At 37.9% G+C, this 916,872-nt stretch overlaps 3 protein-coding genes and 2 non-coding genes across 12 annotated transcripts; 3 read left to right on the forward strand and 2 right to left on the reverse strand.

Annotated features, from left to right (window-relative positions):
* The first annotated feature begins 2,292 nt into the window (after nucleotides 1–2,292).
* On the forward strand, nucleotides 2,293–181,334 carry LOC5564736 (filamin-B). 8 transcript variants are annotated; one of them, XM_021842366.1, is made up of 17 exons: nucleotides 2,293–2,529; nucleotides 66,246–66,588; nucleotides 66,648–67,298; nucleotides 67,358–67,842; nucleotides 67,904–68,090; nucleotides 70,062–71,589; nucleotides 71,659–71,826; nucleotides 147,825–148,836; nucleotides 148,902–149,122; nucleotides 159,941–160,089; nucleotides 176,840–176,912; nucleotides 176,976–177,163; nucleotides 177,229–178,830; nucleotides 178,890–179,097; nucleotides 179,172–179,300; nucleotides 179,364–180,910; nucleotides 180,965–181,334. In XM_021842366.1, exons 2-17 carry the CDS (start codon nucleotides 66,358–66,360, stop codon nucleotides 181,094–181,096), a joined length of 8,511 nt encoding a protein of 2,836 aa, XP_021698058.1. In that variant the 5' UTR covers nucleotides 2,293–2,529; nucleotides 66,246–66,357; the 3' UTR covers nucleotides 181,097–181,334. The 8 variants fall into 8 exon arrangements, with proteins under 8 accessions (XP_021698058.1, XP_021698057.1, XP_021698066.1 ...); XM_021842365.1 differs by lacking the exon at nucleotides 2,293–2,529 and adding an exon at nucleotides 2,656–3,075; XM_021842368.1 differs by lacking the exons at nucleotides 2,293–2,529; nucleotides 66,246–66,588; nucleotides 66,648–67,298; ... (2 more) ...; nucleotides 70,062–71,589; nucleotides 71,659–71,826 and adding exons at nucleotides 99,716–99,818; nucleotides 101,607–102,030.
* A 51,707-nt stretch (nucleotides 181,335–233,041) lies between these two features.
* LOC110675326 lies at nucleotides 233,042–233,931 on the reverse strand. The gene is made up of 3 exons (XM_021839889.1): nucleotides 233,646–233,931; nucleotides 233,321–233,509; nucleotides 233,042–233,251 (listed from the first exon to the last, which is right to left on the reverse strand). The coding sequence occupies exons 1-3, from the start codon at nucleotides 233,856–233,858 to the stop codon at nucleotides 233,141–233,143; spliced, it is 513 nt and encodes a 170-aa protein (XP_021695581.1). The 5' UTR covers nucleotides 233,859–233,931; the 3' UTR covers nucleotides 233,042–233,140.
* Nucleotides 233,932–367,178: 133,247 nt separating this feature from the next.
* On the forward strand, nucleotides 367,179–907,570 carry LOC110676024. The gene is made up of 7 exons (XM_021842375.1): nucleotides 367,179–368,069; nucleotides 433,863–434,626; nucleotides 445,135–446,915; nucleotides 848,393–848,577; nucleotides 881,242–881,464; nucleotides 898,710–898,805; nucleotides 905,850–907,570. The coding sequence occupies exons 2-7, from the start codon at nucleotides 433,883–433,885 to the stop codon at nucleotides 906,643–906,645; spliced, it is 3,825 nt and encodes a 1,274-aa protein (XP_021698067.1). The 5' UTR covers nucleotides 367,179–368,069; nucleotides 433,863–433,882; the 3' UTR covers nucleotides 906,646–907,570.
* Trnaa-agc lies at nucleotides 894,958–895,029 on the reverse strand. The gene has a single exon. It is a non-coding gene; the product is annotated as a tRNA-Ala (tRNA).
* On the forward strand, nucleotides 895,046–895,117 carry Trnaa-agc. The gene has a single exon. It is a non-coding gene; the product is annotated as a tRNA-Ala (tRNA).
* Nucleotides 907,571–916,872: the final 9,302 nt, after the last annotated feature.

Below are 916,872 nucleotides of genomic sequence, written 5' to 3' on the forward strand. Positions count from 1 at the left end.
TACTCGATCTATTTAGAATAAAGTCAAACTACTCCAGGGCGTTAATATAGCTTGTAATATTTCTATGATATCCTACAGGGCGTTAAATACAACTGATCTAATTAAGACAAAGTCAAATCACTCCAGGGCGTTGATATAGCTTGACAATTTCGATTGATGTTACACAGGGCGTTTAGTTGCACCTGATCTACATGCAACAAAGTTAAATTAATTGAGGTCGATGATACAGCTTGAAAACTGATTTCCCAAAGGGCGTTAAGAAAAAAAAATCTGAGAAAAGCTTCTTAGTCGTCGACTAAGCGCGACTAAGCAGGACGACAGGGCTGGCCACACCCCATGACACGATGCGCTCAAGTGCCTGACGACACTAACCGCACGGCCACAAGGCCCACAACGGTTACTAAAGGACACTAAAGGAGAGGAGTTCAAATTACCTGCTACGATATCGGCAAAGGATTTTCCTTGGGTAGATCCATTCGAAATTAAAAAAATTCGAATGGCTATCCAGCGGAATAAAATTGATTTGTGAATGAGCATGATTATAATCCACATTATGAGGCAATCGTTAACCGAAAAAATAAGCATTATTCGAGACTCTACCAGGGAATTCCAGAAACGACCGTTATGGTAACGGTCATTACCATTCATCTGCCTCGCGCGAGCCTCGATGACTTGCCTACGCGAAGGGCAAGCCCGAAAGTTAGACTTATGATTGACCGCGCAATTTGCGCATATGAACTTGTCAATATCTGGATAGCGTAAAAAGAGCCTCCGCAAATAATGAATTTAGCATCCATGCGGCAATGTTTTGTTCCATGACCCCACTTTTGGCACCGACGGCACTGAGTGGGGTTCTGGTGAATTCCTCCAGGTTTCTGGAAACGTTTCCATGTCACACAGACATTGAACATAAGTCCAGATTTTTCTAAAGCTTCTATATTATTTAGATCTTTTCTGTTAAAGTGAACTTAATAATATTCTTGAGGAAGCCCTTTCCGAACAATGCCAGATTGCGTTCTGTTTTTTATAATGATTACTTGGACTGGGGAAAATCCAAGTAAATCAATTATTCCCTTTTTGATCTCTTCAGGTGACTTATAGTCACTTGAGGGATCTTTCAAGACGGCTTTGAATAAACGTTCAGTTTTGTCGTCATAAGTAAAAAATGTGTGCTATTTCTCTTCAAGATGTTTGAGAAGATGTTTGCAATCTTTAAGAGTTTCCGGCAAAACGCGACAGTCTCTTTTCTTTGCGATTTGGAAGGAGACCTTGATTTCCCTAATGGATCAATTATCAACATTATCCAGTTCACCCTTGGAAGAAAGTTCGCATTCCGACCTTTCTTCCATTCTTGCCACATTAAGTGACAGCTTTAAACCTCACTTTTTTGGAAGGAAGTTGTGAATTCAGAGCTTCGCCCTTATTTTGTTTGTAGTTGCAACTATGTTTAGTGAATAAACAAAAGAAGACGTGACCTTTCAAGAGGTTTTTCTTAAAATGGTGTCCAAAAAGGATTACCACCACTAGCTTTCACTAACGGGTCCAACGTAAAATCGTAGGCGCGGGTTCAAACAAGGATTGTAAAGGGATCAAATAGCAGAAAAATTGTACTAAAAAGTACTGTTTTTTAGCACTGAGAAGTATTTTTAACTGCTACAGGTAGTTCTTAATAACTTCCAAGAGCAGAGAGATTTGTACGCACAGCACGAAGGCAATCAGGCGCATTGATTTGATTCAGTGATACACCGGAATAACTCCGAAGCGGAGAACATCTTCATAAATGTCAATGCTTCTCAATAAACTAGACATCCAATGACAGTTAATGGTTATTATCTTGAAATCTGTTTTACATACTTACACCGTTTCGCTTCTGTCCCCTCATGGATTTACTATTGATCGCACTCTTGGAGAAACACTGTCCGCAGGCATTCCTACGCCACAGTGTCAGCATAGCTCGAGCTCCAATACTAACCTTTCCGCGCACACCCTAAAGCGGACAGTCGCAATCTCGTCGTATTATTTCTTTGTTGTAACTCATCGTCGGCCGTTTAGTTCGCGTTTGACAGTGAGACAGTGTAGTTGCGCGAAGTTTCCGAGAGTACGATATCTAATTCCACAGAGTAGCAATCGTTCGTGTTTGTTCTGTTCTCTGTTTTGGTCGGTTATTTTTTGTATTTAGTCTCTACAGGTGAGTTGGATGTCTCTTTCCCGCCAATGAGCGGGCAAAGGGGGCTCTAAGTCTCGGAACGATGGATCTATATGGAAAGATGACTCAGAAAAGTCTCGACACGGCGAGCAGCTCAAGGAATGAAGTGATGTTTTTTTTTTGAGTGCGGTAGTGTGATTTGCAGTTTCTTGCTGGAGGAAAAGTGTCCACAGGCCGTTGCATCGGGAACGGGTTTTTCTGATTTTCCTCTGCCTGGGAGACCACTTTTTTCGACGATTGTATTCACAATGACATCGGACCCGGTCGGAAAGTATTATGCGAAATGAGGAAAACTTTAATCTTTCCGACCATTTGTGTGCCAGGTGTGTTTTTCACTCTCTCTGTGTGTGACATCAGCAGCAACGTAGATCGACGTGATTTTTTTAAATCGCGATTAGTGGATGTGCGGGGGTGGAAAAGCAAGGTGATTGTGGAAATGAATTTCTGTTCTGCGAATTGAAGAATAACAAACGAATGGTTACATATTTATGCAAATCAGTGCTCGCGAACGAATGCCAACGATGACGACGGCGAACGACATTTGAAGAGATTTGGGCGTGATGTCAAGCTACGAGCCGCGAATGCCTCTGAGAAGGCGAGCCAATAAATAACGAAAATATCGCGCAGTTTGTTCTTGAAACACCACCCATGCTCGCATAGTTCGCTTAATTCGTCGAGCTGTGATAGTGTAGCTAGTGTACGTTTGGTCTCATTCTATAAGGGGAAGTGCCATTGAGGAAAATATGTTTTGTTCGTGACTGGGCAATTCGAAGCTGCTCAGGTGGGAGCAATCGATTCAAGTGCAAAAACAGTTAAGGTGTACAGCAAGAGAGCTGCAACTGCACGACAGTGTTGAATCTGTGCTGGGCGTAAGTACGATCCGGGCAGCAAAAAGCGACCTGACAGATCAATGAACATTAATTTGCTTTTTTTCTGGTTTTCCTATCGGTGTCATTTCATAAGTTTAGGATCAAGTTATGGCGTAGCGGGGTATACTGGTGACAAAAAGTAGGAAAAGAGTTTATGTAAACGTGAATGCGAAAATTACGCAACAGTTCATAGGCCTGATGAAGAAAGAAACGAAAATCTCGTATCTAAAATTGAATGCATGGGCAAAAATCATTGATAATAACATGAAGTATTTTATGTAATATCGTATGCAAATTATATTCAGATGAAAACATGTTTATATGACTTCTAAAACAGGCTTTTTTATCGTTTTGCTCGATGAGCCGGCTGCTAATGATTTTACCAAGAAAGAGGCAGATTCTATTACCGTGCACCCCCGCTAATCATGCAAACCATCGGGGTTCATTTTTAATTTGAACTTCTAGTCACCCTACGAACAACAGAAAATCGTATTTCTGGTTACCTTTTTGGCTGTTTTGTTTTGATTCTGCTTTCGGTTCCACAGCGTTCCATTCCACTTTACTCCGTTCCATGAGCTGAATGACGTTGGAACCATTTTTAATCTGAACGATGTGTAAATTAGCGGGGTACAAATTAAAAAGTGTTCAGATTAAATGTGGTCAAACCAACGGGGGTACCAGGTATTGGCAATAGGGGTTTTTAACAGCTACTGAGCGCATATTTTGTCACAAGATGCGTCGTATTGAAGTGCTTCTTAAATCAAAGTTTTACACAATTCGACCGAGAAAAACTCCTCATGCCAAAGTGAATTATGAAAGTGCCCAAGTAACTCTTCACCCTATGTACAGCATAACAGTATATATAATACCGTATCATTTTACTAACATCAGTCTTATCACAAATATGGGTACAATTAAATTATTCAAACGTAATAAAAGCCGATCTTTATAAAATAAATAAGTAGAGAGAGGTGGGGCAAAAGTCAACCTTAGAGGAATAAACAATATTTATTGATATACCCAAAATAAAAGCAGTTTTTTGCAGAACTAAGAAAAAAGGTGAATTTTTGGTAACTTCTTTCGCACGATCAGTTTTTGTTTTGCCAAAATTGAAAGTTACTTGTTGATTTTAGGCTATTTTCAATTATTTCCGTGAGATAAAATAATGGGTCGAACTTTTGCCCTGCTGATTCGAACATAGCCCCTCTAAGGGCCAAAAATTGTTTCCAAGCAAACTGATACACTTCAAAGCATCCTTCCTTATGATAGACCTCAAAACGCCTTTACTTAAAAATTGAATGAGGTTTTAATTGTTTTAGGTATAAAAACAAAAAATAGCCATAATTTTCCAAATCTCAATATATTACTGTAATATTTGAAGTGCAAGTCCCTTAATTGGAAAGCATTCGAAGTTCCATGATATTTATAATATTTGTTTTAAAACGGGGTACAAACCTTAAAGGAAACATTTTTTCGCGAACTTGTGCCCATTTTAATCTTTGCAAAAGATAAATCTGCCAGAAAAAAATGTGCACATATTAGAACGTTAGAACGACGTTACAATTCGGCCATCATTGACCGCTGAGGTAAAAGGTATCGATGTGCGACAAATTTCGTCAATTTGTTAACAACGGATTTGTAATCATTTGCCTTGAGTGATAGTTTCACATTTTGAAAGAAGTGTTGTTGAAAATCCTGTGTAATAGAATGTGATCGGGTCTAAAATCAAAACGTTACTGAAAATTACATTGGCTGATTTTAATTTATTTTTTGTTGAGGTGAATCTGAATGTCAGGTGTAACCTGAAGCACTTATCAAAACAGTAACTCACAATCCACTAGGAATCGAAATTGTTTTTTATGTACATCCATGAACTACTTTTCTACGATGTTATGAAAATACAAGATCCGAGAAATGCTTTTGATTGAAGTAATAAAAGATTTAACAAAAACTTTGTAATAGCTTAACCCTTTGGGGCCTGATTTTTTCCAATAACTATTATACAGTTTTTTGAACGCCAATAGTTTTGGCGCTCAAAATGCTAAACATAACAAGAAATGATGTCAAATATTTTTTGGGAGGTGCTAGGTCTTCCAAACTGCTCTTGAGTTCATAACTTGAAGTCTATGCTTGTAATAACAACCTTGTTCATCATACAAGGTGATAAACTGTAATCTACCGTATATTCTGAACCTTCCGAGTGTTCAGCAAATATTATCAGATCATTTCGAATGTTCTAGATTATCTAACTAATAATCTATTTAGTGGTAATAAATTAATAACCACGAAACGAAGCACTTCCGAAACATGGTGTATTCGACAAAGTTTCCAGTCATAATTAGCGACATCTATTGGGAAGCATCCATAAATTATGTCACGTAAAAATATACCATTTTCAACCCCCCTGCTTTTCACCTTTTGTTTGAGAACAATTTGTGAAAACGTCAGTAGAGTCTAAATGCGTAAACGAGTAGAAACACGTTTTGAATATATGTGTTTGTCGACGAATCTTCTTCTTTTTTCTTGGCATATCGTTCCCACTGGGAGGAAGCTGGCTTCTCAGCTTAGTGTTAGTTTAGCACTTCCACATTTATTACCTGAGATCTTTCTCAGCTAATGACCTTTTTGCATGGATACATCGTGTGGCAGGCATGCGCCCATGCTCTGTGCCCAAGGAAGTCAAGACTCTTTCCTTTACGAAAAGATCCGGTAATCGTCATACAAATCTCGAACTCTACTTCTTTTTTGCAATCATGCAACACGACTATCCGTGAAGAGGCGTCACTACTGTACTGTCACAGACAAACAGACGTAACACTCTTGAGAAGCTCATGGTACATGCGTTTAACGATGAATTTGAATCCTTATAAACGAATCATTCTATTGATATTTACTCCTCTTTATTGATGTTAATCAAACCCTAGCAGCAAACCATGCGACCAGAGCCGACCCCCAGGTTCACAGATTTCGATTGGTTATGTAAGCGAAAACAACTGCTGTTACGGACTAGGCTACGACTGTAGATTTCAGGGACTGCTGCAGGGCATTGCGGATGACCCTGAGTATCTCAAAAGTATTTAGCAATACCATTTGATCACACGGAAAGTTCAGTGAACCTGGTAGATTCTTCTTCTTCTTCTTCTTGGCGTAACGTACCCACTGGGACAAAGCCTGCTCCTCAGCTTAGTGTTCTTTGAGTACTTCCACAGTGTGGCAGGCACGAAAATAAAGGGTGTCCACGATGAAATTGCCACACACAAAATTGATTCGCAAAATTCGAGTTTTCATCCGATTTTCAGGGATTGAGAAATAATTATTAAACTTCATTTTACCATTTTTCTCGTATTTTATTAACAGTCCATACGGAAATGCCCGCACCTTGCCCTTAACCCCGGCCATGAGATTCTGCACAACCTGTGAATCAACCGTTTTTTGCATGTGAACCCATACTTTCTTCAGTTCCTCGACTGTCTTCACTACCTTAGGTCGTTTACACACTTAATTTCCGAAATCGACTTCGGTAAAACGGATTGCTGAGAATCCAACAGCCAAATCTCGGTAAAATATTTGCTGAATCTTGGCAAAATTTTTGCCGAAATCTCGGTAAAAAATTTGGTTTTTGGTAAAAAGTTTACCGAGATTCGGCAATTTTTTTTTACCGAAATCAAAGCTGTTGGATTATCGGCAATCCGTTTGCTGAGGTCGGCAAAAAAATTTAAGTGTGTAAGAAGGAGCTGCTTCATAATCGCCCAGTACTTCTCGATGGAGTGGAGCTGCGGAATGTTGGAAGGGTTGAACATTTTCGGCACGAAATTGACCTTATTATCCGCATACCACTTCAGCACGTCCTTGGAGTAGTGGCATGAGGCCAAATCCGGCCAGAAGATTGTTGGGACGTTGTGGGCCTTCAGGAGAGGGAGCAGCCGCTTCTGGAGGCACTCTTTCATGTACACTTGTCCGTTCATCGTGTCCTAGGTCACGAAAGGTGCACTCCGCTTCAGGCACGTGCAGATGGCTTGTCAAACCAGGAATTTCCTCGCAAATTTGGACCTCTTCTGAGTGCGGACATGTTCGGGAACGCTGAACTTATCCTTGGCCGTGAAAAACAGGTTGCCGGGGATCTGTTTGAAGTCGGCCTTCACATATGTTTCGTTGTCCATGAAAGTATGGGTTTACATGCAAAAAACGATTGATTCACAGGTTGTGCAGAATCTTATGGCCGGGGTTGAGGCCAAGGTGCGGGCATTTACGTATGGACTGTAAATAAAATACGAGTAAAATGGTAAAATGAAGTTTAATAGTTATTTCTCAATCCCTGAAGTTTTGATGACAATCGGATGAAAACTCGAATTTTGCGAATCAATTTTGTGTGTGGCAATTTCATCGTGGACACCCTTTATTCTATGCCCAAGGCAGTCAAGAATATTTTCATTACGAAAAGATAATTCTACGGAAGATGTGTATTTTCTACAGAAAGCTACGGAAATTCTCATTATTCTATGGTAATTTACGGATTTTTCCAACGGAAATCTACGGAATTGCAATGCCGGGGATCTCTCCCCCCGCTTATCACTTTTCGTCTACGGAATGATTTCCAAAGAAATCTGGCATCGCTGATTATTTCTAGCGCAAGCAACTACTGCTGTAAATTTCGAGAATTGAGCTTCGGGATAGTCTGAACGTCGTAGAATATCCCAGGACATGAAAAGGCATGTGAAACAGCGTTTTTTTGACATAATAGTGATGTATTACCAAGTACGAACATCAATTGTATTTACAAAAGGCATTTTAAGCTACTTTTATGCTAATTATTCTATTTGTCAGACTTCTGCATGCTCAGGATGTTCTAGGTTGCCAAGTAGGACATTAAGGCATACACCAAAAATTTTTCTCTGACAGGGAAGTATATTTGCAAGGACTTTTCCGAAGACAGTACATTTTATTCATTGGTTCTTTTTATACAGCCATTTTCCGACTGCGGTCTTAAATGACCGTACCGGTTCCAAAGGGAAAACTTTGATCATTTTAGCCAGAAAAGTTACTGAAACAAGGGTAGACCTGAAGTTCTGAACTCCAAGGTAATTTGGAGGGCCTGGAATATCCCAAACGTTCCTTGAAAGAGCTTATTGATCCATGAGATGGTTTGGTGAGCATGTTAGATTATATAACTTCACTCAGTTTAGTGAGATAAATTACTGAAACAAATGTAAACCTGAAGTTACGAACACTAGGGTAATTTGGAGGGCCTAGAATACCCCAAACGTTCCTTGAATTAGCCTATTGATCCGTGACAAGGTTCAGTAAACTTGGTAAGTTATATATCTTTACTCAGTTTAGCAAGAAAAAATACTGGAATAAGTGTAGACCTGAAGTTCTGAACTCCAGGGTAATTTGGAGCACCTATAATATCCCAAAAGTTCCTTGAAACAGCCTATTGATGCATGAGAAGGTTTAGTGAACAGGAAAGATTTTATAAATTCACTCAGTTTAGCGAGATAAATTTCTGGAATAAGTGTAGCCCTGAAGTTCTGAACTCCAGGGTAATTTGGAGGGCCCGGAATACTCCAAACGTTCTTTAAAACATCCTATTGATACGTGCGAAAGTTCAGTGAACATGGTAGATTATATAACTTCACCCAGTTTAGCAAGAAATACTACTGTAATAAATGTAGACATGAAATTCAGATTTCCAGGGTAATTTGGAGGGCCTGGAATACCTCAAACGTTTCTTGAAGTAGTCTTTTGATCCGTGACAAGGTTCAGTAAACATTGTAGATTATATAGCTTCACTCAGTTTAGCGAGAATAACTACTGTAACAAGTGTAGACCTGAAGTTCTGAACTCCAGGGTAATTTGGAGGGCCTGGAATATTCCAAACGTTCCTTGAAATAGCTCTTGAGATTCTCAGAGGTTGAATTTGTAATGTTATTGTTTTTAACCCAAACAATTACTGTTACGGTTGTAGATTTCAAAGAGTGTGCTTCAGGACAGTTTGGACGTCCTAGAACATCCCAGGACATATCAAAGCAAGTGAAATAGTGTTTTTGTTAAAAGAGTAATTCTGTATTATCTAGCCTGAACATCATTTATGTTCACAAACAGCATTTCACGCTTCGTATGTACTTATAATTCAATTTTCCAAACTTCAGGATGTTCTAGGTTGTCAATTAGGTCATAAAGGCATATACTTCATATTTTTCTCTGATAAAAGAATATATTTGGGACAACTTTGCCGAAGACAGTATATACATTTGTTCATTGGTTCTTTTTTTACAGCCTTTTTTGTACTGTGGTCATATATGACCGTGCCGGCCCGAAAGGGTTAAGCTACAAAGTTAAACATTATATTTTGAACAAAATACAGTTATCTCTCCCTTACTCGATATTCGGTATCTCGATATCGAGTTAGAGAACCATAGTAAAAGTTGGTTTTCATGGCAAACTCGATGGTCCCTTGGATAGCAATTGCACTGATTTTGTGTTCTGTAACTCGATACCTCCCTAACTCGATGGTCCCTTCAATATCGAGTAAGGGAGAGTTAACTGTAATTCGATACGCTAGTGATTTTTTTTCATTTATGGTGTAATTGGTTGAAGTACCAATCCCATTAAGCTCAGCAAAGAACAAAAATAAACAGCGTTGTTTACGCATACTAAAGACACTATATTTGTATAAAACAGAACGAAGCCATGAGTTTATTTTTTCGAATGGTTTGATAACCAATAAGGTGTGACTTATTTTCCGGACGTTCTCAAAACTTAAAATTTGTGTGCTTTTCTGAATTCAAATCACATAAACAAAGACCCTTCAAAAATGTTAAGATTCAGAGGTGGCGCAAGTGACCTCAAGGAGAATTTTCAAGTTGTAAAATTTTAAATCTACGAAACTTTGTTATTTTCAAATTAATTTTTAATCTTTAATCACTCTATTCAAAGTTAAATTTATGAAAAATATGTAGGATACCAAAATTGTCAATATTGATAACAAGTCTTAGTTGAAAGCAGTTTTCTCCCAACTTTTCCTTATTTCAATAAAAACTTCATGAATATTCAACCGATTCCAAATATTTTTAAATGCATTCAAAGATAATTTGGTTGTCTTCAAAAAATGCTAGTTACACATTACATTATGCTAATAACAACATAGTTGTTTAACAAAAATTGTCCAAAACCTGAATTTTTAACGAAAAAGACCAATTTTTTTTTTGCTGGTTAAGCCTTAATACAACATTTGAAACTGATTAATCTTATTTGAAATACCTTTCAAAAGATCTTAGCAACAATTCTGAGCACTATTCATTTCGTAGTTATACCAACATGCTATATGACTTTCAATTTAATGGTAGACAATAAATTGCGACTTAAATAAATAATGAACTAAAACATTGAAAGTAATTTGTCTGTTTCTGTTTTAATTTAAAATAATGATTTCGAGTAGTAATTGTTGATTAAACGATTGTACCCCGTTTGGCATAAAGTCGTTTGGCATAAGGTCGTTTGGCATAAAGTCGTTTGGCATAAAGTCGTTTGGCATAAAGTCGTTTGGCATAAAGTCATTTGGCATAATGGTCGTTTGGCATGATAGCCGTTTGGCATGATAGCCGTTTGGCATAATGGTCATTTGGCGTAATGGTCGTTTGGCATAATGATTGAATTAAAATAAATATCGACATTTTTTAAGCTTTTATCCAGATCAACACCACCGAGCCCATAGCAAAAAAAAAATGGTAGGTTCTAAACAAGCGTGGTGTTCGTTCAGAGATTTTCCAAGCTAAGAATTTTAAATATTGTTGTGACATTAGAGAGCATTTCTAAATAAAACTCGTGACGGGTCTCTACATCTCAGAACATAGAGTATCTTTGAGCTTGTTTCGATGTACATATTTGAAAACAGTAAATTGGCAAAGAAAGTTCGCAGTTATTCATCAAAGGAACGCTCATAGAATATTTCGCTACAGATCAAGCTCTGTCCCAGTTTGGACGTAACACACGATAAAAATAACTTGATAATTTTTTCTTTTGCAGTATATCAAACGCTTCAATCCAAAGATCTATCAATGCGACTTAATGCAAAAATAGCCTATTTACGAGAGCTGATTATTTTACGTTTAAATGTTTAAGCTCTAACGCAAAACTGTCCACAGCATAGCTCAAATGAACAACACATCTTAAAAAAAACATTTGTGGCAAAACTTTCCAACGGTTCAATATAAATTCTTATTTTATACATCAAAAACATCGTCTATTATCGAAAGAAGGGAAAATTTGTGATTGAAATAATAATTTTTCCAGCATATCTCGAAGGGAGATCATGCGTTTTCCCAAAAAAAGTATATGTTGAATATTGGCTTGTTCTAAAGTAATTACCATTCGAACAACACATCTAGCAAGAATTGATAAAACAGCAAAATATAAAAATGGTTAACATTTAGCATTACTAAATAATAAAATTTAAAACAGAAAGAACAGCCTTTTTTTGAAAGAAGGCAAAATTTATAATCAAACCATTAGAGGAATAGACGCCAAAAATTATTGCGGCATAAAAAAACGAAAAGACATAAAAAAGTGCGTTCAGAATCATCGAAGTGATTGTGCTACTTTTCCCCGAATGACTGGTTTCCCCGAAAAGTTGTGACAAGAAAGAACGATAAACAGTCAAAAGAAGGAAGTATTCTGTCATTCTCGGCTATACACATTTTGGCAAAAATGCTGAGGACGGTAAAACTCGAAAGAATCGCCAATTCAATAAAGAAGGGTGCATATTAGACAGCCAGTTCGTTCACCACCTTGAAATGTATAAAGTTACGACAATTATGAGTGCTAAAAACATTTCGGGGAAGTGGGCTAGTCGGGAAACGGGATATTCGGGGAACTGGCATTCAGAAAAAAGTAGCACAACCCATTGAAGTAACTGCAGTAATTGATTTTTCTTTTCGCTGATAATTTGAGCTGATCAATGTTATCAATCAGTTGGAAACAAAAAAAAATACTTAAAAAATATAGCTCGAAAGAACAGCCTATGCATTAAGGGAGATTTTTTTTTTGAAATTTTAAATCAACAGCTCTCATACCTATTATTATGGTTACATCATATTTAGAAAAAAAAAAATAGAACAATCAAAAGAAGGGTAAATTTGTGCTAAATATATAAAAATCTCCAGTGCAAAAATTTGTTCCAATAGTCAAACTCAAAAGAAGAAATAATATTTTAAAGAAAGGTAATTTTTGGATAAATAATAAAATGCAATTAGCAAGAACTTTCCTAATATACTTAAACTTATTCAAGAGCGAATGATTGATGAATAAAGTATTATTTTGTATTCATTGACTCTAAAACAAGCCTGATGTCATCAGAAAGATTCATTAGAAACGTAAAAACGAAAAATTGAGAAATTCTTGGTTTCAGACTCATTATGCCTACGACTATTATGCCAAACGACCATTATGCCAAACGACTTTATGCCAAATGACCTACCACCGATTAAACCCAACGAAATTAGCTTTAAAAGCAAATAAGAAGATTCGAATTGGTTGAGTATTCATTTGGTTATGGTCAAACAAAGCTGAATATTTTAGTAAAATGAGGAAAAAATGTAAAAAACTACATTTTACTTTGTCCTTCAAAGTCTTAAAAATAAATTTAAGGATCTACAAGCTTAAGTTGTGAAAAGAAAAATGATGAAAATGGCAAAATTGGTTTGAAAATAACAAAGTTATAGAGACTTCACTGAAGCTAATATTTTATGACTTTGAATACACCTCATCGCTTGCAACACACATTGGGGCAGATGCTGTTTCCGACGGCCAAAACCAGAGTACTAGAGGTTACTAGAGCATAGTTTCCCGAACTGTGGGTCGCGACCCCCTGGGGTGTCGTGAGTTAATCTTTGGTGGGTCGCGAAAAAAAAAACATTAAAACGCATATATTTTAGCTTTTTGATTGTCTCTTTGAATTTTGAAAACCGATTGAAATAATTTATTACTCTTTCATTTATTGCCTTGACTTCTTCTTTCTGGCGTTACGTCCCAACTGGGACAAAGCCGGCTTCTCAGATTAGTGTTCTTATAAGCACTTCCACAGTTATTAACTGAAAGTTTTCTTTGCCGATTGACCTTTTTTGCATGCGTATATCGTGTGGCAGGTACGAAGATACTCTATGCCCTGGGATTCAAGAAAATTTCCTTTACGAAAAGATCATCGACCAGCGGGATTCGAACCCACGACCCTCAGCATGGTCATGCTGAATAGCTGCGCGTTTATCGCTACGGCTATCTGGGTCCCCTTATTGACTTGAACAAACTGCAGAAATAATCGATTGTCGTCTCTCGCTGAACTTCACTCAAGCAACAGGAATTTTAGATTTTTTTTGAGTATAAGCCCTCTATTTATTTGTTGGTGGTCTAACAACTACCGCTTATGCTTCGTAAGCAAAAGGTCACAGGTTCAATCCCAGGCCCAGCTTCTATCTTCCACTCCTAATCTATCACAGTTGATCTATTACAGTTCAAAGCATTAACTAGAACCACAGACGGACAAAACAACCGTTACGCTTCCTACGCTTCCATTCTTCCATAATTATAGCGCGCCTTTCCTTAGGACTGATACATAGCCAGTCTGTTAACCAAACAGCAAGCCTCTCTGCTATAAAATTATAGCAGCCCTTCAGCTTCCCACATAATTTTTTCGTCGATGTAGGGGTATATCCGGTCTACTTTGGGAGCCATCATCAATTCCTCCCCCTTGCCCTCATTTGTCTGCTTTCTGACGTGGCAGGCGTCATTATTTCCTAAAAATAGAGGATCACAAGCACTCATACACTGAGGCCACTGAGAGTGTCTATTAGTCACAAGCAATCATCTGTTTGATTCATTGTGTAAGTTCAGCTGAACTGGCGGTACTGGAAGCGCAATCACGGGCGGTCAATCAAGCTCAAGCCATGAGCGTTCTATTTACTAAATTTTTCAGCTCGACAAATTGAAACAAGAGCTATGGAACCAATTAAAGAATCTTGAATTATTGAAATAGTTGTTAAGTTACATTGAGAGCTGCTAATTTTTAGGTAAAAATTCTTAACATATAAACTTTCTATTGTGACAAATTATTATTTGTCCCGTTATTCCAGTTGATATAATTTGTCTACAAATTTCTATATATCTTTAAAAACCTGGTAAATTTAATAATTTCAATATTGAAAACATCACCTGATTCTGCACATTAAAAATCTCTAGCTCTGATCATTTTCGATTTTTACCATATGATTATGTTTAACAACTGTACAGATTATTCGATGATTTCTTGTCGATCTTTCAACTGTTGTGATTTCGGTGAAATTTCACCATTAATCTACGAAATAATCTACTGTCGTACCGCCACCAAAACAGACGGCGCACTCGCAACGTGACGTAGAACCTTAGATTTTTATTAAGAAATACGGTGCAAACAAACAAAATATTTTTTTTTTAGAAATTCATAAGTTGTTTATTTATCTAAGTCTGGTTATACTATAGATTGAAATCAAATAGAATGATAAACCTCTCATTTTAAATCACATATTGATATAACTTATAACCAGTGGTGGAAAGAATCATGCCGTTTACGCAAAATGAACCAATATTAAGCAGGATCCACGCTCACACGCTCACGAACCAACTGCGACCGATTTGGTCACAGATTTTTGCATCGGAGAACCAGAACAAAACAAATGTAAAAAGAGCGTGATTGCTGGATGAGCAGAGTCTGCTCACAGCCGTTCCTTTTTCCGTTCCTAGCTATTTATGTGAATAATTGGATGGATTATGATTATAATAGATAGATTACAAACTAATGTACGACAGTATTGAGAAAATTGACCGATATGTGGTGTTATTGTAGAAATATCACAGGGAATCGGACGCGTGATTGCATGTCAAAATGAAATGATGCGATGCCCTTTACAGTATATGTGTTCGGGCGATCGCGAGCAAAGAAAGCAAGAACGCAATCGCACAAAATGAACCACCGATGCGGTAGCATTTTTCTGGTGTGCATGAACAGACTCTGTTCACCGTTTTACAGCACTGCTTATAACCAGTTCAAAAAATTCAACGCGGCATTCTTCCTAAGCGACAATAAAATTAATGTTTTTGACTAGTTGTCGACAGAAAATTATCTACCGTCCCATGGATGGACACTTTTTTCGTATTGTTTTTACTAAAAGTATCACTAAATCTGAAAATTTGCCAGTTTATGATGTAAATTTATTTTGTTATTGGTAAGTTTTGAAACAATAATAACACATTCGAGGATGCACTGTGCTGCCGTTCTACGTAAATTTGTCCCGCGGTCCATAAAATTTACATACCACATGGGAAAAGTGAAAGTAAAGGGCAGTGTGGTCTTGAAAACTCTACTCGTTTCAGATCATTTTCAATTCACAACTTTTTCCATCAACAAATGGATTCTTACGGGGTTTTTACGGTACTTAAAAAACAAATGCTACAACAAACTAGAATTATTTTTTTCGGATTTTTTTTACTGATAATGCTATTGAAGTAAAAATAAATATTTGATTGCCGGGTTCTCGACCAATTTATAATAATCACTTATTTTGATAACGTTAAAAAACGACTACAGTAAGTACACTCTCAATCATTACTCGAACTACTTAAGCAATTCTTCCAGAAACTAATTTAACCATAATTAAAGATAGACAGGCACACAAAGAAAGTCTTTTAGTTATCAACAATGGTAGAAAATGCTTGTATTTTTAGAATTATTTTTTAAATATCTCCTGTAGTGGCTCATCATGAAATTCGAATCGGAATTTTCACAGAATTTGCACAGATGTTCAACAAGAATTTTAAAGAAACTTTCGCTGAATTCTCACAAGCATTACTTGTAAAACTATTGCCTGTAATTTTTTTTCAGCCATTTTTGACAAAAATCTCTCAAACGGTTCCTGAGTTGAGGATTTTTTCCAAGGCTTATTTAATGAAATCTTCCAAGATGTTTTTAAACTGTATACTGTAAGGGACCGAAATCCGTACAGGCTCTTAATCCATACACATCATACAAAAAGTAGGCGTTTTGTATGAAGTGGATGGATTTAAAATCATTTCTTAGGTGTACGGATTTCTATTGCGCACGGTACAGGATTCTGAGAAATGATTATATCAGCAAGAAATCACTTCAATATTTTAATTTCAGAGATAAGTACGCAACTTTTGCGGATGATACTATACAGTTAATACAGTAATTCCATGAAAAACCGATCTAGTGAGTCACCGAATTCCGTGTAAATTTAATATTTTGTTCCTTATTCGAAATTTCAAGATTTTAAGGAAATTTTAATATTTTATCATGCAATTTTTTTTCAGAGTTTTATATTTTTCTGAAAAGTTGAAATCTTAAGCTTTCATTCCATAAAAAAATAGATTGGAAATCGGTTGAGCTGTTCAAAAGTAATGATTTTTCAAAAATAAAAGTCTAATGCGATAAGACCTACTGTGTGTGCAGACTGATGACTTATTTTTAATTTTCAAAATAAACTATATCTCAAAAACTAAAAAACATACATCACTGAAAATTTGACAGTAAACGTAAAATTTTCTGAACTTCAGAACAGCAATAGCCTCTTTCGTCTTGAGCCCTTGAAATCACAAGAAAACGTTTATTTTTGATTTATTTTTTCATGTTAAAACCAATTTTTGTGAAATTTTATATTTTTCATAAAAAAGTCAAAATCTTTAGCTTTCAATTTGTCGAAGACAATTTAAAATCGGTCAAGCGGCTCAAATGTTATGAATTAAAAAAAATGGCAAAGTCGCGATTTTTTGGTTACCCAATTTTGGAAATGGTCACCCTAATCAAAAAATCCAAAAACACGAGTATTCTTATTTCGGATAAGGAACAAAATATCAAATTTTCACGGAATTCGGTGACCCACTTGATCGTTTTTTCATGTAATGGCTAATATAATAAAACAAATTCAATTCAATTACCTGTAATAGGCACAATCTGGATATATTTCATTTACATTTGAAATGCGTACAATTTATGTCCTAATAAGTGATTGTTGTGCTAATTAACTCATAGAAATCTCGTTTAGCAGAGCTTCAAGAAAAATCAAACGAAACCGTAAAATCAGCTTTGTTGTTATCATCAACCATAATTATCACAACACGAATGATACAATTCACTGTTCAGCTCTTCAACTCTGATCGCCCTTTGATGTATGGGTGCTGACCGTCACCGATGCATGGACCTAGGCGCCATGAAATACCTTTCCCGTTCTCGTTTCAACAATTGCAGCATCCCACCCCAACGACCAACCAAACATATCTATCCACGCACGATGTTACTAAACTCACACACATTTCGCAGTATCGTTGTTGGTCACCGTTCACTGGGGCCTCACGCTCACGGTCCGTCAATATCGAGTTTGACCGACCGTGCATATATTGACCAAGTTGCTACTTGTGCCGTCCACTGCAGTGTTTCCCAAACTTCTTCAGACTGTCGTTCCCGTGAAGCAATTTTTTTTTGATCACCCCCTGGTATAATATGATTGCTATTTTCATATTTGATACTGTTATGTGCTTACAACTTGCTTACGGCCGATTTCTTCACCCTGGGTAAACATGGTTTACGGCATAAGCGAAGGTGAAGAAATCGGCCCTTAATGTTTTAATATAAGTGAATTGAAAATCAATCATTGTATCTGATCTACTGATTTAATAACTTAGGAAATGTTATAATGCTCTTTTGGATGAATACACTTGCGCCAGTTGCCAAATAAAAAATTGCAAATTCTCTTTAGCAGATCTTTCACCACTCAATTTTTATTTCACATTTTCGCACCTTTTGACATGAAATTCGCTCCCATGGGAGCAAGTTAACCCACTTTGAGAAACGCTGTCTACTACAACAAGCACGTAAACGCGCGCCAACATTGCAAACAGACGGGTTCATCTGTGTAATGTGAGTCGCAGTAACTTTATCTCATCTCTCGCTAATGAATGGCACCATCGCTTTTAAGCTTCTTACAAATTCTTGTGTGGATTGGAATTTGGCTGGTCATCTATCGAATTGGGTCAAATTCGTGGATTGTAACAATCAAAATCCTTCTACGGTCGTCGCCCCATCCGTCTAACCAAGTTTAAGATGATTGCCTCGAAAAGGAAAGTGGTTTCGTTTTCATTGCAACACTTTTTTTCTCATGGTCACCCGGCTTGATGTAGTAGGTATTGCATGGCAGTGGGTTTAAGGTCCGTCACCATTTCGCGCTCCGTTTTAACGACAACTACGGCCGAGTCGATAACGTAATCGCGCTGCCAAAGTTGCGTTCGCGTTCATGTGGCCAAACCAAACCAAAGCCGGGTCGTGATCCGCGGTGTGCCTTAAATCGGTATCAACAAACAGGGCTCAAAATCTTCAAATAGCAATTCCCCCATTTTTTAAAAATAAATGGAGATATTACTACGATACCATATCTTTTGAATGATGGGTGGCTTACTATTCTTAACCTAAAAATCGTGTTCTGAAAAATGTTCAGCTTTTTCATTGGGGATTTGAAGGTAGCTCAAAGACAATGTAGGTTTTTATGGATATTACTATGAAGAAATTTTGACAAATATTCCGAACTCGTTACTACTGAAATGTAGATACCAACTTTTCATCCCATAATGAAAACTCATTCTTCAAGAGTAGTGTTTGATCCTTCGACCTTGACGCTTGCTCCTGCGGGGGCGAGCGATGAGGGCAGGATCAAACATGTCGCGCGTCGGTAGTGAAGCAGTGAAAAAGTGATCGGTTCGTTAGTAGTGTTTGATCCTTCGACCTTGACGCTTGCTCCTGCGGGGGCGAGCGATGAGGGCAGGATCAAACATGTCGCGCGTTGGTTGCTAGGAGTTAAAAAGTGCGCGGTCCGTTAGTAGTGTTTGATCCTTCGACCTTGACGCTTGCTCCTGCGGGGGTGAGTGATGAGGGCAGGATCAAACATGTCGCGCGTTGGTTGCTAGGAGTGAAAAAGTGCGCGGTCCGTTAGTAGTGTTTGATCATTCGACCTTGACGCTTGCTCCTGCGGGGGCGAGCGATGAGGGCAGGATCAAACATGTCGCGCGTTGGTTGCTAGGAGTGAAAAAGTGCGCGGTCCGTTAGTAGTGTTTGATCCTTCGACCTTGACGCTTGCTCCTGCGGGGGTGAGCAATGAGGGCAGGATCAAACATGTCGCGCGTCGGTAGTGAAGCAGTGAAAAAGTGATCGGTTCGTTAGTAGTGTTTGATCCTTCGACCTTGACGCTTGCTCCTGCGGGGGCGAGCGATGAGGGCAGGATCAAACATGTCGCGCGTTGGTTGCTAGGAGTTAAAAAGTGCGCGGTCCGTTAGTAGTGTTTGATCTTTCGACCTTGACGCTTGCTCCTGCGGGGGTGAGCAATGAGGGCAGGATCAAACATGTCGCGCGTCGGTTGCTAGGAGTGAAAAAGTGATTGGTTCGTTAGAAGTGTTTGATCCTTCGACCTTGACGCTTGCTCCTGCGGGGGCGAGCGATGAGGACAGGATCAAATATGTCGCGCGTCGGACGAGTAAAGTGAAAAAGTGCCGCGTTCGATTAGTCCTTATATGTATATATGATTTTTCAACAAACTATGAATGGTTCGTCACTGTGAGTGTCGACATAAACTCTGATTCATGAATTATTAATATTTAACTTTTTTTTCAAAACACCCCTTTCTTTTTACCTTTATTTTTGTAATTAAAAAAAACTTTGAATGGTTCGACACTACAAGTGTAGACTTCCGAAAGGTTTACTTTATTCAACAAACTTTGGATGGTTCGTCACTGTAAGTGTCGGCATAAGAATAGGAGTGTTAGGAATGTAACATTTAGGTATTTGTTCAACAAACTTTGAATGGTTCGTCACCTCAAGTGTCGGCATAATCATGTTTATATCTCACAAATAATTATTTATCATGGTCTAATCGCTTATCAAAGTGAATCCTGTGACCCAACGACCCTCCCCATTAACAAATATCCCTCCCAGTAACCTTTGTGGAGATGCAGAGGCAAACACGGTCTCCAAATAGCAAAGGTTACACACTAACATTCCTTCCCTCAATCCCACCTGACTGCAAGGACGTGGCCGGCGCCGTTATTGACCCTGTATAAATAGAGGCACTGAATTATGCACACTGAAGAAGATTATGGCCAATCCCAGTCAAACTTCTAGTTGATTCTTTGTGCATTTTCACTGACTTCGGTCAATCACGGAATAGCAACCATTGATATGTGTAGTCAGTCTAAGCTAAGCTAAGCTAAGCATAATGAAAACTCATTCTTCAAACCTTAATGACGGATGTTACTGAAGAAATAAATCCCTTTTGATTGGTTTAGGATTTTTGAAGATGCTAGCAGGGCTATAAGTAATCCCATATGAAGCTAAATGATAGCTAATAAACTCACATTCATTCTCCTATCCGTCGTAATGAATTGCTTCCTTAAGCAAATTTCTTACTTTACTCACTGTTCGACAAAAAAAAGTCGATATGAATGCACAGAGAGCGGACACCCCGGGCTTGAAAGTATAAAAATAAACAAAAATAATGGCGTTTTCAGAATGTTCGTGTCTGCTCCAGGTCATTTTTAAAATAAACTTGAACTTTTTGCATTTTTTATTTAAAAATCTAATCTAATCAATAAACCGACACAGTGTTTTATATTCAGGACAGGGGAATTCATGTGCCATATAATGTTTTCAACTTTAAATACAATATGAAGAGTTGTAATAAGATTTGCAGGGAGCCCTCCCCCCTTTTGTACCCTCCCTATTTTTAAAGTATCGCAAATGATGGAATATTTGATATACAGGGGGTTGTCAAAATAACTGGGACAGGCAAAAATTGGGCCAACTTTGGAATGCTGTAACTTTGACAAAAATTGACCGATTTCAATTCTTTAAGAAGTAATGGACGGGTCAACTAATCTAGTTTTGAGGTGCATCCACGGAGATGAACTATGACCACCGGATACCGGTGATAATCCGGATTTCCGGAAGCATGTCTTATGCAGTAAAATTATGGCGTGTTTTTAGCAAAGGTCTCGGCTAAAAAATCAAAATTTTACTACACATGAAGATAGAAGATCTAATTCTGAAGCGATTGGTGCACCAAGTATTAATATTGGTCCAGAAACAACCAATATATAGCCATATCCCCGGAATCGGTGCCGGTAGTGGTTCCGAATTGGGATCAAACAATTTATTCACTCAAAATATGTCGCGCAATATTGTTTTCTCCCTAGCTTATCATAAAATACCCTTTTATAAGTTGAAAATGAGTCTTGTACAGATTTGGCCACTCATGGCGCCGCCCAGTGCTCCGGGGGAACCTTGCATAGGGGACATTTCGATTTTGACACCAAAGCATATTATGCGACGGCTCATTCTTCATATCTTGTCGTAAATAGGGCAACTGTAGACTCAAAATGGATAGTTGACTACAGTGACTACTTCCGGGACCACCGGATGTTCCAGAGGGAACCTGTAATTAGGGACAATTGATATTGAACTCCAATACATATCGTGCGACAGTTCATTTTTCATGTCTCGTGCTAAATAGGGCTATTGTAGACCTTAAGTGGATATTTGACTACAGTGGCCACTTTTGTGACCACCGGATATCCCTGAGAGAGACTGTGATGTCTTCAATGACAGATTCCTCCGGGAAATTCCGGTGGTCCCAAAAGTGATAGGTTCCTTAGGGAACTATAGGAGGTCCCCAAAGTGGCCATTCTAGTTAAATATCCATTTTCGGTCTAAAGTTGACCTATTCATGACTAAACATGAAGAATGAGCCGTTGCACGATGAGTATTGGAGCTCAATTCCAATTCGTCCCCTTGATGCTACAACTAGATAACTCGAAATTTGAAATTTTTGACTTCAATACGTCAAAACATTATTCTCAATTAGGTTTGCAAAATATCCACAGCTCATAAGCGTGTGATTAAAAATACATAAGTTGAAGTTTATTTTCCAATCATATTCTCTGCGATAACCTTCACCTTGTAAAACGGTTATATTTTCAAAGTTGCACATCTCAAAATTTTGATTTTCGAGTTATCTAGTTGTAGCATTAAGGGGACGAATTGTCCCTAATCATAGGTTCCCTAGGGGACACCCGGTAGTCCCAAAAGTGGCCAATTCAATTAAATTCCCATTTTGAGTCTACAGTTTTTTTATTTACGACAAGGCATGAAGAAAGAGCCGTCGCATGATATGTTTTGGTGTAAAAACAGAAATGTCCCCAATGACAAGTTCCTCCGGGAAATTCCGGTAGTCCCAAAATTGGCCACTGTAGTCAATTATCAATTTTAGGTCTACAATAGCCCTATTTAGCACGAGACATGAAAAATGAACTGTCGCACGATATGTATTGGAGTTCAATTTCAATTGTCCCTAATTATAGGTTCCCTCGGGGACATCCGGTGGTCCCGAAAGTAGTCACTGTAGTCAACTATCCATTTTGAGTCTACAGTTGCCCTATTTACGACAAGACATGAAGAATGAGCCGTCGCATGATATGCTTTGGTGTCAAAATCGAAATGTCCCCTATGCAAGGTTCCCCCGGGGCACTGGGCGGCGCCATGAGTGGCCAAATCTGTACAAGACTCATTTTCAACTTATAATAGGGTATTTTATGATAAGCTAGGGAGAAAACAATATTGCGCGACATATTTTGAGTGAATAAATTGTTTGATCCCAATTCGGATCCACTACCGGCACCGATTCCGGGGAAATGGCCATATATTGGTTGTTTCTGGACCAATATTAATACTTGGCGCACCAATCGCTTCAGGGGCCCAGATAGCCGTAGCGGTAAAGGCGCAGCTATTCAGCAAGACCAAGCTGAGGGTCGTGGGTTCGAATCCCACCGGTCGAGGATCTTTTCGGGTTGGAAATTTTCTCGACTTCTCAGGGCATAGAGTATCTTCGTACCTGCCACACGATATACGCATGCAAAAATGGTCATTGGCATAGTAAGCTCTCAGTTAATAACTGTGGAAGTGCTCATAAGAACACCAAGCTGAGAAGCAGGCTCTGTCCCAGTGGGGACGTAGCGCCAGAAAAGAAGAAAGAAGAAGACCAATCGCTTCAGAATTAGATCTTCTATCTTCATGTGTAGTAAAATTTTGATTTTTTACTCGAGACCTTTGCTAAAAACACGTCATAATTTTACTGCATAAGACATGCTTCCGGAAATCCGAATTATCACCGGTATCCAGTAGTCATAGTTCATCTCCGTGGATGCACCTCAAAACTAGATTAGTTGACCCGTCCATTACTTCTTAAATAATTGAAATCGGTCAATTTTTGTCAAAGTTACAGCATTCCAAAGTTGGCCCAATTTTTGCCTGTCCCAGTTATTTTGACAACCCCCTGTATATCAAATATTCCATCATTTGCGATACTTTAAAAATAGGGAGGGTACAAAAAAGGGGGGAGGGCTCCCTGCAAATCTTATTACAACTCTTCATATTGTATTTAAAGTTGAAAACATTATATGGCACATGAATTCCCCTGTCCTGAATATAAAACACTGTGTCGGTTTATTGATTAGATTAAATTTTTAAATAAAAAAATGCAAAAAGTTCAGGTATATTTTAAAAATGACCTGGAGCAGACACGAACATTCTGAAAACGCCATTATTTTTGTTTATTTTTATACTTTCAAGCCCGGGGTGTCCGGTCTCTGTGCATTCATATCGACTTTTTTTGTCCAACAGTGAATTTTAAGAATGAGTTTCCACTTTGGGATAATAAGTTTCCACTTATGTTTTAGTACAAACGTGTTTGCAAAATTTTTCAAAATTTCTCCATAGTAATTTCCTTATGAACCTACGTCGTCTTTGGGTCACCTTCCAATCACCTCGTAGAAAGCTGAAAATTTAACAGAACACTATTTTCATGGTAATAAAGGTATGGAAGAATGAATTTCCGAACATTTTTGAATTTTGAACCGCCCTAGTGTAGAATTGATAGTCATTTTTTTGTCAATTAAGATTTCAGTCAAACCGTGCATCGCCATTTGTACTCTACTTGGCTAAGACCGTCAAAGATCGAACCGATCGGTACGCCGTCGCCGCCGCCGCCTAGTCATCCTAATAAGGAGTTTGCGCCCCCGTCGGCGGTCGATCGGTCGTCGGCTTGGCCCCGTATGTTAATCACCGTCAATCGTGCAGAGTAAGTGAACAACAACAGGAGAGGTAAGCCCGTTGATGGCGCAACCTGATTGGAATACAGAAAGCCATTTTCTGTCACTTCCTACGCATTTACTATCCAGATCGATTTGAAGCTTGGTTCAAATGAGTTTGAAATAATTGGTGGAGCCCACAACTAAACAATTTGAGAAAAACGAACAACAGTTCATTAGCATTGTGTTTTTAATATTCCGGAATGAAGTGTGAAGATTTATAATAAAGTTGCATCATAAGAAACGAAACAAATAATGGTGATGTTGCGAGGATTTCGTTTTTATGTGTTATGTAAAATTATACTTTTAAAAATTTCTTCAAAGAAAGAATGCGAGTCGTAATTTATATGTATATTTCAGGATTAACGATGTTTTACATTCATTGTCAAATTTCTCTTGTCAAAAGGATAAATGAAAACAGAGAGAAAATAATACTGAAAACGGTGCTGAATAAGACATTAAAAAAGTATTCATAACAATTGTGTTGCTTAAAGCCAAAAAAATATAAAATGTTGCAACGATTCCTATAAATCTTCTCCAATTCTTCCTGGTTCTTCTCCAACAATTTTCTCAGAGATTATCTCGGGATATTCTCTAGGCGTTTTAAGTCAATCCTCAAAAATTGATTCCAAACTCCTAGAGGAAAATCTTTTAGTAGAAACCCGTTGCTGCAAGCGACTTTTCAAGAAGGCTTCAATGAATTCCTCCATAAAATTATTTAAAGTCAAATAAAAGATTGCTCCAGAAATTTCTGCAGGGATTACTTCAGAGATGTTTAAGATAAGGCTATGTTTTCAAAGATGCTTAAAGGATTTTCTCCAAGATTTCTATATTTTACCCTTGCGTGATACTTGATTCCTCTACTGAAACTTTCAAGAATTCGTTCAAAAATTCCACAAGAAAAATTAGTTACCCATGGGGCATTTTTAAGGGATTTATTTAAATTATTTATAAAAAGATTCATGTCTTAAACCGAATCCAGGGGTTCCTCATGTTTTTTTGTTATTTGATTTCTCCAAGATGCTCAAAAGTGAATCAGTAATATGAACCGGTTTAGAAATAACATATTTCAGTTGTACGAATTATTTGTTTTCAAATAATAACAGGAAACGAGTTATTTTCCAAAACAATAAAAAAAATGTTTCACCAGTTCACAAGAGAATCGGTAAAATGAAACGGTTCAAAATGTCACAGCTCTCAGTTGTGCAATTAATCTGAACAAAATTATGGCACTTCTTGGCATTACGTCCTCACTGGGCAGAGCATGCTACTCAGCTTAGTGTTCTTATGAGCACTTCCGCAGTTATTAACTGATAGCTTTCTTTGCCAAAGTTGCTATTTTCGCATTCGTATATCGTGTGGCAGGTACGATGATACTCTATGCCCATTGAAGTCAAGGAAATTTCCGTTACAAAAAGATCATGGATCGACCGGGAATCGAACCCAGACACCTTCAGCATGGTTTTGCCAGGCACCGGGTATCTTTCGAAATAAAATAATTGATTTTACCGGTTCGAAAGTAAATCGGTAAATCGTAGCGGTATATCAAATATCAAGATTTAGCATAATATATCGTCTTCCAACGAAATTAAATGTTGAGTAAATCGATATGTACAATAAACCGGCTTATCAAATAACCAGTGTAATGCTGTATCACTTTGATTCTCATAACAAGAAAAATACGTCGAACCAAAGAGGAATCACTAAATGCATAAATTTTCTTATATGTTGGCTCAGAAATTAATCGGTAAAATAAATTTGTTCAAAATGTAACACATTTCAGATAAACGACTAAATTGCCATCAAAATAAAACAACAATTTTTTTGATTATCTTCCGAAATCATAATAAATTATTTTACCGGTTTAAAAGTGAATCGGTAATATGAAGCGGTACAATATACAATGACTTACACATTACAGTTGTACGATTAATCTGCTATCAAATGATAGCAGTGCACTTTACTTTAGAATGGAACGGTTCACAAAGTTACACAATTCAGTTGTACGATTTAACTGTTACACAAATCATAGCAGCAAACTTCAGCGATTATCTTCGGAAATGAAAATTATTGATATTACCGGTTCGAAAGTTAACCGGTTCAAAAAACAAGATTTAGCATGACATTTCACCTCCCATTGATATTTTTTTCTATAACGGTTCACTTTTGAGCGCTGGAGGGTTAAAGAAATTGTAACTCTTCAGTGACTCATAGAGTATTCGTCGACGTATTCATTATTCCAACATTTCCCCGAAGATTTATTCCAGAAGATTTTATCCTCAAAAACCTTTTCCCCGAATAAACTGTTTCTCAGAATATGCTTAGTTATCAGTATATCAGACTGAATGGTTCTCTTTTCGAATTATTTGAATTAAAAACGAAAAGCGTCAGCTATACCCTTGGAAAAGGCCCAATAAAAGAGCCGAAACGATGGGCAAATCAAAACATACCGTTTTGATTTTTTCCCATGACTGAGAAACCCAAATAAACGCAGTTTAAATCAGGCGAATTAGTTGTCAAAATTATCAAATTCAGTCTTCAAAATTTACTATGCTAAGAATCGTAATAAAAATGCAGGAAATGTAGAAACGATATTCGAGAGGTGAACAAATCTGATGCTTAATGTCATTTGTCCGGACATAGTTCATCTACATGACATCTTTTTAAACGGGCAATGGCAGAAATATGAAAAAAACGTTTGACTAGTTGAAAATAAATTGCATTTATCAAAGGCATATTCCAAAAGGGACATCATCATTTTCATAGCATAAGAACTTCAGGATAATAAGCAAGACAATTAGATTGATTGGCAAGTAACTGAGTTTTTAGCTCATCATGCCATAATTATTGAATACTTCGTGTTGGAGGACGTCTTGACCAATCCAAGCTGCCTTTTGACTCAAAAAATCCAATCATTTTACCAGACAAAGATCCTATAACAAAGCTATTTATTCGAACCTTGCATTCTGAACTATTTCACATTGGACAAGTTGGACTTATCAACATCATCCGACAACGATATTGGTTGTTTAACGCAAAATCAACTGTAAGACAAGTTACAAGAACCGGCATCAAATGTTTCCGATCAAATCCGTGCAATACAACACTAATAATGGGAAATTTACCAGAAGTCAGAGTCGTTCCATCACCACCCTTCTTCGCAACTGGAGTAGATTCTGCAGGAACATTTTAGATCAAACAAAAAAAAGCAAATTAATTAAAGCATTCGTAGCAGTATATGTTTACATGTCAACCAGAGCCGTTCATCTAGAACTAGTCTCCAGTTTGTCATCAGATGCTTTTTAAGCATCATTTAAGCGATTTATCAGCAGAAGCGCATAAGTGCATCCTAATATTCGACCAGGAATGATTGTTCTTATCCACGATAAAAACCAACCAACATTACACTGGAGAATGAGACATATTTCTGTCATATACCCAGGAAAGGATTGATTAGTCAGAGTTATTGATGTTTTCAGCAATGGAACTACATTACGTCGACCTATCACCAAAGTATCAATACTTCCTTTTGAAGAGAACGTGCAATCACCACCTGCATAAACCATTTCTCGAGCCGAGGTAGTATGTTCCTGCTGATTGCATCGCAGTAACCGAATATGTTTATTGTAGCAGCCAGATATCCTAGTAATCCAGAAACAACGGAACTAATATCTAAGTTTGCTACAAATACTGCTCTAATTTGAACCTAGGACAGGACGTGACAGCTCAATTAAGACTGCCCCGTTGTTTTTCAGTCGGTAACCTTGACGATACAAAAGCCAGTGCTACCAGTATCCTTTTAAAGCTAATCTTGTGAACAAATACAAATAGCAAGGCTCATAATTTGATTGTTTCTAGCACGCTTCATTCATTCAGTGCAATAGAGGATGCTAACCTTTTTTAAAAATCATTTTGATATTCAAAACTGGCGATGTTTTTATAGGAAATTGACACAATTTCCATTATATTGCTCACAATTAAGCATTTTTTCATTCGTTTCAGCATTGTAGGAGCACATGTGATAGACTTAACATCGAATATAAATAGATTTAAACAAAAAAAAATCCAAACTTTTGATGAAAACTCTAATTTATCAACTAGCAACACTGCCGGGCCAGCAACAAAGTGCCCTGTTGCATTCCAACTCAACGATTTGCAAGCAGGCTTTTGCCAAAACGACCAAAGAGAAGTGGTCTTTTTTGATAGACAATTGGTTTCGTTCTTGTACTTTGAGCTGACACGTCTTGTCTTAGATTTGAACTAAAGGTCATTATGGACCAATGCATGAGTTCATCATATGACGTTTTAGCGATACCGTGTTATTTATGTGACCATGATAACCAGTGAATTCGACACCGCTCAAACGTCAAATTAGTGAACACGTACATCGGTTCATTGTCCAAACCTTCAAAGCAAATACATGTTCAAAAGTTAATATGAAACTCAAGCATTTTTATTCACCACTGCTATCGGACAGTACCAAAGCTGATAATCTTGAAATTAGTCGCTCCTTCTTCTCTTCCAAGGCTGTTTCGCTGTGTATATATTTTTGACGATTTCAATAGATTTCAATTTACCCTCTGTTAAAAGACACTTCATAAATTAATAAATCAATAAAAAATAAACAAGTGAAACTTAAATCAGTTTTTTATCTGGTATTTATATAGAGTAAGGTGGGGCAAAAGTTCGACCTTAGTGGTATAATCAAAGTTTCCAGGAAAACAATAGCAGATTAAACAAAACAAATACCATACAGTGAACCTTCAACATATTGGCTATAATTTTGCTGAACAAACTTGTGTCAAAATATTTACTCATTTTTAGTTATAACAGTTTCAAAATTGATTGTCTTATTCGAACTTTTGCCCCACCGGTGGGGCAAGAGTTCGAATCTAGTGTGGGACAAAAGTTCGCTGGCTAAAACACAAAATATTGATACTTTTATGACAGGCATACTTTATACCAGCCGTAAACTTAAGTTTAACAAAAAATACACACTAAATTTTCATCAAAAAATTGTCCAAAACCGAGTTAATTGTAATATATTCAAAAATAGCAGTTTTTTCGCGAAACTAAGTGGAAATGTAAAATTTTGGTGACAATTTTCACACGATCAGACAAATTTAACTAAATTTGAAGATAGTATGTGGGTTTTAGGCAATTTGCAAATTTATCCGTGATTTTATACATGGGTCGAACTTTTGCCCCGCTGATTCGAACTTTTGCCCCGCTATGGGCCAAAAATTGATTCCAACTATTTATGGAAAAACTAATACACGTCAAAGCATCCTTATGATAGACCTAGAAACGCCCTTACATAAAATATTGAAAAATATTTTATCTTCATTTGGTTCCATGCATCGAAAGTTTGACCAAAAATTACAATATTTACGTCGAAAAACAACAAATAGCCGTAACTTTTCCAAATCTCAATCGATTTTTATGATATTTGGAGTGAAAGTCTCTTACTTGAATAGCATTCGAACCACCATGACATTTATAAGATTAGTTTTGAATTGAGCTAGAAATCTTTAAAAGAAACTCTTACCCCACTCGAACTTTTGCCCCACTTTACTCTACTTTTTCTTCAAATTTCAAAGTGAAAGCATTTTTTTAAATTTTGATCAAACATTGAATGCTTTCGATATATTCCTAAGAAATTTTTTTTTGTTCAAAAATGTGTAATTCTTTCATCTAAGTACTGATTATTATCATTCTAAATATGTACCGTCGTTAGGGGTGACAATGGGTCAAAAAGGGATATATGCGATTTATTTTGAATAACTATCGCAATTTAACTCCAATAAACTTCAAATTTGGTGTGTATGTACTTTGATGGTAAATTAACAACTTTTCAAAAAATTAAAGACAAATATTTATTCACAGCGGCACCACAAGTGAATGAAAAATGACCCAATCTCACCCCATAGAGGGGGTGATATTGGGTCACTTTAATTGAAATAACTTGTTTTTGAGAATATGATTTCAAAACCATTCACAACTGAAAAATATTGACAAAAAACGATGCAAACAAGACAAAATGATAACTAAGATGTTTCACAAGTATGAAACCCACTTAAAAGAAAGATTATACTGAAAATTGAAGAGCTATGAGAAAAAAATATGTAAACCCAACATTTATCGTCAAGTTTATATACATTTTCTTGGTTTTTCCCTCAAATTGTATTCAAAGTCTCATCCCCATTGCTATAAAGCCCATTCAGTTTCCCCAAAGGTGTACTGAAACAGTGAATATTTTAAACCTTCGCAAATAGTTAAATTTCGGTGCGACATTCCACGATCAATAAATTTCTGGCAGAAGTTGACGTCATAATCCCAGTATTTCAGCGATCCAACTCATTTGTACTTCCGTGAGATGTTTCTATAATATGAAAACACTGATAAATAATCAAATTTAGAAAAAAACACCCTTTTGATAAAAATTTACGATGTTGCTGAGCACAAAACACAGTTGCTGGTTTGAGAAGTTGTCAAAATGCGTTGTATTGTTATTCAATGCACGGAGTACTCAAGTAAACTTGTTTGATGTTTCAGAGATGCTGTATTTAGAAAGAATAAACAAATCTTAATGAAAAAAGAGAACACCCGGCACCGTAAAATGTCAAAAAAGTGGACTTGGAATTTCATTTACTATCGTTCTTGCTTGACCCAATCTCACCCCCATTTTCAATGTTTTAGACATCGTACCAAAAAAAATGATTTTTTTTGTGGGAAAATCAAACAGATTCCGGAAAATACCTGTGATGTGTAATAAAAAGACTTTCAACATTCTACTAATACAACGGTAGAGGCTAGAGTACATGCGTGGTACTTTGTACAGGAGAAATTTTATCTAGTTTCAACATGCAAGTTTATTGATGTAGTACTCAAAAACTACTATTTCTTAAAATATATATTGTTATGAATTATGTGTGGTAATATGTTCCCTTACTTACTTACTTACTTACTTATTTGGCTTTACATCAATTATCTTGATAAAGCCTCGCCAACAATATTTCGCCAATTCCCTCGGTTCATGGCCGCTTCTCTCCATCCTCGACTGTGACCCACGCTCTCCAGGTCCTGGTGTACCTGGTCAATCCACCTAGCTCGCTGCGCCCCACGCCTTCTTGTTCCGACCGGATTCGTGGCGAACACCATCTTTACAGGGTTGTTGTCCGGCATTCTTGCAACATGCCTTGCCCAGCGTATCCTTCCAGCTTTAGCTACCTTCACGATACTGGGTTCGCCGTAGAGTTGAGCGAGCTCGTAGTTCATCCTTCGCCGCCACACGCCGTTCTCCTGCACGCCGCCGAAAATCGTCCTTAGCACTCGGCGTTCGAAAACCCTAAGAGCTTGCAAGTCCTCCTCGAGCATAGTCCACGCCTCATGCCCATAGAGGACTACCGGTCTTATGAGCGTTTTGTACATCGTGCATTTGGTGCGGGGGTGAATCTTTCTTGACCGCAGTTTCTTCTGGAGCCCATAGTAGGCACGACTTCCGCTGATGATGCGCCTTCGTATTTCCCGACTAACATTGTTGTCAGCCGTCAACAAGGATCCGAGGTAGACGAACTCGTCCACCACCTCGAAGGTATCCCCGTCTATCGTAACACTGCTTCCTAGGCGGGCCCTGTCGCGCTCAGTTCCGCCAACCAGCATGTACTTTGTTTTCGACGCATTCACCATTAGCCCGACTCTTGTTGCTTCGCGTTTTAGGCGGGTGAACAAATCTGCCACCGTTTCAAATTTTCTCCCAATAATATCCATGTCGTCCGCGAAGCAAACAAATTGTGCGGATCTCGTGAAAATCGTACCTCGACTGTTAAGTCCGGCTCTCCGCATGACACCTTCAAGCGCAATATTGAACAACAGGCACGAAAGTCCGTCGCTCTGTCGTAGTCCCCGCCGAGACTCGAACGAACTGGAGTTGTTCCCTAACACATGAATTACTCATTTTAGTAATATCAGCGTTATTAGCTGAAATATTTCACAAAACATATTTTTCTTTTTTGACCCAATCTCACCCCCTAGACCCATTGTCACCCCCATCGACGGTACTCATCTCTGATATGATCACCTTAGTTGAGTTTTTTTTCTGCTAGATGGCCCTTTTAACAAAGCGACGTATGATAAAGTTTCTATTAAAAACAAAAATTACCCATTTTCTGGAAAACTGGAATTGATTGCCATAACATTATTGAAGAAGCATGACGGTGCCTTTTAGAAATATCCAGAAGAAGAGCTTTGGAGTTTCAATTATGTGGAACAAGATATAGTAGATTCTATCTCTAGCCTAACCTATTAAGGCCTAATGAGCATATTGCAGTTACAATCCTAAGTGGAATCCTAATCCTAAAGTGAAAGAATTAATATTGGCCCGATGCACATATAGCATAAGAACGTTTGGCCGAATAATGTATTTTTGTGAAATAATGTCAGAAATTCGAGAGAACAGTCTATCATTAAACAAAGTGAAAGTTCTATTTGAAATATAATTAGCCAATTGCGAATAATAATTGTAACAGTGTAACTCAAAAGAATGGACCAATGTACGAGTTCACTATTTGACTTTTGAGCGGTGCTGTGTTATTTACGTGACCATGGCAACGAGTGAATTCGGCACAGCTCAAACGTCAAATTAGTAAACTCGTGCATTGGTATATAGCCTGTAATTCATTTTAAGGTGGCAAAATGTGGCGAAATGTCCATACGTCAAACATCAATATGTCAATATAGATGAAACTGTCGCTTCTAATGAAACTGTCTATCACGTGCTTTCTTTTTCATGTCAGGTTACAACAAGAATAATTTATATATTTGTTGAGAACAGTGCACGTGGCACAGCCTATTGTACATCAATTACTTTTTCAAATGAATTTTAAAATCAATGAAACAACTTTTCATCTAAATTTACACTAAACTTGCACGTTGAACACTTCTTGGCAGAAAACTTATGAAAAGCTTTAAGTATTAACAATACGTTACGATTTTCTAGGGAAAATGGAACATTAGCGAAAATAATTTTCGGAGAAATAGTTAATCCGGTATGTTTTCCCGGATTCGGGGAAATTTCATTCGGGAAAATAGTTTTCGGGAAATTTCAGACATTTGAATTGGATCACTTTTCAGGGAAACGGGTCATTCTGGGAACCGGTGTTCGATGGAACGACATTCGGAAAATATTTTTCTAAAAAATTCCAAGACGTTTTCATGAGGTTTCCCAAAATATTCATGAGTAGACAAAGGATTTCAGAAGTCCACAAGAATTACCAGGTGTTTTCAAAGCGGCCACAGTGGTTTCCAAGAAGTATCTCAAGTAGATTCTAAGGGCTATTACTCGGTTCTCAGACGTTTTTGAGTAATTGCAAAATATTTTTAGTAGTGGTGATGCAAACTTGCGAACAAATTTGCTGAAACAGAGCAAAAACAAATCACATCTTGTTAGATTGTTTGCGAGTAGACAAAACATACATTTCGTTTTAATTTTTAGCATCTCATAGGTGGATGTATGCGTATTCGTAACTGTTTCCTCTGTGTTCTCTTACAGTTTGATCATTTAAACTTTATTTTATAGTCAAAAACTTGTACTTTTATATGCAGATAATTTGAGCTGAATCTTCTTGCCTCTTTTTTTGTAACACATATGTGAAATATGCTCAAACTGCAATAGATCGTTTGTTCAAAAACTTAGCGAGCTGCCGTTTTCAACAAAGTTGTTCATTTTAACGATATAAAAGCATCATAATACTTTAGATCAAAAATGCAGAAATTACGTCAAGAAGATCACTTTCAAAAGGTTTTTATAAAACAATATATTATATTTTGAAAAGTAATGAAGTAAAAAAAAAGTAAAAAGTAAAGACTTTGACAAAGTTTTTGAAACAACATTTTATACATTTTTTGTGTAGACAGCAACCCAATACGTTAAAAGAAGCGCACGTACTTACTTAAAAACTTTCCAGAAGACACCAAGACGCAAGGGAGCATGATTAAGGTGCTAATAATTAAGAACGCTGAAATGTCGAAATCTCCCAGTGTGTGTTGGATTAACCTTTCAATCGTGGCGCGAATTTTTGTAAGGCGAGTAGTCGGGTGTTGTACTTTGTAAAACATCCTTGGATTTTCATGTTCAACATGAAATACCTCACGATCTAAATTAAATATAGAAAAACCTTCTACGACAAAGTTATTGAGAAGATCAAGGGCTGACATGCGGTGATTATTCAGTTTCCAAACTCCGACACTAAGCGGCACAAGTGTGCATGACAGTTTTGTTTTGCAAATATCTCAGGAGCCTGACCATGTAGAAAGATGGCGTCTTCGCCAAAGTTGTTCAGTAGCTAAAGGGCTGTCATTATTGAAGCTAACAAATTCGAGATTTTGCCACCAGGCGGCTCTAATGAGCATTTAACTTTTGTTTTGGGGACATCTTGGGATCCTGATAACTTTGAAGGATTCCGCCTTCGGCCATGTTGTTCAGCAGCTCAAAGGCAACCAATATTTGAGCCAAGACATTTGAAATGTTAACACCAGGCAGCGCTAGCGAGCATTGAACTGTTTTGCAGATATCTCAGGAATCTGACCACTTAGAAAAATGGCGTCTCCAGCAAAGTTGTTCAGGGACTATCATTGTTTGAGGTAGTTGATTCAACATTTTTCCACCAGGCGACAGTAGTGGTCATGGAACTTTTGTGTTTCCGATATCTTAGGAGCCTTAACACTAGGAAAGATGGCGTCTTCGGCAAAGTAGTTTAATAAACCAAAGGCTATCGTTATTCAAGCTAAACAATTCGAGTTTTCTCCACCAAGCAGCGTTGTAGTTTTGTATTGCAGATATTTCAAAATCCTGCCCACATAAGCCATGGGCTATTAATAGAGCTCACTAGCGCCACCTGGTGGCAGCTTCTCAAATCTCTTGGATGATAGCCCTTAAGCTACTGAATAACTTTGTCGAAGACGTCATCTTTATAAGTAGCCAGACTCCTCTAGCGCTGTCTTGCGGCAAAATTTTGAATCAACTTGCTCGAGCAATGATAGCCCTTGAACAATTGAACAACTTTGTCAAAAACGCTATCCTTCTAAATGTACAGGCTCTTGAGATATTTGCAAAACAAAAGTCAAATTTTCATGCACACTAGTGCCACCTAGCGGTCAAATCCCGAATTAAATGATGTACCATCAGATAGCGCTCCACCTCCAGAACAGCTTTACTAAAAACCCCATGTTTCGAAATGTTTTGGATTTTGAGATATCTTCTTCTTGGCATTAACGTCCCCACTGGGACATAGTCTGCTTCTCAGCTTAGTGTTCTTATGAGCACGTCCACAGTTATTAACTGAGAGTTTTCTTTGCCAAAGTTGCCATTATCGCATTCGTATATCGTGTGGCATGTACGATGTACTCTATGCCCAGGAAAGTCAAGAAAATTTCCATTACGAAAAGATCCTGGACCGACCGCGAATCGAACCCAGACACCTCAATCATGGCTTTGCTTTGTAGCAGACTCTAACTGGTTAGAGTGGACTCGGCTAAGGAAGGCCCCATCGGATTTTGAGACATATCGATTTCAAATTGTATTCTACTCGAACCCCATATAGTGCGTTCGTTATTATGCGACTTCTATGAATATTTGTTGATTTTGCCGCATTATAAAGGGCCATACTGTAGACAATACGGTTGAGTATTGTTCTTAAGAAGATTCTTGTGGAATATATTTTGGTTTGGTGTCGATAGATAACTTTGATTTAGAATGATGGCATATAAATCACAGCTGTTGTACAAAGTACCACAGCGCGACAGTTAGAATGTTAAACTCGTGATGCGAGCGTCGGCACTACTGGTTTCTAGGGGTCTTCGAAAGATTTTTCTCAAAAACCCTAGATTAACAATTTTATAATTGTCCAAATGGTTCTCAAAAGGTACAGAGGAGGTTTCACAGCAGGACAGATCCTGCTTCTCAGCAGCTCTGTGTTTTTATTAGCAATTCCACAGTTATACGAGCTTTCTTTGCAAATAATTGGCAAAAATTATTGAACTTTTTTGCATTCGTATATTGAGTGGTATGCATGGAAATTCTCTAAGCCCTGGGAGTCGTGAAAGGATTTGAACTAACAAACATCAGCATGGTCTTGCTGAAACGGAGCGTGAATACCGCTACGATTATTTGGCCTCTCAACTCTCAAATATACTAAGCGCTTATGTCTTGATGACAGAAAAACGCTTCAAAGAATGTAAAGAAAAGCAATGTCGCCATTCTGAAATTTGGCGATGTACTCCGTGGAAAGAAATTCAACCCTTTTCACCTTAATTTACTGTTAAGTAGTTTACCAGTTCGATCGAGCCAAGAGGAAGTACGCACAAAAGACAAACAGTAATGCGGTTTTGATTACCGTATCATTTCACTTAATCGCCTAATGACATATTAATTTCACCCAGTATGTAAATTCCGTACAAATCAACTCATTCCTAATTGCGCGTGGAGAAGTTCGTGAATGATTCATTTCGCATGCGGTTTCTTTCAGTATTGCACATTTCGGCAAAAACGACGTGTTTGATGTTTCACCTTTTCATTTCAATGACATCTAAGGAACTCGCACATTCGAAACGTTCAATTTGTTTTAATTCTACATCCTGGACACATTTTGGGAGCACAACCCAAACCAGTCGTTTACAAAATGAAATAATTACCACTAAGTCGATGATTGAGCAAAGATCGCAGCATATGTTTTCTGTCTGCGCATCCAAATTAGAGGGTCTTGCTCCCGCTAGCAACTCGGAGCTGGTGTTTGTTTTGCTATCCTCATTGACCCACAGCAGAGAGAACGTAGCAATGAGAAGGGCAGCCTATTTTATGCACCCATAAAATATACGGAACGCATTATAAATGATAAATGGGTGTAATAGAACCAACCTTATTTTGGTGAAATTTCTGACTAAAATTCAGTGTGTATTTTAATACAAACATCGATACAAAAATATCGATATTTTGTTTTTCAGTCAATTGATTTTTGTCTTTCACTAGTTCCGAACTTGTTTTAACTTTAAATTAATAAACATTACGACATCAGTTTTTTCACTAAAATTGTAACCAAATTGTGCGCTCAACACACTCTTCGATTATTTCGGAGCATTTGGCGATATTTTACTGTCTCAAAAACCTTTTTTCAATGAAAAGGCGCCTTCAGAGTAGCGCGGCAGAACCACTCCGTGAGTAGGGTACCAATCAGCTTTTTTTCGCTCAAACCCACCCACTCGTGCCAATAGAGAACGAACAGAAACTAAACACCCCAACTGAAAGTGAAACAAATTCGATTTCATTCATCCCACGAGAACTGGGCGGCTGAGAGCAGCAGCAAGGCGAAGCAGAAAATGCAAATCGAGCAACACCCACACGTGATGCAAAGTGACTGACTGACTAAATGAATGTGTGGTTGATGTGCTGTAACATCCCCCGGAATTTGCAAATTTGCCATTACAGGTTGATGTCGTTGTCGGCCGCCTGTCGATAGAGAGTGCGTGTGGGATATTGGCTTGAACAATTTTTTTGTATCGATTTTGTATTGATTATTAGATCCTCGTTTTCGTCAAATGTGTCAAAAATGTTTCTTCACATATAACTATTCGCCTTGTGATTCATGAAATCAATGCACATTGGTCCAGGAAGCTAATTTAGGCGGACATGAGGATTTCGTCAAGATTTATTGATTTTAGAGCCATTGTTTATTCTGAGAATATGTTCAGAATTTTCAGTACTACAAAATGTACGGAACAAAATTTTTTTTACGGTGATCGCAAGAGTGACGCATACGCCAACTTTTTTATTTTAACGAATCGTAAGTTGGTATGTTCAGCAAAGTTGTAGCAAATGATCATAGAAACAACTTTGCCGAACAAATTTTTTCTCGGTTTTGCTTCAGAGCCGAGATAATTAAGTATTTTTAATAAAAAATCGTTTTTTGCTCTTAAGTGTTTTATTTTTTAGTTTTATTGGCCTACTATGTTCTACAAAGTTTTTATGCTTATCATTTGCTACAACTTTGCTGAACATACCAAAGTTGTATTTCTTATGGTTTTCATGTTATTTGAGTTTTTCATCTTAAAATTAGCTATTTTGTATACCTTGTATCTCAACTATGAGCACCTCAAAAAAATATATCTTTCCACCAAATGATTTTGCAGCCTTTCAAGTACCTGTGTGCAAAATTTGGAGAAGATGATATTTTTCTATCTCGTTTAAAATCGATTTTACTAATAGACGATATGAGATAAATCCATATTTATTGAATATTCATACATGTTCAACTCACAAAAGTCATGGCTAACTAAGCATATCAAACCAAAAGTAACACGTGTATTTATATAGAAATATAAAGCACATCGTTTTTCAGTTGTTTTCGATTAACTTGGAAGCTTCTGCAAGAAATTCATCGTCTTTTCCTCTACCTGTATTTAATCTATTCCTAAGCAAGATCACCGGGTTGGAAGTCAACATAAGCCGTATAAAATACACATACAAAATTTACAGTCCGATTGAATTATGTGGCATGATTTTCCCAGAATCTTCTGATGGATTCCACGTTTCATGTTTTTCTTTGGTAATGCGGCATGCCGGACAACACCACTTCCGTGCAATAGTTGTAGACGTATCAGTAAGTGTAACAGCATTCTAAAGGATCGCCACGAAAAGCCCTCGAAGGAAGGTTAGGGCTGAGACTGTACGAACCTCTTCCAGCTGGTAGGAACTCAAATGGTCGTAACACGGCATGCCGCTTTTTACGGGAAGTAGATATTGTGTATTTCTTTCACTACTGAACTGCGAAGTGCGGCGTCATAAGTCCGAAATTGTGAATAAAAGTGAGGGATTGCATTGAATCCTGTTGGTGTCTTCAGAGAACTTATTATTCGATTTACGAAGAATAAGTCCCCCGAAGACACCTACCCGATTTGATTCAATTGCGCACTTTTGTTAGCGTTTCCGCACTTGTAATAACTTCTTTTCACGGATCTCAATCATTTTAAAAGTGGTCAACTTTAATCGGAAGATTAACGAGGAGGCATTTGAACAGTTTTTGTCAGAAACGTACTGTTAGTATCGCCAGTTATACGATTGGTATGTACTCTCTTCAACGGTGCAAAAACTACTTTCGCATGGAGTGATGTTGTCCGGCATGTCGCCGAAGAAACATAAAAAATGCGGAATAAATCCATCAGAAGATTCTGGGAAAATCATGCCACAGAATTCAATCGGACTGTAAATTTTGTATAAGTATTTTATACCGCTTATGTTGACTTCCAACCCGGTGATCTTGCTTAGGAATTGATTAAATACAGGTAGAGAAAAAGACGATGAATTTCTTGCAGAAGCTTCCAAGTTAATCGAAAACAACTGAAAAACGATGTGCTTTATATTCCTATATAAATACACGTGTTACTTTTGGTTTGATATGCTTAGTTAGCCATGACTTTTGTGAGTTGAACATGTATGAATATTCAATAAATATGGATTTATCTCATATCGTCTATTAGTAAAATCGATTTTAAACGAGATAGAAAAATATCATCTTCTCCAAATTTTGCACACAGGTACTTGAAAGGCTGCAAAATCATTTGGTGGAAAGATATATTTTTTTGAGGTGCTCATAGTTGAGATACAAGGCATACAAAATAGCTAATTTTAAGATGAAAAACTCAAATAACATGAAAACCATAAGAAATACAACTTTGGTATGTTCAGCAAAGTTGTAGCAAATGATAAGTATAAAAACTTTGTAGAACATAGTAGGCCAATAAAACTAAAAAATAAAACACTTAAGAGCAAAAAACGATTTTTTATTAAAAATACTTAATTATCTCGGCTCTGAAGCAAAACCGAGAAAAAGTTTGTTCGGCAAAGTTGTTTCTATGATCATTTGCTACAACTTTGCTGAACATACCAACTTACGATTCGTTAAAATAAAAAAGTTGGCGTATGCGTCACTCTTGCGATCACCGTAAAAAAAAATTTTGTTCCGTACATTTTGTAGTACTGAAAATTCTGAACATATTCTCAGAATAAACTATGGCTCTAAAATCAATAAATCTTGACGAAAACCTCATGTCCGCCTAAATTAGCTTCCTGGACCAGTGTGCAATGCTTTCTGCAAATAATGTGAGTTCTCCCTCACTTTCCCAACCAATTCTAAGAATTTCTGAGGTTATAACTCGTTAACCACAAAATTGAACGGAATTCCTAGTCCTGACACTATTCAAGCAAACAACCGCAACAATGCTTTGTAAACTGGAAGCACATCATCCGCACTGAGGGCGATTCCAATCGCACATCTTATTTTCCTGTCCGATTTGTGGCGTTCCAAAGACCCATTGAAAGTGGCGAGAAAATGTGTTACCTACTCAGCTACCTATAACCAGCGGGAAATAATTAAATCGGCCTGCCATTGAACAAAACGACATTGAAATGGGCAATGGGTAGGTACACCCTCAGCTCTGTTGGGAGCAACTAGCGATGATCATCAGTAAATTGTTTGGCGAAAGTGCCACCGTGCTACGTTTTGTTGGTGAGAAAAGATTATTTTGATTAAAATATTTGCAATGACCAGAAAATTGCTCAAAGAGTAAAATAAATTCAGTAACTTTCATTCATTTTTCACTGTTAGAGAAAGTTTCAAACACTTGATTTAAAAACTTTAAAATGTCAACAGAACATAAATTTGATTAGACGTAAATTCCAAATTTTGCATAATAGTCTCATTTACCGATATTATAAATAAAAATATCTCCAATAACAAATGAAACACCACTCCAATTGAGATGCCCAGCTCATAAACGGTAGGAACTACCATATTCTCAGCAGTTTTGACAAAATCCAACGATTTTTTAAAAATCGATCCAGATTTGTGAAAACACATATAAAAAAGGACGTAATTTTAAATTCAATTAGACTGAAATTGCTTTTCTCGAATGTAACACAATCGAATCGCTTCTTCGTCCAATTGTAATAATATCGTCGAAGAAAAAGTCTCATGCGGTACGTGTTGTTGAAGAATGTGATAATCATAAATTTACTCATCCTCTCCAGTTGTTCACACAATCTGGTATAAACAACCTTGGTCACTATCGTTGCTGTTTATTTGCACAGTACAGTCTCATCCTTAAGTCTGTATATCGTACGTACATGCAGCCATCCATGAACGTTGCGAGAGAAGATGTGCAGATTTATCAACGGATGGTCACCCTTCAATTGTTCACCTGGTCATCCACTTCGATTATCAAGGTTCCTGGCCATGAAGGCGGTAATCAAAAGTCAAGATCAATATGTGGAATTTATGGAATATTTATTCGCAGTTGAAATTTTCAGGTAATTCATAACAATTTTGTACAATATTATCAACACATGAGATGATAGAGGATGTTTTATTTAATTTATATTAAGATCTGAATCAAACAGTAATCCCCTTAATTGACCTTCCACTTTCAACATCCTATTGAGTAAAGTTTTCGCCTGAGGTCTTAACGGATAGCGGTCTTTGACCAGAGGCTGCTGAAGGCAACCTAATTGGTTTTACAACCCGGCCAAACGACATACACATCCACGTGAGATTATAAATCCAGCTCAATCATACTGTGGTGGCAAACACAATCGAATCGCTGCTTTTTATACGAGTCCAAGTCTGGCCGAGTCCAATCCTAAGTGAATGGTGGTTTAACCTTAAAAGCGCACCATGTGTGACGGGAAATTGGAAAATTAAATTTATTAAATATCAGACATTGTCACTCCGCTAACCCCATCCAACATTATTGAATGGCGATGTGCGATGGTAGTGAAGTGAACTGGCATTCACTCTATGAGTCTCTGGCCGAACAAAAACTATGAGCTCGTTAGGCAGCGAACTTGACCGATTGTGTTTTGGGAATGTGTATATTGGAAGAGCGCATTATGTATGTTCTTAATTCGAATAGGAAAAAAATAAAGCATGAATTCCTTAGAATTTGAAGGAAGCACCACACTAGACAACTGACTAGCATGCAACGACCAGTGGGCGTCGAACCCACACCCATTGACTCGATGCCGCTAAATACTTGGTCACACTAACCGCACGGTTACAAGACCAGCAGAATATTTTGAAATTTGAAACAACGAAGAAAACTATAGAGGAATTTGAAACGGAAATTTCGTAAAAATTACTTTTTTTAATATCTGTAATCATTCTCTTGTAGAAGCCAGAAGCATTCTCATTTTTTTTTAATTTCTCACAGAACAGAACAAAATGCCAGAAGTAATTCTGGAAAGGCTATTTAGATTAGATTGACGCCTTGAAAATTTTCTGATAAATCTCTGGGACACAAACTTTTGTTTACAAAAAACATTTCAATTTGGAAAAAAAAACAAGTCTCTGCATTCCCAATACTGTTCGTTAAAAGTATCGAATGTGTTCCAGGAAAGCAGCACCCACGCCGTAGGTATCATTCTTCATCGGATTAGAGCATCCGTAGGCGTCCATTCTTGATGCCGTGAGTGAACAAAACAACGAACAGGATGCTGAATAAGATCATTGGCATTTTTGTTTCGAACCGCCTTACTTGTTGCTCTGTTCTCAAGCAACAATCCCATTATGGTGGAGTGGCTAACCAGAGTGATTCTCCGGAATTTATACGTCACGAGTAGGGTGTCTGGTTGCACCGATGCTATTCAAGCAACTCGGTTTTGTGTTTTAGTCGAGACAATTGCGTCCAGTGACTTGGTTACGTTTGCTGGTTGCTTGAAGGTACTGCTGATGACTGAATTGCAGAAGCAGTTGTCGTCGCCGCCGTAAAATGGAGAGACTAAGTGGTTCTAGTTTGAATTTCTAATTAACCTGGGGACAACAATTGGATAAGTGGCTTCATCTTCCAACCAACAATTAAATGCTTAAAAAATACCTTAGCAACGTTAACGATTGCTACTAGTGACTATTTGTTTGAGATGGCCCTCCCTTCTGTGGGTAATATAAAAATATAAAAGCTTACATTCTTCAATTGCCTTAAACAAGTCATTGATCATTGATAGTTTGCTCGGGGATTTAGATGCGTGTGAAGGTATGAACCCCTTCGGAGAGGGAACACTTTGGGAAGCAGTAGGAAGGAAAACTGTAAAATATGTAGCTTCTTTTGCGACGAATGTCACCCACTCCATAAATGGAACCATCATGGGTCTTCGTTAGGCTCAAAGCCGGTTGATATGGATGACGAAGGGCAAATGGTATGTTTGCGTGACCCTGCGGATGTGTCCGATGAGAAACGACGCACGAACGCTACGGGATGAAGTCATCGAGGGTGTAGTCGTTTAGGAAGCTTGGGCTATGAAATACAATTTATGGATGTTGAACTGTGGAGTTGTGTATTGCATTATCATAAAAGCGTTATGCCCCTACTGGAACAGAACTTGCTTTTCCACTTTGTGTTCTAAAAGCACTTCCGTTGATAAAGTAACCATTTTTGCAGTATATGTGGCGAGTAATTTGACACTTTATATCAATGCTTTTGTAAAGGAAAAGGTCATTTTGAACAGAGAGATGGTCAACATCAACGAAAATTCAATTTTTGCCAATGAACAGTTTGTATTCCGACATGGACATTCGACCACTCATCAGCTTTTACGTGTAGCTAATTTGGTTCGTTCCAACGAATCTGAAGACTATTTTACTAGTATTGCACTTCTAAATATAAAAAAAGCATTCGACAGTGTTTGACATGAAGGCTTGATTGTAAAATTAAAAAAAAAAAAACTTTCATTTTCCAACATACATTGTTGGAGTAATCCAAAGCTATCTTTCAAATCGTACATTTCATGTTACCAGAACTTCAAATCTGAAAGAAATCCTGTAAGAACTGGGCAGCATTTTGGGGCCAATAATATACATTATTTTCACATCTGACTTACCTGAGCTACCTCAGGGATTTCTAACATCTTTGTTTGCGGATGACACAGGCCTCTCCGTCAAAGGACGAAGTCGTCAAGCGTGTCATCTGTAGTTCATTGCAAAAAAGCCTGGATATTTTCTCTTCATACTTGCAAAAATGGAAAATTTCTCCTAATGCTGCCAAAATTCAACCACTGTCACGATGAGAGCGGTTTCAAAAAACTGGTGAAATGAAGTTGAGTATCTACCCAAGTAACCACAAGCATTAAGGTATTACCGTATTTTAACTTTAATTCAACGAGTGCAATGCATCATTGCTTTTATTTTGCAATATGCGTGCAATAATGCTTTGATTCCATTTTATGGATGCAATGTAGCATTGCTTTATTGAAGCAATGAAATGTGCATCAATGGGTGATATACGGTCACCGCTCAATGCTTTATTGCATCATCTTACTCAATGCTTCATCGCAACAAAAACGGCAAGACTTCAATGCAATATTTATCGTCGATTCTTCATTCACTCTGGCAAATAGACTATAGAAATACTCAAATAGCCCTTATGAAAAATCGCCACAATAAATCTGGTTAAAATTCGTAGATTTGTCTTATGAGAATCCAGAATTTTGAAACAAAAAACAAGTTGCGTCAACCTGGAATTGAACCAAAAACCTGACGATTGATAGGCCTGTGCGTACACCTCACGCCTATCGTCGATTCAATGTGGCAAGATGCTAAAACGATAAAGCAACATAAAGCGTGAAGATGAGCACCGTTTTAGCCCCACATAATGAAAACAAAACCAAATCTCAACAGCAAAAGAGCGACAACTGCGGAAACTTGGAAGTGCAACAGTCGTGTTCACCAAACTAATTGGGCACTTCACCTCAAATTGAACTATCACGAAATATGTAGAGTGCAGGAAAACGGATCATCTCAACGTATTCGGTGCACTTGTTCTTTGAACCACAAGGAATAGGTGCACTAAAAACAATATCATGATTCGACGTATCCTTGCTATTATACTTTGAGGGAGCTTACACTCTTATGATGGTCCAACTTGAAGTAAAATCGACAATCTTTGCCACCGGCAACGAAAGGGTGCTGCTTGAAGTTGTACAATTTTCCCGGCCAAGACATGTAGCATTTATGGTCCGGAGGATAGGCGCGGCGAGTCATCGAAAACATCTCACTTAATTTGGGTTCGAATCCCACCAATCATACAAAAAAAAATAGACAGACAGATAGCTCGTAAGCAACGCTGACCTGACATCCAACGAACAAAAAAATACAATAATATTCAAAGTGATATTGATGCAACTATATACAGCTGTACGGTTACTTGGGTAGGTACTAAACTGGCAAAGACAAAGAAAGCTTTGTGGAAGGGCTCATTGAACACTAAGCTTAGGAGGCAGGCTCTGTCCCAGTTAGAACCTAATGCCCGTGCTGAATCCCCTTTAATGTTTTACTAAAAAAATCTGTTATGTGTTATAGTAAGTAAAAGGCAGTATTTGTACTTACTATCTTGCCTTACACTTTCAGAAATAAATTAAAGGTTGTTTTGATAATATTTTTCAAAGTAAATGTAATAGGGAAAGCGGTGGTAAAATGGACACCGTGCCTTTTATCGAGAAAAAACAAATTTCGATAAATTTTTATCATACACGGACGATTTAGAGCACATAGTGCAGGTAAAATTAACATTTGCACATCGAAAGGACAAAATGTCGAAAGGAGTAATTTGGAAGGGAACGAAATGTTCTTGGGAGAATGATTCTCTTCCCAAAGAATAAATAATTCGACATTTTGTCCATATGACGTTTTGTCTCTTTGAACGTTTTGACATTCGACGTTTTGGCATTCGACATTTTGCCCCTAAACCCTTGAGACACCTTTAGGATATTTTTAGGCACAACTTCTTATAATTTATCTGAGAATCCGTCATAAATCACTCTGCATAATGGATTGCTTCTCAGATCCCTTTCCTGATGAGTTTCTCTATAGATTTTTAGTGAAATGTACCCAAGGATTTACCAAAGATATTTCTGGGACCGTCCATGGCCGGTTGGGTGCCAAAACGTTTTGGCATTGGACGTTTTGTCATTCGATATTTTGTTTTTTTAACCTTCCTGGCCTGGCCTACCGGTAAAGCCCGCGGCTACAAAGCAAATCCATGCTGAGTTCGATTCCCGGTCGATCCATAACCTTCACATAATGAAAATTTCCTCAACTACCCTGGACATAGAAAAAAATATATCGTACTTGCTACATGATAAATGAAAAATCTAAGAATTGATCATATATTTCTTGAAGTAGTATTCAAAAAATTTCCTTCAGGGTCCTAGAGGGTTTTATTCCGTTAGGCTCAATGACATTGGGCCGGATCATTAGGTCAAAATTAGATATTGATAGTTCTAAGAAGTCGTAATGCCAAATGAATTTTGAGGACAAATGAGTTGTTAGAGGTTTGGTCAAGGTTATCTGTATTACCCTGAAGCCCAAAATATCTACTCTTAACTATAACTAAAACGAAGAGCTCTTTTTAAAATATGAAATAACACTGATAGATGAATTAAAAAAAAGATCCTTTTGAAACAGTAGTTTGTATTTTTCACCTTAAATAGTCAAATTTCGGAATAAAAACCATTTCAGCCTAAGAACCTTTTCGGCTTAACTGCATTCGGCCCATTGGCTCTCGGCCTAAAGAAATTCGGTCTAACGGCATTCGGCCTAACGACCAGCTTACTTCAAGAGAGAATGCATGCCTATTTAAAAAAAAATTTTCAAGAAATGCATGGAAGTGTTAGCAACGGAATGCTTAGACGAATACTAAGAGAAATTTTACATAAGACCAATTTCATCCAGAATGAACCAAAATTACTAAAATTCTTGCCCAATACGTTATGGAGATCAAATAAGAATCTTAAAATTATTCTGAACCATAATGATTATACAAAAATAACTTCTCCAAAAGTAGTTATTTTTTAAGTGTTTTTTATAAAATCAATTTTTTTTGTATTAAAATTGAACGAACTCGAAAATGGCTACTTTTAGGGAAGTGTTCATGATAATCATTATGATTCAGAATGTCCTCAATGCTCTTGTTGTATGATCGAAACGTCGCAAACTGGGGCAGATCGCTGTTTTCGACGGTCCACGGTCCAAACTTCTAGTACTCTGGATATGCATCCTAGAAGTTTGGTGTCTTCGACAAAGCATTTTGGAAAAAAAATGTACTACAATTTGACTCGTCCGGAGTTCATCTGGATCAATTTGAACTTTTGACAGGAGCATCATAGCAAAAAACTTTCTTTCGCAAAGTTGTTTATTGAGGCATTTTTTATATTTCTTCTGAAGACGCTTACCCTCTATCACTGACGTGGATGGCGTTGTGTGACATTTTAGTAAAAATAGTCATAAAATTGATTTTGACCATATTTTTCATAAAAAAAATAGTTAAATAAATATTATGTCATTAAGTTTTCAAAGCATTACAAAAACAAAGTAAATTAATACCATTTATCAGCAATTTTCTTCAGATTTAATGGTGGTTTTAGCAAAAACAGTCCAAAAATAGTGTTTTTCAAAATCCTGGATTACTCATGAAGCGGCAGATGGCGTGAGCTTTGTCCACGACTAGTCAAGAATATTAGTTTCATTGTCGAGAAGAAAGAAAAGTTGGTCGCGTGGGCTCTTTTGTTATGGCGGTTTAAAGTTTTGAGGAGAATATTTGAAAATACTGATATTCGATAGATTTCAACGCATTTGCATGTTTAAAATCTAAAAAAAATTGAATCTAATGTTTTACTAACAATTTAAACGAAATTTAATAAAATACGTACCATATGTGTATTTACTCTCTTCGATTTTTATTGAGAGAATAATGTTGTGATAAATAAAAGTAATATTATACGATGCAAATAAATAAAAAAATGTTCGAATTTTGAGAACTTCATATTTTTTTCTAAATTTGATTGTTGTCTAGATCTTAAAGCGCATTTAATGATTAATCTCGCATTTTAAATCACATATTGAAAGAATTTCTTTGTCGATTTTTCATGTTCTTGCTCTAGCAAAAAAAAGCCCCACGTGGCCCCACTTTTCTTTCTTCGCGACAATGAAACTAATGTTTTCAACTACTCGCAGACAAAAAATAAGCCATCTGCCGCTTCATGAGTTATCTAGGATTTTGCAAAACACTGTGTTTGGACTTTTTTCTCTAAATCTAGTAATAAATCTGAAAAAAAATAATAAATGACATAAATTTACATTGTTATTGTTAAGTTTCAAAAACTTGATGACAATTTATTTTTATAAATTTTTTGTACGAAAAAAAATGAAAACCAATTTTTTAGCAACTTTTACTGAAGCGTCATACAGCACCATCCGCGTCAGTGATAGTGAGTAAGTGTCTTCGGAAGAAATGTCAAAAATGCCTCAATAAACAACTTTTCGGAAGAAAGTTTTTTGCTAGGATGCTCCTGTCTAAAGATAAATCTAGATCAGTTTAAATTTATTTTGATAAAATCCGAACGATTCAAAATATAGTACAAATTTTTCCAAAATACTTTGTCGAAGACACCAAACCACTAGGATGCATATCCCGAGTACTAGAGGTTTTGGCTGTCGAAAACTGCGATCTGCCCCAGTGTTGTCGTTATTTTGTGGAAAACTAAAATTTTGAAAGTCGACCAAATGTTGTTATTGGAACACTTTTTTTTAATTTATTTTTTTCCAAACATCTGTTTTCTATCAAGGTTCTATGGAAAAAATCTAAAAAATTTAAAATTATGTTTTTGTGGAATATTAACATTGAGCTCTTCATGATAAAAACTAACATATTTTTGTAAAAGTGTATATGTTTATCTAGTAGCCCAAATTTCTCACTTCAACTTCTCCATAAAACGTTTTCCTCAAAAATAAAAAAAAATGTAACTTGAATTTTTCAAATAAATTGCATGCCAAAAACTAAAGGCCATTTTCAGAAGTTATTCTCGATTCAAAATCATTCGTTCATCTATGGAAACACTTAATCTATTATAGAGAAAAAAAATATGCAAAATTGACAGCAAATCGAAGACAATCACAGTACTCGATCTGTACTCGACTGATCGAATTGATATGGAATGCGTTAAAAAATACTGGAAAGATAAGTATAATAATCGCTTTCATTATATAATATAACATAAGGAAGTTCATTCAAGTATTTCCAGGAGTTTTAAGATATTTTTTTATATTTTTTTCATAGAACACTTATTTGATTCCATTAGAAACATTTGTTTAATTTTAGGTAAAGTCAACTCAACATTCAGGTAACAAATTTCCTCCGTGTGCAATAACATTATCTCTTTCGCGACCGAACCCAATTCTTCAATATCGGAAAACATCAAAGTTCGAGAATTTTGCCGCATTCATTTAAAAAAGCATTTGAAACTTGGACATCCGATCGGCGTCATCGTTGCAAAGCAATTTGTTTACAAATTCCTTCGCAATGAGCACCAAACCATGGCCAGATATTGTGTACACATCGACAATCGACGCGTACCTATACCTACTTGCTCATAGCGGCGGGTGGCGATGGCATATCTTTCCTCCATTCCTCGTCCTCCTCGTTGAGCTTGCTTCCACATTCCATCGCGCGGTAATGGCAGAAACATGCCCGTATGTCCACCTCTACGATGCACTTCGTTGGAGTCTGCTTGACTTGCATTGAAAGCAATCATGAAAGACTGAAGATCAAATCGAGTAGAAATAGATCTGCAGGTCTTTGAACATGTCCTTATTATCCCGAAGTAAATTATTATTCCTAAAAATTGTGTCGAAATCAGTCACGGTCTTCTTGGGTCCACTTCACTCAATTCCTCTGATATTCGACCCCATGCTTCTCGTTGTGCGAAGGACCCGTGCTGCATCCATTGACTCGTTCTCCCAATGACGTAATTCAACGTAAACTCTTCACACCCAGTCAACAATACTTATCATAAACCTGCATCCATACATCGTCTGTCTGATAGTATGAACCCACCGATCGACTGCGACATCAACGATCGAATACCGTTTTGTCTCGAATTCAGAACAGGCTAATATTCCGAACACTCAATTTTGTATGGAGAGTTTGATGAAACATGTCATTGAAATGTTCCATAGAATTTCAAGAAAATGGGGGCCAATTGCAACTCAATTTTTATGTCATTGAAACTTTTTCAATCTCTGGGAGTTGTTCTCTCTGGGGTTACGTCCCAAATCGAACAAATCCTGCTTCTCAGCTCCATGTTCTCACTTCCACAGTTATCAATTGAGATCTTTCTCTGCCAATTGACCCTGGGACTTGATAATTCATTTGAATACTAATTATACATGCTAATGCTAATCAAAATATGAATCAAGTGTTTCGGAATATGAGACAGAATGAGTACAGTGTTCGTTAAGCCGGATAAAAAAAAAATTTTCTCATCAGATGCATTTTTGGTACAATTACAATCCTTAAGTGTTCGGAATACGAGTCAAAACGGTACAGCTTCATACAATCACCGCACACCATAAACATACAACACTGTTGGTCACTGGTGATCGCGCAATACAGCGGCAGTTAGTGATCGTTTTGTCCGACTTGTTGGTTGGTGTTCTCCCAGATGTTCGTGTTTATGTTTTGGTTGTCGGCACGCGGTCGATGCGTTAAACTGAACTGATACAGTGACAAACCAAAACTCGTTTAAGTAGGAACATGTGTATAAGTTTAAGTTCACCACTCAGTTGCAATGTTGAGATGTTTCAAAACAAACACAACAACGACTGCTGGAGCGTGAAGCGTTTGTTGGAACTCAAACCACTCACAACTGGTCACTAGTGGATCCAGCTGATTCCCACGGTTTGAGAGCTTTTTTTCCCTATGTGTGTGAGCGGTTAAGCCATGAATGAGGCTAGCATGAGAAAAAGCTTTTTTGTTGAAGATCTAGTATATTCAACTTCAATCATGCTGACAGGCCAATGCCAAATTAAAGACCTAAATCAACATTCAACATCATTGATTCAATGATGCTTATACATAAGGTCATTGGAATGAATACTTTGATAGGATCTGATTTACTGATAATATGTCTATTTTTGTATACTTTACAAAGCAAAAAGTTTAATTTTATAGATTAATGATGCTATGTTAAACATCTTTAACACATAATTATATGTCCTAATGATGTATTGGGAAACATCTAATGTGACATGAAAAACGTTTGATAAGCCGCTATTTTTTGCGCTGTTTCAAATCACCGAAATGTACGAGATTCGCCACAAAACATATTGGTTTGTATGAATCAAGTAATTTATACATTTTTAAAACACTAGTGGTCCTGGCAAACTTCGTCTTGCCATCAAGTAGTCTGTTGAAAAACGCCATGCGTCGTCCTATACAAAATAATACTTCCCTTCACGTCCAATTTCCCGACTTCCCGGTGAATATTCTGAGATTGTTATACACACAAACACGTCGGAACCCTTAACGAACAGAACGGAGAAATTATCATTCAAATCCGTTTACCCGTTCGTAAACTATTTCGTGACATACAAACACCATTTTTTTACATATGTCGTGCTTTTCCTGGATATTATGTCATTAAGTCGAGTTTATTAAGTACACGATTATGAAGACGGACATACAGTTGAAGTCAAAATCCGTGTAACTGTCAAAGGATGGAATTGAAAAGTATAATACTAAATTCGGGTTTCGTGTATTTATCCACTTAATAGATCGAATATTTATAATCAGCCTTTTAGTACTTTTCAATCGGATGTAATATGTAAGGGTGTAAAAGTGTCTTAAACGCTTTTCGCATTTAGCGGTCTTGATAGATTTCAATTTCTCATTTGAACATCGTTACTTGTCAATGAATTTATTGTTCTCCACTTCTTCAAATTATTTCCTTTGGAGAATTCCACCAACGTTTTCTAGAAAAATCCGCTAGATATTCTTTCAATGCTTTATTCAATCTTAATTACTCCATATTACTCGATTTCCTTTACCTTTATATGTTCTATAACTCCATGGATTTTTCGAACCCTTCAAATTTCCACACACCGTACTATTCATAAGTTGATATCTCAACTATCCGATGTCACGGTTGAGTTAAATTTCGCTCCCTTAATGAAATCTGCTTAAAAACCATCCTATTTAGTAAAACTTGAACTATTTCTTATTTGGCGGAGAATAAATACTTGCAAGTTGTAATAAAGGTTGGGAAAAATGGAAATAAAACTATTCATTGTCAGTAAAACTAACATGGTTTTTCGAGCATTTTGAAAAAAAAAAAAGTTTTTGAATAAAAGCTTTCAACAAAATTATATTACTTTCTTACAGAAGTGATAATAAAAGTATTGGAAAACCAACAATTTATTCATTTTATTCCAGGATTTTATGTGTCGATATGTTCTATAACTGGATAATTGTAAAGGTCGATGGACCCTTCAATATTGTGCTATGGAGAGTCAACCGTACATGATTCACAATTTCTTTTATTTGAATCATAACGTCTTCCATCTTATTCTTCAGGATTTTTTTTGTGTTCCTGGGATGCCTCTAGAAATTATGAATATCAGAAATTTTCGGAAGTATATTAGATAATTCTTGAAAAATTATCTTCTGGAAAACTTCTATTAACTTTTCGGTAAGGTCTTATGTAGGTTTTTCCAAAAGTTTACGCATTTCACAATTTTTCAGAAGCAGTTCTAATAAATCTGTTCATTAGAGGCAACACTAGTGATTTCTAAAAAGGATCCTACAGGATTTTATTCTATGAATCCTCCAGGAGATTTCTATAACACTTGTGTTTTGTTTTTATATTTTTAATGCTATCGAACTCTCTGAGCAGAATCTCAATAAAGTGAATCAAAAATATCAATGAATTTATTTTATATTATATTCCTACATAATTATCGAATCATCATTTCCAAATAATCAAATTTTAATTTGCCCTTTGTTGCTATAGAACTGACATTTCCTATATTAGCCGTATAATAGCCCTATAAGGTCAAAAGGCGAACTAACGGGATAGTGGTTATTTGGGTGGCTTCTTCCAAACTTTCACAAATTACCTTAGAACTTCGTCAGCATATTCTTCAAAAAAAGGATGGATCATTGAATTCCAAGAGAGAGACAATTCATTCATGAGATCCTCTATTGATGTCTTCTGATAATCCATCAAGAATATTACCTTTTCTTAAATTCAGAAATTTATCCAGCTGTTTTTTCAAGAACTACTCTAGGGCTTCAGAAATTATTTTTACAGTGAAACCTCCATGAGCCGATATTCCATGACTCGATATCGACTCATGGAATCATACTGAAATCAAATTATCATGGTTACTATGATGGTCCGCTCAAACAACTTTCCAAGGCATTTGTGTCCACGACTCGATATTTCCATGAGACCTTTCAGATATCGACTCATCGAAGTTTGACTGCAATATATTTTTTTAATTTATCTTACATAGAGCTTTTTGTGGATTAATCTAAGGAAGGCCTACCCAACTTTTTTATTCTTTTTTAACATTAGTGGTTAGTGCGTTCGCAATAATAGTTCAATCAAAAAATCTCCTACGAATTATATGAGAAATTTTATTTGATTTTCTTTTTTTAGCATTAAGTATTGCATTTTTGATAATGATAGCGTTTTCCTTCAGAAAATCTATAATACATTTCTTCAATAATGACATTTTAAATTACTAAATTAATACATCAATTCTTCTTCTTCTTCTTGTCATTACGTCCTCTCTGGAACAAAGTCTGCTTCTCAGCGCAGTGTTCTTATGAGCACTTCCACAGTTATTAACTGAGAGCTTTCTTTGCAAAAGTTGCCATTTTTGCATTCGTATATCGTGTGGCACGATGATACTGATGCCCAGGGAAATCAAGAAAATTTCCATTACACAAATATACTGGACCGACCGGAAATCTAACCCAGACACCTTCAGTATGGCTTTACTTTATTCCTGTGGGATCTTACCACTCAGCTAAGGAATTGGAATAACTTCATAAATTTACTTGTGAAATCTGTTAGAAATTGTTTTTTTTTTTTATTTTGCGAACACTTCTATAAAAACATTCCATTACCATTTCATAATGAATAAAAATATATTGGATTTTTGAGTAGTTCATGCCAAATTTTCAAATAGATTTCCTAAATATATATTTTCATATATTGTTACTTAATTATTAATTTTGCCAATTTCAAAGAAAATGTTTTATTTTTCAAAGCATTTTTTACATACACATAGGATTAGTTTTATTTTTTATGAGAAAACTATGAATTATTTTACCTGGTTTTTTCCATTAAATTAAGGAAGCATTTCTGATATCTTTTCTGATGGACGTTCGGTTAAATTTGTGAAAGAATACCAAGTGGAATTCGAAGAAAATATTCGAAAGAATACACAGGTAAATTTCCTGAAAAATTTATAGCAGAAAAATTTGAGAAGTACATTGTGAAATTCTTAGAGATAGAATGTGATACAATATACAATTCATGATAGCATATTCCTCAGGAGTTTCTTAGCAAACTCTGAGTGGGATTCGGGAGAATAATGCTTTAAATATTCCAGAAAACCTTTTATTGAACTTTAACACTTCACTTTTGCAAAAGAAAAAAGAAGATATTTGAAATCGCTAGTGAGGCGAGTACCGTTTTGTCTCCAATTCCGAACACTCGTGTTTTGTATGGCGATGAGGTTGAAATGTTTCGCTGAAATATGTCATAATATTAGGAGGTGGCAGTCAATTCAATTTAATCATTTTCCAATCTATTTTATAACTCGGGAGTAGGGCCCAGATAGCCGTAGAGGTAAACGCGCAGCTATTCAGCATGACCATGCTGAGGGTCGTGGGTTCAATTCCCACTGGTCGAGGATCTTTTCGTAAAGGAAATTTTCTCGATTTCCAGGGCATAGAAGTATCTTCGTACCTGGCACACGATATACACATGCAAAAATGGTCAATCGGAAAAGCTCTCAGTTAATAACTGTGGAAGTGCTCATAAGAACACTTAATCTGAGAAGCAGGCTTTGTCCCAGTTGGGACGTAACGCCAGAAAGAAGAAGAACTCGGGAGTAGTGATGATTCTTTAGTTCGAGACCAGTAAAAGTAGCCTAGATAAATTTGTTTGCGAAATTATTCATTTGAATACGATTTATTCGTGCTGTTCAGAATTTGAATCAAGGTGTTTGGAATATGAGACAAAATGAACACAGTGTTCAGCATATGAATCAAAATGTTATTATTAATAATTATTTAAATATATATATACCGTTTTGATTCATATTACGGACACTTAAGGCCTCAGTGAAGTATAACCCAGCTTGGACTATACAAAATAAATCATTCTGTATGATTTTTTAACGTTATCGAGCGTCGGAAGCTCTTAACTTTCGGATGGTGGGTAAAGAATACGCGTCCGAAACTTGAATAATTTTAAATAAATCAAAACGTTAGCGTTAGCGTTAGCGTAGTTACGGTATACTTCGTAGATTGGATACTAGCAACATTTATGTTCCTTTTTGATAATCTCATTCAGACTGCTCTCAAGGTCAAGGATGAGGAGTATTCCTTGATCCAATCTTAAACAAGAAGACCAAAACCATAAATATCGCTATTCCTGGCCACGCCCATCTTTACCGTAACTTGGGATAGGGGAAGGAAATGTTGATGTAGCACTTACTTAATGAGAGGCCACCGACTCAGCGACACCCTCATAAGTGCTACGGAGGTGGGGGTTGGGAGAGGAAAAATAAAGTCAGGATTCGCTTTGAAAGCTAGCGATAGACCCATGGCATTTATTGTTTAAGCGTTTTGAATTTAATCTTTCGAATGCCGGCAATCAAAGAGAAGATATTTGTCGTATTTAAGATATATGATTAATAAGATTCCGCATAGTACTTTCCGTTTTAAATAATTATGTTTGCGACGAATCAAGTGTGGGTATCTGCTTATTAATGATTTAAAAGCAGAACCGATCCCTCAAGGGTCATCGGAGAAAAATAATAAAAGACAAAAAATAAATAAAAAAAAAGGAAAACCGCTACGCGTATGATCTACAAACCTAGAATTTTTTATTTCACTATTCGGTAATTAACATTAGAAACAAAATAACGTGTTCAACTTATTTAAAACGAATAGCAGCAATTCAAACAAAAAAAAAAACACGCGTTTTTTTATGTTCATTGTAAAAAAAGCTCAAAAAAACGGAAAAAATGTGGAAATAGTGGCAATTTCAAAATATATTTCCTCTCATACGCGAACCATCCGATTATCCGTGACCTCGAACCGACGATGCTTATCACAAAAAAAAATCGTTCCCGCGGCACTTATCAAGAGTCAACTATTGCTACCAATATTCTGATAATAATTTGGAACAAACTCACCGGATCTCCCCCCAATTGGGTATAGCTGGTAAGATGACCAATCCATTTCCATCAGTGGTTCGTATTACCACGTACGCCAACCGTTAGGCTCAGGTAGTACTACCAAGAAACCGAACGTCCCCACGGCACACCACAACACATTGCTTCTCCGGAAACCGATCCATTCGTCCTTCAAAGCTTAAATTGCACCGACAACACCATTCACTACATATTACACTCATGTAAAAAGCACTGGCCAGATTAATTCTTTTGAAAAGTTTTACTACACAAAAAAATGACAGCCGATTTTTTTTCACGTCCACTCGCGCTCACAGACTGCTGCGATCCTCAAATTTTAAATAAATCAAAACGTGTGGCCTTTTCATGATTCTTATTCCGGACGCTCCCTCACTTTTGCCTCATATTCCGGACGCTTTAATTCGAATTACGGACAGCTCATGATAATCATTAATGGAACAGTCAAATCATCAATTGAAATCGTTCAACCACTTAAGAGACGTCTAAGGTAGTAGGGCATTATAAATTTGCAATGCTATTTATGGAAAAAACCTAATAAAACGAGCCTCGAAAATGAGAACTTTTGAACGGCGAAAATTGAAACATTTCGTGTGAAATGTTTCCCATACAAACGAGAGTGTCCGGAATTTGAAGCTGTCCGTAATATGAATCAAAACGGTATTTTATCGGTACACCCAATAGCTAACAGTAAAACATTGCGAAGAAACAAACATTTTCATAAATATCGGCTAATTTATGCCCACCAGGTGCATTTGAATTCTCTGTTGGCCTTAAGTGTTCGGAATATGAGTCAAAACGATAAATACCGTCGATGGGTCTGAGGGGTGAGATTGGGTCAAAACGGAAAATTACAATTTATGAAATATTTCAGCTAATAACGCTGATATCACTAGAATTAATAATTTAACGGTGCCGGGTTTTCTCATTCCTCATTAAGATGTGTTTATTCTTTCTAAATACAGCATCTCTGAAACATCAAATAAGTCTACATGAGGATTCCGTGCATCGAATAACAATGCAACGCATTTTGACAAGTTCTCAAACCAGCAACTGTGTTTCGTGCGCAGCAACATCGTTAAATTTTATCAAATGGATTTTTTTAATTTAATTATTTATTAGTGTTTTCATATTATAGAAACATCTCACGAAAGTACAAATGAGCCTGAAATGTATTGATCGCGGAAAGTCGCACCGAAATATAACTATTTGCGAAGGTTTAAAATAATCACTGTTTCAGTACACCTTTGGGAAAACTGGCTTTAATAGGTTTTATAACAATGGGGATGAGACTTTGAATGTAATTTGAGGAAATAAATCAAGAAAAATTATGAAAACTTGACGATAAATTTTGGGTTCCATATTTAATCTCATAGCACTTCAGATTTTTGGTATAATCGTTCTTAGATTTTATTCAAATATATTTGATTTTCCTTGTCCTGATAAAAAGTGTATACTGATAGGGTACCGTGATCAATAAAATTACAATTACAACTACAATTAAGTGGGTTTATCATACTTGTGAAACATCTTAGAAATCTATTCGTCTTGTTTGCATCGTATTACATCAATATTTTTCAGCTGTGAATGGTTTTGCAATCATATTCTCAAAAACAATTTATTTCAGTAAAAGTGACCCAATGTCACCCCCTCTATGGGGTGAGATTGGGTCATTTTTCATTCACTTGTAGTGCCGCTGTGTATAAGTATTTTTCTATAAATTTTTGAACAGTTGTTAATATACCATCAAAGTACATGCAAAACAAATTTGATTTTTTTTTATATTAGGCACTCCGTGCTCGTGGCCACTACTGTGCCGGACTCAGTTGATCTGTAGCTGCTTTATCGATACAGATCTATTTTCAACTTATCTATATTTACATCTAGTTTCACTCTCTTCTACTCTTTTACTCTCACACCGAGCAGGTAGGAGAGAGCTCTGCTATTAGTGAGGCTAGCTGCCTGCGAAGAGGGTCAGTTTGTCTCAGTCACCATCTGATACTGACGGAGGATGGATGTGCTCCGTGAGGCGTCTTCTGGTGGCTGGACGGTTTTTTTGTGGAGGGGCTGGGAATCGAACCCATGACCTTCCGCTTATGAAGCGGAAGCGTAACCTCAAGGCTACAGACCCCCCAAAAAAAAAATTGAAGTTTATTGGAGCTAAATTGCGATAGTTATTCAATAAACAAATCGTACATACGCCTTTTTGACCCATTCTCACCCCCAACGACGGTACCTTTGAACTCTAATATATTATTTAACTCATTACGCGTGGTAAAGATGGACAAATTATGGGTAAAATTATGAAAACAATCCACGTGCTCGGCTGGGAAAGTGTAGTTAAAATATTTCTTTTTTTTTGTCGGTAGCGATAGGGGTAGTACTGGCACTCTTAATCTGCCCTAATCTCCTTCCCAGCATTTGCTTTTATAAGCCTCTATTGCGTTCATCACACAGACGTTCCTAAGCAATGTTGCTCAAATGGTCACTGTGTACCCTAGCAGCAATCAGCTCTTACCGTAGTTTTGCAGTCTAGTAGTTCAGACAACTATCAAACTATGATAAGGCCTGAAATGCTACTAGAGTGGTTTAACCCTCTAATACCCAAATTTTTGTTTTCGATCTAAATATTATTTTTCGTTATCTAAAATCATTCTAAACACGGTTTGGGCAATGAATTATTTTTCTTCGCAAATTTATGAATTTTGATTTTTGATTTTTATTATTTTTATTTTTGAACATCCCTATCCTTTTAAATTTCTTCTTGAAGCCTCTTTTGGTTACTGATTTTTGACAATAATAAAAATTTGAGTTTTTACTATACTTTTGAAAATATGATTTTTCTAATTTTTTTCTGGAACATTTTTCATTTTCCGTGTAACTAACGGAAAAACAGATTTGAAATTATTTCAATACCATCAGGCTCTTCTTCTGTGATAGGTTGATCGTAGAAAAATATAAAAGTTACGATTTTTTATAATACACGTTAAATGAATCCAAGACATTTGTAGGTTATATAAGAATACAATTTTTCAAACAATTTTCAATAATATAAATAAATTTCAAAATTCATAAAAAACTTTTCTTATATGCGTGTTATGAGTCAAGGTTTAAGCCAAAAATAAAATCATTTTAATTTCCGAGCTCCGAAAAATTACACAAAATTCCAAAGTGTACCCCGTCTAAAGGCGGGGTTGGGTATTAGAGGGTTAATTAGTAGAGTTCACATCATTATACATAATCATTATTATGTTTTTAACAAAACTATCAGAATCACTTCTAATTTCATTTAAAAATTTGCATCACCATAGATTTTATTATAAAATAACTTTAGCACCCTCACAATCACTAAATTTAATAACAACGAGTGTTACGCGCAGTTCCACCAAACACCTATTCTTATGTTTCATTTTAGAACGATTGATCACACGTTAGCTTCGAAACTTAACAACCATTACTGATTAGTACAAAGGATGCTACAGCTCGTGGTAAACGAACTGAACCATCAACAACCAGCACTGGTTTATAAGTAACTAATGAGCCCTGGCAGTCCCTCCGTTCGAAGAGGACCTGATAATATGTCGAAACATATTAACATATCCTCCGCTTGAATGCAGCCGTTTTATGATAATGGTAAACCATGATAATTTTTAATGTGTGTGGAGATCGTATAGCTTGTTACGTTTTCGAAATGCTGTGATTTTTTCGTGAATTCTATACTGTTATGGCAACGTTTTAATACCGCATTATGAAAATTTGATCGCGTCTTGTGATGTTCCATCAGATGCAGCATTAAGCAGCCCAGTGAGACAACGAATCGAAATTTGCAATCAATTTCTATTTGCCTACGACGCCTTCAACGGATGGGACAACAGGAGCTATCGACAGTCAGCATTCTCTCCATTGTTTATTGCTTCTTCAGTCGTATTGTTAAACCACACATCTCTGAAATTGGATACTTGCAACGCGCTGCCAGGGTTCACCATACCGCATAATCATGGATTATTGTTACGCCTGCAAGAACGAAATTCAACTTGAGGATATTGTTGTGTGCTGCGAAGGCTTCTGTGAAAATCAACACAATTTTCACGCCAAATGTCTTGGTTTAACTTATGATGAAGGTTGCGCCTGTTTACACAGCAACATATTTTGGATGTGTGATTCGTGTCGGCGTGCCATTGAAAACGGTCGCTTCAGGAAGCCTGCTAATACTGTTGGAAACGAACCTGCAACTGCATTGGAAACGAGCAAGCTGGCAACGAAAGATGAAGTCGAATGTTTGAAAACGGAGGTAGAAAAAATTAGCAAAATTGTATCACAATTAAATTCAATCTCATCTGTTTCGTTCACTACGTTGGATGGATCAAATTGTAATCTTCATGCTACGAACTCTTCATCGTCTTTTTCTTCACCATTAACTTCAACAAAAATGAATGCAATGAATCCACTCAACGAGCAACATCCCAATACCAAGGAAAACTTGAAACTATACGTTTCAAACATAGCCAATGATGTCACCGAAAACGAAGTAGATTCCATGATGCGCGAGGTACTAGGAACCGATAAAGTTTTGAATGTCAAACGCTTAGTATCTCCGTGGAAAACCATTTCTTCTATGGATTACGTGTCATTCAAAGTCGTTGTTGTTGGAAAGCAGGTACATCACACACCCTGTAGTGGAGATGTCGATGGGTAAGAATTGTAGAGTGAAGAGTGTACTTTAAGTGAATGAATTGTAGATATCTTTACCCAGACATGAAATAAAAGAGAGGAGCTGGCTGATAGCGATATCAGTCAGTAGCCTGCGGTATGGAGGAATAGCCTTGTCTTGTTGTCGTTAGTTATTTCAACAGTTGTCGATGCACAATATCGTGATTCTGCCTTCATTGCATCGAACTGGCGCACTGGTGTACGTTGTCGTGAGTTAAGAGATCGTTGTAACTCAGTATGGAGACCAAACCGAACAATGCCGCAATGATTTGGAATTCTACAATATGTGTTTTGTAATATTGTTAGTATGTAATATGTTTAATGCTTGCTATTGTTAATTTGTGAAATGCTTATTATACGTACATTGTCAAATTTTAGTAAAAGTAGTCTGTGCGACCCTGTCGAAGACGGTATAAATAAATAAATAAATAAATAAATAAATAAATAAATAAATAAATAAATAAATCATGAACCGTTAGAGGTGCGCCAAAGTATTGGGAAGGTGATATGTTTCACAGACGGGTATTATTATGGTGCACCTTCTACTTTGGCACCGTCAAACCCTGTAATCGTGGCCAGGGAAAAAAGTGTAGTTCAAATATTTCGGTACAAAATTATAAAAAAAATAAATGAAAGAGACTATAGATCTCTTTGAGGAAGTCCATATAGAAGTGGTATTGATTTTTCATCGAAAAATAAACGAAGACTTCTACCCATACTCGCCTACCTGTCCCATGTAGGGGAACTGGGGGCCCATAACATGGGCAAACTACCCCCAGTTCCCCTATATAAGGAATCTTATATAATATTGGACTGTGCTGCGAATACAGGCAGACTCGTTTGTGTTTAGTGAGATATCCTTTAAATATATCTGGGAAATGTGGGTTTCAATCCCACCGGCAACATAATTTTTAAGCATATTGTAGCATGATGTTGCTCTCATTATATTTAATGTTTAACATAAAAAAGGGGGGGGGGAATGCAGAGTCCTGGATGGAATCAGAAAAACAATGTTATACCATAAATACACCACTCTTTTTTCATTCTAAGATCACCATCAGAAATCTGAGCAATAGTTGAGTAAGAGCATAATAGAAATACAAAAATGATAGATGAGTAATGGTGGAAATAAACGACTTTTCAAAGCATGTTCTACGATTTAGCATATATCCATGCATATCATTTATTATTCAACCAAGTAACAAGTTTTCACAATAGAGTAACTGGTTTTTAATTGAGAGGGTAAGAATCAAAGGGGTGTACGTGACAATAACCTAGTTTTAATAAATTCAACTTTGAAGTTTCTTTTGAGCTATTTTTCATTGCATACAAATTGTAAGGGAACCCAAAAACAAGCAGGCATCTTACAAATTAGCTTATTTTATTTGTTGGCCGGAAAAATCGTGTAAAAATACTTTTGGAAAGCTTGGAAAAGGTAATTTTATTTAGTATACTTTAATCAAACTTGAACAAATGTCAATTGGCTCCTCAATTGTTTCTCTATTCATGAAAAAAATGAGGTTTTTTTTTCAAACAATTACAAAAAAAAGCCCCATTTTAAAATTTCCGCCACTTTTTTTAGCTTCAATTGGGAACCACATCCACATACGATGCCACTGAGTTTCCCATGTGTTTAAAGGGACTGTGGGTGGATTTCCGCAAACTGTTTAACTGTTAGGTCCTTATGGTGGCCTAGTTTCAGCGAACTCAACTGTGGAAGTGCTCATTGAACACGAAGCTGGGCAATTGCGGACATTGACCATATAACCAATGACCCTTAAGGGTTATTCATAGACAACAAGGTCATATGGCCGACTTATGAGCACGGTTTACAAGAATTTCAAACTTTTGTATGAACAAAAAAAAAACATGAGAGGAAAATAAGGATCTGCTATACTGAAAAATAATAAATAAAATGTTTTTTGCAGAAGCTGTGAAAAATTTATAAAATGTTAAAAGTTAGCATAAATGCTTATAAAAGAATGAGAGGGTAAACTCATCTATTGTTTAAACTGATAGCGTATTACACACAACAAAATAGAAACAGACTTAAGTGAACCAGTAAATAAAGACATTTTGAGCTTTCTGTTTTGACCATTTCGATCGGCAGAGGGATCTTTTGCCGGCACTAGATGATACTAGTGTAGCTTGCTGTTTTTATTTGTTAATTAATTTCAATGCAGCGTACGAATGAGTGAAAAGAAATGAGTAGTGAGTAATGGTAACGGAACATGATTCACCAGTGAAAGAAATAAGGTTCGTACGAGTAATGTATCCTCCTCGGTGCATCAGTAGAAAAAACAAGACAGAAGCCTAATAGTCGAGTCGAGTCTATACTGGAGACGGCCTTACAGTTGAGTTTGAAAATACTGTCAAAGGATACACACTAGACAGTTTCACAAAAATCAAAATTTCTGGGATTCAACCAGTCACCCTCAAGTCCTAGTTGCAATATTAAAACAAACTACCAGACAAATTTTCATCCAATTTGGAGAAGATTAGGAGGTGCCTCAAGTCGAATTTGTGTTTTTTGGCTATTTTTTACATTGAAAAAATTATAACAAGAATTTGTAAAAATAAAAATCAGAATGAATACCACTAGTTGAATGTATTATTAATACCTTACAACTTTTGAGAACACTGTATGCCGATTAGAGATGGTTTTGACCTCATAAAATTGATTTCTGTTAATTTAAGTACCTGTAAAACATATATTTCTCTACAGTTTTTGTTCTACGAGATTCTAAACCACATGCCTAATCATATAAGTTCAATCGTAGTATCATTCCTTTGTCATTTCTGAACGTTATTGTAGTACATCATTTTTTTATCCGAATTACAGATAAATTGTAAAAAATCGTCGGAAATACGACATTCCTCATTCCCCTGCATTTAGAGCTGCCGCCAAATGGCGCAATTGCTGACATGTTACAAAATTGAACATAGTAGCTTTGCTCTTTCAATGATGGATGATGATTGAAGAAAACATCTAGCAAATGTCATCAACGCAGTCGTGTTTCAAACAACATTCGCATTTGATGCCAAGCATTTACATATGTGATATAGCCCCGAGGTCAAGCTTCATGACTACTGATCTTGAGGATCAGAGTTTGATTACGCGAGTTCATTTAGAGTGTTCTTTTTTTTTTTTTTTCAATGGACCAAATGACTTGAGGCCAACAAATTTCATCACGATTTATTGTTCAAAAGTGTATCTTGTGGCTGAGTCTTAATCAATAGAACTCACAAAAATCTCCCACTCCTAAGTGAATGAAGAGAAATGCTCAAGTAGTGATTTGCGCCTTTAGTCCTTTTTCTATGCTGCATATAATAAATATTGGCTTCGCTCGAAAAAAAGAATCAAACTCTGATCCTCAAGATCGGTAGTGTAGAAGCTTGACTTCGGGGCTATATCACATATGAAATTGCTTGGCATCAAATGAGAATGTTGTTTGAAACACGACTGCGTTGATGACATTTGCTGGATGTTTTCTTCAATCATCACCCATCATTGAAAAATCAAAGCTACTATGTTCAATTTTGTAACATGTCAGCAATTGCGCCATTTGGCGGCAGCTCTAAATGCAGGGGAATGAGGAATGTCGTATTTCCGACGATTTTTTACAATTTATCTGTAATTCGGATAAAAAAATGATGTACTACAATAATGTTCAGAAATGACAAAGGAATGATACTACGATTGAACTTTAGGCATGAGGTTAAGAATCTCGTAGAACAAAAACTGTAGAGAAATGTATGTTTTACAGGTACTTTAATGAACAGAAATCAATTTTATGAGGTCAAAACCATCTCTAATCGGCATACAGTGTTCTCAAAAGTTGTAAAGTACTAATAATACGTTCAACCAGTGGTATTTATTTTGTTTTTCATTTTTCAAAATTCTAGGTAGAATTTTTTGAATGTAAACAATAGCCAAAAAACACAATTTCGACTTGAGGCACCTCCTAATCTTCTCCAAATTGGATGAAAATTTGTCTGGTAGTTTGTTTTAGTATTGCAACTAGGACTTGGGGGTGACTAATTGAATCCCAGAAATTTTGATTTTTGTGAAACTGTCTAATACACACTTTAGTGGAATTGAATTGTATAGTACTAAATTTGACATTCATATATTTCAAAAATATAGAAAAATAATTCACAAAGGTTTATTCAGTGGAAAAAAAGATCTTTATAATCAGTTGGAGAGCAATACTTGGCAGTTATCCTAGTAAAAGAAGAAATCCCGAAACGTGTACAATCTGTATATTTTTTGATAAAAATATAGCATTAAAAAGATTGGAGTATCTCCAAGAAAAACATTGAAATGCAAACCAATCCTCAAAATACAAAACTTTCTCTTTACAGACTGCAACCAATAAAATTTCAGTTTGCACTTAGATACTAATGAAATATTTGCCAATAAAATGATCTATAAATCAATTTGATCAATTTAATTAAATCAATTACTCAAAGTTTCACATTTCCAAGGCCGCACAATGAACTAGCTGTCATAAATTATACGTATAATTATCACCATAAAACCGAGCCTTTTAATATATCGAGTTTGCTGAAGCGTCACTGATTCAATTAAGTTCCTGATTGTAAATCAGCTTCACGCCGCAGTTGTCGAATAGTTTCCGAACTGCTGTCGAGCTGATCTCTACCGTACCAGGGGGTTCACACTGAAATTCTTTACCAGTTGCGTCGGTGTGATTTGAACAAACCTTTCTAAAATATTACGCGCAATTAAGAACGCAATTTAATAAAAAGCTCCACTCGGTCACCCTTCTATTTTAGTGTCATCGGAACTGCTGATATAAATCAATCCAATAGAATCCATCGCTCCGTTGCCATTCCAATGTGAAAAATTGCTCAATTTCGATTAATCAAAGCTTTGTTTTTACTTCTCAACAGACTGTGTAAAATGATCTTCGAAGGTCAATAGAGACGTTCGACTGCAAGCCGCCCCCATAACTGCACCGTATCCGTGTGACACTCAGCAATAAGATCCGTACAGCAAACCGAGATGGAGTTGCCGAAGGGAGCCAAAATAACCCACGCCGGGTTGCTACAGCACACCCCGGATGGCAAGACCGAGATCCAGAAGATCACCCAAGCCGGTCTGGTGGCGCGCTCTCCGGAAGGAACCGCCGCCAAGGGGATGAACATTCGCGGCAACGAAGACCTTTGGGTCGAGATTCAGGCCAATACCTTCAAAAATTGGGTAAACGAGCACGTGAGGGAGTCCGGATTGCGGGTGAGTAAGATTGCTTTGAGTTGATTTGAGTTATTCATTAAATTTGAAACTCGCTGCAGGTCAATGATTTCCACGAGGATTTCTGCGACGGTACATTCCTGTGTGCCTTGGTGGAAAGTCTTCAGAAGCGTCCTCTGAAGCCCAACTGGAACAAACGACCCGCCAATCAGCACCATTATCTGGAGAATGCGACCACAGCCCTGAATGCCATCGAAGCGGACGGAGTGAAACTAGTCAATATTGGTAACGTTGACATTGTCAATGGAAATGTGAAACTTATTCTGGGACTGATTTGGTCCCTGATCGTACGCTACCAGATCGGAAGGAGTAAGTTCCCTCCGAGGAAACTGATGCTAGCGTGGTTGCAAGCTGCGCTTCCGGACTGTAAGGTGACCAACTTGACGACAGATTGGAACAGTGGTGTATTGCTGTCTGCCTTGTTGGATTACTGTGAGCCGGGACTATTTCCACATTGGCGTACGCTTGACGTTCATGACTCTGTTAGGAATTGCGAGCGAGCTATGAAGATCGCTTACGACAGATTTGGAATACCGAAAGTATTGGAACCGGAGTACTTGGCATCTAGCTGGCTGGACGAACTTTCCGGAATGACGTACTTGTCGTATTTCATGAAACCCGATGGACCGGGCTACAATGCAACGATGAGGTGGGTGAACAGTGTCGTCAAACGTCCGGTCAACAACTTCACGGTAAGTGAACTACCACATTCTACTCAGATTTATCACTGATCGCACATTGCCATTTTCAGACGGACTTCAACGATGGAAAAGTGTTTTGTGAGATCATCAAAGATCTGGGAGGTCCCGTGCCAGATCCGAGCAAGTTGAGCTCCGATCCGATGATGTGGGAGAGCAATCAGAATAAGGTCATCGAAGGGGGTCTCAAACTGGGGGTGAAGCCAGTGCTGGCTGCCAAGGATATGGCCACGGCGGATGAAGAGCATCTAGGGATCATGGCCTATACCACTTGGTTGCGTTGGGTTATTCCGAGACCTCCGTTGGCGGACATGCTGGCGGTTCATCTGGAAAGCACTTCCGGAAGAATTGGCGAACCGAGCCGGTTTCGAGTGGAGGTTCTATCGCGGGATATAGAAATGAGCAGCGTGAAAGCCTACGTGAGCACCCCGAACAGCAATACGTTGCAGCAGGTGAAGTTGAACTCGAGGGGTGAGGGTACTTACATTCCGGATAAGTACGGCATGCATGAAATAGTGCTGGAGGTTGACGACAATCAGTGAGTATCAATTCATGAGTTAATACAGGTTGTGAAGTCTATCATACTACCTTTCTTTTAGGTTGGGAGGTCATTTCTTCCGGGTGTTACCTCGGCTGGTAACGGTACCTCCTCCAGGAATGGCACCTTGCGCCCTAGGAAGCTTGGTGGAGGTGCTTGTAAATGCTACCGGTGCTCCAAAGTCGGAAGACATTTTGGTTACAGCATACAGCCCATCCGGAAGACCATTGAAGTGTCCATTGAAAAAGGTAATCTAATGCTTTCATGTTAATTTCTTCTGGATATCAGATGCAAAGAGCAGGACTAAAAATTTCAATGAATTCCAATGTCCAAGATCTGAGCAGAATCTTCCCAAAGTATTATTTTCAGTATTTCTGTTCAGAAAAGTAATATGTGGAACATGTTGTTACAACAAGATTTTATTAGAATTCTGGGGTTCTAACAGAATCGTCTTCAAGATTTCGACAAGATCCAATACTGGATTTTTTGGAATCAGGTTCAAAATCCTGACAGAATCCGACTCAGCATTCCGGCAGAATCCTGCTCAGAATTCCGACAGAATCCTGATCAAGATTCCGACAGAATTCTGCTCAGGATTCCAACAGAATCCTGCTCAGGAATCCGACAGAATCCTGCTCAGGATTCCGACAGAATCATACTATGGATTACAAAAAATTCCAACAGAATCCTGATCATGGTTCTGACAACATCCTGCTAACGATTCCGGCAAAATCCTGCTGAGGATGCCGACAGAATCCTGTTCAGGATTGCGACAGAATCCTATTAAGGAATCCGTCAGAATCCTGCTCAGGATTCCGACAGAATCTCACTCAGGATTCTGAAAGAAATCTGCATAGGATCCTGACAGAATTCTACTGAGGCTCTCAAAAAAACCATGGTCAGGATTCCGGCAGAATCCTGCTCAGGATTCCGGCAGAATCCAGCACAGGATTCCGCAGAATCCTGCTCAGGATTTCGACAGAATCATACTCAGGATTACAAAAGAATCCTGCTCATGGTTCTGACAGCATCCTGCTCACGATTCCGGCAGAATCCTGCTCAGGATTCCAACAGAATCCTGTTCAGGATTCTGACAGAATCCTGTTCAGGATTCCGATAGAATCCTGTTCAGGAATCCGTCAGAATCCTGCTCAGAATTTCTACAGAATCTCACTCAGGATTCCGGCAGAATCTTGCTCAGAATTCCGACAGAATCCTGTTCAGGATTCAAACAGAATCTTGTTCAAGATTCCGATAGAATCACACTCAGGATTACAAAAGAATCCTGCTCAGGCTTCCAACAGAGTCCTTATCAGGGTTCTGACAGCATCCTGCTCACGGTTCCAGCAGAATCCTGTTCATAATTCCGACAGAATCCTGTTCAGGATTCCGACAGAATCCTGTTCAGGAATCCGTCAGAATCCTGCTCAGGATTCCAACAGAATCTCTCTCAGGATTCTGAAAGAAATCTGCATAGGATCCTGACAGAATTCTGCTGAGGCTCCCAAGAAAACCCTGGACAGGATTTCAACATAATCCTACTCAGGATTCCGGCAGAATCTTGCTCAGGATTCCGGCAGAATCCTGCTCAGGATTTCGACAGAATCCTGCTCAGGGTTTCGACAGAATCCTGCTCAAAATTCCGACAAAATCCTGCCCAGGATTCCGACAGAATCATACTCAGGATTACAAAAGAATCCTACTCAGGATTCCAACAGAATCCTGATCAGGGTTCCGACAGCATCCTGCTCACGATTCTGGTAGAATCCTGCTCAGGATTCCGACATAATCCTGTTCAGGATTCCAACATAATCCTGTTCAGGAATCCGTCAGAATCCTGTTCAGGATTTCGACAGAATCTGACTCAGGATTCTGAAAGAAATCTACATAGGATCCTGACAGAATCCTGCTGAGGTTCCAGAGAAAACCCTAGTCAGGATTCCAACAGAATCCTACTCAGGATTCTGACACAAGACAGCCCAGGATTCGGACAGAAACCGGACCAGGATTCCAACAGAATTCTGCTCAAGATTCCGACAGAATCCTGCTCAGGATGCCGACAGGATTCTGCTCAGCACTCCGACATAATGCTGCTCAGGATTCCCACAGAACTCTGCTCAGGATTCCAACAGAATCCTGCTCAAGATTCTGACAGAGTCCTGCTCAGGATTGAAACAGAAGTTCTCTCAAATGATTCCGTCAACTTCTTGCTCTTCCAGATCGATCACGGACACAGTGCCATATTCAAGCCGGACGAGGCCGGTGTTTGGGAGATTGCCATAACGTACCAGGGACGCCACATCCAGGGTGGTCCATTTACCTGCTCGGTATTCGACCCCAGTGGTGTTTCGGTACATGGATTGGATGGTGCCATGCCATTGAGGGCCCACTCATTCGAGGTAGATGCCCGTGGAGTTGGAGTCAGCGGAGAGCTACACGTTGATATTGTGCACGAAAAGCGCTCGCTGGTTTGCTCGGTGGAGAAATTGCAGGAGAACAAGTATCAAGTAACGTTCATGCCGCGACAGAACGGCAAGCATCGAGTGTACATTTACTTCAACGGCTACGACGTGAAAGGTTCTCCGTATATAATGCGGGTAGGCAGCAAGGGACGTTCCGGGAAGACTAGGAGCAGTCCACAGCATGAGAGCAGGATGAGGTCCGAGAGTCCTTCTTATCACTTCCATAGCTCATCCCTGAACAGGAAGAGCGAGGTCAAACGAGACATCTACTCGCCACAAACGGTTACACCATCGAGAGAAATATACAGCACTCGAGTAACTTCCCCACTTCGAGAAAGTCCGTCACCTAAGGATGTCCTCAACAGCAGCAGCTTCAAAACAGAATACAAGAATTTCGCTTCTGAAAACGACCACAGCTTCAAAAAGAGTACCGAACTGCTGGCAAGCGATTTCAAGACTCCGCCTAAGGATGAAGGCTACAACTATGTGAAGACAGTTCGTACGGAAAACCACGTTACCAAGACAATCCGCCAACATCGTGACTCGGAGAGCCCCAGTCTGCTCCGCGCGAGCCCTGGCCTGAAGAGCCCCCAAACCGTATCTTCAACGATATACGAATCCAACGCTCGTAACGCAACAGCTAGTCCGAAGTTCTACACTTCTACCACACGTTACGTCCCGTCACCGGTGGAACCCCGCATTTCCAGTCCAATCAACATGCACGAGAAGAACGAAACGTACAAAGTTACCGAAAGAGAATCCACCTACAAGAGTACGATCACAAGAGATGTTGCCCGAGACAGCCCAATAGAAATGTACAAGGTCAGCTCGCCGTCCACGGTAGACTATTCATCCAACATCAAAGTAACTTCAAACAATGGACCATCCAGGCGAGACAGTCGCGACGTAATCAGCAAGACGAAACACATGTTTTCACAAAATTCATTGGAATCCTTGGCCAATCTAACCGAAAAGCAACTGAACACGGATTTGACCTTCGACCGTACAGTCGACTCTCAAACTGAGAAGAATACACACTTCAACAAGTTTTCGCTCGGTGAGAACAACTACCGCAGCAGCGATCGCAAACTGATCGATGATGAAGGATTGTACCGCCCAGGGGGATACCTGAAAAACTACAAGACGGAATCGAGTGAACGTTACGAGAAGTACACCACTTTGAACAGCGGATTTGAACCCATTGGTCGGGATGTTACCGGTGCTAGAGCGATTCGGGTACAGGACATCCCTGACGGAGTACTCGGACGCCCGGTGGAATTTGAAAGTATGAAATCTGAATTGAGTCTAATAAAAATACATTACGATAACATATTGAACTCCTTAACCATTTTAGTCGACGGTTCCCAAGCTGGGTCCGGAAATTTGGAAATTTTGGTCAATGGTGGTCGTGTGACCTCGGCGGTGCGTGCCCTGGGTAATCAGCGTTTTATCGCCAGTTTTACTCCGCACGAATCGGGAGTGCACACGGTGCAGATCACGTTCAACGAGGAAACCGTACCAGGTAAGCGGCTGCGATTGCAGCTTAGTTTTTCACAATGAATTATGTCCGAGATGGGCTGAATGAAAAATCCCATAAATTTTATCATCATCTGTGAAACCCTTTCGAGGTTGATATAGCAATTTAACCAAATGAATGAACAAATGCCAAAGTCTATAGAAGCTCATCGCATGTTGGTGGAATGTGTCCTGTTCTAAGTGCGGCTATATGAAAAATGATAGCTGCAAGTTAGAGAAAAAATACATTTTATCCAAACAAAGGTCCAAAAACAACTGGACATTGATAAAAAGAGGACAAGATTTGATTATTCATCAAGAGACGGTAGATTGTAATTGTACTTTTGGCAACAAAAGTTCAATCTACATGCAAGATGTTATTTTTGAAGAAAAGTATTTCCAAACTGCGTGCGAGATGAACATCTCTTTGTTATACCGACGCTCAGATACACATACGATATTTTCGAAAGATTGTGATTTTGCAAATATTATTGCAATTATATTTTCATTAATATACATATTACTGCTCAAGAAAGAAGAAAGGATAATTTAACATTTATTATATTTTATAGTCGTCTAAGGGGATTAGAAACAAGACTGCTTTGCTTTTATTAGTATAAAGTTGCACGTTTTATTTCATCTATTTTTATTCTATATAATATATTTAGTGTGTATGTAATTGATACTTCATAATATAAGCCAAATTAAAACACAAAATCATGAGATGGAATAAATAAAAAGCGAAAATCCCACTCCCGTTGTGAGTTTTTGCGTAAGATACATAAAATTAAATGTAATGAAAACCTAATTTGACAAGGCTGAGCTACCGTTGTTGTTTCATTTATATCTATACATGAAAAATGGAATGGTCAATGTATTTGCGTGCTGTTGATGGTCATCCATAAAGTTTACGTTCATTATTGTGTGGCATGCATTAAGAGTGCTTTGTCCCCCTTTTCTCGAAAAAAAGTTTTACTCGTGACAAAAATAACTTTTATATTTCTAAAAAAAAATCGGTGTACAAATTTCATATTTTTGGTAGATTTTTTTGTTCCGTGTAAGTGTTCCAACGTGAACATCTCTTTCTCTGTGGGGCTAGCTGTTGTACTCAACATTATTTTCGGTGGGAAAAAATTTGACAACTCATTGTTGTTGTTTACATCGATCTCACTCCCACGGTTTAAACGTCTAAACTTTAACACTGAGGAAACGGAACGTATGAGGTACATAAGAATTTCTTATGGAATAACGACATAAGAAGTATTTTGTTCTTCATTCGAGAATCTTATAACATTCCACAACAGACTTATGAAATAACACTCATTACATAGACAGATATAATTCCATAAGAAACTCTTTTTGGATATCAAACGCATTGATCATTGGTATTCATAAGACAATCTAATGGAGTACGATTTTCTTAACAATTTCATACGAAAATCTTATGAATTACGTGGAGAGATGCTAATAACAAAATAATCACGATTGAGATTCATAAGCACGCGTATGACAATGATTAGTAACACTTGTGAAAAACAGTCGACTTCCTATCAAAAACCAAGTAAGAATTTCATACGAAATTCTTTTGGAATAAAGACATAAGAAGCATCTAATGAGACTCATAAGAAAAACTTGTGAACTTCAATCGATCATTGCGTTCATAATACAAATAGGTATAATATCATAAGATACTCTTATGAAGGATCATAGATATCAATTATGGAATTCTTTAGAACCATTATGTATTTAGAGAATCGCTCTTTGAATTTAGGAAAATAAAGATATTCATAAGATCTCTAATGATAACGACAAGAATTTCTTGTGAATATCGGACGTTTTGTGTTTCATAAGAGTCTTATGAAAAAGAGAAAACCAGTCAAGAAATCAATTCACAAGTGTTCTCTTATGAAATTCGTACGCAATTTCTGGCTCAGTGAATGTTTTGCCTTCTCTGTGGAAAACAACAAATTATTGCATCCGCGACAAGTGAAACGGAAAGACGAAGCTGATTTCAGTAGGTTTGTTTCTTCCAAGCCAATCTAAAACCTTTGGATCGCTACACTGGATTGCACTGGGCCTGTATTCGATCCAAAACTTTTGGATCTATGATAACACTACACGAATAAGGAGTTTGTTTCCCAAAAGAGGTATTATAATAAAAAGTTTTAGTTCAACGTTTATTTTATTTATTTCAGGATGTTCTACATTTCGACTGTTGCGTCTACTGTTCTTCCAAATTCCTGATGTAATCCTTTAGGTACGAAGGAGCAGTCCGTTTGCGAGCTCGGAGATTGACGTCGGAGTTTATGGGTTCTGTAAGATATTCCGAACCTTCTACTTCCTTCCGAGATTCTCTTACCTCTCGCCAACCAGATGCTTTGCTGGATTCGAGTTGATGCTCTGGATTCCTTATTTCTTCAAAGTGACAGCTTGAATCTCTTGTAGATCCTGGTTGGTTCTCCGTGTTCGCAGATTGATCTTCGTCACGCCAGCGAGACACTTTCCTAACCTGTGAGACATGTCGTTTCAGTATGCCACCTTCTTTATCACACAGTGTCAAACTGCCGTTGCTTTCTTCGGTTACGGTGTACTTTTTCGAAAAAAACCGTCACTCCCCTTTTGGTGGCACGTGATTTTCCACTATCACTACATCTCCTGGCTTCACCTGGCACGGTCGTGCACCGCGACGTCGATCCTCGCGATCTTTCGCTGCTAGCTTAGCGTCCCAGTCCTTTTTCGATAGCAGCTCGTCATCGATATTCGCCTTCCCGAAGTCAAGTAGTGGAAGCCCACGTTTAATTTTCCGTCCAGTCATTACTTTCTCTGGAGGAAGCTTAGTCACACTGTGTGCCGCAGCATTATGGGCGTGGACGGATTTGCGTAGCTCTTCGACATAGTTCGTTTTGTTCGTTGCAGCAATGGTCATGGCTTTATTTATGACCTTCATGTAACTCTCCACGAGTCCGTTCTGTTAGGGACGAATGACCTTCGGGTTGAAGTCCCTCTCAAACAACAACAACAACAACAACAGTCCGTTCTGTTGAGGAAACAACGGCGTGGAGAAGATCGTGGCGATAGATCGTTCCGCGCAAAAACGCTTGTATTCGTCACCATTGAAAGGCGGCCCGTTATCAGTCTTTATTGATCTGGGGAAGCCTTCTCGCTCGAAAACGTCTTCCAAAACTTTTTTGGTACTCTCGAAGCTCGTTGACTTGACCGGCCGGGCTATCAAGTATCTTGATCGGTAATCAACGATGACGAGGACCGAAATTCCACCGAATTTCACATAAGGGCCGTTAAAATCCAGTGCGATGGTCTCCCAAACTGTCTTGGGAGCCTGGACGCGCTGCATTGGAGTAGGTCTTTCTGGTCTACCGTTTACTGCACATGAAGAGCATGACTCTACCCACTTTGCAACGTCGCTTGCCATGTTGGGCCACCACACGCGTCGTCGCAGTATGCTTTTTTGCTTAGCTGCCGAGGGATGTCCTTGATGAGTTGCTTCTAGTATGCGTTGCTGAAGAGTTTCAGGGACAACTACACAACCAGTCTTAATCAACAGGCCATCTTGAGAATACAAATCGTTTTGGAGAAGCTGATATTTTTGTAACTTAGAAGGCCATTGTTCTGAATGTAGGGCTTCTATCACGGCTTGAAGAGTCTTGTCATTGGCCGTAGCTGATTTGATTTCATCGTCGGTAATAAATTCCACTGCGTTAGCTTCCAGGTGTGCAATCTCCCACGGGCTCGATGAGCCATCAAATGGTTCGTCGTTACCAACGTATAGCCTTGAAGAAGAATCGGCGATGTTCTATGATCCTCGGACGTACTCGACTACGTAATTGTATGGGCTTAAACGCAACGCCCAACCATCGGCACGCGTCAAAGCTCGTTTAGACTCTTCTCTAGCTCGGTTGAGGATGAACGACACTCCCTGAGCATCGGTGCGTAATGTGAACTGTCTACCAAGTAAGAAATATGAGAAATGCTCAACGGCCCACACTGCTGCAAGGGCCTCTCGCTGGTTTTGAGCATATTTCTTCTCTGTAGCGGTAAGGGATTTTGATGCGAAGCTGATAATTCGCGGAACACCGCTCTTATCCTCTTGGACTGAAACAGCACCGAGCGCTACCGGCGACGCATCTGTGTAAACGATAGTCTTATCATCGTCTGACAAGAATCCAAGCGATACGCAGCAGTCTAAAATTCTTTCTTTGACTGATTCAAAGGCCTGCCGCTGCCGAGGTCCCCATGTCCATGATTTTGCAGCTACAATCTCCCAAAGAGGGCTGGTGATGTCCGCAAAGTTCCTGACGTGTGGACTTATGAAGGAGGCCAAACCCAGGAAGCTTCGCAGTTCAGATATCGTAGAGGGCTCTCGGAAGTTACGTATGCTTCTAACCTTACTGTCGTCTACGTTGAAACCGTGTTCATTGAGCTCAAAGCCCAAGAAGTCAATCCGCGTTTTATCGAATTCGCATTTTGCTCTGTTGAGCGTAAGATTGTTCGCTCTGAGTATTTCCAAAACTTTGCAAACAGTTTTCCTCAAACCCTCTAGCTAGGCTATCTGCAAAAACAAGAATGTCGTCAATGTAGACGATCTTATTTTTGATATCCTTGAGGATTCGCGACATTTCCCTTTGGAAGATTTCGGGGGCACAATTCACCCCGAACATCAACCTTGTGAATCGGTACATGCCTGAAAAAAAAATCATGAATAAATGGACTAGGCATTAGTGGCTAATCCATTACATACCGTCCTCTGTTAAGAATGTTGTAAGATCGCGAGATTCGTTGTGCAATTCCAAATAGTAGAATGCATTGCTTAAGTCAAGTTTGGTGAAAAATTTTGCACCGTGGAGCTTGACTTTCATTTCGTCGAGTAGTGGAAGTCGAAAATACTCTCGGTTTATAGCTCTATTGGGTGCCCGCATATTCACCACCAGTCGGAAGTCGTTCTTACCCTTGGCTACAGCTGACATTCCGCTGATCCAGTTTGGGGCACTTGTAACCTTCTCGATGATACCCTGACGTTCCATTTGTTCTAGCCGTAACTTCGCTGCCTCACGGTAAGCCGCAGGGACGTTATAATATGCATTCTTAACCGGCGGTACATTTTTATCTACGCTGAATCTCACCTTAATCCGAGGCATTTTCGAGAACACGTCTGTCTTGCCATCGCCTTCGACATTGTTAACGGTAGTTGTAACGTGAAGAAGTCCCATGTCACTGGCAGTTGAGCGACCAAGGAGTGATCGTGACCCGTTACGAATTACATGAAAAATTGCTTTTGTAGGTCGGCCATAGTGATCCGGTGCAATGATTTCAGACGTTTTTCTTGTTGGAATTGTTGATTATGTTCAACTTTGCGATACCCGACAAATGCTCTTGTTTTAGGCGAACCCAATCTCTCCCACCAATAACGTTTATATCCGCACCAGAGTCAATGAGCATTTTGAATGGACTTGATGAACCGAGACGACAGGCGACTAAAACGTCGTCGAGTGAAACTGTATTCACGTGCTATAATATTAAAATAAATGTGCATTGGATTAGAAATAATAAAACAAAATTTATTGCGTATTTATGTCTCGAGCGTGTTATACCTGATCATGATCGACGTGATTATCGCGATTCGGAGACTCGTTGGGTTGAACTTGGAGTTGTCGAACTCGTGATCGCCGGCATGCGGCTGCGTAGTGCCCACGTTCTCCGCACGAGTTACAGTTCCTGTTCAACGCTGGACAAGGATAGTTAGAATGTGGGAAGCTGTTGCATCGCCGACAACGAGTACGCCGTCCACGGTCCTGTAGATCTCTTCGAGGCGCCTGCTGATTATCTCGGAAACGCTTCGGTTGCGACCTGTCTATCAAGCTTTCTGACCCGGAACGTTTTTTGAAGGATTCGCGTTGTGGTGGTTGGCTTGAGCTCTGTCTATGTATGCGATTAATCACATACGGTTCCATACAATAGATACAATAGATCAATTAATGGTCGCAGTGGTTTAAATCCCAACAAAAAAAAAAAAAAAAAAAAAAAAATACGGTTCCGAACTATGGGTTGCTGAGTGATTCGCGATTTCTGTTTCATATGCTTCATTCCGCGTGGCCGCCAGCACAATAGTGTTAATGTCGTGCGCGTACGTCCTTGCCGCTTTCACTAGTTCCCTATTTCTCATGCCCTTCAATAGTTGCGGTCGTATAAATTTGTCCTGTTCGTTGGGACTAAATTCACATTCCAACGCCTTCGCGGTTAGGCGGGTGTGGAATGAACTTACCGATTCAGTTTTGCCTTGCCGCATATTGAAAAACGTTTCGTGTTCGGCAGCTGGATCCGTCATTGCCTTCAAATGGTTCTTGATGTTGGAGACGAAATTCCGATAGCAGTTCGCATCGTCCAAGCTCGGTCTAAGCTTCGCTGCTCTCACTATGTTCTGCAACTCGTCTCCAATCGAAAGGAAGAGAAGTTGTGATCTGCGAACGGGATCATTCGCATTGCTGAGGGAGGCGGCGATTTCGAAATTCTCGATATATCGGTTCCATTCCTCCCACATTTTGTTGGCGGGTACCCCAGCTGGGAAGGGTTTGATGTTATCCCACCGAATACTTGGCAAAGTAATATTCGGCGAGTTGCTTGATGGCATGTACGACGTACACCAGTCTTGGTTTGTCACGGGGGGAGGCTGCATTGTTTGCAAAGCGTTGAGTGCTTTGGTCATGTCCGAAAGAGCGTTCTCCATCCTTTGGAGTCGCTCGTTTGTATCCGAAAATGGCTCACTGTTTCTGGACTTGGCGGGAACTTCACTTGCATTATTGCTTGTGGTGTTTTGGCCGAAGTTGGACTCTTAATGTTGGGATGATGGATCTTCGGAGGGAGATATGAAGTGGCTTGCGGTGTCGCAATCACTATCTTCGTCGATAGAATCGTTTTCAAGGTCGCTCGATGAGGTGGCATCATCCGGATTATTCGGCTCACTCTCCTCATCACTGGTCTGCGCGTGCAGAAACTTCGGGCACGGACGTATTTTCCGTTGCTAGACATTCTGGATAGAATCAATTTAGGATCTGTAAAAACACAACTGGTAACGGACTAATATAATTACACTTTTTATTTCTGATTCGTTTCTATTTTGAAAGATTGTTAGATTCTGATATTTTTTCAAATTTCATTGAAATAAGGGTTGTTTTTGTTTTGAGTTAGAGGATTATTCAATCGAAGTGTCAAAGACTTTCCAATAGGGCTAGATTTTTCTTTGCGGACATCCCGTCACGCCGTGCACATTTTTGAAATTCAGGACAAGCTTTTGCAGACATCCCGTCACGCCGAGAACTGTTTTGAGCTAAGCACAAATTCTGCGGACATCCCGTCACGCCAAGGGCTTTTTTTACGAGAATTGCTTCAAACTGAGTTAATTTGTGCGCGGACATCCCGTCACGCCATGGACTTCTTCTTTTATCTTTGAACAACCACCAAACTCTGAACAAAAAACATGTTTTAAAATTGCAGCGTCTGGGCTATTCCCTTCATAATTGTATAATCCGGTTCCACTAGTATTGTAAAAAGAGCCTGGCAGGATCGCCAATGTGCACTTCTGCGTGAAAGGAATAAACCCAGCGCTGGGATAACGAGCCGTATAAAAAGGAGTCTTACCAGTTGGAGTTGTTGGACGAGAAAGAGGCTGTTGCTAGGCAGGTCTTGGCGGGCTCGCCGATGTTATATCGAGCGTCTGTCGATATATCTCATGTCGACTTTTCACAAGCTTGTTGACAATTGAGGTGTATACATTCAGTACACTGTCGACAAGCACTCTAATGCATGCCACACAATTATCATAGATGTCGATGAAAAGATCTTCGTTTCAATAACACTGCGGAACACGTTTTTGTCTCCAGCATCAAAATACCTCTGTTTACTTAATTAAGGGTTGCTAAATCCATTGCCGTTTACAGAAATATCATAGCACGTCTAGTTTTTGAGATATTGGTTGTTGAAAATGCGAAAATTGACTATTTCAGCCAACTTGCATGCAAGTTTGCCAGCTTGTAAGGCAATTTATTTGAATTTTGAATACAAACTTTATGTGTATAACAACACTTGTCATCAAAGTTTGCAATACTTTTGACGCGGAAAAGTTATTTTTCGATGGTTTAGAAAAGTATTGTATTTTGCCATATAAGAGAAACGAAGAAATTTGTATGGAGACTGCAAGCATATTGAAAAAATCGGTTTAATCTAAATTTAATCGTGCAATTTCAATCAAAATACTTCTAAAATGAAAGTTTGAGTCCTCTTTTGCATGCTAGGTGGAAAAGATCACAAAAAAGTTTGATAAAATATACTTTAAATTGTAGGTAAACATCAATAAAATCAATGTTCTATACAACTTTGACGACCTGTAGCTAAAAATTGTGACGTGCTGGGAAATTTCTGAGAACGGCATCAGATTCAGCAACCCCAAATTTACTAGAGACACATAATTTGATCCTTGAGACACGCAAAAATGTCATTTTTGTTGCGCTATGTAATTTGTTGGAATTAAACATATTTTTTTCTGGCTTTATGGATACGAATCAAATATAAAAATCAATTATGTTTAGTGATAGTAAAGTAACGCACTTCGTTTTTTTTGTATCGTTCAACAACGTCATTCGTATGCTTGTTCACCATATATGAATGACTCGGGATAATCATCTTCCTCTACTTCTTGGTATTACGTCCTCACTTGGACAGCGCCTTCTTCTCAGCGTAGAGTTTTTATGATAATTTCCACAATTATTTACTGTGTGCCTTGTTTGCCAAAGTTGTCATTTTGCATTCGTTTATCGTGTGGCAGGTATGTTTTCCTCAGCCTCGGGCTGAATTTCTCCTTAATAAAGAGTCAATCAATCAATCATGTTTTCCTACATATACACTTAAATTATTTCACCAATCTCAGTAAAACGAATTTCCGAGAACCCATCAGCTGAGAATTCTGTATTTTCCACTACCGAATCTAGATACTTGTTGTTGGCACAGCTGCGTACCACCCCGCGGTAAGTCAACATTCGTTCCACCAAGAGGCACGACAACCGCACATCCACTAACCCTGGGCGAAACATAGGTAGCATAGCTGTCAGTAAGTATGTTCAGCGTAGAGAGTGAGAAGGAGGACGTAAATAAAAACATAAACAAAAAACAGCTGGAAGAAAACGTAGATAATGGTTATAGTAGATAGTGGAAACAAGGACATTATTGTAATGAAACCTAGTTGCCTTGTAGTAAATATAATTTGCAATTACATAATTCAAGGCAGGTTTTTAAGTGAGATTTGCTTTATTGTGGATAGTGAGAAAGGAGTTGAAAATACTCGAAATACAATAAGGTGAGGAATTAATTAATAGATACAAAGTGTGTTTAATAACATTTGCATTTTGGTGCGTAGGAAATCACCGTTGGTCGAACCGCCATAGCTAAAAAGGGAAATAATTTCTCTGTGGAAAACTATTAATGTAAGTAGTTGAAACTAGTTGAAATAGCTGAAAAGAATATTTGAAGTGATTCGATTTTGTTTGTTTATTTATACCAATAAATATAGTTTCAAGCTGTTGCACTTTGAAAAACTAAGCACTGCTCTGAGAATTTAGTTTGCACTAGGGTGGTCCGAAAAAGAACATTCTTGAAAATTAATAATGTTCCGACCAAATCCCAATCCTGAAAAATCAGGTTATAATTGCGCGGCTTGTGACCGTCCTGATAATGAGGAGTCACAAATGGTATTTTGCGACCATTGTCAAAGTTGGTACCATTTCGGCTGTGTTGGCGTCACAGCTGATATCAAGGACGTTTCGTGGTGCTGTGAAAAGTGCAAAGGAAGTGGAAGTGATGGCTCCGGTTCGTCTGAGCTGCAAGAGGAGTTGAAGAAGCTCGAAAAGCAGAAGAAGAAGCAGAAGCGGGAACTGGAGAAGGAGAGGATTTTGCACCAGAAGCGAATGGAGGTACAGCGAGAGCTGAACGAAATGCGCGAACAGCTCGATAAGGAGAAACGGGAGACTGAATTGGAGTTCGAAAGGGCGCAGATGGAAAAGAAGATCGCCGAAGAAGAAGCCCACCAAAGGAAACTGGAAGAGATGCGGACAGAGATGGAAGAGAGGCTGCAGCGATTGAAGCTGAAGCGGATTAAAGAGTCGACGGATGGAGAAAAGAAGCAAGAGGAAGTGGTGAACAATGTTGAATCGGGAAACTCGAAGAAGAAAACGCAAAAGTCGATGAAGCCGGAGAAAGTGAAGCCAGAAGAAGAGCTCGAGAAGAAAAAGTCGAGGAAAACGAAGCCTGGAGAAGTGGAACCGGTTGCTGAGAGTACGCGTGATTCTAGAGGAGCCTATCGTAAGCATTCGACGCCGAAAGTTGCTCGAAAGCTCTCCGAGAAGTCGGCTAGGGGTCCACCGAGTCTGCCAGAAAGTTTCTTGATCGGGCGGAATGGAGATTCGACGCCGTTCGGGCATCCAGGGGTTCCCAAGTCGGTCCAAAAAAGGCGCAGTGAGACGATGCGGAAAATAGTAGAGCAAGAGTCGGAAGATGCAACAACTTACGATGGAGAAGAGGAAGAGTCGTCCGAGGAAGATGTAAGAAGCTGCGAGGACGAAGGAGAAATCTCCAGCGAGGACGAAGAGAGCTCCGGGGAGGAGGAAAGTCACGTCGCAAGTGAAGTGGAAAGTTCGGAGACGTCCGAAGATGAAGAGAAGGTGGAGAATTGTCGTCGGAAGCATGGAGAAGCCGAACGAAGTCGAAAAAATCGGCATCGAGCGCCGTCGAAGGCGCAGTTATCAGCTCGGCAGTTCCTGTCCAGAAAGTTGCCAACGTTTTCTGGCAAACTGGAGGAATGGCCGATGTTTATCAGCAGCTATGAGACGTCGACGAAGGCGTGCGGCTTTTCCGACGTGGAAAACCTGGCGCGGCTGCAAGAATGCTTGAAAGGCGAGGCGCTGGAGGCAGTTAGGAGCAGATTGCTTCTACCTAAATCAGTTCCGAAGATCATTGAGACGCTACGGATGTTGTATGGGCGGCCTGAGCGACTTCTCAACATGTTGCTGTCGAAGGTTCGCAATGCAGCACCACCGAAAGCGGATCGTTTGGCGAGTTTCATCGGATTCGGGGTGGTAGTCCAACAGCTAGCCGATCATCTTGAGGCTACTGGATTGACCACTCATCTGGTGAACCCGATGCTCATACAAGAGCTAACAGAGAAGCTGCCAGCAGGAACGCAGCTTGAATGGGTGCGATATCGCAGGAAGAGCAAAGTGGTGACGCTGCGCACGTTGTCAAATTTCCTGTCGAGCATCGTAAAAGACGCAAGCGAGGTAGTAGCGTATGGAGAAGGGTCCCGATCCGGAGAAGTTGGACTTCGATCCGGAGATTACGGGCCGAAGAAAGGGAAAGCGAGAAGCGGAGCGCGTGATGGCTATGTGCACGCTCACGATGTGGTGGAAAAGAGAAGTTCAAGTCCACCCGCTAGAGAGAGGAAGCCTTGCAGGATTTGCGGCAGAGTGGATCATCGAATCCGGAATTGCGAACGTTTCCGGAGACTTCAGCTCACCGATAGATGGGATGCAGTTCGCAAGTGGAAGTTGTGTCAGCTGTGTCTGAACGAGCACGGATCGGCCGGCTGTAAACTCAGTTTCCGCTGCAATGTCGAAGGATGTAAGGAGCGTCACAATCCTTTGCTTCATTTCACCAGGCCAGCCGCCGGATTGAACTGCAACATCCACGCAATGCAACCGAAGCCTACCGTCATTTTCCGCATGATGCCAGTCACGTTGCACTGTGGAAAGTTTTCAGTGAATACGATTGCGTTCCTGGATGAAGGGTCATCGTACACGCTAGTGGAACAAGCGCTGATCAGCCGATTAGGAGTACGTGGCGTGCCGCAGCCACTCCGAGTGACATGGACCGCCGGAGTTTCCCGGCTCGAGAAGGATTCGCAGTGTGTGAGCCTTTTCATCTCTGCTAGAGGATCCGCGCAACGGTTCCATATAAAGAACGCCCACACGGTGGAAAGCCTGAAGCTTCCGCACCACACACAGGCCGTGTCGGAAGTGGTGAAACAGTACGCTCACCTTCGAGGAATACCGATTGCAGATTTTCATCAAGCTGCACCGCAGATTCTCATCGGATTGAAAGATATCCATCTGTACGCGCCGCTCGAATCGCGTATTGGCCGACCGGAGGAGCCGATAGCAGTTAGGTCGAAGCTTGGTTGGACCGTCTACGGACCAACTGGCGTTGGTAGTGTGGAAGGAGGAATAGTCGGCCACCATACTTGCAAGGCAGTGACGAATCAGGACCTCCACGACCTGCTCAAAAGCCACTACACTCTGGAGGAGTCCGGCATTTCCGTGGCATTGCTCCCTGAGTCGGAAGAGGACCGAAGAGCGAAGGAGTTATTGAAGAAGACGACAAAGAGAATCGGCGACCGATTCGAAACAGGCTTGCTGTGGAAAGAAGACGATGCTGAGTTTCCCGACAGCTACCCGATGGCAATCAAGCGGCTTTCGTGCCTGGAAAATCGTCTGAGGAAGGACACCGAGCTTTACGCCAAAGTTCGCACCATGGTAGCCGACTATCTGGTGAAAGGATACGCACACGAAGCGACATCGTCGGAGCTGATGGCTTTCGACTGCAATAAGGTGTGGTACGTGCCGCTGAACATTGTATTCAACCCGAGGAAGAAGAAGTTTCATCTGGTGTGGGACGCCAGAGCAGAAGTTAAAGGAGTTTCACTGAACTCGAAACTACTAAAGGGTCCGGACATGCTGACTGCCCTGCCGGCGGTGATATGCAAGTTTCGGGAGCGAGAAGTCGGATTCGGTGCTGACATAAAGGAGATGTACCATCAGCTGCGAATCCGAGAAGAAGATAAGCGAGCGCAGAGGTTCCTGTTCCGGAACGATCCATCAGAGAAGCCGACGGTGTACGTGATGGACGTGGCGACGTTTGGTTCTACGAGTTCGCCGTGCTCCGCGCAATACGTAAAGAACCAGAATGCGAAGGAGTTTGCTGGACAGTTTCCTGCAGCGGCGGTGGCTATCGTCGAAAACCATTACGTCGACGATTATTTCGACAGTGCGGACACGGTCGAAGAAGCAGTTGAGCGGGCGAAAGAGGTGCGATACGTCCACTCCAAGGGCGGATTTGAGCTGCGCAACTGGGTCTCTAGCTCCGAGAAGTTCCTGGTGGCCCTCGGAGAACGAAAGGAAGCTCAGTGCGTAAGGTTCAGCGAGGATAAGGAGTCTGGTTCTGAACGAGTATTGGGAATCGTTTGGAACCCGTCCAGCGATGAGTTTTCGTTTTCGACCAAGCTTAGAGAAGATTTGGAGCCGTTCCTGTCCGGCGCGAAGTTGCTGACGAAGAGAATAGTGATGAGCTGCGTGATGAGCTTCTTCGACCCGCTAGGACTGTTGTCTACTTTCACTTTCTACGGGAAGCTGCTAATCCAGGACTTGTGGCGTAGCGGTTGCAGCTGGGACCAGCCAATCGACGATGAGTGTGCAGAGAAGTGGAACCACTGGATCCGGAGACTACCGGAGGTCGAAATGGTTCGGATCCCCCGCTATTACTTCCGTGGCGGACGCTGTCTAGACTACAGCAACTTGCAGCTGCACGTTTTTGTGGACGCAAGTGAGGACGCATATGGCGCAGCCGCGTATATTCGCATCGAGACGGCTGATCGACCGTTGTGTTCGCTCGTGATGTCGAGGTCGAAGGTTGCACCTCTAAAGCACCTCTCGATTCCTCGTTTAGAGCTGCAGGCGGCAGTATTGGGAGCAAGACTAGCGAACTCCGTAAGGGAGATCCTTTCGCTAGAAGTAAAGCAGCAGTTTATGTGGTCTGATTCGAGGACAGTACTGTCGTGGATCCACTCCGACCACCGCCGGTACAAACAGTTCGTGGCGTTCCGGATTGGCGAAATCCATAGCCTGACGAGGCTCTCCGAGTGGCGTTGGGTGCCGACGAAGTTCAACGTGGCCGACGCGTTGACGAAATGGGATAAAGCGCATAGCCTGCGCTCCGATGGGCCATGGTTCCGTGCCCCAAAGTTCCTCTACCAGCCGGAGGACTGTTGGCCAAAGCAGGAGAGCGTAACACCGAATACTTCCGAGGAAATCCGAGCGTGCCTGCAATTCCACGATGTTTCGGTGACCGAGACTATAATAGACCCGCTGCGGTTTTCGAAGTGGAAGGTGCTGGTTAGGACAGTAGCGTGCGTCTACAGGTTCGTTTCAAACTGCAGAAGAAAGCGAGATGGGATGGAGATCGAGGCCGTTCCGGCGTCAACAAGCATAAGGAAGGTAGTGAAGAAGAACGTGCGGTCCATCACCGCGTCATTGAAGCGTGAAGAGTACCAGAGAGCGGAGGCGTACCTTTGGAGGTCGGCTCAAGCCGATTGTTTCGGAGATGAGATCCGGACGATAATTAAGAACCAGCAGCAACCGTGCCGGCAGCAATACCAAGTGGAGAAGTCCAGCAGCCTCTACACTCTAAGTCCCTTCCTGGATGCCGATGGTGTACTACGTATGGAAGGAAGAGTGGCACAAGGGTTGTCACTGCCGTTTGAGTTGCGGTTCCCGATCATTTTGCCGAAGAAGCACCCGGTGACAGATAAGCTGCTTGAGTTCTATCATCAGCAAGTAGCACACGGGAATACAGAAACTGCCGTCAACGAGATTCGGCAGCGCTTCTACATCCAGAACTTACGAGCGGAAGTGAAGCGAATTGGGAAAGCCTGCGTCTGGTGTAAGGTGCAAAAGTGTCGGCCAAGGAATCCGAGAATGGCTCCACTGCCGGAGTCACGCGTCACGCCGAATCTACCACCATTCAGTCATACCGGCGTGGACTACTGCGGGCCGGTAACCGTTACGGTCGGTCGCAGGTCGGAGAAGCGGTACATTTGCCTCTTCACGTGTATGACGACGAGAGCTGTTCACCTGGAGATCGCTCACAGCCTGACGACTCAAGCGTGTTTAATGGCCATTCGACGGTTCGTGTGTCGCCGAGGGAAGCCGTTAGAGTTCTACTCGGACAATGGCACTAACTTTCAGGCAGCGAGCAAGGCGATCGTCCAGCAGATCGGTATCAAATGCGAGGATGAATTCACCGATTCACGAACTAGGTGGAATTTCAACCCACCTAGCGCACCTCACATGGGTGGGGTTTGGGAGCGATTGGTTCGCTCCGTGAAGGCAGCGCTAACCGTGTTGAACGATGGGCGGTCCTTGACCGACGAAGTGCTTTTGACGACGATAGCGGAGGCAGAAGACCTCATCAATTCCCGGCCACTAACGTACGTTGGCCTGGAACCAGGAGCGGACGAAGCGTTGACGCCGAACCACTTTGTTCGCGGCGTCGGTACGATGAACACGGAACATTCCCGACTAAGGGTACATAACAAAATTATATCAGCATATGTTATTATGTTATAAGTTTTTTCGAACATAGGTTGTTACAAACTTGATGCAGGATGTTGTTAAAATAACTAAAATTATAACAAAAAGTGTATGAATAGTAACATAAACATAACAAAATGTGTTTTAATTCTATCAAAAACATATCAAACCAAGTTATAATGTTTGATACAAAGTATCAAAATTATAATACTGTTCGATATACGATAATATTGTATATTATTGAAATGCATAACTATCTATTTATTTTGTTATAAAGTTGTTAAAAATGAACAGAAAAATATCTCAAAGCGAAATAAAACACATTATGTTATATTTATGTTTTATTTTGTTCAATGGATAACGGAGTCTAACAACATTATATCATAATATGATATGCATATCATATTCTGATAAAATTTTATTATATTTTTGTTACAAGCCTCTAGTCGGGTTCCGTTCCACCGTCTAGCGAGGCGGAAGCATTGCGGGACCGGTACAAGCGGTCACAGCGATTGGCAGATAGATTGTGGGCTCGGTGGATATCCGAGTATCTGCCGTCGATCAACCAGCGAGCGAAATGGCACTCCGAGTCGCCGCCATTAACCTGTGGCGACCTGGTATACATCGCTGACGAAGCCGTGCGGAAGAGCTGGATCCGTGGCATCGTGACTGAGGTCTACCCGGGAGCGGACGGCCGAATCCGGCAGGCAATAGTCAAGACCGCAAAGGGTAAGTTTAGGAGGCCGGTGACGAAGCTAGCTGTGCTCGAGGTGCAGGAGAGTAAATCCGGCGCAGCTGAGGAACCTTCACCAGAATTACGGGGAGGGGGTATGTTGGCACAGCTGCGTACCACCCCGCGGTAAGTCAACATTCGTTCCACCAAGAGGCACGACAACCGCACATCCACTAACCCTGGGCGAAACATAGGTAGCATAGCTGTTAGTAAGTATGTTCTGCGTAGAGAGTGAGAAGGAGGACGTAAATAAAAACATAAACAAAAAACAGCTGGAAGAAAACGTAGATAATGGTTATAGTAGATAGTGGAAACAAGGACATTATTGTAATGAAACCTAGTTGCCTTGTAGTAAATATAATTTGCAATTAAATAATTCAAGGCAGGTTTTTAAGTGAGATTTGCTTTATTGTGGATAGTGAGAAAGGAGTTGAAAATACTCGAAATACAATAAGGTGAGGAATTAATTAATAGATACAAAGTGTGTTTAATAACATTTGCATTTTGGTGCGTAGGAAATCACCGTTGGTCGAACCGCCATAGCTAAAAAGGGAAATAATTTCTCTGTGGAAAACTATTAATGTAAGTAGTTGAAACTAGTTGAAATAGCTGAAAAGAATATTTGAAGTGATTCGATTTTGTTTGTTTATTTATACCAATAAATATAGTTTCAAGCTGTTGCACTTTGAAAAACTAAGCACTGCTCTGAGAATTTAGTTTGCACTAGGGTGGTCCGAAAAAGAACACTTGTTTTACCAAGATTTCTGCAATCCAAATCAATTAATTTTCGAGATATCAGCTATTGGGTTCCCGGTGAATCCGTATAACGAAATCGGTTTCCGAATTGAAATGTGTTTCACTCAAAGTTAATTTCACTCAAGTGGAATTCTCACTTTTCTAGTTCAGAATAGACTGAAAATAAAACGTTAACATACATGCCATACCTTGTATGAAACCATCGTTTTCCACGCTACATACACATTATTAAAATGCTGTGTTAGTAAAATTCTACAAATATTAAAAGTCTGTGCACAACCTGTGTTACTTTGGTAGAAGGGTGATGTGCCAATTTCAATCGTATTAAGCTTTGATTGGTGAGAACCCGTATTGTTCCTGGCTTACAGTGAATGAAATTACAAACCGATGATAAACTATTCTCTGCTAAGATGCTTACCTACACATTCTGCAATACCGTTTTTGATCGATCTTGATTCGTCTCACAACAAACGGCTTACCGTGATGAATCAAACTCCAGACAGTACCAATATCCGGACACTCTGATAAAGGATAAAGTATATGTTAATATGTTTAATTTTATGCATCACTTTTACCTTTAAAATTGTTTATCATTTTAATGAATCCTGTGTTCTAGTAACCATTGCTAAATAATTGATAACAGTAAACACAGAAAAGTTGTTCCAGTCAGATTTTTTATCATCGCAGTGCAAATTCTTCTCTGTTAAGCATCGATGGAAACTCCATCAAGTTCTTATTGACAGTATTGTGTTTGATTTCATTATTTTCAACATGAGTGCGTACAGGACTATAAATTAACAATACAGTGACATAATAATTGATCAATATGGTTAAAATGACTTGTTATAAGTGTTGAAATAGACTGTCCGGAATTGAAAACGAGTGGCTCGAAATCCGGACGATATAAAATACTCCCGAATTCGGCATATGTGAACAAAAAATTAAAGGAAAAAGAAGAGAAAACTTGAAACTAATCAAATAAAAGTATTATGTTATTACTTACTTCGTTTACCTCTGAAATAAAATGTGCGATTCATGTATTGAAGCAGCTTTAGACACAAGGTAATGAAAACACCAATTAAATTGCATTTCATTTTTTTAGCAACGTACAGTAAATGACTGAATGAGAAGCAAAACAATGTGGAGTTTTATTGGATTAAGGTGAAGATGATTCGAAGCCAAACCTCAATTTTTTAGAGCACGAATCTGGAGAACCGAACATCCGTTCAGGCTGAAAACTTAACCGAATGATCACTAGCTGGTGGTGACCAATCGATTATGTTTTCAGCTTAAATGTGTGTTTGGTTCTCCAGATCCATGCTCTTGAAAATTTGAAGTTTGGCTTCGATTCATCTTCACGTTAGGGTTGTCTTTTTACCTATTTTACACAAATATTCCATGGTGTACCGTTCTGATTCATATTCCGGACAGCTTCAAATTCTGGACACTCAACTTTGTATGGTAAAGGTTTCATTTGAAATGTTTCAATATTTTCCGTTTAAAAGTTCCCAACTTGCAGGCGCGTTTTAATAAGCATTTTACATAGCAATCCATGAAAATCTATAATGTACAACTAGTTTTGACGTTGCTTTTACGACTGGTAAGCTTAGATATTAATTTAATTATTTTAGTTTTGCTTTTCGTGAGCTGTCCGGAGTTCGAAACAAAGTGTCCGTAATATGAAGCGAAATTGAGGTTACGTCCGGAATAAGAATCAAGGAAAAATCACTAATTTCTATTTATTTTAGGTAATTCAAGCAGTGAAAGCCAAGCATTCACCCACCATTCGAAAGTAAAGTGTTTTAGTAGCTTGATAACGCACAGGTGTCATACATAATGTTTATTTGTATGCTTCTCGATCGGTTATACTTCACAAGGGCCTTAAGTGTCCGTAATATGAATCTAAACGGTAATTCAGCTGTCCGGATTTTGATTCACAAGTGTTCGGATTCCAAGACAAGGCTTGTTCCAAGTGTCCGGATTTAAGGACAAGGATCAGAATAATTGAATTGACTATTTAAATGATAAAACCCTAATTTTTGATCAAAAACTTATTATAATTACCTAGATAAGATATAAATCTATGTGTTGTAGCACAGAATATCATAAAATAATAAAGATAATCTATTTAAAATAGGATTCGAAGATTGTTCCCTTCTTAAGCGTCCGGGTATTGATGCAGCACGGTACTGTGATATAGTAAGTGGTCAAATACAATACTTCAACGTTATAACAAGATCTACAAGCATCTATCTGCATTCCTAAAGCTTGATGATATATGAGGATTTCCTTTATAATTCATTGGCGTTATCAAAATGCAGCCCAAACATATGAACTGTTGCTCCCAATGTAGCGAAAACAATCTTTCAAACCACAATCAAAAAAATCGTTTTCCACGCTAAAAATCACGCGAAAATTTATGCACACAAGTTTTTTTCTCATTCCGAACGATGGGAAACTTTGTTTACGTTCGCAATTATATGCGGTCGTCAAAAGAATTTCGCAAAATTTCGTATACTACAGAAGTTTTAGGGTGTGTGACTGAAGAAGTACGAAGGTTTTCCATTGGGCAAATAAGTGTTCGGTGAAGTGAGTCACATTATTGGAATTTTGAGCTAACTGTTTAAGTAGGATATCCAGAATTGTGATTGCTTGAATCGTTGGGCATGGGGGGTTTTCTCGGCCTATTAGCCTGAAACTTTGCCATAAGAAGCACTTCAATATGACGCATTCTTCTTCTTCTTGGCATTAACGTCCCCACTGCGATAAAGCCGGTTACTCAGTATAGTGTTCTAAGAGCATTTCCACAGTTATTAACTGAGAGCTTTCTTTTCCTAAATTGACATTTTTCGCATTCGTATATCATGTGGCAGATACGACGATACTCTATGCCCAGGGAAGTCAAGGAAATTTCCATTACGAAAAGATCCTGGACCGACCGGGAATCGAACCCAGACACCTTCAGCATGGCTTTGCTTTGTAGCCGCGGACTCTAACCACTCGGCTAAGGAAGACCCCTCAATATGACGCATATTTTGGTCAAATATAGGCTCAATGGCTTTCAAACAACCACACTGCCGAAGTGAATCAGAAGTGCCATGAATAGGATCCGGCTCCTTATCTATGATTGATATGAGCCTTCAAATTTTCAATTGTAATCAATTATCTATAGAGGATCGTTTAACCCGTATAGGCCTGAGTGAAAGCAAAAATTCTTAAACCCTCACCGCTCAGCGAATTCTTAATGGATTCAAATGATTTTTTGTCAGTATACTGGCACACATATCTAGTTTCTAGAAGTGGACAGAGGAACGCGGATATATTTTTGTGGCCGGAGTTATTCCGGTGGATCACTGGGTCAGGTCGGGTGAGAAGGGTACTAAGCGTTTGTGCCCCTTAAAGTAGGCAAATTTCAAGTAACACATAATTTCCGGAATCGGCTATGATGTGGCCACTACAAGACGGAATTTCAAGAAAATTGCATCAATGTAAACCTTTTGAGAAACGATTGAATTGAATAACTATGAGTTTTGCATTTGATTAATCTTACAAATGATCATTTTCAGGTTCCGGGACGCCTCAAACTTATGATAAAGTGGCCAATTTGTATCTGAACATCTGTGCCAAGCTTATGGGAACGCATTTTAGTACAAAATTATGTTTGATTTCTACTTTTAGAGAATTGAAACGGTTTAGTATCCAACCAATCTATAGCCGGTTCTTCCGGGCATTACGTCCGAATGGCCACACCCGGTATGTTTTAAACAGTGCAAAACACTTCATTTATAATGTTGAATATCAGATCTTAATGATTTATGCAAATTAAAATTATTGTCATTGCAAATTAGTAAAGGTAACTTGGCATGTCCCAAAAAATAGCCCTTTTTTACCCGACTTGACCCAGTTACCCACCGGAATAACTCCGGCCACAGGAATGTTTCCGAGTTTCTTTGGCCACTTCTAGATACTAGATATGTGGGCCAGTGAACTGACAAAAAATCATTTGAATCCATTAAAAATTCGCTGAGCGGTGAGGGTTTCGGTATATTTGCTTTCACTCAGGCCTATACGGGTTAACTCTTAACACTTCAGTAATCGCGCTACTGTATTTTTTACAACACTGGCGAAAAAACCTCGCTTTTCGTTCACATCGGCAGCGAGCAAGCTCTGACGGTGGCGAACTGCGCGACGACTGGAAGGCTAAAAGGCGTGGACCACTTTTTGTACTCTTTTGCTTACAACTTTTGACTCAATTGATCAATTCTTAAAATTGTAACAGTATTGTGTTGGTGATTAGTTGCACCTCCAAATGTACCCACAATGATTTAGTGGTGGCCAATCCGGATACACGACCAGAAATGTAGTGTGAACCTCCTATTCCCTCATTGATTCTTTGTAAAATTTCTATATTTTTTGAATGTATTTATGTGAAAGTATATGAATATAATATGTATCAAGTCCTGCAAGCTTATGTGGAACATTTTTGAACCACAATAATCACTTGGCCACTTGACATGTTCAGATACAGGAGATCCAGAAGTAAGTTTCACACTGCGTAAAATAAAACCCTAATCATTCAACAACAGATGGCCAACTGAAGCCATTCTGATCATTTTGCATACAGGTGACCATTATAAGTCCAGTTTCGGAACCCCGTTTTTCATGCCAAAAGACCAAATTTTTATCAAAATAATATAGAAATTATGCGAAACAGCAAATAACACTGTTTCAGCAAATGAAAACTTGTACAGTTGAAGTTGGAACATTTTGGACAAATGAGGGTAATTTTGGGTTTTGCTCAGTAAACCTGGTATTTGGTTTTGAAGTTTGAATTCATACTTTCAACAATTGATGAATTGGCATATAGATAAAGACGTGGAAGTAATTATCATCATAAATTGAATCCAACAGTTTCGTAGCATAGCATAGACTGACTGTACATGTCAATGGTTGCTACTCCGTGATTGATCGGAACTGGTAAGAATTGCACTACGATCCAAATGAATAAGGGATGGGAGTTTCCGCTTACTCTCGAAGTGCAATTTTAGCAGATCTAATAATATTGATCAATAACGGCGCCGGCCAAGTCCTTACAGTCAGTTAGGATGGGGAAGGAATGTTAGAATGTAATGTTTGATGCTTCTAGAGACCGAGAATACCTCTGCATCTCCACAATCACCACGGGAAGGGTGTTTATTAGTGAGGGAGAAAAAGATCTGGGAGTCCCTCTGGTCGATGATGCGATCCATGGACAAGGGGGAAATATACGACTTATATTTAAAGCTAGTTTTGTATTTTTGTCTCGAGAAGTTTTTGGTAGAAGCTTTAAAAAATACGTCAACATCTATAATGTCGAACAATTCAAAAGATGTTTTTATTATTGACTAAAACTGAAAATTACATGTAAATATTTTAAATTATTTGAAACAGGAATAATGCCGACACTTGTAGCGACGAACTATTCATAGTTTGTTTGAAAATTACATATGAGTATTACTGTGCATTTTGTCTCGATATGGTAAAAGTTTAAAAAAAAACGTCAAAATTCACAATGTCGAACAATTCAAAAGATAATTTTTAATAATGTCAAAAAGAGAAAAATATATGTATATTGAAAATGTATAAGAAAAAAACATAATGCCGACACTTATAGTGACAAACCATACAAAGTTTGTTTTAATATTACTTAAAAGTTACGCTTTCAAGAAAATATGTGTTATCACAAGCATGAAACGAACTCACCAGTTGGTAATCCATCCTCGACTGAACACAAAACTGACACTGATAGCAAATCTTCTTGGCGTCCCGAAAACAAACCATCTTGCTTATGCCTTCCCAAATACCTACCCAGCAAGACGCTCCAAAACAGAAAAAAATTCTTCGGAGACGAAAACACGCGCGAAACCGTGAGCAAAATCTATCTGACGACGCAAAACCGAACTGTCCTGCTTGGGCTTCACGAAGCACTACTCTATATTAAATCCAACAGTTTCGTAAAGGATAAACTATCGGAAGCTACATTCGAGTTATTTTTTTTTTTGGGCATTACAACAGATTTTGTTACTCAGTTAGCGCGATTTTTATAATAATATATGTTAAAGTTTTGGCTGGTTAGTAGTAAAAATAACAAAAATTATAACAAAATTTCCTCTACACTAAAAAAGTTGAAACAAAATATGTTATGATTCAAACAAAAAAGTAACTCATCATGTTACAAATCATACAAAAATATAACTCATGTTGTTATTTTCCATAACTGAATTATAATAAAATTTGTAATAAGCCATTTGTATCAATTTTTCTAAAACAAATTGTGTTAAAATTAAGTTTTAAATCGAAACAAATTTGAAACAGTCTTTGTTATTAACTGACTTTGTTTTACATATGTAATAATTCCTTCCATGCTGAAACTCATGTTTTATAATAAAGTTTCTACGATTGTTATTCCTTTGAGAATCCTCGAAGGAAGGATGAGCATGAGTTAACGATGGTCTCTCAGAATCCTCACAGAATTTTCATCAATATGCTCTCAGGCTTCTCATTTGATTCCTCGTAGGATTTACATAAGATTTTTCGCAAGATTTAGAAAACATCTTTCGACAAAATTCGAGAAGCTTGTCAATATCCACGTTGAAATCATCTTCCTTTTAAAGTTCTCATCCGAACCTTCTGACAAATGTCATCAGAATCCTTTCAGGATGTCATCAGCATCAATGCCAGCAAATTCTCATCAGAATCGTTCCAGCATTTTCAACTGATAGGATTCTCATATCAAACCTTTCATAATTCTCATCAAAAACCCTCCAAATTTTTAATTTCAGTATACTTTTAGAGTTGTTATTAGAACCCTTCCAGGACAAATATTCGCAACAAAATCCTTCTAGGATTTGTGTGTACCCAATTTGCATCCAAATCCTTCCGAAATCTGATTCTAGTATTCTGGTTGTATCCAAATTCTTCAAACATTCTGAAAATCCAAAAAGATTTGTGGATTCTCTTCAGAAATCATTTTGGATTTTTATCAGAATTGTTCCTGGATTTTCATTATAATTCTTCCAGAGTTCACATTAAATCTTTCCACGATAGTTTCCATACTTCCTATGATTCTCATCGGAAACATTGAAGCGGATTCTCATTATAATATTTCCAAGATTGTCATCAGAATCCTACCAGGATTTTCATCAGAAACCTTCCAGAGATTTCTCGCATTCATATCAGAATTCAGGATTCTCAACCGTTTTCTCCAGAATCCTCTCATGATTCTTATTGAAATCGTTTCAGGATCTGCACAAGAACCCTCCCATAATATATCAGAATAAAGCTTTGGTCTTCCGACATTAAAACGTAGAAATTTGTTACTAAACCTGAGTTCCGGCAAAAGGTTCAACCGTATCCATAATACTCTTATTTAGATTCCGATAGATTAACCTTTACGAAACAGTTGTATTTTATATATCTCCAGATGAGAGAATCCTTCAAATTTGATTTTTGTGCAACAAGATAATCCTTTCTAAGAAATATTAGTTTTCGGGTACTAAATACCAGATTTATTTAACAAAACTCAAAATTGCGCCTATACGTTCAGAATGTTCCAACTTTATAAGTTCCAATTTAGTGAAACAGTGTAATTTCATATTTTGCATTATGCGTGTTTTCCAATAATAAAAATCTGGAACCAAAACCGTGGTTCTGAAATTCGACTCAAATTGGTCACCTGTATTTTAAATGACCGGGAAGGGTTTCAATGGCCAAATTTTTTCGAAAAACCTTTGATTTGTGTTGATTCTCTGGAAACGCAAATTCTGGTCTCCTGTATCTGAACATGTAATTATTATGGTTCAAAAATGTTCTACGACAGCTCGCAAGAAATCATATACTTTCACATAGATACATTCGGAAAATTTCTAAATATTACCAAGAATCGCTGGTGGAATAGTAGTCTAACAAACTTAACTATATACAGTATCGGACATATAAAATGCACCAAAGCCGTTTTCCCATACAAAATGGTCAACTTCAGAGAGCTATATCTCCGCCGTTTCTCAACCGATTCTTTTCATTTTTTCTGTGACGAACTACAAATTTCCTCAATTTTCGAAAACTATTGTAATAGTTGGGTGAAAACTATTGATTCAAAGGTTACAGATAGGTTGAATTTTGACATAAAAAATGCACCAAGACACAAAGTGTTGTTGAAGAAAAACTACGCGTCGTAGCATCTTTATATCTTCAGCGCTTTTGTTCATTGCGTAATAAGGACCAAATGCGCTGAAGACACCGTAAGGATACGACGCATAGTTTGTCTGATACATTACTTTTTGCCTTGGTGCATTTTTTATGTCAAAATTCAACCTATATGTAACTTCTAAACCAATAGTTTTCACACAACTTATTGATTTATAAAAAATTGAGATAATTTGTAGTTCGTCACAGAAAAAATGAAAGAAATCGGTTGAGAAACGGCGGAGATATAGCTCTCTGAAGTTGACCATTTTGTATGGGAAAACGGCTTTGGTGCTTTGGTCCGATTCTGAAGCTATACTATATAGCCCTATCCCTAAAAAATAGGGTTTTTTCTACAAATTAACACTAACAACAATACGTGGGATCTAAAAATATCTTCTAGATGACCGCAAGTTCTTCAGAAACTTTTCCATAAATATTTCTCAGATACATAAAATACCGACAGTAGTTTTATCAGGAGATACTTCTTGAATTCCTTTCAGCACGCCTCAAAAGATTTCTCCCCTGCAGAAGCTTATCCGAAGATTTCCTCATAAATATTGTTAATATATCTTAGAAACTGACTCAAAAATTCATCCAGAAATCCTTATAAGAATTCCTCTAAAGTTTGTCGAAGAATTGAATAAGATTTTCATATTATATACCAGTTTTGGACAGAAATTTCCAAATTATCTTTATGCCCATACCATGCAGAAGTCGTATAAAATACTGAATAAATGTACCGGAAACGACTTTGCAGGTGCTGATGGAGGACGTAAATCGCAATAGCTAAGCGCATAACTTCTACTTTTCCTAAAATTCAACCTACCTACACTTCCGTGCAAAATTTTGGGTTCACCCCCTCAAAAACATACAAAAGTGTTCTGTATATATATCTGTGATTACACGTCCAATCGAAACACGCAATTGAAAGGCAATGAATTAATCTTAATTCTTAGGTATTTTCTTTTGGATTTTGTACACTAAATTTTTACTTAAAACTGTGACATTTTTTTCAAAAAAACGCATTGAAGAAACATAGCTTATTTGATTAGCATTGGATCGAATTAAATTTCAAATCAATGTGTCATTAGAATCGTAATCTTAATATATTTTTTGAAGCGCTCTCACGAAATTTTGGCGGGAAAATCTGAAACGTATTCAAAACCAATGAAACCGTCATTCAAGTCATAGTGCAAAAGTTTGGGATCACCTAAACTAAAACACCACGAAAATTCTGTAAAATCTCAAACCAACCATGTACAGGGTGATTACTAATTCCTGTCAGTAAAGTAAATGTTCATAGATAAAAGATGTATGTATGAATTTTAATTTCCGGTATACTTCCTGTTTTGCACATCTATAAAGTTTGTTTTGACAAAGTAAAGATTAAATCTTTTTTCATTTGCCTTAGTTTTTAGTCATATGTGTTGTTTTAAAGGCATTGCACCTGGCACGCACGTTTTCCACAGATATGTATTTTTGACTAAACTTCGCTGAAAAAATTGCCTGATTGAAACAGCATGTTACCACAATCTTTTAGACATACTAGGGAATAGAATGAGACTGATTATGGAAAATTATAGCGAAAAAAATTTGTATTTTTTGGTTAAAATATATGTTTTTCAATAACGTGCATGTTAACTGTAATGCTTCTGAAACAATGCTTGTGGCTGGAAATTGAGGTAAAAAAAATAATTTGTTATCTATGTATAGCAAAGACAAATGTTATAGATGTCCTAAACTGGATATGCACTGGTAATTAAAATTCATTTGACCATCTTTTTTCTATGATTACTAATTTTACTGACAGGATATAGTAATCACCCTGTACGTGCCGTTATTTGCTTTCGAAAAAACTAAGAACTTACAAAATCGGTTGAAAAATGGCAGAGATATTGATAAAAATGATTTGCGTGCAGCTCAGGTGATCGCAAACTTTTGCACGATACATACATCATACTAAGTGTGAACCCAAACTTTTGCACGATGACTTGAATGACTGTTGCATTAATTTTTAATAGTTTTTAGATTTTTCCACCGAAATTTCGTGATTGCTCTTCAAGGAAACAGGATGCGCGACAGCTTCTGTAATTGCCATACTCCAGGCTACGCCCTTTCTTGTAGATTGGGCGCATGAGACTATCCAACCAGCCAGTGAGCATTTCTTAGCCCTCCCAGAGCTCGGTGGATCATCTTCTGCTTACATAAAAAAAATGCAAGAACCGTGGCCATTGGCCAGTACAACCCCGCTTACTTCCCCCTTCAATGACCGCGTTGTATCTGGACGACCCCTAACTGATTTCGTATTTTCTGTTGTTAGGACGAAAAAAAGCTGTAAATCAAAGATATAAATTATAAATCTCAAAGATTCATTACCTTTTAAGCAAATTCATTTCCGTTCATTTCAACCTTACTTGTACTGAAGGTACTCTTAGTTCATCAACACCTGCTAAGCGATCGCATTTCTTATGAAGACTTTTACCGGTGCTTTCCTATAGCTAGGATCGCTTAATCCATGCTTTCGAAGTTCATTTAAATCACCCCTCGCATGGCAAAAAATCTTCAACGAAAACAAACAACGAACCGCTCACGTCTAGCGATGAATCAAGAGCTCGTGGGCGAGACTTCGTACGAACTGCTTCGGGAGCGTCCGCGAGAGAGAGAGAACCAAAAGCGATCAAGCATTTTCTTCGCTCAACTTTTTCTTGCTTCCTACCTGTTGAAGTTGCGATCGCGCACACCTGAAGGAGCCGATCTTCGGCGACGATCGGATCGAGAGAGCGTCCGATCAGTCTCAGTTTTGTCGTGGCACGGTTTGGACGCGTTTTCCATTAAGCTCCCGCAGTTTTCGCATTGGATTGAAAGGTAGTTCGGACGGACGCGTGTGACTTATTCGTACAAAAAAGGAGAAACCAAAAAGAAGTTTTCACCTTTATTGTTGATGTGTGGTTTTTTCTTCCCCGTTTTCTTCTTCACGTCGCGCATATTTTCGCTGCTGATTCGAAATCTCTCCCTTGTGCTGTCGTCGTCGTCATCGTCTTCTGAGGTGGTGTGAGTGATCAAGTGCTGCGGCCCGGATCGAGAAAATACCTTTGCTATGCGGCGCAAGATCGCTACTGCTGCCTGAAGTGAATCGACGACGTGCTCAATTGATTGGGTGCAAGTTGGGACGACGCGGGAAGCGGGAACGAGCATCGGGCCCCGCGATGGTTGGACGAATACCAAATGTTTGGTGTACACTCTAGTGCACAGTGGTTCAGGAAGGAAATTTACGAGGAGAGATGTGTTCAGAGCTTTAGAATTCAACTTCAGACAAAAACTTTCTTCTGTAAAGTTGTTTGTATCGGGTTGGCCCTTTTTTGGTGATGTTGTAAATTATCGTAGTCCAAATCTTCAGATAAATGAAGCAGGCCACTTTCTTATTTGTGGAAATTATGGCAAGCCGGCTTCAAAGAAGTTATAGACCATTCAATTTAGAAATAATTTTGCAAAACAAAGTTTCTGTATCTCTTAAACATACCGATTTAGAACTGTCTTCCTATGTTAACAAAGTCAAAGTACTTAAGTATTTTTGCGTTGCAGTTATTGCTGTTTTTTTTTGCAACAAAATCCAACTATTATCATGATTGAGGCAAACATGAAAATATCTATTGACAGCATTCAAAAGGAATCATATTGTTTGGGTGTGTTATTTTGTATCTCTAATAAAATGTATTAGAACCTATTGCCCTTTAATTAGAAAAACTTCACCAACTTTTGAACGAAAATAGATAGCAACACTCATCAGTGTGGTTTGTTTTAAAAATAGTCCATAGACAACATGGGAATATAACTTAAGGGCGTTCATAAGTTTTTGAATGTTTGGGCTGTCCAAATTTTCAACTTCGTCAACTTTGTCGAAGACAGTTTTGCTGATGTTTCGTTCTAACGCTCTGAATGCTTATTATTCTAGTATATCTGCTCTCTGGACCACAGTGCAAGACAACAGAGTTCTGATATTTTGATTTTTTTTTTCTGAATGGATGTCAATTTAAAAGTATGCTATTATGCATTACATTATTTAACGAAATTAAACATTGTTAGAAAACTATACGAGAAATTATAAGATTTTCTTGGATTTTTTTTAAAAGGAAAGAGGGTTTGCCCTGAAATTTAAATTACTTTTTACTGATTCCAATTCAAATATTTTGATTTTAATCAAGAAAGTTTGTCATTTATGCAATCAATTTGTCAAGTTTAAACTCCATTGCATTAAATCATCAATTAGGTGTGAGTGAAAAAAAAAGACATCCAGTATTAGAGCTTTGGTTCAAAAAGCATTTATATGTTGAGCCTAAAGAGTCAGATGACTATACTAATCTTCCCGTGGAACGCCCCATTTGTGTGTATTAGTCTTGGAATCCACACGACGTTTTCGTCTCCCTCGTCGTCTTGATTCGGGCTGTAGGTGTTAAGGGGCTACGGCTGCTGCTGCTGATGTTAATGTCGGTCGGTCGGAGAGTTTCTCGCGGAGATATACAAAGTTGACAACGACTACAGGCGCGCAGATGACGTGACACATTTAAATTCTAATTTAGGGAAATTTCTTCGCTGGGTGGCTTTCTTTTGGGGCTGGAGTTGGAATCTACTTTTTTGCTTTATTTCGGGTGATAGTGAGCGGATAAATAACACCATTTTCTAACATAACAAGTTTGGTGTGGTTGAGAGAAACCACTGTTGGTTGGACTGTGTGACGGTAGTTTTGCTTTTAGCTGGTGAATGGCCTTTCGTGTGGTGGGTAGATTGCATGCATCCAAGCGAAGAATTCCCATGTGAATGTTGAGTGATTCCGACGTGTAGTGAAGTTGAAGAGTCCTATCGAAGAAGTCTAATAATAATCGAGTGGTGTGGTGTGTCAAGTGTTCGACGGGGGGCTTTTGAAAATTGGGCATTGACAGGTTCAACGAGTGTGTGTTGCTGTTCGTCCAAAGTCGGCCTCCGGTTGCAGAGCAGTGTAGCGGAAGTGGAACGAACGAACGACGAGCTGTTGGAGCGGAATAGCGAATCGGCAACCCGGAGAAAGGATTTTTAATTAAGTGTAAGTTTTGCTGATGCGTTTGGCTGAGATTGAAGCGAAATCGTTTAACACATTTTAGTGAAGTTAGTGGTTAGTTTGGGAGCACAACACGGTGGCGCGATGGAACGAATTCGAGACTAAGTGTCGTTAGTTTTAGTGTTCGTTTACGGTAGGATGGAAATTATGCGTACTTTCTCACCGTATATTTTTTTTACTTTGTGGGTTTTGTTGAACTGTCTCATGACTTTGATGCCTAAGGGGAAAGGTTTGCTGCAAATTATATACGATTTAAATTATGGCTAGCCTTTACCTAAGGAGCATTTGTCTTTGAGATTTGCAAATAATTAACATCTCTTGTATATTTACATTGAATAACAATTTTTCCGAACTGTTTATATGGACAGAGAAGCATACAATGAGTAATGGGACCATTTTATGGACCTTAACATTTTCTGGCATAGCTTTAGGAACCATTCTGCTACGACTTGCATTATTGTTTGTAAATGGCAAGATTTTATTGGGCCCTTTCTACAATAGCGGAAAAGTGTACAAATAAGAGCATGAGATAACTTGGAAATGAACTCTTTCACAACAAATTCCAAATAATTTCACAATAAGGTCGGTGTTCCCTTAGTAGATAGTCCCCTAAAGTCGCACTACAGGCTTTATAGGCCATTTTACTATAAATCGTCACAAAACATTTTTTACATTAAGATCAAAATCTGTTTATTTGAACCATTGACTCATTGTTCAAAAATAATCGATATAAATAGTTTCGCTTAAAATTTAGCTCCCTTGTACTTATAGTAGACCTATGGTTCCTATAGTAGCACCACTAAAAAAAAACTTTTTTTTTTACTAGTGGTCCTGGCAAACTTTGTCTTGCCATCAAGTAGGCTGTTGTAAAATGTCATGTGATCCCCCATACAAAATGACACAATAGTCTTCTCCCGTTTTCCCCGATTGTTCTGGAGATTTTCCCAAACTTGTAGAACTGACAACTTTTTTACATCAATCAATAGCCTTTGATCCAGTCTTCAAAGGAAAAATATAAAAGTTTTGTAAAAAAAAATCAATATTGATTTGTGTTTTGCGGTCTCCTTGAAGCTAATGCTACTATGGGATAAGCATTCAAATAGAAATAGTGCTACCATAGGCACATGTGTTCCTATAGTGGCACAAGCGATATTAAATACAAAATATGAATTTGCGTCGTTTCCATATTTTTTTTCCAACTAACCAAGATGAAAAGCTTTAATATGACGTAAATATAATGCCGCTGGCTGTGTTTTTCGATTTTATACGAATATTTGTGCAAGTCATACTGGAAAAAGCAAACTTTGACCCAGTAATCCCTCATCAATTAACTGCGAAAATACTGTGTGAACACTGAGAAGCAGTCTCCATCTTAGTGGAAATGTAAGGCTAAAGAGATAAGATAAGCAATGGATTTCTGAGATACTTTTGGTTTGCAAGATTCTTATAAATATTTCTGTGAGAAATCTTTCAGAAATTTCTCCAAGGAATCTTCAAAGAATTTCTCAAAATATTCCTTGATTAATGCCTGCGCGTATTGCTCCACGGGCTGCCTCTAGAAATGCATCCTGGGATTCTCCCATACATTTCTCAAGGAATTTAATATGGACCATTTAGCTTTTTTCTATAACGTCTAACAATTCCTGCAAGTATTTCTCTAGTGATTCCTACAGAAATGACTCTAGCTGTTCGTCTAAAAATTGCTTCAGATTTCCTATAAAAAATACTCTATATGTTTCTGATTAACAAATAATTGTACAAGGGCAATACAAGAAAATTTTCAATAGTTCCAGCAGAAATTTCTTTAAGAATTCCTTCAAATTTATTCAGAGATTTTTCTGGTGACTTCATCACGAACTCTTGCAATAATTGTTCAAAGAAGACCACGTGTAATGTTGTCAGGGATTCCTACATGAATAGGGATCCTCTTTCAAACCCTATCAAAATTTATTTGAGTGATTCTTGAATCGATCAAGGGATTTTCTGCTAGAGATTCTTAAAAGATCATCCCTCCCCTTCTTCAGATATTAGTACCCTTTTGTCTGTATTTGGGGTCAATATGACCCCAGAATACTTTGAAGGGGTTGTGACTTTTTTGTTAGTGAACCGATTTGTGATTTTTTTTCTCCGAATCACGGAGACGCTCACGGCGAACGTCTGCAAGTCAAACTATCGGACGGAAACAAAGTCCTGGCAAGTCCTGACTATAAATCACAATACATACATCTTTCTGCAAAATGAGGTGCATTTACTTGAAAAAAATCGCGAGGAATTTGTCCAATATATGCACAGGAAGTTTTGAAGATTTTTTTGGTTATAACATTTGTGTTGTTTTGGTGAATAATCGTTCTATAATATTCCTGGTTAAATTTCTGGAGAAATCTTGGGACGAATGTGCTGAGGAACTTGTGGGGAATCCGTGCAGGATTCACGAAAGGTACATCTATATAAATTCTTTGAGCAGTACCTCGAGGGATGCTTATAGGAGTCTCTGAAGATTGCTAACTTGAAGATAACCAATTATCATTTGATGGCTCTCCCTGGTATTAACTTGAAGTTGTCAAAAATATCGAATAAAAATATCGAATGTGACAAATATGCAGTTATGGGCAGTAATGTGTTATTGTGAAAAAAGGAAGAATGTGAAAAATTTTGAGCAGGAAAATACAAATTGTTACTAGTTTAACATTAGAGAAAAACGTAACAACACATGCAAACTTGAACTTTTTATAAAAATTTACAACGCTACTCAAATGGAATCTGTTGTGCCTGGCGAAATTTTCTAAAAGAAAAAAAACACGTTTGTTGGGTATGGCAAAGCTTTTGGGTTCCAAAGAGTTCTTTTGTCTAAGATTATACTTTTTTTTTAATATGAATGGTTAAACAAGTTTATGGACAAAAGGTCGAAAGACAAAACGTCGAAAGACAAAAGGTCGAAAGGACAAAAGGTCGAATATGATTTGCATGGTGGGAAATTTTTCCTTCTTTGAAAAAAGATTTTCGACCTTTTGTCCCTTCTTTTTTGTTCTTCGACCTTTTGTCCTTTCGACCTTTTGTCTTTCGACCTTCTGTCCTTTCGACCTTTTGTCATAGATTTGGTTAAACAGGATTACAATATTCTGATATCGTTTTCAATCTACATTTTTCAACGAACAGTGATCTCCAAAACCCCCAGAATCTCTAAATGTTGCATGACCTTCTAAAAGGATCTCTCCAGCAATACTTCAAGAGCTGCAGCAACCAATTCTTCTAACAATTTGTTCAAAAATTCCATTGTTTCTTAAGATGTGCTTAGAGGAATTTGGCCATATTTTTTACAAGAAATTTTTCTGCACTTCTATGGTAATTTTCTCAAAAACTGATCAATGAAATTCCCAAGTGATTCTTCACGGATTTCCTCCAGTTATTGTACATGTTATTGGTCGACTTATTATTCAGTATATCAGGAGTTGATTCCAAATTTTTAGAAGAAAATAAAAGTCAACGAAAATCCCTCCAAGAGTTCTTGTGCCGATTTCTTCAAAAAAATATCCACGGTTTCTTCTACGAATTGCTCAAAAAATCATATTTGTTGTGTAGATGAATTTCTGGTTGATTTTCTAATGGATTTCCGGTGAAATTTCTCAAATGCTTTTTAGAATAATGTGCTTGGTTTTGATTCCCATTTCTATTAGCAGGAACTTATCGTCAAACAAAAAATTCTGCATTGGGCTACTGGATGTGTCGTGTTTTCCGTTGCCTGATATTAGTGATCGTTCAGTCTGTGAAGCTTTTAACCTCAAAAGGTGAAAATTCCCTTTCAAAAGCAAAACTAATCATGGTTCCAGAGGGTTTGAATCCCGCCTTGCAAGGATTTTTACGAATTAAAATTTTTCTCGACTTATTAGAGCATAGAGTATTTTCGTACATGCATAGAAAAGTCTTAGTTCATAACTGTGGAACTGCTCGCAACCTTTGAGTTGAGAAGCAGAATATGTTCAAGTTAAGACGTGGAGCTAGAAAGAAGAATAAGAAGGTGTCTAATATGTTCTCCTTCCTCTTGGTATTACGTCCCCACTAAGACAAAGCCTGCTTCTCATCTCAGTGTTCAATGGGCACTTCCAACTGAGAGCTTTCTTTGCAAATGTTGCCCTTTTCTCATTCTAATATAGTGTGGCAGGCACGATGATACATAGAGTAGGGAAGTCAAGGAAATTTCCATTACGAAAAGATCCTGGACCGACCTGAAATCGAACCCAGACACCTTCAGCATGTCTTTACGCGGAATCTAACCACTCGGCTAAGGAAAGCCCATGTCTAATATGCAAAAAAGCTTATTAGCAAATCTCTTGTCATTTTAATAACGCATAAGACATCAACAACCCATCTTCAATGAACATCTACATGATCACCACACCGCTGATGTGATAGTACCAACAATCCAACCCATCCGACCGGTTTATTACGGCACTTTTGTGATAGCCCCAACAACAGCACTTGTTCCTGCCGGTTGTCGACAAACGCTCAATTTTACCCTAGTTAGCCGTTGGAGATATGTTCCGCCTGCAAACGCATAATAATGATACGAACAAAAAAAACTAGTTTTATGGTCTGTTTCATGTTTTGTCTCTGGAAACATCACCATCTCTTGGTGGTTACTATCGCTAGCACCCGGTTGGATACGTACAGTATTGGACAATAAATTTTCAACTTTTTCGGTTTTCTAAATTTCTAAAAAAATGAATAATTTCCAGGGGCATTCATCTTTTTTCATAATAGTTATCACTTCTTCCAAATCAGTCTCCCAGGAATTTTTGAAACCGTTCTCTTGATGGAGAATGCTTTTAAAATCCTGAGTAACTTGATTTTCATTTGGACTAGTCAGTCTTAAATTAAAATTGTACGTGCTTTCAAATTGCTTTGGCATTTTTGTGTAGTGAATCAAAAATGTGGCAAATGCATTCCCCGACACTGTACCTAGTGGAAGGCACATTCACACACCCGAACGCGGAAGTGAGTGATACCAACCTAGAGACGCGAACGCACGCGTCTTCGTCATTCCCGTCTCTCTTCACGACGCGTTGCACACACAGGTTGATGACTCCCGGTTCCAGCCAGCCCCAATGCGCATAAGGAATGTGCACAGCAAGAAACGAGACTCCAACGAATTTTAAAATTGCTTAACCGCGCGAAGGCAAACCCAGCTTTCTGCTGCGATTCCAAGGTTTGGCTGACTGGCCACAAAAATGCTTCCACTCGATTCAAGTGGGTGCGTTTCTTGGATTTTCGTGTCGGTTGGTGCCAAGGGTTTTCTTCTACAGCGTAGATCGGAGTCGTATTCTTCTCCCTCCGAATCACATGTGGAACAAAATCACAAACTGGTGCGAAGGGCATTCGCTGACTGAAATGTGTTCAAAATTGTCACAATCTGGTAATAACTCACACGGTGATTTACGATCGATGCGATGCCGAGGCTCGAATGCCACGAGTGAGCAAAACTTTGTCCATTGTTGCCACAATTACTACCAGAGCTCAGTTGATGGAATGACTGCGAAACAAATTGGTAGCAATTAAAGTTCAGATGTGAGTGGAAAAATGAATAAAGAAATCATTTATAACTGTGGTAGATTGCAAACTTCTTAGATTCAAATTTGCAAAAATGGAAGATTTCTTGTAAGGCTTTCAAAACTCAACTTAGAATATTTCCATTTGAAACAAAAGCTATTCATTTGAAAATTTTAAGTAGATGTGTTGCCACCATGATAGAGATTCCAGAAAGTTGGGCAGATAATGTAAAGTATCCAGGAATCGATCTAGATAAAAAAAATACTGTATATTTTTTGCTGGGTTTTATGGTGTATAGGATATCAATTACTTACGTTATTTTAAAATTAACAAAACCGATCAAAACTACTTCCAAAGCTCAATTCAGGTTTTCTCTTAGCGACAGTAAAAAATGCCTATCGCACGCATCAATATCCCACTCCAACATCACACATCGATACTAAAATCTGTGGAATGTTGTTTGTTTCGTGTCATCTCCACCACGCTGGTTATTTGTCATCTCCTCTTTTTTCGGAGTCACTTTCCAATCGATGAATGGAATAAACTTGCCTCGTTTGCATATATTTTTTTCTTTGGAGCCGTACAAAGCTATTCGACAGTTTACGGAACGAATCCATGAAATCACAACTGATTCGAGAAAAATATCTTGAAAAGAGCTGAACGCTGGACGAGACGCTGAACCTTTTGCCATCTCCAGATTGTTATTTTCGAGCTGAAATTGAATTGTTTACATGCCCCAGTTTTGACATTGGCACTTTAATTTTGTGATGAAATAACGATCGTTTGCTTACCAACTTGCATCGTCGATTAGTTACGCGAACTGAAGGTTTGAATCTATCCGTCGAAACTACCGCGGATCTGCGCCATTAACTAGCGTTTCGTTGTCGAACGATAGTAAACTCCTTCTCCGGTGTGGACACGATCAGCGCACTCATACGTGAGCACCGATTGAGTAAATCGCAAACAAAGATACTTTCCATTCAATTTCCTTCTGGGAACACGATTTTCTTCATACAGATTGGGCTGTTGAAAGCTCATTTGTTGTGTGCGCGAGGGATGCAAAAGTTGCTCGCACCATCAACTTTGCGCCATCGAACGAAAGCCGGTTTCTACTCATTTAGAGAGATGTGAACGAAGAGTGAAGCGTACCTTTGCCTTAGTGTCTATGTTAGAAACAAACCCTACCCGAACAGGAGGAAATTGCTGCAGAGTACCCAACTAAATCTCAAAGTATCTAAACTTATCTGGTATACTATCAGATAATTTTCAATACTTTCCTCCTGAAAATGGTGTTAAAGAGCCGTACATAAGAGGTTAACCCGTATAGGCCTGAGTGAAAAAAAAATTACTAAAACTCTCACCGCTCAGTGAATCCTTAACGGATTTCAATGATTTTATGTCAGTATACTGGTACACATATCTTGTTTCTAAAAGTGGTAAAAGGATATCTGAAATGTTCATATGGCCGGAGTTATTGCGGTGGATCACTGGGTCAGGTCGAGTGACAAGAGTTCTGTGCTTCTGTGCCCCTGGAGGTAGGCAAATTTCAAGTCATAGATAATTTCCAGAATCGGCTATAATTTGGCCATTATATCAAAGAGTTTTAACAAAAATGCATCAGCGTAAACCTTCTGATAATCAATTAAATTGAATAATTATGTTCACTGCATTTGATTGATCCTACAAATGACCATTTTTGGGATGCCGGGATGGCTGAAATTAATGATAAAGTTCAGAATTTGTATCTTAACATCTGTGTCAAGCTCATGACGCATTTTTGTGAACTTTTATGTTCGATCTATACTTTTAGAGATTTGAAACGGTTTAGTACCTAACAAATATAGAGCCGGTTCTTTAGGACATCAAGTCCGAGTGGCCGCTTCTGGTACACTCTAAACGGTGCAAAACTATTATTTTTTAATGTTGAATATCAGATCTTAATGATTTATGCAAATTAAAATGATTGCCATTGGAAATAAATAAATATAACTTGGCATGTACCAAAAAATCGCCTTTTTTACCCGACTTGACCCAGTAACCCACCGCAATAACTCCGGCTATAGGAGTATTTTCGAGTTCCTCTGGCCACTTCTAGAAACTAGATATGTGGGCCAGTATACTGACAAAAACTTATTTGAATCCGTTAAGTATTCGCTGAGTGGTAATGGTTTTAGTATTTTTGCTTTCACTCAGGCCTATACGGGTTAAATACCTCAAATAATATATCATGCGTATTCTACAAACAGCAAACTGATAATTAAATCAGGTATTATATGAAGGAATTTCATATAGAAGTCAAATTTTTCAACAGCAGTCCAATTCTTCAAAAAGTCTAAAGGCTAACGATTACCTCAGGACTATTGAACAGTATCTAAATATGTTATAATACCAAAAAACAGTTTGCATAGATGAAAACGAGTTATTAGTTCCTGCTCGGGTAGCGTGCTGCTAGTTGCACAATTCAGCTCGCGTCGGTCCATCTGATGCCCAGGATTGGGTGCATTTATGTTTGTTACTGCATTCGATTGTTGTTGGTGTGATTTGCCGAAACCAGCAACGCAATCTATGCTCAGTGAAGCAATTTAAATAAGCGTTAAATTAACTCTATTGGAAATTTCGTTCGCCTGTGATTTGGCAGCGGAGCGAATCGTCCGAAAATCACGTTGAGCTGTTGGAAAGAAACAAACTTGCGCGGGTTCAATGACTGCCGAAGAAGACGACGCGCTACGCTGCCACTTGAACGACGACCGGTGTGCTTTATGAATTTTAAGGAAACCAGGCCGCTTCCCTGCACAGTAGTTCGATCTAGCCTAAAATGCAATTCAAACCTCAAACTTCTATACAAATGGTGAATATTATAAAATGTTTGCTTTACTTACATATTTAAAATGTTTTTGTCATGTTTTAGAAATACACCGGGAAACAATGAAAAACCAAGTGCAAATAAAACTGTCACTTTATATGGGAGTATTTGTATGAGAGAAATCAGGAACACTTCCCGATGAATTTCCAGAAGGATCACAGAGAGATTGTTCCAGAATTTTAGAAAGTTTTTCCAAAGGATCTTAGAAAAAAAACCACGGAGACATTTCCGGGAAAATTTCAAACAAATATTCGAAATTATCCCAGGAAGTTTTCTGAAAACAATAAAGTAGGATTTCCGTAAGAATTGAAGTAGAATTTCTTTAAAAGTACCAGGAGAATTTCTAAACAATTTCAGAGGAATTGTTGGATGAATTCCAGAGAAATTTTCCAATAAAAATTTGGATAGATTTCCATAAAAAAGTTTTCCAAATAAATCCCCGAAAGATATCTGGAAGTTTTACAACAGGATTTTCAAAATTATTCCACAGGGACTTCTAGAAAAAATCCATAGGGATTTACGAAAAAGTCCCAGGGAAATATCCGTAAGAATTCAAAAAAATTGAAAAATGTTTTTATTTATGTCTCAGACAGATTTACGAGAGAATCCCATATCAATCGGAATAATCCAAGACATGTTTACGAAGAAATCTCAGATGAATATTCAAAGAATTCCCATGGCATTTCACTGAAGAACTACTGAAGGATTTTTGAGAAAATATCAAAGTGATTTATATAATTTCGGATGGATTTCCAGAAGAAACCCGATGAGTTTTTTTAAGAATCCTTGAATAATTTCTGGAACGATTTCAGCAGAATTCCAGGGAGATTTAATCGAAGAATAATTCAAGAGGAATTCCCTGATCGATTTTTGGAAGAGCAGAGATATAACTGCATATATTAATTTCAGAAGGATTCTCGAAAGAATCTCAGTGGATTTTCAGGAAGTCCCCTAGCACCGGAACTATCATATCAACATATAAGTAACAGAAACAAATAATTTCCGCGCAGGCGCTCTAGAAATCAATCTGGCCATGGTGCAACAACCGCGCTACATTCGATGAATCCTATGCGACAAAAAATGCCGGCGCTATCCGTCAAATTCACTCATCAAAGCCAGCTGATGTGTTTGCAGAGCTTCGCAGTAAACAAGATCTGACCAATGAAAAATGTGCATTTCGCTAGTGCCACCGTTCCTCTCCACTCTCTCAGCGACGTAGACAAAGACAAAGACCCTCGAATGCTGATTCATAATTGTTGTGAGCGTACGAGTTTGCTACATCTATCAGATTAAGATGAGCAAAATAAAACCTGAACCTAAATTTCGTTCGGCATTTGTTGTCACTGCCTTATGCTCTAGTCTGCTGAGAACTAGTCAGCAATTTTTGCTATGTGCTCGGTCATGCCAATCTCTGTTAAAAGCCTAAAAAAAAGGCCGATATTGAAGAAACAAATCAGTTTGTCAATTTTCAAAGGTGCTGAAAAAATCAATAACTGTTTGTGACGTTTGCCCATTTTAAATCACTCGTTATGCCAAACGATTACTATGTCAAATGATCTTAAGCCAAACGGCCTTATGTCAAACGACTTCATGCCAAATGGGGTACAATCCATAGAATAATGCTAAAAAATTTTGTACGGGTAATATACGGACACCCTGTATGAAGAATTTGAAATTGTTGACGTTGACAGATTTCCATTAGGTTTCACTACTGAATCATTTTTGATGTCATGAATGTGAGTATGAGTACAGCTCACCAGAGTTCGGTAGCATGCTCTAGAGCAGGGAGCGAAAAAATGTCAAGCAGAGAGGCAGCAAAAAAATAAGCGAGGGAGATGTGACACAAAACACAACGGAGGAAAATTCCATGAAAAAAAAGTGCCATGACAACTCCGCGAGGCCTGTTTTGTTCGGACGGGTCACTCTCACTCGAACCGTTTGAGGATTCGTGTTATGAACTTTGGGTTCAACTTTTGCTTGTCGAGTCGAGTCTAGTACATGACACTGACGACGGCCTTACAGATCGAAATACGCGTATATGTCAAAATATACAAACATTAGTGAAATTAAATAGTATAGTACTAGTTTTGGTTTTGCATTTACTTATAGGTATTCCACTAAACAGCTCGAAGATTTATTTTCGTCATACAAGCGGTAAACTTTTATGCAAATTGACTGAATTCAATAAATCTCGATTACTTTTTCAAATCGACGGAAGTAACTTTCATACAGTTTAGACAAAGTTAATTAAGAAGAATCACAACTTTTTTTCTAAAACTGTTTTAAAATGAATCCTTTTACCGTGTACATCGCTTAAACTTTGCATGCAATCAGCTCGCGTTAAAACAGTTCCTATCATTTCCCACAAAAATTGCATGACAAAATGATAAGCCGTTTCAATCAATTACTTACGACGTTTTTGCACCAGTGTAAAATCGACTCAAGTAGTGTTTTGTTTTGATTCGTGGTTAAGTCACTTTGTGTCCCATACAACGGAGCGGCGAAAGTAGTGGTTAGGTTACGAAAGTGGAGAATCTTACTTTCGTTGCTTTGTAAATCCGGAAATAAAACGTTCTAAAAGTGAAAAATCGAGTTGGTTTACAGCGGAACGAGTAGAATTTCGTCTGCGAAACACGCAGGAATGATAAAGTAAGTTTGTTAACTTTTCTTACTTGAGTCTGTTTGAATAAGTCTTCGAGAAATACTGCATTTTCAACAGCCAATATCTTAAAACTAGAAGCGTTATGTAATTTTGTGTAATTTTCGAAAAATGCCTCGACTTAAAGAAACAGCTTTGTATAAACAATTCATAAAAAGTTTTTTTTTTCAAATTTTTCAAAGACAATTCATAAAAGCAAAGTAAGATAAGATTATTGGCTTTCGAATGAGCCATAGAAGGCTTTAACTAGTCTAGATACTTTTGTATGATTTTTTGGAGGTCCCCAAACTTTTGTACGGGAGTGTATCATGGTTTTAATTTACTAAGGCTGATACAAATATTAATTATCTTTTATGTCCGAGACCACTTGGAAGGTACGAGGGGGGGATAAAAATAAATAAGGAACAACAAAATAAAAATGAAAAAAAAGTTATTTTTTCGAATTTTTATTTTTAATGATAGTTGTTAAACTTTTTCCTATCGTCATCTGGATCATTATTTTACCTGGTTTTTACTCTAAAAATTTAAAACAATCTAACTGATGTAAAAAAAATGAAGAATCCTTTTTTTTTCTCCCCTTCAAAATTTTCGGATTTTTGAAGGGGGGGGGGGGTGACATAAAAGAAAATTAATATTTGTATCAGCCTAATTGAAATCATTAATTTTGTATGAGTTTTTTTTTCAGGTGTACATTATGTATCAATTACCATTGTTTTAGCACTTTTTGAATTCATGAATAGCTGTTGAATCTTTGACCACAAATATGTTCATGGAAAATCATATCAATGGTCTACCCAAAGAGTAAACTGCTTCCATTTTTTGAGGTTTTTGCCTCCCTCGAACCACTGTGTGCCCAGTGGTTGGTCATCCGCATCGTACCATTATAGAGCACTAACGAACCGATGAATGCAAAAGTTTATATTTTGGTTCGCACTTCTGGTAGTAACAAAACGGAATAATAACACGCTAAACTTTAATCGCACGGCAATACGACGGCAGCTAGTGCCGTCATTCCGAGACAGCTTGTGCCGGCATGCAAAATTCATTCAATCTGAAATGGTGGCAGTGTTTGGCAGTGTAAAATTTCTGGTGGTCGTCTTGCGTAACATTAGCTCAAGTTGATCGCGGCATTTCCCTCTCCCGCTGCAACATAATTCCATCGAACGATGGGATGTGTGCTGTCAAAAACATTCAACATTCGTGTGCCCTTGCACGGAGCATTTTCGAAGCTTGAAATGACACAAGAAACCAATCAAAAACCGGCATTGCCTGGAGGTCTGCTTTTTCTGCTACTGCAAAAAAATGGATGGTTGTGTAATGTTTGCTTTTGTCCGAAGAAAACATATTATGGATGACCAATCACTGAAAGCTGACGGCCCTTCTTACAATAGCGATAAAGGGCGCGAGGACAGAAGTGAAATGTCTCAGATGCCTTGGGTTCGAGTATTTGATCAATTTTCTCCAATTAAAAAAGGAATATGGAGCCTTCCTTAGACGAGTGGTAAGAGTCCGCGGCTACAAAGCAAAGCCATGATAAAGGTGTCTGGGTTCGTCCAGGATCTTTTCGTAATCTGGGCGGTCCAGGATCTTTTCGTAATGGGAATTCCCTTTACTTCCCTGGGCATATAGTATCATCGTACCTGCCACACGATATACGAATGCGAAAATGGCAACTTTGGCAAAGAAAGCTCTCAGTCAATAAATTGTGGAAGTGCTCTTAAGAACACTAAGCTGAAAAGCAGGCTCTGTCCCACTGAGGACAGAAAACCAAGAAGAAGAAGAAGAAGAAGAAGAAGAAGAAGAAGAAGAAGAAGAAGAAGAAGAAGAAGAAGAAGAAGAAGAAGAAGAAGAAGGGAATATTTGTTTTACATTTGTGCATGTTAATTCACAATGATATTATACAACATCTTAGTATTGTTCGGATTTATATCGGTCTACATCTCAACTGTAAAACTGTCTTTAGTATCGTGTACTATACTCGACTTACGTCTAGTATTGTAACACTTAGGTTAAGTGTTACATATGGCTAAGTATTTTGAACAACAACTCAAAGCAAATTTGACTTTTACAACTTTCTACCGTCTAAATGACACCCTGTTTGCCACCCCATTGCGTTTGTCATAAAACAAACAGCACGCGAAAATTAATTAACCAACGCAGCTTTCTCCACGGTTTCCCGCGACGCACGCGATTGGCACGAGTTATCTCCGAGCTGAGCATCTGCTCTCCGATGATTCCGAGGGGCCGTCCGTCTGTCTGTCTGATTGCAAACGAAGCAGATAAACATAAATTATAGCTGCTGCATAAGGTCCGCATTTCGTTTTCGAAAGAATTCCAAATTTCCAGCATCCGTCATTATGTCTGGCTGGGTAGGCACACATGCACACACACATACACGCGGATGTTTCACTTTCGTATTTTGACACTGTGCTTCTCGCGGGAGGAGCCAGTGTTGTGCAGATGATATGTGGGTGGTTTGATTTGAAGTAAACGATGCATCAAGCGTATTAAGTAATTATGGTTTAACAGTCATGAATGCCTACCCGACTTGAAATTGAGCAACCATGAATGAATTCAATTAAATATTTGAAGGTGATAGGTGTCTGTCTTTCTCATTTTGGAAATGCCTCTTAAGAGACATCAGCTCTAACCGGTTTCCATAAGACGTTGACACGTCATATCCGAAAAATTCCTATCACTTCGAAAAAAGCGTTATGTGAATTGACGAAAATCTAGTGATATTCGAATGTTTTCGGTAGCAAAGTTCACTGAACTTATATGATTTCGATAAAGGATCGCACTTCCGTCTATTGAAACGATAGTTGACCATAGGCTTCAACACGTTCAGTTAGGTAATGGCAGAGCTCTGCAAGTTGCTCCTTTCCTGACCACAACAATCGAGAAACGTAGCTCACCAGTCAGCGATTGCGGTTGTTTATCTCAATTCAACAAAGCCAGGCAGCATGCAAAATCACCACCGGGTCTCGCTTTCTCCAAAATCAGCAGCAGCTTCTTTCGTCATGACTCAATCGATGGCGATGGGGAGGCTTGACCGGTCGTTCAGTATCCACAGACCACATCGTTCAATTGACGTGTTTGATTCTCCTAAGCTTGCTCGGCAGGCCTCACCCGTTGTAGCAGAGGCTCGCTTATAATCATGCTATTGAACATGGTGGTTCCCTATACATATCTGATTACGTCTTTCCAAACTGGAAATGGAATTGTTTACGAGTTGTTGGTACAACCGCAACGATACCGACATGTAGCTATGGGAAAACTAAAATGGGTGTTAGCTGAACACGGGACGATGGAAGTTTGGATTCTTCTTTTTAAGCTGAAAGGTGTTGGAATATTGGTTAACTACGATGAAAATTGATAACTTTCCATGCAATCATCAAGTTAATAAATGTATTCTACAATATTGACAATAGAAAAGAAACATTACAAGCAAAAACAAATATTTTCGATTAAAATGTATCATAACAACCCACGAATAAATGTTTGATTATAAATTTTATTCACAAAATTTTCATGAGACAGTCGCGTTTTTCCGGAAACTCTTAAAGATCATGAACATCTTCTTAAACATCCTGTAGAGAAGAAGCACATTTTTTCACTTATGACGACAAAACTGAGTGACTATACCTGAAGAGATCAAGAATGGAATAAACGATTTACTTGGATTTTCCCAAGCCCAAATGGTCATTATAAAAAAAAAGAACCCAATCTGGCATTCTACAGAAAGTCATTTCTCAAGAATATTATTTAGTTTACTCAACAATAGAAAAAGCAAGGCTTATGTTAGATGTCCGTGTGACATGGGAACCATGAATGAAATTTCCAGAAGCCCAGTCAATGTTGTTGGTGCCAAAAGTGGGATTATGGTACTAAACATTGCCACATGGATGCTAAATGCATGATTTGCGGTGGTTCTTCTCACGCTAAGGACGTCTGTCCTGTGAAGGATTATACCAAAGAGTTCGTATGCGCAAATTGCAGGGGCAACCATAAGTGTAACTTTTGGGATTGCCCTTCGCGTAGGCTAGTTACGTCTTTCGTTCCGGCAGAATCTCCAACAATGCTCACTTTTCAGATAACGATCGCTTGCTTAAGAATCATAACCATCAGGTAATTTTTAATAATGCTCATTCACAAGCTAAATTTCTCCCATCGGGTAGCGGTTCGAATCTTTTAATTTGGAATGGATTTACCCAAAGAAACTCGAATTCCGATATTGTAGCAGGCAGTTTCAATTCATCTCAGTAGCGTGAAGTAGCGGGTATCTGGAATTGTTTTGGAGGTATTTTAAAGATCATATTCTTAAACTAGTCGATTTTCAATTCAATTATAATTGAAAAAATGAATTAGTTATCATCTTCGGGACATTGTTTGTACACATCCAAAACTGGTAGTAGATCTCATTTTAAAAGTTTAGTTTTTATTTGATGAAAGTCTCTATTTTGAACGGTAGATCTTGAGAGTCTCTATTTTAAGCAAAATTGTCTTTAAAGTCACTTTTTCTTTATTATGTTTGCAGTGACTCTTGCTTGAAGAGGTTCTAGATATACCTTCAGAGAATATCACGAGATTTTTGGTTCTTCAGGAATATCTGTTCAGATTCCTCGAGGAAAAACTTAAGGAATTCTTCTAGTGATTTATGCAAAGATCTCTTCAGGCATACTTCTGAGATCTCCTTCAGAAATGTCTCCATTGATTCCACCACCAAGTCTCATAAAAAACCTTCCAGCGTTGTTTCAAAAGATGGTTAGAGGATATTTTTTGTAATTTGCTCCAGGAAACCCATGAGCACTACAACGTTTTTCTTGACTATTTTGATTTCCCAGTTGCAACTAAGGAAGATCTTCTAATGTTACCTACAGGAGTTATCTTAAAAAAAATCATTCTACGGTTCTTGAAGAAATTCATTTGGGGATTTTTACAGAAAGATCTTCAAGTATTCCTAAGCCAGTCCCTCCAGTTACTCTTTCAGTATTATTATAGGAATTGCTCCTAAAATTTCTCATGGGATTATCTGAGGATTTATAATCAATACTCTGACAGGAATTCCTCTTCAAATTTTACCTAGGATTCCTCATGGAGCACTTTCAGAAATTTCTCTTAAGATGTTTCCAACATTTTATGCGAAATTACTCCTGCAGTTCTGCCAAAAAACAATCTCGTTCATTTCGTCAAGTTAAATCTTCGTGGCTTCTTCAAAAGTTCATCTGAAGTTCCACTCTACAGCTAATACTATAGTAAATATTCTAGTAATTCCAATCATCATAGCAATTCATTTACGAAATCCTTCGTGCCCAAGAGTTCTTTTAGAGAACTTTGTAGGAGTTTATGAAGGGTTATTTTCAAACTTGGGAACTTTGGGAAGATATCTTTGGGAAATTTCTAGAATAAATCTTGAAAGAATCTTAGCAACCACCACTAGAGTAACTCCTGGAGGAATTCTCTGATTGAAATCTGCACGATAATTTTGAAGGAAATTCTAGAAAATCCCTGGAGAAAATAATAGTCAATATCTCGAAGATGTTGTAAACGAGAATCTTGATGATAGTTTTAAGAAAATCATGCTAAAATCATTGAATATATTGCTTGGGCACTTATGATTTTCTTGAAAAAAATGTGAAATAATTTTTGAAGGAACTTATTATTGAATCTCTGAGGCAACTTCTATGGTTACCCTTAGAAAAAATCTACGTTGAATACTGGAAGGTGTAAAACGAAATCGCTAGGAAATCCGTGAAAATCACAAAATGAACTTCTGAAGAAATCATTGGAGTTCATTTGGTAATTTATTTAAAGCAAACCTATGGCAAATTTATCGATCTTAAAAATATTTCTTTCATCAAGAATTTAAAAATCAATCCCGACTCAAAAACACAAAATTCCGGAATTGTCTGAACTTTATTAGAATACCTAATTAAAGTTGTACTGAGTCATTGCTTTCCAGCGCTACTTTGCTAGCTAATATTTCCACTCCCATATCAATTCACTGGAAGTCCTCTCGAACATGAATAAGGAAAAGCAGAGCTGCAGGCTCATTAATTGACATTTTTGCCATTAAACTACTACAACAACATATCAACATAAGTTCCATCACTTTAGTCATAATTTTTATAAATACTATTTGTTCAATGTTTATTTTAACAGTTGGTGTTACCACCGTTAGAGGAAATAAGTCTTCGATTCTTCAGCGAACAATTTATTGTAGAATGTTGCTTTTAAGCTACAAATGGTAGAGATCATTAGGTTAATTGTTTACAAATTTCTAAGTTTCATTGGCTTACAATTTCGGTGACTTTTAGTCTGCAAACTACTCCTCTTGACCTCAACGGTGAATTACAATCGTACTGCAATCTGAATGAATGTTTAAGGCTGGTTTAGCAAATTCTAAGTTCATTATTGATTGAATTACTTCATAAAAAACTTACGGATAGCGAGTACAAAATTTGGGTATTTTATAAGAATATAAAGCTTCGTTAACCACACAGGTATCTGTAATATTAATAACGAAATAAATTCATAGTTCAATTTAAATCAATCGTACTTACAATTCTTCACAAGATAATTTAGAATAATCGAATTCAATTTACACTGTATCGTATACAAAAGAGAAGAAAATATAATTCTGAATGCCTCTACTGAAATCTCAATCAAATTTGTTGGTCATACTAGTTGACGTTCGCTTCGTGTTTTTCTACCTATCCGTCACGATGAAGGGTATCTAGGTCGCCACTGTCCGTTGCGCCCACAGTCATGCGTCCGTCAGTGATGCCAGTGCCAACATCCCCCGACCCGTAAAGCTGCCCGATATCGGCAGGTTTACCGCTATCCAAAACATCTAATACAGCTAACTTTGCAGCCGCTCGACGTAAAATTCCACCTCCAGCAATCTGCACGTCAGCCTGCCTTATCCTTCCATCTGCTCCAGGAATCAACTTCACAACTCTGCCTCTCAGCCAACTATTTCTTTCGTTTTCGTTCACTATGAACACCAGCGAGCCCTCTTCTAACGGTTGAACGTCCTCAAACCATTTTGTCCTGCGTGTGATAGTGGGTAAATATTCGCGGATCCATCTAGTCCAGAAACGATCGAGCATTAGTTGACATTGATTCCAATCACTTCGAAGTGCCGATCCTTCACACGTAGGTTGCTTGATGGACTGTTTCACTCCCGACGAACTTAACAGAAGGAAGTGGTTCGGGGTGAGAGCTTCTTGATCCGAGGTTTCTAACGGTATGTAGGTTAGAGGCCTACAATTCATCATTGATTCAGCTTCTGTACATAAGGTCTGAAATACTTCTTCTGTTGGAGTTCGCAGATGTCGTAGACCAGCCATCGCTGCCTTTACCGAGCGCACCAAACGCTCCCACACTCCTCCCATGTGCGGAGATGCTGGTGGAATGAAGAACCACTTGGTATTTGCGTCTGTAAAGGTTTCTGCCAATCCGCCATTCACTCTTGCTAGTTGCTTCGCCAATTCTCGACACGTTCCTTGAAAATTAGTCCCGTTGTCCGTATATATCTCGGCTGGGGCACCTCTGCGATCGATGAACCGCCGAAAAGCTAGCTTGCAGGACTCTGTAGACAGTGACGCAACCACTTCCAAATGTACTGCCCGCGTAGCTAGGCAAGTGAACAACGCCACCCACCGCTTCACTTTGCTTCGCAGAACTTTTATTGCAAAGGGCCCACAATAATCGACTCCAACTCTGGAGAACGGCCGCTCAAACGGAGTCACTCGTGCTACGGGTAGAGGAGCCATTCTTGGAATTTTTGGTTCTGCTTTCCGTACCAGGCAAAAATTGCACCGCCTTGCTACACTACGAACCAGAGTCCGCAGATTAGAAATGTGGAACTTTTGCCTTATCTCGTTCACTACCGTTTCACTGAATCTATGTCCGAAGCGCCGGTGATACCAGTCAATCAAAAGCTTGGTCACGTAGTGCCCCTTGGGAAGAATAACAGGGTACTTTGCATCGAATGATGCAAATGGTGAAGCCTCAATTCGACCTTCCATCCTTATCACACCAAATGCATCGAGGAATGGCGCAAGTTTTCGTATTTTACTGGTTTTATCGAAGCGTAACTGTCGTCTCGCGTTTTCTTTTGAATTCCTCATTAACTCCACCATTTCCTCTGCATATTCGTCAAGTTGGGCTAAACGCCAAAGGGCATGTTCTGCTTTTTCAAAATCAATCTGCTCTAGTTGGAGTTTCCGGTTTTCCCTTTGAAGGCGACAGTTTTCAACAAAGTGAAACACGTAGGCTGCACTCCTCAACAAGCGTTCCCATTTAGAGAACCTTGAGACGTCTATAACTGCGCAGTGCAATATTTCTTGGTGAATACATATCGATCGTAAATCCTCAGTGGTATCTGTTGACAATCCCCTTTGAGCAGGCCAGTGGTCTTCTGGCAAATATAAGAATTCTGGTCCTTTAAACCACTTACTATTTGGATCCATGGCTGGTCTATTGGTCCATTTCGTCGCTTCGTCAGCCACATTTAGTTTAGTTGGTACCCAACGCCATTCGGATACTTTGGTGTTCTCCAGGATCTCTCCTACTCGCACTGCCACATATTGTCGGTACTTGCGAGTGTCCGATCTAATCCACGATAATAGTGTACTGGAATCGCTGTGATAAACGGTGCGTTTGATTGAGAGGCTGTGATTGTCCTTTATGGATGAAGCCATTCGACTACCTATGACTCCTGCTTGTAGTTCTAATCGTGGAATTGATAAGGGTTTCAGAGGAGCAACTTTGGCTTTGGAGCATACAAATGCGCAACGAGGTTTGCCTTGCTCGATGATGCGGAAGTAAGCGACACACGCATACGCCGACTCACTTGCGTCAACAAATACGTGGAGTTCAAGAGTTTCTAGGTCTTCTACGTTGTAAGATGAAAAGTAACATCGTGGAACCTGGACATTCTGAAGAGCAGGAATTTGGTTAACCCAGCGTTTCCAGTGCGCGTAGATCTCCTGTGGAATTGGTTCGTCCCAGGTTACTCCGCCTCGCCAAAGATCTTGTACAATAATTTTTCCATGAATTAGGAAGTTGGAGATCAAACCATGTGGGTCAAACAAAGTCATCAGCAACCTCAATACGCCTCGCTTAGTTACTGTTGTAGTTTCGTACGCAATTTTCTTCAGATCATCGGGTAAATTTACAGAGAATGTGAACAGGTCTTCTTCAGGCATCCAGGTCATTCCCAAGACTCGCTCAGTTTGATTTATCTTATCTTCACCAATTTTCTTCTCCGTGTTTACTGATTCCTGTCCGACGCGTTGAAGAACATTTTTTGAATTAGAGCGCCAATTCCTTAGATCGAAACCCGCCTTGGCGTGTACAGTTCGAACATCGATCGCTAAGTTTGCCAACTCCTCTTCTGTGTCCCGGCTATCTAAGTAGTCATCTACATAATGATTGTCTACTATCGCAGATGCTGCCTTAGGGTACACATCTCTCCACTCTTCGGCGTTTAAATTCTTAACATGTAGTGCTGAACATGGAGAACACGTGGAGCCAAAAGTGGCTACGTCCATTATATAGGTCTGCAGTTCGTCCGTTGGATTAGAACGGTACAAAAATCGTTGGGAAGAACGATCAGCTGAGCAGATTTTGACCTGATGATACATCTCTTTGATGTCGGCCGTGATGCAAAATTTACGCTCCCGGAATCGAAAGAGAACTGACGGTAATGAAGTCATCATATCCGGCCCTTTTAGAAGCATCGAGTTGATAGAAATTCCGTTAACCTTAGCGGCCGCATCCCATATGATCCTCACCTTTCCGGGTTTCTTCGGGTTAATAACCACGCCTAGTGGTAAATACCATGCCCGCTTTGGATCCGCAGCTTCCAACTCCTTCTTGCTGGCCTTATGTGCGTAGCCTTTCGTTTGGTATTCGATGATTTGTTTGTCTAGATTGTCTCGCAATTCCGGATTTGTACGCAAACGACGTTCTAAACATTGAAATCTTCTGGCAGCCATCATATAGCTTGGTGGGAACTCAAACTGGTCGTATCGCCATAAAAGGCCAGTTTCGTAGTGCCCATCAGCACATTTTCTTGTTGTTTCATTCAAAATCGCTTTTGCCCGTAAATCATCTTTTCCTTCTGGTAAAGGTCCGCCCATTATTCCGGAATTTTCCGCTGCGAAAAAATCCTTGACCAGATTATGGAGTTTTTCGTCGGTCGTACAGTCGCACATATGGAACGAATGTGACACGTTAGTTTCTGCCATGTTGCCGAAAACTGTCCAGCCCAGTCTCGTTTTGGTTGCCACAGGTTCATTTTGGCGACCTTCGTGACATTTCAAAGGCACCGCTAGCTGCAAATTGCTCAAACCTATCAACAACCTAGGCGTAGCGTTCTCGTAACTACGTATTGGCAGCTTCTGTAGATGGGGAAATCTTTTTGCCAACTGAACATAGTCCAAGGATTGAAGGGGTAAGTTTAGCCGACCTACCGTACGCACATTTACTAGAGGTAGGCGCTTTCCACCTCCTGCACCAGTTATTTCCAAATTGATCCGTCTAGAATTGGCCTCATCTCTAGTGATGTTCGACGTCCACTTCAAACAGAGACCTTTTCGTTCTCCTTCGACGCCAAGAAAATCTGCGATTTCTTCGTCAATCAGCGTTAAATCCGATCCTTCATCCAAAAAGGCAAATGTATCGATTTGCGCTGTATTCCCATACAATATAACAGGAATAATTCTAAAGATGGTCAAACTCTTTGGTGTACGGTGTAGGGATATTACCGCGACTTCGGATGTTTCCGGAATACCGGGATGAAGAAGCGAATGGTGATTCCCAGCACACCTGCTGACATCGCATGACCGGGATGTTCGACACGGCCACTTACCGTGCGGTACAAGACACTTATGACATAATTTGTGAGTTTGAACCGTTTTCCAGCGTTCGCTTAAGGAGAATGATTTGAACTCAAAACATTCTTTGACCCTGTGCCCTAATTTATCGCATACGAAACAAGGCTTTGCTGTATCTACAGTTTTGAATGTGCAGTCGTTCCCCTTCTGACCTTTCACTTGTTTGTACTCTTCAAATGAATTGTGAGTGTTCACGAACGACTTCTCCCTTGATTTCTGTCTTTCGATCCTGGCTGGTTGTGAAGGTTCGAACTCATCAAAACGTGTCACGTCGCTTGCCGCTGAGATGATAGCAGTCATGTAGTTGCTGAACGTTTCTAGGTTGGCCCCTACTAGTTGCTTTTTGTAGAGCGCCCAGTCCAAGCGAATATTTGCAGGCAGCTTGTCAACCAAATCGTGTAGTAACGAAGGATTTGCAAGATGAGCTTGTTGATTGGCAGCCTTTAAATGCCCTACTAGGTTTTGGACAACGATCCCAAAGTTGATTAGTGTCTCAAGTTTGTCAGCGTTGGGAGCAGGTGTGTTTCGCACTCTAGCTAGCAGCGATTGGATGAGCCTTTCTGGGTTACCGAATAGGGTCTCTAATGTGGCCAGTACTTGTGGTACTGACGATGGAAGTAGTAAATTGCTTCGCACAACCTCTAGTGCATTTCCACGCAAACATTTTTGAAGACGCATCAAATTTTCGGCATCTGTATAACCACACATCAATGTAGAATTACGATAACTGCTAACAAATATAGGCCAATCCTCTGGATTTCCCGAAAAGACTGGTAGTTCTCTCGGAACTACCTGTCTCGCTGCCATCTGCTGCTGATATTGACCTACGAACGGTTCAAGTGCCTCGTGCTGAGCCGCATTGCACAATAGTGGTTGTGACTGAACTGGTTGTGTCTGATATGGCTGCCATGGTGGGAACTGCGATGCCTGAACTCCTTGCGTCGAGTGAGATTGCTGTTGAGACTGGTTATTCTGGAAAATCGTATGCCTGTGGAATGACGTCGATGGCAACGCTGGACCAGGTTCCACAATTAGAGGTGCTTTCCAAGTCGTGACTTGAGGAACAATCGGGAATGTAGTTGATGCAGCTGGCATTGTCGTTCTTGAAATACTCCCACTCGAGACTGTTGCTTGATGTACCGCCGATCCAGAAGCCTGAAGCTGTGGGACTGGCGCGGGCAATGCCGACAGTGTCTGTCCCAACAATGTTGATGATTGAGGGATTTGTAAGTCTCGTTTCGCATCATGGGCTAGCCTGCTGGTTAGATTTGCTGCCCACGACACCGTAGTGACCGGTGCAGATGATTGCAGCAACGTCTGTGTTGTAGTTTGGCATCTGACGTTAGCTTCGAGTGAACTTAGCGGAGTCCCATGCCGAAGACTATTCTGTTGTCCAATCACCGGTGGCTGTGGTAGGCCAACTATTGAATCGTCGAGTGGCGCATCTGCAACGGTGATTTCTTGATGTCCTGCTTCCATCCAATCCTTGACCTTTTCAAGGCTCTTTTGACGACTAGCTCGACTTCTCACACTTATTTCTCCATCCTCCAAGGTCTCCGCCATCAATAATGCGTATTTTTCATCGATATATTTCTGGGTTAGATCCTCCTTCTCCTTTTGAATGCGCTCTTCTCGTTGCCGCTCCTGTTCCTGTCGTTCTAGCATATGTTTTTCCTTGGCTTTCTGAACCTCTTCCAAACGCATCAGCTCCAGTCGTACTCTGGCCGAGCGAGTGCTGCTTGTTGAGATTATCGATTTCGCCGGCCCGCTCATGGATAATACACACGCTACGCATGACCAACTGCCATCCTCAATCTCCCCGACCCTTCCTGCACAAGCTCCGTGATACCAACGGTGACATTGGTGACATGCGACCGTTGTCCCGTCGCTGAAACTGGGTTTATTACAACCACCACAGTTTTGTTGAATTCTGGGATCTCTTGATGCTGTTGCCATTGCTTGCCGTGTGCTTATCAGCGGATAATGAACGAAATTCTTAAAAGAATTGTTACCACCGTTAGAGGAAATAAGTCTTCGATTCTTCAGCGAACAATTTATTGTAGAATGTTGCTTTTAAGCTACAAATGGTAGAGATCATTAGGTTAATTGTTTACAAATTTCTAAGTTTCATTGGCTTACAATTTCGGTGACTTTTAGTCTGCAAACTACTCCTCTTGACCTCAACGGTGAATTACAATCGTACTGCAATCTGAATGAATGTTTAAGGCTGGTTTAGCAAATTCTAAGTTCATTATTGATTGAATTACTTCATAAAAAACTTACGGATAGCGAGTACAAAATTTGGGTATTTTATAAGAATATAAAGCTTCGTTAACCACACAGGTATCTGTAATATTAATAACGAAATAAATTCATAGTTCAATTTAAATCAATCGTACTTACAATTCTTCACAAGATAATTTAGAATAATCGAATTCAATTTACACTGTATCGTATACAAAAGAGAAGAAAATATAATTCTGAATGCCTCTACTGAAATCTCAATCAAATTTGTTGGTCATACTAGTTGACGTTCGCTTCGTGTTTTTCTACCTATCCGTCACGATGAAGGGTATCTAGGTCGCCACTGTCCGTTGCGCCCACAGTCATGCGTCCGTCAGTGATGCCAGTGCCAACAGTTGGAGTGCACCTCAACTTTGAGGGCCCCCAAATTGAACTCCGCATCGGGCCCCAAAAACTCTAGCTAACCCACTGGCTCCGCCCCTAAAAATTGTCTTCCATACGGATAACCGTTTTAATAATTTCAAATCGTATGGAAAAACCCCTGCCTATGCAGGCATCTTCTATTTCGTCTCTTCATCAACGGATAATCCCTACAAAAAATCGTCCAAAATGCACCTACTTTTAGTACAAATTGTTCAATTTTCTAACAGCTAATAACGTTCATATAGCAGTTATAACTGAAACCTATTTGAAACCTTGGAAACTATTTTGTTTATCGTAATGATCGATTTGATGGAACATGTGGAGGAGTTGCAATCATCAATCATATGAAACATAAACTGTTTTCGTCATTTGAAACTAAATTTTTTGAAACTTTAGGTGTTTCAGTTAAAACACAGCTTGGTAAATATACTCTCATAGCTGCCTATTTGCCTTTTCAATGCTCTGGACAGCAAGTTAATTTGCTCCAAACAGACTCGCGAAAATTGACACGCAATAAGTCAAAATTTTGTTGTCATTGGTGACTTTAATGCCAGCTATCGGTCATGGAATAATTCTCAAAGTAAATCCAACGGCAGAATTTTATTTGATGAGTGCTCTTCGGCATATTTCTCAATTCAATACCCCGATAGCCCTACATGTTTTTCCTCTTCTAGAAACCCATCTACGATTGATTTGGTGTTAACTGACTCTAGTCATCTTTGTAGCCAATTAGTTACTCATGCTGATTTTGATTCTGATCATGTCCCTCTTACTTTTCAAATATCCCATAAAGCAATTCTCAATCCTATCAGCTTCACTTTCAAGCCAAATGGAAACATATATCGATCTTGATGTTAACATTTTTTTACACACAAAACTTGATATTGACAATGCTGTTAAAACTTTAACAAAATCCAATGTGCAATACTATAATGTGAAGTAAAATTTGAATCCACGATTATAGACGATGATCTTAAACTCTTGATCCGTCTCAAAAACGTGAGGAGAAGGCAATTTTAACGCACTCGTGATCCTGCTATTAAAATTAGTTTCTCACAATAAGGAAACAAAATTTTGAAGATAAAATTTCTCAATTGGACCCTGGTTCATAGCCCTTTTGGAAATTATCTTAAATTTTTAAAAAATTCAGAAGCTTATTCCGGCATTTAAAGAGGAAAACAAATTATTATAAACTTGCTATGCAGTTTGAAAGCGCGCACAATTTTAATTTTGGACTAACTCGATTTTGATCTGGACTAGGATCAAAATCGAGTTACTCAGGACTTCGAAAACATTCTCAATCAAGAGACCGTTTTCAAAAACTCCTGGGAGACTGATTTGGAAGAAGTGAGAACTATTATTTAAAAAAATCAAAAATATGAAAGCTCCTGGCGATGATGGTATTTTCTACATCCTCATCAAGAAACTTCCAGAAAGTAGCTTATAATTCTTAGTTGATGTATTTAACAAATGTTTTCAGTTGGCATATTTTCCTGACAAATGGAAAAATGCTAAGGTTGTACCAATTTTAAAACCAGACAAAAATCCTGCAAAAGATTCTAGCTATCGTCCAATCAGTTTGCTTTCCTCCATCAGTAAACATTTTGAAAAGGTAATTTTGAACAGAATGATGGTCCACATAAATGAAAATTCAATGTTTGCCAATGAACAGTTCGGATTCCGACATGAATATTTGATCACTTATCAACTGTTGCGTGTAACAAATTTGATCCGTTCCAACAAATCTGACGACTATTCTACTGGGTTTGCTCTTCTAGATATAGAAAAAGCATTCGACAGTGTTTGACAATTACAACTGACTCCGAAGTATACCTCAAGTGTTTATCGAAATACGTGTTCATGTTTTTGATTTACTGCTATGAGATTATGGACACACTATTCGTCAAATTGGTTTTATTAACAATTAGCCTATATCAATGGAAAACTGGGACCATCGTATCAACATCTATGACAGAGCGAGAATTTTCCCCCATTCAGCATCAACCTCGATTGGTTCCCGTCGATCAAGCACCGATCCGATCGCCGGCAATTTCCTTCTTTCGCAATCTCCTGGGTAATTAAGCACAATTACCAATCAATCAGTTCGACCTCCACTCCTCCGAGTCGGTTTCTCTCAAGTGCACAATCACCGGCAAACCGCAAGACGTTCTCACTCGAGCCCCTCTCCGGTTTCCCTTTTCCCACCCAATACTTCCCCCGCAAAAGGGCCACTGCGCGTAGCTTTTCTGCTGACTGGTAAAACGTCGCCATAAAGAACCGCTACAAAGCTCCTACAATCTAGTCTTAACTGTATCTTGAGCACTTTTTATGCTCCCCCACGGTACTAACAGCAGCAGCGGCACAAGCATGCCGCTCGCTCCTACGCTTTGCTCTTGCGTTCCTCTCGTCTCGCGGCTCTTCAAACGAGGTTCTTCTAGCAAACGCCATGAGGAGTGTGCCGAAATGTAGTCGCAAACATTTGAAACGGAGTAGCTCAGGGATAGTTGATCTATTTTAAACTATGTTTTAACCTTATCAACTTTAAGTAAAAAAAAAAATGAAAAAAAAAATAATCCAGTGTTGATATAAACACAACGCGATTTATCTATGGGGCCTTCTTTAGCCGAGTGGTTAGAGTTCGCGGCTACAAAGCAAAACCATTGTGACAGTTTCTGGATCTTTTTGGAATGGAAATTTACTTGACTTCCCTGGGCATAAGCGTCACTGTACTTGCCACATACGAATGCGAAAATGGCAAGTTTGGCAAAGAAAGCTCTTAGAAAGTGCTCATAAGAACACTAAGCTGAGAAGCAGGCTCTGTCCCAGTGAGGACGTAATGCCAAGAAGAAGAAGAAGAAGAAAGATTAATCCAGAATTAAAAACAAAATAGCATTTTAAAATGTGCTTTGATGAAAAGCAGAAAAGGTAATTCTATCGACAACTTTAAATTAATTTCAAAAAATTGACTTTTAAGTGCATTGTAAGGTTTTTTTCCAATAAATAAATTTCATGTGGTTTCAACTCAATACTTCTGAGATTGTAACAATTGTCTTGCGACTACTATTCGATACGCTCCTTACCGCGCTCGCCATACCAGAGCTGAATGGAGCAGCATAGAGCAGCATCAAACAGACACAGGCACAGACTTCGATCTGACCTACATTCTGCTGTTTGAGGCTCGTCGCGATCTCACCTTCTTAAGCTTGGTTTGGTACGAAACGCTCGCACTTAGACACGCTAGAATCGTGCTACAAAACCGGGCGATATTTTTGAATGTCATTTGAGTTTTGGAACTTGAATAATTGTTATAAGTTACGACCGTTTTAAACGAAACAATACTATGAAATGAGACATAGTTCTAAATACTATTTCACTTAGTTTAGAGTTTAATGATTAACATATGCTTCTCTGTTTTCAAATATCTGCTTCTCACGAACTCTGTGAGGATGGACTTTCAACTGAACTGGTTTCGTTCCACAGAGGTTTAAGCTGATTCAGTTGCATGCATAATTGTTTTGAAAACAAGGTTGTTCAGTCAATTTGCTGTCTTTTGTACAATTTTCGGAAGAACAACAGGAAAAGCATTTCAGTTTAAAGCGGAAAAATCGTTATGGCTTCCAATGACATTCTTCTTCGCAGCTCAGACTGCATTCCAGCAGGTATGCTAAATGGTTAGATGGATGGTAAAGCTGAGGTGTTGTGAATTAATTCACACTGCCTACAGAAGGATTGCTTCAGTGACATTCGCCTTTATTTTTTATCACTCGTATTTCGATTCATCACTGCACATTGCTATCATGGCACAGTTCGATCTAGAAAAAATGGCAGTTAAAACCTCCAACTCCATTTAAATGGCTTAAATGGAACGAACCATCGAGTTAGCGAGGTAACGAGAAACAGAACACATTTTTTTTTCAAATTTTATACTTTTCATTATTTTTACAAAATACATTCAAAATGGTAATTTTAACGTGAAGAATAATGCAATTTTACCACACTATGTGACAATTTTTTTAGGGGTCCGCAAAAAAAGAAAATTTTATCATTCTGAAATAGGCAGTGAACCCTAATTATAATATCACTTTAATCATAATATTTAAATTCACGGAATTTATTACCATTTAATGGACATTTGGAACTTCTCATCGAGTTAAAGAGCGTATTAACGTATTTATTTAACGTATTTATTTATCTAGTTACAATTCAAAGTTTTCCCTAATAACTTTGACTTTTGAGGTCTTTAGTAGGTCTTTTTCTCTATGACGGAGATTTTTTTTTCTATTTTAATTTTTGGCCAAGATTATTCGTCATATGAGTTATTTGTATTTCATAAGTTGATGGATTGTTGAATTGTTTTTACGAAATTAGAAAAAAAACGAAACACTGTTAGAAAACGGGGATCTTAGGAAATGTATAGATTTTTGTGTAACAGTAGTCCCATATTGAAAAATAAAGGCATAACTGTCTTTTTTGCCCTTTCAACCCCAATAGCAACTTGAATTATGTTCATGTTCATACTTTTTACTGATCAATAGTACCAGAATGAGTAATCTGTACGATAATGACAAAGGAATGTACTAGAAAGATGTGAACATTTATATGAGAACACCTACTTTTTCCATACGGGACAGTTATGCCCTCATGGGCAGTATACAGCTTCGAATTTCCTGAAACTGACAGTCAATTGTTACTATATTTTAATGTGTCGATTTCTGAATTCAAGCGTGTGTTGCTACAGCCAAACTATTTTGTAGTATGGATTCTACATGAAAATACGATTTCATTCAGTGCCTTTGGCTGGAAGAACTAAATTTGGTCTATTTTTCCCTTAAAGCTCTATTTTCAAATTGTAAATGTATTTTAAGATTAAATACTGAGTGAAATACTTAAATACTTACTTAACACCTATAATACTTAAATACTTGTTACAACATAAAATGGGTAAATTTATTTGAACTTTGAAAAAAAGTTGAAATCAACCAATCGAAAAAAACAGCCTTTTATTTGCAAAATAAAACAGTTGGGTGTTTTTTTTATTTTTAGATCTGTTGATTTTTACAGAGGGAAATGCTTTTTCAGTTTCGATGTTTGTTTTAATTTTATTGAGTCCTTAATAAACCCCTAATCAGCATTAGAAATGCATATAGGTATTATACTAGCGGAAGCAAGTCGTTAGATCCAATGCCCTTAGGCGGAATGCTAGAGCAGGGCTGCCCAACGTGCTAACTTCATTTTGTACGGGCAAAATGTTTGCAAAGTTCATATATTAACCGTTGATTGCTATGAAAATTAATCGAATTGATCAAATGATATCTTTCTGAATGGTATGCAGAATTCTCACCAAATATTGGCTCTTAATTTTGCACATTTCTGGGAAAAATTCAAACAAAGACATCTCCAGTAGGTGAATTCCGGCGCACATTTTATTCGAAGAGAAGAAATTTTCTTCCATAATCACCCAGCAAGAAAATTTTCTTTTCTTCGAAGAAAATGCGCGTCGGAATTCGCCTACAGGAGTAATCTATTAGGAAGATTTCCCAAAATCTCAGGCTGGTTTGTCACAGAATCATTGACATGAATTTCGTTATATTCTCATAAGGAATATTCTTATAAGGATTTCGGAAAGATTTTTACAGAATCTTTGTCAGTATCGCAAAAACACTGAATTTCGAATTAACTCTCACAAAATTATGGTCAGGTCACATGCACCATTAGGGTGGGGCTTATTTCCAAAAATCTTCCGTAGTCAGGATTTACAAAGTGGAAAATGATCATCGGTCCCAAAATAACATCCTGTGAAAAAATGAGAATTTTTGGTGAAGGTTTAGAGGTGGCGCTAAGGGCGTAAGTGCAGTTTTACCATTTTAGCGAACTCTGTAAAATTTTGGTATGCTTTTCAGCTTGTTTTGGTGATTTTAAGATCCTTAAGGGCAAAAAATCACCTCAAAATTGCGATTTCTCCACTCTTTTAGATGATATTTGACGAAATATATTTTATGCATGCGATTTTTGGCCCTTGAATAGGTTACAATGACTGATTACTATGAACCCGAATAAGAATAGCTGGGGAGGATTCCTATGCTTGTAGAATGGAACAAAGAGCAAAGAAGAATGATAGAAAGAACAAAGAACACAGAAGAATGTAAAGTGGGGTGTGTTAAACAGGGGGAGGATGTAACTGATGATATTATATTAGAATCAACTATGAAGCCGTGAAAATATCTCGGTTGGAGATCCTTATTAGAATGTCCGTTTGATGTAACTTCAGCAATTGCTTTTATAATCTGAAAGAAATTATAGAGGGGCCCAAATCCATACAGGCTTAAAATCCGGACAAACGAAAATGCAGATGAAGTTCAATATATCGTTCTACATCTGTATTTGAAATCGATGTGTATAAACAACAGCAGAAGGAAAAAAAATTGGTAGTCAAAATTCAAATTAGTGCACGAGCTTCTATAGGGTGCAAGAGATAAAGCACTTCAGGTTGAAAACCTCTCAAATAAAACCAAAATTAAGTCGTCACAGTTCTGAAGCATATTTTTTAGGACAGAGCTACATGAAGGAATTTTCACAGGATGTCCTATGTATATATAAATAATTATATAAATATAGGGGAACACATTCTGTTATAATCTTGTTTCTTCCATCTGGTCGGGTTGCTATCATCATTCAGAAAAAAAACAATCTACCAGGAGAATAATGATGAAACTTCGCATGGAATTAACGACATTTTAGCCGTTATTGAAATTTTTCCATAAAGTCCAATAAAGTTGCAATAAGTTCCAATAAAATCGTATACATGGGTCGAAAACTAGAGATTGTTAAAAAAATTTGTGCTCTTCCCCTACTTGAAGAAACATTGCTCGAAATATTTCTGAAGTAGGTAATATTAAATAGAAGTCAAGGGGTCAGACCTGGTGTAGTGGTTAGAACACACACCTTTCACGCTGAGGATCTGGGATCGAATCGCATCCCCGAGAAAAAAAAATGAAAAAAATGAAGTCAATAAATATAATTATCGTTTTCTAGATTCCTCAGTTACGCTCAAGATATCACTAGTTTCACCCTCCCACCTGTTTAACCCACCCACCTTACATTCTTCTGTGTTCTTTGTTCTTTCTCTCATTTTTCTTCGCTCTTTGTTCCATTCTACTAGCATAGGAATTCTCCCCAGCTATTCATATGCTAATTCGGGTTCATATTAATCAGCCAGCGTAATCTATTCAAGGGCCAAAAATCGCATGCATAATATATATTTCGTCAAATATCATCTAAAGGAGTGGAGATATCGCAATTTTGAGGTGATTTTTTGCCCTAAAGGTCTTAAAATCACCAAAACAAGCTGAAAAGCATACTAAAATTTTTCAGAGTTCACTAAAATGGTAAAACTGCACTTACGCACTTTGCGCCACCTCTAAACCTTCACCAAAAATTCTCATTTTTTCACAGGATGTTATTTTGGGACCGATGATCATTTTCCACTTTGTAAATCCTGACTACGGAAGATTTTTGGAAATAAGCCCCACCCTAATGCACCATTTAAGGTAAAATTCTGAACGAATTCTGACCAGGCTTCTATAACACCCTAGAAAGCAGTTTCCAAGGTAAAATGTGGAGAGTTGTCACAGAATCCTGTGCATTATTATCAATAAATCTTATGCAATATTTTCGCAAAATCATTCATAGCACTTACACCAAATCCAAGGATGATTCTAATTGAATCCTGCTCAGAACTTTCAGGAATACGGTGGACTTTTACAGAATTCTGAGAAAGGTTCTCATAAAATTCAGGGCATGACCCAGTTAACCAGAAGTCGCATAAAATTTCACGTAATAACTCGTTCAATCATACAAATTACATCAAACTCTCAAAATACGGTGTAAAATCGTCAGATTGTTGAGTATTCTCGCATAAAACGCTTGTTTTCTGAGCTTATTTGTACATTTTGTTTCGCCCCGTAAACTCGTTTCCAATGTAGAGGACTTTAATCATGAAAGAATTGGTAACCCTATGCAGACATTTGAATTGTTTTCTTGAAAATCGCTAGAAAAAGTTATCATGTTCGGAATTTGAAACAAAACGGTAGTCATATTGGACAAAAATGTTCACAAGGTCAAAGATTATCCGGTTTACGTTTGATTAGGTTCGCATTTTGACATTTAGGTGAATGCTTTGAATATTTAAGGTCATATACAAATATCGAGTTGCAGACCAAGCAGAAATGTATTAGAATGAAGCAAAAGGCAGAACTTTGTAGCATCCAAAGTCTCAAAATGTCGTTATTTTTAGACCTTTTCTATAAACTCTATCACGTGCAATTCATTATCTTCTATATTCCAGACTCTTTCATTTGAACTACAGACATATTATGAATCAAGTAGAGAAGTCCAAACGGAGCTATTACTGTCACCATTTAAAAGATGCCAATTTGATGTGCATTCACTCGTATCAATCTCCGCCAGTCAGTTGACCTTGGCATTCCGTTCACATTATAGCACGCGCTTTGCGTTTTTGTTCCTCTTTACAAACCTCCACAATCCAAGATCTGCAGTGTGACGAACACAATAACTTCTGATTTACACTGATTGTATATGCTGAGACGAATCAAGTGCAAGGGTGTCAAATTCGGTTGTTCGTGCGCTAAAGGATTGGACCTGCCAAGCTAAAACAAACGACCCATTATTGGTCGGAGTGTTTTTCAGGGGCAAGGTAATTCGAGGCTTTTGGTTTGGAACGCTTGCCGAATGAATGTAGGTAAATGTAGGTTTTACTATTTGGGTGGTGGCAGTTGGAAGCGGAAATTGTTTCTTGGTGCTAATTTTTCTTGTCGTTTTTGTGACAGACAATGATCGAGCTCGTGGTCAGTATTTCAAGGTGTTGAGTGCTTTGGAGTAAGATGAATTAGGTTTTTGAACTACGAGCCTTCTATAGCCGAGTGGTTAGATTCCGTGGCTACAAAGCAAAGCCATGTTGAAGGTGTCTGGGCTCGATTCCCGGTCGGTCCAGGATCATTTTGTAATGGCAATTTCTTTGGTTTCCTTTGGCATAGAGTATAATCGCACCTGAAAAATGCGGAAATGTCAATTTTGTCAAAGAAAACTCTCAGTTAATAACTGTCATAATGGTCATTGAACTTAAGCTGAGAAGCAGGCTCTATCCCAATGAGGACGTAATGCCAAGAAGAAGAATATTTTTGAACTGGGTTTTAGCAATATTTAATATTTATTCATTTGAACCCCTAGAAGCTGTTGCGGGATTTTGAACGAAATCTGTTAATTTTAAGGGGAGGGCTGAACGAGGGCTTGAAGTTTGTATGGAGAAAATCAAATAAATATATGAGAAACAAGGTTCCAATCACAAATTTCGACCAAAGATGGCATTGTTGTCGAATAATTGCTTTTTTTAGAATGGAAATCATTCATCAACTTTACTGTAGTTGAGACAATTTCCACATCTCACCACTGAAATTTGCAATATTGGTAAAAGTGCTCTATTTAAAAGTTAGACGTGATTACCACCACAAAATAAAAAATTGTCAAGGCCCGTACTCTTTGTGCAATTTTAGCCAGCAATCATAGCCAATTTGGCATGCTATAATCCGATCAACAACCTTCACGAAATTGCCTCCCAATTATCTACACCAATTTAAATCATTCATCTGCGATCCACGCATATGACCTCTGTTTAATTTTCTTCAAATTTTTGACCAATGTTTCCTCATTGGGTTTTGCAAGGAGTTTGCCAATTTAAATTCGGGGAAAAGGATAGACCTTTCAAGTCGCTCTTAAATTGTACATTAGTAGATGTAAAACAAAATTTAAAACTCTAAATCCTGAAAAATTATATTGAAATATTATATATAAAACGCTTGTGGATGACATAACTTCTCAATTCTGACTGATTCTTAGATTCTTATGCAAATATTGGATTACATTACAAACAGCATTGAAAATCTAACACGTGAACAAAAAATCTGAAAAGTTCGTTTTAAATTAATTGCCTGAATTGATTGAAACCTGTTTTCAAAAACATCATCCCATTCCATCTTCCAACAATATGACCAAAACAGTCCCACCTGAGCGCACGCCTAACAATGTAACTTTCACTACAGTTTCTAATTTTCTCCGGTACCATCATCGTCATCCTGCAAGCTATGATTGTCAAATCGGACCACATTCTGCCGCAGATAAAATCTGAATTTCAAATCAGCATACGTTTGACCCACACTCGCTGGAAACTGGCCAACCATAAACCTAAATTTAGGCACCTCGCACACACCGCGCCCCGGCCAGCAGCATAGGTGCTGGTGCACACAACAAATGGAACACACGTCCAATTGCGGAATGAATCTTCCGAGTAATTGAACTGGATGGATGCTCCGAAAACATAAAATAACACGCCAAAAAATCGCCACAAAACTGCGAAACAGTGCAGTTTATGGCCGATTGAGTGTGGAGTAGGGCGGTTCAAAATTTGAAAAAGTTTGGAAAATCAATGTTCCAAATCTTTTTTTTTTTTTCCTTTTCACAACATTTGTTAAGTTATGAAGTTTTAAGTAAGAGTCGTATTTTTTCGCCTCATCCGTCGCCGATCAAAGGTGACTTCCAGATCTTTTTCACCCTCACTAATCTACACACTTCCTGTGGTGATTGTGGAGATGCAGAGGTATTCTCGGTCTCTAGAAGCAACGATCATTACTCACCAGAATTCCTTCCCCATCTCAACTGATTGTAAGGACTTGGCCGGCACCGTTATTGATTAATAATATTAGAGTTGCTAAAATGTGCACTTCGAGAGTCAGAGGAAAGTCCCATCCCTTATTCATTTGGATCAGAGTTCAATTCTTATCAGTTCCGATCAATCACGGAGTAGCAACCATTGACATATACAATCAGTCTATGCTATGCTATGCTCCCATCCATCGGATTGATTTTCTCTCTTCAGCAACTTCTTATAATATTGTTTTGAAGAATGAGTTTTCACTTTTAAATTTGTGCTTACACTACACTACAAATGTGTTAAGAACATTTATCAAAATTTCTTCTTAGTATTTTCCATATAAACCTACAACGTCCTTGGGCCACCTTTAAATCACCATCGAAAAAGCTGGAAATTGTACAGTACACTTTTAATCGTAATGATGGTAAGGAAGATATGTGAGATTTATTTTCCAAACTTTTTCAAATTTTGAACCACCCTAGCATCATTGCTCCTGCCCGGGTGTTTGTGGGAAAGGTGCGCGGTCGGTCAATGAACGTGATCCGCATGGTCAAAGTCAATCAATATCGTAAATTTCCCAGCGCATCTCTCCCTATCGATACTACGGGGGGGTGATCGAACACTTATGCGTCTACGACGGGGGCATTCGAGAGTTGTGTGTGAGAGCAAAAAATGGTCAATTGCCATAACATGCGTGTAACAAGCAAACAATGAGTAGCATGTGAACAAAAAGGTAAAAGTGCTCCCATCGGTGTAATTATAAGCTGTTGACACAGATATATAAATAGTAATCGCGTCGCACGCAAAATAGAAAGGTCGAACATGTCGATTGTTGTCGGAGTATAGTCACACCAAGGGGATTGCCCAAACATGAAAAAGTGGATTGGGTTTCTTGGTGGAGATATTCATTTTCTTAGATTTACCAATCTAAGAATTAAACAATTTTTTCTATTTGTATCAATCATGATAGAAAAGACTTTTAAAGACGACAAAAGCGTATGCAAACAGCGGATGGTGGTGTAACTCCATAATGCCATGTTTGAACAGAAATATACACATATTACACATAAATAAATACATATACATAAAATTCTGAAAAAATATTCTTTTTTATGAGTTATTTTTATGAATTAGAGTAATTTGGGGCAACAGTTCAATCGAGATTTTGGAATTTTGGCTCACGCAACAGAAACCCTGGCAGCACTGTATGGATTTGACATCTTATTTGTTCAGTTGTTCACAGATATAAATATAAACAATTCCATCAAAGTACTTCGAAGTTATAAATGAAGTAGTGTTTCGACCCATTATCTAATCTAAACTAATTTAAGCGCTTGCACAGCCAATATTGAAAAGCATCCTGGAAATACCTAGATATGTTAAGGTATTTTCTTGTCAGCATTAATATTTGCTGAATATCTGTGATATTATACAAATATTGAAATGGCCAGGCCCACTGTGCAGACTTTGGGATTGGAGACAACTGAAAAATTACGACGATCAGATTATTCACGAATGAATAACATGATAGGCGAACAAATTTCAAGTTTTAAAAAGAAGAAACGGAGACAACCGTATCAACCGTTTCGATTTAGGGTTATCGTTGGGAGTGGCGTTGCTAAGAAAGTTAATGCGCACTCCATGCTTGTATGTTCTCCTGGGATGGGACACAGATATTTCCTCCTTATGTCCTGGCTCTAGAGCCTTGGCTTAAGCGCCTTTACTCGCTGTCTGAAACGAGAAGAAAACTTTTTTCGATCCTTTCCCACTATACAATAACCGAAGCAGTTTGCTGTTACAATTATAATAAATAACGATCATGATTTGAAACATCATGTTATGCAGGGTAATTATAATAAATAAATCAAGAATAATGGGAATATGAATACATGATATGGCTCACCAAGTATGAGACCATGTGTGCAATGTGATCAAAAATTATAATATAGATGATTTGAAGCGATCCTACCAAATTTCATTTGTGTACCAACTATTGCATGTTTGGTATCCTGGATCGTGAATCCCGCTGTGTTACCACTAGTGGTTGTATGTTACACTTGAAGCAATGAACGATAGCTTTAGGATGGCCAGCGAAGACAAAATTTTCCGTTTCTGGGAACCAATGGTGTAATGCTTCTTTTGCTCCCGTGCGATGGACCCGACGTAGTTCCGACGCCTAAACTTGGAGAAACTCTGTTTTCATGTGTCGATGATTCCATGATTCAACTGCATCAATAATATCCGGATAATAGAACTGGCACACTGACTGTGTTCACCGAGTGTCGTGCTTTTACACAAATACTAAAAGCTGTATCTTGAAGTAGTGTTTCGAGCCATTATGTTTTAAAATTAAAAAATGTGTTCAATAAGTGTTTCAATAATGTTTAATAAAAAAAATCAAAAGAATTCTAATAACTCTATGATCCCTGCAATATCGAGCTAGGGAGGATTGACTTAAAAGAAAATAAGCATAACCATTATAAATTATCTAAATTCATAATCCAATCGATATGTTCGATATGCTAGTTAACTAATTTATGACTGTTTCTGCAAAAATGGCTATCTACAGTGCTGTTCATTATTCAGAACGCAGCGCATGTCGATTTTCATACAAAATGCTCAACTTTGACATGCTGTAGTTTTGTTCCCTTTCAAGCAATCGAGCTGAAATTTTCTCCACAGAACTACAAATATGATCGATTTTGTAGCTACAGAATTTCAGTTTTTTCTGAATCCCTGCCGAAAAGTGAGACACTAGGTGAAATTTTTCGAAAAAATAGCAGTTTTTCATTTTAAAATTTTTCTTCTACAAATATTTTAAACATTTTCGGTTTAGGTGTAGGTTTGATAAGTAGGAGGAGATTGTTCCAATGGTAAGTGAGATACAATTTAAAACTATAATGTCAAGCCGAAATTCAATTGGGCATATATGTAGTTCTGTGGAGAAAATTTCAACTCGATTGCTTGAAAGGAAACAAAACTACAGCATGTCAAAGTTGAGCATTTTGTATGAAAATCGACATGCGCTGCTATTATTCAGAACAGCACTGTATATTGAACCATAGTTTTGTACCCACCATCAGTAATTAGTTATGGTAAATAAATATTGATAGACCTACATGGGCGGTAACGGATCCCCATTCGAACCCCGCTCAGTAGTGCATTGACCAAAAACTGAGCCAGTTGAACGTGAAAGTTTTCATTATGCATCCACAAATTTCATAAACAGAGGAAAAAATAATCGCTTTATGCGATCGAACACTGACCGCCGCATCGCCTCATTTGGGTTCAGTTAAAGCATTGCACAATCTGCATAATTTAGGTGCAACCGTTTCGTGAACTAATATAGCAACCAATCGATTTGAGCTTACGGTGCTTGCTACAAATATACCCTATTTGGCTATGCTCGAGCTTAGGGGTATGCGATATTTCGAATGATTCCGTCAAATAGCGTTCGAAAGAAGATAGTGAGGAATTCCACGAGGAACGGCGTAGTTACGATACACGATTTACTAATAACTACCGAAAAACAAAATATTATATATACTTTGCAATTGGATTGAATGGACATATTGATGTGAAATTTTCGAAAAAGTTACCAACTTTCGATGAGAATCGAACTCACGACTCTCTGTTCGCTAGAAAGGGCACGCTACACCTATACCACGAGTGGACTTATGGACGCAGAAGTTAACCCGAATTCGATGTCAACTCAAAAAGCCTCTTTCGCAAAGCTCCCCTTTTTCAGAAGAATTAGACGCCCTCAACGTTTTCTATTGTATATGCAATGCCTAATAAATAATTCTCTGTCGTTTAGGCATGAGACCTCTCGTGGTGTAGGGGTAACGCGCCCTCTCTAGTGAACAGGGAGTCGTGAGTTCGATTTTCACCGAGAAGACGTGTAACTTTTTCGCAAATTTTACATCAATTTGTCCATTTTATCCAATTGCAAAGTATATGTGATGTTTAGTTTTTCTGCAGTTGTTAAAACTTCCTCTCGGCGGGTTAGCCGTTATCCACGAAGTACACGAATATACTGATACTTAGATTTCCTGAGATCTCATAAAATGTGTTTGTCGTTAACTCAGCTGTACAAATTAACCTATATTCGGAATTCTAAATGAAGTGTGGACATTGTCAAAATAGTTTGAATCATTCTTTTAAATTTGCGAATTGAAACTCTTCTCTCAAATCTAAATCTAAAAATTAAATTTAAAAGTAAAACTATGTGATTAATCTTCCAAAGGTCTTATTGATTTTCATTCCACAGAAGACCCTACAAAGGACTGTTAAAATACATAAAGATCTCTATAGTCCATTTTACGAAACGACAACACTGATGATATTGCTGTTACTTTCACACGTTATGACACTGCCTCCTGTCAAAATTTCATAAATAAAATAAGCGATCAGCTGTGCAAAAACGTCTCGTAAAATGGACTATTTGGTTCGCTGTGATTCTCATTTCTCATTTGGGATTCCCAAAATGTGTTCAGTGGTTTCCAAAGGATTTCTAGAGTTCCTAAGGAATAACTGAACAGTTTCCAGAGCTTCTTAGGACTTTCCGGAGCATCGTTTCAATTGGATTGTTAGGTGTCTTCAAGTGATTTCTAATCGGATCCATAAGACTACCAGTGGCCTTCAAGGGGTTCCCAGAAGTATCTTAGAAAATATAGGAAGTTATCAATGAAGTTATAATTGGAGTTCCTAAAGTGTACACTATGGTTTCCAAGGAGAGGTTCAAAGGGCATCTAGTGGGTAGTCAAAAGGCTCTTAGAAATTATCTGTTTTTTTTTGTTTCCAAACGATATTGTCAAGATTTCTTAAAGACAAACAAATCACCACAGGAATGACAAAAGTGCTTTCATCATTTTCCCAGTAGCGTATAAATGTAATTTTCAACAGTTTTCCTGACATTGAAAGTCGCTATCCGTAGTTCTAATTCAAGAAAACCTGAAAATGTCTAAGAACCTTTTGAGGAACCTTTTCGAAGCCCCTCACATTTTTTTGGAAACTAAGAGGAAAGCTCTGAATCCTTACTGTGTCCCTTTTGAAAATCCATAGGAAACCATTGCAAACTGTGAAATCCATGAAACTATTTTGAATAAATATTTAGTTGCAGTTTTTATATAACAAATATTTCAAAAAATTAACTTCACTTAACGACACAAATACTGATAGAATACTTCCAATGTCGCTTAGTTGAAGAGAATTCACCAAGTTTAAATATTATGTGCAGTATGTAGTCGTTCTAAATTTCCCTTGCAAATTTAATTTAATCCCGACGGATTTCACTAGCTTTCTGGTTATCCTTATGATTTCTTGGGATCGTAGTGTTTTAATTAGTGGCAAGATTGAATTTGCAATTTGCAAAAAGTAGGTATTGATAAAATGAACTTAGAAGTTTACAACTCGATTATCTTAGGAATATATACTTTCAAAAAATCAGAAGATCGGAACATATTGCAATCTCAATAAAACTTTCACGATTTGCTTTTTACTATGACACCTTTCCGGGAAAAATATAAGGATGACCAACACTAGGTTCTAGTCTTGTACAGATTTGGCCACTCATGGCGCCGTCAAGTGCCCCGGGGGAACCTTGCATAGGGGACATTTCGATTTTGACACCAAAACATATCATGGGACGGCCCATTCTTCATATCTTGTAGTAAATAGGGCAACTTTAGACTCAAAATGGATAGTTGAGTATAGTGACTACTTCCGGGACCACCGGATGTTCTAGAGGGAACCTATAATTAGGGACAATTGAAATTGAACTCCAATACATATCGTGCGACGGTTCATTTTTCATGTCTCGTGCTGAATAGGGCTATTGTAGACCTTAAGTAGATATTTGACTACAGTGGCCACTTTTGGGACCACCGGATACCCTGAAGGAGGCTGTGATGTCCCCAATGACAGATTCCTCCGGGAAATTCCGGTGGTCCCAAAAGTGGCCACTGTAGTCAAATATCCACTTAAGGTCTACAATAGCCCTATTTAGCACGAGACATGAAAAATGAACCATCGCAGTTGGTCTCAAATGTGGCCACAATATTTAAATATACACATTGAGTCAACAGTTGCCCTATTCACGACAAGACATGAAGAACAAACTGTCGCATGATATGTTTTGGTGTAAAAATCGAAATGTCCCCAATGATAGGTTCCTTAGGGAACTATAAAAGGTCCCCAAAGTGGCCATTCTAGTTAAATATCCATTTTCGATCTAAAGTTGACCTGTTCATGACTAGACATAAAGAATGAGCCGTTGAACGATGAGTATTGGAGCTCAATTCCAATTGTCCTCAATCATAGGTTCCCTAGGGGACACCCGGTGGTCCCAAAAGTGGCCAATTCAATTAAATTCCCATTTTGAGTCTACAGTTACTTTATTTACGACAAGGCATGAAGAAAGAGCCGTCGCACGACATGTTTTGGTGTAAAAACAGAAATGTCCCCAATGACAGGTTCCTCTGGGAAATTCCGGTGGTTCCAAAAGTGGCCACTGTAGTCAATTATCCATTTTAGGTCTACAATAGCCCTATTCAGCACGAGACATGAAAAATGAACCGTCGCACGATATGTATTGGAGTTCAATTTCAATTGTCCCTAATTATAGGTTCCCTCGGGGACATCCGGTGGTCCCGGAAGTAGTCACTATACTCAACTATCCATTTTGAGTCTACAGTTGCCCTATTTACGACAAGATATGAAGAATGGGCCGTCGCATGATATGCTTTGGTGTCAAAATCGAAATGTCCCCTATGCAAGGTTCCCCCCGGGCACTTGGCGGCGCCATGAGTGGCCAAATCTGTACAAGACTCATTTTCAATTTTTAATAGGGTATTTTATGATAAGCTAGGGAGAAAACAATATTGCGCGACATATTTTGAGTGAATAAATTGTTTGATCCCAATTCGGATCCACTACCGGCACCGATTCCGGGTAAATGGCCATATCTTGGTTGTTTCTGGACCGATCTTAATACTTGGCGCACCAATCGCTTCAGAATTTGATCTTCTATCTTCATGTGTAGTAAAATTTTGATTTTTTTAGCCGAGACCTTTGCTAAAAACACGTCATAATTTTACTGCATAAGACATGCTTCCGGAAATCCGGATTATCACCGGTATCCGGTGATCATAGTTCATCTCCATGGATGCACCTCAAAACTAGATTAGTTGACCCGTCCATTACTTCTTAAAGAATTGAAATCGATCAATCTTTGTCAAAGTTACAGCATTCCAAAGTTGGCCCAATTTTTGCCTGTCCCTGTGTGTTTGTTATTTTGACAACCCCCTGTATATCAAATATTCCATCATTTGCGATACTTTAAAAATAGGGAGGGTACAAAAAAAGGGCGGAGAGCTCCCTGCAAATCTTATTACAGCTCTTCATATTGTATTTAAAGTTGAAAACATTATATGGCACATGAATTCCGCTGTCCTGAATATAAAACACTGTGTCGGTTTATTGATTAGATTATATTTTTAAATAATAAATGCAAAAAGTTCAAGTATATTTCAAAAATGACCTGGGCAGACACGAACATTTTGAAAACGCCATTATTTTTGTTTATTTTTATACTTTCAAGCCCGGGGTGTCCGGTCTCTGTGCATTCAGATCGACTTTTTTTGTCGAACAGTGTATTCAAAATAAAAGCCAAGAGAAATTTCACATGTCTAAAATTTCAGTAAGCGAAATTAGAAGTTATTACTCATACCGTCATGCCTATTCCAAAGCTATCATTTTAAAAGGCATTTTTTAAATTAACCTATTTTAAAACGTCACCACCAGTGATGAAAAAAGTACTGGAGCAAACATTTACCGCCTCTACATTTACATCTTTCTACACGACCATCAAAATCCAAAGCAAACCATGACCGTTCAAAACCAAAAAATTTCACGGCTCTTCAAAACTGTAATCTTCTTCTTCCTAACGTTTTTCAACTCCGAATGCGAAATGACTCGAGCACAGTGGTGACACGATTTTTGCGGTTTTCGGGGTTTTGCATTTTTGCTCGATAAAGGTAGCATGAAATTGAACTTGTTTATATGTATCGCAACGGAATGATTGTGCTCTTTCTGTTAGAGCTTATAGATTTCAATTAGTTGAAAACACTAGCGAAATATTAGCGATTGAATGATTTAACACTTTTTTCAATCATTCACCTTGGAATGGCTGCCCGAAAACGGTCATAGTGGAGAGACAAAAACAGTCAAGCAGTGTGTGAACCGTTGGCAGCGCAACGCCTGATGGTATTGATGCTGCTGCTGCTTTGTGTTTTGGTTGAATGGCAGAATCGATGAACTGTGGTGAATTGTGGTCACAGTTCCCAAGACTGGTCACCACCATACATTGGACATATATGATATTTATTTGTCTGACAGTTACCAAATAGTTGTTTTAGAATAAAAAAACAGAGTTTATGAGTTTCAATGATGAAGCCTATGCATTAGCAACAGAAAAAATCTTGTCGGTTGATTAATAATTGTTGTGCCCATCGTAATCCAACTTAAAAGAATTTCGTTTGATTTAATTGTTGTTAGTCAGTGAAAAAATTATAAAAGAAACACTATAGTTTTTTTGCCTTACCTCACGGCTCAGTGGTAGCGTTCAGTCGCCCTTGAATGACAGGAAAATTTGGCACATATAAATCTAACAATAGGGTCCTAAAACGTTTAATGAAATCTTGTTTTTAATTAATAACACGAAAGAGCATGTTACTACAACTACTTTAGCAATTTTTCTCGTTCAAATAACGGCTATATCATACTTGAACTTTAATTTAAAAGTTGGGTCCATAAATGAACCTTGACACTTTCGATCATGTTTGACGTTCGCTTAGTCGACAAAAACACCACAGGGCTTTTAGTTTTAACACTGGGGTTGTTCCTATTTGACATTTCGGATGGGACACGGAAAACAAAATACACCCAAAATTTGAGTTTAAGCCAAAAGGCGTGACAAAATCTAAAAAAAAATGTTTTTTCGACTTATAAACGAAAAAACATTAAAAAATTGAGTAAACATGTGTTATGAGCCTAAACATAAGCGTTTGGCACTAACATTGGGACAGGGCTTCAGGACCCTATTTAGCTCAACTGCACGTTCCCAGACAAGTTGATTTGGCGTTTACTACAACCAATGTATATGTCATTGTCTTGCAGTTTGTATGACTTAATTTTTACAAACAAACCAAAGCAAAGTGAAGAAAACAAAGTGAGACAAGCCGCGAACTTCCGACCATCAGTAATTGAACTAATACAACTAGAGATCTTATAAGAAGCCAGTGAAATGCTGAAGGAACTTTCCGTGTGATGGATCATATTCATCGAATAAAATTATGCATCTGTAACAGCACTGTAAGAATGGGAAATAAATACGGTCTGATTTGGAAACTCAGTCGCTCTCCCAGTACATGCTCCTCAAAGTGAAGTGATTACGGAAGAAATTAAACAGAAATTCGTATTCAAAGTGATGTTATTGTGTTTCTGTAAGTTTGTGACGTTTAATTGGACAATATGTTAGTTTATTCACAAATAACTCTTTTTCGGTTTACGCCTGGTTTTGACAAGCATACGGCGACGTGTAATTTTCCCCTGTTTGATTTTGTACATATGTACATATATCTAATCACACATTGAAGATTATAATATAACCAAATCAAGTAAAGTAGAAATCGGGAATGACAACTTGAAGTTACACATTTTGTCAAATGAAATTTGATAAGATGGGAATTCAAATATGTTCCATAAACAACTTAAAACAACTCAGTTTTGCATCGTATCAAGTCAAAACGCAAACTGAATATTTATACAATTTTACAATAACATCCTTATATGATCACTAGTTTGCTGGGTAGATTATTACATCATTTGGAAAGAAGCTCTCACAATATCCAGAATGATTATTATCCATCAATCAATTGGTCGGCGTTGAGTCAGAGGGGACCAAGCACAAGTCTTGGGAAGTTTGAATTATTATATCATTAGAAGTGAAATTATTTTACCTCCATTTCACTTTGAATAGAGTAGATAAAAAAAAATATTAGGCATCGTTTAAAAATATCGCAATTTTGTATTTCGTAACAAGTTTCAGGCCCTAGTAAAATGGAAGCAAATGTCAAAATTTAAAAAGCAGTTTTATCCGCTTTAAATGAAAAATCGAGAAAATAAAAGGACAGTATTTTTTTTCGCTTTGTAGATTATTACGAAGAAAACTGCTATTCCAGTTTTAATATTTGCTTCAACTTTACAAGGGCATGAACGAAACATTTTCATATTCTGTTTAGTTTCATCATTAGCAATGCATATCACATACCCTTACTCCAGCTATGTAATCGCGTAACAAATGCTTCGAATGAATTCCAAATTATAACTCGGACTTTCTCATTTCCCCTTCCGCAGGTTCACCGTGGAATATCAACATAATGTCCTCACCGGGGCTGACGGCTCTCGGTGAATCCACCCGGCTGGTTCCGGCCAATGTGCCGGCGGTTTTTGAGGTTCTGCCGCCTCCTGGAGCTTCGATCCGAGGCAGTGACTGCGTAGCGACCGTGCTTTCGCCCAGCAAGAGCAAAGTCAACGCGCGAGTCACCCACGAGGCGGCCAACGGTGCTGTGAGGATTGAGTTTGTCCCCAATGAAGTCGGAACGCACATCATCGAGGCCTCAATTGGCGGCACCACCCTGGTCGGAGGACCACTGATTGCCAAGGTGTACGACTCGAGTCTGATTCAAGTTACGGATGTTAACGGTGGAGTGGTGGGTCAGCCATGCCAGTTCAGGGTAGATGCCAGTGCAGCTGGTGAAGGCCAACTGGAAATTTCGATTAATGAAGGCGAAGTCCCAAATCATGTACAAGTCGTTGGAGGTGGTAGATGTCTGGTATCGTTTACTCCGGAGCAAGCGAAACCACATTTGATTGACATCAAATTCAACGGAGAAACTGTCATGGGTTGTCCGTTTGTGTGCTCAGTAGCCGATACCAGTCGAGTTCTGCTGAACCTATCGAACTTGGAATTAATTCCGGTGAACAGGCCAGCTTCATTCCACATCACTGTCAGTGGTGGAGGAGCCGCAGAGCTGGCTGTTAGTGTACGAGGTCCACAGGGAGAGCTGCCCGTAAGAGTGACCGGTGACATCCACGCCGGATTCACGGCAGAATTCACTCCAAACAATGTCGGAGCTCACACAATCAACGTCGAGTACAACGGTTATCCAGTGCAGGGAACTCCCTTCGTTGCCAAGTCTTATGACGCGACCAAGGTCGGAGTCGGATCTGTATCCAAAGGAACCGTTGGAAGACCCGTACAGTTCACCGTCGATGCCGGAGACGCCGGCGAAGGAAATTTGGAGATTACTATCTCTGCTAAAGGCCATAATATACCCACCCAGGTGCATCCACAAGGAAACGCCAAGTATGTAAAGCTATTTGAAAGAGTATCAATCATATTGTACTAATGAACAACCTTTAATGTTTTAGATTCGCCGTGTCGTTCGTCCCCGCCGAGCCCTGTGAGCACATCATCAACGTGTCGTTCAACAAAATGCTCGTTCCCGGTTGCCCCATCACGGTGATCATCAACGGGGGTACGACGGGGCCGCAGGTGTCCCTCGGTGGACCCGGTCCGCTGCATTTGCCGAATTCGCTCATCATCAACCACGCCGGAGGCCGACTGGAGGACATCGAAGTCAATGTCGAAGGTAAGGATTCGGTTTCTTTTAGATTAGTTATCCTAATCGAAAAAAGTATATTCCTATAATCCAACCCTTATTTACTGTTAGAAACTCTTACGTACATGTTTGGCAAATACTTTCTCCTATTCTATATTCTTTCGGCTATCTTCCTGCTGTAATTTTTCTCTTTTTTTGTGCAAAATTGCCTTCGAAAAAATAGTTTTCCTGTACAGCATTCAAAATTGGTTAGATAGAGAACTCTTACGTGTATAGAGCAGTGCACCGAACTGGTGGCGAGAAGCAAAGCATTAACTGTCTACCAAGCACCTTATGCCTAGCGCGATGCACCAAGGTACATGGTGGCACTCATTTTTGCTACAGTTTTGAATTTAATTCAAAAGATTGAACCTCAGTTTGAACTGATAGACACCTTGAACTAAAGATATTGTTTTTATCCCGAATATTGCACTTGACAAAGAGATATTACATTATAGCGATAAGTATTTGGGCAAGAAACTGATAAAACTGGAAAAAGTGAGGCACAATTAATTTGAGGTCAAAATAAATTTCAAAGGGAGATATCGAGAAGTTTTTTTTTCATAACCTGCTGCAGTAGAATATTAGTAGAAGATAGAGTGAGCAACATCAATCTCTGATACTCAAGTTTTTGTTTTCTATCCCAATACACTCCAAACTTTTTTTTACGATCACTTTTTTCGACCGGAATTCAAATTAACGACCGTTTTCCAAATGATCAATAATTTGAGAAAGTCATCGAAATTGTTCAGTAGATAAAGGGCTAACATGCGGTGGTCAAAGAAATGCGGAATTCTGCCACCAGGCGGCGCTAGTAGGCATCGAAATTTTGTTTTTCTGATATCTCAGAATCTTACATAGAAAGATGGCGCTTTCGGCAATGTTGTTCAGCAGCTCAAGCGCTATCATTATGAAAGCCATGAGATTAGAAATTTGCGCCCAACAGTTACGGATAGCACACCGATATGGATCAGAGTAGGATCAAACGTAGAATATCTCTTAAAAAAGAGTTGCAATTACGAAGAACACGCTTTCCCGATGTGAACCATAAATTTATAGGGAATTGTAATCAAGCACATATTTCTGTCCGTAATGGCAACTTCGCCGGTGGTTTAAATCACCGGTTGGTTCTAAATTTTTGGACCATTTAAAAAATTGGAGCTTTCACCGGTATTGCAAATAATGTTCCAATTTAGTTTAGGTACCAGTTTTCTGGTCTATTTTTTGGAACAGACTAGCTGCGCGGTTCATTTTTGGTCGGATGTGGACCAAGATTTGAGCTGTTCCATAACTGGTTTGACATATGTTTGTTAACTAGTTCGCATTTTTCTCGCTGAGGCAGTCGCCGTCTTTAGTTCCTACTCATTTGAAGTAAGTAAAAATAAGAACAATATTCAATCACTCCCTTTTTTTCAAACAAAAGTTATTCCTCTTCCAGAAATTCCTTCGGGGAATCCTCCAGGAATTCTTACAGAGACACCTCCCGGAAACGAAATAACCTTCTCCGGGAAATTCTTTAGGAACTCGTCCATCGATTCCACCACGAATTTCTACGGGAATGTATCTGAGGATTCCTCAACAAAATCCTCCTACTGAAATCACCAGAAGATTTTCCAGGAATTATACCGAAGTTCCACCGATGTGTCAAACAGGATTTCCACCAAGAATTCCTCCTTGGATTTCCTCCATGAATTCCTCCGAGGATTTCATTATGAAATTTCATCAGGCATTTTCTCAAGAAATTACTTCGGGGGTATCCAGAGGGTATTTTTAGAATTTGTCTGGAGATTTCATCCAGGTATTTCTCTGGATATTTGTACCAGGAATTTCTCGGGAATTGGTCCAGGAATTCCTCCGGGGATTATCTCCAGGGTTATTCCCCAGGAACTCCGGAGATTTCAATAGGAATTTTTCCGCGGATTTCGTCCAGATTTTTTTTCCGGGAATTTCATCCAAGGTTTTTTCCGAAGATCTCTTCCTAAAATTCCGGGGATTTCATTGAGAATTTCTGTGGGAATTTTTCTTCAGAAATTTCATAGGGAATTATATCAGGAGTTTTCCTCCAGGAATTTCTCTGGCAATTTGCCCAAAGAATTTCTCCGGAGATTTCCTCCAGGAATTCCTTCGAGGATTTTCTCCAGAGATTTCAAGGATTCCTCTGGGGATATCCCCATGAACTTTTCCCGGGATTTTCGTCAGGGATTCATCAGGAGATTTTCAATAGCTATTTCTCTAAGGATTTCCTCCAGAAACTTCTCTGGCCATATGCACCAGGAATTAATTCTGGGATTATCTCTAAGAATTCCACCGAGGATTTTCACAAGGAATTCTTCAGGGGCTTGCCAAAAACATGCCTCCGGGAATTTCGTCCAGAGATTCTTCTGGCGATTTCGTCCAGGAATTTCTCCGAGTACTTAATTGAGAAATTCCTCAGGGTATTTTCTCGAGAAATTCCTTCGGGGGTTTTTCGGAGAGTTTGTTCGATGGTTACCTCCTGGAGTTTCTCTGGGGACTCACACCAGGAATTTCTCCGGAGATTTACTCAATTAGTTCCTCTTTGGATTTCCTTCAGCACAGAACTTCATTAATAAATTCTTCCGAGGATTTTCTCCAGAAATTCCTTCGGATTTTTTTTCCAGAGATTTTATTCAGAGATATCCACCAAGATTTTTTCTGCAAAGTTGAACCAGGAGTTTCTTCGGAAATTCACTCCACGCATTTCTTCATAGTTTCTTCCGGGGATTTCCTCCAAAAATTTCGCCAAGAATTACTCCAAGAATTTCAAGAACTCCACCGGGGATTCTTCCGGCGATTTAGTGCAGGAATTCCTCCAAGGATTTCATCAAGAAACACCTCCGAGGACATTCTCCAGAGATCCCATCAGTTTTTTTTTTTCAGAGAATTTTTCCGGAGTTTCTCTCTAGAAATTTCTCTGAGAATTTGCACCAAGAATTATTATGGAACTTCCCCTAAGAATTCCTCCGGAGAGGTCCTCTCTAGAGGTCTTTTTTATTCTGGCGATTTGGTCCAGGAATTATTTCGGGGATTTTTCCACGAAGCTCTCCTCCGGAAGCTTCTCCAGTAGTTCTTCCGGAGATTTTTTTTTCATTCCACTGGGAATATCCTATTGGGATTGCATTGAGAAACTTCTCCGGGGATTTTCACCAGGAATTCCTCCGAGGATTTTATTTAAAAAATCTTGCGGGGATTTGATGCGGAAATTCCATCGAAGATGGAAGATTCCCTTCCTAAGCCGTTTAGTTAGAGTCCGCGGCTACAAAGCAAAGTCAAACTGAAGGTGTCTGGGTTCAATTCCCAGTCGGTCCAAGATCTTTTCGTAATGAAAATGTCCTTGACTTTCCTGGGAATAGAGTATCATCGTACCTGCTAAACGATATACGAGTGCGAAAATTACAGCTTTGGCAAAGAAAGTTCTCAGTTATTAACTGTAGAAGCACTCATAAGCTGAGAAACAGTCTCTGTCCCAGTGAAGACGTAATGCCAAGAAGAAGAAGAAGAAGAAGAAGAAGCAGAAAATCCGGAAATTTCACTGGGCATTTTGTCCAGTTATTTCTTTGGGGATTGCATTAAGAAATTGTTTCTTGGGCATTTTCTTCAGAAATTCCTTCGAGGATTTTTCCAGAGTATTTTCCGGAGATTTCCGACAGGAATTTCTCCGAGATTCTCTCCAAGGATTTCCTCCGGTATTTTCAAGGGTTCCCCCAAGAACTCCTCTGGGAATTTTCTCAAGGAATTCCTCAGGGGAATTCCTACGGGATTTTCTCTAAAGCTCTTTCAGGTTTTTTTTTTTGGAGTTTCTATAAAAAATATTCCGCAGTTCCTTCAACAATTGCTTCAGATTCCCTATAGGAATTCCTTTGAAGCTTCTCAAAAAATTCAGTTCCTCATAGACTTACTCTGTAGTTCATCCGAAAATTCCTTCAGATTTCCTCCAGCAATACTTTTGAAACTTCAACGGGATTTTTTTACGGAATTTCTCCAAGAATACTTCAGAGTTCTTCTAGTAGTTCTCCAGAAACACCTCTGAAGTTCCTCCAGAAACGCATCCCGAGTTTCTTCAGGAGCTCATCCGGAGTTCCTCCAGGAACACCCTCCGAAGTTACTCTTGGTATAGTTTTAGAGTTTCTATAGGATTTTGTTCCTCCGGAAATTCCTTTAGAGTTCCTTCAATACCTCAGAAGTTCCTCTGGAGCTATACCGGGAATTTCTCAGCAATTCTTCCGAAAATGTCTCCGGAGCTCTACCTACAATTCCTTCGGAGCTCCAGCGGAAATTCCGTCGCAAAATTCTGTATAATCCCTTTGAGGTTCATCCGGATACTTTTTCGAAGTTCATTCGGTGATTCCTTAGGAATTTCAGCGGACTCAGGAGTTTCTTCCACGGTGCACACCCCACACGTACTAATACAGTTAAGCATGTTCAAATGTTTCAATGACATATTGCGCTTACATTCCGCAAAAATCTTTCACAATCAACTGATTTTTCATAGGCTCAAGCGCTGCAAGGCATTATGGAGCCAATTTAATATTATTGTTATAATTCATAAAACATTGTAACAGTCAGCTAGTTGTCCGCTCGGCTGTTCCGGCAAACTTTTTACTGCTCTAGAATATAAACTTCAGCTGCTGAGTAATGCACTTTTGGCCAAACTATGGCAATACTTTTGTGGTTATATAAATAATACATTACTAACTTTGTGTTTTTCGCAAATTTACTATTTTACTAATGGTTTTCCCGTGTTTTTCGATTTCACAAACACGTAAGAGCCCTGGATCAATACAATAGTGAAAGAATTGTGTTAATCCATCAACCCATTTTCAAGCTAACTCGTGAAGAGGAACCCTCAGTACTTGAAATACGCTTGAGAAAAACAAGATTTTTTTTTAATCATGAGCTTCATTTTGCATGTTTTCCTTGCACATAAATAATCTCATCAAAACTCTTTTAAGGAGATTCTACACCATAGCCCCGAATTGCATTTCTCCGAATGCCATAAACCTGAATGAACACTGAACGCATCATTAAGCCGAATACTATTGCCCTGAATAAATAATTACCTTGAATGACATTCTTCAGGGTTATGGCATTTGTGGTAATGGAATTCGGGACTAAAGGGTATTATTTTAAAAAGATATGTGAAACATGGTAGATACTGCGTTGTTCATAGATTCTATTTAACTTCCAGTTTTGTTAAGGATAAAATTGTAAATTGTTTTGTGGTTCTGCTAGCTACCTGCTGGTCTGCCTACTATAACTTGGTTTGAATCCTACACAATCTAAAGATTTCACTGCAAACATTCATTTTATTGGGCCGCTAACTTTGCCTGTGTAGTTAAAATTCACCAGCTGATAAAATCAATGAAGGTAAACGAAAAACCGTACTCTTGGAACTACAAAAACTTTTCCAAGCTGACAAAGACAAACATTTAAAATTAAGCTACGTAAGTGCTACAATTTAAAATTCAATTAATCATAATAATAAACATGCGTTACACTTTACATTATTTTCTTCCATATTTTATCGCTGCTTTCTGCGTCGTTATTTTCATATTATTCCAAACTCTACTTACACTGAAAAACTTAACTTAAGTATGACGGATTGCTATCTTTAACAGAAAACTCAATCCTGAAAGTATTCTTAGACGTATACTTGCGTTTTGATATACAACATAAACCAATGAGTTGCATTTGAATTAATTTGAATCGTGAGCACATGGTCTCACCAAATTATCTAAAATATTATGCTACAAAAACTAAATTAGTTACATGATGAAATTGGCTTCGCAATGCCTTATAGCGCTTGAGCCTATGAAAAATCAGTGAATTGTAGAAAACTTTCAAAACTCCGCCCAGAATTTACAAACTACTAAATTAACAAACTTTGAATCAAATTTTAATGGTATAATTTATCTGATAATCACAGCCAATGAAAACTCGTTTAAGTATCTCAAATTTCCTTTGAATGTTTAGACTTATACAATCAAAATGGCGTAACTTCAAAACGGACCGTACGAATTTTTTTTTTATTTTGTCCAGCCATGCAACATAGCTACAGAAAGTGGTGAGCTCAGATTTGAGGGAGATTTTTTTTTCGGATAATAACGGTCAGGGCAGCACCGTGATCTCGGTAGGCCAACTAAGCTCAATATGTCCTAGGATTTCGATTACCGTAATCCGGGGTAGCATTGATCATTTATTTTAGTTTTTCTTAATTTTTTCATTTCACAATACAAATGTTACAAGTTTCATATTTTTAAATTTTTAAACAAGTACTGTCACCCACCGCTCTTAGCTATGTACTTTAATTTGTGTTTCGAAAGATTGAATTATGTTTAAATAAATGTTTTAAGTGATTTTTTGATTCAGCTGATATGGGGTAACATTGATCACCCAAGTAAACAACGTTCGCTAATATTGGAAATGTCGTTACTTACTAAAATCAGGGCCCCTGAAGCCGAATATGAAGACCAAACTCTTACAAGTCATTTACTTTTTGAGTTACAGTTAACTCTCCCTTACTCGATATTCCGTATCTCGATATCGAGTTAGAGAACCATAGTGAAATTTGGTTTTCATGGCTAACTCGATGGTCCCCTGGATCGCAATTGCACTGATTTTGTGTTCTATAACTCGATACCTACCTAACTCGATGGTCCCTTTAATATCGAGTAAGGGAGAGTTGACTGTATTTCAAAATTAAAAACATCTTGAACCGCGGAATACGCCTAAAAGTAGGCAATTTCCTCACGAAATTTCACATTCGTAGTAGTAATTAGTTAATGTTGCCTAATTGAATAAACTTATGAAAGATTTGACAACGGAATCGTTTTCGGCGATGCCATTTTTAGTAACACCCGCATTTTCCTTGATCACATCGTCTGCAGAACTCATGTGAGACAGGAATTTTCGGTAGTGCCAGTGAAAATGATAGAAATCATTGTTTCAAAAAGTTGACAAATTTGCGCATGAACTAAACGCAATTTTGGCAAAAAACCTTAATTATCAGTAGCTTATGAATATATGAAAGAGAGGCACCATTCATGGTTCGAAAATGTTTCATCAATAAATCTTCATTTGAACGTTTAACAAGATGAGTCATCCCGATCAATGTTACCCCGCTGATCAATGTTACCCCGGATTACGGTACTCAGAAAGATGAAGCCTTTGGCAAACTTGTTGAGTAAGTCAAAGGTTATCATTTTTCGAGCATTGCAACTCAGTATTTTGCCTCCAGACGGCACAAGTGAGTATGAAACTTTTTGTTTTAAAAAATATGGCAGGATCCTGACCGCTTAGAAATATCCCAGACAATTAGCCAGATAATTACCATTTGCGTTATGCGATGCTTAAATATGCAAAGTTTCACGCATAAGATAGATGTCGAGAAAATGTCTAATACCGTAAAACGGGGTAACTTTGATAATGCGGGTAACTTTGATAGTGCGTAACCCACCGCATACTAAATGAAATATCATAATTTCTGTTAATCAGTTAAGCAAAACGAGTGCAAAACCAAAGAATATTAGTATGACACTTCATGTAAGAGCGGTTTTCATTTGAATCAAGAACATTTTAGGCTTTTTATACGAATTTAAAATATTTACACAATTTTAGCATTTTCAAAACGCTTACAAACAATCTGTTCTACGATCACTATTTGGTGTTGTTTTGAATAGTTGGCCACTTATCTTTGATAGTCTAGTTATCATAGAACTTGAATACGGTCTCAAATCTCTTAGCGAAAAGCATTTTCACAAACTGGGACCATTTTTGTAATCTAAGTCAGAAATTTCCATATAACGTTAAACGCCTAGAGGTATGCAATGCCCTACAAATGTTCGTTATTCATTCAATTTTGTTCGAATCATACTCCTTTATCAAAGTTACCCCAAAACAGAAAACCAACTTTCGATTATATGAAAAATTATATATCCATTCAAAATGAATCTTTTGCCAATTTATCGACTGTAATCGATAGCTAGGATGCCAGTACTTGTTTTAAAAATATAAATTGTAAATCTTTGAAACAGCATGCAAAAATATTCAAGTTTTCTTCGAAAAAACTATCAAAGTTACCCCGTTTTACGGTACGTATAAAGGTGGAGGCGATATACGCGCGTATTTTATATCATGAAAATTTACATTCAATGCGAGTGTATCAATTTTACTGCGAAGTAATCTGAACTCTTAGGCGGCTTAATTTGTTATAACAATGAAGATTTGACAGCTGTTACGGATAGATCCGACTCACATTGTACAGTCACCCCACAGTTATGGATAGCACACAGATATGGATCAAAGTTGGCTTAAACGGAGAATATCTCATCAAATGGAGTTGCAATTACGCAGAACACATTTTATCTACGTGAACCATAAATCTGTACAGCATTGCAATCAATCATAACATCTTAGCATATTTTATTCCTCCGTATGAAATAAAATGTTATCCGTATTCATAGAATCGTTGATTCATAACTGTGGGGCTTTGAAACCCGTACCACAGTTATGAATCAACGATAAGACGATTCCGAAAGAAACTCCGAAACGTATACTTTCACTAACACACCATTCGTTTACTTCACAGATAAATTGCTTTTATAGTGTTCTGATCCATAATATGAGTCGATTTGATCCATAATAAGGACCCTCCTGTTCCACTGATCCACATCTGTGGGATGGACAACGTTTGAAATTTCTATCGAAATCCATACTTTTTCGTAAATAACCGTGATTTTTTATGTGTGTTCTCGAAAACAACTATATTCGCCACTGCCAGGCGGGTGATTTTGTTTTGTACAAGGTCACCATGATTTGTAATCGTATTTTATTCTAAAAAACGACCCTTAGCTGATCCATAACTGTGGGGTGACTGTACTTGTGTACAGGATGAAGCCAAATGTGTGAACGAACTCAGAAAATAGTATTTCATGCGATAAAACTTATCAATTAAACGATTTTATTCACCATGCAGTGCGTGTGTGATGACATTTGAACAAATAAACATTTTTTTACGTAAACTCTAATGCGACTTCTGTAGTACGTCATTATTTTGGCCATGAAATTCATAATTTTGCTATTTGACGGCGAATGTTTTGTTTTGAAGATTTCTTTGCATCCTATTCACTTAGAAAGATTACGTCATCGGCTCGAAGAATGATAGTCCTTGACTTACCAAATCACTTTCCCAAAAGTGCCATCTTTCTAAATTGCCAGGTTCCTAAAATAGTGGCAAAACAAGTTTTATGCCCACTTGCGCCATCTGATGGCAAAGTTCTGAATCAACTAGTTCAATCAATGATAACCCTTGATTTACTGACAAATTTGCCAAAGACACTATCTTTCTTAGTTGACAGGATTCTGAGATAATTGCAAAACAGAAGTGTCATGCTTACTAGCGCCGAGTGTTGGCAAAATTTCGACCCACTTGCATGGAATAATGATAGTCCTAGGGCTACAGAATAACTTTGACGAAAACGCAATCTCTTTAACTGTTCAGGAACATCCGCAAATAAAAGTTTTATGTACACTAGCGCCGCCTAGGGTAAAGTTTCGATTAAAAATAATAGCCCTTGACTTCCCAAGACGTCATCTTTCTAAGTGGTTCAGATCCTGAGATATCTGCCAAATACTAGTTTCATTCACACTAGCGCTGACTGGTGGCAGAATTCCATACGTCAATGATCACCGCATGTCTCCCTTTGATCTATTCAACAACTTTTACCATGACACCAACCTTCCAAATCATATAGAATAATGTGAAACAAAAGTTGTACCAACCAAAATGCAGATTGAGATAACAGGGATAACATTGTTTGTATGAAAATTGAGCTGAGAAACCCAGTCCAGTTGAATAAAGTTAGGATAAAGCATAACAACCTTGATGTTCACCAAACATCTTCAATATTAGAATATTTCCCCTTTGTCAAGTGCAATAATCTGTCCCTTCAGGAATAGAGTTTATCCATAGTCAAACAATTCTCTTCTCAACAGCTGAAACAAACTTTTCGATCCCCACCGTGTGTAGCTTCGATGCAAACCCGATTCTGATCAAACCTCTTCACCTTTCTTATTTACATGTATATTTCAGGGCGACGTAGACTTTTGTACTAAGACCTAAGCTCGAACTAAGTTATTGTTCATCGCCCCTCCCTCTGTCTTCTAGGAAGAGATGATAGATCAAAAGTTCAAGACCAATATGAAAATGCAAATATTTTCTTAAATAATTTATCTGTCTAAGTGTAGAATTAAATAAGCAATTGTTAATGGTTACCAACTTTACTAAAACGGATTCTTAACCACTAACGAATATTCAGTAATTAAATTGCATACTTTGTCAATTACACTGACCCGTTTAACGGTAACAACTACCAAGACAATTAACCGGCAAGAAACTGACCACTTGCAAATGGCGTAAGCCCTTAATAAAATCGGTTGAGGAATCTAACCACAATGGGCCATCGCATGAAACATGCAATAAACTAGTGAATACGCTGATCATAGACGTAATCTAACCCAAACGCTTTCCAATCCTTCGACTAACAGCATGACTCCTTCACACCTGTTTCCTTCTATTACTTGCTTTAATATTTTATTTTACTTTTAAAAATCGTTTGTTTTGGATTGACTTTGTACTGTATATGAAACGAGTTGCAATAAAACCCCCATTAAACCCGACTACAAAACGCTTTTCTTTACGAACGACAAACGATCGGTGTTGCCAATCGCTGTGTGTGATTGGACATTTGATTCTTTGAACCGTTGCTTGAATCGACCCCCATCATCAATCAGGACCGTCGGGACACTCGGTGCCAGCGCAGGTTCTGCAGACGGCCGACGGCGTATTCAAGGCGGAGTTTGTGCCTCGGGTCGTCGGCGAACACCGGGTCAGCGTTTCCGTGGAGGGTCAACCAACCGTGGGCAGTCCCTACTCGGCAAAGGTAAGAATAATCGTTTTTGACGTTGGATAACGTCTTACGGCAACATACTGGGGTACAATTTCGAAAAACGAAAAATCGCTCGCGTCACGAAAAGTGGTTAGATTTTGACTGTCAATAACTTACTAACGCCCGCATAAATTTTCAAGATTCTTGCACCAATCGATTGCAAATCTTTCTACGAATCTACTCAAATAATGAAAACTATTGATTTTCATGACTAAACTATTGAAAAATTGGTAAATGTTGAGGCATGTCTTATTTTTCATAGAAAAGCACATTTCTTGCTGTTATAAGGTTTTGGCGTTTTGAAGTTTACATGTGCCATAATTTCGGGTGAAATTGATCATTTTTCATGGTTTTTCTGGTCTGTTTTCAATCATGTTGAAAATGCCAAACAACTGAATACAAGTACGTCGGTCAGCCTCTTTGGCTCATGTGCCAAAATTTTATAACAAATGTGGTTTTAATGCCAAAAATCATCCCTTAAATAGAAAATCGGGGAATCCCATTTCGGGGTGAAATTGATCACTTGTTAATGCGATTGTTGTTACTTTTTGAAACGACTCTACATAATGAATATGAGCTCCCTGAATTCGAATATGCTTGCAAAATGCTTAATAATGCAATATGTAAAGATATAATGAATAGTTAATTTCAAGAATTGTGATAAAAACGCCTAGATCTAGGCAATTTCATAAGGAAAAACCTGATATCTAACAGAAATTTAATTATTTCAACCGTATGAGCTAATTGGTACCAGTTTAGAAGATGAAATCGGGCTCGGGGATATATTTTAAGCATCCTTACAAACTTTACTTACTTTGAATAATGTCGTCGTCGCTACCTACATGCAAATGCATGCTAGAGCGATCAGAGTATCAATTTGTCAAACAAAGAGCTAAAACTAATCAGCAACAGCTAACTAGAAAACTAATCAACCAAAATTATAATTGATAAATAAATTAATTAATTAATCAATTAATAGTTATAGATGAAGTGTCTCTGGTTGTAACTCTTTTACATCGAATGACCCGTTTTGTTTAAAATTGTGCTGCAATTCAATTTAAGCGCGTTCTCCACGGATACGACGAGTCAGTTGGATGTCCTTCGGTAGGCGGCATCCACAAATTACGTAACGCTTTAGGGGGGGGGGGGGTAGGCTCAAGCGTTACGGCTCATACAAAAATTTAAAAATTTTCATACAAAAAGCGTTACGTAGGGGGAGAGGGGGTCAAAAATTTCCAATTTTAGCGTTACGTAATAAATGGACGCCGCCTATGATGCTGACACGCTTGGCGTGGATCGCGCACAAGTTGGTAATCTTAAACAAACCGATCAGATAGGCCATTCGCTTCCTGCAGGACCATGACGGCCGAGCTCTGGAATCGCAGATTTGTCTCTACATTTCCCCGGATACCACTACGAAGCAGAAAAAGTTCTTCATGGTGCGGAACTTCTTCGAGTATCAAAAGGAACTTTAACATCGATTTGAGCAAAGAGGAGAACATGGAGCTCGCAGACTTCATGGAGAAGTACCTCAACCTCAAACTGGAAAGCAACCAATCTTAGTGGATCATGCGTGGACCTAACGTTCGACCGGAATATTTGTTTGGGAAGCAAGAGTTACCGCTCATGCTTATTCTTTCATCGACCGGGTCTACAGGGTGTCCGCAAATTATCCGAACAGCAAAATATTGGAAAGATGATCTCGCATTGAAAACAATGAAAAATAAATGTCCATGTACCTTTTATAATACATGTATATGGTAACACAAAATACAACTTTAAACAATTTCGAAATGGTTGCTTGTTACTGAGATAAGCAAATTTAAACTTTTCGGAGACGTTTTTCCTGAGGGCCGCTAGTCATACTGGAGATGTGTTATGCCTTAAATCTAAAATAGATGAATACAAATGTCCTATTGTTATTTGAAGTAACCTACAGGTTAGTGGCTTCAAGTTAGACTGGAAATAGAAAATTATACGGTTCAAATCCAGTGAGTTCGATGGACATTTCTCTTCCGTCATAAAGCTCGAAAAACAGCTCTCTTTAAGACACCTCGATACATTTGGCTTTGTTTTGCAAATATTTGAAATCTGAAAAGTGTCAAACTTACTTCTTAAGAATAAAATAACCCAATGTTTAAAACCATGCAAGAATATTGAATTTATTATGCTTGGTTGTATAGGGCCATGTCTTCAAAGTTTGTACGGATTATTTGCGGACACCCTGTATCGGTGTTGAAGTGTTAACCGAACCAAACTTACTCCATAGATTTTCTGTGCTAACACCCAATGTCCACAATAGGTCAGAATTGACATGCATCAAATAATATGAAAATTGATTGGATATTTATCAGTAGAAATCTTTCATAAGTTTGTGCCGGTCTCAAGCCAGGGAATAGATGAAGTTAACGTTATCCAACGTCAACTTGGCGGTTGTATCTCGGAAACAACCACTTACTTTTTTTTTTTTGTGAAATCATTGGGGCATTGAAAAGCATTTCACAGGTCATGCAAAAATTATATCACACTTCAAGGAAGGAGGGGAGGTTGCTAAGCCAAGCGTGACAAGCGGTACAAAATTTTACGAGGCCTCACACAAAAAGCGGGAGGGGTAAAAAACATCAAATTTAGCGTGACATAATTTGTGTACAGTCACACCACAGTTATGGATCAACTAAGGGTAATTTTTTAGAACAGAATATGATTAAAAAACACGGTGACGCTGTACAAACCATAATTACCTCCGTGCTACTGCAGAATATAGTTATTTTTCCTCAAAATTCCTGATTACTTACGAAAAAGTGTCGATTTTGATAGAAATTTCTAACGATGTCCACTAGCCTGGGACACGGTTATATGAAAAATTTAGATTCTCGCTCCAGTCCACTTTTTGGACGGCATTTTGGTCCCATAATAACTGTGCAAAATTTCAGCTCGATCGAAGAAACTATATTTTAGCGCCAGTCGTTCAAAGTTTGTATGAGATTTACTTTGGGAAAAGAGATCGCCCATTGTCCTCTATAAAAATTCTGAACACAGATCTCGATTGGTGTTTCTACTATGAACAACATTGCCGAAGACCGCAAAGCAATCCGATGCTTGTGAAAAAAGTTATTAAGCATAGACCATTCAGAAATTTTGCCCGCTTTTGTTATTATTGTTATTCCTTTACGTGTTTATCACGTTGCCTTGCCAATAGGTTTTCATTGAATAACTTTTTTCACAAGAGTCGAATTGTTTCGCGGTCTTCGGCAATATTCTTCATCGTAAAAATACCTATCGAGGTCTGTATTCAGAATTTTTAATAGAGGTCAACGGGCGACCTCTGGCGATTTTTCTTTGCAAAAGTAAGTTTTCCCATAGTAAACCCCATACAAAATTTGAACGGCTGGCGCTAAAATATAGTTTCTCCGATCGAGCTGAAATTTTGCACAGTTGTTATGGGACCTAAATGCAATCCAAAAAGTGGACTGGAGCGAGAATCTAAAAATTGTCCCACACTAATGTCCACCCCACAGATGTGGATCAGTGGAAGAGGAGGATCCTTATTGTGGATCAAATCGACTCATATCATGGATCAAAACCCTGGGTGACTGTACCATCCCTATGAAAATAGATAAAACGATTCCGAAAGAAACGCCAGAACGTATGCTTTGACTTGCACATTGTTCGTTTACCCTACAGATAAATTACTGTTATAGTGTTCTGATCCATTGAATGAGTCGATCAAATCGATCATATTTTGATCTATAACAAGGCTCCTCCTGTTCCACTGACCCACATCTGTGGAAAGGACAAAGTGTACAATTTTTAGAAAAATAACAGTTTTTCGTAAATAATTTCAAAAGTTGACGTGTATTCCCGGAAACAACTATTTTCTGCAGTGCCAGAGACGTAATTTTATTTTGTACAACGTAAGCATGAATTTCAATTATATTTTGTTTTGGCTAAGGGTGAAAAACTATTGATTAACTTTGCGGATAAATTGCTGTTATAGTGTTCTGATCTACAATATGGGTCCGTTTGATTTATAATAAGGATTATTCGTTCTCACTGAACATCTGTGGGATGGATAATGTTAGAAATTTCCATCCAATGAAAACAATTATAGTTGGATACGCATTGACGCTGCTATCTATTTTCCCGATTTGTTCAAGGTTAGCCAACGTTGTGATATTGCCTCTAGGAGCTATTCCGATAAACCTCACATTTGCGTTCACTACAAATATAAAATTACTCTGGAAATATTATCATACATGAGTTCGTTGAAACAGTTCATAAAAAATCTGAGAACTTCTTGCAAAGTCTCTCTAACTGTTTGTACCGTAATCCGGGGTAACATTGATCAGCGGGGTAAAATTGATCGCAATGACCCTCTTCGTAAAAAGCTCGAATCAACATTTGTTGATGAAATATTTTCAATGCATGAATGGCGATTCTCTTTCTTCTAATCATGAGCTAATAAACAATAAGGTTTTTGCGAAAATAAAGTTGTGTTCATGCGTAAATTTTTCAACTTTTGTAAACAATGATTTTCATGATTATGGATGACACCATAAAAGAATCATGTCTCAGATGAGTTCTGTAAACGATATGAGCAAGAGAAATGCGGTTGTTACTAAAAATGGCATCGCCGAAAACGACTCCGTTGTTAAAATTTTCATAAATATGTTCAATAAAACATAATTCACAAATTATTATAAAGCGTGAAGAATTTCCTTAGGAAATTGCATACATCTAGGCGTATTCCACAATTCAAGGTGTTTTTAATTTTAAAATAACTCAAAAAGTAAATGACTTATAAGAGTTTGACCTTCATATTCGGCTTCAGGGACCATGATTTTAGTAAGTAATGTATTTTCAATATTACCGAATGATGTTCTCATGGTGTGATCAATGTTACCCCATATCAGCTAAATCAAAAACTCACTTAAAACATTTTTTAAACATGCCTTAAACTTTCAGAAAACAAAATACAGTACATAAACACGAACAATGGGTGGCAGTACTTGCAACACATGCATTTTCAAATCAAATGTTTAAGAAATATTCAAAAAAATGATCAATGTTACCCCGGATTACGGTATCTAGTTATTCGTTAGTGAGATGCCTTTGGAACCTTATAAATGTATCGACGTTTCATTGTTAAATGTCATTCATTACAAAGAAATCATGTCGATATGGATGGATATTATGATTAGGCTTTTCACTGATGCAGTTTATGGAAGCTGTCTATTTTTCCAAGTTGAATTCAACCAAAGTTGTGATATTGCCTCTAGGAGTTATTCCGGTACGCCTCACATGTGTACCTGCTAAAATTGAGATATTGTTCTCGAAATTAAGTTTGTTGATACAGCTCTTTGTTTAAGACACCGACACGTTAATGCTTCACGTGGACGATTTACTCTTTAAAGGAAGCATCACAATAGACAACGGACTAGCATGCAACACCCAGTGGCACAGTCGAAATACGTTTGCCGACGAAAAGTTTTCCGGAATGAAGCGGGTATCGAACCCGCACTCCTTGACTCGATGCGGCCACAGTGTGGGTTCGATTCTCGCTTCAGGCCGGAAAACTTTTCGCGAGGAATGTTATCCAACTGTGCCACTGGGCGTTGCATGCTAGTCCGTTATCTAGTGTGGTGCTTCCTTCGAAGGAGGAAATCTTTTTTATTCTCTATTAGTCTTCAAATCTTTTTTATTCTCTTTGACTTCTATGTGGCCCATTAGAATTTGACCTGTTTCTTCCACTTATAGTTCCTATGAGTTTAATTTTTCTGAAGGCTTAGAATCGTACCGAAATTTCAGGTGAAATTGATCATTTTTCACGGTTTTTCAGATGTAGATTCTATAATCTTGTCAATGCCAAACAACTGAATGCATGAAAATGAGTACAATGGTAAACTTATTTGGCGCATGTGCAGAAGTTTTCTAACAAATTTGTTTTTAGTGCTAAAAAATGTTTAAAATAAAAAATCAAGAAATCCTATTTCGGGGTGAAATTGATCACTTGTCAATGCCACTAATGTTAATTTTGAAAACAACTCTACATCACTAATTTGGGGTCCCTGAATCCGATTATGCTTGCAAAATTCTTAACAATCCAATATTTACTGAAATAATAAATAATTAAATTTCAAGAATACCTCTTAAAACGCCTAAATGTAGGCAATTACAAAAGGAATTTCCTAATATTTAACAGAAATTCAATCATTTCTACGAATTGAGCAAATTGGTACGAATTTTGATGATGCAATATGTATTGGGGATATATTTTAAGCATCCTCACAAGCTTTCTGGCTGACACCATGTCCAAATCCTCGTTTAAAACTGAAATCTTATGGATATCTGCCAATACCACACCGAACATAGTTCTCGAATTTATTTTCATAGAAATGATCATTCTGTAACACAAAAATCTTCACAACAGACAATTTGACAATAGGGCGCTTGCAGCAAACAAAAGTGTGCCCAACGGCCCCCTTTGATTTTGCTGGGTAACGGTTTGAAACGGAAAACACGTTACGAAACGTTTCCTAGCAAAATCAAAGGGGTCCGTTGGGCACACTAAACAAATGCTGCAAGTGCCCTATAGTTGAGATAAACAACGTTCATATATCCCAGGGTACATTGGTATTGGTGCTCTATGAGTTGCAAAAAAATGGTGTGACACGGTGACCGATTTCACCCGAATTTTCGGTTTACATCTATGGTAGTGTCTCATGTGAAGTTGTCCAACATCTTGGAGTTAGATTGGAGAATTTTAATAGAGATCGTGGATAAAGTTTTACGCATCAAATTACGGAATTTATAGGAAAAGACACCTACAAAAGCGTTTAAAGTTGTAACAAACAAGACACCATTGAAAGTTCATGATAATATGCGGAATATATAGTTGTGAATAAATATCAGTTGATTTTCATGTTTCACCATTCAATTACACAGAAATCAATCGTTCTTGAAATATGAATAAATGAATTATGAACAAAATCAACAGAATTACTTATAATACATAAGACGTTGCATACCTCTAGGCGTTTAACTTTATCTGGACATTTTCTGACTGATTACAAAAACGGTCCCGATTTGTAAAAATACTATTCCCTAGAAGATGTGTGACCAAATTTTTAGTCTGTCAACTGTAGGCTATAGGCTGTTAGCAATAAGTGGACAACTCTTTCAATTTTCATCAAATAGTGATTGTAGAGATCGCTCCGTCAGAGGTATCTTCAGAGATTTATCACGATTTTTTTCTAAGGGAATCTTGCTCTTCAGTAACCCAAAAAATTGTAATAATTTCCTTAAAAATTTCTACAAGAAAATATTCACATATTTTCCTGAAATTCTTCCGGAAAATTCTCAAGGGATTCATGTGATAATTCCCCCAGAGGTTCATGCAAGAATTCCTCCAGGGATTCTGTTTATTTTCCCTTCAAGGATTGTTCAAGGAATTCGCCAAAGATTCTTCCAGGGATTCTTCCAGGAATTTCTCTAGTAGTTCCTTCAAAAAAATTTCTAGAGATTTCTCCAGGAATACCTATAGTTCCGCTTAGAGTCGACAGGGATTTTCCAAGCTTTTTCTCAAATTCAAATATTATGCCAAAATAAGTAATAAGTAAGTATTTCCAGATATTTCTACAAAGATTCCTCCATGTAACTTCCTTAACAAATTCCTCCAAGCATTCTATACCCTCTAGAATTCATTAAAGAATTCCTTCCAAAGATTTCAACCAGGGATTCCTCCAAGGATATTTTCGGAAATTCTTCCACGCATTCTTCCAGGAATTCCTTTAGTGATTCTTCCATTATTGTCTTCAGGCATTCTTTCATGGATTACTTCAGAAAATACTCTAAGTGATTCTCCAGGATTCGCACCAACAATTTTTCCAAGAATTCCTCCAGATGTCCCTTCAGGAATAACAAAAATAATTCATCCAAGATTTTTGAAGGGATTTCTTCAGAAATTGCTTTGGTGGTAGAATGCTTCTGGATGCTTTTGGGATTTCGAATGAATTACTTGAAGAATCCCTCGACAAATTCTTGGAGGAATCCATTCTAGGAGTTCATCGGGAAGTCCCTTACTGGAAGAATTCTTGGAGATATCCTTTTTTCCGAACAATCCCCATAAGAAAACCCAGAGAAATCCTTGAAGAAATCTCAGCAGGAAATTCTTCAAAGATTCCCTCGAATTTTTTTGCAGAGGTCTCTCCAGCATTCCTCCAAAAATGTTTCAGGGGTTTCTTCAGAGACTCCTCCAGGAATTCTTTGGAAGATTCATCTTGATATTTCTCCAGAAATTCCGCTAGAATATCCACCACAGATTTCCCAAGCATTTTTATTCTAGGAACATTTAGCCAGGAAATCATTCAGAAACTTTTTCGAAAACTTCCACATGGTTTTACGAAAATTCCAAGGAGGATTGCTTCAAAAATTTTGCCTAGAAATAATTGACAGTTCTTCCAGAAATTTCTTATTGGATTCCTCTAGAGCTTCCCTTAGCCGAGTGCTTAGAGTCCGCGGCTACAAAGCAAAGCCATGCTGAAGGTGTCTGGGTTCGATTCCCGGTCGGTCCAGCATCTTTTCGTAATGGAAATTTCCTTGACTTCCCTGGCAATGGCAACTTTGGCAATGAAAGCTCTCAGTTAATGACTGTGGAAGTGCTCATAAGAGCACGACGCTGAGAAGCAGGCTCTGTCCCAGTGAGGTCGTAATGCCATGAAGAAGAAGAAGAGCTTCCCTAAAAATTTCTTCAGTAATGCTCCCAGAGATTCCTTCAAGAATTCCACCAACAATTTTCTCTGGGGATTCCTTCGAAAATTTCCCCAGAAATCATTCATGGGATCCCACCACAATTTTTAGAAAGATATTAGCAGAAATTTCTCTTGGGATTTTTGCACAAATTTCATTAGGGAGTCCTCCAGGAATTCTTTCAAGGGTTCCATAACAAAATACTACAAGGCTCTTCCTGGCTTTTGTCTAGAGATTCCTCCAAGAATTCTTTCGAGGCTTCTCTTAGGAAATCTCTAGAAGCTGCTTTAGGGATTTTTTCAGAGATTTCCAAAGAATTTTTTTCTAAGACAATTTCGCTAGGAAATAATTCCGATTTTTGTAAATTCCTCCAGGGATTCCATCTAGTGATTATTCAAAGATTTCACCAAGAAAAAACTCTCATATGCGCCAAAAATTTCTCCAAAAATTCCCTCAGGAAATCCTCTAAGAGATTCCAGATAAATTCCATCAATAATGCACCCATAGTTTCCTTCAAGAATTCTTCCAGCGATTTCTTCTAAAATTTCCTCCAGAATTCCCCATGGAAGTTCATCACAAATTCTTCAAAAAATTTTAACAGGACTTCCTATATGCATTCCTCATGGGGTTCTTGCAGGAATTTCTCCTCTGAGATTCCTCCAGAAATTCCCCCAGAAATTATTCCTGGGATACCTTTCTGGTGGTCTTCAAAGATATTAAATGGGATTAAACCACACACTTAATCAGGAATTCGTTCAAGCATTCCTCAATAAAATACTGCAAGGCTCTTCCAGGATTGCTCCAGGAATTCCGCCAATTATTCTGAAAATCCTCTACGAGCTTCTTCAGTGATTGCCTAAGGAATTTTACAATGCAAATTTCACAAGGAAATAATCCAGATATTTTTTTGAAAATTCTTTTAAGTATCCGATATAGGATTTGTTCAAAAATTTTACCTACAAAAAATACTCTCATATCCAAGAAACTGATCCAAGAATTTTTCAGTAATTCCTCTAGAGCTCCCAAAAAAATCCTTCGATAATGCCTAATGATATTCCTTCAAGAATTCTCATAGCGATTTCTTCCAAGAATCCCTGCAGAATTCCTCCTTGGATTCCATCACAAACTCTTATAAAAATATTACCAGGAATTCCTACCGGCATTCCTCATAGGATTCATGAATTTCATCTAAGATTTCTTAATGAATTGTGCCTAGGATTTTCTTCAAAAATTCCCCCAGAAATTGCTCCTGGGATTCAATCACAAATCTCAAAAATATATTACCAGGAATACTTATAGGAATTCTCAATGTGATTCTTTTACAAGCTTCATCCTCCAGGAATTCCCTCAAGGATTCGTTAAGAAATCATTCAAGGCTCTGCCAATTTTTTCAATGGATTCTTGCAGGAATTCCCCGAAGTATTCTTCCAGGAAATCTTCTGGAAGCTGCTTCAGAGATTTCATAAGAAATTTCGTGAGAAAAATTTCGACAGGAAATAATTCAGAGATTTTATCAAGTATTTGATCTAGAGTTTGTTCAAAGATTCCGTACAAAAAAAAAATATATCCGCCAGAAATTCCTCCAAGGATTAATCTAGAGCTTCCTGAAAAAATCCTTCGATAATGCCCCCAGGAATACATTCACTAATTCGTCTTTCCTTCAAAAGTTGCTCCACCACAAATTCTTCCAAAATTATACATAGGAATTCCTTCGGATTCTTTCAGTAATTTCTCTAGAGATTCCTCCAGGGTTTCCTCCAGAAATTCGTTCTGTAGTTCCACCATAAATTTTTCAAGAGATTCCTTCAACAACTCCTCCTAGGGTATTTTAGAAATTTCTTGCACAAAATTCTGTAGAGATTCTGTCAGGAATTTCTTTAAGGAATAATCCAGCGATTCCTCCAAAGATTCTTCCAAGAATTCCTTCTGGAATCCCAACAAGAATTTATACAAAGAATTCCCTCACGGATTACAACAGAAATTTCTCAAGGAAATCCATCAGGGATCTAGAAACTATTTAAAAAAAAATCGACCAGGATTTACTTCAGGCATTCCTCCTGATTTTCCCCCCGGGATTGAATTTTTTCGTGGACCCCTTCTACGCCTACTTGTTCCATGTTTTATGTAAACCTTATGGACCGAGGGACAAAATAATATGCATAGAACGGCTGGATACTTCTAGGAATTCTTCCAGAATACAAGAAGAATTTAGTGAGTTTTTGGAGGAACCCATTGAAAAATACGTAAAAACCATGAAGAAATAGCTCATGGATTTTTTGAAAATTACTGGGGGAATCGCTGAATGAAGATTTTGAAACGTTCCAAATGGAATTCCTATAACAATTCTAGGAGCAATCCTTACGGGAATTTCCGAAGAAATCCCTGGAGGAATTCCTGCAGAAACCTTTGGAGGAATATTTTGGGAAATTTCTAAAGGAAACTCTATAGGAATTATTGGTGAAATCCATGCAGGAATTTCGAAGGACTCTGAGTAAATCTTGTATAAATGCAGTAAGAAACTTTAAGAGGAATCCCACAGAAAAATCTTCGAAGGAATACCTAGGAACAATCTATGGTAGATCTCCTAGAATTTTCCTTGAAGGGGTTTATTGAAGAATCCCTGGAGACAATATTAGCATAGCATAGCATAGCATAGACTGACTGTACATGTCAATGGTTGCTACTCCGTGATTGATCGGAACTGGTAAGAATTGCACTACGATCCAAATGAATAAGGGATGGGAGTTTCCGCTTACTCTCGAAGTGCAATTTTAGCAGATCTAATATTATTGATCAATAACGGCGCCGGCCAAGTCCTTACAGTCAGTTGGGATGGGGAAGGAATGTTAGGGTGTAATGATTGTTGCTTCTAGAGACCGAGAATACCTCTGCATCTCCACAATCACCACGGGAAGGGTGTTTATTAGTGAGGGAGGAAAAGATCTGGGAGTCACCTCTGGTCGGTGATGCGATCCATGGACAAGGGGGAAATATACGACTTATATTTAAAGCTAGTTTTGTATTTTTGCCTCGAGAAGTTTTTGGTAGAAGCTTTAAAAAATAGGTCAACATCTATAATGTCGAACAATTCAAAAGACGTTTTTATTAATGTCGAAAACTGAAAATCACATGTATATATTTTAAATTATATGAAACAGGAATAATGCCGACACTTGCAGTGACGAACCATACATAGTTTAAGTAGATGAAAAAACCGAATTTAGTACTATACCATTTAATTCCACTAGAGTTTGTATCCTTTGACAGATACGCGTATTTCGACCTCAACTGTAAGGCCGTCTTCAGTGTCGTGTACTAGACTCGACTTCTGGAGTCGAGTCTAGTACACGACACTGAAGACGGCCTTACAGTTGAGGTCGAAATACGCGTATCTGTCAAAGGATACAAACTCTAGTGGAATTAAATGGTATAGTACTAAATTCGGTTTTTTCATCTACTTATAGGTATTCTACTAAACAGCTCGAAGATTATCATTATACATAGTTTGTTTGAAAATGACATATGAGTATTACTGTGCATTTTGTCTCGATATGGTAGAAGTTTTAGAAAATACGTCAACATTCACAATGTCGAACAATTCAAAAGATAATTTTTAATAATGTCAAAAAGAGAAAAATATATGTATATTGAAATTGTATAAGAAAATAGCATAATGCCGACACTTATAGTGACGAACCATACAAAATTTGTTTTAATATTACATAAAAGTTACGCTTTCAAGAAAAAATGTGTTATCATAAGCATGAAACGAACTCACCAGTTGGTAATCCATTCTCGACTGAACACAAAACTGACACTGACAGCAAAACTTCTTGGCGTTCCGAAAACAAACCGTCTTGCTTGGGCCTTCCCAAATACCTACCCAGCAAGACGCTCCAAACCAAGGAAAAACAATTCTCCGGCGACGAAAACACGCGCGAAACCGTGAGCAAAATCTATCGGACGACGCAAAACCGAACTGTCCTGCTTGGGCTTCACGAAGCACTACCCAGCAAGCTCTAGCAACCAAGTTTGTTAATCTAGTTATAATCTAGTTCGAACAAACAAATCATTACTTGTTCAGACACTGCACACTGGTGGTGGCTATGGGCCCAGGAGTGCTGGCAAGTTATAAATCTGAAGATCTGAAGTTAACAAGAAATTATATCAGAAAATGATTCTTCTAAAAGATGTCGAACGCAATTCAAGCGGACAAGGTGACGGAAGCGGAAGTATAAGGACGGCATCTGTCAATCCAGAAACACCTCCAGGAGGCAGCGGGCGATCTGATACAAATAGGCTTGTCTTTGGAAACTTACTGAACTTACCGGCCATTGAGAGATTGCGAGAACGACATCATAAGCGTTTGCAACGAAGTTGACGTACGAGAGGGATCTTGGCGAGTGGATCAAAACCAGGCGGTCGACCCGGATTTGGACGAAAGGGCGTTGGCGACGATATGTCTAAGTATTGGGAAGAACAATTATAGTTTAGTACAACGAGCAAAAACTTCGAAGGAGACATGGAATGCGCTTAAAAAGGCATTTCAGGACGATGGTCTTCTGCGAAGATTGGGCTTGCTGGACAGATTAACACCCGTGATGCTTGAAGAGTGCGTTTGTGTGGAAGATTATGTTGACGAGCTAGTCATCACAACGAACAGCTTATCGGCGGAAGTCGTGAAGGCGAAGATATGGCAGGATGTTAAATGGCCGTTGAAGGCCCAGGTTGCACTCGATTGACATAGCCAACAATCAGTCGATAGCGTCAGTTGCCAAAGGTAAGGTGGAACTCGAGCTTGAAGAAGGGCCAATAGAAATCCAAGATTTGTTAGCAAATTCCGGATTTGGCAACCAATCTTTTATCTGTGAATAAAATATGCAAGAAAAGTTTTGACGGTGGTGTTCGATGCGAAGAGGTGTGAAGTCGGGGATAAAAAAGGACATGTCATCGCGTCTGGAACCGCGGTAGATGGCATGTATCGCCAAAAGAAACCCCACAAATCCTTTCTGACGGTTGAAGCTGCAATGAGGCACAAAAGACTCGAACATTTGAACCAACCAGGTATATACAAATTGACAATAATGTTTTTTTTTTTTTTTTTTTGTATGGTATTCAGTTGGAGCTGCCTGACAGCTTAACTTGTCAAGGCTGAACCCTCGGTCTGGCTTTTGCCAAGTTTCCCCTCTACCAGGACCAATACTCAGACGGACTAGGCAATGGCGCCCACATGAACACTGTTTTTTATTAGTATTGTGACGTGGTAGTTTTTGAAAAGTGCACATATTCCCTTGCTTCTGAGAAAAGGAAGCATTGTGAAAATCAGCAGCTTCATCAGAATTTGTTTGAAATAGTTGTGTAGTAGTGTCATTACTAATACTGTCTAGTCGAAATGGTTTTGAATAATTTGTCATTCAAGTGCTATTCTGATTACTCCTGTCTTTTACGTAAGATTAGAGTCTTAAATGTCAATTGTCGTCAAGTTTTAACAAAATTAGGCTGTTTAGTAGTAGTTCTAGTTAATTTTATGTTTTGTTGTTAAAAGTGTTTATTGGTCATTACGTTCATATATCCTTAAAGAAAAAAGTCGCTTTCCTTGTCTGTTCAACAATTTTTCGAAACTAGCAAGTGTACCCTAATGATCGATCTCAGCGTCTTACTTTCCATAGTCATTTTATAGTGAATATATACGCGTAAAGTTACCTTAGGCTTCTATTACAGTCTCCTACATGATTCACTTTTCGGTGGCAAATGCAATGCTTCACAACGCCTACTTTCTACTTGTAAATTTTGCGAAAATGAAGCTGGAATTAGATTATTTATACCGCTGTTACAAAAGAGGTATTTCTTATTATGGCAATGTAAAAACCATATTAAAATAAGATTGTCGCCACTTATTTCTACTCAGTGAATCTACTAGTCATTTTTCTAAGAGTTGCTATGCATTCCCTACGTCGTATATGATAACGATGTATCTAACTAGCTAATAGTAAGAGTGGCTACGGATCATTCTGATTAGCAAAAGGCAAACTGAACGTCACCAATAGTATTAATGTCCACTTCGAATAGATTAATTATTTGAAATGGGCATCAATTCTATCAATGACGCAGAATGTCCGTTGGATCACATCCGAGATATTATTGCGTCTATGCCATATGAATTATGACGCGGCTTTAAGCAAAGAGTGCCAAAATGTGATACCACCACTACAGGTTACGCCTTTGGTTTCCATCATATGGGCTAATGGATTATGCCCTCCCATCGCGGCAAGGTCGCATAACCAAGGGGAAGGTATTGAAGAATCCCTGGAGACAATATTGCAGATTTTCCTGGAGGAATTCCTTGAGGACTATTTGTAAGAATTTCTGAAATTATGTCTTGATGGGATTTTGGGAATATTTTTGGGATATTTCGAAGAACCCATAGAGACAGAAAAAAAGGGACTAAATTGAGGAATTTTTCAAATTGTTTCCTGGAAATATTTAAAAAAAATGTAGGGGTTTTTCGAGGAATTTCTGGATAAATTTCTGAAAGAATGGATCAATCCTTTGAGAGACTCCTGAAAGAATTTCTGTAGGTATAAATCCCTGGAAACATTTTCCAGGTGTTCTATGAATTCCTTGGTGAAATCAGTATGTCTATGAAATATTAACTAGCTCTGTAAAAATCAGTGGCAAACAGTGTTGCCGAGATACGGATAAAAAATAGAATTAACCGAAATTTTAGTTGCCGAATCTCGGTTACAATTAATTTTAGCTGAGTTTACAACAAATTGTGCAGTTGACTCAGCAATTTCAAATGCCGAGTTCGCGAACAAAATATCAGTGTGTAATTATAACCAGATAGGATAGCTGTCAAGCATAAAATCTTGAATATATTAATATCCGTAAATAATGTTTGGGAATCCACCAGATAATATAAAGCATGAAGAGTATCTGGTGATAATGAATTAAATTTCTAGCCAAAAAATATTGTAAATGTTATTCATTCTTACTCAATATACACACTTAGATTTTTTCATGAGCTCGGCTGTGTGAATCTCGGCTTTCCTTTTTTAACCGAAACTCAGCAAACAAATTGTACGGTTGCTTAGCAACGAATCATGATTTACTAATACTCGGCTTTAATTTCCTTAGATACCAGGAAATTTGTTTGCTGACCACTAGGCTGTGCGAATCTCGGTTAAAAATTGCCGAGATTCGGTATTCTAAATTAAGTGTACGCTCACTTTAAATACTTGCTCAGTAACTTTTAAATGCATTCATTAATTCCACAAGAAGAATGCTCGGTATTATTATAAACAATCTTCAATCACAGCTAACTACCAAGTTTCACCTGTCCACGTCAATAAATCCCACATCACAGAAGAGTGACTTGTGGCCGAGCCGTGTGGTCAGCATACTAATCAGTCAAGCTGTGGGTTTGCACAACCACGCCTTCCAATATAGAACACGTACTTTCTCGCATCACAACTATTCCACTTGACCATGCCATTTCTTCAATGTAACTCAAAAGCTGCATGCTTGGGAATGTTGTGGGTGTATGTGGCGGCAGACGTTTGGAAAGAGTGTGATGCATTAACGAGAATGTGTCAGTTTTTCTTGGCAAAAAGACAAACACATGGGCCACCACAACTAACGGAAGCGATAGTCACCGATCAAAAGCTTGGCGGCCAATATGCGGTTTTCGTGGTTTGTCAGGGTTCCATTCAGCGACAACGTCTAATTGAATACACTCTTGCTCGTCAGTACGCGCGTAAAACCACATTATAATTACCGTTAATTGGCATCGCCACCAAAGGTGGCAAACGAGTGCCCCCCAACTCTTGACACCAGAACTCTACTCATACGACCCATAGCTCAGACGAATAATCTGTTGACTGTTTCACTTCTTTCTACGCACCGTTCGCTGCAACACCGAATATTCAACGCGATTTGAACGGATCATCGCAACTGCAACACCAAAATGCGGAAACGTACCAACACCATGGCGAAGGTTTACGATGTTACGGCGATCAAGGTCAAGAACGTCAACAATGGGACGGTGGGAAAGCCGGTCGTCTTCTTGGGTAAGTCACTTCACTATACTCCATGTAATGAACCACTAATGTGTGGCATTCTTTCCAAACCAGTTGAAACGTCCCAAGCAGGACCAGGAAATCTGGAGGTAACGGTGAACGGTGGACGAGTGCCTACTTCGGCTCAAGCTCAAGGTCAGCATACGTACGCGATCAGTTTCACTCCTCGGGAAGCCCAGAACCACACCGTGGAGTTACGCTTCAATGGGCAGGATGTACCGGGAAGTCCTTTCACGTGCAAGGTTAGTTGATCGATCGATTACGATGGGGGATACTAGTTTACTGTAACACATTGCGTTGATTGCAGGTCTCTCCAGCAGCGCGCATCGTCACCAGCGATCTGATGGATAAAGTAAGCGTGGGGCATGTGTTTGACTTCCTTGTGGAGTCGGATATATCTCCAGTTGTGGAAGTTCTTGGTCCAGCTCGACGTGCAGTTCGTGCCGATGTGATTCCAGTTTCTGGTGCGTATCGGGTAAAATTTGAGCCGATCGAGGTTGGTGATCATTCGGTTGAAGTTCGCTTGCCTGGCAGTGGTCATGTGGAAGGAAGTCCGTTCCTGTTGAAGGCCTATTCTGCTGAAAAAGTGGTCGTGACCGATATCAGACCTGGAGTCGTTGGGAAGAGTGTTAGTTTCGGGATCAATGCAAGCCAAGCCGGAGCTGGAAATTTAGAGATCATTGTCGCTGTAGGTGGAAAAAATGTACCGAACTTTGTCCAATCTGAGGGTAACGCCAGGTTCAAAGTTAACTTCAAGCCTACCGAAGCTGCAACGCATTCATTGTCGGTTAGATTCAACGGATATCCAGTTCCAGGGTCACCGTTTGCTTGCCATGTTACACATGCTCCTGTATCGCTCTCTAAAGCAATAGCTACCGGCGAATGTCTGAGACAAGCTCCGGTCAAATGCGAGAACATCTTCGAGCTCGAAGGATTCGATGGCGTAGATCCTCAAGTGTTGATAACTTCCCCGTCTGGAGATACCGTTTCCAGTAGAGTGTCATTCAGAGACGACATCCACTTTGTGTCATTCGTACCTACTTCAGTTGGTAGACATTTGATCAGCGTAACTGCCAATGATCAACACATTAATGGATCGCCATTCTCTTGCAATGTATTCGACGTTTCGCGTGTTGCAATCAGTGGACTCGATCATCATAACACTTTGGCTTCTTTGGGAGTACCGCTTACCTTCAGTGTTGATGCTGCTGGAGCAGGCGAAGGAACTCTCGAATTGGTTGTATCAACTGCAACTAGCACCGTTAAAGCTGAAGTCACTGCATGCGCAAGGGGATTGTACGACGTAACATTTGTACCGCAAACCTGTGAACCTCATTTTGTCAACATTACATTCAACGATCTACCGGTAGACGGAAGTCCTTTCCGCTGCGAGGTTCAGCAAAATACGCAAAATGTGCAGGTTGGAAACAGCACCTTTATCGAGTTGGTTGGTGAAGATCAAACTGTGGAAATCTACGACCCAGAGAACAAGATGGTACCGTTTACTTTGTCCAGAAAGGCTGCCGAGTTCAAAGCCACCAAAATCGGAAGCTACATCGTTCGTTACGTTGATCAGGAAACCCGTTCATTCATCGCCGCAAGGACAATTAACGTATTTGATCCTTCGATGGTAAAGATCGTCGAGGTCGGGGAAGCTTACTGCCATAAACCAGCATCCCTGGCGGTATCGATCTTGGATGCTGGTCAAGGAACGCTTACTTCCGTGGTTCGGTGTGGTGGCTTAGAGGTACCGCATTCGATTCGAGGACCGACCAAGAACGGTACTTGGGAGATTGTGTACCATCCTACAAGAGTTGCTCCACACAAGATTATGATCCTTTACAATCAGGTACCGATCGCTAGTAAGCCGATCGAAATAAACGTCTTGGCACCAGCTATGAGCAAGGAGGTGAGTAGCCTTAATAGACAACGGAGGCCGTTATATTTTAAGGTGAACTTGTGTTTCAGATCACTGTCAACGGCTTGGGACTGTACCAGGCTCGTGTCTCCAAGACCACCTCGTTTGCCATCGACACCGTTGGTCATCCGGCACGGGAGTTTGACGTGGTCGTTTCCGGCCCGGGAGGTCAAGCTCTGCCGGTGCGCTGCTACCAGACCAAGGGTGGCCATCTGCAGGCGGAATTCACCGTACAGAAGGTTGGGCAATGCTTGATTGGTAAGTGTTTTTTTTATTGTCCATCTGCAAGCTTTAGTGATTATTTTCTTACCATTTCTATACTTCACAAATAGACGTTCTCCATCAATCGAAACCCTTGCCAGGAAGTCCGTACACCTGCGAGTCGTACGATCCATCTAAGATCCACCTGCAGAAAGTGCCGAAGATGAACCTTTGCACGAACTCGCCCATAACCTGGAATGGTAAGCTTTTGAACCAATTATCACAACTCTCACGTTTCTCATTAAACTTTAACTATCCCACAGTGGAATCCGAGGCGGCCGGCGTTGCCGAAATCGAAGTTACGGTCCTGTCCCCCACCGGACAGAATGTGCCGGTCCAGTTGACCCAACAGGAAGACTACGTTCATCAGGTTGAATTCTTGCCACTGACTGCCGGTCACTACAAAGCCACTGTCATGTACGGAGGTGAAAGTGTACCGGGTTCACCGATTACGTTCGCCGTTCAAGCCGTTGGAAACAAAACGGATAGCCATGCGTCCGGTAATGGGTTGGAAGTTGCCCACCGTGGCAAGGAAACCTCCTTTGTGGTTTTCTGCCCGTCTATGCCCAATGTGCAGATCGAACGATGTGACGAGCAAGCGGAAAGGATAGAACCTAAGATTAAGAACTTGGGTAACAACGAATGGAAGATATTCTATACTATTCTGACGGTTGGAGAGTACGAGATCAGAGCGAGTTGTACCAACCGAGGTCCCTTGCCAGGGTCGCCGTGGACCATTTCTTGCCTGGATCCGGCTAAGGTTACACCAATCGGAGGCTGGGGAAGTCTGCTGGATAACAACGGAAAGCTACTGTTACCAGCAAAGATTGCCTTCGATACCAGCATGGCCGGTCCAGGTGAACTGACCTGTTACGTAGACAGTACAGAAGTTAACGTTGAAAAGCAAAGCAATGGACGATGCATTCTCTATTTGTCGGACGAAGAACTATCTAAGGGAGAGCATAGCTTTGATTTGACCTGGTCTGGACTGCCCATCTCTCAGAGTCCCGGCTACGTATTCGTCACAGGAAACTCATCTGCCGCGGATAAAGTGGTGCTCACGGGAAGAGGTCTTACATCGGCTCAAGTGGGTGAAATATCTCATTTCACTATCGATGCTTCGGAGGCATTATCTGGCAAACCAGAAGTGCACATGGAATTCGAGGATGGAGAAAATCTACCAGTAACTCTGCTACAGCCAAGGCCAAACGAACTGATCTGGCTTGCGTCATACAATCCTCACAAATCAACCGGAGGACCTTTGAGCCTCTCCGTCGAATGGAACGGTCGTCTAATCAAGGGATGTCCTCTGACTATTTCTGTTGGACCGGCAGTAGATGCTGCTAAAGTTCTCTGTTCCGGCGAAGGTCTTCGAAATGGCGTTGTTGGTAGAGACATCAAATCCTGGATTGACACGAGGCGAGCTGGTCCAGGTGAACTGACAGCGCACTGTGCTGGTCCACGGAAAGTGGCTTACTGTGAGCTATACGATCATGGAGATGCTACTTTCACATTAAACGTGAAACCTCAAGAGCCAGGTCGGCATACGCTAACGATCAAATATGGAGGTCAGCACGTTCCCGGATCGCCATTCACACTTCGAGTAGCAGGAGCTCCCGACGCCAGTAAGGTCCGCGTCTACGGTCCAGGAATCGAGCATGGCGTTCTGGCGACGTTCCAGTCGAGATTTATTGTTGACACGCGAGGTGCTGGTGCAGGTCAACTGACGGTTCGCGTACGAGGACCCAAGGGCGCCTTCAGAGTCGAGATGCAGCGCGAAAGCCAGAAAGATAGAACTATTCTATGCAAGGTAAGATCGAGAAAGAATAAGGAAGTGTTCAAAATATAATGTTTTCATTTTCAGTATGATCCAACGGAGCCAGGCGACTATCGGGTGGAAGTCAAGTGGGCCGGCGAATTGGTGCCTGGGTCACCTTTCCCAGTGCTGATCTTCGATACGCAGGAGGAGCTCAAACGATTCTTACACGGCAATTAACATCACCCTTTGAGAGTATTGTTTATAATTTTAAGTGAAGCTCTAATTTTTAAGATGTTGACTAATTTATGCTAGACAAAGACGAAACGTTACAAAATCATAAAGAATAACAAACAAAGAAGGAAGCAAATTCATATTTACACATTTCGCGGAGAGCAATTTGTTCCACAACGAGCGGCTTGATTTGTGAATTATTGTATTTATTACAAAAAAACAAATAAAGTGGCCTATATGCAAGCATGCGTTGTACATTAATTTGAAAGAAATTATTTAGCTATTGTCGAATAGACAATTATATAGTCCACCATATAATAAACCGAGTTATAAAGCAGTTCCAAGGGAAATATGAGACGAATCGCGTGAGGAAATACCGTTTTGACTCATATTCCGAACACTTAAGGCCAACGGTGACTTCAAATGCGTCGGATAGGCATGAATTTGCAGATATCTGCGAATATTTCATTTTCTTCGCAAAACTTAGCTGTCAGCTGATGGGTGTACCGATAATAATGTTGATTTAATCAGTTTCAGTATTGTTTTTACGTAAAAGAATGGAACAACATTTTGATTCAAATGCCGAGCACTGTGTATATTCTATCTCATATTCCGAACACCTTGATTCAAATTCCGACCAGCGCGAACAAAGCGTATTCAAATGTATAATTTCGCAAATAAATTAATCTGAGCTGGTCTTACTGACTTCGAACTAGAGAAGCATTTAAAATCCGAACGCATAAAATAGCTGAAAAGACGTTTAAATTGAGTTCCAAATGCTTTCCATTTCCTGGCAAAAAGGTGACATATTTCAGTGAAACATTTCAGCCAAATCGCCATACAAAAACAGAGTGTTCGGAATATGAGTCTGTTCGGAATTTGAGACAAAACGGTAGCTAAGATTTATCAAAAATGTATTTTTTAGCAAACTGTTTAGTTAGCTGGCGTACGAGGGGTCCACCAATTTGAGAAAACTGAAGCGACCACCCTAGTTTAGCATATTATAATATAATAATAATATAATAGTAGCAATCAGTGACATAAAATTGGAAGTCTAACGATGTGTGCCGATGGCGGCCTGGTTTCAGAGAGAATTGCTCCTGTAGAATATTTTATAACTTCTTTTTATTAAAATTGCAACCCTCATCTAAGGCACTGAACTTAGTGAAACATCCTTAACCGTTATTTCGTGCATCATCCATGTCGTGAAAAAGTTTCAACTGTTCCACCGAAAACATCATAAATCGTCCTGTTTTTCGAGTGAACTTTTCATCCGACCATGCACTACATCGTCAGCCAAAACATTTCACCGCAATCCCCGCTGCTTTTCGGGTCGTTTCCACTGTAAGCCAACTTTAAAAGTATAAATCTGCCCGCAAGCTAGAGAGAGAGGGAGAGAGTGTTAACTATTTTTCAAGGCATGATCCGTAAAAGCACTTTTGTAACCCCACTGGCACACTAACACTCTCGGTCGGTTCCTTATTCCCCCCTCTGTAGATAGCTGCTTGCTGCGAATGTGTTGACTCGCATAAGGTCAGGAAAATGTAGTTTTAAAGCTTTGCCTCTTTATCAACCGCAAAGTGGCACACAACTGGATTGCTGTCACCAAAATCCTCCCGGAATGGCTTGGCTTGGCTTGGCATTGCATGGTAACAGAGGGAAAAAGAAATCAAAAAGTCAGCAGCAGATAAATCTTTTTACGCTTTGCATCAGTGGTCTTCCGTAACATTTCCAACTTCGTACAGAATCCAACTGGAATGAAATGCTTGCACGTATAACGTGGTAGGTATTATTGGTATATAAACACGAATAGAAGCTCAATTTAGTTTTACCAAATAAGGATGATAGTGTTGCCCTACACAGAATATATATGAAATGCATGTAATGTTTGAAATGACATTTACCTATGAAAAAATTGAAAAAAAAAAACGAAAAATAGAAAAACCCTATTTTCTGGAAAACGGGGCCTTCCTTAGCCGAGTGGTTAGAGTCCGCGGCTACAAAACAAATCCATGCTGAAGGTGTCTGGATTCGATTGCCGGTCGGTCCAGGATCTTTTCGTAACGGAAATTTCCTTCACTTCCCTGGGCATAGTGTATATCATCGTAAATGCCACACGATATACGAATGCTAAAATGGCAACTTTGGCAATGACAGCTCTCAGTTAATAACTGTGGAAATGCTCATTGAACACTAAGCTGAGAAGCCGGCAGACGTAAACGCGAAGGAGAAGAAGACTAACTGAAAAATAGAGTTGTGATGTATAAAATTGTACTAGTACAATCGGAATTTGTGTGACGTAAATGGAATTCATGCACTGTAAGGTTAATGAACATCATTTATATCCATATTACGGCCCATAACTGCATATTCGTCGCTTTCGACATTTTTGACGATTTCTAGATAATACCGTGGAACGTCGTCAAGTCATAAATACTTTCGACCTACTTGAAAGAAATGTAAGATTATTTGTCACATTGCAAAATATAACCGAATAATAGTCATATTGAGATTATACATGGGCCTCATAATGCAGTAGTAATCAAATTATTATCAGATATTTTTTATGTCTGTCAACCCAATATGTGATATAAGCAGTGCAGTGCAGTGCAGCTTCAAATAAGTATAATAGCACGGTGTCTTTGTGGAGCAACTTTATTACAAAAAATAGGTAAGTCTTAAATTTCAAACTAAAAACAATTAGACTTTGCTTTTTCATTTGCGACCAAAATCAAAATAATCGGTCCAGATCCAGAACATTTTTTTTATTTTGTTTAAAGTATTTATGGATATGTGTTTTTGTACTGACGTACATTGCGTAATAGATTCATAATAGTTATTTATGCAACAAGTTGCAGAGCATGATTTTTTCAGCACGAGTCGTACATTTACCGAACGTGGTTCGCAGAGTTGGATAAATACGAGGAGTGCTGAAAAATGCGAGTTTTGCAACGAGTTGCAAACAACATTTTTTGCTATTACAAAAAATGCCGTTTTAATCGGATTGGTTCTAGGATCACAAACATGCTTTAAGAAAACCCACGTGGACATGCTAGACATTTGCTAGACGATCCTATTCCGAATCAGAAAAGCTTACCTGAGTTGGATTCGGATCGTCTAACGGAAGTAAAATAAAATGATAATCATTGATAAAAAATCAGAGCAATTCGATGAATGTTTTTTACGAACATTTCGATATTTAGTTGACGATTACCAAAACAGTATGGAAAAGTGCTACTTTACTTACTAAGGAAAAATAGGGCGTTATGTAGTTAATCTTATTGACGAAAAGTAGGCCAATTTGGAACGGAATTGCAAAAAACATGTTCTGTATATGTTGAGTACTCAAAGAACTCTTTTGCATATAGGCCTTCTAATATATTTCACACAAAATTCTCAACTTTGGCTTGCTCTACTTTGTTCATTTCCAAGCAATCGAGCTGAATACCGCAACCTTTCATTTTTTTTCTGAGCCCTTTTGGAAAATGTGAAATTAGAAAAAAAATTGTTATGAAGATGAATCGAAGCTATTTCTTTAATATTCAAGAACATAAATTCGAAGAGTCAGAAACCGATCACTGACACCACCAGCGAATAACCAGTCGATCAAGTTTTCAGATTGAACGAAAATCTTGTTCTCCAGATGTGTACTCTTGTAATTTTGAGGTTTGTTAATTTTTATTACCGAGATTTTTAACCCTACACACTTAAATTATTTTAACGTACACAGCTAAAAATATGTTGTAAATCTAAGTTTATTTTCATGCACATATTTGGAGCATCAAAATAAACGTAAATTTCAACGACCAATCCATTATTTTTCAATTGAATCCACTTTAAATTTACACGATCATGTAATATTCAACCATTTTTGGTTAAAAATTCAATGTATATTCATTTAAATTTACATTATGCTGTAATAACACACGAATTTAATTCATTTTTACAGTAGACTTCAGTTTACATCACATTGAAAATTAAATATTTTTTTTTGTGTAATCCGTGAATTTTACCGTAATCTCAACAGCTGAACTGTTCGGTAACACAAAACACCGTAATTCCGTCGAAATATAACGTGTTCCGATTCAAATTTTACCGAAAACTGTAAAACTTTACCGTTCTCCGGTAATTAATTTCATCGAACTTTTCAACTGTTGAGATTTCGGTGAAATTCACGGTTTCCTGTAAGATAATTTGAATGTATGGGCTACACTCTTAAAAATAATGGAAATTACTGTGGACGTAATTCATAGTATGACTGAATGACACATGAGGTAAATGATAAATCGACACAAAAATGTGTCCTTGAAGATGTATTGAACAAAAAATGTAATTTTACACGTTGAAGGACACGAAAACGATGGCACTATGATCGTCACTTCCCGAATCAGACGCTATGGTATTTGAAATGTGACATAAATGCACGTCATTCGGCTCGCTTCTTTTATGTGCATCCAAAAGACGTAAAATCACATGATTTTTTCGGAGTGTGTAGTTCATCTCGGGATCAACGTCTTCATGTACCTCCCATCCAAAGAAAATCGTTATTATGACTTAAAGGTTATAAGGGACTAACTCGGAAATAGGATTCGATCCCAGGTCCTCTGCGTGAGAGGTATATGTTTAACCATTGCACCAGGCACGTGTCTGCGATTCATTTTAATCTTAAAAATTAGAATTTTTGCTTGACAACGAGTTCTAATTTTTATATAATTTATTATTAAAACTACCTCCACTTAATTGACTAACGTACACCCAACCCACAGATACTTAATATATTTGTTGAAGAAAAATTGAAAAATGATAAACTGTTCGTATTTCGAAATTTTTCATCCAGCGTCTCACTTTCCGACAGAGGCTTGAACAAACTTAAAATCTGCAAAATTGAACATATTTGTGGTTCTGTGCAGTGAATAAATTGTTACCCAACACGCAGCAACAAAGACATTGTCATCCTTTATTCTTGTTGCAACAATTTTATTCCGCAACATCAGTTTATCACCACTTGAACAGAATATGACAAAGATCGATCACCACGTGCGCAGCGATTTTCTGGGCTTCGCATTGCAATTTTCGAAAAATGTCTCTGTGTGTGTAAACAATGCACACTGGTCCAGGAAGCTAATTTAGGCGGACATGAGGTTTTCGTCAAGATTTATTGATTTTAGAGCCATAGTTTATTCTGAGAATATGTTCAGAATTTTCAGTACAACAAAATGTACGGAACAAAAAATTTTTTACGGTGATCGCAAGAGTGGCGCATACGCCAACTTTTTTATTTTAACGAATCGTGAGTTGGTATGTTCAGCAAAGTTGTAGCAAATGATCATAGAAACAACTTTGCCGAACAAACTTTTTCTCGGTTTTGCTTCAGTGCCGAGATAATTAAATATTTTTAATAAAAAATCGTTTTTTGCTCTTAAGTGTTTTATTTTTTAGTTTTATTGGCCTACTATGTTCTACAAAGTTTTTATACTTATTATTTGCTACAACTTTGCTGAACATACCAAAGTTGTATTTCTTATGGTTTTCATGTTATTTGAGATTTTCATCTTAAAATTAGCTATTTTGTATGCCTTGTATCTCAACTATGAGCACCTCAAAAAAATATATCTTTCCACCAAATGATTTTGCAGTCTTTCAAGTACCTGTGAGCAAAATTTGGAGAAGATGATATTTTTCTATCTCGTTTAAAATCTATTTTACTAATAGACGATATGAGATAAATCCATATTTATTGAATATTCATACATGTTCATCTCACAAAAGTCATGGCTACCTAAGCATATCAAACCAAAAGTAACACGTGTATTTATATAGGAATATAAAGTACATCGTTTTTCAGTTGTTTTCGATTGACTTGGAAGCTTCTGCAAGAAATTCATCGATCGAATCGAATCTTCTGATGGATTTATTCCGCATTTTTTATGCTTCTTCGGCGGCATGCCGGACAACATCACTCCATGCGAAAGTAGTTTTTGCACCGTTGAAAAGAGTACATACCAATCGTAGAACTGGCGATACTAACAGTACGTTTTTGACAAAAACGGTTCAAATGCCTTCTCGTTAATCTTCCGATTAAAGTTGACCACTTTCAAAATGATTGAGATCCGTGAAAAGAAGTTATTACAAGTGCGGAAACGCTAACATAAGTGCGCAATTGAATCAAATCGACTTATTCTTCGTAAATCGAAGAATAAGTGCTCTGAAGACACCAACAGGATTTAATGCAATCCCTCACTTTTATTCACACTTTCGGACTAATGAGGCCACACTTCACAGTTCAGTAGTGAAAGAAATATACAATATCTACTTCCCTTAAAAAGCGGCATGCCGTGTTACGACCATTTGAGTTCCTACCAGCTGGAAGAGGTTCGTACAGTCTCAGCCCTAACCTTCCTTCGAGGGCTTTTCGTGGCGATCCTTTAGAATGCTGTTACATTAACTGATACGTCTACAACTATTGCACGGAAGTGGTGTTGTCCGGCATGCCGCATTACCAAAGAAAAACATGAAACGTAAAATCCATCAGAAGATTCTGGGAAATCATGCCACAGAATTCAATCGGACTGTAAAGTTTGTGTATGTATTTTATACAGCTTATGTTGACTTTCAACCCGGTGATCTTGCTTAGGAATAGATTAAATACAGGAAGAAGAAAAGACGATGAATTTCTTGCAGAAGCTTCCAAGTTAATCGAAAACAACTGAAAAACGATGTACTTTATATTCCTATATAAATACACGTGTTACTTTTGGTTTGATATGCTTAGGTAGCCATGACTTTTGTGAGTTGAACATGTATGAATATTCAATAAATATGGATTTATCTCATATCGTCTATTATTAAAATAGATTTTAAACGAGATAGAAAAATATCATCTTCTCCAAATTTTGCTCACAGGTACTTGAAAGACTGCAAAATCATTTGGTGGAAAGATATATTTTTTTGAGGTGCTCATAGTTGAGATACAAGGCATAAAAAATAGCTAATTTTAAGATGAAAAACTCAAATAACATGAAAACCATAAGAAATACAACTTTGGTATGTTCAGCAAAGTTGTAGCAAATGATAAGTATGAAAACTTTGTAGAACATAGTAGGCCAATAAAACTAAAAAATAAAACACTTAAGAGCAAAAAACGATTTTTTATTAAAAATACTTAATTATCTCGGCACTGAAGCAAAACCGAGAAAAAGTTTGTTCGGCAAAGTTGTTTCTATGATCATTTGCTACAACTTTGCTGAACATACCAACTCACGATTCGTTAAAATAAAAAAGTTGGCGTATGCGTCACTCTTGCGATCACCGTTAAAAATTTTTTGTTCCGTACATTTTGTAGTACTGAAAATTCTGAACATATTCTCAGAATAAACTATGGCTCTAAAATCAATAAATCTTGACGAAAACCTCATGTCCGCCTAAATTAGCTTCCTGGACCAGTGTGCAATGCACACTGGGCCAGGAGCAGAATTTAGCCAGACAAAACCTCTAGCGCATTAGGAGTGCATTTTTCCGGGTTGGTGTCAAAGGAGACTTATCTTGAATTTGTTTGTTCTTCAATTTGATGATAAAAGTTAGTTGGAAATTTCGCCGCATAGGTGGTGCTGCGATGCCAACTTTTTTGTTTTACGTCCTAGAGCTTTCGCGTCTTCGGCAATGTTTTAGAACGTGTAAAAATACGACAAGTTGTCGAAGACACCAAAGTTCTAGGACTTCAAATAACAAAGTTATAGTAAAAAATGTGTAAATCACTTAAATTTTACGTTTTCCCTACTTTTTATGTCAAAATCGTAAAATGCTTCATTTTAAAAACCATGCGTCGCTTGGTTTCGATAACGTGCATGTACGGTATGGAAAAAATATCTTATGTTTATATAAATATTTGAATTTTTGAACAAATTATTGTAAAAATATCATAATTTTTAACATAACTTTACTTAAAAAGATGCAAGTCTCTGCAAAAACTTATCAATGTTCCTAAATACGCTATATTTTATCTACCAAATGTCAAAGTTTTCCAGATGTATATTTGGATATATTTGAGATATCTGAATTCAAAATAACCATCCCTTTTTACAAATATAATGGACTTATTATTAATTCTATCATTATACTACAAGATTTTTGACACATTGCGTCAGTTAAGATTTGTTAATCAAATACTTTTATTTTGATACTTGTTATTTGTAAATTGTTATTTATATCAGAGAGAACTGTCTCGACACGGTCATAACAGAGGATGTAAAAAAATAATTATAGCAGGCCACACCGAAGTTCTAATTAGACAGTTGCTGGAGATGACAAAAGAGCCACATAACAATATGAAAATATCTATATACTGTAAGACCTGACTAACAAAAAGTATTTGATTAATAAAACTTGACTCACGCAATGTGTCAACAATCTTGTAGTACAATGATAAAATTAATATTAAGCCTATTCTATTTATATGAAAAAGGTAGTTATTTTGAATTCAGATATCTCAAATATATCAAAATATACATCCGGCAAACTTTGACATTTGGTGGATTAAATATAGCGTATTTAGGAACATTGATAAGTTTTTGCAAAAACTTGCAACTTTTTGAGTAAAGTTATGTTAAAAATTATGATATTTTTACAATAATTTGTTCAAAAATTCAAATATTTATACAAAAATAAGATATTTTTTCCCATACAGTACATGCATATTATCGAAATCAAGAGACGCATGGTTTTAAAAATGAAACATTTTACGATTTTGACATAAAAAGTAGAAAAAACGTAAAATTTAAGTGATTTACACATTTTTTACCATAACTTTGTTATTTGAAGTCCTAGAATTTTGGTGTCTTCGACAACTTGTCGTATTTTTACACGTTCTAAAACATTGCCGAAGACGCGAAAGCTCTACGACGTAAAACAAAAAAGTTTGCATCGCAGCGCCACCTATGCGGCGAAATTTCCAACTAACTTTTATCATCAAATTGAAGAACAAGCAAATTCAAGATAAGTCTCCTTTGACACCAATCCAGAAAAATGCACTCCTAATGCGCTGGAAGGTTTTGTCTGGCTAAATTCTGCTCCTGGCCCAGTGTGCAATGGTACATTATCGAACAGCATGCATAAACAAAATTTGGTTTTGTGTTTAAAATAACTGATAGATCTTCAGTTAAATGTCTTTGCAAATCTTCAGTTAAATGACCTGCACTATGTGGGTAAAATGAACAGCTTTTGGTGGTAAAATGAACATCATGCAAAAAACGTGAGCAAAACAAATATTTTTTAAAATTTCCATTGCATTCCCGACAATATATGCATAAATGATTGTAACCCATTCAAAACAGAAATCTAAAGGTATCAGATTTGACATCATTTCAACGATATTCACCTCACTGTAAAACCTTAAGACTTCCGAGCTAAAAGTTACGTCAGTTCTAATTTTCAAACGTGGTTTTCTTAAATCTTAGTTTTTGTTGATACCATGACCCCACAGTTATGGATCAAATAGTGTGGAGTCTGTAGGGAAGTAGTATCGCACCCCCAAGCCCTTTCGAACTACATCACTGGATAAGATAAACCAACTGCGAACATCAGCCTGAACCACACAATAGCTGCAGATCAGCCAGGAAGGCTATAGATAGCAGTGGAAAGAGACCAGACAAGCTGATGGTAAACAACCATTCGTGGCTACCTGCCTTGCTGGATGATCACTACGATAGCTTGCGAGATAGCTGATGATAGCATGTGAGATCGTTGGAGAGCTGTCCATTTGATATCGCAGTGGTGGATATGCTTCAGGAGATGCCTCTCTCATGTTACGACTCTCATCTCCGAATTCGATCATTTTGAGATCCCTACAGCAGGTTTAGGAATGACCTTTTGGTGTCGTAGAAATTAGTTTTAGATTGAACCTTCCCTCCGATAACAGGCGCGCCGGTTAGAGGCCTACGCACGGCCGTATCTGAATGTTACGTGTTTAAGTTTTAAGAAATCGATGTTAGAATAAGTCTAATAAATGTAGTCCGTTGTAGTTTTGTGTGTTTTTTAAAACAAATATAGTGTTTTTTATTGTACCGCGAGTTCTTTATTGCCAAGGAAGAAGAAGGCTCAGTGTTCGCTTAAAGGAAGCCTTCTACCGCAAAGGATAATTGTTGCCCACCCAATCCTACCACATACACTGGTCGAGTGCTGAGGAGCCATCCCACCCAGTCGAAGGAGGTGATTCCCCGGTTCCCCAATATTTATGGTCCTTCGAACCGGATGTGGTCAGGACCCTGGAAGGACAGGAACTAGCTTCTGGATTGCTAGTAGCCGAAACCCGCGTGACATCGCGCCATCATTGCTGGACGGGTTCAAGGAGACAATCGCCATTCCCCAGGCGAACAATTGTCAACCCGCCATCACACTCGCGGACAATCAGATTGGGTCTTTTAGAAGCTACACAATTGGATTGCGCGCTTCATCCCACTGGCTTGGCTTCGGTTTTGGACATCCGTCGATTGAACTGTTTCTGCTGGTGAGTGGAACCCATTTATATGTCCTGCCGAAGCTTGGACGAAATATTCGTTACTAACAAGTGGTTTTTCAAATTCCTGCATGTGAAACTGCCTGTGAGAGATAGTGATATATTGTCACTGAACCTGAGGAGTGCGTTTTTTGGATCTACCGAGCATCCACAACGGTGTTTGATGCTGGATGCGAAATATTCCGACCTGGAATTCTTCGTGAACCCTATGTACATGCCTTAAACTAGAAATCATCCCGGAATTGCCTGCATCGATACCTCATCGCCCTTTGGATGTGCCTGCTTCCGATCAGCTGAACCAGTGACGTGGTTTTTCTCCCAGGAGCGACACCTACTACCGGCAAGGATACCTGGTGATTGCCACGGATCGGATCGGTAATTGGTACTGGTCCTGCCCACCTGTTCTACCGTTTAATATAGATTTCGAGGATCCTGCGTGCAAACGCCGACGTAACGATTGAATGCCCGTTATTACGATCGATTTGGACTACCACCTGTACGAATCATCGCTGGCTACGTGTGCATACGTGTGAGGACGAATGATAGAAGAGGTCGCGCCATCAGTTACCTGTCCAGGTGAGTCACAAAGAACGTATATGTCACCGAAGCGGGACGACTGAAAATACACGTTTTTAATTAATTTGAAATCCTCTTCGACAATTCATTGCGGCGATTCCCTGAGTGCACATTTTGTGCCATTTTACAATTTTGGAACCCGATCTGCCGATCTGGGGGGAACTGCGATAGACTTGGACATTTGTGCTGCTGTTTGGTTTCCCAGGTAAGCCATTACAGTATATGTCCAGCCGAAGCAAACATTTTGGATATTACACCCTCGTTTCTCCTCTTCCTGTTACCACGCACTATCATTGATTGACGTTGAGCCTTGCTGCTGATTACCTGCAAGCTGGAACTTTGGATTACGATTTTACAATTTCGAATTGGGTATTGCTAATAGTTTGTGAAGGTAAACACTATAGTATATGGCCTGCCGTGGCTAGGTCTGTTGGATACTACATAAGTGGCCTCTCCCCTTCTTCCATATACACTGGTGGATCGTGAGCTTTGCTGTATTACGATTCTCGTGACGTCATCGATCATCCGTTAGAGACTACGTGTTTCTGTTTAACTTTTCGTTCGATTTGGTGCTGCATTTTACTGTGCCAGGTAAATATACACAGTATATGCCAGCCAGTATATGGGTTGGATTGAAGGTAAATACGTCGAAGACGAAATATCTGCTGGCTGGAGGAACCGAGCGCGATAGAGCTCGCATAGGCAGACGCGTGACGATCGACGGGGATGAGTTCGAGGTGGTGGACGAATTCGTCTACCTCGGATCATTGATAACGTCGGATAACAACTGCAGCAGAGAAATTCGAAGACGTATTATCGCCGGAAGTCGTGCTTACTATGGACTCCACAAGACCTTGCGGTCTGGTAAACTTCACTTCCGTACTAAGTGTACCATGTACAAGACGCTAATAAGACCGGTAGTCCTCTACGGGCATGAGACGTGGACAATGCTCGAAGAGGACCTGCCAGCGCTAGGAGTTTTTGAACGACGTGTGCTTCGGACGATCTTCGGCGGAGTATGTGAGAACGGCGTATGGAGGAGAAGAATGAACCACGAGCTTGCGCAACTCTACGGTGAACCCAGTATCACGAAAGTCGCCAAAGCTGGAAGGGTACGATGGGCGAGACACGTTGTGAGAATGCCGGACAACAATCCCGCAAAAATGGTGTTCAATTCAAATCCGGCCGGTTCAAGACAAAGGGGAGCGCAACGAGCTAGGTGGTTTGACCAAGTGGAGCAGGATCTTGGAAGTGTGGGGCGATCGAGGAATTGGAGGTTAGCAGCCATGGACCGAGTTAGTTGGCGTAACATTGTGACGCAGGTCATGTCTTGAAGGACGTAGAGCCAGCAAAAGTAAAGTAAGTATGCCAGCCGAAGCGAGGAATCACGTGGATCACTACATCTTCTACCCCACCTTACTTTCGTTTCCTGCCTGAGTGACGTCTACCAACATGGCACCGAAGAAGTCACCGCTGAAGATCCTCACCGTCAAGCTACAGGAGATCCAAATCGAGTTGGACGATATCTGGAGATTCACCCAAAACTACCCCGGAGATGTCACAGCTACCGACGTCTACATGCGCTTGTCTAGGGTGGACGAGCTCTGGACGAAGTATAGCGAGACGTTAATCGAACTTAAATGCCACGAAGACTACGATTCTGACGACGAAACCTTCAGTAGTCAACGTGTGGTCTACAGTGACCGCTACTACCGATCGAAGTCATCCCTCACGGACAAGGCGAAGGCATTGCAGCTTACACCAGACCTGGATCGTTCAACAAACCGTGCTAATGAGTCTGTGCTGAATGGTGTCCTCGAACATGTGCGGCTACCACAGATCAATTTGCAGATATATGACGGCAACATCGACGAGTGGATTAGTTGTCGGGATTTGTTCACCTCTCTGATCCACTGGAGAGCCGATCTACCAGAGGTGGAGAAATTACATTATTTGAAGGGGTGTCTTCAGGGGGAACCAAAGGCTCTAATCGATCCGTTGAAGATTACGCAGGCTAATTATCAAATCGCGTGGGATACTCTTACTAAGCGTTATAATAACAGCAAGCAGCTTAAAAAGAGGCAGGTTCAGTCGTTGTTTAGTTTACCTTCGCTTTCCAAGGAGTCGGTCGTCGATTTGCACCTTCTAGTCGACGGGTTCGAGAGAGTTGTACAAACACTCGATCAAATAGTCCAACCAGGGGACTACAAAGACCTGCTACTAGTGAATATTCTCACCAATCGTTTGGACCCGGTCACCCGCAGAGGATGGGAAGAGTTTTCGTCTACAAAGGAACAGGATACCTTGAAGGATCTAACGGAATTCCTGCAACGAAGGATTCGTATTCTCGAGTCTCTTCCACCGAAAGTTGCTGAGTCAAAAGGAGCTCAACAGTCGCAGCCACACTTCCAGAAGCAGAAGAAATCAGGTCAGCTACAACACTACGCAATCATCATCAACGAAGCGATGCGTAGCTTGTAAGGAAGATCATTTTCTCTACCAATGTGCAACATTCCAACGGATGTCTATAGCTGACAGGGATGCAGTGCTGAAAACCCATGCGCTGTACAGAAACTGCTTCAAAACGGATCACATCTCCAGGAAATGCCAGTCCAAGTTCAACTGCCGGAACTGCAAGGGTCGCCACCACACTCTGGTGTGTTTCAAGTCGGAGAAGGATAGTTCGGCAAGGGTCGCAGCGGCTGCTGGGAACAACCATCCTTCACATCAAAGGAAGTCCTCCGAAGTCTTGGAAACTTCGGGAACTAGTTCATCTCAAGTGGTCAACATGGTGGCCACGGACATCTCGGTTTCCAGTGCGGCTCAACAGTATTCTTCGCAAGTCTTATTAGCAACTGCAGTCGTCGTCGTGGAAGACGATGAAGGAGTACGATTCCCTGCACGGGCTCTCATAGACTCGGGTTCAGAGAGCAACTTCATCACGGAGTGGCTAAGTCAACGATTGAAGACTCAAAAACAGAAGGTGGACATAGCGGTGCGTGGAATCGGTCTAGCAGGGACCAAGGTCAGGCACAAAATCGAAGCGGTGGTGCGCTCGCGAGTTTATTCATTCTCGCAATCGATGAGTTTCCTCGTTCTCCCCAAGGTAACCGTGAATCTTCCAACTGCTACAATCAACACGGATGGTTGGTCGATACCTCCAGGGATCAAACTGGCTGATCCCGCTTTCTTCGAGTCCAGACGAGTAGACATGGTGCTTGGAATAGAGTCGTTCTTCGACTTTTTCGAAACCGGGAAAAGGATGACGTTAGGCAACCAACTGCCAACGTTGAACGAATCGGTTTTTGGATGGGTGGTGTGTGGAGGCTTATCTAACACAAGTCAGGATCTGCGCATCACTTGCAACGTTTCAGCAACGGAGAAACTGGAGTCTCTGGTTGCACGGTTCTGGTCCAGTGAAGAGGTTGGATCGCTTCGAGTACTCTCACCGGAGGAAAAACGGTGGGAGGACCTTTTCCAAAATACAGTCCAAAGGAATCCGGATGGTAGATATACTGTTACACTCCCTAAAGAAGAAAGCGCTGTCACACGGTTGGGCGAGCCCAAGGAAATCGCAACCCGGCGTCTTCAAGGAACCGAACGAAGATTGGCTCGAAACGCAAACCTCCTTAAGAGTTACCACGATTTCATGAAGGAATACGAGTCAATGGGACATATGGAAAGGATCGATGTGACGGATGTAGATGCGAAACGGCGGTGTTTTCTACCTCATCATCCTGTTTTCAAAGAGGACAGCACTACCACGAAGGTCAGGGTGGTGTTTGACGCTTCCTGCGCTACGTCATCCGGCGTGTCACTCAACGATGTGTTACTGACTGGGCCAGTAATACAGGAGGATTTAAGGTCGATCATTTTGCGGAGTCGTACCAAGCAGATCATGCTCGTCTCAGACGTCGAAAAGATGTTCCGGCAAATATGGGTGCATCCGGACGACAGACACCTACAGTGCATCTTGTGGCGCTCCAATCCCCAGGAAGATGTCAGCGTATATGAGCTCAAGACCGTTACGTACGGAACCAAGCCGGCACCATATCTTGCCACAAGAACCCTCAAACAGTTGGCGATAGACGAAGCAACAACTTTTCCCCTAGGAGCACAGGCGGCAAGTGAAGATACCTACATGGATGATGTCATCACGGGTGCGAATTCTGTGGACGAAGCTTGCAAACTACGGCAGCAACTAAGCGAAATGACAAACAGAGGTGGATTCTGGCTCAGAAAGTGGGCCTCAAACTGCTCCAAGGTTTTGGAAGGGCTTACTGAGGACAACCTGGCAATTAGAGCGGTAGACGGAATCAATTTGGATCCGGACCCGTCTGTGAAGACCCTCGGACTAACATGGATGCCGAAGAGTGATCAGTTGAAGTTCAAGTTCGACGTTCCAGCGGTGCTACCAAACCAGCAATTCACCAAAAGGGAAATGCTATCCATCATAGCCACTCTCTTCGACCCTTTAGGGCTGCTCGGAGCAGCAGTAGTCACTGGGAAAATCGTGATGCAACTTCTATGGAAATATCGCGATATCGACGATCGTCCACTGGGTTGGGACGACCCGATACCTTCGACGGTGGGTGAGGATTGGAGAAAGTACCTTCAACAACTTCCTCTGCTAAACGAGATCAGGATTGATCGCTGCGTCATCATACCCAACGCAGTTTCCATGGAAATCCACTGTTTTTCGGATGCCTCGGAGAAGGCGTATGGCTGTTGTATTTACGTGAGGAGTGTAGATGCAGCAGGGAAAATTAAGGTTCGCTTCTTTCGTCGAAATCGCGAGTGGCACCCTTGAATTGCCAAACAATTCCTCGATTGGAGCTATGCGGAGCTGTTCTATCGGCGGAACTCTTCGAAAAGGTTCAAGAATCCCTCAAAATTCCCTTGCAGAGGTGCTTCTGGACAGACTCTACTTGCGTTCTTCGTTGGATCCAAGCTTCACCAACGAACTGGAAAGGTGGAGACATGTTCCTGGCGTGGAGAATCCGGCCGACCTTATTTCTTGCCGGAGGACATCATCCACAATGATTTCTGGTGGAATGGACCACGATGGCTCGCGGAAAATCCGGAAGGGTGGCCAAAACTACCGGAATCATGGAGTGACGAGGACGTTGAGAAGGTCGATAAAGAAAGGCGACGTACAGCGGTCGCTTGCACCAGTTCTCCAGAGGCGGAGTTCAACAGCTGCTATCTAGGACGAACTTCATCGTATACCAAACTCGTGCGAATCACGGCGTACTGCTTACGGTACCTGAAACAACTACGTACTCCTCGAGATCAGCGAAATCCATCGAAGTTCCTGACGTCTGTGGAGTTAAGAGAAGCGGAGATCACCCTGGTTCGGAACGTTCAACAGGAATTCTTCGTTGAGGAGTGGAAGGTGCTAGCTGAAGGGAAACCTATTCCAAGGAAGTCGCCATTGCGGTGGTATAATCCATTTATATCCAAAGACCTAGTTATTCGAGTAGGAGGAAGACTGCGACATTCGCAAGAAGCTGAGGACACCAAACACCCGATGGTTTTGCCAGCTCGTCATGAGCTTACCAAGATGATCCTTCGACATTTCCACGAAAAACTGCTGCACGCTGGGCCGCAGTTACTGCTAGCTAACGTTCGCTTACGTTTCTGGCCGTTGGGAGGAAGAAGTGTAGCGCGGAATATAGTACACCGGTGCATGAAATGCTTTCGGTCTAAACCATCGTCCATTGAGCAGTTTATGGGAGAGCTGCCAGCGCCACGAGTCACCTTGTCGCGACCTTTTTCGCAAACCGGAGTGGATTATTGTGGACCGTTTTATGTTCGACCAGCACCACGGCGACCAGTCGTCAAGATATACGTTGCGGTATTCATCTGCCTGTGTACAAAGGCGGTACACCTCGAGATTGTGTCTGATCTGACTACCGATCGATTCATCCAAGCCCTACGTAGATTCACTGCTAGGAGAGGAAGACGAAGGACATGTACTCGGACAATGGTACCAACTTCGTTGGAGCGCGAAACGTGTTACGGGAACTCTACAATTTGGTGGATTCAAAGAATCACCAAGAAAGCGTTACAAATTGCTGCCTAGAAGAGAGGATTCAATGGCACTTCAATCCGCCTAGCGCCCCGCACTTTGGAGGCCTATGGGAGGCCGCGGTTCGGTCTGCAAAATCCCACCTTCTGAAGGCTATAGGAGAAACACCACTCTCGACGGAGGATTTGAACACGCTGCTCGTACTGGTGGAGGCCTGTTTAAATTCCCGACCGTTGACGCCCATGTCGGACGATCCAAATGATTTGGAATCGTTAACGCCGGCGCATTTTTTGATTAACTCAAGCCTTCAGTCCCTACCGGATACATAATTGGAAGACGTGCCAATGAATCGCCTTGACCGTTTTCAACTGACCCAGAAGATTGTCCAAGATTTTTGGAAGAGATGGCGGCGTGAATACTTGTGCCAACTTCAAGGGAGAAGCAAACGCTGGAAGCCATCGGTCGCAATCGAGATTGGCAAGCTGGTCATCATTCGGGACGAGAATCAACCCCCCATGCGGTGGAAACTAGGTCGTATAAGCGAGGTGCACCCAGGCACCGATGGTATCGTGAGGGTAGTTACGTTAAAAACAGCTTCAGGCAACTTCAAACGTCCTGTGGAGAAACTTTGTCTTTTGCCATTTCCGGAGTCAACGTCTACTCATCAATATCAATGAGCGAAACCCTACCCTTTCCTTTCCTGTCGAAGAGGAGATTTCATTTTTTCTTTTCAGAAATTGAAGCAATTCCTGGGTGGGTGAGGATGTAGGGAAGTAGTATCGCACCCCCAAGCCCTTTCGAACTACATCACTGGATAAGATAAACCAACTGCGAACATCAGCCTGAACCACACAATAGCTGCAGATCAGCCAGGAAGGCTATAGATAGCAGTGGAAAGAGACCAGACAAGCTGATGGTAAACAACCATTCGTGGCTACCTGCCTTGCTGGATGACCACTACGATAGCTTGCGAGATAGCTGATGATAGCATGTGAGATCGTTGGAGAGCTGTCCATTTGATATCGCAGTGGTGGATATGCTTCAGGAGATGCCTCTCTCATGTTACGACTCTCATCTCCGAATTCGATCATTTTGAGATCCCTACAGCAGGTTTAGGAATGACCTTTTGGTGTCGTAGAAATTAGTTTTAGATTGAACCTTCCCTCCGATAACAGGCGCGCCGGTTAGAGGCCTACGCACGGCCGTATCTGAATGTTACGTGTTTAAGTTTTAAGAAATCGATGTTAGAATAAGTCTAATAAATGTAGTCCGTTGTAGTTTTGTGTGTTTTTTAAAACAAATATAGTGTTTTTTATTGTACCGCGAGTTCTTTATTGCCAAGGAAGAAGAAGGCTCAGTGTTCGCTTAAAGGAAGCCTTCTACCGCAAAGGATAATTGTTGCCCACCCAATCCTACCACATACACTGGTTGAGTGCTGAGGAGCCATCCCACCCAGTCGAAGGAGGTGATTCCCCGGTTCCCCAGCAGAGTCCAACCTATAAAATTCAATAAAACGACATGGAAAACGTAAAATTGTAATTGAAAAGCACGAATTGAATCTTTTCAAATTGGAACTTCGGTTAGTAAACTGTTTTGAGTGTTATATTTACATAAGATTACATAAAAGTTAAAAATTGCATCGGTTTCTGAAAACCATATTATGGATCAATTTTCATATTATGGATCAAATTGTGACATATTACGGATCAGTGCGCAAAATCAAGAGCTTTTAAACTCAATGCATCTGTATTGCATGATTTGGTGAAAGTTAACAATGTGTCACATATAACTGCAAAAAATAGTATTGTTAGAGCTGGAGACAAGGGTAAAATGTCCTTTTTTGTGATATACTGCATTGTAGTAACTGAGGCATGAACTGTTTTCGCTCCACACCAAGTTTTTCACCCATTTTTGTCTGCTAAAAAATGTAATTTACCAACCTTGATGTTGTATTAGTTTTATCCTTAGTGCTATTGTCTGAAAATGTCGAATCCAATGCTTTAAATGGTAGAAATCTACATTCTTTGTTAGTGATCCACAACAGTGGTAAACAATCAATTCCTGGTCCATATTACGGATCACTAGTTAGAAGTGCTAATATTCGGTATTTAGAATCAACAATCAAGAAAACTGTTTTCTAAAGATGAATTCACACTAAATCGAAGCGAACGAGCATGTTTTATGCTATAACATATGAATTTTACCACTTGTGGGAGCTTATGAATGCTGACGGCACTTCTTACAGAAAACGACCATATAATGATAGCTGTGTGGTACCAACTAAACATTTGTCAAATACACCGTTATTAAGCGGTTGAATGTTGTGCTTTACTTTACAAATGCTAGAGGACAAATAGTATAACATGGGAAAAATATGTTATACGTCAACGTTTATGTTTTGAGCGAGTTATCAGATGTTGAACGCCAAAGTGATCCGTCACTGTGGGTGGTCCGTAACTGTGTGGGCATGGTATATACATTTCAATTGTCCTCCGTATCAACTCGAACACTCCAATTTATGCTCTAAATCGTCCGTGTGGAATAAAAATTGAAACAAATTTGTTTTATTTTATATATGGTCGGGGTTCTGCTAAACCGCACCAAGTGCCATTTTATCCCTAATCGACTTTTTTACACCAGAGGACTTAAACAATAATTACCTTTCTACCATAAAAATATCAAGTAATTTGAACAGTCCCTTGTAATCTTACATCAAAAATTTTCTTTGGATGGACATGTAAAACTGTAATTTTGTTCAGCCAGAGCGAACCATAAACCAACGCACGTAATCAGAGGGAATTCATTTTTCAGATATAAAGCTATATTTTTTCAACTTCCTTCTATATTCTTACAATTTATCCATTCCCAACAACTCATAGAAACAGAGGCCAGTGAAATTGGGCAGCAATTGATTAAAAAAAATAAAATATAGCTCCGGTGGCGTTGATCTATTTTCTTTCAAATTTTATCCAGCCACACCGCACTAAGTGCTGTTTATCTGAAAATCACATTTAGACATGGAGTAAAGGCATTTACATGCAATACATACTTGCACTAGTTTGTTATATAATATGTTTATCAAACCACACAGAAGCCGTAATGGAAAAACGAATTAATTTAATCTGATGCTGTGTGAACAACTCAGGTGGACTTGGTGCGCTTTAGTTGTTCAGAAAATGGCATTATCGCCATCAAACCCCGTCAGACCAACTGCACATTACTTGATTCAAGTTTATCACCATTCCTTCAAGAAGTGAAGATGACCTAGTGGTAGCACACTAGATTACCACTCAGAAGGCAAGAGTTCGAATCACGGTGAAACTTTTTTTTCTGATGTTCTATCCGATGGTGATGGAAATCAAACAACTTTTTGATTCTGTGATTATTTTTATATTGCAGAAAAACATCAGCAGGTCAATGTACATCTGAAAAGATGGTGATTCCTGGTGAACACTTCACGCATTGAACTGTGAACTTGATCAGCAAAGGAGCATCAAATGGGAGCAACTTGGTGCGCTTTGGCAGAGCGAATTCATGGTTTTTTTCGATCATTAGGATCTATGTATGAACACGTGAGAACCTTGATTAAATACAAACGAATCCTTCACATAAACACTTGTGACATGGATTCCAACATGCACGGTGATGATAAACATCATTTGTCTCCAATTTTACTTGTGTTGTTGAAAACTGTGAAACACATCCAACCATACCGAACCAAGAACCATATTTTTCAATTTTTGTTCAGCCAGAGTGAACTGAGTGCTTCATATTGTTTAATAAAATCCAATTACATCGTTAATTTTTGATGATTTACTAGTATATTTAATCTTGGTGTACTTATTGAACACTGTTAATCACATGTGAGCGATAAAAAAATAAAATTATCATCCGCGATAAACTAGTACAGGAAAAGACTTTAAAGTAAAATATCTCGGAATAATGATTTTGGCACTTCATGCGGTTTAGCAGAACCCCGACCATATAAAAATCACGGTGCTTATTTTACCACTCCTGTTCATTTTGTCACCACTTCCCCTAAAGATTTTTAACGGGTACGTCTGCACTATCTTCGGTTAACTTCCATCAAGAAGCTGGAATTTCGTTTCGCCATCGAGTGCACACAGCCATGGGATGGTACACAAATTATGTCACGCTAAATTTCAACTTTTTCGACCCCCTCCCCCCCTTTGTCACACTTTTTGTATGAGTCCTGCGAAAATTTTGTAAGGCTTGTCACGCTTGGCTCGACCCCCTCCCCCCCCTTGGAGCGTGACGTAATTTGTGCATGATCCCCATTTGCCACAAAGCGACTACATACGCTTTAAAAAAAACTGCTGGAAACGATAGGGTCGCTCTCTTTGATCAAGCAGATCGTGTCCTCCGGGAGGTTACCAATTACAATCTTCCCCCTGTGGCTAGAGTCCACTGGAGTGGAGCGAGCAGTTGGCAGCTACCCCTCCAAACATAGACGAGCTGATAAAATAGACCTTTCGTAGTGGCGATGATTCTACGATGCTTAAAACGTCCGTACTAGAACTTCTGCGAAATAAATACCCAGAATACACCGTTACACAGACGCCTCTCTATCCCAGCGCAGAGTAGGTATCGGCATCACACTGATCTGACCCTTTGGCAAAGCCTTCCAACTGAGTGTTCGGTTTTCTCTGTCGAAACAACGGCCATCTTTTATACAGCCATCTCACCAGCGAGTGCTCTAATCCTCATCCTTATCGCATTTCGCAAGCGTTCTATCAGCCTTACAGTCAGAGCGTCCATCCCACCCGTGGATACAGGTTATATGAGCCCATACTCCCTGCGACATTCACCTTTACCTGGGTTCCTGGATATTGCTGTATCCAAGGAAATGTGGCTGTAGACTTATTAGCTGGTACTTACTTGATACTTGATGGGCTACAATTCGCTACGATGAATCTGCGCCGTATGGATGAGTCTTCTCCACTGGGCTCGGTCCTGCGCCAATCGCTTCCAGTTGCCCTGAACGTTAAGTGCCCTTAAGTCCTCCTCAACCGCAAAAAGCCGAAGTTGGCGGCCTCGTCCGGATTCTCTGTTGAATATTATCTTTGCTTGTCGTTCTTCCGGCATACGGGCAACGTGACCAGCCCAACGCTGCCTGCCGTGTTTTATGTGCTTGACAATATCCACCTCCAGGGATTGAATCTTGAGAAAATTGAGAGAATCTCTCACGTATCGTTCTCTGTAACTTTCATAACATGCTGTACATTATGAGAGACTGTTTATCGCTGTTTATACTTTTGCAGAGATTTGATCAGGAACTCCTCCATTAACTTTTTCGAGGGAAGCTTAATAAATTTCTTTCAGAGTTTCTTCCACTGTTTCCTGCACTAGTTACTGTAGGAGATTTTCCCAAGATTCCATCAGTAATTTTGACAGGAAAACTCACAATAATTCCTTAAAATCCTACAAAAATTTCTCCAGGATTAATGTCATTTTCTGTTATTTTTAAACCATTGCCACAGACATTCATTCGAAAACCCTTCCACATAATCGCTTCTAAGGATTATTCTAAGAAATCCGCCCTCAGGAATTTTTCACTAATTCCTTGAGTTACAACTTTGGAGAACTTTGTGGAACCCTACAGTAATTTCTACGGTGTGTTCAACAACGATGCAAGAGGAACTATTGGGGCAAATCTCGATTAGTTTATGATTTCGCCCTAAAAGCCATTGGTATCCAAGTGTGTAGCTTCTTGTTGTTGGGCGAACGAACATGTTAATTAACAATGATACGATGAAGAGAAGATACTCCTCCATCTCCCAGTGGTGATACAATTTATCTTGGCCAAATTAATTCACAAAACGAGGAAGGTACTTGCTGCTCGGCTACCAATGGCTTACGCCCACAACAGCGATTTTGAAATTAACACCAAAATCACTTCTTCAACACAAACTACGCCAAACAGAGCAAATTGCAATTTGCTTTTGTAGTGTTCACGAAATTTAGAACAGGCTAGTTGTCGTTCCAAATCTTGCGCAGAATGAAACGAAACCGTATGACAGTTTTATTTATTTGAACCAGAACTGTTCTAAAATCAAATTTAGAACGCCCCGGTGAAGATGCAAAACTTTGGTTTGGTTTATTTAACTGTCAATATTTAGAATAGACCACGATCGCTGAAACCGCTTGCCGTGGCTTAAAGGCTCCCCCAAATCTACGCGGCTTTTTACGGCGACAGCGACAAAAAATCGTCGCGATTTCGTTGTTGTGTCGCTGCAAGCACTTTTCTATGGAACCATCTTGACTGACACGACGCGATTACGCAGTGATTCGCGTCGTGTCAGTCAAGATGGTTCCATAGAAGAGTACTTGCAGCGACACAACAACGAAATCACGACGATTTTTTGTCGCTGTCACCGTAAAAAGTCACGTAGATTTGGGGGAGCCTTAAAACGGTCATAAAACTGTGTATGAAGCGAAACAACAATGAAATCGCGGCGATTTTTTTCAGCGACAGCGACAAAAAATCGCATTGATATGGGGCACTATGGGCGGTTTCTATATAGAGTGGCGGCCAAAAATATTTTGGCCGTCTCATATCATGTTTATGAGTTTTGTGATACAAATTTGACATTTTGTTTCCAATAAACATGTTTTCTAGACTAACTTTTGGAAAGGGCTTATAGCGAAGAAATGCATTTTTACAAATGATGCATTTAGGCCACTTACATTATAATGATGATATGAATCATTTAGCGATATTCAACTATCCTCTGAAATAATATTTAGCTGATATTAAAGAAAAATAGTCAAATATTATGAAAAAGTCAAAGAGCCCTAAATAAAAAAGTGCAAATATGTGCAGCTGAATTCTTCACTATAAAGGATACATCTTCGAATAACCTTGGAAATAAATTTTAGCCTGGGACAACTTGGGACAAAAAAGTATGGGATGTGTATAGTTTTGGTATAAAATTGAGTATGTTTTTTCAGTGTAGTCTCCACATTTACCTGAACAAAAGTACATATTTTTATTTCGTTTAATTTTTCTGAAATAGCATTTTATGTTAGCTTTCGAACAGTGTATAAAAATATGTTTGAAATATTACGATTATGCAGTATATTCCATCCAACTTTTACCTTTTATTTGCACTGAATTCATTGTTTTTCTTAAAAATTCTAACTTTGGCATACTGTATCTATGAAACTACAAAGGATTTTGCTCCAGTATTCCAGGAATGTCTTAATATAAGTGTTAACTATGTATTGATGTACCTACCAGAAAAACCTATCAGTACAAGTCATTTTTTTCCGATTATTGGCCTCCTGATCGCCCATAGTGGCCTTAAGGTAATAATTGATAACTGGCCTGAACAGAACTGAATCATCAACAACCGAAAACAATTGGGTTAGACTGGATGAGAACATTCTTTACTTTCAATGTGTTGTCCATTTGAAATAATTGTAGTCAGAACAATCCACAAACCCTTGAATTGTCCAGTGCTGCACTCGAAAGTAAAATGTTGTACATCTTTCTTAAACACCAACCGCAATTATGTGTCCGGAAACCATTATGCAAATCCGATTTACTTATTTTCACATGGCTAAAATATTTTGCGGTGCCCATCGTTCCAGAATGCATGTTTGGAAAGTCGAGACGATTTGAATCTTTGCCAACCAGTTGATAGGCAACCTTGCGTCTCCATCCTGCAGTTATTTGCCAATGTCCGAGTTCATGGAAGCAAAATAAAGATGCTATCTTCCAGCTTACAAGTTAGCACCTCTCGGGTAAGTCGTTAACATTTTATTTCACTTAACGTCTATTGCTAATAAATTCAAAACTAAGGATGAGATACATGTTCGGGCTCTGGGACATGGATTCATAAGGACGATACACAATGACGTTCTAGGTGGGTTACTAACTTAGAAGTTATCTTGTGAAAAGTACCTGACTGCCGTATTGGAACGCACTCGGAGCACCCAGGAGCAGCATTTTGTAAATTTTCACGGTTGAGAACCGAAAGCCTGGATTTAGTTCCAGTCAAGGCAACACATGGAAGGACCCAACTCTGCCTTGCAGCAAACATGGATATTGGAACGATATAACAAGCAAAGTATAATTTATCGATTTGGCCTACGGGGAGGAAATGTATGCATAGGTGTGTTTCCAAGAAGCGACCTGAAACCAAACCATAAGTAATCTTGGTTAGGACCTGTTCCTGGCAAATAGAAACCGGCGGGATTAGACGGACTTAGACAGATTTATTGCCAGTTCATTTCCTCTAGCCAGTGCAGGACGTTGTTCGAGGCAAAGAGAAGAATGGATTGAATAAGCTATATGATGAGGAAATTTACTTAACAAAATTGTTTAAACTTCACTTAAATAAATTGATTAGGTTGTAATTCACAAAAAACGAGAAGTATTAACGGATACAATTTAAAATCGAATTCAAATTCATATCTCAATTCAAATAAAAAGCCAAAATCCAATTCAAATAAAACATCAAATTCAGAGCCAAATCCGTTTCCATATCCAATCCAATTTCAAAGCCATATACAAAATCGAATTCATAACCAAATCCATCCAAATCGAATCAAAATCCAAATCCAATCCAAGTGTTCAAACGTTATTGGACCTCTATCAGCTGTGGCGTTGCTGAAATTATCGGGATTTACCCACCTACATTACTTTAAGAACTGTTCATTTAATAAAGTGGACACCTTGTGCATGCTGTATCTTTTTAATTTATCAATGAAATTTCAATCGGTTTTCTGCACATCGTTTGACTAGTATTGTACAATGTTGTGATAATAAAAATTCTCCAAAACTAATTAAATTTCACACGAATATGGAACAACGATTAGAACGGTCGGTTTTTGGAGGTTATCAAAATCAATGATTGTTAGAAATTGGCTGGAAAATTCGACAATTTATATTTTTTATTTTCAAAAAGGGCTTGTTCTTCGAAAGTATCATCAACTAGAAGCCTGATAGAAAAAATCAAGTTATTTTTGGAACAACAATTTTACAGATATAATAACATCATTTTCCCCCTATATTTTTAGAGAAAACCATTTTAAAATTGAAGGGGATCGGTATGAGTAGAATTTTTTGGTTAAAAGTACGTCCTGACGGAAGTCCTAATATAGTATTAATATGAAAAATGACTTACGCCTTCATAGAGTTACTTATTAAGTCCCCAGGTGACATTTAAAGCACAATAGATACACAATTGCTTTAGGGGGATTCACTTAACTGCGTAATTCTTTGCGTATTTCGTGCTAAACTGATTATTTTAAATCTTTCACAGAAATGTGTTAACTGTGCACGAAACATTTCAACTTGATGGGTTTTGACAGTCTAACAATCCAAGAATGCGTTTGTCATCATTCAAAAAACAATCACCACCAAATTTACGAAAACGGGAATTCAAGAAAAGTTAAAAAAATAGGCATTCTCATGCCAATATCTTGGTTATATTGTACGTCGAGGCATGAGACGCCTGGAGCTATACTTGTAGTTGGTTTATTCAATAGTTTTACAAGAAATTACCGGAAAGCGATCTGTGCGGATGCTGATTCCGGTGGGAGCTCTATCAAGAATAAGTAGTGAGCAGTTCTATCCATTTTTCTATTACAGGCGAGATGTACTGCTCATTTTGAATTACTTTTCAAGCTACAATCCGATATCAATGATATTAATATGCTGTGTCTAAGTTTCTGTATGCGTAGTAATAAAGTCTAATGGTAAATTCCTAATCCAGCTGAAAGATACCAGCATCGTTTCACATCAGTTGGTTTCAGTCGATTATAAAGGATGATACACAAATTATGTCATGCTAAATTTGAACTCGAATCCCCTCCCTCCCCCGTCGACACGTTCTTTGTATGAGTCCTTCGAAAATTTCGTCACACTTGACTTGACCTTCTCCCCTTCCCCTTAGAGCGTTAGATAATTTGTACATGACACCGAACAAATCGTAATAACTTAACGATGTGAAACTCTGAGTTGCGTTACATTTCCTATGCATAAAATGTAATAATACTTCCGATTGAGATCATTGACCTGCATAACAATTCAAAAGCAATTACCACAATGAAACATCAAATCCAAGCACAAGACACACACATTGGGACTATTTATTTCTTAAACTCTTCATCTATCTAATGTACTACAAAGTTTATGATTTTGCGGTGATGGCCAAGGAACGAAGGAAATTGTTAAACGGTCTTCAAACAAAACCAACAAACATTGAAAAATAAAGTGAGCATTTACAAAAACAATCAACGAAATATCTGACGTTTGCGATAGGCTGTGATGGGTAACTAGATTATTATCATCGGATCTCTCAATGTTCTGGGTCAGAACAGGAAAATTTCATTTGAAATAATTCATCAATCTGTTACACAAATACTCAGTTTACGCAGCTTTAAGTGAATACCCCTTTTATTCTTAGAAGACCTTTTAAAGTACATTGACAATCATCAAAATTGGCAACACTGCTGTAATAAAACCGACTTCATTTTGCACCTATTATTTTTGTAATATGTTATTCTGAGATTACCAATTGAAATTTTCGGAGAAAACCATTTACAATTTGCTGCAGATCGATAAATATGCGTACACGATTTTAAAAGTATGAGATTTTTTAGTAAAACTACCATAAACAGTAAAATTTGTGCTTAGGACTGTGGTTTAAACGCACGATTTGGCTCTCGTTTGCACAAATATAGTTTATTTAGTAAACCAGACCAGTTTTGAACACGCTTTTTACTTCCCTCTTTTGTTGGGAGTGAAAGGATGGTGTATCAGCAAATTTGGCCATAAATGGGTGCATCACTAAAGTTACCTAATGTCAGAGAATGGTGGAATATAGTTGATTTTTTTTAAAGCTATACCTTTTGTAGAATAGTAAAGGATACAAACATACAATATGTTCATAAAAATTAGGATTTTTGTTTTGCGAAAAATAATGTTAAACTTTGACGAACAGCTTTTCTTAGGAGTTTTTGGAAAAATTATTTGGCTTTTCAACCAAAAGCATTTTCTAAGATCTTATATATTAATAGTATTGTAGAATAATAGTTGAACGATGCACAGAAAACCGATTACGATTTTATCAATAAATAAAAAAGATATAGCAAAAACAAAGTGTCCACTTTATAAAATGAACAGTCCTTGAAGCAATTGTACTATGTAGATACTATGAGTTGATAATTGAAAATCAAACCGAACTCTTGCTTATCCACTCATCACTGTTCCGGTAGATATCGAAAAACTGATAAAATCTACAACAAATATCGAGATAGAATTTGTTTTTGCAGAACCAAACCATCTATTTGCATCGGTTTCGGTATTTGTTCTCTGTCACTCGTTAGTTGAATTTATTTGTGCCATTGGCTTTTGTTTATTCATATTGACTGAGCGTTGTGTACTTCGAACTAGTCCGGTCCATTCACCTACATCATTCCCATATCAATTTTGCTCGTGTTGGGAGTACATCGACTGGGTGGTTTCGTTTGAGTTAGCAAATAGATTGTGTTTTATTTAAATGATAGAATCACTTCGGGTCATGCAGAAGCTAATGGAAATCACAGAACGTTCCGAATGATTGTGACTGAAGAGCAACGTATGCTTTGCTGCCGGATCGTTTGTTTTAAGGAAAACGATAGTATTTACAAAACATTCGATGACTAGGTAGGTTGTTTGTCAATATGGTTTAAGGATTTAAATTCAACGAATATAGATTTTGGATTTTGGATCATGTTGAAAATTGGAGTTGAACCGATGATATCAGTTCGGTTTCTAATATGTGTTATAGCAGCTCTAAGGTCTATTTTGGAATAGTATTTTTTCCTGGTCCATATCAGTTAAATATGAACCAACATTTATTCAGTTGCAAATCCTTTGAAACTTTGTTTGGGAGTTCCTACGGGAATCAATTCGGGAAATTTTCCGCCAATAACTACTTAAGGTATTTTTGTTCCAGACAATCATTCCAAATTTCAAGTGCCACTGCAAGTATTATTCTGTGAATTTCTTGATGTATCTTCTTTTTCTTTCTGGTGATACGTCCCAACTGGGACAGCTTAGTGTTTTTATGAGAAATTCCACAGTTATTGACCGTGAGTTTTTTTTGCCGAATAAACGACCATTTTGCATGTGTATATCATGTGACAGGTATGAAGATCATCTATGTCCTGGGAAGCCGAGAAAATTTCAAATCCGAAAAGATCCGCGACTCACGACCCACAGCTTGGTCTTGCTGAATAGCTGCGCCTTTACCGCTACGGATAGCTGGGCCCCTAATGTATGCTTCATGTATCCTTCATGTATGTTTGCAATAAATCTTCCGGGAATCGTAAAATATTATTTTAAGTAATTATCTGGAAATTCACCCACAATATCTTCCGGGTATATCTCCAGGGAATCATCCAAAATTAATGCAACAATTTCTTCAAAAATCCTCTAGACTTAACTTTACCGATCCCATAGAGAATTTCTTCGGAAATACTCTTCGAAAATACTCCAAGAATTTCTCCAAAAATTTCTCAGAGGATTTTTTCCTTGAAAAATTTCTGCAGAAGTACCTCTGGAAACAACTATTACCATAAAGATTTGTTCAAAGAATTTAATTAGAAATTTCTTCTGAAAATTCCTTCAAATATTCCTTCGGGAATTTGTTAAGGAATTACATATGGAAATTTGTTACTCCAGTAATTATTCCGAAAATTCCTCCAAAGATGTCTCCAGCGATTCCTGCGAGAATTCTGCTCAAGATTCTTCCGGGAACTTTCCATACATTCTATCGATCGTTACTTAAAGGATTATTTTGATGTATGATCGAGGGATAGATCCTGGATTTCCTTTAGGAATTTCTCCAGAAACTCCTCCGGGAATCTTTCAAGGGATTCCTTCGGAAATTTCACTATCGATCCCTACACAAAACTTGGTACGGTTTCAGAATTTCAGAAGCAATCCCTTCAAAAATTTCTGTAGGGATTCCTTCGGGAATCTACCAAAGTTTTTTTTTTGAATTTTTCGCAAGGAAAAATACGGTTACTCACGATATTAATCCAGGTTTTCCCCTGGAGGTCCATTGAGGGATTTATTCGAGAATATCTTCATGAATTCCTTAGTAAGTTCCTCTATGGACTGACTTCTACGGGATTTTTTACAAAGACTTCTCCATGAACTTCACCAGAGACTCTTCAGAGAATTTTTCCAGGGGTTTTTTCACGAATTCTTGCAGATAACGCTCAGAGAACTCCTGAAAAAATCCTGTGGGAATTCCTCTAGGGAATCCGATTCCTCCAGCGATTCTTCTATGAATTCCTCTGGAAACTGCTTCAGGGGATCCTTCCACGATTCATCCAGGGATTCCTGGGAAAGCTCATCGAGGATTTCTACGGAAATTTTTCGCAGGGTTCCTCTGGGGATTCTTCTAGTAATTTTTCTAGGCATTCATCCAGTGATTAATTTGGAAATTCTCCCTGGGAGAAATTAATGTTGTGCTAATCATTGACACTTCTTGTATATTAAAATCATTGTTATGCAAAATTTACAAAGGGTAGCATTGGCAATATGTATTTTAATGAATTTGAAAAATGTAGGGTCTGCTGAAGAAATCGCTGCAGGAATCTCGGAAAAAATGCTTGAGGGTCGTTAAGAAGTATTTTAATCAAATTAAAGTGAAAATCTTGAAAAAGAAATAAAAACCTCTAGAAGCACGTATGAAGGAATCACTGCAAAAACTCTTGGAGTAGTTTTTGAAGAAATTATTGGATAAATTTCTACTGCAGTTGTCAGAGAAATTCTTTAAATATTAGTTTCTCCAATGATTCCTCCAAAAGGTAATGTAATATAATCTTTATTGAGATTCCTGAAGAAATCTCTCCAAAAATATATCCGGACACTTTTAAAGCGATTCTTCCAGAATTTGCTCCAGTGATACCCGCAGAGCTTTCTTCAAGAATTATTCAAACTGTCGTAACGCAAAATCAATTTTGTTCACCATCAGGCCGGTGCCATTACCACGCGGATTGAAACATTCCGGGTCAGAAAAACAATCACGTCCAATCGTGACAACATTCTTTAACAGACTGATCTCTCCTCATCATCGTTGCGGCTTCGAGCCTCCGATCCGACCCTCAATACCAATCGAAGCGCTCGTTTCAGTGTTCGTTTTTATTAACCCGAACACTCAGACCCGAACGTGTGTCTCGATGCTCATCCTTACGCGAGTTGTCGCAGTAGTAGTAGGCGTTCTTTTTTTCACACACGAAGTTTCTTGCTCTCCGGAGATTACTAATACTATAACATTTGCTATACGCAGATGATTTCTTGATACTTCTCTATCGGATCGTTTTCGTGTTCCGTATTTATAGTATGTTTCGACGTCAGACACGCTAAACATTTTCAAGCCATGCCACGTTGTTATATTATTCTAGAATTGTTCTGGAACCTATATCTACTACACAAACGTTCAAAGAGCTTCCTCCAGAAATCAGATCAGAGACTCCTCAGCAAAATCTCTACAAAAGTTCTAGGCTTTACCCAGGAGCTTCTCCAGGGATTTTTAAGAATTACTCCAGTTATTTCTGCAGTAATTCCTCCAAGCAAAAATTTTCCTAGGTAGATCTCTCGGAACTTCTTCATGGATTTCTCCAAGGATTCCACCGGTATTTTGTTCACAGCTATCGCCAGGAATTCTTCCAGGGATTCTACAAGAAATTACTTCAAGATTTTCCTTCATAAATTCTCCCTGGGATTTCTCCAAGACAATCGCTACATGAATCACTACACCTCGAATCATGCCGGAACAAGACGAAGAGGAGTGCAACGAGCTAGGTGGTTTGACCAAGTGGAGCAAAACTTGGGAAGCGTGGGGCGATCGAGAAGCTGGAGGTTAGCAGCCATGGATCGAGTTAGTTGTGGCGCAGGTCATGTCTTGAAGGGCGTAGCGCCATCAAAAGTAAGTAAGTTATCGCTACAAAGATTTTTCCAAGCAAACTTCAGGGCAATTCCTTGAGAATTTTTTTTATTGTTTATTAATTCCGAAAATTCTCGTACGAATTTCTCTAGAGAATCCCTCATAAATTCTTCCAAGTGTTTAATCAGAAATTACGCTAAGAGTGCCTCCAGGGATTCCTTCATGATTTTTTCGGGAGGAATCCCTGCAAAAATATTTCTGTAGATATCCTTGGAGGGATTCGCGGAGAAATTTCTGGAGGAATCGTTGAAAAAAATTTCTATAGGGTCGATGTACCAATAGCCGCATAGCTAAGAACAAATATTCATAGAAAATCGAAAAATAACGCTAGCGTCATTATTTTTACATCATCTGAAAGCTTTTTATCTTGGTTTTGTAGGAAAAATATGAAAACTACGAAAAATCATATGTTTGTATTTATTATCGCTTGTGCCACTATAGGAATACATGTGTCTATAGTAGCATTATTTATAATTTCTGTTCCTATAGTAGCACTAGCATCACCGCGTTGGCAAAGTACTAATCAAAACCGTATTTTTACAAAACTTTTATATTTTTCCTACAAAACATAAATCAGAAGCTTTCGTTTGATGTGAAAAAAGTTCTTAATTCATCAATTCTTTCGTATAATATAAAATAGTTTCTCTCAGTAGTGCTACTATAGGAACAATAGGTTTACTATAGGCGCAAGAGAGCTCAAATTTAAAGCAAAACTAATTATTTCGATGATTTTTCGAACAAAATTAAGCTGTATATCAATGGTACTTAAATAAATAGCTCCTGACCTTCATGTCAAAAAATATTTTGAAAAGATTTATAGCAAAACGGCCGTAAAAAGCCACTAGTGCGACTATAGGGGACTGTCCACTAAGGGAACACCGACCCTAGTTATCCATGAAGAGATTTTTCAAGAGAAATCTAGATAGAGATTTTCCCCTTATCAACTTCTTTCAACCCTTATCAAATTATCAACTTCTTTTCTGATAAAATTTCTGGATGATTCCATGGTTAATCTAAAAATTTGAAGGAGTGTATCCATGAAAGATCATCTGGAAAATTCCTCGGAGTGATTTACGTAGCGATTTTCTAAAAGGTATCCATGGAGTCCTGAAGAAAAAAAATAATGAAGGAATTTCTGATGAAATATCTGGAGTTCCCCTACTCCACCAATTTTCGACCTAGTACTAACTTTCGAACCATTCGTACGATTTTGGCCTACTTTGTATTGAAATCCGAAAATTGGAACAGAATTCTTGTAGGTCGAAAATTAGTGCTTTTCCCCTTGTCCTTGAAGGACTCCTTCTAGTGTAACCCCTGAAGAAATACTTGGAGATATCTCTGCAAGGATCTCTCTGGGAGAATTTCTAAAAAAAATATAAGGTTAAATTGCTTGAAAAATTTCTAGAGGAATATCTGGAAGGATTTCTGGATGAATCCTTGGAGAAATTCCCGGAGAAATTCCAGCAAAAGTTTTACTTGAGGAAAGTATAAAGGATTCATTGGAGGCATTCCTGCGGAAACACCTTGCGAATTTTCTAGAAAAGTTTCCGTAGATATTTTCTTTCAGAAATCCCTGCAATAATGCTTGAATTGCTTGAAATTTCTGAAGGTATTCCCGGAGCTCAATTTGAGCTGGTCGCAAAAATCAAAGTGATCAATAGTTCTTCACGGAGGAATTCCTGGAGGAATCACTGGTGACATCCCTAGTAGAATCCCCGGAGAAATCGCTGTACAGATTACTATAGATTATCTCAATGAAGGGGGCCCAGATAGCCGTAGCGGTAAACGCGCAGTTATTCAGCATGACCATGCTGAGGGTCGTGGGTTCAAATCCCACTGGTCGAGGATCTTTTCGTAAAGGAAATTTTCTCGATTCCCAGGGCATAGAGTATCATCGTACCTGCCACACGATATACACATGCAAAAATGGTCAATCGGCAAAGAAAGCTCTCAGTTAATAACTGTGGAAGTGCTCATAAGAACACTAATCTGAGAAGCAGGCTTTGTCCCAGTTGAGACGTAACGCCAAAGAGAAGAAGATCTCAATGAAATTTTTTGCAGAATCCCTTGAGGAATCTTCGAAGTAATTCCTGGAGAAATCATAGGAAGAGTCTCTGGAGAAATTTCTTTTTTGCCTAATGTATGGCCTATCAAATGCTATCAAAAGGAAAATGTTATCGCGCCGACTCCATGAGTTATGGTTTTCACTTAAATTTGCTTATAACTTCAAAATTACAAGAATTACGAAATGTTCGGCAAAAATGTGTATTATTACTTTCTCTACAACTCTTCTGAAGACCACATTCACGTAAAATTGAAAACAAAAAAGTTATACCAAAATAACTGATTTTTCGGGTCCAGCCTAAGTTAAAACTTTCAGAATCATTTTACTAAGCTCAAATGTAGAGCTTGATCAAAAGTGTCTTCGGCAAAGTTGTTCACAATCACATTTTCTAAAAGTTTGCAGAAGAGCACAGCCACAAATTTCATCAAACAACAAAGTTTGGGTCAAAATTTATACCTAAATAAGGGACACCCTATTCAAATTTTTTTCAAGATGCAAAACTGAATTATGACTAACTTCTCTAAAGACATCGAACGTCTAAAATCGACGAGAATATAGAAAACACTTTTTTCCTGCTAAATTGTCGATTCGGACCATTTACAGTGATTTATTTCATCGATTTCACGATAAAAATAGAATAACTTTAAAACTGTTGGTTCTAGACGTTTGGTGTCTTTGATAGTAAGAGCACTTCATTTGACATTATGAGTTAAATGATCAATCCACTCAAAAGTGAGATATATAATTATTATATCTAAAAATCAAGTTAGAGATATCAAGTTATCGGCAAAGTTGTAGAGTATATAATTACAAACAATTTTGCCCAAGACGCATAATTTCTATATATTTGCGGTAACGAGATTATTGGAGAAATTTGTACTGCAGTTGCTGGAGAAATTCTTGTAGAATTAAAGGAAGGCTTCTTTTACAGTTTCTGGATGAATCATTGCAAGATTTTTCGAAACATTCCTAAAAGTTTCAGGAATATTTCCAGGATTTTATCTTGATGGAATCGATCAAAGACGAAATAGAGACCTCCATGTTCCTTGCGAATGCCTACAATTTTTTGGCGTATTAAGCAATAGGGCAATATTGCGGGGAAATTTAAAAATTTGGATTCCTTCGCGGATATAACGCGCAGCGACCAATCTCCGCATAGAACAAATGAACCTCAGTAAGCAGTGCAGTTTTTTTTCCTTGCAAACTACTGATTGCCATTTCAGTGAATCAATGCCATTGAAACCTGATCCCAAATTCCCTACCATTATGAGGATACTGACTCCTACCTTACAACGTTAATCAATGTGTGAATGCGTCGGAAATATGTGCTGAATAGTGCCCCTCGAGGAAAGAGTATGCAAGACAAGCAGCGTACATAAATATTCTATTTTGTTTCAATTGGTTGTTGAGTCACTTGTCAATCCAGCCATTGGTTTGATGATCCGGTTTACTAAAATCATCAATTTTAATTGAAATGGACGGTTTGTTTTCCTAATATCTTATCAGAGGTATTCGTAGCATTCATATCGGTGCATGTGACAGGAACTGCTCAAAGTCCAAAGTGGCAGCAAATAAATTATGCAAAATCAGAGGTCACTACGATGATATTGGTGGAAAATTTTCAGATAGTTTTTTCTGGATTTTCCAGGAATCAAAATTTTTCTTGCAACGCGTAATAACTAAAATGCCGTTTAAAGTGTACTGTGATCCATTAAACTTGAGTACATTTTGCAGTACCAAGTGACAAAATTTAGTACTACAATAGTACCCAATCTGAACCCTGGAAGGATCCCGGGAAACATGTATGCAGGAATCTTGGAGAAAATCTGAAACAGTCTAAGGGTGGAATACTCGAGGAATTGAGGGGTTCAAATGCAAAGACTTCTTAGATAAGATTTCTAGACATCAACCTGGTGAAATTTTTGGCAGAATGCCTGGTAGAGCACCTGGAGAAATTTGTAGACATATGTGTAAACAATTTTTTTAGAGGAAGTCTGAAAGAGATTTAGAGGAATTATTAGAGAAATTTCTGATGATGCTGATGATGCTAACTGATGAATGTTTGGATGGAATCTTATGGAATTCCTGGGAACTTATCTGAAAGAACTAGTTTTATTATTCGTGGAGGAATAATTGGAAGAATCCCTAAAGCAATGCGTGGCGGAATTCTCGAACCTATTAGAATTCTGAGAAATTTTATAGAGACGTGTTTGAAACCGTACATGGAGAAATTTCCAAAGAATGCGTTCGTAGAGAAATCTTTGAAATTATTGGATTTTTCCCACAGAAGGTCCAGCAAACATAGTTGGATGGATTCTTGTTAGAAAATCCTGGAGGAACCTCTGACGACATCTTTTGGTCAGTATTCGGTGCCTAGTGTTGTACTTTCTGCAAAGGACATAACCAAGCATTGCAACGAAGAAGAGGAGAAAAACATTGCATTTGTATCGGTTCATGATTGGCAATGTTTCGCAAGTTGTAACAAGCATGATAAATAATAGCATCGAAGGAGAACCCCGATAATAAAATCCATTTTTCTCGCTTGTTTACCATAAAGGGTAGGTGATATACTCTACTGGCATAATATACAATCCCCAAACAAAAAAAAATAAAAATAGCGTCCCTCAGATTTAGAGCTTGTTTAGATGGATTTTATCATGCACTGTTTTCACTGATATAACCGAAGCTGTAGCGTTGGACGATAAACAGACTCTCATGATATGTTGCGGAGCATGATGGTTACAGAGAGCGATAAGTGAGAGATACTCTCAGTTTCCTCAGAATTTAACCCCTGGACATAACCTTCCACTGGAAGCATTCTCGTGTTGGTGTCTTTTTATTTATAATAATTCCTCTAGGTATCCTTTAAGTGACGCTTTCACTCAATGTGGTCAATATTTTCAAGTTGAATTATTAATCGGTGCTAAAATAATAAGAGGCCTGTCTTGTAAATCCTATCGGTTAAATTTGCTGCGAGTAGTTTTTTACAGATTATTCCTCAAATTGCATTTTTTCTAGAAATTTCTGGAAATTACTACTTCTGAATTCCATTAAAGTTATTTAAACAATATTTTAGCTCGCTTAACAGTCATTCACCATGAATCATATCTTTAACATCTTTAAATCCTTCATTACTCACTGGAAAACCCTTCAGTAGAGCACACTTAATCACCCTCTTCATCTGGCACTCAGCTCGACAGTGTGTCGTTATCAGTTGACGTACTGCTTCATACATCTCTTTCAGTGGCTCTGCATCAGATAATTTTAATGAAAAAATATTTTGCCACCAGCGCAGTCCTGACGACACTTATCCTTGTCGTCTCTAAATGGTTCGTATCATGAGGGCTCATTTTTTTTACACCAACAAGTCTCAGCAACGTCTCGACCCCAACAAGAGAAGACTGGCAGGCTTCAGAAGGTTTGCTAGACTTGCTTCTGCCCACGTGGAGGAGCATCGTCACAACACTATAGGCAGTTTCCATATAGTCTGACGACCAAAAATATTTTTGTCGCGTTCTGGCACATTTATGAGTTTTGTGATACAAATTTAATGATCATAAATCAAGTATCGCTGTATTTGAAGCTCATGTTAGCAAATAATCACGTTGCCTTCATGTATCACTTAATAGTGCAATGGTAAGGTGTCCGATTCTTAATTTAAAGATTTTGTGTTCGAGGCTAGGTAAGGACTTTTCTTTTTCATTTTCTACAAAATTATGTGACGTCGTATTTATGATCGCGGAAAGTCTGGAAAAGTCGTGCCACATGGCGTCCGTAGTCAAAACTATCAAATTATGTTGAGTTAAAGTCAGATTCATACAAATAAGTAAGGAAAACGTTTATTGAAAAGGAAGTTTGGATCATTATACCCGACTTGACCCAGTGACCCATCTATCTCCGAACCGGTGGACATTTCCAAAAATTCCATTAATTATTGAAAAATAAGACATCCAAACGATTCCATTCAAACTAAAACGAAGACAATCCGTGATGAATTACCGAAATGACAACAACATATTTTTTTTTCCATTTGCTGGACGGGTACGGGTTAAAAAAGTAATTTATGTTTATATTAATTTCCTAATTTTTGTTGGGAGCTCTACCTTTGGCATACAGTATCAACAAAACTACAAAAGATCTTGCTCCAATAACTAGGAATATTTCAATAGAAGTAATTACTATGTCATGATGAACAAGAAAAAAAAAATCAGAATAAGTATTTTTTCTCGATTTTTTGCCGCCTGAGCACCCACAGTGCACAGACCGTGTCGCAAAGGTGCGAAAGAGTGGAAGTGTGGTGAATGGGTGTGTGTATTATTCAAAAAAGGATGTCACATTTTATCGTTTTCACGCTCAAGGCCATTTGCTACTTCTCACTTATTTTTACCACCCACCATTATGGAAGGAATCCTTTGATGAGCCTTCCGTTGCCGGTCGGTTGTCAACGTTCGCTCCGGATGAGATAAGAAACGATCCGGAAGTCGATTCCCACACTGTCTGAAGGTGAGAAGTTGGTTAGTATCTTATTTCCTGACTTGACATAGGAACACTCTTGATTGGAATTGATTGATAAGAAGGGTGCCTGGGAACACGGTTGAGTCTGAATGGTGTCACGACGGTGTAATCATTTACAGATCGTGCCATCAGGAGCACCAATAACGAGATTACATCTCACAAGCTAAACAATGTCTGTCTATCAAATTAGATTTTCACAAACAGTGAACATGTGCCAGATCAGTGGTGCCAAATTTGACTGGTGAAAAATAAGTTGCGTTGCGCGCAAACTCACCACTTACGGGCGTTTCGGTTTCCAGACGTTCCAGCATATGATTTCTGTTTTCAATTCAAAGCATGTAGTAGACTACACGATTCAAGTTCAAGTAAGGCATTCACAGTCTGAGTCCTGACGCAGGAGATGATGTAAGGGATGATAGTTCGATAAGAAAAAAAATCATTGCGGATAACCGTTCGGATGTTGGCAATTAGGAAATTCGTAAGCACAATCATTTTCTATAGGTGTTATATTGGGAAAAGCTATCAGGGGAAACATCTCAAAATGAATAGTAACTGCACATCAGTCCCGCTACAGATTTCCTCGTCATAGAACACAAAAATAAATTATATTTTGGTCATCTTTATACTTTTCTCGGGAAGATTTATGGCAAATTATGTGAGTATTTTATGAAATCTAAAAATGTTTCAATCTGCTAGATTAAAAAAAAAAAAGGTTTAAAAATTTATATTTTTATAATTTTATTTTGTACAAAAGGGACTGACGTGAGATTTACCGGCAGTATGGTAGAGTCATAGTAAAAGTTAGCTTTCATGGACACCTCGATGGTATCTTGAAGCTTAGTTCCAACCTCCAAGTTCCGTACCGAAATTTTGCCATGGGGTGTGTATATTATCCGAAGAACTAAATATGGGAAAGATTATCTCTCCTTGAAAACAATAACAGATCATTGTCCATGTACCTTTCAAAGGCATCTAATTAGTGTGGCACAAAATTCAGATTCTCGATCTTGTGTACTTTTTGGGTTCCCTTTCGGTCGCACATACAGCCATTCCATGAAACACCGATCAAGTGGGTCACCGAATTCCGTGAAAATTTGCTATTTTGTTCCTTATCCGAAATAAGGATACACGTGTTTTTGGATTGTTTTTACTAGGGGGACCATTTCCAAAATAGGGTGATCAGAAAAATCGCAACGTTTTGCAAAATTTTTATTTTTTGAAAAATTAAAGCTTTTGAACCGCTTGACCGACTTTTGATTAACTCGCACGAAATGAATGCTTAAGATTTTAATAAATATAAAATTCCACAAAAATTGTTTTTTTACATGAAAAAATCGAAAATTTCCGTTTTCGTTGTTACCTCCAATGGAAAGAGTAAAACCGAAGGAGATTACTCGAGATTCCCTAAAAGAGCTGCATGTAGTAGCTAAGATAAGAATTTTGTATTTATATTGAGATATATTTTATAACTATAGGCTTAAAATATGGAAAAGATTTTAACTTTGCTTTTTTCTAACTTGTTTGCAAGAGACGTTATTTACTTTGGAATCAAGATAACGAGTCAATTGGATCCAATATTTTCCAAGCACCCTCGACACATGATGCGGATATCTTTCTTCAGCTCAAAGAGAAATTCATGGTTACGATTGCTAGAGACGAGAAATACAGGATTCTTACTACATTGCCAAGATACTGGATATCATATTAGATAAGGAAGGAATTCGATGTTTCTCAACATGTTGAGGAAAAGGCAAAAGAACTCCATAAAAAGGAAAAGAGTTACAGTAATGACCCGATTTTGTCAGCCCCCGATTTTGTCTACCCCTGATTTTAGCATCCTTTGTTTTCGATTTTGTCAGCCTAAAATTTATATTTATTTTAATTAGACTCAACACGTCAACCCCGAACACCATTACCCGAACGCCACTACCCCGAAAGGGTCACTACTCCGAACGCCACTACCCCGAATGAGCTATTACCCCGAATAGTATGAGATACAGTGCAGTATGTGAAGAATACTTTCAACGTTTATTTCAGATTTCACACCAGTTTACACTAAAACAAATTTTCTAAATTGTTCCTTGGATCATTTCAATAGAGATTCTTTTTATTGTTTTTTTCATGAAATTTCATAAGAAAATCCTGCGGAATACTATCCTAAAATTCCATTGATTTTTCGATTATCTTAGAAAATTATCTAGGAAATCTTCTTCAACTTCCCCAGAATCCAGAAGTTATTTCAAATATCCTTGTTCATTAAGGGTAACTTTAAAACTTACCCAAGTTTTATTAGAGGTTGCTCTAGGTTTTTTTTATAAAAAAAAACTGTAGGATTTAATTTTTGTTTCCTTGACATTTCCCAGGAGACATTCCTTAAAATATTACTGAAACCAACTTTCAAGACATTCTTGAGAAAATTTCAAAGAATTACAGGATACATTTTATAAAAAAAAACATTTAGAAGGAATCTTTAAAGCAATAGCTGAAGCCCCAAGTAACACCAAATACATCTTTTTGTGCAGCATTAACGGTATATTGTTATATTGAAGCTCTATTTGAGTATCTATATAACATGCAAGATCATGAATTGGAAATAAGACAAACGGTCTAGGTATTATTATAGCTTCATGAGCGTTAATATAACTTTTTTAAGATTTAAACCGCACACGTAAACTCTAAGTTTTGAGAGTTTAAAAAGTATTTTAAACTTGGTTTCAATAACATTCAAACATCATGAAGATGCATTAACATCAGGCAAGTTGTTCATATTGACCCGGGCCTTTCTAACCCACTCCTGTATGACGATCAAAGTTTTGAACCTTAATTTTTAAGGTAACAAAAAGACAATTTTCAGCTGGTATAAACTTTACAAACCATTTTACACCTATCAAAGTGTAGGCTATCTTAGCACCCACTTCGCACGACTTTTCCACACTTTTACAATCAGACATACGATGCCACAAAAATTTGATGAAAATTTTTCAAAGTTTTCATCCGGTCTCGAACAAGTGACCTTTGGATTCAGAAGTCAACACCTTATCACTACACCACCAAGTAATGCATAGTTGAGCCGAAATTGTTCACCAATATAAATGCAAGCATTCTATACAGTAGCACATGCTCTGTTATTCTTTGAAATCCATCGTCACATCGACAGTATTATAATCCTATTGAAAAACATCTTGTGGTGAAATACAGTCATTGTAAGGTTTGATGATTACAAGTTGCCTCACAACGTTCAATCAAAAAAACATATGTTTCTGATGCCTATTGAATACGTTGATTATATAAGTATATGACTTCATTACCTTTCTTGAAAATGAGATGCTAAGTAAAACGTCAGTAGCGCATTATTAACACCTGTTTGAGCCAACTTGATGGCTTGAGATTTATGCACGTTAATTTTACGTCTTAAACACGTTGTTCACACAAACTATACAAGCGCTTCAGTTGCCACGTGGCACGTACGAATGCAAAGTAAAAATTTGCCGCAACATTGACGGTCCAAAAAATGGTCACGGCACAGTACATAAAGTCGTTTGATTTATGCTGTCCGAATGTTAATTTGAGAAGTTAGCGCAATAAACACATTGTGATTATACACAAGTAGTGTGTTATTCAGGGTAGATCGATTGATATTAATGTGGATGCTACTTAGTAACGTGATTTTCATAGAATAATTTAGAATATTTAATCGATAAATCGACAGGGCCCGCCTAGGAAGCAGTGTTACGATAGACGGGGATACCTTCGAGGTGGTGGACGAGTTCGTCTACCTCGGATCCTTGTTGACGGCTGACAACAATGTTAGTCGGGAAATACGAAGGCGCATCATCAGCGGAAGTCGTGCCTACTATGGGCTCCAGAAGAAACTGCGGTCAAGAAAGATTCACCCCCGCACCAAATGCACGATGTACAAAACGCTCATAAGACCGGTAGTCCTCTATGGGCATGAGGCGTGGACTATGCTCGAGGAGGACTTGCAAGCTCTTGGGGTTTTCGAACGCCGAGTGCTAAGGACGATCTTAGGCGGCGTGCAGGAGAACGGCGTGTGGCGGCGAAGGATGAACCACGAGCTCGCTCAACTCTACGGCGAACCCAGTATCGTAAAGGTAGCTAAAGCTGGAAGGATACGCTGGGCAGGGCATGTTGCAAGAATACCGGACAACAACCCTGTAAAGATGGTGTTCGCCACGAATCCGGTCTGAACAAGAAGACGTGGGGCGCAGCGAGCTAGATGGATTGACCAGGTACACCAGGACCTGGAGAGCGTGGGTCACAGTCGAGGATGGAGAGAAGCGGCCATGAACCGAGGGAATTGGCGAAATATTGTTGGCGAGGCTTTATCAAGATAATTGATGTAAAGCCAAATAAGTAAGTAGTAATCGATAAATATCCGAACATTTTTTGACGGCACTGCAGGCTTCGTGAGGAAGACACCATATTGTGTTTCTGACATTGGGAATTGATCCGCTGCAAAATTCTATGATGGCATACATATTTTTAGGATAGTTTGTTTTGTTTTTCCATTTCATTAAGGCGCATGAATTTACAATTAACAAAATTGTGCATTTCACAATAAATCTGAAGCCGCACACAGTTTGAGTACACTATTGGTAATTATCAGAAGAAAATTTAATATTCACCATAAGCAATTCGTGAAGAGAAAAATAAATCGCTTTCATTATTTTGATTTTGTTTTGAACTGATGTTATCAAAACAAAAATATATGTTATTTGTAAAACAATACATCTTCCTGGCTTCAATATAACAAGTAAGTATTAGTGATGCTATGCAATACATCTTTAACACATAATTGTATGTTCTAATGATGTATTGGGAAACATCTTCTATGACATGAAAGATGTTTTATAAGCCGCCATTTTTTGCGCTTTTTCGGTGATTTAAGTGTACAAAATAAAGTTATCCATATTCACCACAAAACATACCAATTTGTATGAATCAAGTATTTTATTCATTTATAAAACAAGTTGTGTTACTTGGGAGGCATCTTTAGAGAAATCCCTAGTTGAAATCGTTCACAAATGCTGAAAGACTATTTCAAAGAAAATCCCTAGAAATGTATGAAGAAGTAATTGTTTTTTTTTTTATTTCTTTATTAGTATCATTCTAAGCATTACATTCATTATTTCTTATATCTAGGTGTTCTGTGTTATTAGACAACACTATCATCCTAATTTGGTAACACAAATCTAAGATTTTATTAACATTTTGTTAACAACATATTACATTTCATTTGCCGTAGCAGTTCAGATTTTTTACAGGTGAGTTGATTTCACCTGCTTATAAGAGAAAAAAAAATGTTTTGAAGATACTTTACCTAACTTAACCTAAACATATAACGCATTAATCGTGGCAATAGAAGATTGTAACGATTTTTGCCTGAAATTATTAATTATTCTATTTGACATTTGTTCCAATGTTTCAACATCGGATATTCTATGTAACTCATCGGTACTATACCAGGGAGGAAGCCTCAGAATCATTTTCAAAAATGTATTTTGAATTCACTGCAGAGCTTTTTCCTGGTATTACAACAGCTAGTCCATATTGGTACAGCATACAACATGGCTGGCCTGAAAATTTGTCTGAATATCAAAAGCTTGTTCTTAAGACAAAGTTTTGATTTTCTATTAATAAGGGGATAGAGACATTTTACATATTTATTACATTTGGCTTGAATGCCCTCAATGTGATTTTTGAAAGTTAAATTCTTATCTAGCATGAGCCCTAGATACTTAACTTCAGCTGACCAATTTATTGGAACCCCTCTCATCGTGACAACAAGAAGTAATTGATTGAATTTTAGAAGATTTTTCGACCAGGAATCTTGGAGGATGTTCCAAGAAAATCAATGTATGAATTACTGGATTAAATCTTGGAGGAGCTAGGCCATTCATGAAAATCTATTTAATCAAGTTTTTGGAGGAATTTGTATGATTTCTGAAACAATCTTTGAAGAAATTCCATTTCTGTGGTTCTCCTTGAGAAAATCCAAATGAAATTCTTGAGCTGTCCTGATCAAAATTCATAAAGAAATCCCACGAAAAAAAAAAAACACAAAATGAACTTCTTTACAAATTTTTGGTGTAATATTTGTACATTTAAGCAATTATCTGAATAAATTACTGATAAAAAACCCATAGAAAATCATGAAAAAATACATACAGTAATACTTTTCGTAATTTCACGAGGAATTCTCAAAACAAAAGTTTTAGATCTTAAAGAAATGTCTGCTCTAATGTTATGAACAATCAAAATTTTATCTACTGATTCCTATGTATTGAGTTACTTGTTTCTCGTTTGGTTTTCAATTTCCTATTTTTGAGACACTTAATCTCTACCAGACTTGTAAAGATTTTTTGAGAAACCTTTCAAGAAATGTATGGTAAAACTGAAGGAGTAATACTCTGCCCATACTCGCATAACAATCCCATTTGATTTTTTGCCACTTTAGAGTTAGCTTCATGAATAGTATCCATTTTAAGTGTATTTTCTGGCGCGGTAAATGGCTGGGCATGGCGTACCATTGGTACCTCGCGTACCTGCAGGAATAAAATAGACCCCTTTGTGCGGTCCTTAGCCTCTTGCCCAGCAACTCCTATCCCTACCTCCTCGTGGTACTGGCCGGGGTACGAGTAACCTTGGGGAAGATCGGGTAACCAACCCCCGGTGGGAACTTTGGTCGTATGCTGACAGGGAAGGGGGGGTTTGCTTTTGCAAACCTGGAGCGTCTGTACTCCACGTTAGGAGCGGCTCACAACAGCGTCTGTTCCCCATGTCAGGGGCGGCTGATCATCGTCCGAGTGCCAGAGAAGGACTCTAAGCTAAACTGCGCACTATGGCCCTCCGAACATTTAGGGGGAATGGTCCTCCGGAAATCTAGGGGGTTGGTGTCAGGCCCTGCAAGCCAACCGTAAAAACACATCAGCACAGGAACGTCAACGAGAGAATACGGACCGGAACAATCGGCAAAGACCACAGCGACGAAAATGGACTAGCGATTGGAAACTCGGTACGTGGAACTGCAAATCTCTCAACTTCATTGGAAGTACTCGCATACTCTCCGATGTACTGAAGACCCGCGGTTTCGACATCGTAGCGCTGCAGGAGGTGTGCTGGACAGGAGCATTGGTGCGAACGTTTAGAGGTAATCATACCATCTACCAGAGCTGCGGCAACACACACGAGCTGGGAACAGCTTTTATAGTGATGGGTGATATGCAGAGGCGCGTGATCGGGTGGTGGCCGATCAACGAAAGAATGTGCAAGTTAAGAATCAAAGGCCGATTCTTTAACTTCAGCATAATCAACGTGCATAGCCCACACTCCGGAAGCACTGATGATGACAAGGACGCATTTTACGCGCAGCTCGAACGCGAGTACGACCGCTGCCCAAGCCACGACGTCAAGATCATCATAGGAGATTTGAACGCTCAGGTTGGCCAGGAGGAGGAGTTCAGACCGACGATTGGAAAGTTCAGCGCCCACCGGCTGACGAATGAGAACGGCCTACGACTGATAGATTTTGCCGCCTCCAAGAACATGGCCATTCGTAGCACCTATTTCCAGCACAGCCTCCCGTATCGGTACACCTGGAGATCACCTCAGCAGACAGAATCGCAAATCGACCACGTTTTGATCGATGGACGGCACTTCTCCGACATAACCGACGTCAGAACCTATCGTGGCGCCAACATTGACTCCGACCACTACCTGGTGATGGTGAAACTGCGCCCAAAACTATCCGTCATCAACAATGTACGGTACCGACGCCCGCCCCGGTACAATCTCGAGCGGCTGAAACAACCGGATGTCGCCAATGCGTACGCGCAGCATCTTGAGGCAGCGTTGCCGGATGAGGGCGAGCTCGATAGGGCCCCTCTTGAGGACTGCTGGAGGACAGTCAAAGCAGCCATTAACGACACTGCCGAAAGCGTTGTCGGATATGTGGAACGGAGCTCAAGAAACGATTGGTTCGACGAGGAGTGCCAGGAGGTTTTAGAGGAGAAGAATGCAGCGCGGGCTGCAATGCTGCACCATGGTACGCGGCAAAACGTGGAACGATACAGACAGAAGCGGAAACAGCAAACCCGCCTATTCCGGGACAAAAAGCGCCGCCTGGAAGAGGTGGAATGCCAAGAGATGGAGTTGCTGTACCGTTCTCAAGAAACGCGGAAGTTCTATCAGAAGCTCAACACATCCCGCAAAGGCTTCGTGCCGCGAGCTGAGATGTGCCGGGATAAGGATGGGAGCATCTTGACGGACGGACGCGAGGTGATCGAAAGGTGGAAGCAGCACTACGATGAACACCTGAATGGCGCAGAGAACACAGGCACAGAAGGTCAGGACAGCGAAGGCGATGGCTACGTCAGCACAGCGGACAGCGAAAATCAACCAGCTCCCACGATGGGGGAAGTTAAGGATGCCATTCAACAGCTCAAGAACAACAAAGCCGCTGGCAAGGATGGTATCGGAGCCGAACTCATCAAGATGGGCCCGGACAGGTTGGCCGCTTGTCTGCATCGGCTGATAGTCAGAATCTGGGAAACGGAACAGCTACCGGAGGAGTGGAAGCAAGGCGTTTTATGCCCTATCTACAAAAAGGGCGACAAACTGGAGTGTGAAAATTATCGTGCAATCACCATCCTAAACGCCGCCTATAAAGTGCTATCCCAGATTCTCTTCCGTCGTCTATCACCTATAGCAAACGAGTTCGTGGGAAGTTATCAAGCAGGTTTCATCGACGGCCGCTCGACAACGGACCAGATCTTTTCCGTGCGGCAAATCCTCCAGAAATGCCGTGAGTACCAGGTCCCTACGCACCATTTGTTCATCGATTTCAAGGCGGCATACGATAGTATCGACCGCATAGAGCTATGGAAAATCATGGACGAGAACAGCTTTCCCGGGAAGCTCACAAGATTGATCAGAGCAACGATGGACGGTGTGCAAAACTGCGTGAAGATCTCGGGCGAACACTCCAGTTCGTTCGAGTCTCGGCGGGGACTACGACAGGGCGACGGACTTTCGTGCCTGTTGTTCAATATTGTGCTTGAAGGTGTCATGCGGAGAGCCGGACTTAACAGTCGAGGCACGATTTTCACGAGATCCGGACAATTTGTTTGCTTCGCGGACGACATGGATATTATTGGGAGAAAATTTGAAACGGTGGCAGATTTGTTCACCCGCCTGAAACGCGAAGCAACAAGAGTCGGGCTAATGGTGAATGCGTCGAAAACAAAGTACATGCTGGTTGGCGGAACTGAGCGCGACAGGGCCCGCCTAGGAAGCAGTGTTACGATAGACGGGGATACCTTCGAGGTGGTGGACGAGTTCGTCTACCTCGGATCCTTGTTGACGGCTGACAACAATGTTAGTCGGGAAATACGAAGGCGCATCATCAGCGGAAGTCGTGCCTACTATGGGCTCCAGAAGAAACTGCGGTCAAGAAAGATTCACCCCCGCACCAAATGCACGATGTACAAAACGCTCATAAGACCGGTAGTCCTCTATGGGCATGAGGCGTGGACTATGCTCGAGGAGGACTTGCAAGCTCTTGGGGTTTTCGAACGCCGAGTGCTAAGGACGATCTTCGGCGGCGTGCAGGAGAACGGCGTGTGGCGGCGAAGGATGAACCACGAGCTCGCTCAACTCTACGGCGAACCCAGTATCGTGAAGGTAGCTAAAGCTGGAAGGATACGCTGGGCAGGGCATGTTGCAAGAATGCCGGACAACAACCCTGTAAAGATGGTGTTCGCCACGAATCCGGTCGGAACAAGAAGGCGTGGGGCGCAGCGAGCTAGGTGGATTGACCAGGTACACCAGGACCTGGAGAGCGTGGGTCACAGTCGAGGATGGAGAGAAGCGGCCATGAACCGAGGGAATTGGCGAAATATTGTTGGCGAGGCTTTATCAAGATAATTGATGTAAAGCCAAATAAGTAAGTTCTAAAATCATGCTCCAAATTGTAACTTTGTATGGACCAAATGTGAAAAAATACCAAACCATGTGCGTCCCATATTGAAAGTACCCGCATATCAGTCCCATTCGATAATTAAAGAAGAAGAAATTAAAGTAAACCTATTCCTATGATGATTTCTGAAAGCTTGCATAGGGATTTCTATTTCCTTATAGAAACAATTAAACAAATCAGGAAAGTACAAATCATCTATAATCCAGTGGAACTCTTATTTTTGTTTAAAAAAAGGTTTGACCACAACGACTTTTTTGTTTTTCGATCAATAGTTACACCACATCTGCCTGTAAACTAAAGTAAAGTAACATAGTTTTCCTGAGACTATTTTACTGCTCCATTCACAATCGTCCTGCGGCCAATCATAATCAGAATCTCCGGCAGGCTGAAGTCCAGCAGCGAGGAGTGAGAAGCTTGTATGGCCGCCGCAAGATTACGCACATCGTCACTAGCACTATCGACAGTGTTCACATGGTCAAGCTAAGTGTCTGCAACACCAAATGCACGCATCAGGATTATCTATATCTTGAGAACCGCCATTTACCTTCATCAAGTTGTCCAAAGCATGATCGACTCATGTTTCTTGGATATTTTTCAAATCCTCCACCCCTGGGTTGAGCTGCAATTTCAGCAAGCCTTCCATAGAGTCGACCACAACAGTTAATTTGTACTCGGGAAAACCTTCACCATTTTCTCAAACATTATAACCAACTTAAGAACTTCAACATTGTTACTATTGAAAAATAGTTGATAACTGAAAGCTGCAACACGAAAGGTACATTGTAATCGGTTGTAAACTTAAACAACAAGTTAAGGTTAAGTTAACTTAAACAAGTGTTAAGGTGCACGACAACAAAGTAAGTGAATCCCAAGTAATGGGACTGGTATGCGGGTATTCAAGCGTTTAGTGAGAAAAATACTCGGATAACGAGTCCCATCTGAAATTCCACTAATTTGGATAGGGAAAAAACAATCACTTTTACTAAATTTTAATTGTCTACGGTTTCGACACATTGCAATGATGGTATATTGAGCAATGCCACCAGCATTTACTACTGCCAGCAGCGGCAAAACGAAAATGTTGGTTTTATGTTTAGAAGCGTTTTTCGCGACATCATAATTTTCCTAATGGGACTGTATTGCGAGTATGGGCAGTACTAACGTGGATAAATTATTGAAGGAATCATGAACAAGCGGAGGAATTCTTGTAGAGTTTCTTTAAAAAAAATCCTGGAATAAATTTTTGGAAGATCTCTTAGAGTAACAACTGGAGAATTTAATTAAAAGATTTGCAAAAAATCTATAGAGGAAATGTTAGGATAGTTTTGAAAAAAAAAAACAAAGTACTACCCAAATAAATAACTGGAGGTAGTAGCTCAAATATGTCCTTGAGCATATTCTGGAGAAATTCTTCTGAGCATTTTTTGAAAAATTGCTGTAACAATTTTTGGAAGAATTGGTTGATAAATGTCGTGAAGAATTTGTGGAAGAATCCCTGTAGAAGACCCTGGAAGTATTAAAAATAAAATCACTCTGATAATTCCTGGAGCTTTTCCTCGAGATATCTGAGACGAAATTCTTGAAGAGCACAAACCATGTCACGCTTTACTCGGCATAAGAATATCATGAAAAACCTCATCGTGTCTTCCATTTTCCTTAAGAATATGTACGATGTTGATCGAGTTTGCATGTATATTGAATCAGATGATAAATACTTTTAATTCATATAATCTTTTTTTTTGAATCGTGGGTAGGACAATCCTTTGTCTGTCCTACCCAGATGTTTCTGTGCGTAGTACATGTCCTACCTGTCCTACCCACTTCCCGCGCCACTGTTTGAAATCAGAAATGCGTCAAACTCACTGATGATAGATATTAAACCATGTAGGAAAAATCTATTGGTTCTGTTTGGTTACAAGAAGACATGTCTTCAATGTTTCTATACGAATACTATGCGGACATCCTGTAAAACTACAATTACCACATTACCTATTCCAACATCTATGTTATGTTTTGGCGCGAATAAACCATCTATCGTGAAACCTTGTTATGTTATCCACCGGTTTGCACTCCCTTGGACAAAATGTTACTATCGTCGTGCATCATCTTGGTCCCAACTCATGCAAAATACACACATCATCCAACTGGACTAGACTGTTGTACGCTCGTACGACGGCTACACTCGTTCTTTCCGACATCGTCTGTTCGGAGCACATAGAGCACGAAACCTCTGCCATTGGTAATAATAACAGGACAGGACGATGAAAATTGTCCCCGTAGACGTCGTGCTTTTCCCTGTTCTCGACACAACAAACGTGACACGTTTTTCGTCGTTCAGATTCAGGTGTGAGTTCCAATGGATGGAGCGTGTTCGAGCATCGCACAGTGTATTATTTTCGGAGAAAACAATTACGAAATTATGTTTTCAAGAAGACATGTTTTCACGATGCCCACGATAGGTTCTCAGTATAAATTGAATATTTTACGGGCCTTTCTTAGCTGAGTTGCTAGAGTCCGCGGCTACAAAGCAAAGTCAAGCTGTAGAAGTCTGGGTTGGATTTCCTGTTGGTCCATGATCTTTTCGTTATGGAAATTTCCTTGATTCCCTGGGAATATAGTATCATCGTACTTGCCACACAATATACGAATGTGAAAATAGCAACTTTGGGAAAGACAGCTCTCAGTCAATAGCTGTGGAAGTGCTCATTGAACACTAAGTTGTGGAGCAGGCTTCAGTCCTAGTGAGGACGTAATAACAAGAAGAAAAAGAAGAATCATATTGTTCAAATGCTATACGATCTCGGTAGGATTGCACCCATTTTTTCTCAAAATAGAACACTGTGTATGGCTTTGCATCTGGGTTTGAACGACGTGCGAAATGGAAGAACCGTTGGCGTTGTTTTATTGGCAAAGCGAGCCCTGGGTTTCACACCTTTTGTGGACCGGCTAACAAGCAACCAAACGCTAAGCTCCAAAAATATGAGGAACAAGGGTTTTGCATAAACATAATGAATGTTTCACTCAATTTAGCGCCACGCTGCTAGAGCGCTGAGGCCCAGATGGCCGTAGCGGTAAACGCGTAGCTATTCAGAAGGAACAAGCTGAGGGTTGTGGGTTCGAATCCCACCGAGGATCGAGGATCTTTTCTGCTTAGTATCTTCGTACCTGCCACACGATACAAAGAAAGCTCTCAGTTGATAACTGTGGAAGTGCTCATAAGAACACTAGTCTGAGAAGCATGCTCTGTCTTAGTTGGGACGTAATGCCAGTATGAAGAAAGCGCTATTTTACGAGGATGATGGTTTTCTTTAGTAATCTCGAGATAAAATGTTCTGACAGTAAGCTGCTTAATGCTTATAATAACATTTACGAAATCGCCAAACTTCAGTACCCTGATGACTTGAGCTTCATATATTTATGTCCTATTTTACATACCGTGTCGTTTGCTTCAAAAAGTGACTGTTTCAAATCAATGTTTTGTTGCGAAATTTTATCCTGCGGAGATCAAGCCACATTAATTTAAGCGCTTCACCAACTAAACGAACAACACGGGACGATACAAACCACTAAAAACGACAGCTCGTTGATTTTCACCCGGTAGGATGCAATTTCCTGTAGAAATTTATCTTTTTCCTGGCAGTACAGATTTCGTTCCTTCCGGCGTTCCGTTTCCAGCGTGGCAATCTCACTCTTCGCCCGTTGCAGTTCATCGAGCAGCTCGTATTTTTCCGCTACCGCTTGTGTGATTGCATCCTAGGAAATGAAAAACGGTAAAATTTCATTGTGCTTTCCACGAATCCTCCCTGCAATTACTGTTCGGTCCGATTCATACAAACCATTGTATGAAGTAGGTACATTGTAGCTTCATCTACCTAGCATAATCCCTTACCTGCATATTGTTATTCACTGCGGTGGCGTCCGAGAGAGCATTTCGGAGTGTCCATACCTCGGCTTTCAGTTGGACAAGTTCCGACGCCGAAACCGCGCTGCCTCCACGAATGGGGTCAGTCTGATCGGTGTTTGAGGCGCCGTCGCTTTTCGGAGCACTGGAGACAGCACGGTACTGTTTGGCTTTGTTGAAAAACTGACAGAAACATGGCATTTCGGGAAATTAAGAGTGATGGTAAACGAAGGGTTCTAATCATGGCTTACTTTAATTTAGGGGTTGTTCTTATCTGAGACGAGACTCGCGGAGACGGTCTTCTTTTTCTGCGATTGCTGAGTTTTTTTTTCTTATTCCACTTGCGCAAACCGTTCAAGCTCTCACATGGCCATCTCAGGAAAAAAAAAAGCTATTGCGTTTGCATCACATCGAAACATAAACGGACTTTTGAGTGAAATTTCATACCAGTAAACGTAGCAGACATCATAAATAATTAGTCTTGTGTTCAGATTAATCAGCATCTTTGGAAAAACTGCTCCGCTGACTAAGGTTTTTAATAATAGTTTATTTTGAGTACAATACTTTTCACTTTTTCAGCCATAAAAACGACCGGCTGCATTTGACGTTTCGTGACAGCGGAATGTGGGCTGCATAGGCCTTTTCATGTAACAGATCCGTCTATGCATTTGTTTACATCGGTGGAGGACCGGTGCTAACACGGGCCTGTCATTTTCATAGAAGAACTGTCAAAGTGCTTCCTGATCAGCTGATTTGAGACGTCATGTGAATAGGCCTATATGACGTTGATATTTTTCCTCTTCGCGAGTCTCTCTCAGGTTCTTATCTGTCTTCATCAGGGTGGGTGTACGGCTATCAACTGCAAACAAAGCTCGCCTAACCAAGGTATCTAGAAGGGGGGTTGTCCAATGTGTCAGATTTCCCATTCCACCGTTTTGAAATGCCAAGTGACAGCTGGCGAGTTTGTTTTGGTTGTTTGGATATGCATGGCGTAACAAAGTAGGTATAAAATGTTTCTTTCAAACCCACATCTGTGTGGTATACGCGACAAAGTATCTGAATTTACTTCACTGTGTAATGCACTGATAGTAGAAAATTTCATGCCTAGTGGTAGGCATTGGTTAATAAAAGTGCTGAAGACACACAATTGCTCAGATGAATATTTATGCCGAAAATAAATTCGAAAGGTGAATGTCCAAAGTAGCCCCCGGAATCAAAAGTACTTAAGGTTTTATTCAATTTTGATGCTGATTGTTTTTGATTGTAGGATACACCTTATGGGATTATGTTAAAAACATTTCCAGTGCTTTGAGAAGAAGTGCACGATCTTTAAGTGTTTCAGGCAAAATGCGGCAGTCTCCTTTCTTAGCGATCAAGAATGGAACCTGGATTCCCCTAATGGAGTTCAAGATCCCCTGCCCAAATGCTCCAAATTCAGAACATCAGACCACGATAGGCGCCACTCTTTGCTTCCTCACTTGAATCAAAGAGCCTGAGGCAGAGGCTTTGATTTGATGTTCGAAAAAAATGATTGATCAAAGCGCGCATTCTGGAAAAACGTCACTTCTCTCATTGTTGCCACGTTTAGAAACAGTTTCAAACCCCACTTTTTTGAAGAAAGTTGTAGGATTACCATATTTGTTCCACTGAAAAGAATACATTTTTTTAACTCTGTAAAAGGGAACTTAAGAGTACACTTAGCCTACCTTGAAAGTTTTTAAATGCACTACTAATTAATAATTTCGTAATTTTCTTGCAAAAAATGTCTGATTCACAGCCACTTTTCCTACATTTCAATTAAAATTAAAACATTTCATCAAAGATTTTACGAAATTTAACTCTTATTTTTCTTACCATTCTGTAATATGCTTTATTACTATATGAAACTTTGACCCTGAGTGAATCGATTTTATATCAATATTTTTTTTAATTACATTTACTATACCAAAAGTGTTTCGACTTTTTATAATTATATTGTCTTTCAAATTTGTTGAACATAGTCTTTCCTTAGTACTTAGCAAGAATAATCTAAAAAAATGTAAAATAATATGAGTTTGTGAAGTAACCAAAAGAGATGAGAGGAGTGAAACGTGGATCGAAAAGTAACCTCAAGCATTGTTTTTTATTTAAGTTTTATTAATGACTTGGTAAAACATTATAAAACTTACAAACTTGATTGATTTCATAGTTTACTTATGTGGTTTTCAAACTGCACTTCAAAGTGAAACCTTTTCATTCTCACGCTTTGTTCATGAAAAATTTCATCGCCTAAACGACGTTTCTAGAAAAAGTGCTTCAGAAAAAGTCAAATAGAGCAATATTCAAAACTGGCAATAGATGGTTTTTTTTCCAGTGAGAGTAAAAACGAAATTATGCAGCAAAAAAAGCATCACTGGAGATGAAGTAAGGGGCTGCCCATTAACCACGTGGACAGTTTTTTGGGATTCCAGACCATCCTCCTCCCCCATCGTGGTCATTTCTCCAACAAAAATTATAAAATTTCTATGAACCGTGGTCTTTGGTCCCCTAATGAATGCCCACGTGGTATATGGACGACCCCCTATCACAAAAAGTTATGTATTCACATTACGTTTGATTTCTTATCACTACTTTTTTGATCAAGTTTCCTAATTGCAAGTTAATTTACGTTTTCAATTATTTTCCATACGTTAGCGTAGCGCGATCAGTGAACGGAATACAACCATCAGTGTCATCAGTGAATGTTCAAAAAGTTGTTGTCTGTACTTTTTGCCGCTGGCGCTAGCTGTTAGAACGATGTAAACGAACTTTAGAACGATGTAAACAGTCGTTACCCTATTTGATTCAGCCAGTTTTCGCCTAAAATCGGTGAAAGATCTGTGCTATCCTGTGAAAAAGATTCATCTGAAAAAGCTTAAAGCTCGAGGATTTATGATAAAGGTTGATATGGCTTCTTGGACAGGTTATTTGATTTGTCGATTATCGTCAGTAATAACTGGCAAAAAATAATAGTACACAAATTTCTAAGGCGAAAAAGAGTACTTGAACTCTAAAAGGAGTACGTCTGGTAACCCTTGGAAGTTGTGAATCCTGAGATTCACCTTTCCTTTTTTTCGTTATTGCAACCATGCTCAGTGAATAAACGGAAGAAGAAGTGACCTTCTAAGAGATTTTTTTCAAGACGGTGTCCGAAAAATATTATTACTGCTAGCTTGCGCTAACGGGTCCAACGAAATATAGAAGACACAGGTCCACAGGGGCCTTCCTTAGCCGAGTGGTTAGAGTCCGCGGCTACAAAGCAAAGCCATGCGAATCCCGGTCGGTCCAGGATCTTTCCGTAAAGTAAATTTCCTTGACTTCTCTGGGCATAGAATATAATCGTACTTGCCACACGATATACGAATGCAGAAATGGCAACTTTGGCAAAGAAAGCTCTCAGTTAATAACTGTGGAAGTGCTCATAAGAACACTACGCTGAGAAGCAGGCTCTGTCCCAGTGAGCGTTATGCCAAGAAGAAGAAGGTCCAAAGAAGGATCGAAAAGGGATCAATAAATCGAAAAAAAATAGCACTGACATCTGACAGCACAGTACCTACCACACGATATGCGCATGCGAAAATTGTCAATTGGTATAGAAAGCTCTCAGCTAATAATGGTGGAAATGATCGTTAAAACGCTAAGCTGAGGAGCAGTCTCTGTCCGAATAAGACAGTGTAGGACATAACGCCAGTAAGAAGTAGAAGAACGCAAAATGTGATTTTGTTATACGTACATTCTGATTGTCCGAGCAGTCACCAATTTTTGAGTCACTTGCAGATTGGTTGGTTGGTTTGACTTTATTAACGAGATTTTTAGCCCTAGGCTAGTTCATCTCGGGACCAACGGCTTTACTTCTCTTCCGAAGGAAGTCGTCACTATAACTTTTTACGTCATAAGTGACTATGTCGGGGATGGGATTCGATCCCAGGTCCTCGGCGTGAGAGGCGAGTGTTCTAACCACTACACCAGGTCCGTCCCCTTCACTTGCAGAGTTACAGCTGAATTAAAAGACGGGTATCGAGTACAGTTTTCAGGTGCAGTCAGATTTAGCGGACTTTAAGGTGGAGTAGGCCGTCATTGAAATTTGTACGCGTTGATTGTTGCTAATTCATCTCTCGATTTCGAATCAAAGATAATCAATTGGGTTTGCACTGACACAGCTGAAAAGGTATCAGCATATATTATACATGTTAGTGGATACAGTGATACTTTTTCAAGTCAATATAAACTATCAAGACTGAGTTTTATCGCTTTGAAAGCTGTTAAAATGAATGAGGGGCTACTTAGCCTTAATGTGTTTCAAATATTGAAAATATTGCTCGCCTTATTTCAGTGAATTGCTCTTTCAAACGTTAACGACAATTTAAAAGAGATAACATGCTCCACTAATCAAATGGCAAATGCTGTTTATTGCTTTAATTTGCAATTGCACAAAACACTGCTACAAACCCATTGAATTCAAACCATACATTAAATTCGTGGAAATTTCTCTCATACGGCTACACAAACGATTCTTGGAACTAGGAACCGAATACGTTGTCGCCATATTATTGAAGCTGCTACTCAACCACCACCATCATCGGAATTGCATTGCATTGATCTGGATAAAACACAACTCCTGTTCGGTATCAGTTCTCGTTAAATTTACCGACAGCAATCCCTGATGTAGCTCAATTGGACGGTGTTTCGCGTTTCATGTCTAATTGAGTGGAACCCTCCCGTATACAAGTGGACGTATGTCGCAAACTATGCAAACGTGCATGGAGTTCAGTTGTCCGAAGGAAGAAGGTTTCGGAAACAGGATACTGCAGAAGTACTCTAACCGTTGTCGTTCATTTGTACTGGGACAATCGCGGAGCTTCCCAAACCATTATTATCAGGAAAAAAAATCAATGACAAATCGCAATTGCATGGTTTTTCACTAATACTAATATTTCATTCGATAATCATATTAAATGAAAACCGTTTAAATATCTTTGATTTTCTTTAAACTTGTGGACTTACACCTAAGAAAGGGCGTTAGTCCAAACGCGTCCCACAATTTTTATTTTTGCTCAGTTAGTTAGAAAAAAATGGGTGACAACAGATTTGATGGAGAATTTTTTTTTTCTGATAACAACGCTCTGGGGAGCACCACGATAATGGGACCAAGTCCGGAACTGGCTAGAATAGGTGGTAAGCAGCTAACGATGTGGCCGAAAATTTCCACCCGACTGGAGCACAGTTTTGACCATACATTATCGTCTTCGCAATGATAAATAGAAGCTCCATGGTCACAGTCGCAATCTGGGACATTGCCGGAGGGTTTGGTTTTAATCCGTCAAACTTTATGATGCAATGACAAATTCATGGCTTAACATTTTTCCGGAACTTCTTTTGGTTGACACTCCAAGAAGTTCTGGCTGAATACTTCCAGAAATTATACCACAGTGTAAAACAAAAGTATCATGTTTCGGTGTGTCGATCCCCAAAGCGTTTAGCCGAAATGTGAATCCATTTTGCCGGTTGGATGAACGGGCGAGTGATTTGCTATCGGAGCCACAACCAACGGTCTCATGCAGGAAAGATTTAGAAGATAAACTGTTGTCTCAAAGTTTCACAATTTCAGCTTTCGCACTAGGGTTTTGGTACCGGGACCCAAGTAACCAAATAGCACATTAATTCGCTATGCGTGCTAGTATAGTGCTATTATACAGCTGACACGCCCTATATTGGCCTTATAATAGCACAATAAGACCAAAGAGGCGAATTATCGGGCTAGTTGTTACTTGGGGAGTACCGGTACCGAAAGTACCGGTATTACCGACCACTTTTTGGTACCGAAATACCGGTACTGGAAAGCATTGAGTACCGGTATTTTCGGTACTGAAGAAAATTCTAGAAATTGTTTGAATCTATAATTTTTTTTTCACAATAAATGGTTAACGATGAACTCCTCAGGTTGATCAAGGAACGCATTACACAAATGTGTCAGAACTTTGAAAAAAAAAAAAAAAAAACTAAGGGTGTCATTATTGAATGGAAATGATTCAGCAGATCCTATGGTTACGAACAGGATTATCGAATTATTATTTACCGAATACAAATGAAGCTGCTGATGATGAATATCAAGCTTTCTGACAACAAGCCACATATATATAAAAAAATATGTCAGGGTATTGAAACATTTGAAGATGCTTCAATTATGGCACAAGGATTGTTGGAATCTATTCAAAGCGAAATATATGTACACTTCACGATGCATGGCCAACAATTCGAGCAACAACCGGATTGACTTAGAAAGAGCTTTTTCGGTGTCTGAAAGTTTTGTTACAAATATACGCACACGTATGGCAGTTAAACATTGACGAATTAGAAAAAGTTGAAAATTTTTCATCCAATACTGGGTGCATTATATTTATTGCAAAAAATCTTCCAGTACCGGTATTTTACCGGTACTACCGGTACTGAGAGTTACAGTACCGTAGAACCGGTACTCGTCAAAAGGAGTCGGTACTAGGAACCCTATTTCACACGTTGGTTTGACGAAAGAGATATGACTGGATGGGAGTTGGGGCGTATGGCTTAGCCCAGCATCGATATATGTCAAAGGATGGCTTGAAGCATAGCTAGGGATTTTACAGAGCTTGAGATATAGCATTAATTTTGTCACAATGCGATGCATTGCGATGTGGTAAGTGGTGAATAGGGGACGGCGTTTCATGGTCTGCATGAAATGTTATGATACTAAAAGAAGGGGTGGTAGCTTTTCATCTTATTAATTCAATTTGTTGCATAATTTTCAGTCACTGAAATCTGTACCATTCCCGAAAATAGTAGGCATATTGCATGGAATGTACGCATACAAATTGCTTAGTAGTGACAGAATTTTATTCCGGTCACATGACCAGTTCTTGTCCACACCGCTTGCCTTTTTGCTTGTTGAAAATTTATTTAGTAGAAAATATATAATAGGGTAAACGCTCCCTTGGTGAAAGTAGTGTGTTTTGACATGAATCGCATAAATAAATGACTATGTGATATTTTTCTATCATGTACGATGTGACAATGATACAAGCAATCGAATAATATTCATGACGTTCAATCGTTAACCTGTTTTAAACAATTGTTTTGCTTACAGTTTCTGCTCTTTTCACCCATAATGGAGGGTCCCATAAGAAATTAATGGTTTGCGGCTCTAAAGGAACCAGTCTTGAAACATACCTCCATCAATGGAAAAGTGTTCCTATTATTGGTGCACGGCTTTTTGCAGGAAATTAAAAAAAAAAAAAAGTTATTTTTACACATTTCAATAATAGAAAGATTTGAAATCTATCGACTAATATGTTGAAATCACTTATTCATAATTTTATCACCATGTGTTAGCAGTTTCCTCTTAGATGCACCACTAATGTAAGGTGACCAGACGTCCCGGGACAACGCAATTTTCAACATGATATTACTACGTCAAATCTAATTGTTTGACTAAACTGTGAAATTAGATCGTGATTTAGACCTAAAATGTTTGTAGAATACACATCCAATACGAATAATGTTTAATTGGGAATGATATCTGACAGGGTGTCCGCGGGACATATATGGTCGCTTTACACTAATGGTACATTTGCCATAGTAGTTTAATTACAAATCAATCGACTGCCTTCGATCATGAAACAAAACAAACGCTTCGATAACTATTCGTTATCTTGACAGTTAGGTTTGCACTTCGAGGATTTGTAAAGTCATAACATACTGCATCAGAACCGCATCGGATTTCTGTGAAGATTGCTACCCATAACTGCATATCTGTCCCATTCGCCATTTTTGACAAGTTTGAGTTAATACCGTGGAAAGCCATCAAACGATAAACACATACGATCATCTTCTTGAGATCTGTGAGATTGGCCTAGAAAACTCTAAAATTTACCAAGTTGTTTTATCACATTGGTAATTGTAACCGCATATTATTCACATTGCGATTATAAATGTGCTTTGTGAGGTAGCAGCAATGAAATTTCTATCAGAATTATTTTCTGACTATCCACCCACTATGCGCTATGAGCTGTACACAATTTCAGCCCCAAATAAGCACTTTTGAGTAATTGATATTTTTTAGTAATTTCAGTTTCTTCCCATACTGTCATACAATGCACACTTGGTATTCAATTTACTCAATGTGTACTTTCATCGAATGTTACAAAAATGCTATTATGGGGGCAGATCAGCTATCTTATCTTTATAAGGATGTATTAACACGCAATTTTGGGCAGTGTCTTGCTCCCGGCAAAAAAAAAAACAATGCTTCTGATCTGTATGAAGTTGAAATATCTATTTTTGCTTTTTTGGTCGAACTAATATTTGATAATATTTCATGTCAATAATGAAATTTTTATTTGTAAATGTTTCATTCAAAATTCAAGCTGTTCTTGTGTTGTTCTATTCAGCAGCTCAAGAATGACGATAATTTCGTAAGCATTTATTTCATTTAATGATAAAACCCATGTTATATAATATTTTTGTGAAGGATGTGATTTATATGGACGATTATAGTTCAAGGAATATGTTGAGTACATTGAAGGTAACCCTTGTTCCGTAGATAACTTTTAACGAGGACGATAAGTTAGTGCTGCCGAAAACACCCTCAGGGTGCCGAAGCCATCATTTACACTAAATCAAGTTTGAAACTGTAGGGCAATTCGTATTCTCAGGCACTCCCTCCATCCTCATGGCTTTTGCCGATACAAAAATTTGAAAACTTGTATGGGCCGTGTTAATTGCCCTGATACTGCTTACTGATGTTAAGATTCATAATTTACCATGACAGAAAAAAATGGTATGAGTTATACAGGGAATTATTATTTGGAAGTTTTCACAAGAGATTCTCTCTTCTATTTATCATAAGCTTTGAAGTTTTGATGCTTTTTGAGGAGTAGGTCATAAGATTATACGTTTCAACATTTTGAAGCAACTGTTCGATATAGTGATTAATGCCTCCGTTCACGAAGCAAAGTTACATATATTATAACAACCTTCAGGAGCTTTCTGCAAAACAAGACAGTTTAAGAACATCCCCCATTTTTGAAGAATAGAGAATTCTTATTTGACCCAAATCATAGCAAGTAGCACTAAAACCGTTTGTGCTACTTTTACTCGAATGTTATTTGTTTAGAACCGCATCCCTCTACTCCCATTAGCGACCACGTGGTTTATGGACGACCCCAAAACAGCTGCAGTTAAAAATGGTCAAAGAACAATCTTCTATCACTACTAACACTAGACAGGCAACAGGGCTTTGTGGCCGTGCGGTTAGTGTCGTGCGGTTAGTGTCGTGCGGTTAGTGTCATGAGGTATGGGTTCGATTCCCGCTTCAGTCATTGAAACTTTTCGTCAGGAATGTTCTCGGCTGTACCATTGGAGCATGCTTGTCCGTTGTTAGATTTCTTTGCCAATTGGATTCTACATTTATAAAGTTTAATCACCGCATGACTGGCTTTTCTCGGTTAGTAACGTTACTTTCGTATCCATCTCCGAAAATATGCCAACGATCGATAGAACTGTTATATACGCCGAACAACATAGTTAACAGGTCGAGGCGTCAATTTTTTGCCTGTCTAGTGATAGTAGTGACCAACACTACAACACCTAGCCGTTCAAGACCAGGACGTTAGGCAACGATTTTGTCGTTTCGATTGTGTTGTTCCCTCTATAAAACAAATTTTAAACTTCTATTAGTTTCTCTCGTCGCTTGCTTGCGATTCTATCCATCTTGTCATTTCATTACTTTCGTTACTCCCTTTCACTCTGAGTATAGGTATCGCATTCACCGAAAAAAGCCAATACATTTTCATAATATTAAAGTCATGCGGTGATTAAACCTTATAAATGTAGAAATTTAATAAATGGGGCTTGGGATTGGCTTACCATTCTCAATGTGCACAAATCGAGAGCTCAAAATATGGTAGTTAATAACGGCGCCGGCCACGTCCTTATGGTTATCGGTGATAGGAACGAATGTTAGTTGGAGTCTAACTAGACAACCGTTGTTACTAGAGACCGAAGAATCTACTGCATCTCCACAGTTGTCATGGAAGATATTGAATTAGTGGGATAAGGTAAAGATCTGGATGTCACCCTTAGTTGGAGATGCGTGTCTCAAGGATTAAATTATGCGTTTTAGTTGATTTCTGGCCGCTGAATTTGATGCCGTTCTCAGAAGTGTCCCTGCACGTCACAATTTTCAGCTACAGGTCTCCAAAGTTGTATAAAACATTATTTCAATTGACGTTTACATGACATTTAAAGTATGATTTATCAAGCTTTGTTGTGCGCCAACCCAGCAAACATGCAAAATAAGACTTCAACTTTCATTTTAGATAAAATTTGGTTGAAATTGCACGATAAAATTAAGATCGATTTTTTTTAACGTGCTTGCAGTCACAAAACTCTTTGTTCTTTTTATATGGCAAAATACAACATTTTCCAATACAAATTTGAATGCAAGTTGGCTGAAATAGTCAAATTTTTTATTTTCAATAGCCAATATATCAAAAACTAGACGTGCTGTGAATTTTTGAAAACGGCAATGGATTCAGCAACCCTTTAATAATTAAATAGTGGTATTATGATGCTTGAGACAAAAACGTGTTCCGCAGTGCGATATATTCACGCCTAACCGGGTTTATGTTTATGTTTATTGGTATTCATCACAATTCACAATATTATTCGATAAACGCTTGCCCGCCAAACAAGTGTTCATAATTCGCCCTTGCAAGAGCAAGCAATACGATCAAAGGATCAAACACTACCAACGCGATCCGCTACACTGTTATATCGTGCTACGTGAGTGACGCTCATCACGATTGATTCTGACCGAAAGAACGATTCAGAAGAGAACAAAAAATGCTGGGATCAGTGAAACTGAAAAGAACCGCCGATAAGTAGCAAAATCGGAGACAACGGGTTGTTCAGAGAACTGGTTTTCGTAGAATTGATGTTCGGGGAAACGACATTCGGAGTACCGATATTTGGGAGAAAGTAGCACAATCTTTATACACTGCCAATTGAAAAGCTTTGCTCGCAAAGAAATCACCTGATAATTGTACGAAAAATGTTGTACAATACAAAGAACAGCTCGAGGTTTAAAGAAATGCGCGGTTGAAGGAAAATCTGCTGTTTTACCTTCAACCGCGCATTTCAAAAATACAAAATTTTTCGTATAATTACCAGGTAATTTCTTTGCGAGTGAAGCTTTTCAATTGGTAGTGCATAATGATCTATGCTTAGAATATTGTATCAAAACTTCATGGGCAAAAATCGCGCAAAAGATGCATTTGCAGAAAGTTAAGAAAAATAAGAAGAGTGAGATTGTTGGCGTATCATTAGTTCAATTTAGTACTCTTGAAGATGTGAATAGGAGCACAAGACGGCAATTTTGAAGGTCATCTTTGGATTCTGGGATGTTTCACCATACATTAACTGTTCAAAATCGATAAGAAAAATAATGAATCTATGACATTTGGTCGAAAGACATTTGGTCAAAAGACATTTGGTCGAATGACATTTAGTCGAATGACGTTTGGTCGAAAGTACATTTCATCGAACGAACAATTTGTCGAATGGGCATTTGGTCGAAAAGGTTTAGTTGCAACAAAAAGCATATGATACTTGGCCGAACCGACATTTCGTGGAAAGGATAGTGGTTGAATCTAAAAAATATAGAAACAAGGTTTTACGTTTAGACTGACTATCGTCGAGAGTAGCATTTTGTCGCTACAAGAGTAATTGAATAATTGAAAAAGTATGTGTTTAGCAAAATTATGTTATTCAATTTGATGGATGCTCTCCCAACATATTGATCAACCTCTTGCGTTTTTGACGTTTCATGCTATTTATCGTTCAGGCATGTTCTGCGATTCGAGATGAGCTGATCATAAATGGAAGCAAGCCAATATTTGTCGCCTCAGTCAACTCGTCTGCCCTTACTCGATAAGCACAATTTTCATTTTTAATAATTTTACTGCAAACTCTGTTATTCACCTGAGATCATCAACACTGCCAGCAAAGTCATATATTTGCTTGAGGAATGTTATTAAGCAGGAAGTCACAATAAGCCAATTGGCCATAAGCAAATTTATCGACACCTAACATTCACTTCGCCATACAGATTTTCCTTGAAGTAATTTTTTCCTGTCTTTCTTATTCTGATTTCCGCATTCAAATGTCTTACCCACGTCCGTAGGCTGCAAGTCCCGGAATTCAAAGAAGATCCCGAGCACTCTCCAAATGCTTCCATCAGATGAAGATCAGCAGTTCATTACGAAGAACGATAATATTTCAAAATAATAATAAATAATAAGAACATTCGACCGAAAGTACTTTCGACCAAATGTACTTTCAACCAAATGTCATTTGACGAAATGTCCTAAAGTCCTGGCGAATGGTTTTCTGGCAAATACCGCACAATCCATCTTCAGTGTCATGTACTAAACTCAGCTTGGTCGGTTTTCTTTTACTTTTGATAGACCGGTTTTAAATCATACGCTTCATGCAAATTGGATGGATACAATCCATTTTCTCACATTGAACAGGGTTCAATTCTTTAGTTAGGTAAATGAGGAAAACTGGAGAAGTATCGCCCAAAACCGATGGAGGTGGAGCTCACAATACGCCCGATAATGGCATGAACCTTCAAATTAAGGAGACATCATCAAAGAAACACCAGCGATAATTCCTTTCGAAGCATCTAGATAATATTACAGAAATTGCATGATGACTTTAATCGCGAATTTCTGAAGGCATACCAACAGCAATCCCTGATGATTTTCCTGGGGAAACTCATGCATGAGCTCCTGAAGGAAACTAAATGGCAAAAGAGAAATTTGAGAAGGAATCTCCCATGCAAAATTGTTACTGGAAAAAGATCGTGAAGGTTTTTTTTCGAATGAAAGAATTCATTAATTAAAGTAATGATATGTTCCAGTTCTTGTAAACAACTTCTTTCATTGGCGTTTGATATTTTATTGCAAAAATAAGTAATCTTGAAAATACAATGTGCAATGGACAATTTATCTTGACGCTATTCTACAAAATAAAACTACCAAATCCCGAAACTTTTCGATTGGTCAATAGATTTCATCTGCTGCTTTTCGCGTTCCATGAATAGCACAGTTTTCCTCTCGCTATTGGAACGAAGCAATATAATCAAATGGATTTACGAAAGTTTTCCCTTTGTTCGACATTGAAGCATCGATCTAGCGGAGACAAGTTGGAAATACTTTGCATTTTGTTATTTTACCAATCACCGAGACGTTGATAGCAATTAAAAGTAGAGTCCTTTTGAGATGTAACGAGTCGCTCCATGTTTCATTCGCTCGATTCAATGTACAACATTATTCGAAACAAGAATTCCGATACAAGAACGACAGGAAAAGTTTTCTTTCCAGCAATTTCTCATGGCAGATGTTATTGCGTTTACAGTTTTTTTACGACCACCGTTTCACCGGATTGAAACTGGTGGAAAATTGATTGCAAATTGGATTGATTTTGCCGTTTTTTTTTCGCGATCGAGTTTTTCAACAAGAAAGTAGACCCTCCTCATCAAACAAAAAATCAAGGGAGTTTAAGAACTTTTATCCATTTATATTATAAAGTTGTTGAATAAAGTAGCATTGTTCTACTTGGATGTCATCCATCTTGCGTTCATTTCGGAGCCAAAAAATAAACGTTCTCTGGAGCAATTAGCTTTTTATGCAGCGTGAATAGACAAAAGTGAATAGAAACCTCGAACTACACAGCGTAACAAAAATGACATTTTTGAGTGTCTCAGGGATCAAATTATGTGTCTCTAGTAGATTTAGGGCTGCTAAATCTGATGCCATTCTCAGAAATGTTCCAGCACGTCACAATTTTTAGCTACAGGTCGCCAAAGTTGTATAAAACTCTGGTTTTATTGATGTTTACATGAAATTTCAAGTACAATTTATCCAACTTTTTTGTAATCTAATCCACCAAGTATGCAAAATAAGACTTGATCTTACATTTCAGATATAATTTGATTGAAATTGCACGGTTAAATTTCGATTTAACCGGTTTTTTCAACATGCTTGCAGTCTCCATACAAAATTCTTCGTTTCTTCTATATGGCAAAATACAACAATTCTCTAAACCATCAAAAAATAACTTTCCCTCATCGAAACTATTATAAACATTGATTATAAGTATTGCTAGATACATAAAGTTTGAATTCTGTGGCAAATTAAGCAAATAAATTACCTTACAAGCTGGCAAACTTGCATGCAAGTTGGCTGAAATGATCATTTTTTGCATTTTCAACAGGCAATATCTCAAAAACTAGACGTGCTATGATATTTCTCTAAACGGAAATGGATTCAGCAACCCTTAATTAAGTGAAAAGCGGCATTTTGGTGCTGGAGACAAAAACGTGTTCCGCAGTGCTATCGAACGCAACATTGGACTCACCTCAGGAGCGCCCCAAACACCAACACACAGTGGACAAAAATTAAAAAATTGACCAAAATTAATTTAAGCTTTTGTTAATTTTTTATGCTTATTCTATTTTTGATGTTAAATTTTACATATCATGCGTATTTTACGTCATGAATGCAAGTTTCTTTCATGAATTCTATCAGATCTATGTCTGTATGCAGCGAAAATGACTTTTGCTTATACTTCTCCGACGTTTCTGCGTATGTTTCAACTCTTTTTGAGGAATTACTATTTTAAATTGTGAGTTTTCGTTCCAAAATACTGAAAAAATGAGAACACTGCTACGACATGTTCCCAAAATATGTGACTCTTGATATAAAGAACATTTCGTGCTAAAGATGCATAGAGAAATTTCCAATAGTTATGAGATATAAGAGTAATAAGGAAAATCAAGCTGAAACATTTAACAAGACGTAAGTCGAACACTATAACGCAACAAATTCAATGGAAATCAATGATCAGTTTTTATTTATTTATTTTATTTGGTCGGCCACCAGCGCAACTAGTGCTATATGGGTCGTCTGATAGCTGTTATATATAAAATATTTCAATGATTAATACAATAAACATAAAGATACACTAATAATACAATAACACTAATACTATAATAATAACACAAGAATGATAAAAGACCTAACTTAACACCTTTAGCTTAATGAAACATACAATGTAATATTTTAATATTTTTTTTCAATGTTTTGTTTTATATTAGATTGTACATTTCAGTTTCTTTCATGAAAGGAATAACATTTTTTATACTAGCTAAATCATCTTTGAGATCGGTGTTTATATTTATCGTAATTAAGGTACGGTGTGGTAGGTGGATACAGGAAATCGAATAGTTAAATTTTTATATCAATTTTTGAAGTTTAAACAGGCTTTCCGCCACTGTGCAGCGTTTCATGAAGTCATTAAAGGTTCATGCTGGTGCCATCCACCTCAAAGGAATAACGTCCCATTGCGAATATTTAAGAGTCAGCCATCACAGGGGAAAACAATTTTCCATTTGGGATGTCCTAGAGCTTTGATGCCATCAGCGAACGTTCATTGCACTGCATACCTTCCTAACAGGACATCATCAACACAGGGTGAAAGTGGCAGAGAGTTGAGCAGCAGCAGCGTGCACCGTAGAATGGAACGCAGCGAGCAGACACGTTCCATTGGACGTGTTGATTGGCGTGATAAATTGGGGATATCGAAAATGCTTCAGTCAGGTGATTGTTACGGCCGCGCGATGCCACAGGAGAGAAAAATCCACACATTATTCTCGCTGCTACGGAATAGGTTTTTTTGGTAACATGTCGGTGTTTTCGAACGGGATTCAGGAAGGGATGAGCGATTGAAAGGTGGATTCAGAGTTTTTTCCTCGATGTAGGATTAAGCTTTTTTATAGTTTGCTGTCATGATGTATTAACGCTTGTCAGTCAGATTGGGTCATGGTTATTAATTTCTTTTGCTTTAAGAGCTGTTGTCATAGTGATTAACACATTATGATCTTTAAACAAAAATTAAGACAAGATATGTTATATGCTATACCAATATGAACTGTAGCTGTCGGACTAATAGGAAGAAAGCTCTGCAAAAGATTCAAAATAAAATTTTGAAAATGATTCTTCCTGATATATATATTTTGGTCAAGTTAGGTAAAGTTTATTTAAAAGCATTTTATTCACCAATTCAATTCACCTCTAGAAATTCTGACAAATTAAACAAAATATGTTGTAAAAGCAATATTAATCACTAGGTAGGTATATTAGCCCGAATGATTGTAATAATTGGTTTCCCTTAGAATTTAGAGGGGGGACGCCATTTGGCATAAAGTCATTTGGCATAAAGCCGTTTGGCATAACGGTCGTTTGGTATAATAGTCATTTGGCATAATGGACATTTGGCATAATCATTGAAAACTGAGTTACTGTGTTTTTGGCATTACCATTGCTAACATTCTCATATGTGATTTTTCCCTTCTTTTGGTTATAGGCTGTTCTTTCTCATTACGTTGTTAAACTAGTGGTTTGCATTGTTGTAACTACTAACCAAAGACAAGACCCCCGTGTCTCTTGCAGTTGCCCAAAATGTTATGGTTCATAAGGTAATCTAGAATGCCGTTCAAAGTGTACTGCGATCTGTCAAACTTGGGTACCTTTTGCACTACCAAGGAACCGAATGCAGTACTAGAAGTGGTACCCAATCTGAGCCCGAGTGGGACGGACCAGTACTAACATTTTCATTGACAATTTTGCCTTCTTTCCCACGTTGGCATTATAACTACTAACATTTTCATCGACGATTTTCCCATCTTTTTGATGACTAGTAGGCGAATTCCGGCGCGTATTTTCTTCGAAGAAAAGAAAATTTTCTTGCTGGTGAGTAATGGAAGAAAATTTTTGTCTTCGAAGAAATGGCTCGCCGGAATTCACCTACAGATCTTCTTTTATGTAGCACTATTTAAATTTCTAATTTCTTTTCTTTTATGCCAAACGTCCATTATGCCAAATGACCGTTATGCGAAATGACCATTATGTCATACGACTTTATGCCAAATAACTTTATGCCAAACGGGGTAGCCCCGAATTTAGAAGTTCCACTGGGCTGTACCATTTTTGATTCGGAAAAGATTGATCGTTGCTATTTTTTATGCTAAAGATTGTTAGGAATGTTATGGGTTGTCCATAAAATTGCGAAGTCATAAAGGAGGGGTGGCGTTGCTGCGTGGCCAATGGCCACGGCCCATTCATTTTTTTTTGAAAAAAAAAAGACCAGTAGCGTGAAGAAAGGAAGTTTCTGAACATATGAAAAAATGACTACGTGGGTTATGGACAGTCACATGATAAGACAACATTTTTACTACAGACCAAGTATACCTCTGTATCTCGAATGTTGGCATGGAATGCAGGCTGCTTGGACGTGTCAGGAGTTAATTATCAATATTAACCTCTTTTTTCTCGAGCAGCCTAGATAGCCGCGTAGTGTCGGTAGCGGTTGCTTCAACTAGCTAAGAATTAACACTACGGACTGCCTGATCGGGTGGTAAAAGTCCACCTCACTGGTGACCCCTAATTTATGGTGTGATGCGTGGCGTAACACCGCTAGCGCATGCCGGCTCACCATAGTAGCATGTCCGAAAGAACTTGAAACTATTGAGAACCAGAGCTACAGGTCCAAAGCCTTGATAAAGGTGGATGGTTGTGATGGCTATGACCGTGGTCATCATGTAAAGAACAAGCGGACAATGCTGTATCGTGTCAGCACCGAGGAAGCAGCCCCTCTAGCACAATGTAGGTAGCGCAACCCTGGTTAGGTGGTCTATCGAAGACTTTTCAAAGGTAACAGTAGAGCAAACGGATTGATTTTACGGCAACAGACCCGGCAACGAATAAAGGACAACGATTGGAAAGTTGGATCTTGGAACGCGAGAACTTTGAATGAACCCGCGCGTGTTGGGCTCCTGGCTCGTGAACTGCGGAATGTCGGCGTGAACGTGGCAGCTATCCAGGAAATACGCTGGCCGAGAACCGGAGAACGCGAATTCCGAGCGGTGGACCCCATCGCCAACACTTCATTCAAGTACCACATCTACTACATCGGTGGCGACAGAGCAGAACGTGGAGTTGGCTTCAAACAAGATGTCAAGATAGTCATCGGCGACGCAAATGCGCAGATCGGGAAAGAAGATTTCTTCCGACCCGTCATTGGAACGGAAAGCCTTCATTCCGTTACCAATGATAATGGCCTGCGACTAGTGACCTTCGCTGCTGCTAGAAGGAATGGAAATCAGCAGTACTTACTTCGCACGAAAGAATATCCGCAAACACACCTGGCGACACCCGAGTGGAAATGCCTGCTCCCAAATAGACCACGTGCTGGTTGATGGGCGACATTTCTTAGATGTCATTGATGTCAGGACCTTCCGAGGCCCTAATATCGACTCATTATTATCATTATCTCGTTGTAGCTAAAATTCGGACGCGGTTATCCAGCGTCACGAGTTCCACAACTATACAGCGCTTGTCGACTGATGGGGTAGCTGCGCAGTACCGTCAGCAACTAGACGAGCAGTTGGGAACAATCACCGTTGCTGGAGACGTTGACAGGCTGTGGGACCCTATCCACGAAGCTGTGACAACAACGGCGCGGGAAGTGATCGGCACTGGTCAACGACGAAGACGAAACGGCTGGTTCGATGAAGAGTGCCAGAGGGTGACAGACATGAAGAATGTCGCCAGAAGCCGTATGCTTGTGGCTGGTATCCGACAGAACAGAGAGCGGTACAGGGCAGCGAGAGCCGAAGAAAAGCGAATCCACCGCATAAAGAAAAGGCAGCACGAAGAAAGTGTGGTAGCTGATGCTCAAGAAAGCATGAACCGGAATGATATGCGGAGAATGCAACGGTCAATGGTGCGCGGCACATTACCGCACCAGTGCCCGCCATGTGCAATAATCGAGAAGAGAATTTGCTGACCGATAAATCGGCGGTGGCTACCAGGTGGAAGGAGCACTTTCAGCAATTGTTGAACGGTGAGAATGGAAATGTAGCGAGGAACAGGATGAACATAGATGATGACGATCAAGCTGTGGACCCACCAACCATAGGAGAGGTTAAAAAGGCTATCAGCGAGCTGAAGAACTGTAAGGCTGCTGGGAAGGACGAGATCCCGGTCGAACTTCTCAAGCACGGAAGCGAGCAGCTTTACCAGTCGATCCATCGAGTACTGCTGAAAGTATGGGAGGACGAAGAATTGCCCACCGGCTGGCTGGATGGCCTCATCTGCCCTATCAACAAAAAAAGGCACAGACTGGAGTGTGCCAATTACAGAGGAATTACCCTGCTGAATACGGCGTAAAAAATTCTGTCGCGCATCCTGTTTAACAGACTGAGACCGCTCGAAGAGTCCTTCGTCGGCGAATACCAAGCTGGTTTTCGTGAGGGCCGTTCGACAACGGACCAGATGTTTAGCTTGCGAATGATCCTAGACAAATTCCGGGAGTATAACTTGCAGACTCACCATCTGTTTATTGATTTCAAGGCGGCGTACGACTCAGTGAAAAGAAATGAGCTTTGGCAGATAATGTCTGAAAATGGTTTTCCGGCGTAACTAATTAGGCTGATACGTGCTACGCTGGATGGTTCGAAATCAAGTGTTCGGATCGCAGACGAGGTGTCAACCTCGTTCGTGACGTTAGACGAATTGAAGCAGGGAGACGCACTTTCGAATTTACTGTTCAACATTGCTCTCGAGGGTGCTACTAGAAGATCTGGCGTGCATAGAAATAGCACTATTATCACAAGGTCGCACATGCTCCTTGGCTTTGCGAACGATATAGTCCTAATTGGAATCGATCGCAGGTCAGTGAAAGAGGCATTCGTGCCTCTGAAGAGCAGTGCTGGAAAGAATCATGCCGTTTACGCAAAATGAACCAATATTAAGCAGGATCCACGCTCACGAACCAACAGCGACCGGTTTTCTCACAGATTCTTGGATCGTGAACCAGAACAAAACAAACGTAAAAAGAGCGTGATTGTTGGGTGAGCAGAGTCTGCTCACAGCCGTTCTTTTTTTCCGTTCATAGCTATTTTTGTAAATAATTGAATGGATTATGACTATAATAGATATAATATAAATTAATGTACAACAGTATTGAGAAAATTGACCGACATATGGTGTTATTGTAGAAATATCACAGGGAATCAGATGCGTGAGTGTCAAATGAAATGCTGCGATGCCCTCTACAGTATATGTGTTCGGGCGATCGTGAGCAAAGAAAGCAAGAACGCAATCGCACAAAAGGAACCACCGTTGCGATAGCATTTTTCTGTTCACCGTTTTACAGCACTGTTGAAGACGGAGACAGCGAGGATAGGCCTGACCATTAATTCTACCAAAACGAAGTACATGGTTGCAGGTAGAGATAAAATCAGGCATGGTGATGAAGGTGCTGAGGTAGTGTTTGATGCGGATGTGTTTGAAGTTGTTGAAGAATTTGTTTACCTTGGAACACTTGTGACATGTGACAATGACGTTTACCGCGAACTGAAAAGACTTGTTGTGGGTCTTTTATGGACTACGTTGCCAGCTTAGGTCCCACAGCTTGCAAATGGAAATAAAATTCGCCCTGTATAAAACACAGGCACAAGAAGGCGGGGAGTACAGCGAGCGAGGGACAAAACCGAAGTTGGCCATGGACCGAGTACATTGGCGTAACATCGTTAACGAGGTTTTATCAAATTAATTGATGTAACACCAACTAAACAAAATAAAACATTGATTCTTCCGGTGGCTTTCTACGGGCTCGAAGCGTGGACGTTGAAAGAGTCAGACCGGAAAGCTCTCGGTGTTTTCGAGCGTAAAGTGCTGTGGACAATACTCGGTGGGAAACTCGAAAATGGTGTGTGGCGCAGACGCATGAATCACGAGTTGTACCAAGTGTACAAAGATGCGAATATTATCAAGCGTGTAAAGTACGGCAGACTTCAGTGGGCTGGTCACTTAGTGCGAATGTCGGAAGAAAGAATTGCGAAAATAATATTCAGCAGGGAACCAGGTAGGGGTCGGCGGTTTCAGGGAATATCACGAACACGCTGGCTGTACGCAGTGGAAGAGGACCTGGCGATCCTAAACGTTCGGGGCAACTGGAGAAGTTTCGCCCAATACCGACGAAGATGGAGCTCTACAATACGCCGGGCAATGGCGTGACGCTACGCTGTAGACATAAAGGTATCATGGTTAGGGTTCTTAATAAAACCTCTAAATCTAAAGGGGTTCTAAGGTTTCTAAATAAAACCTAACCGCAAACAGAGCCTACCCGAGTAACACACATGTTATAATTGATGCATATTAACTCTTATATGACAAAATCTAGTCATATAAAAGTTAATATGCATCAATAATAACATGTGTGTTCCTTGGGTATGAAGTACCAAAACGCCCTCTGCAGTATTGTGCCGTGCCCTTCCTGTGCTACCCGGTGCAATGGCGCAGGTGACCTTGCGTTTCTCCGAGATAATTGGCTGCTCTTCTTCAGTCTCTAGCCTGTGGTTAAATAAGGGTGGGATTATTAATTTGTTACTATTTAAATTAAATTATCAGCTATATGGTTTCGCATCATGCATTTTACACAGTGTATTCTGTGCTGTTTTGCCTTTTAAGACTTTCAATAGATACCTATCTGGTTTTTACGCTGCTGGTCTTTTTCGTGCTGAGATTGCAAAAAGCTTAATCCTGCCTAGTTTGGGTAGTGGCTACGGTTAGGTTTGCTCAGATCAATCTTAAGCATAAAAGAACAGCATCGATCAATCTTTGCAGACTCATGCAAAATGGTACAGCCCAAGTGGCGCTAGTTCACGAACCGCACTTTCGTAAGAGGAACTTCTATCAAGGTAACATTATGGACCCAGTTTTTGCTACTTTCAGTAAACTTGAAATGGCAAACTCGCGTTTCATGCCCCGCGCATGCTTGCTCGCAGGCATTGCAGGATTCGCTCTCTTTTGAGTATGAAGCACGATCAAAGCAAGCAAAGAAAAACATCCCATCTGTTGCGGTCCACGATCATCATTGTATCGCAAGGTGTAACAAGTCTGATAAATAGAAGCAGCGAGCGAGAGCCCCAAAGAGAGAGCGATGATAAAATCCATTTTTCTCGCTAGTTTACCGTTGGGGATAGGTGTTTTTCTTTACTGGCACGATAAACAATCCATGAACTTCCAATAGCAATAGTGTCCCCCAGGCTTGGAGCATGTTTAGAGGGGTTTTATCATGCACTACTATCCCCCCAATCTGATCAAAGTTGTAGCAGTATACGATAAATAGTCTCTAATAATGTGCAGCATGTTATGATAGTTACGGAGAGCGATACGCAAGAGATTCTCTCAATTCTCTCAGGATTCAATCCCTGCTTGCTCGTTAATGAAGCTATCGTTGCTACACTAATTTCTGAGTAATCTACCAGAGATGTGCCGTTTTTACTCATATTCCGAACACTCAAGGCCAATCGGGATTTCAAATGCATCTGATGGTCATAAATTAGCTGATATCTGTGAATTTTTTTTTTCGCAAAGCCTAACTGTTAGCTGTTAAGCGAGCCGATAAAAATCTTTATTCAAACTTGTTTAGTAAGGTACCCCGGGGCAAGTGAGAATCCGGGGTAAGTGGGGCGTTTCGTCATAGCCCAACTAGGAAAAGTTTTTCATGGGGGTATTCTTCTGGAAAGTTGAAGATACAATGACAAGGAATGTATTTAGTACTAAATATTTTGTTATTTTTATTACCATGTGGTTCATGTAACAGTTGTCAGTTCAGCGCCATTTTCAACTTGCATGACAAATTGTGACACGTTTCACGTCTTGCATTGACTCGCAAAAAATAAATGTGTTTTAAATCGAATTTCCATCAGTAAGCTATATTTTTTAGTATTATTACAAGCTGCTAACGATAAACCAGTATTTTGTTTTCATTTCATGTGAAATTTTCGATGGTCTATCTTACCTCAAAATATATTTGTACCTGGGGTAAGTGGGACCTATCAAAACAAAAACCAGAATCTAAACTTTTCGTACACGTTTCATACATTTTGCTTGAGAGTAGCACTATAACATTCAAACAAATGATTTTTTATCAAAAAAGATCAACCTCAAATTACGTAATTGCATAAGAGGGAGAAGAAAAGTGTTATTATTCTTTATTTTTTTTTATTTTTGAAGTACGACTTCAAAATTGAACAAACACACAGCTAAAATTTGAAATGCATCATGAGAACGATTACTTTTCTATGTTATTTGAACTTTATTTGTTATTTCTACCAAATTTAGTAGTGATGGAAAACAATTCCATCCCATAAGGTGGTTTTCTGCCATGCATATAAATAATAACAAAACATAATTTCGTCAATTATTGACTGTTTATGTGCTACATTTTAATTAACAACTTATAAATGATATATTTTGAACATGTTTAATTCCTCTTTACGCTTTTATTGAGGAATTTTCAGTTAATATTAAATGTGAGGAGACATACTATTAAATAAAGGGTTTCTTCTTAAAACGTAACGTATTTTATGGTTGATCCCTTATGTACAACAAATATGTACTTAAAATTAAAAATCTATGACTTATCAATCCTATTATTGTAATGGTTGACTTACAGATGTTGATTGACGCATGAAACTAGATGTGTCCCACTTACCCCGCTTAGCGAGGTAACTGTGTCCATTGGCTCATTCTAAAACTTTCTTCCAAGGTTTTCACAATTTCGAAATTATTTGATTAGTTTCATGCACACACCAGCAAATATGTTGCCAAAACGTGATTGTGTTGTTGGATTTGAAAAATATTGACATTTGAAAATTTTATTGAACAATTTGTTTGAACTATCGTTTTTTTCGTTCCCACTTGCCCCGCGGTACCTTATTGTTTTTACGTAAAAGTATGGAACAGCATTTTGATTCAAGTGCCGAACACTGTGTTCATTCTGTTTCCTATTCCGAACACCTTGACTCATATTCCGAACAGCACGAATAAATCGTATTCAAATGAATAATTTCGCAAACAAATTTATCTGAGCTAGTTCTACTGACCTCGAACTAGAGAATCAACACTACTCCCGAGATATAAAATAACTTGGAAGACGTTAAATTGAATTATATACGACTGTCATTTTCAGGTAATCTGATGACATATTTCAGCGAAACATTTCAACCAAATGGTCATACAAAAACTGAGTGTTCGGAATATGAGTCTGTTCGGAATTTGAGACAAAATGGTATGTACTGTCACAATCGATGTTTTTGTTGGTGACCTCAACAGGAAATACGTCTATTGTTCGGTTTATTTACCACATGATGAACCATCCCCAACGGATGACTTCAAAAGAGTTGTCGTACACTGGGTAACAAAAGGTCTTCCGCTGATTGTGGGCAGTGTTAATCACATGATCTTGGGCAGCCCAGATATCAATTTGAGAGGCTCCAGTCTTTTTTTTCCTTCTTAGCAATGGGGGGATAATCTGCTCAACAGACTCCGGACCAAGGTCCGGGAGTGTGGGTTTGGGGATCATTTACTACAACGTCAACCACAACGCCCGCGCCCAGCTGCACCGCAGGTATCAAGAACTGATACTGCGGTCTCCGCAATTTGACCTACTGAAGGCTCAGGTCCTATCAGCTAGTACCAGCTGGGATTGCTGACGAAGGGGCCTCCACCTGCCCCGAACAACCAGAGGCTCGTATCCAACCCAGTAGGCCGGCGCTACGACAGCAACGCTATCAGGATGTTCTCCCCGCGGCCACTTAATCCCTGTAAGGGTCGATTTCGACCGTAGGGCACCGGTATGACCTACGTAGCCGACTGCGAACCCTTGGACCACCTGTTGTTTAGCGTCTGCACTAGCCACTCCTCGAGTCCACTCGCCACCTCCTTTGTAGTTCCAATAAGGGTATGCGATATGGATTTTTTCCATGTCGATACGAAACGAAACGATACGCGGAATATCTTGCGCTGATAATGACGAAACGAAACGAAATTTAAAAATGTTTCGTGTAACTCGATACGAAATCAAATATCTCACGGAATTTTTCGAAACGAAACGAAATTTTTGAATTTGTTTCGCGGAATACACGTTTAAGTTTTTTTTTCTTGACAAAAGCTGGAAATTTGACAATAGGCATAAAAACGTCTTTTTATATCCTCTACCATATGGAAACCTTGGCGTTGCTCAGCGGAATCCTTACATGTTTTGGTAAAACTCTTTTGTTTGTTTGAAATCTTCTTAATAACTTTTTAAGGTTTCATTTCAACATATCTGACACTCACACAAGGCAATGAGTGGGTTTAAGAGGAAAATAACCATCATCGTTGTACACATTTTCAAAATCATTTTTTTTTGCTCAAAATTGAAGCAACGTTCATGAACATCTATCATTGCATTACACTTGTTACACGTAATACGATGATAGATTTTCATGAGGATATCTTGAAATTGGAACGTAAAAACTGGTTTTTTATTTTTGATGATAGCTGATGATTCTTGAGCCTTAATTTAAATGTAGCAACTAAGTAGTGGGTCGAAAAGCAGTTACAAACATTCAAAACAATCTTAAAAATATTGAGAGGAATCCAAAATTAATTTGATTTTTAGAAACGCTTTATAATTTTTTTAATCATGTGGATATGCTAATATATACCGTAAATCATGGAATAATGGTATTCATTTTTTTTGCTGTACTTTATGCTTTGTGGCTTGAATGAATGTGATTGGGGACACAAGTCGATAAGTGATCATGAAAACACTACACTGAGAAGCAAACTCTTCCCCAGTTAGAACACAACGCAAGAAAGAAGAAGAAAAATAAGTAGAACAGAGGAATGACTGGAATATTTGCTTTAGTATTTGATGGAGTATTGAATTAAATTAAATTTTATAAAATCCATCAACACATACCTAAGAAATCAACCAAGATAAATTTAATAGAGCTGCAAAAGTAATAAACTCCAAGAGATATTGCGACAGCAACATAACCAGGATTTCCTGTTGAAGTAATTTAGAAGTTCCTAATAAATTTTCTGGAAAAGCCTTGCATTAACTGTGAATTATTTCTTAGAGGGATCAAATCTGGATGAATGCAAACTTTAAAAGTAAACCTTGTAGAAAATACTGAAGGTATTTCTATTATTTTGTAGAGCAAATACTGGAGAAATGATCCTATTCCAAAATCTGTGAAGGAATTTCTGGACGATTTCTGGAAGAAATAAGGATTGTTGATATTATCTCATTTTCAGATTCTTTATTTAAAACTGACTACAAAATCACATTTTCACTGAATTTTAAGCCTCGAGAGTATTTTAAAAATATTTGAAAATTTCGAAAAAAAAAGTTTTGAACCTGGACTACATAGCATAGAGAAACCGCAAATAAGGTTGACAATTTCACCAATGTTCGTTTAGACAATCCGTCTTTCAATGAGCTAAATTTAATGTTTAGTTTTTTTTTCTCGAGATCTAGATGTGCGAAAATTGAAAAAAAAATTGTTGCACTTTTCTGTTGTGATATACCCTAGGTATACCACCAAACTTGAATCTAAATCTGGAACCAATTTTGATGGTGCTTGCAATGCATGAATCAAATTTATAACTGATTTGTGATTTTTACTAAAACAAATCATCAAAATCGATCGAAAGTTGGCGAAACTAGAGAATTTTGAAACTTGATGTCGGTATTGAAAAGGTTAAGACCTTTGCCTTGCGGCATTTGGCTTCCAATACTTGTGCTGATAGATTATCAATATTCGCATTTTTTTAAATTCCCCGTGAGGAAATTATGTCAAGTTATAAGAGGAGAGAGGAGTTGGTGGTGTGGTACAGCGTGAATAATCCCAGATTCATTTTTCGATATAAAATAATGTATGCATCTTCTTTGTTTAAGGTGAATATAAATCGAAGGCATACCTCAGAATTTCAAGAGCACAAATCTAACGAACCCGACAGCGGTTCAAGCTGAACACTTGATCGATTGGCCATCGAGTAACCAATCGATAGATTTTTCAGCTTGAATGGACGTCTGGTTCTTTAGATTTGTGCCCTTGAAGATTTGAGGTGCGGCTTTGGATCACCCAAATCAACGCGATTTTTACGGCGACAGCGACAAACAATCGCTGCGATTTCGCTGCTACATGTAGAATTTTATGACACAACAACGAAATCGCGGAGAGCCTTAACTCATTGATGCGTGCTATTAGTTTTCTCTTCTATTCTCCCGCTGTTCTTATGCAGAGTTAAAAGTGACGTCATAGCGGGAAAGCAAGAGAGAGAACTAATTCGCGCATCAATAATCTGCACCACCTGAGCAAATCCAGAACATCAGGGACTCACGCTCCGAAGCTTTTTTTTGACATTTGTGTACAAACAATTTTTGCGATATATTAACGGATTTGCTCAAAAGGACACGCGAGGAAACCGTGGTTTTGCTCTCTTCATTCTTATGAAAGATAACATTGCGGTAGTTCATCAAACGCAGTTGTTCCTTTCCTGGGCTATTCGCTGCGAGGAATTTAGGGCAAATGGGCGTTTTTGGAAACTTTTCAACGGCAGTGCAGTTTATCATATCCTGCGGACCAGTCAATACTACAGTCATCCCACAGTTATGGATAGCACACAGATATGGATCGAAGTTGGATTAAACGGAGAATATCTCATCAAATAGAGTAGCAATTACGCAGAACCCATTTTACCTACGCGAACCATAAATCTATACAGCATCGCAATCAACAATAACATGCTTAAACACATTTGTTCCATTCGTAGGAAATAAAATGTCATACATATGCCTAGAAGCGTTGATTCATATTTGTGGGACATTGAAAACCCATACCACAGTTATGAATCTAAGATAAGGGCTCATTCGCAAATTTCATAATGCTGAAGGTGATGGGTGGGTGCCCTCATCATGTTACGGCTCATACAAATTTGTGAAATATTCATACAAAAAGCGTTACGAGGTGGTGGGTGGGTGTCGAAAATGGCCATTTTCAGCGTTATGAAATTTGTGAATGAACCCTAAGACGATTCTTAAAGAAACGCCAAAACGTATGCTTTCACTAGCACACCATTCGTTTGCCTCGCAGATAATTTACTGTTATAGTGTTCTGATCCATGATATGAGTCGATTTGATCCATAATACGGACCTATTTTTGACTGTAGCCGCTAGGAGTAGAAGCAAACGCTTTGCTTTTTTTGTTCGATATTTAACTCGAATTTCGCGAAATTCCGTTTTATTCCGTTTGTTTTCAATTTTCCGTGGAAATATTTTAACAATTTGGCGAAACGAAACGAAATAGCAAAATTCAAATTTCGCCAGTGCGAGTTCCGTGGAATTCCGCGGAATTTCGTTTCGAAGCGTATTTGACGGAATCATTCGGTATTTCGCATACCCTTAAGTTACAAGACGATGTGGGTGATAGCCGATAAAACGGCATTCCATCCAAGCTCGTCTTCACACATCCTCTGAACCAGATTGTCCGGAGTCGTGTCCCCACCGCATGTGGCAAACATGCGGTCACGCATTGTGCGGAAACGCGGGCACACGAACAAAACGTGTTCCGCCGTTTCTTCTAAACCTGCACAAACTGGACATTCGGGAGAACCCGCATGACCGAAACGGTGTAGATACTGTCTAAAGCAACCATGGACAGAAAGGACCTGTGTCATTTATTTCAATCAATGACATCTCTGGAAAAATGAAAATCCAGAAAACTGAGTTAGAACAGTTGCAAAAACTAGGTGAGCTATGGTATTAGCCGTTTGACATTAACGATTGTCTAAATATATGGAAACAACAAAGTAATAAGTATTCAATTAATTACAGTAAACTGTAAAATGGGATAAAATTTTAGGTAAAAAATCTGGTGGTCATATTGTATTATAACACCATTTTGATTTTAAGCAAAAGTATAAGTTATTTAGTATGATGATACTTATCATGTTGAAATGAAATTAACTTTGAGTTGAAGCAAATGCTCTCTGTTTTGAGAATCTGTGTGAATTTCGATCATTTGTCCCTGGTTTTGAAGATATTCCGATGTATCTAGAGAGCTGGACATTATCCATACATAATTTTTTTTTTTTAATTTATAGGTGTTTCTCCGTTTCACATTTTAATTGGAATTCAACGAAAACTAAACACGTGCAAATGCATATTAATTCTCATGTGTTTGGAATATATATTAATTTGACAAAATTTTCTTGTGAGACTCCCTTATTAACTCCTGGGAGTACAACCGCCCTCTAGGCTATAGCAAAGCCCTTCTCAAAAGGGGATGACTAAGAAGCTCAAATTTTACGTCGATAGGGCTGCCACGGATTTCAACACGGTTTCTCAGGAACATGGTACATTGAGCGATTGGGACATTAGTTATAAGATGAATGAAACATCCCTTATTTTGGAATAGCACTTTTTCTTCGGGTACATCAAAAGATTTCGTCAGGTAAAGCACTTGGTTTATGTCTGGCCGAAGCTAGGCCTTCCTTTGTATACTACATCAGTTTCATTCCTCCGGGCACAACCGTACGAATGATAATACCTCGGAAATTACGAGAAGCACTGATGGAACGTCACCGATGAAAACAACGGGATACCAATGCAGGTTCAGGACAACATCTAAGTGTATACAGCAGCACGAATGGAGTAGTGGTGGTTGAGTAACCAATTGATCAAATGGAATTCATCTAGCGTATACCATTCCATGCATTTTGCGCAAACGACCGTTGCGTATCAAGGGATTAAGGTTGGGTGTATATGGAAAACATTTTAGTTCAAACCAACTGTTGGCTCAAGGGTATCGTAATTAGAACAATTCAGAAATTTACGAAATTTCAGGGTGGGTGAGGATGTTTGGGAGTAAGGCAGGCAGAAAACCAGTGGCGCGGAAAGTGGGTAGGACAGGTAGGACATGTACTACGCACAAAATCACCTGGGTAGGACAGTCAAAGGATTGTCCTACCCACGATCAAACAAAAAAAAAAAACAAGATCAGTAGTAAACTTGAAAAATGCATTCTCATGAGCGTGACATTCCTCTAATGCATTTCTAAATAAATCAATGGATATTTTCTTCAAAACATCAACTGCCAACCTTGTATATGTTATGGAATAAATTGCCTTAGGCATACATGGAAGTAATTCTTGAGAAGTGTCTGTGGAACATCCATAGAATATTATCATTAAATCATTGGAGAATATTTGGATGAAGTAATGGATAATTCTAACAACAATCGCATCCTGTTATATACAGCACGAGTGTGATGGTGCTAGTGATTTGTGAAAAGCATTGATGAATCTCTTGACGATTTTCTGAGCAATTCCTTTAAAAATCTCGCAGCACACTCTCCAAAACTTCTTGGCTGATGCAGAATAGCCGTATGAATTTCTGGAAGCACTTCGCTGTTAATTCCTGATCGATTTGTTTAATAATAGTAGGAATTATTATTTTGTTCCATCGGTCATAGGATCGCAGGATATCCCAGGGAAATCGATGAATAAATCAATGGATAAGGTCTTGAAGAAGTTAGGAGGTTATGGAGAATTCAGATGATTTCCGAAATAGTCTTTGGAGTAATTCCGTTCTCCTTAAGAAAATCACGGGTAAATTCCTAAGGTATCCTAAACAAAATTCTAGGAAAAAGTCCATAGGAAAACTCGTAGAGAAATTCCTAGAAAAAAAAAACGCTAACATTCCAGATCTGAATATTTGAGCAAATACCTAAAAAAATCTGATGACATTCCTCGATAAAAAACACATACAGTAATACTGATCGTAATGTCACGACGAATTCTCAAATATAAGGTCTCAGATTTTAAAGAAATGTCTGCTCTGATGCTCTTATCTCCTGGCTTCTATTAGGTTTCGTTTTGCTTTGTTTTCTTGGTTTCTGGTTGAACTCGTTTCGACCTCTTTTTGGGTCCTCCCAGGTTACTTTTTGTTTTTTTTATGGCAAGAGGTATCTAATTTCCTAATATTAAGGTACTCAGTCGATACCAGCCATGTAAAAACGAAAAGCTTTCTTAGTCTTGTGGTAATGACTGGCATGAAAATAAGGGTGTTAGAAGTAAAGGGCAACCATTTTTATTCTATACAAATTATATGGGAGTCAAACACACAAGCCAGTCTTCAAAGAATTGTGTTATTTTTTTCCGTAGAGTGGAAAAATCAACTGAAAATATCGTTAGAACGCTTGGAAACAGTAGAATTTCCTCAAATCAATTCAAAACCGATGGAAATTTCTCCAAAATCCCCTTACGTTTGAGCACCTCAAATATAGAAACATTAAATTTCAAGTCCAGGGTTAAAAATTTTCTTAGCCGACGATTGTCCTACCCATGGTTTCAAACGTGGACGCGCCTCTGCAGAAAACCATACAAACATTATAAAAATTCATCCGATCCCATATCACCCCAAAAAGGGGTAGCAAATATCTCTTTCCCGAAGATAGCCGAGGCAAGGGTTTTAAGATTGCAACATATTTTCAACGTGAGCACTTCTCAGTGCGTAGTAAGGCCCGATGGAGTCCAGATGGACTAGCACGACTATGTGTTTTACGTGTTGTAACTGTTTATAATTAGTATTTAATAATGTAAATAAATGTGTAGTATTATATGTATAATAAGGTCGAACAGGGACTATTACTAGCACTGAAACCATATTTGCTCTTTTGTGTGGTGTGAAATCAGCACTACACCAGCACGTTATGGGCAAAGTCATATACTTTTGTTCAAATAGTCAGGCTGCTATAAAGGCTTTTGCTTCGGCCAACTCAAGGTTGAGGCTTGTTATCGCATGTCAAACTCAAATTAAGAAACTTAATTCAGTCAACTCCAAAAACCTTGTATGGGAAACTGGCCATTCTTCCATCGCTGGAAAGCTAGCTAGGCCATTCTTCCGTTGCTGATGAGCTAGTTTGCAATAGAGCATCGCATGACTTCATTGGCCCTGAGCCAGCCATTCCAATTTCGAAGTGCTGGATGAAACTTCAGGTAATTTTTTGGGCGGCCACTCAGCACAACCAATACTGGAATAGTTTGGAGTCATGTCGTCAAACAAAATTGTATAATACTGTATCATCTCCACGCATGTCGAAGTATTTAACAAATCTATCAGAGCAGAATTGCAGTCTCTTGGTCAGAGCGACCACTGCCGACTCTACTGTCATATGGGAAATACTCAGCGTGCTGTTTCATTTGTGTGTGATAGTTGTGATTATGGTTATGGAACTTCGTATCGTCTGACATGTAACTTCCAGTTTCCACGCAACTGCGATTCCGATTACTTGGTAAACAGTTATTAAGTGTACCTGATTTCAAAAGCCTGAATCTACATCACCATTTTCGGGATGCAGTTCGAATCCTTGCTACATTTTCCGTTTTTTCTCTTTCGTTTGATGAAAAGGATAGAAATTTAACATCAATTGTCCGACCAAACGTCTGAATCAATAAACCGACGACCTTTAAAAATGCTCTTGAAAAGAACTCATATTCCTAGACAAACTCAATATGAAATAAGTATCCACTATAATCAATGATAAATGAAAAAAGTTCCTTTGTCACTACGTTATTGCTCCGTGTCATCTTAATTCGCGAAAATTATCTCAATTGCGTTGTTACCGAGTTTTTCGAGCTATTTTTCAGTATCCCCTTTTCTTCCTTGCACCTACACTCCCATCATTTTCATCTTGGCTTCTACAGGCCACCGCTTTCTTTTACATCACGCAACAACAGCAGCAAGCATCAGACGCAGTGCAGTATCAGCACATTTTCCTCCACTTGTCATTTGTTCGCCGATTTTTATGTTATTTTCTCCGTTTTTTCACGACTTTCTTCAATTCCCCGTGGGTTGAGGAATGTTTTTCCACGATGGTTTCATGCTCCACGCTCGGGGTAATTTTCTTTGCGTGTCAGCAGAGTACCACGAAGCCGAGGAAGGACTCCGAAAGCGAGCTTGACAAGTGCTACCATTCGTTACCAAGCCAGCAGCAGTCATCCTCAACGAGCTGCTGCAGCAACGACCATTCTCCATCAGAAGGTCGTTCGTTGTTTGTTACAGCGGGCGTCAATTTGGGACTGAAACCTTCTCCCTGTCAAGCAAAAAGCAAAAAAAAAACGAGATTCGGCAAACAACAAACAAACGACGACACGAGTCCTTTTGGGACCGAGCGCCCTTCAAGGCGTACAACAGTTGAAAGCTTTGTAGTGGGAAGAAATTGGTGGAAAATTTATGCTAAAAAGGTGCAACATACAATGGAATGTAGGCTTAATTCGCATTTCTTTTGTAAGAATAATAATTATTTAAGAAAATTATTTTGCATGAAATTAAACGATTAGTCGGAACCTGGGAGATAGGCACAGATACTACACATGAAATATGAAATAAAGCGTTTTCAAACTGCAAGAAAACTTTTGCTTGCCAACGACAACCAAGACATACTTGATGAAAATCACTAGTTTTCTTTTCGGACAAAGATGAAAGAAGGGCTAAAGCATTTTGTTTTTATTCTTATTGATAAAAAAGTAAAAATATGTGTATTTCAATAATTTATATTCAATAGAAATAAAAGATTCTCTCGTGACATTGCTTTTGAATAAACATGAATTGATTCTCATTCGATTTCTGTCACTTATGATGAAATGCAAAAATATGTTTTGATCAATTACGCACTTTTATCATGTTTGTCCATTATTTGATATCCCGACCCACAGTGACCAGAGCCGTAGCGTGGTCTCATGGCGCCCTTGGCGAACTGCTATTTGAGAGCCCCTTATTCAAAGCTTAACTGATTTTTTTTCACATTGTACAAGTTTACATGAAACATTGAAGAAAAACTTCAACGATAAGATTTTGGTAAATTCTAGTTAAGCTTTAGAATCAACTAAACATTAGATTTGATAGAATTATTTGTAAGACTTCGCAAGAAGCCACGACAAATGTTTTAAAACTATTTTAAGATGGAGATGAATCGAAGCCAATCATTAAATACTCAACAGCGCAAATCTAGACAACCAAACAGAGATTCCAGCTAAAAACATACTCGATACCACCAGCGAATAACTGATTGATCATGCTTTGAGCTTGAATGACTGTCTGATTCACAAGATTTGTGCTCTTGTAGATTTTAGGTATTTGTGTGATAGTCCTGTAATGTAATCTATTAGCCATCTAAATCACGATCTAAAAATCACGAGGAAATTTATGGATTTTCTACAGCAACTCTTCCACTGCATAAAAAATGCTATGAATCATAAGTTTATTTCATAAGTTCATAAGTTTATTGTTAAAGAAGCTCAAGAGAATTTGTGTGAAAATACCCGACCAACCAGTCTTCATGATTCTTTATAGATCTTTGACCAACGATGGCGATTGCTAACGATTCAAAACGAATCGATATCGATCGCTATCGAATATCACTGACTGGTTGACCGGGTAGAAGAAGTTTTATACATCCTGATCAACCAGTGTAACAGTTACTTTATAGATCTTTGTCCAGCGATGGCGATCGCCAACGATAACGATCGCTATCGACAACCACTGACTGGTTGATCTGAATGAAAAGAAACACTCAAAGAGATCAAAAGAGGATTCTAAAACTAAGAAATTGTGTAAAGCTATCCTCTAGATTCTAGAGTCTAGAACACTTTTTCCCAACTTTGGTGACCAAGGAGAAGCTAGAAGCTGCATTAAAAATGACAGTATGGAAAAAAATGAAAGTGCTGTTACTAATTGATAGTGCCTTTCTTGAGAAGTTGGAGAATTATCCACGGATTTTGAAGGAATTCTTTTTTTTTACAAACTGAAAAAAGGTGCTATTATTACTAAAAACAATAATAACCTATTACATGATCTTATTTCATTGTTGTTTAACTTCCTGAGAAAATCGTTTGCCGATATATAATAAAGTACAACACCATATTTCTTCGTAGGCTTTTTTCAAGATATCCTCATATTTTCTGAAAGATTTTCTGCCATAACTAATTTACAAATTATCACCATGAAGAACTTGTTCAGTAAATCTACAATAAATTTAACTGAGATGACCAAGACTCTAGCTGAAGGTCTAGTCATAGAGATAATAACAATACGTGATAATTTTAAAAACAATGTAAATTTCTTCATAGATGTTTCAATTAACACATTCTTAAACATTTCGTGAATTAAATATTAAATTTGAATCGATTTAAAAATTGTTTCAAGGTTGGTAAATTGCTGGGCATGGCGTACCTCGCGTACCTGCAGGGATAAAATAGACCCCTTTCTGTGGTCTTTAGCCTCTTGCCCAGCAACTCCTATCCCTACCTCCTCGTGGTACTGGCCGGGGTACGAGTCACTTTGGGGAAGATCGGGTAACCAACCCCGGTGGGAACTTTGGTCGTATGCTGACAGGGAAGGGGGGTTTGCTTTTGCTTCTGCAAACCTGGATCGTCTGTACTCCATGTTAGGAACGGCTCACATCAGTGTCTGTTCCCCATGTCAGGGGCGGCTGATCATCGTCCGAGTGCCAGAGAAGGACTCTAAGCTAAACTGCGCACTATGGTCCTACGAACATTTAGGGGGAAAGGTTCTCAGGAAAACTAGGGGGTTGGTGTCAGGCCCTTCAAGCCAACTGTTAAAACACATCAGCACAGGAACGCCAACGAGAGAATACGGACCGGAACAATTGGCAAAGCCCACAGCGATGGAAATGGACTAGCGATTAGAAACTCGATACGTGGAACTGCAAATCTCTCAACTTCATCGGGAGCACACGCATGCTGAAAGACCACAAATTTGGTATCGTAGCGTTGCAGGAAGTGTGTTGGAAGGGATCAACGGCGTGAACGTTGAGAGGTAACCATACCATCTACCAGATCTGCGACAATACACACGAGCTGGGAACATCTTTTATAGTGATGGGTGATATGCAGAGGCCCGTGATCGGGTGGTGGCCGATTAACAAGTGAATGTGCAAGTAGAGGCTCAAAGGCCGGCTCTTCAACTTCAGCGTAATAAACGTGCACAGCCCTCACTCCGGAAGCACTGATGATGATAAAGACGCTTTATACGCACAGCTCGAACGCGAGTACGACAGCTGCCCAAGCCTTGACGTCAAAATCTTCATAGGTGATCTAAACGCTCAAGTTGGCCAGGAGGAGGAGTTTAAACCGACTATTGGAAAGTTCAGCGCCCACCGGCTGATGAACGAAAACGGCTTACGACTAATTGATTTCGCCGCCTCCGAGAATATGGCCACTCGTAGCACCTATTTCCAGCACAGCCGATACACCAGCAGATCACCTCAGCAGACCGAATCACAAATCGACCACGTTTTGATTGAAGGACGGCACTTCTCCGACATTATCGACAGGACCTATCGTGGCGCTAACATCGACTCTGACCACTATCTGGTGATGGTTAAACCGAAACTCTCCGTCGTTAACAACGTACGGTACCGACGGCCATCCCGGTACGACCTAGAGCGGCTCAAGCAACCGGATGTCGCACCGGTATACGCGCAGAACCTTGAGGCTGCATTACCGGATGAGGGTGAGCTGGATGACCCCTCTTGAGGACTGCTGGAGAACAGTGAAAGCAGCCATCAACGATGCAGCTGAGAGCAACGTCGGGTACGTGGGACGGAGTTGATGGAACGATTGATTCGGCGAGGAATGTAGGCAGATTCTGGAGGAGAAGAACACAGCGTGGGCGATCATGCTGCAGCAAGGGACCCGGCGGAACGTGAAACATTATAGACGGAAACGGCAGCAGCAGACTCGCCTCTTTCGAGAGAGATAAACGCCGCCGGGAGGAGTAGGATTGCGAGGAGATGGAACTGCTCTGCTGGTCTCAAGAAACACGCAAGTTCTATCAGAAGCTCAACACATCCCGCAACGGCTTTGTGCCACGAGCCGAGGTGTTTCTACGACGAACATCTGAATAGCGCTGAGAGCACAGGCAATGAAGGTCGGGACAACGGAGGAAATGCTCTCGTCGGTGCTGCGGATAATGGAAACCAACCAGCCCCCACTTTGAGGAAGTTTAAGAATAACATTCACCAGCTCAAGAACAATAAAGCTGCTGGTAAGGAAGGTATCGGAGCTGAACTCATAAAGATGGGCCCAGAGAGGCTAGCCATTTGACTGCACCGGCTGATAGGTAGAATCTGGGAAACAGAACAGCTACCGTTGGAGTGGAAGGTAGGGGTAATGTTCCCCATCTACAAGAAAGGCGATAAGTTAGATTGTGAGAACTTTCGAGCGATCAGCATTCTAAATGCGGCCTACAAAGTATTATCCCAGATCATTTTCCATCGTCTGTCACCTGTAGTAAACGAATTCGTGGGTAGTTATCAAGCCGGCTTCGTTGACGGCTGACCAACAACAGACCAGATCTTTACTGTACGGCAAATCCTCCAAACATGTCGTGAATACCAGTTCCCTACGCATCACCTTTTCATCGATTTAAAGGCGGCATACGATAGTATCGACCGCATAGAGCTATGGAAAATCATGGGCCAGAACAGCTATCCCGGGAGGCTCACGAAACTGACAAGAGCTACGATGGGAGGTGTGCAAAATTGTGTGAAGGTTTTAGGTGAACATTCCAGTACGTTTGGATCCCGGGGACTACGACAAGGTGATGACTTTCGTGCCTGTTGATCAATATTGCGGAAAGGTGTTATGCGTAGAGCCGGGCTTAACAGCCGGGGTACGATTTTTACGAGATCCAGTCAATTTGTTTGCTTCGCGGATGATATGAACATTGTCGGCCGAACATTTGAAAAGGTGGCAGACCTGTACACCCACCTGAAACGCGAAGCAGCGAAAATTGGACTGGTGGTGAATGCATCCAAGACAAAGTACATGCTAGCTGGTAGGGCCGAACGCGACAGGGTCCGCATAGGTAACAGTGTTACGATAGACGGGGATACGTTCGAGGTGGTCGACGAGTTCGTCTACCTTGGATCCTTGCTGACGACTGACAATAAAGTTAGCCGTGAAATACGGAGGCACATCATCAGTGGAAGTCGGGTCTAGTATGGCCTCCACAAGAAGATGCGGTCAAAACTGATTCACGACCGCACCAAATGTATCATGTACAAAATGAGCGGTTCCACGCCGTTTCGCAAACCCGATTATTTTTGTATTTTTTGAATCGCCTGAAAATTTGCATACAGATTCATTATGACCAAAAATGCCATTATGCACTTTCAGACCGCCATTTTGAACCTCGCCTTATTTTTGAGAAGGGCGTATCGGAAAATGCATGGCAAATCTTTAAAAAACTGTAACTCGAAAACGGTTTGTCCGATCGATTTGAGATCTTCTACAAAGTTGTAGGTATTGCCTAGGGCTATATGGAGAAAAATATGCACGGTAAAAAAAGATACAGATTATTTTTTATCTCAAAAACAAAATTTTAAAATCGATTTTCTCCAGAAACGCAGTTTTGATTTTTTTTATTTTTGGATATGTTTTAGGGGACAACTTATGTGATTTATTGCACAATGTTTCAAAATGGAAGAATTATGGACAAAAGAGTTATGATTTTTTTAAAATTACAGATTTTGAAAAAAAAAATCGAAATAGAGGAAAACAATATTTTTTTATGTGATTATTTGAAAGTACAGAAAAATTGCAATCGAAAAGTACCGTTTTGACTCATATTCCGAACACTCAAGGCCAACAGTGACTTCGAATGCATCTGATTGGCATAAATTGGATGATATTTGTGTAAATTTTAATTTCTTCGCAAAGTCTAACTGTTAGCTGTTGAGTGTACCGATAATAATGTTAATTTGATTAATTTTAGTATTGTTTTCACGTAAACGTATGGAACAACATTATTAATTCAAATGCCGAACACTGTGTTCATTCTGTCTCATATTCCGAACACCTTGATTCAAATTCCGAACAGCACGAATAAATCGTATTCAAATTAAAGATTCGCAAAGAAATTTATCTGAGCTTGTTCTACTAAGCATAAGCATAAGCATAGATGACCGTACAATTCGTAGTTGCTACTCCGTGATTGACCAGAATAATCAAAATTGTACAGGGAACCAACAGGTGCAGCTTGGGAGTAGCTTACATCTTCAATGTACAATTTCGAGAACTCCAATGGTAGTAATGTCAATAACGGCGCCGGCCACGTCCTTACGGTCATCGGGGAAGGAAAGGAATGAAAGTGTGACATCCGTTGCTACTAGAGACCGAGATCACCTCTGCATCTCCATGGTTTTCACAGGAAGGAGGATTGTTAGTGGGAGGGTTAAAAAGCTACATAATCAGGATTCACCTTGGTTAGTGATGCGATTAATGTAGCCTCAATTTGTAAAAAGTTATCTATCTGTCGTCGACAATTTTATTGTCGAACTATTCAAAGGTTATTTTTTGGTTATTGCGACCAATATATAAAATAATATGCTCGTGTAGCTCAGAATTTTTAAAACAGGGATAAGGCCTTATGCCGATACTTACAGTGACGAACCATCCATAGTTTGTTTAGTGATTAAATAAATGAAGCAATGCCATGATACAAATTTATGTTATCACAAGCATGAAACGAACTGAAATGCGGAATAATAAAAAGGTTTTGCCAAGGGATTTGCAAACAATACAACTAACTTCTTCAAATGCTATAGAGTAGAATGATAAAAGAAAAGTTCTCACCGAATGTCAGAGCATGTCTTCATGGGAAGTTCGTCCATTGTAGCGGCCGGAGCTACTCCTTTTCAGCTAGCGAAATGTAAAAGAAACCCAACTCGAATCCTGCTCTTCTTTATCTTGCGAAGACTTCGATTTCACAAATCTTGACCGATGAGAAACACTTTTTCTTTTCTCAGTTTCAGTTTCTTCAGATTGGAATAGTTGATCTTTTTCCCTGCAGATTTACGGCAAAGACGTTTCACTATCTTTACAAACTTTTTAAATGACAACAATAATGTTCGGATTTTCTCAGTCAACTGCTAATCTTATTAAATCTTATTTAACGGATAGATATCAGGCTGTATTATATAACAATGAGTTGTCATCATTTAGTCCAATTAGATCTGGAGTCCCTCAAGGGTCCGTTCTAGGACCTTTATTATTTTCCTTGTTTATCAACGATCTTCCAAATACTTTGCGTTTTTGTTCGATTCACTTATTCGCCGATGATGTCCAAATCTATTTTAATATGACTGGGAATTTCAGTATGGCTGAGATAGCCAGGAAGATTAACCATGACTTGAATTGCATCCTCCAATGGTCGATAAATAATTTGTTGGCTGTAAATCCATCAAAAACAAAAGGTATGATTATATCAAAACTCAGAAACCCTCCCGTACAACCAGAGCTTTATTTTGATGGTCAAAGAATACAGTTTTACGACAAGATAGATAACCTTGGGGTTATCTTTACATCCAACTTGTCATGGGATGCTTTCATCAATTCCCAATGTGGAAAAATATACTGTTCACTGAAGAGGTTGAACACTGTGAGCAGGCATTTTGAAATTTCAACAAAAATCAAACTTTTCAAGTCGTTGATACTTCCCCATTTTATGTACGGCGAATTCGTTTATAGCAATGCATCTGCTGCTTCACTCAATAAATTAAGAGTTGCTTTAAATTCGTGTATTAGGTATGTGTATAATTTATCTAGATATTCCAGTGTTTCACAATTTCAAAGTTCTTTAATCGGATGCAAATTTGCCAACTTTCACGCATATAGATCTTGTATACAAATGTATAGACTAATCAAGTCTAAGGAGCCGCCATATTTATTTGATAAGTTGCAATTCCTTAGGAATACCAGAACAAATAGCTTAATTATTCCTCAGCATTCAACATCATACTATGGTAATTCAATGTTGTTGAGAGGCATTTCACTTTGGAATAGATTGTCACCAAATCTTAAATTATCCAATAGTTTAAATAGCTTTAAAGAGGGTTTGCTTGAAGAACTTGAACGCATGCAATAGATGAATTAATCATATGATAAACAAATTCAGAAACTTTGACTTAGAGTAAATGAATTGTTTGTAAAGCTCACATCCACCACAGTGTAACATTAAAAAAGGACTTATCCTTACGTTACATAAATCGAAATAAATAAATAAATAAATAAATAAATAAATAAATAAATGCTTCTTTAACAAAACCAGAAAACCAAGTCACTTTTAAATGGCACAATCGTCAGCCAAATCTCAGCCAAAACGCTAAAATTATAGAGTGAAAATTCGTGACAGGAACAATTTTGCGACCGGTCGCGAGCGCGGCTTACTGCGATCCAATTTATCTGAGCTTGTTCTACTGGTCTCAAACTAGAGAATCATCACTACTCCCGCGGTAAAAATTATCTTGGAGACGTTAAAATTTAATCGCTATTGACTGCCATTTCCTTGTTATTTGGTGACATATTTCAGCGAAACATTTCAACCAGATAGCCATACAAAAACCGAGTGTTCGGAATATGAGACTGTTCGGAATTTGAGACAAAACGGTACTTAAGTAAATTTTTTCTAGGTTGCATCAATTTCGAGATATACTCATATTTATATAAAATTTTCAAATAAAAAAAGAGAAATAGGCCCTTTTCAAGCATATTTCGTGTTTCTCCATTCCAGAAAAAAATATTTTGATTGAGTGAATCGTAGCTAAATCGTTTATCGTTTGATCAAAACATTTATGCTTAAGTATTGAAAAAAGAGTGCACGGTAAAATATATAAACGATATTTTCAAATGAAAATTTGAAGCTAATAGTTCTTAGAAACCGCAACATTGATGTTTTTAATTTTTAGATATATTTTGCGGTTGTTGTAGGTATTGTTTAGGACTATTTGGAAAAAAATATGCAGGGTTAAAAAAATGACAGATTTTTTCATTAAAAAATATTAAAATCGATTTTCCATGAAAATGCATTTGTGATTTTTATTATTTTTGGACATGTTTTAGGGGACAACTTATGTGATTTATTGCACAATGTTTCATAATGGAAGAATTATGGACAAAAAAGTTATAATTTTATAAAATATTACAAATTTTGAAAAAAAATCGAAATAAAGGAAAACAATATTTTTTATGTGTTTTTTTAATAGTACAGAAAATGCATTGGAAGAGTACTTAAGTAAAATATACCTTTACTTATATAAAACTTTCAAATAAAAAAAGAAAAATAGGCCATTTCAAACATATTTCGTGTTTCTCCATTCCGGAAAATTTTATTTTGATTTCAACAACACAAACCAAGTCAAGTCAAGTACACAACACTGAAGACGGCTTTACAGTTGAGGTTGAAATACGCGTATCTGTCGAAGGATACAATAGTAGAATTAAAAGGAATAGTACTACTCATCTTTTTGTATATTTACAGGCATTCTACTGAACAGGCTTCACAAGGGTTTTCATCACTTTTGCCTGTGTTTGTAGGTATGATGAACAAACACGTTTTTCCTACACCCATACATTTGGACATGGTAAATGAATAAAAGAAAAACGATGCTTTTTTTTTAAACGTACTTCATGGGTACAAAAATAATGCGTTATTCAACTACTGAGGAATATGATATCATTGCACAAGGGGACCAAAGGTACACCGTTGTGATAGAATCACATTTTTAATGCCACGTTTAGATTAACCGTGTATATCTCGGAAGTGATGCATCTCAGCTAAATTTTACTTGAGTATTTTTCGATAGAAATTTTTCATATTTAAAAATATATGAATATTTCGTTTATATTTTTTTACCGTGCATACTTTTTTAAATACTTTAGTATATAGGTTTTGATCAAACAATAAACAATTCAGCTACGATTTACTCAATCAAAATAAAATATTTCTGGAATGGAGAAACACGAAATATGTTTGAAAAGGGCCTATTTTACTTTTTTTATTTGAAAATTTTATATAAATATGAGTATATCTCGAAATGGATGCAACCTAGAAAAAATTTACTTAAGTACTTTTCGATTGCAATTTTTCTGCACTTTCAAATAATCACATAAAAAAATTATTGTTTTCCTCTTTTTCGATTTTATTTCAAAATCTGTATTTTTTTGAAAAATCATAACTTTTTTGTCCATAATTCTTCCATTTTGAAACATTGTGCAATAAATCACATAAGTTGTCCCCTAAAACATATCCAAAAATAAAAAAAAAATCAAAACTGCGTTCCTGGAGAAAATCGATTTTAAAATTTTGTTTTTGAAATAAAAAATAATCTGTAACTTTTTTTACCATGCATATTTTTCTCCATATAGTCCTAAGCAATACCTACAACTTTGTAGAAGATCCCAAATCCATCGGACAAACCGTTTTCGAGTTACAGTTTTTTAAAGATTTGCTATGCATTTTCCGATACGCCCTTCTCAAAAATAAGGCGAGATTCAAAATGGCGGTCTGAATGTATGGCGGTCTGAATGTGCAAAATGGCATTTTTGGTCATAAAGAATCTGTATGCAAATTTTCAGGCAATTCAAAAAATACAAAAATTAAATTTGAAAAAAAAATTCGTCATGTTCGATGGATTTGCTCAAATGCTCATAAGACCGGTAGTCCTCTACGGGCATGAAACGTGGATGATGCTCAAGGAGGACATGCAAGCACTAGGAGTCTAAGAACGTCGGGTGCTTAGGACGATCTTTGGCGGAGTGCAGGAAAACGGTTTGTGGCGGCGAAGGATGAACCACGAGCTCGCCCAACTCTACGGCGAACCCAGTATCCAGAAGGTGGCCAAAGCTGGAAGGATACAATAGGCAGGGCATGTTACAAGAATGCCGGACAGTTACCCTGCAACATGGTGTTTGCTTCGGATCCTGTTGGTACAAGAAGACGTGGAGCACAGCGAGCTAGGTGGGGGGATCAAGTGCGTATCGATTTGGCGATCGTGGGGCAGAACCGAGGATGGAGAGAGGCGGCCACGAACCAAGTATTGTTGATTCAGTATTATCTGTTAAGATGTTAACTAAATAAATGGAATGAACCTTGATAGTATCATTTCATCCCTACGTGAACTACACGAAGGATACGGTTGACGTCACAATAGATGTACAGGCCCAAACCATACACCAAATAACACGTTTCGCAAAATACTAAGAGTACTAAATATCAGAATTGAAAATGCTGGAGCCAAAAAATGGAAAAAAATGGAATGGAAATTTCTATGGATCACACACTCCCAAAAATCATGTGATTTAACGTCTCTTCGATGCACATAAAATAAGCGAGACAAATGACTCATATTTGTGTCGAATTTTAAATACGTTAGGGTCTGATTCGAGAAATATTTTTGTGTCGTTTAACATGTAAAATTAAATATTTTTGTTCAATACCCTTCCCATTATTTCTAATAGTACACTTTATTTTTACTTAGAAAAGTTTTATTTCAGTTAAATAAAGTGCTACCCAAAGTTGCTAGAATTTGATATTCTCTTCTTTTCTTTCTATGAAAATGTAGACTATATCAATTTTGAATGATACCAAACAAAGGGCCTATCTAATAATAAAAAAAAACATATTGTAGAAGACAAGTTTTGTCCAAAAAATTTAAGCTAGAGCTTTAAAAGAATCTTTCCGTGTATATCTGTTTGCTAGACCACTCCATGGTATGTATATTTATACACTAATTATGCAAAAAATATTCCAAAATCAAACTTCCGTTTATTAGTCTGCCGAACAGAACAAACTCCCATTGATTAACGTCACGTCTAACCTGTAACCAAGGTCTAATCAAATGTCACTCAATTTTCCCACACTCATCTTTGGCATCCAACGACAGAGATCATACGGACGGAAATCAACCGGCGGCGCAACAATGTACGTGTAATCAAGAAGTTGATGTCATTAAAATTTAGAGCCTATTTAAGCCCGACGACAAGAGGAGTATGGTAGTAGCACCGGTTTTGGCCCGCCTAAGAGATTTTTTTTAAAACATGGAAAGCACTTTTATGTACTGCACATAAGTCAAATGAAAGCTTTCAATTCTTATCATGTGCCAAGCAAAAAATACATTATAATATCACGTCACGTCTCAAGTTAATGAATGAACACGAAATGTTTCCTGCTGATTCGATAATTAAAATAGTGTTTCATCTACTCTACAATTTGGTGGTAATACTATACTGGTTTTATGGCCAAAACCTGGTGCTTCTACCCTATGATCCGCTTCCAAACGATGTGGTTTTCCTCTGACGATGTTGGTTTTGTCGGGAATGACAACGGATGAAACGACACAGGCTTCCAGCTAACACCACCAAATGGTAGGACGCGAACAAGCGCGCGAAACATTTGACGGGAATCGAACGGAAAAGTCATGAATAATTCATACCGAGAATTGGTTCTCGCACACGTTCCAATTGCTTGTTTGATGGTTTTGCGCTGGAAAATGGATCCATGAATAATGGCAGCCATATTTTCTCTATTCGTGGGCGCCTAAATTGAATGAGTAAGGTGCCATGTTCCAGGAGGTTCATTAAAATTGAAGGAATTTTTTGGGGTACGGTGAGAAAAAGTGAAGCTAATACTCATTTGCTACGTCAAACTTGCTTCCTTACTGCAAATGAAATAGTAGTCTTTGGGTAAGTCTCCAAGTAACTGCTAATGTGGAATGGTTTATTTCAGTCACATCATTGCATTATGCAAATTAAATTCAGAAGTCGAAATATCACCAACGGAAATTGATTCTGAAATTTCATTTCCACATTTTCACTAGCAAAAGCAACAGAGTGAGGTATGAACTGAGTTGTTCTGATATGATCTAGTGTGTAACAATTGGTAAATAGCTCTTGAGAAATTTGTTCATCTGTAATTGATTTTAACACCCAAATATTTATATCATAATTACTGCCAAATTTGAAGAACTTAGTACGAATAAGTAGTTTTTTTTTTTAATAAACAAACACCAAAACAATCCATAATGCAGATATTGTACGTTTATCGTAAAATGTAAGATTTCCTCACAAATACTGTAAAACAACCCTACACCGCATTAAAATCTTATATTTACATGGAACGTAAACTATTATGAGTAAAACATGCTATAACTAAATGTTCAACGATAAATAATGTAAGGAATGCTTGCAAACTTTAGTAAAACTGAAACATTTGCCAATATTGCATGCTTTTTGCATCTTGAAAGTGAAATTACAAACTAGGAAGCTCTGTTTACCGACGGCTCGGTCATTTCATGTGCATTATTTATGATTGAATTTCAACGTAAAATCATTAAAACCGAGGCGTGTTGCTTACATGATTATAACGTGACGTGTAAATCTAAGATTTATTTTGTTACATTTATTACATTTTCTGAAATCTGTGAAACTGTTATATTTTTTGCCGCAAAAGATCCATTCCGAATACAGATAACCAGGTTCAAAACCCATAAAGTTCCAAAAACATCTCAATTCTCCATGTTCCATTAGCGTTCTAACTTGTTTCCGCTTAATGCTGGCACATGAAAAACTACTCCCAGAAAACTTTGCTGATGAAAATGCTACCGAAAACTAACGGGAAAACCTGTCAGGCTTTCTCCACTCCACTAACTCGTTGCCTTTGTTGTTTTATAGCATTTAAAATTGCACACATAAATCTCGGACAGTGTTGCAGCGTTTTAGTTAGTTTTTTGCTGTTGTGCTTTCAGCAATGTACCGCTATATTACTCTCTTGTTTCGAAGCTGTAGAGCCCTTGCCCGACATCGCACGCCCACGGAGTGCAAGGATAATACTCCTGTGCGACCCTGGCATGATCCAAGTTCGGTGAGTTCGCGTGTTGTTGATGCACTGATGTTCGGTATGCTGAGGGTCTTAAAATCTGATTTTGCGAAGCACTAGTGTTTCAAGCGTTCCAATATATAGAATGAAACTTAAGCCACAAAACAAACCACTGCAACATTGATTCTATTAGTGAAGTTCTCTGCTTGGTGTTATTCAAAATGATGGTAAACATGTTCATAGAAGTAAATTAACCAACTACATGCCAAATGGTTTTCTGGCTCCGGCGTTTCCAATTCTAATATCATATCAAAGTAAACGATGAACCACTCTTAGAAATTTGAAAAAGGCGTTATGTAGTAAGCGAAGGAACTAGCTATCTCTTTCCGTTTGGTAGTTTTTTGTGTCGTTCTTACTAAAGCACTTTTACATCGATCGTGAAGATCTCAGTTTAGGACAAACATTAAAAATATATTTCATCGGCATTCAAAAGATAGAATACATTTCTATATAATTAAAAAAAAAAACAGGTGAATTATTTGTGTATCTTAAATAAAATGCCTTGAAAAATGTAGATTTTTATTACAATAACTTCAATATATCAGATAAAAATCTGATTTTCACATATCTGATGTCTGTGCCCAACAAGAATAGACTGCGATTTTTCAATGAATAATTTAAATAATAATGTGTTGATAACGTAACATTTCATTAAACATCTCTAATGAGTCTTGCACAAATCGCGTTATTTCTGAACGACTTTGTTTTAAAAAAAATGTTCTTTGTCAGAAAATGCGTATAGTTAAAATCTGAAAAAATATATTCATCAGCGACTATATGATATTTGATTGGACTATCACTTATTCAAATTGAAATTTTAAACTAAGGAATGTCAAAAAACAAATCCCTTGATTAACGTAAAAACATGGATGCACCAAAAATTAAAATTGCTCATCCAAAAGAATTGGGATTAACCTTTCGTTATCCTAAAATGTATTTTTTATTACTATTTAAAATACTCGAAGAGTTATAACTTCGTGATGTCGTCTTATGTGGAGAGAAAAATAAGATTTTTTTCGAATTTTACAATTTTTTCAATTGTTCTCTAACAAATCCAAATAAAATTTCAAACAAAAATGTATATAAAACATCCTTGATACAATGTACTTGAACTCACCACGGCAAAAGATTTAGATAAAAACATATTTTACTAGTTATTTTTCAACAAAAACAAAATGAAGGGTCTGTGCTGACCAGATAAGATTTGATTTCCTAAAAACAAAATTAAATGTAAATGATTATTGAGTCAAACAAATTTATGAGCATTTATACAGTTAATAGCTGAGAGCCTATGTCAACCGATCATTTTTGCATTCGTTCATAGTTTGGCAAGTATGTAAGTACTCTACCTCTGGAACGTCGTCAAATTTGCCAATCGGAAATAAATTTGTCATTTAATAAAATCAACATTTGTATAAGCTTTGTACATATTTGATCTACACTTTTTTACATTAAACTTTGGGAGGGATTATTAGAGTATGTTTAAAACTACAAATGAACTTTAACACTTCACTTTTTGCAAAAAAAAATAAAATACTAAAATCACTAAGGTGAGCAAATACCTTTAAACTCTAATATGTGTTGCTTATCTTGACAGATAGGCCTATTTCGTCTGCGACTTACAAACTTCTTCAGTGTCGAGTGCTCGACTTAACTTTAAATTTATTAGCTTTTAGGTACATTCCATCCCTCTTTTGTTGAAACTTTAAATGCTGAAAGGTACATCACAAGAACGATTAGTAGGTACCAAGTTGAATAGCCATGTATTGCCGTTGCCGTTGTCTCTGTTGAGTAGCGTCGTAGGTACCTGTTTGTAAATTTCCAGATTCTCCGCCACTTCCAGTTTCCAAGGAGAAGAAACATTTCTCAAAATTTTGATATCGGCCGTCGTAATTGTATGTCCTTCTGAAAAGATTTGAAATCGTATGTCATCCCCTTGTCTATCGTCTTCTGAGCTTTTCCTATTTCCGCTAAGTGTTCCTTAAATCTAACCTCGAGAGACCGCTTTGTTTGACCAACGTAGACCTTACTGCAGTGGGAACAGCTGATTTTGTAAACACCAGCCTTCTTTAGTGTGTTTACCGGATCCTTGGTAGAGCCTAACGAAGTTCTAAGTTGGTTGTCTCTGCTGGAAAATACCAAATCGATTCCAAAATTCCTTAGCTTTGGGCGGATGGGGGATGGAGACTCTCTTCATGGGTTCGGTGATAGGGGTTAGTGTCGTCAAAGCATTCCGAATTCACTGTCTTTCCTTTTTGTCGATGATGGCTTTTATCGTCCTTTCCTTGTATCCATTGATCATTGCCGTCTCGTAGATATATTCCAGTTCCTTGGTCTTTCCGTCTTCGCTGAGGGGTAGAGTCTGTATCCTGTGGATCATGTGGTGAAACGCTGCCATCTTATGCTGGAACGAATGATTCGATGTGTAAGGGATAACTCGCTGGGTGTTTATAGGCTTCCTGTAGATTTCGAAGTTGTAAGTTGAACTTTCTTCCCTGGTGACAAGTAGATCCAAAAATGGTAGTTTTCCATCCTTCTCCTCCTCGTGGGTGAACTTAATATCCTTGTGTACTTTGTTGATTGTATCCAAAATTTTAGCCACATCGTTCCGCTTGATAACGCTGAAAATGTCGTCGACATATCTCCACCATTTATCCGGTAATACTCCTTGTTTCTTTAAATTTTCCTCAAAATTCGCCATGAATAGTTCGCACAAAAACGGGGAGAGAGGGTTTCCCATGGGGGCTCCTTTCGTCTGTTTGTAGAAATTTCCTCGAAATTGAAAGTAGTTTTCGTCCATGCACAATCTTGCCAACCTCATGTATGTCCTGACCTTTCCTTTCCATGCTGCATCCGTCCTTTGGGGTAATAACCAGTCCTCGAGAAGATTTAGGGAATCCTTTACTGGAACGCTGGGGAAAAGAGCCGCTACGTCGAAAGAAACCATCATCTCGTCATCCTCGATGTGTCCTGACTCTAATAGTTTCTGGGAGAACTCCTGGGTGTTTTTAACTGACCTAGTGGGGAATTGATTCGGCATACTCTGGAATTCCTTGACTAACCATTTCGCCAGTTTATGAGTGGGGGATCCGTCGGCCGAGATGATTTCTCGCATTTCCTTTCCTGGTTTGTGAATCTTCGGTAGTCCTTTAATCCGTGGAAGAATTGGGTTTGACTCTTTCAAACGAGCCTCGCCAATAATCGCTTTGCAGTCCTTCAGGGTTTTGTCCGTGAGCTTGATGAGTCCGGGTAGTGGATCCACTCTCAAATGTCGGTAGGGGCCTTCGTTGATCTTTTTCGCCATTGGTTCGTCGTAATACGTCTTGTCTATGATGACGACTGCGTTGCCTTTATCCACCTTGATGTAGAATACTGGTTTATCTTTGAGTTCTTTCACGATCCTCGTCTCGTCCTTGTCTGCCCTGATTCGTTGTCCTGTTGTAATGGCCTTTGCTACGATGTTCCTCGTTGTGTTCTGGTCCTTTATTGGTACGTTTTGGATGATTGCTGTTTCCATGTCTACGATGATTTTATCCACATCAGGCTTCGTAGTCACCGCATATCCTAACCCTTTGTTGAGGTGTGTCAATTGCTCTACTGTGAACTGCTGCGTCGAACGGTTAACTACGAAATCTTCAATGGGTTCTATAATCGGAGCAGGAACGCAGTTAAGTTCCGTCGTCTTGGATCGCATGGAGGCTAGTTTTTTCCGATGTAGCCTGTTCTTCCTGTCGGCTTCGCATTCTTCCGCTCGTTTAACCTTGGTCAGGAATGATGGGAATCCTTCCGGATATTCCTGAGCCAATTTTAAATGCAGAAAATAGCACTTCGTCGTCAGCTTGTCCAGTTTCGCATAGTGCGATTTAATCGATGCCGTGATGTACTCTTTCTCTGCTGTCCTCTTGATATGTTGTGGGATATGGGGGCTCATCTTAATCCTATGGCTAACGGGTGTTAGCTTTTCCTTCAGACATTTCTTCAGAAATGCCACGTCCTTTTGGGTGCTTACGATAGATCTCTTCAGGTCGATGAATATACTGTGCTCCGTCCGGAATTAAATGGTATAGTACTAAATTCGGTTTTACATCTACTTATAGGTATTCAACTCAACAGCTCGAAGATTTATTAAAATTATTTTAATTAGGAAGCAGAAGTGGTAGCCATTAGATCACCAAGCACGTCAAATTTTAAAAGTTTTTTGGGAAAAAGAACTTCACAAGACTGTGGCCACCACTTTTATAAATCTGGCCCAATCACCAAAATATTCGGTCCATGGCTACATACCTCCAATTTCTCGATGTCTAACACTGCCAAGCAGGACCAAAAATAATCATGCTCATTATACTCAATCCACTGACATTTATGCTACCATTAAAGGAAACGCATCACCGATATGATAGTACCCAAAATAGTTGCACAATAGTAGATGAAGAAAATAGTTTGTCGTTAGTATTGTTATCTTCACAAACGGAAGAGTGTTAGTTTTAGAAATCATCAATAAATCAATGAGGATCAATAATGATCATGTAATTGAAGAAATATGCTTTTATACAGTAAATAAACGGTGCACGAAGCGTATACTACTGATATTACAACTTCCCTTAAGCAAAATGCAAGCTGGGTCGGCAGCCTAAGTAACTGAACTTTTAAGAAGGCATTTTACACAAAAATAAAGCACAACGATTAGCAGTAGACACCTGAACTACACTTGAGCACTATTCATTTATTAATTATTATACACAAAACACTATTTTGTTCTCTAAATCATCTATTTTTCCTCACCAAAGTCACGAGGCACTTGTTCTTTTATCGGCAATGCATACTATTGTTATTTATTACTATTGTCGGCAACTAAAATGTTCTCTTCGGCAATCCAAAACTGCACAAAGACTAGGTTGTGTATTGGTTGATTGGTAGTTCTAATGGGTCTCAAGCCAATTTGGAGGCTGAATGGGTGGTGAAGTATTTCGTCAAGGTTATCTGCGTTACCTTAAAGATCACTGTTTATTTACTGTGATTTATAATTAGAAAGAACAGCTTTTGCTAAAAAAAGCAAAAATAATGATAAATGTGTTGGGGGAACTTAAGTATTCTCGGCAGTCTAAGCCGATCGCTTCTTTTGTAATTTTCTCGGACATCAGCAGACAAATTACGTGTTTGCCTGTTCACCTTTTTGCGCTGCTCAATCCTCTATCGATTCACACCGACAGACTTGTTGAAATGTTTTTGGAAACGTTTTTACAACGCTACGAAGAACTTTTGTCAGTGTGACTATTGTCGGCAGCCTCATTCTCTTCAGCAGCTTTCCCATAAGAACTGCAGGCGAATCTGTACGGCAGCTCCAAATCAGTCGCATTTTGAGATGTGTTCATTTAAATTGATGACATGTCTGGCGATACTGTTTGTTAAGTCTTTGAAATCTCGTCAACGGGAAGCTGACAGGACAAAGAATCATCTGAATGTTTTCTTTGGTGTGTTTTGCTAGAAAATACTGTGTATTTGGCATTCGAAATTTGGTTGCCGATAATAGTCGAATGGTGCCGAAGCCGTAAGCCTCCCTAGCTATTTGAAACGCACACTTGGAGCATTTACTACGTGCCCGTAGAAGACTACCTTAACTTTTTCTGCTTAACGTTTCAACCTTGTATACTGCTCAACAACCACGTGGAACATTATTCCGATAATGTCCAATTGGTCGATAAAACAAATGAAATGGTGGGATATTTTGGAACATTTTGCTTTGCATTATCAAGTTTGTAATTTTCCACAGTACTTCGTGGTCCATAGAGTAATGGACCGTTTTGAAAACGATGAATTGTGGTGCTTATGCTTAGTTTTCACGTCGCTTTTGGAGGATCTGCTGCAATGTTAAGATTTAGCCTGTTCTCGATTATCTACGAAACTAATACAATAGGAATCACATAGGGTAAAGTGACCAGATGTATTTTGCTCCGGGACATACATTTTATATTTCAAAAATGTACTATAAAACGACAAGGCTGTCTATACGATGTTGAAGTAGAAATTTAATAGCTCATTGCACGAAATGTGTAAAAAATGTTCTGTTTTTTTTAGCTTTCAATTTCGTGCAATTAGCAACTACAGTCGACTCTCCATAACTCAATATTCAAGGGACCATCGACTTATGGATTTATCGAGTTATAGAATATACCGACACGAAAAATCACAAAATCGAAGGAACAAATTTATTTATTTCCAAAGCATGTATCATCACTTCTGTAAGAAAGCAATATTATTTTGTTGATAGTATTTTACAAACATTATTTGAAACCTTTTTTCGAAATTCTCGAAAAATCACGTTTTTTTTTCTTACAATATTTTTTATTATTTTCATGTTTTTCAACTCTTATTACAACTTGCAAGTATTTTTTTTTTCACCTTCAAAAAATAATTGGACCACGATTTTCCAAATAAGGAAGATTTTAATATAGATATCGAGTTATGGAGAGAAATTTACCTCTCACGTGACATGGACTAGTGGAGATATCGAGTTATAGAAATATCGACTTATGGAGAGCACAATGTATGGTAATTTGAAGGGACCAAAAAATCCATCGAGTTATAAAGTATATCGAGTTGCGGAGAGTCGACTGTATAGGCTATTGACACTATATTCCCATGATGCCACAAAAATATGTACCGTAATCCGGGGCAAATTGATCACTGGGGTGAATTTGATCAGGTCGGTACCAAATAACATTTCCTTTCAAGGATGTTTAATACTTCGTTGACATCCCAGATGTTCTATGTTTTCTAGTTTATAGATGTCTAGTGTGAATTTTAAACTATTTCATTTTGTTAAGGTCAGTTTTGCATAGAAATATGCACAGTTTTAGCAATACTGTTGGAAATGTCGGTACTAAACAATCCGCTGGTGCTGATCCTACATGCAAACTTTGAGTGTTAAAAGTATTGTGGAAGCTACAGTGTGAAATGTTGAACTCATTTTTGAAATCGTACAGCATAAAAAGAATAGTTTTCTGTTCATAAAACCATTTATTGTCGTAAAACGTGCATATTTCAAGAGAAATTGCATACATTTAGGCGTATTATGCAGATTTACAAATTTTAATTTTGCAATAAAATGAAAATATACACGATTTGTAAGAATTTTGACATCATTTTCAGATTCAGGAGACCTAAATTTAGTAGATAGAGAAATTTTACATTCTAAATATGCTTTATTATATAGTGATCAATTTCGCCCCATTGTGTTATTTTAGATTTTCGATATTAAAATGCAATGTCATGTTTATGTAATGTTATGTTTTATTTCATAAAAAATCGACTACATGAATTGATAGAGACCAATGAAGTTCTTATTTTACTGAAATTAATTTGACAATATTTGAGTTCTAAAGGATAACATGACAAAAAGTTGTGAAATAATGATTAATTTGCCCCGGATTACGGTATTTGAGATGTATAAAAGCATACAAGCTATATAACAGTTGAGCAACCTGACATCTTTAGCTGAATCTCTGTTGAAATAGAAAAACATAGATTCGCACAGTCGAGCTCTTGAAAAAAAAAAAAAATAAGTGTGCAATTCCCAAAATCAGATATTTGATCAATCGATTTTACTAAAATTGTGCAGAAGCTTGTTCAACAAACTCTATGGATTAAACGAATTAAGCCCAATATTGAATCTGTAGTTCTAAAATTGAAGTACACCTCCAGAATTTAATTGAAGATACTCAAGTGTTTGCAAATTTGTCTAAATATTCACTTTTAAGTGTTATAAACTGTGTGCACAAATGTCTGCCAACAGAATAAATAACATTTACAGTGCATACAAGTATTCTTAAATTCCAAAAACCAGTAACACATGATAAATAACAATAATTGTTCTTAGACTGATCAAATCCGGGACGTTTTCCGGGACGCTTGACAATGCGGGACAAGGGTCTTGAATCCGGGACTGTCCCGCACAATCCGGGATGTCTGGTCACTTTAACATAGGGAAATACCTTCAGCATTTTATTTTACAGAGCTTAGCCAACGTTTCCAGCATACTCCGAGAATGCTTATTCTTCTAAAATGTATCTTATGTCGAATTCGTTTTTGAACCTAGATTGGAAATGGCGCAACCCGTTCTGAATCATAGTTTCAACCCCAACCCGATTCAGGTGACCGAACTACAATTTGCTTGACGTTGGTTTGTTTATGGGTTGACAACCGACCTAGTTCCTAAACACGAAAACGACATTAGATGTGCTTCAGTAATAGCTTCAAAGTTTCCAGCACAGTTTTCTGCAGAAAAATCAGAATTATGTTTATGTACCGTAAGTGGCCAAGCAATGAAAACCCCTTCTCAAGAATACTATCACACCGTAGGTAGTGGTAACAAAGCGCATCTAGCGCGTCTCCGATAGTGCTGTTTTCGCACTCGCTCCGATCTGGTCGATCTTCCGGTAGGAGTTGCACGAAAAGAATGCAAGAACGGAAGAAGGCAAGCCGCTCCACAGTGGACGAAATGGAAATTGCACCATATTTATCATCCTGGCTGTGCAATGTGCTTAAAATTATTTCGTTTTATCAGGAGCGCAATTTCTTTCGCGTGCCTGTCGCAGGAGAACTGCTAGGAAATTGCCACTTTTGTGCCGTGATGAAGTGGTGTCTTTTCAAGAGGGAGAGATTTGCAATACGGATCTGCGCTTTTGTGAGTTTCTAAGAAAATGTACAATTATTTGACAAGATTCAGAGCAGATTTCTATATGGGTATTATAAAATGATCTTGAATTTCCTCGGTTGAATGAGTGCCGAGGAACGATTTTCATGACTTATGCTCGCCGTACCATTAGCTCGGCGCGACAACGACCGTGAACGACATTAACCACGTTGAGATCCAGAGTATGTTAAGGTGCATGTTTGTGGAACCTTCTTTGGGCTTTATGCCCTTTTGCTTCATGGCCAATCGACTGTTCCCGGTGACGCTGAAATGGCTTCGGATTTACGGGGTCGTCAAAATCGACCGGTTATTACCCACTGTTGAGCTGGTCGTTGCATTCAATATACTTATGTATATATTCTGCTTTGGGGTAGCTGTCTAACCTTTCTGGAACTCAGAGGCGATGGCCTGACGCTGTCATTAATCACATTAAGGGCACTCGGTAGTTGGCAAAGAGGTAATAAAATGTAAATTGGTCTAATCGACATTGCTGGCTTTTATGCTTTAACTAAAATCAACCAAAGCAATTTTTGAAATTGCTTTGCTGTAAGCGAAACTTGATATCGTATTTTGGAATTCAGCATCAAACAGTCTTGAATAATTACTGATTTGAGAACTGATGTCGATGTGTGACACAGATGCGTCTACTTACATTTGAATTCGTGGCAAGAGACAAACTCAAAAACAGCTGCAGAATCGGAAACGTAAAGCAAATTTTTGCGTGCACCCATCTCCAACTGTAGCAAAGAAGAAAACATTGAAAATTTAATAATTCAATTCATTTTCAACTTTTCTTTGCAAAGTCTGGTTTAATTTTCCAATTATTCAATTTTCTGATCGTTCTGCGGGAACAGAAGGGACTTTTTTGTGAGTTTTGCTCAACTGTTTCTGCTGTGGATGAGGGGTGTCTCGTCAATTTGTCTCCTGCATTGTTCTTGCTTTAAAATAGACATTAAATATCTTAAAAGAGACCTGCTACCAGCCCTGAAATTTGTACAATGAGTCGCAGAAGAAATTCTGTAGAAGGTTCTGGTAGAGATTTTCAAAAAGATAATGAGCTAAATAATAGAAACAGTTAAAAGATTTGATTTGTAGAAGCCTACGGATATTCCTGATGACGTGTATTGTGGTGGAATTGCTAGAAAAACGATTCAAATAGAAATTTCAATCCTTTCCAGAAAGAGTCTCACAAGCACCAATAGTGAGTTATCAATAATGAAGGTTTTTGGAGTTGAAACTTCACCCACCTGAAATCTTTCTCCATTCTGCCATAAATCAAGCATGCCGATCCGATACCAATTTAATGTTATCCCTCGGATAACTCAGTTTTCTGTCCGAAAATCACAAAAACCGCACTTAATTCCCACCCCCACCAAATGGTCTAGCTGGTATTGGAACGCTTCATAAAATTTGCAACCCGCAAAGATAAACATTCAAATGAGAGCCCCGCTGTGTGTTCTCCGGATGGTTCGGGTATTTGCACTGGTTCGCCGCCGTCGGGTTTCCGGAGAAAAAGAAAATCCCACCTCTAAAACTACACCACCAGAAATCGTACCACTAGATGGCGATAAAAATAAATAACGACTTTTGTTCTGCTGCTTGCCGCGACTGCTTGACGGAAATCGGGCGGTCGTTTTTCTTGGCGGTAAAACCGGAAAATGGTAGTCGTTCAACCGTGCTCCCCAGCAGGTCAGGAGCAAGCACTAGTTTTTTTTTTTTGCTCCACGGTTGAAGAGGAATTTATTGCGGCAAATGCTAATCCTCGGAGGTGTTGGAAATTTCTATTTATGACCGTTGATATGGAAAGAGCATGGCGCGGATGGTTTGAAAAATGATGTTTGTTCAACGATATGGTTTATTGATTTATCAGGTTTGGGAAATGATGATGGATGAATTCTGAAGTAGATGTTATACTGATACAGTTGAGGTAGAAGTTCCAACTATCGCTATAGTTACAATTACGGCAATAGTGGGAACACAAAGTGGTTTATTATGTCATTTTTTCACTAGAATATTGTGGTTAATATTCACAGGAATGATAAAACTATTTGTGTCTGAAGATTATCATGCCTTGATTAGAATATTAGTGCAATAAGAGTAACAACGAATGGTTTGAAACATAGCATCACGCATATGTCCCATTCTTAGCAGTTTGCTAAAAGACACCCTATTGAAATTTATGTTTTCGACCGGAAAAACTATAAAGCAATGGCTTTCTGGGTGAGATCATAATTTAAGCGAGATTTCAACCTAAATAAAGTATTAAAGCAAACGAGATTAAAGGTTTTGTTTTCTAAAAGTCAGAAAAAGCGTTTAATCGTCGTATACTCTGGTTGTTGAGAACGGCCAATCTGCCAACACTGTACACAGTGGTGTGGGTTCCAGCCGTTCCTCTTCACTATCCATCACCGTGACAGCGAAAGTAAACGGACATCAGTGAGAGAAAACAATGGTTCCATATGAACTTTGTCGATGCTATTCGCTGCATTACGGCAAAGAGTGTCATTTGGTGAAAGCATTGGCGTATGCATTAATTGTTTCTTCAACTGAAGGACCGGCATTGGTATCTAACCACGGTAAGCCGTCATGTAACTCCCAAAAAAGAACAACATACATCATTCATAGCATCTACCTCTCAGCGTGCACTCTCCAGGACTTGTTCGAATTACTAGCTAGAAGCTGTAGTCTACTGGAAAGCCCGACGGGAGATATTGACGCGGAAATTCTGACGCGTTATCCGAATGCGTATACACTAATCTATGAGTTATTAATTCATTCGGTGATTTGATCCCTAAATTATAAATTTACTATTGCTACCCAAGCATGGGAAAATTCACTCACTCACCCGAACGCCACCAATAAAAAATAGCTAAAAATCAGAGGGGGTTGTGTACAAGACACGACCTCATGACGTTAACTACGCCATGTGATTTGCTGCATTTGGATTTTAGTCAATTGTCATAATTGCAACCTTCCTTGATATATAATTTAGAATATAATGGTTTGTGCATTTAAGAACAGCGGGGAGCTTTCCGTAGATGTTTATTATTTAGGATGGTGTAATGAAAATAACGACTATTTATGCAAAAAACGTTTAAATATGCAAAACCAAGAGATGTGTTTTGCTTCGAAATTCAGACATTCTTATTAAGTTGATTCGAAATCCGGACACTTTTGCTTCGAATTGCGGACACTACTTACATTTTTTTTTAATCCTGAGAAAATTTGCTTTAATTTTCATAAATTTTCATTGTTTCTACGATGTTTCTTTCTTGAGTTATAATTTTTCAAAGAAAAGGGTCAAAATGGCACATTTGCACATTTTTTACAAAATCGGCCATAACTCAAAAACGAAAAAATAAAATATCATTTCAAAAATTTCAGCGATTTAAGCTTATAAAATTATCTGCTCAAGAATATTTTTTTGAAAATTTTCCACGAGTTGGAGCATAGTTTTTCCGGCTTTTCTTTACAAATTTTCTCAACGGTGGAAAATTTTGTGGAAAACTTTTTCCAGTTAATATTATTTTTATTCCTGAGAAAATTTGCTTTCATTTTTATGAAGAAACTTTGTTTCTACGATGCTTCGTTCTTGAGTTATGATTTTTCAAAGTAAGTAGTGTCAGTGGAAAACAAAAAAAATCCAACTGAGTTTTCCGGAAAAATAAGCGACCCTGAATTTGTCTCAACTTTTTTTATTCATATATTGATGAGCCCTGCCTGTGGAAAAAGTTTCATGAAAATCTGAGACCCTTCGGCCCACTTTGTACGGAAATTTAAAAAAAATGCTTTAATCTGAACATGTCATTTGACGTTTTTATTGCTTCAAAAGGGGTTATTATTTGGTAGTTTTGGCCGCCCCATTGTGTAATGCTCCGGATTTTTGGAGGCATACAAACTTGGGTTTATTTGATTAGAAATCAGAATTCATGGAGTATTACACAGATATAAATATTCATTAATTCAAAGCCGTTATTAAACTCCACATCTTAAAAATTGGTATCTGAGCCTACCTAAGTATGTACAACAGGGCCGTGTTTAGCAATTAGAAGACTGAGTTCTCTCATGCGTACAAAGGTAGATTAACAATAAGGAAAATAACTAACAAAACAAATATTTGTGAAGGCACCTTAAATTTTGGGGCCCACAGCCACGGTGCTTGGGGCCCTCGGCTCACTATAAACCTAGCTCTTAAATATAAAAAATAAGGGATCGTACATCGTGTACATCGTTTATCCAAGTCTTCACCAAAAGTTATGCTTGCATGCGTATGCTTTTTGGCATCTTACAAATTGTCATTTTCCTACAAGCTATTTAGAACTTTTAATGCTATGAGAAATCGTCATTGCTATTTTGGGGCTCCTATGAGATCGGGGCCCGGTGCGGACCGCACCCACCGCAACCCCCTAGCTACGCTACTGTTTTACATACTTAGTCGTTCGGAAGAGATTTCATTTCATTGACACGGAATAGGTTTTCATTTGGAAGGTGCTCTGCTTGACTGAGTCTGTTGGCTATTTGAATATAAGAAAAAAACATTGTTGCTCACTTCTCAAATGCATGAAAGGCTTAAAGCTCCGTTGACATCGGATGATAGGCTTACCTATTTAACGAAAAAATAAAGTCACCACTCCAACGCACAATTTTTCGAACAGAGCTTAAGCAACAATGCGGAATAGAACTGGCAGGGATTTTCTCGAAGCTTTCCGTGTTTCCCACGGTGACACGTTCCGTCTGACGTTGCTTTGGTGGGAGGAGAACGCAACCGAATGAACGAAAGCAAAGCTCGAGAAAAGGGTTTATATCACCGATCAACATCAACACCAACAGCCGATGTCAATGGCAATGACACAACTTCTATGATTCCATTAACCCTCTCAAAACCCATCCCCGTTTGTTTTAAACAAGATTTGAAATTATAATAAATATTTCTGATGAAAATTGGACCTTAACATGCATAGAGCGAAGTTTTCGTTATACCTTTCGAAACATTTTTGTACTTTATTAAAATTGCATGTGTCTTAACTCAATTTTTTTATTTTTGTCAAAAAAAGTCGATCATCAGAAGAGGTTTTAATAGAAATAGAAAAAAATCATAATGTTTTGAATACAGATAGATTCTTGTATAAAACGAGCTCAGATCGATTTTTGATGACAAAAACTGGTATTCAGATCGAAAGTTAAAATTTGGTTTTTAGAGGGTTAAATGAAACTGGATGAGACAAAAGTGAGGAAAAGCAAGAGTATGATGGGAAATGTCACGAGCAAGTTTATACGAGAGATATTAAAGCAAAAAGTTTGAAAACTTGATCCTGCTGGTGCTTGGTTGGGTTGAGATGTATATTATTCTACCGGATAAACTTGCAGTATAAGCAGTTTATTGCTTTTCCGCGTGGATGAGTGTCCCATCGGAGCGAAACTTTGCCATTGGATAAGCGGAAAAGCAATTAAAATTGTGACAACAGAGTGTAAAATCGATTTCTGGGAAAATGGTGAGCGTAATTATGTAATCAGCTTCATTATTGGACTTTAATTTTAATAGAAGATGGCAGGTGGACGATTTTTTTTGTATCGTAGTAAATCTTCTGCACATCAAACGTGCGTTGGTTTTAAATTATAGCTCGTTGACATAAAGGTAAAAAAAATGCAATTCCCACACAAACTTGTATCAATCAGACCGCAGAAGTATGAATCGAATCACCTCTGGCGGTCAGCCAACAATCGCTCAGTGCGTGTCACTCATCCAATATGTCCTCTGAATCCACCGGATTCCGACCGCATTTCGAATTATTTATCACACGCAACATCCATCGCGGTGGGAAGGTATTAGCTATATGACCACAGAAATCGCGGTAGTTTGTGCTACTCTGTGTGGTTTGGCGTTTTTACACCAACATGTAAATATGTTGTCTCCTCGATGCACAGTGCACAATGGACCGTATCGACATTTTAGCCGGAAAAAAGTGTTTTCTCTGTCAATTTTAGACATTCGATGTCTTCAGAGAAATTATTTGTAATTGAGTTTTTCATCTTTTAAGAAAAAAGTTGAATAGAGTGGCCCTCATTTAAGTTAATATTTTGACTCGAACTTTTTTGTTTGATGAAATTTGTGGCTGCGCTCTTCTGCAAACTTTTAGAAAATGTTATTTTGAACAACTTTGTCGAAGACACTTTTGATCTAACTCTTCATTTGAGCTAAGTAAATTGATTTTGAAACTCTTATTTATGTTCGAATCCTATGAGCAGAATCTCAATAGAGAAACTTAAAAGTAGATGGAGTACCGTGTCCCTTTAATTCCGCTTCTAAATGCTTATCTTTGACAGATACGCGTATTTAGACTACCACTTGCAGTCTTCTTCAGTGTCAGTTACTCGTATCCACTAGGAGTGATAAGCATTTAGCATTTAAAATTACATTCTCACAGTTTTTGCAGCAAATGTTGCCTACTGTATGGCCTTTCTAATGCCACTAAAAGAAAAATTTTATCGAACTAACTCCATGAGTTATGTGCATCTAAAGATTTCATAGTTTTTCACTTAAATTTGCTTATAACTTCAAAATTACAAGAATTAAAAACTTGCGATGTTTAGCAAAAATGTGTATCTTTTCTTCTTCTGCAACTCTTCTGAAGACCACATTCACGTAAAACTGAAAATAAAAAAGTTAGATCAAAATAACTGATTTTTTGGGTCCACCCTAAGTAAAAACTTTCAAAATCAATTTACTTAGCTCAAATGAAGAGTTAGATCAAAAGTGTCTTCGACAAAGTTGTTCAAAATAACATTTTCTAAAAGTTTGCAGAAGAGCGCAGCCACAAATTTCATCAAACAAAACAGTTTGAGTCAAAATATCAAATTAAATGAGGGCCATCCTATTCAACTTTTTTCTTAAAGGATGCAAAACTCAATTACGAATAACTTCTCTGAAGACATCGAACGTCTAAAATCGACGAGAACAGAGAAAACACTTTTTTCCGGCTAAAATGTCGATTCGGTCCATTGTGCAGTGACGGATGGTCTTATAAAACCTCGAAAAATGATATCACAATTTCATATTCAAAATCAGTGCTGTTAAATGTCAAATTTTTTTGAAAAATTAGAATGCTCATAGAACTCTCCTATGCGTAATATCAAATCAAAACATAATGCCAACTGATAATAGTTAATGCCAACCGATAATAGTTAACCGATGCGATAATGCTTTTCGGATGACTATTTCCACGGGAATCGTTGATATCAGCAATATTCAATTGTCATAATCACGTGAAATTCATGACATTTAACAGCTCTGTTCAAAATACTTCTCTTGTGTTTTATATATTTCAACCCGTTAACTCGTATAGGTCTGAGTGAAGGCAAACGAAAGTTGATTGAAGGTGAATACCTAATGGATTTTAACATTTTTTGTAGGTGTTCCAGTTATAGACATAATGGGTCGCTATTTAGCCATACGTAATGATTTAATTGTTTTTAAATTTTCAATCATGTTGTGTGCCTAAATAGTTTGATATCGAATACATGTTGATCTTAAAACATTCAAAAATAATGTATTCTGTTTTGGCCAACCTAAGAGAAAATGTCAATAAAAATTAAATGGGAAGCCGTATTTACACTACTAATATGTGAAATGCAAGCTTTCAATCCATGTTATGTGTGTAAAATATCAAAACTGAGCTAAAACCATTTTTTCGCTTTGAAAATCCCGTTGGTCAATATAGGCCAATGGAACCAGTTTCGGCCAGAGAGTTAACTTCGGTTCCTAAATTGGCCAATCGCATTGATTTCTCATGAGAGTGGTGAAATTAGGAGTGCCCTGGCCAAATTTGTAAATGAGAGTTAAAATGTTAAGGAAAATCAATTGATTTTCTTATGTTTCGAATCAATTTGAACGAGTAAATGAAGGTAGCTGTATCATATGAATGTGATCTACTGAAAACAAAAGGTTTCATGCTGATTGGCTATGTAAAACGGTGTATAATCCACTATGGCTACAACTGGCGTATGGCCAAAACCGGTGCTTCTACCCTAGGTTTCTTAAATTCACGTATGGCCAAATAAGGAACCACTATAACCATAACTGGTACACTTTCCCTACCGGTAAAATATCTAGGTTCTAAAAGTGAACAGCGAGAGTTGGGGCCCTTCCTTAGACGACTGGTTAGAGTCCGCGGCTACAAAGCAAAGCCATGCTGAAGATGTCTGGGTTCGATTCCCAGTTAGGGTTACCATCCGTCCTGATTTAGCAGGACATGTCCTGATTTGAAGATTGTTTTGAGGCGTCCTGATTTATTTTTCATATTTCAAGTTTTGTCCTGCTTTTTTTAGATTGCAAGAGATCTCCAAAACTCCGATTATTAGTTTTCAGCACAAATGGTAGCAATTATGGGGAGATTAATCTGCTTCCTACATTCCTATCTTCCTATCAATAAGGCATTCTGTTATTATTTTGCAATATTTTTGGAACTCAAAGAAATATCAAATGAGAAAGCTTGTACGGATGCTACCATCATTGAATATGTACAAAAAAAGCATCATTTGCAATTTCTGTGAAGCATTTCCATTATTGGGCGTATTATTACAGTGACCATTTGGTTGTTCTATCAGTGGAGTTAATATTTATATATAAAAAAAAACAATGGCCGAAACTATAAATTTAAAAGGAGGAGCACAACTGCCGAGCTTCTCGCACTTTATGATTTTCTGGAAAGACCATAACAAATGTATCTCAGAATCGTGTTGAAAAAACTGTCGGCACTGACAAACATTATAGCTTAACGAACACCTTTTTAACAGTTGATTCAAATATATAGTATAGTGTTTGACGTTTACACACTACTGCCATCTGCTGGCCCGTCGGCCAAACACACGGATTTTAGCATTGGGCGTTTATGTCATCTTGACTATGATTTTGATCGTGATTTGTTCTATGTGTTATGTCTGTTTGTAATGTCGATTTCCAGTCTATAAAAAACTATGAAACTTTGATTGATTTTTTGTAGGATTCTTCGTGAATTTCTAGTGAGATCCTTAGCAAATTATCACGAAATCTCAATGGTAACTCAACCTTATTTGTGGAACTTTTAAATTATTCAAAGCAGATTCTTTGTTAAACCATGATTCAAAGAATCCCAGCGACATTTCTTTGCACGATCTTTAATAATTCTACAAAAAGATATGAGACGGATTTTTATTTGTTTTTTTTTTTTTTTTTTATTCCAAGAAATATGTTTTTGACATTTCTAGGCTGTTTTTTGAAACTCTTAGTTATTTTCTAGCGAGATCATGATCACACACTAAGCAGATTTCTTTTAAAATCATCGATGAATAGCTGGCGAGATTGATGCAGCGATATCGAATGACAAAATAGATATCTGGATGTTTTGAGACCCTATGTAGATTCTTAAAGAATTCATGCTGGTAGATTTTTGACGAAATGCTTGATGTAATTTTAAGGCAAAGAGGATTTCATCTGTGGTTTTTAGCGGACTTCAAACAATAATCTTGAGAAATTACTTGTCAGTCAAAACACCCTAGTGTTTCCGTAAAGATGATACAATTATCTATGAAAAATACCAGTTATATTTAAGAAAATATACTTATGCTCATGAGCTTGAGCTTGAGCTTGATTGGCCGCCCGTGGATGCTACTTATACTGGTATCGCCAGATCAGCTGCACTTACACAAGGAACCAACCGAATGACTGCTTGGGACTAACAGGCATCCTCAGTGTATGAGTGCTGGTGATCTTCTATTTTTAGGCAACAATGGCACCAGCCACGTCAGAATGCAGACCAATGAGGGGAAGGGGGAGAAATTGATGATGCATTGAACTGGCTCCCACGTAGACCGTATATTCCACTGCATCCACGCCAGATCATGCGGGAGTGTATGGATTGGGGGAAAGGCATGGCAGAGAGGTTTGCTTTCGTGGTTAGCAGACTGCCTATGTATCAGGCGTAAGAAAGGCGTGCGCGTGGAAGTAGGAAGCGTTAGGGAAACGGTTTCTTGTCCGTCTCTGGTTCTAGCGTTTGCTATGAACGAATAGTTTGAGTGTGATATATTTAGAATGGAAGATAGAAGCAAGTGAGAGATATACAACTACAAAGTACGAGGAAAGGGACGGGCCTGGGATTGAACCCATGACTTTCTGCATATGAAGCAGAAGCGGTAGCCATCAGACCACCAACCCCGTCATTTAAGAAAATATACTTATGCTCATAACCGTTAAAAAGAATTTTCTCAAGATCGTGCATTACAAGTCCTCAACATTTTAAATTGCAAAAATATTTGTGATCGCTGCTGTTTGGAATATGATTCATGTTCCGAATTTGAGACAAAATGGTATTTGCACAGAAAAAATGTGAAATTACAATGTCCTGATTTTAAATCTCCAATAGATGGTCACGCTATTCCCAGTCGATCCGGGATCTTTTAATAATTGAAATTTCCTTGACTTTCCTGGGCATTGAGTACCGTTTTGATTCGAATCCCGGACAGCTTCAAATTCCGGACACTCTACTTTGTATGGGAAAGATTTCACTCGAAATGTTTCGAAATGGGCCTTCAAAAAGTTACCCATTTGAAAGATGATTTTTTTACAAATTTAACATAGTAATCCATGAAAATTTACAATGTTCAACTAGTTTTGACGTCTTTCTAACGGATTAATGCGTTTAATTTATGATTCGACTATTCTAATTGTGTTTTTCAAGAGTTGTCCGCAATTCGAATCAAAGTGTCCGGAATATGAATCAAAAGTGTGGTTGTGTCCGGAATAAAAATCATGTAGAGGCCGAACATTTTCATTGATTAAAGTGAATTAAAGATGTGGAATCCAAATCTTCACCCACCCTTCGAAATTTAAGTGTTTGAAAGGCCTGATTACGCTAAAGTTGTGTACAGAAGGATTCAATTTATATGTGTTTCGATTAGTTGTACTTTGCTGAAGCCTTAAGTGTCCGTAATATGAATCAAAACGGTATCTTCGTCAGAGCTGGGAAAAGTTCTGAAATTAACACTACAGTAGGCAAGCGTAGCAAATCACAGTCAGCGGAGCCAGTGAAACTCACGCGTATCACTGCTGTAGGCAAAATGCCTTGAAAATAGCAAAACATCCGTTGCTAAGGGCAACCCAAAACTACTGTAGAAAAATGTTCTATTTACCGCTGCATTTCCCGCATTTAAAGCTTTCAATGACACTCATGATTTAGAAAATTCGTGCACCCAACATAGGCTACTTGATGAGATTCACGTTTTTGAACTACTGTACTGGGAGAGCCACGTGATTTTCGCGAAAATTCAAGCCTACTACTATTACCACTACCAGATTCTTCGTACATGCCACACGATATACGAATGCTAAAATGGCAACTTTGGCAAAGAAAGCTCTCAGTTAATAACTGTGGAAGTGCTCATAAGAACACTTAGCCGAGAAGCTTAAGGTGAAACAATTTTGAATCAACTTCTAAGATTGCACTAAAACTTAAAAGCCACAAATCTCGCGAAGCAATCATCCCACAACAATGCACTTTTTATTTTGGCTTTGTGCACTAGCAAAAAGCTTAAAATAAGAAGATCAGGAAAGTTTGCCAACTATTTCTCCAGTTTTGTGCCTTTGAAAACGTGAGTAGGGGGAGGAGTCGGCCATTGTGCCGGCCATCTTTGGATTCCGAGATGTTTCACCTTAAGCTCTGTACCAGTGAGGACGTAATTCCAAGTAGAAGAAGAAGAAGAAAAATGAAATCGCACCTGTGGTTGAAGTTATTCCGGTTAGCCACTGGGTCAAGTCGGGTCAAAAAGTGTTAGTTGTGGGCACGCTTTTTTTTTTGTTTTAATTGAAACAAAAACCATATCATTTTGCACAACATTGTTGGTTTCAACACTTCGCACTTCAAAGCTTTTGGGACCATCTTAAGAGCACAGGATGTAACAATTCGGGCCGTATTCCTACAAAATGCAGCAAAAGATGTGGAAATGCTATATTATTTTTTTGGGTCATAAAAACACAACTTTTTGGCTATGGTATCTTCATATAAGCTTCTTCATGAAATATTTCCATTTTTTTATGAGTTACATAGATAAAATATTGGTCAAGGCATGATATACAAATTATGTCACACTATGATATTTTCAATGCTTGCCACTTTTTTCATGACCCACTTTCCCTTTACTCGAGGCGTGATATATTCTCCCCCTTAAAGGGGAGAAAAAAATCTATCTATTACTATAATTGCTTGAATACTTGTATAGCCTAAAGAATTTAAGAACGAATTTTCAATCTATGAATCAACGAAAGTATGATATGCAATAGTTAACGCCAAAGCTGGAACCAGCCTGGAAAAAATGCAAATAATGATCAAATTTTTCATCCATTGAGGTTTTGTCCAACTGTTCTATGCAGGCCCGCCACTGTGCGATGGGTCGGTAACTAGAGTATGGTGTGTGCATTCGTGGTTTCTGAATGACGTCCGTTTACATCCGGATGAATGGTGATGGGATTTTAGATTGCAGAAGTTTTTCTCCGGCTAATCGTTTGTTCTGAGATTTTTCGATTACATTTTGGTTTCCATTCAGGAAGCGAGGTTTGGTGCAGTTTCGTTTCATGCGAAGCGGGATGGATTTTCAATTTCCATTCAAATAGATTAGTTTTGATATGAGTCAGGAATATTGGCAACGTTCAGAGAAACATGATGGCTATAATATTTTCCTATTGGTGGAAGTTCGTAAATTATCTGAAGCAGTAAGACAGCACATCTCAATTTAAAAAATAACAGTTGTTTTAATGCTACTTCTGCATTAATCTTTGTCTATTAGTGCAGTGAAAAATTGTCGCGAATCGTGGATCATGTTAGAAGTGTTTGATCATTTGATCGTGTAGCTTACTCTTGCGGGAGTGCATGTCGCATTACTCCATTTCCATTGATAGGTAATGAAGCATCGATTTCTGTACAGTTAAAAAAATACACTACACGTTAATGCTTCCAGTGGGCTATTTGCCCTTTGAAGGAAGCACCACACTAGACAACGGACTAGCATGCAACGCCCATATTGATTCCTCAGAGATTGATAAAAATCGAATATGATGAAAATGTCACGCTATTTACACCTCTCACCAAAGGAGCGCTCCTTAACAAACATAATCGATATAGTTACTGAGGAATCAAAACGGTACTACTGATATTTAACCATGCAATTGATATTGTTTATTTCAATTTTACAAGCACAGCAAATGTGTTACACATTATTGTGATACTAATTTGAAATTACTTCAAACTCCTTATTGATAATTTCCTCAAGCGTGCAATTTTTCACGTTTCACCTGTAAATATTGCCAGTAAAATTGAAATCAGTGGAAGTCAACAGAGTTGCTGTTGATTAACCACAATTTAAGGCTAGTTCAGACACGCAAAAGATGTTGTTACTGTAGTTCCCTTGAAACAAAACCAATTAGGCTAACGCTAACATTTTACTTTTACTTCTAACTTCGTGCACTTTACTCAACTCGAGCTCGTTAAAGTTCAATTAAGTGGAAGCCATTATCACACTTCCTAAAACCTTCCTCTGCCATGTTGCGCTTTGACTGTTTGGCTGAAGTTACAAGAAACCGAAAGTGCTCCGTGTCGTTAACCGCAAACTGCCTGCAACCAAATCCCACTTGAGCTGCGCATCTTTCCAACTGTGGAAAACATCAACCAGCTCATGCTCCACCTCGGAATGGCATGTCTTGTTTAGTGCAGCCCCCGGTTCGTTAGCAATTTTCCCACAAACAATAGCAGTAACGCATTCGGTGGGCAGTCGACAACGCAATAAGATGAACTGAATATCCGAGTTGGAGCAAAGAGACCGCTTCATGCATGGGTGTAGCCAGGATTTAAATCAGAGAAATAAGCTATTGAAAAAGGATTCATACAGTTGCTCCAAGAATTCCTTGAGATAGATTCCATCATCATTTTTTTTTTCAAGAATAGCACCGTAATTTCTCCAGGCATCTAGTAATTATTCCTCCAAGGAGCCCGATACTATTTCCCCCAGTTATTTATCTATAGATCTTTCAAATTAATTGCTGCAAGGATACAAAGCATGAATTTTATAGCAATATTTGTTGCAGAGATTCCTCCGTCCACTACTTTTTTGACTTGTGGATTTTCCTGGAGTTATGGTAGAGTAAAGTTAGATCGAAGTCGAGTCTAGTACACGACACTGAAGACGGCCTTACAGTTGGGATTAAAATACGCGTATCTGTCAAAAGATACAAACTCTAGTGGAATTAAATGGTATAGTACTAAATTCGTTTTTTCATCTTCTTATGGAAATTTTAATTTTCGGTAGAACTTTCATTACAGGGAACAAAATGAAGATGAAATGTCATTCATTTTTATATGTAGAGGCCAGGCTTGATAATACTCCTCAACATCATCAGAGTTCGGTGACATACTCTAGAACAGCGTTCTGCCTTTGCCTCTTTGCGAGGAAGCGAAAAAATGCTAAGCAGAGAGGCAACGAAAATTGAGCGAGGAAGATGCAGCACAAAACACAACAGAGCAAAATTCCATCAATCACACGCTAAGCCTGCTCAACGCAGCCCATGTGTTAAAACTACACAGAATCAGGCAAACAATGCAGGACTCTTAGGCTGAGTGAAAATTCTGTGTAAGTCGCACTCATGCTATGTGTAACCGATGTGTTGGCCATTGGCTGTGTGGGATTCGATGGAAATGGAACTGTCAGTCATCTCCCGCGCGGCAGCAAACAGTTGGCCGTTGGTAAGATGGGCAGTTTTCAGAGATTTTTCTCAGCGAAAATCCGGAAGATGGTCGCAAATGAGAAAGTTTTTTTCCCATATGCCTCTGCTTCGGCTATTCGAATGAAAAAATCTCTGAAAAACTTTAAAATCGGAATGTTTTTTTAATGTTTGCAGAAGCAAAACAAACATGGAAGCGAATTCCGCATTCCAAGCATTCCTCCTCTGTGCGCATTTCACTCATTCGGTTTGTTTACCACCGTTTGCACAAAACTGTGTACGTCTCTGGTTCTAGCAAATACTATGAACGAATAGATCAACTGCGATAGATTAAGAGTGGAAAGATAGAAGCAATTGAAATCTACAAATACAAAGTACGATTAAAGGGACGGGCCTGGGATTGCACTCATGACTTTCTGCTTATGAAGCAGAAGTGATAGCCATTAGACCACCAACTCCTTCGCCATTAAAAAAACAATTTTGGTCCACAGTGGGGCAAAAGTTTGAATCAGCAGAGCAAAAGTTCGAGACATACAGTTAACTCTCCCTTACTCGATATTGAAGGGACCATCGAGCTAGGGAGGTATCAAATTACAAAACACAAAACCAGTGTAACTGCGATCCAAGGGACCATCGAAGTAGCCATGAAAACCAACTTTTACTATGGTTCGAGTAAAGGAGAGGTAACCATATATTGTCTTGTGCGAAAATTCGCAAATTGCCCTTAATCCAGATATTATCTTAAAAGTAAGCGAAATTTGTTTGAATGTGCGGAGAAAGTCATCAAAATTTCACGTATTACATAGTTTTGCGAAAGACTGTCATTTTGGGTATATTACAATTAACCTCACTTTGAGTAATATTTTGATAAAAATTAAGTGCATGTTTTCCTGCAAACATTGAAGTATGTCTGAAATAAAAGTATCAATATTTTGTGCTTGAGTCAGCAAACTTTTGCCCTGGTGGGCCAGATAATCAATTTCAAACTGTCATAACTAAAAATGGGTAAATATTTTGACACAAGTTTGTTCAGAAAAGTGTAGCCAATATGTTAAAGGTTCAATGTGTGGTATTTATTTTTTTCCAACTGTTATACTTTTTCTGAAAATATTGATTATTCGAAATTGATAGATTGAAACATTTGCCCCATCTTACTCTATTTCTTGCATGGCATGTTGAACTATAAAAAAGATTTATATCCTTGTTTTACAGTGAGCAAAATGGAGTCTTGGTTCAATGTGTTGACAGAGTTGCCGGTCCAAATAAAAATGGTTTGAAGATTCATTTGGTACAGGTCCAATTACCCGGCAATTTCAACCTAGCCCGTTATCGAAACAGGATAATTTCATACAATTCCTACAAGAATTACTTTAGAAAGCTTCCACATGCGTTTCTTCCAGAATTAAGTCCTTGATTTCTCCGGGAATCTCGCAAGTATTCCCTTAAGGAGTCCAAAGGAATTTCCCCCAGGAATTTGTCGAGGGGTTCCTCTAAAGAATTTTTCAAGATCTGTGTATAGCCTCCGCTTCGAGTAATTTACTGTTTTTGTAGAAATTCCTCTGAAAACTATCAAATTAGATACTCCAGTTTTATACAAATTACTGTAGCAGAGATTTCTTCGTAAACTCATTGAATTTTTTTTTCTGGATTTGTGGTATGAAGTATTTTTCAAAGAGTTCTTTGCAAGACGCCTTTCAGCCAAATTCAACTCCATCATGCTCACCTATACCACTATCAGGAAGAGCTATCATCAATCTTTCTGATAGTAATGTAAGTTTGCGTGGTTGGGCTAAATAGGGTTCAACGGCATCGTTTCTGAAAAAAGATATCTTGGACCTTTTTCAAATGTTTGTCCAGAACCAATGATATGTCCATTTTATCCACAGACGCCTTCGACTACATTCTCTCCAATTCCATCAGGAATTGTACGCGGAACTACTCTGAAGATAGATTAAGGAATATCGTTGATATATTTTCCGGAATCAATTAAAGCAGTTATTTTGAATTTCATCTATCTTTCGTTTTGAGATACCCTAAAGCTATTCTTAGGCATTACTCATGATTACTTCCTTGGTCTCTGCCATAAATTTTCCATGAACTCTTAATGAAATTCATACAAGAACTCAATCAAAAGTTTTTTCAGAGTAAAAATCTGGACGGTTTCGCCGAAAACCCAACAGCTGATTTTTCAGTTATTGTTTGTCGAATCTCGGTTAAACTTTTACCGAGATCTCGGTAAACGTCTACCGAATTTCGGTAATGTTCACCGAAATCTCGGTAAGAACTACGTTTGCCGAATCTTGGCAAAATAAGTATCGAGATTCGGTATTGAAAATTACCGAAATCTAAGCTGTTGGGTTCTCGGCGAAACCTTTTGCTGAGGTCGGTGAAATAATTTAAGTGTGTAAACTTAAGCGTATGGTAATGAGTTTGAGACAGGGTTTGAGGATCCGATTGCAGAGAATAATGAATTACATCAGAAAAATGTCATTGTATTGAAATGCGGTAATAAGACCGTTCCAACCCAGCATGGGAAAAAGTTGTAGAATTCCACGGGGCATGCCCAGGGGTATGCCTTATGCCGAGTAAAACACCATCTGAAAGTTTCCGCTTATTTGGTCGTTTCATGAGCAGCCGCATTTGAATTGAAGTTTGTATGAGGGTTTTAGTTCAAACATAAATCCACTGTTTCGTTCAGATGAATAGTTGATTGCGTTAAATTGAGCCCACAATGTCAAAAAAAATCAGTTAATACAAATTTGAACAAAATTTTAGAAAACTTTACTTGGATAAAAATTGATATAGCTTTTGTTTCAATAATCTGAAGCTAAATTACGAAATCCATGGAACGTTACTTTGGGATACTTTTGGTAACATTCATGAATAATATTTTCGAAGAAACACTCATGAGTTTCCACAATCTTTGTCTTATTCTTTATTATTACTTATTTACAAAGGACTTTTAGGGAAGTCCGTAAGAGAACTCCAGGCAGAATTTATGAATTATTCTTGAATGAATCTCTGATGGAATCCCAGAACATTGCCTAGAGAAACTTTTGCAGGAATCGCCAGAAAAAATCCGGAAAAGTATTCTCGAAAAAAAAAAACAAAGTGTTTTTTGTCAGAGGTACACAGCGGACTTCTCTGTTGAAGTTCAAAAAGTGTTTCTGGGTAAATTCCAACGAGAGTATTCAAAATTTATAGGCAACTTACTTTGAAGAGTCCCTGAGCCACTCTCTTCACGAAATCGTGCCTACAGAAATGCATAGCAACTGAAAAAAAAAAAATATATATATATATATATACAGCCATTCCATGAAAAACCGATCTAGTTGGTCACCGAATTCCGTTAAAATTTGCTATGTTGTTCCTTATCCAAAATGAGGATACACGTGTTTTTGGATTTTTTTATTAGGGTGACCATTTCCGAAATAGGGTGACCAGAAAAATCGCGATTTTGCTTAATTTTTATTTTTAAAAAAATCATAATTGGACGAAATGAAAGCTAAAAAATTTGACTTTTCAGGAAAAATATAAAATTTCACAAAAAATGTTTTTTTACATGAGAAAAAATCAATAATTTGCGTTTTTTTTGTGTTTTTAAGGCCTTGGGACCAAAGGGGCTATTGCAGTTCTCATTTTTTCTTGAAAGTTTAGAAAATTTAACGCTCACTGTCAAATTTAAAGCGATGTTTGTTTTTTAGTTTAAGAGATATATTTTTTTGAAAATAAAAAATCAGTCATTTTTCATCGGCACACACTGTAGGTCTCAGCGCATTAGATTTTTTATTTAAAAAAAAATCATAACTTTTAAACAGCTCAACCGATTTCCAATCTTTTTTTATGGAATGTAAGCTGAAGATTTCAACTTTTCAGAAAAACTAGTAAACCTTGAAAGATTGGAAATCGGTCGAGCTGTTCAAAAGTTATGATGTTTTTAAAACTAAAAAATCTGATGCGCTGAGGCCTACAGTGCGTGCCGATGAAAAATGACTGATATATTATTTTCAAATAAATATATCTCTTAAACTAAAAAACATACATCGCTTTAAATTTGACAGTAAACGTAAAATTTTCTAAACTTTCAAGAAAAAATGAGAACAGCAATAGTCCCTTTGGTCCCGAGGCCTTCAAAACACGAAAAAACGGAAATTATTAAATTTTTTTCATGTAAAAAAAACATTTTTTTTTTTGAAATTTTATATTTTTCCTGAAAAGCCAAAATCTTAAGTTTTCATTTCGTCCAACAAGATTGAAAATCGGTCGAACGGCTCAAAAGTTATGATTTTTTTTAATATAAAAATTAAGCTAAATCGCGTTTTTCTGGTCATCCTATTTCAGAAATGGTCACCCTAATCAAAAAATCCAAAAACACGTGTATCCTCATTTAGGATAAGGAACAAAATAGCAAATTTTCACGGAATTCGGTGACCCACTAGATCGGTTTTTCATGCAATGGCTGTATATATATACATATACTGAAGAATAACCTATTCAAGATATTTAAAGAAAATAAAAAGGAAAAATATTACAAGGATGAGAAGAAAAATCAAATCTAAGAGCAGCTCCTAGAGCAGAATGGGTTTAACAACTCTCCGAGTTTGCAAAGAAATGCATGAAACAAATTTCTTGTGATATGCACTCTTAAAAATAATGGAAATTACTGTGGACGTAATTCATAGTATGAGTGAATGACACATGATGTAAATGATAATAGGACACACAAATGTGTCCTTGAAGATGTGTTGAACAAAAAAATGTAATTTTACACGTTACAGGACACGAAAACGATGTCACTATGATCGGCATTTCCCGAATCAGACGCTATGGTAGGAGTGTGTGGAGAAGTGTAGCAATTTCCGAACGAGCCATTCTAAATGTAAATTTGGGGAAAGTTCTTCTTAGAACTCTCGAAACAAATCATGAAGCCATTTTTTCGACTTAAAAAAACCTGCCTGGACTGCAAATATTTCATGTAGGGTAGGTGTACCAGGTATGGCCATAGTGATTCCCTATTTCGCCATACGTGATAATCTGAATGTCTTCACATTTTGAAAATTTTGTGTGTTTTACTAGTAAGATATAGGATATATCTTGATGTTGAAACATTCAAAAAGATTAAAAATGTGAAATTCATCGAAATTTCACATATGGCCAAATAGGGAACCACTATGGCCATAACTGGTACACTTTCCCTATACCTTGGGATATTGCTGACGACTCATTGAAGAAATGCGAGGCACACCGAGGAATGAGTCCTGGAGTGATTACACTGCGGAATACGGTTTTGTCTTAAGCACCAAAATACCGCTATTTACTTTATAAGGGATTGCTGAATCCATTGCCATTCTCAGAAATATCATAGCACGTCTAGTTTTTGAGATATTGGCTGTTTAAAATGCTAAATTTGACTATTTCAGCCAACTTGCATGCAAGTTTTCCAGCTTGTATGTCAATTTATTAGCTTAATTTGCCTCAGAACTCAAACTTCATGTGTATAACTATACTTATTAACAAAGTTCATAATACTTCCGATGCTCAAATGATATTTTTTGTTTGTTTAGAAAAGTATTGTATTTTGCCATTTAATCTATTGAGGATTTTGCCCTCTAATAGACTCACACCTAAATAATTTTGTCACTCCAAAATATTCTCCCACCATGTTTGCCATATATTGGATGGCGTCGTAGCTAACAAAACCAACAAGTAACGCACATGTAACGCATTATGTTGGATTGTACATTGAATGCAAGGTGCGTGCTTCTATGAAAGTGCCATATAAACTGGCGTGTGAGTATTTATTTTTCCACGTTGAAACGAACAATTAATTTAACCTTGCAATTTCAACCAAATTCTAATTCGTAACGCTTGAGCGTACCCGCTTCACTTGATTTTGATTTTTCCGTCGGCCAGGGTGCAATGGCAACCCTCTGCAACTCTCCCTGGCTTTGCCCATGGCTTCATGCCAGTGGGTTTGGCTTGTGGGAGTCAACCAGCCGTGGCGACAAGCTCAACTCAACTCCGTCCGTATCATCGCTGACTGGTTCGCTGACGATGCCGATGATGGTGGCTGCAGCAGCAGTGGGTATCTTCTGTGGTAACCGAGAGTCGTTTCTTCCGGCTGTCGACATGGAGAGACTTCCTGCCGGTCGGCGACGTGTGGAATGTATCAATTGTGTCATTGTTGCAATGGAAGAAAGGTCACATTCCATTTCCGATGAGGAAGACAAAGTGCAAGTAGGGTAACAATGCGTCTCGGTAGCGTGGGTTTTGCGATCGATCAATCACTTCAGGAAAGTAAACAAGAATATTAAATGGTAACCTTAATAAAAAAAAAACAAATTGAGAAAAATAAACTACCATATGAGCCATTACATAATGCGTTTTGGCCCTCATTTTGGCCCATGGGATCACCCCCAAGAATTGAAAAGAAACCATGATTTTACTTACCCTTTTAAATTGTTAACACTATTAAGCACAAAGAAAAATGTTCATCAACAAAGGCATGTTTTAGGAGACTGTGTTGTCTTGTTGTGTTGTGTTGAAACTGTGTTGTTTTCAGTTTGAAAACTCAAAATACATTTTAAGTCCTAGTAATATTTTTTTATTTAAAATTTTGATCTCATTGTGTTTATATGACATTTTTCTGTAAAGTCTCATAACTCTCCGAGGTTTTTTCATTCAAACCTAAGGAATAGTTGCTGGCTCTAAACACAGATAATTATATTCATCGCTATATAACAAAAATCAAAAGACACAATCGTCGTTATAAAGAGTAATAAATGTAATTCATAGAAGTTCTCTGAACCATTGCATTTTATTTTATATGTAAAAGTTTCCTGGAATGTCATTGAATGTCATCAGTTTTAAGTTTACATATTTATATGATAATTTGAATAACAGCATGGTAAAGATATCCTTTAAACGAAAGTATCAAACCAAAAAGACGTCCCAGTTTAAATTAAACCGTTGAAAATTATTGGTGGGTGCTCGACTTTAAGATAAATAAGCCAATTTCATATCCAGAACACTGAAATTTACTGTGTGTGTGTTTTTTTTTATATGAATTCTACAATTTTACTTAAAATCGCGACATTTCCTAAGTTTCGTGGATTTTGCGGTTTCCGCGAATCAACTGATAGATACGAAATAGTCATTTTTCCAGAGTTGAGCTAAAGGCTTATTGATTCATCCAATATTGCAACAGCGAAAGCGCATGAAACTACAATCATCCGCATTTTACTTCGTTCCATCCTTCAAGTAGCTTTTTCTGAGAGACGAAAACTGCTCTCAAACATCCATGCCCAGTGACACAGTTCCTGAATTGTTTTCCCACCGAGCGCACGGTTTCCCAAAGTTGTTTTCGCTTTTCCCCCTTGCAGCACTGCAGTGGCAGTTGCCGTAGTGTTTTGGCGGTTGACGTTAATGCTGCCGTTGAATTGATAGTGTGTATGGGCGAACGGAGTCTAATAGTCATGAACCGTCGTCGTATTACTACACCCAACTAGTGACTGCAAGAATTCAATACAATTCTGCATGAAAACCTTACAAATATTTTATAGGATCAGAAAATTCAATGTTCATCTACAGTATGTTCAATATTTGTATTAGGTCTTGTTTTGGGTGCAGGTCTGCCTTTAAAACGTCATATCCAACTTCAACAGCCTGGCTGACTTGACTGTAAGGCTTGGATGAAAGTGAGAAAAGTTTTAATTAGTATGCTTTACCAACATTCTGGACCCAAGTTGGTTCCAGAGAAGCACGCGATACTGCGGAAGTATGAATGCCAAGCTCTGCCGTGTCCCCGATAGAAGAAGCAATTGCCGTCATGCACGTGATCCAACGAAGTCAGCTCAGCTGTTTGTGTGTCAGTGTAAAATTGCCGCAACTTTCAATTATCTTGTTCTTGACGCGAAATGGTTCGGCTCTAGTTAGCGGAGTAACTTCAGATCTGTTTTTCGGAGAAGAAACTTTGTAGTGCACTCACTGTATAATCAAGCTCACGTTGCATCGCGGTAAACTGCTCGAGGAACTGACTTCCTTGTCAAAGGAAGTGCTTTAATTTCAGTCTTTATTATACCTGAATGATATTTTGTGGTTGTTCATGAATAAAAGCCCAAATTGACTGCAACTTCAATAGGAAACTTAACTTTGAGGGCTCCTAAAATTCCTTTTCTGTTTCATTTGTATTTCTTATTATTGTATTTTTCAATCTTCAACCAATTTTTTAAATTTATGATCATTAAATATTATCTTCTATTCAAATTTGTGAAGAACATTGACATAGTTTGTGTTGTACCTACCTACAAAAAAATTATCGATCGAATACATTAAGAAGCCAGCAAGCCTTGGCAATGAATCCAAATCCAATTATCACTTTCATCCTTATCAACACTTCATCAGAGCCACTAGAAAAGGAAAACTTTCTTCCCATAATATGCTAGAGTCTTGAGCCCCAGAATGAAACGACGAGGCGATGGCGACAAGTCGAGAGTTGAAAGTCTCGTTGACCCGGGGCGAAAGATAACTCCCGAGATAACATTATTATTGCCATTTATTGTTTTTCCACTTTTGCCGAGGAAAATGAATGAACGAGTTGAATTATTGACAGGGGTCCACCAGGGTTCAAGCTCGAAATGAGGTTATAAAATCTCAAGAGCTGAGATAATAACTCTGGCAATGGCTTTCCGAGCTGTAGATAATGGCCTGTTGATTGTTTTTCGTTCAATGTTCAGCACACAGCAGCGAAGCTTTCTCGAGTGCAGAATTCGTATTAAAAGTGAATGGCTTTTGAAATTAATTAATTTTCTATTATTTAGCCACGTTTCAGATGTCTGTTGGAGTGCATTTGCAGCATAACTAGAAGGATAAAATTAGACCAAGCGTGAACATCTCATGGCCAATTAAATAATATATCATGTAAATTTCTACTAAATACCATATAAGTGACAATGAATGGACATATTTGTCCATTCAAAAGTGGTCGAGTTGTTCTTAGTATTAGTACAAAAAGGTTTGCGATGGAAAACACAATCTATTAAAAAAAAACCTGTTGAGCACACAAGTCGTCATCTTAATTGCTCATTATAATTGTGCGATAAGAGCTGGGACGGAAAAGAGCAACAGTTGTTTCGCGTGCAGTCGGGAGTGCCCATTTTTCCATCGTGGCTTTTCACACGTTGTGGCACGTACGAAATGTAGCTTCGGAAATGACAAAACGGAAGAAAATTGAAGAACTGCATAAGTGGGGCAGCACGGTGCATCTCAGCGGAGAAGTGTGCAACAAATGAGCAATTGTTGGAAAACGTTAAACTTGCATTTTCGCACAAGATTACTAATTGCTGACAAGGGTCATTTAATTAGAACATTTTCCTACGGAATCGATAATACGGGGAGAAACGATGAGAGCACAACACAATGGCATTCTAATTGCCTTTTGGTGACGTTTGGCTGCATATGGCACAATTCGTAGGGATCGTCATTGGGTGAAAATTAGCATATTATCATTTTCCACTTCATGGACACGATTTCAATCAGCCCACGATTTGTCATAGTTTCGATCCTACGATTCAATGATCTGCACTTATGGGAGGGGGACGCTAATCTGCAATTATTGCTTCTCAATTCCCACACGTCGTTCGCGGGAACCAACAATTTATGCATGGGAATGACGCGGTATAGATTCCTGAATGCTTCACGAAGCACTATCATTATCACAGAATACCCCATTAATCTCGGGACAACGCATGAGACGTGCTCACTTGCCACGCTCTTAAGCAGGAGTTTGTCAGCTCCAATGCCACCAATTGAAAATGGTTGCTTTTCCAAGTCATTGCAATTCCTCGGAGCTCGAGCCATACGTCAAGCAACATTGCACAATGGTCCAAATTGACAATTTAGCAGGAATAAAAGTTTTCTTCTCTGTTCACGTTGATTTATAAATGTTATTATGAACAAAGCATTTTTAGACACTTTTGATCTAACTTGTAGTTGAATTAAATGAACCGATACTGAACGTTTAAACTGAAGGTTGCCCAAAAAATCAGTTTTGAAAACTTTGCAGTTCGTAGACACTAGTGTCAATTTGTATAAATTAAGACGCAAAGTTAAAAAGAATATAATGGAATGTTTCTGCTGGGCTTCGATCTAATAACTCCAAGTACGCTAGAATGAGTGCACAGTGGCGCATGGCCAGACAAAACCTCAAAAATTATTATTATTATTTATTATTAATCAAAAATTTTGAAAGAGGGAAAAACCCCTTTGAGTGATTTCTTTTTGGAAATCTTTCTCAAAGATGCACAAAACCTCTTCATCTTTTCACAAAACGTTATAAAAAATGCCAGCCTCGGGCTGCAAATCTCGTTAATAAAGATAATAATAATAATAATAATAATAATAATAATAACGTTATAAAACACACTTAAAACTAAAAGCTCACACGGTAACGAACCATAACAGAGCCATTGTCTTGAAAGGGACGTCAATTAGGTATGGAATAAGGGCATCAATTCAGTCGAATAAAAACTAGTCGGGGAACGAAGCACAACCCTATTGATATCTGAAAATAAATTGAAAAGAAAAAAGCAACAACGAAGTATCAAACAAAATATGAGATTTCATTCAAGAAATTGAACAATAATTTTAAAATTGGATAACATTTTGCACCTAGTATGTCACGCACAGACACAGGAACTGAGAGACAAAAAATTAGTTATGCTGTTCAATAATTTGTTTCTTGGAGAAATATATTTGTCGCAATGAAACTACTAATGTTGATACGATACAAATGGCTGTTGCAAGTGTAATGATTTGACATTAACCTCGAAAATAAGCAAATAAAATTTCTACTAACTGACATATTATTAAACCATAGAAAATGACTTACTTTAGGACAAATCGAATGACACCAACGTCCTTTATCACTAGAGCTCCAACAATTTTGCCAATTGGAAAGAGATATTTTTTTTAATTTTGAATAATATTCAGAAGGTAAAATATCACGATTGAAAATTACGCCACGATTCACACCTAATTTAGCTAAAGAATCATCCTGTTCATTTCCATAAATATTACAATGAGCTGGGACCCATACGAATTTTATGACGAATCCTTGAGAGGTGAGATTAAATAGTATTTTTTTAATCATAAAAATGATATGATGAGTTTTAAAATTAAAATTGATTGTATTCAATGCATGAAGACAGCTCAAACTGTCAGAACAAACAATATATACAAAACAATAATAACACAGTACAATCTTTGATCAAGATGCATGCAAAATATAAGGCAATCAGCTCTGCTATGAAAATAGAACAGGGAGATTGTAATTTAAAAAAGTGAGCTGAATCAAGAATCAAAGAACCATCTGTATAATAAAATTGTGCAGGAGTGATTCCATTAAATTTTCGCTCGAATAAAAATTAGGAACATTGTAATGTTGAATTTTTGGAACTTGTTTCAATTCATAAAATAGAGACAAGTCAATTAATGGTTGATAAGTATGAATGCTTATATTAGAATTATAAAATGCATTCCAAGGAATTGAAACAATATTTTCAACAGAACAATGATTAAAGGAGTCTAATATTCTGCTCGTGGGATTAATTTCAAATAAAGACCTTAAAATATTAATAATAGGATGATTGTAAGAAAAAAAACGTATTTTAAGTGGAATAACACCTGCCAAAACTTCAATTGATTGAGTATGAGTTGAATTCATAAGTTTTAAACAAATTCTCAAGCAACGAAATTGTATTTTTTCAAGTTTGACAAAATATGTTTGTGTAGCACTACCAAATGTAAAACAACCATATTCCATAACTGAACGAATAGTAGTTTTGTAATCAGAAGGATTTGTTCCCCACCAAGTACTAGTGATTGTTCGTAGAAAATTTATTCGTTTTGCACAAACTTGTTGAATATATTTGATGTGAGTATTCCAATTCAATTTAGAATCAACCAAGATATTTGTAAATATCAACTTCTTCAATTAATTAATTCCATTAAGATATAAATTTATATTTGTGGAAGAATATTTTCGTGTAAAACCCCACATATCAATATTATCTAAGGCACATTGCATAAAATGTCTAATGATCTCTCTATTTTTGCCACTAATAGAAATCACATTATCATCAGCAAATTGTAGTAAGTAACAACCATTCGGAATAATGGAAGCAATGTCACTTGTGAATAAATTGTACAAAAAAGGACTTAAACAAGACCCTTGTGGAAGGCCAAAATAACTATAACGAATAGTTTTAGAACATCCTTCATGGAAAAAAATCATAGAAATAAACAAATTACATACAAATTTTTAAATCAAATTTTGAATTTTTAAATTGTTCATTTTATTGAACAATAAATCAATTAAAACAGAATCATATGCTCCAGAAACATCTATGAAAGTTGACACAACATCCTGCTTTTTATTGAAGGAAAGTTGAATTTGTGAAGCCAAAAGTGAAACACAATCATGGGTACCACGACCTCTTCTAAAACCAAATTGAGAAGATGGAAAAATGTTGTTATCTTCAGCCCATAATTCAAGGCGGTTTAAAATCATTCGTTCAAACAGTTTACGAAAAAATGACAGCAAACTAATTGGTCTTCTACTATCTGCAAATGAAGGATCTCTACCAGGCTTCCCAAGTAACATTTTTAGTTTTTTCATTTACTACAAGCTGTTGTTACCACCATATCGTTAAAACTCATTTTAGAACTTATTAGTCTTAATAACCTTAATAAACCTTTGATAAAACTCCGTTAAGCCCGAAAAGGCCCACACTACAGGAGGTTGTTAAGACTATACCTTAAAACCGTTTCTAAACTTCTTAGTTTTGTATCGTATGAATACATCTACCCTTGTAGTATGCTATAAAACATTCATAAGAGCTATTGTACAGCCTTATTGAGCTCAACTAGCGGTATTAAATCTTTTACGATATCCTAATACACAGAATAAAACCAATGTTAAGAGCATATGATTGAACAAACATCAACCAATAATTTGTTTATAAACCATAACATTTTTTTGATATTGAAACCATCATGATGTCTGCCGACTCATAATAATAAATTAGAATAATCATTTTTTGCGTGGCAGAAAATTTCCTTACTATCGCGTGAAATTCCTGCCAACAAAAATTTACTGGTGGAATGACATAAAATTTTTCGATTTACAGCAACGCGCCACAATTACGACATCATTATTGGCTATCCAATATTTTACTCCATTCCATTTTCAGAATGATTTCATGCTCATCTCAATCATAAAATGGAATTTCCCACGCATATTGTAATTATCAATCCGAAACGGAGACAATAAAAATGGATTCCATCCAGTTAAATCTTGCTGGTCTTGTCTGGGATGGTTTAAGATCAATTGGTGATTATTCCGAACAATATAATCATTCATAAACGCATTTGATCTTAAGAACCCGTGCGCAAAACCCTCACTGGCTAAAATATTCCTAAATCAGAATATTTGTTCTGCACTAAGACAAATTGGTTTTTTGGAAGCCTTGACTTAAACTTAATGCACTCAGGAGAGCTAGTGCTGTCAAAAAGGTAAATAAATCGGAAGATTCAATTTTGTGATGTGATTCATTTTATTAAATTTGTGCCGTTGTGTATCTAACTGTTTTATTGCAATGAACGGTTATAATAAAGCCCGTCGTGCTGGATCGGTTGTATTGATGCAGAAAACGGTAAGTGATAAGTGCCTGAAAAATGAAAGCTTTTATCGTGTAGCTCAGCTGTTGTGTGCAGCATAGTTGTCCCACTAGAACGGAAAGTTCAGGCAAGTATGGGAAAAATATGCGATATTCTGTTAATTCTTCGAGAGGAATATTTGTCATTTCTATGTTTGCGTTCTGAATAATCCATAATTAACTACGTGATTATCATTATCAACATAATGATATTGATAACCACACGCAGACTGCAATCCAATAACATGCATCAGACAGTTGAGATTTAAGAAGGCTTTAACATGACTTAGCGTAGTCTTAGAAGTTTTACTAATGCCTTGACAAGACAAGCAAGATGAGGTTTTAAGTATAGGTTTTAATAGACACTACACAGCTCCTTCAAAATACAATTTATTATCAAAAAATGTGACCAGCAAATAAGTTTTAACAGGAGCTCTTGTAGATATCTACAAAGCATATTAAAGTGGGTTTTACCGAAAAGAACGTTTGGCACATTGCAATGCTTTATTAAATCTGTTAGGAATGGATACATCTTTAACAAAACCACCATAAATAACATCTAAGATCAAACAGCACTGAAATTGTTACTTGGGTTCACAATACTAATAACTTTAATGGAACGCCAATCAAGAGGTACAATGTTCTGATATAAGAAAGAATTATAAATTGAAAGTAAATGAAGTTTTCCTTCATCTGGCAAATTCTTTAATACAATAAATTTAACATTATCAATCCCAGTAGCAGTATTTTTGGTAATTGATAACGCCATATTAAATTCAGCCAATGAAAAAGGATTGCAAAGTTCCAGAAAATAATTTAAAGAATTTGCCTTGAAATGTATTGGAGGAGGTACAAAATCAGGACATATTTTTGAAAGAAAAATCATCTATCCATTTTTCCGAATATTCCAAAACAGTGGGAAGAGACGATCTATAGTTCCTTAAATTACGAGCTACAGACCATAACTTCGATAAAGAAGTCAGAATTAACTATATTTATCAATGAATCAGATATAAGGTCAGAAAATTTGGTCCAATTGACATTTCTACAGAGATCAGGAACACATGGTTCATTTAATATATTATTTTATTTAGATGTTTGAATTTCAATTAAAATAGGCAAATGATCACTACCATTTGGATCATCAAAAATTTTCCAAGAAGATTGCATTAATAAATTATTTGAACTAAGGGATAAATCAACACATGAATGATTATTGGGAAGCACAGCAACCCTAGTAATCGATCCATCATTAGGAATATTTAAATTAAAATCATCAATCAAATCCATAATTAGAGAGCCCCTACCATCCGTTTTTTTTCACTACCCCAGGCATTGTGTGCGTTGAAATCGCCCAATGGAGAAGGAATTTCATTCAAAATACATTTTATTTGAGACAACGAAAAACTTGCATTTGGAAAAATATAAAAACAAACAATAGAAAACTCACATTTTTCTTTTCTAATAGATACAGCAACGTATTCTATTTGTGATTGAAAAGATTAAACTAATTGTTTGAATTCAATATTTTCACGAACACCAATTAATACTCCTCCAAATGATGAATCCCTATCTTTCCTTATTAAGTTAAATTGTGGAATACGGAAAAATTTTGACACAGACAAATAGACGTCACACTCTCATCATTGTCTGTCGACCACCTTTTTAACTATCGATTTAAAAATATGATAGGTGGCCAATCCGCCACCCGTAGCGCTCGCATCGTTTTTGTTCGTGTTTGACGTTTACACACTACCGCCATCTGTTGGCCCGACAGCCAAACACACCGATTTTAGCATTGGGCGTACATGTTTTCGTGACTGATTTTCATCGAGATTTGTTCTAAGTGTTACGTCTGTTTGTCTGTGATTTTAATGTTCCTAACCATGTTTCATTCAAGCAAAACACATCTACATTAAAATTTGTAATTAATGCTTTCAACCGATCAATTTTGGGAATAACGCTGCGGCAATTCCATTGTAAAATGTTCAAATTATTGCAATTATTTGAATCCATTAGGAAGAAATTAAAGAGGCAATGAGGGGAACAAATGAATTCAATTTATTCAAAAGAGTGGCCAAAAATGGTAAAACCATTTTAATGATTTTTTTTTTTTTCAAAAATCACTTAATCCCAAAAAGTCAACAATTTCTTCAAGGATTCTCAAAATTGACTGACTTGAATTTTCGTTATTTTGCTCATTAGAATTAGTCTTGGACTGCTAATTAGGCTTGGATGAACAATCAGAATCAAATCTTTCGAAACCTGGAATATTTTTGTGAGGTGCAGATGCCTTAAGGGGAGGAAAATTCATATCAAAAGAAGTTGATGGTCGAGGTTCATCAGAAATATTATTTTGTTTGTTCGAAGAAATATTAACAGTTCTTCTCCTTTTTGTTTGTTAACAAAATTATTGAAATTATCAAATGATTCAACTCCATCATCATTGGGCAAAATTTCAAAAATATTAGCTGAAGAAATGTTATCTGAAGATTTCATTACTTCAGCATATGATAAATTGTTCTTATTTCTTATTTTTTGATTTAATTTGGATTGATGATCAATGTAAACAGCACAATCTTTCAAAGATTTGTGCTTCTGTTTACAATAAATACAAAGGTCCGAATTTTTATTACATTCAGATGAAGAATGCGCTTTGCCACACTTCGAACATTTGTCACAATGCATGAGCTTTGGGTAGTAAAGCCTCACGCGAAATTTTACATTATCAATAATTACGAAGTCTGGCAGGACTGATCCAGAAAACGTAATGTTGATGCAATTCGAATGCATATATTTGTAATCATTTCCAACAAAATATTGTTTTGACAAACAAACACAATCCAGGACTCCAACAGGAGAAAGGGATTGATTCTTAAAAATTCCTGAACTATGGTTCCAACATCTTCGCAATCCAAAAATTCATCATAAATAATTCCGTTAATTTCGCATGCGTCACAAGGAGCATACACGCGATAGGAATTAGAAAACATTTTGGATTCAAAAAGAGAGTTGGTATCATCTCTTGATCCAAAAATTACTCTCAACTTATCGAGAGATTTTTTTTTAATTTCTCTTACCGATTTGTACTTTTTATAAATTTCAGATGAAATTAATAAAACGTGAAACGTTAATCGGATTTTCTTTCTTACGAAAATACACTACAATTTGACCGGAAAAAACTGGAAGGATAAACCTTCACACGAAAAGGTTTATTCAAAGAGGTTTCAATTGATTGAAGATCATCTTTTGACCCCCCCTTCACCCTCGTCAGTTTCCATAACAGAAACTCAACGAGGGAAAAGATGTGAATTTGTTTGAGAAAGTAATAAAAATAGTAAAGTGAAAAAATAAAATAAAAAAAACTTATACTTATGTTGGAAGTTCAACAACAAACGAAACTCCAAAATGAACTTGAATCACCAAACTTCAACGACGAACTTGAATGAAAGGCAAAACACTTGAATGCTTGAAAAAATTGCAAATCTTGAATAAAACACTTGAAGAAATAGTCCCAGCAAATCCACTGAATCGCAAGACATAGCCTCGTAGGAATGGTCCCAGCAAAACCACGAAATCGCAAACCAACGCCACGTAGGAATGGTCCCTGCAAATCCACTGAATCGCAATCCAAAGCCTCGTAGGAATGGTCCCAGGAAATCTACGAATCCAAAAACTCGGAAGTAATTTGTATCTGAAATGAGTGAAAAAAATTTACAAGCAGAGAAAAAAAGCCGTATTGCCTGGTCAAGGCCTAATTACCGAGTATGAACCTCAAAAATTCATGATCTCAAAACCACTTGTTTATATTTTCTATAGACTTCTATACTATTGGGTGATGAGAAATCATCATTTTTGAAATTAATTTGTGTTGTTCTTGATTTTTGGCAGCATCGTAAGTGCGGGAAAGTCAGCAAAATTGGACTGCTGCAAACTCATCAACTATGGTTCACCTAACAAACTTCAAACAGCTGTATCTCAACGAAATCATAACCGATTTAAGCTCACTATGCTTCAGTTGAAAGCGTAGTTTTAAGCCTTAGACTTGGCTATAATGACATAAATTTCAACACATACACACTAAGCTCTTACGGTGAATTTCACCGTAATCTTAACAGCTGAACAGTTCGGTGAAATAAAACACCGTAACTTCGTCGGAATTCAACGGATTCCGGTGATATTTTACCGAATACTGTTAAAATTTACCGTACTCCGTTAATTTATTTTAGCGAACTGTTCAGCTGTTGAGATTTCACAGGAATCCGTAAAAATAATTTAAGTGTGTAGAATTGTTATTTGTAGCAACAAATGTTATTTTGCAATTTTTCTTCAAAATGTTGATAAATTTTCAAAACTTCGTCCGTTTTATGTGAAGTGTTTCGAGAAAATGAGTCACTCACTATGAGGTACCAAATCATCTATACTTTCTAACTTACAATAATTTTTCTTGCTCCTCTTTGCCCCTAGAGGTGATAATTCCATTTTCATTTTTATTATAATTTATCTATTTCATCTTTAAAATCTGTATAATGTGTCATAACTCGTCAACATTTTTACTGAAATTACTACAAGGAACTTAAATATGTATCTCTAGTTTAGGTTTATACACAAGATTCTGTATAATATCCATTTTTTTATGGAATGAAAGCCTTTTTATTGGATTGGATGTACGAACTCTATTTTGACAAATTTCACTAGAAAATTTAATTTGACAGTTATTTCCAACGGTATGATATCCGGTATACAAGATAGTCAATAGAATACCATTATAAAGCGATTTGAGACGTATTTAAGGTTTTGTCTGACCTTTATATGGAATTGTGGAGTGTGTTAACCAACTACGCCACAAAACGGTTAACGATTCTGCAGCTCCGCTGGCCAACCTGAAATCGTCACTACTCCATGTTCAATATTGCGAATATATTCCATTCCCATTTGAAAAAAAAAAACATTGAAAAATGTTTTTCCTCGTGACATTTCTTAATTTTTACCATGCCTATTTATTGATGCTACATTCCGCAAGGGAAAGTGCTAAAAGAATTTGAATTTTTTTAACAATTTTGACATATAACAAATGATTCCGATAGGAGTAAAAAACAAAAATGTGCATCCAAAATAACATATTCGTACGTCTAAAATCAGAATCATCAACTGCTCCAGTAATAATTCCTCCTCCCAAATCTTAAAAATAAACCAGTGCAGCGCTAATGCCAGTGCATCACCACCATATTTTAGCAGCTAGCTCGGTTTCTGGTCCACTCCAGCGGCTTTGTTGTTTTTCAACCGTCTAATCACCGTTTCCACCTCTTGGAGATCTGGAGGCAAAAGTCCTTCGTCGTCCGCGCGTGCTCCCAAAGTTATTTCCGTGCCACCTTCGCTACTGGCCACATCACCATTAAGGTGCTCGTCGTAGTGCTGCCGCCACTTTTCGACCACCTTATGTTCGTTTCGTGAGAAGATTTCCCTCACAGTCTCTACACATACCGGATTGTGGCACAAAGCTTTTGCGCGGATAGTTAAGCTTCTCGTAAAACTTCCGTGTGTCCTTAGCGCGGAACGTGATCTCGTTCTACCTGATGGCGCTTCTTTCTCCGGAAGATCAAGTTTTGTCTGCTCCGTACCTGTTTATACCGTGCCTCGTTCGCCTCGTGCGGTGTTGCGAATGAGTTACAGAACAGGTGGCGCAGTTCCGTATAATAGTGTGTGTGTGTGACAACTGTATAAAGTTGAAAATGACACCTAACACCAATACATCGCTGATCTTGCCTACGTCACTATTTGTGTTTACAATTTAAAATCCCTTGACGCGAAAGCAAAAAGTGCGCGAGTTCAGAAGTTTTTCCGCTTTATTTCGTACAGTTTTAACAATTTCTGGAAAATTTTGATAGAATGCCGCAGTGTGCAGTCAATGTGTGCAAGATAACGACACAGGAAGCGAAGAACAGTGATATTTGCATAAGTTTTCACACTTTCCCAAAGAACCTAGCAAGCAATTGAGATGGGTGAAATTTTGTGGGCTCATCAAAGATCCGGGTACATCGCTCCCAGCATTTCACATATGACGATTTTGTGTTCAATGTTTCGATCCGAAAATCGTTGACAGGTGCAGATCGAAATAGTCTGGTCCGAGGCGGTAAGATTTCTTTGTCCAGTACCAAGAAACGTAATGCCAATTACAGCTTTTCCCACCATTCGTACTCCGGAATCGTCATGCGTTGAGAGTAGAGGTCGTTCCCAACGTTATCAACGGAACGAGCGGAAGGAACTTGTGGCTAACTTTTTGCAAAATCATTGTTCACTGGAGGCGGAGAAATCGAAAAACGTTAATAGTTGAAAATGGATCTTCTTGCGATGTTTCACCGTTCCAAAAGGAACAGAAAATACGTGATTCCGACTCAAACATGGATGTTTTGTTAGAGGCGATTGAGCTGGCCAATCCCTCTACCGCTACGAAGTTCAGATGTTGATAGCCTGAACGATTCCGGTTGGTCAGAGTTCGTCAGTCATGATGGGCTCAATTCTAATCATGTCATGTTAGAGGAAGCGGTAAGATTGGTAATGCTGAAAACACTATGAACGCTGATTAAACGCATCAAGATATATAATCCAGCCAATGACAACCAAGTATGTACCTTATTGTTTCTGAGCATTGTTTCACCACAGTGTTGTTTAATAACGTGTTAATCTATTCATCTGCTCAGAAACAACAAGCTACACACTTGGTTACTAATATTTTTTACGGCGTCATCAAAAAGTATACATTAGTTATTTATACAGATTGAATACCCTATTTCGTGCTAGGCAAACCTCAATTAAATATATGATTATTTTGAATATGTTTATGTCTATTGTGTTGAAATAGTCGAACGATAAAAACAATAATCAAAAATCATCTAGTTCGAATTAAATTTCATAGTATGCACCACAATTTTTTATGTTACATTCAATTTGTTTCAAATATCCCATATCTACTCGTGCTTGCAACCAAATAGTGACGCCACCACTTTTTTGGTTACCAATACATATGCAAATCATGGTCTTCTTCACCTGTACTGTAGCTCATTGCCGTCCGATCACCGGTCTGTAGGCCTATTCACAAGACGTTTCAAATCAGCTGATCGGGAAGCTCTTTGACAGTTCTTCTATGGAGATGACAGTCTCATGTTAGCATCGATCCTCCACCGATGTAAACAAATGCATAGACGGACCTGTCACATGAAAAGGCCTGTAGGGGAACATGATGTAAAAAAATGTTCACCCAAGAGTTGCCGTTACAATGCTTGGACATAAACTCATAGATTTTTCCTGAAATTCCCGGTAAATTTCAACATTTTTCACTTTTTCGTCTAAATATTAAGGTTTTCCAAGAGATTTTTTTTACGAATAAGCGTTTCCATACTACAGAGCAAACTATGGACCTATGCACGTGTTCACTAATTTGACGTTTGAGCGGTGCCGAATTCACTGGTTGCCATGGTCACATAAATAACACGGCACCGCTAAAATGTCAAATAGTGAACCCGTGCAAAGGTCCATTGGAGAAACATGATTGCTTAGTTCTTGTTCTTTATACTAAATAGCATTCTACCCCAGTGTTTCCCAAACTTTTTTGACTTTCGCCCCCTCGAGATCCATATTAGTAGTATTAACCGTAGTATTAACCGTTAAACTTACGTTGAAGTATTGATCAATATCTCATCATATAATATACCGAAATTAGTCAAATTTAAAGGGTGTATCAGTCAATCATTATGCTTCAATAAAAATATCCTTCCACTTGCATATTCATAAAAGAGGCATGCATTGCATAGATATCATATGTATCAACACTACTTTTATATCAACAAATCTATCATCCTGGTGAATGTGCGATCATCGGAAAAGTTTTGGCGCACTTTCTGCTTATTTGTCTTCTTTTTCTAATGTCCCTTAAGTTGTTGAAATAAATTTACGAAATTTTAGGTAACACATCTACTTACAAAATATAGAAAAATATCAGTAAACCCAGACTTTTTTCAACTCTTCATTCAATGAAATATAACGTTCAATTTAGATTTTTTGAAGCTTTGATCAATACAGTTTTATGTCGCTCAGACCTATTTTAAGGTAGGGTGATTTACGTATATGGCATTCAGTCATTATAACATTGGAACCCGATTTTTGACCACCAAGGTCACATAAATTTATTTATAAAATGATTTGTTCTATAAATACTGATTAGTATGGGTGTCAACAAAATATCAAAATGAGTAGTCTACCAAATGCATGCGAAATAAAAGAAACTAAACCTGCCTTATTCTAAAGATCCACTTGCAAAAAGTCACCAAACTTTACTTTGGACTTGGAAATAAATTTCAAACATCGCCAAAAGTTCTTACATACTTTCTGCTTTCAAAATGCATTCAATATAATTTTTGAAAAAAAAAAGATTCAGATCTCAATGACAATATCATAATTCAAAAACGAGCGAGTTTAGAGGTAAAGAACAGATACAATTGTTAAGTGCCAAATAAATTCCTTCTCAGATGTATATGGTTTCATTAAAATATGAGTGTCTATCAGACATTGAATCTATTTTTGTTTTTTAATTTCTCCCACTTTCGCCCCCTTTCTAGCAATTTCGCCCCCCAAATTCAGTTTTACAAATTTTCGCCCCTCTGGACCTAAAAATCGCCCCCAGGGGGGCGAATTCGCCCACTTTGGGAATCACTGTTCTACCCCATCCATTTAGTCATTTTGAACCACCCTCATTTTAAACCAACTTTTCTACACAATTTAAAACCGTAAAAAAACTTAAATTTGGGAAACGTTTTCTTGATGGTAGCAAATATTGTAAAGTTACTGTTAGAACTTCGAATGGCGTTAAAATGTAGATGTTATTAAGAGAAAACGACACAAATTCTTAAAGCGGCATTTTGAACAATTTTGTCCTACATCTCCTCTGGTCCTACCTGTGCGTTTATGTCACCAACAACGATTTTCACGTCACGCGGCGAGCATCCGTCATATATCTGCTCTAGATAAGGGTATGCGAAATACCGAATGATTCCGGCAAACACGCTTCGAAACGAAATTCCGCGGAATTCCACGGAACTCGCACAGGCGAAATTTGTATTTTGCTATTTCGTTTCGTTTCGCCAAATTGTTAAAATATTTTCACGGAAAATTGAAAACAAACGGAATAAAACGGAATTTCGCGAAATTCGAGTTTAATTTCGAACAAGAAAAGCAAAGCATTCGCTTTTACTCCTAGCAGCTACAGTCGAAAATGGGTCCGTATTACGGATCAAATCGACTCATATCATAGATCAGAACACTATAACAGCAAATTATCTGCGAGGCAAACAAATGGTGTGCTAGTGAAAGCATACGTTTTGGCGTTTCTTTAGGAATCGTCTTATCTTAGATTCATAACTGTGGTAAGGATTTCAATGCCCCACAAATATGAATCATCGCTTCTAGGCATATTTATGACATTTTATTTCCTACGAATGGAACAAAAGTGTTTAAGCATGTTATTGTTGATTGCGATGCTGTATGAATTTTTGGTTCGCGTAGGTAAAATGGGTTCTGCGTAATTGCTACTCTATTTGATGAGATATTCTCCGTTTAATCCAACTGTGTGCTATCCATAACTGTGGGATGACTGTAGTATTGACTGGTCCGCAGGATATGATAAACTGCACTGCCGTTATAAAGTTTCCAAAAACGCCCATTTGCCCTAAATTCCTCGCGGCGAATAGCCCAGGAAAGGAACAACTGCGTTTGATGAAGTACCGCAATGTTATGTTATCTTCATAAGAATGAAGAGAGCAAAACCACGGTTTCCTCCGGCCCTCCGGGGAACATCGCGTGTCTTTTTGAGCAAATCCGTTAATATATCGCAAACATTTTTTGTACACGAATGTCAAAAAAAGCTGCGGAGCGTGAGTCCCTGATGTTCTGGATTTGCTCAGGTGGTGCAGATTATTGATGCGCGCATTAGTTCTCTCTCTTGCTTTCCCGCTATGACGTCACTTTTAACTCTGCATTGAGCTCTCGCCGAGCGGTGTCACGAACACATGCGCAAATTTGCTGGTTGAAAATACTACCATTTGATTTTGCTGGGAACAGCTGATCTTTGTTTATATTTTCCACCAGCAGTTTTTAAGTAGTGTTGGTGACATGTAACGTGTATGTACACGAGCGCAGAAACCACTATAAGAACAGCGGGAGAATAGAAGAGAAAACACGCATCAATGAATTAAGGCTCTCCGCGATTTCGTTGTTGGGTCATAAAACTCTACATGTAGCAGCGAAATCGCAGCGATTGTTTATCGCTGTCGCCGTAAAAAATCGCGTTGATTTGGGTGATCCAAAGTCACACTTCAAATTTTCAAGAGCACAAATCTAAAGAACCAGACGTCCATTCAAGCTAAAAACTCTTTCGATTGGTTACTCGATGGTCAATCGATCAAGTGTTCAGCTTGAACCGCTGTCAGGTTCATTAGATTTGTGCTCTTGAAATTCTGAGGTTTGCCTTCGATTTATATTCACCTTAAACAAGGAAGATGCATACATTGTACCACACCACCAACTCCTCTCTCCTCTTATAACGTGACATAATTTCCTCACGACCCCCAATTAAAAAAAATGCGAATATTGATAATATATCATTACAAGAATTGGAAGCCAAATGCCGCAAGGCAAAGGTCTTAACCTTTTCAATACCGACATCAAGTTTCAAAATTCTCTAGTTTCGCCATCCTTCGATGGCCTTCCTAATTTTGATGATTTGTTTTAGTAAAAATCACAAATCAGTTATAAATTGGATTCATGCATTGCAAGCACCATCAAAATTGGTTCCGGATTTAGATTCAAGTTTGGTGGGGTACCTAGGGTATTTCAGAATAGAAAAGTGCAACAATATTTTTTCGATTTTCGCACATCTAGATCTCGAGAAAAAAAAATAAGCCAAACATTAAATTTAGCTCATTGAAAGACGGATTGTCTGAACGAACATGGGTGAACTTATCAATCTTATTTGCGGTTCCTCTATGCTATGTAGTCCAGGTTCAAAACTTTTTTTTCGAAATTTTCAAACATTTTTTAAGATACTCTCGAGGCTGAAAATTCAGTGAAAATGTGATTTTGTAGTCAGTTATAAACAAAGAATCTGAAAATGAGATAAAATCAACAATCCTTAATTCTTCCAGAAATTGTCCAGAAATTCCTTCACAGATTTTGGAATAGGATCATTTCTCCAGTAATTGTTCTACAAAATAATAGAAATACCTTCAGTATTTTCTTCAAGGTTTACTCCAAAAGTTTGCATTCATCCAGATTTGATCCCTCCAAGAATTAATTCACAGTTTATGCAAGGCTTTTCCAGAAAATTTATTAGGAACATCTAAATTAACCCCAACAGGCAATCCTGGTTAAGTTGCTGTCGCAATATCTCTTGGAGTTTATTACTTTTGCAATTCTTTTAAATTTATTTAAGAGAGTGTTTCGAAGGGCCCAAGCAAGACGCCTTGTTTTCGGGACGCCGGGAGTTGTTTTTCGTTCCGCGAGTTTTGCTGGGCAGTGTTTCGGAGGACCCAAGCAGGACGCTTTGTTTTCGGGACGCCGGGAGTTGTTTTTCGTTTCGCGAGTTTTGCTGGGCAGTGTTTCGAAGGGCCCAAGCAAGACGCCTTGTTTTCGGGACGCCGGGAGTTGTTTTTCGTTCCGCGAGTTTTGCTGGGCAGTGTTTCGGAGAGCCCAAGCAAGACGGTTTGTTTTTGGGACGCCAGGAGATTGTTTTTCGTTTCGCGAGTTTTTCTGGGCAGTGTTTCGGAGAGCCCAAACAAGACGGTTCGTTTTCGGGACGCCGAGAAGTTTTACGGTTCGCGTTGTGTGAGTGCGAAAAGATATCCGTGTTAAGTCGAGGTTGGTATTTGGTGAGCTCGTTTCATGCTTATAATGACACATATTTTCATGAAAACGTTATTTTATTTAATGTTCAAATAAACTTTGAATGGTTCGTCACTACAAGTGTCGGCATTATGCCTGTTTTATATAATTTCAATATACATATATTTTTTCTCTTTAACATTACTAAAAACATCTTTTGAATGGTTCGACATAATGGATGTTGACGTATATTTTATATCTTCTACCGAAAACTTCTCGAGACAAAATACAAAACTAGCTTTAAGTTTAAGTTGTATTTTCCCTCCTTATCCATGGATCGCATCACTGACCAATGGTGACTCCCAGATCATTTCCTCCCTCACTAATAAACACCCTCCCCGTGGTGATTGTGGAGATGCAGAGGTATTCTCGGTCTCTAGAAGCAACAATCATTACACCCTAACATTCCTTCCCCATCCCAACTGACTGTAAGGACTTGGCCGGCGCCGTTATTGATCAATAATATTAGATCTGCTAAAATTGTACTTCGAAAATAAGCGGAAACTCCCATCCCTTATTCATTTGGATCGTAGTGCAATTCTTACCAGTTCCGATCAATCACGGAGTAGCAACCATTGACATGCACAGTCAGTCTATGCTATGCTATGCTATGCTATGCTTTGCAATTCTTTTAAATTTATTTAAGAGAGAGAGAAATCTATCAATTCTTAGGTATGTGCTGATGGATTTTTTTAAATTTAAATAGATTCAATACTCCAGCAAATACTAAAGCAAATATTCCAGTTATTCCTCTGTTCAACTTATTCTTCTTCTTTCTTGCGTTGTGTTTCAACTGGGACAGAGTCTGCTTTTCAGTTTAGTGTTTTCATGATCACTTATCGACTTGTGTCCCCAATCACATTCATTCAAGCCGCAAAGCTACTTTATGCAAAAAAAAAATATCATTATTCCATGTATTATGCTAATTAACATCACATCCACATGATTAAAAAAATTGTGAGGCGTTTCTAAAAAACAAATGAATTTTTTTACTCCTCTCAATATTTTTGAGATTGTTTTAAATGTTTGTAACTGCTTTTCGACCCACTTCTTATTTGTTACATATAATTAAACCCACTCATTGCCTTGTGTGAGTGTCAGATATGTTGAAATGAAACCTTATAAAGTTAAGAAGATTTCAAACAAACAGAAAAGAGTTTTACCAAAACATGTAAGGATTTAAAAAGACGTTTTCATGCCTATTGTCAAATTTCCAGCTTTTGACAAGAAAAAAAAAACTTAAACGTGTATTCCGCGAAACAAATTCAAACATTTCGTTTCGTTTCGAAAAATTCCGTGAAAAATTTGATTTCGTATCGAGTTACACGAAACATTTTTAAATTTCGTTTCGTTTCGTCATTATCAGCGCAAGATATTCCGCGTATCGTTTCGTTTCGTATCGACATGGAAAAAATCCACATCGCATACCCTTAGCTCTAGATGCGCGTACAATATCTCCTTCTCGTCGTCGGGTCTCCTTTCGTGTGGACAGTGTACGTTGATGATGCTGTAGTCAGGCTTGATAGAAACTCCTCTGCGATGCAATAAGGAGGCGATTTTGCCGTTTTTCTGAGGAGTAAAAGCTGAACTCAAAATTTTCAACACAGATTTTCAAGCGATTCGAGTGAGAGTGCGAAAAAAGCGACACGCTACACGCTAAGCCTGCTCAACGCAGCGCATGTGTAAAAACTACACAGAATGAGGCAACCAATGCATGACTCTCTGGCTGAGTGAAAATTCTGTGTAAGTCACACTCATGCTGTGTGTAATCGATGTGTTGGCCTTCGGCTGTGCGGGGATCGATGGAAATGGAACTGTCAATCTCTCCCTCGCGGCAGCAAACAGTTGGCCGTTGATAAGATGGGGAGTTTTCTGTGATTTTTTCAGGCGAAAAGCCGGAAGATGGTCGCAAATGTGAAAGTTTTTTCCCCATTTGCTTCCGCTTCGGCTATTCGAATGAAAAAATCTCTGAAAACTTGAAAATTTGAATGTTTTTTTTTTTAATGTTTTCAGAAGCAAAACAAAAATGGAAGCGAATTCCGCATTTCAAGCGTTCCTCCTCTGTGCGCATTTCACTCATTCGGTTTGTTTACCACCGTTTGCACAAAACTGCGTACAGCCCCCTTTGCACAGAATCTGTGCTGCATGAAGAGAGGCCGATTTTGTGTACTCGGCACTCATTTTTGAGCGGATGAAGTTTAGCGTGTGCGCTGCGTTGAGCAAAGTTAGCGTGTAATTAGGGACAAAGAGACTCTAGAGAGTATTTTGATTGAATTGATACCTTAGAGATCTTACATTAAAAATAGAGACTATTCAGATACTTTCAATAGAGACCTACCCAACAAACATTAGTAGTTGAATAACAGTTTGTTCATCTGAAATATGATTAAGAGTGGTTGGTTCAACTCTTATTCTGTGAAAATGTCTCTCTGGCCATTTTGTTGTTGACGAAAAAGCCCCAAAGAACATTGAATTTAAGTTGTAAACATATAAAATCTACTAATATGTATTGAATATAAGAAAAAAACATTACCTACATCAATTTAAATTTCAAATTGGTTTACCCTCATAAAGGATTAGAAGTATTTTTTTAACGCTATAAAGTAGTTTGACCCTGGTAATGAAAACCTTACAAATATTTAGTCTATGCTAAAGTATCGAAATGATTTTTTTTTTTTAGGGAAAGGGACCCCACAAGATAATGGCCCCCGGGCCCCCACATTTGTAAATCCGGCCCTGCATGTGAGACATGATTCTTTGATCATGTCATTCATAATCATGAAAATCATTGTTATTAAAAATTGAAAAAATACGCAAGAATTCAACTCAATTTTCGCAAAAACCTTATTGTTTATTAGCCCATGTATAGAAGGAAGAGAATCACCATTGAAAATATTTCATCGATAAATGTTGAATCAAGCTTTTAACGAAGGAGATCATTGCGATCAATGTTACCCCGGATTACGGTAGCAGAATTTTAGATTGGATAAGCTAAATTTAAATGGAAAATTGAAATTGGTCAGAAAATTGCAGAGAAATTTACAAAAATGATTGAAATTACACCAAACTTTTACATGATACATATTTCCTACTGAGGGGTGACCACAGAATTACACGATGACTTGAATGCTTGTTTTATTATTTTGGAAAGTTTTTAGATTTTTCCGTCATCATTGTGCAAGTGCTTTTCAAAGAATATGAGATTTTGGTTCTAACGCCACATTGATTTGAAATTTGGGTTGATCCAGTGCTGAAAAAGTAATCTATGTTTTTTCAGTGTATTCTTTTCAAAATGTCACAACTTCAAATAAAAATCGAATTAAGTTGTAAAATTAAAGTAAAATTGATTCATAATCTTTCGAATGAATCATAACAAGTTTTAAATAGACGTGTTATCATAGAGATGTGGAAAACACGCACATTTCGAACAAAACATGTAAATTTCTGAGACATATAATGCACATAATTGGAGCGTGGAGTATCATGGATATTTACAAGATATGTCATGTAAACTTCAATTATATGTGATGTAATCCAGCAGGATCCTCTGCTGACATATAACACATTTTTACATGATTTCAGACTTAAATTTACATGACGTCATGTTTACATCGCATAAATGAAGTTTACATGACGTGTAATCTTCATAATTTTTAACTGTGCGGTTTTGTATGTTTTTTGGGGGTGACCCCAAATTTTTGCACGGGAGTCTACATCTCAAATCAAAGAAAACAGAGAAAAACATTTTTTCTACTATATTGTCAATTCGAACCATTGTGCCTGAGCGCGTGCAATTGCCTTGATGCGTGACGAGCACGCGTTAATGATACGCATTAGATGCCAATATCGCCCGCAACTGCCATCGTCTTCCTCCTCAAGCTTTGCTCCGGGAACATATTTTATTGGCTTCAAAGCGGAGGCCAATGGCGATGGCCAAAGATGACGGTGCAGAGAGCTTTATATCAGGCCATGTCCTCGCCGTGTGAGTCAACCCGCTTCGGTCAGGTCGTTCGGATTGCCGGAGGAAATAATTATTATTGGCCATCCCGATTGGAATGACAGAAGCAACGGCAATGAACGATGATGACAATGCATTGGCCGAGTGCGATTTGGGCGCCTCATAGCGTGCTTTATTGGCGTTGTTAATTTTTATTTGCGTGTCTGCTTCGTTAATTTCGTAATTTTGGAGCATGATCACTTTAACTGGCGGATAAATACATATGTGTCCAGCGCGAGCCTTTGCATGTTGGACTGAATGGGATTGAAGTCGTTACCGGACTAAAGCCGATGTCTACAGGTGAATTCTATGGAAACACTATTGTCAGGAGTTCAAGGAAAATCAAAATTACAATCATCTCATATTTAGGTTTGCTAAAAGCGAAGGTGGTCACGGTCTGACAATTATTGATATATTTACATTCATGATACACTGGTACCTCTATTAACAAACGAACTAAATCGGGGGCTCGAAAATTTAATTGAAAAACGGGAAAATATGCTTTTCCAGAACCAATAAGAAGGATAATTATATCATTGACTTCTGAGTATCATAACCATACTGAACTTGTATAAAAGTTACGTGATTTGTGTCTACATGGTAATCTCTTGATGAATGGCGACTCAAGCGTACACCGATGACTTTGGCAAAGCTTGGCGGCAATTACGATGCTTCGATTTCAACCCTTGGAACAAAATTTTGTATGCACATGTTACAGAGTCCCATAAATAGACTTTCAATAATTCAGTCCTAACCAGAGCAAACAAAATTGTCCCACAACTCATGTTTACCATTAGCCCCAATAATTCACGTGCCCGGAAACGTGACACGTATTTTATTAACGATCCCATAAGCCAGGGAACATGCTGAGCACATCACAATACAAGAACCCACGACCTGACCGCCACTCATGCATACTACGTGCAGGTCTTCCTTCAAGAATTGGAACGTTGTAATGGTTTACGATTCATCACATCATAGATCAGAGCAGTGGCACCAGTAGCACACTCATATGCCACGCATGGGCGGAAATACATTTGCTCCTCATAAATGTAGTAGTCTTCAAGTTAGCTTACGCTCCACTTCTATGTTGGTACTAGAGATGGTCGGGTTTCACATTTTTCAAACCCGAACCCGACCCGTACCCGACTTATTTTATTTCTTAAAACTTGGACCCGACCCGAACCCGAGACTGTAATTGAAAAACAAACCCGGACCCGACCCGAACCCGAAAAATTTTCGCTGTTCCAACCCGAACCCGACATGAAACCCGAAAAAGTTTTCTAAGAAAAACCCGAATAGAAGCCGAGTTTGAACTGTTGATAAATTCATCGTTTCTGATGCATAGGGAAGCTTCGGGTCGGGTTTTGGGTTTGAAAACCCGAGAACCGACCATCTCTAGTTGGTACCTATAGCTCCGGTAGGGGAACATGGTCCAATACGCACTGATGGGTTAAAATGGATCGACTCATTCCTAGAACGTTTCAGTTTGAATTTTTTGTCAAACGATGTTACCCAAAAGATGCCGATACAACTCTTGAGTATAAACTCATTTCTATGAGTTAAGTTCTTAAGTTTTCAATGAAATTAAAACAAAAAAACTTTTTGCTTAAGTAACAAACTTTTCGAAGGGTTTTATCAACGAATAAACATTTCCATGCCCCAGAGCAGACTCATGGAGACGCTTGGTTGTCGACTCTTCTTTCTCCATACTAAGGGGTCGTCCATAAATGACGTAGCTTTTTAGGGGGGTGGGGGGGGGGTCTTCAAGAGTTTGTGACGATGTGTGACGAGGGGGAGGAAGGGGTCCTAGCTAGTGGACGTAGCATTTTGAATCATGTCGGCAAAAAAAGGGTGCTGAGAAAAAAGTCATATAATTTTTTTTATCAAACTTTTTTTTTATTCGACTTATAAACTTGGGTTATGAAATGATGATTAAGCTTCGAAACATTGAAACTATGAATTTTTAGATTTTCTTTATAAATGCAATCAAACAGATTTTTTAAATCTATAATAAGTATGTGAATATTTCACTATATATATGCCTAAATCAATAAATTTATAAACAAAACAAAATAAAAATTTAATAAATTAATTACAAATTAATGCTTAATCTACTTGGAGCACATTGTTTACCCATTTCATAACAAGACATAAAGTCAGCTATATCAGTTTTATTCATATTTTCTGTTGGGGCCTCATATCTTCAAGGGAAAAAATATCTCTTTTTGGCAAATATTACATTAAAACAAGATATTTATTCCATGTACATTCAATGTTGCAGGAGATATCCACCCAATCAACTCATCGATTTGTTTTGATATATCAATGCTCTTGATGGAATAGTCTGAATATTAATGAGGACAACAGATTCGAGTTATCGAAATCGCCCAATCATTTAGGGGTTTTGTAAATCGAGTAGATTCAGGTGACTCGTCTGTAGCCACTGTCGATCGAAGTAAGCATGGTTATTTCATATGTTACACGTTGACTCTCATGGACCTATGCACGAGTTCACTGTTTGACGTTTGAGCGGTGCCGTGTTATTTACGTGACCATGGCAACGAGTGAATTCGGCACCGCTCAAACGTCAAATTAGTGAACTCGTGCATCGGTCCATAGTAATCCAGTCACATAGAGAGAACTGTCGATGAACTCGAGTGACAGAGCCGAGTCGAGCGAAAGTGTTGGTCGACAATGACTCCAGTCGAGTCTTTTTTGATCGACTCTACTAATACAATTGGGTCCTCAATTTGCTTAAAAACTCGGTAATTTGAAGAATTATTATTATTCAACTGTTTCATTCTATGTTGTGTAAGATTATTTCAGTATGGGGAACGATAATGAAGTTCAGCTGAAATATTAATGAAGATGAATAATTTGTATAATAATCGCTAAAATTTTCTAAACAATCCAAATATTTAAAGTGCAATGTTTTCTATATCTGGCCATAGATTGCTAAATGGATTTGAATTTATATAATAATGACGAACATTCATTTCAAATTAGTATATTCAAATATATAATATATAATATAATAATCCAATTAAACTTTTTTTTCCATTTTTATAGTACCTAAACTTGTTTTTTTTTTCTGGTAACAAAAGCAATAGTAATACAATTTAGGCTATATAAAACACTGGAAACTAAAATTATGTAGTTTAAACACAAATATGTTTATTGAAAACTGTCTTCCAAATTACTTAAATTATCAAACTGTTAGATCAGATTTCCCTTACAATTCAGTCAGTAGTAGTATCAAATTTTGTATTAGACTTAAAAATTCAAATATTTAGTTTCAACCCAGTCGCTATGTTAAACAAGTTTAAAAATGTTAGAGGGGGGGGGGGGGTGCTTGATATGCTACGTATTTTCCAAGGGGGAGTATCAGCATTTGTGACAAAAAGCTACGAGGGGGGAGGGGGTGTAAAAAATCAGTGAAAAAATGCTACGTCATTTATGGACGGCCCCTAAATGGTTTTTGGGAAATGTGTTCATGGCAGTAGTTAGCAAATATTGTGAAATTTCTTTGAGGACTTTAGAGGGCCGTATGTTATTATGACACAAAATCTTAAAGTTGCATTTTGGACCATTTTCCCCTACATCGAAAGGATCGTTCTCAGGACACAATGCCGTTGTTCATATAACAGCAAATCTAATCACACATACACGGTTCACATACAATAGGCGAATTGTTACGTCTCCTTGCAGGCGGGCGGATCTGATCCTTGAAATGTAATAAATGCTGCCACAGATATGCTCCTGCTGTACTTGGGGCGAACTCTAGTGTACACGACTGGTAATGTAATAAAGTAAGAGTGCGAATTGTACGTTTCCCGGGCGGGAAACACACTGGGTCGCAATAGGATTCATAAAGCATACCGGATTTGACCGGGCGTTCCACCATCTATTTCCATCAAACAAGAGGGACCTCCATAATTCTTGGTTGAATCGAGTCTGAGAGTGCAGAAGGCGTGGGCATTGGGCAATAACTTTGATTGGATTGTTTCACATGAGCAAGGACAATGACGGTGACTATCTTCATGTATTGATTCGGAAGCATTCTAGCCTTGACACAAAGGACATTCAATGAGTGTGGAATCTATACAGCATCTTCATCTTGGTGCGTTTCATTTGCCCGACTACTGCTGCGAGGATACCAATAGCTGGTAAAGTTGGGGTTGATGAAATCGAACCTGGACTAAAGCAAACCACAGTAATCTTTTGATGTAGTACGTACTTATCTACACGGTTATAACTAGACCAATATGTGATAAGAGCGTAACAATCTTTGCAAGCCAACGCTTCTTCCGTCCGTCTTAGGCGCATTTCAACCAATTTTTGAAAACTTTCGCCATTGAAAGGTGAACGTGATTCCTCCCAACCTGTTTATGGTTAAAATTTACAGGAATTATTCTTGCGGACCTGGAAAAAGTTAATTCGCGATTCCTTTTTGAATATTAATCTAAAGAAATATATGAATTAGATGTGTCTAAGCTAACCAAATAAACATCAACAATATTCATGCCATATTGGCACGGTAAATGGTTGGACATGGCGTACCATTGGTACCTCGCGTACCTGCAGGAATAAAATAGACCCCTTTGTGTGGTCCTTAGCCTCTTGCCCAGCAACTCCTATCCCTACCTCCTCGTGGTACTAGCCGGGGTACGAGTAACCTTGGGGAAGATCGGGTAACCAACCCTCGGTGAAACCTTGAGCGTCTGTACTTCATGTTAGGATCGGCTCACAACAGCGTCTGTTCCCCATGTCAAGGGCGGCTGATCATCGTCCGAGTGTCAGAGAAGGACTCTAAGCTAAACTGCACACTATAGTCCTCCGAACATTTAGGGGGAATGGTCATCTGGAAATCTAGGGGGTTGGTGTCAGGCCCTGCAAGCCAACCGTAAAAACACACCAGCACAGGAACGTCAATGAGAAAATACGGACCAGAACAATCGAAAAAGACCACAGCTTTGGAAATGGACTAGCGATTGGAAACTCGGTTCGTGGAACTGCAAATCTCTCAACTTCATTGGAAGCACTCGCATACTCTCCGATGTACTGAAGATCCGCGGTTTCGACATCGTAGCGCTGCAGGAGGTGTGCTAGACAGTAGCAATAGTTCGAACGTTCAGAGGTAATCATACCATCTACCAGAGCAGCGGCAACATACGTGAGCTGGGAACTGCTTTTATAGTGATGGATGATAATATTATGCAAAGGCGCGTGATCGGGTGGTGGCCGATCAACGAAAGAATGTGCAAGTTGAGGCTCAAAGGCCGATTCTTCAACTTCAGCATAATGAACGTGCATAGCCCTAACTCCGGAAGCACTAATGACAAGGACGCATTTTACGCGCAGCTCGAACGCGAGTACGACCGCTGCCCAAGCCACGACGTCAAGATTATCCTAAGAGATTAAAACGCTCAGGTTGGCCAGGAGGAGGAGTTCAGACCGACGATTGGAAGGTTAAGCGCCCACCGGCTGACGAACGAGAACGGCCTACGAGTGATAGATTTTGCCGCCTTCCAGAACATGGCCATTCGTAACACCTATTTCCAGCACAGCCTCCCGTATATGTACACCTGGAGATCACCTCAGTAGACAGAATCGCAAATCGACTACGTTTTGATAGATGGATGGCACTTCTCCGATATAACCGACGTCAGAACCTATCGTGGCTCTAATATTGACTCCGACCACTGCCTGGTGATGGTGAAACTGAGCCCAAAACTATCCGTCATCAACGATGTACGGTACCGACGCCCGCCTCGGTACAATCTAGCGTGACTGAAACAACCGGATGTCGCAAATGCTTACGCGCAGCATCTTGAAGCAGCGTTGCCGGATGAGGGCGAGCTCGATAGGGCCCCTCTTGTGGACTGCTGGAGGACAGTCAAAGCAGCCATTAACGACGCTTCCGAAAGCATTGTCGGATATGTGGAACGGAGCTCAAGAAACGATTGGTTCGACGAAGAGTGCTAGGAGGTTTTAGAGGAGAAAATGCAGCGCGGGCTGCAATGCTGCAGCATGGTACGCGACAAAACGTGGAACGATACAGACTGAAGCGGAAACAGCAAATCCGCCTATTCCGGGACAAAAAGCGCCGCCTGGAAGAAGTGGAATGCCAAGAGATGGAGTTGCTGTACCGTTCACAAGAAACGCGGAAGTTCTATCAGAAGCTCAACACATCCCGCAAAGGCTTCGTGCCGCGAGCTGAAATGTGCCGGGATAAGGATGGGCGCATCTTGACGGACGGATGCGAGGTGATCGAAAGGTGGAAGCAGCACTATGATGAACACCTGAATGGCGCAGAGAACACAGGCACAGAAGGTCAGGACAGCCAAGACGATGGCAACGTCAGCACAGCGGACAGTGGAAACCAACCAGCTCCCACGATGGGGGAAGTTAAGGATGCCATTCAACAGCTCAAGAACAACAAGGCTGGCAAGGATGGTATCGGAGCCGAACTCCTCAAGTTTGCAACGGCAGATAGTCAGAATCTGGGAAACGGAACAGCTACTGGAGGAGTGGAAGCAAGGCGTTATATGCCCTATCTGCAAAAAGGGCGACAAACAGGAGTGTGAAAACTATCGTGCAGTCACTATCCTAAGCGCCGCCTACAAAGTGCTATCCTAGATTCTCCTCCGTCGTCTATCACCTATAGCAAACGACTTCTTGGGAAGTTATCGATCAGGTTTCATCGACGGCCGCTCGATAACGGACCAGATCTTTTCCGTGCGGCAAATCCTTCAAAAATGACGTGAGTACCAGGTCCCTACGCACCATTTGTTCATCGATTCCAAGGCGGCATACGACAGTATTGACCGTGTAGAGCTATAGAAAATCATGAACGAGAACAGATTTCCCGGGAAGCTCACAAGATTGATTAGAGCAACGATGGACGGTGTGCAAAACTGCGTGAAGATTTCGGGCGAGCACTCCAGTTCGTTCGAGTCTCGGCGGGGACTACGACAGGGCGACGGACTTTCGTGCCTGTTGTTCAATATTACGCTTGAAGGTGTCACGTGGAGAGCTGGACTTAACAGTCGAGGCACGATTTTCAAGAGATCCGGACAATTTGTTTGCTTCGCGGATGACATGGATATTATTGAGAGAAAATTTGAAATGGTGGCAGATTTGTTCATCCGTCTTGAACGCGAAGCAACAAGAGTCGGGCTAATGCACTATGGTCCAGGAATCAGTTTTACGCGGAAAGATGCATTTTGAACTTTAGAATGAAACATTAGACAAAAACAGTCTTCTACTAAGTAGTTTGTATAAGTAGGGCCCTTTGTTTGGTGTTATTGAAAATTAGGGTGGACCACATTTTCATAGAAATTGTGTAACTAACTTTCTTATTTGTAGAAATTATATTATACATGCTTCAGCAAAGTTATAGACCATTCAATTTCAAGCAACTTTGCCAAAAAAAGTTTTTTTTGTATCTCTTAAATTGACCGATTTAGAGCTTTTTTCCTACGGTGACATAGGGTGGTCCGAACAAAACTGGTTTTCTGGCTCTAGAGTTTTCAATTCAAATTTCTCATCAAAGTAGTCTATGAGACACTTTTAGAGCTTTGAAAAATGCGTAATTTGGTGAGTGAAGAAACTCGCTATCTCCTTCTGTTTAGGAGTTATTGTTGTTTTTTTCTCTCAAAAACATGCCTACTTTGATTGTGAATATCTCTGATTGGGGCAAACATAAAAAATATCTTTTGACGGCGTTCAAAAGACAAAATAAAATTGTATATTATATCAAAAAATTACAGATGTTTTATTTTTGTAACTCTAATAAAACGTCTTGAAAGTCAAATATTTTTTATCACAAAAACTTTAATAACTTTTGAACTAAAATAGATATCAACAATCTTTTTTCATGAAAATTTGCGTTTCGTTAAGTTCCAAAAGTCGTTCATAGACGACTTTGATGAGAAAATAATAATAAAAATACTAGAGTTGAAAAACTTATATTTGTTGGACCACCCTGCGATGATTAATAAAAAATGCTCTAGATTGGTCAAATTTTGAGCTACAGAAAAACTTTTTTTGGCAAAGTTGATCAAAATTTTAAGTTTTACCGCTTTGCCTAAGAGCATATACCAGTATTTTTGCAAATAAAAAAGTTGATTATATGATATGTGTGATATTGTGGACCACCCTAGTTTCAAATGACACAATATGAAAGCTTACATTTTTAGAAACAATTTTGTAGAAGATCATTTTTGTCTAAAATTTCATTTTCATGCTCAAAATGCAAAATAATAAAGAAATACATACCATGAAAATCTTCAAAATAGTTTTAGAGCCCTAACTTTCTTATTTCAGATTTCTCGTCAAAGCGGTTTATGAACGATTTTAAGAACTTAACAAAACGCAAATTTTCATGCAAAAATATTGATGATATCTATTTTAGTTCAAAAGTTATTAAAGTTTTTCTGCTTAAAATCCTTTGTTTTTCAAGGCTTTTTATTAGAGTTACAAAAATAACACATCTGTAATGTTTTGATATAATTTACAATTTTATTTTGTCTTTCGAATGCCGTCAAAAGATATTTTTTATGTTTGCCCTAATCGGAGATATTCACAATCAAAGTAAGCATGTTTTTGAGAGAAAAATAACAATAGGGCTCTGCACTGTTTTGATTTTGCATGGGATTTTGACGTTTACTGGCCTTGCTGTTTACATATTTTGTAAAGAGGTGAAAGAGAGAGAATGATTTTTGTGCAGAGCCCCATAACTCCTAAACGGAAGGAGATAGCGAGTTTCTTCACTCACCAAATTTCGCATTTTTTAAAGCTCTAAAAGTGTCTCATAGACTACTTTGATGAGAAATTTGATTTGAAAACTCTAGAGCCAGAAAACCAGTTTTGTTCGGACCACCCTATGTCACTGCAGGAAAAAAGCTCTAAATCGGTCAATTTAAGAGATACAAAAAAACTTTTTTTGGCAAAGTTGCTTGAAATTGAATGGTCTATAACTTTGCTGAAGCATGTATAATATAATTTCCACAAATAAGAAAGTTAGATACACAATTTCTATGAAAATGTGGTCCACCCTAATTTTCAATAACACCAAACAAAGGGCCCTACTTATACAAACAACTTTGTAGAAGACCGTTTTTGTCTAATGTTTCATTCTAAAGCTCAAAATGCATCTTTCCGCGTAAAACTGATTCCTGGACCACTGTGTAATGGTGAATGCGTCGAAAACGAAGTACATGCTGGTAGGCGGAACTGAGCGCGGCGGGGCCCGCCTTGGAAGCAGTGTCATGATAGACGGGGATACCTTCGAGGTGGTGGACGTCTACCTCGGATCCTTGCTGACGGCTGACAACAATGTAAGTCGGGAGATACGAAGGCGCATCATCAGTGAAAGTCGTGCCTATTACGGTCTGCAAAACTGCGGTCAAGAAAGATTCACCCCCGCACTAAATGCACGATGTACAAAACGCTCATAAGACCGGTAGTTCTCTATGGGCATGAGGCGTGAACTATGCTAGGAGGACTTGCAACGGCGAACCCAGTATTGTGAAGGTAGCTGAAGGTGGAGCAACAATCCAATAAAGATGGTGTTCGCTACGAATCCGGTTGGAACAAGAAGGCGTGGGGCGCAGCGAGCTAGGTGGATTGACCAGCTGCTGCAAGATCTGGTGAGTGGAATTGTTGACGCGGTTTTACAGTTTAATGAATGGTATACCAATAAATGTATGTAATATTCATAAAATTTGCAAAAAACCTTGCGTCTCCATAATTGTGACAGCATAATGCCTCGGCCTCCTCCAGAATCATCCCCCCCTAGACTTTTTGATGGCAATAAAAAATAAATAAACATGAAGCAAAATCTTCTGAATCAATGTTCATGGCTCTTGTTACTTACAAAAATCTCTTCAGTAGTTACGTCATTTAAGAGAAAACCTCGCTTGGCTTACACAGCCTCAGCGTGCCGGTTGTGACTTCAGTAAATTGCGCGACAACCGAAAGCTGAACCGCCTGACTGTCGACCGATTGGTTACTGTTAGAACTAGCTTCTTATTGTACGCGATAAGCGCAATTTTTCGACATATCCGTTTCAAAAAATACCGTATTACATGAAAGCATTAATAACCCAGTAATTTTATTCACAAAATATGTTTTTTTCTGAATAATTTTCTGCTTCAGCATAAAGCAGCATATTAACTGCATTCTGATTAGTCACGTTTTTGAGGTGTCCGGTGATGATGGTTTCCCTAATGCGATAAACATTAACTTCAACTCGAGTGTCAACAAAAAAAAATGAAAAAAAGACAAAATTCTAAAGGAATTTCTCAGAGAATACATATCGGGAATTGTAGTCTAAAAATAAGGCTTAACTTTCAAAGAATTCCGGCAAGGCCAAGTTTACTTCAGATGAATGGCATAAATTTAACAAAATCCACTATAGTGTTTTAATCCAGCAGTAAAGTCTCTCTTTGATTTTGATTAAATTTTTAGGTATTTTTGCATGAGGAAATTTATTGCTTAAATTTTTTTTTTTCAAAAAAAAACTTATCATTTTATATTTATTTTATTATTATTTCCAACAAATTTGTAGCAAAACTTTCCAAAAAACTTTTCGTTATTCTTAATTTATTTTTAGTACAATCAAATTCCTCAAGAAATATTTAAGAGCGGCTTCAGAATATAGTTAACTCTCCTTTACTCGATATTCCGTATCTCGATATCGAGTTAGAAAACCATAGTAAAAGTTAGTTTTCATGGCTAACTCGATGGTCTCTTGGATCGCAGTTGCATTGCTTTTGTGTTCTGTAACTCGATACCTCCCTAACTCGATGGTCCCTTCAATATCGAATGAGAGAGAGATGACTGTATTTGCAAATCTCTTGGAAATCAGTCAAATAATATTGTGGCACTTGCTCATACTTACAAAGCGAATTCCTCCTGGTGCACATCCATTCGTTCTATGTCTACTTTTTATTAGCAAATTGACTCCGGAATATGCTGCCCATAACTGCAAAACGGTCACATTCGACATTTTTGACAAAATGGAGTTAATACCATGGAGAGTCATCAAATGATAAATACTTTCGATCAACTTACTGAACTCTGTGAGATTGTTCTAGAAAATTTGAAAAAAATACCAAGTTGTTTTGTCACATTGGTAATTATAACCGCATAACAGTCACATTGAGATTAGAAACGGGCCTCGTAATGTGATAGCAATGAAATTTCTATCAGAATTATTTTCTGACAATTCACTTAGTATGCGATATGAGTTGTACAAAATATCAGCCTCAAATGAGCAGCCTCAAATTGAGCTCCTGGTATTTTTTAGAAAATTTAGTTTCCTCCTATACTGCCATAAAATGCCCACTTGGTATTCCATTTACTTCATGCCTACTTTTGTCGAATGTTACAAATATGCAGTTATGGGCAGTGTGTTCCTGAATTTACCTAAAAAAATGATACTTTATCTTTCAAAAGTTTAGTTTTCCCCCGCAGAACCTTCATTGATTCTGTCAAATCTAATACTGAGATATTTCACTTAAAGTTCTATAAGAAATCATCTCATGAATTTGTTCAAATACAGTGAAACCTCCATGAGTCGATGTTCCATGACTCGATATCGACTCACGGAACCATACTGGTAACAAAATTTCGTGGTTACTATGTGGGTCCCCTCAAATAACTTTCCAAGGCATACGTTTCCACAACTCGATATTTCCATGAGTCGATGGTCCCTTCAGATATCTACTCATGGAGGTTTGACTGCAGTTTTTTCAAAAATTCTTCCGCGAAGATCATCAAAAGTTCTTGAGAAATGTTTCCAAAATACTTCACAAATTGCGTCAAAAATTCTTCTATGTATTTTTTCTAGAAATTTCGCTTTAAATCCCTGGATTATATAAATGATATAAATGAAATGTAAATTATTTCTGAATGTCTCTTGCCTTCGAATCTTCGAAAACCCCAGGAAAACGAATTTAGAATAGCGGTAAAAGAATCTTCAGCAAATAACATGGAAGGGGGAAAAGAGGTATTGAGAATATCAAGATAATCTTTGGTTTTGATCTTCCTTAAAACACTTCACTAGCAATAATTTTACCACTTATTGTCAGACTACATATTCTTGGTTTGGTTTTTTGTGCGATACGAGTCGATCTAGAGCCGGAAGTCAAGGATATACTTCCTTGACTTCAAGGATATACTTCCTTGACTTCAAGGATAATTGTTGAACAAGATTCTAACGGAACTTCTTGAGAAATTTGTTTTACTTGTAAATTCATTAGAGAGGTTTTAACTATCCTTTAAAAAATATTTAATATCTTTTATTGTATTACTGCCCAGCTACTGTTCTATCTGCTTTATCATTTTGATGTTTCTCCTTCCTTCGTATGACGCTTTGAGGAACATTGTACAAAAATCTTTCCATATCCAAAAGGAACATTTTAAGGAGTCTTAAAAATGGTAAATTATCTGGAAGTCCATCAGTAATACCTCAACAATTCGTAATTTCAAAGTAATGCAAAAGTACCCCCCAAAATTTAACTTTATTAAAATTTTACATAACAAATTTAACCAGAAAGCATATTCGGTAATGTTCTTCAAAAATACCGAGAATATTTTCTACAGTATACTACAAAATAATCGATTGCAGACCCTTCAAAAAAGTTTGTTTGATTGAGAGAATAATATTTTGAAGGGTAATAAATTTTATGGAAGAATCCTGAGATTACCATTCGGTTAAAATTAGAGTTATTTCTAAAACCTAAAAGAATACTTGATGGAACTTTAGGACAAATTTTTGAGAAGTTCTAGAAAAAATTGAAAAATGTTAACAAATCTGATAAAAAATTTCTTCAAAAAAATCCTAATAGTTCAGTTTAGAGGAAAAAATCTTTGGAAAATAGTCAGATGAATCTCTGGTGTATTTTCCAGGAGAATCTTAGGGAAACAATAATATAATTCTGTAAGAAATTCCTGATTAGTCAAATTACTCGGAAAATTGAGTAACTTCGCGGAAGAGTTTTTGAAAGAACAGTTGAACTTAATCCGCTAATATTTTTTTAGGAATGTTAGAATTCTTTAAACATTTCTTTGTTAGGTATCTTGAAAAAAAAAAACAAAAAAACAAATATTTTCGACAGAGTTTTGACGAATTGCGGTATGTTGCTTCTTGATTTTAGAGAAATCCAAAAAAATATTATCAGTGAAAAAATGCAGGCTAAATCCTCAGTAATTCATAAAAATCCTAATATATTATCAATGAGCAACTGGAGGATTCTTTAAACTAATATTTGGAATTTATATGTCATAGGTACCTGGAGGACCTTCCAGGAGAAATGATTGAAATAATTTGTAAAGCATTCTCTGGCGAAATTCATCAAGAGATTTTTAAGCAATTCGATAGAGCTTCTTTGAGAAATTTTCTGGTGAGATTCCGTGGGAATTCCGAGGACTGATTCAGTGAAAACTGGCAAAGGAGTTTTTGAAGAAAATGCTGAAAAGTACGAGAATAATGCATGAAGAACTTCCCGTAGAAATTCTCAGAGGAATCTCTTATGAGCACATGGTTGAATACCTGAGAAAATCGTGTAAGAATCACAAAGATATTCATTGTGAATTTTTGCTAAAATCCTCGAAGGGTTTTTGATTAAATTTCAAGAAGAATAAATCTTTTCCATGGTGAAAATAAAATCTAGCTACGTCAATGCCGAGGAGGCAACATCTCTAGCATGATGTAGGTAGCGCAACTTTGGTAGTACCGCCAGCACGTCTAGCTGTTAGGAAGAATCTACGTTTCTGAGAATGTCAACAGCCTGTGGGAACCTATTTCAGAGTTTCGATGTTGATCTGAATAAGTTGATCGAACCATATTCAGAGAGTGTAACACTATGAATGTTGATATTCACTCTCTCGCATGGTACATTGCGAGAGAGCGTTCATGAACATTAACTCTCATAGACGACAACGATATCTAGCCATTCTGAAGACTTTTGTTTTGCTTAAAATTGATTACATTTTCTATGTTCTCTGGTAATGCATATTGTACTCTGCAAGATAAATCCACGTAATGCGATTATCTGAAAATGTCGATATACCGTCGCAGTGATAATGAAAATCACCAAATGTTTCAGATTTAGCAAATTTGAAACATTTGTGTCCTTGAAGGGCGAAAAAATCCAAGCCTACTTTAAATTGCGCGCATATCTTCTGCGCGTTACCGCCGCCGCTGGATGTGGATTTAATATAAGCGCCGCAATACCTAATCAACTTAATAGTAATCTATTTATTCCATATAACACCCCTCTGGATGCAAACATTGTACAGAAAACGAAACAAAACAGAAAGAGAATGTGCCAGAGAATGACAGGCATGAAGAATGTCGCTAGATGCCGTATGCTTGTGGCCAGTCCCGGCAGAATAGAGAGAGGTAGAGGGCATCGAGAGCCGAAGTAAAGCAAACCCACCACAGAAAGAAAATTTAGCACGAAGAAGCTGTGATAGCTGAAGCTCAAGATAGCATAAACCGGATCGATATGACAACGACGTTTCCCGCGAAGTGAAAAGACATATTGCGGTTGCGAATAGGGCCTTTCGTGGACTTTCTAACTAGAGGTAAGTGACTTCGTGGAGGACTACGAGGCTGTACGCCTTGGAAGAGGACCTGGCGACCCTAAACATTTGGGGTAACTGGAGAAGTATCGCCCAAGACCGACGAAGATGGAGCCTTACTATACGGCATTGGCGTGACGTTACGCTGTAGCGTACAAGGCAGGATCTGAAACTGAATTATGCGAAACTTGTTAATGCGAAATGGGTCTCTGCCATCGAAACCAACAAACCAAAGGGTCTTCGGTTACTTCGGTTTCCATTTATGTGATACCAAGTGGCGTATCACATGGAGGGATTACTGTGTATAAATGCTTGATCAGCAGATGCTTTATTGGAGTAATCGAGTGGATATGCAAGTTAACGATATCCATAAGGTCACAAATAGCATGAATGTGTTATCGTTTCACTGAGGTTAATTTCACTGACAACGAGTGAGAAAACGTAACTGCACTCACGACGTATATATTCTATGCCGGTTTTCTATGAGATGATGGACAGTATTGGATTATGTTACCAATACGTTGGAATAACAGGTTCATTTTTCTTGATGTGAACTCTAAAGTTTCAAATGAACATAAATGAATACGTTTTTATGGAGATAATCTCAGCAGGTCAGAATACGGTACAGTACACAATCTCAAATAAATAATAAATTATTTCGAATTAGAATTTGAAAATAGTTTTCATTGCACTGCTATCACAAAACCAAATCAACAACACTAATGCCATTCTAAAATCCAATTAAGGTCCACATCAGTGGGCTGCAAACCCACAAAACTTCATAATTGAAAAGTTTATCGAATATTGTCAAACTATCATCGAACAGCAAACAGTAGTAGTCTGACCGCGCCAAAACTAAACTAGGTAGCCATACTCACTGTGTTGAACTCCGTACCTCTACACCTCCATCCGCTTCATCTCCAAACAACCACAATATGACCAAACTCCAGGTTGAACTCTGTCGATTGGTATGCTTAGCTCTCTAGAATGGCACGAGGGCACAGTATGATGCTGGTGCATATTCGCCCGATGCATCAATCAAATTTTATCGGCAAACCACAATAAACCTCAAAGTTGATTTGGTCACACGCGCATTCGGCGGCAGCGCCAATGCGTTTAATAAACGAACTGCAAATGAAATGGTTTCACAGCTGCAGCTCACACCAAATATGGCGATAGAACTCTTGATCGATTATGATTGGCAAATGAAATGGATTTTTGGCTGAATGTCTAATTGACGGAGTATGTGTTTTCTGCGAATTGATAGAAGAATTCGACGTCTAGGCTTAATATCCGTTGAATGATTTCCCATCAAAGATTTCAATCTGCTGGAATCCTGTTCGCAAATCTCTTCATCAGTGGATAAGATCGGATGAAACTTTCCGTAGAGTAAAAATAAAAACATGCATAGATACAGTTCAATCATACTGAACTATTGCTTTGCCAGATGTCCTCTCAAAGAAAACAGTTTCTCTTTTCGGACTTGAATGAACCAAACAGCAATTCTGTACAGGTGTACCTTCACTAGTCGTCATCGTTTTGAGCGCAGTCATGGAAAAACATCGATGGAATCTCGCCCTTTGAAAGGCAGCGCTTGGTGATTAATTAAATCAACGGATACACTATGTGTGCCGTTGTCTCCAATCAATGCTATTCACTCAAAATTATAGCTGTTAATAATAAACATTGATCTACAAATCTCACAGATACAGAACACTCCCTAATGGAAGAATACCTGTACTTTGTCCTGCGAAAAACCTCTAGAAAAACAGTGGTCTCTTTTCCCTGCATACTTCTTTCAGTTTCCTATGCATGCCAACGGCTTTTTTGCGCATCAGAAAACCCCAATGCAGGTGTCGTCACCAAAGCAGAGCTTTTAGTTTTTACCTCGGTTTCCGTTTCGTTCTCTCCAGAGAGTAGCGCTCTAGAAGGTGTATCGTATTTCATTGAGCTATCAATGAAATGGGTTTGCACTTTTCTAGCCAATTAGTTTTCCACTCGGATTCAAGGGGGCAACTTTCCGCATCATTTCCCGAATCGAATACACTTTTCATGTTTATTCTTTTTAATTGGTTTCACCAGGGGACCTTTCTGTACGAGGGCTCTGTGCACTGATGATGAATATGCAAGGCGATTATGAAGTGCTGTAGCACTGCACTTGAAAATGATTGAGGCTCTGACTAAATAGATAATAAAGCTACAGTCTTTAGTCATTGGGAAAAGATTCTCGTTTTTATAAATATCTTTTATCATTATGCATTGAAGTAAATAACTAAAACTACAAACATAATTTTATTGATCTTTTTGCTTTAAGATCCCTCAATTGAAAATTAAATAGACAATTTTACCTTTTTAAAGCATTTTAGTGAAGCTAGGAAAAATCACGAAAAGCTATCGTCGTTAGGGGTGAGAATGGGTCAACGATTTATTTATTGACTAACTATCGCAATTTAACTCCAATAAACTTCAAATTGGGTGTATATGTACTTTGATGGTTCATAAACAATTGTCCAAAAAATTAAACAAAAATATTTATTCACTGCGGTCCTACAATTGAATTAAAAATGGCCCAATCTCACCCCATAGAGGAGGTGACATTGGGTCACTGTAATTGAAATACCGTAAAACGGGGTAACTTTGATAGTTTTTTTCGAAGAAAACTTGAATATTGATGCATTCCGTTTCACAGAATTATAGTTTACATTTTTTAAACAAGTACTGGCATACTAGCTTTCGATTGCAGTTGATAGATTGCCAAAAGATTTATTTTAAAAGGATATATAATTTATCATACAATCGAAAGTCGGCTTTCTGTTTTGGGGTAACTTTGATAATAGAGTATAAATCGAACGAATTACGTAACATTTTTAGGGCATTGCATACCTCTAGGCGTTTAACGTTATATGGAAATTTCTGACTTAGATTACAAAAATGGTCCCAGATTGTGAAAATGCTTTTCGCTAAGAGATTTGATACCGTTTTCAAGTTCTATGATAACTAGGCTGTCAAAGATAAGTGGCCAACTACAATACATACAATACAATACAAACTACATCAAATAGTGATTGTAGAACAGATTGTTTGTAAGCGTTTCGAAAATGCTAAAATTGTGTCAATTTTTGAAATTCGCTTAAAAAGCCTTAAATGTTCTCGATTCAAGTGAAAACCGCTCTGACATAAAGTGTTTTAGTAATATTCTTTAGTTATTATCAAAGATACCCCGTTTTACGGTATCTTGTTTTTGAGAATGACAAAAAGACATCTAAGATGTTTCACAAGTATGATAAACCCACTAAAAGAACGATTATAACAAAATATTGAAGAGCTATGTTAAAAAAAAGATATGTAAACCCAGCATTTATCGTCAAGTTCACATAGATTTTCTTGTTTTTTCTTCCTCAAATTGTCTTTAAAAGCTCATTCCCATTACCATAACACCTATTCATTTTCCACAATGGTTTACTGAAACAGTTGTAATTTTAAACCTTCGCAAATAGTTAAATATCGGTGCTACATTCCACGATCAATACATTTCATGCAGATATTGACGTCCCGGTATTTCAGCAATACAACTCATTTGTACTTCCGTCAGATGTTGCTATACTATAAAAACATTATTAAATAATAAAATAAATAAAAATTAATCCATTTGTTAAAATTTTACAATGTTGTTGCGCACGAAAAACAGTTGCTGGTTTGAGACGTTGTCAAAATTCGTTGCATTGTTTTTCAATGCACGGAGTCCTCAACTAAACTTTTTCGATGTTTCAGCGATGCTGTATCTAGAAATAAACACATCTCAATGAGGAAAGAGTACACATGGCACCGTAAAACGACAAAAAACTAGTCTTGGGATTTAATTCATTATCGTTCTTCCTGGACCCACCTCCATTTTAATGTAATGACACCGCACCGAAAAAAAAATTAAATTTTTGTGAAAAAATCAAATAGATTCCGGAAAATACGTGTAAAGTGTAATGTCTTTTTTACACCTTCTACTAATATAACAATAGAAGTTGAAGTACATGCGTGATACTTTGCACAGAAGAAATTTAATGTTGTAATTTTTGTCTAGTTTTAACATACAAGTTTCTTGATATATTAAACAAAAAACTACTATTTCTTAAAAGGAGTATTGTGATTAATGATGTGTAATAATATGTTCCCTAATATATAAATGATGAATTTTAGTAATATCAGCGTTATCAGCTGAAATACTTCATAAATCATATTTTTCAGTTTTGACCCAATCTCACCCCCTAGACCCATTGTCACCCCCATCGACGGTACCGTAATTTCGGGTGAAATTAATCATTTTTCACGTTTTTTCTAGTCTGTTTTCTATAATGGTAACAAAGCCAAACAACTAAATACAGGAAAACAAGTACGAAGGTGAGCCTCATCGACTCATGTACCGAAATTTTCTAACAAATGTCATTTTAGTGTCAACAAATATCTCGAAAATAAAAAATCAGGGGATCTCATTTCGGGGTGAAATTGATCACTTGTCAATGCCATTATTGTTAATTTTCAAAACAACTCTACATGATAAACTTGAGCTCCTTGAATCCGAATATGCTTCTCAAATTCTTAACAATGCAATATTTTCATAAATAGCGAATAGTTAAATTTCAAGAATTACGCGGAAAACGCCTAAATGTATGCAATTTCCTAAGGAATTCAATTATATCTAACAGAAATCAATTATTTCAACCATATGAGCTAATTGGTACGAGTCTTAGTGATGAAATCTGGTTTGGGGATGTATCTCAAGCATCCTCACAAACTTTCAGGTTTACACCATGTTCAAATCCTTGCTTAGAAATAGAAGTTCATAGGTGTTTGTAAAAACTGCACCGTGCATGATTTCGAAATTGTACATAATTTTCATAGTAATTAACATTCTTTCACGCAAAAAACTTCACAACACACAATTCGACAATAGTTATGACAAACAACGTTCGTTTACTGCAGCTTATATTGATATTTGTGCTCCATTACGAATAAATAAAATCGTGTGATACGATGATCAATTTCACCCTTCTGATCAATTACACCCGATTTTACGGTACCTACTCAAAATTTGAGATCGCCGAGTCTTTTGCCGTTTATATGAATGTTTTAGCACAACTTTTAAAAATGCATTGCTTATCGTTTCTGTCAGCTTGTATTCAAGTTTACCAGCTTTTGTGTTAATTTCTTCTTCTTTTTGGCATTACGTCCTCATTGGGACAGCTTAGTGTTCAATGAACATTTCCACAGTTATTAACTGAGAGCTTTCTTTGCTAAGGTAGCCATTATCGCATGCGTGTATGGTGTGGTATGTACGATGATACTGGAAGCCCAGTAAATACAATGAAATTTCCATTACGAAAAGATCCTGGACCAAGCGGGAATCGAACCCAGGCACCTTCAGCATGGATTTGCTTCGTAGCAGCGGACTCTAACCACTCGTCTGAGGGAAGTGTTAATGAATGTGCTTGAATTACTACAGATATCAGATTAAAGATGGTTAAGAACACAAATCAGTGAATTGTTTATAACTTTCGTTATTATAATGGTACTTTTTGATGATTTGGAAAAGTATTGCAAAAAAATCTCTGATCTCGATGTTTTTTATATTTATTTTCTCATTATTATAGAGATATTCAGCCACAGGCTGGTTCATATCTATATATCGATGTTGAATCGTGTAATTTATCAAACAAAAAAAAGTTTCACTTTTAACTATTTTACATACTCAGCGGGTTGAATTTCGAAAAAAGTTTAATGAATCATAGCTTATATCTCATTTAAACACCAATAAACTCAGTAATTAAAACACTTTAACAATAATAATAAATGTGTCGCGTGTTTTGAATTAAATTCATGTTTATTGAATAAATGAAATGCTGTTTGATTATTTCATTGTTTAAGAAAAGTATACACACTAAGCTTATTTCACGAATTCCAGTAAAATTTTCGGTAAACTCAACAGCTGATTTTGTGCAAATCAATACACTACTGCCATTCACTAACCGTTTGTCAAAAACTACCTCGTTTACCTTCAATTTCTATTCCCAAAGTAAGAACACCTTCGCCAATGGTCCAGTAATTTTTCTCGTTATCGATTGAATCACCTCCTATACATTAAAGCTTCGGTCGTCCTCAACTGCCACGAGCAGTCAACCAAAAGCTAGAAAATGTCAACGTTAGCCTAGGCGCCGCATTATTCTGGGCACGGGAAGAAATCTCCGGCGGAAGGACCCTGCGGCGGAGCGGCGACGTCGCATTATTTGCCTCCATACTTCATTGGGCTAACCCTTTCAGGACGATTGGGTCATATTGGCTTCTAGGTTCAGCAGTACAATTTCAGTTTTCATCTTTGTAGCAAAACAATCAATAAACAATTTATTTTAAAGTCCAGATATCCAAAACATTTGAAAAAAAATTGCTTTAAATTCGAATTCAAATCGATATCACATATTTTTACACTAAGCAATCAATTTCCAATCATGTTCTAAAACCATATTTCTGTCATGAAAAATTCGCTTATATATGAGGAGGTTAGAAGCAAAGGGGTGTAAGTGACAAATCTGTTTGAGGAGACGGGTCTGGTTTAGTTGTTAGAACATACACCTCTCACACCGAGGACCTGGGATCGAATCCCATTCCCGAGTTAGCCACTTACGACATTAACCTTCCTTAGTCCCTAACAAAAAGTTACAAATTGTGACTTAGGGTCGTTTTCGACCCGAAAATTCAAACAGCTTGCAAAAATCAGTGTGTTGACTGAATTTAGTTCTGTTGGGCTTAAATGAAGGGCACACATGTCTACTTTCAGAAACCCTCCCGGAGATCCGGATTTGATCACTGTGGCCACCGGGAACCTGCTACATATGAAAAAAGTCCCCTCAGAAACCCTTATTTTGATGAGCTGTAGTTTCGTAACTAAACAAGTAATCTGAACCGTCCACATATTGTTAAACAGGTATTCACATGGACTGTGAATAGAGATTCTCAAATCACTTAGTTATTCATACCCGGTTCCGGAAACCCGGAACATCCGAAGAGTAAGTTTCCATCGCAGTTCTGTATATGTAATTCACATCGGCACTATTCGGTTGATGGATATTTTGCATAATTTTTTTCTGTAATAAGGAACCAATTACCGGCGCACATTCGCTGAAAAATTAGGTCCATGCGGAACCGGTTCCTAGAGTCCCAGGAGGTGGCCAATCTGGACAATTCGATGAAATTACTCAGATTTGAACCCCAAAACCAAATGAATTGTGTCCAATTCTTTACGATTTTTTTATGTTTGGATGCATTTTGCCAAAAGAATGAATGGTTGGTTATTATGGTCCTTTTGGAGCACCGAAATGGCCACCGGGAAACCTGAATATGGGACCACAAAGTTTTAGCACCAAAAGTAGGCATGCGACGACTTAATCTTCATGATTTTGAATACCTGTGACTTTGCTAGTTCAACTATAACTGAAAGAGCACTGCATAATGGTACGAATCGACAATTTAGCCGGAAACAAGTGTTCTCACTGTTATCGTCGATTTTAGACGTTCGTTGTCTTCAGAAAAGTTATTCGTAATTGAGTTTTGAATCTTCTATGAAAAAAGTTGAAAAGGGTGGCCTTTATTGAAGTTTAAATTTTGACTCAATCTTTTTTGTTTGATGAAATTTGTGGCTGCGTTCTTCCGCAAACTTTAAAACAATGTTATTTTGAACAACTTTGCCGAAGAAACTTTTGATCTTACTCTTTAGTTTAGCTAAGTTAATTGATTGTGTAAGTTTTAACAAAGGGTAGACCCAAAAAATCAGTTACTTTGGTCTATCTTTTTTATTTTCAGTTCTACGTGAATGTGGTCTTCAGAAGGGTTGCAGAGGAATTAATGATGCACATTATTGCTGAACATCGCAAGTTTGTAATTTTAAACTTAAATTGGCTTTATTTATCTTTTTTCTAAGAAGATGCAAAACTCAATTACGAATAACTTCTCTGAAGACATCAAACGCCTAAAATCGATGGAAAACAGAAAAAAAAACAATTTTTTCCGGCATAATTGTCGATTTGGACCATTGTGCACTGGCTCTTCGGGACCACCGAAATAATTCAGGAATGGCCAATGGAGATACCCGTATTGTGGGAAATTTCAGATTTTACCAAAACTAGGCATACGACAGCTCAATTTCTATGATTTTAACGTTTCGTTCGTCGCGCGAATTTTTGTAACGCGAGTAGTCGCGCGTTGTACTTTGTACAACACCCTTGGTTTTGCGAATATCCCAGGAGTCTGACCACTTAGAAAGATGACGTCTTCGGCAAAATTGTTCAGTAGCTTAAGGGCTATTATTATTATAGCCAAGAAATTCGGGATTTTGCCACTAGGCGGCGCTAGTGAGCATGAATCTTTTGTTTCTCAGATCTCATGATCCTGACCACTTAGAAAGATGACGTCTTCGGCAAAGTTGTTCGGTAACTCAAGGACTATCATTGTTTGATCTAGTTGATTCAAAATTTTGCCACTAGACGGCGCTAGTGAGCATAAAACATTTGTTTCGCAAATATCTCAGGAGCCTGATCACTAAGAAAGATGGTGTCTTCGGCAGAGTTGTTCAGTAGCTCAAAATCTTTCTTTCTTTAATCCTTAAAGTTCGATATTTTGCAAAATAATGATAGTCCATGAACTTCTGAACAACTTTGCCGAAGGTGCCTGTCTAAAAAGTCGAGATCCTGCAGTATCCGCAAAACAAAAAGTTCATGCTCACTAGCGCCGCCTGGTGGCAAATCACCCTATTTCTTGGCTCAAATAATGATAGCCCTTGAGCTACTGAACTACTTTGCCGAAGACACTATTTTTCTAAGTGGTATGGCTCTTGAGATATCTGCAAACAAAAGTTTCATGCTCACTAGCGCCACCTAGTGGCAAAATTTTGAATTAACTAGCTCAAACAATGATAGTCCTTAACTTACTAAACAACTTTGCCGAAGACGACATCCTTCTAAATAACCAGGATCCTGAAATATCTGCAAAACAAAAGTAAAACTTCCATGCCCACTAGTGCCACCTAGCGGTCAAATTCCGAATTAAATGAGGTACCATCATATAGCGCTTTACCTCCAGAACAACTTTAATGAAGACCCCAAGTTTCTATATTATCTGGATTTTAAGATATGACGATTTTAAACTGTGGTTTCCTCGAACCGTACATAGTGCGTGCATTATTATGCGACTTCCATGTACATTTGTTGATTTTGCCGTATTATAAAGGGCAATACTGTAAATAAAAACTGTCGAGTATTGTTCTTAAGAAGATTCTTAAGGAATACTTTTTGTTTTGGTGTCGATAGATATCTTTGTTGCAAAATTATAGCATATAAATCACAACTCTTGTACAAACTACAACAGCGCGACAGCCCGAAGGTTAAATACCTGTGACTTTTTTAGTTCAATTATAGATAAATTACCGCTTTGGTTCTTCTTTGATACCAAAACAACCCAAGAATCACACCTTAGATACCCGTACTGTGCGATGTTTAAGTTGTTGTACCGAAACTAGGTATACTACGATGGTTCATTCTTAATGATTTATAATACTTGTGACTCTTCTAGTTCAATTATAAGTGAATGACCACTCTGGATAATTGTTACCACCGAAAAACCCCAGGAATGACCACCGGTGTTATCTCTATTGTGGGACATTTCAGATTTAGTTTCAAAACTAGACATGTGACTGTTCAATTTTCCTATTTTTCCTGAGCACGTGATCCATTTCACATAATAATGAATGGATGGCCAGTCTGGTCCTTTGCCGTCACTGGAATAACCCAGGAATGTCCACCAAAAAAACCCTCATCGTGGGGTACATTAGTTTGTGTATCAAAGCTAGGCATGCGACGGCTCAATCTTCCTGGTTTTTCGAGCATGTGTCTTTTCTCACACAATAATAAGTAAAAGCCCACTCAGGTCGTTAGGTTTCAGGTTGGGCGACTACGCTGTAGAATCGTTACCCGTTCTGTGGCGTAGTTGATTAACGCACCCAGTCTAGCATATTGGGGGTCGTGGGATCGAAGCTCACCAGAACGATTTCAATATTTTTCACAAATTTTACATTTCAATATGTCCTAATTGACTTTTGTGTCTTCGAACTTCAGGTTTTATTTTCTGTCACAATTAGCCAGAATGATCATACATCTATAATTGAACTATAAAAGTCACAGATATTCAAAACCATAAAGATTGAGCCGACGCATTCCTAGTTTTGGTACAAAAACTGTAAAGTCCCACTATACGGGTATCTCCGGTGGTCATTCCTGGGTTATTTCGTGGTAGCAATAAGCCAGAGTGCTTATTCATTTAAAATTGAACTAGCAGAGTCACAGGTATCCAGAATCAGGAAGAATGAGCCGTCACATAAACATGGTACAAAAACTGAAATGTCCCACAATACGGGTATTTCCGGTGGCCATTCCTGGGTTATTTCGGTGGACCAGAAGAACCAAAGTGGTCATTCATCAATAATTGAACTAGAAGAGTCACAGGCATGCAAAATCATGAAGATTGAGCCGTCGCATGCCTACTTTTGGTGCTTAAACTTTGTGGTCCCATATTACGGGTTTCTCGGTGGCCATTCCACCAGGGCCAGAATAACCATCTATTCATTCTTTTGGCAAAATACATCCAAACATAAAAAATCGTAAAGAATTGGACACAATTCTTTTGGTTTTGGAGTTCAAATCTGAGTAATTTCGTCGAATTGTCCAGATTGGCCACCTTCTGGGACTCCAGGAACCGGTTCCGCATGGACCGAATTTTTCAGGGAATGTGCGCCGGTAATTGGTTCCTTATTACAGAAAAAATTATGCCAAAATATCCATCAACCGAATAGTTGAATGACATATACAGAACTGCGATGTAAATTTACTTTTTGGATGTTCCGGGTTTCCGGAACCGGGTATGAATAACTAAGTGATTTGAGAATCTCTATTCACAGTCCACGTGGATACCTGTTCAACAATATGAGGACGGTTCAGATTACTTGTTTAGTTACGAAACTACATCCCGTCAAAATAAGGGTATCTAAGGGGACTTTTTTCATATGTAGCAGGTTCCCGGTGGCCACAGTGACCAAATCCGGATCTCCGGGAGGGTTTCTGAAAGTAGACATGTGTGCCCTTCTTTAAGCCCAACAGAACTAAATTCGGTCAACACACTGATTTTGCGAGCTGTTTGAATTTTCGGGTCGAAAACGACCATAAGCTTAAATGCTATTAAATCCGTTAGTTTCAATTCTAAATCACATCATTTAATTTTAATGATACGCAAGCTTTTATTGCTGTGTGCGTTTTAAACGCAAACTTCAAATGCGAGAACACCAAATGCGGTAAGATTTTTCACAAGGAAGGCGAAGTCAAAATTTAATTTTCTTTGCTAGGTTGGCGGTGATTTGGATCATGGTTGCTAAGTATCCTTTGATTGCTTTGTGTTATCGCATTTGATGCTCAGTTAGCCAAAATTTGCACGTCAAACGCAAACAGCAATATATGATCTGCATTCTCGAGGATTCATCATTAAATTTGTCTGAGTTCCAGCACATTGTCAAATATTAGGTAACGAACAAGCCGATTCCTTAGCTAAGCTAGGTGCTTTTCGTGGCATTATTTTTAACCGTGACATATTTTATTCAGAATATTTTTCTGAATTAAAAAGATATTCTATCACCCTTTGGCAAAATGATTGGAACTCAAGTGATAAAGGTCGTTGGTGTCATTCCATATGTTCAAATGTGAATAGAAAACCCTGCTTTAAAAATTTTTCTGTTGGCAGAAATTTTATTTGTCTTTTTTCAAGACTCATGTCCAATCATTATATTTGCAATAGTCATTTATTTCGTATTAATATTGTAGATTCTAATCTATGTGAATGTGGTGCATCCAGAGTTGGGAAAAGTCCTGAGATGCACACTACAGTAGGCAAGCGTAGCAAATCACAGTCAGCGGAGCCAGTGAAACTCACGCGTATCGCTGCTGTAGGCAAAATGCCTTGAAAATAGCAAAACACCCGTTGCTAAGGGCAACCCAAAACTACTGTAGAAAAATGTTCTATTTCCCGCTGCATTTCCCGCATTTACAGCCTTCAATGACACTACAGTTTTAGAAAATTCATGTACCCAACATAGGCTACTTGATGAGATTCACAATTTTGAACTACTGTATCAGAAGAGCCACGTGATTTTCGCAAAAACTCAAGCCTACTACTATTACCATTCCCAGCACTGCTAAAAACACATTTGTTAGAATATTTTGGCACAAAAGCCAAAGAGGCTGACCGTCGTACTTGTTTTCCTGCATTCAGTTGTTTGAGATTTTCAACATTATTGAAAACAGACAAGAAAAGCCATGAAGAATGATCAATTTCACCCGAGATTAGGGTACGAAGACGTCAAAACCTTATAACAGCAAGAAAAATGTGCTTTTCTATGTAAAATAAGACATGCCTCGATATTTACCCATTTTTAAATAGTTTAGTCATGAAAATCAATAGTTTTCATTATTGGAATAAATTCGTAGAAACATTTCCAATCGATTGGTGCAAAAATCTTTAAAACCTATGCGGCCATTAGTAAGTTATTAACAGTCAAAATCTAACCACTTTTCGTGACGCGAGCGATTTTTCGTTTTTCGAAATTGTACCCCAGTATATTGCCGTAAGACGTTATCCAACGTCAAAACATTTTACATATTTGTTACATTTGGCTTGAATGCTCTTAATGTGTTTTTTGAAAGTTCAATTTTTATCTAGCATGAGCCCTAGATACTTAATTTCATCTGATCAATTTATTGGAACCCCTCTCATCGTAACAACATGTCTACTTGAAGGTTTCAAATAATGAGCTTTTGGTTTATGTGGGAATATTATTAGTTGAGTTTTGGAAGCATTGGGAGAAATATTCCATTTTTGCAAGTATGAAGAAAAAATATCCATTTTTTTACAATCTACTATAAATGACACGCAGACTTTGTCCTTTGGCGGAGAGGCCTGTGTCATCCGCAAACAAGGATTTTTGACATCCCTGAGGTAATTCAGGTAAGTCAGATGTGAAAATATTGTAAAATATTGGTCCCAAATTAAATTTTCAATGATGTGGGTCATCATTCTGTTCAAAATGAAAAAGTTTACTGATGGAGGAAAGCAAACTGATTGGACGATAGCTAGAAGCTTCTGCAGGATTTTTGTCTGGTTTTAAAATTGGAACAATCTTAGCATTTTTCCATTTGTCAGGAAAATAAGCCAACTGAAAACATTTGTTAAATATATCAACTAAGAATGATAATCTACTTTCTGGAAGTTTCTTGATGAGGATGTAGAAAATTCCATTATCGCCAGGAGCTTTCATATTTTTTTTTATAATCGTTCTCACTTCTTCCAAATCAGTTTCCCAGAAAAAAAAATCATTTCGTCTTGAATAAGCTACAATATCTTAATTCCTGTTTATGCTTTTGAAATGTAAACATAATGTTTTTGTGATTTAATAGACCTCTGTGTATAATTCTTTGTTAAAGAAAAGTTGTTTACCAATCATTTATTTTCCCGGGATCCCAACATTTATACGTTGGGAACATCACCATCACATTGCATGTTTAAAAGAATGCTTTAAACATGACTTTCGACATTTATGACCCCTTTCTCCAAAGGATTATAATACATAAATTATTGAGGAGAGGCCAAAGATCCACTAAATATATGTGAAAATTCCAAATGTCCCATGCTAAGATTATAAAGTTGAAGTGAATACACATGGATATTATTAATTTGTGTTCATGTAATGTTTACGAAGATGAAGTTCTAGCGAATGATTGGTTGTGAAAATAAATACTGGTTTATTTTAACAAAACAGAAAAGTGTAATTATTTTTAGATAATTAAAACTGTCGAACCTCATGGTTTGTAAATGAACAATAAGATTAATTTATGTGAAAATATTTCACATACTATTAATTCTGCAATTTTAAATGAGAAAAATTTCTTCAAGCTCCATCAAAAAAGTTAAGAGCCAGTTCGCGAGAACCGCAACCCCCTTTCCAAGGGAAGTTGTATTGATGTTCTTCGATCAGGCTGAAATTTTCAGGGATCGTTCTTCTATATAAAAGAAGATGTTTTGCTAAATATTAGAAATTTATTATAAGGGGAAAGTGGGTCAAAATGACCCTCAATGATATCATGTCACTAAACATGCAAAATCACAAAAACCAATATAACTTTGGTAAAAGTGCACGGATTATGTTGAAATTTGGCATGATTACTCTACGGTATATAAACTTTAAGGTAAGCATGGTATATGAATTTTGAAAGTACTTCAAATCGAGAAAAACAAGTTTTTTATAAAAATTTTAGTGATTTTCAAATCGATTTTTTTCTTGCCAACCGAACTAGGTCAAAAAACTAAATATGACGTTTTGTAGGGCAACTCATGGGCTTTCATTTGAGGTGTAATCCAGATATGCCGTTTCACAAACTTTCGAAAAAATAATTTTTTTTCGGGTAGTGTTTGAACTTGAGCCATTTTGCGAGTACCGCAACCCCCTTACCTAGAGAGGTTGTATTTATGTTCTCCGATCGAGCTAAAATTTACAGGAGTTGTTTTCCTATATAAAAGAAAATATTTCGCAAAATTTCAGCATTTTATATTAGGGGGAAATGGTACAAAATAACCACTAATTATTTATTTATTTATTTTAATACAAAATCAATTAAACTGCTCATAGCTATAGTAAAAATGCACGGATTTGTACTAAATTTGGCATGTTTACTTAACGTTAAACGAGCTTCAAAATAAACATGGTATTTGGATAAAAAAAATGATTAAAATCGAAAAAATATCTATTTTTTTTCAAATCGACTTATTTTTTGTCAACCGAACTAGGTCATAAAACTAAATATGAAGTTTTATAGGGCAACTCAAGGGCTTGAGGTGTACCGTGGGAAATCAAAATCCGAACAGTATAAGTAGCGTATGGAGGCCTCTTATCTGTAGTTGAAATACCGGTTTTATCATACCGTGTTGCCGCTGCCATATCTGAAAGAAAGTAATGATGTGGATAACAATTAGGAATTGCACCAATGTTTTCGTTGGCAGCCTCGGTGGTTTAGTAATAAGCGTTGTTTCCTCTCACGCTATTTGGTTGGGAATCAACTATCGCATTTTTTTTTTTTAGGTAATGTTTTGATGGGATCGATTGAGAGGGCCACATGTGTGGGTACCTGTTTGAGATCATTTTGTAAATAATTGAGTTTAGCTAAGTTTAGACTGACTGCACATATGGCTGCTATGAGACACTGTACTGTTTTTATCTGAATGGAATTTTGACTTTTAATGGCCTTGATGTTTGCAAATTTCAAGGGTGAAAGAGAGAGGAAGATTGTTAAAAATTGCATTTTTTCTCGATAATTGCATTTTTTCACGAAATTTGTGTATTTCTACAAAAAAAAAACATATTTTTGAGTAAAATTCGTTTAAACGTTACAGTAGTTCCTGTGATTTTGTGTATTTTCCCACGCAAAAATATTGGGGCTCATTTTGACTCACTTTTCCCTTAAGAAAAGTATAGTTCTGCTAAATGGGATTCTTTTTAAAAAGTAATAAATACATCTTGAAAAACTGTAGATTATTATGAGAAAGTTGACAAGCTTTACATTGTGCTCATTGTAATTTGTTTACCTGATTAAGTTCAAACACTGCAACGAAAAATGTAGCAAATCATAAATCCGGACACTTTGCGAACAACTATGTTTTAACATGAAATTGTAAAATTGAACCATGCAAGGTTTTTCAAAATTAACTAAATATATCACACCTTTAATAACTAGTAAACTATAGCTTTGTATATTATTATGTTACAATAACTATATAAAAAAATATTTTTCATTCAATATAGTTATAATATATAATATATAATGATTTAGAAAAGTCGTGCACCCAAGGTAGGCTACTTGATGAGATTCACATTTTTGAACTGCTGTACTAAGAAAACTCAAGCCTACTACTATTACCATTCCCAGGACTGCTCTTGAGTTGTCCTACAAAACTTTTTTTTTTCTTTGCTGTCTTTAGAGCTCGGACCTAGTTGATCCAACTCGCTATCCTACAAAACTTCATATTTAGTTTTTTGACCTTGTTCGGTTAACAAAAAATAAGTCGATTTGTAAAAAAAATCCTGAATTTATTTTTTTTTTTCGATTTGAAACATTTTTTAAATCCAAATACCATGTTTATTTTGAAGTTCATATAATGTAAAGCAAACATGCCAAATTTCATACAAATCCGTGCATCTTAACTATAGATATTGCAGTTTAATTGATTTTGCATTAAAAAAAAGTGGTTATTTTTTCCCCCTAATATAAAAATCTGAAATTTTGCGAAATATCTTCTTTCATATAGGAAAACAATCCCTGTAAATTTCAGTTCGATCGGAGAACATCAATACAACCTCTCTAGGTAAGGGGTTTGCGGTACTCGCAAAATAGCTCAAGTGCAAACACTACCCCGAAAAAATTTTTTTTCGAAAATTTGTGAAACGGCATATCTGGATTACACCTCAAATGAAAGCCCTTGAGTTGCCCTACAAAACGTCATATCTAGTTTTTTGACCTAGTTCGGTTGGCAAGAAAAAAAATCGATTTGAAAATCACTAAAATTTTTATGAAAAACTTGTTTTTCTCGATTTGAAGCACTTTCAAAATTCATATACTATGCTTATCTTAAAGTTTCTATAGCGTAGAGTAATCATGCCAAATTTCAACATAATCCGTGCACTTTTTCTAAAGTTATATTGGTTTTTGTGATTTTGCATGTTTTGTGACATGAAATCATTGGGGGTCATTTTGACCCACTTTCCCCTAATATAAAAATCTAATATTTTGCAAAACATTTTCTTTTATATAGTAGAACAATCCCTGAAAATTTCAGCCTGATCGAAGAACATCGATACAAGAAGGGGTTGCGGCTCTCGCAAACTGGCTCTTAAAACGTGATAACATAGAAATATTTTTTTTAATACTTAATGATAGCTTATGGCAAGTCATACAGTGTCATGTTAACAAGTTCACCATCCGTGAACTTCACTGGAATTCGAAAATAAAGGCTCACATAAACTTCAGAGATAGTCTTCCGATTAGAAAGATTCCCTGAAGTTAGATTATGAAGCAAAGAGAGGTGTCTATTTTACCCCAAATGAAAGTGTCGAGCTTACCCCGAGTGGACATTTATTTTTCAATAGCGTTTTCAGCTGTCGAAAAACCAAAAATTAATTTCTCCTTCATATTGCATCAACGTAATAATAGTAAATAATGATGTGGACGCAGAACAAATAATGACATTTTCAAAATTTCACATTGCAACTGCTGTTGCTTCTATGTTATCCAGTATGATTTTGTTGTTTCTATTGGCAGATTTTTGAAAGCGTCAGTTGTAATGTCATTCGAAACACAATATTTCACAAGTTAAGATAAAGCGTGGTGGAAACTGCATGAAAATCTGCTCAAAACATGAAAAATCAAAGGGTGTCGAGCTTACCCACAGTGTCGGTTTTACCCTGATTTCCCCGACTTAAAGTCTAACACTTTGTAATTTTTAAACTCGTTAAAATTTCGGTTCAATATTTCTACACATCTTTGTGGTACTCTCAAACAATATAATATGAAGTGATAATCATAAATAAACATTATGAAATCTCTAATAGAACGATTTTTTGTGGACTATGTGCACTTGGTTCACTCTGACTGAACAATTGCTAGGCCAATAATAATCATTTAATGCTTCTATGGTCAAACTGGGTGCTTATCTCTAAGATTATCGATATATTTTGACATCAAAATCGTGAATTCTTCAATAATCCATAAATTCAATCAGTGTCATAACGATAACTTGAAAATTAAAGTTCTGTAGGGTCAGGACATTTCATACCATAAATATTCAAATATGTGCTCAGTCAGAGTGGACCAAGTGAAAATCTTGAGTACCGGCCATAATATACTGGTCCAATAAGCGCATTCTAGGACATTCCATACAGACACCATAGAGCACCCAAAAACATCTATCGGACTCTAAAGTCGACTTAAAAATGCAATAATCAATTAGTTTTTGACACTTGGTCCACTGTGCTGCACAGAAATTGTTGCAATTTCTGACCACCCATCCAAATATGATAAATGCTCAAAAATCAAAATCAAATGCTTCGAATTAACTAATATTTATAAATTTCTATTGATGGATGAGAAGAAGAATCATATGATGTCGAAAATTCTGACAAATCACTTGAGCTGTCTTTCATTTCCTAGCAATCATCAGCGCCCTGATGATTTTCGCTGTAATGATAATAAACACTTGGTCCACTCTGACTGCATACTTTTATCGTTGATCATCCAAACTAAATTTGTTACATATCTCTCTTAGTTTACAGAATTCATCAAATCTGATCAAAGTGAAATGGAGGTAAAGTAATTTCGCATCTCATGGAAGAATGCCTAGTTTTGTACTTGGTCCATTCTGACTTAACGCCAATCAACTATACTAATAAAAAAAAACAACAATTTTGACTTTTTCATGATTTATGTGATGCATCTGAACAAAAATGCTACAACTCATAAGTAAGATGAATGCACTAAAGTCCTGTAGTCGTCTCGAAAGGGTTGAACCTGCAGTAGTGGGACCATCATCATGAGCAGCTGAAGCAACTGAACATCGGTGAGGAGTCAACCGAGAACGACGACGACGCGTACACAGAACGAAAAAGGAACAGCTGCAAAAACAAACAAACACTCTGCTCGTGCTCTTTGACCCAGTACCGGTATTGTCCCGTTGGCGATGCTGTTGAAACAGAGTGGGTGGTGGTTTTGGGGTGGATAAATATCCTGCTGCTGTAAGCCATGTGCTGCTGCAGTGTTGCCAGGACATTGTCGTCGGAGAAATTCACTGCGCAGAATCACCACTTCCTGTCGTTCGGGTCGTCCCATATGATGATGTCCGGAAATTTGAATTGGGATGTAAGATGCGACAAAGTTTCTCTCGTGCGGTAGGTCCAGCAGTTCGGCGGGAGACTTTGAACGTTACAGGATCACAAGGACGGTTTCGCTCCGCATTTTCCGAGTGTGTAACGCGTGGTGTTTTCTGATGGTTAATTTTTCCTTCTTCGATATTTGTGTTCCGGAACCCGCACGTGTAAATAAAGAGGATGATTCCGTTGTGCGACGGGCTGGTCCTCGGTGGAGTAGTGATGGTGACAGATGAAAAGCGGATCTTGACATGAATGATGATGATATGATTATGGAATTGTTGACATAGATTTTATTACGCTGGTCATTGGAGTGAGAGTTCTGGGTGCTGGCCAGAATCGGGAAAACAGAGCCATTGTTGGGTGGGTCGATGATCCTTCTGTGGTTCCTGGAAGAAGTGAATGTCCCCAGAACATGTGAGAAGTGATTCCACGTGAAACGAGTGGGTCCCTGTGCTTTTGTTGAAAAATCGTTCCCAACTGGTGCTGGGTTTTCGTTGGGGTGTTGTGGAAATGTATCCCGTATCACGTTGACATATGTGAAATGTTTGGCGGCACATGTGTGTCCAATGAAAAAAACCGTTACGCTTTGCAGCCTACGGAAATAGGTCCTCATTAAGGGGTTGCGTTGTGCAGAGGTACATCTACCGTCAAACAAGTTCATGATTAATGTGCCGGAAAAAGGTTCCCGGAAGCGCAGTAGCAAGGATTGAGCAAAAATTGCAGCTCGAAAGAACGGAAGTGTGTATTGCCATTTGTTAGCACCACTGCCAGCGTAGCCGCGAAAGAATAGTGCGAAGTGGGAGGAAATCGTTTCTGCTGGATCGAGTGCAAATTCAGTGGAACACTGGTTCGGCGGGAAGGTTCTTCGGCAACTTTCTGAGAGGAATATAAATGGCACATTGTAGTACTCTATTACAGTTCGGTTGATATTGGTAAGTTTATTTATGCATATTAATATTTTCCTATAAATAAAAAAGGTGTTAATGTCACATGATTTGGTATAAGAACGGGCTAATGGACTTACATGATTGTTTTGCTGATTCATTCGTACAGGGCTCAGACTTGTTTGTATCGTGAGGGATCGAAATCCGTACACCTAAGAAATGAATCTAAATCCGTTCATTTCATACAAAACGCTTACTATTTGTATGAAGTGTAAGGATTTTGAGCCTTTACGGATTTTGATCCCCCACTATATAAAGAATATAAATGTTCGAAAAAAAACGGTAAAAAATAATCTAAGGGGGGTTTTCAATGTCTTTCATAAGCTTACCGTTTTGTATCAAATTCTCAACAGACTCAAATTCCAAACATATTCATATTCGAAACAGACTCATCAGTAAAACCATTTCATATGAAATGTGGTGTGGTTTGGAATTAGAATCAAGATGTTAAGAACTAAAGACAAGAAGAGCACATCGGCATTTGCTTTTTGGTATACTTCAAAAATAGGAATGCACTACCGCAGAATTGTGTTACAAAAATGTATAAGTTTGATTTCAAAATTTGCTTTTTTACTTCACTATACTTCAGATAACTATTCTTTAAACAAAACATCGTTATGCAAAATACGACAATATTTAAGTTTTAGACACTAAAATACGATTTAAATTGCAACATCGTGCATAGGTATAATAGGACGGATACCCTAGAGATTTTTAAAGAATCCTAATATCAATCTTTCTGTGATTCAAGTCCTCTCCATTTAAAAGTTGTGGAAGTATTAATTCTTACCTCTGAAATTGTCACTTATTATTAATTATGTCCATAATTTGAGACAAAATGGTAAATCAATTTGCGAAATCATTCATATGAATACAAATTATTCGTGCTTTCAAAAATTTGAATTACGGTGTTTGGAATATGAGACAGAATGAATCGGCATTGAAATGTTGCTCCACACTTTTACGTTAAAACAATACTAAACACTATTAAATCACCATTTGCAGCAAAACGCCTAACAAGTAACAGTAAAGTTTTTCGAAAAAAATCTAAATTGCATAAATATAAGCTAATATATGACTATCAGATGCATTTGAAGTCACTGTTAGCCAAAAGTTTTCAGAATATGAATTAAAATTAAACAAAGTTTTACGGGAACCTACTTATCAGGCGGAGTTTTTTGAATATATATCTTTTGTAGTCAGATTGCTTATTTATTGCAAAATACATTAGAGAGAAAAAAAAAATACAAACTTGATTTGAGCTTAATAAATTTTATCTTTAACTCTTTCTTTTCCCCACTGCTCCACCAGGTCCTCAAACGTTTGCTTCGCCAATGCATTATGAAAGCGACAACATTGCTTTTAAATGAAAACATGTACTGCACCCTTCGCAACATAAGTTCAAAACACATGAGAAACCTTATTGAAACAAATTGATGGAGCTCATCACAGCGTAACAAAAATGACATTTTCGCGTGTTTCTAGTAGATTTAATAGTTTTGAGCTACAGATCGCCAAAATTGTATAAAACATTGGTTCCATCGATGTTTACATGAAATTTAGAGTATGATTAATATTTTTTTACTGATCTAATGCACCAAGCATAATGAGACTTAAATTTTCATATAAGATATAATTAGGTTTAAATTGCACGATAAAATTCAGATTAAATCGATTTTTTCAACATGCTTGCAGTTTCCATACAAAATGATTCGTTTCTCTAGTATGGAATTATACAATACTTTTTTAAATCATTAACAAATAATTTTTGAGCATCGAAAGTATTATGAACATTGTTGATAAGTATTGTTCTACACATGAAGTTTGAATTCTATGGCAAATAAGGCAAACAAATTTGCATACAAGCTGCTGAACTTGCATGCAAGTCAAATTTTGCTTTTTCATAAGCTAATATCTAAAAAAATAGACGTGATATAATATTCCTGGACAAACATTTGTAAAGGGCCCAAAAGGTCTTGAGCCTTTTTTCAGAAACGTTGCTGTTGAGCCCTTTTTAGCCCGCCCACACAAACTAACACAACTATCAGAAAAATTGGTGTTAGCTCTTCCTGTTAGTGGCAGTGCTGGGAATGGTAATAGTAGTAGGCTTGAATTTTCGCGAAAATCACGTGGCTCTCCCAGTACAGTAGTTCAAAAACGTGAATCTCATCAAGTAGCCTATGTTGGGTGCACGAATTTTCTGAATCATGAGTGTCATTGAAGGCTCTAAATGCGGGAAATGCAGCGGGAAATAGAACATTTTTCTACAGTAGTTTTGGGCTGGGAGGGAGACACCGATACTACACACTAAATATACAACAAACTTCAAGATAATTCTAGCTCGCGAACGATAATCAAGGCACGCTTGGTTGAAATCACCATTTTCGTTTTGATGTGTGCCTTCGGACTATCCGGACCAACATTGAAAAAGGGCTACATTTCTCTATGCATTTAATTTCACTCATTATCAGGCTTCCGAATTCTCACTCACTCTCACGATAATGGATTTATCCCTCACAGCAATTTTCAGCGATTAGCTGCCTTGCGATTTTATCCGTCCACAAAACAAAGCGAAAATAGATAATTGCACATTTCCGCAGCTGTGAGAAGTTTGTCTTCTCTTTCTCCGATCCATGGAGAACTTTTCCTGTATGCATCGCCACAAGCAGCAGTTGCTTTTATGCATCAAATTAACCACTCCTTTCGTCAAGTTGGTGTGGTAGCATGGTTAGCGTGCACGCATCGCGGATGTTTTTAGCAATGTTCTAGGTTCGAATCCCGTCGCCGGCACTAGTTTTTGTTTATCCACATATCGATAATTCTCGGGAGCAGTTGGTGAGCGAAAATATGATGGAGTGAAAAATATATTATCCCCGGAGTGGAGTGATTTTCGGTTATCCACCATCATAGCTCCAGGGAAAATTAGTGTGAGCGATAGAAGATGTTCACGTGAGGAAGCGAAAAAAGCATTCTCCTTACGTGCGAAAAATCGTAGATTTCGCATCATTGATACGAAAATTCAGAACCCTGCTCATTATAGAAAAAGAGTAAAAATAAGCATGTTTCACTCCTGTTTTTTAATTTAAATCAAAGATTCTATTGTGACATTGCTTTTGAATGTGTAGAAACTAAATCTTGTCTGCTTTTTTGGCACCTTCAACAAAATGCAAAAACATGCTTTAATTAATTACGCGCTTTTATCATGTTAGTCCATTGTTTTAGTAGGCGGCTCACACTGACACTTCGTGACAGCAGAATCTCGGCTCACCTTGACGCACACAAATTTCGTATTGTTTTCTCTCTCCCAGGTTTTGGGTTGCCCTTAGCAACGGGTGTTTTGCTATTTTCAAGGCATTTTGCCTACAGCAGCGATTGGCGTGAGTTTCACTGGCTTCGCTGACTGTGATTGGCTTTGCTTGGCTACTGTAGAGTGAATTTCAGATTTTTTTTTCCAACCCTGGTTAGTGGTATTGGTGAGCGTGATCGAGTTGAATTGGGCTCACAGCGTCTTGCAAAGTCAATGTTTACCAATGGCGATGTGCCCTTTTGAAATTTTTGTCCAGATTTTTGAAAACGGCAATGGATTCCGCGATTCTCAATTAAGTAATTAAACGTATTTTGATGATTAAGAAAAATTGTTTCGCTGTGATTGAATCTGAACAGAACCAAAAGAAACTTCCAGCTGTTAGACACGCAGTTGAGTGCAACTTTCACACAACACGGATGAATCTTCTAGAGTTGTGAGCATTGAAATGCAACTTGAATGAAATGAACGCATAGTGTGGGTGTTTAAAATGGCAGTTATTTGAAACATGACATTCACATTGATTCTTTGGAAGATAGTATGTTTGAATAGCTACTGGACACACCTTATTAAACGTGACTTAATTATTGTTTGTGGAGAACATTTGCAGTAAATCTTGTCGTTTCAATATAATTAGACGTCGAAAAAGGTTTGAACTGCAAGTTTGAGCAACAATGAAACTGCGTGAGTTTTTCATATTAATATGCAACGGATCTTGTACTACCCAAGTAACTAATAAGCATTTGAATAAGCCGTGAATCAGTCTTCCAATGGCATACCATATGCTAACTGCCTTAGTACAACATACTGATTGCTTAGCTGCCTTAAAATAGCAAATGGACTGCCATTCAAAAGTTTTTGACTGTTAGTCAGCATTCCAAATGCACAACATGTTTCGATTTCCGAACATTTCAATTGCTTGTATACTGCCACTGCTAAGAGAGGCGAATGTTTTTGCAAGCTACCAAACTGTCATCCTTTTTGCTGACCAACAGGACACCCTTTCCCGCCTTTCAAAAGGAATCATGAGAACATTACTTTATGATAGATGATGAAACGACATTTGAATAGTTGAAAAGGATATTATGATCACTGGAAATCCTGTAGAAGCAAAGTTCAAGTATTGCAAAAAATATGCTCGCATTTCCTTTTCATTTATAGCTCATCCTGCAGCGCGACGTACCACCAATCACTACTTATCAATCGTAGAGTCATAGGTTCGGAACCCAGTGCAATGACAATAAGACGAGTATCAACAAACATGTTGGAATAGGAACACAGCAGCGATATGAGACGAAGACAAAAGCATTAAGAGAAGAGAGAGGAAGGAGGGGGGAGAGAGAAAGAGATATTTTTTGTTTTGCTCCAAGTGAGCGATACGTTTTTGACGTTATAATTTTGACAGACAGATATGAAATTTCTGAAGGCTTAGCATTTAAGCAGCCGTATTTCGAAACATTTTGTGTCAAACAATTTTCAAACAAAAATTCTCAAAACTAAGTTTTTGTCACTTACACCCCTTTGCATCTAGCCCCCTCAATTTAAATACATATTTTTTCAGGGTTGTCTCTACACTAAAGCTGGATTGACAAATTCAATGGTTGAATAATTGAATTTCAATAGATATTGATATTTTGCTTATTACACTTTTTGTGATTAAAAATGCCAAATTTTCAAACTTTATCAAAAAATAATCCAAGGGTGCTGCAAATCATTTGAGAACGGCCTCTTTCTACACTTTTCTTGCACTTCAAGACCCATATAAACGCGTCCCTGATCCATCCAATTTTTTTTTTGTTGAACAGTGTAAGATATGAACGGTTGCTGCTGTACTAAATTGAGATACAATTTTGTACAGCTGTTATGGAACCTTCAAAGTATATTGAAGCGTCCCACGTTATTATTATATTATTTCATTAAAGAAAAATCCAAATGTCCTAGTTACTGCAATCAGTATTGATATTGATGGTGTACTGCATATTTCTATCAACAGTAGTTAAAAATAACAGAAGATTGTTATCAGGATGGCTTTGTTTTTAACATGTTATTTTTTGTAACAGATGTATAACAACATTTGTTCAGAATCTTCCCAGCATTTTCATAAGAATTTCTATAGGATCTATTTTTGTACGATTTCATGATTCTCACCAGAAACTTATCCAATTTTTTATTCAAAATACTTCCAGAATTCTCATTATCATCCTTCCAGGATAAATATCTGTAACAGAATCTACTAAGGAATTGTATCCAAATCCTTTCAATGTTCTGAATCGAATGCTTCTGGATTCACATCAAATCTTTGCATGACTCTCTTCAAACTTTCTATGGTTCTCATCGGAATTGTTGCAGAGATCTCATATTAAATTCTGTGACTCTCAAAGAAATTCTTCCAGGATTATTATTAAAAGATTTCTAAGATTCTCATCAGAGTCCAACCAGGATTTTCATCAGAAATCTTCCAGGGAACTAATAAGAAACCTGCCAGGGATTCCATTAGAAGTTCTCCAGAATACTTGTTTTTAATTGATTATGAATCGTGGTTTACCGCTAACCAGCCGAGTGGAAGTTTAACAACTACCGAAAAGCTAGACATAACATATACTTTGCAATTGCATTAACTTTTTCGCAAAACTTCACATCAATTTGTCCATTTAATTCAATTGCAAAGTAGGGTGCAGAGCTACTTGGGCACTTTCATGATTCACTTTGGCATGGGGGGTTTTCTCAGCCGAATTGTTTGAAACTTTGCAATAAGAAGCACTTCAATACGACGCATATTGTAGCCAAATATAAGCTCAATAGCTTTCAAAAAACCTCACTGTCGAAGTGAATCAAAAGTGCCAAGAATAGGATCCGGCCCCTATATGTAATGTTTAGCATTTTGGTAGTTGTTTTCTGGAATGCTTAACAAAATCAATTCAGCATTCTCATCAGCTATCTTTAGGATGCTTATTAGAATCCTTTCGCCCAAAGACCCTCCCAGTATAACAAAAATTTCAAAAATAAAGCTTTAATCTCCCGAAATAAAAACCTGTAACTTTATAACTTTATAAGGGGCCCATATAGCCGTAGCGGTAAACGCGCAGCTATTCAGCATGACCAAGCTGAGGGTCGTGGGTTCGAATCCCACCGGTCGAGGATCTTTTCGGATTGGAAATTTTCTCGACTTCCCAGGGCATAGAGTATCTTCGTACTTGCCACACGATATACACATGCAAAAATGGTCAATCGGCAAAGAAAGCGCTCAGTTAATAACTGTGGAAGTGCTCATCAGAACACTAATCTGAGAAGCAGGATTTGTCCCAGTGGGGACGTAACGCCAGAAAGAAGAAGAACTTTATAACTAAACCTGAGTTTCTGCTTATGTTCGACCGTTTACTGAATACTCTAATTTAGCTTCAGATAGATTTACCTCTACGAAACAGTTTTATTTTATGTTACTCATGATGAAAGTATCCTTCAAATTAACATGTTTGTGTCACGAGATAAATCTTTCTTTTAAATATTTGTATTCCAGATCCAAATACCGAAGTCACTTCAAATTGAAAATGGCCAATATACAATCAGAACTCCAACTTTATAAGATTCATAGATCAAATATGTCTGAACTCAGCTACATAGCATTCAACTTACCAGACTGTGAGATCGTTACCAATCGTTTGCTATATATATTTTCCTATTCAGTTGTTTAAATTCAATTTACGCACTTCGCAAAGAAAAGTTACGTTAGTTAAGTTAGGAGTAAAATTGAATTTACGTTAAAAAGAATCGTAAGTTGAAGTTTCAATATACAATTACTAAATGTGAAATTGCACCCTAATTTTAATGAGTGAGGTATAAATTAATTAATACAATTTTGATCCCAGGGGGGTATTGGGGAGGTAATAAAAAGATTTGTGGTAATTCAACCAAGAACTAAATATCGAATTCCATTGAAACAGCTTGAAACAAATGTGCATCGACGAATTGATTTTTTTTTGTAGTTCAAATGGTTTTAAAACAATTAAGAAGAAGAAATAAAACACTTTTAGAATGATTAAAAGTATGCATTCATAAATTTTCAAACAAATTAAAAATAATTTGAAGGATATTAAAATTTTAAGTTTAAAACTGTGAGAAAAAAACAGTAAGCTTAATTACTTTTCCTTGAACGGGGGTGGAGTTCCAAGTACAAAGTGGTGGTTCAACCTCAACAAACAAAAAAATAGCATACGAATTGAATAGTTCAACATCCTAAAATTTGAATCTTAGTGTTGCAGAAATCATAAAAACTACAGGAACAAACTTTCTACGAACCATTCGCACGATCAGAACATCCAAAGTTTAATGGCTTGGTGAAATATTCAGAATGGCCAACCACACGCTCCCGTGCCAGGCAGAACAAGTTAGCGACCGAAGCGTTCAGAGTGAAATGTTGCACTAAAAAAGTTCATCTATTACATGCAAAGTTGGTGAATTTTTTTTATGGGAATGGGAGGCGGCGCAACGGCGAAGCTGCCGCGGACACACACCAAACGTATTAGAAAGTATCAGAACAATGTTGCAACGCGTACACCAATCCTTAGGGAAAACGGCCCCACCGTCAAACAGGTCTTACGCGAAGCTTCTAAAAACACCCATGTATAGTGGAAAACCTTTCTGCTCTCGTGACCGGCACCGTTCGAATCGCTAAGTGTATGCGATATGCATGTTTTCCATGTCGATGCGAAACGAAACGGGAAACACTGAATTTCGAACACTGTTTTGTGGAACTCGATACGAAAGTCGAAATGACACGATTTTTTCGAAATACTATCTTTATATGTGAAACGTTCCGCGGAGTACTAATGTAAGTTTGAAATAATCCTTTCGACGAATGCTTACAAAACTCAATTTGTTATATTTCCACATATATTAAGAACTCTTCATTCGAAACCTCCAAGAAGATATGTTGTCAAAATGAGAGGGGTTCCAATAAATAAGTAAGATGATGTTAAGTATTGAAGGTTGGTGCTCATGTAAAATCACATTGAGGGCACTCAAACCAAATGTAGCAAATATATAAAAAATCTGTATCCATTTATCAACAGAATGTCAAAACATTGTCTTAAAAACAAGCTTTTGATCTTCAAACAAATTTTCAGGAAAGGCCATGTTGTATGCTGTACCAATATGGAATAGATGTTGTTATACCAAGAAGAAAGCTCTGCAGAGAATTTTAAAATCATTCTAAAACTTCCATCATGGTATAGTACTAATAGTACTAATGAGTAGAATATCCAATGTTGAAAGATTGGAAAAAAATTCGAAAAAAAATATAGACAAAAATCGTTGCAATCTTCTATCGACACGATTAACGCGTTATATACTTAGGGTCAGATAGATTAAGTTAATTGAAAGCTTTTTTCTTTTATAAGCAGATGAATTCAACTCACCTGTATAAATTCTGTACTGCTACGGCAAATGATATGTAATATGTTGTTAAAAATGTTAATAGAAGCTTAATATAGTTTAACCTGAGTTTAATATAACTGAAAATAGTTCCAGCTGAGAATTGATCTTCTAAAATCATAACACATACTCTTACAAAAACGCTGGCAAAAACCCCATGTTCCAAATGTGGGACCAACCGGGAAGTTGCTTTTGATTTATGATCTTATTTATGGCAAAAGTTTTGCAAGAACGCGGCTACCTACCTACCGTGCGGATGCTGTGCTTTTTGGTTCGAATTTCCGTTCCGGTCGGTCGGTCGACGAACGGAAAAACTGAGCAAACATCCGATTCCCAATGAAGGGCTGGGAAGGGTATTTCGAAAAAAGTGAGGGGGTTTCAGTGTAATTACATTACTTGAAACTTTGGTCACCACTCGGTATGGATGGTGCACAAGCAATTCGGAACCCTGACATTGGGTTTACGTGTGGTACTGTGGCACATACGTGACCATGTAGGAATTACGTGAATGGACAAGAGCAAACTGGACGAGCTGACACAGGAATCGAGATATAATGTATGATGGAGACCGGGAACTTGTAGAAAAGCTGCCAAAAGTGAACCTACCTGAAGTTTGATGACGATAATGGAATTTTTAATTCAGTGATTTAGGTGTTTAACCTCACTTCTATGCGGGTTGAATGGGGTGATGTTTATGAGACCTTCTTGGAAGTGTGATGAAATTTGGTTCAAGGTATTATGTTCACTCGGTTCACCAAACGACTTCCCGAAGTAAAGAACACGTAGCAGAAGTTACTAAAGCACACAAAGACACAGAAAAAGGACTTTTACACCATTTCAAATCAAAAGTTGTAGAACATATTTAGGTACAATGAACAACATTTCCTAAACACAAAAAATATTAAATTCTTACGACTTACGATTTGAAGTATCCTTGGAAGCTTGACGTAGCGGAAAGCATAGAAATTGTGAAACAAAACAACAATAAATTACTAAATAAAGATCAAGGAAATGGGTACTCTTGGCTGTTGAAAATTATACCTAACCTTCTTCTTCTTCTTCTTCTTCTTGACATTTACGTCTTCACTGGAACAGAGCCTGCTTCTCAGCGTAGTGTTCTTATGAGCACTTCCACAGTTATTAACTGAGAGCTTTCTTTGTCTAAGTTGTTATTTTCGCATTCGTATACCGTGTGGCAGGTACGATTATACTATATGCCCAGGGAAGTCAAGGAAATTTTCTTTACGAAAAGATCCTGGACCGACCAGGATTCGAACCCAGACACCTTCAGCATGGCTTTGCTTTATAGCCGTAGACTCTAACCACTCGGCTTAGGAAGGCCCCAATACACACACAATACACATACACATTAATTGACCACCTGTCAAACAAGCAGAAATTTGTAATTTTGACAATCCTTTCATTTGATTAGGTACACAATTAAAAAAATGATTAAGATAATTAGAGTTTGATTAGGAATGCTTCTTCTCGAATTATTCTAAAAATTGCTCCAGGTATCACATAAAAATATTTTATAAGAATTTCTCCCTGGGATTCAAACAAAAAAAACATAGAAATTGTTCCTGGAGTTATTTTAGCTATTTCCTCAAAAGTTCCTCCAAAATTCGTATAGAGATTTCCGAATTTAGAAATTTTCAAGCATTTTAAGAATATAACTAGAAATGTTAAAGGATTAGATTTTGATTTCCATCAGGTAGTATCACAAAGTGTACCTTTAACTTCTTGAATATGAGGGGTCCGTAGCCTTGAGGTTACGCTTTCGCTTCATAAGCGGAAGGTCATGGATTCAATTCCCAGCCCCTCCACAAGAAAAACACCCGTCCAGCCACCAGAAGACACCGCACGGAGGAGCGTGCCTTGGGGAGCACATCCATTCTCCGTCAGTATCAGATGGTGACTGAGACAAACTGACCCTCTTCGCAGGCAGCTAGCCTCACTAACAGCAGAGCTCTCTCCTACCTGCTCGGCGTGAGAGTAAAAGAGTAGGAGAGAGTGAAAGTTGATGTAAATATAGATAAGTTAAAAATAGATCTGTATCGATAAAGAAGCTACAGATCAACTGATTCCGGCACAGTAGTGGCCACGAGCACAGAGTACAGAGTACACAGAGTCTTGAATACATTTTCTCGAGAAATTAAGACTGTGAATTCCCTAGAATATCTTTTCCCAAAATTACTCATAAAATTGAAATGAAAATTTAATCCAAAGATATGTTATAAATTATTTATGTGTGTTTTTTCTTCGGGGTTTAACAATTATTTTTGTATGAATATCTCTTAGAGTTCTATTAATAATCTTTTACCTTTTTTTTTTAAGGCACTCTGTGCTCGTGGCCACTACTGTGCCGGAATCAGTTGATCTGTAGCTTCTTTATCGATTCAGATCTATTTTTAACTTATATATTTACATCAACTTTCACTCTCTCCTACTCTTTCACTCTCACACCAAGCATGTAGGAGAGAGCTCTGCTGTTAGTGAGGCTAGCTGCCTGCGAAGAGGGTCAGTTTGTCTCAGTCACCATCTGATACTGACGAAGGATGAATGTGCTCCCCAAAGCACGCTCCTCCGTGCGGCGTCTTCTGGTGGCTGGACGGGTTTTTTGTGGAGGGGCTGGGAATTGAATCCATGACCTTCCGCTTATTAAGCGAAAGCGTAACCTCAAGGCTACGGACCCCCCTAATCTTTTACCTAGTATATTAGAAAATTTTATAAGGTATATCTTCTAGGATATTTTTAGAAAAAAAAATCATTTAAAGATCTTGGATGGCTTTTCAAGGTATACTTGGGAATATTATCCAAAATATGTTCAATGGAATGTTAAGAACAGCTCCGAAGAAAATAGCTTTTGGCGATCTAAAAGTTATTCTTGATTCTTGGAGTGGTTGTTGATGTTAATTAAGTCGCATAAAGAATTTCTAAAATATATTCAGAGCACATTACCAACTGTCCTTAACGATATCCATGAAAGCAAAATATTGCAGGAATCCTAAGATGTATTTTATCGAGAATCTCAAAACAAATTTCTCTTCGTTGGAACAATCTTTTATAGACGTTTGGAACAAATAATACTAGAAGTAATGTCTAAATAAATATGTTGAGATATCCCAAGAAACAAGAATAGATAATATTTAGAAGAAATTATTGAAAAAAAAAATGAATTGACACCTGAAACAAACATTGAGGAATCCCTGAAACAATCTGTAGAATAATTCTTACAGGTACTCAAGGGGAAATATACGAGGTAATCGGTTGATAAGTTTAACTATCATTAGTAGAACTTTACGAAAATACCTAGAAGGAATCCATAAAAAAAAACTTATGCAATCTTCGAAAAGGTGTTTGGAGAAATCTTCGTAAGAAATGTTTGCACAAAACTCCCTTATATTGGTAAAATTTACATTTGATAGAGGATATTTATTTATTTCGTCAAGCATAATTAGATTACATACAATAGTTACAATAATTTCTTACATACATTTTTTACAAATATTGGAATTTCGAAGACGAAAATTCTGAAAAACTATTTTATAAATGCCTGCAGAATTTCCGGGGGTTATTCTAGGAAGAAATGTTGATAAAATCTATTTAAGGAATCTCTGAAGGAACTGTATTAACTTATTATTACGATTTATATTATAACTCGTATTAATGATCATGTCCAGAGTAAAATTTCTAACTACCAATGGCCCTGTTACTCAGAAAATAAACTAAACCTAGACGTGATTTGAACTCCACTTTGTTCATTGTGAATGAAAAAAATGAGAGACTCATGCAAAAAGCGTAAAACTCGTGAATTAACCTTAAAGGTCGCTAATGGAAATTCTGGCTACGCCCATGTTATGAACTAAGAGATTTATCAGTACCGTAATCCGGGGTATCATTGATCAGCGGGGTAACATTGATCGGAATGACTCATCTCGTAAAAAGTTTGTATCGTCATTGATTGATGGAACATTTCCAAATCAAGAATGATGCTTCTCTTTCTTATATTCATAAGCCAATGAAAGTGAAGATTTTTGCGTGAATTGCGATAAACTTATGCGTAAATTTGTCAACTTTTCGAAACAATTATTTCATTGGGTAAGGATGACCCTACCGAACATGCATGTCTCACATAAGTGCTGCAAACGATATGAGCAAGGAAAATGCAATTCTTACTAAAAATGGCATTGCCGAAAACTATTCTTTTGTCAAAACTTTCATGAGTACCTATGCTCAATTAGACAACATTAACGACAACATTAAGAATATAGGATTCCCTTAGGAAATTGCATACCTTTAGGCGTATTCTGTGGTTCGAGGTGTTTTTAACCTTCCGTCAGTCGCTCAAAAAAAAGTTACACGAGCGGTCGCATCGTGTACTGAGTACACGCGGAGCAATTTTGATTGTAAATCTAAAGCTAGGCAAGATAGAGTATTGATGTCTTCGGCAAATTTCTTCAGTTCAACGGTACCAATCGGTCAGTGGACAAATGAAACATTGAAAACATCCTCACCCTTCAGTGGCCATCGGAATGTGTCCCGGGGGAACCGATGAAGTGGACATTTCGCAATGCAATATCTCGAACACAAATATCTCAGGATCTAGATTTTTTAGCAAGATGGTATCTTCGACAAAGTTGTTCAGTAGATCAAGGACTAACATGTGATGGGATTCTTGTTTCGGAATTCTGCCACCAGTTGTCGCTAGTGAGCATTTAATTTTTCAAACATGGATATCTCAGGATCCTGATTACCTAGAAAGATACGGTCTTCGAAAAAGTTGTTCAGTTGGTCAAGGACTATAATATTATAGACCACCTAACTTAAAATTCTGCCATCAGATGGCGCTAGTGAGCATGCAATATTTCAATCACGAATATCTCATGATCCCGATTTTTTAGAAATATGTTGTTTTTGGCAAAGTTGTTCGATAGTTCAAGGACTAATATGTGATGATCTATTTAATTTGGAATTCTTTTACCAGATGACGCTAGTGAGTATGACATTTTTTTAACACAGATATCTGAGGATCCCGATTACCTAGAAAGTTGGCTTCTTCGGCAAAAGTATTGAGTACGTCATGGTCTAGCATATGATAGACCACCCAACTAGGAATGCTACCACCCGATGGTGCTTGTGAGGATGCTGTATATTGATCGCGGCTATCTCAGGATACCGAAATACCGTAAGGTGGGTCCGGGAAGATAAGGATCTGAGGCCAAGGGTAATGTCGATGCACTGTACACTATTTGAGCAATTCAACAAGAATTGCTCAAGTACAGTGTTTTGCTGAACCAATCGTGATTGCATAATCATGGAAATGATGTCTTCAACAAATTGGTTTATTCTTTCCAAGGCTATAGTATGTTTAACATGTTATAATCCATTTGATTCGAAACTATGCTACCAAACGGCGCTATTCAGCATGGAAATTCCATAAGTACTTCAAAATCTTAACTACAGTCAAATTTCCAGTCGATATTTAAGGGATCATCGACTCATTCTTTGGCAAGCTGATTGAAGAATGCATCATAGTAACCATGATTTTTGTTTTTGTTTCAAGTATGGTTTCATGAGTCGATATCGAGCTATGGAACATCGATTCATGGAAGTTTAACAGTACCGTAAAACGGGGTAACTTTGATAGTTTTTTCGAAGAAAACTTGAATATTTATGCATGCTGTTTCAAAGAATAATAATTTATATTTTTAAAACAAGTACTGGCATCCTAGCTATCGATTGCAGTCGATAGATTTCCAAAACATATATTATGAATGGATATATAATTTTTCATATAATCGAAAGTTGGTTTTCTGTTTTGGGGTAACTTTGATAATGGAGTAGGAATCGAACAAAATTGAATGAATAACGAACATTTGTAGGGCATTGCATACCTCTAGGCGTTTAACGTTATATGGAAATTTCTGACTTAGATTACAAAAATGGTCCCAGTTTGTGAAAATGCTATTCGCTAAGAGATTTGAGACCGTATTCAAGTTCTATGATAACTAGGCTGTCAAAGATAAGTGGCCAACTATTCAAAACTACATCAAATAGTGATCGTAGAACAGATTGTTTGCAAGCGTTTCGAAAATGCTAAAATTGTGACAATTTTTAATATTCGTATAAAAAGCCTCAAATACACTTGATTCCAATGAAAATAGCTTTGACATGAAGTGTCATACTAATACTCTTTACTTTTGCATTCGTTTTGCTTAACTGATTAACAGAAATTATGTTATTTCGTTCAATATGTTGTGGGTCTCGCACTATCAAAGTTACCCGCATTATCAAAGTTACCCCGTTTTACGGTATTTAGAAATATGGCGTTTTCTGTTCTCTTTACAAGCTGTATTGGATTTTTCTTGAAACAAATATTATTCAACTGCTTCCGGGCTTCTATTATTGCTGTTTGACGTGCAAATCCAGTCTAAGTGAGCTTCAATTGCAGTAACACAAAGTAATCAAAGGATACTTACAAGGGAAGGTCACGATGGTGTTACACGTGGTTTTGAACCGGATTATTTTTGTTAGATTCTACATGTCGAAATATGAAAAACCCCAAAGTCTTTCGGGTGATGGACCAGTGGTGTAGCCAGGAGGGGCTCTAAAGGGGCAATTTTGTACGAATATAATATTATTTAGCTAATTGGAAATTTGACAAAAATATTTTTTTTAGTAATTATTGTGATGGTAGAGAACAGAATTGACATTGATGTATGTTCAAAATGTATTTTTTTCATGCCATAGGCGCAATCGGGATGGGTTTCTTGTTGGTATATTATATCAATAAAACCAAATTTGTTTTAGTGTCCGTATTCCATGTTACTTAGTTGCGCCAATGACATAAAAATACATTACATTAATGTCTATTCTGTTCATTACTATCGTAATAAATACTGAGAAAAAACTTTTTGTCAAATTTTCAATTGACTCAATAATATTATATTCGTACAAAATCGACCCTTTCTGAACCCCTCCTGGCTACACCACTGGTCCATCACCCGAAAGGCTTTGGAGTTTTTCATATTTTGACATGTAGAATCTAACTAAAATAGTCCGGTTGAAAACCCCGTGTAACACCATCGTGACCTTCCCTTGTTAGCAACCATGATCCATATCACCACCAACTCAGCAAAGAAAATCAAGTTTTGACTTCGCCTTCCTTGTAGAAAATTTTAACGCGTTTGGTGTTCCCGCATTTGATATTTACATTTCAAACGCACAAAGCAATACAAAAACCATAAGAAAGCTTGGATGAACAGATTAGGAAACACAGTTAGGAATTATATTTATTTTTCTTTCTTTATCAGCTGCACCAGTTTGAACAATTTTTATAATATTCGTCCTCCTATTCACTTTTGACAGTTTTTTTTTATAGAATCACTTTCCGAGTTGAGTCTTCGTCGAGTCTAGTACACGATACTGAAGACGGGCTTACAATGGAGATCGAAATACGCGTATCTGTCAAAGGATACACACTCTAGTGGAATTAAATAATACAGTACTAAACTCGGCTTTCATTCACTTCAAGGTATTTTACTACAGTACTTGAAGCTCAAAATTATCAAGAAAGTAGGGTTTATCCACAGAATTTGTTTATATAGAGAAGCGCGAATACTGGAATCAAAAAACTGTCAAACGCGGTTCCAATCGAGCAATAAGCCTTTTCAAGAGATGTTTCTAATAAACTGATTCGGAAGGTCTTTGACAGTCTTGTATGGAACCAGTCCTCCACCGAATGGAAACACGGACCTCATAAAAAGGCCTGTCTAATGGGCGGCAGAAAGCTGTTACGCAAAAACAATTGGGTGTGAGTTAGTGCAAAGCGATATGAAAGTGACGTGACCGGTTAGCTCGGTCTATTATGGCAACTCACAGGATGACACGCGCACTACAACATTGCTCGAATCGCCTTGAATGTGATAGAAGAGTGCATGGTGACGTCACGAATAATTCACCTTCTCTGTCCCTCTCTCATCACGCTCAATTGACTGTCCTGCTCTTTGGCATTTACTGCTGGAATTGTTTAGTTTTTTTTTTTTGATATGGAACTGACGTGCACTGCTGGAATTGTTGACATATTTTTATATGGAGTTTTGAAGTTATGTCAGGCGTGCAACGATCTATAGCTATTGCCTGTGTTGTTTATAAATAAATTCAAAATGCTCTCAGCGCTTCTCTAGTATAATCATATTCTCTGGGTTTATCATTATAGTCAACGCTCCATTATTGCTCTGATTATTGAAGCGATGATGGAATCGTGGTAATATCGCGTTATGTACAGTAACACCTTGGAAAGCTGTTGTTGGTGATAATTACAGTAAACATGAAATTTGAGTTTAAGTATGGATCCATGAGTCGATATCGAGTAGCGAAAATTTGACTCATGGAAGTTTCGCAATATACCAGTGCAGAGAAAGTTCAATGTTATTTATGTTGCTATAAACCGAAGCATGTCGAAATTAAACGATCTCTTCATGACTCATTTTTGTAGTCATATTATTTAAACAATAAAATAGAAAATCATCCTTCAACATGTGTTATATACTTTGTTCATAATTGATGCTATATGATAACAAATTTAGGAAGCACTTTGGCATGGTGTCGAAAACGAATCTTACCAAAATCGAACAGTAATTATGTTGTGAAAAATTCGGTTAGCTACATCTCGGTAGATTATGTTCCGAGATACGATATTTAAAACTACCGAATTCTCAGCTCTTGGGTTCTTGGCGAAATGTTTCGCTGAGGTCGGAGACATATTATAAGTGTGTATGGATCTTCATTCACCTGTATATCGCGTAGATATAGTGTGTCTTATGTGAGGAGAACTGCTTTGCGTTTTACGAAGTCTTTTCACGCAACATAATCAATGTATTCATCAGAAGTTCGATTAGTAGGATAAATATAAAAATAAGATTGGTCAATTTGAATCTAGAATTTGAACGAGAATGAACTTTATATCTCTCATGTTATTTTGTGCTCGTCTATTAATTCACTGGTAGCGAAATATTTTCACACTTGACAAAACGTGCACTGATAGCCCAAATGATCAGAATCATAAGATGTTCAGAAAATAAAATGCTCACTGGCGCCGGGATGCATAACTCCAAACATAATTGCCCATAATATGGCAAAACTTTGCTAACTTAATAACTTTGACGAAGCCGTCAAGTTTTAAAACAATCGGGAACTCGAGATTTTGTATAAGAAAAATTTGAATCAGGACCTCTAGCGTAGCCTGATGGAAGTACATCTAGTATCCCACTGCATTTTGAATTGAATGTGGAAAATTTTGAGTATATTTTACCCCTTATACGTATGCCCGTGATATACAGAATAACTTGATCAAAGACGCCATCTTTCTAATCTAATTTTATTTTCAAAATTCAAAATATAAATATGTTTGAAAATCTAATCTCCCACAACTTTCTTATTATCCTTACCATAAAAATAGTGCTCTGTGAAATTTTTAGCTTTTTCGGTGGTGATTTAAAGGTGGTCCAAAGACAATGTAGGTTTATATGGAAATTACTATGGAAAAATTTTGAGAAATGTTCCAGACACGTTAGTACTGTAATGTAAGTACAAATTTATCATCACATAGTGAAAACTCATTCTTCAAACCCTTATGAAGGATGTTGCTGAAGAAACAAATCCCTTTTGAGATAAATTGTTTGGGATTTTCTTTTTTATATTTGCAGGGCTATAATCCCGTAAGAAGCTAAATAAAAGCAAACAAACTCATGAATATCTCTTATCCTATCCGTTGGAATGAATGTATCTCTTCAGCAAATTACTTTATTATAGTTTGAAGAATGAGTTTTTACTGTGTGACGATAAGTTTGTACTTACAATCTAGAACTAACGTGTTTGAAACATTGTTTTTAAATTTCTCCATAGTAATTTGCATATAAACCTACATCGTCTTTGGGCCACGTTACAATAATTACATAGAAAACTGAAAATTTCACAGAACATTATTTTTATGGTAATTATAGTAACGAACATATGCGAGATTTTTTAAATTATGAACCGCTCTAATAATCACTAACACTGTGTTGTGGAAGAATTGCAAATCAAACGGCACATCACATGTTTAGTACTTGATCTACTTTACAGCTTGCCCCGATCAAAATACAGCATGCTCACAAGTGCCATCTGGTAGTAGAATTTCAAGTTGGGTGGCCTATCACATGGCATATCACCGTCTCAACACTTTTGCCCAAGACGTCAACTTTCTAGGTAATCGGGATCCTCAGATATATGTGTTCAAAAAATGTCATACTCACTAGCGCCATCTGGTGAAAGAATTCCGAATTAAATAGATCATCACATATTAGTCCTTGAACTATCGAACAACTTTGCCGTAAACACCATATTTCTGAAAAATCGGGATCATAAGATATTCGTTATTGAAATATTGCATGCTCACTAGCGCCATCTGATGGCAAAATTTCTTATTAGATGGCCTATAATATGATAGTCCTTGACCTACTGAACAACTTTGTCGAAGATACCATCTTGCTAAAAAATCTAGATCCTGAGATATTTGTGTTCGAGATATTGCATTGCGAAATATCCACTTCATCGGTTCCCCCGGGACACATTCCGATGGCCACTGAAGGGTGAGGATGTTTCCATTGTTTCATTTGTCCACTGACCGATTGGTACCGCAGAAGTGAAAAAAATTGCCGAAGACATCAATATTTTATCTTGCCTAGTTTTAGATTTACAATCAAAATGCTCCGCGTGTACTCAGTACACGATGCGACCGCTCGTGTGACGGGCCCGGTAAAAAAAAGTTACACGAGCGGTCGCACTGGTGTACTGAGTACACGCGTAAAAACTTAGGTCAGAAACACAAAGTTTTCGAATACTTTTCGTTGATTTTTTCGAAAAATTTCTTCCCTACAAGCAAGAAGAAGAGTAGATCTTGGAATAGGACCAACACCCGGATCAATTTAAAGGGGTTTTCAACGTGTTTTTCGAGTTTTCGCAAAGTGCGTGTACTCAGTACACTAGGGCGACCGACGGTGGGTTAATTTCAAAATAACTTAAAAAATAAATGACTTGTAAGCGTTTGGCCTTCGGGGGCCATGATTGAGGTTAGTAACGACATTTTCAATATTACTAAACATTGTTTACATAGGTGATCAATGTTACCCCATATGAGCTAAATCAAAAAATCGCTTCAATTTTTTTTTTAAACTTGCTTCAATCTTTCAAAAAACAAAATACAGTACATAGCCACGAGCTATTGGTGGCAGTACTTGTTTTAATAATATAAAATTTGCGACATTTGCAGTTTCGAACGAAATATTTAAGAAATATTCAAAAATATGATCAATGTTACCCCGGATTACGGTATCCCTTTTGGGATGGTCGGTTTCCCCTTATTTAATCAGATTTTACTAGCTAAGTACCAATATTCCAGAATGATTTGTGCTTCGCATGGCCTGTTGCCCTTGTCTTTTCTTGAAACATTTTGTTAATTCGTGAAACAAATGATAAATCATACCTACGTTGTAGTGCACATCGTACCTTCGTGCTGTGCGTACACGAGGTTTCTCTGCACTTGGAAGTTTTTTTTTAAAAACTATCTAAAGCAATAAAACAAATCTTTTCAGTGCTATTAAAACAGTACTTTTCAGTACTATTTTTTCTACTATTGATATCTTTACGATCCTTGTTTGGACCCGTACCTTCAATTTTTCGTTGGACCCGTTGGCGAAAGCTAGCGGTGGTAAACCTTCTTGGACACCATCTTAGGAAAAAACCTCTTATTAGGTCTCGTCTTCTTTCGTTTATTCATTAAACATGGTTGCAACTATAAACAAAACGAATTGTGAATCTCTGAATTCACAACTTCCTTCCAAAAAAGTGGGTTTGAAAATTATCACTTAACGTGGCAAGAATAGAAGAAAGGACGTTTCTCCGGAATGCAAAATTTCTTCCAAGGGTGAAATGGATAATGTTGATGATGAAATGAGCAATCAGTTAGATGCTCTAGACAAATTTTCCGAACACCAAATCGAAGCAGTCTCTAGCCCAGGCTCTTTGGTTTAAGTGAGAAAACAAAGAGTGCTGCCTATCGTGAACTCCATTAGGGGAATCAAGGTCTCCTTCCAAATCGCAAAAAAACGAGACAGTCGCGTTTTGCCGAAAACTCGTAAAGATCGCGAACTTCTTCTCAAACATCTTGAAGAGAAGATGCACATTTTTTTTTTTACTTATGACGACAGTCCCTGAAGTGACTTTAAGTCACCTGTAGAGACCAAAAATTGAATAAATGATTTACTTGGTTTTTCCCTAGTCCAAATAATCATCATGAAAAAGTGAACCCAATCTTAAGAATATTATTAAGTTCACTTCAACAAAAAAAATCTAAATAATATTTAAGCTTTAGAAAAAGTTAGTTTTATGTTCGATGCCCGTGTGACATGGGAACATTTCCAATCACCTGGAGGAAATTTCCAGAACGCCACCCAGTGCCGTCGGTGCCAAAAGTGGAGACATAGTACATAAAATTGCCGCAAAGATGCTGAAAGCATGATTTGCGAAGGTTCTTCTCATGCTACCTCATGAACGTCTATCCAGTGAAGGAAGATACCGTTCATGTGCGCAAATTGCGGGGCAATCATAAGTCTAATTTTTGGGCTTGCCCTTCGCGTAGGCGAGTCGTCGAGGCTCGTGCCAGGCAGATGAAAGATAATGTCCGTTACGATAACGGTCGTTTCCGGAATTTGCCTGGTAGAGTATCGAACAATGCTCATTTTCCAGTTAACGATCGCATGATCAAGAATCATACCCATCAGAGAGATAATTAACATGCTCATTCGCTAACTAATATTTATCTGTCGGGTAGCCGTTCGAAATCTTTTCCCGATATCGTATACCGAAAATTCTAACGCGAAATCATCAGATAATGTACCCACTTCAAGTGATATGTCTGCCTCTGATTTTAATTTTCTGACTGATCAATTGAATCTAACGATTGATGCAATGTTCAAAGCCACCACTATGACTGAAGTAGTCCAAGTTGGAGTAAAATTTACTAATCAAATTGTTATTGGATTACGTTTTCCTAATGGATCCAAATAATAATTTGAATACTTTAGTTTCCTAATGGTAAAGAGAACGAGCTATTTAATTTTCTTACAGCTAATAACGTGCATATAGCAGTTGTTACTGAAACACACTTTAAACCTGGATCCAAACTAAAAAAAGATCCTAACTTTTTTGGTTTATCGTAATGATCGACTTGATGGAGCATGTGGGGGAGTTGCAATCATCATTCATAGGCGTATAAACATCAACTGTTTACGTCATTTGAAACTAAAGTTTTTGAAACTTTGGGTGTTTCTGTTGAAACACAGCTTGGTAAATATTCAATCGTAGCTGCCAATTTGACTTTTGAATACTCTGGGTAGCAAGTTAATTTGCTCCAAACTGACTTGCAAAAATTGACTCGCAACAAGTCAAAAGTCATTGGTGACTTTAGTCGGTCAAAGAATAATTCGCAAAGTAATTCCAATGGCAGAATTTCATTTGATGAGTGCTCTTAAATTGAGGAATATCAATTCAATACCCTGATAGTCCTACATTTTCGAGCCGACTGGAATACATAAGAAACATATATCGATAGTGATCTTAATAGAGAAACTAAAATTTGGATTGGAATACCTTTTGCCTTTTAATTTCGCCCTAAATGGTTATCTTTGACAGATACGCGTATTTCGACTACCACTTGCAGTCTTCTTCAGTGTCAGTTACTCGTATCCACCAACTTAAACGCACTCGCAATCTTACTATGAAAATTATGTGTCAGGATCTGCAGAAAGAAATTTAAAAATGATTTTTACAATTGAGAAACAAAAATTTTGAAAATAAAATTTCACAATTGAACCCTGGCTCAAAGCCCTTTTGGAAATTATCTAAAATTTTGAAAAAAAAACCTCAGAAGCCAATACCGGCATTGAAAGAGGAAAACTAATTATTACTAACCAATATCGAAAGAGCTCGAAAATTTGCTATGCAGTTTGAAAGCGTGAACAATTTTGATTAAGGACTTATTTAACCAATAGAAAATCACATTATTCAGGTTTTCGAAAACATCCTCAATCAAGAGAACGTTTTCGAAAATTCTTGGGAGACTGATTTGGAAGAAGTGTTATTAAAAATTTGAAAAATTCAAAAATATGAAGGCTCCTGGCGATGATGGAATTTTCTACATCCTCATCAAGAAAGTAGCTCATCATTCTTAGTTTATATATTTAACATTCTTAGTTTATATATCTAACAAATGTTTTCAATAAGCATATTTTCCTGACAAATGGAAAAATGTTAAGGTTGTACCAATTTCAAAACCAGACAAAAATCCTGCAGAAGCTCCTAGCTATCGTGCAATCGGTTTACTTTCATCTATCGGTAAACTGTTTGAAAAGGTTATTTTGAACAAAACGAAGGTCCACACCAACGAAAATTCAATTTTTGCCAATTAACAGTTCGTATTCCGATATGGACATTCGACCATTCACCAAATTTTAAGTGTAACAAATTTGTTTCATTCCTACAAATCTGAAGGCCGTTCTACTGGTCTTGCTCTTCTAGTCATAGAAAAAGCATTTGACAGTGTTTGGCATGGAGGCTTGATTGTAAACTTAAAAAAACTTTAATTTTCCAACATACATTGTTAGAATAATCCAAAGTTATCTGTCAAATCGTACACTTCAGATTAATTATCAGAACTGACTTACCTGAGTTACCTCAGGAATGTCAAAAATCCTTGTTTGTTGATGGCACAGGTCTCTCCGCCAAAGGACGAAGTCTGCGTGCCATCTGTAGTAGATTGCAAAAAAGTTTGGATATTTTTTCTTCATACTTGCAAAAATTGTAGAAAGCTCTGAAGTGGATGCAAAATAATTTTTTGAAATTATTCTGAAGCTCTCTCCCTGGTATAGTTCTAATGAGTTACATATTGAAACATTGGAACAAATGTCAAATAAAATAAATAATAACTTTAGACAAAACTCGTTGCAATGTTCTATTGTCACGATTAATACGTTATATATTTAAATTAAGTTAGGTTAATAAAACAGAAATCGTCTTTTTTATTAGGTGAAATCAACTCACAAGTGAAAGTTCTGAACTGCTAGGGCAAATGAAATGTAATATGTTGTTAACAAAATGTTAATAAATGCCAAATTTATTTTTACCAAATAAGAATGATCGTGTTGCCTAACACAGAACTCCTAGATATAAGAAATGAATGTAGTGTTTGGAATGATACTAATAAAGAACTTCAAAAAATATACGAAAACAGTCTATTGGCAGAAAGAAGGATATGGAGTGGTCTAAAGTGCGCTAACTGCACAGCTCGATGCTTTTATCTGAGCGCGCTTTCATATGGAGGCATGAGACTTCAAATGAATTTCAGAGCTTGTTCCTCATCTCAATCATATGAACCATTTCGGTACACGTTCACCACTTAAAAGTCAAATAAAAAAATCAATCAATCCCTTCGTAACACAATCCAATTAACGATGGAACGTACTGTAGCCGCAGCCATCGCTGAAACCATCGCTCTTAGCCGCCGTCAATAAAAGTGCACTTGCAATGGAAAAATCACGCGAATGCAGAGATATTGGTTCGTTCAGAAGAATGCCAAAGTGCAGCTTCGTTCGGATATTCATCCGACCCATCACGGAGTGGAATCTGACAGCGCAGCTCTACCTTCGACATCATTCCATCTCACTACTGTGTGTATTCTTTGGCGTGTAATCCACCATGAAAATTCCCATCTAGGTATGTTGGATGCTGCTCCGGCAAAGTTACCTCCGGCTGGGACCGGAAATACGCTTTTTCCGACGTTTTTCCCCCCATCATCGTCGTTTCCATTGGAGCTGGAAATTCAACGAGCTGTGCAGCTGGGAGCACATACTCAGATTCGTTAGGCTGCAGCAAACTGGATGGAGACGGTGGAGGCAGCAGCTGGTTCAATCGAAATCTAGAGCAATTACGAGCCCTCCAGGTCTTCACGTACCTACGCGAAGGAAATTAGGTTAAATATATCCTTGTGAGCTGCCCTGCCAATGAACAAACCCATCAGCAAAACGGTGCTCTGGAACACCTATTGCAACGCCACACCGCAAGCAAGCAAGCAATTCATTGCGAAATGTTTGTATTCCCTGTAAAGGTGAATCGTTCTGACAGCGATGCCAGATTTCCAGAGCATTTCATTACATCTGCTGATGCATAGGATTGATTTTTTATTTCCATAGAAGAACTATTAAATTGCCTCCCAATCTGCTGTTTTGACACGTCTTGTGGAAAAGTATACGTAGTTATGCTTGTACTTCGTACATAAACAGAATAGCATGTTAGCATGTTTAGTCTTCTTCATCCTTTTCCTCTCCTTCTTCTTCATTTCTTATTTTTTTTCTGTTATATTTTTCAGAGAGGCTCCTTATTACTAGGCATTGTATAGCCCACGTTTTACGTTTCGATCAATCAAATCAAAACAAAATGGCGGCTAATGAAATTTCATGTGGGAAACATCGAAATATCTTTTAAATCAAATGAGCAATGATATAGATGCAAATTGCAAATTTGTGGGCCTCGTGGCCGTGCGGTTAGAGTCGTCAGGCATTTAAGCGCATCGTGTCATGGGGTGTGGGTTCGATTCCCGCTTCAGCCATTGAAACTTTTCGTCAAAATGTTTCTCGGCTGAGCCACTGGAGCATGCTTGTCCATTGTCTAGTGTTAAGTTACAGTCTGTGCAGCTAAATGGCTGAAGACGGTGTCCGTGTCTTTTAAAAAAAAAATAGAAGAGTTTTTTGAGAACTTGTGAAATAATCGTGCAAAAATATTGAAAAAAAAAAAAAACAATATTGATAACTTTTTTTTATCGTGCTTCGAATATTTTTAAGTGGTGTGTGTGATTGTATCATGGGTCATATTTAGTTTGTTTACCGGCATATCGGTCTGTTTTTGCCTTAAATAGTAGGGAGCAAGTAGAAAAAAGAATGAAACTAGAATAATAGGTACCGTAAGGGAACGGCGAGAGAAATTGGATTTAGATGTTGAAGAAGGCATCCCAGCTGAGGATAGCTCAAGCTATCTTGGTAGTGTTATTCGATCAACACGCCAAGCCGTTCTCATAGGGGAGGTTAGCCACGAGAAAGGTCATTTCAAGTAATACTGTTTCATATGGTATGCCCTCTTCAACATCAAAATCCAATTTCTCTCGCCATTCCCTTACGGTGCCTATCCATCTAGTTTTCATTGCTTTCTTCTCCTTGCTCCCTACTACTTTGAGCAAAAACAGACCGATATGCCGGTAAACAAATTAAATATAATTATCATGGTCGATACCTTTGTATGTTGGGGAACTGGGTGTAAAATGCGCCGTTGGGGTAAAACGTGCCACCCTTATTTTGAACAAACGACGTACTTTGGGACGCTGTTCTTCACCTGAGATAATGAAAAATGTATTAAAAAGCTTCTCTATATCTATTTTAAGTGTTTTTCTTGCAAAAATTGTGAAAAACTCAAAAAACGTGTTTCGCTGTTTTCGTTACAATTTTGTGTTAGTTTCTAGGCCATTTTACAGGCCGACGAGCAACAAAACTTTTGAAACCATCACCGAGAATCGCCTTGTGCACTCCCATAGTTTGTATTCCATGCGAAAAAAAAGTGTTGAATTTTTCCTTAAAAAGCGTATTGAAGGACTTAAACTTTAATTAACTAGTGGGGCAAAACGGCCACTCCTATTTCATAACACCAATTCAGCCGTTTGAATTCAAATTTTAGCAAACGTAATGCCAAGCTGTAGTTACGTGCCAATTTTAACCTTACAAATGCACATTTTTCGAATCTGCTTGTATCCGATAATTGAACAATAACATCTGATCAAACGCCCTTATGTATGCAACGTATTTGCAAGCATGATTGCACATGCGTGCGCGCGAACGACTAACGCCGAGATCAGGTGGCGCGTTTTACCCCGCAAAAAATAAAAATGCAGATAAGCAAGCATTTTATAAAAATTGATTTATTAACTCCAGAAAAAAGAAAATGGCTGGCTGTTTCTACTATTTGATAGAAAACATGTTTGTCTATGAGATAATGGATTAAAAATGCTTATAATAATGTTCTTCATAGTCAAAAACGCTCCCTTCCATAGAAGGCGCGTTTTACCCCCAGTTACCCTAATAAATCATGGGTCGTCACGACCTTATCCACCTAACCAATGACAACGGTGGAGATGCAGAAGTATATTCGGTCTGTACTAACATTGGTTGTCTGACTAACATTTCTTGTTTTCCCCGATGACCGGTATTGATTTTCAAACTTTGAACTCTCGATTTGTGCACCTTGTGAGCAGGATCATAGATGACCGTACAATTCGTAGTTCCTACTCAGAAATTAACCAGAGCAATTGAAGTTGCACAGAGTTTCAATGAATGAGGCTTGGGACTAACTAACCATTCTCAATGTACACAAATCGACACGCGATAAGTTTGATACTGATCCCATCACTCAGCCCCGCAGGAGCAAGCGACAAGGCAAAGGATCAAGCACTAGTTTTTAGAAATACCTACTAAGTATATCTACATAAACTTACGCATCAGCAAATATTCTACGAATTTAACCAGGAACCTTTCCAGGGAATCTCAGTGATTTTTATTATTTTTTTCTGGATTTTTTTTCGGAAAATCTGTTTGAAAATATCTAGATTTTTCTCAAAAACTTCTTCTGCGTATTCTTCAGAACAAGAATCTAAAAATTTCTAAAGGGGTTTATCCAGACATCCCTTATGAAACCTTCAAAGAAATCCTCCATGGGATCTTCCAGATATTCTATGTTGTGTGGCTTACAAGTTTCCTCTCGGATTTCTTCATGAATTGCTTAGAGATTTTTTCAGGAAACCTTCAAGAAATCTTTGAAGAAATTTGTCTACGAATTTATTCATAAATATTTCACAAATGTCTACAATCGATTACAACTCGTGCATTACAAAAATCGTAAAGCATTTTTTTTTCAATGTTTAAAAAAAATAGAGGGTGACTCAGGAAATACTTAAGCAACTTGTCCAAAAATTATTCTAGGAATTCCTCCATGTATGCATGCGCGTATTTATTCTAGGAATTATTATTCTAGGAATTCCTCCATGTATTTGATGCTAAAAATTAGTACAGCTCATATTCTGTAAATAGCATGGTAAAAGGTAGACTATCACCAGATTTTTCTAACGTACTGTACATCGTGATACTATTCAAATGTGTAAGTTCTTGTGGCATTTTAACTAAAAAGTATTTAGTTTTACATATGACATCCTGTTTGGTTGAAATCTACACTTATTGATTGGGGCAAGTGTGCCACCTTCTGGTAAACAAAAGTGGAGTGAAATTTATAAAATGTAAACATCATCAACAAAATCATAATAATTAACCAAAATGAGGCTCCAGTTAGTAGTTTCTAAAGTATAGTAGAAGAATAGCTGACGTGTTTGCTCCAACAATGATTTTTTCTCAAAATATTCAATAACATGTTTTTCGGTGTGTTAAGTACTGTTTTACTTGTCTAGATCAAGATTTTATAGTTATAGTTACAGATATCTAGTTTAATATTATGCATATCCGTCAAAATAAAATGATAATTAATGGAGCCAAAAATAACCAGTTTTGTTATTCGAATTGACTAGTAAAGAGTTCCGTATATGATGAGCCTTGTTATAAAGCATCCACTCATGACGGTGTTCTTAAAAATATTTAAAATTGTCAATAAGCCTCTGCTTTGGAGTAATATCAATAGGAAATAAAGAAAACTTCATTACAAGTAGAATTACATGCGATGTCCATTCGGTGGCCGACTTGCCCCATAGTGTTGAAAAATAGGTTATTTTGGATGTCATTTGAGAAGCTCCAAAACCTATACTTTTTTAAATTATTGTTATTTTAAATGACACAGTGCTTGGTTGGTTTTAAAAGCTTTAGACAAAGTTTGAGAACAATTTGTTTAAGGTGGCACACTTCCCCCAAATTCCGCTAGCTTGAAATTTCCGATAAGGGAAGATTCAAATATGACGTCTATCGTTTTTTGGGATTTCTAAACCCCCCCCCTCTTTTCACGCTCAATTTTTTTTGCGCTTTTTTTTACACTTCAAATTTGAACTTACGCTCTAAATATTACAACTTACGTTCCTGTCTGATGACGACCTACGAGAACCTATGTAATATGACTATTTCTGTAACTGGACTATGAGGAGATGCTGAAAATCGATGTCCGACGCCATTTTGAAATCCAAGATGGCGACTTTCGGTTTGTCAAAATTATTTCAGACCCATGCTATATGGGTATTTACGAGATGAAATCAATGTCTGACGCCATTTTGAAATACAAGATGGCGTTTTAAGGTTTGTGGAAATCACTTAAAACCCATGCAATATGAGTATTTGCGAGACTCCTTCAACTCATCGATCCCTTTCCAAAAATACCCATATTGCTTGAGGTTCAAGTAATTTTTACAAATCGCAGGTCGTCATGTTGGTTTCCACATAAACACAATGACATAGACGTTCTGATTGATGAACGGCACTTCTCCGACATTATCGACGTCAGGACATATCGTGGCGCTATTTATTTATATTGCTGGAATCATGGAAGGATATTCACTTAACGTATCGAACACATTTACTTCCCAAAATTCTCCAAAATTAGAAAGAAACTTTAATAGCAATACAACTTTAAAATTACTATCGTGAGAGCTCCGTGATTGCGACTTGATGAAGTGAGTACATCAAATATAGCTTCGACTAGTGACAGTAAAAAGATTCGTTTCGTCAGTGGCGTAAGCCGATCATGATATTTAACAGCCCTGTCCAGAAGGTGGCCAAAGCTGTAAGGATACGATGGGCAGGGCATAATGCAAGAATGCCGGACAGCAACCCTGCAAAGATGGTGTTCGCGTCGGAGCCGATTGGTACAAGAAGGCGTGGAGCACAGCGAGTTAGGTTGGCAGATCAAGTGCGTATCGATTTGGCGAGCGTAGGGCAGAACCAAAAATGGAGAGATGCGGCCACTAACCGAGTATTGTGGCGTGAAATTGTTGATTCAGTGTTATCTGTTTAGATGTTAACTTGGATTTCAAAATGGCGCCATATATCGATTTACGGCATTTACTAATCTGTCCCGTTTAAAAAATACTTATATTGCATGAGTTTCAAGAGATTTCCATAAACCAAAAAACGCAAAACTCCTTGAGAATAAACGAAACGCTCTTTACGCTCAAAATTCGAACTTACGCTCCCTCTTGTTACGCTCCTCCAGTTAGGGGCGTAAGAAGAAGTTTAGCTGTTATTCAGATATCATTAAAAACGAGGATGGAAGTTGGCGGTTTAGAAAGGAACTGGAGATCACGAGTAGAAACAAGGTATACACAGATTGTGCAGTCCATGAATTCCTTCACAGATTTCCTTAGAGTACCTTAGGTTTATGTAACAATTTTCTCAAGAAATTTTATTTTAAACTCCGCCGGGAATAATTCTGCAAGTTTATCTAGGAGTTTCTTCAGATTTCTTCATTTTTCTTCAGTCATTCCAAGGAACCCTTCAGAAAGTTTTAAACTAACCGTTAAAACATGAATCTAAAGTGAAAGCAGTAATTGGATGGATCTACACTTATTTTAGTTGATGGACAAATTTCAACAGGCTTAAAATTTCTACAGGATTTTCGTTCAAAATTTCAACTAAGATTCTTCGAAAATATCTTCTAGATACAAAAAAAGTTTTATGTAAATAATCTGAACAAATTTTTCAAAGAATTTTCTTCAAACAAGCCTGTAAAAACAAAATTCAGAAATAAAATCAGGAATTCCACTAGAAATAACACTATGATTTTGTACAAAATTCATCGAAAACTACCTTCAAATATTCCGCTAGAAATGTTATACGCAAATCTTTTGATATAGATCATATTCCTGGATTGAGATATTTTTTTCAGCGATCAAGTTTATTTTCAAATATAAGAGGTCTTTCTGAGATTGCTTAAGAAGTACTTCCAGGAATTACTCCAAATATTCCCTAAGGTTGGGTGACAAAACGTTGAATCCCAAAACGTCGAACGCCAAAACGTCGAAAGGACAAAACGTCGAAGGGACAAAACGTCGAAAAGTAAAAAATTGAAGGAAACGAAAAGTCTTGGAAGAATGATTCTTTTCCATAAGAATAAATTATTCATCATGTGCCAAACCTTATTCATAGCATTCATAGTAATCGACCCTGATGTATAAAAATTAAGTCTGGCAAACAAAATTTAAAAAAAACACGTCGTTTTCGACGTTTTGGCTTTCGACGTTTTGTCTTTCGACATTTTGTTCCTAAACCCGCTTGACTTTGTTTAAAATTAATAATTGTTCTACTTGTTACGTTTGTTTGTCGATGTAATTTCTCTACACCAAACATAACTCAATGTTTAGAAGTCAATTCAAATGTATTGTTTTTTCTCTTCTTCAATACATATAATGTAATAAAGCCTTGCATTTTCTTTATATGCAACGATATTGGTTTAGGGACAAAACGTCGAATCCCAAAACGTCGAAAGGGACAAAACGTCGAATTTTCAACATTGTTGGCCAGACACAACGGGGTCGATTAAATAAGCTATAAATGAAGTTTGGCACCTTATGAATTATTTATTCTCTCAGTTGGGCATTCGTCATTATGGCATTCGACATTATGGCATTCAACATTTTGTCTTTCGACGTTTTGTCCCTTGGACATTTTGTCCTTTCGACATTTTGACATTCAGCGTTTTGACATTCGACATTTTGTCTTTCGATGTTTTGTCACCCAACCATGTCCATCAGTGTGGCAAGAGATCAAAACTAGTGCGGGACAAAAGTTCGCTAGCTGAAAAACAAAGTATCGACACTTTTATGACAGGCTAACTTTGAATCTGCCCAAAACTAATGTTTGTAGAAAAATACACAATAAAATGTGATCTAAATATTTCCCAAAACAAGGTCATTTATTATATAACCAAAAATAGCCGTTTTTGTTTTGAAAACTAAGGGAAGACGTGAAATTTCGCTAAATTTAAAGATAATATGTGGCTCTTAACACATTTGCATTATTTTCTTGAAATAATATATGGGTCGAACTTTTGTCCCGCTGATTCAAACTTTTGCCATTTAATGGGCCAAAAATGGATTCGTAGCAATTACATAAAAATTTTGCAATGCAAGTTTGACTGAAAATTACAATTTTCACGTCTAAAATCATCAAATAATCACAATTTTTCCATATCTGAATCGATTTTTAAGGTAAATTCTACTGAAAGTCTCTTATTTGATTAACATTCGAACCACCATGGCATTCATAACATTTGTTTTGAATTAAATTAAAAAAAAACTTTTGCTCTATATTCCTACGCTGTTACTGCAATAGGGCCTAACTGTAATGAGCGATTTGTCTTCATCGATCCTCTACTTTACTATTAGCTTCGCTATATTAGATGAATCTGTACTATTTCTTGGTTATTATGTTACGAAAACAGAATCAGTTTTCTGCAATAACGCAAAGAGAGCAACGATGAAGAGAAATGGATGAACGCCGATAAGGGGTCATGCACAAATTACGTCACGCTCCAAGGGGGGGTCAAGTCAAGCGTGACAAGCCTTACAAAACTTTCGAAAGACTCATACAAAAAACGTGACAAAAGGAGGTCAAAAAAGTCGAAATTTAGCGTGACATAATTTGTGTACCATCCCTTTGTCTTTATGGAAATGCTGATTTTATCTATGGAAACCGTAGATTTGTGAAAAGTCTTCAATTCCATAGACCGACAGAAATTTCTGAATATCTGGCATCGCAGTATCCGGGAATCGACAGAATATTTATGAGTTGCTGGCAACAGTCCCGACAGAACCGCCACCGGCTCCCTCTAGCATCACGAACACCAAATCCAAATTGATTCTAAATCACTTTCTGTCGATAAACCTTTTCCCTGCTGCCGTCGATTCTGCGGTGAAGGTAGAACGAAAACAAATTGACGCAATTCAGGCGCCTCCAGATCGAAAGGGTATTGGCACGTGGAGAAATTCGATGGTCACTTGCAACAACAAAGGCTAATAAAAAATCAATTTGCCCTGCACGTTCCTATACTTTATTCTTACTGTGCTGCAGAAAAACCCTTGCCGACCAAACGAATCTCTCGCTCTTGAAACAGGCACAATAATTTATTGAATTTGGTTCAAAACAGGGAGGCATCAAGGAATTCTACAATAGAGTAAGGTGGGGCAAAGTTCGATTTTTATGAGTAATCAAAATTTCCGAAAAACTATAACACAGTGTTTTTCAACCTTTTTGAAGCAGCAAACCCATTTGAAGTTTCATAATTATCCTGCGGATCCAAAACAATGAATGTTTTCGAAAGTTTTATCCTAATATGAATATATTGAGAATTTACCGAACATAAATCAAGAAATGTTTGTTCCATTATCAACCAAAAATGGTTTCCAAATATTTAAGCAAAAACTTGAAAAGCCGTTTCATATAAAATGGAAGTTAGATCGAAAATAACACAAAACTTAAAATATCAATAGCATTCTATAATTTTTGGAACGAAACTATCTTATTTTATTATTGTTCGAGACACTATGACATTTTAAATCGTTGTTTTGAGTTCAGCTCGAAATCTTAAAAAGAAATTTTTGCCCCACTTTATTCTACCTACAACATTTTCCAATTTTCCACCAAAATCCTGAATGCGGCCCTCTTAGTCTATGTTTGAACTGGACATACTGAACCGGTCAGCTCGATCATCCCTCTCCCCTACCAGCTGCGAGAGAAAATTGAAACAAATGATGTGTTGGCAACTGGCTCAGCCGCAATTTTCCTCCTGGGAAGGTTTATGCCGATAGGTCTGGCGATGTTTCTTTGCCCCATCCAAAAGATACCAGCGGGTGGAAGGTCGTCGTAAGGAAAATTTATTCCTTCGTTTCCCCATGCTTCGCCACAATTGGCGTTGTTACTTAGCGTTCGGTTCGTTTTTGGCTTCCAGCGAATTTCCTGTGGAAGGACAGCATTCTTCTTCTTGGCTGGAGTGGACCAAACCCAAACCGAGAGGATTTTATTTATCTTCATAACCTTCCGTGAAGTGTTTCCTAGGATGCTTCTTGTCGAAGCCCGGCTTGAATGTTTGCTACGGGGAAAAGCGGAAAATTGTTTTCGGTCAAGAGATTCATTTGAATATTTATCAATTTTTATGGAAGTTTTACGGTATAAGCTTAGTAAACATATATAGGACACAGTTTTAAGTCTTTCAACAACGAATTTGTTCATGTCAAGATTTTTGCGTCAGAACTTGATATCATTTATTATTATTATTTATCTTTATTGGGGAGATTTTCTGCCCTTGGCTGGTTCATCTCCGCGATATCATTTTGACAAGTAAAAAATTATCTACACAGAGTAACAATTGGGCTCAGATAGCCATATCGGTAAATGAAAAGCTTTTCAGCAAGACCATGCTAACGGTCGTGGGTTGAAAAACCCATCGCTTGTGGATCTTATTGGGTTGGACATTTTCTCGACTTGCATCAACCGTAGTAGGAATTCTTGGATGTTATAATGTCTCAAGTAATTCTTTGAAAAACTGGGAAAAATAACAACTGGAAAATAAGAAAGTAGGGTCAGTGTTCCCTTAGTGGACAGTCCCCTATAGTCGCACTAGTGGCTTATTACGGCCGTTTTGCTATGAATCTTTTCAAAATATATTTTGACATGAAGGTCAGGAGCTATTTATCTAAGTACCATTGATACACAGCTTGATTTTGTTTAAAAAATGATCGAAATAATTAGTTTTGCTTAAAATTTGAGCTCCCTTGAGCCTATAGTTAACATACTGTTCCTATAGTAGCACTACTGAGAGAAACTATTTTTTATTATACGAAATAATTAATGAATTAAGTACATTTTTTTTTACCTCAAACGAAAACTTTTGATCCACACTTTCAAGGAAAAATTTAGAAGCTTTGTAAAAATACGGTTTTGATTAGTATTTTGCCAACGCCGAGATGCTAGTGCTACTATAGGAACAGAAATTAGAAATAGTGCTACTATAGGCACATGTATTCCTATAGTGGCACAAGCGATAATAAATGTAAATATATGATTTTTCGCAGTTTTCATATTTTTCCCACAAAACCAAGATAAAAAGCTTACGGATGATGTAAAAATAATGACGCTAGCGTTATTTTTCGATTTTATACGAATATTTGTTCTTAGCTATGCGGCTATTGGTACATCGAACCTAGCATCTTTGGATGTTTTTCCCTGGAGGGAATGCCAAAAAGAACAGTTGGAAATGTTTTATATTAGATAAATAAATATCGAAAAAAAAATCCAGGCCATTTCCAGGAAGAACTCCAGTAATAAGGGGAGGTGTACCAGATAGCCATAGCGGTAAAACGCGCAGCTATTCAGCAAGACCAAGCTGAGGGTCGTGGGTTCGAATCCCACCGGTCGAGGATCTTTTCGGGTTGGAAATTTTCTCGACTTCCCAGGGCATAGAGTATCTTCGTACCTGCCACACGATATACGCATGCAAAAATGGTCATTGGCATAGTAAGCTCTCAGTTAATGACTGTGGAAGTGCTCATAAGAACACTAAGCTGAGAAGCAGGCTCTGTCCCAGTGGGGACGTAACGCCAGAAAGAAGAAGTACCAGTTTTGGCCAACCTAAGGAAAAATATTGTTTGTTCATAAATCAAACGACCTTTGGTTAATGTTAATACATTAAACGAAAGCTTTCAATCCATGCTCAGCAGGGAAAATATAAAAACTAATCAGAAACTTTGTTTTTGTATTGAAACTGGGGGTGGCAAATACTTGCACCACTTGCACCAGTATTCGCCACGATTTAAATTTCGGTTCCTGAATTCGCCACCTACGTTGATTTCTTATGGAGGGTGGCGAATCAGGAACACCATGGCGGAAAGTAGGTGCAAAATGTTTTTTTTTCAATTATTTTCTGAGAAAATTTTGCGGTTTCTAAGAATGTTTCCGTATCATCTTAAAGCAATTTAGCAAACACTAAACAATTGGCAGCCATATATGTCGTAAAACGTCGTAATCCGTTAAAAAATTTTGCAAAATGGTTTGAAAAAATATATTAAAACTAAGAGCAGGTGTTGTAAAATTTTTGTTAACTGATATCGTTTAATTTGCTTCAGAAATCCTTGTGAAAATATTTGGATAGGTTGCTCTGAAAACTAAGGAAGAGTTCCAGAGACAGAATGATCGGAATTTTTGGAGTAAACTATTTTAAACTTCTTTGGGCAATTCTTGGAGTTGACTCTTGGCGAACTTTTTTAACAACTACCGAAAAGCTAAACATTACATATAATTTGCAATTGGATTAGATGGACAAATTGATGTGAAGATTTGCGAAAAAGTTACACGTCTTCTCAGTGAGAATCGAACTCACGACTCCCCGATCTCTAGTTGGGGCGCGTTAACCACTACGCCATGAGAGGACTCATGAACGCAGAAGTTAACCTGAATTCGATTTCAGCTCAATAATCACGTGGTCCTCTTTCGCAAAGTGCACCTCTTTCGGAAGAATTAGATGCCCATCCAAACACAACGCTTTCTATATATATCCAATGCCTAGCCCGAGAGCGCATTGTTTTTTAGATATAGGAATAGCACACTACACTAGCCAGCAACTGCGCTGGCTGAGGTTTCTATTGTGTGGGCGAAGCGTTGTGTTTGGATGGGCATCTAATTCTTCCGAAAGAGGTGCACTTTGCGAAAGAGGACCACGTGATTATTGAGCTGAAATCGAATTCAGGTTAACTTCTGCGTTCATGAGTCCTCTCATGGCGTAGTGGTTAACGCGCCCCAACTAGAGATCGGGGAGTCGTGAGTTCGATTCTCACTGAGAAGACGTGTAACTTTTTCGCAAATCTTCACATCAATTTGTCCATCTAATCCAATTGCAAATTATATGTAATGTTTAGCTTTTCGGTAGTTGTTAAACTTCCACTCGGCTGGTTGGCCGTAAACCACGATTCATAATTAAAACAAGTATTTATCGAGCAACGGACTCATGTTCCGTAACCGGTCGTTTGAGAACGTCGCGACCCATTGGAAGCCCACACAATAGAAACCTCAGCCAGCGCAGTTGCTGGCTAGTGTAGTGTGCTATTCCTATATCTAAAAAACAATGCGTTCTCGGGCTAGGCATTGGATATATATAGAAAGCGTTGTGTTTGGATGGGCATCTAATTCTTCCGAAAGAGGTGCACTTTGCGAAAGAGGACCACGTGATTATTGAGCTGAAATCGAATTCAGGTTAACTTCTGCGTTCATGAGTCCTCTCATGGCGTAGTGGTTAACGCGCCCCAACTAGAGATCGGGGAGTCGTGAGTTCGATTCTCACTGAGAAGACGTGTAACTTTTTCGCAAATCTTCACATCAATTTGTCCATCTAATCCAATTGCAAATTATATGTAATGTTTAGCTTTTCGGTAGTTGTTAAACTTCCACTCGGCTGGTTGGCCGTAAACCACGATTCATAATTAAAACAAGTATTTATCGAGCAACGGACTCATGTTCCGTAACCGGTCGTTTGAGAACGTCGCGACCCATTGGAAGCCCACACAATAGAAACCTCAGCCAGCGCAGTTGCTGGCTAGTGTAGTGTGCTATTCCTATATCTAAAAAACAATGCGCTCTCGGGCTAGGCATTGGATATATATAGAAAGCGTTGTGTTTGGATGGGCATCTAATTCTTCCGAAAGAGGTGCACTTTGCGAAAGAGGACCACGTGATTATTGAGCTGAAATCGAATTCAGGTTAACTTCTGCGTTCATGAGTCCTCTCATGGCGTAGTGGTTAACGCGCCCCAACTAGAGATCGGGGAGTCGTGAGTTCGATTCTCACTGAGAAGACGTGTAACTTTTTCGCAAATCTTCACATCAATTTGTCCATCTAATCCAATTGCAAATTATATGTAATGTTTAGCTTTTCGGTAGTTGTTAAACTTCCACTCGGCTGGTTGGCCGTAAACCACGATTCATAATTAAAACAAGTATTTATCGAGCAACGGACTCATGTTCCGTAACCGGTCGTTTGAGAACGTCGCGACCCATTGGAAGCCCACACAATAGAAACCTCAGCCAGCGCAGTTGCTGGCTAGTGTAGTGTGCTATTCCTATATCTAAAAAACAATGCGCTCTCGGGCTAGGCATTGGATATATATAGAAAGCGTTGTGTTTGGATGGGCATCTAATTCTTCCGAAAGAGGTGCACTTTGCGAAAGAGGACCACGTGATTATTGAGCTGAAATCGAATTCAGGTTAACTTCTGCGTTCATGAGTCCTCTCATGGCGTAGTGGTTAACGCGCCCCAACTAGAGATCGGGGAGTCGTGAGTTCGATTCTCACTGAGAAGACGTGTAACTTTTTCGCAAATCTTCACATCAATTTGTCCATCTAATCCAATTGCAAATTATATGTAATGTTTAGCTTTTCGGTAGTTGTTAAACTTCCACTCGGCTGGTTGGCCGTAAACCACGATTCATAATTAAAACAAGTATTTATCGAGCAACGGACTCATGTTCCGTAACCGGTCGTTTGAGAACGTCGCGACCCATTGGAAGCCCACACAATAGAAACCTCAGCCAGCGCAGTTGCTGGCTAGTGTAGTGTGCTATTCCTATATCTAAAAAACAATGCGCTCTCGGGCTAGGCATTGGATATATATAGAAAGCGTTGTGTTTGGATGGGCATCTAATTCTTCCGAAAGAGGTGCACTTTGCGAAAGAGGACCACGTGATTATTGAGCTGAAATCGAATTCAGGTTAACTTCTGCGTTCATGAGTCCTCTCATGGCGTAGTGGTTAACGCGCCCCAACTAGAGATCGGGGAGTCGTGAGTTCGATTCTCACTGAGAAGACGTGTAACTTTTTCGCAAATCTTCACATCAATTTGTCCATCTAATCCAATTGCAAATTATATGTAATGTTTAGCTTTTCGGTAGTTGTTAAACTTCCACTCGGCTGGTTGGCCGTAAACCACGATTCATAATTAAAACAAGTATTTATCGAGCAACGGACTCATGTTCCGTAACCGGTCGTTTGAGAACGTCGCGACCCATTGGAAGCCCACACAATAGAAACCTCAGCCAGCGCAGTTGCTGGCTAGTGTAGTGTGCTATTCCTATATCTAAAAAACAATGCGTTCTCGGGCTAGGCATTGGATATATATAGAAAGCGTTGTGTTTGGATGGGCATCTAATTCTTCCGAAAGAGGTGCACTTTGCGAAAGAGGACCACGTGATTATTGAGCTGAAATCGAATTCAGGTTAACTTCTGCGTTCATGAGTCCTCTCATGGCGTAGTGGTTAACGCGCCCCAACTAGAGATCGGGGAGTCGTGAGTTCGATTCTCACTGAGAAGACGTGTAACTTTTTCGCAAATCTTCACATCAATTTGTCCATCTAATCCAATTGCAAATTATATGTAATGTTTAGCTTTTCGGTAGTTGTTAAACTTCCACTCGGCTGGTTGGCCGTAAACCACGATTCATAATTAAAACAAGTATTTATCGAGCAACGGACTCATGTTCCGTAACCGGTCGTTTGAGAACGTCGCGACCCATTGGAAGCCCACACAATAGAAACCTCAGCCAGCGCAGTTGCTGGCTAGTGTAGTGTGCTATTCCTATATCTAAAAAACAATGCGCTCTCGGGCTAGGCATTGGATATATATAGAAAGCGTTGTGTTTGGATGGGCATCTAATTCTTCCGAAAGAGGTGCACTTTGCGAAAGAGGACCACGTGATTATTGAGCTGAAATCGAATTCAGGTTAACTTCTGCGTTCATGAGTCCTCTCATGGCGTAGTGGTTAACGCGCCCCAACTAGAGATCGGGGAGTCGTGAGTTCGATTCTCACTGAGAAGACGTGTAACTTTTTCGCAAATCTTCACATCAATTTGTCCATCTAATCCAATTGCAAATTATATGTAATGTTTAGCTTTTCGGTAGTTGTTAAACTTCCACTCGGCTGGTTGGCCGTAAACCACGATTCATAATTAAAACAAGTATTTATCGAGCAACGGACTCATGTTCCGTAACCGGTCGTTTGAGAACGTCGCGACCCATTGGAAGCCCACACAATAGAAACCTCAGCCAGCGCAGTTGCTGGCTAGTGTAGTGTGCTATTCCTATATCTAAAAAACAATGCGCTCTCGGGCTAGGCATTGGATATATATAGAAAGCGTTGTGTTTGGATGGGCATCTAATTCTTCCGAAAGAGGTGCACTTTGCGAAAGAGGACCACGTGATTATTGAGCTGAAATCGAATTCAGGTTAACTTCTGCGTTCATGAGTCCTCTCATGGCGTAGTGGTTAACGCGCCCCAACTAGAGATCGGGGAGTCGTGAGTTCGATTCTCACTGAGAAGACGTGTAACTTTTTCGCAAATCTTCACATCAATTTGTCCATCTAATCCAATTGCAAATTATATGTAATGTTTAGCTTTTCGGTAGTTGTTAAACTTCCACTCGGCTGGTTGGCCGTAAACCACGATTCATAATTAAAACAAGTATTTATCGAGCAACGGACTCATGTTCCGTAACCGGTCGTTTGAGAACGTCGCGACCCATTGGAAGCCCACACAATAGAAACCTCAGCCAGCGCAGTTGCTGGCTAGTGTAGTGTGCTATTCCTATATCTAAAAAACAATGCGTTCTCGGGCTAGGCATTGGATATATATAGAAAGCGTTGTGTTTGGATGGGCATCTAATTCTTCCGAAAGAGGTGCACTTTGCGAAAGAGGACCACGTGATTATTGAGCTGAAATCGAATTCAGGTTAACTTCTGCGTTCATGAGTCCTCTCATGGCGTAGTGGTTAACGCGCCCCAACTAGAGATCGGGGAGTCGTGAGTTCGATTCTCACTGAGAAGACGTGTAACTTTTTCGCAAATCTTCACATCAATTTGTCCATCTAATCCAATTGCAAATTATATGTAATGTTTAGCTTTTCGGTAGTTGTTAAACTTCCACTCGGCTGGTTGGCCGTAAACCACGATTCATAATTAAAACAAGTATTTATCGAGCAACGGACTCATGTTCCGTAACCGGTCGTTTGAGAACGTCGCGACCCATTGGAAGCCCACACAATAGAAACCTCAGCCAGCGCAGTTGCTGGCTAGTGTAGTGTGCTATTCCTATATCTAAAAAACAATGCGCTCTCGGGCTAGGCATTGGATATATATAGAAAGCGTTGTGTTTGGATGGGCATCTAATTCTTCCGAAAGAGGTGCACTTTGCGAAAGAGGACCACGTGATTATTGAGCTGAAATCGAATTCAGGTTAACTTCTGCGTTCATGAGTCCTCTCATGGCGTAGTGGTTAACGCGCCCCAACTAGAGATCGGGGAGTCGTGAGTTCGATTCTCACTGAGAAGACGTGTAACTTTTTCGCAAATCTTCACATCAATTTGTCCATCTAATCCAATTGCAAATTATATGTAATGTTTAGCTTTTCGGTAGTTGTTAAACTTCCACTCGGCTGGTTGGCCGTAAACCACGATTCATAATTAAAACAAGAACTTTTTTAACCTATTCGACTGAAAGAATAAAACGTTATTGTATCGAGTGTCCTCAATTATAGAAAATCATAAGTCTTAACAGTTAATGGAAAGCCATTAAATAAATAGTTGAAATTTTCCTTCAAATAGATAGTTTTTCTATGTTATACTTCACATAACAAATTTTTGAAACATTTTTCAATCGAAGATTTGTATAGGGATTTTACCAAAACTTCCTCCAAGATAATACCAACCGTAAGCCCTTCAGCGATTTCTACAGGGATTACACTAGGGATTTTGCCAGAGATTCCTACAGAAAGAGCTCTTGTTTGCATCCAGATATTCTATACTAGTTTCGATAGGATTTCAGAAATATCTTCAGCAATTTGTTTAAGATAATTGCCAGTAGTTCCTCTAGGGGTTTTTCCAAGCGTTATTCCAGGAGTTTTTGCAAGGATAATTCTACAGGTATTTCTGACGGAATGCCTCCAGTGATTCCTCCATAGAATCCTCCAGTTAAATCGTTATTGGGATTTCTCCAGGAATGTCTCCAAGAGTTCCTCAGGGAACTTTTTTATGAATTACTGAAGAGATTACTTCAAACATTCATCTACGTATTCCTCCAAGGATTCTTCAAAGGATTTCTCCTGATATTTCTCCAAAAAAATTCTTCCAGAGACTCCTCTAATGACTCGTCCAGGAAAATCTCTACGGGGATTTTTGTAGAGATGTCTTCAAAGCTTTCTCCTGGTTACACTATGACAGTTTCTTCAAAGATAACTTCATATATTTCACCAGTGCTTTCTCCAGAAAGACTTCTCGAGATTTCTCTAGGCAGTATTCCAGAGATTTCCTCCAGGGATTGCTCCAAGAGTTCTATCAGGAATTCTCCCAAAGATTCCACCAGAAATAACTTTTTGAATTTATATAGGTATTCCTCAAGAATTTCTTTCAGGCATCCTCCCGGGGATAGTCGAGGAAAAGCGCTACATGAATTATACTAATGATTTTTTCAGGTTATCCTCCAGGGATTCTCCATAAAAAGTCTCCAGAAACACGGTCTCCATAACATTCTTTGGGGTTTTTCAAAGAATTTCTTTCAGAAATTCCTACAAAGATTCACCCATGAATTCCTCCAAGAAGTCCATCAAACAGAATAAGAATTTCTCCAAGTTTCCTTCGAGAATTTTTTAAAAATTCCTCCAGGAATCCTTTTTCTGAAGAAGTTTTTTGAAAAATCCCTAGATACGTTTCTGGAGGGTTTCCTGGAGCAGTCCCTGGAAGAACATCTAGGAAAAAAAAACTAGAGTAATCCCTAAAATAATCTCTGGTTAAATTCATGGAGATATTCTTGCAGTAGCCTATATAGGAAATTCCAAGGGAATTTCTGTAAGAATTCCTGAAAAAAAACCCTGCAACATGAAATTTGCTTGTCGGCTACAGTTTATTTGTACAATAAAAACTACGTACACGAACAGCATATTTCATTAAAATATACAGTCGTTTCATTCTCAGCTAATCCCTGGAACAATTTCCAGAGGAAACCATGTAGAGATTTTTCTGGAGCAATCCTTGGTGAAATGTCTGAACCAAAAAGCTGAAGAAATTTCTGCAGGAATTCCAGCGGAGATTTTCCTTGAGAAATCCCTGGAGGAGTCTCTGGGAAAACTCATAAAGAATCTCTGAAGGATTATCTAAGTTAATTGGTGAAGGACTCTCTAGGGACATCTCTAGAGAATTTGCAGGAATTTTTGGAGGAATCCCATGAAAAATCACTGTAGAGATTTTGCTTGGAATCCTGAGAAATTCCTGAAAAAAAACCCTGTAGAGGTTATTCTGGAGAAATCCCTGGGAAGATTCTCGAAGGAATCCATGGAGAAATTTCTGTAGGAATCCAGTAAGAGATTGTCCAAAAGAAATTTATGTAGAGATTTTACTGAGGGCTTTTTAGAGATATGCTGAATGTAATCCCTGAAAAAAATAAAAGGATGATATCTGATGAAATTCTTAAAAGAGTTTATGGGAGAATCTCTGGAGGAATTTCAAGTGGAACTCTTGGAGAAATCCCCGGATGATTTAACTGGAGAAATACTTGAAATAATTCATGTAGCAATATTCCTGTAGGTTACTGTGGAAGGATTCCTGGGAGAGATTCCTGAGGAATCCCTTGAGGAATTCGTGAGTTGTAGAACACCTGGAGGAAATCCTGATGGAATACCTGAAATATTTCCTAGTAGAATCCCTGGAGCGATCGGTGGAAAAGTCTCGTTAGAAATCTCAGGATTAGCTTCTGGGCGAATCTGGTGAGGACAACATGTATGATCGGTGATCTTTGTATGTATCCGCGAAGGAATTCTCGGATTCACCGAATGGATGAGTCTTTTTTTCTCAGTCCTAGGCTAATCTATTCTTAAATCCTCCTCAACTGCAAAAAGCCATCGTGTGCACGGTCTACCACGAAGTCGGCGGCCTCGTTCGGGTTCTCTGTTGAATATTATCTTTGCTTGTCGTTCTAACGGCTACCGAGCTCCTAGAAAGCCCAACTGGCAGCTTCCAAGATACACAAATTCTTCCACCATTTCAAACTTTTCACCACCTAGCATCATTTCGCTACCACTAACACGTCCGGACCCACGTTGACCACCCGCTATCATGTACTTAGTTTGTATGGTGTTGATCGTGAGTCCCATCCTCGCTGCCTTTCCTTAAAAGGTGACGGTCGATCCCGATGATGTCCGCAAAGCCAAATCCACCACCCGCACACTTGATTTCGATCCATCAAGCGTTGCACGAATCAGTCTAATCAGCTTCGTCGGAAAGCCATGTTCGGACATAATTTGCCACAACTCGTTTCTCCTCACTGAATTGTACGCTGATTTGAAATTTTTCTAGGAATTTTTCTAGGATTTGACGCAGGGTAAATATCTGATCCGTCGTTGATAGGCCCTTGGTATTCGCCGACAAAGAACTCCTTAATTCTGCTACCAGATCCACTTCAACAATGACTTGAAGTATTTCCACCTGGCGGCCATTTGTTTTTCTCCGCACACCATTGACAGATTCTTAGAGCCGTCACATGTCGTTCTGTTCCATAGCTTCTTGCGCCTGAGCAATTACTGCCTCTTCATGCTCCTTTTTCTTTCTGGGACCGATTCGTTTTTCGGCTGCCCTTGCTTTCTTGTACCGCTCTCTGCTCTGACGGGTACCAGACTCCAACATCTGGCTTCTAGCGACGTTCTTCTCGTTCGTCATTCTCTGGCACTCCTCGTCGAACCAACCGTTCCTTCGTTGAACAGTACCAACCACCTCACGCTACTGTGCTCATCGCTCCGTGGACTGACTCACACAGCTCGCTGAGGTTGATGCTCGCGTTGATTTTGCTAATCCGCTCGTCGAGCTTTTGATGGAAGTCCGCTGCTACACCATCTGCTGACAGGTGTTCGATTTTGAAACGCAACGATTACCGATTTCTAGAACTCGAAACGGTTGATAACAAGAACATGGTCGTTTTGGTTGCAAAATGCGTCATTTGGGTGTCCTCAGGTGTGCTTGCGGATATCCTTGCGTGCAAAGTAGGTGCTACTAATGACCAACCCCCTGGTGGCAGCAAGCTTCACTAAACGTAGGCCGTTGTCGTTTGTAATGGAGTGAATGCTCTCCGTGCCAATGATATGACGGATGAAGTCCTCTCTTCCAACCTACGCATTAGCGTTGCCGATTACAATTTTAGCGTCGTGTTCTGGGCATTTTCCATAGGTCTTGTCAATACATTCGTAAAACGCATCCTTCACGTCATCGGGTTTGTCGTTTGTCGGTGCATAGACATCGATCAGGCTGTAATTGAAGAACTTGCCCCGAATCCTCAAATCGCACTCCATGTTCAGCTTTATCGCCACCGCCGTGATAGATATTTGAATGCGGTGTTGGCGGCGGGGTCTACCGCTCTGAATTCACGTTTTCCAGATCTAAGCCACCGCACTTCTTGAATAGCAGCCAACTTTTCGCAATTCACGAGCCAAAAGGCGTCCAGGTCCATTTAAGGTCCTGGCCGAGTTTCTAACCATAGTCCTTAATTCGTTGCAAGGTCGATTAAATAACGTTTGAAAATAACGTTCGATTCTTCTTCTTTCACCATTTTTCGTGGTGAATATTATTACGCGCTACCTACAGTATTGGACAAAACATTTGCAACTTTTTCGATTTTCCATACAAAATGACCAACTTTGGTAAGCTATATCTCAGTTATTTATAAACCGATTTGAATGAAATTTTGGCAGAACATCAGACATAACTTGAATTTTAACATATATTTTTGAGTAATTTTTCCAATCACAAGTTCAAAAGCAGTAACGGTTTGACTAAAGTCAATTTTTTGACGATTTTTTATAAATGACATAACAAAACATATTTAAGGAATAGCTTCATGGTATCTTCAGCAAAGTTGTAGATTTTAACGAGGTGAACAAGTTTGCTAAAGAAAGTTTTTGTGTAGGGCTATCAGATTTTGAGATAAATAGTTTAGAATTTGTCGTCGAAAATTACACTTTAGATAAACCGTTATAATTTATAAACCAGTGATTGGAAAAATCACTCAAAAATATATGTTAAAATTCAAGTTATATCTGATGTTCTGTGATTTTTTTTTTTCAAATCGGACGATAAATAATTGAGATCTAGCTTACCAAAGTTGGTCATTTTGTATGGAAAATCGAAAAAGTTGCAAATGTTTTGTCCAATACTGTATATCACGTTGATGGGGCTGCCACCTTAGGTGTAGCTTACGTGATACATAGCTGATGTCAGAAGGACAACAGTGCCCAGGATGCACTACCAGCTCATTATGCAACCCTTAGCTGGCTGTCATTATTTGACCCGTGGAAGCGTGAGGTAGGAACTTGTGAGGACCAGAGCTGTGGTGGTCGCTCCTTCCTGATTGCCAACTCACCATTTTGCAGCCTCTGGAAGATTATCTAGAAAAATATCTGAATAAATATCTCAATAAATTGTTTGGAAATCCCTGGTAAAATCTCCTTAGAAATTTCGCGGTTTTTTGGGAGAAATTCTGAATCCTGTAGGAATCCTTGTAGAAATTCTTATAAGGATGCTAGAAGAATCTATGAAGCAATCGCTGGAGATATTCCTGCAGGAACTTCTTGCGATTTCTCTAAAGAAGTCCCTGTAGATATTTTCTCACCAGAAACCTTAGTGGAATCCTTTGTCAAATCCCTGGAGGAACTCCTGGAGAAATTTCTGAAGGTACATATTCCTAGAGCCCTGTATGATGAACTATGTTGATAAGTATTGTTATACACAAGAAGTTTGAGTTCTTAAGTAAATGAAGCAAATAAATTGCCATACATGCTGAAAAACTTGCATGCAAGTTGGCTGAAATAGTCAAATTTAGCATTTTTACCAGCCAATATCACAAAATCTAGACGTGCTAAGATATTTCTGAAATTGCCGATGGATTCAGCAATCTTTAACTAACCCCTCTACCAGCAGCTTCATTATTTACCGCAAGAAAAAAAAAATAAATCGCGATAACTTTTTTGTTTCTCGGTATTTTTGCATCGTTTTTTCACAAGTTCTCAAAAAAACTATTTTAGTTTGAGAATCCGTGTCGATATTGATGTTTGGTGATCTGGATTTAAAATATTTCAATGTTCCTTGAGGACCGACATTTTCCATATAAAATGACTTAGGTGCCTTTTATTACGTCAATTTATCTAAAAAATATATGGGCTAAACAATTTCATGCAATAAGGAGCCACTTTGAAAAATCATACAAATTGGTTAAGCGTTCTTGGAGATATCTGAAAATTACGATATGAGTTTTTTTTAAGTTTTCAATATCTTTATTTGGCCAGCGTGGTACCAGCAACATAAATGCTCATTACTCCAAGACGGCTGCACAAAATTTCCTAATTTTTTCATTTTTTGCTTTGATCACCTAATGAACAACTTTGGTACGGTAAGATGCCGTGAAATCTGTCAGAGCAACCTGCGTTCAAATTTTTGCTCACTAGAGTTAAAATTTTTGAACTGAACAATGAGCAAGCCTACTTGATTACTTCGTTCCAAAATTTGAACTGGAACGCGAACTGAACGCGTTCAAATGCATCACTGCCAAAGAGTGAATATCCGAATACGATAAAAATTTTGTAGTCTGAGATATACGTGGGTTACAGGTTGGTCCCCAAAGAATTTCGCAATATCTCTAGATCCAGAGGACCAATGATAAATGTTGACACAGATTCTATTTTTTTTTTTTGAGTTTTTTGAGAACTTGCGAAAAAATGGTGCAAAAATACCGAGAAACAATAAAGTTATCGCGATTTGAATTATTTTCTTGCGATAAAAAAATGAAGCTGCCGGTAGAGGGGATAAGTAAATAGCGGTATTTTGGTGCTTGAGATAAAACCGTGTTCCGCAGTGATTTTGATGTTTGGGAGGCCCATATAGTTGTAGCGATAAGCTCGCAGATTTTCAGCAAGACCAAACTGAGGGGCATGGGTTCAAACTCCACCGGTCGAGGATCTTTTTGGTTTGGAAATGTTACACGATATCCACATTTCACTCCAAGAAAGGAAGGTGGACTCAAAGGCTCATTCTCAACGTGTCGGTGTGGAGAAGTTAATTTCTTCCTGACCCATTGTCCGGCCTGTCCAAATACACTGCGGAACACGTTTTTGTCTCAAGCACTAAAATACCGCTATTCACTCAATAAAGGGCTGCTGAATCCATTGCCATTTTCAAAAATATCACAGCATGTCTAGTTTTTGAGATATTTGCTGTTGAAAATGCAAAAATTAACTATTTTATCCAACTTGCATGCAAGTTTGCCAGCTTGTATGGCAATTTATTTGCTTAAATTGCTACAGAATTCAAAGTTTATGCGTATAACAATACTTATCATCAAAGTTTAGAATACTTTCGATGCGGAAAAGTTATTTTGTGATGTTTTAAAAAAGTTTTGTATTTTCCCATATAAGAGAAACGAAGAATTTTGTATGGAGACAGAAAGCATGTTGAAAAAATCGGTTCAATCTAAATTTAATCGTGAAATTTCAACCAAATTATGTCTGAAATGAAAGTTTAAGCCCTTATTTGCATGCTTGGTGGATAAGATCACAAAAAAATTCGATAAATTGTACCTTAAATTTTATGTGAACATCGATGAAACCAGTGTTCTATTCAACTTTCGCGACCTGTAGCTAAAAATTGTGACGTGCTGGAACTTTTCTGAAAATGGCATCAGATTCAGCAACCCCAAACCTACTCGAGACACATAATTTGATCCTTGAGACACGCAAAAATGTCATTTTTGTTACGCTGTGATATCGGGGAGATACCGGAGCATGCTCGAATGCCCTCGATTTAGGGATATACGATGCGAGATGATGTTAGAAACCGCAAGCGTCCTTAATCTGGACAACATAGTGCCAGAATAAAAGTACTTGGAATGCGTGGAACAGAGGGATAACGCAGATTATGAAGTCACTGCAAAGCAGATGGCATGAAAATAAGGGAGCTCCGGGCCGCGATCGGAGTAGGCTAGATCCTCCGTCGGGTACTAGATCGAGTAGAGCGGGCGTAGCGTAGTATCGGTAATAAGTCGTCGGGGCGCTTGCAAACTGGAATTCATCCTCCAAGCGGAATTGCAGAACCGACCCTGGCACTTGGTTCACCAATGTCGAGTCGGATAAGGCTGAGTCAACCACCGAGTGCTAGTTGAGTAGTCCGCAAAACAGCTCCGGCAAATGGTCGTCGTGGCGCCTGCACCGGAATCGCAGGACCGACCTCGGTATCTACCCGGATAGCATCGGTTCGGGAGATCTTCCGCTGCTGGGGAAATCTTCGTCGGATTAGGATAGATCCACCGCCGGGGACTACTTTGAGTAGTACGTAACGTATTACCGGCTTGAGTCGTCGGAGCGCCAGTGAACCGAAAGTCACCCTCCAACCGGAATCGCTAGAACGACCTCGGCATCCAACTGGACAACCAGGAGAGCTCAAAAAGCAGCAGCGGATAACGAGACGTCGTGCAGTAGCGAAGTGCACATTAGTGTCCAGTAGAAGTTCAACAGTACTCTGACGTGAAGCCTGCCCGAGAGTAGAATGCGCCGTCCCACAGAAATCTGTCCAAAGCCCCGTCAAGATTTTCAACCGCCAATAAGGAAAAACTAGTAGCAGAGACACCGTAGAAATGTCGTAGTGAGCAGCGTTTTTGGTATTATGCTCCAACAGCGAACCAGCAGAACAGCTAGAGGCTAAGACTGTCGAAGTTCAAAAATTAATGTTTGAGAGCGTTTCAAAGTCAAGGGTCATTTTTAACTAATAATGTATAATGTGCTACTTTCTCTTAATGCATGAGTAAGGTTAAAATGTTTCAGAAGAAAGGAAGTGAAATACGATAGCCTTTTTTCGCAAACGAAATAGTCATAATACTTAAACAAAGGATTTAATTCATGTAATTTATCGGCAATTATTCTTAACATAGCGTTCACTGTCCTCTACTCGATTCAATAGAGCAAATTCAGTAATCCGCCTAATAAAGCTCCGAATGCTCTTTTCGATCCCCAATGAAGCCTGCTGAACTAAACTTTCTCTAGACAACAAGACAGAATCTTCTGTTTCAATTTATCCTATTCAGCATTTTCTAGCTCTCAATTATGCTATACCTATTGGGACGCTAGACAACAGACAATACGATGACAAAGTCCACATCTCCAACCGACAGACTTCCAACATCACCCACGAGTCTCTTCTCAGTACCATCGGTGGTGCTTTAGAGCTTCCATTCATCTCGGTTGACAGTGCGCGCGATACGGCTGACTTCCGTCTTTTTGTTGTCGGGCATACATTCATGGTAGGGTTGCAGTACCAATTATGGATGCATTATGTCAACAATATGAATAAAAATCGGATCGTTTTTCTCAAACGCAAGCATGGCTTGTTGATGTTAAATACTATGTTGAAGCCTTGCGTAACGGACACATACAGTTTAATTAAATTGGCTTAGATCTTCAAAAACATAATTAAAAAAAATATTGAAAAGCGTATTGCATGGTTATTCTTATCAATGTTCAGTTTTCATCGAAACAAATAGCTTTGTCATTTATGTGAATATTAGCTGTTATTTTCTTGTGGAACCATAATTGACGCTATAGCCATAATTGGTACATCCCACCTAGGCCCCAAATGCCATTGCTAAATCGCCTGATCATCGTTTTATTGCCGCTGCGGAAGAAGTCTGTCTTTTCGGTTGCCATCTAGGCGCCTTCGTCATCGTCATGGCGGGAAACGTTTGCAACCTAGCGTGGTCCAAAACAAAGCTTCCGTTTATCTCCAAGCAAATTTAAAGGGAGAGGGGGGAACATGGCCCACTACATACGGGCTGAAATGTCCCTGCACATTAAATCTTTCATTCTTTGATAAACTATGTTAAACATTGTTCACTTTAAAATGTCCGCTAAAATTTAAATTTCCCGGTGAAATTGAACAAGTTTTCACTTTCTTGTCGAAGTCGTAAGCTTTCCGATGATTTTATTAACGGAAACCGTTTGCATGCTACGGAGCAAACTTATGGAGGAGCTTGGTAGCTGACTCTTAGTTTTGCTTACTGTATGGTGTTGTACCCCAAACATTGGAAAATTTTGTAACCTTATGTTTGATTACCTTTTTTCATTTATACTGATCTCAACAGAATCATTTTGGAAATGTTGTCATAGTGGTAGATAGTAAGTATATGTATAATTTCTGTTTACTCTTTTAAAAGGTATTAATATGTTGATCTTTTTACAAAAAACGACACAACCTTCTAAAGTGGCATTTAGGACCACTTTATTCTACTCGTTCGCTTGAAGCATGTCCGGTGGGTATACATCTTTTTTTTTTAATCACTCAAAAGATTTTTCTTTGTGACAAGTTGTAAACACTGTCATCCCTTCGGTTGGTCAGCATTGATTTTGTTAGCGTCATCATCATCAAAACAGTAACGCGAGGACGATGCTAGATAGGACAAAGACAGTTTTCCCTTATCTTTTTTCCACGCGACAAATCCCAAATGAAAATGACCATTTGTGCGTCTTAATTGTACGTTTGGGACGGAACAGGGTTGAAGAGACTTGTTTCGCTGATTTGGATTCGATTCACAAAACGTCGATAGAATAAAGGTGGATTAAAATCGATACAGATTCAGAAAATATAAGAATTATTTTGAGTTGGTACTTGTGAATAGATAGCGCGAAAAAAAGTGATTGCGATTAAAATATTTTTATAGTAGAAAATTTGCTGCGATAGTCCAAAATTTGTAAGGTTACAGAAAAAAGATTCCTGTTGTACGAAAAAATGTATTCCACTCAAACAATAATATTCTCTTATGTTCCGCAAGGGTGACACTCGTTGAATATGCACTTGGTTCTTCCAAGTGACTCAATTAGACCTTTTTTAACCAGCTCAAGTGCATTTCCTTTCTCCCAACAGGCTTCTTTCCTTACCAAGTGTTTTCATACTTTTAAACAGAGTAACCCAAAACAAACAAACCCACACTCAATCTCACTTTCCCTTCAACACTTTTCAAGAGCTACTTTTCGCATTTTCATTTCCACTATTCGGCAACGACACTGACGTCGGACGTGTGTAGTAGACCTGTTCAATTTTAGAAAAAAAAAACAAAGATTTTTCGTGCTGTGTACACTAGGGCGATTCAAATTTTAAAAATGTCTGAAAATCCATTCTCCCATATGCTCCTTACCAGCCTTACCATAAATAAAGTGTTCTGTAAAATTTTGAGCTTTCTAGGTAATTTAAAGGTGACCCAAAGAAAATGTAGGATTTTATGGAAATGATTATGGAGAAATTTTGAGAAATTTTCCAAACACGCTAGTACTGAAATGTAAGTAGCAACTTATCATCCCATATTGAAAACTCATTCTTCAAACCTTATTGAAGGATGTTGCTGAAGAAATAAACCTCTTTTGAGCTAATTTTGTTTGGGATTTTTGTACATATTTGCAGGGCTATCATCTCATATTGAGCAAAACAATAGCAAACAAACTCATGAATATCCCTTTCGCTATCCGTTGGATTGAATTGCTCTCTTCATCAAATTTCTTTATTATGGTTTGAAGAATGAGTTTTTACTATGGGATAATAAGTTTGTACTTACATTATAGTAGGATTATGTTTGGAACACATCTTAAAGTTTCCCCATAGTAATTTGTATATAGACCGACATTGTCTTTGGGCCACCTTTAAATCATCACCTAGAATGCTGAAAATTTCATAGAACACTATTTTTATGGTAAGGATGGTAAGAAAAATATGGGATATTGGATTCTCAAATATTTTTAAATTTTGTGCACATCATGTTTAGAACATATCTATCAAAGCAAGTATTCTGACCAAAAATGAAAAAAAATATAATATTTTAGAGTTGTATCTAATTAATGTTGTTTTTTACCTTTCCAATGAAATGGCTTCCTTAAACCACAAAATTACTTTGAAAATACAACTAGTTTTTTTAAGAGACAATATTTTTCACTGATCGATAGACAAAACGCGACTTCCACCAAACTTGAACTAAATTTATTGATAAAACCTAAAATGGTCAAATTCATTGTGCTGGACATGCATTCTATAAAACTCTGGGAGAGATTTACATGAAGTTAACAGCAAGGTTAACACAGATATAAGGTAGATTCAATTCGCACAAACAACAGATTTTTTTCTTATCAGAATGTTAAATTAAATGGATTGAACTCATGAATTAGCCTTTTAATACACAACCCCGCCTTTAGATGGGGTACACTTTGCAATTTTGTGTATTTTTCCGTAGCTCGGAAATTAAAATGATATTATTTTTGGCTTAAACCTTGGCTCATAACACGCAGAGAGGTTTTTCATGACTTTTAAAACTTTTTTGTATTGTATGGTGTCCCGCTCCGTTGTTGATGATGTTCCATTTTTTTAATAGTTTTCTGGTCTTTTTTTTTGGAACACTAACTGCCTTGGCTAACTGCCTGGTCTATTTTAAGTCGTATTTGTACCTAGATTTGAGCTATTCTAAATCTGGTTTGACACATGTTTGTGTACCAGTAAAAGTTGAAGTAATTTAAGAAGGAAGGAGGGAAAGCAAAGGATGCTGAAAGAAAGCTAACGATTTCGTAACATTCGAGAAACGATAAAAAAAATATGCTCCAGGAAGTTCTCCGGGGATTTCCTCCAGGGAATCTCTTCCTGAAAAAATACAGGAATTCCTTTGGGAATTTCCTCCAGGAATTCCTTAGGAAACTCCAACAATATGCTCCAGATATTCCGTGGATTTCGTTCAGAAATTCCTTCGGCGATTTTGTCCAGGAATACTTTTAAAGATTTCCTCCAGAAACTCCTCTGGCAATTTGCTCTGGAAAATCCTCCGGGGATTGTCTTCAGGAATTCCACCGGAGATTTTTTCCAAGAACATTTCCAGGGATTTCCTCCAGCTATTCCTCCTGGGATTTTCTCAAGGAACTCCTCTGGCGATTTCATTGAGAAGTTTCTCCGGGGATTTTTTCAGAGAATCCATCCGGAGATTTCCACCAGAAATTTTCTTGGGATTTGTACCAGGAATTTCTCCGGAAATTTCCTCCAGGAATTCCTCTGGTTTTTCTTTGGGGATATCCCTGAAGAACTCATTCGGAGATTTTCTCCAGGAATTCTCCAGGGCATTTGGAATTCCTGGCATAATGAGTCTGAAACCAAAAATTTCTTAATTTCACGTTTCTATTGAATCTTTCTGATGACATCGGGCTTGTTTTGGAGTCAATTGATAAAAATGACACTTTATTCAACAATCATACGCTCTTGAATAAATTTAACCATATTAGGAAAGTTATTGCCAATGGTATTTTATTATTTATCCAGAAATTACCCTTCTTTCATACATTAATTCTTCTTTTGAGTTTCGCTATTGAAACATATCTTTGCACTGAAGATTTTCATATATTTAGAACAAATTTACCCTTCTTTTAATTGTTTTATTTTTTTTTCTAAATATGATGTAATCATAATTATAGGTATGATAACTGTTAATTTAAAATTTCAATAAATTTCTCCTTCTTCTATGCAAAGGCTGTTCTTTGGAGCTATATTTTTAAAGTTTTTTTTTTGTTGTTTCCAATTGACAAAAGGGTGGCAATCGATTACAAATTATCAGCAAAAATAGAAATCGATTATTGCAGTCATTTGGATTGGTTGTGCTACTATTCCCCGAATGTCGGTTCCCTGAACGCCAGTTCCCCGAATGTCAGTTCCCAGAATATCCCGTTTTCCCGACTAGCCCACATCCCCGAAAAGTTTTTAGCACTCATATTTGTCGTAACTTTATACATTTCAGGGTGGTGAACGAACTGACCATCTAATATGCACCCTTCTTTATTTAATTTGCGGTTCTTTCGAGTTTTACCGTCCTCAGCATTCTTGCCAACATGTGTATAGCCGAGAATGACAGAATACTTCCTTCTTTTGACTTTTTATCGTTCTTTCTCGTCACCGCTTTTCGGGGAAACCAGTAATTCGGGAAAAAGTAGCACAATCACTTCGATGATTCTGAACGCACTTTTTCAGGTCTTTTCGTTTTATTATGCCGCAATAGTTTTTGTGCGTCCATTCTTCTATTGGTTTAAGGTGATTATAGAACGAAGCCACACCTTAAATTTTCAAGAGCACAAGACTTGAGAACCAAACAGCACTCCGTTTTGATAATTTATCCCATTTGTCACCTCCAGCAAGCATGTAATTTGATTGATTTTCAACGCGAACTGTAGCCAGATTCTCCAGTCTTGTGCACTTGAAAATTTGAAGTTTGGCTTTGTTTTATAATCACTTTAATTATAAATTTTGCCTTTTTCTAAAAATAGACTGTTCCTCATATATATATACTGTTTTAAATTTTATTATTTAGTAAAGCTAAATGGTAATCATTTTTATATCTTGTTGTTTTATCAATGCTTGCCAGATGTGTTGTTAGGATGATAATTACTTTAGAACCTGCCTATACTCAACATATACTTTTTTAAGACAAGCACGTGATCTCCTTCCGAGATTTGCTGGGAAAAATATTATTTCAATCACAATATTCCCTTCTCTCGATAATAGACGGTGTTTTTGATGAACACTTCCAAAATTAGAATTTATATTGAACCATTGAAAAGTTTTGCCACAAATATTTTCTTTGAAAATGTGTTGTTCATTTGCGCTATGCTGTGAAAAGATTTTTTTGCGTTAGAGCCTTAATCATTTTAAACAAATATTAATCTGCTCTCGTATATAGGCTATTTTTGCATTCAGTTACATTGATAGATCTTTGGATTAGAATTTTGATATTTTGCAAAAAAAAATCCATTCTTTTACCAAGTAATTTTCATCGAGTGTTACGTCCGAACTAGGACAGTGCATGATCTGCAGCGAAATATTCTATGAGCGTTCCCTTGATGAATAACTGTGAACTTTCTTTGCCAATTTACTGTTTTCAAATATGTATATCGCAACAAGCTCAAAGATACTCTATGTTCTGAAATGTAGAGACACATCACGAGTTTTTACAGCGTGTCCGCAAATTATCCGTACAAACTTTGAAGACATTGCTCTATATAATCAAGCATAATAAATTCAATATTCTTGCATGGTTTTAAACATTGGCTTATTATATTCTTAAGAAGTGAGTTTCACACATTTCCGATTTCAAATAATTGCACAACCAACCCGAATGTATTGAGGTGTCTGAAAGGGAGCTGTTTTCCGAGCTTTATGAGGGAAGAGAAATGTCCATACAACTCACTGGATTTGAACCGTACAATTTTCTATTTCCAGTTTAAATTGAAGCTACTAACCTGTAGATTACTTCAAATAATAATAGGACATTTGGATTCATCTCTTTTAGGTTTTAGAGATAACACATCTCATGTATGACTAGCGGCCCTCAGGAAAAACGCCTCCGAAAAAAATAAATTTGTCTATTTCAGTAACAAGTAATTATTTTGAAAATTTTTAAAGTGGTATTTTGTGTTAACATATAGATGTATTATAAAAGGTACATGGACATTGATGTTTCATTGTTTTCAATGCGAGATCATATTTCCAATATTTTACTGTTCGGATAATTTGCGGACACCCTGTAGTTATGCTCTCTTATATCATAACAATTTTTGAAATACTTAGCTTGGAAAATCTCTGAACGAATACGACGCTTGTTTAGAACCTACCAAAATTTTTTGCTATGAGCTCGGTGGTGTTGATCTCGGTCAAAGCTTTAAAAATGCCGATATTTATTTTAAGTCTATCATTATGCCAAACGGCCATTATGCCAAATGACTATTATGGCAAACGGTCACTATGCTAAACGACCATTATGCCAAACGGCTTTATGCCAAACGACCTTATGCCAAACGACTTTATGCCAAACGGGGTACAATCAATCCGGGGATTTCCTCCAGGGATTCCTTCGTGGAATTTGTCCATGAATTCATGCGGGGATTTCTTACAGCACTTCCTGCGGAATCCCTCCAGGAATTGCAACGGAGATTTGCTCCAAAAATGTATTCGGGATTTTCTAATAAAATTCCTCCGAGGATTTACTCTAGGAACTCATCCGGGGATTTCACTCAGGAATTGATGTGGAAATTTACTCTAGAAATTCCTAAGGGATTTCCTCATTGAATTCTTTCAGCGATATGCTACAGGCAGTCATCCGGTGATTTCTTCCAAAAATTGCTCATGGGATTATCTCCAGAAATTCTTCCGGGAATTTTCTCCAGGAATTAATCCAGGGATTTCTTCCAAGAACGCCCCTGAAGGCTTCCACAAAGATTTCCTCCGAAGCCGGGGATTTTCTTCAGGAATTTCCTCCAGAAATGGCTCTGGAGATATTTCTCCATCTCTCCTCCGAGAAATCTTTTTCAGTCCCACTAAGAATGTCTTCGCATTTCCTCCAGGAATTCTCCAGTGTTCCTCAAATAATTCCTCGAAAATGCTCCAGAGTTCCACTAGAAATTCTTCTGAAAGCTTCTTTGATAAATTTCCTACATTCCCTCCGAGAATTACTCCAGAGGTCCTCAGGAAATGTGTCAAGAGTTTTTCCGGAAATTCCTCTAGAGTTCCTCGTAAAAATTTTAAGGGTGGTGATTTTTTTCCGGATTTTCTCAGGAATTCCTCTGGATTTGAACCAGCAATTCCCCAAAACTTCCTCTGGATTTCCACAGGAAATTCTTCCAGAGTTCTTTCAAAAAATCCTTTGAAGTCCCTCTGGCGATTCCTCTGGATTTCATTCTGTAATTCCTGTTAAGTTCCTCCGAAGCTCAATCGGGAATTTCTTCGTATTTTCTCCTTAGTTTCTTCAGATATTTCTCCGGTGTTCATCAAGCATTTACCCCAAAGTTCCTCTAGAAACGCCTCCGCAGTTCTTCTGGAAACACATCCGGAGTCTCTTCAGGAATGGCTCCGGAGTTTCTCCAGGAATTGCTCCTTAGTTCTTCCAAGATTTCGTTCTAGATGCTCTAGGAATTGGCCAGAGTTTCTCCTGGAGTTCCGTCAGAATTCCTCCGAGAATTTCTTTGTAGATTTACCGGTAATTCCTCCTGAGTTGCTCCAGATATTTTTCCAGAGGTCTTTCAATAATTTTTCTGGATTCTATTCAGCATATCCTCCGGAGCTCCTCTAGAATTATTCTGTGGTTCTTTAAGAAATTCCTCCAGGATTTTTTTTTTCCGGATTTCCCAAATGAATTCTTCAGCAGATCCTCCAGTAGTTCTTCCGGAGTTCTTTCAGGAATTCCTCTGAAGATCCTCCAGAAATTTCTCCAAAGTTCTTCCGGGATTTTCTCCATAGTTCCGTCAGAAATTTCTTCGAAGTTTCTCTAGAATATATTCAACGGATCCTCCTTAGCAAATCTTTCGGTGTTCCTTTAGGAATTCTTTTAGAGGTTCTCCATGAATTTCCTTAGAGTTCCTCATGGAATTTATTCGAAGTTTCTCAAACAATTCCTTCAGATTTCTTCCGGAAATTCCTTTGGAGTTCCACCGGGAATTCCTTCGGGTTTTCGCCGTAATTAGAAGTATCTCCAAGAATTATTCAGAGTTCCTTCCTCGGAAATCCTCCGGAGTTTCCCTAGATTTTCAGCGAGAAATTCTATAGAGTTTTTCCGTGAATTTCTCAAGAGTTTCTGTTAGAATTCCTCCGAAGTTCCTCCAGTTCAGTTCTTCCATAAATTCACCGGAGTTGTTTCAGAAATTCCTCGGAAGTTCCACCGGGAAATGGTAAGAAGTTCTTCCATAAATTGTTACGGTTCCTTCGAGTTCCTTCGGAGCCCAACTTTATGGTTCCTCCATTATTCTCATGGGAGTTCCTCCAGCAATTCCGTTGGCGTTTCTCTAGGAATTCATTCGGAGTTTATATAAAAATTCTTCCGGGGTTCCTCCAAGAATTCCTTTGGATTTTATCTTAGAATTCTTTCAGACTTCCTCCGGGAAATACTCCAGAATAACTGCATGAATTGCTCCGCATTCCTTCAAGGAATTCCCCTCATTACTCTAGCAATTCTTTCAAAGTTCCTTTGGAGCTCCACAGACGATTTCTCAGCAGTTCTTCCGGAAAAGTCTCTTGAACTCCACCCGGAGTTCTGTCAGAAACACATCAAAAATTTCTTCAGGAATTGCTCCGTAGTTCCCTCAAGATTCCTCCTGGAGTTCCGTCAGAATTTCTCCGAGGATTTCTCCGTAGCCCGGTAATTCCTCCTGAGTTGCTTCAGATATCTCTCCGGAGTTCTTTCAATAATTCTTCTGGATTTTATCCAGTTCCTCTAGAGCTCCACAGGGAACTCTTTTAGATTTCCTTCATAGCTTCTCTTGGAATTATTCCGTGGTTCATTCAGAAATTCCTCCAGGACTTTTCTCTGGATTTCCCAAATGAATTCCTTAGCAGATCCTCCAGCAATTCTTCCGGAGTTCCTCCAGGATTTTTTTTCGGAGTTTTTCCAGGAATTCATTCAGAGTTGCTTCGGACATCCCTCCAAGTATTCCTCCAGACTTCCTCCTGGAAATCTTCCAGAGCTTCGGAAATTCCTTCTGAGTAACTTCGTTACTCCGAGCATTCCGCTTTGAAATTCTTCAGAGTTTGCTTCCGAGTTTCTCCAGGATTTTTTTTTCGGAATTTCTCTAGGAATTCTTTTGGTGTTTCTCAATGAATTCGTTCGTAGTTTCGTTGATTTTTTTTTCAAGAATTCTTTCAATTTTTTTGCCGCAAATTCCTTATAGATCCTCCAGGAATTTTTTCGTAGTACCTTCAGAAATTCCTCGGAGTTCTTCCAGGAATTCCTTTGGGGATCCTCCAGAAATTTCTCTAAAGTTCTTCCGGGATTTCCTCCATGATTCCTTCAGGAATTACTTCGATGTTTCTCTAGAATATATTTCGCAGTTTCTCCAGCAAACAAAGTCTACGTATAAAAGTGCATGATATGCAGGTTTTTTTTTTGTTTTTTACAAGGGGGAAATCTGCAAACAGATCCCCTGAGAAGATAACTCAGGGAATGCGGGGATGACGCACCAACGACGACCCGCTAAAACCAGCCTATGCACTGTGCATGAGCAATTCATTTAGAATTGCTCAAGTGGTGAACAGTGCATCGACATGACCCTTGGACTCAGACCCTCATCTCCCCGGAACCACCTTACGGTATTTCTTCGGGAAGGGACCAGTGCATATAGCACAACACTTGTAGCAGAAGTAGCCTAGGCAAACTGCTTCTCCTAGCCGACTTAAACAATGTTACAAGGGACCAGCCTCGACAGGGCTAATCCTCTGCAGCCAACTCTTGGTCGGCGCGCCATAGACGCTGCAATTCTAACATAATGTGAGTGACAGCCGTAGTTACTGCATTCCAGCACTCGGCATCCGCACACATTCTCTCTATAATATTGTCGGGGGACGTGTCCCCTCCGCATGTAGTGAGCATGCGACCTCTCACAACAATGAAACGGGGGCAATCGAACACGACATGCTCCGCTGTTTCCTCTACACCAGCACAATTGGGGCACGCAGGAGATTCTGAGTGCCCGAACCTATGCAGGTACTGTCTATAGCAACCATGTCCTGACAGAAACTGCGTCAGGTGGAAGTTCACTTCCCCATGGCTTCTACCATACCAATCTGACACATTTGGTATTAGTCGATGGGTCCATCTACCCTTAGTGGAGTTATCCCATTCCTGCTGCCAGCTTCTGAGCGTTTCCTCTTTACACGTGTCGCGGACTCCTCTGGTACCCCTTTGGTTGAAGCATTGAACATCTTCTTTGATGATGAGCCCGATGGGCGTCATCCCGGCTATGATGCACACGGCCTCTTTAGATACCGTCCGGTATGCACTTGCTACTCTTAAGCACATTATCCTGTACGTGCTTTCCAACCGCTTTAGGTTTCTGTTCGTTCTAAGCGCTTTTGACCAGATTGGTCCTCCATACCTTAGTATGGATAGCGCCACGCTTGCCAGCAGCTTGCGTTTGCTGGCAATTACAGCAGAGCTGTTAGACATCATCCTCGAAAGCGCCGCTATAGCCGTAGATGCCCTTTTACAGGCATATTCAACGTGGCTAGCGAAGCTCAGCTTGTCATCGATCATTACCCCAAGATGCCTAAGGGATCGCTTGGACTCTATGGTGCAATCACCTACCGAGATAAGCGCCCGTTGCTCGGACTTGCGGTTGTTGACCACCACCACCTCAGTATTGTGACGGGCCAGTCCTAGTTTCCTAGACTTCATCCATTCCTCAACCAGGGAAATAGAGTGCGCTGCTGTCAACTCTACTTCCTCCATCGATTCACCATAGACCACTAGGGTGATATCGTCGGCGAAGCCAACAATCTTAACACCCGTCGGAAGGGGCAGCCTCAGTACGTCATCGTACATCGCATTCCATAACAGCGGGCCCAGGATTGAACCTTGAGGTACTCCCGCGGTAATTCGAACGCTTTTCTGCCCCTCCTCTGTGTCATACAGTAGAATCCTACCATCAAAATAGCTTTCTAGAAGCTTACACAATTGCACCGGTACCTTGAGGCGGTGAAGCGCGTGTGCTATTGCTTCCCAGCTTGCGCTGTTGAACGCATTCTTCACATCCAGAGTGACAACCGCGCAGTAACGGATGCCGCTCCTTTTATGCTCGATTGCCACCTCAGCTGTTTGAACGACCGACTGGATGGCGTCCAGAGTAGATTTACCTTTTCTGAATCCAAACTGGTTGTTGGACAGGCCGTCCGCACTCTCCGTATACGGTACTAGTCTGTTGAGAATCAACCTCTCCAATAACTTGCCCGTCGTATCTAGTAGACAGATAGGTCTATACGCCGACGGGTCACCTGGTGGTTTCCCCGCCTTTGGTAGTAGCACCAATTTCTGTCGCTTCCATACATCCGGGAAGATTCCTTGATCAATGCAGCGTTGCATCGTGGTTCTGAACATGTCCGGATCCGTGTTCACTGCCGCTTTTAAGGCAACATTCGGGATACCATCGGGTTCCGGTGCCTTGTTTGACGCGAATGATTTCACGACTTCTGCCAGCTCTTCGTTCGTCACTCTCGCCACTTCTTCTCCTTCATCTGCCGCATACGGCGCTGGGGGCCATGGGCTTATGGGATGGTGCGGGAAGAGTACATCGATTATCGATCGCAGCAACTCGGGCGATTTCTCTTGGGGCGCTATGGCTCCTTTGGTCTTAGCCATTACCACTCTGTAGGCGTCACCCCATGGACTAGAATTGGCACTCTCGCATAGACTTTCAAAGCATGCCCGTTTTCGACTCTTGATTTCCTTTTTGAGAGCCAACTTTGCCTCTCTGAATGCTGCACCGCGTTCCTCTCTTTGTGCTTCTGTGCGTGCGCGTTGCATTCTTCGTCTAGCCCGAAGGCAGATTGCTCGAAGATTTGCAATTGATTCGCACCACCAATACACTGGCGGCCTGTTCTCTCTAGGAGGGGCTTTTCTCGGCATGGAAGCATCACACGCTCGTGATATCATAGCAACTAGCTCTTCACCGTTTAGGTCCAGAGTGTTTCGTTCGCGCCTCAGGGCTTCAGTGAATACTTCGACGTCGAAGCGCGCTGTTTTCCATCCTCGGGCTTGGGTCGAGTTACATCGCGCTGCCTTCTGCCCGCCTGGTATTATACTATAGCGAATCGATTGATGATCGCTATGAGTATAACCGTCATCAACGCGCCAGTTCATGGTACCTAAAAGGTTAGGACTACAAAACGTCACGTCGATGATCGATTCTGCACCATTTCTGCGGAAGGTACTCACTGTACCCACATTTGCCAACTCTACATTTAATGCGGCCAGGGATTCCAACAATAGCTGGCCTCTTTGATTGGTGCAGCGGCTACCCCACTCCACTGCCCATGCATTAAAGTCGCCAGCTATCACTACTGGCTGCCGATTAGCTAGTTCGGCCATCATCCTGTCAACCATGTGGGAAAATTCCTCAATCGACCACCTTGGGGGCGCGTAACAACTGCAATAGAACACGCCGTTGATTTTTGCTATCGCAAAACCGTCATTTGAGCTAGAGACTACTTCTTGGATTGGGTATCGTCCTGTCGTCCCTATAGCTGCCAGCTGTTGAGACCTATCCGCCACCCAGTTCCCGTTGTTGGCTGGTATGCGGTATGGGTCCGATAATAACACCACGTCAGTCTTGGTTTCCGAGACGAGACTGACTCACAGTGGTTTAAATTTAACTGTGTTACTTCCGTTTTGGCTGCTTTGATACTCCGCTTGTGCCCGGACATTTGGGTCCGCCCGTTAAGTGTCCGTTGTCTGCTCTGTCGACACATATTAGGCACTTAGCGATTTGCTTACAATCGCTTGCCCTATGGCCTTCCGCGCCGCATTTTCTGCACATCTTACTTCTGTCGGGACCATTGTAATTCCACGACTTATGGCCCTTCCCGAAACACTTGAAGCAAACTTCAGGAGGCTGTTGTATGCTCAGCCGGCAAACAGACCAGCCTACCTTGAGTATGCCCAAGTTCTTCGCTTTGTTGGCCTCTGCGACCGGCAGCCTGATCGCCGCCACCTGGGTGCCCTGCGGGCCCTTTCTAAGGTGGATGGCCTTACTGGCTACGTCGATGTCACACTGCTCTTTGAGGGCAGCCGAGACCTCCGCTGCATCGGTGACCTCATCCAGATTTTTACACTGGAGAGTCGCTTCAGCAGTAAGGGATCTTACATCAACCTCGTCACCAAGTACTTCTTGTGCCAGTTGCTTATATATGATATGCAGGTTAGAGTGGTCAATAAGCACTTCCACAGTTATTAACTAAGAGCTTTCTTTGCCAAAGTTGTCATTTTCGCATTCGTATATCGTGTGGCAGGTACGATGATACCTTATGCCCAGCGAAGTTAGGAACATTTCCATTACGAAAAGATCGTGTACCGATTTCGAATCGAACCCATACACATTGAGCATGGCTTTGCTTTGTAGCCGCGGACTTAAACCACTCGAAGCTAAGGAAGGTCCCATATTAGAGATCTTAGCTATTAACGTTAAAAACGTGCAGTCAAAACCGTCTTAGACAAAAGATTGATTATTGTCTTCTCAAAAGACTAGTGCTATTCGAACTATTTCCAAAGTAATTTTCGGTTGTCAGGAAATCATTTGGGCGGTAAGCGTACCGTTTTGATTCATATTACGGACACTTAAGGACTCAGGGAAATATAACCCAGCATAGAGCATACAAAATAAATCATTCTGTATGATTCCTTAGCGCTATCGAGCGTCGGAAGCCCTTTACTTTCAAACGGTGGTTGAAGAATACATTTCCGCAACTTCAATAATTTTAAATAAATCAAAATGTGTGGCCTTTTCATGATTCTTAATCTGGACGCTTCCTCACTTTTGCCTCATATTCCGGACACTTTGAATCGAATTCCGGACAGCTCATGATAATCAAATCATCAATCGAAATCGTTAAACCACCAAAGAGACATCTAAGGTAGTTGGGCATTATAAATTTTCAAAGATATATATGGAAAAAGTTTACTAAAACGAGCCGTGAAATAGAGAACTTTTGAACAGCAAAAATTGAAACATTTCGCGTGAAATGTTTCCCATACAAAGTAGAGTGTCCGGAATTTGAAGCTGTCCGTAATATGAATCAAAACGGTACCTTTAAAATAGAGAACAGGCCTAATATGTAGGGTTAACCAACTCGAAGAACAAGAGATTTTTCCTTCCATTCTTCGTCGTGGGATAGAAGCTGCTGTTGAGCGGCTAGGTCATGGGGCTGCATCCGCGCCAACATCCGGTGATAATGGGCAACAGAATAACCAAAACGAAAATGAAAACGAAAAACGCAAACACAAACCCAACACGGCGCGGCAGCGAACATGCAGCCAGCGATAGAGATGCGAATTAGCAATTTTCCTCCCACTTTGGCCCGCCGCCGCGCGTTCGCTCGTTTGGGTGCTCGCTTTAATGAATGAGCGCAGCGATAATGGTCCGTCGGGTGGGTGTGTATGCAAATCATGAGAACAAATACAATTTGACGTATTTTTTCTTTCTTCTTTTCGCTTGCTGCTGGTTTCTTTGGAAACCCCTTTTTTGCTGTCTCCTGCGCATTCGGCCAATTAGGGTAATTTTATAGACGTTTATTAAATTTTTGACTTCTGAGCTTGTGGTGGGATCGGTTGTGATTTTCGGTCAGGAAGGAGATGGGATTTGTATTTTATTTAATTTGCGGGTTCGGGACTTTCTCAATGTTTGGGGTCAATGTAGCTCTAGCAACTTTGATAAGTTAAATATCTTGAGAGAGATTGAACTGAAAGCTTCCAGGGGTTAGTAAAGATATATCAATTGACGAGTATGAATCCCGGTCCGCTTAAGCGGTTTTCAGTTAATTTGCTGAACTTCCCAGGGCATAGAGTTCTTAAGTTTGGTATATTATTAAACCCTCTATATCATGTTTTTACCGCATAAAAATACTCAAAGCCCCATAATTTATTTGCTTTTCGATATTTTTGCTTTATTTTCTCCTAACTTTTCAAAAAATCTGTGTTAAGAATTTTTGTCATGCGAAAAAAAAAAGTTTAACTTGACGAACAGATTTTCTTAGGAGTTTATGGAATAAAACTATTTAGCTCTTCAACCAAAGGCCTTGTGTGCATCAGCTCAGAAGCATTTATGTATAGTAAAATGTAAGGTTTCTATGCGGTGGAAGTGCTGTTTTTTGGCGTGTCCGCATTTGTAGTACTATTATCATGTATATATGCTTTGGATGCTGATTTGGGGCTCATTTATCGTGCTTATGTTGCTGTGGTATAAACTGTTTTTGTCCAACATCTGCAAAAATTACGAATGCCCTGAAGCAATAAAACTAAGGCCAACATCATACCTTCTTGCTTTGTTCCAGATCCCTACCAATCAGAGAAAATGAACCAATCACGCCCGTTTCGCAAACCGCCGGACGTAGAGGAAGCGCTATCCTCCATGCTGTGGACGCCGTATGACAATAATGCCTCCGATTCCGATTCCTCAGTCGAAGATGGAGCTCCTCCGTCGTTGATGGACCGCCTGTCTATGACCCCAGGGCGATTCAATAACAGCAACAGCATCACAAATAACAATCATCTCCAATCGTCGTCATCGTCGTCGATAAAACGGAGCTTTTCCGAATGGAACTACCGCAGTTTCGATGACGGTACGAAGGCAGGAACTCTTCACCCGCGTGAAACTGTAGCCAGTAATCGTTACAGCTACCCATACTATGGCTTCCAACCGGCTGTGGCGGCGGGGGCCAATGCTTATTGGAATAGTAATAATATTTACCCTAATGGCTACCCAGCACCGATAACTGCAGCGACGGCGACGGCGACGACGACAACAACAACCATTTACCCGGTTTTGCCATCCCATCCCTTGCCACCGTCCCTCCTCGATTGGAAGCAAATCCGCTCAACTGCAACCGGAATCTATCAACCACCGGCAGCGCCTTCGTCAATGGTGGTTCCTACGATGACCGCTACCACCACCACTTCGCTATTTCCGCTCAGTTTGCTCAGCATGGACTCGATTCCGTTAGCCGGCGTTCCTTCTGCCGCTTATGGCTTCTGCGAGGATGATCTGATTAACTCCAACATGACGATTGGCGTCAACGACACCTTTGGCGATTATCAGGTAAGCACCTACGCACCTTCACGTCTGCCTGTGCAGTAGGGTGGGGCTTTGTTTTTCGAAAGCTCTCAAAACCGTGCTCAAAAATTCGTGCCGTCTTTAGAATTTTGAGCTAAACATAATTAGATTTAAAGGTAGCGCGAGTGACTTGAATGCGAATTTTTATTTATTTAAGGCTCATTTACGGAGCCGAATTTCATTTTTGTTCTTGTTTACAATTGTTTAGCGTTTTAAGTGCTATGTTTAGTACGGGTTGGAACCAGGATACTCGTGGCGACTCGAAGTTAGTGGACACAAATACTTTTAAGATGAGCTAGGTTGCGATTGGGTAACAGGATTCTTTGCAGCTCATCCGGGTGGTATTTCATAGTTGCTCGTTTGACGTATCGTGGCGTATACCCACTTCATGTAGGTTTTCGATTGCCGGATGGCCAGGAACATCAATCCAACACAAATAGGACAAAACACAGGAAAAAAAAACTGGGGAAGAGAACGCAAAAGAATTAAACTTTCATACAACACAAGGGAAGATATTATTTTACAATAAATGTTTATACTTTGAGCGCGATTCACGACAAAACTATTTTTTTTTTAATTTGGCAATTTTGAGTAGATAAAAAACCGAATTTAGTACTATACCATTTTATTCCACTAGTGTTTGCATCCTTTGACAGATACGCGTATTTCGACCTTAACTGTAAGGCCGTCTTCTGTGTCGTGCACCAGACTCGACTCAACTTGGTAATTTTGAATGAATGTGGCCATTTCAGGTCCATCAGCAGAACTCCGTTGCTGATTCAAAAAAAAAAAAATATCAGAAAACAACAATAACACAGCGTAACAAAAATGACATTTTTGCGTGTCTCAAGGATCAAATTATGTGTCTCTAGTAGATTTTGGGTCGCTGAATCTGATGCCGTTCTCAGAAATGTTCCAGCAAGTCACAATTTTTAGCTACAGGTCGCCAAATTTGTATAAAATACTGGTTTTACTGATATTTATATAAAATTTAAAGTATGATTTATCAAACTTTTTTGTGTTATAATCTACCATACATGCTAAAAAGGACTTAAACTTTCAATTTACATACAATTTAGTTGAAATTTCAAGATAAAATTTATTTTAAATAGAGTTTTTTGAACATGCTTGCAGTCTTCATATAAAATTCTTCGTTTCTCTTTAATGGCAAAATACAATACTTTTCTGAACCACAAAAAAATAACATTTTACCATAAAAAATATGATGAACTTTGTTGATAATTATTGTTTTACACATGAAGATTGAATTCTGCGACAAATTAAGCAAATAAATTGCCGTACAAGCTGGCAAACTTGGATGCAAGTTGGCTGAAACAGTCATGTTTAGCATGTTCAACAGTCATTATCTCGAAAACTAGACGTGCCATGATATTTCTGAAAACGGAAATGGACTCAGCAACCCTTAATTTAGTTAATAACGGTATTTTGGTGCTTGAGACAAAAAATTGTTCCGCAGTGTAATGTTAAACTTACATATCAGCAAATTAAAACTATTGGAGGAAAAATTGGACATCGTTGACGTGTGGGTGCCGTTTTACATTTTGTTCAGTAGCTGGGGTAGTAAGTTCCGAAATTCAAATTTATATTTTCAATGATCAATCCTTTTGTGGCACATTAATATATGAAAATACTCATCATGAGATACATAAACTCAACAGGTATTTTGTGAACTTATTTTTGGATTTCAGCTTGCAGTCACAATCAAAAGCGTTGATACTTTTAATTCATCGCTGACGTTTCGATTCTATGGTTTTGATCTTCTTCAGGGCTCGAAGTTAACCAACTTGTTAAATGCCGTAGCTTTTACACGGATAGTATGTCGGGTTAGTGGATCCTTATTAACGAATAAAAGTATTAACGCTTTTGATTGTAACTGCAAGCCGAAATCCAAAAATAATTTCATAAACTCAACAGTTTTGTAAAGGTAAAACAACCGAGAATTGAATCAGAGTGTTATGGATACGGTCGATAATTATGCCAAAAATCTACTTCTTGACTTCTGAAGATGTTTAATATTTGAAATTCCTGATATTCTGGAATGATTCTTGTGGGGTCTCCCAGAAAGGCTTCTGACTAAAATACTGGAAAGTTTTTTAGAACAATATTGAAAGGTTTCTGATGATTATCCCAGAACCTGGAACCTGAAATCCTGGAAGAATCCCAATAAAAATCTTCGAAAGATTGTGGTACAAATCCTGGTTTCTGATCTGCTTCCTGCAAGGTTTTTAATGAGAATCTTTGAAGAGAATCGAGGAAGGGCTATGATAAGAATCCAGGTTTTGGATGATAAGCCTTGAAGGATTTCGATAAGACTCTTGGAAAGATTCTGATGGGAATTCTGGAAGGATTTTGCAGAAACCCTGTAAGGATTCTAAAGAGGTATATGGAATGATTCTAACGAGAATTCTGGAAGGATTTTGAATAAAATCTTGGAAGAATCCTGAAACAATTTTCATCAGAACCCAGAAAGGATTCGTATAGCAGTCAAAGGTGGATTCTGATGAAAACCATAGAAAAATTCTGATACAAATCCTGATAAGAATCTTATGATAATTTTGACAGGATTCTGATGTGAATCCGGATATGATTTTTGTGATAACCGTGACAAGTATATGATGAGAATTTCGGTACAAACCTGATGAAAATTTTGGAGAGTTTTTGATGAGAATACTGAAAAAAATCTGATGAGATTCACGAGAGAATTTTGTTGAGATATCTGAAGATAATCTTGGTAAGATTTTAATGGGATTCAGATGAGACATCCGATAAGATTTTGATAAGAATCACAAGAGGATTTTTATGAGAAATCAGAGAGGATTTTCTGATGAGAACCCTCAAAGTATTTTTCACGAAATAGTTCGATTTAATTTTTCTTACGATGAGAATTTTCTTAAAATTTGCATTTATGTGTCACAAAGATTCTTGATTCTTCGAAATATGAATTTGAATTCCGGAATCAAATACTGAAGCTATAGAACAAAACCTAAAATGTCATATTGTGATTCTCGACTGGATTTTTTACATATTGTGGTAAATTTTCTGGCTAACAGTCTGAATAAATGGTTCACGAAACAATTATTCTCGCTCCAATGTTTCGATACTGATTTGTAAATTCATTAAAAGACACGGACACCGTCTTCAGCCATTTAGCTGCACAGACTGTAACTTAACACTAGACAACGGACAAACATGCTCCAGTGGCACAATCGAGAAACATTTCTGACGAAAAGTTTCAATGACTACAGCGGGAATCGAACCCACACCCCATGACACGATACGCTTAAATGCGTGGCGACACTAATCGCATGGCCACGAAGCCCACAAATGGAAATTCATCAGAGGGTAAAGAATTCTTCATCACTGTTTAGAAAGTTTTTAGACAGTGACGAATAATTTTTAATCTCTCGATGAAGATCCAAATCGGGATCGAAACGTTAGAGCGAGAATAATTGTTTCGTGAACCATTTATTCAGACTGCTAGCCAGAAAAATTATCACTAAAACGGCATGTACTTGTCCAGAACGTCCAAATTTTACATCTAATAGTTTAAATTTCTTGAAACTTTCAATTTGCATAAAGAGTATTTTCTATTTTCTATTAGTCTTTTGTCAATCAAAACGGGGTCCTAAAATGGTCTCCTGTATTCAAAACGACCTAATTTGCTTCAGTTGGTTCATCTCTTGTCGAGTAAATGTGGTTTTATATGTAATTGTATGGAAAAACAGATTTGGGTCGGTTTTTCGAAATCGCAAAACGAGAATTCCGGCCTCCTGTAACATGCCAAATAGTCACATGAGATTGCTCTACTATATTCACGTTAATGTTTACATGCGTAGTAAACAGGGCTGGCAGCGTTTCACTTTTAGATGACATGCTCACTCATAAGTCACCATTAGCAATCAAAAACCACTAAACTAATTTTTAATTCAGTGAAAAATGATGAAAAATATTTTGGGAAACATTAAAAAAACTGACGATACTGAAAACGATGATGGGCTGAATTTTCTGAATTTTAGTTTACAAAAAAATGTGCAAATCAGTATTAATTGTAATATACCCAAACAATTGCAGTTTATGACAAAACTAAGGGTTCATGCACAAATTATGTCATACTGCAAGGGAGAGGGAGTCAAGCCAAGCGTGACAAGCCTTACAATATTTTCGGAGGTCTCCTACAAAATGCGTGACAAGGAGGGGGAGGGTGTGGGTCGAAAGAGTTGAAATTTAGCGTGACATAATGTGTGTACCGGCCCTAAGTAAAAACGTAGATTTTTAGTAACCTTTTTCGCAAGATCAAGCAAATTCAACCAAACTAAAAGATAATATTTGAATTTCAAAGAAAATTCCACGTGATTATATATAGCTCGAACTTTTTCCCCGCTTATAAGAACTCTCACCCCATAATGGATTAAAAATGGTTTCTAAGCATTTATGCAAACAAAAAACCATTACACCTCAAGGTATCGTTATGATAGGCCATGAAATTGCATGACATAAAAAGCAAGCAAGTTTGTTTTTATTTGGTTCCATGCAATGTTAGTTCGACCAAAAATTACAATGTTCACGTCAAACAACAAAGAGCCCTAACTTTTCTAAATTTTGATCAATTTATATTTTATTTGGAGTTGTAGTGAAAATCATTAACTTGGAAATCATTCAAACCACCATAATATTAAAAACAGTAGTTTTGGACATAAATTTTATGAAGAAACTTCTGCCCTACTTTACTCTAATATTCCGCTGTTAAAAAGGTTCAACATACTTTCTGAGTTAATCCTAACGGAACTGTTATAGAAGGTTAACTCTCAGTAATTCCAATTTCAAACTATTATTGAATTTCGTTGAAAACTCTCTCAGTACTCACGATCAAATTGTAATTATTAGTTCAGTAAGAAATACGTTCAATAATTTTGGTATTACACTTTACATGCCAGCAAAAGAGCCAGCTTCCACTCTGTCTTTTTAGCATCTTTGATCGACTACTTCTAGGGGAAGTGGTGGTAAAATGAACACCGTGCCTTTAACCGAAAAAAACAAGTATGATTAAATTTTTATTACGCACGGACGATTTAGAGCATAAATCGAATATCGAATAATACGGAGGTCAATTGAATAAAAATATCAACGAAAATTAAGATTTTAGAAAACCAAGTTTGAAAATTAGAACTGATGTAACTTTTAGCTCGGGAGTCTAAAGGTTTTTCAGTGAGGCGAATATCGTCATGATATGATGTCAAATCTGATACCTTCAGTTTTGTTTGTGAATGGGTTACAATCATCAATAGATATATTTTCGGGAATGCTATGCAAATTTTCAAAAATATTTGTTTTGCTCACGTTTTTTGCATGATGTTTATTTTACCACCAACTGCTTTTCATTTTACTCACATTGTGCAGGTAAAATAAACATTTGCATTGTGTGTTGCTAGCGATAAAAATATGTGAAAATATAGCTATTTTTGTCTGAATTCGAGTTGCTACTTTCGATAACATCCTTATTTTTGATCTTGTGCGATAGATCTATATAAATTTCTCGTTTTCCTATCAGAAACAAGATGATATCCTTGAGGTGTTCATTTTACCACCCCTTCACCTATACATAAAGCGTGTTTCTATAATTAATGCCTGAGCAAAGAATATTGCATAATGCCAGTTTCATTATTAGGCAGGATTATTTTCAAAAATTTGATTTAATAACAATTAGATATTTCCTCTTCCAACTGCCAGTACACAACATTTATGTAATTCGGTTCCATCGGAAATAATGTTTCATTTTATAGAATATCCGAATAATAGCCTTTATTCAGTGATTCCATACATTGTTTGTTCTTAAATTTTATATTTTGCTACGAATTCCACCAGAATCAAAAATTTTCGCTACAATTTTGTCTGAAAACGCCTCAGATTATTCGTTTTTCACCGCTACGATATTTGAATGATCTCAGTGAATTCCTGAAACAGAAATTTCGCCACATCAAGTTCAGTATCGACTGAAATCAGAGATTTGAAATAGAATCTTATGTCTAGCGAGCCTATGTTGGTCTTGAAAAAACTTTTTTATTATCAGTTTCATCTAAGAACCATTTTTTTTTGCTCAAACTAAGGACTGGGATAGAGCCTGCATTTCACTGTAGTATTTTCATGAGCACTTCCACAGTTATTTTTCGAATTCGTATATCGTGTGATAGCTACGATAATACTCTATGCCCAGGAAAGTCAGGGAAATTTCCATTAGGAAAAGATCCTGGACCGACCGGAATTTGAACCCATACACCTTCAGCATGGCTTTGCATTGTAGCCGTGGACGCTAATCATTCGGCTTAGGAAGACGTCTAAGGTTTTTATGTGATTTCAATTCAGAAGAGCACATGTATTTTTATTTCGAGAACTTTCGAAAAATAAGGCGCACCCTACTGTGCAGTGCAGGAGCTAATGAAGCCATTAGGCAAGATCTGTGTTAGGTTAATTGAAACGGTGTCGAAACATTCTAGAATACATGGACAGTTTATGACCGATATCATCTTTTACCGTTTCTTGTGTTGCTTCTTGTTCTTTGTTCAATAACACACGTGTGCACGTGTATTGTGATAAGAGTCCCCATTCAAGTTTACATCAGTTTTACCGGGGAGGAACTGGTTTGTATGGAATAGTCTGATTCACAATAAAGTAGGAACTGAACAAAATTGAGAGGTCATCGATCCATTCATAGGAGGATTGCAATGTTGTGGCAATGCGGCATTTTTGAAGCGCAAACAAAATTAATTCTTCTTCTTGGCATTTACGTTCTCACTGGCACAGAGCCTGCTTCTCAGCTTTGTGTTATTATGAGCACTTCCAGAGTTATAAACTGAGAGATACCTTTGCCAAAGTTGCCATTTTCGCATTCGTATATCGCGTGGCAGCTACGATTATACTCTATGCCAGGGATGTCAAGGAAATTTACGTTACGAAAATATCCTGGACCGACCGGGAATCGAACCCAGACACCTTCAGCATGGCTTTGCTTTGTAGCCGCGGACGCTAACCACTCGGCTAAGGAAGGTCTCTAAACTAAATTAATATGGTGGGTATTATAGAATCTTGAGATTTGTTTAATAAGATAATTGCTCTAGTATAGACTTTAAATAATTAGGAGCTTAAATTAACTGTTATATTCTTAATTGAATGTTTACATTATGTATCCCAAATTGCAATAGGTTCTAGTGCCTTGGGAAAATGTGAATATCAATAAAACTTCACATTACACAAGAATATAAGCCACAGAAGAAATGAGTTTTGGAAATAGTCTCCAAAAATCCGGCATATCTCCATAGTCTGGTGGCCAATATGCATGGTCAAGCAATTAACTAAAGCTGGACCGAACTTACCGTCATATGTATCTATGTGCATTCAATTTCGTATTTTTTTTCAAAAATTTTCAACTTTGCCTATCTTACCATTATGCCTAACTCCTGTACACTAAGGATGCCAGTAATGCCACAATAGCTCTTAATATTGGTCGAAGTTGCGCAGCCGCCCAGAAAAAAGGTATTCTTAAAAATTAAAACGAAACGGTAAAAATATTCAGAGTTTTATAACATCACTTTCTTAACGCACATAATCTTTCTGAAAAAAATTCAGTTATAGACACTGCTTTTAAACAAAGTTTTAATCTATTTCAAAATGGGCTTCTAGGAGAAGTACATATTTTTCGTTATATGTGTTAGGAACATCGGAAAATTATATCAAGGCCCAAAATAGACATAAATTGTCCGTTCGAATATTGGACACCGGCCTTAATTTATCTTTAAGTTATTATTTTATCTACTTTTATGAATGAAGAATGAAAAAGACTTATAATAATTATTATCTTTATTAAAGAGATTTTCAGCTCAGATCGCTATGTAAAAGACATCATAATAGTAGATCCTAAGCGAAAGCAGATGGAATTTTGTTCAAAAATACTTTTAACCTTAGTAAGGACCTTGGGTCTTTTTCGACCCATTTCAAAATTCAAATCAATGTAACTTTTGATTGAAATAACCTTGCAATTTGAAAATTTCTGAAATTTTATTTCTGTGGGAAATTTTGTTTTTGCGGAAACAAAAGTTTTGAATGACCCCTAGGTGACCTTCCATAAAAAAGCTACAAATTATGACTTAGGGTCGTTTTTGAACAGCTAGCAAAAATCAGTGTGTTAACCGAATTAAGTTCTGTTGGGCACACATGTTAAGTTTCAGAAACCCTCCCGGAGATCCGGATTTGGTCACTGTGGCCACCGGGAACCTGCTACATCTGAAAAAAGTCCCTATAGAGACCCTTACCTTGACGACCTGTAGTTTCGTAATTAAACGAGTAATATGAACCGTCCTCATATTGTTGAATAGGACTGTGAATATAGATTCTCAAATCACTTAGTTATTCATACCAGGTTCCGTAAACCCGGAACATCCGAAAAGTAAGTTTCCATCGCAGTTCTGTATATGTAATTCAAATCGGTACTATTCGGTTGATGGATATTTTGGAATTTTTTTTAATAAGGAACCAATTATCGGCGCACATTCCCTGAAAAATTCGGTCCAGTATGGTCCATGCGGAACCGGTTCCTGGAGCCCCGGGAGGTGGCCAATCTGGACAATTCGATGAAATTACTCAGATTTGAACCCAAAAACCAAATGAATTGTGTCCGATTCTTTAAGATTTTATATGTTTGGATGTTTTTTGCCAAAATAATGAATGGATGGTTATTCTGGTCCTTTTGGAGCACCGGAATGGCCACCGAGAAACCCGTAATATGAGACCACACAGTTTTAGCACCAAAAGAAGGCATTCGACGGCTCATTCTTCATGATTTTGAATACCTGTTACTCTTCATGTTCAATTATTGACGAATGACCACTTTGGTTCTTCTGGCCCACCTTAAATAACCCAGGAATAGCCACCGGAGATACCCGTATTGCAGGACATTTCAGTTTTTGTACCAAAACCAGGCATGCGCCGGATCATTCTTCATGATTTTGAATACCTGTAACTCTTCTAGTTCAATTATTGACGAATGATTAATCCAGTAATTAACAGCGAAGATACCCGTGTTGTGCGATATTTAGGTTTTTGTACCAAAACTAGGCATGCGACGACTTAATTTTCATGATTTTTAATACCTGTGTCTTTTGTAGTTCAATTTTTGATGAACCATTTTTTTCTGAACCACCGAAATAATCCCGGAATGACCACTGGATATTTGGTACGAAAACGAAAATAGCGCACAACACGGGTATCTCCGGTGGCCATTCCTCGTTTATTTCGTGGTAACAATGAGTCAGAATCGTCATTCATCTATGATTAAACTAGAAGAGTCACAGGTATTCAAAATCAAGAAGAATAAGCTGTCATTCCTATTTTTGGTACAAAAACTGAAATGTCCCACTCTACGGGTATCTCCGGTGGCCATTCCTGGATTATTTTGGTGGCCCAGAAGAACCAAAGTGGCCATTCATCTATAATTGAACTAGAAGAGTCACAGGCATTCAAAATCATGAAAAATAAGCCTGCGCAAGCCTAGTTTTGTTACAAAATCTGAAATGTTCCTCAATACGGCTATTTCCGGTGGCCATTCCTGGGTTATTTCGATAGGCCAGAAGAACCAAAGTGGTCATACATTAATAATTGAACTGGCAAAGTCACAGGGATTCAAAATCATGAAGATTGAGCCGTCGAATGCCTACTTTTGGTGCTAAAACTTTGTGGCCCCATGTTACGGGTTTCCCGGTAGCCATTCCGGTGCTCCGGAAGGACCAGAATAACCATCCATTCTTTCTCGTAAAGAATCGGACACAATTCATTTGGATCTGGGGTTCATCGAATTGTCCAGATTGGCCACCTTCCGGGACTCCAGGAACCAGTTTCTCAAAGTTGTTAAGACTAATAATTTCTAAAATGAGTCAAAACGATATGATGATAACAACAGCTTGTAGTAAATGAAAAAACTAAAAATTGGTGAATTTTCCACAAATTAACCTATGATAAGGTGTGAAGAAAAAAAACCTCTTTCAATGTTTTGTAGTCGCAGATTTTGCTCAAATAATATGCAATGCATCTCATCATGGTCTGTTACGAAGCAGATTCATAAAAGAAAGCGTGATCTGTTGATAGACAATTCTGTAAGCATGGAGCCACTATATTTCAATCTCCACTTCTCATTCAAATTCAGCACAGCATCATCCGCCAAAGCATCTAGAGCAATCATGTGCGCGCTCTTGCTTTGTGGCTGGATTCTGTCCGGTTTGGGTCGCCCAAGACGAGCACAAAAACAAACCTCACCTCATTCGCAAGCAGTAAATCATGCGGCAGCAGCCGAAGTACTTCATGCCTCATGCTTCATGCACATACCTCAGTTAGCTCTTGGTTTACCTACCAAGATTTTTTTTCTCGTTCATTTCTCCGAAGATTGAGCTTGTTTAATTTGCTATTTTGTTTTGTTCTCCTTTTTACAGGTTTATCCCATTACACCGGTCGCTTCAATGGCTGTTGGTGCTAGTTGTGGTGGTGCTTACCTGAGCCACCCGAATGGCACAAGACAACAACCATCGAGCATGTCTTCGTCATCCTCTGCGGCATCAGGTTACGGCCTGTCGAACGATGGAAACAACAATTCCAACAACGTCCACCAGATCGACGACTACCACAGTGACAATAGCACCAGTCTGTGCAGAATTTCCGCAATGCTTAAGCCAGTCATGCGCAGCACCAGTACTCACAGCGGCAACGTCGGAGACCTACATTTGTCAAAAGATCAGCAGCAACGACCGCAGCATAGCAGCATAGAGAATGCAACTGGTTCATGTTCCGCCATCGCAGGCAGTATGACAACGAATGAATCCTATGTTGGATGCAGGCCGGATGAACGTTCAAAGCGGAATGGGCAAAGCATAAGCCCGTTTAACGGCTACCACCACGAGCACATGGTAGGCTGTGAGGGTGAAGCAGCTGATGATGAACAACATCGCGAGGGAAGGGCGAACGCAATCGAGACTCCGCCGAGTGGATTCGATCGTGCCGCGTTTAGTAGTGTGCGGATAGTGAACGGAGCAACATACGCGTACGGTGATCTTTTCGCGTCGGAACGTCGTTTGATCGCTGCGACCGACCGACAGACGATCGAGCGGTTTTCTAGTTCTAGTGATAACAACAGTGCTCCAAATAGCAACAATCGAGGATCTAGCAGGGCATTGGATAATCTACGTGGATTTGGTCGCAGCGTGCGGGATCGGTTCGTCGATATCATGCGGCTTAATGTGCCAGCGGCCCCCGAGGGCAGCCGGACCAGTGTTTATATTCCGTCCTCCGAAGGGATGGCCTCGGTTATGGAAAGTGCAATTTCAAGCGAGGGTGGACCTCGACCTACCTTAACCATTCAAGTGAATTGTGTCGATACAAATAATGAGGTGCAGAATGATGTTGTAAATAATGTGTCATCTGGGGTGAGCATCGTCAATTGCTACCGAGAAACGCCCAGAAGTGCTGCCGAATGTTCCAGTGATAAAGATAGTGGAGAAGCTGCCATGGAAAGTCAATTCAACCCCAGTGATCTGAACAGTGCTAATTTGAATCCTACGGTTATCGATAAAAATCATGTAAATATCAGTGCAAATGCAGAGCAAATGGTTCATGTTTCTAACACAGTAGTGCAAAATGGTTCCAACGATCCTACTCTGATCGAGAATAGTTATGGCAAGAAGATTAGTGCTATCAATCAAACTACCCCTCAGTACCCACAGCAAACGGATATAGATCGGATCGAACCGGCCAACAATCGTACCTTCACATCCACCGAAGCCCAAACCGATGATCCCCCTGTCCCTATCCCTCACGAAGTGGCACCCCCTTACATCCATCCAGCCCCTATGATGCCACCACCCCTCCTTCTGTCTCCCCCTCCCGGATCGGAGTTTAGCACCCGTGAGCATCGTCGTCGGGAGCGTCGCGAGAGGCGTCAGGCGCGCAACCGGATGCAACATGTGCACCCGATGGACCAACCGCCGCCACCGCCTCCGACCATGCTGCGGCCACCGCCGATCGAAATCATCCCGGATATACTGCACAGCCATCTGCCGCCTCCGTACACGACCCTGCCGATGGGGGCCACGGTTCTGGCTGCACCGCCAGCGATCTTGCCAGCCGTGGTTCACCCGGCAGCAGCGGTGCATCATCGGGCTGCGGGGCCGGTTGGGGCCGAGGACTGCCGATACTCGTTCCCGATCCCGATTATGAGAAGGTAGGTTGCAATGTGGTCGGGGATTTGCGTAAAAGATGGGTGACGCATTATCAGTGGAGTCTTGAGTTTCTGGTCATTGCGGTATAGAAGGATTTGGAAAAGCTGATCAGTGAGCAAAACAAGGGTCTTCCATGCAGTTTAACAGGCCTCAAAAGTTCTTCGGAATGGCCTTATTTGTTCTGAAAATGCAATTAAAGTACTGGATGAAGGCAAAAGTTAAACTCAACTGGAATAACGCAATTAGGTATTTCACAGTGACATTCTCTCTTTCGCTCTTTAATAAAACTTGAAAACAATAGTGCCAGTACCTGTCAACCTTGATAGGTACTGGCACCGTTGTTTTCAGATTTCTCGAAGGAGGAAATGAGAGCGATTTTTGAGGACGTCACTGTGCAATGGGCAATGGACTATCACCAGTCTCAACTATTAATTGAACCAGACGCCTGTCAAAGGTTGTTAAATCAGTACAAACACGATCTAAGTACTTATACTGGCTTATCCAAGCAAAAGTTATCCCATAATTATAAGTATACTGAAAGAGATATGTGTCGTTTCTGCAAATTAGAAAGTGAAAGCACTAATCATTTGTTGCGCAAGTGAGTTACATTATACCACACGCGTTGCAATATTTAGATAAAGGCATGATAGGGACTTATGAATTTCGGGTCTATCATCCAAAACATCTGCTAAAAAAGATAATAACACCACGTTTGATCAACTTAATGGTCGCAGTGATATCATGTCCAAAAAATGAAATTAAAAACAGTGGTGTCTACATTGACTTCATGAATAAATAAATAATAATAAATAATTTTGGTTGATGAATACGCTTGAAATCTATAAGTTGAAATAACCATTTCCGGTGTGTAAACAAGCCTTTCCAAAAATTCATATGTCAAACGACATAGATTAAGAGATATGATTTTGTACGATGTAAGACTCCAAAATTCTTTGATATATTTCTGACAATATTTCATAATCAGAAAATATTATATAAACAATTAAAATATGTGTTTTAGGCGCTTATGAAGTTTTTCTCAACGATTCCTCCAGATTTTGCTAAACAGAAACCTCTAGAAACTTCAATAGGGATCCCTACGTAAGTTTCTGAAAAGTATTTTGAGAACAACTCGAGGGTAATTTTTCTTGGAAGAATGGAGGATATTTTCGAGTATTGCATCTAGACGAATGTAGAATCCTTGGATAAATTCTAAACCTCTTGATAATTGTGTGTGTTTTGAAAAATGTCTAAACTTTGAGTTAAAATGTAGTATAAAAAATGGCTTTTGGAAAAATATCTACGAAATAAGAATAACTCATTGTCTTTCGCATGCACCATAAAAAGTTTCAATTGAATGTTTAATCACAGATATATGGACAGAACACTTTTGTATGTTTTTTAGGGGGTAAACCCAAACTTATGCACGGGAGTGTATGTCATAATACAAAACTGTTCGAAACTATCAAAAAATAACTTTTGAGTACCGAAAGTATTATGAACTTTGTTGATAATAATTGTTATACATATGAAGTTTGAATTCTATGGCATATTAAGTGGATAAATTGGCGTACAAGCTGGCAAACTTGCGTGCAAATTGGTAGAAATAGTCAAATTTTGAATTTTCAACAGCCAATATCTCAAAAACTAGACGTGCTAAGGTATTTTTGAAGACGGATTCAGCAAACGTATTAAATGGATTCAGCAATCCTAAATTTAGTAAATAGTGGTATTTTGGTGCAAGACAAAAACATTTTCCGCAGTGTAATGTATCAAGAGATAGTTGAAGAAGCAGAGGCGTCCCGTGAGGAATTTGATTACCTGTGCACTGACTCGCACAAACCGTTTATTTTGAATTATGAATACGAATTTTTCAATTGATTTTTTAAAATGTATTTCAGCTTAAAATGTAATTTCTTATTATTAACATCTTAAAATGTAATTTCCAATAATGTATGCAATCTAGTGTCTGGAAACTATCATATTTGTTGCTCATTGGACGTATTTTTTGTTTGTTTTCTTCGTTTCAAACACTAATAGTAAGTCTTAAGAATTTGGATGATTCCAATATACAATGTTTAGTTTGCTGATATCAAGGCAATGAAAGAAAAAAATTGCGTATTAATCGCGGCCCCATAGTTTGATAATATTTGACATAAAAATGTATATTTACAGTAAAAATGACCTTTATATGCGTAAATTTCAAGCATGTTTTGTATTTTGCGAAGTTTAATATCATATTATCAATACAAAATATAAAGCAAGAAGAAAGACGTTTAACTTGAAACTAAACGATTAGCACATTTTTTTATATGAAACTCGGCTTACAAATAAATAAACCATTTTTATGAGCAAAAATCTGAACTTTTCTGAGATTATCATATAAACTTTCAAAATTGGATTTCGTGACTTTCGCGAAATTCCGAATCTCCATTATTCCTAACGTTGTTATTCTATATAATAGCTATATATATAGCTTGTCAATTGTATCACGATATCTTAGCTTTTCGACGATGTCCAGCGCTGGTACATCTCTTTGTATACTTTTGTTGATACATCAAAGCTTTTAAGTGAAATGATGACTGACTGTTGAACGCTGAAACCCACTTTACGCCCACCGAAATTTATCAGTTGTCGGTCTATTGAGCAAGAAAAACTATATTCACACATAGTTTATAAATCAACTCAAAGCCATATAAATTTTGTGTATTTAATAAGATAAAACATAATAAATTTGGCCAATATGTTTATAACATCTAGTTTTGGTTCCAATCAATATTGCGCCTACTATCGCGCGACACCTGGAAGCTCCATGCAACATATAGGGAAATTGTACCAGTTATGGCCATAGTGGTTCCCTATTTGGCCATTTGCAAAATTTAGATAACTTTTACATTTTTAATCTTTTTGAATGTTTTAACATAAAGATTTCTCCTTTATTGTACTGCTAAAACACAAAAGATTTTTCAAAATGAGAAGACATTCAAGATATCACGTATGGCGAAATAGGGAACCACTATGGCCATAACTGGTACACCTACCCTATACACACAAAGCATGTATGGCGTTGACGCTTTCTCTTCCAACAGCAGACGTCGTGACGCTAGTTGCGCGCGCTTTCTCAATTCTTGCAAACTAATGCGAGCGTCATGGGCAATTTCTCTCTCGGGTGCACAAATTGGAGTGAACCAGATTTTACCTATACAACGCCACTGTTGCTCTACAAATGCCAATACAAATGCACATTCCTGCTGTGTCCATACACGCTATTTTCGTGCACAAGAAAGAGTGCACGGCTGAAATGAACATTCTCTGCAATACGATGGAGACGCATGGCAGTTTGTCTTGTTTGCTCAGCTGTTTTCGCTTGCTGGTTGAGCAAGACCATGGGGGGAGAATCAAACGGTTTGTTCACTGAGGGCGATGCACCAATTGAAGGTGAAGAAATCAAACAACATTTTCAAACAACTACACATTATGAATGTTAGAAGTATTGAGAATAATAATATATATATTTAATTTGATAGTTTGAAATCTTTGACTGTGCAGTGCACCAAGTGCACCTTAGGACGAGACGCCACTGTGAAGAAGTGCTTCCAGATTCTTTCAGCAGTCCAAAGCTGATTTTTCAGAGATTTCTTTTGAATATTTCTTCCAAAACTCTCCAAAGAATTTTACCACGATTGCTTCCAGATATTTTTGCCAGGTTAAGTCAAAAAATTTCTCCACTAATGTCTCAAAGTGTATTTTATGAAATGTTTCCAAAATTTGCTTCAATTAATCTTTCAGAATTCCAAAGCTGATATTTTTACGGATTTCTTTTAAATCTCTCCGAGATATTTTCCCAGTATTTTACCATCTGATGAATCTTCCATCTCCGGAAGATCTCAAAAAGATTTATACCAGAATTCTTCTATGAAAAATGTTATATATTACAGGGTTTTCGTGAAACTCGTTGAAAGTTTTTTTTCGCAAATCCTGCTATGATTTATCCTTGAGTTCCTCAGTTGAATTTTCCTACCAATTTAACATTTTTTTCAAAAATTTCTTCAGTGGTTTCCCGGCATTATTCTAGAAATTTCACAAGGGATTATTCCCGGAAGTCTATTAGTTACTCTTACAGAAAATCCCAGTTTCAGTGGTCCTCAAGCAGTAACAAGAATGATTCCTTCAGGAAACCTTTAACAAATCCTGTTTACCAAGGAGAGTTCCCAGGAATTACTACAAAATCTGGAAACGAATAAGTCTAGAATTCCTCATGAACATTGTGTATAAATGTGCTTCAGCCATTTCTGTAGAATTTCATTTGGAGATAGAGATTACTTCTGCAATTTCCTCCAAAGATTTTCTGAATGAGGATTGATATCAGAAAAGGCTACAGCAATTATAAGGTTTACTCGGTACAATACGCCCCACTTTATTTTAATAAGATTGTATATATTGAATGTATGTGAAAAAATAATGTTGTTCTTTTGTCTTTCGATAATATCGAAATTCAGGTTTTTGGATTGAAATTTTCCGTCCGTCAAGTTGAATGATACCCATTTTTATTGTTCTTATTACAACACATTTTTACCAGAAGATGACTGCTAATTAACTTTTTTTAGCAGGTGGTGTCTTGAATCCATTAAGACATTCTCAAGGTTTCAGTAACTCCTTAAGAGACCCATTGATTAAGTGGTTTCCTTAGATATAATTTATGCATTTCCTCTGGAATTTCCTCCCTATTTTTCACGAATTCCTCGAATAATTATGAAATACTTCCTTGAAAATTCACTGTAGAAATACATACTTACCTACAGAAATTTCTGATAAAGTTTTGATGTTCCTGGTGAAATCCCATTCATAATGCAGAGGAATTACTGGATAAACTCTTGAAGAAAAGAAATTTTTGAAAAAAATCCTGAATGATGAAACTCGTGGAGAAAACCATGAACAAAATAATGAAAGTGGTACTTGTAGTAGTGTTCCGTTTCTAAGGATTTTTCTTGAAGTAATGTCTGGTCGGCATCTTTAAATAGTATTTGTTCTTAATAACGATGATAGAAGCAATGTTTTTCTAGAATTTGCTTCACAATTTCTGCCAAAAAGTGAAGTTATTTTGAAATATTTTCCGGAAATTTTCGTCGTTGTTAAACTTATGAGTTGTGTATTATCTCTTAGAAGCTCTACTATATATTTTTCTCGTGTAATTTCGTAAGAAGTCCTTCAGAAACTTAAGCTTATGCTGGATTTTATCCAGGAAGCTAAATGTTTCTCTGTAGTTATCTTCATACAAATCACCATAAATTGTGGTCGGAGGAGACTTTTCGTCAAATGAAAAATTCTCCTACTGGATGTTTCGTGTTTTCCGTTACCTAATGTTACTTATTGTTATTTCTGTGTAGTCTTTGGCTGTGAAGGCGGTGCAATTTGTCCTTTTTTTCAAAGTATATAATATGTTGTGGAGACGTAGCCTTTATAGCCGCGGCTACAAAGCAAAGCCATGCTGGATGGATCTTTTCGTAATGGAAATTTCCTTGACTGCCCTGGGCATAGAGTATCATCGTACCTGCTACACTATATCCGAATGCGAAAATCGCAACTTCGGCAAAGAAAGCTCTCAGTTGAAAACTGTGAAAGTGCTCATTGAACACTAAGCTGAGAAGCAAACTCTGTCCCAATGAGGACGTAATCCCAAGAAGAAGAAGAATAAGAATAAGAAGAAAAAGTTTCGATAAAATTATATAAAAAATGCTTTTGCTGTATTAACATCAAACATTAACTATGATACTTTACACTATTTGTAACGTTTTTATCAAAATCATTCTATCGATGGTTTTATGTAGAAGTCGAGTCAAAAAATAAACTAGAGGGCAAAATATTCAATTAATTTGAGGAAACTGAGTTTCTCGGTACTTGTCGAAATTGTTTACTGTTTTGTACTAATTGCTGCTTCGTTAAAAAAATCGTAAGCTAGCAACATATTTTTCATATCATAAATAATTTGATCTACACACATTTTATTTTTCGAGGGTGGATACCTAATATCACGCAGAACATTCTCCGCTCCATCTCCAGAGCGTACGTGCCCGAAATAGACCCGATTTCATTGACGCTGAACTCAATTTGTTCCACGCAATGGTAATCCTCCAGTCGCCCTCGATAAATTTTCTTGGCGACTCAATTTCCCGTATTTTTAGAACACACTTTTCGGTCTATTTCAACACCCTTCGTTAAACGTTCGAGGCACACTTCTCCACTTCCCTCGGTTCAATTTTTTTTCCTTCCAGGAATTTTGCCGTCCTCTCAAAGCTCGGGTAATGATTTCCCTAACCGTTATGAGAAAGCGACAAAAACAAGCAGAGTTTTCTTCTTCTATCCCGGACGAAAATGACGCTCTATGCCATTTATTGGTAATGCCACAGAGCGTTCAAATGGCACTTTGATAACCATCCGTGCATCGGAAAAAAAGACTCCACTGTCGAACATACAGTCTTTGGTACCGATGTGAAGAAGACTATTTTGAAACGATTGACGAACGAACGGCAGAATGTTGCCCTGCTCTTTGCCATCGCAAGGTTCACAGACACGAGAGCAAATGTTGAGCATGGCGAAGAGATTCAACGATTAGTTCACCCTCACTCACTTACTTGGAGGGTGAATCTGCACTTCTTCTAATTTGGCATTAAATTTCCAAATATTTGTCAAGCTCATGTAGGGTAACCGTCCTATTATGGAGGACTTAAGCACGGTGTTGAAATTTAAATCGTATTTCAGTGTCTCAAACTCAAATATTATAAAATTTTACAATGCGAAGTGTTAAAACTATCCTTTATCTGGAGTATAGTGAAGTAAAAAAGTAAATTTTGAAATCAAACATACATTTTTTAAACATAAATCTGAAGCTCTTCCTCTGTCCTATTATTGCGGTATTTCGTCCTATTATTGCGGTAGTGCCGTCCTATTATTGCGGTATACCAGAAATCATAGATTTTAATACATTCAGTATACATTCAATGTCACACAATGTTCTAGCATTAAAACTATGCTCCCTCCATGTTAATGACACTGCACGGTACTATCAGTTTGTGTGACTTTGGACATGTCTATAAAGAAAACTAATTCATTACTTTACGTCACGATCCGAAAACAAACCAACAGAATCGAATAATTTTCTGGTGGTTTCATCTCCTCTTCCGTCGCAGCTGGACAATGTTAATGTAAATAGACAAGGTTCTTCCATCTGAGACCACTAGTCGCGGTATAAGAAATGTATTTTTTGACTTAAGTATAACCACAATTAAAAATATTTTTTCACTAGATTTCATAAATCCAATGCAATTTTAAAAGATTGCCTTCTTGCGATCATCTTTTATCTTAGTTTTTCATTGCATTTTTGGCATGTGCTACGAATTTCAATCACTTTACTTGATTTTTTGGTAAAACATCGTGTTTATTTGCATTATATTTGTAATTAAGAGTAACTATAGGGTAAAGATAAACAGAAATCTTTTGTTTGACTAAATAAATGTATGAATACACAAAATTACGTCACAAAATAGTATCCAAATAATATAATTAACGCTTCCAGCAATTACATTTAAAATGACTATTGAAGTATCGAATTTTTGAATGTGAGTTACAGATACCGCAATAATAGGCAAAAAGCTATTTTCATTGTCCTATTATTGTGGTATATGCTTGTACTCAAAAGTATAGAAATTTTATTCAAAATTCAATACATATCATGTAACTACATCCATACTGAACTGATATACGCGCTGCATATAATTGTTTTGGTTCTAAACTTAAAAATTCACGCTTATGAAAACCCGTTCGTAGATAGAGCGACTGGTTAAAAATATAGGCTTCTCTTAATGCATCATTTAAAACTGTTTTTCCAAAGATCAAAATCGTTTGATTTTCAAAGCATTTATCTGGTACAGCTTGGGAATACTATAGGCTTTCATAATCATCGATAATATCCATAGGAAATAGAGTTTTCGATTAATAATGAGGGTTTAACTCTTATACCGCAATAATAGGGAATACCGCAATAATGGGCAAATTACCCTACCCTTCGTAGCACAAGAATCGGACTATCTTCATCGAATCGAAGTGGATTGATTTGCCGTATGAAAGAACTTGACAATGTGTGGGTGTTGCATGCAGGGAATTGCAAAATGTCTGTATTTATCCCGCTCTGAATATCTTATAGGTTCTAAGGGTATGCGATATTAGGAATGATTCCGTTAGCATTTCATGAAATCCGATAAGGCGAAATTGTTGTTTTCCGATTTCGTGAAGCTGAAACGAATAATGTTTGTGACGACGGCATGTCAGTGAAAAATAATACCTCTACCATTGGTACACTGTTCTTTTAGTTGCGGTATATTTTTAATTTATGTCCCTATAGTTGCTGTATCCGTTGTTTTCTTATGGGATCCTCCACTATTGTAACATTTTACCGCAACTATTGGTACAAGTAAGAGAAGTTTTACCAGTTTTAGTGATATTTCATCAGTTTTGAAGCAATTTGAACGTTGTTTTCAACAATTTCGTGTATCAACAGCCAATACGTCGATTGGCAGAGTCGGTTCTGTGGCTAATGCAATAAATTCAGTGAAAATGACACAACCGCAACTATAGGAACACCCTCAACTAATCGATCACTTACCCTATAGAAAAATAAAAAAATCATTTTCATCTGAATATCTCACAAAAACATCCGCAAATTGCAAAAGTTGTATTTTTTTTTCTCAAAAAAACATGATTCATCAACAGGGGGCATTACATTGCCGTTTTCTTACACCAGTTGTATAAAATACATTTGTATTTTTTATATTCAATTCTCAATTTCACCTAGAGGCTGAAATTGAATATTGAAATGACACCAACAGTGAGTGAAACTGAATGTGTGCGTGTGTTACACCCACCCTTTTTCTCATCACATTCGCTCTCATAGTCAGATTAGCATCGTGCTAGCGGAGTTTGTTTTTGTTCGTTTCGGGAATCATTCGGCTGAATTTTTACGACACTGGTACGAATTATAGCGGGACAACTAGTGTGAAATAGTCATATCTTATTTGCAACAACATCAGATAGTTATATCGATGAATATACGTATGATTAAACTTTGATATGATTTTCTAGCCGGATTTTCATTGGACCCCATGGGATTTGTCAGTGATTCCTGAGTGGATGCCAGAGGTTACCACAGGCTTCCCAGGAGTACCTAACAGGTTCATTGAGAGTATATCAAAAGTTACCTCCGGGGTTTCTAAAGTGGTCATAGAAGTTCCTTTGAGTTTCCGAAAAATTTATCAAGAAGTTTCAAGATCCTTTAGCAGGTGTTTTCAAAACATTTTGATGATATCAATGTGATTCTAGAGAGTTTTATTGAGGGACTTCCTAGAAGTTCCAAAAGCTATTACAGCGGTTCCATAAATTCAAAATTTCATAATTTATTGTGGTGTTTTTAGACGTCCAACAGTTTCCCTGTACATTAAATGGAGTTATTCGAGGTTCCTGTTTCAAAGCTGATTTTAAAAGGTGTTTTAAGGGGGTGACGGGTTGGGTAAGAATCACTGAGAGCATCTAAGGAACTATTAAGTAGTCTTGGTACCTCTGTCAACCCTTTGGGAGTACCTGCGCAATTAACCTTCATCCAGTCAACATACTTTTAACATGCAAAAACATGCCATGCATACGCGATGGATTTTGTTGAATTTTTCAGAACTTCACGAACAACTCTTATAGTTTACGGAAACTTGTTCAGGAAACTTGGGAATATGATCCAAATGGTTCCGGAGTTATTCCGGATTATCTTGGGGTACCAAAATAAGCCAAATTATCCATTCAACGATATCTCAAGATCCTGATGTCTTCGGCAAAGTTGTTCAACAGTTTAAGGGCTGTCTGGCAATTACAAAACTAATGAAGAATTTCACCGATAGGTAGTAACACATTTTCTACGATCTTCTATATCTCAAGATCCTGATGAGCTAGAAGGTTGGTGTCTTGTGCTATCTGACAACAACATATCTTATTGAGAATTTTTCCGATAGATTGTGCTGGTGACTAATTTTCTTCATTCTTCTATATCCCGAGATTCTGAGAAGATAGAGAGTTGGTGACTTCGGCAAAGTTGTTAAGGAGATCAAGGGTTGTCTGGAAGAAACAAATCTAATTGAAAATTCATCCACTAGGCGGCGCTAGTAATAAACTTTCTTGAATCTTCAATACCTTGAATTCCTGATTGGCTAGAAGGTTGGTGTCACCGACAGAGTAGATGAGCTTGAAATTCTCTTGGGAATGCATTTGTTAGGTGGTGCTAGTAACAAATTACCTTCAATCTCATTAGCTCACCTGATAAGCTGGCCTTCGGCAAAGCTATTCAGCGGCTAAAAAGTTAACAAGCAGATTAATGCAAGGCAGTTCCAATATATCTTCGGCAAAGTTGTTTACATCGTTGCGAATATTTAAAATTCTCATATCTTACACTCGAGATTTTTCACGTTTGTGTTTTATACCTTACGCAGTTCAACATACACAATACATGATTCAATTTCACTCATATTTTTTTTTCACTCAAAGATTTATTTTCTTATCTTTATTGCCGAAATTTTAGCCATGGTCTTGTTCTTCTCGAGACCAACGGCTTTGCTGTCCTTCCGAAGGAAGTCGTCACTGATTTTTTTAGTGGCTATCTCGAGGATGGGATTCGCACCCAGGGCCTCGGCGTGAGAGTCGATGTTCTAACCACTACACCAGATCCGTTTCCACAGAATGGCTTTATTCTTCATTTTTCTCTAGAAGTATAACGAACATTTGTAATGTAAACAATAACATTGTGTTTTGACAGACTTTCGATGTGTTTTATGATTGAATCATTTTAGACGGCATGAGCGTGAGCAAGTGATTTTGCATCCAGATATCATTCTAATGTAACGATTTCAAATGATTTCTCTCCAGAGATTCTACCAGATAATCTACAGGGAATGTGCCAGAATCTCTTCAAAGATTCTACCAGAATCTCTCCTTTGTTGTGGGAGAACCTCATGATTGAGATTTGAGTCCAACACTGGTCGTTTAATAGATCAAGGGCTATTCAAGGGTGTTTTTACCAAACAGTTCAGAACCCCAATATCTGTCTGATAGTGATAAAATTGATCAGAATTGTGCTCCCCAGATGTCACTAGTGATATTTTTAGAGAACTTATCTAATTCAAGAACATGATGAGTAAGAAGGTAAGTTTTTCGGCAAATAATTTTGGATGGCTGCAATCTCCTTAATAGGGATCAGGTTGGTTTGAATTTCGTTCGTTTAGTGGTGCTGCCGTATTTTTAAGAAGAGTTTTATCCCAAGATTCACGCAATCTAGAATGTCGGTCTTTTAGGCAGTTTTTTTTCCAGACAACAAAAATCAACAGCCCCTGCAATTTTTTATTTTAGTTGAAAAAAATTTTATCACTGGGTTTTGAGCGATGCTAAATTTAAAAGTGCTGCAAAACTCTGTATTGCAACGATTCCATACTGTTGGTGGGTAGTGTATATACTGTAGAGTGTAGACAACAACCTTCCAGCGGATGAATTCTCAATCAGATTTTTACCGCCAGATATACAGTGACGGCTCGATTTTAGCAACATGTCAAAAATCTTCATGGTGTCCAAATCGAACCGTGCCAAAATAGAACGGTTGTTCCTATTAAAATATCTATCACCGTGATAATGACCGCGAATTAAATTCACCTATTTTGAACATGGTAAGCCTCAAAAAGGCCCACAGAAACATTTAGATTAATAGAATTGTTGAATGACCCATGATCCATGTTTAGTATTTATATTTCCGTGTTGCCAAAACCGAACCGTGCCAAAATGGAAAAAACTTTGCCGAACATATTAACTTTCTTAATATATAGAAATTTGAAGAAATATTGTACTTACCTAGCAGATGAATTTTCATTCACAATGTTTACCACCTTGAAGGCTGGCGGCTCTTCAAGTTCACAACCGGAAAGCTCTAAACAATAGTTTGTTCTTCTCTGTGAGCTTTTCGACAACCTCTGAAAACTCTGAAACAGTTTGACACTTTTGGACATTTTCACTTAGGGACGATCCAATAATTACGTAAAGGTTTATGGGGGCAATTTTTGGATCGTGTTGTTCCATATCGAAAATGCATATCACATACCCATAAGCGGTTCGAAGATTTAAAAAAGTAATGCTTCCATCTCCGCGTTGCCACGAACACATATGGAAAATAAATGAAGCCGAAACTATGAGGCCAACCAACTACTCCCAACTATGCTCCAAATGATGTTCAGCAGATGATGTTTCCCTTGCTCCTTGCCCTTGGAACACTGACTGACGATAGGCAACAATGTGCCGTGGCATAATGAGAAGCAGCTAGCCAGTGGTCCTCAGCATAACCGATTTTACGGGCCACCTGAATGCTCTTCGGACATAGCGCGGGCCGCAGGATAAAAATAAATTTATTTGAACGGCTTCCTATGGGATTGCAAAAAAATATATCGTGGGTTGCATGAAAAATTATTGTATCGAAGATCTTGAAAATAAACTTGTAGGTTTTCGCAGTTATTTAAATCGTGTTCATATTTTGTGAGAACTTTCTTTGGACAATTTGTAATAACAACTCAATGCTGAAATCTACATACATGAGGTTTTCAAGATTTTCACCACGAAAATTGTTACCGGGATACCGGTATGAACACAAAGGTGAAATCTCTGGATTCTCCCGAGCTTTTCCCATAAGTAGCCATTGAAGAGGGCAAACATCTGGATTATCATGAAGTACTCGTAACTTTAAAAATCTTCCAATATTATCAACAAAGTCAAAATAAAAAATAAAACACGCCTCGATGAAATATTTAAGATTTTTGGACACCATAATTGCTAACTTAATTTAAGCGTCCATGAAACTCAGGAAAAAACGTTTCTTTGATAGAACTTGAATGTCTTTACCAAGCAAAAAGTAACAGTTTTTGCAAAGCCAATCAATATTTGGAGATTCGATACATATATGAAGCCCTCAGACTACCAAGGCTTTGTTTATAGATTTCAGAAAATTTCGAAATAGGACCCATAGGGCCTTAGACAGATCGCAAGCTGTTCCTGAGCTGACATATAAGGGATTATGCAATTTGCAGATAATCATTAGAGTTTTCAACATGCCGCAGAGCACACTGGTTTGAAAGGAAAGTTTTCCGAAACCTTAGTTGATGCCGGTCACAAAGTAATTACAGCTCGCGAGCCACATCACACGACTATTCAAAATCCTTTCGCGGGCCGCACAAAACCTTCACGAGGGCCGCATGCGGCCCGCGGGCCGCAGTTTGGTGACCACTGAGCTAGACCCAAAACCCGAATGAATGTGTGAAGAATGCTTTCGGAAATTCAACAGGACTGTGTGAACCCGGTGCAGGCAGAAGAAGCAGAAGCAATCAATGCTAGACCGAAGTCGAGCGAGGAACTAGGCAGCCAGTCCCCGAGTGGAAAATTGGATCGAATTCTGGGGATGCTTTGAGCGTGATTGAATCCCAAAGCGAAGAACTTTTCAGCGCCCCGCATCTAGAAATGTAGATTAGTTCTCGGAACGAGCTTATCCGGACTTGAGATGGTCCGAGGATTTTTCTCCCTTCGAATCGATGCTGGGATTGAATTTTCGGTTATCTCCATCGGCACGTTCATTGCACTGTGCGGTTGCTCCGAGAGATGTGCGTTTACACACATTTGACGAACGAGGGATGAATTGGTAAGGGTATGCGGTATGGATTTTTTCCATGTCGATACGAAACGAAACGATACGCGGAATATCTTGCGCTAATAATGACGAAACGAAACGAAATTTAAAAATGTTTCGTGTAACTCGATACGAAATCAAATATCTCACGGAATTTTTCGAAACGAAACGAAATTTTTGAATTTGTTTCGCGGAATACACGTTTAAGTTGTTATTTTCTAGTCAAAAGCTGGAAATTAGATAATAGGCATAAAAAACGTCTTTTTAAATCCTTTACCATATGAAAACTTTAGCGTTGCTCAGCGGAATCCTTACATGTTTTGGTAAGACCCTTTTCTGTTTGTTTGAAATCTTCTTAATAACTTTATAAGGTTTCATTTCAACATATCTGACACTCACACAAGGCAATGAGTGCGTTTAATTTAAATGTTAAACCTAAGAAGTGGGTCGAAAAGCAGTTTTAAACATTTAAAACAATCTCGAAAATATTGAGAGGATCCCAAACTTAATTTGATTTTTAGAAATGCCTTACATTTTTTTTTTCAATCATGTGGATGTGATGTTATGCTAATATATACCATAAAACATGGAATAATGATATTCATATTTTTTTTGCTGTACTTTATGCTTTGTGGCTTGAATAAATGTGATTGGGGACACAAGTCGATAAGTGATCATGAAAACACTAAACTGAGAAGCAGACTCTGTCACAGATGGAACATAACGCCAGAAAGAAGAAGAAAAATAAGTAGAACAGGGGAATCACTGGAATATTTGCTTTAGTATTTGCTGAAGTATTGAATCAAATTAAATTTAAAAAAATCCAACAACACATACCTAAGAAATCAATCAAGATAAATTTAAAAGAACTGCAAAAGTAATAAACTCCAAGAGATATTGCGATAGCAACTTAACCAGGATTGCCTGTTGGGGTTAATTTAGAAGTTCCTAATAAATTTTCTGTAAAAACCTTGCATGAACTGTGAATTAATTCTTGGAGGGATCAAATCTGGATGAATGCAAACTTTTAGAGTAAACCTTGTAGAAAATACTGAAGGTATTCCTATTATTTTGTAGAGCAAATACTGTAGAAATGATCCTATTCCAAAATCTGTGAAGGAATTTCTGGACGATTTCTGGAAGAATTAAGGATTGTTGATATTATCTCATTTTCAGATTCTTTGCTTAAAACTGACTACAAAATCACATTTTCACTAAATTTTGAACCTCGAGAGTATTATAAAAAATATTTGAAAATTTCGAAAAAAAAAGTTTTGAACCTGGACTCCATAACATAGAGAACCGCAAATAAGATTGAAAAGTTCACCAATGTTCGTTCAGACAATCCGTCTTTCAATGAGCTAAATTTGATTTTTGGCTTATTTTAATTTTTCTTTAGATTAAGATGTGCGAAAATCGAAAAAAGAAATTTTTTTTGCGCTTTTCTATTGTGAAATACCCTAGGTACCGTAATCCGGTAACATTGATCTTTTTTTTTTTGAATATTTCTTTAATATTTCGTTTGAAAATGCAAATGTTGCCAATTTTATATTTTTAAAACAAGAACTGCCACCCATAGCTCGTGACTGTATACTGTATTTAGTTTTTTGAAAAATTTAAGGATGTTTAAAAAACTGTTTTGAGTAACGTTTTGATAGAGCTGATATGGGGTAACATTGATCACCTATGTAAACGACGTTCGGTAATATTTAAAATGTAGTTACATACTTAAATCATGGCCCCTGAAGCCGAATATGAAGGCCAAACGCTTACAAGCTATTTACTTTTTGAGTTATTTTAAAATTAAAAACACTTCGAGCGAAGGAATACGCCTAAATGTAGGCAATTGCCTAAGGGAATTTTACATTCTTAACAGTAATTCGTTAATGTTACCTGATTGAGCATACTTATAAAAGTTTTGACAACGGAATCTTTTCTGGCGATGCCATTTTTAGTGAGAACCGCATTTTTCTTGTTCATATTGTTTGCAGAACTTATGTGAGACATGAATCTTCAGTAGTGTCATCCTTAACCATTGAAATCATTGTTTCGAAAAGTTGACAAACTCACGCATAAGGTAAACGCAATTTTTACAAAAATCTTCGCCTTCATTTGCTCATGAATATGAGAAAACGATGTAACATTCATAATTTGGAAATGTTCCACCAATGAATGATGATACGAACTTTTTACGAGATGAATCATTCCGATCAATGTACCCCACCAAACTTGAATCTAAATCCGGAACCAATATTGATGGTGCATGCAATGCATGAATCAAATTTGTAACTGATTTGTGCTTTTTACTTAAACAAATCATCAAAATCGATCGAACGATGGCGAAACTAGAGAATTTTGAAACTTGATGTCGGTATTGAAAAGGTTAAGACCTTTGCCTTGCGGCCAAATTCCAATACTTGTAATAATATATTATCAATATTCGCATTTTTTTTAATTGGGGGTCGTGAGGAAATTATGTCACGTTATGAGTAAAGAGGAGATGGTGGTGTGGTATACAGCGTGAATAAACCTAGATTCATTTTTTGATATAAAATAATGTATGCATCTTCCTTGTTTAAGGTGGATATTAATCGAAGGCATACCACAGAATTTAATGAGCACAAATCTAACGAACCCGGCAGCGGTACAAGCTGGCCATCGAGTAACTAATCGATAGAGTTTTCAGCTTGAATGGAGTCTGGTTCTTTAGATGCTCTTGAAGATTTGAGGTGTGGCTTTGGATCACCCAAATCAACGCGATTTTTACGGCGATATTAACAAACAATCGCTGCGATTTCGCTGCTACATGTAGAGTTTTATAACCCAAAAACGAAATCGCGGGGAGTCTTTACTCATTGATGCGTGCTATTAGTTTTACCTTCTATTCTCCTGCTGTTCTTATGCAGAGTTGAAAGTGACGTCATAGCGGGAAAGCAAGAGAGAGAACTAATGCGCGCATCAATAATCTGCACCACCTGAGCAAATTCAGAACATCAGGGACTCACGCTCCGCAGCTTTTTTTGACATTTGTGTACAAACAATTTTTGCGATATATAAACGGATTTGCTCAAAAGTACACGCGATGTTCCCCGGAGGAAACCGTGGTTTTGCTCCCTTCATTCTTATGGAAGATAATATTGCGGTAGTTCATCAAACGCAGTTGTTCCTTTCCTGGGCTATTCGCCGCGAGGGCAAATGGGCGTTTTTGGAAACTTTACAACGGCAGTGCAGTTTATCATATCCTGCGGAGCAGTCAATACTACAGTAATCCCACAGTAATGGGTAGCACACAGATATGGATCAAAGTTGGATTAAATGAAGAATATCTCATCAAATAGAGTAGGAATTACGCAGAACCCATTTTACTTACGCGAACCATAAATCTATACAGCATCGCAATAACATGCTTAAACACATTTGTTCCATTCATAGGAAATAAAATGTCATATTTATGCCTATAAGTGTTGATTCATATTTGTGGGGCATTAAAACCAGCCTCCTGACACCTCCCATACAACCCCATTGGAAAATAACGAGCAAACATCTCTGGTTCCCACTGTGAAGTGGTTCCCACTGACAACTCAATGTTTGTAAACAAATAGTCGTTTAAGGACGAACAAACAAGAAAGGCGACATCTATTTTGCTGAAAAAAATATTTTCTCACAACAACAGTTATATTAGCACAAACAAATTGCAAACTATTTGATTGCAGTACAGCAAGTTAATTAGAGTTAATATGGTTAGCGTAGTACACATTTAAATATCTGAGAAAAAATCCCTAATATGGTATGCCAAGGAACGTTGTTGCTCTCGAGTTTGATGCTGACCTCGAAAACATGGCCGCCTAGCACCGGGCTGATTAAAACCCATACCACAGTTATGAATCCCTAAGATAAGACGATTCCTAAAGAAACGCCAAAACGTATGCTTTCACTAGCACACCATTCGTTTGCATCGCAGATAATTTGCTGTTATAGTGTTCTGATCCATGATACTCGATTTGATTCATGATACGGACCCATTTTTGATTGTAGTTGCTAGGAGTAGAAACGAACGCTTTGCTTTTTTTGTTCGAAATTAAACTCTAATTTCGCGAAATTCCGTTTTATTCCGTTTGTTTTCAATTTTCCGTGGAAATATTTTAACAATTTGGCGAAACGAAACGAAATAGCAAAATACAAATTTCGCCTGTGCGAGTTCCGTGGAATTCCGCGGAATTTCGTTTCGAAGCGTATTTGACGGAATCATTCGGTATTTCGCATACCCTTATGAATTGGTAGAATCGGTAGGATGCAAACGAAGAGAAACGCAAAGAGTGAATGTTGTGTTGTTAGTTCGGGCATTAGTCGAGCGCCGAGCTGAACTATCGAACTGTGTTCACATCGTCATCGTCTTCTGCAGGCGAGGGTGAAAAAGTGTGAAAAATAGACGGCAGATAATCAATTGAGTGTAGTGGAGAGGAGATTCGACGAAACGATAAGGGGGAAGGGCTAATGAACTCCGGAGGTATCATTAATCTTGGTGGAATGGATTTTCAGCTCTCGAAGGATTTTTTTTCATCTGTCTTTCTGTTCGGGGATTTCATTTTGAGCGATGTCGAAGACGTCGGCAATTGGAGTTTTTGTGCCGTCGCTTTGGGGTTTGAAGATGGAAGTAAGGGACGTTATATAACGAATGGAACGAAATTTGTAGCTCATTAGGGAGACGCTTAGATTTCGGTGGCCGAGATGCGGATGGCCCTTAGGATTTTTGGAAGTTTTTGGAAGAATAAAGGCTGTACCAAAGAGACACATAATATTATGTTTTCCATGAAAATATTAACGGGTTTACCAAAAGGCCTTATTTCCTTAAGCAGAACGAAGGGCCTTCTTGTAAACCTTGCAAGTCAACTCGAACGACTCATTTGATCGGAGTCTATTAGAACCCCATTTCATGAATATTTCCACAGATATTGCTAGAAAGGCATTTCAAGAGTAATTCTTAAACAAATTTTTGACCAATTCTTAAGATAACTACAACAAAGATTTCTTCAGGAGAGGGTTTATATAAAAAATTACTATCCGGTTTAACATTAATTACTAACCTAAGTTCTCATTTCAGGGATTCTTCCTGGGGATCTTTCAAGAATTCGTACAAAAACTCCTCCAGAACTTCTCAAGAAATATGTCTGAGGGTATCTCTAAGCTTCCTGCAAGTTTTTTTTTACAAAGATTCCTCTAGAAATGTCATAAGTATTCCATCCGTTCTGAAAATAAAAATACTCAGGAAGATATTTTTGAAAAGCTGGAAGAATTTTTGGATATTTTCTTTTATTTTTTTTAGTCACTTGAGGCATTTCTCGGGAGGAATCTTTGTAGTGATTCAATGAAGTTTTCTTAGAGATAGTCTTCTAAGGGAACTCTATGGGATCCTATACATGGTACATCAGATGGATGTATAGACAGGGTGTCTACTTCTTGGGAAAACCTGGAATTGTCAGAGAATTTTATGCTATCTGGAAATAACCTGGAATATTCAGGGAATTTCAACCACAATCAGGGAAATTATTTTGGATTAGTATTATGTCCAAAACAAAACACAAAATATTTTCTGAGCATATCTAACGTGGTTGAGAACATTACATTTTTTACAAAAATGTTTTCACCTATTCTACAAAAATAATAATTAAAACAAATTACAACAGGTACGAAAAACAGTACTTTGCTCAGGTAAGCTGGACTCTTTTAGAGTCTTGGTCGCTAGTTTGATGCAAGTATTTAAAAGTATATTTGTCTAAAAATGTTCTATGAAGTCACTTTTTTGCCTTAATCTGCTTGCAGTGAATCCTGGTGCAAAACTTTATAGGCTCAGAGAATCCTTCAGAAACTATTCGCGACTATTCAAATCCACAAATTCTTAATGATATTTTCTCAGTTCCCGAGAAAAGAAAGAGTTCTAGCGAATTTGAAGAGATTCCTTCTCGAATACTTTTAGGAACTTCTCCAGGCATGCTGACAGTGGTTTCTCAAAGGATCTTGGAGGAATTCCTTTAGAATTTAGTCTAGAAAATTCTTCCAACACTACGACCTCCAGCAATTTTAACACAGATTAATCTAAAAAAAACCCTAGCGTTTGTTCCAGGTTTATCTTCATATACTTTTTAGTTGAGTAAGCAGCTTTCTTACAGATCTTTAAGGAGTTCTTCCATAAAGGATATTCCAAAGCATTTGAAAAAAAAAAACGTTTCGACATTTTCTCTTGAAACCCTACAATAATTCTTACGTTGATTTTTTTCTTTTATGAAAAGAATTTTCATGAGAATTATTTTAAAATACATGTACGATTACTCAAAGGAATTGCCAGAAAAATCGTCATTTCTTTAATATTTCATCAAAATATTCATGTTGTGCTTCAAACATAGTTTTTCAAATAACATTTTCAAATCTCCATTCATTCTTCATTCTTAATTGAAGGTTCCACATCAGTTATACTACATTACAGTTATTGCTCCGACCGTTAATATATAAATTTCTTCAAAAAATCTTGTGAGATATTATTCTGAAATTTGATTTTTGTTTCAATCATCCTAGCAATTTATTAAGAAATTCCTAGAAACAATGTCATCAAGAATGCAGAAGTTCATAGTTCAGCATAAAAATTCATCAAGGCGCACTTAGAACTTACACATGTTTCATCAGAGATTACTCTAAAATTTTCCACGCGGATTTTTTTTGTAAATTGTCTCCTAAAAAAATTGAAAAAAATCCTTGACATTATCCTGTAGATATCCCAGGATGAATGATTGGAAAAATCTTTGAAGGCTTCCTTGGGAAATTAAAAAATAAATGGAGGAATTCATTAAGGAATTTTGAATTATTTTAGATGCTCTAAACGGGAATTCTGGAAAATGTCCTAGGACAGTAGTGTAGCTAGGGGGTGCGGTAGGTGCGGTCCGCACCGAGCCTCGAGTTCATAGGGGCTCCAAATTGTGAAAAGAATTTCATTTAATATTATGAATTTGATTTCTAGAAAACTAACACGTTCACAAATAGATAAAAATTCAGTTTGAAGGTGACCTTGATCGGCAATGTGTAGGGGCCTCATGATCAATGGTATAGTGTTTAGAGTAGCCTAAATACCTATTCAAAATTTATTCTCGATAAATCGGTTTCATTTTTTAATTCTGGCGGATCTACGTAAATATGCTGGGCCCATAATCCTATCTGGAACATACCTCCAAATATTACAGACTATATTCTTAAACAAGCCGATTTTCATTTCAATGGATCATTTCAATAACCAAAACGGCCGCTATGAAATGAATAGATAGCGCCACCGTAGACTATCCCATATACGGTGGTGCCGCTGTGTTGATGCGGTGAGTGCCAAATGAGTGACCTTCAATGATCCATTATACAGTGATACCTCCATGAGTCGATGTTCCATGTCTCGATATCGACTCATGGAACCATACTAAAAACAAAATTTCATGGTTACTATGATGGTCCCTAGAAGCAGCTTTCCAAAGGATTGCTGTTCCATTGCTCGATATTTCCATGAGTGGATGGTCCCTTCAATATCGACTCATGGAGGTTTCACTGTAATTGTAACAATAAACCAGTTACCATCTTCGGAGCATGAACTGTACACATTCAAGGCAAATAACAGATCGCTTTTTAGAGGCTTAGTCTCTATTTCAATGCAACGTGCATTTTTAACGGAAGGTCTTAAAAGTCTATTTTAACCAAAATGGTCTCTAAAGTCACTTTTTTCTTTATTCTGCTTGAAGTGAATTGTGCTTAAGAGGTCCCGGGGAGACCAGGAGTTTTTTTTTAGATTCCTTCAAGGATTTATTCATATTTACCGTAGGATTGTTTCTAAAAGTCCTCCAGGGATTATCAGAGAATATATATTTGATACTCTTTTAGATTTGCTCTTTAAATTGGATAAGTGATTCTTCATGAAGCTTCTTCTGAAATTTTTCTATAGCTTCTAACATTTCATGTGAAATTACTTCTGAAGTTCTTTCAAACAATTTCTTGTGTGTTTTTTCAAGTAAAATCCATTTATGCCATCAAACTACTTCAACAACACTGGTTTCTTTAAAAAATCATCTCAAGTTGCACACCAGCTAATACTATGGTAAATAATCTAGTAATTCCTATCATCTAAGCAATTTATCTTTGAAATCATTCAAGACTTCCTCAAGAGCCCTGGAGTTCCTTCGGAGAACTTTGCGGCAGTTTATCAAGGGCTTCTTTGAAACTTATTCAAATTGCATCAGATGTTACTTTAGAATTTAATTTTGAAACATTTCCTATTTTTTTGAAAAATTTCTGAACGATAATTTTAAAAGAAATTCTAGAGCAGCCATAGAGAAAATACTTGTTGAAATATTGAAGGTGCTGTAGACGGGACCTCAGTAAAAATTTAAAGAAAACGTTGGTAAAATCATTATGTACAATCTTGGAGTACTTATGGTTTTCTTGAAAAAAATAAATTAATTTGAAAGAGTTCATGAGGTAACTACTATGGCTATCCTGAGAAAAATTATACGTTTAATTTTAAAACAGAATCCTTAGGAAGTACGTGAAAATTATAAAATGAACTTCAGAAAAAATCTTTGGAGTTCATTTTGTTTATTTCAAGTGAACTTTGGGCAAATCTTTTCATTTTTAAGGCATTTTTTTCGTCAAGAATTTCAAAATCAATTCCGACTCAAAAACACAAAATTAAGGAAATCTTTTGTTCAAATTTTCCTAGAATACCTACTATATTAAAGCTGTTTACGAATCATTGATTTCCAGAGCTACTTCACCAGTGTATATTTCGACTTCCATGGTAATTCAGTGGAAGCCCTATCGATGATTTTCAGTAAACTGATTTCTGAACAAGAATTTAGAAAAGAAGAGCTGTAGGCTTATTAATTGAAATTTATGCCATCAAACTACTTCAGCACATATCGTTCTCCTAATGCTACAACAAGATAACTCAGAACTTTGATTTTTAGAATTCAATTTGTCGAAACAAAAATCTTAATTAAAAAACCCTAATTACGCCACTGTCCTAGGAAGTTAATGGAAGAACAAATGGAAAAATTTCTGAAAAACTTGGAATTTTCAATTATGCTTTTCGGCTACGCAGTCCTAATTTTTACAACGGCTTATTTATTTTCCCGACGTATCGACACAGGAATTGTGCTTTCCTGAGGGGGTAAATTTTCTTGAAAAATTAAAAGAACTTTGGAGGGATTCCTGGTTTCTAGAAAAATTCAAGATTGAGTTCATAAAGGTATCTAAAAAGAAATTCATGGAAGAACTATTTAAAAAGTTCCGGACAAATCAAACTTCTGATGAGATATTTGGAGGTATATGTGAAAGAAATCTACAGCAAAACGAGCAGTTATATTTGTCGAAGTATCTCAAGGAATTTCAAAAAAAAAAAAAACTGTTAGAAATATTTTTTTTTAATAAAGATTTTAATCTTTAAAAAGAAATGTTTGTTCGAATGAGGAATCAAACTCTCATGTCTTGGTCTTGTTAGTTTTTTTTTGTATTTTTTTATTTAGCTAAGAGTTCTCTTAAGTTGTTATTTTCAAAACGGTCAGTAACTACCAGCCCTGATTTCCATCAGATATTATCTATGCACAAATACAAAACGCCCTCCATTGAAATTTTCTGTGTGCGTTACGTTCAGCAAATATTCAAATTTAACTTATAAATTATTAAAACTCATAGATTTTTCTAGTATGAGCTTGAGCTTGATTGGCCGCCCATAGCTGCTACTCCATTATCGCCAGATCAGCTGCACTTACACAAGGAACCAACCGAACTAACAGGCATCTTCAGTGTGCAAGTACTGGCTATCATCTATGTTTAGGCAACAATGGAGGCTGCCACGTCATAATGCAGAACAATGAGTGGGAAGGGAAGGAGTTTATGTTGCATTTAAAACTTGGCTACTGTAGACCGGTATACCCCTGCATCTACGCCAGTGCATGTGGGAAGGTATAGGGGTAAGGTAATTTTATGGCAGTGAGGCTTACTTTTGGTTAGCGGACTGTCTGTATATCAGGCGTGAGGAAAGGCGTACTATAATGATGGAATAATGAAAGTGTACGGAAACGGTTTCTTGTCTGTCTCTGGTTCTCGAATATATTGAGTGTGGTAGATTCAGAGAGGACGATAGAAGCAAGTGATAGATACAACTACAAAGTACAAATAAAGGGAAGGGCCTGGGATTGAATTCATGACTTTCTGCTTGTAAAGCAGAAGTGTTAGCCATTAGACAACCAAACCCGTCTTTCATAAAAGTTACAAACATGTCCCTCAATTTTACTCCGTATATGTAGCTGACTCTTAATTTATTCCCTTAAAACTGTATTTGCTATCCCTAACTTAAGACTTGAGAAAGGTGTCTTCACCGCCCCCGAAGAAACCTGATCACCCTTGGCAATTGGTAATAAACTTTCCCCTTCCATCACACAAAATATTCCTATTGAATCAAACGAACTAAATTGCCAACAAAGCAATTCCCCCGATTTAGGAAGAATCTTTCCCTCGTTTATTACGACTAGGTACAAAGCGTGAACGATTCCCCAATTGAAGAACTTCGCTCGAAAGCCGTCCTAGCGCTGCTGGCTGCTCTGGGAGAAAAGCCGCTTTCACTTATTGCACTTCGCCTGCCTTGTTTGTGTGCAGCAGCTTCATTGTGCGACAACTCCGGTTCCAGAGATTACGTTTTGCTCCATTCTCCCTTCTCGAAACCCGACCCGGAGTTTTTCCTTCATTTCTTTGAAGATTTTCTATTTCCGTGCCATGGAATTTGAAGTGATTTGTGTGAATCGGGCGCAGCCCCCGAAATGAGACGAAAATCATAAAAGTCGTCTTCGCCGAGTTGCGTTCGCTTCGCGTGTCTTCCAGGCTAGCAGTGTTGGATATTTGCAGGGCTAGTAGCAGGTTTCTGTCTAGAGACTTGGTCACTATTTCAATGCAAGTCTTTTAGTCCCCAAACTTTCTTTTTTTTTCATTCTACTTGCAGTAAATCTTGGTTCAAAATTCTAAAGGATCCTAAGCGACCTTTCACAGGTTATTTAAGGTTTTTTTTACGGACTCCCAAAAAACTTCTGGAATTCTGCAAGAGATTTCTTCTAGAATACTTCCAAGGACTTATCCAGGGACAAATTTATGATCTCCTTTGAAGAAACTTTCAACAATTTTCTCAGATGACCTCCAAAAATTTCCACTGGGTTCACTCTTGATTTTTTATTTGGGTAGTGTGCCCAGGGAAGTCAAGGAAATTTCCATTACGAAAAGATCCTGGACCGACCGGGAATCGAATCCAGACACCTTCAGCATGACTCTGCTTTGTAGCGGTGGACTCTAACTACTCGGCTAAAGAAGGTCCCCCTTCGAACGTGAGGTCTCTGAAATTGTTTTCTTCGAAAAGCTTAGTCCCTATCACCCCTTTATTTTTTCAAGAAATTCGTTGCGTTCTCTATTGGCGGTCGCTGATCGATTCGGGAAACCACCGCCTGCCAGCGCAATGATGATGATATAAATTAATATGGCTCGCCAGGGAAAGTCACGCCGCAATATTTCTCTCAACAGCACAGTGCGTTTCGAATGGTAAATTCGTATAAAATTGAGTGTTTTACCGTTGGTTTCCTCTTCCTCGACGCTGGAACTAGCTGTTAGAGAGCTAGCTGCGTTGAGTTTAATCTCAGATTTTCGATCCACTCGCCCAACCCTCTTCTGAAGTCGGCGGCTGCTGTCGAACCCGGGTAATAAATCATACATCGTCACCAATTAACGGGTGCTTGAGCTCGCTGTTTGTAACTACTCAGTTGCCGTCGGTTGATGCAGTTCCATAATACTGAATGGAGAGTGTTTCTACTATGGAAACATTGAGTATTGCATCCCATCGACAGTGGAGGGGAGTTTGATTAAGTTCAAGTGCCGAGAGTGGATAGACTCTCGTGCCAGTGGAAATAAGTGCACCGGAACAAAGGTCCCTAAATCAGCTGCTGCTCGAAAGAGAGATTGATTAATTGCAATTAGGAATGGCAATTAGCAAGCTCGTTCAGATGAGTGCCTTCTGAAGTGGTTTTTTTCTTTATAGCTACAAAGCAAATCCATGCTGAAGGTGTCTGGGCTCGATTCCCGGTCGGTTCAGGACCTTTTCGTCATGAAAATTTCCTTGATTTCTCTGGGCATATAATATCATCGTACCAACCACACAATACACGAATGCAAAATGGCAACTTTGGCAAAGAAAGCTCTCAGTTAATAACTGTGGAAGTGCTCATAGATCACTAAGATGAGAAGCAGGCTTTCTCCCACTGAGGACGTAATGTCATGAAGAAGAAGATGTACGCCAGCTTGTAAGCTTGTTCACCGATGGATGTCGTTCAAACCTCAAAATTCAATAACCCGTAATGTTGTTGTCTCCAAATGCCCTAAATATCTCAATTGCCCATAAATTATCCGGAAGGCCGCACTAAACGTGGCTCCATCTCATCATTCGCTTTTTGACATTAACCTAAATCGTGACTCCGTACGAGACCCAACAAAGCGACCCTCCAAACATCAGTTAAAATCATTTTCTCACACACCACAACTTCCGCGCCGAAGAGTTATTTATATAGCAAGTCATAGACCGAAAACTTAAGCATCAATAAACCCAACCGAGCATAAAACTGTGTTCTATGATGAGACGATAGATTCACAATCCGCAAACTCATGCCTCTTCGAGTCGTCGTCCACTGGCATTGAATGATCATCCGCCAACGAACGGAGATATTAGTGGACCAAAATTTCCGAATTGGCTTTCAGTTCTCAATCCATCATGGTAGTGGCTAACTAATGCTACAACAAACGGCACTTGTTTCGCGCGATTTTGTTTGTTTCCCCCTTGGATCAGCTCCGGAAGAACGACGAATGAAATCTGATGAATTTAGGCATCTAATTCGACTGATGCGCTTCGCAACCTGTTGCGAACCAATCTTTTTTGGGGAGGGGGGCTTTAGCGGCGAGGTCTTCCTTCTTAATGCGTTTGCCAGCGCGAGAGAGAGCAGATAAATAATAAAATAAGATTGCCCAAAGTACCCTTAAATGCTGTAATGATTTTTCGGGGCTGTTTTACGGTAGCGGCTTAAGACTGATTTGTGTGGGTTTCCATCTAAGCGGTTCGTGTGTAATAAAATTGATGTTGGATGTTTTGGACTCGGTGAGAGAATTTAATTCTCAGCCCATTTCCGGTAAATCGTGGGGATTTAACTGTAGAATAAATTCTGTTGTAATGACGCTATTGAAGTAGGCACTTGTACTTAGGATAAGGGACCGTTTTGGTGACATTAAATGGTACATCACACGGTCGATTGCCAGTAAGGATAGTCAGCTTCATGATGGCTGTATTACACTATGGCAGAAATTTGAAAGCTGCAAAAAGCTTAAAAAAACAATATTTGAGCTGATAAATAAATGAAAGCAAATTGTTTCAGCTCTTGTAGACTAAAGTAGGCAGTGTAGACTTCGGCAGTGGGGTTTATTGAAAGCTACTGAGCTCATATTTGGCCACAATATGCGTCATACCGAAGTGCTTCTTATTGCAAAGTTTCAGACAATTCGGCCTAGAAAAACCCACCATGCCAAAGTGAATCATGGAAGTGCCCAAGTAGCTCTGTGCCCTATGGTGACTTCTTGTGTTTTTGGCAGCTTCATTTTCTTTGTCATTGGTGAGTAGTGTTTGATCCTTCGACCTTGACGCTTGCTCCTGCGGGGGCGGGCGATGGGGGCAGGATCAAACTTGTCGCGCGTCGTTCGCTCAGAGAAATGAAAAAGCGCCGCGGATCGCTAGTAGTGTTTGATCTATTGATCGCGTCGCTTGCTCTTGCATGGGCGAGTGACGAACACTTGTTCGGCGTTTAATGCGATTATCGAATTATTTCGCGAATCCGGTTAGGCGTGATTATATCATGGATCGCATCACCAAACATTGGTGACTCCCAGATCTTTACCTTATCCCACTAACCCAATATCCTCTCCACGACAACCGTGGAGATGCAGAGGTGATCTCGGTTTCTAGCAACAACGGTAGTCACACTAACATTCCTTCCCTTCCCCGATGACCGTAAGGACGTGGCCGGCGCCGTTATTGACTTTTAAATTTGAGCTCTCGATTTGTGCACATTGAAGAATGGTAAGCTAAACTCAAGCCCCATTCATTAATTCCCTGTGCAACTTCGATTGTTCTGGTCAATCACGGAGTAGCAACTACGAATTGTACGGTCATCTTTGCTTATGCTTATGCTTATGCTTCATTTTCTTTGTCATTGGTGGTTTTCTAAAAGCTATGGGGCTCAAATTTTGCATCAATACTTTTAGCATATAAGCTGCTAAATTTCAGAAGATTTGGCCGACAAAAACCCCAATGATACTCTTCATCTAGGATCCGGATCCTATTCTTGGCACTGCCGATTTACTTCGGCAGTGGTTGTTTGTTTTTTAAAGCTACCGAGCTCATGTTTGCGTCATATTGAAGTGCTTATTGCCAATTCAGTCGAGTAAATTCCCTTATGCCAAAGTGAACTGGGAAGTGTCCAAGTTGCTCTGCACCTAAGTAAAAGATAATTGAGTTAGAGTAAATGTGTTTTAAAAATTCTTTCTTGAAAGCATCCCAGGTAATAATCAGGCTCTGTTCAAACGCTTATCAAACTGAATCTTATCAGCCTTTGTTTGAACAAAAGCTCTGACTTTACACCAGTTTATTTAGCTCCTTAACTTCTAATTTTGGCGATTTTATTCAGCTCTCAACTTTTTGAAGTGCTTCAAAAGGCTTAATATGCGCTTCAAGAAAACAATGCTTGTTGTTACCTACCTAATCTATTTTTAGAGCATAAAGCAATCATTCAAAGCTTAACAATCGCTCAACCATCTTTTATTCAGCAATTTATCAGAGATGATAGGGTTTTAAATTTTTCAAACCCGAACCCGACTTATTTTATTTCTTCAAACCCGGACCCGACCCGAGCCCGAGAAAATAATTGAAAGGCAAACTCGGACCCGACGCGATCCCGAACCCGACCCGAAACCCGATTTTTTTTGTCAGAAAAACCCGAGCTCAAAAAGATGGTAAATTCATCATTTCTAATGGATAGGGAAGCTTTCAAAATGTTTCAAACCCGACTCAACCCGACTTTTTTCATGCCCAAACCCGACCCGTACCCGATAATTTTGTAGCCTTCAAACGCGACCGAACCCGAAAAATTTAAACTCGGGTTTGAATTGCTGAGTCCCGACCATCTCTACAATTTATCAAAACGCAATCCAAAATATTTTTATATTCACAGTATATAAAATACTCATTACGGCACTTGCTGAAATTGATATTTTGTGATGTATAATTATGTATAATTATGACTTGAACTCGGAATCGCTGCTGATTAGGGTGCGGCTTATTTTTCGAAAGTTCTCAAAACCATAACTTTGTGTGCTCTTCTTAATTCAAATCACATAAAATGGTAAACCTCAAATTTTGAACCAAAAATATTGAGATTTAGAGGTGGCGCAAGCGATTTAAAGGAGAATTTTCAAGTTATAAAATATTACCTTCAGTGAAGTCTTAATAGCTTTGTTAGTTTTCAACCAATTTTGAAGCTTTAGCACCATTCTCTTCAAAATTGAATTTATGAAAAGTTTGTAGAGCATTTGTCTAAAATTAATACTGGTCTTAGTTAAATACTAGTCTTAATTAAATTAATAAATTAAATTAATAAATAAAATTAAATTAAACTTAAGTAAATTAATACTAGTCTTAGTTTACTCTAAATCGTTCCTCTTATACTAAAAAATATCATCTTACCATAACTTGATGAATACTCAGCCGATACCAGATACATGCTTTCGAAGCTGATTTAGTTGTTTTCCAACTATGTATGCAACAAATAAAATTAAAAATAGTTTCGATTAAGTTTTTTTTTTAACAATGTGATTTTTTAAAGAAAAAAAAATCGAAATATTTCGAAATGATTATTTGTTAACGCCAGAAATTACATTTGTACTATTTCACTGAAGTTTTTAAAGCTTCTTGTTTCACCTACGAGTTGAATATTACATATATTTTTTAAACATATCAATATTATTGTTGTTATTAATTTCTTGAAAAATTGCTCTTAGGACCATTATGAAGTTTTCACACATGAGAAAACTTAGTTTCGGCTTTAGTAATTTTCGTTAAAAAATCGCGTTTTTGGCAGTTTTTGTTAAATAGCTAAGTCAAAACCATTTTTTTTTTAATTTGTTGTACCCACAGTTTAAAACTGACTAAAATTGCTTCAAAAACATATAAAAAGATTAAGAATCGGTAAATTATTCATAAAGTTATGATTGAACATAAGTGATTTTTTGTAAAAAGAGAAAATTTTTTTAGAAAACTACTTTTGGCTAAGACTAGTTTTCATTTTAGACAAATTTGAAATTCTACAAACTTTTCATAAATTTAATTTTGAAGAGAATGATGCTAAGAGCTTCAAAATTGGTTGAAAACTAACAAAGTTATTAAGACTTCACTGAAGGTAATATTTTATAACTTGAAAAGTCACCTTCAAATCGCTTGCGCCACCTCTAAATCTCAATATTTTTGGATCAAAATTTGAGCTTTACCATTTTATGTGATTTGAATTAAGAAGAGCACACGAAGTCATGGTTTTTAGAACTTTCGAAAAATAAGCCGCACCCTACTGCTGATCTATAGCCGACAGGGATAGTTAATAATTTTCAAGAAGCAAGGACATAGCTTTACCTTCTTGTCTAAATGAGCTGAGATTGCATAAAAAAATGATGGAGCAATGCAAGAAGTACACAGATAACTGATCAAAATTTTGTTTCGTTTATTATAATAAGAGTGTTTTTTATAAGAAACATTCGATAGCAAAAAAAAATTCAAAGTTTTGAAATGAGCATGGTAGGACTACTGCAGATTTAATTGACTATTTGATGACTTATAGGTGAGCAGAGCGTATATAAAAGTCAATACCATTCAATTCTACTTTTCCCCAAAAATGGAATAACGGGAGCTTCGTTATGGAGGTGAACCAAAAAAATCTTGTTCTCGCCGCTGGTTGTAAATCTTGAGTTTGTGGTACAAAATTCCAGCATATTTTTAATTATATGATGGTTTGAGTTGTGGTTCGAAATTTTGGGATGAGGTAATTATTCATATCCATAAATATTTCGCAATATTGCAACAATGGCTATAGCTAGTAACTGATGATGAAAAATGAGCTCTTACATTATTGGTGCACGTTCATTAATCTATTGAACCATAGAAAATATGTTTCATACTTAAGTTTAATAGCTGTACAATACTTGTTGAATGCAATATTAAGCAGCCCATTGGAGATAATATAAACGTTGACTGAATTATAGCAAAAAATGTAGATGTATAATGTCGCGTTCAATGTCAAGTTGAACAGAAAGATTGAAAAATGTAAATTCAGCTGTGTACCATTAACAAAATATTTTCCAACAAATACTCTTGTTGTTCACCATTAGTTGTTATTTTGGAATACATTAAATTAAAAGAAGAAATTTTCTTATTGAGTCCTCAGCAATATCAAAAGATATTTTACTGCTTCTTAATTTTTTTTCCTAGAAGTTTCTTTGATTTCATCCGAAAATTTCCAAAAAATCTCTACAAATATTTTACTAAATTCATATTTTTAAGCAACAAGCTCGGATTTTTCTTAAACTATCTTCAGTAATCCCCCAAGATATGATTTAAGAAATTGATCCTGTAACTCTGTCGGAAAAGTTTCCTTTAATGACTCCTTAAATTTCTTTAAGAACCAGTTTCTCTGGAAATCTTAATGAAATGTTACTAATCAAGAAATTTGTTCTGGGTAACCAGCGAGAAACCCTTCAAGATTTTTTTGGAAATCCATCCAGAAATTCTATTTTTTTTTTCGATAATGATTGTGGAATTCACACCAAACTATAAATTCTACCGAGAACATCTTAGGCATGCATTCCTAAAAAAAGCCAGGTATGACTTAGAAAGATTTAACAATTACTCTTGCTAGAATATCTTCAGGTGATTCTTTGGGGTTACATCAGAAATGTTTAATAAAATTGCGTATAGAAATTATCCCTGGGGTTATTCGTGGGATTTCTTACACAGTGCATCAAAAACTTGCATAGAGATTTCCGAAATTTTGAAATTTTCTAGAACTTATCCAGGTATGTTTTGTTTTTCTTCTGGTTATATAACAAAGTTCTCCTAAAACATCTCTTATTGGTTTCTCCAGCAAATAATCCTGCAATTTTCTGATAATATTTTTTACCCATAACTCCTCCGAATTTTGATACAGAACTTTGTCTAAGTGAACATTAGAAAATAGATTGAAGGCAAAACACTTTCCAGGATTCCATTCAATTCAAATACTTTCTGGTTTGTTTTTGTTATTATACTAATTTTTGTAATTAATACTGCCAAAAATTTATCTGCAGAATTCAAAGAAAACTTGTCAACATACAGTAAACTCCCCCTTACTCGATATTCCGTATCTCGATATCGAGTTAGAGAACCATAGTAAAAGTTGGTTTTCATGGCTAACTCGATGGTCCTTTAGAACACAGTTGCACTGCTTTTGTGTTCTGTAACTCGATACCTCCCTAACTCGATGGTCCCTTCAATAACGAGTAAGGGAGAGATGACTGTATTGCTCCTCGAATTCCACAAATTTTTGCAAGAGATTCTTGGAACAAATCCTGGATCCATCCTGCTAGGACATCTGAAATGACTTCCAGCATGTTTGGGTTGATTTTCAAGGTTCATTGGGAAAAAAGATTTTTTCAGGACTGCATTTCAATATTTCAAAATAATATTTCCTGGATTCCCATTGATTTCTGCAAGTGATGTACATGGAAGAAAATCCTCGATAAGTTTTTGAAGGACTTCCTAAAAGAATCTCAGAAGTATTTTTAGAAAAAACCTTTAAATATTTCTGGATGGAATTTTTGGGATTTCTTTGGAAAGTTATGTAAAAATGTATGAATAAAATTCTGAAGAAATTATCTTAATTATGCTCGTAGAAATATTTAAAAGAGTTTCGGAGAGAATAACTTTCAGGTGTTTCTAAAGAAACCCACAAAGTAGCTTTAATATAAATTCATTTAGAAATGTTGGTGTTCAAGGAATAATTCTCGATTCTTGAAATAGTTGTTTGTGCTTATTCTTATGAAATTCTTGAAAAAAATCTAAAATAAACATAACTTTTTTTCACAGTTTTTCTTAAAGATATCCCTGAAAGATATTTTGGAGAAATCTTCAGGTATTTTTCATAAAAAGGTTGAAGGAAATTCCTACAAAGAGTTCCATAGAAGAATCCTTGATTGAATTGTGAGACATATATGGCAAGGTACCAGTGAAATTCTAAGTGTAATGTTTAAATAGATATCTTGACGATATTCCGAGAAATAAAAATTGATAAAATATGGAAAAAAATAAAACAATTTTGAATTGATTCCCAAAATGGGAGCTTACCTGAAATAATTCCGAGTATATCTGTAGGAATTCAAGAGGAGATTTTCAAAGGAATCTGTTGAGAAATTGAATGTATCATTTGTGGAATATTTTGAAAAATAGTACGAGGAACCCAGGAAAAATTACTTGAAAAATCTTTCTAGTAGTTTACGGAGGTGGTTTTGCAATAAATGTTACTATACATCCATTCCATGAAAAACCGATCTAGTGGGTCACTGAATTCCGTGAAAATCTGCTATTTTGTTCCTTATCCGAAATAAGGATACACGTGTTTTTGGATTTTTTGATTAGGGTGGCCATTTCCGAAATAGGGTGACCAGAAAAATAACGACCTCGCAAAATTTTCATTATTTAAGAAATCATAACTTTTGAACCACTCGACCGATTTTCAATTTTCTTGGACGAAATAAAAGCTAAAGATTTTGACTTTTCAAGAAAAATATAAAATTTCACAAAAATTGTTTTTAAATAAAAAAATTAAAAATGTCCTCTCTTTCGTGTTTTGAAAGCTTAGGGACCAAATGGGCTATTACTGTTCTCATTTTTTTCAAATTCAGAAAGTTTTACGTTTACTGTCAAATTTTCAGCGATGTATGATTTTTATTTATTGAGATATATATTTGAAAATAAAAAATCTGTCATTTTTTATCGGCACACACTGTAGGTCTCAGCACATTAGATTTTTTATTTCTATAAAAATCATAACTTTTGAACAGCTCAACTTATTCTCAATCTTTTTTTTATGGAATAAAAGCTTAAGATTTCGTTTTTTTCAGAAAAAATATAAAACTCTTTAAAAAAAAATTAACATGAAAAATAAAATGTCATTCACCATCAGCGTGTGACCAATCGATTAACTTTTTTGCTCAAACCGCTATATGGCTCTTTAGATGTGTGCCTTCGAAAATTTGACGTTTGGCTTCGATGCATCTTCATCTTAAAATCAAGTTGCCCAGGAGTTCGAAAACATTCTTTATCAAGAAAATGTTTTCGACAATTCGTGGGTGATAAATTTTGAAGAAGTGACTTGATGAATGGAAAAATACCAATTAGATTAGAATTCTTAGGAAGCAAATCCAAACACAATAACTTAAGATCAGTGATGCAAGTGTATTGATACGTTGTTTTAACATTTCAAAAGAGACATATTCCATACTGTAGTCATAGTGAGAAGCAACAGATCACTAAAAAAACTCTAATAACACTTAATATGTGAGAGTCTTAAACCTTGTGAAGCATATATTAAGCATTTTAGGTTTTACTGTTGCTTTTTTCTACCGAAATAGGCTAAATATTAATCAAATTATTTTTGTTTTTCTTTCAGGTAAACACGTTATACGATAAGAGACATATTTGGCAGTAAGAACGTAAGTTTTTGAAATAGTTATCCAGTTGCCCAATACATCGATTTTACTTCAAATGGAGTTGAGTTGAGTCAAATACATATGAGTTGAACGAGAATCTCTGAATCTGTAGAGGCATTCATTTTCTTTCTAATGTAGTTTCTCGATTGGGACTGAGCCTGCTTCTCGGACAAGTGCTCTATAAGAACTTCCACATTTATTGTTGAACAACTTTTGATTGGTCATTTGACCATTTTAGCCTTTAAATGTCATGTGATAAGAATGATGCGAACATGATTTTTACGGTTTGAATTCTAACAATGCATTCGTTTTTTACCGTTGAAAAGTACTGCTTTGTCCCAGTTAAGACGTAATGGCAGAGAGAAGGAGACATTCTCAGCTTAGGATTCTTTTGATGACTTTCACATTTATTAAATGAGAGCTTTCATGGATGATTAATTATTCTTGAAGTGTTCACTTTCTTCTGCTATTACCAAAAATAGCATCGGAAAGCTTGAAAATAGTAGGACTTTTCATTATGTTCAACTCAAAATCAAGCAAAACGTCGTTGACATTTTTTTTTTGCTTTTGGGTCTCGCAATTTTGATTCAATTCAATTTTAATTCATTGTTCAAAAATATTTTCCACTGGCCTTTTTTTTAATTTTACGAGTTATTTAGAATCACTTCGGCACTGAAAAACTTGGCCACAATATTAATTCTTAGATTTGGACCCCAGTTCTAAAATATTGGGCAGATATGTTACACTGCGCAGTATGTTTTTGTTTCAGTACCAAAATACTTTTAATTGCTTTTAAATTAATGAATCCATTGCCCGTTTAAAAATACCTGAGTTTATGTTAAATGCGGCTCAATTAATCTTTACCTTCATCTTGTTCAAATGAACTGAATTATGCGTTGCAAATATGATATTTAACAGACCGGGTGTTGAATTACAAACTTGATTATACAGGAAAACGGTTGGTGATTTCAATCCATCGCATATCTTTAACAGTGAAAACGTGGTGTGAAACGACTTCATCAAGTTGAAAAGTTAATAACTAATTTTAACTGAAATACCAACAGTCAAAATGAAGCTTACCGAACCAAAACCCGACTCTTTGTATACAATCAACAAAGAGGAACCCACCTCTAGCATGTGAAGTTTACACCAGACAAAGCAGCAAACCCATCCATTCGATAGTAGCTAGCGCTGCAGGTAGAGAGGTGAAGCGAGGTCGGTCGCATCACGACAAACTCTTTGAAAATTATTTCACTTTCACCCGTCACTGACTCACGGTGTGTGAGGCTCAGCGCGAGCGCGCGGTTGTGGTTGTATGAATGTTGTTTGCCTGTGTCGAATCGAGCCTAACCGCCGCCGCCGCGCCATCCGCCAAAGTTTAGACCCGAAGTTCGCGCCCGGCGCACACGCTGACCGTCAACTAATAGGTATAAAATTTCTGCAGCAGCACGCTGTTCGCAACCGCAGCTTTTATTCACCTTTTCCTAGCAAGACTCTCCTCGGCTTGCATCGGTCCCGCTCGAGAGTCGAGATCGGGGGCCACGCAAAACAAACGAAAAAGGCAAACAACCAACGGGCACAACTCCTCAACGATTCGTGCATCAAAACATCGCGAGATGGGGAAAAAGTTGCTAATGTCAGTCAAAGACCACGCGATCCACTCACGCCAGTACGGTGTTTCTTTTGCCATTATTATAGAAAAACTGCCAGCTTGATAAAAAAAAAAGTTGTTTTCTGAACCGTCCTTCCAAAGACGTAACTGTCAAAATCGCAAATTATCGGTACATCAACGTCATATTTGAACATTTTTCAATCTTTTTAATTACCTTAAGTAATTTAATTGCGTAAAGGTTTACCATATTTTATTGTTCATTTGCAGGCTCAAGTGCCATGAAACATAACAGAGCCGATTTCATTGTATAACATACAGCAACAAAAATTACATATTTGCGTGTTTCAAGGATTATATGATGTGTCTCCAATAGATTTGGGGTTGCTGTATTTAATGCCGTTCTCAGAAATGTACCAGCAGGTCACAATTTTTAGCTAAAGGTCGTCAATATAAAACACTGTTTTAGTTTATGTGTACATGCAATTTAATGTATGATTTAGTTTCAGATTATTATGAGCTCCAAAGAAATCCCGAATTTTGGCTGTCAAGGGCAACAGATTATTCGGGAAAGTGTTATTCAAGGAAAAGTTGTAATACTTCGTTGTTTGAAACAATGTTTTTTAATTGTTGAAAATTCTAATGTATTTATTATTTTTGATTTAATTTCAAAGTGAACATTCTCATATATGTTTTCTGAACATTCTAAAATCAAGTTCAATACATTAGTTGTTTCTAGAAACAAACTGATGGAACCCTACTTGGAGTAAAATTCCTTAGAAACAACTTTTCAAAGGATTTCTGAAATTTGTATACCTCCAACTTGTGCTTATTTTTTTTTTAAACCACTACTTAAGTGTAAGACAACTACCTATTTAAACAACCGATGTTTACAATTTTGATGACTATTTTTGTGACAATAACATCGAATGAAGCATCGCGTTTGGCCACCCGTTCGGAGAAAGAGGTTGAACTTTAATAGGGAGGTAAAATGGGAGAAAACTGAAAACACCACCGCCATCCATCGTCGGATGAATAAATGAATCTCGATTGGCGTCGCAGTTGTCATGAAATATCATCAGCGTCATTTGCGTGGTTTTTCGCTCGTTTTTGCCATCAATTTTCCCTGTCCGTTTACGTATAATAATATTCGAAGCCGGATGTTGATGCAGCCAGCAATGGGTGACCCCGCTCCAACCAGTTCCACACGAACCAACCAAGAGGGAGATCGCTTTAAACGGACAGGATTAACAACCATTGGGTACCTCTGTCCTAAAACTGCTAGGAAATGACAAGGAATTCCTGAGCAAAGTCGAATAACAATCGTATTACTAAACACAGACATTTTTCTTTCATTATGAACTCATTTTGATGTTTATTTGTTTTCAATGGGAGAACTCTTGATATCAGCAAATTTTCAGCTGTCAGATTGACGTTGCCACCTGATTGACTGTTGAATAACGTCAAATATTTGCGTTCATTTTAGTCGAATTATAGATCCATATTAAAAGTACGTTCTCATAGTTACCTAGATGGTGTGATCCTCGACATTTGCACTGGTTTTGTGTTGTATAATTCGATACCTCCCCAACTCAATGATTATATCGATATCGAGTTATAGAAAGTTCATTGTATAACAAAACTTATTATTATCCTTGAAGTAGTAACACGATAAGAAATTTTTATGATATCATTAGTATCAATTTGTGTTTTCATCTTTCTTATGTTTCCAGCGTATTCAACCAAACTGAAAACAAATTGTGTTTTAAAATGCTTGTTATCGGATAACAAACGTGTTATCCTTTTGTTACCTAACTTTGCTCGGGAAGGGGGCTTAAAATGAAAAGTGCACACCGGAATGCAACACGAAGCAGAGAGAAGGTCATACAGCCAGAAAAATTTGCACCCAGAGAGGTAGCAGAGGGTGCTGTTGCATCTACCACTTTCTGCACACATACACTCACATTCACACAGAGGAGGAAATTGGAAATGGCATTGAACCGGTTAGGTGAAACTAATTTGAACTTCAATTTGGAAGGCGCAGGCGGGGGATGGGCACGTAATGGCGATCGGTCGGCTTTAAACTCGTTTAAAAATGAAGCGGGAAGCTCAACTTGCCCAACATACGGGAAAGGGCTTTCACTGGAACTGCAGAATTACCTACCGGAAATTTAATGTTGCATCAGGCAAAGGTCGATGGAATCGCTTTGAGTGGCGGAGATTCAGTTTTACTTTCGCGTTTGCTGGGGTTTAAACTGAGTGGAGTTGATTGGTGGTTTGGATTTCAGTAAATGGCTTTTTGGTCTTTAATGAGATGAAAATTGTGATTGATTTAGGGAAGTAATTCCCAACAAGCTTTATATTATTGCTTTGGATTGCTGAATCGCTGGAAAGGTTTAAAGGTTATTACAACAACATCGCCAGGAAAATTTATCAGTATACAGCCATTCCATGAAAAACCGATCTAGTGGGTCTCCGAATTCCGTGCAAATTTGCTATTTTGTTCGTTATCTGAAATAAGGATACACGTATTTTTGGATTTTTTGATTAGGGTGACCATTTCCGAAATAGGGTGACCAGAAAAATCGCGATTTTGCAAAATTTTTATCTTTAAAAAAATTATAACTTTTAAACCGTTCGACCGATTTTCAATCTTTTTGGACGGAATGAAAGCTATAGATTTTGAATTTTCAGGAAAAATATAAAATTTCACAAAAATTGTGTTTTTACATGAAAAAACTCAATAGTTTCCGTTTTTTCGTGTTTTGAAGGCCTCGGGACCAAAGGGGCTATCGCTGTTCTCATTTTTTCTTGAAAGTGCAGAAAATTTTACGTATACTGTCAAATTTTCAGCGATGTATGTTTTTTAGTTTTTGAGATATATTTTTTTGAAACTAAGAAGTCAGTCATTTTTTATGGGCACACACTGTAGGTCTCAGCGCATTAGATTTGTAATGTTTAAAAAAAAAAATTCTAACTTTTGAACAGCTCAACCGATTTCCAATCTTTTTGTATGGAATGAAAGCTTAAAATTTCAACTATTCAGACAAAATTGAAAAATCTGATAAAATATGTTTAAACGTGAAAAAATATTAAAATTTCTAGTTTTTTTTAGAAATTTTCATATATTTTAATGTTGAAAAATTTTGTTTTCAAAGTTAACTATTTTTTTCTTTTTTTTTTCTGAAAAGTTCAGACCTTAAGCTTTCATTCCATAAAAAAGATTGGAAATCGGTTGAGCTGTTCAAAAGTTATGATTTTTTTTTAAACAGTACAAATCTAATGCGCTGAGACCTACACTGCCGTTATACGCATAATTGTCCCATGTTACTTCTTGTGCATTTTGACTTTTTGTCATCAAACAGTTTATTTTTACGTATAGTTTTAGAAAACACCCACTAAAAATTAACTTTTTTCGGAAACTCAATGAAAAGCAAGCCAAGTCAGTTTGTCCCATTGTTGAATTTCCTTGCATAACTGTCCCACTACTGTATTTCTACGCATAACTGTCAAACTATACAATTCGCTGCGTTTAACTCGAGCAAAATATTCAGAAGGCAGTTGTGAATTAGCTGCTGTTTGAGAAACTCGTTTTGAACATCTTTTTATGTTGGCTTTACATTCCATGTGGAACACAACCCGTTTTACGAATTATCGGGATGCATTCATCATTCATGCGAGCCTGACGTCAAATTTGATTGAAATTTTCAAAATCAAAATATTATTTCCCCTCCGTTTTTCAATGAATTTCAGTTGAATTTTCAGGGTCAATCACAAAATTCTTCTAGTTTTTGGAACCGTGGTCATCGATTAGAAATTTATCGTTATTTTGGATTCATCACGGGAAGTACTGAAATAATCCCACTTGAGGAATCAGTAACCACTCTAATTTCGAGTGGCTGGCTTGCGACAAACCAACTTCATATTTCATGATTTAGCAAACGAAGTCTAAATAAAAATAGTTTGACCGACATTGGATGACTTGGTCACATTCTGGGTTGTTCCGAATACCGGTTCACTGGAAGTGGCCATTATATTGGCGAATCTGAAACCTGGCTTGCGACATATTAATGTCAAAGGTGGATCAAATCAAGTCTTAAGGTGGTTCAAATGTATTTGAATGACTTGACCACATGTCGGATTGTTCCAAATTCCCGGTTCCCTGGGAGAAATGGCCTCTAAACTGTCGGTTTTGAATCCTAACTGGCAACATCAAACTTCATAAATTCCCAAATCAAGGCTAAAGAAGTGTAACTCAAAGGTTCTTAGATGACTTGATAACATGCCAGGTTGTTTTGGATACCCTGTTCTACAGAGAAAGTGGCTATTATATTAGCGGTTCTGAGACTTGCGACATATCAAACATGATGAATTTGCAAATCAAGTCAAAAGAAGAATAGTTCAAGAGGTGACCTGACCACATACTGGGTTATTACGGATAACTGGTTCTTCGGTGCAAGTGGCAAATATGTTGGCGGTTCTTAAACTTAATTTGCGACGTATCAAATAACATGATTTTGCAAACCAAGTCCAAAGAAAATCGTGTGATGATTTGTATCGTGAATTTTGAGTTAAATATTAATTCCGCAGAATAACCTTGAATTCGCAGATGAGTTTCTGTCAAGCCTGTAGCTGGAAGAGTCGATATAGGAATTTATTACATCTTATTAACTCTCTAACTTAAGGGGCCCACATAGCCGTAGCGGTAAACGCGCAGCTATTCAGTAAGACCAAGCTGAGGGTCGTGGGTTCGAATTCCACCGGTCGAGGATCTTTTCGGGTTGGAAATTTGCTCGACTTCCCAGGGCATAGAGTATCTTCGTACCTGCAAAAATGGTCATTGGCATAGTAAGCTCTCAGTTAATAACTGTGGAAGTGCTTATAGAACACTAAGCTGAGAAGCAGGCTCTGTCCCAGTGGGGACGTAACGCCAGAAAGATGAAGAAGAAACTCTCTAACTTACACATCCACTCTTTCTATCACTAACTCATACATTTTCTCATTATCACACATACAGAAAACTTTGCTTTCCATCCCATACTATAAAATCGTATTTCTTCACTTCCCACACGTGGCTCCGTTTGGCACATGTCACTTGAGCCTTCATTAGATGCCTTAACATAGTCCTGAAGTTATACGTCCTGTACATTCGATACAATGTATACGTAAGAACGGTCATCTACAGCAGTATGCTTAGCACATAGTTGGTCACTACTTTCAGTGGGACTGTTATGCGTTGAAATTCACCAAAAACCTCGTATTTCTAGGCATAACAGTCCCACTTTGAATTTCGTAGCTAAATTTACTTTATTCCCATAATCCAAACTCTTGACTCTAATGAACATACTATTTTTTTTACTATTGTAATGATTTTAATTTAATTTACCACACACCTGGTCAATACGAGGCCTAAATGTGTTAAAATCTTTAAACGCGTTTTTCTCGATTGCATATTTTGGAACATGGGACAGTTATGCGTATAACGGCAGTACAGTGTGTGCCGATGAAAAATGACTGATATTTAATTTTCCAAAAAAAATGTCTCAACTTTTAAGAAAAAATGAGAGCAGCAATAGCCCCTTTGGTCCCGAGGCCTTCAAAACACGAAAAAATGGAAACTATTGAGTTTTTTCATGTAAAAAAACACATTTTTTGTAAAATTTTATATTTTTCCCGAAAAGTCAAAATCTTTAGCCTTCATTTTGTCCAAAAAGATTGAAAATCGGTCAAACGGTTCAAAAGTTATAATTTTTTTAAGAATAAAAATTTTGCAAAATCGCGATTTTTCTGGTCACTCTATTTCGAAAATGGTCACCCTAATCAAAAAATCCAAAAATACGTGTATCCTTATTTTGGATAAGAAACAAAATAGCAAATTTGCACGGAATTCGGAGACCCACTAGATCAGTTTTTCATGGAATGGCTGTATATCAATATACACTCCCGTGCATAAGTTTGGGTCCACCCCCTAAAAAACATACAAAAGTGTTCAGTCCATATCTGTGGGATTACATGTCCAATTGAAACTTTCTAAGCCGCATTCGAAAGGCCAAAAGTTGTCCATTGAACTTTGTATACTAAATTTTTACTTAAATTTAAGACATTTTTCAAAAAACACACTGAAAAAGCATAGCTAATTTTCTCACCATTGGATCGACCAAAATTTTAAAACAAGGTGTCATTAGAATCGTAATCTTATATTGTTTGAAGAGCACTCACGAAATTTTTGCAAAAAAATCTGGAAACTATTCAAAATCAAGCAGCCAGTCAAGTCATCGTGCAAAGTTTGGGTTCACCCCTCAGTATGATGCAAATCGTGCAAAAGTTTGGGTTCACCTGAGCCGCACGCACATCATTTTTGTCAATATCTCTGCCATTTTTCAACCGATTTTAATAGTTTTAAGTTTGTTTGAGCGCATATAATGGCGCGTACATGATTGGTTTGAGATTTCACAGATTTAAGTAAGTTCTGGTGAACCCAAACTTTTGCACGATACATCATACTGAGGGGTGAACCCAAACTTTTGCACGATGACTTGACTGACTGTTTCATTAATTTTGAATACTTTCCAGATTTTTCCGCAAAAATTTCATGAGTGCTCTTCAAAGAATATAAGATTACGATTCTAATGACACTTTGTTTTAAAATTTTGGTCGATCCAATGGTGAGGAAATTAGCTTTGTTTTTTCAGTGTGTTTTTTGAAAAATGCCTCTACTTTAAGTAAAAAAATAGGAAACAAAGTTCGAAGAATGTTTTTGGAAAAATATATACGAAGAAATGAGAACTTTTTGCCTTTCGAATGTGGCTTAGAGAGTTTCAATTGGACATGTAATCCCAGAGATATGGACTGAACACTTTTGTATGTTTGGGTTATGCACGGGAGTGTACTTCCAGTAAACCAAAGATTTTGCTATTATATTTGATCACATTACGGGAGAAATGACGATCACAATATTACGCCATATCGATTTTTCAGCTTGAAATTGATGCTGATAATAGAAACATCACATCGGGATGGTTCCGGATGATTGGAGACAGGTGCGAATGATTGCCATACAAGCTCATGGGAAGCCCGTATTGGATCACAACCCGTGTCGTGTAATTGAGGGATGTTATCATGAAAACGAAAGCAAAAGCGGCGTGTTTACAATTCTAGACCAACAATTGAAAAGGCCTCAAGTCCAAAATGTAAACAAATCGGTTTTCTGCTGATTTCAGTGTATACGAGCCTATTCTTACTAACACATACAATAGTCATTTAAAAATATGCATAAAAGTTGAAAAAATAACATTTTTCTAAAAGGCCCCATCTCATTCTCCGCTAACCAGGATATTCATCGCAAATGCGGCCTTTTCTCAAAAAGGCCACATTTCTATATCTGACGGAAACCGAGTTGAGGCCTGTTAAACAAACATCAAAATTGCAATGTAGATTGCGAAAAACGTTCCAAGTTCACTAAGTAGATGCAGGTTATACTACGGAGCGACTGCTCCTTGTATTATTTTATACAGTGGTTGTCTAAACGGCGAACATTATCGTGATTATTTGCCAATATTGATACATGTTTCATGTACAGCGACATATACTTTGTTGTTCTTTGAGGCCCATCGTCAGCAGATACAAAGTTTGGGTGGCAATTTTTGCTAAGTTATTGCGGTTTCATACGATGCTTTCTGGATTGATATATGATCTGTCAGTTTATATAACATAACGCGATTCTAGGTTGCACTATTTACGACATGTTTTGCTGTCAACACAGATTGTCGTTTATGAATCGTATTGGGTATTTATATACAACTTGTATTAACATTAAAAACGCCTTATTTTGCACATCTTGCGCGATTCTGATTTTGTACGCATGAATATGTGATTTTGGATGCACATTCTTATACGATACGTGGTTCACTGGGCTGTCTGTACTTCACAAATTATCAACAAAAACACGATTTGGTTTCAATTGCATGAAAAATAACGTTCAATTGCAATATTATTTCAATTGAAATAATATTTCCATACATTTACTCGACGACAAACTCGCGTAGCACATACATAATGTTCATGGATGACGAAGGGTTCAATCAATCACATATTTAATCGACCGCACGTAGGGATCTCCATGTACTTTACTTCACCACTTAACACTCTTCTACACTTCAAATTTCTTATTTCATCATCAATTTTGAATGATTTTTTCTTAGCAGACTTTTTTGCTAAAATGATAGTAATGAATATTCATAGCTATGAATCAGTTTATCCATCGACTTTCTGGACGACAAAATAACATACAATGCTTAAATTCATAATTTAAATTTGATTTATTGTTTGACAAAACAAGATTGCATTTTTCTTATTGTTTACTTTTTGGAGATGAGGCCTTTTGAATTGTTAGTCTTGAATTGATGATTTCTTTACATATTGTTAAGTTTCATTAAGTCTTTTAGTTGTCTTTTCAAAAGGTGCCCAAATCAACTTTACAGAAAGAAGGAGTGACAAAATCTTGCCGTATAACTATCCACTATGGCCATAACTGGTACACTTTCCTTAATGGTTAACTGCCATTCTACGCACATTTGTGCCGCGATCTATAAGGTTAACATGGAACAAGTAAGCGCAGAAGGGCAGTTGAATAATAACTAAATCAGTACATTTTCTAATAAAATGTTCAGCTCATTTTTTTTAAATAATTAATTGATCAGTCACCTTGTGATACCATACAGGGTGCGCCATCTTTTATGTTGGTTTGCGAACATTGAATAACTTTGACATTTATTAACCGATAGATTTGGTTTTTTAACCATGAATAACTTTACACCGAAACAACATGCCAAAATAGTGACTTCATGACTTGAAAATAGTCTTGCGGTTGTGTTAGCTCAACTTTTATATCCTTGAAAATATCGGGGTCAATAGACAAATAAGCAGAAATGCATCATTTAAGGAAAAGAAAATCTATTCGAGATACAAGAAACGCCATTTCATGACCAAGTAGTAACAGTTTGGACCAGCGTTCGCGCCAAAAAATCATTGAGTTATTTTGACAAAGCTACCATACCAACGTTTAAGATGGCGCACCCTGAATCTGTTGATGTGCGCACGTATGGAAAGGTATCTTCCCAATTAGAAGAAAGTCTTGAAAATCTACTGTAAATTGCAGTTACTCTACTCTGCGGGGCAAGTGGGACACATGAAATTCTCGACAATCTACATCATAATATGTTGCCATTAATTACATAATCATCCATATTTCATGTTGAAGACATTTATTATTTGAATATGGTATCAATCTAAAAGGAGTATAAAATGGTGAAACTTTCTTGTTTTAAGATGCTTACCTGTTTTAATTACTGCAGTTATTGTGAAAATTGTGTTATTGTTGTTATGATTGTCAGAAAACCACTTTCACGGTGGAATTATTATTTAACGTTTAATTGAACAGGAAAAACCTTTCAATATATTCTTGTTAAATTTTGAAATTACATGTTAAGAACAACAAAATAACTTCAATACTATTAAACAAGTCTTTGATTGTCACTTACTCCGGGGTGTCTCAATAAAATGTTTAATGAAGAATTTTGAATATTTTTGCTGAAGCTTGAGGGCAGTCAAGCAAATTTCGTTTCCTTTCGCAAGCTGTTGTAATGTAATGATCGATTCTTCTTTTTATGAACCTCATAATAAACCAATACGAAAAGTAATTTATGGGATTACGGTTGATTAGCAAAGAAAACTCTTAATTAATAACTAAGTACTCATCGAACTCTAAGCTGGGAATCAGGCAATGTTCCAGCAGAGGTGTAATGCCAGACGGAAGAATAAAATGAATTTAACGTATTCTAACCATGGAAGAAAACAGTGCTCGGATCGATATACTTCCACAAAACGAATAAGTGTCCAACAGTAGAAGTTCCAACATATCTAATCGAATAAGTGTCCTATGGTTCATTAAACCCTCAAAATCACATAGGACAGTTTTGTTTATAAAATGAAACTTGATATATTTGTATGTTAATTTATGTTATGAGCGTTTGTTTGGAATTGAAACTTTTATCGAGCTTAAGACCAATGAAACTGTCTTTCACAATGAAAACTTTCAAAAATAATGTACTCTAAAGAACAAAACATGTTCGGGATCCCTCGGTGGATTTTTTTGGGGAACACGTCAAATGAAAGCTAAAAACCTATTTTTTGAATGGTGAAAGATTTAGCGATGCCTATTTTTTTGTGATAAACCTTTCCCATATACACGCCGTGAAATTTGCTGGTATTAGTGCACGTGTAGTGCCAATTTTGCAATAGTATTAGTGTGAACGTAAGAATAGAAGATCGAAGTGTGCGGTGATTGAAAACGGAAACAAAAATGTTTTGCTCCGTCAATTTTGAAAAATTGTTTTATTTTGCCTAGTTAATGTACTATCAAGTTTATTCGTGTTCATTTGAGTTCCTCTTAGTTCAGGATGTGAGAAGTAAGCCGCTATATTATGAAGTTATACCGCAACTAAGAATCAACAATACACGATGGATCGTCGGCCTCTGATCATCCGTCTTGAATGGTTCCCAGACGAGTAGACGCTTCAGATGAAAGTTGTATCCGGTGAGTTTGTTTCGATTAAATCTCGCATGGTGCGTGATTGCTTGAGGGCCATTGGTGATCGGATGTAGATAACGCTCTAAACTCAGAAGCGACAAATTGTACAATCGATGACCAATTGTTTTTAAACATTCCATGAAACATGTGAGAGTTATCCTCATGATTACTCTGCCAAAAGTTCATACATGCTGGTGATTTATTGTTCGTATAACAAACATAAAATATTTGAAAGGAAAGGTTCATGAGGAGAGGGTATGTTTTGAGTTCTTACGCTCTAACAAATTTTGATTTTTAAAGTACAGTTAGTATTACTTTGGGGAGAGGTGAGAAAAAAATATCATGAAATTTTTTTCGAGCATTTAGTGGGTTAATAATTGCTATATTGGAGGGACTCAGATTTCTTTTCGTTTCAGAGAGCTAGTAATGGCGCTTAAGCCTAGGCTCTATAGCCAGGACACACGGAGGAAATACCTGTGCCCCATCCCAAGAAGTGGACCACAAACAACAATGGAGTGTGCATCAACTTTCTTAGCTTCGCCACTCCCAACGCTTATGCCTATCTATCAATATGAAACGGTTGGTACGGTTGTCCCCGTTTCTTCCTCCACATAATTTGAAAATTTTTCGTTTACCATGTTAATCATTCGTGAATAACCTGATTGCCGTTAATTTTCGAATTATCTTCAAACCCCAAGTCTGCACAGTGGGCCTGGCCATTTTAATATTTGTATCAAATCATTGATATGCTACAAATATTAATGCTGACAAGAAAATACTGAAAGAAATTTCGGTATTTCCAGGATGCTTTTCATTATTGGCTGTGCAAGTACTTAGATTAGATTAGATTAGATTAGTATTAGTGTGAACGTAAGAATATAACTCAAAACGAAGCATTGGCGAAAAAACATTCAAAATATTCAAGAATTTATGCTTAATATGGACAGATGATCCACTTACCCCACTGGTACACTTCACCCACTGTACCTTAAACTCGTTGTTTTGTTAAAGAAACTAAAAACAATCTTCTCAAGTATTTTTTATGTGTAGTACATTTTAACCTGGTTAACTTAAATTAACAGTCCTTAAAATCTAACTGCAAAACATATAGAAATTTTGAAAATTTAAGAATATTCGGAATAATCACTTAAACTGAACACATCATATTTCTTGAGACAGACCCCTCCGACGACCTCATTTAAGATGATTGAAAAGTGTTTCGTGATCTTTAATTTCTTTGTGAAGAAAACCTTGATTCCCTTAATAGAGGTCACTTTGCCGTGCCTAAATCCACCTTATTCGAAAATACTTACATAGAGCTAGGGACTGCTTTGATTTCATACTTGGCCAATTTGTCTAAAGCATCGAGCCGAATACTCATTTCGATGCAATTTTTAACAATATCCATTAAACCCTTGGAAAGAAACGCGGATTACTCGTTAAGCCAAGTACTGTTGCAGCGACAGCACTGGGTTTTAGAGCAGATCAAGGTTTTTGTTCGTAATGATCAGCTTAAACTGAAAACAATTTATTTCAATAAAATATACATAATACTTAACTTTAACACTTACAATCTTAAGTGATTCGACTGCACTTTCAACAGGTTTCAAACCTCTAAACTCGCTTGATATAATTCGGCTTCAAGCCTTCCTGCAATCCGATCGCGCGTTACAATACATTTCAATCTTTCTTCTTTCAATTATCCCTATTTCTTATGCAATGCATCTTATAGGGTTACCAGTTAAATCTTACGCGCTAACAAGTACTGACCAATACCATTCAACATCTACCTTGTCTGTCACTCTCTGGCACTCTTTATCGAACCATGTAGTTATTCCATCTACATCGTTGAACTGTGGCAAATGTGTTTCACGTCGTTTTGGACAAACCAAAAATCCCATACTCTGTAGAAACAACCAGCAATGTTGATTATCTAGCTGTTGCAAGCCTCGGTTGATGGAAATCATCTTTTGTTTTCTATAGCTCTCGATACCGGGGGGTCTTCATGTTCCAGTGAGGACGTAATGCAGAAAATAAGAAGAATTTCTGGATTTACGATGAGCGACATTTTTTAGTATGATGAAGAATTAGGCATTGTGGCACTAGATTCAATACCTATTTTCTCATAAGAGGATTTACAGTACATAAAACGATTGAAAATATTGTCATCAGATTATTCTGTTTGGTTCCATCTTCGAAGTAATCCGTGAAAACGCACACTTAACGTGCATTTGTCAATCGAAGCCCACCACTTCCACAGCAAACGCTTACGGGAGATCCTCGCTACGTCGTCGCCTACGACGGTCGTCTTTTGCCATCCAATTTGCCGCAGCATATGTTTTCCCAAATTGGGAACGAACCGTAGCCCGAAACAAAACAGAGTCGGTACCGTTTTGTCATGTCTCCTACTAGTGTAATCTGGTTCACTTTTATCTATCTATCAATTTCTAGCCCCAAGCTCCCCCAAAGCCAACATCGAACCCAAGCATGCAAATAGTACAATCACAAGGAGATAAAATATGGCACACTCTCTGTCGTCGTTGGATTGGCTACCCGAGAAAGAATGAATAACTCGCACCTATCTATGCGTAACATATTTTGAAAATATACCATAGTTATGCATTGTCTATTGTTCAAGTATTGCCGCGGTGTGATATTATTCTGGTATTGGAAACATTGGTCAAAACAATTTCAGAGTATTTGAGTTATATTACCTACTTCTTATGCAGGGCTCTTTTATACCTTATTCAGATGGTCAGTAATGAAAACTCTCTGGTATTATTTGGTATTCCGCACCATTTTTTTCTGCTCGGGTGTACGCTCTACCCACCTCTTCCCAACCCAACTATCGCAAACGGTATCGAACCAAATCGTTTTAGCCCCCCTCGTCGTACCTACTAGAGATGGTCGGGTTTCACATTTTTCAAACCCGAACCCGACCCGTACCCGACTTATTTTATTTCTTAAAACCCGGACCCGACCCGAACCCGAGACTGTAATTGAAAAGCAAACCCGGACCCGACCCGAACCCGAAAAATTTCCGCTGTTCAAACCCGAACCCGACCCGAAACCCGAAAAAAATTCTAAGAAAAACCCGAATAGGACCCGAGTTTTAAAAGATTATAAATTCATCGTTTCTGATGTATTGGGAAGCTTTTAGGTTGTTACTCGTTTCACCATTCTCACCAAACCCGACTCAAACCCGACTAAACCCGACTTTTTTCAAGCCCGAACCCGACCCGTACCCGATAATGTTGTAGCCGTCAAACCCGACCCGAACCCGAACCCGAAAAAAATAAAATTTTCAAACCCGAACCCGACCCGAACCCGTCGGGTTCGGGTTCGGGTCGGGTTTCGGGTTTGAAAACCCGAGACCCGACCATCTCTAGTACCTACTGTGACTAGATGCTTGGACTTCGCGGCGTCGTCGTCGGTACCGTGTTGAACGAAAGAGCTAGAAATCGAAAGCGAGAACCAATTCCCGAAATGAATAATTCATGAGCCGGTTTTCGGAGCGTGGCTCTCGAGGGTTTTGGAATTTCTTTCCGATTTCGACGGTGCACAGTGGCACGTCTTCGTTCGAAGAACGGACTAAACCTCAGAAGTGCTCTTTACTTGATGTTCATAGTAATGTTAGCATAGCATAGTATGACAAAGACACATTGTACATGTCCGTGACTGATCGGTGCTGATAAGAATTCCATTTCGATCCAAAGGAACTAGGGATGGGACTTTCCTGCTTACTCTCGAAGTGTACATTTTGGTAACTCTCATATTATTGATCAATAACGGCGCCGACTAAGTCCTTCTGGTCAGTTGGGATGAGGAAGGAATGTAAGTGTGTAATGATTGTTTCTTATAGATACCTCTGCATCTCCACAATTAACACAGGAAGGGGTTATGATCAGTGAAGGAGGAAAAAGATCTTGCTATATCAAGAACGTCAATTTATGAGCTTTTGTCCGGTCATGCGCCACTCTGCGGAGTCCAAGAGCTGTTCACTCCCTGAACCAAACGCTGGCGCTGATCGTGACGGCATGGCTCTCGAGTTTAATCGTAAATCTTGATTGCATATTGACACACTCATTTCAATATTGTCACACTTTCGGGGCCAAGTGGAGCTCCTTCTGCGAGCGCGCGTTCACAAATAAGAAAATGCCGAAAGTGAAATTAATCGCAGCTTGGTGCCAGTTCTGCTGCTGTTGAGCTTTGGTGCGATGATAAATTACCCACACACATTCATTCTACTAGTTATGCTGCCAGGGAGGACGTGTGAGAACGACTCAATTTGGTGGTTTATGTTCACACCAACCCAGTTCTCGGAAAACAGTCGTTATCATTTATCAGAACCCAAAAGTTTTCCCCTCTCTCTCTCTCTGTGGAAATCGAGCCATTAAATTAAACGCTGCCCATAAAGAACAGTGTGACAAGCATGCATAGGTTTCCACTTTTGGGCTGTTTCGTTTCGCAGACATACACACACAATCGCACGTGTCAAACGACATGTGTTTATTAACAATCCGTGTTAAATGGAAGGCCCATAAAAATGGCACCGGAAATAATCAGCCCCATCTGGCCGAGACGAGAATTTTGCGAGGACCGTTTTGGGAAAGAGCACTTTGGGGGAAGAAAAAAGATAGGAAAACTGTCACATTCCAGCCAGACACTTATCCCCTGTATGACACATCGTGTAGACCTGTGGAGAAGAAGAAAAAAACGATGATGAAGGAAAGAGATCTCTTTTCTTTTGGAATCCTGTTGATGGCCTTTTGACTTGCCTGAAAAGTCCTGTCTCGCAGTTTTGTCGGCCTTCAATGCCCGTTTCTGCCTTAATGCTCATAAACTCACTCAATTCATACGAGTTTGGATCCGTACTTATGTTTCTGCTTGGATTGCTGAAGGTAAGATTTTCTGCGTTCAACTGAATTTTAGCTGAAATAAATAAAAATCAATCAAAATTTTCGTAAAATTTTAAGCTCTTACAAGAAATAAACAAAAATTTATATGTTAGTAAGTGCCCGTTAGACCCATATTTTAATAAACGTCGATATAGTTAATCATTTTTAGTGATCAACGCTTCCAGTTAATTTTTGCCCACGAGTGGTCCTACATTTTTTGGAAAACCTCATTCTACTCATCACTTCTATCACACGATGTACAGTATCGGGCATATAAAATGCATCACAGCTGTTTGGTCAACTTCAGAGAGCTATATCCTCGCCGTTTCTCATCTTTTTTCTTCACTTTGTTTGTAACGAACTACAAATTACCTTAAACTTCGATAACTATTGAAAAACTTGTGTGTAAACTATTGATTCAAAAGTTACAAATAGGTTGAATTTTGACAAAAAAAAATGCACCAAAACATAAAGCGATGTACCGGACAAACTACATGTCGTATCATTTTGGTGTGTTCAGCGCTGAAGACACCAAAATGATATGACGTGTAGTTTGGCCATTACATCACTTTGTTTTGGTGCACTTTTTTGTTGTCAAAATCTAACCTATCTGTCATTTAAAAACCAAAGTTCAACACAACTTTGTCAATAGTTATCAAAAATTGAGATAATTTGATATTCGTCACTGTAAAAAATAGAAGAACGGCTGAGAAACGGAGGAGATATAGCTCTCTGAAGTTGACCATTTTGTATGGAGAAACGGCTTTGGTACATACTATATGCCCGATACCGTATACCATCTACAATTGTTGTCACTTTTTTCATTTTTAAAATGAATCATTTGAAAACAAGGAATTAAATAAGAAGAAGTTTTGTATAGAAATATTAATTCATCGTAGATTGAACAAATCAACTTATTGCAGAACTCATATTGCTTGATAGTCTTAGATTTTTAATCATAAAAGCTTCTCTTTTGTTGAACGAGCTTATTTCCATGGAAATCGCTTACTCTAGGCGTATGCCGCAGATATCCAAAGTTTACTTTTGTTTCTAAATGACCAATAAAACAAGTTGTATGAACCCCATTTTTCTACAGTCATTCTATTCACAGTCAGGCGAATAGAAAATCCCAAGAAATGACAACGTGATAATTTCACTAAAATCGCTGGCAGCTAAACAAAAAGCTTAAGCCTTCAAGTGACTTTCTTGTTTGAACAATTACAAAATAGTTTAAATTTAATAAAGATCAAATATCTTTGACTCTTTTTGAACAGCACTTTGTTTCAAAACCAATAATGTTTTATCAATATAACCTTTAATGTGGATTTCCTCTCATTTTTTGTTGATTTAAATATATCTGCGATTACAATACTGCCCACCAATTCAAGCACTCTCTACCTGTCATGTTCGATTGGCTCCGATTATTCTATCCACCAGACTGTGAATAGAGTGATTGTACATTTTTCATCATGGGAACCCAAACAAAGGTGATGAAGATTCGTTTTTATTCTAAAACTTATGTTGTTAAATGTTGATCCACTTTTCCTCAGAGATTCTTTTTTTTTTTTTTTTTTGTCGAAATTTTAAGGCCAAGAATAGTTTATCTCAGCCAGAATAATTTTCGCACAATTTATGATCTCGTCCTAAAAGCCATTGGTGATCAAGTTTGTAGCTTGTAGTGACCGCGAAAACGAATGGATTACCACGTTATTCAACAATGCTACGGTGAAAATTTTTATCTAGGTCAATTCATTTACTTAAACAGCGAACCAGAATGGCTTTCAGAACCAAAGCATAAGTTATGCGATAAATTTAGGTTTTTAGCCTTCTCTAGAATCATCAATGGGATTTTTTAAGAAATTAGCTTTGTTAACTTATAAAAATCAACGAAATACTAATTTTCTCAATTTGTTCCTATCTGTTACTCAATACTGTAATTTCAGGATCCACACTGGAGTCCAAGGAAATTCAAAATCCCGATTGGTATTCCAATATACACACTGGATTATAGGGTCTACACCAAAAATTCTATACCCATGCTGGATTCCCAGGATCTACAGAGAAATCTAAAAACTCACATCTGAATCCTGGGATTCACACTAGAATCACAAGATTCACCTTGAAAGATTCGTGTCCAATCCCAGAAACCACATTGAAATCGTAAGATCCACTTCCATGCCAAGGTTATACACTGGAATTTTAAAATCCACACTGACACACTACTATCCTCACTACATTCTCAGGATCCACACTAAAATACAACAAATCTCACTGGAATACCAATATCTACATTTGAAGCCAAGGATACACGAAGAAGTAACACAATCCACATTAGGATCGTCAAATCCACTCTGAAACCAGACCAGTTTCCAGACAGATACACTAGAGTCCACATTGCAATCCCAATGTTCCTACTGGATTCCCAGCATCCACACTGGAATAACAGAATAATTTCTGGTTTCCCAAGATCTATACTGAAATCCCAGGTTCCACACTGAAATCTCAGAATCCACACTGGAATCCTAGGTTCTGAATACTAAAATAGGAGTATCCACACTGGAATTCCACTATCAACACAATCTTATATCCATATTGGAACACTAAGATTCTTACAGTAACACTAGGAACCACACTGTGGAACCCCAATATTCTCACTGGAATCCCAGCATCCACAATGAATTTTCTACATCCACACTGGAGTCCCAAAATCCACAATAGATTTCCAGGATCCATCCTGAAACCCTAGGATTCATTTTGGAATTTCAGGGTACACACTGGAATCTCAGGATCAATACTGGAATACCAGATTGTCACTGGATGCCGAAATCCACTGAAATTCTGAATTTCACATCAAAAGCCGACGGTTCACGCTACAATTCCTGGACCCACACAGGAATCCCAGGATTTTCCCTGGATATTCAGGCTCTGTTCTGGAATCCCAGGATTTACGCTGGTTTACACTGATATAAAAGGATCCACACTGAAATACCAGAATTCAGGCTGCAATCTCTGAATCCACACTGTAACTCCAATATCCATACTGAAATTCCAAGAATAACACTTTAATCCAAAGATTTACACTGTTACCAAAGAACCACATATTTCAATCCCAAGATCCACAATGGATTGCTAGGATTTACACGGAGATCTCAAGATTCACACTGGAATCCAAGGATTATTCTGGAGTACACTGTCGCCCTACGATCCACATAACAGTCTAGGATCCACTTTGAAATCCTTCGATCTATACTGTAATCCCAGGATTCAAACTTGTATGAAGGGATCCACACTAAATACCAGAATCCACACTGTAGTTCTGGGAGCCACGCTGGTATCCCAAGATCCATAAAATCCCGCGATCAACACTTCGCTGAACTTGTACGATCCATACTACAATCCCAAGATTCAAGTGATAATCGAAGGATTTACACTAAAGTACCAGGATTTACACTGGAGTTCTAGGATCCATACTGGAATTTTAGAATCCACACAGGAATCTCAAGATTAACACTGGAATTCTAGTAACGACACTGAAATTCTGCGATCCACAATAAAATCCCAGCGTCCACACTGAAATCCTACAATCCACACTACAATCTTAGGATCCAAAGAAGAATCAAAGAACCTACACTGAAATACCATGATCTGGATTGGAATCCCAGGAGGCGCAGTGGAATTTCATGACCTATCCTGAAATTGTGGAATCTACTCTTATTATTACATAAGACAAAAACTGACGCCAAAATTCCTCAAAAATTGACGTATTTTGAGCCAAAAATATTCATATTTAGAAATGACGCAAGTGACTAGAAGGTGAATTTTCAAGTTATGGAATACGACCTTCAGTGAAGTCTTCAAAACTTTGTTATTTTCCAACCAATTTTGAAACTTGTAGCATCATTATTTTTAAAATTGAATTAATGAAAAGTTTGTAGAACATCAAATTTGTCTAAAATCAAAACGAGTCTTAGTAGTTTTCTCCTAATTTTTCCTCCTTTCACCGAAAAAATCATGTTTGTATGTCTATAACTTCATGAATACATAACCGATTTTAAATCTTCTACATGCTTCTGAAGCAGATTTAGTAGGTGAATATTGTGTGTACAACAAATAAATTTGATAATTGTTTTTTTTTTCAATGTAATAGTTGCATTTTCAAGGAGAATATTGTATTATACAAATTTTTGGCAGTTAAACGATAAAACTTGGGTTGAATCCGGTTATTCCTATTTTTATATCTTCAAAAAGGCCTGAGAAGCAATTTTTTCATAAAATTTATGTAAAAAAAGAAATAAAAAAAAATGTAGGTATTCTTCTTGAAATTATAGCAAGATGCTTCGTATATTTCAGTTGAACACTAAAAATGTACTTTCTGGCGAAAAATAATCAACAACTTGAAAAAACAATTAAAAAAATCATCTTTTTGGAAAGTTTTTGTTAAAATTACTAATTCAAATGTTTCATTAAATTCGTTGTATGCACAGTATTAAAACAACTAAACTATCTTCAAAAGCATGTAAAAAGATCTGGCACTTCGGCAGTTGGTTTTTTTTTTTGATAGCTACTGAGCTCATATTTGGCCACAATATGCGTCGTATTTAAGTGCTTCTTATTGCAAAGTTTTAGATGATTCGGTCGAGAAAAACCCCCCATGCCAAAGTGAATCATGGAAGTGCCGAAGTAGCTCTGCACCTGCTTTTATGAAGTTATGGTCAAACAAAAATGATTTGTTTTAGTAAAAAGAGAAAAAAATAGAGAAAACTAATTTTAACTAAGACTTGTTTTGATACTAAAATTCTAAATTCTACGAATTTTTCATAAATTTCTGGTTGGTATAACTTTTATAATACTTTATTCTGATTAACTTATATGGAATGCACCAAAAGGCTAGATACCTACTAAAGTACAGGCTACATACGCAATCAGCATGATTTTTTTCAGACTTTCTGTGATCATAAATTCAATGCCGCAACATTTTGATGAAAATAAAAACAGGTTTCCACCTAGTTTCAAACACGGCACCTCCGAATTCAGAATCGGACACCATTCCACTACACCACCAAGTGATGCATAATGCAGGTGTGTTTATGCTTTATATACAGCGACACTTGCTTTGTTTTGTTATTTTTCAAGATCCATCGTCAGCGGATACCCTACTCAGGTGGCTATTTATACCAGTTACTGCGAATTAATTTGATGCTGGTCTGGATTAATTTATGATATTTCATTTGATACAATTTGATTCGATTCTAGATTGCTTAATTTACGACTCGTTTTGTTGTAACCACAGCTTGTCGTTAATGAATCGTAGTGGGGAATTAAATACAAGCTGGGTTGAAATTTATTACGATTGATTTGGCGTATTGTACGGTTTTGATTTTCAACGTACGAATATGTGATTTTGAATGTACATTCTTATATGATACGTGGTTCGCTGGGTTTTATGTTTTTTGCTTTATAGATGTTTAGTATGGACTTGTACATGAATATTTGCAGTTTCCATAAGTACGGTAATACGGTCCAGAATGCCATTGTTGTTAGTTTAGTTTAGTTTAGTTTATTTTTTTCACTGAGATACACATTTTAAGGCGGTTTGACGTGCTAACAGTAACTATACAATATTTATAGCTACCAACACTAAACTAGAAAACACGATCCAAGGAATCATCGAAGTAATCATGAAAACCAACTTTTAATATAGTTTTAAACTCGATATCGCGATATTGAATATCGAGTAAGGGAGAGTTGACTGTAAATATAATCTATGATCGATTCACTTTAATTTTTTCCTCAGTGTTTTTTTATAGTCTTTGTTATTTCCTGAAGCTTATTGGAACACATCATGTAAATAAAATGCGTCGTTTTTGAATTATAAGATTTAAATTTTAAAATCGTTTCTTTGATAGCCAATTTTCAAAACATAATCTAGGAAAATTACTATATAAAAGCAAATTTAGCTTTAAGCCGTAAAGCTACTAATGCATGCCCAAAAATTCATTCACATTGAGAAAGTCGGTCTGAATTTTTGGCTGGAAATGCTCGTCTTTTCTTTTGGAATCCTGTTGAGGGCCTTTTTTCAAGCTTATAAAATCCTGTCTTGCCATTTTATTGGCTTTCTTACTATCCATTTCTGCCATAAAGCAAGGATCAGTGGTCTGTTTCAATTTTTGAAAAAAAAAAACCTTAATGAAGCTAAAGCTCGCTTCGTTCCATTTGACACCGAAACTGACGTGACGGTTATAGACAGTTTTTTATTCCAACCTACACAATCCCTAGGGTTCGATGTAGTTTGATAGTTTGCTTGAGTCATCCTCGAAAACGGCTGGTTTAGGTACCGCCTCTCACTTTCTGTGACTGCACGTATGGCCTACTTTCCACGCAAGAGCAAGCGATCATCTCACCCACCTGCGAAAGTTTCTAACCCAACCGGTCCCATCCCTAGGGCAAACGGTTGTTGGAAGTCTACCTACCTATCTACGATAGGTACGAACGAACGCCTAATAAACCAATCATACAGCTAAAGGTCAGTATACCGCTCGCTCAAACAGCGAGTGCCGCGAGATGGAGTCATGATACAACCCAGTTCATGCTAAAGATTTTCCCTTCACGTTTATGCTCTCGAATGGTTGATACCTTCAAGTCGTCGGAGCTGACCTTTCGCACGGGTTTGAAAAACTTGTATACAGAAGAAGAACTGTGTCAATTTTTGGTCGATTTGATCCTATAGTGCAGGATGACTTTCATTAATATGTGAAGGATAGAAGAAGCTATCTGAATGGAGCATAATTTAGGACCAACAGTACATCATTGCCTTTTCGTGTGAATTGGATGGATTCGTTGTATAACAGAAAATTTTGTATTCAATTGGTCACCAGGTTATGGTTCATGAAATGGCGGATCCAAAAAACCATTGTACTTCTACCTTATCACTCCTCCGGAACTCTGGAACTTCTGGTATCTCTTGGTCAAACTCTCTTGAGGTCTAGTGGTAACGTCTGCAGCTACGAAGCAAAGCCTTGCTGAAGATGTTTGGGTACGATTCTCGGTTGGTCCAGGATCTTTTCGTAAAAGAAATTTCCTTGAATTCCTTGGGCATAGAGTACCATACAACGCGATATACAAATGCAAAGAAGGCAACTTTGGCAACGATAGTTTTAATGTTATTGGAAAACCTCGCATTGGTTTGATTTTTCGTTTCTTTTATGAATTTGATCGTCTGAAAAGTTAGAGGCTACATCTACTGAACATCACCAACAAAAAAAGGTCTTCCGCTACATTCACGTATCGATTGCTCATTAAACAAGTTCAGCGCGCTATCTCTAGTGCCCCATTCAAACCGCAATCGTCATTAGCTGAAAGCTGATACCCCTAGGGACTGCAAAAAGAAAAGAAAAATCGAATCTCCACGCCACCAAGCGAACATGAACACCCGAAACCAAAACCAAACTCTTTCCCCAGCAGCACCACCACCACATAGAGGCAGCATAGATATCAAGATGATTTTTTATGTGTGCTTCCGCCAGCAGCGTTTTCACTCTCGTCGATTCATTTATCGCTGCTGCTGGCTCTTGCTTCGGTGGTTTGCTGCAGCAGCTTCCCAGTAGCCCTCAACGTTGCAGCATCGGTTTCGTCATCTGATCACTGCCCCATTCGCAGCTTATTTTCTCCGGGGGAAAAATATTGTTGTGCTCAAGGAAAAGGATAACCATCGCTAGTTTATCCACGAGCAGCCAACAAAAATGTGATATGAGCAATAACAAAACTGAAACAAAAAAGAGATATGAACAATAAACAAATTGAAAGGAACATGTTTTTGTCTCAAGCATCAAAATACCGCTCTTTACATGATTAAGGGTTGCTGAATCCATTGTCGTTTTCAAAAATATCATGCTGCAATTTTAACTAAATTATATCTGAATTGAAAGTTTAAGTTCTTTTTTTATCTTTATTGTAGAGGTTTTTAGCTTTCGCAGCTGGTTCGCCTCTAAAAGTTCTTTTTTTGCTTTTATGGTGGATTAGACCACAAAAAAGTTTGACAAATCATACTTTAAATGTCATGTAAATATCAATGAAACCAGTGTTCTTTATAACTTTGGCGACCTGTAGCTAAAATTTGTGACGTGCTGGAACATTTCTGAGAATGGCATCAAATTCAGCGATCTCAAATCTGCTAGAGACACACAGTTTGACCCTAGAGACACGCAAAAATATAATTTTTGAAACGCTGTTGGTTTTGAATTAATTGGGTATAAGTTAGAAACTCTGAAGTAGCATTTAAGCGTTTATTATTTGAGGCAATAAAAAAAGTTAAAACCAGCATTAAATGTTTCCAAGAAAAAAACTGAATAAGGCGATGTGTTAACATCGATCGTATTGAGCTTTTATCACTGAGAATCTGCAATTTCACAAACCGATGCCATATTGTTCCTTCCCTGGACGGCTTTCGCATTGTGCAATAAGATTTTGGTAAATTTGTATCGCTCAATGGAAATAATGCAATGACATTATTACTTACCGTTGTATTCATTCGTCTTATCCATTTTTATATCGGGCTGAATCAGTTTTGATTCGTCTCACAACTATCGGTTCACTGTGAAATAGTGAGCTGTCAAAACACACCACTTCAACGTTATGATCAAATGTTCAACTGGATTATTTTCTTCGGGCAGACGGATGCCATTCCTACAGTTTGATGAAATATGTGGGTTTACCTTAAAATTCATAAGCACTATTACTTTTGATCAAACAAACTTGCAAATTGACGGCTCACACTGCAGCGAAAACAATCAGAAATTCAAAGGAATAGTTTTCTACGCCGAACATTACGCACACATTGACGTGTATAAGATTTTTCCTCAGTCCGGACGAATGGATAACTTTGTTTACGTTCTCAATTATATGCGGTCATTGAGGAAAATACTCAAAATTTCGTAAATAATGTATGCTTGTATGTATGTATGTAATTTTGTGTAAATAAGTGCCCGGAGAAGTAAGTCACACAGGAGGGCGTTAAGAAATGTGAATTGTAATGTGGTGTGGCTCAGTCGATCGCTTATCAGATTACACTGCGATTTCGTTTATATAGAATTACACTTGGAAAATGCATCTATATTGTTGGTTATTTCGAATATCCACCGAAGTGGAACATTTCAAGCTTGATACGACGAATAAAATCGCTTGCGACTAATCGAAACCCTACAAGCACTGATATATTGGGAGTTGTCCAAAGAAAAATGAAAACTAACAATTCAATGCTTATAAATGGATATCATGCATATTACATTATTTATAATTTTTGTTGGCATTTTTTTGTTTTTTTTATGTTTATAAAATTTAAATTACATATATGTTAAGGTGGCGTTTTTCAGTTTTCGTGTGCTTAGTTTAAATTTTTATTAAAAAAAAAATGGTTATCAATTGCCATTTTATATTGAATATTTTGAAATTCTTCATGGCAATTTTAAATATTAATATTTATACTACATCGAATATTTTTCTATTGCTAGTTTCCAATTTTTCGTTTTGGTTCGGTCTACCTTACCGATTTTTTTATTGTTTCAAGTACTTTAGTTTCAACCGTCGCATAAATTTGATTTTTGAAATTTTGTAAATTTTTTTTCTAAGTGCTGTATTTATCCTCTCTATACCATATTCCAATGCTTTTTTTTATCATTTGTCATAATATTTTAAAGCAAGCCTGCCCAACGTTCGGCCCCCGCTTCATTTTGTGCGGCCTTTGAAGAGCTTTCAGATCTTCCTCATGTCTCGCCCTTTTGCGACTCTACTAACTCGATGTTAGAACATTCCAAGACTGATTCTCTAATTTTTATTTTATTTTGAAGTTTATCCACATGAGATTTTAATCCTATTAAATTTGCTTACTGTTGTAAATGGTTGAAACCACTTCATTTTCCATTAAATAGTTAAATAATATGAGGAATAATTATAAGAACTATAACTTCCTTGATTATCAATGAACAACAATGATTTTTATATGAATTTTGTACAAATGTTGTCGTCAAAAAGTTTATGGCCTAACACAATCACATCGAATTATGTCTCGCAAACTCCTGAGCATGAAGGCAAAAGTTAGAAAAACAATGCCGTTTTTTCCACACAGTCCGAATTGAAATTTTGATGACGAGCTACAAATAACCTGTAATATTGCTTGCAGTGAAATCGTCACATTGCATAAATGTTTCAAAAAGTTTCAGAAAGTTATTCAAAGAAAAAAGTAAGTAATCAAAAGATTTTTTCTTTAAATTCGGAATAGGTAAGTTGTGGATGATTAATTTGTTCGGCAAAGTAATACATCTTCAAAAGTTATGCAAATTTGCAGAATACGCCAAACACCCACAACTTACCGTTTTTTGAATTAAATGGAAAAATCTCTTGGTACTTACTTTTTTCTTTGAACAACACTCTAAAACTCTTTGAAAAATTACTGAAATGTAACAAATTCACTATTAACTAAATTTCAGGTTATTTGTAGTTCGCCGTCAAAATTTGAGCCAATTCGGACGAGCAGAAGTTGAGATTTAAAGCTTAAAACTTGGGCATTTTGTGTGGAAAAACAGCATTTGGTTACTAACTTATGTCACTGACTGTATAAGGCAAACGAAAAGCTTAACAAATACTATTCAGGAATCTCACAGAATTCTCACTACAATATTTTTTTAATCTTTGGGATTAGGGTTCTAAGCACCTTTTTAGCATTTGACTATCCCTTGAAACTATTCGTCTATGAAATTTAGCTTTAAGTTGAAGTTTTGAAGTTCTTAATGAGAAAGCCTTTATTTAACCTCTGAATTTTCATCGAACTTTAACAAAAGTTGTAAATCAAATTGGTCAATCAAAATCTCCAGGATTCTCAAAAAATTCTGGGTGTTAAGTTAACTTTTTTTTTCTGGAGAGAATTAAAAATAAACCCTGAGCAGTAGGGTGCGGGCTTATTTTTCAAAAGTTTTCAAAACCAAAAATTCGAGTGCTCTACTGAATTCAAATCACATTAAAATAGAAACCTAAAATATCTGAGCCAAAAATATTAATATTTTAAAGTGGCGCAAGCGTCTTGAAGATGAATTTTCAAGTTTTGAAAAATGACCTTCAGTGAAGTAAACATAACTTTGTTATTTTTCAACCAATTGTGAAACTTTTAGCACCATTATCTTCAAAATAATGTTGATTTATGAATACTTTGTAGAACACTAAATTTGTCTAAAATCAAAACTAGTCTTAGTAAAAAATACTTTTATCCAAATTTTTCCTCATTTTACTAAAAAAATCATTTGTGCTTGACCATAACTTCATAAATACTCAATTGATTCTGAATCTTTTTACATGTTTTTGAAGCAAATTAAGTTTTTTTTTAAAAATGGTTTTGACTTAGTTATTCAACAAAAAATACCCTAAAACATGATTTTAATGAAAAAAAAAACGCCGGAAATTGCATTTTTATATCAAACTTATATTTATAAAGCATCTTTCCTTAATTGCGAGTTGAATAGTGCATATATTTCTTAACATATGCAAACATATTTTTGTTTCAAAATTGAAAAATTGTCGCAAAGTGCTTCTCCAAGGTTTAACAAATGAGAAAAATCAGTTTCAGCTTTAAAGATAATATATAATTGGCAAATATTAGAAAAAAAACTGGCGTTTTTCGTTAAAGAAAAAACATGTTTTTGTGCAGTTTTTGCTGCTTAACTTGGTCAAGCCATTTTTTCAGTGAAATATGATGTATGACAGGTTTGAAATCAATTGAATTAGCTTCATGAAGTTAAACAAAATATAAATTTTTAGTAAAATGAGGAAAAATTTGGAATAAATCACTTTTAACTAAAACTTGTTTTGATTTTGGACAAATTAGGTGTTCTACAAAAATTTCATAAAATAAATTTTGAAGAGATATTGATTTAAAATCGGATGAAAAATAACAAAGTCATACTTCACTGAAGGTCATTTTTTATAGCCTGAAAATTCACCTTCAAGACGATTACGTCACCTCTAAATGTTAATATTTTTGGCTATGATTGAGGTTTCTCTTTTAATGTGAAGTCAGCACACGAATTTTTGGTTTTGAGAACTTTTGAAAAATAAGCCGCACCCTATTGGGTAGGATTAATAAAAATATTAGGAAGATTTTTCGAAAAATCTTGGGCATAATTCTTATAAAATCATTCACATGCATTTTATGGAAAAATTGTGCAAGATGCTCATTTGTGTTGGGCAGGATTCTTACAGAATCTTTGGCAGTATCCTCGAAAAAATAAACACTGATTCTGGAACATAATCATGGGTGGGGCATTCACATATTCCTAGGTGGGATTTTAGGGAAATTCTGAGTAGGATTCATATAAAATATATATGTAAGCAGCAGTTTTACATATTCCTGGACTAAATTGCAAACCAAATCTTAAACAATATTCTGATATAATCTTCTTCTTCTTTCTGGCGTTACGTCCCAAATGGGACAATTTTTTAAGAATCCTGGGTAGGACTACCAGGGACAAGTTGGATTCTGAAAGAATTCTGAGTCCTTTAAAAGCATTCTAATAAAATTCAAGGCAAGTTGCTAAGAAATAAACTCAATAAAGGTGGCAAGCGTAAGTATCTTTTTCAAATTAAAAAAAAACTGTTTTATTGTTTGATTTTGTGAAAAGATTTTTTGTGGACTACAACAAATTTGGCCCGTCACCAAATTTCATTGCTAAGATTCGGCCCGTGGTGAAAAAGGTTGGGCAGGCCTGCTGTATACTGACGTAATCATGAGCATAATAATCTCAAAATTTTAGGCAACATTATCACTAAACGAATGTCTGTTTTCAATTCCTCTCAAAGAAATTTTGTGTATGTTTTAACATGTTTCCAATTCTATGGATAGAACTGATTTGTTTGAGTTTGGCAGATCAGCACTTATTTCTACACACTTAAATTAGAATGCCGAATCTCGGCTAATTTTAACCGAGATCCGCACAGCCGAGAAGTCGGCAAACAATTTCCTGGGATCTCAGTAAATAAAAGCCGAGTATCAGTAAATCGTGCTTTGTTGCTAAGCAACCGGACAAATTGTTTGCTGAGTCTCGGTTAAAATCGGGAAACCGAGATTTGCACAGCCGAGCTCGTGAAAAAAATCTAAGTGTGTAAATAATTTCGTTTTCTTTACTGAGCGGTTCCACGCCAAATCGGTAAACGATGAAACTCGACTACCTTGGATTCAAATGAAATTTTGCACATAGTTTCGATATAATAGAATAAGTTTTTTCCACTGGTGGAGAGACCATTTAAAATCAAGAGTAACTTCTGATAAGGGCGTAAGTATTTTTAGCATCACCATTTTAAAAAAAATGTACCTCGGAAACCGTTTGTTATAGAGAAAAAGTGTCTGAGGAGGGATGGTAGACAATCAAATAGGCTTTGTAAAATAAATATACACTGAAAAAAAAAACATTTATTTTCATGAAAAAATCGAAATTAAACCTTAAAACACAAATTGCAAAAAAAAGATATCTTCGATTTTTTTCAAATTTTTTCTGTAAAATTTCAATGTAAAACCAGATGTTTTAAGTACAGTTTCAACATGGTGCAATCTAAAATAAATACCCAATAATGTGGGAAGAGATTAACGTAACATTGTTGATGGAGCATCTGGAATAATGTAAGAAACGGGCGTATTTTCTTAAGTTTTATGATATTAATATAATTCAATCCCAAATATCTTGAAGCGGTAACTTATAGGAACATCATTAATATTAGAATTTTGAATTGTTTTTGGATAAAAAATCATATTGCAGCATCAAAACGCCTTTTCTATAACCAGAAATTGAATTTTCAGAAATACACCAATCCACCCTTAGAAAAAAAAATTTATTTTAAATTGCACCATGTTGAAACTGCCCTCAAAACATGGGATATTAATGTGGAAAGAGATAAACGTAACATTGTTGGTTGAGCATCTGGAGTAACTTATGAAACGGGCGTATTTTCTTATGTTTTATGATATTAATATAATTAAATCCTAAAAACTAGAAAACGGCTAGTTTTAGTAAGATCATTGATATTAGCATTTTGAATTGTTTTTGGATGAAGAATTATATTACTGCATTAAAACGTCTTTTCTACGGCTTAGAAAAACTTTTTTATTTTAGACTAGTGGTCCCGGCAAACTTTGTCTTGCCATCAAGTAGGCTGTTGATATTCTTGAGTTTCGTTCGCGCTCGTTTTTTCAACTTTCCCGGTGAATATCTTGGGATTTTTATACACACAAACACGTCGGAACCCTTGACGAACAACACTGAGAAAGAATCATTCAAATCCGTTGACCCGTTCGTAAGCCATTTCGTGACATACAAACACCATTCCATTTTTATTTATATATAGATTGCACCATGTTGAAACTGTGCTTAAAACATTTGGTTTTACATTGAAATTTTACAGAAAAAAATTGAAAAAAATCGAAGATACCTATATTTTGCAATTTGTGTTTTAAGGTTCAATTTCGATTTTTTCATAAAAATAAAAGTTTTTTTTTTTCAGTGTAATTTTTTTTTACAAAGCCTATTTGATTGTCTACCATCCCTCCTCAGACACTATTTCTCTATAACAAACGGTTTCCGAGGTACAATTTTTTTTAAATGGTGGTGCCAAAAATACATACGCCCTTATCAGAAGTTACTCTCGATTCTATACGATCCCCAATTATATGAGATAATTTTCGTCTCATATACTTAATACATCTGCGCAGTTTCATCCAAATCGGAATAGTACATGTCAGATTTCAGCATTTTATGGACGATTTCGCGTGGAACCGCTCTACTGGCTTAGGTTAGTGTTTAGAAATCTTCGTGTGGTGGTTTATAAATTTAACAACATTTTCATGTCTGTCTGTAAACATTCACGTGCTTCATAATGCTCTATCGCTTCACAACGACCAAGCCGCCAATATTTTTTTTAAACGGTTTTGCCACGCTTCGAACTACTCATGTCAGTGCGACTATTTTAGGCAGCCTTATTTTCTTCGGCAGCCTTTCCCATAAGAACTGCGTGTTAATCTGTTGTTATATTGTCGGCAACTCGAATTCATTTGTATATTGAGCCGAATTTATTTTCAATTATTGGCAACTCTTGCAAATTGCTTGATCGCACTCGGAAATCTTGCAAGGGGAAGCGAGTGGGGTTTTCCTTTTTATGGATTATTCGGATTACGATGTTATATCAATTTATTCAATATTTTACGTCATAGTTTCCCAAACTGTGGGTTGTGGAAGGTCGTGAGTCTTCGACTGGGAGGTCGCGAAAAAATCTCATCTCATACTTTTCAACATCGTTTACGAATGCTTCTTAGAAACTTTTAACAGCTCTACAGTAGCTACCATGACAAAGTTTTTGTGAAATTACACGTAGCATATTTCATGAGGGGCCCAGATAGCCGTAGCGGTAAACGCACAGCTATTCAGCAAGACCAAGCTGAGGGTCTTGGGTTCGAATCCCACCGGTCGAGGATCTTTTCGGGTTGGAAATTTTCTCGACTTCCCAGGGCATAGAGTATCTTCGTACCTGCCACACGATATACACATGCAAAAATGGTCAATTGGCATAGAAAGCTCTCAGTTAATAACTGTGGAAGTGCTCATAAGAACACTAAGCTGAGAAGCAGGCTTTGTCCCAGTTGGGACGTAACGCCAGAAAGAAGAAGAAGAAGATATTTCATATTGTTGAATCGAAATGTTCTAATAAAACAATATTGTGATATTGCTGTTTCAATTTTTAACTTTGCCGAAACCGCAAAAATAACCTAATAAATTAATGTAAAATGAAAAATTAAAAAAAATCGAAAGGTCCTGATTTATTTTTAAATAAACAAATCTTTTTTCTAAAAAAAAAACTTTGTTCCACATCTTAAACTGTTTGATATAGGAAAGCTTGCTAGAAATTTTGGTTGAAAAACTTAGGAAATCAAGCACCCCGAATGCCTCTAATTTCTTCTCAATATAGTTCTTATTGTTCATTGTTGGTAGTTGTTAATACTTTCACTCGGCTGGTTAACCGTAAACGATAAGCCATAATTTTAAAAAAAGTAAACGCCGAGTGTTAGGCATCTTTAAAGTCTCGTTAATTCAACTACCTATTCTCAAAACACGAATCGGAGAGTGGCAATAGCCTTCCTCTTTTTCCGTTGAATCAGTACCCCAGAAAAATAAAACCTCCAAGAAACCAAAAACCTTAATATACGCCGAGAGGGTGCCGTCGCCATCAGGGCTTTATTACCGAAAAAAGAACCGCAGAGCGTGGCGATAAAGATAAGCGACGAAGATGAGTTTCCCTAGCCGAGCGTATTCCTCCCACGCAGTCGTCCCTTTTCGTCGATTTCGAAGCAGGGCGTGAAGGAACCAAAAGCAAATATTTGACTATAAAGCACGGGAACTCGGAGTGTTGCTTTTGGCTTGTATCTGCTTTTCGGTTTTTATCGGTCTTCCATTCTGCCACCGATGAAGGTTGGAGATTTTTTCTTCTCATCCAAAGAATTTCGAAAAATTTCCCCTCGTGTCCCGTGAGGTTTCCCTATCTCTGGAAAATGCTGGCACGTGTTCAAAGGACGACTCTCGAACACAATTTCGTTCTCCTTCCGAGGCAATCTTGTGATGTCAGTGCCCTCCAGGAGAAAAAGGAATCTAAATTAAGACGTAAATGAAATCTGCTGTTGATTTGATGTTCGAGTTCTGGTTCTGGAACGGAGGTTGAGAGCGAGGGATGCCATTTCGGAGGTAAGGATGATAATAAAGTGAACTTTTTGATTTAATGACGGTATGGGGCTCAGTATATGCTGATGTTGAGAATGTGCTTCAAATTACCGAGAAAATTTCTTCTAAATCAAGCTATTACGGTTGATGGAACGTTCACACAATTGTAATGGCGGGAATCAAATTAAACTGTTGAGGCGTATTTGATGGAAGTTTTGACATGAATTGCACGCGAGTTCGCCATTCCAAGTTTGCTGAAAGTAGCAAAAACTGGGTCCATAAGTTTACCAAGATAGAAGTTCCTCTTACGAAAGTAAGGTTCTTGTACTAGCGCCACTTGTACTGTATCATTCTGCATGAGTCTGCAAAGCACTGTACTGTGTTTAGTGGAAATTTCTACATTAGTTACCGATGGAAATTTCTCAATATTAGATTAACAAATAACTCCGTTTAAATCAAGAAGACGTTCGATGATTCCATCGAAATTCAGCTCACGCAAAAAGCCGATTTCCTTTTCAGGTCAAATTATATGTCGAAGACCCCAAGTAGCAAAACGCGAAAAATTCAAATGCAACCATTACACAACCATCACATCAGAATCGCTCCACGTCAATAATTGCACATGAATCGAAGCGAAAATCCGACGATCGATGACGACGAAGACCGTCGGCCGCCTCTCGAAACGGATTGGCTACGGCAACGCGATACGGAAAGCCCCCTTTTGTTGTTGGCCTGGGGTGATGGTGACGACGACCAAAAGACTGCTGCCATCAATAATCATGTGGACCGTCGAGCTTGCACCCACCCCGTGGCCAAAGTGGACCGAACCAGAGAGCATTTGAAAGCAAACAACGCCATTATTGGTATTTGAAGCGCGTCCACTCTGGCTGGGGTGCCGCGCCACAAGTCGCAGTCGGAATCCGAATGGCAGCTGAATTACTAAGTATTTAAATGAGGAGAATACTCTGTGCTAATAAAAAAACACAATCGTTAAAGTTAATAGACATAGGCAATAGTTTGAACATCTCCTTTATAAAGAAAGAGAAAAACAAAATTTTCACATACAAAATTTTAAATTAGCAATAAACAAAATGTTTATTTGATTACGTTTCTTCAATGGATCCAAATAGTTTTTGTTTAACAATTTAATTTAGAACGATAGTTGTGAGAATGATTAAGAGGACAAGCTGTTTAATTTTCTAACAGTTAATAACATTTATATAGCAGTTATCACTGGAACTTATTTGAACCTGGACCTAAACTCAAAAGAGATCCAAACTTTTTTGTTTATCAAAATGATCGTCTGGATGCAACTTGTGGTGGAGTTGCTATCATCATTCATAGGAGTATAAATCATCAATTTTTTTTTGTCATTTGATACCAACATTTATGAAACTTTTGGTGTTTTTGTTGAAACACAGCTTGGTAAATCTACTTTAATTTCTCAACATTCATTGCTAGAATAACCAACTGTTATCTGTCAAATCGTACACTTCAGAAGTTCAAGACTGGAAGACTTTCTGTGAGAGCTGGTGTTCCTCAAAGCAGCATTTTGGGACCAATATTAAAGCCTGTCCACGTTAAATTTCGGACACCCAAATAATGGCAGCAAAAAAAAGTTACTCATAATTCAACAAAAACAATTGTTTATTTCAGAATAAAAGAGTTATATCTACAAAATAAACAGTTGACAAGGATGTTAATCCTTCTTTCTGTAAAATTCTCGAACTTTCTGTGGTACACCCGCCATCCGTGTCCGAAATTTGTCGTGGACAGGCTTTAGATAATATCTTCACATGTGACTTACCTGAGTTTCCTCAGGGGTACCAAAAGTCCTTGTTTGTGGATGACATAGGCCTCTTCGCCAAAGGACGAAGTCTGCGTGTGAAATGTAGCAGATTGCAAAAAAAGTTATGATATATTTTCATCATACTTGCAAAAATGCAAGATTTCTCCAAATGCTTCCAAAACTCAACTTGTTACTTAAGCCAAATGTAACAAATAAATAAAATGTCTGTATTCACTTATAACAGAAAATCGAAACTTTTTCTTAAGAACAAACTTTTGATCTTCATACAAACAACAGGTCTACTATGTTGGCTGGTTTTGATTGAACTAGTGACGGTTACCCTCTATTTAGGGCATGACAATACTTTCCCAAATCCAAATCACTGTGACTTGGTTCGGATGGCGATTCCAATGGATGATGCTGCAGATGAAGATGATGATGGCATATGATGCGCGAGGATCGCGATGATGATGGTAGTGGTTGACTGTGGTGACTGGTGTGACTTGGTTGGAACTGACCTCAATCTGCATTCATGGCTACCCACGGCAAAGAGTGGTTCAATCGGATTCTGCTTGCTCTCATTTTGGTACACCCGTTCCAGACAAAGTAAATGCATGTTCATCTTTGTCTTTACATAGTTCGGAAGAACTTCAATGAAACATCTATAACCCTAATAAGTGTGTTTGCTGAGCTCTTCAACTATCGAGCTTTGCGTTCACATTAATGGATATTTCCTGGGACTAAAATGAGCGATGATTTCATGCTACGTTTTCGAAAAGTTCTTGGAGTTAACTGGCGTTTTCTACTGAAATTTACCTTTGAGGTAAACTGCCCATAACTGCATATTTGTCACATACGACATTTCTGCCAATTTCGAGTTAATACCGGGAAGAGTCATCAAATGATAAATACTTTCAATCTGAAATCTGTGAGTTTGTTCTAGAAAATCCGAAAAAAATACCGAGCTGTTTTGTCACATTGATAATTGTAACCGCATAACAGTCACATTGAGATAATACATGAGTCCCGTAATGAAGTAGTCATGAAATTTCTATCAGAACTATTTTCTGACTATTCACCCAGTATGCGATATGAGTTGTACAAAATTTCAGCCTCAAATAAGCACTTTGGAACTCTTGGTAATATTTAGAAATTTTAGTTTCGTCCCATACTGCCAAAAAAAAACACACTTGGTATTCCATATACTCAATGCCAACTTCTGTCGAATGTTACAAATATGCATGCAGTTATGGGGAGTAAATGTGAAGTAAATAACTAAACATTTTTCAACAGACTCACCCTTCGAACCATAATAAAGAAAGCTGCTGAAGAGTGCGAGTGAAAATTAAGAACTGCACCAACGATTTTCAACCGACTTCAAAAATCTGTTAACTTTACTATAATCTGGTAAAAATCACTGATTAGTGAAGTAAATGTGACCATGTCCATAGTAGCATTCTCTACAAAGCTTTGTTTTTCAATCCGAGACACCCACCATGCAACACAGTGTGGTCAAATGTACCATGACCCCACAGTTATGGATCAAATAGTGTGGAGTCCAACCTATAAAATTCAATAAAACGACATGGAAAACGTAAAATTGTAACTACCGAAAAGCTAAACATTACATATAATTTGCAATTGGATTAGATGGACAAATTGATGTGAAGATTTGCGAAAAAGTTACACGTCTTCTCAGTGAGAATCGAACTCACGACTCCCCGATCTCTAGTTGGGGCGCGTTAACCATTACGCCATGAGAGGACTCATGAACGCAGAAGTTAACCTGAATTCGATTTCAGCTCAATAATCACGTGGTCCTCTTTCGCAAAGTGCACCTCTTTCGGAAGAATTAGATGCCCATCCAAACACAACGCTTTCTATATATATCCAATGCCTAAGCCCACACAATAGAAACCTCAGCCAGCGCAGTTGCTGGCTAGTGTAGTGTGCTATTCCTATACCTAAAAAACAATGCGCTCTCGGGCTAGGCATTGGATATATATAGAAAGCGTTGTGTTTGGATGGGCATCTAATTCTTCCGAAAGAGGTGCACTTTGCGAAAGAGGACCACGTGATTATTGAGCTGAAATCGAATTCAGGTTAACTTCTGCGTTCATGAGTCCTCTCATGGCGTAATGGTTAACGCGCCCCAACTAGAGATCGGGGAGTCGTGAGTTCGATTCTCACTGAGAAGACGTGTAACTTTTTCGCAAATCTTCACATCAATTTGTCCATCTAATCCAATTGCAAATTATATGTAATGTTTAGCTTTTCGGTAGTTGTTAAACTTCCACTCGGCTGGTTGGCCGTAAGCCACGATTCATAATTAAAACAAGTGTAAAATTGTAATTGAAAAGTACGAATTGAATCGTTTCAAATTGGAACTTCGGTTAGTAAACTGTTTTGAGTGTAATATTTACAGAGGATTACATAAAAATTAAAAATTGCATCGGTTTCTGAAAACCATATTATGGATCAATTTTTATATTATGGATCAAATTGTGACATATTACGGATCAGTGCGCAATATCAGGAGATTTTAAACTCAATGCATCTGTATTGCATGATTTGGTGAAAGTTGACAATGTTTCACATATTACTGCAAGAAATAGCATTGTTAGAGCTGGAAACAAGGGTAAAATGTCCTTTTTTGTGATATACTGCATTGTAGTAACTGAGACATGAACTGTTTTCGATCCACACCGAGTTTTTCACCCATTTTTGTCTGCTAAAAATGAAATTTACCAACCTTGATGTTGTATTAGTTTTATCCTTAGTGCTATTGTCTGAAAATGACGAATCCAATGCTTAAAATTGTAGAACTCTACATTCTTTGGTAGTGATCCATAACCGTGGTAAACAATCATTACCTGGTCCATATTATGGATCACTAGTTAGATGTGCTAATATTCGGTATTTAGAATCAACAATCAAGAAAACTGTTTTCTAAAGATTAATTCACACTAAATCGAAGCGAACGAGCATGTTTTATGCTATAACATATGAATTTTACCACTTGTGGGAGCTTATGAATGCTGACGGCACTTCTTACAGAAAACGACCATATAATGATAGCTGTGTGGTACCAACTAAACATTTGTCAAATACACCGTAATTAAGCGGTTGAATGTTGTGTTTAACTTTACAAATGCTAGAAGACAAATAGTATAACATGGGAAAAATATGTTTTACATCAACGTTTATGTTTTGAGCGAGTTATCCGATGTTGAACGCCAAAGTGATCCGTTACTGTGGGTGATCCGTAACTGTGTGGGCATGGTATACTGCCAAACTTGACAAATCAAGATTTTTTCTAGTTATTAATACTGCAGCTCTAGTTAAATAAACCGAATATATTTTCTTGTGTAGTGATGTTGACTGTGTTTTCGTAGAGTTGACAGATTAATGTGGTCGGTTGAAAATCGTTGGTACAGTACTTAATTTTACCATGGATTCAGTAGTTTCTACAATAAAATTCATTTCAGTGTATTTACATGAAGAATTCTAAAGATCATCTATATTCAAATAAAAACCATCGTTCAATTTACTCTTAATTTATTGAGCTGATTTTCGTAATCGTAATCTTCTCGTAATAGTTATCGAAAAATTCATATATTCAAAAATGCATTTTGAAATATTGGCAGTTGAAAATGGAAAATTTGACATTATCACCCATCGTGCATGCAAGTTTGTGAGCTTGTAAGGCAATTTATTTGCTTTATTTACCACATAATTCAAACTTGATGTGTATAACAGTACTTATCAGCGAAGTTCATAATACTATCTCAAAATTTATAGAAAAGTATTGTATATTACCATATAAGAGTGTAGCTAAAATTTGTGACGTGCAGGGACATATATGAGAACGGCATTAGATTCAGCCATCCCAAATCTACTAGAGACACATAATTTAATGTTTGAGACACGTAAAAATGTCATTTTTGTTACGCTGTGTAACAGTCTCAATTTTCAACGAAAGACTAGTTGGTTTTTGATTTAATGTTCGAAAAGATTGAATTAATGTTGGGCAATATTATTTGAACTTTAAACGATTTGTCTAGAATGACCTGCTCATGGATTTTTGCTTAAATTTATAAAGTTTTTTGTTTCGAATCCTAGCATAAAACGAAGCCAAAAGATTTTTTTTTGAGAAACATAAACTTATAAAAATTAATAACCGTACACATTTACTGGTCTAAATTATAATATACATATGCATGGATAATTCAAAAACACTCCATCAAATCAGCATGATGTTCACGGTTTTCCTGAATTTCCCGGGATCCCGGGAATTCCCGGGAAATGAAAATTTTCATTCCCGTTTCCCGGGAAGTCAAATCCCGGGAAATTGAAAACTCTAAAATGTATATTTACTGCTCCATGATAGACCAGAACAATCAAAGTTTCACATCTAATAAATGCGACTTGGTCTTCAATGTGCATAAATCAAAGGCTCAAAATTAAGTCAATAACGGTCGTGTTCTTCCGGTCATTGGAAAAAGAGTAAGAAATGTAAGTTAGACAATTATTAATACTATAGACTTTGGTATTCTCTGTATCTTTACAGTAGTTACAGTAAGCAGTTTGTGTTGGTGTGGTTAGAGTTTTGAAATTTACTTCGGTTGGTAATGCGATCTATGATGTTTTACACCTCTGAGATGGATTCGTTATATTACTTGCTCATCAAAATTCCAAATTATACGTCGAAAAAGTTGATTCCTGAATAGTTTTTCGGCCTATATATGAAGGATCCATCACGATTCAGACGTTACCAGAAGGTTAAGGAAGACCCGAATTACACACCATCATCATTTTTCTTGTTCACATGCATACTCATTTTAATAGACCAAAATAATAATTCTTTCCTTTCTATCTTTCTTCCAGGTAAAAATAACAACCGTTTAATGATACGTACAGCAGTAGAAACGTGAGTTTTTAGTAATGGTTTTTATTATATTAAGAAATGAAGATTAACAAATTAAGTGATTCTACCCCATTACCCCGAATTCCATTGCCTCGAATGCCATCATCCCGAATGCTCAATGGTCCGAATCGACAATTTAGCAGTAAAAAGTCTTTTCTATGTTCTCGTCGATTTTGTACGTATGATGTCTTTAGAGAAATTATTCGTAATTCAGTTCCACATATTCTAAGAAAAAAAGTTGATTAGGGTATCCCTTAGTCTAGTTTGAACTTTAACTTTTATTTTTTGATCTAACTCTAGTTTAAACTTAGGGGGGACCCGAAAAATCGTTTTTTTTTTGTCTAACTACTATGTTTTCAGTTTTACGTGAATGTGATCTTCAAAAGCGTTGTAGAGGAAGTAAAGATACACATATTGGTTGAATATTTCAAGTTTGTAAATGTTGTGATTTTGAAGTTATAAGCAAATTTAAGTGAAAATAACTGAAATCTATAGAGGCCCATAACTCATCCCGAGCAGGTGAAAAGAGTTTAGTGATAGCAAATTTTGATAAACACATCTAAAAGTGATATTAACTAAGTGAAAAAAATATCTAAGATTTACTCCTGTAATACCATTAGCATATTTAGCTTTTGTAAGATCTAACCAATATCAGTAAGCTAGTCATTAGATCTTCCAACATCATATTTTGCTATGGATCAGAAGTTCCTGTAATAAAATTTTGATATTATCTACATATCTTTTATCTCTTATCTCGATTTGTTGATCAGAACTTCGCTTCTGCTCGGGATGGAGTTGGTTCGATTTTTTTTCCGTTTAGCGGCATTCGAAAAGGCCACACATTGAGCAACTTTTGCTGTCAAAACTGTGAGAGCGTCATTTTTTTGAATTGAAGAAATTCACATCGAAAATAGATTTTCAAAACTCGAAATTCGCCAGTAAATCACGGTCACAAGATTTTAGAGTTAACGGCCCTCAGAAAAGTTATCGGTTATAACAAGCTCTACAACTTTCTTCAGTGATGTGAAATTAGGGTGGCCCACATGGTTTACGAGAACAGAATACAAACTTTTTTGCTGACACATTTAGGTCTAGAAAATATTCTACAATGAACTGTGGTCCTCAGGCTAACTGATTATGTGGGCCATCACTATGCTTTCGAAACACGGCGCGGAATGCAAGATATGAAAAACCTTCCAATGGATGCGCAAAAATAAATGCTTTCCAGAGCCTTCCTGGGATTCGAGAATCAGTCAATACAATCAACATAGTAATATCTGAAAAATACGCTCTCAAGAAATTTCTACGGGTTTCCGGACTCATATGCCACCATAATCTTCAAGGCCAATAAAACATAGGTAGTAAGATGTTTCAATAGAACTTAAATAAGATCAGTAAGCTGAAAATATTAGTTTAATAGTTTAACGAAGCTAACAGAGCTGAACCTACTATTCCTGTTTTGAATGGACTGTATCTGCATATGTGAGGTCAAATTTCTGCATCGAAAAGTGCACTAGTGTTCATGTGATAACGTGTCAAAAGCATGAAAAGAAATCAACGCTTGTATTAATATGCGTATGGTTCAAAAGTTCCGTTGTCGAACCGCGCAGCGATACAACGCACTTCCTCAAAGCACGCGTCCGCAGGAGGCACAGCGTAGTTGTAGTGATCATCATCAAGATATCATTTCATGCAGCAGATGAAGAGTTACATACACACATGTACCTACGAGGAAATCACCACCACGCGTTCATCTGTGAGCAGCATCGCTCGGGTGATAAAAACCCTGCAAATACTTGTCAACCACATATATATGAACCGTGGCCAACATGATTTTGACACTTTTGGGAAATCTGACAGTTTTGGACTGTGCACGTTAAGTTATACTTACTCATTAACGTGGGTTTAAGCTGGGTAAGGCGCATAATGACGGAATTGATTTTAGTGTGCTATTGCTAAGAACCTACACGATTCCTAGAAATACACAAGTTAATGAGTAAACAATTGTGTAAGCCACTAAATAATAGGAAAAACTATCTTCAACGTGTTTTTGTTGTAAGCTACGGTCAAATCGTCTTTTGATGCCCCCCCCTGATAAAAACGGATGAAAGTGTGAAGGGATAGGTGGTAGTAGTAGTGCGGTTTGGACAATGATGGTTAAATCAGATGTGTAAAACTTTCTTTTTTCGCTATCTTTATTATTATAATTTCGGTTAATGGTGAATATATCTTGAAGTGTTGTTTTTTTATGAACACTTTCAGAACTTTCAATTTTGCACGTTTTTGCTGAAGCCATCAAAGAGCTATCTCGATTGTTGTTCAAGTTATAGTCATTTTTCGTCTTCAACCCTTCAGCTGCCAAGACTATAACTTAACACTAGACAATGGACAAGCATGCTCCAGTGGCACAACTTAGAAACATTATTGACGAAAAGTTTCAATGGCTGAAGCGGAAATCGAACCCACACTCCATGACACGATGCACTTAAATGGCTGACGGCACTAACCGCGGAAACACGAGGCCCACGAAAAGTGGGCGAGTTATTTACCATTATTAAAGAAAAAGATTATCTCTCTAAAGGCGACGAAAGATTGATAATCCGTTTACGCCTTTCAGAGATATTAACATTTGAAAACAAGCATTTTTCGATATCTGATAACTCTACAATCAAAAGCGATAGCGATTTCCCAAGGTTTATCGGTGTTTGCGAAGGGCTTACAGAGACTTCCAAAAATACCTTTTACAACCTCCTGGAAACCTATCGAGTCACATTCGAAATAATAAGCAAGATCAAACTATTATTATTGCTCATGATCAGAGATTTCTGAAATTAATGCAAAATTCATGATATATGAAAATGTCATCGTGTCAGACGACATTCATTTCACAGTTTCTGTATTTCTCGATGTTCATTCTACCGCTCATGCTGTATGTGAGTGATGATGGTAGTGGATGAGTGTACAAAAATAATTTGACTGCTGAACAGGGAAGCAAAACTAACGTCGCAAGAAATTCCGAATGTTTACAGCACTACCCACGACCCTTAGATTGGTTTTGCTGAATATCTGTGCGTTACTCATTAACGCGTTACGTTTACCGCTACGGTTATCAGGGTTCCTAATATCTACTATGTTACACACTAGTGGTAAAGGAAAACTTCGTGTTGCAATCAAGGAGGCTGTTGAAATACGCTAAGAAAACTACTCCGAAGAGAATTTCCTCAACTTTTCCTGCACACGAACACGTCGAAGCCCTGTATAAATGCAGCAGTGTAAAAAATATTCAAATCCATTGACCCGTTCTCAAGCCAACTCGTGATTAGCATTAGCATTAGCATTAGCATTAAGCATTTCGCACAAATTCGTAGGTGGTACAGTCCTAGACCACAGTTTCTCAACCTTTGTAACCACGAAAAACCGGCTCGCTGTAAGGTGCTCGTTTCAGCGAGCTTTTCACATTGGCGGGGGTCCGCGGACCCCCTGTTGAGAAACATGGGTCCTAGACCATTGTATGAGGGTTGCCTCCTTCCCGTCCGTTACCAAAGTTAGAGATTTGGGATTAACTTCTTACTCTTAGAAAAGATTGACGCATCATCCAATAATCGAGATCTGTCCTGGCCACGTCCTTGCGAAAGCTGGGTAACGAGAAAGGATGATTGTTTAAACACCTACGTAAGAAAGATGCAGAGAACTCTACGACCTCTTGTAGGTATCACGGGATGTTGTAGAATGTTGATGGAAAGGGTAGTGACATAGGATACGCTCGATAGACGTTCTGGCCGACAAATGGTTAGTATTCACGCATTGTGATTATACACCAAATTCCTTTTTCGAAAATCCGCTGCAATCTGTCGCTCTTCTAATAATGAACAATAGCGTAAGCCGTAGCTTAGCACTGACAATCAAAATTCACGCACTGCAGTTCTTAATCTACGAACCACATTCAATTTTTGAAGCAACACGCACGGGAGATAAAAAACAAACAAGTCACGCGAATCGAATTCAATTGATGGTGCCATTACAGAGCATTCTCGAGCAAATCGAATAAAATTAAAAAACAAAGCTTCACAAAACATCTTCAGATATAATCTCCGATAAAAAACACATCTATCACTTCGAAAAACATATTTCCGCAGAACATTTGCACGTGGCGTAGCACCGCCGAATCTGATTTTCACCAGCGGAATTGAAAAAAAAGGACACGAATGAGGTCAACGTGACACAAAATTCAAAACGCACCCGTTCTCAAGCCAACTCGTGATATGCAAAAATCATTCCATTTTTATGTATATAGATAGAAGATAGACGGGAAATTGCTGTTAACATGCCAAAATTTTCAAATTTTGACATTTTACAGCACTGTTTTAAGGACTCTCTCAAGGGATCAAATTTGAGGGAGACTATGGATATCGACTGCGCTTGAAAAAGCAAAATAATAAAGTGTTTCCTAAAAATAACAATAACTCTTACAGCTCTTACATAGTCATAGATATAGACATAGAGAAAATCGTTCTCATCTTCAATCCAAATCCCCGATTCGTTGCAAGTTCTTTACGGGCACGTTCATCAAATTTCCCAACGCATCAAATTCCCGACCAAATGAGTGGATGGAAGATGCAAAAATAACCTTGTCGAATTCCTGCACAGAGCTGCGCACCGAGTCGGTAGCCTTTAGCAATTTAGTTCCAGAAAATTTACCCATTCCTCGCCTGGTATTTCTTCTTTCCGTCGTCGGCACCCTGTCTTACCGTGCAACAATATTGATTGCGTCGAATATTTACCAACATTTTGCAGCACGTGAAAAACCGGGAACAAGAAGACCCGGGCTGCGAATACGAAAACGTGACAGAACTGGTCGAGCAAGAAATCAACCTGACACGATTTCCGAACGTTTCTGTAGGTACGGCGAATGACGAGTGACGGCGCGAACGAAAAGTGCATCTTATGCACAGTGTTGCCACATTTCTATCTGTACCGAGGGCTCAAAAATCTTTTCTATCTGTACCAGAGATATTAAAAATCTGTACCCAAAATCTGTACCATACCCAATATAAATTTTTGAAAGAATTCGTTCAAATTCTTAATAATTTGGAAATTTAACTTATTTTTCATTTAAATAATTGCACTTTTCAAATAATTATTATAAAATTCTATGAAAAAAGTGTCCTCCAATAATAGTTTTGAGGAAATTTGTTTCGAGTTTCACGCATCTTGTTACAAAAAATGTCAATTCCAAAAATCTGTACCATTCTGTACTTTTTCGTGAAAATCTGTAATCTGTACCGTACAGAATCTGTACCAAAAACTATCAAGAAATCTGTACCTTTCCAGATAAATCTGTACTTGTGGCAACACTGCTTATGCATCATATAGCTACCAAATAAGAAATATACTGTGGATGCTGGGCGGGTTGATTCGATGGTAGTCGTCATCACGTGCATATGTATGTAGTAAGGCAGCTGCCAGCTGCCGTCAGAGTTCTGTTTTCAGCACATCTCGTCAAAGTGCATCGCATCGCTGACTACCAATACTGGGACAGTCGCTTGAAGAAAACCGATTTTGATTTCCAATGCCACGTCATTCTCAGACGATCACGATGGTGCACTGTGGACAACCAGATGGCTTAAAATAGAAGAAAAGAATTATTGTTCTGATTAGAATTTCTGTAATATCAGAGTGAGATCTTCAGTGTTTTTTTTCTGACACGGTGTGCCAAAATTAAGGTTTTTATGAAAAATAATGTTTTTCTGACATAGAAAAGTATTCTTGTTGAGTAAAATATAAAAAAATATTGTATATAAAAGCCGTGTTTCTTCGTTATGCCTATCTATCTTACATTCTATTTGTAATGTTTCGCAAGCAAGGAGGCAGACAACTTAGAAACATGCCATATGTCAGGAGAGGGGCTTTCCTTAGTCAAGCGGTTAAAGTCCGCGGCTCCAAAGCAAAGTCATGCTGGAAGTGTCTGGGTCATATAGTATCATCGTCGCATGATATACGAGTGAGAAAATGGCAACTTTGGCAAAGAAGGCTCTTAATAACTTAAGGTGAAGATGAATCGAAGCCAAACTTCAAATTTTCAAGAGCACGGATCTGGAGAACCAAACATCCGTTTAAGCTGAAAACTTAATCGATTGGTCACTAGCTGGTGGTGACCAATCGATTAAGTTTTCAGCTTAAACGGATGTTTGGTTCTCCAGATCCGTGCTCTTGAAAATTTGAAGTTTGGCTTCGATTCATCTTCACCTTAAGATGATAATTTGGTTAATTACTCATTACTACATTACTTGGTGCTCATAACAGCACTAAACTGAGAAGCAGGCCCTATCTCAGTGAGGGCGTTATGCCGAGAGTAAGAAAACAGCGACATATTTTTGCCCGCTACACTGCATGTCATCTGCCCATAGTGCAATGACGGGATGGCAATTATTATTGGGAGAGCTCGACCGACATCAACCAAACTGGTTGTGCGTGGGCTCAAGCAAGAGGGTTATTTAGAACTGGTGCTAATGAACGGTACGGAGGAGAAGTGCTTTGGAGAATGCACTCGAGTGGTGCAACAGGTTAGCCTCTTTTGCTCGGTTCGTTTCGTACTTTGGAAGTTTGTTCTGCTCCAGTTTGCGCAGAGCGCGAGAACCAGTTTGCGAGCAATTACGTGATGTTCTGGATTTTTGCCCGGAGTTATTGTAATTGACGTTTAATAATTGGGGGTGAGCTACGATTATCGAGCAGGATTCATTGCATACCTTCGTGGGAAACTGGTAAACATGCGTGTTCGTGAGGCGTTTTGAGAAAAATTCTTCTTCTGATCAAAAGTTAACCTCACATCTGTACTCTCTTGATTATTTCTTACAATGTATGTTAAATATTCTTCTTCGCCATCACTGTATTGGAAATATTTGTATTTGCTAAATCCCCACAAAATTTTTACGTCATAAATGTTCGAGTTCATAAATTGAGTTTCCAGGGTAAAAGTCAGTCTGTCTATATCCGGCCGGTCAATTGCAGTCTAAACAATCTCATCGCGAAAAATTATCTCGTTCCAACTTCTTCTACCCTTCTGCTTGTCTCTAAGAAGTCACCATATGTGGCTTGCATGACTGCTTCATCCGACGATGTTACACTTCGCGTTTTCCCCCGCCAGCAAATGCCACTTTAAAAAGCACTCACATAAAATCTAATGCTTCTATGTTGTGCTGCTGATGGTGGCACCTACCCGACAGTACAAATACAGCAACAGCTCGCACTAGCTGTCGGCAAAATGTTCAGCTCGTAAATGGGTCAAATTGCGATGGCGAAGATGAAGTCTAGGAGCTAGTGATGATGAAGATGATGATTGCACTTTAAACAGCTCAGTAAAATGCTGCGCTTTTTATATGGGAAAAAAATATAGCTTAGTTCATAATTACGACAAGCCTTAGGATATATAAACTCAGGAATATCGTTTGATTTTCGATTGTTTTTTTGATAACACTTCAACATTATATCTAAGTAATCTGAAATCCTGGAATTCATTTTAATTATCTCCGGAAACTTCTAATCGCTTTTAAATTAGCAAGAGATAAGTGATTTGCATTCATTCTAGACGATAGCTTTAGAAGTGCATGACAGTAAGTTCAGCAGTTTTGATAAAATGATAACATAATTTGGAACAAATATCACAATTTTCAATATTGATACAGTAAAAAAGCTTAAGCTTCGTATTGGAATGAGATGTAAGCTAGATTTTTTCTTACTTGTCCTTCTTGTTGATTGTAGGATCATTTGACGATGATATGACATTGGCAACTATTATAGACGCACAGTGGCGCGGGAAGTGGGTAGGACAGGTAGGACATGTACTACGCACAAAAACACCTGGGTAGGACAGTCAATGGGTTGTCCTACCCACGATTTAACAAAAAAAAACTAGATCAGCATTGAATTGTCTGTGCATGACCCCCAAAAAATTCTGACTCGTGTGAATAACGTTTGAGAATGTTTATGATCAAAATCGTGGGAAAATAACTGTAATAATTATTGCAAGAAATTTCTTTAACCGTTAGAAACATGGAACGATCATCTCTGGCATTTCTGAATCAATCAATTGATGGTTTCCTAAAAATATCTACGCCCAACCCTACAAGGATACTCTTATTTGTTTATTATCTTGTTCGTATTGTATCTGATGTAAAATTGTACAGATTTTAAAGATTACAACGGGTTCAACTGCCTCTGCAGGAATTTCGTCTTAAATTCCCCGAGGAAAAGCTTGAGGAATTATCATAGTGTTTTCATTTAGAATACTTTCAGAGTCTTCTAGAGGGATCCTTTCAGAAATTCTTCTAGAGATTTCCCAACTTATTCTTCCGGAAATACTTAGGATGCTTAGAAGAATTTCTCCAGAATTTGATCCAGGAATGAGAGCTCCATGAGTTTTTCCAAAAATATCTTCAAAGGTTTCTCAAAAAAATCCCATGCTATCTTCAGAAGTTTATATAAGTTTTTACACATTAATATTACAGAATTCAGAATTCTTTCCAATAGTTCCTCCGATCATTCCTGCACAAATTTCTTCTGTCCAATTTTTTTTCTAGAAATTCCCTTGGAGAATCTTGTGGAATATTATCCCGAGGTATGATTGATTTTATCTATGGAAGATTGAAGGATTTTACCTATGAAATCAACTTCGTCTAAAGTCCAGGACTTCTTTTATCCCCTTGTTCATAAAGGATGACTTTAACACGGACGAGTTCCTTAAAAATAATCTTTCAAAACTTACTTTAAAAAGTCTTTTAGAATTAGTGGATACATTTCTGTAGAAATCTTAGAAGAAATTTCTGGAGCAATTGCTGAAAGTATATTCAGAGAAATCTGTAGTTCAAATTATAGGAAATTCCTAGACATTTTAAGAGGCGTTTCTGGAGAAGTAAATGATTGAATCTTAGAAGATACTTGTTTAATTAATTATGATTCGTGGTTTACAGCTAACCAGCCGAGTGAAAGTTTAACAACTACCGGAAAACTAAACATTACGTATATTTCACAATTGGATTAAATGGGCAAATTGATGTGAAATTTGAGAAAAAATTTCACGTCTTCTCGGTAAGAATCGAACTCACGACTCACCGAGAAGACGTGAAACTTTTTCGCAAATTTCACATCAATTTGTCCATTCAATCCAATTGAAAAATATATGTAATATTTTTGGTAGTTTATAGAAGATGTTTTACTAAGAAGTCTTGAAGGATGTCCCAGGGAAATCGATGTATGAATATGTACTGTATAAAATCTTGGAGGAGTTAGAATTTTAGGATGAATTCCGAAGTTTTCTGACACAATCTTAGAACTTATTTCTTTTCTGTGGTACTCCTTGGGAAAATCCAGCTTGAATTCTTGAGGTATCCTTAACGAAATTTTTGGAGAAATTCTCTAGGAATATTCGTGCAGAAATTACTTGGGAAATAATTCCTAAATTTACTCCTTCAGAATTTTCCAGAGAAATATCTGAACATACCTGAAATAATTTCTGATAAAGTTCCTAGAGAACATCATGAAAAAACACTTGCACAATACGAGCAGTAATACTTGTAGTAATGTCACAGATAATGTTATTAAAACTCTCAGATCTTAGATAAATATGTGCTCTGAAGGTATGGAAAATCAAACTCCCTTAAATATAGTAACCTTCAATTTCCAGCCTAGGATTCCATAGGGTTAAAAAAATATACAAAATATATGTTTTGTTTGTCCTACCCATGGTTTAGAACGTGGACGCGCCTCTGTAGACGCATTTCACGCCAACTCGACACGCGATTGGCAGCACCCCTTCCGAATTCAATGAAATTTTCTGGATGTCAAAAGTATGTGAAACTAAGATACTTTGCATATTTTGTTTTTTTCAAAATCGATCTAGACTAACATTTGGAAAGGGTCAAAGTTTTTTTTACTTTTTTTATAAACCCGTATAACTCAAAAACGGTAAGACCTACTAAAAAGTGTTGTATGGGGGATTGTCGTGAAATTTCCTGACGTTTTAGAAAAAAAATTGAAAAAATAAAAAACATTTTCCACACTGAAAAAAAAAATGATTCAAAACTTAAAAGTCGATTTAAAAAAATCGGTCAGATTTTGATCATCCTTAAGCAAAAAGTTTCGTAATTAAAATTACTAAAAGTCGTCCATACATTGCAAATTGGGAATATTTTAGAGAAAAATGTTTTTCTAATTTCAATTTTTTTAAGTCCCACGCTGAAATTTATTTTTTCAAAGATTTTGTTTAAAACCGTCAAATATGATTGTGTTTTCAAGTGATAAATCAGTTTGAATCAGAAAATAGATTGAATTTTTTATTGAGAATAGTTAAAAAACGGAATTATACAGTGATTATGTTTTTCAAATGCAGGCAATCAATGGACTTCGCCTCTGCCTATGAGAAAATCAACTCCGTCTAACAATCCGACGGATTTTTATGGTTTAAAAGGTATCACAACAGTATTGCAAACATTGAAAAGTAACAACCTTATCCATACTCCATTAAATTATCTTCTAGAAAAAGTTTTGTGAAAAAACTTACTAAACGTAACTGCGTTAAACGCCAGATGAATTAAAAATAATGAATATGTTTGTATTGTTATCTACTTTAAAAAAGTTGATAAGCTCATAACTTAACGATTAAAATGTGTTTTTATCTTTTGAATATTTTTTTCTTAAACTTCAGGAAATTTCACGACAGTCCCCCATACAACACTTTTTTGTAGGTCTTATCGTTTTCGAGTTATACGGGTTTATAAAAAAAGTAAAAAAATCTTTGATCCTTCACAAATGTTAGTCTAGATCGATTTTGGAAAATCAAAATATGCAAAGTACCTTAGTTTCACATAGTCTTCACACCCAGAAAGTTTCATTGAATTCTGAAGGGGTACTGCCAATCCCTTTGTCGAGTTGGCGTGAAATCCGTCTATAACATTTTTCGTTTCATTTTTGGTGTTGGAGACTAATTTGCAAATAAAGCTAGGGTTGATTCACAAATTTTATAACGCCAAATTACCATTTTTGACACCCACCCACCCTCTCGTACTCTTGTTATGAAATTTGTGGATGGGCCCCTATCGAAAATACCATGGAAAAACCTAAGGAAATTTTAAACAGAAAGAAAAGATCGTGCTGTAAATGGAATGGAACTTAAACACCATTAGCTGGGCTGATAGTCAAAACCACATTCGATCTGAAAAAACTTTCCCCAATCCATCTGGCTGAAACATGATCACGAACAAAAAAATAGGAATTGCTGAAAAATCTCTCAAGAAATGCTACAAAAATTTAATTTTGAAGAGAATGATGCTAAGAGCTTCAAAATTGGTTAGCAAATAAAGTTATGAGGTTTTTTTTACTGAAAATCATATCTCATAGCTTTAAAACTCACCTTCAAGTCGCTTGCGCCACCTATAATTTTTGATATTTTTGGTTAAAAATTGGAGGTTTCCATTTTTATGTTACTTGAATTCAAATGAGCACCCTAATTTTTGGTTTTGAGAACTTTCGAAAAATAAGTCGCACCCTAAGCTAGGAGCTAGAAACCAGATGGTAGAAGCTAGAAGCTAGAAGCTAAAAACTAGAAGCTATAAGCTGGAAACTAGAAGCTAAACTAAGAAGCTAGAAATTAGAAGATAGAATATAGAAGATAGAAGCCAGAAGCTAGAAACTAGAAGCTAGAAGCAAGAAGCTGGAAGCTAGCAGCTAGAAGCTAGAAGCTAGAAACTAGAAGCTAGAAACTAGAAGTTATAAGTTAGAAGCTAGAAGTTGGACATTAGAAGATAGAAGATAGAAGCTAGAAGCTAAAAATTAAAAACTTGAAGCTGGAAACAAGAAGCTGGAAGCTAGAAGTTAAAAGCTAGAAGCTAGACATTAGAAACTAGAACTAGAAGATAGAAGATAGAAGCTAGAAAATAGAAGTAAGAAGCTAGAAGCTAGAAGCTAGAAGCTAGAAGTTAGACATTAGAAGCTAGAAACTAGAAGCTAGAAGATAGAAACTAGAAAATAGAAGATGAAAGCTAGAAGCTAGAAACTAGAAACTAGAAGTTAGAAGTTAGACATTAGAAGATAGAAGCTTGAAGCTAGAAGCTAGAAAATAGAAGCTGGAAGATAGAAGCTAGAAACTAGAAATTAGAAATTAGAAGCTAGACATTAGAAGCTTGAAGCTAGAAGCTAGTAGTTAGAAGCTAGAAGCTAGGAATTCCACTGCGGCTGTCATGATCAGTTCCTTTAATTTTTTACGTATAATCTACCTGCAATAAAATTCATGCCAATTTCTATGAGTCGCAATATTAACAGCCTGGTGTTTCCATTTCCATTGAAACCAAGTTTAATTTATGTCTACTCATGTGATAGCTTATATTAAATTCTACTCAATTGAAAAAAAAGCATCAAAGCTGTCCATTCAAAACGATCACTTCCGCTCTTGACAACTATTGAAATCTGAAAACAAAAAACTATTGATTTCAAAGGAAGGTATTCAGACTACAGTTCGAAAGTGCATACATGAAACTCTATGAAATTGTAGGTGTTGTTTCTTCGTAAAGTTTAATTGTTTTGTAAAATGATCACTTTGAACCATTAAATCAATTAAAACAATCCACGTTTACTCTTTCTGCAGCCTCATCATTTTAACCCTCCATTAAAAGATCAAATCGAACTATCGACAGAACGACAGCCAACTTCAATAAATTACATCGCCAATTACGACTATTTCTATTCGAATGAAAATATTCCGCATACCACTGAGGAGATCACCAGTCACCTCTCAAACAAATTGTGAGGACGTGGCGAGAAGTAGGTGGCCGGGTAGGCAAATCTCCGCACTATAGGCCGCCGACCGAAAATTGTTAAGCGTTTATCGATTTTTAAATCGCGCCGAACCTGCCGAACAACAACAATAACCGTTGCGTTCGTAAGATGGCTACGATAGACTCTTCCAAGGTGACGGTCGAAGCGGTTCCGGGTGCTCGGATGTGGCATTGAGCATAGAGTTTGATGGACGGAAATTAACTGTTTTTTTTTTTCAAATCACAATTTGCTCAGGTATTATGAGCGTTGTCGTGAGTTTTCGGTGAGCAAAAGCCAAACAAACTACAATACCGTCGTCGTGTTAAGCGTACTGAGTACGAATCACCCCGCCGGTTCGATGGGCATTGAGCCAATGGAAAAACAAGCATAAGCCGAGCCGATGACGACGCTGGCTGGTCTCAATCTGGACTCAATTTCCATCATCATTATACAATCCATTTACGGTTCATCTAGATCTGAATGGCCCTTGAACAAAGAAAATCCGCTTTCGATACACACACTCCCGCTCGCGGGTAATGGCTCACTTGGCCGTCTAAGACATGGGTAACACCAATACCCCTCAACGAGGGGTGGTATCGGCGGGGTCTTTTCTCTGAACCTTTCGAAGATTGCTCATTCCCATCATCACTAGGGCTCAATCATGGCGATGGTGGCCACTGTTTTTCTTTGGGCGAAATGTTTGTGTTCTTTTATGTTTTCGTTGCGCGTGCTCTCTGCACCGAGATGATGGAAGATGTAAGGGCTTAGGGAATTCCGAGGTATCTATCTAAGCTTGTAGCAGTGAAGGAAGTGAAAAAAAAATAACATATTGCGGCTTTCATGTCATCTGTGATGGAAAATCGTTGAATTTACCATTGAGATGTTATAAGAGTAGTTAAGTTCTGATTCAAATTCCAAACAGTTTAGAATTCCGATTAATCTATTTTGTATGGGTAACGTTTCACACGAAAAAAAAGACACTGACACGATAATGCTTCCAGTGGACGATTTGCCCTTTGAAGGTTTGCAGTGGGAATCGAACCCACACTACTCGGGTCGATACGGCTCATGCTTGGTAACATGACAGGAATGGTCACAAAGCCCACATTTCAGTAAGCGTTCCTCTTAGATATACTTTAAAGTTTATAATGCCCAACTGTTTGGTTTGGTGATTTCAATAAATGATTCGCTTTTTCTAATTGTGGTTGTCATGGGTTGTCCGGAAGTCGAATCAAAATGTCCGGAATATAAGGCAAGAGGGAGGAAGCGTCCGGAGTAAGAACAATGGCAAGCTCACACATTTCTATTTATTTCAAATTATGGAATCAACTTCAGAATGTTATGTATTTTATTGCTCAAAAACGTAGAGAATAAAATAGAAAGATTTATCTCATGCACTTTTGCTGGGTTATATTTTGGGTCTTAAGTTAAGTTTGAGAATCTATATCTCAGCTTCTGGTAGTTTTAATATGCTGAAATTTGAAGGACGAACTACAAATAACCTGAAGTTTTGTTAATATTGAGCTAACTAAATTCCAGTCATTTTTCGAGGAGTTTCAAAGGGTTGGCCAATAAAAAAAGTAGCCGAGAGATTTTTCGATTTGATTCAAAAAAGGTTAGTTTGGGTTGGTTAGTTTCTTCAGCAAAGTTGTTCACTTTCAGAAGTCACACAAACTAGCAAAACAAACCAACCAATTATAGCTCACCGTTTCTGAATCAAATCGAAAAATCTCTCGATTACTTATTTTTCTCTTTAACCAACCCTCTGAAACTCTTCCGAAAATGACTGAAATTTAGTGAGCTCAGTACACACAAAATTTTAGGTTATTGTTGTTCGTCATCCAAATTTCAGCCAATTCAGCCTTCCAGAAATTGAGATACCTCAAACTTGGGAATTTTTTATGGAAAAACGGCATTTGATAATCAACTTTTGTCACCGACTGTAAATCAAAATGCTAACTGAATTTTATTTTATTTTTATCATCGACAAAACTGATGTAAATGTTTATTTGACCTGATACACCGTGCTGCATCGATTTGCCGGACATTAGCCTCAGGGCGTTCTTGGACAAAATTTTGATTTCTTTTTTATAAATTACCACATCTTCTACATTCTCCATGCATAAAAGTTGTCTAAACCATTTTTTTATGCTTTAAGACCGGTGGATAGTTTAAGACCGGTGTCCAGGATTTGAAGCATCCGAACACTTTGAACCAACACGGTACGCAAACTGGATAATATCCTGTGGAATTATTATAGATGTAAAAAAGCAACAACTTCAGGCGTAGAAACACAGAATTTTGTGTTAGAATAATCGAAGTAAATTCTGGATTAACCGTTCAAGCAAGTGCTGGTAGGAGCCCTATAGCAATATATAAAGAATATATGAAGACATGCCTTTTAAATCCCTGAAATGAACGTCTGTAAATCTTCCCGAACAAATATTATGCAAATCTTTGGTAGAACTCCTGCAGTAACAACTAAAGAAGACAAAAAAAAAATCAGGAAGATAAATGAGGGGGAGAAGTTCTGGAGCAATCACCTTTGGACTACTTAATGATTGCCTGAAGCAAGATATCTTCTTCTTCTTTCAGGCATTACTTCCCCACTGGGACAAAGCCTGCTTCTCAGTTTAGTGTTCTTATGAGCACTTCCACAGTTATTAACTGAGAGCTTACTGTGCCAATGACCATTTTTGCATGCGTATATCGTGTTGCAGGTACGAAGATACTCTATGCCCTGGGAAGTCGAGAAAATTTCCAATCCGAAAAGATCCTCGACCGGTGGGATTCGAACCCATGACCCTCAGCTTGGTCTTGCTGAATAGCTGCGCGTTTACCGCTACGGCTATCTGGGCTCCCTTGAAGCAAGATATCTTCAAGTCATTATTGCATGAGTTTCTGGACGACTCCCTGTAAGGTTATTGGAAGAGTAACATCTAGATCAGATCTGCCAATATTTCAAAACGGTGGGACATATCTTAGAAATAAAATAATAACACCAGATTCTTTCAAAATCCTTTTGAAAATTCTGCTCTGGATGTCTGTAGTGTCTAGAATTTTACAGAATGTTACTCAGATTTTGGCAAAAAAACAATCGAAATAGACATTTATTGTTTCATTAAGTAGGGCAAATGCTCCCTTAGTGGAGGTAGCTCCAATAGTGGAGGTAGTGTGTTTTGGCATGTTTCGTACTAATAAATGATTATGTGATATTTTTCTATGATGCACGATGCAAAAATGATACAAGTAAACGAATAAAAGTCATGAATTTTAACCGTAAACTATTTTAAACAATAATTTTGCTTAATTTTTTTGCTCCTTTGCATCTATAGAGGTGCATCAGTACCCATAGTGGAGGGTCCCATAAGAAATCTATGGTTTGCGCCACTAAAGGAACGATTCTTAAAACATACCTCCACTAAAGGAACAGTGTTCCTATTATTGGTGCAAGTCTTTTTTCAGGGAAATTTCAAATGAACCGTGATTTCTATAAATTTGAGTGATAGAGGGGTTTGAGATCTATCGAATGATACATTAAAATCACATGTGTTTTGGTTTTATCACCATGTTTTAGCAGTTTTCCCTCAGGTGCACCACTAATGGTACACTTGCCCTAGTGCCTCATAATTCTGCCTAAAATTAAAAATCATACTTTGGATTGTGTGAGAATCTTGCTCAATTTTTTTCTAGAATGCTGCACAGGGTTCTGTAAAAATTGTGCCTAGGATTTCGTTACAGTCTTGCTTTAAAATTGAAAATCCTGTTCTGTAATCTTTGAGAAAGCTGACGAGGATTATGCTGCGGATTTAGATCCCACCTAGAATTCAGTGTATTGGTGATAACGATTTTATCTTAATTTACATAAAAAGAATGTTAAGGATGCTTTGAGAACCCTGTCTATTTTATGTAAGCATAGCTTTTAATAAATTAAATAATATTTAATAGCTACACTTTCAGTTTTGGAGATCCGACAGATTAACTTATTAGAGCCGATTTCTTCATCACCGCTTATGCCTTAAACCTAGCTTAATTATACAGGTAAGCGTGTTGTATAGCTTAAGTCTAAAGAAAAGTGGTAAAGAAATCAACCCTTAGTCTCTAAATCTCAAACTAAATAGGCCTTTCTATCACAAGATAAGCAAAATTCTATCACAAGATAAGCAGAATTCAATGAGATTTGCTTATCTCACAAGTAATTTAGAGGTATTTAGGTTTTCTTTTTTCTTTGTTAAGTGAGTGATAAAGTGAAATAAGTGTCAAAATTCAATTAGTATTCAAAAATTTTGTTGGAATTCTGCCCAGTATTATGTAAAATTGAGTTTGAATTATTTCGACCTCCCACAAAACAAAATCTTCAAGTTTGGTAGAAATTCGGATTTGTCTTAAAATATTGGTGAAAGTCATGGGAGAGAAATTGTTGTTTCATTGCTAATAAAGTTAATGAAATAAATAGAATATATTTTATTTCAATTCTGATTCGCAACTCGATCATATCAAGCTAGATATATGTGATGCTGCTTTAAAATCATATTGTCGAACGTTTCTTAAAATTAGAAAATTTAATAATTCTGAAATATTCATCCAGTAAACTTAGAACTATCAATAGTATAATAAAATACATAAAATTAAATATGAGCTAGAAACGTTGTCCTGGCATTTGGTCAAATGACGTTTGGTCGAACGCCGTTCAGACGGACCCTTTCGTTTGGCCGAATCGTGAACAAAAAAATAATCAGCTTACTTCAACACTAATGAGAAGAATTCAAAAATGAGGTCCAATGACTGATCAACTATTTACTTTTTACATTCTTATGATGTTGCCTTATGGCATGTTTGTCAGGATACAGAGCACCAAGAGAAAGGTAAAGTCGACTTGTTTTATTTAGGACGTAGCTGTGAATTTCGCACATCATGTCTAGGCTCTTGGCTGAAGACTATTCTTCCATGTTCTGTTGATATTTTGTCATTGGCAAAAATTCGCTTATATTTTAATTGGTAATATTTCCTTCTTTACGTCATTTGCAGCTCGTTATAGTTAAATGGATTCAACAATTATTCGTTTAAATTTCCATTTTTGATTTTTTCTTCTTATGATCATAGGCTGTTCTTTCAAATTATACTTCTCTCATAACTATTGGCTTTGAAGCTTATAACACGTTCATCAAGAGCATTATTAAAAACATAAATTATTCTACTCCCTTTGAGGGCAATATTTATTGGTGTAATGTATAATAATGATTTATCCGAGATTTCGCCTACAGAAAAGCTATTCTTTCAAATGTTGGACTCTTATCATGGGTTATTTCCGAAACATATATGGTGCAGAGCTACTTGGGCACTTCCATGATTTTGGCATGGGGGTTTTTCTTTTCCAAAACTTTGCAATAAGATGCAAATATGAGCTTAGTAGCTTTCAAGAAACCCCACTGCCGAAGTTAATCAAAAGTGCCAAGAATTGGATCCGGCTTTCTACAGCAGCGCTGTAGCTTCGGAACTCATTCGTAACATGCATACTTTAGTGTATTATTTTATTTTACCATCGGTCAAACGGCATTCGGTCAAATGGAATTCGACGAAATGACCCTTTCGACCAAATGACGTTCGGCAAAACGGCATCTGTCCAAAATGACAATGAATCCTTGAAACTATATCAAGAACGTAGACTTGGTATGTGTTAATTAGGAATTTAAGGAACAGTCAACGGGCCAGACATGCTTAATTTTACATGCTCACTAGTGCCAGCTAGCGACAAAATTTTGAACCAAGTTGTCTTTTCTCTGGATGTCCAAGATAGAAAATGCGTAAAATGCTTAATTTACATGCTCACTAGCGCCACCTAGCGGCAAAATTACGAACCAAACTATTTGCTTTTCGAATGTCCTTGATCAGAAACTTTGCTGAAGACCGCACTTTTATAGATCATCAGCATCTCGAGATTTATCATCATGAATGTTTCTGTTCTGAGATGATGCTAAACTTTTCAGCTGAGTTTTGCAATACTTTTTCAAGCGAGTCCGTATTGATGACGGGTAGTGTATGTAGAGAGTCGCACAAAATGAAACGGGCCGTACCATGGGCAAGTCCTGTTCTAGATGGTTCTGCAGAAGAGCCCTGGAATGATTTACTGCAAGGATCTCTGAAAGTATCAACGATAATTCTTGTATAATCTATGGAAGATTTTTGAAAGAACCTGTAATGCTACGTAGAATATTTGTGAAAATTACAGAAGTAAAATATTTGGAACCTCTGGGATTTTCACAGAGATTTACTCTTTCGCGGTTTATGTGTTGAAATTCTTCCTTGATTTCTCAAGGGCAAAAACTCCCTTCTTGGCATGAAATTATTGTATTTGCTTTCAAAATATTTTATAAAAAGGTTAAACAAAAAGTCTGGTATCAAAAGTTACAAACGGCATTCTTTCAAATATATTAGCAGATTTTTTTCATTGTATCTGTTCATGATTTTCTTAAAAAAATTGTATTAAAAAAAAGAAAGTTTACCAGAGACTCTACAATTTAAGAGACTGAAAAAATAAAGCATTCTTCAAAAATTCGTTCAGATTATGTTTTGTGAATAGTTTACTTCAGAAATATTTTTCATTACAAAATATTCGCCTTCTTTGCTGCTATAGGGTTATTAAAAAACCGACATGCTCTAAGTTAGCCTTATAACAGCCCTCCTTTGAGCCCAAAAAGACGAATTAGCAGGCTGGTGGTAACTTGGGTAAATGTTTTTCCTCTTGAACAAATCAAAGCTCATTCTAAAATTGCATGTATTTCTGGCCGGAAGACTAATACACTTAGTTCTAAAGTACCTGTGAAAACATTACAGCATAACAATTTTGGCAGATTCAGATATTTTTTGTTGAACTTTAGTTGCTAAACTGCCAACACTGCTTCATGTATAAAAACGATATATTAGGTTTGAACCTCGGATGTTAGAGTTCCGTCGAACTGCTATCCAAGTCAGCAATGTAAATCAAGTATGTAATAATCCCGTTTCATCATTCAAAAGCACAAACGGACAAATCTTTCCCCAAATTAATTGTCCATATTCCTTCACCTGTTCTTCAGCTCAGCGCCAAACCGGCCAGCATAGGGCAAAATGGTCCAAAATGCCACTTTAAGGATTTGTGTCGTTTTCTTGTAATAAGATCCACATTTGAAGGCCATTCGAAGTCCTAACAGTAACTTTACAATATTTGCTAGCTACCACAATGGACACATTTCCCAAATGTGAGTTTTTTTACGGTTTTAAATCGTGTCGAAAAGTTGATTAAAAAATGGGGGTGGTTCAAAATGACCAAATGGGTGGGGTAAAATGCCATTTAGTATGGAGTTCAAAGAGTTAGCAACCATGCTTCCCCATAAGTTTGCTCTGTGGCATGGAAACGCATATTTTTTAATAAAGTCAACGGAAAACCTTAATATTTAGGCAAAAAAGTGAAAAGTGTTGAATATCACCGGGAAATTAAGTAAAAATCTATGAGTTTATGTCCATGGATTGTAGCAGCATTTCTTGGATAAACGTATTTGAACGCCGTTTGGCAAATTATACAGATTGAAACGTTCTAGGAATGATTCAATGAGTCGGGCCATTTTACCCCATCTGTGCGTATTGGGCCATCTTCCCCTAATTGGCAAATTTTGTAGCCGGCCTCTACCTCTCAATTAGCACTGCCAAATAAAACATCAAAAAAGGTTCCAGCTTGGATGGGTCTGTTTCCTTCATTTCCAGTTCGTTATGCGTTTACTACAGCCTTCACTTGCACCACCGTCCTCCCATAAATCCCAACATTTATCCAGCGAGCGAGCGGTGAATGTACCTCCTCCCGGTTTACAAGCATTGGTTTTATGGTTCCATTTACCCTTAGGGATCGTCCATAAATGACGTAGCATTTTAGGGGGGAGGGGGGTCTTCACGAATCTGTGACGATGTGTGACGAGGGGGAGGGAGGGGTCCCAACTTGTGGACGTAGCATTTTGAAAAATTTCGGTGAAAAAAAGTAGTGCGGAAAAATATGACAAACAGTTTTTTGTCTAACTATAAAACTTAAGTTTTCAATGATGATTCAGCTTCAAATCATTAATACGATACATTTGAAAATTTTCAGAGAAATTTTGTTTTTTCCTGACAACTAAGCAGTTTTTATGAAGCTTTAAATAGTAATGCGAATATTATATTGTATTCGTGTCCAAACTATTTATTTATAAATAAACAAATTAAAAGCAGAATAAGTCAAGTAAATTTTTAAATCAATTGATGTGGAAAATATTGTTTTTCCATTTGTTAACAAGACGTCTTTATTTCTTGGATCTTTATTTCCCCAAATGCTCCTTTAAGCAAACATTAACGTTATTATAGTAGAACAAAATATTCATTCAGTGCGTTCAATGTTGCAGGAGATCTCCACTCAGTAATCGCAACGTTTTGTTTTGATATATCAATGCTCTTTATGTAACATTCCGAATATTACAATTGTTATTTTTTCCCTATCTGGCCACTGTTTACTGAATTGATTTTAATTTAGAGAATAATGACGGAGATCCATTAAAAATTAAGGTAGTTTGTTGATCATATTCACTGAAATCTGTTTTTTAACCATTAATAACTTTAAAAAATCCTCTTATATATCAACATTTCTGTTCAATACATTATATGGAATTTTGAAATCTTTTTTCTACATTTTCAGCTATAAACTTGTTTTAGGTTTTAGTAGCAGAAGTACTACAAATGATACTTAACCTAAATTTAACCAAATTAAATATAAACTGGGAACCCAAATTATGTAACTTAAACAAGAAATAAGATAGTTTAAACTGTATTCGATATGATTTTTGAGCGTTATGGTATATCAAACTATCATTCTCAGTATATCCTGACGTTTCAGTCAGTAATTAATATCAAGTAATATGAATTTTGTTTTGAATTTCAGGATTTTAATGTTTCGTTTAGCTCAATCGCTAAGGAAATGAATAAAAAAATAAGTGGGGGGGGGGGGGGGGTGCTTGATATGCTACGTATTTTCCAAGGGGGGTATCAGCATTTGTGACTAAATGCTACGAGGGGGAGGGGGGTGCAAAAAAACAATGAAAAAATGCTACGTCATTTATGGACGGCCCCTTAGAGTATGGGCTTCAAGGTGATTTGGTTTCTTTCGAGGAAGGCTGCCCAAAGGTCGCATTCCCTGCAACGCTTTCTTCAGTTAAATTCGAATGAAACAAAAGGCATCTAGCATGCATATGATTTGAAAACCCGAAAAATTCTGTTGGAGAACGTAGTTAATGTTGGGGTTCGGGCAGCAGCGACCGAAATGCCGACGAAAATTAAAGGAATTCGGTGAAGCAGTAAAAAACGAAAAGCATGGAAAGAAAAGAACGTTTTTTTTTTTGAGAAAGAACATCGGATCCAGGAATGGAAGCGAACAATGATCGAATCTTGTGCGTAGGTTACTTGGGATGTAAAACATGTATTGGGTCTCGTCGAGGTTTCTTCGACGGTTGGTTGGTTGGTTGAGTGGGACGAGCACGTAAAGAGGTTCGAAGGTCGTTGTGCTCTTGGCAGGGTCGTTCGGTGTGATCAATTATCTAGCTGTCTTATGGAGGCTTAATGCGTAGTTTTCTTCATTGATGAATGGTTTTAGTTTGATTTATCGGAGGATCAGGGACGGATGGGTATCTTGGGCAGTGCGTACACAAATTCTTTCTGCTGACTGGAGGTTTGAAACTACTCAAAGGAACAAAACAGTACTTCTTCGTACTACAACAACAGTATTTTCCAGAGCTACTTTGTGTATACCTATTAATCCCTTTCAAATCCGTTTTTAGACTCGTGCCTTCAATTTTTGTTGAACCCGTTGACAGAAACTGTGGTTATCCTTCTTGGATCCTGCATTTAAAAAAAATATCCCAGAATGCTACATCTTTGATCAGGATTGATTCTGAAGAGCACTCATCAAATAAAATTCTGCCGTTGGAATTACGTTGCGAACTATTCCATGAGCGATGTTTTGCATTAAAGTCACCAATGACAAAATATGACTGATTGCAAGTCAATTTCCGCAAGTAACTTTGAAGCAAATCAACTTGCTGCCCAGCGCATTGAAAAGGCAGATAAGCAATTATGCAAATATGTTCACCAATTTGTAATTCAACAAAAACACCTAAAATTTCAAAAACTTTGGATTCCAATGACAAAATAAATTGATGTTTTATACGTATCTGAATGTTGATTGCAACTCCACCACATGCTCTTTCCAGTCGATCATTGCAATTAACAAAAAAAATTTCAAATCGCGATAACTTTTTTGTTTTACGATATTTTAGCACTATTTTTTCACAAAACCTCAAAGAACTTTTATTGTTTAAGAATCCGTGTCGATATTATTCATTGATGATTTAGTTTTGAAAATATTTCGATGTTCCTTGGGGGCCGACTTCCTTCATATAAAATGTCTTAGACGACCATTTTATTTTTGGTCAATTTATCAAAACAATTAAATGTGTACTATACAATGGTACCTAGGAGCTACTCCGAAAAAATCATACAAATCAGTTCAGTATTCTTGGAGAATTCTGAAAATTACTATATGAAGTTTTTTAGATGTTTTAAGATCTTAATTTGTCCAGTTCGGTACCAGAAACATAAATGCTCATTATTCAAAGACGGCTGCATCAAATCGCTTCATTTTTTCACAACATCCTCGGGTTAATGTATTATTCCCAGGAGTGAATATCTGGACACGATTAAAATTCTTAGCCTAAAAAAAAATTAAGCTGCCGGTAGAGGGGTTAATAGAAGTTGTTTTTTTTTGTTTAGATTATCTGTTAATGAAGAGACGGAATAGGAGTGGCCTGAGGCATCAGGGGTTTTTCTATAGAATTTGAAACAAGAACGGTTATCCGTAGGAAGATAAGGGGCCGTCCATTAATTACGTAAGGGTTTATGGGGGGAGGGGGGGTTTGTGATATCTTATCCGCCATACAAATTATTTTTTATTTTCATACAAAAAATCTTATCATGGGGGGAGGGGGGGTTGAAAAATCCGAAAAATTGCCTTACGTAATAAATGGACCACCCCTAATGTGTAGTGAAGAAAACTGCCTGCTACAATATCGGCATAGCAGTTTCCTTGGGTAAATCCATTCGAAATCACGAACCCGACGGAAGAAAATTAGCTTGTGAATGAGCATGATATTAATTTACCTTAGAGTGAGGTGGGGCAAAAGTTCGACCTTAGTGGTATAATCAAAGTTTCCAGGAAAACAATAGCAGTTAAAACACAATAAATATCATACAGTGAACCTTCAACATATTGGCTATAATTTTGCTGAACAAACTTGTGTCAAAATATTTACTCATTTTTAGTTATAACAGTTTCAAAATTGATTGTCTTATTCGAACTTTTGCCCCACCGGTGGGGCAAGAGTTCGAATCTAGTGTGGGGCAAAAGTTCGCTGACTAAAACACAAAATATCGATCCTTTTATGACAGGCATACCTTACACCAGCCGTAAACTTAAGTTTAACGAAAAATGCACACTAAATTTTCATCAAAAACTGCCTAAAACCGAGTTAATTGTAATATATTCAAAAATAGCAGTTTTTCGAAAAACTAAGTGGAAATGTAAAATTTTGGTGACAATTTTCACACGATCAGACAAATTTAACTAAATTTGAAGATAATATGTGGATTTAAGGTAATTTGCAAATTTTTCCGTAATTTTATACATGGGTCGAACTTTTGCCCCGCTGATTCGAACTTTTGCCCCACTATGGGCCAAAAATTGTTTTCAAGCATTAATGCAAAAACTAACACACCGCAAAGCATCCCTATGATAGGCCTAGAAACGCTCTTACATAAAATATTGAAAGAGATTTTATCTTCAATTGGTTCCATGCAACGAAACTTTGACCAAAAATTACAATATTCACGTCGAAAAACAACAAATAGCCATAACTTTTCTAAATCTCAATCGATTTTTATGATATTTGGAGTGAAAGTCTCTGACTTGAATAGCATTTGAACCACCATGACATTTATAACATTTGTTTTGAATTGAGCTAGAAATTTAAAAAAGAAACTTTTACCCCACTCGAACTTTTGCCCCACTTTACTCTATGGGTATGATTCTAAGGAAAACGAACGTTTACTGAAAAATAAGCATTGTTGGAGATTCTGCGTGGGAGATTCCGGAAACAAAAAACGTTACTGTTCATCTGTCAGGTACGAGCCTCGACGATAAGTTTATGCGAAGGGCATTCCCAAAAGTTAGACTAATTGTTGCCTCCGCAATTTGCGCATACAAACCTTTTGGTATCCTCCTTCACAGGACAGACGTCCATAGCGTAAAAACAATCTACACAAATCATTCATTTAGCATCCATGCAGCAAAATTTCGTGCCATGACCCCACTTTTGGCACTGATGGCACCGAGTGGGGTTCTGAATATTTCCTCCAGGATATTAGATATTAGTGTTATGATTTAAAAGATACTACCTAATAAAAAAATATTAATAGGGAGTATGAAATTGTTCGTTGATCCAGTAAAAAATGCTTCGTCATTGATGAAATCTTCATTAGGATATCGCTGGCATCTAAAAAAAACTCTGATTAACGACTGATATTCAACGCCAAAGCACAATATTTCAATTTCAAGGTCGACCCTATTCCCAGCGGGTCGCATTAGCACGAAATTCCTCGACTCCCAATGAGTACCAAGTTCAACATGGGCGAAGACCCAGCCGACGTTGGAGATAAATAACCGGACACCTCCGGAGCTAATTTCCGTTTCATCAAGACAATCCATTGTCGTTCACCGAAATGCAAGCCAGCCGTAGAAGAGAGCCGGAGAAAAATGTAAGAGACCTGCATCGACCAATCGACGCCTCTGCACCAGATGTTTGACGATACGAGCGACTGAAACGTGGGACATTGAGGGGGTACTGCTGGTGGTGGACGGAGAGGCATCAAACACAACGACCTGAACGACGAACGACCGATCGAACTGACGCAAAAGAGATATACGAACCAACAACGAAAGGTCGTTCATCAGCCGGCTTGTCTCGGCGGAATTTTCGACTAACTCTCATTGTACAATAAAAGTGCCTCAAAAGCATCAATTATACACAATGACGACGTCCCATAGGGGTCCAGTTCTTCAAAATGTTTGAAAAAACTATGATTTTCAGACTATAAACATTATGACTTTATAGACTTCATGTCGAAAAATAGTTGTTCTCCAAAATATCTTGCGTTCCCCGCATAATTCAAGACTAAGGTTCGGTTACAGAATATTCTGGTTGTTCAAGTTTGTCTATACGTAAGTTTTTTTTATGAAAAACTTTAGAACTTCAAAATGTTTGAAGTATAACATTTTTTGTTTGGAATTTTGTTCTAAGATTGTCAAATTTTTGCCACGAAATTTGAATCTGAACCACTGAGCGCCCTGGCCGAACAATTTTTTTTCCTTCAGTTGCTTTCCATTCGATTCGAACTTTGTTCCATGCGACAGAAAGGAGAATTATCGTTGAAGTTTTTTTCTTACTTCACCCAAAAGAACCCACGAAAACTATGGTGTTTAACGATTTGGGCATCAACCTACGAGTCGGCGGCGGTCTCCGTCAACCGCCGACGTTCCTCTCTTTCCCAAAGTTACTTGGACCTCTATCTCGGAGCAACATAAAAAAGTGAGTCAGATTCAAACGTAAATAAATCCCAAAAATAGAAAGTCCGAACCGAGGAGTACCGGCGGCAGACGGCAGTTTACATAAGCCGCGGCAGGAACTCTTCACTCTCGGTGCTGTAGGGCGTCGAGATTTCTATAGGCAGGTACTGGCCCGGTACCCACAAACACAAAAACCAAACGGCCACCGGGAGAAAACTACGGGCAACCTTTCGTTTCTTGATGTTGTCTACTGTTGTTGTTGTTTTCTTTGCTAGTGCGTTTGGATTTTGTTCGCTTTGGAGTTGTTTCATGTTTTTCTTTGTGCTTGTCGCTTTTACTCTTATTTTTATTGATTTATGCTCTCTTCGGTTTATGTTTGTAGCTTCTTTTATGGCGTGCGCCTTTATGTTGTAGCTCGTATTGTTGTCGTTGAATTCCGGTATGTTGTATGTTTGCTGGGCTAACTGCATACTGTATGAACTTTCCATCTGCGGAATCAGCATGATTGAAAACGCTTTGTCTGAAAAATGAATTTTGTGAAATTTGAAAATTTGATAGCTAAGTATAGTTATCTATGTTTTGAATAAGTTCGATCAAACCATCAACTTATCAATTGAAGGAACAAACAAACCGTACTTACTTCTTCGTGATCATCGTTTTATACAGTCCCATTTAAATTTAATCTGTGATTGGAAGCAGTTTGGGATCGTAAGGTGTTATTCGTCTAAGTTATATATTTTATCAACCAGTGATAACAGTGTAATATCGATAGAGGTATTTTTAATTCGCTAAATATAACACTACGGTAAATGTTTACTTCACAGGTGACCCATTATTCATGGTCTGATATTTTATGCTTACCATGGAAGTATTATGAATATGTTCTTAGTTAACTTTAGATATCAATTTAATTGAGGACAGAAAGACAAGAAGAAAAAGATGGTTTCCTATTACGTTTTTTACACACTGTATTCTGGGCGTTTCCGCTTTTGACGACTTTTGATAGATACCGATCTGGTCACTCGTTATCTTTGTTTATTTGTATAATTCAACGGACTGATTTGTCTAATTGAATGTTCTTAAAACTAAAAAGACACAGGTACGAACGATACATAACTAACAACATCATAATGTGAAATACAAAAGTTTCTTCAACAAATAACAATACATATCAAATTAATAAAATCAACACTTAACAAAAAGAGTTTCTCATAAAGTATAACTACGTTACATAATGCCAGGTTTCCAGGTGCATTGCCTTCTCACGAATTCCCTAAATTAAACGTGTTTTGGCCATACATTTTGCGTCATTGCGGTCAACTTCCATATTTTATCGAGAACAACTTTAAACGAAACATAATCTAAATTGTTGCAGTCAATCCATCTTGGAACTTGTTTACGGTCACTCGTTGCTAGTTTTCTTCGTGCTGGGATTGCAAATAGCTTCTTCCAGTATACTTTGTATAGTGGCTACGGTTAAAACAGCCTAAACAAATATTCAGCATACAAAAACAGCTACGATTAAACTTTGCAGACTCATCCAAATTAATACAAACCAAATGACAGAAGAACCCTTGCTATTCTGTATCGAGTACAATCAGCTGAAACTATCATACAGAATAGTTGGGTTATCTCCGATATCTACTTCGAATTCTACTTCGATTTCTGTGGAATTAGTAGATGCAGTGGAAGCTTCAAGATTCGATGTTCCATGATTCGATATCGACTCATGGAACCATAATAAAAACAAATGTTTATGGTTATTATGATGGTCCCATCAAACAACTCTCCATAGCATTTCAGTTCCATGACTCGATGTGTTATTGAGTCGAGAGTCCTTTCAAATATCTAATCATGAAGGTTTAACTGTATTCCTTAAAACTCATTAGATAAATGTTTGCTACCATCATTAGAAATTCATTAACAAATACATGGAGAAATTTTGCCAATTAATTCATGCTGCAACGATATTGGCAGTGAGTCAATTTTTCGAAACTTGTTCACTATTTTGTTACAATAAGCATGACCGTACAATTCGTAGCTGAAACCCTCAATGGTGCGTAAGGAAGGCAATGAGTTATTCTTACTTCGTAGGTAGTTTTCCATTTCTTTTTTTGAATTTTGTTTACTAAATTTTTACTTCAAAGTGAGTTATTTTTCAAAAATTGCGTTGAATCGTCCAAAATTTTGAATTAATGTGTTATAAGAATCGTTATCTTATATTCCTGGAAGAGCACTCACGAAATTTTGGCGAAAATGTCTAAAAACTATTCAAAATCAATGAAACAGTCATTCAAGATACAAATTTATCCGGAGCTATATCCAAGTGGACATCAACTTTAAAAATGATGTTTCCTGCAGCGTATCCAGAACCATTAGATGCACAGACCACTCTATAGAACGTTCCAGATGCCCTGGGGGAAGTGGTCAATTAGGAACATATCTGGAACCATATCAATATGGGCATCAAACTTCATGATTTTCAAAGGTTATGCTTTCCGAAGCATTTCCAGCACCACCGGCTGCCATGACCACTTTATAGTAGATTCAAGGTGCCCCGGTGATGTGGCCGGATAATATTTACATGATTGGAAATACAAACATGACTGACCATGCTTTCCGGAACCAGTTTTACGGAAATGGTCATATTTCTGAAGATTTCCAACCAATCTTAATGCGTCCGGTGGCATTCAACTTCCTATTAGTTCTAGTTTCTAGGAGAATTGCAAACATCTATCTATCTTTACACCGCACAAAAATACAAGCGACAGAAAAAATGACATTTGGTCATGACCTCAGAAAATCCGGAACATCTCCGGTGTCCAGTGGCCAATATGCATGGCCAAGGAAGTTCCTAAAACTGCACCAAATTTGCCGTCGACTGCTTCCAGATGCATCCAATTTCATCCATTTTTCATAAAGTTATAAGCATTTGAATTTGGGCAAAATTTTGCCTATCCCCTGTATTATTGCGAGGATTACTTTAGGAGCTCTGCCAAGAATTTTCAACCAATTTCTTGAACATCTACTCCTTCATAGTTTGAGCTTGAGCTTGGTTGGGCGCTCGTGGTTGCTACGTCAGTATCGCCAAATCAGTTGCACTTACTCCTGGAACTAACCAGATGACTGCTTGGAACTAACTGGCAGCCTCGGTGTATATGTGCTGGTGATGTACTATTTTTAGGCAACTATAGCACCTGTCACAACAGAATGCCCAGACAACCAGAAATCGCATGAAAGTTTACGTTACAACTCGTTTATTCATCCTATTTACATCAAACCCGCAAAACACCGTGGATAAACTCGTCAGATTGATGAGTTTCCTCGCATAACACACTTCTTTTCTGAGTTCCTTTGTACATTTTGTTTCGTCCCGTACACTCGTACAAAGTAAGTCGAATCAATCCGTAGCAGCTGTCAAATGAACATTTGTTATCATAAGTTAAGTCGCATAAGATTACAGAATAGTTCGGTAGAATATTTATTCACTCGCATTGTATGTTATCATTCATCACATAATATATGCACGCATATCGCCTCCACTTTTGTACGTAGAAGGCCTTTTTGCGACATCTTATAAGTGAAATTTTGCACATACAAAGCCTCCAGGTGATTTCGTTATACGTACATTTTGGTTGTCTAGGTGTTGACTAATGAGGGGAAGGGGGAGGAATTGATGTTAAATTTAAAACTGGCCCACTGTAGACTGGATATGTCCCTGCTTTTACACTCATTCATACGGGAAGGTATAGGGGTAATGTATTTTTATGGCAGAGATGTATGCTTTTGATTAGTAGACTGCCTATGTATGAGACGTTATGAAAGCATTTGGGAAAAACGATTTATTGTTCGTCTCTGGTTCTAACGATGACTATGAACGATTAATTTTAGTGTGATCGATTAAGAGTGGAAGACAGAAACAAGAGAAAGATACAGCTTTAAAGTATGAGGAAAGCAACGGGCCTGGGATTAATCCCATGACATTCTGCTCATGATACAGAATCTACTCCTTTATGATTTTTGAATCAATTCTCAAAAAGGAATGCTCATAATGTTTCTTCACAGATTTTTGAGGATTTCCTCATCAAGTCTTCCACGAAAGTAACCCTTAAGCAATCAATTCCAAAAAAACTACGATTACTCTCTCCAATAAATTCTCCATGATTTCTTCAAAAAGTTAACATAGAGTTTCCAGGAATTGGTTCAGTAATTTTGAACTTTTTTCAGGCATATGGTCTCTACAAATCTTGTTTTGTAGACACTAGGGCGGTTCAAAATTTTAAAAAGTTTCAAAATCCAATCTCCCATATCTTTTTTACCATCCTTACCATAACACTCTGTGAAATTTTCGGCTTCCTCGGTGGTGATGTAAAGGGCCTGAATTAAGTATATATGGAAATTATTATAACGAAATCTTGAAAAATGTTCCAAAAACGTTGGTATTGAAATGTAAGTACCGTTTTGATTCATGATACGGACAATTAAGGGTTCAGTGAAGTATGACGCATCAAAACGCATGCAAAATAAATCATCCTGTTTGATTCCTCTGTGTTATCAAGCCTTCAAAACATTTAGCTTTCGAATGGTATATCAAGATTTTGATTCCGCACCATGAATAATTTTAAATAAATAGAAATGTTCGGACATTTCATCATTCTTATTCCGGACGCTTCCTTACTTTTGACTAATATTTCGGACACTTTGCTTCGAATTCCGGACTGCGCATGAAAATCATAAATAGAAAAGTTAAATCATCAATGAAAATAGTCCTACCACTAAAGAGACGTCTAATGCAGTTGGGTATTATAAATTTGCATAGATATTTGTGGAAACTACAGTCATCTCTCCCTTACTCGATATTGAAGGGACCATCGAGTTAGGGAGGTATCGAGTTACAGAACACAAATCCAGTGCAAATGCGATCCAAGGGACCATCGAGTTAGCCATGAAAACCAACTTTTACTATGGTTCTCTAACTCGATATCGAGATACGGAATATCGAGTAAGGGAGAGTTAACTGTATTTATTAAAACAAGCCTCGAAAATGAGAACTTTTGAATGGCAAAAAATGAATTCGAAGCTGTTCGTAGTATTAATCAAAACGGTACAAACTTGGCATCCCATAGTGAAAGTTTTCTTTAAACCATAATAAAGAAAATGGCTGAAGAGAGCAATTGAATCCGACGAGTGTTCATTAATTTGTTTGCTATTTTTTAGTTCCATATGGTATAAAAGCTCTGCAATTTTCTGCAAAAATCCCCAACAAAATTAGCTCAAGAGGGATTTTTTTCTTCGGCAACTTTCTTCATTACGATATGAAGAATGAGTTTTCACTAAGAGATGATAAGTTTGTAGTTACTTTAGAGAACCAACATGTTTGGAACATTTTTCTAAATGTCTCCATCGTAATTTTGAACCACCCTAGTAGACACCACCAAAAACATTTGAACAAATGAATATCTGAAATAATCCTGGCATGAGTTGATTAGAAACTTCTTAGCAGTGTGGTTAGCAATCACGGTAGTCGACACCTTTTCGTTAACATTTGACATCCTTTGTCTTCAGCATTCAAAACACGAGCGATCAAACGAACGTATGGAAGAAAAATGTCAATTGAATGCATCTGACCAGGATGTCGTCACAAGAAAACAGTACGGTTGTGTTTATTCCTATTATTTTTCGTAATATGAGCTGCTCTCATTGTATGTGTGTCACATTCAACATAACATGCAAGATTAATCGATTTATGAAAATGGCATCGCGTCAAACGACATTCATTTCACTGTTTTTGTTTTTCTCGATGTCAATTCTATCTCTCGTGCTGTGTGTAAGAGGTGACGGGGTGAGTGTAAAGAGAAATTCTCTTCACACTCTCACAGTCTTACAATAGTTCCTCCAGTACATTTTCCAGATATTTTCGAAGAAACATTAGAAAATTCCAGAAATTGCTTCAGAGTATCTCATCAGGTTTCATTGGAAAACATGATTTCTTAAGTCTTAAGGTGAAGTCAAACCTCAAGTTTTCAACAACACGAATTTTAAGAACCAGACAGCCATGCACACTTGAAATTTGATCGATTAGTCATCATCAGTATGTGACCAATCGTTCAAGCTTCCAGCACTAACGGCTGTCTGGTTCTGTAGATTTGTGCTCTTGAAAATTTATGGTTCAGCTTCGATTCATCTTGACCTTAAAGACGAACAGTTTAGAGCACACATCAACTCATTAAAGCTCAATGATCTATTTTGAGATCAGAAGCATCGAACGCCCAGTGATCTATTCTGACATCAGTTAGTTGATTATTTTAGAAAAATGGGAGGATGATATCTGTTTTGTCAGCAGCTCTTGTCGGCATTTCTACGCTCGTCTTGTGTTACAATAAGCGAGGTTTCCAAATAAGAGATTCCTGAACGATTGTAGAATGTATTCTGGAAGCCAGTGTGGATGTTGGTGTATCAGTGTTCTTCGACTCCAATGTGGACCATAAAATTGTAGTGTGGCTCTTAGTGGGGTTCCTAGGATTGTAGTGTGGATAACATAATTTCAGTATTGAACCTGGGTCTCTAATATAGATCCTGGTGTTTCAACATGGATACTTTGGTTCCCGTGTGGATATTATGATTGTATTGTACATCGTAAGATTTCAGTGAGGATCCTGAGATTGCAAAGTGGATCGCAGAATTTCAGTGCGGAGCTTGGGATACCAATGTGGATCCAACGATGCTAGTGTGGATCCTACAACTCTTGTGTTCATCCTGGTATATCAGTGTGAATCCCTTGATTACAGTGTGGATCCTGGGATTGTAATATGGATCGTAGAATTTCAGCGATGATCCTGGGATTATAGAATGGAATAAAGTGTGGATGTTGGGATTCCAGTGAGGATCCTGAGGTTCCTGTAGTGAACCTGGTGTTCTAGTATGAATCCTAATATTGTAGCGTTGATCTTGAAATTCCAGTGTAGGTCCTTGGATTTCTGCATGGGTTCTAGAATTCCAATATGTATCTATGTGTTTCAGTGTGGGCTCTGCGATTCCAGTGTGGACTCCGTGTTCGTGTTCCAGTGCATCGAAGCAAAACATCGAATTTTCAAGAGCACACATCTAGAGAACCTGACAATCGTTCACGTTTAAAATATGATCGATTGTTCACCACCAGCGAGCTAAATGTTCAACACAAATGTTTGTCCGGTTCTTTAGATTTGTGCTTTTTAAAATTCGAGGTTTGGCTTCGATGCATCTTCACCTTAACTTGTATTTCTTATTGTGTTTTATGAGAGTTTTTTAAAGGATTTTCTAAAAGCATTATCTCATTTTTTCATGAATTTTTTACAAAATTTTCGACAAATTTACTAGAATAATACCTGTGAAATATCCTGAATACCGTGTTGATTCGAAGTGTCATGATGCTTCGAATCCCGGACACTGGCCTTAAATCACAAAAAAAATATTTTTTCGACAATTTTTATGCATGGAGAATGCAGAAGCTATCTTAATTGTAGATTCTAGTTGAAAAAAGTAGGAATTTGGTCCACAAATACCGTGAAAAAGGCCAATGTCCGACTTTCGAAGCCTCCGGCAATTCGATGCAGCTCGGTATCTTGAAAAATATCATGAAGAATCTTTGGAGACATCCTTGAAAAATTGAAGATCTTTTGGTGAAAATGAATTGAAGCCAAACCCTAAATTTTCAACATGGAGGGAAAATTCACTCCCTCACCCGAAGACCACCGGTAAAAAATCTGCTGCTACAGAACATTCAGTGTAAGCTGAATCGTACTGGTTGGAGTGCAGCATGAACGTTTCGAAACCGATTGTGTAAAAGCGATAATCGGAAGGAACACGAAGAGAAGTGGATACCAATACACTTGTATCTGCGAGGCACGAGTGAAAGCATTTAGCATCCATTCACCGAATGCATTGAACTGACTGAACAGATTCCCACTAGCTCAATCATTCCGTGGATTGCCAGTTAGTGAACGCTCATCAGCACTCAAACCCGAAGGCCACTCGAACGGAATCAGAATGTAAACAATTATTCGGTATTGCATTCGACTGCTTTCGGCATTCAGAATCGGTAGCGACTCAGTTGCCATTTTTTGTTTCGCTTTGCGCTCGCCGAAGAAGCAGAATGGGCACTGGAAATTGCAACGTTCGGCTTTCTCGCTCCTGGCTGTGCGTGGAAGCGAGTGATGGAAACGCAAAAACTGAGTGAGTGTTCCCCATGCTTGGAGGGATGAAAAATATCCAGGAGTCGTCTTTGGTCTATAATGCGATCCATCAATGAGAAGGAAACATACAAAACTTGAAAAAAAAAATCAAATTTTTTTATCATAAGCATGAAACAAGCTCACCAATTAGTAATCCATCCTCGTCTAAACACGAATACCTTTTCACACTCGCACAACACGAACCGGATCCGTTTGATCTTGATTCTGTGGCATGCTCCTGTGGAGCGAACACACACCGATACTTTTTATATAATTTCGATCCTTTTTGCATAAACAAAGCGAAAAGCGAACGATTCCTGCCCTACGCAAACCAAAAAACATAGAATCATTCCGAACACGTGAAAACGAACCCAAGCAGCGTTTGGGCCTTCGTACAGCACTGAATTAATTTATGTTTAAATCACAAACAAATCCTAGTAAAATAATGCAAGAAATTTGTGGCAGAATATGCAAACCAATCTTTTATTTAAAGTAATCTCTGAAGTTATTTCGGTTAGTATCCTAAGAGAAACAACTGTTGAAGTCCTTAACGAAGTCGTAAACTAAAATTTTGAAGATTATTCTAGAATACAGAAATGACCGAATGAGTCCCATAAGAAGTCGAATGAGGATTTCTCCGAAAAATGAATGAAGAAGTTTCTGAAGGAAATCCTGGAAGAACCTCTGGAGTAGTTTTTAGAGAAAATTTTGGGCAAATGCCTGAGTTAATTTCCGATGATTTTTTTTTTTGTTTATATTATAAGAAAAATGCGTATTGTAATGAAAACTTCAGGCGTAAAGTCAGGATTGAACTCAGAAAAAAATCGTGGGAGTTCTTTTAAATACATGAGTTATTCGTAGCCTCAATTACCAAATGTTTCTTAAGAAATTATGCTTGGTAAATCTTTTGGGACTTTTTGATAGCACGTGTTCAACTTTGACGGAAATATCTATGAGTACTCAAATTATGCGCAACTCTTTGAAATGTACCATTGAGATTAAAGTGGATAAATCTGTAGTATCCATTAAATTTGCGCAACAGCCTTCTGTACATTCAGTCAAACTGCCCTTGCATAACTTCAAGAAAGAGTCATAAATTCCAGTCGCATTGAATCTCTCGACACGTACCGCCATCCTGGTCCAAATCTCTTTCATCGAAAGCAGAGGCACCGAGAGGTTACGTAAGAGCATCCGCACGAAAACTGTCACACGCCGAGTCCATTGTTATCGTTTGAATCACAACAAAAAAGGAGGTTTGCGCGGCGGTGAAATGAAAATAACTTCCCTCTTCTTGGTTTGGAACAATAACCTTCTGTTGAACGCTCAACACGCAGAAAGATCTTCCACTCGAGATATCATGGGAGCCGATAGTATACTTGTTGCTGTCGTCGTCGTCGTTGTCTGCTATTCAGTAACAGTTTTTGTTTCGGCCTTCAAGCGGCCCGCCCACCTATCTGGAGACCCCCTCGCTTGGCGTGCACACGAGAAAACTGTTTCGATTATAATTAAACACGCATTTCCTACGAAAACTTTCCCTTTTTTACGGCGAAGACGACTACGACGACAGAGGCGCAGACCACGCTACCTGTGTAATTGGCGGCCAGGAAGATGCTCGACGGATGATAGTTGCAGGAGCGCCAGCAGCGGTTGGATCATTTAGCGCGAGCGACCGGTCAATGTGGCCTCCTCCTCAACAAATCCATCAACTCCAAAAGGCTCTCTCTACTAGAAAAGGTCTGCATACGGCCACTGATGACGACGCGACGGATGGGCCGATGTAGATGATGATCATGATGGGGAAAAATGATGAAGTGGTAATTATTTGGCATGGTTATGAAATCTTAGCGCGCTGCAGCAGTAACATGCTCCGGAGGCACACGTTGCGCCGAGGTGCCGCAGTAAAAAGTGAAGTTGTCTAGGCGTTATCCATCCATCCTTGGGTTCGGGCAGTAGAGGAAGGGAAAAGCTCTGTGGCTAAATCGTGAGTGTGTAATTTTTCCGCGCTCTGCTTGCGAATGGGTAATCGAATTTCGTTCGTTTAAGTTTACGAGCACCCCCGGGTAATCGCGCCGTTATCAAACCTCCGCATCGACGTAAGAGTGGTTGGGCTGTTAAGTTATTGACTTGGTAAGGAGGTGTTTACGAAGGTTTTCGAGGTTTATGCGAGGTGTGAATGGGTTTTGTCTCAGCTGGTTGGAGTGAAAAGGGAAAGAGAGATTATGAAATAAAAATGCCATTGATTTGAGAGAATGAGATTAGCTTTTACTCCTAAATGAAGTACTTACCAAGCTTTCCAATTGAGAGTTTGAGATCTTATGTGTTAATGATTAATTATTTGATATGACAAAGAGATAAGCTTGAAGCATTTCACATCCTAAAAAGAGCAAACAACGAATATTCTTCTTCTTCTTCTTCTTGGCATTATTTCCTCACTGGGACAGAGCCGGCTACTCAGCTTAGTGTTCTTATGGCACTTCCACAGTTATTAACTGAGAGCTTTCTTTGCCAAAGTTGCCATTTTCGCATTCGTTTATCGTGTGACAGGTACGATGATACTCTATGCCCAGGGAAGTCAAGGAAATTTCCATTACGAAAAAATCCTGGATCGACCGGGAATCGAACCCAGACACCTTCAGCATGGCTTTGCTTTGTAGCCGCGGACTCTAACCACTCGGCTAAGGAAGGACCCAATATTATCTTTAGTAGTTCGCGACAGGAATGACCAATCTCGAACGAAACTTGTGTCGTAAGCTTTGAAATAGGCTAACCTTCTTCTTAAGCTTGATCATTTATTTATTTAGTTAGCCGCATCGCTCCATCCTCGATTCTGAACGATGCTCCTTGTGCACTTTATTCGCCCACCTAGTTTGCAAGGTATCCCACCTACTTATGCCAACCGGAACCAATGTGAGCAGCATCTTTGCAGGGTTGTTGTTCGGCATTCTTACATGTCCTGCCAATTATATTCTTTCATCTTTCACCAGCTTCTGAATACTAGGATCGCCATAGAGTTGCGCAAGCTCATGATTCATCCTTCGCCGCAACTCACCGTTATCTAGCACGTCGACAAAGCAATTGGCGTTCGGACACCCTCATAGCACGCAGGTCCTCCTCAAGTATAGTCACGTTCCAGACCCGTTAAGAACCACTTTTCTTATGAGCTTTTTGTACATGGAACATTTACAAACTTCTATTGCATGTGCACTTCTATTACGCTCTTGACGTTTACCTGCTCTGTGCTCTTCAACTCTGCGCAGTCTGCCAGTAGTTTGCTCTAGCATGTTCAGCAGACTGCCTTTTCATCTTCCTCCGCTTCTCTGTCTCCTTCCGTCGTTCATCCTGTTCTTCCCTTCTCTCTTTCTTCTTCTCTTGACTTCCCCGGCGTCGGAGGTTGTCATCAGTAAGAGTTTTTTCTGGGTGATGCAAATCGAAATCATCCTGGTTATCACACATACTGCCTCAGACGATATTGTTCTGTATGCGCTTGCTGCTTTCATGGACCATGAGCCGGAACATGCTTGTTCTGATTGCGCTTGGTTTGCAGTACTGCACCTTATGCACCCCACAGACGCTCAGATGGTTTGACCAACATTGACTCCGCCCCCAGGTTGATGCTCATGTTGGTGCTATGTTTGACCGTGTGTGATGCTGCTTGACGAACCAATTTGACAGTTTGTGAAACCGATTTAACGGTTGACGAATCGGTCGGCCAAAATCAAACGAGTTTGATTTTGCTCAAACCACCGGTGGGCGGAGCCAAATGTTTGACGAACCGATCGTACCGTCTGTAGGGATGTTGCACGAACATCGACGTCATCATGTCAAATTGAAGCTTCGACGTCCCATGAACTACTGATGCAGATGGGTGGAAAGTCAAAATGCGTGAATTTATGCAGCGTCGGTGCCATAGTGATCTATCAAATGCGTGCTCTTGAGTTGTTTCTATATAGATAGTGAAATATCGTTTCCAACTATCTCTAACCGTTTTCTTTAGCAAATTCATCAAGAATTCTTTAATTATTCCTGAACCAATTTCTCCAGAAATATCTTCAGAGAATCCATCAGCAGTTTTACCTGTGATTCATAAAAATCCATCCATGGATTGTATTTGGATTTGAACTACAGGAATTCCATCAAGAATTTTATCAGAAAATTCTCTAGGTAATTCATAGGTAATTCCTTAGGAATTCTTTCAAAACTCCTTCATGATTCCACCAGGTGTTCCTCCAGAAATCCAATCAAGATTTTGTCTAGTGATTTAACAAGAAATTTCTGTAAGAATTCCTTTATAAATTCCTACCGGCAAGTTCAACTGAAATTCCTTATGGGATTCTATCAGGAGTTCCTACAAATATTCCATCAGTGATTCCTCTGAGAATGAGGAGTTCTTCTTCTTCTTGGCGTTACGTCTTCACTGGGACAGAGCCTGCTTCTCAACTTAGAAATCAATGAGCATTTCTACAATTTTTAACTGAGAGCTTCCTTTGCCAAAGTGTCAAGGAAATTTCCATTACGAAAAGATCCTGGACCAACCGGAAATTTAACCTAGAAACCTTCAGTATGGTTTTGCTTTGTAACCGCAGACTCTGACCACTCTGCTAAGGAAGGCCTCTAGAATCAGGAGTTATTCTAGGGAATTAAACACAATTTCATCAGGAGAACTTCTAAAGATTCAATCATAAATTTTACGAAGGTTTCATTTAGCAGTTCCTTCAGGGTTTTTATCAGGACTAGCTTTAGGGATTCTAGTTCCTCTAGGAATACCATCAATAATTCTTCTGGGGGTATCATCAGATGTTCAGCTAGGGATTCCATCAGGAATTAAAAAAAAAAGAAAAAAAAAGTTCTAGGAGTTTTTCTCGGGATTTCAACAGGAATTCCTTCAATACAGAGTTCCTTCAAGAATATCTTTACAAATTCTTCCAAGGATTCCTTCAGGAGTTCCTCCAGGAATTTCATCAGGGGCTCTTGTATCTATATTACCTGTATTTATGTATCTGCATCTGGATTCTATCGGGAGTACCTTTAGGGCTTTCATCAGAGTTCTTCTGGAGATTTCATCAGGAGTTCCTCCAGGGATTCCATCTTTGCCTCCAAAGATTCAATCAAGATTTCCTCCAGAGATTATATCAGGAATTCCTTAAGGAATTCCATCAGGACTCCTTCTAGGGATATCATAAAGAATTCTTCTAGATTCTTACAGGAGTTTCATCAGAAATTTCTCCAGGGATTCCATCAGGAGTTCCTTCAGCGATTGCAACTGGAACTTCTCCAGGGATTCCATCAGGAATATATAATTCCTCCAGGGTTTCTTCTGAGATTTCACCCGGAATTCCTCAAGAGATTCTATCAGGAGTTATTCTATAGATTCTATCAGGAGTTCCTCCAGAAATTTCATGTGAAGTTCATCTAGAGATTTCATCGGGACTCCTAATTCTATTAGGAGTTCCTCTTACAATATCTTTATATTCCTCCCAGTGGCGATTCCCTAACCTCAAATCTACCTGTCCCACGAATATAAATTCTTGAATTTCAGCAACAAATTTGCATGCAATGAGCAAAGATTTGTTGGAAAGGACGATTTCAATAATTTACTCTTTGATTACTTTTTGATTTATATTCTAAATTTGTCGAAATAGTCATTTTTAGAATCATAGAACAGGTAGAAAATGAGGTTACGATTCGCCACTGATTCCTCCAAGGTAGAGTTACATATTATCAGGAGCACATAAATGTACTGACGAGCCTCCAACCAAACCGTCTCTCAGCTCATCGGAATCCTAGTGTGCTGCGCTAGATGGAGGCTCACGAAAATTCTAAAAGCGCGCGCTAGGTGATGTGCTCTCGGGGAGACTCGTCACATGCGCTGCTCGGTGCTATGGCTCGCCATCGGTATCCAAGTTGTGAAACAACTGATTAGTAACGAAGAGCCTCTACAGCTATTTTCGCCTCATCATGCAGGTGTCTAGATGGCCTACATTATATGATCGAAGACTCGCGATTCAAAAGTTACAATTTCGATCCTTGTTGGAAACTTTTGTAATCACTTCAATTATTGCGCTGAATTTTAAACAGCACATGTGACGGAGCGCATGAGACCGCAGTGAGACACATCTCAAGAAAAATGAGGCGCACTTATAAAGGTCTCACGATGTACAGCGCTCCCGTGCGCTTACAAGCAATGAGGCTCCTGCACCTAAGGCTACAGCACGTGCACAGTAACTCTACTCCAAGGATTCCATCAAGAGTTCCTCTAGGGATTCTATCAGGAATTCCAATAGGGATTCTATTAGGAGTACCTTTAGGGCTACCATTATAGTTCTTCTGAGGATTTCATCACGAGTTCCTCCAGGAATTCCATCAAGAGTTCCTTCAGAGATTCCAGCTAGCATTTCTTCCGAGATTCTATTAGGAGTTCCTCCAGAGTTTATATCAGGAGGTCACCTACGAATTCCATCAGGATCTTCTAGGGATATCATAAGGAATTTCTCCAGGCATTCTATCAGGAGTTCCAGCAGGAATTATATCAGGAATTCCTCCTATGATTTCATCTGGAGTTCCTGCAAGAATTCTTCTTCTTCTTGGCATTAACGTCCCCACTGGGACAGAGCCGGCTTCTCAGCTTAGTATTCTTATGAGCACTTCCACAGTTATTAACTGAGAGCTTTCTTTGCCAAAGTTGCCATTTTCGCATTCGTATATCGTCTGGCAAGTATGATGATACTCTATGCCCAGGGAAGTCAAGGAAATTTCCTTTACGAAAAGATCCTTAACCGTCCGGGAATCGAACCCAGACACCTTCAGCATGGCGTTGCTTTGTAGCCGCGAACTCTAACCACTCGGATGGGATGCCTCCCAAAATTCTTCAAGGAATAAATATCTTCAAGTATACTCAAGGGTTATCAGGAATTCCCCCTAACATTTTTCCGGAAATGTCTCAGGATTTTATCACCGAAATAACTCAAGGAATTTTTCACAAATAATCTTCATAGATTCTTGGGGATTTGCAGAAATCAATTCAGCAATTTTACCAACAATTTCTTATAAAGATTTCACAATTACTTGGCAATCCATCAGTATATCCTCAAGAGGAGTTCCTCCTAGGATTCAAAAAAGGAATTCCTTTAGCGATTCCTCTGAGAATTCGTTCATTGATTCCACCAGGAATTACTTCGAAAATTTCGATAGGATTTCCTCTAGGCATTCCAACTAAAAACCCTCCAGGAATTTCTCTAAAGATTCCACCAGAGGTTCATCTATGGATTGGATCTGAAATTCGCCCAGGTAGTTCTCCATGATTTCCATCAGGAAAATCTTCAAGGAATGAGCTGAAATTCTCATAGGGGTTCCACTTAAAATTCTTTCAGAAGCTTCACCAATATTTTTCCGGTGATTTCACCGGAAATTCAATAAAATCTTCTAAAAGTTCTTCCAAAACATTCAGGAAAAAAATTTTCGGCTCCTTCAGAGATGTCACCAGTATTTTCTCTAACTATTTCTTCCGGAATGGTGTTTTTAAAGAAATTTCGCCATGAGTTCTTCCAGGGTTAAGAATATTAATAGAGTTTCGCTAGAAATTCTTTACAGGAAAAATCTAATACAGCTTCGCCAGAAGTTCTACCAGAAAATACTTCAATGATTTGACTAGGATTTTCCTTCTTCGAATTTTTCAGGATTATCAGAAATTCCTCTAGGCAATTCCTGGTGGATTCCTTGGAAAAAAAATCCTCCAAGATATACTGGAAGGAGTAGATGGATAAATTCTTTCAGGAATCCTCGGAGAAATATCCGGTAGATTCTTGAAGTAGTTCCTTCAAAAATTCGAGGTCGAATGCCTCGTAGGTTCCCTTAAGGGATACAAAGAAAAATCTTTTAAGGAAACACTGGAAGAATTCATAAAATAATTTATTGAAGATTCCCTAGAAGAATCCCCTGAAAGTAACTTGGGGGAACCTCTCAAAAAGTTGCAAGCGGAATTTCTAAAGGAATTCCTGGTGAAATCCCGTGTATGAAGTTTTTTTTTGAATTCTTTTGCAGTATTTCTTGCTGAATTCCCGAAAGTTTCCTGGTGTAATCTCAAGAGGAATTCCTTAATGAATCCTTGGAGAAATTTTGGGTGGAATCACTGTTAGAGTTCCTGAAGTGAATCTCTACATGTATTTCTGGAGGAGTTTTTGAAGGAATTTCTAGCAAAAGTCGCGTAGGAATCTCTGGAAGAATGTTTGGGTTAATCACTGAAGGATTTTTTGGAGGTATTCCTAGGAAAAGGTTTTTGATGCATAGGAGAAATTCCTGGTGGAATTATTGATAGAATTCCTGTAATAATTTCTTGAGCAATCTCTATACAAATTTCTAGAGGAATTTCTAGTAAAAGCGCAGGAAAAAAATACTTATATAATATGTATAGCATTTCTTGAAGTTTTGATGGAGGAATTCCTAAATACATCTCTGGAGGATATTTTGGAGGAATTCTTGAAGGAAGCATTGGATGAATAAATCCCTCGGAAGTTTTTGGGTAAATCTCTGGAGAACTCTGTAGAACAAGAAAGAATCGCTGAAAAAATTCCTTTTGGTTTTTTGGTTGAATTTAAGGAGAGGCCCTGAAAAAATTTCTGGTGAAATCTTTATGGGAATATCTGGTGATATATTTATTGAGAAGTATCTGAAATAATTCGTTATGTGATTCCTGAATAATGATATACCTTTTAGAGAAAATAAAGAAATCTTTGAAAAATTGTGATAGCAATCTCCGGAAGAATTCTTGAAGTCAGCCTTGAAGTAAACTGAAAAAATTACTGAAGAAATCACTTGAGGATATTTTTTGATCTCTGAAGGAATCAGTAGAGGAAACCCTGAATAATTAGCAGAGGAATTTTTGAAGGAACCTCTGGAAGAAAGCCAGCCTGAAGAATTTTCCTCGGAGGAATTTCTGGGTAAATCTGTGGAATTGTTGATGAAATTCCTGGTAGAGTCCCAGGAAGACTTTCTGGTGGAATCCCTAGTATAATCAATGGTTCTGGAAAGACTTCAAAGTAGAATAACTAGAGAAAACCGCTAAAGACTCCGGATACAAACTTTTTAACCCAAGATCGGTCGCATGCGTGTACTGAGTACACGCACCCTGAAAAAAGTTCGCTTTTCATACACAGCTCGAGCGAGGTGGAGTTGGCAATGGTTGAATGCGCGACCGCTCTTGAGTTAAGAAATTACCATAGCCATTCTCATATCGATGACTGCTCAGAATAATCCCCGATAGAGATCCCTCATAATTTTAGAGTTCTTCCGGAATACTTCGTGCGAATTGTAATTGTAATTTCTCCTCAATATCCATTTCTTCCGGTATTTGAATTCTGAAAGATCTGCTTTTCTCACAACGATTATTGCCATAGAAGTATTCACCCCCACAGCCACAGAAATCGAAAAAATAACAATCACATATTCACTAGGCTTGCCGAGAGCATTCAAAACATGCGAAGAAATATGGTGTTGCTGCAACAAACTTTGACAGTCGGTCAAACGGTTGCAGCAACATAAATCGGTTTGACTAACTTGGGGGCGGAGTCAATGGTGGTCAAACCGTCTGAGCGTCTGTGGGCTGCATTAGGCCGGCACTCCTTATTCAGTATCGACGATGATACGCTAGCCAGAAGACACCTCCTACTGCTTCTCGGACCATGAGCGTTCTGCATAGTCCTTGTAAGTGCGTTGGTCGCCTTTGCCGCCTTCTCACATGCAAAGTCGACGTGGCTGTTGAAGTTTAGCCGGTCGTCTATCATCACACCCAGGTGTCTGAGCGACAGCTTTGATGCTATGACGGCACGCTGAGATGTGTTGAACCAATTTGCGATTGTTGACTAGTAGCTCATCCGTTTTGTGGTGTGCTATCTTCAGCTTGATTTCATTCATCTAGTTCTCGACCGCACCCACTACTTCCGTGGCTAGCACTTCTACTTACTCCATCGTTTCGCCTATTACTGTTAGGACGACGTGATCAACGAAGCCAACGATCTCGACGCCCATGGATAACTCCAGTGATCCCATTCCACAGCGTCGGACCCAGAATGGAGGATTGCGGAACCCCGCCGTTACTCTTACCTCCCTTCGAGCAGCGTCGGTTGCATACACCAACACCCGATTCTCGAAGTAGCGCTGCATAATCCGGCACAGATAGTCAGGAACCTTCATTCTATGCAGCGCTGTGACGATGGCCTCCCAACTGGCGCTATTAAACGCGTTTTTAACGTCTATCGTAACTACGACACAGTAACGATTTCCTCTTCGTTTTTGCTTCGATGCGTTCTCGGCACTCTACCGGACCGTTCGAGTTGCGTCTACCGTCGACTCCCATTCCGGAATCCAAATTGCCTATCTGATAGTCCATTCTCGTTCTCCGTACATTTAACCACCCTGTTCAGGATGACCCGTTCCAAGAGTTTACTCAGAGTATCCAGCGAAAAGGCCTGTATGATGATGGACCACCCGGTGGTTTTCCTGGCTTCGGTAGCAGTACCAGCATCTGGATCTTCCATATATCTGAGAAGCGACCTTCGTCCAGGCGTTTCTTCATCACCTTCTGAAACATATCTGGGTACGCTAGGATCGCCGCTTTAAGTGACATATTTGGTATTTCATCTGGTCCGGGGGCTTTTTTCACCTTCAATGCTCTCGCCGCTGCTACAAGCTCGTCATTGGAGACCTGAAGAACTTCGCCGTTTGCATTTTCCACGTCGACCTCGTTGACTTTCGCCATGACCACTCGATAAGCGTCCCCCAGGGAATGACGTCAGTTGCTCGGCACAGCTCTTTGTAGCACTCGAACTTGCTCAGCGTTACCTGAAAGCTGCTTTGGCTGCTTGGAATAAGACCTTTCGCTCCTCTTTGACTTCTGCGTTCCTTGCTCTCTGGTGAAGCCTCCTGGCTTTCAGGCAAGCAGCGCGGAGGGCGTTGAGTGCCCGATTCCACCAGAACGTTGCGAGGCTCCCGTTTTCGTGGCATCGTTGTATCGTTGTGCCATTGCCATCGCTGTCCAAGTTCAGGGCATCGCTGTCGGTGCGATCTGTCGAAGCGATCTTTGTCGAAAGCCTTCGATTTCCACTGCCGGTTGCCAATTGTGTTCTTCCGCACTGCCACAGTGTTCCGCTAGCCAGTCCCGTAGCGTATCGCCTGGTGACCGCTAGTGATGTACTAACGGTACCTCCGTTGCCCAATGGTACGTCTAGCTTTGCTAGAGCCTCTAGTAGGTTGTAACCTCTACCATTGGTTACCCTACTGCCCCACTCCACGGCCCATGCATTGAAACCACCTCCAATCAGCACTGGTTTTCGACCAACTAGCTCGTCAGTCAACTCCTTCAACATCCCACTAAATTCTTTGAGCGTCCAACTTGGAAAGCAGCTGCAAAAGTAGATTCTGTTGATTTTGACGACCCCGAACCCCGAGTTTGAGCTGGCAACCAGTTTCTGGGTAGGAAACCTACCCGTCATTTGTATCGCAGCGGTGATAGCCTGTTTTATCTGCTACCCAATTAGCGTTATTGAGTGGTACTCGATACGGTTCATCTATTATCGCAACGTCGCACTTAGTTGCAGTGTCACAGTCATTCAGGTTGATCTGCGTTACCTCCATTACTGTTGGGCTGCTATCGCCTTTTGGTACGCACGGCAATTGAAGCTGCTCGTCGAATGGGTGTTTCCTTTCTCCGGTGAGCAGAACAAGCACCTTGATCGATTCTTGCAGTTTTCCCAAAGTTACATCTTTCTCCACATTTCCTGTACAGTTCGGTTCTGTTCGGACCTTTACAGCTCGCCGCCGGGTGGCCAAAGTCCATGCACTTGAAGCATCGCATCGGTGGCCTATCTGCTCGAGTGACGAGCCTCAGTGGGCATATCGACTAGCCAATTCTCATCTTGCCTTACTCCATCAGTTTGTTCGTCGTGTCAATTGGTAGCCGAATCGTCGCTGACAGTATGCCGTCATACGACTTCCTCAGTCGGATTACCATGGCCTCATCTCCAAGCATACATTGCTCCTCACTCACCTCGTCTACGGTTGGGTTGTATGACATTTGCCAGAAAATCATTTGCCAGAAAGCCGTTTGCCAGAATCAATTTGCCAGAATGGATCATTTGCCAGAAAACCATTTGCCAGAATGGACCATTCCCCAGAAAGTCATTCCCCAGAAAGACCATTTCCCAGAAAAAATATTACTACATTATACTTTGCTTTGTGTAGCAATACTTAGGTGTTTAAAATCTTTCGAATCATTATGATTTTCAGCGTACGATACATAATTGTATGCAAAATAATTGTGACGTAAGTTTTTAAGCTTTTTATTTGATAAAATGTTTTAAACTAATAATGATATCATTTACCAGGGCATAGTGCATATTCATATCGGCAATACGTTATACACATGCAAAAATGATCAATTGGCAATAAAAGTTCTCAGTTAATAACTGTGGAGGTGCTCGTAAGAACACAAAGCTGAGATTTGGCTCTGTCCCAGTTGGGACGTAACACAAGATAAGAAGAAGAAGGTGTAATAGATTTCCGAGGTTTTCATAGTTTCTGAGAAATAACTGTTTTTTTTTTTAATGTTAAAATATTCATCAATTTTATACAAGCTATTAGGGGTCGTACATTAACCATGTGATCATTTATGGGAGGATGTCCAATTACCACGATACAAACAATTCTTTTTAAATTTTTGTATGGACGAAAGACCCCGTGGAGGTAAAAAAATCCGAAAGAATTGACCACGTTGTTAATGGACAACCCCTTATAGGCAACTGTATTGTCAACATTCTATTAATGATTTTCCCTTCTTTGAAGATAAGGCTGTTCTTTATGGCTAACTAATTCAAGGACTTATATGCTTCATAGGAGATTTACCCTTCTTTATATTATTGGCTAGTCTTTATAATTGTACTGTGTGTTTCTGCCTGCAGTTAACAGAAGGAATGGAAGTAATGTAAACAAAGTTACTGTTTTGATTCATATTACGGACACTTAAGGCCTCAGTGAAGTATAACTCATCAGAAAGCATATAAAATTAATCATTCTGTATGATTGTTCCGCGTTATGGAGCCTTCAAAACAATTAACTTTCGAAAAGTGGATGAAGATTTTGATTTAGCAACATGAAACATTTTAAATAAATAGGAATGTGTGGACTTTTCATGATTCTTATTCCGGACACTTCCTTACTTTTGCCTCGTATTCCGGACACTTTGATTCGAATTCCGGACAGCTCATGAAAATCATAGATAGAAAAGTCAAATCATTAATTGAGATCGGTAAACAACTAAAAAGGCGTTTAAGGCAGCTGAGCATTATAAATTGTCATAGATATCTATGGAAAATGTTGACTAAAACAAGCCTCGAAAGTGAGAACTTTTGAACGGCAAAAATGGAAACATTTCTCGTGAAATGTTTCCCATACAAACTACAGTGTCCGGAATTTGAAGCTGTCCGTAATATGAATCAAAACGGTATGTCATCTCAATTTTAAATAATTACAGCTAAAAAAATCAATATAGGACTGCTGTCAATAAAAATGTCTGTAAAAAGGATTTATGTAAAAAAATGCAAATATCGGGAAATGGACAATCAATATATGTCCTCAAATTAAAAAACTAAATTGAAAGTGATTCAATAATAGAATATTTACCATGACCTTCATCTAATTTCTCATTGAAGATTACTCGAGTGAATCCGAAAACATGATCTTTATAACCGACTTGTTTCGTAAAGCAAGCGACAGAATATGAGAAACCAATATATGTGTGTTTTTTTGGTTTCCACCATTAATCATGGCCACGTAGCAGTCCTGCTAAGAATTTCAAAATATCTCCGGTTCCAGATAGCTAAAACTAGCAATCAGGGTAAACACTGAAGATTGAAGAGTTTTCCGGCAGCCTGTCGCAAATGTTGTAAAACTACTTTAAAACAATAAATAATGCGGTTGCGATTATAGATTCTTTTCAGGGACTGAATAATGTATTTAAATATATGACCGAAAGAACATTGGGTAGTCATTTGAGTTATATTGTTCCAATGATTATTGGCGCTAAACTGATCATATTTCAAACATAATTTTCCCTTCTTTCACTCAAAGGCTGTTCTTTTTAGTTGTTTTGCAATTTTTTTCCGCAAAGATACACTATTTATGTTTCTGAAATTATTCAACTAAACTTATTCGTGTCAAACGTTTCAGCTTTTTTGTTCTCAGACCAGCTATGTAAGTAGTGAAAATTGCATAAAATTGTATGCGAAGGATTTTAACAACATAGACTAAATAACACGGATCGATCAGTTGCGTTGTTTTATACTTGTTATAATATTACAAAGATATAAACATTATTTGGAGGAATATTTACGATGCGAGTGAAGTACTGTAGAAGTGACGCTCATATAAACTCAGCTTACAACGCTTGAACTCATATAAGTCTCAGCTTACAACACTTGAACACGAAATGAGACTCTGTATCTCGGCTTATTGTTCTATTCGAATTTCAAAACTCCTCAACAAAGAGCTATCTTCTGATACTGGTACTGAAATACTTTGCATCCGTTTGGGCAAGCAAACCCTGGGAAGTCAGAACGTTTCTGATTTTAAGGATCTTTGACCAACGGAATTGAAACCCACTATCCTCGTCAATCAAGAATGTCCTATGAAGATTTCTGCAAATACCTAAGTAACGGTTTCTGTAACCCACTGTGTAGATCTCTGTATAGATTCTTGCGGAGTTCTCTGCGCCGACTGATCTAAATGTCTACGTTGTGTTATGTGGAGATCTCTGCAAAAATTTAAATGCAGACTTCTGTAAATATTTAGTTGGATACTTATGTGACGAGCAGGCTTGATAATTCTCCTCAACATCATTAGAGTTCGTTGACATACTCTAAATCAGCGTACTTCCTTTGCCTCTTTGCGAGGGAGTGAAAAAATGCTAAGCAGAGAGGCAACGAAAAATGAGCTAGGAAGATGCAGCACAAACCACAGCAGAGTAAAATTCCATCAAAAAAGGGTGCTGTTCGGGCGGCAGACTCAAGAGTTCTTTTGAAGTGTGAGTTATTATGAGCATCGCAACGAGAGAGGGAGAATACCTGAAAAAATCTTCGCATTTTTTGCACTCTCACTTGAATCGCTTGAGGATCTGTGTTGAAAATTTTGAGTTCATTTTTTTTCTCCTCAGAAAAACGGCAAAATCGCCTCCTCTATGCATCGCAGAGGAGTTTCTATCAAGCCTGGTGACGAGTTCTTGTAAGGCTTTGATAGAAACCTCTGTTGAGGCCGTTAAGTCATCTGTAGAAACAAACAATGAGATCCAATTTGAAGATTACTGTAGAAACTCCTGGGCACATTTTGCATTCTTTTATGAAGATCGTTTTCGAGCTTGAAATCCTATGAAAAGAGAAGGGGATGTCTTCTATTGATTACCTGGGATGAATGTTTGCTATCGCATTTGACTTATTGTTTAGGCGTAAAATTCCGATAATTATTGCTAACGAACTTTAACCATTTAAAGATAACATTCGCAGTGGGATTGAAACACTTGCTTGATTAATTGATTGAAGAAACAATAAAATGCATGCACTTGAAACAAAAAAAAACTATCGAGACCAAAAAATTTAAACATCTAACCACTAATTGCACAGTTACATTCCAACATGGGAAACACCCTGCAAGACTTCTTCAAATGCCACAATCAGTGTACGAGTTCTCGAGAAATCACCTCGCCCCTAGCGCGGCCCTAGCAAAAAACAACCTCGTGCATCTCAAGTGCAAAGTGCTTCCATTTAATGGGAACTGTTAAGGTGAAGGAGCCATTTGAGAAGGGGAAGAAAAAAACCTCCCGAGAAGATGCCTAGCTCCGAGCTGGAAACTCTCTTGTTCCCACACCACCACCACCTCTTTCCGCGCACTTCTAGGAGATGAGAAGAGAGACGGGGCATGTGAATGCATCACCCATGCACACTAAATAACAACTCTCCAACTGAAAAGGGTACACACTGTAATTGGGAAGGAAAGAGTGCTACAACTGATACTTTTGAAATCGTGGCTCCATCACCAACTAGGGTCGATGTACCGATAGTTGATCAGCTGAGAACGGATATTGGTGGAAAATCGAATAATAATGTCAACAGGGTTGCTTTAACGTAATCTGAAAACTTTTTATTCTTAATTTGTAGGACAAATTTGAAAAGATACGTAAAATATTATTTTTGCATTTAACATCGCTTGGACCATTATAGGAACGCATGTGCCTATAGTAGCTCAATTTTTAATTTCTGTTCCTATAGTGGCATTTGCTTCACGGCGCAGACTAAAAATAAATGAATCGTAAATCGTAATTTTACAAAATTTCTACAGTTTTATTAAGATAAGATAATGTTCACTTTAATAAAAATATCTCTCAGCAGTGCTGCTAATAAAGTTACATTTAATCCATAACTATTAATCTTAATTATTTTTTTGGACAAAATTGAGCTGTAAATCAATGGTAATAAATAAATAGAGCCACACCTTTATGGCAAAAATTGTTTTGTAATAATGCAAAACGACCGTAAAAAACACTAATGCGACTATAAGCGATCGTCCACTAAGGGCTCATCCACCCTGTGCCTGGCAAGTGCAATGCCATGTAGCTTTGACCGGTCCATGAGAGGGGAAAGCAGCTGGGGCGCGGGAATGCTGCATTTGTAGTTTCTGAGAGTTTTCCTAGTTTCCTCTAAATTTGCCGTTGTTAGCTCGTTTTTTTGCTGCCAATTCTGTGCGGTGTGTACTTTTGCTTCGCTCAAATCGACAAGAGTTATTGTGCCACTTACACACTAATGCTCTTACTTGGGTTCCGACGACGGTACTCGTTTAGCATCGGAATCGTGATGATAGAAGTTTCACTTCGTTCAACATAATTGAGTTTTATAATTTAAGGCTCAGGATTTGACTAGGGCCTAATGTGGGATTTTGCGGTGGATTGAAGCAGAACCAGATTCAAAACCAATCGTTTATCACTACTCATTATGTGATACGATTGCTTCCGTTCAAACTGAAATCCGTTTTCATTTTAACTTAATCCTAAACCCCACAGCTGCATGGACGTAGCCATTTCAATCAGGGGAGGGCGAATGTCCACAACGGCATTATTCTCCAATTTCACAGTGTAACAAAAATGATATTTTTGCGTGTCTCAAGGATTAAATTATGTGTCTCTAGTAGACTTCGGGTCTCTGAATCTGATGCCGTTCGCAGAAATGTCCCTGAACGTCACAATTTTTAGCTACAGGTCGCCAAAGTTGTATAAAACACTGGTTTAATTGATGTTTACATGGAATTTAATGTATGATATATCAAACTTTTTTTGTGATCCAATCCAGCAAGCATACAAAATAAGACTCTAGCTTTCATTTAAAATATAGTTTGGTTTAAATTTCATGATTAATTTAGATTCAATCGACTTTTATAAAAGTTCTTGCAGTCTTCATACATAATTCTTTGTTTCTTTATACATACACAAAACAAATAGGTTTTTCAACAACCACAAAACAATAACTTATGCTGTGCCATACTGCATACCAGTCACATTCGACATTTTTGACAAATTTGAGTTTATACCTGGGAGAGTCATCAAATGATAAATACTTTCGATCAACTTACTGAATCTTATGAGATTGTTATCTACAAATTTCGAAAAAAAACAAAGTTGTTTGTCACTTAGTAATCTTACCGGCATAACAAGTCCCACATTGAGATTATAAATGCAGGCTCCATAATGTAAAGCAATTAAATTTCTATCAGAATTATTTTCTGACTATTCACTTAGTATGCGATATGAGTTGTACAAAATATCAGCCTCAAATAAGCAATTTTGAGTTCCTGGTAATTTTTAGAAATTTTAGTTCCCTCTCATACTGCCATAAAATGCACACTTGGTATTCCATTTACTCAATGCCTACTTTTGTTGAATGTTACAAATATGCAGTTATGGGCAGTATGGAGATTCGAAAAATTTGGTTGATAAGTATTGATCAACACATGGAATTTGAAATCTGAGGTAAATTAAGCAAATAAATTTCCTGACAAGCTGAAGCAAATTGGCTGAAAGAGTCAAGTTTTGCATTTTCAGCAGCCAATATCTCAAAAACTGAACGTGATATTTTTGAAAACGGCAATTGGTTCACAACCCTTAATTAAGTAAATACCTACCGCTATTTGTTGTGGCAAAATGAACACCGTGAATTTAACCGAGAAATAACAAATTTCAATGAATATTTACCACGCACGGACGATTTTAGAGCCTAAAATGAAGTGTTCGGGTTGATGCGGAGGGCAATTACAGTGAAAATATCAATCAAATCTAAGATTTAAGAAAACCACGTTTGAAAATTAGATCTGACGATTTTTTAGCTCGGAAGTCTTGAGGATTTTCAGTGAGGTGAATATCGTTATGATATGATGCCAAATTGGATACCTCTAAATTTATTTTTGAATGGATACAAGCATTAATGGATATATTTTCGGATATGCAGTGAAAATTTTCAAAAATATTTGTTTTGCTCACATTTTATGCATGATGTTCATTTCACCACCCACAGCTGTTCATTTTACCCACATAGGGCAGGTAAAATGAACATTTGCAAAGGTTTTTGCAAGCGGCAGATAGGGAATGTGTACCAGTTATGGCCATAGTGGTTCCCTATTTGGCCAAATGTGAAATTTTGATAACTTTAACATTTTAAATCTTTTCGAATGTTTTAACATCAAGATGTATCCTATACCTTACTGCTAAAACACACAAAACATTTCAAAATGTGGAGACATTCAATTTATTCCATTTAGCAAAATAGGGAACTATTTCAGTCTGAATTTGTACTGTAGCAAACATTTACCACCTCGACATTCACATTTTTCCACACGACCATCAAAATCCAAAGCAAACCATGACCGTTCAAAACAAAAAAATGTCACGGCTCTTCAAAACTGTGATTATTTTCTTCGCAACGTTTTTTCAAACCCGAATGCGAAATGACTCGAGCACTGGTGACACGATTTTTCCGGTTTTCGGGGTTTTACATTTTAGCTCGATAAAGGCAACATGAAATTGAACTTGTTGAAAACACAAGCGAAATATATTAGCGATTGAATGATTTAACATGTTTTTCAATCATTCACCTCGAGATGGCTGCCCGAAAACGGTCATAATAGAGAGACAAAAACAGTCAAGCAGAGTGTGAACCGATGGCAGCGCCACGCCTGATGGTTTGATGCTGCTGCTACTTTGTGTTTTGGCTGACTGGCAGAATCGATGAACTGTGGCAAATTGTGATCACAGTTCTCAAGCCTGTTTCCTCAGTGTTTAAGATAAAATCCGCATCCTTTTAATGTAATGATTTCAAATTTACATACCACTCAATTCAATTTCAATTACACCTGGGATTTTCGGGGTACTCCACTGCCAACATTATTATGGGTCACCTAGTCAATATTCCTAGTCACTATGTTCCACATACAATTCAAATGGATATGACCCATAATAGTGCGCAACCCGTAATAATATGACCACTGCACATACCTTTTTTATAGGAATCAATGATTGATTTTTCAAATCCTCCGGAGTTTAATTAACTCATTTAAGACATCCTCAAGATTTGTTAAGCCTTTAGATTCTGTCAGAAATCCAAGCCGCACCCTAATGAGCAATTGGCATATTTTTCGAAAGATCTTTGAATCAAAAATTCGTATCCTGTTGAGCCATAAAGCGAACTGAAGGTGAATTTTCATGTTATTATATACGACCTTTAGTGAAGTCTTCATAACTTTGTTAATTTATAACTAATTTTAAAGCTTTTAGCACCATTCTCCTCAACATAACACTTTTGAGAGGTTTCTATTAGACCAAAGACGTCTTAAATCAAAACTTGTCTTGGGTAAAATCAGTTTTGTTTTCCAAATTTTTCCTCATTTTACTAAAAGAAAAAACAACTATGTGAAAACTAAACCCATTCTAAATCTTTCTACATGCTTGTCTTGCTAATTAAGATATTGTTATACTTCGTATACATCACATTTAATTGAACTATTGTTTCGACTAAGTTATTTAACAAAAATTGTTCAGAACCATTATTTTTTTACAAAATATACCAATTTTTTTGAGTATTGCCAGGAAAACGTTTATACTAGAGTTGAAACTATTTTTCATAATTGTTTGATAATTGAGGCTGCTCTTTGCTACTATTTTTAATGAATTTTATGACAAAACTATTTTGCGTTCTTCAAACTATTTGTGCACTTTTCAATTCGTATTTTTTACAAAATGCTTTTCAAACTTTAGTTAAATATTAAAAATGTGAACTCCTGTGAAATACATTGAAAAACAGGGAAAAATCGTTTATTTTTCTTTAAAAAAAAACATGTTTTTGGGTTGGTTTTGTTGCACAACCAAGTCAAAACTATTTATTTTATTAAATATGTTGTACACACGATTTGAGAACAATTAAAATGGCTTCAATTTGTGTAAGAAGATTTGAAAGCGGTTGAGAATTCATGAAGTTATGATCAAAAAAAGATGATTTTTTAGTAAAATGAGGAAAAACTTGGAAAAACCTACTTCATTTTGCTTAAAAGATGCTTCAGATTCGGTTGAAAAAAAAAAACAAATTCATGAAAATATTACTGAAGGTCGTATATTATAACTTGAAAATTCACCTTCAATTCGCTTGAGCCACCTCGAAATCTTAATATTTTTGGCTCAAACTTTGAGGTTTCCCTTTTTTTGTGATTTATGTTTGAGAACACGAATGTTTGGTTTCAAGAGATTTTGAAAAATAATCCGTACCCTATTGCTCATTGCACCAGCGAGAATTCCTTTAAGAGTTCACTTAGTATTTCCTTCTAGAATTATTTCAAACTTAAAAACTATTCCGATGACTAGTACATCACAGAAATAAATCAAATGAAAACTCTTACAAAAATGATTTAAGAATGTCTTCAAGGATTGCCATAGAAAGTCTTTAAAAATACCAATAGAAATGTTTAAAGAAACTAGTCTTGTAATTTTTCAAGCATTAATCAGAAATTCAAGCATTCAAGGTTCGTGCATTTCTGCATGAACTTCTCCAATATTTTTCAGGAAAGTTTTCATAAATTTATTCTTCATTACCCAAATTTCTGAGCTAAATTTTATGAAATCCAAAAAAAAACGAGCGACTTCATGTTCTAGATCCACTCCTTATGTAGCCTCAGAAGTATTTCTGTTTACAATTTGTGTGGCATCCTGGAAAAAATAAGATATAATTTAGGGAACGATGATTTCGACTAGATCTTTTTAAAGCCTGGTAGTCAGAAAACAATGATTTTTACTTTCCCGATGTTTCGACTAACGGGTTTAGGCCTTTACCAGGTCAAAGTCCTTACAACCCTTGAAAAAGCCAATCCTATCGGCTGAAACGTCGGTAAAGTCAAAATCAAAATTTTTCGACCACCAGAACAAGAAAGCTATCCGAAAATATCATATTGAAAGCTATGGATGAAGTAATTATAAATCGGGAAAATGCAGGTTCAAACCCTAGGAGATACCAAGATAAACTACTTGGAGAGAGATACATAGCAGAAGAATCTCTGAACAAATAGCTGAGTTGTCTTCCATTGAAATGAGTTCCGGAAATCCTGTAATAATTTTATGAGGAACTTCTCAAGCATTTGTTAACTTCAGGAATAAATCTTAGATGAGATTTATAGAAAAAAATCTGTGGTAAAATTGATCAAATTTCTGTAAGTTTCCAAAATGTTTAGAATATTCTAAATTACTAGACATACAAAAAACATTCGGAAATCTTTGTAAAAAAGTTTGATGAAATTGTTTTGGAAGAATAAAAGAAGCAAGTTTAAGTGAATTTTTTGGATGAATTTGTCGATCGACCTTATAACCCCTGGAAAAGACCAAAACTCATCGGCCGAAACGTCGAAGAAGCAAAAAACATCGTTTTTTGACTACCACAACGATAAAGCCAATCGAAAGCTCTGGTTTGAGTGTTTAATAGTTAGGAAAATGCTGGTTCAAACCCTGGAAGGAATGAAGATAAAATACTGGGAGAGATAAATGGCAAAGAAAACTTCTGAACAAATAGCTAAATTGACTTCTATAGAAATGAATTCCAGAAATCCTGTACTAATTTCATAAGTACACCTTCAGGAATAAATCTTAAACGAGATTCACACAAAATAAAACTGCGTTAAAATTTTCGAGAATCTTCTGGAGATATTTCTACTGAAACCACTGTAGGAATTCATAGATTTCCTAAAGTATTACGTATTTTCTGCAAAAAATCAAAAAGAATATTGTATCAAGTTCTTGTATATAACTTTAGGGGAATACTTTAGAATAGTCCAGACCAATTGTGAGAACATCTGTGCCGCAATTTTAAGTGAAATTTTAAATGGAAAACTAAAAAAAAATCTTAGGGGGTTCCACAGAAACTCTCTGCCTAGCGAATTTCTTGGAGGTATCCTTGGTGGAACTTACTGTAAAGTCCTTCAAAGATCTTTGTAGGAATTCATCAAAAACGTTCAAAAGTGTTTTTGGTATTTAAGCTTCATTATATGTTATTTTTTGGCCCAAGTAAAAGTTTTTTTTTGTGTCTTTGTGGAAATTTTTGAATAAATTGTTCTGAAAGAATTACAGAAGCAAATAAGTGGAACTTTTATAGGAAATTTCTTGGGGTTTTTCTAAAGATATTTGATGAGAGACAGGTGCAATTTTTCATACCACTTGTATTTTTTTTCCAGAGAAGAATCTTTGAAGGCATTCTAAATATAAGTTAGGGAAGATTGTGGAGCTATTTAAGGCAAAATATCTGAAAAATTTCGAGAGGAATTTAAGTAAAGAATACATTTTTAGAAAAATGGTAGCGATTAATTGCAGAAATTCAATTTTTGAAGTTACTGAATTATTCGCTTGATGAATTCCGATGGCAGTTTCTGAATGAGTTTCTGATGAAATGATTGATTTTTTTATGAAATATGTGCGAAGACCTGCTTGGAGATGCCATTTGTAGAACTGCTCAACGAATACATGTAGGAATGATTAATAAATATTGTTTTTCAAGGATTTTTTGCAACAAAAATTCTAGAAATAAAGATAAAATAGTTTTTTTTTATCTTGACAGAAAATTGACTTAGGAATTCATTTAGGTTTTGCTGTGAAATCTTTTTATTTGTTTTTGCTTGGAATTCTCAAAGATATTCATTGTTTATAAAAAAGGATAGAGTAATCGCTGAGCACTCACAGAGGAAATAAGATTTTTTTTTGAGGAATGCTTAGAGTAAACTGCTGTAGTAATTCGTGGAAGAGTTTTTGAATTTCTGAAGCTGCTATAAGAATACTTGCAAATAATCTTAATGTATTTTGAAGGAATCTTTGCAAACAATATTGAATTATTGATGCAGTATTTTTTTCGTTTTGGTGGAAAAATTTACCTTGAAATTCCTAGATTATTTTTAAAAGGAGTGATTATAAAGTTTCATTCTGATTTTTTTATCTTAAAGTTTTCCGAGAAATTCATGGATGATGTAGAGAAAACGTCGAGCATCCCCAGAAAAAAAATCGACATATTGTCTGAGAAGAATTGAATTCTGGGCAAATCTTGGGAAAAACTCGTAGACGAATATTTAAAAAGTTCATCGTTCATCTTTCCTAAATGAATTCATTAAAAAAAAATCAAAAGTTGTATTGGTAGAATTCTCGTAAATTTGTTCTTGTAATCTTCCAAAAACTTTTATTTTATAAGTGATGAGAGTTCAACTGACATATGTGTGTTTTGAAGCTACTAATTTCGGCACTTGGATTATCAAAATGACTCTTGAGCTTGAGCTTGAGCTTGATTGGCCGCCCGTGGTTGCTACTCCAGTATCGCCAAATCAGCTGCACTTACACAAGGAACCAACCAGATGACTGCTTGGGATTAACAGACACCCTCAATGTATAAGTGCTGATGATCTTCTAGTTTTAGGCAACAATAGGCCAGGAAAACTGGATGAACTTGTCATTCATTTTCCTGTAAATTTTCATACAAAATCTACTTTTTCTCTGCTATAAATTCACTCTGAGTGAACCACTTCCCCTGGCCTATGGTGCCTGCCACGTAAGAAGGTTTATTTCTGTCCGTCTCGGGTTCTAGCGAATACTATGAACTGTGATAGATCAGCTGTGATATATTAAGAGTGGTAGAAAGAAGCAAGTGAAAGATACAACTACAAAGTACCAGGAAATGGACGGGCTTGGGAACCTATGTCCTTCTGCTTATGAAGCAGAAGCGGTAGCCATTAGACCACCAACCCCGTCTGCAGTCTTGGATTATCAAAATGACTCCTAATGATTTTCCGACGTTTCAACTTTAATTCGAATCTTTTCAAGGAGATATTTCGTGTAGTGTTTAAATTCCCAGATATTGTCGCTTGCTCTTGCGGGGACGGGTAATAGAATCAGGACGATGATCAACGCATCGTGTAGTGAAAAAGTGTTGCAGATCGCGAATCAGTTTGGTAGTGTTTAATCTCTTGATCGCATCGCTTGCTACTCGCGAATTCGGTTAGGTGGTAATATATCGTCTTTATCGTTCACCAAAACGAATCCCTTCAACAACCTTTTCCCATTGTTTTTTTTTTTGTAAAAATGTAGAGGACTCTACGGCTTCCTTTAGGAAAGTAACGCATCAACATTCCCTTTCAATCCCCAAATTGACCTGCATTCGGATGTAGTTTGTTATAATGATAAGAGCTCCAGTACTTACACAATGAGGGTGCTACTCCCGAGAAGTGTCTGTTAGTTCCCTGTGTAAGTACAGCTGTTCTTGCAATAACGGAGCAGCAACTACTGGCGGTCAGTCATGCCCATGCTCATGCTCTTGCTCAATCTTCTTCTAGGAGAAAATTCTGATTAGACACCGACAGTTTTATGTTAGATCATGCGAAGTACGACAAGTAAGAATTCTGCTCTTGAAGACGATTTGGATTAGAGAAGATCTAAAACAGTTCTTTTTGATTACCCAAGACTAGGAGAAAATTGAGAGTATCTCTCACTCATCGCCCTCTGTAACAATCATGATCAGCAACACATCATGAGCGCTTGTTTATCATATTCTGCTACAGCTCTGATTGAATCGGGGGGTTAACAGTACATGATAAAACCCAGCTTGACAAGCTTCAAAACTGGGGGACACTATTACTATAGGATTTTCGGGGATTGTTAAGCTTGATAGTAAAATATAACACCTACCCCCTACGGTAAATAAGCTAGAGAAATTTCTGACAGATTTCTTGCAAGACCCGTTGTGGATTTATGGTGAAATCTTTGAATAACCGTTGGTAGAAGCCCTATTTTCAGTAGGACTCCATGCTACGCCCATGCACAGTAGTGCACTGACTGGTTGTCACCGTTGTCGACAACTGCCAGCGTCATCTTCCCCTGCAATTCCTAGAAACAAGCAATCCTATCTGGTACAAATCCACTCTCCTAGCACAGGACGGTGAACCTTTCAGTTCATATCTTGCTGCTCGTATCTCTAGCAGCTCTTTCTGTGCGCTAGGTTCCCTCGGGGCGATTATCGTTTATTAACGGACATTGGCAGCTCACCGACGACGACTATTACTTAGTAGATGGGTTCGTTTTCTGTTTGAAAGCTCCAGCATTAGGTAGCGACTGTGGAGAAAGACCCCGACCGGCTCAAGCTCCGGCCAGATTTTGTATTTTATTAACACAGACAGGCACTTAATTCCGCTGTTGCCTCAGGTACTAGATACGGCTGCAGCGGGAGTCGAAATGAAAAATTTAATTTAATTGAAGAAAGCAAAGTACACCGAATGGGTCGTTCGAAGTCGAGTTGACAAAGCAACAAAGGCCCTCAGCGCGTGGCCTCCCACTTGGTCTCCTTTGGATAAGCGAATTCAACTGGCAAGCTTCAAACGTCGAACCCAAGCCGACTACTGGCACTCTTTGTTGCGGAAAAACGCAGCAATACAGTGTAAGCTCCATTTACGTAAATTGTATTTTTGAAGATTGTTTACTGTTATTCAAAAACTTCTTTGAGTGAAGACCTCCCAATGTTCAGGCGTAATATGAGATCTTTCGAACATATTAGCCAATCAGATAATATATAACTGATAAGAGTTGGACCTCCAGGATAGTTTTTGATAATCGTTGAATACAAAACTTGGTAGAACTTAACAATATGAGCTTGTTTGGCTTATATATAAATTCAATTTACGTACCCCAGACCTATTGCGTAAAACGAGGATTCAGTGTACCTTTCACCCCGGTTGGCCCAGGGAGGTGCGCCGCCTTAATGCGGTTTAGCAATTCGGCAGAGGTACCGTTTGTTCCGAGATAAAAGTTCTTCTGTCTTTGGTCGGCGTAACAGTACCTCTACAAGGGTCCTCCGACTGCCTCCGACTTCGACGATGACTACACTACGGCGATGGTAGCACATTGTCTTTCTGGTGCTCTTCCACCTGCTGCTGTTTTAGTTGCCGTCGTCTTTGGGGAAAGAAAGTTGAATGTTGGTTTTGTTCCCGTGCTGCTGCAGGGGCTAATGGGGATACAAGAGCAAGTTAGTATCGGTTCATTATAAATTTATCGGAACGATTTTCGTTGCAGTTGAACGCTTTTCGGAAGCATGGAAGAAAGTTTGCTGTTTTATGCAGGAACGGGTTTTGGAACAACTTCTGCAGTTTTGGAGGGGGTAGTTGATCGGAGGAAATGTGGAGGGGGGATTAATTGCCGGTTGAACGAACTGACAGAGCATCGATGTAACTGCAGATGGGAGTGTATGTTTTTCGACCTTGCTAACGAGTGTTACAAATTGTGGTGCAATTATTATCGATTTTTCCCTGAGATGAAATCAAAAAGATTCACTTGAAACCTAAATTTTCCTTCAAATTTTTACAAGCTAATTAGGTACTATTTTAGGGCTTTTTATATGCAGAGCAGAATTGTATACGTTGGGAATTTTTCAACCACATAGTGTTTCAAAATGGGGTTCAAATAGCCAGCAAGACCAAGCTAAGGGTAGTGAGTTTGAATCCCACCGATCGAGGATCTTGTTGTAATGGAAATTTGTTTGATTGACTTCTCAAGTCATATAGTATCTTCGTACCTGTCTCACTATATACACATGCAAAACTGTTCGATCGGCAAATTAAGCTTTCAGCTGAGAGACAGGGTCTGTTTAGACGTAACGCAAGGAAGAAGAAGAAGGAGAAGTGTAACACATTGTAATTAAAATCATCCTTTTGGTAAATGAGCTGTTTCGTTGACGCTCTGACAATTCAGATTTCATTACCACCATATTAACTTAGGGAATCTCTGTTTCAATCAGCTTTTGCTGCCATTCTGGTGGAATTTCCATCAAATTTCTTATTGAATCCTTAGTAGATTCTTTATAAGATCCACGGACCATTCTTCACAAGATATCAGCAAATTCCATGTAAATCTGTCAAGAGCATCATTGTACCTTGCTGTTGTTGGATTTTTAGCGAGATCTTTGGAAAACTTTTGAGGTGTTGTTTGGTTGACTGGTGTGAAAATTCTTTAAAATTATCTTCAAAATAATTTCTAGATTTCTTTCAAATTATTGATGAAATAATTTCGATGTTTTCAACAAATGCCTGATCATTTAATAGTCACCTTGCAGCACTCTTGCAGGAATCTTAGTGGATTGCTTGCAGGGCTCTTTGTCTTGGTCTAAATCTTTAGTCCCATTTTTAACATATTTGCAAATGACAAACCTTTTTCTGTCCCCTGTGATCACCCTTCGCGATAGTCAACAGTTTTCAAGTGTCAACCTCATTGTACCCATGACGTGATTTTTAAAGAACTCCTGACAATATCTTGAACTGTATTAACGTTTCGAGCAAATGCAATGCTGGTCTGCACAAAAACCATTTTCTCTCCTTTAACCCTTCCATAATATTTGTAAACAACAAGACATAAAACGTAAAAAACGTCGTAAACAATGCAAAGTCCTTGTTTAGACAACCAACGCAATCTATGCAAACAATAACCATGAAGTTATAATGTCACAGAAGTTTTACGAAACGATACTGGAAACATCTGAACATTCAAATTGAAGGCTGAATGATTGCAGTTGAAATGTTCAAATGTGGATTGTACCAATCGATTGTAAACGTCAATAACCACGATATTTAAGATGTTTCGTTTCTTATCGAATAAGTCATATAGGTAACGCGTAATGATCATTATTTTCAAATATTAAACTCCAATTATTGTGTTTTTTAAATACTGGTAGATATGCCTAAATTTCATTTGTTTTAAATTTATTATCACCACTAATAATTTCCTTATCTCTTTACTTGCAGGTATACCCATTGGATCATATGGAAACACATGGCACTTTTGCATACATACAGTCAGTAAAAAAGGGATCTTATTTCTACTTTGGAGGCTAGCCGCATAAAAAAAATCTTAAGCCATTGCACATGATGAAATGTTTTCATCAATTATGTACTTTACCAAAGAATTTTACCCTAAAAAACCAAACTATGTTTTCCTTACTCTTGTTAGAACTTTTGCTTACTAATTCAAAAAGTTGTATCATATTCTGCTAAAATTTAAAACGATTTCTCGAACTTTTACCAGCCCACTATGGACAAAAAAGTGTTTTTTCAATCATTTATGCAAAAACTAATGACTTTACTTTCAATTGGCCTACACACTAAGAAAAAAACCAATATTACATATTTACCGGTGAGCCAAATATTCGATGTAAAATATGAAATTATGTACAGGGTGTCTGCAAATTATCCGAACAGCAAAATATGTGAAAGATAATCTCGCATTGAAAACAATAAAAAATCAATGTCCATGTTCCTTTTATAATACATCTATATGCTAACACAAAATACAACATTAAATAATTTCGAATTGATTGCTTGTTACTGAGAAAGGCAAATTTAAATTTTTCGGAGACGATTTTCATGATGACCGCTAGTCATACTGGAGATGTTTTATCCCTAAAATCTAAAGGACATGAATTCAAATGCCCTATTATTATTTGAAATAACTTACAGTTTAGTGGCTTCAAGTTAGACTGGAAATAGAAAATTTTACAGTTCAAATCCAGTGAGTTCTACGGACATTTTTCTTCTGTCATAAAGCTCGAAAAAAAGCTCTCTTTAAGACACCTCTACACATTTGGCTTGGTTTTACAAATATTTGAGTTCGGAAATGTGTCAAACTTACTTCTTATGAATTTAATAAGCCAATGGTCGAAACCATGCAAGAATATTTAATTTATTATACTTGATTGTATAGAGACATGTATTCAAAGTTTGTAGGGATAATTTGCGGACACCCTGTAAATTTGATGGTAATTGAAATTGTAAAATAAGGCCAATGTGACTATTTTTTTTGTGATCCAAACAATATTCAATTCAAATATGTCACTTGTAACTTCAAATTAACGTCAGTTTACTTGCATAAATATGTCTAGCACAAAAGACGTAAATTTACATGATTTTTCCTAAGTTTGAGCTAGGCCCTGGTATGAAAATTAAATAAGCTTAGAAGAAAATATATAAAGGAGCTTTTACCCCACCCTAATTCTAACCTGGATTACCCACAAAAATCATATAAATTCACAACATAAATGCCTGACATATTGAAGTGATTCAAATGACATATTTGAGGAATTTAAGGAAAAATGACGCGGTTTTGTACACATTGAACTTATTATTATTTGGAAAACATAACATATTGGACGCATTTGTACAAGAGCTACCCATTTTTAAGTGCAAATACCTTTTTTTTATTTCTTACGTCATATGTAATTTTATTTATTTCTTAGTGAGACATAAATTTAGGATTTTGAAATGAACCTTTCTACCATTTAATACAGAATTTACTTAGAGTTGTGTCAGAATTCCACATATGTTTTTGAAAACTTTGCCAAAGGCTCTCTAAAAATCATGCCTAACATAAAGTGAGAATTCTGCTCAGGATTCTGTGGGAATTCTTCCTAGTTCTAGGATAACCATAAACAGTCGTTGAACTCAAATCTTGTTAGAGTACACATTATAACCTGTTAAAAATATTAGCCTTATTCATTGTCCTCTGAAAAACAAACTAGTTATGAATGCCTGTACTTAAATAAGTGTTGTAAAAAAATTGAACGGCCTTGTTGTTCACACACCTTTGAGAGATCACTAGATGTGCTTGTAGATCTGAAGACTTGTATTCAACGGAGGTTTCGGATAACCTTCATTAGTGGTAGAACTCTAAACTTAGTGAAATTGAATTGGACGAGCCTGTATGGATACCATCCAAGTTTGCTAAATTTGCAGTGCTTGGATTTTGATCCGAAAAAGCCGATCGAACCATATTCAGAGAGTGTAACAGTTCGTGAACCATAACAGTTCGTGGCACATAGCAATCGGAGAGCCCTATGAATGTAAATATGAATGGCGCGGGAGCGTTCAAGAGCACCAACTCTCACAGAATACTACAATATCGAACCATTCGGGTGATTTATGTTTTGCTTGACTTTCATATTTTCTGGTAATGCAGCCTTTGACAACCTAATTATAATCTATTGAATCATCAAACACCCCTTTGCTTGTAAATATAGCATAAATATAGAAAATGAAAAATATTCGCTTCTGTTGATCAGAATGAGAGTGTGTCAACGAATGTTACAAGTGGTGACACACAGTAATTACACATACAGTTGGTGGTGTGTGTCTGTCTTGTTTTCGTTCATGGCTCGTTATCTTCCACGAGCGATAAATGTAACACTGCTTAAGTGAAAATCCGCCACCAGGCAGTGTTAGTGTGTATGAAATGTTTTGCGGATATCTCAGGATCCTGATGACTTTCAAAGATGGCGTCTTCGGCGAAGTTGTTCAGTAGCTCAAGGGCTATAATTATTCAAACCCAAAAATTCTGAATACCTAGGAAAATGACTTGTCCAGTAATTCAAGGGTTACCATTTTTCGAGCCATGCAATTCAATATTTTGCCCCCAGACGGCACAAGTTAGTATAATATTTTGTCAAAAATGTCGACCCCCTTGACTAGCATAAACCATTTTCATGAAGACGCCATATTTGTGAGTGGTCAGGATCACGAGATATCTCCAAAATAAAATTTTCATGCTCACTACTACCACCTAGATTCTGTTACTGAAAAGCTTTGCTGAAAATATCATCTGTCTAAGTGGTCAGGATCCTGAGATATTTGCAAAACAAAATCTCTATGCTCACTACCCGACTAGAATCACATAACAAAATTATAACACATATCTATCAACAGCTGTTAAAAATAACAGAAGTTGATATAATTTTGTTATCAAGATGGCTTTGTTCTTAACTTCTTATATTTTTGTAACACATTTAAAACAACATTTGTTATTTTTTCGACATTGCATTTGTAAGTTTGTTGTTGATTACATCCGAAATTATGAACAGTAACAGAATTTGCAATAATTTTGTTATTATGCAACAACTTTGAAATACATTCTGTAATAATTTTGTTATAATTATAATAGGATTTGTTATATTTTTGTTTCATTTGGTACGAATTTGGTTAGAATTTTTGTTATTTTAACTACTAACGGTACATATTTTATAACAACTGGTGATATAAAAAATCATATCAGGGTAACACATTCTGTTATAATCTTGTTTCTTCCGTCTGGTCGGGAGTGCTGCCTGGTGGCTGAATTTTAAATTAAATAGCTCTTATAATTATAGCGCTTGAGGTACTGAACAACTTTGCCGAATACGCCACTTTTCTAAGTGGTCAGTGTAGTGAATGGGCTGTGTATTGATTTAAATTTATTGAGCGTGTTAATTGATTTTGGTATGATTGTAAAATAGTCTAGGTGACTAGAAGTTTGTTAGAGTGTAGAAAATCGATGAACGGAATCGGCTATGATGATGATGGATAATATTGTGGTGTGAGTGTATCTGGTTCCACACGCGGGTGGTCTCGTGAACGAGATGAAGTGAATGAAGGAAATGGAATGGATGACCTGATAGGAAAGAAAGAGAAAGCAGATTGTTAAATCGGTTTCGGGCTTGTAGCCTTGGCGATAGGTTTTCATTCTAGAAAGTATCGTTGTGACGAGCAGTTAACTTGTAGATGAGAATCGAAAAGTTGAGCTTCATTCGATTTTTCACTGAAAAAGTTTCGTTTACCACAGTCAGGATCTTGAGATATCAGAAAAAAAAAACAAAATTTCAATGCCCACTTCAATGCGCCTGGTGGCAGAATTCCGAACTTCAATGAGCACCGCATGTTGGCCCTTAATGTTACTGAACATCATGCCCTCTGCCTTGGTTACTTTTTAAGATATTGATCATTTTATGATCGTTTTCGTTAATCTTAATATCGCTACCGTCGTAAAAAGAGGTTGGGGTGTATTAGTTTTTCAGTGTGTATATGAGAATGAAATTTAGGATATTAAAAAAATCCTGTTAATCATTTAGTAAGGAATTCACTTAGAATTGCGTCAGAATCCCACGAATTCTTTTAAAAATTTTGCCCAAGGCTCTGTGAAAATCATGCCTTACATATAATGAGAATTCTGCGCTGGATTATGTGGGAATTGTGCTAAGGAATCCATCTGGCGATTTGTTGATTCCGGCAGAAATGTGCTTTCATTTTATTACCATTATCTATCTAAATAAAAATGGAATGCTGTTTGTATGTCATGAAATGGCGTGAAAATGGGTCTGAATATTAACACAATTATTCACTTTTTACACTGTAACCTCAATTCACGAACTAGATCGGGGGTTCGTTAATTAAATCAGTTCGTAAAACAAGGGAGCTGAATTTGTAAAACGTGATTTTGCATTTGGAGTCTACTTGTAAAAAAAATATTTTTATTGTTTTGAGAGATTATATTTTTCCAGCATCTCAAGAGTATTATTGAATTATTCTATCACTTAATCAGGCTAAAATGAGTACATGTTAATGTCTTCCATGATTTCTTGGATTTTGGTCATATGATTATATATGAGTTGATGAAGATCAATTTATTATTTATGAGTAGAAAAACACAATCTGGACCCTAGAAGATTGTCATAATTTGAACGTCAGAACCAGATCCCTGTTCTGGCAACTAAGGTAGTACAAAAGGTGTTCAAGTTGATTCAAAAACTTCCTGGAATTAATACTTTCGATCTACTGGTGCGATAAGCAATCTTTTGATGGTTTTTTAAACAGCACAAACCTCTAACCATCCATTTAAGTAAACAGTGCATTGTATGGATATGTACCGATGTTCTTGATCCTCTTAAGAATCAATGGAATACATGCCTAAGAATTTACAAGTTTCATAAAAATCATGTTCAGAATTTGCCATATCATTTCGCCTGATTTTGTAGGAAATCTTCTCACGATTTTGCTTAAATCAATCTCTAGATTGTGTGAAACGTAAACCCAGAATTCTTTGAGGATCCAGTTTTGTGTTTGACCACAATTTAAAAAAAAATAAATGCAAAGAATCACCACACTTAAGTATTTGCTTGAAATGGAATTAATAGTTGAAAATATTAGCCTTGGTTATACTTTTACTTCAAGATAGAACAGTGTGCGGTCTATCTAAAGGAAAATTATATTGTTCACCTAAAGGAAAATTATGTAGTTCACATTTTAACAAAGGGACCAAATAACTTGTTGTACATTGAGTTCATGGAAACTTTCGAGACCGTTCATGTAAGGCAGCGTAGATAGAGCGTAATCTACATGCAACAATTACTGCGGATCTGTGGAGAACCAAGAAGTTCGTTTCCTCCTATACAGAATATTTCTCAAGTCTCACCGTGCAGCAGCAGCAGCAGCACCACCTAACGACATCCTTGGGCCGCAAATTAATTATCTCGTTTCTTGACATGAGCTGGCTACATTGAAAGCGAAATGAAACCTACTGCTGCCAATGCAGGCCGTCATCCGTAACTTCCCGGCCGAGAAAACGCTTCCTCCGCTCAACCGGGCATACGAAACCTTCTTACATCATCTACCCCTCTGCCGGCTACTTGACGCTTCTGCTTCTGCTTCAGCTGCTGCTGGTGTGAAACTCACCGCATCGACCGCACACGCCATAAATCACCCCGTCGAAGACTGCGAGAGCTTGCACGCACATTCATCATTCATTATTTGCCTTAATTGGTGTGAATCATTGTCACGAGCATTTCTGGCGAATGACGACGATGCAGACCGAAATCGACTGTGAGGGCCCGAGCGGAAGAAAATGGCAAGACTTTAGCAGTGACATTCCAGAATGAGCTATGACACTTGATGAAGACCATATTATGCCATCCTAACACAATCAGCTTCATAGAAGATTTGTTTCTATTGTTTACGATCAAATATGATTAAAAGCAGGCATTGCAGAATTCCTTTTTCATTTGATTTATAAGCACGATCGAAGCAAGCGAATCGATCCATGATTGGCAATGTCTAGCAAGTTGTAACAAGCGTGATAAATAACAGCAGCGAACGAGAGCTACAAAGAGAGAGCGAGGATAAACCCCATTTTTCTCGCTCATTTACCATTGGAAGTAGATGTTTTATTTTACTTGCATGACTAACAATCAGACGATAAACAGACTCTCATTATGTGTTGCGAATCATGATTGCTTCAGAGATCGATACTCTAAATTTTCTCAGAATCCAATCCCTGATGAAAAATGAAGATTTCTGAAAAAAAATACAAAGCAATTGTTATTGAACGCTGAACATATGCTTGCTATTCTACTGTTATTTTATACCATCCTATCAAATTATTGAGCTCTTGAAACCGTAGAAGATAACTCATTTGGCACTCACGTTTTGGTAATTTAAATGATCCATTTTTTGTTATGCACTCAATATCGAAATACTTCAGTCTGTTATTTTGCAGGTGTTATCCATATATATTTTGGTATTTTGTCTCTTATTCCCATCTTGAGAAGAGCATACTATAGCATGTTAGCATTGATTCTTAATACCATTATATGCCACGTTTTCCTGCTCGGGACCCCGGACGGAGACAACAACGGCGGCCCTTGTTGTTGTATGAATACCCGAGCAGAAGAAAATAACTACTGAATACCAAATTGAGGTATTCCATACCAGATAATTTTCAATACTACATACCTGAATGAGGTATGAATTAGCCCTGCATAAGAGGTAAAATACCTCAAATAATATCTCAAGCATATTCTACGAACACCAAACTGATAACTAGATCAGGTATTGTAATACCTCAATAATACTTGATGGATTTTCATATAAAAATGAAATTTTTCAATTGTAGTTCAATACCTCCAGCAGACCTCAATAGCTGTTTAATACCTCAATGAAGTATTTTTAATTATTTTAAAGATTTTTTTCAATACCATTATAATACCAAATTGAGGTATTGACAACTGAACAATACCTAATTTTGGTATGATACCAAAAAATGGTATGCATAAGTTATTGGGGAGTTATTTGTTCCTCCTCGGGTACAATTGCTACAGCTGTACTCTTTCGGTAATGGATGGAGGTTTCTTCTTCTAGCCTGGTTTGGCAGCAACTTGCGAATGGCAATTTTCGCGCACTCACGTCCGGATTGATTGTTCAGAGTTTTGCTAGAGGAAGACTTCGTGCGAGATGGTGTGAGGTGAGACAAAACGAAGGAAAATCATTCTTGAGAGCGTAATAGATCGTGCATTATATTGTTTTATTGATTCGTGTATGGCGTGCGCTGAACAAGGATTGGTGGAACATGGATACATTTCTGATCGAAAGTTTCTCGACAAACTTTTTTGCAGAATAAGAGATGTAGAGTCTATAGCATATTTCAACTGAATTCCATAACCTTTCCATGACAACTTTGGAGATGCAGTGTTATATTGTTATATTGCCCATTGCTTCAACAATAAAATGTGTTGAAGTTTCGAGAGCATTGTTTATATCCATTTTTTTTTGCAAATGAATGTTAACTTTAATATCGATGTATGTTTCATGTGACGGCGAACAGCTCTAACTGCGGATACTGCTTTCGCATTATTTGCATAGGACCTTCAGGGTCAATACGTCACCGCCGTCAAAGGATGATGATGTAGCGTTATTACCAAAACAATCGTGCAAGTGGCTGAACGAATCTCCGCAAATCTTAATATTACCACAATATTTTTCTCCAACTGAACTCTTTAAAATTAGTTAGTTTAGCTGAATTCTAATTGATAGTTTTCGAAACTGTCTATTCGTGAGTGAAAATTGTTGAACTAAACATAAAACAACTAGTTTACTAACTTAAATTTTCTATTTTCATGAGTACAGAATTTATTATCCTATTTACAAGCGTTAAGCACAAACACATTAAAATACTCTTTTTTCAATCACGTTTAAACAAACACTGTAAGTAAATCTAAAAACTATTTGCTAAAAGTAAAAATAATCATGCTTTGTATCCTAAAACGTTGTACATATCAGGTAAAACATAACCTAGAAGCTGTTAGCTAAGAGAGGAATTCAGGTGAAGTGAGTTACTGAAGATTTGTAAGTAATTAAGGCTATTCATGCACTAAATATTAAGCTAATCAATAAATACATTTCAGTTATAGTTGCCCTGAAACTACAGTGTTTGTGGTTCCGCTGCTAAGAAATTCGGTTCAAACATCCTATAAAAATCTTCATCGATTCCTCCAGCATGGCAACTTCGAAGGTGAACGATCCACAAGGGCAAAGAAGCTGCACGGCATGCAACCGCCCCGACCACATCGAGGACATGGTGGCGTGCGATGATTGCAATACTTGGTACCATTACAGCTGTGCCAAAGTTGATCATACGATCATGGACCAGTCGTGGAAGTGTCACCCCTGTGGACTCATCTCTAAAACCGTTGTGGCGACAAACGTAGGAGTCGGTGCAAACCTGAACGTTCCCACCGGAGCGACAAAGAAGACAACACGATCAGCGGGTAGTAGAGCAGGTTCCCATAAATCGAAGAAGACAAATGCCAGTAAAACCGTGAGTGTTTCGTCTAGTGCACGAGCACGTCTTGCGCTAGAACTAGAGGTTCTGAATGAACAGCAGCATTTAGAAGAGTTAGAGTTAGAGGAGGAGAAACAGATTAGGGCCAAGCAAATTGCCCAAGAGAAGTTGATTAGGGACCGCGAGCTAGAGATAGAGGCTAAGAAACTAGCGGAGGAAAAAGCATTTCTTGAGAAGAAGACCACCGAGGAGTTAAGATTTCGTAGAAATCAGATGGCTATCAAGAAAAAATCTTTAGAGGAAAAGGCTAAACTTATCCGGGAACAGTCACAACGCGAAAGTAGTCGGGCGTCGAGCGTCAGTCATAGTGAATCTGAGCTGAGTGTAAAGGTGAAGAAGTGGTTGGAAAATTCGGAACAACATTCTGCCTCGAATGATCCTACTAACAGGGAACTAGTGAATTCTCTCCAGGAGCTTGGGTTGACGGCGCGATATAACGGGCAACAGGCGACGGATTTTGCAGCTAAACTAGTGGGCAAGGAAACTCCGACTGAAGGAAATCAAGAACGGGACCTGTTAACAACGGAGGGAAATAACAAGGAAGCTGATGGAGTCTCCGAGTCAATATGTGTGCCACGCCACCGAGAAGGCGCAGAGAACGAGACTCCACGCGTAATGGAATACCAAACCGAGGACGGTCCTACGAATCGCCAACTTGCCGCCCGCCAAGTCATGGGTAAAGATCTTCCAGTGTTCTCGGGCAACCCAGAAGAATGGCCGATTTGGGTGAGCAATTTTGAAAGATCTACTACTACGTGTGGATTTTCTCAGGATGAAAATTTGATACGATTGCAACGTTGCCTTAAAGGACCCGCTTTGGAAATGGTTCGTGGAAGGCTCCTAACCCCAGCAAGTGTGCCACATGTGATTAAAACATTACAGTTGCGTTATGGTCGGCCAGAAACTTTGATTCGGGCGCTCACGGAAAAGATACGGAATTTGCAACCGCCGAAGATGGACAATCTGGAGAGTATCATCGATTTTGGGATGGCAGTAGATAACCTCGTGGAGCACCTGAAAACCGCGGGACAGAATGCGCATTTGATGAACCCCTCTCTTCTTCATGATTTGGTTGCTAAGTTACCGGTGGAGTACAGAATGAAATGGGCAGCATATAAAGGCGCTAGGGTCAATGCTGACATGAGGATCTTTGGAACATTTATGAATTCTATCGTGGAGCTAGCGTTTGATGTGGCGGATGATCATCCAGTGAGCAAACCGTTCAAAGCACAGCAGAAACCCAGAGAGCGTGGGTACACACAGACTCATTCCGAATCACCATATACGGAGGAAATCGTTTCTTCGAATAGCCTAACCCATGCGGAAAAGTCCCACGAAAGGGCTTGTGCAGCGTGCGGAACAGAAGGTCATCGTGTTCACGATTGTGAGCAATTCAGATCACTGAACGTCGACGACAGACTCAAGATTGTCAATCAGAATTCGTTGTGTAGGACCTGTTTAAACCAGCATGGTAAATGGCCTTGTCGAACCTGGCAAGGTTGTGGAATTTCAGGCTGTCGCTTGCGGCACCATACGCTGTTACATGCTTCGTCGCCAGCCATGTCCATTGCAGTATCTACTAGTCATCTGGATCAAAAACAATCTGTTGATGGCCCTCTGTTCAGAATTTTACCGGTCACACTCTACGGACCAAGTGGAAAGGTTGATATTTTTGCATTTATTGACGAAGGATCTCAGCTAACACTCATAGAGAATGAAATAGCTTCGAAACTTGGAATTTCCGGACCCTGTGAACCCCTTCAGTTGTTATGGACGAGCAACATCACGCGCAACGAAGCTGATTCTCAACGACTTCTGATGGATATAGCTGGCTCGCAAGGTTCGCAGTTCAAGCTTGTGGATGCTCGGACGGTCGGGAAATTAATGCTCCCAGCTCAGTCGTTGAATTACCAGAGTCTGGCTGAAAAATATCACCATCTTCGTGGTCTTCCAATAAAGGATTATGAACAAGTTGTTCCAAAGTTACTGATTGGTCTTGACAACCTGAAACTTACAATACCGCTGAAAATCCGAGAAGGAGGTTGGAGTCATCCCATGGCAGCCAAATGTCGTCTTGGTTGGAGCATCTATGGATGTTCCCCTAGTGAGGCCATACCGGTCACTTGTGGGTTTCACGTTGGAGGATGGACCAATCACGAGCAAGAATTAAATCAGCTAGTCCGTAACTATGTAGCTTTGGATAACTCTGGAATCGTATCACCAGCGACTTTGTTGGAATCTGAAGAAGATCAACGCGCACGTGAAAAAATGGAATTGACTACTAGAAGAATTTCTACTGGGTTCGAAACCGGTCTGCTCTGGAAAACGGACAACGTAAGGATGCCAAATAGTTATGGAATGGCCTATAGACGACTCCGCAGTCTCGAGAGGAAACTCAGCGACAACGAACAGCTTTATGAAAGTGTTCGTACAATTATACTCGATTACTTAGCAAAGCAATATGCTCACGAAGCCACGAGACATGAGCTTACTACTACCAAGCCAGAGAAATGCTGGTATCTGCCGCTAGGGGTAGTTGTCAACGCTAGAAAAAACAAGGTTCGATTGATCATGGATGCGAGAGCTACGGTGGACGGCGTGTTCCTCAACTCTTCTTTGCTGAAAGGTCCAGACATGGTAACGTCGCTTCCAGCAGTTCTGTGTAACTTCCGCATGTTTCAGTTTGCATTAGCAGCCGATATAAAGGAAATGTTCCATCGCATTAAAATACGTGAAGAAGATAGGCAATTCCAAAGATTTCTGTGGCGTGATCGACCGGACATTGAACCAACTATATTTGTAATGGACGTTGCAATCTTCGGATCCACGTGTTCACCGAGTTCAGCACAATACGTGAAGAATTGTAATGCCAAAGATTTCGCTGGTGTTTATCCAAGAGGATCGGAGGCAATCATTCGCCACCACTACGTCGACGATTATCTCGACAGCTTTGGAACGATCGAAGAAGCCGTAACAGTCGGTCGGGAAGTGAAGGAGATCCATGCAAAAAGTGGATTTGAAATTCGAAATTTTCTGTCCAACGAACCTGAAATCGCTAGGAGTATAGGAGCGCAATCAACAGCAATGGATAGAATTTTTCAAACTGGTAAAGAAGAATGCGCCGAATCAATACTGGGTATGAGATGGATCCCTGGAAGTGACCATTTCACGTACTCTCTCGAACTGCGGGAAGGTCTACAGCAAATATTGGTCGAGACACACATTCCTACCAAACGTGAAGTGCTAAGAATTGTTATGAGCCTCTTCGACCCCCTAGGTTTGATAGTGTTCTACTTAATCCACGGAAGAATCCTTATGCAGGACATATGGGCCTCCGGCATTGACTGGGACGACACCATCAAAAGTGAATTGTTCGAAAGATGGAGATTGTGGTGCAGCTATCTACCGCAGTTAAGCTTGCTCCGTATTCCCCACTGCTACTACGCTGGTGCCACCCAAAACACTTACTCCACGCTGCAAATACACGTTTTTGTGGACGCTAGTGAACTAGCGTATTCCAGTGTCGTATACTTCCGAGTGACTAGCTATTCTGGAGTTGACACCGTGTTAGTGTCAGCGAAATCGAAGGTTGCGCCGCTTAAAATGCTCTCCGTTCCTCGTCTAGAGCTCCAAGCTGCGGTCCTAGGTACGAGACTTCTGAATAACGTCATAGACATGCATAAGCTCCAAGTAACCAAGCGAATACTTTGGACCGATTCTCGGACAGTATTGGCCTGGATAAATTCAGATCATCGCAGATATCATCAGTTCGTTGGCTTTCGTGTAGCGGAAATCTTGTCTACTACGGAAGCAGTTGAATGGCGGTGGATTCCTACTAAATCGAACGTAGCAGACCTTGCCACGAAGTGGGGATCGGGACCCGATCTTAATGAAACTAGTGTTTGGTTTCGCGGTCCGGAATTCTTACGTCAACCAGAGGATACGTGGCCCCGACTACAAAAACAGCTTCCAGCAACCTCAGAAGAGGTCAGAATGTGTAATGTTCATGCTTCCACATCAGAGCAAGTGGTCAAAGTGGCTCGCTTCAGTCGTTGGGAACGCCTTCAACGAACATTAGGATACGTCCATCGCTTCGTCGATAATATAAAACGGAAACGGCAAGGAATTCCGCTAGAATCGGGAATCCTTACTCAAGCTGAATTGATAGTAGCCGAGAAAAGTTTATGGAAGATAGCGCAACAAGAATACTACTTCGATGAAGTGGAAGAACTTGGCAAAAACTCTTACAAAACCGTATCGAAATCAAGTAAAATTTATAAGCTTTGCCCCTTCCTGGATAAGTTTGGAGTACTTCGTATGAGGGGCCGACTTGATCTTGCTCCATACCTGCCGTACGAAGCAAAGTTTCCCGCAATACTTCCTCAACAATCCTCTATCACGTGGCTGTTAACAGATTGGTTCCATCGCCGTTATCAACACGCCAATCGAGAAACGGTCATTAACGAAATGCGACAACGTTTTCAAATTCCAAAAATGCGTGCATTTGTGTCTAAGGTGGAGAAATCCTGCATGTGGTGTCGTGTATCGAAAACTGTCCCGAATACACCAGCGATGGCTCCATTGCCAAAAGTACGTCTCATGCCATTTGTTCGTCCCTTTACATATGTGGGCCTCGACTACTTTGGACCAGTACTGGTGAAACAAGGTAGAAGCAATGTCAAGAGATGGGTAGCGTTGTTCACCTGTCTGAGTATTCGCGCGGTTCATATGGAAGTGGTTCATACTCTATCAACAGAGTCTTGCATTTTGGCTATACGAAGGTTCGTTGCACGTCGTGGTCCTCCTGCTGAAATATTCAGCGATAACGGGACGAATTTTCATGGAGCAAATAATATACTGAAACAGCAGATTACAGAGCGCAACAAAACCTTAGCCGCTATCTTCACCAATGGTAATACAAAGTGGTCCTTTAACCCACCTGGAGCTCCCCATATGGGGGGAGTGTGGGAGCGAATGGTCCGCTCAGTAAAGATGGCCATAGGAACGTTTATCCATGCTACTAGAAAGCCGGATGACGAGACGATGGAAACAGTTATCATCGAGGCCGAGGGAATGATAAACTCGCGACCGTTGACTTACATTCCCATAGAATCCGCCGACCAAGAATCACTTACTCCCAACCATTTCTTACTCGGGAGCTCAACTGGAGTCAAGCAACTTTCTGTGTTACCAATGGAATATCGCTCGACCCTCAGAAGCAGCTGGAAGCTTTGGCGTTTCTTTAGGAATCGTCTTATCTTAGATTCATAACTGTGGTATGGGTTTCAATGCCCACAAATATGAATCAACGCTTCTAGGCATATGTATGAAATTTTATGTCCTACGAATGGAACAAATGTGTTTAAGCATGTTATTGTTGATTGCGATGCTGTATAGATTTATGGTTCGCGTAGGTAAAATGGGTTCTGCGTAATTGCTACTCTATTCGATGAGATATTCTCCGTTTAATCCAACTTTGATCCATATCTGTGTGCTATCCATAACTGTGGGATGACTGTAGTATTGACTGCTCCGCAGGATATGTTAAACTGCACTGCCGTTGTAAAGTTTCCAAAAACGCCCATTTGCCCTAAATTCCTCGCGACGAATAGCCCAGGAAAGGAACAACTGCGTTTGATGAACTACCGCAATGTTATCTTCCATAAGAATGAAGAGAGCAAAACCACGGTTTCCTCCGGGGAACATCGCGTTTCCTTTTGCGCAAATCCGTTAATATATCGAAAAAATTGTTTGTACACAAATGTCAAAAAAGCTGCGGAGCGTGAGTCCCTGATGTTCTGGATTTGCTCAGGTGGTGCAGATTATTGATGCGCGCATTAGTTCTCTCTCTTGCATTCCCGCTATGACGTCACTTTTAACTCTGCATAAGAACAGCGGGAGAATAGGGTTTCAATGCTAGTAATGGACCCCTTAGTAGCTGAAATTCATTCTAGACGCTTTTTCGCAATGATATCTCAGACGCATATACGTTTTGTGGAGTCTAACAACAAATTCAATGCCTTTACTTCATAGTACGTCTATGAAACATACAAAATCATTCGATTTTTCCAGCGAAATATGCATTTGAAAAACTGTTGTCCGAATGCCTATTATGGACCCTCCCGGGGTCCATAATAGGATTGTTTACAAATTTGACGTTGCGTATTATGGACCCTCCATTTGATTCCCATGTAATCCGGCTCGCTGCCGACGAGCCTTTTATGGACCCACCTGGAAATGCGTATTATGGACCCTGTTGTGTGATTTCATTTACGAAACTGTTCAAATATCTGTATTTATGCGTCTCAAACCAAATATTTTGCCTAAAACTGCTGACTAACAATGTAATCGAAGTTCCCCCGGTGGATTTTCATACGAAAAAAGTTGCTTTGAGTGTTATTTTTATGTTTTTCTGTAGGGGGTCCATAATACGCAAAGGGTCCATAACCGGCATCGACTCCATAGAAGAGAAAACTAATAGCACGCATCAATGAGTTAAGGCTCTCCGTGATTTCGTTGTTGTGTCATAAAACTCTACATGTAGCAGCGAAATCGCAGCGATTGTTTGTCGCTGTCGCCGTAAAAAATCACGTTGATTTGGGTGATCCAAAGCCACACCTCAAGTCTTCAAGAGCACAAATCTAAAGAACCAGACGTCCATTCAAGCTGAAAACTCTATCGATTGGTTACTCGATGGCCAATCGATCAAGTGTTCAGCTTGAACCACTGTCGTTAGATTTGAACTCTTGAAATTCTGAGGTATGCCTTCGATCTATATTCACCTTAAACAAGGAAGATGTATACAGTATTTTATATCGAAAAATAAATCTAGGTTTATTCACGCTGTACCACACCACCAACTTCTCTCTCCTCTTATAACGTGTCATAATTTCCTCACGACCCCCAATTAAAATAAAATGCGAATATTGATAATATATCATTACAAGTATTGGAAGACAAATGCCGCAAGGCAAAGGTCTTAACCTTTTCAATATCGACATCAAGTTTCCAAATTTTCTAGTTTCGCCATCTTTCGATCGATTCTGATGATTTGTTTTAGTAAAAATCGCAAATCAGTCATTAATTTGATTCATGCATTGCAAGCACCATCAAAATAGGTTCCGGATTTAGATTCAAGTTTGGTGGGGTACCTAGGGTATCTCACAACAGAAAACCGCAACAATTTTTTTTTTTTTCGATTTTCGCACATCTAGATCTCGAGAAAAAAATAAGTCAAACATAAAATTTAGCTCATTGAAAGACGGATTGTCTGAACGAACATGGGTAAACTTGTCACTCTGTTTTACGGTTCCTCTATGCTATGTAGTCCAGGTTCAAAACTTTTTTTTCGAAATTTTCAAATATTTTTTAAAATACTCTCGAGGCTCAAAATTCAGTGAAAATGTGATTTTGTAGTTATTTAAACAAAGAATCTGCAAATGAGATAATAACAACAATCCTTAATTCTTCCAGAAATTCCTTCATAGATTTTGGAATTGTGCAAGGCTTTTCCAGAAAATTTATAAGGAACTTCTAAATTAACCCCAACAGGCAATCCTGGTTAAGTTGCTGTCGCAATATCTCTTGGAGTTTATTACTTTTGCAGTTCTTTTAAAATTATCGTGATTGATTTCTTAGGTATGTGTTGATGATTTTTTTTTTAAATTTAATTTAATTCAATTCTCCAGCAAATACTAAAGCAAATATTCCAGTGATTCCTCTGTTCTACTTATTTTTCTTCTTCTTTCTTGCGTTATGTTCCAACTGGGACAGAGTCTGCTTCTCAGTTCAATGTTTTCATGATCACTTATCGACTTGTGTCACATTCATTCAAGCTAAGCATTAAGTACAGCAAAACAAAATGAATATCATTATTACATGTTTTATGGTATATATTAGCATAACATCACATCCACATGATTAAAAAATTGTAAGGCGTTTCTAAAAATCAAATTATGTAATTTTGGGCTCCTCTCAATATTTTTGAGATTGTTTCAAATGTTTGTAACTGCTTTTCGACCCACTTCTTAGTTGTAACATTTAAATTAAACCCACTCATTGCCTTGTGTGAGTATCAGATATGTTGAAATGAAACCTTATAAAGTTATTAAGAAGATTTCAAACAAACAGAAAAGAGTCTTTCCAAAACATGTAGGGGGATTAGGGGCATAATGAACATGCGGGGCGAAATGGACACCCCCTAAATATCTGAGAATATGCAATACTTCATCAAAAGTTTATACACTGCATGAAATCTGTATTGCATTTGGAATGTTTGACGGTATAAAAGTATATGTTTTGCTTCAATTGTCCTTCAAAATTTGACTTAAAGTTTTTCTCAGCAAGGCCGTTGAAGAATCAAATTTTTGAGCAAAGTAACGGAACCAGAAAGGTTCTTTTTAGCTATTATGTTTGAGGAAGAGCCCTTTTACATATCGGAACGATTGACAGTCATTGAATATATTGGAATCACTTAATATAATGCAAGTGTTCATTTCACCCCGATATCATTTTACCAGCCTTGTTTTCTACCCAATTTTCTATATCCCCTTTCTGACATATGATATGATTTTTATCATCATGAATGAATGTAGCACGTCGTTTTAACATCAAACTTGAAAACTAGCCGGTGGTAAATTAAAAACATTGATATTTTATGTTCTTAAAACGAACATTTGCTTAACGTGTCCATTATGCTCCTAATTCCCTTAAGGAGCACAACACTTAGCGGACGGTTTTTGGAGGAGGTGGCTAAAGGAATACCTGCCAGTAATATCGCGACGATCGAAATGGTTTGACAACGTCAGGGATATTGCGGTTGGTGACTTGGTGCTAGTCGTGAACGGAGCTATTCGGAATCAATGGATAAGAGGACGGGTCGAGAAGGTGATACCCGGCGCGGATGGAAGGATTCGTCAAGCATGGGTGAGGACGGCTGGAGGATTGCATCGCCGGCCAGCGGTGAATTTGGCGCTGCTCGACGTCAGTGAAGATGGTGAACTTAGCCAGGTTATCCGGGACGTTCACGGGAGGGAGACTGTGACGGCGAACAGCTCTAACTGCGGATACTGCTTTCGCATTATTTGCATAGGACCTTCAGGGTCAATACGTCACCGCCGTCAAAGGATGATGATGTAGCGTTATTACCAAAACAATCGTGCAAGTGGCTGAACGAATCTCCGCAAATCTTAATATTACCACAATATTTTTCTACAACTGAACTCTTTAAAATTAGTTAGTTTCGCTGAATTCTAATTGATAGTTTTCGAAACTGTCTATTCGTGAGTGAAAATTGTTGAACTAAACATAAAACAACTAGTTTACTAACTTAAATTTTCTATTTTCATGAGTACAGAATTTATTATCCTATTTACAAGCGTTAAGCACAAACACATTAAAATACTCTTTTTTCAATCACGTTTAAACAAACACTGTAAGTAAATCTAAAAACTATTTGCTAAAAGTAAAAATAATCATGCTTTGTATCCTAAAACGTTGTACATATCAGGTAAAACATAACCTAGAAGCTGTTAGCTAAGAGAGGAATTCAGGTGAAGTGAGTTACTGAAGATTTGTAAGTAATTAAGGCTATTCATGCACTAAATATTAAGCTAATCAATAAATACATTTCAGTTATAGTTGCCCTGAAACTACAGTGTTTGTGGTTCCGCTGCTAAGAAATTCGGTTCAAACATTTCATGTGTTCCAGTAAGCTCTTAGACACTTAAGAGTGATGATGAAAATCACTTCATGGGGAATTTGAAGTGTAACAGAGACATGATCAGAATTAAAGTCAGTGTGTATAACCAGTTGGAAACAAAGCTGATAAGAATTGGAAATTACCAAATCAAAAGGAGAAAAGTTTTCTAAAAAAGTTGGGTTACCAGGATATTGAATTGAGAAATATCCTAGAGAACGCTCATCAAATAAAATCTTGTCATAAAAATTGCCTCTAGAATCGTTCCACTAGCGATTTTGGCAGTAGTGTCATCAATGACAAAAAAATTGGCTTATTGCGAGTCAATTTCCTCAAGTCAGTTTGAAACAAATTAACATGCTGCATAGTGCAATGAAAAGTTTCATATGCTGCTTTGAAAGTATATTTAACCAGATGTGTTTCAACTGAAACCTTCGATGATTCCAAATGACGAAAAAAGTTTATGGATGATTCCAAATGACGAATAAAATTATGGTTACGCCTATGAATGATGACACCAACTCCACCACATGCTCCATCCAGTCGATATTTACGATAAACAAAAAAAAAATTGGATCTCTGTTTTTTTTGGATTCATGTTTCAAATAAGTTTCAGTAATAGCTGCTACATGTATGTTATTAGCTGTTAGAAAATTAAACAGCTCGTACTCTTTACCACTCAAATAATGGGCATTCGAATTCGAAATATTTGGTTTCATTAGAAACACGTAATCCAATAACAATTGTTTTAGTCAATTTCACACCAACTAGAAGTGCCTCAGTCTTAGTGATGGTTTTGAGCATTGCATCAATCATTTCATTCAATTGTACAGTTGAAGGCAGGTACATTTCGGTGAATTTCCGTTGATGAAGTGGCAAAATTGAAATTACCTCATTTTATCAAGCATTTAGCTTCCACAAACTCTTTTCAGTAATTCTTTCAACCGGTAGTGTAATCTACGACCGTGTCAATAACAAACAAACCGCCAGTCGTTAGATGGATGGTCGGAGTCGGTGCGGGGAGATTGACTTGTGAGATCGATTGTTGTGGTCGGCAAATGCTCAGGTACCTCAAAGGTAGCGCTTACATCGCTTTCAGCTTCGACGCCATTGCTCTATGACGGTTTAGCGAATAATGGCGCGAAATGCACAAAACCAATAAAATCACTCGAAAGGGATGAAGCTCGGTGCGCAAACTTCGTGTGACGTAATGCCCTCTACTCAGTGGAACATTATTCGATAATCGCTGACTACCGCACCGCTGCCGTTGACTAGGGGGGCTAGGGGCTGCCATGCGAAGGAAATCGCATGTTCACCGAATCGGGTCGTAAGTCATCCAAGTGTGACGAGTGTTTGGCAGCGGGCGATTGTGGGCTTGTGGGTGATTTGGTTTCTGTTTTAGTGGTACACTGTTTGTCTAGGGGTTGGAATGGATGATTTCTCGTGTGAATCTTTGATGCGATTTCTTGTATTCTTTGGCAGGCAATTTGATAGGAACGATTCATCAATACATTATGAGCTTGAAGAATGTGCTGATTCCAGAAGCATAAGTACTAAATTTATGGTTGTTCTTCTTCTTCATGGTTCAGAGCCTTAGATCTGAAGAGCCTTGGAGCTACAGAGCCTGCTTCTCAGCTAAGTGTTCTAAGTTCACTTTCACAGTTATTTTCTGAGAGCTTCGAAGACTTCTGTGAAGTCTCAGAAGACTTTTGTGGAGATTTTTGCACATACGTTTTTGTGAAAACTTGTGGAGAGTTTTGTATAGACTTCAGTTGAGCATATTTGGAGACTTGTGCTTAGGGTCTTCGTAGAAACTTCCACGGTGACTTCTCTTTACAGTTTTGAGGAGACCTTTGCAGAGACATCATTGGAGACTTTTGTGGAACTCTATACAAACACTTTTGTGGAATTCTCTGTGAGTCTTTAATGAAGACCTAGCTAGGGACGTCTGAAGAAATATCTGTAGAGTTATCTATAGAAACTGTGAAGACTTCTGTCTTGATCAATGAGACGACTCCTGTGGAGACCTCTATTGAGACATCTGTATTTTTTTATTCATAGTAGGGTACAAAAAAGCATCTAAAGTCTGGCCTGTAGTGTGTTGGCACGGTATCTGACTCACGTTAGGCGTGGTTAACCACTGAAAAACTTTCCCTACTGCTCCTATGCCCCGATCTCCCCCGTAACTTCATCACGCAACTTTATCGGGGAGGGCTGTGGAGTTCTGTTTGATCTTTCGACCTTGACGCTTGCTCCTACGGGGGCCAGCGACGAGGCCAGGATCAAACATGTCGCGCGACGGTCTAGTAAGTGAAAAAGTGGGCGTGATCGGTTAGTTCTTTTTGATCCTTTTGATCCTTTGACCTTGACGCTTGCTGCTGGGCAGTGCGTCAAGAAAGCCAAGTTTTTTTTCCTTTTCGGGTCGCGCGCCTATTTTTTCTGAGTGCTTTTATATAGCCGAGCAAACGAGTGAGGCTGAGAGTGGATTGTGGCTGCACAGTGAAGGATAAAGGATCAATTGGTGAGCTCGTTGCATGCTACTATTTCTAATCTATAAATTTGTATGACTGCACATTTAATCGTTACAATTGTGGGACGTAAATATTAATTTTCAACAAACTATGAATTGTTCGTCACTGTCAGTGTCGACACAAACTCTGATTCATGAATTATTTATGTATCACATTTTTTTTTATTTTCCGAACACCCCTATTTACCTTTATTTTTGAAATTAAAAAAAAACTTTGAATGAATCGACACTACAAGTGTAGACTTGCGAAAAGTTCACTTTATTCAACAAACTTTGGATGGTTCGCCACTGTAAGTGTCGGCATAAGAATAAGGGCGTTCTATGTTCCAACCAATCGAGTTTTTTGTTTCTTTTCAAATAAGTAAAATATAATAACACATGCTTTCGTCCTGACAGCTGTAGGAATGTTACATTTAGGTATTTGTTCAACAAACTTTGAATGGTTCGTCACATCAAGTGTCGGCATAATTTTCCACTACATAGAAATTGTTCATATCAAATGAAAATATTATATTTACAAATAAGCATGTATATATCTCACAAATCATTATTTATCATGATCTAATCGCTTATCAAAGTGAATCCTGTGACCCAACGATCCTTCCCATTAACAAACATCCCTCCCAGTAACTTTTGTGGAGATGCAGAGGCAAACACGGTCTCCAAATAGCAAAGGTTACACACTAACATTCCTTCCCCCAATCCCACCTGACTGCAAGGACGTGGCTGGCGCCGTTATTGACCCAGTATAAATAGAGGCACTGAATTATGCACATTGAAGAAGATTATGGCCAATCCTAGCCGAACTTCTAGTTGATTCTTTGTGCATTTTCACTGACTTCGGTCAATCACGGAATAGCAACCATTGATATGTGTAGTCAGTCTAAGCTAAGCTAAGCTAAGCTAAGCAACTTTATCGGGGGAGGGCTGTGCTCATGCACTTCGTTAGTCTCAATCTCTAGCTGTACTGAAAGTTCGCTGTTGGAGCTTAATGTCATCAAAAATGCCACTCATTACGAGCCCTGTTGAACTTCTACTGTACGCTCATGTGCACTTCGCTATTCTACACCGACTCGTTCTCCGCTGCTGCTGTTCGAGCTCTCCTGGTTGTCTAGTAGGATGCCGAGGTCGGTCCAGCCATTCCGGTTGGAAGATGGCTTCCAGTTCACTGGCGCCCCGACGATCCAAAACTGGTTTGTGACGATCGGCCTAGTCCACGACGGTGGAGCTACTTAGGCTACGCGCTTTTTCATGCTTCGATACTGGCCGGTTGAGTGCTGATGTCCAGCAATTCCGGTTGGGGGATGGCAAGCCGGTGATACGTTACGTACTACTCAGAGTAGTCCCCGGCGGTGGATCTATCCTACTCCGACGAAGATTTTCCCAGTAACGGAAGATCTACCGAACCGATGCTATCCGGGCAGATGCCGAGGACGGTCCTGCGATTCCAATTCTGGGAAGCTTCCGGTTCACAGGCACCCTGACGATCATTTACCGGTGCAACTCAGCTAGTCCCTGACGGTGGATTTAGCCTACTCCGAAGCTATTTCGGCAGATGCCGAGGTCGGTCCTGCGATCCCGGTGGAGAGAAACTTCCGGTTCACAGGCACCCCGACAATCATTTGCTGGTGCTGTTTCGCGGATTACTTTGCTAGACCCCGGTGGTGGACTCAGCCAACTCCGACTCGACGTTGGTCAGCCAAGTGTCAAGGTCGGTTCTGCAATTCCGGTTGGAGGATGTCTCCCGGTTTGCAGGCGCCCCGACAACTTCTTACCGATATTACGCAACTCCCGCTCTACTCGATCTAGTCCTCGACGGAGGATCCAACCTACTCCGATCGCGACTTTTGCAGCGACGTCATAATCTGTGTTATTCCTCTGTTCACCGCATTCCAAGTGCTGGCACATGTTCTGCACGATGTGGTCCTGATTTAGGACCCTGCGGTTTCTGACATCATCTCGCTTCGTATTTCCCTGAATCGAGAACAGTCTAGTATAACATGCTCCGGTGTCTCCCCGATATTTGGACAGGTTGACTCTGGAGGCTGCGTGTCCGAATCTGTGCAGATATTTCCGGAAGAATCCATGGCCTTATTAAAACTAGGTCAGGAAGAAGCTAACTTATGCATGTTTTCTGGTCGTTCACACCGACCTGTATTGTATTGGAATTGTATCCATCTAGAAAATAATCCATGCTATGTCTTCAGCCAGAGTGATGCAGATGGAAATCATTCCGGCGATAACGCACACCGCCTCCGACGATGTAGTGCGGTAGGTACTTGCCACCCTTACAGCCATGAGCTGTAATGTACCTGCCAGCTTCTCTCGATTGCGTTTGATTGTCAATGCTGCAGTCCAAGCCGGACTCCGTATGGACGATGATACGGTCACCAGAAGACGCCTCGCACTTCCAATGTTGGGGATGACCCTAGTTACAGTGTCAGCTGCTTTCGCTGCCTTTTCGCAGGCATAGTGGCTGTTGAAGTTGAAGTCCTGGACCATTACTCCAAAGTGCTTTAGAAAGCGTTTCGATGAGATTGAACCGCCTTGCAGTTGCAGCACCACCTCCGTTTTGTGATGTGCCAACTGCAGCTTGACTCCAGTCATACACGATTCAATGATGTCTAGCGATTGCGCCGTCAGCATCTCTACCTCCTCCGCAACCTCGCCAGTTATCGCATAAACTACATCATCTACAAATCTGACGATCTCGACTCCATTCGGCAGTGTCAAGGTTACCACTCCATCGCACTTCATATTCCATAGTGTTGGACCAAGTTTGAATCCCTGTTGAATATCCGCCGTTACTTTCGTTGACATCCGTCTCTGGTTTGGGTCGTAGGTCAGCACCCGGTTCTGAAAGTAGCTTTGCAGAACTTTACACAGATATTCGGGGACCCGCAGTTTGGGTAGGGCTGCGGCGATGGCCTCCTACTGCGCAGTATCGATTGCCTCTTCTCTTCTGCTTGTACGCTTTCTCCGCGCACTCGATGACCGTCCAAATAGAATTCACCATCGAAGTCTTTTTTCGGAACGCGAACTGCCTTTTCGACAATCCGTTCTCGCCTACCATGTAGATCGTCAGCCAACCAGGGATGACCTTCTCCAAAGGTTTACCAAGAGTATCCAGCAATAATATTGGTCTAAATGAAGCAGGATCTCCTGGCGGTTTTGCCGGTTTTGACAAGAACACCAGCTTCTGCACCTTCCATCTGTCTGGGAAGCAGCCTTCCGCTACACACTTCTGCAACGCTGTCCTGAATATGTCTGGGAACGCCAATATTGCTGCCCTTACGCCTACCAGCTTTGTTCATCTTCAATTCTTTCGCAACCGTTATCAGCTCGGCGTTAGAAACCTGGATACCGGCATTTTCTTCATCTAAGTACGTCAGCGTTCGGTCCACTATCAACTTTAGTTTGTCGGGGCACATTTCAGCTTGTGTTACTGGGCCCTCTTCGCCTTCACGGCACGGACGGTGCTGAGTCCATCATTTCACCAGTATGCAGGACGCCGCTGATTCCTTGGCTCCAATTTTCTTGGCATTGTTGCTAGTTGCGCCACACGCTCTCGCCAACGCTTCTATCAGCTCTCCTGCATCCATGTTTGGAACGTCGCTTACTGCTTGGAGTGCTTCGACGAAAAGATCTTTGTCGAAATACTTCGTATTCCACTTACGTTTTCCATTCATTCTATGCCATACTGCACAACTTCTCCGAACAACGCGTTAGTGAATCGTTTGATGGTCACTTTGGGTGTATTCTTCGCTAACTCTCCAGTTCATATTGTTTGATCAGTGACGGGCTGCAAAAGGTCACGTCGATGATGGATTCCCTACCGTCTTTGCCTTTGCGAAATGCATAAGTGAGTCCGTCGTTGCACAGCCTTACATCGAGCTTCGCTAAAGTTTCCAGCAACCTGTACCCTCTTGCGTTGGTCTGTATGCTACCCCCACTCCACGTCCCAAGCATTGAAGTCTCCTCAAGTGATTACCGACGTTCGACCGATCAGCTTGTCGGTTAGCACATCCAACATCTGTCTGTATTGCTCCAGTGTCCATCTCGGAGGGGTGTAACACAGCTACACACGAAGATTCCGTTAATTTTAACGATCACGAAACCCTCGTATGAGCGTTCGACTACTTCTTGGATGCGGAATCAGCCCATTACTTGGATTGCCGTCACCTCTGCTCTATCTGCTACCCAATTGCCGTTATCGGGAGGAACCCAATACGGTTCTGCAATGATCGCATCGTCGCACTTTGTTTCCGTTGTCGACTGCCACAACAGTTGTTGTGCGACGTCGCAATGATTGAGGTTCATTTGCGTTATCTTCATCATCTTTACTGCCCTGCCTTCGCCTTTTGATATTTGGGGCATTTGAAGCCAGCCGTCGTATGGGCGCTACCATGCTCCGCTTTGCAAACAGTCCCTGTCAATGTGACCTTTTTCACCACATTTCCTGCAGTGTTTGGACCTGTACGGGCCTTTGCCGAAATCCATGCATCTGAAGCATCTCTGCACCGAATTTGTCTCCCAAGGGATCAGTTTTAGTGGACAGACTGACCTGTGACTGGTAATCGGATTGTCGCTATTTGCATATCCTCGTACGCTTTCCTCATCCGGATGGCCTGCGGTGCTTCTTCCAGGTTGCATTGAGACAACAGTGAACCTCTCACGTCGTTTGTCGTCCATACAGCGTTTTCGTTGCGAGCTTCCGGCAGGCCGAACTCTTGATCGATGGTTCTTTTTTGAGTTCCAAGAGCATATCTCCTTCCAGGGCGCGCCTAGTTCTCACCACGTTTTCACCCACCTCCTTCAACTCTCGATCCCTCTCACTCTCCTAAAAATCGCCGTGTAGGTTGTCTTGTAACTTGCCTTAATGATAAGAGCATCGGCCTAGAACCTCTCACTAGGTGACCGCCGTCTTTATTTCTTCTTCGGTTCCTTTCTTTTTCTATTCCTCACCTTGCGTGCTGCATTCTTCCCCTTTTGACCTTTCACGGTGCGCCTTTCACTGTCGTTATTCTGCTCGCTGACGCACTCATTGTCGCTTCTCTGCTGTTTAGGATCTCTCTGTTCTCCTGGTGTATCCCTCATTATTTTCTCCGTGCGAATGTTTGGATTGATTCTAGGCGCCTCCTGTGAACCGGCTGTTGCATTCACCGGGATCAATGCCTTTTCGGCTTTTTCCGCTCTAATCCGTAATTCCTTCTGTGCGCGTTCTGCGGCTGCAACGGCGGACTTGATGCTCGTGACCAGCTGCTTGATCAGGTGGTGGACATTGTTTGTTGTCTTTACGAATTCATAGAGTTTGTTGACCTGCTGACAACTCCGACTTGTCATGCTGCCGGTCATCTTGGACGTGCTACAATTGACTTAGGAAGTCTGCATTCCGCCGGTTTACATTCGATTGGGTCCCCCTTCAGCCCGCTATCTCCGCTCGTTGTAATAGTCGCTTGATTTTATGGTTGTCTAAGCAAGCAGGGAGGCCATGCTAGGGTTGAAACAATCCTTCCTGGAGGTTATGTTCAGAGCCGGATCGGTGTAAATCAGGAATGTTACAAATGAGCCTACTACTCATCGAGGGTGGTGACGAGTTTCGAACGTACACGAAGGCCTGCCAAGGTTTTATCAGGACGGAGGCAGTTCTATTCGCCGTCTCAAGTTGGTGTCACCCTAACCTCACTCAGGGAACAAGGCACTTTGAAAGCGGTACCAGGTCGCTTGTTCAGGGCTACTTGCAGATATGTGGTTTTTTATAGAGATTCAATAAAGCCCACTGCTGAATCCCCGCCACATCCCAGGTAGACCCTGGTCAGATGGACCAGACGCTCAGCCACCTCCAGGAAGAAGTGCTAAAGCTGGTATTCCTTACGACTGTATGGATGAGTTTCGCTTGGGATAGGCAAGAATCCCAAGCTCCCACCCGGCACCCTATCACTCTAGCTGATGTCAGAAGAACAACAGTGCCCAAGATGCACTACCAGCTGAGTACGCAACCCTTAGCTAGCCGTTTCTTATGAGTTTTCTCTCGCAGGAAAGCTCATTAATTGAGATTTGACTGTATGTCTGTAAACACTGTGAATATGCATGGTACACAAATTACGTAACGTTCAAAATAAAGACACAAACTGCTTCTAAGTACCATTAATCTGAATTTCAGCCAGCGTTCCAAAGTTCTAATTAGTACACTCACACCTTCTACCACTAGGGACGAAATCTAATGGTTTCCAATATGTTCGCCGGCTCGAATCTGTACACTTATAGCAGAGCGCTCTCACCATCAGCTCCAGTTAGCTCGCGTCTGAATAAAACCCTAATTCAAATCAAATAATCTATAAATTAAGCAACCGCCCTGTGCCAGACCCAGCCCAGCAGAGGAATGGACTGACCATTCACATTCTATGCGGTATGCTGGCGTAGATATTAGCCGAAGCGATTCCTCACTCGCAAATGAAACTTTGTACCGATAGTTCTCTAGTAGATACTCCGAAGGTAAAAGGCTCCGGTCTACGAGCAGCCCGGGTTGGTATCGTTTTCACGTGATCTTTGCCCGTTAAATGGCACCGAAAAAGAAACGATACCTGATATTGAGGTACCTCTTTACTAGCAACCCGGAGGACAGTGGGCAAGATGAAGTAAAAAACTAAATTGAATGGCTTGACCAGTTAACGGTTTTGGACCATTTAGGATCCCGAAAAGCCTACTGAATCGATTGCTAACGGTCATATTGACCCGAGACTACACTTTGACCAGTTAGACTTCATTCTGCCCATTGTGCAACGGTGGACGGACACGTTCTGGTTGCTTGTTCCATTGCTGCCGATGCTGGTGGTTGGATACCTTGAACAACTGATACCAACAACAACAACAACGCGCTAGAAGCACACAAGTCTACGTGGCCTAGTCCTGCTAGCCTCGCTCACCATGAGGGTTGCACCTTTACCCAGATTTTTTGTTCGCTTTTTCCCCCATCGACGACGTCCACACTAGCTCACTGAAGGTGCATGGGGGCAGAAAGCGCGAAAAACAGCAACAGCAGCCGCCGATCCCAGTGCAATCAAAACGTCAGAAGCGCCCTGGAGAACGTGTCTTGAAGAAGGACTTGGAAGAGTACCTACAGTACGTAGTGTTGCACCAAGGGTGGGCGGTTTGCTGGCCATTCGTTTTTGTATCCATTGCAGTCGGAATTACTATTATGGCGCTTGCTCGGTAGTAAGTCATAGTCATGAGTGCGCGGTACGAGATTGGGAGCAGTATTCGTGATGAGAATGATACATATATTCGAGCTATCTCCAGAATGGGGACTTGGAGTGTATGGGTAACCAGCGTTACCGGGCATGCTACAGGATGATGTGACGGGAGTGCAATGTGACCCTTTTACAAGGTGAAAGTATGTGATGGTGGGCTATGGTGGGTACCTTTTCTTTGCATTAAGGGGATAGGATCCGTCATTGATTTCAGAATTTTCTAAAGCAGTTTTTTTCGTTCAAAATCAAGAAAATTTACAGGAAAATGTGTTCACTGTATTCTATTCTCCAACCGAAACACAGTGAACAAATTTTCATCGAATAAGTTTTAGTTTTGAACAGAAAAACTGCATTTGAAATTTCGATGATGACGATGATTACGATGACGGAGCGTTAAACGTTAACTTAATGAATATATGCGTTGAAAACGACTTACGATACTGTAGATTCGGCTTCTAGATCTAGAATCTGATTCTTAAAGAGACTCGTAGCAAACAACCATATTGAACACCTTAAAATAACAGATTCAAATAATTGAACTATGCACTTTTCTTTTTCATCTTCTACACCAAATTTTCTACATAGCCTTGTAATAGATGCAGATTGATACGCTTTGCTTTGAAAATTCGAGACGGTTTTTATTCTGCTAGTATACAGTTTATGAGTTTTTACTTAACTATTGAAACTTGATAAAGTTTATAAGAACTTAGATTTTTATAGGCTGTTTTGAACAAACTATAAGTAACCTTTTCCAAGGGCATCTTACCCATTATAAAATTTCTCGAAAAAAAAATGTTGTCAGTGAGTTTCAAAGGTTCTCAAATGATTATCATGAGTACCAAGAGTGTATCCAGGTTGAAGGGTTTCCTGGGCTTCTCAGAGCATTCTTATTGATTTCTGAGAAGTGTTCTAAAGCTTTTCTTCGTGGTTTTCCAGGATTCTTCCAAGTATTCCTACAGGGATTCTTTCAGAAATTCCTTCACGATTTTTTTCTAGGTTTCCTGCAGAAATTCCTTCGTAGATTTCTCCAGGGGATCTTTCAGGATTTCCTTCAATGATTCCCTCAGGGATTCCTCCATGGTTTCCTTCACGAATTCCCTCAGGGATTCTTTCAGTGTACGGATTTCGTTATACATTCCTGCAGTGATTTCTCCAGTGATTCCACGACGGGCTCCTCCAGGGATTTTTTCATCTATTCCAAAGATTTTTTATGAGATTTCTTCGGTATATCCTCAGGATTCCGTCAGTAATTGCTACAAGGCTTTCTTCCTAAATTTCTTCGGTGGTTTCTTTAGGGATTCCCTCAGTGATTCATTCTGGAATTCTTTCAGGGATTACTTCAAAGATTCCTTCAGGAATTTCTTCAGGGATTCCTTCCAGAATTCTTTCAAGGATTCATTCTGAAATTTATTTAGGGATTCTTTCCAAAATTTCTTCAAGGATTGCTTCCGAAACTCCTTCAGTGATTCCTTAAACCAATGTTGCTGAACAACGATCGGAAACGCGAGGCACGATGAATTTTCGTAGGTATCAACACAGAATCTGCGAATAAACACAAACAACCGTTCGGGGCGCTTCATTCGTTCTTGTTTCATTTTCGGATCACAATTCACTCGATAATGTGAACGGTACGATCCACGCTGCCTGCTCTTCGTGAAGAACAGGAAAATATTCATTTCGATCATCATCATGCGGGCTTGCAACAATCACGCTAAACTTGCTCCGCTCAAAAATGAGTGCCGAGCGCACAAAATTGGCCTCTTTTCGTGCAGCACAGATTCTGTGCAAAGGGGCTGTACACAGTTTTGTGCAAACAGTGGTAAACAAAACTGAATGAGTGAATTGCGCACAGAGGAGGAACGCTTGGAATGCGGAATTCGTTTCCATTTTTTTTGCTTCTGAAAACATAAAAAAACATTCAAATTTTAAAGATTTTCAGAGATTTTTTCATTTGAATAGCCGAAGCGGAAGCAAAAAAAAACTTTTGCATTTGCGACCATTTTCCGGCTTTTCGCTAGAAAACATCTCAGAAAACTCCCCATCTTACCAACGGCCAACTGTTTGCTGCCACGCGGGATATCATTGACAGTTCCGTTTCTATCGATCCCGGACAGCCGAAGGCCAAAACGTCGGCAACTCACAGAATAAGTGCGACCTACTCCGAATTTTCACTCAATCAGCCAGTTCTGCATTGGTTGCCTCATTCTGTGTAGTTTTAACACATGCGCTGCGTGGAGCTGGCTTAGCGTGGAGTGTTTGCTTGACTTTACGAGAAGAAGCAACCTTGCAATGAATCACGAGAATGAACAGCGCGTGGATAAATTAATCCTACGAGTGGAAAGGCTTCGCGAACCACTTATCGGTGTGTTCATTTCGCTTCTTCGGCGTTGCATTCGCTCGCTTTTTGCGATGCTCTTCGTGACGCAAAAATGAAAAATGAAGATGCGTCGATCATTGTTCACGAAGAAGATCCATCGCAACCCTGCCTTAAACAATTCTTCCAGGGATTCATTCTGGGATTCTTCCAAGTATTACTTCAGGGATTCCTCCAAGAATTTCTTTTGGGATTCCCCCAGAAATTATTTCAGAAATTCTATCTGGGTTTTCCTCCAGTGATTACTTCAGGGATTTCTCCAGGTGTCTTCAAGCATTCCTCTAAGGAGCCTTCAGGAATTCCACCAGGTGTCCTTTCGGAAATTTCTCCAGAGATTCCTTCAGGAATTCCTCCAGGGATTTATTCAGGAATTCCCACAGGAATTTCTTCAGGAATTCTTACAGGGATTTCTTCAGGAATTCCTACAGGTATTTCTTCACGATCTCCTATAGGTAATCCTTCAGAGATTCCTACACAGATTCCTTCAAGAATTCCTACAGGGATTCTTCAGAAATCCCTACAAGGATTCCTTCAGGGATTTCTTCAATAATTCCGACAGGGATTCCTTCATGCATTCCTACAGGGATTCCTTCAGAATTGGCTACAGGGATTCCTTCAGGAATTTGTACAGGAATTTATTCAAAAATTCCTACAAAGATCCCTTTAGGAACTTCTTCTGGGATTCTTTCAGGAATTCCTCCAGGTATTCCTTTAGGAATTCTTCTAGGAATTCCTTCAGGAACTCCTCCAGGGATTTATTCAGGAATTCTTACAGGGATTTTTTCATGATTCCTTCGCGATCTCCTACACAGATTGCTTCAGGAATTATAACAAGGATTCTTTCAGGAATTCCTACAGAAATTTCCACAGGGATTCCTTTAGGAACTCCTACAGGGATTCCTTCAGGAATTCCTCCAGGGATTTCTTCAGGAATTCCTCCAGAGATTACTTCAGGGAATACTTCAGGAATTTCTTCAGGGATTTATTCAGAAATTCTTACACGGGTTTCTTCAGTTATTCCTATAGGGGTCTCCTACGGGGATTTCTCCAGGAATTCATATCAGGGTTTCCTCCAGGAATTTCTTTCAGGGATTCCTCCAGGAATTCTTTTCAGGGATTCTTCTAGGAATTTCTTCAGAGATTCCTTTAGGAATTCCTTCAAGTATTCCTCCAGGAATTCCTCCAAGAATTCCTCCAGGAATTCCTCCAAGAATTCCTCCAGGAATTCCTCCAAGAATTTCTTCAGGGATTCTTCTGAGATTTCTTCAGGAATTACTTCAGGGATTTCTGCAATAATTCCTTTCAGAGATTATTTCAGGGATTTCTTCAATGATTCTTTTAGAAATTCCTTCAGTAATTTCTCTAGAGATTCATTCGAAAATTTATTTACGGACTCCTTCAGAATTTCCCAAGGAATTCCTACAGGGATATCCTCAGAGCTTCCTCCAGGGATTCCTTCAGGAATTCTTCCAAGCATTGTTTCTCTTTCATATATCCTCCAGGGATTAAACATATTTGGTAGGCGTGATAGCCATCATCATTACGCACAACTGGTACCAAATATTTTTTTCGAAAATAGTTCCTAATCTTGAGAAATATTTTCTTAGATACACTTCGCCACACAAATATTTTTCGCGTTTCCTTTCAGCGATTTTTCGTGCGAATCTATGACATTTGGTCGAATGACATTTGGTCGAATGACATTTGGTCAAATGACATTTAGTCGAATGACGTTTGGTCGAAAGTACATTTGATCAAACGGACATTTCGTCGAATGGATATTTGGTCGAAAAGGTTTAGTTGAAACAGATAGACAATGATATTTGGTCGAACCGACGTTTCGTAGAAAGAATAGTGCTCGAGTCTAAATAGTATGTAGCATTTTGGCGTAAGCTGTAAGACCCGGAATTCAAAGAAAGATCCCGTGTACACTCTCCGCATGCTTCCATCAGATGAAGATCAGCAGTTCATTACGAATAACGATGACATTTCAAAAGAGTAATGAAAAATAAAAATATTTGGTTCACATCGTTTAGTAGCAGTACTTGATGAGCAGTTTTTCAAAGAATGATGATATTTTGAAAGAATAATAAATTCACTAGAGCTAAATATTTCAGTCAACGTACAAAAAAAAATAATTCTAATAAGTTCATTTGAATAATCATCGAAATCCTAGGTTTTGGCATAATTTCAAATCACAAATCTAAAAATGTATGAAATTAGAAAACAAGACTGCATAAAATGTCCCATTTTGTTTAACAAAAGTTAATGATTCCGATTATTCGAAAGAAGACGTTATCTTACCAACTTTGCAAAACTTAGAAAAAACTAATAAATTTTACCAAATGATCGTTTTATAAACTATTTGAAAATAAGCTTTCAACCAAATTTCCGTTCAACTCAACGTCATTCGACCAAAATAAATGTACCAAAGAAATTCGACCAAATGTCCATTCGGCCAAATGTCCTTTCGACCAAATGTACTTTCGTCCAAATGTAATTCGACCAAACGTCATTCGACCAAATGTCATTCGACGAAATGTCCTAAAGCCGTTTCGTGCTGCTTTTTCGTTCAGGCATGATCTGAGATTCAAGATAAGCTGATCTTAAATGGAAACAAGACAACTTTTTTCACCTTAGTCAACTCGTCTTCCCTCACCCGATACATATAATTAGCACAGTTTTCATTTTTAATAATCTAAAGCTTCTACTGCAAACTCTGTTATTCACCCGAGGCCATCAACACTGTCAGTAAAGCCATATATTTGCTTAAGGAATGTTATTAAGCTGGAAGTCACAATAAGCCGATTGGCCATAAGTAAAGTTCTGATTTCCTCATTCAAAATACTTACCCACGTCCGTGAGCTGCAAGACCCGGAATTCAAAGAAAGATATCGAGCACTCTCTCCGAATGCATCCATCAGATAAGCTGATCTTCTTTACGAAGAACGATGTTATTTCAAAAGAATAATAAGTGAAAAAAACATTATGTTCACATCGTTTTGTAATAACATAAATTGTTGAGTAGTTTTTCAAAGAATAATGATATTTTAAAAGAATAATAAATTCACTAGAGATAAATATTTCAGTCAATGTACAAAAAAAAACTAATGGAAAGTATATTTGAATAATCATTTAAATCCTAGATTTTGGCATAACTTCAAATTACAAATAAAAAGGTGTATTACATTTCAAAATATGACTACATAAAATGTCCCATTATTAATTCAACAACGGTGAATGATTCAGATAATTCAAAACAATACGTTATATTATCAATTTTGCAAAACTAAGGAAACAATAATCACTTTTACCAAACTTTTACCAAAATAAATTTTTCAAAGCCATTCGACCAAATGCCCATTCGACCAAATGTCCTTTCGACCAACTGTACTTTCGACCAAATGTCATTCGACTAAACGTCATTCGACCAAATGTCATTCGACGAAATGTCCTAAAGCCTTTTCGTGCAAAGACACTAGCGCATGTGCGTTACAATGTTGACCCATTAAAAAATAACTTTATTTTTGAAAACAGCAATGAATTCAGTAATCTTGAATTGAGTGAACAGCGTTATGTTGATTCTGGGGCCTTAAAATGTGTTCCACAGTGTGATCATATTTTGTTATATGGATTGGCCCTGAGATAATTTTGGACCTCTGAAACCTTTCGCAAAAACCAGAATAGGTAGCAAACTTTTTTCGCATCATCGATGGAATAGTTCAAGTTAATTTGGAAAATTATGCCTAACGTCTTTTTGTATTCATGCCCATGTAATTCTCATTCTTCACTTTCATCCAATATTTTAATCCAAACCGTTTCCAACAATTCGTCAATTCCAATAGCAACTTTTTTGATTAAATTGATTTTCGTCCGGTGCGATGAAAATGGCTCCAATCAAATTCGCAGCCTCGAACACTACTAGCTGAGGCCGAATTGTTTGGCGAAGTTCGTGCTGAACTCGAGAGATAGCTATCTACCTCTCCAGATGAGGGTGGCGTGATTCAAAGTGTAATCGCAATCGATTTCCAAGCAAGCCAGGAAAAAAGTTCCTCTTCGTTCCCTTTCGCTTTCGATACCTTGGTAGGGGCGCAGGCGGCGGCTGGCGGCCGGCAACGAACGATGCAATAATAGCCGATTGTCTGTAGTCGGTTGACGCTGCTGCAACTTCAGTGGAGGGTGAGGTGGACCAATTGCATAATGCAATCGGTGCTAGGGGCGCACGAACGATGGATGAACGGCACGGAGGAACCAATCGAATTGAAAGCAGTCAGCAAAGGAAGAGAAATCCATTCGGTTTTGACCAGGTAATCTTTATGGTTCACCCTTGACTGGGTCCCGGCGTTGGCGATGGCGCACAGAGATCTGAAATGCTTGCCTTCGTCGTCGTGAGGTTCTTCGATCCGGTATTGAATGGATGAGAATGCAGAAGTTTTTCTTTGCGAATCCTATTGAGCAACGACCATTGCAGGATGCAACCGGACTGGACTGTTTGTCGAAATACATTTGCGAAATGGGTAACAGTTTGCGGTGATGACAACAAAGAAACCGTAAAGTCGTAACTTTTTCGAGCGAAAAGCATGTTGGTAATGGGATTGGAACGGTGCTCTATTTTTAAATGTTCATGTGCAGCGTGCTTTTTGGCAATGTGATTTTGAAAACCAATTGAAAAGTTATATTTTGATGTAATGAAAGCAATTCGAGAGTACAAAGTTCAATATGATACCTAAGTTATATCCGTTGTCCTAGTTTCTACGTCTACGAACATAACACACAGAGAAATAAAAATCCATGTAAATTTCAGCGTAAAATAATGCACATGAAGGGAATGCCAGATTTGTCGCAAGATTACATGACACATCGCGTAAAATTACATCAACATCACGTGAATTTATGCGAATTGTCGCGGAATCGGTTTGAGCCCATGCTAAATTACACGATAAGTAGCGGAAACTTACATGATGTTTTTTTAATTTTACACGATGTGACGTGTAAATTTACGACAAATCTGGCATTCCCTTCATGTGCATGATTTTACGCTGAAATTTACATGGATTTTTCTTTCTGTGCAGCGTAACAAAAATGACATTTTTGCGTGTCCCAAGGATTGCTGAATGTGATACCATTCTCAGAAATGTTCTGGCACGTCACCATTTTTAGCTACAGGTCGCCAAAGTTGTATAAAACAGTGGTTTCATTGATAATTACCGTAAAACGGGTTATCTTTGATAATGCAAGTAACTTTGATTGTGAGGAACCCACCACATACTAAACGAAGTAAGATAATATCTATTAATCGGTTAAGCAAAACAAATGCAAAAGTAAAGAATATTTGTATGACACTTCATGTTAGGGCTATTTTCATTCGAATCACGAACATTTGAGGCCTAATAAAAGAATATAAAAAAATTATGCAATTTTACCAATTTCGAAATGTTTATGAACAATCTGTTCTACAATCACTATTTGATGTAGTTTTGAATCGTACGTCACTTATATTTGACAGCTTGATTATAATGGAACTTGAATATGGTCTCAAATTTCTTAGCGAAAACCATTTTTACCAACTGGGACCATTTATGTAATCTAACTCAGGAATTTCCAGGCTATCGACATCGATGGAGACACCATCTTCCATGGTGACAGAGGGCTCGATTGGCTTGTCAGATGAATCGGGCCCGGGACATCCTGTCTACTGCAAATCGCTGTAGTTGATATAGGGCATGTCCATAGGCTGGGAATTTCCATACATCATTAACCGCCTAGAGGTATGCAATGCGCTATAAATGTTCCGTTATTTATTCAAATTTGTCCAATTTGTACTTCATTTTCAATTAACCTCAAAACAGAAAATCGACTCTCGATTATATGAAAAATTATATATCCATTCAAAATAAATCTTTTGGAAATCTATCAACAGCAATCGATAGCTAGGATGTCAGTACTTGTTTTAAAAATGAAAATTATAATACTTTGGAACAGCATGCATAAATATTCATTTTTTTTTTCGAAAAAACTATCAAAGATACCCAGTTTTACGGTACTCATAATTGTAATAGATTCGAACGTTTCCTAGTGCCGAAAGAACGTCTACTGCACTGTAGACACAACAAGGTAGGTTATTCCCAAGTGTAAACAACGGTTTTCAATCAAAACATGTGCCGTCATTCCTATCGTCAAGCATGAGGCTTACAGGATAGTAAAAGAGAGCATGCCTTGCTTTCTTTTGCACTCGTTCGAGTTTGCGATAGGAATGACGTCACTGTCAAATGTCATTTATCGGAGTATAATACCTTGCTTATTTTTACCGTGGTCTACTGGTAATGATATGCACTCTTATTATTTTAATAGACGGTTTTTTCAACTCGTATTGTCCTCGGATTTTTTGGCATCAAACTTTAGCGCAGTGTTCACTCCTTCTTTTGATCACTACCTGACCTTTCTAGTCATGCCTGCAACTATCCAATCACAGTTTTGAATTTGTAACAAAGGTAGAAACTAAATTCTATTATATCATAGTTCTAAATGCATCATTGAGTTTACTACTTTGGTTAATTAACTCTACAAGAGTTCACCAGTGAAATTAACGGGATATGCTCTTGTCAATCAAACCACGTGAAACCACAACAAAGGAGATGTTACAAGTCTTCCATTGTTTTGAGATTTCTACACGGAGCCACAAATCAATCCATCTTTGACTTCAGTTGACTCAATTCGGCTCTTCCATGGGATAACCCAAATTTAGGTTAACTGACATATAGCTAACTATAGGTTTTGACAACAGCAAAAAATAAAAACAAAAACAACTCATTGCAAAAAAAAATCTACCCAGCATTATGTCTAATTTATTTATATCGAAAGTTCATTCATCCTTATGCATAAACCGCATAAGCCTGAGTTAAAGCAAAAATGCTAAACCCTCACCGTTCAGCGAATACTTAACGGATTCAAATAATGTTTTGTCAGTATACTGGCAGTGTCGTAAAAATTCAGCCGAATGATTCCCGATCAGTGCGTAAACGAATAAAAACAAACTCCGCTAGCACGAAGCCAATCTGAATTTGAAAACAAATGTGACGAGAAAGAGAGTGGGTGCAACACACGCAAACATTCAATTTCACTTACTGTTGGTGCCATTTCAAAATTCAATTTCACCTAGAGGCACTGAAATTGAAATTTAAATATACAAAAACACAAATTACAAAGTCTAGTACACGACACTGAAGACGGCCTTACAATTGAGGTCGAAATACGTGTATCTGTCAAAGGATACAAACTCTAGTGGAATTAATAATTAATCTACTTACAAATGAAGTTTATATAGCTGATTTACGAAAACGGCAATGTGATGCCTCCAATTGATGAATAATGATTGTCTTTTAATAAAAAAAGTACAACTTTTGCAATTTGCGGATGTTTTTGTGGGGTATTCTGATGGAAATGAATTTTTTCACAAGCAAAATTGAATTTGCTGCCACCGAATGTCAGTAGGTAGACGGATCCTACTGTCGGGTAAAAAAGGCTATTTTTTGCGACATGCCAAATCATCTTTGTTTATTTGTATTGACAATCATTTTGATTCGCATAAATTTTTTAGATCCAATATTCAACATCATAAATAAAGATGTTTACACCATTAAGAATGTATTGGATGTGACCACTCGGACTTAATACCCTGAAGAACTGGTTATAGTTTAGATCGATACTGAACCGTTTCAATTTTCGAAAACTAGATATCAAACATAATAGTTCACTAAAATGCGTTTCAATAAGCTTGGCACAGATTTTTAAATACTAATTGGCCACATTATCGTAAATTAAACGTGTCAATCAAATGCAGAACACATGGTTATCCAATTCAATCGTTTTTCATAAGGTTTAAGCTGATGCGTTTCTCTTTAAACTCCTTGATATAATGGAAACATTATAGCCGATTCCGGAAATTATCTGTGATTTGAAATTTGCCTACCTCTAGCAGCACAGAAGCACAGTACCCTTTTCACCCGACCTGACCCGGTGACCCACCAGAATAACTCCGACCACATTAACGTTCCCGAGATCCTATGGCCACTTTTTGAAACTAGATATGTGTACGAGTGTACTAACAAAAATATTTAAAATCCGTTTAAGGTGAAGATAAATCGAAGCCAAAGTTCAAATTTTCAAGAGCACGGATCTGAAGTGCCAACATCCGTTTGAGCTGAAAATCTAATCGATTGGTCACCACCAGCCAGTGACCAATCGATTAAGTATTCAGCTCAAACGGATGTTTGGTTCTCCAGATCCATGCTCTTGGAAATTTGAACTTTGGCTTCGATTCATCTTCACCTTAATATTCGTTGAGCGGTGAGAATTTAAGTATTATTTTTCTTTCACCTAGGCCAATACGGGTTAATATTTTTATACCTACTGGGGTATACTGGCACGGTGTGCCAGAAACCGTTATTAACAGAAAAAAATGTCCATGAATTTGGCACCTACTATTCGAAAGATATAGTATTCACGCATCTTCTCCGTGAATTTGAAAATATTCTAACGAGGGAATCGAAAACTATCGTGATTTGAAAGTTTTGAGCTATTTTGGAAGGGAAATTCACATGCTTATAAATATTCCCCAACGGTGCATCATTATTAACTTGTAAACCAGCCAAGTTATCACCAGTTTTATATTGAGCATTCGAAACATGTGATATCCAGTCACCTTCTCTGCAAAATTGAAATCATTACGTCGAAAAAATCTGAAGTTACAGTGATTTGTATTTTTATGATTATTTCTGTGAAGTCTAAATTAGGGCTGATTTATACGCTTTTGTTATGAAAGTATACGTAATTTACAAAAAAAAATGTCTATAGGAATGACCCTTGGCATTCAAAAGATATGGTAGTCAATTATCTTCGCAGTTAGTTTGAGATTATTTTATCAAAAGACAACATAACTAGAGTACTTTGAAGTTTTGGAGTCATTAAGGTGAAGATGAAACGAAGCCAAACTTCAAATTTTCAAAAGCACAAATCTGGAGAACCGAACACCCGATTGAGCTGAAAACTTAATCGATTGGTTACCACCAGCTAGTGACCAATCGATTAAGTTTTCAGCTAAAAAGGATGTTTGGTTCTCCAGATTTATGCTCTTGAAAATTTGAGTTTTGGCTTCGTATCACCTTCATCTTTAGATTCTTTTTTTAATCGTGTAAAATAGTGTTCGCAACACGCATTTAATAATTTCGACACAAATTAACTTAACAGATTTGCATTCAACTTATATCTTACATTGAAGAAATGCAATGTTTCGTTAAGTCACAAGCAAATGGGTTCGTTTTTGTGAATTTTGTTTCATTTCTGCGCGTTTTGCGGGGCAGTGTTTTGTTATGGCCCAAATAAGCATATTGGTGAACCTGAACAATTTGAAAGTGGCTGTGCTCAGTTGAGGTTGGATTATCAACTAGTGAGATCGTTTTATGCTAGTGTTTTAAATAAGTTAAATATGGTGGTTCACATTTCATTCATGACAGCGAAGGGGATACGTTTATATATGTGTTTGTTCAAATAATAGTTAGCAGGAGTTTATTGTAGAAATTAATTCTGTTTCATGTTTTGCAAAATATGTAAATACAACAAGCCTTATATTTTGTTTAGTTGCTAGAATTATTGGATACTATAAGCGTCGGCTTTTCCTTTAGATACTGATAGATTACTTTTTGGATTGATGCTGCATGATTTTCATCATGCGAAATCTTTGAATAGTTTGTCATCAAAGGTTTCGTCATATTGATTCAGTCATGTTTCGTGCATATAAAAGGATTACTTTTTATTTTATTTTATTCATTATGTTGATGACTTCATTATGTTTTAAGAGAGGTATAACAGGGTTTAACCAGTGAAAATGATGTGATGATCCCTAGGACTATTGTGATTAAGCGTTTTGTTTACCAAGACGAATCTGTAATATAACCACTTCCAATTTTCCAAACTCCCATTGACTTCTCGTGGAAGTGCAGAGGATTCCAACGGCTTCCTCAAAGATAGTGTCTCTTAAATATTTATTCCATAACCCCAATTTACATGTATTAGGACACAGCAGGACGCGGTATTGCTTAGTACAAGGAATGAGAATTCCATTACTTACACACTGAGAGTGCTGCGACTAATCCTAAGTAACAACCGTTGGTTCCTTTTGCATGTATAGTTGCTCTTGTAATAACGGAGAAGCAACAGTAGGCAGTCAATCACGCTATTAAATCACATCAACATATTGATAAGAATTTGTTGCAATTAGTAGTGGTAAAAACATTGAACGTGGTAATTTAATACTCAAAATTTACTCTATTATAGGTCCAAAACTTCTAAGTACTTTAGTTGTGTTGTCTCTTGATAAAGTATTCTCAAACTAGCTGCGAAGATGCTTGAATAATCATCTTTTGAATGCCGAGTGTCAGTCATATGGACATTTTTATTTGTAAATTTTGTGCACTAATATAAAAAAGCCATAAAAAAGCTCTAATTTAGATTTCATAGAAACAATGGTAAATATACAAATCACTATAACTTCTGATTTTCTTGACGTAATGATTCCAAATTTACAGGAAAGATGCTTGGATATCACATGTTTTGAATGCTTAATGCAAAGCTGATGGTTACTTGGCTTTTTTACAAGTTAATAATGATGCATCGTTAAGGAATATTTATAAGCATATGAATATCCCATGCAAAATAGCTTAAAACCTTCAAATCACTATAACTTTCCATTCCCTCGTTAGAATATTTTCAAATTCACGGAGAAGATGCTTGAATACTTTATCTTTCGAATGGTAGGTGCCGAATTCATGGACATTTTTTTCTGTTAATAACGGTTTCTGGCACACCGTGCTGGATTTCAACATGTTTGAGTGATAATTCTTAAAAGCAATAATATAAAAAAATGAAGTTCTTGATATTATCTTTTAAAGGCGGTTTCCACATGACCAAAAACGCCAAATCGAGCCTCAATCAAAGTCGACAAGAAAGAATAATGGAATGAAACAATTTGCTATCCGTCAAGCCACAGTATTACTTCAAGGGTTGGGGCGGTTGCGTCTCGAGCGTAAATTGCCAGTTGGAAATAATTGAAAAATTACTATGCAAAAGAAATTTCGATTTCGTTCCACCAGTAGGTGGGTTCGAGAGCAAATGCCCCATTAGCCACCCACATAAATTCAGTACTGGAGAGGCGGAGAAGATGGAGGCTGTTGATTTGGAGTCTGTAATTAAGATAACTGAGGTCGGATACTGTGCCGTACAGAAATTGTCCCCGGCGGCAATGGAAATTGTAGCCACCGGTGAATGCTGGAAGAGATTTCAATTACCATCGATGGTAATTGTGATTATCCTCATGGGTTGCGTCTCCGGAGAGCACTTCTTGGGGACATTAATCTCCCGGAGCCTGGCACAGGAATGAATCACAATGAGGGCAGCGGTAAATCACGCCGATTGCACAGCTGGATGAATTATTTGCTTTGTAGATGGGTATGTCCACGATTCCGAGCACGTTTTAAATTTCACGGAGGAACAGTGTACAGGTGCACTGGCTAAGATGCAACGGGTTTATACTGGATGGCAATCGTTTATTCATCACGTTCCGGTGCTGGGTCAGGTGAAAAAGACAAGTGTAGAAATTGAAAAACGAACTAAAGTACAATCCTTGACGATCTTTCCGAATGCAATGGGAAATTAACATGAAGTGATCATATAACAACGATATCCCAAATAGTTAATGCTGCACAAAAATTTATCTTTCAAAAATATGAATGTGGCGTGAATCACATTTAACAAATATAAAATATGTCTTTATTCACTTATTAACATAACATTGAAACTTTGTCTAAAGAACCTAGAAACTTCAGATAATCATGGAAAGTTTAGCGAAAATGGTCGCAAAATATTATTAAACATTACTATTTTTCCTTTTCAACACATTGAAATCAGGAAAAAAATATCAGTAATGTGTCCATAATAATCGATATCACGTTCGTCTTCTTGGTTACGAACCCAGCTCCGGATCATCAATCCCTTCTCTGTACTGGGGATTTTTTTTTATTACCGTACGGGTTTGGGCCGAAGGGTCTCAGATTTTCATAAAACTTTTTCCACAGGCAGGGCTCATGGATATATGAATAAAAAAAAATTGAGAAAAATTCAGGGTCGCCTATTTTTCCGGAAAACTCAGGTGGAAATTTTTTGTTTTCCCTTGACACTACTTACTTTGAAAAATCATAACTCAAGAACGAAGCATCGTAGAAACAAAGTTTTTATATGAAAATTTAAGAAAATTTTCTCAAAAATCCAAAAAAAATATGAACTGGAAAAAGTTTTCCACAAAATTTTCCACCGTTGGGAAAATTCGTAAAGAAAAGCCGGAAAAACTATGCCCGAACTCGTGGAAAATTTTCAAAAAAATATTTTCGAGAAGGTAATTTTATAAGCTTTAATCACTGAAATTTTTGGAATGCACCTTTTTTTCGTTTCTGACTTATGGCCAATTTTGCGAAAAATGTCCAGATGTGCCATATAAGACTTATCTTTGAAAAATCATAACTCAAGAACGAAACATTGTAGAAACAAAGTTTTTATATGAAAATTTAAGCAAATTTTCTCAGAAATCCAAAAAAAAGTATGAACTGGAAAAAGTTTTCCACAAAATTTTCCACCGTTGGGGAAATTCATAAAGAAAAGCTGGAAAATCTATGCCCGAACTCGCGGAAATTTTTTAATAAAATATTTTTAAGAAAGAAACTTTATAAACTTCAATTCTGGTAACTTTTAGGATGTACTTTTCTTAAGTTCCTGATCTATGGTCAATTTTGTAAAAAATGCAAAGATTTGCCATACATGCCTTTTCGTTTAAAAATCATGACTCAAGACTCATCATGACTTGTCGAACCGGATTCAAATTATTTCAAAAATATGAAATTTTTGAAATGGAATCAATTTCCCAGGACATTTTTCACTGTTATGAAAACAAATAATGAAAACCCGATTAGCTATTCCAGCTTTCAAACAAAGTATATTTGAAAAGAGCGATCAATAAGATCCAATCCTACAATATTTTTCAATACGCTCATTTTTCGTTCCTAAAACATGATCAAATATTGCTAGGATGAGCTGTTTGAACCATATATTTACATATTTATAAGTTCATAAACAAAATTTCTTAAGAACGAAACTACATAGAAACAAAGTTTTCTTCAATCAGAATGTAGGCATTTTTTTCCTGTTAGGTAACTACAAAATTGACAGTTAAATAAATGGGTAGACAATATGACAAATAGGTATTTACCAATTCAAGTTCAAAGCGTTGAAATGGCTTGAGAATCATAAGTTTACCAAAAACTAACAAAGAGCAGTGAGAAAGTGCAAGTGTTGTCTATCAGCTGTATATTCCTCGTTATTATTTTTTGTAAAGTGAAAAAAGTTTTCCCGAAGCTGTTGAAACGGTCAAAGTTCAATATTACGAATACAATTCTTTATGCTGTAACCCCTTCGGACTGGACGGCCACAAATCAGCAAGGACAAATCTTCGATCGATCAGCCAAGGCCTCATCAGTAAACTTCATTCGAATGGAGTTCGGTGGATTACGGAAAAGATGAAAATTTGCGTGAAGTGCTCCATTACCGGTGACCAGAAGGCTCTCGTAACGGATCTTCCAGAAGCAATGGCGTTTGAGGAACAAGTTTCACCACTATCTTCGTTGGCGTCGCCAAAGGAAACTCCTTCCTCGGGTGAATCAGTTGGTTCTATAAATAATGTACAAAAAATACAAGAGCTTGCTAAATTCTTGGAAATTTCTTTTCAAGTAAAATCTTCACGTTTGGATGCTTCTAGTAGTAACTATCGCAATTCTTCTATGGACGAAATGTTCAATCAAATTTTGAGTAAAATAAAGACTTGGTTTCCGCCTAATATTATCGATGTTACAGAGGATTTTAATTCCGTTTTATTAAATTTGAACTCAGCTGTTACAAAAGCCGAACCTGACAAACAAATTGAACTTCTAAAATTACTTCCTAGGAATTGGTCATATGCCAAAGTTAAAGCTCATTTTGACGTGTCTCAACACGTTATAACTGAATCAAAAAAATACAATTTAGGGATTCAACCACTTTCAAAAGTAGGACGACCCTCGCATGGATCAGATGTCCAAGACATAGTTTCAAATTTTTACCTAAGGGATGATATCAGTCGGCCATTTCCTGGCTTGAAAGATACCATATCTATTAAGTTACCCAATGGAGTGCGCCAAAATGTTCAAAAACGCCTTTTGCTTGACCCTTTGGATAGTTTATATAAACAATATTTGGAAACCTGTAAGAGTGAACAGGAATCTGTCTCATTCACATCGTTCTGGAAACTTAAACCAAAACAATGTGTTTATACAAAGGATTCATCGGCCATGAATGTTTGTGTTTGCATGATACATGAGAATATGAAATTCATGGTTGATGCATTGAAAAAAACTAATTGCTTTGAAGTTCATAATACAGAAAAAAAAACTTAACACCTTTTTGACTAGTCAAATGATATGTCCAAATAGTACAGGTGATTGTTACTTGAGGTCCTGTGAGGATTGTAAATTAAAGAAATTAGATTTTGTTGCCAATCGCTTAGATGAAAACAACGTTGAAGAAGTTAAGTATTGTTTTTGGATTATTTCTCCTCGTTGTGAAATTATCAACAAAGAGGAAAATGTAAATGATTTTATAGAAAACTTGAAAAATCTCACAGAGAAGTTTCTTGTGTGTGTGTGTGTGTGTGTGTGTGTGTGTGTATACAATCCACCTCCCACTGACCGGCAGTGCTTTTATGGAAGAAAATTGTATGCATGTATTTATTGATACCCTTCGATATCTTTATATCTGCAGACAATTTTAGCCCGGGAGATGAAAGGTGATAGCTCTACTGAAATTCCAACGACCCATTTCAAGAATGGCAGTAAATACACACACATTCTGAGGTCATTTTCATTTACAGTAAGCCCCGCATAAAAACACCCAGATATCAAATGGATATATGAAATGTTTTTACACTTCCCGAATCGAAAATTAAATTTTCGATCCTGGCACGTATTTAGTTGCAAGTGGTAATTGGTAAGTAAATAATAATAAAGAACGATTTTACCTGGATGTAAGGCTGTTTTTTTCCGTCGCCACACCGAGCTCACCGCAAAATACTATACACTTTTTCACTGCACTACGCGCATAACATGATCGCTTCACCCGCTCCCGCAGGAGCAAGCGTCACGGTCAAAGGATCACACACTACTAAATTAGATCGCGGATCACGCCACTTTTCTCCCCCCACCACTGCACTGCGCGCGTAACAAGTTTTATCCTGTCTGACCGCTTCACCCGCCCCCGCAGGAGCAAGCGTCACGGTCAAAGGATCACACACTACTCTCTCACAGAGAAGTTTCTTGTGCATCAATTCAAAGTAGATAAACAAGATAAATTTATAAGAGCTTAAAAGGAATCACTAGTTGAAAACAAAGAAATAATGTGCCAGATGGATTTCGCGGAAAATTATTCGTGCGTGATACAAGATTCCATTCAAAGCCATTACTTTGTACGACCTCAAGTAACAATACATCCATTTGTAATTTATTTCAAAGACAAATCTTCGATCAAAGTCTTAAATTTTGTTGTAATTGCTGACATAAAAAAGCATAACACGACATCAGTTTATGCTTTTCAAACAAAACTAATTTCAAGATTGAAAAATAAATTTCCTGAGCTTGAAAAAATCATTTATCTTTCTGATGGTTGCGGAGAGCAGTACAAAAATAAATCAAATTTCAAAAATGTATGCAACCATGAAAATGATTTTAAAATTAGAGCAGAATGGCACTTTTTCCCAACCTCACATGGAAAAGGTCCATGTGATGGTATCGGTGGCAATATTAAGCGAATGGCTAGAGATGCTAGTATTAGAAAGTCAGCGGAAATTAATAACGCCAAACAATTTTTTGACTGGGCTGTGTCGCAAAAGGTGAAAGACCAATTTAAAAAAGATTGGGAATTCATCTATGCAACTGAAAATGACTATTCAGAGGCTGAAAAATTACTTCAGGAGAGATTTTCTAACCTTGTTCCAATTCCTGGAACAAAAAAATATCATTCATTTATTCCAAAAGACGAACGAAGCATTTTTGCGAGTGAATTCTCAGATGCATATTAAAACCAAGAAAATACAGCATGCTTTGTTCTTAATACTACAAAGAAACGAAAATCTTCTGGTGGTAGCAACCAAAGGCAATCTTCCCGGTTGAAAAAATAGATAGTTTTAAGATAAAATGTTAGTTATGTACTGAATAATTGAATAAATAAAATTAAAGAAATATATAAAAAGAATCTTATTTGTTCCATAGAAAAGAAAGAATCCCTTGGAATGGAAAAGAAACCGTTTTTTCAGCTTTGCTTAACGGTGTAATGTTTCATGAAAAATATAATCCAATCCGACTTATACTTCATTAAAACCAATCCCATATCGTTTCTTTCAGATCTTTTAGAAAATTTGCAATTGCTTTGATAAAAAAAAAAACCTTGTTTTTCTGATGCTTCGATTGAAATATGGGTTTTCAAAAAAAAGCCTAATATGGTCATTTTTCACAAAATTGACCATAACTCAGGAACAAAAAAAAAGTACATCCTAAAAGTTACTAGAATTGAAGTTTATAAAGTTTCCTTCTCAAAAATATTTTAATAAAAATTTTCCGCGAGTTCGGGCATAGATTTTCCAGCTTTTCTTTATGAATTTCCCTAACGGTGAAAAATTTTGTGAAAAACTTTTTCCAGTTCATTTTTTTTGGATTTCTGAGAAAATTTGCTTAAATTTTCATATAAAAACTTTGTTTCTACGATGCTTCGTTCTTGAGTTATGATTTTTCAAAGATAAGTCTTATATGGCACATCTGGACATTTTTCACAAAATTGGCCATAACTCAAAAACGAAAAAAAAGTGCATTCCAAAAATTTCAGTGATTAAAGCTTATAAAACTACCTGCTCGAAAATATTTTTTTGAAAATTTTCCACGAGTTCGGGCATAGTTTTTCCGGCTTTTCTTTACGAGTTTTCCCAACGGTGGAAAATTTTGTGGAAAACTTTTTCCAGTTCATATTTTTTTTGGATTTTTGAGAAAATTTTCTTAAATTTTCATATAAAAACTTTGTTTCTACGATGCTTCGTTCTTGAGTTATGATTTTTCAAAGTAAGTAGTGTCAAGGGAAAACAAAAAATTTCCACCTGAGTTTTCCGGAAAAATAGGCGACCCTGAATTTTTCTCAATTTTTTTTTATTCATGAGCCCTGCCTGTGGAAAAAGTTTCATGAAAATCTGAGACCCTTCGGCCCAATTTGTACGATAATAAAAAAAAATCCCCTACTGCTGATAATACATAAACGGTATAATAACTCTGTTGACTTTCAGCTGAATGCTTAGATTGACGAACTTTTGTGATGATGAGATCAAAACTCGCTGGAACCTGTTACCCACCACCCTTCATCGCTAAGTGTGCGAATTGTGTTCTTCCACGCTCACTCTGATGATGCAATTCCCTTTACTATATTTTATCAGCGCTCCGCTCGGTCGTTGCATCCAAGCGGAATAACCAAAATGGAAGAAAAAAAAGTCCCTCCGACGCAAAATAACAAAGCGAAAAAAGCGATCTGCACTCTCAGCACAAAAGCTCTTCCTTTTCTCGGAGGAACCCTCGAGTGTATCATCATCATCAGCTAGGATAGGGGCGACCGACCAGTCGTCGCTAGTCATCGCCGCATTCAACGAGCTTAGCAAATAGAAAGGAAGGAACGACTCGGATTACCACATACTTCCCGTCCCGGGGTTTCCGTGCGGATCGTTGATAGGGGAACCAGGTGTGAAATGTGCCGTCCGGGTAAAATGCGCCTCAGCAATATCTCCAAGAAAATAAGTATTTTAGTCAAATTCGATCATTTTCTACAATATCACTATGCATTTTCACGCCTCTAACAAGAAACACTTTTTTTCAATTTCCACGTCAAAAACACTTTAAAAAAATCGAAAACGATTTTGGTAACCTGACGTAGAGCGAAATACGCCATACTTAAGGGTTGCCTAGAAACCATCGATGATAATCAAATTGTGCCGCAAAATCTCAAACCCAAATGAGACATAGAACTGCATACTATCTGCCGCATAGAAAAAAAACTTTGTGAAAAAGATAGCTGGAATTATTCACATACATTTCGTTTGGAACTGGGTTAACGCATTATAACCCGCTTCTGTTTTGAAAATCGTAGACTATGATTTCATGTCTTTCAAAGCTTATGTCTCTTTTTTACTTAATCATTTATTTCTCAGAATCAAGCGCCATTAGGCATAACGGAGCTGAATTCATTCGATTTTTTTTGTTTACAAAATCACTTTTGCTTCTTAACGTTCTATATTAGTTTTGGGGAACCAAAGCTTATGTCTAAATTATGATTGCCGCAATTCAATGACTGTTTCAATTATTTGCAAGCCTATTGATGAGACTTTCCTGTTAACCCAATTAGAACACCTTTTTCTACGAAATTCACAATTACAATTGAGTTTTTCCTTGGAAACTCATATTACCCCGTGTTCCCCTACACACACATTTTTCCCAAGTTCCGTCTCCATTTCGGTTGCCACACTGAGAAAATCCGTCCGGTGAGCGGGCAGATTCCTAATGGTCCACCCCCAACCCAACACGGAACTCGTTCGTTTTCTCGCCCATGTGGACCCCGAAGCGCCGCGCCACCGGGAGAAGCGTTTTGTGCAGAAAACCAGTCCGAGTCAGCGTTTGCTTGCTGCTGCTGCTGTGGGAAATGAGATATCTCTTTATGATAATCGCAAAACGTTGATGCAGTCATTGACTGGCTCGAGTAGTGCGTTGTTGGCTGTTTTGCAAATGTGAAAGAAGAGAGACGAGTGCAGCGCAATAGTTAGCTTTTGGCGCCATTGGCCGCCGTTGCCACCGCCAGTGAATTCTATAACAAATGACCGAAAACCATTTACCCGATGGACATTAACCGAATCTAACACTAACCGAAACGTCATCAACTCGATTGTATCCGTTCTCGGCTTGAGCTTGAGCTTTACTGACCCGCGCGAGATTGCTGGTCCAGAATTGACAGAACAGCTGTACTTACACAAGGAATCAACCAGTTATGACTGGTTGGGACTAACACACGGAAAAAAATTGATTCCCAAATCTTGATTTTCAAGTAAAAAAAATCATAAATTGATTAGGTCATGACATCAGGACCTCAACTCATGATTTCCGGAGTCATAATCGTTGTTGTTGTTGTTTGAGAGGGACCTTAAACCGAAGGTCATTCGTCCCTTTTGGAGTCATAATCATGATTCTTCATGAACCCTCAGTGTAAAAGTGCTGGAGATCCTTTATTTTTTGGTGACAATGGACGTTTGGATGCTGACCAGTGAGTGGGAGAAGGAGGAATTGATGATGCATCGAATCTTGCCCACTGCAGACCGAGGAATCCTATGCATCTGCACTAGATAATGTGTGTTAATTATTGAATTAAAGCCAATTGAATTTAACCACCCTAATGTGGTACTAGATTAGGCGAGCTAGTGATCCCTTTCGATCATATATAGAAACTATAAACGGTCCCTTCCAAGAACCGAAAGATCGCGCCAACGAGCGCAGGTAGATTTGTTATAGACCATGAGCATCTCATATAAGCCTATACAAGAGCCAGATCAGTTTAGTAGCAAATAAACCTTTGAACCTTTCGCATCAATCCCTATATCTTTGTGATATCGAAGAGAACAATAAAGTCTACCAATTCGAACACCAAGCCCACGATACATTAGAAAAACGCTTTAAACCCGAGCTATTTTCATGGGAATGAAAAGTATTTTTTAATTCAGACTCAACACTTTTAGCGAACAACAATTTTACAAATTGATGCAATACAGCCAAACCCCTTTTTACGCCTTTAACTGGGGGAGTGTAAAAAAAGGGAGCGTAAGTTGGAATTTGGAGCATAAAAAGAATTAGCAGTGTAAAAAAAGCTTTTCGTTTGTTTTGAAGGAGTTTTGAGAAGAAGTGGGGTTGTTCGTGATACTTTTCAAGGGTAACAATAGAGATGACGCAAACCATAGTCTGACTCCATTTTGAAATCCAAGATGACGACTTGCGGTTTGCAAAAATTACTTGGAACTCGCAAAATATGGATATTTTTGCAACGGAATCTATGAGTAGCTGACGAAAGTCTATGACTGACGCTACTTTGGAATCCAAGATGGCGACTTGCGGTTAGTGAAAACTACTTCACAAACCGGAAGTCGCTATCTTGGATTCCAAAATGGCGTCGGACCTCGATTTTCGTCATCCCCTCGTAGTGCCTGTTCCGAAAATACCCATATTACATGGGTTTCCAACGGGTTTCCCCAACCGGAGGTCAATAATTTCCCACATTATTGTCTAAACTCAATTTACGCACTGCGTAAAAAAAAGTGACTTAAATTGAGTTACTTCGTAAAAAAAGTGACTTAAACTGAGGTAGCGTGAATAAAGACTTCGTAAATTGAGGTTTTAGTGTAGCGCATTTATTGTGGCAATAGACGATTGCAACGATTTTTGTCAAAAAATATTAATAACTAGTGGTCCCTGCAAAATTCGTCTTTTAATCTAGTAGGCTGTTGTAAAACAACATGTTATCCCGCAAATAAAATGACTTATACCGTGGTGAATCAAAATCCGGACGGTACCAATATCCGGGCACGCTGATTGTATTCATAAAATTAAATATGAAATCAAACAAAAGATGTAGGTTTTTAATTTTTATTCATAGCTTTCAATATTGCTCTTCATTTTAATTCATAGTTTTATCTAGTAATCCTTTGCTATGAAATATCAAAAATAAAAACAAATTGGCTGCCCAGTTGGACGTCGTTTCTCCGAAGAACCAAATCCAATAGTGAAGTTTACGACAAGAACGTCAGCCACTCTCGGCTTACAATGAAGCTACTAAAAATACAATTTGAAATTATACACGTCTCTGAAAAGTGTATGGACTAATAGTTTTCAAGTGTAGTGCATGAAAAAGTGGGAAAACTTGGGCAAATAAGCATTTGTGGTTTGAAAAAAGGCTGCCTTGCCCGCTGTCCGGATTTATAGGCTAGTGATCATTAACCCGGAAATATCGTGAGAACCTAATATGTATTGAGCATTCGGAAGATATTTTAATGTTTAATTACATAACAAAAAGTGTATGTAGTTACCAGACCATGGATTTACGCAAGAAAAGTGTTGATATTGTGGCTCATTCCTGTGAACCTAGAATGCAGACTAATGGCATGGGGTGCAGGTAAAAATAATTGTAATTCCACTCAACATTTTATCCTTTCATAGGTTTTTAAACACACGTTTGCAAATAACTCTATTATATTGAAGATTCTAAGCTCGATTGATATGCCTTTAATCAGTTTTTCATGTGCATTGTCAACCAAAACGCTTCTGTCTTGATTTCGATTCAAAACCGTCCGGCTTTTTGGTGCATGTGTCCGGATTTAAGAACGCGACATGCTTCATTAATTTAACGATTTCGTGACATATAAACACCACTCCATTTTCATTTATATAGATATCACAGTGGAACACGTTTTTGTCTCAAGCACTAAAATACCGCTATTCACTCAACTAAAGGTTGCTGAATCCATTGCCGTTTTGGAAAATATCAAAGCACGTTTAGTTTTTAAAATATTGGCTGTTGAAAATGCAAAAATGACTATTTTAGCCATCTTGCATGGAAGTTTGCCAGCTTGTAAGACAATTTATTTGCCTTTATTTGTTTATATTGTAACCGAATGCAAACTTTATGCGTATAAAAATACTTATCAACAAATTTCATAATACTTTCGAGGCGGAAAAGTTATTTTTTGATCTCTCAAAAAAATTTTGTATTTTCCCATATAAGGGAAACGAAAAATTTTGTATGGAGACAGCAAACATGTTGAAAAAATCGATTTAATCTAAATTTAATCCTGCGATTTCAACCAAATTATGTCTAAAATGAAAGTTCAAGTGCAAAATGGCATGCTTGGTGGGTAAGATCACAAAAAAGTTTGATAAATTATACTTCAAATTTTATGTAAACATCGATAAAACCAGTGTTTTATACAACTTTGGCGACCTATAGCCAAAAATTGTGACGTGCCGGAACATATCTGAAAATGGCATCAGTTTCAGCAACCCTAAATCTACTCGAGACACATAATTTGATCCTTGAGAAACGCCAAAATGTCATTTTTGTTACGCTGTGTACTTTTTTTTTTTTTTTTTTTTTTTTTTTTTTTTTTTTTTTTTTTTTTTTTTTTTTTTTTTTTTATTTAATTGTTTATTTATTTTTATTTTTTACCGGAGCAGGGAAAAGCCCGCTGGAGTAGAATATTCTCCATAATTATCCTTCCTCCAACAGGCATAAAACCTCCTCATCTTTTCAATTTCACAATTCCAATAACAGAAAGATTTACATTTTCACCTCCAGTGAGTGTGCACTCTTTGAAGGAGGTGGGATTTTAAGTTTTCACAATAATTGTGGAGTGGTAACTAACTTAAAATTATTTAACAAGTGGGATTATTTGTTGGCGATGTGGTGCTTTGATGTGGCGTTGGGCGGCGGTGGCTGGCGGTGGCGGGTTGTGCTGGGTGGTGGCGGGTGGCGTTGAGGGTGGCGGAGGAGCGGAAACGAAAAAAAAGGCAGACAAGAAACGGTTTGAGATTTAGCAACCATATTTTCAAATTATGTAGCGGGTTATATGGAGCTTTAAATATTGCTTCAGTTTTTTCTTGAACAAATAAGGAGATGAAAGGTTCTTGATCGAAGAGGGTAGCTCGTTGTAAGATTTACTACCGAGATAGCTAAATCTCTTTTTGCCCATTTCGCTATTGGGCCGGGCTAGACGAATGTTGCCATGATATCTGGATGATCTTGCCGAAGTATTCCGGATTATTTGCACGTTGTGGTGTGTGTTGGCGTTAGTGATAATATTATGCATGTGAATTAAAGTTTGAAGCATTTGAAGTCCGCGAATTGGAAGCAATGAACTGTTCTGATCGTTGTACAACTGATGTGTTGGGAACAAATGGGGTTTCTTGTAGATGACTTTTAAACAACGGTTTTGTAACACCTGGAGCTCACGTAGTCTAGATGCACTAGCTTTTCCCCAAATGCAAACTAGGTACTGAAGTCTTGAATGTACCATTGAATAATACAGTTGTAGCATCCATCTCAATGGAATGAATAAAGATAGCCTTCGGAACGTTCCACACAATGCTGCAAGTTTGTTCTTCAGATTGTCGATGTGCTTCTCCCAACTCATAACGCTATCCAAGGTGAGACCCAAGTATTGGAAGCTGTCCACGTTACGAATTTCGACCGTACCGATTCGAACTGTAGGTAATTCTTGAGGTATTCGTCTAGTCGAGTGGAATATCATGTAGGTAGTTTTTTGTAGGTTTAACGAAAGGACGTTCGATGTGAAATAATCTTGTAGACACTGCAGATCTGTTTGAATAAGCCGCGCTATATTAGCGGCTTCTGTGGCACTATACAGAAGTACCGTATCATCAGCAAAGAACTGCATTCTTCCATGAAGTTTAAGGCGTGATAGGTCGTTGATAAATACAAGAAACAATAGTGGCCCAAGGTTACTACCTTGTGGGACACCAATCGATATATTGCGTAGGCAGCTTCTTTCACCGTTGACGGTAACAAATTGTTGTCGATTACCCAGATAATTTTCCAACAACAGCAGCGCTTTTCCTCGTATGCCGTAACATTCGAGCTTACGAAGCAGAAGAACATGGTTTATAGTGTCGAATGCCTTTTTTAGGTCCAGGAATAATGCTCCAGAGAACTTACGCTTATCAAGAGAACTGTATATTTCGTCTACCATTTCACACGTGGCGGTTAAAGTACTACAGCCTGTTCTGAAGCCATATTGTCTTTCGTATATAAGGTTATTCCCAAAAAGAAAGTCTGAAAGCCTTGACGCGAGCATTTGCTCCAGCAACTTGCTCATGATTGACAGCACTGATATGGGACGATAGTTGTTGGTATTCGCAGAATCTCCAGACTTGTAGATCGGCACCACACGAGCAATTTTCAAGCATTCCGGAAATTCTCCTGTTTCTATAATCTCGTTGAATACTTCCGTCAAAATCTTGGCAAACGAAATGTGGTAGGTTTTTATAGTTTCAGCAGATATGTTGTCAGGTCCCGGAGACTTGTTGCAATCGAGTTCTTTAATGAGTAGAATTACTTCTGATACTGTAGCTTGTCGAAGATGAATGGAGGATGACTGCATTGGTAAGGTCCGGAATTTCCAGATATTTTTATCGCTGTCTATATCATTAGCTAGATCCTCTCCAACTCGACAGAAAAAATCATTAAAAGTATTGCTTACTTGGAAGCCATCGGTTACGTCTTTGCCATCGATCCTCAATAATACAGCGCGATTAACATTGGTCTTGCGTCCTAGCATTTCATTCATCATTTGCCATGATTTTTTATTAGACGAGTGCAAGAGTAATCGATGATAGTAGTCACGTTTACATCGTTCCTTAATTTGTTGAAGCCTTTTCGATGCGTGCTTAAGAAGGTTTTGCAGGTGTTGGTCGTTTGGGTGGCGTCTACTTGATTTGAGTATATGATCCTTAATCCGCATCATTTTCCATGCATCAAAGGTCATCCAAGGGCATTGTTGCTTAATTTTGACCTGAATGATTACTTCCTTTGTTGCTGACGCTTGAATTTCGTGGAATTTTTCGATCACCGTTAAGAGTTTCTCATTGGCAGACAAATTCATGGGAATATCCATCAGCGCAGAAGAAAGCCTTTCGTTCAGTTGAGTGTGGTTGATTATTCGTTTCGTCAGCGTTTGCATCCCTTTCATGGAAGAAGATGTTAGGGTTGTTAGTATCATCGAATGGTCGCTCATTTCTGAATATATTGTTTCGTTGATTATCGATCCCATCTGATCTACGCTGCACACCAAATGATCGAGAATATTTCCACTTGCTGCACGTGTCACTGATGTGTTGGTGACAGATAGGTTATACGATTGTAGAATCCTCCTATACTCTCTGACAACGTTGTTCTGTGACAGATTCACGGGAACGTTAGTATCTCCTATCAAGAACACGTTTTTCTGATTAGAAATGCTACTGAGTTTAGACTCAATTTTGATTTGAAAATCGGTGTAACTGAAATTTGGTGGACGATATACGCAGATAATATTGAATCGATTACTTGCTGATGCAATTTCTGCATGAATGCAATGGAATCCATCATCATGCTCATTAGTGATCACATTTACTACAAAATCTTCTCTAACGTACAACGCTAGACCTCCATGGGACTCCTGTCTACATGAAAAAATGCTTTTGTATCCATGCACCCCAAACAGTTCAGTACAACCCTCTTTCAACCATGTTTCGCCTAGCGCAATGACATCAATTCTATCCTGATATTTGTCCAAAAACTGCTTCACCAGATCAAATTTAGGCATTGAATTCATTCCTCGTATATTCCATTGAAAAATTCGGAGAGAGACGTTATTTTTTATTAATTCAGCTTTATTGTTTATACAATCTTCTACAGTATCATAATAATGATTAATCGATTCCATTTTTAAATTGAGTTTATCTTGATTCAAATAAATAATAAAACAACAAATTTATCGTTTTGCCGGTGGTCCTTCCGGCGATACAGATAATCCTCGTGCGCGTTTGGACGTACTGCATTCCAGAGCTCTGATATCCATACGATTTCTAATGTATTCCACCTTCGATGTATCTGTTCGCTTCATCAAGATAACTCCGTCTCTTCCTGGCCAAACATACTTCGCTTTCAGCTGCTCCTGCATTGCCCTAACTTCTCGCAGCATGGCCAGCCCGTACGATGTCATTTCGTCGCGGAGCGTAATCTTCCCAGTAAGAGCAGCAAAGCTACCTCCAAGAGCTGATACCTTCATCTGACCGAAGATCTTCTTCTTATCAAAAAACTCCTCTTTTACGTTGCTATCCGCAAAAACCACTCTGATTGGCGCATAATTCCTATTCGTTTTCGAAGCCTTCAGTCTGTAGGCTTCGATGATCTTCTCATCCAATGCGTACCCCATGACACGTGCAATTCCGTTGACTATGGCTGAAGCATTATCCTCTCTGGTAATAGGAACTCCCAGTACGATGACATTCCTCACCAACTCCGCTCGCTTGAAACGATCTACTTCGGCCTCAAGGGTAACGACTGCATCGCTCAGCTGACTATAATCCTCCCTAACACTGAACATTTCTTTTTCCATCTTGCTGTAGTCTATTTTCAGCTGCTTCAACTCACTGACGACCTCATCGAACTTTGTACATAAAAAATCCTGGCTCTTTTCAACTTCTTTGATGGAATCTTCAAGGAAACGTCGACTCGCAGCCGCCTCGTCTCTCATAGCGTGCACCTCCTTAATGACATTGCGAAGCTCCTGAATTACTGCATTTTCGGACGCTACAGCATGTTGTGTCCGCATTCCCATTTCGTTGCATTCCACGGTGCAATAGAATTGTTGGCTACGCATTTTACGCGCAGCAGAACCGACGAGTTTTTTGCATCTGTAGTGATAGCACTTATGGCAGTGCAAACACTCTAGCACCTTGTTTACATCTGGTTCCTCCTTATCACATATTACACAGATGATAACATTCTCCGCAGACCAATACTTTTCGACATTTGTTCCAATGTTTCAACATTGAATATTCTATGTATCAGGTATCAGAAGGCCGGCTCCAGAGGCACGTTCCCCGCCATTTGGGAGATTTGTGCCATCGCCATATTTGAGCCTATTTCATCATCTTCCCGATGGGAGAGGAAAGGGAAGGGAAAGATGGGAGGAAATAGGAGTGGGGTCCCTTGAAGAGGGAAAATCGCATACGCGAATTGAGAGCATGTAGCTCCATACTACAATGGGTTCGAACAGCGCCCTTAAAAGGACACTGCAAAACGCATGAGCGTAAAGAGAGCCTATAGCTCATTACCCCAGCGGGTTAAGAATAACAGAATGTCCTGAAGATTCAGGTTTCTGAAATCAGTTTCACTTAATAAGTGTTAACCAAGTAACTGGAATCGCAACTACGCGAAGATTGGATAGTTACATATCAGGTGATAAGAAGTTCCATAAACGGAATCACAACTATCACACACACATGTATCAACACACTGAATATTTGCCATGTGATAGTTGAGTCGGCAGTGACCAGTTGTAACCAGGTTGTTACCAAGAGACTGCAATTCTGCTTTGACGGATTTGTTAAATACTTAGCCACCTTTGGGATGGCTCAGTAATGTACAATTTTGTTTGACGACATGACTCAAAATTATTCCAATATTGCTGGTGCTGAGTTGCCGCCCAAGAATTTCTGAAGCTTCACCCAGCACTTCGAAATTGGAATAGCTGCCTGAGGGCCAATAAAGTCATGCGATGCTCCATTGCGAGCTAATTCATAATACAATTCATTCCCAGCAATGGATGAATAGCAAGGACCCATATAAGTTTTACAGAGTTCACTGAATTCAGTTTCTCAAATTGAGTTCGACGTGCGATAAAAAGCTTAGACCTTGAGTTGGCCTAACCAAGAGCTTTAAAAGCAGCCTGACTATCTGACATATTCCTTTACAAATAGCCAGACGTCAACTCGTCCCGCGAAGGGAGTTGTGAGGAACAAAGTGACAAGCAATTGTGGAATTCACTCGAAGCAAGGACAATTGTGTCCTAATTCACCGGAAGTGGAAACATTCAAATCACTAGGATTTCCAATGGACGGCGATAATTCATAGAATTTGGTCACAACCAATTCCCAGTTTGTGGAGTACATATAGAGATGTAGCGATGATCAGATAATGATTCATCATCTGATACATGCCAATTCGTCAACTCGTGACTGATTCTGTTCAAGCAGAGCATTATGTCTAACACTTCTTCTCTAGCAGATACACATGAAGGTTGGGCGCTTCCCTAAAATAAGTAATCCAAGATTTGAACTACTTAAGCATTCCATCAGACTGGAGCTTCTCAAATTGATATCTGAGCTGCTCCAGATGATGTGATGAGTATCAGCATCACTACCCACAATCAGCATCCATTGGGGATAGTTCATGATGTGGTAAATACACCACAAAACGAAAGACGTATTTCCTATGGAGGTCATCAATTGTGACATCACATACATCTCTGGTTGTTAACTCAGAAATGAGTGTATCAACGTCAGCGCTGTTTACGAGCACGCATGCACGAGGTATAGCGCGCGAGTTTGCCATTTCATGTTTATGATAGTAACAAAAACTGGGTCCACAAGATTACCTAGATAAAAGTTCACAAAAGTAAGGTTTTTGCGTCATTTGAACTGTACCATTTGCATGAGTCTACAAAGATTGATCGTTGCTGATATTTTCTGCTGAAGATTGGTCTAACTAAGCTATCCTAACCGTAGCCACTACCCAAACTAGGCAGGATTAAGCTTTTCGCAATCTCAGAACGAAAAAGACCAGCAGCGAAAAAACCAGATTGGTATCTCTTAAAAGTCGCCAAAGGCGAAAGAGCACAGAATACACTGTGTAAAACGCATAATGCGAAACCATAGAGGTGAAAATTTAAACTAAACTGCAACGTACTAATAATCCCACCCTTATTTAGCCTCAGGCTTGAGACTGAAGAAGGGCAGCCGATTATCTCGAAGAAACACAAGGTCACCTGCACCATTGCTCCGGGTAGCACAGGAAGGGCATAATACTGTAAAGGGCGCCCTGGTACTCCACAGGCTCCGTTTGCGGTTAGGTTTTAGTTAGACCCCCCTAACCATTCATTCTTAGGCACGGTAAGCTTAAAGCCGCATGAATTAGGGGTCACCTGTTAGGTGGATTTTTACCACCGGAACAGGCAGTCCGTAGTGTTAATTCTTAGCCAATTGAAACAACCGCTACCGACACTACAAGGCTATCTAGGCTGATCGGGAAAAGGAAGCTAAAATTGATGATTAACTCCTGACGTACCCAAACAGCCGACAACCAGTGTTTTATACAACTTTGGCGACCTATAGCTAAAAATTGTGACGTGCCGGAACATTTCTGAAAATGGCATCAGATTCAGCAACCCTAAATCTACTCGAGACACATAATTTGAACCTTGAGAAACGCAAAAATGTCATTTTTGTTACGTCGTGTATTTTTCGACATTTGTTCCAATGTTTCAACATTGAATATTCTATGTAACTCATCAGTACTATACCAGAGAGGGAGCTTCAGAATAATTTTTAAAATTTTATTTTGAATCCTCTGCAGAGCTTTCTTCCTGGTATTACAACAGCTAGTCCATATTGGTACAGCATACGACATGGCTGGCCTGAAAATTTGTTAGAAGATCAAAAGCTTGCTCCTAAGATTTTCTGTTATTAAGTAGATACTGCGCTCAACTTGATTTTTGAAGGTAATTTTTTTTATCTAACATGAGCCCACTTGAATTCATCTGAACAAATTATTTGGACCCCCGCAAGTATGAAGAATAAACATCCAATTTTTTTTGCAATCTACTATAGATAACACGCAGGCTTCGTCCTTTGGCGGAGAGGCCTGTGTCATTCGCAAAGATTTTTGATATCTCTGAAGTCAGGTAAGTCAGATGCAAAATGTTGTAATATTGCTGCCTTGAGGAACACCAACTCTTACAGGAAGTCTTTCAGACTCGGAGTTCTGATAATCAACCTGAAGTGTATTTGACAGATAACTTCGGATTATTCCAACAATTCTTCTTCTTCTTCTTCTTGGCATTAACGTCCTCACTGGTACAGAGCCTGCTTCTCAGCTTAGTGTTCTTATGAGCACTTCCACCATTATTAACTGAGAGCTTTCTTTGCTAAAGTTTCCATTTTCGCATTCGTATATCGTGTGGCAGGTACGATGATACACTATGCCCAGGGAAGTCAAGGAAATTTCCATTACGAAAAGATCCTGGACTGACCGGGATTCGAACCCAGCCACCTTCAGCATGGCTTTGCTTTGTAGTCGTGGACTCTAACCACTCGGCTAAAGAAGGCCCCATTCTAACAATATATGTCGGATTTTTTTTCACAATCAAACCTTCATACCAAACAAAGTCGAATGTTTTTCCTATGTCTAGAAATTCAAGACCAGTAGAATAGACTCCAGATTTGTTGGAACTAATTAAATTTGTTACACGTTGATGAGTAATGTAGTGGCTGAATCGCAGTATTATATCATTCGGGTAAGTATCGCACTCGGGTAAATGTCTTTCGGTTAAATGGTTTTCGGGCAGATGCTATAGAATCCACCAGAGCGTTGATGAGACTGCGGCTTCCAGCCAGTCCAGTAGTGGTTGCGGACGCTGCCCGAAGCTTTTCGACATAATCCGCAGCCGCGTCCCGTTGACTGTCAGTCCAGTCTGTGAGCCAAACCACCAGATTCACTTTCAGTTTCATCCGTTGTTGGGGCGAACATCCGGATAGCTAACCAGCTTGGGGTCCGCGTGCGTGAATCCCCTGAAGGAAACCAAAGCTGCTTATCTCTCCGGCTGCAGCCAGGGCATAATATAACTAGCTTTGCATGAATCCGCATAATATGTAAATAGATTTTAATTTTTCACTTTCTCCGACGAGACTCCGAGGGGAGTAATTACGGCTTATACAGCGCAAGGTAATATCATTATTGCTTGGCGGGGCCAGCAGCGGGACCAGTTCGGTTTGCTGGTAGCCGAGCTTGACAGCAGCGCGCGATGGAACTATTTAAGATCCGAGTTGCCCACGGTAATTGCGCTCAACCGACTTTTCTTGGCTTTATCTTGATTTGCCAAGCTCCCGTAGGGTGGTCTCATGTCTTTCAAAGTAACTGACTGGACATGAACGACAGAGTGCAGACAGCTGTGATTGGTGGTGGTTGGGAGTCTTGACTGCTGCGTGAGATAGCGGAACTTAGGGCTGGGGTTATCAGAGAAGCTTGGCTCCACTTATCTTCCAGCACTGTGGATTGGCCAGCTCTTAGCGATCATTTACGTATATGGTAGACAGTTTTTTGCGACGTTTCTCAAGCGCATATCTTGTGCTCACGAATGAGTCGTTCGGACATTGCAGCTTGTCGTCAAAACTATACTTCCCAGGCATTTGCATTGAGATAAGTTTGCATAGGTCGTGAAGTGCCTACACGTATATGAGTGGTTAAGTGTCGTGGAAGTTTCGTTTGGAAAAAAAAACAAACTGAGAAAATGTTATAATGCTTGGTCAGTATTCTAATGCGACGAGCTGGAAGCAGTGACTCGGCAAATGAACAACATAGAATGGAACATTGTTCGCGAGATTGGGAAGGCTAACACCATATGGTTATTGACCGGCTTATTTTAGCAGAACATTATGTTTCGTACTTTGATGAATCAAAACATTCTACAGTATGGAAAGGAGGTGATAAACACAATAATCTTCAATGTTTATCAAGTTTTACCACGGTTATAGGTGAGACTGAAACATCATGGCATTAAGGTGAAGATGAATCGAAGCCAAACCTCAAATTTTCAAGAGCATGAATCCAGAGAACCGAACGCCCATTTGAGCTGAAACACCTAGCTTGTGACCAATCGATTAATTTTTCATCTTAAACGAATTTTCGGTTCTCCAGATTAGTGCTCTTGAAAATTTGAGGTTTGGCTTCGATTCATCTTCACCTTAAAGTAAAAGAAGTCATTTACTAAGAATGTTATGATTTATTGTAATCCCGCAATTTAGTATACTACAGGTAGCTGGCTCTCTCACTAGAAAGGAGAAGTCTACGAATGAGCTTATGATCAATTGCACGTCCTTAACCTATAGAATTTAAAAACAAGTGAAAAACAAAAATTTTACCATGCCATTTTCTATTTAAAAATATGGTCTTCTGTACTTTAAGGGTCTCTCTCAATTAACAAACTTCATGGCAAATGATAAATCAAATGTTTGTTACACGTAAAAACTATATGTTTGGAAAATAATCAATTGAAACGTTTCAATGGCATTAGTTTTCGACGTAGACGTTTTATTGAAAACTTTCATTGAAGCTTCGAAACTATAATTTGAAATTGATTATCACTGCTCGTTTGGAAAGTAAACAACTGATCGTTTACTGCACCGCCAAACACATCTGCTAACCTTTTAATACACATGAGTCATCACTTCTCTAAATGGCTAAACAATTTTAACTTTTTTAACACGATATCTAACGAATGTGTGCCATTTAGCACAATTTAACGATCTTCTCCTTTGAGCAAGCACCGACCGGCTGTTAGACTGCCGCCGTAGCAAATTCAGTCTTAGGCATGTACCAGTCTGTCAGAGGAGAAAAAAAACCCTGAGCCCCACTGACACCGAATGCCAGTTATGAATAGTGTACATTTAATATTCCTTCACCCCCTGGTCCCATCCCCGGCACGCATCAGCATCATTAACGCCACCACTGCCTATCCATAATCCACCTTATTCACCCCGCCAACGAAGCACGAAGTGAAATAGTAAATACTTGGGAGGAAAATAAATGCGCAACCGAGTGCTGTTGATGATGCTACTTCTTCTTTTGAGGCAGATCTCCTCTCAGGAAAATTCAGGAAATACAGTACCGCCAGAAAAAAAAGTGCAAATCTTAAAAATATTTGATTTCTCGTAAAATTCCAGTTTCCCCTGATTGATACAAAAATGTTCTGAAGAAATGGAAGTCCCTATTGTTCCTGTTTTACGAAAAATTCAAATCAATTAAGAGTATTGTAAAATAAAAGATAGAAGTTTTGTTCACGAATATAAGTCATTCCGATCGTGGCAGAAACAAAAATCTTATTGTACATAACCTGGAAAAATCATCATAAAGAAATGTCAGTTACACTAATTCAGTTCAGAGTTGCCAGTTTTAACGTTATATTGTTTCCATAACCCATTGTACTGCATCGTAAACAGTACTTTTCAGAGCTCGAAAACAGTACTTTTCAGTACTATGTTTTCTGCTATTGATTTTTTTTTACGATCCATGTCTTCGATTTTTCGTTGGACCCGTTAGTGAAAGCTGGCGGTAGTAATCCTTCTTGGACACCGTCTTTGAAAAAAAAACTCTTAAAAGGTTTCTTCTTCTTTCGTTTATTATCTGAGCATGGTTGCAACCGCGAATAAAAGGAAGGGCGAATCTCTGAATGCACAACTTCCTTCCAAAAAAGTGGGTTTGAAAACTGATACTACACGTAACAAAAATATAAGAAAGAAAATTTCTCCAGAATGCGCGCTTTTTTCCAAAGGTGAAATGGTTAATGTTGATAACTGCATAGAAATTAGCAATCACTTCGATGCTTTAAACGAATTTTTCGAACATCAACCTGCCTCTAGCCCAGGCTCTTCGATTTAAGTAAGGAAACAGCAAGTACCGCCAATCTTGGTCAGTTGTTCTGATTTTGGAGGATTTAGACAGGATATCTTGAGCTCCATTAGGGGAATCAAGGTTTTCTTCCAAATCGGAAACTATCGCGTTTTGCCAGGAACTCTTGAAGATCGCGAACTTCTTCTCAAACATCTTGAAGAGAAAAAGCTCACTTATTTTAGTTATAACGAAAAAAACAGAAAGCTTGTTCAAGGTCGTCTTGAAAGGTCACTCAAGCGTCTACAAGTTAACTGAAAAGATCAAAAATTGAATAAGAGATAGGATTTTCTCCCGTCCAAGTGATCATTATGGAAAAGAGAACTCAATCCGGTATTCTTCGGAAAGGGCTTTCACCAGTATACTGTTTAGTTCACTTAAACAAAAGTGTTCTAAATAATATCGAAGGTTTAGCAAAAAATCAAGACTTGGGAACATTTCCAGAAGCCTGAAGGAAGTGTGCGGAATTCCACTCAGTGCCGCCGGAGTCAAAAGTGGGGTCATGGTACCAAACATGGATGATAAATGCACATGGGCGTAGCCGAGCGGGTCAGGGAGGGGCCGTTGAAAGATGGTTTTCAGCATTCATTCACTTTTTGAATAATTCTTGGAGTCCAGTTTGAAACCAGCCTTCTGCCAGCCAAAAAAAATATGTTGCAATCAATCGGAGAATACTTCAAAAACTTTCTTTTATATATGGAATTGATATGTATTTATTGGTACAATATTCCATTTTAATTGATTTATTTAAGAAGTTATGGAGTTCACTTAAATCTTATTTTCTTTCAAAGATTTTACCAGAAATCATTCAAAAATTTTATTACGGGCCGCAGAATGAGCCAAATGAGATCAAAAGTATTAGCCAAGGATCTGCCTATTTATCTTAAAATTAAATTAATCCAGCAATTCTTCGAAGAACACGCCAAACAATTTGATAAGAGATTGTTTCACATATACCCAACACCCAAAACAAGACCTTATACAAACATTGTATAATATCTTTGCAAATACTGAAAATGCAAGTTTTTTTTACAGAAAATTTGTGATTTCAATTCGAATACTGTAAAAGAACCATGTCATTTCTACATTTGAAATGATATATTACAGTTTTCGTAAGATTTTTATGAATAATTGTATTGAAACCTAGCGCTGGTTGGGTACAGGAATGATGTCTGGGATTTATCTAGATGTTTTTCTCAAAATTCTTCAAGGAATTTCTACAATACTTACTCCAGGGTTTATTTCCGGAAATCCTTTTTCGAAGTACCTCGAACTTCCTTAACCAATCGTAAGCAGTACCTCAAGGTATTTTTTGGATTGTTTAAGAGATTACTGACACTGAAGAAGACTGCAAATGGTAGTCGAAATACGCGTACCTGTCAAAGATAAGCACTTAGGGCAGAATTAAAAGGTACATGGTAAATTGAACTTTACACTAAACTAAAAATTGTCTACATATACCTCTGAGAACTCCTCCGAAAACTTATCCAGACATTCTTACAGTTACTGTGCTAACTTTCATTCTGAAATTTTACACCAAATTCGTTATGTTTATCCTAAAAAAAAATCCACCAGAAATTGATCAGATTAACTCAGGATTCCTATAAGATTATAATACTCTTTCCTGTAAAAAAAATCAATGAATCCCAAAGAAATTGGTCCAAAGATTTTTCAAAGTAATTTGTCTTTCATATCATCAGCGTCACTTGCGTGGTTTTTCAATAGTTTTTGTCAGATGGTTTTGGATATTATCCTTGCAATTCTCCTAGAGATACCTTTCGAGCTTCTTTAAAGAAGTTTACAGAACACCACCAATAATTGAAATATATTTAATAATACCCCTGCCCATGTTTTCTGAGCATTCCTACCCGGATTATTCTAGAAGTTGCTCCTGGTACTGCATAAAAAGACATAATGCTGAAATTTCTTCATGAAATTTTTCTTAGAATTTCTAGGAACTTTTCCTGGAGTTATCTTGATGGCTTCCAAAAAGTTCGTCAAAGTTCCAAAAGAGGCTTTGGAAAAATAATTCAAGGATATATTTGGCAGTACCTCAAGTAATTCGAATTCATACAGAAATACACCATACACCCAAAACGTATCGCATCGGTTTGTCCAGGAATTATTCATGCAATTTCTGTGGAAAAAAAGTATTATAATTTTGCTCAGAGTTCCTCCAAATATTATACAGGAACTCTTTGCATGATACATTAAAGATAATTTCAGTGTTTTTTCAGAATTTTGCCAAATGCTCGAGGTTTTATCATATATCCATGATTACTTTAAGAACACAAAAAAAATCATCAACTCGAAAGATTTTTTTTACGAATTGCTTCCTGGATTCCACAAGTTCCTGCAAGAGATATCGAAAAAAAAAATACCTTGAGAAATCCTTAAAAAACTTTCTGAAGGAATTTCTGCGTACATACTGCATTTCGAAAAAGAATTCATTAGCAACACCTGGATAGATTATTAAAGAATTCTTGAGACAATTTGTGTAGAAATCTTTGAATGAAATTTTGAAGATTTTTTTTTCTGTTAGGTTTTAATTCTTAATGTAAGTTTTGTTGTTAATTTCAAAAGAATCCTACAAGATATGTCATGAATAATTTTTGTAGGTTTTTCTCAGTAATATTATAATGGACAACATATTCGTCGTTCAGGAAAAATATCAGGTTATCTTCAGAAGAAAGTTAAATGTAATTTAAAAGAATACTTTTATTAAAGTTGAATTGACTGCTACGAATAAATTAAAAATTCTTGAATCAATCCTCAGATGAGTTCCTAGTGTATTTCCTGAAGCTATTCAAGAGGAAATATATGAAAGCATCTGTTCAGTAATTTTATTAGTAAAACTCTGGAAAATACTTAGTGGTATATATGGGAAAAATACAAACTTTTGAAATAGTTTACGAAGTGCAACAAGTGGTAGCACGTGCATTGTGCATTTAGACCCATACATTTGGTTGAATGCATTGTGGAGATTCTGATAAAGCTTGCAGTAATACCTGCTAGCTACTTGTAGAAATTTGGGGATTATTCCTGGAAGAAATGGTGATGGAACATATCCTGATGAAGTATTTGCAGAATTGTATGTATTTCTTATACCCCGTTTTAACTGGCAAGACTGCAATTGCTGATCAATAGTAACTCTACCCATTGAATCTTTTGGCTTTCTCCAATATGCATTATTGGATATTTTAACGTTTCATGCAAAAAGAGCACAGAAGTGGCGATAGTATAGCGATGGTTTGATTGCAATTCACGAATGAACTTTTGAGGTGGCTTGCCCTCCTCTGATGGAAATCCTGGCTACGCCCATGTAAATGCATGATTTGCGGAGGTACTTCTTACGCTAAGGACGTCCGTCCTGTTAGAAAGAAACCAAACAGTTTGTATGCGCAAATTGCGGAGGCAACTATAAGTCTAACTTTTGGATTGCCCTTCGCACAAACGAATAATTGAGGCTCGTACCAATCAAATAAACAGCAACGATTCTGTAGAAATGTTCTATTTCCCGCTGCATTTCCACATTTAGTGCCTTCGATGACACTAATGATAAAGGAATTTAATGCACCCAGCATAAGCTACTAGATGAGATTCACAATTTTGAACCTGAGAGAGACTCACGAAGACGAAAAATATCAACGTCATATGCAGCCCAGATTCCGCTGTCACGAAACGTCAAATGCAGCCTGCCGTTTTTTTTTTGCTGAAATAGTAAATAGTATTGTATTCATAATAAACTGTTATTAATAACCTCAGTCGGTGGTGCCTGAAGTTGCTGATACAGTGAGAGGCAAAATAAAGTGCCCACCTTACCAGTTTTCGAATTTCTCTCATTGATTTGGTTCAAATTAAAGTTAACACACCTAAATCTTTTGTGATATTTTATTTTTGATGTTCTTTTAAAGTTGCACTTACGAAATTTTGATTAAAAAAAGAATTTTACTTAAAGAAAAAGAAAATCAATTTGTATTGAAAAAAAAGTAGTGACAAAAATAAGTGCCCACTTCCTTCTTGGCCCCAGAAAAGATGATTTAAGAAAAATAAAAAGCAATTTAATAGTTAATGTGTCCTCCTTTGGCCTTAAGGACTTGCTGGAGGCTCTTCGGCATGCTTTTCACCAGGTTTTGTAGGTGTTGTGGATCTAGTTCTTCCCAGGCGCGCTCCAAGGCTTCAAAATAATTATTTTTGTTGGTAACACCAGTTTTTTCAACCCTAGCATCGAGAATCGCCCACAAATTCTCGATGGGGTTGAGGTCTGGGCTTTGTGGAGGCCATTCCAGCGGTTTAATCCGACAAGACCGGAAGAAAGACTTGGTCTTCTTTCCAGTATGCTTCGGGTCGTTGTTCTAGAGAAATATGAATTTCTCTTCAAGGCCCGTCTGGATCAGCGAAACCTCCAGATTTTCCAGCAAGATGTTAATTTAGGAATCTGCCGTCATTATTCCGTCGATTTTCACGACGCTTCCTACTCCACTCCATGAAAAACACCCCCAGACCATCACATTTCATCACATCACACTTCCATGCGTCACCGTTCCTTGGATGTGGCGCTCCTGAAGCTCGAGCTGTCTAACCGAGAGCGGCGGGCTCGTGTGTGATGCAGAGCACCACATCCAAGGAACGGTGAAGCATGGAGGAGGAAATGTGATGGTCTGGGGGTGTTTTTCATGGAGTGGAGTAGAAAACCTCGTGAAAATCGACGGAATAATGATGGCAGATTCCTACATTAACATCTTGCTGGAAAATCTGGAAGTTTCGCTGATCCAGACGGGCCTTGAAGAGAAATTCATATTTCTCTAGAACAACGACCCGAAGCATACTGGAAAGAAGACCAAGTCTTTTTTCCGGTCTTGTCGGATTAAACCGCTGGAATGGCCTCCACAAAGCCCAGACCTCAACCCCATCGAGAATTTGTGGGCGATTCTCGATGCCAGGGTTGAAAAAACTGGTGTTACCAACAAAAATAATTATTTTGAAGCCTTGGAGCGCGCCTGGGAAGAACTAGATCCACAACACCTACAAAACCTGGTGAAAAGCATGCCGAAGAGCCTCCAGCAAGTCCTTAAGGCCAAAGGAGGACACATTAACTATTAAATTGCTTTTTATTTTTCTTAAATCATCTTTTCTGGGGCCAAGAAGGAAGTGGGCACTTATTTTTGTCACTACTTTTTTTTCAATACAAATTGATTTTCTTTTTCTTTAAGTAAAATTCTTTTTTTTATCAAAATTTCGTAAGTGCAACTTTAAAAGAACATCAAAAATAAAATATCACAAAAGATTTAGGTGTGTTAACTTTAATTTGAACCAAATCAATGAGAGAAATTCGAAAACTGGTAAGGTGGGCACTTTATTTTGCCTCTCACTGTAAATCTAAACACAAGATTCGTTTTTTTCTAATGTTTGCTACGTTTGCTGACATGAAATTTCACTCGAAAGGCTATTTATGATTCGGTGTGATGCAAACGCAATCATTTTTTGCTGAGAGATTCATGTGAGAGTTTGAACGGCTTGCGCATGATTGATACAAACACAAAGTGGAATAAGAAAAAACTCAGCAATCACAGAAAAAGAAGACCGACTTCACGAGTCTCGTCTCAGTTTTGTACTGGGAAGAGCCACATGACTTTCTCGAAATTCAAGCCTACTACTATCACCATTCCCAGCACTGATTTTCATCCTGACCATCATAGCTATAATGCCATGGACCAATATGAGGTTTTGGTCCCATACAGATATCTTGGAATCGGTTCTGATAGGGCCTCAGAGGGTCACTTTTGCAAATTTTACTCACTCTTATCGTGTGACGGCTCAAAATGCATGATTTTTTATCCTGAAAATCATAGCTATAATGCCATGAACTAATATAAGGTTCTAACCACTTCGAGATACCCCGGAATCAGTTCCGATACGGCCTGAGTGGGCCACTTTTGTGATTTTATTCACTCATATCGTGTGGCGGCTCAAAATTCATGGTGGTTTTTGCTGATCATCATAGATATAATGCCATGACTCAGTCCGGACTCAGATTTCTAAAATATTTTGTCTAAGAAAATTATTTTGATTTAGGCATGGATCTTTTTTTCTAAACTGAAAACTACAGATCGTGTTGAGTTCAGTGCCCTTTCGATTATGGCATCACAGTTTCTCATATGTTACCTGAACCGTATATTGGACCATGGCGTTATACTATGATGTTCAGGATAAAAAAAATCAAGAATTTTGAGCCGTCACACGATGTGAGTGAGTATGATTGAAAAAGTGTCCCACTGAGGCCCTGCCGGAACCGATTCCGGGATATCCGGATGTGGCCAGAACCTTATATTAATCCTTGGCATAATATCTATAATGTTCAGGATAAAAAATCATGAATTTTGAGCCGTCGCATCATATGAATGAATAGGATTACAAAAGTGTCCCTCTGAAGCTCTACCGGAACCAGTTCCGGGATATTCGGATGTGGCCAGAGCCTCATATTGGTCCTCGGCATTATATCTATGAGGTTCGAGATGAAAAATCATGACCTTTGAGCCGTCGCACGGTAGTATTCTTTAAGTTTCAGAAAATGTCCTCATTGAGTTCATTTAGGAACCGGTGCCAAGTGACCGGGTAATCGAAACGGTCAGAATCAATAAGAAACAATGTCATTCGACTTTCTGGCAGCTTTGAACTTACCGTTTTGTTTAGAATTGCCGGACGCTTCAAAAGCCGGACACTATGATATTTTTTACCTTTTTTCATAAAATAAAATAAAATTTTCTTATAACACTTATGCACTAAACTATTCCTTAACTTCAATTGTATGTTATAGATGTCAAAGTATCGCTGTAGGCATCAAGATATTAATTATAGAAATACAATAACGAAATGCGTATCGATACTCATACATTTCAGCGCGTTTTGGACTGCATCATAAACCGTTTTGATTCGAATTCCGGACACTCTACTTTGTATGGGAAAGATTTCACTCGAAATGTTTCAAAATGCGCCGTCAAAAAGTTCCCAAGTTGAATGATGATTTTTATATACATTTTACATAGCAATCCATGAAAATTTACAATGTTTAACTAGTTTGACGTCTTTCTTACGGATTAGTACGTTTAATTATTGATTCGATTATTCTGATTGTGTTTTTCAAGAGCTGTCAGGAATTCGAAATAAAGTGTCTGGAATATGAAGCGAAAGTGTGATTGTGTCCGGAATAAAAATCATGAAGAGACCGAACATTTTCATCGATTAAACTGAATTATAATGTGGAACCCAAATCTTCACCCTCCATTCGAAATTTATGTGTTTGCAAGATCTTATTACGCTAATGTTTTGTAAAGAACGATTCAATTTATATGTGTAGTGATTAGTTGTACTTTACTGAAGCCTTAAGTGTCCGTAATATGAATCAAAACGGTAGTTGCTATGAAGTGAGAGAAGCGAATTTGACGTAATTTTCTTTACCTTTCTGGTAGCTTCAAAGATGTTCACGACTCGATACTTTTGTAATTACGTGTAGTGAACTGTTCAAAATTCTGAAATTTAGAGTTGGTGAGTTGAATTTTTCACAAAATATGCAACAATTTCGTCAAAAGAAGTGTCCGGAATTCGAAGCAAAAGTGTCCGGATTTCGAAGCAAGACACACCTTTTGTTTTTGCATATTTGAACATTTTTTGCATAAATAATCGCTATTTTAATTTCACTATGCCAAATAATAAACATTTAACAACGTGAACTTTTATGTAACAGTACCTTATGAAAATAATAATCATTAATTATAAAAATAATATTTGAAGTTAATTTCGAGTCATAACGGTATAAAAAGTACGCCATGAATAATTTTCTTAACGCCAATCTTGGAAAATCTTTGTGAACAAGTAAAACCCATTTGAATCCGGAATAACTCAGGAACCAACTGACCAATCCCAATTTTTCTGGAATTTACTAAATCTTGAAGAGTATGCGATTTGTTTAAGACCAGAAGATCCAAAATTTGTCGTTAGCTGGCCAAGTTATGATCTCTTAAAATTCTTTTTTCTTGAAAAGTACGACGTTGGCGATTTGAGACTTAAAACTAACAATTTACTTAGAATAAACAAATCGGTTGGGCATTTTTTTTTCTGCACTGTAAAGTACAGCTCAGAACTGCCAATCCCGCAGAAAGCTCAAGTCCAACGACCGAGCCTCACCACACAGGTAGCAGCGTGGTTAGTGGGTGCAGTTTAATGATATTGCACAGAGAGGCAGAATTTGGTCTGGACGTGGGGCCATTCTGGCTGGTGGAAGCTAGAAAAATTGCACATGATGAGCTTTCGGTTTCCTTTGGAAGTGGACTGAATGGGAGTTTTAATAATAGTGTGCCGGTCGTAGAAGCGCTTCAGCAAAACGAACGAATAATCCACCTAGCAGTCATCCGAAGAATGAAAAATATGTCCGAAATTGTACATATCAATGTAATCACACAAGTAATACATAAGAATTTGCAAATGGATAAAAGTGAAAAATATTCGTTTCAATAATAAGATATATCATGGAGGCCTGGATTAAATACTTCCTCAGAAATCATAATCATCCGTAGCAATATCATCAAACAGCTTACTAGCATAGTATGTTATTCAATATTTATGATGAATGGAATGTAAAGTCTACATTCAGAAAAGTTTCTCTGAAATCTTGCTAGCACGTGGACCGCCCTCCGCCCGCTCTGATGGAAGCATAGATATAGTTATTCTTTAATGAATGTGTACTCAAGATATTATAACGTGTTAGGCATGCCTTTTAGGTTTCTTCTTCAGCTCGGTCCGCACTTTGGCTGAGCACCATACTTGGACAGCAGCACACTCCAGTCCAGTGATTCCCGAGCTTTTCTATCGGTGGGTCACTAGCATTTGATCTCCAAAAATATTTTCAGGCCAGCCATGTTGTATGGACTAGCTGTTGTAATATCAGGAAGAAAGCTCTACAGAAGATTCAAAATAAAATTTCGAAAATGATTCTGAAGCCTCTTTGATGGTAAAGTACCAATGAATTACAGAGCATATCCAATGTTGAAACATTGGAACAAATGCAAAATTAAATAATTACTAATTTTATACAAACATCGTTGCAATCTTCTATTGCCATGATTAATGCGTTATGTTATATTATGTTATGTGTTTTCTCTTTTATAAGTAGGTGAAATAAACTCTTCTGTAAAAGTTCTGAACTGCTACAGAAAATGAAACATAATATGTTGTTAACAGAATGTTAATACATGCTTAATTTTGTTTTACCAAATTAGGATGATAGTATTGGCTAACACAGAACACCTAGATATATGAAATGAATGTTAGGTTTGTAATGATACTAATAAAGAATTAAAAAAAATCAAAGCTTTATTAAATCTTTCATATTTATTATGCACGCTGGCAAAACCTCAATAAATAACACCTAAGACCAGAAAGCATTGGAATTGTTACTTGGGCGCTGACCAAGTGCTAAGCAATTCCTTACGAACCACTGATCCATCTAGTTCTTACCGACCGACCCAGCCACACCGAGCACCAATGCACACACATGACCGAGCGATGCTGCACTTCTCTTGGGTCTGAGCCTAGCCTAGCAAAAAGTGCAAACAGCCTTTTTAGTAGCCAACGAGCAAAACGAAAACAGAAAAGAAAAATCTATGTTTCTGTGCCGACTCTCACGCTGCTTCGTACTTGGGCCGTAGAGGGACGGGGCCACCCACCGGCCAAACCATGTTGGGGCCGGCAACCGTGGAACTTTTTTCTAGCCCCATGGCACTATAGAACAGAAATAGAAAATTTCTCGACAAATGTCAAATTATTTTCTTTATAAAATGAGTTATAAAGATGAATTTCTCATTATTCAGTATGTATTAAGAACATGATGGGTAAATTAGAGATGATTTTATAATTTTTTTTTTACAGAATTTTATTTTATTTTGTATTGTATAAAAATTAGTTCAATGGAAAAACTTTTGTTTAACAAATTAAAAAAATCCAAATTTGTTTTAAATAAGAGTCGTATTTTTCCTCCTTATCCATGGATCGTATCACCGACCAAAAGTGACCCCCAGATCTTTTTCGTTTTTCACTAATAAACACTTTTCCCGTGGTGATTGTGGAGATGCAGAGATATTCTTGATCTCTAGAAGTAACAATTACATAGTAACATTCCTCTCCCACCCCAACTAACTATAAGGACTTAACCGGCACCGTTATTGATCAATGATGTGAGATCTGCTAAAATATGCAAATCGAGATTAAGCGGAAAGACCCATCCCTTATTAACTTGGATCGAATTACAATTCTTACCAGTTCCGATCAATCACGGAGTAGCAACCATGTACAGTCAGTATATGCTATGCTATTTTTAAAGCTCCTGGAATATTGCCACGAAATTTTAATTTCTAACCCATTGTGCTCGGGCTAGTTAAAGCATTTCCTCTAGAAGTCAAGCGTTATAGAATAATTAAGCTGCTCTGGCCACAAATCGTTGCCTCCAATTAAAGTAACACCCATGTATGTAAACGGGATGGCATGACGAAGGGCGGGAGCTCTTCGGGAGGATAAGTGCTCTTGTGAGCATGAGGAATGAGTTCAATTAACTGTGAACCCCCATCCCCGCACTCGTGGATGCACATTAAGTATACCATGGATGTCGTGTCGTAGGAACGCTCTCAACAGGTGCAAGGTGAAAGTTGGTTCGATTCGATGTTTGCTCGCGTAAAAAGCCGGAGCTGAATCAAATGCCGGCACCGTCGTCGTCAGTTGGAGTGACCTTAAGAGGGTTGATGTTTGTTCTTCTCTGGTTCGATTTTCTTGTGTTTTACATGAATGGAGCGGTTGCCGCCACCTCGCTTCCTACATGTACCTACAGCGCACTAGAACTTGACCGTGAGTTGGGTGGTTCTAGTTCCCGGGCCGGAGGGTTTTTGGAGCGTGAAGCTATTAATGAAAGTGATTTGTTTGGTTCGTTTCCGATTGAATAGTTGGAGTTTTCCGCGACTAGAAATCGAAAGAGGTGATTCTGGTGGATTAAGTTGGGTGCCCTTGGGTGACGTTATTGAAATTAGTTGAGCCTGGTGATATCAATCAGATGTAGATGTATAGACAGTGTGTAAACAGTTTTTTTTCGTCTCGGGTTCTAGCAAACTGTGATAGATCAGCTGTGATATATTATGAGTGGAAGACAAAAGCAACTGAAATATACAATTACAAAGTACGAGGAAAGGGACGGGCCTGGGATTGAACCAATTTCCTTCTGCTTATGAAGCAGAAGCAGTAGCCATTGGACCACCAACCCTGTCTAGTAGATGTACTTTTCGATGATTGTTAGTCATAAAGTTAACATTGAAAGTCGTCTTATTTATATGATTTTGAATTAAGAGTAAAATATAACGTTTGATTGTCAAAGCAGATTCAAACCACCTGTAGCAGATCAATGTAGTCGTTTTTTCATATGAACAATTTATTAATATATATATTTTTATTCTCTTTACAGGTAAGCACGAGGCGATTTCGAACAACATTTTTATGAACTAGTTTTGGTTTTCAAAAATGTTGGGGTGAGTTTTCTGTTTTTTACTCTTACATACACTGTAACAAGTAACTAATCTCAAAGTAACCCTGAAAATGTGCGAATCTACTTTCTTTAGCTTTCTTGCAATGTTCATGGCAGAGTTGCATCAACCATATCAGTTGATGGCTGATGCTCTTAAACTATCAATATCACTTGCAAGCAATCAATATCACCTTGATTTGACAACCAACAGCAGTGATGCGACATCGCATTATTCAATGCCCTTATGATGGAGTAGACAGCATGATGTTGATGTGATATAGAACGATCCGAATCGTATCGCAGTCGGCCTGTACTAATCAGCAAATTTTAAGCGTTGATAGTGACAGCGAGCAACTCTGGTTCATGATAGTAAATCAACTGTTTGAAAAGTTTCTGTGATATGAATGCTCACTGTGGCCTTGCTCAAGACATTACTACTAAAATTACATTATTAAGAGCGATCGCTTGAATAGCCAGACTTGCATGCAGATTATCCACGTGGCTCAATTTTATTTGGAACAAATCAATTTGCAAAACTCTTAAGTACCACAAACACAACTGCGTGGCTTCGTCCCGAAAGGGATAAGAAATTGGCATCATGCGTCACAAGTCATTATTCATGTTTTCTACTGTAAATAAAACGACATTTTATCGCTGACGAATCATAACTTTTGACATCAATCGAAATTTTGAGACCAGTTAAATGGGTCTTCAGGAGTGTCTTCAAAAAAACCTCTTTTCTTCAAAAATTCCTCTCGAAATACCTCCAGAGACTCTTCTAGAGATTTCTCTAGGAATTCTATCAAAGATTCCTCCAGAGGTTTGACAATAAAATCTTCCAAGATAATTTATTTCGTAATCCCTACAGCGATTTCGCCAGGGATACGGTATCCCGGATGGGGCCTTCCTTAGCCGAGTGGTTAGAGTCCGCGGCTACAAAGCAAAATCATGCTGAAGGTGTCTGGGTTCGATTCCCGGTCGGTCCAAGATCTTTTCGTAATGGAATTTCCTTGACTTCCCTGGGCATAAGGTATAATCGTACCTACCACACAATATACGAATGCGAAAATGGCAACTTTGGCAAAGAAAGCTCTCAGTTTATAACTGTGGAAGTGCTCATAAGAACACTAAGCTGAACAGCAGGCTCTGTCCCAGCGAGGACGTTATGCGAAGAAGAAGAAGAAAAAGAATGGTATCCCGGATACCATTACGGCTTTTGCCAGAGATTCCAGGAAGAACTTTTGTTCGTTAAGAGGCATTTTAGATCGGTTGTGATAGGCATAGGGTTTCAGGAACACCTTCAGCAATTACTCCAGGAATTCTACCAGGGATTTGACAAAGGATTACACAAGGATTCCTGTAAGAAAATATCTACAGGGATTCCTTTAGAGATATCGCAAGAAGTTCCTGTAGAAATATTTTCAGTGATTCCCTCATTCATTCTTCCAGTCAAACCTTAAAATCAAATTTCTCGAAGGATTCCTCCAGTATCTGTTTTCGGCATTCTCCAGGAGATTTCTTTAGGGAATTTTCAAGCGATTTCTTCTGGTACTCCTTAAGAGATTCCTCTAGGAAATCTTTAAAAAGCGTTCTCCAAGGATTCTTCCAGGAAAATCTCTACAAGAATTCTTGCAGTGATGTCTTCAAGGGTTCCTCAGCAATTCATCCAGGTAGGCAGTACAATCTCGTCAAGGATTACTAAAGATATTTTTCTAGTGATTTCTCCAGGTTTCCCACCGAGGGTTCTCCACGGATATATACAAAGATATCCCCAAGCAGTCCTATCGAGACTCGTTCTGGAATAATTCCAGAGATTTCTCCCGGAATGCCTCCACGGATCAAACCAGGGGTATCACCAATAATTTCTCTAGGGATTTCATCAGGAATTCCTCCATGTGTTCTAAGACTCACGAATTCCTCAAGGGATTCCTTAATAAATCTGCCAGAGTTACCATCAGGAAAATTGCTACATGACTTTCTCCAAGGATTTTTCCAGATAATTCTCCAGGGGTTCCCCAGGAAATTCTCCAAAAATTCGTTCTGGGCCTCCAAAAATCCTCCAGATTTTCCTTCTTGGAATTCCTCCATAGATTTTTCCATGAGTTCCTGTAGGAATTCCATCATAAATTTTCCTGAGAAGTTCTCCAGAGGTTACAATAGGACTATTTCTACAAAAAAATCACCTGTAAAATCATATCAAAAAATTCTTTTTGGAAATCTCTTCAATGATTCCTTCTGAGATTTGTTCTGGGATTTCTCCAGAAATTTCTCCATGCATTTCTTCAAGGATTAGTCCAGGGATTTCTCCAGAAAAATCATTACAGGGGTTTTTTCCGGAGATTTCTTCAGAGATTTCCACCATAAAAATCTCCATAGTGATTTTTATCTGGGATACCTAGAAGAATTCCTCTAGTCATGCCTTTAGGAGTTCTTCAGTAATTAACTTAGATAATTCTTCAGAGATTGCTTCAGAAAATTATCCAGAGGTTCCTTCATAGATTTCTCTAGGAAAACCTCCACAGGGATTCCTGCAAAGATTTCTCTTACTTTCTCCAAAAAATGCTCCAGAAAAATCTATATTTAATTGAAATATGCTTTTCGTATACGCAGTCTTTATTATAAAAAATCCGTTGAATAATAAAGACTGCGTAGCCGAAAATCAAATTTGATAGATTCCTCCAGTACTATCTTTACTTGAATTTCTTCGGAACCGATATCAGAAAACTCTGACCAAATCCGGCCAAATGGTTCTCTTGATGCTCTTGTTAATCGGAACAAAAAACCATGAAGTTTGAACCGTCGGGAACACAGGGCCGGATTTTCAAATGTGGCCAGAGTCTTGTGGGGGCCTTTTTCCCAGAAAACAATTTTGATGGTATAGTATGTTCTCATTAGTAATTTCACTTAAAGCTTTCTTACTTAATGTTCTGGATAAGATTTTAATTATCAGAAGTTATGTTTGAGTTGCTTAAACACTCTCAGAAGCTCAAGTTAGGACCAATGATTCAGAATGTAAGTGACAAAAACTTGCTTTTCACAAAATTAATGATTAAGTTTCTCACTTCGCATATAGTTATCTATAATTATTCTTGAATGTTCAAAAATGATCAATTTGGTCGTATTTCGTGGGGGCCCCTAAGATATGGGGCCCAGAGGCCATGCCCCCCTTTGACCCCTCGTAAATACGGCCCTGGACTCGTATCTTACATGCGTATGAACTCGACTCTTGTACATAACCATTAAAAAACACACATCTTTCCATTGACCTGGTTTTATAATTATGAAAAATAAACTTTGAATGGATCGATGCTGAAAATGTCGACTTACCCTATGTTCACGTTGTTTTTAGAGTACTGGTATTTTTTGAACTGAAGTTGCATGAATCGCATCACTTACCAAGGTGAATCCTGATCAGGCAGCTATGATTACTCTCCTCTAACAAAACTCCTTGCCATGACCGGAACCGAAGCGTTGCCCCATGGTGCCCTTGACAAATTTCTATATGAGCGCTCCCTTGTCAAAGTCAAAACTTTTTTTATGAAACAAGTTTTCATCGAACATACCAAAATTCCAAAAGGTGTTTCTTCGAAATTTCAATAGCTTCAATATGATCTCATCACATAAACTCTCAAGAGAATCATGCTAAAGCTTGAGCATTATTTAATTGAAATACATTAAACTATTGGTTAAACTTATTAAAAAAAAAGCTGAAAATTTTGTTGAATAATAAATGGTCTAAGAATTTTGTTGCAAAAAAATTAAAAAACAATCAAAAATATACAAGTAATTCTGACATAAAGTTAACTTGCAGAAACAACTGGATGCATTAGGTAAACATATTCATTTTAAATTTTATTAAAATACGTTGAGCCAGATACAGTGTACTATGGAGGCTCAGCACATGTTCCAGGTATTCATTAAGAGATTCATCTGGACATTATAAAAAAATCCAAATTTATAAGAATATTGGCCCAGTTTGTAGAAGGAATCAACAGGCGATCTCGTCAGAAAGAAATAATAATCTTTAGAAAATGAAAGATTTTCTAAAATTTCCACCACATATATATAACAATTTTTGTAATATGTTTTAAAAATTATGATTAGTCATAGTTTAATGTGTTGGCACTAATCCGTCCCAATCTCCATATTTTTCGTAAAGTCAAATGGTTTTCGATTAGTGTACCTATCAGGATCTTGTTAAAAAAATATTTAGGATTTCGCCAGGGCTAAGGACAATATGAGGCAATCAGGAATTTCACATTATATTGCTCGGAAAACCGTTAAAAGAACTCAGGCCTGTCATAATAACACCAAGTATTTCGCTAAAACCCATAGACATGTCTAAGATAACTAAGGGGGTTAGTATTTTCTGCAGCTTTGTCATAGACGATTCTTTAGGACCAAGGTCGTTCGTTGGAATTCAGCCAATTTAGCCTATGATTCAGTAAAGTTTTACTTAACAAATTTAGCTGTAATGCAACAACTTTCCTCCAAGTTATATAAAATTACACTTTTGTCTGTAAAATAGTTCGAAAATAACAAAAACGTTTCTTTAAGATCTTAAAAAATGTAAAAAATCTTGTTCATTCTCAGTTTGTATCATACATCAAATCCCATATTGGATGTATTTGTAAAACAGTTATGACGACTATTAGAGCTATGAAGAAGAATGCTTATAAACAGTTCCTCAAAATATTCGTATGCAAATTTTGTAAAATTGTAAAGCAAATTTCATAAGATGCTCAAGTGATTATTCCAAGAGTTTTTAAACTATAAATCCTGCAATCTTCTGAAATTTGTTCATCATATATTGGTAACAAACGATGATGAATATCTTCAATTTTCCACGTACAAAACTATATTTAAACAGGCGCACTCTACTAAAATTTTGTCATTTTGGCGTCCCCTGAAGGCTGGGGCCCTTAGCGGGGGCTAACCTTGCCAACCGCACTGCCCATGACAACCATAGAGATGCAGAGGTGATCTCGGTCTCTAGTTACAATGGATGTCACACTACCATTCCTTCCCATCCCCGATGACCGTAAGGACGTAGCCGACGCCGTTATCGTTTGGAGTTCTCGAAAGAGTGCAAGAGTGCAACTACCCAGAAACATCTCTTGGTTTCTTGTGCAACATCGATTATTCTGGTCAATCACGAAGTAGCAACTACGAATAGTGCGGTCATCAACGCTTATGCTCATGCTTAAACTTTCTGTTTGAATTCAGAGCAGGTTTCTTAGAACATCCTAGACAGCATTCTTACAAATTTTTAAATAAGGTTTTGAAGTGAATGTTTGGCTGAATTCTGACGTAATCCTAGTAGTCAAAATTCACAATCAGGATGCGCTTGTTTCCCAGAAAATCTTCTTCCATCACTCTGGGCAAAAACATCAAATAATGATAGTTGGATTTTAGATAAAATTGCATATTTTTAACATGATTATGCTTAGTATTCCTATGAAATACCCCATATCATTCTCACAGAGTCCCAGAACAGGTTTCATAAGGTAATTTTTTACACAATCAATCTATATCATTTATTCAGAAATACTAAAAACTAACGAAAACTTATCAAATACTCTCTGTTGCCTATCTATGAATAAAGTTGCTGTGTACCATTTGTAGCATTTGCATTTTGTAGCATCCTATAACGTTTTGCAGAAAGCGGTATTGAAACAAGAAGCAATATGCATACTCAAAGTGTTGAGTAAGTCTCCATTTTCAAACCAGATTACTTACTTTATCGAATTCCAACAGCTTGTAAGAGTAATTGAGATAAAATTGAAAATAATCTAGCACCATTCAGATAATCTTACTGTCTAAGACTTGAACGAATAATATATGTTCATAGAACAGAATTGTCATGTCTTCATTTAAGAGCTTATTGGAATATTATCATTTTTCAACTATCACCCTTTTGACTTATTCATATGAACCGTAGGTTAAACGGTTTGAGGAAGTATGTAGACGGCTACATCAATCATGGACAAAAAAAATAGTAAACCAAGCCTCAAAAGGTCATATTAGCACCGCATAGCTAATACAATTCCATTATATAATGCCATTCCTGGCATCGAGTGAGAGTTTTCACACTCCGTCGAAGGTTCGATCCCCCAATTGGCTAGATTCCAGCTAAGTTTCTCAAATCAATCATCTGAAGTCTGACACCCATAAAAAGTGACCCACTTACCCAGTACCGCGGCTGTCAGGCGCGATCAATTGGTTGACCGATCCCACATTGGCAGTCCTAACACGCAACTCGGCCAGGTAAAGCATGCACGCACGATCCGCCAGCCGATGCAAAATGGTCGGAAAATATGAAATTTGGCCAGAACTAATTTGATCGTCGTAATCGAAGAGTGTTTCTATGCTATTTTTTAATTTTTTTTTAATTTTTTTGCTACTTAGATTTTAGTATAATTCCAAACAAGGATCATGAAATAATAAAATATATAGAAATCTCAAAGTCATTAGTTTTGGACGCATTTTTTAAACATATTCCGGCCATTGTGCGATGATCCCGGTATCTATGTTCAACGCGGCCTGCCCGCTAACAATTTGGGGCCAATCAGGCGGAGTGCGATCGCTCGCAAGAGCATATGTGTGGATTTAGTGTTTTTGCCACTCCAAGTTTATTCACATGAACGGCGGCGCACACGGCGTCGTCTATTATCAACTCACGTTTCGCGTTCACATAATGCTGCTAAAAACATCCGACACGGTCGATCGTCAACGAGCCGCGCCGCGCGATGCCCGTCACGTCATCGACATTGAAAAGTGGGTTACAGAAAGTGTTTCGGAGAGGCCCTTTCTTTTCCTGAGTCAAGCTCGGTTGTGGGACAAAGTAATTGTTGCTGTTACAATTTTTACAGGATGTAGATAAGCTCATGACCAAACATTGCAGAATTCACTCTCATTTGATTTTGGAACCCGAAGCGAAGAAAAAACATCCCATTTGTACCTGTTCATGATCGGCAATGCTTCGCAAGTTGTAACAGCTTGATAAATAACAGCAGCGAACGAGAGCCCCGAAGAGAGAGCGATGATAAAACCCATTTTTCTCGCTTTTACTATTGGTAGTTGGTTAACGCGCCCAGTCTAGCGTATTGGGGGTCGTGGGATCGAAGCCCACCAGAACGATTCTATTATTTTTCACAATCTTACATCTCAATTTGTCCAAATTGACTTTTGTGTCTACGACCTTCAGGTATTTTCAAAACACCGTCGGCTGGTTAAGCCGTAATAGACATGAAAACCCTAGTTGAGTATTGGTAGTAGCTGTTTTATTTTACTGACACGATAAACAATCACCGAACATCCTATTGCTATAGTGTTGGGGGCACTTGTTTCTATGAGTTTTATCATGCGCTGTTATCTCCTAGATATAATCAGAGGTGTAGCAGTAGACGATAAACATACTCTCATGATGTGTTACGGATCATGATTGTAGCAGAGAGCGATAAGTGAAAGATACTCTCAATTTTCTCGGAATTCAATCCCTGGTCACTAGAAATATTTGACGAAATTAGAAAAAAAAAACTTTAAGAAATATCATTGAATAGATAAATGGTCCGATTTCTTGAAAGATCCGTTTGAAAACTCAGATTTACAGGTTCTTATTTGGTCCAATTAAGTCTCTGGAGTTCCTTATTTGAAGAATTGTATCACAAAGATATTTGAAGGTAATCTACTAACTTCAACTAACTGAATGGAAAATTTAAAAACTTCTTTTTCTTCTTAACATTAAAGTCTTCACTGGGACAAAACCTGCTTCTCTGCTTAGTGTTCAATGAGTACTTCCACAGTTATTAACTGAGAGCTTTCTTTTTCTAAGTTGCCATTTTCGCAATCGTATATCATGTGACATTTACGATGATACTTTATGTCCAGGGAAGTCAAGGAAATTTCTATTACGAAAAGATCGTGGACTGACTGGGAATCGAACCCAGACACCTTCAGCATGGCTTTGCTTTGTAGCCGCGGACTCTAATCACACGGCTAAGGAAGGCCCTATGTATTGAAACTGACAGAATAGATTTACACAATAGAAATCTTCATTGATTTCAGTTCAGGAGCTTAAAAATATGATCGAAAAATGAAGTCTCGTATTTAAGTGAGATTCGATCTCACGACTTTAAGTATACTAGACGGGAGCAGTAACCCTTCACCACATAAAGGACTCGGTAGACAGTTTGAAATTCAAGCTCAACATAATAGGTTCACATCTAATCATGACGTAAACCAAGCCTTTTCCCAATTATGTTCCTTGTCTTTTCAAACTGCACCTATTTATCCAAACACTGCGATTTCTTCTCCAGCCCTTTCACTTTCACTTGGAACCCGCATGGTGGTCGCGAGTTCTTTACGCGCGGCGGTTATCTTGTCGCTGTTTTTTGTTCTCTCTTTTCTCCTTCTTTTCCATTTCTTTTGTGTAAGTTTGCAACCCGGCAAGCATCGGAGCCGAGCTTTGGAAAAGGCGGTCAAATACCACGACACCATACTGTGCGCCCCGGCACCTCGACTCTCGACGGCACCCAATTGGTTCTTTTTTGTGTGTCGGTCGGCATTTAGCGCCATGGATTAGCAAACGAACAAGAAAGTCGTGGCGAAAAAAAAAAGCCTTCGCAAGACAAAAGCGAGCAATGAAATTAGTACGCCCCACAGCGGATAACATTTGATATCGTGATGTGTAATTCGAAACCGGGTCGGATTTGGTTCAATGGCACGACAAAAGTGCAATGGTGGTGGTCTTTGGCCGGGGCAAGCCCCTTCACGAGAGCGGGGAAGAATTTCGTTCAGGGTGAATGATCGGAATTTGTTGGGATAATTAATTTTCCGTTTTTTCAAGCTTACATATAATCTGATCCCTAATGATTCTTGTTCGGTTTCTATTAAATCAAGATAGATGTTTCTGCTAATGTATTAGTGTCTAATATCATCATCTTCTTCTGCCTAGCATAAGGTCCCAACTGCGATTGAGCCTGCTTCTTAACTAAATATTTCAATTAGCACTTCCACAGTTATTAACTGAGAGCTTTCTTTGCTAATTAATCGTTTTTACATGTGTACATAGTGCGACAGGTACGAAGATACTCTTTGTGTATGGAAATTGAGAATATTTCCATTTCAAAAAGATCCTGAACCGGTGGGAATTCAACCCAAGACCACGACCATCAATATGGGTTTGCCTAATAGTTACACGTTTATCGCTACGGCTATAGGCTACGTGCCTGATCTACTTAATTTCAAATAGAATTTGATTTCCTCAGTACTTCCCAGTGCTACAGAAACAGTACTTTTCAGTATTTTCTTTTTTTTTAATATTGATCTCTTTACGATCCTTGTTTGGACCCGTGTCTTCGATTTTTCGTTCGACCCGTAAGTGAAAGTTAGCGGTGGTAATCCTTCTTGGACACCGTCTTGAACGAAAAAACCGTCTTGGAAGGTCTCTTCTTCTTTCGTTTATTCACTAAACATGGTTGCAACTACAAACAAAAGGAAGGGTGAATCTCTGAATTCACATCTTCCTTCCAAAAAACTGGAATTTAAAACTATCACTAAACGTGGCAAAACTGGCAGAAGAGACTTTTCTCCGGAATACGCGCTTTCTTCCAGGGGTGAAATGGTAAATGTTGATAAATGTATCGAAAAAGCAATCAGTTCGATGCTTCAGACAATTTTTTCGAACATCAAATCGAAGCAGTCTCTAGCCCAGGCTCTTTGATTCAAGTGAGGAAGCAAAGAGTGCCGCCTATCGTAGTCAGTTGTTCCGAATTTAGAGGATTTAGGCAGGAGATCTTGAGATCCATTAGGGAAATCATCAATCCAATCCAAATTGCAAAGAAAGGAAACTGTCGCGTCTTGCCGGAAACTTTTAAAGATCGCGAACTTCTTCTCAAACATCTTGAACAGAAGAAGCAAATTTTTTTTACTTATGACGACAAAACTGTACGTTTGTTCAATGTCGTCTTGAAAGGTCTCGCTAGTGACTATAAGTCACATGAAGAGATCAAAAATGGAATAAATGATTAACTTGGTTTTTCTCCAGTCCAAGTAATCATTATGAAAAAGAGAACCCAATCTGGCATTGTTCGGAAAGGGCTTTCTCAAGAATATTATCTAGTTCACTTTTACAAAAAAGAACTAAATAATATTGAAGCTTTAGAAAAAGCAAAACTTTTGTTCGATGTCCGTGTGGCATGAGAACATTTCAAGAAACCTGGAGGAAATTACCAGAACCCCACTCAGTGCCATCGGTGCCAAAAGTGGGGTCATGCAACAAAAAAATGGCGAATGAATGCTAAATGCATGATACGCGGAGGTTCCTCTCACGCCAAGGACGTTTGTCCAGCGAAGAAAGATACCGATAAGCTCATACGCGTCAATTGCGGAGGCAATTATAAGTCTAATTTTTGGACTTGCCCTTTGCGTAGGCGAGTCGTCGAGGAGTGTGCCAGGCAGAAGAAAGATAATGGCCGTAACGATAACTGTCGTTTCCGGAATTTCCCTGGTAGAATTTCGAACTATGCTCATTTTTCAGATAACGATCGCTTGATTATGAATCATACCCATCAGGAAGATTATAATCATGCTCATTCCAAACTAATTTTAATCCGTCGGGTAGCCGTTCGAATCTTTTAATTTCGAATGTATCTACCCAAGGAAAATCCTTTGCCGATATCGTAGCAGGTAATTTAACTCCTCCCCTATTCATACTATGAGTACCTATTCTAATTGTTTCAAATCAAAGGAAAATAAATAGGTCAACTCTACGACAAGGCATGAAGAAAGAACCGTCGCATGATATGTTTTGGTGTAAAAACAGAAATGTCCCCAATGACAGGTTCCTCCGGGAAATTCCGGTGGTCCCAAAAGTGGCCACTGTAGTCAATTATCCATTTTAGGTCTACAATAGCCCTATTTAGCACGAGACATGAAAAATGAACCGTCGCACGATATGTATTGGAGTTCAATTTCAATTGTCCCTAATTACAGGTTCCCTCGGGGACATCCGGTGGTTCCGGAAGTAGTCACTGTAGTCAACTATCCATTTTGAGTCTACAGTTGCGCTATTTACGACAAGATATGAAGAATGAGCCGTCGCATGATATGCTCCCCTATGCAAGGTTCCCCCGGGGCACTTGGCGGCGCCATGAGTGGCCAAATCTGTACAGGACTCATTTTCAATTTATAATAGGGTATTTTATGATAAGCTAGGGAGAAAACAATATTGTGCGACATATTTTGAGTGAATAAATTGTTTGATCCCAATTCAGATCCACTACCGGCACCGATTCCGGGTAAATGGCCATATCTTGGTTGTTTCTGGACCGATATTAATACTTGGCGCACCAATCGCTTCAGAATTTGATCTTCTATCTTCATGTGTAGTAAAATTTTGATTTTTTAGCCGAGACCTTTGCTAAAAACACGTCATAATTTTACTGCATAAGACATGCTTCCGGAAATCCGGATTATCACCGGTATCCGGTGGTCATAGTTCATCTCCATGGATGCACCTCAAAACTAGATTTGTTGACCCGTCCATTACTTCTTAAAGAATTGAAATCGGTCAATTTTTGTCAAAGTTACAGCATTCCAAAGTTGGCCCAATTTTTGCCTGTCCCTGTGTGTTTGCCTATGTGTTTGTTATGTTGACAACCCCCTGTATATCAAATATTCCATCATTTGCGATACTTTAAAAATGGGGAGGGTACAAAAAAGGGCGGAGAGCTCCCTGCAAATCTTATTACAACTCTTCATATTGCATTCAAAGTTGAAAACATTATATGGCACATGAATTCCGCTGTCCTGAGTATAAAACACTGTGTCGGTTTATTGATTAGATTAGATTTTTAAATAAAAAATGCAAAAAGTTCAAGTATATTTTAAAAATGACCTGGGGCAGACAAACATTCTGAAAACGCCATTATTTTTGTTTATTTTTATACTTTCAAGCCCGGGGTGTTCGGTCCGGTCTGGTTTTCAATGCTCTGGACAGCAAGTTATATTGCATCAAACTGCCTTGCGGATATTGACTGGGAATAAGCCATTTTTGTCTTTGGTGACTTTAATGCCAAACATCGCTCATGGAATAATTCGCAAAGCAATTCCAACGGCAGAATTTTGTTTGATGAGTGATCGCCAGGATATTTCTCAGTTCAATACCTTGACAGCCCTACGTGTTTTTCCTCATCTAGAAATCCTTCTACGATTGATTTGGTCTTAATCGACCCTAGTTATCTTTGTAGCCAATCATGCTGATTTTGATTCTGATCATGTCCCTGTTACGTTTCAAATATCCCATGGAGCGGTTCTTAATCCTAGTAGCTCAACTTTCAATTATTTCGAGCCGACTGGAATATATATGAAACATATATTGGCTCTAATATTGATGTTACAATTTCTTTACAAACAAAACTTGATGTTGACAATGCTCTTAAAACTTTAACAAATGTCATTGTTGAAGCCAGGAGCATTGCAATTCCAAAATGTGAAGTAAAATTTCAATCAGTGAATCGATGATCTTGAACTCTTGATCCGTCTTAAAAACTTGAGTAGAAGGCAATTCCAACGCACTCACGATCCTGCTATGAACATTATATGCCAGGATTTGCAGAACAAATTCAGAAAACGATTTTCACAATTAAGAAACAAACATTTTGAAAATAAAATTTCTCAATTGGATCTTGGCTTCAAAACTTTTGGGAATTTATCTAAAATTCTGAAAAAAAACCCTCAGAAGCCAATTCCGGCATTGAAGGAGGAGAACAAATTATTACTAACTAATTTCGAAGAGGAAACTTGCTATGTATTTTGAAAGCGCGCATAATTTAAATTTAGGACATACTAGTCCAATTGAAAATCAAGTTACTTAGGACTTCGAATATATTCTCAAACAAGACAACGTTTTCGAAAATTCCTGGGAGACTGATTTGGAAGAAGTGAGAACTTTTATTAAAAAATTCAAAAATATGAAAGCTCCTGGCGATGATTGAGAAAATTCCTCATCAAGAAACTTTCAGAAAGCAGCTAATCATTCTTAGTTGATATATTTAACAAATGTTTTCACTTAGTATATTTTCCTGACAAATGGAAAAATACTAAGGTTGTACAGATTAAAAAAAACAGATAAAAATCCTGTAGAAGCTTCTAGCTATTGTCCAATCAATTTGCTTTCTTCCATCAGTAAACTTTTTGAAAGGCCATTTTGAACAGAATGATGGTCCACATCAACGAAAATTCATTTTTTGCCAATGAACATTTCGGATACCGACATGGACGGACATTCGTCCATTCATCAACTTTTGCGTATAACAAATTGGATTCGTTCCAAAAAAAAATCTGAAGACTATTCTACTGTTCTTGCTCTTCTAGGCATAGAAAATGCATTCGACAGTGTTTGGCATGAAGGTTTGATTGTAAAATTTAAAAACTTTAATTTTCCAACATATATTTCTGAAAGTCCGTCCGGGGACTAACAGTAGGGGGTTAAAGACTTCGGTCTTTTAGCCCTTAGAGTTGCTTTCTTGTTGCCAACCTCAGATCATAAGCAGTATCTGGGAACCAGAGTGCTACAGGGACGTTCAGTATGCATTTAGAATGCAGTGAAACAAGTGAGTCTAAGGCCAGAACAAGACTGCCCTGGTGGTGGAACCTCTGTCCCTTTTATTTGGAAAATGTCAATTAATTGAACTTAATGGATAGATAAAGACGCCTGGGACGGCGGTGACGATATTTTGGCAATTGCCGCTTTTGTATGTAAACATAAACGGACTCAAACAGTAGAATCAGCAAAACATGCGCACCGTTCGAGTGCCTCGGTACAAGCTGCTAATGCGTGCTTCGCCGTGGTATTCGTTTGTGCCCATGTGGGTCTGTGACTAATTAATGAAGAAGTATGCTTTGCATCAATGCGTGCATAGCACACCTTCCCCCTTTGAGAGAATGATGTAATGGAAAAGAAAATGAAATGGAATCATTCTTGCGGTTGCCTGTCCCAGATGCCTTTGAGATAAAATTTTACAATATTTCGGGTTTTACAATATTTTATAATGCATATAAGCAGCTTAAAAAAAAAAATTTTTTTTTTGTTCGGTATATTTTTTTTTTACGTATTTTATTTCATAGCCTTAACTTAAAAGTCTAAAACATCCAAATTTCAAACGCTGCCTGTTGAATGCTCCGGCGCTACATTAACTTAGTCTACATTTATAAGTTAAAAACAAATTTTACATCTTTATTATTCTGTTTTTATGTACAATAATCAACTTTCTCGAATTCAATTCTTGCAACTTACAATTTTGTGCCTGTACATTCTTTACTTTAAATGGTCCAATATAGTGAGGGTCCAACTTTTTCCTATTTTCATTCGTTATGTATACTAAATCTCCTTCAGATAATTTGATCGAGTTTGTATATTTATTTGAACTTTGCAATCTTTTTTGTTTTTCTCTAATTAGGTTTTCTTTTGCTACCAGATGGGATTTTTGGAGTTTATATTTTAACTCATTACAATATTGCTCTAAATTATATACTGGATCAATTTTGGGTTTAAAAATATCTTGTGGTAAGTTAGGTTTTCTCCCGAATACAAGCTCAAAAGGTGTATAATCAGTATCGGTATGTGTGGTGGTGTTATAAACGAATGAATAAAATTTTATCCATTCATCCCAATCATCATGGTGTTCGTTTGAAAAAGATCGTAGATACTCATTGAGACATCTATGATTTCTTTCTAACGCACCTATTGTTTGCGGATGATATGCCGTAGCAAAGTTCTGCTTGAATTTTAGTATTTTTCCAATTTGATTCAGTACTTCGTTCTTATATTCTGTTCCTTGGTCCGATTTGAGTTCAAGAAAGTTTCCATAAATAAGTATAAAATGTTCAACCAAAGCTTTTGCTATGGTCGAAGCTTCTTTATTTGATACAGGTATTATGACAACATATTTTGTTAAATCACACTGTATAGTTATGCAATATCGATTGCTACTGTTGGTTCTTGGTAAAGGTCCTACTGTATCAATTGATATCACATCAAATGGTTTAGCTGGGGTAGTGGTTACTATGTTTGGTTCCTTGGTATGCTTGTACACTTTGTTGATTCTACAATATCTGCAGTTCTCGATGAATCGGTTAACTGTTTTTTTCATACCCTTCCAATCATATTTGTCTCGTAGTTTTTTGTATAATCGGGTTTGCTCAATATGCCCTCCGATAGGTGTTACATGATAATCATGCAGTATTTTCTGAATATCCTCTGAATTTTCAATTTTTCTGCGTGGTTTATGTAATAATATTTCCACGTTCTTTAGCGTTTTTATCGCGATCCTTTTAAACAATTCTACTGGTAGAATTGTGAATATTTCATTTTGTGTCGACATTGCAAGCTTGTTTATTTTCATTTTCTGAAGCATATCATTCAACCTTAGACAAACTGACTCTAGCGTCTGAGTTCCATCGGCTGTGATTGCATATATTTCTTTACTTTCTTTTGGATCCGTTATGATAATTGTGATTTCTTTGAATGAATTTATCGTTGTGCGTATTTTTGGTAACTTGTAGGTTTTTGAAGGTGAATCCGTTTCGTAGATTGACAGTTGCGCACCTGTCAAATCATCTGATTTTGGTTCCTTCGTCTTCGTTCCAGTCATTGATCTAGTGTTTCCTCCTGGTCGTTTTCCGCTGCTCTTCCTATGGCCTCATTTAGTGTACTAAATGTGCCTGCTTTCACAATTAATTGAGTGTTCAAACTTTTCAAGCCGTTGGATAAGGCTTTGATTCCAGCCTTATTTGCCATCTTCGTTGCTGTGTCCAATGGGATATTATCTCCTATGTAGGCTGCCTCAAGTTGGCTAGTGAGTTTTTCTATCTCACTAGTGAACTTATTCAGCGCCCCACATTGTCGGGTTGCGTTTAGTTTTGCTAGCACTACATCTGATGACATAGACTGTTTGCATTTCCGAGTCAAATTATTGATGATCGTCTCGATATCAACGGGTGAATCTCCAACCGCTGATCTTGCTTTTCCCTCTAATTTTGATTAGATAATCTGTATTGCAACAGGTTCCGTTGCGGCTGTAACAACAGTTTTTAACGCTTTTAACGCCGCGGTTATGTTGTTAAGCTTCTCGCCGTTCCCATCATACTGGGGTATGAGGGACGAAGCAATTTTTATTATTTCCGTGGCATTTGCCATGTTTTCTTGTATATTTAGTACGATTGGTTCGGGTTTTAAGCGTCTTAAAATGATAATGGTAGATACTAATGTTTTAAAAGGAATGGTTCGTTTTGGGTGCGCCAATTTGGTGTTCAAGATTTGTTGGACACACAGAATAAGTCAATTTTGATTCTGATAGAGAATCTTCTAAGTTTATTAATCCTGTTTGTACATAATCATATAGTTGGTTGTTTAACCTTTGCTTCTCGAGCAAAGTTTTATGCAGATTTTTTTTATAGATGGATTTTTTTAAGTTTGATTCTAGAATTAATAATTCTTTTAACTTTTCTTCAAGGTCCAAGATGTTCATATTCTGTATTGACTGTAGTTATTGTATTCATTTGTCTATAACACCAAGAATGACATAGTAAGCTTAAAGAATATACAGTTTATAAAAAAAGACATTCACATCCGTTAAAAAAAAATCTCTTACCACTTCACCGTAGATTATCTCGATGATTCTGCTGATGTCGTAATCCTTAGGTAAAACTGCTGGATTTTTACTTCGCTGCTGGATTTTCAGAAGATTCGGGCGATTATACGTCCACCCAAATTTTTCTCCACTGCGCTTAAGTGCGTCATTATTCCTCGGTGTGTTGATATAACTAGGCTGCCCGTAACACTAGGTAGCTGTTCACTTGCGTAAAATAGAATTTCGTTAACTCCTACCGGTGTTCGGTCCACGCTGGTGATGTCACACATTGAAGATTGGAAAAGTGCTTGTTTTTTGTTCACGTTTTTTATTCTTTGCTCACGTTGTAAAATGTTTACAAATTGTTTTCCTGCCTTCGTATGAGTTGTTATCTTCACAGGTTTCTTCTCTGCTATGCCTCTCCTGAGGGTTATGATGATAGTTGCTATTTCTGACATATTGTTTTTTTCTTCACTGTATACCTTCTTATGGCGAGGTAGACGCCTTCTTCACTTTAGCTTTATAATCAGCCGTTGGATGCACTGTTTGTTTTTATTGTTCACTTTTTGGAGACAACACTAAGTAGTTCTTCTGCCTTTTTCGAGGCCTTCCTGTTCATATACCCTTTAATTTCGCGGTATGTCGTCATACAGAGTTGGATTGCTACCACTACTAGTATGATTTGTAATATCACTTTTTGTTCGTTAAATTTTGTAGTGTGTTCGCTTTGCACATTCACTATTTCGATACGGCTATCTCCGTTATGCTCGACATGAGCCTTCGATTCTTCTGACCCCATTTTTAAATATTTTTCACCAAGTTCACATGCGTCAATTTCACTTTTTTTTCAGGTGGTCACTGGGTTATTATTTCAACAGGACTATTCCTGTGAATTCCTGTTTTATAAACAGAAACAACTGATATGCTACCAGTAGTAGGATCACTATGGTCACTGCACACAACCACATTTTCACTTGGTTTCGGTTCAGTTCGGGCTTCTACGTGTTTTCACTTCACCTTAATTCTTCACAAGAAATTCACAAAACTATCCGAACATTGCGTGTTCGAAAGTCCGGTCGCCATCTGAAAGTCCGTCCGGGGACTAACAGTAGGGGGTTAAAGACTTCGGTCTTTTAGCCCTTAGAGTTGCTTTCTTGTTGCCAACCTCAGATCATAAGCAGTATCTGGGAACCAGAGTGCTACAGGGACGTTCAGTATGCATTTAGAATGCAGTGAAACAAGTGAGTCTAAGGCCAGAACAAGACTGCCCTGGTGGTGGAACCTCTGTCCCTTTTATTTGGAAAATGTCAATTAATTGAACTTAATGGATAGATAAAGACGCCTGGGACGGCGGTGACGATATTTTGGCAATTGCCGCTTTTGTATGTAAACATAAACGGACTCAAACAGTAGAATCAGCAAAACATGCGCACCGTTCGAGTGCCTCGGTACAAGCTGCTAATGCGTGCTTCGCCGTGGTATTCGTTTGTGCCCATGTGGGTCTGTGACTAATTAATGAAGAAGTATGCTTTGCATCAATGCGTGCATAGCACATATTGTTAGAATAACACTGCGGAACACGTTTTTGTCTCCAGCACCAAAATACCGCTATTCACTTAATTAAGGGTTGCTGAATCCATTGCCGTTTTCAGAAATATCATAGCACGTCTAGTTTTTGAGATATTGATTGATAAAAAACCAAAAAATGACTATTTCAGCCAACTTGCATGCAAGTTTGCCAGCTTGTACGGTAATATATTGGCTTAATTTGCCACAGAACTCAAACTTTATGTGTATAACTATAATTATTATCAAAGTTTGTAATTTCGATGCGGAAATGTTATTGTTTAATGGTTTAGAGAATTTTTGTATTTTGCCATATAGAAGAAACGAAGAATTTTGTATGGAGACTGCAAGCATGTTGAAAAAATCGGTTTAATCGAAATTTAATCGCGTAATTTCGTAATGCAAATTTACTAGAGACACATAATTTGATCCTTGAGACACGCAAAAATGTCATTTTTGTTACGCTGTGTAATCCAAAGGCGTTTGTCAAATCGTACACTTCTGGTTAATTATCAGAACTCATCAGTTCCTCAAGGCAGCATTTTGGGACCAATATTATACAATATTTTCACATCTGACTTACCTGAGTTACCTCAGGGATGTCAATAATCTTTGATTGCGGATGATACATGCCTCTCCACCAAAGGACGAAGTCTGCGTGTCATCTCTGTAGTCGATTGCAAAAAAGTTTGGATATTTTTTCTTCATACTTGCAAAAATGGAAGATTTCTCCTAATGCTTCCGAACTCAACTAATAATATTCCCACATAAACCAAAAGCTCTTTATTTGAATCCTTCAAGTAGACATGTTGTCACGATGAGATGGGTTCCAATGAATTGGTCAGATGAGATTAAGTATCTAGGGCTTATGTTAGATCAAAATTTAACTTTCGATAATCACATAGAGGGCATTCAAGCCAAATGTTACAAATATATAAATTTCACCGTTTTAAAGTACTGATCCTCTCAAAGTTGTAGCTTAAAGTGCTTGAATCGCAATGCACCATTTCAACTTTAAACAAACCTTAACCGATGAAAGGCTTTCTTATAAATGTTCAAGGAATAGTACAGTAGCAGTAAAGCTAACTTTATATACATCGTATATATTCATAAATTACAGTTTTATCACCAAGGTAACTGATTCATCACATAGTTAACGCCATCCTGAATTAAATTAATGGCAATATTTTGGTACCTTGAACATGAATACGCTTATAGCGCTGTGATATCAGATTATCCTTTCACATCACTTCTCCAAAATTCGAACACTCCTCAACAAACCACAACAAGGATCCCACTACAAAGGAGCAGTGCCAAGTAGAAGATCCCCAAAGACAGGCACGACATCGTCACTTGAGTGTGTCAAAAGCGTTTCCAACCCTGCAACGAGCCGCACCACGCTATCACCTGCCGGGGCCTATACCTACCTATATCTGCTGTGGTGATGCTGCTGCCGTGTGTTGTTCTCCCGGTGAAAAATAAGCCATCTCCATCAGTCAGCTAGCTGTCTGGCACCAATAACGTGGGAAATTGGGACGGGATGGGGATGGGGAAGAAAACGTCTCAATTTACACTCTGGATTCTTGGATTCTTCGGAGGGATGCACTCCGTTCTGTTGCTTGAGGACTCTCAGCCTTATCGTGACCGGTTAATACTGTTTGGTTGCATGGAAGTGGGTGTGTGTACAATAGGGCAATTCAAAATATTAAAAAATCGATCTCCCATATCTTCTTTTCCATCTTTACCATAAAAATAGTGTTCTGTGAAATTTTCAGCTTCCTTTGTGTTGATTTAAAGGAGGTTCAAACACGATGAAGGTTTGTATGGGAATTACTATGGAGAAATTTTAGAAAAAAAATCTAAACACGTTAGTACTGTAATGTAAGTAGAAACTTTTAATCCCATATTGACAACTCCTATTTCAAACCTTAGCTGACGCCACAAATCCCAAATGGGATGATAAGTTTGTAATAACATTCCAAAACTTATGTCTTCTTTTTGGTATTTCGTCCCCACTGGGACAGAGTCTCCTTCTCAGCTTAGTGTTCTTAGGAGCTCTTCTACAGTTATTAACTGAGAGCTTTCTTGCCAAAGTTGCCATTTGCGCATTCGTATATCATGTGGCATGTACGATGATACTCTATGCCCAGGGAAGTCAAGAAAATTTCCATAACATAAAGATCCTGTACCGACCGGGAATCGAACCCAGGCACCTTCAGCATGGCTTTGCTTTATAGCCGCGGACTCTAACCACTTGGCTCAGGAGGCCCCAGAACTAACGTGTTTGGAACATATTTCAAATTTTCCTTACAATAATTCTCATATAACCTTACTTCGTATATGGACCATTATAAAATCATCATCGAAAATACCAAAATCTTCACAGAACACTATGGAACGAAAATATTTGACAAATTGTTTTGTAATTTGAACCACCCTAATGTACATACAGCTTGGCGTGTCATCCGGCGTATGTTTGTGTTGCGCACGATTGTTCGAACAAACGACGACAGTTTTGTTGGCCTTGGGGGTTGGGTTCGGGTTTTAAGGGTGAGATATGTTCTTTACTGCGGTTTTCAGTTAATGGAATGGCTGTAATTGGATATGAAACTTTAATGGATTGTCAAATACGTGTTTCACCGACGGAACAACGTCCGACACTGATTGGCTGAGATTCGGTGAGGTATAAGGTTTGTTCGCCTGGAAGACATTAATTGGAAACGGATGTTTGATTCCGAGCTAGGATGACGAACTTCATTTTTAGAGCTGGGGCTTTGAACATTACTCCAATTGTAAATGTAACTCTGTCACCTAGTTAAAAGGAAAGTCATTGCACTATTTTAAAGAAACTCGTAAACGACCTAGAATGGATATCAAACAACAAATTGATGAAGTCTGCACGAGATTTCAGTGCGTTGATGAAATATTTTTAAACGCTTTCAGACCCATCTTGAGTGGAGTTCAAGAAAAGAGCAAAGGTTCGGTGTTTTGTATGGCCTTCAGGAAGATATAAAGCCAAGCCTTTAATATGCTTTGCCAACAAACGGTAGGTAAGAAGCATATGAAAAGGAGCGGTTTTTTTGCTTGTTGAAACGTGAGAGACCCAGTGAATAAATTGTCACCCAACACGCAGCAACAAAGACATTGTCATCTCCTACTCTTGTTGCAACAATTTTATTCCGCAACATCAGTTTATCTCCACTTGAACAGAATATGACAAAGATCGATCACCACATGCGCAGCGATTTTCTGGACTTTGCATTGCAATGTTCGAGAACTTTCTCTGTATTGGTAAACATTGGTACAATATCGAATAGCATATATAAAACAAATTTTGTTTTGTGTTCAAAATAACTGAACTGAATCGCGAATTGAAAAGGTTGCAACAATGTTGTGCCCAGTGGTTATCATGACAATTTTTCTTCTGATTGTATCCCAATCCGCAAAAGTATGGACAAACGGGTTGTGAACGACTTGCTTTGTTGTTTGTTTTTCGTCTCCTTTGATGACAATTTGATTCACTGGAGAGACCCTCTTTGAGCCGTTTACACATCGTTCAACCAAAATAAATCCAATGGTAGTAACAATTGGTGAATTGAAATAATTTTTTTTTTTTGTTATTTTGATGTTGCATTACTTTGAAACGACCATCACTGATTAAGACCAAATTTTAGTTAAATGTTAGTTCATTAGAAACATTCAAACAGTTTCATTGCATTTTTGGGCGTTTTTGAATCGATGTCTTTATTGCAATTAATCGATTTTTTTGAATCGACGTTTGGTGCATCTAACATAGGATGAATCTGTTTCACAGTTTGAGAAATCGATAAATATTTTGCAATGAATTGATGAATGAGTACTTTGGACTAGCCATGAAGTATTAAATCTGTATTATTGAATTTCAAAACTGATATAATTGAGAGTTGTTAAAATCGAGTACTGATGCATCTAGTCTCTCAAATCTCAAAAACTTCAATTCGAATTCGATTCGTATCGATTCAAATAATTCACCATTAAAAGCATTTTTCAATTTATATGTTCGTATCTATTAGACACAAGGAAAAATGGACTTAAGCATTTTTGATGGAAAATGTTTTGAGGAGTCTAGAAAAACTGTTTCAGTTTTTAAGCAGATAATAGATTTTTCGTCGGTTTTTGGATTCGTTTTTTCGCGTCGCTGGAGTGAAAAGTGCTTTTTTTTCTCGGTTTCACATTTTGCTGAGCAGTGCTTTGCATTTCAGCTGTGCGTGTTCATGCCGAGATTGAACCTTCAGTCAAGGATGGATTATCAACTGGTGAGCTCGTTTCATACTTGTTGTAACACATATTAGTATCGTGACAATGTTTATTCACTTATTCGTTAAACAAACTATGGATGGTTCGCAACTTAAAGTGTCGGCATAAGCCAATATTCCTTATTATATTCCTTATATAGCCCTTATTCCTTCCTTATTCCTTATATGGAATAATTCCTATAGATAAAGGAATAACTAGAGTATTTGAAAAAAATCTTCGGTGTTGATTCATTAATCAAAATTAAATAACTTTTGAAGAACTTGTCGGAAAATTATCTCATGAAGCTTCTTACAGGAATTCCTGGATGAATTTCCCGAAGGGTGATTCTAGTTTAATTCGTGCAGAATCTCCTGGCAAAACCTCAGAAGAACTTTTAACGACTATCCCTAAATTAAATCCTGGAAAGAATCCCTGAAAAAATCTTAATCAATCCGTTTCAACTGACAAGAGGCATACTTCGAATAACTTCTGAAAACATCTCTAAAGAAATCCTTCCAAACCTCCTTGTGAATAAGATCACAATTTACTGTAGCTTTCAACACAGAGATTGGATCATATTGGCATGTAGTTAACAATATTAGACTCATTCAAATTTTAAAGTTTTTGCTCCTCTATGCTTGAGTAGGTTTAATTATCCTGAGAATTATGATCTTCCCAAAGTTTAACATAATTTGGTTAAAATTAGGCTGTAATTAGGAAATTCCTATGAAAAAGGCCACCCTTTTGTGTTTAGTCCAGTAAATTTTTTATTCTTCATTTTACTTAACTTAGTGAGCTCTTATTCGCCAGCTTGGGCATCACCAGAGCGAATTCAAATTAGACAGTTGTTCTTTTTTTTTGTCTGCTTTATCGATTAAATCTATTTGTGGATTTTCCAGATAGAGTCCAGAGAGAAGTTCATTATTCCTTGCCGTTGGTCGATCTTCGTGTTATCCAGGTACATTAGAGCATGTTCGCTCAGAAGAGTCCCCAGTAAACACAAACTCGTATACGATAGCGCATATGAGTACAAATGTGGAGGCGACATACGCACATGCGCCATTTGACTGCATGCAAAATGTACGTATATCGCCTCCACATTTGTACTCTTATATCCTATTATTTACGATCACGTGTTTACTGGGTCAGTTGTCAGTCCGCTTTCAGACGGCCATGGTGTTGGACGCGTGGAGCTCGTGTAGTTTTCAAGCGGACTGACGAAGAGTTTTTTGTTGGGGGGCTGGGAATCAAACGTATGATGATCCGCTTATGAAGCGAACGTGTAGCCAACTACGCCACGTTGCCTCCCCCTTAGTCCAGTAAACGATCATCAAAATATTTTATGGAAAAGTTATCAAACACAGCTCAAGTGAAATCTTTCCAGCTAAAACTTTGCCGAGAACCACATTTTGATTGGAAATCTAGATAATTTGTAATTATTGATTGATCATTGAATTACTTTCACAGCCACACTGATTTTTTGCAATAGAACATAGAAGCCTGGTTTTGAATTTGTTTATCGGCATATCGGTCTATTTTGCTCGAAGTAAGAGGGAGCATGGAGAAGAAAGCAATGAATACTAGATGGATAAGTGAAGTAAGGGAACGGCGAGAGAAATTGGATTAGAAGTTGAAGAGGGCATACCATATGAAACAGTATTACTTGAAACGTCCTTCCTTGCGGCTAACGTCCCCTATGGGAACGGCTTGAGTGTGTTTTGAGAATGACACTACCAAGACAGCCTGGCTGTGTTCGGTATTATTTAAAGCAAACTGAAAAATCCTACTGTTACCAAACCTGGCTTGTTTTTTTTTACTCTATGATCCTCCACATTAAAAAAATGCTTGAAAATTCAAAGAAAATGGTTCTTGTCTCTCAACCTCCTTTGCTTCTAACACCTTCATTTGTTCTCTTGAAAATTTGTTAACTATGATCAATCTTTACTTCAAGTAATGTTGGTTGTTTAATGAGCAATTCCACCGAACATGACGATTTTTTTTTATTTAATTTTTGTATATTTTGAATCGCCTGAAAATTTGCATACAGATTCTTTATGACCAAAAATGCCATTTTGCAACTTCAGACCGCCATTTTGAACCTCGCCTTATTTTTGAGAAGGGCGTATCGGAAAATGCATAGCAAATCTTAAAAAAACTGTAACTCGAAAACGGTTTGTCCGCTCGATTTGAGATCTTCTACAACGTTGTAGGTATTGCTTAGGACTATATGGAGAAAAATATGCACGGTAAAAAAAGTTATGGATTATTTTTTATTTCAAAAACAAAATTTTAAAATCGATTTTCTCCAGAAACGCAGTTTTGATTTTTTTATATTTTTGGATATGTTTTAGGGGACAACTTATGTGATTTATTGCACAATGTTTCAAAATGGAAGAATTATGGACAAAAAAGTTATGATTTTTTTAAAAAATTACAGATTGCAATCGAAAAGTACTTAAGTAAATTTTTTCTAGGTTGCATCAATTTCGAGATATACTCATATTTATATAAAATTTTCAAATGAAAAAAGAAAAATAGCTCCTTTTCAAGCATATTTCGTGTTTCTCCATTCCAGAAAAAAAATATTTTGATTGAGCGAATCGTAGCTAAATCGTTTATCGTTTGATCAAAACATTTATGCTTAAGTATTGAAAAAGAGTGCACGGTAAAAAATATAAACGATATTTTCAAATGAAAATTTGAAGCTTATAGTTCTTAAAAACCGCAACATTGATGTTTTTAATTTTTGGATATGTTTTGCAGCATATTGTTTGTAAATTCTTGCACAATGCCTCAAAACGGAAAATAAAAAATAAATTGTTTAGAAAAATAAATAAAACAAATTTATGTAAAATGGTATTTTTGGTGCGTGTTTTTTAGTACAGAAAATAAACTATATATTTTTAAATATGAAAAATTTCTATCGAAAAATACTCAAGTAAAATTTAGCTGAGATGCATCACTTCCGAGATATACACGGTAAATCTAAAAGTGGCATTAAAAATGTGATTCTATCACAACGGTGTACCTTTGGTCACCAGGGCTAAGCCCGGCTAATGGGCATCGCGGCAAGATCGTTCAACCATGGAGAAGGAGTTAGTTTTCTTTTTTGTTTTTTTTTTTTATATATATATATATATAACGCAATTTTATTTCTTAATTACATCAACTACTTTCTTGTTATCGTCACAGCTCGAAAATTGTCTAACTTCAATTTGTGTTTCAGAGATAGGGATAAACGAGTGATATTTCTGAGTGCTTGCACTGTTTTTGCACTTGAAAATAGTTGGTTAAGTTCTTGTGCAATGCTATCATATTCCTCAGTAGTTGAATAACAAAAGAAGATTTGTGTTAGCTGCTCTTCTTTCCGATTTTGAGCCCAATCATATAGTTCCTTAGCATTTTTTATCGGATGTTCACGTTCTTTGGCAAGACTGGCTCTGGTAGCCATGCGTTTTAGTGTCCCTCCTATGGCATCGCATGGCCCTTTTCCATTTGATGTTGCAAAAAAATGCCATTCAACTTCTATATCATATTTGATTTTAAATTGCCAAAGAGTTGAAAAGTTCTTCCTATTTTCCTATACTGTGATGCAGCTCCGTCAGACATAAAATATATCTTGTTGACAGTAAATTTGTGATCCAATCGCAAAAAATCTATCATTTTAGATATGAATAAGTTGACAGGTACAGAATCGTGGCGCAAATCTTCTGAAATTACAACAAAACTTAAATGATTGACTTTGCCATCTTGACGATAATAAATTACAAACGGATGCAAAGTAGCTTGCTGAGCATCCCAATGATGGCTTTGAACTTCATCTTGAAGAATAAATGTGTAGTTTTCCGAAAAATCACAAATTACCACAAATTCACCTTCTATCAAATTGTTTTTTGTGTCATTTAAAAATGTAGCTTGCTCTTTTTTGATGAAATCATGAGGTATTACTTTCTCCAATTTACGAGTAAAATATGATACAAATTCATCAGGCTGCTTTAAACAAGTTTTAATATCACACCTGTCGGTTGTGACCCACTGTTCAAATTGTAATTCGTCAATGCCATTCTCTTCGATTTCTGATAACAAGCTTCGTTCAAAGGTAGTAGAATCTGAACATTTTTCAAAACAACATAAGGTGCAATCCACTGTTTATGTTACACATAATAAACTATCAGTAAAACAATTTAAATCATGCAGTAAATTATATTTCTTTAAACTATGGATTATTAAATTAACATTTTCGTGAATAGTACATACGCCCACATTATGTGCTCCAGAGCTAGTTAACAATTTACAGTTCTTCGGTCTCAATTTTGCAAAAGATGAAAATCCTATTTGAACACCACTACGTAATTCAGTAAATCGATTAAACGACTCTCGTAATGTAGTCATCATTAACCTTTTTTGAATTGTCAGCCGCTTTCCGTCTCTCATTACAGAAACATAATCACGTTGGCCAAGCATCACTTGGCTAGTTTCATTATCTTCGTAAAAGTTTACTACAATTTCTTTTGCTACATTACTTAGCCCGAAAGATGTACGAGATTTACTTGTTCCTTCTAATGACTGTTTAGCTTGTGTTGCCAAATACCTGGATGTATTAAATGTATCCATTATTTTCTGAACCGTCCATGACCTCGGCAATTGAAAGTAGGGTAAGTGTACCAGTTATGGCCATAGTGGTTCCCTATTTCGCCATACGTAATATTTTGAATGCCTTCCCACTTTGAAAAGTTTTTTGTGTTTCAGCAGTAAAATATAGGATATATCTTGATGTTAAAGCATTCAAAAAGATTAAAAATGTAAAAGTTCTCCAAATTTTGCATATGGCCAAATAGGGAACCACTATGACCATAACTGGTACACTTTCCCTAGTTGGAGTTTTTCGTTCCTGGTGATACCGTCTTTAGAAAATTTATCTTTAATTTGTGCAATCATTTCATCAAACTCGTTAACCTTATCTCTGTCAATTTCATCAATTGTATTTAACTTGAATATTTCTCTTTTTATTTTTTTTATTAACTTCTTCATATTTTCGCTTTACATAATTTATTAAATTCATTTTTTTTAAGGATCAATTGGAGAAGTTAAAATACTGGAAATTGATTTGCTAAAAATTTTAATATTTACACTTTGTGAACATTCACCTATTTCAGAATCAGTCGTATTGCCCGAGGTCATTGACGGTACAGTTACCAAAGACTCCTGACTTGGAGCATTCATTTCAGTATCAGAAGTTACACGTTCATCACTGCTCGATGAGTCATCGCTACTAGATAGTTGAGTACAATTAGACAGTTTAAAACGACAAGAATCACAAATTTTAAGCTTACTATTCAATTTATTCTGTTCAGCAAATCCCAACAAAACCAATTTTGTTTCGATATGTAATGTTTGAACACTTTAATACATCTTGAACTGATATAACTCATTGCGAAAAAAAGATATTTGTACAGCTTCACGCACAACAAAAATAAATACCTTGTAAAACGCCTCCTTAATCCACAATATAATGCTGTATCTTCTTTCATTGACGGGGTTGGTGGTCTGATGGCTACCGCTTCTGCTTCATAAGCAGAAGGTCATGGGTTCAATCCCAGGCCCGTCCCTTTCCTCGTACTTTGTAGTTGTATATCTCTCACTTGCTTCTGTCTTCCATTCTAAATCTATCACACTCAAACTATTCGTTCATAGCAAACGCTAGAACCAGAGACGGACAAGAAACCGTTTCCCTAACGCTTCCATTCTTCCACGCGCATGCCTTCCCTTACGCCTGATACATAGGCAGTCTGCTAACCACAACAGCAAACCTCTCTGCCATGTCTTTCCCCCAATCCATACACTCCGCATGAACTGGCGTAGATGCAGTCGAACTCCACGGTCTACAGTGGGCTAGTATAAGTGCAGTATCATTTCCTACCCTTTCCCCACATTGGTCTGCATTCTGACGTGGCAGGCGCCATTATAACCTAAAAAAAGAAGATCACCAGCACTTATACACTGAGGGTGTATGTTAGTCCCAAGCAGTCATTCGGTTGGTTCCTTGTGTAAGTGCAGCTGATCTGGCGATACTGGAGTAGCATCAACGGGCGGCCAATCAAGCTCAAGCTAAATATAATGCTGTATCTTCTTTCGTAGCACGTCAATTTCACAGGTAAATTAACGTCGCCTACAATCACTGAACAATCGCTGTTGATACAACACTAATGCTCTCACGGTTTCAGACTTACCTTATATACTACATAGGTACTTCACACAGCGAAGTTTTTGTACCGCATTTTTTTCAATGATGATTGCTACAGTGATATAAGTTGACAACATAGCGCATTATTTTTGTACCCATGAAGTACGTTTAAAAAAAAGCATCGTTTTTCTTTTACTCATTTACCATGTCCAAATGTATGGGTATGGGAAAAACGTGTTTGTTCATCATACCTACTAACACAGGCAAAAGTGATGAAACCCCTTGTGGAGCCTGTTTAGTAGAATGCATGTAAATATACAAAAATATGAGTAGTACTGTTCCTTTTAATTCTACTATTGTATCCTTCGACAGATACGCGTGTTTCAACCTCAACTGTAAAGCCGTCTTCAGTGTTGTATACTTGACTTGATTTGGTTTGTGTTGTTGAAATCAAAATAAAATTTTCCGGAGAGGAGAAACACGAAATATGTTTGATAAGGGCCTATTTTTCTTTTTTTATTTGAAAATTTTATATAAGTATGAGTATATTTCGAAATTGATGCAACCTAAAAAAATTTTACTTAAGTACTCTTCCAATGCATTTTCTGTACTATCAAATAAACACTTAAAAAAATATTGTTTTCCTTTATTTCGATTTTTTCAAAATTTGTAATATTTTAAAAAATTATAACTTGTCCCCTAAAACATGTCCAAAAATAATAAAAATCACAGATGCATTTTCATAGAAAATCGATTTTATTTATTTTTTATTAAAAAATTCTGTCATTATTTTTTACCGTGCAAATTTTTTCCAAATAGTCCTAAAAAATACCTACAACAACCGTAAAATATATCCAAAAATTAAAAACATCAATGTTGCGGTTTTTAAGAATTATAAGCTTCAAATTTTCATTTGAAAATATCGTTTATATTTTTTACCGTGCACTCTTTTCCAATACTTAAGCATAAATGTTTTGATCAAACGATCAACAATTTAGCTACGATTCGCTAAACCAAAATATTTTTTTTTCTGGAATGGAGAAACACGGGCCTATTTTTCTTTTTTTTATTTGAAAATTTTATATATATATCTCGAAATTTATGCAACCTAGAAAAAATTGACCTAAGTACTTTTCGATTGCAATTTTTCTATACCCTCAAATAATTACATTAAAAAATAATTGTTTTCCTCTGTTTCGATTTTTTTTTCAAAATATGTAATTTAAAAAAAAAAATCATAACTTTTTTGTCCATAATTCTTCTATTTTGAAACATTGTGCAATAAATCACATAAGTTGTCCCCTAAAACATATCCAAAAATATAAAAAATCAAAACTGCGTTTCTGGAGGAAATCGATTTTAAAATTTTGTTTTTGAAATAAAAAATAATCTGTAACTTTTTTTTACCGTGCATATTTTTCTCCATATAGTCCTTAGCAATACCTACAACTTTGTAGAAGATCTCAAATTGATCGGACAAACCGTTTTCGAGTTACAGTTTTTTAAGATTTGCCATGCATTTTCCGATACGCCCTTCTAAAAAATAAAGCGAGGTTCAAAATGGCGGTCTGAAAGTGCATAATGGCATTTTTGGTCATAAAGAATCTGTATGCAAATTTTCAGGCCACTTAGGCTCTTTTCAAATTATATTATTGCTCAACTTTACTACCTAGCAGGTAATTTATTTTTATTTTTTCCCAGAAGCATGCTAGGCTAACTGTTCAATCCTTTTGGGTTGCGCTCCAATTGCTCTTATGCGTGCAAACAATATATCAGGATCACTTGATTGGTGTTAATTGTTTTTGGTTAAATTTTTGAATAAAATCGTGATCTTTGCTGGACGTTAATTCATTAGAGATCGTAACTACATCCTATAACTCTAGAACTCGAAATAACGCTATTTACCTCAATTGAGATCACTAAATAAAAGTTTAAGTCCTATTTTTCATGCACGGTGGACTGGATTACCAAGAAGTTTGATGAATCATAGTTTAAATTTAATTTTAACGTAAATACAACCAGTACTTTACACAACTTTGACTACCTGCAGCACAATATTGTGACGGAATGAAACATGTCCAAGAACGGCAATGGCTTTGGCAACCCTAAATTTATGGCAGACACATAATTTTGTTTCGATATGTAATGTTTGTCCGATTAACTTTCCTTCCCTTCCAAAATACCTATTGAGACGAGTCCGATGTTAAAATTAATATAAACATCTTCGTTAGATGAATACAGAATTCAACAAAACCATTCAATTTCAAAGCGAAACAATGTTTTAATTTTTCAGGTAAAATCAGATAAAATTGGAAAAAAAGCATCAAAGCTCTTTTATTTTCTTGTCATTTGCTGGAAAAGAAATAAAAAAATGAAAAAAAAATATATTGGTCAAGCTATAAATGATAAGAAAGTGTCTCAGTTATTCATTGCGTTTCTCTTCAATATCGACCCTGAGTATGATCCATTAGGGTACTTTCAAAGGTCTTAAAACGTTAAATTAGTTGTTCAAAGTTGTAACTTTTAGAGTTTGCTAAAACAAATGATATTTTTATTATGGTGTGCTTAAAACATTTTTATCCCTACCTTTCACTTACCGAGATAAGCGTCGATTGTCTGCTGCTTCCTGCTCGGTCCAGGTTTTTCTCGTAATATAAATTTCTGCTTAATAAGGGTACAATCCCAGGCCCATCCCTTTCCTTGTATTTTGTATTTGTGTCTCTGTATTCATAGCAAACGAAAAATCAAAAACGGATTAGAAACCGTTTTCCCTACGCTGCCATTCTTCCTTCATTATAGCACGCATTTTCTTACACCTGATACAAAGTCAGTCCGCTGACGAAAGGCATCTCTCTCTCTCTCTGCCATAAAACTGCCTTACTCCTATACCTTCCCGCATGAATGGGCGTAGATGCAGGGGTGTATACGGTCTACTGTGAGCCAGTTTTGACGCAACATCAATTCCTCTCTCTTCCCCTCATTGCATTGGTTTGCATTCTGACGTGACAGACGCCATTGTTTCCTAGAAACAGAAGATCACTAGCACTTTTATACTGATGGTGTCTGTTAGTCCCAAATAATCATCTGGTTGGTTCCACGTTGAAGGCTCTAATCGACAAGCCGAAAAAAAAATACAAACACACAGCTGTTTTATTTGTGAAATAAAACAGTTGTATTAATCAGTTTTTAATGTGATTTCTAAGGAGCCTTCTATAGCCGAGTAGTTAGAGTCCGCGACTACAAAGCAAAGCCATGCTGAAGGTGTCTGGGTTCGGTTCCCGGTCGGTCCAGGATCTTTTCGTAATGGAAATTTCCTTGACTTCCCTGGGAATAGAGTATCACCGTACCTGCCAACCGATATATGAACTTTGGCAAGAGAAGCAGGCTCTGTCCCAGTGAGGACGAAGTAGAAGAAGAAGAATACATCATGTAATGCACGGTATCAGCATGAATGGCTTTATTCCGCATCTGTAACCATCCAAATTTTCCATCAAACATCACCGCTGTCGTCAGAAATGCATCCAACCTAGTTTTGCACAATATATTTGCATGGCGCTGCGCGGTCCCTTCGAACGCATTAACAGTTGTATAAACACCGAGCAAAACGAGCTTCGACAATGCAACTTTGGTTTTACGAGCGGGCAACGGATTCTCGTGTTGAATAATATTCACGAGGTATGGTATCATGTGGAAAACCTCGCCAATGAAAAAGGGCCTTCGCTGCAATTAAAGTAAGCGTCAACAATCGAACATTGTGCCTTTCAGGCTGCATTTTCCTGCGCCGATGACATTGAAAATTTTAATAACCGACAGAATGTGCCACAGACCACAGTGGTAGTAGGTAGCGCCCGAGCCACTATGCAAAACTATTTTCAGGCCCTCCAAGTAGCTCGACTCGGGCGATATGTGTGGTGTAATATATGCGTCAGGCCAGACGGCGTAACAAATTCATGTGACTAATTACCGACCGAGTGCTGCGACGACGTGAGGCGCTCACTGTCATGTTGTGGGCATACATATGTGTATGACGATCGCACTCTAGGTACATTTCAGGGTTCATTACAAATTTACGACGATTGCGTTGGAAGAAGTTCAAGGAAAGTCGTGCAGCAAATTCTATTTTGGGGCATCGAATTTGTACAAGTTGAAAAGTAATGTTCCTTTCGACACGAAAACTCTTTCCTCCGGGTTTTCCCATTACACGGAACATCTCCGTTTCAATTTTCTGTTTGCTGGCATACAAAGAGTTAGAATCTGTGGAAGCATCTTCGCATCCATGGGTGTAGCCAGATTCTGAGATTTTGTCTTTAAGAATTCCTACCAATGTTCGCGTTCAAATTCCAGAAATGATAACTACAAGAGTGATTTTATATATTAGTTTAACAACTCGATTTCATCCAGTAATTCCGAAAATTATGTAAGAACTTTATAGGGGACCTTCCTTAGCAGAGTGGTTACCCAGACAACCAGAAGTCGCATAACAGTTTACAAAAAAGTCGTTTACTCATACAAGTTGCATCACATCCAAACTAAATGGTGGATGAAATCGTTTTATCTATGAGTTTCCTCGCATAAAACGCAATTTTATGAGTTCACTAGTGGTCCCGGCAAACTTCGTCTTGCCATCAAGTAGGCTGTTGAAAAATAGCATGAACTCTCCCCATACAAAATGACAGATTATTTCAATCCCGTTCTTCCGACTATTCCGGAGACTTTTCTAAACTTTTCCTTCGCACGATCACGTCGGAACCCCTGATGAATACGACAGTGAAAGAATTGTACAAATCCGTTGACCCGTGCTCGAGCCATTTCGTGACATACAAACACCATTCCATTTTTATTTATAAAGATATGAACATTTCGTTTCGTCCCGTATAGTCGTACAAAGTCAATCGGATCAATCCGTAGCAGCTGTCAAATAAATTTTGTTATCATAAATTAAGTCGTATAAGAGTACAAATTTGTTCGCAATAAAATCTACACACTCGCATTGCCTGCTATCTTTCATCATATAAACTATGCACGTATATCGCCTCCACTTTTATACGTATAAGGCCTTTTCACGACATCTTATGTGTGAAACATTGCACATATAAGCATCGCATAACGCAAAAGGGTATTTCATTATACGAGCATTCTGGTTGTCTGGTTAGAGTCCGTGGCTACAAAGCAAAGCCAAGCGAAAGGTGTCTAGGTTCGATTCCCGATCGGTTCAAGATCTTTTGTAATGGAAATTTCACTGACTTCTCTGGGCATAAAGTATCATCGTACTTGCCACACGATATACGATAACGAAAAAAGCAACTTTGGCAAAGAAAGTTTAATAACTGTGGAAGTGCTCATTGATTACTAAGCTGAGAAGTAGGCTCTGTGCAAACGAGGACGTAATGCCATTACTGGAATCCCAATGGGTATAATCTATAAACGATACATAGAAAACAAGGCAGCTTAACGAATACCGTCAGAAATAGATAGAAATAACTCATTTTTAATCGCCTGAACCCCTTTCTTGAAAGAAAGTCCGGCTACGCCATTGTCGCACCTAAAAGAAAAAAAAAAACTCTTCGGAAGTAGAAGAAAAACAACCTGAGTGTTGATGGAAATTAAAAGCCGGTAGGTTCGAAGTTTTAGGAACAGCTCTAGTGACGCGACTTTCTTTTATAAAAGTTGGAAAAAAAGTTCTCACTTTCCCCCTTTGCTACCAGTGTTCATTTTTCGGTCACCGATAAAATGGAAAACAGCCAAGAAAACCGAAAGACGTCGGCACAGGAAATTCTTTAATTTAATTTTCCGATTCCGTGGCGGTGTGTGTTTATGTTTCGTCACCACGATGAGACGAAAACCAGTCGTCGCCCTTTACCAAACACCACAACTGATAGATGGGTTCGTTTCCGTGGCCCATCTAGATCTAGCCCCGTGATGATGAAATGTAGGTACGTAGGGGAAATGGAACGGAAAAGGGCTCATTCTGGAATTTCCTCGGAAACTGTCACGACGCGGTCTTGGAACATAGAGCGAGCGAGCAAGCGAGCAGTCCGCCGACCGAAGAGTGAAGATAATTAATGAATCTAAAAATAATTTCCAAGTTGGTGGAGGATGGGATACTAATGTTGTGATGGCGGAATGAGTAGAGAGTTTTTATTGGAACGCGTGATTGCCTTCGGATAGCTGGATTGAAAAAAGCAGAAAAGTCGCAGCTGGATTTCACGGCCAAGATGGAAGTGGGGTAGTAGCTAGCGACATTTTTATTGACTACGATTTTTTCCTATATGAAATAACGCAGTCTTTATTTCATATAGACTACACTGAACTGGTATATTGAATGCAACGGTTTGACCAAAAACATGTGCTTGATAAACTGGAAGGGAGTTCAAGGCCCAAGAAAAACTGGAGCGACGATTAAAATTGAAATGGCAGTTTTCTCTAAAATAATTGACAAATCGTAAAAATAAAAAACGCACAGAAATTTTATTTCGCCAATTAAATAGCTATGCATTCTTTTTTTCGATTTCTCCATTATAAGTAATTGAGATAAATTCCTTTTTAATTTGTAATTTGCTCCAATTTTACTTAAAATTCGTGCATACATTCTATGGAACATGTTTGAATAAAATGATTAAAACTGCAATTCTACCAATACATTGATTATGTGCAACATTTTGATAACTAATTTTAATTCTTTTCCTGTTTCGTTTCAGGTACTACACACAAACGCTGACTAATGCAAGTATTAAGAAACTGAATCCAATTCACATCGTACCTTCGTGCTGTGCGTACACAAATTATTTCTGCTCTCGAAACTTTTTGAGACTATCCAAAGCAATAAAACACGACTTCTTAGTGCAAAAACAGTACTTTTCAGTATTATTCTACTTTTGATCTTTCTATGATCCTTGTTTGGACCCGTCCCTTCGAATTTTCGTTGAACCCGTAAGTGAAAGCAGGCGGTGGTAATCCTTCTTGGACACCGTCTTGGGAAAAAAATCTCTCGAAGGTCACGTCTTCTTTCGTTTATTCATTAAACATGGTTACAACTACAAACAAAAGGAAGGGCGAATCTCTGAATTCACAACTTCATTCCAAAAAATTGAGGTTTAAATTGTCAATAAACTTAGCAAGAATGGAAGAAAGGACGTTTCTCCGGAATGCGTGCTTTCTTCCAAGGGAAAAATGGATAATGTTGATAATTGCATCGAAATGAGCAATCAGTTCGATGCTCTAGACAAATTTTCCGAACACCAAATCGAAGCAGTATTTAGCTCAGGCTCTTCCGTTCAAGTGAGGAAACAAAGGGTGCCAGTGATCAGTTGTTTAAAATTTGGAGGATTTGGGCAGGAGATCTTGAACACTATTAGGGAAATCAAGGTTATTTTCCAATCGCATAGGAAGGAGACTGTCGCATTTTGCCGGAAACTCTCAAAGATCTCGAACTTCTTCTCAAACATCTTGAAGAGAAGACACATTTGTTTTTACTTATGACGACAGAACTGAATATTTGTCCATAGTCGTCCTGAAAAATCTCTTAAGTGACTATAAGTCACCCGAAGAGATCAAAAATGGAATAAATGATTTACTTGGATTTTCCCCAGTACAAGTAATCATTATGAAAATAGAACAAAATCAAGCATTGTTCGGAAAGGGCTTTCTCAAGAATATTATTTAGTCCACTTTAACAAAAAAGATCTAAATAATATTTAAGCTTTATAAAAACCAAGACTCATGTTCGATGTATGTGTGACATGGGAACAATTCCAGAAACCTGGAGGAAATTTCCAGAACCCCACTCAGTGCCGTCGGTGCTAAAAGTGGGGTCATGTTACAAAACATTGCCGCATGGATGACGTCTGCCCTGTGGTGAAAGATACCAAAAAGTGCGCAAATTGCGAAGGCAACCATAAATCTAACGTTTGGGATTGCCCACTGCGTAAACGAATCGTCGAGGCTCGTTCAAGATGAACGCAGACGTTTTACGTTCCCGAATCCCAGGCAGACTCTCCAACAATGCTCATTTTTTTAACTAACGGTCTCTTGTTTAAGAATCATACTCATCAGATAAATTATAATCATGCTCATTCGCAAGCTTATTTTCTTTCGTCGGGTTGCCGTACGTGTCTTTTTATTTCGAAGAGATTATTATTTATGCCGATCCTATGCCGATATTGTAGCTGGAAGTTTCAGCTTCTCCCTTTCAAATTGTTTTACTATCGTTAACCTATCTACCGGATAACCGTTCGAAGTGTTCAAATCATTTGGAAGAACACCTGATGTCGAAGGCAATTCTTATTCCGTCTCTTCATTAACAGATAATTTCAACAAAAAAAAAACTTCAGAAATGCACTTCTGGTAATATGCCTCCTTCTGATTTTGATTTTTTAATTAAACAATTGCATCAAATGATAAATCCAATGTTCAAAACCACCACTATGGCTGAAGCAATCAAAGTTGGTGTAAAATTGACTAATAAAATTATTATCGGATTACTTTTCTTCAATGGATTTTTTACATATTTTAAATTGCATACCGTAAAACGGGGATTACATTACAGATACCGTAATCGGGGGTTACATTGATCGGAATGTCTCTTCTAGTAAGAAGTTCGAATTACCATTTATCCATAAAATACGTTCAATGCATGAACGTTGCTTCCCTTTTTCATATTCATGAGCTAACATATCTGAGGCCCAGATAGCCGTAGCGGTAAACGCGGAGCTATTTAGCATGACCATGCTGAGGATCGTGTGTTTGAATCCCGCTGGTCGAAGATTTCGTAAAGGAAATTTTCTCGATTCCCAGGGCATAGAGTATCTTCGTACCTGCCACACGATATACACATGCAAAAATGGTCAATTGGCAAAGAAAGCTCTCAGTTAATAACTGTGGAAGTGCTCATAAGAACACTAATCTGAGAAGCAGGCTTTGTCTCAGTTGGGACGTAATGCCAGAAAGAAGAAGAAGAAGAGCTTACACAAATTAAGGTTTTTGTGAAAATCGTTTTTTTTTTTCATGGGTAAATATTTCAACTTTTCGAAACAATGATTTCCATGAGCATGGATGTCAATGCCAAAGATTCCTGTCTCAAAAAAGTTCTGCAAATGATACACGCACGAAAAATGTGTTGTTTACTTAAAATAACATCACTTAAAACGAATCCATTGTTGAAATTTTCATAGGTATTTTTAATTCAGCGAAACTGACGAAAGACTATGAAGAATGTAGAATTTCCTTAGGAAATTGCCTAGTTTTAGGCGTATTCCGCGGTTCGGATTGATTTAAATTTTGAAATAACCTAAAAAGTATATTACTTGTAAGATTTTCGCATTCATATTCGGCTTCTGGGGCCATGATTCTAGTAAGTTATGACATTTCCAATATTACCGATCATTTTTTGCATGGGTGATCAATGTTGCTCCATATCAGCTTAATGAAAAAATCACCTAAAACATTTTTTATAACATGCTTAAAACTTTCAGAAGACAAAAAATGAAAATTTCAATAAATGTAAAAAATCACCTAAAACATTTTTTATAACATGCTTAAAACTTTCAGAAGACAAAAATGAAAATTTCAATACATATAAAAAAAACTGGTCATTGTGGCCCCGGATTACGGTATTTTAAATTGAAATGCTCGTCATTTGCATGGTAAAGAGGATGAGCTGTTGAATTTTCTAACAGCAAATAACTTATAATAATATTCTAACAGCTAATAACATATGTACATAGCAGTTATTACTGAATCGTTTTTGAAACTTGGATCCAAACTTTTTATTTACCGTAATGATTGACATATGGGGAGTTCATAGGCGTTCAACTTTTTTCTTCATTTGTAACCAAAATTTTTGAAACTTTTGGTGTTTTTGGTAAAACACAGCTTGGTAAATATACTTTCATAGTCGCCTATTTGCCTTATTTGGTTCAAAAAAACTTGCGGAAGTTGACTCGTGATAAATTGATTTTTTCTGGCATTGGTGACTCTAATGCCAATATCGCTCATGGAAATTTGCTAAGTAATTCCAACGGCAGAATTTTGATAAGTGCTCTTTATGATTTTTTCTCAATTCAATACCCTGATAACCCTACTTGTTTTTCCTTTTCTAGAACCAGTCCTGTCGTCGTAAAATTTGAGCTTCTTAGTCGGTTCCTTTTGAGGGGGGCGTTTCTATAGGTCCAAAAGCTTTGAAACATCCGAATACCTTCAAAACCAGGGGACCAATGATCAAAATGTACACTGATTCTCAAAAATAGGAGTACTTGTTTCAATTCAATTTGTATTTCAATTCAACATAACGAGTTCCATAATACTCAATAGCTTATACCATTACTTAAAAACAAAATGACGTCAAAATACATGATGATCAGATTTTTAACATAAAAGGGTGCAGATACAAGTTATGTATAATGTAAAACATAATAAAAATATTTTTGATGTCATTTTGGACTTCATGTTTTATGTTGGTCGTGTTTAAATGATACTCACTTATAATAAATCGCAGTATCCTGTGAAATAAATCACCGAATTCGAACTGTAACAACATAAATACAGATTTTCCTGTGAAATCTATTATTTTACCGAAAAAATCCGTGAAATCGACTGTTTTACCGGAGAAAATCCGTGAAATCTACTATTTCACCGGAAAAGAATCCGTGAAACAAACAATTTTACTGTAATCCTGTGAAATACTAACGAATAGTTCGGTAACAGCATTATTTTCACCGAACTTCTGTGAAATCGTGTGAAAGCCGCTCTGGCAGGCATGAGCTTCCTTTTGTTTCAGTTTTTGCACATTTTTATCAAGCAGTAGAAACTGGCTTAGTGGTAGCAAGCCTGCTTCCTGATGGGAAGGTCGAGAGTTTGATTCCCAGTCGAACCATTCTCTTGTTTTTCTTTATGATTTTGTTCAATCATTTTACAGATTGTTCGGTGATTTTTAAACGAACCTTCAGCTGTTGAGATGACGGCAAAATTTCACCGTAATCCGTAAATTTTTTTAAGTGTGTAAGTATCATTTTGTTTCAAATTTCAAGCATGATTTATTTTCCGAACAGTGGCAATTTTATTGTTATGAATTGATATTTTTCCAACTTTTTAATGCAGAGAACTCGAATCATAGAAAAATTGATCATCCTGTTGAGAAATTTTAAAAGTTTTCTTGAAAAAAACACTTAAAAGTCGAGCGTACATAATATGAGTTATGTTAGGAATTTAAGACCATTATCATTATGAAGCAGACTTGAAGAAATACACTGTAACTTCAATTTACTAACTAGAGCGGGGTTGCGACAATTGAATTGGTGCGTAAATTGAATCATTGCGTACAACGAGGGAGCTTAGTTCGTAAAACGAGGTTTAACCTTTAGAAGTCTACTTGTCTGAAATAATGTTTATTATTTAGAGAAATTATGGTCTCTTAGTATCATTACCATATAATTGAAATATTTAAATTCTGATTTAGGCTATAATATGTGCAAGTTAAGAACTCCAAGAACTGTTTGGTAATTGAGTGTATAATTCTACATGAGTTAATAGAGATCATTGTGTACTTTCTATGTAGAAGAATATCTCACATACCTAGACCTTAGAAGATTTTTATATTTTAATGAATAATTCTCGAAAATTTATTCATACAGACTCAAGTCGAAAAAGTATACAAACTTACTTTATCGATCCTACGGGTTTTGCAGACGAAATTCTACACGTTTCGCTCTGAACCATCTCGATTTTTCCTTTTAGAACGTTTAATTTCTGGATTAACAAAACGACGAATGTAAGATTTTCAAATTCCGCAACCTAACCACTACTTTCGCCGCCCCGCTGTATGGAGAAAAGTGACTTAACCACGAATCAAAACAAAACACTACATGAGTTGATTTTACACTGGTAGAAAAACGTCGCAAGTAACTGAATAAAACGGCTCATAATTTTGTCATAAACTTCTTGTGTAAAATAATAGGAACTCCATAGTTTTTCAACGCGAGCTCATTGAATGCAAAATTCAAGCAATGTACACGTTGAACAAATGTTTAAAAGGTGATTAACCAGAGTGCGCATCGTACTTTCGTGCTGTGCGTACACGAATTCTCTCTGCTCTTGGAAGTTTTCTTAAAAACTACCTAAAGCAATAAAACAGTACTTTTCAGTGCTACAAAAACAGTACTTTTCAGTGCTAAAATTAAAAACGGTACTTTTCAGTGCTACTAAAACAGTACTTTTCAGTACTATTTTTTCTACTATTGATCCCTTTACGATCCTTGTTTGGACCCGTGCCTTCGATTTTTCGTTGGACCCGTTGGCGAAAGCTAGCGGTGGTAATCCTTCTTGGACACCGTCTTGGGAAAAAACCTTTCGAAGGTCACGTCTTCTTTCGTTTATTAATTAAACATGGTATCAACAACAAACAAAAGGAAGGGTGAATCTCTGAATTCACTACTTCCTTCCAAAAAAGTGGGTTTTAAAACTGTCACTACACGTGGCAAGAATGGAAGAAAGGACGCTTCCCCGGAATGCGAAGTTTCTTCCAAGGGTGAAATGAATAATTGTATCGAAATGAGCAATCAGTTCGATGCTCTAGACAAATTTTCCGAACACCAAATCGAAGCAGCCTCTAGCCCAGGCTCTTTGATTCAAGTGAGGAAGCAAAGAGTGCCGCCTATCGTGGTCAGTTGTTCCGAATTTGGGGGATTTAGGCAGGAGATCTTGAACTCCATTAGGGGAATCAAGGTTTCCTTCCAAATCGCAAAGAAAGGAGACTGTCGCGTTTTGCCGGAAACTCTTAAAGATCGTGAGCTTCTTCTCAAACATCTTGAAGAGAAGAAGCACAAATTTTTTACTTATGACGACAAAACTGAACGTTTGTTCAAAGTTGTCTTGAAAGGTCTCTCAAGTGACTATAAATCACCTGAAGAGATCAAAAATGGAATAAATGATTTACTTGGATTTTCCCCAGTCCAAGTAATCATTATGAAAAAGAGAACCCAATCTGGCATTGTTCGGAAAGGGCTTTCTCAAGAATTTTATTTAGTTCACTTTAACAAAAAAGAACTAAATAATATTAAAGCTTTAGAAAAAGCAAAACTTTTGTTTGATGTCCGTGTGACATGGGAACATTTCCAGAAACCTGGAGGAAATTACCAGAACCCCACTCAGTGCCGTCGGTGCCAAAAGTGGGGTCATGGTACAAAAAATTGTCGCATGGATGCTAAATGCATGATTTGCGGAGGTTCTTCTCACGCCAAAGACGTCTGTCCAGTGAAGGAAGATACCACCAAATTCATATGTTGTAATTGCGGGGCTAACCATAAGTCCAATTTTTGGAATTGTCCTTCACGAAAAAAGGTCATTGAGGCTCGTGCCAGGCAGATGAAAGATAATATCCGTTACGATAACGGTCGTTTCCGGAATTTGCCTGGTAGAGTATCGAACAATGCTCATTTTTCAGTTAACGATCGCTTGATTAGGAATCATACCCATCAGGAAGATCATAATCATGCTCAGGCACAAACTAATTTTAATCCGTCGGGTAGCCGTTCGAATCTTTCTATTTCGAATGTATCTACCCACGGTAAATCCTTTGCCGATATCGTAGCAGGAAATTCGAACTCCTCCCCTGCTCGATCCATGGGTACCCATTCTACTAGTTTCAAATCAAATGGAAAAAACCCTACCGCCACAGGTAACTCCGCTTCTTCGTCTACCGAAAATTCCAATGGGAAATCACATGACATGTCTGCCTCTGATTTTAATTTTCTAACTGAACAATTGAATCTAATGATTGATGCAATGTTCAAAGCCACCACTATGACTGAAGCAGTCCAAGTAGGTGTAAAATTTACAAATCAAATTGTTATTGGATTACGTTTTTCTAATGGATCCAAATAATAATTTAAATATTTTAAATTGGAATGCTCGTTCTCTGAATGGTAAAGAGGACGAGCTGTTTAATTTTCTTACGGTTAATAACGTGCATATAGCAGTTATTACCGAAACGTATTTAAAACCTGGATCTAAACTCAAAAGAGATCCTAACTTTTTTGTTTATCGTAATGATCGACTTGATGGGGCATGTGGGGGAGTTGCAATCATCATTCATAGGCGTATAAAACATCAACTGTTTTCATCATTTGAAACTAAAGTTTTTGAAACTTTAGGTGTTTCTGTTGAAACACAGTTTGGTAAATATACTTTCATAGCTGCCTATTTGCCTTTTCAATGCTCTGGGCAGCAAGTTAATTTGCTCCAAACTGACTTGCGTAAATTGACTCGCAATAAGTCAAAATTTTTTGTCATTGGTGACTTTAATGCCAAACATCGGTCATGGAATAATTCTCAAAGTAATTCCAACGGCAGAATTTTATTTGATGAGTGCTCTTCAGGATATTTCTCAATTCAATACCCTGATAGCCCCACATGTTTTTCCTCTTCTAGAAATCCATCTACGATTGATTTGGTCTTAACCGACTCTAGTCATCTTTGTAGCCAAATGATTACTCATGCTGATTTTGATTCTGATCATGTCCCTGTTACATTTCAAATATCCCAAGAAGCGATTCTAAATCCTATCAGCTCCACTTTCAATTATTTACGAGCCGACTGGAATATATATAAAACGTATGTTGACTCCAATCTTGATGTTAACATTTCTTTAGAAACTAAACTTGATATTGACAATGCTCTTGAAACTTTAACAAATTCCATTGTTGAAGCCCGGAGCATTGCAATTCCAAAATGTGAAGTAAAATTTGAATCCGTGATTATAGACGATGATCTTAAACTCTTGATCCGTCTTAAAAACGTGAGGAGAAGGCAATTTCAACGCACTCGCGATCCTGCTATGAAAATTATATGGCAGGATTTGCAGAAAGAAATCAAGAAACGTTTTGCTCAATTAAGAAACAAAAATTTTGAAAATAAAATTTCTCAATTGGACCCTGGCTCTAAGCCCTTTTGGAAATTATCGAAAATCTTGAAAAAACCTCAGAAGCCAATACCGGCATTGAAAGAGGAAAACAAATTATTACTAACTAATTGCGAAAAAGCTCAAAAACTTGCTATGCAGTTTGAAAGTGCGCACAATTTTAATTTAGGACTTACTAGTCCAATTGAAAATGAAGTTACTCAGGAGTTCGAAAATATTCTCAATCAAGAGAACGTTTTCGAAAATGCCTGGGAGACTGATTTGGAAGAAGTGAGAACTATTATTAAAAAATTCAAAAATATGAAAGCTCCTGGCGATGATGGAATTTTCTACATCCTCATCAAGAAGCTTCCAGAAAGTAGCTTATCATTTTTAGTTGATATATTTAACAAATGTTTTCAATTAGCATATTTTCCTGACAAATGGAAAAATGCTAAGGTTGTTCCAATTTTAAAACCAGACAAAAATCCGGCAGAAGCTTCTAGCTATCGTCCAATCAGTTTGCTTTCCTCCATCAGTAAACTTTTTGAAAAGGTTATTTTGAACAGAATGATGGCCCACATCAACGAAAATTCAATTTTTGCCAATGAACAGTTCGGATTCCGCCATGGACATTCGACCACTCATCAACTTTTACGTGTAACAAATTTGATCCGTTCCAACAAATCTGAAGGCTATTCTACTGGTCTTGCTCTTCTAGACATAGAAAAAGCATTCGACAGTGTTTGGCATGAAGGTTTGATTGTAAAATTGAAAAACTTTAATTTTCCAACATACATTGTTAGAATAATTCAAAGTTATCTGTCAAATCGTACACTTCAGGTTAATTATCAGAACTCCAAATCTGAAAGACTTCCTGTAAGAGCTGGTGTTCCCCAAGGCAGCATTTTGGGACCAATATTATACAATATTTTCACATCTGACTTACCTGAGCTACCTCAGGGATGTCAAAAATCTTTGTTTGCGGATGACACAGGCCTCTCCGCCAAAGGACGAAGCCTGCGTGTCATCTGTAGTCGATTGCAAAAAAGTTTGGATATTTTTTCTTCATACTTGCAAAAATGGAAGATTTCTCCTAATGCTTCCAAAACTCAACTAATAATATTCCCACATAAACCAAAAGCTCTTTATTTGAAACCTTCAAGTAGACATGTTGTCACGATGAGAGGGGTTCCAATAAATTGGTCAGATGAAGTTAAGTATCTAGGGCTCATGCTAGATAAGAATTTAACTTTCAAAAATCACATTGAGGGCATTCAAGCCAAATGTAATAAATATGTAAAATGTCTCTATCCCCTTATTAATAGAAAATCAAAACTTTGTCTTAAGAACAAGCTGTTGATATTCAAACAAATTTTCAGGCCAGCCATGTTGTATGCTGTACCAATATGGACTAGCTGTTGTAATACCAGGAAGAAAGCTCTGCAGAGAATTCAAAATAAAATTTTGAAAATGATTCTGAGGCTTCCTCCCTGGTATAGTACCAATGAGTTACATAGAATATCCAATGTTGAAACATTGGAACAAATGTCAAATACAATCATTAATAATTTCAGGCAAAATCGTTACAATCTTCTATTGCCACGATTAATGCGGTATATGTTTAGGTTAAGTTAGGTTAAGTATATTAAAAACGTTTTTTTTTCTCTTATAAGCAGGTGAAATCAACTCATCTGTAAAAAAAAACTGAACTGCTACGGCAAATGAAATGTAATATGTTGTTAACAAAATGTTAATTAAATCTTAAATTTGTTTTACCAAATTAGGATGATAGTGTTGTCAAATAACACAGAACACCTAGATATAAGAAATGAATGTAATGTTTGGAATGATACTAATAAAGAAATTCAAAAAAAAAAAAAAAAAAAAAAAAAAAAAAAAAAAAAAAAAAAAAAAAAAAAAAAAAAAAAAAAAAAAAAAAAAAAAAAAAAGGTGATTAATTTTAAAACAGTTTTAGAAGACAGGTTGTGATTCTTCTGAATTAATTTTCTCAAAATCGTATGGATGTTACTTACGTCGATTTGAAAAGGTAACCGAAAATTGTTTGTATTGTCAAACCTGGGTCATGGTGTCTAAGTGAATACAACAGGTCTTCTGGTTCATCCAAAAACTTTCTGGAATACCGTATTGATTCATATTACGGACACTTAAGGCCGCGGTGAAGTATAACCGAGCAAAAAGCACATATATTAACACTTTCTGTATGATACCTCTGCATTATCAAGCTTCAAATACAGTTAACTTTCGAATGGAGAATGAAGATTTGGGTTTCGCAGCTCAAATAACCTAAAATAAAAAGAAATTAACGTTTTTTTCATGATTTTTATTCCGGACGCAAACTCACTTTTGCTTCAATTCAACGGTCATTTTGATTCGAATTCCGGACGGCACACGAAAACCAAAATTAAACTAGTAAAATTACACATTGAACGGCTGAGGGCGTTAGAAGAACGTCAAAACTAAATTCGTATAATAATTTTTCATGGCTTGCTATGGAAAATGTTTATTAAAACAAGCTTGAAAGTTGGGAACTTTTGAACGGGAAATTTTGAAACATTTCAAGTTAAACCTTTCCCATACAAAGTTGAGTGTCCGGAATTAAAAGTTGTCCGGAATTTGGATCAGAACGGTATATCTGCAATGTACTGGCGTATTTAGCGTCCCTTTGGTGTTCTTTTTTATATGGCACTGGCCCTTATAGGCCCTCATAGCAGTAAATTGAGTATTGTTATAGTTTGTATCGATGTCTTCGGTCCTCTAAGGATTTCATCGAGTATAGGTCTTAGGATCTACAAGCGTGATGAATGGTCTATCGATGGTTTTTTAATATGTCACAGTCTCTTAACTATTTATTTAAGTCATCGGAACATTTTATTAGTTTGTACGGATGTTTTTGGTCCTCCAAGCACTCCATTGAATATAGGCCTTGGGATCTACGACCGTAATAAGTGATTGAAGGTTATTTTTCAAATATATCTAAGGTTCCTAATCATTCATGGGAGGAAACGGTGTATTGTATTAATTTATGCGGATATCCTTAGTCGTCCAAGATCTCTATCAAATATAGTCCTTAGGATCTACAAGCGTAACCAATTATCAATAGATCATATTTTTATATGGCACAGGCTTTTATCTACTTATAGCACTTAAATGATTTTTTTAAATAATTTATACCGACGTCCTAGGTCCTCCAAGGCTTCATCAAATATAGGACTTAGGATCTACAAGCGTGATCAATGGTCTATCGCTATTTTTTTTAATAATACAGTCTTTTAACCGTTCATTTCAATCATCGGAATATTTGTTGGTTTGTACGGATGTTTTTGGTCCTCCAACCATTTTGCATGGGTTTCAAACGATTTTACCCAACCAGAAGTCACCATCTTGTATTCCAAAATGGCGTCGGACGTCGATTTTCGACATCTTCTCTTCCTGATCGTTCCGAAAATACCCCATATTGCATAAGTTTCCTTCGGTTTTACTCAACCGTAGGTACATAATTTTCCACATAATTGTCTAAACTCAATGTACACACTTCGTTAAAAATGACATAAATTTAATTTACTTCGTAAGAAAAGTAACATAAATTGAGTTTGCGTCAAAAAGGACTTCGTCTTAGTCTACATGATTTCATTTAAAAAAAAAATAATCAGAAAATTTAGTTCACGAACACATGTTTAAGGTTTCTAAAGCAGGATATCTAGAAAGCTTGAACTTTTTTGGGATTAAAACAAGTGGTTTTCCATTGCAGTTTTGCGTCGGATTTATTTGTGGATTTTAGAATTGCCAACTATTCACTACAGCAGGTTTTCAAACTCATTTTACAAATTTAGAAATAAAAAAATCGAAAGTACTGCTTATGATGCATTCTTGATAATAAGGTATGAACTGATTGGTTGTAGAAAACGTGAAATGAAGCTTTTTTCAGCTTCAAACTTCTATGTATCTCATCAAACTTCAAGAATTGCTTGAGATAATACGTTCGATATTAATTTCCTCATGCTGAAGTCGTGTTAAAATTTCATCATGATTTTGTTTGCCATACAAAAATGGTGATGAATATACCAAGATTTCAGAAGGTTTTGGTGACAAGAGGCGTAAATCTCGGTAATGTCGATTGATTTTCTTAAGGGATCCAACGCATATTAAAATATGCTTCTGATTACACTAGGCTGTGTATACAGCCTGACAAATTAAATTAACTTACTCCAGAGCGTCCATACAGCTTAGAAATTTTAATGTATTCAGTTAACGCCCCGAATTAATTAAAAATTGCATTTGATCTATATAAAAAGAGGTCAAACTTGTCCAGGGCTTAGATACCGTTTAAAATTTGCAATTGTTTTCAAACAGGGCGATAAGGTGCAGCTGATCTACATGGAATAAGGTTAAATTACTCCAGAGCGTTGAAATAGCCCGCTCGGGCATGTTGATTGATTGTCTTCAGGGCGTTGAGATGCTCCAGCTCTTCAAGTACACCAGATCTTTTTGGAAAAAGCTCAATTTACTCCAGGGCATTGTGTCGTATATCGTGTGGCAGGTTCGATTTTACTCTATGCCCTGGGAAGTCGATTTCCATTACCAAAAGATCTGGACCGACCGGGAATCGAGCACCTTCAGCATGGCTTTGCTTTGTAGCCGCGGACTCTTACCACTTGGCTAAAGAAGGCTTCTACACACCATACCCAGGAATCCGATAAAAATTTCCATCGTACCGGGAATCGAACCCAACATTTCCGGATTGGCAATCTCACACCTCTCTCGCTCGTTGAACTGATACGTGTGAAGAGCGAATTACAACATAACCAATAAATCTTATTAAAATAAGCCTGTCTAGTGGTCAAACATTGTTCGCAGTTTTTCCCACACAATTGCACGCAACCAGTAGACCTAATCGCTAACAAAACTGGACATTTCCTCAAATGGAACTTTCTCACACATACGGTATTACTCAACGATTTGCCCAGCAGACTCAAGCCTTCGGCACGAAGTCCACCAATTTCAAGTTTTTCATTTACACCTCACGTTACAAGCTAACATTCCAACCGCGACCAACTAAGGCCCATAATATCGGACCGTGTAAATCAGTCCGGTTATGATTGGCTACAACATCTATATGGCACCTTTCCACACTACTACTGTGGCCGTCTTACCTCATCGCAACGGCCCCGAAGCGAAGATGGAGAACCGATAATTGGACTTTGAAGAGTTTGATACCCGGAAAGCCCAGATCAAAACACCAAAGTCCGAAGATTTTCACTTTCACTGCCAGCAGCCAACGCAGCTGATCGTGACCAACGACGAGCTCCAGATGATTGTAGAAAAGTCGGAAAACAAGAAAAATGTGATCCGTTGATTAACGCCCCTCATTCCACGGTACCTATGTGTCTTCCACCTTATGAGCGTGTGACTTTGCTATGCGGAGAAGACCTAGGTAGGTATCTATTCGGCGGAAATTTCGTTCATAGAGCTCCGCAATCTGACACCGACCGCTCAGTAACGAAGGCCCCATTCCATAGCCATGCACCGGATGAACTTTTGCTTTTGTTTCGGAAGAGAGCGAAATTGATCGGGGCGGTTTTCTTCTTTCATCGTTTGCCACCACCCATTCCCCCCTCATACAAAAAAAAGAAAAACATGATGCGTGTTGCTCGACGTAAAGCGATGGCTGCGGTGTTGCGAATGTCTTGCAAAAGGAAAAACAACATCATTCATCAACGCCTGCCCGCTGACGCCGTTTGGGTGATCGGATGCAGAGTAGGGTGTGGCTTATTTTTCGAATGTTTTAAAAACCAAAAGTTCGTGTTCTCTTCATTAACATAGTTAACATATAAACAAATAACACTGAATCAACAGTTTCACGTCACAATACTCGGTTCGTGGCCACAACTCTGCATCCTCGGTTCTGCCTCACGCTCGCCAAATCGATACGCACTTGATCCGCCCACCTAGCTTGCTGCACTCCACGCCTCTTGTACCAACTGGATCCGAAGCGTACATCATCTTTGCAGGGTTGCTGTCCGGAAATCTTGCAATATGCCCTGCCCAGCGTATCCTTCCAGCTTTGGCCACCTTCTGGATACTGGGTTCGCCGTAGAGTTGAGCGAGCTCGTGGTTCATCCTTCGCCGCCACACACCGTTTTCCTGCACACCGCCAAAGATCATCCTAAGCACCCGACGTTCAAAGACTCCAAGTGCTTGCAGGTCCTCCTCTAGCATCGTCCACGTTTCATGCTCGTAGAGGACTACCGGCCTTATGAGCGTTTTGTACATGATACATTTGGTGCGGGTGTGAATCTCTTTTGACCGCAGCTTCTTGTGGAGGCCATAGTAGGCCCGACTTCCACTGATGATGCGCCTCTGTATTTCACGGCTAACGTTATTGTCAGCCGTCAGCAAGGATCCAAGGTAGACGAACTCGTCGACCACCTCGAACGTATCCCCGTCTATCGCAACACTGCTACCTAGGCGAACCCTGTCGCGCTCGGCCCCAACAGCTAACATGTACTTGGCCGCATTCACCACCAGTCCAACCTTTACTGCCTCGCGTTTCAGGCGGGTGTACAGTAGGGTGCGGCTTATTTTTCAAAAGTTCTCAAAACCAAAAATTCGTATGCTCTACTGAATTCTTATCACATTAAAAGAGAAACCTCGAAATCTGAGCCAAAAATATTAAAATTTAGAGGTGGCGCAAGCGTCTTGAAGGTAAATTTTCAGGTTATGAAAAATGACGTTCAGTGAAGTCAATATAACTTTGTTATTTTTCAACCGATTTTGTAACTTTTAGCATCAATACCTTCAAAATTAAATTTATGAAAACTCTATAGATCATCAAATTTGTCTTAAATAAAAAATAGTTTTAGTGGTAAGGAATTTATTCAAAAATTTTCCTCATTTTTCTCAAAATTCCAAGTTTGTTTGACCATAACTTTATGATTACTTAACCGATTCCAAATCTTTTTATATGATTTTGAAGCTAATTCAATTGGTTTCAAACCTTTCATACATCACATTTCACTAAAAAAATGTCTTGACCAAGTTTTTCAGCAAAAACTGAACAAAAACATGATTTTTAACGAAAAATGCCAGTTTTTTTTAAATTATTTGCCAGTTAAATATTATCTCTAAAGCTGAAACTGGTTTTTCTCATTTGTTTAACCTTTGTGAGTAACTTTGCAACAATTTTTAAATAATTCTGCCACAAAAATATTTTGCGTATGTAAAATATATATGCACTATTCAACCCAAAATTAAGGCAAGATGCTTTATAAATTTAAGTTTAATAGAAGAAATACAATTTCCGGCGAAAAAAACTTAAATAATCAATAAAAATTTGATTTTTTCATTGAAAAATCATGTTTTTGGGTAGTTTTTGTTGAATTACTAAGTCAAAACCATTTTTTAGAAAAAAGTGTTGTATGAACAATTTAAAAACAAATAAATTTGCTTCAAAACATGAAGAAAGATTCAGAATCGATTGAGTAATTATGAAGTTATGGTCAAACAAAAATGATTTTTTTAGTAAAATGAGGAAAAAATTGTTTTAAAGTATTTTTAACTAAGACTAGTTTTGATTTTAGATAAATTTGATGTTCTACAAAGTTTTTACAAATTTAATTTTGAAGGTATTTATGCTAAAAGTTTCAAAATCGGTTGAAAAATTACAAAGTTATGTTTATTTCACTGAAGGTCATTTTTCATAATATGAAAATTCACCTTCAAGACGCTTGCGCCACCTCTAAATTTTAATATTTTTGGCTCATATTTTGAGGTTTCTCTTTTAATGTGATAAAAATTCAGTAGAGCATACGAATTTTTGGTTTTGAGAACTTTTGAAAAATAAGCCGCACCCTAGTGTACAGGTCTACCACCTTTTCAAATGTTCGGCCGACAATGTCCATGTCATCCGCGAAGCAAACAAATTGACAGGATCTCGTAAAAATCGGCTTGATCATGTCAATATGCACCATGTTCACATATTTGCATTTCATAGATGATTCACCCTTCTTTTAAAAATAAGCTGTTCTTTCAGCGTATCTTTCAGCTTGTCTTGGTTAAATTAGCAAAATTTGGCTACAACTATGTAACTTTACTTTCGACACTCGACCGTCAGTTCTCCAAGTGTCCAAATATTAATAAATAAGCAATGGTTAACACGATTTGTTGTGCTACTTTTCGTCGAGTGTCAATTCACCGAATGTCGTTTCTGTAAACGTCAATCAACCAAATGCAAATCCTCCGTATAGAATTATTTATTTCGGGTTCTGATATTAACCCTTCTTTATTTGGTTGGCGGTTCTTTCGAGTTCCACCGATCTCGGCATTTTTGCCAAAATGTGTTTAGTCGAAAATGACCAAATATATTCTTCTTATGATTGCTTACTATTCTTTCTAGTATATTATCCTGGATTTGCACAATCAAGGAAATTTAAAGGAAACGTAGATCTATTGAGGTTCAATATTTCGGAATCCAGAGATGGACGTCGTAATGGCGTAAAGTGTCCCTACTCTCGATCACCAAGGCACTCTTAGTTTCGTCTTGATTTTTTAGATTTCCTCAAACCTAAAGACTCCCCTAAATCAAGGCGTTTTTTACGGCGACAGTGACATATGCTGCAGGCACAATTTGATGAGCGTGTCTAACCCACAGCGACGCAATTTCACAGCGATTTTCGTCGTGTCGGTCTAGATGGTTCCATATAAGAATGCTTGCAACGACTCAACAACGAAACCACATCGATTTTTTGTCGAATTCGTTTAAACAATCGTGTTGATTTGGGGAGCTTTAAAGCTAAAATGAAAATTGCACTGTACTGCACAGTTTTTTTTTTGATACAATATTTAAATTGGATTCTAAACTGTTTTAACTGAAGGGGATAAGAAAACTATCATAAATCCAAACATTCTCAAATGCTGGGATGTTCCACTTACTCCAACGAACCCTACCTTAATTGATAGTCGGTTTTTTCGATTTATATTGACCTCGTTAATATTTGACATCAAATGTATATAACTCAAAAAGTTCTTTTCATTTTTATAGCCTAAATTTGAAGACAAAGTTTTTCGATTTATAGGGAGCCGGATCCTGTTCTTGACACTTTTGATTCACTTCGCCAGTGGGGTTTTCCGAAAGTTACTTAGTTCATATTTGGCCACAATGTGCGTCGTACTGTAGTGCCTCTTTTTGAAAAATTTCAGATAATTCGATCAAGAAAAACCTCCCTCCCATGCCAAAGTGAATCTTGGAAGTGTCCAAGTAGCTCTGCACGTTCGTTGCGGCAAAGTGAAGCTATTCAGAAAGATCAAGCTGAGGTTAGTAGTATTGAATAGCGCCGGTTCAAAATTATTTCTGGATGGCAAACTTGACGACGTTCCAGAGCTGGAGTACTTACATACTTGTCAAACTCAGTGAATGAAATTATCGCAGAAATGAGACGAAAATAGGCATTTTTCAAGCAACCCGACAATTAGTTGCCGCCATTATCTGCGAGAAACAGATTTCGTGAACTGCTATAATTGTTGATCATTGTACTGACGAGAAGCCAAGATCGATCCGATCATATGCACATATCCAACTTTATCGGCTCTTAACTTATCGCGATAATTATCAGACGGGAAATAACAAAAATGTTTGCCGCCGACGGGGTTCGAACCCATGCCCATGAGCAAAAACGTTTTCAAAACGCGCGTGCACCTTAACCACTCGGCCACGCCAGCTGAACGAAGGGGGAGAGAAATTTGGTATATAAAAGCTACATGCTGAAGCGAAGGACACTCAAAACGACGAAAGAAGAGAAGAAAAGAAGGAAACCAACTTTTCGTTGCTGGTGATAATATAAATTCGCTGCTGCAGATTTCGTGAGAGCACACTCTCGCAGTACTGGACGGGTAGGATATTATCGCACGTCTCTTTTCGCCGGAAAATCGGCTTGAGCGATACACGGTAAAAAATCAGCACGTTCGATTGAATAGATTGATCACTTGACTCAATTCAAAACACCAATCACCATGATTTGAAGAGTTTCAACTTTGGATTTGCGCTACTGTCTCTAAAACTAGACTCTGAAGTGAAAAGTCGTTGAATTTGAACATCATGTCTTTTGTATGAGAGCAATCATTGACAGCTCGTTGTAGAAACTAATTGTGATCAATTCAATCCGTTTTAACAAATGCGAGTTGGTGTCGAGGTAAGACACTAGACTTGCACTCCGAAGGTTGGTGATTCAAATCTGGGTCAGGCGGAAATGTTTATTTTAGCTTTTTTTTTATTTCAAATCAAAACATCCAACGTTGAATTCAAGTGCTGTTACCTTGATTTTGTCAAGATCCAACAGTAGTGCAAATCCAAGTGCAGAACTATTGATAGCATGGTGCCTATTTTTTACCGTGTAGGCTTATGATTATCGCCGTGACCGATAATTTCACTCCCTGGTCAAACTATGAACGAATGTAAAAGTGGTCGATTGAAATAGGCACTCAGTTATTAACTGTAGAAATGCTACTAGAATAGCTTTGTCCCAGTTGAGTCGTAACGCCGGCATGAAGAAACTTAGTCCACAGCTGTTTGAAAATGTCTTTTGAAAAAGTGTTTATGGAAACCGAGTTAAGGTTCATGGTTAGCGTAACATAATTTGTGCTGAGCATCAATGAAGGAGAATAAATATTGTACACAAAACAAATGTACTGAAAAAGGTCGTCGAAAATGGAAAATTTGGCTTTCCGGGTAATGGAGCATTCCGGTAAATGGTACATTCCGGTAAATGGTTTTTCCGGGTAATGGTACATTCCGGTAAGTGGTATTCCGGTAAATTTCATTCCGAGTAATGGTATTTCGGGTAATGGTATAGAATCGTCACCTTTCTTGTAGATGGAGTATATTACCCCTTCCTTCCACTCCTCCGGTAGCTGTTCTGTTTTCCAGATTGTGCCTATCAGCCGAAGCAGACAAATGGCCAGCCTCTCCGGGCCCATTTTAATGTCCATGCACATCGACTCGCGGCACGAAGCCATGGCGGGATGCGTTGAGCTGACTTCAAATTATATAAGAGAAGCCTCAAAGTTTAAGCCAAAGTATTGAGATTTAGAGATGATACAAGCCACTTGATAATATTTTTTTTAGTTGTTAAGTTCAACCTTTAGTGAAGTTTCTAAAACTTTGTTATTTTTAAATCATTTTCCTTCAATTGCAACGGTGGTAGAACATCAAATTTGTTTAAAACTAGAATTAATAATAGTTTTTTTTCCATAGGCTTCGAAAAAAAATTAACTATTGATCTACTATAACTTCATGAATACTCAATCAATTTCATATAATTCTACATGATTGCCCAGTACTAGACGGCATCCTCTACTAGACATCGGTTTAAATGGGAGAAATCGTGATGCAATCAAGATGTTGAACTAAAGGCATCTGTGCTTTTAATTTTGCAAATATATTCGTTATGATAGAATAAGTGTTTTCCATAGATAAATTGATGAATTTGATTTGAGAAAACTTCTAAAAATGGCCTATGGGATTTTTGGCATGAAATTTATTTGACAAATTCTAGCTCCATTTTTAAGTTTTCCAAAGAAAACGTTGTACGTCAAAGTTTTAGTGAACCATTTGGGTTACAAGGATAAAATATACATTGAAAAATATATTTAATATTCTCCTGAAAAATTAAAAATCAAAACTTAATTTTTGAATTACACAAACACCTTATTTTTAATGTGTTTTAAATTTTCACCATAGAATCTTGACAGAAAGCATATATTTGGAACAAAGTTTTATGATGAAGAGATTTTTAAAGAAAAAGGTTTTTTAATAACAAATTTTGATCGATTAGCAAAATTTTGGTTTTCCATAAAATGAATATGTTTCGGTTTGACATTGCAGAGTTCGTTCTCAATTGATTTCGAAGCACGATTAAAGCGAACGGGTAAAACCATCGCATCGGTTTATCATCGACCGCGTTTCTGAAATTGTTACAAGCTTGATAAATAACAGCTGCGAAGCACAGCCCCAAAGAGAAAGCGATGATAAAACTCGCTTGTTTACCTTTGCGGGTGGTTGTTTTACGCATCAATGGCATGATAAACTATCTCCGAACGTCCTATAACAATAGTGGCTAGTTGTCGATTTGTCATATGAACTTTCTCGTCTGGAATACCATCAATGACAAATGACAGCCCCGTACAAGAACAAGCAAAACAAATTATTGTAACTTTTCAATTGAATATCTTAAGATCTGCAATTCATTTGCAATTCATGCTGTACATCGGAGGGCAAGTTCACGTCAAAGGATACTTTCAGACTTGACTCTTCAGTTATGAGTAGCAGGGTATGGAATAAAATGAAATTTACAATGTAGCAGCGATACAAAATGGAAAAAGTAATGCATAATATAGAACATACGTTGTTATTTTGTTAAAAAGATTTCAAAATCGTGGCACTTTCATAGCTTAATTTTAAATGTTTATCTTTGTCACCTATGAAAAGCTTGTTTATAAAACTATGATTTATTTTCGTTTGTTTTCACTAATTATAGCAGCGGGTAAGTCTTAACTTCACAGGCAAAATTTGCGATCGAAAAAAATGAAAGTTTACAGATAAATTATCAACTTATGTAGGATTCAAAGCCTGTTGTGGTAGAAAGATTAACAGGGAACTAACACGGCCATAGAATAATTTAAGATTTTCCGGTAACAAAAACTGGAAGTTAAGTCTTTTTAAAAATGATAACCCTCTGAATACCATTACCCCGAATAGCATGAACCTGAGGGCCATAACCTCGGATTCCAGTTCATAGAATGGTATTACAGTAATGTCCCGATTTTGTCAGCCCCATGCTGAATTTAGGATTGCCAAATTCGGAAAAGAGCTAAAATCGGGAAAAATAACTGGTTTCAAGTTTTATTTCAACTTAAGGACTTGGTTTGAATATAAAGATTGTGTTTTTGACTTCAATTTTCTATTAACCGTGATGTAAGGCAACATTGATCAGTTTCATGATCAGTATGGACGTGGCCAAGGTCATAATTGACTTTATGCACCCAATATTGCCAGTATAGACGAGCTTACTCTGATTAAAATAAATATCAATTTTAAGGTTGACGAAATCGGGTAAAAAGGATGCTAAAATCGGGGGTAGACAAAATCGGGTCAAAAGAAGTGCTAATGTATAATGCAAAAAAAATAGGCTATTTTCTTTAGTCATTTCCGAATCTCCATTAAAAACAATAAATCAGTAGAGGGAAATATGACCTATACTCTTGAAAATTTATTGAGAATCGCAAATAACTAATGAAAATGGCTAATTTTATTACCTAATTCATACATTTTGCATTACATTTGAAATAACTCACAAAAGGCTACTTTTAAAGAACTGATCATGATCATCATTATTAATAATTTTCAGATTCCTGATTAATCGTCAAAACGCATTTATTTTAACAAAAAAAAAAGTTATTTTTTGAAAATAGGCCAGAAGTTGTTTTTATTAAAAAAAAAAATTATAAAAATTTCTACTTTTTCTAACTTTGTCCCAAACATTTATTTTCTATCAAGAGAATTTGAAAAAAATTCAAAATGACTCCTGTGAAATATTTTTTTTGTGCATTTTTTAATAATAAACAAAATATTCTTCCAGTGTATATATTTTTTGCAGCCCAAACAGTTCAGTACAACCTCTCCGTGGAACTTTTTTTTTTTTTGAGAAATCGACAATTTCTGAGCTAGAATTTTTCAAAAGTTCATGCAAATATTCTTAGATTATTTTCAGAGATTATTATTGAGTCAAAATTATCGATTTATTTGAGGAAAACACTTATGTTACACACTTAGAACAAATCATTGAAATTTATATCAAATGTGCTCTACACATTGAAGCAAGTAGAATTGCGTAAATTTAAGTTACAGATGACGTTATTTTCCGTGTCATTGAACTAAATATTGTTTGAATTACAAAAGTTTTCAGTCATATTAGACGTAATTTGACAACATGCCGTATTTTCAGGATCAAAAATCTTCGAATTTACTTCATTTCATTTTTTAAATCGAGTATTTTGCTAACCATGAGATTTACGTCATATGTAATATTAGTTTTTTTTCTCAGTGTGTACCATATTAAAACATGTGTCGAACCTTACCAAATAGAAGATTATCTGGCACGATTTACAATAATTTTGACTCATTCTGGATGAACTACAAAGTTGTGTTTTGAGCCATTCTGGTCTAATATTTGGAAATTGTTCAATAAGAGTTTTTTATAGTCAAAAATTGAAAAACAAACCATCGGGAACTGTAGAAACATTCTGAGTGTTATATTATGATTGATTGTGGGATGCATTTGATTTAAGGTGAAGATGAATCGAAGCCAAACCTCAAATTTTCAAGAGCACGAATCTGGAGAACCAAACATCCGTTCAGGCTGAAAACTTAATCGATTGATCACTAGCTGGTGGTGACCAATCGATTAAGTTTTCAGCTCAAATAGGTGTTCGGTTCTCGAGATCCGTGCTCTTAAAAATTTGAAGTTTGGCTTCGATTCATCTTCACCTTAATGTTAAATTTTAAGCACTTCTAGTAGAAGACAGTTTTGTAGCTCCCTTGCAACCACCGTAAGCCTAAAGTTCACACTAAATGTTCAAAGGAAACAATCAAAATGATCAATTTATATATGTAAAACAACCACTTGAAATGTTAAAAGAAATACACAAACATTTCTGGCAGGAATTTCAATTTGATTTGGGAGGAGGTTCTTTTAATCTCAAAGAAAAGCATATATTTTTGTATTGTTAAATTGTTTGTGGTACTCTAGCAAATATTCTTAACTCCCTCTCCTATTTTGTTTTAAAGGGGAAGAAGAAACTTAAGAATTTTGTTTCGAGAATGAAAACATGAAATTTAAAGTCCTATGTTGCATGTTTGGTGAGTTAAATCACTAAAAAGTTTAAAAAGGTCGTACTTTAAGTGTTATGTTAACATTAATAAAACCAGCAGTGCTTTACACAACTTTAGCGACTTGCAGCTCAAAATTGTGACGTGCTGGAACATTCCTGAGAATGGCATTGAATTCTTCAATCACAAATCTTCTAGAGATACATATTTTGAACCTTGAGATACGCAAAATGTTAATTTTGTTACGCTGTGTAATCTTCAAAAGCTTGTGAACATATATGGAATCAATTGATTATTGATGAATTTATGGTCCAATTCAGTTCATATTTTGTGACATCGGGAAAAGTTTTCAAAAATAGCTTTAAACTAACAATAATTTTATACAAATTATTTGTTCTACAAACTTTTTGTAAACTTATTTCTGAAGATTTTGTGTTGAAAGATTGAAAATTGGCAGGCAAACAACACTTTAATTCAAACTTCACTGAAGTTTGGGTTTTTTTACCTTCAAAACTGCGCCACCTCCAAATCTAAATATTTTTGACAAAAACTTTGAAGTTTATCTTTTTATATGATTTGAATTTAGAAAAAAAAAATTTGGCTCTGAGAACTTTTGAATGTCAAGCCGCACCCTAATGCGGAACTTCCTACATGGTCGGGGTGTGCAGATGAGAAGACGACGAAGCGTGTGCTGGAGAGCGAATATGAATTGGATTAATGTGAAAAGTGGGGTGTTGTTACATAAGTGGGAAGAAGGTGTTTGGAGGTTTTCCACCGTCATCGCCGATGATGATGGTGATGGAATCAAAATTAAAGACGCTCCTCTGCTGATGGGCAGGAAATTTCTCTGGCCATGCTTCAGCGGCGCAGTGGAAATGAGATAATGCTTTGTTTTGACTGCGGTGAGCGGGGTTGGATGACCGGAGATGGATGTTAGGAGGATGCGTTGCATTTGGAGCAAACTTTTATGGTTTTGTAAAAGAGAAGAACTTTGGAAGTATATTTTGACTTTATCATTATAACAGAAACTAGAGTTGAATGTGGAAAACAATTCCTGCTTTTACAAGCAAACTTCAAGATCGATCCATGTTGTGATTCGAACCGAATCCCAGTCGTGAATCTAACCGAATCCCAGTAATTTAATTTCAGTTGAGATTCGTACCGAATCCCAGTCAGGATTCGAACCAAACCCCAGTCGGGATTCGAACCTCGTCGAATCCTAGTCGATATTCAAACCGAATCCTTGTCAAGATTCGAACCGAATCCCAATCGGAATTCGAACAGAATCCCAGTTGGTTTGAACCAAATCTCAATCCGAAAATTTACCTGTAAAGTCTCTTATCTATAGGACACTATGTATACATTGATAGGGAACTACAATGCTTGTAATAATCTTGCTCAACACGCGGTTCCACTTAATTGTAAGACGGGAACAAGGGCACAACGTCGATAAAAAAGAAAATGTTTAAAGGCGGAAGCCCTTAATAACTTGTTCAAATACCCTTTTCTCCTTCCGCCCACCGAACATCGATCGAGCCACTGAGCAGAACAAATTCACTTATTTGCACCATTTAATGCCCCCATCAAACTGAATCGCTTCCTATTCTATCCGTTCGCCTCCTCCGCTGGATCGCTTCAAAGTCTATCAAATTAAACACGTTATAAGTTCCCAGCTCATTTCAGATTTCCCACCATCTCAGCAAGATTATCGATAAGTGCGCCGGCCGTCTCTCGTTCGATTTGAGCTTCGAAGCTGACGTTCCCTGTCATTCCCCATTCGAAGGAAAACATTTTCCCATCATCTTAAGACACGTAATGATGCATGAATAAGAAAGTGGAAAGCAAATTTGTTCCTCGTTTTCCTCCCGACACGGCGTTCCAGCTTTCTTCCGGTAGCGTATTCCCTGCAATTCCTCTTCGAACGTATTCAACTTTCCTTCCCAAGAATGATTGGCTTGTCGAGTTTAACGAGGGTTCAGATATAGCTCTCTTGCGCAGTGCGCTGAATGAAGTGAACCCGGCTGCCATCGGATATGTGTGTATCACAGCCGGGCAAGATAGAGAAACAGTTTTCCACTCCACTTTTCTTCAATTTGTAAACTCTCTAGGCCATGCTGTTCGTCTTGAAAATTTACTCAACGATGTTTGGGGCGGGAATGAGCTCTGGTAGTTGGTGAGGAGCAAAACTTTAAAGACCCATACCGAAAACACTTTTCCGTGCCATGCCACTTCGAAAAGCCATAAAACTTAATAGCGGTGCATGCTGTTGCTGTTGTTGCAGCACTTCTTCTTCATGATTGGGAATTCATGCAGTGCTAAGCGCCCCTACGAGGTCAAATCACTAGCGCATGAGCTCCCAATCTTTTTGGGTGCACGAGCCACCTAGCGGTCCGGATTATATCTTTGCGATTAACTATAGAAAAATTATCTGTGGTTGGTATACAGTGATGGGCAATAATATTTTGGTATAGTCATTAAAAATAATCAACTTTGAAGGGTTAGATCTAAGTTATTTATTATAATTATTATCGGTATTATTATTTATCGATTGATAATATGTTTACAGCACTTCAGACATAACTTGAGTTTCAATATATATCTTACTGTGTATTTCTTACACGAGTTCAAAAACAAACATGATTTCACTAAAGTGTTTTTTTACGGATTTTAATAATAAGTTTTTGTCTCAAGGTACAGTGAGAGGCAAAATAAAGTGCCCACCTTACCAGTTTTCGAATTTCTCTCATTGATTTGGTTCAAATTAAAGTTAACACACCTAAATCTTTTGTGATATTTTATTTTTGATGTTCTTTTAAAGTTGCACTTACGAAATTTTGATTAAAAAAAGAATTTTACTTAAAGAAAAAGAAAATCAATTTGTATTGAAAAAAAAGTAGTGACAAAAATAAGTGCCCACTTCCTTCTTGGCCCCAGAAAAGATGATTTAAGAAAAATAAAAAGCAATTTAATAGTTAATGTGTCCTCCTTTGGCCTTAAGGACTTGCTGGAGGCTCTTCGGCATGCTTTTCACCAGGTTTTGTAGGTGTTGTGGATCTAGTTCTTCCCAGGCGCGCTCCAAGGCTTCAAAATAATTATTTTTGTTGGTAACACCAGTTTTTTCAACCCTAGCATCGAGAATCGCCCACAAATTCTCGATGGGGTTGAGGTCTGGGCTTTGTGGAGGCCATTCCAGCGGTTTAATCCGACAAGACCGGAAGAAAGACTTGGTCTTCTTTCCAGTATGCTTCGGGTCGTTGTTCTAGAGAAATATGAATTTCTCTTCAAGGCCCGTCTGGATCAGCGAAACCTCCAGATTTTCCAGCAAGATGTTAATGTAGGAATCTGCCGTCATTATTCCGTCGATTTTCACGACGCTTCCTACTCCACTCCATGAAAAACACCCCCAGACCATCACATTTCATCACATCACACTTCCATGCGTCACCGTTCCTTGGATGTGGCGCTCCTGAAGCTCGAGCTGTCTAACCGAGAGCGGCGGGCTCGTGTGTGATGCAGAGCACCACATCCAAGGAACGGTGAAGCATGGAGGAGGAAATGTGATGGTCTGGGGGTGTTTTTCATGGAGTGGAGTAGAAAACCTCGTGAAAATCGACGGAATAATGATGGCAGATTCCTACATTAACATCTTGCTGGAAAATCTGGAGGTTTCGCTGATCCAGACGGGCCTTGAAGAGAAATTCATATTTCTCTAGAACAACGACCCGAAGCATACTGGAAAGAAGACCAAGTCTTTTTTCCGGTCTTGTCGGATTAAACCGCTGGAATGGCCTCCACAAAGCCCAGACCTCAACCCCATCGAGAATTTGTGGGCGATTCTCGATGCCAGGGTTGAAAAAACTGGTGTTACCAACAAAAATAATTATTTTGAAGCCTTGGAGCGCGCCTGGGAAGAACTAGATCCACAACACCTACAAAACCTGGTGAAAAGCATGCCGAAGAGCCTCCAGCAAGTCCTTAAGGCCAAAGGAGGACACATTAACTATTAAATTGCTTTTTATTTTTCTTAAATCATCTTTTCTGGGGCCAAGAAGGAAGTGGGCACTTATTTTTGTCACTACTTTTTTTTCAATACAAATTGATTTTCTTTTTCTTTAAGTAAAATTCTTTTTTTTATCAAAATTTCGTAAGTGCAACTTTAAAAGAACATCAAAAATAAAATATCACAAAAGATTTAGGTGTGTTAACTTTAATTTGAACCAAATCAATGAGAGAAATTCGAAAACTGGTAAGGTGGGCACTTTATTTTGCCTCTCACTGTATGTAAGTACCACTATTGATTGAATTTGAGGTCGCTGAATCTTTTGTCGTTTTTCAAACTTCTGGATTTTCAAACAGTGTTTGTTGAAAATGCACTATTTTTCGATTTCAGACAAGTTGCATGCAAGTTCCTCCTTACTGATTTCTGTACTTATTTTACTGCAGAAATCAGTGTTTAGGTGCTGTGTGGCATGTGCCAGCCTAGAGAATGGACCAGTCTAGAATGATACTCAATATACGAGTCCGCATTGACGGGCGACGGCATTTGCTCCCCGCATCAGTCCTACACAGGAACGCAAGGTTGTCGGTTGTGCTTTAGCATGCCGGGTGATTTGCCAACTCTCTTTGCAGTTTCCACATTGGCGAATCCTGCCAGGTTTTGATTATAATTTCTTGTAAAAAAATCACCCGGCATCGCGTGAGTGCGTAGTTTGTGAGAAGTGCGTGGAGTGATTCAGTGATGATTGTGGTTTGGCATTCGTTTGTGTAGTGAAGTGTAAATAAACGGAGTGGCAAGCGGATCCGAACTTAGGAAAAGGTAACTCTACGCATTTTATTCATTGCTTGGTTGATTGAGTCGATACGTCAGTATTTGTTTGTGTGTGTGACTCGAAGGTGCAGACGCGCTGAGCCACTGATACATATCTGCACGGAAACATAATTTTACCTTTGTTCTTTGAACCCATACACGTAAAAATCGGACTACTCAAAAATTGTGTTCTTTCAATTCAAATTTGAGAAAACTGCATTTAGTGTTTACCCACGGTTGGGTTGTTTTGCCGCTCTCGCAACAGCAATGTTGTCAAAAATAGACAGACGCACCAACCCAGCGTCAAATGTTCGTGGAATAAGCCAAATTTGGGTACTTTCAAGTTTACCCAAATTTAAGTTTTTTGACTCACCCCGGAGACTTTAAAAGCTAACACTGGGTACAAATTGTTTGGCACTGAGTTTTTTTTCGCTGTTATCAAATGAAAACTACCTACTGATAGCTATAGCCAAATTTGGAATATCCCTCGGAACAGCCGAATTCAGTTAAAGTTGGGTTGATTTGTGGCGCCATGTAATTTGTGCATGACCCCTTTCCCTTTCTTCCCAACGAGTGTTATAAAAATAGAGAGAGCTGCGTGTGTGTCTATACAATGAGGGTGAATTGGCCCAGTGACCAGGTTTAGGTAAATGAAATGTTTCTAATACTTAAGAAAAAAAAACTCAAATTTGCGTAGAATCAACCTAGATTTGAGTATTTTTTTATAATGAAGTCGAGAGTGAACTGTCTAATGAGGACTTTGGAAATTGGAACAATTTTGGATTGTTATGCCAAATACAGATTTTTTGGTTTGTTGGGCTCAACTCATGTTCGAGGGGATCTGCGTTTTTGTGCATGTTGGTTTTCGCGCTAAGAGAGGGAGGTCACTGTACAAGAATCACATCGACAAAATTTTTAATTTTATTTTTTAATGCATAAATATTTTGTGTAGTGCTCATCGTTCATTTGTGAGTAAATTGAATATTGCAAGATTGCCTTAACACAACGGATTCTTGGGCCCATGTTTTATGGAAGATAATGAGGTTCGTTTCGAGGTTAGTTTTCAGCTTTGATCACGGTATGTTGTTGGGCTTAAGGTGTCATTTGACAAAGGTCCTAAAAGTAAAACAAAAAAAATGGTACCGTCCAGGATTTTCTAGTGTTGAGAGTACCTACCGGAGAATGATTGTAGTGTAATGTTTCTCCTACAGTTCATTCGATGACCTTTTCACAAATGGGTCGGTGTTCAGAGAGATTGGACCAAGTGTTTTTCGATGGTTTATAATTATTATTCTATGAAAATGCAATTACGGGCAGGCACTGATTATGACTGTGAGCTGTCTGTCCGGTTTATCAATTAGTTCAAAATGATTAATTAAATTGATATTTTTATGCGGAAGGACTTTGCATTACCAGAAAAAAAGCTGATCGACTATGTTGTTTGAGTGAGGGAACTGTGATACACAAGCAAAGTGCATACACAAAAAAGAAGTACACGAGCTCTCTTTGTCGTATGTGAGAGTACTGATATTTGTTTTCATCTAAAAAAAAACTTCATTATAATTTGCGTCACATTTTTCTGTACTTCTATGCTGCAATTGTTTGCCAATTGTATTTGTAATCCGAATAAGCTGGTCAGAATTGATATTCCTTGTTTCGCAGGGAACAGACGTTCGTCTTTTTTTCGTCAACATGTGTAAAGCTTTATTAAAATATGTCTGTTAGGGGGGGGGTCCGTAGTCTTGAGGTAACGCTTTCGCTTCATAAGCGGAAGGTCATGGATTCAATTTCCAGCCCCTCCAAAAAATAACCCGTCCAGCCACCAGAAGATGCCGCACGGAGGACCGTGCTTGGGGGAGCACATCCATCCTTCGTCAGTATCAGATGGTGACTGAGACAAACTGACCCACTTCGCAGGCAGCTAGCCTCAAACGACTCAGGAACACGGCAAAAACGAACCACCGCAAGAGCAATTGACTATGGCTTATGGAAATCGATTGGACCAACAGCAGAGCACTCTCCTACCTGTTCGGTGTGAGAGCAAAAGAGCAGAAGAGAGTGAAAGCAGATGTAAATATAGATTAGCTAAAAATAGAACTGTATCGGTAAGGAAGACACAGATAAACTGATTCCGGCACAGTAGTGGCCACGAGCACGGAGTGCTTTAAAAAAAAAATATGTCTGTAAGGCTTTATTGCCGACCGTCATTAAAAATATATCTTTATTTTTCCGTTGTGATTACGATTGAAATTCTGATTTCATTTCATATTGGTGCTGGTGTCGATTTTCAAATTTTCCACCTGTGGCTTGTGGTTTGATACACTTTTACAGTCGTTTGTGTCCTCGTGATGTCTAAAGAAGTTCAAATGGCTGGCAGTCTGTACTGGCTTCAGGTTCAATTAAGTTTTATTTACACGTTTTGAAGAGTTTTCAAGTTTGATATTGGAATATGTTTTGTTCTGCTTGGTGACTATGGCAGAAATTCAATTATATTTATTGAGATCATTCAATTATTATTAAATAAATTGCCCTTTTTTGTGCTTTTGAATGTAAGCAGTTTGCAAAAATATAAAAAAATAAGACTATTTCACGAGATCGCGACAGCTCAGCAAGAAACAAAAAGAGGTAGCATGTTGTTCGGGACGACCATGCATTAAATGAATTGAGTCTAGAGAAAAGACCAGTTCGCGTGTTGTTCGGGACGACCACGCAAGAAACAAAAAGAGGTAGCATGTTGTTCGGGACGACCATGCATTAAATGAATTGAGTCTAGAGGAAAGACCAGTTCGCGTGTTGTTCGGGACGACCACTCAAGAAACAAAAAGAGATGGCAATGTTGTTCGGGATGACCATGCATTAAATAAATTGAGTCTAGAGAAAAGACCAGTTCGCGTGTTGTTCGGGACGACCACGAGAGAAATAAAAAGAGATAGCATGTTGTTCGGGACGACCATGCAAGAAACAAAAAGAGATAGCATGTTGTTCGGGACGACCATGCATTAAATGAATTGAGTCTAGAGAAAAGACTAGTTCGCGTGTTGTTCCGGACGACCACGAAAGAAACAAAAAGAGTTGGCATGTTGTTCGGGATGACCATGCATTAAATGAATTGAGTCTAGAGAAAAGACTAGTTCGCGTGTTGTTCGGGACGACCACGCAAGATACAAAAAAGGAATGGCATGTTGATCGGGACCACCATGCATTTAAGTATTTGAGTCTAGAAGGGAAGATAATTTGCATGTTGCTCAGGAATGCTACGACCATGCATTAAATGATTTAGATAGATGTTACATATTATGAGATATTGATCCGTATAGAGTATGATATGACAGAAATTAGAGCTTAAATCAGAATGCCAATCTCAGCTGTGCAAATCTCGGTTATAGTTCGTTTGCTGACATCTCAACAAAAGTGACGTTTGATGTCAGCGGCACCCACAGGTGCTGCTATAAACCAACTTAATTTTTTGCTGACATATAAGCTAAAAATCAGTTGCTTACCACTCAACTGTGCGGATCTCGGCAAAAGAATGAAAATTAGCCAAGCTGTGTTCGTTTTTCAGAGTTATTGTGGCAAATATACAGACGAGGGGTATCGGCAAAGATGGTTGTAATAAACCTGTTATTTATTGCAGTGAGCAGACGCCCCAAAGGAATTGAACGATGATAAACCCTCTATTCTAATTGTATCAAGCAGTGCTGGCCCTCTAATCGGATCTCGTATGTAGTAATGAATGATAAACAAGCTCACACGATGGTCTGCCGATCACGATTGTTACATTAAGCGATAAATAAGATATTGTCAATATCATCCATTTGTAATCCCTGGTGGGGAGTGCACATCGTCGTTTGTTGGAAGGCAAAATCGAGTTGAAAAGTGTCAGTACCACAATGACCTTGATACAGTTGCATGAAAGAAAACCTAAAAGACGTTTTAGTAAAATTACTGAATAAAATTAATTTGTCATCCCTAAATACTTTCGTGAGAGGTCTCAAGTTTTCTCTAGGGAAGGAAGTTTTTTTTTTTGAGAGGAAGGGAGATGTGTGGCATGTGCCAGCCTAGAGAATGGACCAGTCTAGAATGATACTCAATATACGAGTCCGCATTGACGGGCGACGGCATTTGCTCCCCGCATCAGTCCTACACAGGAACGCAAGGTTGTCGGTTGTGCTTTAGCATGCCGGGTGATTTGCCAACTCTCTTTGCAGTTTCCACAGGTGCTTTAGTGGGACTGCCACCGCTGGTACGGTTTTCTTCACCAAACTGCGCTCTCTAGGTGTTGCCAGAATCGCTTCGTTCGCCAGACCCTTTCTCTTCCGGTCGCAGTTGGATATGAACCGGTAGACGCATGCAACCACCTTCCAACGGGAAATGTGCGACGCATCGGCCATTGGCTCTGCTATCGAAATGTCGTGAAGTAGATGATACGCCCGTATCTCTTCAGGAGTATTCGCTTTTATCGATTCTTGATTCGTCCATCGTTCTTCTGGCTGGTATACTTGGACCTCGAAAACACGGTCCATTCGAGTCCAGGCTATTTCCACTCTTCCTTTTGGTCAGATCGTCCACGATGTTGCTTCTCGTCGATATCTAACGCCACTCGCTGTGCTTCGTGAGGCTCAAAATCTCGCCGATCCGGAACGCCACAAAAGGCTTGTATCGCCGCTGCTCCGGAGTCAACATGTCCGGCCCCAGACACACTTTCCCCGGCTTCTTGGAATGCACCACCAAGCTGATCAGCAAGTACCACACCTCTTCTGGTTCGAATTGTCTTGACTCCCCTCCTGTCGTTACGTGTATGTAGCCCTTGATCGCATAGGTGTCAATCAACTCGCTTACCTTCTTGCACAGTTGATCGTCTTACGCATCACCATCGGGTAGCTATTGGGGAATCGTACTTCGTCCTCCTTCCACAAAAGCCTCGTCTCGAAACGGTCACCAATTTGCACAGTCGCATTGCTGAGAATCGCCTTCGCTCGCTTATCTTCTTCGGATTTCGGCAGCATCGCCACGGAAATTACCGACTCCTCCAGAGTGTAGGGCTTCGTAGAATGTCGTGCAACTCCTGGTTCGAACCCGCTTCGCAGTTGTGATGGCCGACTATTCCAGACTCGGCTCGGCTTGCATACGTAGGCCCGTAGACCCAAACTTGGATCGGACGGCGATTGGTTCATCCGGTTTATCAATCCTGGATTCAAGAGGCGCGTACAGAAGGATTTCCTTCAGTCAGATTTGCGGGACTCCGGGATGAAATTCGATCACCGACAAACCTCGTAGGTGGGGATGACCGTAGACGACTTCCGACCGTTTGTTGCGGTAGCTTCGAACTATCCACCGTATGGGCGGCTTTGATGCGGAAACGCTGCGTCGATCCTCGGTCTGAAACGAAGATCTCTGCGCAGCAGCGGATTGTGGCGTTCGTTGCACCGGAAGTTCAGTTTGCATCGTGCGCTCCCGTGTTCGTTAAGGCACAGATAGCAAAGCTTCCATTTCCGTACCGCTTCCTATCTTTCCGACAGACGCAACCTCTTGAACGTGTCGCAGTTCCAAATCCGATGATCGTAGCGGCTGAAAATCCTTCAAGGCTGTGGAACTTGGTGGACTGCTCCGCTGTATTCTACGTTGTACGTTTGCAGAAATCCGGCTTGATCATTTCTTCCCTTCTTCTTCCGGAACGCTTGATCCGATACAACGGGACAACGTACAGACTCGCTGTACGGAGTGATTTCGATGGCATCCTTGACGATTCGTGAGAGAAAGTTGGACAATGTTCGGAGCGTTACGACTTAGGCTTTCCTCCGGTACCGTACCCATTCCAGCTGCGTGCTGGTGGGCAGTTTTTCCGTCAACTCCTTGATGAGCATCGGGTTGATGAGATGCGCTATCAGTCCCGTTGCCTTCCAATGGTCGGTAAGCTGCTGAACGACGACACTTAAATGAATGAGCAACCTGCTTCCTACCGCATCCAGCGCTTGACCCTCCAAGCACTCTGTCAATCGTGCGAGATTCTCGACGTTGGAAGATTCGCACGCTGTAGTGGACGTCTCGTAGGCACTGATGAACATCGGTCTATCTTCGAGCCGCCCCGTAAATGTCGAAAACTTCTTCATCAGGAACTGCCGAGCGGATAGTTGAGCCTTCGTTGGTCCACGCAGGACGACTTCGGGACTCATTATGAAGTCTTCCTCCTGCGATGTGCTTTCTTCATCTGAATCCGATTCATCGGACTCCTCTTCCTCGGATGATTCGTTGGCTGTATACAAGCCTCGAGCCTCTTCCTAGACGAACTGCTTCTTCTTCTTCTTCTGCAACTCTGGATGCTCTAGTGGAGTTCGCTTGTCGCTCACAGCGCTACCTCAGTACAGGCGATGCAACGTCGGACGCTTTCGGTGTGGAGAACATGCTGAAGGCTCCACGGTAATCCTCACGGTCTGCTTTCATCGGTTCAGCTGTTTTCCGGTTTGATTTGCTCGACTTTCGTTTCTCATGCTCATCTTCATCCAGCTTTTCCATCCCCGACTTCGCTGCTTGGACTTCCAAGATTCCTGGCTTTCTCCTCTTCCAGCTTCGAACGCTCCTCTTTTCCGTTCTGCTACCTATTTCCTTGCAGAATCGACCTTTACATTCTCCAGCTTCACTTGAATCTGCTTCAACATCTCATCGCGCTTCTTCCAGTGGGCTTCTTCTTCTGCCACCTGCAGTTCCATTTGCTCCTGCTCATACGCCAACTCCATATCCCGCTTCTCCTTTTCTGCCTGCTGACGCAGCAGAAACAGCTTCTTCTGATGCTCCAGTCTCTTCTTGTGAAAGATTTTCTCCAATTCGATCGCCTGCCTTTCCTTCTCCATCTCTTGCTCGAGTTTGTCCAACTCCTCTTCTAGGCCGGGTGGCCCTCTTTGTCCGCCAACAGGTGCAGACACTCTTCGCAAAACCACGAAACGTCCCTTACGTCTTCTGGAACACCAGCACATCCGAAATGGTACCACCGCTGACAGTGATCACAAAACACCTTCTCACTTTCGTCATCATCAGGACGATGGCATCCTGACTTGGTCTCGACATTATAAAATTTTCCAGAATGTTCCGACCAGTCCTCGAAATAAAATTTCCACAGCAGTGTTATTTGAGAACAGCAGCTTGAAACTAAATTTATTAAATTAGTTACATTTTATAGTTTCTCTTCAATCCCTTTTCTTTCTTCACAGGATTCGTCAACACTGGGCTAGTCATTTATATGTAGATTATCATCATTATCATTACTAATAAAGATCAGATTATTTGCTGCTTTGAGTATTTCATTTATTTATTTGGTTTTACATACATCAATAAGCTTGATAAAACCTCGCCAACTCACTCGGTTCATGGCCGCTTCTCTCCATCCTCGACTACGATCCACGCTCTCCAGGTCCTGGTCCACCTGGTCAATCCACCTAGCTCGCTGCGCCCTACGCCTTCTTGTTCCGACCGGATTTGTTGCGAGCGCCATCTTTATAAGGCTGTTGTCCGGCATTCTTGCAACATGCCTTGTCCAGCGTATCCTTCCAGCTTTAGCTACCTTCAGGATACTGGGTTCGCCGAAGAGTTGAGCGAGCTCGTGGTTCATCCTTCGCCGCCACATGCCGTTCTCCCGCACGCCGCCGAAGATCGTCTTTAGTACTCGGCGTTCGAAAACCCCAAGAGCTTGCAAGTCCTCCTCTAGCATAGTCCACGTCTCATGCCCGTAGTGGACTACCGGTTTTATGAGCGTTTTGTGCATCGTGCATTTGGTGCGGGGGTGAATCTTCCTTGACCGTAGTTTCTTCTGGAGCCCATAGTAGGCACGACTTCCACTGATGATGCGCCTTCGTATTTCCCGACAAACGTTGTTGTCAGCCGTCAGCAAGGATCCGAGGTAGACGAACTCGTCCACCAACTCGAAGGTATCCCCGTCTATCGTGACACTGCTTCCTAGGCGTCGCGCTCAGTTCCACCTACCAGCATGTACTTTGTTTTCGACGCATTCACCATTAGCCTGACTCTTGTTGCTTCGCGTTTCAGGCGGGTGTACAGGTCTGTCACCGTTTCAAATTTTCTCCCAATAATATCCATGTCGTCCGCGAAGCAAACAAATTGTCCGGATCTCGTGAAAAGCGTTCCTCAACTGAGTCCGGCTCTCCGCACTTGAGTCCATCGCCCTGTCGTAGTCTCCGTCAAGACTCGAATGAACTGGAGTGCCTGAGATCCTCACGCAGTTTTGCACACCGTCCATCGTTGCTCTGACCATTCTTGTGAGCTTCCCGGGAAAGCTGTTCTCATCCATGATTTTCCATAGCTCTACGTGGTCGATACTATCGTATGCCGCCTTGAAATCGATGAACAAATGATGCGTAGGGACCTGATACTCACGGCATTTCTAGAGGATTTGCCGCACGGAAAAGATCTGGTCCGTTGTCGAGCGGCCGTCGATGAAACCTGCTTGATAACTTCCCACGAACTCGTTGGCTATAGGTGATAGACGACGGAAGATAATCTGGGATAGCACTTTGTAGGCGGCGTTTAGGATAGTGACTGCACGATAATTTTTCCAGTTTGTCGCCTTTTTTGTAGACAGGGCATATAACGCCTTGCTTACACTCCTCCGGTAGCTGTTCCGTTTCCCAGATTCTGACTATAAGCCGATGCAGACAAGCGGCCAACCTGTCCGGTCCCATCTTGATGAGTTCGGCTCCGACACCATCTTTGCCAGCGGCCTTGTTGTTCTTGAGCTGTTGAATGGCATCCTTAACTTCTCCCATCGTGGGAGATGGTTGGTTTCCACTGTCCGCTGTGCTGACGTAGCCATCCTGACCTTCTGTGCCTGTGTTCTCTGCGCCATTCAGGTGTTCATCGTAGTGCTGCTTCCACCTTTCGATCACCTCGCGTCCGTCCGTCAAGATGCTCCTATCCTTATCCCGGCACATTTCAGCTCGCGGCACGAAGCCTTTGCGGGATGTGTTGAGCTTCTGATAGAACTTCTGCGCTACTTGAGAACGGTACAACAACTCCATCTCTTGGCATTCCACTTCTTCCAGGTGGCGCTTTTTGCCCCGGAATAGGCGGGTTTGCTGTTTCCGCTTCAGTCTGTATCGTCCCACGTTTTGTTGCGTAACATGCTGCAGTATTGCAGCCCGCGCTGCATTCTTCTCCTCTAAAACCTCCTGGGACTCCTCGTCGAACCAATCGGTTTTTGAACTCTGTTCCACAAATCCGACAATGCTTTCGACAGCGTCGTTAATGGCTGCTTTGACTGTCCTCCAGCAGTCCTCAAGAAGGATCCTATCGAGCTCGTCCTCATCCTGCAACGCTGCCTCAAGATGCTGCGAGTACGCATTAGTGACATCCGGTTGTTTCAGCCGCTCGAGATTGTACCGATGCGGGCGTCGGTACCGTACATTGTTGATGACGGATGGTTTTGAGCGATGGATGAAAGGGGTCCGCGTGGTCTGTAGGGAATTGAATTCTAAACTTGTAACCAACTCAGTTATTGGGTCACCAAGTGGCTCGGTAGCTTAGTTGGTAAAGCGCTCGTCTAGCATACAAGAGTCCTGGGTTCAAATCCCAGCCGAGCATGTGGATTTTTTTTCATAATTTCACCCATAATTTGTCCATCTTTACCACGCGTAATGAGTTAATTAATTTAATAACCATGCGGATTGGATTACCGAACAGCTCAATATAGGTGTCAGTTTAAAAAAAATGGTTAAATGAATTTTAATTACCAGTGCATATTGAGTTTAGGACATCTATAACATTTGTCTTTGCTATACATAGATAACATTTTTTTTTACCTCAATTTCCAGCCACAAGCATTGTTTCAGAAGCATTACAGTTAACACGCACGATATTCAAAAGCATATATTTTAACAAAAAAATACATATTTTTTTCGCTAAAATTTTCTATAATCAGTCTCATTCTGTTCCCTAGTAAGTCTTAAAGATTGAGGTAACATGCTGTTTCAATCAGGCATTTTTTCAGCGAAGTTTAGTCAAAAATACATACTTATGGAAAACGTGCGTGCCGGCTGCAATGCCTTTAAAACAACACATATGACTAAAAACTAAGGTAAATGAAAAAAGATTTAATCTTTACTTAGTCAAAACAAGCTTTATAGATGTGCAAAACAGGATGTACACCGGAAATTAAAATTCATACATACATCTTTTATCTACGAACATTTACTTTACTGACAGGAATTAGTAATCACCCTGTATAGTTCTATATCCTATATCTATAGTCCTTTAGAAAAGTTATGCGAGAAATATTTTCTAGGGGGCCACGACCCACAGTTTGGGAAACCATCCACTAGGCTTCTGCTCCAGATGAAGTGAAGCCAGAATGGAAGAGCACTCCTAATGGAGTTTCTCAACTCTTGCTTGTCGCACGAAAAACGTAAGTGATCATAAATTTTGTGTCGTATTTGGCGAAAGGCTTATGTACTGAACAGAAAAAAAAAGAAACTCCAAGCCGAACCCACGAATTCGCCCCGAAACTGATGAGCCCGTCGAGAATCGGCGAGATGATGCTTCAAAATGACTTCAAGAGTGACTGCAATTTGCCTGGTCAATGGGCGCAGAGAGCACAGGAGGGTAATTGCTGTGAGTACCTTTTCGAAACGGATTACACTGCACCAGATGAGTGGACGGACTCTCCCCTCTTGGCTGCCACTTCCCTCGTTGACCAGCGGTATCTGGAGAGTTCTACGTTTGGCCTCTTCAAGTGGCCGTAGTTCACTGGCAGACCGGTTCGCTGGTCGTTGCAGTAATACCCTTTTTTACGAGAATGGCAGTGGAAAAACAAATTAAAAACATTTCAGTGAACTTTTGCAAATACCATTACATCAGAAGCTGGAGGCGGTGGAGCTTTTTGAGCGGATTGAAGAAGCAGATTTTCCACCTGCCAGATGATATGGTGTTACAAAATTGGGAAAACAGGAACTTGAAACAGGGCGAATAAAAGCCCTTTTCAACTTTAATTTTCAACTTTTGCATCTCACGTTTCCTCACTTGACCGGGAAAAGTGCAATTTTGCAATTTCGTCGTCCATTTTTGCATACCCGCCGAGTTGTGAAGATGGAGAATTGGCATTCGGAAGCGATAGCGAATGTTTTCTGCTACTTGACACCGAAATTTAAGTTGTTCTGGGTTTGAATTGCTTGGAACTGGGACATCATTAGTAAAGGGGTCAAGTGCAGCCAGAAGTTATGTAACGCAGGATAAATTTTTCACTCAATGGTCTCTACTTTTTGTGATTGGAGATAATGATGAAAGACAACTGTTAGCATCGCCTCCGGTAATTCCAATTCATCAATGGAAAAAAAAACTCCCACCGGTCAAGGATCTTTCCGAAATTTTTTTGACTTCTCAGAGCATAGAGTATCTTCGTACCTGCCACACGAATGCTGAAATGGTCAATTAGCAAAGAAATCTCTCAGTTAATAACTGTGGAAGTGCACATAAGAACACTCAGCTGAGAAGCAGGCTCTGTCACAGTGAGGACGTAAATACCAAGAAGAAGAACAATAAGTGAATGGAATTAAACATAGGTTTGTTTATCACTCACTGAAAATAGCGAAATCGAATTCTTGCTGCATCTTAAATCTAAACCAGCTGATTTAAGCTTTGAAAACACTGTTTGCTCCAGTATAACATAAACATAAAACCCTATGCCAAGCTGAACACAAATAGCTAACAGAGTAAGCAGCCATCAACTATGTAGGCATCTTTCTGCTCTATTGGAATAAAATTTAATCCCGGTCTTCGTATGGTTGGATGCAATCTCAAGCACAGAACAGCCGGATCAGATATCTCCACCATTCAAACCCGAAGGAGAGCCAACCAGATAGAGAGACTTCATTGAGTTTGTACTTATGCGCTTAAACCTTCTTCTGCCAAGTATGCTCCGCAAAAAAACCCCGGTTGGCTATTCGCCCGATATCAGCTTATCTGAATGCCGAGAGGCAAACCACCCACTAAACATAAGCTCGCATCCCGCTGCTGCTGCCGTTATGGAGGCGTATCCCCGGCATCTTTCCCCAACACCAAATCGGCCAACAATGGAAGCGGAAAAATGGAACCTTCCATTTGAAAACTCAGCACACAGCAAACCAATAATAATGGGGAGGAAAAAATAGATCAGTCAGTCGCGCCAACATTCGATAACTGAGAACATCCCACGGAGCTTTCTGAAGAGTATACGACTCCCACTGGAGTCCTGTTTTACTTGGAGGGTAGCTTTTGTTGCGTTCCTAACCGTCTTCGTACTGTTTGGATGGGCGTAGTCAGGGAGCTTCCTCCCTCTGACATATGTAAAAAAAAATCAGAAGCAACTGGTTTGTTATATAGGTGGCTATTTTGTTTGAATTTTTAAAAGATGTGTTTCCAGCATAATGTTTATGTGAAATTGGGTTAGGATAAACTTTTTGAATCAGTCTTGGAGTCGAACTTAAAATTAGACTTAAATCATTCGAAGGTATTATCAACACTTCGCAATGGATTCTTCTTCTTCTTTCTGGCATTACGTCCTCACTGGGACAGAGCCTGCTTCTCAGCTTAGTGTTCTAATGAGCACTTCCACAGTTATTAACTGAGAGCTTACTGTGCCAATGACCATTTTTGCATGCGTATATCGTGTGGCAGGTACGCAATGGATCTTGCCAGAAATTTACCCAGAATCGGTTATGAAATAGTTTTTGCCAAGCAGTCGTATTACGTCCTCACTGGGACAAGGTCTGCTTCTCAGCTTTGTGTTCAATGAGCACTTCCGCAGTTATTAACTGAGAGCTTTCTTTGCCATAGCTGCCATTTTCGCATTCACATATCGAGTAGCAGATACGATGATAATTTATTTCATACCAAGGGAGGACAAAAAAATTTCCATTACGAAAAGATCCTGCACCGACCGGGAATCGAACCGAGACACCTTCAGCATGGATATGCTTTGTAGCCGCGATTTCTAACCACTCGGCTAAGCCAGGCCTGCCCAACCTTTTTGAACCGCGGGCCACATTGCAGAAAGATTTTTTTTTTTTTTCAAATGCATAAATATTCACATTAAATCTGACAAAAGTTAGTCAATGAAATACATGAAATCTGACAGAAATAAGTGAATGAAGCGAATTTGTATATTTTGTGAATCCCTTTCAAAATTATGTAATAATCTTATAAATATCTTATAAATATTTTGAAGAATCTACCCCAGAATTTGTTGTAATAATGCCTAGCATTTTATAAAAAATCATACTCAAAATTCAACCTTGGATTCTAGGCACAAAATTATTTCCAGGTTTTTGTGAGAATATTAGCCTATGATTCAGAGAAATTATGCTGGAAAATGTAGCCTTTTTGCGATGATTTTTGTCAAATATAATATATCAAATGTTGAAAGAAGTCATGGTAGAAAACTGTTATTGCAATTCTAACAAGACTAATCTATCTGATAATGATTTCCAAATCAATCTTCTCATGTCAGAATTATATGTAGAACAATATGAATCGATATTTAAATTCTTATCCAAACAGGTTGAAATCTAGTCACAAAACAATCAGAAATTTGAAAAATTTGAAATTAAAACTGAAGATAATTTTTAAAATCAATTATTTGAGATGATTCAAAAATAAATTTAAGTGATAACCGAGCTAAAATATTAGCTTAAAACTAAATTGAACACTAAAATTGTTAACCTTGGTATGTTCTAACATCAACCTGGTGGAATAGTCAACGGGCCAAATATGAGAAGAATTTTCAACCCTCCGCGGGCCGCACAAAATGGTGTCGCGGGCCGGATGCGACCCGCAGGCCGCACGTTGGGCAGCCCTGGGCTAAGGAATGCCTCAAAGAATTTGTGGATGGATTTATTTCACAATAACTGACAAGTTATCGTGAAATGAATTCATCCAAGAATTTATTGAGGCATTCGTCAAGGAATCAGATTAGGGAATAATCCACATGTTTGGCAAGATTTCCTTTCCTGTCTCCTTATTTTCCACTAGCATTTCATATTTAGATTATTTTTTTTTAAGGCGCTCTGTGCTCGTGGCCACTACTGTGCCGGAATCAGTTGATCTGTAGCTTCTTTACCGATACAGATCTATTTTCAACTTATCTATATTTACATCTACACTCTCTCCTACTCTTTTACTCTCACACCGAGCAGGTAGGAGAGAGCTTTGCTGTTAGTGAGGTTAGCTGCCTGCGAAGAGGGTCAGTTTGTCTCAGTCACCATCTGATACTGACGGAGGATGAATGTGCTCCCCAAAGCACGGTCCTCCGTGAGGCGTCTTCTGGTGGCTGGATGGTTTTTTTTTGTGGAGGGGCTGGGAATCGAACCCATGACCTTCCGCTTATGAAGCGAAAGCGTAACCTCAAGGCTACAGACCCCCCCTATTTAGATTAGTTGTCCTCGCAAACGTTGCATTGTCATAGCAGTATACAAAGAAGTAGCCCATGCAAAAATTCCTTACGAAATATAAATATAACATTTCCTGGTTTTTCCTTCCTTTCCTGGTTTATTGTCACCAATGCTTCAAGTAACTAATACGTTGCATACCTTGTCGAATTCAACAGTGAAAAAATGAAGTCAATCCGTTGAACCGTTTTCGAGCCAACTTGTGACATACAATCACCATCCCATTTTTTATACAGATAGATTCTTCAAGAACTCTTCAATCACTATTCCAATAATTTATTCCAGAAATCGTTCCAGGGAATAATTCTAATTCCTCCATTCATTCCTAAGAAATATCTCAAGATATTTTTCTGCCTCTCAAAATGTTTCCAGGAGTTCATTCTTAAAATTGTTCGATAATTTCAACGCAATCTGTACAAACAGTTCTCTACAGACATCTTTACCAATTCGTCATGAATTGTTTCAGTAATTATATGTGGGGATTCTTCCAAATATTAGCTTGACACCTTCGGAAACTCTTCTGAATATTTTTTATGAAATTTCTTCATGCCCTTTATGAACCTGATCGAAAAATACATCCATTATTGCACTTAGGAATAATGTATTTTGCGAATCACTTCAGGCATATTTTTCTTTTGTTTCTTGTTGATTTTGTCAGATTATTCAATATATTGATTTAGAAATCTATCAAAGATCCCTTCAAAAATCTATTTTCTTAAATTGATGCTTATATTGAGCTGTTCGTCAATCCAATCCGCATGGTTATTAAATTAATTAACTCATTACGAGTGGTAAAGATGGACAAATTATGGGTGAAATATTGAAAAAAATCCACGTGCTCGGCTGGGATTTGTACCCAGGACTCTTGTATGCTAAACGAGCGCTTTACCAACTAAGCTACCGAACCACTTGGTGACCCAATAACTGAGTTGTTTACAAGTTTAGAATTCAAATCCCCACAGACCTCTTTCATAACACACATCCATCCATTTCCATAATTTCAAGCAATAATTTGTCCATCTTTACCACGCGTAATGAGTTAATTAATTGGTTTTCTTAAAATTTTCTCCGGAAACCAATTTGACAACCTCAACAAATTATTACAGAAATTAAATTTCCCTTCTAGAAAAATACATAATTTAAACCAAACCAGGAATTTTCCAACATTTCTAAGCATTACCTTTGGCAGGAATACCGCAAGATATTACTTTTGGTTGTTTTTTCAGTACTTTGCATTAAGTTTTACAATAATAACTTCTGCAGGAATGCTCATTTAAATATAAAAAAAAAATCTTATGAAGATATCCGAAGTTTGTTTCAAAAACTAAGCAAGAGCATACTCATAAGCATTGATGACCATAGTTGCTACTCTGTGACTGACAAGAATAATCGAAGTTGCACAAGGAACCAACAGATGTAGCTGGGGAGTAGCTTTCTATCTCAATGTAAATTTTAAGTTTATACCAAACTTGTCGCTAGCGATACAGGCAAAGGCAAAAATTAGTCCGTTTTTAGATCGTTTTTTAGACTTAATTGCATCGCAAGCAAAGAGTATGATATAAATTTAAAATTTGGAGCATGGATTAGAAAGATGTACTACCAAGCTTTCATTTCAGATCAATTTTGTTCAAATCGGTCTATTCTTGCGAACGCACCAAACATTTATGTCGCAAAAGAGCCAAAAAGTTTGGGCAGGCCTGCTGTAATGGAAACATAAATTACAGTTTTGTCGACTTTTATAGTGACAAACCATTCATACTCTGTTGAATGATTCTACCCCATTACCACGAATGTCATTTCCCCGAATGCCATCACCCCGAATACCATAACCACGAATTCCATCACCCCGAATGCTATTTCCCCGAATTTAAAACTATCTTGACATGATGATATTGATGACATTTCCCCATGATATTGGAATTCGGGGTAATGGGGTTGAATCCTGTTGAATAAATTCATAAGATTGACATTCCTATCATTGTAATGAAACATTTAAAATAAGAGCATGAAACGAGCTCACCAAGTTGTTCATCCATTCATGACTAAGCATCTATAAGCTACATTATCATGCTTGATACACAAACAAATTAACTCCAGCAGCGCTAACTGAATCACTCCCAGAAGAGAAGACCTTGGTGATATGCTCATGGATTTACGTTAAATTTCTCGTTAAAATCATGTTTCACTTTTAAGCAAGGACCTAAGCTTTTCCGATGATTTTATATGTTAACGAACTAGTGGTCCCGGTAAACTTCATCTTTCCATCAAGTAGGCTGTTGTGAAATGTCATGTAATTCATACCAAAATTTGCATAATAATATTCTTCTCAAGATTTCTCGATAATTCTGGAGATTTTCCTGCACTTTTTCCTCGCACAATCACGTTACATTCCTTTTCAACAGTGTAAAAATTGATGTAAATCCGTCGATTCATTCTCATGCCATTTTGTGACATACAAACACCATTTGATATTTAATTTATACAGTATTGGACAAAACATTTGCAACTTTTTCGATTTTCCATACAAAATGACCAACTTTGGTAAGCTATATCTCAGTTATTTATGGACCGATTTGAATGAAATTTTGGCAAAACATCAGCCATAACTTGAATTTTAACATATATTTTTGAATGATTTTTCCGATCACAAGTTTAAAAGCAGTAACGGTTTAACTAAAGTGCATTTTTTGATGATTTTTTATAAATGACATAACTAAACATATTGAAGGAATAGCTTCATGGTATCTTCAGCAAAGTTATAGATTTCAACGAGATGAACAAGTTTGCTGAAGACAGTTTTTGTGTAAGGCTATCAGATTTTGCGATAAATCGTTTTGAATTTTTCGTCAAAAATTACACTTTAGTTAAACCGTTATTACTCATAAACTCGTGATTGTAAAAATTATTCAAAAATATATGTTAAAATTCAAGTTATATCTGAGGTTCTGTGAAAATTTCATTCGAATCGATCCATAAATAACTGAGATCTAGCTTACCAAAGTTGGTCATTTTGTATGGAAAATCGAAAAAGTTGCAAATGTTTTGTCCAATACTGTATATAAAATGAGCGTTGGTACATGGTACAGAGCAAACTCATGCAGGTGCTTGGTTGCTTACTCCAAATTCCCCTTACTTACTGGCGTTGTACCCCACTCATTGGGCCATCTTTAACTTAATTTAAACATTTTTCAATAATCTTTTCAATTAAAATTTAAAATTGCTTTCATTGTGGCAGCTATCAAATACTGTATTATTACTATAATCACCTTAAATTACCCTCAAATTTAAGTTCGAGAAAACGACACAAATTCTTTATGTGGCGTTTTGGACCCCACTCTCTTGATCAAGCTTTCTTAAAGCATCACCCATCAAACAAAATGCGTGGAATGAAAAAAAAAAAAAAAATACTCCGTGACGTGAAGTCCGAACTCTCTTGTTTGGGCCATCAAAAGCACCTATTTCCAAAATTTGTTTCAAAAATATTACCATGAACACTTGAAATGATTTGATCACATGTTGAACCAGGAATTGTCATGAGGATACGGTAGAACAAAGTTCAGGGATTTTCCAGGACTGAATGAATATCTCTAAGAATCCTATCAAAAATTAATCTACAGATGTAAATGTCTCAAGATACCACTTCTTGGATTCCATCAATACCTGTAAGGGATACTTTTTGTCAAAAAGCATGGATGTGTCCTTACTTCCTGAAGGATTTTTTGAAGTATTTTTAGAAGAAACTCCTGGATACATTTTTCAGGGATTCCTTGTTATCCTTGCACATACAGTATTGGACAAAACATTTGCAATTTTTTCGATTTTCCATACAAAATGACCAACTTTGATGAACTATATCTCGGTTATTTATGGACCGATTTGAATGAAATTTTCACAGAATATCGGACATAACTTGAATTTTAACATACATTTTTGAGTGATTTTTCTAATCACAAGTTGAAAAGCAATAACGGTTTGACTAAAGTGAATTTTTTGACGATTTTTTATAATCGACATAACTTAACATATTGAAGGAATAGCTTCATGGTATCTTCAGCAAAGTTGTAGATGTTGACGAGATGAATAAGTTTGCTGAAGACATTTTTTGTGTAGCGCTATCAGATTTTGATATAAAACGTTTTGAATTTTTCATCGAAAATTACACTTTAGTCAAACCGTTATTACTTATAAACTCGTGATTGGAAAAATTATTCAAAAATACAGTGACCCCACGCAGTTGAATCACCCACAATTTATGAATCAGCTGATTTCAAAAGACAAAATTATTGTCAAACTTGTCACAAAACATCACAGAATTACTTTTACACTTAGTTGCTTATCAGTAAAAATAATTCTGTGATGTTTTGTGACAAGTTTGATAATAATTTTGTCTTTTGGAGCCTGCTGATTCATAAATTGTGGGTGATTCAACTGCGTGGGGTCACTGTATATGTTAAAATTTAAGTTATATCTGATGTTCTGTGAAAGTTTCATTTAAATCGGTCCATAAATAACTGAGATCTAGCTTACCAAAGTTGGTCATTTTGTATGGAAAATCGAAAAAGTTGCAAATGTTTTGTCCAATACTGTAGATGTCTGGATAATATTCTGGAACAATCTTTCAAATTAGGCTCAAATGAATGTCAAGAAGAGCTCCTGAGAAAGTAGTACTAAGATTTTCTGTGGTAATCCGTAGAAATGTTCTTGTACTGATTTCCGTAGGAATTTCGGAATTTTGGTGATCTATGAGTAATTCTTGATTCATGGAATAGTTGTTGTTATAGATTCGGAAAGAATCCTTGTAATCACGTCAGATAGAATAAAAAAAAATATAACAAGAGTTCTTACAGATTTTCTCTATGATATTTCTGAAAAATGAGAAATCCTTAAAAATTTCACCCGAAAGAGGTTGAAGAATACTACATAGAATTCTGGAACAACTATTTCAAAGTACTAGAAAAAAATACCAGAAGTAATTTCAGAGAATATCCCTAAAACAAAAAAAAAGAAATTATGAAGAAAAACTTCAAGTTATTTTGAATTAAATTCTGAAATATACATTTACAATATCCCTTAAAAATCTCTAAAGGAATCCTGAATGTTATTCCTAAAGGAATCCAAGAGAAAATATTTGAAGAAATCTGTTGAGAAAATATATGTATCATCATTGGAAATCTTGGAAAAATATTAGCAGGAATCAAGGAAAAAAACTTGAGAAATCTTTGGATTCGCAAAAGACGAATTTCTGGAACAAATTTTGTTATAAAATTCTTGAACTTATACCTTGTGTTACAAACTTTTATATTTGATAGAAAATATAACAGGAGAAAGAACCAACAACGAGTCATGGAAAAATCTCTGATAGAATCCAGAGATATTTTCTGGATTTTTTTCTGAAGGATTTCTTAGAGGAATATTCCAGAAACCAATTTAAAGGATGTCTGAAAATATTTGAAAGTTATTTTGGACAAGAAATAATGGAGGAAAACATCTTAGAATTTCTCGGAAAAAGTGTATCGCACTTGGATGGAATTCCTGGCTACGCCCACGTTCCACTGTCTGGCCGTTGTTGCCCTCATTCTGCTGTGTATTGATTGGTTTATTCCTGCGCAAATATCTCATTCGCTCACGGGATGCTAACCATGGCAAGGACGACCGACTGTGCAAGATATGGCGAATCTGTTTCTGAACCACCGAACAAACTGTAAACCGGGTTTGGTTCGCTTATGGAAGCAGAAAAGATAGGGGAAAATATAATCATGCCCTCGGAGAAGGATAACAAGCATCAATAGTTTATCCAAAAACAACTGAAACAATGATTCGAAGAAAAAAAGCATTACAGAATGTATTTTTTTTCCAAGAAAAATCACCTTGAATAAAGCAATAAAAATCTAAATAATTGCATTTAAATTCAATTTAAAAATTTCTTTTAAGAAAACACTTACAACAAGCTATTATAGTGCTTTTCAAAGAAGAATTAAGAGTTCCACTTTAAATCTGCATACATCATGCTGATAACAGTAACATTTTTTTTCTTCAAATATTGTCGGAATCGATATGTATGTTTAGTGCTATTTTTTGTATGCAATTGAAGTGGGTAGAAACAAAGGGGCGTAAGTGACAAAAACCTAGTTTTGAGAAAATCGAGTTGGAAGTTTTTTCAGCTATTTTTTATTCCATACAAATTGTATGGGACCCAGAAAGTCAAGCCAATCTTCTAAGACTTCTTCTTCTTAGCATTACGTCCTCACTGGGACAAACTCTGTTTCTCAGGTTAGTATTCAATGAGCACTTCCACAGTTATTAACTGAGAGCTTTCTTTGTCAAAATTGCCATTTTCGTATTTGTGTATCGAGTGCCAGGTACGATGATACTGTATGCCCAGGGAAGTCAAGAAAATTTCCATTACGGAAAGATTCTGGACCGACTGGGAATCGAACTCAGACACCTTCAGCATGACATTGCTTTGTAGCCGCGGGCTGTATTCACTCGGCTCAGGATGGCCCCTCTAATCTTCTACGAATTATGTTATTTTTTTTTTCTGTTGGACAAAAACATCACCTGAAAATACCATTGGAAATTGTAGATTTTTTGTTATACTCAAACCTTGCTTAGCTTAAGTATTAACTTTTTTAGTTATTTAGTGCTAGTTATATGTTACTCCTAGAATATTTTAAATTTTTAGTACTAAATTTTAATATTTTTAGTTATTTTTCCAATGCTTATTTACAATTTTGCATAGGACTGTCGATTGGTTTATTATTGCTAGTGTTCAATTTGTCATTGCCTATTTGTATCGATATACCGATAAGAAATATTGTTTGAAGTGCTTTTTTGAATTTTTTCGCTAAAATATTAAAATCGTTCAATTTGGCTTTTGTCTACTTAATTTATCGTTGGGTATTTTTTGATAAAATTATTCCCCTACTTTTATTGCTTGTTAATTTTCCTACCGAAAAGATATGCATTTTCCACCCAGACTGGTGCTGCTGGTGGCTTCCTGCTAGGGCGGGCCACCGATAACGATGCTCTGTCTGGACTTGAAGGATATCTACCTACGGTTTGTGTTGATAGAAGCAACCGACCGCATTGCTGCTGTTGTTGCACGTGGTTATGTCAGGAGATAGGAAGAAAAAAAAAAGCTGGAACTGATTTGGATGCTGCTCTAGTCAAGTGTGGAAAAGATGTGTTTGTATCACGTACTGTGTGTATGTGCCACTTTAGAAATTGTGTGCTCACTGGGTTACGTGCTGTAACACATTGATGGAAATAGGAAATTCACGTTGTTGTGATGAGGTGATTGATTTTTCGGAATAATGGATCATCAAAGGGTTTTCAAAAATTGTGGTTCTGCCAAGTTAACAATAATAATAACTCATTATGCCTCAAACTTCCCTAACCCCTGTCCAAACAGCGTCAGATCAAAACAATAAAACTGGCTCAATCATGTTGCAAAAGAGCCAAATTGTAGCTTTATCCACTCAATTAGTACATTATGTACACCAATAGTGCTTCGCTGAGGTACAGCTCAATTTAAATTCCGATTAAGAGCGACACCAAATCGCTCGTCATGATGGGTCCTTCGAGTCAGACGTTGGCCCATTCCGCATCATCGCCGTGACTGAACTTGAACCTAACCGTCGACGACTTCGGTCGTCCAATCTGTGAAGTGCGTGAACCTTTCGATTGTACCGTTGTTGTTGTAGGGCCGCTTCAGCCAAAGATCAGGGTGGATTGTTGCCCTCATTCAAGCATTCACTTTTTATTGCTGAGTACCTATCCTAGAAATTGAACGGAATTTGAAACATTGGGATCGTCCATCTCAATTTAACTCTTTGCATATTCATTGTTCAACGCGTGCCCCCCGAAAACGGATCACTTCATCTCCATCTAATCCCGAATATGTTTTTCTCTTGTTCTTCTTTCCAGGTAAGCTAAACAACGTCCCGTCACCGAGCGTCGACGTCTGGCAAAAGTCATGAGCCATATCAACCATCTGGTTTCCATTGGCTGATTCCGCCACCGATCGCCCGGAGACCAGCTGGATCAAACGTAAGGGCTGTGGTGCGTGTGCATTCCAACCAAACTTCGTCGTCGTAGTCGTTGTGCGAGGGGGAAAATGGGGCGGTCTGTCAGGTATCATTTTGCCATGCTCGGCTGATTGCATTTCCTGACCCTACCGCTCCGCGAGAGCTGCGGTGTGATGTAAGGGTATGTGACGTTTCGAATGACAGAACCTGCTTCTTAGCTTAGTGTTCGATAAGCAATTCTACAGTTATTAAGTTAGAGCTTTCTTTGCCAAAGTTGCCATTTTCGCATTCGTATATCGTGTGGCAGGTACGATGATACTCTATGCCCAGGGAAGTCAAGAAAATTTCCATTACGAAAAGATCATGAACCGACCGGAAATCGAACCCAGACAACTGCAGCATGGCTTTGCTTTGTAGTCCCGGACTTTAACCACTCGACTAAGAAAGGACCCAACCAAAAGCAATTCACTATAGGATCATGTGCTTAAGTGTAGCAAGCGCATATCGCATACCCTTATCGCGATGGTGTTGTTGCGAACCATCATCCTCACCGTCGCGTCGTTTGTCCGTGTACAATTCGAACGGTTTCCAACTAAATAGACACTTCGTTGTCACTGAAACTTCTGGCAGTCGGCCACGTGAGACGATGGTTATGGATGGTGGCTTATGGTCCCATGTCATTTCGGTTGTGCTTCTTGCCGCTTCAGTGCCGAATCAGAATCCCGCAATTTCGTACTTTGGTCGTCTTGTACATCAGGTTCCATCAGACCAGTCACCGGTCGGATAATCAGTCGAATGTTAAATTTGTTAATGTTTTTGAAAAAAAGTTGCAATATATGCTGGTTCGTTAGCTGCCTGCCGGGTTCTTGTTCTTTTGTGTTCGATGCGCATACTTAGTTCTGACGAACAAAGGAGAAAGGTGCGGATTATTGCGGTAACGAGTCATAACAATATTATAATGTATAAGAATTTACAAAGTGGGTACTTGCACGTGCACAGAATGGCTGTTTTTAAGGGCTTATTGTCTGTGAAATTATACGATTCCCAGTTTTATGCTACATTACATGAGTGCATGACTAGATTAATCCAGTACATAATTTGTCTTATGATAGTTTAATTTAAGATAATACAATTGGCATATCAGTGTGCATTACATCCTCGTATTGCGCGTACACACATTACCAAAAGTTTAAAAACTACTTATAGGAATAAAACAAGCAAAACCTTTATGGTAACTTCTAATTATTCACTGATTATGATTTTAATCGCGAACAAAAGCAAGGGTGAATGTCTGAAATCACAATTTCATGTTTATAAAGTGGGTTTAAAACTGTCACTGAACGTAATGAAAATGTAAAAAGTGTGTTTCTTCGAAATGTACGCTTTTTTCGAGAGTGAAATGGATGATGTTGAAAATTTCATAGAAATGAGCAATCAATTCGACGGTTTAGACAAATTTCTTCCGAGTAGCCAAGTGAAGCGGTCTCTAGTCCAGGCTCTTCTATTCTATGCAAAGGGTTAAATCAATCGTGTGCAGTATTTCCGAATTTGGTGGATTAAGACAGGAGGTCTTGAACCCTGAGCAACATATATAATTGTTATAATTGAGCATTATCAACTGATATACAACCCGATCTGGTCATATATAAGTTGAAAATGCTCGAATATAACATGTCTGTCGCTTGAGACTCGTAACCAGTGGTGTGTTGAAGTATCCAAGATTTGTGAGATTGTCGTAATTTTGTGTATCGGTTGGATGTCAAACAACATATCAAGTATCAGTTCCACTACTCACCACCAGACGTCGCATGAGTAAAAATGAGACACACAAAAATGATCACCAAAAATTCATTTTAAACCGGATACTTCTCAAATTTTCAAGGAGTAAATAATTTTGCATAATTTGTTTATTGAATTTCCTCCTCCATGCTGCATGCTCGTATATTTCTCTTAACACTGTTCATGAAATCTTGAGCAAGGCTTTGCCCATCTGTCTTACCCAATTTCTCCCAGTTTTTTTTTCAAAGCTTCATCGGTTTTGAATGTTTTTTCCGCTTTTCTTCAACTTCTTCTTCTTTACAGCCCAAAACTTTTCGATCGTACGAAGTTCTGGTGTTCTGGTGCGTCCGTCGGGACCACATTAACGTCCATCGTTTCGTACCAATCAATTACAGGCTTGGCGTAATGGCACGAAGCAAAATCCGGCCAGAACAGTGATGGAAGGGCAGCAAGTGCTTTTGCAAGCATTTCTCTCGATAAATCTGCCTGTTTATGGTGCCGGTTGTAACGAACGGCTTGCTGTACCGTCCGCATTCGCAGATCGCCTGCCACAACAGGTACTTCTTCGCGAATTTGACCATCTTTCTCTTCCGAAACTTTCTCGGAGCCTCCATGCGGGACGTACCGGCTAAAAACTCGAGGCCAGGGATTTGTTTAGAGTCCGCCTTGATGTACGCACTGTTGTCCATGACGAGACAGACTGGCTTGATCAGCCACTCACGGTACAGCTTCCGCGCACGCAATTTGGCCACCGTGTTTTGCTTGTCAGTCCAATTTGGTGCCTTCTTGACCTTAAAAACACGTACACACATAGATTAAATTACTGGAGTCGGTATAATTTTACTGGGTTTTGGAACTACCGAAAAAGTCAGTAAAATGAAATCTGTCGCCACGCGCAATTGAAAAGCAAATTCCATTATGTTTTATTTTTTATCAATATATGACATGGAAAAGATGCTCTCTGCAAAATTTCAGAAAAAAATCTCTGTTTTTCGATTTTTGACATTTTTTTTAGTTTACTGACTTTTTCGGTAGTTCAAAAACCCAGTTATTTTAACCGAACAGATTGAGTGTGTAGCTCATTCCGCTTCATGGTCTGCTGGACCACTTCGATGAACTGACCTTTTTGGCCACATCTCGGGTAGAAAGTTTTGTGTTATTCTTAAAGTACCGTAATCCGGGGTAACATTGATCAGTTTTTGCTATATTTCTTAAATTTTTCATTTGAAAATGCAAATGTCGCAAGTTTTATATTTCTGAAACAAGTACTGACACTCACCGCTCGTGACTATATACTGTATTTTGAATTTCAAAAGATTTGAATATGTTTAAATGAATGTTTTAACTGATTTTTGGATTTTGCTGATATGGGGTAACATTGATCACCCATGTAAACAACGTTCGGTAGTATTGAAAAGGTCGTTACTTACTAAAATCATGGCTTTTGATGACGAATATGAAGACCAATCTCTTACAAGTCATTTACTTTTTGAGTTGTTTAAAAAATAAAAACACTTCGAATCGTGGAATACGTTTAAATGTAGGCAATTTTTTAAGGAAATCCTGTATTACTAATAGTAGTTAATTAATGTTGCTTAATTGGATGAATTTATAAAAGATTTGACAACGGAATCGTTTTCGGCAATGCCAATTTTAGTAACAACCGCATTTTCCTTGCTCATACCATTCGCAGAACTCATGTGAGACATGAAGCTTCTGGAGTGTCATCTATAATGATAAAAGTCATTGATTCAAAAAGTTGACAAATTTACGCATGAACTAAACGCAATTTTCGCAAAAACATCAATTTTCATTAGCTCATGGATGTAAGAAAGAAACACATACTTTGAAAATAATCTATCAATAAATGATGATTCGAACTTATTACGAGAAGGGTCATACCGATCAATATTACTCCGCTGATCAATGTTACCCCGGATTACGGTACTGCCTTATCTTCCGTGCATTCTCTGGGTATTCCGCTTTCGGTTTTCGGCCACTTCCAGCTCGCCGCTCGATGGTCTTCGTCTCCTGGAACATCTTCACAACGCAGGACACGGCGGAATGGTGGATTCCAAGCCTTTTGCCGATCCATCTGTGCGACTGACCAGGATTATCGATCACCGCGCCCAAGATTTGCTGGCGTAGCTCTTATTGTTTCGAATGCATCTTGAAAACTACTTGACAGATCATGATAAACATAAACATAACACTCTATACTAGTATTACCCAAAATTTCATTAATTCAATAACAAAACAAGGAATTACATCATGAGATGTTTCAGTAAAAAATAAAAACGAGCATACTGGACAGTTTGTAGCGATTCCTCTAATTAATAATCTAAGATCCCACCTCCAGGAAGGAAGAAAATTTCTTCTCGAACCTTATCGGAAATCACATCCATTATTTCACTTTCGGTATTATGTTTTTCAAAGAATCACTTCAAGATTGTTTTTTAAACAATTCCTTCCTTTTTTCTACAGAAATTGATCCCGATAACTCCTCGGCATGTAATGACTCCATAAAGTTCAGTCCTTCAAAAATTCAATTGTCCCTGGAAATTCTCAATGAAATATAATTCACGACTATTCGAAGAGTTTGTTCTGAGTAACGTGTCAGAATTCCTTCAAGATGTTTTTTCGGAAATCCTTCAAAAACTCCTTTTTTTTCTGGAATTGATACAAAATTCACAACAAACCAGGAACTTTAATAAAAATATTTCCACCATTGTCATAGGTAGTGATTCTTAAATAACAACCATTTTCTAGTAATGTGTCTTGAGCAGTTCCCAGATATTATTCGTGGGATTTTTTGGCAAAGTTCGAAAAATTCTTCAGATAATTGAAAATTGTTTAGGAATTTTCCATGTATATTTTTCCAATCTTTTCTTCTCGGATTTTCTGGAAATTACTCCAGGTATCACATAAAAAATAGTATGACTATTTCTACAATACTTTTCCTGTTTCGTAAGAGATTTTGCCAGAAATGCTCTATAGAATTTATCTTTGGGATTATTTTAAAGATTGCTTCAAAGTTCATCAAAAAGAGTTTTAAAATATTTGAAAGTTTCCAGAAGTTCCAAGAATTTATCGTGAAATACCTAAAGTATTATGTTTTGATTTCTTTCAGGTAGTATAACAAAGTTCATCTAAATAATCTCGCATTGATTTCTCCAGAAATTGATCCTGTGAATATTTTTTTTAGATTTTTTTTTTCAAATAATGACACTGCAATACTTCTTGAAAAATCTACTGTCTTGAAAAATCTTGTTTTCTGTGATATATTTTCTCATGCATAATTGCATGATAATATAGATAACAAATCACAAGATTTTTCAAGACTTCATTTGGATTTTATTTTTGCAATTATAATTTATCTATGAATATTTCTAGGATCCCTACCAGTAATTAATCTGCAAAATCCAAAGAATATTTCCCAAGATTTTTTTTGTGAGAAAAATCTGGGATAAATCTCTGAAAAAAAAACTTTTTAGCAAAAAATCCCTGAAAACTTCTGGAAGATTTTTTTAGAGATTCTTGGTAAAAAAAGATTTATGTAGGACTTCATTCAATGATTCATTTGTTTTTTTGTTGTTGTTATAATTCATTAGAGCCCAATGTCGTTTCTGCGCAAAGCCTCTCTTAGTAAAAAAATATAATTTATCTATGAATTTTTCTGAGATCAGTACCAAACATTAATCTACAGAGGAAATTTCTCAAGATATAACTTCCTAGATTTAATGAAACTACAAGGGATATACTCAGAAAAACTCCTGGATAAATCCTAGGAGACCTTACTGTATTTTAAGAAGAAATTTACAAAGAAGTTTCTGAATGGATTTTTTAGGAATTCTATTGAAAAATCATGGAGAAATCTATGGATTAAATTCTAAGGGAATGTTTTAAATTATGCTCTTACAAATGTTGAGAAGTGCTTATGAGAAAGTAACTGTTAGGAGTGTCTGAAGGAGTCCACAGAGTAGTTCTTATATCTCTGTTGAAATTTTGGTGATGTAGGAGTAAATCTTGATTCTCGGAATAGTTAATGGGGTAGATTCTGAAAGAAATCTATAAAAAAACTAAACAAATATCAAAAGAATTTTTACAGTTTTTTTTCAATGATATCGCTGAAGAACTTTTTGGAGAAATCTTCAGATGTTTTTCACCAAAAACCTCTAATGAAATTCCTCAAAAAAGATCGATAGCTGAGTTCTTGACAGAATTGTGGAACATGAATGACAGGGTCCAAGTAATCATACTTGGAGTAATGTCGAAATTGAATGTATCATTTGTGGAATTCTTAGAAGAATTGAAGGAACTCAGGAAAAATTACTTAAGAAACCTTATGAGTTGTTTGCAAATGAATATTTGCAATATATGCAATATGTAATGTAATAAGTTATAAATTTCATGTTTTGTGTTTTAATTTTTTTTTTCATATGATTGATAACATAACACGAGGAAAAACTGAAATCAAAACCTGTAAAAAGCAATACAGGTATTTTCTTAGGAAATTCGTTACGGATTCCTTAGAGCTATAACTCGAAAAACTTATTCCCGGATGTCTGAAATAATTCGGGAGTTAATTTTGGATGAATTTTTTCTGGAATTTATGTTTAAATAATTTTTAAACCGTCAATGACTATGCTACTTTGAAAACAATTTGAACCAATCCTTGTTGTTGACTGCTTTTTTCTAACTGTGAAACTTCTTCAATCACAAAATACGATGCATATGTTCTAAAACATCAATTACAAAAACAATCGCTATTAATACAATATAATAGATTACATATGATGCTATCAAATGGAGTTACTGTGCATCGCCATCCTATTTTATGAATTTCAACTATTTAGCAATAATTCATACAGGTTGCCTGCTTCATTAGATGTACGTCTCACATTACGCTTCTTTGATCTAATTTTCATTTTGATGTATTTTCACTTTTTTTCATTTAAAAACGTTAGGATTCAGTATTTTATAGTCAATAGACAACAATTTTCAATGTGTTATCAAAAGATCAGAAAAATAAATTGTTACTGAAAACGGGGGTAGACAAAAGCGAATGTCTAAATTTATTTGGTTTGGATTTGGTTTTAATTAATCCTCTAACACCTAAATTTTTATTTTCAATCTAAATATCAATTATCGTTATCTAAATTCGTTCTAAACACGTTTTGGGCAATGATTCAGTTATATTCGCGAATTTATGAACTTTGGTTTTTGATTTAAGGTACCCCGGGGCAAGTGAGAATCTGGGGTAAGTGGGACTTTTCGTCATAGATCACTTAGGAAAAATTTTTCATGGGGGTATTCTTCTAGAAAGTTGAAGATACAATGACAAGGAATGTATTAAGTACAAAATATATTGTTATTTTTATTACCAATGGGGTTCATGTAACAGTTGTCAATTCTGCGCCATTTTCAACTTGCATGATAATTTGCGACACGTTTCACGTCTTGCATTAACTCGCAAAACATAAATGTGTTATAAATCGAATTCCATCAGCAAGCTACAACTTCAATTAATATTACAAGCTGCTTACGATAAACCAGTAATTTGTTTTCATTTGATATGAAATTTTCGATGGTCTAACATACCCCCAAAATTTCTTTGTACCCGGGGTAAGTGGGAACTATCAAAACAAAAACCAGAATCAAAACTTTTCGTAGACGTTTCATACATTTTCCTAGAGAGTACCACTAAAACATTTAAACAAATGATTTTTATCAAAAAAGATAAATCTAAAATTATTTGATTGCATAAGAGGGAGAAGAAATGTGAAATTCTTCTAAATGTTTTTTAATTTATTTTTTATTTTTAGAATACGACTTTAAAATTGAACAAACACAGAGATGAAATTTGAAATGCATCATGAGAAAGATCATTTTTCTATCTTATTTGAACTTTATTTGTTATTTCTACCAAATTTAGTAGTGACGGAAAACAATTCCATCCTGTTAAGCGGTTTTCTACTATGCATGTAAGTAATAACAAAACATATTTAAAATTTCGGCAATTATTGATGGTTTATGTGCTAATTTGTAATTAACAACTTATAAATGATATATTTTGAACATGTTTTATTCCTCTTTACGCTTTTATTGATGTATTTTCAGTTAATATTAAATGCGAGGTGACATACTATTAAATAAACGTTATCTTCCTAAAGTGTTACGTATTTTATGGTTGATCCCTTATGTACATCAAAAATATACTCGAAATTAAAAATATATGATTTATCAATCCTTTTATTGTAATGGTTGACTTACTGATGTGGATTGACGCATGAAACTAGATGTGTTCCACTTGCCCCGTTTAGCGAGGTAACTGCGTCAAATGGCTCATTCTAAACCTTTCCTCCAAGGTTTCCACAATTTGGAAATTATTCGATCGGTTTCACACCAGCAAATATGTTGCCAAAATGTGAGTGTTTTGTTAGGTTTGAAAAATATTGACATTTGAAACTTTTATTGAACCATTTGATTGAACTACCGTTTTTTTAGTTCCCACTTGCCCCGCGGTACCTTATATAATATTTATTTTTGAACATCCTTATTTTTTTTCATTTTTTCTTGAAGAGGCTTCAAGAAAAAATGAAAAAGGACAAATTCGCGAATCAAACTGAATCATTGCCCAAAACGTGTTTAGAACGAATTAAGATAACGAAAAGATACAGATTTTTAACAATAATAAAAATTCAAGTTTTTACGGTACTTTTGAAAATTTTATATTTTTTTATTTTCCGAAAAAACAGTTTTGAAATAATTTTAGTACCACAAGGTTCTTTTTCTGTTATAGGTTGATCGTTGAAAAATATAAAAGGTACGATTTTTTGTATTACACGTTAAATGATCCCCAGGCATTTGTAGGTTATATAAAGATACAATTTTCAAAACATTTTTCAAGAATACAACAAAGTGTCAATAGTCACAAAACACTTTCCCTATATAGGGTAGGTGTACTTATGGACATAGAGGTTCCCTATTTCGCCATACGTGATTATTTTCATGTCTTCACATTTTTTAAAATTTGAGTGTATTGTAGTAGTTATATTTAAGATAGATCTTGATGTTAAAACATTCAAAAATCTTAAAATCTGAAAGTTAACAAAATTTCACATATGGTCAAATAGGGAAGCACTATGGCCATAACTGGTACACTTTCCCCACAACCATTCCATGAAAAACCGATCTAGTGGGTCACCGAATTCCGTGAAAATTTGCTATTTTGCTCCTCATCCGGAATAAGGATACACGTGTTTTTGGTTTTTTTTATTAGAGTGACCAGAAAAATCGCGATTTCGCAAAAATTTTAGTTTAAAAAAAAAATTAACTATTTAATCGCTTGATCTGTTTTTGATTTTCCTTGACGAAATAAAGGCTAAAGATTTTGGCTTTTCAATAAAAATATAAAATTTCACAAAAATTGTTTTTTTTTACATGAAAAAAATAAAAAAAAATCGTTTTTTTTTTTTGTTTTTTGAAGGGCTTGGGATAAAAGGGGCTATTGCTGTTCTCATTTTCTTGAAAGTTCGGAAAATTTTACGTTCACTGTAAAATTTTTAGCGATGTATGTTTTTAAGTTTTCGAGATATATTTAAAAAAAAAAATTTCATTTTTCATCGGCACACACACATTTTTCATAAAATCTTAACTTTTGAACAGCTCAACCAATTTTCAATCTTTTTTTTCGGAATAAAAGCTTAAGATTTCTCCTTTTCAGAAAAAAATATTTAGCTTTCATTTCGTCCAAGAAAATTGAAAATCGGTCGAGCGATTCAAAAGTTATAATTTTTGAATAAATAAAAATTTGGCAATCGCTATTTCTGGTCGGCCTGATCAAAAAATCCAAAAACACGTGTATCCTTATTCCAGATAAGTACCCCGTCTTAAGGTGGGGATGGGTATTAGAGGGTTAACTCTAGCCAGATTTAACATTTTTTTGTAAACGGAAATTAATATTGACAAAGCTCACGAAATTCTAACAAATTCCATTGTTGATTCAAAGCGCTTTGCAATTACAAAATGTGAAATTTGAGTCTGTTATTGTGAATGACGATCTTCAATTCTTGATTCATCTAAAACCGTAGAGAAATTCAATTTCAACGTACTCACGATTCGACTATGTAACTCATATTGCAGGATTTTGCTGAAGTGAGGATTGATGTCAATGCCAGGGTCCAAGGCTCTAAGTTTGAAAATTATTCAAATTTTAAAAAGAATCAAATGAAAATGGTGGTGTTGAGATAATATAACAAAATATAATGCACAAAAAGCTGAAAAAAAAACACAAACTTGTTACGAAGCTTGAGAGCGTGCATAACTCTTGTACAAGTCTTACCAGTTCAATTGAAAATCATTGAAAGTCGCATCGAACTTCGAGTTTAATTTCATTCTACCGAATGTTCTTGGGGGACTGATTTGGAAGAAGTTGTAATTATTGGTAACATGAAATATACATAAAAAAATGATGAAGATGATGATGATGTTTGTTTTTTAAATATTCCCATCAACAAACTTCTAGATAGTTGCTTATTGTTTATTTGTTTAATGTTTTCAGTAAGCATATTATTCTGTTGACGGGAAAAAGTTTGATGCTAAATCGAACAGCAACCTTGCTGAAGTTTCAATCTATCGACCAACCATCTGCTTTCTTTTATCAGTCAACTTTTTCAAACTGTTATTTTGAAAGAGAAGACGAATTTTACTTATGCGATAAAATCAGATTGGAAAAGCATTTGATGAAAAATTTCTCCTAATGGTTCAAAAGCTCATTTTGTTATGTTCTTACGAATAAACATTTCACGACAAGAGTGGCTCTGAAGAAATTGTCTGATCAAGTTAAATAATAAGAACTGCTCTAGATGAAAATTCACATTTCAAAATCAAATTGAAGTTATTGTATTCACTTGTTATGCCATATAAGTCAAATGCATGTAGTTTTTTTTATTATTTAACTTTGTCTAAGGAACAAGTTTTATATATTCAAACGAATTTTTATGCAAATCATCTTGTGTGATGTATCATTATAAACCTATTATAGTTATGACAGGAAAAAGGCTCTACATCAGGATAACCCAACCTTTATGAACCGCAGCTCAAATCTCAGCAACAAAATTTGGTTGCGGGCCAAACTTCTTGAAGTATACAAAAAAATCTTTTTCATAATATCTAACAAAATCAGGAAATAAACAGTGCTTTATTTGTAAAAGATACTTACAGCTTGCCACCTTTATCGAGTTTGTTTGAGCATCTTGCCTTGAATTTTATGAGAACGAAATTAAAGTTTTTAAAGGACTACTACTTAGAATTCTTTCAGAATCCAACTTGTCCCTGATAGTCCTGCCCAGGATTCTAAAAAACGGGTCGGTCCAGGATCTTTTCGTTAAGGAAACTTCCTTGACTTTCATGGGCATAGAGTATCATCATGCCTGTCACATGATATACGAATGCGAAAATAGCAATCTTGGCAAAGAAAGCTCTCAGTTAATAACTGTGGAAGTGCTCTTAGCACACTAAACTGAGAAGCAGGCTGTGTCCCCGGAAAAGACGTTATACCAAAAAGAAGAAAAAATAAGAACGACAATGGTCCCTAAAACAGAACACCTAGATGAAATATATGAATTTTATGTATAAATGGAGGAATAAGAAATAATGCCAGAATTTTTAATCTTTTGAAATAAAAAACCCAAAAGTGTTCGTTGTTTGCTTCAAATTTTAATGTCGTCTTCCATCACTGAGTACTGCAGAAAAGTGGTCCTACAATGTAATCCAACATAAATCTCTCGAAATAAGCCACCCTCTTCATTCCTTGATTGATTTGTCTCTGCCTCAGGCGAAACAGATAGCCGTCCAGATCTATCACTGTGTAAAACAGTCACGTTCGTCATGCTTCACCTAATCTTCATCGAAATCAATCTTCTTGGTTTAAATCGTTTCATTTGTTATTTGCTTTTTCAAGTTTGATGTAGATGTTTGATTCTTTTGAAACGCGTGCATGCCCTAGAATGGACAAAGCGTCTATCAAACTCAGTCTAGACTGAAAGCCCCCTCTAAAATCCGAGAGGCTTAAAGACAGCCTCAGCACAAGTATAATAAATCTTAACTCGCCAGCAGGGCCATACAAAATTCTCACTTTAATTTCAATTCCGCTAAGTGTTCGCATAACAATTTTATCTACCGCTGAATCTCTCCGATGCCAACCAATCATCCTCGAAACGAAGCGCACCCATCGGTAAAACTCTTGATTTGTATCGACAAATATTTACGCTTCAAACAACATAAAAATAACAACTTTAACATCGGGCAATTTTCACCCCAGGTCCTCGTGTGCTCGATTTCGGTTTCGACCGTTATTCGCTTGCTCCATCCTCCATCCTATCGACAGCCATTTGCAGCGGGGCTGATTTAATCGATTTACCATCTGTTTCCGAACGGACTTTTGCTTGTTTACGGGTGTGGGACACAAAATTAACTTCTCCCACCCCGATTTTCCAATGATGCCGGAAATCGACAGTTCGAACATAATGAAGCGTAAAGGAGCAGGAAACGCGAACTGTTGAGTAAACGATTTTTCTCCCTTCTTCAATCGGTTTTTGGGTTCTGGATTTGGCACCTTCTCTTCTCCGGGATCCTTACTTATTTAGAAAGGGTATAATTTTTATGGTTCAGTACAGATAAATTGAAGTTTTGATGGTTTGGATGTCATACGTTTCTTCTTCTTCTTGGCATCAACGTCCTCACTGGGACCGAGCCTGCTTCTCAGCTTAGTATTCGTATGAGCACTTCCACAGTTATTAACTGAGAACTTTCTTTGCCAATTGACTTTATTTACCGAAAAACTTGCTAAAAAACCTGCGCGTTTACTTCGAAAGCTACCTGGGCCCTTATTTTGACACCCCTTATTTGGATGTGGTTGTTCTGCCCTTATGGAAATCATAATTTTATTCAAAATTAAAAGCTTCGTTGAGGCGATAATGTTTTATGTAAAACAATAAGTCAACTCTATATTTCATTCCATAATCCAGTTGTCTTTCCAAAAGTTTTCCATCTCAACTGACAGCTTTGGGATGCTAAATCATCCAACTCCATAATACAAGCAACAGCCTCTAACAAGATTGAGCTATTTTCTTGTGAATAAATAAGCTAAAATGATACAATTTGAATTACTAATACACTTCCACCCACCACTTCACTTTTCCTTCCCACAAGAAAAAAACTAGGCCGGATGAAAAATATTCTTGAAACGTGTCAAAATGAAAGAGAAAACAAAGAGGTCGGTCAGGGGCGCCTTCCCAAGAAAGCGGCCCTAGCGATTCGGGGTGGAATCTTGAGGAAAACGTAATCAAATCAAGTTTAACCAGCTTTCACTTGTTTGGCAGCGCCCACCCCCAATCTGTGGGATGCTCCCGACCGCCTCCGCCACAGCATCGGTTCCCATACCAATTTCTCGATCCCTTCGTCGCGTCAGTCTTGGTCTTGGTCGGCCGGCAGCGGGTGCTCTGACTATGATCGTTTGCATCTCGTCGACTTCATAACTCTGGCCGACGCCGCTGGTTTGAGCCATTGCATAGTGGTTCGATCTAGAACGAATTTTGGCCAAAATATCTAACTCTCACTGTAGTGGTATATATTGTTGTATTTTTTGTAAGGCTATTCATAAGACATATATTTCTACCTTATTGCTTGAATAGGGATAGGGACTTTTACTTTTAAATGGTTTTATCAGATTTTGAAGTTTTGAAGTTCACATGAACACGACGAAACACGTGTCAAATATACAAATCGAAGTTGAAACTGCGAAAAGAAACCATGTGCTCCGGTGGGGATCGAACCTACGACTCCCTGTTCGCTAGATAGACGCTTCAACCTACAAGCTGCGGAGCCCCTTGAGAGACCCCGATGCTCGGAGGCGAACTAAACTCGATCACCCCAAAGCACATGGTATCATCATTTCACAGTCTAAACTTCATTGTTATAAAAATTGAAGATTACACGTCATGTAAACTTCATTTATACGATGTAAACATGAAGTCATGTAAAATTAAGTCTGGAATCATGTAAAAATGTGTTATATGTCAGGATTAGACCTGTTCATATTTAAAAAATGTCTGGAAATCTACCGGTCAAGCAGTATTCGGAATTATCATACCAAGAATAACATCTGATCAAATTTTCAGCTCATTTGATAAAGATTTCAGTATGCTTCAAGTTGAAAATGTGTTTATGGGCTTATTTCAAGGTTTGAAAATCATAACTAGCATGCGGAAAATCAAAACCACTTGCTATTACCACTATTTGAAAGCTAATTCTATTCTGGTAAAGTTTGACGAACACGCTAAAAGGATTAAATTAAGTTTTAGCGTTATTTAATCGAGATTCTCCACAGTACCCAGAAATCACAGTTTTCTCAATATATGTGGTGTATAAAACACACATTGACATTATTTTTTCAGGCCCTAGTCAACGCGAATCGAACATAATAAATTTATGAATTCATTGACCATCAACAGCTTACATGTTGCTTGAGGCAATAAATTACAAGAAATGCCCAAAGATCGAACACCGCATCGCAACCTGATGATAGTTAAATCATGCATGACACTTGTACCGAAAACGGATGAATTGAACAAGTTAAGGCTAAGTAGCCCGTCATTCGTTTAGGCAGCAATGATGACTTTTCAGTTTGCATTTCAAAGCGATAAAACTCAGTCTTGATAGTTTATATTGACTTGAAAAAGTACCACTGTACGCGCTTACATGCATAAAGTATGCTAATACTTTTTCAGCTGTGTCAGTGAAAAACCAACTGATTTTCTTTGATTACGATTTCGAAAGATGAGTTAGCAACAATCATCAACGACGCGTACAAATGTCAATGACGGCCTACTTCGCCTTAAGGGGACAGGATCCGTCATTGATTTCAGATTTTTCTAGAGCAGTTTTTTCGTTCAAAATCAAGGAAATTTACAGGAAAATGTGTTCACTGTATTCTATTCTCCAACCGAAACACAGTGAACAAATTTTCATCGAATAATTTTTAGTTTTGAACAGAAAAACTGCCTTTGAAGTTTCGATGATGACGATGATTACGATGACGGAGCGTTGAACGTTAACATTGGCTTTTTCTTTTCGAATGATGATTGTTTTGATCGCATTTCAATGACCATTTAGAACGATTTGAAAATAATCATGATTATCGACTGAGAAAAGGCAGTGCTAACGTGTTCATTTTTTGTATTCTTTGAAGCTCATGGTGGTGCTCTTGGCTCACCCACAGTGGATTTACAAATGTGCTTCATAATTACAGTTAACTCTCCCTTACTCGATATTCCGTATCTCTATATCGAGTTAGAGAACCATAGTAAAAGTTGGTTTTCATGGCTAACTCGATGGTCCCTAGGATAGTAATTGCACTAATTTTGTGTTCTGTAACTCGATACCTCCCTAACTCGATGGTCCCTTCAATATCGAGTGAGGGAGAGTGAACTGTATCTATTTTTACCATTTATTTTCATAAGATAAATGGTAACTTTGAATGGAATTGACTTTTAAATATGCATATTCATCATGCCTGGAAATTAAAAATCCCATATTTCCATGCGGGCATGCTTTTCGGTGAAAATACTCCCCGAAAAAAAAATATTTTCAAGAACCTCGAGACACATACCTCAACCAAACTATATCAAAACTTGCTCCAATCATAAAATCGTGTTCGACAAAAGTTCGTAAAATTGGATAAACTACTATGCAGAGGTTTTTACGATAAGTTTTCGGGTTTCGTTCGGTAGTTATGATTTTTTAATGCTTGAAAATAGCCCAAAAATACATAGTTAATTTGAAGCACGCCTAAATTTACTCCAAATTGACTGAAATTTTGACCTGATGTTCATTTCAACATGAACAATCAAAGTATTGGTTGACTGAAGAGTTTCCAGACATTTTTGAAAATATGAATAGGTCTTGTCAGGATCTCAAAAGATCCTGTTGGATTACATGACATATAATTGAGGTTTATATGACATATCATGTAACTATCCATGATATGTCACGCTCCAATTATGTGCATTATATGTCACAGAAGTTTACATGTTTCGTTCGAACCGTTTTCCTTCGGATGTATGAGATGTATATTTGACACATATGAGATGTATGAGATGTACCATTGACAATTACATCGTCATCAATAGTGCGCATCGTACCTTCGTGCTGTGCGTACACGAATTCTCTCTGCTCTTAGAAGTTTTCTTAAAAACTACACTGTTAAAAATAATGAAGATTACACGTCATGTAAACTTCATTTATGCGATGTAAACATAAAGTAATGTAAATTTAAGTCTGAAATCATGTAAAAATGTGTTATATGTCATGTAATCACACAGGATCGTGCTAGATTACATGACATATAATTGAAGTTTACATGACATATCATGTAAATATCCGTGATATTCCACGCTCCAAATATGTGCATTATATGTCTCAGAAATTTACACGTTTCGTTCGAACTGTGTACCTAAAGCAATAAAACAGTACTTTTCAGTGCTACCTAAACAGTACTTTTCAGTGCTAAAATTAAAAACGGTACTTTTCAGTACTATTTTTTCTTCTATTGATCCCTTTACGATCCTTGTTTGGACCCGTGCCTTCGATTTTTCGTTGGACCCAATGGCAAAAACCTCTTCCCCGGAATGCGAACTTTTTTTCAAGGGTGAAATGAATAATTGTATCGAAATGAGCAATCAGTTCGATGCTCTAGACAAATTTTCCGAACACCAAATCGAAGCAGCCTCTAGCCCAGGCTCTTTGATTCAAGAAAGGAAGCAAAGAGTACTGCCTATCGTGGTCAGTTGTTCCGAATTTGGGGGATTTAAGCAGGAGATCTTGAACTCCATTAGGGGTATCAAGGTTTCCTTCCAAATCGCAAAAAAAGGAGACTGTCGCGTTTTGCCGGAAACTCTTAAAGATCGCGAACTTCTTCTCAAACATCTTGAAGAGAAGAAGCACAATTTTTTTACTTATGACGACAAAACTGAACGTTTGTTCAAAGGTGGCTTGAAAGGTCTCTCAAGTGACTATAAATCACCTGAAGAGATCAAAAATGGAATAAATGATTTACTTGGATTTTCCCCAGTCCATGTAATCGTTATGAAAAACAGAATCCAATCTGGCATTGTTCGGAAAGGGCTTTCTCAAGAATAATATTTATTTCACTTTAACAAAAAAAAACTGAATAATATTAAAGCTTTAGAAAAAGCAAAACTTATGTTCGATGTCCGTGTGACATGGGAACATTTTCAGAAACCTGGAGGAAATTACCAGAACCCCACTCAGTGCCGTCGGTGCCAAAAGTGGGGTCATGGTACAAAAAATTGTCGCATGGATGCTAAATGCATGATTTGCGGAGGTTCTTCTCATGCCAAGGACTTCTGTCCAGTGAAGGAAGATTCCACCAAGTTCATATGCTCTAATTGCGGAACTAATCATAAGTCAAATTTTTGGGATTGTCCTTCACGCAAAAGAGTCATTGAGGCTCGTGCCAGGCAGATGAAAGATAATATCCGTTACGATAACGGTCGTTTCCGGAATTCACCTGGTAAAGTATCGAACAATAATCATTTTTCAGTTAACGATCGCTTGATTAGAAATCATACCCATCAGGAAGATCATAATCATGCTCATTACCAAACTAATTTTAATCCGTCGGGCAGCCGTTCGAATCTTTTAATTTCGAATATATCTACCCACGGAAAATCCTTTGCTGATATCGTAGCAGGTAATTCGTACTATGGGTTTCCATTCTACTTGTTTCAAATCAAGTGGGAAAAAAACCCTACCGCCACAGGTAACTCCTACTCCGCTTCTTCGTCTACCGAAAATTCTAATGGAAAATCATCAGATGTACCCACTTCAAGTGATATGTCTGCCTCTGATATTAATTTTCTAACTGAACAATTGAATCTCATGATTGATGCAATGTTCAAAGCCACCACTTTGACTGAAGCAGTCCAAGTAGGTGTAAAATTTACAAATCAAATTGTTATTGGATTACGTTTTTATAATGGATCCAAATAATAATTTAAATATTTTAAATTGGAATGCTCGTTGATGTTAAATCTAATGCGTTAAATGATTTATCTACTAGTTAGTTTTGAAAAACTTTGAAAGCTTATTAAGGATTTCTTTCTCGATTTTTCGGAATGATTATCAGCAACTCCAGCAATCTAAGTGCATCACCCAGGTCAATAAAACTTCTTAGAAGAATCATTGATTCATTTCGTTATGTAGGGGATTTTATGTATTTTTATTTAAAAATGTTGTTCTGCTCATCATGGCTGGTTTTTGTTGACTAAATCATTTGAAATTCGGTAGAAAGCCCGCATCTTAGAACAATTCCAGACAAAATACCGGTGGAAAAACATGATAATGAACTCCTAATAAACATTTACGAAATAAATTTCTTAAACACTTTCTTGATAAAGTTCTAAGCAATACTTCCTTGATTACCGTTTAGAAAAACATTGGTGGAACCGTTGAGCATCGCCTGGGGAATTTACTTCAAGAACCTATATGTATATGCTTTAATGTAATGTCTTTGCATAATTCTTGAAATAAAACGTAACGGAAAACAAAAATTAAGGGCCTTTGCCAAAGAAATTTCTTTCAAGACAGAATGCCTGAGAATATTTGGAGAAATTTCTTTCAAAAATATTGGAAGAATCCCAGAAGAGTTTCTTTTTACAGATATTCAAGAATTCACAATTGAAAAATTTCATGATAAAATTAATTAGAGTGAAATCCCACGTCAAATCTTCAAAAAATGTTTTAAGGAGTACTTGAAATATTTTATTAAGAAGTCTTAGATAAAATTTTAAAGGAATTTCTAAAGGCTTTTCTTGCAAAGTGCTTTGATAAATTCAAAAGTTGTCATATGGCTTATGGCAAATGTTTTCCAGGGTTTTATTCTGATTAAATTACACTGAAAGAATGCCAATTTCTGTAGGAATTTGGAAATTCTGAAGTATGTTTCAAGTACAGGTGTTTCCAGAGAGTTATCTCTAGGCATGAGTCACAAGTTTCGAAGCATCACAATTTTCTTTGAGAAACTTTCCAGCAAAGTAATGATTGGAATGATTGTAGAGATAAAACAAGGAAAATTCTACAGGAATTACAATTCCAGAAAAACATTTTAATACTAATAACTGGAAACAAACCCTATCTTTCTGGACTAGTTCGAGAGGGAATGCTCGATGCAACTTCCTACAGAATATGAAAAAAAAAACGCTTGGAGGTATCACTACCGATATTGTTAGACTGTTTGTTTGAAGAGATATTCCCAAGAAATTCTAGTTTTTTTCTTTTTCTTCTGTCTACCAGTTGCCATTTCAAAGGTATGAATTCATATTTCTCAAACTTTTGAATGTGGAGAGCTTGAATTATAGAAAGTTTGATCATCCTATTAATTGATTTATGAGGTTTTCTTCAAAAATAGTTGTAAAAAGTGGGATGTTCCGAAGATGTGTCATGTTCGGATTTTGAGACTAAACGGTAATTTCCATCTGAAATTGTCAGGAACAATCACTCAACATCACAAAAATCTTGGAAGATTTAAAACATAATTTAAAGAATCGCTGAAGACTCTATGAACGGATTCTGGATAATTCCAGAATAAATAGAAAAAATTGCTTGTGTGATTCATAAGAGAATTTCTGGAAGCATCTTGCATATATCGAAGTTGTTTTCGGGGAGTCCAGAATTCATCCTTCCCGAGTGGATTTATTTTCAAATAACTAGTAGTACTAGTGACGAAGTTTCTACTAGGGATATGGTGAATTTCGTAGTAGTTATTTCGGTAGATTCCTTGCAAGACTTGTAGCAGATTCTTGAAATCTATGTACGCCCGATCATCAGTTTAACACCAAGATTGGCGCTTTTAAAGTGAATTAGAACCCCAGATTAGGAATTCAAAGAAAATATTGACCTGCGTAATATACCAATTTATTTTCAATTCATTTTCCGTCGGCAAGGGGGACAACAGTTTTAAGCTTTTGAATTTTCTTATTCTGAGCGTGTTTATTCACGGGCTGTTATGGTCTTGAGGTACTTTAGAAATTTTTTACTTTATTTTTTTACATGAAAAATGACATACAAATTTTTCATCATATAAAATATGCACGTATATCGCCTCCAGTTTTGTAGTATAAGGCCTTTCGGCGACATCTTATACGTAAAAAATTGTACATGTAAGGGTGATTCCGTTATGCGTGCATTTTAGTTGTCTTTTTTTTTCAGTCGTTTAGGCGTATTGTGCCATGAGGTGTGGGTTCGATTCCCGCTCAAGTCGGTGGAAACTTTTCGTCAAACGAAAAATTCATCACTGGGCTACTGGGTATTTCATGTTGTCCGTTGCCTAATGTTAGTGATTGTTCAGTCTGTGAGGCCTTTGGCTAAAGACGGTGAATTCAAATGAAATCTGGTGAAATATTGCAATCGCAAATATAAATTTTCTTGAAATATCATTTTCATGGGCCACTGTATGAAACTCAAAACCCAATGGATCTGCTTCAAACTTTGGATTTGAACTCCAAAAGTTTTGCAGAACCTGAGAAAAACATAAACGTTCAGCGAAAACTACTTTGATGGCTTTTGGCCGCCTTCGTCCCACTGTGAATTGATGCGAAGGAAACCCATCTTGATACCCAAGACCCGAAGACCCTCAGACCGGTTCCTTGGGGTTGCGATTTTTCCGAGAAAAAGTTCATCTTCCTTGTTGTCCCTATTCGAAGGCAAAATGTAGAGACTGGCTCGATGATGGCGGTGAAAGTGCTCCTCTGCCGCCGAGGGAAAGAACATAAAATAAGCTTGCTCTCTCTATATCTCTGCTGACTGACTGGTGGCGCTCGGAAAGACGATACAACCGACCGCCTGCCCGCGCCGTCGAATAGCCCTAAGCAGATGTAAATTTATTCATACAATGTATCGCTCGGAGCGTGTGCAAGGCGTGAGCTCCACGCGGGCCACATCTTAATAGTTCCAGCGGCTAGGCTGTCGGAAGGTCCGTTCGGAGTCTATCAAGGAAATTCAATTTTCCATATACCGACCCGTAAGCTGGAAAGAAGGTTTGGATGGATTCAAGAACCGCCAACTTCTTCAAAGTTACTGACGGCGGAACCGAAGAGTCGAATGAAAGATAGCTGTCTAAATGAGTGGTTCCCAAGCTTTTTGAAGCTGCGACCCTCTTCGGAGTTCTACAATCATCCCGCAGACCCCTAGGGACTTCCTTAGCCGAGTGGTTAGAGTCCGCAACTACAAAGCCATGCTGAAGGGGTCTGGGTTCGATTCACGAACGGTCCAGGATGTTTTAGTAATGGAAAATTCCTTGAATTCCCTTGGCATAGAGTATCATCGTATCTGCCACACGATATAAGATAACGAAAATGGCAACTTTGGAAAAAAAGCTCTCAGTGATAAATGTGGAAGTGCTCATTGAGCACTAAGCTGAGAAGCAGGCTCTGTCCCAATGAGGACGTAATGCCAAGAAAAAGAAAAGACGGGACAATAAAAGTTATTTTATTTATTCTTATGTATCAAGAATCTAAACCTCGCTAATGATGATATCTTCTTAGTGGTTCCGCGGACCCCTGGTTGGAAAACGGTGTTCTTAGCGATTCTCAGCTCAGAGGATATCGGTGGTCTAAGGATGGGGCACGCGAACAACAACGGTTCAGACTCAGGTGCGACGTTTTGCGGAAAGTGGATAAGGCAAAACGTCGAAACGAATTTAATATTCATCATGAAAAATGATCTAAACAGGCTTTCGGCTGCGATACCGAAGTCTGCTGGGAGTTGATGGAAAGTGTATTAGTTGCTGAGGACTTGCTTCAAAATTGGGTGGGAAAATTTATAATAATCCGACATCTTGAAGGCGAAATGTGAGTTTAGCTGAATGGATGAGAGAACAGGAATTCTCAGGAATGAATGCCGATGATAGATTTTGATACAGGCAAGTAGAGCAAACGGCTAAAATATGGCCATATTATTCATACACAGATTATATCATTCATACACCAAGAATGTTTTCTCAAGTTTATCTATTGAATCAAAACAAAAAGTGGAAAACTGCCAGCTTATAAATTTAACGCTGGACTCCTTAATAAGTGGCAAAAGATTTGCTTAGTTTTTTACAGATATCCGTTCAGTTTTTTTTTTCGACGAGCTTCTCATTGAATGTTCTGAAATTTTTTCCCGTATTTAATGTGAGGATAAATCTAAGAATCGTATATTCTCAGGAAGTAATTAAGACATTTTCCTGTCTTTTTTTTTTTGTTCTTGAGATACTGCAAAATTCAGTCCTTGCCTTCTCTCAGATGTTTCTATTTTTACTATTAAAAAATTCCAAGAATTTCCTTAAAAATTTCGTTAAAGTATTCAATGTTTTTCATGAGAGATTAATCAATAGAAGCACTACAAGAATCACTTTAATTTCTGCAGAAAAAATCGAAAATATTTTTAGAAGAATTTGTGGACAAAACGTTGGTTTTACCTATTGGTATTTTCACAAAACACTGCTCAATTTAGTGACGGATCCGATTTGAATCTTTGATTTTTAGCGAACCGGATCTTTTGAACGGTTCAGTGACTCAGCGGCTCACAAAAGAAGATTGGAATGAATCGAGCCAACGAAAAAAAAAGAGCGGATCACTCCCTATTGCGCGAAAGCGTAGTACGTTTCGTATATTTCGCTCTCTCATTCTTCGTACATTCTTCTCGAGAAACTCACGATGTAGCTCATGATTTTCTCTCTATCTTTCATCTACCTGTATGCGAGTGGGCAAGGCAAAACACTTGTTTGACTGTGTATGCTGAGTGCGATGTTTGTATGTGTGCCGTGGCGCGTAAAGCAAGGCACGCGTCAAGCGTTATAATGAAGCCGAGAAACGAACGAAAGAGAATATGGGAATATGTCTGATCAAATGAACCGACACTCGCCAAACAAGAGCCACGGATCACTCGTTCTTTTAAGTGATCCGGATCTTTCAAACGGCTTCGATTAATTTTTGTCCATCTCTAGTGGCAATTAATGCAGAGAATGGAAGGAAAACTCTCTGAAAAGTCTTCAGTCTTCAATGCCTTATAAATCTCTTTATAATATTGAGCCGCTTGGAATCCTTAAAAACCCATCAATAATATTTGAAAATCTTTTCTTAACGTTCAAGGATTTATGAAAATCGTTTTCAAGCATTTGAGAATTACTTGGGAACTGTTTTTTACACCACTTTCTGGGAATGCAAAGAGCTTTCTCCAGTATTATTAGGGCAACCCATTGAAAGTCTCTAAAAAAGCTTTAGGAATCCACAGGAAACTCTTAAAGATCTTAAAGAATTCCTACAAGGAATCCATCAGGAATTTCATAAGGAATCTCTCTACGTAATGGTAGAAGAATTTCATTAAGAATTCTATCAAAATTCCTTCATAGATTTCATCGGTAATTTCTTCATGATTCCACCAGGTGTTTGTCCAGTGATTTAACTTGGAATGCCTGTAAGAAAACCTTTAGAAATTACTTCCGGAAGTCATATGCAATTCCTCACGAGATTCTATCAGAAGAATTTCAAAGGTTTCCATCAGAATTTATTGTGAGGATTCCACCTTCCAGATATTGCCCCAGGTACTCCATCAAAACTTTCTGGCATTCATATAGAGATTCCATCTGGAGTTATTCTAGTGAATTAAGCTCAAGTTCGTCCATCAGAAGTACGTCTTAAGGTACAACCATAAATTTCAAAGAGGATTCAATCAGGAGTTTTTCATCTATAGATTTTATCGGAAATTCCATCAAGAGTAAGTCTGGGGATTTCATCAGATGTTCTTCTAGGGATTCCATCAGGATTTCCTTCAGGCATTCCATCAAGAGTTTCCCTGAGATTTCATTAGGAACTCCTCAAGAGATTCTATCAGAAGTTCCTCAAGAAATTCTATCAGGATTTCTTCTAGGGATATCATAAGAAGTTCCTCTAAGGATTCTATCAGGAGTAGACTGGCCCATCTCAGTATGGAAGAAAAATAATGTTGTATAATTCCACGGGGCACCCCGCAGAATTATTCCTTAGGGTTAAAGGAAGACTTCCTGAAAGTTTCAGCTCATTTGGTCGTTCTATGAGCTGGCGCATTTAAATTGAAGTTAATGTGGGATTCCCAGCTCAAACATATGGGAAACAGTACATCATCTACTGTTTGGTTCAGGAAAACTGTTGATCGCGTTCAATTGAACCCAGAATGTCAAAAACTCTACTTGATACCATAGCGAACAATATTGTAGAAGGTTGTATCATGGTTAAAAGTGATAAAGTTGGTGTTTTAAATATCTGAAGTAGATCTGCAATACAGCTCTGCATTTCTCCAACATAGCATGATAGTTACCACTAGGTGCATCATAGCCACCTATGACGCTGGGCGAGCTGCTGCGCAAGATGCATGCATATATGTGACTGTACGGGAGTTCTGATCTAAGCCTTACTTTCAACAACTGAAATATTAATGAAAATGAGCTTAAATCCAGATACAACCTTCTGCAATTATGTTCATTAGGATATCAGCTAGTGTATTTGTCATTCTGGGCCCAATTGAACTCGATCAATTAGTGCACAGAACGAAACAGTGACCAAGGGTCAATTTTCAATATATTTGAAACGAAAATATCATACAAACTTCGAATTGAATGCGCCAGCTGGTGGCGCAACCAATTGAGTTGAAATTTTGAGAGACCTTTTTTCTTACCCTAAGGCACGTATCTAGGGGGTGCCCCGTTGAGTTTTACAACTTTTTTGTTTAAGGGCCAGTCTAATCAGGAGTTCCATAAGGAATCTTATCAGAAATTCCTCCACGGATTTCATTAGGAGATCCTATAGGGATTCCATCAGGAGTTCTTCTAGAGATTTCGTCAGCTGTACCTCCAATAATTCCATCTGAAGTTCCTTCAAGAAAATCCTTAGGAATTTCTCCAAGAATTCCATCAGGAGTTCCTCCAGAATATCAGGAGTTCCTGCAAGGATTCTATCAGGAGTACCTTTAGGAATTTCATCAGAGTTAAAAAAAAAACTTCTGGCGACCTCATCAGGAGTTCCTCCAGGGATTTCAGCAAGAGTTTCTCTAGAGAGTCCACCTGGAATTCCTCCAAAAATTCTATCGGGAGTTTCTTGAGATATAATATAAGGAGATTCTCGAGGAATTCCATCAGGATTTCTTCTAGGGATTTTATAAGATTTTCTTCTGGGGATTCTATCAGAAGTGCCATTAGGAATATTATCAGGAATTCCTCCAGGGATTTCATCAGGAGTTCCTTTAGGACTTTCAGCATGAATACCTCTAGAGATTCAATCCAGAAGTTCTTTCTGGGATTCCACCTGGCATTCCTCCACAGATTACATCAGGAGCTCTTCTAGGAAGTGCATCAGGAATTCTTTTAGGGATTGCATAAGGCTTTTTTTCAGTGATTCCATCAGGAATTCCTCTAGGTTTTCCAGCAGCAGTTCCTTCGAAGATTCCACCTGGAACTCCTCTAGGGATTTCACCAGGAGTTTCTCTAGCAATTTCATCAGCAGTTTCTTCTGGGTTTCCATCAAGAGTTTCTTCTGAGATTTCATCTAGAATACCAGGAGTTTCTCCAGAGATTTTATCAGGAGTTCCACGAAAAAAAATATCAGGATTTCTTCTAGAGTTCCTCTAAGGATTGCTTCAGGAATCTTATCTGGAATTCTTCCAGGAATTCCATCAGCGGTTCCTTCAGAAATTCCACCTGGAACTCCTCTAGGGATTTCACCAGGAGTTTTTGTTGAGATTCCATCAAGAGTTCCTCCAGAGATCCCACCTGGAATTCCTCCAGAGATTCTATCAATAGATTATGTCAGGAGATTCTCGAAGAATTCCATCAGGATTTCTTCTAGGGTTAGTACCTCTAGGGATTCAATCAGAACTGGCATCAAAAATCTTATCAGAGATTCCTCCAGGGATTACATCAAGAGTTCCTAAAGGGATTCTATCAGGAAAGCCTCTAGCGATTCAATCAGAAGTTCCTTTTGGGGTCCCACCTGGAATTCCTCCACAGATAACATTAATATTTGCTCAAGGAAATACATCAGGAGTTCTTTTGGGGTTTGCATAAGGAGTTTTTTTTTCAGGGATTCCATCATGAATTCCTTCAAGAATCTGATCAGTAATTTATTCAGAAATTTCAACTGGAGTTCCTATAGAAATTCCATCAGGAGTTTCTTCAGAGATTGTGCAATCCCTACACCTCCAGGGTACACATCAGAAGAACTTCTGGGGATTACATCAGGTGCACTTTCAGGGATTTCACTAGAAGTTCTTCTAGGGATTTCATTTGCAGTTTCTTTAAATATTCTACCTGTAATTCCTCCAGAGATACTATCGAAAGATTCTGTAGGGAATCCTTCAGGAGTTCCCCTTAGTCTTTCAACAAGCGTTCTTCTAGGAATTTCATCAGGAGCTCCTCCAGGGATTTCATGACAAGTTCCTATGGAGAATACATAGGAATCCTCAGAGAAGTTTGGGTAGATTCGTGAGGTAACCCCAGGGATACAAAGAAGAATCTTTGAAGGAAACACTGGAGAAATTTAAAAAAGAATTGAAGATTCCCCAAAAAAATCCCCGGAGGATAACTTGGGGAACCTAAAAAAAAGTGGCAAGCGGTATCTATGAAGGAATTCTTGGTGTAATCCCGTGTAGAAAGTTTTGCTGAATTCTTTTGCAGTATGTCTTATGGAATCCCTGTGGGCTTCCTAGTAGAATCCTTGGAGAAATTCTGGGTAGCATCACTGTAAGGGTTCCTGGGGTATATCCCTTTATGTATTTCTGTAGGATTTTTAAACGAATTTCTATAGAAAATCGTGTTGGATTCCGTCAAGCAGTTACTGGAAGAATATTTGGATTAATCGCTAAAGGATTTTCACTAGAAGAATTACTGGAAGATTTTTGATGGAAGCTATTCCTGGTAGAATTTTCTATGGGATTCCTTAAGTAATCTCATTAAGAATTTCTAGAGGAATTCCTGGTGGAATCACAGGAAGAGACTCATGATAGAATCTGTTCAGAAATTCCTGAAGTTTCGCTGGAGGAATTCTTGAATAAATTTTCGAAGGGTTTTTGATGATTTCTTGAAGGAAGCATTGGAAGAACCACTAAAGAAATTCCTTGGAAAGTTTCTGGATAAATCCCTGGAAGAATCTGTAGAAAATTACTAAAAGAATGGATTTAAAATTTCTGAAGCAACTCTTGGTGGATTTAAAAAGGGATCCTATGGGTAACCACTGAAAATAGTCCTAGTGAAATCCTTGGGAGAATTTATGGTGATGAATTTCTTGAGGAATCACTTGAGAAGTATCTGAAAAAAAAATCGTGTTGTGATTACCTAGCAATGCACGATGGAATACTTGGAACTAACTGTTAAAGGAATTTGTGAAGGAATATCTTCAACAGAAAATTTTATATCAATCTCTGGAGGAATTCTTGGAAGCAGCCTTGGAATAAGCCTTGAAAAATTACTGAAGTAATCAGTTGAGGATTGTTTTGAATCGACGGAGGAAATTCTGAATAATTTGTAGAGGAACCTTTGAAGGAATCTTTTGATACCGGAAGGATTTAACTCGGAGACATTTCTTCTTTAATATGTGGATACATTTCTAGAGGAATTTTTTATTACTGGTAGGATCCCAGGAGGAAATTTTGGTAGAATCCCTAGGCTTGCTAGAAAAACTTAAAAATAGAACTAGTGAAAACCACTAAAAAATTCTGAATAGAATGTTTGAAGAAATTCCAATTATAACTGGAGTTTCTCATCAATATCTATTTATTCCGGTACTAAAATTTTGAAAGTTCTACTTTTCCTAACTACGACTGTTCCCCAAAAATAGTAGAGATCCCCAACAGCCACACAATTAAAAAACACATAGTCACTAGACTTGCTGAGGTCATTCAAAACATGCGAGGAAATATAGTGTTGCTGCAACGAACTTTGACAATCGATTAAACGGTTGCATCGGTTAAGCTAACTTGGGGGCGAAGTCAATGTTGGAAAAACCGTCTGAGCGTCTGTGGGCTACATAGGGAGCTGAGTTGAGAAAATTTCTAGCCCGATGTGATTCTTCTTTTAAACCAAGATTCGCACCAGACATGGCTTTGGCAGAGTAGTCTGTGGTGTTTTTATTCTGTTACATGCGCCTGTGGGGCGAGCAGGTGAGCTTGTTTTATGCTTAAAATAACACGTTTTTAACGTGGCAACGTTACGTTTATGCAATTTTCAAACAAACCATGGATGGTTCATCACTTGCTTTTTTTGTTTTTTCGTTTTTAAAAATAATATTTGAATAGTTCGATATCATGAATATCGACGTGCTTTTTAAATCTTCTACCGTTATCTTTACACCTCTCACGGTGTCTTATTAAAAACTAGTTTTAAGAAAAAGCAGTTTTTTTCATCCTGATCCATGAATCGCATCTCTGATCACAGGTGACTCCTAGATCTTTTCTCTCCTTCACTAATCAAAATCCTTCCCACAATGATTGTGGAGATGCAGAGATATTCTCGGTCTCTAGAAGCAACAATCATTACACAATAACATTCCTTCCCCATACCAACTAATTGTTAGGACTTGGCCAATAATATGAGAGCTGCTAAAATGTGCACAAGTGGAAAGTTCCATCCCTTATTCATTTGGATCGAAATGTAATCCTTACCAGATCCGATCAATCACGGAGTAACAACCATTAGCATGTACAGCTAGTAAAAAAATCTAGAGAATAGGTCATTTTAGTTATAAAACATCCGAATCCTAAGCACAAAACAGCAACCTTACTGCAGATTAAGTGAAACCCCAAACAATGTGTGCTTTCAACGTGCAAAGATTCCCCCCAAAAAACTTGCCAACTAAAATATCAAACACTCGCAAAACGTACCGAAACTTTTCAATGGCTTTTCTTGCCGGCACACAGTGGGACGGAATCAAAAAAAGTGGGACATGTGGGTTTGCGCCAAAACTATCGGTTTTAGCGTTTTGGTGTCTTCTGCAATGTTTCTTCTTTTTAAGAGTACTTTATTATAGAAATAAAAAAAAAATCGTTTTCAATTGTGTACACTGAGAAAAAAAAATTAACTTTTTTATTTTTTCTCAAAATTGAAAACTACCTAAGAAAGTATTGTAGGTAACGTCATTTGAAGAAACTTTGTCGAAGACGAAAAAATTCTAGCTCTCATACTTACTAAGTTATATGGTAAAAATGATGTTAACCCCCTTAAAAATGATTTTTTTTTTATTTTACAATATCTTTTTTATATGATTTTTTTAATTTTTACAATGTTCTACAATGTTGTAGAAACTTCAAAAATACACATTTTTGCTGAAGAGACTAAAGCGCTATCTCTTATTTTGAAAGAGCTATGAACTATTTCTTCTTTTTTATACGTCACCTTTAAGGGTTAACAGCTTGCAAAGTTGCAGGTAGTAGCAGTTAATTTTGACGTTATACTGTTCAGTAACTTACACACTTTCAAAACATATATGAACCAGAGCGGGATCCAATGGGATCAATAATGTTTTTTAAGTTTAACGATCTTGATGTTATAACATAATATTGCAGTTTTCAACAATTATGATGGACATATTATGCTTCTGAATAATTTTATATTGCTTTTGAGGTTCATATGTATTGCAAAACAATAGTAAGCAATTGGTTTCAATATTGGAGTACCTTTTTTAACTCATGTTAGAATATTGATTTATTTTCGGAGATGTTTCCTTCATCCAAATTTAGTTCATATTTGTTCAACAAATTCATCGAATTCTAATATTTTCTTCTGCTGGAGTTATAATTAAAGCTCATTTAAATCATTTTCTTCCCAATCTTCATCGTCGGAGGAATTTGACCAATCGTTGTGAGAAACATCTGGTTCTTTCAAACATTCCAATACTTCTTTTCGAAACGGAATACTTTTCCTCTTTGGAATTTTTCGCATGGATGAAATCAGCGGATCCGAAGATACCATGAGGCGGTTGAAAATGTCCTGATTGGTTGCTACACTGTTAAAAAGAAAAGTATGCTTTATTATTTGAGAAGACATAAATATTTGAAAAGTTTACCGTGAGCATTTCCTTGATCAATTTTCGCGAAAACTTTTGATGTCCTTATTTCGACATTCTTGAGGTTCTTCAGATAAAGTTCCGACTGGAACGATGCAATGTCTGAATATTTCAGCGCCATGAATCAGAACACGGTGAACACTGGATGGCATTTTGTACCAGTCGTAATGCTTTACATATAGCTGAGCAGATGTTTCTCACAACGATTGGTCAAATTCCTCCGACGATGAAGATTGGGAAGAAAATGATTTAAATGAGCTTTAATTATAACTCCAGCAGAAAAAAATATTAGAATTCGATGAATTTGTTGAACAAATATGAACTAAATTTGGATGAAGGAAACATCTCCGAAAATAAATCAATATTCTAACATGAGTTAAAAAAGGTACTCCAATATTGAAACCAATTGCTTACTATTGTTTTGCAATACATATGAACCTCAAAAGCAATATAAAATTATTCAGAAGCATAATATGTCCATCATAATTGTTGAAAACTGCAATATTATGTTATAACATCAAGATCGTTAAACTTAAAAAACATTATTGATCCCATTGGATCCCGCTCTGGTTCATATATGTTTTGAAAGTGTGTAAGTTACTGAACAGTATAACGTCAAAATTAACTGCTACTACCTGCAACTTTGCAAGCTGTTAACCCTTAAAGGTGACGTATAAAAAAGAAGAAATAGTTCATAGCTCTTTCAAAATAAGAGATAGCGCTTTAGTCTCTTCAGCAAAAATGTGTATTTTTGAAGTTTCTACAACATTGTAGAACATTGTAAAAATTAAAAAAATCATATAAAAAAGATATTGTAAAATAAAAAAAAAATCATTTTTAAGGGGGTTAACATCATTTTTACCATATAACTTAGTAAGTATGAGAGCTAGAATTTTTTCGTCTTCGACAAAGTTTCTTCAAATGACGTTACCTACAATACTTTCTTAGGTAGTTTTCAATTTTGAGAAAAAATAAAAAAGTTAATTTTTTTTTCTCAGTGTATACAATTGAAAACGATTTTTTTTAATTTCTATAATAAAGTACTCTTAAAAAGAAGAAACATTGCAGAAGACACCAAAACGCTAAAACCGATAGTTTTGGCGCAAACCCACATGTCCCACTTTTTTGGATTCCGTCCCACTGTGCGGCACCACACCATTTTAACTTGCGCTCTATATGTGTACGGAATAACTTAGCGTACAAATTTCCATACACTTACCTATGGCCCACAGTTTACCACAGTCAGCAATATGAAAAGATTTTTGAGCTTTGTACGCTGTAAAAATGATAATAAAGGTCCACGCAGCGGCACCGCACGATGGAATTAGTGGCTTTACCTCGGCATACCATTACCGCCCGAACAGCTAATGAAAGCTCTTCTCGTGTTCATGGATTTTATGGCTTCCTGTTGCTCCCACAATTTCCACACATCCCCATGTCCCACCTTAGCAAACCCAAACTTCCCTCCCGGGGATGAATATTTAAGTATGCGCTTTTTCGACAATGCACCACCCGCACTGTGGTCCAGATCTTAAAAAAATCATGACAATTACATGGTGAATGGTGTAAAATCCAAATTACTGTTTCTATATATTCTGGATCTTTTAACTTTACACACTTTACAAAAATATATGTTCCGATGTGGTTGTGGGAATGAAATGTATGAAAAAATGGGGGTTTTGCCAGCTTTTCGATCAACGGGAGCACTGTGCGAGGACGACATCCTTGTACCCGAATCCAGGGGATCCAGAGAGCAAATGGAAAAGTTTCTGCTCGATGCAAAGAGTGTAGTGCTGTGCTGTGCGATAATAATAAAACTTTCGGGAAGCATAAAGGCTGGTCCACAATGGTGTGAGCGGCAACGCGGCGCGGCAGGTTTTGACAGAAAATGTATGGGTTAACTGTCAAATCTTGCCGCGCCGCGTTGCCGCTCACATCATTGTAGCTCAGCCTTAACGGTAAACTCTGTGCGGCTGTGCGGTTTCCAACGGTAAATTTGGGTTTTCTTCACGGAGCAACAGTAGCAACAGCAGTCACTATTGTGCTCTCAGGAATTTCCTGAGGAAATGGAAACCTCAATGCATTTCAGAAACGAAGCGAAGCGGTGCGGTGTATGTTATTGGTTTTAAAAGATAAATTCTTCCGGGACATGCTTGGAAGGGCTTAATTAGCGGAGCCAAGTTTTATGTTTGAGCATAAAATTTTTAGAAATTTTTCTTAGAGTTCTTGATGACTGGTTTTCTTGAAAAATTTCACAGACAAGCTGATGGAATGACGCGACTTGAATAAGTATATCGCCGTAGCCTTGAAAGTGTTGCTGTGTACATTCTGTCTCATATTCCGAATACCTTGATTCAAATGTTGAACAGCACCAATATATCATATTCAAATGAATAAATTTGCAAACAAATTCAACTAAGCAAGTTTTGACTTATCTCGAACTAGAGAACCATCACTAGCCTCGAAGTATAAACTAAATTGGAAGACGTTAAAATTAAATTGCAATTGACGGCCGTTCACTGGTAATTTGATGACATATTTCAGTGAAACATTTTAACCAAATCGCCAAACAAAAACCAAGAGTTCGGAATACGAGTCGGTTAATTTGAGACAAAACGGTGATTATCTCACAATGAACCCAAACCCATAGTCAACATGCTTTCATAGTTATTGGAGTTAAGGCTTATACTACGTTAATAAACGGACTGCTTCAAAACATATTTTTAGCACAATGATTAACTTAGATGAAAAGTCATTTACCTCCAAGAATATGATTGCGTCGTGTGAACTGAACGCTGCAACGTTGCTTGCGTATAAATCGAATGAGCGACTTCCGTCGCTCATCGTTTCTCCACTGTGAAATTAAACCAAGACTTGTGGTTGCTAGAACCATGAAATATTTTTCTTAGCACCATTCAAGGAATCGAAGCTACCCGATGCAGCAGAAGGCAGAATAAGTCTTTCACCGTTTTAGTTACTGTCGAATGCTGACTACAAAAGCTATGCGAAAACCTCTGCTAGTGGCTATTACCGCAGAATGATTGTGTGGAAATGAATGTGAATAATGAATGTGAATAATTGCTTACATTTAGTATGTTCTTCTTTCAGCATTGACAATCTCTTGAACTAACATTAAAGAGCTAATTATTTGAATATCAATAATGTTTTATCCTTCTTTAAGAGCAAACTGCAGAGATTTTTTGAAATTTAGATTTGAATATTTTAATTTAATATTGTTTTCAACTTCGGGCAAATGGGGGTGGGGGTGGTTGGGGCCTAAGGGAGGCCTATCTAATTCTTGTTTCACAGAAGTAATGTCGATCGTACTAATGACGATTTTCACAATTTTCATACGTTGTATAAATTTGTATTGATTTTTATTTGTGTGTAATTTTGTCTCAAGGGGATTTCTTCATAAATTTATTTTTTTTCTGATCTGAAATCACTTCAAACATTTCTCTAGGAAAGTCCTCTACTTCTTTATTAGGTATAAATTCCAATTGTTAGTTTCAAATATCATAAGCTCATAAGTAATTTGTTAGCGATATTCAAGAATTACTAAAGATTTTTGCAACATTTATTTTATGAAGTTCATGGAGTCTTACCGAAATTATAACATCATCAAACGAGGAATCTTTATACAACATTTTTCAGAGATCCCACCAACATTTTTACCAACTTTTCCTTTAAGGTTTTTCTTAAAGTTTCAATTTAACTTCCTTCAACAAATATTACAGATAACCTCTCGGAAATTCTTCAAGGATTGCCTAAAAAAAATCGCAGCAAAAATTATCCAGGATGTACTGTAAAAAAAAAACAAAAAATGATTCTTCCGCGTGTAACTCTGATGATTCGACGTAATATTCCTAAAGATTTTAATAAAAAATGAACAGGCATCAATTGAGAAAATGCTTTTAGATAATTTAAAGACAAGTTCTCTGAAGATCCAATGCATTTTGTTTCATAGAAAATTTCCCAAGTTTTTTTTTTAAATTTATTTTAAAATCAATTTGATGTTACTTCCCACATTCTTTCAAAACTCTCTCGAATATGCCAACCCAAGAACAACAAAAAAAATAACTCAAACATTCCTTTTAAGCTTATGCAAAATAAATTACTATTACCAATTTCATTTATTTCAAAAACTTTTCTGCAAAATACTTAAAACTTCCCTACTAATTTGTTTAAGGTTTTTTTAATCTAATTATATTATTGTTTCTCATAAGATGTCGTTGTAGGATTCTTCCGACACATTTACCAGAGATTTATCCAAGTATTTATCACAGATATTATTTTCTTCAAACAGTTCTAGTGATTCTTTTGAGGTAATTTTTAAATAAATTGTTCAACAGATTAATCAAAGGATATGGCAATTCGTTCTTAAAATTATCCTTTTTTTTTCAAAAATTCCATGAGTTATTCCTTAAGGTGTTAGATAACTAACCACTATCTATTTATGGTTCAACAACTACTCCTGGAATACCTTAAATTTTGTTTGACCATTCTTCTTCTTCTTCTTGGCATTAACGTCTCCACTGGGACAGAGCCTGCTTCTCAGCTTAGTGTTCTTGGCCAAAGTTACCATTCTCGCATTCGTATATCGCGTGGCAGGTACGATTATACTCTTATCCCAGGGAAGTCAAGGAAATTTCCATTACGAAAAGATCCTGGACCGACCGGGAATCGAACCCAGACACCTTCAGCATGGATTTGCTTCATAGCCGCGGACGCTAACCACTCGGATAAGAAAGGAACCGTAGAATTTTTGGAAAAAGATTTTCAAAATATATACATCATAGAAAAACTTAAGTGTTTTTTGCTGGATTTGCCACAAAAATTCTTGCTCTTTTTCTTCGTCTTTTCTGATTGTTCAAGGACTGGATGGATTTAAAAAAAGACATTTGTTTTTACCATATGAGATTTTTTAATAGCTCCGAAGTTTCATAACACTGTAGCGAGCAGATTGGTGTAGAACTAATTGTTCCCTACTTTCAGAAAACCAAACAAACTTTTATGAGGGACTTTTTACATATATTTTTTACGGTAGAAGTGTAGAAGTTGCACGTGCGGTGTTTTTAAAGAACATTGCTAAAGATGTCTTATTGTAAAATTAGTTACGTATGTTTTAACTGAATTTAAATCAGAGAGTAATTTTTTGCAATATTTTAAGAATAAGTTGAGGTATTCAGAAATTAGCAGCCGCACGTTGAGGTATTATACAATTTTACAAAATTCCTAAAATATTTTTTTTTCCTTTAATTTCTGCTGTTGTTGCTTTTTGGAGTATGAAAAAAAGCCAAGTTCCTCCAGAATGTGTCATGCTAAGGAAGGAGAAACAACAATATGTTGAAGCATGTGGATATGAGCAATAAATGTTAAGGGATTATTTACTTTTTTTCTAGAGGTAAATTTTACACGATTACTAAACCTGGAAAAAAAATTCTAGGGATTTCGCCCTGGAATTGTACAATATAATAATGCCAGAATATTAATTCTGCCAATAATTCATGAAACTATTTCTTCAAACATTTTTTAAGGAAGGTCTATATTCTTTTTCTTTTTTTTAAATATCTTAGTAAATCACTCGCCTTTCCCATCTGTCTGGCTAAATGATTCCCCACATATTCCACAAGCAAAAGTATTCAAATTTTCTCTGAAGACAAGATGTTTTTAAAAAACATTTTTCGTCAATAATTCTTGTCTATTCTGGGAATCTCAAGCAGAATTTCCTAAAAAAAATCATGAACGCAATTGATGATGTATTTTTGTGTCATTTATGAAGTACTTCCGTTGAACTTCATGAAATAATTTGAGAAATTTATTGTAGAACATCCAGCGAAATACCGCAAAAAAAAGTTTGACTGAATCAATAAATTTCTGGAGGAATTGCGAGTGAAAACTTCAAACTTTTGAAAGGTTAAGTAATATTTTTATTGGATATAATGCTATAAATCTATAAATATAAACCTTGTTTTTCTTAATTTTCCCGTGAATGTCTTCAACTCTTTGTACACACAATCACTTAGGAACAGTTCAAAAACCTAACTGTGAAAGAGTCAGGTGAATCAGTTGACACGTTTTCAACTTATTTCGTGACATACAAACACTGTCCTTTTTTATATAGATAAGTCAAATAATTCAAACAATTTTTAAAAAATTAATTGAGTTTAAAAATATATTGTTAGGAATCCAATCGATGAGTTTATTCATGTGAATTAACTGTAAAACATTAAATAAACAAATATTTCAATTAATTGCTGCAATTAAAGCCTATGATTGGTTTTGTTGGTCAGACTAGGTAACATTTTTGTCATTCATCTGAAGAAAACTTAGCCTGGAGTAAATTTCTAGAAAATATCTGTTATGAATTAATTCTGATTTTTTGCCAACACTTTCCATCTGGGTTTGTGTACCATTTGCCGTAGAGGAAGGGGTGAAAAAATGAACAGGATGGTAAAATGAACAGCAAACTTGTTACGCATGAACAACAAATTTCAATAATTTTTATTACGCACGGATGATTTAGAGCATAAATGAGAGTGTGTTTTTTTATACGGAGATAAATTGAAGTCAGAACCACGTTCAGCAATTGAAACTGATGTAATTTTAGGCACGGAGATGTTGAGGTTTTTCAATGAGGTGAATATCGTAATGATATGATGTCGAAACAGAAACCTTTAGAACTGTTTTTGAAGGGATTATAATCATTCAATATCATAATTTTTGGGGGCCCAGATAGCCGTAGCGGTAAACGCGCAGCTATTCAGCAAGACCAAGCTTAGGGTCGTGGGTTCGAATCCCACCAGTCGAGGATCTTTTCGGGTTGGAAACATTCTCGACTCCCAGGGCATAGATTATCATCGTACCTGCCACACGATATACAAATGCAAAAATGGTCAAATGGGCTAGAAAGCTCTCAGTTAATAACTGTGGAAGTGCTCATAAGAACACTAAACTGAGAAGCAGGCTTTGTCCCAGTTGGGACGTAAGGCCAGTAAGAAGAAGAAGAAGAATAATCATTCATAAATGTTTTTAGGACTGTGATAACAAAAATCGAAAATGTTTGTTTTGCTCGTGTGTTTTACCACCAACATAAAATGAACATATCCATAATTTTTAAATGACGATGAAAGTATGTGAAAATTTAGCTGTTAATTATCATCTCTATTTTTGATGTTGTGCTATAGAACTAGTTATAATTAATAAACAAATTATTAAATGAAGGACAATTTCTGCGAGTAGACATATCACAGAACATCGAGTTACATTTGTAATGTTCTCTTTACTACTTTTGTGAGGAACGCCAATCTTTGAGCCGATGACACGGAATGACGAGAATTCGTTTAAGGGGGCAAGATCCGTCATCAACTCGATAATTCAAGCGTGTGCTAGAATAAGGGCGTAAGTCGCATAATCAATTTCTCTTCATCGATCCTCTCTTCTGTGAATAAAGGTGACAAGATGCGGGTTTGTTGGAATTTTTCACCTCAGGACGCAAGATAGCATCGCGGCTAATCGGTCTGAAGTGAAAAAATGCCAATAAACCCGCATCTTGTCACCTTTATTCACAGGAGAGAGGATCGATGAAGAGAAATCGAACATGCGACTTACGCCCTTATTCTAGAACACGCTTGAATTTTCGAAAGCAGTTTTTACGTTCAAAATCATGAATATATTCATGTGCTCACTGTATTTTATTCTCCAACCGAAACACAGTGAACACATTTTCGACGAGTAAATTTCAGTTTTGAACAGAAAAATGGTTGTTGAAGTTTCGATGATTACGATGACGGAACCTTGAGCGTTCAAGTGTTTGGGTCCTCTAGACAATTCGTAATCAAACGTCAACATTCCACCGCAAAATCGCTAGTGTTTGAAGGTGATGTTTACTTCAAAATTTCGAAATCAACATCTCCAATTTAGTTTCAATACCCTCCGTCCACAAATTATTGTGGCGCGTCGATCGTCGCAAGTTTCTCGTGAAACAGTCAATCCCGTAAATGATTATGTTTTTTAAGCTTAATTACTTTTAGACGACAGCAGTCAGTGGCTGTCTTCACACTAAGCTCTTACGGTGAATTTCACCGTAATCTCAACAGCTGAACAGTTCGATGAAATAAAACACCGTAATTCCGTCGAAATTTGACGGATTCCGGTGATTTTTCATCGAATACTGTAAAAATTTACCGACTCCTAATATTGGCAAAAATTGATCAATTTCTAAATTCAATTCGTTGTTTCACCTCAGGACGCAAGATTGCATTACTTCCTAGCGTCTTGTAGTAAAAATTGTTAACAAACCCGCATCTTGTCACCTTTATTCACAGAAGAGAAGATCGATGAAAAGAAATCGATCATGCGACTTGCGCCCTTATCATAGAACACGTTTGAATTTGCCTTCTTTCGAGCTATTTGAGCCATTTAAGCACGTCACAAACCATGTGCTTTCTTGGACGGAGCATTTAATTTTCATACTTTTGTAAGGTTCCAGTCAATTGGCTTAGGGGATTTTTGCACATTATTTGATGATTTATCGCAAATTCATCGTTTATTCCCATTAAAAGCAAGACGATATCGTTTAGGTGTTCATTTTAATACCCCTTCCCCTATTGACAGCAGTGTAATTTATAGGCAGTTTCAGTATAGTTACACATCAGTTTCAAAATAACATAAGATTTCTGTGTTACTAATGTGTAACAAACGAGTAACTTGCTGACAGTGGTCAACACTACATGTCAAAAAATTTTATACATATTGTGAATTTTGATATAAGAACTTTACTATTTTATGACTAGTTATTGCTTTCATTGATATTTTTCCAGTGATTAATTGAAATTGTTGGATTTACAATTTGCAGCCTATCTTCATTTTAGATTGGCTGTTCTCAAACAGTTATTCGGAAGTGTTTCTGAAGCAAGATGAAATTAAATGGCGATTTCTGATAGGCATCCCAGAAAATTCAACTGCGGGACACGAAACAACGTGACTTTGCAATCACAATCTTCACACACAATTAAATTAAAATCAAAAACACTGCTGATTTGAGTAACAGTGTCAATTTCCATTTTTCTGTGTCAGTTCTAATGGAATAATATCTCAGCAATCCAGGTATCATGTGTTATTCAACATAAAATTATTATCTATTTTATGAGCGCGTCAATTTTGAGCAAGTAAAATGATTGATTTCACCACAAATTCAAATCGGCTTGTTAAATCTATTATGTACTTGTGAATAATTACGCGTTCGAAAATCATACGTATTACTTTTATTTACATTCAATTCTAAAATGGTTGTTCGGTTCCAAAACTGTCAGAAAGTAACAACAACTTCAACGCCGTTTCATTTATTTTGTCGCAGGACAACCCATGCGTTATCAACAAATTACATAGCAGTCGCTTGTAAACTTCTTATGTAACTAACAAACAAGTTACATAAGGCTCGACTTTTTGCGCTTTTTCGGTTACATAGCAGTATTTTTCCATGTTGCAAATGTGTCATATTGTAACTATTGAATATGTTAAGTAGCCGTTGATGTAAGCTACTTGTAACAATATGTGCTGCTTGGGTATTGTCACGACTTCCTTCTGAAGGGAAGTTAAGCCGTTGGTCCCAAGATGAACAATCCCAGGGCTAAAAATCTTGTTAATAAAGTTAGAATAGAAATTTAAGGTTCTATTTAGAATCGTGCATTTGCAAAAACTAAAAAGTCAGTTTCCTTCTGAATGGACAACAAATATAAAAAAAGGTCATTTTCTTTATTTTGTACATTACGACTGTCTTGGTAGTGTTATTCGAACAAAACGCCAAGTCGTTCTCATAGAAGGCGTTAGCCAAAAAAAAGGACTCACATAACTGCAGAAGATCTTCCAAATACAATTCTGATTGCTGGTGGCAAATTATTGAGAAATAGATTCCAAGAGCCTGAAAAAATTACATATTTGGTACAATAATGCCATGAGAATATGATCATTTTTTTTTTTGCAGAACAAATCCATGATACGTCCAAAGACTTGCAGAATTTTATGGAAAACTAAGCAGCAATCAAATCAATATTAGCAACAGCTTCCAGATTAATTTAAGGCGAAGTAGGCTGTCATTGAAATTTGTACTGGGCATCGATGAATGTAGCTGATTCGCTGACCCTAACATTCTTTTTGCATTTTTCTAAAGTTTGATGTATACACGGCTTAATTCTGTATTGTTTCAATATCTTGAACATAATTTTATGTTGACAACTAACTAACAACTATTTCACGATTGCACAATTTATCCAACCAACTTCCTTCCAAGTCAGTGTCACTCATCAACAGATGCCCTGGTCCATAATCACAACGGAATTCAATTTCAATAATGACCGTGAATAGCGTCACCTTGCATTCATCAGTCAGACACATATGTGTCGAACGTAAAGTACTTGTTGGTGTGAGGTTAAGTGTCGACTGCCTCAAGTAGCTGACGATATTTCACCTTACGACTTCCAAAAATGGATACTTTTTAAAACAAACAATCATTCGTTGAGCTCGGACTCGTCCATAGCATAGTCCATAGCGAGACGGGCCGGTTGTCGCGTCGTTCCTCTCCATAAACAGCTGTCGTCGTAAGTAAGCCTTCCGATACGAGGTTAAGGTTGCCCCGCGCTCACGCTGATCGACAAATAGCGACATACTACATTTGCCTGTCCACATTGGAACGAATCGTAAGCAGCAGCATAGATTTAGCAGCGAGTTAGTGCGAACTTGAAACCACCGAGCTGTCGAAACATCATCGTCCGTAGCACTATCATTAGATGAGCATGGCTTCGCTAATCATTGCAAACTATGCATGCGACGAATACGGGGTGGAATCGCTCTACCTCCCCAGTATAAATTCCATCGCTTCTGTTTGCGGGGCTTGGAGGCAAACTCATTGGAATTCCTCACCCGCGGTTGTTTACGATGACTTGTTGTTACATCACAAAGAGCAGCTCTCAATGGTGCAGCAAAGTGACAGAAAGACCTATATTTGTCCTAGCCTAGGCGACCGCGTGCTATCCAAACCGAGCGACTCACGTTTCCCATTAAAATTTAAATAAAGGCGTGCATGTAACGAGTACCTTAATAACAATTAATAAATACATCGTTTCGAGCTGAACAACAGCGAATTCCTTTGGCGGCCACGGTCAAGATCCGTAGAAGGTGATTGCGTCGCGCATCTTTGCCGTCGTTTGTCGCTGCCGGAGATAAAGATTCCCACTGATGGATGATAAGTGTTCCCTCCAACAAAGTCCTTCTCAAGTTCTTTTTGTGGTTGTTGAGGTTGACGGGAAGATGCGAAATAATGCCACACCGTGACTAATGGGGATGACTTACGCGACCTTAATGTCATACCCCAGGGACGAGGCATCAGTATCGGCTTCTCGAGGTAATCCGGGAGAGACTCATCTTCATTCGGATTGAATGTCGACATTACGACACAATGCCTTTAGCGACGAATGTGAAACCCTTTCTTCACGCTTGATCAGTTACACACGTTCGTTTCAACCGGAACTATAGGAAAACGAGGAAGGGAAGGCAGTGGGACCCGGAAAACACAAAGCTGGACAAGAAACGTGCTACACGTGTTACAGATCAATGGCTCAATAAAGTTGACAATGCTGTCTATTCAAATCTGTTCCCATCAATTGCGACGCCCGAAGAGTGATGAAGCCTAGGCTGACTGATGTGGCTCTCGGGAGTGATGCATTCGATCGGAACCGATGACTGATTGATGGCTTTGAGCACATTCCACATTCCGATGCATGTAAAGTGATATGGTAATTTTGCGAGAACACAGGGCTAATCGATTAAATCAATTGATACTGGGAATGGTTGAAATTAAACTTATAAAGGATCTAAAATTCTTATTAATTGTTCTTCTTGCTGGCGTTGTGTCCCTACTGAGACAGAGCCTGATTTCCAGCCTAGCTGCATGTACTTATACTCTCTACCTTTAGTCCATTCGACATTTTGTCCTTCAACTTTTTGTCTTTCGACCTTTTGTCCTTCAATTGTTTGTCCTTCAAACTTTTGTTTAGGATTCTTCATGTAATTGTTACGTTTTGCATGAATCAATGTAGTTTTTTGAAATTATTTTTTTATCTAGCATGAGTTCAGGATATGTTATTAATTTGTGTTAGAGAAGAAACATTTTTGTTACTCGGTTGATCGAAAAAAGAGAAATAAGGTACTTAAATGAAGTGCATGGAAAAAGCCTGCACTAAACTGATATGCTGTGCTAACTCTTTTATCTTCTCCTCTTCGACTAATACAAAATATTCCCAATCCAAAGGAAATTCAATTTACACGATCGTCGAATCATCGAAATCAATTTATTGGAAGACCAACTACAAGCCTTTTCAATAAGCTCTAATTAATCGACTCAATCATAATCAGCACTAGCAATCCGCAGCTTCAATTCACATCATTTGCCGTATCTGCGTCATCATCGGAGCCAATGCTCGCCAGCCAAAGACGAAGACGATTGTAATCGAAGCCGTCGAATCCAGCGTTCATTCGGCGGTAGGTAATTATTTCTCCATCACTTTCAAATTCACAGCATTCCATTCTCCAACCACCTCTCGTTTTTTTGCGACCACCACCATCTGCAAGATCCATGTCAATCTCGCACATTGAACTTGGTCTGCTCGTTTGCTTAGTGGATGTCCGACTTGGCTCCTCCGTGCCTGCGTGCCTGCTTCTCGAACCAACCTTGAAATGATTAGATTTATTTTTTCCTGCACCCAATGATTGTGTAACTCTTTATGACAGGTAACCATCATGCGATCTGCCTTTGCAAGTTAGTTAACCCTCTAATGCCCATTTTTTGTATCAAATCCCTAATTTTCCTAACCAAAAATCTATCTAAGTACGTTTTGACAGAAATTGCGATTTACGGCAATTAACGAATTCATATATTTTTATATGGATTTATATAATTTTAATTTGGATTTTAAGTTGTGTAAAGTGTATGAAGATGCGAAAATTATTAGGCGTGTGGAATACGGCAGACTTCAGTAGCCTGGTCACTCAGTGCGAATGTCGGAAAATGTCAGAATGTCGGAATGTCGGAATGTCGGAATTGCGAAAATAATATTCAGCAGGGAACCAGTTAGAGGTCTGTGACATCGTCCACGAATACGCTGGCTGTACGCAGTGACCCTAAACGATGAGACTCATTTTTTAAATTATTCAATTTCTCAAAAATTGACCAGATTTTCAAAAATGTTTCAAAAGTAATATAAAAATTTCCTAATGGCCCTAAAAACCATTTTGATATTTAGGCTACGATTTAAAAGGCTGGGTATTAGAGGGTTAATCTGCCGCTAAATCAGCAAATCAAAGTTTCTCATCACCAATTCATCTCCGGACCTGCTGCCAGAAGTCGAAGTTCCACGGCCTGGTGTCGGCTGGGTAGTTAGGAAGCGGAGATCAAACCAACAATCATCATCATCGCGGTTATGTTGCTGTTATGTGCACTTGGCGGTGCCGGTGAACGTCGATTTCAAGTTCAATATCGGACAAACCGTTTGGCGTTCGGCGAATCAAATGAGAAACAAAACAAAAGTTTTTCCGCCAACAGCAGCAATGCTCTTGACACGAGTTGACGGCCACATCCATTGAGAGGCGGTGGGATATGGGTTTGATTGGAGAGTTGGAAAATTTAGTGGCAACTTGACAGTTGGTTTCACACGTTGAATAATGGCGTTTCTGGTCAAGGTATGACGCTTCCAGATTTCTCGGATTCTGCCTAGAGAGTCTGATACTGTTCTATGAATTTAATTAAATTGGATCAAATATTGTGTACAAAATCAAAAATTATCAGTTGGAAAATAATGTTCTTAGTTAATAGCTGTGAACTGAGACATATTAGCCAGCTTCAAATGATTCCGATTGACTTTAAAGTTCAGGCTGAATTCCCACATCTAAATACCAGAAAACGCCATGTGCTGTTTCTTTTTCAATGAAAGGCATGATCAAAACTTTAGTCAATTTTAGCTGCTTTCGCCGCCTTCTAGCCGGCATAGTCGACATGGATGTCAAGTTCAATCTGTCGTCGACCATCACACCGAGATGCTTCATAAAACGCTTCAATGAGATCGCGTCCCCGATGAAAAGTTTCAATGGCTGAAGCTGAAATTACACCCACATCCCATGACACGATGCGCTTACTTCCTGGCGACACTAACCACTCGGCCACGAATCCCACAAGTTACTTTGCAGAACTTCACTTGATAGTCGGGGACCTGCAGAAAGAGCATCTGAACTTGTACTGTTAAATGCTGTTTGTTTTCTACCACTGCGCAATATCTATTGTCTCTTGTCTTGCTTACTTGGTGTTATTGGACCTTGGACCTTCATCATTACTACCCAATAAACGTTGGCCCACCGAAGATTATAGGGTTACTATCCGTGATTTAGCAGGCATGTCCTTATTTTCAGATTCTGTCGAGGTGTCCTGATTTATTATTCATATTTCAAGTTTTGTTCTGCTTTTTCCTGCTCATCGAAAACTCCATCCCAACTGACTGGCATGACTTGGCCGGCGCCAATATAAGGTCTGCTAAAATTGCACTTCGAGAGTAAGCGGAAACTCCTATCCCTTATTCATTTGGATCCTAGTGCAATTCTTACCACACACCAAAAAAATCTTAGATTTACACGTTACGTAATTTTAGCTTTGATCATGCTAAGCCATTTCTCATGTATTATTCAATGAAAGAATCTATAAATACATCTATTATATCCAATATTGCTAGCAAAATTCTTATTATTGAACACGAAACGTCTTCTCTTAAAGAATGTTGCATGCAAAACGGCTCGGTTTACATGATTTTCACGCTGTAAATTCAATCATAAATAATGCACATGGAATGACAAGCCGTCGATCCATCCGTGTACATTATTTTTCACAGAATATTTAACGTAGAATCATGTAAACCGAGAAATCTTGTTTGCAATTTCACTTTCAAGATGCAAGAAAGCATGCAATATTGGCGAATGTTGGATGTAAGATCATGAAATGTTTCAGTTTCACTCAAGATTGCAAGCATTTTCGAATGCAATGAGACAGTTTACATTATTTATCGTTGAATGTTCAGTTGCAACTCGTTTTACATGATTACCATAAAAAATTACGTGCCATGCAAATTTGAGATTTTTACGTGTAAATCTAAGATTTTTTGGTGTGTAGATAAAAATAATTTGATCAGCACGGATTAGACAAAAAGTGCCCAAGAAAAGAACGAACCGATTCCCCCAATTCTCCTTCGTTCGTTTCTCGGCTTTACCACACCACACATGCAAGCACATTCTGCTGCTCCGTACTCTCATCGCTCCCAGCATAGACTCCCAGTGCTCACTTGAATAGCAAAGCAAATTTTGCTTCTCCCTTTTCGTTTGTGTAGTGGAAATCGGTCGAGTACCGTGGATTTCTGGGGATGAAGAATAAGAGAGCGAAATATACGAAGATACGAATCATGTCGCGCAACAGGGAGTGAACCGCTTTTTTTTTTCGTTCACTCGGTTCAATTCGCTCTATCCTTTGCGAGCCGATAAGCCACTGGACCGTTGAAAAGATCCGGTTCACTAAAATGAACCGTTTTGCCCATCTCCAATCATAACTACGGCCACCTAACATATTGCACTGCAGTATCTGCATAGCTATCCATGGAGTTTCTTTAGAGAACCTTAACGAATGCTCCTCAGATTTTTTATATTTGTAAGATTTCTCCCAAAAAAAACTTTGATTTTTAGTAGGATTCTTCATGAATGAATTTCTGGCGAGATTCTTAGCGAGTTCTCATGAGATTTTGATGAAAACTTAAAAAAAGCTAAAAATGAAAAGATTTAAATAAAATTATTTGTAAAATCATGATTTGAAATGCCCCAGTGGCATTTCCTTGAATCTTCAACAAATCTTCGAAAACATTGTATCCTCTTTTATTTTTTAGATTCTTTTTTTCAGTTTTCTGACATCCTGAGTAATTTCCTAACGAGATCTAAAAGTAAAAGATCTAGTCAATTGCGGGCAGGATTGTTGCAGCAACAACCTAGTGTTTAATAAATAATACAGTACTGACCATGGGCGTAGCCAAGATTTTCGTCAGAAGGGTGCAAGCGATAATAAAAGTTCGTTCATGAATTTTGGGCAAATTGATCATAAGCTACAATATATGCACCATTTTTGAAACATTAAACTATGAGCATGACCATTGATGGCCGTACAATTCGTAGTTGCTATGTATGAATCATTAAACTATGAAGGACTTACATCCTTCTTTCTTATTTACAATTAGCAAAGCGAAGTTCAAAAACCCTTGGTTCAGTTTTTTCTGAGTAGCATGTCGATTGACGGTTAGGAAAATTCAATATTGTAAAAATTTCGAAAATTTTATTGACCAGTTATTGACACAGGATATATTGTAAATTTTGCACTTTATTTGCATCTGCTGCGAATTTTACGTTTCTTATCGCAAATTATATCCTTTGATTCGTTTGCAGGTGACGATTTTGTCGGTCTGTATGAATGTTAGGGTCGCATTTTTTTTTGTCGATTTTTTTTTTTTTTTTTTTTTTTTTTTTTTTTTTTTTTTTAATTTCTTTATTAGTATCATTCCAAACATTACATTCATTTCTTATATCTAGGTGTTCTGTGTTATTTGACAACACTATCATCCTAATTTGGTAAAACAAATTTAAGATTTTATTAACATTTTGTTAACAACATATTACATTTCATTTGCCGTAGCAGTTCAGTTTTTTTACAGGTGAGTTGATTTCACCTGCTTATAAGAGAAAAAAAAATGTTTTTAATATACTTAACCTAACTTAACCTAAACATATAACGCATTAATCGTGGCAATAGAAGATTGTAACGATTTTTGCCTGAAATTATTAATGATTGTATTTGACATTTGTTCCAATGTTTCAACATTGGATATTCTATGTAACTCATTGGTACTATACCAGGGAGGAAGCTTCAGAATCATTTTCAAAATTTTATTTTGAATTCTCTGCAGAGCTTTCTTCCTGGTATTACAACAGCTAGTCCATATTGGTACAGCATACAACATGGCTGGCCTGAAAATTTGTTTGAATATCAACAGCTTGTTCTTAAAACAAAGTTTTGATTTTCTATTAATAAGGGGATAGAGACATTTTACATATTTATTACATTTGGCTTGAATGCCCTCAATGTGATTTTTGAAAGTTAAATTCTTATCTAGCATGAGCCCTAGATACTTAACTTCATCTGACCAATTTATTGGAACCCCTCTCATCGTGACAACATGCCTACTTGAAGGTTTCAAATAAAGAGCTTTTGGTTTATGTGGGAATATTATTAGTTGAGTTTTGGAAGCATTAGGAGAAATCTTCCATTTTTGTAAGTATGAAGAAAAAATATCCAAACTTTTTTGCAATCGACTACAGATGACACGCAGGCTTCGTCCTTTGGCGGAGAGGCCTGTGTCATCCGCAAACAAAGATTTTTGACATCCCTGAGGTAGCTCAGGTAAGTCAGATGTGAAAATATTGTATAATATTGGTCCCAAAATGCTGCCTTGAGGAACACCAGCTCTTACAGGAAGTCTTTCAGATCTGGAGTTCTGATAATTAACCTGAAGTGTACGATTTGACAGATAACTTTGAATTATTCTAACAATGTATATTGGAAAATTAAAGTTTTTTAATTTTACAATCAAACCTTCATGCCAAACACTGTCGAATGCTTTTTCTATGTCTAGAAGAGCAAGACCAGTAGAATAGCCTTCAGATTTGTTGGAACGGATCAAATTTGTTACACGTAAAAGTTGATGAGTGGTCGAATGTCCATGGCGGAATCCGAACTGTTCATTGGCAAAAATTGAATTTTCGTTGATGTGGGCCATCATTCTGTTCAAAATAACCTTTTCAAAAAGTTTACTGATGGAGGAAAGCAAACTGATTGGACGATAGCTAGAAGCTTCTGCAGGATTTTTGTCTGGTTTTAAAATTGGAACAACCTTAGCATTTTTCCATTTGTCAGGAAAATATGCTAATTGAAAACATTTGTTAAATATATCAACTAAAAATGATAAGCTACTTTCTGGAAGTTTCTTGATGAGGATGTAAAAAATTCCATCATCGCCAGGAGCTTTCATGTTTTTGAATTTTTTAATAATAGTTCTCACTTCTTCCAAATCAGTCTCCCAGGCATTTTCGAAAACGTTCTCTTGATTGAGAATATTTTCGAACTCCTGAGTAACTTCATTTTCAATTGGACTAGTAAGTCCTAAATTAAAATTGTGCGCACTTTCAAACTGCATAGCAAGTTTTTGAGCTTTTTCGCAATTAGTTAGTAATAATTTGTTTTCCTCTTTCAATGCCGGTATTGGCTTCTGAGGTTTTTTCAAGATTTTCGATAATTTCCAAAAGGGCTTAGAGCCAGGGTCCAATTGAGAAATTTTATTTTCAAAATTTTTGTTTCTTAATTGAGCAAAACGTTTCTTGATTTCTTTCTGCAAATCCTGCCATATAATTTTCATAGCAGGATCGCGAGTGCGTTGAAATTGCCTTCTCCTCACGTTTTTAAGACGGATCAAGAGTTTAAGATCATCGTCTATAATCACGGATTCAAATTTTACTTCACATTTTGGAATTGCAATGCTCCGGGCTTCAACAATGGAATTTGTTAAAGTTTCAAGAGCATTGTCAATATCAAGTTTAGTTTCTAAAGAAATGTTAACATCAAGATTAGAGTCAACATACGTTTTATATATATTCCAGTCGGCTCGTAAATAATTGAAAGTGGAGCTGATAGGATTGAGAATCGCTTCTTGGGATATTTGGAATGTAACAGGGACATGATCAGAATCAAAATCAGCATGAGTAATCAGTTGGCTACAAAGATGACTAGAGTCGGTTAAGACCAAATCAATCGTAGATGGATATCTAGAAGAGGAAAAACTTTTTTTTGTCGATAAAATAAACAACAACAGTCAGTACTTTTAATGAGTTTAAAGATTCCACCAAAATTTCTTCGAAAAAATAACTCACGAATTTCTGCAGGCATCATTTAAAACATTTATAAGAAGTATTCTTCTGGAGTATCTGTCAGAAATTTTCTAAGAAAATGTATCGGGATTCCTGTAGATTTTTTTTTGCTTTCGATTATTCTATCTTGAATTCCTTTAGAAATTACACTCAGGGTTTCAGGTGTTAATTTTCATTTGTTTATTTTTCAACCTAGTATTTTTTCTAATACATTTTTCTATCAAGGATTTTTTCATCGATATCTTTGAAAGAATTTCACTAAAGATTTTTCATAAAATACATCAAAGGATTAATCCACTTTTTTTCAAAGACGCCTTCAAGAAAAACTGGAGACATTCTTCTAATATATTTTCAAAACTCCCTTAAGGCATTTCTGTCATTTAAGCATTGATATGAACAAATATTCCAAGGGTCAAGAATCACAGTTCGATCTCAAAATTTTTTACAGAGGTTCATATAAGAGCTTCTCTGTGGATTTTTTAAAAACTCCTTAGAGTTATTTTCTCGGGAGTAACATTCCATTGAACAAACTCAAGAAATCATGAAAAATCCATTCATAAGTTTCTTAACTTCTCCTAAAACTCTATATGCAGGAACTATTATATCTTCTTTTTATGCGATACCTGAGGTAATTGTTACAATAAGGAAATCAGAAGAGTTTTGCGGAATCCTTGAAAAAACCCGATCAGCATTTCTGTACAAATTTCTAGGATCAAATTTTAAAACAACTCTGACAGAAATTTTAAAATAATGCTTGAAGAAGTTTTCATAGAAAGTTTTTAAAAAGACACAAAAAAAAATGTTGCAGTGATTCGTAAAATTTATAATTTTTCTTTTGAGTCATATCAGGTTTTTGGCAGATTTTTCGCAAGATCCATTGCGAAATTTTGATGAAACTTTCAAATGATGTTCAGTAAGATCTTTAGTAGAACTTTGATTTTTAGTTGGACTCCAAGAATTATTCAAAAAGTTTATCATGACGCAATTTTACATAAACATGAATTCTTAGGACCGTTTTTTTAATTTAATGGCATAAAACCTGTGTACCATTCTATTGAAGCCATAATTCAAGATGACTTTCAGAAGGACCTATCCGATCAAGAGAAGTAGCAATTAGAAAGGGTTATAGAGAAATTACCAAAAGCAGTCGAAGGGAAGCTTGAATAATTAGAATGGAGGCCTCTTTGGAGACCTCAACCTAGATCTCTGTGAAGATCGCTGTTTCCTCCTTTGTAAAGACCTCTGCGGAGAGTGCTGCTGAGACCACTATTGTGAAGCCTTTACGAAGGTCTTATGTGGAGATTTGTTTAAAGTCCTCGTAGGAGACCGTTGTGTAATCATCTATCTTTGTGGAACCTTCTGTGTAGACTTGTTTGAAATTATTCAGACATGACGTACATCAGGGAAGGGGGTGGTCAGCGAAAGTGTGACAGTACGTGTATATGGTATTGGACATAAAGCCTGTCAGCGGTGGGAGCGGTGCCTTAACACCCAAAAAAAAACTATGGACGTTTTATCTGAATATTCCCTTTGAAGGTTTCTGTGATGACATCTGTAAAGACCTTTGCATGGATCTCTGTGAAGACCACTTTGAAACCCCTGTGGAAATTTCTGTAGAAATATTTTGGGAGATCTTTGTGGAGTCTTGTATTAAGCCCATACGCTCGTTGAACGTAAGGTATAATTTCTATGGTGTCCTTAGAGAACCTAGAATATCCGTACAATTCTACACGCAATTGATTTTTAAACAGCTTAGCTGAAAATCACATATGTTTCTAAAATTTTATAACTCTCGAATTCAGGCGAAGTTTTCTCGAGTGAGTTTTTTGGTTGACACAAACTCACACGAGTCATTTGGATCAGCTCGTTTTACTCGTTGTGGTCTATAAAGCCATCAAAACAGGAAAACAGTAAAATATAAGCTTCTTGCCAGTAGCGTAGGTTCTTAGGGGCCCCGAAATCATGGTGAAAATTTCTCATAGCATTAGAAATTGAGTTTTTGACAAACTGAAATATTTCGGGGCAAGGAAAATTATGTTTGGAGAGTCCCTGTATTGAAAATGAGTATGGGCCCCTATATCATCTAGAACAGATCATCGTGGTTTTTGATTCAAAAATACATTGTTCTGTTAATCATCGAATATCAGGGGCCCTCTATAAGCCTGAGGAAGGCAGGAAAAGGTTAGGGAGCCTTTTATTATGAGCCATATCTTGAACCATGCCGAAATGAATTTTGTACACAATATTTCATACATTCTTGGAGAGTACCAAAGCATATTTCGATAACGCGAACAAAGCTGAACAAAGGTCTATTAAGTACCTTATTCTACGCAAAATATCTTATCTTTCTAAAGTCTCCTTTTTCATTTTTCGCATTGCAATTATTTTTGATGTAAATTCTAGAAGCTCCAGAGATTACTACGTGACTACTCTATAAGTTCATAGAGATTCATTCAGAGCATTTTAGTTATACGTACAAAGAATTCTTCAGGGTTCCCCGCAAGAATTCTTGAGCCGATTCCTCTAATGATTATTCTATAAATTTGTCTTCAATTTCCTAAATGATTTCTTAAGATATGGTAAGAAAAAATCCTTTAGCAGTCAAACAACGAATTTACAACGAAAATTCTCTCAGAAATTCTAATTCTTAACTATTTCTCTTGGTATTACACTGAGATAAATAAAAATATTCCTACAGAAATGAACAGGAAAATAATCAAGGTTTATTCTACGATTGCTGTAATTTGTGTAAAAATTATTTCGAGGAATCAAACAAGAACTCCTAGATAATCTATCATGGCATTTTTTCAGAAATACTTCCAGGCACTTTTAAAACCAATCCTCTGATAATCACTTCTCTGACTATCCCAGAAATTGTTTCATAAATTCTTCAAGAGATTATTCCACAAAATCTTTAAGGATTTTTTTCCAAAAACTTCGCAATAAATCCACCTAATTCCTCATAAATAAGGTTTTTTTCAAGTAATTTCTTCTTGGATTCTGCAATTTCAAAATGTATCTAGTTGAAAGACAAAATCCACAAAATCCTACAGCAGTTATTCCTGTAGCCCCTCAAAGAGTTCCACTAGAGATTTTCCAGGGATTAACTTTAGTAAATTTTTGTTGGGTAATTTGTCAATTATATATAGTTTCTCTGAAGCTTCATCCAAGAATTACTCAAGAACCCAGAAGATATTCGGAAATCTTTGAAAGACTTCTCTCTTGTAGAAATTTATCATGTGTTTCATCAGTGATATCTTCATCCTCCAATAAAATCTAAAAATTACCTCTACATCTTCTCGTACAAATTCCTAGTTAAATCTTGTAACAATTCTTTGAGGACTCCTTTGGAAAATTTGCTGAGGAAATCATTGAAAAAAAAATCTGTGGGTATCATTGGAAAAAGTTCTGATTGAATTTTGCGAGGTGCCTCGAATGAAAGTTGTTTGGGAAGCCTGTAAAAGAATTGTTCAATGTACTCCTGAAGAAATATTCGAATTAATAGTTGAATTACATTGTAATGGATTTTTTGTAAAAAATAACTAATGTGGGATAACTTTTTTTTCGTAGCGTTTGTTATTTGAAGTGATTTATTTTGATTAGTGCCGAGTGAGATTCACTGTAAAATGTGATGAAAAAGAAGTAGAATTGCATGTGCCTCCTCTGAAAGTTGCATATTTTTGAATATTTAGCATTTGCCAAAATAAACCACCAGGTGAAGAATAAAACATATTCAACAATTCTTGTTCTTCGACCTTCTGTACTGTTGACCTTTTCTCTTTCGGCGATCTGTCCTTTCGACCTTTTGGCATAGATTCGTTTGGGCAGTAATTATGCTTCAAATTATATCAAGTCAGTTTAATCAACATACCATAGCATCTTATGGGTGAATTCATGCAAATTATATAATTTGAGAAAAGTGAAATTGTGGCAACTGGAGTTATATTAATATGGCGGAACCATAATTGATTGATTGCCAACATCATAAATATACAGCTAAGGGCACACTGTTATTATTTGACATTTGTGGATATAAAATTGCATCAATGAATGCTGATTGAAGATTATTCAGCTTTTTTTCTTTTTTTATGCTGCAGCGTTCAACTAAGTTTGACAGGTTGAGTGTGCTGTTTTGAAGAATATACGCCAAAACAATTAAAATGGATATTAGTTTTGCATTTCCCTATGAGAAATAAGAGTTATTTAGTAATAACTTAAATTGGTGTGGCCAGAAATAAATTTGCAATGCTAATGGTGTTTTCGCATGTTAGGAGCCAAATTCTGATTCGAGAAGTACAAATAAGGCAAGTTATCAGAAGCCAAGCAAAAGTCATGTAGTTTAAAAGCAGCTTTTATGACAACAAGGTGTTTTATATGAGTGTTTTAATAAACACTGTTTTATTATAGCCGTAACAAATAAGAGCAATTCAGCTACGGCAAGCAGTTTAAATAAGGTGTAGTATAAAGATGGTTTTGCAGCCACCAAATTTTGACTTTATATTTTGGCTCTAAAAGGTTTTGAAAACAGCCAAGAGCCGAATTACAAAACTTCATCTTTTGGCAACGTTAAATGTCGCTTCTAACTATTATAGCATTCACGTAAGTATCATAAAACATGAATAAATCCACACGAAAGTTAAATTGCTGTTGAATTGTTACTTGGGTGTTCAGTCTCATTTTTCAGGCAGTTCTCTAAAATTCCTTTTTTTAGAAACTTAGCGCGCCCTGAAGTGGTCGTATCGGTGTATTACTTTTCATTGATTGACAGTTTGGATACTAAATAAAACTTGAAAACGAACTCAAGGTCCATTATTTTCGATCCCAAATATGATTGAAAGTATATTATTGTTTCATTAATTGACAAGTCAATTGCCACACGTCCTTATTTAGAAGGGCCCCCGAATTTGACTCCGCACCGGGCCCCGAAAACCCTAGCTACGCCACTGCTTCTTGCAGAACAAGGCTATAGTTCTGAAAAAAAAAGATATACATTTGAAACGAATAGAGTTGAGTGTACCTTGAAATCGATGGTAACTGAGGATTTGATGATTTTTCTTCCTGCCAATTTAATTGAATCAATTATCAATTCATTTTGGATATCCTCCTATTTTGGATAACTTCGACAAGGATTTATCCAACTAAAATATTTTGTGGATGTTTAATATTTTTCGCAAATTTTCATTATTTCGACGAATGGTTGGAGTTTTTAAACAATATTTCAGTCAACTAAAATTATTAGGCTTGTTAAAAATAATTGCGTTTATATTTTATAAACCGATTACTATTATGGTTTTTGGAGAATTTTTTTTTTTTATTAATTCATCATTGATTTCAGAATTTTCAGAAGTAGTTTTTTCGTTCAAAATCCAAAAATCACATGGAAATGTGTCCACTATAGTCTTTTCTTCAATCGAAATTGTAAAATTTAAAATTTTGAACAGAAAAACTGCTTTTGCTGTTTTGATTTTGACGGTGATGGATTCTTGAACGTTAATGAGGCATTAACCTAGATCGGCCAAGTTATTTCGCGACATTTTTTGGAAAATAGTACAGCCAACTAAACTGCCCATAAACGCGTAATTCTCCCATGTAAATAGGAGATCTGACATGCATTTAATGGCAGTAAAATGCTTAAAACTGCTGAAAATTCTGCAAATAAATAGTGTATGTATGAACACTGAAGTATCTGAAAATATATTAACTTGCTTAAATGTAAGAAATTTGTTGAAAATTTTAAATACTGGTGTATTGATGCACACTCGCAAAATTTTTCAATCGACTAAAATTGTTAGAGATTTGAATTTTTGGTTTATAATTTTTTCGTCAGGGAGGATAACAGCAAGCCTTGGTGGGCTGCGGTTGTGTTTTTGTTTAGTGTCACGTTTTATTCGCTAATCAAAAAACTCAAGTGAAAAAGTTTTGCCTAGTGATTTAGTAGGAATTCACTCATTTACACAGAAGAATCAGTGACAAGATGAAAAGATGAACGAAGAGAACCTTTTTGCAGTGCGTTTTGGCTGCTTCGTTATTTTTCCTAGTATGGTTTCGAGAAGTGGCATTCGAGTGCAAAATACAACCACTGGAGGTAACATAAAGCCTGTCCACGATAAATTTCGGACACCCAAATAATGGCAGCAAAAAAAAGTTACTCATAATTCAACAAAAACAATTGTTTATTTCAGAATAAAAGAGTTATATCTACAAAATAAACAGTTGACAAGGATGTTAATCCTTCTTTCTGTAAAATTCTCGAACTTTTTTTTGCTGCCATTATTTGGGTGTCCGAAATTTAACGTGGACAGGCTTTAGCAGGATTCACGAACTAGGAGAGCAAACACAACTAACATTGGTACCTACACTACTGAAATTTGGTGAGATTGTTTCAAATCATCTTTATTCTAATATTTGATCACTTGCACATGTGTTTCATATGTGGTGAGTTAAACTATTAGTCTTATTATTCTTCGTTTATTTATTGTAGCTATCCTATATACCATGATATTACGAATTATGTTTGTTATCTCAAAAATTTTGGACATAGTTAACAACAAATTGGTACGCATTTTGTATAACGGGAAAGGGGCTAAAAAAGTTTTCATCTCGTTTCAGAGAGCGAGTAAAGACGCTTAAGCCAAGGCTCTAGAGCCAGGACATGAGAAGGAAATACCGATGTCCCATCCCAGGAGAAGCTACAACAATGGAGTGCGCATTAAGTTTTTTAGCAACGCCACTCCCAACGATCTTACCTATAATCCTGAATCAAAACGGTTGGTACGGTTGTCCCCGCTTCTTCTCTCTTTAAATCGAAAAATTTTCTCCTATCATGTTATTCATTCTTGAATAACCTGATCGTCGTATTTTTTCAGTTGTCTTTAATCCCTAAGTCTGCGCAATGAGCCTGGCCATTTTAATATTTGTATAATATCACTGATATTCTAAAAATATTAATGCTGACAAGAAAATACCGTAGCAAATCTAGGTATTTCCAGGATGCTTTCCAATATTGGTCGTGCAAGCGCTTAGATTAGATTAGATAATATTTGTAGCTCGCGAGTCTTCAATAGTATTCCGTTTCTCACCATAACTAACAAGATTAGAAAAATGAGAAAGCTTCAGTATATAAAGAAACCTTCAAGTCTTTAGAATCGATTATTTAAGAACCTTATGCTTTCTTTATTCAAGCTTAAATAACTCTCTGCCTAATTTAAATTTATTTTCTTAATTACTATTGCAAAACAATCAACCAAAAATTAGAAAACACGATACTCATGGGTTTCCCCTTGTCAACAGTGAAACACGCTGTTACTAGATTCGTGTTATCAAAGTATGTGGATATCTGCCCGTAAAGCCAAAAAAACATCTAATATGCAATATTCCATTACGTTCGGAAAGGTTATTCGAACCTTTTACTCCAAAGTGCCACTGAATGAGCTACCATCAGCACCATTAACGCAATATACCACAGCCATTTCTTGACGATGGAAAAGCAAAAGCCTTTAATTACAGGTCCAGTTTTTTCAAGCTTTCCGAAAAATGAGCAAAGGATGACAAGAATGATGATGGTGATGGTTATGACGATGGTAGTATCCGATGGGGTTCATATTTAATGCACTCTATTCATGCTTGGTTGACGACACTCTGGTCGGTGATTGTTCACTCCTCTTTTAAAAAGTACTTGCGTTAGGTTGGCAATTTGCAATGAGAGATTGTACTAATTAATGTTACAGTGAAGAACAAAGGTGTGCTGTGGAGCAACTAATTGAGATATTTCTTTTTGTTTTCCATTTATTTGCAGGTAAGCGATGGAAGTTGTGAACGAATGACTTAAGTGGGAAAAAAGCAGGATATAGGGATTCTTTGAAACAGTGAACTACAACTAAAAAAGGTAAAATCACGATATATTGAAAAATCATATCACCAACTGACCTCAGGTTCAGTTTTTGAAGATCCACGTGTAGACCCGTTTTCAGTATTACGATCATGCCCTAGCCATGTAATAACGTTCTCGGCTATAAATCAAAGCCATGTATAAGAATCTACATTTGATTGTATTTCGATTCAGAATCTTTTTCTTCTTACGTTTATTCGCTTCTCATCATTGTTCTTAAAACATTTCTAGAGTTACTAACTGAGAGCTTGTTTTTTTCTCCAAAATTTCAATTTTTACATTCGTATATCGTGTCACAGGTGCAATGATACTCTGCGCTCAAGGAAGTCAAAGTAATTTCCAATACAAAAAGATTCTGTACCAACCGAAAATCGAACCTTGACTATTGCAGAAGCTTTGTATTCGCTGACTTTATTATTACTTTATTTATTATGCTCAGGAAAGCTCCGACGATTCAGTATCTTTTCCTAATAAAAAATTCCAAGTAGGGCCAAGTAGCACCAAGTAGAAGGATGATTACGAGAGTTGTTTCATCCTATAACTGTCTCAAGAAGTATGATTGCCACATAGGAACATAAAGTGCAAGATTTGCAAAACGAACAAAGTTGTGCTCTCAGCGATAAGATCCAAGCGTAGATTTCGGGGAAAAAGAAACTCTGACTCACAGTGCTAATACTTAGTAGCTTGTTTATGTTTTTCCTCCTTCATCAGTGAAATGTACTTTCATGCTGTTAGATCCCATGCTTTCTTCGTCTGCCTATCCTGCGTCCCGTTTGATGCTCGCATAACGATCAAAAGTGTTTTCTTGAGGTGCTGTGGCGAACGAACTGGGAATCTCTTGGGTAATGATGTTTACATATTAGCTGAATGAAACAACAACAGCATCACCCTAGAAAATTGAGTTCTCAGCACCGGCGTAGGGCTCTCGAAACCGTCAGTCACAGCTCCAAGCATTCGGTGTAGATTTTTTCTCCACCAGGAGACGATAAAATTGCTGCTTCCTTTCCGTCAAGGACCAAAGAGGTGTGCTCTCTCAAGTGGATGAGTAGAGTCTTCTGGCATCGGAAATACACGGAAGATGAAACGAAAGCATCCTAGCCGGGAATATAAAGACCATAAAAAACGGCAGCACGCGTTCCCAACGAGATACTCTACATTGCTGGTGGGATCCGCGTGGAAACGAAAAAAAGGTCTCCAAATTGAAAAACATCGTTTCCGGTGTGATTCACCAGGGCAGCGGTTTTCAAAGTTTTTAAATCGTGAAGCACTTTTCATAGTTAACTTGTTGCGTGGAGCTTCTGTGAATTTCAAGCGATAGAACTATAGGTTGAAAATTCCTAGGATCTTGTTAGGAAATCTCACAAAGATTGCTAGAGAATCCACAGAATTTAGCAAGAAATCTTCAGTAAACCCCTACTTTCCAGGGTACCCATCTGCAAATGCTTGATATGTGGCTGTGAAGTGCCAATAGTCGATTAGAACTTCCCAAAATTCCGGTTAGAAACCCTGTATCCAGTTAAGAACCCACCCAGAGGTCCTTAAGGTTCCGATGGAAATAATAGGTTATCGCGAGGAATATACAGGAGTCCTCATGATATCTCGCTCATAATTCACACGATATGTTTGAAAACTTCAAGGATCACATCAGAATAACCCAAGGTACCATTAAGATGTCCGGATTTCGATACAAAACGGTACTTCTGAGAAATGTGTCTAGTTTCGGGGAACATTAAATGCTCCGGGGAACGCGATCTGAAAACCACTGCAAAATTGGATACTCTTTCTGGCAGAAACAAGGTATACATCTCACCCGCACAACGCTAAGCACGGAGATCAACTCTGGGCTCAACGCACGCAGCAACACCTTTGTCACGATGACGGTCTTTATGTTTGTGGAGGGTGACAACATGTTTTGCTGCGTGTTTCTACTATCTGCCTTCGAAGAAGGTCGATTCCTCTACCGTTGCAAGTCGTCAATGGGAGTCCTTCTCATGGGAGCCCCCCCTCAGGGCAGGATGTTTCGGTTTCACAAGGTTTTCAGGTGAAAGGTAAATCCTTCTGCATACAAATGGGTTCAACACCGAGTACCAAAATGTAGCGTTTCGCAACACTAGCGCGGGAGTGGAATTTGAAGTACATAATTCCACAAAAGCCGGAATGTTTAATTGAATTCGAAGCGACCGACACCAACTGGCGATGCCAGAAGGGGATATATGAATTTTCCGAGCTGCCATACGGATCATGGGATTTGCTGATGATCCACTAGAAAACTTAATACGTTGTTCCGGTTTGTGTTGGTAACACAACTAAGACAACACTGACATATTTTAGAAAGAGGCAATAATGGTATTTGTGCGTTACTACTATGGATGATATATTTGATGAACAGTTAGTGTACGTTTTTAGCTTTTTTTGAAAGTTTCTGATTTTTTTTTGTTCTGGGATATCTTTAAGTTTGTGTTCGTAGAATAATCTCGAAGTCGTTCTAGAGTTTTATCCAAAAATATCCGCAGAAATGTTGTCAGAATAATTACAAGGATATATTTTTATAGAATAAGTTTTTCAAAGGCTTCTTCAAAGTATATAATTATTTGAGAAAGTTTTTTTTCTTTTACATTCTTTTGAAAAGTCCACAAACATAAAAAAATAAATCCTCAGCTTAATTTTCAAAACATAACCTCAATCTTTATATTGTTCTCAAAAATGTACTCTGGAAAAAACGAAAGATTTTGCGAATCTTTAAATAAAAACTGCTATAAACCATTGAAATTTGAAATATACGCCATAATTAAACGAAATTTTTGCTTAAATAAGTTGAATAGCACCGGTTAAACAAAAATATTTCATTTGATGTGTAAATTGCGCAAATAATTTTAAAACGAAACACTATTCAAAATTATCCTCCATAGAAGGCACAGAATGTACCAATAGTTTCTGAGTTAAAGTTCTACACTAAATACCATTTTTATGCATATAAAACGTAATCCATTTAACCCTCTAATACACAAATTTTTATTTTCGATCTTAATTTCATTTTTAGTTATCTAAAATCGCTCTAAACACGTTTTGGGCAATGATTTATATATATTTGCAAATCTATGAATTTTGGTTTTTGATTTTTATAATTTTTATTTTAGAACATCCCTATCTTTTTTCATTTTTTCGTGAAGCCTCTTCTAGTAACTGATTTTTGGCAATAATAAAAATTCAAGTTTTTAAGATACTCTTAAAAATAATAAATTTTCAATATTTTTTCTGAAAATATTATTATTTTCCGTGTAATTAACGGAAAAGCAGGTTTGAAATTATTTTAATACCACCAAGCTTTTCTTCTGTTATAGGTTAAAAGTAGAAAAATGTAAAAGATACGCTTTTTTATATTACACGTTAAATAAACCCCAGGCATTTGTAGGATATATAAGAATACAATTTTTCAAACAATTTTCAAAAATACAAAAAAGTTTCAAAAGTAAAAAAAAGCTTTTCTCATATGCGTGTTATGAGTCATGGTTCAAGCCAAAAATAAAATCTTTTTGATTTCCAAGCTACGAATGCATAAAATTCCAAAGTGTACCCCGTCTAAAGGCGGGGTTGGGTATTAGAGGGTTAAAGTACAATTTTTTAACTATTAGCTATTCCATGGACGATTATTTCATTGACTTTGTAGTAACTAACGTAACTTTGTTTTACTTATGCATTTGGCATGGCTGTTCCGCATGCAAGCTGTCATATGAAAATTGTCAAGCTAAACAGGACCAGTCGATATTTTGACCATGAGTCAGCAAAAAAAATCGACTGCATCAATAATTCCAATATTATTGAAAACATACGTAACATTGAGTATCCCTATTGCGTGGAATACGTTTTCCTGACATCGTTGCATCATATCATTACTATCGTTACTCCCTTTCACAGTAAATATACACTCCCGTGCAAAAGTTTGGGTTCACCCCCTCAAAAACATACAAAAGTGTTCTGTCCATATCTCTGTGATTACACATCCAATTGAAACTCTTTTAGCCGTATTCGAAAGGCAAAGAGTTATTCTTACTTCGTATGTGTTTTTTCAAAAACATTTTTTGAATTTTGTATACTAAGTTTTTACTTAAAGTTGTTACATTTAAAAAAAACACACTGAAAAATCATATTTAATTTTCTCAGCATTATACCGACCAACATTTTAAATCAAAGAGTCATTAGAATCGTAATCTTATAGTCTTTGAAGAGACGCCACGAAATTTTAGCATAAAAATCTGGAAAGTATTCAAAATCAATGAAACAGTCAGTCAAGTCATCGTGCAAAAGCTCGGGTTCACCCTTCAGTATGATGCAAATCGTGCAAAAGTCATATATGAGCTTCGTGGCCGTGCGCTTAGCGGCGTTAGTCGTTTAGGCGTACTGTGCCATGAAGCGTGGGTTTGATTCCCACTCCAGTCGGTGGAATCTTTTCGTCAAACGAAAAATTCATCACTGGGCTACTGGGTGTTCCGTGTTGTCCGTTGCCTAATGTTCGTGATTGTTCAGAAAGTTTGGGTTCACCTGAGCCGCACGCACATGATTTTTGTCTATATCTCTGCCATTTTTCAACTAATTTTAATAGTTAAAAGCTTTTTTGAGCGCAAATAATGGCGCGTACATGATTGGTTTGAGATTTCACAGATTTAAGAAAGTCCTAGTGGACCCTAACTTTTGCACGATACACCATACTGAGGGGTGAACCCAAACTTTTGCACGATGACTTGACTGAATGTTTCATTGATTCGATTATTGTTCAAATTTTTCGGCAAAAATTTTGTGAGTGCCCTTCAAAGAATATAACATTACGATTCTAATGACACCTTGTTTTAAGATTTTGGCCGATCCAATACTGAGGAAATTAGCTATGTTTTCAAGTAAAAATTTAGTAAACAAAGTTCAAAGAATGCTTTTGGAAAAATACATACGAAGTAAGAATAACTCTTTGCCTTTCGAATGCGGCTTAGAGAGTTTCAACTGGACGTGTAATCACAGAGATATGGACTGAACACTTTTGCATGTTTTTTATGGGGTAAACCCAAACTTATACACGAGAGTGTAGATAAGTATCGCGTTCACCGAAAAACACCAATAAATTTTCGTAATGTTATAGTCATGTGGTAATAAAACTTTGTAAATACGAAATTCACACGCAAGTTCCATCAGGGGTTCAACGCATCGCGCAACGGCTTCGTGCCGCGAGCTAAGGTGTGCAGGGATAAGGATGGGCAGATTTTGACGGACGAGCGTGAGTTGATCGAAAGGTGGAAGTAACACTTCGACAAGCATCTCAATGGCGCTGAGAGCACAGGCAATGGAGGTCGGGACAACGGAGGAAATGCCTTCGTCGGTACTGCGGAGGGTGTAAACCAACCAGCCCCACTTTGAGGGAGGTTAAGGATGCCATTCATCAGCCCAAGAACAATAAAGCTGCTGGTAAGGATGGTATCAGAGCTGAACTCATAAAGATTGGCCCGGAGAGGCTGGTTATCTGCACTGGCTGATATGCACAATCTGGGAAACAGAACAGCTACCGGATGAGTGGAAGGAAGGGGTGATATCCCCCATCTACAAGAATGGCGACAAGTTAGATTGTGAGAACTTTCGAGCGATCACCATTCTAAATAAGGCCTACAAAGTATTATCCCAAATCTTCTTCCCTCTTCTGTCACCTGTAGTAAGCGGCAAGTTATCAAGCCGGCTTCGTTGACGGCCGATCGACAATGGACCAGATCATTACTGTACGGCAAATCCTCCAAAAATGTCATGAATACCAGGTCCCAACGCATCACCTTTTCATCGATTGTAAGGCAGCATACGATTGTATTGAGACTGATAAGAGCGACAATGGAAGGTGTACAAAATTGTGTAAAGGTTTCAGGCGAACATTCCAGTTCGTTTAGATCCCGCCGGACTACGACAAGGTGATGGATTTTCGTGCCTGTTGTTCAACATTGCGCTAGAAGGTGTTATGCGGAGAGCCGGGCCGTGGAACGATTTTTACGAGATCCAGTCAATTTATTTGCTTCGTGGATGATGTGGACGTTGTCGGCCGAACATTTGAAAGGTGAATGCGGCCAAGACAAAGTACATGTTAGCTGGTGGGGCCGAGCGCGACAGGGCTCGCCTAGGTAGCAGTGTTACGATAGACGGTGATACGTTTGAGGTGGTCGATGAGTTCGTCTACCTTGGATCCTTACAGACGGCTGACAATAACGTTAGCCGTGAAATACGGAGGCGCATCATCAGTGGAAATCGAGCCTACTATGGCCTCCACAAGAAGCTGCGGTCAAAAAAGATTCACACCCGCACCAAATGTACCATGCACAAAACGCTCATAAGGCCGGTAGTCTTCTACGGGCATGAAACGTGGAAGATGCTCGAGGAGGACCTGCAAGCATTTGGAGTCTTTGAACGTCGGGTGCTTAGGACGATCTTTTGCAGTGTGCAGGAAAACGATGTTTGGCGGCGTAGGATGAACCACAAGCTCGCCCAACTTTACACTATGGACGGTTTCCGTACAGACTGGCGGCCAAACATATTTTTTCCATCTCATGTCGTATTTATTAGTTTTGTGATACAAATTTGATGTTTTATTTTCAAAACCAAGTTTTTGAGACAAACTTTTGATTAGGGCCTATATCGAAATAATAAGTTTTGTTACTAATGATGAATATAAGCCATTTATGCGATTAACGTTGTGCAAACCTTTATACATGTTAGAACTTACATAGAAATGATGATATGAATGATTAAGCGATATTCAGTTATTCACTAAATTATTTTTCAGCTGTTTTTAATACAAATGTTTTTAAAATATTGGAAAAAATCAAATAGCCCTAAATAAAAAAGTGCGAATTCGTGCAGCTAAATTCTTCACGATCCTTTAGTATACATCTCGAAGTACCCTTGGAAATAAATTTTAGCCTGGGACAACTTGGGACAAAAAAAGTATGGGATGTGTAAAGTTTCGACATAAAATTAAACATATTTTTTTCAGTGCACTCCCCGCATTTTTCCGACCTAAGTATGAATTTTTATTTCTTTTTATTTTTCAAAGATAGCTTTTAGAATAAGCTGTATAAAATATCTGTATAAAATATTACGATTATGCAGTATATTGTATTCATTGTGTTTGCACTGAATTCTTCTTTTTTCTTAAGAACTCTAACATTGACATATTGTATCATTTAAAATATAAAAGATTTTGTCCTGATATTCCAGTAATATCTTAATAGAAGTGTTAATTATGGAGGAATGATGTACAAGAAAAACCTATCAGAACAAATATTTTTTTCGATTATTGGCCACCTGATCGCCCAAAGTGCTTTACGGCGAACCCAGTATCCAGAAGGTGGCCAAAGCTGAAAGAACCCAGTATCCAGAAGCGGCCACGAACCGAGTATTGTGGTGTGAAATTGTTTATTCAGTATCATCTGTTTAGATGTTAACTAAATAAATGAAATGGAATGAAATACGAAATTCGTTGGGCCGTATGAGTCATTAGGCCGATACTTTCAAAACTGAATTGAAACCAGATTTTTCATTTGTTTTATTAAAAACTACGCAAATCATCCCCTTCAACTAGACAATTCGAAATTTCGAACTTTTTAATCATCATCAAACGGTCAAACTTTCATTGTTGAAAAGTTTGAAATTTGAATTTTTAAGTTGTTTAGTTGTAGCATCATGGAGACGATTTACGGCTAGTAGTTTTTAATAAAATAAGGGAAAAATCTGGTTCAGTTGAATATCTGACAGATCAAATTGAGATTTATGTTTCGACAAATTGAACTCTTAAAGTCTATTTGAAGTTAAGGGAAAGAAACCTTTCGCTTAAAATGGGATTCTGAATTGCGGACATCAGCGATACACCCACAAAATTGCTCTAGAGGGCGTTTTTTTTTTTCCCAAGATGATATCTTGGGGAAATCGGGTCTGGTAACGTTCGATCGTCTTGGAAATAAGAATTTAAGAAAACCTCTTGCCTGAAAAAAAAAAATCAAACATGAAACAAATAGAGACCATGCCTGAATGTCTCTAAGAATGATTCTAATACTTTTTTAGAGTCCCCTCACATTACGACAAGTATAACTGCTTGTTATAGGGTAGAAGCATCAGTTTTGGCTATACACCAGTTGTAGCCATAGGGGATTATACACCGTTTTACATAGCCAATCAACATGAAACCTTTTGTGTTCAGAAGATCACATTCACATGATATAGCTACTTTCATTTACTCGTCCAAATTGATTCAAAATATAAGAAAAATAATTCATTTTCCTTATAATTTTAACTCCCATACACCTGATTTGGCCAGGGCCCTCCTAATTTGGCCACTCTCATGAGAAATCAATGCGATTGGCCAATTTAGGAACCGAAGATAAATCTCTGGCCGAAACTGGTTCCGTTGGCCTATATTGACCAACGGGATTTTCAAAGCCAAAAAATGGTTTTGTCTCAGTTTTGATATTTTATACACATAAAATGGATTAAAAGCTTGCATTTGACATATTTGTAGTATAAATACGGCTTCCCATTTAATTTTTATTGACATTTTCTCTTAGGCTGGCCAAAACCGGTGCTTTTACCCTACTGTGGATTTTTTCCACATAGTACTTCAACGATCTCGTGAGGATTTTTTTTTATTTTCCTAGAAGTTTCTTAGAAAATTTTCCAAGAATTTAGTTTTGGATACCTTCTAGAGCTCAACCTGGAGTTTCTCTGAGCATAATAATAGAAACTACTTCGGAGATTCCATCAGGAATTCCTCCGTAGGCCATTGGAGACTGCTTCAAAGAAAGTCTCATGTTCTCAAGAAATATGTCCATTGATTTCTCCAACATTCCCTTTTAGAGCATTTTCAAAATTCATTCTGAAATCTATGTGTTTTTTGTTATTTCCCAAAGCAATCTAAAAAAAAGTCTATTAATTCTTCCAGAGATATGTCCAGGTAAGTGTCAAGAATTTGTTTCTGATTTTTTGGAGGAAATTTTGAGAAAAATCCGCGTAGAATTTCTTAAGAATATTTTTGTGTGCGTTCCAATTATGTCTTGAAGAATTTCACGAGGATCTCTAAAAGAGCTCCTGTATTCTGGATGAAATTATTTTTAAGACTTTCTTGATAAAATTCAAGCATCACTGAAATCTCTGAGCAATTTCCTACAACATCTTTTTAAGAAATTCAAAGAAACTTCTTGGAAAATTTAAGTATGGATGATAAGAAAAATATCTGCAAGAATGGCTGATAATAATTGTGAATGATTTTTTTTACAGAATAAAAAAGATAAAAATTGAAAAAAAAAATTAGGGTAGGAATTACTGTAGGGTTTTATGCATATAACCAAATCTATCTCTCTATATAAATAAAAATGGAGTGGTGTTTGTATGTCACGAAGTGGCTTGAGAACGGGTTATCCGATTTTGTAAAATTCTTCCACAGTTATGTTCATGAAGTGTTCCGACGTGTTTGTGCTTATAAAAAGCGCAGAATATTGAACAGGAAAGTTGGAAAACTGGGAGTGTATGTCATTTTGTAGCGGACTTTTCATGGCGTTTTTCAACAGCCAACTTGATGGCAAGACAATGTGCTGGGACCACTAGTAAAGAATAAATTGGTGTGATTACGTACTCTTTTGAATACTATGAATAAAAACTTCGGTTGTTTTTTTTTCTTTTCATATAAGCTTCTGAAATCAACTCACCTGGAAAATCTGAACTGCTACGACAAATGAAATGTGATATGTTGTTTTTTAATAAAATCTGAAATTTGTTTTCCAAATTAGGTGACATCGTTGTCTTGGGACGATATCGTTGTCTGTTTGGAATGATACTAATTAAGAATTAAAAAAAAAATGATGTTGGATGAACGAATGGGGTGTTTATGTTATCTTATTTTTAAAGTTCATAAATATATTTCTTTTTGGATTGAAGTTATGCAAAAATCTAGGATTTCGATGGTTACATAAATGAACTCATTGAGAGGAGTTGTTTGCAAGTTGACTGAAATATTAAGCTTTAGTTTATTTATTATTCTTTTGAAATGTAATTATTCTTTGAAAAACTGCTTGACAAGTTATTTTATTATTCAACGATGTGAACATAATGATTTATTTAATTGGATTTGTTGATCTATATCTGATGGAAGCATTCAAAGAGTACTTGAAAGCTTTTTTTTTCATTTCGGGAAATCATACTTCAAGGTGCTGACCAAAAACTGTCTGAAAGTAGTTTTACAAAATTGAGCAAATTTATTTCAAAATGCCCTTGAAATGCACATGTAATCACAAGATTTAAAATTTTTCGGATTGCTGGCTTTAGTAGAGTTATATGTTTGAACTAGATCTACAAATTATCCATATACAACTTTTTGGAGAAATGTTAAACAGAAAATGTGTAAATAGTGTGCCTTCAGCAAAACAATTCATAATAAAATTTCCTGAAAATTTGCTGATGAACGCAACCACGAGTTTTCTCAAACAAAAAAGTGTGTTTCAAAATTTGAAACCAAATAAGAACCATTCTATTTAACAGAAGATGCAAATCTCAATTATGAACAACTTCTCCGAAAGAATCGTACGTCTTAAATCAACGTAAACAAAGAAAAAACTCTTTTCTCCTGCTGAATTGTTGATTCGGATCATTGAGCAATTATATCTCAGAGGTTGTCGTTTCCTAGTGCGGGGATCGAATACACAAAATAAAATGTTCTTCATTACCTACATGTTGCTGCATAACCTTCTTGAATTCAAGAAAGGTGGTTCAGTTATTTAATAACACTTAAGATTTTCGAAATTGGAGAACTCTAAAAACTTCAATAATACCTGGATTGGATGTTGTTCAATTGTTGTTGAAAAATGGAATATTTTTATTTTTTCGCCTATTTTCGTCTTCTTCTATATAGACACCGATACGTTAACCTTTCGGTCGTCGCGCGAATTTTTGTAACGCGAGTAGTCGCGCGTTGTACTTTGTACAACACCCTTGGTTTTGCGAATATCTCAGGAGTTTGACCACTTAGAAAGATAACGTCTTCGGCAAAATTGTTCGGTAACTCAAGGGCTATCATTATTTTAGCCATGAAATTCGGGATTTCGCCGCTAGGCGGCGCTAGTGAGCATAAAACTTTTGTTTCTTAGATTTCAGGATCCTGACCACTTTTTAAGATGGCGTCTTCGGCAAAGTTGATCTGTATTTCAAGGACTATCATTGTTTGAGCTAGTTGATTCCAAATTTTGTCACCAGGCGGCGCTAGTGAGCATAAAACATTTATTTCGCAAATATCTCAGGAGCCTGATCACTTCGAAAGATGGCGTCTTCGGCAGAGTTGTTCAGTAGCTAAAATTCTTTCTTTGTTTAATCCTTAAAATTCGAGATTTTGTAAAATAATGATAGTCCCTGAGCTTCTGAACAACTTTACCGAAGGTGCGTGTCTAAAAAGTCAATATCCTGCAGTATCCGCAAAACAAAAATTTCAAGCTCACTAGCGCCGTCTGGTGGTAAAATATCATATTTCTTGGCTCAAATAATGATGGCCCTTGAGCTGGTGAACTACTTTGCCGAAGACACTATCTTTCTAAGAGGTCAGGCTCCTGAGATATCTGCAAACAAAAATTTAATGCTCACTACCGCCACCTAGTGGAATAATTTTGAATCAATTGGCTTGATCAATGATAGTCCTTAACTTATTAAACAACTTTGCCGAAAACGCCAACTTTCTAAATGGTGAGGATCCTGAAATATCTGCAAAACAAAAGTCAAATTTCCATGCCCACTAGTGCCACCTAGCGGTCAAATTTCGAATTAAATGAGGTACCATCAGATAGCGCTTCACCTCCAGAAAAACTTTACTAAAGACCCCAAGTTTCTATATTATCTGGATTTTGAGACATACCGATTTCAAACTGTGGTTTACTCGAATCGTATTTAGTGCGTTCATTATTATGCGACTTCTATGTACATTTGTTGATTTTACCGTATTATTAAGGGCCATACTTGAATAAAAACTGTCAAGTAATGTTCTTAAGAAGATTCTTGAGGAATACATTTTGGTTTGGTGTCGATAGATATCTTTGTTACAAAATTATAGCAAATAAATCACAACTGTTGTACAAAGTACAACAGCGCGACAGCCCGAAGGTTAATGCTTCCAGTGGACGATTATGTCCTTTGAAGAAAGCACCACACTAGACATCGGACTAGCATGCAATGCCCAGTGGCACAGTCAAAATACGTTCCTGACGAAAAGTTTTCCTGATTGAAGCGGGAATCGAACCCACACTCCTTGACTCGATGCGGCTAAAAGCTTGGTAACACTAACCGCACGGTCACGAAGCCCACAATGTAGGCATAAAAATACCATTTGAATGAAGATCTAAAAATGCAGCTTACATAAGTTTATAGCAAAATTAAACTCTTGAATTCCACCGTCAATGGTGGTTACGTCACCTAAGCATGAACACTGCAACAGACGTGCTCTGTTTGCGATTTTGATAAATATTTCATACTCCTTCGTTTTGTGTCATGTGCATATACATCTTTTGCTTCCCCTACAACAGTCAGTGACAGCCGGGACGAGACGACAAGGAAACAATGCTAATATTAAATCTATTCTTCCATTGTGCTCCCATATCTACATACAAATAAGGCACTATCAGTAAACTTCGACGATTGCCCCGGCAAAGAAGACCAAGACGAAGACGATGTCGAGCAGGATGATGATGGGTGGCAGGAAAACTGGGACATCTTTATCCAGAAGAGAACTGGAACTACACGAAGGACACACGTAGGCAACATTTATGAGACTCAAACATTTCTAGTTCGAAGCATTAGGTGAAGACTACTATGCCTCCTTCTCCTGCCTCAAGGCCCCACGTGGCGCCATGGTCTTTGTTCGGAACCGAACCACCTCACCACCCGTTGTGACATTTATGAATGTTACACGCCTGGCTCCCCGACCGGCACACTGTGGGACGGAAACCTACTTTGGGTGGTCAGATTCTTACGGTGAAAAATAATTACGGTAATAATAGCTCTGCTCTAGGATTTGTATGACTGTTTAGTCTTGACAATATCAAAGAAATAACTCTTGAATTGTAGAAACGTTGAAAATAAAAAAAAAGTCAATGACTGTCAACAGCTAAAACTGGTTATTTTGACTCTTTCTAAAACTGTTTTCAACGTAAAAAAAGATAAAAACGGTCAGAAAACGTGTTTTAGACAATGTTACTTTAAATTCTAAAATACACACATAGGTGTCATTGGAACACTTGTAAGAAACATTTCAATGTACAACTTTGCAAAATAAAGTATTTTGCTAGGACGTCTCTATCAAGAGATAGAACTGACGTGGAAAAGTTGTGAGTTATCTAGATGAAATTCAACATTCAAAATAAAAACATATTAGATAAGTTCTAATTTTCCAAAGTTAATTAACCGAAATCATCTAATTTCTAGGATGCGGCCTAGATGTTGTTGTTGTTGTTTTTTGAGAGGGACTTTAAACCGAAGGTCATTCGACCCTAAACATCGCTAGACGTTTCAACCAGCCAAAGAAGGTTTCCGTCCCATAGTGCGACATCGACAGCGACAAGGCAACCGTGCTGGAAAAGTGAGGAAACCCGGAGTATTATATTGTGATAAATTGATTTTCCTCCTCCCTCCCGTCTCGTTCGAATTATTCTACCACGTCCTATTCGGGGAAACCGTGTGGAGACGGAAAATGTTGCTCCCCGCCCTGGAAGATAAATGCGTTTTGTGATGGATAACCAAAATTCAATTCCGGGTTTTTGAAACAAGGGTGGAAGAGGTGCTGTGTACTGCACATAACGTATATGGCTCAATTGATGGAAACTTGTTTCATGTGACTGAAATGTGACTCCGACGTTCTTGTTTTAGAAATGTGACCGTCATGCATTAACAATCAGTTGGTACTAAAGCTTGGCCAATTCAATTTATTATTGAAAAACAACTAACATCCGACTGAACGCATGCAGCCGCACCGTCCTGTCTTCACCTTGAACCGCTTTTCCAAACATCAATAAACTGCTCCACGGGGTGTCGTTTAGCATGGATAGATGAATGCAAGCCGAGATCGAGTCAATTAATATTCATGATTCAACTAATTAGATTATATAGCAGCACTGCGTCACCCCCATCATAGTTTAATCGAAAAAAGCGGCAAATTGCAGTGGGGACCTATTTTAGATATTTATTTATGTATTTTCAATAGACTGTTCGTAGGCATCTATTGCAGTTTGTACTTCAGCTAGGCCATACATTTTCCTAAAATTAATCCTTTCTCAATTTGAAACATTGGGAGCATAGAGGATATCTGAGTTGAAAACAACGATAATACGAATTAGCCATCCAATCCGTTGGTCGCTAGGAAAACTAGAGCCACTAGACTAACAAGAGACGTTCTGAATATTCAAGTGTTTGCAGGATCTTCTAACTTTCACGATGATAACTTAATGTTTAACTTTTCCCGCCGTTTCAACCTACTCCGGTTTACCTTATTCTTTTCAGCTTCTTTTTTTGTTCTTGAGCTGTTGAGGAATCCATAACTTCCATTCGAAAGTGAGCTTATGGTTATCAAGATGATTGCCACGATCACCATTACTGATATTACTGATTACTGATGTTTGGGACTTCAGTGCTATTCAACTGTTCATTATAGTGCTGCTTGTACCTTTCAATAATCTTTCGTCCGTTAGACAAAATGCTCCTACCCTTATCCCTGTACATTTTGGTATGTAGTACGAACTTTAGATTCTCTTGATTGTGTGGGGCAGAGCCTACTTCTTAGCTCAGTGTTCTTATGGGCACTTCCGCAGTTATTAACTATGAGCTTTCTATGTCAATGTCATTCCCAGAGTGATTTTACACATTAACGTTGTTGTTAATTAAGAGATTTCAATGCGAAAAAATACTATTTTTCCATCAGGATGTCGTGTGACAGGTACGATGATACTTTTTGTTCAAAGATGCTCAATTCTCCAACCAAAAAAGGATCGTCTTATCCAATAACTTCAAGAGGCATACAAACATCGTTTGCGCACAGCTATTTGTTTTGATAAATTTCTTTAAGATTTTTCTTTTAGAATTAAATTTGGAAATTTTATAGCTAAGTTCGACATGATTTGCAAAGTCCAGCATCAAATCTGTCTAAACATTCCCAATTACCTGACTAACTTCCCCTCCCCCAGGATAATCCTAATACTTTATTCAGCACCCCTAAAACACGTTTATCGACCAAACCAACGACAAAACAACCTACAATCAAGGTTCGTGGGCACTGCCGCCGTATAATCAACGGTAATAACCATAAAATCTGGGCCACTCAACTAAACCGACAAGTCCACGGCTCCCAAGAGGCCCCCACTATGTAGGTACTGACTGGCGGTCCATTTCTTCGTCCGTCTGCCGGTTTGGGTTCCGTCCGAACGAAGAAGCTCCTTTGTCTCGTTCGGTTCCGTAGTCAGTGCTAAGAGATGACACACTAAGGAAGGCAGCCAACACCTAATACACCGTACATTACTACGGCTTCACTCTATTACCTCGAACGCCATTACTCCGACTTTACCCGAATCGTTTATCTTATAAATAAATGTCAACTGTTCTGTAATATGTAAATGATAAAGGCTAGTCTGCTTCTTCTAGGAATAACGTTTTCACTGGGAGAGCCTGCTTCTCAGCTTAGTATTCAATGAGCACTTCCACAGTTATTAAAGGAGAGCTTTCTTTGCCAAAGTTGCTATTTTCGCATTCGTATATCGTGTGGCAGATACGATGACACTTTATGCCCAGGGAAGTCAGGGAAATTTCCATTACGAAAAAATCCGAGACCGGTAGGGAATCGAACTCAGACACCTTCAGCATGGCTTTGCTTTGTAGCCGCGGACTCTAACCACTCGGCTAAGGAAGGCCCCATATCGTATATCGTATGTATTCTTCTGGAGATTGTTTTTATTTGACTTCAGGTCGTTCCTCTGATTCAAGTTCTTATAATGATGATGAAACTCCAAGCTGCATGCGTTTCATCAGAAATCGACCCCTTCCTTCAAAAATAGGCTGTTTTTGGAAATGTTGCTTAAAAACTAGCCATTTAAGGTTTTGTTATAGCAATCTATGAAAAAAGTCTTAAACCAAAACGTCGAATAGACAGGAGTTTGGAATACAAAAGGTCTAAAAACCCAAATATCGTATACGACAATTGGAGGAAAAAGATTTCAAAAAATGTCTCTTAAAGGGAAAACAATTTCTCACCAAGCAACTCATTTTTGTTCTCTTGTCCTTTTGACGTTTTTTCTTGAGACTTTTTGTCTTTTCGACGTTTTGTCCTTTTATAGCATTAATCCTTTTATAACTTTTATTTCTTCTGGAAAGCACAATGTTCTCTAAGAAATTTGTCGTAATAATGATTATTTGTTAGGCTGTTCTTCCAAAGTTGGCCTTCCTCGATTTTAAAGCCGCTATTATTTATTTCAGTGGTTCCCAACCTTTTTGCAGTTGCGATCCCGTTCAAAATTCTACAAACATCCTACGGACTTATAAAAAAGTGTCCTCAAAATGGAATCCTTCTAAATATATCAAAGCTCAAGAGAAGTTCATCGTAGGCTATACAAAAGCCAGTTCTGTAGTCTACTTACCAGAAGTTTTTTCAATCTTTCCAAGAGTGTGTTTAGCATCATTCCAAGAATTCGATATTGAATTTTAAAAGGAAACTTGCCTTAGTAAAAAAACAAGCAATCGAGAAAATAGCGATTTGTCAAAGATGTTTTCTGGCGAATAATTTAGGTTTCTTAGAGATTTCATCAGGTATTTCGAAAATGTTTGAGAATATCGCCAGGAAGCAGAAGAAATTTGCCAAGAACTGAGCCGAATTCCAATTTTCTGTCACTAATCGCTAGTATACGCTTAAAGTAAAGGGTGGTCATTTCAGTTTTCTCAAATTGATGGACCCCTCGTACGCCAGCTAGCTGAAAAGTTGATTGCACTCGCCATATACGTCAAAATCGTAGAACTTGATTTAGAAAAAATGTTCATTTCATAGAGTAAATACCATTGCTCACCTAGTTTTTGTAGCTTATCTTACTCAGTTTTTTCTCAGCTTTCTGATGGTGACAGAATTCTAAACGAGCGGTGCGGTAATGGTGAAAAAACTTTTTTTGAACAAAATTCAAAATGGCGGCTAAATTCAAAATGGTCACCACATTTTTTTAGTCTCGCATGAAAGCTATATCCTCTATACGATACCACTAAGTTACCTATGTGTTCCAAAGAAAATATGATACATATCACGTGAAGAAATACCTAAGATTTATCAAAAAAATGCCTTTTTTCGCAAACTGTTTAGCTAGCTGGCGTACGAGGGATCCACCAATTTGAGAAACCGAAAGAACCACCCATAAGTTTTATCGAAAACTAGCGATCAGTGACATAAAATTGGAATTCTAACGATGGGTACCGATGACGGCCTGGTTTCAGCGAGAGTTGCTCAGATATTAATTTTCTTTTATGTCCGAGACCACTTTGGAGATACGAGAACAAATAAGAAACAAACGAAATGGAAGCACATAAAAGTTAATTTTTCGAGTTTTATGTTCAAATGTATTGAAAAAATGACAATAAATAACATTATATTTTACAATTTTTTTGATTGACCTTTGTATTTTTTTTTTCTTTATTTTTTATTTTAGGTACTGAGATTTGTTTACTTTTAAAATTCCAAACATCCTACATGGATCAGTAAATCGACACTTCTTTCTCCCCTTCAATATTTTTAATTTTTCAAAGTCTACATAAAAATAAAAAGAGAAAAATAAACATAATCAATCAATTTTTAATTTGCAATGCAAGCGGGGTCCGCGGGCAATTGGGTGGGATACCCTGATGTATATCATGAATTTTCTCATCTTTTAAAAAATGGACTGTTCATTGGTTTATGTTGTAACAGTCAAATCTTCTATGGAATAGCTTATCTGTTTCCTCTAAAGGCAATTTCTCCATTATCTTTCGAAAAACAGAACTGGACTTCTTCTTCGCTTTCTTTTACTTTGTCTTCTTTTTCATAATAATTATTTTTCTTATTCTTCTTATTTTTCTCTTATTTCTTATTATTTTTCTTCGTCTTCTTCTGTTTCTTTTTCTTAGTTTTCTTCTTCTCTTTCTTCTTTTTTTAGTTCTTCTTCTCTTTCGTTTTTTTCATTTTCTTCTTTTTCTTCTTATTGTCTTTACGTCCCTGCGGCGTCACCAGAACAGAATCCTCTGAATAGACTAAAACACCGAGTTCGCCTCTCATATTGCTAGAAATTCACAATCCTCTGAATATGAAACTTCTAGTTTAGTCTAGTCTAGTCTACTAATAGGGTCAAATGGTCCAAAATGCACTCATGGGGTAAAATGGCCCAGTTTATATTTCAGGGCCGATTTCTTCACCTTCGTTTAGGCCGTAAGCCACGTTTACCCATATGATTAAACTAGGTTCAACGCCTAAGCGAGGGTGAAGAAATCGACCCTTAATGGAATTAATAATACTGAACGGGTTTTAAATGCTTAAAATCACTTCGTTGCACTGTGATTAATTTCGTCGATTTCATGCGCTTTTTGAATAGCGCCCAAACCGTTGATTTGAGTGATATAGTTTGTTCGGAGAAGCGCATCTTCTGATGAAAAAAAGTTTTGCGATCATGAAACCATGAAAAGACTCTTATGGACAAATGTTTTTATCATCTGCCGAAAGGGAAGATATGGTACTTTCATGATTTGTAAGAGTTGTCTGTGCCATTTTGCACCGAAGGCAGTTATAAAGGCCTAATCTACCCCTTAAAAAACGAGTAATTCATAAATAACATTGTCACTTCAAAAGATAGCGTGATGATATATTCAGCAAAAACACGGGTTTTTTCAACACAAAAAACTTTGTAGAAATGACAAAAAATGTCAAAACTCTTGGAAAAAGTTATGATTAAGAATATTATTTTTAGGGACCATTCACATACACCGGCATATATCTCAAAAAGTATAAGAGATAGAAAAATTATGTCTTCGACAAAATTGTTTCAAATTGCCAATTCTATAACTTTTCCGAAGACACCATATGTCTATCTTAATGTTTAAAAAAAAAATAGTTTTCTATCTTACTGCTAGGTGGATTGATCACAAAACTTTTTTCATCAGAAGATGCGCTTCTCCGAACAAACAATATCACTAAAATCAACAGTTTGGGCGCTATTTAAAAAGCGCATGAAATCGACGAAATAAAACACAGTGCGTTAAAAGCACTATGGTCGCTTGGTTTTTCACTTTAATAGATAATATCGTTGAAATTTGTAGCCTGTTGTAAATCAATATATAACACAGATCTAAAAATAAGCTTGTTACACTAGCAAGTGTCATATAACTGCTCAAATATATTGTTAGGCTGCAACATCTTGCTCTAATTAGTAATAATTAACACTTTGGATCGGTTTCAGTAGTTTTTTGCATCGAAATCAATAAATCAATAATTGTTGAATCAACAAAGTCAGTTTCTTTGCATATTCAATTTGTTTTCTAGAATCAAACAATTAATCAACCGAATCGAGTTTCCGAATCGCTCATAGATACACCAGATGATGGACACAATTTTGAAATCCAAGATGGCGGCTGTCGGTTTCGGAAAAAACGACAGCTATGAACTGAGAGTTTTTTTTTGCCAAACTTCGAACCTAGATACCTTCAGCATAGCTTACAGAGATTTTTGAAATATTTTTGGGAACTACAGTTTGATTTGTAGTACTTAAAACACCGGAGCAAGTCCTAAAAAAAATTCTAACCGCCGGAAATTGGTAGATAACTTAGAATTTATCGCCATAACCTATAGATTTTTTTATTGTATGATGATCGTATTAGTGTAATCTAACAATTGGCATTGAATTTTTGATTGTAAGCCGTTCAAAGAACTACAATATATTCACAAAACTGCGTAGAATACAGAAAAAATACATTTTCAACTATAACTTGAAATTTATCGCGATGACCCAAACATTTTATGATCTTAAAATATATTCATATTTAAGGCCATCAAATTTGCAGAACACTGATAATAAATTTCTGTTGAAAAAACTACAATATTTTCACAAAATAGTGAAAAATATAGGAAAATACAGGATTTCTACAGTAATTTCATGTTTATCGCAATGACTCATCAGTTTTATAATTTTAAACTCTTTGTGTGTTCATGAGAAACAAATTTCCTGAAAATCGTTGATCGCTGTTTGTTCAAAGAACTACAATATATTCACAAATCTGCGTAGAATACAGAAAAAAATACATTTTCAACTATAACTTTTATGATTTAGAACATTTTGTGATCTTAGAATATACTCATATTTAAGACCATCAAATTTGCAGAACACTGATAATAAATTTCTGTTGGAAAATCTACAATATCTTCACAAAATAGTGAAAAATACAGGAAAATACAGGTTTTCTACAGTAATTTCATATGTATCGCAATGACTCATCAGTTTTATCATATTAAACTCTTTGTGTATTCATGAGAAACAAGTTTCCTAAACTTCGTTGATCGCTGTTTGTTCAAAGAACTACAATATATTCACAAAACTGCGTAGAATACAGAAAAAAAATACATTTTCAACTATAACTTGAAATTTATCGCGATGACCCAAACGTTTTATGATCTAAAAATATACTCATATTTAAGGCCATCAGATTTGCAGAACACTGATTATAAATTTCTGTTGGAAAAACTACAATATTTTCACAAAATTGTAAAAAAATACAGGAAAATACAGGTTTTCTACAGTAATTTCATATTTATCGCAATGAGTCATCAGTTTTATAATTTTAAACTCTTTGTTTGTTCATGAGAAACAAATTTCCTAAACATCGTTGATCGCTGTTTGTTCAAAGAACTACAATATATTCACAAAATCTTGTATAATACAGAAAAATCTTAATTTTCTGCTGCAATGTAGTGATTGCCTATAGATCAATTAAAAGATTTGAAGTATTTTTAGTTATGAAAATAAATATATTTACAGAACATTTTTTATGTTTTTTAAAGAACTACAACAGTTATACAAAACTATGAATAATACAGGGAAATTACGATCCTAACAACAGTTTGAAATTCATTGCAATGATACATGTGTTTTGTGATTTTAAAATATTGTCATATTTAGGGTTATCAAGTTTTCACAATATAATCGATGAAATTTTATTACGAGAACTACAATATTTTCACAAATTACCATATAATACAAAAATATTCTGTTGCTACCGAAGCTTGAAAATTTTATCATCTATATAATTTTCTAAATCGTTGTGTATTTTCAATAAAACTAAATGTGCTCAAAATTATTAGAAGCTGTTTGTTTGTTTGTTCCTTTGAAATATTGTAAAACTTTCTAATTATGAAAACATAACCCAATTACTGAACTATAGCGGAAATAAATCTGAGGTACATTCGATTTGCATAATCTGCTGATTTAGACATAGCGTGATATATTCTAGCAATATTAATAACTTTCAAATGAAGTTGTCTGACTTTATTTTTATGTGGTAAAATTATTCTTTATATTAAAAACACAAGACGCCTTGAGCGGCTATTGGATCAGTAGGTATTTTTTTTATGTTTCAATAATCGCTCATTCAAAAATTATTATCTATACTAATTCTTTTTTCTGAAGTAGGTATAATTTGACCATAAAAAATAGCAGTATAAATAACGAAATTCTAATTATGTAATGCTTTTTATCCAGTATGTTCGTCACGAAATCTGTTTTCCGTGAGCGGAATAGGAACACTTAGATGCAGTAACAGTTTCAATTAAATATATTTTATGAATGTTTTTAAAATAATTTCTATATGACCGCTGATCATCTATACTTGGAGCTACATTGTAACATAAAAAAAAGTATTGATCGACTCAATAGTTATTTTAAAATGAACCTTCAAACACCTTATTTCCCTTAAATGAGGGGAATATGGTGCACAGATGGTACTCTATTTCTTTTCCCTGCGAAATAGGAAAACTACGGTGATAGTAAACAGTACGATGTGGTTAAACATTAAAATATCTGTAAGTTTTCCATAGCAATAGGTAAACGAAAGTTTTTTATTGCATTCAACATTCTATTGTGATTGTAGTTCTTTTAAGAATAAAATGATAATATTTTGAAGCAGATTTTTTAAGATGTGTCATGTTCAAATATTATTAAAGTAAAGCTGGTTGAAACGATTCTTACTGTTTAACTTACTACATGGTAGTTAAAAGTATATGCTATTAGTACAAAATAAAAATGGATCTGAAAAAGTGACATAAAAATGGGTTTTCAATTAAGCCCTAGCTGAGACAGTGATTAGGGTAACTGCATATTTGTGATATTTACCTTTATATTTTCATTCTTAATTCTTATTTTAGGTTATTAGATAGATGGCATCAAACATGTTCTTGTTTTTTTTATGAGAAAGTTTTGAATCATAAAATATAGGTCATTGCGTAAAATTATTAAATTACAAAAGAGTTCTTAGTTTTGAATAAATTATTGAATGAAAATATGTTAGTTCTTTGAACTTACACGTATTGTCTTTTTCATTCGCAACAAAACGTGCTGCCAACTTTCGAACAGACTGAAAAAATCGGTAAGGAGGTGATTTGCTTTTGTGTTGGCAAGACTGGTGAAACGTCAAATTCCAGAGAATAAATCGAAGAATGTGATTTGCCATTGTGTTGGTAAGACTGGTGAAACGTTATATTCACAGTGGTTGCTTGGCTGGCGACGATTACAAATCGTCGCGTCCGATAGGGTGCAAAATTTACAATATCAATTTTTATTTATATTCTTTTCTCGTGAACATGGAAATAGTTTGAATTAATAATATCAATGCGTCATCGCAATGAATATCAAACTAAACTATTGCTTAAACTTTTTTTTTCTGCCATATGCTACGCAGTTCAATAGGTATATATGTTGTAATTCGTTAAGGTGAAGATAAATCGAAGCCAAAGTTCAAATTTTCAAGAGCACGGATCTGGAGAGCCAAACAACCGTTTGAGCTGAAAACCTAATCGATTGGTCACCACCAGCTAGTGACCAATCGATTAAGTTTTCAGCTTTAACGGAAGCATGGTTCTCCAGATCCGTGCTATTGAAAATTTGAACTTTGGCTTCGATTCATCTTCACCTTAAATGTACAAATTACAATGAAAAATGTTTGGTAATATAAATTCGAACTTCATTGATAGATAAGTTCCAAGTTGTGAACAAACAAACGCTAATTTTTTTGAGACTAGCTCCAGTGTTTGTAGTACAAATCAAACAATAGATTCCAAGCACATTTCTATAACCGCACATGAATCTACAAATAAGGACAAACTAGGGTTGAAGCGATCAACTTTTTTTTAACACCGTCATCCATGTAAGTAAAATATCATTAATTGCGTTATTATAAGTAAATTAAAAAATGATGTCATTGCGACAATAATGGATTAGCTACAATTTGTAGTTGTAAGTCTCAAATATGAGAATAGTTCAAAACCACAAAATCTATGGGTCGTTGCGGTGAATATGAAGTAAGATTGGTTGGTTTGACTTTATTAACGAGATTTTTAGCCCTAGGCTAGTTCATCTCGGGACCAACGGCTTTACTTCCCTTCCGAAGGAAGTCGTCACTATAACTTTTTACGTCATAAGTGACTATGTCGGGGATGGGATTCGATCCCAGGTCCTCGGCGTGAGAGGCGAGTGTTCTAACCACTACACCAGGTCCGTCCCCATGAAGTAAGATTGTTGAAAATATTTTTTCTGTATTATTTACAATTTTTTGAGAATGGTTTAATGCTTTGGAGAAACTATAAAATTTGCTCAGTTAATTTATGGTTTATAATATGAAAAAATATAATAAAATCATTAAAATGATAACTCCTTGCCACAATTAATATATTGCAACGGAAATCTGATATACTTCTGTTCTTCTTCTTCTTTCTGGCGTTATGTCCCAACTGGGACAAAGCCTGCTTCTCAGCTTAATGTTCTTATGAGCACTTCCACAGTTATTAACTGAGAGCTTTCTATGCCAATGACCATTTTTGCATACGTATATCGTGTGGCAGGTACGAAGATACTCTATGCCCTGGGATGTCGAGAAAATTTCCAACCCGAAAAGATCCTCGACCGGTGGGATTCGAACCCACGACCCTCAGCTTGGTCTTGCTGAATAGCTGCGCGTTTACCGCTACGGCTATCTGGGCCCCATTTCTGTTATAATACATAATAATACATAGATATGATTTGTGCAAATATTATCAATAAATAGAAATTGCTATATTACCAATTTTGTAAACTGTTTGTCGTGCTTTGAAAACAGAAATAATAACTGCTCTATTTTTTATATTTATTACGTTGAACATATTTCAAATCGTAAACACAACTATTATGAAAACGCAACCATAGTCAGAAACTGTTCTGTATTATTCGTGATTTTGTGAAAATATTGTTAGTTCTTAGAGCAAATAGCCATTATAATTGTTGAGAGTTAGTTAGTTAGTTTTTTTTTTTTAAACTTAATAACGGTTTCGAAATAAGTCATGTGATCTGGAGGCAATAAGTTATTTGCATTTGGCTGACAAAACGTCGAAAGGTGGGAAAGGTGGAAGAGAACGAAATGATCTTGGAAGAATTGTTCTCTTCCGAAAGAATAAAAAAATCGATTTTTTTTTCTTTTCGATGTGTTATTCCTTTCAACGTTTTGACATTCAACGTTTGTTGTGTTTTGATACGTTCTATCAATTTATATATGAATCTGAAAAATTTTTAACCGTGGAGATTATAAGAAAATGCAGCAATTTTGAAATTACAGAAGAAGTTTTATATGTTTCTGTATTATACATGATTTTCGAGCACACTTATTTTCCTTGAAAATTTACAACAATTTAGAAAATTATACAGATGATAAAATGTTCAAACTTCGGTAGCGACAGAATATTTTTGTTTTATACGGTTATTTGTGGAAATATTGTAGTTCTTTTAATAAAATTTCATCGATTATGTTGAGCAAACTTGACAACCCTAAATATGAGAATATTTTAAAATCAAAACACCCCTGGATCATTGCAAAAAAATCAAACTGTTGTTGATCGTATTTTTCCGATATTATTCACAGTTTTGCGAAAAAGTTGTCGTTCTTTGAAAAACATAAAAAATGTTTTAAAATATGTTTATTTTTTTACATCTCACAATTGAAGCATTGTCTTTAAATTGATAAGGTCTAGAGACAATCAATAAATTGTAGAAGAAATTTCAGAATTTAATACAGAAAATTACAAAACAAGATTTTGTGGAAGTATTGTAGTTCTTTGAACAAACAGCTATCAACGATGTTCAGAAAATTTGTTTCTCATGAACATACAAAGAGATTAAAATTATAAAACTGATGACTCATTGCGATAAATATGCAATTATTGTAGAAAACCTGTATTTTTCTGCATTTTTCACTATTTTGTGAAAATTTTGTAGTTTTTCCAACAAAAATTTATAATCAGTGTTCTGCAAATTTGATGGCCTTAAGACACCGACACGTTAATGCTTCCAGTGGACGATTTGCCCTTTGAAGGAAGCACCACACTAGACAACGGACTAGCATGCAACGCCCAGTGGCACAGTCGAAAAACTTTCATGACGAAAAATTTTCCGGACTGAAGCGGGAATCGAACCCACACCCCTTGACTCGATGCGGCTAAATGCTTGGTAACACTAACCGCACGGTCACGAAGCCCACACGGCCTTAAATATGATTATATTTTAAGATCATAATATGTTTGGGTCATCGTGATAAATTTCAAGTTATAGTTGAAAATGTATTTTTTCCTGTATTCTACTCAGTTTTGTGAATATATTGTAGTTCTTTGAACAAACAGCGATCAACGATGTTTAGGAAATTTGTTTCTCATGAACAAACAAAGAGTTTAATATTATAAAACTGATGAATCATTGCGATAAATATGAAATTACTGTAGAAGGCCTGTATTTTCCTGTATTTTTCACTATTTTGTGGAAATATTGTAGCTTACCCAAAAGAAATTCATTATCAGTGTTCTGCGAATGTGATGGCCTTATATATGAGTATATTTTAAGATCGTAAAATGTTTGGTGCATCACAATAAATTTCAAGTTATAGTTGAAAATGTATTTTTTCCTGTATTCTACGCAGTTTTGTGAATATATTGTAGTTCTTTGAACAAACAGCGATCAAAAATGTTCAGAAAATTTGTTTCTTTTTTAACAAACAATGAGATTTAAATTATGAAACTGATGACTCATTGCGATAAATATGAAATTACTGTAGAAAACCTGTATTTTCCTGTATTTTTCACTATTTTGTGAAAATATTGTAGTTTTCCCAACAGAAATTTATTATCAGTGTTCTGCAAATTTGATGGCCCTAAATATGAGTATATTTTAAGATCATAAAACGTTTGGGTCATCGCGATAAATTTCAAGTTATATTTGAAAATGTTTTTTTTTTTTCTGTATTCTACGCAGTTTTGTGAATATATTGTAGTTCTTTGAACGGCTAACAATCAAAAATTCAATGCCAATTGTTAGATTACACTAATACGATCATCATACAATAAAAAAATCTATAGGTTATCGCGATAAATTCTAAGTTATCTACCAATTTTCGCCGGTTAGAATTTTTTTTAGGACTTGCTCCGGTGTTTTAAGTACTACAAATCAAACTGTAGTTCCCAAAAATATTTCAAAAATTTGACATGAATCTAGAAGCCCATACATTTCTGTAGGTGCCAAAATTTTGTAAATCGGGCTTAGGACAGCCGAGATATAGTGGGTTGAATTTAGCGTTCCAACTGATTTTGAGGCTTCGTCGTCCGTGTAAGTGACGAATATCTTAGGCGGACAAGTGTTAATTTGGAAATTAGTTAATTTCCTATCCCGACATTTATAGTCTTATAAATCGACTTTGTCTTTCTATCGCATCAACTCAAATATTGAAAACTTCTAAACATCAGAGCACCCCCCAGCAGGATGACAATCTAACCCGATATTTTGGTACGTCTTCAATGTTTTGGTTCGTTCTGTCACGTCCATTTGGCATTTTGAACAAGTACTGACTTTGAATGCTTTCTAAACATCAATATTTGACGTTAAACAAACAGTTTGCCAGGAAAAAAATCACATTCGGCCATAGAAAATATTGTAAACTGCTGTGTTTCATTAAAAGTTTCTAATAAAAACTAAAAAAAAACTATAAATTTCCAAGATCTCGCAAAAAATTTCAGGTTTTCGTTGAGAAACCGTTGATTCTTCTGGAAGTTTAAAGGATACCGCCAGGTATTTCCGAAATTACGATCATTTTGAGAATTGCAAGACTCCATTGGAGTGCCGCTTACGATACGCAAAATCTCGCTTGTTATCACACAGGTTTCAGTTGTAAGCTGCTCCTGCTCACTAGGAATTCCCAGATTTCACTATTGGCCCTCTCATACCTCGGAATCTCTCTGGATTTTTTAAGGAATCCGCAGAATCTTTATGAAATCCTCTAAATTTCGGAGTTATCATTAAGAATCCTCAAGATCACACTGGGGTTCGTTAGAAATCCCAAGAATCCAAAGAGATAAATCTGGCCACTTAAAAACCCTCAAAATTAGCTCAATTTAGCTGGACACTATCAGGGTCACACTTAAGCCTACATGATCCCGAAGGAAATCCATTCAGATCCCTTTGAGCTTCTACTGAAAATTCTCATGATTCCAGTTTTTCAATAGTTCGAGGTATTTAAACCCATAATCTCGCTAGGAATCCCCACTTTCCGTTGCTGTGAATCTGAAATAATTATTTTGCATTATACTATATTCATTGTATCGATATTCAGAGCACTATCCAAAATTACAGCAATTGTTTGATATTTATTGCGGCCCGCAGCACTGATGAAAAATCGTGATTTGGCCTGCGAGATGGTCCTATAGAGCAGAGCTTGCAGCAATTTACTCGCGGCAACAATTCATTTCCTTCTCGGAGAAACTTTCTTATGGGAGACTACGTCAACGATATATGAAAATTTGTTTTTTTTTTATTTTCATATAAGATTTCCTCTTCTTGTTTTTTTTTTAAGGTTGTTATTGCATTTAAACAAACTGAAAATAGAAAGTCTTAATTGGTTGTGCAAAACTCGGAACATATGCCAAATTATTGACAAAAGTCAGGTTTGGTGCCAATATCTTGTTGATTGTAATTTTGTGTAATATATAAAAGAAATGCATTTTGAACTAATTCAGCACACATATAAAAATGATGGGCCTTCCTTAGCCAAGTGGTTAGAGTCCGCGGATACAAAGCAAAGCCATGAAGGTGTCTGGGTTCAATTCCCGGTCAGTCCATTATCTTTTCGTAATGAAAATTTTCTTGATTTCCCTGGGCATAGTGTATCATCGTACCTGCCACACGATATACGAATGAGAAAATGGCAACTTTGGCAAAGAAAGCTCTCAGTTAATAACTGTGGGAGTGCTAATTGAATACTAAGCTGAGAAGCCGGCTCTTTCCCAGTGAGGACGTAAATGCCAAGAAGAAGAAGAATATGATGGTTTCCGCCTAACTTCTAATCCGTACAAAAGTCATAGTGTTATACTTCCGGGGTAAGGGGGTTTTAATGTGCTGTAATGTGTCACATTGATAGGGATAATAACCAATTCGGGGTAATGACCCATTCGGAGTAATGGCGTTCAGAGTAGTGTCACAGAGCCCATTTAACGATAGTGCCCTGCCGATACCGAGCACAAGACAAAGGTACACCCCACTCCCCATCAGCAAATGGAGTGTCACTTATGACAAGGGATAATTTCCGATATTTTGTGGCTTTCGGGTTGAGGTGGGAAACCAGAAACCAATGCCAAAACGCTTCGGTGGGATGAACATTACCAGAAGAAGTTTAGTGGCGCTGGATGTAAGGAAAATGGTTGTGGGCCTCGTTTTACGGAGATGAAAACTGAAGCAATGTCGTCAAACAATGGCATCCGAGGACGTGCCCACTGCTCAAGTACGTGTTGTGATTATCTGCGTTTATGTTTGTAAATAAGAGCATCAAAAGGATATCGCTTTTTTGGAGGTGAATTTACATTAAAATATGAAATGTGTTGTGTGCGTGACAGCAATCACGATCGCAATTAAAACCGTTCCGTCCTATAATTTGATTTTTTATTTTTATTTAATTCATTAATTTATTCATTCCTAGGGAATCCGATGATGAGTGGTGAGCGTTGTACGTGAGTTGTAATAAATTACACCCATTTGGTCAATGAATCCAATAGCGTAATCTCTCCTTTCATGCGTGATGATGCTGCGAACGATCGGATTATTTTTCATTTAATATTTGTGTCCGCTGCCAGTCACCACTCGGTGTTGTGCAGTATGGATTCATACGGAACAAATTAAAAATATAAACCCCTTTTAATAAAAACGCATAAATCGGTTGTGCTAAAAACTGCAACGCAAGATCCGCGTCGCACTTAGGGGTGTTTGGTGAGTAGTTGGTCAAAAAGAAATTGTGTAAAGTTGCTTGTTTTAGTAAATTATGTTTTCCTTGAATGACACACGAATAATTAAGGAGTAGGAACTCTGTCCTCTCTTCCTATTTTAGCACCCCAAAGTCAGGGTTCGTCAAATTGCGATGCTCAATTGAATCAATTTTGAGGTCGCTCAGAATTGTTATCAGTTTTCTAAACAAATTTCCAATTTCAAATGACATTTTCTTCTTCTTTTTCTTGGAATTACGTTCTCAGCTTAGTGTTCTTTTGAGCACTTCCACAGTTATTCACTGAGAATTTTCTTTGCCAAAGCTGCTATTTTCGCATTCGTTTATCGTATGGCAGATACAATAACACCCTATGCGCAGGGAAATCAAGGAAATTTCCATAACGATAAGATCTTGGACCGACCGGGATTCGAACCCAGACACACACCTTCAGCATAGCTTTATAGCCGTGAGCTCTAACCACTCGACTAAAAAATGACATGTGAATCTCAGAATACAAAATTTCACCTATTTGGCCGAACGCCATTTGTCGGAATGCCATCCAAATGCTGTTTGGCTGAATGTCATCTGACCGAATAGAACATTTGGCCGAATTATGAACTAACATTTAAACTGGTTGTCAAGAGTGCTAATGAGTTGGGCTAGTTTTTAATTTATGTTCCGCTAATAACTGTACATCTTCAATGCGAAAAATATCTCTAAATACTTTTATCCAGCCACATTGAATAAATACCCCTTAGTGCGCTGTTTGGGCGTATTGTAGTGTAACAGTTCGCTCAGGCGCTTGGGTGCACTAATTCATCAACGGCTATCCAGATTTTAATTAAAGCCTTTTCGCCGACCACTGCGCGCTGCCATGACGCCACTTTTCTCCAGCTTTAGGCACCCGTTAAAGTAATAATTAATTCTATTAGCCATAAAACATGCCCCTTTGAATATAACACTGCGAATTTGCTATACGCACTTCGGGCGATGCAAATACACGAACGCAGAGAAGCAAACACGTGCTAGAAGTGCTGGCGAGGTGACTGGAGAGTGGATGCACGCATTAGAAGAGACAGACTATTTATTGCGTCAATAGAAAGTTAAAACTCTGCATAAAAAAATAAGAACTGCCCCATAATCAATGAAGTTATTAATCATTACAGTTTATAGTAAGTTCTACGAATATATATGATATTGTTCACAAATTGCTTAATTGGTACCGGTAAAACACTAAATAATGATTAAATACACTTTAGCGTCAATAACCACTGGAGCAAAATTTTTGGCTGTTGCCAAGAAGAGCAAGTAATTGTCAATTTTTGGTGGCGATTTCCATGGTTTTGTTATTATCAGGGAGGTAAATGGATGCAGATAAAACCTCCGCTCAGTTTCGCCTACCAGCATGTACATTGTTTTCGACGCATTCACCACCAGTTCGACTCTTTTTGCTTCGCGATTCAGGCGGGTGAACAAATCTACCATCGTTTCAAATTTTCTCGAATGTCGTCTGCGAAGCAAACAAATTGTCTGGATCTCGTGAAAATCGTGCGTCGACTGTTAAGTCCGGCTCTCCGCATGACACCTTTAAGGGCCATTCTCATTGCGCCGTGTCGGGCCGGGCCGGGATTCATCCGGGACCCGACCGGGTTATGTTTCGAATAACTTTCATGTGTTTTACATGTGAGTGTTCACACCGAAGCTACCGTGCCGGGCCCGGGGTCAAAACGGGGGTTTTCCGAGCTGTCAAAAAATATCGTCTACAACAATATTTGGTACTCCCTGGTGGATGCACGGCTGGCAGCATATAGTTCATTTCACGGCGAAATTCTCTTTCTTTCGCTCTATCTTCGACAGGTACTGGCACCGTTGTTTTCAGATTTCTTAAAAGAGAGCAAGAGAGCGGTTTTCGTGTGCAATGGGCAATTCTTTGTCATGTGTGTGTAGTTGTGAGTTCGCTGTGCTTTACCAATATGAAGACAGGTGACAGATTTGTTTTAATTATGTTAGGTATTTATCATCGTTCGTGTAAAAGATGAAACGCACCCGAGAAGGGTTTTGCTTTTTTTGTGATAACTTTTTTCTTCACTTAACGGCCCTACTGGAACAAAGCCTGCTGCGAGTACTAGAGCGCAAATTCAATGAAATCCAACTAGATCTCAATTTTTTAGTTCAATTTTGGATCACAAACAACTGTGTAAATTTTGTGTGCAACCAGTTTTATCTACGGCGCGCGTGGGCATAGCGGTTGAAATTTGTATGCAAACATATGGGACCATTTTGAGGAATCAAGTTCCTTGCGGTATGCGACCACTGGATCATATTAGAGTATTACGCATTACTCCAACAATTCCGTTATTAGAAGGCGGCCAAACATTCTCCCGGTGTTTTCAGAGGAGGCTTCCAGAAGATTCATCTAAGGAAACCTCAAGTATTCCACTAGGAAATTCACATGGGATCTCTGTATTAATATTATATCATAAATTATTCTAGTTGTTCTTGTGGAATCGAATTATCATAAGGGTTTTTTTATTGTCCAAGGAGCAGAAAAAAATATCATGCTAATTCCCGGAACAAATTTCTTGGCAAATTCTTAACTTTCCTATATAATTTTTGAACACATTCAAACACATTCCATTACTGGAAATTTAGGTTGCTGGAGGATTCCATGGATTTTCTATGGCCCGCTTGGCTGAATGTTGTAAATTCCTTGACAATGCAGTTTATACGGAAAGTTTTAAGATTAGCTGCGGGGTTAACGATTCTCTAAATCCTTCGACCGTCTCGATCTCTGGTAATGCTTTAAAAATGTGATCGAAACTAACAGAGTTTTAAATAGGAGTTTTTAAATGTTTTTTTTTATGGATTCGCATTATGCGTTTTACACAGTGTATTCTGTGTTTTTCGCTTTTGGCGACTTTTAAGAGATACCTATCTGGTTTTCGCTGCTATTCTTTTTCATGCTGAGATTGCGAAAAGCTTAATCCTGTCTAGTTTGGGTAGTGGCTACGGTTAGGGTAGCTTAGATCAATCTTCAACATAAAACATCAGCAACGATCAATCTTTCTAGACTCATGCAAATGGTACAGCTCAAGTGGCGCTAGTTCGAAAACCTTATTTTTGTGAGGGGAACTTTTATCTAGGTAACCTTGTGGAACCAGTTTTTGCTACTTTCAGAAACATGAAATGGCAAACTCGCGTGCCAGGCCTCGTGCGTGCGTGCTCGTAAATAACGCTAACATTGCTACACTCATTTCTGAGTAAACAACCAGAGATGTATGTGCTGTCACAATTGATATTTCTGTTGGTGACCTCAATAGGAAATACGTCTTTCGTTTTGTGGTGTTTTTACCACATGATGAACCATCCCCAATGGATGATTTCAAACGAGTTGTCAAACACTGCCTATGAAAAGGCTTTCTGATGATTGTGGGCAGTGATGCTGATACTCATCACATCATCAGGAGCAGCTCAGATATCAATTTGAGAAGCTCCAGTCTGATGGAATGCTTAAGTAGTTCAAATCTTGAATTACTTATCATAGGAACTCGATCATCCTTCATGGTATCTGCTACAGAAGAAGTGTTAGTCATAATACTCTGCTCAAACAGAATCAGTCATGAGTTGACGAATTGGCATGTATCAGATGATGAATCATTATCTGATCATCGCTACATCTCTATGTACATAGGAATGTAAATTCGCTGACTTTGCATTTTTCATACTCCACAAACTGGGAATTGGTTGTGATCAAATTCCATGGATTCTCTCCATCCATTGGAAATCCTAGTGATTTGGATGTTTCTACTTCTAGTGAATTGGGACACAATTGTCCTTACTTCGAGTGATTTCACAATTTCTTGTCACTTTGCTTATAGGGAATGTTCCTCACAACTCCCTTTGCGGGACGAGTGAACGTCTGGCTATTTGTAAAGGAATATGTCAGATAGTCAGACTGCTTCTAAAGCTCTTGTTTCGGCTAACTCATGGTCTAAGCTTGTTATCGCACGTCGAACTCCATTTGAGTAACTGAATTCAGCGAACTCCGTAAACCTTGTATGGGTCCTATTCTATTCTTCCATTGCTGGGAATGAATTTGCTAATAAATTAGCTCGCAACGGAGTATTGCATGACTTCATTGGCCGTCAGGCAGCTATTCCAATTTCGAAGTGCTGGGCGAAACTTCAGAAATTCTTGGGCTACTTAGCACAAACAATATTGGAATAATTTTGAGTCATGTCGTCAAACAAAATTGTACATTAACGAATCTGTCAAAGCAGAATTGCAGTTTCTTGGTTACAATCTTGACTGGCCACTGCCGACACAACTATCACATGGCAAATCTTCAGCGTGCTGACACATTTGTGTGTGTGATAGTTGTGATTCCGTTTATGAAACTTTTTAAAACCTTATATGTTTTCGCGTAATTGCGATTCCAATTACTTGGTAAACACTAATTAAGTGAAACTGATTTCAGAAAACTGAATTTTTAGGACCTACTGTTATTCTTAACCCGCTGTGGTAATGAGCTATAGGCTCTCTTTACGCTCATGCGTTTTGCAGGGCCCTTTTTAGGGCGCTGTTCGAACCCATTGTGGTGTGGAGTTTGGTGCTCTCATTTCGCTTATGCGATTTTTCCTCTTCAAGGGACCCCACTCCTATTTCCGCCTATCTTTCCCTTCCCTTTCCCCTCCCATTGGGTAGATGATGAAATAGGTTCAAATATGGCGATGTCACAAATCTCCCAAATGGTGGGGAACGTGCCTCTGGAGCCGGCCTTCTGATACCTGATAGCTGCGGGGTTAACGATTCTCTAAATTCTTTGGCCTTTGTTCGACCGTCTCGATCTCTGGTAATGCTTTAAAAATGTGATCGAAACTAACAGAGTTTTAAATAGGAGTTCCTCCAGGTGTTCCTATAGAAAATCCTTTAGGTATTCCTCCTAGAATTTCTTTAGAAATTCCTCCAGAAGAAGCTTTTGGGATTCCTCATGGAATTCATCCTGGAGTTTATCCAGGGATTCTTCAAGACATCCATTCAGGAATTCTAGAAGGAATCTTCCAGGGATTTGTTAAGGAATTATTTCATGGATTCCTCAATGAATTCCTACAGAGAATCATGAGTTCCTCCAGGAATTCATCCAGGAGTTTCTTCTAGAATTTCTCTAAAAGTTCATTCAGGAATTCCTCCAGGAGTTCTTTCAGGACTTCTACCAGGAGTATATCAGACTCACGAATTACCTTCGAGGTGGTGGACGAGTTTGTCTACCTCCAATCCTTGCTGACGGCTAACGAAGGCTCATAATCAGTGAAAGTCGTGCCAACTATGGGCTCCATAAGGAACTGCGGTCAAAAAAGATTCACCCCCGCACCAAATGCACGATGTACAATACGCTCATTAGACCGGTAGTCCTTTACGGGCATCAGATGTGGACTATGCTCGAGGAGGAAATGCAAGTTCTAGGGGTTTTTGAACTCCGAGTGCTAAGGACGATCTTCAGCGGCGTGCGGGAGAACAGTGTGTGGCGTCGAAGAATGAACCACGAGCTTGCCCAATTCTATGGCGAATCCAGTATCCTGATATGGGGTCATGCACAAATTACGTCACGCTCCGAGGGGGGGGAGGGGGTCAAGCCAAGTGTGACAAGCCTTACAAAAATTGCGGGGACTCATACAAAAAACGTGACAAAGGGGGGTCCCTTTGTCGCGTTTTTTTTTTTGTATTTCGGAGGACTCATCAAAAAGGTTGAAATTTAGCGTGACATAATTTGTGTACCATCCCTATCCTACCAGTACAATGTTATACAAACGAGAAAAAATGATTTTATAATCGCTCTCTCTTCGGAGCTCTACTTTGCTGCTGCTATTTATCAAGCTTGTTACAATTGCAATGTTGGAAAATTTTAATTTATTCATAGTCGCAAAAACCTTTTACCATTAGAAAACGCTGCAGGCCATCCGTGTCTCTATTGTTTCTCACCAACCACCGAATTGATTGAGTTTGGTGGAGATGCATTGCGGTAATGGAGGGGCTGAGAACAATTGCTCTTCGCATCGTACATGGAGCCCGTAATTAATTTTACTACGGCCAGAAGGGGTAAATTATTCCCCAGGCACGAAAATCGACACGGCTGGCACTTGGCTTTCGGTGTTTGTGCGCGCAAAATTGTGTTCTCAAAGCAACAAGGCCGATCGATCTTTTTCGGATGCACTTGGCTCGCGTTTTGTTCCGGGAAGCAAATGGGTGCATGTTTCGGTTCAATTGGGTTAAGTACCATTTTACGCTCAGCAACTAATTAGAGCAGGCAGTTTACAGCCCGATAAAGTGCATTCATCAGGCGGGGTTTGCTTAAGCGTCCAAAATTAAAATTAATTTTATTTATCTTCTAACGTGATGTGTTCAGGCGTAGGTGTGTCAAATGAACAGGTGTATCGTTCGTTGGTGTCGATAATGTTCCACAATCGAATAATGATTGATGATAATCAATAATATCTTAATTTGATAGATGGATTATGCAAAAGGCGATGAAATCTATGATGGGTGTTTTAAACAGATAAAAGTTAAAATCTCCTTTTTCGCCATTCTGGCGTTTCGTCCCAACTGTGACAAAGCCGTTTTATGTACTTACGAACTCTTCCACAGTTTTTAACTGAGAGTTTTCTTAGTCGATTGACCATTCTTGCATGTCTATATAGTGTAGCAAGTACGAAGATATTGATTGATTGATTTGCTTTATTATAGAGACTTTCAGCCGTAGGCTGGTTCGTCTCTTACGAAGATATTGTACACGGGTAGAAATCAGAATCCAAAAACAAGATAATGACTCATGATATCATGATTCCAGCGTGTTTTCGTCTTATGAAAATACACCATGATTTGGACTCATGATACCTGAGTCGCGCATCCGTTTATGATCGACAAAATAAAAAAAAGTTGAAAATAGCATACATTGAGATTCGAGCCAAGAACCTTCCGATTGTGAGCCACGTACTCTACCACTCAACCGCTTCGTCATCTTGAATCAAGAGTGATCGATACGAATGAGATGAAGCAAAGTGCGCCGCTTAGAGTTTTCACACTGAATGTTACGCTTATGAGGAATCATGATTATGACTCCAGGAACCATGATTTGTGATCCTGATACTATGACCTAATTAATTTATGAATTTCATGATTTGTAAATCATGGTGTGCTGATCAGATTTTTATCCGTGTATGCCCTGTGAATTTGAGTAAATTTCCTTTACGAAAAGACAATCGGCCGGTGGGATTCGAACCCACGACTCTCAGTTTGATCTTGCTGAATAGCTGCGCGTTTTCCAGTATGACTATTTGGACCAAAATATGTAAAAGAAATTGCCCATAACAGCTATCTCTATAATGTTTTAGTAACAATCTTGTTGACACATTCACCTTGTGTATCTGCAATAATTGTTTAACATTTTGAGAGCAAAAAATTCTCATCAATATTGATACAGATTAGCAATAATGATCATACATTGATGCAAATCAAGTCAAATCAATGACTCCTATTTCTGCATGCATTACAACTTGCATAGCAAATCAGAACCATTCGAAAGCTCTGCCTGCATGTAACGTGCTCTGTCGATTATCGAATACACATTATGCAAATACAATCTCAATTTGTAAACGAGTGAAACGGTTATTAGGTGAAATGGTTACACAACGATCACAACGGTCATAAATGCACGCTCGCAATTGCCATAACCAATTTGTAAGGGGTACCGAAGGGTAATCGATTCCCTTCACATATCAATCGTTAGAGCACAGTCTGCTAGGGCGTTGGCATTCGTTTGTGGCCGCATCGTTGCCATTTGGTGAAATGTGTCGATGCGCGATTTATTAATTGAGGTAAAAAAATGATGGGTTTTTCGCACTCACGGCTGGATGAAGTGTGAACCCAATTTGTGAAGTATGCGTGTAAAATGGAATGCCCGTAGTTACTCGATGGATGTTACCTTTTTCGTTTCCCAAAATTGCTTTACTTTCGCATTTGGCACTTCGTTTTTATCAAATCTGCAGTTCAGTCAGAAGTGTTCGCAAATTGAAGGCCCAACATATAACATAAATTTGAAGTATGGTTCTCAAAAATAGTTTTTCGATACGAACATTTGAAAAGGGCCTATAGTGAAAAACAAGTTATGTTAATATTGATACATCAAAGCTGATTCAGGGATAAAAAGTGGAACACAAAAAGTCCAAAGAACAAAAAGTCCACAAGACAAGAAAGTCCAATCCAAATCCAATCCAAATCCAATCCAAATCCAATCCAAATCCAATCCAAATCTAATCCAAATCCAATCCAAATCCAATCCAAATCCAATCCAAATCCAATCCAAATCCAATCCAAATCCAATCCAAATCCAATCCAAATCCAATCCAAATCCAATCCAAATCCAATCCAAATCCAATCCAAATCCAATCCAAATCCAATCCAAATCCAATCCAAATCCAATCCAAATCCAATCCAAATCCAATCCAAATCCAATCCAAATCCAATCCAAATCCAATCCAAATCCAATCCAAATCCAATCCAAATCCAATCCAAATCCAATCCAAATCCAATCCAAATCCAATCCAAATCCAATCCAAATCCAATCCAAATCCAATCCAAATCCAATCCAAATCCAATTCAAATTCAATCCCGGATGTCTTGTTCTCCGGAATGTCTAAGACTGAGGAAAGGACAAATCCGTCGTTTCCCGATTAACTCATTCCTATGGAAAGAACCACAAAAACCACAGCAGCTGCAGGCTACCGACTGTTCGACCGAATCACAATCCCCGGTAAACTCCACTGTAACTGAGCTTCCTTGACTTACCGGACAGTCATCTCTCTCAGCTCTCTAGCTCTCTCTCTCTGTCATTAGAACCTAGATTGAGACCCGTTGTGGTTAAGTTCGTTTTCCCTTATAGACGACAGGGCCATGAAATCCAAAGACGGCGAAATCTTCGACATTAGCCTGTTTAAGTGGAGGCACACCGGAATGCCGGAGTAGACGAGGTAAAACGCACCACTTAAGTAAAAATCACGTGGATTTGTCAAAAACGTTATTCTTATTGGGTTCACGTACAGGGTTGCCATTATGCCAGATTAATCTGGCTCTGCCAGACTTTTCATCGAGGAAAAGACAAAAAGACAAACTGCTCAATTTGCCAGACTTTTCCCAATCAAGCCAGACTTTGAAGCAATAAACATTTTTTTAGGAATATCCTTAAAAATATGGCACTCTAAACACTTACAACAGCGGTGTATAAACCAGGAAATAAATATGCTCGTATTGTAAACGAACAGCAATATTCAATAAGATTTGTATTTTTGTTTAACTTGTCTGCTTTCCATTATTATACGTTGATATATTGGCATTTAAAACTCATGTTTTGTACACACCACTGCTCATTTACAACTTGACGGTTAGTAGTTCGAACTATTTTCAGATAAATTTTGGAGCGCAGGTCTCATTCATAAAGCGATTAAGATTTTTGTAAACAGACGCATCCCGACCAACCAGTCTTCATAATTCTTTATAGATCTTTGGCCAACGATGGCGATCGCTAACGGTTCAAAACGAATCTATATCGATCGCTATCGAAAATTACTGACTGGTTGACCGGGATGGTGAAACTTTTTGATGGTTCCATCGTTTGAACTAAACTTTTACAATCATGAGAATCTAAGTACCAGTATCTAAATCAAACATAAAGGACTCATTTGATAAATACCAAAGGTAATATACTAGAAACAAGGCCAAGTTCAAGTTTCAGTGTTTTCTTCACTGAAATTCTGATTGAAGTGAAATTAGGGTAACTTTTAGTTCATTTTCAGTTAATGGCGTATTATTTTTGTTTCGTGGAAATTTTTTGATCTACCAGCATTTCTGAAAAAGGTGTCTGCCAGATGTTTCAAGAATTTTTATTTTTTTTCACCAGACATTTTCCAAAATGTACTGGCAACCCTGTTCACGTGCAAAACGGAAGGGGAAGTGTACCAGTATTTGCCGCTTATGGAAATATTTTTTTCATTATTAATTAAAAGATTTTTGCTTACTCTAAACAACCATGAAGATATTTAATTCAAATTAAATGAAACAATAGTCAACGATTTTCAAAGCAGCAAAGGGATTTTTATGACTAAATCTAGTTTTTTCTATCCAAATTCTCTAATATTAGGTATGGCGCTTTTTGCTCCACGCCATGTACTCAGAAGGTTGTCCAAATCCTCTTTGTTTATTTTTTAGGTGAAAATTAAAAATTTTTTTTTTTATGAGAGAGACAGTATTATTGATAGATATATCGTATTAAACGATCGTAATTGACTAAAACACCTCTTATTTCGGAGATATTTCGGTGGCGCGATTTACCCCGATTGTGCATTTCACACTCATTTCCCCTATAATTAACCAGAAGCCCGACAAACATTGCGGTATGTGGCAGTTGGCATCGCGTCGTCGTCTTGTTGGCTCGTTCTCGGAGCTCAATCAGGCGGAAAATGTCAACACTATTATCGGTTCCACTTGGTGTGTAGCTCATTGCGACATCAAATGCTAATTAATATTGATTACATTTGATCGGTCTTGTTTGCGGTGCATTTCATGATCGGACGCCTCCAGTGTTCGTCCCCAACCATCATCTCTGACCGGACTGGTCGACAAGGAGGCACATTCAATCTTAACCGACGAGACGAGACATTGTTGAGGGGGCGAAGCGTCTTCAAGGTGATGCTACCCTTTGAAATAATCAGTGTAATTTATGGTGCTCTATGGTTAAATCTACTGAGAAGAGAGATACAATGTTTAGATTCCTTCGGTGAATTGAAATCATGGAGGTAGTCATATACGAGAATACCTTGCTTCCTGGCTAACGTAGAATACATTTATCACAAATTGGTTTAAAACGAAGGGTAACACAGCGTAACAAAAATGACATTTTTGCGTGTCTCAAGGATCAAATTATGTGTCTCTAGTAGATTTAAGGTTGCCGAATCTGCTTCCATTCTCAGAAATGTTCCAGCACGTCACAATTTTTAGCTACAGGTCGCCAAAGTTGCATAAAACACTGGTTTTATTCATGTTTACATGAAATTTAAAGTACGATTTGTCAAAAAATTTTGTGATCTAATCCGCCAAACATGCAAAATAGAACTTGAACTTTCATTTTAGACATAATTTGATTGAAATTGCGCGATTAAATTTCGATTAAACCGATTTTTTCAACATGCTTGCAGTCTCCATACAAAATTCTTCGTTTCTTCTATATGGCAAAATACAACAATTCTCTAAACCATCAAAAAATAACTTTTCCGCATCGAAAATATTACAAACTTTAATAATAAGTATTGTTATACACATACAGTTTGAATTCTGTGGCAAATTAAGCCAATATATTACCTTACAAGCTGACGAACTTGCATGCAAGTTGGCTGAAATAGTCATTTTTTGCATTTTCAACAGTCAATATCTCAAAAACTAGACGTGCTATGATATTTCTAAAAACGGCAATGGATTCAGCAACCCTTAATTAAGTGAACAGCGGTATTTTGGTGCTGGAGACAAAAACGTGTTTCGCAGTGTAATATATTGTTACGTTTTTTTAAAGATTGTCCCCAGTATTTATATTTGATTGCATAATGATACGTTTCTGGAAACTCATTTAAGAATCAGACTTCAACCAGAGATCGCTTAATAAGTTTGTCAAAAATCAGCAACAAATGTTATTACGTTACCGACCTCCGACATGACATTTTCAAATAGTTACCTTTTCGTCAATCTTCATCCGATTTTTTTGAAACCACCTTCAGTGGACTTTTAAAAGGTACTAGTTAACCATACCGGAGATATTCCGGGTTGTTGTGAGGCCACTAGGGTGCCAAATTTTGGAAATGTGATTAGTTTTTTATTTATTGCAGTTACAACACCACAGTTTTTATGTAAAACATAAGATAATGATTGATTGTCATCATTTAAACATAATTTGAATTAGTGGACCGTTGCGGAACACCGTAGTCGGATCCACAAGGGCCTCTTTGAGGACATTTCCGTTTCATGTCCAAAACATACCATGCGACGTCTCAATCTTCATGAATTTAGGAGAACATTTCAGTAAAAGAAAAAAAAACTCGGTACGATGTGGCCATTCCAGGGCTCCTGGCACAGATTCCACGAGGGCTCTTTAGGGACATTTCCGTTTTATGTCCAAAACATACCGTGCGATGTACAGACGTCTCAATCTTCATGCATTTGAGAGAACTAAGTAATGAATGAAAATCAGTTTATTATCAAGTGATTTGGCTACTCCAGTTCCATTCGATAGAACATGTCAATAAACAAAAGATAATTACGACCACCTGGCACAAGTACCGGCAAAGAAACCTGGAACAGGTTCCGCCATAGCTTCTCTAGTGAAATTTCCTATGTATGTTCCGTGATAACTAATGTGATCACTCCAAAGCACCAAGCATAGGCTTCGCCAGGGCTTGCATTGAGACTTTTCATTTAACGATCAAAACATACCGTGCGTCGCTAATGTTTCTAAGCATTGGAATGAACGTGTCAATAGCATTTAGCGATAACAAAAAGCAGATATCAAAATGTTAAAATATGTACTGTTAACTGAGATATTGAAAGATTTAAAAAAACATTTGAATTGATGCGAATGAACTAGCTAATTGAGTTGAAAGCCTCATATGTAAAAAATATAAAAATGAAAGGATTATATGTAGGTAATCACTTGCTTTTAATAGATTAAATCCTGAATAGATTCCACCTGATTCGATTCCAGATTAGATGTTTGATGAATTCCTGGCTAGATTATTGTTAAATAACTGATAAAATCATTGACAAATTGTGAGATAGAACCGGGTGGAACTGGAGTAGCCAAAGTAGTTTGTTTTGGACATAAAACGGAAATGTACCCAAAGTGGCCCTGGCGGAACCTGTGTCAGGTGCTCTGCAGTGGCCAACTCTGTTGATATTTAGCTTATTCCTCCTTTATTGATATGTCCTGATGAATTCTCGAAGATTGAGACGTCGCATGGTATGTTTTGGACATGAAGCAGAAATGTCCCCAAAGAGGCCCTGGTGGAACCAACTACGGTGTTCCGGAACGGTCCAGCATCATCCTTCATTAACGTCTAAAGAATAAGTTTTCAATATGGGATGATAAGTTTCTTTTTACATTACAGTACAAGCAAGTTTAGAGCATTTATCAAAATTTCTCCATAGTAATTTCCAAGTTCCAAGTCTTTGGACCGTCTTTAAATTACCACCTAGAAAGCTGAAAACTTCACAGAACACTATTCTAATAGTAAGGATGGTAAGAAGCATATGAGAGATTGAATTTTCACACATTTTTCCAATTTGAACTCACACTTACATTCCTTCCCTTCCCCGATGACCGGAAGAACGTGGCTGGAGCCATGGTTAATATTAGATTAGAGCATTTTGAAATTTGCATAAGCATTCCTCCATGTATTTTGTCAGCCCATTATATTAATTTCGATCCCAGTGTATTTGTTAGCAACTTTTTCAGAAATTACAACCGAAATATATCAAAGGATGGTAAATTTTAGTTAGTTTTATTCTTGAAGTAATAGAATTTGTTATTCCTCGAAAAATACATTTCTGTTCGTATGATATCTTAAAGCATTTTATAAATTGCTCTATGTTAACCTACTGAGGAGGCAGCCCCTCTAGCAAGATGTAGGTAGCGCAACCCTGGTTAGGTGGCCTATCGAAAACTTTTCACCAACCACGAAAGGCAAAAGTAGAGCTAACGGATTGATTTTACGGCAACAGATCCGGCAACGAATAAACGACAACGATTGGAAAGTTGGATCTTGGAACGTGAGAACTTCGAATGAACCCGCGCGTGTTTGGCTCTTGGCTCGTGAACTGCGGAATGTCGGCGTGAACATGGCAGCTATCCAGGAAATACGCTGGCCTAGAACTGAAGAACGTGAATTCCGAGCGGTGAACTCCATCGCCAACACATCATTTAAGTACTACAGCGGCGGCGACAGAGCAGAACGTGGAGTTGGCTTCATAGTGATTGCAGATGAAGCAAATTGTTCGGTGGAAACCGGTAAGCGACCGAATCTGTATGTTGAGAATGAAGGGCAAGTTCTTCACAATGTAGTGTTTCAAGCAAAAGTTCAGAATAAACACTCAAAAAGGATGCGAATAGTGTCGAAAATTATCAATTTGTTAGAAATTGGAGTAGCTTGTCTTTGCTCGCCCCATACCCCTGATCGAAATCCTGGCTGCGCCCATAATGCGTATCATTCAATGGTACCATGAGTTGACAGTTGTTCTGTTGTCATAACTCGAAATGGAAATGCGTTTCAATTTTCCTCGTCGTCAGAGCGCCAACAAGCCTGTGAAATTGTTTCTCAACGCCGATAAATTCGTGGAAAATTCATAAGCCGGAAAGTACAACAATGCTGACGTTTATTTAGGGTCGTAAATTTTCCGCGTTGATATCATTATCGTCCTTGTTGACGGTCTTAACATTGTACGGCAAATGACAAGAGAGCGAGAGCGGCTTCCGTTGACATGTTCGTGTCTTTGTTGGAGCCGTTTTTTGTTGTCCCTGTTGAATTGCTTAGGCGCACTTCTGGTGCCTTGAAATGGTGTGGGCAGGATGGTCACAGTTGCCGGTATCGTTACAATATACGACGTTTGTTTTATGATTCAAAACACAATGCGGCATAAGTCGGATGGTAAGGATTAGGCAAATTGAAGAATGGGATGTCAGTTTGGGTTGAATTTGAAAGAGTGGATGCTGTCTTTCTATGAATGAGATTATTGGAAGTATCATGTTGGGCCTTTCAACTTTCAGTAAATTAATATCTGTTGTAAATGTAAATTGTTAGTTCCCCAGCAACACACATGTTATAATTGTGTATTATTAATTGATATATTACCAGAACTAGTCATTTATAAGTTGATAATACACAATTATAACATGTATGTTACTCGGGTTGTTCGTACACATCAAGCGTGCTAAATGTGACCGTTTGTGCTGAAAATTTGATTCACTGTTCATAACCAGTATTAGGGTGTAAAAAATTACAAAATCCTGATGTTAAAATGTACAAATTTCAATGGAATTGCATAGGGAACAGAACTTTATAAAAAGAGAAATCCCTGAACGCATTTCACCAGATACCTTCATATGAATATTCAACATTCTTCGAGATTTTTTTTTTCTTTAATTTCATGGTTCTTGGATGTTACCCCACATTAGCTAATTCAAAAATTCGTTCCGCATATTTATTTACATGGAAAACTTTCAGAAAATAATATTAAACATATATTAGTCACGAGTACTGGATCTAGTACTAAAATATAAAATATGCATTTTCTATTGAAGTGTTTAGTAGATATTTGAAAATAATCCTCGGAATACGATAATTGAACGTTTTGAAATTAAATACGCTAGAAGACATTGTTTTGCAATTGGAAGACATCTATAAAACAAAAATCACCTCGCATCCCTGGCCCACATCTAAATCATCTCTCATTTCGTTTTTCTTCCCACACAGCTCACCATCAGAACGCTCGCGGAAAGGCTGCTGCGGTCATTGGTTCGCCGGGCCACCACTGAGGGCGCTCATCGCAGTGGTGGCCCTGGGCGGCGTGGCGTGCGCTCTTGGGGGTGCTGCTCTCGGGGCGACGGGACTTGCCGGCTCACCTACCTCACATCTGACGGCGGCCTTACTTATGATTGGTGAGTATACGAAAAAAGAAATGCATACATCAGTCCGCTGCAAACTTATCAAAGCACCAGGTGCCTCCATCAGAGAGCCGTATGCACGAAGTTCGTGGAAGTAAAATTCCATTTCGCGGTACTGGGTTGCTGCTTTATCTTGATGGAGGCCGGAACGTCGGAAAACATCACTTCCGTGGGCTTCTATGAGTGACGAAAAACCGTTCCACTATGCACTGTGGACCAAATATCAAAATTACGAGATGAAATTTCAAGCACTTTTATTATGGACCAAAATCAACCAAATCAAATATACATGGAAACGGAGTGGAATGATTAGGACCCATTTCGCTCAAATTTCATTTTTTCAACTGCATGAAGCGCAAATTAATTCTAAATCACATTGAGGGCATTCAAGCCAAATGCAACAAATATGTAAAATATCTCTATCCCCTCGTTAATAGGAAATCAAAACTTTGTCTTAAGAACAAGCTTTTGATATTCAAACAAATTTTCAGACCAGCCATGTTGTATGCAGTACCAATATGGACTAGCTGTTGTAATACCAGGAAAAAAGCTCTGCAGAGAATTCCAAATAACATTTTGAAAATGATTTTGAAGCTTCCTCCCTGGTGTAGTATCAATGAGTTACATAGAATATCCAATGTTGAAACATTGGAACAAATTTCAAATAAAATAGATAATAATTTCAGGCAAAAATCGTTACAATCTTCTATTGATTAGTGCGTTATATGTTTAGGTGTAGTGAATTGAAAACGTTTTTTTTCTCTTATAAACAGGTGAAATCAACTCACCTGTAAAAAAACTGAACTGATATGGCAAATGATACGTAATATGTTGTTAACAAAATGGTAGTAAAATCTTAAATTTGTTTTACCAAATTAGGATGATAGTGTTGTCTAATAAAACAGATCACCTAGATATAAGAAATGCATGTAATGTTTAAAATGATGCTAATAAATTTAATAAAAAAAAATAATAATTTAAAATAATAATCTAGAATAAATCGAATAAAACCACTGTATGAAATATGGTTTTCGGACTTTTGTCGCGAAATTTTTATTTCCGGCCCATAGTAGCTATGCATAGTCCAGTGCTTCCTACCCACTATATATGGATGCAAAAGTTCCATCCGTGCAACAACAGGAAGCAATATTGCTTAACAGTACAGAGCCGGAAAGTGCATGTTGCAGGAAATGAGAAAAACAGCATACATTTCATTTCCGGCTACTGCTGATGCCGTCGTCGGAGTTGTCCTCGACGCCATCAATCTCGGCAGTGTGCGAAACGCCCTATCGCTGAGTTACATCGCACCTGTTTGTTGCTTTACGTTTCACGCGATTCCAGCACTAGAAAAAGTTTATGGTGTTGGATTTGGAGCCTTATAAAAAGTTTTCATTCATTTTCTTTCTTCTATTTAAAAAATCATTCAATTCAACAGCCTGCATAGAACTAGCATTTCTATACGAAGATAGAAAATTCAACCCACAGGTATACATCATCATAAAAAAGTAACCAGTACCAAGAGGGATCATCACCACCAGTAAACTGTTACAAAAAAATCGCGAATTTAATTATTTTTTGCAAAAAAAAAACTTTGGGTGCATCCTCTCACGGTCCCTGGTGAGATCCGAAACGGAAAATGGGTTTTCCGCCGCGGATTCAATTTATTTTTGGACACAGCGCGAAACGAGAAACAACCGCGAAATTGTTTCATTAAATTCGAGTAGCAGACGTTACCAAACTGAAACTGACTGTTCTTCTACTAAAAGAGTTAGGTAACGCTAATATACAAAAGTTTAGGGATTGAATTCTGAGACAATTGAGAGCATCCCGCACGTATCGCTCTCTGCAGCAAAATGATCTGCTGCACATCATGAGAACTTGTTTATCACCTTCTGCTACAGCTTTGATAAGATGGGGGGGGGGGGGGGGCAACAGTGCATAATAAAACTCTGTAAAAAAAACTCCAAAACTGAGAGGCACTATTGTAATCGAATGTTTGGCGATTGTTGATCATGTAAAATGTAAAATGAAACACCTGCCTCAACGGTAAATAAGCGAGGCAATTGGGGTTCGATTGGTGAAGCGCTCGTCTAGCATACAAGAGTCCTGGGTTCGAATCCCAACCGAGCACGTGGATCTTTTTATCATAATTTATCCATATTTACCTCACGTAATGAATTAATTAATTCAACATATGGTGTTCATCGAAAGCAATGCATGGATCAATACCTGACGCAATCGTTGTTGATATTGTTTCAATAATTTGTGGAAGTAATAAAAGAAAAGTTTTTTTCCAAGTTTGACGGGAAATTACTGGCAAATTTGTTTGTACCAATTTCAAAAGTAATTCTGAGCGGTAATTGTATTACACGTTACCAGTTACGTCGCACATGGGAAAATAACTGAACATTAATTAGTGATATGCTCAATTGAGAGCGTTTCCTTGAACCGTGACCCACTCGTTGAGAAACACTGGGATGGATACCCAGGAAACTAGGGAACGGAACACAAGAAAAACACATCTTGTAATCGGATTTGCCGAGTTTTGCGAGCAACATCCATCGGTTCACTCACTAGCAACACGAACTCGGAACAACTTTAACAGTGTCCATGAGGAAACAAAAAAAAATGCATCCAAACAAAATACGATTGGAAAGTGCAAAAAGTGGCGATTCTGATTCATCTTTTACGGTATTACAAAACTTCCTTCCATTCGTCGTATTCCTTTTCTAGCCAAATCGGAAAAGTTTAGCTCCCGAAACAACAAGATCCAGGCTGAGGGGGTCTGCGAATAAATTATGGGCAGTTTCGAGAGAGCGAGAAGCAGAACGAACGGGTAGTACTAGTGGCTGGATTAGGGCACTGTGGTTGGGGAATGTAATCTCCGCAAGCTTTCTCCTGGCTAAGGTAGAATGATGACTGTGATTGTGATCTCTTTACCGGGAAACCATTAACCTTGACTGCTTCGGTTTGGGTTAAGCTCCCATTTTGGAAAATTAATTTGGTAAGAGGATGGCTGCCTTCAAGGGTTGATAGAGTGGTCATTCTTGAATGTGCGCTAAATTGCTGCGGGAGATTTATGGGAGTTGGGTTAATCTTTACTGAGTTTTGGGGGGGATTAACTGAAATGGTTACTAAGGGGCCTTCCTTAGCCGAGTGGTTAGAGTCCACGGCTATAAAGCAATGCCATGCTGAAGGTGTCTGCGTTCGATTCCCGGTCGGTCCAGGATCTTCTCGTAACGGAAATTTCCTTGACTTCCCTGGGCATAGAGTATCATCGTACCTGCCACTCGATATACGAATGCGAAAATGGAAACTTCGGCAAAGAAAGCTTAATAACTATTGAAGTGCTAATAAATGTGGAAATGTTCATAAAAACACTTAGCTGAGAAGCAGGCTCTGTCCCAGTGGGGACGTAATGCCAAGAAGAAGAAAAAGAAGAGGCTGAAATGGTTAAGGCGCTTGAATGCATATACTTTATCAGGTGTATTTTGACCATCATTAGTCCTGGAGTAATTTCCAAGACTGTGATGTAAAATCATGCTTAAGATGTCTCTGTTTAAATATTGGTACAGTCGAGGACTTTTTGGGTTTAACACATCTTTGACTTTCCAGAATCATGTCAGTCTACGGTCTCGTCTCAAATTTCAAACATGACTCATATTCCGAACACTCGACTTTTTATAGTTTTTTTTAAGACTATCACTCAATTCATAGGATTACTAGTTCTATCTTTAATGATTAAATTCTTCTGAATTTAAAACTCGTGAAAATAAAAATTCTTCTTCTTCTTTCTGGCGTTACCTTTGAAATCGCCACTGTTCGGAGAATACGTCATGTTTGCAATTTGCGACGATACTGTATTTTCACGCCTTATAACACTGTTCGACAAAAAAATTTTTTTGGATGGATCAGGGACGCGTTTATATGGGTCTTGAAGTGCAAGAAAAGTATAGAAAGAGGCCGTTTTCAAATGATTTGCAGCACCCCTGGATTATTTTTTGATAAAGCTTGAAAATTTGGCATTTTTAATCACAAAAAGTGTAATAAGAAAAATATCAATATCTCTTTGAATTCAATTATACAACCATTGAATTTGTCAAATTAATATTTTTTAGCACTGGATGACTTCAGGGAAACGTGCACCATTTCAGAAGAATATTGGCATCTATTTTGTACATGAATTTGGAATGTTAACGATCATTAAGCAAGTACGTGAGGATGTGCACCATATAAATACTACTTTTTTTCTATTTCACACATCTGGTTCATTATATAATAATTATTATAGGTTCAAGAAGAAGCTTGATTAGGATTTTATTCTTTGCTCCATTAGATAAAGCAATGAGCAAGCTATCCAGTAACATTTGATTTCAACAAGGATACGACGACTACGGAAAATTTATGTGTCTGTTATATTTATATGGGCTGGTTGGTCCAATAAACCCTTAGCAGTAATACAAAATTAGGTTAGACACTGACATGTAAGTGGTCTTACATGAGCTAGTCGGTTTATCAGGAACCGATGGCGAAGTCTATGAAAAATGTGACAATATTGTTATTTGCGATTTCCAAAGATTTTGATACGTACTCATTAAAAATAGATTACCTATCGTGAGGTTCATTTGTTATCAGAATATCCCTAGAAATTACAGACTAACGTAAAATAGCAACTAACAATTCAGTAATCAACAATTTCACCTTTGTTGTGACACCACTCGACAGCCATTCAGGCATGAGCTCGTTTTAATTCAGTTTGTGCACAATACTAATCATTTGTGAAAACTGGTTAAGTGGTAACATGCCTGCCTTTTACTTGTAAGATGAAAACAATTCTGGTTAAACCATTTCCAAATCTTTTTTTTTTGGTTCTACATTTTACATTTTTTCAGCAATTTCAATCAAACTTTCAAATGGAGCGTTAGTTTCTTGTTCAATGGGATGTACAAAACATCGAGTCGATTCACATTTGAACTGCCGAATCGATTCACCGATTTAATCGAATCCTATGAATCGATGTTTTCGAATCGATTCGAATCAGATTTTTTTTTTGGTTGGTTTTGACTTTATTAACGAGATTTTTAGCCCTGGGCTAGTTCATCTCGGGACCAACGGCTTTGCTTCCCTTCCGAAGGAAGTCGTCACTGAAATTTTTTGTGACTATTTCGGGGATGGGATTCGATCCCAGGTCCTCGGCGTGAGAGGCGAGTGTTCTAACCACTACACCAGGTCCGTCCCCATTCGAATCAGATGAAAAATGACATAAATGAAACTTCAAATGAGACCAAATGCATTTGCGTTCGATTTCAACATCTTTCAATAAAATCAGTTTCGATAATCAATCGAACAGATTTACTACTTCAAGATTAGTTCAAAATATGTTTTTTTTTCACAAACTCATTAAAAAATGTTTAACAATTTCAACAAAATAAATCGAATCAAAGAATCGAATGGAGATAATCGATTCATCCGATTTTAGGTGCTCCAAACATCGATTCAAAAAATCGATTAATCGGAAAGCAAACATCGATTTTCGGAACATCGATTCAAAATCGCCCAACGCTAGTCACCACTGTGCTCGAATCTTCTCAAATTCGGGTTTGAATAACTGTTGTAAATAATCTTTTCAAAGATTTTTCGGATGAAACCTCAAATAATTGTCTCCAAAAACGAAAAGTGGAAGAGTCACCTTAAATAAAATAAGCTCCCTATAATTGATCCAGGGATTCCTCCAATATGCGTTTCAATGACTTATCCTGTTTTATTTTTCCAGAGATTTCTCCAAGATTTCCCAAGAGATTCCTAGAGATGTATTATAAGAATTTATCCCAGGAGTTGCTCCAAGTTTTCTTACAGAGATTCCACCAAACAATTATTGAAGTATTTATGCAGTAACTTCAGGTAAATTCTACCATCTATTTTTTCAAGAATTTTACCAAGTGCACCAAGGAACTTTTTCAAAAATTAACCATTCCTCTAGTGATTTCTTCGTGATTTTCTTCACAGATATTTCTCCGATTTTTTTTTTTGGTGCATCTCCAAGAATTTCTGCAAGGATTTTCTTAAAAGCTTTTTCAAAAGGTATTATAATCCTCCATAGAATTCTTGAAACTCTGCAAGAATTTATCCAAGAATTACGCTCAGGATTTTGTCAATGCTTTCAGATATGTTTTTAGTCATTCTGTCTTGAATTTTCTTGAGATAACTTCAAGATTTTTTCAAGTAATTCCTTCAATGATTGCAGGAGTAGATAACTTGAATTTATTTAAAGATTTTTCATGGATGGAAATGTTTTAGGGTTTCGCCTAGGTATTTCTTAAAAAAATATCAATGAATTCTTTAGGTAGATATATGCAAAAGTTGTGTCATGGGTTCTTCAAGCTCTAGCCAATAAATTTCTACATTGATTCTTCGTCCACTTTCACCAGTTAGCTGTTCGATCAGGAACTTTTCCAGGGCTAATCCTTCGACAATTTTTGCTGGATGTTTATTCTACTTCTCTATTGTTTTTCCGTAGATTATCTAATTATCAGCTCTGAGAATTCCTCCGGTATTTCTTCTAGATGTCTCGCAAGAAATTGTAAAATTATTCTCTTCGGAACTCCTTATAGGACTCTTCAAATTCCAAATCCACTAAGTTACCTCATATAAAATAAGCCAAAAATAATCACAATGCACGGTAACTTCACATTAATACTCGGGTTATAAAAAAGTTTCTCCAAGTATTCCTTGATTCCTCTACGAGATTCTTCCAGTAATTCCTTCTGGAATTCCATCATAGTCTTGTTCGAGAGTCATTCCAGGAATATCTTTATTAAATCCACGAGGTTTTTTTTTTCAGATATTTATCATTTATTTCGTTCGATTAGGAGCACGCTCTGTAAGCCCAAGCAAACGTATTCGTTTTTTAACACCGGAGTGAATATTTGTATGTTTTTCAGTTTTCGCGTTTTGGTCGGCAGTGTGGTATGCTTCGTGGAAGCCTAAGCATTCGCGTTTTGTTATGAGTCATCAAATCAATTTTTTGCATGAAAAGCAAAAGAGTTATGTTTATCGCGTCTCCAGTGAAAGTGGATTGTGGCTGCTTAGTCAAAGATGAAGGATCAATTGGTGAGTTCGTTTCATGCTTTTTTAACAACCTGTAAAATATGTATGACTGCATATTCAATTATTACAACGGTAGGACGGAAATATGATTTTTCAACAAACTGTGAATGGTTCGTCACTGTGAATGTCAGCAAAGACTACATAAATTATTTATGTTTTATTTTTTTAATTTAAAAACACCCTTTTCCTTTTACTTTTTATTCGCAGTGGCATTTGGGGAGATGTTGAGGTAAATACAGTTTCCAAATAGCAAAGGTTACACACTAACATTCCTTCCCTCAATCCCTCCTGACTTCAAGGACGGGGCCGGCGCCGTTATTCACCCTGTAAAAATAGGGGCACTGAAGTATGCACACTGAAGAAGCTTTTGGCCAATACCAGCCGAGCTTCTAGTTGATTCTTTGTGAATCTCTACTGACTTCGGTCAATCACGGAATAGCAACTATTGATATACATATGTAGTCAGTCAAAGCTAAACTAGGCTAAGATTAGTCAAGCTTTTCTAAGAATTCCCCCAAAAATATTGTTGCGGCGTGCAACTGGGACTTTGGCTCGGGTGAGCGGGAACGGAAAGATCTGTTGATCTTCCGTCCACCTGTTGCCGGGAGCAACAGGGCACAGGACCGATAGCTCGACTGGAGGGGGGTCTTGCAACTCTAGCCTTCAAAAAGGCTGATTGGCTTCCACTGGTGGAGGGAAAGGCGGTTTGGTAACTTGAACTTAAACTTCTATATTATTCCTCTTGATGTTTACAGAATGGTGGTTGAAAGAAAACTGAATAATCTCCTTGCGCATGCAAGCTCCCTTTATAGGTGGCAGGTAGCCAAAGGCGTTGCATGCACAACGTTGTGGAGACGAGGGTGGAAAATTCCACTGCCTGTTATTTACTACATACTGGATGCTGCAATCGGTCTGCTAACTGGTGTCTGTTGTGGTGGTGGTAGTGGAAACTCTTTTGGGTGCTGCTTCACGCTGTACATAGCTGGATGGTTGGTCGGCTTGACTGCGTACAGGTACATGTTTGATCATGTCGCTCGAATGGATGGGGTGCAAGGCAAAACTAACGACGTGGTGTGTGTGTGTGTTATTTGGGTGGTTGTTAGTGGTCGGGATGAGAGGCCGAAATACTCGCGGCGGCTCGAGGTTACATGGGACAGGGGTGGGAAGGACTCACAGCTCAAAACTTCGCGTTGGCGCGAACATACTCCCCGGCCAAAATGGAAAAGGGAAGTTGCATTGATAGTAAGGACGAACATGATTGCAAAAAGTGAACTCAGGAACTCAACTCTAAAGGACTGTCAGGGTGGAAACAATAGCTTACTACGTATTAACAAATAAGCTCAAAGGGATGGAAGGAACTACGGACTGATTTGCGGAAGGAACTGCTTGTTTCACAGGAGATGACAAAAATGGAATCATCAACTGGTGACACACTTGAGGCAGAAGAAACTCTTCACAATTCTGGAATAGGTCAACTTTGGTGGCTGTATGTCACAAAGGGAAATAATCGAGATAAAAGGGAATTGTACTTAAGGCACTGCAAGGAGCCTTTAATTACACAAAGGGCACAGGTGTTGAAGAAAACATTGGTGGGCACGGTATCATACATCATACAACTTGGTAGGAAAAGATTCAACGATAAAAAAAAACTCAATGGGAGGAAAATTCACTTGGACTCACGGATCACAATAATCATATCTTGGAATTTGGAATTAATGGGCAAACACTTCACAGGGATTCGTATGTTACTTGTTGCAATACTAGACACTCATATTAGGATAAGGAATCAACATAAGGGAAACAAACTCGGTAAGGCACAAAACTTGAAAGATCGTTTGATGGAATTATCATTTCTTGTAGGACTCGTCAAGTGGACTGTATTGTGGGTGGAAATCTTACATGGATACACATCTTACTCAATGGAACAAAACTTCAAGTTGGCAATGGAAACTCAACAACACTAATGTTTCTATGGGATTCTTCAAAGGTGGACTGGGGAAACCACTTTGAGCCAGGATAGGAATAGGCACACACCACAAATCGAAAGCTTGCTTACCACTTGATGAACATCTTTGAGTGGATGCGCTCGGGACACGCACTCCGGGATGACTTCGCTGGCTCGACGTCGCATGGGGGCTTCATCTGGTGGTTTCTCCGGCCTGGACTTGGTAAGGGGTTGCTTGGAATCACCAGTCGGGTTGACCGGCGGCATCATCTTCTTGGTCAATCTCTGGTTTCGGGCTTCGCTTAATACCGGACGTTTTCCGGTGGGCATCGGGGTTGACTCCTTTACCGGATGGATTCCGGCTGTTGTTAGGAATGGCATTGCTATCGGTGGAATCGTGGTTGAACACCGCAACCACTTGGATACCGCATGGCTTCCGGTTGACACTGGACACGGGTGCTTTGCTGTACATATCTCGCTCATCTTCAGGATTGGCTTGCTGATCGGAGGGATGCTGGCTGACATCTGAATCGGCTTGAATCTCGCAGGCATTTCTGTAGACGGCATGGCTAGCTTGGATACCGGAGGGATACCGGTCGGCAGCAGGAACATCAGGAGGCTTCTCTGGTGCCGGATGGGATTCGACACTAGGCGGGAATTGTTTCAGAACCGAACGAGGTCCGGTCGCACAAGATGGCTGCTCACGAATCGGATGGATTCTGGCCACACACTGGAACTTCTTGGGCACCAAATGGAACACGCTTGCAGCTGGAAATCTCGGGGACACCAGCTGGTATCCCATCACACTGGACGGCTGCTTCATTACCGGAGAGAATCCGGCCACATCCGAGAACACACGTTGGAAAGGCTTCTCTACCGAATTGGATTCGGTCAAGTTGGAGGAATGCTTCAATGCCGGAATGGTTCCGGCCACACACGGGAATCGCTGCGGTGTTGGATGGAATCCAGCCAAACGGGATGACTGGCCAAACGGAATCGTCGCTGGACGGAATCTGGTTCTACATGGGAATCGTTTCGCGACCAGACACAATCCGATCGCACTCGGGAACTCGTTGGGATTTGAGTGGAATCCAGCCACACAAGGGAACCGCTGGAGCACCGGACGGGAACCGGTTGCGTACTGGAACGACTGGGAACTTGCTGCTGGATTCTGGAGTATCTTGGGCATTGGAATCACGTCAGTTGGCATCGATGCCAACCTGGGCGGTTGATGAAAACCGGGTGGCATAAGGAACGACTTCGGTAACGCTCCACATTCGGGAGCTCTCTGGAACGGCGTCGGTATCGGATGGGTTCCAACCAGGTTGATTGAAACTGGAATCGGGTTCGTCGCTTCCCAGGATGGAATGTTGTTCACGTTGTCGACAAATTGGGTTGACTCATTATCGACGTAACAATCCTCTGGGATCGTCTTTGCTGAATTAGCAGAATACTCACTCTGCTTGCACGGAGGATTGGGCTCGTCTTCGTAGGCAACGGTTGTCACCTCTTCACACGTCGTTGGCATTTTTCCACTGTGGGTGGAATCTTCTTCACGATGGCACTTCTGAGCTATTGGAGCAACAGAAGGCGGGACAATCGGCATTGGTGCCGACTTGCTCTCGATGACCTCGGCGAGATCACCCTCGGAACGGACCAGGGCTGCTCCACACACAGGATTTAACTTCATGGCTGAAGTTTCAGCGCTTGGTGGCTGCAAGGAGTGGATTGGGTTGATGGCAAACTGGCTCACCTTCAACTCGTTCGCTTGGGCTGGGAACAGCTGCTCTGGGGACAACTCTTTCGGTGGCGACGTGTTTGGCTTCTCCATCACGTCTGGAATCGGAACGGACTGTTCCGTCGGTGGATTCGGTGATCGGCTTCGTATGATCGGGTTGCGCCAGCGTGGCGCAGTGGTCGCAGCGAAATAGTTGTATGATAACGCTCGACTGTGCTGGTACTTGTTACCGGTGGTCGGAAAGGATAGCAACAACGTTTCCACCAGTAAGCAGGCATCAAAATGGAGGTCCTCGAAGCGCTCATAATTCTCGTCAAGATCTGCATACCGCTCGGCTGGAAATGCAGACAGCAACTCGCCATACACTCTCTGGTATTCTCGATACAGGAACTGGAGCTCACTTCCATAAAGCTTCACTCGTGCAAAGCTTGGTCGGTTGGTACCATCCCTGTCAACCAACTGTTCCTGGAGCCGCTTCACTTTTGCCTCGACGAGGCTACGTTGGGCGAACAGCCTTTTCACTTCGGCCATTCTGGAACCACTTCACACGCGCGCGACTTACTTTCGGGGTGGAAATGATTCGGACTTCGGGACTTTTTCACTGTCTCTGTTCACTTCACTTGGGGAATTTCGTCTCCTCTCCGCCAATGGAAACCAGGAATATTCTTTTCGCTCTTGTGTCGAGCTACCGGGCAGGAACAACAGCAATCCTTTGGTAGGAAAGCTGATTGCTATCGGCGATAGCAATTGGAATGGATTTGTCTCAATCTGTTGATTGACGACTGACTCTGCTGCTGTTGCAGCCTCCACGGAACTGGATCCGGCTCGATTGGACCATATGTTGCGGCGTGCAACTGGGACTTTGGCTCGGGTGAGCGGGAACGGAAAGATCTGTTGATCTTCCGTCCACCTGTTGCCGGGAGCAACAGGGCACAGGACCGATAGCTCGACTGGAGGGGGGTCTTGCAACTCTAGCCTTCAAAAAGGCTGATTGGCTTCCACTGGTGGAGGGAAAGGCGGTTTGGTAACTTGAACTTAAACTTCTATATTATTCCTCTTGATGTTTACAGAATGGTGGTTGAAAGAAAACTGAATAATCTCCTTGCGCATGCAAGCTCCCTTTATAGGTGGCAGGTAGCCAAAGGCGTTGCATGCACAACGTTGTGGAGACGAGGGTGGAAAATTCCACTGCCTGTTATTTACTACATACTGGATGCTGCAATCGGTCTGCTAACTGGTGTCTGTTGTGGTGGTGGTAGTGGAAACTCTTTTGGGTGCTGCTTCACGCTGTACATAGCTGGATGGTTGGTCGGCTTGACTGCGTACAGGTACATGTTTGATCATGTCGCTCGAATGGATGGGGTGCAAGGCAAAACTAACGACGTGGTGTGTGTGTGTGTTATTTAGGTGGTTGTTAGTGGTCGGGATGAGAGGCCGAAATACTCGCGGCGGCTCGAGGTTACATGGGACAGGGGTGGGAAGGACTCACAGCTCAAAACTTCGCGTTGGCGCGAACAAATATTTCAAGGAACAAATCTAAATATTCCAGCAAGAATTCCTCATATTATTTCTGTAGATAATCTCTGTTCAGTACTGTTTCCTTGAAGTTAAGGAACGATTTTAATGTTAGGATTAAAACTGTTCCATCTTAAAATACGTTCAATTGGATTAGTCAAGGCGCCGTTCTAAGATGTCACTTAGGGCAGGCAATCGTCAGATTCGTCACAGTGCGATGACGAAATAAAAAAAGACATCGTCATCCACGGAAAAATCCGTTGCCGGATTCATGAATAAAAAGTCATGAATTCATAAAATTTTATGTTTCATGATATCATGACTAAACGTCATGAAATCGAAACTATTATGCAAGAATTTGTATGCTTAGGGCGTTACACAAATCTAACTGTCACATTCTTCTCTTTAGTCAACGCGTGTCATGGCGATCGGTCATTTTTTCTAGTGAAATTAATAAAAAAGGTTTGTTTTTGGAAAAGTTCAAATTGAAGACAATGCCATTCTTGGCGAAATAACCGTGAGCACTCACGACACGATCAATCTGCCGGAGCTGTTAGATGTTCTTAAATATACTTGCAAGCCTTCATCCTGATTATGCAGAACCGGCCAATGTTTGACTTTGAGCGAAGATTTTGCTTGACAAGCTCGTCGGCAAACTGTTCGGATATGCTCACAAAATGCCTTCGGCAGCCGGATGTTCCAGTTCACTTTTCAAATCCACAGTGTCGTTGAGTAGTGTTCTATTAGTCATGCAACCCACCATCAGTTTGTGAGCCCAGGGACCATTTGCCAAACCGTGCGATGTGCGAAGCAATATTTTGCGAACAAACCTGACCACCGAATGTTCGAGTTCCTGCTAAAGATTTGCCACCCATTGGGTTGACAATTGTGGAATGTTTTCAGGGTTTATTAGGAAACTATCGACAAAAAAGCCGCAACAATTTTAATCTTCATTTCATTTGTTTATCAATAGAAAATATAAACTGGGATCTAAATTGACGTATAATGTCTGTTTTCATGAACTGAGTTCATGATTCAGGGATCGTGCTTCATGATTTCATGATTCAATTTTCCACTTTTCAGCACAAAAATCGGAATCATAAACGACAGGCATCTAAATACATGAATAGTGCTTATGTTTTCATGGACTGTTTTCATGATATCAGATCCTGCTTCATCGTTTCATGACCGAAATTGCCACTTTTCGTGTCAAAAATAGGAATCATAAATGACAGATGACTAAATCATTTTATTCATGATTCCAGCAACGTACAGCCGGCGTTACGGTAAAATGCTTCATGATTTCATGACTTTTGGTCATGGTGTATTTCATAACATGAAAACACACTTTCCTCCCGAAATCATGACTCATTCTCCTTATTTAGAGTACCCAGGCGTTGCAGAATTCGCTCTCATTTGAGAATGAAGCACGATCAAAGCAAGCAAAGAAAAACATCTCATCTGTTGCGGTCCACGATCGTCATTGTATCGCAAGGTGTAACAAGTCTGATAAATGGAAGCAGCGAGCGAGAGCCCCAACGAGAGAGCGATGATAAAATCCATTTTTCTCGCTTGTTTACCGTTGGGGATAGGTGTTTTTCTTTACTGGCACGATAAACAATCCACGAACTTCCAATAACAACAGTGTCCCCCAGGCTTGGAGCATGTTTAGAGGGGTTTTATCATGCACTACTATCCCCCCAATCTGATCAAACTTGTAGCAGTATACGATAAACAGTCTCTCATAATGTGCAGCATGTTATGATAGTTACAGAGAGCGATACGTGAGAGATCCTCTCAATTTTCTCAGGATTCAATCCCTGAGAGTACCGCATTTTTACCCGTATAATAACTCTGGCAGGTCGTCGTCTCGTCATCGACGAAAGAATGCACTACGAACGTCAATCCAAAATCGTCAACGAACAAATTTGTCTTCATTCCGTTCGCTCCCCTTTCTCAAACGAAGGAGGCGTTTATTGTATATTCGCTTGCTATGCACAAAACGGCGAATGCCATCCCAGAACTGCTTGTATTGGCAATTTAACCCATACTCCTCAAGCTTCAATAATAGCTTTGTTGGTAAGCGCGTGAGGTTGAAGATTCAGAGATCGTTTATTCGATTCCGGACACGTTTGATTTTTTTTGTTTTTGTTTTATTTTTTTCAAAAAGGCTCATAATCTATCGACGCGACGGTTCATATTTTTAGTCGGCTCAGAGCTCCTAAACGGAGATTCGACCATAACGAAGGAGGCTTATTTGTTCGTCATAACGCTGAGCCTTTGTGGCGAACAACTGCAGCAAACAACGATGGTTGAGTGACGATGACGATTCTTTTTTTAGTTTCGTCGACGACTTTTTCCATTTGGCGGTGACAATTGTCTACCCTGATGTCACCGTTCCCTACAAGGATAATTTATCCCCTTAGCCGAAAATAGTATCACCATTGCTACAAATTTCAAATGCAATCTGATACGTTACACATATGCAAATCGCTAAACTACGTAACCGAAAATGGTTCTGCCGTTCTTTTCGTCTTTTAACCAGCGGAAGAAAACTACATATTTGCAATTGCAACCACAAGAGTATTCCAGCTGCACGCTTCTCCCAACTGCAAATAAGGACGACGTTAGGAAGCTTCTGGTGGTTTAGCTGCCATCTTCATGAGTGGAAATTTCTGCTACCACTGAACGTTTATCGCAAATGTGTATGTGCTTATGTAAATTCGCATTTCAATTTGTAAGAGGCGGTGACATCTTTGCTACTCTTTGTAGTTGGAAACGCAGTCACAAATTGGTTATTCAAATAGCCAAAAGTGTCAGAAGCTTTTACGAATAAGTCTGACTCAAGAAATATTTAAATTTTAAATCACTTATTTGAACTGGGAGACATTTATTCTAAATATTAGCTTCACAAACAACAATAATTTAATTGTTTAATCGGACACTCGTGCAGTTTAGGAAAATTCTAGAATATGGGCGTAAGTTACATCACAGTTTTCACTTTCTTGATCCAAGTTTTTGTGAGAAAAAACATTAAAGCATACTTTTGATTAATTAGGAATTTGGCTCCGAATACTCTGTAGTGTTCAACCTATTGTCTTGCTATGAAAAATGCTTTCAACCTGTCATCTTGTCTTTTTATATTTTGAGATTTATCCTTCTTTGTCTACGTAGAGGGTTCAATCTGAACAGAATCACATGGAAAAGACGCTTTTATTCCAGGACGCGTTTAACTGTCTCTATACCAAAATCTGGCAAACCATTTAAATAGAATATGGTTAGCATTTTCTTCGTCTAGTGCTAGGTTGGTTTAGCGGCACGCGCTTCCTTGTTGTGCATTGGCTAAAACAATATAGCTCCAGTTTTCTTCCTGCAAAGCAGCCCAACAGGGAAAGGCGAAAACCGAAACCGGGACATACTTTTACCCCCCCCCCCCCCCCCCCCCCCCAAAACAAATGTGTAGCCCCGAAATCTGTTCAAATGCAATCCATTGTGGTTCTTACGGGACGGGGAACATGCACACGAAGCAAACTGTCACCAAGAATGGCATCTGTTTGGGGTGCGGGTCCGGAATTCAGTTTGGCATACTTCCGAAGGGGAGAATGTGGTTGAAATCGTTTAGATTTTAGGTCATACGGAATTTGTCGTAATTAAATGAGCAAATGTATAGCGCATGTTGCTATCGTGATGTGAGAGTCAAGTACTGGGAATTTGTGAGAGGAGGATTTCGATCAACGTCGATGCTTCTTATGAGGTCTTCCTAGCCTAGTGGACTACAAATCAACTTGCAGACAGTCTCAACACTAGTTTTTAGGAAAATTTCTTCAATGAGTGATCTTTAGTAAAAGTTTATTGGCCTCAAATTGCAATGGTCTTCGGCAAACATCTCCTTTAAAATCGCTTTTCTCTACATGAAGAATCTTTGCTATTTTTCATTCAATCCGAGTGAAACAGTCATCTTGAAATTATATACCACATTCCTCACGAGCTCCCGATAGAATCGGCAATCCCTGGAGAAATTATCGAAATTAGGACGCAGTAATTCACCCAGTCACCCGAATCGCAGCAGCACACACATAAAGGATGATGCTTTTAGTGCAGCGTGATAAATGATGATTCGATTATCTGGAAAGTAGTTTCCAATCGTTTGCCATTAGCCTTTTGTGTCCGCCGCATGTACATGTATGTATATGTAGAGCTATGTGTGCATGTATTTGCCCTGATCCTGGCAGCAGCCAACGAAAAAGCATTTACTCTCCCGGGAACGAAGATCCTTCTCAAAGAAAAGTGTATCCACCAGGCAGTGCATTTGCACTTGCAACAGAACTGCAGCATCCAACAAAACGATAACCGAAGTCTTTGGACCCTGCTGCCGTCGAGTATCTAGCATGAAATCCTTCGCTTCGCCCCATTCTGTGCTTCTTTGCAACTCTGTTGGAAGAAACGAATCACTTCTGGGTCATGGGAAATAACAACTGGATTGCGTTTCAGCGCACCTCGCGTATCCCAACAACTTCCAGCGTCATCCCCGTCACGGTTTGCGATGCTCTGCCGGTTTTCTTTATTATCTCTGGGTTGGGTGCGCGAAAGCGAGAAAGTTATGACAGACGTTTCTAAGAATTTAATATCGAAGGGCTTTTCCCGAGCTGAAAAGGACCCGTTTCCAACCTCTCGTACCTTACATGTGTTTTGCCGTAAGCCGTTGGGATCGGTATCTCGGGTTCGCTCGAAACAATGGGCGGGAAAAGGGGTAGAAATTTAATCTTTATAATCTTCATTGAAAGCATGGAAGTTTGTGGGTTTTTGCTTTTGCTGCGAGTTGGGAGAGCCAAGGCCATTAGAGTAGGTTTCATTTTGCTGTTTATGTTCGAAAATATTGGTAATTAAATTATCGTAACATGATTCACCGTGCTCGCGATTAAATTGAGTTTGTTCAGGTACGTTGGACCGAAACGGTTAAGTGCTGAATCATTGCGGATTCTAATAAGGGATTTATAATTTTAAAAATAATGCTTTGTCAAACCGTTTTGTATAGGTCTACTTGACTGAAAACTGATATGATATTTGAAAAACTATCTTTCATTATTGCTTAAAAGTATACCTTCCTACCTATATACTTAGTCGGTCTTGGGCGATACTTCTCCAGTTGCCCCAAACATTTAGAGTTGCCAGATCCTCTTGCACTGCACACAACCAGCGTATTCGTGGTCATACCTTTCTTGGGAAATCGTTAAGACATTTTTTAACCTTTCTTGGGATATCATTAAAATATTTATTTTAGACATTACTACTAGTATTTTACAGAGACTCTATCAAACATAGAATTTTTCAGTAAGACCCTTATCAGAATTTCTCCAAAAGTTTTTTCAGAGTAATTTTTGACTGTAAAACTCTTTGGAGTGTTTTTTTTTATAAATTCTTCAATTTTTTTTTTGTTTTTAGAATCAACTACCCCAAGAATCCAAAATTACTTCTAGACCACAAAAATTCCTACATAGAGTCATATAAAAGCTACTCTGTGGATGATTTTAGAAACTCCTAACAGTTATTTTCTCGGGAGCTCTTCTTAATATTTCTTTGAGCATAATTTGAAAACTTTGTCCAGCATTTCATACTTAGATTTTAACATAATTTACCTAAAGAATTCCAGATAAATTCATCCCAAAGTATGGAATGCTTCAGAAATTGTTTCAAGAAGTATTCCAAGGATTTATTCATTTTTTTAATAATTTCCTCTCTCCTTCATGAACAATAATTATGAAAATAAAACCAGAAGAAATGCAAAACTATTGTCTTCTAAAAAAAACTTAAGAAATTATTTCATAAAGTCTTAGAAGGATTACTCCAGGATTTTTTTTTTTGTGTTGAGATATTTTATTTGAATTCTGCATATTAATATTTGATAGAGCTCTGAGAGATATTCATTGATAATGTATAATAACAAAAATAAAACCCAAAGGAAGCAGTGAATGAAGTCCTGAAGATTTTTTTTCCTATGATCTACCTACATTCAAATGAATACAAGGAAAAATTCCTGTGTCAATGTTTGGAGGAATTCTGAGAAAAAATATTCTAGGTAAATCATAGGATTAATTGCTGGATAAACACATGCGAGATATTTAAGATGAACTTTGTTATACTATCTGGAGGATATCAAAACATTAGTTTCAAAAATTCTTAAAAATGTACATGTATACCGTTTTGATTCATATTACGGACAGCTTCAAATTCCGGACACTCTACTTTGTATGGGAAACATTTCAGACGAAATTTTTCAATTTTTGTCATTCAAAAGTACTCACTTTCAGAGCTCGTTTTAATAGTCATTTTGAACTGATATCTATTAAAATGTATAATGCTGAATTGCCTTAGGCGTCTATTTAGTGGTTTGACAATGTGAATTGATTATACGATATTTCTATCTCTGCTTTGAATGAGCTGTCCGGAATTTGAATCAAAGTTGTGGAATCAAAATCTTCACCCACCATTTGAAAGCTAAGTGTTTTGGAGTCTTGATATCGTGAAGGAATCATACAGAATGTTTTTTTTTTTTGTATGCTTTCTGATGAATTATTCTTTACTGGGGTCTTAAGTGTCCGTAATATGAATCAAAACGGTACAGCCATTTCATGAAAAACCGATCTAGTGGGTCACCGAATTCTGTGAAAATTTGCTATTTTGTTCCTTATCCGAACTACGAATACACGTGTTTTAGGATTTTTTTGATAAGGGTGGTCATTTTCGAAATAGAGTGACCATAAAAATCGTGATTTTGCCAAATTTTTATTTTTTTTTTAATTATAACTTTTGAACCGCTTGACCGATTTTCAATTTTCTTGGACGAAATGAAAGCCAAAGATTTTGACTTATCAAGAAAAATATAAAATTTCACCAAAAATTTGTGTTTTTACATGAAAAAAAAGCAAATAATAAATTTCGTGTTTTGAAGGCCTTTTAACCAAAGGGAATATTGCTGTTCTCATTTTGTTTCTTGAAAGTTAAAAATTCTAGTTTTTTAGGAAATATTTGTATCTTTTAATGTAATACATTTTTTTTTCACAGTTTTATATTTTTTTTCCTGAAAAGTTGAAATCTTAAGCCTTAATTCCATAAAAAAAAGATTGAAAATCGGTTGTGCTGTTAAAAACTTATGACTTTTTTTTATGAAAAATCTATTCCGCTGAGGCCTACAGTGTGTGCCGATGCAAAATGACTGTTTTATTATTTAAAAAAGTATATTTCAAAAAATAGAAAACATACATCGCTGAAAATTTGACAGCAAACGTAAAATTCACTGAACTTTCAAGAAGAAATGAGAACCGCAATAGCCACTTTGGTTCCGAGGCCTTCAAAACACGTAAAAACTGAAATATTTGACTTTTTTCATGTAATTTTTTTTTTTGTAAAATTTTATGTATTTTCTTGAAAAGTCAAAATCTCTAGCTTCAATTTCGCTCAAAAAAGTTGGAAATTGGTCAAGCAATTCGAAAGTTATAATTTTTAAAATAAAAATTTCGCAAGGTTTCGATTTTTCTGGTCACCCTTGGCAAATAATAAAAAAATACGTGTATTCGTATTTTGGATAAGGAACAAAATAGCAAATTTTCAAGGAATTCTGTAACCCACTAGATCGGTTTTTCATGGAATGGCTGATCTAGGTGTTCTATGTTCTATGATTATTCTATGTATTACCTAGAGTAATTCCCAAAATAATGCATGGAGGATTACTTGGAAAAATGTACAGGGAAAATTCGTAAACCATTTCCAATTACCTGAAGAATTTGGCAAACTTCGTTGAACAAGATTAATTTGCATTGATGTAGAATCTGCTAGGATATTATCTTTAAACTATTCAAATCAAATTACTGGAAAAATCTTTAGAGTATTTTTTAAGGATCCCTGCTTGAGATATTGATTGGAAAAGTTCTCAATGGAATTCGTAGTTTGGTTAAATTCCATGTTATTTTCCGAAACAAAACGCAGTTTCTGGAAGTGTTTCCAAAAGAGTACCTAAAGGAGTTCTTGGAGGTTAACGAAACCGAACTTTTTTTTTGTTAATCGCAGGGTAGTGAAGAACTTCATGCAGACATTGGAGCAATTTTCGCTGAAACCAGGCCGCCATCGGCATCCATCGTTAGAATTCCAATTTTATGTCACTGATCGCTAGTTTTCGATAAAACATAAGGGTGGTCCTTTTTGTTTTCTCAAATTGGTGGACCCCTCGTACGCCAGCTAGCTGAATAGTTTGCGAAAAAGCCCATATTTTTATAAATCTTGGGTATTTCTTCACGTGATAAGTCTCATATTTCGCTTGGAACACATGGCAAACTTAGTGGCATCGTATAGAGAAAAGATATAGCTTTCATTTAAACTTGAAAAAAAAAAATGGCGGTTATTTTGAATTTGGTCGCCATGTTGAATTTTGTTAGAAACATCGTTTTTTCGCCATTAGCGTACCGCTAGTTTTGAATTCTGAGATCACCATCAGTAAGCTGAGGAAAAATTTCGTAAGATAGGCTACAAAAACTATGTTAGCAAAGGTATTTACCCTATGGTATGAACGATTTTCTAAATAATATTAAAATAAAAAAATAGAAAATGAGATAAAGAATTCCGAAGGAATTTCTGAAATTATTTCTTATCTGATTCCTAGGCAAATACTTGAAGTAATTTTAAGATTAATTATTCTCAAAATAACAGATGCTTAAAAAAACATCCGTGGCGAACTGTTGAAATATCTTAAAATTACATTAAATCAATTAACTCATTACGAGTGGTAAAGATAGATAAATTATGGGTGAAATTATGAAAAAAATCAAATCCATGTGGTCGGCTGGGATTCGAACCCAGGACTCTTGTATGCTAGACAAGCACTTTGTTAACTAAGCTACCGAGACACTTGGTGACCTAATAACTTAGAAGGTTACAAGTTTCGAATTCAAATTCCAACAGATCACGCAGACCCTTTTCACAACCATCCATCTCATAGACACACGCGCGCAGAGCGAGTGACATTTTAATCAATGTTGAAACTGTTTGCCTACATTGCTTCCATAACAACTGTATTGTGAAAGAGTGAAGATGCGGGAAGGCTATCAACGTTTCGTTCTCACTCAAGTGACGACATGATTACTACAGAGAGGCAGTCACTCTAATATAAATTGGCGCTTATATTGAGCCTTAACCTTAACTTTCTAAGTTATTATGTCACCAAGTGGCTCGGTGGCTTAGTTGGTGAAGCGTTTATCTACCATACAAGAGTCCTGGGTCCGAATCCCGTTTTTTTTTTCATAATATCACCCATAATTTATCCATCTTTACCATGCGTTAATAACCATGCAGATTGGATTTCCGAACAGCGTCAATTCACGTTCAAATTATGTTGGATAAGATTGTCGGTAGAAGTTTGCTTTTTAACCGAATTCCTTAAGTTTATTATTATTGTTTACGTAAATTTGCGTCATGATGAACTTCAAGACACAAATTTTACGTAAACATGAATTCAGAAGACCATCTTTTAAAAATTCGAAACAAATATATATACACCTTTGTAGCAAGCCTGTTGAATTTTCTTTTCTTTACGGTCAGCCAGGGCAACGGCCCTCTCCTACCCCCTCTGGCTACGGCCATAAACTCCGTGGATACTGACTCTCAAGTTGTTCACATTGATTTTTTCCCATTCATCTAGTTGTTGGTACGTTGCAGTTTGGCTATTTCTGGAACTCGAAATAACCGCTCCTGACTTTTATCTACTACGAGATAATAATCCGAGTCAGTATAAGGGCACGCCAGATGCGTTTACGAATATTGTTACGTGCGATTCTTACCCTCATTGATTGCCATCTTTCTAGCGTTAGCGAAGGTTACAAGCCACAGGTTATTCATCATTGGTAACGGAATGAAGGCTCTCCGTTCGAATGACGGATCGGGAGAAATCATACAAACTTACAAAGAAGCCTCACAAAACAGACTCTTATTACAAACTGATTCAAATTACGAATTCCGGATCTAGTTCGTAATATGAGTATCCAATATATTCAGGCTATTGAATGCTTGTTTTGACCATCTATAGAAAATTTTCCAAACTTATTTGTTTCTTAAAGACAAGTTCTGATTTTCTTGAATAAACCATTCATCTTGAACGAAGGTATCTTCTAACTTCAGTGATAATACTCATAGACTTTTTAATAAATAGATACATCCAACGACCAACTTAACGATACGGCTCTTTTCAATCGAAAAAAGTGTTACTCTTCCTCAACAACCGGAAACTTCACTCAAGCTTACTCAATTATTTATCACGGAAAATCTCTGCCGACCGAGATTCTAGCTAAATCTTCCTCTTTACCCAAAACTAACCGCCGTTTTTCGTCGCCGTTCTTCTTCTTTTGTCAGTCATACTCCGCACATGTACTCACACATAGACCCCATCCCCACCGACCCAGGGAACAACAGCCAGTGTGTGACCGTAAAAAGTTTACTTCCTCGCAAAAGGCTCAAACTTCCTCCCAAAGTGACACACTATTCTCAGAGTTGCCACGAGCGCGCTTGTGTGTGGGAGCGAGGGACAGCAACCAAAGGCGTATTAACTCACCTGATAACCTGTTCCCGTGTCCTTGCCGTACCACGTTCGGGGCATGACGAGATTAAGAGTATGCGATTGTTTTTCATGTCTACACGAAACGAGATGATACACGGAATTTCTAACACTGAGAATAACGAAACTTAAGTTTTTTTCAGCAGAACGCAACTAAATGTACCAATAACTTGAAAACATAAATTTCAACTTATTGGACTCCATGGTATTCCGCGAAATTTCGTTTGCGCGGTATTTCTCAGAATTAATCAAAATATCGAATACCCTTTGACGAGATCCAGGAAAAACGATAGAGAAACTTGGTTACCGCTCTACTGACGACGGAAGCCTGAAGCTAGAGGGACATCGTATGGGGGGATCTTTTTTCCTTGTCATTTCCTGGGCCACCAACCAACAACCGAAAGCCACTGCGAAAGTGCCATTTGAAGCGGAAAAGTTCATTCATAAATCATGAACTAGTGGTGGCGACCGTGGTAACCTAGAAAGCTTACAGAACAACAGGAACAAAAAAAAGAGTGCCGTTGACGTTGACGACCGGCCCACAGTGGTTGCACTCCTTACAAATGTTGGCCAGAAGAGCAATTCTAATTCGAGTCCGCAGCTACAAAGCAATGCCAGGTGTCTGTGTCGATTCCCGGTCGGTCCAGGATCTTTTCGTTATGGAAATTTCCTTGGCTTTCCTGGGCATAGAGTATCACCGTACCTGCCACACAAAAATGGCAACTTTGTCAAAGAAAGCTCTCAGTTAATAATAGTGCTCATTGAACACTAAGCTGAGAAGCAGGCTTTGTCCTGGTGAGGCATAATGCCAAGATGAAGAAGAAGAAGAAAAAGAAGACGTAAATTTATTGGCAAGCAAAATACTCTACATCAACACAATTTTACATGAAATGACGAAAATTTGATGGTATTTGAACTAAAAAATACGCCATTGTTGGAAAATTACGTCCAATTTGACAGACAATGTTTGCGATGCAAACAATTTTAAGTTCAATGTGGCAAAAAATGACGTCATATGTAGCTTTAATTTGCGTCAAAATATTCAAGCAAATAATAAGGTTTACTCTTTCGAACTTCGAAAACTTCAAATGGGTCAATTCCAGCTGTCATCGCATGATGTGAAAAAATAGAAAAATTTATTAATCGATACTAAACCTTTGGGAATTACAATTGGTCCATACATGAGTTCACTAATTTGACGTTTGGGCGGTGCCGATTTCACTGGTTCCCATGGTCACATACTACGACACCGTTCAAACGTCAAATAGTTAACCTGTGCATAAGTCCATTCAATACTCAAGAAATTAAGTAAAAAATAGGGTAGATGTATCATTAGTGGAGGTACTAAGCACGATTGAACTTCATTTATACGCCCAAATTCAAGATTCGCAAATAATGTACACGTAAATGTTTCAACGGGAAGTGACGATAGTTGACTTAATGAGAAAAAATGATTTCATCACAGTAATCCACGGCATGTCAGTGAAAAATAAAACCTCCACTATTGGTACACTGTTTCTTTAGTTGCGGTATATTTTTAATTTGTGTTCCTATAGTTGCAGTATCCGTGGTTTTCTTATGCGATCCTCCTCTATAGGAACACTTTACCGCAACTATTGGTACAAGCAAGTAAAGTTTTAAAAATTATAGTGATATTTCATCAGTTTTAAAGCAATTTGAATGCTTTTTTCAACTATTCCGTGTATCAACAAGCCAATACGTCGATTGGCAGTGTCGGTTCTGTGGTTAATGTAATAAAATCTGTGAAAACGGCACTACCACAACTATAAGAACACACGCAACTAAGGGAACACTTACCCTATCAGCGAAGGAATTTTAAAACTCCTTTCTATTACTTTTGCTCAGATTAGGGCCACTGTGCAACCGGCCGGGGGATGAATGTTTCGTGGAAAAACTTTGCGAGTGGATTTGTGTACCAAGCAACGGTTTTCTCTGTGTATTTTTTTTCTCGAACTTCTGGAGGCTGGGGAGGGTGACAAAAGCGTATTGCCCCGTGGCATGGATAAAGTGGCTGGCTGTTGAAAGTTGTTCGGCGTGCGCTGCAGGTGGGAGAGGATGACTTTTTTTTTATATATTTTGGGAGCAGTTTAAGGGCACAAATGTTCTGGAACATGGAAAATTCAGAAGCTTTTCCGGTGAATGAGTTGAAACATGAATATTAGAACTGTGGCAGAGGGGGGTTTCGATTGAAATATGGAGCATAATTACATTTTATAGATGTGGAGATAGCTATAGAAAGCTAACTTAAATGATAGAAGGAGATATATCTGTTGTTCCCATCAATTTTTACGCAAAAGATTCTTCTAGAATTTAAAAGTATGTTTACGTTCATTTCATTTATTTTTCCAATGCTTTAGCTTTTTTGCATTTTAACAAATTTTTATTGAATCGTTTGGATAAAAACATAAACATATCAAAATAAGGTAAATGTTAAACCAAATTTTATACCACACTTTGTATTCCTTTTTGGATATCAAATTCATATGTTTTGAAAAACATGCATGTTTGGGCATTGACTGCAAGACATTTTAACTGAAAATTCATTTTATAAAATAAAATCATTTATAAGCGGTTTCTTCACCATCGCTTAGGCCTTAAACCTGGTTTAATCGTATGGGTAAACGTGGTTTACGGCTTAAGCGAAGGTGAAGAAATCGGCCCTTAGTGGTTAAAATATATGTAAAATAGCATAACATTTTTTGACGCTTCTACCTAAGTAAGCATGAAAAAGTACAAACACAAAAGAAAGCGTAAGTTTCAATTTCAATTAGAGTGGTTCACAAGTCAATTAGAAGCGTAATAATCCAAGCAAGCAAAACAATCTAAGTATTGCTGTTTGCATTTGAGGTGCAAATCTTCACCAAATGTGCTCCAAATGCGGTAAAACAAAACAATCAAAGGACACCTAGCCACGATTATCTAAATCACCGCCGACCTAGCAAGAAAAATCTATCTGACATCGCATTACTTGAGGAAAATTTTACCGCGTTTGGTGTTCCTGCATTTGATATTTGCATTTCAAACGCACACAGCAATAATAGCAAATTTTGATATTGAGAGCTAAAAGTTATATTTATTTGATAGATTATTCTTCGCAACCATTCCTCTCTATAAGGGGTCATGCACAAATTACGTCACGCTCCAAGGGGGGGGAGGGGGTCAAGCTAAGCGTGACAAGTGTGATTTCTCAATTTTTCGACGGTTTCCGGTATTGGGTGCTGTCCGGTACTGGGGGATCTTCCCTTATAGGAGATAAAAGATCTGCAAACAATATATAAAATTGAATCGTGGAATAACTGCGAACTATTTATTTGATCTGCAAACATCAAATTCAGCTATGGATCTTTCATCTCTTACTTTACTTTACTTTTGCTGGCTCCACGTCCTCCAAGACATGACCTGCACCACAATGTTACGTCAACAAACTCGGTCCGTGGCTGCTAACCTCCAATTTGTCGTTCGCCCTACACTTCCAAGATCTTGCTTCACTTGGTCAAAACACCTAGCTCGTTGCGCTCCCCTTCGTCTTGTACCGGCCGGATTTGAGGTGAACACCATTTTTTCGGGATTGTTGTCCGGTATTCTCACAACGTGTCCCACCCATCGTACCCTTCAAGCTTTGGCGACTTTCTGGATACTGGGTTCACTGTAGAGTTGCGCAAGCTCGTGGTTCATTCTTCTCCTCCATACGCCGCTCTCACATACTCCGCCGAAGATCGTCCTAAGCACACGTCGTTCAAAAACTCCTAGCGCTTGCAGGTCCTCGTCTCATGACACTATCACGTCTCATGCCACTACCTGTCTTATCAGCGTCTTGTACATGGTACACTTAGTACGGAGGTGAAGTTTACCAGACCCCAAGGTCTTGTGGAGTCCGTAGTAAGCACGACTTCCGGCAATGATACGTCTTCGAATTTCTCTGTTACAGTTGTTATCCGACGTTATCAATGATCCGAGGTAGACTAATTCGTCCACCACCTCGAACTCATCTCCGTCGATTATCACGCGTCTGCCAATGCGAGCTCTATCGCGCTCGGTTCCTCCAGCCAGCAGATATTTCGTCTTCGACGTATTTACCTTCAATCCAACCCGATCTGCTTCACGTTTCAGCCTGGTATACTGTTCAGTAACCACCTGGATCATTCTTCCGACAATGTCCACGTCGTCAGCAAATCAGATAAACTGGCTGGATTTATTGAAGATCGTGCCCCGCATGTTGAAACCCATCCGTTTACAACACCTTCCAGCGCAATATTGAATAGGAGGCAGGAAAGATCCTCGCCTTGTCGAAGTCCTTTGCGTAATTCAAACGAGTCCGCTAATGCACCCGATATCTTCACACAGCACTGTACACTATCCATCGTTGCCTTGATCAGTCTGGTCAGTTTCCCGGGAAAACCATTCTCGTCCATAATCTTCCATAGCTCTTCGCGGTCGATGGTATCATAGGCCGCTTTGAAATCGATGAATTGGTGGTTCGTAGGGACTTGAAATTCGCGACACTTTTGGAGGATCTGCCGCCACATAAAGATGTGGTCTGTCGTCGATCGCCCGTCCACAAAACCGGCTTGATAACTTCCCACAAATCTGCTTGCCAGTGGCGATAGACGGCGGAAGATGATCTGGGAAAGCACTTTATAGGCTGCGTTAAGAATGGTGATCGCTCGATAGTTCTCACATTCCAACTTGTCACCCTTTTTGTATATTGGGTATATTATTCCCTCCTTCCACTCCTCCGGTAGCTGTTGTGTATCCCAGATCCTGGCTATCAATCGGTGCAGACAAGTGGCCAACCTGTCCGGGCCCATTTTAATAAGTTCCGCTCCAATACCATCCTTTCCAGCTGCTTTGTTGTTCTTGAGTTGTTTGATAGCATCCTTAACTTCACCTATTGTGGGAGTTGGCACATCTCCCTCATCCGCCGTACTGATGAAGCCATTCCTCCTGCTGTATTGATCTACCTCTTCTGCGCCGTTTAGGTGCTCATCGTAGTGCTGCTTCCACCTTTCAATCACCTTACGTTCGTCCGACAAGATACCTCCATTCTTATCCCGGCATATTTTGGCTCGCTTCACAAAGCCTTTGCGGGATGCATTAAGTTTCTTGTAGAACTTACGTGTTTCTTGAGAACGATACAGTTGCTCCATCTTTTCGCACTCCAACTCTTCCAGGCGGCGCTTTTTATCCCGGAATAGATGGGTTTGCTGTCTTCGCTTCTGTTTGTATCGTTCCACGTTTTGACGGGTGCTTTGCTGCAGCATCATCGTCCGCGCTGCATTCTTCTCGTCCAAAACCGTCTGACACTCCTCGTCGAATCAACCGTTCCGTCGATTTCCTTCCACGAACCCAATGGCACCTTCCGCTGCGTTGTTTATGGCTGCTTTGAGACTACTCCAGCAGTCCTCAGGAGGGGCTTCGGTGAGCTCTCCCTCTTCCGCCAAAGTTGCTTCAAGGCTTTGCGCGTAGTCAGTTGCGACTTCGGGTAGCTTGAGTCGTTTCAGATTGTGCCGTGGACGGCGTTGGTACCGAATGTTGTTCACAATCCGACTCGATGTTTGTGCCGCGATAGGTTCTGACGTCGATTATGTCCGAGAAGTGTCTTCCATCAATCAAAATGTGTTGATTTGCGATTCAGTCTATTGGGGTGATCTCCAGGTGTACCGATACGGGAGGCTGTGCTGGAAGTACTACGTATGGCCATGTTTTTGAAGGCGGCGAAATCAATCAGTCTAAGGTCGTTTTCGTTCGTAAGCTGGTGAGCGCAGAACTTCCCTATAATTGGTCTAAATTTTTCCTCCTGGCCAACCTGAGCGTCGAGATCTCCAATAACGATTTTGACATCATGGCTTGGGCAGCTGTCGTATTCACGTTCCAGATGTGCGTAGAAAGCGTCCTTATCGTCATCGTCACTTGCTAGGTGAGGGCTGTGCACGTTGATTATGCTGATATTGAAGAAACGGATTTTAATCCTCAATTTGCACATTCTGTTGTCGATTGGCCACCATCCAATCACGCGCCTCTACATTTCGCCCATCACGATAAAAGCTGTGCCCAGCTCATGTCTGCTGCCGCAGCTCGCAGCTACCATCCCTATATGTACACTCCCGTGCATAAGTTTGGGTTCACCCCCTGAAAAACATACAAAAGAGTTCAGTCCATATCTCTGGGATTACATGTCCAATTGAAACTCTCTAAGCCGCATTCGAAAGGCAAAGAGTTATTTTATCTTCGTATGTAGTTTTTCAAAAACATTTTTTGAATTTTGTACACAAAATGTTTACTCAAAGTTGTGAAATTTTTCAAAAAACACACTGAAAGAACATAGCTAATTTCCTCAGCATTGGATCGACGAAAATTTTAAAACAAGGTGTCATTAGAACCCAAACTTTTGCACGATACACCATACTGAGGGGTGAACCCAAACTTTTGCACGATGACTTGAATGACTGTTTCATTTATTTTGAATAGTTTTTAGATTTTTACGCAAAAATTTCGTGAGCGCTCTTCGAAGAATACAAGATTACGGTTCTAATGACACCTTGTTTTAAAATTTTAGTCAATCCAATGCTGAGAAAATTAGCTATGTTTTTTCAATGTGCTTTTCGAAACATGTCACAACTTGAAGTAAATATTAAGTATACAAAATTCAAAAAATGTTTCTGAACAACTACATACGAAGTAAGAATAACTCTTTGCCTTTCGAATGCGGCTGAGAGAGTTTTACTTGGACGTGTAATCACAGAGACTGGGACTGAACACTTTTGTATGTTTTTAGGGGGTGAATCCAAACTTATGCACGGGAGTGTATGTACCATCGACCCTTTCCGGCAAACCTCCTGCAGCGCTATGATGTCGAACTTGCAGACCCTCAATGATTCGGAAAGAATGCGGGTACTTCCCAAGAAATTGAGAGACTTATAGTTCCACGATCCGAGTTTCCATGGACGGACTAACGCGTTTTCGATGCCTGAGTCTATGCCAATTGTTCCGGTACAAATTTATATTGTATGCTTCCTATATTGATGATTTTTATGGCTGGCTTGTAAGGCCTACACCAACCCTCTGTCTCGCCGGAGGATCATCGTGCACAGCACTGTTTAAAGTCCCACGCTGGCACTAGGACGATGATCAGCCTCTCTTAACAAGGAGAAAAGACGCTGTCTTGAGCCGCCCCTAACATGGAGAACAGACGCTCTGATAAGCTACACCCTCAGAAGAGAGAAGCCCTCCTTCCCAGGTGTCACCACGGGGAGGTAGGGATAGGAGTTACTGGACAAGAGGCTAAGGGGTCTATTTATACCTGCAGGTACGCGAAGTACCAATGGTACGCATTGTTTAGTCATTTACCACCCCTATCATCTCTTATGTCGATAAAATTTTCTATCGATCTTCCGCAAATGTACCAAAACGAGTCACCACAAGGATCGACATAGAGATCTCCACATGAATCTTCAAAATAATGTTCGAAAGAAAAGGTCGTCACAATGACCACCGAGGTTTTTCAAAGGGGTATCAACAGTTACCTACACAGGAGTCCCTAAAGCTGTGTAGCATTTGTAGGCTTCCACAGCTAGCTTTACAGAGAGGTTCATAAAGAAGTCGCCATAAAAGTGTCACCAGAGGTTGTCACAAAAAAAATCCTCACAGAGGTTCTCATGAAGCCCGAGGAGGTTTTTCCACAACAATATTATGTCATGGTATCAAAATTAATCAAAACAAATAACTCATGAAACCAGTTAGCTCGATAATTCAGCACGATAATAGCGTTTAACGCGCATACACGCAATAAATTGAAAATGAAAAGCATCATTAATAGCAAAAAAATAGAAAATGCCGATTCGTGATTTAGATCTTGTCATCGTGATTCAACACATCTGATTTTCATGAACTGTTTTCACTAGTTCGGGAACAAACTTCTTGTCTGCACTCTGGCATCTTCATTTCGTAACGCTCCAAACACTATGATTTTAAAATCACGATATCGTTAACCCATAAATTCATATTTGTGATTTGGTTCCTGGCAGCGCGAACTCTGTTCACGCGGGCTGTCAATAATAATAACGCATGCGCAAAACCTAGTAGTCAACAAATGAGACCCGAGTGTTGAACTGCAGTTCATTTTCTGGCTATACCTTCATCTAAATGTTAAGATTCAGATTATCCAGACGTTGCTCCTGCTAGTTTCTTCTAGTTTGAAATATATTACTTACTGGTATATTAAAGCGATCATAAGCTTTGCAAAACGCTGTAGTTTCAGAGCTTTTGCATGGTCTTATTATTCAATTATAAATTAAAGCAAGCTTGTTGTCTATTGAAGTCGTGCAGCATGTGAGTTATAAAAATATTTAATTTAATTAAATATTCTCAAACGTTTGTATATATTGTTGAAGTATAGTTTCCAGAAAACAAAACTGATTGAAATTCGAAATATAGAACGATATAGATTCTTAATGATTTCTTTCGTGATAATTATTAGCTACAATCTTTTTTCTACTTATCAATTCGTATGAATCAACTTCAACTCAAAATATGAAGAAATCGAACCATCCCTCTCACCTCTTAAATCCTACAAGCCAACTTCCCGACGTCGATCATGACCACATCGTCCAAAGTGATTAATTCCGTGGGAAACTTGCACACCCGCAAGTCTCGTGAACGATTTATTATAAACTGGTCTCGGCAGCCATGTATGTCACCCGGAGCAGTCGATAGTGTGAAGTAGATTAACTCCTGCTTCGGAACCTTACCGTAACGACTGGTTGTGAATCGTGTGTGGAGGCTGAGATGATGTTGTAATTCACTCGAATGTGCCCATAAAAGTCGCCACCTAAACGAGCGGGTGGTCAACCAATGTGTGAGATTATCTTCCGCGAATATCGATTACCATTCCAAATGACGTGATTTATCGAAGATAGATATTTATGAAATAGCTTTCAATTTTAAAGAATCAACAATCATTTCGGAAAACTTCTTCTTAAACCATCAAACACCCGATTAACAATTCCTCAAACCCTTCATCCCTCATCAGCTGTGGAGGAACTCCTTCTTTGGTTCGGTCGTTTCTCATTCGGTTGTTTGATGACATTATCGTTGGCGCGTCGAGCATGAGAAACTGCACCAGGAAGAAAACGTAAATTAACATCTTAATTAAAAAAGTTTTCCCCCGCGTCGACAACAGAGCGGACGCCGCCCCCGAACAGTAGCGGCGTCCTTTGGAGACGACTTGGGACACACCTCGAAGCAGACCACTTAAAAAGTGCTCCATCTTATGTCTGCAGTAGCAGCGACTGAAGCAGCATGGGGAAACTTTTTTTTTTTAGTTTCCGTTTGTTTTATCTTATAATTCATTTAGATTTTCTCGCTCGTTCAATTATGCTCATTATTTAATTTCACTCGTCGTTCGTTAAACTATATTAGATTGAACACCTATCGCCGCACCTTGGCGAGAAGTTTTTTTGCTTGTCTACTACACCCAACCAAAGTGAACTTCGAAATGCATAAAAAAATCTTATGTTATTTTCGCTATAAGAATACATATGAATGTCTTAAGAAATCACAAATATTTATGAAATGCAACATATGGTGCAATATTGTGCCATATCTCAAACTTATAAAATTCTATCACGTCATTTTTAATTTCATGATTGCTTCATAGGATAGATATTATGAACTTTTTACATCCAATTGTCTGAGTGTACTAATTGCATTCTTTTGTGCTTTTCTATCCTTTTTCAGGCGTTGGAGTCATTCTAGTGACCGTTAGTGGTGCTGCCTGGCGAATGACGGCTCCCGGTGCTCCGCCATGTCTTGGGCTTGGTTCCACCGTGGATCTGGGACGATGTTCGCGAAGACCTTGTGGACGTAATGGAAGCACACCCCACGGACTGTTGTATCCCGAGTTTCAGCATCGGCCACCTCCGCCATCCTATCAGGCCAGCATGCAGGAGTACAGATTGAGGTGAGTGTTTTATTGATCGTGGTAAATTATCCCTGTACACTTTAATCTCTCACTTACCGCTCTCTGTAACAATCATGATCCGCAACTAGCGTTGGGCAAATTTGTCCAGAACATCGATGTTACTGAATCGATTCACATTTGAACTGTCGAATCGATTCACCGATTTAATCGAATCCTTTGCATCGATGTTTTTGAATCGATTCGAATCGGATGAAAATTGAAATTTATTAAGTTTGAAATGAGACCAAATGCATTTGTATTCGATTTCAACATCTTTCAATCAAATCAGTTTTGAAAATCAATCGAACCAATTTACTACTTCAAGGCTAGTTCAAAATATTTTTTCTTTCCGCAAACTTATTAAAAAATATTTAACGATTTGAACAAAATGAATCGAATCAAAAAATCGAATGAAGAGAGAATCGATTCACCCGATTTTAGGTGCTCCAAACATCGATTCAAAAAATCGATTAATCGGAATGCAAACATCGATTTTCGGAACATCGATTCAAAATCGCCCAACGCTATCCGCAACACATTATTAGAGTCCATCTATCATGTACTGCTTTCTTATTATATAGGGGAAATAACAGTACATGAGTAAATCCATCTGAAGCTCCAAACCTGAGGGACACTATTGCTGTCAGCTGTGTATCATACCCCCGCGGAAAATAAGTGAAACAATAGGTTTTATCATCGCCCTCTCTCTTCAGAGCTCTCGTTTGCTGTTGTTATTTATCAAGCTTGTTACAACTTGCGATACATTGCCAATCATGACCGCTACAGATGCGATATTTTTCTTCGCTTACTTTGTTGGTGCTTCGAAATAAATTGAGTACGAATTCTGCAATGCTTGGTTCTGATAGAAGTAGAAGCAACGCATTAATTGGATGAATCAGGTAGTGTCAGCTAAATGAAATAATTTACAAAGTACGAAGCACTGTGGGTCATGACCCACCGATAATATTGTACAGCTATCCCCAATGTAGGATAATAATTGATGGAGTACCCTATGGAATTTGGATGGATTGGTTCTAACAGGGTTTTTTATGACAACAATAATAATGCATTCACTCCAATGTTCACCGAAATGAGAACGATGGGGACGCATGATAGCTCACATTTTTAGAAAAGGAATAAATCAGCTCAAATATCAGGACTGTAAGGCGATCATTGCCGAGGCTCGTTTGACTGCCTCTTTCTTCCCCATTCTTCCACGAATACAAGGACTTCCAAAAATTCACAAACCAAAGAGGAAATCCAAAAAATCATTCCGGCGAAATGGTTAGTCATAGGATTCCTGGGGCCCAGATAGCCGTAGCGGTAAACGCGCAGCTATTCAGCAAGACCAAGCTGAGGGTCGTGGGTTCGAATCCCACCGGTCGAGGATCTTTTCGGGTTGGAAATTTTCTCGACTTCCCAGGGCATAGAGTATCTACGTACCTGCCACATGATACATGCAAAAATGGTCAATCGGAAAAGAAAGCTCTCAGTTAATAACTGTGGAAGTGCTTATTGAACACTAAGCTGAGAAGCAGGCTTTGTCCCAGTTGGGACGTAACGCCAGAAAGAAGAAGAAGGATTCCTGAGTTTGCCGAAAACCTTCCTCACTAGGTCAATTAAAAATACCCAGGAATTCTCCCAGAAACTATTAGGGTCAGCAAATATCAATAATTACGAGATGATAGTTTCTCCCGACGAAGCGGCTCTTTTCCTCAGAGTTCCAGTTGAAGATATTCCCTAAATCTTCTCGAGGACTCATTATTACCCCAAAGAGCTGCCCATTTGGCATAATTCCATTTGGTATAAAGGGTTTTTGGCATAATATCTTTTTGACATAATCTTAAAATACACTCAAATAAAGATTTAAAAAAAAAAAAAAAATTTTTGACATAACTTCCATTTGGCATAACAGCGATTTGGCATAATTTAAAAAAAAATCTTTGACATTTCAAAACGTTCATGTCAGTGCCTGATATTAGAATGTTTATCAGAAACGAGTAAATTTGACTGAGAGATGGTGTCAGTGCTGATTTTTAGAAAAAAAAAAAAGAAGTAAATGTGAAGTACAAGGGAGCCCTTCAGGAGAGACTTATTCCTTTTTTTTAAGTAAATCACGGAGAAATTCCCAATAATTTGAGATAGCTTCTTGGAAATAACGCGCTATGGAATTACCTCGCGCAAAAAAAAGTCGCGAAATGTGCGTTGGAGGCTGTTGATGAAAACATCAGCAACGGAAAGTCACTACTTGACACATATTAGATTGAGCATATCGTTGTAGAACTGTTACCGGAGTTTTTCAACAATTTACAAACCTGCTAACACAGCTTCTTCCCTTGATGTGGGAAGTTATGCCAAGTATGAACTTGAAAAGTAAAGAACTCAAGTAAAATTTCACCTTTTTACCAAAATTAGTTTGTCAGCTTATACAGTTTGAGCGAAATGTCACTTTTACTTGTGGAATAATTGTCCGTTTTATGAAATTATCTCTGCTTCTCAGAAGTGTACAGCTCAAGTAATTTCGGTAGCGGAATCATTCCTTGACCGTTTTTGTCGTATCTTTTTGCACAGTACTACCCATTAATTGGTATTGCGTAGATGGTGATCCCTAGTATAAAGGAGTCCTGATATTGATATAGTTTGAGTGTGGTGAAACACACATTTCACCTTCTTTCTTAAATGCTGTTCTTTTGAGTTTGCAGTTTGCACAACTTTTATACCAAAGCCACCTGAAGTAAATGAACATCGATCTTGCCGTGCCTATGATTTGCCACACTGCAAAGGTCAAAGAACAGCTTATGTTTGGAAGAAGGTAAAGTTTTGAATAGGTTAATTCGCCAAATGTTGAACCGCCAATTGTCGAACCGCCTACTGAACTATTATCCGTGTATCAATTAATATTTGTAGCACTTGAGGCAAGCACCTTTTTTGAGATTTTCCTTCTATAAAACATTGACTGTTTTTCTTACTTAATGTATGCGCCCTCAATGCTTGAAAAACCAAGCTAACTTTTTAGGCTAGGCTCACATATCGTTTAAAATTCAATTGCTGGCCGCTCGGTTGTTCGGATCTCGGTAAAAGAATGAAAACCTCGATTTAGGTCAACTGAGTGTGTGGATTATCATGGATAAGTATTATTATTATTAGCTTTATTAGGGAGATTTTCAGCCCGTGGCTGGTTCATCTCCAATGGATAAGTAATTGCAGTCGTTCAGATAGCCATATAACATTTATCTAGGCGAGTCCACTCTATGACACCAAATCTAATACTGCTCATATTACTCCTTCATGAAACGATACGTCTAAGTATTCAAGCTACAAGCGTGACTCGGAAGGTGTCGGTCGGAACTCGGAAATGATGCAATTCTGTTGTTTAGAATCAAAGATGACCTACATTTGATTTGAGCAGATCATTATCGAGGCCAAAGGTAAGACAAATATATGCGGAAGAAGATTAGATTCTGAGTCAAAACGCCGGGGAAAAAATTGAATCTTCGATTTGGTTCCCAAGACTGCAGTGCCGAATCCAGTTATCCAGTAACACATATGAAAATGTATTCTTCAAACTGTGCAAATGACCGTTATGCCAAACGGCCTTATGCCAAATGGGGTAGAGCCTTTAAAACTACTTGTCTTCAGGAAGGAGAGCTCATCGTTCAACTTCAAAATCTATAGCCTACAAACACCCAGCGAGCCATCCCTAACACATCGAATCATTCGTTCCAGCATAAGATGGCAGCGTTTCACCACATGGTTCATAGGATGAAGACTCTACCCCTCAGCGAAGACACCGACGAACGATCAACGAATGCAAGAAAATGACGATCTCCCGTAACGCAGGTAGATCATCTTTACGTGGTACGTAAATGTCCACTTACGTACCACGTAAATATGATCTACCTGCGTTACGGGAAAAAGTCAAGGGGCTTAACAGACCCCCAAAGGACCTCTGCGAGTTGGGGTGTTGTCCAGAATGTGGTGAAGTTCACAGTGGACTCTGATAAACCTTCATAAAAACCTAGTGGGTGCGAACTGGAAATCAACAAGCAGCCATGCTCTGTCAAGCAAACATTTTCATCAATATGGTCCAAGTATGCCTAGGAGAGTGTAGCCATTACTTCGTCACGCTAAAAAAATGCTTTATATTTTATGTGACACATAAAACTATCAACTATTGAAAAGACGTTTCCTTGGTCTTATTGATGCGTAAGTTTTTCAGAACTTATGTGATTTATATTTTTACTAACAGAAGTCAGAAACTATCTGATTTAGCTAATTTATAGGACTTATTGCCTGCATCAGACTACAGAAGCTTTGTGTGAAATATTTTAGGTGTGCATCTTGAAAATGGTTTTCTACGTGACAAGCAAACACACAATGGTTAGCACTAGTAGACAAAATTGTGTTCAAACTGAATGACCAAAATGTTGGAGACCGCACCCCTCAGGTCCCAATGTAAAGCACAGGCAACGCGAATACCGTTTTGATTCATATTACGGACACTTAAGGCCTCAGTGAAGTATAACCCAGCATGGACCATACAAAATAAATCATTCTGTATGATTTTTTAGCGTTATCGAGCGTCGGAAGCCCTTAACTTTCGGATGGTGGGTAAAGAATACGTGTCCGCAACTTGAATAATTTGAAATAAATCAAAACGTGTGGCCTTTTTATGATTCTTATTCCGGACGCTCCCTCACTTTTGCCTCATATTCCGGACGCTTTGATTCGAATTCCAGACAGCTCATGATAATCATTAATGGAACAGTCAAATCATTAATTGAAATCGTTCAACCACTTAAGAGACGTCTAAGTTAGTTGGGCATTATAAATTTGCAATGATATTTATGGAAAAAACCTAATAAAACGAGCCTCGAAAATGAGAACTTTTGGACGGCGAAAATTGAAACATTTCGTGTGAAATGTTTCCCATACAAACGAGAGTGTCCGGAATTTGAAGCTGTCCGTAATATGAATCAAAACGGTATATCTGATGATATTATTCAATACGCGATGCGAAAGAGAGGACCTTCCGAGGATGAATATGTGGCGAAAAGACATATGGTTACTAAGGGAAAAGTGACCTACGCAGCGGTCCTCCAGTGCGGAAAAGCTGGCACGAGTCAAGCGATTAAGAGGACATGGCAACAGTGCAGAGGCCAACACCAAGCCTAATATCATGAAAGCCAAGAAAAAAGAACCACGGGATAGTCCTAACCAGGCAGTGCATCCACAGGAATCACGGTCGAAAAGCAACAGCATCCCGTGGATGAGAGTTTGAAACAAGAAACAACAGCGAAAACCGAAAACGGAGCCCAAGGAGAATGATAAACCGAAAATAGCGAAACGTAGGAACTTAGGCGATGCTCTCATTATCAAAACGGAGGAAGCGAAATACGCAGAGGTTCTGCAGGCGATGCGAAGCACGGAGAAGTTATCGCCATTGGGCGCAGATGTGCGGAGCATAAGGCGGACTAGGAATAGTGAAATGATCCTAGTCTTAGAGTAGGACGCCAAGCAAATGGGTGCAGTATATAAGCAACTAGCACATGAAGTACTTGGCGACGAAGTAGATGTGAGATCATTGACTGCCCTCAAATAGCAGTGTGTCATCGACGTAGCTAGTAAGGCCGTCCACCTTAGAAAGGGCCCGCAGGGCACCCAGGTGGCGACGATAAGGCTGCCGGTTGCAGAGGCCAATAAAGCGAAGAACTTGGGCATACTCAAGATGGGCTTGTCGGTATGCTGGCTGAGCATACAACAGCCTCCTGAAGTTTGCTTCAACTGTTTCGGGAAGGGCCATAAGTCGTGGAATTGCAATGGTCCTGACAGAGGTGAGCTGTGCAGAACGGGCGGACCCAAATGTCTTGGCACAAGTGGAGTATCAAAGCAGCCAAAACGGAAGTACCGTAAAACGGGGTAACTTTGATAGTTTTTTCGAAGAAAACTTGAATATTTATGCATGCTGTTTCAAAGAATTATAATTTATATTTTTAAAACAAGTACTGGCATTCTACCTATCGATTGCTGTTTATAGATTGCCAAAAGATTTATTTTGAATGGATATATAATTTTTCAAATAATCGAAAGTCGGTTTTCTGTTTTGGGGTAACTTTGATAATGGAGTATGCATCGAACAAAATTGAATGAATTACGAACATTTGTAGGGCATTGCATACCTATAGGCGTTTAACGTTATATGGAAATTTGTGACTTAGATTACAAAAATGGTCCTGGTTTGTGAAAATGCTTTTCGCTAAGAGATTTGAGACCGTATTCAAGTTCTATGATAACTAGGCTGCCAAATTTAAGTGGCCAATTTTGAATAGTTCATTTCAAATAGTGATTGTACAACAGATTGTTTGTAAGCGTTTCAAAAATGCTAAAATTGTGTCAATTTTTAATATTCGTGTAAAAAGCCTCAAATGGTCTCGATTCAAATGAAAACAGCTCTTATATGGAGTGCCATACTAAAATTCTTCAGTTTTGCATTCGTATTGCTTAACCGATTAACAGAATTTATGATATATCGTTTAGTATGTGGTGGGTTACGCACTATCAAAGTTACCCGCATTATCAAAGTTACCCCGTTTTACGGTAACACAATTAAATTTAAACCTCTGTGATGCAACTCAGCAGCTGCTTTGGCAGTCAGTCTCGGAAACGAAGACCGACTTGGTGGACCCATACCGCTGTTCTTATGCAGAGTTAAAAGTCACGTCACAGCGGGAAAGCAAGAGAGAACTAATGCGCGCCTCAATAATCTGCACCACCTGAGCAAATCCAGAACATCAGGGACTCACGCTCCGCAGCTTTTTTTTACATTTGTGTATAAACAATTTTTGAGATATATTAACGGATTTGCTCAAAAAGACACGCGATGTTCCCCGGAGGAAACGAACAACCGTGGTTTTGCTTTCTTCATTCTTATGGAAGATAACATTGCGGTAGTTCATCAAACGCAGTTGTTCCTTTCCTGGGCTATTCGCCGCAAGGAAATTAGGGCAAATGGGCGTTTTTGGAAACTTTACAATAGTAGTGCAGTTTATCATATCCTGCGGACCAGTCAATACTACAGTCACCCCACAGTTATGAATAGCACACAGATATGGATCAAAGTTGGATAAAACGGAGAATATCTCATCAAATAGAGTTGCAATCAGGGCTGGAAAACGTCTATGTAAAGACAGGATGTCGCGCGACTTTTACATAGTTGCTTACCTCACTGTCATCGGACGACGAGACAATGACAGAGATTTTCTCTAATTTCTCTTTCATTTTTCCGACACTACAGCCTGTGACGGAATCGCAAACTTGACTATTGTTAGTTAATTATCTGGTATAATTGTTGTTTACATCGTTGGATTCAAGGAAGGATATCCACTTAACGTTTCAAACACATTTACTTCCCGAAATTCTCCAAAATGAGATACAAACTTTAATAGCAAAACAACATTAAAATTGCACTCGTGAGTGCTCTGTCTCTGCGACTTGATGAAGTGAGCACATGAAATATAGTTTCGACATGCGACAATGAGAAGACTCGTTTCGTCAGTGTTGCAAGCCGGTCATGATACCTAACAGCCCTGGTTGCAATTACGCAGAACCCATTTTACCTACGCGAACCATAAATCTATACAGCATCGTAATCAACAATAACATGCTTAAACACATTTGTTCCGTTCGTAGGAAATAAAAAGTCATACATATGCCTAGAAGCGTTGATTCATATCTGTGGGGCATTGAAACCCATACCACAGTTATGCATCAAAGATTAGACGATTCCTAAAGAAACGCCAAAACGTATGCTTCCACTAGCACACCATTCGTTTGCCTCGCAGATAAATTGCTGTTATAGTGTTCTGATCCATGATATGAGTCGATTTGATCCATAATACGGACCCATTTTTATCTGTAGCTAGAACTAGAAACGAGCGCTTTGCCTTTTTTGTACGAAATTAAACTCGAATTTCGCGAAATTCCGTTTTATTCCGTTTGTTTTCAATTTTCCGTGGAAATATTTTAACAATTTGGCGAAACGAAACGAAATAGCAAAATACAAATTTTGCCTGTATGAGTTCCGTGGAATTCCGCTGAATTTCGTTTCGAAGCGTTTTTGACGGAATCATTCGGTATTTCGCATACCCTTAGGATATGTCTCAACAGCTAGCTATTCGCTCTAACGAAGGTACGGTGCTGCCATCTGGAAAAAGTTTACTCTATGCGTGAAGCGTCGAAAGTTTAACCCGGCAAGGTATAGGAAGTGAAATTTCAAATGCTTGTATAAAATTAATTACAATAGCTATTTAAATTCTTTTCAGTACATGTTGATGGGCTACATTATAGACACATTATTTTGATTTTTATATTTTTTCTTCAATTTTATGCGGATTCTATAGCTTATCATAAATCTAACCCCGTACACTTAACAGAATTTAATTAAATTTAGTTTTGAATTTTTTAGAAGCATTTGAAAATTGACTCCCTATGCTTTGCCATGCAAATAAATCAGAGCTTCACGCAAAGGGTCAACTGTGGTAATTGCCTCCGTCATCGCGAATAGGGACGACAGGACGATACCCAATCCAAGAAGTAGTTTCTATCACAAGCGACGGTTTTGCGATAACAACAATCAACGGGGTGTTCTATTGCAGTTGTTACGCGCCCCCAAGGTGGTCGATTGAGGAATTTTCCCACATGGTCGATAGGATGATAGCCGAACTAGCTAATCGGCAGCCAGTAGTGATAGCTGGTGACTTTAATGCATAAGCAGTTGAGTGGGGTAGCCGCTGGGCCAACCAAAGAGGCCAACTATTTTTGGAATCCCAGGCTGCCTTAAATGTAGAGCTAGTAAATGTGGGTAAAGTGAGTACCTTCCGCAGAAATGATGCAGAATCGATTATCGACATTACGTTCTGTAGTCCCAACCATTTAGGTACCATAAACTGGCGCGTTGATAACGGTTATATTCGCTATAGTATTATTCCAAGGGGGTGAAGGATAGTGCGAGGGACTTCGACCCAAGTCCGGGGTTGGAAAACAGCGCGCTTCGACGGCGAAATATTCACCGAAGCCCTGAGGTGAAACGGAGCACTCTGGTCATAAATGGCGAAAAGCTAACTACTGTGATATCACGAGCGTGTGATGCTTCCATGCCGAAGAAAGCCCCTCCTAGTGAGAACAGGCCGCCGGTGTTTTGTTTGTTTGTTTGTTTATTGTCCAGTAGCGTAAGATACTTATCTTAGCTCAGTCCATAGACGTAGTTTACGCAGCAGTTTAGGGCCACACAAAGTCTTCCGAATGAGCTTGCACTAGGACGGACGTGAAGGACATCAAGAAATGTGGCAGAATCAAGGCTTTGAAGAGTTTCAGATTTGTAGCAATCGTCGCAGTGTATGTACAACTATACCAGGTTCGAAGGCTCGCGTAGATCTTTCTGCATTGCTGTGCTATGAGTCCATCCCATAGCAGATCATTTTGGAAAACGAAACCAAGGTTGATTACACTTTCCGTCCATGCGATTCTATGGCCGTTCATCACTTTTGCGGATGCCGGTGAAACGGGACCGTTCACTCTACGTCGTTGACTTGCAATGTACATTGCCTTACTCTCAGCTGGACTTACGTGGAGTTCGTTCCGCTTTGACCAATCCGCAACTAGTGCAAGATCGGTATTCACCATCGTGACTAACTCGCGACTACAGGGATCCATGGGACATACGTAAAGTTGCACATCATCGGAGTATAATTGAATTGAGCAATATCTTAACACAGTTGGTAGATCGTTTATGTGGCAACAAAACAGTAACGGTCCAAGTACTGAACCTTGAGGTACACCAGACGACGCCTCAGCACTGCTTTACATACGATCACCACAGAAGACGGTCTGCCTTCTATCGACCAGATACGATTGTATTAGACTAACAGCGGCATTGGAAAAGTTGAACTGTGATTCCAGCTTGTCCAGAAGTTTTCCATGCGGAATAGTGTCAAATGCCTTCGAAAAATCTAGTATCACTAGTATACCGGTGCCTTTTTTATCGACGATAGCTCCCAAATCATCGTGAACTCTGAGGACTGCCGTTTTGATGCTTTGACCTCCACGGAAACCAGCTTGATACTCGGAAAGTAAGCTGTTGTTTTCAATGTAAGACGTCATTTGCTGTTTCAGTACTTTCTCAAAAGCTTTTGACAATGCACAGAGATAGCTGATCGGTCGCAGATTACTAATATCGTTCAAATGCACTTTCTTTCTGAGAGGCAGAACTTAAGCGTGCTTCCAGCACTGGTGTACTGGTGGAGCGAATCAAATGCAAATATTCGTGCGATCTGTTTTCGGGCTAGACAAGAATTGTAACGCGCACGCACAGAAGCACAAAGCGAAGAACGCGGTGCACTGTGCAGTATTCAGAGAAGCAAAGTTAGCTCTTAAAAAGGAAAGAGTCGAAAACGGACATGCTTTGATAGTTTATGCCGGAGTGCAAACTGGAGCCCGTGGGTAGATGCCTACAGCATGGTAATGGCTAAGACCAAAGGTGCCATGGTGCCCCAAGGGAAGTCACCCGAGCTGCTGCAAGCGATAATTGATGTACGGTTCCTACATCATCCCACAAGCCCATGGCTCTCAGCTTCGTATGCGTCAGATGAAGGTGAAGAAGTGGCGAGGATGACGAACGAAGAGCTGGTAGGAGTCGTGAAATCATTCGCGTCAAACAAGGCACCGGGGCATGTTGCTTTAAAAGCGGCAGTGAATACAGATCCGGACAGGTTCACATCCACGATGCAACGCTGCATAGATCAAGAAATCTTTCCGGATGTATGGAAGCGACAGAAATTGGTGCTAAAACCAAAGGCGGGGAAACCACCAGGTGACCCGTCGGCGTATAGACCTATCTGGTTACAAGATACGACGGGCAAGTTGTAGGAGAGGTTTATCCTCAACAGGACAGTACCTTATACAGAATGTGTGGACGGCCTGTCCAACAAGTAGTTTGGATTCAGGAAAGGTAAATCTACTCTGAACGCTATCCAGTCGGTCGATCAGACAGCTGATGTGGCAATCGAGCATCAAAGGAGCAGCATCCGTTACTGCGCGGTTGTCACTCTGGATGTGAATAATACGTTCAACAGCGCCAGCTGGGAAGCAATAGCACACGCGCTTCACCGCCTCAAGGTACCGGTGCAGTTGTGTAAGCTTCTAGAAAGCTATTTTGATGGTAGGATTCTACTGTATGACACAGATGAGGGGCAGAAAAGCGTTCGAATTACCGTGGGAGTACCTCAAGTACAGGAGTACTGAGGTTGCCCCTTCCGACGGGTGTTAAGATCGTTGGCTTCGTCGACGATATCACCCTAGTGGTCTATGGTGAATCGATGGAGGAAGTAGAGTTGACTGCAGCGCACTCTATCTTCATAGTTGAGAAATGGATGAGGTCTAAGAAGCTAGGATTGGCCCATCACACTGAGGTTGTGGTGGTTAACAACCGCAAGTCCGAACAACGGGCGCTTATCTCGGTAGATGATTACACCATAGAGTCCAAGTGATCCTCTTGGGGTAAAAGTCGATGACAAGCTCAGCTTCGCTAGTCAAGTTGAATATGTTTGTAAAAGGGCATCTACGGCTATAGCGGTGCTTTTGAGGATGATGTCTGCTGTAATTGCCAGCAAATGCAAGCTCCTGGCAAGCGTGGCGTATCCATACTAAGGCATGGAAGACCAATCTGGTCAAAGCGAACGAGCAGAAACCTAAAACCTGGAACGCACGTATAGGATATTGTACTCAAGAGTAGCAAGTGCATACCGAACGGTTTTTAAAGAGACCGTGTGCATCATAGCCGGGATGACGCCTATCGGACTCATCATCAAGGAGATGTTCAATGCTTCAACCAAAGAGATACCAGAGCAGTCCAGCAGAGTCCAGAGGTTGGCAGCAGGAATGGGATAACTCCACTGAAGGTAGATGGACCCATCGGCTAATACCAAATGTGTCAGATTTGTTTAAAAGAAAACATGGGGAAGTGAACTTTTACCTGACGCAGTTTTTGTCAAGAGTTGGTTGCTATAGGCAGTTCCTGTATAGATTCGGGCACTCCGAATTTCCTGCGTGCCCGAATTAATTCAATTAATTAAATAATTCAATTAATTCACTAGCACAATTATGCTAGTGTGGAGGAAACAGCGAAGCATGTCGTGTTCGGACAATATAATCCAGCCAATGTGTGCGGATCCCGAGTGCTGGAATGCAGTAACTACGGGTGTTACTCATATTATACTAGAATTGGAGCGCCAATGCACATTGGGGAAATCCGAACCCAAAGGTGGAAAAAATTGATAACTTTCACAATAGAAAGATAAAAAATAAGTTTTATAGCTTATTCGAAAGGAAATTTTCTCAAGAATCGATTGGTGATGGTTTCATGAATGTGTGGCCACTCTGGGATAAGCTATGCTGCCCGTTTTGCCCCAATTCCTTGAAAATTTCAGATTTTCATGTTGTTTTGAGTAAAGCTGTTTTATTGTGGAGATTATTTCCCATGAAATCCATCATTTCTAGTCCATTCAACAATGTTTCACAGAGAACGTTATAAAAAGATGGAAATTTAGGGGATTGTGGGGCCAAATGTACAATGAAATATTTTTTAAGAGGAATTTTTGTTTTAAATTTTTTCAACGTGTTTTTATATTGAAATAAATTTTAAAATAGTCTAATAATCATGAATATAGCTTGCAAAAATAAGTTGTATTAAAATTTTTAGAATATGTGAGCTCATTATTTATGCTCTGTGCAAAATAATTTGAATAATTTACCTTCTTATATCACAAATTCCAAACATTTCCAAACGATGTGCGATAGTTTGGGTAAACGATATTGATCTAAATGATCGATTGCCGTTAGCCTCATTGATAGGAGATAGTGGGAGCATATAGTGTTTTGGCTAGGTTTGCCCCAATTCCCCTAAAAACGATTTCTTTCATAATTAATTGAACAGATATCCCCGAATTAAATTTATTATGTACTAAATTGTTTATTCAGTGGTTGATATAGTATTTAAATCCTAAATCATAGGAGATTATGGGGATCTTTTACACATAAATAAAAAAAAACAAAAAACAAATAAAAACACTCAAAAATGGATCCATTAAGTAACCATCTGCAGTTTTTTTTCTGATTGAAACAAATCACTCAGAATTAAATTAGTTACACAATCATGCCTGAATAAATTTCATGAGAATAAAATTGCGTAGAATTGCCCAAGTAGCTCTGTCTGCACCCTACTACTGAAAAAGGGATCATAAACAAACAAAGTATTTCATATATTTCAATATGACACATTTTGATTAAAGATGTAATACTTAATAATGCTTAATTCAAAATAAATTGACGCTTATATTGAGCTGTTCGGTAATCCAATCCGCATGGTTATCAAGTTAATTAACTCATTACGCGTGGTAAAGATGGACAAATCATGGGTGAAATTATAAAAAAAAATCCACGTGCTCGGCTGGGATTCGAACCAAGGACTCTCGTATGCTAGACGAGCGCTTTACCAACTAAGCTACCGAGCCCGTAAAGCGTTTTACGGGCTCGGTAGCTTAGTTGGTAAAGCGCTCGTCTAGCATACAAGAGTCCTGGGTTCAAATCCCAGCCGAGCTCGTGGATTTTTTTCATATTTTCACCCATAATTTGTCCATCTTTACCACGCGTAATGAGTAAATTAATTTAAATTTCTTCATGTTATGCATTTCAGAAGGCTCTTGAACATGCTTGAAATTCAGTCAAATAGATGTAACCATAATTACTGTTTACAATATTAACAAAGTATGGTCCACCATTAGGAACAATGATGTCAACCAACAAGCAATCTGTTAAGAGCAAATGTAGAGGCAACATAACAAACATAGTAACTATAAATTATACTAACGAAATTAATGATCGATTTTGGAAAAATTAGAATTGAGCATTAGTAACAACTGCATTATCACTTTTATGATAACTTTTTCTGTAGTGTATAGTGGCAATTGGAATATTGAATATCAAATATCCATAAAAAGACAAAATTATTTCCCGAATTATTTCTTGTAAAATGCAATTTGACTCTCACGAAATTGCTACAGTAATGATTGAATAACTAATTTGATCCTGAGTAATTTGTTGCAATCAGAAAAAAACGGCTGATGATTTCTTGATAGATTCGTTTTTGATATTTTTATTTGGTTATTTTTTTGTTTATGTGTAAAAGATCCCCAAAATCTCCTATGTTTTATGATTTAAATATTGAATCAGATACAGAATAAACAATTCAGTACACAATAAATTTGATTTGGGAAAAAAGTTGAATTAATTACGAAAGGAATCGTGTTTAGGGGAATTGGGGCAAAAATAGCCAAAAAACTATATGCTCCCACTATCTCCTATCAATGAGGCTAACGGCAATCGATCATTTAGATAAATATCGTTTACCCAAACTATCGCACATCGTTTGAAAATGTTTGGAATGTATGGTATAAGAAGGTAAATTATTCACAAAATGTTGCATAGAGCAAACATAATTATCATACATATTCTACACATTTTACTAAAACTTATTTCTGCAAGCTATATTCATGATTATTTGACTATTTTAAAATTTATTTCAATAAAAAAACACATTGAAAAAATTTAAACAAAAATTCCTCTTCAAAAATATTTCATTGTACATTTGGCCCCATAATCCCCTAAATTTCCATCTTTTTATAACGTTCTCTGTGAAACATTGTTAAATGGACTAGAAATGATGGATTGCATGGGAAATAATCTCCACAATGAAATAGTTTTACTCAAAACAACATGAAAATCTAAAATTTTCAAGGAATTGGGGCAAAACGGGCAGCATAGCTTATCCCAGAGTGGCCCCACATTCATGAAACCATCACCAATCGATTCATGAGAAAATTTCCTTTCTCGAATGAGCTATAAAACTTATTTTTTATCTTTCTATTGTGAAATTTATCAATTTTTTCCACCTTTGGGTTCGGAATTCCCCAATGTGCAATGGCGCGCCAACCAAGAGTTGGCTGCAGAGGATTAGCCCTGCCGAGGCTGGTCCCTTGTAACATTGTTTAAGTCGGCTATGAGAAGCAGTTTGCTTTTGCTACTTCTGCTAATGTGTCAAATACTATATGCTCTGGACCCCGCCCTGCAGAAATACCATAAAATGGTTTTGGGGACAAAGGCTCTGAGGCCAACGGTAATGTCTGTGCACTCTATACATCACTTGAGTAATTCAGCACACTACCATAGTTTCCTTATTAACAAAGCGATACACAAATGCAATAATATTCAATTGGCAAAGACAGCTCTCAGTTATATAGTATGGAAGTGTTCATAGTAGCACTAAGCTGAGTAGCAGACTCTGCAAGCAGCCTGTTGTCGTGAGAAATCTTTCAATTCTAAAATATGATGCAGACTACAGGCTCTTTCTTAGTCTTGTTTCATTGCATCGTTGCCTGTTTATTGAACAAGACAAAGAAACTCCATATAATAGAACTTGCGTCAAATGCTTCGCGGTGTTTGTTTATTCCGATAACACATGTGGCAACCACTTCAACACAAAAAGACAGCTCCTCCCAACTTTCCAGAGTGCCATAACTCAAAATTAATTATGCACATAATCGCACGACAGCCCTGAATTATTCAATTACTAATTAAAACAATTTTCCCAAACGAGATTTAGACAAATTGTAGTTCCAAGAGTGGTGTATCGTGTTTGCAATGTACACACATAGGCGAGCTGAGCTTTCCAGGCGGGTCATTATTCACTATCCTAGCCGGGGAGCAATATCCTCGTGATGCACCACCGTTCGTGCCAACCGCAAAACGGTGTGATAAAGTTTTGTCTGCGTCCTCCCGATTCCATCAACGGAGACACAGTGGGAATAAAATTGATACAAAATGGCACCGTATTCATGCGACTGATTGCAGTTCTCGTGAAACCTCCCTGTTCCATGTAAAAATGTTATTTTTTCTGGAATAATGAACATTTGTAACCAGTTGCACCACAGTCCAATGATGTTCTCCTTTCAAGATCTTGGCTCTGTTATGGATTATTTCCGGTTGAGCCTTTATTTTTAATTAGTCTTATTTTATAACGTTTTTGAAAAGATGAAGAGGTTTTGCGCCCTTTTGAGAAGTATTTGAATTAAAATCACTCAAAAGGGCTTTTCCCTCTTTCAAATTTTTTGTTAAAATCAATAAATAATAATAATAATAATGTAACCAGTTGCAGCTAACAAAATATATTTTACTGGTGTGAAACAATTACTCGATTGGAAAACACTTTATTTAGTGTCAATTATTAGAAATGCCCGTTTTGTCCCTTTTTACCCTAACAATTTGATGGTATTTAAGAAAATATGCAACTGATTAGAAAAAATCGGACGATTCGTATCTAAATAAGGTGGAATCATTTGAGAATACAATGGACAATATTCAAGCTTTTAAAATTTGATCCAAATTTGATGTGAATCAATAAATTCAAATGTAAAACAATTTTTTCTTTTTTTTTCTTCAGCCTCAAGCTATTCGATAAAATAAGTAGAAACGTCGCATGAAGGAAATATAATGCATATTTCTTTGACATTTTTATCATGATACATGGAAGTTTTCGAGAACCGAAATCAGTCGCATGAATCAAGTGCCGTTTTGTGCCAATTTTTCCCACTGTGTGACAGGCGTGTCAGGTGTGATATATTCACTCCAGCGGATTCTGCTTGCAGTCGCCATTGGCGCGCGCCATTTCCGACCACAAATCGCAATACATACTCTCTAACCCAACGCACAAAATCAAATGTTCCGTCGATGATGCCGTCGGTTGGGTCCAGGGCCGTGATTGCGACTAGCAGTGGGTCTGCGGGACTGTATGGTAATTATTCAGATTAACATTTGCACATTTATCTCAATTATGGAGCCTGGGGTCCATGGGAACATTTCCACACCTGCTACGCAGTTTGATCCTGGCAAACTGGGAAAGCGCTGCCTCTAAGCGAGTATTCTGCAAAACATGCAGCTAACAAGACTAATATTAGGTAAGAGATTTTGAACAAGCTTCCGGAATCACCTTCTGATGCACTTCGCCGCATCGCAATGTTGAGTTCTGTTCATGGGATATGCACAAGAGTTATTCAAACAAACTTGTTCTTGCTAGATGTACGCGCATTTCATTCCATGGAAATTGTTCTCTAAATCAACACTTTTCTCTTGCTTACAGGCTTCTTCTACTAGATCGAGATCGTCAATCTGGAAGAATGCGCAGCACAGCATCGCCACCGCCCACCTACCGGTCCAACGTTGGGAGTCTATTGAGGTTAGTATGCTGATTGACCAGTGCTGCTAAACGTCATGAGTTTCACGTGACGTTGATAATTGAGTATTGCTAATATCTCTCTTTCCCTGTAAAATTTCATCGGAAAATGTCGGATTGTAATAGCTGATGTAATATTCTACTTGCGATCGCGTTATTGGGTTTGAAAGTTCTCCAAAATTCGACATATAACAGCACTGTGTTGTACTGTTACGTTGTGCACATTTGAGATTATTAATTTATAACGAAAGGCTAAAATTGACAATGCAACAAAATTGTTTTGCTATTGGTTTGCTATTGTCATGAAAAGGAATCGCTCTGGGAGGGAGAAACCAATACAAAATTTCTCTACGTCACAGTGAGCCGAGATTTTGCTGTCACGAACTGTCACTGTGAGCCCGGATCTTAAACAATGGACGAACATGATAAAAGCGCGTAATTAGCCTAAGCATATTTTTGCATTTCATCAAAAGTAGCAAAAATCGAATTAGAATCAATTCATGCACATTCAAAAGTAACGTCACGAGAATACCGTTTTTGTCTAATTGAATGTAACGTATTGAAATGAGGCTCTATTTACTGTTTTCATTAAAACTGAAATTTAAACGCATGAAAAACTGTGGTCCTTTTCAATGTTTGTCCAGAAAGATTGAAGGTACACAACAAATGAAAACTAGCCATTTTCACTAAGCCTGCCTTGATTGTCGTTGACGAACTGGAGTATTCTTGCAATTTGGAAAACAATTGTATCCAATTTCGTGTGTAGTATCGGTGCCTCCCTCCCAGGAATCGCCTATCTAGATGCGTCGAAAATGTCTTCCCAGAAAATCATTTTTTTCTGATCGCAGTAAGCAGTTGAGAATGAATGTCACTTCAAAGGGGGCTCTCTGTAGGAAATTCCATGACCCATTCAGTCAAGGAATTTATTTACCTTTTTTTTTAGCAAAACAGCATACCGTTTTGTTTCATATTCCGAACAGACTCATATTCCGAACACCCGGTTTTTGTATGGCGATTTGGATGAAATATCAGGCAGTCAATTGCAATTCAATTTTAACGTCATCCACTCTATTTTAAACCGCGAGTGATGATTCTCTTGTTCGAGACCAGTAAAACCAACTCAGATAAATTTACCGTTTTGTCTCAAATTCCGAACAGACTCATATTCCGAACACTCGAATTTTGTATGGCGATTTGGTTGAAATGTTTTGCTGAAATATGTCACCAAATAATAAGGAAATGGCAGTTAATTGCAATTCAATTTTAACAATTCCAATATAATTTTTACCGTGGGAGTAGTTATGACTCTTGAGTTTGAGACCAGTAAAACAAGCTCAGATAAATTTATTTACAAAATTATTCATGTGAATAAGATTTATTTGTGCTGTTCGGAATTTGAATCAAGGTGTTCGGAATATGAGACAGAATAAACACAGTGTTCGGCATTTGAATCAAAATGTTGTTCCATACTTTTACGTTAAATCAATACTAAAACTAATTAAACCAACGTTATCATTGGTACACCCAACAGCTAACAGTTAGGCTTTGCGAAGAAGTTAAAATTTACACAAATATCATCCAATTTATGCCAATCAGATGCATTTGAAGTCACTGTTGCAAAAAAAGCATTTTTTATTTTTATTGATAAAATCGGTAATGTTGCTTTCAGGTTTCAGGAAAATATATATCTAGTATTGTTATTTGTTTAATACATTCGACAATCTGCCTCACAGTGGGGTAATTTGGTCCGACACTGGTAAAAATTAATTTGATGTTTCTGTGAAACCTTTTGAGTATGGCGTGCTTTGTAAAAGCGTAGATGGCGCTTGTGGCCACCACATAAATTTAACTAATTTCTTTGCAAGAATTTTTAGATGTTTCTGTGATTTTTTAAGAATGTTTCTGGTACAGTGTTTTCGAATGGCGGCGTGAATAATCTTCAGCTTTGATACATGTTAGAATTATTGAATTTGGTTGTAAAATAAAATTATGTAAACCTTTCAACGATGTACTTTTAAAAGTATGATTTCGGCAAAGTCGACAAGCATACGTTTATGGTTATCAGAACTACCCGAAATTCAATAACACAGTGGAGTTAATGGATCTGATAAATGGGTAAAATAATTAAAAAGATTCAATAAATTATTTTAAGAATATTGTTTCAGGAATTTGTAGACGACCATAAAAGCTTCCTAATGATGGGTTGAAAAATATGTAGAGCTGCTGTACAGTGGGGTAACTGTACTTTTTTTTGGGTTAAATTTTTTAACCGTTCCTATGATCTTTTTTGAAGATGATGAAAATATCCATGTACATTCGATTTTCATAATCTGCTGGTTAAGACATAGCGTGTGCAGGTGTTTATGATTTACTAATGGTGGTCTGAATGATATAGAATTTTGTGGCACAGAGGTGTAATTGAACCAGATATTGGGCCAATAAATTTTCAACGTAGCCATGTAGTATTTTGAGGATCATGTTTTAGCAAAATTGTTAAGGACGTTTATGGTCTCAAAATAGTGATCTGAATATCATGGAATTCTGCCGCATAGAAGAGTTAATAAATCAGTTTATTAGGCGAAACTGTGAATACATTTTAACTCATAAAATTCAGTTCCTCAATTATTAAACCGATTGTTCGAGCTTTCATTGAAAGGAAATAGTTGTACCAGATTTAAGCGTTTGCGCAATTCTTCTGAAACCTTACACGTTTTTGTGAGAGGTAAAAGGGTAGGTGTACAGGTTATGGACATAGTGGTTCACTATTTTGCCATACATGATTACTTTAATGTCTTCAAATTTTGAAAATGTTTGTGTGTTGTAGTAGTTAGATTTAACATATATCTTGATGTAAAAACATTCAAAAAGATTTAAAATGTGAAAGTAATTAAAATTTTACATATGGCCAAATAGGAAACCACTATGGCCATAACTGGTACACTTTCCCTATGTTTCTTTTTTTTTTCTTTTTTGCACAAAGCTAATCAAATAGCTCTGGTTTTAGGTCTGGCTTTAACAAATCTTATCAGAAAGGTGCCGGTCAGTGAAAAGATAGCCTCACATATGTTGGGGACTGCTTGGCTTCAATGGTAAACAACATGGATCACTGGAAAATCCGCAATATTCATAAAAATTATCAATTTATAAAATCATCCAATCAGGACTGTCAATGGATCACAAAACTGGTTGTAAAATTCGTCCTAGACCACTGTGCGTTTTTTTAACACGTAGAAAATCATAATTATAGAACATATAAAATTTGTGATTGTCCGACATTTCCCCGAAAACCATTTCTCCGAATGCAATTTCCTCGAATGACGTTTTCCCGAGTGTACCATTTCCCCGAAAATTATTTTCCCGAGTGTAACATTTCCCCGAAAAAAATCCTAATGTAGTTGACATACTGAATACATACATACTATTCATGATCCTGCTGCCAAAAATTATTTAACGTGCTAGACTAGATGAAATGATTAATTTGTTTAAAATCCATATATTTAGAGTAACAGATGTTCAAAATAATGTGCCCCATGCATTTGACAGCCTGATGGAAAAAACGAGCAAATGATAGGCAGTTTAATTGGAAGCGGTATCTTTGGAGTACAGATATTTGGCTTATAGACATTTGGCCGAATTGACATTTTGCTTAGTTTTGCCTTCTTAGAATGATAGGCTGTTCTTCAGATTTATACTGTTTCAATATTTAGTGGTACTTAGCCGATGATATTCCAATTTGAATTTTCCCTTCTTTCAATAATAGGCTGTTCTTTCACATTATTTCGCATGATTACGCAAAGATGCCTTACTTGGCCAAATGCTCTCATGCCATATGCCCACTAGGTTAAACGTAATCTCGTTATACTTAGTGACAGTAGTCACAGAGTGCATTGATCCTTAAAATCTATTATATCTTGCATTACATAATTCAACTTCGAGTCTTCCTTCTATATATTTTTAAAAGACTACATGCTTCTTTATTGATTTACTGACAATCAATATCAGTTTAACAGATAAAAATCTTTTTATGTCTTGGATAGAAGCCAAACGTATTTTTTTCCGAAACGGTCCTAAATAATCATCTAGTCGAATACGTCAAATACAGAAAGCATGTTAGTAATGAAAACTGAAAATGCTAATAATCACTAATTAATTAGAAAAAAAATGTCAATTTGAAAAAAAAAAATGACTGACTTGCGATTCAGCAGCACAATATAAAGACAGCAAAGCTTCAAAGAACTGCCTACGACGATAAGAAGGAGAGACTAGCTTTTAATTATCAACTATTTCAATGCTAACGATTATTAGAGCAGTAATATAAGGAAGAACAACCTATGTTCTAAAGAACGGATATTCATAAAATTGAAAACAAGCCTTTTTTATGTTTTAAACTGTAGTTAAAAAAATAACCATCTGCTTATGTTTAAGAAACAGAAACTACCAACGTGGAAGTCGTGATCGAATGATGGCCTGAACCCGGTTTGCTGAACTGTCAGATGCGTCTCAAATCCACTTAGTGACTCATTTATTATTTCCAAGTTTTCATGCAGTCCTCACTGCACCTCATTTGTGTCACGTCTTTGAATCTTGAAAACTGTTTCCAATCAGTCAAAAATTTATTTCATAATTCTGCTGTTGCCAGTTCAGCCAGATGTCATTCAGATTAATTATGTTTGTACAAACGACACTAAGCATCAGATTTGTTCATCTCTTGAATATTTTATTCAAAACCTACCTTCTACATTTTGTGCATTTTTATTACGATTCTTAGCATAATAAAATTTGAATACCGAACTTCATTTTTTAACATATTTTTGAAAGCAGACATGCCAGTAAAAACTGTCATTGATTTCCAATCCAAATATCACATTTTATCGATTCAAATCATTCATAAGTAAATCATTCGTTTGAAACGATTGTCAAACTTGCTGAATATAGCCTATTACACCAATGATTTAAAAACATATGAATGAAAAATGTCTTTGAAAAAAGCTTTCGGGAAAACAGTACATTCGGGGAAACGGTTCATTCGGGGAAATGGTTTTCGGGAGAAAATCCTTCGGGAAAAAATCATTCGGGGAAATGGTTTTCGGGGAAATGTCGGACAATCAAAATTTGTAATATACGTATAATTGGGGGCCTTTCTTAGCCGAGTGATTAGAGTCCGCGGCTACAAAGCAAAGCCATGCTGAAGGTGTCTGGGTTCGATTCCAGGTCGGTCCAGAATATTTTCGTAAAGGAAATTTCCTCGACTTCCCTGGGCATAGAGTACCATCGTACCTGCCATACGATATACGAATGTGAAAATGGCAGCATAAGCAAAGAAAGCTCTCAGTTAATAGCTGTGGAAGTACTCATAAGAACACTAAACTGAGAAGCAGGCTCTGTCCCAGTGAGGACGTTACGCCAGGAAGAAGAAAAAGTAGTATAATTTGTATTGAAATTAAAGACCACCTTGATCACCGAAGTTTATTGCAAAAGTAATTAAATTCATTATAATACAACGTAAAGGATGAATGTCAACATAGGTAAATGTCATGACAAGACATCCAGAAAATTTAAAAAAAAAATACGTGTCTAAGTTGATTTTTACGAGATGAACATTTTTTACGGTTGCTCCAGATCCTCTTAAAAGCTTTTTAATGGCCACATATATCCAAGAACAATCCCAATCATCCGTTATGTTTAGTAATTGATTTTTGAATTTGAATTTGAATTGAATTTGATGTTTTGAAAAAAAAAAGCGCAGTGATCTAGGATGATTTTCACGAAATGACCATTTTTACGGATGTTCCGGATCATCCAGAGGCCATTATTGTGACCACCTAGGTCCATGAACAATTCAAATAATCTATTGTGTTTTATAATAAGGAGTTCTGATGAGTTTGCAAAAAAAAAACTGTCTTAGATTATTTTCATGAATTGACCATTTTTACGGATATTCCGGATTATCCGATGGAGAACCACGTTGTTTACCATCGAAGCCAAGTATTCCACAACATGTAAGAGACTATTCCTGCACTAAACGGCACCTGTCTGATAAGATTTGGGTCACTTATCAATGAGTTCATTAAAAACCAGAGCTTGATCAGATTTGAGTGAAAAACAAGGGAAAACAGACAAACCCACATTTTACAAAAACGGGGAGGGTTTTAGTGGGGTGGCACCAACGTTGAAAGCTAGTATAACTATTTCCATCTACTAAAAATCAAAAATTTCGAAAATCGGTTGTAGCATTGCTGAAAACGAGCATTTTGAAATTTGTAGTTTCATCCTGAAAATTTACGGTTAATATTAACGTAAAGCGACACCAAAACTTTGCACCTTGTGTAACTTTTCGAAGAATGGTCCGATTTTAAATCTTTTTTTATGGAAACACGTATCTTGACGAGTAGGAAGAGAATCCAAAATATCAGAGTTCTATAAGAAGTATTTATTTTACAATGTCAAAAATAAGGCAATTTTCGTAACGCGACACCATAATAATGTGACTATTTGAAAAAATACGTTTTCAAAGAACCAATAACTCGTTTGAAAAAATTAAACCCACACATAACAATGTCATCTAATACCCTTCTAGTTAACGGATGAGACAATCATATTACACTTGATAAACTATAATACAGGGCTTTTATAAAAAAGTTTTTCAATGTATCAATTTCTCACCAATAAATATTGTCAACTTTATATAACTTTTCAGGTATCTTTTTTACGGTATTTTCAATCAAGTTTATGTTTTTTATACACTTAAACATATTGTCTTTCATGTTCTGCATACTTTTGAAAATATTTCAGAGTTTGAAATTTTGATATCTTGGCGTAGATGTGCGTGGAATGTGTCATAAGACAATAGTTTGGCCCAGCGCTTTCCAAACTCTATTTTAACGACGTTCCATCATTTCGAAAATTCACGTTTTTGTGCATTCTTATGCGTGCCTCCGACAACCTGATGCGTCGCGAAAACCAGACTTAACGAGCGCGGGCTTAGGACACATTGTAAACGGATACATAATAATTCAACATTAATTTTCCCTCCATCTTTTTTTCCAGAATCCCCCTCACCTCGAGGTACAACACCAGCAATGGCAACGGTGCCACTAGCGGCGGCAGCAGTACCAGCATATTCGGCGGCATCAGCGGCATAATCAGTGGCGCCATGGGAAGCAGCAGCAACAGTATCAACGGAATAGCTACGCAATCGCATCCCGCCGGCCCTGTGGACAGTTCGACGCCCACGACTTCGCTCCTGTCGGACCCAGCTGGTGCACCGCCGCCAACTTATCGCACCATTGACCGCAGGAATTCATCAACGTCGATAGAAGCCGGGACAACAACGGCAACGGGTGACTATCAGGTGCAGGTTCAGAAACCACCCCCAGAACCGACTTCGACAACGACGCCAACTGGTGACAGCATCGGCACAACCACCGTGGCCACTGTCGAGGGTGGTGTCAGTCTAATAAATGATGATAATACCTTGCCAACGAGGAAAACCGGAACGGGAACCGGAAGTGCGCCTTCGATTATTAAAATAGACGACGGTAAATCAACAGCTGCTACCGCAGTTGGATCAAGTCCGATGACGTCCGACCAAGCACCACCGCATAAACAACAACGAAATTCAATTACCAGCGAAATAATTGAAAACGATAGTAAGAGAACCCGCGAAAACGTTGCAAACAAGGACCTGGTTACGATTGTTACCATTTCCGGGACGCTAGAGCAAAAGCAGCCGAATTTGAATAAATCCCAACCACCACCGGATGCACCGGACAGTAAAAAAGGAGCAAAAAGCAAAAGCAGCAAACACGATGCTGCTGGTGCTGCATCTCCGGGGAAGTTATAGTTGCGGGGTCACTGCGGCGAGATACAATTTTGACCGTACCGCTGGATTACCTAGCCGGGCCTGAGGCTTGCTTTGGCCGCCGCCGAAAGAACGTACACCAGAACGTATCGATATATGGAGCGACATTTTAGTTACAAAAAAGAAAAAAAAACCTACGCCATGGAAGTCTAGTTTTGCTACGAATATTACATATATTTTTTTTCTGTTTTCGAAAACCGCTTTTGGGTCGGGAGATGGATGTGATTGTGTGGTTTCGGGACCGGGTTATTTTGAATGACGATTAGGATATAGGGCTTTTGAAATGGATTTATGTCACGAAGATGAAACTAATCTAATCTAAACTAGATATGAATCTTTTATGTGGGTCACTATTTTCTAAAGGATTCTGCTCACCCATGAATGCTCCTAAAATGGTCAAACACAGTGAAATAAATTTTGAAACGTCGATGTGAAGTATACTTAACATCGAATACTTTAGGTCAACACTTCGGATCCGATGAGCCATCGGAGAACGTTTATGAGGAATACCGGAAAGCACCAATGATACAAAACATTTTTTTTTATTTCACTTGTTTAAAAAAGTTGCAAACAAAACAAAAAAAACAAAAGTTTCCAGAATGACGAGTATAGTAATACGGGGTAACATTGACCTCTCCTAGTAAAGGTATGAACCAAATATATAAAAATAAAATATTTTCAATGTATGAATGTTGCTTCTCTTACTTATATTCATGAATTAACAAAAAATAAGCTTTCTGTAATCATTGTGTTTTGTTAATGCGTAAATTTATCAACTTTTCGAAACAGTGATTTCCATGATTTTGGATTACATGGCCAAAAAATCATGCTTCACTTTGTGTTCAGCAAATACAAAATGTGGGCAAGTTAAATATGGTTTTCTCTAACATTGCTTAAAATCATTCCTTTGCCAAAATGAGTATTAGCAATATTGACGAATTACTATAAAGAATTAAGAATTTCTTTAGGAAACTGCCTACCTTCAGGCGTATTTCTTGGTTCAAAGTGATTTCAATTTCAAAATAACTCAGAAAGTAAATGACTTGTGAGGGTCTTGCCTTAATTTTTGGCTACTGAGACCATGAATTTAGCAAGTAACGACTATTTAAATTTTTTTTTTTTTTTTTTTTTTTTTTTTTTTTTTTTTTTTTTTTTTTTTTTTTTTTTTTTTTTTTTTTTTTTTTTTTTTAAAAGACAATTTACACCGTCTTCAGCCAAAGGCTGCACAGACTGAACGATCACTAACATTAGGCAACGGACAACACATAACACCCAGAAGTCCAATGATGAATTTTTCGTTTGACGAAAAGTTTCCACCGACTGGAGTGGGAATCGAACCCACACCCCGTGACACAATATGCCTAAACGACTGACGCCGCTAACCACACGGCCACGAAGCCCACAATATTACTGATTACTGTTTAAATTGAAGATCAATGTCACCCCATATCAGCTTAATAAAAAATCAGGTAAACATGATACAAGGCTCAATGTGTGGTCACAAGCGATTAGTGTCAGTGCTTGTTTTAAAAATATAAAACTTGCAGCGTTAGTATTTTCAAATGGCATTTTGAATAAATATCCAAAAAACTCATCAATGGTATACCAGATTACGGTTTCTATATTTCTTCTCACCTTAATATGAATCCATTACTGCTGAATGGCTGGACTGAACAGTGAGATGTCGGGGCATACTGTAGGAGCAAAGAGTAGTGTAAGAAGGCGAGCAACCTGATACTCTTATATCCATGTATATTCATCTGAGAGGCATAGTCAAATGTATAGATCTGAAGGTAGAGAGTTCGATCCTGGTTGCCGGCTTCTTGATGATGCCATCTATCAGATCATATTTTGATATTGATTTGTTGGTCAATCAATGAACTTGCCAGATATTGTTTTGATCATATAATATCTTAACAATATATTGATCAATACTTCTCCATATTAGTTTTTGATATTATTTTTGATCTTTTATCTCTTATCTCCAACAAACCAATAGCTGACTATGATCGTCAGTAATTACTTTAGAAAAACATATTATGATCTTGGTCAGCTTTTTCCACCTGCTCGGGATATAACGCAAAATGATAAATCATAAACGAAGATCTAATGACTTCGATATAAAATCATCCAGAAATAATGGTCTATACCCGTAACCAGAAATAAATTGATGTATTTCAAAAAGTAAGCAGTATACCTACGAGACAAATTTGCTAAAATTTGCAATAGGATCCGAACTATTCTTAAAAAAACTTTATGTATTCCAAGTGGATAATAAAATTCTCCAGGAGCTCTCAAAAGCTCACAGGGTCGTCTCATGCGATTTTCAAGAGTCCCACAAAGATCTCTAATGGGTTTCCCGTGTTTTCAAAAAGACGTTGAGAGGTATCCAAAGGATTTGTGTATATCAAGAGCTTTTCAAGGGTTCTGGTAGATGAATAGTAACATTTCAGGGGTTTCTAAGAGCAGTTTCAAAAGGTTCTCAAGAAGTTACTAAAATGTTCACAGATGTTCTCGGGGGTTGGTGAGGACCTGGGAGGCAGAAATCGACACAACATTTATGTACGTCAATATGTGCCCAGATTCTGCTGTCACGAACAATCACTGTGAACCGCACGCTATGTCTGAACCAGACGATTATAAAAATCGAATGTACATAGGATTTTTTCTTGCTAGAGTTTAGTGTTTGGGTTATATTTTCAAAATCGGAAAGTTTTAAAATATTCCATCGGTGAAATTTTGATTTTTTCCACTTTTTAGCCATTTTTCATACTAAATCCTTTGAAAATCCCGTTTTCGACGCATTTTCGCACATACAAAATGTATGGAAAAAATTTCACCGATAGAATATTTTAAAACCTTCCGATTATGAAAATATAGACCAAATACTTATCTTTTTATAATCGTCTGGTTCAGACATAGCGTGAGCCGGGATCTCAAACAATGGACAAACATGATAAAAACGCGTAATTGATTAAAACATATTTTTGTATTTCATCAAAGGTGACAATAATCGAACGAGAATCATGGCCCTTTTCCATGTTTGTCCGGAAAGATCGAAGGTACACAACAAAAGAAAACTAGCGTCTACCTTGATTGTCTTTGGCTAGCTAGATTTATCTTGCAGTTTGAAAACACTTTGTTTCATATTTCGTTTGTAGTATCTGTGCCTCCCTCTCAGGTAGGAACTTTTCAATAGATTTTTGGGGCTCCTAGTGATGGTTTTCAAAGGTACTCAGGAATTCTTAGTGATTTACATGGTATTTGAACACAAGTTTCCAGTGATTTCCTAGGAACTGAGGAAGAGTTTTCAGGAGCTTTCAAGGTTTATTAACAGTGTTTTTAAGTTAACAAGGGATTTCCGAAGGATTCTACCCCATTACCCCGAATGATATTTCCCCGAATGCCATCACCCCGAATTCCATTACCCCGAATGTACCATTACCCCGAATTCCATCACCCCGAATACTATTTCCCCGAATTTACAATTGTCTTGACATGATGATATTGATGACATTTCCCCATCATATCGGAATTCGGGGTAATGTCATTCGGGGTGATCGGTCGTTCGGGGTTTTGGAATTCGGGGTAATGGCGTTCGGGTTAATGGCATTCGGGGTAATGGGATTCGGTGTAATGGGGTAGAATCTTCCGAAGTGGATCCAGTGTTTTCAGTTAGTTAGTTTTCAGAAGTTATAAAAAAAATTCTCAAAAGAGTTCAGGATGTTCCAGTCTTTTCCTTTAGCATCCAGAAGAGTTAACCGAAGCTCTAACATCAAAGTTGGATTTCATTCCCTTGTATTCTCGTACATCTGAATACTCCTTAAAATCCCATGGGAATTCCATGGACATAATTGACAAACGCTAGGTACCTCTATGAACCATTTGGGAACCATCCACAATAATTTGGGAACTCCTGAACATCTAAAAACACTCCATGAAAACCACAGGCAAGTCTTTTTTTAATCTCTGAGTAAAAAATGCTGATAAACGACCTTTAAGACAATATAGACCAATCCAATTGCCTGCGTAGTAGTGCAAAGTCGACATATTTTTGTTTGTTTGCTGTGAAAGCTGTCACATTGTCAACATTGCTTTTGTTTGATGCGAGAAAGTGAACATGAACAGAAAGGCTGCCGTGTATTAAATTCCTTGTTGGACTGACGTTGACCACAAGCTCAAATGACGTCAAACAAACATCCATACGGCTTCATTCTGAGGAAACCGATGTGTGCAAGATTGATCGTGCGTTGGTATTCGTGGCACTTTGCTTGTAGATCTCTTTAATGTTGAACGTGTAGGGTAGAAGCACCGGTTTTGGCCAGAGCGCTAATTGTAGCCATAGTGGATTAAACACTGTTTTACAAAGCAAATTAGCGTGAATCCAAAGATGGCCGCCGCAATGGCCGACTTGTGTCCCTACTCACATTTTCAAAGGCACTAATCTGGAGAATCAGTTGGCAAATGTTTCTGTGCTTTTTATATAATGCTTCATGCTAGTGTACAGAGCCAAAATTACAAGTGCACTGTTGTTGGATGCTCTCTTCGCGAAATTTGTGCCTTTGAAGTTTTAGTGCAATCTAAGAACTTAATTCTAAACTGTTTCACCCTTAATAAGTGGCTGAAACTGGTTCTGTTGGCTAATGTAACCATCGCGTGTTTCAATACGTGAACAAGTTTCTGATCAGCTTACATATTTTTCATGCATAATATGAATTGAAGGAATTTGTTTGACGGTTTGGTAGTACATATTGAACTTGACGTATATTTAAAAAATAGTTTTCCTTGGGTTGACCAAAACCAGTGCTTCTACCCTATGGATTTGTTTCAGATTCGATTTCAGCAATGATTCGAACCACTTTAGATCCCAGAAGAAATCTGAATAATCTATTAATGGCATATTATCTGTCGATTTCACTCTGATCAGTCAGATTAACCCTAAATTTCTCTAGAAATTATCAAAGATCTACTTCTTCTTCTTGCCATTATGCCCTCATTTGGGCTGAGCCTACCAGAAATCAAACCCAGCATAGCTTTGCTTAGTACCCGCGGGCGATACCGTTAGGCTAGGGAAGACCCCTATGTTTTAGATATTTGTTTCAAGTTTTTCTCTAGCAACAATGAATTTTTTACAGTATTTTAATCCTTGTTTATATATTTTGCTAGCATATATGACTCCTTTGTCAAATGTCCTGTTTTTTTTTCAAACATTTTATTAAGTATTCGGCTAAGAATTATATTAATGTCACCTCCGAGAATTTTACTAGTATTTTCTTACGATTCCTCCAAAAGTACTACTCAGGATTGTTTTAGAAATACCATTTTCAATAGTTGTTTCAAGTTTTTTTCTTTTCTATAATTTGCTTATGGGTTTCAAGTGATATCCTCTAGCTAGTTCCCTCGTCCTTAATACTTGGCAATTCTTGTGAGATTCTGCTATAACTAATTTTATGAATTACACCAAGAACACCTCCATGGATGCCTTTCCCCAGGAGTCCGATGCATCTGAAGATTAAGCCAAAAGTACTTCCATTGGTATCAATGATACCTCTGACAACACTTCTAAGAATTTCCGTAGGTTTTCATCAAGAAATTCTTCCAAGCATATCTTCTTGGCTTATTTCTAAACCAACATTTACAACTTATATCTGTCCTGCCTATTCTGCGAAAAAAGTCTCAGTTAATAACGGTAGAAGTGCGCTTTAAACACTAAGCTGAGAAGCAGGCTCTGTCTCAGTGGGAACATAATTCCAAGAAGAAGAAAAAGAAACAGAAGAACATACAATCTACAAATCGACCTGAGAAATTGAGGAAAGTGGTGGGCATTGTGTCTCAGTCATAATTGAGAAATAATCATGAGTTATTAGTTTTGCCACCGATCCGCCGAAAATCCAAATCTGTTCTCATTCCGCCATCCGGCGAGATACGAAATCATCCGAAACCACACAACCACCTCGAAGCCACTCCCCCCAAGAGCATAAACCACGAAGCTGAAGCGATGAAAATTAGTTTTTAGTTGTTCGCATTTTAGTACGTAAGTGTAGGGGTAACCAAGGTAGAATAACGAAAACATAAAAAAAACGAAACGAAACGTGGATTTCTGTAGAACTGTATAGATCGTAGCTAGTAAGAGGAAAGTGAAGCGACAAAACAAATAGAAGAGTGCAAGTGTGAATGGGAATTGTGGAAGGTGTTTGCTGGTCGGAAAAGTACTTTCGGAAATGTGTTTTCAACTGTTTTTATCCAATGTGAGTGAACGAGAGATTTGCTGTGAGTGCGATGCGAGACTGTGGAATGGAACCATGCTAGCTGCGTCCCAGTCCATGTGAATGAAAATAAATTAATTTTTAATTTAATATGTGCCTAAAATATGAAAATAATGTAAACACTATAACGCATCGCGGGAAATCGCATCGAGAAAGGTGGTAGACCAGTTTAATGAAAAATTATACGAACAAACAACATATTTGGTAGGCGAGTGTGAACAGCAGAGCATTACAATAGGAATTCGAAGCCGAATGAATTGCTGCAGGCAAAAATTTTGGCATGATACGATTTTAATAACTTTCTCGGTCTTTCCGTTTGCTCGCAGTTTTCAGTTTCATCCTTTCAGAACCACCAGCAATACACACCTCCAGTAGAGTCCGATTTGTTTTAATTGTATTAATTTTTAATCACGTTTTTTGTTCTTGTTGTTGAAATCGCTTGCAAAAAGTCAATCACGATGGGATAACTGCGTTTTCCACTATATGATAATGAATGTATAATTGCGATCGAATTATTTTAATTTCATCAATTAAACATTCGTTTTGCACGTGTCACGTGTTCAAGAATTAAGCCAAATTAATTTCATTATCAGAACGAAAATCGTCAGCCGAAACGAAGCAACTCCTATCTTCAATTAGTTTAATTGCATTGGGAACAAAAATAAATCCAGCTTCGGGCGATTGAAGAAAAATACAAAAGAAAAACTATCACCAGATCACAAGAAAAACTTTTCACATGGCACATCGATGGAAAATGGATCCCCTCGTGGAGATTGAACATAAATACCTTTAGCTGAATAGTAGAGCCACCTTTGTATAAACAGTCCCCAAAACCTAAAGACATAGAAAAACACAGAGAGAAAATCAAGAAGAAGCTGTATCATAAATGTTTTATTTTATATTTAACCAAAGAATGAGAGAGGAAAAATAAAGAAAGAGCAGAGTATTATCACATCGAAAATCCTTAAAAATAAAAGTCTGCTGTTTTATTTGCACTCCGTGATTGTCCAGGAAAGAATGCGTCCCATCGACGTGTGACTGACTTCTCTAGAGGGGGTTACACTTTACATCCGTTTTCGCATGGGGAATGCAGATTGAGTCCAATTTGAATAAGGGGCAGTCCATGAAGGACGCGGTATCCTATGGAGAGAGGGGAGAGGTCTTGCTCATTATCACCGTCCATACAAATTTTATTTTTTTTATTAACAAACTACATTCTGGGGTTTTTGGGGGTGGTGAGTTCTCAAAATCCGAAAAATTATCACGTGGTTTATGGATAGACCTTTGATGACGGCACTTCAATGGCGCGCCATATATCAGCATGAGTTAATGGTAGTGCAACGCAAAAAAGGGTTCTCCAAAAAGTAAAGAGCATGCAAATACCTTCATTCAGGACCATTGCCTAGATTGACACTGAATATTGGGTTGGCGAATGTTCAAACACAGGTGGCGTTTGTAGCGGGTGAGTGTTTTGCTGGATTTTGGATAACCACTAGAATAATCGTGGGGCGCTTGTTGAATTCTTGAACCATAGAGAAGAGGTTTTTGTTCGGAAAGTTGATGATATTAATTTGACACGGTTTCGCGCGTGTTTTCGTCGCTGGAGATTTTTTTTTTCCTGTTTTGGAGCGTCTTGCTGGGTAGGTATTTGGGAAGGCCCAAGCAAGACGGTTTGTTTTCGGGACGCCAAGAAGTTTTGCTGTCAGTGTCAGTTTTGTGTTCAGTCGAGAATAGATTACCAACTGGTGAGTTCGTTTCATGCTTATGATAACACATTTTTTCTTGAAAGCGTAACTTTTATGTAATATTAAAACAAACATTGTATGGTTCGTCACTATAAGTGTCGGCATTATGCTTTTTTCTTATACAATTTCAATATACATATATTTTTCTGTTTTTGACAATATTAAAAATTATCTTTTGAATTGTTCGACATTGTGAATGTTGACGTATTTTCTAAAACTTCTACCATATCGAGACAAAATGCACAGTAATACTCATATGTAATTTTCAAACAAACTATGTATGGTTCGTCACTACAAGTGTCGGCATTATTCCTGTTCCATATAATTTAAAATATACACATGTAATTTTCAGTTTTCGTCATTAATAAAAACGTCTTTTGAATTGTTCGACATTATAGATGTTGACGTATTTCTTAAAGCTTCTACCAAAAACTTCTCGAGACAAAAATACAAAACTTGCTTTAGAAGCTCTCTAGAAGCAACAATCATTACACCCTAACATTCCTTCCCCATCTCAACTGACTGTAAGGACTTGGCCGGCGCCGTTATTGATCAATAATATTAGATCTGCTAAAATTGCACTTCGAGAGTAAGCGGAAACTCCCATCCCTTATTCATTTGGATCGTTGTGCAATTCTTACCAGTTCCGATCAATCACGGAGTAGCAACCATTGCACTATGGTCCAGGAATCAGTTTTACGCGGAAAGATGCATTTTGAGCTTTAGAATGAAACATTAGACAAAAACGGTCTTCTACAAAGTTGTTTGTATTAGTTGAGCCCTTTGTTTGGTTTTATTAAAAATTAGGGTGGACCACATTTTCATAGAAATTTTGTAACTAACTTTCTTATTTGTAGAAATTATATTATACATGCTTCAGCAAAGTTGTAGACCATTTAATTTCAAGCAACTTTGCCAAAAAAAAGTATTTTGTATCTCTTAAATTGACCGATTTAGAGCTTTTTTCCTACGGTGACATAGGGTGGTCCGAACAAAACTGGTTTTCTGGCTCTAGAGTTTTCAATTCAAATTTCTCATCAAAGTAGTCTATGAAACACTTTTAGAGCTTTAAAAAATGCGTAATTTGGTGAGTGAAGAAACTCGCTATCTCCTTCCGATTAGGAGTTATTGTTGTTTTTCTCTCAAAAACATGCCTACTTTGATTGTGAATATATCTGATTGGGGCAAACATAAAAAATATCTTTTGACGGCGTTCAAAAAACAAAATTAAAATGTATATTATATCAAAAAATTACGGATGTATTTTTGTAGCTCTAATAAAACGTCTTGAAATTCAAATATTTTTTATCACAAAAACTTGAATAACTTTTGAACTAAAATAGATATCAACAATCTTTTTGCATGAAAATTTGCGTTTTGTTAAGTTCTAAAAGTCATTTATAGACGACTTTGACGAGAAAATAATATTTAAAAAACTAGAGTTGAAAAACTTATTTTTGTTGGACCACCCTGCGATGATTAGGAAAAAATGCTCTAGATTGGTCAAATTTTGAGCTACAGAAAAACTTTTTTTTGGCAAAGCTGATCAAAATTTCAAGTTCTACCGCTTTGTCTAAGAGCATATACCAGTATTTTTGCAAATAAAAAAGTTGATTATATGATATGTGTGATATTGTGGACCACCCTAGTTTCAAATGACACAGTATGTAAGCTCATATTTTAGAAACAATTTTGTAGAAGATCATTTTTGTCTAAAATTTCATTTTCATGCTCAAAATGCAAAATAATGAAGAAATACATACCGTAAAACGGGGTAACTTTGATAATGCGGGTAACTTTGATAATGCGAGACTCTCAACATACTAAACGAAATAACAAAGTTCCTGTAAATCTGTTAAGCAAAACGAATGCAAAAGTAAAGAGTATTAGTATGACACTTCATGTTAAAGCTATTTCCGTTGAAATAAAGTACATTTGAGGATTTATATGCATATATGGAAAATTTATAAGATTTTAGCAATTTTGAAATACTCTCAAACAATCTGTTCTACGAGCACTATTTAATGAAGTCATAACAAAGACAAATTAAAGACCTCCATGTCCCATGCAGTTGCCCAAAATTGTATGGCTCATGAGGTAATCTAGAATGCCGTGCAAAGTGTACTGTGATCTGTCAAACTTGGGTACCTTTTGCACTACCGAGGGACCAAATGCAGTACTAGAAATGGTACCAAACC

This window comes from Aedes aegypti, chromosome 2 (genome assembly GCF_002204515.2).
Source record: "Aedes aegypti strain LVP_AGWG chromosome 2, AaegL5.0 Primary Assembly, whole genome shotgun sequence".
NCBI classification, from domain to species: Eukaryota; Metazoa; Arthropoda; class Insecta; order Diptera; family Culicidae; genus Aedes; species Aedes aegypti.

What these genes read in the sequence shown, in the direction of transcription:
- LOC110676024 (XM_021842375.1), top strand. Translation starts at nt 433,883, where the DNA reads ATGAACCAATCACGCCCGTTTCGCAAACCGCCGGACGTAGAGGAAGCG. An exon ending in GGCGGCCTTACTTATGATTG is followed by an intron (nt 848,578 to 881,241) that starts GTGAGTATACGA and finishes ATCCTTTTTCAG; the next exon opens with GCGTTGGAGTCATTCTAGTG. An exon ending in AACGTTGGGAGTCTATTGAG is followed by an intron (nt 898,806 to 905,849) that starts GTTAGTATGCTG and finishes CTTTTTTTCCAG; the next exon opens with AATCCCCCTCACCTCGAGGT.
- LOC110675326 (XM_021839889.1), bottom strand. Translation starts at nt 233,858, where the DNA reads ATGCCATGTTTCTGTCAGTTTTTCAACAAAGCCAAACAGTACCGTGCT. An exon ending in CAGTGAATAACAATATGCAG is followed by an intron (nt 233,510 to 233,645) that starts GTAAGGGATTAT and finishes TTCATTTCCTAG; the next exon opens with GATGCAATCACACAAGCGGT. An exon ending in ACGAGCTGTCGTTTTTAGTG is followed by an intron (nt 233,252 to 233,320) that starts GTTTGTATCGTC and finishes TGATCTCCGCAG; the next exon opens with GATAAAATTTCGCAACAAAA.
- LOC5564736 (XM_021842366.1), top strand. Translation starts at nt 66,358, where the DNA reads ATGGAGTTGCCGAAGGGAGCCAAAATAACCCACGCCGGGTTGCTACAG. An exon ending in CACCAGCTATGAGCAAGGAG is followed by an intron (nt 178,831 to 178,889) that starts GTGAGTAGCCTT and finishes CTTGTGTTTCAG; the next exon opens with ATCACTGTCAACGGCTTGGG. An exon ending in GGTTGGGCAATGCTTGATTG is followed by an intron (nt 179,098 to 179,171) that starts GTAAGTGTTTTT and finishes CTTCACAAATAG; the next exon opens with ACGTTCTCCATCAATCGAAA.